Source organism: Schistocerca cancellata, chromosome 9, assembly GCF_023864275.1.
Source record: "Schistocerca cancellata isolate TAMUIC-IGC-003103 chromosome 9, iqSchCanc2.1, whole genome shotgun sequence".
Taxonomy (NCBI): Eukaryota; Metazoa; Arthropoda; class Insecta; order Orthoptera; family Acrididae; genus Schistocerca; species Schistocerca cancellata.
In genome coordinates, this window is record NC_064634.1 from 191712434 (window position 1) to 192709574 (window position 997141).

At 43.2% G+C, this 997141-nt stretch overlaps 2 protein-coding genes and 1 long non-coding RNA gene across 5 annotated transcripts; all 3 read left to right on the top strand.

Annotated features, from left to right (window-relative positions):
* Window positions 1-203093: 203093 nt before the first annotated feature.
* Window positions 203094-732476, top strand: LOC126100349 (uncharacterized). 2 transcript variants are annotated; one of them, XR_007522153.1, is made up of 6 exons: window positions 203094-203312; window positions 258760-258794; window positions 386743-386843; window positions 504707-504856; window positions 632511-632957; window positions 732363-732476. It is a non-coding gene; the product is annotated as an uncharacterized LOC126100349 (long non-coding RNA). The 2 variants fall into 2 exon arrangements; XR_007522152.1 differs by lacking the exon at window positions 504707-504856.
* An 85-nt stretch (window positions 732477-732561) lies between these two features.
* LOC126101278 (protein FAM13A) lies at window positions 732562-874434 on the top strand. The gene is made up of 13 exons (XM_049911960.1): window positions 732562-732696; window positions 744552-744764; window positions 770444-770708; window positions 857707-857829; window positions 857938-858085; window positions 859824-860159; window positions 862092-862232; window positions 863247-863509; window positions 863624-863763; window positions 863868-863995; window positions 864948-865163; window positions 866395-866579; window positions 867714-874434. Exons 1-13 carry the CDS (start codon window positions 732627-732629, stop codon window positions 867922-867924), a joined length of 2439 nt encoding a protein of 812 aa, XP_049767917.1. The 5' UTR covers window positions 732562-732626; the 3' UTR covers window positions 867925-874434.
* On the top strand, window positions 770799-773844 carry LOC126100348 (uncharacterized). 2 transcript variants are annotated; one of them, XM_049910961.1, is made up of 3 exons: window positions 770799-771961; window positions 772064-772180; window positions 772913-773844. In XM_049910961.1, the coding sequence occupies exons 1-3, from the start codon at window positions 771885-771887 to the stop codon at window positions 773772-773774; spliced, it is 1056 nt and encodes a 351-aa protein (XP_049766918.1). In that variant the 5' UTR covers window positions 770799-771884; the 3' UTR covers window positions 773775-773844. The 2 variants fall into 2 exon arrangements, with proteins under 2 accessions (XP_049766918.1, XP_049766917.1); XM_049910960.1 differs by having other exon boundaries at window positions 770799-772180.
* Window positions 874435-997141: the final 122707 nt, after the last annotated feature.

The following is a 997141-nucleotide window of genomic DNA, read 5'->3' on the forward strand; positions in this document are numbered from 1 at the left end:
CTATGTGAAATAAAATAGACGTAACTTCTGAACGGTGTGCGTTAGGACACTCAAACTGCACGGTTGGCCGCGAAGCATGATGGGAATTAGTATTCGCATGCATGCTTTGGTTTAGCGACGAAGCCAAATATCATTTGGATGGGTTCTTCAATAAGCAAAATTGGGGCATTTGGAGGACTGAGAACCCGTGTTTCACGATGGAGAAGTCTCTTCACCCTCAACGGGGAACTGTGTGGTGTGCAGTGTCCACTCACCGAATAATCAATGCTATAATCCTTGATGGCACGGTGACTACCGAATGGTACGTGCAGGTTTTCGAAGATGGTTTCATCCCCATTATCCAAAGTACCCTTATTTCGACAAGATGTGATTCACGCAAGACGGTGCTCGACCGCATCGAAGCCGTAGAGTGTTTGATGTCCTGGAGGAGCACTTTGGCGGCCGCATTCTGGCACTTTGGTACCCAGAGGCTACTGGCATGGACCTCGATTAGCCGCCATATTCTCCGGTTCTGAGCACATGTGATTGCTTTTTATGGAGCAGATATCAGTCTTTAAATGTAAGGCTATCATTTTCAGATTAAAGATTGACTTATTTTTTAAACGGCCGGCCGCTGTGGCCGAGCGGTTCTAGGCGCTTCAGTCCAGAACCGCGCTGCTGCTACTGTCGCAGGTTCGAACCCTGCCTCGGGCATGGATGTGTGTGAAGGCCTTACGTTAGTTAGGTTTAAGTAGTTCTAAGTCTAGGGGACTGATGACCGCAGATGTTAAGTCCCATAGTGCTTAGAGCGATACTGCTTACCCCGTCGAGGGCGTGGCCATTAGCGGCGATCTCTTTCTGCGTATTTAGCGCCACCCATGACGGAGATTCTTCAGCCAGCGACGAGCTACTCGGCTAATTTAGGAACTGCAAAATGCAGCATCGTGCGCGGTCTGCGTAAACACTGTCGATTCTGCCTTTGCAACTTTGTTATTCTATCGAAGGTCAAGGACAATTTAGTACGGCTGCTTCCTTTAATAAACAGCATAGACGTCTGTATTAAAAGTGTCACTTTGGATCGGAACTTTCTGCGCATTGTAACGGAATTTAGTTCCTGGAGGCTGCAACTCGTAGAGTAAGGGGTAACGTGGAGTTCAGTACAACGAGCGAACAATTGGAGAGCGAGGTCGAACAATTTAAACTACACAGACGGTGGCGTCACGGTGAGTCAGACAGGAGCTCGTATAGTAAGCTGTCACTGACGTCTACCGTGGCCGCTCGTCTGAGTCACTTCAATTATTTCTCCTCCGTAAAAGTGTCACAGTAGTAAAACATCCGTGTGGCGTGTACGCTTACATTTCGAAACGCGTTTTCCATTTTGAACTATTTATCAAATATTTGAATCACATATTTAACGTTTGAGAAGTTGAATCTGTTAAAATGTAAACGCTGTTCGCTAGAGAACTCAGCCAGTAACAGTAGTAGTAAATACTTGTTCCAGGACTAATGGTAATTAGTAACTGACACTGCTTGACTGTTACTAAGGAAGAAAATAAAGAAGAGAGATTAGATTTCAACGTTCTGGGGTCGGTGAAGTCACTAGACAGGAATTACAAGGTGAGACTAGAGAAGTAAATCAGCTGCGTACTTTTCAAAGGATCCGTTCCGGCAGTCGCAGTCGGCAATGTGGGCAAAACCCGGAAAACCTAAATGTGGATGGCCAGATAGGAATCTAATCCGCAGCCTTCCTGAATGTGAGTTTACTAATTTAATAAGTATGCAGCATGGTTCTGCCGACTTTTGCTAAGGAATAATCATGTATGGCGTTACATTTTTCGTTAATATGGCTAATCGCATCGAAAGATCATCTAACCTCCGCTGTCTATTAAAATTATCCTATGTAATGCGTAATTCAGCACTAGATGTCACGAGAGGCGGACACACCAGTGTAAAAGGAGGTGGGGAGTGCTGTATTGTCAGGAGAGAAGCACTAACAGCAGAATGAGTTCGTGAGGAGAGCTCAGTGACTTAGAATGTGGACTGGTCGCTGGATTTCACCCACGCAAAAAAAATCCACCAGTGAGATTTCAGCCCTTCTGAATCTTCCCCAGTCGAATGACGGTGAGGTGACTGCGAAGTGGAAACGCGACGGAACAAACACAGCTAAATCAAGACCAGCAGACGTCATATGCTGACGGACAGCAACCGTCAAGCAATGCAAAGAGTGGTTGTATAAAATCTCGTGAAATCAACGGAAGGAATCAGTCGTGAGTTGCAAAGAGTTACCAGCCGTCCAGTTAGCACAATGACTGTAGGAAGGGATTTAAAGTGTATGGGCGTGGAACTCCTTATAAGAAATACGTATCAGTAGTCAACGCGGCGCATGAGGTGGCGTAAAGAGCGTCGGCCCTGGATGAGTGGTGGCTGTTGCGCAACAGTTTTTCCGAAAACCCTCAGGTTACGCATCCAAATTGATACTGAAAGATCCATTTGATTGGAATATTTAGTTTATTCCAAGGAATATGATTAACAGCAGTACTACTGATTGACAGTAACTGACTAATGCAGCCATACTCTTTTTTTTTTACTCTCGATTCGAATTTGCGTGCCTTCTAGAAGTAAGAGAACGTTGAAAGCATTTTGAGTGGTGGAAAAAGCACGCAGAACAGCAGAGTTGACTGCCAGTCTTAGAGCCAGTTCGCAGAACCTGTGAGGGAGAGGCAGTCGTCAATAGGCCACTTGCCATCGGTCGCGTCTTTGTAGGGCTGTGCCAGGACATGCATCTTTGTTCTGAACGAACACAGATAGCATCTCCCACGGTGAAAACTCCTGGTGAAAACTTTTGCAACCTGAGTGGAGTAATAACGCTCGATTTTCATCAGAAAACACTATTGTGAGCAAACGAAGAACGTTGACTGTTTCTCTAGAAAGCGCCAGACGCCAGAGATAAACATCCCAGAGACGGGTTAGGGTCCCACAGTTTAGACTCTTTGGAAACGTGAGACAACACTGAACATATTGGCTCGGCAAAAAACAAACAGTATTGTCTGACCTAAATCAATTACAGATTAGAGAGAGAAATGTGACGGTGACGATGATGACCACCTCACTGGTCACACAGATGGAGACAGCGTGAAGCCTCTTTTTTCTGTGAGAGGTGCTAGGACTATAATTATTGGTTGACCAGCTACAGTAGTGGTTCCCAACCTTTCTGATACAAATACCCCAGCGTGCAGTCAGATATTACCTACTACCCCCTCCCCTCCTCCCGTCCCCCTCACCATTTTCAACATTAACACCTAACTAAATTTTAGAGTCAAAAAGAATCTTCTTTGAATAAATTCATTTTTAAAATGATGAAAGGTGAAGCGATTTTATTGAACCACGAACTAATGAGTCAAAAAGATAATTGGTACAACTTATTTCTAACAACCTGCTTTTTTTTTAGAATTATGAAGCGTTTCTCTGTGCATCGTGGGCGCTATATACAAATCCTTCTCAAAAAGGAAAGTTGATAATGCACATTGAGAGTAGACACTTGTTACTGAACATGGTTCATGTGCACCACTTCTCTACACAGCGATACTTGCTTCGCACGGATCCTGCACCCCCATTTTAAAATCAACCAAATTAAAATGTGTGCTACACAAACGCTTACTTTTTGTAAGTCACTTGATTGCTGGACTCCTTACTTCTGAAATGGCAGAGACCTTCACCTTCAGGCTGTCAGTGCTTTCTGTTTGAATATTGCCAATAATAACAATAACAATAATAATGATAAATAATGCGATGTAGGCCCTACAGCACGGTAGTAGTCGTTACTATTGTGTTGTGCTGTCAATTAGTTCATTTGTTGTTGGGGAGTGAATAATGAAGCAGTTATGGTCTATTACGGGAACCATAAGGGGCTGTCAAATGAAAACGAGATAGATGCAGAAAAGCTAGTAAACTGTTTATTGTTTCAAAAGCTGTCGCCATAATACACTTGTCCCACAGTTGATACATGTAGCCCCTGTGAGACAAGACGGTCAATGCTTTCATGGAAAATTTTTTTTCAGTTTCCTTTGGAACCATGCTTGTACTCAGGCATGCACTTCTTCGTCCGAAGTAAACTGACAGCCGCGAGTGTCTTTCTTTCGGGCACCAAAAGTATGGGAACCGCGTGGTCAGAGGTTAGGGCTGTACGGTGAACGTGTAAGAGATTCCCAGCGAAACCTCAGCAGCGGGGTCGAAACAACAGGCGCGCCAGCTCCGGGGAGGCCTGATGACCTTTTTCTTTGACCGCGAGGGCCCCCTGCTTCTCATTGAGTTAACGCATAGAGGTACGTGGGCACTTTGCAAAAACCGAAACTTCTCATCAACTTAAAACTCTCAGGAATGTTGACGGACAGCATAATTCTGTTGCAGGATTATGCCCGCCCACATGCTGCCGAGATTGTTTCGACTACACTGCAGAAGTTTCGCTGAGAAGTCGTTACACGTTCTTCATACAGTCCCAGTCTCTCTCCATGCGATTGCCGCATTTTTGAAACACTGGAAAAAGACTTTCGTGGCCGTTGATTTGCTTCGAATGAAATGTGCACGCCTGGGAACACGCGTAGTTCCGTAGACATCCGCGAACATTTTACCATGAAGGCACTGATCGCCTTGTCTCACAGACGGATCATGTTTGAAATGATAAATACTTTACTTACTTTTTTGCCATATGTCTCATTTCAGTTAATTAATGTCGTGTGACTAGGGCCTCCCGTCGGGGAGACCGTTCGCCGGGTGCAAGTCTTTTGATTTGAAGCCACTTCGGCGAATTGCAAGTCGATGGGGATGAAATGATGATGATTAGTACAACACAACACCCAGTCCCTGAGCGGAGAAAATCTCCGACCCAGCCGGGAATCGAAGCCGGGCCCTTAGGATTGATGTTCTGTCGCGCTAATTAGCTACCGGGGGCGGACCTCATTTCAGTTGACTGTCCGTTATAATTACAACAACACGAAGGTATTTTCGTGAGATATTTAAGCATATGTGGTGCACCTGAATCTCAGAAGTATGTGTGTAGTAGATGGTCAACGTGTGGAAGATAATGTTCGTACATTAGTATCCAAAGCTGTAATCTCCACCACATTGTTCTGCGTTAATGCTAGCAGAATATAGTCTCGTTAATTCGATGTGACGGGACCGGGACAACCTCGAACTGTTGAAAATCGGACTAGGAAATTTATCTACTCCGTCTTCAGGCCACGAGTGGCCTACCTGGACCATCCGATCGCCGTATCATCCTCAGGGGAGGATGCGGATAGGAGGGTCAGCACACCGCTCTCCTGGTCGTTATGATGGTATTCTTGACCGAAGCCGCTACTATTCGGTCGAGTAGCTCCTCTATTGGCATCACGAGGCTGAGTGCACCCCGAAAAATTGCAACAGCGTGGCGGCCTGGATGGTCACCCATCCAAGTACCGACTACGCCCGACAGCGCTTAACTTCGGTGATCTCACGGGAACCGGTGTATCCACTGTGGCAAGGAGGAAATTCATGTAGCAAAAGAAATAAAACGATGTTTATAAGAATAAATCACATGAACAACGCCTGACTTGTTTTTGTCGTTCAAACTCCGACTTCAAAAATGGTTAAAATGGCTCTGAGCACTATGGGACTCAACTGCTGTGGTCATAAGTCCCCTAGAACTTACAACTACTTAAACCTAACTAACCTAAGCACATCACACACATCCATGCCCGAGGCAGGATTCGAACCTGCGACCGTAGCGGTCGCGCGGTTCCAGACTGTAGCGCCTAGAACCGCTCGGCCACTCCGGCCGGCTGTCAAATATGCCAAGGCTTTATTATTCACTGAAGCGTCAAAGAAACTAGTATAGACATGCGTATTCAAATACAGAGATATGTAAACAGGCAGAATACAGCGCTGCGGTCGGCAACGCCTATATAAGACAATAAGTGTCTGGCGGAGTTGTTAGATCGGTTACTGCTGCTACAACGGCAGGTTATCAAGATTTAAGTGAGTCTGAACTTGGTGTTACAGTCCGCGCACGAGCGATGGGACACAGCATCTCCAATGTAGCGATGGAGTGGGGATTTTCCCGTACGATCATTTCACGAGTGTACCGTGAATATCAGTAATCCAGTAAAACATCAAATGTCCGTCATCGCTGCGGCCGGAAAAAGATGCTGCAAGAACGGGACCAACAGCGATTGAAGGGAATATTTCAACGTAACAGAAGTGCAACCCTTCCGCAAATTGCTGCAGATTTCAATGCTGGGCCGTCAACAAGTGTCAGCGTGCGAACCATTGAATGAAACATCATCGATATGGGCTTTCGGAGCCGAAGGCCCACTCGTGTACCCTTGATGACTGCACGATACAAATCTTTACACCTCGCCTGGACCCGTCAACACCGACATTGGACTTTTGATGACTGGAAACATGTTGCCTGGTCAGACGAGGTTCGTTTCAAACTGTATCGAGCGGTTGGACGTGTACGGGTATGGAGACAACCTCATGAATCCATGGACCCTACATATCAGTAGGGGACTTTTCAAACAGATGGAGGCTCTGTAATGGTGTGGGGCGTGAACAGTTCGAGTGGTATGGGACTCCTGATACGTCATATACGACTCTGACAGGTGATACGTACGTAAGAATCCTGTCTGATCACCTGCATCCTTTCATGTCCATTGTGCATTCCGATGGATTTGGCAATTCCAGCAGGACAATGCGACATTGCTACTGAGTGGCTCCAGGAACAGAGTTCAAACACTTTCGCTGGCCACGAAACTACCCAGACATGAACTTTATTTAGCATATCTGGGTTGCCTTGCTGTTCAGAAGGGATCTGCACCCCCTCGTACTCTTACGGATTTATGGATAGCGCTGCAGGATTCATGGAGTCAGTTCCCTCCAACACTACTTCAGACATTAGTGGAGTCCATGCCACTTCGTTGTTGCGGCACTTCTGCGTGCTCGCGGGGGCCCTACACGATATTAGGCAGGTGTACCAGTTTCTTTGGCTCTGCAGTGTTGTCATACTGGCACTGTTTGTCGTTTGTCGTGTCACTAATTTTATCAGAGTAAAACAAAGTAATTGTGATTGATCTCTCGTGTAACAGTCCTAAGTTTCCCCCAGGCGTCGGCCGCTATGGCCTAGCGGTTCTAGGCGCTTCAGTCCGGATCTGCGCTGCTGCTACAGTCGCAGGTTCGAATCCTGCCTCGGACATGGATGTGTGTGATGTCCTTAGGTTAGTTAGGTTTAAGTAGTTCTAAATCTAGGGGACTGCTGACCTCAGATGTTAAGTCGCATAGTGCCTAGAGACATTTGAACCATTTTTCCCCAGTCATTATTTTGCATGGCACACTGATATTATTTTGATTCCTGCTAGGGCTACCTTGCAGTTTTTAAAATCAAGCCACCTTGGAAAACGAGTGATTTGGAGTGAATCACGCTACATCCTGTGGCAATCAGATGGGAATATTTGGGTTTGGCTAGAGAAAGTTCCCTGAAGTCACGTGTAGTGCCAGTAGTGAAGTACGGAGAAGGTGGTGTCACAGGCCTTGAGAAAATGTTAAATGTCAAAGGATATGAACCCATTTTACAGCACGGTATGCTGCGTTCAATAAAGGAACAGTTCGGAGACGACGACTGCGTGTATCAGCGTGACAATGCACCCTGTCATAAAACAGCATCTGTGAGGAAAAGATTTTTGGAGAATAACATTCTTGAAATGGGGTCACGACGTGAACGCAATGAAACACTTTTGAGGCGAGTTATAAGGCCGACTTCGCTCCAGACCCCAGTGTCCAAAATCACTATCCTTTGTGATTTCGACTCCTGAGGAAGAATGGGACCTTAATCCCCACAGACACTGAACGCCATTGAAAGTGTCCCCAGTAGTGTTCATTCCGTCATAAAGGAGAATGGTGGACACACTTTATATTAAGAGCCACCAATAGGTGTCCGGATACTTTTGGTAAGATAGTGTCTATATAGAGTTGTCTGCAGGTGTGGATCTACATTTCTAAGACAGGAACAGCTGATCAAACAAAACTTTAAAGTCGGGTACTATGAGATGAGAGAGGTGGAAAACCTGTAGGGTCATGTTACCAACGTGACAGCAGTTCTAGAAAACGCTGTGATGGACTGAACTCTTTTTCATTTTTTAAAAATTGATGTGGGTTCACGTGACATCAGACAGACAGAGAGAGAGAGAGAGAGAGAGAGAGAGAGAGTTATTCGAAAAAACAACGGTGCCTTTCACTTCAGCATAGCTCTATTCATTCTCGAGCTATGGCCGATTTTTCTCACTTACAGGCGTCGTGAAAGCTGGTGGTGTTAAGAAAAGCCTAATGCACTGACATAATTGTGATAGTAGGTGTGAGGAGCAGCTGAGTTACCACAGAGAATTTCAGCCGACGCCTTCGCAGACAGACCACCCATTATCCGGAGTGTGGTTGTGAAACTTCTCAGTAAATTTCATGAAACTTTCTCTGTGGGATACAAACTAAAAGCTGTAAGATCGAAAACCCCTACGGATGTGGCAAAATCAATTGCTGCTCGCTCAGTGGGTGCCCTTCCTGTTGCCACTCTGTTACTCCCTGTACTCTGTTACACCGAATATGTGTACCCCAACTGTCTGCATGTAGTGTTATGCATGTGAAAGGCAATGAAAATCTTCTAAATGTTTGCGAATCGTGTAACTGACGCGATCCTTGGATACCTGCCGGGATTCACCGAGTGTGATGTGGGAAACCGTCTAGAAACATCCAGGCTGCCCGGCAAACTGACCTTCCTCGTTAGTCCTCCAGGAGGATTCGATAAAGGATCAGCCCATCTTCCCGTCACAGATGCGGCACTTTAACGTGCATGGCTGTAAGGTGCAGGTTACCCAAACACAAGGAATAACATATAAGTACACATGGGGATCCGCAGAAAAGTATCCAGGGAAAGCTGGCTCTAAACTTGTCATTTTATACAACAACTACTACAGCTACAGTATTGTCTGTCTCACTGTGCCTTTATAAAACGTCTTTTATAAAAGATATTTGACTGAGGTCTTTTACAGGCCTAAACGAGAGGTTCAGTCGAATCACAGAAAATCACTCATACAAGAGTATATGAATTTTGTAATGAAAAAAAATTCTGTATTCCAATTCCAAAAGTCATGTAGGAAGCTGCAGCCCTGATGAATATTATAAGATATTGCTTGTCACAGTCACTTACATGGTGTGTAACTAGCTTTTCACATTTAAATGTTTCATGTTTCTTCTCAGAAATTCGTATAGACAAATGAAGAAATGAAACTTCTTGGCAGATTAAAATGTGTGTCGGACCGAGACTCGAACTCGGGACCTTTATCTTTCTCGGGCAACTGCTCTACCATCTGAGCTACCCTAGCACGACTCATGCCCCCTCCTCACAGCTTTACTTCTGCCAGTACCTCGTCTCCTACCTTCCAAACTTTCGCAGGAGAGCTTCTGTAAAGTTTGGAAGGTAGGAGACGAGGTACTAGCAGAGGTAAAGCTGTGAGGACGGGGCATGAGTCGTGCTTGGGTAGCTCAGATGGTAGGGCACTTGCCCGCGAAAGGCAAAAGTCCCGAGTTCGAGTCTCAGGCCGGCACACAGTTTTAATCTGCCAGGAAGTTTCATATCAGCGAACACTCCGCTGCAGAGTGAAAATCTCGTTCTGGAGTCAGATTGGTATCCCGCCGCTGTTCGGGGCGTCTCCAGATACGTCTTTGGCCTGGAATGTCATTGACTTGAGTAGAATTGTCTTCAGTGAAGAGTCTCGCTTTGAACTTAGTCATCAAGGTCGCCGAGTCTCTCCCCAACTGAGAACATTTGGAACATTATGGGTAGCGCACTCCATACGGCATGTGATTTTACCGATCTAACATGCAAATTGGACAGAATTTGGCACAATACCCTCAGAACGACATCAGAAAACCCTCTCCCGGCGGAGATTCGAGTCCTCCCTCGGGCATGGGTGTTTGTGTTTGTCCTTAGGATAATTTAGGTTAAGTAGTGTTAAGCTTAGAGACTGATGACCTTAGCAGTTAAGTCCCATAAGATTTCACACACATTTGAACATTTTTTGTCATTGAGTGCCAAGCCGAACGACTGCTTGCTTAAGGGTCAGAGGTGAATCAACGCGTTACTGACTTGCTCAATTTGTGAAGGTCTTTCTCTTGAATAAACCATCCAATTTTCCTGAAATTGTAATCATTTTTTGTGTGCGTGTGTGCATCGCATCTACCGATTCCTTTCCATTCGGATAATTCTTTTGTGATCCCCCCCCCCCCCCTTTTAGAATGTACGTTTGCTGTGGACAGATGCTGTAAGCTGGTTATAACGCCAATGGTTTGTGATTCATCCGTATCGCTACTCACTGCCAGAGTTTGTACTCATGAGGCACAGAGGTCCTGTTTTCAGAACAAGAGGCAGCTTCTGGAGCTCGGGAGAAGTTAAGGGCCGGCGTGTGCCCCCAGAGAGACAGGGTGTGCTCTGACGGACGAGGAGGAGGTGAACAGTTTGTCACGGAAAACGGCGAGGGCAGTGCAGAGGGACAGCTGGATCAGCCGGTCGCTGTCCGTATGCTGGTAACGCTTGACAGCGAATTGGACGAAGGTGGTTGCACAGTGTGGTTCCTCGTGGGGTGCGAATAAGCCCGTGCTATGGAGACGGCCTGCATGCTTCCTGGCGCTCGTCGACTGGCCGACTATATCCGTATGGACCTCAGTTTGAGAATGACGAGCCTCCTTTTGCTGTGTTTGAGGTTCTTTGGTGATGTAACATCAGTTTGCTGACTGCCTATCTTTGTGGTTGGTCATACTGACGAGCACTACATCAGACCTCACTTGCCTAAAGTTCAAGCTGTAATTAGCAGTGGCTAGTAGACTCCACTGCTAGGCTGTTATTCCGTATCCCAAAGGCTGTTGTCGTTACGACGTCTCTTGTTTAGCGCTTTTATCCTTAGAGAATTTAATCGTGCAGCTGCTCTCTCCTGCGCAATGAATGGCTGTTTCCTTTCCTTTATTAAAAGGCAAGGAGATTGCCATCAGTACGTTCCCTTCATGTACTGAATAATTGTTTTCCCTAAAATTTTGATCATGTTATTAGAAAGGTGAGGTGTTTGCCAGTAGTAAATTTAATTGTGCAGCATCTCTCACCGACGTATTGAATAGTTATGATCTAATCTCGTTTTAACCCAGTGTTCTGAAAAAAATGTATATGGTTCTTGTGCTTTCTCAATATCATGAGCTTCAAGCTGATTGGTTTTTCTCTGTTGCAGACAGTTTGTATTTTGCTCTTGTTACGCAACCTGACCTGAGGTGCATCGTGCCGCCATACCTACAGTGAATGACCAGCACGTTCGTAAGGTGGGGCCACGTCGGTATATGTGTTATATGATTTATGTATTTTCTGAAATTATTTAAATGGATTCACTTGCTTAAGAGCTCCCTTGCCCATGCAATACTGATTTGGTGATGACAACATTTGTTCTCGAATTTTATAAATTCTTGTAATTTAGGTGTTTTTGTAAAAGGATTACTAAAATGGTTTAAGCAGCTGAAATTTTCTTAAAGGTTCATTTTTAAAGGGTTTCATAGAATTACTTTGGGTTTTGAAATTTTGCTGATACGGTTTTTTAAAAAAAAGGGTATTTTTAAATAATTATTTTAATTTTTGTGAACTGTACTTTATGTAAACAGAGTCTAAGAAAGAAGTCCGAAAACTATGAAGTTTGTGAACTTTTTTCTAAAAATTGTATTCTTGTAAAAACGATGCCTGTAAAACATTTTATTTTTACTGACTTATTTCATATTTACGTATACTGTTTACCGGAGATGCCATGTGTACTTAGTATTGGCGTGTACTGGCTAGATGTTGTGAGGAATAAAGATTGTTAAATGTTGTTATCTTCTGTGGGCTCAGTGGTTCACTCCCCCTGATCCCCGTGTCCTGTTATCCCATTTCATTTTGCGTACTGTAGTTTTGTGTGGCATAGTTGCAGGAACAGCAACTCACCTTAACATGAACAGAATTCGCAGTTACGAATACGGGCAACCTTCAGCTACATAATGGAATGATATTAAAAATTTGTCGTGATCAGGGACTCGAATCCGGATTTCGTGCCTTCGTGTGCACTTTCCTTAACCGTCCAGCTATGCGGTCATGCTTTATGCCTAGACCCGAACTTCTTCCATATGTCGTCATCCATGCGTCTACAAACCTACACTCGTACATTCATTATGTACATTCTTGTACAGGGGAGGCTTTAATTGAAAGTCGCTCGCCAAGTATCAACGGAACAGGCACCATGGCTACTATAGCTGTTATGACATACATAAAACGTATTCAAAGTTGTGAACATGGACAATCTTCAGCTGTATAATGGAGCTTCAGCATAGAAAATTTGTGCAGTAGCAGGACTCGAACCCGGATTTGCCGCTTGTTGAGAGCGGGCGTTTCAACCACTTCGGCTATCATGGGACACTTCACGGCCAGACCCAATCCTCCGTATGTCGCGTCCAAGTGTCTACGTGACCGAAGTGCTCAAGGCGACCATTCGCGGCCAGCGGGAAATCTGGGTTCGAGTCCCGTTCCGGCAGAAATTATCAGTGTCGTACTATTTTACAGTTGAAGATTGTACATATTCGCAAGTGCGAACACATTTTATGTGTTTCATAACAGCTGTAATCACTGCAGTGCCTGTTCCTCCCAGCATGCATGCACTGCAATATCGTATTCAATTTATACCAGTTTTTGCAGTTTTTCCCTACTTTATATGAACCAATGTACGTTTGGCTTCTGTGATCAATGGGGAATACCGATTTTACACTACTGGCCATTAAAACTGCTACACCAAGAAAAATGCAGATGATAAACGGGTATTCATTGGACAAATATATCATACTAGAACTGACGTGTGGTTACATTTTCACGCAATTTGGGAAATCAGTACCCAGAACAACCACCTCTGGCCGTAATTACGGCCTCGATACGCCTGGGCATTGAGTCAAACAGAGCTTGGATGGCGTGCACAGGTACAGCTGCCCACACAGCTTCAACACGATACCACAGTTCATCAAGAGTAGTGACTGCCGTATTGCGACGAGCCAGTTGCTCGACCACCATTGACCAGACGTTTTCAGTTGGTGAGAGATTTTGAGAATGTGCTGGCCAGGGCGGCAGTCGAACATTTTCTGCATCGAGAAAGGCCCGTACAGGACCTGCAACATGTGGTCGTGCATTATCCTGCTGGAATGTAGGGTTTCTCAGGGATCGAATGAAGGGTAGAGCCACGGGTCACAACACATCTGAAATGTAACGTCCACTGTTCAAAGTGCCGTCAATGCGAACAAGGGGTGACCAAGACGTGTAACCAACGGCACCCCATACCATCACGCCTGTATGGCGATGACGAATACATGATTCCTATGTGCGTTCACCGCGATGTCGCCAAATACGGATGAGACCATAATGATGCTGTAAAAAGGGCCTGGATTCATCCGAAAAAATGGCGTTTTGCCATTCGTGCACCCAGGTTCGTCGTTGAGTACATCATCACAGGCGCTCCTGTCTGTGATGCAGCCTCAAGGGTAACCGCAGCCATGGTCTCCGAGCTGATAGTACATTCTGCTGCAAACGTCGTCGAACTGTTCGTGCAGATGGTTGTTGCCTTGCAAACGTCCCCATCTGTTGACTCAGGGATCGAGACGCGGCTGCACGATCCGTTACAGCCATGCGGATAAGATGCCTGTTATCTCGACTGCTAGTGAAACGAGGCCGTTGGGATCCAGCACGGTGTTCCGTATTACCCTCCTGAACCCACCGATTCCATATTCTGCTAACAGTCATTGGATCTCGACCAGTGCGAGCAGCAATGTCGCGATACGATAAACCGCAATCGCGATAGGCTACAATCCGACATTTGTCAAAGTCGGAAACGTGATGGTACCCATTTCTCCTCCTTTGACGAGGCATCACAACAACGTTTCACCAGGCAACGCCGGTCAACTGCTATTTGTGTATGACAAATCGGTTGGAAACTTTCCTCATGTCAGCACGTTGTAGGTGTCGCCACTGGCGCCAACCTTGTGTGAATGCTCTGAAAAGCTAATCATTTGCATATCACAGCATCTTCTTCCTGTCGGTTAAATTTCGCGTCTGTAGCACGTCAACTTCGTGGTGTAGCAATTTTAATGGCCAGTAGCGTAATTACAAGAAACGAAAACTTAGTCAGAGGAATATATTTTCCCTGGGGCAGTGAGTGCCCATGTTATGACTCCAGGAATAACACTGCTGGGTGGCGACCAAAGCGTGTTTGCGCTAGTAAATGTCGCGGACGACGCATTCCGTTGGCCCGCCAGGCAGTCCAGATATTGGCCCGTAGAGCCGTTCCGTGGTTCTATTTCCGTACTCGTCGGATGGGCATATTTGGCAGGGGACCCGCCATTGTACGTGCGGACGCTTGCGTCAGCTACTGCCTACTGCGTACTATCTGGGAAGAGTTCAGCAGCCAGGAATAGACGCATTCCTTGCGTCCACTGCTTCTGTAGTCACGTTTCTTTTCTGCTCGCAGCAGAAGAACGATTCGCTTATTCTGTAGCGATCCATGCCGTTTATGGAAGGGCATGTATCACGTGCGTCAAATGTAGAGCTCAGAGTATAGATGTGTATGATCGTAATTAGTTTGCAAACATGAGCCACTTTCTGTGGGAAAGTATTACTCAACTGGTGCGGAAGCTACCTGCTACAGAGCATTTGTAATCTCCGTGGAGCAAAAAGGAATGAAGGAGCTCTGGTACCATCTTGAGACATTAATATTAGTTGGTTCTGGGAGTAGTAACATCCCATTTAACGTATAACCGTTTATGAAAGTTTGTGGCAATATACAGAGTTAATTGGAATCAGTCTACACTTTATTTAGGTAGAGAAGCAGTGTTTTGTTTTATAGTCACTTATAGAAATCTGCACGGAAGAAAGAAGTTCGATGCCGAGGAAGAGCAAAGCACAGCACAACTGCACCCTGTGATAAATAACAAGAGTTGCAAGATTGAATCTCTACACCAACCTAATAAGGGCGTTTTCAGGCTGCGGTGTTAGGTGTAGCTGCATGGAGTAATAGGCTAGAACAGACGTTCCTCAAGCAGTCAAAAAATCACCACACTAGCTAAATACAGGAGTCATCAGCCGCTAATAAGCACTCCAGTTCTACCATAACACTGTAAGAGTTCAGACGTCGCAAAATGATCAATAATTGATAATCCTTGGTGCATAACAATAATTAAAGCTAATTTACAAACCTAGTAACACTACTCTGATGTGGTGACTATTCTGTATACCAATAGTTGGCATCACTCTTCAAGTTTACGGTTGTTATGGAGCTGAGCTGTTTAACAATGGTTCAAATGGCTCTGAGCACTATGGGACTTAACATCTGGAGTCATCAGTCCCCTATAACTTAGAACTACTTAAACCTAACTAACCTAAGGACATCACACACACCCATGCCCGAGGCAGGATTCGAACCCGCGACCGTAGCGGTCGCGCGGTTCCAGACTGAAGTGCCTAGAACCGCTCGGCCACAGCGGCCGGCTGAGTTGTTTAATATGACGACCTGTCTCTAATGAAAGCCAGCTTCTTGCAGAAAAATAAATAAGACCTTGGATATCTCGTAGATGACACACCACAATACGTTCCTTTCTCCAGACCTGATTATTACAGATGCATAATTTAATGCTTAGGAGCGGTAATAAACAGCCAGCGACGTCACAAATAAACAAAAGAGAGATAGGAAGAACAGTTAATAGAATGAAAAAAATGAATATCTTCTTGAAAATCAACTACAGCATAAGCTCCGGAAAATAGGCAAAGGTGATATAGGGTGCCCCACCTAACTTTGTACCTCGTATATTTCCGAAAAGAAACAAAATGTGAAACACGTAGTTGGCTTGGGATGCTGCGACGTCAGGGGCTCACACAATTGGCAGGAATGCACAGTTCCTACAAGTAAACAAACATCACTTTCAACACAAAGTTTTTTTTTTTTTTTTTTTAGTACCGTAATGAATACTTAAACTTTAAATAATGGAACCGACGCCAAAGTTTCTGCCGTAATGCTGTAGTTCCTTAATGCGTGTTGCCTGCACTGTCCTGAAGCCTGCTGTAAGCAACCCTTGCTTCGTGCATTACGGCAGAAACTGTGGTGTTGGCATCTTGTAAAACGTATTTTAGAGCGTATGAGGTTTAGTGCAGTGAAAATAAGCCTGCCGTCACTAATTTTATCTCCAGTTTTCATTTCCGTACAAAAATATACATGTACCATTTCAAAAAAATAAAGGTAAATTCGTGTTGAAAGTGATCTTTAAATTGTGGCTTGCGCATTGCTTACCACTGAGTGAGCACCTCACATATGCGTGTTCCTGGCCAGTTGCATTTTTCACATTTTATTTCGTTTCGGAAAAATGTGAGATGGCATAGTTAGGCGGGACAACCTCCTGTGTCTCAGTAGCTATTTTCAATTTTGTTTTTGAAGTCAGCCCAGATATATGCTGGTATTGCTTATGTTCTTTCGACGCCCTGTGTGAACGCAAAGCGTCGCTTTGTTCCCCGTTACAAACAAAATAGTTTTTAAAGCGGAAATTTATGTACCCATTCGACAGAGCGGCCCTAAACTAGACACGCAGGATATCCCTTTAACGACATGTATTAACAAGCGCAGTAAAACACATTGAATAACCATTACTCAAGCAGCGACTTTTGTGCCACGCTGGCCCGCGCTCTCTGCTGCAGCGATGCAGCCACTCAGTCACTGATGCAATGCTAGTCGCTCTTCCTGTTTTTCTTGTCTCTTTTACACATGTCGATAAAACAAATGTCGCACTATACCTCTCTCCCCCAACCCCCTCGTTCCCCCAGCCCGGGATTGTTTTTCTGCTGACAGGGTTTGCAGGCTTACCTAGCATCTGCATTTATAAGCTCAAGCATACATTTCTCGCTGTTTTTCCATATTTTTGTTCAATCCTAAAAAAATGGTTCAAATGGCTCTGAGCACTACGGGGCTTAACATCTGACGTCATCACCCCTAGAACTTAGAATTGCTTAAACCTAACTAACCTAAGAACATCACACACATCCATGCCCGAGGCAGGATTCGAACCTGCGCGGTTCCGGACTGAAGCGCCTAGAACCGCTCGGCCACCGCGGCCGGCTGTCCAATCCTAGAATGTCTAAAACTGTTTCTATCTGGGCTCCACAGTTACTGAGATCAGTGAGGGGTAGCATTGGCAGTGTACAGTTCGTTAAGACATTTTAGCTGCAGGCGCTACGAAACCTTACAAGCCAAAGATTCATCGCGGAACATTAGATAAAAGAAGAAGAAATAAGATTTTACTAAATTTCTTAATTTCAGTCTTAGCGGTATATTATCCTTAAAACAACAAACGTGTCATCTGGCGCCCTGTTAGCATCTTGCTGTTCTTATTACAGAAATGCTACATGGAAAAATTGTAACATTTACTAATAGCGATTCTCATGTTCTCAACGACAGTTAGTGAATTCTACGCATGACCCTTAACGCGAATTCTACTCTCCAACGACAGAGGCCAAAAACAATTTTATTGTAGCAGCGCATGTAGCACTACAGTTCCTTTTCCTTAAAGCTGATTAAGTGATAAACATTAATAACGAGTCACATTTGAGAGGATATGTTCGTTCTGCTGGTGAGAGTAGTACGAGAGATGAAATTTTGCTCCGTGTGACAATGGTGAAAGCAACAATTTCTGAAAATCCTTTTGGTACCATCAGGACGGACCCATGCGATGTCTGGAGCCCGTTTTAGATTACAAGAGTAAGTCAAAGCTGTCACTCTAAAAGCTTACTTTACAATTTATTGGGAGGCACTGCGGTGAACCTCTCCATAAAGTGCTTCAGAGTGTAACAAAAACCGTGAATTTAATCAAAAACAGCCCTCTAGAATTTTTAAGACTATTTGTGAGGGAATGCTAAACAAATTGTGTCGCTATTTTATGCTGATGCTAATTGAAATTCAAGAGCTAAGGCACTATAAAGTGTGTTTGACCTCAGGTATGTGGTGCTACCTGTCCTAGATGGTGAACACCACATACCAGCAGAAAATTTGTGATGATTTTTGTCGAAAACTACCCTTTACAGCTATATACCTTCAATAGGAAATTAGTCAAATTTACTTCTTTGGATTTACAAAATAGAGACATTTATAAGAAAATTATAGTTACCGGTATCCAAAACAACGACTATAAATATAGTCCCTCCTCTTGCCTCACTGGGATGGGATACAAACAAACCAGTGCTTTCAATTGGCTTAAAAAGCCGGTGTTTTTATGCTGTTGAAGATTCATTTTGAAATCTACTTTAACGCAAGATTTTGATGAATATCTTTCCTTTACAAATACATTTAACAATATTTGTATCTCTGACCATAAAAGGTTAATAACAGCTATATGTTTTAAGTAACGATACTTCTGTGGATAGTAAATTTCAATGTATATCGCAAAAGATTTCTCGTTTTTTTCTTTTTTTTTTTTTTAGCCTGTTGTGTTGATGATTCTAATTCCTTTTGTAACTTACTTGCTGCACGAAGCATTCTTCACTGCTATGAAATCAATGTCGGACAAAATCAAACATTGTGAATCAACTACAGCAGCCGTTTCGAACACCACTCCGCATTTTGCTAAGTTTTATCCTGGAAAACAGACGTACTCACCTCATTATGGCTTCAGTACGGTTAAACAATATTTACTCAGTGTAAGTGATTCGGTATAATTTCACGCTGCTATATCTTCTCACCCAAAGTCTGATTAGGACATTTGTCATACGTTTTGCTTGTTTTCTAATTCATGAATTCATAATTCCACCTAAAATAAATTAAGGAACCCGTAAGGTAACACTTTCAGACAGAAATTTTGTAACTAATTATTGTAGGAAAACAAGATTTTATATTTAAGTAGTCAGAAATAGTAATCTATACATCTGAAAATATCCCTGTATCGATTCTGAGTACAATGAGATAGTAAATATTGACGTTCTTCCACCAGTTTCGTCATCGTCTTATATTTTGTATCACATGAAGTGTAACTTTATACAAAATTTGTGTAATTGGATGACAATAAATTGTTAAATATTAATTAAAATTTTTAACTATGAAGATACGTTTGCAAATAAAAGGTAACTGTAAAAACAGGAGGGAAGTGCGATGAATATCCATCAGGTACAGGTTCAAAAAGTTTGAGAATCTCTGCTATAAGCTAATAATTTAACAAGAATTCAAACTGTAAAAAATGGCACAGGCTCTTATCGTATTAAGGAATTAAATAAAAATTTTCCCTGCCATCTCAAGTTTTTCTGTTTACGGTGATGAAGTTGTTAAACACACCATTGAGTAATGCACTATTACTATTAACAATGTAAATCCTGTGGCATGGCAGTTATTATACAGGAATTAATAATGAAACTGAAACCTTCCCGTCTCCTCTATATCTCTTTTGTTACGCAACTTTCCCTTCTTCAGTAACCTATGAAACCTTCCCTTAGGATTTCTATCTCTTGCTTAATAATAACAAATGAAATCTTCCCTTTGAAATTCATCCTCTTTCTCAATCTTCACATACAAATTTAAATGCTGCTTATTAAAAGTGATTTTCTGATTATTTCGACGAAACATAGAATGTGTCGTCGTCGTGGCCCTCAGTCGTTATCTGCAATAACCCAAAACTGTTCCTTACCTTTTTTACTCTTACTGGATCGCCATCTGACTGCTACATCGAACTGCGACATGAATATACTTACTCTGTTTTACTATACTCTATTAGCTGCTGGTGGGCTGTCATAATAAGTGGCTGTATTTATTACCAAGGGTGACGTTATTCTTTAATTAATTTGACTGAAGTTACGTAATTCATAGTTAAACTTTTTCTTGACAACAATAAAGTTTTGCAAAGTTTTACATTGATGGTTTTTGGGATGGATTATAATCAGTAATGCAATAAACATTTGTTTTGATTCTTGGTAGTTGGCGCTGTAATTCAAGGAAATCCATGTTCTCATTTTTGCGTGGAAAATGGTTACCGATGAGCAAAAAACACTTATTTGCTTCGTAAATTTTGATTCGCTAAGACTAAAACTCTCCCTCTCTCCCCATAGGGTAGGGTTTAAGAGAGAGGAATTACAGTTTTACAAGTGTTGACTCAAAACTTATCCGAGTCTACGAAAACAATTAATGTTTTAGTCAACATTTATAAAACTCTAATTCCTCTCTCTCGAACCCCACCCTGTGGGGAGAGAGGGAGAGTTCTAGTTTTAGTGAATCAAACTTTACGAAGTGAATAAGAAATTTTTGTTCATCCGTAACCATTTTCCACGCAAAAATGAGAACATGGATTTCCTTGAATTAGAGCGCCAACTACCAAGAATCAAAACAAATGTTTAAGACAAAATGTACGTAGTTTTTTATGTAGAACCTGATTCTGCAATAAAAAAATGAGGGTTGTCATTTTATATTTTAAAGTTGCCTCCCGCCATACCATCAGGGGGCTGGGGTGGCGGGCTAATTTTACCACCTGCAGGTGTCCCTCTCGAAAATAATCAATTTTGGATTCTACGCATTTTTTCATGTGAAGCTTATTTTTCGAATTATTCTGGTTTTTCAACCTAAAATTTACACCCTGTATAAGAAGGGTAAAAGAACAGACCAACAAAATTACAGACTAACATCAATAACTTCTGTTTTCTGCAGAATTCCTGAACATATTCTTAGTTCGAATGCAGTAAATTTTTTTTGAGACTGATAAGCTTATATCCACGAATCAGCGAGGTTTTAGAATGTATCTCTCGTGCAAAACTCAGCGTGCCTTTTCTCGCATGATATACTGTGAACTGTGGTGGAGGGGGAACAGGCAGAGTCCATATTTATAGATTTCCGGATCGCATTTGACACGGTGCCCCATTGCGGGCTGTTAACGAAGGTACGAGCATCAGCTATAAGTTCACAGATATGTAAGTAACTCGACGACTTCTTAACTAATAGAACGCAGTATGTTGTCCTCGACGGCGAGTATTGATCAGAGACAAGGGTATCGTCAGGAATGCTCCACTGAAGTGTGAGAGGACTGTTGTTGTTCTCTATATACATATACGATTGGGTGGACAGGGCGGATAACAATCTGCGGTTATTTGCTGATGATGCTATGGCGTACGGTAAAGTGTCGAGTTGAATGACTATCGGAAGATGCAAGGCGACTTAGATAAAATATCCAGTTGGTGTAATGCATGACAACAAGCTCCAAATGTGGGAAAATGTAAGTTAATGAGGATGGTGAGAAGAACAGATAAGCTCTAACGTTGCAAAGCGATATGAAATAGAATGAGCATGTGGGAACTGTGAAGGGAGGGCGAATGGTCGACTTCGGTTTATTGGGAGAATTTTAGGAAATACGCTATGTGATCAAAAGTATCTGGACACCCCCAAAACATACGTTTGTCATATTAGGTGCATTGTGGTGCCACTTACTGACAGGTACTCGATATCAGCGACCTCAGTAGTCATTTGACATGGTGAGAGAGCAGAATGGGGCGCTCCGCGGAACTCACGGACTGCGAACGTGATCAGGTGATTGGGTGTCCCTTTTGTCATACGTGAGATTTCCACACTCCTAACCATCCATAGGACCACTGTTTCCGATGTGATGATGAAGTGGAAACGTGAAGGGACACGTACAGCACAAAAGCGTACTGGCCGACTTCGTCTGTTGACTGACAGAGACCGCCGACAGGTGAAGAGGGGCGTAATGTGTAATAGGCAGACATCTATCCAGACCATTGCATAGGAATTCTAAACTGCCTCAGGATCCACTGCAAGTACTATGACAGTTAGGCAGGATGTCCGAAAACTTGTATTTCATGGTCGAGCGGCAGCTCATAAGCCACTCATCACACCAGTAAATGCCAAACGACGCATCGCTTGGTGTAAGAAACGTAAAAATTGGACGATTTATCAGTGGAAAAATGATGTGTGGAGTGACGAATCACGGTACACAATGTGGCGACCCGATGGTAGGGTATGGGTATGGCGAATGCCCGGCGAACGTCATCTGGAAGCGTGTGTAGTGCCAACAGTAAAATCCGGAGACGTTGGTGTTATGGTGTGTCTTTCATGGAGAGGGCTTGCACCCCTTGTTGTTTTGCGTGTCACTATCACAGGACAGTCCTACATTGATGCTTTAAGAACCTTCTTTCTTTCCACTGTTGAAGAGCAATTCGAGGATGACGATTGCATCTTTCAACACTATCGAGCACTGTTCATAATGCACGGCCTGTGGCGGAGTGGCTACACGACAATAACATCCCTGTAAAGGACTGGTCTGCACAGAGTCCTCACCTGATTCCTGTAGAACAGCTTTGGGATGTTTTGGAACGTCGACTTCGTACCTGGCCTCACCGACCGTCATCGATACCTCTCCTCAGTGCAGCACTCCTTGAAGAATGGGCTACCATTCCCCAAGAAACCTTCCAGCACCTGTTTGAACGTATGCCTGCTAGAGTGGAAGCTGTCTTCAAGGCTAAGGGTGAGCCAACACCATATTGAATTCCATCAGTACCGATGCGGGGCGCCACGAACTTGTTAATCATTTTCAGCCAAGTGTCCGGATAGTTTTGATCACATAGTGTAGTGGATCACCAGTAAAGAAGACCGCATATAGGACGCTGTTGCGACCTATTCTTGAGTACTGCTCTCGTGTTTGGGATCCGTACCATATCAGATTGCAGGAAGACATTGAAGCAATTCAAAGATGGGCTGCTATATTAGGTACCGGTAGGTTCGAACAGCACGTAAATGTTACTGAGATGCTTCGGACTCAAATGAGAATGCCTGAAGGGAAATCGTTCTTTTCGAGAAACACTATTGAGAAAATTTAGAGAAAAGGCATTTGAAGCATAGCTAAACGATTCTACTGCCTGCAATATACACTCCTGGAAATTGAAATAAGAACACCGTGAATTCATTGTCCCAGGAAGGGGAAACTTGATTGACACATTCCTGGGGTCAGATACATCACATGATCACACTGACAGAACCACAGGCACATAGGCACAGGCAACAGAGCATGCACAATGTCGGCACTAGTACAGTGTATATCCACCTTTCGCAGCAATGCAAGCTGCTATTCTCCCATGGAGACGATCGTAGAGATGCTGGATGTAGTCCTGTGGAACGGCTTGCCATGCCATTTCCACCTGGCGCCTCAGTTGGACCAGAGTTCGTGCTGGACGTGCAGACCGCGTGAGACGACGCTTCATCCAGTCCCAAACATGCTTAATGGGGGACAGATCCGGAGACCTTGCTGGCCAGGGTAGTTGACTTACACATTCTAGAGCACGTTGGGTGGCACGGGATACATGCGGACGTGCATTGTCCTGTTGGAACAGCAAGTTCCCTTGCCGGTCTAGGAATGGTAGAACGATGACGGTTTGCATGTACCGTGCACTATTCAGTGTCCCCTCGACGATCACCAGTGGTGTACGGCCAGTGTAGGAGATCGCTCCCCACACCATGATGCCGGGTGTTGGCCCTGTGTGCCTCGGTCGTATGCAGTCCTGATTGTGGCGCTCACCTGCACGGCGCCAAACACGCATACGACCATCATTGGCACCAAGGCAGAAGCGACTCTCATCGCTGAAGACGACACGTCTCCATTCGTCCCTCCATTCACGCCTGTCGCGACACCACTGGAGGCGGGCTGCACGATGTTGGGGCGTGAGCGGAAGACGGCCTAACGGTGTGCGGGACCGTAGCCCAGCTTCATGGAGACGGTTGCGAATGGTCCTCGCCGATACCCCAGGAGCAACAGTGTCCCTAATTTGCTGGGAAGTGGCGGTGCGGTCCCCTACGGCACTGCGTAGGATCCTACGGTCTTGGCGTGCATCCGTGCGTCGCTGCGGTCCGGTCCCAGGTCGACGGGCACGTGCACCTTCCGCCGACCACTGGCGACAACATCGATGTACTGTGGAGACCTCACGCCCCACGTGTTGAGCAATTCGGCGGTACGTCCACCCGGCCTCCCGCATGCCCACTATACGCCCTCGCTCAAAGTCCGTCAACTGCACATACGGTTCACGTCCACGCTGTCGCGGCATGCTACCAGTGTTAAAGACTGCGATGGAGCTCCGTATGCCACGGCAAACTGGCTGACACTGACGGCGGCGGTGCACAAATGCTGCGCAGCTAGCGCCATTCGACGGCCAACACCGCGGTTCCTGGTGTGTCCGCTGTGCCGTGCGTGTGATCATTGCTTGTACAGCCCTCTCGCAGTGTCCGGAGCAAGTATGGTGCGTCTGACACACCGGTGTCAATGTGTTCTTTTTTCCATTTCCAGGAGTGTACATTGCGCGAAAGGACCACGGAGATAAGACACGAAAAATTAGGGCTCATACGAGGGCATATAGACAGTGGTTTTCCCTCGCTCTATTTCCTAGTGGAACAGGAAAGGAAATGACTAGTAGTGTTACAGCGTACCCTCCGCCAAGCACCGTACGATTGCTTGCGGAGTATCTACGTAGACGTAGAGGTATGTTGAGCAGTGTCTACTGAGATAAAGGTAGTTGTTGGGACGGACAGTGGGAGGGCAGGAATTGAGGAGAGTCTGTTGCGTAGCGGGGAACCTAACATCAAGAAGAGAATGGGTTAGAAAGTTGGAGAGGGGAGAGGGAGCCCTGATGTGGAACTGCATATGCGTGGAATTGTTTTAGTTGGAAGGATGGATAAATATTGTCGCGGAGTTCATTGTCTTAGAGAGAAAATCAAAACATACGACGATGTACCTAACAAGAGGATTGCGCAACCATAATAAGTGTGGACACAACTAGCTCAGACGTTAAGTCAAAATGTAAAATGAGCCAGACCAGAAGTTCCGTTCTTCCTGCCACCACACATCACTAATCCATACTGTATCTAAATTCAGCCTGTCCATTTCCATTTTCAGAGCTTCTAAACTACCTACCGCAATAACGCTACTAACACACTACGCTCCAACTCGTAGAACATCAGTTTTCTTTCTATCGAAGCCAACACACAATACAGCAGTACAGTTTATATGACTGCTAGCTCCGCATGTGATGAAGATTTTGAAAGAGTGGATGATGGATAAAAGATATTATTCAAATAGTTAAGGGGGGCGAAAGTTTAATTCTGATGGAAGTCCATATTAGGAAATGGACACGAAAGAAAAATAGTAGGTGAACATGGACGAGGGGGTGGGGGGTGGGGGGAGAGAAATGAACTTGTAGAATTCAATTTAATCATTTAATATTTGTTAGTACTTGTTTTAAGTAACACGTAATTAGACTGTGTTCATGAAGAGATCTCGATATGTTGGGAGGTTTCAAATAGATCACATAATGATAAGACAGAGATTTCAAAAGTTTATAAATTTCAAAATATTTACAGTGGAAGATGTGAACTGCAAACATACTTTACTTGCAATGAACTGCAAATTAGAACTTAAGAAATTGTAGAAAGGCAGGAAATTGGCGGGATGGGACCTGGGTAAGTAAACAATCACAAGTTTTTGAGAGTTACGAGGGAACCATTAGGCAACAACTGAACGAACGGCGATACGCAACACAATAGACGATTGGGTAGCTGTGAGAGATGAATTAGTGAAGGCAGCAGAGGATGAAATCGCCAAAAAGACGAGGCCCAGTAAAAGTCCTTGGATATTCAATTTAAATGACGAAAGGAGAAAATATAAAAACGCAGGAACTGGAGCAGGCAAAAGGGAATAGAGACGCCTAGAAAATGATATTGACAGGAAGAGTACACTGTCAAAGCAGAGACGGCTAGATGAGAAACGCAAGGCTGTAGAAATATGCATGCATGATCAGGGGAAAGATAGATGCCATCTATTAAAGAGACATTTTAGTGAAAGAGAGGCACCCTCATGAATATTATGATCTCAGATCGGAAGCCCATACTAAGACTGGAAGGATGAAAGGTGGAGGCAATGTGTAGCTGGTCTATATAATGGTAATAACTTTAAAGACATAGAAAGAGGAGAGAAAGTAGGTGAACATGAGACGCGAGGAATGATACTGTGAGAAGAATTGGACAGAGCTCTGAAAACCATAAGTAGAAACAACGTCGGCAGAATAGACGACATTCAGTCAGAATTATTGAGACGATTGAGAGCCAGCCATGACAAAACTGCTTCATCTGATATTCAAGATGTAGTAGACAGGCGAAACAACATTATACTTAAAAGGGAATGTAATTTTACTTTTAATACAAAAAAATCAAGTGGTGACAGATGGGAATACTGTCGAACCATCAGTTCAATAACTTATGGTTGTAGTATACTGCATATATATAGAAAAATAGAAAAACTGGTAGAGGCGAGTCTCGGGAAAGACCAGTTTGGGTTCCTGCAGGACGTCGTGGGACAATGCTGGCCATTCGACTTATCTTGGAAAATATGTTAAAACTGGACAAATCACCATTTGTGGAATTTGTAGGTTTAGAGACAACTTTTGTAAATGTTGACTGAAATACACTCTTTCAAATTCTAAAGGTAGTAGGGGTAAAACACAAATAGCGAGAAGTTGCCTACAACTTTGGCAGCAAAATAACTGACGATGACCCGAACTAGTGAGGATATGAAATGCAGACTAGTAAAGCAAGAAAAGCGTTTCTGAAAAAGAGAAATTAGTTAACAAAGAATATAAATGTAAGTTTTAGGAGTCTTTTCTGAAGGCATTTCTCTGGCGTACAGGCTTGTATGCAAGTCAAAATGAACAATGACTAAGCCAGACAATAAGTAAATAGGATCTTTTCAAATGTGGTGTTACAGAAGAATGTTGAAGATTAGACGAATAGATCGAATAACTAATGAGCAGCTAGTGAATCGAACTGGGGAAAGTAGAAATTTGTGGCAAAACTTGGACACATCCTGAGGCATTAAGGAATAGTGTGTTTGGTGATGGAAGGAGGTGTGATAGATCAGAACTGTCGACTGGATATAAGTCGTAGCAGTTATCCAGAGGTGAAGAGGCTTGTACTCGATAGAGTAGGGTGGAGGGCAGCATCAGACCAGTCTTTGGATTGAAGAACAAGACAGCAACATATAACATGGAGAAATCTTATCTCATCTGCGGTTTTTATCACTGTTTGTGGACTATGTGTGACTGATTGCTAAAGTTCATTGGCTTGATGCGTGTCTAGGGAAGGGGAAAATACCAGCTGCATTATTCTGATATTGTTATATTAACTTCTTATAACTTGGTCAAATCGAAGGCAGGATTGTGTTTGATGAAATGAATAAATGTCCTTAACACAACCTGAGTAGCGTTTATGAATGAAAATATTTATTCAATCTTTGCTTTACACCGGGAGAGCAACGATCAACAAGCTCGATCAAGAATGCGCTAAGGAAGGCACACCGCGTTGCTCTTCAAAAGTAAAGTTCGGAAATCGATTACGGATAACTTTTCAAAGTCGACGAACCTACGAGTATGTCATAATATTACACGACGCAGCTACTCAGAGCTAAAATCCACGAACCTATTCAGAAATTTGGCAAGTCTAACGCTGCTCTGTTGTCCAGAGTTAAAATGCACGAGTGCAACTATCTTCAACTTCTTTAATGTCTCCAACTCTGACAGAAACCGTACATGTCAACAGGCTTGTCACCCGAAAAACTATAAACGTTTTAAATGTGACTGACACCCCAATTATCAGCACACGACCATGCTCGCCAACCTCTCAAAGTGAACTGCCCCAGGTCAACACGACAGGTGCCCGTATACAGACTCGATTTAACGTTGTAAAACCCACAAAATTACACATAGTGTACGTATTATTACAAAAAGTTACATATATAAACACTCTTCATGATTTGTGCTGGCACGCTGATTCCTTTGAGCTGTTAAAAATACCTGTTTCATTGTCTTTTTATCAGAAAATCCTGTGTAATTTCTTTCTCTGGTTGCACATAAATTAAAAACGAATGAAGTCACATTGTAATTACCGTCAGGATTAGACATGGAATGGGGGCTAGAATTTCACCAGCGTTTCCGTGGCGACATTGGTTTTTTTCCGGCTCCTTGGTTTTTGGGTTATTTTGTTGTTATTCAGGGAAATGGTTCACATTAGCATTACCGACTATTATCTGCATGAAAACCAGCGAGAATCAAATGTCTACAGATAATCATCGTAGTCTGTTTTATAAAACTGCCACTATACTGCTTGTCTTGCAAATTATTGTACACTAAAACCTTTTTTTAACTCTCGGAATCAACACACCAGGTCGTAACTGAAATTGTATTACTTTAACAGAGTTTCTTACGCTGTTTTTCGATGCTGTTATTCTAGTGCTATTTCTTAACACTCTGTTCTTCAAGGTCCCTTATGGCTGTTAGAAGATTTCGATTTTTAAAGGTAATGGATTCATTCTTATCTTTTATCGTCACTATCCAACCTGTTACTATATCTGCAGAGTGTTTTGACATGCTTTATCACCTCGTTTCTCTTTCATGTGGTGCCATTGCCTATACTGTATCTTTATTAATACAGATTTTACTAACGATGTAGGAGGAAATAATTTTCGGCCCCTAAGTTTGCGCCATGGCGGTACCCCCACACCTCGTGCGGCTCAGTAGCGATCACTCGCCATGGAGAAAAAACACACACTCTAGGAGAAGGCAAGAAATCGTGTATCTGCTACAAACCACAGTTATTAAGAAGTCGCAATTTTCACAATATCAGGTATGTAGTATCTTACTGCAATTTCAGTCACAACTATGCTGAAGAGCCAAAGAAAATTATACACATGCCTAATATTTTGTAGGGCCACAGCGAGTACGCAGAAGTGTCGCAACATGATGTGGCATGGATTCGACTATTGTCTGAAGTAGTCCTAGATAGAACTGACACCATGCATCCTATGCATCCTACAGAGCTGTCCATAAACCTGTAAGAGTACGACGGGGTGGAGATCTCTTCTGAACAGCACGTTCCAAGGCATTCCAATTATGCTCAATTATGTTCATCTCTTGGGAGTTTGGTGGCCAGAGGAAGTGTTTAAACTCAGAAGAGTGTTGCTAGGGCCACTTTGTAGCAATTCTGGACGTGTGTGGCTTCGCATTGTCATGCTGAAATTGCCCTAGTTCGTCTGAATGCACAATGGACATGAATGGATGCAGGTGACCAGACAGGATGTTTACGTACGTGTCACCTGTCGGAGACGATCTAGAGGTATCAAGAGTCCCATATGATTCCAACTGCACACGCCCCGCGCCATTACAGATCCTCCACCAGACTGAACAGTCCTCTTCCGACAGGCACTGTCCATTGATACATGAGGTTGTCTCCATACCCGTACACGTTCATCCGCTCGATACAATTTGAAACGAGACTCGTCCGACCGGGTAATATGTTTCGACTCATCAGCAGTCCAATGTCGGTGTTGACGGGCCTAGGCGAGGCGTAAAGCTTTGTGTCGTGCAATCATCAAGGATACACGAGTGGGCCTTCGGCTCCGAAAGCCCATATCGATGATGTTTCATTGAATAGTTCGCATGCTGATACTTGTTGATGGCGTAGCACTGAAATCTGCAGCAGTTTGCGGAAGGGTTGCACTTCTGAAACGTTGAACGATTCTCTTCGTACGTCGTTGGTTCCGTTCTTGCAGGATGTTTTTCAGGCTGCAGCGATGTCAGAGATTTGATGTTATTCCGGATTCCTGATATTCACGGTACAAATGTCAAATGGTCGTACGAGAAAGTCCCTGCTTTATCGCTGACTCGGAGATTCTGTGTCCTATCGCTCGCGCACCGACTACAGCACCACGTTCAAATTCACTCACATCTTGATAACCTGCCATTGAAGGAGCAGTAACCGATATAACAACCGCGCCAGACACTTCTTGTCTTATATAGGCGTTGTCGACCGCAGCACCATATTCTGCCTATTTACATAGCTCTGGATAAGAATAAGCATGCCTATACCAGTTTCTTTGGCGCTTCGGTGTAGAAGTGACAAGTAAAAACTGCAAGTAGCATTTAAGATTCAGCGCCACCTATTGGTCGAAGTTCGTACATCTTTTGAAGAACCTTGTTTAGATCAGATTATATTCAGTTTTGGTTCCATAGACCCATAAATGAGATCATTCTCGTAGATGTGGAACAAGTCAAAAAGTATAACATAAAAACACATAGAACATTTGATTATAATACTCATATCCTTGTTCATTTATCAGGAGATTTTCAAAATATGTGAATACATTACATTGAACTGGAGCTGCCGATATTTACAGAATTAATATACTGTCATAATGAAACATATTTATACACTTGCAGTAAATCTGTCATACACAAAATGCCTAATCTTGACTGTTGCGACCAAGTGATGTCAAAACTGAAATTTAACAGACGTTTTTACTTAAGCTGATCTATCAGTCCCTGTTAACATTGTCATCTACAGAGGAGAATGAGTTGCCTAACAAAAAGTCTTTCAAACTCTGTTTAAGGTGTGCTTTATCTGAAACCAAGTTTTAATGGTTGCTAACAATTTACTGAAAATGTGTGTACCTGAATATTGGACTCCTTTTTCGATCAAGGTGAAACCTTCCGGTCTCTTCTATATCTCTCTTGTTACGCAACCTTCCCTTCTACAATAACCTATGAAACCTTCCCTTAGGATTTCTATCTCTTGCTTAATAATAAGAAATGAAATTTTCCCTTTGAAATTAATTCTCTTTCTCAATAATAATAAGTGCAATCTTCGCATACAAATTTAAATGCTGCTTATTAAAAGTGATTTTCTGATTATTTCGACGAAACATAGAATGTGTCGTCGTCGTGGCCCTCAGTCGTTATCTGCAATAACCCAAAACTGTTCCTTACCTTTTTTACTGTTACTGGATCGCCATCTGACTGCTACATCGAACTGCGACATGAATATACTTACTCTGTTTTACTATACTCTATTAGCTGCTGGTGGGCTTTCGTAATAAGTGGCTGTATTTATTACCAAAGCTGACATTATTCTTTAATAGCAAAGCTGACGTTATTCCTTAATAGCGAAGCTGACGTTATTCTTTAATTAATTTGACTGAAGTTACGTAATTCATAGTAAAACTTTTTCTTGACAACAATAAAATTTTGCAAAGTGTTACATTGATGGATTTTGGGGTGGATTATAATCAGTAATGCAATATTGCTGGCAAAAATTAATTATATCCGGAAAATGATTCTTCAAATATTTACTGTTGGTAATGACATGATTTTACAAACGTTCAAATGGGAGTTACTTTTTACAATAATCTTACAACTAGCATTGCGCAAACATACCTTCAGTAGTCTTGAGTTTGTCAAAAAAATAATTCAATAATGTTAGTTCCTCTTATGATAATAGTCAGCTGATGTCTCTGTACATCCGTTTATAACCTCTTGTAAATCATAGCTGGTGGCTGGCAGGCACACCGCTCCTCTCAACCTCTCGCTTCAGACCTGCTACCGACTCGCTTCACATCTCGCTTACTACTGACTTCCTACGAACGCTAAAGTGCGGTCTCTCCCGCCAACAATGCTTTCTGGTGCAGACAATCCCTGCTACCATTACAAAATGTATCAATGCGCGGTCTTTCCCGCTCTTTTCTTAAAATGTATCCATACGCGGTCTCTCTCGCCCTTTTTAAAATTATATCAATGTGCGGTCTCTCCTGCCAACAATACTTTGGTGCAGACATTCCCTGCTACCACAATTATTACTACATGACAAATATTAATTATTCCTACTTAATCCTATTAATAAAATATAAACATCTTTCATAAATTGTGGTTTCACAATAGAAGATAGAAATATACACGTCTTACAAAACATGATCTTTGAAACTAGATTTAAGACCTGTTGGCAATGATTAATGATCATTAGAGGTATCGACAACATGTGTTAGCAATTAATTCTTTAAAGAAAAACTGTTCACATTATATAAAATGAACAAAGCTTCATAGACCCTATTACACTTTGAAAGGCAAATGCATTGTCTGATGCATGATGTTTGACAAAAATGTCGGGTTTTTAGGATTTGTACCAATTATTGACCTGAACTGTTCTTCGTTTTTCATTGTCTTAAAATGTCTGTTAGTACGAAAATAAGTTTTCCCAGTCACATTGTGTGTATGATTTGCCTTTCACAGACGAACAAAAAATACGAATTGGGTGATGATCTCTGACTTTTTTTTTCGTTCTTTTATTTGGAATGGGTTTCCCCATATCTTGCCTTCAGTTTGAAGTTACAGTCGAATAAAGATCAATGAAGAGGTGAATGCTATGTTTCAGCTGAAACCTTGTGGAACCTCCTAGAAATATACTCCTCACGTCCTACGAAAGGGGAAGGAGACTGTTGTAAATGATGCGCTTCCAAAATACTTGGAGTTTGTCGCTTGGAGCAAAATATTGTTTTCTTGTTGTTCACTTTGTGTCAAGCTTGTTTCAGCGCTGTTAACACCATTAGATGGCTTTTTTCTTCTTAATTACGTAGTTTCACTGTTTGCCTTGGATAGCTCAGGCGCAAATTTTGTATAGTTTGTCACGTGTATTATTTTTTGCGTAACTGCTACGAGGACTGTCCAGAAAGTGAGTTCCGATTGATCGCGGAATGGAAACCACAGTGAAAATCAGAAATGTTTTATTTGTAACAGTTAGCTACACCTTCCAGCTACTTCTCTACGTAGTGGCCGTTCTGGCTTATACAGTTGTCGTAGCTTTGTACCAACTTTCCAATACCCTCGTTGTAGAAGGCAGCCGCCAGTGCTTTCCGTCAATTCTCTACGCTGGCCTACAGCTCGTTGACTGTGCCAGAATGTTGTCATCATAGCCAGCGGTTCATGTGAGCAGTGATGAAACTCAGAGGGACACAATTACGGGCTGTATTGTGGGTAATCAAACATTTACAATTGAAAACGATACAGGAACATCTTCATTGCCCCTACAGAATGCGGCTGAGAATTGCCTTGAAGACGAAACCGCACGATAGTTATGTAATGTTGGCTCCATAGCTTCAGGCGAAATTTCTCACCAGGCCTTCGTACTTGGCGGGAGACACAATTTTCTAGACATCTTAACGCGCTCACTGTGAGCTCACAAATGAGAAGAGCTACGTGATGCTATTTTTTTTTAATACTTATGGGACTTAACTGCTAAGGTTATCAGTCCCTAAGCTTACACACTACTTAACCTAAATTATCCTAAGGACAAACACACACACCCATGCCCGGGGGAGGACTCGAACCTCCGCCGGGACCAGCCGCACAGTCCATGACTACAGCGCCTGAGACCGCTCGGCTAATCCCGCGCGGCGTGATGCTATCTAGGGTCATACTTGAGACACTGGCCAACACATCTGTGCGAAGCTTTTTCGGATTTTCATAGCCGTTTCCATTTCGCGACCGATCGGAACTTACTTTCTGGATACCCCTCGTATTATGTTGGTGTTTAAAAAAGTGAATTTTTTTCTGACTTTTCACGACCGTCTGAGAGAGCGTCGTTATGTTGTCACTTGGTTGCTTCTGACGCAGCATTTATTATGCTGCAGTGCACAGAAACGCTTGGCGCCTAGCCAAATCAGCTGGTGGTCTGTGAACCGCACATGATGCACGCTCTGTCAAGACGTAGCAAAATAAACGTCGCACAGTAATAACTCTTCATGATGGAGGAGGAAGCCGCGAGGTAAACAGATTTATTCTGTATGGAAGCTGTAAACAATTCCTTCACTTCGTCTAAATGGCTGTCTTTAGGTGCTGCATCTGTCGTCTCGAAGCCGTTGGTTCCGATGTGCCTCTTTACCCGACTTTTCGATGGTAAAGAGGGATATCTGGATGTACTGATATGTGCTTCTCGGCTGGTTACTTTCATTGGCTAGCCTGTGGAGCTATCGACGAATTGTAGCAGATACTTCCAAGGCAGTAGATTTCGATGACTTCGTTTACTTCGCGGTCACCAACTTTCTTGTTAAGTTTATCGCTAAGGTCATCTCTGCTACTCCTCATTACTTTCGTTTTTGTTCGATTACTCTCAGTCTCAGGTGTGTGTTAATTACACTGTTCACTCTATTTAACAGGTACTGCAATTTTTTCTCACACCGGGGATAGCAATTTCGTCGGTGATTCTTATCACTGATACCCTTTCACCCCGAGGGAGATGGCGCAGTGGTTAGCAAACTGGACTCGCATTCGGGAGGACGACGGTTCAATCCCGCGTCCGGCCATCCTGATTTAGGTTTCCCGTGATTTCCCTAAGTCGCTCCAGGCAAATGCCTGGATGGTTCCTTTGAAAGGGCACGGCCGATTTCCTTACCCGCCCTTCCCTAATCCGGTGATACAGATGACCTCGCTGTTTGGTCTCCTCCCCCAAACAACCCAACCCTTTCACCCTGAGACTTAATCCCTCTTCTGAACCTCTCTTTTATTTTTTATTCCGCTGATTTATTTTATTGCTTCTGCTCTGTGTAGATTGAACAGCGGTGGCGAAAGACTACATCCCTGTTTCATATCCTTTCTAATCCGAGCACGTCTTTCTTTATGTTCCAATCTTATTTTTCGCTCTTGGTTTTTGTCCATATTGTACATTACTTGTCTTTTCCTACAGCTTAAACCTTTTTTCTGAGAATGTCGAACATCTTGCACGATTTTACATTGTCAATGCTTTTTCTCTATGCCGAAAAATCCAATGAAAGTGCTTTGATCGTTCTTAAGTCTTGCTTCCATTATCAAGGGCAGTGTCTGGCCATTCTTTACCTCTCCTAATGCCAAACTGATCCTCATCTAACATCCTCAACTTCATTTCGCATTTTCCTGCATTTCTTGTCATCAAATTGAATGCATGATTCATTAAGCTGATTGCATGATAATTACCTGCAATGGCTAATGTCCTAGTTGTCTTTATGATATTTTTTTCGGAAGTCTGATAGCACACTTAAATATACAGGTCACATCTCATCTGCTCGAGAGCCATGAAGGTTATCCATAGCACCACACACTACTTAGGAGCTTTGTCAGGACTTCGGTGGAAAACAGTTAATCAGCCGAGTAAGTTCTCTTTCTTGGAACGATCAATGTATTGTGCGATGTGTACTGAAGCGATTATTTGCACTGAGTCAGTCTACATATTTTTAAACGATTGTTTTTGAAAGGAACACCAAGTTTTTAGTAAATTACTCAGCCACGGTCCACTTGTCATATGAAGAGCTGAAGTGCAGAAGTACCATCATTTTCAGGGATATCGGTTCAGTTGCTATTTGTTATTGTTGTTGTATTTTCTGTCTCGAGACTGGTCCAATGCAGCTCTCCTCGCTGCTCTCTCATGTGCAAGTCATGTTCTTCTCTGTATAACTATGGCACGCTACATCCATTTAAACCTTCTTACTGAGCTCAGTAGCCAACGGCCTTGCCGCAGTGGTAACACCGTTTCCCATCAGCTCACCGAAGTTAAGCGTTGTCGGGCTGGGCTAGCAGTGGGATGGGTGACCATTCGGTCAAGCGTGGTGCACTCAGCCCTTGTGAAGCAAACTGAAGAGCTACTTAATTCAGACGTAGCCGCTCCAGTCTCGTAAACTGGTATACGGCCGGGAGAGCGAAGGCCTGTTCGAAAGGAGTTTAGTTTAGTTTTACTGTGCTGAGACTCGTCTCCCTCCATAATTTCCACCTCTTACATTTCCCTCCATTACCATTTCCTATCTTGAAGCCAATTTTTCTTAAAACGTTTCTCAAATAATCCAATCAGTTCTTCTTCATTTGTTATTCCATCAATCCATCTAATCTTCAACACCTTTCTGTAACAGAGCGAATGCTTGTATTCACCTGTCATATGTGCCGCTTACAGTCTATGTTTGACTTCTATATCAGTTAAAAGCTTTTTCTCACATAATGTGTGAAAATTCATCTGATAGATTTAATTAATTCAGCCATTGCAGTTTCAACACTTTGTAACGACTTCATTGTAACAGTATTTATTTTTAATTTTTTTTTCACATTAATATCGTCCACGTATTTTCTTCAGCACCAGAGGGTGATATTGTGATATTGTTGCCACTTTATTCAGGGAATAATTACTCAATGCGAATGTTATTGTCTGTTGCCGAAAAATTTGTCGCGACACAACCTGTGTTGATATTTAAAATTCATGATTTATTATGTGATGTCAGTTGTAGATTTATTTTTGTGGTATGATTAGGACTGATGAAAGTGCAACATCTTCAGATCTACGTAGATGAGTGAGTAGCCTGGCGTATCTATACGGAACTATAGAAGAGACACAGATAGTCAACTTTTACCGAAACTACAATGCATGAGAAAAAGTGGAGGAGAAAACGAAGTGAAACTTGGAGGGTACAGAGAGTATGTGAATACAAAATCGAGTAATAATTACAAAGATCTTTGCAGTACGAGCCCACACATTAGTATGACTTTGGAACCCCTCTGGCCTGGATGCATGCTCTGGTTCTGTTGCGGCTTCTGAAGCAAGCTGACCCCCAACTGTTGTAACTGGTCCTTGATAATGTGAGTACTGACAATGGAACGGACTTGACATCTGAGCTGGTCTCACACATGTTCTATCTGGGGTAGATCTGGGCATCTTGTTTGGCACAGGAGTACCTCAACACCACGCAGGCAGTTCATGGAGACAGGCTGTGACGTTCGCCTGCTTTATTCTTTCGATGATAGTCCTCGGTGTCGACGTACTACACTGTTATACTGGCTGCAAAATGGAGGGTGGAAGCTCAAGACTGACTACTGTAAATGATTCAACTGACAGTTGCACACTTGCGTTTCACAGTTCTTTAGTTTCACTGTTCACAGTCCCCCCCCCCTTCACCATAATATTACACTGTTATATGGCCAGTTCACTATTGGTAAACGGTGAAAGGTGGCTACACTGAGCCACAGCGCCAAAAATCGCGCCAGAGAGTATTGTTCCGCCGCCTCCACTGGCAGTGATTATTGAGACGTAGCGGCAGGCAGTTCTCGCCGAGAAGTTGTGGTGGACACTGCTTGTCGTGAAGTCAGAGTGAGATGTGGTAGTGGAGAGTGTTGTCCCATGTTTTATGCAGTTATTTGATGGGAGAGATAGCAGATGTTATTCCAATGGAGATATTGTAATGATCTGAGTGCTTTTCGTCAATATATATGAAGGTAATAAGTATTATGTTGTTTTATTATTTGAGTGTCCTGAAAAGTGTGTCATTACAGGTTCAGTCAACAAAGCATCTGGCGTGTGTTCTTGTATTAGAGTGTAATTTTGGTTTGCTTGCACAATTATAGTATTTCTAATTTTCTTTTATCACATCAGTATAAATGGTATTTAAAATTTCTTGTCTTGTTGAAGAAGAACCGTGCCAGATGTGTACGTTGAGTCATACTTCCACACACAGAACAGCTACACTTATGCTATGTTGGCTTCGTAGATTTTATAGTTGCTGGGGACTTAATTAATTAATTGTGCTAACAGAAATTTTCTTACATTCTTGTTGTCATTCTAAGCAGTCAGATTGCGTAATAATACTAGTCAGGGCCAGCCGTTTACGAGACTTGCGTAATCGGACAGACAGTAAAAAAAAATTATTTGCATAATTGTAAAAATTATTTAATAAAGCCCCCATGCACGTGGCGACCGCTGCTTCGGATCGTCCCTTGGAATCTTCTGATTGTAAAAATAGTAGACAGTAGTATTGTTGTAGTAATTTGTAGTTTAGTAATTGTAGTCTAGATTGCATGTGTAGATTTGGTAATTGTCATTCTTCTAATGGTATTTCATAATTTAATTTTGTTGTCTTGTATACGCGTTTGACAATCTAGTGCAATTATTTCAATTGTTCGTTAATCGTGTTTGAGGGAAACATTGCATGTAAATGGTATTGTTGGAGATAAAGAGTCATTGTGTGTAATTTTCGTACAGTGACGAATTTTTTATGTTTTGTAAATGATTACGCGATCTATGAAAAAGGCAAAAATGATGAATAGTGAGAATGACGAAATTGTTAACATGGCGAACTCGCCAACAGAGGAAAACAGTGTGATGAATAATGAAGTGGAAAACAATGTAATAAGTCGGGAAAATAGTCCGGAACCATTTCAAAATTTTTCTCAATCAGAAAATTCACAGAATACGAGATTAACGATAGAAGATTCTGAAATAGTATCGAACACAGATAGCTTTACAGCTATGACGAAGGAAGCTGGTTTTGTGGGAAATGATAGGGGCGAAAGGAATTTCGAACAAGTTAATATGGAGCAGTTGATGAGTGTAATATTAAATTTTCGATCTGAATTTAAAACAGAGATAGGAACAATTAAAACTGAGATGGGAACAATTAAAACTGATATGGGAACAATAGAAACACGGTTAGACTCACTTGGATCGCAGTTAGGATCTGAATTAAAAACAGAGATAGGAACTTTGGCAACACGATTAGAAACTGATATGGGAACAATGGAAACACGGCTAGACTCACGAATAGGGACATGTTTCAAAAACATGAAATTCTCACAATAATAGATTAATTGCAGTAGAGATTAGACAAAAGGAACAGGATAGAGAACAGGAAGAAAGAGATCGCGTGATAGTACAGAAATTTTCAGAGTTAAATTTACAACGTGCAAACGATAAGGAAGAAATATTTGAAAGAATCGAGGAATCCGTACCAAATGACAGGTTAAATAACCTAACACAACAATATGAACAGCTAGCTACCAAATGTGTCAATAATGAAACCCGAGTCGCGACACTTACGGAAGACGTAAATAAACAGAAAGAACAATTAGGTGACTTATCGGAAAGAGTTGAGGAAATTTCAGATAAACTGACAAATCTTAGTTTACATGGGGACAGAGATTCGGATGATACAGCACCATTGCCATTTGCAGAAACCGAAGAGTATCAGAACATAAATAAACATGTTGAAAATCAGGGAAAATTTAATGAACGCGTGAAAAGGGAATTTGAGGCTTTAAAAAAGCAAGTCAAACAGATCGAAGGCGAAATTGTAGGAAAAGACAGCAAAAGAAATTTGGAATCACAGATAGCAGAGGGGTTTGAAGAAAATAATTTGTTTCATTTACGGAATGCGACAAGAGAGCGCCAGGCGCGCGAACTTGACAATAATCGTCATTGGGACTGGGACAGACGCGGTAGGTCTTTGTCGCCACGAGGCGAAAACTTTGACTATAAACACTTTTTGACTGTTCGGAAATTTAAGATCTTCCGCAATTCTAAGAATGACATACATCCATGTGCATGGTTAGATCAATTTATGTACGCACTTCCACCAAACTGGCCACTAAGTCACAAACTGGAATTTATGTGTGGATATTTAGGAAACGAACCGGCGACGCGGATGCGCGCACTCATTAGAGATTGTAATAATCTGAATGATTTTTATCATGCATTTCTATCGGCATATTGGTCCGAAAACACGCAAGACAGAGTCAAACACAGTCTTATCATGCAGCGTAATTTCAAACAGTCTGAATTCCGCACGCCAGCGGAATATTTTGAAGACATGATTCGAAAGAATCAGTTCCTTTCCAACCCTTATAGCCCGACTGAATTAATTCGCATTTGTTTAACTAAGCTGCCACAATCCATAAGACAAATTGCTTTAGCTGGAAGATGTAAAGACGACATCGAGACTTTTAAGACTTTGTTGCAAGAACTTGAGTATGACAACGACGACGGGACTTCTTGTAACTTTTTCAGTAACAGTAATTACAATAGATTTTCAGAGAAAAGGGATAGTGATCGGAACGGGCGTTATATGGGTAATTTTGACAATGACAGACGTAACAGACAGGACAATAGATATCAGCCTTATGACAATAACAGACGTTCTAACAGAAATTACACAGACAATTATAATAACGGTAATTCGTACCGGAATGATCAGTCATACGGAAACAGTAATCGGTATCATCAAGACAGAAATTATTCATACAGTAATAGAAATTCTTACTACAGAAATAACCAGGGCAGTAGATACGACAATAATTTCAGAAGTGACAGTCGAAATTACACAAGAAGTAGTTATGCAGACAGACAGGAAAACAGAAATTTTAATAACAGACACAACCAAGAATTTGTATCTAACAGACAGGAGGGACCTAATTGGCATCCTCCACGTGACAGAACTTCAGAGAGACAAGTGCAAATCGTAGAAATGGATCCGCGGAATGACGCGAATACTCAAAGACGTGACGCAAACAATCGACAATGACTTGCAGCTTCGGCTTCTGGCAGCACTATAGACGGTTCAGAAAGTAATGACACTACGGCTTTACACTACGTACGCCTGGAAGACATGAGAGACATTTTGTTAGAGGAAAAGGAAAATAATGTAGACGCATTTTTACATCCTGTTATTGAAGTATGTGTGGGTAAGAATAAGTTCACTGCAGTTTTAGATTCTGGGAGCCCATTGAACGTCATTAGTGAATCAGCTTTTCGTATATGTGAAAGGATTATTGCCTGTCCTGTATTACCTATTTCTAAAACTACAATTCGAGGAGCGATTTCTGGAAAAGGTGTAGAAGTTAAACAACAGACCAACCTAAATTTCAATTGTCAAGGATACGAATGTTCTGCTAATTTTATTATTGTTCCATTACTCAGTACACAAATTATATTAGGTATGGAGTTTCTTAACGCACATAAGGCAATTTTGAACTTTAAAGAAGGAAGTGTGAATTTGACTGTTGCCGGAATGCCGAAATGTTTGAAATTTTTCGAGTGTTTAACAAGATCTGAGTCAGATACAAAATGTTTAAGGTTTCTTACTTCTGATGTTTTCGTTGAGCATTATGACGACAATGTGTTTATTCATGACAATGACAATAGATACAGAGACGCGATGGATGATATAATTAATAGCGAAGAACTAATTAATGAAAAGGTTAAGAAAGCTGAAGTGCCAGATGATGTTGCAAGAGAAGAGCTGCACCAAATTTTGACTTCACATGCTACAGTGTTTAGTCATCACACGGGAACTATACAAGGCTTACAATATTTATTTAAAGTAAAAGAACACACACCATTTCGCGGGAAAACGTACGCTATTCCTTTGGCTTACAGAGACAAGGTTAAGAATGAACTTCAGTACATGTTAGATCAGGGCATTATTGAGCCTGCAGTCAGTCCTTATACTAGCCCATTACACGTTGTTCTTAAAAAGGATGGATCAATTCGTTTGGTTCTGGATTCCAGACAGATAAATAATATCATCATTCCTGAAACTGACCGTCCACAAAATTTAGATGAACTTCTTCAACATTTTCATGGAATTAAAGTTTTATCCACGATTGATATGCGCGCAAGTTTTTGGCAAATAGAACTCCACCCTGATTGTAGAAAATATACTGCCTTTTTAGCCTTTGGTAACTGTTACCAGTTTCGGAAATTACCGTTTGGACTTACTGTATCTTCAGCAGCATTCATTCGCAGCTTAAATGAAATTTTACCTGTTTATCTTCGTGACAATATTACTTCATATGTTGACGACATTCTTATTGCTAAACATTCTTGGAGTGAGCACAACAAAATTTTGGATTCATTATTACGTATTTTTGCAAGAGTTGGCATTACAGTGAACTTAGAAAAATCTGAATTTGGTCGTTCTCAGGTGAAATTTCTCGGTCACATTATTTCTACAGAAGGTATTCTTCCTGATCCAGAAAAATTAGACGCTATTCGTAATTATGCTGTTCCTACCACAAAACGTGATGTTCGTAGTTTCCTTGGTGTCTGTAATTTTCTTAGACGCTTTGTTAGATTGGACAATTTGGCCACACCTCGTTTATGTGAACTATCCGGAAAGAAATCTAATTGGTGTTGGGATGAGGAAGCTCAGTCAGAATTCGAACAACTTCGTGATGCTTTAGTTGCTGCTCCACTTCTTTCACACCCGGATTTATCTAAAGATTTTTGTTTGGCGACGGACTCATCATACAAAGGCCTAGGTGCACATTTATTTCAAGAGATAGAAGAAAACGGCGTTGTAGTACAAAAGACTATTGCATTTGGAAGTCGTGTTCTCTCGAAATCAGAAAAGAATTATTCGATTACGGAACTTGAAGCTTTGGCTGTTGTTTGGGCTTTTACAAAATTTCGCACATTTTTGTTGGGCAGACATACTAAGGTTTACACCGATCATCGAGCTCTGGAATTTCTTATGTCAACAAAATTAACTCATGGCAGATTGTCACGATGGGCGTTGTACCTACAGGAGTTTGATTTTAGTATTGTTTACATACAGGGTTCTTCAAATATTGTTGCCGATGCTTTATCACGTGCACCTGTGGGTTTGAAACAAAGTGCTGTAGAGGACTGCAAGGAAAACAATTATTGTTTGATGTATATTCAAGGTGTTGCGTTTGAGAACTTTATTTCGTCTTCGCTCCAGGACATCGCTAAGGAGCAAAATAAGGATCCAATCTGGAAGGACATTAAGGAGAAGTGGAGGAGAAAGGAAAGCGTAGCGATTAGACAGCATTATTTAGTTCGCAATGACATTCTTTTCAAACGAAAATCGGTCGACAACTCTGTTTGGTTAGTTTGTATTCCTGATGAGTGGGTTAATAAGCTGATTTGGTATACGCATTTCAGTTATGCACACTTTGGTCCCAGAAAATGCCTTCATAAATTACGAGAAAATTGCTACTTCAATAATATGGAAAAACGTATTCGATTTGTTCTTGCCAAATGCAAATTATGTCAAAAGGCTAAGCCGCCAACAGTTTCTCACAGAGCACCGTTGTTTCCTATCATTCCAGCAAAATTAAAGGACATGGCTGCAGTTGATTTGTTCGGTCCAGTGGTTCGATCTACTAATGGTTTTGCGTACATTTTCGTAGCAGTGGAGCTGACATCAAAATATGTGTGTTTTACACCGTTACGCAAAGCAACAGCTCGTTCAGTATCTAACGCTTTCATCAAACATTTTCTTAAAGAAGTTGGTCATGTTGATAAGGTTATATCAGATAATGGATCACAGTTTCGTTCTAAAATTTGGCTTCGTACTCTACGGCGTCGTAAAATTAAACCAATTTTCATTTCACTTTTTCACCCCCAATCTAACGCTTCAGAGAGATGGATGAAGGAAATCAATAAATTGTGTCATCTTTATTGTCATCAGAATCACAGAACTTGGGATCAGTATCTTCATATTTTTCAAAACATTCTGAATGAACTTCCTAACGACTCAACTTCTTTACCACCTATACTGATATTAAAAAATAAAGCACCGACAAATCGCATTTCTGAAATCGTTCCTTTTCCGCCTTCACGGAAACTGCGGCATTCTGAAGTTGTGAATCTGGCTCTACAAAATATTGCATCTGCGGCTGCTAGAAAAGAGAAATCAGCTAAGTGTCCTGGTCGTTTAAAAATCTTGTCAGTTGGTCAGAAGGTGTTAATTAAGGCTCATCGTTTGTCTCACAAAGGAAAAGGCTTGTGTCGGAAATTTTTTCTGCTTTATAACGGTCCATATAGAATTCGCAAAATTATTCATGATAACACTGTCGAAGTAGAAACTCTTAAATCACGACGCTCTAAGGGAATACATCATATATCTAACGTTAAAATTTTTGTGGAATGATATACTTTTGAAAAATTTTTGTAGAATGACATACTTTTGAGAAACTAACAGTTGTATGTAAACACACGGAGAGTACAAGGATACCGCGCTGTGTTTTGGCGGCGGCATATACTCAAAGCAACAGTCAAGTCTGCGCGCCGCACAGGGCAGTCGTTGACCGCAAACAATTGCTTTCTACGTCACGCGCCTACAGCTGGTCGAGCGCTCGGTGCGAATGCACTGACAGCCGTAAACAAATACACAGTCTAATTTCTCCGACTAAATTCAGTATAAAGCTATAGTGACTTGATGAATTCTGTTATTAACATTCAGTATTTTTCAGGATACGGTTCTATAAAATATTTAAGAACTTCAGGTAAATTCTGTGCGTGTCCGACGTTAAGACGACTTGCTATCGAGAAAATTTCAGGAAAAATGTCATTTCGAAGAAGAAACTAATAAACTAAAAAAAGGTAACTATTAATTGAGTTTATTTTTCAGGTAACATATTTCCACTTAGGTACGTACTTTAGACGTAATTTGCTGCTCGCGATTACGTGATTCATACTTTGTGCTAATTACATGTTCAATGAAATTACTTGTGAAGCGACGTGCTTGCGTACGTTAACTGATTTTGACAATGATTATTAATGAACTGGATTGTACTTGTGTATATTATGCATCGCTTGGCTGCACTGCTTTTTCACTGATGTTATATTTTTTTTTATTATGTGCCTGCTGTGCTTATTTATTTAAATTATAATTGTCACCTGATTAATTGTGCTGATGTGGTTAGGTATGTAAGTTATACTTTGTGATTTATCTGCTTGCGCCTTCATGTTTACTTATTAAGATACGATGCTAATGACCTGTTTAGTACGTAAGATATATGTTTACTGCTATGTGTATGGATTGCACATTTACACATTTCTGCTTGTTGTCATAACTATACTTTAATTTGGTATATAGAAATGCTGATATACTGTGTATAAACATAGAGTTTAGGTTACACTATGGTATTAGTTACAGATTGTTTGCTTGGCAGAGCCTCGTTGTAAGAATTGTGCTGCATCCACTTGTTGACATTCTGTTCACTACTGGTATATTTACTCGCTGTTGCTTGTTTTGCTTACGCTCAGTGCTTTATATTTTAACATAAGAAAATGAACTGCAGTAATTCGACGAGCGACTTTAGTACAAGAAACTTCATGGAAGTCACATGAGCTGGAGGTTTTATGGAAGCTGTATAAATTTATGCTAATAGGAAGGAAGCTAACGACATGACATACCAACACAGTTATTACACTGCATTTTTCGTGAGCAATTGAAATAGGAAGTGACACTTGACACAAGAAATACTCCACATGTTTGCTTCTGTTTGCCATAATTCTTGAAGTGGTGTACACGCTGTGAAATATTAGGATCATTCACACTCCGTAATCGTACTTAATTACTGAGAGTTATTCGAACTAAGTCTGTTAGAGGTCATGTATGCATTCTTTGTTTATAATTCATAATGAGTAGAAGATTTTGGTCAGATGGATTACACAGAGGTTGTGTGTTGACAGTGTGTCTTCGGATTGTATGGGATGAGGAGGTTTGCATTAGGATTTTATCTGTACTCGATCGAGGAGACTGACTAGAGGAAAGAGTTGTCATGGAAGTGAGATGATACTGGCAATAAGGTTTATATGTATCGACGTATTGAAGAGGTATTATGGAGGTATTGAGATTATATGAAGTTGATTGGAGTTATGGTGTATAAGAGGTAAAATAAGTGAGGTGCATATTTTTTTTTGTTTTGTTGTTGGTCTATATGGAACAAGGAGGATGAAGATAGCAGACTAGAACACTAAAATGGAAGGAAGATTGTCTAAACACACTTTGTTAAATCACTAAGAAGTATGTACTTTTTTTTGGAGAGAGGAAGTTGCATATCTTGGCACACTGACAGTTGTTCAGCAACCGTACATTTTGATCTGGCTCGGCAAACATTGGTCTTGACATGATGACTATGACGTTGACTTAACTATTATTGACTGTTATACATTGCTGCCACTATTACTTGATACACATAATGAACATGAAATTTTGACAGAAGTGCATGTACACAGTTAACACTATACAATTACACAGTACTACTTAATGTGGATGAAAGATGAGTGAGTGTGTTTTGTGTGTTTTCCTTTCCTAATCCTACCCACCTATCTCCTAAATATTATTTTATTTGTTTGTAGTGGCTTGCACTGACACCCATAAATATTATAGGTTTACTGATGTTTGTGTACTTGTAATAGTTAATATGACAATTATCTGACATCATTTGTGTGTTTGTTATGATTTGTATGTTTAGTGTAAGAGCATTGATAATAATTTTGTAAAAGCAATTGTGTGTGCATTCAAACTGTTGTTCACACCTGCACCTGTTCAAATTGATGTGTGACACTTAGAAATATTTAATTTCTGCTGATGAACTGTCTGATTAGTGATAGTGAATATTATGGACTGTTACCTGCACTTGTTCAACATAATGGGTGCCACCTGGAAATGTTTAATTACTGCTGATGAACTGTCTAATTAGTGATAGTGAATATTATGGACTGTTACTTGCACTTTTTCTACGTGATTGGTGCCACTAGGACATGTTTCATTTCTGCTGATAAACTCTGATCAACAGTGTGATTAGTGATAGTGAATATTATGGACTGATGTCTGCACCTACTCAACATTGCTGGGTGCCACTGATGGACTGCTTCTACTGAAATGGTGTCACTTGTTGCTGTAGCACCTGTTCAACATTGCTGGGTGCCACTGATGGACTGCTTCTACTGAAATGATGTCACCTGTTGGAGTCTGCACCTACTCAACATTACTGGGTGCCACTGATGGACTGCTTCTACTGAAATGATGTCACCTGTTGGAGTCTGCACCTGTTCCACAATGCTGGGTGCCACTGATGGACTGCTTCTACTGAAATGATGTCACCTGTTGGAGTCTGCACCTACTCAACATTGCTGGGTGCTACTGCTGGAACTGTCAACCACTTGTTATGAAAACATTTATGTGAATATTTGTATAAACTGATTTTTTGTGTATTACTGTTTGTGAAAAGTTATAAGACTCTTACCTGCTCATATTCGTCATTGCTGACGCTATCGATTGAATTGTTTAACCACATGATATTTGTGTAAACTATTATGTAAAGTCATATGTATGAAAGAATTTGTATTCCTTACTGTATTTTATATATTAGGCTATTGTAAGGTCAGTGCAAAGCCAAAATTTTATCTAGTTATATGATATTTACGTATTAATATTATCTTTTATTTTTGTCTGTATTTTTTTTGACGAATTTGGTGGTATTTTCACCACCAATGCTGGCAAAAATACCATCAAATTCTAGCCCGTGGAGGAAGGGCATATGAAAGGTGGCTACACTGAGCCACAGCGCCAAAAATCGCGCCAGAGAGTATTGTTCCGCCGCCTCCACTGGCAGTGATTATTGAGACGCAGCGGCAGGCAGTTCTCGCCGAGAAGTTGTGGTGGACACTGCTTGTCGTGAAGTCAGAGTGAGATGTGGTAGTGGAGAGTGTTGTCCCATGTTTTATGCAGTTATTTGATGGGAGAGATAGCAGATGTTATTCCAATGGAGATATTGTAATGATCTGAGTGCTTTTCGTCAATATATATGAAGGTAATAAGTATTATGTTGTTTTATTATTTGAGTGTCCTGAAAAGTGTGTCATTACAGGTTCAGTCAACAAAGCATCTGGCATGTGTTCTTGTATTAGAGTGTAATTTTGGTTTGCTTGCACAATTATAGTATTTCTAATTTTCTTTTATCACGTCAGTATAAATGGTATTTAAAATTTCTTGTCTTGTTGAAGAAGAACCGTGCCAGATGTGTACGTTGAGTCATACTTCCACACACAGAACAGCTACACTTATGCTATGTTGGCTTCGTAGATTTTATAGTTGCTGGGGACTTAATTAATTAATTGTGCTAACAGAAATTTTCTTACATTCTTGTTGTCATTCTAAACAGTCAGATTGCGTAATAATACTAGTCAGGGCCAGCCGTTTACGAGACTTGCGTAATCGGACAGACAGTAAAAAAAAATTATTTGCATAATTGTAAAAATTATTTAATAAAGCCCCCATGCAACGGCTTCTTTAATATGTTGCAGGCAAACATCAGCATACTGCTACAATAATTCGCTGTTGAACATCTATAAGCAGTAAATACCTAATCACACAGTTCACAGTTCTTGCAGAATAATAAGGTACGTGTGACACTATTTCTCAAATAAACTGAACGGACACTGTCATTGATTCAACACGCGACCTATTTGCGTAACACTAATTCCACTGTTCAGTTGTCACATTGTTGCTACTCTAACTGATACAGACTTCCCGTCTGAAAATCAGCCGTGGACTGACTGTCTCGGGTCCAAAAATCCGTCCTTTATACGTCCTCACAATAATTGGCACTGAAAATATACGCTGTTCGATGTTTAAATTACAGAAATTACAATTAAAACATAACTCATTCAATTAATTGAATACATAAAAAAATTCCTTCTTTTTAACAGTTTCTTCTACCACCAAGGTTACGCCGAATTATTTGTTTAAATAATGAAATTAACAGATTTAATTACGCAAACAATGCTTTTGACACATCTGGTAATTATTTTGGAATTAAATAAGGGCTGGCTTTGCTAACATGTTTTCGAATAAAGCTGAGACACGCGTACCTCCCTCCAATATTTCAACAAAGGCTTAATCAGTCTTATATCGAACAATGAAAGACTATATTCGGAGATAGGAAATCACGGCTACAACTGAAATAGCGCATCACTTAACTGCAATTTGCATTTATTGTAACATTTGATAACAGACAAAGAAAATGTCGTGTGCTACACTTGACAGATAATAGCAGTGGAACAATAATAAACACCTGATTCAGTTTTCTGCACTTTAGTTAAAGTTCAACAGGCGAACTCAATTTAAGTTCTCCCATAAATATAAATATGCGCGTAGGCGCGTTAAGGAACTGATTATGAAACAATCACTTATAACATCAAGAAAGGCACACTCCATTTAAAGGGAAAATTATTAGCAAGTTTACACATTGACTAGAACATTAAGGTGAAAAACAGGAAAGGGCATCGTCCACAACACCTTATGGCGACAGTTAACCTCCAATAAGTTCCTTTCTTTACAATATGACATTAAGTAAAGCTCAATAGTAATTAAAAAAACGTTTAGATTCCACCTATATACACACACACACACACACACATACATACTATATATATATATATATATATATATATATAAAAGCACGATTAAAAACTGGTGGAAAAACACTAAATTGGAAATTGACAAATCTATACTCAAAAGAGCCGCACTCAATCTAAACACACTAAAAATGGCAACTTAATGGCTACCTAGACAAACAAAATTAAGAATAGCATGCTTATCGATTGACTAGAATAAAGGAATAAATAACACATACACGGCTTCTGACGGCCGACAAACTGTGTTGGGCTATTGAGCAGTGATTAATTTAAGCTAGCCACACCATACGCTAACCAGGTTAGCGGCGTATTTAAAGACAAGGGTTGAGCAAGAACCCTAGTCAGAAGGTAATGGAACCAGTACTAGTTAGTTTACAACCAACTACAGTATTGAAATCAATTGAGGACAGCATGACCATTACCTATGTGGCGTACGATGGACAGTCAATAGACTGTACCCTTAGCTGAAACCCAAGTACAATTCTGAGGGGCGAAACGCCCAGCTCAAAGCATGTTTAGGGCAGACACCTAGTTTAAGAACAAAACAACCATGAAACAACAGGATGATATTGCAGCTTGCAGTACAAATGCCAGAGCCCGAATATAGGCTTAACCCAAGGCAGGACTAAAGCACACTAGTTTCTCTCTCAATTAAAGTTTCCAAAACAATCAAAACTAGCAGGATTCTCTTACACGGCAGACGTGGCAACACTTCCGTTCATACCCCAGAATCAACTAGCGCAACATAAATCATTGTTACGTTTCAGATAATATTTTAAAACAACACATTTAAATAACTTTGTTCACCACAAGCCTTAATTAGTTAACATGTTAGGCTCTGTTATTGATGCCACGCAAATGTGGCAGCAAGTTAAGGTCTACAGTTCTACTTTCCCATTTAACACACGTCGTGACGAGGAAACAAAGAATTCAGCTAATTAATTGAAAATCACCACTTCGATTCAGAATTTGACGATGCGCTTAAAATCAACAGACAAAGGTGAGAGTCAAGTTTACACTCGCAAGCAGCACACGCAGAACACGAGCATAAGGTGAGCATTAAATAAACTGCTCCTTGTTCAATCATTTACACACCGACGAAACAAATAATCTTCGCCGAATTACTGCAGACGCCGGAATCCCCACTTGCTTGCAAATGACGCAAATAATGGTCAAAACGTCTTACTTAAAGTCCGATGGAGGACAGGAGTTTCAATGGAGAACCATGCCTCGTCCCCTTGGATCCACCTGCGAACAAGACAGTAACAATGGCTGCTATCACTGTTTAACGATGCATCACGCCTGACACGAGTCACGCCAAACCAACAACAAAACAACGTGGCCTCCTGTACGCTCCCAGACGTCCGCAATCAAAGAGTTCCTCTTCCCGTCTACACAAAACTAAGCACAAAATTAGACTTAGTGCTATATTCTTTAAGACTGGGGGCCACCCTTTCTCTTTTATGGAAACGCAGATTATACTCATGCATGGTTCAAAAATGGCTCTGAGCACTATGGGACTTAACTGCTGTGGTCATCAGTCCCCTAGAACTTAAAACTACTTAAACCTAACTAACCTAAGGACATCACACACATCCATGCCCGAAGCAGGATTCGACCCTGCTACCGTAGCGGTCGCGCGGTTCCGGACTGTAGCGCCTAGAACCGCTCGGCCACTCCGGCTGGCATACTCATGCATGTTAAACGTAATTATGCAAAAATGAAAATAAAATGAATTTAAGGAGGCAGATGGCAAAACAAGAGAGGAAGTAAGAAGATCCCAGCTGACGAAAGACGTCTGGTGAATCAATAGAAGAGGCCAAACGGACTGCATTCCTGCCATACTGTGGAGCAACTAGCAGCAAGCTAGGACGTCTGCTGCAGAAACATGGGCTAAGACCAGTGTTCCGGCTCGCCCTCAAGATACGAGATATGTTGGGCCCTGTTAAAGACGACATTGCTCTTCGAGTGTCCGTCGTGTATGGTGTACCCTGTGAATGTGTCCGCATGTATATCAGACAAACAATTCGCACGGTGGCGGAGCGTTGTACTGAGCACAAGTGCCATATAAAACAAAGGAAGCTTGACAAGTCGGCCATAGCGGAGCATTGCCTAGAAAACGGACATAAAATACGAAAATACAAAAGTGTTGGCTTGTGCATCTACATATTGGGACTCCGTTACAAAGAAAACGGCCGAGATTCGTTTAAGCAACAAGAATTTCAACAGAGACCAGGGGTAAACACTCAGCAGGGCATGGGGGCGGGCGTTGGACATAATAAGAAAGCAAAGACAGATGCGCGATGCTGGAGCGGCAGTTTCAAACGTAGCGCCTGCCCCTGGCGCCACCTGACGTCACCGCTGCTGCCACGGGCAGTAGCCTCGCTAGCTGCCCCGGTCGACTTGGGCGCGCACCTCATTGAATCTGTCTGCTTGGCTGCTGATGATGTCATCATGCCTATATAAGCAAGAAACCGTAGCAGCCCAGACAGTCAGTGAACTCCTGACGACGATGGCGGAGATGGTTATCGAAAGCTAGGGGATTTTATTCGAATTGACGCGGCTTGAAAACCGAGAACATTTTATTCAGATCACAGCTTGCTTCGTCACAAGGTGCCATGTGTGGACTAGCGTTTTCCGGTTGAAAAACTGAATCACAGCACTGACGTACAGTACTGAGAACACAGGGTGATCGTGACTTACTGTTGAGTTGTTCGTCTCTCAATCAGTTCCAGCCGTGACCTGATGTCATGCTTGACTGCTCCCCTCACCATGACGTCAGGCTAATACCAGCATTTAAAATATGGGAAGAATAGGCTCGCTCCCAAGGTCACCATCATACCCGCCAACGGTGGTTGTTCAGAGTAGTGCAGAACAGCGATTCAGCGCTGAACACGGTGCTACGCCATTCATCTGCTTCCCAGTCATGGCATCACTCTACACGCAGCCTCCGTTGTGGCTACGTGTGGGACGGTGAATCTCTAGTCCGGCTTGAATGGCCCAGATCAAAATGATGCAGGGAGGCCGTCACTTGTTCTCGAATGGCAAGCGTAGAAATGACGGGGTTACGGTGTGCTTGGTGCACAAGGTGCGGTCCTCCCTTCTGGTAGTCAGCAATGGACGACTGGAACGTGACGACGCGTATGCCAGCCCTCATGGTCCCATGCAGTCTAACATAAATCCACTGCCACATCTGAATGCCCCACAAATCTTAAAATTGGGCGATACGACCAACTGGCCAACTGGAGAAAGGCAATGAGGCCCTTTTCAAACTCTGTCAGCTGCTTACACCGCTCTCTCCCACACACGGCATCTCTGTGCCCTTCACAGTGGTCACTCACAATTTGATGTCCTTCACGCTTCTTGTACAGCCTACCAGATTTTGGTGGCCGTTCTACCACTCACATTGATTTACAACTAGTGTTGTAAAATTCTCGAGAATTTAAATCTAAGAAATATTCCCAGGGAATATTGCCGGCAATATCCCCAAAATTCATAAATTCCAGGGAATTTATGCTTACTTAGCAAGATAGCTCAAAAACCTTAATTGATAGATGTTGTTGTTGTTGTGGTCTTCAGTCCAGAGACTGGTTTGATGCAGCACTCCATGCTACTCTATCCTGTGCAAGCTCCTTCATCTCCCAGTACCTACTGCAACCTACATCCTTCTGAATCTGCTTAGTGTATTCATCTCTTGGTCTCCCCCTACGATTTTTACCCTACACGCTGCCCTCCAATACTAAATTGCTGATCCCTTGATGCCTCAGAACATGTCCTACCAACCGATCCCTTCTTCTGGTCAAGTAGTGCCACAAACGTCTCCCCAAACCTATTCAATACTTCCTCAATAGTTATGTGATCTACCCATCTAATATTCAGCATTCTTCTGTAGCACCACATTTCGAAAGCTTCGATTCTCTTCTTGTCCAAACTATTTACCGCCCATGTTTCACTTCCATACATGGCTACACTCCATACAAATAATTTCAGAAATGACTTCCTGACACTTAAATCTATACTCGATGTTAACAAATTTCTCTTCTTCAGAAACGCTTTCCTTGCCATTGCCAGTCTACATTTTATATCTTCTCTACTTCGACCATCATCAGTTATTCTTCTCCCCAAATAGGAAAGTGTCTCATTTCCTAATCTAATACCCTCAACATCACCCGACTTAATTCGACTACATTCCATTATCCTCGTTTTGCTTTTGTTGATGTTCATCTTATATCCTCCCTTTAAGACACCATCCATTCCGTTCAACTGCTGTTCCAAGTCCTTTGCTGTCTCTGACAGAATTACAATGTCATCGGCGAACCTCAAAGTTTTTATTTCTTCTCCATGGATTTTGATACCTACTACGAATTTTTCTTTTGTTTCCTTTGCTGCTTGCTCAATATACAGATTGAATAACATCGGGGAGAGGCTACAACCCTGTCTTACTCCCTACCCAACCACTGCTTCCCTTTCATGTCCCTCGACTCTTATAACTGCCATCTGGTTTCTGTACAAATTGTAAATAACCTTTCGCTCCCTGTATTTTACCCCTGCCACCTTTAGAATTTGACTATTCCAGTCAACATTGTCAAAAGCTTTCTCTAAGTCTACAAATGCTAGAAACGTAGGTTTGCCTTTCCTTAATCTTTCTTCTAAGGTAAGTCGTAAGGTCAGTATTGCCTCACGTGTTCCAGTATTTCTACGGAACCCAAACTGATCTTCCCCGAGGTCGGCTTCTACTACTTTTTCCATTTGTCTGTACAGAATTTGTGTTAGTATTTTACAGCTGTGGCTTATTAAACTGATTGTTCGGTAATTTTCACATCTGTCAACACCTGCTTTCTTTGGGATTGGAATTATTATATTCTTCTTGGAGTCTGAGGGTATTTCGCCTGTTTCATACATCTTGCTCACCAGATGGTAGAGTTTTGTCAGGACTGGCTCTCCCAAGGCCGTCAGTAGTTCCAATGGAATGTTGTCGACTCCGGGGGCCTTGTTTCGACTCAGATCTTTCAGTGCTCTGTCAAACTCTTCACGCAGTATCGTATCTCCCATTTCATCTTCATCTACATCCTCTTCCATTTCCATAATATTGTCCTCAAGTACATCGCCCTTGTATAGACCCTCTATACACTCCTTCCACCTTTTGCTTTCCCTTCTTTGCTGAGAACTGGGTTTCCATCTGAGCTCTTGATATTCATGCAAGTGGTTCTCCTTTCTCCAAAGGCCTCTTTAATTTTCCTGTAGGCAGTATCTATCTTACCCCTAGTGAGATAAGCCTCTAAATCCTTACATTTGTCCTCTAGCCATCCTTGCTTAGCCATTTTGCACTTCCCGTCGATCTCATTTATGAGACGTTTGTATTCCTTTTTGCCTGCTTCATTTACTGCATTTTTATATTTTCTCCTTTCATCAATTAAATTCAATATTTCTTGTTACCCAAGGATTTCTACTAGCCCTCGTCTTTTTACCTACTTGATCCTCTGCTGCCTTCGCTACTTCATCCCTCAAAGCTACCGATTCTCCTTCTACTGTATTTCTTTCCCCCATTCCTGTCAATTGTTCCCTTATGCTCTCCCTGAAACTCTGTACAGCCTCTGGTTCTTTCAGTTTATCCAGGTCCCATCTCCTTAAATTCTCACCTTTTTGCAGTTTCTTCAGTTTTAATCTACAGGTCATAACCAATAGATTGTGGTCAGAGTCCACATCTGCCCCTGGAAATGTCTTACAATTTAAAACCTGGTTCCTAAATCTCTGTCTTACCATTATACAATCTATCTGATACCTTTTAGTATCTCCAGGGTTCTTCCATGTATACAACCTTCTATCATGATTCTTAAACCAAGTGTTAGCTATGATTAAGTTGTGCTCTGTGCAAAATTCTACCAGGCGGCTTCCTCTTTCATTTCTTAGCCCCAATCCATATCCACCTACTACGTTTCCTTCTCTCCCTTTTCCTACACTCGAATTCCAGTCGCCCATGACTATTAAATTTTCGTCTCCCTTGATAGATAAAAGCAGTAATTACATCGTTAAATCAAATGTATATGGATCTGGACTTAACCTCTTTGTTAGAAATAAACACATTTTTTGGTTTTCATTGTTTTAAATATCAAATAGAACTGCCAAGCGTCTAAACTTACGACTCTTACGTTTCCTAGAACTGCCAACGTTGAAATAACCAACCTTTAGAGAAACCGAGTTTATAATATTGACATGCCATCTAGAGAGTAAATAAAATTACTAAAAGACACATGGAAGTTTGTTTATTCAATTTTTTAAGTTTTTTGTCGATCTTGGAGATATTTTAGGCTATAAAATTTATTTTAAACTCGTGCAAATTTTGTACATATTAGTCATTGAAAATGGCGTTACGGTGAAAAATTATGCGAATAAACCGGCCGAGCTTTATGATTTACTTGAAAATATAAGTGATTTTATTGACATAGAACATGGTAAAACATTAATTAACGATTCTAAACTTGCACTGATTGCGATATTTCGGAAAATAAATTTGTAAATCATAATTCATCGCAGGAAATGTTGAGTCTTTGGATTCTCTGTAGTCATTCGTTTGTAATAATTAAAAAATACTGCAGATGACGGCCGCTTGAGAATAACGCGTCCAGAGAAATATTTTGTAAGTTTTGTAAGTTTAGGTTTCATTCAGATAAATGTGGGGTTTCAACTTGCCTAAAAATAGTACGCCTAGAAAATAGTTTAAATTATTTTTGCCGCCAGACTTACGGTAAACGATGTTTTGCTTGCAATTTGCAAGGAAATTAATGGATGTAATGATAAATCTTGGCTTAAAATATTTGAATTTACTTAGTTAACCCAGTTTTAAGGTTCTTTAACTGTTGATAAGCGTTAAAACATCAAAATCTAAAAATTTTCATAAACTCCCAATTTTTGGGAATCTTCCCGGACCAAAGAAATATTCCTATCAATATTTCCAGTTTATAAGTTCCCTCCCACAGGGAATACACCCGGCTCACACCACTATTTAAAACTCGAATCATTTATATGAATCCGTGGTGTCGGACATGTCCAAAAGAACAGACACTATGCTGAATCCGCAGCTGCGATACATACACTCCTGGAAATGGAAAAAAGAACACATTGACACCGGTGTGTCAGACCCACCATACTTGCTCCGGACACTGCGGGAGGGCTGTACAAGCAATGATCACACGCACGGCACAGCGGACACAGCAGGAACCGCGGTGTTGGCCGTCGAATGGCGCTAGCTGCGCAGCATTTGTGCACCGCCGCCGTCAGTGTCAGCCAGTTTGCCGTGGCATACGGAGCTCCATCGCAGTCTTTAACACTGGTAGCATGCCGCGACAGCGTGGACGTGAACCGTATGTGCAGTTGACGGACTTTGAGCGAGGGCGTATAGTGGGCATGCGGGAGGCCGGGTGGACGTACCGCCGAATTGCTCAACACGTGGGGTGTGAGGTCTCCACAGTACATCGATGTTGTCGCCAGTGGTCGGCGGAAGGTGCACGTGCCCGTCGACCTGGGACCGGACCGCAGCGACGCACGGATGCACGCCAAGACCGTAGGATCCTACGCAGTGCCGTAGGGGACCGCACCGCCACTTCCCAGCAAATTAGGGACACTGTTGCTCCTGGGGTATCGGCGAGGACCATTCGCAACCGTCTCCATGAAGCTGGGCTACGGTGCCGCACACCGTTAGGCCGTCTTCCGCTCACGCCCCAACATCGTGCAGCCCGCCTCCAGTGGTGCCGCGACAGGCGTGAATGGAGGGACGAATGGAGACGTGTCGTCTTCAGCGATGAGAGTCGCTTCTGCCTTGGTGCCAATGATGGTTGTATGCGTGTTTGGCGCCGTGCAGGTGAGCGCCACAATCAGGACTGCATACGACCGAGGCACACAGGGCCAACACCCGGCATCATGGTGTGGGGAGCGATCTCCTACACTGGCCGTACACCACTGGTGATCGTCGAGGGGACACTGAATAGTGCACGGTACATCCAAACCGTCATCGAACCCATCGTTCTACCATTCCTAGACCGGCAAGGGAACTTGCTGTTCCAACAGGACAATGCACGTCCGCATGTATCCTGTGCCACCCAACGTGCTCTAGAAGGTGTAAGTCAACTACCCTGGCCAGCAAGATCTCCGGATCTGTCCCCCATTGAGCATGTTTGGGACTGGATGAAGCGTCGTCTCACGCGGTCTGCACGTCCAGCACGAACGCTGGTCCAACTGAGGCACCAGGTGGAAATGGCATGGCAAGCCGTTCCACAGGACTACATCCTGCATCTCTACGATCGTCTCCATGGGAGAATAGCAGCCTGCATTGCTGCGAAAGGTGGATATACACTGTACTAGTGCCGACATTGTGCATGCTCTGTTGCCTGTGTCTATGTGCCTGTGGTTCTGTCAGTGTGATCATGTGATGTATCTGACCCCAGGAATGTGTCAATAAAGTTTCCCCTTTCTGGGACAATGAATTCACGGTGTTCTTATTTCAATTTCCAGGAGTGTATTATGTAAACTGAAGGTGGAGGGGGATAAAGGAAAACAAAGGGGAGGAACTAATGATATGAGCTGCATCTGGACTTTACGCGGAATCAGCAGCGACGAGTGAAAACATGTGTCGGACAGGGACTCGAAAGAAGAAACTGTCTAGTTTGTAAGGGATTCCGAGTTCGAGTCCGGATCCGGTCGCCGTTGATTCCGTATAAATTCCCAATGTACCCAAATTCATTAATTCTTTTCCTTTCCTTTCCTTTCCTTTCCTTTATCCTCCGCCCTCCACATTCAATTTACATAATATGTAATATGTAATCTACCCACCAATGATATATACATGTGTAAAGTTACATTGATATCCGATTATGTCCGCCGGGTGCTACACTTTTTTGGTCCGGAAATGTAATTAAATCAAAAAATGGACATCTGATAGTGCAAAATAAACGATATATTAAACAAATATGCTTTTGTGAACACTGCGGAGACGTAGGACGGATTCTCAAGCGTAGTTTCTTGCTGGCTAGTAACATGTGTGGGCCGTTTGCTGGAGAAAATACTTCGGTAGCTGGTACTGCAGTCTTGGTTGCTCTTCTCCCCTCAAAACTTGTAGGCCCCGCGATTCCTACCGGCTTTCCTTGTTTCTTCCGCCCGTAAAGAAGACACTTTGGCACGCCACGCGGAAAACTCCAGGGAGCAGAATTTAGTGGCTGGCGTCCCCGTGAGATGCGGCTCTCCTTGGCATTCGGCAGCACGTCTCTAAAGCAGCTGATGTCGCCGTGGGAACGCTGAGCGCGCAGACAAACGTTGGCGTATCAGCTACGACTCCCGCCTCCTCCCTCCTGGAGGAAGGAGATAGATGGCGCCACGCCATACTCAAACGCCAGAACCAACGAGCTACAGTCAGAGCAAAAAGTGACAACAAGTTTATATTCTTTCACTTTGAGCTTGGCCAAGTATCATTCTGATGTGACTCTTCAAGCTTTCCCGGCCGATATGTTGCAAATAATCTTCACGGGTTTGCCGCCGGATGGCCTTGTGCAAATTACACAGTATTTTCACGGAGCAAATGTCCGACATCTCTGCTTTGTGTGCTGTATAATTGGAATTAAGATTATTGGAATTGGATTAATGGAATTAATTGGATTAATTGGAATTAAGATTATAAATAGGATACCACAACTCCCAAGGATTAACACTATGACCGCTCCGGTCGCAGGTTCGAATCCTGCCTCGGGCATGGATGTATGTGATGTCCTTAGGTTAGTTAGGTTTAATTAGTTCTAAGTTCTAGGCGACTAATGACCTCAGAAGTTAAGTCGCATAGTGCTCAGAGCCATTTTTGATTAACACTATGTGCAAAACAAAATTATGCAAGAGTTTGACATTCACCAACGGTAAACTGAGAACACAATATTATACGTTTTATGTACTGGGGCCAGTCAAGTTGAGGTGCTGGAAACCTGTCCTAAATAGCTCTCCAATGAACGACTGACGGTATCCGCACGTAGACACCCCTGTATATACAACACGCGCTTGAAGAATGCACAGACGCGGAAATCAATCACGCATGCGCAATGATTTGCAGATAGAGGGCGCCACGCCGTACTCAAACGGCCTCTGCCTAAAATCGAAGAGCGGTCCTCCCGCGCATGCGCCGTGCGCTGTGTATACTAACATTGGGGCCAGACGTCACTCACTAAAAAGCCATACTGCACCAATGCTACGACGGGTCTGTTATTAAAAAACATCTTGATTTTACTGTCGTGATTTAATAGCATCCAATTCCAGGCGGCGCTCAGCTGAAATTTCGCATCCCTATTGACGAGGTTATCAGCTGTACGGATATATCTTGCTTCCTTAATGACGCAATCCCAGAAAGATGATTCCGGGGTGCCGTCTTTTAATAAATCATGCAATGTCCTGTTTCAAACAGTATTCTGCAATTGCCGACTTTTCCGGTTGGCGTAGGCGTGTATGACACTGATGTTCATCGCAGCGTTCTTGTACTGTGCGACATATCTGGCCTATATATGCTGCCCCACATTGACAAGGAATCTTGTACACACCACGTTTCACTAGGACAAGATCATCCATAACAGAACCCAACAGGTTCCTCAGTTTGGCCGATGGTCGAAAAACACACTTAATGTCACATCTTCCGAGGACTCTTCCGATTCTTGATGACATGGCACCAAAATACGGCAAAAAGGCCAAAGTGGTGGGTGTCTTGAACTCGTTTGGACCTGAATTCCTTACGTATCTGTCTCTCAGAATAACCATTCTGTCGGAACACTGTCTTCAAATGTTGTATTTCATTCGACAGGCTTTCAGGATCAGATACCACATGCGCCCTACGAACTAACGTACGCAATGCACTACCGCATCGTGCAGGATGATGGCAGCTTGTCGCCGGCAAATATAGATCTGTATGAGTTGGCTTGCGGTAGACACTGTTTCCCGAGGTTCCATCTGCTTTCCTTCGAACCAGAACGTAAAGAAAAGGTAAAGTACCTTCTTTTTCCACGTCCACTGTGAAGATTATGTTCAGATGGAGCGAATTTAAATGCTGAAGAAACGTAGGTAGAGTATCAAGGCCATGTGGCCACACCTTAAATGTATCATCCTCATATCGAGAAAACAAGAGGGTTTGAGAGTGGCTGACAGAAGTGATTTTTCTTCAATTTCCTACATAAAATAATTGGCCACCACAGGAGACAGAATTCAAAAAATTGGTAAACGGGTATACACTGGGTCAAACAAAGTAAAATCGCGAATGTTTACCCATTATGCAGATGGTACGATGGCGTGCTTTTCAGCACATAATTGGGGAAGCTGCGCATATGATAGTGAACCATGATCAAAGAGTCGAACGTAACACATATATCGAACACAGATCACAGCCGCTTCCAGGCGCCTAGGGCTTTCCTAATAAGGACCTTTCAGAATAAGACGCTGTAATTAGTAATTGAAAGTACAAGAAATTGTGCAAGTTGCTTTTTCAGGTCAAAACGAAAGAGCTTTTAATTTTTTGTAAGACATGGAGAGATGCTGATTCCTTGTTGCTCAAATGGTTGAAATGGCTCTGAGCACTATGGGACTTAACATCTGAGGTCATCAGTCCCCTAGAACTTAGAACTACTTAAACCTAACTAACCTAAGGACGTCACACACATCCATGCTCGAGGCAGGATTCGAACATACGACCGTAGCTTCCTTGTTGCACGTTGCAGCTGTGAGTTTAGTCCAATTAAGATTTTCGTCTGTTTTTACTATTAGACTCTTTGGTGAGGGAGAGATGTTCATATTCATCACATTTATGATTAAAGGTGGTAAGGATTCCCAACATTTTGGGTAATGAGTTGATCAGATTCTCGATAGCTGTCTTCAAGTTTATTGGCTTTGCGCTTGGATACAATTTGAGATCAGCAGCATGCATGTGGTAATATAGGGCGACGAAACTGACGATACATCATCGACATACAATGAAAACAATCTAGGACCTAGTACTGAACCCTGGGGGACACTGACCATTTTATAATGAATCAGTGACGCGTTCAGGTTTGACAGCTCTCTCGAAAGTGATCCGGAGCATTTTTATGCATATGATACGTAATCACTCAAGTACAACGACGTTTATTAAACACAGTGTCTAGTCGAATAATGCTAATACACAATGTAGCTGTAGTAAAGCAGTTTCTCGTAGTGCGTTAGGCGTGCCACAACTATTACTTGGGTTGTTTGGGGAAGGAGACCAGACAGCGAGGTCATCGGTCTCATCGGATTAGGGAAGGACGGGGAAGGAAGTCGGCCGTGCCCTTTCAAAGGAACCATCCCGGCATTTGCTGGAACGATTTAGGGAAATCACGGAAAACCTAAATCAGGATGGCCGGACGCGGGATTGAACCGTCGTCCTCCCGAATGCGAGTCCAGTGTGCTAGCCACTGCGCCACCTCGCTCGGTAACAACTATTACGTAATGCGGATGCCCTCTGGTGGTTTGACCGAGCGTGACAACACACACACACACACACACACACACACACACACACACACGCACGCACACACATAAATACAGACACAGAGACAGAGAAGGAGAGGCCCTGCGGCTATTACGAGACAGGTGCACCTGGCGCGCGGTTTCATAACCGTGCCTGACGCGTTTGTGTTAGGATCGAGTCGGCAATTCCGGCTGGCAGAGTTTGGCAACAGGCGCGTGTTTACACCGCGGCGGAGGTCGCGGCTTGGCGCTGCGGCTATCAATAGCCAGCCACGCCTGGGCGAGAGCGCCGCTCCACTCACGTGCCCTCGCAGCTGACCGCCTACCGCTTTCCCAGAACACGCGACGCGATTCGCACGAAAGTTTACTTCTTATGCTCCGTTTCCGTCTGGTTCTCACTCCTCCTATCTAGCTGAATCACTCTTTGAGGACAAGGAATGGGTGATATTCAACATACCTAATAAAGAACACGGTTACTGAGACGAACATACACTATGTGATCAAAAGTATCCGGACACCTGGCTGAAAATGACTTACAAGTTCGTAGTGCCCTCCATCGGTAATGCTGGAATTCAATATGGTGTTGCCCCACCCTTAGCCTTGATGACAGCTTCCACTCTCGCAGGCACGCGTTCAGTCACGTGCTGGAACGTTTCTTGGGAATGGCAACCCATTCCTCACGGAATGCTGCACTGAGGAGAGGTATCGATTTCGGTCGGTGAGGCCTGGCACGAAGTCGGCGTCCCAAACATCCCAAATGTAATCTGTAGGATTCAGGTCAGGACTCTGTGCTGGCCAGTCCATTACAGGGATGTTATTGTCGTGTAACCACTCCGCCACAGGCCGTGCATGGTGAATAGGTGTTCGATCGTGCTGAAAGATGCAATCTCCATCCCCGAATTGCTCTTCAACAGTGGGAAACAAGAGGGTGCTTAAAACATCAATGTAGGCCTGTGCTGTGACAGTGCCACACAAAACAACAAGGGGAGAAAGCCCCCTCCATGAAAAACACCACCACACCATAACACCACCGCCTCCGAATTTTACTGTTGTCACTACACATGCTGGCAGATGACATTCACCGCGCATTCGCCATACCCACACTCTGCCATCGGATCACTGCTTTCAACTGGCACTGCGTTTAGCTGCTGTCGCCCTGTTTTTTTAGGTTGTCTGTTGTTCTTAATGAACCTTTCGGTCTTCTTCGAAATTTCGTTTCTGCACTTGGTATTTTACCTAATGTTCTTTATGTTAGTATCAAGCATTTACTCCCATGAGTAAGTGCTGGAAGAGCCACAGTTTTATAAAATTTTACTCTCGTTTCTTGTCTGGTCTTATATTTAAACACGATATGAATCGCGCCACACGCATTTCCAAATATAGCCAATGATAATCCAAATCTTTATTTCTGTCTACGCAAATAAGTGATGGACGAAACATGTACTGAAATTACATTATCCACAATGATGTTTGACCAAGCCGGTTCTATACTTTAATACAGCCATCACTTTAGTCTTCATTTTAGAGATCTCGTTACAGTATTGTTTACATATGTAGTTCAGTTGGTTCAGTGCACGTTGTAAGTCGTCTTATTTTTATTGCAGTATATCATCCGATTAAAGCAAAACATTTAAAGTAGAGTGTTTTGATATTTTAATACTTTTTTGTATGTGATGCCTCCAGTTTAGGCATGTTAAAAGTAATGACCGCCCTTGTCACTCCTTTATTTATTAAAATTCCTTCTATTCTTGTTTCATCTGCATTTATTACAATTTTTAATTCTCTGTACAGGCCTCTTATAGCCTCTGCTAATTTTCTGGGTTATCCATTTCTTTCCGTTATAGATCGTATTTGTTTCTGTTCACATTCTCAAATACTTTAACCAAATCTACAAACGCTATGTCTCTTTGAAGCTTATATTCTGAATGTATGTTTTGTTCTCAGCAAAACGTGTTCACCTATTCATATGAGGGGTCGTTAGTGGTCTACGAAAGAAAAGATAATTGTTTAACTATACAGATTTTGTTATGTGACATGTAGCGTTATCCTACTATTTACAATTATAGGATTATTATTTAACACTTACTTTTTGTATATCCTATTCTTTTCATGGGCCCATTGGTTCTTTTGCAGTCATAGGATGAATACAATATAACTTACCGATTAACTTTATCACACTTTTCGGCATTTCACTGGGCGTCACCTTGCTTTTCATACACCTCACTTGGCTTTGCTGCAGAGGTAATTGAGGCTTCTCGCAAACTGTAAAGGATATCTGTGAAGCCACCTCAAGCTCCCACTATAGTTACAAGTGATAACGCGTGCGCCATCTGAGTTTTAATTCCCCTTTGAGACATGTTAACAGACTGAGAAGTGTAAAAAAAAGCCGTATTATTGTGTTCACAATACGTCGTCCGAAACTGCGCCGAGAATGCATGTTTAACCAATACTTTTAAAAAGTTTCAATTTCAACAAAAATTCATGTCTTAAGACAGGGGTGGTGCAAAATATTTTTGGGTCAGTCTATATGAAATAAAATGAAAATGAACAAAAGTAAAGCAGGGTTAATAGCCTGTAATCGAAATAAATCAGGCGGCGCTGGGGAATTAGAGTAGGAAATGAGATTCTAAGACGAATTTTGGTATTTAGGTACCAATAGAACTAAAGATGACCGAAGTAGATAGAATATAGCGTGTAAACCAACAACAGAAAGAAAAAGAATCTTTGAAAGAGATAAATTTGTTAACACATAAGTTAAATTTAAGTTTTAGGAAGAATTTTCTGGAGGTATGGAGTGTAACCTTGTACAGAAGTGAAACGTGGACGATAAACAGCTCAGACGTGAAGAAAATAGAAGCCTTTGGAATGTGGTTTGCAGAAAAATGCTGAAGATCAGATGGGTAGATCGGATAACAGATGGAGAGGTGTTGAATTGAATTGAGAAAAACAGAATTTTTTGAAGCTAAAGAAGGGATCATATGATACGAAACTTCATAAGACATCAAGGAATCGTCGGTTTCTTATTGGGCCGAAGCATGGGGCTAAAAACTGCATTGAATGACCAAGGCCTGAGTATACGAAACACGTTCAAATGGAAATGAAGAGGCTTGCACAGAGTAAGAGGGGACTTCAAAAAGTAGGTTACACATGTCGTCAGAAACTAAGACCACTCCGCAGCAAGAACGACGCATTATCAGAAGAGAGTACACGTTTCGTGTATCTTGCAGATACAGTTCTGCTGTGGTACAGATAACAGATGCATCACAGTGCGCGAGTGATGAGGTCCAGCAACTGAAAACTTACTCCGAAGTTGAAGTGCCCAGGACAGTACGATTCTTGGGTGCAAAACCTCTCAATTGCCCACACATTCACAGTGAAATTCTGGCGTTATAAGGACCCAATGCAATGCTCGCGTACTACCACAGCAAAATAGCGTAATGTCTCTCTCACAGATTGGAGTGTACAGGACGAGGCAAAAATCTAGATATACTCCTATAAACGTCGAACAGTGTGAGGAATCATAAAAGCGTCTGACGCGGATTGTCTGTAGGAGGGGGCGCAATTTGTAGGAGCTATTGCGACAGCGGCGGCCATCTTGAAATCCGCCATCTTGGATTTAGGTTACATGTTTCATCTGGGAAGGGGGTCATGTGGCACATCATTTTGACATGCTTCTTTCTCAGGAATACGCTTGTGAAATCTGTTTTAAGATTACTATATGTGTAGGTGTTTTGACCGTGTCAGTCAGCGTCCAATCTTTCGTGCATTGCAGACACACCAACGGCACCTGTACAAATTACAGTTGCAACGTCATCTCTCAGAGGATGACCCTGATCGGTGGATGAAGTTTGCAGAATGGGCTCTGGGTAGTGTAACAGGAATCCAGACTTCATATGACCGGTGTTGTTCAGTGACGAAGCTAATTTTTATGTGCAGGTATCATCGTTACTGGTGACATCTAAACCTCTCATGGGCGGATCCCTGTAAAGGTCCTGGTGGTGAAAAAGTAATGGTTTGGTGTAGGATTTGGGACACAAGAATCGTGGCTCCGCTGTTTATTAATGGAACCTTGAATGGGGAGAGGTATCTTACCATGTTCCGTGATTATGTGCTTCCAACGCTGTTGAATCCGCAGGGTGTCTTCCCAACCTTCTTCCAACAAGACGGAGCGCCTCCCACCATGTTACTCAAGTCAGACAGTTCCTTGATGAACAGTTTGGAGGTCTCTGAATAGGTAGGGGGCCTCCTATGGAATGGACACCACAGTCCCGTGATCTTACACGTCTTGACTTTTAAACTGAGGAAACATTTGAAATCAATTGTGCCTGAGGTAAAAATCAACAATGTAGCCCGACGTACTGAGGAGGCGTGTGCCTCTGTTGATACATAGTTCTTTCGACGTGTGGAGCAGGACTGGCAAAAAAGACTCCGATTGTGTATCCAGCCCAATGGAGGTCATATTGAGCATATGCTGTAAAGCCGATTCTGACAAGTGTCCTAAAATTTAAGAGGTCATAAGTGCTACACAAATAAAGAGATCTTACAACAGATCTCACATGTATAGTCCTAAGAAAAAGGCAGTTCAAAATGATGTCTCACATGACTCTCTTCGCATCTGAAACACCAACCCAAAATCAAGATGGCGGATTTCAAGATGGCCGCCGCTCTCCCCATAAGTTGTGCCCCGCCTACAGACAGCCCGTACTAGACGCCATTATGATTCCTCATGCCATTCGACTTTTTCCTCGCCCTGTAGTGCAGCGTTCAATAAAAGTTATTTGACCTGCCGTAATAACGTGTAACATATTTTTTGAAATATGTTAGCATTGATAGCTTCAGTATTCGGACTGAAGACCACAGCGAGATCAATATATATTTCTCTTCAGTTACACCGGTTCTCGCGTACCTCATGGTGTAGGAGATGTGATGGATAGCCTTTTCTTCCTGTCTGCCCAAGCAGTTACTGCCTCTCTCACCGAAAATGCCCTCTCCCGAAATGTCTCTACTATTCTATTCTGTCGTACATTTCGTGGTCATCCTCATCGTTTGTTGCCTTCTTCAGGTAACCTTTGGATATTCGCTGGGTACATACAGATTACTTCAGGTGTTGCTCTTCGATAGTATTATACGGAGGGTTTGCATTTAATTTTTCCAGGGTGGCATTGTTTCGGAGTCTCTCCTTTCCACTTTTATTTCCTATTTTATGAGGATGTGTCCTTCTGCTATTTGGATCTGCCATTTTTTTCCGATTAGTCACTCACTATCCACGATTCGCAGCCGTACGTCAACGTCGGGCTGTAGGCAGATCATTATTCAGCTAGCTTTGTCCCTTTAGAAATCTCTTTCTTCTTGAACTTTTTCTGTCTTACCCCATTAAATATACGACCTGCTGTACCAACTACTCTTAATTTCTTCTTCTGTTTTGCCATATGCACTGATGACAGAGAGCAGCGACTAAATTTACAAACCTGCCTTTCTCCCTTTTCTCTTACAATCGTGGCTTTTGTTTTCCTGACATTTGCCTCCATTCTTTTCCTCTTCAACTATATCACTGACTGATAATTTCCGATGCTCTGCAGTACGCCTTCATTATCCGCTCAAGGAATATTAGAAAAAGCAGACAAGTGAAGCTACAGTCTTCATGGGTTGCTTACTTCGTAATGAATTCAATAGATCTCTGATTTCTGTTCTTCTGTAGTTCCTGCAGTTTGTGTAAAGGCTTCTGATATATTTAGTTAAAGCCCGACTAACTTTATACGCGTCAAACTATTGCATCAGTGTGTATAGCTTTCATTTTCTGGTAGCATATCGGCCGTTCACATTACACGATACAAAGATAAATTATTTAAAAATGGGCATACAGTAACTTAGTAGGTGTCCTTTAAGTCAGCTGACTACGATTTACGAATCTTCGTACCAAGCAACTGACAGTCATGTGAAACGCTGCATCGAGAATATTCTTATACATCAATGTAGCAAAATGATATGACTGTGAATCGGGGCTTTCACGTCTCTCCGATGTAAGAACAATAGCAATAGATCTATACCAGGATGAGTGACAAAGATCAGAGTAAGTATAACGTCGTTGAATCTCACTATATAACGTCGCTGCTTGTCTAGGAGCTAGTTTGGAAATGAAAAGGCAATAGCAAAGGGTCAATGGAGAGGCATTATCCTTGATCCTTCGATATTACACACTTTTCGCAATCTCATACTAGTTCATAAATTACATCGTTATGCAAATTCAACGCTATAGACTGAATACATTTCTGAAGTAATCTTCGATACCAGCTCTGATGTATCTTTTATCCACGCAATAACAGTTACATTAAAAAGAAGAGAAAATCAGTTGATAAGTATGGTGGTAAAAAGAGATATTACGAAAAAATAATTTAATTGTAAGTAGGCTGTTTAGGTTTTTATATTGGTAACGCCACATAGCGCTCTGTATGAAAATCACTGGCTGTGCTGTGTGCAGTCTGTGGCTAGTTTGCATTGTTGTCTGCCATTGTAGTGTTGGGCAGCGGCAGCTGGATGTGAACAGCGCGTAGCGTTGTGCAGTTGGAGGTGAGCTGCCAGCAGTGGTGGATGTGGGGAGAGAGATGGCGGAGTTTTGAAATTTGTTATACTGGATATTATGAACTGCTATATATATTATGACTATTAAGGTAAATACATTGTTTGTTCTCTATTAAAATCTTTCATTTGCTAACTATCCCTATCAGTAGTTAGTGACTTCCGTAGTTTGAATCTTTTATTTAGCTGGCAATAGTGGAGCTCGCTGTATTGCAGTAGTTCGAGTAACGAAGATTTTTGTGAGGTAAGTGATTTGTGAAAGGTATAGTTTAATGTTTGTCTGGGCCATTCTTTTGTAGGGATTTTTGATAGTCAGATTGCGTTGCGCTAAAATTATTGTGTGTCAGTTTAAACACAGTGGTGTATAAATTGTTCTAAGGGGACATTTCATATGTCGACCCTTAGCCTAGGATACCTCACTGGAATCTTCTGATTTTTTCTTGTACTTTGTGTATTTAGTGTTGCTTTTGTTTATTGCTAGCGCGTAATTATAGAGAGAATTTCCTTGGTAGTTGTGGTTTTTCATTGTTGCACAGTAAAACAGTTGTGGCATGCATGTAGATTTTCACCAAGTATTTCGTAGCTGCGCTTGCAATTAACTAGATATTATTTTCAGTTCTATGTTAATGTGTTCTCATATTTTTGCTCTTCAAATTGTGCTTTTTTGTGTTGTCGTGTGAAATATTGTGACAATAATGGCGTGTGAAAAACGTAATACTAGGCTCCAAAGTAAACTGAGAAATGACAGTGAAGACGAAAGCAGTGTGTTAGCGCCACCGAGTAATGAATTAACTAATGTTCAAAGTAGTAATTTGGTAATTGTACATAGGGAAATGGAGCGGGCTGCAAACAGTGGTGTAGACAGTGAAACAATTAGTGAACAGGGAAGCATTATCGATCGATCGGTCGGCAACAGCTTGCCTCAGGAATCCGAAATGACAGGACACAATCTTGCAAATACTGTAGATTCAGGTTTTGCGTCCTCACCCTTTTCTCAAATAAGTCAAGACACATTTTCTGCTATTCAAACTGCGAATATTGCCGGTTCAAATGCGTTGCCGAATAGCACTGAGGAACATGTTTCAGACACCAGTGCACTGTTATTACAGTTAATGCAACAAATGGGACAAAGGCTACGAAAGTTAGACACAACGCTTGAACAAAATCAGAAACAAATGGGACAAAATCTTCAAAAGTTAGACACACTGGAACAAAATCAGAGACAAACACAGCAAAAGCTTCAAAAGTTAGACACAATGGAACAAAATCTTCGGAAGTTAGACACCATACTTGAACAAACACATGAAGATTTAACTACTGAGTTACATAACATTGAATCGAAATGTCAAAAAGTCTGTAATGACGTAAAAACACAAATTTGTGAGCATTTTCAACCTATTTTTTCGCGGCATGAAAATGCATTACAGAATCACGAAGCAGCCATAAAAGAACTGCAAACCATTGTTCATGAAAATCATGAGACCTTGTGGGCTAAATTTGACTCAGTTGCATCTACCGATTCGGTTACGCAACTTTCAAAAACTCAGGAAAACTTAAAGGACACTGTAGATTCGATTTCAACACAAATGGACACTCTGAAGCTTGGTTCAGAAAAACACACTGAGGAAATATGTTCACTATTGGAGAAAGTAGACGAACTTTCGGATCAGGTCACTAAATTATCTACAAAGGTAGATGATAATCTGAATGACACAAAACCGGTAGTCTTTAATGACACAGAAGAGTGCGAACAAATTAGGAAACTGAAACAAAATCTGAATCAAATTAATACGCAACACCAAATAGATATCCGGGAAGTACAAGATCAGCTGACACAGGTAATACAAGAATTACGTATTTCAGAGGACACTCGCGCTCCAATACGGGAAGAGGGACATAGAAATACGGAACAGCCACAAAATAATAACACAGGGCACTTCGGAAATTATGAAAGAAATTGGCAAGGTACACCGAATTTTGAGATGGAACAGCCGAAACGACGTAACAATGACCGACATGCTACTCGCCGACATGATGATTTTGATTATAAGCTGTTCATTACTACACGTAAATTCAAAACATTTAAGAATTCTGCCAACGACATTCATCCACAAGCGTGGCTCCATCAATTCTCTCATTGTTTTCCTCCCAACTGGTCATTGGAGCACAGGTTATAATTTATGTGTGGCTACTTGGAGAATTAACCAGCTGTAAGAATGCGATCGGTCATTCACGATTGTCACAGTGAAGGAGAATTTTACCATGCGTTCCTCTCAGCATATTGGCCTCAAGCTACACAAGACCGAGTAAAACATAGTATCATAATGATGAAACGTTTCGAACAATCTGAATTTTCCAGTCTTATGAAATATTTTGAAGACATGTTGCATAAGAATCAGTATCTTCAAACCCATACAGCCCCTCAGAACTCATCCGCATTTGCTTAATCAAACTGCCTGAACATTTACGACATATTATTTTAGCAGAACGTTGCAAAGACGACATTGAAGCTTTTCATGGACTCTTACAAGAACTGGAAATTGACACAGACAGTCGCGGGATGCGAATACAGGGAAACAATCACTACAGGTCACATCCGTCACAATTCCGTGACGACAGAAATAATAACTGGACACGAAAAGGCTACTGTCACAACACAAATCGTGACCAAAACAGACACCACCTGTATGACAACCGTTGGCAGAGTAGTAATAATTACAGAGAATGATCACATTTCCGTAGTAATGAATATGACAGAGACAGTCATAGAAACAGACAATATAGCAACCAGAACTATTATTATCACGGGAGACAGAATAACTTCAGACGCAATGGTCCACCGTGTAGTGATAATTCAGGGAGAAATTCTCCACCACTTAACCGACAAGAAAGAAACTACAGAAATTACCGACATGACGAAAGACGATATAATCATAACGACAGACCTAAATTTTATCAGAACTGGCGGGGTTCAAACTGGTCTACGCCCTCTCGGCAAGGTGAATTTGTAGAAGTTAGGTCTCCTAATCCCAATAACGACGCGCGCCAACAAAGAGACAATAGGCAATGACTCGCACCGCAGGCTGCCGCGTGCGCCGGCTGGCTCAGAGAAAAATAACATAGACGCTAACCTTGAGAAAAATTCCAGTATTCTTTATCGACGTATACCGCATGATAATTGCGTTCAGGTTGAAACTCTGCGTACTAGGAAGAGTAAAGGTTTACACCACATTTCACATGTAAAACATGTCAATTTACAATTGAAAGATAATCTGCTTTTTAACTTTGTCCTTGCCATAAAACGTTTCACATCACGTTACTAGTATGCTTTAGAAACTGTTACCATGCAACAATGTTTGAAGTTAAATATCCAGTCAAGAACCAAGAGAACTTATTTAAACAGAAATTACGAATGCATTGTTATTGCGAACAATGTACATTCTTGCTTGTTAGTTGCACGATTACATAACGGCTATAAGGCTCACATACTTAGAACATATACCAGTACTGCTAATGAGATTTTAATGCAACATTTTGGTTTACTTGAAAATACATTCTGAATTAAAGTACTTTCTGAGAGATACCAGATGACACAGTGGTTAGTTTATGTGACAGCTACACGATTATATCACGACGTTACTAATGAGTGACAATTTACAATGTTGCTTTTGCGGTGTCTCTGTTTTATATCTGCACAGTTTTTCTGAATTATTCTGGAAAGTAAAACATGTTTTAGTGGTAACTTTTGTGGTATAGCTACAAGCAGACAGCCTTTTCCGTAGCACAACAATACGTTACAGCACAGTACTTTCATCATCACAACAATAAGCGTAATAAGTAAGATATCTATACGCAATGCATTTCACTTTTGTTTATCATGAGGTAAGTACATTGACTTCTGCAGAACTTAGCTTTCGGAGGACGATAACTACGACACTTCCACAGAGATTATCTTACAACAAGACGCACAGTTTGGCGCTACAGTACACGTATTTGAGTGATTAATTTTGTACTTGAAATCATTTATTTTTAAAGATATTTGAAGTACAATGATACAAAGGTTTTCCGTGATACATTTCATTCCATTCTTGTAATCTGTAACACCTGAGGGTATAATTACAAAATCCTCAGGGGGGGTACACGCTTACTTTGTGTACCATGTGTTTGGCAAGCACAAGGAGCCCTAGCTAATATGGTATTTGCTTATACAACTTTACACATCGGTACCATATTTCTCTAACACATAAATTACACAGCTATTTGATCATTTAACAGAGAAACAAACATTTCTTTACTACGTCAGTGACAGATGTTTTTTGTCTGTACTGTGTGAACTCTTCATATTTTTTTGGAACCATTGTGGTACTATAAGAGCTTTGAATGATGTATTTGGTAAGGGAGCGTAATTTTAAAGTACGTTTGAGGTAGATGACACTCTTGAAATGAGCAGAGAATTTTTTTTAAGTTTTGACATTATTGCAGAAAGCTACGACGTTTTTGAGATTTGACTAAGGTGTTATGATGTTATTTTTACGACGACGATGTGTATTATGCTGTTGAGGTATGTTTATGATCAACGAGATGATGCTATATGAAGAATTTGATTATGCTACGTATTTATTATGATGAAATATTGAAGAATGTCTACGAATATGTATATGTGTAATAAGGTAAGGAATGATGAGTAGTGGTTAGGGACTCTGACTTGTGAAAAAGGATGTTGGAAACCAAGAATCATACTTTAAGAGTTATGAAATGTGTGTGTATATGCGTGAATGTATCACAATGCCGGCGAAAATTTTTTGGACACTGTTATATTCATAAGATTTTGTTTCTACACATTTGCAACGCAAATTCTCGACCCGTGAAATTTTGTATATGAGACTGTCACTGTAGCGGAAACTGCTGTCGTAAATATTTCCTTAAGAAAGTTAAGTGACCACCTGCACATAATGCGTTGTGGGCACCCAGCTGTGTCAGACGCCTGGAGAACAAGCCATTAGGGTGTGCCTTTTCGGAAGCACAGGTAGAAAAAAAAGGGGCGGCCATTATCCTCACTATTGACATTTCCTTGTTGAAAGCATACTGTGGAGCTCGTAATTTATGATATTTACTGAAATGCCTAATGAAACGATGAGAAACATTTCACAGCTATTGTCTTGCTAGTTGAGAAAAATGCCATATGGCTTGCTTTATGTATTTATTTACACATTTTGTTTAATATCTAGCTTCTAGCTGCACTGCAGCATTGGTTAAAATAGAATTTTATAGATGTACTAATATAAATATTTTCTGTCTACAGATCCAGTAAATACTAACTTTGTAATACATTTCCCAAAAATGGGGGAGCACAAAGACATTTCACAGGAACTGCATACATAATTTTCTTTTCAACTACTTGGTAATTTTTTTTTTTTTTTTTTGGTAGAGTAAGTTTTTGTGATGCATTACTCTAGTGTTAAGATGTGACATAAGTATTAAACATGGCCATTTTTACTGTAATATTTTTTCTGCTTGAGCTATGTCATATTTAGGTATAAGTTACTGCTGTTTGTCAGGCATAGTGCTACTGAATTTTAATTTGTCTTACTCTTCTAAGCTAGTTTTACTACTGATTTATTTTTCTTGTTTGCTGCACAGTGCCTTATCTTAGTTGTAATATTGTTGCTTCACCAATTTCCATTTTTTTGTCATTGCTGTTTGTATTAATTGTTTTGTGCTGCTGCATTGCCTCGTCCCGTAGTTTATGCATCTGAGCTCAGTAGATTTAAGTTAGCTTAAGAGGGGGTAGACTATATAAGAAACTAACTATGATGAATTGGAAGAAATGCATTGAGAAGCTATAAGAAAATGGTGTGGCCAAAAAAAGAATTTTGAAAGAGGATATGAACAAAAAAGTAGGGTTTAGGGACAACAGGTTTAGGGAGGATTTTCTTGGAAATAAATGTAGAGGTAAGATAATGGTAAATAAATAATGAGGTAAGAAATATGTGAACAGAATACAGAAAGCATGCTTGGATAGAATTTTTTGGCTGGAGCAAATATCGGAATAAGACTAAAGATCTATGGAATGAAGTTTTGGGTTGGACTGCAGTACCAAATGTTACACTGAAAACGAACCCTGTCTTTTCCTTTTGTGTTACTTCACTATGCGTTTGTGTACCCTTGTGTATTTGTTTTCTTCCTGTCTCTGTGTAATTTCATAGAATTTTTTCTTCTTCTAATACTAAGCTACATTCACTATAATGAGGAATACTGTTATCCTCAAATATAATTGGCATTAATAATATGTTATTTACGTTGTAAAGATGCTTAGACATTATTTATTCTGTTTTGTTTTAATGCTCATGTGTAAAGTTGATGTTTCAATAATTATTCTGATCTTTTATGTATGTACTCATGTCATAATTCCTGTAACACTGATGTATATGTTATTTCTATTCTTTTGTAAAGCCTGTATTACTACAAATGTTATCTGTATTGTTATGTTCTTTAATGATGTATTTTGTACCTCTGTAATTGTATTCTCATGTTATAATATTGTAATTGACACCAGTTTATCAAATTAAGTAACTTGTAAGCATTCATTTCACTGCACACATTTCTGTTGGTCATAGTAATGCACAATATGTGAGAAGTTGGGACTGTTAGTGTTTGCACGTGTGTTACTAATTCAGCAAGGGACTGGATAACAGCATTGCTGGTTCTAAGGACAATTCCAAAAACTTTGTGCGTGCACAAGTGGTGGTTATGGACTTGCTATATTAACTGCAAGACTCTTCAATGGTGATTGTGCACCCGCACAGTCACAACAGATGGCTGCTGGCCATCTCTACAAGGACTACAGTGGGTCTGCATCTCTGATGACCCACCAATACCATTATTTCTACAAGGACTACAGTGGGTCTACACCTTTGCTGACTCACCAGTACCATTATTTCTACAAGGACTGCAGTGGGTCTGTACCTCTGGTGGCGCACCAATGCCATATTCTCTACCAGGACTACAGTGGGTCTACTCTGTGATGACCTACCTACCAGTCTTCTTCAAAACGTCGAATGACTCTGCTGTGGGTTTGCTCAGTTTTGGCACATTACCTGTCTGCATGCCAAGAGTCAGCACTGTCTTTCCGTTGGAAGGACAACACTACTTCTTCAAGACAGCATGGAAATCCACTACTTCCGTGTGCATTGTCTTTTACTGCTCAGACTTTGAGAAAAGAAACGGCAGTTTCACTGTGATGAATGATCAGGACTGTCTTTATGGACTGTGAGAAAATTTTAGCTTTTGACCAACATTGTATTAATAAGTGTGTGCATTTGATATTTTTCTTACTGTAATTATGAAAAATTTCTTCAAATCTGTATTGGCCAGTGCCGAAAACAATTTGTAAAATTTTTTTGTGGGGAGCATGGGGGCTATGTAAGTAGGCTGTTTAGGTTTTTATATTGGTAACGCCACATAGCGCTCTGTATGAAAATCACTGGCTGTGCTGTGTGCAGTCTGTGGCTAGTTTGCATTGTTGTCTGCCATTGTAGTGTTGGGCAGCGGCAGCTGGATGTGAACAGCGCGTAGCGTTGTGCAGTTGGAGGTGAGCTGCCAGCAGTGGTGGATGTGGGGAGAGAGATGGCGGAGTTTTGAAATTTGTTATACTGGATATTATGAACTGCTCTATATATTATGACTATTAAGGTAAATACATTGTTTGTTCTCTATTAAAATCTTTCATTTGCTAACTATCCCTATCAGTAGTTAGTGACTTCCGTAGTTTGAATCTTTTATTTAGCTGGCAATAGTGGAGCTCGCTGTATTGCAGTAGTTCGAGTAACGAAGATTTTTGTGAGGTAAGTGATTTGTGAAAGGTATAGTTTAATGTTTGTCTGGGCTAGTCTTTTGTAGGGATTTTTGATAGTCAGATTGCGTTGCGCTAAAATTATTGTGTGTCAGTTTAAGCACAGTGGTGTATAAATTGTTCTAAGGGGACGTTTCATAATTGTAAGGTAACTTTTACCAAGACAAATGAAAAACTTTCAGCAAAATATTTGTTTGCGGCTAAAAGCTGTCTCATTGGTGTTCTGTATCACGATCACGTTGTCAGTCGTTGCAGACTGCCTAGAAAATATAACCCTCAAAGCTAAGATGTTTCAGAAATGCGTTAAGGCAAATGGCCACAATAACAGGAAATCATGTATTAATTTAAGCCTTATAAATCATATTCTAGTTAATATTAAAGATACTCCATATTTTTTTACGAAAGAGGGCACATAGGTACCGAAATACGATTGAGTTACAATTTGAAGGAAGGTAAATCTTCTTTTTTTCAAAATATGAATATCGAAAAATAAAAAAGGCTACAAAAAGTCAAAATTTCCTCTTATTGAGACCCTAAAATATAACTTTAGAAAAGAAAAAAAAGCAGGAAGTGTGTGTAGTAATGAATGTGATCGTCTTTTGGGCATCTGCTTGAGCTATCAGTTATATGATTAGTGACGTAATTCAGTCTACAACTAAAGTTGTTGAAAATATATGTCAAAGAGCGAAAGTCCAAAGTACGACAGCAAACGTGAACATTGCTTTCTCTGAAAAATACGAACTAAACAGCTAAAAATCTTTAAGTTAATGTCAAGTATGACATTTAACGTGTAGCCGAGAGCAGAAAATTGTTTAAAGCAGATTAGAGTTGAAACTCCTGGCAGATTAAAACTGTGTGCCGGGTCGAGACTCGAACTCGTGACGTTTGCCTTCCGCTGGCAAATGCTGCATCAACAGAGCTACCTCCGCAAGACTCACAAACACTCCTCAGAGCTTTACTTCCGCCAGTATCTCATCTTCTACCTTCCAACCAACGCCGTTCTCTTGCGAAACCTGTGGGACTAGCACTCTGGAAGAAAGGACAGATTTGCTGTTCTGAGGACGTGTGCAAAAGCGCCATGTATTTATAACGTAGTTTAATATAGATTTACTTGTCTCTAAATGGGCGCCACCTGACTGTATATGAATACTAGCGAATGCATCTAACTGTTTCACATAATTATAACAGATTCAAGATAGTCTCGTTTATTACGTACATAAAAGTCAGAACGAGTTGCTGATTAATTTAAGAAAAAAAATTGGAGAAAAATATCTTGCCTAAAGTCGCCGTACGATTCCTATTTTCTCTTTTGTTCGAAGGATTTTGCAACTTTTTTAAGTGCTGTGTTTTAGAGGCATGCTTAAAGATGCCGAAACATTGTGTAATATATTAGAGATGCAGTAATTTAAAATTAGAGTAAAAGTGGTGTTTCTAGCCAAAATGTTACTGGACTGACTTTTCCTGAATATGAGTTAATTCATTACATAATCTTATCTGCATAAAACAGTACCTTCTTGTTCACTTTTGCGATTCTGTAACGTTGCTGGCTAGTATGTTCTCGGTTAGCAGTGCATGCACCTAAATGATGAACTGATTATTTTTTTCCGGTTATTGTCAGTATGCAATACCTAAATTTTAATACCGAAGTGCACTGGTGTGGAAAGCATTCTGCAAAGAAATAGATAATAAAATAGGTAGTACGGTAGGTTTTCTTTTTTAAAAAAAAAAAAAGGTAGAACTGAAATTTTCATGACACTACTACGATGAAATGACACCAATATTCTCTCTTGGCTTCACAGAATAACGATTGCGCGTCGGCGGAACGTTACCACAACGTTGAGGAATGCGGAGGTCGTTGCGCCAGTCCTTATCTCCTAAGCTGCTACTGTTTCTGAGCTATTTTGGTAAAAGGCGAATGTTTACTGGATTAATCTCTAGTGCTTTCTTTTTTGGAAGGAATGCAAGAAAGTATCAGCATATTCATTGTATTAATTAGATCACTGGCGGCTTTCATATTTCCAGAGATATCTTGAACTACCCTTCAAGTGTCAGTAACTGGGTTATCTCCGTGACCGGCTGTACTCGGTGTAAAGGCTTCAGATATCATTTTGCGCTCTAGTGCTGAGTGACGACGTCAAACAAGCGCGGGCTACACGGCACGTGCGCGCTCTGATGCAGCACGTTGCTGCCCGAGTCCCCACACAGGCGAGCATAGCTAGCGAGGAGGTGGCACGTGCAGCAGTAGTCCTGTCTACCGGCAAGCGACACACGAGCCTCGGCTATTGGCGGAGTATGAGGGGCACGAAGTAAGCTGGCTGTCGTAAGGACAGCAGGTCCTCTAAAGGGTTACTACAGGAGTTGTAAAACTACCGTAGCCAACCGTAGACTGCCGTGAGTAAGCGTAGGCCTCGGTAGTTTACCCAGTAGCCTCGGCCAGTTAAGCTCATAACCGCATTACCAGTACTTCAGACGTGTTGCCTCTCTACCAGGTGCCACCTCATTTTGATCCCTTTGTTTGTGTATGCAATCAGTGTCTTACTACGTAGATTCCCCTAGAAACCGGAAGTGATGAACCGCCTAGAAACTGAGTGGCAACATATTCAGGGTCGCGTAACCTAAGAAACATTTTTGGTTCAAAAAATGGTTCAAATGGCTCTGAGCACTATGGGACTTAACATCTGAGGTCATCAGTCCCTTGGACTTTGAACTGCTTAAACCTAACTAACCTAAGGACATCACACACATCCATGCCCGAGACAGAATTCGAACCTGCGACCGTAGCAGTAGCGCGGTTACGGACTGAAGCGCCAACCGCTCGGTCACAACGACCGGCAAACGTTTTTGTTCTACATACTTATCCTCATATCTGTTACTTAAAAAGAAACCGTATTTATAGCAAAACTGAATATGTCAACGTTTAATTCAGGGTTTATTCGAAAATTGTTGATTTGTAACGTGAAATACAGGGCTATAGTCAAAATAGTAATAAAAAATACAGATTTACCATACAGTGCAAGAAAACGCAATTTCCTCGAAAAAGGGTAAAATTAAACTACGGCAAAACAAAAACACATCAAACATCGCTTCAATACTTCGTTGAGCTTTTACAAAACATGTTTCTGTTATTCGTCAACAATTTTCGCACTTATCAATAAGAACAGGAAACTCTTGCCTTTGATGGAGAACGTTCTACTGAGTACAAAACAGCAACAAAAATTATTTAGATTTTTTATGGTTGAGCATGTAAACTGAACTTACATGAAAAGTAATTCTTGTAGTTACGTAAAAGTGCATAATTTATACGATAAACTAATTTTCATTGCTTGTAAAATGCATTTTATGTTTTGTGGGGATATACACTACACAATGGACTCACGCTGAAAGATGTGCAGTTCTAATTATGTGAAAAACATCAAAGACGAAAAACAAAGAGAAGTTGTCGGCTCCCAGTTTCTTCTCACACATTCATTTATGTTTCTTTCCCTACCAGTTATCAATACTACCCGTAATCCTACCATTTACTACGTCACAGTTTTGATAGGACATAACTCTGGTTATGGCGACAGGGACGGGCTAAACTGTGACTTCCTGACATCAATGATTTCCGTAAGTACTAGTTTTCGGTAACTGCAATTTTTGTTGTGCTTTGTCAAGTTAAAAATCGCAGTTCACGAATTCAGAGCGTGTATCGCTCGGCACTCTACTAACGTTAAAATGCGATTTCTGCGATTTGTCATCGTAGATGTTACACTGTGAGTCGTCGTGAGTAGCAGCCAACAGGCACTGGCAAGTATATCTCTCCTAACACTGGCCAGGAGAACTGTGTCAGTCCAGAGGAAGTGATATGTTCTCGTTTGCAAGGAAAAATACATGTGAAATATACTGTGAGTGAATAATGAAAATTCCATTCTTCTCTTGTTAAAGCCGTTGCATAACCCTAAACTTTTATGCCAAGTTATTATTCATAAAGACTTGGTTGTGCGTTTTAAGGCTCATGACGAGGGGCCCTCCGAAACTTTAGTTTTTTGCAGTTTTAAATATGACAGTATTTGGAATTAGTGTAGTCGCTGGAACAACAGTAGTTGTGGGAGTGAAGAGAAAACATTCTTAAAAATGAGCAACATGAAATAATAATCATGAATTTATGATACACTATGTGATCAAAAGCCGGCCGTTGTGGTCGAGCGGTTCTAGACGCTTCAGTCCGGAATCACGCGGCTGTTACGGTCGCCGGTTCGAATCCTGCCTCGGGCATGGATGTGTGTGATGCCCTTAGGTTAGTTAGGTTTACGTAGTTCTACGTCTAGGGGACTGATAACCTCAGATGCTAAGTCCCATAGTGCTTAGAGCCATTTCAACCATTTTTGTAATGAAAAGTATCCGAACACCTGGTTGAAAATGACTTACAAGTCCGTGGCGCCCTCCATCGGTAATGCTGGAATTCAATATGGTGCTGGTCCATCCTTTGCCTTGATGGCAGCTTCCACTCTCACAGGCATACGTTCAATCAAGTGCTGGAAGGTTTCTTGAGGAATGGCAGCCCATTCTTCACGGAGTGCTGCACTGAGGAGAGGTATCGATGTAGGTTGGTGAGGCCTGACACGAAGTCGGCGTTCCAAAACATCCCAAAGGTGTTCTATATGATGCAGGTCAGGACTTTGTGCAGGCCAGTCCATTACAGGGATCTTTTTGTCGTGTAACCACTCCGTCAAAGGTCGTGCATTATGAACAGGTGCTCGATCGTGTTGAAAGATGCAATCACCATTCCTGAATTGGTCTTCACAGTGGGAAGCAAGAAGGTGCTTAAAACATAAATGTAGGCCTGTGCTGTGAAAGTGCCGCGCAAAACAACAAGAGATGCAAGCACCCTCCATGAAAAACACGACCACACCATAACACCAACGCCTCCGAATTTTACTGTTTGCACTACACACGCTGGCAGATGACGTTCACTGGGAATTCACCGTATCTATACCCTGTCATCGGATCGCCACATTGAGTACTGTGATTCGTCACTCCACACAATGTTTCTCCACTGTTCAATCGTCCAATGGTTACGCTCCTTACACCAAGCGAGGTGTCGTTTGGCATTTACCGGCGTGATGTGTGGCTTATGAGCAGCCGCTCGACCATGAAATCCAAGTTTTCTCACCTCCCGCCTAACTGTCATAGTACTTGCAGTTGATCCTGATGCAGTTTGGAATTCCTATGCGATGGTGTGGATACATGTCTGCCTATTACACATTACGACCCTCCTCAACCGTCGGCGGTCTCTATCAGTCAACAGACGAGGTCGGCCTGTACGCCTTTGTGCTGTACGTGTCCCTTCACGTTTCCACTTCATCATCACATCGGAAACAGCGGCCCTAGGGATGTTTGAGAGTGTGGAAATCTCGCGTACAGACGTATGACACAAGTGCAAATGAATTTGAACAAAATAATTTACTGAACGCTACAATACCTCTGTGTAAACGATATTTGACGTACGAATGTAATCTTCGTGTACCTTTTTTTTATTTTCTTTAAGTAATAAAAAAATGTTACTTGATATAGTTTCCCTTGAAAATGTTGCGTACAATTGTCCCTGAGTAAATATGGGATTTGGTAAATACAATCCTGCTCTTTGAAGCGTCTCTTTTATGTTAAAATTTTCCGCAAATAGTAAGTTGTAGCACAAAATCGGTATGTAATGTAGAAGCCGGCTAGAAAACCTTTCTAACGATACAACATTCATTCCTGTGTGTGTAGAGAAAATGGGACGTTGAGTTGAGACTTGAGAAATAATGTTTATGACTTGCAAGTGAGAAGCGTAGGAACTATAGATCTTCCAGTTAAAAGCCGACAGGGGGAATAATTTAAGTGTAATACCTGAAGATATCTTAGAATTGTAGTGTTGAAAAAATATCCGTAAGTTATGTAGTACAACACCCACTTGCTTTTTTCGTAAATTGTAAACTACATATGCGTATAATTAAAATCAGATAACCCATCGGAACTTTGTCCATTATACATTTTCTGAATTTACCTTGCAGTTTTAGTTTTTATGAAGAAAACTGCGTTGCCTGTTTTTAAATATGGCTCGATCGTAAACATTAGGCTACACTATAGGTCCGTCTATTACAGCAAACTCTATTTGCCATTTACCGAGTCTGAACCGAATAATCATCTTCCAATCTAACCTGGACCTCTGGCTATGCTACTGAGAGTCTGTCACCATAACCAAGATAACCGGTGGGAACGGGGGTGCAATATCACATTCTATCTAAATACATTAGAGCTGCTATCAGGTAAAACTCCAAGTTCGAAATTTTTCTCAGAGCAGATTAGCTTCTTGGATCATTTCTTTGACCATAGTTGATTATATATTCGTGAAACAAGAAGTTCTCAGAACGAGTACAGGCGTCAGTCAATTGATGGCCAAGGAGTTGCTGTTTTTAGCTTCAACTTGCGACTTCTAGTTGAGATTTGTCACTGTTTCGCAGCCAGACTCGATAGCGTGTCACAGAAAACATGGAGGAAGGAGGTGTTGCCGCATTTGTCAGAAACTGTTTTACTTTCAAGAATATTGATATTAATGAATTTTGCTCATGGCAGCACTTACAAACTTGAACTTGTGCAACAGTAGTAGTGTGTCGTAAAAAGTCCTTTATAATAGTAAGCATATAACGCACACCTTCAGCAAAATTTAACTTGTTCATCAAAAACTTGGAACATCTGTTGTCCCATCTCACAGTCACACAAACATGGAAATAGTGATTTCTGGTCATTTTAATGTGGATTTATTGAAACGCTCTTTCAGTGAACAATTACTGAAATCCGTAACACTGTCAATCACTTTAGTTCCTCCTATGAACTTTGCAAATAGAGTATGTGAACGCTCTGAGACAGCTATTGATAATCTTTGTAGAAAAATCTAGGGGAAAAAGTCGTATCACTAAACTAATAGTAAATGGTCTATCTGAACGTAACATGCAGTATCTTATGTTAAATGTTGCAACTTATCAGGATATAAAATATTTTCAATCAAAGTAGAGAAGGGTAATAAATCAGTAAAAAACTAAGAATTTTAAGAGATTGTTCATGGAAATGAAATGGACAGATGTTTACAATACTTCTGACTCAAATGGTAATTACAAAGCATTCATTAATAAAGTTACTTCCTCTTTTGAAATTGTTTTCCCCTAAAGGTAAGGCAAATTAAACAGCAGTCTAAAAGTAAAACATAGGTTACACAAGGAATAAAGTTAGAGATAGGACAAGTTACCTTCTCACCTATTTTTCACATGCAGAAAATTATTAAAGACTCACCTTGAGCGAGACTCTAGAAAGTTAACGGCATGAGCAGACATTGATGGAACCTGATAGGGCGCTAAAAGCATGAGGTATTTGTATGATTCTTAGCTCACAGAAACGTCATGTTGCGAGTTGAAAGCAATTGGCAGTGAGCCCATCCCTTAGTAAATCTTGTCGCACAGGTCCACAGCAATACAGGGCAAACAGGGCAGCCCCTCGTTGAGGCAGGTATCCAGCAAAACAATGCCGCGCTATGGGCAGCGGCGCCAGCAGAAGCCTGGGCTGGGGCGACAGTCTGAAGGAATGCGTCTATACAGTGGAGTCGTAAACCTGGCATTGTGTGCAGAGCCACGCATAATAAAAAATTCACCTGCTTTCGTGTTCGCCAAGTGAACCAATTCCCCCAGCTGCCTCGGTTGTATAAGAAAAATCAAGTGTCTAAGAAACGTTTGGAGATAGAATATTTATTACTAGGACTAACAAGCTCCAAGGCACAGGCGATTTAAATAAAGATCTTCGTATCTGTTCGCTTGTTGCCATGTGAAGAGACACGACTACGAAACAATCATCTTCCCCCTCTGCGAAAACTCAGAAAAGCCAGTAATTGGCAGTTTCTTTTTTTCCAGAGATGCAGGTTTCTTAACTCTTGCCCAGGCTCCACATGAGTCTGTGCTGTCGTGTGGGAGGCGAGATTTAGCGCCTCTAGAGTCCTGTGACTGGCTGAAGATGGGGTGAAGGCATTGTCGTTCGTGCAATTTGCGGGAAAACGGATTCTTTTTCTGGAGAGGTGTGAAGCACTATGATGCAGGACTTTGGTCTGGTAAGCACTTCTGGCCGAAGCTCTGGCATGTGTGGTTGGTACCTGGGACAAGTCCTGAGGCTCACTTCACTTGCGAGTAGTTTGGACTGGGGAGCCTATGGTGAAGTTCTTACTGTACCGACAGTGTGGCTTCAAGCGTCTCGGACTACTCGTTTGCCGACGCACATTTATTCGTTTTTGGTTTACCAGTCTTGACACTTGGCATCCTTGTGCGCTCTGTCGTATAAGTGAGGCAAACTGATTCTTGGTACGACCAGCGAACGTGTGCGTCACACACTGAAATCTACCGTGATTTCAGGGCTCTGGTAGAGAGTAAATTGCGATCTGTCTACCTGATCGCTAGACCGTGAGATTTTTGCATTTCTTTCGCGGCCGCGATCGATCCACAGGTGCCGCCTCCACGTCTTACCTCCTGCGCCGCACACATCTCGCCAGCTGCAAGCCACGTGGTCCCCACGAAGCAAACAGGGTAACGTATGCCGCTCCAGCATCGTCAGGGTGTACAGATATCAATCGCCACTTGCTCTCAGCTGCAACTATGTACAGAAATGGTTCAAATGGCTCTGAGCACTATGGGACTTAACATCTATGGTCATCAGTCCCCTAGAACTTAGAACTACTTACACCTAACTAACCTAAGGACATCACACAACACCCAGTCATCACGAGGCAGAGAAAATCCCTGACCCCGCTGGGAATCGAACCCGGGAACCCGGGCGCGGGAAGCGAGAACGCTACCGCACGACCACGAGCTGCGGACATGTACAGAAACTTCAGTAGATTTGATTTATCAAAGTCTGCCCAGCATCAGATCAATTCAGCTTCCATTGTCCACATTTTTAGGGCCAGAGTACTTAACTCACTGATCGCCTAGTTAAATTGTCTCTTCCACCCAGGATCCTTGTCCAGTGTAGTCTTAAATCAGCTGTTAGTTGTTTATAGTATTCAATCAATAACTTGTTTGCCAAAATTTATGTCTATTTTGGGAAAAGAAGTTGTTAGTGCACTAAATTTTGCCTACATTCTCAGTCATTTAAATAGTCCCACCAGGGTTAACTTTCATTGTGTTGTCCCATGCCAGGATCTCGGATTTATGGCATCTTCTGTGATCGTCAGATTTCCTTGCGCAGAGTAGTCGTTCTGTTTGACGTCCCTTGCTCAAACTTTTGAACTGATGGCACCTTCTGTGACCGTCAGATCATAAATAGTGTAGCCTAGTGAACTTTATGTTCCCCATGTTTAATGTGTTGCAGTGGGTAGAATAGATTCGCGTTGCTGGCGCCTAGACATGTTACTAACACTTAATTACTGTATGTGTGTGTTTTCATGTTGTGGTTGTGACTTCTGTATCACTTGATTTTTTCTGATGGTGAACGGCGTTGTGCTGATTCGTTATGATAGATTGAGATTTTCGTTTGTGAGCATAGACAAGCGTGCTATTATTTGAATTCGTGTGAGGAACTAGGAATCAGTAGCTCACGGGAGCGTAGTTTAGAGTAGAATCAGTGCGGCATAGGAATGTGTAGTGTTTAAATTCGTTTGGGTCAGAATTAGAGTGCATGCTACAAGAATCAAGGCACGTTTTGCTACAGATTAGCGGAAGCAATTGTGTTTTATTAACCATTGTTTCCACGTCAGATTATTAGCGGTGACCAGTCAGATATTAAGCGGGATTCTCAGATAAAATGCAGTTGCAGACCGGGCAGAAATGTCGAACGCAGAACCTGCAGAGTATGACGCTATATCTCAGTCAGGTGACGAAAGTGAATGCAGGCGCCGCTGGCACGAGATGCACCGTCAGTGAGACTGGCAGACCAGAATCACGAACGAAACGTCACAGAATGATGGAATCTCGTTCATCTAGTCCGGAAGGTGTTAGCGGTGGATCTCAGTTTGAGGCTCTCATGCAATTCATGCAAGAGGCAGAAAGGAAGAGACAAGAGGCAGAAAAAAAGAGATTGGAGGAAGAGGAGGAAAGACACACATTAGTCATAAGCCAGTCACAGGCGGTATAGATGGTGTCAAGAAGGAGATCGCAGGAATCCATGAAGAGCTAGAGAATGTCAAGAAAACGGCAGCAGAAACGCGTGAGGTCGCGGACCAGCGCGAAGCGCGATGCCAAATCAGCGCGATTGGTAGCGCAAGTAGCACGAAAGTACGCATCAGTGGGCAAAAAAAAAAGTTAAACTGGAAAGAACTGAGGTGTGTAAGACAAAAAAGGCACTTGCAACTCTCCAAAGCAAGGCAAAAAAAAATAGTTCAAGAAACACAGGAAAAAATGAGAGAGGCTGCGAAGAGAATCGAACAAATAGAAGTCACACAGGCCGAAATCTCTTAAGTTAATCAGCAGACCCGAGTCGCCGCTAAATAAAACGAGTTGGCTAAGAACTTACGGCTGGGACATGAGATGGTCGTGCAATTGCAACCATAATCTCGTCCGGTAGGCCATCGAGAGCATCACAAAAATCAAGAAAACGTTTTGGGACTCTCCAAACCGCTATAGAAGGACACACCCCCTGCACACGGGCGAATGCAGCAGGCACATCCTCCTGCTGCGGCGAAACGCGTAATACACTCCTGGAAATTGAAATAAGAACACCGTGAATTCATTGTCCCAGGAAGGGGAAACTTTATTGACACATTCCTGGGGTCAGATACATCACATGATCACACTGACAGAACCACAGGCACATAGACACAGGCAACAGAGCATGCACAATGTCGGCACTAGTACAGTGTATATCCACCTTTCGCAGCAATGCAGGCTGCTATTCTCCCATGGAGACGATCGTAGAGATGCTGGATGTAGTCCTGTGGAACGGCTTGCCATGCCATTTCCACCTGGCGCCTCAGTTGGACCAGCGTTCGTGCTGGACGTGCAGACCGCGTGAGACGACGCTTCATCCAGTCCCAAACATGCTCAATGGGGGACAGATCCGGAGATCTTGCTGGCCAGGGTAGTTGACTTACACCTTCTAGAGCACGTTGGGTGGCACGGGATACATGCGGACGTGCATTGTCCTGTTGGAACAGCAAGTTCCCTTGCCGGTCTAGGAATGGTAGAACGATGGGTTCGATGACGGTTTGGATGTACCGTGCACTATTCAGTGTCCCCTCGACGATCACCAGTGGTGTACGGCCAATGTAGGAGATCGCTCCCCACACCATGATGCCGGGTGTTGGCCCTGTGTGCCTCGGTCGTATGCAGTCCTGATTGTGGCGCTCACCTGCACGGCGCCAAACACGCATACGACCATCATTGGCACCAAGGCAGAAGCGACTCTCATCGCTGAAGACGACACGTCTCCATTCGTCCCTCCATTCACGCCTGTCGCGACACGACTGGAGGCGTTCTGCACGATGTTGGGGCGTGAGCGGAAGACGGCCTAACGGTGTGCGGGACCGTAGCCCAGCTTCATGGAGACGGTTGCGAATGGTCCTCGCCGATACCCCAGGAGCAACAGTGTCCCTAATTTGCTGGGAAGTGGCGGTGCGGTCCCCTACGGCACTGCGTAGGATCCTACGGTCTTGGCGTGCATCCGTGCGTCGCTGCGGTCCGGTCCCAGGTCGACGGGCACGTGCACCTTCCGCCGACCACTGGCGACAACATCGATGTACTGTGGAGACCTCACGCCCCACGTGTTGAGCAATTCGGCGGTACGTCCACCCGGCCTCCCGCATGCCCACTATACGCCCTCGCTCAAAGTCCGTCAACTGCACATACGGTTCACGTCCACGCTGTCGCGGCATGCTACCAGTGTTAAAGACTGCGATGGAGCTCCGTATGCCACGGCAAACTGGCTGACACTGACGGCGGCGGTGCACAAATGCTGCGCAGCTAGCGCCATTCGACGGCCAACACCGCGGTTCCTGGTGTGTCCGCTGTGCCGTGCGTGTGATCATTGCTTGTACAGCCCTCTCGCAGTGTCCGGAGCAAGTATGGTGGGTCTGACACACCGGTGTCAATGTGTTCTTTTTTTCCATTTCCAGGAGTGTAGAATACGCTCCATTGGTAACACGCAGCATGTCAGAGACCGAGCCGGAAAACGATTGTACACGTCTACAGAGGTCAGAAACGTTATTACGTGAATCTGACAACACTAGGGGATACCGTAACAGTGCACAAGGATCGATGGGGCAAGGATACATGGAATCACGCGTTGCAGACGAGAGGGAAAACTCGTACGGCGGATACGTCGAACCTTTCGACCACAAACTTTTCTTGACCATCAAGAATTTTCAAGTCTACAAGGAAGCAGATAACGCATTACATCCAAACACCTGGATGGCACAGTACGACCACGTGCTACCAGAATCAAGGCCACTGAAGTACAAGCGCCAGTTTATCTGCGGTTTCTTAGAAGGGTCGATAGCAGAACATATGCGCAGAGTTGCGGTGAGTTGCCGCTCCTACTAAGAATTTAAGGACGCATTCCTTAGCACATACTAGTCGCAAGACACACAGAAAAGGATAAAACAGGAGATCATGTTAGTAAAGGACTTAGAAGCGTCAGGATTCCGCAGTCCAGTCCAATTCTTCGAATCTCTGGTCAAGAAGAACCAATTCTTGGATCAACCGAGCAATCCCAAGGAAATTATAAGGCACTGCTACATTAAATTATCTTACGTTACCAGCAACTGCTCATCGGTAAATGTAGCGATTCAATCGAAGCTTTCAATAGTGCGCTGTGTGAACTCGATTACGTGAACGAAATACACAACTAGCGGGAAAGAAGTAGAAATAATGACCGTAACTGGCCCGATTCGCCAGAGAGGAATGACGAGGGACAAAATGGGGAAAACATCGATCGAATAGAAACCAACATTCAAACTTCAATGGCAATAACCAGCCATCATGGGAAAAGAGTAGAAGACGAGGAAATTATAAACATAACAACAACAACAACAAGTACCGACGAAACGGAAACTGGAGAGAGCAACAGAATACGAACGAGGGCTAACAGGATTCTAGGGACCAACAGCAAAGTAATAGCAGGACATCCAACGGTCAAATTTAATGGAATGCCCAACGTAGCGAATATGTGGAATTGAGGCCATCTAACCCATAGCAGGGGTCACGCAAAGAAAACTCAAACAGGAATGATACACAGCCGCTACGAATTTCAAAAAGGCAATTATTTCACGGCTGAAGGCGTCCAAACAAGAAATCTTAAAGCAACAAGACAAATTTCAAGTGGTAAAAACATGCAATTAAAATTGCAAATAAAATCATTAACATATATATACAAAGCGAGGCTGAGAGCCTCAAAGCAAGAGCGAATAGACAAACATATACAAGATGCAATACAAGCGGCTGAAGACCCACAGTAAAATTTGCAAGATTTTAAAGTAAATTACTATCACCTTTCAAATGCAGAAGTCCGCGATGTTTTTTTTTAATGGTAAGGATTTAAGTGGCTGAAGGCATTTAAATCATTTGCTATGATAGATTATAAACAGGCAATTAAACACGGTGATAACAACAATAAAGAAAACGGCACTCAGAAGCCTCCAGGGAGGTCGGTCTGCCCTCGTTCACTTAGATGAGACAGGTGTTGAGCCCAACTACACTTGATCCGTCGGAACCCAACCAGGGGACAGCCACGGGCCGACCAACAAAACGACCTGCTTGCCACCAATCGGTACATGAGAACTCAAACACCAAAAGTTACGAACGTCATTTTCCAAAATGAAATATGTATTAGCTGTCAAAACTACACAACGTGTTGGACAGTGACAACAGGTGGGGGACGCTGCCTGAAATTACGTTAGTGGCCAGAGCAGGTAACCGGAACACTAACGGCCACAAGGCAGAAAATTCCGCTGGTACACTTGAATTCGAAATACGGTAATAAAGTCAACTTCACCCAAAAGCAACACTGCCTGAATTTAAGTCAGTGGCCAGGGCAGGTAACCAAAACACTAACGGCCACAAGGCAGAAAATTCCGCTGGTGTATTTGAATTGTAATCAACCAATATAGTTAATTACACCGCATGGCAGCTAAATTTCAGCAATAGAAACACTCGGTGTTGCTCACAGGAAACTCCCCCCCCCCCCCCCCCACCCCAACAGCGAACAACCGAAATGAACTACACAACACGAATGGACGTTGTTTGGGTAGTTCAAAACACTACTCAACTTTGACGTCCTGGGTCGGTGAACCACGAAGCTCGTAGCGATCGGACAACTCCACACACGCTCCGACACTGCGCAGGGACCGCCAGCCGACCCATCCGACTGCACCGCGCGGAGATAACTTCCCTGGTCCGCAGCAACCGACCGACTCACCGCAGAAAATGTTCAAATGTGTGTGAAGTCTTATGGGACTTAACTAAATGGTTCAAATGGCTCTGTGCACTATGGGACTTAACATCTTAGGTCATCAGTCCCCTAGAACTTAGAACTACTTAAACCTAACTAACCTAAGGACATCACACACATCAATGCCCGAGGCAGGATTCGAACCTGCGACCGTAGCAGTCCCGTGGGACTTAACTGCTAATGTCATCAGTCCCTAAGCTTACACACTACTTAACCTAAATTATCCTAAGGACAAACACACACACCCATGCCCCAGGGAGGACTCGAACTTCCGCCGGGACCAGCCGCACAGTCCATGACTGCAGCGCCTGAGACCGCTCGGCTAATCCCGCGGGGCCTCACCGCAGAATGCCGACAACATCTAAAATAGTCATCAGTGGAAATAACGTCAACTACACACACAACCAGACGAACTCTTGCATGAAGACCTGAACTATATCCAACAGCTGTTAGATCAGCTTAAGTAAAAATGTCTGTTAAATTTCAGTTTTGACAGCACTTGGTCATAACAGTCAAGATTAGGCATTTTGTGTATGACAGGTTTACTAAAAGTGCATAAATATGTTTCATTATGACTGTGTATTGATTCTGTAAATATCAGCAGCTCCAGTTCAATGTAATGTACTCACTTATTTTGAAAATCTCCTGATAAATGATTAGGGAAATGAGTATTATAACCAAATTTTCTATGTTTTCTTATGTTATACATTCTGACTTGTTCCACACCTACGAGAATGATCTCATTTTTGGGTCTATGGAACTAAAATTGAATCTACTCTGATCTGAACAAGGTTCTTCAAAAGGAGTACGAACTTCGACCAATATGTGGTACACGGCGTTGAGTCTTAAATGCTACTTGCAGTTTTTACTTATGAATTCTACACTGAAGCGCCAAAGAAACTGATACAGGCATGCGTATTCAAATACAGAGATATGTAAACAGGCAGAATACGAAGCTGCGGTCGGCAGCGCCTATATAAGACAACCAGTATCTGGCGCAGTTGTTAGATCGGTTACTGCTGGTACAATGCCAGGTTATCAAGGTTTAAGTGAGTTTGAACTTGGTGTTGTAGTTGGCGCACGAGCGATGCGACACAGCATCCCCGAGGTAGCGATGAAGTAGGGACTTTCTCGTACAACCATTTCATATGTGTACCGTGAATATCAGGAATCCGGTAAAACATCAAATCTCGGACATCGCTGCGGCCGGAAAAAGGTTCTGCAAGGACGGAACCAATGGCGATTGAAGAGATTCGTTCAATGTGACAGAAGTGCAACCCTTCCGCAAATTGCTTCAGATTTCAGTGCTGCGCCATCAGCAAATATCAGCATGCGAACCGTTCAACGAAACATCATCGATATGGGCTTTCGGAGCCGAAGACCCACTCGTGTATCGTTGATGACTGCTGGACACAAAGCTTTTCGCCTGGCCTGGGCCCGTCAACACCGACATTGGACTGCTGAGGACTGGAAACAAATTGCCGGGTCGGACGAGTCTCGTTTCAAATTGTATCGAGCGGATGAACGCGTACGGGTATGGACACAACCTCATGTATCAATGGACAGTGCCTGTCGGAAGAGGACTGTTCAGTCTGGTGGAGGATCTGTAATAGAGTGGGGCGAGTGCAGTTGGAATGATATGGGACCCTTGATACCTCTAGATACGTCTCCAACATGTGACAAGTACGTATACATCCTGTCTGGTCACCTGCATCCATTCATGTCCATTGTGCATTCAGACGAACTAGGGCAATTTCAGCATGACAATGCGAAGCCACACACGTGCAGAATTGCTACAGAGTGGCCCCAGCAACACACTTCTGAGTTTAAACACTTCCGCTGGTCACCAAACTCCCCAGACATGAACATAATTGGAATGCCTTGCAACGTGCTGTTCAGAAGAGATCTCCACCCCGTCGTACTCTTACAGGTTTATGGACAGCTCTGTAGGATGCATAGGATGCATGGTGTCAGTTCTACCTGGGACTACTTCAGGCAATAGTCGAATCCATGCCACATCGTGTTGCGGCACTTTTACGTACTCGTGGGAGCCCTACACGATGTTAGGGATGTGTATTAGTTTCTTTGGCTCTTCAGCATAGTTGTGACTGAAATTGCAGTAAGATACTACATGACTGATATTGTGAAAACTGCGACTTTTTAATCACTGTGGTTTGTAGCAGATACACGATTTCTTGTCTACTCCTATACTGTGTGTTTTTTCTCAATGGCGAGTGGTCGCTACTGAGCCGCACGTGGTGTGGGGGTACCGCCATGGCGCCAACTTAGGGGCCGAAAATTATTTCCTGCCACATCGTGAGTAAAATCTGTATTAATAAAGATACAGTACAGGCAGTGGCACCACATGAAAGAGGAACGAGGTGATAAAGCATGTCAAAACACTCTGCAGATATAGTAAAAGGTTGGATAGTGACGATAAAAGATAAGAATATATCCATTACCTTTAAAAATCTAAATCTAACAGCCGTAAGGGACCTTGAAGAACAGAGTGTTAAGAAATAGCGATAGAATAACAATATCGGAAAACAGCGTCAGAAGCCTCGTTAAAGTAATACAATTTCAGTTACGACCCAGTGTGTTGATTCCGAGAGTTAAAAAAAGGTTTTAATGTAAAATAATTTGCAAAACAATCAATGTAGTGGCAGTTTTACAAAACAGACTACGATGATTATCTGTAGACATTTCTCGCTAGTTTTCATGCAGATAATAGTCGTAATGCTAATGTGAACAAATTTCCCTGAATAACAACCAAATAACCCAAAAAAACCAAGGAGCCGGTTGTCGCCGCGGAAACGCTGGTGAAATTCTAGCCCTCATTCATCTCTAATCCTGACGGTAACGACAATTTCAATGTGACTTCATTCGTTTTTAATTTATGTGCAACCAGAGAAAGAAATTACGCAGGTTTTTCTGATAAAAAGACAATGAAACAGATATTTTTAACAGCTCAAAGGAATCAGCGTGGCCCGCATCTCGTGGTCGTGCGGTAGCGTTCTCGCTTCCCACGCCCGGGTTCCCGGGTTCGATTCCCGGCGGGGTCAGGGATTTTCTCTGCCTCGTGATGGCTGGGTGTTATGTGCTGTCCTTAGGTTAGTTAGGTTTAAGTAGTTCAAAGTTCTAGGGGACTTATGACCACAGCAGTTGAGTCCCATAGCGCTCAGAGCCATTTGAACCATTTTTTTTGAATCAGCGTGCAAGCACAAATCATGAAGAGTGTTTATATGTGTAACTTTTTGGAATAATACGTACACTGTGTAATTTTGTGGGTTTTACAACGTTAAATCGAGTCTGTGTACGGGCACCTATCATGTTGACCTGGGGCAGTTCACTTTGAGAGGTTAGCGAGTATGGGCGTGTGCTGATAAATGGGGTGTCAGTCGCATTTAAAGCGTTTGAAGTTTTTCGAGTGACAAGTCTGTTGACATGTACGGTTTCTGTCAGAGTTGGAGGACATAAAGAAGTTGTAGATAGTTGCACTCGTGCATTTTACTCTGGACAGCAGAGTAGCGTTAGACTTACGAAATTTCTGAATAGGTTCGTGGATTTTAACTCTGAATAGCAGCGTCGTGTAATATTATGACATAGGTTCATGGACTTTGAAAAGTTATCCGTAATCGATTTTCGAACTTTACTTTTGAAGAGCAACGTGGTGTGCCTCCCTTATCGCATTCTTGATCACGTTTGTAAATCAGTCCTTCGTTGCTCTCACGGTGTAAAGCAAAGATTGAATAAATATTTTCATTACTAAACGCTACCCAGCTTATCTTAAGGACATTTATTCATTTCACCAAACATAATCCTGACTTCGATTTAATCAAGTTATAAGAAGTTAATAGAACAATATCAGGATAATACAGCTGATGTTTTCCCCTTCCCTAGACACATATCAAGCCAATGAACTTTAGGAATCAGTCACACACTTAGTTAATGCCATCCACAAACAGTGATAAAACCCGCAGACAAGTTTTTTCCATGCTATATGTTATTGTTGTGTTCTTCAATCCCAAGATAGTTCTTCTCTATCACACTTCCTTCCATCACCAAACACACTCTTCCTTAATGCCTCAGGATATGTCCAAGTTATGCCATAAATTTCTGTCTTCCCCAGTTCGATTCACTACCTGCTCATTAGTTATTCGATCTATCCATCTAATCTTCAACATTCTTCTGTAACACCACATTTGAAAAGTTCTTATTTACTTATTGTCTGGCTTAGTCATTGCTCATTTTGACTTGCATACAAGCCTATACTCCAGAGAGATGCCTTCAGAAAAGACTGCTAAAACTTACATTAATATTCTTTGTTAACTAATTTCTCTTTTTCAGAAATGCTTTTCTTACTTTACTAGAGTGCATTTCATATCCTCACTACTTCGGGCCATCGTCAGTTATTATGCTGCCAAAATTGTAGGCAACTTCTCGCTATTTGTGTTTTATCCCTGTTACCTTTAGAATTTGAAAGCTGTCTCTATTTCTACAAATGATGGTTTGTCCTGCTTTAACATATTTTCCAAGATAAGTCGAATGGCCAGGATTGTCTCACGTCTTCCTGCAGGAAACGAAACTGGTCTTTCCCGACACTTGCCTCTACCAGTTTTTCTATAATTAATTCTAGTCAGTATACTGCAACCCTAAGTTATTCAACTGATGGTTCGGCAGTATTCCCATGCGTCACCACTTGCCTTTTTTGTATTACTGTACAAGTAAATTACATTCCCTTTTAAGTACAATGTTGTTTCGCCTGTTTATTACATCATAAATACTAGATGAAGCAGTTTTGTCATGGCTGGCTCTCAATCAGCTCAATAATTCTGACTGAATTTCGTCTACTCCGCCGATGTTGCTTCTACTTACGGCTTTCAGAGCTCTGTCCGGTTCTTCTCACAGTATCATTTCTCGCGTCTCATATTCACCTACTTTCTCTCCTCTTTCTATGTCTTTAAATTTATTACCATTATACAGACCACCTTTCAGCCTTCCAGTCTTCAATCTGTATGGGTTTCCCAACTGAGATCTTAATATTCATGCAAGAGCTTGTCTTTCATTCAAATGTCTCTTTAACAGATGGCATCTATTTTTCCCCAGATCATGCACACATACTTCTACAGTCTTGCATTTCTCAACTAGCCCTGTCTCCTTTGCCTGTCAATCTCATTTTCCAGTCGTCTGTATTCCCTTTTGCTTGCTTAAGTTGTTGCCTTTTTATGTTTTCTCCTTTCGTCATTTAAATTGAATATCCAAGGACTTCTACTGGGCCTCGTCTTTTTGGCTATCTGATCCTATGCTGCCTTCACTGTCTCTCACAGCTACCCATTCGTCTATTGTGTTGCGTATCTCCTTTCGTTCCGTCGTTGCCTAATGGTCTCTCGTAACTCTCAACAACTTGTGGTTGTTTACTCACACAGGTTCCATCCCGCCAATTTTCTACCTTTCTACAATTTCTTCAGTTGTAATTTGCAGTTCATTGCAAATAAAATATGTTTGGAGTTCACGTATTCCAATGTAAATATTTTGCAATTTAAAAACCTTCGAAATCTCTGTCTTATAATTACGTAATCTATTTAAAACCTCCCGACATATCCAGATCTCTTCCATGAACACAGTCTCGTTACGTGGTACTTAAAACAAGTACTAGCAAAGATTAAATTGTGCTCGGTACCAAATTCTACAAGCCGCTTCCATTTTCATTGCTCTCCCCCCCCCCCCCCCCCACCCAGACAATTTTCACCTACTATTTTTATTTCGTGTCGATTTCCTAATATAGACTTACTGTCCCCCATCAGAGTTAAATTTTCGCTCCCCGTAACTATTTGAATAGTATCTTTTATCCATCATCCACTCTTCCAATCTCTTCATCACATGCGGAGCTAGCAGCCATATAAACTGCACTGCTGTATTGTGTGTTGGCTTCGGTAGAAAGAAAACTGATGTTCTACGAGTTGGAGCGTAGCATGTTAGTAGCCTTATTGCAGTAGGTAGGTTAGAAGCTTTGAAAATGGAAATGGATAGGCTGAATTTAGTTAGATATAGTATGGATTAGTGATGTGTGGTGGCAGGAAGAACGGAAATTTTGGTCTGGCTCATTTTAAATTTTGACTTCACGTCTGAGCTTATTATGGTTGCGCAATTCTCTTATCAGGTACATCGTCGTATGTTTTGATTCTCTCTCCAAGACAATGAACTCCGCGACAATATTTATCAATCCTTCCAACTACAACAATTCCCCGCATATTCAGTTCCACATCTGGGCTCCCTCTCCCCTCTCCAACTTTCTAATCCATTCTCTTCTTGATGTTAGGTTCCCCGCCACACAACAGACTCTAATCAATTCCTGCCCTCCCATTGTCCGTCCCAGCACGTATCTTTATCTCGATAGAGACTGCTCAACGGACCTCTACGTCTACGTAGTTGCTCCGCAAGCAATCGTAGGGTGCTTAGCGGAGGGTACCCTGTACCACTATACACCGGAAAAGGAGTATAATGTCAAGTATAAGAAAACCAATATTGGGTGTAGCTCATAAACTGTGTACACGAGAAATATCGAGGATAACTTCTACATCTGTCCCAGTTTTTTTCCAAAACGAAAGTTCGGGAGTCGAAGGCTTGCTCTTCTTGTAATTCACTTTAGTTGTTACTTGCGAAGCGATCAGAGGCGCTTTTTTGGTGCTCTGTGTATTTTATAATTACTGTTGAATAATAATTGTCACTTTTCTGTTAAAAGTGTCTGCAGTTATATGTAGAACCCCTTATAAAACATACATTACTTCTGTTGTATGGGTTTCACATTGCAGATCAGTGTATCAGGATTGTGCACACATTGTTTGAGAGCAAAACGGCCGATAACTTATCGCACCGTGTCGTTTAAGAGCCATGTACGTATAAAGTCGAATCTTTGCTCTCTTCACTACGAAGTCCGATTTTGTACTTGTTACCACTTTTTTTGTGGATGTCATAATTTTTTTGCGTTCGATTAATGACGATGTACAATAGCTACCAGGACCTAGTACATCTAGAGGAAAAGAAACGAGCGATGGTATCCATAAATAATTAAAGCCAATGAAATATATTGAATTGGCTGCAGTTTATTTGATGTGTGTTAAAGTAGAAATCGCATCATGCCATCGCATTTGAGACGTGTCTTTCCCGAGCCAAAGCTATCTTAATGCGTTGCATACTTTTGACCAGATTTAAATATTTCTTTCATTTTTTACTCTGCCAGTAAGAAAGGACACGTTATTGGCCGTAGCTAGTTAGTTTCACGTTCTGTGGATCATTTTACACGATAAATCGTAATGATGTGGAACGTTTCTTTTTACATTCACATAGCAAATTAATTTCTAAATATGACTACCTATTGGGCATGAGTAAGATCTTTATTTTTTAATACACAGATGTGAGTTAGTAAATCCTAACCACCACCTTTTTCACATTACAATAACAGAAATTATTTTACGGAATAGAAGAAAAATTTTCAGTTTCTTTTCAAATTTTACTAACAGCGGACAGACTTGAAAACAAAACTTGCACTAGTTCTTGGGACGTGCTGTGTATAGCTCGCGCAGGAGACGGTGACCGATGCGTCCAAAACGCTATTCGAGTTCATTCGTGTGTTCGGAAGGAGAGGCCGATAAGTGTTTTGCACCTATCTGCCGGTCAGCAGTGACAGAATCGAGGCGCGCACCCTGCAGTCTTTCTCAAACGATTTTACAGAAACTATTCGATAAAAAAAAACACTTTTGCTTTACTTGTAGCTTTATACGTCAGGTTCATTTCGTTAATGGTCATGGTTGTTGTGATATTTACGTGGAAGTAAGACACTGCGCGAGTTCGGAAAAGTGTCCTATGAAAAATAGAGGTCGCTATGATTTTGCGTTTGGTGCATATTACATTATACGTTGTTGTGTATGAAATTAAGCTAACATACTGAATTTTTCTTTAGACCTAGGTAGGGGTCTCTATTTGTCACCAGTCTCGAGAAAACTGATGTGATGTAGCACATTCATTTGCTGTCACGTCCACAACGTTCCTTATATTTCATAAACTGTTGCAGATATCGAAGTGAGAATTTTGCAAATGATAGCAAGCAAAGAGGAGAGTATTTTACCGTATCGTTATTATGTACAACTTCATTATCTACCCAGTTATTCCAGTAACTACAGACTTTTTCGGTGAAAGGATGTAATTTTTAAGGGCCATAGATAGCTGGTGAAACGAGAAATGCTATGGATTTTGGAACATGGGTTTGGAATATTGAAACGTGTCCCATTTGAAAAATTATACACGACTGTGCTTAAACTGACACACAATATTTTTAGCGCAACGCAATCTGACTTTCAAAAATCCCTACAAAAGAATGGCCCTCACTAACATTAACCTATACCTTTCGCAAATCACTTACCTCACAAAAATCTTCATTACTCGAACTACTGCAATACAGCGAGCGCCACTACTGCCAGCTAAATAAAAGATTCAAACTACGGAAGGCACTAACTACTGATAGGCATAGTTAGCAATTGAAAGATTTTAATAGAGAACAAACAATTTATTTACCTTAATAGTCATAATATATATAGCAGTTCATTACATCCAGTCTTACAAATTTCAAAACTCCACCATCTCTCTCCCCACATTCACCACTGCTGGCGGCTCACCTCCAACTGCGCAACGCTACGCGCTGTTAACATCCAGCTGTCCAACACTACAATAGCCAACAACAATGCAAACCAGCCACAGACTGCACACAGCACAGCCAGTGATTTTCATACAGAGCGCTATGTGGCGTTACCAATAAAAAAACCTATACAGTCTACTTACAATATGTGAAGACATTACTTTTTCTCAGTTCCTCGCTTAATAAACTTAATAAACCACCGTTCCAGAGTTCTCTCGCAACTGTGTCTGCACAACGTGTTAGTTAGGTGAGACAGAGTAAACTCTGGTGTGTTTGGCAAAAGAAGAAAATTTTGACATGGCAACCAGAGAAACGTGTAGGTTTTATTGAAAATTCGCCACTCATGATGCTTCTCTGAAAGTTACATGCCAGGCGAAAATAAATCGCTGCATATTCAGCGGAATTCTTCTCAGATACTAACGAAAGTAGAGGTAACAGTAGATGTTTATGAATGATCACGATGCAAGTAAGGGCATGAAGGGACCCCACTTAATATTTACAAAAAATGTGAGTGTAGGCTTCAGTTTAGGATGGCATTTCCCCTCCAGCGCTCGGCGTTTCTCCGACAGCGCTCTGAGCGACCCCCACCACTGCCGCTCTCCCCACACTTCCCCAGCCGCCTGCGCATGTAGCGGCCACGGCATTTTACGTGCACTATACATGGATCACGGTACAAAGTGCCGTCGCTGCCGGTATACACCAAGACAGCACCAGCCAGCCCGTTCGACTTGCATTAGGGGCCGCTCTCTTTGTGTTGTCAGCCGCCAGCCATTGATCGCCTTCCAATGTTAATGGTGACCATTTCGAACACCTACAGTGGTATCTTTTAAGTTGGACTTTAAGCTACACTTTCACCAAAAATGAGACAACTACGTCTACTACTTTGCAAGTTATGGACTTTTAAACAGTGGATACATTTTTTTGGACCCCTCTGTATTCAGGTTGCGTAACCTACGAAACATTTTTGGTTCAAAAAATGGTCCAAATGGCTCTGAGCACTATGAGACTTAACATCTGAGGTCATCAGTCCCCTAGACTTAGAATGACTTAAGCCTAATTAACCTAAGGACATCACACACATCCATGTCCGAGAAAGGATTCGAACCTGCGACCGTAGCAGCAGCGCGGTTCGAGACTGAAACGCCTAGAACCGCTCGGTCACAGCGGCCGGCCCTACCGCATTTCACTGTGACAAGTTGTTATAAATCTGAATACCATTTCTGTAAAAAGCTGGTAATATTCTCGTCAAGTTCTCCATTAAACACAAGAAAGTAGGAAAAACGGATGCGAACAAATGAAGGAGAAATGAGCAGTATGCTTACAACACATTTAAATCAAACAGTCCGTACACGGAATAGCAGGAAGTAACAAATGTCCACAGAACACTATGCGAGGAAAGTCAGCTTATATTTTACATGAAACAAAAACAAATATGGAATAATTTAGTCCACTCAAAGTAAGAGAGGCAAGCAAAAATCAAAAAGATGAGAGCAACATACTTACAATGCAATTCAAAAACTGCAATACATACAAGAAGTCGTAACCAGGAACAGAATGCGATAAAACCATCTTCTGTTCTTCTGTTTACTAGAGACGAAACCAAGAATGCAAGGCTATAAATCACCCAGTAAGAGATGATGGAGTGATAAACCTGCAGCGCTCCCAGTGGCGTGGCAAGGCACCAAGGTCGTGTTACCGGACGTGCTATACGTGCCTCACCCCCCCCCCCCCCCCCCTGTTCGACGTGGTCGACACTGTCGCTCGCTTGTTAATTCAGGTAGCGCTGGCGTACGCACCGCCGTTGATCCACACGCCCTGCCGACGGAGTGAGAAAACTACTCCAGCCTCAGCACCATCTGCTAAATGGAGCGGGACTTCAACTGTCCCATGGAATCATGGCACAAGCCGACTGTTATGTAAACACAAATAACATTTTTTTATATCTTTCAGAAATATCTGTAAAATTTTTCACCTTTTCATAACTTTGTTTCTTCTTTATATTGTTAAAGCTTTTGGATGGAGAGCAGAATGCTTTGCTGTTGACAGCACATTGGACACCCATAAGGAGCGATGGAAATGAAATACGAATAAAGAAAAGAAAAAACATGCTGCTTCCTCCACACTGATATGCGGAATATGTCATCCTATAATCACGACAGTCTTTATTAGCATATTCCGATAATGACCAAGGGGACTAAATCAGGTGTTAAATAAAGGTGCACTCTGAGACAAAAACAAAACGACGCACAACAAAGGAATTATCTGAATTGGACGGAAATAGGTAGATGTGATTTACAAGTACAGAGAAAAAAATTATTTCAATTTCAGAAAAATTGGATCGGTTATTCGAGAGAAAGAGCTTTGTAAACAGAGAAAGTACACCTCTGGCAGTTAAGCGAGCAGTTATTCGGCTTGGCATTAATTGATAGAGTTGGTGGGTGTCGTCCTAAGGCTTATCGTGCCAAATTCTGTCCAATTGGAGCGTTAGATCGTTAAAATCCCGAGCTGCTTGGAGCGCCCTGCCTGCCTCTTCGGCCTGGAATCTCATTGACTGGCGAAGAATTGCCTTCAGTTATAAGTCCTGCTTCTAACGTAGCCGTGATGATTAGCTAAGACGTGTCTGGAGAGGCCCAGATAGCGATTGTATACCAGTCTGACTCTCGCCCGCCGTACGGCCCGACAACCAGTGTTGATTGTCTGGTGTGACATTCCTTTTCATAGCAGGAGACCTTTGGCTTTCGTCCGTGGAACCTTTACAGTATAGGGGTGCGTCAAAGACATTCTACACTTCATTTTGTTGCCATCCTGGCATTACAATTCTGGAAGATAATCACTGTCCTCACACGGCAATCGTTTCTACTACCTCTCTTCGTGCTTGTCAAACATTATTTTGACCACCAAAGTCGCCTGATCTCTCACCAGTTGCGAACGTTTGAAGCATTGTGGGCAGGGCCTTCCAACAAGCTCGTGATTATGACGATCTAAGCACCATTTGGTCAGAATTTGGCACGATATCCCACGGGAAGACATCCAACAGATCCACAATCAATGTCAATGCACACGGGCCAGAGGTGGAAAAAACGCGTTATTGTCTTGCTCAATTTGTGAAGGTGTTTCTCTTTAATACACTACTGCCAATTAAAATTGCTACACCAAGAAGAAATGCAGATAATAAATGGGTATTTATTGGACTAATATATTATATTAGAACTGATATGTGATTACATTTTCACGCAATTTGGGTGGATAGATCCTGAGAAATCAGTACCCAGGACAACCACCTCTGGCCGTAATAACAGATACGCCTGGGCATAGAGTCAAACAGAGCTTGGATGGCGTGTACAGGTACAGCTGCCCATGCAGCTTCAACAAGATATTGTGACGAGCCAGTTGCTCAGCCACCATTGACCAGACGATTTCAGTTGGTGAGAGATCTGGAGAATGTGCTGGCCAGAGCAGCAGTCGAACATTTTCTGTATCCAGAAAGGCCCGTACAGGGCCTGCAAGTTGCAGTCGTGCATTATCCTGCTGAAATGTAGGGTTTCGCAGGGATCGAATGAAGGGTAAAGCCATCTGAAATGGTACATCTGAAGGGTACATCTGAAATGTAACGTCCACTGTTCAAAGTGCCGTCAATGCGAACAAGAGGTGACCGAGACGTGTAACCAATGCCACCCCATACAATCAAGCCGGGTGATATACCAGTATGGCGATGACGAATACACGCTTCCAATGTGTGTTCACCGGGATGTCGCCAAACACGGATGCGGCCATCATGATGCTGTATACAGAACCTCGATTCATCCGAAAAAATGACATTTTGCCATTTGTGCACCCAGGTTCGTTGTTGAGTACACCATCGCAGGCACTCCTGTCTGTGGTACAGCGTCAAGGGTAACCGCAGCCATGTCTCCGAGCTGATAGTCCATGCTGCTGCAAACGTCGTCGAACTGTTGGTGCATATGGTTCTTATCTTGCAAAGGTCCCCATCTGTTGACTCAGGGATCGAGACGTGGCTGCACGATTCGTTACAGCCATGCGGATGAGATGCCTATCATCTCGACTGCTAGTGATACGAGGCCGTTGGGATCCAGCACGGCGTTCCGTATTACCCTCCTGAACCCACCGATTCCATATTCTGCTAACAGTCATTGGATCTCGACCAACGCGAGCAGCAATGTCGCGATACGATAAACCGCAATCGCGATAGGCTACAATCCGACCTTTATCAAAGTCGGAAACGTGATGGTACGCATTTCTCCTCCTTACACGAGGCATCACAACAACGTTTTACCAGGCAACGCCGGTCAACTGCTGTTTGTGTATGAGAAATCGGTTGGAAACTTTCCTCATGTCAGAACGTTGTAGGTGTCGCCACCGGCGCCAACCTTGTGTGAATGCTCTGAAAAGCTAATCACAGCATCTTCTTCCTGTCGGTTAAATTTCGCGTCTGTAGCACGTCATCTTCGTGGTGTAGCAATTTTAATGGCCAGTAGTGTAAATAATCTAATTTTTCTGATGTTGTAATCATTTCTTTGTCCATAGATGTACATCACTTCTACAGATTTCTGTTTCAGTCAGATAAATCCTTTGTGACGTGTAGTTACTTTTTTTTTCAGTGTTTAAAGCGATTTCAAAACTCTCTCCGTCTCAATCAGTGATATCTGTACGTAGTTCAACCTCCCCCGCCGAGCACAGGAGCTCGCGAGCCCACTCTAGAGTCCACACACCTGGGTCTCAGGACTGTGGAGGCCGGGTCACTTTGCTCCACCGCTACACAGAAGTAGCGGCAGTATAACTCTCGTTCGGTGCCAGAGACGGCGCCTGCAACAGCTGCGGCGGCCGGGCAGACATCTGGCCTGCCTGCCCTCCGCTTCCCTTGTCTTGTTTTCTTTTTCCAAGTCTGTTTCAAGGCTGTGGACGCTGCAAGATTGCGACCAGCCACAGGCAGTAAAAACTCTACGTTATGTCCTGCGGGGAAACCCAATGACCCGGGAATCCCGCGACGACGCTTTACACTCTGCATTCCATTACAAACAGCTACTTTCGTCGCGATTGCTACTTTATTGACACCGCTTTAGAGGTCGAAAGAAAATACCAAATACTATCTCTTAGTTTATTATTTTACGCATAACCCAACTTCATTGATGTGGGTAACTTATGGACGATAGTAACTTTCGCATGATGCGTCATTGCCAAGTAACATAGCTCCATAAAACTTGAAAAACTGCTATAGTATTGTACAGATGGTAAACGAAATAAATACGTAAAGACACGAACAGAAGTAATAGATTTGTCCGAAGACAATAACTACAGCCGCGGGGAGTAGCCCGTGGTCCTCCGTCGGAGGTTCGAGTCCTCCCTCGAGAATGGATGTGTGTGTTGTCCTTAGCGTAAGTTAGTTTAAGTAGTGTGTAAGCCTAGGGACCGATGATTTTGGTCCCATAGGAACTTATACTATGTGATCAAAAGTATCCGGACACCTGGCTGCAAATGACTTACAGGTTCGTGGCGCCCTCCATCTACATGTACATCTACATCCATACTCCGCAAGCCACCTGACGGTGTGTGGCGGAGGGTGCCCTGAGTACCTCTATCGGTTCTCCCTTCTATTCCAGTCACGTTCGTGGAAAGAAGGATTGTCGGTATGCTTCTGTGTGGGCTCTAATATCTCTGATTTTATCCTCATGGTCTCTTCGCGAGATATACGCAGGAGGGAGCAATATACTTCTTGACTCCTCGGTGAAGGTATGTTCTCGAAACTTTAGCAAAAGACCGTACCGAGCTACTGAGCGTCTCTCCTGCAGAGTCTTCCACTGGAGTTTATCTATCATCTCGGTAACGCTTTCGTGGTTACTAAATGATCCTGTAACGAAGCGCGCTGCTCTCCGTTGGATCTTCTCTATCTCTTCTATCAACCCTATCTGGTACGGATCCCACACTGCTGAGCAGTATTCAAGCAGTGGGCGAACAAGCGTACTGTAACCCACTTCCTTTGTTTTCGGATTGAATTTCCTTAGGATTCTTCCAATGAATCTCAGTCTGGCATCTGCTTTACGACGATCAACTTTATATGATCATTCCATTTTAAATAACTCCTAATGCGTACTCCCAGATAATTTATGGAATTAACTGCTTGCAGTTGCTGACCTGCTATTTTGTAGCTAAATGATAAGGGATCTATCTTTCTATGTATTCGCAGCACATTACACTTGTCTACATTGAGATTCAATTGCCATTCCCTGCACCATGCGTCAATTCGCTGCAGATCCTCCTGCATTTCACTACAATTTTCCATTGTTACAACCTCTCGATACTCCACAGCATCATCTGCAAAAAGCCTCAGTGAACTTTCGATGTCATCCACAAGATCATTTATGTATATTGTGAATAGCAACGGTCCTATGACACTCCTCTGCGGCACACCTGAAATCACTCTTACTTCGGACGACTTCTCTCCATTGAGAATGACATGCTGCGTTCTGTTATCTAGGAACTCTTCAAACCAATCACACAATTGGTCTGATAGCCCATATGCTCTTACTTTGTTCATTAAACGACTGTGGGGAACTGTATCGAACGCCTTGCGGAAGTCAAGAAACACGGCATCTACCTGGGAGTCTCGTGGAAGAATAGCGCGAGATGGGTTTCACACGACCGTCTTATTCGAAACCCGTGCTGATTCCTACAGAGTAGATTTCTAGTCTCCAGAAAAGTCAGTATACTCGAACATAATACGTGTTCGTCCGCAGCTCGTGGTCGTGCGGTAGCGTTCTCGCTTCCCACGCCCGGGTTCCCGAGTTCGATTCCCGGCGGGGTCAGGGATTTTCTCTGCCTCGTGATGATTGGGTGTTGTGTGATGTCCCTAGGTTAGTTAGGTTTAAGTAGGTCTAAGTTCTAGGGGACTGATGACCATAGATGTTAAGTCCCACAGTGCTCAGAGCCATTTGAACCATAATACGTGTTCCAAATTTCTACAACTGATCGATGTCAGAGATATGGGTCTATAGTTCTGCACATCTATTCGACGTCCCTTCTTGAAAACGGGGATGACCTGTGCCCTTTTCCAATCCTTTGGAACGCTACGCTCTTCTAGAGTCCTACGGTACACCGCCGCAAGAAGGGGGACAAGTTCCTTCGCGTACTCTGTGTAAAATCGAACTGGTATCCCATCAGGTCCAGCGGCCTTTCCTCTTTTGAGCGATTTTAATTTTTTCTCTATCCCTCTGTCGTCTATTTCGATATCTACCATTTTGTCATCTGTACGACAATCTAGAGAAGGAACTACAGTGCAGTCTTCCTCTTTGAAACAGCTTTGGAAAAAGACATTTAGTATTTCGGCCTTAAGTCTGTCATCCTCTGTTTCAGTACCATTTCGGTCACAGAGTGTCTGGACATTTTGTTTAGATCCACCTACTGTTTTGACATAAGACCAAAATTTCTTAGGATTTTCTGCCAAGTCAGTACATAGAACTTTACTTTCGAATTCATTGAACGCCTCTCGCATAGCCCTCCTCACACTACATTTCGCTTCGCGTAATTTTTGTTTGTCTGCAAGGCTTTGGCTATGTTTATGTTTGCTGTGAAGTTCCCTTTGCTTCCGCAGCAGTTTTCTAACTCGGTTGTTGTACCACGGTGGCTCTTTTCCATCTCTTACGATCTTGCTTGGCACATACTCATCTAACGCATATTGTACGATGGTTTTGAACTTTGTTCACTGATCCTCAACACAATCTGCACTTGAGACAAAACTTTTGTGTTGAGCCGTCAGGTACTCTGTAATCTGCTTTTTGTCACTTGTAATCTGCTTTTTTGTCACTTTTGCTAAACAGAAAAATCTTCCTACCTTTTTTAATATTTCTATTTACGGCTGAAATCATCGATGCCGTAACCGCTTTATGATCGCTGATTCCCTGTTCTGCGTTAACTGTTTCAAATAGTTCGGGTCTGTTTGTCACCAGAAGGTCTAATATGTTATCGCCACGAGTCGGTTCTCTGTTTAACTGCTCAAGGTAGTTTTCGGATAAAGCACTTAAAAAAATTTCACTGGATTCTTTGTCCCTGCCACCCGTTATGAACGTTTGAGTCTCCCAGTCTATATCAGGCAAAGTAAAATCTCCACCAAGAACTATAACATCGTGGGGAAATCTACTCGAAATATTTTCCAAATTATCCTTCAGGTGCTCAGCCACAACAGCTGCTGAGCCAGGGGGCCTATAGAGACATCCAATTACTATGTCTGAGCCTGCTTTGACCGTGACCTTCACCAAAATCATTTCACATTTCGGATCTCCGTCAATTTCCTTCGATACTATTGCACTTCTTATCGCTATAAACACGCCTCCCCCTTCATTGTCCAGCCTGTCTCTGCGGTATACATTCCAATCTGAGTTTAGGATTTCATTACTGTTTACGTCTGGTTTCAGCCAACTTTCTGTCCCTAGTACTATATGGGCGTTGTGACCGTTTATTAATGACAGCAGTTCTGGGACCTTTCTATAGACGCTCCTGCAGTTTACTATTAGCACATTAATATTGTTATTCCCTGTTGCATTTTGCCTGCTCCTACCTTGCCGCGTCTCAGGAGGTGTCTTGTCGGGCCTAGGGCCCCCATGTGCACTCCACACGTACTCCGCTACCCTTGTAGCCGCTTCCGGCGTGTAATGCACGCCTGACCTATTCAGGGGGACCCTACATTTCTCCACCCGATAGCGGAGGTCGAGAAATTTGCACCCCAGATCTCCGCAGAATCGTCTGAGCCTCTGGTTTAAGCCTTCCACTCGGCTCCAAACCAGAGGACCGCGATCGCTTCTGGGAACGGTACTACAAATAGTTAGCTCTGATTCCACCCCACGAACGAGGCTTTCCGCCTTCACCAATTCCGCCAACCGCCTGTACGAACTGAGGATGACCTCTGAACCCAGACGGCCGACATGGTGCCGACATGAGCAACAATTTGCAGTCGGGTGCACCCAGTGCTCTCTATCGCCACCGGTAGGGCCTCCTCCACATCTCGGATGAGACCCCCCGGCAAGCAGACAGAGTGAACACTGGCCTTCTTCCCCGACCTTTCCGCTATATCCCTAAGGGGCTCCATCACCCGCCTAAAGTTGGAGCTGCCAATAACTAATAAACCCCTCCCCCCGTGTGCCTGCTCGGACCTTGCTGAAGGAGCACCCACATGTCCACTCACAGGCAGAGCGGGCGATGCCACAAGGCCAGCCTCCACATTTACCCTGCGCCTCGTGCGCCGCGAACGCCGCTGAACCCGCCACTCCCCTTGGGGAGAGGTTGGCCCAACCGCGCCCGGTACCTGCGAAGATGTCTCGACAGCAGGGACAGGTGAAGCATCGGTAATGCTGGAATTCAGTATGGTGTTGGCCCACCCTCAGCCTTGATGACAGCTTCCACCCTCGCAGGCATACGTTCAATCAGGTGCTGGAAGGTTTCTTGGCTCGGTGAGGCCTGTCACTAAGTTGGCGTTCCAAAACATCGTGTTCTGTAGGATTGAGGTCAGAACTCTGTGCAGTTCAGTCCATTACAGGGATGTTATTGTCATTATGAATAGGTGCCCGATCGTGTTGAAAGATGCAATCGCCATCCAGAATTGCTATTGAACAGTTGGAAGCAAGAAGGTGCTTAAAACATCAATGTAGGCCTGTCCCGTGATAGTGAAACGCAAAACAACAAGAGCTGCATGCCCCCTCCATGAAAAACACGATCACACCGTATCACCACCGCCTCCAAATTTTACTGTTGGCACTACACACGCTGGCAGATGACGTTCACCGGACATTCGCCATATCCACACCCTGCCATCTGATCGCCACATTGTGTACCGTGATTCGTCACTCCACACAACGTTCAATCGTCCAATGTTTACACTCCTTACACGAAGCGAGGCGTCGTTTGATATTTACCGGTGTGATGTGTGGCTTATGAGCAGCCGCTAGGCCATGAAATCTAAATTTTCGCCGGCCGAAGTGGCCGTGCGGTTAAAGGCGCTGCAGTCTGGAACCGCAAGACCGCTACGGTCGCAGGTTCGAATCCTGCCTCGGGCGTGGATGTTTGTGATGTCCTTAGGTTAGTTAGGTTTAACTAGTTCTAAGTTCTAAGGGACTAATGACCTCAGCAGTTGAGTCCCATAGTGCTCAGAGCCATTTGAACCATTTCTAAATTTTCTCACCTCCCGCCTAACTGTCATAGTACTTGCAGTGGATCGTGGTGCAGTTTGGAATTCCTGCGTGATGGTCTGGATAGATGTACGCCTATTACACATTACGACCCTCTTCAACTGTCTGCGGTCTCTGTCAGTCAACAGACGAGGTCGACTTGTACGCTTTTGTGCTGTACGTGTCCCTTCACATTTCTTCTTCACTATCACATCGGAAACAGTGGTCCTATGGATGTTTAGGAGTGTGGAAATCTCGCGTACAGACGTATGACACAAGTGACGCCCAGTCACCTGACCACGTTCGAAGTCCGTGAGTTCCGGAGAGCGCTCCATTCTGCTCTCTCACGATGTCTAATGACTACTGAGGTCGCTGATATGGAGTACTTGGCAGTAGGTGGCAGCACAATGCACCTAATATGAGAAACGTATGTTTTTGGGGGTGTTAGGATACTTGTCATTAAAAAGTGTACCAAAAATTTCCAAAATTTTTCCAATAATTACACGGAACGATCGCGATTTATGGTGGCTCCCTGGACATTATAGGTTGCGGGACATGGTTCACTGCTGAATGTGTGGTCACCAAGGACGGCAGTACATGCTCTACAACGTTCTGCCGTATTGTCATGAGGTTGGTAAGAAGTTCATGTGGTGGGACGTTCCATTCCTCAACCAGCGCGGTTGACAGCTGCTGGATTATTTTTGGTCCATATGGACGTGCCGCATTACCTCTCCCCAACGCATCCTCCACGTGATTGATTGGATCTAAATCGGATGAACTGGCAGGTCAGTCCATTCATCGAGTATCCTCACGTTCCAGGCCGAAAGCACCTCTGAAAAGACGCACATTTGGAAGGAGTACATTATCACAATAACATTGTCTGGTGTGTAAACAGTGTTCAAAGATCTGAAAGTCAGTACGTTCATCCACCATACTGCCTCACCACACTATAAAACCTGGGCCACCTAAACGATTATGTTGGACAGTGCTCATCCAGCGAAATGTGGGAACACAAAATTCACACACGAACATTGTCGAATATTATCGTTTTGGTTTCACTGAACACGGTACTCTCACCAGTCAACGTCATTATGACAGCTGGCCGCTGTGGCCGAGCGGTTGTAGGCGCTTCAGTCCGGAACCGAGCTGCTGCTGCGGTCGCAGGTTCGAATCCTGCCTCGGGCATGGATGTGTGTGATGTCCTTAGGTTAGTTAGGTTTAAGTAGTTCTAAGTCTAGGGGACTGATGACCTCCGATGTTAAGTCCCGTAGCGCTTAGAGCCATTTGAATCATTATGACACTATACTGGTTCCCCATGTGCGCCTTTTCGTGGGTGCGGTCAGCCCTGATTTTGTATTTATGGATGACAATGCACAACCACGCCGAACAGCGCAGAGACGATATTCGCCGAATGTACTGTCCAGCCAGTTCCCCCCCGCCTTAAAACCCAGCGACCACGTGTCGGATGCGTTGAGCAGACGTACTGCAGCGCAACCACATGCGCCATCGACCGTCCAGGACTTGTCGTTCCCGCTAGTGTAGGAATGGGATGCCCTGACACAAGAACTGCAATCCAACCTCGTCAGCAGCATGGGAGTACGTTGTAGACCACGCACTGCCTTCCGTGGGGATCACACACTCTATTAAGAACTATTTCCCGCATTTTGTAATGTCCGAGAGACCATCACAAACGGCACTGACTTCATTGTAGTTATTGTCTTTGAGTAAAAGTGTCATTTGTGTTCGCCTCATTGTGTAGTGCTTCCAGTTACCTTCTGTTATACACTGTATGTATGATCCAAGTTGAATCGATTTTTGTTAGTTGCGAAGGAAACATCTTGCGGAAGTTACTTTCGTCCTTAAGCTTTGCTGAGAAGCGTATTTTAATTTCATTTTTACTGAGCTCACCGGACGAAATGAAAGAGAAGACTGGTCGCTTTGCAGCTCTGTACATGGTCTAGAGCTGGTGGCAATCTCACTGCTTACGTATGTCACGATAGTTACGTTGTATAGAATCATCGTAGTGAGATGTGTGAGCCCATTGTGAATGATTTAGTCGATTTGTTGGTGTATCTGAGTGGGCTGCCCAGTTACAAGAAATGACATACCACTCTCGGCCATGTACCACACGTAAGGTTCTGGGCTGCTCAATTACAAGAAATGACGTATCACTCTCGGCCATGTACCAGACGTAAGGTTCTAACCCGCAGGTATGGAATAAGCGTCACACTTTACAGGAATTGTTGCAATCAGTTTGACGTCATTTTAAAAGTGGCTGCCATGCAATGCTTTCCTTATCCGAAGGAAGAAACAGATACCACCGGCACCATTCAGGGCAATACTGTAAACTAAGTTCCGCTCTCTGGCCCTAGATGAGCCATTCGAGCCCGACCGATCGCCGTGTCATCCTCTGCCAATGGTGACGTTGGATACTGTATGGGGAGGCATGTGAACAGCACATCATTCTCCTGGTCGCTGTCGGCTTTCTTGACCTTGGAACCGCCACTATTCTGTCAAGTGGCTCACCATTTGGCCTGACGCTGATGAGTGCATCCGGTTCCAATACCCCCACCATGGAAAATTTTCTGGCAGGACTGGGAATCGAACCGAGGTCACTTGCATGGCAGTCAGACGTGGGGACCAGTAGCTACGGAGGCGGACGTTCAGGACCGCACTGTGGTGAGGCAAATTTTGACGCCCAAAGAAGCTGAATCTATCACTAAGTCCTATGCAGATTGAACTGAAGCGTTGAAGCGTTGAAGCGTTGTAGAGCAGTTCCTCGCTGAGACACCTTCCCGCGACGCTTCGTCTTGACAGCCTCCTGTAACCTGCTCTAGAGATGTCGGTAATATGCTCCTGTGACGGTTCGCCATTACGAGCGTAATCTCTGAGCACCACACCATGTCAGCTCAAAAACCGCCATCACCTTGCCCGGAGATTGGTTCTTGGTCTTTTTCGACGATAGTTAATGCATGTTTCCACGGACTACTTTATTCCGATGTCTTGGGGCCATGGTGATACAACCAACACTTCTCAGCCAGAGGAGTCATCTGGATTGGTCTGACACAGTTGCAACATTTTTATCTGCTGCCTCTGTCCGGTGTGTAGCTTGCTCGTTTCTTTTGCTTTCGAAGGGATCGAAATGAAAGAAATAAATAAGTTCTACAACAGATTAGAAAAACCTCACCTGATGATATGCTGCTCTCTGGACCATGATGGTGTCGGATTCATCTTTACTTACTGCACAGATTTCGTTTGCTGATTGAATTTCATTGGTTAATGAAGAGAATAGGGGGAGACTGCAGACCAGCAAAGACAGCTGAAAGAAGATATATTCTCATAAACACACGGCAATGAGGGGCAATCTAGATAGAAATAGGTGGTAACTAACCAGGAATACACAGACGAAAGTACATAGAAAGATATAAAATACACTCCTGGAAATTGAAATAAGAACACCGTGAATTCATTGTCCCAGGAAGGGGAAACTTTATTGACACATTCCTGGGGTCAGATACATCACATGATCACACTGACAGAACCACAGGCACATAGACACAGGCAACAGAGCATGCACAATGTCGGCACTAGTACAGTGTATATCCACCTTTCGCAGCAATGCAGGCTGCTATTCTCCCATGGAGACGATCGTAGAGATGCTGGATGTAGTCCTGTGGAACGGCTTGCCATGCCATTTCCACCTGGCGCCTCAGTTGGACCAGCGTTCGTGCTGAACGTGCAGACCGCGTGAGACGACGCTTCATCCAGTCCCAAACATGCTCAATGGGGGACAGATCCGGAGATCTTGCTGGCCAGGGTAGTTGACTTACACCTTCTAGAGCACGTTGGGTGGCACGGGGTACATGCGGACGTGCATTGTCCTGTTGAAACAGCAAGTTCCCTTGCCGGTCTAGGAATGGTAGAACGATGGGTTCGATGACGGTTTGGATGTACCGTGCACTATTCAGTGTCCCCTCGACGATCACCAGTGGTGTACGGCCAGTGTACGAGATCGCTCCCCACACCATGATGCCGGGTGTTGGCCCTGTGTGCCTCGGTCGTATGCAGTCCTGATTGTGGCGCTCACCTGCACGGCGCCAAACACGCATACGACCATCATTGACACCAAGGCAGAAGCGACTCTCATCGCTGAAGACGACACGTCTCCATTCGTCCCTCCATTCACGCCTGTCGCGACACCACTGGAGGCGGGCTGCACGATGTTGGGGCGTGAGCGGAAGACGGCCTAACGGTGTGCGGGACCGTAGCCCAGCTTCATGGAGACGGTTGCGAATGGTCCTCGCCGATACCCCAGGAGCAACAGTGTCCCTAATTTGCTGGGAAATGGCGGTGCGGTCCCCTACGGCACTGCGTAGGATCCTACGGTCTTGGCGTGCATCCGTGCGTCGCTGCGGTCCGGTCCCAGGTCGACGGGCACGTGCACCTTCCGCCGACCACTGGCGACAACATCGATGTACTGTGGAGACCTCACGCCCCACGTGTTGAGCAATTCGGCGGTACGTCCACCCGGCCTCCCGCATGCCCACTATACGCCCTCGCTCAAAGTCCGTCAACTGCACATACGGTTCACGTCCACGCTGTCGCGGCATGCTACCAGTGTTAAAGACTGCGATGGAGCTCCGTATGCCACGGCAAACTGGCTGACACTGACGGCGGCGGTGCACAAATGCTGCGCAGCTAGCGCCATTCGACGGCCAACACCGCGGTTCCTGGTGTGTCCGCTGTGCCGTGCGTGTGATCATTGCTTGTACAGCCCTCTCGCAGTGTCCGGAGCAAGTATGGTGGGTCTGACACACCGGTGTCAATGTGTTCTTTTTTCCATTTCCAGGAGTGTATGAACAAAGAGAATGACAACTATTCTAGACCCCAGAGAGTTTTGAGGCAGCTTAATAACGACGAACTCCAGGATTCGAATCAAAAATTAAAGCAAAGAGCCATGAGGAAAACACGTTTCGAGCACACTTACAGGGACAGCGTGACAAAGACTACCCACTTTACCATTGGTAAAAGAGAAAGGCTAATCTCTCGTGGTGCAAACCGAATATTCGCATCTTAAACACGGTTGGCTTCGGTATGAGCTTTCTAACACCAATGATTTCATAAAAAATAGTGATAACTGTGGATAGTTGCTTCCAAGGCCGTGGAAACGAATACGTGAGTCGCAAAATGGCGGATAGAATCGAGCGACTGGTGGTCACGAAGTAAACTCCACCAACTACTGCCTCGAACTGAGCCTAACAAGTACTGCAAGGAACTGAGGCTGAAAGGGTGTCTGTCAGTAGTTTTGTAAAGTCGAGTACTCGCACGCTGTATGCTTCCTCCGAGAGCAAAAGGTACCTGCTGTCAACATGAATGGGGCGGGAATACCGATGATCGCTTGGACTTACACCCGAGGAGCCCACCAACGTGCGGGTTGGCATTACTGCGGGGGCGTCAATAGGGATGGCAGTTATCACTGGAAAAACCGGTCTTCGGTTATATCGTTTTCTTTTTCATGCAATTTTAACCTGACTGTTAAAAGAACTGAAAATAACCGGTCTCTGAGAGAACCGATTTTCCGATAAAAGCATATTATGCAGAAGCACGCAGAAGATCGGCTGTGATAAATATAGAAATCCAACAGAAATTATAAAATTTTCTCTCACTCAGTTTCAAAATACATAGAATCAAAATATTAAATTAAATAAAAGAAAACTTATTCCGTCCACTGTTCGCTGCTTTTCTCGAAAAGTGATAAGTATTCTGCTATTGATTCTAACTTTTCGGAAATCTTCTCAAAAATCATATTGTAAAAGGGGATCAGACCACTCTTTGGGCATTACGAATAGTCACTGCCAAGAAGTGAAAAGTGAGTTTGAAAAATATTTTTCGTGTTAATTTGTTCGTTTTCAAGGGCTACAAGCAGCTAAAAGCATATTATGTAGACACAGGAAGAATATCATCTAAGCTATATTTTTATTGCATAGGTTGTATACCTGGAAGAATCCTGGATATACTAAAAGGTATCAGATAGATTATATAATGGTAAGACAGAGATTTAGGAACCAGGTTTTAAATTGTAAGACATTTCCTGGGGCAGATGTGGATTCTGACCACAATCTATTGGTTATGAACTGCAGGTTGAAACTGAAGAAACTGCAAAAAGGTGGGAATTTAAGGAGATGGGACCTGGATAAACTGAAAGAACCAGAGGTTGTAGAGAGTTTCAGGGAGAGCATAAGGGAACAATTGACAGGAATGGGGGAAAGAAATACAGTAGAAGAAGAATGGGTAGCTCTGAGGGATGAAGTAGTGAAGGCAGCAGAGGATCAAGTAGGTAAAAAGACGAGGGCTAATAGAAATCCATGGGTAACAGAAGAAATATTGAATTTAATTGATGAAAGGAGAAAATATAAAAATGCAGTAAATGAAGCAGGCAAAAAGGAATACAAACGTCTCATAAATGAGATCGACAGGAAGTGCAAAACGGCTAAGCAGGGATGGCTAGAGGACAAATGTAAGGATGTAGAGGCTTGTCTCACTAGGGGTAAGATAGATACTGCCTACAGGAAAATTAAAGAGACCTTTGGAGAGAAGAGAACCACTTGTATGAATATCAAGAGCTCAGATGGCAACCCAGTTATAAGCAAAGATGGGAAGGCAGAAAGGTGGAAGGAGTATATAGAGGGTTTATACAAGGGCGATGTACTGGAGGACAATATTAAGGAAATGGAAGAGGATGTAGATGAAGACGAAATGGGAGATAAGACACTGCGTGAAGAGTTTGACAGAGCACTGAAAGACCTGAGTCGAAACAAGGCCCCGGGAGTAGACAACATTCCATTTGAAATACTGATGGCCTCGGGAGACCCAGTCATGACAAAACTCTACCATCTGGTAAGCACGATGTATGAGACAGGCGAAATATCCTCAGACTTCAAGAAGAATATAATAATTCCAATCCCAAAGAAAGCAGGTGTTGACAGATGTGAAAATTACCGAACTATCAGTTTAATAAGTCACAGCTGCAAAATACTAACGCGAATTCTTTACAGACGAATGGAGAAACTGGTAGAAGCCGACCTCGGGGAAGATCAGTTTGGATTCCGTAGAAATGTTGGAACACGTGAGGCAATACTAACTTTACGACTTATTTTAGAAGAAAGATTAAGAAAAGGCAAACCTACGTTTCTAGCATTTGCAGACTTAGAGAAAGCTTTTGACAATGTTAACTGGAATACTCTCTTTCAAATTCTGAAGGTGGCAGGGGTAAAATACAGGGAGCGAAAGACTATTTACAGTTTGTACAGAAACCAGATGGCAGTTATAAGAGTCGAGGGGCATGAAAGGGAAGCAGTGGTTGGGAAAGGAGTAAGACAGGGTTGTAGCCTCTCCCCGTGTTATTCAATCTGTATATTGAGCAAGCAGTAAAGAAAACAAAGGAAAAATTCGGAGTAGGTAATAAAATTCATGGAGAAGAAGTAAAAACTTTGAGGTTCGCCGATGATATTGTAATTCTGTCAGAGACAGCAAAGGACTTGGAAGAGCAGTTGAACGGAATGGACAGTGTCTTGAAAGGAGGATATAAGATGAACATCAACAAAAGCAAAACGAGGATAATGGAATGTAGTCAAATTAAGTCGGGTGATGCTGAGGGAATTAGATTAGGAAATGAGACACTTAAAGTAGTAAAGGAGTGTTGCTATTTAGGGAGTAAAATAACCGATGATGGTCGAAGTAGAGAGGATATAAAATGTAGACTAGCAATGGCAAGGAAAGCGTTTCTCAAGAAGAGGAATTTGTTAACATCGAGTATAGTTTCAAGTGTCAGGAAGTCGTTTCTGAAAGTATTTGTATGGAGTGTAGTCATGTATGGAAGTGAAACATGGACGATAACTAGTTTGGACAAGAAGAGAATAGAAGCTTTCGAAATGTGGTGCTACAGAAGAATGCTGAAGATAATGTGGGTAGATCACGTAACTAATGAGGAGGTATTGAATAGGATTGGGGAGAAGAGAAGTTTGTGGCACAACTTGACTAGAAGAAGAGATCGGTTGGTAGGACATGTTTTGAGGCATCAAGGGATCACAAATTTAGCATTGGAGGGCAGTGTGGAGGGTAAAAATCGTAGAGGGAGATCAGGAGATGAATACACTAAGCAGATTCAGAAGGATGTAGGTTGCAGTAGGTACTGGGAGATGAAGAAGCTTGCACAGGATAGAGTAGCATGGAGAGCTGCATCAAACCAGTCTCAGGACTGAAGACCACAACAACAACAACATAATGAATGAATTGTTGTTAAGTTTTTTATTTATTATTTTTGCCATAATTTCCTGTCTCGTTTCTTATTTCATAGAAATGGCAGATACACCTTTAATCTTTTAAAGCAAATGAAGCATTGCACGTCACTGCTACGTCACTTCGTGAAAATATTTCCAGGCTAGGGGTGGTGCAATTCAGCAATACAAAGTATGTCCGGCGACGACGACGTGTACCTACGGTGTAGAAGGGGGGGGGTGGAGGGGGGAGCAAGTCTTGAACACTGCACGTACAGCCCGCATCTCGTGGTCGTGCGGTAGCGTTCTCGCTTCCCACGCCCGTGTTCCCGGGTTCGATTCCCGGCGGGGTCAGGGATTTTCTCTGCCTCGTGATGGCTGGGTGTTGTGTGCTGTCCTTAGGTTAGTTAGGTTTAAGTAGTTCTAAGTTCTAGGGGACTGATGACCATAGATGTTAAGTCCCATAGTGCTCAGAGCCATTTGAACCATTTGAACCTGCACGTACGCACGTACCTTAAGCCATGACTCACGACAGCAGGGACATAATTGCCTCAGCAATCCTGCACGAATTCTTATGCCATATGTTTGTTGCTCGTTTTTGTCGACATTCTTATGAAAATAGCATTGGTCGCTTTCACCATTTTCCATAATAACACAGTAATTCAAACCACACACAATTTGCTAATAAAAGTTATTCCATTTTTAGAAAAAGGTTTACTTAGAAACGAAAGATTTTAGCTCTGCTGCTATGGCTAACTGATATTTTGGTTTTTTGCTCGGTTATTAGTAAAAAATTAAAACAAGCATATGTTGTAACTGAGACCAAACAGATACGAAAAATACCGGTTGTTCAGAATCAAAATACCGTTATCGGTTTTAACTGGTAAGTTTTTCCCATTCCTAGGCGCCAGGCGTGTGACCGGCGTCCCTCTGCGTTTACGCCGCCTTGTAGTGGAGTTTGGAAACCAACAGCCACTGTAACTCCTGCAGCTTACGCCATTTTGAGAAATTTATGAATTAATTGATAGGCTAACCCAGAAACTTCTCCATCCCCACCGTTTGATAGTCCTGTGCTCAGAAGAAATCTGTGTTTACAGATGGCCTGAGGAAATCACTTTTAATGCGTAACTAAGAGAATTAAATTCATTACCTTTTTAATATAGGGTCGTGCAGTCCACTACTTACTACTTTTGAACTCTTAAGTTTAGAAGTAACCCGAATATGTGGTTGGAACAGCAAGACAAATTTTATTTTTATCTCTCACTGTCTCTCTCTCTCTTCTCTCTCTCTCTCTCTCTCTCTCTCTTTCTCTCTCTCTCTCTCTCTCTCTCACTTTGTGCATGGACTGGGGTGGACCAGTATAGAGACTTCGACACGCGCTCTAAACCTCTCTTGGAAGATTATGAGTTAGAGACGGACTTCTTGAACGAGTCTGAGCAGTCGCAGAACCCAGAAGATGTTGAAAACCCAAAAGATGTTGAAAAATGATCCTTGATTGATTTGCATTTTTACACTATAGATCGTGATACACGGTCTTCTAACAGCAGGGCCTTCACTCCTCTTGCTACTCTCGCTTGTTCATACACAGATGGTCTGGTACGGATCCCACTCCGGTGAGCAGTATTCGAGCAGTGGGCGAACAAATGTACTGTAACCTACTACCTTTGTTTTCAGACTGCATTTCCTTAGGATTCTTCCAATGAATATCAGTCTGGCATCTGCTATACCGACGATTAATTTTATACGGTCATTCCATTTTAGATCACTCCTAATGCCTACTCCCAAATAATTTATGGAATTAACTGCTTCCAGTTGCAGACGCTATATTGTGGCTAAATGATAAAGGATCTTTCATTCTATGTATTCGCAGCACATTACACTTGTCCATGTTGTGATTCAATTGCCATGTATATTTTGAATAGCAACAGTCCTACCACACTCCAACTGCGGCACACCTGAAATCACTCTTACTTCGGAAGACTTCTCTCCATTGAGAATGACATGATGCTGCGTTCTGTTATCTAGGAACTCTTCAATCCAATCACACAATCGATCTGATAGTCCATATGCTCTTACTTTGTTCATTAAACGACTGTGGGGAACTGTATCAAACGCCTTGCGGAAGTCAAGAAACACGGCATCTACCTGAGAACCCGTGTCTATGGCCCTCTGAGTCTCGTGGACGAATAGCGCAAGCTGGGTTTCACATGATCGTCTTTTTCGAAACCCATGCTGATTCCCCCAGAGTAGATTTCTAGTCTCCAGAAAAGCCATTATACTCGAACATAATACGTGTTTCAAAATGGGTTATTGCTGAGATCTGACCCGCTTGAAGGTGGGCAGCAGCCTCTGAGGAACCGTGGGCGGGCCCTTTCGTGCCAGAAGCATCTCTCCTTGCCAGCTACTGAGAAAAAGTTTGCCTCCAAAGCATAGCATGGCCGCTGGCCTCTCTTCTGCGGGGTCCTCGTTCCGCCTCATTAGAGCCTTTGATCGCACCCTGGGAGAGCCGCACACAAACTGCAAGGCGCCTCATCTGCCTTTGAGAGCGGAGCTCTTCCCGAACCGTCCTAACAAGAAGACGGGACTGCGCAGCGCGGGTGGCCTGTTAACAGGGGTACACTATTACGCCCGCAACACAAGCGCTCGCCGATAACAGGAACTTTCAAAATTGGTAGACGAATTACCTAAATGTTACCTACCACCGTATCATTTAGCATCTTCTCCAATAAACTATTCACAGTTTTATCCAGCACCGGAAAAGTGGAACACTAGGGCTACGCTGAAAGTATGCCTCCCCACTTCAGTAAGAAGACAGGGTTAAAATGGCTCTAAGCACTATGGGACTTAACAGCTGAGGTCATCAGTCCCCTAAACTTAGAACTACTTAAACGTAACTAACCTAAGGACATCACACACATCCATGCCCGAGGCAGGATTCGAACCTGCGACCGTAGCAGCCGCGTCGTTCCGGACTGAGGCGCCTAAAACCGCTCGGCTACCGCGGCCGGCAAAAGACAGGGAAATCAGTTAGTGTAGATATTTATTGAAAGAGGTACAACAGTCGTTGAGTTAGTTCCGACGGACTTGTGACCGTAACTGAGACACCTGTCATGTAGTTACAGCTTTCTGGCTCTTCGATAAACATAGCATGTCCAAATCAAATACTAATTTATTAATATTGAGTTGAATGGATGGATTCAGAGGGTCTCCTTTTTCAGTGTACGCAAACACGTTTCACACAGTTGTGGTACGTCAGAAGCGGTTTATTTATTTTCCCTGAAAATATAACTTACAGATCTGTGTACTTGAAATAAACGTACACCTGTTGTTATTGCTTATTTCACTGTATCGTACCTTTTGTAAGTAGGCTGTTTATATTTTCTTATTGGCAACATTACGTAGCGCTCTGTATGAAAATCACTGGCTGTGCTGTGTGCAGTCTGTGGCTAGTTAGCATTGTTGTCTGCCATTTTAGTGTTGGGCAGCTGGATGTTAACAGCCCGTAGCGTTGCGCAGTTGGAGCTGAGCCGCCAGCAGTGGTGGATGTGGGGAGGGAGATGGCGGAGTTTTGAAATTTGTTATACTGGATATTATGAACTGCTATGTATATTATGATTTTTCAACACTATTAAGGTAAATACATTGTTTGTTCTCTATCAAAATCTTTCATTTGCTAACTATGCCTATCAGTAGTTAGTGCCTTCAGTAGTTTGAATCTTTTATTTAGCTGGCAGTAGTGGCGCTCGCTGTATTGCAGTAGTTCGAGTAACGAAGATTTTTGGTGAGGTAAGTGATTTGTGAAAGGTACAGGTTAATGTTAGTCAGGGCCATTCTTTTGTAGGGATTTTTGAAAGTCAGATTGCGTTGCGCTAAAAATATTGTGTGTCAGTCTTGTATAATTGTTCTAAGGGGACGTTTCACTTTATATTACATATTCTCTGTTAGCGTCTACCTCTGCCAGTCACAAATCTTCAAGGTGAATCACATAACTATTCCACCCCTTTTATTTCGCCACATTACCTACTGTACTTCAATATTATACTTACATTTAACATGTTGGTTTATGACATGATTCTCACTAATATTTATTGTGACATATCCTCTTGTGGATGAGCAGTTTATGACCGAAATTGTTTGCTTAATTAAATTTAAACGAGGCCATCTGTTCCTTTCATGCAATTTCATTATTTTTTTCACCTTTTTGTCATGTTTGTTTGCCTTTTCGAGTCTGCCATGCTACTTTTCATCCTGGCAAGGCAGTACTAAGCATCTTGAGAAATGGTGGACCAAGCTATCTGTTTTATTTCACTTCTCCCAGCAGCTTTTTTTTCTTTTATTCCATTAATGAGCGTCGTCGGATGACTGCGTGGTGAAAACAAGAACATATGCGTCAGAGAAGGGAACGCGTCCTGAAACGGATGGTATTGCTAGGTGTCGGGCGAGACAGTTCGTTGGGCATTGTGAGCTCAACGAATCACTCCCCACCACTTCTGAAACAGAGGAATCGTTCTCTATCTAGCATCATTTTACACAAAATAGAGAAGGGAACAGGCCTTGACAAGGATGGGAAGGCTAGCACGGGGCGAGAAATTTGGCTGCATATTTCAAACTCAACGAAACTTTTTAAATTTGTGGACCATTCCGCTATTGGGGATGGTTTTTAGACCCTTCTTGACGGACTCGGTTAGTGGACAGATGTGCTTTTCGGAGCAGTCTTGTCTGGTCTTAGGAGGAAGGTATCAAAATGTGTTAATTTTCTGATTCATTGTTTTCAATTCCATTTACTTTAATTACAATAGGGAAGTGTTTGGGGTTATTTATTCCTTTTTTGAAGATATTTTCGTGAGCTCAGGAAGATGCAGTGGGGTGAATTTTGATCATCGCAGTAGTCAGTAACAAATCGGTAACTCTCTTGTAGTTAATTATTGTCCGAGACCCCTAATTGTTAAAATTAACCTGCACTGCTTGTGAAAAGGGTTATGCTGATCTCCTTTCAGTGGGTTCTGTGTTGTTATTTTAACGATTTCTGGGTTAGCGTCAGCAACTAGTGTTTGTTGGTAATTCTCATGCCACTACTGTCATCGTGCAGTGGATGGAGCTCAGGATATCGAACAAAATTAGTACCTATATATTGGGAGGATTTCGGCACAAACGTGATTTTCGGAATTTTTAAGAGTTAGATGGAGTTCTAGTTACCCCCAAGACAGCGTTTACTCCCCAGTCACCAGTGTATGGCCGTAGTGAACAGTAAATGTAGGATAGCATGCTTTCCGTGTGTTTCCTTTATCTGAAACAATTACCTCAATCTCTCGGTGATGAGCGTATTTCCTGTCTTTTAAATTACTGTCCCACTAAATCTAAACCATTGCGTGTTACGGGACTGCTTTATGTTTATTGTAAAAGTTTTGATATTCAATGTAAAGTTTTGCCGAACAATCAGTCCGTATTCTAAGAAAGGGAAATAAAAGGTTGTCACTGAAAATTACAGAGATTTTTACCGTTTACGTAAAACTATCACGAACGTTCCCGAGGTTTCTTCAATACCATAATTTGTATCATACCCCCTTCGTAATTTTATCTTTTCCTGACTTACTACTGTTTTAATTAATATTTCAATCAGGGTCATTTTTTCCGTCACATGTCGATGCCTGAACTACTTCTGCTTGGTATCTGACTTTACTTTACTTTTCATTTAGTTATTCCGATCAGAAGCTTCATTTCTTTTCATATACCAAGTCTTAGTGTAGTCACCTGTGTGTATGTGCATGTCTATCAATCCATTCAAAAGTAGGTCATTATCCCAAGTGTATTAAGAGGCTTGTGTGCTGAATTCCCGAGGAAACTGATATCACTCCACCATAGCATATACGTGAGAGACTAAAGTAATATAAGACTGTTTATATTTTGCATATGTTCCGCCTGATTTTAAGCTCTGTAATGAACAGCCAAACTTCTGAACGCATTTTAATTGTTATTCAGGATATTCTAGCTCCCATTCCTTTAGAGGTTATTTGTAAGTCAGTGATTCACTAAAGAAGATGTACCCTGAATGAAAGTAAATAGGCTCGTCACTGCTTGGTAATGCTGCATCTTTGCTTATCCGTTGCATTAACTTGTTTTTCCTTGTCAGGTCTGTCAGAAAGTATTGGGCTCAAACGTTTAATTTAACACGTCATTGGTCAGTAAAAACTCTCGCACGTGCAGTGAACGATCTGTCTGCCCACGAGACAGAATAAGGCGACTGAAATTTTTCCCTGTGAGTTAACTTAAATAGTATTCCGGCCTGTTTTCGTGACAATAACGATCACAACTGACCACTTAATGACAGAATGTGGTAGGGTTTGAAAAAACGCTTTGCATGTGGTAATGGCTTTTCCGACTTAATTTTATTCTGCAAGATCCTTCTCAGGAAATCTCACGGCTGGAGCTGGTTATGAATGCCATTGTTCGTTATATCTGTGATGTTCGACTCTTTGATCATACCTCGCCATCATATGCACAGACAGCGCAGAGATTTCATACCCTCTGTCTTCTTTACTGACTTATTAATGAACACTGTCCCTCAGATCTCACCTCAACCTTAACGCTCTTGTCTGAACAACATGGCAGAAACATCGGCTTCCTTCAGAGCAAAATACTTTCTGTCCCACTCCGCCGTTCAGCCAGTTTTTCGAAGTCCTTTTCGGTAACAGGAACACGACTCTGAAATAACCTCCCAATTTATATTAGAGAACTGAATAACATCTCCAGCTTCAGAACACAGTTAATGAATATCTACTGAAGCAACTATCTACTGAAGCAACAATAAGGATTACCATTGTCCCTGTACACACTCGTTACTCTTGTACTTCCCTATTAGTGGCAGCTTCTGCCGTAGTTCAGATACTGCCAGTATTAATTTTACAAGCTCGTAGTCAATTTCACTTACTCACACTGCCCCCTCAGACGCTCAAATCGTTTTAATACCATTTCCCATATTAAAATTTTATTTCTTAGGTGACTGTGATGTAAAAAATGTACCGTATGTACGAAATCCTCGTCCGACGTAAGAGAGGGCCTGATGCTCTTAAACAGGTCAGGACAGATAAATATTATCGATGGTAACTAAGGACAAAATTAAGATACCCTGTTTCATGTAGCTTTCCGGCTTAGGATTGCTCCATAGAATGTAGAGGCATACTGTAGGTCAAATTAAGATACCACTTACATTTAGCGACCCTTGCCATGATCTCGATATCATGGTACCCTTTCGACTTATGTAGTCAGGTCTAAATATACCTTGTAAACTATAAATATAATAATCAATTATTTTCGTTACAACATATCTCATGCAAATCTGCTCGCATAGTGAGTGTTCAGCATCATCTTACAGCGTTGTCTGATGTACAGCAATGCCTTGTTTATTGTTTTATAGAGGTGTGTGACTGAGTTGTATGGTTCTTTTTGGAGGGACTGTGATAGTTTTATGTTATAATTAACGAAATTTTGGCCCCAAGAAGTGTTCAGAACTTCACTGATGTCTTCAAAGATCGTGTAAATGAAGCAACTCTTCCTCTATTGTAACCGATGCCTCCAACAAAACAGGAAGATGTTTCCTCTGGCTGTAAGGTACGTTGATCATGGAAAGGGAATAAGAAATACGCTTCTGGGCTTCATCGAACACCTTGATGAGACAGCTAATGCTGAATTTACTTAATTTAGATAGGAAGAACCTGTCTGAATACTTTGCAGATAATGCAAATGTAAATTACAGGGTGAGTAATTATGCGTTTAAAATGCTTCAAGAAGACTACAGGCAACTGGCGAAATCAAATGCTCGAATCACATGCTGCATAATGCAACAAAATTTACATGTGGTGCATTAGATGTAGATATTGGAATACTTGTCTTGAAAATATGCATGGTTAATCACCTGCCGCTACTGATGGATTTCATACAATCCACAACACCTTCAAACATCACATTCAAAATTTTCTTAATCTCTCGCTCGCTACTTGCAAACTATTAGTCCTACAGAAAATCGAACAGGACCTTTCTGCAGGAAATTAAATGTAGCTAATTTTCTACTGGAATACGCTTTCACTGGAGGCCACAGTTTTCAAATTATTCAAGAAAGACATGCAAAAGTGATATTCAAACGTGTTTTTCTTTAATATCTCGAAAACCGTGACCTCAAGCAAAAACGTATCCCAGTACTAACTTTAACTACATTAAATTTCCTACAAAAATGTCCATTTCATTTTTCCTGCAGGACTAATAATTTACACGTAGAGAGATATGAAAATCTCATGCGTGATTTATGAAAGTCTTGTGGGATGCATAAAACCAAGTGTCAGGGGCAGCTGAATCACCCTGTAATTTATCACACATTCCAAGAAAAAGTGACATAGTTGTGCAGTTGGAATTTATTGTGATTAAAACTCACATTAAGTCATGATCAGATGTTGATCTTTTCCCTTAAAACCAGGATCAAATGTCGGTCCTCTGACTGTCCCTGTTGTCATTGCAGCATTCACGCGGACTCACAGTGGCAGGGTATGTGGTGTGAACTCCTGCCCTGTTGCCACAGGCAGCATATAACGTCATCGCAACATCTGTGTATTGCTGAACAATAAATGTTTGAGTCTTTAGCACTGTTATACTAACGCCTTCAGATGTTAGACAGGCATCCACTCACCTAGCTGCTACTCACCCACGTCCTGGAATGGTGGTCCACAACATCCTGATCTCGACCTCCCCTCAACCACCACCCAACGGGACGTTCGACCTCTGGGCATTACAATTACTTGCAGAATAATAGAAATGTGAATAACCTTCGTGGCAGGGTGTCTGATTTGAAGCTTCTTCTAGGCACCACGTTCAAATTTCGAGTCTCTGGAGAGTGTTTTTAAGATTCACAGAGTGGTAATTCGAAAGACAAAGAGTGAAAAGCTACAGATAACCTGAATTTAGACAGTAATTCATTGTACGGAGTCAGCTGATACAGTGCTGCAGTAATACGAAGATACAAATCTGTTGCTAGGGACGTGCAGGGCATGCAGTATTTAAACATCGTGTTGCAGCATTCCTTGATGTCTCAGAAGCAAAAGCTCCTTAATAGCTGCCTTACAGAAATAGAACAGTAGCTGCTATAAAGTCAAAGCTCGTTGCTGGTGAGAAGAGTGAACTACAAGCCAGCTTATTTCGGGGTCCGAACTCGACAGGATGTGCAAAATGGCTAAGCAGGAATGGCTAGAGGACAAATGTACACCTTTGGAGAAAAGAGAGCCACTAGTATGAATATCAAGAGCTCAGATGGAAATCCAGTTCTAAGCAAAGAAGGGAAAGCAGAAAGGTGGAAGGAATATGTAGAGGGTCTATACAAGGGCGATGTACTTGAGGACAATATTATGGAAATGGAAGAGGATGTAGATGAAGATGAAATGGGAGATACGATACTGCGTGAAGAGTTTGACAGAGCACTGAAAGACCTGAGTCGAAACAAGGCCCCGGAAGTAGACAACATTCCATTGGAACTACTGACAGCCTTGGGAGAGCCAGTCCTGACAAAACTCTACCATCTGATGAGCAAGATGTATGAGACAGGCGAAATACCCTCAGACTTCAAGAAGAATATAATAATTCCAATCCCAAAGAAAGCAGGTGTTGACAGATGTGAAAATTACCGAACTATCAGTGTAATAAGTCACAACTGCAAAATATTAACGCGAATTCTTTACAGAGGAATGGAAAAACTGGTAGAAGCCGACCTCGGGGAGGATCAGTTTGGTTTCTGTAGAAATGTTGGAACACGTGAGGCAATACTGACCCTACAACGTATCTTAGAAGAAAGATTAAGGAAAGGGAAACCTACGTTTCTAGCATTTGTAGACTTAGAGTAAGCTTTTGACGATGTTGACTGGACTACTCTCTTTCAAATTCTGAAGGTGGCAGGGGTAAAATACAGGGAGCGAAAGGCTATTTACAATTTGTACAGAAACCAGATAGCAGTTTAAGAGTCAAGGGGCATGAAAGGGAAGCAGTGGTTGGGAAGGGAGTGAGACAGGGTTGTAGCCTGTCCCCGATGTTATTCAATCTGCATATTGAGCAAGCAATAAAGGAAACAAAAGAAAAATTCGGAGTAGGTATTAAATCCTATGGAGAAGAAATAAAAACGTTGAGGTTCGCCGATGACATTGTAATTCTATCAGAGACAGCAAAGGACTTGGAAGAGCAGTTGAACGGAATGAACAGTGTCTTGAAAGGAGGATATAAATGAACATCAATAAAAGCAAAACGAGGGAATTGGATTAGGAAATGAGACAAAGTAGTAAAGGAGTTTCGCTATTTGGGGAGCAAAATAACTGATGATGGTCGAAGTAGAGAGGATATAAAATGTAGACTGGCAATGGCAAGGAAAGCGATTCTGAAGAAGAGAAATTTGTTAACATCGAGTATAGATTTAAGTGTCAGGAAGTCGTTTCTGAAAGTATTTGTATGGAGTGTAGCCATGTAGGGAAGTGAAACGTGGACGATAAATAGTTTGGACAAGAAGAGAATAGAGGCTTTCGAAATGTGGTGCTAAAGAAGAATGCTGAAGATTAGATGGGTAGATCACATAACTAATGAGGAGGTATTGAATAGAATTGGGGAGAAGAGGAGTTTGTGGCACAACTTGACAAGAAGAAGGGACCGGTTGGTAGGACATGTTCTGAGGCATCAAGGGATCACCAATTTAGCATTGGAGGGCAGCGTGAAGGGTAAAAATCGTAGAGGACTCCTAGAGATGAATACACTAAGCAGATTCAGAAGGGTGTAGGTTGCAGTAGGTACTGGGAGATGAAGAAGCTTGCACAGGATAGAGTAGCATGGAGAGCTGCATCAAACCAGTCTCAGGACTGAAGACCACAACAACAACCCACTCAAGCAAATACATACTGAATAGGACGCTGCTGCCTGTGCAAAGTGGCAGCATAACTACATTCGTCTTATTACTGATAGGAAGACAATTTTGCAATCAACACTTGTCATTTTTACTCAACACTTGTCATTGTTCTTCTTTGGCGGTACGCATATCAGGCCTATCGAGCTATTAAAGCTTCAGTTCCATCTTTCAACTGGGCATCCTATCTCCCTCTTTCCTTTGGGTCTGTATTGTAAGGAATCGTTTGTTTCTTCCATTCGTATAAGATATTCCCTTCCAGTTTTGTTTATGATTTTCTGTTTTTCATTTACTGCAAACATACTCAATTCTTGTCTAATATTTTCATTACGACTGCTGTCGAACTTAGGATAACATTTGAGAGCTTGTAAAAATTTCATTTCAGCTGCCTGAACATGGCTAGAATCTTTTCTCTTCATAATCCAGGTTTCACTGCCTTATAATAGGACAGGTTCAGCCATCAGGCTACAGAATTTCGTATTTCTGTCTATTCGTGTATTTTTTTATGTTCTGCTTGTAGTACAACATACAGTCTGAAATTTCCGTAATTTAATATCTACATCCTTATCTTCATTGTAAGTAATACAGCTCCACACTAACTGAAGTAGTGAATGGGTTCCAAAATCTGATCCTCAGTTATAATTCTGTTTCGTAATGGGAATTTGTCATGGAATTACATCGTCAGTTTAATTTATTGCTATCTCAAAATTACAATCATTTCTAATTAATTTTGAAAATTGGTTGATTTTTGCAGTTCGACTTCTGAATTTTCCATTAATTTAATGTCGCCATCATATAATAGTATGTCAATGTTTTTAGTTTTCTGTATATCGATCCTTTCTGGCACGGTTTCGGATGGCATCGTCTATACAAATATTAAAAAGAGCTGGCGATAAAGTACATTCTCGTCTCCCACCTACTTTTATTGACATCGACATCCCTTGTGTAACTGGTAACTTCAAGTATGAGTAATATAACTGCCATTATACAGTCTATTGATATTTATTAAGTATTTTGGTTATCCAGATTTTGACATAATTTCCCAAAAGCTCTCTATGTCCATCCTTCGATCGGGTGCATTTTCTCAAGTTCTTCGACAAATATTTGCAGTTTCCTTTTTGTATTGTGTAGCTGAAATCAACCTAAACAAATAGTGCTCATTGCATCTTTCATGTGACTCCCAGTGTAGACGGGAAACAATGGTTTGTTTCCCACTACAAGCAGAATGCTTTTTAAAGCGGGATTTTACGTGACCATTCGATAGAGCGGCCCCAGGTAAGTTTAAACGATATCTGTTTTATCGATATGTATTAAAGGCAACAGTAAAACATGAAGAATAGGCAGCAGTCCTAAGCAACTCAGCAGCCGTGCACGGCTGTAGCAGTCAACGCAGCTCAGAACTTTGCTGTCACTGCTGAAGTACTGGATATTCTTTGAGTTTTACTCTCCTTGTTAATACGTATCGATAAATCAAATATCGCACTAGACTGATTTGGGGATGCTCTACCGAACAGGCACGTACGACGGTTGACCAGAAAGTAATGCACCGCATTTTTTTTCTTCAACAATTCAAATGTTCAAATGTGTGTGAATACCTAAGGGACCAAATAGCTGAGGTTATCGATCCCTGGACTTAGACACTACTTAAACTAACTTATGCTAAGAACAACACACACATCGATGCCTGAGGGGAGACTCGAACCTCCGGCGAGAGGGGCCGCGCAATCCGTAACATGGCGCCCTAAACTTCACGGCCACTCCGCGCGGCCTTCAACAATTCTTTATTGAACCTAATTAAAATTGATGATGATGAACTCCCATACTCCGTGGTTGAGCGTAGGGGACCCACACCGCCGTACTAGTCAAGGTTCTAGTGGAGGCGGTCTGCCATTGCCTTCCTCCGACCGCAATGGGGATGATGATGAAGACGACACAGCAACACCCAGTCATCTCGAGGCAGGAAAAATCCCTGACCCCGCCGGGAATCGAACCCGGGACCCGGTACTCGGGAAGCGAGAACGCTACCGCGAGATCACGAGCAGCGGACAATGAAAATTACACACACGAAAGAATGGTGTTTTATCTACACACCCTATTTTTCCACGTAATCTCCATCCCGTTCTATGGCCTTCCTCCAGCGCGAAATAAGGGCGTGTATGCCCTGTCGGTAGCAATCCTTGTCCTGGTGGCAGAGTCAGTGCTTCACTGCGTGAATCACCTCCTCATCGTCCTCAAAATGTCTTCGACGAATGGTATCCTTTAATGGCCCAACAAGTGAAAGTCCTCTCAGAGCTGAACGGTGGATGGGGTAACACTGTCCAACCCTGTTTTGTGATGTGTTCAGCAGTCCTCAGACTTGGGTGGGACCGAGGGTTATCGTGCTGCAGCAAAATATCTTCTGGGTTCCTGTGGCGCCGAGGTCGCCGGAAGAGCGTCTTGAGTTTTGTTAATGACTTGACATATACTTCTCAATTAATGGTACCGCCTCTTGGTATCACATCAATAGGAATCACACCTTCACAGTCCCAGAACGCGGCGATCATGACCTTGCCGGCGGAAGCAGTTGCTTTGAATGTTTTCTTCTGTGGGGAGTCGGAATGGCGCTATACCATCGACTGTCGTTTTGCTTCGGGTTCAAAATGGTGAACCCAAGTTTCATCACCTGACACAATTCGGGACAAGGTCTTCCACTCAGATTCAAGACGTTGCAACAAATCAAGACAAATTTTTTTTTCTGTGCGATTTGTAATCCAACGTTAGACACCGCGAGACCCATCTTGCACACAGTTTTGAATATCCAACAGTGCGGATAATTGCATCCACACTCCCTTTTCTGATTGACAGATGCAGCGCCAACTGCCAAGTCGTAATGCGTCTGTCCTCGCGAATGGCAACATTAGCTCGCTGCAACGTGTCAGGCGTGGATGGTCTCCCCCACCGCTGCAAATGGTCGAGCTCCGCCGAACCGCCTTCTGATGACCTCACCCTCCGTGCGCAGCGACTAACTGTACTTCTGTCGACCGCAGATGCACCACAGACTTTGCACAAGCGCTTGTGGATGTTCCTCACAGTTTCTTTCCCTGCAATGAGAAATTCAGTAACGGCACGTTGCTTGCAACATACGTCACCTACAGACGCCATTTTGAAACTGTCCTGCAGGAACACTGTCCGTCGTAAGTGACGCAGCGCTCACTCAGCAGACTTCAAATAATACGTACGTAAAGTTTCGCATTCGTAGCATTGTTTTCGCCTGAGAAAAAGAATGCGGTGCATTACTTTCTGGGAATACCTCGTAATATTCCGCTTTAAAAATTGTTTTGTTTGTAACGGAAAACAAAGCGACGCTTTCCGTCGATATTGGGGGACACAGGAAGGACGTGATGAGCACTGTTCGTTTGGGCTGACTCCAATTTTTACTACACAAAAACTGCAAATGCCTGTCGTAACACCAGAGCAAATACGTCTGACGACTCTTAGTTGAGACACCCTGTATCCACCGCCAGACTGAGACGCGGCACTCTCAAGAGCCGTGCACACTGGTACCACGGTATAAAACGTGCACTGAGGGATTGTAGTGTAAGAGATTCATTTGTCACGATCATTAGCAGATTAGATTAGATTAATACTAGTTCCATGGATCATGAATACGATATTTCGTAATGATGTGGAACGAGTCAAATTTTCCAATACATGACATAATTAAGTTAATTTAACAACATACTTAAGTTAATATAACAACTTTTTCATTTTTTTGTGTTTTTATTTTTATTTTTTTTTATTTTTTATAATTTTTTTTATTTTATTTTTTTTAATTTATATCTAAAAATTCCTCTATGGAGTAGAAGGAGTTGTCGTTCAGAAATTCTTTTAATTTCTTCTTAAATAGTTGTTGGTTATCTGTCAGACTTTTGATACTATTTGGTAAGTGACCAAAGACTTTAGTGTCAGTATAATTCACCCCTTTCTGTGCCAAAGTTAAATTTAATCTTGAATAGTGAAGATCATCCTTTCTCCTAGTATTGTAGTCATGCACACTGCTGTTACTTTTGAATTGGGTTTGGTTGTTAATAACAAATTTCATAAGAGAGTATATATACTGAGAAGCTACTGTGAATATCCCTAGATCCTTAAATAAATGTCTGCAGGATGATCTTGGGTGGACTCCAGCTATTATTCTGATTACACGCTTTTGTGCAATAAATACTTTATTCTTCAGTGATGAATTACCCCAAAATATGATGCCATATGAAAGCAACTAGTGAAAATAGGCGTAGTAAGCTAATTTACTAAGATGTTTATCACCAAAATTTGCAATGACCCTTATTGCATAAGTAGCTGAACTCAAACGTTTCAGCAGATCATCAATGTGTTTCTTCCAATTTAATCTCTCATCAATGGACACACCTAAAAATTTGGAATATTCTACCTTAGCTATATGCTTCTGATTAAGGTCTATATTTATTAATGGCGTCATACCATTCACTGTACGGAACTGTATGTACTGTGTCTTATCAAAATTCAGTGAGAGTCCGTTTACAAGGAACCACTTAGTAATTTTCTGAAAGGCAGTATTGACAATTTCATCAGTTAATTCTTGTTTGTCAGGTGTGATTACTATACTTGTATCATCAGCAAAGAGAACTAACTTTGCCTCTTCATGAATATAGAATGGCAAGTCATTAATATATATTAAGAACAACAAAGGACTCAAGACTGACCCTTGTGGAACCCCATTCTTGATAGTTCCCCAGTTTGAGGAATGTGCTGATCTTTGCATATTATGAGAACTACTTATTTCAACTTTCTGCACTCTTCCAGTTAGGTACGAATTAAACCATTTGTGCACTGTCCCACTCATGCCACAATACTTGAGCTTGTCTAGCAGAATTTCATGATTTACACAATCAAAAGCCTTTGAGAGATCACAAAAAATCCCAATGGGTGGTGTTCGGTTATTCAGATCATTCAAAATTTGATTGGTGAAAGCATATATGGCATTTTCTGTTGAAAAACCTATCTGGAAACCAAACTGACATTTTGTTAGTACTTCATTGTTACAGATATGTGAAGCTACTCTTAAATACATTACTTTCTCAAAAATTTTGGATAAAGCTGTTAGAAGGGAGATTGGACGGTAATTGTTGACATCAGATCCATCCCCCTTTTTATGCAAAGGTATAACAATAGCATATTTCAGTCTATCAGAGAAAATGCCCTGTTCCAGAGAGCTATTACACAGGTGGCTGAGAATCTTACTTATGTGTTGAGAACAAGCTTTAGTATTTTGCTGGAAATGCCATCAATTCCATGTGAGTTTTTGCTTTTAAGCAAGTTTATTATTTTCCTAATTTCAGAGGGAGAAGTGGGTGAGATTTCAATTGTATCAAATTGCATAGGTATGGCCTCTTCCATTAACAGCCTAGCATCTTCTAATGAACACCTGGATCCTACTATATCCACAACATTTAGAAAATGATTATTAAAAATATTTTCAACTTCTGACTTTTTGTTCGTAAAGTTTTCATTCAATTTGATGGTAATACTGTCTTCCTGTGCTCTTGGTTGACCTGTTTCTCTTTTAATAATATTCCAAATTGTTTTAATTTTATTATCAGAGTTGCTGATTTCAGACATTATACACATACTTCTGGATTTTTTAATAACTTTTCTTAATATAACACAGTAGTTTTTATAGTGTTTGATAGTTTCTGGGTCACTAATCTTTCTTGCTGTCAGATACATTTCCCTTTTCCGGTTACAAGATATTTTTACACCCTTAGTAAGCCATGGTTTGTTACAAGGTTTCTTACGAGTATATTTAACTATTTTCTTGGGGAAGCAGTTTTCAAATGCATTTACAAAAATGTCATGAAATAAATTATATTTTAAATTGGCATCAGGTTCACGGTACACCTCATCCCAGTCTAACTGCTGTAGGCTTTCCCTGAAATTTGCAATTGTTAAATCGTTGACTGAATGTACTACTTTGGAGGACTGTTTAGTATTGCTGAATGGAGCTATGTCATATATTGTAACTAGCTGTGCACCATGATCAGAAAGACCATTCTCAACAGGCTGAGCATTTATCTGGTTAAACTTATCTTGGTCTATAAAGAAGTTATCTATCAGTGAGCTGCTATCCTTTACCACCCGAGTAGGAAAATCAATAACAGGTGTCAAATTGAAAGAACCGAGTAATACTTCAAAGTCATTTTTCCTATTACCCTCTTTCAGAGAATCTACATTGAAGTCCCCACAAATAATAATTTGCTTCCCCCTGTCTGACAGATAGCACAACAAGGAGTCCAAATTTTTCAGAAATAGATGAAAATTTCCTGATGGGGACCTGTATACAGTTACAATTATAAATGTGCCTTTATTTAATTTAAGCTCACAGGCACATGCTTCTATATGTTTCTCTACACAAAACTTTTTTGTTTCTATACTTTTTGCACAATGATAACTTTTGACATATATGGCAACTCCTCCTTTCTCCATATTTTCTCTCATTACATGTGCAGAGAGCTTATATCCACTTACATTTACCAACCACGTGGTGCTCAGAAAGTCTGTCTGTGCAGCCTCTGTTTTGACTCTGCAAGCAGTAACTGTGCTGAGTTTAGACCTTAACAGTGTTTGCAGCATTCATTCTAGGGTACAACCAGATATCACCGACAGGTACGTAATCCTGTCGCACAGCTTCAGCCATTTGGTCCTGGTAGTAGATGGGTGTACGTATCGATGGCCTGCTGTCCATGTTGGGCACAATGTATCGGTTGTGTGTGGCTGTTTTGATCTGTTGCCTCTGGAACATACCACACCTGTGGACCAGATTCTGGACGTCCGCATAATAAGACGCACGTCAAGATCGATGCAGTGTGCAAGCAGCAGTGACAAACAGAACATCATCCAGACACGAAATCAGGATCCACTGGGAACCGTCTCCTTGCAGCAGGACTAAGATCACCTGTGCCTCTGCCCAAGCTATCACTGACATCACGGCACCGCCAAGCGTAGCGCCATGAAACAGTTCCCAGGTTCGATTCCCGGCCAGGTTGGGTATTTTCTCTCCCCGAGGACTGAGTGCTTGTGTTGTCCTCATCGTTTTATCATCATTATCATCATTCGTGACAGTGGCTAGAGTGGACTGTGTAAAAATTGAACTGTGTAAAAATTGGGACATTGTACAGGCGCTGATGACCGTGCAGTTGGGCACCCCACAAACCAAACACCATCCTCATCATCGTGAAAGAGTTGACTGGAGAGTGGAATGGCGCTCCATTGTCTTCAGTGATGAGTTTGGGTTCTGTTTGTACGCGAGTCATGGACGTACACCTGTACGGCGTAGACCAGTTCCAGAACACTTTTTCCCACAACACACAGGTCCCATCCCACACTTCATGGAGTGGAGGGTCATCAGTTTCAACTGGCGGTCACGTGGGGTGCCTCCGTAGGGTATAGAAACCAGTGCCTGCTACGTTACATAAGACGTTATGGCTGCTGCTACACAATGTGCCCTTTGTGATGTACAACAGCTGCCCTGCTCAGAAAGATCACCAGATCTCTCGCCAACTGAACACATAGGGTATGTAATATGATTAAGTGGGAGCTTACTCGTTCTCCAGCGCTATTGCAGATTTGCGACAAGTGCGAGATGCTTGGGACAATCTAACGCAGGATATCGTTCGGCACTTTCTTGAGGGTTTGCATGTGAGACTACAAGCCTGCGTTGACCCCATTGGGGTACACTGTGCACTGATGTCACAGTTTCAGCACCCTTTACTGTGATGTCATATATATAAATGATAATTAATTGAAACCCTCAGCTGCCGACACGTGTTGTTAATAACCTCGATGAGGACAGCTGAAAATGTATGCCCCGACCGAGACTCGAACCCGGGATCTCCTGCTTACGTGGCAGACGCTCTATCCATCTGAGCCTCCGAGGATACAGATGAATAGTGCCACTGCAGGGACTTATCCCTTGCACGCTTCCCGTCAGACCCACATTCCCAACTGTCCACAATTCTACATATGTAATGTACCTAACAGATATTTGCCCATCCACTCATAGTTCGGGCAACCTGTGCTCATTCGCACAGACGAAGGTCAATTGCTGGGTAGCCTTCAACTGTCTGCCAAGTAAGCAGGAGATCCCGGGTTCGAGTCCCGATCGGGGCACACATTTTCAGCTGTCCCCATCGAGGTATATCAACAACACCTGTCGGCAGCTGAGGATTTCAATTAATTATCATTTATTCTAGAGAAGCTGCATGGTCGTCAATTGTATCTGTTCTTTCGAGAACAGTTACTATCTTCATATACACTCCTGGAAATGGAAAAAAGAACACATTGACACCGGTGTGTCAGACCCACCATACTTGCTCCAGACACTGCGAGAGGGCTGTACAAGCAATGATCACACGCACGGCACAGCGGACACACCAGGAACCGCGGTGTTGGCCGTCGAATGGCGCTAGCTGCGCAGCATTTGTGCACCGCCGCCGTCAGTGTCAGCCAGTTTGCCGTGGCATACGGAGCTCCATCGCAGTCTTTAACACTGGTAGCATGCCGCGACAGCGTGGACGTGAACCATATGTGCAGTTGACGGACTTTGAGCGAGGGCGTATAGTGGGCATGCGGGAGGCCGGGTGGACGTACCGCCGAATTGCTCGACACGTGGGGCGTGAGGTCTCCACAGTACATCGATGTTGTCGCCAGTGGTCGGCGGAAGGTGCACGTGCCCGTCGACCTGGGACCGGACCGCAGCGACGCACGGATGCACGCCAAGACCGTAGGATCCTATGCAGTGCCGTAGGGGACCGCACCGCCACTTCCCAGCAAATTAGGGACACTGTTGCTCCTGGGGTATCGGCGAGGACCATTCGCAACCGTCTCCATGAAGCTGGGCTACGGTCCCGCACACCGTTAGGCCGTCTTCCGCTCACGCCCCAACATCGTGCAGCCCGCCTCCAGTGGTGTCGCGACAGGCGTGAATGGAGGGACGAATGGAGACGTGTCGTCTTCAGCGATGAGAGTCGCTTCTGCCTTGGTGCCAATGATGGCCGTATGCGTGTTTGGCGCCGTGCAGGTGAGCGCCACAATCAGGACTGCATACGACCGAGGCACACAGGGCCGACACCCGGCATCATGGTGTGGGGAGCGATCTCCTACACTGGCCGTACACCACTGGTGATCGTCGAGGGGACACTGAATAGTGCACGGTACATCCAAACCGTCATCGAACCCATCGTTCTACCATTCCTAGACTGGCAAGGGAACTTGCAGTTCCAACAGGACAATGCACGTCCGCATGTATCCCGTGCCACCCAACGTGCTCTAGAAGGTGTAAGTCAACTACCCTGGCCAGCAAGATCTCCGGATCTGTCCCCCATTGAGCATGTTTGGGACTGGATGAAGCGTCGTCTCACGCGGTCTGCACGTCCAGCACGAACGCTGGTCCAACTGAGGCGCCAGGTGGAAATGGCATGGCAAGCCGTTCCACAGGACTACATCCAGCATCTCTACGATCGTCTCCGTGGGAGAATAGCAGCCTGCATTGCTGCGAAAGGTGGATATACACTGTACTAGTGCCGACATTGTGCATGCTCTGTTGCCTGTGTCTATGTGCCTGTGGTTCTGTCAGTGTGATCATGTGATGTATCTGACCCCAGGAATGTGTCAATAAAGTTTCCCCTTCTTGGGACAACGAATTCACGGTGTTCTTATTTCAATTTCCAGGAGTATATATATATATATATATATATATATATATATATATATATATATATATATATATATATATATACAGGGCAAAATCACAGATTAATATAAGCGCAAGATATGCCACTGCAACTGTAAAATGCTGGTACATTAATAAACGGTGTAACCGCCAAGATGTTGAATGCAAGCAAGCAGACTTACCTACATTGTGTTGTACACAGACTTGCCTACATTGTGTTGTACAGGTGCCGGATGTCACTTTGTGGGATGAGTTCCATGCCTGTTGCACTTGCTCTGTCAATACGGGGACGGTTACTGTTTTTTTGTGGATGACGCTCAAGTTGGCGGTCGATGATGTAACATATATGCTCGATTGAAAACAGGTATGATGATCGAGCAGGCCAATGAAAAATGTCGACACTGTAGAAAGTGTTAGGTTACAACAGTGATGTATGGACGGGCGTTATCCTGTTGGAAAACACCTCCTGGAATGCTGTTCTTGAATGAGAGCACAATAGGTTGAATCCCAGATTTACGTACAGATGTGCGGTCAAGACGCGTGAGATAGGCTAATCACGAGAGTGCTGCTGCTGTCGTAAAAAACGTATCCCAGACCTTAACTCCAGGCATAGGTCCAGTGTGTCTGACACGGAGACACGTTGGTTGCAAGACCTCAACTGGCCACCTTCTAATCAACACACGGTCATCAATGGCACCGAGGCAGAACCAGCTTTCTTTAGGAAACACAACAAACGTCAATCCACGGAGCTCTCGCTTGCTACCACGGAAGTCACAAAAGGCGGTGGTTTGGGGTCAGGGGAATGCGTGCTAAAGGGCGTGTCGTCGGAGTTGCCCCTAAAGTAATCGATTTGTAACAGTTCGTCGTATCACTGTGGTGCCAACTACTGCTTAAATTGCTGCTGTAGATGCAGTACGCCGAACACGATGGTCTTCCTTCTCGGTAGTGCCAGGTGGCCGTCCAGAACCCGGTCTTCTTGTGATCGTACGTTCTCGTGTCAACCTCTGCCAGCAGTCATGCACAAAGATTATATTCCTGCCAAGTCTTTCTGCAGTACCGCAGAAGGAACATTCAGCTTCCCGTAGCCCTATTACACGACCTCGCTCAAACGCCGAGAAGTGTTGATAATGGCGTCTTGACTAACATCAACTCACTACGTCCAATCACAAAGGTAAATAACGCTCACGACCATTTTAGCGTTTATTTAAAGCAGACCTGATTTCCACCTTCATAGTGGCGATACTGGTGCCTTTCTTATGCGACTGGTGCGAAATTTGTACAAACATCATCTTTCGGATATACACTCCTGGAAATTGAAATAAGAACACCGTGAATTCATTGTCCCAGGAAGGGGAAACTTTATTGACACATTCCTGGGGTCAGATACATCACATGATCACACTGACAGAACCACAGGCACATAGACACAGGCAACAGAGCATGCACAATGTCGGCACTAGTACAGTGTATATCCACCTTTCGCAGCAATGCACGCTGCTATTCTCCCATGGAGACGATCGTAGAGATGCTGGATGTAGTCCTGTGGAACGGCTTGCCATGCCATTTCCACCTGGCGCCTCAGTTGGACCAGCGTTCGTGCTGGAGGTGCAGACCGCGTGAGACGACGCTTCATCATTCAATGGGGGACAGATCCGGAGATCTTGCTGGCCAGGGTAGTTGACTTACACCTTCTAGAGCACGTTGGGTGGCACGGGATACATGCGGACGTGCATTGTCCTGTTGGAACAGCAAGTTCCCTTGCCGGTCTAGGAATGGTAGAACGATGGGTCGATGACGGTTTGGATGTACCGTGCAGTATTCAGTGTCCCCTCGACGATCACCAGTGGTGTACGGCCAGTGTTGGAGATCGCTCCCTACACCATGATGCCGGGTGTTGGCCCTGTGTGCCTAGGTCGTATGCAGTCCTGATTGTGGCGCTCACCTGCACGGCGCCAAACACGCATACGACCATCATTGGCACCAAGGCAGAAGCGAATTTCATCGCTGAAGACGACACGTCTCCATTCGTCCCTCCATTCACGCCTGTCGCGACACCACTGGAGGCGGGCTGCACGATGTTGGGGCGTGAGCGGAAGACGGCCTAACGGTGTGCGGGACCGTAGCCCAGCTTCAAGGAGACGGTTGCGAATGGTCCTCGCCGATACCACAGGAGCAACAGTGTCCCGAATTTGCTGGGAAGTGGCGGTGCGGTGCCCTACGGCACTGCGTAGGATCCTACGGTCTTGGCGTGCATCCGTGCGTCGCTGCGGTCCGGTGCCAGGTCGACGGGCACGTGCACCTTCCGCCGACCACTGGCGACAACATCGATGTACTGTGGAGACCTCACGCCCCACGTGTTGAGCAATTCGGCGGTACGTCCACCCGGCCTCCCGCATGCCCACTATACGCCCTCGCTCAAAGTCCGTCAACTGCACATACGGTTCACGTCCACGCTGTCGCGGCATGCTACCAGTGTTAAAGACTGCGATGGAGCTCCGTATACCACGGCAAACTGGCTGACACTGACGGCGGCGGTGCACAAATGCTGCGCAGCTAGCGCCATTCGACGGCCAACACCGCGGTTCCTGGTGTGTCCGCTGTGCCGTGCGTGTGATCATTGCTTGTACAGCCCTCTCGCAGTGTCCGGAGCAAGTATGGTGGGTCTGACACACCGGTGTCAATGTGTTCTTTTTTCCATTTCCAGGAGTGTAGAAACACGCCTACAAATTTTCGTTTATGTCGCACAACTCCTTCAGGTGTTTCGAAAGTCCCGTTGAACGCGAATGGAAACCACAGTAAAAAACAAAATTCTTTGTGTGCAACATTTTGGTACACCTTCCAGCTACTTCTCTAGATATCGCCTCTCCGACTTAGACATTTTTCGTAGCGTGAAACGAACGTTTCAAAATCCTCGTCATAGAAGGCAGCCGCTTGGGCTTTCCGGAAATTCCCTACACTGGTCTGCAGCTCGTTAGCTATGCCAGAATGGTTTCCTCACGGCCATCGGTCCATGTTTGATAAAAGAAGAAAACGAGAGCGAGCCAAGTCTGGGCTGTATGGTGGGGGATCAGCGAAAACGCTGCAGAAGCGTCTTCGTCGCACCTGCAGTGTACGACTGAGCAGTACCATGATCAAGGAAACACACGACAGACACGTCGTGTGGACAACTACTCTATTTGGGCTACCTGAAATCACTCAGAACCTACCGGCTTGAAGAAATCGAATGTCAGAACTTAGCGGAAGACTGTATTGTTGTGGGCATCTTTGCGTGCTCAGTGTGTGCTCAGAAGTAAAATGTGCTATGTGATGCTATCGACGGGCATACTAGAACACTGCGCAACACATCTGTACAAAGCTTCATCAGTTTTTTTTCAGTGTAGTTTAATATAACATCACATCCTCACGCACATCGTTCGTAAGAAATGTACAAAATGATTACTCTCTTCAGTAACGTATGCAGGAAGTCATTTTAGTATGTTAGAGTCCACCTCGCGGAGTATTTTGACACTAATGTTGTCAATCTTCAATGTTAAGTTAATCTTTAACTCCGCCAGTGTGTGCAGCCTGTTTTTATAGGCCCTTCCTTCACCGTAGCTCCACAAGAAGAACTCTGTAGACATTAAATTAGGAGAACGAGGGGCCATTACTTTCTAGAGGTGATTCTATCACAAAAAAATTCGCTTAGACAAAGAGTAGTATCATTAGATGTGTAACAATTGTAACCTTCCTGTTGCAGCCAACAATAACGTTCACCTGTCTCAAGAAGCTGTGTAACGATGTCTTGGAACACAATGTTTGCTATAGTTTCAAAGAAACAACAGTCTTCTATTCAAAGGCGCATTAAGGCATACTACACTCGTTTTCTGAAGTGTAAGGTGTTCGTAATTGTGATGTGCATCCAGGTTTTTTTGGATCAGAGCGACTGATAGTTTTGCTGCCCGTGTGACGCAATGAACTCGAACGTTCCTTTCTTCTGTACATTTAATAGTGAATTAACCGCCTCCATAGTGTAGTGGTAGCGTTACCGCCTACTATGCAGGGAGCCCGGGTTCGATTCCGGGCAGGGGACTGGGTGTTGTGTGTCCTTCATCATCTTTCATTCTCAAGTCGCCAAAATGGCGTCAACGAAAAAGGACTTGCAATACGGCAGCCGAACTCTCCCTAAGGGGGCCTCGCGGCCAACAATGCCATACGCTCATTTCCATTTTTCAATGGATTAACATGGCGGATCCCAATGACGGTAGATAGGTTGCTCATAAGACAATTTTTATACAAATGAGGGAGCATCTGTTAATGGAAACAGATGTCAAATGGGAACGTAACTGTAAAGAAGTATCGTGTAATATTTCCTATGAACAGTAATAGGCTTTCACAATGAACAGTGTGACTGAAGGTACACTACAAAGTTGAGTAAAAGGACACCTAATTCAGCTTGACTAGTTGAGTCATAACCAAAGATATGTTATTGCCATGCACACATACTCATCTATCTTGTTGGTAATGATCAATGCTGGAAATGAATGAAGATTGTGGACACAGAGATCCAAACTTGACTTTCATGACAGTGGTCCGGTATTGTGGTAGTTAGTAGCGTGAGGACTGTGGAGCGGCGGGTGGAAATTTCTATTGTTGCCGTTCTTAACACAGACTCTCTAACAACACAGTTGGCAACCAGGAAGTGATTAGCAAAAATGTGATGCCTGTAATTAAAGTTCACTGTGCCCACTCTGATGGAGAAATAAAGTTATTGATCACTGAAGTTCATTACGCTGAGGATTTAGAGTGATGTCTGGGATTCATAGAAAATGCAGTTTACTATAACAATTTTCACTATATTATGAAAACGATACAGCGTAAAGTTCCAGACAAAAGTTTACCCAAGCAGTGCTAGTATCAGCTCTTGTACTATCAGAGCTGTTCAGAGTCTACTCCGCGGATCCTGTTATCCCTAGATAACGAAACTGTTCAATAATCGTTATCGATGTAAATGTTCGAAGTGAATGCTCACCAAAATTTGATGTTAATACTCATCAAACGCCACACTAGTAATGGTAGAATGTCTGTCTTGCGGCGACACGTGAAAATACGACATACCCATACTGAGAATAAATCACTGGGGTCATTCCGCAATTAACACTTTACCCCAATGCGAACTCATTGTTACGTGCATACCGACTTATGTAATACGGCATCCAAGACTGTTCCTTGCAACTGCACAGACGCGACGCAGCTTCCGACACGGAGTGCGCGCTGATATGAATCTAGGAGAGAACTGGGAACTGAATCCAGCTCGCAGCGCTCTTATTTACATAGCCGCGGTGCGGACCGCCGAAGGCGCAGCCAACAACATTTGCCTTCCTGACTAGCCGCTGGGGCTAGTAGAGCACCTCTTCAAGTTACTAAATAATTAATTTCTTCATTCGTTGAAGGCCGATGAATCTCTCAATTTAATTGTGCAAAATTCTGATGTGGCTAGGTAAATACTTTTTGGCGAGAGAGTTATTTTAGTTACACTGCACGCAATAGATGGGCTCTGAACTTGCCCTTTGGAGCGACGCTACAGCTATAGTTTTATATGGCTCTGAGCACTATGGGACTTAACTTCTGAGGTCATCAGTCCCCTAGAACTTAGAACTACTTAAACCTAACTAACCTAAGGACATCACACACATCCATGCCCGAGGCAGGATTCGAACCTGCGACCGTAGCGGTCGCGAGGTTCCAGACTGTAGCGCCTAGAACCGCTCGGCCACCCCGGCCGGCTATAGTTTTATAGCTACCTTTTGGAAACTTCTCACATCTTTGTTATTGTAGCGTATCTACATTCTGCCTAAATCTAAACATCCTAGCTTTATCTAATCACTTACTTAATCTATCTTGCTTCCGTACTTTTAGGACACAAAAACAGAAAATCATCAGTTTCAACCAAAATATTACTTTGTGAGATCCAGCATGCTGTTTCCACTAAATTACAATGAAAAAGTAATCCGAATATAAATTTTGAAGTTTCTAGCTCCTTCCTGTTGCGTCGATGATTTTTACGAAAGACGTCCAACTTTCGAAAACTGTTAAAGTTACTAAACTGAAACTTAACACATTATCATTTTAGCATCACTCCGGACATGCTATTAACTTTTCAGATTATTTACTTTACTTTCAAGGTCGAATTTATTTGTAAAGGTATAGACACTGGAAATTAAAATGTTCTGTGGTGCCTCTCCCGCTCCAAGTCGGCCCGTTTGACGTCCTACCCCCCCTTAAGCTGAGCGCCTGTGAATAGCGCTCTGACATAAACAACATGGGATCCAAGCTTCCATTCAAAGAAGTCGTATAAAATGCTATGACGAGCACCTGCACTAGTGCAGAATTTTCGTTATTACAGGCTATGCCATCCGGCCAAAACCCATTTCAAAAGATCTTTGTTTTTTGCCGACAGGTCACTTCCCAGAAAGCTGTAGAGGAGAAAGTCAGCCACAGATACAGAACCCTGCATTCTGTGAGAACCAGCGCAGCTCTATCATGTTCAAGAATTCTTTCGATCTTTTTAAAGTGATCGGCTGACTTTCTGGCCCCGGTTTATGCGGGGTGAACACCCTCTTGAATATGTAAGAGTAATCCTCGTTGATTAATCTATTAAAAAAAAAGAGCAGGGGAGGTCAGGACAAAAGTTTTCAAGAAATTCGGACTTGGAGACTAGTGTATTGTTTGAAGCGAAAAACTTAACCCAAGAGTGGAAGTGTTACATGAAACTGTTTAAGAACTGTGTACATAGGAGTTAGACAATTGGTTAACAATGCAAAACTTTTGCTAGGTGGCAAGGTAGTTATTTTGTTAAGAACAGTATCGTTGCACAGCATTTTGCAGAGTCTTATTACATCGGCATACAGGAACTGGGCACACATGTAGAGAGGAGAGAGGAATCTGTCTTGGTAGAGAACACTTGGTCTGCAGTTTCTAAACAGAGCACGTTCCCTGGTGAGCCCGTACAGAAGAAGTCATCTCGAGATTTTGAGGAAGGCTCTGGCTATATACACTCCTGGAAATTGAAATAAGAACACCGTGAATTCATTGTCCCAGGAAGGGGAAACTTTATTGACACATTCCTGGGGTCAGATACATCACATGATCACACTGACAGAACCACAGGCACATAGACACAGGCAACAGAGCATGCACAATGTCGGCACTAGTACAGTGTATATCCACCTTTCGCAGCAATGCACGCTGCTATTCTCCCATGGAGACGATCGTAGAGATGCTGGATGTAGTCCTGTGGAACGGCTTGCCATGCCATTTCCACCTGGCGCCTCAGTTGGACCAGCGTTCGTGCTGGACGTGCAGACCGCGTGAGACGACGCTTCATCCAGTCCCAAACATGCTCAATGGGGGACAGATCCGGAGATCTTGCTGGCCAGGGTAGTTGACTTACACCTTCTAGAGCACGTTGGGTGGCACGGGATACATGCGGCCGTGCATTGTCCTGTTGGAACAGCAAGTTCCCTTGCCGGTCTAGGAATGGTAGAACGATGGGTTCGATGACGGTTTGGATGTACCGTGCACTATTCAGTGTCCCCTCGACGATCACCAGTGGTGTACGGCCAGTGTAGGAGATCGCTCCCCACACCATGATGCCGGGTGTTGGCCTTGTGTGCCTCGGTCGTATGCAGTCCTGATTGTGGCGCTCACCTGCACGGCGCCAAACACGCATACGACCATCATTGGCACCAAGGCAGAAGCGACTCTCATCGCTGAAGACGACACGTCTCCATTCGTCCCTCCATTCACGCCTGTCGCGACACCACTGGAGGCGGGCTGCACGATGTTGGGGCGTGAGCGGAAGACAGCCTAACGGTGTGCGGGACCGTAGCCCAGCTTCATGGAGACGGTTGCGAATGGTCCTCGCCGATACCCCAGGAGCAACAGTGTCCCTAATTTGCTGGGAAGTGGCGGTGCGGTCCCCTACGGCACTGCGTAGGATCCTACGGTCTTGGCGTGCATCCGTGCGTCGCTGCGGTCCGGTCCCAGGTCGACGGGCACGTGCACCTTCCGCCGACCACTGGCGACAACATCGATGTACTGTGGAGACCTCACGCCCCACGTGTTGAGCAATTCGGCGGTACGTCCACCCGGCCTCCCGCATGCCCACTATACGCCCTCGCTCAAAGTCCGTCAACTGCACATACGGTTCACGTCCACGCTGTCGCGGCATGCTACCAGTGTTAAAGACTGCGATGGAGCTCCGTATGCCACGGCAAACTGGCTGACACTGACGGCGTCGGTGCACAAATGCTGCGCAGCTAGCGCCATTCGACGGCCAACACCGCGGTTCCTGGTGTGTCCGCTGTGCCGCGCGTGTGATCATTGCTTGTACAGCCCTCTCGCAGTGTCCGGAGCAAGTATGGTGGGTCTGACACACCGGTGTCAATGTGTTCTTTTTCCATTTCCAGGAGTGTACATTGTTCGCGGATGCTGAGAAGGAATGTTCCCACAATTGGCAGCTGATGTTTGCGGACTGCAGCAGACCACGGCGCTCGCAACTTCCCACATTACTGGGTGAAGAATATGCTAAGAAATTGCAGCTTAGGCAAGCGAGTTATGACAGCGTTTGTAGGAGTATTATTAGAATCACAGAGGAGGAGGACGTCAGTGTTTAACGTCCTGTCAACAACGAGGTCATTAAAGACGAAGCAGAAGCTCGGAAATCAGCCGTGTCCTTTCGAAGGAACCATCCCGGCATTTGTCTGGAGAGCTCTAGGGAAACAACGAAAAGCCGCAGTTAGGATGGCCGAACGCAGGTTTGAACCGTCGTCCTCCCAAATGCGAGTCCAGTCCACTATGCCACTATGCCACCTCGTTCGATTATTAAGATCAATTAGGTTCTGCGAAACTTATACTTTTCCTTACAGAAGCCCCATTCATTTGCATATTGTAGTTTCTTCATTCTTCTGGCACAGTAGGTAATCCCGTCGTGTCTACGGTTGTTTTGTCTTTCCATAATTCACTTACAAGATCCACGTTTTGTCTCATTTAGCTAAACTTTCTGGTATTTTCAAGGTCATTTAAGCGTTACATTGTACGGTTTCTAGTTTAATTTCTGTACTGGGAGCTCCAACGTTAAGCATGTTATGGGGCCCCTTAGGGACTTGGCTGACAAGAAGGGTAAGAAAACCAATGTGCACTCCGTGTGCATACCGGGTAGAGTCATTCCAGATGTGGAACGGGTCCTCCCGGATGCCATGAAGAGCACAGCGTGCAGCCTACTGCAGGTGGTTGCTCACGTCGGTACCAATGATGTGTGTCACTTTAGATCAGAAGAGATTCTCTCTGGTTTCGAGCGGCTAACAAAAGTGGTAAAGGCTGCCAGTCTTGCTTGCAAGACGAAAGCAGACCTGACCATTTGCAGCATAGTCGACAGGACCGATTGCGGACCTCTGGTACAGAGCCGAGTGGAGGGTCTGAATCAGAGGCTCAGACCGTTCTGCGACGGTGTAGGCGCACATTCCGGACTTGCGCCAGAGGGTGGTTGGGTTTCGGGTTCCGCCGAATAGGTCAGGTGTCCAGTATACGCAGGAGGCGGCTACACGGGTAGCAGGAGCTGTGTGACGTGGACTAGACGGTTTTTAGGTTGGAGAGTCTCGGGAATACACAAGAAGTGCTTCAGTCACAAAACGTGCAAGCTGAACACAGGAAGAACGTAGACAGGAACCATTGGTATAACAATTGTAAATTGTCGTAGCTGTGTTGGTAAAGTACCAGAGCTCCAAGCGCTAATAGAAAGCACTGATGCTCAAATCGTTATAGTCACTGAAAGCTGGCTAAAGCCGGATATAAGCTCAGCCGAAATTTTTGAGAAGAACCGAACGGTGTTCCGAAAGGATAGGCTAAACACGGTTGGCGGTGGAGTGCTTGTTGCTGTCAGAAGTAATTTAACTTGTCGTGAAATTGAAGTAGATTCTTCCTGTGAGTTACTGAAAGGTTCAAAGAAAACTTGTGTTTGATTTCAAATTCGTACCCGACGCATACGATAATAGTTGGAGGTGACTTTAATTGCCGGCCGGGGTGGCCGAGCGATTCTAGGCGCGACCGCTACGGTCGCAGGTTCGAATCCTACCTCGGGCGCCAGCAGTAGTGGCCGAGCGGTTCTAGGCGCTACAGTCTGGAACCGCGCGACCGCTACGGTCGCAGGTTCGAATGGATGTGTGTGATGTGCTTAGGTTAGTTAGGTTTACGTAGTTCTAAGTTCTAGGGGACTGATGACCACAGCAGTTAAGTCCCATAGTGCTCAGAGCCAGCCTACCTCGGGCATGGATGTGTGTGGTGTCCTTAGGTTAGTTAGGTTTAAGTAGTTCTAAGTTCTAGGGGACTGATGACCTTAGAAGTTAAGTCCCATAGTGCTCACAACCATTTGAACTTTGACTTTAATTTATCCTCGATATGTTGGCGAAAATATATGTTCAATTCCGGAGGTACGCATAAAACATCATCCGAAATTGAGCTAAACGCATTCTCTGAAAATTATTTCGAGCAGTTAGTTCATGAGCCCACGCGAATAGTAAACGGTTGTGAAAACACACTTGACCTCTTAGCAACAAATAATCCTGTGTTAATAACGAGCATCAAAACCAATACAGGGATTAGTGAAGACAGGGTTGTCGGAGCGAGATTGAATATTGTAATCCCAAAATCTTCGAAAAATAAGCGAAAAATATACCTACTTACAAAAAAGCAGATAAAAATTCACTTGACACCTTCCTCAGAGACACTCATTCTAAATACATAATATGATTGCAGACCAGATGTGGCTTAAATTCAATGAAATAGTATCGGCAGAAATTGAGAGTTTTATGCCAAATAAATTAACTAACGACGGAGCTGATCATCCTTGGCAAACAAAACGGGTTAGCCGGCCGCTGTGACCGAGCGGTTCTAGACGTTTCAGCCCGGAACCGCTCTGCTGCTACGGTTTAAGGTTCGAATCCTGCCTCGGGCATGGATATGTGTGATGTCCTTGGTTAGTTAGATTTAAATAGGTCTACGTCTAGTGAACGGATGACCTAAGATAGTAAGTCCCATAGTGCTTAGGGCCATTTTTTTGAAAACAGATTAGAGCACTGTTGCAGAAACAGCAAAACAAACATGTCAAATTTAAACAGACGCAAAATCCCCAAGATTGGCGATCTTTTACAGAAGCTCGAAATTTAGCGCGGTCTTCAATGCTAGATGCTTATAACAGTTTCCACAACGAAACTTCGTCTCTTTCGTCGCGTGCTAAGTATGTTAGCGGCAAGAAACAATCAATGCCTTCTCTGCGCGGTTGTAATGAAGATACTATCGAAGACAGTGCTGCCAAAGCAGAGTTACTAAACATAGTATTCCGAAATGCCTTCACAAAAGAAGACGAAGTAAATATTCCAGAATTCGAATCGAGAACAGCTGCCAACATGAGTAACGTAGAAGTAAATATCCTCGGAGTAGTGAAGCAACTTAAATCACTTAATAAAAGCAAGTCTTCTGGGCCAGACTGTATACCAATTAGATTCCTTTCTGAGTATGCTGATGTATTAGCTCCATTCTTAACTATCATATACAACCGTTCGCTCGACGAAAGATCCGTACCCAAAGACTGGAAAGTTGCATACGTCACACCAATATTCAAGAAAGGTAGTAGGAGTAATTCACTAAATTACAAGCCCATATAGTTAACATCGATATGCAGCAGGATTTCGGAAGATATATTAGGTTCGAACATTATGAATTACCTCGAAGAAAACATGGATTTAGAAAACATGCCCGCATCTCGTGGTCGTGCGGTGGCGTTCTCGCTTCCCACGCCCGGGTTCCCGGGTTCGATTCCCGGCGGGGTCAGGGATTTTCTCTGCCTCGTGATGGCTGGGTGTTGTGTGCTGTCCTTAGGTTAGTTAGGTTTAAGTGGTTCTAAGTTCTAGGGGACTGATGACCATAGATGTTAAGTCCCATAGTGCTCAGAACCATTTCAACCATTTTTTTTAGTAAACATCGTTCCTGTGAAACACAACTTGCTCTTTATTCACATGAAGTGTTGAGTGCTATTGACAAGGGATTTCAGATCGATTCCGTATTTCTGTATTTCCGGAAGGCTTTTCACACTGTACCACACAAGCGGCTTATAGTGAAATTCCGTGCTTATGGAATATCGTCTCAGTTATGTGACTGGATTTGTGATTTCCTGTCAGAGAGGTCACAGTTCGTAGTAATTGACGGAAAGTCATCAAGTAAAACAGAAGTGATTTCTGGCGTTCCCCAAGGTAGTGAGTGTTATAGGCCCTTTGCTTTTCCTTATCTATATAAAAGATTTGGGAGACAGTCTGAGCAGCCGTCTTCGGTTGTTTGCAGATGACGCTGTCGTTTATCGACTAATAAAATCATCAGACGATCGAAACAAACTGCAAAACGATTTAGAAAAGATATCTGAATGATGCGAAAAGTGTGAGGTCATCCACATGAGTGCTAAAAGAATCTCGTTAGACTTGGGTCACACGATAAATCAGTCTAATCTAAAAGCCGTAAATTCAACTGAATACCAAGATATTACAATTACGAACAACTTAAATTGGAAGGAACACACAAATAATGTTGTGGAGAAGGCTAACCAAAGACTGCGTTTTATTGGCAGGACACTTAGAAAATGTAACAAACTTACTAAGGAGACTGCCTACTCTACGCTTGTCTGTCCTCTTTTAGAATACTGTTGCGAGGTGTGGAATCCTTACCAGATGGGACTGACGGAGTACATCGAAAAAGTTCAAAGAAAGGCAGCACGTTTTGTATTATCGCGAAATATGGGAGAGAGTGTCACAGAAATGATACAGGATTTGGGCTGGACATCGTTTAAAGAAAGGCGCTTTTCGTTGCGACGGAATCTTCTCAGGAATTCCAATCACCAACTTTCTCCTCCGAATGCGAAAATATTTTGTTGACACCGATCTACATAGGGAGGGACGATCACCACGATAAAATAAGGGAAATCAGAGCTCGTACGGAAGATACAGGTGTTTATTCATTCTTTCCTCGCGCTATACGAGATTGAAATAAAGGAGAATTGTGAAGTTGGTTCGATAAACCCTCTGCCAGGCACTTAAATGTGATTTGTGCAGTATCCATGCAGATGTAGATGTAGATATAGATTCAAGGAAAGTGATGTGAGCTTTCTTTTCATTCGATTTTCCATACTTCATATTTGTACACCGGTTATTTTTAACAGAAGTCTTCAGTCACCGTTGTGTTAAGTCACAGTGATACTGGGTACAAGCACTGTGGTATTCGGTTGTCAGTAGTATTGTCATTGCCAGTAGCATTCTGAGAGAAGTGAGTTCAGGTGTTCGCCACGGTACTGAGCGGTCTGGAAGTAGCTAGCAGAGCAAAGAGATACAAATGCAGAGGATGTTGAAGTTTGAGAATATAATTTTGTGAAGAGTGATTTGAAAGGTGTGAAGATTTTCATGTAATGTTGTCGATGCGTTGCTTATCTGCGAGTAATTATGATGAGTTTGTGAAACGCAAATTATCTGTGGTTTTTCTTTATTGGTAGGGTAGTTAGTTTGACTGTCCAGACGCGATTAAACAAATTTATCTGTTCACATAGCTTGCACTCAGAGTTACAAATGCACTACTCCTTTATCATTCAATTAACCCATTTCGTGATAGAATTATATTTTTTCATAAGAAGTGATTTTTGTAAAGATGACTGTAATTGTTACGGAATGAGGTTCACAATTTAGTTTTGAAGGCTAGTCTTCTTTTCATTCATTTAATGAGTCGAGTTTCTACTACCGTCTCCTGACACAAATTTTGCTTAGTAATTGTGAGTCACTGCATTGCACTTCGCGAAACACAGTGACTAAAAGAAAAGCATGATATGCTTAACATAGCTGCATGTCCTTGCAACTGCACTTGCGCAAGGCTTTCTTTTCTTTAGCTAGTTTGCTGCTGCGTTGCACATTTTACTTTCATGACTTGCGAGCAGTACAGAATTCCCGTTGCCACATGTAATCCTCGAAAATTTGTCAGGGCCAGTTAACATTACAGTCAGGACATAATAATATCATTTACAGTTAAGCTTTGGATTTCAAAATTATTATCAGGTTCATTTACTTTGCCACACACCCTTATCCTTACAGTGTAGTGCTACATTTGCGTGGATGTCGTTTAATGTTTGGAATTTTATTTGACCAGTTTGTGTACGTAAATTCACAGGGCATTTTGGTTGTTTTTCCTCCTAAATTATGTTTGTAATTTTATGCAGAATTTTTGCTCTGCTAGCTTTGTGTGCTGGAACTGTAAGCCATGCACAGTGGCGTCATCCACTGGAGAATTGATCATTTTACTGCACGATATAGAATTTTACAGAATAGTTTACTTAGTTTACAGTTTTAGGTTTTTGATTATTCTGGAAAAAAGTTAACTTGCAGTACAATTATACAATTTCACTTGAATTTGGCGAATATTTCTATGAGGTAGCGATTATGTAATCACACCCCTTGCATTGTTCAGGATCACTGCACAGACACATGCGAAATTAAGAATAATGCAATCCATTACAATTTAGTTAGCAACAACATCAAACCGTTAAAATATTTATAAGATTATAACTATAATAGTCAAATACTGTGTTCACTGCATCTTTAAAGGTCGAACAGATACCGTGATTTCTTGTTCTTGTTTATATTCTTAGGAAAGTTATTATAAATAGGTGGTAATTAAGACCAGTGTTTCATTTGATAAAGAGATGATTCGCTGCTTATTAACTTTTGTGTGGTGCAACATACATTTCATGTTTCATAGGGGCATCCATGTCCTATTAGTTACCTGCTGCGCTATTCTTGATTAAAAGGTACAGCGGGGTTGGCAAAATAATGTGAACAATGGTAGCAATGGGATGGTCGTGTCAACAACGTAGGTAAGGCAAGTGTCGCGGCGGACTGAGCGAGTTTAGTACGGACTAGGCGTCAGTGCAGGTTGTTTACGAGTAACGCACACTTATTTTCATTCAGAGGCGGAGGTCGACGTGCAGTGAAAAACCTAACAGAGTTCTCAAGAGGGCAGGTTGTGGGGGACCTATTAGCTGGAGAATCAGTAACCAAAACAGCCTACTTATTGAATGTTTCAAGGGCAACTGTTTCAACAGTCATGACAGCCTACACAAAACATGGAAACAGTCGTGGAAACGAAATAGTGGGCGCAAATCAAAACTAGATGACAGAGATCGTCGTCCGCTAACACGAATTGTGTCAGAACAACATGAAACTACGGCGGCTAAAGTGACTGCAGAGTTCAATCTTCGAGACCCCGTATCTATCGACAGTGTCCGCCGAGAACTCCACAAAGCGAATATTCATGGACGAGCTGCTATAACGAAACCATTAGTTACGACAACCAACGCAAAGAAGCGTAAAGCATGATGTCAGGAGCGTAAATCCTGGACGGCTGATCAGTGGAAACACGGCATATGGTACGAGTCAACGTTTTCGTTATTTCCAACATCGGGCCTGGTTTACGTCTGGAGAACGGAAAAAGAAGCTTACAACATTGATTGCTTGGTTCCAACGATTAAGCATGGAGGTAGAAGTGTGATGGTAAGCGCACCCATGTCATGTTATTCTGCTGGTTGCAGTATTACTCTCAAAGGCCGTGTTAGAGCCAACGATTATGTGAACATTTTAGGTGATCAGGTGCACCTCATGATTCAAATGTTGTTCCCCAACAATGATGGCATATTTCAGGACAATAATGCACCCATTGGCATAGCCAGGACAGTACAATTGTGGTATGAGGAGCATGCAACTGAACTGCAGTGTCTTCCCTGGCCAGCACAGTCTCTGGACCTGAACATTATCGAACCCTTGTGGGCGGTACTGGAGCGCAGACTTAGGAGTAGATTTCCGCCTCCCACATCACTGTAGGAGTTAGAAGAGGTTCTGATCGAAGAGTGGCATAACGTTCCACTGGAGACTATACAGTCATTATATGCCAGTATTCCAAGAAGACTCGCAGCTGTATTACGGGAAAATGGGAGTCCAACCCCTTATTAATAAACCATTCCCAAGTAAGTACAGGTGTTCACATTATTTTGCCTATCCCCTGTGTGAGCCCATGCGGAGCGATCTGACTGCCGGGCAGCCCAGTTGGTGAAAATCATTCTGACGTCCACAGGAGTAGGTTAAATGCTCAGTTCACTCCTCACAACTCTCTGATAATGTATGTTGTTGTTGTGGTCTTCAGTCCAAAGACTGGTTTGATGCAGCTCTCCATGCTGCTCTACCCCGTGCAAGCTTCTTCATCTCCCAGTACCTACTGCAACTTACATCCTTCTGAATCTGTGTAGTGTATTCATCTATTGCTCTCCCTCTACGATTTTTACCCTCCACGCTGTCCTCCAATACTAAATTGGTGATCCCTTGATGCCTCAGAATATCTCCTACCAAGCGATCCCTTCTTCTAGTCAAGTTGTGCCACAAACTCCTCTTCTCCCCAATTCTATTCAATACCTCCTCATTAGTTATGTGATCTACCCATCTAATCTTCAGCATTCTTCTGTAGCACAACATTTCCAAAGCTTCTATTCTCTTCTTGTCTAAACTATTTATCGTCCACGTTTCACTTTCATACATGGCTACACTCCATACAAATACTTTAAAAAACGACTTCCTGACACTTAAATCTGTACTCGACAAATTTCTCTTCTTGAGAACGCTTTCCTTGCCATTGCCAGTCTACATTTTATATCCTCTCTACTTCCACCATCATCAGTTATTTTGCTCCCCAAATAGCAAAACTCCTTTACTACTTTAAGCGTCTCATTTCCTAATCTAATTCCCTCAGCATCACCCGATTTAATTCGACTACATTCCATTATCATCTTTTTGCTTTTGTTGATATTCATCTTACATCCTCCTTTCAAGACACTGTCCATTCCGTTCAGCTGCTCTTCCAGGTTCTTTGCTGTCTCTGACAGAATTACAATGTCATCGGCGAACCTCAAAGTTTTTATTTCTTCTCCACGGATTTCAATTCCTACTCCGAATTTTTCTTTTGTTTCCTTTACTGCTTGCTCAATATACAGATTGAATAACATCGGGGATAAGCTACAACCCTGTCTCACTCCCTTCCCATCCACTGCTTCCTTTTCATGCCCCTCGACTCTTATAACTGCTATCTGGTTTCTGTACGAATTGATAATGTATCCAGACACCTATTAATGGTCATTAAGGTGGTGTGTGTCCATCCTTCATCTTTATGATGGTCGTTTAACTCTTCAAGCGACATTTTCAGTGAAGTGTGTGAATGTCGGTGGAGGAATGGCAGCCCACTCTTCCACAAGAGCCAGAGAAGATAGTGGGTTGGACGGTACGGTCTGCAGCCAACTCGACGTTCTAGCTCATCTCAAAGGTGTTGTACTGGGTTCTGGTGGTGAGTGTGGGCGGCTCAGCCTTATTCATAAATTTTATTGTCCACAGACCATTGCCTGACAGATGCTTCTTCATGACAGAGGGCACTGTGATGGCTGTACAAACAATTGTCGTTTCTGAACTGACCTGTATTGTATGCAGCACAGAATGCTGTAAAATATTTTTTTAAAGAACATCGTATTCGCCGTTGACTGTGACCAGGAGAAGTTAATTGGCTGTAAAATATGTTCATGTCCTTCGCATTTACCGTTTTCTTAAGCGTAATAAGGGGACGACACCCTAAGTACGAAAAACACCCCCGTACCGTAACACCACCTCTTCCGTATTTCACTATTGGCACTATATAACAACCACCACCACCGCACTATAAGTGATGGCAGGTAACGTTGTCCTTATATTCGACAAACCCAAATCCCTCCATTCGATTACCACACGGTACAGCGTAATCCATCACTCCATCTCACTCGTTTCCAGTGATCCACTGTCCAGTGTTGTTGCTCTTTGCCGGCCGCGGTGGTCTAGCGGTTCTAGGCGCTCAGTCCGGAACCGCGCGACTGCTACGGTCGCAGGTTCGAATCCTGCCTCGGGCGTGGATGTGTGTGATGTCCTTAGGTTAGTTAGGTTTAAGTAGTTCTAAGTTCTAGGGGACTGATGACCACAGATGTTAAGTCCCATAGTGCTCAGAGCCATTTGAACCATTTTTTGTTGCTCTTTACGTTGCCTCAAGCGTCGCTGAACACTGACTACAAAAACGTGTGGCTTATGAGAAGCTGTTCGAACATTGCTACCTACTCTTTTTAACTCCCTGCACACATTCACTGTGCTAGCTGGACTGCTGGTGCCGTTTTGGAACTCACCAGTGATTCCATGCGTTGATTTCACGCGATTATTTACAATCACGCTTCGTAATGCTTGGCTATCCCTGGGCCTCAGGACATGAGGTCCGCCAGCCGTTGGTTTAGCTTTGCTTGATCCTTAACGTTCCCACTTGACGATCACGTCACTAGCAACCGACTTGGACAGCTTTAGAAAGGTTCAAGTGTCGCTGCACTGTAATGACTCAAGGAAGTGGCAGGGCTAGGTTGAGCTGAGAGTGAGCATTATTCTTAAACATGTTTTATTTCACAAAAATTTCATGCGTGAAAAGAAAATGACCACCAAAGATAAAAGCTCAAGGCAATAACACTAACTTATTATCCATGAATCATAAGCAGAATTTCATGTTTGAGTGCTAAAGATTGGTATAACAACACCAATTATCCATAGCAATTTAAGTAAAACACCCTTAACCTTAATAGTGATCAGCTTACCAATAATAAAATAGAATAACTCAGTATTTATTTGGTAAAAAATAAAATTCGTGCACATCATGTTTGTAATGTGGAGTAACCGAAAACACCGAATAAAGAAGCACGTCTAGCGCACTGTACAGGGTTTTGTCATTTTTGGACGTCCACGCAATCGCAGCACTGCACAATGTTTTCTTCGTCGATTGGGTGTGGTTTCACTTTAGTGCATACGGGAATGGTGAAAGGAATAGGTCAACCGAAAATCCACGATTTCGTCGTTACACAAATGTCTGCTATTTTGATTTGGTGATCTGGGTTGGGTTGGGCGTTGGGTTGTTTGGAGGAATAGACCAAACTGCGAGGTCATCGGTCTCATCGGATTAGGGAAGGACGGGGAAGGAAGTCGGCCGTGCCATTTCAAAGGAACCATCCCGGCATTTGCCTGGAACGATTTAGGAAAATCACGGAAAACCTAATTCAGGATGGCCGGACGCGGGATTGAACCGTCGTCCTCTCGAATGCGAGCCCAATGTGCTAACCACTGCGCCACCTCGCTCGGTCTGGTGATCTGGAGACGTTGCAAATAAGCATACAGGGTGTTCTGAAATTGACATTACAAACTTCTAGGACTTTTAGAAGGAAGTGAATACATAATATTTTGAATAGGAACCCTTGTCCGGAAATGTACCGTTCCTGTGCTACAGCCATTTGAAAACATGTTTGCTAGCTAAGTACGCAATAGGGTACTCATGATGGTGGTGGTTACATCGGATCGGTTGATATCATTTGACGTGTATCCTACTTCTCTGACCTCGTCCTAGCCTCATTCACGTGCTTGTGAGAGTTAGAGCAACATGGCTGAGTACACGTTTGCAGATTACGCCGACACGATCCTTCTGAATGGCGAAGCTCACGGTAATGGGAGATTGCTCGTCGCCTTTATCAAGATCGTTCTCCACAACGTCCGACTCCATTGCATACCCTCTTCTCTCCATAATTACGCAACGACTTGGAGAAAGGGTGCCTTCACAGTCAGCAGGCGTGACTGTGACGCTCCAAGAAGACGCCGCACACCCGGATTGGAAAAGACCGTACTGCATCACGTTGAAGAGAACCCGTTAACGAGTACACGAGTAGTTCTTTTGGCTGTTAATGAGTACAACTGTAAAACAAATGCTGTAATACATCAAGCCTGATCAATTACTTGTAAAAGCGGTCACATTACCAAGATGTTTTCATGTAGTTGTAGCACGGAAACAGTACGTTTCCAGACATTGGTTCCAGTTCAAAATATTATTTACTCACTTCCCTCTAAAGTTCTAGAGCTTTGTAACAGGAGTTTAAGATCAGCCCGCATATGCATATCTCGGAACCAGTCTTGTTTCTGTAGCAAGAATTCTGATATAAAGGGTGATGCAAAACGTTTGTTGATGTGTATATTCTGCACAAAGTGGACGGGTTCCTGTACATCTACACCGCGATCGTAACCGAATTCTTGTAACAAACTCTGAAATGCTCTCACATCATGCCTGTTTCTTCTTGATATTGTAATTTCGTGCTGACTTCATATGGGAATTTCGTAAGACAAATTCGTATAAGATCTAGTGGGTCCTATGGTACACCCAAAAATTGACTGCGACGGGTCATTTGTTTAAAATATTGTACAGGATTCTGATACCTGAAGTTGCTATACGTTTCCGCAACGAGTATCCATAATTTCACTTCATCTTGCTTCACTTTGGACCAATAGTCGTCCAGAAACGCATGGCAACATCCATGCTCACACTATTAAACACATACATCTTGTGACTGATCAGTCCACATCTTCGGATATATATCGTCTGATGGGGCGGTGAAGACCGAATACTTTTGGACCGATACAAAATGTCTGCGACTCTCATCCTCATCGTAATAATTGTAATTTATGCCAGTCTATCAGTAAGGTAACGTAATACTTCCTTCGTAATTACAGCTGTTCCACAGCCATTATTAACACTCCTACCTCAAATGTTTGGTATTCCAGTCTTTGATCACAATATGAATTCTTTAGACCATGGCCGGTTTCAGTCCGTAATGACCATCCTCAGATATTTTTTACACCATGTCCTAAACTGATAGGGCCATAATGGCATCGTCAAAACATATAAATATAATCAGCACAGCATCGTCATATAGATCTAAAATAAGGTGTAGAATAGGCCACATCATCCACACAGTTATTATTGCAACTCAGTTGCAATAATAACTGTGTGGATGATGTGGCCTATTCTACACCTTATTTTAGATCTATATGACGATGCTGTGCTGATTATATTTATATGTTTTGACGATGCCATTGCAACTGAGTTGCATTAATGACTGTGGACAATGTGGCCTATTCTACACCTCATTTTAGTTCTATATGACGATGCTGTGCTGATTATATTCATATGTTTTGACGATGCCATTATGGTTCAAAATGTCTCTGAGCACTATGGGACCTAACTCTGAGGTCATCAGTCCCCTATAACTTAGAACTACTTAAACCTAACTAACCTAAGGACATCACATACATCCATGCCCGATGTGAACTTGCGACCGTAGCTGTCGGCGTATCCAGATTGTAGCGCCTAGAACCGCTCGGCCAACCAGGCCGGCGATGCCATTATGGCCGTATCACTTTAGGACATCGTGTAAAAAAGATCTGAGGATGGTCATTACGGACTGAAACCGGCCATCGTCTAAAGAATTCATATTGTGATCAAAGACTGGAAAAAAAAAAACATTTGACAGTATTGGATCACTGTTTCTATACGCGACCACGTCGCAGTTGGTCAGATTCCTACTTCATCTACTACCTTACTAACCTCATGAGCACATATTGTAGCCCCTTCTTCTTATAAAGGCACTCGATATCCGAGACTTAAAGTAACTTGTCCATCATTAATCATTTTGATCTGTTCTGTAGCTTCGTCCTACCGCATACTAACTGATTCAAATGTTCTCAACAAATCTGCCATCTCTTTTGTAATTCCATCTTCAGTCCTCCTGCGTTCGTCGACAAATGTTTCGAAGCTCTTCGGATATTCTGTGTTAAACTTTCCTGGATCCGTTTGCCTTGAGCATCAATTTTCTTATTTCTACACATGAACAGTTCGTCACTACTACTGCTTAGATTTTGGAATCGTTCGTCATTTTTGCTTAGATTTTCGAATTGTCCATCATTCTTTTTGCATTGCTCAGCATTCCTTCTACTTTGTGTATCAATTTTCTTGTCTATAATAATAGAAATGCTTGAAGAGCAGAAAAAGGAAATGCAGTGTGTACAGGAGGAGTCGACTCACGACTCACGACCCACGACACAGAGCGCCATTTTCTGGAGCACAATAGCGTAGGGTTCTGCCGTTTCTGGGAAGGCCTCGCCTTCGTTCTCATTAAATGCTGAACCAGGGCCCAGGCTATCCCCAATGCTTCGCGTTCCTGACATACCAGCCTCTCACTGCCTGAGTTCCATAAGCTGGTTTCCTGTAACTCACTTACACTTCCCTGCTGAACAATTTCCTTTTGGCTTTCCACCTTGCCCCCACTACCTACGGACTCCAAATAACAACTATCCTGTAACACTGCACTCATTGCTAGCTACACTCTTTGCTGTTGCCTACACCGGTTAACGCACTGCCTGACAAGTCTAAAAATGTTAATATGTGAAACACATCCAATACTTAAACAAAAAAGTTTTAAAGACAAAATTACTTCAAATAGTGCACCACAGATAACAAGGCCGTTCATAACATCCTGTTGTAAAGTTCTTTCATTATAACACGATCGGTTTCGGCCTCTTATATGTCCATCTTCAGGTGTCGTAACTTGGTGCTGTGGTCCCCGAGCGTCGCGATGGACGTGTACTAGGCGCTCGGGGGTCACAGCACAAACGTACACCTGAAGATGGGCTTATAAGAGCCAGAAACCGGTCGCGTGATAATGAAAGAACTTTACAACTGAAGCGGTATTTTTAACCTGTGGTATAATGCTCAGTTGCGGATGTTCCTCCAACAAGATTGTTTGTAGTAAACCTGTTTAGTTCAAAAAATGGTAGGTGCCGCCAGTACATTACTGGCACAAAAAGGTCAACAAATGAGAAGTATTAACTATTCCTAATCGGGCAAATAGGTAAATCAACGTCGAAATATAGATTACTGTTTGAGTCTAATTTATTCACAGTTTATCCACTTAGAAAAAAATATTGAGTCATGTACAAAATTCGCACGCGAAGTTGTCAGTGTCCTCAACACATCAAGCTCAGAGTTCATGAGAGCTGCGTTTACTGCTCCGACGTCTTTCCGTTCTACATTTTCGTTAGATCGGCAAAACGCTTCCTTGTAGTAAAGGCAGACTGCGTCACTATCCTCATCAGTGGAGTTTTCTTCTTTCATTTCTTCTTGAAAAAGTTTCTTTTTAGCAGAAGCTCTCCTAGCGTTTGGTCCTACTTCTAGCTTCTTACCTTTATTTTGTGTTGCCTTACATGGTAGAATATTGGCCTTATCTGTTTGTCTTTCTTCGGGCATCCTATTTTTCCTGAAAAGCTTTTCATCTTTATTTCTTTTAACTTCAGCCAACACATTTTTATAAGGGCTTGAAGTGATTATGGCAGTCTTCCCTTTTTTTACTCATAGTTTGTGTCTGAGTCACATTTTGTTTCTTAGGTAAAGGTTTTACATCCTTTGGGCGTAGGTGGAAGCCACCTGGTGGGTACCCAGAGGGACGTTCTTCATTGGTCGGCTGCCGAGGGGAGCCTTCTCTTGGAGAGGGCTTATCCGCTGTAATCTGAAGGCAGCCTGCACTTGAAGACAGCTCATAAGTTGGTTCCGGAAATGAATCAGTAGGCCTATTTGAAGAAGATGGAGCGACCAGCAGTTGCAGAATACTCAGCACTTTCTTACTGAGCAGAACCAATATTTGAACAAGGCACAATATTTGTGTCCTTATGCGAAGGAACATCAGTAACTCAGCTGCAAATAGTCTCCGTCGGTAAATACATTAGGGTCTACAGTAAAATTTCCGCATTTTCTAAAGCCATTGATTGCTGCCATTAAAACGACTGCACGAAGAACGCTTCACCCAAGAGTGCACTTATTTACAACTGTGTAATAGTTCTTCCTGGATTATTGCGAAGAAATTTTTCACAAGCTTGTTGCAGAAGGTTTTAAAAGAAGACGTGAATGCCACAACCAAAGGTTGAAGCTTGTGGCTACAGTGTGGGGACATGCACACAACAGCTGTGTGACTTTCTCTGGCCTTATTTATGAAACCTATGTTCTTAGTATGGGTAGAGTGACCATTTAAGATTGGTAGAGTAGGAACAGTTAGTTTTGCATGTTTTAAAAAGTGTTCAAACCGATCCAAAAAACTTTCTCTAAAAGTCGACAGCAAACCCCTGTCAGCTGAAGCAGCGTCTGTCTCCGTCTTCCCGCCTTCCATTAAGTGCAAACACTTCCCTGTTATTGGACTGAACTGTCAGAAAACAGGTTTTATTTACATTATAAATACGATGAGCAGGGTGAAATCGTTTATCTTGCAATGTTTTAAGGATATTAAAAAACTCGTCTACGTTGTCGTTGTCAAAAGCTTGCGCTCTGGCCATAGAGGTAGATTCAGGCTTCCTAAGACTAATGCAACGATGGCGTTCTCTAAAGCACGCTATCCAGACTTAACTTGCCGTTTCACTCTTTGTTGCAACGATGTCGTATTTTGTTGTATCTGCCAACTGGAAAGCTAACGCTGCAGGTCATTCACTGCAATTTCATAAAATTGCTTTTCCATTTCAAAAATGTAATTAAGGATTTCTTGTTTTTGTTCTTCACTTAACTCTGCCGTTAAGCTGCCCATAACCTTTTTACTGCCAACAGCATCTCTATTTTTCCCTAGAACTCTTCGTTTGAACGTATTAGTGGAATATTGAACTGTTTTGCTGCTGCTGGAAAAAGATATGTTATCATTCTTTACTGCTTCAAATTTCTTTTGCATCGCAACAGTCATCTCATGTTTGTTGCTTTGTTTCCCAGATGTATTTTTTTGTCATCTTGAAGCTCTTGCAAACTCTTGCAGAAGAGCAGAATAAGGGATATTAGATTTGTGTATCAAAATTGTAATATTTTAATTTCAAATGTTATAGTATGCATAAATTATGGGAACTGACTAGTTCTCATTGCGATAAACAGACTGAAAATAAACTGCCGGGCCGCACATCGAGAAACGTGAAACGTGGCCAATTTTCCCGATCAGACGAAGTGCCTGTATCAGTGGTTCACACGCGAAACTTAGAGCCAAATGGCATTGCGTGAACCTTGATATCACAAAAACTAAATGCTCTACATAAAAGTAAAGCAATTAAAGTAAAATGATTGGTTTAACTTACTTTAAACGGTCGAGAAACCTAAACGTTTTCATAGAAAAATAACGGAGTAATCTTCCTTTGTCAACGTCACTGAAAACACTATTGGTGTCGATAACACATAACTTCTCGGTAGGAAGCAGCACTGTTGAAGACATCAAAGAAGCAGTGGCCACTTCTCCGAACCTGGTCACTTTACCCTTCTTTCCCCCTATTAGACAGATATTTCAATAACCTTCAGTACTGAAGGTTACCTGTTTGCCAATGTGCTTACGTCGTATTTCCCTGCTTCCCTTGCGGTCTTGATCTCTCTTGTACTACCAAGGAAGTAACTGGCGGGTAACTGCTATACTGCGTGCCATCACCGGGCCTTAATACGAGGAAAACGGACTTGCACCAGTATTAACAGAGCGTCGCACAACCCCTTGGGCGTGCCCAACTTGACTCTCATGCCTGTGCTGGTGATGCCGTACTGCTCTTACAAGAAGTGGCCGCCGAGGCGCTGCACTCAGTGTCAGCAACACTGACTCAGCAGTTTTCGGGGCGCATTCCACCGCCGCTGCCTCCTGAGATACCACAGCTCACCCGTGAACTCAGTCGTGACTGGAACCTAACTAGACACAGCCACTAAGAGGTGGATCGATCTCCTGTGTCGACAAGTAAAAGCTGCCTTAGCAGAGCATCGCAGACAACGATGGCAGGACAAACTCGTCACGACTGAACCTGGTACCCAGCCTTGGGCGGTGGTTCGCCGCTTCACCAAGTAGTGCACCAACTTCCCCCTTTAGATACGCCGCAGGGCGCTGCATGTACCCCATATGCAAAGCTAATGCACTGGCGTATGTTTTCCAAAACCATTTGCAACCCCTTGAGTAATCAACCAAACTTCATCACGTGCAGCTGGTTGAAGACAGGCTTCAGAACTTCTCTGATGACTACCCCGAGTATGCAATTAGGCTGACCACTCACAGGGAGGTGCGGGATGATTATGACGTCTTCCTTCTACAAAAGCTCTCAGGTATGATAACATCTGGGGCCGAGCTTTAAATACACTTCTTGCAGTGGCGATTACCTACGTCGACGAGGGTGTTCAGCGTCATCCTCATCCAGAAGCATAACCTCACACTGGGAAACATGCAACTGTGGTGGGTATGACGAAGCCTGGGTAAGACAGGGAAGTTCCTACCAGTTATAAGGCCATAAGTCTCCTCCCGATCATCAGTAAGGTTTCCGAGCCTATCTTCCTTGTACTACTCACCCTGCATAAAGAGCACAAAGGCATATTACCTAATGAGCAATTTCGCTTCCACCAGCAGCACTCGACCTCTCAGCAATTGTTAGCATTGTTGAGGAGGCCGCCCTAGCTTTTAACAACAATGTTGGGGAGCCAAATTTTTTTATGTATCAAAGCCGGTTGGCAGCGTCTGACACTGTGGCCTGCTTTAGAAGCTCATCCCGCCACCATTGTCAAATTTATAAACTGATCCGCAGCTATCTTGAACACGGCAGCTTCATTGCACATGCTAAAGGGGCGGGGGGATCTCTACCGAACGGGACATTAAGGGCGTGGTGCTGGAGAGCTCCATTTTAGGTTCAAAGCCATATATAAATAACACAGCAGAGTTCCTGAAGTCACCAAGAGTCATCAGTGCCATCAACGCTGATGTCACAGGGTGTGTCATGCGCAGTTCTTGCCACCAGCGTGAAGAATGGGCTCCGAACTGTAGGGTCGGTTTCAATGCCGCCAAAAGGCATGGCATGATCCTGACCAAGCGTCTTCGACCAGCGGCCGGCAATGTTGTGCTTTTTGGGCATCCGAGTGAATGGACCAAATCTTCAAAATACCTGGGGGGCTTCTTAGATCAGGATATCACGTGGAAGGAGCACATTCTTCACGTGCATAAGCAAACAACGCAGTGGCTTGGCGCACCATCTCCAACTGCTCAACGAGAGGTCCTCACTATCAGTTAGTTGTAGTCTAAAGGTAGGTAGGAGACGAGATACTGGCAGAAGTAAAGCTGTGAGGACGGGGCGTGAGTCGTGCTTGGTTAGCTCAGTTGGTAGAGCACTTGCCCGCGAAAGGCAAAGGTCCCGAGTTCGAGTCTCGGTCCGGCACACAGTTTTAATCTGCCAGAAAGTTTCTTATCAGCGCATACTCCGCTGCAGAGTGAAAATCTCATTCTAGTTGTAGTCTGCATCTACAGAATGTGTATTTAGCCATTCATGAATTACGCCATTCAGGTATGGGGAAATGTAGCGACTAGCCACTCAAGCGACTACAGGCTATCCAGAACAAAATGCTGTGCCGAGTGTTCCATGCGCTGTACGACTTCCTCGTCACTGCTACTGGCTGGCGAGGCCTCCGTCCATGACAGATATCAACGTGCGGCGAGAAGACCCTGTACCAAGTCCCGACATTTCCAGAACCCCTTCATCCGCCATCTACGAAGGAGGAACGACAACCATAACCGCTACAAGCGGTCAGTGGCGCTACTTCATCGGGAGGCAGAGCCCTGTGGTGTTGAATGAAACTCAGATAAGACATGTGCCCAAGACGATACCAAACACACTAGAATCCAAATGCCCACGGCATGCAGTTCCCTTCTCAGTTTCCATTGAGAAACAGGTTGAAATGGACCTTCTTTCAGTGACAGTAGTAATTCCTGCCAAGTTTCCTGCTGCTGTGCAGCGAGCTACCTTAATTTAAGTATTAACTGTATTTTTCTTACTTGTCACTTCTTCTTCCGTCTGTATTTGCTTTTAGGAAGCTTTAATTTTCGAGTGCTCTTAATAGTGTTCCATAGATTTCGTGTTTGTTTTGAATACAGTCAGAGAGAGTCCCTTTAGTCAGCTATAGTCAGTGTCAGTGTCGTCGTAACTGCCGCCTGCTTCACGTCTGCTGTGCAGCGAGCTACCTTAATTTAAGTATTAACTGTATTTTTCTTACTTGTCACTTCTTCTTCCGTGTGTATTTGCTTTTAGGAAGCTTTATTTTTCGAGTGCTCTTAATAGTGTTCCATAGATTTCGTGTTTGTTTTGAATACAGTCTGAGAGAGTCCCTCTAGTCAACCATAGTGCCAGTAGTGCTAGAGTTTGTTTTCAATACAGTCCAGAGACAGGTAGTGCTATTTTCATTGTTTTCTACAAGAAGTGGCTAGCAACCACAGTTTAGTGAATAAGCAGCCGCCTTTAGTGAATTAGCAGTCTAGTTAAAGGTTGATTAACTCTCTTCAGTAAATTGTTTCCTTAGGATGGATAGGATGTGAGACTGCTGTGTACGGACGCAGCAGGAGCTGGCCACTGTTCGCGAACAGCTGAGCGTGTTGATGGCCGCGATCAGCCGTCTTCAGGCTGCTGCCTCGGAGTGTAGCGGCAGTGGGGAGTCTGGTGCGTCGCAAGGTACAACCCAGTTGTTACATGCTTCACCCACTGTCCCTGCTGTCGAGACATCTTCGCGGGTACCGGGCGCGGTTGGGCCACCCTCTCCCCAAGGGGAGTGGCGGGTTCAGCGGCGTTCGCGGCGCACAAGGCGGAAGGTCAATGTGGAGGCTGGCCGTGTGGCATCGCCCGCTCTGCCTGTGAGGGGACATGTGGCTGCTCCTTCAGCAAGGTCCGAGCAGGCACACGGGGGGAGGGGTTTATTAGTTATTGGGAGCTCCAACGTTAGGCGGGTGATGGAGCCCCTTAGGGAAATAGCGAGAAGGTCGGGGAAGAAGGCCAGTGTTCACTCTGTCTGCTTGCCGGGGGGTCTCATCCGAGATGTGGAGGAGGCCCTACCGGCGGCGATAGAGAGCACTGGGTGCACCCGACTGCAAATTGTTGCTCATGTCGGCACCAATGACTCCTGCCGTCTGGGTTCAGAGGTCATCCTCAGTTCGTACAGGCGGTTGGCGGAATTGGTGAAGGCGGAAAGCCTCGCTCGCGGGGTGGAATCAGAGCTAACTATTTGTAGTATCGTTCCCAGAACCGATCGCGGTCCTCTGGTTTGGAGCCGAGTGGAAGGCTTAAACCAGAGGCTCAGACGATTCTGCGGAGATCTGGGGTGCAAATTTCTCGACCTCCGCTATCGGGTGGAGAAATGTAGGGTCCCCCTGAATAGGTCAGGCGTGCACTACACGCCGGAAGCGGCTACAAGGGTAGCGGAGTACGTGTGGAGTGCACATGGGGGTTTTTTAGGTTAGAGAATCCCCTCCCTAGGCCCGACAAGAGGCCTCCTGAGACGCGGCAAGATAGGAGTAGGCAAAATGCAACAGGGAATAACAATATTAATGTGCTAATAGTAAACTGCAGGAGCGTCTATAGAAAGGTCCCAGAACTGCTCTCATTAATAAACGATCACAGCGCCCATATAGTACTAGGGACAGAAAGTTGGCTGAAACCAGACGTAAACAGTAACGAAATCCTAAACTCAGATTGGAATGTATACCGCAGAGACAGGCTGAACAGTGAAGGGGGAGGCGTGTTTATAGCGATAAGAAGTGCAATAGTATCGAAGGAAATTGACGGAGATCCGAAATGTGAAATGATTTGGATGAAGGTCGCGGTTAAAGCAGGCTCAGACGTGGTAATTGGATGTCTCTATAGGCCCCCTGGCTCAGCAGCTGTTGTGGCTGAGCACCTGAAGGATAATTTGGAAAATATTTCGAGTAGATTTCCCCACCATGTTATAGTTCTGGGTGGAGATTTTAATTTGCCGGATATAGACTGGGAGACTCAGACGTTCATAACGGGTGGCAGGGACAAAGAATCCAGTGAAATTTTTTTAAGTGCTTTATCTGAAAACTACCTTGAGCAGTTAAACAGAGAACCGACTCGTGGCGATAACATATTAGACCTTCTGGTGACAAACAGACCCGAACTATTTGAAAAAGTTAACGCAGAACAGGGAATCAGCGATCATAAAGCGGTTACGGCATCGATGATTTCAGCCGTAAATAGGAATATTAAAAAGGGTAGGAAGATTTTTCTGTTTAGAAAAAGTGACAAAAAGCAGATTTCAGAGTACCTGTTGGCTCAACACAAAAGTTTTGTCTCAAGTACTGATAGTGTTGAGGATCAGTGGACAAAGTTCAAAACCATCGTACAATATGCGTTAGATGAGTATGTGCCAAGCAAGATCGTAAGAGATGGAAAAGAACCACCGTGGTTCAACAACCGAGTTAGAAAACTGCTGCGGAAGCAAAGGGAACTTCACACAAACATAAACATAGCCAAAGCCTTGCAGACAAACAAAAATTACGCGAAGCGAAATGTAGTGTGAAGAGAGCTATGCGAGAGGCGTTCAATGAATTCGAAAGTAAAGTTCTATGTACTGACTTGGCAGAAAATCCTAAGAAATTTTGGTCTTATGTCAAAGCGGTAGGTGGATCAAAACAGAATGTCCAGACACTCTGTGACCAAAATGGTACTGAAACAGAGGATGACAGACTAAAGGCCGAAATACTAAATGTCTTTTTCCAAAGTTGTTTCACAGAGGAAGATTGCACGGTAGTTCCTTCTCTAGATTGTCGCATAGATGACAAAATGGTAGATATCGAAATAGACGACAGAGGGATAGAGAAACAATTAAAATCGCTCAAAAGAGGAAAGGCCTCTGGACCTGATGGGATACCAGTTCAATTTTACACAGAGTACGCGAAGGAACTTGCCCCCCTTCTTGCAGCGGTGTACCGTAGGTCTCTAGAAGAGCGTAGCGTTCCAAAGGATTGGAAAAGGGCACAGGTCATCCCCGTTTTCAAGAAGGGGCGTCGAACAGATGTGCAGAACTATAGACCTATATCTCTAACGTCGATCAGTTGTAGAATTTTGGAACACGTATTGTGTTCGAGTATAATGACTTTTCTGGAGACTAGAAATCTACTCTGTAGGAATCAGCATGGGTTTCGAAAAAGACGGTCATGTGAAACCCAGCTCGCGCTATTCGTCCACGAGACTCAGAGGGCCATAGACACGGGTTCACAGGTAGATGCCGTGTTTCTTGACTTCCGCAAGGCGTTCGATACAGTTCCCCACAGTCGTTTATTGAACAAAGTAAGAGCATATGGACTATCAGACCAATTGTGTGATTGGATTGAGGAGTTCCTAGATAACAGGACGCAGCATGTTATTCTCAATGGAGAGAAGTCTTCCGAAGTAAGAGTAATTTCAGGTGTGCCGCAGGGGAGTGTCATAGGACCGTTGCTATTCACAATATACATAAATGACCTGGTGGATGACATCGGAAGTTCACTGAGGCTTTTTGCTGATGATGCTGTGGTATATCGAGAGGTTGTAACAATGGAAAATTGTACTGAAATGCAGGAGGATCTGCAGCGAATTGACGCATGGTGCAGGGAATGGCAACTGAATCTCAATGTAGACAAGTGTAATGTGCTGCGAATACACAGAAAGATAGATCCTTTATCATTTAGCTACAAAATAGCAGGTCAGCAACTGGAAGCAGTTAATACCATAAATTATCTGGGAGTACGCATTAGGAGTGATTTAAAATGGAATGATCATATAATGTTGATTGTCGGTAAAGCAGATGCCAGACTGAGATTCATTGGAAGAATCCTAAGGAAATGCAATCCGAAAACAAAGGAAGTAGGTTACAGTACGCTTGTTCGCCCACTGCTTGAATACTGCTCAGCAGTGTGGGATCCGTACCAGATAGGGTTGATAGAAGAGATAGAGAAGATCCAACGGAGAGCAGCGCGCTTCGTTACAGGATCATTTAGTAATCGCGAAAGCGTTACGGAGATGATAGATAAACTCCAGTGGAAGACTTTGCAGGAGAGACGCTCAGCAGCTCGGTACGGGCTTTTGTCAAAGTTTCGAGAACATACCTTCACCGAAGAGTCAAGCAGTATATTACTCCCTCCTACGTATATCTCGCGAAGAGACCATGAGGATAAAATCAGAGAGATTAGAGCCCACACAGAGGCATACCGACAATCCTTCTTTCCACGAACAATACGAGACTGGAATAGAAGGGAGAACCGATAGAGGTACTGAAGGTACCCTCCGCCACACACCGTCAGGTGGCTTGCGGAGTATGGATGTAGATGTAGATGTAGAACCATCATCGACACACCGCGACGCTCGTCTCTCGTCCCTGTCGGTTCTTACACCATTTTGCATGGCTTCAAGTGGTACGCTACTCCGTGTAGACACGTTACACAGTCCGTCTTGGCACACCAGTAAATCGGACAACTTCATTCACTGTGTGATCACGGGTACATCCAACACGATAGATCCTTTGTGCCACTATGACACTTCTTCAGGTCGACTCGTCATACGGCACTGATTACACAAGAACCGACTGGTACATGCACACAACTTCACTGGTGTGACCCTCCAGTGGTTGAGGGTGACATGTTCACCTGCTACAAGTTTTATACCGCTTGTTACGTTCTGAAACGGGCATTGGGCTCTTTTAAGAGGGTAAATAATCCTTTGTCCGATGAGTTTCTGTACTACATCAGTGACAGATAAAAAATCAAGTTCTACCCTATGTGAGTAGGTGCTCAAATAACGATTTCTCTCTTCACTGGTGAGGTTGCGCTAGTTGTAACCAAGGTCACCCTCCTCCGGAATCACCAGCAATTGATAAAGGTCACCCCTGCCCCTCTTGTCCCCCTTTCCGCACTCTGTCAGTTCTTATGCCCCAAAAAGATTCAAGCACCAACTCCACATCCTGCTATTATAACTAGACTTGAGTGCACGTGAGTGTGTGGCTTAATTCTGGAGCTTTGCATCATAGGGAGGTAATCTGGGTGTGGCTATTTCTTTAAAATAACGTTAAAGCATGTCACTAGAGGTCTGCAATGTGGGAATTTGTTAATAGCAAATTAAACATAACATTACGCGATTTTCGTCATTCGAGGAATCAGCAGATACCACATGAAGACTCTCATTTTGCCAGCCCGGTTAGCCTGCGGTCTAACGCCCTACTTTCCGGGCGGGAAGGCGTGCCGGCCGGCGGATCAGTGTCGAGGTGCGAGGTCTGATGTGCCGGCCAGTCTGTGGATGGTTTTTAAGGCGGTTTTCCATCTGCCTTGGCGAATGCGAGCTGGTTCCCCTTATTCCGCCTCAGTTACACTACGTCGGCGATTGCTGCGCAAACACTTTCTCCACGTACGCGTACACCATAATTACTGTACCATGCAAACATTGGAGTTACACTGCGGGGGCCGAACCGCACAATAACCCTGGGTTTGGTGTGGGGCGGCGGTGGGGTGAGTGGACTGCTGTAGCCTGTTGTGGGGCTGTGAACCAGTGAGGATTATGGCGGGGACGAGGCCTCTCCGTCGTTTCTAGGTCCCCAGTTCCAACCAATACAGTACAAAACAATACTCTCATTTTTTTGTATTTTTCCATATTTTTCACAATTTTATTCAGTTTTCCAGATTTTTTACAATTTTAAATATTTGCAGAAATTTACGTATTTTATCCACTTATCTAAGCTGCGTCCCACTGCCCTCAACGTTATGCCAATGTCACATCACGCCACGTTATGTCACATCAACATCATAATGCTCTTCCAATTATAATGCAGCATATGCCCAAATGTATCTCAAATATTTATCAATACTAAGCCATTCGCACATTATTAGTATCTGTGTGTGTGTGTGTGTGTGTGTGTGTGTGTGTAAATTCTATAAGCACTGCAGTATTACCGATTTCCAACCACTGTATGTATAAGCAAGCATCGCAGGCAGAGCCATCCCCCACACGGCAAACCACACCTTAATAGATAAAATCTTGCTAAGTCACCACCACATGGCCTGTGTGTCAGGTCTTAGTTTGTAGGATAAAACGAGTTCGTTATTAGAAATAATGACACAACAGTAACATATAAAGTCATAGCAAAAGTCTGAGGTACACCAAGTTTCAAGACTGTCACTTCTTGTGTTCATAAGTATTACAACAGCACTACAAAATGTGCATCTAGAGAGGTAATCAGTATCTCCAACCACTGCAGGTCATTAGATGCAGACAGATCTAAGAAAAGCAAGGACAACAAAATTGGTAAATTAGCCCTAACAAACCAGAAAAACTGTCAAGTATTGGCTCAATATTTTTCTAACCTACTAAATTGCCCAGAACCTAGTTTAAGGTTTCCCAAAGAAATCAGTGCCAACGCTCAACCGGATTCATTACCACCAACACAGGAAGAAATCAAATGTCACATTAAAAACTTAAAAAATAATAGAACATCTGGCGAAGATGGCATTGTTGCAGAGCTATTAAAAAACCTAGGACCAAAGACGTTGCAAGAGCTCACAAAAATAATAACAAAAATATGGGAAACAGAAAAATTACCAGAGGATTGGAAATGTGCCCTTATTCACCCGTTACATAAAAAAGGAGACAGAACAAATGTCAATAACTACAGGGGAATCTCACTTTTACAAGTCACCTACAAAATTCTCTCATTTGTAGATTTTAAGAAAGCCTATGACTCAATTGACCGGCAATCTTTGTTTAACATTTTAGAGGAACTTGGACTTGACTCCAAAACACTAAGGCTTATCAAAGAATCACTGACAGACACTGTATCTAAAGTTAAATTCAGGGGAGAAATCTCTGAACCTTTTCTCATAAAAACTGGAGTACGTCAAGGTGACGGGCTATCTCCACTTCTGTTTAATATAGTCCTGGATAAAGTCATTAAGGAATGGGAAAAAGAATTAAAAAATCAATTCTACTGGAAACCAATCCATCTTGGTAGAACCAAAGACAACGTGGAGATATCTTGTTTAGCATTCGCGGACGACTTGGCCGTACTTGCAGATGATGAAGAAATCGCCACCAAACAAATAGAGATCCTTGAGGAATGCGCGGATAAAGTAGGTTTACAAATTTCGTTTCAAAAGACAGAATTTTTCTGTACGAAATTCCATATACACAGTTTGAACACAAAATATGGAAAAATAAATAGAGTAAAACATTTTAAATACCTAGGCGAAATTTTGGAGCCAACCGGAGGAGAGAAAGTCGCACAGAAGATCAGACAACAGAAAATGAAGAGAGCATATGGTATGACACATGAAATATACAATAAAAAATGCATCTCCTCGAACACAAAAATCAGACACTACTGCGCAGTAATTAAGCCAGCAGCACTATATGCTAGTGAAACGCTCACACTCCACACAAAATGTGATTTAGAAAAAATACTAAAAGAAGAACGCAAAATTATGAGAAAGATTTTAGGTCCAAAATTAACAGAAGAAGGATACCGGATACAATCAAGAAGAACCACAGAAACTATATCAAACCTGGCAGCAGACATAAGAAGGCGAAGATTAAAATTTTATGGACATGTCAGTAGACTCCCCCCCACACGACTCACCAACAGAATTCTCACTTACATAGAAAAAGTCAAATCAACAACACCATGGATTAGCCAAGTAAAATTAGATTTACAAAAAGCAAATATTGAACTTAAAGATGTCAAAGATAGAAAAACTTTTAGAAATAAGGTGGAATAGTGGATTGTATTGTCGGAGAAGGAAGCACTAAAGAGACCAGGAACAAAATGGACAGAAGAAAGAAAAAGAAAACATGGAGAACGAATGAAAGAAGTATGGAAGAAACGACGTCAGAAAGCTTTGCGTGATCCTTCTGGGTCCATTCGCGATAAGTAAGTAAGTATAAAGTGCAAAGCCAATGCATGCTACTAACCTGCCGCAACACGATGTTTAGGCAAGTAAGCCCTCCAATATCATTAGTTTGTGACAATACTATAAAACTCGTAAATAAATACGAAAAAAATCGGTGTATGTCCTTCCACAACTCGTTGTTGTTGTTGTGGTCTTCAGTCCTGAGACTGGTCTGATTTAGCTCTCCATGCTACTCTATCCTGTGCAAGCTTCTTCATCTCCCAGTACCTACTGCAATCTACATCCTTCTGAATCTGCTTAGTGTATTCATCTCTTGGTCTCCCTCTACGATTTTTACCCTCCACGCTGCCCTCCAATACTAAATTGGTGATCCCTCGATGTCTCAGAACATGTCCTACCAACCGATCCCTTCTTCTAGTCAAGTTGTGCCACAAGCTCCTCTTCTCCCCAATTCTATTCAATACCTCCTCATTAGTTATGTGACCCCCCATGAACCATGGACCTTGCCGCTGGTGGGGAGGCTTGCGTGCCTCAGCGATACAGATGGCCGTACCGTAGGTGCAACCACAACGGAGGGGTATCTGTTGAGAGGCTAGACAAACATGTGGTTCCTGAAGAGGGGCAGCAGCCTTTTCAGTAGTTGCAGGGGCAACAGTCTGGATGATTGACTGATCTGGCCTTGTAACATTAACCAAAACGGCCTTGCTGTGCTGGTACTGCGAACGGCTGAAAGCAAGGGGAAACTACAGCCGTAATTTTTCCCGAGGACATGCAGCTCTACTGTATGATTAAATGGTGATGGCGTCCTCTTGGGTAAAATATTCCGGAGGTAAAATAGTCCCCCATTCGGATCTCCGGGCGGGGACTACTCAGGAGGACGTCGTTATCAGGAGAAAGAAAACTGGCGTTCTACGGATCGGAGCGTGGAATGTCAGATCCCTTAATCGGGCAGGTAGGTTAGAAAACTTAAAAAGGGAAATGGATTGGTTAAAGTTAGATATAGTGGGAATTAGTGAAGTTCGGTGGCAGGAGGAACAAGACTTTTGGTCAGGTGATTACAGGGTTATAAATACAAAATCAAATAGGGGTAATGCAGGAGTAGGTTTAATAATGAATAAAAAAATAGGAGTGCGGGTTAGCTACTACAAACAGCATAGTGAACGCATTATTGTGGCCAAGATAGACACAAAGCCCATGCCTACTACAGTAGTACAAGTTTATATGCCAACTACCTCTGCAGATGATGAAGAAATAGATGAAATGTATGACGAGATAAAAGAAATTATTCAGGTAGTGAAAGGAGACGAAAATTTAATAGTCATGGGTGACTGGAATTCGTCAGTAGGAAAAGGGAGAGTAGGAAACATAGTAGGTGAATATGGATTGGGGAGAAGGAATGAAAGAGGAAGCCGCCTTGTAGAATTTTGCACAGAGCATAACTTAATCATAGCCAACACTTGGTTCAAGAATCATAAAAGAAGGTTGTATACCTGGAAGAATCCTGGAGATACTAGTAGGTATCAGATAGATTATATAATGGTAAGACAGAGATTTAGGAACCAGGTTTTAAATTGTAAGACATTTCCTGGGGCAGATGTGGATTCTGACCACAATCTATTGGTTATGAACTGCAGATTGAAACTGAAGAAACTGCAAAAAGGTGGGAATTTAAGGAGATGGGACCTGGATAAACTGAAAGAACCAGAGGTTGTACAGAGTTTCAGGGAGAGCATAAGGGAAGAATTGACAGGAATGGGGAAAAGAAATACAGTAGAAGAAGAATGGGTAGCTCTGAGGGATGAAGTAGTGAAGGCAGCAGAGGATCAAGTAGGTAAAAAGACGAGGGCTAATAGAAATCCTTGGGTAACAGAAGAAATATTGAATTTAATTGATGAAAGGAGAAAATATAAAAATGCAGTAAATGAAGCAGGCAAAAAGGAATACAAACGTCTCAAAAATGATATCGACAGGAAGTGCAAAATGGCTAAGCAGGGATGGCTAGAGGACAAATGTAAGGATGTAGAGGCTTGTCTCACTAGGGGTAAGATAGATACTGCCTACAGGAAAATTAAAGAGACCTTTGGAGAGAAGAGAACCACTTGTATGAATATCAAGAGCTCAGATGGCAACCCACTTCTAAGCAAACTCAGGTCTTTCAGTGCTCTGTCATGCTCTTCACGCATTATCATATCTCCCATTTCATCTTCATCTACATCCTCTTCCATTTCCATAATACTGTCCACAAGTACATCGCCCTTGTATAGGCCCTCTATATACTCCTTCCACCTTTCTGCTTTCCCTTCTTTGCTTAGAACTGGGTTTCCATCTGAACTCTTTATGTTCATATAAGTGGTTCTCTTATCTCCAAAGGTCTCTTTAATTTTCCTGTAGGCAGTATCTATCTTACCCCTAGTGAGATAAGCCTCTACATCCTTACATTTGTCCTCTAGCCATCCCCGCTTAGCCATTTTGCACTTCCTGTCGATATCATTTTTGAGTCGTTTGTATTCCTTTTTGCCTGCTTCATTTGCTGCATTTTTACATGTTCTCCTTTCATCAATTAAATTCAATATTTCTTCTGTTACCCAAGGGTTTCTACTAGCCCTAGTATTTTTACCTATTTGGTCCTCTGCTGCCTTCGCTATTTCATCCCTCAAAGCTACCCATTCTTCTTCTACTGTATTTATTTCCCCAATTCCTGTCAATTGTTCCACAACTCATCGCTCTAAATAATAACAGTGGCTCAATATTACAACAAAATACGACGAATTTCAGCAGTACATTTCTTAAAAAGAAAATGCTTCCGTATCTACCTTCGGTAAACACAGTGACGAAGATCTCATTCCTCCATTGTTAATAGAATTTAGATGATTCTCTAAAGATGCACTAGTAACTACAATTAACCAGCCACCAACGGAATTCAATCTATGACCAACACAAGAAAATTGACTACTGGAAGAAACGAAGTGCGCATACCTGATAAACAATCTCTTCTCGATTCCCGCGACCGTCTCTGGTGTAGCCACCTTCGATGTTCCACAGCCGCGACCCCTCGTACGTAGTGCTACCCTCTGTCTGAGAACACGCTACGCATCCGTACTTTGAATATATGTGAGCCGTTTAGCCGAGGAAGTACAATCAATGACTATCTCACCATCCAAGTTGACCTACCTACTACTTAAAGGACAGTTGATAAGAAACCCGACTGTGAGAATTGACGGTACGCCCGTTCTTCGGAGACGAGAAACGCGCTACTTAGGAATCATCATCGATGAAAGGTGGAACTTTGCAAAGCACATAGAAACCGTAACCCAGAAAGCACTACAATTACTAAATAACCTAATTTCCATAGGACATAAAAGATTCCACCTCCCACCTCATTTAATCAAACTCTACCATAATAGCATACTGACGTCAATTGTGGGTTACGGCTCGGGAGCCTGGGCTCACAGGCTCACGAGGGTGGTGCCTGCTGTGACGGTGAGAAAAGTACAAAGGAACATGATATTAAGGTCCGTGGGAGCATACAGAACATTTCCAGGGGGAGCCCTGTTACTCATAATGGGGCTCTGTCCCCTAGATATAAAGATTAGGGAACAGGCTGCGTGGTACTGGGCTAAAAAGGGTGTTATCACCAAGGTAGAGGAAATTATGGGGGCACCAGTCAGGGAAAAAGGGGAGATTAGGGAAAGAGGGGTAGATCTGTGGCAGGAAATATGGGAGTCAGATGAAACTGGTAGAAGAACCTGCGTGCGACTGTGGCGCACCGGAGGGTACTCCCGACCATGTGGTTTACGAGTGCCCCCTCTTCGATGATGTAGCCGGGACATTGAGACGACAACTACCAAGCACAGACACCTATGACCTTTTAAGACGGGAGGAGACATTTCAACTACTAAACACGCTTGCAAACGAGGTATCACAAAAAGTATTGACAAATTTTTTGAGAGACCTTCATGCTTAAATAAATAGATAGACAACACCGATTGCGACCTCTGCCCCAATCCCGTACCGCCTGTTCGTGGATAGGTCGATTCACATTTGGAATCCGCCACGACCGGGACCAGGGGGACTGGGGCGATCCCGAATTAGGAAAATGCACCAATTATGACATAGAATAAGAATTAGATTTAGTTAATTAGAATAGGATAGTAAGTTAGGAACCTGCAGCGATAAGTTACGCCTTGCCTGCCCTGTGCCAGGGGCTTGCTCATAGGCATTAGCTCTATGAGCAAGGCATCCAAGTAGATTTATATTATTAAAACTGGCACACTTGTAACGCTGCAGGCAGTTCGTACTAATCAATCGTAGTAACTAGAAATTATGTTAGCTAGTAAACCAGTTGTAGTCTGCCTAGTAGAACTCGTAGAACTGTCTGTAGTTAAGAAAAATATTAAAGCTGCTATTGTAAATTTAGAAATATAGGACCCACTAATCACTAAGGTGGTGGGTCATTATTGTATAATTATTATGAAATGAAATAAAGATTAAAAAAAAAGTACAACCACGAGTAATAAGCCGCGTTCTTTGGTTCCCACGCATCAGACATTCTCTGTTCAGTCTGCCTAGTGGTAACGGCCGAATTCCTTCGCAATGCCCAGGATAGAGGGGTCACACTGCGAACAGTAAAAGACGATGCAGCTGAGTATTGCCCAAGCACCAACGTCGCTTGATAAGGCAGAAAGGGTACCTTCTGGGCACTCTGCACGTAGAGGACATTGAAGGCAGGCAGCCATTAAACGTTCAACAACAAAAATTTCTTATTATACGTTTCCGTAAATACCGAGAATAACAACAGTTACGACATAGCACTAATGGTAGCAGATCTCTCTCCTGCAGCAGGAATTTATTAAGTTGATTGCACTGTAAGAAAAAACTGTCTGAGACATTAGCGATGACAGATTTTGCAATAAGTTGTCACGTTGACAGTCTGAGCACAGTGATGCGCTCATTATATATAAGTTTTGTTCACACTTGCAGTGCTGAACTACGATCGATGCGTTGGAAGACAGGTCAACACACTGCTTCCTACGAAGAAGGAAAACGAAGATAGAAACAAAAAAGTTTTGATCAACTCATGTGGCTTATAACCTTTCTGACCGCGCTCCATGGTAGTGAATCGTTTCTTGCTTGCGGAAACGCTGTAACACATTCTTACTAACTTAGTAGAAGACGTTTCTCAAAACCAAAATTGTAATGTTGGACACGTTATTGGTATGTTCGATCAACACGTTAGTACACACATAAAAAAAAGTTTTGCATCACTTCGGTTCCGAGTGTTTCGGAACCTGTACAGAAAATTGGAATAGAACAATTTTACACGACTGTGCTTAAACTGACACACAATAATTTTAGCGCAGCGCAATCTGACTATCAAAAATCCCTACAAAAGAATGGCCCAGACAAACATTAAACTATACCTTTCACAAATCACTTACCTCACAAAAATCTTCGTTACTCGAACTACTGCAATACGGCGAGCGCCACTACTGCCAGCTAAATTAAAGATTCAAACTACTGAAGGCACTAACTACTGATAGGGATAGTTAGCAAATGAAAGATTTTAATAGAGAACAAACAATGTATTTACCTTAATAGTCATAATATATGATATCCAGTATTACAAATTATCAAAACTCCGCCATCTCTCTCCCCACATCCACCACTGCTGGCGGCTCACCTCCAACTGCGCAACGCTACGCGCTGTTCACATCCAGCTGCCGCTGCCCAACACTACAATGGCAGACAACAATGCAAACTAGCCACAGACTGCACACAGCACAGCCAGTGATTTTCATACAGAGCGCTACGTAACGTTGCCAATAAGAAAACATAAACAGCCTACCTACATAGCCCCCACGCTCCCCATAAAAAAATTTACAAATTGTTTTGGCCAGTGGCCAATAATGATTTGATAATTTTTTTCATAATTACAATAACAAAGATATCAAATGCACACACTTATTAATACAATGTTGGTCAAAAGCTAAAATTTTCTCACAGTCAATAAAGACAGTCCTGATCATTCATCAGAGTAAAACTGCCATTTCTTTTCTCAAAGTCTGAGCAGTAAAAGACAATGCACAGGGAAGTAGTGGATTTCCATGCAGTCTTGAAGAAGTAGTGTTGTCCTTCCAACGGAAAGACAGTGCTGACTCTTGACATGCTGACAGGTAATGGGCCACAATAGAGCAAACCCACAGCAGAGTCATTCGACTTTTTGAAGAATATTGGTAGGTAGGTCATCGCAGAGCAGACCCACTGTAGTCCTGGTAGAGAGTATGGTATTGGTGGGCCGCCAGAGGTGCAGACCCACTGCAGTCCTTGTAGAAATGGTGGACAGGCCCACTGTAGTCCTGGTAGAGATTGTGGTATTGGTGGGTCATCAGAGATGCAGACCCACTGTAGTCCTTGTAGGGACGGCCAGCAGCCATCTGTTGCGACTGTGCAGGTGCACATTCACCATCGAAGAGTCTCGCGGAGAATATAGCAAGTCCATGAACCACCACTTGTGCACTCACAAAATTTTTTTTTGAAATGTCCTTAGAACCAGCAATGCTGTTATCCAGTTCCTTGCTGAATTATTAACACACGTGCAAACGCGAACAGTCCCTACCTCTCACATATTCTCCATATACTATGACCAACAGAAACGTGTGCAGTGAAATGGAACTTACAAGTTAATAATATGATGAACTGGTGTCAATTACAATTTTATAACATAAGAATACAATAACAAAAGTACAAAATACATCATTAAAGAACATAACAATACAGATAACATTTGTGGTACAGGCTTTACAAAAGAATCAAACTAACATATACATCAGTGTTACAGGAATTATGACATAAGTAAATACATAAAAGATCAGAATAACTTTTGAAACATCAACTTTACACATGAGCATTAAAACAAAACAGAATAAATAATGTCTAAACATCTTTACAAAGTAAATAACATATTATTACTGCAAATTATATTTGAGGACAACAGTATTCCTCATCATAGTGAATGTAGCTTAGTATTAGAAGAAAAAAAATTCTATGAAACTACACAGAGACAGGAAGAAAACAAATACACAAGGGTACACAAACACATAGTGGGATAACACAAAAGGAAAGGACAGGGTTCGTTTTCAGTGTAACATTTGGTACTGCAGTCCAACCCAAAACTTCATTCGTCTTATTTCAACATTTGCTTCCACCAAAACATCCTATCCGAGCATGCTTTCTGTATTTATATGGTCACATATTTCTTACCTCATTATTTATTTACCATTATCTTACCTCAACATTTATTTCCAAGAAAATCCTACCTAAACCTGTTGTCCCTAAAACCTACTTTTTTTTGTTCATATCCTCTTTCAAAATTCTTTTTTTTTTTTTTTTGGCCAAACGATTTTCTTATAGCTTCTCAATGCATTTTTTCCAATTCATCACAACTCGTTCTCTCATATAGCCTACCCCATCTTAAGCTATTTTGGTCGCCATATGAAATGTCCCCTTAGAAAAATTTATACATGACTGTGCTTAAACTGACACACAATAATTTTAGCGCAACGCAATCTGACTATCAAAAATCCCTACAAAAGAATGGCCCAGACAAACATTAAACTATACCTTTCACAAATCATTTACCTCACAAAAATCTTCGTTACTCGAACTACTGCAATACGGCGAGCGCCACTACTGCCAGCTAAATAAAAGACTCAAACTACTGAAGGCACTAACTACTGATAGGGATAGTTAGCAAATGAAAGATTTTAATAGAGAACAAACAATGTATTTACCTTAATAGTCATAATATATGATATCCAGTATTACAAATTATCAAAACTCCGCCATCTCTCTCCCCACATCCACCACTGCTGGCGGCTCACCTCCAACTGCGCAACGCTACGCGCTGTTCACATCCAGCTGCCGCTGCCCAACACTACAATGGCAGACAACAATGCAAACTAGCCACAGACTGCACACAGCACAGCCAGTGATTTTCATACAGAGCGCTACGTAACGTTGCCAATAAGAAAACATAAACAGCCTACTTACATTAAGAAAACATAAACAGCCTACTTACAACATTATTTCCGCCCTTTTTATTGCTCATGAAAACCATACATTGCATGTTGTACCACCATACAGCGAGACCTTCAGAGGTGGTGGTCCAGATTGCTGTACGTAACAGTACCTTTAATACCCAGTAGCATCTCTTCTTGCATTGATGCATGCCTGCATTCGTCGTGGCTTACTGTCCCCCTCATAATGCCACGCCAAAACATCAGCGAACGTCCATCTTGCTGCACTCGCTGGACAGTGTGTCTAGGGCGTTTAGCCTGACCGGGTTGCCTCCAAACACGTCTCCGGCGTTTGTCTGGTTGAAGTCATATGCGACACTCATTGGTGAAGAGAACGTGATGCCAATACTGAGCGCTCCATTCGGCATGTTCTTGGGCCGATCCTTACCGTGCTGCATGGTCGCGGTTACAAAGATGGGCCTCGCCGTGGACGTCGGGAGTGAAGTTGCGCATCATGCAGCCAGTTCCTGTTCTCTGTATCTCCTCCATGTCCGAACAACATCGCTTTGGTTCACTCCGAGACGCATGAACACTTCCCTTGTTGAGAGCCCTTCCTAGTACAAAGTAACAATGCGGACGCGATCGAACCGCGGTAATGACCGTCTAGGCATGGTTGAACTACAGACAACACGAGCCGTATACCTCCTTCGTGGTGGAATGACTGGAACTGATCGGCTGTCAGACACCCTCCGTCTAATAGGTGCTGCTCATGAATGGTTGTTTACATCTTTGGGCGGGTTTAGTGACATCTCTGAACAGTCGAAGTGACTGTGTCTGCCATACAATATCCACAGTCAACGTTTATCTTCAGGAGTTGTGGGAACCGGGGTGATGTAAAACTTTTCTTTATGTGTGTATTACGCGAGCTCAAATTCGGCAAACAACGCTCTTTCCGTGAAAACACTATTGAGAACTGACTTCCGTGCAAGATAGTGGGAAGATCAGGGCTCGTACAGAGACATACAAATAGTCGTTTTTATCCATAGATCTGTATTTGAGCGAGTGGCGCAAGGTACCCACTACCGCGCAGTATGCATGCATTTTGCAGAAATGTCAAGAGAGACATAATGATCACATGACCTACTTATAAGCATACAGCTATCTAAAGTTTGGACTAGCTTTAAATAACGAATGAATCTGCAACATGTGTGGTGAGCGTTTGCCTGATATTTGTTTAGCCATATGCCTATCTAACCACTAACCACTAAACACTGAACACTGAACTGGCTGCCCATGTCCACAGTAACTCTCTCTCTCTCTCTCTCTCTCTCTCTTTTCTTCTTATTCTTCTTTTTTTTTTCAAATGAGACAAGCTGCCCTCTGCTGCTGCTAAAAATTTAGGTAGAGACGTCATGACAATGTGACCATGTACGTAGTAGAACCTGGTTCAAATGGTTCAAATGGCTCTGAGCACTATGGGACTTAACTTCTGAGGTCATCAGTCCCCTAAGGACATCACACATATCCATGCCCGAGGCAGGATTCGAACCTGCGACCGTAGCGGTCGCTCGGCTCCAGACTGTAGCGCCTAGAATCGCACGGCCACTCCGGCCGGCAGTAGAACCTGGTGAGAGGCTCAGGGTGACGAACAAATCATGTAATCTGACATTGTTACTTAACGCACTTGAAAATTCGAATCATTTCCTGAAATGTGGTATGTAAGTGATAAATAATTATAATTAGATTGATCATGACAGCGTATTGATATTACAGCAGAGTGATGGCTCTATGACACACACAAATCGAAAACATCACGAGCCAAACAATCGTGTTTCGCGATTTTTCTCTTTAGTATCAATACATATTCCATTTTCTTAGAAGCCATTAACTCAAGCTCCATGTCATCCTTAAACTTCTTGAACTTTGCTCTCCCAATGAAATTTTCTTCCACAGTACGATGAGAATCACGAAATCTTTCACATCCACTTTTGACACTTATTACGTTTCTGATTGGTAAATTGTTGTTTGTTGTAAATTCTTGACCAAGCATCTGAAAACCCGAATCAATCCCCGAAACTTGGTATGCTAATGATAAACAATAGTAGATTAACGCAGACGGGTAAACATCGGGCGTTGCATCATTCCCCATTCGAAGTACATACTGATACGTGTATCAGGCAGACAGTCTGTAATGGCGGATGCTTAACCTTCCTCGTCTTCACGTTCCTTGTGCTTTAATGCTACTACAATAAAGTAATTTTACATCTTAAGGCAGCACGCGCCAACCATTCTATTTTCGAAGTAATGCGGTATTATTACATGTGAAAATTCGAAGCGTGTTATGTAAGTAACAGATAATTATAGACGATAATACCGGGCAATTTTTATGACTGCATATTGAAATTAGCGGTATGTATTTTTCCAGGCAGTCGATTCATTTTAATGATAGCCAAATCCACATCGTAGCAAAAAATAATATTTGTACGATTAAATAACGCAGTGCAGCCTCACGGGGTAGCCGCGTGGTCTGGGGCGTCCTGCACGGTACGCGCGGCTCCCCCTATCGAAGGTTCGAGTCCTCCCTCGGGCATGGGTGTGTGTGTCGTCCTTAGCGTAAGTTAGTTTGATTAAGTAGTGTATAAGCTTAGGGACCGATGACCTCAGCAGTTTGGTCCCGTAAGAACTTACCACAAATTTCCAAAAATTTTTTCACTGCAATAACACTTTAAATTAAGCTAAACTCTAGTCCGTATAAACAGGCCCCGGAAGACCTAGCCGTCAGGCTTCACTGGATGCTGATATGGCGGGTGTGTGGAAGGGCGAGGGGTGGGTAGGGGGGGGGGGGGAGTGGATGTGGTCAGCAGTGCTCTCCCAGCCGATGTCAGCTTTCATGACCAGAGCCGCTACTTTTTTTTTTACTCTCAGCACTATGCGACTTAACTTCTGACGTCATCAGTCGCCTAGAACTTAGAACTAATTAAACCTAACTAACCTAAGGACATCACACACACCCATGCCCGAGGCAGGATTCGAACCTGCGACCGTAGCGGTCACGCGGTTCCAGACTGAAGCGCCTAGAACCGCACGGCCACACCGGCAGAGCCGCTACTACTCAGTCAAGTAGCTCCTCATTTGGCTTCACAAGGGCTGAGTGTACGTGGCATCCCGCTTGCCAACAGCGCTCGGCTGCCCTGGACGGTCATCCATCCAAGTGCTAGCCAAGCTCAACAGCGCTTAACTTCAGTAATTTGACGGCAACCGGTGTTACCACTGCGGCAAGCCGATTGTAGCAACAACACTCATCAAGTAAAAGTATTGCAAGAAGTACACTGTAAACAAATGGTATAAGGTAGGAAACCATAAAGAAATACACATTATTTATTTAAAAATAAATGCACCTACAGTCATTTCTGCACACTTCTCCGACTTCGCTGTCGAGAACCTAATGCCAGTGGCACACTGAATATTACTATTACACTTGCTCACTCACACATACGGTAGATAACGCAGACAGCGGGAAGTAGCCACCAGCGAATATGGGCACACCCTTGATAAACATCTGGGAAGATTCTTGAGTACTGCTCGAGTGTCTGGGATCCGCACCAGGTCGGACTGAAAGAAGACATCGAAGCAATTCAGAGGCGAGCTGCTAGATTTCTTACGCATATGCGTCAGGAGTTCAAGTTGGAATCCCTGAAAGGAAGAAGACATTCACCTCGAAGAACATTGCTGTGATAGTTTAAAGAACCGGCATTTGAAGCTGGTTGTAGAACGATCCTACATACATTTGGCGTAGGGACCGCGAAGATGAGTCAGAAGAAATTAGGGGTCATACGGAAGTATATACACTCCTGGAAATTGAAATAAGAACACCGTGAATTCATTGTCCCAGGAAGGGGAAACTTTATTGACACATTCCTGGGGTCAGATACATCACATGATCACACTGACAGAACCACAGGCACATAGACACAGGCAACAGAGCATGCACAATGTCGGCACTAGTACAGTGTATATCCACCTTTCGCAGCAATGCAGGTTGCTATTCTCCCATGGAGACGATCGTAGAGATGCTGGATGTAGTCCTGTGGAACGGCTTGCCATGCCATTTCCACCTGGCGCCTCAGTTGGACCAGCGTTCGTGCTGGACGTGCAGACCGCGTGAGACGACGCTTCATCCAGTCCCAAACATGCTCAATGGGGGACAGATCCGGAGATCTTGCTGGCCAGGGTAGTTGACTTACACCTTCTAGAGCACGTTGGGTGGCACGGGATACATGCGGACGTGCATTGTCCTGTTGGAACAGCAAGTTCCCTTGCCGGTCTAGGAATGGTAGAACGATGGGTTCGATGACGGTTTGGATGTACCGTGCACTATTCAGTGTCCCCTCGACGATCACCAGTGGTGTACGGCCAGTGTAGGAGATCGCTCCCCACACCATGATGCCGGGTGTTGGCCCTGTGTGCCTCGGTCGTATGCAGTCCTGATTGTGGCGCTCACCTGCACGGCGCCAAACACGCATACGACCATCATTGGCACCAAGGCAGAAGCGACTCTCATCGCTGAAGACGACACGTCTCCATTCGTCCCTCCATTCACGCCTGTCGCGACACCACTGGAGGCGGGCTGCACGATGTTGGGGCGTGAGCGGAAGACGGCCTAACGGTGTGCGGGACCGTAGCCCAGCTTCATGGAGACGGTTGCGAATGGTCCTCGCCGATACCCCAGGAGCAACAGTGTCCCCAATTTGCTGGGAAGTGGCGGTGCGGTCCCCTACGGCACTGCGTAGGATCCTACGGTCTTGGCGTGCATCCGTGCGTCGCTGCGGTCCGGTCCCAGGTCGACGGGCACGTGCACCTTCCGCCGACCACTGGCGACAACATCGATGTACTGTGGAGACCTCACGCCCCACGTGTTGAGCAATTCGGCGGTACGTCCACCCGGCCTCCCGCATGCCCACTATACGCCCTCGCTCAAAGTCCGTCAACTGCACATACGGTTCACGTCCACGCTGTCGCGGCATGCTACCAGTGTTAAAGACTGCGATGGAGCTCCGTATGCCACGGCAAACTGGCTGACACTGACGGCGGCGGTGCACAAATGCTGCGCAGCTAGCGCCATTCGACGGCCAACACCGCGGTTCCTGGTGTGTCCGCTGTGCCGTGCGTGTGATCATTGCTTGTACAGCCCTCTCGCAGTGTCCGGAGCTAGTATGGTGGGTCTGACACACCGGTGTCAATGTGTTCTTTTTTCCATTTCCAGGAGTGTAGATAGTCGTTTTTCCCTCGCTCTATCTGCTAGTGGAACACGAGAGGAAACGACTAGTTGTGGTACAGGGTACCCTCCGCCACGCACCATACCGTGCCTTACGGAGTATGTATGTAGGTGTAGATGCACCAAGCCTGGTAACAAAACTAACCAATAACAACACCAATACATTCTGGTGGCCGTTCTACGTGTCGCAGAGGACAAACTCTTTTGATCATTCACATACCTGCCGACGATGGGTAAGTGTACGAAACTACATCGATATTTAACTATGTCTTCTGGGTGCTTCTTTTTTTCAGGCAGTGTTTATTTACACTGCAGGATAAAAAATTGCAACACCCTGAAGGACAAGGTCATTTTATTGACAAGTGAGGCGAGGGAAGTTGAACTTTGTAGGAGTATATGATAACAAATTCAGAGCAAATGATACCAATGTCACAGTAAAGGGTGCCCAGTCTCACCAATACGCTGTATTTCTTTCTGACAGCAACGCAGGCATGAACTCTCACATGCAAAGGACCATAAGGTTGCCGAATGACATCCTGCAATAGACTGTCCCGAGATCTAGCGTCTTTTGTTGCAACTCGGTAATGGCTCGTGTGGGCCATGGAGAACCAGTACGCTCTGGCTTCATCATGTCCGATACGTTTTCTATTGGCGAGAGATCTGGTGCTCTTGCTGGCCATAGCAACTGTTGTACACCACGAACACTTACGTGGTCGTGCGTTATCCTGATGAAAACACACGTTACATTCATGTCGTAGAAGTGACAGTAGCATGGGCATAAGGGCCTGTGCAATATAGCAGTAACTGGTTACTATACCGTGCACAACCATCAAATGTGACCACTAGTTATAACTGATCCCCCTACACATCGCGAAGCGTAGGATGGAACCTTTGTGACGTGGGCGAATGCAGTCTGGAATAGACAATTCTTCAGGTCTATGCCGTACACACGTACATCCGTCATTCGCATACAGACAGAACCTACAATCTTCACTGCAGTCAAAGAAGCGCCATTCCACACTCCAGTCAACTATTTCGCGACACCAGATTAGTCATGCTTGGTGGAGTCAAAATGGTTCAAATGGCTCTGAGCACTATGGGACTTAACATCTGAGGTCATCAATCCCGTAGAACTTAGAACTACTTAACCTAACTTAGCTAAGGACATCACACACATCCATGCCCGAGGCAGGATTCGAACCTGCGACCGTAGCAGTCGCGCGGTTCCGGACTTAAACGCCTAGAACCGCTCGGCCACGGCGGCCGGCTGGTGGCGTGATGAAGTCACTTGTAGCCAGATCAGAAGCACACATGACTTAATCCTGCTGCAAGCAGATGGTTCCCAATGGTCCCTGACTACAAAGAAGGTGCAACATATGCCCGGATTTCGTCCACGGATGATGTTCTTTTGGCCGCCGCTGCTCGCACAATACGTGCGTCTATACCGCACGGGCATTCAGAATCTGGTCTACTGATGTGGGAATACTCCAAAGAGCACTGTTGAAAGCAGTGACACATCACCAATACATTGTGCCCAGTATGTGCAGCAATCCTTCGATACGTCTACCCAGCTACCCGCAGGCGCTCAATGCGACCGCATTCAGAAGGCTGAAGCTGTTCAGCAGGAGAATGTGGTCAGTAGGGCATGGCTGTACCCTAGAATGATTGTAGCAAGCACTGTTCATATCTAAACCCAGCACAGTTACTGACTCCAGAATCGAAACAACCTGCGCACAGGCAAACCTTCTGAGCGCCATCTGATCGCTGATGACTGTGACAAATGAATCACTAACGTTACAACCCCTCAATGTGTACATATTATACCCTGTTGTCACTGAACAGTCCTCAAAGGGTGGTGCATATTTTCTTTTTTTCCTGGAAGCGCTTGTCGTTCTCTTCTCGGAACCAATGCTCTCGAATTTTAAACAATAAACCTCTGCATATACTAATCATACATCTGTACACCACATGACGTCCCGCGGAGGATACAATAATTTCCCCTATTGCCTGCGCGTGGGAAGACCGACTGTCAGTACCACCTCTGTATGTGCTCTCGTTCCTCGACCTTTCTGGTCGTGGTAATTTCGTGAGACATATGCAGCAGGAGGAATACGTTGTCCAACTCTTCTTGGGCGTACGCTCTTGGCATTTTACGATACAACCTCCGTGATCTTGCAGCGTGTGCCATAGGCGTCTGTTGAGCATTTTCGCAACGCTCTCGCGCTTACTAAACGATCCCGTAACGGAACTAATTGCTCTTTGTTGGATCTTCTCTATCTCTCCTATTAATTCATATTGATAAGCGTTCCAGACTGATATTCAATATTCGAGCATAGATCGAACGAGTATTTTGTAAGTCACTCCTTTCATGAATGAATTCCAGTCCCTCCAATTAATCTCAGCCTGGCATCTGCTTTTCCTACAACAAGCTTCATTTAGTTATTTCACTTCAGGTCGCTCCAGAATGTCACTCCTAGATACAAATAAAACAGTTTCTGCAACAGACACTTGATTATATATGAAGATAGTAACTGTTCTCGCAAGAATAGATACCATTGATGGGCCCGCATCTCGTGGTCGTGCGGTAGCGTACTCGCTTCCCACGCTCGGGTTCCCGGGTTCGATTCCCGGCGGGGTCATGGATTTTCTCTGCCTCGTGATGGCTGGGTGCTGTGTGATGTCCTTAGGTTAGTTAGGTTTAAGTAGTTCTAAGTTCTAGGGGACTGACGACCATAGATGTTAAGTCCCATAGTGCTCAGAGCCATACCATTGATGGCCGTGCAGCTTCTCTACAATAAATGATAATTAATTGAAACCCTCAGCTGCCGACGGGTGTTGTTGACATACCTTGATGAGGACAGCTGAAAATGTGTGTCCCGACCGGGACTCGAACCCGGGATCTCCTGCTTACATGGCAGACGCTCTGTCCATCTATTTTTTGTTGTTGTTGATCTCGTTTTTGTTCTATATTGTTCGTTGAATTTGTTTGTGGCGGACGTCCGATGACACCCATTCGGGTTGTTCGTTGATCCGTTCACTCAGTTTCTTTTATTACAGAGGGTAGCTAAACCCTCTGACCGAACACGCTGTGCTACCGTGCCGGCGCACCCCATCTGAGCCACCGAGGACACAGACAGCCTGTGTTCTTTCGAGAACAGTTACTATCTTCATACATAGTTAAATGGCTACCCGGCCATTGACCTTCGTCTGTGCGAGTGCGCACAGGTTGCCCGAACTCTTACGGGAATCGTCAACTTAAGTGGGCCCGAGAAACGACTGGATGAGCAAAGTATCTATTAGGAACATTACGTATGTAGATTGTGGACAGTTGGGAATGTGGGTCTCACGGGAAGCTTGCAAGGGATAAGCCCCTGCAGTCGACCTATTCATCTGTGTTCTCGGTGGCTCAGATGGATAGAGCGTCTGCCATCTAAGCAGGAGATCCCGAGTTTGGATCCCGGTCGGGGCACACATTTTCAGCTGTCCCCATCAAGGTATGTCAACAACACCTGTCAGCAGCTGAGGGTTTCTATTAATTATCATTTAGTCACTTAATTGTTTCGTTACGCATTTTAATGGTTCACACCATTATCTTCAGGTGGAGAATTGTTTATTTATGGCTGATGTTCTTGAAGAGTACAGACGTCTCTTCGCAGTGCAGACCAAGGGCAGTGTAGGTTATTTTGCTTCTTTTGCTAATGATAAAAATTGTTTATTTAGAAAAGGCGGTTTAGAGGTTAAAAAACATGAATTTCTGACAGTGAACTATGCTTACAGAGACGGTAGAGTTGTAAAAATTCTGCATACTGTTGCCCGATGTATGCAGTGAAGGTGACACAGATGAGACAACAGCATACAGACTTTTTACAACTCTTCCATCCCTGTAACTATAATTTACTGACAGAAATCCATCTTTTTTTAACCTCTTAAATGCCCTTTCTAAATGAACAATTTTTTGCATTAGCAAAAGACGTAAAATAACCTACACAGCCCTTGGTCTGAAACTGTGAAAAGACGTCTGCACCCCTCACCAACACCAGCAGTGTACATAAACAATGCTCTACCTGAAGACGATGGTCTGAACCTTGGAAACGCTTGGTGGCGAAATAAACAAGTGACAGACGCAGAAAACGTTTTATTTGTGTTCATCAACAGTCGCAGCCCTCATAATGCCGTCCTTTATGGTCGTCCACGGTATTTTGCTGCTTTACTGTTTCCAGTCAGAGACAGCAACGGAATTGGAAGAGCAGTTGGCCGGAATGGACTGTGTCTGCAAGGAGGTTATAAAATAGAAGATGGACATCGACAGAAGCAAAACAAGGGTAATGGAATGTAGCAGAATTAAATCAGGTGAAGTTGATGGAATTAGATTAGGAAACGAAACGCTTAAAGAAGTAGACGGGTTTTTTTATATGGGCAGCAAAGTAACTGATGATGGCCGAAGTAGAGAGGATATAAAATGTAGACTGGCAATGCGTTAGAAAAGCATTTCCGAAGAAGAGAAATTGTTAACAACGAGTATAGGTTTAAGCGTAAGGAAGTCTTTCTGAAAGTATTTGTATCTAGTGTAGCCATGTGTGGAAGCGAAACATAGACGAAAACGGTTCAGACAAGAAGAGAATAGAAGCTTTCGAAATGTGTTGCTGCAGAAGAATCCTGTGGATTAGATGGATACAACGCGTCACTAATGAGGAGGTACTGGATAGAACTGGAGAGAAACCACATTTGTGGCGTAACTGGACTAGAAGAAGGGATCAGTTGATAGGACACATTCTGAGGCACCACGGGACCGCTAATTTCCTAACTGTGGAGGGGTAAAAATCGTAGAGGGAGACTAACAGATGAATACGGTAAGCAGGATGTAGGTTGCAGCAGTTCTTCGTAGATGAAGGGACTTGTACAGCGTAGAGTAGCATTACACGATGAACTGCATCAAACCAGTTTTTGGACTGAAAACCACAACAACAACGGCGTAATCGAACAGTGATGTATTGCTTCATGTGTTCATGTGCAGTACGTTAGGTAGATGCCTCGGTGACTCACTGGTTAAGTGCTAGAAAACTGCTCCAAAGGTCTAGAGTTAAGTTCCGGTCAATCCTACGATTGTTATCTGTGACGTATCACTTCTTTCATCATTGGTAATATTTTTGTGTAAAAAAAAATGCAGTGTAAGGCCGTTATTCGGGGTCCAACTTAAACTTGAGGCCGTCTTAAAACTGTGTGGCTAAGTCAGTTGTTATGTTGGTCCTCCATTTATTTAAGCTAATTCGCGTATTTTGGTTATCTAAATTTTAATAGGCAATCGGACTTGAGGGTTAGGTTCGAGAAGAAGAGCATGGTGGAATAATTATACATGCGCAAGTTCGGGAAACTTCTTACCGTCTACCTGCTGAAATGTGTCCTACTTACAGTTGTCATAATTTTAATCAAAACTCCCATCAACGTACTATTATCAATATGGCCAGCTAGAATGAGCCTCATATTGATTTGACAGCGCTCGGTTTATACTATAATCACAGACAAGATTATCACTACATTCCTAATCACACTCACTCTACAACCGCATTCATACTTTTAACACTGTCCTAATCTAGTTTGCCAATGCTAGTACGTTCCTTATGGTCGCCATAATTTAAAATCTTCCCCTGATTACCAAAATAATTTCAGTTTCACAAATTAAAGCCTTTTATTCCTGATCGCGCATCTCTCCCACATTCGCGACCTTCTCCTTCAGAAAGGTCCAACGGGACTGACCGCGACCACCTCTAGATGGTAGTGGACTGACTCACTCACGTGCCAAAGCAAAAGGCGGGCGCCAAGCAGCACCTTTCTAGTAAAATGGGGCTTCCCCGTCAGCGACCCTAACTCACTGGACCAAAGTAGCTTACGGCGAGATTCGATCTGTCCGGGACAGGATCGGTAACTATAACCTTACACAATTCAAGTTATCCTACTTCCTAGTAAGACACTGTGCTATTCAAACCAACCTCCGGAGTGACGACATAGTTACTTACGTTATATTTATTCTCGTTCAGGTCAACTGCCAGTCCGTGCACTAATCGCTGATTCTCTGCGGATCTTCAGTACTACAACAATAGTCGTAGCCCGTACCCTCTCCATGAATGTAGCCCTTTGTTCGCCATCTTCTCTGACTATAGTCCAACCTTCACACAGTCCTGTTTCAATTTGCCGCCTCGCACTCACAAAGTTCTCCACATAGGCAACATAGTGGCACATCCATAATAACCGCTCATATATGTATATGTACTCCCTTCTCAACCTTTCAGAACCAGCCTGCACCACAACAGCAATATCCTACTCGCCACAAAAATCATCGCCTCCTACGTCATAGTGCCAGTCAAATCAACATCATCTGCGTACCATATAAAACTAGCTGACAAACTCCGCGTAGCCTGGCTTTCCATTTTGTCAATTTTGTATTAAAAGCGAAATTAAAAAATTAACTGTGTTTGCAATGAAGTATTGTGAAAACTTCATTTCCATGTATTCGAGAAAACACATTTCAGATTATGAAACAGTCGCGCAAAGAAATATAAATAATGTACAGATGTACAAGTACAGTATCCAAATTGAGAAATTTGAATCCGGGCAGTTTCTGTGCACTGGACGCAGCTGCTTCACTTGTCTACAACGCGATTTTGTAAACGTCTCTATCGCAACGCCTTTCCGTAGCTCTATAGACGGCTATCGTTGTCGCCCGAGTCGTCTACGCTTCGTAATTGGAAGCTGTCAAAAGCGCTGCCAGGTGGCAGGAGGGGTTTCCTTAAGCTGACTGGACTGTAGGAGTGTCTTAATTGTATAGAATAAATGTTTTAAAACTTCATGTATGATGCGGCAGTTTTTAAACCATCTCAGTGTGTATGACGTCATATCTCCTGAACTGTGTGTCGTTCAATATTGGAATATGGTAGGTACAGACAGTGGCATATGTGGATACTGTCTGCAAAATGTATTTCGAATATAAATAATAGGGTAGTAAACTTAAACTTCATGCATAATGCGGCAGTTTTTCAGGCATCTCATTGTTTATGACGTCATATCTCCCGAAGTAGAGAGGCAGGTAGTTCTTACCACCTCCCCCCCCCCCCCCCCACCTCACAGCGATTGTTGCCTGACAGTAAGGGGATTTGCGTTCCAAGTTTGTTTGAAATAGCCCATTGGTTCGGGAGGAGATGTACAAACACACACATACACTACTGGCGATTAAAATTGCTACACCAAGAAGAAATGCAGATGATAAACGGCTATTCATTGGACAAATATATTATACTAGAATTGACATGTGATTACATTTTCACGTAATTTGGGCGCATAGATCCTGAGAAATTAGTACCGATAACAACCACCTCTGACCGTAATAACAGCCTTGATGCGCCTGGGCATTGAGTCAGACAGCACTTGGATGGCGTGTACAGGTACAGCTGCCCACGCAGCTTCAACACGATACCACAGTTCATCAAGAGTAGTGACTGGCATGTTGTGACGAGCCAGTTGCTCGGCCACCATTGACCAGGCGTTTTCAATTGGTGAGAGATCTGGAGAATGTGCTGGCCAGGGCAGCAGTCGAACATTTTCTGTATGCAGAAAGGCCCGTACAGGACCTGTAACATGCAGTCGTGCATTATCCTGCTTAAATGTAGGGTTTCGCAGGGATCGAATGAAGGGTAGAGCCACGAGTCGTAACATCTGAAATGTAACGTCCACTATTCGAAGTGCCGTCAATGTAAACAAGAGGTGACCGAGACGTGTAACCAATGGCACCCCATACCATCACGCCGGTTGATATGCTAGTATGGCGATGACGAATACACGCTTCCAATGTGCGTTCACCGCGATGTCGCCAAACACGGATGCGACCATCATGATGCTGTAAACAGAACGGATTCATCCGAAAAAATGACGTTTTGCCATTCGTGCACCCAGGTTCGTTTTTGAGTACACCATCGCAGGCGCTCCTGTCTGTGATGCAGCGTCAAGGGTAACTGCAGCTATGGTCTCCGATCTGATAGCCCATGCTGCTGCAAACGTCGTTGAACTGTTCGTGCAGATGGTTGTTGTCTTGCAAACTTCCCCATCTGTTCACTCAGGGATCTAGACGTGGCTGCACGACCCGCTACAGCCATGCGGATAAGATACCTATCATCTCGGCTGCTAGTGATACGAGGCCGTTGGGATCCAGCACGGCGTTCCGTATTACCCTCCTGAATCCACCGATTCCGTTATTCCGCTAACAGTCATTGGATCTCGACCAACGCGAGCAGCAATGTCTCGATACGATAAACCGCAATCGCGATAGGCTACAATCCTACCTTTATCAAAGTCGGAAACGTGATGGTACGCATTTCTCCTCCTTACACGAGACATCACAACGACGTTTCACCAGGCAACGCCGGTCAACTGCTGTTTGTGTATGAGAAATCGGTTGGAAACTTTCCTCATGTCAGCACGTTGTAGGTGTCGCCACCGGCGCCAGCCTTGTGTGAATGCTCTGAAAAGCTATCATTTGCATATCACAGCATCTTATTCCTGTTGGTTAAATTCCGCGTCTGTAGCACGTCATCTTCGTGGTGTAGCAGTTTTAATATATGCTCGCACGCACTACATACATTTTTATAATATGCATGTATATCGTCAATAGTAATCTTCTTTTAGTGTTCCTTGTACTCATCACTCATCATTTTAAGTGTATAAATTTATTTTTAAATTTCCAGTAATGTTAGACTGAAGAGCAGCATTATGACTATTGTCAACTCCCTTTGTCATGTAGTTTGAATGAAATTAGTAACTCAGGGGAAGAAATAGAAACCGACAATCTAAAAACTCTGAAAAAATACTCTGCAAGACGGTTGAAATGGCGGACCGTTTTTATTTTACAGTAGCTTCTAATGAATTTATTGAAACTCTGCTACAGGTTAGGTGTGATTCTGTAATCATTAAGAGAGTGTATCTTAACCTGTCAACAAGTACAAGTTCATTTCGTAGTCATATGTCCATCTAGGTCCCTAAGCTTACGCACTACTTAAACTAACTTACACTAAGGACCACACACACACACACACACACACACACACACACACACACACATACATACACACATGCCCGCGGGAGGACTCTAAACTCCGACGGGGCGCCCTAGACCGCGCGGCTACCCCGCACGGCGTTTGGTATCTGATTCTACACATTTGTTTATATTGGTGCTTCATATACACATTTATTATTTACAAGTAGACTAACATAGTTTCAGTCTCCCAGTTCTTACTGAGGTTTGCCGGACATTCCTAACAGTAAACATCCCATCTCACAGGTTCTTAAATGGAATCACTAGGGTAGGCTGAAAAGAACTGGTAGGTCACGATGCTTCAGCCTACCCAGTTAGGCAGGAAATGATATGTACGAGTTGAAACGTTATCTGAGTAGCAGAATTGAAACCTTCCCGTCTCCTCTACGCAACCTTCCCTTCTACAATAACCTATGAAACCTTCCCTTGGGATTTCTATCTCTTGCTTAATAATAACAAATGAAATCTTCCCTTTGAAATTAATTCTCTTTCTCAGTAATAACAAGTGCTATATTCGCATACAAATTTAAATGCTGCTTATTAAAAGTGATTTGCTGATTATTTCGAAGAAACATAGAATGTGTCGTGTGTCGTCGTCGTGGCCCTCAGTCGTTACCTGCAGTAACCCAATACTGTTCCTTACCTTTTTTTACTGCTACTGGATCGCCATCTGACTGCTACATTGAACTGCGACATGAATATACTTACTCTGTTTTACTAAACTCTATTAGCTGTTGGTGGGCTGTCATAATAAGTGGCTGTATTTATTACCAAAGCTGAAGTTATTCTGTAATAGCAAAGCTAACGTTATTCTTTATTTAATTTTACTGAAGTTACGTAATTCATAGTTAAACTTTTTCTTATGATAATAGTTTCTTATGATAATAGTTAGCTGATGTCTCTGTAAATCCGTTTATAATCTCTTGTAAATCATAGCTGGTGGCTGGCAGGCACCCCGCTCCTCTCAACCTCTCGCTTCAGACCTGCTACCGACTCGCTTCACATCTCGCTTACTACTGACTTTCTACAAACGCTAAATTGCGGTCTCTCCCGCCAACAATACTTTGGTGCAGACATTCCCTGCTACCACAATTATTTCCAAAATGACAAATATTAATTATTCCTATTTAATCCTATTAATAAAATATAAACATCTTTCATAAAATGTGGTTTGCCAATAGGCAATAGAAATATACATAGGGTGACCATATTTTCTTTGGACAAAAGTGGGACTTCCATACATTTTCCTGGCCAAAAAGTGGGACAATTTTTATTTCTCGTTAAATATCACTTTTAATGCTAACATTTCGTCTTCCTCTGCAAATATAGCCTTCCCTGATATTGGTGTGTGTGCGTGTGCGCGTGTCTGTGTGTGTACAAAACCAAACAAAGAATGGAAAGACTGAAAAGAAAAACATTTCAAGTTTTCAGAAATTTGCTTATTAAGAAATGTAACATTTATAACACAGAATGTAGAAAGACATACAGTAACAATCACTACAAAAAAGGTTCTTAGTGAACACAAGGAATTTATGGTTTTGTGGATTCCACACTGCAATCATATTTGTTCGAAGATGAAATTTCATTCAGAAACAATCATTCAGCAGTTTTTTTACACTTAGTGGTACAAAATGTTCATGTTTCCTTGAATTTAGACTTCTCAAAGGTTTAATTAAGACTGCTAATACTTCAAATATGGAATTATTCTGTTTCTCAATGCTCAGAATGGATTGTTGGAAAACACTCATTTGTGAATGTACAAAAAGTAAATAACACTCATTTATAGGATCACTGAAAAAAAACTCTAAGATTGCAGGGCACTTTGAGTTAGACTGTGACAAAAAGTAAGATTTCAAAGGTTCATACATTTTCAAGATCCTTTCTATGGCTGGCAACAATGAAAGCCACCTTGTTTTGGAAAAGGAAAGTAAATTTTTGTAAGTGACACAAACAAATTCACAGAATTCAGTGAGTTCTGCAACACGAATAGAAAAAATATGAAAATGGTTGTACAACTTCATTACAATGCAGTCAATGTCAACAGGAAAAACATCACAAGCACTTTGAAGTGTGTTATGAACAACATGTGCTGGGCAACCTATGCCAACAATGTTAGAGTTTTTAAATTTTTCTTTTGGATGTGTGAAAACATTATTACCCTCTGTCTTCATTAACCCCCAAAATTACAGTTAGTATTGTCTGCACCAAATGCAACACACTTTGAGATGATACTGAATGACTTTTCGTTCTGCAATTCATCAAGATCAAGCAATTTCGTCTGCAGTCCACCCTTACTTACAGAAAAATACTGAACTATCACAGGAAAAATTTTCTGATGCCCATGGTTGCTAGCATCTACATCTACATCTACATCCATACTCCGCAAGCCACCTGACGGTGTGTGGCGGAGGGTACCTTCAGTACCTCTATCGGTTCTCCCTTCTATTCTAGTCTCGTATTGTTCGTGGAAAGAAGGATTGTCGGTATGCCTCTGTGTGGGCTCTAATCTCTCTGATTTTATCCTCATGGTCTCTTCGCGAGATATACGTAGGAGGGAGCAATATACTGCTTGACTCTTCGGTGAACGTATGTTCTCGAAACTTTGACAAAAGCCCGTACCGAGCTACTGAGCGTCTCTCCTGCAGAGTCTTCCACTGGAGTTTATCTATCTCCTTAACGCTTTCGCGATTAATAAATGATCCTGTAACGAAACGCGCTGCTCTCCGTTGGATCTTCTCTATCTCTTCTATCAACTCTTATCTGGTACGGATCCCACACCGGTGAGCAGTATACAAACAGTAGGCAAACAAGTGTGCTGTAACCTACTTCCTTTTTTGTCGGACTGCATTTCCTTAGGATTCTTCCAGTGTATCTCAGTCTGGCATCTGTTTTACCGACGATTAATTTTATATGGTCATTCCATTTTAAATAATTCCTAATGCCTACTCCCAGATAATTTATGGAATTAACTGCTTCCAGTTGCTGACCTGCTATTTTGTAGCTAAATGATAAAGGATCTATCTTTCTGTGTATTCTCAGCACATTACACTTGTCTACATTGAGATTCAGTTGCCATTCCCTGCACCATGCGTCAATTCGCTGCAGATCCTCCTGCATTTCAGTACAATTTTCCATTGTTACAACCTCTCGATACACCACAGCATCATCTGCAAAAAGCCTCAGTGAACTTCCGATGTCATCCACCAGGTCATTTATGTATATTGTGAATAGCAACGGTCCTATGACACTCCCCTGCGGCACACCTGAAATTAATCTTACTTCGGAAGACTTCTCTCCATTGAGAATAACATGCTGCGTCCTGTTATCTAGGAACTCCTCAACTCAGTAGATGTTAAAAAGTATTTTGCACTGTTTACAGCAGCTATTACCTGTTTCTGGGAATGCAGAGCTATAACATTGTTGATAATTGCTTCACACTTTGTTCTTCCACACGAAACATTTTCTGCAATCTTAGAATCAGGGATTTTTTTTTTGTTTAGTTGAACACTGCAGTCATTAGAACGATAGCTTTGGTGGTGTTTAACAACATGGAATGACAGGGTTCCTTCTGCTGCAGCAACGTTTTCTGTTCCTGTGTATTTAAAGTTACAAAATATCTCGTCACTTTTTGCGAGGAACCTGCCGATCGAAGATTCTTCGTGTGTTTCTCTGATTCCATATGATGCTTGAGATCTGCAGCACCACCATGAGACACGGATACAGCACAGTTACATTTTGCTGAACACTCATTGTCTGTAGCAGTGAAGCAAGGAAATTTCTTCTGAAGCTCTTCTGAAAATGATTTTCGTTTCGGCATCGCCACGACGTGCTAGCACTTCACGAAACTGCTACTGAGTGCTGACAACAATGGCAAGCAAAAGCAAAGAAAATAAGAGTACGCAACAATTGCAGTGCTTAAGCTGTACATTATCAGGGGGTACCAACGTACGGAATGTCAGTTTTAACTGATAGTTTATGAAATCGACACTCAGAAAATATTTTAACCACTTTGTAAATGCCTGAAAATAATCCTTGAAAATTGGGACAAATTGCTTGTTTTTTTAAAAAAAAAGTCGGGACAAATTTTTGAGCCTCAAAAAACGGGACAATCCCGATTAACCGGGACGTATGGTCACCCTAAATATACACGTCTTACAGAATTAAATATAGGGGGCAGTCAGATGAAAACAAAACAGATGCAAAAAAGCGAGAATACTGTTCATTATCTCAAAAGTCATCGCAGTAACTGTTAATTCACTTATCTCACTGTGAGACAAGACGATCAATGTCTTCATAGAAAAATGTTTGCAATAACCTACGGAACCATGATTGCACCACCTCTTCGCTCGAAGCAAATCAAGGGGCCGACCACATGTTGCCGAGGTTGTTTCGAGTACGTTAAACAAATTTCGCTGGGAAGCCCTTGCACATCCTCTATACCGCCCTGATCCCTCCCCATGCTATTTCCTTATTTTTGAAGCCCTGAAACAAAACATTTGTGGCCGTGGGATTTGCCTCAGACGACGACTGGGTACCACCATGGTTCCTTAGACAACAACAAACATCTTTCCATCAAGGCATCAAACGTCTTGTCTCACAGTGGGATAAATGTACTAACACTTATGGCGATTAATTTTGAAATCTTAGACAGTTTGCTTAATTTTTTCCATCTGTGTCGGTTTCATTTGACTGCCCCTTAGAAATAACCGTCCCTGTTATCACAGCGAAGTTCCCACAGAATATTCCCGCAGCAGACCGTCCAAGGCGCACCGCCAACGCACCTACAGGCTTGCTTAGTCGCTCTCAAGATTACTTACAGCGCCGATCAGCACGTCAATTACCAGTTATAAGTAGTAAAATAATCTGCAAAGAGTGAGGATGTAATTAATACTATACAATTAATTAGGAAGATTTGTAGGGCGCTGACCCAAGAGTAGTTCGGTCATTGACTTTGGCTTACAAATGTTTGACAGATGCCACAACAAAATGATAAGATGCTGCTTGGGTAATCTACGGTCGACTCCTTCGAATGCTCCTCTTGCCGAAGCTAATGAACCTCCACTAGAAGTCAGACAACAGTACACTGTCCGGCCCCGGTAGCTGAGTGGTCAGCGTGACGGAACGTCAATCCTAAGGTCCCGGGTTCGATTCCCGCCCAGGGACTGGATGTCGTGTTGTCCTAATCATCATCATTTCATCCCCATCGACGCGCAGGTCGCCGAAGTGGCGTCAGCTCGAAAGACCTGCACCAGGCGAACGGTCTACCCGACGGGAGGCCCTAGCCACACGGTATTTCATTTCAACAGTACACTGGCTCTTCCTCATGCATGCATCGCTTGGGCAAGACACTTTCTTTTCGAGGATTCGCCTACTATCCAAGAAATGCTTCACTAGTAGATTCTGATTTATAAAGAAATGGACATTACCGCATACTGTACATGTGTTGAGATATTTCAGTGCTGTGTCACCGAACTACAACAGTTGCGCATCGTCATTGATTCATGATACACAATCGAAAGACAAAAAATTTAGAAGGACTTCTGCAGGAATCTTGAAGTAGGAACGTTGCTATGGTAACAAATACGTGGAACCCAATATGAGCATACAACCGTTAACGGACTTTTTCAAGTGGGTGGGAAGAAACGCACGGCCACTACACAGATGGATCATATACCTCAGATTGCACTGGTATCGTGTATTACGACTAGCAGTATGTCATAGTTGCCGATTCCAGTTTTCTCCGGAAGCCTCGGTTCTTACAGCGATGTTCACAGTAATACTAAAGGGACTTAAATAGGCTGACGCCTTAGAGGCTTAGATAAAGATGTAATCATCATTCTGGTAGACTGACGAACAGCGTTGCTGCTCATACAGTCTGTTGTCCATAATACCAGTAAAGCACCATAAAGAGGAAATCGCCACGCTACGTGTAAAGAGACGCCATGATACCAGTGTCAATGAAACAGTCGACATTCTCGCCATGAGTGCCATCCACCATGGGACAAATACGTATGAACATGTCCCATACACAGACCTTCCCCAAGACGTACGGCGGAAGACCAGAATCTTGTGGAACAATGATGCCTATCATATCCACATGGGGGAGGAGATTATGCATCTATACTGCCAAGTACCCTTGCACGGCCGTGGTACTCTCTTGCCACGTGCCACAGATTAAAGAAACTTTGACAATCTGAATTGGGAAGAAAGACATCGAGCATTACCGGAGGTTTCAAGAACTAGTTACCAGTAAGGAATCCAAAAGAATTTAGTTGGTCCCTTGATATTGTCATCTATGAATCTCGAAAATACACTTTAATTTCTACAGCCAAATCCACATCTGTACTCACAAGTTAGCATATTGTTGCCAGAATTTATAACACTATTGTCTAATGTCCATCATGTAAGACAAGTGGCGGCAATTAAGTGTGTTCGTATCGACTAGTAATATAATAATGTGTTAACGTTCAAGTGTACAATGTCATTACATAGAAAACAGCGACAAAGTGCAGTACTGCCTATGTGAGTCTGTTGAATAACGCCACTTATTATGCTTTATAGTAACTGGAACTGAACGGTTATTGCTCGAAACTAAATATTATCACAAGCTGCTCATGAGACAGCCTTGAAAAACCAGGTCTTATTGTTACCAGATAGCACGAAATCACAAGCCGCGTACCGGAAAAAAATAAACAATATGTTGGTTAAGACATTTTTGCAACGGTAATCGATTTAATTTCTGCAATTGTATTAGAAAACTCTCAGAAATTTACTTTACAGACATCAAACAAGTCGCGCGTTTGTGTCTGTGGTCAATGTTATTTGCATTCGCGCCTGTCGTGTAGCGTCGTCGCCGAGTGACCTCTCTTTGCCTTCGAGCATCTTTGGTTCGGAAGGCGGCACCCATACGCGGCCATCTTGCTTCCTGCCAGCAGCTGTAGTGGGAGAGCGTTTGTTCCGTTGTTGTGTGTTACGTATGTGGGTATAGCGTGTGTGAGTGTTTACGGGTGTTGACTTGTGCAACCGGTAGTCACTACTAATCCACCTGCATTCATTTCTACATTGTGCCGGGACGTCCTTCTCGCCAATAGATATGCAAGCAGCCGTCGATTGACAGTTACAGCGAGGTAAGCGGAGCCTGCCGGCTGTAAGAGCTTTCAGGTTGCTGGCCTCTTCTGCCCGTAAGCATAGAACTGGGATCCCTAGAAAGTTGAACTAGTTTCCTGTTCTGCTCTTCGACGATAGCGGGCGACGAGGATGACCCACATCTGCATGTTTCAAAAATATTTTATCAGTTCATGTAAACGAACTCTTGCTTCGAAACTGACTGACGAAAGATATGCAGGAGTTATGGTAACAGGCACTGTTTATGTGCGATGATTTCCTTCGTGATGTAGCGCCAAGCATTACTAATTAATAGCTCCTATTTTTCACTTACACTTGTTTGTTTTTGGACAAGCAGTGTATTTACATTCGTCGTTGTTCGTTACATTTTAAGAGTAATGACGCATGAGGATGAAGACACTACACGTCTACAAAAGACTTGTGGTATGTTCTTAGTGCTTAAATTCTCGATGCGCAGTTCAAATTGTAATTGTTTGCCAGCAGTCGTCGTCTTGATCGTAAACACGTAAAAACATTTTCAAACTCCACATAATAATAAAACATTGTTGGAATGTTTTCGTATGACATTAGGCGGTCGCCGTCTTACGCGATATAGGCCTCAAAAACGTAAATAGAAGAGGATGGTGCCAAATGGAAGTTAGCCAACAGTGTTTCTATATAGTCAGTCTTTAAGACTATTCTGTAAAATATCGTGTATAGTGATGTTGAGAATGATTTCGTAAGTACAAAACAGACTAATAGAACAAACTAGCAATAGAATAGCAGGTTTCAGTAAACGAATGAGGGATATTGTGCAACGTCTTTAGCCTATGCGTTTTGTCCATTTCACGATAAGCAAAACGGTAATGCAACAAACAGAATAGCGGCTATAAAAAGTAAAAGTTGTTTTGTTTTATCTTGGCGTATCTAACAGCAGACAACACTTTACCTATGGTGTAAGTAGCTGTGAATATAATCGACCAGAACTTATAATAAATATTTAACCTGCTTTTTAAAATAAACTATTCGTGTCTAAATCCTGTGGATGTATTTCGCTAATTTAGTTTTAACAAGAGCGTATTTATGCGCAGTTTTGTTTTGTACACATCACTTATTGAAACTGATTTTCAAAATACTTCTCACTGCAGTTTTTTCTTTCCTTGTCATATATATAAATCATATTCTTGCGATGTAGACAGGAAAAAATTTAAGTGCAAGGTCACAGACTCGTAGCCGTACTTGAAGTGTGTTTCATTTACTAGCAAAAGTAAATTGTTTATGGATGATCCCTACGATGCTTGGTAAAACACTTTAATGTTGTTATAGAATATGTAACATATTAGGCTCTAGCCTTATTGCTTCAAGCTTAAGGACTTCGAATGATATTTCCGCAATAAAATTTTTAACGTAAGCGCTCAGAGTTAGCTTGAATTTGCAACGACAGCGTTGCTCGAAGTGTGGCTTTGGTTGGTTTTGAAGGTGACAGTTTGGTTGAGAGTTTGCGAACACAACGAATATTAGTGCAAAGTATGTTTCTATCAGGTTTAAATATCTGTAGATACATTAGACCTAATTGTAGAGGGGATTAGTTGACATCGCGATACCGCCCTGATAGACCAATGACATTGTGGAGATTTGAGCGTCAAAAAACTACCAATGGATGATGTCACTAATGTCACTAACAGTAAACAAAATCCGACATACTAATGAGACCTCCACGAGCGTAGGGTAGTTTGGAAAGGGGTCCATTCTTCTTATTATTAAAGCTTTGAGACATGTTAAAAACTTGTAAAACTGCAGTGGAATAATGCAGTTATAGTTGCGTATGTTCGTTGGCCTCGCCAACTCACCATCACATTCCAGCTTAGCCTAGACTTCCAGTTACATTTACGTCAATGTTATACATCAGTCTACTGTAGGTCTCATGAATCCAGAACGGCATTATCGCGATTTTCTCCGCAGGCACCATCACTATTACGCACGAGTCCAGCAAACAAAGTGGGATTACCGAAAGTTGGGGTACCACCAGTCGGCTTTGACCCATAACGTCATCAAAATACACACACACACACACAACCTATAGCAGCTCAAGCGGACCTCTTTCAAGCGTATTCAGTAAGGCGATCACAACCTCACTCATTACCGTACACCAGCGAACTAACACCAATAAGACGCGAAATATTTAACTCCAGCAATAGAAGGAAACTAACGGGATAACTACGGATAGTACGGCGTTTCGGGCAGTGTCAAAAATATGTCAGTAACAATCGAAGCACCATTTTAAACAAATATTAACCATGAAATGACGTACACGAAATCATCAATAATCAACCCGACCACCAAAACTGAAAAAAAAAGAAAATTACACTATTGGTATCTTACATTTCGATTGATCTCTCTAGCACAAACGAAAACAGCGATACCAGGAACCCACACACAACTCGAAAATCCGGTACAGCAAATTTCGCTTGGCTTATGTAGCTGAAACGAAGCCCACAATACCAACAAGTTTGTGAAAACCTAACGAAATGAAAATAGCTACCACACACTCCACAGTACCAACCGCTATAACCTATGATGTCCTAAATATGAACGTCAGCTACCTACACAAATAACAAACTTATAAGCTACTACAACATATATTTCAGTACCCACACCTCAAAGCAAATTACGAACACACACAAACTCACCGCACTTACTACAATCAACATCAATCAAAAATACATAAAAACGTATCCAAAACAATCCCACAGATTTAAGCTGCCCCCCCCCCCCCACACACACACACACTAGAAAAACCAAAATATACAGAAACGCTCTAAAAACACAGCCACATACACTCGTCCGTGGTTTGAGAACCAGACTTCGCTCAATTTCACAAATTCTGCAAACTGCTGACACAACATATTCCTCCTGCAGAAATTTAATTGTTGCAAGCGTATCGTCGCCCGTAGCAGCAACCAACGAAAGACTATTAGATTTTGTCGTAAGATATATGCCTAGTACCAGACTAAAACCCAACATTTCTATCCAACCCATGGACAACACGAAGGACGAATTTCAAAACGGAAAACAAATTAGTAACCAGTAAACTAATGACATTAAAATAAGTCACTGACAAGACAACAAAAACTTACTCCAAAAGAGCCGAATAACATAGAGTACAACTCAAATGTCGCACTAATGTGTGCTACCGCTTGTCCAACATTCCCACAGCAAATACAGTCCCTCTTCAACCTTGCCGTGCTGCAATGAAGTCACATAACACGGTTACGTCATTGGCCAAAGCCGACGTGTTGACCCAACGACACTATCCAAGCCATATCCCATAACACTTAAATGACTTATCGTAAACAGAACTGGTGATAGTTGCGTAGTGGATCCCCCCTGGAAGTTTTTGCCTTTCAGTTTATATGATAAATGCGTTAAATGTGGCTCAGACTTAAGCGATAGGCAACGCCACAGTTCAGTTCGTTACCACGTTCTTTGTTGTCGCGTCACATTCGTTCACTTGGCCAATTCACCAACAGGTTATCACCTTTTAGCCCAACGTTGTGTGAGTTTGGGGAGAGAGAGAGAGAGAGCGATCGATCGAGTGCATTGCAAAATACATCAGTGTCAAACTGATGCTTGCTCTAAATCGAGTCGGTGTAATAATATTCGTGCAAATTAAGTTGACACTCTGCACGGTGGCCGTTGGTAGCGACTGTAAATGGGAAATGTCAATACTGCCACTCCCATCAGCCACCGACCCGAGTGTCAACGTAGTTTGCGCCGGGGTTATACATAGTAAGTAGATCACTGCCAGTTTTAAACTGTGGCGCGCAAATGGCTGCAAGTGAAAACAATAGCCGGCTATATAGCTGTGATAACAATGAGGCACTCAGCGCACTACGTCACATACCAATTTATGTCGACTCAGCTATAGTAGCATCACTGACAGTTTGCAGCCATGAATCAAAAGCTAGCATGTTGCATCAGTGTGAAAGTCGACCTGGGATTGAATCGCACTTTTCTGATCTGTACAAGGGCGCTTATGCTGATGAATATTTCGAGTACAAACAATATATGCAAACTGGTTATGCGTTACTTCAAACTAAGTAACTGAGTTACTTACCACGATAGCATAAAAAGTCTCTGACCTGACCGTCCACCACTTTGTTTCAAAAAATTATTAAACTGCGAATCAAGACCTTCAGCTTGACGAAGTAATTGCATGGCTTTATTTTGAAGAGAAAAAAAATCTCCTTCGTTGTCGAGAGTGCTTCCTGTCCTATGTTTTCAGAGGGAAAATTCCTATGTTATTGTGCATCTCATTGTTGTCTGAAAAATAAAATTTTATCAGAAACTCAAGGCAGTAACACGACACTTTTAAAATATATACGCGTTTTGCGGCATCACCTTCTAAAAATTATTGTTGTTTATTTTGTCGAAAATGAGCAAACACAGCACAAAGTATTTTGCATAATGAGTGGCAGCCTAAGACATGATACAGTTGCTTCTTTAAAAATTCTTATGTTTCCTGATGCTCCAAAATATTGATTCGCGTGAGAAACTTTACTAATTAATTGTAGACCTCCACAGGAAAAACCAATAACGCAATTTTTTGTGAATAAAAATATGCTCTTTCAAATGGTAGTTATGCTAATAAGGACCAGTCGTACTTTCTGAGATACAAGGTTTAAAAAATCTATCACTTTGGCAAAAAAAAACTGTTTTTGGGCAAATTCAGCCCTGTCTATTCAAAAAACCAACAGGTTTTATAAAAAAATTATCAGCAATTAAGGTCACAGAATAAGAGATTTCTAAACGAACTATACAGAGAGATCAAGCTACATCAACTTCGGATAAATTTGGCAGCAGAATTTATTGGCAGTTTTAGATGCCTGTGGGAGCAGAAATAGTGAACCAAATGACATAAAACTTAGAGAATGTGCACAATATGACCGCTTTAAATATATTACCAAGTCTTACAGCTTCACCACAATTATGCACTGAATTATAGCACTTAGAACATGGCTAAATGTTTTTAATTCTGCTCTCACCATTTGAGGCCCATGCTCGCAAACTAGTAAAATTTGGGAGCTAGGGCTTTGTAAATCTTTTGGTCATTCAGAAAAATCGGCACGCCAAATTTGAACAAAATGTTGAAACAGGCGGGCGGGGGATTGTCTCTAAAACTAGACGACTTGACATGTAATCACCTCAGATACAGTGTGTCCTAGGAGGTATAGTTAGTATCAGCGATATGACAGGGAAGATCATTCGAAGCATATAAGTCTTCGAAGCATATAAGTCTTGTAGACATTAGCTCTAAAATGTTTATCTTAAGAGCTATGAGCGCTTGCTCATCTTCGCTACAGTGGAAGACAGATCTTTCATTATACAGGTGATCGTAGTTCTTTAAGGTATGCGTTTTAGAGTCCATGCTTAGACTATTTTGCTTCGAATAATCGTTCCTGTCATATCCCTGAATATTTACAACTTCTCCCGGGACGTTGTATATTGTGCTCTCACTTACCTCTGTTCTCTATATCTGACTCTAAGGCACTTAAGAGGTACTTTTTATTGTACAATTTATCCTGTACCACTGGTGAAAAGAGTGACTGAGGAACGGGTTTAAAATATTGGATCTGTACGGTCTGTAATTTGTGTAATTTTATTCTTGTGATATTTGCAGAAGCAATGTGCAAAAGGAGTTGCCATATTTCTACGGTTCTTAAAATTTTAGAAGTAGATTAACTGTAAAACATTCTTTTGCGTGACTAAATTATCGTCATTTATCTGTGCAGTTCTCCTCTGGATTACGTTCACTGCACCATGTTAATTCAACGGGGTCCGCGTCTCAAACATTCTAGTAAAGGAAAAATCTGTGGCGCAAACTCATGGCCGGGCTGTGGACCTGGTGGCAACTAGAGAGCGGTCTTTCTTCGCAGCGGCACTGTGGTATTAGGGGGAGGCTGGCAGGCCCATCACCTGGCCGCCTTTTACCTCCGGCAGAGATCTGCGGTACCCTTTCAATAGTAGGTTGCGCGGACGTGGGGCCATCCTGATGGACTGGAACGAGGAAAATCCTTGCCCCTATCCGGGACTGAACCAGGAACTACAGGGCTGAAGCCCAGTGTTGTACCACGACCGCCAACATTCGTCTTTTCCTTTTTCGAATCAGTACATGGCATTAAGATCTATTAAGCACAGTCTACATCTACATTTATACTCCGCAAGCCACCCAATGCTGTGTGGCGGAGGGCACTTAACGTGCCACTGTCATTACCTCCCTTTCCTCTTCCAGTCGCGTATGGTTCGCGGGAAGAACGACTGCTGGAAAGCCTCCATGCGCGCTCGAATCTCTCTAATTTTACATTCGTGATCTCCTCGGGAGGTATAAGTAGGGGGAAGCAATATATTCGATACCTCATCCAGAAACGCACCCTCTCGAAACCTGGACAGCAAGCTACACCGCGATGCAGAGCGCCTCTCTTGAAGAGTCTGCCACTTGAGTTTGCTAAACATCTCCGTAACGCTATCACGCTTACCAAATAACCCTGTGACGAAACGCGCCGCTCTTCTTTGGATCTTCTCTATCTCCTCTGTCAACCCGACCTGGTACGGATCCCACACTGATAAGCAATACTCAAGTATAGGTCGAACGAGTGTTTTGTAAGCCACCTCCTTTGTTGATGGACTACATTTTCTAAGGACTCTCCCAATGAATCTCAACATGGCACCTGCCTTACCAACAATTAATTTTATATGATCATTCCACTTCAAATCGTTCCGCACGCATACTCCCAGATATTTTACAGAAGTAACTGCTACCAGTGTTTGTTCCGCTATCATATAATCATACAATAAATTATCCTTCTTTCTATGTATTCGCAATACATTACATTTGTCTATGTTAAGGGTCAGTTGCCACTCCCTGCACCAAATGCCTATCCGCTGCAGATCTTCCTGCATTTCGCTGCAATTTTCTAATGCTGCAACTTCTCTGTATATTACAGCATCATCCGCGAAAAGCCGCATGGAACTTCCGACACTATCTACTAGGTCATTTATATATATTGTGAAAAGCAGTGATCCCATAACACTCCCCTGTGGCACGCCAGAGGTTACTTTAACGTCTGTAGACGTCTCTCCATTGAGAACAACATGCTGTGTTCTGTTTCCTAAAAACTCTTCAATCCAGCCACACAACTGGTCTGATATTCCGTAGGCTCTTACTTTATCAGGCGACAGTGCGGAACTGTATCGAACGCTCTCCGGAAGTCAAGGAAAATGTCATCGACCTGGGAGCCTGTAGCTAATATTTTCTGGGTCTAATGAGCAAATAAAGCGAGTTGGGTCTCACACGATCGCTGTTTCCGGAACCCGTGTTGATTCCTACAGAGTAGATTCTGGGTTTCCAGAAATGAGATGATACGCTAGCGAAAAACATGTTCTAAAATTCTACAACAGATCGATGTCAGAGATATAGGTCTATAGTTTTGCGCATCTGCTCGACGACCCCTGTTGAAGACTGGGACTACCTGTGCTCTTTTCCAATCATTTGGAACCTTCCGTTCCTCTAGAGACTTGCGGTACACGGCTGTTAGAAGGGGGGGCAAGTTCTTTCGCGTACTCTGTGTAGAATCGAATTGGTGTCCCGTCAGGTCCAGTGGACTTTCCTCTGTTGTGTGTTTTCAGTTGCTTTTCTATTCCTTGGACACTCATTTCGATGTCAGCCATTTTTTCGTTTGTGCAAGGATTTAGAGAAGGAGCTGCTGTGCGGTCTTCCTCTGTGAAAGAGCTTTGGAAAAAGGTGTCTAGTATTTCAGCTTTACGCGTGTCATCCTTTGTTTCAATGCCATCATCATCCCAGAGTGTCTGGATATGCTGTTTCGAGCCACTTACTGATTTTACGTAAGACCAGAACTTCCTAGGATTTTCTGTCAAGTCGGTACATAGAATTTTACTTTCGAATTCACTGAACGCTTCACGCATAGCCCTCCTTACGCTAACTTTGACACCGTTTAGCTTATGTTTGTCTGAGAGGTTTTGGCTGCGTTTAAACTTGCAGTGAAGCTCTCTTTGCTTTCGCAGTAGTTTCTTAACTTTGTTGTTGAACCATGGTTGGTTTTTCCCGTCCCTCACAGTTTTACTCGGCACGTACCTGTCTAAAACGCATTTTACGATTGCCTTCAACTTTTTCCATAAACACTCAACATTGTCAGTGTCGGAACAGAAATTTTCGTTTTGATCTGTTAGGTAGTCTGAAATGCGCCTTCTATTACTCTTGCTAAACAGATAAACCTTCCTCCCTTTTTTTATATTCCTATTTACTTCCATATTCAGGGATGCTGCAACGGCCTTATGATCACTGAATGCAATCACGCAATGCCAGACGATCAGAAATCATTCCACAGCAATAATCAGAAGAAAATTACTTTTTCAGTAGGTAGCGGACGTTCGGTGGTAGGAAAAGGAAAGTCAGTTTTCTCTGAACTTATCAAGGACAACAAATACGGTAACAATCCGCTAATCCATCCATACGTATAAAAATGGGCGATATGACTTCATAAACAATGAGATGTATGAAAACTGCCGCGCTGTGCATGACGTTTAGATGTATTACTCCTTTGCTGTTAACTCTGTTAGCAATAAATTTCGCTTACGCATTACAGTATCCTCATATGCCGCCAAATTAACCTACAAAATTGTATCATTGTACCACTCACAGTTCACCCGGAGATATGTCGTGGACACTGAGATGCGTGAAAAACCGTCACATCACGTATACGGCTAAATTAATTACCCCTTTAGTACTAACTATATTCACAACATATATCGCAGACATGTCCACTTATGCCGCTGAATGTACCTACACTAAAACATCATTGCACGAAAGATGGTTAAAGAGATACGATATCGTAAACACTGAGATCCGTGAAAAAATGCCGCATAATGCGGGAAGTTTGTAATGCATTTATTCTTGACTACTGAGACACTCAACTCAGCGGTTTTGACACTTTTCAAATGTGAAACGCAAAGGGCTATACGGGGAAATAATAGCCGTCTTTAGAGTTATGAAGAGGCGTTGCCATTGAGATGTTTACTGAACCTCGTAGTAGACACTGGAAGGAGTTGTATTTATATATTTGTTTGTGCATATTTCTTTGTACGAGTGTTTCATAATTTGAAGGGCGTTTTCACGAATCCATGGAAATGAAAGATTTGCGATATTACAGTACAAACACAGTCCATTTTTTGTTTGTTTGTCAGCTACTTGTTATGAAATGAACAAAGGCCTTATCACACTTCCCTGGGTCAAAGTAGAAATTAGGTGTTTTTTTTTTTTTTTTTTTTTTTTTTTTTTTTTTTTTTTTTAAGACACTAATTGCTGTGTTCTGCTTTTCAAAAAGGTCTGTCGCGAATCTGGCAATATAGTACCGTAATTCCTGTTATAGGAGACTGCGTGATAATGAATCTAGAAACACGGATCCCACCTGGTCATCTGCATTTGTCTCTTTTTGGCTGTCGTGTGTGGAAAGCGCCAGTTAGGTACCGAGCTTATCGCACGGGAGAAGGATTCACGCTACCTACAAAGGGTGAGCTATATATATTCCGAGGTAGTCTGTCTCGCTATGTATGAACTCAGTCTTTGTTGGCAGCGTGAAGCTGCTGCACAGCCGGCTTAAATCGTGTCCGTAGAGGTGTTTTCATTCTCTGTTAGTTTATAGTAGCTGAGCGAGTTGGCACAAGGATTAATCTCTGGACTTGCAACCGAGTGCATCAGGTTTCAGATTCCCATCCAGTCATACCTATTTAGGTTTCTCCTAGTTTTCGTTAATCAATTTAAATGAATTCCTCTATGGTCCTTTTGAAAAGAACACGGACGATATGCTTCTACAACTGTAGTTTGTGCTTCATCTCTTATGACCCCGTCGTAGACGATACATTAACCTCAGCCTTCCTTCCACGCCAATTTTGGAGACAATACGGTGAGAATTGAAAGCAAAGTCCTCTTTAAAGCTTGATACGCGAATCCAGATGAATGTAAAAGGGCATCGCTGTCGAAATTTTAAAGATTTGTTGCTATTTAATAAATCTGAAAGCGGTGATCCGAAACTGAGGGCGGTACTTCAACTTGGCAATTGAAATAACTCGCAAAAGCCGTAAGCAGTCATCATTACAGAAAAATGCCATGCCGAAGTAAGAGATGTTACCTAAAACGATTAAATCAAATGCTGGGATGGTTCCGTGTAATAGGATCTGGTCGATTTCCTTCACAATCCCAGACATTTTTTTTTATTTGGCCTTCAGTGTGAGCACAATAAAAAAATGACTCTGAGCGCTATGGGACTTAAGTTCTGAGGTCATCAGTCCCGTAGAACTTAGAACTATTTAAACCTAACTAACCTAAGGACATCACACACATCCATACCCGAGGCAGGATTCGAATCTGCGACCGTAGCAGTCGCGCGGTTCCAGACTAGCGCCTAGAACCGCACGGCCACTCCGGCCGGCTGAGCACAATATTAAATCGTCAACAATTATAGTATTTAGTCTTCAACAATTACACTATTTAGTACTTCCAGCATTGCAGCCCAGTCAGCAATCGTGATAATCTAATGTATAAGAAGCTATCAGCCTCGATTGCGGTAATGAAACCAACCTTTACCTCAGTGTCAGCCCAAATAATTGAGCCTTCTTCAGAAGATATAACTGAATCTATAATTTGTCTAAGAGGGCATGGTCTAGAAATAAAACTAAAACAGCCTGAATAGTCTACTCAGGCTGTTTTAGTTTTATTTCTAGACCATGCCCTCTTAGACAAATTATAGATTCAGTTATATCTTCTGAAGAAGGCTCAATTATTTGGGCTGAAACCGAGGTAAAGGTTGGTTTCATTACCGCAATCGAGGCTGATAGTTTCTTAGATACTATACTATTTAGCTTTCAGCAATTACAGTATTGAGCCATAGAGAAGTAAAAAAAATTTTTTTAACATAGAAATGAAAATATTACTTTACAGTACGTAAACTATATATTTCCTGACTTAGCAAAGAAGGAAAAGCTTCTTAATGACTAAACTCGTAAGTAATAATTAATTTTTTTCTGTACGAAATGATGTTTTAAGTCGGTTTGTATAGTCACTACTTTCTGAACCACCAACAACTTTATAACCAATAAAATTCTGATTATACCCTCTCCATACATTTGTGATAAGATTTTAAAATTCCCAACTGAACAACTAACTCTTTTTCAGACATCTAAGAACCGTCCCATCATTCCGTATTAGAAGACAACTAATGCTTTTAGGGAATGGACAACCCTTGTTATAATCGAGCTTGTGCTTCGCAACTGATGACTTATTCGACGACGAAAGATTAAATCGTAATCTTCCTTCGTTGTGCCTTAGGACCAGCAGCAGTAGTTCCAGTAGACTAATGTTAGTTGTACGCGGTCGTTCCTCCCGTCAGGCAGGAAGAGCACGGACTGGGAGAGAGCCGCTTGTCACACTTTCTCGGCACGGACCGCTTCGTAAGGTCACGCCTGTCCCTGCTGTCACTGGCCAGGGCCAACTCTGCTACACCTGTTGCTGTGCTCTTGGGGACGTTCCTGTCGAGTCACCTTTTCACTGGAGCGTGGTAGGGCATTGGCGCGTTAAAGCGGGGAAGAAACTAGCAGTAGTATTTGGCCGATAAGGGAAGAGTTAGTTGTGAGGTTGGCAGCCACTGATCACAATACTTCAGGCAGTGTCTTGGGGTAAATACCATACTTTGCGTGGTGCCTTCCGCCGTGAGGGCATGTCGCGTTATTGACGGTTATTCGTCTGTCAAATACGATTGATAAGCTCGACGCCCTCTTTGGTGTTGTTGGTGACGGGTGCCACGTGCTCCCTCTATTTCAATCTAGACTTGGCAATACTTTAGCAATACGAACCTTATACTTAATTATCGCGATTTGGAATTTGCCTAACAAGTGGTGCATAGTTTCTGAAATTTTGTTTCTCCTGTGTATGGGATCAAATGCTAACCCTTTGAAGAAAGTCTATTTCGAAACCATCAAGAGCTGCTGATAAAAAGGAGGTCACTGTCAACTACTGGTTTTGACCATCCCATCATCTGCAGTTTTCATAAAATTACATGGTCCAGTCACGCTATTGTGACCAACGCCTATGTTCGACGTTGTCGTGAAACCACCACCCACACATGGCAGGTGGCAGTACAAGGAGTGGCAGGTATATAAAGCGCGTTTAAGGGGGAGACCAAAGATGGTGCAGTCATCGTCGGAATGCAGAAATGGAGCGATTTACCTGACTATTGGCCAGGCTTTCGGGCCAAGGGTGGAAGAATTTCTGGAACACCCAAGTTTGTAAACAGTTCGCGTGCTGTCGTGGTTAAAACATACCACACATGGCAAATGACGCTATCCAAAACTGGCGCCGAGGCAATTGTGGTGCACCAAGTGCCATGGATGACAGGTGCGAACAACGACGGCTAAGGAGATGTGTATGGACGAATAGACGATGAACCAAGTGGTTACCCACAGTGTCTTATCAACGAACGTTGGTACGTATGGGCCTGCGCAGCAGGCGTCTGCTTCGTACACCCATGCTGACTGCTGTTAATCGGCAACGAAAGCTTTAATTTGCACGCCGGTACCGCAGCTGGACGCCCATTGAGAGACGATAGGTGGCCTTCTCAAATGAATCATTGTTATGCTCCATTGGACAGACGGGCGTTAGCGCGTTCAGCGTGAAACGTCTGAAAGCAGACACCCTGCAACAATTGTCGGAATTGTGCAGCCCGGAGAATGAAGCATTATGTTCCGAAGAATTTTTTCGTGCCATTCCCTGGGCGATCTTGTATTCTGGAAGACTCAGTGGATCAACAGAGGTGTGCATCTATCCTGAGTGGACCATGTCCAACCGTACATGCAGTTTGTTTTTGTGCAGCACGATGGCATCTACTGTCCCATACGGGTTGCAGTGAACGTGCGTAGTTCGAAAAGCATCAGGATGAATTTACCGTGATTTCCGGCTGGCAAAGTTCGCGGATTTAAACCAGATCGTGAATGTATAGGACAATCTGATCGGGTTGTTCGCGCCAGTACCTTCTGGAACCTCACTGCCTATCTTCCTGGATGTCTCGCATCAGTCTGCGCTGCAAAAGATGGCTTTTCAGTTTTTGGCGGGTGGTCACATTAATGTGGCTGGTTAGCGTATTTACAGCAGCCCGTATGGTGGCCTTCTTACAACGCACGACTATTGACGGCAATGACGCCACGGCCGGATTCACGTGTACCTGCGCTTGAGTGTCGAGAGACCTCGATGGACATTTGTATTTTCGATAACTTGGTCTCAACAAAAATTGCTTGTTAATATGAAAACCGGAAACACTGCCGCATGGTACTGAAAACACCCGCAGGACATGTTTAGGCTTGGACTATACCTCCCCACACTTTTGGGGGAAGATGCCTTATTGCGCAGTCAGTGCACTCGACGCCTTGCATCATTTGGAGAGAGTCCGCAACTCGTGGTCTAGTGGCTAGCGTTGCTGCCTCTGAATCACGGGGTTCCTGGTTCGATTCTCGGCCAGGTTGGGGACTTTTCTCTGCCCAGGACTGGGTGTTTGTGTTGCCCTCATCATTTCATCATCATTCGTGTAAGTGGCTAGATTGAACTGTGTAAAGATTGGGACTTTGTACGGGCGCTGATGACCGCGCAGTTGAGCGCCCCACAAATCCAACATCATGATCATTATTTGAAGAGAGGCAAAACCGTGACTAGTCTTACCACACCAGACGGCTCCAGCCAGCTAATTACCAGTTTCTATGTTGTTTGGTCTAATGAACACATGCCTTTTGCGAGATTCCTAAATCCTAATATCCACTGCTTACAGCTCCTTTTGATGTGAACCTGCAGTGCTTTGACAGCAGCAATTCATGTCCAATTTTAAACAGAATGTCACTGACACAACACTCGCCGGCCGCGGTAGCCGTGCGGTTCTGGCGCTGCAGTCCGGAACCGCGGGACTGCTACGGTCGCAGGTTCCAATCCTGCCTCGGGCATGGGTGTGTGTGAAGTCCTTAGGTTAGTTAGGTTTAATTAGTTCTAAGTTCTAGGGGACTTATGACCTAAGATGTTGAGTCCCATAGTGCTCAGAGCCATTTGATTTTTGACACAACACTCGTCTCCGCCCCTGTAAGTCAGGATCTTTCTACGACCACTGTTGTTATGACGTGTTGCTGCTAGTTCACCATTCCTTGTAGATACGTTGGACAGTTGGCGTCGATACACTAACAGAACGGACATCTACATTCAGTGTACGGTTATCGGCACATCCAAACACGACAGATTTTTGGCCACGTGTCCAATTTAACTCCTCTTATTGCGCTGATTACCAGCAGCCGACTGGCATACACACGCCGCTTCACTGGCATGGCCTACGTCAGCGGTGGAGGATCACATCGTCGTCTGATAACCAGTTCTACACCATCCACAGCGCACCAAACTGACCACTGTGTTGTTTTAAATGGGCGGCTAATATTTTGTATAGCGAGATTATCATATCGTGTAAACGGAACCCAAGTGGTAATATCTCCACCATCTGCCTGTACGGAACCCTGCTCCTGTAATCGAGATTCATCCTCCCTTGTGATTTTCGTCATTCTTGTAACTTGTCATCGACTTGTACCAACATGTACTGCAATTCATAAATCCAGACGATCCTTTCCGATACTTCGAGCTTCCGTGTCGGTGTTCTGCACCCATGCTCAGGGGCCCGTGGCCAGAAAGGACTCCACTATGGGCGCACGCACAGAGGGGGCAAAAAAAGGAAGAAAAACAGTTAAAGAATTATCTGGGAGGGATTCTGAGTTATCCTTCCTCTCGTGTTTCTATCTTCTGTCTATCATGAGAGGCCTTTCCCTGGGTCCGAACGCTGTAGACCAGTGGTTCCCAACCGTTCTGAGGTCTTTATCCCTGAGAGACCAGTCAGATATTAGCTAATACCTCCCACCCCCGTCATCAATATTAGCACCTAACTACACCTTAGAATGATGAAGAATTTTTCTTAGATACAGTTTTATTTTTAAAATAACGAAAGATAAATATTTAGTTTTTATAGGATTTTTTATAAAACAATGAACTAATGAGTCAATGAGAAAACTGGTACTGCTTATTTTTCACAAGTTTTTTTTTTAGAACGTGAGGCAATTCTCAGTGCGTCGCGAGTGCTACCTACACCTCTTTCATAGAAAATAAAGCTTACTAACCACATTGTGGGTAGGCACTTGTTACAAAACAATCGCCTATGCACCACTCCTCTCCATAGTGACTGTTTCTTCGGCCACACCTTGTATCCATGCCCCGCCCCCTTTCTTCCCCCTCCTAACATCACTTAAAATCAACCAAGTAAAAATGCGTGCACTACACGTACTGTGTGCAAATCATTTGATTGTTGGGCTCTTTACTACTGAACCGACAGAAACTGGAAGGTTTTAGCCTACCAGTGCTGTGTGTGTGAGTACTGCTCTGCAGCTGCTACTTAATAATAATAATAATAATAATAGTAGTAGTAGTAGTAGTAGTAGTAGTAGAAGAAGGAGAGGTTAGGCCCTGTAACAGGTCATAGCCATTACATAGTTCCTTTTGTTTTGTGCTGTCAATTAATTCCATTGTCGGTGCGAAGTAAATAATTAGCACTCTCTGATCCATTGTGGGAACTACCTACATTTTGGAGAAGCGTTTTCATTAGTTATTTAAGTACGTGTGATGCACATGTCTCAGTTTTACTGTCATAGATGCATCATACATAATGTGTATAGTAGGTGGATTGTGTGAGAAAGATGATGATCATATTGGGTTAGTGCAGAAGTTCGTAGCGTTTTTCCATAAGTTTAATAAACACAACAGATACACAAATCAGAGACTTTAGTTATCAGTAATATATTCTCCTTCACTATTTACAAGTCTGCCCACGCTGGGGTAACTTCTCGATTGCGCGACTGTAGCAATCACGTGGTTTTGAGACAAAGAACTCGTCTAACCATGTTCGGAGGGCATATTCATCCGGAAAGGAAGTTCCTTGAACGTTGTTCGATAGAGAACAGCGAAGGTGAAAATCTCTGAGGGTGCAGGATCAGGTGAATAAGATGGGTTCGGAATGACTTCCCAACCCAACTCCCGTATAGTGTTTTATGTCAGTCTAGCGGAATGCGGACGGGCGTTATCATGGAATAGCATCACTTCGCTCAGTCCTCGTGGTCATTGTTCTTGGATGGCGACTGCGAGACATGTCCGTTGTTGGCAATAAATATCAGCAGTGATGGTTACATCTCGGGGAATCAATTCGTAGTTCACCAAACCGTCACTGTTCCACCAGATGCATAACATTATCTTTTGTGGATGCGCGCAAGTCTCTGTACGGGTGGTTGGTGCTGTGTTTGCGCCGGCCGGTGTGGCCGTGCGGTTAAAGGCGCTTCAGTCTGGAACCGCGTGACCGCTCCGGTCGCAGGTTCGAATCCTGCCTCGGGCATGGATGTGTGTGATGTCCTTAGGTTAGTTAGGTTTAATTGGTTCTAAGTTCTAGGCGACTGATGACCTCAGAAGTTAAGTCGCATAGTGCTCAGAGCCATTTGAACCATTTTGCTGTGTTTGCGCTCAAACATTCCTTCCTTTTCCTGATGTTAGCATAAAGATACCATTTCTCGTCACCAGTAACGACGCAGGGTAGGGTTGGCCGGTGTTGTTCACGAGCCAATTGATGAGAAAGCAGACATGCACATATGGGAACCCGCTGAATCATTCTTACTGCTCGCTTTTGAGTAACTAGCACTTTCTTTCTCGGTGATGGCCGATGAGTTACTTCATAAAATTATTGCGTAAAACATTATTTAATGGAAGTATGTAAACCAAGACGAACAGTTACACGAAGAGCAAACTCTAATGACCTCGCTGTCGATGGGACGTTGAAACACCAACGAAGAGCAAAAGTAGCTGATCTTAATTGTTTGAGCAGGTCAATATATACAAATCCAAAAATTTGGAACATTCTACCCTGTTTATTGCCCCCTGTTCATGTGTTGCATCAGTTGTTTGTATGACTATTTGTTGTACAGAACTGAGTATATAGCGATTTCACAAATTAAGGGAGGGTCAAGTTTCAGAGAACCGCTTAATAATTCCTTGGAAAACATCATTAAAAATATCTTCAATTGTTTTCCCTCTAAGGGGATTTGTAGTAACACTATATTTTTTATCGTCAGCAAAAAATGAATTTTCAGTGGAAAGTCATTCGCATTTACGAGGGACAGGAGTGAATCCGAGGTTGAACCCTCTGGTCTTTACGATTTCTCCCCAGTCACTAAAATTTTCTCAGCTTGCAATATTGTTTGAATCATTCATCGCAACTTTTTACTTTCTATACATGAAATGTATTCGTAAATTGCGAATACGGTTATACATCAGCTATACCATTTACTAGAAACACGTGAAAATTTTTGCCGGACGGGGAATCGAACCCTGATTTCCCATGTATCGCGAGCGGTCGCCTTAATAACTTTCGCTATCCGAGCACTTGCGTATATCCTAGTGTTTCTCCCCATACTGCATGTACATTATTTGTTTACCGCTCTGTGAGAGACATGTTTTGCTTGTCAGTTTCCCTTTGCTGTGGCATGAAATGTCTGAATGACATTTGCATCGAACTACACACACTGTAAAATACATTCACTGCAAGAACTGTATTTTTGCTTCCTGTTTGTTAAGTATGATTTTTGTGTTGGGTCAGCAGTCTTCTGACTGGTTTGATGCGGCCCTCTCCTGTGCTAACCTCTTCATCTCAGAGCAGTACTTGCAACCTACGTCCTCAGTTATTTGCTGGATGTATTCCAATCTCTGTCTTCCTCTACAGTTTTTGCCCTCTACAGCTCCTCCTAGTACCATGGAAGTCATTCCCTCATGTCTTAACAGTTATCCTATCGTCCTGTCCCTTCTCCTTATCGGGGTTTACACATATTCCTTTCTCCTCTGATTCTGCGCAGAACCTCCTCATTCCTTACCTTACGACACAAAGTACGTATCTGTGAAGCCATCCACCAATAAAACTTAGTTTTTCTAGAAGAGTAACACGACCTACGTAATCAAATACCTTGGGAAGATATCAGAAAGTACCAATTGGCGTTGCTGGTAAAAGCAGTATGGCTTTGTCATTTGAATTATACTAAAAGAGTTATTTAAATGTGTACCTCTTGCTTCATTGTGAAGTCGTGATAATCTCAATGAAAATGTTAAGTAGTTACGGGGGTTAAACAAAAACCGGGGAGATATTAGTGGAGCGGGCCAAAGTCGGAGTTTACCCGGGCGCCAATTACCCTAGTAATCGCACACTATGTGACCATTTACGGAGGATGCTAGGAGCAAAAGGTTGCGATCGACTCGTAGCACACTGGCTGATGGGACAAGCTCCGCCTCCTTTCCCCGGACAGCCAACGTGTAGCTTGTAAAGAAAACGAAAAGGTAATGGGTTAATGCGTCGCAAAAGTGACCCCAAAGTTGACGGCGCGCAAGTAGATGGACGAGATACAGACCCTGACATTGAACAAAGCAAGCAAGGTAGCCTGATTTAACGTCCTGCCGACGACCAGCGTATTAGAGATGGTTGAACGAGGATAGGGAAGGAGACTAGCTGTATTCTTTTTCTGATAAACTGCGCCAGCATTCGTCTTCATCGATTTATGAAAATCACGGAAAACTTAAATCTGGATGGTTGGACGGACGTTCGGACTTCTCATCCCGAATCCGAGAACTCGACTCCACATCTCATGCAAGAAAGACAGTTGACCAGACGACAAACCGAAGAAAAATGTCCAGGGAGAGGCAGAGATTTAAGGAGGAATAGGCCCAGATATTCGTATTTGTTTGCCGGAGCGACGTTTAGTAAGCTGTGTTCGCGCACATAACTCTGAAATGTGAAGGGCGCTATTTTACATTATGTACATCCATCGATGGAAATTATCAGGCGATAAGTAACCGAAGAAACATCCGAGAAGCAAACGAAACGCACATTCAGCTGAGACGGTAGACATAATTGACTGTGTTACAACTCCGGCACTGAACTGGTGTCGATGTATGGATTTCGTATTTTTATGAGGAATCCCACCCTCACGAAATTTATTGTGTGCGGTGCGCATTAACTGTACGAAGAAAGGAATATAAAGGGCATAATTCTTGTCTAAGCTAATTTAAGACGAAGTCTACAGACGTCCGTTATTTGGTATGGTTCAGACAGACGATAATATACAGTTTACTGTTTCTCTGTCTTTATATGTCGTGCGCAATCGTAGCTCAGTGAATGAATGTTATTGCGGGGTGGTGGGTACCTGGTACCGAAGTAATTTGGTCGTTTTTTGTTCCGTTCACTGGCGGGGGAAGGAGAATCGGCGCCATAACTTCCTTGCTTTCAAGTGATACTCGAAATACGGTTCAGACATCGTATTCGGCTCACTTACATAAAGTACAAGTCCACGTTCACCTCGTTGGCGTTGACAGATAAGCCTGTAGGTAAATTTGTCTGCTAACTGGAAACACGCGATCACACACAGCAGCAGAAACGGCAGTGTCAGTTTTCTAGCAGAGGTGCTTCTGTTTTCTTCGACCACATTAAAATTAAAGCACGTAGCTTTTCTCTCTAACCTCCAACAAGTGTTTTGCAAATGTCGATTATCCCAAAATGAATAGTAGAAATCCCTGGGAAATAGTAATTTGTCAGGGAGGGTGGGGGCGAAGCGGCTGCCTGGTCATTCATCCTTATGAGGAAACCTTATAGAGAGACCACACTACAGTTTGCGGCTCCGAAATGGAGAGAGTTGCGGTACACAGGTTGGAATCTGCGGTGCACGCAATCCTTTGTTTGGCGCAGCGTGTAGCCATTGCGAGATTACGTTATCTGCGCTTGCGTGCAAGCAGTATTTGTTAGGAGACTAGCAGAGTCAGCTGGGATAACAGAGCGGTCTGTGCGAGTATATATATACACTGTGTGCATCCTCCGCTTATCTGCGCCAGTGACTCATCTCAACTCAGAGCGCCTCCTCGCTAATTGTTTGCTTTGGCCGCGCCTTCCTGTCGTAGCCGCGGCGCGGTATGCTACTTGATGCGTCTGCTCTTCGTCACTTTTTCGCGTGCAACAACCATACGTTACCCGTAGAGTCTGATATTATTTCAGGTCAGTTGGCAATAGCGGCAACTACTGTTGTCATAAGCAGCGTTGCATAACCACGGAGGACAGAAACTTAACTTTAATATCTACATCTACATGGATACTCTGAAATCACATTTAAGTGCCTGGCAGAGGATTCATCGAACCACCTTCACAATTTTCTATTATTCCAATCCTGAATAGCGCGCGGAAACAACGAACACCTATATCTTTCCGTACGAGCTCTGATCCCCTTATTTTATCGTGGTGATCGTTTCTTCCTAGGTCGGTGTCAACAAAATATTTTTTCATTCGGAGGAGAAAGTTGGTGATTGGAATTTCGTGAGAAGATTCCGTCGTAATGAAAAACTCCTTGCTTTTAATAATGTCCAGCCCAAATCCTGTATCATTTCAGTGACACTTCCTCTCATATTTCATGATAATACAAAACGTGCTGTCCTTCTTTGAACTTTTTCGATGTACTCCGTCAGTCCTATCTGGCTAGAATCCCACACCGCGCAGCAGTATCCTAAAAGAGGACGGACAAGCGTAGTGTAGGCAATCTCCTTAGTAGATCTGTTACATTTTCTAAGTATCTTGCCAGTAAAACGCACTCTTTGGTTAGCCTTCCTCACAATATTTTGTGTGTGTTCCCTCCAATGTAAGTTGTTCGTAATTGTAATTCCTAGGTATTTAGTTGAATTTACGACCTTTAGATTTGACTGATTTATCGTGTGACCGAAGTTTAACGAATTCCTTTTAGCACTCATCTGGATAACCTCACACTTCTCGTTATTTAGTGTCGTCTGCCAATTTTCTCACCATTCAGGTATCTTTTCTAAATCGTTTTGCAATTTGTTTTGATCTTCTGATGACTTCGTTAGCCGATAAACGGCAGCGTCATCTGCAAACAACCAAAGACGGCTCCTCGGATTGTCTCCCAAATCGTTTATATAGATAAGGAACAGCAAAAGGCCTATAACACTACCTTGGGGAACGCAAGAAATCACTTCTGTTTTATTCGATGACTTTTAGTCAATTACTACGAACTGCGTCCTCTCTGACAGGAAGTCACAAATCCAGTCACATAACTGAGACGATATTCCATAAGCACGCAATTTCACTACAAGGTGTTTCTGCGGTACAGTGTCAAAAGCCTTTCGGAAATCCAGAAATACGGAATCGATCTGAAATCCCTTGTCAATAGCACTCAACACTTCATGCGAATAAAGAGCTAGTTGTGTTTCACAAGAACGATGTTTTCTAAATCCATTTTGCCTGTGTGTCAATAGACCGTTTTATTCGAGGTAATTCATAATGTTCGAACAGAATATACATTCCAGAATCCTGCTGCATATCTGCGTCAATGATATGGGCCTTTAATTAAGTGGATTACTACCACTATCTTTCTTGAATATTGGTGTGACCTGTGCAACTTTCCAGTCATTGGGCCTACGTTACTCATGTTGGCAGCTATTCTTGATTCGAATTCTGGAATATTTACTTCGTCTCCTTTTGTTAAGGCATTTCGGAAGGCTGTGTTCAGTAACAGTGCTTTGGCAGCACTTTCTTCGATGTATCTCCATTGCTGTCGCGCAGTGAGGGCATTTACTGTTTTTTGCCGCTAACATACTTCACATACGACCAGAATCTCTTTGGATTTTCTGCCAGGTTTCGAAACAAAGTTTCGTTGTGGAAACTGTTACAAGCATCTCGCATTGAATTCCGCGCTAAATTTCTAGCTTCTGTAAAAGATCGCCAATCTTGGGGATTTTGCGTCTGTTTGTATTTGGCATATTGTTTCTGCAACAGTGTTCTGACCCGTTTTGTGTACCGAGGAGGATCAGCTCCATCGTTGGTTAATTTATTTGGTATAAATCTCTCAAATCTCTCAAAGAGGTCAAGTGTTTTTTCACAACCGTTTACTATTCGCGTGGGCTCATGAACTAACTGCTCGAAATAATTTTCAGAGAATGCGTTTAGCACAATTTCGGATGATATTTTATGCGTTCCTCCGGAATTAAACATGTATTTTCGCCAACATATCGAGGGTAAATTAAAGTCAACAGCAACTATTACCGTATGAGTCGGGTACGTGTGTGAAATCAAACGCAAGTTTTCTTTGAACCTTTCAGCAACTGTATCATCTCAATTGGGAGATCGGTAAAAGGATCGAATTACTATTTTATTCCGGTTGCCATCAATGACCTCTGCCCATACTAACTCACAGGAACTATCTACTTCAATTTCACGACAAGATATACTACTTCTAACCCCAACAAACACACCGAGCGAGGTGGCGCAGTGGTTAAACACTGGACGCGCATTCAGGAGGACGACGGTTCAATCCCGTGTCCGGCCATCCTGATTTAGGTTTTCCGTGATTTCCCTAAATCGCTCCAGGCAAATGCCGGGATGGTTCCTTTCAAAGGGCACGGCCGACTTCCTTCCCCGTCCTTCCCTAATCCGATGAGACCGATGACCTCGCTGTCTGGTCTCCTTCCCCAAAACAAACCAAACCAACCCAACCCAACAAACACGTCACCGCGATCCGCGTTTAGCCTATCCTTTCGAAACACTGTTACGTTCTTCGCAAACATTTCGGCTGAGCTTATCTCCGGCTTTAGCCAGCTATCAGTGCCTATAACGATTTGAGCATCAGTGCTTCCTATTAGCGGTTGGAGCTCTGGTACTTTCCCAAGACAGCTACGATAATTTACAACTGTTATACCGATGGTTCCTGTATCTACGTTCTTCCTGTATTCGGCCAGCACCCTTTGTGACGGAAGCCCTTCTTGTGTTTTCCCGAGACCTTCTAACCTAAAAAACCGCCCAGTCGACGTCACACAGCTCCTACTACCCGTGTAGCCGCTTCCTGCGTATAGTGGACACCTGACCTATTCAGCGGAACCCGAAATCCAACCACCCTTTGATACAAGTCGAGGAATGTGCAGCCTACACCGTCGCAGAACCGTCTGAGCCTCTGATTCAGACCCTCCACTCGGCTCTGTACCAGAGGTCTGCAATCGGTCCTGTCGACTATGCTGCAGATGGTCAGCTCTGCTTTCATCTTGCAAGCAAGACTGGCAGCCTTTACCACTTCCGTTAGCCGCTCGAAACCAGAGAGAATCTCTTCTGATCCTAAGTGACACACATCATTGCTACCGACGTGAGCAACCACCTGCAGTTGGCTGCACGCTGTGCTCTTCATGGCATCCGGGAGGACCCGTTCCACATCTGGAACGACTCCACCCGGTATGCACACGGAGTGCACGTGGGTTTTCTTCGTGTAACTCGGTCTCTAGCCTTCATACGAGGGCGTACTGAGAAGTAGTGTTCGAATTATTAATAGGGGAATCTTTTTAAATAAAACTTAGTCGGCATCTTCATTTTCATGTCTACACATACTCTAAGGCAAAAAAAGACGTACCAAGAAGGAGTTATGCAAATTGATCACAAATTAATATTCATATAGGTATCGGCTGAAAATGCATAACTGTAACCTTTGGCGACTGTGAAACGTGCGAGGCTGCAGCGCAATTTCAGCGCGCATTGTCAAGGATTATGAAATAAGCTAAAACCGCGCGGGATTAGCCGAACGGTCTCAGGCGCTGCATTCATGGACTGTGCGGCTGGTCCCGGCGGAGGTTCGACTCCTCCCTCGGACATGGGTGTGTGTGTGTTGTTCTTAGCATAAGTTAAGTAGTGTGTAAGTCTAGGGACTGATGACCTCAGCAGTTTAGTCCCTTAGGAATACACATTTGAACTTTTTTTTTCGTGCAAGATGATGTACAGTCGCTCAGTCGAGATGCCTACAGTCTTAGCAGTTTTTATTCGGCGGCCTTGCACTACCGTATCATGGATTTAATCAATGGTTTCCTTTTTGTTGACCTCAGTTGGAGGCAAGAGCGCTCTTCCTCTTCGGTACTTGTCCCATCACGTCTAAATTTGTTAATCCAAAGGTAAACGGTCTTCAGTGATGGTGCAGAGCCCGAGTTAACTTCATCCAATTCTGTTTTGATTTATGCGGCAGTGCAACCCTTCAAATGATAATGTTTAATAACAGCACGAAACTCGGTTTTGTCTATTTTGAGTCGCTGTCGACACACTGACCAATTCAGACGGTTTTCAACAATGAACAGTACGCTGTACATCGTTGAAATTCTTTGTGCTGTGCTTGGAATAATCAAGCTTACTAACCATGGAGGCGCAACAAAAATGTACCATTTCATGGAATTTTACCAGACTGATCAAATCATCTCCGTAATTGGGGAAACTGTAGTGCTAACAAAAAATTCTATGCTAGTCCGGGACTCTAACCTTGCTTGTCGCGAGCAGTCGCCTTTATGATATAGATCCGGAAATCACCCGAGGTTTTTTCTAGTCGCTTGGTACTCTCCGCTGGGCGAGAGATTCACGACAAATGCAAGCTAAGTGTGGGGCCAATACCGAAGACGACTCTCTGTGAAGTCAAATTGGGATTCCTCCTTAATTTTTTTAATTTTAATGAGTTACAAGCACCGTGTCACATTTAAGTTGAACTATTCTTAAATGAGTAATACGGACTGATACTCTAACCACCGAATCCATGCGTTTCGCAAGGCGATCCTCTTCCCAATAAGCTATTTAGGAAAGGCGCAGGTACCATCTTTACTGCTTCAATTATGGCCTCTTTTCAAACTTTATAGAAGAGATCAATTAAAAGCATATGCCTTGCGACTCTGTATTAGCCGGGAAAGACAATGGCTTATGTTTATTATCAGATTAACACTCATTTCAGTAGCCTAACTGTCCTACACTAGCTAATGCCGAACAGGTGGTTAGAATCTTACTGATGGAAGAAATTTTCTTTGCCATACTTGAGTAAGTAAAGAGAGTTACTGGCGGACAGTTTCTGTTACAACGTCCGTATGCTTCGATGGTATCCAAAACGGCGCTAACTCATTTTATAGTAGTTCCTATTGCACCAGTCAACAGAACGTTTGCAGTCAGAGGATGATTCAAATGGTTCAAATGGCTCTGGGCACTATGGGACTTAACATCTATGGTCATCAGTCCCCTAGAACTTAGAACTACTTAAACCTAACCAACCTAAGGACATCACACAACACCCAGTCATCACGAGGCAGGGAAAATCCCTGACCCCGCCGGGAATCGAACCCGGGCGTGGGAAGCGAGAACGCTACCGCACGACCACGAGCTGCGGACAGAGGATGATTGCAGTGACCTGTGTTTTTATGTCACAAAGATGCTTCCACGTTTTTGATAATCACGTTTACTAAGGTAGCGGCTTAAGATTTAGCGATGTTACGAAAGCAGTTCCACGGCAACGTAAAACTAGCTTGTTCGTGGATGTTTCTTGTCCGCTGAGAATCTACCCACACTCTCTGGGACAAGCCACACCGACTTCCCAGGAACATTTCCTGTCGCTGGTTGCGTTTTTCTGAATACACACATTATGGTATAAAACAGACGTCCATTAGCGGAAATTCAACTGTCCTTTTCGGACGAACTCGCCTGAAATCAATAATGAATGCCCCCCACACGTGCAGCAGCGAATTCGACTGCGTACACAATACTATCTCAGTATGTCTTATATGTTTTATATTATAACTGTTTAAGCAAAGAAAAAATAGTGTTTAAATTATGAAAAAAATGTCAGCCTACTTTGCTGTGCAAATAGTTTACTTATATACTCAAATAAATCCGTTCTGATCTTTATATGTCCATATAGTTCCAGTAGACTCATAACGAGTTTATAGAGAATTTTCCAAAGTCTTGGGACACTCACCCAGTTTATTGTTCGTTTTCTTTAATCTCTTTACAAGGCATTTTTTCTGTTGACCTTCTTGTCTCAATTATTGTAATACGGCAACGCTGCTTTTATTTCATCTGTGTGAGAAAAGTAGGTATGTCTACATTGTAAAGTGAGAGATGTCCGGTCCGATGTAAAAGTAGACTAAAGGCAAAATGTGTAATCAAAAAGACGAAATAATGCGCTCTAGATACGTATATTGACAGAACTATGTCAAACGTTGGGAAACACTTGCTCCGAGTTTGGCTGTGTGAGGAACTTACGTTTTTCCTCTTAGATCATCGTATATGCGTTCTAAACTACTTTGTTAACTACCAGAGAAGAGCAATTAGTCAGTACTTTACAAATTTGATGATTTTGATCGGTCTTACGTGCATAATACAAGCAATGAAACAGTTCTCTTGAAGACATGATGGAGCAGTATCTTGTCTTTTTTTCCGAAGACTGCTTAGATGTAGCTCTCGACACTAGTGTATCCTGTGAAAGCTTCTTCAACTCTGCAACCTAATATACCTGCTTACTGTATTCAAGCTTTAGTCTCAGACAATTTTTACCCTCCACAGTCCCATTACCACATTGACGCCCCCCTGCGGTATCGGGAAGTGGAATAGACTCGCGCTTTTTGTTTGCCTGCTGTAAGGGCGGGGGGGGGGGGGGGGGGGGGGACTAAAAGGAGTCTTAAACCTAGTGAAGCTTTTGCATTGACGCCTCGGTTATTATTAGGTCACCATTCTGTTTTAGCTTATTTCATAACCTTTTCGGCTTAATTACGAATACTTATTCTCCCGCAATAGGGTGTGACTCCATTTCTCTAAATTTCACAGAAGTGCGGGCCGTTTGGGGAAGGCTACCTTACGTGGAGTGTAATCTATCCACCGTGCGCCGTTATCCTCTTCACCTACTACTAGTGTGTATTTATGCTCGCATTCGAAATCCAACGCTGTCGCCAATCCGTCGCGTGGGGTTGTCACGTATCCTTACGGTTGTAACTCTCTAACAACTCAGGGATCGTACAGCTAAAGACTGACCAACCTCCCCATGTATGCCGTGTAGTAGTTTACCTATCCAATCTGGGGCACCGGGACCCCGGGCAATGTTACTATGCCAGGGAGCCTTTGCTTGGCAGGGTGGCGTCAAAGGGGGAGAGCCTCCGACCAGAGTGAGTGGTATCAGGACGGATGATACGCAGTGAAATGGTTCATACTTACATCTACTGGTGCCGTATCGAACACGGCTGTCTAACCGGATACAAACCGCATTTTAATGCAGAGACTTAAAACTCCAAAGCGTTTCCGTCTTTTTATACGCCATGGGATGGGAATTGTGCAAGGAGAAATGGAGGCTGATAGTTCGCACAGTTCTTGATATGATCCAGAACTGACGGAGAATCTTTGGTAATAACGATACCACTTTTTTAGAGAAAGGTTTAGGATTGCTGCAATGAAGAAGATGAGAAGTGGATATTTTTTGATCAAAACATTGAATGCTAATCAATCAATCACTTCAGGCCTGCGACAAGCTCGGGGATGTACCAGTTGCCATCCCTCCTCATAACAAACTCAACAGGACTCAAGGTGTCATCTTTCATCAGATCTATCGCTGACAGATGAAGAAGTGCGTACTAACCTAGAGCGGCGTGGAGTTCATTTTATTCGTCATGCCCAGAGAGGACATAAGGATAGTAGGGTAGTCATTGGAGCTTTCAACATAGATTTCGATGTAAATGTTTTACCTCAGAAAGTTAAGGTTATTATTTAGCACTTCTCAGCAGCAAAGTAATTCGTACTCCCATTTCCCCTTCACTGCTTTCTCAGACCCCAATTTCATGTTTCTTCAGTGGCACTGTAACTGTTACCATCGCCTCATCTGACCGAACTCACCCACTTACTGGCTAATTACACTACACGTGGCGTGGCACTGCGGGATGCTCGGGTCTCAGAAACTCAACGCCCTATTCTTAAAATCTGCAAATACTTCGGTCGCAAGTCGCCCAATGTGTGGCGCCGAATGAAATAAGACTTGCACTTGGCGGCCGAACGCGAATGGGACAGCCTGGCCAACAATGTTATACGATCATTTCATTTCACTGTTGAAGTCGAGAGGACATATGGAGACGTCTGCACGCTCATTCGATCTGACACTCAGTGAACAGTTGAGGGACTATTCTTCACGAGAATTCGTTCAATGATTATCAGTCTGGCATTTGGCTTTAGTAAGATTAGATACTTTTCTGAGTCGTCGCATCGCACGAGGAGCCACTGCTGATCAGTGCGCGAGTGTACCAGGCAGAGACATAAAGGACTACCTTCGAACACTATGGTGCGGGTATTTTTGGTGTTTGTTAGGTGAACCTTGAACAGTGCAGGATATTCCCAAGTCATGATGTAGTTCATTGTGTTGCCTTCTAAGCGACGTTTGATAGGTGCTCTCTTCCAGCATAACATTGCCACGTGACAATACGCTCTCCAAACGTTCTAAAATCGTGGCCCTCATGATCACCAGATACTCCTCCAGTGACACTGTGTGGGCACTGTTGTCGAGTTCTGGTCTGGACTGTGCTACCATTAACATTCTTTGTCCCATTACGGAAATATGTGGAAGCAGCTCTTCCAAGATAACACACGGTACGCCGGCCGGAGTGGCCGTGCGGTTCTAGGCGCTACAGTCTGGAGCCGCGTGGCCGCTACGGTCGCAGGTTCGAATCCTGCCTCGGGCATGGATGTGTGTGATGTCCTTAGGTTAGTTAGGTTTAAGTAGTTCTAAGTTATATGGGACTGATGACCACAGCAGTTAAGTCCCATAGTGCTCAGAGCCATTTGAACCACTTAACACACGGTACCTATAGCATCATTTGTTTGTACGAGCGCAAGTCTGAATTGTAGGGCGACACAAATTACTAAAATTGTTAAAGGCACCCTTCTTGAAGGAATGTCGTATTGTGCATAACAACTCATTCATGTGGGATCATTTTTTATAGATTTTTATTCTTAATTTTCCTCGGTCTAACTACAGGTAAATGCCGAGATTCCCGGTGCCCGATTTTAACCATTGTTGTTGTCTTCAGTCTGTAGACTAGTTTGATGTAATTCTCATTGCTAGTCTAGCCTGTGCAAACCTCTTCTACTCTGAGTAACTCCCCCTGCAGGTCCGGGGGCTAGAATAGACCCGAGGTATACATGCCTGACTAAAAGGAGTCTCACACTTTTCGCCCCTATAAGTTCAGGTCCCGTTTTATGGTTTGACCTGCCACTTTCCAAATTCTACAGAGGTGCAGGCCTTATGGAGAAACGCGCCTTAAGTGGTGCATGAGTTATCTATAGTGCCCTCAGATTCTATCTCCTGAACCTTTTGTCATGGCATTGAATCTCCACCTGCAATTCAACTATTTGGGCGAGGACACTTTCAGTGGTGTGTCATCTTCTTCCGTTGTCTCATGTCCTCTTTAGCCCTCGTGACACTATTGGATTTCTCTGCGCCCAATATCCAACACGGTAGCCAGTCCGTCGTGGTGGGACTGTCATGTACCCATTTGGTTGTAGCCCCCTGACATCACAGGGATTGCGCTGCTGATGCCTGAACTGTACTCCCCACGTATGCCAAGGAGTAGATGGCTGTCTTCCTGGGGCATCTGGACTCCCGACAATGGCCATCATGCCAGGTGGCCTTTGCTGTAGCTGGTTGGCGCCCGTGGGGTTAGCCCCTGATCGGAGTGGGTGGCATCAGGGCAGATGACCCACAATGAAGCGGACTAAGTCATCTCTTGCTAGTGATCATTCGGCGCCAGCAGTCTCTAAGGAGGACAAGATCGAGTACAATGCTGACAGATATGACCCTAAATCGTTTCCCTGCCTCGCTACACCATGGGAGGAACTTAGAGCAACAGAAAGAAGAGCCATATTCGCCTTGGTATTTAGTCTGTAGCAGTTTTTGTTGAACATCTTGAGGATAAGTTTGGGGAAGTGACAGCGCTGTCCAAGATGAAAAGCGGTGCAGTCTTGATTCAGACAGCGTTTCTCGCTTGTGACTGGCTGGGTGATATTCCTGTTTGCGTCGCTCGCCATTAAAGCCTCAACATGGTCCAGGGGATTATTTTCGATCGCGACCTCCTCTTCCAGTCTGACGAGCTCCGTGCCAGTCTATAATGGCGGGCGGGTTCAATTCATCTGGTGCGTTTACAGGGGACCCAAAGATAAAAGGGTTGCTACTGGTGCCTTCATCTTGGCCTTTGAGGGTGATTCATTGCCTGAATAGGTCAAGGTGATGGTATACCGCTGTGACGATAAACTATACGTCCCGCCCCCTGTGCGGTGCTTTAAGTGCTGGAAATTCGGGCACATGTCTTCCTGCTGCAATTACAACGCCACATGTCGAGACTGCGGATGTCCACTGCATTCAGATTCTCCCTGTGCGCCTCCTCCCACTTGTATCAACTGCAGAGAGCAGCACTTCCCCTGCTCGCCAGACTGTACAGGACTCCAAAAGGAGCCAAAAATCATGGAGTACAAGGCCCTGGACCTGTTGACTTATCAAGAGGCTAAACGTAAATTTGAACGATTACACCCCGTTCGGTTGACATCCACATACGCTGTAGCTACATTACCATCGCCATCACAAGTATCAGTCGCACCACACTCTGTGCCACGAACAGTGGGCCCTCTGAGTCTCCAGAATACATCTGCCCCATGGTGGTAGGGAGAAAATCTCCTTCCATTGCTCCCAAAGTACCTACTTCAGGGTCATCGATCCCCTCCCCTCAGCCCGAGAAGCAACAGCCTCTTCCGGCTCCTCTCGTGCGGAAGGGTTCCCTTGGAACCCTCTCTCCCAAGGTCTCCGCTAATGCCACAGCAGACACTCGCCAGTGGCTATAGGAGCCAAAATCTGCTGGACGAAGAGCTTCACGGTCTTCCTCCGTGCCTGAAGCTACTTCAGAGAAGTCCTCCCAGCAAGCCCCTAAATAGAAGTGAGAGAACAAGCAAACAAAGAAGTCTGCTAACAAAAAGGACCCTCCGGTGGCCCCAGCACCACCACTTCCTACCAATTCTGCACCTGCAGATGAGGTGGAGATCTCAGCGTCTCCTGAGGACCTGGATCTCACTGATGCCTCATCCACAATAGAAATGGATACAAATACTCAATCGGTGGCAGCAAGTGACTCTGAGGCATAACCTGCCTGCTTGCAGGCTTCATGCCTTCCCAGCCAAAGGATAACGTCATTCTCCAGTGGAATTGCTGCGGGTTTTTCCACAACCTGGCTGAGCTACGGCAACTGTTAAGCTAAACCCGCTTTCTGTATTGCCCTCCAGGAAACCTGGTTCCCGGCTATACAGACCCCTGCCCTTCGTGGCTATAGGTGATATTACAAGAGCCATAGCGACTGTAATAGTGTGTCAGGTGGAGTTTGTGTCTATGTCCTGAACTAGGTATGCAGTGAACCTGTGCCCCTTCAAACCCCTCTTGAAGCTGTGGCTGTCACGGTAAGGATGACATAGGAAATAACTGTCTACAACGTATATCTTCCTCCAGATGGTGCAGTACCCCTGAACGCATTGGCTGCACTGATTCATCATCTCCCTAAACCTTTCCTACTTTTGGGAGATTTTTAACGCCCATAACCCCTTGTGGGGTGGCACTGTTCTTACTGGTCGAGGTAGAGATGTCAAAATTTTCCTGTCTCAACTCGACCTCGGCCTCTTAAATATTGGCGCCCACACATATGTCAGTGTGGCTCATGTTACTTACCATTGATTTATCCCTCTGCAGACCAGGACATCTCCCATCTGTCCACTGCAGAGTCCACGATGACTTGCGTAGTAGTGACCAATTTCCCATCTTCCTGTCACTCCCCCAGCGCCATTCCCCCGGACGTCTACCAAGATGGACTTTAAACAAGGCAGACTGGGGAGCTTTCACCTCTGCTGTCACTGCTGGATCTCCCCCACATGGTACCATCCTTTAGGGTGCCCCCGGCGAAAGTCAGTATCTTGGTGGTTACCGGAAATCGCTGAGGCCATTAAAGAGCGTCGGCGAGCTCTACAGCGACATATGGCACCCTCCCCTAGAGCACCTAATAGCTTTTAAACGGCTCCATGCCCGCGTTCGCCAGCTTATAAAAAGAGTGTTGTAGAGTGGCTGGCTCATCTCTTTTATTATTTCAGCCAGCCCAGACCATATGCTCTATGGTTTTAATACCTTCTTCCACTTTTCCTTGTGGTGTACGTTTTCCCCGTTTATTTTTTAGGTGTGGTGTTGGGTGGTTTTGTAACTTTGAGCCTTGCTTGCGTCGGGAAAAGGGACTGATGACCCTGTAGTTTGGTTCCTTTATACCCCGAAGCAACCAACCAATCAACCGAATAACTACTGCAGTCTGTATCCATTTTAACTTGATTACTGTATTCCGTCCCTTGGCCTCCGTCTACAATTTTATCTACAGTTTAACCCCCCCCCTCCCCTTCCCACCCCCCTCACGCACACCAGTTCCTTCCATTAGCAAACTGATGATTCCTTGATGCTGCAGGATATGTTCTATCAACCGATCCCTTCTTTTAGTCAAGTTCTGCCATAAATTTCATTTTTTTTCCCAATTCGGTTCATTAGTTACTCGATGTACCCATTTAATCTTCAGCATTCCTCTCTAGCATCCATTTCATAAGCTTTCATCCTCCTCTCGTGTGAGCTGCTTATCGCCCACGTTTCACTTCCTGACAAGTCTACAGCCCAGACTAATAACTTCAGAGAAGACCTAACACGTATGTGCAATCCTAAGAAATTCCTCTTTTTCAGAAACTCTTTTCTTCCTGTTGCCAGTCTGTACTGTATCTCTTCCTTAGACAATCATCAGTTATTTTGCTGCCCAAATAGTAAAATTCGTGTACTTCTTGTAGTGTCTTGTTTCCTAATCTAATTCCCTCGGCATCGCCTGATGTAGCTCCCATATTCTTATCAAAATGAACTCCTGTTGAAACTGTAAAGGCACTAATGTCGAAAGGACGTTAACTCTAACCACTGTCCTCATATCCAATAAAATGTACCACATTAAGTTTAACATTGCATATAAAAACGCTGTTGTGCTTAATACATTTTAATAAAGTTCTGATTTTATGTTAAAAATTGAGAAAATTACATCCTGGCTGGTAGTTACGATCCTAAGTTTGGTCGTAAAGCCACAACATTTCCCCGTTAAAATATAATGTCTAATGGATAATGTCATTCCTCTTTTATGCAGGCACTAGGGTACCCGCTGTTAGCGAAGGAGCAGTATAGGTTATAAATAATATGAAATCACGTTTTTATTTCATATTGGCGTTGTTGTCGACAAATCATATGCAATTGCTCAACGTCTCTGCAACGTAAAGGAAGGCGATTGGTATTTCATGGCTTGTTTGGTGAAGTAATAATTGCGAAATAGTCATAAAATAACGTTAAATTTTATATTAATGTACAGTTGACTGAAGACAAGTTATCATTTTCAGACATTGTCTGTTGTGCGATAATTTTAAATGTGCCAAAGTTTTTCGGACGCCTTATAAATGAAAAAAAATATTTTAAGACTTCTTGTGTAACCACGCAAGACTTGTGGTCAGAAGGAACAAGGCTCATATTCTGATGTGATTATCCTATTTTAAATTTTCTTTATACGGTATTTCCTGCGTCAGTTCAGGAGAATACGGAGATGACTCCATTAACAAGCTCGCAGTTATCCCTTCTACAGTCCTTGTTCAACCGATGTATTGCTCCACCTCGGTGACGGAGCTACACTGGAGAAATTGGTACACCTGCCTAATATCGTGCAGGGTCCCCGCGAGTACGCATAATGCCGCAACACGACGTGACATGGTATCGACTAATGTCTGAAGTAGTGGCTGGAAGGAAATGACACCATGAACTTGCAGGGCTGTCCATAAATTCGTAAGAGCTCAGAGCAGTGGAGATCTCTTCTGAACAGCAAATTGCAAGGCATCCCAAAAATTCTCAATAATGTTCATGTCTGGTGAATTTGATTGCTAGCGGAAGCGTTTAAACTTAGGATCCCGCTAGCAATTCTGGACGTGTGGGGTGTCGCATTGGCCTGCTGGAATTTCCCCAGTCCGTCGCAATGCACAATGGACATTAATGGATGCGGGTGATCCTATAGGATGCTTACGTACGTGTCACCTGTCATAGTCGTCTTTAGACGTATTAGGGATCCCACATCACTCCAACTGCATACGCCCCACACAATTACAGAGCCTCCACAGCGTGAGCAGTCCTCTGCCGACATGCAGGGACCAAGGATTCATGAGGTTGTCTCCATGCCCGTACATGTCCATCCGCTCAATACAGTTTGAAACGAGACTCGTCCGACCAGGTATCATGTTTCGTCAACAACAGTCCATATCATGTTTCGTCAACAACAGTCCAATGGTGGTGATGAGGGCCCAGACGAGGCGTAAAGCTTTGTGTCGTGCAGCCATCAAAGGTACATGAAAGCCCGTATCGATGACGTTTCGTTGAATGGTTCTCACACTGACACTTTTTGATGGCCCAGCATTGAAATCTGCCGCAACTTGCGTAAGGGTTGCACTTCTGTCACGTTGAACGATTCTCTTCAGTCGTCGTTGGTCCTGCTCTTGCAGGATCTTTTTCCGGCGGCAGCGATGGCGGAGATTTGATGTTTTACCGGTTTCCTGATATTCACGGTACACTCGTGAAATGAAATGGTCGTACGGGAAAATCCCCACCACCTCGGAGATGCTGTGTCCCATCGCCCGTGCGCCGACTATAACACCGCGTTCAAACGTACTTAAATCTTGATAACCTGCCATTGTAGCAGCAGTAACCGATCTAACAACTGCTCCAGACACTTGTTTTGTGCCGGCCGCGATGGCCAAGCGGTTCTAGGCGCTTCAGTCCGGAACCGCGCGACTGCTACGGTCACAGGTTCGAATCCTGCCTCGGGCATGGATGTGTGTGATGTCCTTAGGTTAGTTAGGTTTAAGTAGTTCTAAGTTCTAGGGGACTGATGACCTCAGATGTTAAGTCCCATAGTGCTCAGAGCCATTTGAACCATTTTTTTTTGAACTTGTTTTGTACAGGTGTTGGCGACCGCAGCGCCGTATTCTGCCTATTTACGTATACTGTGTTTGAATACGAATACCTACACCAGTTCCTTTGTCGCTTCAGTGCAGCTGGTGTAAATCACGATCCCGTCATCCAGATTTTAGTTTTCCATCCTCTTCTTCCTTAGCGTTTGTCCCATGTGCTGGCGGGGCCCGTTGTTTTGGCTTGTTGTCGCCACTTCTTGCGATCTTGTACCTGATCAGGGTGAAGGCCTGAGATCTTGAGGTCTTCATGCAGGTTGTCAAGCCATCGCTGCCTTGGTCGTCCTGCTGGCCGTTTCCCGTTTACATTTAGGTTGAAACTAGTCTTTGCCACTGTTGTCTCGTCTGCTCTAAGGACATGCTCGTACCAACGTAGGCGGCTTTCTCTCATTTTGTTTACTATGGTGCAACACCGTATAGCCTGCGATCTTCATTATTTGTGACGTGCTCATGCAGTGTTAATCCCGATGTCCACCTAAGCATTTTCGTGTCCATAACAGCAAGTCTTTGCTCTACTGCCTTTTTTGAAGGCTAGCATCCAGCCACATACAGTTGGCATAATTTTTATTTGAGCCTGTTTGGAATTTTCTTGTCGCATAGTGCACCAGTAATGGAACGTCGTTTGAGCCACGCGCTGCTGAGGCGGTTGGAGATTTCTGCACTGAGATTTCCATTGTCGAGCCCAGGTACTTTAAAGTGCTTGCTGTTGGGAGGTCAACACTATTGATTCCTATGGTTGCAGAGTCATTTAAATCTGCGGAAAGGTAATATGTTTTCAACACATTGAGCCGTAGTAATTGCAGGCTTGGACTTGAAGTTGTAGATCATTCTTATCTTCACTGGCCATTAGCACACCATCAGTATACAGTAACGTCCAGGGCGAGGTTTTCTGCAGGTATCTTGTGACGGTATCCATGACTGATAAATAGGAGCGGTGAGAGAGCAGATCCCTGATGAACTCCCATAGAAATAGGGAAGTCGTCAGATAGTCCGGCAGCTGACTGTATCCGGCTCTTCAGGTTCTGATACAGCAGTCTGACCCACCTAACGAGCTCTTCAGGTACTCCATGCTTTCGCAGGGCAACTCGTGTGGCACTCGGTCAAAGGCCTTTTCGAGGTCGAGAAAGGCAAAGTGTAGGTGTTTTGACTTCTGCATGGATAGCATCTGTCGTCCCACAGCCCTTCACGAATCCGCATTGATTGATTGAGAGACTGATACTTTGTCGAATCCTTTTATCGATGATGCGCTCTAATACTTTCATGGTGTGTGACAGAAGGCGTATTGGGCGGCAGTTTTCCTGTTGGTCCGCGGTAGGTATTTCATTTCCCTCCTACCACCCATATCTGGGAAGCATTCCCCTACCCGTCAGCTGGGGACGCGCCCTGTCTAGGGGTTACAGGCTCCCCCGAGGGAGATTTTAGTTTTCCATGGTTTCCTTAAATCGCTTAAGACGACTGCCGGTATAGTTCCTCCAAAACAGACAATGCAATTCGCATTCCATCGTCATCGTCATCGAGGGTACATTAAACCCTAATGTACCTTCCATCCATTCATCCGTCTTAATCATCCCGCTAGTGACCGGTATTAAACAGATAGAAAAACAGTAACCGGAAGTAGGCTTAAAGAGCTCCCAGTGCTTCTGTACCAGAGCTTTTCTTGCACAGACGAGAATGTTTGAAGACACAAAACCGAGAATTGAAATCAAAGTGGATTACGGGTCTGCACTGATAAGCGTGATCCAGTTCAAGGCAAAGCCACCGCTGTCGCGAGATTAAGGGTTTAATCCTGCTTAATAAATTGGAAAGTGATGGCAATACTTCAGCTTGACATTTAAAACACCGCTCGAGAGGATGTAACTGACAGATGCCGAGCGACATAATGTATCATTCGTAGAGGTATGTACCGTCTATGCAACTAAATGAAGGCAGTTTGTTTGTTGCCATACGCGTTTCGCTTCATTTATTTGGGAAGCATCATTAATGGCGATTTCCAGCGCTGTTAACAAAAAATGGTTCAAATGGCTCTGAGCGCTATGGGACTTGACATCTGAGGCCATCAGTCCCCTAGAACTTATAACTACTTAAACCTAACTAACCTAAGGACATCATACACATCCATGCCCGAGGCAGGATTCGAACCTGCAACCGTAGCGATCGCGCGGTTCCAGACTGTAGCGCCTAGAACCGCTCGGCCACTCCGGCCGGCCGCTGTTAACACATGTATGTGTTCCTGGAGATGTATTTGTTGGTGTTCATACTCCAGCTGCCCGATTTCAGGCGTTGTTTATATACATTTGTCACATCGCATGTTTCACTTTCCGTTTGGTGATCAACATATGTGTGTTGATATGTTGATCACCAAATGGAAGTGAAACAGGCGATGTGACAAATGTGTATAAACAACGCCAGAAATCGGCCAACCAATATATCGCTACCACCCACGGCTGTCTCGCGAAGAGACCGTTCTGGTGAAATTGAAGGACTCGTGCTCAAACGGAGGCCTACCAACAGTCGTTCTTACTGCGGACCTTCCGCGGCTAAAACAGGAAAGGGAGGGGGACGACTGGGAGTGGTACACAAAGTACCCTCCGCCACAACGATTAGGCGGCTTGCCGAGTACAGATGTGGATGTACAAAAATGTTTTGGATTCTCTTCCTCGCCGAATTGAGCCAATTATTTATCAAAGCTAGAGGCGGTGTTACACAGCATGTTAATGATCTCGTCTCTGAGCGACTAATGTTTCCGTGCGGTGGTTGCCTCTGAACCCAAAAATACGGAAACCGACGGTCATTAAGAGAAGACGAGGATTAGTGTTCTGTAGTAGATTGTATGAAACTAATCCTCAGAAACCGAGGGTGGCAAAGGATGCAGAGGTATCCTATATTCTACTGCGTATTGCGTCGAATCTGCAAAACAGAGGTAAGATGCTCAGAAAGATGCGAAAAGACTTTCGTGTAGAGAAGAGAGTAAACGGCACTTGGGGCCACATATTTTGTGATGTATTTTGGAATGTTCTTTGCAAACTCGAGGACGAACTTGGGATGCCGGGTAAGAATTTGAAGAGAATGTATAACCACAAATAAATCGTTTCACTGTTACAGGATCAGACATGTAAAATTACGCATTCCACTTCCCTCCGTCTGGTTGATGAAAGAGCAATATCGTAGCTCTGAACCGAGCGAGGTGGCTCAGTGGTTAGCACACTGGACTCGCATTCGGGAGGACGACGGTTCAAACCCACGTCCGGCCATCCTGATTTAGGTTTTCCGTGATTTCCCTAAATCGCTTCAGGAAAATGTCGGAATGGTTCCTTTGATAGGGCACAGCCGACTTCTTTTCCCATCCTTGCCTAACCCGACGGTACCGATGACCTCGCTGTTTGGTCCCTCCCCTCAAATCAACCAACTAACAGTAATGGATGGTTATAGTTAAATTGGAGCTACTCACAGAGGTCCAGTAAGGGCTGTAACTATCGTATGGCAGCGAACTATGTAGGTATTCTAATGCATTGCGGCACCGATTTACGCAGAAAAAAGTTCCAGTTTCGGCCACCAGGAGGAAATCTGGCGCTGTGAAGGCAAGAAAGACGTACAGAAATGTTTCCATTTGTGATTGGTTAGGAACGGGACGTGAGCAGAAAAGATTGAACAAGTGAGAAAGGCATGTGTTGATGTTCTTATTAACCACCACTTACACAATTTCTTCAATATGAGAACAGGAGAAGTCTATGAGATGCTGTTCAGCTCCAGATATTTGCAACTGGTGGGGAAAATTGGAACTAACTTTTTCTAGCGTTAATCGGTTCCGCATTAACGCAATAGAGCGTTTACTGAGTTTCGCTGCCGTATGATAATTACGGCCCTCACTGGACCTCTATGAGTAAGTGCACTTCAGTTACAGCCACCCTGTGTCCGCCGCTCGTGGTCTCGCGGTAGCGTTCTCGCTTCCCGAGCACGGGGTCCCGGGTTCGATTCCCGGCGGGGTCAGGGATTTTCACCTACCTCGAGATGACTGGGTGTTTGTGTTGTCCTCATCATTTCATCATCATCCAGGAAAGTGGCGAAATTGGACTGAGCCAAGATTGGGTAATTGTACGGGCGCTGATAACCACGCAGTTGAGCGCCCCACAAACCAAACATCATCATCACAGCCACCCTGTAGTTTACTGTGACAGGTAGTTTGCGAGGTGCCGGGGCTAGCAGTGTATTTAACACTAAATTCTTCTAGAATCTACATATGTAAATGATGCCCTAAGGCCCCCCCCCCCTATTCTAACTCCGACTTTTGCTGTTGCACATGGATTAGAAAGATACGCGAACTGACCCTGCAAGTGGAGTAGAAAAAAAGTTTGGCACCTGCAATAATTTAATTTGATAAATAAGTTAAATAAAGGAAGGTTTCATTAACGTAGTGAGAAATGATAGGATTTCTCTGCCGATTAACAGAATGAAAGTTCTGTCCAAAATAACAATATGATTTATTAAGACTAAACACAAAATAATAAACAAAAACACATGAAACATTTACAATACATCAAATTGGCTCAAATTGGATACTCAAATAAATGGTGTGAAGGTGAAGTTGTCCCTAAACTAGATTGTGACGTTTATGACGAAGCGGTATGTGGAGCCAATTCCTTGCAACTCAAATCTTAAGAGAGACACACAGCTAACCCAACATTAATTGCTGCTACATTAGTGAGAACTCAGACAATGAACACCCAAGACAGAACAAAGTTAGAAAAGACAAACATGCGCGCCCTGCTGAGCTCTGATTATCACCTAGCAAAATTGCCTGCTTTGCCGGTGCTGCAGACGTACATTACCAAGCTGTCTTCTTAACTGCACGGACACGATCTGGCGTCCCGTCGTGGTGATGATAATGTCGCGAGTATAGTCCGAAACAAATTATCCTGTTCTGGTTGTTCCAGACTAAAGACTTCCTAGCAATACAAATGCGCCTCTGAGGGAGACGAAGAAGGCTCGCCACACAATCACTGACGGTACAGTGATTGATTTTAACAAGCGAAGTCACACAGTAACTCCAATACAGTCAACTTTAGCCAAAACTACTCAAGACAGACAACATAGGCCGCTTGTACGCAGAACGCTCAATTGCCAACTGTACTCGGAAAGTTACGTTGAAGTCGAAACTTCAGCAACTTCGTTAAACAGTTACAATCAAATAAAACTATATTAGACAGCCAACGGAAGGCAGGCTGTCCAGAGCAGCGAGAGCTCAGTCTTGTAACCTACCCCGACCGAAAGCCGACTACCTCACAAGAGCACCCGTACAAACCGAACACAGAACATTCCCGCCCCCACGACAGTGGCCGTGGTTAACCGTTCCAATCAGCAGCTCGAAAACCAGCGGAAAATTCCACTCTATTGCTGGAGCACTACCATTCCACTAATGGAGATTCTTGGTGCCAATTTCTGCGCTGATTTTGCTACGTCACGGAGCTATGCCCTGAGCAAGCCAATCACAGTTACGATTTTGCAGAAAGCGCGGGAATTTGCCCGCCACAACTGCCTGGGTACACAAGTCATTCCCACACCTCGCTGGTAGCCCGCCAGAAAGTGTTTTCGCTAAGTTTCTGCGAAGTAACGGAACCTCTAGCCCAGCCGCTACTTCAGGCCGCTGCGAGCGTGTCTCCGCCGCTATTCTACAATGTCGGCGTCTGGAAAGCATTCACTCGACTCCCTCACACCCGTCGGCTTACCCTTTCAAGATCAGCAGTGCCCGCCTGTCACCGGACCACCCGGGTGACGAGAGACGCTGCGTGGGAAGTCTGCGTGTGATGGAATAGCGACTTTTCACCGCATGCAATTAGAGAGGAAAATCGTAAGATAGAAATATGAGAGGGGGCTCATGCCACCTCTCAAGTTATCAGATTAGTAACGATGTAATTAATGTGATAACTGTGATCATTCTAACAGGTTTTATATTTCCTGGACAGGTTTGGGCATCAAAGGAATAAAACTTGAAGGATATAATATGCCACAGCACCAAGTTGCAGCTTTGAGTTGGTTGCTGAGCTGTGCTCGGGTAGGGCGACTGTCAGCAAACCGACTTTGAAATGGAGGTGTTCGGTAGTAATCTCTTTTTGGCACACTGGTTCAACTTTTCACATATAATAAGTTTATTTCTTCTTCTTCTTCTTCTTCTTCTTCTTCTTCCAAAACTTCTGCTTGTTTTCCTTCATTTTCCCATTCAATCTCTGCCGTGGGAAATACACTCATTAGCCAGGATATTATGACCACCTACCTAATAGCCGGAATGTCCACCTCTGGCACGGATAAAAGTGGCGACGCTTCGTGGCATGGAAGCATAGTGAAGCCTTAGAAGATCGCTGGAGGGAGCTGGCACCATATCTGCACACACAAGCCACTTAATTCCCAAATATTCCGGGGAGGGGGGCGATGAACTCTGACGACACGTTCAGTCACTTCGCAGATGTATTCGATCGTGTTCAGATCTGACGAGTTGGGGAGGCCAGCATACCAATTGGAACTCGCCACTGTGTTGCTCAAACCACTCCAATTACACTCCAGGGCTTATGACATGGTGCATTATCTTGTTGAAAAATACCACGGGCGTCGGGAAATATGGTCGTCATGAAGGGGTATGCGTGCTCTGTATCCAGTGTAAGATAGTCATCGTCATGGTGCCTTGCATGAACTCCACTGGATCCGTCGGTGTCCTCGTGAGTGTTCCCCAGAGCATAATGGAGCCGCCTACAGCATGTCTCTGTCCCGCCGTAGAGGGGTCAAGGAGCTGCTCCCCTGGAAGTCGACTTATTCGTGCCCTCTCATCGGCATGTTAAAGGTATCGCGAGTCATCAGCACATGCGACGCTCTGCCATTGCACTAACGTCCAGTCACGATGGGCACGTGCCCATTTCAATCGAAGTTGCCCATGTCGTGGTGTTCACATTGGCACATGTATGGATCGTCAGCTGCGGAGGCCCATCATTAGGAGTGTTAGTTGCACTGTGTGTTAAGAGAGACGTGTACTCTGCCTACCATGAAAGTCTGATGTTGATACCGCCACAGTTCACCGCCTTTCCTGTTTTACCAGTCTACCCAGCCTACGACATGGGACATCTGTAATGAGGGGTGGCCGTCCAACCCCACGACGTCTGGACGTGGTTTCAACTTGGTTTCGCCACGTGTTGAAGACAGTCGCCACAACACTCCTGGAACACCCGACAAGTCGTGCAGTTTCCGAAATGTTCGTGCCGAGTCTCCGTGCCTTCACAGTCTGTCGTCTGTCCGACTCAGATAAAACGCACACCTTCCCCATTCTAAGACGGACAGCACGCTGAGTGCAGTCATTCCTCGCCAGGTGACGCTGCTGTCGCCTGGACGATAGGTCGGTGGTCGTAATGTTTTGGCTGGTCAGAGAATAACAGTACTTGGTTTTGTATCACTATGGTTTTGTGTAGTTCAAACTTGAGGACACGCCAGCAGGCAAAGCTTGAGTCAATATGCGAAAGAAACTCGAAAGTTCGTTTTCTACCTTTTTGAGAGTTCCCTATCTTAGTCGGTAAAAATGGAACCCTTATAGGATCACTTTGTTGTCTGTCTGTCTGTCTGTCTGTCAAGGCTCTTTTTTTTTTTTGTCATGAAGGGTTACGTACTAAAGTCTGTGGTCCCTTGGATGTGTAAAATATATCACACGACAAAAATATATCTTTTATCATTTGTTATCCGACTTCAAACTTAAAACAGTCTCGAAAGTCTTGGAATTTCCCGTAACGATATCGTGCCAGTCTCGATATCGATAACAGAGATAAATCGTAGAGATCTTCGATTCCAGGGATGGATGAACTGTCTGTATACATAATTAAGTTTTTACGGAACCCTTGGAGCGCGAGCGCTACTAGCTCCAGGCCAGTTTCTATATCTTCATACTGACCAACTACGATCAGAGTAAATGCTTCTGTCAGATTTTCTGAAAGTATTCTAAAACGTTGGCAAAAGCTAGGTAGTTCAGATTCATGCCATGTGATTTCCTGTATAGGATTATTAATTCAGTTTTGTGATTGTTTAGCGCCTTATTACATCCTTACAATTCTTTCTACCCTTTATTTTTCTCAAATAATCGTTGAGGAATTAATAGATGAAAGGGTATAAATTATCGGTATTTATTTTCTCGGCCTTTCTTAGCGTGCACTGATTAGCCTGTGAACTAAAACTCGCATGCTGCACAGATCAGCGCTGTGACGCGTGGCAATGATCCTAGCATGGCTCTCGGATTGGACAGGAACACGTGCGGCCCGACAGAGGCCGTGATTTATATAGCCGGCTACAGTCGTAAACAAGATTCTCTGGTACCACGTGTGGGCGCCTCATCTCGTATGTACATTCGTGCCCTCCCTTCCCCCCTCCCTCCCCCCCTCCCCCTATTCGCTCCAGCAGTCAACGCCTGCACAGACGGACTAGCGCGTGTCCAAAGCTTTCTCGGCTCTCGTGCCTCCATGCACCACTCACGACACTGCTTACGTCTTTGACTTCACTCATTTGAGTAGCAAATGATTCAATAAACACAGCATTAAGTTGGTTCATTCCCGATTTATTCATTTTTTATGTTTGTAATTTAATTTTCATGATTGGAAATGTAGGCTGTGTCGCCTTTAGGTATCCAAAATCCATGTTACGTAAGGGTCATCAAATGTCTGCGTAGTAATGAAACTGTCAAATAGTAATTTTCCGTCGCCATCCCCCCCCCCCCCTCTGACACACACACACACACACACACACACACACACACACACACACACACACACACTCTCTCTCTCTCTCTCTCTCTCTCTCTCTCTCTCTCTCTCTCTCCCCCCCTCCCTCTCCCTCCCTCTCTCCCCCCCCCCCAGTCGGCTGTAAAGTGACAAAACAGGTAGTGTTAAGAAATTGTAAATACAGACAGTCCAAGAAGCAGTAGTTTGTTTGCTAATTAGTACGTTAACTTCTGCAATGTTGTTCAGATTTAATGGTTACAATAAGATTTAAACATCCAGAGTAGCGCATTTATGGTTGTAAGACTACAGTAGACTATCATAAGTAAGCGGAGACTACGGTTGCTTTCCTAGTAGCATTGGTCAGTTAAGATTGTAAACGCATTACATGTACGTTAGACATATTGCATAGCTATCGGCCATTACGTCATTTCGATAGCTTTGTTTGCGTATAAGATCAGTGTCTTACTACAGGGTGTTTCAAAAATGACCGGTATATTTGAAACGGCAATAAAAACTAAACGAGCAGCGATAGAAATACACCGTTTGTTGCAATATGCTTGGGACAACAGTACATTTTCAGGCAGACAAACTTTCGAAATTACAGTAGTTACAATTTTCAACAACAGATGGCGCTGCAAGTGATGTGAAAGATGTAGAAGACAACGCAGTCTGTGGGTGCGCCATTCTGTACGTCGTCTTTCTGCTGTAAGTGTGTGCTGTTGACAACGTGCAAGTGTGCTGTGGACAACATGGTTTATTCCTTAGAACAGAGGATTTTTCTGGTGTTGGAATTCCACCGCCTAGAACACAATGTTGTTGCAACAAGACGAAGTTTTCAACGGAGGTTTAATGTAACCAAAGGACCGAAAAGCGATACAATAAAGGATCTGTTTGAAAAATTTCAACGGACTGGGAACGTGACGGATGAACGTGCTGGAAAGGTAGGGCGACCACGTACGGCAACCACAGAGGGCAACGCGCAGATAGTGCAGCAGGTGATCCAACAGCGGCCTCGGGTTTCCGTTCGCCGTGTTGCAGCTGCGGTCCAAATGACGCCAACGTCCACGTATCGTCTCATGCGCCAGAGTTTACACCTCTATCCATACAAAATTCAAACGCGGCAACCCCTCAGCACCGCTACCATTGCTGCACGAGAGACATTCGCTAACGATATAGTGCACAGGATTGATGACGGTATTATGCATGTGGGCAGCATTTGGTTTACTGACGAAGCTTATTTTTACCTGGACGGCTTCGTCAATAAACAGAACTGGCGCATATGGGGAACCGAAAAGCCCCATGTTGCAGTCCCATCGTCCCTGCATCCTCAAAAAGTACTGGTCTGGGCCGCCATTTCTTCCAAAGGAATCATTGGCCCATTTTTCAGATCCGAAACGATTACTGCATCTCGCTATCTGGACATTCTTCGTGAATTTGTGGCGGTACAAACTGCCTTAGACGACACTGCGAACACCTCGTGGTTTATGCAAGATGGTGCCCGGCCACATCGCACGGCCGACGTCTTTAATTTCCTGAATGAATATTTCGATGATCGTGTGACTGCTTTGGGCTATCCGAAACATACAGGAGGCGGCGTGGATTGGCCTCCCTATTCGCCAGACATGAACCCCTGTGACTTCTTTCTGTGAGGACACGTGAAAGACCAGGTGTACCGCCAGAATCCAGAAACAATTGAACAGCTGAAGCAGTACATCTCATCTGCATGTGAAGCCATTCCGCCAGACACGTTGTCAAAGGTTTCGGGTAATTTCATTCAGAGACTACGCCATATTATTGCTACGCATGGTGGATATGTGGAAAATATCGTACTATAGAGGTTCCCCGACCGCAGCGCCATCTGTTTTTGACAATTGTAACTACTGTAATTTCGAAAGTTTGTCTGCCAGAAAATGTACTGTTGTCCCAAGCATATTGCAACAAACGGTGTATTTCTATCGCTGCTCGTTTAGTTTGTATTGCCGTTTCAAATATACCGGTCATTTTTGAAACACCCTGTAGATTCCCCTACAAACCGGAAGCGGTGAACCGTCTAGAAACTAAGTGAGGGTACGTAACGTGCGGAACATTTTTTACATGGTTATCTTCCTGTCTGTTACTTAAAAATAAACAATATTTATAGAAAATTCAGGTTTTATTCGAGAGTTGTTGATTTGTAACTTGAAACAGAGGGCCATTGTTGTAAAAATAAAAAAAGTATGGATTATTATATAGCACTAGGATAAGCAGTTTCCTGAAGAAAGGTAAAATTATTAAAAAAAACACACACACAAAACAAAAACGTATCAAACGTCGCTTCAATATTTCATTGAGCTTGTATAAAACATGCTTCGGTTATTCATAAACAACTTTCGCACTTGCCAGTAATAACACGAAACTCTTTGTTTTTAATCGTGATGAGCGTTCTGTTGAGAAAAAAAAAGTAACTGCGCGTGTAAACTGCACTTGCATCAAAGGTAATTGCTTTGGTTACATCAAAGCGCAGACATAACGCCATCAATAAATGTTTATTGCTCATGAAATGCAATTTATATTTTGTATGGATATAGACTACACCGTGGACTAACGCTGAACGATGTGCGGTGCTAATTAGGTGCGTGAAAAACAGAAAACAAAGAGAAGTCGTCGGCTCCCAGTTCATTTACGTTTCTTCTCCTACCCGTACTGCCGGTAATCGTATCATCTACTATACGTCATTTATGTACTGTACCAAAGCCATCGAACGGGTTTTGCTAGAGCACGACTATAAGCGCATTCTGTAAATAACAATACTTTGCATGTGGGCTATTGTTAAATGTTCAAAGCACAATTACGGCTATTGCGCTGTTCTCTGCCACAGAGCAGATAAACAAAGCTTTTAGCGGATGAAAGTGTATACTCATACAAGAGCTGGTCGCTAACATAATTACATTGCGCTTTGTACCCACAACCACCACAAACATAAAAAAATACATAGTAGCTCCATAAAATTACGGGAATTCAGTAGTAACTTTACTGCTGCTAATAATTCGGCTGCAAATTGTCCAGACAACTTTGGAGCGAATCGGACGGAGTGATATTACAGCGCTCGCATCCACATTACGTACCCTCAGAGCGACAGAGGCTGCAGAGAGATATGCTACTGTGAGCCCTATGTGAAGGATGTTGCTTAACAAATTCTGGTCAGCAGGGTGACAGCACCGTTGCATATGTTAGTTAACTATTGCCAATACCAGAGTCCACATTTTGACAACGTTAAAACCATCATCAAAATTAATTAAATAATTAGTCAGCTGTGTTTCAGCGGCTTCACTGGATACCGACTCGCAGAAGAATGAAACGGATGTTGGTCTGAACTTTTTCATAGTCCATAACATACCTTGCCTTATTGAGAGTGGCATATACACTGCCCAATCGTATTAATGTGACCACCTGTCAGGAGAACCCTAAATAACCACCGTCTGGAGGGCGGACCACTGCAAGGCGTGCAGGTAGAGTGCCAGTGAGATTGTGGAAGATACTAACAGGGATGTGGAACCATGCCGAGTCCAGTGCGCAAGGATTCTCGGTTGAGGATCCATGGCGCGCATAGCACGATCGAGGTGGTGCCGGGGAAGTATGGTAGGCTCTTCCTGTCGCCCTTTAAACCACGAGCTGTGTGATGCAATGCATTGTCCTGCTGGTAAATGTTATCGTGCCGAAGAAAAACAAACTACATATAGGAGTAGACATGGTCCCCAAGGATAGATGCACACCTGTGTTGGTCCATTGTTCGTTCCAGAATGACGAAATCACCTAGGGAATGTTACGAAAGCATTCCCCAGACAATAACGCTCTCTCTTCCAGCCTGGACCCTTCTTACGATTGTTGCAGGGTGTCTGCTTTCACGCCATACAGGCCAACGGAGCGGCCACCTATCCGACAGAGCATAAATCGTGATTCATCTGGAAAGGCCACTTGTCGCCACTGGCTAGACGTCCATAAGCGATTTTGGCGTGCAAATTCCAGCCTTCGTTGCCGATGAAGAGCAGTCAACGTGGATGCATAAAACAGGCGCCTACTGCGGAGGCCCATACCGGCAACATTCGCTTTGGAGACACTGTTGGTAACCCCTTGGCTCATCTGCGCTGTCAATTGCTCAACAGTTGCACGTCTATTCCACCGTACACGTCTCCACAGCTGTCGTTCAACCCTGTCATGGTGCATTATAGTTGCCTCGGCGCCGGTTCTTGTTCAAATGTCCGTGCGTTCCTAAGGAACCAAATTGCTGAGGTCATTGGTCACTAGACTTACACACTACTTAACTGTGGTGTGCGTACAGTAAGACCTTCGGTACACACACCATCAGATTATTTGACTTGTCGCTCTAACGAAGTCGGGGAGTGTCAGCAATATGTCTCATGGTGTTATCGTGGCGTGTTTATCTTCTGCCGTTAGGTCAGACGATAGATTGGTTCAAATGGCTCTGAGCACTATGGGACTCAACTGCTGTGGTCATCAGTCCCCTAGAACTTAGAACTAATTAAACCTAACTAACCTAAGGACATCACACACATCCATGCCCGAGGCAGGATTCGAACCTGCGACCGTAGCAGCAGCGCGGCTCCGGACTGGAGCGCCTAGAACCGCACGACCACCGCGGCCGGCCGGTCAGACGATAGAAATGCCACTTGCATGCTTAGAGTAGCAGATTGACAATGACTAACTTTAAACAGAACTTGATTAATTTTCACACACATTTATTAAAATAATAACAAGCATAAACATTACGTAACTTGATGCTGGATGCTATTTACAATTGACAATCTAAGTTCCTTTGGTCTTGGTACGTTAATCTTATTCTCACATATCTCTGATACTTGACAAAGTGTCTGTACATTTATCTTCATGGCTATGTACAGGAATATGATAATCTTCTTAGGTGCAGACTGAAACTTGACTATAGACTGGTGCAGACAAATGCAAACTGACCAATCGGAGGTCTGTGCACTCGTTATAATACCTCGCGCGTTCAGGTATCACTGCGCGAGTGTGATCCGCGAGGAGAAAAGGTTCTACGTTAGCAGCAATCTCATTGGGTGCGTTACATATTAATACGCGGATCGGCGGAAGCAGAATTCGGTCCGTCTCTAAGGCAGCGCCATCTCGTAGTGCGGAGACGGACGAGCGCTGCGCCTGCGCTGTTGTGCTTAGCGGGGCTCGCTGTAGTGGGAAAGTTGTGTACGCGCTGACTACGCGGAACTATGTACACAACACTAACAAATGCTAAGAACAAAACAAAACACACACACACGCGCGCGCCCGTGGGAGGACTCCAGCGTCCGGCGTGAGGGGTAGCACAATCCGTCACATGGCGTTTCAAACCGCGCAGCGGCGCCGGTTCTGGAGAGCGCTACTTTTCCATGCAGGGTATAATTTAACCAAGGCGGCATGCAGACAGTTTACAGATTTAGCCGTTTCAAAAAAGCCTCCACCTTTGGCCCGAAATCCAATGATCATGCCCTTCTGGACGTCAGATAAATCATTATGTTTACGCATTACGACAACGACTGCACTGTTTTCATGCGTCTCTCCGACACGATTTATGTACTCTCCACCTCTAGTGCTGCACGTACCGTCTGAATGGTTTATTGCACGTTGACATCGAACATAGGCGGTGGTCAGATTAATGTGACTGCACCGTTTATAAGCCCTTCAGGAAGTTCCTTCCAAGTTAACAGCGCAGATTAGATAACCATTCGGAGAATCCCCTTCAATCTACATCGTCATGATGGGTATACTGTCTTTCCCATCTTCCAAGATAACAGTCCTGTTGACAGGGCTGCAATTTAACGTTCCTAGTTTGACAGACACCCAGGCACGCAAAGCACCTTGACTGACCCTCTACACCATCCGATCTGGGAATTATTTGGAACAGCGTGTGAAACGTAGCAGACTAGCTGCTGTGACCGAGCGGTTGTAGGCGCTTCAGTCTGGAACCGCGCTGCTGCTACGGTCGCAGGTTCGAATCCTGCCTCGGGCATGAATGTGTGTGATGTCCTTAGGTTAGTTAGGTTTAAGTAGTTCTAAGTTCTAGGGGACTGATGATCTCAGATGTTAAGTCCCATAGTGCTCAGAGCCATTTGAACCATTTTTGAAACGTAGCAATCGACATCCCCGCAGTCTGTTAGCGCCACAGTATCTAGTCATCAGTGAGTGGCGTGAATAAACTTCAGGACTCTCTACTATGCTGAACACAGGCGATTATAAAGGCGAGATTCAGAGATACACGGATTAGAGTAATGTCTCATGGGACTAATAATCTTTTTCCATTGTTCTTACTATTGAATACCTGTAAGGCTTATAATAAAGAGGTAAAACTTTGGTTGTTGGTAGGGCACTATGAAGCGTGCTACTTGCACGCACTAGTGGTGTTGGCAGTGTTGCGGCATTGTAGCATTCCCGACTGCTACAAGTGGTGCTATGACAGCAACAGATAAGCAAACTCCGCCCGCCTACTCGCTCCTGCACCCGCCACCCGTTCTTGGCAGTGAGACTATGCACAGTCAGCAGTTTCGGGAAAGCGCGCCATTCTTAACGACATCGCACTCACCACCGTTCACGGAAATCATTTCGACACTCTGCTTGTTTGCTTCAACTGTGACGCACGCATCCTGTGAGAACATGCAGGGATAGAACACGCCCCAGTCGTGCTTGTGACATACGTACACCACATTTTGTAAGGTACTCACAGCTTTATCTGTTATTTTGGGATTAAGCGTGAACTAAATTTTCATTTATCTTGTCACCTTCGACGCAGTGTGTTGGGAAGACACAGCTTAGTCATCAATCCAGTTTTAATCAGCCTTCCCTTCCAGTTGTGAAGGTAGTTAGTCTGTTCTTTTCACGCCTTTGTGCACTACTTTTTTCAGAATTTTCAGTGACGCCCTATTTCCGGCCTTATGTTTGCGCAGAGCGAAAACAAGACTCCCCTTAGCTACACTATGGGTTTTTGTTCGAATTTTCAGACTCAAGCGAAGAGCCCGGACAAATGGCATATAGAATTGACCAAGTGTCAAAAAATTCATCTCTTCAAGGCCTACCCGATTCGCGCATGAATGATTGGCATTGGTGTGATATTCAAGTGTCAAAATGGCTTCTTTCGAATCACGTACTAAATTTGGAACATCTTGAGAAAATAAGACGCTAGGAAAGCAAATGACGTGACAGGAAGCTTATGCTTGCAAAACAAAACTTTGAAAAAAAATGGGAAAAATTCAAATTTTTTGTGAAATGAGTTGTATAAAAGTAAGACGTAAAGTGCATTAGACGAACATTTGACGCGCCTGTGACTGATGCTCGGAAATGTGTACAGCAAATGAGGTGTCAACTGAGCATTTAAAGTTCCATACTTACACTTAGCCGGCCGGAGTGGCCGAGCGGTTAAAGGCGCTGCAGTCTGGAACCGCACGACCGCTACGGTCGCAGGTTCGAATCCTGCCTCGGGCATGGATGTGTGTGATGTCCTTAGGTTAGTTAGGTTTAAGTAGTTATAAGTTCTAGGGGACTTATGACCACAGCAGTTGAGTCCCATAGTGCTCAGAGCCATTTGAACCATTTACACTTAGAATTTTAAACAATACCAAATGATATTTGTTTGGTGGACCATGTGGACCGTGCAGTACACTGTTGTGTGGCCTTGTCATATTTCTATCATCTATGCCCGAAGGTATATAAAAGTTACGTTTTTTCAGGCTCAATGATTTTTCAGTACAGAACATTCAAATATCAGAAAAGAGAAAAGGTGCATTCTCAGTCGGCACTTCCACCATTATTCAAAGGCGCGCAAATGTTTCTCTAATGTATTTTATTCCATACTTTTAGACACAATTTAACAAAATACGGTCGTTCTTCTTTTTCCAAATTTTGTTGTTACTGTGTTTATCTACAGCTTCGACAGAGCTCCGCAAGAATACCACGTCGTGGTTATTTTGCTAGACTTTGTGACTTCCTGAAATTTACGCTCTCTGAAATTCAACGGTAAATATCTCCGTGTTTAACAACACTTCCCTTGTATCTTCTGCGTTTGTTGAAAATTCCGTATGCTCTCGCACGTGCCGGGTAAACGATTCAGTGGCGAAACGCGTCGCTCTTCGTCGGTTCTTCTCTATCTTTTCTATTAATGCCTCTTGATAGGGATTACAGACTGATGAACGACTCAAGAATTAGTTGAAAGAGTGTTTTGTAAGTTTTGTAAGCCACTTCTTTCGTGAATGAATTCATTTCCGTAATCTGCTTTCCCCGCTGTTTGTTTTATGAAGCCTTTCCACTTTAGGTAGCTCCTGATGATGATTATTAGTATATTTTTACGGTAGATGCTGTTTCCAATGGCTTCACACCGACAGTATAATTTTTTTGTAAACCCTCGTCGCCAGTTTTGTTAAGGCCTCGTCGCTACTGCTGTGGAGGCCGAGCTGCCACTGTTGTTACGGTAAGCCGAGTTTGTGAGTTCGTGAAGCGGCTTCTGGTGCAGTACGCCGCTAAGACCATTTATCCCTGCCACTTTTACACAGCTGTGCCCAGGGTCAGGTAACAAGATAGGAGAACGAAGATTCTAAAACACTCCAACAAATTATTAACAAACACTTGCTTGTCGAATAATGAAGTCTGGAACACTTTGTAATGTAACACAAAAAGGCCCTCAACTGCTAAGTGTAAATTATCGTAAGTAAACTTCATAGTACATAGCAAATGCAATTTACAACAACTGTCTGTTCACTCCTAAGAGTTCACTAAACGACGTTCCCCGTCTTAAGTCAGCCCTGGACGATGATCTATAACCAGGTGGACGAGAGCTGTTCTTCTGTCTTTCGACTAGGCTTCTGTTCGTTGTAGTCCGGTCGTTGGCGGATTGTACTCGGCCGGCAATTGGCCGAGGCGAAGTCGATATCTTCATCCTCAGCGCTGCCCGCGGCGCTGTTCGAACTCGCGCAAATGGCAAGTCTCTATGGCACTGACACTAGCTTGCATCTTTGCGCCTGTGGTACTTACGCCCTAGCTGTGTCTTGTTGGGACAACACGGCAAATTGTACAAGTAGGTGTTATCTTCGCCTCTTAAGCTCAGTACGTTACGTTTATTTACGTTGAGGAGAAACTGCCCGACCCATCATCAGTAGTATTAGATTATGAAATGTACCCAGCTTCCACAATGTTGTTATAGAGAACAGTCAGTTGATGAAGGCATTTTAGAACAGACAGCTTCTATTTTGCACTTCGAATTAATCTGGAGAGGAGTTCGTTAGATTAATGATGCAATACTTAACTTCGGCAGCTTTGTCTCGATCTATTCTGTTGACCTTTTGTTAATAATGGCCCGGGTTTTTATCAGTTGCTTGAATAAAACGTAAACTTCCTTTTTCGGTTTCTGTTCAATGCAAGAAAAAAATTTGTTCGTGTACTTTTGACATAAACGATACATTCCATTCTCACCACAATAACGGTGAAATCAAACATTCTCCTGTGTAATCCAAATAACCAGGAACTGTTCACAGTTGATGATAACTGGCCCCAATTTACAAGCACGCTAACACAGTTCCCTCCTCACACCTCGTTACATATTTGCCGGCTCGACCACATTTCCAAAACCAACGAAATACATGTGTCCAAGACAGGTTTCCAATAAGTTAAATTGGTATGAAAATATAAACAGCGACATATTTTTTTGTCTGTCAGAAGGTGGAAAACTGTGTGTTATGTCAAAATATGATTTGTGTTAATTATTCAGTTATTGTTTTTATTCAGATCAGTTTTGAATCAAATGTAAAGTACGTGTATGACTGGTCACAGGGAATCGTTATAATACCCTTGCACTTCACAGCTGCAGTTGCAACCTTCCTATAGATAATAGTATCACTTGCGAGTAGCCTCACTTAGCCTACAACATTATCCATTTCATCATTAATACACAGGATGGTCAGAATCAGTTTGAATAGCTTGTAGGAGTGTTGTAAGGTAGGTTATGCTGAGAAATAATTGTTATGAGAAAATTCGATACGTTGCGCCGCTCCGAGTTATTTGGCATTGAAATTAGCCAGTCAGGCCCTTGCGCGCGCAAATTCAAGCGGTCCGCTAGAGACGGTGTCGCCAAACCTATGCTTCGTTTGGTTTCCGAAAACTGAACAAGAGAGCGATACAAAAATTGGACATGGGAAGGCGGTGAGGATCGAACCCGAACCAAAGACTGGACAGTGTCGTGCGCTATCGTCTATGTTGTGAAAACAATTGGCACTAACTATATGTAGCGGGCCGCTTCAATTTGCGCGCGCAACGCCTTGATTGGCTAATTGCAATGCCAATTAACTTGAAAACGGCATAACCTATCGAATTGTTTTCTTAGCAATTATGTCAGGCTACGCGAGGTACTATTCTCGTCAAAAGTCAATTACAGGTGAAGCCATCCTTCCATCTCTCGCATGACTAAGAACTGCTATCTTGCGTGATTTGCACTCTGAAGCTACTGCCATTCAGCAGCTATGAAGCAGCTTCGCCGTACAAAATAGCAACATTAAAAGTTCTCTATATATGAGTATTTCTCGACAGTTTGAACTGTTGTCTTAGCAGATGAGTAATAACAAAGTTAATCTACATCTGCATAACAACTCCGCAATTCACAATTAAGTGCCTGGCAGAGGGTTCATCGAATTACCTTTTAAGTTACTGCTCTACCGTTCCACTGTCGAACAGCGCGTGGGAAAAACGAACACTTAAAACTTTCGCCGCGAGATCTGATTTCTCACACTTTATGCATCATTTCTCTCTAGGTAGTTTGGCGCCAACAAAATATTTTCACTTTCATAAGAGAAAGTTGGCGGTTGAAATTTCATGAGAAGGTTCTACCGCTGCGATAAACGCCTTTGTTGTAATGACTGCTACCCAATTTCATGTGTCATATCCGTGGCGCACTCTGCCCTCTTTCATGATACTAAAGAACGAGCTGCCCTTCTTTGAACTTTTTCGATGTCCTCCGTCAATCCTATCTGATGCGGATCCCACACTGCACAGCAGTACTTCAGAAGAGGGCTGACAAGCGTAGTTTAAGCGATCTATTTAATAGTCATGTTACATGTTCTAAGTGTTCTGCCAGCAAATCCCAGTCTTTGGTTTGCTTTCCCCACCACATTATTTATTCATAATTTGTAGTGATGCATTGCTTCGGAAAGATAATGATGAAAATTGTCGAACATGTCCATCAACACAACACTCTTATACGCCCAATAACGCAAGATTATTAGCGACGTTGAAAACTGTCGTAATTTCTGGTCCGTTACCAATGCGCCACACTGCCAGTGCTAAATTGGTTAAACATTTGCGTGCACAGTTACTGTGAAATTTATGTGTCAATAACTTCATAAATTACTAGATAACAAAGCGAGGACTTTGGAAACGAAATGGGATGGTAGGTAGCTTGTCAGAAAACCACCAAAGGCGTGTATGATTCGTTGTTGAGAGTGTACAAGATTTTTTATTTTAGCATTTATTATCTCATATTTTATTGGTTGGTCTTAAGTTAAAACATGCGTGAAGTGCGATGATAATATATTTTCTTATTATAATACAAATGTAACATTTGTATATATGGGAAGCAAATGACTAGAGCTTAATGTAAGTCTTTGTTACAGGAATCGCTGACAGCGTGAGCCAGCATCCGTCGCCGGTGAGTTTCGCAGTTTCTCTCTCTCTCTCTCTCTCTCTCTCTCTCTCTCTCTGCGCTTCTGTGTGTCCATTGTGCTAGCTCTGCACCTGGCGTTGGCGATACGGCAGGCGGTAAACGAGGCTGCCTGTTCATCGTCGAGGTCGTCACAGAATGCCTGAACTCGAAACACTGGAGAACTTGGTGATGGCTTTGTTCTGTATCACTTGCTGGCGCTGTCCAAACACTGTAGTGGGAAAACAAAGGTTTAGCATCAAAACTTCGGTTCCACTACCTTTTGGTGGCTATTATCAACGTGACCTATATTTGTGTTATCTGCTCTAAATAAATGAGCGCGACGCTAGTAATACGGACCGAAATAAGACGTCCATTGACGTAAAGGATGACTGCAAGCGATAGAGGAGACTACTATTGGGCTGAGTAAGAACGGGAAGCGAAGCAAGTACCACACTGGCTCACGGAGTACGAAAGTGGAAATAAGTCTAGAAGCGCGAATGTTGAAGTTTTCGTTTGGACACGCCAAGTACTATGATTAAATGCACGGTGGTTCTCGTTACGCATCCAGCGTTCCACAGCAATGCGAACGAGTTGAGAAATTTCAGGTAGTCTCTGCTATGAACTTCCCTTTTGTTAATGCAGATTATTTTCACATTTTATTTCGCAGCCTTGTCTCTTTCGGTGACTACACCATGATTCCAGTTCTGTCATCCCATCTGAGGGTAGGTTTTACCGCGTAAAACACAGTTGATTTATACCTTATCTGATACAAAAATTTCTAATTTCCGAAATCGTAAGAAAGCAGGATGAAAATAGAGACAGTGAAGGGTATGAGGAACCAATGCGAATCCAAACAGATGCACCTTCGACATTGTACATGATGCTGTGTTGGAGTGTTGCCCTAATGAAACAAGTCTTGCTTTTCTGTCACTGTTGGCTCTTTCTAAGTCGGATCCTGTTTCAAAACAAACGGTAATGAAAGACTGTAGAAGACATTTATGCTTGTACCTTTGCCCAAGTCATCTGTCAAGCTTACAACTAGAGAATAAAATTGAGGAAAATAAAACGCATTTGCTCATTTTACCCGACAGAACGACCATGGCCTTCTTCGATTAGCTCTCACACGTGACTGTTCCCGTTGTTGTGATTGTTGTTTGGTCTCGAGAGCATGCTGATGGATCCAAGTTTAGTCCATGGTCACTGCAATGTGCGAAAATTTCTGCTAATTAACGCGAAATATCTTTTCTTCCGTTAAACCTTCTTCTCGATCTTTTCTTGTCGGCCGGCCTGTGTGGCCGAGCGGTTCTAGGCGCTACAATCTGGAACCGCGCGACCGCTGCGGACGCAGGTTCGAAGCCTGCCTCGGGCATGGATGTGTGTGATGTCCTTAGGTTAGTTAGGTTTAAGTAGTTCTAAGTTCTAGGGGACTGATGACCTCAGAAGGTGAGTCCCATAGCGCTCAGAGCCATTTGAACCATTTTTTCTTGTAAAACCCAGCATTTCTCCCTTGCTAGTTGCATTGTACTCAGTTTTGAAAGATTTTCGTACTGGTCTCATTGCCTTGAAAGAAAAAATAACTGCTAATGCGCACTCGTTGCAACCATTTCTTTTCAAACGCATCGAAAGTTTAATTTAGAAAACAAAATCCTGGTTCAGTTTACCAGAAGCACTGCAGCAAAGTTTACATGACGTGAAGGGAAACTTCGGGAATATGTTCACATTAAGTGGTAGCAATGAACTACAGCGAAATTTTCACCGTGCATTGAAACCTTTCCTTAGTGCCGCGCCGCAATGGGCAAATTCCAGCCCCATCACAGTTCGAAACATTTTCCCTTCTACAAAAGTTTTGTGTGTGAGGGGGTAACGTCCGCCATAGAACCCGCGTTGGTTGCTGTGGATATGGTAGATATACATGGGTTGGGCACAAATATGGAATCACCGCGAGGAATGCATGCTGGAACATAAATGCAGGTGGTGGCCAAGCGAGTAGGTCCTCAGTACGTTGCAAGACTAATTCATGGTCGGAACAGTGTCCTCTGTACTTTTGAGTGCATTATCCGATTGAAATCGAACGTCGGAAAACTGTTGATGCTCGTATGATATGTGTTTCCGTAATCAGGGTAGTCGAAAGTGGCACCCTACCGAAGATTTATACGACGTACAGGGTAAGCGGAAAAACACCATCAGCTAAGTCACAACGCGGACGAAAGTGTGTCTTGAGTGTTAGTGACAGACAGTCATTGAAGAGGATCGTGACGAAATGTAAAAACACGACAGCTGCAAAAGTCATTGCAGAACTGGCAGTCACACACGCGAACGCTACCAGCGCCGAAGCAACATGAAGCAATTTCCTTCAGCAGAGTGTTGCAGGGCGAGCTATAATTCCAAAATCACTCACAGATGATGCAAATACCACTAACTGGACAGCGTGATGCCGAAGCCGTAAAATCTGGGCTATGGGGCAGTGGAAGATAGTCGTTTGGTGCTATGCGTCCTTTGCACACTTTCTCCAACTTCGGGCCCAGTTTACGTCCCAAGAGCGAATTATGGCCAGCATTCGGTGATGATTCGGGTGAGCATATCGCTGTATTTCGTGGGTCCCATTGGTTACGCCGCAAGGCCGCATTACTTCCAAGTATGATCAGGTTCATCCCATGGTAGCTGTTTGTTTCCCAATGACGATGTTGTATTCGAAGACGGCGGGGTCCCTGTTCATACAGCTCGCATCGTCCCGAACTGGTTTCGTGAGCACGAGGGTGATCTTTACAACTCCTGTTGCCGCCACAGTCACGAGACCTCATTCTGTTCTAGCCTTTGTGGTCTGCTTTGGAGAGGATGCGCTATCGCTATCCATCTCCATCATTACCTGAACATACCACGATTTTCGTGCTGGAAAGGTACTGTATAAGAGTCCCTAGTACATACGGAACCTCTGTTTATCGATCACGAGACGACTGGAAGCTGTTCTGTCCGCAGCTCGTGGTCTCGCGGTCGCGTTCTCGCGTCCCGAGCGCGGGGTCCTGGGTTCGATTCCCGGTGGGGTCAGGGATTTTCACCTGCCTCGAGATGACTGGGTATTTGTGTTGTCCTCATCATTCAAAAATGTGTGTGAAATCTTAGGGACTTAACTGCTAAGGTCATCAGTCCCTAAGCTTACACGCTACTTAACCTAAATTATCCTAAGGACACACACCCACCCACCCACACACACACACACACACACACACACACACACACACACACACACACACACATCCGAGGGAGGACTCGAACCTCCGCCAGGACATGCCGCACAGTCCATGACTGCAGCGCCCTAGACCGCTCGGTTAATCCCGCGCGGCTGTCCTCATCATTCATGCAAGTGGCGGAATTGGACTGAGCAAAGGTTGGGAATTTGTACGGGCGCTGATAACCGAGCAGTTGAGCGCCCTGTAAACCAATCATCATCATCATCATCATCATCATGGAAGCTGTTCTGAATGCCAACAGGTTTCGTACACCATATTAGGCACAGTAAAGCGTTTTGATTTTGATGTTTCCATCTTTTTGTCTAAGCCGTTTAATATAACCCCTGGAGTGGGTGGTCCGAGGGCGCTCAGCGGTTGAAACGTGTAGAAGTTCGCCGCGCAGTCGGCGCGCTCCGAGTACACGGTACGTAGTAGCGGGCAGTGCTGCATCGGCCGAACGCGGACGTAAAGACGCGCCTTGCTGACTCGGCGCGCGTGCCTTATCTGAAGGAATGCGTGGTGAGCCGGCCTGGGAACGGAGATAGCGGCCGCCCCTCCCAGGAAGCCAGCCGTGCGCCTGCACTGCCCACGCTTCCGGCGCCAGAACTGACGCACTTCCGCTCACCGCGAGGCCAACCATCTCGGCGACATCGCTCGTACTCTTTAAAACTTGCTGACGAGCCGTCGCGTGTTTGACTTTGCTAGTATGGAGCCAGCCTTATCTATTTACGCGCTTTAAGCCTTTCTTACGTCCACATTCATACCTGAAAACCACTAAAATAGCATAAAAATAAGCGGACAGTTGTGCGATATAATTATTCTGCCAAGTACATTAGTCTTAAAGCACCATTATAATACTGAATACAGAAGTATGCAGTGAGCCGTAAGAAGAGTTCCTTAAATACCCTTGATAAAATAGCAAATACGTTAGGCAACGGTTACCTGTTCTTGGCCACGCTGGACTCTGTTCGAATGTTGTCAGAACCATGGTTTATAAATCGCCTGTCTGTTAAACCTGTCGATGAGTCTAGGCTTTGCTAGATACACTTTTGTCTTGAATTGAGATGGGGAATCGCAAGCTGGCCGCCAAGTACGGCATTTTTTTCTTCGCCCTGTATATGTAGCGTGTCCTCTTCAACGAAGCAGAAATTAGTTTGGAGAGGAAATTAATTTGAGCAAACGTCGTATTTTGTTAGTATTTATGTGACCTGGTGCTAGTGTGTTCATAGTGAGAATTCCCTTTCTAGTGAGTGCCGAGCTGAGAAACTACGGACGGCGTCGAATCTGTTGCTGAACTGCCCAATAGAAACAAGTGCCATCAGGTTACCTCCCATTCGGAAAGTGGGTGCAGTCAGCGACTGTTGTGTGGCATATAAATTATAGAGTGCAGCAATCAGCCTTTTTTTTTTTTTTTTTTTTTTTTTTTTTTTTTTTTTTTTTTTTTTTTACCCAAGTCCAGATTTCACATTTGTGACTGACGCCTGAACAACAGGGATTTACATGCATCGAGAATAGAAAATAGTGCAATGATAATGGCTAGCCACTAGCAAAAATCTGGAATTGCGTAATAAAATTTAAAGAAAGACGACTGATTGCTGCACTCCATAATTGATAAGAAACAAGTGCCATTGATGTTACGGTCCATGTTCACTGGTATTGCCCATTCTGCTTTTGCTTGGTTGGCGATCGTACTGTGATTATCACTGTTAGCTAGGGGTAGGTCGGTGACATTTTGATTCTGCGAACTTTAGGCTTAAGGGGTTGGCGTGTATCTTAAAGTGTCTGCGTGTGCAGTTTTTTCAGCACTACCGCTACAGTTTCCCTTTAGTCTAACAAGCCTGTGACTTTTGTGCTACCCCTCTTTGTATACATTCATTAACCAATGTTAGCCCTATTTGGCGTGGATGATAAACATTGAAGCAATATTGTGCGACTGATCGTACGGGAGTTTCGTATACAATGTCTGTAGACTAACTGCGTCTCCTACTATCCTACCATTGAATCGAAGTCTGCTACCTCCTTCACGTACGATTGAGCTTATGTTTGAGTTCCATTTCTACTTCCCATAAATTATTACAGCCAGGTGTTAGTATGTATGAGGTGACTAATGCTAATTTTGACTGTTTGGTATTGTAGGCATAGAACACTACTTGCCTGCATTTTGTGAAATGGACACTTTTACTTCCCTTAGCATTTAAAACAAATTCCCAATTTTTGCACCAATTTACAATATTATCAACACCCATCTGAATGTTAGTGAAGCTTTTTTCGGATGATACTACGTTATAGATAACTGCGCAACAGCAAGGGTCCCAACACACTTTTCTGAGGGAAGCCCGAAGCTACTGCTGCATATGTCGGTAACTCTCCATTCGATACCACATGATGTATTCTTCCAACCTAGGAAGCTTCACTTCAGTCACGACCTGTGTTTGATGCTTCATATAATTGTGTTCTTGTTAACAAACGTTAGTCTGATACAGCATCAAATGCATTTCGGTAATCAAGCAGTACTGCATATGCGTGATTGCATTGATGCCTGGTTTCCAGGATGTCAACAGAGAAAAGCGCGTGTTTGGTTTCGCATGACCGATGTTATGCTCGTTGGCATGGAGGAGGTCGTTCTGTTCGAGATACCTCATTATGTTTGAGCTCGGAATATATTCTAAGACTACACAACAGGTGGATGTCAATGATAATGGACGTAGTTTTGTGGATCTTTTCTATAATGTATTATTATTAACCATAGTAGTTTACACATCTGAAATTGTCACACAATGTCTACACCAGGGTCACAGTGACTCTCAATTATTTGTTGGGGAAATTGCCTGAATATAGAATATTTTATATTGAAATTGGAATCTCATATACTTAACGCTTTTAATTTCACCTCTGCCATGTACTTCTTCAATTAATATCATTACCCTATGTGATCGAGAGTATCTGGACACCCCCAAAAACATACGTTTTTGATATTAGGTGCATTTTGTTGCCACCTACTGCCATGAACTCCATATCAGCGACCTCAGTAGTCATTCGAAATCGTGAGAGAGAAGAATGGGGCCCACCGCGGAACTCGCGGGCTTCGAACGTGTTCAGGTGATTGGGTGCCACTTGGCTCATACGTCTGCACGCGAGACTTCTACACTCCTAAACATCCCGAGGCCCACTGTTCCCGATGTGACAGTGAAGTGGAAACGTGAAGGGACACGTACAGCAAAAAAGTGTACAGGCCGACCTCGTCTTTTGACTGACGGAGACCGCCGACAGTTGAAGAGTGTCGTAATGCGTAATAGACAAACATCTATCCAGCCTATCACACAGGAATTCCAATCTACATCAGGATCCACTGCAAGTATTATGACAGTTAGGCGGAAGGTGAGAAAATTTGGATGTCATGGTCGAACGGCTGCTAAGAAGCCACACATCTCGCCGGTAAATGCCAAACGACGCATTTATTGCTGTAAGGAGCGTAAACATTGGACGATTGAACAGTGGGAAAACGTTGTGTGGAGTTACGAATCACGGTACACAATGTGGCGATCCGATTGCAGGGTGTGGATATGGCGAATACCCGATAAACGTCATCTACCAGCGTGTGTAGTGCTAACAGTAAAATTCGGAGGTGGTGGTGTTTTGGTGTGGTCGTGTTTTTTATGCAGCTCGTGGTGTTCTGCGTGCCACTATCACAGCACAGGCCTACATTGATGTTTTAAGCACTTTCTTGCTTCCCACTGTTGAAGAGCAATTCGAGGATGCCGACTGCATCTTTCAGCATGGTCGAGCACTTTTCATAATGCACGGCCTGTGGCGGAGTGGTTACACGACAGTAACACCCCTGTAATGGAGTGGCCCGCACAGAGTCCTGACCTGAATCCTATAGAGCACCTTTGGGATGTTGTGGAACGCCGACTTCGTGCCAGTCCTCACCGTCCGACATCGACACCTCTCCTCAGTGCAGCACTCCGTGAAGAATGGACTGCCATTCCCCAGCACCTGATTGAACGTATGCCTGCGAGAGTGAAAGCTGTCATCAAGACTAAGGGTGAGCCAACACCATATTGAGTTCGAGCATTACCGATGGAGGGCGCCACGAGCTTGTAAGTCATTTTCAGCCAGGTGTCTGGATAGTTTTGATCACGTAGTATATTAATGCATTCAAAATTCGAGACTGATGAAAAACAGGCCTGGAAGCTTTTCAGTGATGAAACTTGAAAGTTTCCGGATCTGAAGACTTTATTTGCAGTGTAGTGAGATGAATGTAGATATTACACTTCTATTTTGAGGTGTTCTCAGCTGTTCATAAATCCATTCATTCATTATTTCCACACTCTTGAAATATGGATTGCAATATTATTGGCAGTTGGGTGGCATATTCTATTAAGGACCGCTGTGTTCCAACAGTGACCATTCTTACTGGGGACAACAGTATTTGCTTTTAGGAGCTGAAGAGTTTCATGGACCACGACCTTACATCCCGGAAGGTTTACCAGAAGATACGTATTTGCTTTATCGCTGTCTCAAGATTTGGCAGACTCCGCCGCTACCTATAACTAATGCAGGAGCATCAGCTTCAGGATCACATTCATCAGCAAAGTCGCTTACGTCACTTTCACCACAGAGTTCTTCTAACAGTGCTTCCCGTATAGTACCTCTCATTAGTAAAATGTCATTTCTACGTGCCATTTTCACATAAATGTACTTCGCACTGTGTCAGAGCAGTTACACTATGTTTGGTCCAGGGTCACAGCCACCCTTCAAATAATTTTCCTGCCAAATTAATTAAACAACAGTGACACACAAGTTCGAAAATCCGTTCTCTGCTAGGTCTCACTCAATGTTGAATTTACATTGGTGGCAGCGGGCTGCGTATGTGCGTTGACGCATGCACTAAAGCAAACAAGAAACCCCAGGGTCAGACTGGCCCAGGTGTACACTTGTGGGGTTAAAGGATGGTTAAACTCAGCCGCAAATTCTGTATAGAATCTGACAGGGATTCCATTGGTCCCTGGAGCTTCGTTCAGTTTCAGCGATGTTGGCTGTTAGTCAACGTCACTGACCTTGATCTCTGTATCACTAATCTTTTAAGTAGTGCGATACCTAAATTGAGTCAATATTTTTGGAACCTCCTTGTTAAAACAACTGTTGAATGCGGAATTCAGCGCTTTTTTTCTTTGCTGCAGTTAATTTCCTTTCCTTTGTCATCCTCTAGTGGTGCCACTGACAGCTTTTACATGCGACCAGAATTTCTTTTGGTTTTGTGTGAGATCTTTGCATAACATTCTGTTACGGTAGTCGTTGAAGCCTTCATACATTGCACTGTTGACAGCCAAATGCGTTTCATTTAACATCTTTGTGTCCATCGCCCCATGCTTTGTTTTACTTATGTTGTGCAGTAGTTGCAATTTTTTTTGCAGTTTCATTACAGGTATTTATAATGAACCAATCATTTCATATCGAAGAAAGGGCTCGGAATAATAAGAAACGGAACTTAGGCATGGCCCTACTAATCGTTGTACTTTTGAACGGAATGAAAAGAAAAAGTTTCCACGAATCCACCACAAATTTAACAGTTGTTTATTCATCTTACTCTTCTGCCGGGAGTCGGCAATTAACTCTAGCACAAACTGGTCGATGGTAGTCAACGTGAACGCGATGACTGGACATTATACTCCCTAAGCATCTTACTTTATAAAATGAGATTTTCACTCTGCAGCGGAGTGTGCTCTGATATGAAACTTCTGGCAGGTTAAAATTGTGCGCGCGCCGAGACTGTTCTCGGGACCTTTGCCTTTCGCGGGCAAGTGCTCAAGTGGTAGAGCACTTGCCCGAGAAAGGGGCAGGAAGTTTCATCTAGCTTCATATTTTATTAATGGACGTAACAGCTTTCCAGTTGGAAAGAGATGCAAAGAAAGCTGAAACTTAATCACGTATGTGCCCACCTACAAATAATTTTCTCCGAATCCAGCGCTGCTTCCAGTAGGGAGCGAAACTTTCATACCTCCAATTTTCACTGTTTTTCTTCTTCACAGCAAAATTTATTTTATTTTACTAAAAATGACTGTACATGAATATCGTGACAGGTTACGTTCTCTAGCCAAACAGTAAAAAGTATAGTAAGAAATGCCATTCGAACTCTTCATCAACGATTTTCATTTTAATTTATGGCTGGAAAGGATCGGAATCACTAAGTCTTCGTTTTCTCGAAGACTTGGTTCAAATGGCTCTGAGCACTATACGACTTAACTTCTGACGTCATCAGTCGCCTAGAACTTAGAACTAATTAAACCTAACTAACCGAAGGACATCACACACATCCATGCCCGAGGCAGGAGTCGAACCTGCGACGTAGCGGTCGCTCGGTTCCAGATCGAAGCGCCTAGAACCGCACGGCCACTCGGGCCGGCTTTCTCGAAGACTGTTAGGCTGCTGCCCTGATATGTAGAAATACAATGTGTGTTTTCGAAGATTCTAACGAACAGGTACATCCGGAACAGACCCTATGTTGTGATCTGTATAATTGGTTTATTCGGAAATGAATGCTTTCTACCAAACTGTCAGGGAGTTTGTGTCTGTTAACTGATCTTCCAGGCCCTTCGCTGCCTCTGACAGAACTACCAGGTTGACGTCATACATATTTTGACTTGTTCTTCGTGGTGTTTTCTTTTCAAATGCCTACTTGGTTTCCTTTATTGCTTACTTAATACACAAACTGAATAATATAAGGGAAAGGCGCATCCCTGTCTCACTCCTATCTCAGTTACTCGTGAGGTATGCAGCCAGCCAGGCTCGGCATACATCTGCAAATAGACGACACTGTGAGCACATGAAACAGGGGAATGCTCTAAGATTGGCAGGCGGCTGGCCGCAACCTTCAGCTCGCTGAAACTTCACTCCCAAAGTCACTGATTAAAGTGTTGAGCATTCAGATGTAAATAATAGATGTTGCATCTGGCCCGTGGAAAGTGACCAGACCACTCAGTCGATTTAAACCAGTTGAGTGCCCGCACACTACAGAAGAGGACCCCGTACCGTTACGAAGGGTTCCCTCGCGTCCGGCTGCAGGTGGCAAGGTGAGCGGGTGGACATACCGTACCGGTGAATGGCGGTCGTAGTACGCTGCGAGCCAAAGCCGCGTGACTGTTGTTGGGAGGGAGGGGGGGGGGGCGAGGCGTGGCCTTTGGTTGGCTGCGGTCACGTGGCGTGCTGCAGCCTAGCATGGCTGGGGCCGCTGCGTGCTGCGCCCCTCCCGAAGACGCTGAACGAGGCGTAGGACAGTGGATCCAAACTCCTGCATCTATTAAATGCGGTTGGTTTCAACGTCAGCTCTGTACTAGGGCGAAAACTTTTTTTTTTAATTGGCTTTCGGGAAGTCCCCATAGAACCATCCCAATAGCTGAATGTCAGTTGCGACGATACGAACAACACACTGTTCCCGAGCGGAAGATCTCCGACACGGCCGGGAATCGAACCCACAAAAAAAAAACAACACCGGGATGTGGTTCCCTGTTAAGTTCTGTTCATCAAGGACTGAGTTCTATTCCTGACAGAGCTTTATGCTGCGTGTGTATTCTGCGCGGTTGTATTCGCTGTGTGATTTGCTATAAGATCCCTGCCAGAATGAAATTTATAGAACTTACAACGTTTGCGCCGCAGGAAAAGCAATTCAATAAGGAGCGCGTCTGACAAAAACAATTTGGACCACAGAATAGGAACAGGATCTGGAAACACAACTTTAACCCTAGAACACTAAAAGGGGAAAACGTTACTTCATATTTTATTCAAATGACGCCATAATTTATAGTTTATGCACTAGTTAATTACAGTTATATTGTCTCCAGTGGTACGTCACATACAAAATAAGTACAAAATGGCCTATTTTACACCCTGTACTGACAGTACCAGATTGGTGGGAACCACGAATTGGTACCAACTGCAATCCCAAATTTTACGAGAGTTTACTAATCTATGGTTAAATAAGACTACTGCCATTTGTAAAATAAAATCAATATTAAAAGGATAAAGGATTGGTGCGTGGCGCACAGAAACGCGTAAGACGAAACAGTTAACACTAGGTTTCGAGCTCTTGATCTTTTGCTACTAAAAGTAGACACAGTCACAAAAACAACCATACAGACAGCCAAATGTACAAGCTGCAGTCGTAGCGAGACGAGCATGTTCTCTCTCTCTCTCTCTCTCTCTCTCTCTCTCTCTCTCTCTCTCCCTCCCTCCCTCCCTCCCTCCCTCCCTCACCCCCTCCCTCCTCCCTCCCCTCTCCCCCCTCATTTTGTGTGTGTGTGTGTGTGTGTGTGTGTGTGTGGGTGGGTGGGTGGGTGGTTGCACTTCCCTTATTTTACGTATTTTCCCATCGAGGAATTTCCATATTTGTTATTAAGTACTTTTTTTTATTTTTTTTGTTCTCAGAGACTCGCATTACTAAGTCATTTCTTTAATAATTTACAAATCCAGTTCTTCTCATTAGTTTAATCAATCATAATTAATTTCAAATAGGTCAGCTTAATTGTGCAGTTAGATATAATGACAACTCTAGACCATTTGTTTGTTTTTCTCTCTAATAGCGGAATCAAACTACCAACAAAAAAGTGGATAAAACGACGTCTTCTACAGAAGGAAAAACATAAGAAGTTAGGCAGAGAAGTGATGCTTATCTGTGACTTTGCATGAAGTCAGTTTGAGGTTACTCACTAGATTATTACTCAATATTTTATTAAAAACTTACTATATAATTGCTGCGATAATGGAAAGCGAAAAATAAACGAGATACTCTCTGGTACATTCACAAGTAATGCGATTCGTTTCTGACGACCGAAGTCGCAGGTTACCTTTTACGTCGCCTGCCCTAGAAGGTGCCGCACTTTTTGCAGGCGATCAACGATGAGTTCTCTACTTCACTTGGTCAACGCTCGACGATTCGTACGGAAGCTGCGCCTACGTAAGGCATGAAGACTTTTGTTCTTTTGCTTCAATCTTGTAGCTAGCTCGTGTAGCAGCTAGCTGTTGCCCACGTAAACGGGACCGGGGGCCATTTAAATCGTTCTGAGGCAGTCATTACGGGATTTAAATGCCCTCCGCTCAGCCACTGCCTGTACAAGGACAAGGACTGCGTCTCACTGGCGCTGCGCCAGTAGGTAGGAGGGCGGGAATGTGCGCTTTGTCGACCTCGGTGCTCTAGGGATAGTGTTGTTGCCTCGGAAGGTGGAGAGCGTGCGTTCAAATCGTGCTGCTCCAGTTGCGAGCGTAGGTCTTAAATGTCCGTTATTATGTGTGTCAGTACATATTACAGCCAGACAGAATTAAAAATTATCTGTGGGTATCTAAACATTGGTGGGCAACGCCGTACAGCCAGAAATCAAATTAAAAAATAATAAAAAGGCCTATTTTTCGAAACGTGGATACATTAAGGATTGACATTGTTATAATTCCGAGAATATTTCATTCTGTACAAAAAAATATGCTGTAACTCACTGGTAAATGTATGAAAAATGAGAAAATAAAAATTTTGTTTTGACTTTCTTGAACCTTACGACCGCGATTCAGTAGATACAGAAATGCTGATTTTTTTTTTTTTTTTTGGAGGAGATGACTTTGGACAGGAAAACCAGTGAGATTATTAACAGAACTTGCCCATCGCTACAGCCTCGTGAAAGCTGAGGAGAAACAGAGCCTGGGCCTTTCAAAGACAAGGACTGGAGTCAAGAGAAGCGAACATTCCTTTGCTCTCGGATTACGTACTTAATATGGCGATGTAAGAATGACATCTGGGACTGTAAGGAGATGGTGGAATGCGACTGCCGTGTGAGAGAAGTCTAATAATGAACAATAGGTTCACTACTACGTGGACGATGTTGGAAAGAAAAAATACAAAGTTTGATTAACAGTTCGACCAAAAAAAGGTGGGAGCCCGAATCACGAGATGAATTTAGTGCACAGGGACATGATGAATACCTGCAAATACGAAACTGCTGTCTAAAGGCTTTCGTCAGCATAGTTTTGAACCCTGGCGTTTTTCCTGCACCTGCAGTATGCGGCCGGGTATTGTCATGGAGGAAGACAGTACCTCATACAGTATTCTTATTCGCTTCTTCTGAATTAATTTCTCGATTCGCCTAATTCACTCGCTGAACAAGATCGTCGGTTGTCACTCGCTTCCATCACTGATGGAACGTCTGTAAGTCCTGCTTCGAAGCTCCTGCAACATTGCCACACTTTGCTGTCACACATTACAGTTACGTTATGTGGGCTGCCTGAAATCAGGCGGCACCCCTCAGCATGCAGACATCGAATGACAGCACGCACTTCACACTTGGTGGGGGACTCTGTTGTTCTGACATCTTTACATGCTCGCAGTGCGCTCGGAACTCAAAAAATGGGCATGATGGAGACTCTCCACAAGGTTTCCATCCGATTTTCACTGTGGCTTCAGTTGCGTGATCGCTCAGACCGTGAAAAAAAATTAAAGTATGCCACGTACAGTTTGCAGAAAATTACGTTACTGACAAAGTACGTACAAATCATTAACGTGCACATTGCTTTGTTTACATTTTACAGCCTATGAAAAGTAGCAGGTATAGCATTTTCACGAGCATAAAGTACTATTATTGACATTTACGCTGTGGCACTTCAGTCTCACAGTTAAGCCTATCTCTAGCCATCACTGTCATCAGTCTGCAACCACGTTTGGCGTCACCGCCCCACCACCCTGGTCCCTTTACACCATAGGGAGGAGAGACATTGGAGTTGCTTGATCTTCAGCACTGTCAATTCTGAGCAGAAACATTCGATCTTGCTGGCGTTGTTAAATTGTTATTGTTGACTTAATTTTTGGCGTCTATCTTCACTATCATTTTCGTTACGATATTTGCTTTTTACTGAGGGGCCAGTATGTAGTTTTTCGTCCACGTTTATGAATAGGTGTTTACTTAATAGTGAATTTCGTGTCTGGCTCAAAATGCCGAAACTCGCGGTGGCGTGGAAATGGAAGAAATAATGAGTGGATAAAAAGTGATCATCAAAGTAAAGTCAATGCTGTATACCATATCTGCAGAAATGATTATTAACTAATAATGATAAATACTTCTCGGGCAAGAAAAGTACGACGAGTGACAGTATAAGCGTAAACGCTTAAAAACAAGTGATGAAGTCACCAAACAGTTGAAAAATTAATCGTATTTGATTACTGATCATGGCACCTGAGCCTTTACGGTAAGAAAATTATCGGTGATGGATGTACACCAGCGGGAAGAAAGCGACAGCCGTTCAATAAATGTAAATAAAGTATTTGTTCATTTATTGGAACATAAGTTTATAATGTAACGCGAGTTATTACCCTTTTAAAACCAACCAAAAGTATATACACTCCTGGAAATTGAAATAAGAACACCGTGAATTCATTGTCCCAGGAAGGGGAAACTTTATTGACACATTCCTGGGGTCAGATACATCACACGATCACACTGACAGAACCACAGGCACATAGACACAGGCAACAGAGCATGCACAATGTCGGCACTAGTACAGTGTACATCCACCTTTCGCAGCAATGCAGGCTGCTATTCTCCCATGGAGACGATCGTAGAGATGCTGGATGTAGTCCTGTGGAACGGCTTGCCATGCCATTTCCACCTGGCGCCTCAGTTGGACCAGCGTTCGTGCTGGACGTGCAGACCGCGTGAGACGACGCTTCATCCAGTCCCAAACATGCTCAATGGGGGACAGATCCGGAGATCTTGCTGGCCAGGGTAGTTGACTTACACCTTCTAGAGCACGTTGGGTGGCACGGGATACATGCGGACGTGCATTGTCCTGTTGGAACAGCAAGTTCCCTTGCCGGTCTAGGAATGGTAGAACGATGGGTTCGATGACGGTTTGGATGTACCGTGCACTATTCAGTGTCCCCTCGACGATCACCAGTGGTGTACGGCCAGTGTAGGAGATCGCTCCCCACACCATGATGCCGGGTGTTGGCCCTGTGTGCCTCGGTCGTATGCAGTCCTGATTGTGGCGCTCACCTGCACGGCGCCAAACACGCATACGACCATCATTGGCACCAAGGCAGAAGCGACTCTCATCGCTGAAGACGACACGTCTCCATTCGTCCCTCCATTCACGCCTGTCGCGACACCACTGGAGGCGGGCTGCACGATGTTGGGGCGTGAGCGGAAGACGGCCTAACGGTGTGCGGGACCGTAGCCCAGCTTCATGGAGACGGTTGCGAATGGTCCTCGCCGATACCCCAGGAGCAACAGTGTCCCTAATTTGCTGGGAAGTGGCGGTGCGGTCCCCTACGGCACTGCGTAGGATCCTACGGTCTTGGCGTGCATCCGTGCGTCGCTGCGGTCCGGTCCCAGGTCGACGGGCACGTGCACCTTCCGCCGACCACTGGCGACAACATCGATGTACTGTGGAGACCTCACGCCCCACGTGTTGAGCAATTCGGCGGTACGTCCACCCGGCCTCCCGCATGCCCACTATACGCCCTCGCTCAAAGTCCGTCAACTGCACATACGGTTCACGTCCACGCTGTCGTGGCATGCTACCAGTGTTAAAGACTGCGATGGAGCTCCGTATGCCACGGCAAACTGGCTGACACTGACGACGGCGGTGCACAAATGCTGCGCAGCTAGCGCCATTCGACGGCCAACACCGCGGTTCCTGGTGTGTCCGCTGTGCCGTGCGTGTGATCATTGCTTGTACAGCCCTCTCGCAGTGTCCGGAGCAAGTATGGTGGGTCTGACACACCGGTGTCAATGTGTTCTTTTTTCCATTTCCAGGAGTGTATTTAATGCTGTCAGTGCGAAAAAATCTTGTTCAAGTTAATAAATACAGTTATGTACGGTTTGAAGACATATAATTTCTGGAAATATACTTTTTATTCCCCCCCTGCTTGAAGTAAGATACAATGTCTCTGAAAAAAGTTGTCATCCCTAGTCAAGACTCAAGTATAACCGAAAAAGAGAAAACAGTCTGCATCTACGTCCACATCCTGCAAACCGCCGTGAAGTGCATGGCAGAGGGTACGTCCCATTCGGTCAGTTATTAGGATATTTTTTCCCATTCCATACCCGTGTGGAGCGTGATAAGAATGGCTGTTTAACTGCCATTGTGCGTGCTGTAATTAAACTAGTCTGTTGTACTGGAAACTACGCCCACTGAAATTTTCACCCAGTGAAATTTCCGCCCAGAAAGGGTCGAGGAAGGGTCCACTAATTGCCTTGCCCGGCACGTACAAGAGCTGACGGACCCTTCCTAGAGGTTTATGAGCTCGCATTTTTATGCCATACTATACAGCACGCTGCGAACGAGAAGGGCATTTTTGAGGGTGCATCGACAACTTTCTACAAGAAATCGATGCACGCTACAAAACCATGGAACATGTATCAGATGCTGTCTCTGAACCTAGTCATTTGTTTAAAACTTCAGAAACGAAACTTCCCACGATTATACAAAAATCAATTGACAGTTATTCCCGATTCCGTACCCAACTTTATTTTGGCGTTAAGATTTTACTTAACTTTTTGTTTTTCAATAGCTTTATGTAAGGGATATTTTTTAAAAGTCAAATTAATTAAGAATTATCTTGTGTGTACTTTGAGTCAAGCACGGCTGTCTTAATGAGCAGCTACACAATAAAAGTGGGCTAGCCAAAGATATTGACTTTGATGAGGCAACTTCAAAATTTGCAGCTGAAAAAGAAGGAAGAAATTCTGAGCTATGTGCTAGTCACCTATCACTAAGGAGATCTTCGGTTACCTGGTTGGCTTTCTTAATAATCAGTTAAACTGTGGTTTGTTTTAATGGCTTTTACTTGTTTGTTTTCATTCATAAAAAACTGTTTGCGAAGTATTTAACATTATACTTTGATTATTTAATCGTGACTATGAAAACACTCGTAAACATAGACGTTGTACTTTATGCTTTTGTGAGGCTGGAAAGTTGTGTGTGTGTGTGGGGGGGGGGGGGGGGGGGATGAGACAAACCAAAACTCTACATCGGGTAACAAACTACCTAGCTACGCCACTGTGTAAACGTCAATCTGAATCAGAAAAGATATTGGATGTGTAGGTAACATAGTAGGGAATTCCCGGTACAAATGGTTCAAATGGTTCTGAGCACTATGGGACTCAACTTCTGAGGTCATCAGTCGCCTAGAACTTAGAACTACCTAAACCCAACTAACATAAGGACATCACACACATCCATTCCCGAGGCAGGATTCGAACCTGCGACCTGTACAAATTCGAAATTGATCACAGCAAATAACCCCAAGACATTCAACAACATTTAAACAGCTCGTGAGTCTTATCTTAATGTCATTAGAATGTGTATATGTGTCTAGAAATTCTATAGAGTGAATGACAAGTTCACTCACAGAAACGAAGTTTACATTCCATTGATGTATTTCATTTTAGCTCATTATCCATTCATCGTCATTAACAACCTTGCGGAAAGTAATTTGGCGTTTGATGTTTTACGTTGCACTGACTGTTGTTATCATTAGAGATTTACATTCATCAGCCAGAACATTTTGACCACCTGTGTAGTAACCGGTATGCCCACCTCTGGCACGGATAACAGCTGCGACTGGTCGCGGTGTGTGGAAGCAATGAGGCCTTGGTAGGTCGCTGGAGGGAGTTGGCACCTACTTCTGCACACACGTCATCTAATTCTCGTAAATTCCGAGGAAGGGATCGATGAGTTCTGACGCCACGTTCAGTCACATCCCAGATTGCTGGTCTTGTGACATAGCGCATTATCCTGTTGAAAAAGGCCACTGCCGTTGGGAAACATGTTCGTCTTGAAGGGGTGTGCGTGTTCCGCATCCAATGTACGATACACCCTGACCGTCATGGTGCCTTGCGCAGCTCCACCGGGCCTTATGGGTGCCCACATGAATGTTCCCCAGAGCATAACGGAGCCGCCGCCAGTTTGTCTCCGTCCCGCAGTATAAGTGTGAAGACGCTGTTCCCCCATTAGACGACGGATTCACGCCATCCCATCGGCATGATGTCACTGCGCCAGCGTCCAGTGACGATGGTCACGTGCCCATTTTGAGGCGAAGTTGCCCATGTAGTGGTGTTAACATCGGCGCATGCATGGGTCGTCAGCTGCGGAGGCCCATCGTTAGGATTGTTCGGTGCCCTGTGTGCAGATACACTTGTACTCTGTCCGCACCTCGCGGTCTAGTGGCTAGCGTTACTGCCTCTGGATCACGGGAACCCGGGTTTGATTCCCGGCCGGGTTGGGGATTTTCTCTGCCCGGGGACTGAGTGTTTGTGTTGTTCTCATCTTTTAATCATCATTCGTGAAAGTGACTATAATTGGACTGTGTAAAGATTGGGACTGCGTACGAGCGCTGATGACCGCACAGTTGGGCGCCACACAAACCAAACATCAACACTAGTTCTCTGCCCGACATTAAAGTCTGATGTTAGTTCCACTACTGTTTACCGCCATTCCTATTTTACCAGTCTACCCAGCCTACGACGTCCGACATCTGTAATAAGGGGTGGCCGCTGAACCCCATGACGTCTGGACGTAGTCCACCGCTCGTGGTCTCGCGGTAGCGTGTTCGCTTCCCGAGCACGGGGTCCCGGGTTCGATTCCCGGCGGGGTCAGGGATTTTCACCTGCCTCGAGATGACTGGGTGTTTGTGTTGTCCTCATCATTTCATCATCATCCAGGAAAGTGGCGAAATTGGACTGAGCAAAGATTGGGTAATTGTACGGGCGCTGATAACCACGCAGTTGAGCGCCCCACAAACCAAACATCATCATCATCCACGTCTGGACGTTGTTCCACCTTGCTCTCGCCACATGTAGAAGACATTCACGACAGTACTTCTCGTACACCAGACAGGTTGTGCAGTGTCTGAAATGCGCGAGTTGAGCCTGCGGGTCCTCGGTCAAATTGAGATAGATCCCCCCCCCCCCCCCCCGCTCAACATCGGGCAGCATGCTCATTGATGCTACATGCACCTTGCCTGTGTCTGACTAGCAGTCATTTCTCGCTAGGTGACGCTGCTGTCGCCGGGACGGGTTTATATCAATACTAGGTCGGTGGTCATAATGATTGGCTGATCAGTGTAGCTCCCGCTCGGAATTGTGGTTATAGGAGGGGGAGACAGCAACCGTAGCCTCCTTAGGGAACCATCCCAGCATTTGCCTGGAGTAATCGAGAAATTATGGAAAACCAAATTCGATATGGCCGGCCATAGAATTGAGCCAGGTTTTTAAAAATAATCAGATTTCCAATACACTTTATCCAGGCTTACGCCGGTTAAAATGCATAGGCTGGTTAAAATCAGCTTATAAGCATCATCTGTGTATCTTTCTTTAATTTTTCAGGTTGCCATTTATATTTTTTACATTTTTCTGTCTATATACACCTCCTGATAAACTTAGCCAAGTTTTCGTAGGTAGGAGATAGCATTCAAGCAGGCCTTGCTCCCACTATCCTCTTAGTACTTTTTTACTATTATTTCCTACACTTCATCCCGTTTCATGTAGATATTTTTTCCTTGTGAATCTCACCTGTAAAATGAAGCACTGGCAGAAACAGCAACACAGTAAAACTCCGCAACAGCTAGAAAAATGCTGCTAAAAACTAACTACAGTTGGTCTAGGGAAAGTAGGTTCATAATCTTGATACAGAATGCCAACGAGACACATAACTCAACCTTTAAGTACTGAAGTTTCGGTTAGGAGGGAACTTATCAAAGAAAATTCATTTAATCTAATAACTTTCATGGTACAGTAAATTAACTCAGAAGATTAATCAATGGAATAATTATCAAAATGCCGACTGTGACGAGGGTGAAGTGGACCAACAACACAAGTCTACAAAAATTAATATAAACTTTTTACCTAATTGCGTAATACCTTGCTCTTCATTTCAAAACCTTTTCTATGTCCGTATGATATCCAGCCACCGTTCTGAGGCGTCACTCCTCCTCGTAATAAATCTGCAACTCACATGGCTCCGAAAGTGCGTCCATGCATTACACTAACACTCCACGAATCCCGGCCTGCTGCACGCCGCAGCTATCCGCTACTGACTGTCGAGAATTCTACGACTCTTCAGTGCTGCCATCGCAGACACAGATACTGTTACCTAACAACTGTTTCTCTAACTACAATTCTTCAAATATATCATTTTCCTGTACAAATATTAACACATCCAATACAACCATAAAAAAATAGCCATCTAACAAGTGTGGTGACTGAAACCCTGAAAATATTCATGTAAATGCGGAAACCGTCAGAGACTTGTAAATCGCTTGTCTCGCAGTAGTGAAACTACCCAAACCCGAAGAGTGGTTTAAAAAGAGTCATATAGCTGACGTGGCCGCTGAGACTAGTTACATTCGGTTGCTTCATTCTACTGAAAGAAACCAACGGAACGAAAAACAATCGCCTGGCCAATATTGTTAAAAACCAGTCTCTTGTCCCACCACTATGGGACAGTGTTTCGGGGCTGTTACATTGTAAATGCTTGATCAAGGTTCACACATGTTACGTCGTTGAAGTCCTCTTTGGATGCTCTTTCTAATGCCACAGAAAAAAGAATGTAGTTCTGTTTTTTAAAACAGTTCTGGTGTCATAATTCAGTAGCGGTAAATGGTACTAATTGCTTCCTAGGTCAGCGCGACAGGTTACGCAAAGGCTACCACAAACATTACGTCCATGCCTTATTTAATGACATGAAATCCAGTTGATGGTGGACGTATGATGCTCCAAACATCGTAGTGGGAAATATTGTGAGATTAGTGTGACTGGTTAGAGCATTTTGTATTTTCAACTGAGAATGCAGTTAGTAGACCTCGCAGTGTGACTCACGCCACATTCACTTGGCGGGGCAGCTGCTTTTGCCGGCCTTGACACGTCGGCGCGCTTGCTACTGCGCAGATGCCGGGCGACCCCGGGGCGGGAACACGCCGCTCGCGCATGCCGCTTCCCTCGTCTGCATACATACTTGTGTGGGACACGTGCGTAAACAGATACAGAGCACTCAACCCGAGGGCTATTGGCTTCTCAAGGCTACGGCGCAGTTTATGGCGCATCGCATCCACCTGCCGGCCGCTCCTTCAATTCGCATAAAGATGTGCTCCTCCGGCGCTTACACTGCCCAGTCACAGTACTTGTTACTACTACTACTACTACTACTACTACTACTACGGACATGCCCTACATAGTTCATTTATACTATGGGATCAAAGGTATACGGATACCTATTAGTGGACGTTAATATGGCGTCTGTCCAGATTCGTCTGTATGTCGCCTTGGACTGCTGGGGAAACAATGAATGAAGTGTCTGAATGTCTGTGGAGGCATGGCACCCCTTTATTCCTCATGAGGCGAAACCAAGGAAAGTAGAGATACAGGACGCTGTGGTCTGTAGCGAAGTCGACGTTCTAATAATCTAACCTGTCTTGGAGGTGTCCCACTGGGCTCATATCATTAGTCTGAGCAGGCTAGTCCATCTCAGAAATGTTATTGTTCACAAATTATTGCCTCATAGATACCGCTTTATGACAGGGTGCGTTGTCACCCTGATAATCATCGACTCCGAACTATTTCTCTAATGAACGCTGTACACAAAGCTGAAAATTTGTTAATATCCTTTTACGTTTAGCGTTTTCCTACGCGCATTGAGGGCACCACATCCTAACCACAAAAAAAAAGCATATCGCAACACCACCTCCTCCATATTTTTCAATTGGTACTACACATGATGGCAGGTAACGTTCTGCAGTCATTCACCAATCCAAAACCAGTCCGTCGTGCTGTCATAATATTTGGTGTGATTAATCACTCCAAATCAGTCGTTTCCAGTCATCCACTACCTAGTTGCGTTCCTCTTTACGCCACATCAAGCGTTGCTTAGCATTGACAACAGAAATGAATGTCGTATGAGAAGCTGCTGAACCATTGTATTTAATACTTTCTAACACCCTACGCACAGTCACTGTACTATCTGGACCGTACTTCGAAACTCAAGAGTGATTCCTTCCGTTGATTTCGTGCGATTTTTTTCAACCTCCTGCCGCAATGCTCGACGGTCCCTGTCTGTCGGTATATGAGGTCTACCTGGTCTTGGTTTGCCGGTTGTTCTTCACAATCGCGTCACCAGTAGTCAACTTGGGTAACTTCAGAAGGGTTGAAATTAGGTCTTTTGTTAAAATATCGATTACCCATAATTTTTCCAAAATATGTCGATATTTATCGCAGACACTATTTTGTTCTTGATATATCGTTAACAAATTGACAATATCGAATGCCGATATTTTTAATTTACACGGTAAATGATGACAGCCAAAACAGTTGCAGGATAAAGATTTATTAAAATTCTTGACCACGGTTTCGGTATATCTAAATATACCTTCATCAGAAGTAAAATACACTAATATTACATCCTGCATTGGAGACAACAATTGTGCCAAAGGCGACGACGTTTGGTTTTCATTTTGTGTACCGCAATTTTCCAATGACTTGCCTGCTGAAAACCTCTACAGCAGGGGTTCCCAAACTTTTCTTCTAACGGAAATTTTGAGAATTTGGTACTTTGATGGAACTCCTCTGTCCCTCTGGGGACGCGTCTCTTGTTCGCCATTAGCCTTAATTCCAGAACGCTCGAAATGTCATGTTTAGCATTAAGTTATTGTAGATATCTGATCTGTTTGACATTGTGTCACAAATCTGCAGATACTGCTGTGGCAGCAAATCGATAATTGTTTATTATCTATCATATCTCAGAGTTTAAGACTTTAAGTTTCACAATTAAAGAAGAGAGAGATGCTGGTTTATGCCGTGTGAGGATCGCAGCTACAGTAGGTAGTTCAGCAAGTAAGCGAACAATATGCAGGGTAGGGGAACTCGGATCTACCAAAAGTTTCCTTTATGAGGCTGCGGCAGAAATTTCTGTGGTGTTGACGATTTATTTGGGTACAAATATGCAACCAGTCGTTTTTTAATTTTTGATACAGTTTATTTTCTATGCCTTGACTAGTTTTCAAACCACTGCAAGCTCATTGTTCGATGAAGAACTTTCTGTGGACCATTTGCTACTAGACGCTGTGGTCATGGTGCTGGGGGAAATGATGGAATTATGTTGGTGCCGAGAGGTTTATGAAAGGAAGAGGTTGTTAACGTTTTGGTTACAGGGCACTGCATCGTGGTATCCTCGGCAAATTATAGTGCACATATTCAGGTTATACATGGACATGCACAATATTCAGCTGCACATACAGTAAGTAAACACTGAATGTAGTAGAGAGCATATGAATAGGTTAGACATCGCACTGATATACCGAAAATTTGTCTGGATAGCGAATATGTTTGGGCGTGACCAGCGATGCGGTTTTGACCGACTAAGCAACTACTGTGTTTGTTCTGCGACACTAAGTCATTCATTTCTTCAGTGATGTCAACTCCATAGCGATGTTTGAGGCAACAACTTCGGGTATTTTCTGTAAAGAAAAAAATGTTATTTGAGAAAAAAGTTAGGTTTAAAATTTAACTTTCTTCTTTCTATTCACCATTAACTAAGTCTATACTTACTGACATATTGTACTTGTTAGTATAAAAGTTCATTCATGCTCTATGTTCACAAGCAAAATTTAAAACATGATGCCTGTGGACTCAATTATTACTAATATTATACATCATGATACCACATGTCGACTGTCTCACTGCGGAACTGTTTCTGCAGTGCAGTTTATTATAGTAACGGCATTACGATACTTCCATCGTAATTGATTTAATAGTCTAGCTTTACCCAGTAAACATGAGAGAAAATCGGCGTCTTATGCAACCAGCCATGGATTGGAAATTAAAGCGTACCTACCTTCAGCTGTTCAGCTGAAATAATTAACTCCAGCGAATTTAATTACTAACAGCACCCTTTGGTAAAACGTGTATGAGCTGGAACGTATCAGTTTAAATACATGCACTCGTCGCAGATTGGCTGTCGTTTTATGGCCGTAGCTCCAAATATGTTCATTTTCGAGCTATTGTTATTTGTGTCAGCTCTTGTTTTGCAGACGCATTATATCATTACTGTTTGAAAAACTGTCACGAAGTGGAGCCTCCGTCCTGTGGTGCAAGTGTCTACATCTACATCCATACTCCGCAAGCCACCTGACGGTGTGTGGCGGAGGGTACCTTCAGTACATCTATCGGTTCTCCCTTCTATTCCAGTCGCGTATTGTTCGTGGAAAGAAAGATTGTCGGTATGCGTCTGTGTGGGCTCTAATCCCTCTGATTTTATCCTCATGGTCACTTCGCGAGATATACGTAGGAGGGAGCAATATACTGCTTGACTCCTCGGTGAAGGTATGTTCTCGAAACTTCAACAAAAGCCTGTACCGAGCTACTGAACGTCTCTCCTGCAGAGTCTTCCACTGGAGTTTATCTATCATCTCCGTAACGCTTTCGCGATTACTAAATGATCCTGTAACGAAGCGCGCTGCTCTCCGTTGGATCTTCTCTATCTCTTCTATCAACCCTATCTGGTACGGATCCCACACCGGTGAGCAGTATTCAAACAGTAGGCGAACAAGTGTACTGTAACCTACTTCCTTTGTTTTCGGACTGCATTTCCTTAGGATTCTTCCAATGAATCTCAGTCTGGCATCCGCTTTACCGACGATCAACTTTATATGATCATTCCATTTTAAATCACTCCTAATGCGTACTCCTAGGTAATTTATGGTATTAACTGCTTCCAGTTGCTGACCTGCTATATTGTAGCTAAATGATAAAGGATCTTTCTTTCTGTGTATGTCCTGCTCAGCCCTGTCTGCCACACGGCTTTACAAGGACTCTGGGGTCCGGCCCCTCAAGATAGAAATCTGCAGCACGCCTGCTGCCGTCGGTTCTTTCTCTTTGACGACCTTTACCAAATTCAGGAGAGAGCTCTTAGCTTGAAGAATGTTATGGTGGAATGGACCTGCTCGAAAAACAGTTTTATTGTCTTCGTTCGCAGATAGCGTCCGCCGTCTACGCGACGCAGATGTATGCGGACTAGTGCTTTCCGTTGCTGCCTATTTTGTGACTGGGGAACATCCCCTTGTCTCATGTAGCACGATTTTTTTTTCAGTACTAAGTTAATCATATTTATTTCAAACCTACAAAACATGTGATCCAATAAAGTTCCTATCATTGCAAATAATAAATGGTAAACTAAATTCCAACACAACGCTATCCTTTAAGTGTATATGTATACAAGGACCTAATACCATGTAAAATAACAAGTAGTAAAACCCTATTTTTTTTATTTGATCGTTAATTTCCATTTACTGCACGGGATTGCAGCGTTACCCTCCTACACCACCAGCTACGATCTACACAAGCCAAATTTGAAAAGTTTGGCGTAAGAGAATAGCGTGTCTGTTATCCTAAGGCGTGTGGCGGTCCTAAGATTAAAATTAAAATTTAGATAGAGCTGTGCTACTTACGTGGGCCAAAACACGCCGCCTGAAAAAAAAAGTGAAGCACCAGAAGATACAGGTGGATGTCAACGTAAGTTTGTACACTTACCCCCCATCGACGGAGAGTGATATGCAAATAATTAAACTTTCGGTACATGAGAGAGCCCTCGCCCCCATGAAAAAGGACTGATCTTACGACAACGATACTTTGTGGACATGCGGAAGAGAAAAAAGAATTCACCATTGAAAGAAACACATTTTAATTTTCATGTCAGGGGGTAACAATTATTAAATGCTTGAAAGACATCATGTTTACTCCAGTGACTGTTAAACTTTTTATTTCCACAATTGCAATTTCGGCCTTAGACCATTATCAAGTGCAGATTTTTTGGCTTGAAGCCATGTCTACTTTATACAAGCTGACACATTTATATGTCGTTGTCATTTGCTGTTACATACATTCGTAACGCTGCGAAGTAGTGCGAGCACACATGTCCATATATCGTAAAACAGCACAGTCTGTTTTACGATATATGGACATGAGTGCTCGCACTACTTACCAGTCTGCCGACCAATGATGGCACGCTCAACAGGTTTAGCCTGCGCGCACGCATCCGTTTTGTAATTCCAATCGCGCACATGTGAAATACTGCTTTGGATATCGGTAATGCTTGATCTTATTTGCATACTTCCTTCGCGGTGTTGCAGTTTTAACGTAGAGAGTTCTATACAACGTTAAGGGTTGGACATAGTGAACACGTTCTCTTTCTTTGAATATGTACGCTACGGTCGCAGGTTCGAATCCTGCCTCGGGCATGGATGTGTGTGATGTCCTTAGGTTAGTTAGGTTTAAGTAGTTCTAAGTTCTAGGGGACTTATGACCACAGCAGTTGAGTCCCATAGTGCTCAGAGCCATTTGAACCATTTGAATATGTAATAGTCCGTTCATAAACAGACAACGCATAGTGCCTTGTGGTGACGCAGAAACCGTCTTGTATTTTTGTTTTTATTATACGTTACAGCTCCAGTCGCCCAAATGGTATCATTACCGGTTTAGTCAGATTACCAAGTGGTAATGACTTGATTTGAATACGTTACACAGGAAACTAGTCAACTGAAACGTTGAATTGGGAATAAGTCTAAACCGGCAATTATCCCATTTGAGTGACCTCAGGCTGAAATATATGCTTTTTTTAAAAGAAGGCTGTGCACTCTGAGCCGGCCGGGGTGGCCGTGCGGTTCTAGGCACTTCAGTCCGGAACCCCGCGACTGCTACGGTCGCAGGTTCGAATCCTGCCACGGGCATGGATGTGTGTGATGTCCTTAGGTTAGTTAGGTTTAAGTAGTTCTAAGTTCTAGGGGACTGATGACCTCAGATGTTAAGTCCCGTAGTGGTCAGAGCCATTTGAACCATTTGTGCACTCTGTTTACAGGTAATTGCTACCACCGATACGAAAGTTCAAGGAAGTTTTTGAAGAACACAATTCAAATTTATTCGAATTGATGATAATGTCATTGTGTGTGTTTTTTTTCCTTTGGTAGTTTTCTCTTCCACTATTACGTCTTTCGAATGAAAACATAAGGTTGCTTCCTTCGAATTTGACACATTGCGTAGCATTTACGACAAATCAAATCCGCAGTTTAAAAATACTTTTTAGCAATACGGGTTATTTACATGACATAATTTTTCTGTACATTTTCAGATCTGAATACATCAACAGTGCATACGTTTAAATTCAGTAAACATTCAATGGCAACTTCTGTGCTCTTACCACATAACTAAAGTTAACCTGAGTTGGTTATTGACCAGTAACAAGAGCAGTCGCGCTGTAATGTTGATGTAATATTTATATTTATAAGTTTTACGTACTAAGCCAAGACATTATCACCATCCACTTAACAGCGCAGTGGTCCACCTCCAGATCGCAATACAGCAGCGGTTGTGGGTGGCATGGATTCGACAAGTACCTGGTAGATTGCCAGAAGTATGTGGCACCAGAAGTCTACGCACAGCTCACGCAATTAAACTACTGGCCGATGGTTTGTAAGCGCGGAACTGACAGTCGATAGCGTCCCAAAAGTGTTCCATCGACTCCAGACTAGGCGAATTTAGTGGACAAGGCATCAACGTGAGTTTACTATGGTGCTCTTCTGACCCTGTGACACAGGCAGTTATCCTGCTGGAAGATGCCATTTCCATCGGGGAACACAGCAAACACGTAGGGATGCAGGACGTCCACAGTAATGTTCACGTATTCTAAAGCTATCGTTCTGTCTTAAATTACTACTACAGGTTTCATGGAAAAGCAGGAATAATCTTCCATAATTTGTAATGCCTACACCGGTCTGCGTCCATGGCGCAGTGAATGTTTCGATCATTCATCTGAGTAACGGCGTATCGGTACACGACCATCGACTAGGTGTAACGTGTAGTGTGATTCATTCGAAGAGACAACACGTTTTCAGTGATCTACAGACCAGTTTTGATGATCCTGTGCCCGTTGCAATCGTATGTGATGACGTCATAGATTAACATGAGAACACGTATGGGGATGTCAGCTGCAAAGCCCCTTGTCCAACAGTGTGCGCTGAATGATGTGCTCCGAAACACTTGAGCCTACAGCCGGCCGATGTGGCCGAGCGGTTCTAGGCGCTTCAGTCTGGAACCGCGCGACCACTACGGTCGCAGGTTCGAATCCTGCCTCGGGCATGGATGTGTGTGATGTCCTTACGTTAGTTAGGTTTAAGTAGTTATAAGTTCTAGGGGACTGATGACCTCAGATGTTAAGTCCCATAGTGCTCAGAGCCATTTCAATCATTTTGAACTTGAACCTACACCAGCATTGTAGACTGTCGTCAGATCTGCCACAGATAGCTTTTCCGCCTATCCTGCTTCACAGAGCGGGCAAGCCACTGTCCAACCTCTACGCTCTGTGAAATGACGTGAACGTTCAGCATCTTGTTCAGCTGTTGGTTTCTCCGTTCTTCAACGACTTTTCCTAGACGCTCATGACAAAAGCACGCGAACAGCCTACCAGCTTCGCCGTTCCCAATATACTTGTTCCCAGGCGTCGGACCATAACAATCTGCCCTTCGAGAGAAAGTCGCTTATATCAGTGAATTTCCTCATTTGTGGCCCGCATCGTCGCTAGAATGATTCACCATTCGTCTGTGCTCCGCGTATGTACCACAAGGCTTGGCTCTCTCCGACCATCACATCCACCAGAGCAGGGAAATGCCGATAGAATGTACATTTCGCAGAATTTCAGAGCGGACGCTGAAAAACATAGGAGCATCATCAAAGGGTACAGAGGGCGGCGGGAGCCGAACACACAATCAGCAATAAATAACTGCGCGAGGCCATCACAATTTAAGTCTTGCTGGAGTCCAGGCAGCGGGTACGTACAACACTACCTGTCGCACCACCCGATGAATACGGCTAGGTCGGTCGTCGAAATGTTGTGAATAATATGGCAACAACAACTCTACTGGACATCCAGAAGAACACCGACGGAAAAGAATCGCAACACAAAGAAGGAGTTTTGCGACATGGAGAAAGTTGGTAGCCGTGTTTCTGTATCTGAAAAATGTGTATTCAGATTTCGCGCCATTCGCATATTAGTGGCGCTAGTAGAGCCCCTATGAGGATGAAAATCAAGTTTGTTTTAAACAGACGATGTAACGGCCGTGAGCTTTAGTTACGTAAAAGATTGGACGTACTGAGTCGGTGTTAGTCAAGAATGCCTTCACGGCGACAAAGGACACCATTATCGACACATCTCTGATTTTGAACGAAATGTTGTAGCCAGCGCACGAAAGCTACAATATCGCTGGAAGATTTGGCAAGAATGTAGTCACTGTACATGGTTGCTGGGAGCGGTGGTCACGAGAATATACGGTCGCAAGAAGACCAGGCTTCGGAGGACCACGTGGCAGTACCGAGATGGAAGCCCATCGTGTTCGGCGTAAGGCTCTGTCGCATCGTATTGCAACTGCAGCAGAAATTTGAGGAGCAATTAGCACACAGTGACGCCTCAAATCGGTTTTTTCAAGGACAGTTTCGAGGTGGAGGCCCTGTAGCGTGCATTCCACTGACCCCAAACCACCAACATTTGCGACATCACTGGTATCAAACAGAACTCATTCGAGGGAAAGGTGAAAGTATTTTGTGTTTCCTGATGAAAGCTAGTTCTGCCTCGGTGCCAGTGATGGCTGTGTGTCGGTTAAGAGGAGTCAGTTGAAGACCTGCACCAACCTGTGTGCGTATTACACACACTGGACCTGCACCGGGAGTAATGGACTGGGTTGCAATTCCGTATGACAGCTGGAGCACTGTGGCGGCTATCCCAGTACGCTTACTGCAAATTTGTACGTCAATCTGCTGATTCGAAATATTGTGCTGCAAAACATGAACAGCATTACAGGTATATTTTCCAGCAGGTTAACACTCTCCACATATCGGCGTTGTAACCCAATATGATGTGCAGAATGTCGACATGTTTCTTTTGCCTACTCCATCAGCAGATCCGTCTCCAGTAGAGAACATACGAGACATCATCAGACGATGACCCGTGGGTCCACTACCAGTAATAACGGGCCCTGTATTGACCGAGCAAGTGCAACAGGCATTGAACTCCATCCCACAGACTAGCGTCGACGAAACCTGAGAGATTTTTCGCAAATTTTGGATTTCCTTGTATTGTTATATCACAGATTTATGCCTAATAAAACATTTATACATATCGTCAATGGAATATTACTGTGTGGACATCATTTCTGGGTACTTGAATCCCACTCCGCTCATCATCCACTTTCTCAACTTTAACATTTGATCTGAACGTTCCGTCCCATTTTTCCTTAGCATTGTAATTCCGTCGTCCTCCTTATCGTCAAAACGTTAACAGGAGGCAGTTGCCAATACCTACAAAGACATTTCCTGCAGTAATTTCCATCTTGCACTAAGAGGTAACAATGCTTAATACGTTGAAGTGGAAAGTGGGTGAACCTACTCACTTTACCAATTAGACTCCACTGCGGCTGTTTCTACAGTTCTCTCTATTGAGAATACCTCATGCTTCATCCACAGGTCTGTCAGTCGGTTTAGTATCGTATAAAATATTAAGATTATATGGATGCGCAACTTGTGTGGTAATGTTCATACAGCTGACTTTTAGGTAAGAGGCCAACTGCCCTTTTATGAGGAGAAGCGAGTTTGAAATACCGTGTGGTTCACAAACCAAAAAAATCACCGTCATTTTTCTGGCCCATTATCACTAAGTGTTCACTCTACTGAATGGGAGACCTGCGTGGGGGAGATAAGTTGGAGCAGACGTCTCCCGCGGGAATAGCTTTCCAAGGCCTGCGCGTTAACAGCCCGGCATTTCGCAGCCGCCAATTCGCAAATAATTGTGTTTACTTCTCGAGTTTCAGGGGGCGCTAAATTGCCCTGAAAGCGAGCAGGCTTCTGTGCGACGAGGGCGGTAATTGAGTTAACGGCTAGTGCTGGCCTGGGAGGCGGCTATCCTATTACAGCAGGGGGAGGCGGGCCTGCTGTAATCTCCCGCCGGGAAGTGAGAAGCCACACGTGAGGAGTCTGCAGGCAACACGCGTGGCGTGCGGCCCGCTGTACGCAAGAGCACAGCCGGGCGATGACTACTTCGACGTAAAGAACCGAAAGTTGGAAATGAATATCTAGTTTTTAGATAAATAACAAGATTTTATAGAATGCAGTTGAGGTCATAGAAACTGTTCAAACTGCCGACTGTCTCAGTTGAAACATTAGTTTCGTCTGCCCTCGGAGCTTCCGTAGCGTTAAGCGAAGTCCTGCTGGCGACCGCGGAAAAACTACGAATGCCAGTCAAAAAGTAATACCTCCTACTTTCTTTCTTTCATTTATTTATTATTATTATTGGTCAGAATTTCAAATCCAACTATATAGGTTGAAAACCACAACATTAACGATTATCTCATCAATTCTCAGTATAACCGCCGTTCATTTCCACATTTTGGATCCATCTTTTAATAAGATTTACCATTATCGTAAAACGCATGGTCCTGCTTCCGAAGCCATTGACGCGAGGGCTTGTACACGGCTCCCTGTCTTCGAGGTCAATCCCACAATGAGTTTTTCTTAAGCGCCCGAACAGATGGAAGTGGTGTGACGACTGGCGTGAGATCTTGCATTGTCACGCAAAAGAACAACATCCACCATAGCTTTTGTTGCGCGAACTCGCCGAAGACGTGCCTTAAGATTTCCGACGTATTGGATAGAATTTATTGTGCATCCCTGTTCCAAAACCGTACTCATACCCTCTGCATCCCAGAATATTGTAACCATAACTTTCCCTGCCAGTCGCACAGTTTTGCCATGTCATTGACTGGTTAAAATAAATGAATCCATGTTTCGTCTCCTGTCACAGTTTTTTCTTGAAACTCTTCTCCCAATTGTTTTTCTTGTCTCTATTGTGCTCGCATAAGATTCGCCGTACGCAAATTGCACAAAGCTTTGATTATCTCAGTTGCTGAATAATCGTCATCACACTGCCTTTACTGTGGGAAGTAGTGCGGCGCAAATCGCCTGCAGTCTGCCAGCGGTTACCAGGAATGATGTCATCGACTGGCTGAATGTTGTGCGGCGTCAATGCATTCAACGGCCTGTCTCCCGTTTCGTCAGCCAACGGAGTTTAGTTACAGCGAAGAACTCATCGTCTGAAAGTCCTGATATCCACTGTTGCATCATCGTGTGCACGTTTCTCGGTTTTTCATGAATGCGAATGGGCGTTTCATCTTCTATATTCAAGAATTATATCACAGAACGCTGTGTAATACGAATATCGATGGTACCATTTTGCAGGCAACCGCAGTTCTGACATCCGTTGACGCAGAAAGTTTCTTCTGCAGTGAATCGGAGAAGAATCTCTTTGGAATAGCGCCAGGTTCAAATTTTTCACTAGATAAACTTTATTTAAGGAGAAAAAAATAGGAGGCATTACTCCTTGTCTGATCCTCGCAATAAACAAACAGAGAGCGCAATACAACGCCTCACGCGCTCGAGGCCCACATTAATCCTCCGCTCTGATTCACTTACAAAGTCTGGTGTATCTCGGATGGTCACAACAGTAATTCATAGACTAGGAAGCAGGAAATAGCCCAGGGCAGTGGGCACACTGCAGAATATCAATAGACAGAGCTTTAATTGAGTAATCAAACAAATTTAATTATTTTTTGAGAAGCAGCCATATAGAACATAACAAGAATTTCTAACCTCTAAAGTCTTTTGTCAACTCAAGAGCAAACTGTCAATTTAGCTGCGCTGGTTCTCGTAGTCCTAAGTAACCTTGACGTCGGCAGCCGCTGTCCCGTCGAGCTGATCTGTAGGACCGAGGAGCCGATCTGCGCTGACGAAGTGGCCCCCAGCGCCGTCGTTGGCGTCCTTTATTCCAGCATCTGAGAGGGCGCCGGTGTCGTGAGGTCTTCGCTGAGAGGGCGCCTGATTTGCGTGTATCGCCACGTTGGCGCCACCCCTCGGGATCCGCAGCTACTGAAGTTCGCGCTGGCAGGGTTTTGACGGCCAACACCTGAAAGTCATACTAAATAATTGTCGACGGCCTCGCATTAACCCGCGAGACAGATTTATACAAAGGGCGTTCAAAAAGTTTTGCACAGTTGTTTCAATTTTTTTTATTTTCTGCAGGAGGAGAATCAGTTTTTGCAAACATACTTGCAACATTTAGCTATACATTGAGCATACTCAATGTAGCCTCCATCAGCTGTGACCCATCTGGCCCAACGTTCTTTCCATGATGCGCTTTGGTAAAATTCTGGGGATTGACTTTTACACCATCGCTTGACACAGGAAATAAGGTTTTTCTCAATATCAAATGTTTTACCGTGCAGGTGGGCCTTCAGACGACCAAGGAAGTACACAGGTAATGAAGCTGTATGGCATCGGTGACGGGGAGTGCTCATAATGTCAGGCGCCTAAATCTGGAAGGTTACCTACATTCGCACTTTGTTGAGCATCTTTTCTTTGCGGACTGTGTACTGTCGTGAATACGACCATCTCGTGTTGGTATCTGTGATGATTTGAGCGTGTGGTGTGGTAGTACGTGTTCGCCTTGTTGTTGTTAATGATTAAGTTGTTGTTGTTGATGAAGATGAAGATGATGATGATGATGATGATGATGATGATGATGATGATGGCAGAGGAGGAGGAGGTGGAGGATGAAACGCGGTGTTGGGACATAAAACGTTCTCCTCCAGACCAAGTGCGGTAGCGTTCTCGCTTCCCGCGCCCGGGTTCCCGGGTTCGATTCCCGGCGGGGTCAGCGATTTTCTCTGCCTCGTGATGACTGGGTGTTTGTGATGTCCTTAGGTTAGTTAGGTATAAGTAGTTCTAAGTTCTAGGGGACTGATGACCATAGCTGTTAAGTCCCATAGTGCTCAGAGCCATTTGAACCATTTTCCAGACCAAGAGAACTGCCGAACTTAATGTCTGTTTTTTTCAACGCCAGTTTGACATGATGGTTAAAACAGCCCAAAATGATCGTTTTCTGAATTAAACGATTTTCTGCTTTTTATTCCTCAGTTTGAAGAGACACAGAATCAAAATGTTATATTAAACAAACAAATAAAAGAAAAATTAGTCCATCGTTCGCTTCTTTTTCCGAAACGTGATAAATGATTGAATACTACAAAAAATCAGTAGTGATCTCCTATTCCAATTTTCTGAAACTGTGCCGGAGATAGGAGAACTCTATTTTTCGTGTTGATTTAACCTTTTTCAAGGGATAGGAGCAGATAAAGCTATATTATGTAGACACAGGCAGTAGATCAGCTAATTTCCGTGTTTATCGTAAAATATGAATGAATTTTCTCCTCATATGATATGGCAAGTTTGTTGTGGCTCCCTCGTTTTGGTTCAAATGGCTCTGAGCACTATGGGACTTAACATCTTAGGTCATCAGTCCCCTAGAACTTAGAACTACTTAAACCTAACTAACCTAAGGACATCACACATGTCCATGCCCGAGGCAGGATTCGAACCTGCGATCGTAGCGGTCGCGCGGTTCCAGACTGTAGCGCCTAGAACCGCTCGGTCACTCCTGCCGGCTCCTTCGTTTTAAAACCTTTTAAAGCAAATGAAGCATTGTAGTTCACTGATACCGCACTTCTTAAAATATTTCCAGACTAGGGATAGTATCATACTGTAATACAGCTGTGTTCGGCTACGACAGTAAGAAACCACCATACATACAAGATGGAGCAAGTTTTACACACGTACCATCATATGACGACATGATAATAGGTATATAATTATCTGGCAACGCTGTACCAGGTCTTGGGTGATTGTTGCTTGTTTCTGTCGGCATTGTTACTAAAATAGCACTGATCGGTTTCCTCATGTTCTATTATAACGCAATATTTCAAAGCAAAGGAAATTTTACGAATAAAAATTACTCGTTCATAAAAAATGTTAATTTTAAAACAAAAAAATTAGATCTAACGCTCTGACTGACTGATGTTTTCCTTTTTTTACCCGTTTACTGGTAAAAAATAAATAACTGTTGCAACCGAGACCAAACAAACACTGAAAAAAACCGGTTAATCAGAACTAAAATACCGGTATCGGCTTTTAACAGATTGTTTATCTTATTCCTATGCGACGGATGATTCTCCATCCTTGTCCTCTCGTATGTTTTTGCTCCGGAAGACGCTGCATAATCATCTGGAATTTAGTGTATGGTATTGATGCACCACTTTTTTGTTTAAGCTGGTTATAACAGTCAAGCAGAACTATTTAAATGGCAATATAATCTGTTCCAGTTTAGGCCTAACACATTTTCAAATGGTCGCTTGCTACTTTGGTTTGGTGTCTTCAATAAATATTGTACGACGTTGATTCTTTTAGATTTCTAATGTTTAGATTACAAAAGTTTCAGATACATTCGAAATCTAATGGAATCAATAACGTACAATACATGTCAAACGCATCACATCTAAGTACGAGTAGTGACCTCTATGAAATGAGCATAATGCCGACATTGGACCAATAATGGAACAAAAAGTGAGAGCCGTTTTGACGAATATGTTCTATACCCTTTGTGGTCTGGCGGGACTTGTGAAACCGACGTAAAAAAAAGTATCATTTTCTCTATTCGTCTGAGGCCTGACAGGACTGCAGTTTGGTACGTTATGAAGACATCACAGATCTTTCACAGATATGTTATCTGTGGCTCCAGAGCAGTTTGAATCTGAGCACGCGCAACCCTCGTGCTATTTGGTTGCGCGTAATTGGAAGTGGGGTCATTCTGTGCTTAATTTTGAGTATTTAGTGTAATAATCCAGTCTTCATATTTTCCCCATTACTTGATAAATCATTTTATTCTCATTGTTTAGAAGAACAAACTGTTGAAGATTTCGTCTAAAAAATATTCTGCTTTCAAGCCCCGCGGGTCAACAGCCTCATGTTTTTTGCCTGACGAGATAGGAAGAAATTTGAAACGCCGGAGATACTGTAATTACTCCCGTACGATTTTCCATTTGATGTTGGTAAACCAAATGAGGGGAATAGTGATTACGAAGCAAAACACTTTCATAAAGTATTGGAACTCAACAATTTATAGGCCAAACAAACGAAAAATTGCAGCACACCATATACCAGTCAGCAACAGAATTCCTTCACTTTACAGAAGCTGAAGATATTCATTTTGAAGATAGCAGTGATAACAGGAAACATTACGCAATTATTTTCAGAACAAAAGAAGACAGGACAGATTTTTCGGTTCTAGATGAAACTGAAACACAAATGTCTTGGAGCTCGTAGAGTAATTTTATTGCTAGTCGTGGGAGATGTGAAAACTGTGCTATTTATGTTTTAGAATCAGGACCTCATTCTAAGTGCAAGGTGTTCTCATGTGTCAATGAGTCAAAAAATGCTTTTTATCAGTACCACTTCTCACGAAGTAATGTTTGTTAATGATTGTACGTTTATCACCCCACCGAACTCTCATGCTCCGTTTTGACAAAAATGAAATAATCGTCTCAGAAAATATATATATTTTTTGTTTTCTATCTACTAAGTCAGTTTTCAACCTGCTATAATGACGTACAAAAATTGAGAATTGTCAAAGCCAAAGAAATGAAATTCAGGCCATAAAGGGCTAACCTAGTAAACAAGATTTGCCCGACGCCTTGCCACCACCTCCTCCTGCAGATCACATGATGGCGATGTAATTTTTTCCACCGCCATGATTCGGAGCACCTTCGTTTCTAGCGCATCCCACTACAGCGCACGTTAGTGATCTCCCGATCTGCTACTGCGGAGGTGGGAAGAAAGGGAGACGACTCGCAGAAGTCGTGACAGAAGTATGCTAAGCCGGTTCGGTGGTAAGCAGGCGGTACGCAAGCAGAGCAGGTACGACGCCGGCGAGTGTGATAAAGTAAATCGGGAGCGGTCGCGATAAGACGCAGTTGGGAGAGCTGGCGCCGGAGCGGCAATCCACCCACCCTCTCGCGGTGACCTAGTTCCCGCTCGCTGAGAGGGCCCCGGCTACGTAATCCGATAAGCAGCGGCTGCGAGGGGGTCGTCCTCCCCTTTGTCTGCCAGGGGCTTAACGTCGCCTGCAGTGGTTTGGGGTGCTTGTCGCCACCCACCAGTTGCCGTTCTTTCTCTCTCTCTCCGTCTGCATCTCAGCTTAGCAGACCACCCTACCATGTGTGGGGGGACGTGGATTCACACTTGGCAGAACGGAGCGTCAAAAAGTTGCACAATGTCCTTCAAATGGCGCCCACATACATAGTGGAACTGAACGTGACAGGATGTCAGGGGCAAGGTTTCTCTGGAAGAAAGTATTGACGTTGACATCGTTGTTGTTGGCTTTTGAAGGAGAGGGGGGGTAATTTCGTGTTCTGCTGACTTCGGTGACTAACAGATTTTCGCCGTGCTCACTCGTGTTACAGCAGTGGACAGTGTTAGGTTTCACAATAACTTAGATAGAACTGACACTGCGTATAATAAGATACAGTTCTCTTTGGCGTTAATTGGTAAGCAATTGTTGCATGTGTCTATATGATAACGCTAGCAAATTAATTTCATTTCTCAGCATTTCAGCCACACATACTTCATCAGGAACATTCATTACTTTATCAGTGATGGTTCCTCAATTCTATTACTATATTCTGACTTTTTGTATCTCGTATTAAATTTCGTAACCTCATTTTAACTGTTCGACACTGGACGTAGTGAAGTGACGTTGTGTTGACGTTCATTCTGATATCAACACACTACCATTTGATCGTGATGTCGCCTGCTGTTCCGTTCCATTCCGATGATGTCAAGCGTGAATCGGCCTTAAGGTGGTAGGACGTCAAACAAGCCGACTTGGAGCAGGAGAGGCACCACAGGACATTTTATTTTCTACTGTCTATACTTTTACAAATAAATTCATAAAACTTCGTCAGCATGACCAGGAAGGATTCAGGATTCACACTCATAGCAGTGGAAGTGCAAAAACATAACAAAATAATTTTTTTTAGATGTGAAATTTCATCGTTTTTTTCAATTACTGTTGGCTGCATTTGTTGCTATAGGTACATTTTTCTTCACAAGTAAGAGAGATTCTTTGATGAATTTTGCACAGCATACAAACCATACTTACAGGTGTATGAAACTCTAGAATTTTCCAAATCTATTAAAAACTGTGGTAAAAATTGAGATAATTAACTACAAAATTTGATTTTTTTCTAAACATGAAGTTTATAACGTAACAGCTCATTCATTTTTTTGTAAATTAAATAGATTCTAGAGTTTCAGACACCTGTAAGTATGATTTGTATGTGCAAAATTGATCGAACAGTCTCTCTTACTTACGAAGAAAAGTGTACCTATAGCAACAAATGCAGCCAGTAGTAAGTGAAAAAATGATGAAATTTCACACGTAAAAAAAATTTTTTTGTCATGCTTTTGAACTTCCGCTGCTACGAGTGTGAATCCTGAATCCTTCCTGGTCATGCTGACAGTTTTATGAATTTACTTGTAAAAGTATACACAGTGGGAATTAAAATGTCCTGTGGTGCCTCCCCTGCTCCAAGTCGGCCCGTTTGACGTCCTACCCCCCTTAATACACCGTTACTCTTTATCCTCGTATCTGTATCATGGGATGGTACGCATGGAATAACGCTTGGCATTAACAAGCTGTACATAACTGACTTCATCTCTGTCTACATACAGAGTGACAATTATTGAACTAAATGAAAAAAAAACGTAAATTATTTAGAACTACGGCGTGCATACAGTTTACTCAAGATGTAAACGTCACTACAGATATGAATTTAGGTTATAACATGTTCGATATGCCTGCCTTCTTTGGCGATGATGTGGCGCAAACGAATAGCGAAATTGTGCCTGACCCGCTGAAGCGTCGGAACATCGATGCTGTCTATGACCTCCTGAATGGCTGTTTTCAGTTCAGCAATGGTTTTGGGGTTATTGCTGTACACCTTGTCTTCAATATAGCCCCACAATAAGGAGTAGCATGTGTTCAGATTCGGAGAATCTGCCAGTGGCCTCTGGGTACCCAACAGCCAGAAGGTAGTCCCCAAAGTCCTCCTCCAAGACATCAAACACTCTCCTGCTTCGATCGTGTTAAGCTCCATCTTGCGTGAACCACTTTTTGTTGAAATCAGCGTCACTTTGGATAATGGGGATCAAATTATCTTCCAAAACCTTCACATACCATTCGCTAGTCACCGTACTTCAAGGAATATCGCACCGATTGTTCCGTGACTGGACATTGCACACCACACAGTCACCCGTTGAGGGTAAAGAGACTTCTCGATCGCAAAATGCGGATTCTGAGTCCCCTAAATTTGCCAGTTTTGCTTATTACCCATCCAAATGAAAGTGGGCTTCGCCGCTAAACCAAAGCATAATGCGCAAACTAATTCCTGTCATGCCCCGCGACCAACCGTGCAGTTTGAACGTCCTAGCGCAAACCTTTCAGAGGTTATGACGATTTTATTTCATATAGTACAATAACTATCGCCCTATATTTTGGCTATAGTCTGTTTGAAACCGTGACTGATTTCTATTCGTAAAATAAACAATGAGGCAGCTGAGACAGTCCTTTCCCCAAGGCATTGCCTAGCGGAAAAAAAAGTGGAGCTCCCAGAAGACATTGTCGGATGTCAGTGTAACTTAGTATATATACATACCGCCTTCAAGTATGTGAATGTTGCAATTCTCGTTGACAGGTAGGATGGCCACCAGAGTTCCTTAATGTTGCCATTTGTGTTGTTACCAGAAGCGGTAGGGTATACAATGGGCGTGAACATCTTCAGATATTGAGTGATCACTGAAGGAGAGGGAGATGCCGTATACTCGTACGAGACTGCATTATCAGAACCTGACATAATTTGAAAGAGTCGTCATTGTGGGTCTCCATTTGGCCTACTGGCCGAATCGTGCCCTATTCGTATTTTGGAGAATTTGGATGTGACAGTATCCAGATGTTGGACTCCATGGAAACGTGAGGGCACGCATACTAGAAAAGGTTCCAGGTGACAGCGTCTGACCATCGCAAGGGATGATCGCCGCATTGTGCACCAAGCACATCGTAATCCCTTCATACCTGCGCCTGCCACCCGATAACAAGGAAAGGACTCGCAGCAACATTTTGTACCGTCCCATGAATATACTGCCGTTAACAACAGAAATGGCTGCGTTTGGAGTAGCGCCGTGACTGTGAAACTGCAGACGAATACTAGTTCTACATTGCTCTGGATGACCATCGTCAGCGAATACGGCGGCAACCTGGCGGTATATCACATTCTTCCAATGTTTTGTAGAAGAATAGCGGTCTTAGTCTTTGCGTCATGGTATCTAGAGCCATCAGATATGACTTCAGGTCACGAGTGGTAGTGGCTGAGGGAACTCGGTCGACACAACAGGAAGTCAAGGGCATCCTATCTCCACATGTGTTACCTCTCTTCTGACAATATCGTGGTGCTGTTTTTGAAAAGGATGATGCTCGTCCACACATGGTAAATGTGTCTGAGAACTGTCTGCGTGAGGCTAACGCACGCTCATGGCCAGTAGGATCCGTAGACATGTCCTCTATAGAACAAATGTGGGACCAGCTCGGACATAATCTCCGCCCCAGTGATAATATCCAGAACATCAGGGACCGTCTACAACCATTGTGGGACAGCTTACCCAAGGAGAGGATAGGACGGCTTAATGATACATTTCCCAGCTGAATTGGTGCAAGCATCCAGGCCAGAAGGGTGCGACTTCATACTGATAAGTGGGCGCTCTGCCAAGTTCTCGCAAATTTGACTCAATTTTGTAATCGATGAAATAACGTCACATACTCTCTGTACCCGTGAAGTTTCATTTCGTTTCCTCATCATCTTCAGGGTGTTTTGCTGCTTTTGGCAGGCAGGGTATATCGAGGAGCTGTTTTCGCTAAGTTATTGCAGAAACTGTGATAAATTTTCTGACACGTCTAAACATTTTTTAACATTTTGTAGCTGGTCACTTATGACACCAACTTTATTATTTTTTTTTTAATTTTTATTGTTTTGTGGATCTATATCATTTGTTCTGTGGCAGTGGAAACAGTCTTCGAAAGAGACTTCGCAACGCAACTCTTTAGCGAATTGATAAAATACTAACAAGCCTACAACTCCGCGAACCACTGTCCTGTCGTCTCAAGAAGAGATCCCACAAACACATGCCCTAGCAAAACAAATACAAGAGAAAAACGTGACTCAGGTACGTTTGTGATTTACGTGTGAGCTTGAAGCCCATCGTCTGTGACCTGTTGTAGCGATCAGATAATTTGCTCGCGAAGGTGTTCAGACTGCTAAAATGTGCGAGGGCTCCCTTTTTAATTTTTTATTTTCATTGAAATCATAGTGAAAATACTAAGAAGCTTAGTGCAGACGCGTTGCGCAGTGGCTTCGGTGTGCCCGTCGAACCTGTCTAGTCGCACTTCGCAGATCAGATCGCACAGTGAGCACGTAAAGATGCTTAGAGTAGAGTCTCCCACCAAACGTGAAGTGCGTGCTGTCATTCGAGTCCCTTACGTTCAGGTGTTCCGCCTAATTTCATGCAGCTCACATAATGTAACTGCCATGCGTGACAGCAAAGTGCAGCAATGATGCAGGAACTTTTAAGCAGCATGTAAAGACGTTCATGGTGCAGGCGGTAAGGGAAGGAAGCGAGTGTCACCAGATTACCTAGTTCAGCGAGTGGATCAGGCAATTCGAGGAAATTGTCTTCGATGGGCAATTCAGAACTAGCGAGTAATGCTCGACCGCACATTATGGCTGCAACAAAGACGCTCCTGCAGCCTTTCCCATGGGTAATGTTTGATTAGCCACTATACAGCCCGCAGTTCGCTCTCTCTGATTTGCATCTCTTTGTTCGCATAAAACGCTGGCTGTGACAACAGCATTTTGTCACAGACAATGAGCTGTAGACCAACGCAGAGAATTGGCGGAAAGCAGACGCGGCTGGCGTTTATAACGAGGGTATTGGAAAGCTGGTGCAACGCTACGATAAACGTAACGGGCGGTGACTACATATGAAGTGGCTGGAAGTTGTAGCTAGGTGTTGCAAATAAAGCCTTTTTGATTTTCTGTGCAGTATCCGTTTCGTGACTGATTGGGCTTATATTATGTCCTCACTATCTGTCTCTGCAAACATTATAAAAACATAATTCGAATTACTGGAGGCGTGCAGAATAAGATAACAAAAGAAAAATAATAGCAACATAAAAAAAATCTATAAGTATTTTAAAAGCGCTAAAACACAATACACCTGTGGCTACGACAAAGGTTTAGTGTGCTAAAGAGAACAACCAAGGGAGTGTTTTACTAATACACTGAAGCGTCACAGAAACTGGTATAGGCATGCGTATTCAAATAAAGAGACATGTAAACAGGTGAACACGGCGCTGCGGTCGGCAACGCAGCAAGTGTCTGGCGCAATTGTTAGATCCGTCACTGCTGCTACAATGGCAGGTTATCAAGATTTAAGTGAGTTCGAACGTGGTGTTATAGTCGGCGCACGAGCGATGGCACACAACATCTTCCGAGGTAGCAATGAAGTGGGGACCATTTCACAAGTGTATCGTGAGTGTTAGGAACCTGGTAAAACATCGACATCGCTCCGTGGCCGAAAAAGCATCCTGCAAGAACGGGATCAACGACGTCAGAAGAGAATCGTTCAACGTGACAGAAGTGCAACCCTCCCGCAAACTGCTGCAGATTTCAATGCTGGGCCATCAACAAGTGTCAGCGTGCGATCCATTCAACGAAACATCATCGATATGAGATTTCGAGGCGAAGGCCCATTCGTGTAACCTTTATGACTGCATGACTCAGAGCTTTACACCTCATCTGGGCCCGTCAACAGCGACATGGGCCTCTTTATGACTGGAAACGTGTTGCCTGGTCGGACGAGTCTCGTTTCAAATCGTATCGAGGGAATGTACGTGTAGGGGTATGGGGACAACCCCATGAATCCGTGGACCCTGCATGTCGGCAGGGGGCTATTCAAGCTGGTGGAGGCTCTGGAATGGCGTGGGGCGTGTGCAGTTGGAGTGATATGGGACCCCTGAAACATCTAGATACGACTCTGACATGTGACACGTTCTTAAGCATCCTGTCTGATCGCCTGCATCCATTCATGTCCATTGTGAATTGCGACGGACTTCGGCAATTCCAGCAGGACAATGCGACACCCCACACGTACAGAATAGCCACAGGGTTGCCACCAAACTCCCCAGACATGAACATTACTGAGCATATCTGGGATACCTTGCGACGTGCTGTTGAGAAGAGATCTCCACCGCCTCTTACTATTACGGATTTATGAACAACCCTGCAGGATTTATGGTGTAAATTCCCTCCAGCACCAGAAATTAGTCGAGTCCGTCTCACGTCGTGTTGCGGCACTTCTGCGTGCTCGCGATTGTCCTATACGATGTTAAGCAAATGTACCAGTTTCTTTTTGGCTCTTCAGCGAATAACAGCATGTAAGTAATATACGGACTGATTATTCAATGTAGTCTGAAAATTTACCTATTATGGAAATTATAGGCAACATTCAGTAACAATTTTCTTTTGTCTCCCTGTCTTAAATTTTGCAACAACGTAGCTATAAAAATATTATTGTACATGGCGAAATGAAAGTACTTAAATATAAGTTCTACAAATCTTGACAGATAGAAGTACTATTATCAGTGAGGTATGAAGAAAACGCAGTGAATACGCGTTCAACATTATCTCCACGGGGACTAAGTGATATAGCATAGTGACTAATGCCCTCAACTCGCAGTGGAGAGACGCGGATTCAGTTCTCAGGTCGGCCATCCAGTTACCGGTTTTCTGCAGTCACATCACTTCATGCAGATGACGGCATGGTTCCGTAAAAGGACCATGGCTGTTTTTTTCTCCTCTAATAGTAAGAAATCAGAGCAAAGCTCCATTTCTAATAATAATAATAATAATAATAATAATAATAATAATAATAATAGTTGTGGTCGGTACTTAAAACGCCAACCTTCCTTCCTTCCTAGTTGCCGGCCGCTGTGGCCGAGCGGTTCTAGGCGCTTCAGTCCGGAACCACGCTGCTGCTACGGTCGCAGGTTCTAATCCTGCCTCGATCATGGATGTGTGTGATATCCTTAGGTTAGCTAGGTTTACGTAATTCTAAGTCTAGGGGACTGATGACCTCAGATGTTAAGTCCCATAGTGCTTAGAGCCATTTGAACGTCTTTTTTTTCCGCGCACCTCTGATGTGCCATTACTTGTCACTGAAATTTTGTAATACCTGAAATATGTCTTTCATTGTACTGGGTTTTTAATATCTGATTCTGAGAGAGAAATTGTGAGTTGTTTCTGCTGTTATGTCTTAAAAGGTGTCCTGCTTCTTTGGAAGTTTTCTCTGTAAACCATTTATTGTTTGTATGGTTCTTAAGATTTATAAAAAGAGAGTTTTAAAATTATTTATTGTTTGGGGTGGGCTCTGACGCCCGTAGATATATTGTCTGTTTAGTAATTTTCAAATTCTAGGGCAATTATGTATATTATTCTGGGGCAACCGCAGTTTGCTGTTGTCATGCAATTATTAAATAAAACCTGTTCGAAGTTACAACTTAGAGTTTGTGTTTGATTGGTAGTTATCGCCATGTCTTTATTGAGTTAAAGTATCATTGAGCGTGTGTCCCACGTCCTAACTGTCAATGCAAGAGCTTATATAATACGCAAGTGAGACGTGAAAAAAAATACAAAAATAGGAAAAGAGCTGCCGAGTTTCGACCTCACAACTAAAATTAAAAAATATTAAGCCAACTAGCGTAACCATTTAGAAAGAAAGCAGCAAGAACGTCTGTTAGAATCCTCATGGACTTCAAGCCCATTGGACAGCAAAACTGACTCCATATTTTTAGATTTACTGAAGGCGACTACTAATCATATTGCGTGTCTACTGAGTGACGTCTCAGTTGTGGGACTGGATTCGTGATTTCCTGTCAGAAAGTTCACAGTTTGTAGTAACTAACAGAAATTCAGAGTAAAACAGAAGTAATATCTGGAATTCCCCACGGAAGTGTTACAGGACTCTTGCTGTTCCTGATCTACATAAACGATTTAGGACACAAACTGAGCAGCTTTCTTAGATTATTTGCAGATGATGCTGTCAATTCAGTCTTGAAAAGTCATCAGCTGATCAAAACGACTTGCAAAATGATTTAGACAAGATATTTGCGTGATGCAATGGGTGGAAATTAACTCTAAATAACGAAAAGTGTAAAGGCATCCACATGAGTAGTAAAAGAAATCCGCTAAATTTCAAAATGGTTCAAATGGCTCTGAGCAATATGTGAATTAACATCTGAGATCATCAGTCAACTAGAACTTAGAACTACTTAAACCTAACTAACCTAAGGACATCACACACATCCATGCCCGAGGCAGGATTCGAACCTGCGACCGTAGCGGTCACGCGGTTCCAGACTGAAGCGCCTAGAACCGCACGGCCACACTGGCCGGCTCTAAATTTCAGCTACACGATAAATCACGCAAATCTAATAGCTGTAAACTCAACTAAGTAATTAGAGATTACAACTTCGATTAACTTGAACGATCACATAGATAATGTTGTGGGGAAAGCAAAAGAAAGACTTGTGATTTATTGGCAGAGCATTTAGAAAAATGTAACAGGTTTACTAAAGAGACTGCTTACACTGCGCTTCACCGCCCTCTTCTGGAGTATTGCTGTGCGGTGTGATATGAGCGCCAGGTAGGATTGACGGAGGACATCGAAAAAGTTCAAGGAGGAGAAACTTGTTTTGTACTATCGCGAAATAAGGGAAAGAGTGCCACGGGTGTGACACACGCATTGGGGTGGCGGCCATTAAAAAAGGAGCTTCTCGTGAGATATCAATCACTAACTCTCTCTCTCCTTTTTTGGCGCCACTTATATAGGGAGAAATGATCTTCATAATAAAATACGAGGAATCGGAGCTCACACTGAAAGATTTAAGTGTTCGTTTTTCGCGCGCTCTGTTCGAGAGTGGAACGGTAGAGAAGTAGCTTGAAGGTGGTTCGAAAAAAGCATCTGCCAGACACTTAATTGTGATTTGCAGAGTAATCGTGTACATGCAGACGAAAGTGACGAAATCCGAGGACAAGATGGTTTCCGGAATAGGCTGCACAGCCTACTAGTCCATTAACTGATGATGATTATAATCGCGTGCAGGATAAGCAAAATCAGCGACCGTTCCGTGCATGTTTCCAATTTGTGTTACAAGTGCTTTAAGTGTACTCGTCTGTTGCATTCCCGTAACTTGTACTCCCGCTTCCTCATGTAATTTCTAATCCGAGGCAGTTCGAAGCGTAGTGCAGCACAGGTGTGGAGCCTAGAGCTGTTCAGAGCGTTTATTTGGAGGATCCGGCACCGAGGTCCCACCCCAGCCGGACACATCACGTTGACGGGCTCTCCATCATCAGCGGAGCGCGGCCTCAACTCGTCGTGACGCAAGCGTTACGCAATGAGTCAGGTGCACACCAGTTCGTTCCCCCTCGAAATATAAAAAGCCGCCCTGCTGTACCAATTATAGTCGTGCGTCCGTCACAAATGTGTACAGCACGCTAGCCTCTATGGCAGTGCCTCGCAACTCCACGACCAAAATAAATTTCCTGAGGGGTAAAAACAAAATGCACTCCGCAACGAATTCGCTATCACTTTAAATTACTTTCAGAAAAATACTATTATCGTTATTTCGTTAGACTATAATACTTATACACCATTTTCATAGGCAATTTGACAAATCTTTCTACGTACACTGGTTCACAGCTATGCGCATCCGTGTTGCTCTTGTGTGTTTTCTGATATCATCCATCCACTTTGCATTGGTCGATGCCATGGTCTTTTTTTATGTGCTCTACTTCAGTAAATAACTTACTTCACCTGTTCCCAACCCATGGGTCCCGGCCCACTTAAGGGTTGCGGCAGCGTGATACTTGGCTGTCAACGCTGGTCGAGAGTCGAAGACAAGATAAAAATGATCGGGAATTCAGGGATTTCACTCGTCAGTCTTCAAGCTTATTGCATACAGTATGACATAAGACTTGAATTGGCCCATCGCTATCCTATAGCCCTTCCAAGTGAACGGTCCGTTTTGTCATGCCGAAACATGCTGTTTTTCCTTTTTTGCACATAAAGAATACACAAAAAGAAGCTGCTAATACGGATCACCACTTTCTTTTTGTGTTGAAAGTTAACAATATCTTGTGCCACAAGGCGGCTGCGTATATACTACAGGGCTGGTGCGCGGCCTTGACTGGCTGCTAATAGTGTACGCACAACGCGATCGTAACTTGTCGAAATGGTAGTTCCTAAGAAAAAAATAGTTTACAAGATCGACTCGCTTGAATTCGCTCATTTAACATCCAGATCGAGCCTGAATGAAAGCTGAAATGAACGGTGAAGAACGAAAGACGGACGCTCCGGCGTCACCAGGAAAAAAAAAATAATCAACTTAAATTCGCCGAAGAACTGGAGTCTACTGATAAAGACAGCGACCGAGCTATCGGTTACAGTTCAAACTGGCCGCCACCAAGGCGTCGTCCCCCAGTTAAACGACCAGCTACAACGGACGACGCGCACCGCTGATTGTACCACTGAAACAACAACATAAAATCACACAGCAACTGGGCAGTATCCATAGTAACACAATTCGTAAAACATTAGAAAAATTTCAAAACAGGAATACGGCCGCAAGGGACCCATAAGCCATTCACTTTCAGAATTAACCACTTTAAATGTCTGCACTACTTTGTCATTAATAATACGTGCAGACAAGCTTATTACTGCCAGCGCAGTAAGTGATAATATACTCTTGTAAATAAGAAGCTGGCCATAATGCTAAATCACGCATTCGTAACTTAACTCATAACATAACCCAAGAGCCGATTTTATATTAGCCTGTATACTGGCCATTAGAATTGCTACACCAAGAAGAAATGCATATTATAAACGGGTATTCATTGGACAAATATATTATACTAGAACTAACATGTGATTACATTTTCACGCAATTTGGGTGCATAGATCCTGAGAAATCAGTACCCAGAACAACCACCTCTGGCCCTAATAACGGCCTTGATATGCCTGGGCATGGAGTCAAACAGAGCTCGGATGGAGTGTACAGGTACAGCTGACCATGCAGCTTCAACACGATGCCACAGTTCATCAACAGCAGTGACTGGCGTATTGTGACGAGCCAGTTGCTCGGCCACCGCCGGCCGGAATGGCCGTGCGGTTCTAGGCGCTACAGTCTGGAGCCGAGCGACCGCTACGGTCGCAGGTTCGAATCCTGCCTCGGGCATGGATGCGTGTGGTGTCCTTAGGTTAGTTAGGTTTAATTAGTTCTAAGTTCTAGGCGACTGATGACCTTAGAAGTTAAGTCGCATAGTGCTCAGAGCCATTTGAACCTTTTTTTTTTTGTCGGCCACCATTGACCATAAGTTTTCATTTGGCGAGAGATCTGGAGAATGTGTTGGCCAGGGCAGCAGTCCAACATTTTTTGTATCCAGAAAGGCCCGTACAGGACCTGAAACATGCGGTCGTGCATTATCCTGCTGAAATGTAGGGTTTCGCAGGGATCGAATGAAGGGTAGAGCCACGGGTCGTAACACATCTGAAATGTAACGTCCACTGTTCAAAGTGCCCTCAATGCGAACAAGAGATGACCGAGACGTGTAACCAATGGCACCCCATACCATCAAGCCGGGTGATACGCCAGTTTGGCGACGACGAATACACGCTTCCAATGTGCTTTCACCGCGATGTCGTCAAACACGGATGCAGCCATCATGATGCTGTAAACAAAACCTGGATTAATCCGAAAAAAATGACGTTTTGCCATTCGTGCACCCAGATTCGTCGTTGAGTACACCATCGCAGGCGCTGCTCTCTGTGATGCAGCGTCAAGGGTAACTGCAGCCATGGTCTCCGAGGTGATAGTCCATGCTGCTGCAAACGTCATCGAACTGTTCGTGCAGATGGTTGTTGTCTTGCAAACGTCCTCCCCATCTGTTGACTCGGATCGAGACGTGGCTGCACGATCCGTTACAGCCATGCGGATAAGATGCCTTTCATCTCGACTGCTAGTGATATGAGGCCGTTGGCATCCAGCACGGCGTTCCGTATTACCCTCCTGAACTCACGGAATCCATATTCTGCTAAGAGTCATTGGATCTCGACCAACGCGTGCAGCAATGTCGCGATACGATAAACCGCAATCGCGATAGGCTACAATCCGATCTTTATCAAAGTCGGAAACGTGATGGTACGCATTTCTCCTCCTTACACGAGGCATCGCAACAACGTTTCACCAGGCAACGCCGGTGAACTGCTGTTTGTGTATGAGAAATCGGTTGGAAACTTTCCTCAAGTCGGCACGTTGTAGGTGTCGCCACCGGCGCCAACCTTGTGTAAATGCTCTGAAAAGCTAATCATTTGCATATCACAGTATCTTCTTCCTGTCGGTTAAATTTCGCGTCTGTAGCACGTCATCTTCGTGGTATAGCAATTGTAGTGGCCAGTAGTGTATATTTCATAAACGCACACTCATTATTTACAGTACGTCAGGACTGTAGCATACATTAAATTTTTCATCATTAAGCCCTTGCTTGTTTACCTCTGAACACATTACCTAAATACCAGCAGACAGCCAGAAAATCGAGCCTGTGGTTATTTCGGTGTGCACAGACACGCACTTAAATATACTCCTTGCCCGTATCTCAAGTGCGTCCAAAACAGGCAAACCTCATTCACAGAGGTAACCACTGTTCAATAAGTTTTGTGCACCAGTGGTCAATACGAAACAGTTAAAATGGGCGTCCATACGCTGGGAGAACCCATAACTACAAACAGCGCGAAATTCAATATACGTATATACAGCAGGACTTTAAGAACGTGAATAATTTCCACCGTTTGATTCTGAAGCGTATCCGGCTGCAGGCTGAGGCATTCCACAGCCACTTTCACGTGTTCACATCGTTTAGCAGCACAGACGAAACCATCGTCCTCTCACTTGACGCAGTACACACTCGCCGACCGCACGCACGTCTCTGTCCGCAGCCCCACTGCCCACGTGACAGAAAGAGGCAGAGCTTGCGCAAAGAGCGACCGCCGACAACCAGACTGCAGACCAGCGCCGACCAACTGACCAAAACCACCCATCTCCCCACAGCGTCGTGCGCTTAAATAACCGAAAAGCGACCAAAGAGGAAAACCGAGCCACGCGATACAGAGTCGATTGCAGAGATCTTAAATGAATACAGAGAAGCGACTGGCGCCAATGGCGCTACGTATCAACAGTGATACTTGTTGAAATTTGAAAACAAAGGTCAAAAAAGTGGTTCAAATGGCTCTGAGCACTATGGGACTTAAATTCTGAGGTCATCAGTCCCCTAGAACTTAGAACTACTTAAACCTAACTAACCTAAGGACATCACACACATCCATGCCCGAGGCAGGATTCGAAACTGCGACCGTAGAACAAAGGTCATTTGACATATCAAAGTAGATTGTGCTTTCTTCTTAAGCTTAGACATTGCAGTTATATTCGGAACAAAATATCTTTCAAATGTCCACGGGTTTGAGCACAATGACGGACACGATGGGTGCGGTTGTTAATCGCTCTGCCCAATATTAGTGGGCGTTACGTGTGCGATAGTCTGACAAATTTTCGTCTCCAAATGTTCCGAAGTTTGTGGCTTGTCAGAGTAGACCTGGGCTTTGATGTAGCCCCAGAGATAGAAAATCCGTGGCTAACGACCGTGGCGGCCAGTTCACAGATCCGCGGCAAACTGAGCGTATCATGAGATTTGTGGCATGTAGCGTCATCCTCTTGGAACCATATGTTTCCAATATCTGTGATCTCAAGTTTCGATGTGTAGCTGTTGCCGTTGACGGTAAATGTTCTTCTCTCATCATCTCGAATTAAATAAGGTCTAATGATGACGCGACGCCATAAACCAGCACAGTGACTTTTCCTGAATGCAATGACACCTCAAGAACCACTTGTGGGTAGTTCGCGCTCCAGTAACGACAGTTTTGCGTATTGACGAAGCCACTAAGACAAAAATGCGCCTCGTCTGAGAAGATGATTTTTCCTCTGAAATTAGGATCAGCTTGCAGCTAATGTGCGGACCAATTAGCGAACTCACGGCGCAGTCTGTGATCGTTTGGTTTCAACTATTGAGTGAATACCACTTTGTATGGATGCAAACCAAAATCGTTCCGTAAGATTCGCCACGTTGATGTCTCAGCTGCAACCGTTGAGGTCGGCTTGAAACTGTCACATTTGGCTCTTCCCTGACACATTTGGCTCTTCCTCGATACTGGCTGCTAATGCTACGATATTGTCGTCACCTCGGGCATTACTTTGTATTCTTGACGGATGTTGCTACTGTAGAGTGAACTCCCGGTCAAAGTTGGCCACTGTGTTGGCGCATAGCCAGAAAAGATAAATAGTGATGGCGAACAAACGATGAGCACTCACAACTGAGCTACCACTTTTGTAATTTTTTTTGATGATTTCTAAACGTTCGGAAAACCTGAGCCGATGCATGGCGAAACTACAAATTTTACTTGATCTTTTCACACCTGGAAGCACACAAAAACTATATTAGAAAGTGGAAATACCAATTTTGAAAGGAATCACTCATAATGAAAGACCTTTTACTACCGAAGCCGCCTGCAGTATAGTTTCTTTCCTGGTTTTCTGTTTCACAGTTCTGTGTATTGTTGCGTTTAAATTCGCAATTCTTTTTTTTTTTTCTCTGTCACGACCTATTGTTAGGGATATTTCACATCCAAGATAGTGATAGGTCGATATCTGCTCGAAGATTTTGCCATTTGTCCCAGTTTTGGATTTTATCATGTTTTTCCTCGGGAATGCCATTACTTGTGGAGATATTATCAATCCATATTCATCTGCTGTGTTTTATTAAGATGTGTAACCCCATTTGTAAAATATCTACTGTCTGTTGCACAGTAACAGTATTGTCTGCATACTGATAAGACTATGCTGCGATTAGGGCATTACACCATATCTGAATATTTGTTTGTAGTACAGCATTTAATTGTTTCACTAGCCTGGTGAAAACCACACGAGAGCGCCAGTTGTCGAGCACCTGCGTTCGCACCAACCGGCTAAGGCGCCAGACTAGAAGTCTGCCGACACAGCGTTAGAGTCTCGTCATTCTCTCCCGTAATCTTCCACCAGACACTTGTATCGCTACGAGAATCACGTTTCTCAGGAAAATAGCATCAACAATAATAAAAATAGTAACCATAGTTACAATCGTGACAGCGGGTAAATAGAATCGTAATAACAGATCATGATGAAGTGACATTCATTTATCGACACACTAGCTGACAAACCCGGCATTGCGCAAGTATTCATTTTGACAATTTTCTATCAGAAAAGAACACAAAAAACAAACTGTATTTGTTCTTTTATGTCCTTCCTTCTGTTTGAAATGGTTCAAATGGCTCTGAGCACTATGGGACTCAACTGCTGTGGTGATAAGTCCCCTAGAACTTAGAACTACTTAAACCTAACTAATCTAAGGACATCACACACATCCATGCCCGAGGCAGGATTCGAACCTGCGACCGTAGCGGTCGTGCGGTTCCAGACTGTAGCGCCTTTAACCGCTCGGCCACTCTGGCCGGCTTCTGTTTGAAGGTTTGAGGGACTTCGGCAGTTTAGTTATGTAATAAGTGAATCTATGTAGCGAGATATTAAAAAATCAAAAACATTGGAAGTACGGCTGTATATGTTCCATTTTGTTAGATAACTGTGCTTGTTGTGAAGTAACGAAAAATTTTAATTCCATATATTCGCGAAAACACCGTTGAAATTATGAAAGTGTCATACAAAGAAACATGCGTAATGTACAGATGAATAAGTACAATATACGAAATAAGAGAGAATCCCGGACAGTTTGTGTACGCTGGACACAACTGTTTCGCCTGTCTGCAGCGCTATTTTGTAAACGTGGGATGCAGCCTGTAGAGGGAGATAGTTGTCGCCTTAAACTCGTTTGCACTTCGCGGTGCAAGCTGTCAAAAGTGCTGGGAGGTATCAGGGATTTTCTGAATTTGACTCGACAGTAGGAGTGTCTTAGTAGTAAAGAATAAATGTATCAAAACTTCATGCATGATGCGGCAATTTTTCACGCGTCGCAGTGTTTATTGTGTTATATATCCTGAACTCTGTGTCGTACCATGATATACTTTTGTAGGTGTATTTAGCTGCATATGTGGATCCTGTCTGCGAACTCTATTGCGATTGTAGTTAGTAGAACAGTAGTAAGACATATAAAACTCCTGCAGGATGTGGCAGTTTTTCACACCGCCATATCTCCTGAACCATGTAAAATAGGTAGTTCTTACCCACACAGCGATTGTTGCCTGGCATTAGAGAGGATATGTGGACCAAGTTCGGTTGAAGTCGTTCCAGTGGTTTAGGAGGAGATGAGGCACGCCCGCGCGCACACACACACACACACACACACACACACACACACACTTTTATACTATGTTTCTTGCGTTTACGACAGTGAAGTTATACCGAACTATACCTCCTTCAAATAATGTATAGCAGGGCTGGGAGCGTGAGCTACCCACAGGATCGCCGTAGGGGCATGATGTGCGCGCACAGGACTGAACGCCGCCGGTAATACACAATCGACAGCTGACCCTCGAGTTTGTCTCACGTCAGTATTCTTTGCATCATATAAATGATTACAGTACGACAAGGCAAGGAATAATTACGACATAATATAATATGTGCGGAGTATTTGGCGAAAAGCCTTAAAGACTAAATTTGTGTTAGATAAAATTGCCATCCAGTGAAAAAGTAGTAATAACTAACGTATAACAATTATTTCGTAAACAAAAGCAAAAGAAGTTACGCTAGTATGCGTGCCTTTATGCATCTCGTCACATAGGCTATGCGCGTCAGTTACTAGTTTATCCAGCGTTTTCGTATGTTGGTTAGTGAGTGAATTACAAGTTTTTACTTTTTTTCGTGTCCGCCCCTGGTAGCTGAGTGGTCAGCGGGACGGAATGTCATGCCTAACGGCCCGGGTTCGATTCCCGTCTGGGTCGGAGATTTTCTCCGCTCAGGTACTGGGTGTTCTGTTGTCCTTATCATCATCATTTGTGCGACCATCTCGTACTTCATGTTCTTCTACCTTTTGAGCGTGAATGTTTCGTTACAGCTTCGTTCGAAAAACTAAAGGCTGGTACGCACATTGAGAGCAGGCGATGGAAACGCGACTGACCGTTTGCAGTTTGACAGAGGCACAACAGCGACAGAGAAACAAGTAAAGAATAATCTTTTCACTGCGTAATGCTGTAATGACTGCTGCAGTGCGGCAAACTAATACAGCGCCGCAAAGTGACAGCAGTTACAAGCAGTACGAAACGTTCCGGATTCTGACGTTCATTTCAGTAGATGGTGGGGGTTGGTTAGGGGCGGTATACAGGGATAACGAAAACAAGAATAAAATACCTCTCTCAGCGACTTAATTTTCTCTTCGTAAATAGAACACAGACATAAAGTAGTAAGCAGAGAACACATGCTGTTTGTTTATTAAAATTTTATTAACTTAATCTAACCTAAGGTTTCACACACACATGTTGTCCCAAATATACTGCAGACCGGAGCAGCTATTCGAAACAGTTGCAGATACTGTTCTCGAGGGAAGTTCCTGTAAAACATTTCAATATTTTCTGTAGTGCGAAGCCTCTCCGTGAGCACACGACTTCACTGAAAGTGCACGAGGTTCAGCTGAATTTCAGGAAGTGCACTTTCAAAGTCCACTGCAAAAGGAGTTGCTGAAACACTAAAACTAAGTTCAAATCGATTTAAGTCAGTGAATTTACTACCAAAATTTTGTAGCAAGCTGTAGTGCCGTAGCCGGCCGGTGTGGCCGTGCGGTTCTAAGCGCGTCAGTTTGGAACCGCGTGACCGCTACGGTCGCAGGTTCGAATCCTGCCTCGGGCATGGATGTGTGTGATGTCCTTAGGTTAGTTAGGTTTAAGTAGTTCTAAGTTCTAGGGGACTGATGACCTCAGTAGTTAAGTCCCATAGTGCTCAGAGCCATTGTAGTGCCGTAACAACAACAACAAAAAAAATGGCTCTGAGCACTATGGGACTTAACATCTATGGTCATCAGTCCCCTAGAACTTAAAACTACTTAAACCTAACTAACCTAAGGACATCACACAACACCCAGCCATCACGAGGCAGAGAAAATCCCTGACCCCGCCGGGAATCGAACCCGGGAACCCGGGCACCCGGGCGTGAGTGTCGTTACAAATTCATCAAAATGTTAGGTCAATGTCTCCTTTTCAACATTTCATTTATAACTAGTGCAACGTTCGAAAAGTGCGCAAATGACCTTTCTGAAAGTTGCTTTCTCCGCAACAGTAATTTTCTTTTAAAACCCAAAGCCAGTGTGAAAAGCATTGGTAATTAGTGTATGTCGACCGTGGAAAGTTGTAACGAAGAAGTTCTAGTGATTTGTAAGATCAGCTAACAACGCAAGATTCTTTTACTGGCGTTCCTTTCAAGTCCATGAATAAGGCTATGTTTCTACGCAAGTTGAAAAAACGTTCTAAAACAACCAGCTTACTTCACAAGAATACGACAGATTGCTATAATCACACCTCAGCTCTGCCAGGAAGGATTTAAACTCCGATTTCCCAAAACGTGCGATCTCAGTTTATTAACTGTTTTTACAACAAAGTGCATGACTCTAATTTTTTTGGCACTTTTTGCCAGTAGATTAACGTGATGTAGGACGCAGTGTATCGCTGGTATTTCCTGCTGGACACCGACTTGCTTCACGTGGTTCCTAGTCAAAGCAACGACACCAGGCTTTTGATCAATCATCGCAGCAGATACATCCGATGCAGAAACGAAGGTTTCTCCAAACAGAGGTCACATTTGTCAATAACGTTTCCTTCGCAAGGAAATATGTCATCAGCCGTAATTGTGTCGTGAATTGGCTGTAATTCCTCCATCAAGTTGACCTCAGCTTCAGCGTGTGTCACAGATACTGAGCAACATCGGTTACATCCATGCTTCCATTGATATTTTTTTTATTTTATTTATTTTTTTTTTTTTTGTACCCTTATGTTTCAGTTGCGTTTCCACGTCGTTTGCCATTTCTTCGATGCGTCTGCAAACTCTTCTCCGTGAAGGCGGAATTGTTTCGAAAAGAAAACTCACTTTAACAAATTCTCCATTTCTGAAGGGACTCGATGTTTTGACTATTTTAAGAGCTCACTCTCAATGCACCATCACTGCGGATGACGTGGTTCTCTTCCTGTAAATATGTTACAAGGGATAGGTAAAAGCGAGGGAAAAACCAAATAACGGTTTATAAGTAATAGTAACATTTTGAAGAAATGAAATATATCTATATGAATTTTCTTCTTTCTTTTGAAGAAATCAAATATTTCTATATGAATTTTCTTCTTTCTCTCTGTACTGTTTTAGCTCAAGAAGCTTGGCCTTCCTCCCCGCTACAGCGCATTTGCCCATTCCTCATGTAGGCTGTATTCTATTGTTTTTGAATCATCAATAGAAATTTTTACTCGATTCATAAAATGAGCCACGGTTGCCAGCCTTCTTGTGTTGCAAGCGCTTCATTTCGATACAGGAAGTAATCGAGCTGTGAATAGACAGTCCGTAAGCCGTCAAGACGCTTGCTCATTAGTGTGCGCTGAAAGGATACGTTTACTGCGTTTTATGAAATAAAACTGTTACCAGAACCTTCAACGGCGATTCATGAAATGTAGAAAATTAGGTGGGTGGAGGGACAGGAACGCAATACAGACAAACATGTAGGCATTATCGCCTTAACTCTACGCCTGGCACTCTCTTATTTTATACAACAGCCTCATAAAACTTTGAACCTCGATTTCTCGAAAACGAGAGTCAACCGACGTTTGCCGATTCAGAAGAAGAGTGTACAGCGATTTAGTAAAATTACACATTTGGTATATCTGTTTTCTATTTCAATTCGAAGTACCTTTCTACTCCATAATTCTAGTATGTACTTCTTTTATAAGTACCATGCTGATGGTACACCAGCATATTATCTCAAAGCTGCTACTTGGATGTGAAATCTGGCCATTGTGCCGCGCCATGATATCAACTGGACTGCTTTCGCCGGAAGTAGTTCCGGTCAGCTAGGAACCTGAAATGGGAGTGCGTAACCGTCATTATTAGTGTTAGGCTCTGATCAGTCACGTGTATGGAACGACAGATGAAACATAGTTTATGAATTCTCAGTGGGGAGCTTCTAGCCGACACCCGCCCCCCTCTCCCACGTAGAGAGAGAGAGAGAGAGAGAGAGAGAGAGAGAGGCGGGGGGACGGGGGAGATCTGGCGCTTAACAGCTTTATGATTGGCTAGTTGGAGTGTACTTGTTGAAGACAACCGTTTTTTTTCTGTTAATGTCGTATTCAAAGTCATTGAACACACAAATGGTAGCAAGAGACAGTTAGAGAAGATTAAGTCTAAGATCCGTCAGTGAACGGGATCATGTAACCTCGTAGAAGCTTTTTATCGGGGATTAATGCATCACAAGGGAGTGCAGGTCTCGCCCCAGCACAGCGAAACAGTACGCTAAACAAACAGTAGTCATTGCAGACGTCAGCTGTGTGCCATCGTCTATGCTCGGATCGGTGGATATTTTAGGGTCTTCAGCTACGGCAACAGCATATAGTTATTTTCAGAACGATGACAGGGGCGCTCACCGTAAGAATAGAAACAAGCTTAGCGGAACCGCTGACTCAGCCGTTTGGCAAGGCGCACGCAGGGTGTTAAGCTTGCCCACGTGACTTACGTCAGCAACACCTGTTTCCTGCTTTGTCTCCCGGCGTACTTCTTTTCCTAATGTCACGCGTTTTTTTTTTTTTTTTGTGGACGTTTTTGCTTTCCTCAGCGTGCCTCTTTTGTTTGCTAAAGTAGAAAAGACGCCTGCCAGTGAATTAAGTTAACTGCGACTTCTGTGCACAAATTCGTGCATGTTGAAAGTGTAAAAGGAAGATATAATAGTTGGACCAGGCAACGAACACGTAAAAGTAGAGAAAGGAGGCGGAGGTACATGATGTGGAGGAGTGTAGGAGCAGATGGCAGTGTCCACAGACCACATGGCTTTCTTTGAAAGAAAATTTACCACTGTAACCAAGAAATAGTACTCGTTTCAGGACGTTTATACGGGGTGACTCGTAGATGCGTTCGATAAACCCTACGATGTACAGAAAATGTAGAAATTAATCGGAAAGTTATGTACCATTTCTCACGCAAACAACACTTACGGAGCTGTCACTACATCCCCGTATCTCACAAATTACAGATCGGAAGAAAACAATACTAAGTCATGATTAAAATGATCACACTGCTTCGTTAGTGGTAAAATGCACGAAAATTTGAATAGTGAATCGTGTGAAAGAGGTTCGTGACTTAGTAAACCCTGTACTTCATCCCTCTGGGCTAGGCTGTCAGTTACTTGGCGTATGACCACACCTGCGCACATACTCTGCACGCCACCATACGGTGCATGGCAGACGGTACCTTGCACTATTGCTAGTCATTCCCTTTCCTATTCAGGTGGCAAATGAAGCGAGGGAAAACCGACTGTGCCTATATTTCCTTGCTTAGTCCTGATTTCTCTAACTTTGTCTCCGCAGTCCTGTGTGTGGATTCTAAGCTTGGCATCCGACATGCTTATCTGTAAGGAAGTATTTTCCGGTTCAAAATTGTAGCAATGTATAATAAGATGTGGGCATCAGTATGGTGGAATGTTGGTAAATAGCTCTTAATACAGAGAAGTATAACTTCGTTTGCGTCGTTAAACTTTTGACTGCTTTACAATGCATAGAGATGTTAATTTGAACCGTTGCGCAATTGAGTATTAGAGAATAGAAATAGCAAGCTTCGATTTATTGGCAGAACAAAGGGGAACTGCAGTTTGACTACGAAAGATATTGCCTGTGAAACAGTTCTTTATGTTAGAGCGTAATACTATATTCAGCTGCGAGCATGCAAGTACTCGTGCTTGGTTCATTATAGAGAGACCGCAGTATCTGAAACGGCAGAAACACGCCTAATACAGCGTTACAACCTACTTTAAAAGGCTCCGAGATCTGGTACTCTACAAGGCAACTAGCGCTGCCGAGGCAGGCGAAACTAAATGTTTTCGCCACTGAAGACTAAAGAGGAGATGAAATTTCGGGGCATGCGCCATCCTGACGGAAGCGTCAACAGCATATAAATCCCCTTCATGTAGCATGTGTACAAAAGAGTTATATCACAGATCTGCTATTTAGGGACATAAAATATCATAGTACCATTTAAAAAAATGATAGTGAGCGTTTTATTTATTAGAATATATATCATTCAAGTTATTTTGGGTAACGTAAACAGGGATGGATTTTGCAACTGAACGGTCTTTGTCTGAACCATTTTTTTTGCCGGTTCAAAACTACGAGTTCTTACAGATGCCACAATATATAATACTAAATGGGAATCACTTTCCTTATGTTCTGCTAAATTACTTTTATTTGGTCGGTCACGAACCGACTTCGGGTTTCTTAGGCCATTGCCAGAAAACTATTGAATTCGCAAACACGACCTTACGTGCGGCGTACACAGATAATATTTATACGTAAGATATAAAAGGTACAGAATGACATGTAGAGCGATTACAAAGGAAAGTATTCCATTTCCGTCTCAGAAATACTTATATCTACCTAAAAGTGAAGAATAAAGATTATTTGGATATCGTTACATTTAAGAACGGTGAAAATACAGTCGAATTTATTGTAATCTTTTTTACATGGTGAGTCCGTGAAGATGATACAAACTTTTCCCCCCTGGGGGTTCGGGGGTTAGAATAGGCCCGCGGTATTCCTGCCTGTCGTAAGAGGCGACTAAAAGGAGTCTCAAACGTTTCGGCCTTAATGTGATGGTCCCCTACGGGGTTTGACCCCTATCTTTCAAAATTTTCTGTTAGTGCGTACCATTTGGGGAAGGACGCCTTACGTGGTGTATTATATATCCCTCTTGCCCTAAGATCTGGCACAACCGATATTGTCATGGAGTTGGCCTTACACCGTGCTTCCAGCCACATCAGCTGCTGTGTGTTCCGGGCAGCATACATGCCCTCCATTATGAACTTCCATCTTTGCCCTCCTGACACATATGGATATTCGACACCCGACATCCAGCACGGTAGCCAGTCAGTTGTGGTGGGGTTGTCATGTACCCTCTTGGTGGTAGCCCCCTGACTACACAGGGATCGCACTGCTGATGCCTGAGCTGCTACCTCCCCACGTATGCCGAGGAGTAGATGCCTATCCCTCTGGGGCGTCGGGACTCCCAGCAAAGGCCATCCTGCCAGGTGGTCTTTGCTGTGGCTGGGTGGCGCCCGTGGGGAGAGCCCCTGGTCGGAGTGGGTGGCATCATGGCGGATGACCCGCAATGAAGCGTGGTACATCATCTCTCGCTGGTGGGCATCCACCAGCAGTCTCTAAGCGGTCGAGGTCTAACCTCAACGGCAGGAAATACGAACCACGATCCTTTCCCTCCCTGGCCACTCCATGGGAGGAACGTATGGCAAAAGAAGGCAGTGGAGAATATTCACCCCGGTTCCTTGTGTGTACGCGAGTTGATGGAGAATCGTTTATGTCAACCAAACCCCAGTTTTTTGTGGAGCATTTAGAGGACAAGTTCGGGGAGGTGGAGGGCTTGTCCAAAATGCGCTCTGGTTCAGTACTCATCAAAACCGCATCCTCTGCCCAGTCACGGAGGTTGCTCAATTGTGACAAGTTCGGGGATGTTTCCGTTAGCATCACGCCGCATAAGAGTCTCAACATGGTCCAGGGTATTATCTTCCACAGGGATCTTCTTCTGCAGTCCGACGATGAACTACGTGCCAACCTAGAACGACGAGGTGTTCACTTCGTCCGGCGCGTCCATCGGGGTCCGAGGGATAATCACGTAGCCACCGGTGCCTTCATCTTGGCCTTCAAAGGTGATGTTTTACCCGAAAAGGTCAAGGTGATGGTTTACCGTTGTGATGTGAAGCCATATATCCCTCCTCCGATGCGGTGTTTTTAATGCTGGAAGTTCGGGCACATGTCATCTCGCTGTACTTCCGGCATCACATGTCGAGATTGTGGACGTCCTTCGCATCCCAATACTCCATGTGCTCCGCCTCCCATCTGTGTTAACTGCGGAGAACACCATTCACCCTGCTCACCGGACTGTCGGATCTTCCAGAAGGAAAGGAAGATAATGGAATATAAGACCCTGGACCGCCTGACCTACACCGAGGCAAGGCGGAAATATGAGCGGCTACATCCTGTGCCCATGACGTCTACCTATGCCGCTACTGCAACACCGGTTCGAACCTCTACAGTGTCGTCACCTACAGTTCGATCTCAGCTCTGCCAGAATTCACCGGCCCCCTTGGTTGTGGGGGGCACTTCACTCCCTGTTGCTCCTGCTCCATCTACTTCAGGAGCAACATCACCCCAACCACTGGGGACATCTGTTCCCCCTTCCCAGCCGGAGAAGCGTGAGCCTTCTTCGGCTCCTCTCGCCCGGAAGGGGTCCCTTTGGGCCCTCCCATCCCAGGCTTTGCCCAGTGCCAAAGCGGACACCCGCAAGTATCTCAAACAACCACCGGTCGCTGGTCGTAGGGCGTCACGGTCGTCTTCAGTCTCTGAGACTGACCCAGTGAGGCCCTCCCAGTCCGAACCACCTAAGGCACAGCGCGCAAAGCAGTCCAAGAAAAAGTCTCCCAAGCATCCTGACATTGCAGTGGCACCTGTCCCACCACAACCTTCTCACTCTGCGTCCGAAGATGCGGTGGAGATTCTAGCGTCCGCTGAGGACCTGGATCTCGCCAGTCCCTCGGACGCAATGGATGGCTGTTGTACAGGTGGTGACTCAGTAGCAGCAGGGGCCCAGGAGGCGTAATCTGCCTCCCCAGTCCCTTCCCCCCTTTCCCATCCATGGACAATACCATCCTCCAGTGGAACTGCAGCGGTTTCTTCCACCATCTAGCTGACCTCTGCCAACTTATCAGCCTTCACCCTTTCTTCTGCATCGCACTTCAGGAAACTTGGTTTCCAGCAATGCGAACCCCAGCCCTCCGTGGCTATCGGGGTTATTATAAGAACCAGGCAGCTTATGAAAGGGTGTCTGGTGGCATCTGAATATATGTCCTTAACTCTCTTCACAGCGAGTTTGTACCTCTGCAAACAGCTTTAGAGGCTGTCGCTGTTCGGGTGTGGACGCCACAGGCTGTTACCGTCTGCAGTCTTTACCTTCCACCGGATGGTGATGTCTCGCAGCATGTCCTCGCTGCGCTGATAGCCCAATTGCCGCCACCTTTCTTGCTATTGGGCGACTTCAACGCCCATAACCCTCTGTGGGATGGGTCAGTGGCAACAGGTCGAGGCGCCACCGTTGAGCATTTATTGTCGCAGCTCGATCTCTCGATTTTAAATGATGGTGCCTTCACACACTTCAGTGTGGCGCATGACACATACTCCGCCATTGACCTTTCAATCTGTAGCCCTAGCCTCTTACCGTCTGTCCAATGGAGTGTGCATGACGACCTGTGTGGTAGTGACCACTTTCCGATCTTTCTGTCACTACCACAGCGTCACTCTTCTGGGCGCCCTAGCAGATGGGCTATGAATAAGGCTGACTGGGACGTTCTCCTCCACTGCCGCTTTTGAGCCTCTCTCTAATGATGACATTGATGGGGTGGTTCAATCGGTCACCACCGGCATCGTTACTGCCGCCGACTCTGCCATTCCCCGTTCTTCTGGGTCCCCTCGGCGGACGGCTGTGTCTTGGTGGTCGCCTGCGATCGCTGAAGCGATTAAAGATCGCCGGCGGGCGCTCCAGCGTCACAAGCGACATCCCTCCATCGACCACCTTATCGCCTTCAGACGGCTGCGTGCGCGGGCCCGCCTCCTTATCCGCCAAGGCAAGAAGGAGTGCTGGGAGCGGTATGTGTCCACCATTGGCCTCCATGTCACTCCATCGCAGGTCTGGGCCAAGATTCGACGCGTCTACGGCTATCGGACCCCTGTCAGCGTCCCTGCGCTATCACTGAATGGAGCAGTTTGTACTGACTCCGACGTTATTGCAAACCGCTTAGCAGAGTATTTTGCTATGAGTTCCGCTTCTGCGAATTACCCCCAGGCCTTCCACTCCATTCAAGAGCGGATGGAACGTCGGAGCCTTTCGTTTCGCGCTACCACCCAGAGTCGTACAATGCTCCATTCAGTGAGTGGGAATTTCGCAGCGCCCTAGCCGCTTGCCCTGATACCGCTCCTGGGCCAGATGGCATCCACTGTCAGATGCTGAAACACCTTTCAGTGGACTGCCAGCGACGCCTCCTCGGCCTTTACAACCGTCTTTGGGTCGAGGGGGAGTTTCCGTCGCAATGGCGGGAAAGCGTTGTCATCCCCGTTTTGAAACCTGGAAAGAACCCTCTGGAGGTGGACAGCTACCGTCCCATTAGCCTCACCAACGTTCTTTGCAAGTTGCTTGAACGGATGGTGAGCCGGCGCTTCAATTGGGTCTGGAGTCTCGGGGCCTTCTGGCTCCGTCTCAGGCTGGGTTCCGTAAAGGCCGCTCCGCCACCGACAATCTGGTGAGCCTGGAGTCGGCCATCCGTACTGCCTTTGCCCGCCGTCAGCACCTGGTCGCTGTCTTTTTCGACATGCGGAAGGTGTACGATACGACATAGCGTCATCACATCCTTTCTACGCTTCATGGATGGGGTCTTTGGGGTCCTCTGCCGATTTTTATCCGCAATTTTCTGTCGTATCGTACCTTCTGCGTGCAAGTCGCGGCCTCATATAGTTCCTCCCACGTCCAGGAGAACGGTGTGCCACAGGGTTCTGTTTTAAGTGTCTGCCTGTTTTTAATAGCCATTAACGGGCTCGCTGCAGCCGTGGGTAATTCTGTCTCCGCTTCCCTGTATGCTGACGACTTCTGCCTTTACTACAGCTCTACTGGCATTGCAGCTGTTGAACGTCAGCTACAGGGCGCTATCCGCAAGGCGCAGTCTTGGGCTGTAGCTCATGGGTTCCAGTTTTCGGCAGCCAAGACCTGCGTTATGCATTTCTGCCGGCGACGTACTGTCCACCCGAAGCCGCAGCTTTCTCTTAACGGCGAACTTCTTTCAGTGGTGGAATCACACAGGTTTTTGGGGGTGGTTTTCGATGCCCGGTTGACTTGGATGCCTCATATCCGGCAGCTCAAACAGGCGTGTTGGCGGCATCTCAATGCTCTGCGATGTTTGAGCTACACCCGCTGGGGCGCCGACCGATCTACCCTGTTCCGGCTCTACCAGGCGTTAATCCAGTCTCGCCTGGATTATGGGAGCCTGGCTTATGGCTCAGCTTCCCCATCTGCGTTGCGGGTGCTGGACCCAATCCGCCATAGCGGGATACGCCTTGCCACTGGTGCTTTCCGCACCAGCCCTGTGGACAGCATACTAGTGGAGGCGGGTGTCCCTCCTCTGCGGTTACGACGCCAACAATTACTGGCTGCTTATGCTGCCCACGTTTTTAGCTTGCCCGGGCATCTAAATTACCGTGTCCTGTTCCCGCAGTCAGTGGTCCATCTGCCAGACCGTCGGCCCCGGTCGGGTTGTGCGATCGCCGTACGCGTCAAGGAGCTTCTTTCCGGGCTTGTGTTTTTCCCTGTTCCTCCACCTTTCCGGGCACCTCTGCGTACACCCCCGTGGTGTGTTCCTCGCCCTTGCCTTCGGCTCGACTTGGCACAGGGCTCGAAGGACTCAGTCCCTCCAGAGGCCTTCCGCCGCCGCTTTTATTTCATCCTGGTCACGTATCGGGGCTCTGGAATTGTTTACACTGACGGTTCGATGGTTGCTGGTCGTGTCGGGTATGCGCTAACTCTAGGGGACCATTCCGAACAACGTTCCTTGCCAGATGGTGCAGCGTTTACACTGCTGAGCTGGTTGCCATCTTTCGTGCCATAGAGTATATCCGCTCCTGCTCAGGTGAGTACTTAGTTATCTGTAGTGATTCCCTGAGCGGTTTACGAGCTCTCGACCAGTGTTTTCCTCGTTCTCGTCTGGTGATGGCTATCCATGAGTCCCTGCATACTCTTGCGCGTTGCGGCCGCTCTGTGGTCTTTGTGTGGACCCCCGGTCATGTCGGTATCCCGGGCAATGAACATGTTGACCGCCTGGCTAAAGAGGCCTCGAGACAACCATCTCTGGATGTTGGCCTCCCAGAGACTGATTTGCGGGCAGTCCTCCGCCGAAAAGTTTTTGCGCTTTGGGACGCTGAATGGCGCGATCGGATCACGCCCAATAAACTCCGTGCCATTAAGGAGACGACGACTGTGTGGCGGTCATCCATGCGAGCCAGCCGCAGGGACTCAGTCGTCCTTTGTCGGCTCCGCATTGGCCACTCCCGGCTGACACACAGTTATTAACTGCGCCGGGAGGACCCTCCTCTGTGTCGCTGCGGGGCGGCTTTGACAGTGGCCCACATTTTGTTGGCCTGCCCCCGTTTAGCTGTGGTCAGGCAGACATTTGCGCTGCCTGATACCCTCCCTGCCCTTTTATCTGATGACCCTGTTATGGTTGGCTTAGTTTTACGTTTTATTCGGGCAGGGGTTTTTTAACGTTTACTCTGAGTGTTTATGTTCTTTTGTGTTGATTCTGGTCATTGGCCTACGATTTTAATCTGAGTTTTTAATGCGTTTCTCGGTTGTTGGCTTTTCCTTTTTTGTTTCTATGGTCGGCCAACCACCGTCACACTCTGTGTGATTTTAGTTTGTCTTGTCTGGTCTTTGTCTAAGTCTCTCTTGTTCTGTGTTGTCTGTGATCTATTCTGTTACTCGTTTTTATTCTGTGTGGGTGTTTTTAGTATTTGGAAAAAGGGACCGATGACCATCGCAGTCTGGTCCCTTTACTCCCACAAACCAACCAACCAACCGATACAAACTTTCAGGGGTGATGGAGAAGGGTAAATGTATCAGTTTGAAGAAACGGACTCTGATCCGTAAATGACGGTGTCGAGAGTTATAAGGGAAAATCGTTCTGATACCTCTGACAGTGGAATACATGTACCACCACTGTTGCTTGTACGGCTTTGAGGGAGGCAACGTTAAGAGGTGGTAGTATGGATCGAAACAAGAAAAAATAACCAGTAAACACGGGCTATAAAGTGCATACCTTAAGAGACTTGAGCATTTGTTCATCTTCAGTGAAACACATTTCTGCTACTGAACGAATGTCCAGAGCTCTTAACGTTTGCATTTTAGAACCCATTTGTACTGGGCACTTTTTCTTATTTAGCTCTATACTACCTCAAAAAAAAAAAAAAATAATCAAAGAGCTTGCTTTGCCTGACTGATCATTATATACAGGGTGATTCGAAAAAAGAGAATAGATTTCAATTGTTTATTACAGACAGACTACACAAGATAAACACATTCGGCATGTCGCTGGATAGAGGAAGGTTCAAGCCGCGCGGAGTGGCCGCGAGGTTAGAGGCAGTGGCCGCGAGGTTAGAGGCGCCATGCACGGATTGCGCGGCCCTTCCCGCCGGAGGTTCGAGTCCTCCCTCAGGCGTGCGTGCGTGTGTGTGTGTGTGTGTGTGTGTGTGTGTGTGTGTGTGTGTGTTGGTCTTAGCATAAGTTAGTGTAAGTAGTGTTTAAGTCTAGTGGCCGATGACCTCAGCAGTTTGGTCCCTTAGGAATTCACGCACATTCGAACACGTTTTTGAAATTTCAAAGTTTTGAGAAATCTGCGCTGTTGTTTGTAGCAACATGGCGACTACACCACAAAATAAATCATTTGTGTGTTGGAATTTCCGCGCTGCCCAACACATCTGTGCAAAGCTTCATCGGATTTTCGCTTTAGCTTCCATTTCGCAACCGATCGGACCTTGCTTTCCGAATAGCACTCGTACTTATGCCGCGAGTTTAAATATTGTAGAAATGCATTTAATTGGCTAGTGGTACCAGTCCATAAACACAGGATATGTAAATATAGGATGAAATACCAACCGTATAATGAAAAGAATGGATATCTGCTCACCGTAAAAATGACACGTTCAGTTGCAGACAGATGTAACGGAGAAAGTGTGTGTGTCTGTGGCTGAAAGCTAAATTTGGAACAGTCTATTCGTTGGGCCCATCTGCAACTTAGTGTGTCATTTTTACAGTGAGTAGCAATCTATCCTTTTCATTATATTGTTGATATTCCAATGTGAAGTTTCCATGCTGCAGATAAGACAGGTCATCGCAAAGGTGTCCACAGCAATTAAAGATCTTGCCTTGCCGTTCCCGCCTATTTATGGCGTAGAACGTGGCGAATTTTCTGACGTACGTTTATAGCTGCCGAATTATGACATCCGACTCAGGTCCGGTTCGGGTGTTGACCTTTACGCTTGAAGTCAGTGCTCCGTTGCTGTAGCCATCAGGCCTCTTGCCCGTGGAGCTGTTCAGCCAATACAATGAACCATATAGTCGAAAAAGTGGATACGGCTTTCACTTATGGCGAATGTCGCGAAACTGTTAGAGCAACGAAGCTGCGGTACGCTGTGAGGTGTCCTGTTTGCCAGGGCTTCACGCTGTCTCTTTGCAAACCCTCTAAAACTTGAAAAAACTGGAGGTATTAAGAATAATGTACGCCAACGAAAAAGTTGCTTCGCCATTTAAATGGGCTCTTTCTTGCAAGGTTATTCACATCAAAAGTTGTATTCATGAAAATACGTTTCCTTAATGGTCGGTGGCTTGGAGAGTCTCTTCACAGCCGTGCACTTCAAAAAATACTTAATAATGGATAATTATTTGACTATTTCGACATAGTAATGCATTTTTACAAACTTGCAGAGTTACCAATGGAGGTGGTGGAATACATCGCCTTCCAAACCAAAATTGTCGATTACATTCGATGGGCCATCACAGAAAAAACCAGTGAGCGGTTGCGCAGTACCTGCGTACCGTATTCAGTTCTACGCCTTGGTCATGCTACGATTTCGGATATTGCCTAGGAGCGAGCTGAGAGCACTCCCTTAGGGGCCAAGGCCTTTTTTGAATACGTGAAAAGTGGGTAATTTTTTCAAGGAAAATAAAAAGTAATTCTAAAAATATGATGATATAGTTTCATTCCTTACACTTTTATCTTTCAGAAATCATTTTTGTGTCCCTGTCGGACGCCCTTTGCAAATGCTGTACTAGGCGGAAGGACCCTTCGCAGCCGGAACATTAGTCTTCGGCGGGAATTGCCGAAGCTCACCTTATTAGACCTGTAACAAAATAATTTTGCATATATTTTCTTTCACAGTCTACATAGGATAATTGAAAAACATGAAGTTCTACCAAAATAGTGACGTGTTGAAACACACATAATTTTCTTCACCCAAAAAAATCGAGACAGTAGCGTGCACCGAGAAGAGACTTTCGAAGAAATCACAAAAGTGGATACGTACTCTGATAGACAATTCAGTTAATGCTGGTATCAAATTCCGATCCATACCGATATCAAATTACGTTTCCCGCCACTTTGGAAAATGCTGTTTAGAGAAAAACTCGTTTAAAATGTTGGGTTACAATTTTTGTAGTTAAGTGAAACATACCTCCAATAAGTGGTCCCTGGACTATGTAGCAACCCTTGCAGATCCAACACAAGGTCCTCTTGCATCTTCTTCGTTTCCATGGTGGTCCTGCGGGCTTCTTTGCCACCTTCTGTCGTGCTCTGCCGTGTTCGCTCAATATGCTTTTTGTCCGTTTTTGTGAAGAAGTTGTAACAGGCTGGTCCAATCTCAAGTTCGAGCACATCGATAATTTTCATAAAGCCTGCTAGGCCGTCGATGAAATTACATGTAGCCGCGATGTCGACCACTTTTTCCCGCCGTGAATGGTTTTCGGAGACACTTTCATAAATCGCCTTGTAACTCGATAAAAAGGAGTTTCTGGCGGTCACTGGAATAAAGTAGACATCACAGAGAGCATTTTGAGCAAAAAAAAGTTTTTTGAAATGTTCAGGGGACTATTCCCGTCATGAAGGCAACACTTGTGTCCGCATAACGAGTGCCTTACGTGTGCCGCACTTGTCGCCAGCAACTCGACGTAACGCGCCGCCTGTGTCTTACGTCACGGGATCTGTTCATCGAATCAGAGACGGGCGGGAATCCCGAAATAGGGGAGTGCGAATCGAGGTCAAGTGGCCGCGGCCGGCCGTCACGGGCACCACGGCGTGACTTGCGCTCTCACCAAAGTCTGACGCTCCGTCAATTGGGCGCGTGCCCTCAGCTAACTGCGCGCTGTGAGAAAGGAGGATTAAATCCGACCCTCGCCGTCACTGTTGGGAATACCAGTTTGAATACAGAAATAACTGCGAACAATCACTACTCATTTTGAAGGGTTATAGAACTACGCGCGGTTGCGAAAAAAAAAATAATAATGTGTTGTCATATAGCTACAATATCAGTGCCTCACAGTTGGAATTACTCAACTCATACAAATACTTGAGTGTAGTAATTTGTAGGGATGCGAAATGGAACGATTACAGAAGCCTAGTCGTAGGTAAAGTAGGTGTCAGAGGTGGATCACTGGTGGGATACCAAGAAAATTCAACCAGTCTACGAAACAGATTCGTTAAACAAAACACTCGTACTACCCGTTCTAGAAAATTTCTCAAGTCTGTTGAGCCCGCACCAAATACGATTAACGGCAAATCTTGAACGTATATAAAGAATGGCAACACAAATGGTCACTGGCTTGTTTGACCGATGGGAAAGCGTATACATATTTCTTACCGTTTTCTATAGAACTGAGACTGGACTTGGACTGAGACGACAGGGCAAAAGACTTGAGGCGTTTGTGATTTGAATGTTTAGGAGAATGCTAAGAGTGCAATGGACAGATAAAATTACTGATAACATCATTCTAATTAATAAAGTAGACTTTATAATTAAATTTTCCCCGAGACATTTAAATCTCATATTTATGTACGATAATGATGTAAGCAGAAGAAATGAATTAAAATTTGTGCCAAGGCCGGGACTCGAACCCGGCTTCTTGCTTACTAGGCAGAAATGCTAACCATTACACCACCGCAGCACCATGGTTAGCATTGCTGACGAACTACCCAAGTCAAATGCCCTCCCCAGCACAATCTTCGCGTTATGTCTTCAGCTTATTTTCTCCCTACATTGTCATTATTGCCAGGGCTCTCCGGCATTGTAACAACACTCCGGCGTTGGGCGTAATGGGAAGTCCTGTACCATCTATAAGATCACCTATGGTACAGGACTTCCCATTACTCCAACGCAGGGGTCTGTTCTAATGCCGGAGAGCCCTGGCACTAGTGACGATGTAGGGGGAAAATAAGCTGGAGATACGAGTTAAAGTTTGTGTTGGGGAGGGCTCTCGACTTGAGTACTTCGTGCAACAATGTTAACGATAGTGCCGCCGTGGTGTAATGGTTAGCATTTCTGCCTAGTAAGCAAGAACCCGGATTCGAGTCCCGTGGCAACTTCCATCATTATCGTAAAGAAAAGACGTTCTACACGCAATAAAATGCAGAAAATTACAATATCTCGGTGGAGTGTTTTAAACAGATATAAACTGCTAGAGAGTAGAGGGATGCGACATACACATACGTCAGTAAAACGGTAAAAGGTCCCTTTAAGACGACCCAGTTCGATAACACCCTCCGTGACAGCCGTCCACCTTTCTTTTTACCTTAAGAACGTACATGTACAGACAGAACCGGTGACGAGAGTTCTAGGCAGCTGCAGGCAGGTTTCGCAGCTGCTGTTGCGCCTGCTACTAGACTATCCGACTTGGGGAATGTCGAAGGCGGTTGCCTGTCAGCAAGCGCGTAGATCTTCGTGACAGGTTATGTTTGTTCAAGCGCATGTCCGAAGTGTTTAACAAAGATGGATGGGCGGCACCGAAGGTGTTGCCGTATTGGAGGGTCTTAGAGGGACCATTTGCCGTTTTATTCACGTATATGTCATTGTTGCACCACTGCCACAGGAGGGCGCAAAACAAAGGACTGAAAAGGGTTACGCACCCTTCGCTGCCTCGGACGTGCTCAAATTCCGTCTAATGATTTTTGAACGATCCCTAGTGGTTCCACCCTATACACTAGAGCAAAAATTGCAGTCCACAGGGGTGCGAACACGTTCAGTGGGCTTGTTGACTTGGTAAGGGGGTGTCAGCAGTGTCATATGTTGTCAAGAATGTTGTCCTGTTACTCATCAAACTTTGTACCTTCGTTTCATTGGCGAAATTGTGGAAATCTACACTCCAAGGGAAACTGTGCTTTCATTGGCGCCCTTTGCGCCACCTCCTGATGTCTTCTTGTATCGATTCTGAGCGTCTGTGTGTCTGAAATGTTTTCCTCGGCAACCCATAAGAAAATCGGGCATCGCTGTTCCGACCTCCATTGCAGAAGCCTCAAAGAAGAAATGGTGTCAGTGTCACACCAGACATAACCGTCTGAGCTGTGGCATTTTTTCGCATGTGTCGACTCCTTGCAATTTGAAACATCGCCAAACCCGACTGTGACGTCGCAGGGCACCACGCCTTTGAACCATTACTGACGAAAATTGTAGCCACCTTTGAGATAAATTTCGAACTTGACCGTCGCAGTGAGAGACAGTTACGGTGTTTCAAAAAAGTGATCTTTTAATTGTGTTGCGCAATGTAAATTACGAGGTCAGACTTCATTAGAGAAAATTCACGCCAAGCTCAAGACCACCAACTGAGCCCTCGCGAACCGAATGGTTGAAAGTGATTTACAAAACTTGAATGCCGCGAAAACAGATGAAAGACTTGCGGATGTGGATAAGGAATTTGCGAATGGAGTACCGTAGCATTTCGCTTAACCACGCAGAGCCCTAATTATAGCTCCTGCTCTCGGTGGGTTTATGTAAGTTAAGAGGAACAGAGGCGATTTGTACATACGATTTTTCTGGACAACCTACGACACCGTCATTCAGTGGCCACGTGCAGCTTTTCTGAATCGTATTACATTACACAGACTTTCTATACACAGAAATACACAACGATTTCGGTGTATAAAAAGTGTGTGTAATGTAGCATGGCAGTTATCCTGATTTAGATTTCTTTGTGGTTTCCCAAAAATCCACAAGGCAAATGCCGGGAAGTTTCCTTCGAAGTGTCCGCCACAAATTTCCTTCCCAAATCCAAGCTTGAGCTTCGCCTCTGATGACCTCGTGGTTGACGGGACGTTAAATCCTAATCCTCCTTCCTGGTCTTCCCGGGATCATGTGCTCTTTCGATTATCTGCTCATCAACCTTAACATTATGCAGGCACATTTCGTCGCCTCCCCCATTGGCACTATCACCCTTTACTTCTTACCACGATTAGGGTGCCCAACTTTCGGGTGGGTGCTAAATTCCGGTAGCTGAATATCTCTCTTGCTTGGTGCTGCACTCCGTACTTCGATTTGACAACCAGTGGCGAAGGTCATTCTGATAAGCTATTCTGAGTTTTGTGGCGGTGCTCTCAACGTTTCGTTCTCCACATGTATTTTTACATTGTGACCAAGATCATTTTCAATTGGACGCTTTTTAACAACCCAGGTAAGACGCATTTTCAGAGTATTTCATATGGTACAGTATTTTTATATCAGCTCACCTCATCTGCTTCTATTAAAACCAACTCCAAGAGCAGGTAAAGCAGCTTTGTTGACTTCATTTCCTTTTACGAAAGGCTTTGGAGGAGTCGCTGGCTAAAAGGAAAAATAAAGCAAGTACCAGTAACTAGAGGATACACCACATTCAACGAAACCTACTCTGGGACCTTCATGTGATGCATCTCATATACCTTCAACATCTGGGGCTACGAAAAAGGAAGGAGTGTAACGGAAGACTTCGATTCAAGCGTTGATGAAACCATGCTGGAAGACTCATCATCTGAATATGAAGAGGACGAGGAGTGTATTTACTATGACCAGCTGTTTTAAAGTGGTATTTCCGACCTGCATTAATTGCGTCTGTTCCTTTCGCTGGTGTTATGACTTTTGTGCTGATGTCCACAGTGATGGTTCGAATGGCTCTGAGCACTATGGGACTTAACATCTGAGGTCATCAGTCCCCTAGAACTTAGAACTACTTAAACCTAACTAACCTATGGACATCACACACATCCATGCCCGAGGCAGGATTCGAACCTGCGACCGGTGCGGTCGCGCGGCTCCACAGTGATACTTGGAAAATTTTTGAATATGGCGTCTGTATCAAAAGCTACAAAGACTAAACATTTCTCTTTTTATGCCTGAAACATCTGCAGAGTAATCGAAATTATGCAGCATTTTTTTACTTGTGAAACAGACATTTGGTATGTTACTAATTCATTTTATTTTTGTGTTTATTCACAACCCGTTATTAGGAAACATATTTTCCAGAGGTAAAAATTGCACGGTTTAATTAATTGACCACAGAATGAAAAAGTGTCAGGAATATTTGTGGAAGGTAGTATTTAAATATTGCCTAGTAATGGTATAGCACATTTTCCATAATTTAAGGACACCTAATTTACTAGTAATCACAAATTTAAAAACGGTACCCGATAATAGGGCCCTTTCCGTTAATAAATTTAAGAGACCAACATTAGTAACAAGCTGTCATAGACATCCTCGTCTTCTCCATTCTCGTGTAATACCCATTTTCATCTTCTTCTCTCAGTCTATTCCTATAGGAATTCCTGTTGTGTTACCTCCCTAACCCTGACATTTCACTCTCTCTCTCTCTCTCTCTCTCTCTCTCTCTCTCTTTTATTTTTTTTACACCCGTAACACTTCTCGTAAACTTCATCCCACTTATTTCCACATTACCTTTTGCCCATTCGTTCATGATGTAGGTTGTTGCAGCGTACAACAGAATTGGCATATAATGCGTCTGGTATTAGTTTGTTACCTTATTAGTTTTGTGAAAGACTTCTTTGTTCCATATAGTTCCTCTCACATTGTTCCATATAGTTCCTCTCACACTTCACCTAAAGTTGTCAGCTTGCCTGTTCACTAACCTCTTGATCATGTCGTCCATTTTCCTGTACTATACACTGCAGATACTTTTAACTTTCCACTATTTTCAGCTGCTCTTCTTCCAATTGCCACGTTTACTAGAGGTCTATCATTTTTCTCGTTGTGACCAACAGCGCACATTTCTATTGCGTGAGATGAAGAAAGGGCGGACAGGGAGAAGGTCAAGGAGCAAGCGGCTGGAAGGCGTGGAAGATAGCACCCCGAAGAGAAGAAGAAGACTGGGTCAGGATAGGGATAGAGGAGTGATGAGAAAATATACAAGATGATAATGAGTAGCAAGCTGTTGAAGCGACCACTTCCTATGTTTGCAATGCGACATTAACGACCCAGATAATTTTGCTCTGATACCTTGGAGTGCATATTGACGCCAGCAAGGTAGTTTCCGCTAAGCGGGAGCAGCAGCTGGCTTTGTCTAGTAATTAATTGGGTCGATGTAGTTTCCGCGGCTGTTAAGGCGTCGTGTGTCTCTTCTGTCGTGTGTATTGCATCACTGCATCTTAACACCACCATTTATCTTTACACGATGCAGAGTCGCTCCATTGTAGAGGCCGTTCGCACAGGAAATCGCGTCTTGCACAGCCATCTTAAAATAGCCCCACTCGCGATAAACCAGCCAACACGGGAAGCTGCAGTGGAACACTCGCTTCCGCCGACAGTCTAGTGCAGGTCTCTTTATACGACTATTTCGAGAAGCTCCATTCGACTCCCAAGGACCGTGCACCTTCACCGTTTCCTCAGGTAATAAACACAGTGTAGCAACGTTTCAGCTGTGTTGTGTGGCGACCCAAAAGAGAGAAATCAGTCCAACGAAACTTATGTGGCAAGTAAGAGAGCACTATTAATTCTTACCTATTGCCGTACACACTGGTGGCCGAAACGGCAACGGCACGGTTCATACAAAGTCGGAATGACGCTGTGCGTCACGTTGTTCTGCAATGATTGGCAGAAATCAAGTTGTGACAAGATCATCCGTCGTAAAAAAATCCATTTTGCTTAAAATAGCCCCACTCACGATATACCAGCCAACACGGGAAGCTGCAGTGGAGCACTCGCTTCCGCCGACAGTCTAGTCACTAGACTCTAGTGCATGACGTAGTGAATGGTTTTCGGTTGAGGTCTGAAGACTGTTTAGAACTCTACGGGCGCAACTGCTATCGAAACATCACAACTCGGAGCAGCAGGCGCTGACGTTCGTTCACACATCAGACACCACGTCTTGCAAACATGAGACACGGAGTGGCAAAATACTGCATGTTAACAATGAACTATGAATGATCAAAGAAGAGACTACTAAAGAGTGGCGAACTTCACTCTAAGCCTTTCGCAAAGCAGCAGTCGTCTTAAGCCTTGTGCGTCGTCACACGAAACTTATACATGTATTATGAAATTCTCGTCTTGACAACAAAATAATTACGTTTTTCATTGCGTGCTTTTGCTTTTACATTCAGTCCCTTTGACCATGGGGTAACACCGAAACGCGAATTAAGAAATAAAATATTTTGCGGTCAAGACGAGTTTCCTTATAAGTGCAGAACACGACCACGACCTCTCATAAAGCTTACACGCGATATGTATCATACATAATTATCTCTTGCAACCAGAAGGTACCCCGCCCCAGTATGCATTTGGAGCACATGAATAGTACTTCATGTGCGTACTCAAAGAACGCGCGTTCCTAACTGACGGACGAGGTAAACTGGCATTGGACGTACCACTATTTCAAATGTTAACTGACTGCCTTCACGTTTATGAAAAGAGAGCGGATACTACAGTAAAACCATCATAATTACTCATCATTTCCCCGTAAGGAGCGTCTAACTCCTTTCCCTTTTATATATCACACTATTTTATGCGCATCTATGTAAGAAGAGAGCGAGTATGTAATGGAAGCGCCTCTCACCGAAGGTAATACACCCCATCGAGGGGCGTCCATCTTCACACTGACACACAAACATGAACTCATTCTGCCCCCTCTGGCTTCCCTCCTTCCCCTTTTCTTCTCGATCTAACAAGCTCACTACTAATGATGAGAGTATTACTTCTCCTTCTAATCCAGCATGTGAAAGCGAAAAATGACAAATATTAGTTGAGAAGACTAATTAATGTTGGCAATACGACAGTTGTGACCTTTCAAAGAAGTCAAATGGATAGAGGGACTGATAGCCTCGTAGTTAAATCCCTTTCAATCACATCATCATCATCATCATCATCATCATCAGTTTAGACCTTTGTGACCTTTCCATATCTCTGGACTGCCTACTGTTCTGCATGCGATTCAAACCACAATTGTCTGTGGTATTTACATTGATGAACAATGATTTTAGTGATAGCTGACTTGCTGATAAAAGGACCGCTGCTGTCCCTTGCTGATAGGGGTATCTCCGCTTTTGACGTGACAGTGATGTCTGTCTGGGACATATTATCACGCTAGTCCAACAGCACACAAGAACTCTGCACGTTTTGCGACACGAAGACCAGATGCGTGGGACGAGCATGTCTAGTACACTTTCCCAAAGTTCACCACGAGTGAATGATTATGTGAACTCCCAGGAAAGCACGTAATTGCTTTTGTTTACTTACACCTTCTAGTTCATTCGTGTTTTGGAGTACCGATGCTCAGTTTCTCCAGACGAGCATGAGTATTTTGGTTTACCATTATTTCCCGTAAGTCACTCCCGGCGAATGCTGGAATGGTTTCTCTGAAGAGGTTATTGACGCTAACTTCTAGTCTTGCTTCTACTTGCCCCGTTGTGACGTTTCCAACAGAAATGAGACGCCCATTTCCAAGCATTTGTATAAAAGTAACTGCACTTACTCAAGTCTGTGTAGTGATAGGCGGCAGCTGCTATCGTATGGTCCGCGCCGACATGTACGTTGGGAGAAGCAAGCGCTGGCGTTAACAATTTAGAAACCTAAAACTCTGTGAAAGTCTCACACACAGTGATATATGAATCCATTATTAAAACAATTTACTAATAATAGGAGTGGGTCGTGTTGTGAAATCCATCACCCACGAGAGTTTCCGAATATCCACGAAATTCAGTTCAAAGTTATAACGATATCAAGTCACTGAAGAGGCAAGTGAAGAATTGGTCTCCAGTGATATAGGACGTAGAATACAGCGTGATCGTATTGGGCACTCCACAAGTAATGAAAGCCTGAATTAAATTGTTAAACTTTAGACAGTTCGACCTATAGTACGAGACGCAAGAGTACAGTAATGCGAAGGTCTGTCATTTTGAGGTGTGATGAAGCTTATTCCGTGTTTTTTTTGCGGTTGTTCATCGGTATTTGATAGTCTCTTGCAACACAGTAGATCCAAGACTGAACGAAAATGTGATATAGAAAAAGTGTTCTGTACTGAGTGTGATAGAATACCCGCCTGTCCAAACGAAGTCATTCTCGTGTGTAGTGTGCAAGTTGCAATAGGTGAGGAAACCACGATATATACGTCGCAAGGTAACAAGAAACATTGCAACACGAACATGTCGACAGATACGTGAAATAATGCAGACTGCCCCTTCGATCCACATGTAGGTCGGCGGAGAGCAAGTAAATCAGTGTCGTCAATGGAAAATATTTAGAGAGTAATAGGAGCAGTGTGTAATATTCTTACGTATTAGCAGCGTCAAATATGGCATCCAACAAACAGGGACAGAATGGTACCGTTAATGTTACATCATTATGATGTGATACTTTTAGAGCATAACGTTACAATGCGTGGCACCCATGTTGTATCCGAGTCGTTCTATGAACGCTTCGCGGACCTGAGGGTGTTTGCCTGGCCCTCGAGGTCAACTGGTGTCAGTACGCTTGAGACGTCTGGGACGTTGTTTGAAAGAGATGGCCACGGCCTGGACCTTGCTCTGAACAATTGCCGTGAATGACGGGCGTCAGTAGTCCCGCCCGAGTGTTGATTCTCATGTGTACAGCGAATAGCTGCCGCCATCATTTCAGCCAGGCGAGTAGCTTACACGTTGGGTTAGAGATGTACCTAATTTAACTGCACATTGGTGTAACTGGCAGACTAATTTCTCTTGATGGGAATGGATTCACAGCTGTTGCGGCAACATTTACCGACAGTACTTGAAATACACAGGAAGAGTTAGGGTTGGTGACAAAGACCCGCGTTTTTGCAAATAAAACGTTTGACGGTATTAACTAGATGCCAGTCCACGTTTTCGTGGGCCACACACTATTGAATGCCGTAAAACACTCTTAATGCAGTAATTACTTAGTAGTTCTGCAGCCTGAGCTGCTTATGCGCCCCAAAATCTTTTATGACTGCTGAAGGTATTTTATATCCATCTATGCAATTACAAGAAAGTTCATATTTTTGTCTTGTCACCAAACACGTTTCGTTTTATTGGTTTGGGACAGTGTCAGTGGTCTGTAACGAAACATATTTATAATTTGGCTGTTTTTGTAGCAAAATATACTGAGGTGTGTATTTACTTATGGTATTTTGTATTTGATTTTCGCTTACATCAGGAAGCGTCGTTTGCTTGCTGCATACTTTCTAGACATTTCCTCGTTTGGCACTACTGGTTTTTTTCTTTTTTTCCAACGAGACTTCCTGACGTGAGCGGATATCGGACATAAGTACTGTAAGTAAAATCACGTCTCAATATCTTTCGTAACGGATTGTTTTGGAACTAGGAAGCAATATTTTATATCAATAAAACAGAATGCGTTTGGTGACGATAATAGGCACTTTCTTGTCATTGGACATATGGATTTAAAATTTCCCCCCTAAAAGTAATGCGACTAGAGACACTATGGTGACACAAATGAAGCTTCTGATACGTTATTGCATTGGTGAACTTAATTTTCACTCAAAAGGTTTTCATATTCTTTAAAAAGATGTTAGCACATTGGTGAGAACAAGGGTAAAATGAAAAGTTACTGTCCTGACATTGAAACAGTGTTATTTAGGTCCATTTTTTCTCAAAGGTTTGTCTCCTTTTAGGTCAATACACGTTTTCCCGTCGAATAGATTCTGTGCCTGGGGAAGAGCTGCAGACCTAATCAGTAGACTGAAAACGTTTGCTATCCACAAATTTACTTACAAATGGGACAGAGGTAAGTCAAATCTGTGAAAGGTAATTATTAAGAGAAATCCCTTTCGCAAGTTACAAAAGAATGGCTTTAATTTTCCCGGCAGATGAAACGTACATCATCTTATTTGGTGCTGGGCTATGTTCTTGAACCTGGTCAACATACAGCAAATATAGTACTCGTTTACTTTGAGTAAAATATAACGCGCTCTTTCTTCTCATGTGATATACCACGGGCGCCAAATGCTTTACGAGTATTAAAGACGATTGTTCAGTACCATTTTATGTACTTCCTTTATATTCTCATATTTGGTTGCAGTTTTGAAACGTTCTTAGAAGTTACTGAATTTCCATCAGAGAGAATTAGTGACTGTAACTGGCTGATTGGTTAGAGGTGCCGCATCTCCAAACTTCAGTGATAGATGACAGTTACCTACTGGGTGGACAAACTCTTGTGTTCCACCCACACACTGGCTTTCGTTTATCCGTGGCTTGTTTGCAATCGAGAAGAAATTTGAAGTGCTGCAGTTAAATACCGTAGAAATACGTAGACAAAAACGAATAAAGCTAATCACTGCGACAAAATAATAATTCTACGTTTTTTTATTCTACGTAAGATCAGTGAGTAAAATTTTTCGCGGAATTATACAATGAAACATGTAAAATATCGTAAGACTCTCAAGTAAAGAGAAAAGTATACTACGAAGCTTGTCTACCCGTTTTTTAAGTTAGGTTTCAGCGGAGCTATGGAACAGATCGACTGTGGCCTTCTTAAGTGAAGCAGATCAGCATTCGACTCGAGTAATTAAGTAAAGCTGTGACGATTGAGATCTTGCTGACTAAACAATCTTATTTGATATCAAGGATTCAAAAGTATGCAGAATAAATAAATTTCATTACTAACAGTGTTGCTGGCTGTGGATAATTATTCTAACGAGTAGTAAAGGGGGTGGGGATCTTACGTTGGTTCGTTGCTGATGTATCGCCCACGGTATTTACGGTGGTATCAAGGTGCAGGAACTTTTCCCTGTTTGAATCGTGTTGAAAGGTGACACAATCTTAGATGGCCAAAACAAGCCCCTGAACAATTTTCCATTAGATGTATCCGGTAAAAAAAATATTTTTCATTTAAAAAGAATATCAACCTTTCGGCACTCTGGTACAGTATTTTTGACAGTTTAATTTTTCATCCAGTATTACACCAAAATCTTAACAACTGCAATACTGAACTATTTTAATTATTTAAAAAGATATTGGGAAGGGATTCACGAAGTTCTGAACTCATAAATGTTTCGTGAACTGTGAGTATTACGCACGATAGAATGGATTTCAACCTAAATTTAATTTTGTTGATCCAGTAATAAACAGTTTCGAGATTTTCGTTAACAGAGTTAACAGCTGCCATTTATCTTATAACCTGGCTCTGAGGTACAAATGGTATACAATATACAAATGGTAGCGTGAGAGAATCGAATATACTTAGTTTGTACACCACTGATCATTAAAATTGTGTCACCAGGAAAGATAGAAAATAACTAAATTTTATTCGTTGTGTGTTTACAATATAGTTGCAAGAAACCTGATTGAATTTATGGATGATTTGAGTCATACAGCATGCGAAATTTAGTGCACAAAGTTGTCACGTCTGACAGCAACAGTGGCTCTGACCTGACTGTGTATCAAGTCGAAGTGAGCTTGGATGACAGACAGGTTTATGCCTCATTCAACTCAGTGGCAGAGTTCATCAGTCTTAGTAGCTGGTGAGCGGTGGTGTGCCAGTCTCTTACAACCCATGACCAGAGTTTTTCAGTGGGTGAGATGCGTGCAGAACTTGCCGGTCAAGGTAACTATCGAACACCCTCGTATCACATTAAGTAAGGAAAGCACCGGTAACATGCGGTCTTGTTTTATCGTGTTGCAAGATAACGTCACAGAAGCGTGAAAGATAGTGCACAGCTATGGGCTTTTGCACGATAGAAATGGAAACATACCATTATGCCAGGTACCGGGGCCGTATTGTGTCGAAAGCAATGTAGCAACGTTCGTTCTCCGCGGAACCTCCACACGCGGATACGTCCATCGTGATGCAGAACCGAATCTCGTCTGAAAAGACGACGTTGCGCGTCTTCTGTGTACAGTGTCGTCGTTGGGTACACAGCTGTCGGTGCATCTCTCTCTTCTGCTGCCACTTCCAGGGAAGCCATAACTGGTCGCCATGCTGACAGTCCATGGAGCTCCAGATGTCGTCGCATTGTCCATGTGGATACTTCTTCACATTTTGTGACTCGAGGTATGTGACAAGGACCCTGCACGGCCCAGTGAAAATACGTCTTTCCCCTCTGGCGCTAGTCTCATAAGGCAGTTGAGATCCTGCACTGCGTTGACAATAATCCTCCAAAACCCATCGAATCAATATTATCATGATTCATGGAATTATGCCGTGTACCCGCCGTTCGCCTAAAGGTATAGGCAATCCCTCAGTCACTGAAGCATCACGGGTTTCCACATGTACAAGGCGTTGCCTTCCCGGACTGCGTCGATCACAAGGACGACAAAAGGCAGGACAAACGCCACCAGAGGTCCTCCGTGCTAGGGACCTATTTCCTCTGCCGTGTCACTTGTGCGGAACTTGGTCGGCACGATTTCCTCCACGTCCCGCTATATAGGGTGGCGCAAGCCAATATGTCAGCAGTTCGCTCCATCAGAGCTCTGGGCCAATTCATGCGCCAGTTTTTCGCAGCTCATCAATGAGCAGAGCTCGCTCAGAAACCACCGCAGCGTACCTGGCGACCAGCAACGCCGCAGGCTCAACCTCTGTCAGGGATTATCAGTGACAAAGTGTTCACGTCCCGCTACGTTTATTCACCGAGTGTTCCAGGCGTACATCTGTTAGTGCCAGAGAAATTTTACCATTTTTTGTTGAGAAGAGTTTTCCTTTGTTACTGATCTCTCTACTGTGGTGAAAATGAACTCTGTTCTTATATACCTGTGTCGTCTTATCTCTTATCAAACATCTCCCAGTGGTAGATACAGCAAATTAACTGCAGTCTTGATAGGACATCATCTTGCTATCGAATCTCGACATGCGTTGGTAGGCGTTTCTCCTTCTTACACGAGGAGTAATACTATCTTCTGACAAGCTATCAACATTCAGATGCGAAATCGCACAACGGTTGCCGAATCAACTCTCTTCTTTTATACGCGACTTGCTTCGGGGCACTTAAAAGTTCCGTAATCTGGTATAAACTGTAATAATAAAAATATGTTGCAAAATAATGGGAGGGGATCCATAGGTTTGAAATGTTAGCCAAGGAACTACGCGGCTGAAGTTTCTAAAATGATTAAAATAAATTAAGAGAGAGAACAAGACGTTCCTAAGAAATAAAATCACTTTACCATCTGAGGTCAACCTCACCCCAATGTTGTCACGGACCAGAAGTTCCGTATCAAAAGGATGCAAGCGGAGACTTAGAAAAATTCGCCGGCCGGGGTGGCCGAGCGGTTCTAGGCGCTACAGCCGGAACCGCGTGACCGCTACGGTCGCAGGTTCGAATCCAGCCTCGGGAATGGATGTGTGTGATGTCCTTAGGTTAGTTAGGTTTAAGTAGTTCTAAGTTCTAGGGGACTGATGACCTCAGAAGTTAAGTCCCATAGTGCTCAGAGCCATTTGAACCAACTTAGAAAAATTCGAAATCACGATCGGGCACCGAAAGTTACCAAACCTGTAAACATGTAAAATGCAATAATATAATAACCTTGGGACACGTGCGAATCTTCCGAAGTTTTATAGTTTTAAATAATGCAGTATTTGGAATAAATGTTTCTGAGGAGGTGTTTGAGCTGCAGCTGTTTTGTAGCGACAGTTATCTTTGACAGCTTCTAATATTCTTTTCCTTGGCGTCGTAAACTTATTTTTTATTTATGACAGTGGTATCTACACCACACTGTTTGGGGCAAAAATTAATTATTAAGGAGCAAATACAAACACAAAATGAAAGAAGAAAAGTAATATACTGCTCATGACGATGTATGACTGCCATCAGTTGCTTGTAATTTCTAACTTTGGACCGTAATATTTACATTTATCTGTTGCTGAAGAGAAATGTAATTAGAAATACGAATATAAAATACAAAGAAGTAAATAAATGTGAAATGTGTAGATTAGAAAATAGTGTTCGCTTCTTGCCTGGTATATCACTAGGGCCACAGTAAGCTCTGACTGTGTTTTGAGATTTAATTGCAATTCATACTATATGTAAACACGCTAGGCTGTCGTAGCTATAAGTAAATCGCAACTCAAAGCGACAATGACAAATATGCTTGTCATTTCGGAAAGCATATTCGTGTAGAAAAATCAGCTTGTACGACGGGCAGAGATAATGAACTATCGAAGTGGTCACGGTTATTATATGTGACAATGCAGTATAAAAATTTTCCAGTTATTAAGTATTGTAAAACAAATAAAATGGCTTTTGTAATTACATAATATGAAACGGGAATCTCGTATTCGTGAGTAATAAATTAACTTCGTAAAACATAGGTATGAAACTGTACATCCATGATGGTTTTGCCTCCAGAAGCCGGTTAAAAAAGAATTTCCAACGGTACCTCATTTAAACCTGTACGATTAGTTTGGCTTGAGAAAAAGGGATGTTGACTTCATAAATAATATGTATGATAAACAGTTCCTTATCTGACATTTCAGACTTCGAGTATCCCCTCCCATTGCCTTTTAACACAATATTTTCATTATTACCGTTTACACCGGTGATGGAAATTCAGGTGTTTCGGAACCGGCAGTGTGAACAATAAACGAAGAGCGGCGCGTTTCGTCACGGGATCGTTTAGCTGGCGAGAGAGCGTCACGGAGATGCTAAACAAACCCCACTGGCAGATGTCACAAGAGAGGCGTTGTGCATCGCGGAGAGATTTACTGTTGAAATTTCGGGACAGCACTTTTCAGGAGGAGTTGGAGAACATATTACTTCCCCCCACGTACATCTCGCGTATTGACCACGAGGAGAAAATTCGAGAAATTAGAGCCAGTACAGACGCTTACCGACAATCATTCTTCCCACGCACTATTCGCGAGTGGAATACGGCTGGAGGGATCAGATAGTGGTACCGAAAGTACACTCCACCACACACCATTAGGTAACTTGCGGAGTGTGATGTAGATGTAAAAGATTGTTGATTCAGCTATACAAATTGGACTTACACAATTGCGGGTACCCCGTAAGAAGAACTCTGTATTCATAAGCGATTTATGAATAACAATCCACTGTGTAACGTTTCTTTATGTACAGAATTTAGATGGCATTATTTCCATCTACTTCGTGTGGCTGCGTTGAAATGCTAATCATTTGCATATCCAAGCATGTAGTAGATTTCATGGCAATTATATTTTTGTGGCATGTGGTCTTGTTAGTGTTTAAATTTTAATGCCAGCAGTGTGTGTTAGGAAAACAACTGGTCACAAAACGGATCCCCGAGCGTCATTTCGTGTTGCATGCATCTGTTGCACCCTGCAAGGTTGATTCGCATCCTTTTTGATCAGTGAAGAGAGTCGTAAGTTTTTAACCTTTACTATTGTTAAATCGCAATGGAGACGGTCGCAAGATATGCTGAAATTGGACTTACACAATTGTCGTTTACGTAAGTTTGAAGATGTGTCCACAGCCTTCGTGAAATTTTTAAATGAAATCATTCGTCATCCGGCTGTTATAACTCATTTTTTGCAAGTATGCAGAGTCTCGCGGCGGTAACATTGAATAAAAAGTTCTCTGGTTTTCAGCAGCGTCAACATATTAAAATTACACGAGCTTTCGGCCAAGCACTCGTTGGCGATTATCGAGTCATTTGACTGCCAGTGTGCTGTCGGTACGCCCAGCTGTCGGCTGTGACGTCACTGGTGCCCGCGGCATCGCCGTTTACGGGCATTCGTTGACTCGGCGTTCGATGTGGCCGCGTCAGTCGCGCGATTTGCTGGATGCCACGTCATGCTGAACTGCAGGGCACCATCTCTATTTAGGATGGTATCAGTGATTTTTGTATTAATGGCTTCTTAAATGGCTGCTTGGTTTGAGGCGGCATGTCACGGATTGCGCGGCCCCTCCAGCCGGAGGTTCGAGTCCTCCCTCTTGTGTGTGTGTGTGTGTGTGTGTGTGTGTGTGTGTGTGTGTGTGTGTGTGTGTGTATTGTTCTTAGCATAAGTTAGTTTAAATAATGTGTAAGTACAGGGACCGATGACCTCAGCAGTTTGACCCCTTAGGAATTCACAAACATTTGAACAGGATTTTTTTTTTTTTTTTTGTGTGTGCGAGTCATGATGGATGTTTCGTGCAAGTGTAAAAAACGGACACCGCGTAAAATTTGGTGAAACATCCACCGTGGCTCGCACAAACGGCTTTGGAATTGTGTAATTTAAGAAGCCATTCAAATAAAAATCACTGATAACACCATAACTAGAGCCGGCCGGAGTGGCCGTGCGGTTCTAGGCGCTACAGTCTGGAGCCAAGCGACCGCTACGGTCGCAGGTTCGAATCCTGCCTCGGGCATGGAAGTGTGTGATGTCCTTAGGTTAGTTAGGTTTAATTAGTTCTAAGTTCTAGGCGACTGATGACCTCAGGAGTTAAGTCGCATAGTGCTCAGGGAGTTTTGAACCATAACTAAGTGGCCTACAGCGATCGCGCTGTTGAAGCGAGTGCATCGAACGACGAGACAACTAATGTCCGTATACGACGATGCCGCAGGCACCAGTGACGTCACAGCCGACAGCTGGTGTATATAAGGGCGTACCGACAGCATACTGACCGTCATACCAATTGACAATCGCCAAGTAGTGCATGGCGAAAAGCTCGTGGAATTTTAATCACTTGAAAATTCTAGACTTTTAATTCATTGTTTATTGCAATTGCCACATTTGGTCATTTTCAAGAAACCACTTAATAACGTAAAGCTGTGACATGATGTGTAAGAGCAGTTGCATGTGTATTAAGTCTGTTACATATACCATACTCGTTAGAAAGCTACTGAAATAATGATATAAACTCATTTAAGACGTTGCCGTTCGTCGGCGTGTAGCCAGTCTGAGGTAGCCGGGAAACACCGGTTAGTGCAGCTACGCTGTCTACAGAAACACTGAAGATAAGTCGTTAAAGTGGATAAGGAAACGAGCGATCCTAGTTCAGATAAAAAAAAATGGTGTCAATGGCTCTGAGCACTATGCGACTTCTGAGGTCATCAGTCGCCTAGAACTAATTAAACCTAACTAACCGAAGGACATCACACACATCCATGCCCGAGGCAGGATTCGAACCGGCGACCGTAGCGGTCGCTCGGCTCCAGACTGTAGCGCCCAGAACCGCACGGCCACTCCGGCCGGCTAGTACGGATCCCTGAAGGGCATTCCCAGTTACACTGCACCATTTGGAAACCAGATCATTTCCTGTTACGTTGCAGTACTGGTTAGACAATCAGAGTGTTATCACGGTGCTGGCAGCGGCAGTGTAACGCCCACGTTTTCGCGGCGGACGGCTGCGCTCGCTCCTAGACACGGGCCGTCATGCGCCGTCACGCCGCGGCCTCGAGCGGCCCTCGAGGCTACGCGCGGGGTCGACGTCCGCGCGCCTCTGGCCGCCAACTGGGTCACTTTCACTAGCGCCACGCCAGGGCGTTCACCTCGCGCTAGCGCTCACCTCCCAACCCAAAAATGCCGTTTCGAAATCGTTCCGGCTCGCTATCAGCGTCTCCGGCCGCCTCCCATCTTGAGCACTCCGGATTTCGCAATTGGTCCAGATGACTACCTTCTACTCGACCGTACTTCAGCGCTGCTTAAGCAACAGAGCTAACGCGAATCTGCATTCAAGGGCAAAGAACTATAAAATCAGCACGGAGATATTAATGCTCATGTTGTACAAATGTGTGCTTTATGTAATACGTGTTTCGTGACGACATGATCCTATTATCAAGTTCTTAAAATGACTATGCTGTTAGGCACAGTCATTTCGTTCCGAACTTTGTGAACGAGCGAGGTCGCGCAGTGGTTATGACAGTGGACTCGCATTCGGGTGGTCGACGGTTCAGATCCCCGTTCGACCGTCCAGATTTAGGATTTCCCTAAATCGCTCGAGGCAGTCCCGGGAATGGCACGGCCGATTTCCTTCCCCATCCCTCCGTGAACCGAGCTTCTGTCTGCCACGTCTCTGGTGACCTCGCTGTTGTCGGGACGTTAAACTCTTAGTATCCCTCCTCCCCGAAATACGTCGCGTTCAGTTAATAACACGGTTGCACAACTGGTGCTTCATAAACACCGAACTGATACAGTGATAACAGTTGTACATATGGCTTCACAGCATACTCGTACGGAAGTTACAGACTTGTTTAACCTTTTGTCCCTGTGGCCAATACAATGCTGTCGAATTTTTTTCCTGTATTGTAACACAATAATAAAGCTGTTCGGTTGTTAGCTTAGATATGAACCGGAGAGAGATAAAGCGGACGCGCGCTCCGACCCGGCTTTCCTACCATTCAGGTTGACTCGGGGCCACGGCAGAGAAACAATAACATAAAAGTGTAAAGTTCAGTTATAGGTGTAGAAGTATGAAACTGGAATAAACCCTGTAGTTGGTGCTAGCCGTCAGTGTAGGACCCGCGAGAACGCATCTGCACCACCATCTGCTTCCTGTAACGGCTAACGACAGATGTCGACACACAGTAACCCAAGTTACATACATCGTATCGGTTTCAAACCCGTAAACATTTCGAGTTTTGTGCCTACGAACGACGACTTGCAAACAGGGTTGGTTTCCTGTTATCATTTGAGGAAAACTGTTGCAAAATCACATCGAATGTATGTCGAAGCTTTCAGTGAGTATGCTCTTGGGAAAACACAGTGTTTCGAGTGGTCGAAAAATTCAAAAGTGGTGATTTTGACGTGAGAAACGACGAGCGCGGGAAACCACCGAAAAAGTTCGAAGACAACGAATTGCAGACCTTATTGGATGAAGATGATACTCAAACTCAAGAGGAACTCGCAGAACAGTTGAATGTGACGCAGAAAGCTGTTTCTCTTCGGTTGAAAGTTATGGGAAAGGTGCAGAAAGTGGGAAATGGGTTCCGCATGAACGGAATGAAAGAGAGCAAGCAAATCGAAAGACCACTTGTGAAATGCTGCTCGTGAGATACAAAAGAAAGTAGTTCTCCATTGAATAGTGACATGTGATGAAAAATGGATGTTTTGAGGATCCTAAGCGTCGTAAATCGTGGGTGAATCCAGGCAAACGATCGACATCTACTGCAAGACTAAATCGCTTCGGAAAGAAGACTCTACTCTGTGTTTGGTGGAATCAGAAGGGTGTCATCTATAATGAGCTGCCAAAACCTTGTGAAACAGTTAACACTGATCGCTACCACAGCAAATGATCGATTTAAATCGAGCATTGCGTGAAAAAGACCAAAGTATGGAAAAAATATTGCTCCATGATGACGCCCCATCACACACACCAAAACGGGTCAGGGAAACGATCAAGGCGTTCAGTTGGGAAATACTAGGGCATGCAGCTTATTCTCCAGACTTGGCTCCGTCTGATTATCATCTGTTTCCATCACTGGCTCACACTATCGCTGACCAACACTTCAGTTGGCATGAAAATGTACGAAAATGACTCTCCGAATGGTTCGCTTCATAATAACTTTTTTTGGTGTGGCATTCATAGCCTGCCGGAGAGTTGGGAGAAATGTATAGATAGCAGTGGTGATTATCTTGAATGAAATATTGTTTATTAGTTTCAAACAACAGACGTGTAATTATTGCAATCAAATTCCAGTTTCATACATCTACACGTGGTACTTAGTCTACCAGAACAACACGCAGCAGAAATAACAGAATGCCAGAAGTAACGGCGTTGTATCCCACTGAATACTATGCTGAGGAAATAAAATGCGAAGTTGACACTTAAGAATGGACTTAAAAGTCCCGAAATGCATCGTGATCAATATATAGGAACTTCATTGACGGGTTACGGAATAATATGTTGAGGTAAAAAAATTACTATCTTTTGTATCAAACAATTCATTTTAGGTATCGGAAGCGTTACTATTAGAGCAATGCACTTTACTAACAATATGTTAATATTTAGAGTATGTAACCAAGAGACGGCTATAAGATTCTGCTTTCAAATTGTGCGATATCCCCGTCGAAAATTGAGCTTTATAATCGCATAATCTCCACAATCATATATTATCACCATAATCATAAAATCTCCACAAATACAAGATACTTTTAAGCTTGTGATGTCGATAAGAACGTTGACTTTCCCACAGCTGTGTTATCCTGAATTACAGTAGTGCATATATACTGACCAGATGTCAAAGAAAGGTCAGTGGGAAAAGATAGTACTGCCATCGGATGCCATATTGTAAATTACGCAAGTCAAATTCTCATAGTTACGTGCGGCAGTAGTAGAATCACTGGAAGGAGGAAACCGCCCTGAGTTATCTGTCAGTGTCTTAATAAACTCGTTGGCACCTTACCTTCCTTTGACTGTTGACCAACTTTCAGGTCGCGTTTGTTATAGTGGATGGTGCACAGACTGACCTGGTATTTCAGAGGTGCTTAGAAGAATTTGATACAGTCATAGACTGTGCAGCTGGTCCCGGCGGAGGTTCGAGTCCTCCCTCGGGGATAGGTGTGTGTGTTTGTCATTAGGATAATTTAGGTTAAGTAGTGTGTAAGCTTAGGGACTGATGACCTTAGTACTTAAGTCCCATAAGATTTCACACACATTTGAACAGAAGAATTTGAGGTCCGGTCATCCTAATCAGGCTTATTATTTTGTTCAGCATGCACTCACATGTATAGGGCATCGCCGGCTGTTATCAGTTTTAATTGACACTCCAGCTGCGTACAAGAACATATTGATTGTGAGGATCGATTCCGGCACCCAACCAACCCTTTGATGACGACCTAGGAGCCTGAACCGGTTGTAGATGTGACTAGGTTTCCATGCAACTGGAGCTGCAATTTTATCAGTTTGTATAAGGATGTCTGCAATGTAAGTAAAACAAAGCAGATGAACGGTAGGTCGTTTGTGTTCGGAAGACCACTACTGAATTCTTCCTTCACTTGTATCCATTCTAGCTGCTATCCTATCAGAAAAATTAAATTCACTTTGTGAAATACTCGTCCGTTTACCGACCGCTGGCTAGTCGTGGGTAAGTTTAAAACTCGGCTACGTAAGTCCTTCGATGGAGGAAATGCAAATATGAGGAGTACTGCGTATCGACGGTCCTCAAATTTCTCTTTTGGACTTGGCGGTTACCAGCGTAAGGTGGTAGAGGTGATCGCGTCTGATAACGTAAGACTGCCCGAAGAAGATAGTTCAAAGTGAGAAAAAATTTGAAAGAGTTCTGGTACTATGTGAACATTTATTTATTTGAAATCCTTGAACAGATATTTACGAAATAAAAAGTCACAGTGTCCTGTGGTGCCCTAGCGAAAAGCATCATAATGAGTACTGGGCTGTCAGATACTTGTAGAGTGGTTACGAAAATAAAATCTTATGTAACGGTGGTTAGATAAAAGAAAATTTCTTCTATTAAGTTGCTGCCAAGCGGATTTTGTTAATTTCATCATAAAACAGAAAATTTAGGAAATTTAGGCTTGGTCAGCGTGGACCTACTTACGTACGTAATTCTGCGCTGTTCTCGGAATTCAAGAAAATTGCAGAAAGCATGAACTTTACAGGAAACTAGCACACAGCAGTTTTTCTCCCCCAAGTCGTAGACTCAGTAGCTGTGACAGGCCTCCAGCTGTTTGTTTGGTATTACAGGGTAGAAGGCATGGTACGGCATGGCATGGTACGGTAGGTTGCGGAGACGTGATACAGGTGACTGATTTCTTTCACCGACATCCGGCTTCGTCCACCCCTCTTTCTGTCGCGGATGGGGCTTCGCTACTTTCATATCCTTTCCTGTTTTGTGCACTGTCAGATCAAAAGTATCTGGACACACACATTAGTGTGTATTAATATGGGGTATCTCCACTCTTTGCCTTTATGACGGCTTGAACTCTGCTGGGAACACTTTCAGTGAGATGACTGTCTGTGTAGAAATGGCAGTCTAATCTTTCACAAGAGCCGAAACCGGACAAAATATTGATATTGTGCGTTGTGTTCAAGGTGCTCCACTCGCTTCAGGTGGGAACTCTTGGCAGCCCCAGTCTATTTCAGGAACGTTGTTGTAAAACGCGGTTGTTCACAAACCAGTGCCTCAAAGGTGCAGCTTTATGACAGGGTGCATTTTCATGCTGATACTCAGCCATCGTCTCCGATTTGTTGCTCTACTGTACGCACTACACAGTGCTGTCTAATGTATTCATATTTTTCTGCATTTAGCGTTTTCCTAAGCGCAACGAGGGGACCATATCCTAACCACGAAAAATACCCCCTTACCGTCTTACCGTAACACCGCCTCCTCCGTTCTTGACTGTCGGTACTACAGATAATGATAGCTAACCTCCAGCCATTCGCCAAACCCAAACGCTTCCATCGGATTGCCGCAGCGTATATAGCGTGATTCGCCACACCAAATCACTCTTTTCCAGTCATTCACTGTCCAGTAGAGCCGCTGTCTACACCACCTGTGTCGCTTAGCTTTGACTTCAGAAATGAGTCTTGTGTTAGTTGTTCGACTATTGTATCTCATGGTTTGTAACTTCCTACACACAGTCATGGCGCGAGCGGGAGTGCTAGTAACACTTCGGAACTCAACAGTGATTCTTTCCGTTGATTACATGAGGTTTCTTTTTTACAACAAATCTCCGCAGTGCTCGACGGCCTCTCTCCGTCAGTACACGAGGTGTCTCAGGTCTTGGTGTAGCTGTGAGTGTTCCTTTGCTTTTCCGCTTCAGCCATATCACCAGTAGTCGACGTGGCAGCCTCAGTATGGCTGAAATTCCCCTGACGGATTTGTTACTCGGCTGGAGTCACTGAGCTCCTGACCGATCCATTCTTTTGTTACTTCTTCTCTTTTGATAACATGATACTGTTTGTACTTTTTCTTCTGTACTGGCACTACCGAAGTTGGAATCTGAGTGACGATCTTGAATGCAAGCTTGCTTGTTATGAGGGAAGATCACGGAAAAAGCAGTGAGTGAGAGACAGAGGGAGATGAAAGAATCTTTCATATACTGTGATTGAAATCTCTTCATGCCTGCCCTTTGTTAAGCAGTCGCGCCACCGTGGCCATGAGTAAAGTAGCACTAACGCGCTTCCAGTGACCTCGCTGTTGGCAGGACGTTGAACTCTTGAGAGGCAAAAGCTAACAGTGCAACAAACGCCAGCTGGTGAGAGAGTCGTGGAGGACCTGTTCAGGCTTGTTGCGACGTGCGTGTCATTAAGCTGTCATAGTTAAACCCAGTTTAGCAGTAAAATGCTCGTTTTAAAATTTTCTTGTCCTTGTGAACGGAAATTGCAATCGCTCTACATTCGTTATATGTTCTCGCTGTGTTTCATGATTGTTCGCGTGCCGCAGAGTAGCATAGATTAAAGAATTTTTGCAGAATACGAGACGCAGTAATTAAAAATAGCTGCATGTGTAAGTGCGCTTCATTTTTGTTTCATAAATGATTTAGTAACGCCGATACTCTTGCCAACACATTTCTGGCTTCCGAAGGGATCAATGCAGAAGCTGAACGACAGCCCTCCAGCCAAGCTGTAATAAGGAACTAATCTCGCCGCAGTTGTTCATAACTCTACTGCTTGGTGTTAAAAGTTAGAGCCACCCCGATATTTTATTGTGTGAATCATTCTTGAGGATCAGCTTGCAATTCTCGTTGAATTTGGAGAGTGCAGACGTCGCCAGAAAGAGACTGGACGGGACTGTCTAATGGGTGTTGGATGTGCTTAATGTTTTGTGATCTTGATGCGCATCCTGTTCATTGGATGCCTAGCTATAGACTAGACATGGCGTCTCCGTTCATGCATTTTTGTTTATGTAATGGTTCATTCTCCTCGTCAATATGCAAATTGTCCGGAATTAGAATCAAAGCGTGTCATCTTGCTATAGCTGGGCGCTCATGTCGCGACACTTGAGCACATGGGCTGTCTGTGTTCATCCGTATTACCAAGCAGAGCTGGTCATAAATTTTGAATGCATTACAACGTGTTTTTGCTTTTTTGCTGGTAACTGTCGAGGGGTAAGTCAAAAGGGTTGAATACCGTTGCTCGTGGACACAATTTTCAGTTTGGTTAGTCCTCCTGAGGTAGCTCACGTGTTTGGTCCTCGTTAAAATTACAGACAAAACATTCGGTTTACAGTTACGGATCTGTAAGTGCAGAACGTTAAATTTTCGCTCATTCTTACCTGACCGTGAGAAGTGGCGTAGTGGTTCAATCCTTAGGCTTGCATTCAGAAGAAACGTGATTCAAATTGCCGACCAGTCATCCACATTTGGTTTTTGCTTAAGTTGTATGCTGCGATGATTCCTTTGAAAAGGACACGGCCGGTTTCCTTCCCCATCCTTCTCCAGTCGCAGCTTACCGTTCGCCTTTAATGATGTCGACTCGACGTTACATTCTGATCTTCCGCGCTTCTTACTCCAAACACTGCTTGGTAACAGTTGGTTTGCGTAACTGTTTCAATCGGACGTGTCGCAGATGATACCTGTACCATTCCTGTACGGTGTGTCTACGACAACTCGCATTGGCACAGTAGGCGACGTATCTGATCTTCAGAGACCTAGAACGTCCACAACTTTATGAAAAAAAAATTATTCTAGATGTTTTGCGGGACGCGGACTGATGCCGTAATACGGTAGTTCAGTGATTTAGAGCAGTGATTCTATGCGAACTATTTCAGTAATCACAACTGAAAAAAAGGAAAAAAAATGTGACAACTTTCTACTAAGATAAATAATATTACCTACTCCCATTACATTTTTCAAAATCATTGAAATTAAAATTTTCGAACTATACTTTTTAAAACTGAATCACAGATTTTATTAGCTGAACATATTTGTACAAAATTGCTTTTATTATGAAAATAACCAAAGATATATCTCAGTCATTTATTCAGAGATGCGCAGCTAAAATCGTAATAGGTAGGTATAGCCTGTACTGAAGTGTATTAGTAATGCACAGGAACTTAAATGAGAATCCTTGGAAGAGAGCCCGAGCACGGGGTACCGGGTTCGATTCCCGGCGGGGTCAGGGATTTTAGATGAAAGGGTGTTTGTGCTGTCCTCATCATTTCATCATCATTCATGAAAGTGGCGAGATTCGGCTGAGCAAGGGTTGGGGATTTGTATGGGCGCTGATAACCGCGCAGTTGAGCGCCCCGCAAACCAAACATCATCATCATTGGAAGAGAGTCCACGCACCTCTCGCAACATCTGATTGGGTCAATTAAGGGGACCTGTATTCGCGGAAGGTTGTGCAACCGTTCTGCTATCACCACTGTATATTTCGCGCGTAGAGCCAATGTGAATAACAGAAAAGAGATTAGGATGCGGACAAAGGTATATAGATAGCCATGTTTCCGTCGATAAGTACGCGACGGAATGGGCCAGAAAATTGACATTATTGCTGTTAAGTACCTTCTTCCATGACCTTTACGGTGACATGCAGGTACATATATAGAAGTAAATTGCCTATTGTCACGCAGTCCAGCTTAGTTCCAGAAATGACCCGAACTGCATCTGTCTACGTCTTATAATAGCCACTGTTTACATGAAAGTTATTAGCACTTCACACTGGTATCAGTTATCCGAAACGAACTCGTTTCGCTGTGTCGTGATCCTAGGCGGAGTGGTTTCTTTCCAGACGATAGTATTCTGCGCTCGTTACTTTTATATTTGGCAGCGAACAAAATGGGTGAGGCCAGTAAAAGTTGACGGCCTGCGCAGCAGCGATAAGAGCAGGTAGTAAAAATGTTTACGTTCAGCTGACACAAGGCGCCTCTGAATCACGGGAGGAGAAGTTTCCAGGACGCCTTTCATAACGTCTCGTGCGATGAGTCATCGACCGCTCTGAGGGAGCTCTTAATCTCTCAGCTGGAGCAGAACCAAAACCAGTGTGTGTCTCGCGGGACAGCGCTCGAGATGCAGCGGTGATGTAGTTCATTACATGTTCTGCCAAGATGTTGACAGCAACAATTTGACGGCCCATTTGCGTCGCGGCCGTTGCATCCAGAGCGCAGGATGAGGCTAGTTAATGTGAAAGGCTCAGGTGTAGTGATCCGACTACCAGTAGAAGGCCATTGGTTACCCAGTCGCTGTGGCCTAGCGATTCTAGGCGCTTCAGTCCGGAACCGCACTGCTACTACGGTCGCACGTTCGAATCCTTCCTCGGGCATGGATGTGTGTGATGTCCTTAGGTTAGTTAGGTTTAAGTAGTTCTAAGTCTAGGGACTGATGACCTCAGATGTTAAGTCCCAAAGTGCTTAGAGCCATTTGAACCAGTGGAACGCCATTGGTGAATCGGTGACACCTGATACACATAGAAGCTGCAACCACCGTGGTGGCCAGTAACGCTAAGTGTGAGCGTCGCACGTGCTGGAAAGATACAGAGAAACGTAAACAGTAGCATCTCGATCGTGGTCTAAGTGTTCCAGATTTCATTTTTTCGAACATGTCTTGATTGACCTTCACCATGACACAATTTCTTTTGGTGCCCTCCACACAATAAATGAAGTACACAGTTACCGTTTCACAAACAGAACAACGAAAAATAATCCCAACAGCTGTGGAAGGACACGAAATCTACCAGATGTGCGTCACTTTATAGATTAAATCTTATGCGACTATAAATACGCGTAATAAGATATTAAGTTGATAATGGAAGTTAATTTCCTTCAACTGTGTTAATTAGTGATGTTTCAGGCACTATAACAGAAGCTGAAAAGTATTGTTAAGTACATAGCGTGCAGAGTTCTTTTATAGTGTAAATTTCATCCGTCCATCTGAGCAAAAAATATACCAACATTTGTAGTTAGCTCAGCCTTGCGATTATGAATGCAGTTGTCTGCTGTACGGGAATGCGGCGAAGTTCTTTCGCCTTAAGACTATCGAGTGCTGTTTCTTTCTCTTCACTCGAAGTGTAACACTGCACAGCTATAACATATCTCGTCATTTCACGTTCGGACAAAGCCTGTAAGTAACAATTTTTAACGGCAGTCCGGCACCATTACCTTCACGATATATTGACGAATATCTTTCTTCACAAAGCGTTTCCAACATTCGCGAGGCAGTATTAGGCTAAGCTGATTACAAAGATGCCACGTATGATGATGATAATGATGATGATGATTCGGCGGCTTATTTTATGCTGCGTAAAGCGTAGTTAACCCACATGTTTCGTGAGTGCTTACTATGAAAGGCAATATCACTTTCATTTATTAAGTATCTACATAGTAAGACTTACGTTTTATATTGTTTCCATATTCGCAGACATTATACTCCTAACGTTACTCAATACCAAATTGGGACATGTACAAAATACGCGGCTACTGCAAAAGTAACAGTTTCATGTTGACGGAAAGCTTTTGAGGGCAAACGTTTGACAAACTGTAAATCCACAGAAATAGATTACTGACATTACAACGTATAACATATTTTACTTTCAACACTCTGTAACAAATATTTGAACCACCGAAATCAAAGGAGTACACAACATAAAGGGCGATTGAAAAGTAATGTGCCAAAGAAGAAATGGGATGAACCTGGACTCCTGACGAACTTGTGTGTAGATGGTAGTGTGGAGGAAAATAAGAAAAAATGTCCAATAACCATGGGCTGTAAATGCTTACCTAAGAGGCTATGAGCACTTGTTCATCTTCGCTACTGTGAAACACCTCGTCTACTGGACATAGGCTTGTAGCTCTTAAGATACGTATTGTAGAGCCCATATTTACTAGACATTCTTTTCTTATTTTGATCCATACCTCTGAAAGTTTGTCGGTGGACTTAAGGTTCACCTTATATGTTGTGTGGGACATGACGTTTGACTCACCTTATATACTTATTTTTTAGTTGAATGCTATATAAAGAAACAAAAGAAAAATTCGGAGTAGGTATTAAAATCCATGGAGAAGAAATAAAAACTTTGAGGTTTTGACATTGTAATTCTGTCAGAGACAGCAAAGGACTTAGAAGAGCAGTTGAACGGAATGGATAGTGTCTTTAAAGGCGGATATATGATGAGCATCAACAAAAGCGAAACGAGGATAATGGAATGTAGTCGAATAAAGTCGGGTGATGTTGAGGGAATTAGATTAGGAAATGAGATACTTAAAGTAGTAAAGGAGTTTTGCTATTTGGGGAGCAAAATAACTGATGGTCGAAGTAGAGAGGATATAAAATGTAGACTGGCAATGGCAAGGAAAGCGTTTCTGAAGAAGAGAAATTTGTATAGATTTAAGTGTCATGAAGTCGTTTCTGAAAGTATTTGTATGGAGTGTAGCCATGTATGGAAGTGAAACATGGAAGGTAAATAGTTTGGACAAGAAGGGAATAGAAGCTTTCGTAATGTGGCGCTACAGAAGAATGCTGAAGATTAGATGGGTAGATCACATAACTAATGAGGAGGTATTGAATAGAATTGGGGAGAAAAGGAGTTTGTGGCACAACTTGACTAGAAGAAGGGATCGGTTGGTAGAACATGTTCTGAGGCATCAAGGGATCAGCAATTTAGTATTGGAAGGCATCGTGGAGGGTAAAAATCGTAGAGGGAGACCAAGAGATGAATACACTAAATAGATACAGAAGGATGTATGTTGCATTAGGTACTGGGAGATGAAGAAGCTTGCACAGGATAGAGTAGCATGGAGAGCTGCATGAAACCAGTCTCAGGACTGAAGACCATAACAACAACATGCTATATAATAGTTTAGAATATATTTGCCAACGTCATACTTGCAACAGGTTTGTTGCAATTTTCATAAGGATGCCACGCACAGTGTTGTTTCTTGATAACTATAGAAAAAGCTCATGTCGCCTGTATCTGCCGTGGTGGGCTGTGAAAGCACCATCGTAGCAACGTGACTGGTGGAATAAGGCAGAGTCCCTGTCATTACGCGCTGTGCGACGTCGAGCTGACAGTCATAGTTTTATTCATTTGAACCTGGAATCGAGCGTTGTTTTTACAACTGAGCGTCTTACTAAATTAGATTAGCGTATCCAGTGTAGATATTCTCTAACGCTTGATTGTGAATTAATTGTATATAAATACGGAAAACTACGAATACTCACTTTATAAATATTTTTTTATTCACATGAACTAATTTTCGAGCCTTTTCAGCCTCATCTTCAGGTTATATCTTCATTTCATAGTTTGAATTAGAGTATTTGTTCTGCGACAAGAAGACAGCAAACACTTTAGTGTATCGTTCGCGTGAAAGTTATGTGACACACAGTGTCGTAAAACGAATACATTTAATTACTGCGGTGGTACACGCAGTATTTTAGTTGGTATTCACCTAGTAGTTTCCATTTTTATTGCCTATTGGTCACAGATTAGGTCGTTTTCCTCTATTTCTGTATTTTTAGTGAAAAGTGACTTAATTGTAACCAATAGACAATTAAAATGGAAGCTGCCTGGTGGATACCAACGGGTAATACTGTCTTCATGTCGCCCTCCCCCTACCAGTCTTAGTCATTCATCGAGATTTGAGTCTTACGGGCAACGATCTCATGTAACACAAGAAAATTTCTGTGCTCGCATGTTGATACAGGGTCCTTTTCGTAATCGAGAATGTTGCTCGAGTTTTATACGAAATACACCAAGCTTCGAGTAATACTACTTTCAGACGTAATGGAACTAAGCTTTTAAGCTTTAGATAATTTGTACTTACCAACTTTCTTTGCAGTCTGCATCTACATGGATACTCTGCAAATCACGTTTAAGTGCCTGGAAGACTTTTCATCGAACCATCTTCACAATTCTCTATTATTCCAATCTCGTATAACGAGCGGAAAGAACGAACACTTATATCTTTCCGTACGAGCTCTGATTTGCCTTAGTTTATCATGATGGTCGTTTCCCCAGGTAGGCGTCAACAAAACATTTTCGCATTCGGAGGAGAAAGTTGGTGACTGGAATTTCGCGAGAAGATTCCTCCGCGACGAAAAACGCCTTTGTTTTAATGATGTCCTTTCCAAATCCTGTATCATTTCAGTGACACTCTCTCCCATATTTCGCGATAGTACAAAACGTGCTGCTCTTCTCTGAACTGTCATGTCAATACAGATAACTTTATCTTTCATTTACAGATAAACACATGTTTCCATTTCACTGTTCACTGAAAGTGACATTCCTTGAATAGTCTCGGAAACCGTGGCTTTCTCTTTCTTTAGCTGCTAAATGCAGAAGGAAATTAAAATTAGTGGCGCAGCCTGTGGCTCATGTTTTCTTTCGACAGCAGGGTCTACATGTGAAAGTAATATTAAATCCCTTCACATATTTTCCTTGCAACCAAACGCCACACGAGACTCCACCGTTATAATAAACAAATTGACTGAGAAAACGGAGAAAAATTAGCGTTTACTCCATGAGCCGTCTCAAAGGATATTTGCCTGGCAACTGATCGAAATTTCCGCATAATGACGCAGTACAGTTTACGTCATCAGTGGCTTAAGGATTATTAGCAGGTAACATTTTTATTTCTAAAAACCTTTGAGTGAGAATATGATCTGACGTGGGTAATTCATGGGGCAGTTGTTATTGAGAAATGACTGCACAAAGTTCATGTAAGAAGCCTACTATCCCAAAAGGATGACGAATCTGTATGCGGCTGCCTTTCGTCACCTCGCCATAATCGGACACATTATATCCCGAATATGAAGATGTGTTCGTCACTTACGGATTCCAGGCCAAAAAACACTCGACAAAGGACTGTGTGGTTGGACAGGTTGAAGTATCATCCGAAGGCCTTCTGACAATGTTGCGTCACTGAAGACGAAAGGTGGATCCGCCATTACATCCCGGAGACAAAATCACGATCAAAGTAATACAAGGTTGATGAAGATGAAAGAGCACCGCAGCTAAAGCGTAGACTATTTCGTATCCGGTGGACCTTATGTGGACTGCAGATAGATTTTCCTCGCTGTCTATCATCACGACTGACTGTTTACAAGGGGATTATACCAAATTCCAATATAATGAGTCGTTGAGGGGGGGAGTTCCCATTTTAGGGCGTTGCTGCAGTGTATATGCAACGTAGCGCGGCTCCGATACGGGCGTACGAGCACAGACATGTAGGCAAGGGATTGGTGTGGCATTTGTGTCTTTCCGACGTGCATACGATAAATGCAGGAACGTGAAGTGGGGCGACGTTATTACCAAACGCGTCCCAACAGGTCGAATGTGCTGATGTTCTTCCCTTGGCTGCCGAAGGACTAACATTTACAGACATCCATCGGAGAAGGAAGAATATGTACGGGGGCAGCAAGTCTCTCGGAAACCATTATTGTAGAATTACACGCCAAGTTCATGGTAACGCATGTCCTCATATCGCAAATTTCGTAACGCAGAAGTTACAGCAGGTCAAGTGGGAGGCACTCGAGCACTCGCTCCGTGGTCCTGATCTCTCCCCATGCGATTATCATGCCGTCGGTCGCTTAAAGACAACTTCTTCACACAGCAGGACACGTTGTTTTACCAAGGGGGTGTTTTCAATTTGATGCATCGGTGGGATGACTACCTCAGTGCTAATGCTTACGTCACTTTCGCCTGATTGGCATACCGATTCTGGAGGATACGGGCTGTGAACGGAAACTTTCTGTGGCATACTGATTCTGGACTGTATGGTCTTCGAACGGAAACTTTTTTCTCATCCGTCAGTGTACTTTAGTGTGTATGGCGTGGAGAAGCATATTCAGAATGCAGACGAAGTCGTATTTCGGAGTTTATTTTGGTCTTATAAATTGTAGCAGCTTCTGCTGGATTTGACATACGTGATGGACTGTTACTGTTAATCAGCGACAGAAAAGTAGTTCATTAAGATTAATTGGAAATTTGGAAATTTGTGGTAAGTTCATTGGGACCCAACTGCTGAGGTCATCGGTCCCTACGATTACACACGACGTAATCTAACTTAAACTAAGGACAACAAACACACCAATGCCCAAGGGAGAACTCGAACCTCCGACGGGGATAGACCGCACGACTACCCCGCGCGGCCTGCGATTAATTGATGATACAACAGGGGTAGCCGAAAGTGAACAGGAATTAAGTTTTGTCCTAAATATAATGGGACACTTGCTAGATGCAGTTTGAGACTGGGATATAAATAAGAAGAAAGCATCACACATTTGTTACCTGGAAAGCAGAATTGATTTTAAATGATAGGTACGCGGAAGTCATAGGAGCGAGGACAAGGCCAGAAGGGGCGTATATAAGAAGTAGCTGCTAATCTCAAAGGATGTAAAAATCGTGCTTGGTTTTTAATGTATTAAAAGGAGTCTGAAATCCGTAAAGGAACTCCTCAAACAAATTGCAGTCGACGCGAAGCATCAGAAAGTACGTGCCAAGCACGCAGGTATACTCGTAATAAATTCCTTTTCAACGTGAACACGTCAGGATATAATCAGTTCCTCGTGTTAAAGGATTTTCGATTGTACGCTTAAGATTTGGATGCTGTAAACCATAAATATTACGTTACATTGAGATTTTGTTATTATATGTTGCTATTAACAGGAGACGAAGTATTGCTTTAATTACATTTTCGTATTCGTTCTGGAAAAATCGCCGCCTCGTTTAGTGACTGGGAAATATGGAAGTTACAGCATCAAAAATAAAAAGCTTTCTGTTTATATCACACCATTCTTCTGTTACTGGGCGCAGATAATCTCGCCGTTGAGCGCCCATAAGCTTCTCTCTCTCTCTCTCTCTCTCTCTCTCTCTCTCTCTCTCTCTCTCACACACACACACACACACACACACACACACACACTTCTGTTACTACATGTTAACCGCTTGGTGCGCTAGCATCGCTTCAGCTGTCAAAAGGTGGTATTTTTTAAACTCTATAGAGTTTCGTGGCAGTTTGTCGTTGATTGAGATTAAACAGTGACTTTTTTATTATGTAAGGTTATTAGACATTTGGTAAGTGAGTTGAAGCAGGGGGAACGGAGATAATCTCATCGTCATTCCTCAGGACACACATAGTGCCTACACACAGTGTGTTGCGATAGCAACGCGGGCCGGACATCGAAACAGTTGCCCAACTAATCTGTCGCTCGTATGCCTGTTTTCTGTTTCCTAGGCTCAAAAATTTCGTTGAACAATGAAGTAATTTATGGTGCAATCTATAACACCTTTCTTTTCTGAGGACACGAAAAATGGAACCTGACTGGGTTAAATACATTAAGCGTAGAGGAATTTACGCGGGGAAACAAATTTCTCTTACCAACGTTGTCAGTCCACTCTCAAATCTACCTAGTTGCGTCAGTTTCTCTTGATATCGTGCGGTGCCGGCCTGAGTCACCAGAGACGAGAGGCTGAAAACTTCTTATTTCCCACGAAGTTTCATCATAGCTCTTTGTGACCTGGTCGTAACACCCGCTTCGAAATGTGCATAGGAGGATGCCTCGCATTTGCCAATTCTCGTTTCCTTTCTGTCCCTTTCCTCTCATTTCGTGACCCCGCGCCGGGATGTTGGCGGCAAGTCCTTTGTGCGTGTCGCTGCTTTATTTGCAGCGGAGGGAAATCTTCCTTTGGCCTGCGAAATTGGAGTGCGGCACCCCTTTGTCGACGCTGGGAATATCTGCTCACGGCTGGTGCGTTTATTTTGCTAATTCCACGCTCCTCTTTCTGGCTAGAGGCGGAGCCTGCCATGTGGTCAAATTCTTTTTATTAAGATGTGGCCCTGGGAAAAGCGTTTGCAGGGTGCGAGAGGGGGAATATCACAGACATCTAATAAAAAATGAAAGATCCGCAAAAAAGACAGTTTTTACGATCGGCTAACTACTGATTATCACTAATTTCTGTACCGTGACTTATTAGCTGGTAACATGTTCAGGTTAACTGTGAAGAGGCGTTACAGAAAATGGTCATACTATTTGGTATTTGAAGCCTCTTCCGAAAGGGCGCAGTCATTTAGTGTAGAATAATGCAGTGTAATTAAGACTTCCGAAATTGTTTGCTTCCGCTGCGTACCGGGCCCAGTCACTGTGAAAGTAATATTACTTTGTATAAATACCCACTGCTCGTAAGTATGGTAAATATACTGTCACACTAATGTGCTCATCGCCTAAGTTCGACGTCATTGTGCAATAACCACTCAGAGGCAGGAAGTGGCAACAAAAAAATGGTTCAAATGGATCTGAGCACTATGGGACTCAACATCTTAGGTCATAAGTCCCCTAGAACTTACAACTACTTAAACCTAACTAACCTAAGGACATCACACACACACACCCATGCCCGAGGCAGGATTCGAACCTGCGACCGTAGCAGTCCCGTGGTTCCGGACTGCAGCGCCAGAACCGCACGGCCACCGCGGCCGGCGGAAGTGGCAACACTAGCAGTGGAGGGTAACAGGGTGTTACAAAAAGGTGCGGCGAAACTTTCAGGAAACATTCCTCACACACAAATAAAGAAAAGATGTTATGTGGACATGTGTCCGGAAACCCTTAATTTCCATGTTAGAGCTCATGTTAGTTTCGTTAGTATGTACTGTACTTCCTCGATTCTGATGATGGTAAATTTTCACAATCAACATGTGTGGGCTGACGAGAATCCGCACGCAATTGTGGAATCATGTCATCAACACAGATTTTCTGTGATCGTTTGGGCAGGCATTGTTGGTGATGTCTTGATTGGGCCCCATGTTCTTACACCTACGCTCAATGGAGCACGTTATCACGATTTCATACGGGATGCTCTACCTGTGCTGCTAGAACATGTGCCTTTAAAAGTACAACACAACATGTGGTTCATGCACGATGGAGCTCCTGCACATTTCAGTCGAAGTGTTCGTACGCTTCTCAACAACAGATTCGGTGACCGATGGATTGGTAGAGGCGGACCAATTCCATGGCCTCCACGCTCTCCTGACCTCAACCCTCTTGACTTTCATTTATGGGGGCATTTGAAAATTCTTGTCTACGCAACCCCGGTACCAAATGTAGAGACTCTTCGTGCTTGTATTGTGGACGGCTGTGATACAATACGCCATTCTCCAGGGCTGCATCAGGGATTCCATGCGACGGAGGGTGGATGCATGTATCCTCGCTAACGGAGGACATTTTGAACATTTCCTGTAACAAAGTGTTTGAAGTCACGCTGGTACGTTCTGTTGCTGTGTGTTTCCATTCCATGATTAATGTGATTTGAAGAAAAGTAATAAAATGAGCTCTAACATGGAAAGTAAGCGTTTCCGGACACATGTCCACATAACATACTTTCTTTTTTTGTGTGTGAGGAATGTTTCCTGAAAGTTTGGCCGTACCTTTTTGTAACACCCTGTATAAAGCGTGCCAAGGGACGCGGAGAACAGTGTAGTCTTTGCCGCAATCCTGGAAAGGAGCGATGTGGCTGACGCCTAAAGGGGCATGATCATTGGCTTTCGGGGCTAGGATGGAAGCATTTCCGGAACGGCTAAGTTTGAAAACTGTTCCCATTCCGCTGCGGCTGTTCATGACAAAATGAAGCTATACAAAACCGGTGCCGAGGCAGATGTGGTGCACCACGGACCGTAGATTGACGGACGGTTGCGCAGATGCTTAAGGGCGAATAAGCGTGTAACTGTTGAGCAACGGACCGCCCATCTGAACCATGCAGTAAGCAACAGTCTCTCTCCTCTCCAACGACCGTATGCGAACGTTGCTCCTCAGAAAGCGCTTGGTTCAATGCAGGTGGCATTTTCAAATGAATCTCGTTTTATGCTCCGTGAGACAGACGCCCGTTGGCGTGTACGGCGCGAAAAGTCTGAAACCAAACACCCTGCAGCAATCATCGGAAGGGTCCAGGCCGCAAGAGGTTGAGTTATGGACTGGGGGAATGTTTCGTGACATTCGCTGGGCGATCTCGTCATCCTGGAAGGCACAATGGAGCTGTGCATCTATCCTTGGTGATCAGCCCATCGCTGTATGCAGTTTGTTTTTCCTCAGCATGGTGGCATCTACCAGCAGTAGAATGCAACGTGTCGTCCAGTTCGCAGTGTACGTGCGGGTTGCCAAGAGCGGCATGATGAGTTTACCGTACTCCCATGGCCACCAACCTCCCCAGATTTAAACCCAGTCGAGAATCTGTGAGACGAACTTGATCGAGAGGTTCGCGCCATGGAACCTCAGTCGAAGAACCTAGCGCAGCTGGCTACGGCACTGGAGTCGTCATGGCTCCACGTCCCTGTCGGTACTTCGCAGAAACCAACTGACTCAGTTCCTGCACGTCTCTCAGCGGCCCGCGCTGTAAAAGGTAGCCGTACGTGTTAAAACGCCGGTTCTGGGTCAGAGATGTGCGCCGGCTCCTGATCGAATCCGTCCGGCGGGTTAACGAGAGGGTCGATGTGTCGCTCAGCCTGGATGTACTCGTAGTTTTTAGGCAGTTCCCACATCCCCCTAGGTGAATACCGGGCAGGTACCGAGTTCCCGCCTCACATGATTCGCAAACAATTAGAAAACTTTCGCTCATTTTCACATGTTTACACTACAGGAATACGGGGGAGGGGAGGGGGGGGGGGGAGCGCCAGTGTGGCGTCAGGAGGGGCATACGGCGACCCTTTAAACTAACCATGCCAAATTGCTTATAACTATGCCGAAGTGGCGTCCAGTAGTAAAACTAACAGCAGGCCAGTAAGCCACACGAAATAATTATTCGGAGTGGCCGTGCGGTTCTAGGCGCTACAGTCTGGAACCGAGCGACCGCTACGGTGGCAGGTTCGAATCCTGCCTCGGGCATGGATGTGTGTGATGTCCTTAGTTTAGTTAGGTTTAATTAGTTCTAAGTTCTAGGCGACTGATGACCTCAGAAGTTAAGTCGCATAGTGCTCAGAGCCATTTGAGCCAAATAATTATTGTCATATTTATACACAATTAAGTTTGTACGGAGCCCGCCCATTAGCCGTGCGACGCACGGCTTTCCGGGCGGGAAGGAGCGCGTAGTCCCCGGCACGAATCCGGCAAGCGGACTAGGGCCGAGGTCCGGGGGGCCGGCCAGTCTGTGGATGGTTTTTAGGCGGTTTTCCATCTGCCTCGGCGAATGTGGGCTGGTTCCCCATACTCCGCCTCAGCTACACTATGTCGGCGACTGCTGCAAAAACAAAGTTCTCCACGTACGCGTACACTACCTTTACTTTACCACGCAAACATAGGGGTCACACTCGTCTGCTGTGAGACGTGTCTTCTGTACAAATATCTGTGTAAGTCGCACATTATGATTGTTTGTGTTTGCGAAATTCAGTTGTCACCAGAAATTGGCCTAAGAAGCTAAAAGCCGGTTCGTGACCAAATAAATATAATTTTGCAGAACATTAGTAAGTATTTTTCTATCTAATATCATCACATTTGAGTTGAAAAGAGGCGGAGGGCAAAATCTTGTAAATTAAATATGTAATATTTTCGGTTTGTGTAGATTTATGTGTATCAAAAAACAGCTGTGGAAGACAATACCAAATGTTCATGTTGATGCGTATCACCATCAGGTGAGCTGCGGGAATCTACATCTACTATTATTTGGACGAAATGACTAATCGGAAAGAAACGAAAGATCGCCTGTAATAGCAGATTGGTTGTCTTTTTAAATTGTGCAAAGGAAATTTTTCTCTCTACTTACAGTCTGAATTCTATGACGCCTCGAACTTGGCACTCGTCAAAAAAGTGCTCGAAAAGGCTGGTTTCCTCTTACGTTTTTACTATGTCGGCAACATTTAAACTAAACTGCAAAAAAAAAAAAAAAAAAAAAGGCTCTGAGCACTATGGGACTTAACTTCTGAGGTCATCAGTCCCCTAGAACTTAGAACTACTTAAACCTAACTAACCTAAGGAAATCACACACATCCATGCCCGAGGCAGGATTCGAACCTGCGACCGTAGCGGTTGTGCGGTTCCAGACTGTAGCGCCTAGAACTGCTCGGTCACTCCGGCCGGCAAACTGCAACGTTCATACACTAAATAAAAGTAGATATTCCCACAATTCTGGATGGTACAACGCATCGATGTTCGTTATTCAATGTAAACAAAATATGAGCTCAAAGTCTTTACGTTAGATGTCACTGAATTCTCCAGAAAGAACCTTTCTGCTGTTACTCTTTTTGCTCTGACTACACAATGCTGCCTGTTTCGTTTCGTGATGGCGGATCCGCTTCTCGTGACAGCGGGTTGCCCGTATGTCGTGTCGTGTTGTGCAGACTAACTAGAGAGCTGGCAGCAGCGTGCCTTCTGGCTCTGGAGACGGTGCTTTGCTATTTCCAGCTCGCACCGCGTAAACAGTGCCTGTGTAAATACACCACTGGCAGACTTGCTGGCGCGATGTGACGCGGTGCCGACTCTAGCGTTCGTTAGCGCCAAATGTTCCCACAGTGGCAGAGAAGACATTGATTACCACGTAAAAATACGTACGAGTTGCGACAATAAAGTAATGAGACTGATCTAAAAAAAAAACATGTTACTTACCGTTTTAGTCAAGTTTAGTGTTGTCTCCTACAAAGTAGTTCCCTTCTGATTACACACACTTTTTCCAGCGCTTCTGTCATTGATTGTAACATTTCTGGAACTCATCTTGTGTAATATCCTCCAAGACCCTCGTCACAGCTTTGTGGACATCTTGTGTTGTTTGAAAATGGTTTCCCTTGACCGCCGTTTTGACTCTTGGAAATAGAAAAAAGTCGCACGGAGCGATATCTGGTGAATAAGGTGGCTGTGGTAGTACTGAAATTTGTTTTGAGGTGTTAAAAATTGCTGTGCCGACAGAGCAGTATGGGATGGCGCGTTATCGTGATGCAGAATCCAATCATCAGCAATGTTGGCACGGACACGAAGAACTCATTTACGAAGTCTTTCTAAAATTTCTTTGTAGTAATATTGGTTAACTGTTTGCCCAGGAGGCACCCACTCTTTACACTGTTGCAACTGCGGAGAATTGTTAGGGAAATCACATTGGTCTTCAACGACAGAGACGACTGGTAGAATGATCCTACGAGATGTTACTCGGTACTTGGACAGCGTCCTGTTGTATGGACTCCTCTATAAACTCTGTAGTGAGAGATTGCTAAGCTTACTGGTAATAGTGAGCGTACAAATGTAAAATACCGAATTCCTTCTTAGAGTGATCCATGCAGGATGGCCCTAGTGCTCGGTGAGAAGCTTGGTCTTGTACTGTGCGCCTACTTCGCAAGATACAAGACTCCTATTCGAGAAGACGATGATTCAGATCCCCATCCGGATATCCATATTACGGTTTTCCGTCATTTCCCTAAACAGCTAGAGGCAAATACTCCGTCATTTATTTGAAAAGAGCACAGTGTACTACTTCTCAATGCGATACAGTGATATGTCTCTAATGATCTCGTCGTCCACGGGACGTTAAAACTCAAAACTCCGTCACGCATCAGCAAGTACATCTCCGAAAATGAAATCACTATAAATCCCAGAATCCTATCCCCAGCTATAGTTCAGCTTCAACTACAAGATGCTTACCTTGATCTGGAGAGATGGACATGGCCTAGCAACTGGGACTTACTTGAGCCAAAATCAGGCACTCCTCCGGACCAAGAAACACCGTCGAGTAATTGAAGATGTACGACTGTTTGTCGTTCCATTTCAGTAGACCATGACAGCAAAGTATCTCTGACACTTGATTGGCGCTGACGTAGGTGGTCTGTACTCACACTTGGTCTACATGATGCTTCCAAATGCTTGATGCTCTGTGTTTTTCTATTAATCTGGGCCGTAAGAGCGAAGGGCTGATTATAGGTTGCCTGGCTTTTGCAGATGACATGGCACTGATTGCTGATTCTTTTGAAATGCCAACAATGCAGGTAAACTGCCTCAGAAAACCTGCAACTGAAGTGGGTCTTCAAGTGTCGCTCGAGAAAACAGAGTTCTTCACCAACATCAAAGAAGCTAACAGAGAGATGTTACTAGACCAGTGAAACATCAAAAGGTCTGAGAAGTTCAAGTAGCTCGGACTGAACCCAGCATATCAGAAAAAACGTCATTATCGATGAGAGTCAACAAGTTGGAACTAGCCTATCAACCGACTATGAACACCTACAACAAAAAATGCCTGTCACGCAACCTGAAACTTAAGCATTACACATCAGTCATGCGGCCAGAAGCCCTGTATGCCATGGAATGTCTTTCCATGAACCGGAGAGGTCTGACGGAGAAATTGGAAGTCAGAGAGAGGAGAATCCTCAGGAAGATCCTAAGTTCGGTTTGAAGAAGGTGGGGAATTCAGAAGGCGACATAACCCGGAGCTCTACGAACATATCGAGACACTCTCTGACTGTGCAAGATAAAAAAGAGAGTAGCTTTCTATAGCCATGTTGCAAGATTGCCTTCAGACAGATTGACCAACCGTCTGTTCACCTTCTGGCAAAAGAAGAAGGTTCGCACCACTTGGCTGACAGAAACTGAAACGGACATTAAAAAACTAGGCATAACTGATCTCCAGAACAGACAGTCTGTGAGACGTACCGTGATGGCAGCCCGAGGATTTCAGGAAAAGCCCGAAGGAAAGGTACCCTGTGGACACAAGAAAGGAAGAAGTTACTTCTGCAGCGGATGCAACAATACTGGGCAAAGATCAAAGCCCAACAGTTGAACAAGCATAGTCCAAAGGAAGCCCATTCGAAACGAGAAGAAAAGGGAAGGTCAAAGGTCATCACTGTCCATTGAGTGGGCTGTGACACAGCGCCGACGTTCACATCAAGAAACTACTACGACTGTAAAACAAGGCACTAGAGTCCATATATCACGTAGAAAGAAATTTTCCAGCCCGCTTTCTCTACGATTAGGTAAGGAAGAGCCAGTATTGGACGATTCCAAAAATACGCCCGGAAACTTGACAGTAAAGCCAGGACGTCCCATAATTCCATAATACAGCAGTCAAAAGAAGTTTTGCCTCAGCTCAGTTCCGAGAGTTCCGGAACCTGTACAGAAAGTTGGAATAGATATCAACATAAACATCATTTCCGCCCTTTTTATTGCTCGTGAAAACCACCCCTTGCATGTTGTACCACCATACAGCGAGACCTTCAGAGGTAGTGGTTCAGATTGGTGTACACTCCGGTAGAGGTAGTGGTTCAGATTGGTGTACGCACCGGTACCTCTAATACCCAGTAGCACGTCCTCTTGCATTGATACGTGCCTGTAATCGTCGTGGCATATTATCCACAAGTTCATCAAGGCACTGTTGGTCGAGATTGTCCCACTCCTCAACAGTGATTCGGTGTAGATCCCTCAGAGTGGTTGGTGGGTCACGTCGTCCAATCTATCCCAGGCATGTTCGATAGGGTTCATGTCTGGAAAACATGCTGGACACTCTAGTCAAGCGATGTCGTTGCCCTGAAGGAAGTCATTCACAAGATGTGCATGATGGGAGCGCGAATTGTCGCCCATGAAGACGAATGCCTCGCCGATATGGTTACACTATCGGTCGAAGGATGGCATTCACGTATCGTAGAGCCATTACGGCGCCTTCCATGACCACCAACGGCGTACGTCGGCCACACATAATACCACCCCAAAACAGTAGGGAACCTTGCTGCACTCGCTGGACTGTGTGTCTAAGGCGTTGAGTCTGGCTGGGTTGCCTCCAAACATGTCTTCGACGATTGTCTGGTTGAAGGCATATGCGACACTCATCGGTGAAAAGAAAGTGATGTCAATCCTGAGCTGTCCATTCGGCATGTTGTTTGGGCCCATCTGTACCGCGCTGCATGGTGCCGTGGTTGTAAAGATTGACCTCGCCGTGGACGTCGGGAGTGAAGTTGCGCATCACGCAGCCTATTGAGCACAGTTTGAATCGTAACACGACGTTCTGTGGCTGCACGAAAAGCATTATTAAACATGGTGGCGTTGCTACCACGGTTCCTCCGAGCCATAACCGTAGGTAGCGGTCATCCAATGCAGTAGTAGCCCTTGGGCGGCCTGAGAGAGGCATCTCCTACATGTCCGAACAATATCGCTTTGGTTCACTCCAAGACGCCTGGACACTTCCCTTGTTGAGAGCCATTCCTAGCACAAAGTAACAACGCGGACGCGATCGAACCGCGATATTGACCGTCTAGACATAGTTGAACTACAGACAACACGAGCCTTGAACCTCCTTCCTGGTGGAATGACGAACTGATCGGCTGTCGGACCCCCTCCGTCTAATAGGCGGTGCTCATGCGTGGTTGTTTACATCTGTGGGCGGGTATAGTGACATTTCTGAACAGTCAAAGGGACGGTGTCTGTGATAACAATATTCACTGTCAACGTCTATCTTCAGGTGATCTGGGGTGTTGCAAAACTTTTTTTGATGCGTGTACAACGCCCACACGGCGGAATGAAGGAACAGGCCGCTACAAAGCGACCTGTGGCCCTACTGGATATCTAGTAAGACGATGAGATGAATGCAGTCACCTCATAAAAAATCCACTACGCATCAAGATGATAAAAAAAGCAGCCCACCATTACTGTCACTATCAGACCATTTACCAGGGTTTTTCAGTAAATAATACCCCACAAAATTTAAACCGCCGTTAAAACGTTTTAACCGCCGTTGACACACACACACACACACACACACACACACACACACACACACACACACACACACACACACACACACACAATATATATGAAATCTTTTAGGTGCTTCATATCTCTTTTCCGCGGGAGTACGATGTTTTGAACAATTCAGACATATGACGAAACTGTAGTGCACCATCAAAAGCGCGTCTACGCAAGACACTCGTTATCTATTGTTTGTAGGAAAAGAAACTGTAGCGATCATCCATAAACATTTGTGTGCAGTGTATAATAGCTGTGGGAGTACTGATGAGCAACGGGTAAAGGGAGTCAAAGCGCCAGGAAGTGCAGAAACTCTGCTCCATGGTCGGCCACGTGTGGGATGTCCTGTCACAGTCACTGTTCCCGACATCCGTCTCGTCACAACTCGGCTCCCATCTGTTCGGCACATATAAGACTCTCCACGTGAATCATGCTTTGAAAATGATGAGAGCATAATTGATGCAGGGACAACATGGATACGAGAATACGCCAAGGGCTGTTGCCAACAGGGAACAAATACTCCAGACACAACGCTTCCGTAAGGTCATAGAGTGTGATGGAGATAAGTGGAAAAATAATACATGTGAAAGAAATGTTGACTGATATCGTCTCTAGACTGTAAAAGAACTAAACTCCATCCAAAGAGTCCCCGAGGGCCCATCGATAGCGACTGACCGCCGTGTCATCCTCAGCCGATAGGCGACACTGGATGCGGATTTGGAGGGGCACGTGGTCAGCACACTGCTCTCCTGGCTGTTATGAGTTTCCGTGACCGGATCCGCTGCTTCGCAACCATGTAGCTCCTCCACTGGCCTCACAAGGGCTAAGTGCACCCTGTTTGCCAACAGCGCTCGGCAGACTCGGTCAGTCACCCATCGAAATGCTAGCCGAGCCAGACATGCTTAACTTCGGTCATCTGACGGGAACCGGTGCTGCAACTGAGGCAAGAACATTGACCACAAAGTTATAACTCTTAAGAATAAATATGGTTTTTGAACGACACTCATAATACACTGCATCGAACTCATAAAAATAAGGTACAAAACTTTAAGAGAAGTAGCCTAATCACTGTGTTAGTTTGATAGTCGTCGGATGAAATCAGGTGTGGCCTTTTTGAGGTTGGCGGTGGCGGTGGTTTGACAAGTAATTGTTACAAGAAATTTCGTGTCCTAGCTTGGGGCACATCATCTGGTCATGGAAATAATGATTGTAACCTATATAACATGTGAAGAGTGATCGAGAGATAAAATAATCTAGTCTTTAAGGCAGATTATAAATAAATACCAAAAGCAGACTCTAAATCGGACGCATGCCTTGAGCTGGTAGTGTGAACACTATGGTGCAGAGTGACAGATAGTATAAAAACAAAATTAATAGGGTACAATTTCCTGCCAGAATAAAACTTTGTGCCAGACTGAGACTCGAATCTTGCCTTTGGGAGCAATACTTTTACCACACCGAGTGCTAGCACGATGTGACGCACAACCAGTCTTCATAGCCTCAATTCGACCAGTGCCCCTCTCCCATTGCCAGACATCACAGAAGCTCTGCTGGGTATCACAGAAATGGCTTAGACGCAGCAGAACCAAAAGGCATTTTTTGTTGCGGCGGAATCTTCTCACGAAATTTCAGTCACCAACTTTCTCCTTCTAATGGGAAAATATTTTGATGACGCTGACCTACTTAGGGAGAAACGGTCATCATAATAAAATAAAGCAAATCAGATACAGGCGTTCGTTTTCTTCCGCGCGCTGTTCGAGAGTGGAATAATAGAGAATTATTGTGAATGTGGTTCGACGAACCCTCTGCCAAGTACGTAAGTGTGATTTGCAGAGTACCCTTGTAGATGTGTAGGTGTAGATATAGATGAAACCTTACGTTGTTACTAAGTCGATCTTCGCCATTTTCTTTCTTTCATGAGTTCTGGTTTAGCTGATTGCTGGAGAGCGACCATGGAGATCATGCCAGAGGAAAAGGTCAGAGTTACAATGGTGACCCACTACACAGCTGATCAGCTGCCAAGACATTTAATTACCGCGGACATTCCGCGTCAGACTGAAAGATTCATTCGGTAGAATCATTAATTACAACTGAATTGAAAAAGGCACCAGATTAGCGTGTACGTTAACAGGATTGACACAAAACAAATTGGCCAGTACCTTTGCACACGTCGCGGTATGGAGAGGACACTGGTAGGGTGGGGGCTGCGCTGTGAATGACCAATGCACAATAGGGGAGATGCAGTTACACATCCTATGTAGACACGCAAATCTCGCATAACTTATAAGCAACAGCTAGCGAATCTGCAGATTACCGTATTAACAGGTTGTGTCAGTACGACCAGTAATTTGGCAAATGTAAACCTTCAAAGTCAGTTGTTTCTCACTAGGATACCGAGAAAGAAATAGGTGCTTAAACAAAGGATCAAACAGAACCAATTAAGTCTGTCCACATACTGGCAGGAGGAAATCTCGTAGAAAATCAAGCATAGGAGACAGTGTCGCTTAGTAACATACTGAGAGTGCAAAATGTGTTACACACACACACACAATTTTGTTCTCTCTATTGAACCTTCGGAACAGCTGCAACCATCTCTAGCGAAGTTTTAATCGGAGTTTTGCTTCCTCGTTTGCCTCTTCCAACATAAAAATTTAACTGCATTGCATAACATTACACGCGCCTGGTATTAAGAACTTTACCCACGCCTATAGTGGTTGAAGACTGCAGAGCCATATTATGTAGTGCAGAGAGAGCAGAGGAAACGCTCGAAGGACGCAGATAAGTATGCGACAGGCAACTAACAACGGGATGGACTCGACCAGCGCTCAGGGCGAGAACGTGTTTGTGTGCATGGGCGCCCTTATTTTCTGAGATCTCTGCCATCAGTTATTGAATGTGGGCCTGAGGAAAGTCTTCTAGAAGAATCGCTTGTACAGAGCAAGGAATGACTTTTAATCGTTTCTGCGTCATCAGTTGCGGGATGTCCTGAGCGCAGGCCATTTCATTTTGTTAAAAAATAAGCGCTACAAACAGAACACTCATTCTGAACACACCTTATTATTACTCTTAGCTGTCCACCTCCTCGAGTTCATTCGTTTAAAAAAATTGACATTTTTCGCTCTGTTTAATACCTTCTGGTTCTAAATTTTGTCCCTAACAACATTTTTCCGCTGCAACACATTTCAGACGCGTTGCGTTTCCTTTTATCAGGCTTAGCCATTATCATATTCTCTTCAGTTTAGATTTGAGTTCAAATCATCGTTTTAGGAATGCATTTGTTGATGTCGGGTCCTATTTAGACACTAGCAGATTTCTCCTGAAGCAAGTCTGCATCACCTACGCTCTCTCATTGAGCAGTCTTGCCAAGTTTTGATTTCACACATTTTGAATACTGGTTTTACCGCTTCTTTATTAATTTACTAAGTTCAGCACATCTTGATCTTGTATTTTGCTGGGTCCCAGCATCTGTGTTTCTCTTAAACTGAATTAATTAGTAAATTATCTTTATTCTCAGTGATAAATCCATATCCTCCACAAATCCTAATACTAACTTTCTTTCGCTTGGAACTCTTACTGCCTATGCTTTTAACTCCCTTTGCCTTAAACTCCCTTTATTTTTCGCTCAGGTTTAAACGAGAGTGGAGAACTTTCCTATGTGCATTTTTAATGCACATAATAGTTCTACATTTTGACGATTGTTACTTAGCCTTAATAAATTACGCTGAATACTCGACTGTTTCTTCGTACATAGTGTAACGCGGAAAAATTTAGTCAGGAAGCATTTACAATGTACCATAAATTAAGTGAGCTAATAAATTTCAACGAGGTCATATATTACATGAGATACAGCTATGCAACGTACAGTCAGATTTCGAGACAAGGGTTTAATATCTCTATAGAGCAATTAGTTTATTTAACCTTAGGGTTGCTATGGATTTGGAACTGTGAAATGAGACACTGATAACTCCCGTTCTGGTATGCACATAGCGTGAAGAGGATGGAAATAAATGCAGGCTTGCTATTCAGATGACTAAAGCTGAGAAAGAGAAACCCTGAAAGAATATATCATATAAAAAATTCCAGAACGTGTTTTTCACTCTGCAGCTCAGTGTGTACTGATATTAAACTACCTGCCAGATTAAAACTGTGTGCGGCACCGAGATTCGAACTCCAGAACTTTATCATTCGTGGGCAAGTGCTCTACCAACGCCGTTACCCTAGCACGACTGAAGACCCGTCCTCACAGCTTTACTTCCTCCAGTACGTCGTCTCCTACCTTCCATACTTCACAACACAGTCTCTGGCTCAGCCACGTCTGCTCAGTATCCTTTCTTGGCAAGTGTGTTAGTGCTGCAGGGTATACATGAGATCTCCTGTGAAGCTCGGAAGGCAGGAGATGAGGAAACTGGCGAAAGGGAAGTTGTGAGGACGGGTCGTAAGGCGTGCTTCGGTAGCTCAGTTGGTAAGAACAGTTGCCCGGGAAAGGCAAAGGTCCCGATTTCGAGTCTCGGTCCGGCACACAGTTTTATATATCATAATTCAGTTACATGTATCTTAATGCTTTTTTTTCCTAAATCGTGAGAAAAATTTGTGTTGGAGAACGTAAAACAGTACGGATGTCGCATCTGCCTTCCATTCAAGAGCTGGATATTTACCATTTCAACAACATTTTTATGATTTTAGGGCGCAAAACAGCTATGGTTATAAGCGCCCATTCTGTGGCTTAGATAAGGGTAAAAAACCAAATGTTAAATCAGCAGCAATGGGAGCGAAACTCAAAAAGATGGGAACGAAATCTTAGAAAACTTCTGTGGAAGGGGAGGTTGTTGTCCCCAAAAAAGAGCTTCAAATGACCGAAGTCAACCCACTGACACTGATAAATTAAAGGAAGCGATCGGCTGAACGCGTGCCATCTGCTAAAAGGGAAGATATATCAGGCGACAGCTGTAACCGGGCGCGTAGCGGATTAAAATAGGGACACTGAAGTAAAAGATGTCTCAGCGTCCACGGTTGAGAGCAGTGGGGACAAAGCTGGGAAGGGTCGCCACTTAAAAGATGTCGATAGCAAAGTATCGGGAAGCGTAGACCAATGTGTGTGCCATAAAAGAGCAACACGAGGACATAAAACGCTCCGTAGATCGGCTAAGGAAACTATACCAACAGCGGGCCGAGGGAGAGAGACAGCAGCCTTTGGCGCTATATCGGCTGCCTCGTTTCCGCGGATTCAAACGTGCCCTGGGATCCAGAGGAATGTCACAGAGACGCCTCCCCAAGTGGAGGAAGTGGAGGCGGTCCTGAATCCGGTGCACCAGAAGGTGGACGGTATAAAGAGCTTAGAAGTTGAGGAGAGAGCTGAGCGAATCCGAGCATATTATATACTATAGCCGCTTATGGCGACGGATGTATTGGACAGCCTTCAGAACAGCGTAAAGCTCCGCAGTAAAAACCGAACACTGGTCGGGAAGTCGAGATCTATTAGGGGTGTCGCCAACAATATAGGCACTCCCAACCACAAATGTGGTTTTTGAGCCGTCAGTTTAAATAAATGTGGCATCCTCCATCTGTGCGCATAGAGCAGAAAATGCCCGACGATAAATTATAGGGGGCTACTATCCTTGGAGAACTGACAAAGGTCACGGAGCAGGCAGGCCCGGGGACGAAGCCAAGGCGGCGCCGTACCCCCATTTGTCAAGAAAGTTGGAGGACAGTGGAAGGAAGGAGAACGTAGCAGCTGACGGAAGCGGACTCCAGGTGGTAGTAAAGAGGAAGGGTGGCCTGCGTACCCTAAATCCAAGGAGGCGTCGGAAAAAAGGGCATGGTTCGGATGAGTAGGCATGGAAGAAGATGACTAATGTAACCACTCAGGACAGTTCGCCGATTGGACAGCGAAGGTTCAGCAGTCTCAGCGTAAAGGCTTTCCAGGGGCTGGTGTAAAAAGCTCCATACGCTAAACGCAATTCACGGTGGTGGACAGAGTCGAGACGCCGAAGAATAGACGCCCGTGCAGAGGAGAAAACTACGCTCCCATAGTCCAATTTCTAGCGCACTAAGGCGCGATATAGGCGTAAGAGGACCACTTGGCCCACTCCCTAGGAGGAGAACTGTCAGTGTCTAATGAGTAATCTAGGGGATATACTACAACCTCCTCCATATCGCTCCCGTAGGGACTGGGAAGGCAAGACCAACAATGAAAGTGAAAGTGCGCTCTGAGGCATTCCGCTAGTAATTCTTCCCGCGTTCCGTATGCGAATGGATCATAAACGAACCATAATATGTGGTGCAATGGGAAGTACTCTCTGTCATTGGTTTGTGAATCTTAAACATTAACAGATCTCTTCACAATATTCCATAACATCGTTTCATATCAAGCGAGTGTTATGGGCAAACCAATATTTGGAAAGCATCAAAGTAAAAATGAAAACTTAACCTGGTACTGTGAACAGGTTGATTATCCTACAGTAGGTCTCGGATAGTTACGATGGCAGATAACCCGCCAGGGAAGCCGAGATCACAGGTTAAGGGCACTGGATATGATACAACGGGTCACCTTTGCCAACACTTATCTAGCCTCTCGCATCCCCCACCTGCCACAAGTTCTTCCTATGCCGGTGGTGTTGGCCCGCCGAATCCTGGCGGCACTCGGATATTTTGTGAGCACAGGTCTGCTTTTTAAGGTAGGGTACGAAACCCTCACCCTTCCTCGTAGTCGTGGAGGTCTTGGACTAGTCCACGTACGCGACCGAGCAGTGGCTATTTATGTAACCACAATGATAAAGATGTGGACACGACACCAGACAAGTCTGACGGGCAGCTTGATAGACGAACTCGCTCCACCTTCTCTTTCGGCTCCGGTAACGGTGGCTCACATCTCACCATCGCTTGCCCATATGCGAACCTTCTTTGTGGAACACAGTTATGTACATATGGAACTACCGACTACCAGGACGGCAACGGCACGTGATATATATCACATCTTCACTCGACGACGGCCGAATAATCCCGTAGAGCGCCGCCAACCAACAGTTACGTGGTCAGTGGTATGGCGTACAGTGCACCACCCACACCTCGATACGGGAACGCGCGCATTGTGGTATCAGGTGGTAAATGGGAAATACGTGACTCGTTCCAGGTTGCATACTATTCATATGGCGGACGAGCCACTGTGTCCGCAGTGCAATGTTATAGACACTGAGGAGCATCGCCTGATATGCGGTCCTTCGGCGGACGTCTGGTGTTTGGTCAAAAAAATGATCGCCTTCCTCCTTCGGGTGGGGCCGCAAACAATAGAACCACGCACACTACTTCTCCCAGATAGGACATATTATCCCCGAACGAAGACAAACGCAGTGGCTTGGATTCGAGGTTTGTCTGTGCGTTATCTTTTCCGAGACGGCAGTAAGAATGTGCTTGACTTCTGGGCCTTACTACAGGAACATCACTCACAGCTTATGAGACATCCGAGATATCGAACATATTACGCAAATTTTTTAGGGAGTGCCTTGCTTGATCCCCCACCCAGTTGGGGTGTCCCGGGTAGGAGAATGTAATTATTGTCTATAAGTATCAGAACAAGAAAGGACCAGGACAGTGGAGAGGCTCCACAAACACACGTGAAGACGTACCCGACACCAACGCGAGGTGTGACGGGATTAGCGAGGTACGGGCCTAAAAGAGGAACATAGACCGTTATTGTTTGTACTGCCAGAAGCAGGATATTTTATTTTTTTTCACTATTATGTTAAAAAAATCCACTTATTTACGTTTCCCAGAAACATTTTCTTTTATAGTCATCGTCTTATATATTAAAAAAAATGCTAGCAGCAGTTTATGTAAACGCGCTGCTTCCTGGACTCGGGTAGGAGCGCCGGCCCCGGTTCGAATCCGCACGGCGGATTAACGACGAAGGCCGGTGTGCCAGCCTGGATATGGTTTTTAGGCGGTTTTTCACATCCCGTTAGGTGAATACTGGGCTGGTCCCCACGTTCCGCCTCAGTTACACGGCTCGCAGATATCTGAACACATTCGCACTATTCCATGGATTACTCTCGACGCATACAGTTAGGGTACACTAATTCCTTCTCGGGGGAGGGGGGGGGTATGTGGTGGCGACAGGAAGGGCATCCGGCCACCCCTTAAAATTACCATGCCACATCCGGTTAACCAGCACACCCCGCAAGTCGGGATTCATGCTTGGAAAGAGAGAGTTACGAAGGCATATGATCTCAATAAATGACACACAGTCTATCTCCAAGCAGCGTCTCATATAATGTAAAGTGACGTAGGTAGCAGTGTGGTTATTGTTGTTTTTGTGGTCTTCAGTCCGAAGACAGCTTTGAGGCACTTATCCATGTTATTCTGTCTTGTGGAAGCCGCTTCATCTCCGAATAACTGCTGCGAACTACATCCACTTTAACTTGCTAATTGTTTTCATCACCTGTAGTGCCAAAATAACAAATTCTTGATGCCTCAGGATGTGCCCTGTGAACAAGTTCCTTCTTTTAGACAATTTGTGACATAAGTATCTTTTATCTTCAGTTCAGTTCAATTCAGTTCAGTTCGTCTTCACTAGTTACAGGGAGATTAGTGGACACAAATATGTTCCCCGAGAAAACTACACATCTCACGAACCTCAATGGCTCGCCCTTGTTTCCGTACCGTTGTGTTCTGAGTAAGGCTCCGACATTCGATCTCTCTGTCGTCTGGACGCTAAACCATGTTCTACGTACTTTTTTTGCGTACTATGTGAATTGTTGAAAGAGATACGTCGGCAACAGAACGTGCTGGCTATCCGGGTCTGTGTATCATTTTCCGTTGCAATTGCGAAACCACTTGTCGTCTTCCTGTGACAACCGCAACCCGTCTTCATTGTATTGAGAACAACTTCCCAGACAGGTCGTGACTGTCACATGCCCTTGTTCTTTACTTTCTAACTGGTTGGATACCTGGGAGTCTGCTGCTGTGTCAAGAATGACGCCTTGCCGTGGCTGCGGCAGTCTGTGACGGAAGAGCCTCGACATGCGAAAGGTTGGTGACGCAGTGCTGCAGGCACTCATTAGTAATGCTGGAAATCATCCTTAATTCTGTCTGCAGACACCGAGAACCGTATCAATAACTGCCAACCGCGGAGCCGCTATGTGTAGAGAGGTCTGCACGAATGAATATACGAGTAATAAGAACTGAGTGACCAATCGCTAAAGAATAAAGTCAGTATTACGATTTTCGTCTACTTTGATTACATACTGTCTGTATTACTATTACTGCTACTGTTGTTCTTGTGGTCTTCAGTCCGAAGAATGGTTTGATGCAGCTCTCCAAGCTACACGATTCTGTGCGAGCCTCTTTATCTCCAAATAACTACTGCAACGTACATCCTTCTGGTCTGCTTACTGTATTCATCTCGTGGTCTCCCTCTACGATTTTTACTCCCCCCCCCTCCCCCCCCCACACACACACATACACCTGCAATTTCCTGCAATTCAAAATTAGTGATCCCTTGATGTCCCAGAATGTGTCCTATCAATCGATCCCTTCTGTTCGTGAAGTTGTGCCAAAAATTTCTTGTCTCCCAATTCTATTCAGCACCACCTCATTAATTACGTGATCTACCCATCTTAAACATTCTTCTGTAACACCACATTTCAAAAGCTTGTATTTTCTTTTTCTATGAACTGTTTCTCTTCCTTGTTTCACTTCCATTCGTGAGTACATCTACACAAATACTTTCAGAAAAGATTTCCTAACACATTGTCAATCAAATTTTATATCCTCTCCACCATCATCAGTTATTTTGCTGCCCAAAGAGCAAAACTCATCTACTACTTTAAGTGTCTCGTTTCCTAATCTAATTCCCTCAGCATCACCCGATTTAATTCACTACATTTCATTTTCTTTGTTTTGCTTTTGTTAATGTTCATCTTATATTCTCCTTTCAAGACAATGTCTGTTCCGTTCAACTACTCTTCCAAGTCCTTTGCTGTCTCTGACAGAATTACAGCGTCATCAGCAAACCACAGAGTTTTTATTTCGTTAAGTGTATATGTTGAATAACATCGGGAATAGGTTACAACTCTATCTCTCACCCTTCTCAACCATTGCTTCCCTTTCATGCCCCTCGACTCTTATTACTGCCGTCTGGTTTCTTTACAAGTTGTAAATAGCCTTTTGCTCCCTGTATTTTACCCCTGCTACCTTTAAAATTTCGAAGAGAATATTCCAGTCAACATTGTCAAAAGCTTTCTCTAAGTCTACAAATGCTATAAACTTAGATGTAACATCCACGCTCCGATCCGTATAAAGCCAATTTTGTTTCTCCTGATGATGACGTCGTCCTGAGTAGTCCCCGCCCGGCGATCCGAATGGGGGACTATTTTACCTCCGGAATATTTTACCCAAGAGTTTAACCATACAGCGGAGCTCCATGCTTTCTGGAAAAGTTGTGGCTGTAGTTTGCCCGTGCTTTCAGCCGTTCGCAGTACCAGCACAGCAAGGCTCTTTTGGTTGATGTTACGAGGCCAGTTCTGTGAATTATCGAGACTTGCTCCTGCAGCTACTGAAAAGGCTGCTGCCCCTCTTCAGGAACCACATCTCTGTCTGGCCTCTCAGTGCAGAGACGCCCGTCCGTTGTGGTTACACCTGCGGTACGGTTATCTGTATTGCTGAGGCGCGCAAGCCAACCCACCTACGGTAGGTTCTATGGTTCATGGGGGACTACTACTACTACTACTACTACTACTATTACTACTACTATTATTAGTATAAGTTATTATTTTTACCTATTCGTGACTGGAATGCACAGTTCTCTGGAGATGGTGGATGCATTATTGATATCTGCAAGGGCTAAATTGGCGACGAGTAACAATTATACGCACGTGCTATTTCCGACGTGCGAATAGCAGCCTAATGTCTGAGTCATTCCTTTTTCCCTCCCTTTTATAGAAAAAAATCCGCTTCAGTTGCTAGTAATTTTCTAAAATTTTTCGACGACCGATTTCACTGAGTGACTGGGCCGACCGCCACACATTTATAGTTTCATAGTTATTTGGCAGCATCTGAAAATGAAGCTTTAAACTTCGAAACCGGTCGTGGAATAAATTTAGAAATTACGAGCAACTGAAGCAGATTTTTATTCTGTAAATATGTTCCTTAATTCCAGATGTTCACCTGACCAAATATTTTTGCCTGCCATTTATGCAATCACGAGAACTGCACGAAGCGACATGAAGACTATTCTAGGAGACTGCGTTGTTTGTGACCTTCATCCAGCGTTCTGATTCCTGTTTTTATTCTACATACGACATAAATAATTTATGGTGTAAAGTCAGTGAATTTCTTCAACATTTCTCTTAAATATATATAGGGAGCATGGGAAGGAATGGTCTGTATTCAGCGATATGACAGGAACGTTCATTCGAAGCAAAACAAGTCGGTCGTAGCTCTTAAGGTGTGAACTGTAGAGCCGCTTTTGACTAGACGTTTTTCGTTTCAAATGATCGTTCCTGTCTTATCCCTGAATATTGGCCATTCCTCCTGGGACACCCAGTATTTACAAACACACATTGCAGTGCTTATTACGTTAGAAATGTAGCTAGTTAACGTGACTAGATATTGTGGTGAATTTAATCTCATTCATCATACTCGATGTTTTTGGAAAGCTGTCGCCTGTGTCATTCAGGATTTAAAGAAGGAATACTGCACCAGGTACCTTTTTTCATGCGTAGCACGACGCGTTTCAGTAATTTATCTCTTTCGGAACAATGAAGGAGGCACAGTATCTTAAAACCATGAAAGATAACTGCGAGGCAGGACAGGCAGTACAGCACACAGCCAGACATCACATAAAATACCAGTGTAACTGGTTGCACTTCCAAATGGAAATATACTTGTATATATAGAACGCTTCGTGCTAAGCATGGGGGAAAAAAAGGTAACTGTCACAGTGGTTTCTCATTTAAATCACTTGTGATGAATTACCGTGCATTGGACACAGAATTGAACTATACACATTCGACGGTATGCGACATGTAACAATTTATGACTTCCATTTGACTTCCAAATGTTGCGGAAGCGTTCCACAGAAAAAATCAAAGCATCACTTAGTTTTCTGTCGTAATTACTGAAACGTAAGAAACATATTAAGAAAATGGTGATGTATGTTATATTACAAAGTGACCATCAGCGACGTCTACGCTCTTAGTCTGTAGCATGTAAATTATGAGGTTCGATCGGAGAAGACGGAAGTTCAGGAGAAGCGGAAGCCATGTTTCAACGAAATGCCAGTTTTATTTATGACTAGAAAATGGGTCTCAGATTTTCAGGTGACCTGTCATCACTTTTATCTGATCACAACTATAATCTTATGAAAATTTTAAGGTCTTGAGTTTAGTGGTAGTCCACTGTGAAGTTATAAGGGGAATATTTAACGTGTGGTAATGTTCCCGGTTCATTCATTTTTTTATCGAACGTTCAGTCCGGCACATTTGTTTGTAGAGTTATTTTATCCATGTTCTCTTATTAAGTGTCTTATTATGCATTTGTTTATGTAACTAGGAACGTATCCTTGCGCATCCTCATAAATGTGGCTCTGCACTCGCTTTAGGTAGGAACCAAGGTGCCAGCTCCGTTCTGACACACACATTTTGGATCTTCGTCGTTTCTCTAAGTTGTCTCAAGCAAATAGCAAGCTAGTTACTTTGAAAAGGCCATAGGCTATATCTGCTTCCATTGCACTGAAAAGTTTACTAGACAAAGATTAGTGATTTACCAGTAGAAATGTTAGGTTGAATTACAGCATACTCGCCGGAAAGTTGGGTTTTTGTGAGGTTAATTACATACTATTGATTCTGTTTACACGAAGAAAAAATTATAGCTCTCTCTTGATCTAAGGCCCTGCGTACATAAAATTTATTATTTCAAGAATATTCCACGCTGTACACTCATTGCTTCTCTGCTCTTCTTGCTGAACTAAGATGATTTATTATTTAATCCTAAACATTTATTTTTGTGTAGCAACTGTACTTCTTAATAACGATGGTAACCGTGTGTAAAATTCTACATACTATATCTGGTCGAAGTTGTGTTGGATAACGAATCTTGCGGATGATGTGTCAGCCGTCTAAATATATAATGTGGATAGAAGAGAGAAAAGCTTGTTTTTCTATTGTCAAATACACTATGTGATCAAAAGTATCCGGACACCCCCAAAAACATACATTTTTCATATTGGGTTCTGTGCTGCCACCTACTGCCTGGTACTCCATATCAGCGACCTCAATAGTCTTTAGACATGGTGAGAGAGCAGAATGGGGCACTGCGTGGAATTCACGGACTTCGAACATGTTCATGTGATTGGATGTCACCTGTGTCATACGTCTGTACGCGAGATTTCCGCATTCCTAAACATCCCTAGGTCCACTGTTTCCGATGCGATAGTGAAGTGGAAACGTGAAGGGACACGTACAGCACAAAAGCGTACAGTCCGACCTCGTCTGTTGACTGACAGAGACCGCCGACAGTTGAAAAGAGTCGTAATGTGTAACAGGCAGACAACTACCCAGACCATCACACAGGAATTCCAAACTGCATCAGGATCCACTGCAAGTACTATGACAGTTAGGTGGGAGGTGAGAGAACTTGGATTTCATGGTCGAGCGGCTGCTCATAAGCCACATATCACGCCGGTAAATGTCAAACGACGCCTCGCTTGGTGTAAAGTGCATAAACATTGGACAATTGAACAGTGGAAAAACGTTGTGTTGAGTGACGAATCACTGTACACAATGTGGCGATCCGATTGCAGGGTGTGGGTATGGAGAATGCCGGTGAACGTCATCTGCCAGCGTGTGTAGTGCCAACAGTAAAATTCAGAGGCGGTGGTCGTGTTTTTCATGGAGGGGGGCTTTTGCGTGGCACTATCACAGTACAGACCTACAATGATGTTTTAAGCACCTTCTTGCTTCCCACTTTTGAAGAGCAATTCGAGATGGCGATTGCATCTTTCAACACGATCGAGCGCCTGTTCAAAATGCACGGCCTGTGCCGGAGTGGTTACACGACAATAACATCACTGTAATCAACTAGGCCTGCAGAGTCCTGACCTGAATCCTATGAACAGCTTTGGAATGCCAACTTCGTGCCGGGTCTCAACGACCGACATCGATACCTCAGTGGAGCACTCCGTGAAGAATGGGCTGCCATTTCCCAAGAAACCTTCCAGCACCTGATTCAACGTATGCCTGTGAGAGTGGAAGCTGTCATCAAGGCTAAGGGTAGGCCAACACCATGCTGAATTCCAGTATTACCGCTGGAGGGCGCCACGAACTTCTAAGTCTTTCCAGCCAGGTGTCCGGATACTTTTGATCACACAGTATATCAAAATTGAAATAAAAGTACACGAAAGATCTCCCTTGTGCTTACAGATATCATTTATTATAAAACGAAGCGAATTATTAGCTACGAAAACTAAGATTATGATTGTTTATAACGCTCATAATAAATTTGTAAGAAATTGTTAAATGGTGATCCGTGACCTTGGTGGTGCATGTTGATCACAACTGCAACTTAAAAAAAATAGATGTCTGCCTCATTTTAACTATGGCATATCGTTTAGACAAAAGGCTCTCGCAGAATGAGATTTTCACTCTGCAGCGGAGTGTGCGCTGATATGAAACTTCCTGGGAGATTAAAACTTTGTGCCGGACCGAGACTCGAACTCGGGACCTTTGCCTTTCGCGGGCAAGTGCTCGCGGGAGAGCTTCTGTGAAGTTTGGAAGGTAGGAGACGAGGTACTGGCAGAAGTAAAGCTGTGAGGACGGGGCATGAGTCGTGCTTGGGTAGCTCAGTTGGTAGAGCACTTGCCCGCGAAAGTCAAAGGTCCCGAGTTCGAGTCTTGGTCCGGCACACAGTTTTAATCTGCCAGGAAGTTTCAAAATGTGCTCGCTTAGTTAAAATAATTGGGAAGGAATTTTAGATTAAAATATGTACAACTTTAGATGGATAGAAACAATGGTTCTGTAACTAGTGAAACTTTCTCTGTTGAATTTTCATATCCGCATTCCGTACCACTTGGAGTTTAATGCGAAAGTTTACAATTATAGGCCTTGAAAGGGAATTATTCGAGTATGTGTATGTGAAAATTGTCGAGTGTGAACGCTAAGGTTTAGTAAACATGTAACATTAGGAATACTAACATAGGTCTAATTCGTACAGAAACATCATCTACATCATGAAAGTACACGTATGTGTAATATTGCAAAATTTTCTTAGAGAATGAACTATTTTTGGTCTCTTGCTTTCGTTTTAGGTTCTTCTCTGATAAAAGCGTATTGAAAGCTAAAGCAGCACTTACTTAAATTGGTAAAATTGACTATTTGAAGATCAATCAGGAAATCACAGTTTTCAAAGCTACTGAGACCGTGAACGGTTTTTATTGCCCTCCCCCCTCCCACCCCCACCCCCTCCCTATCTTATTTTAGAGGTTGTTTAAGTTTTCTGGCCTTTCACATTCGACAAAATCCAGTGTTTACATACCAGAACAGATTCTGGTAGAAGAGGTTCAGGTATTAGTGTCTCAACTGCCAGTTTGCGTTCATGCTTATTCTCATGTAGACTCATTGGCTTTTGTACCTTGTTACATATTGGTTTTGGCAAGCGGGCAGCTAGAGGTTACTGCATTTCACACTCTTGAGATGAAATACCATGGTATGATTTTTTAATTAAAATAAATTCTTCGATTAACTGATGTAAATAAAATATGCACCTACTATTTCGCTTTTAAATAGTGTATTTTTTCCGTTGTTTCAGTTCCCTGCGACCGAACTGCACGTTGGAGGAACAAGACATACTAGCACGAGTTGTATGAGATAGCTTCGTCCGTAAAGGATTTGACAGTGTATGGAAGGAAGGTAAGAGATATATATATATATATATATATATATATATATATATATATATATATATATATATATATATATATATATATATATATATATTGCTCGCATAAACTAACATACACCAAACTTCAGAGAAACTAACTGGCTGCGGCCATTCCTGGAGACCCATGCGTTGGACTGTCTGCCGTAGTAACTACAGACATTTTCGTCATAGAAAAGAATTTATTATCAATACCGCAAAAATAGAATACTTCCAGTTTGCCAAAAACTATCACGTACGCCTCCATAAAGTCTTCGAGTGAGCAATGACCCCTTTTTCCTACTTACAATGAGACGGCACGACCGTGAGGTCGGGGATTTGTCCGCAATTTTGTGTGGTGAGAGGACCCCCAACACCTCACGTGGTTAAAATATTAGGACGCACTACCCGTAAAATCCCGGGAAAAATCGATCCAAAGTTTCTTAGGTGCCTTATGAGAATAAAATGTTAGTACACTGCCGATCCGCCGCCTGGCCTCGGTGTTTAGGGCTCGGATTCTTACGCCAGAGGTCTCGTGTTCGATTCCTCCCCTGGCACTTTTTTTTCCTTCTGTTTCATTTTCTTTGGTTATTCCACCAATTATTCAGGAAGTTTCCCAAACCTACATTATCTTTAATAAATTAGTTACATTATTGAATAAAAATTATTTTCTCTTTGTCCAACAACACAATTCATGGCGGTGGGTTTTCCATTTTTCATTGTAAAGTATATGAGGAGAAACATTGCCTTTTTAATCAGAATAACTGAGTCGATTGGGAAACATTCAATTTTTATACATATAATAATTATAAACAAGAACCGCAGTGGTAATTATCGTAAAAAGAAACAAAGCAATAATTTTTGCGACATCTTGCGCAACATATAAAAGCGGATTTTTTACAATCTCAGGGCGTTTGCAATAAATCTGTACAAAAACATGCCCCATTAACATTTACGAAAATGCTTCGAGTTTCTGACAATTTTGAGGCAAACCAGGCATATTAAATCATGTCTCGGAATATTGGTGACGATAATTGATGGTGAATTATAGAATGAATTTTTATACAGTCTTCCCGGGAATTAATTTCATGATTCTCCTGTAACAATGCGCTGCAATTTTGCAAGCAACAGAAGGAAAAAGAAAGTGCCGGAGGAAGAATCGAACCCGAGATCTCTGGCGTGAGGGTCCGAGCGCTAACCATGTAGGCCAGACGGCGGCACGACAATGGACTAACATTTTATGCTCATAAGGCACCTAAGAAACTTTGGATCGATTTTTCTCGGGCTTTTCCGAGTAGTGCGTCCTAATATTTTAACCACGTGAGGTGTTAGGAGTCCTCTTTCACGACACACAATTGTGGACAAATCCCCGACCCCACGGTCGTGCCGTCTCCTTGTTAGACGTTAATATAAATATCCTTCATATCATTGAGCCGTGTCTGGTGCTTCAGCACCAGTCCAGGACAGCATACAGGAAATGATCATCATCCGTAAAACGTTTAGCAAACAGATATTGAAAAAATAAAATAGTCTGAAAGCTCCAGGTCGACATTGCACGGAACATAGTAACATGTCTCTCCGTTGAATCACGTATGACTATGTGTTCACCCATTGTGAAACAGTAGCTCTGGCCGAACTCATGTCACATTTACTACAGACTACGACAATAATATCCTGAAACGCCTGGGACGTGTTATTTTCCTACTGCAAAAACAGCGTACACAGTCTTTGACGTCGCTTCACTCTTGCAGCGTTTTACTCCGTCCACTGTCGGATCAGAGGTGCTGATTGCGCTAGTCACGCCTCATCTAATTACTGAACACAGAAAGCGAAAGGTTGTCAGCCTCAAAACAGCTGCGCATGTTCTGTGCACAAACTTTCCTTACTTCACGAATGACACATGAACAAGTGATAAAAAATTACATATCAAACTCTGTGTTCAAAGTATTGATGAAAAAGAAACATTTCCATCGTAGTAGACTTTTTAAACAATTTTTTGTGAATGAATGGCGATGCAAGGTGACTTGACGTAGTGATGCATTATGTACTCTTTTTGCGGTATTCTGTGTTGCAGTCGAAAAGAATTTTCTAAGATTGACAACCGCATTTCATATTTTCGTTAAAAGATGCCTGCGATCAAAAATTTCCGTGTTAAACTTCCAATCGAAGCAGGTAAATTTCGGCTTATTCTCGTCACTTCCATCAGCGGAGAGCTCCAACACGAATTAAATTTTACGGATGTGTGTATCGTGTATAAAATTTTGCTGTGCATTCTGCTGTGCTGAAACTTTAGTACACAGCTTTATTATAAAAACCGCAAACATCAACGATTAAGCTTACTCTGAAATGCCTGCATGTCATTAGAATTTGATCAAGAGAAATGAGTATCGGATATAGTATGTAACGCTCGCTCTGAGTATCTCGGGAAGTCATGGACGTTTCTGAAACAAATACGATTATTCTTTGTGTGGTACGAAAACCATGTAATTATGTGACTAGAGTATTCGTGGTGAGAAAGATTGTTGGCGTGCCTTGTATTCTAGAATTAATGCAACCTTTACACCCATTATATGAAAACTATGTTCGAGGAAGTATATCCTTTGGCTTTTACTGGAACGTCGCCTATCAGTATTTCGTGAGAGTTTCTCCCCGATGAGCAGCTTCAGTCTGAATGTTACTCTCCATTCTTCCAGTCATACGTGTGAACTTAGACGCTTTTGAACCACATAGTGAGATCTTCGTTGTTGCCTACATTGCCTTCGTTTACGGCTGCTGCGTAAACAGTAGTGACGTTTTTCATTCCACAAACACCTGCGTTCTGGTAGCTTTTCTTGCACTTTGCGTACAATAAAAATGTCACACTAATACAAGTGTAGAGAAAAATCTGGGAGTCGCATCGTTAAAATTTCGACCGTAATATTGTTGTGCGGCACCTAAATGTTGTAGGGATACAAAAAAGTTTTGCTTTTAGATGCGAGTTCCTAAGTGCTCTTATTTAACGGAAAACAAGTGTGTACTACGTTACTTCTCCGTACGCCGTATGTCAGGTGTATCTGTTGGGATGTTTCTGTATTGTTTCTAAGTTCCGTGTTCTGGATGATAACTGTTTTTGAAGGATGGTAATGATTGGTATAAGGCCCGTTCACGTCTTATCCATCGCCCTTTTCTGTATTTTTACAGTATTTTAGGGTGTGGAACGGAGGGGTGGGGGAGGTTGAAGTTTTATGTCTAGTCGACGTCGACATCATTAGAGATGGTGCAGTAGCTTAGTTGAAGTGGATGGGTGAAGGGAACTTCTTAACATTCGCCCAGAACAGACAGTTATAGTATATCTAATTCAGAATATGAATGTGAAACTCAGCGAAAACATATTTACAGATGTTAACGATCTTTTCAGTCTTTATGTAGGTAATCTGGACATTTTATTTAATCTTTCAGAAACAGGCTAGATGCCCCGAGAGACATTGCTGTTTGGACGCGCTGTTAAGTGGTCCATTGTCAAGTGTTGCCTGACCCCTCTCAAAATTCACAATGCTTATTTTCGAAGGTAACTTTTCGGGTAGCTGTATTCCCCAAAAGCTCAAAACCATGCTCTACGAGCAAAAGACATTTTTGGCAGTCAGAAAATCGTCAGGTTATCTAAATTCTGCCTCGACGGCTCTGATGAACACCGTTTGAACCGCGGCCTGCGCCTACCGGCTTAGCTCAAAACGAGCACCCCAACTATCGGGAGTACACAGTCCAGACAGTTGCCTGGAACACCAGATTCTCCGGCTGCTACAGTCTTGATTCGCCTCGCGTTACGCTTAATCTCAGCGATGGTGTCAAAGCGTGATTACAATCAAGGACTGAACCACAACGCTACTTAAAATAAGAGTCGACTACAAACTCAACATACATTTTGCTTCATAGAGACCTGCGAATACTTTTACGAGAGGGCTTACGCATGTAATGAATTTGAAAGCACCGAAATGAGCGGCAATAGTGCTGTTACTATAGAGAAACATTAGTTAAGGATCCGCCTGTTAATGCTTGCCGACAAGGGAAAAAAAAGAAAAAAAAAAGAAATCATGAAACATACATGAATGTAGAAATCAGGCATTAAAGTGAGGCCGGTTGACAGATTCTGTACAGTGATAAGACACGGTTTGTAGAACGTTTGAGATTACCTTAGAGGCGGGTTAGAGGCGCCTGTACTCTGGAAACGGTAGTAATTGCTAGTTACCGTCGTGATTCTTATGTGACTAATTGTCGCTACCAGAGAAGCAACAAGATTCTAAGCGGTTTTTCTTGACTTAAACGGTAGCCTTCCGTGAACTTCTGAGGCCTTAGGCACGCAGATAATGTGTGACAACATGGCGCCTAAGCTGTAGGTCCATGTGGGCTGGAGGCTGATTGTACTTAACGGCGGAAGACACTTGTTGTCTCAACAAGATTAATCAGTAAAATGAGAGCGACCGCTAATGTTGGATGCTATTTAAAACCTTTGGCAGTAAGCAAAGGTATCCTTAGGCATGGCCCAGGGAACTTTGGTAGGACCCTCTTGGTCTCGATATATTACGACGGTGCACAAGTTCATAGAGTTTTTGTTTTGCATGTTGGTATTCCGTTTGCTAAGGATTTATTTATCGATTGCCAGTTTTTATTTGTAGTGTCCTGTTGCTATTTGAATTAATATACCTTCATTTGGAGATAGGCCACGGCCTTGCCGCAGTGGACACACCGTTTCCCGTGAGATCACCGAAGTTAAGCGCTGTCGGGCGTGGTCGGCACTTGGATGGGTGACCATCCAGGCCACCATGCGCTGTTCCCGTTTTTCGGGGTCCACTCAGCCTCGTGATGCCAATTGAGGAGCTACTCGACCGAATAGTAGCGGCTTCGGTCAAGAATACCATCTTACGACCGGGAGAGCGCCTCCTATCTGCATCCTCCACCGAGGATGACACGGCGGTCGGATGGTCCCGGTAGGCCACTCGTGGCCTGACGACGGAGTGCTTTCATTTGGAGATAACGAGTGCAGATGAAGACGCCAGAAAATGTAGCGTTAAGTGGAGAAATCGGAGCATTTCCGACTTATTCTTCTGTCTGAGTTCAGTAGAGGGGTGACAGCAGCGGAGGCAGCCAGAAACATTTGCGTCGCGTATGGGGATAACGCCGTTGGACAGAGCACGTCAAGAAAATAGTTTTCTCATTGTAAGGAGGATCGTTTTAACATTAGTGGATGTCCATGTTAAGGAAGATCTTCGGGGTTTGGTGAAGATCGTTTAAGCGCATTAATCCACAATGACGGACGTCACTGTACTTGAGAACTGCAAATGTGACGAACTTTTATCATTCCTCCATCGTACGACATTTGCTTGCAACGGGGAAGGTTTAAAAATTGGGTCTGTGGGTACCGTAAGCTCTTAAGTTAAAATAACAAAACTCAATGGGTAGCCATATGTGCATCTCTGCTTGGCTCATGAACAACACCGATCATTCCTATGCTGTTTCGTTACTAGTGGCGAGAAATTATCTCTTCATGCTACCATAACGAATAGAAAGGAATGGTTGCGTACGAAGACCTGTACGCATCGACAAAAGATAATGTTATGCATCTGATGGAACAGCGATAGTGTGATGTACTACGAATTACTTCCCAAAGATGTAACGTCACTGCTGACATTATTTTAATTGACAAAAACAAAGACATCATGCAGATGAAGTCCAAGAACAACGACCAGGAAGACTGCGTAAAGTGATGCTACTCCACGATAACGCCCGCCTGCATTCTGCTAGGCTGACGAAAAACACTGTGCAGGAGTTGAGTTGGGACCGCACGGGTCCATACAGGTCCGTGGCTGCTAAATGACGTAATTTATCTGAAATGATGGGAAACAGCTGAACAACGCCCACCTGATCACTTGCTCTTGCGCCCTCAGATTTTCATCTTTTCCGCTTTCTATCGAACAACCTTCCTTTCCGGATGAAAATGCGCTTCGAACATGGTTCGACGAGGTCTTCCCCTCAGAATATTGTGATTTTTACAGTTACGGAATCGAAAAGTTACGCCAGCGTTGGCAGACTGTTGTAAATGGTAAGGAAAATCCATTATTGATGGCTATTAACTATCTTTTGTGTGTATCTATGGTGTTTATTAAACTTTTGGAAAGACGCTATGAACTTGTGCACCATCCCACTACAAAAACGACGTGGCGTGTAGGATGAGCGGCGGTCTGCGACTCTTTGTTGATGACGCTGTAGTGTACGGGGCAGTGATGTCTTTAAGTAACTGCAAGATGATAAAGGATAATTTGGAAAGAAATTCTTTTTAGTGTGATGAATGACTGTTCACCCTAAATGTGGCAAAAACGTGAATTAATTTTGATTATTAGGGAAAACAAAACTTTTAATATTCGAATACAGCAGTAGTGGTGTTTAGCTTGACGGTGTCACGTCGATTAAATATCTGGGTGAAAATATCTAAGCGATACGAAATGGAACGAGTACATATGACTGGTAATAGGGTAGATGAATGGCCTACTAGGTTTAATTGGAAGAACTCTAAGAAAATGTAGCACATCTATAAAGGAGGAATCGTACGGAACACTTGTCCAGTCCATTGTTGATTACTACTAGAGTGATTGGCATCCCCATCAGATGGAATTAAAGGAAGACAACTAAGTAGTTCAGAGGTGAGCTGCTAAATTTGTTACCGGTAGGTTATGTGAACTCCAGTGGGAATCTTCGGAAATAAGACGACGTTAATGTCGCGAAAGACTATTGAGAAAGTTCAGAGCAACAGCTTTTACGACACACTGCAGATGGCATGAAATATATTCGCATTTGCGAATATGTACAGTTATCAGCTGTGTAATGTACTGATGACAGTGAAAATTTGCACCGGACCTGGATTCGAACCCAGATTGTCTGCTTGTCGCGAGGGATTCCCTTACTATTAGGCTCTCCCAGAACGACTCAAGACAATTCATATGTCGCCAACCATGTGTCTACAACCTGCACACTTACATTCATTATGTATATTCGTAGAGGGAGACATGTTTTCATTAATTAATTGGAATTATCTTGCCCGATGTCAGCGGATAAATACGGTGTTGCAGTGCCTGTATAATTTGTGCGTGCATGTCCGAATGAACTTTTCTTCGTACTTAGGAAGAACACAGGCTTTGCAATATCACAAATATCGTATACTGCAGAACGATCCATTGGCACCAACACATATTTCGCGAAGACGAGACATATCAGGGCCCTTACGGAAGTATAGAGTCAGATGTTTTACCCTCGTTCCATTTGCCAGTAGAACATTATTTTATTTATTTATCGTATGCAATACAGACACATAAGAAACAGACAAATCACTAATATAACAAACGTTAATAATTGCAAACCAACATTACTAATGTAACAAAGTTTACGGATTACAAACAAACATCAAGTCCATTAATATAATATATTGACTCTGGAGTTGCGAGCAGGAAGTCGTCGGGGCTCCCATTATTGGCTCTTCTGGAACACTCCTCAACAATGTGGCTGATGGTCTGACTTTCTCCGCAGTCACACTGAGGGGATGGTATTTTGCTCCATTTATACAGTGAGTAAGCACATCTGCCATGACGAGTTCTAATCCTGTTTAGAGTGGACCACGTTTTGCGTGGTAGGTCAAAACCAGGTGGCTTTTGTGTGATGCAAGGCATGTTATGATTTTGCCATGTTTTCCATTTTTCAGACCATGCGTTTGTGATACTGAAACCTTCTTGTAAACTGTTCTTGTTGGCGGGTTCCTAGATCGAAGCCTATTACTGTTTGCAGCCTCAATGTCTTGGTGGATTGGCAGGCTTCGATTTCCCATGATGTTTTTGTATTCACGTACAAGGGCGTCAGTACGTCGCAGGTGTGGCGGCGGGATGTGGCTTAATATTGGGAGCCATTGCGTTGGAGTGGGTTTAATTACTCCAGAAATCATCCTTAGAGTGTTATGCAACTGGACATCCACCTTTTTTACATGTGGGCTGTTTAGCCAAATCGGAGCACAGTATTCGGCAGCCGAGAATACAACTGCCAAAGCAGAGGTGCGGAGAGTGGAGGCCGCTGCTCCCCAGGTAGTACCACAGAGCTTTTGGATAATGTTGTTTCTTGTCTTTAATTTTTTGGCAGTCTTTGTTAGGTGCTCTTTAAAAAATACTGTTCTGTCCAGCGTCATGCCCAAGTACTTAGGAGTTTTATTATGCCTGAGAACGGTGTTTTCAAATCGAATGTTGAGTTCCTTTCCAGCGAGTTTGTTGTTGAGATGGAAGCAACTAACGTCTGTTTTGGAAGCGTTTGGTTGAAGTCTCCACTTACGGAAATATTCACCCATTATCTTCAGGTCTTTCGTTAGGATATCCTCAGATACTTCAATTGTGCTGCATCTTGTAGCGAGGGCCCAATCGTCAGCATACCCGAACTTTCTTGATTGTGTTTCCGGCAGGTCTGCAATATAGAGGCTAAACAGCAGTGGTGCAAACACTGATCCTTGTGGTAAGCCATTCTTTAGTTTTTTGATGGAGCTGTAGTCAGTGTCCATACTTATTTGGAACACCCTATCATTGAGCATGCTGTCTATTAAGCGTGCTATAGATTTGAAGGGAATTACTCGAAGAATTTTGTACATGATGCCTTCTCTCCACACAGTGTCGTAAGCTGCTGTGAGGTCAATAAAGGCGACTGATGTTTTCAATTTTCTCTGGAATCCCGCCTCAATGTAAGTAGTGAGTGACAATACCTGGTCAGTACAACTTCTCCCTGGCCGAAAGCCTGCCTGTTCAACTGGGATCGCCCTGAACAATTCTGGGCTAATTCTGTTATATATAAGCCTCTCTAGTAATTTGTAAATTACAGACAGCAGGGCAATTGGTCTGTAGCTTTTTGAGTTGTCTGCTGGCTTCCCAGGCTTTAGGATAGCTATTACCTTAGACCGTTTGAGTTCTTGTGGGATATTGCCAGTTTGCATTATGTTTGTGAAAAATTGAGCCAGCCATACTTTTGTATACTTGGCACAGTTTATTATGAATTCAGGGTGAACGTTGTCGAAACCTGGTGCCTTTGTTGGTTTGCCATCTTCAGAGCTTTTTCTATGTGTTCGCTAGAGAAAGGGCGAGAGTGTTCAGTTTCTGTGGCTTCATGTTTTAAGATTTTGAGTTCTCGCTTCACTAGGATTGTATGAGTTTTATCCTTTGGTGTCCTAGACGTGTTAACTAGATGTGCAGCTATGGCATTTGGCCTTATAGCTGCTTTTTGTCGTTGTGCTAGTGGGCTGCTACCTAGTTTTCTCAGCAGTGACCATGCTTGCCTGTTAGATATTTGGAAATTGAGGCTTTCTACAGTTTCCGTCCACTTTTGTCTTCTGGCAGCATCCAAGCTGTGAAGCAGTTCATCCGCTATTTCCTGATCTCTGGATTCAAGGAAGCTCTGGTTTGGGACCATCCAGGGATGTATTCTTTGCGGTACCCTCTTCGTATGTGCTTCTTGGCCGTGCTTATCATGGTACCAACAAATCTTTGGTAATTTTTGCTAGTAGGTGGTATCCATCCCAAACATTTGTCCAGATCTGTGGAGAACCCAGTCCAATTGGCTTTTTTAAAATTCCATCGTGGGCGAGGAATAGGGGTAATTAGAGGAATTTTGAGTTCCTACCTCTATTATGATTGGACGGTGTTGACTGTGCGGAAAGTCGGACAGAAGTCTACGCGGGGCCATGAGAGGTTGGTCTCTGTTGTTGGACGAGACGAAGCACAGGTCAGGTTTGTATTCCTGTCTCCAGGCAGCTGATTTAAACGTAAATCGATCCTTAGCGTCGAATACATGGTATAAGTATTCGTCTTCTGCCCATTTTGCTAGTGCTTCTCCATTTGCATCATTTACTTCCACTGTTCATGATGACTATTGAAATCCCCAACGTATGCAGCAGGATGTGGATGAGTTTGAAGAACGTGGGCTGGCCAAGGTGTAGCAGGTGGCTTATAAATATTGGAGACGGTAATGCTTCCGATTTTTGTGACAACGTTATGAATGTCTTCGTTGGTGGATGTAGAAATTAGGAAAGCGTTTTCAATATCTTGTTTGACATATGTGGCTACTCCATAAGACCTATGATAGGTCGCTCCCAACAGTTCATAGCCTCTTTTATTTAGTTGTTGAACTGTATCACAATGAGTTTCCTGTATAGCAACCAAGTCAGTGTTGTCATTTTTTAATAGTTTTGATAGAAATTGTTAAAAAATGACAACATTAGCCAGTAGAACAGGAAAGGCAGAAATAATCAATAGTACAACGCACCCTCTATCGTTCATCTGTAGTGGGTTGTGGACTATATACCGGGTGATCAAAAAGTCAGTATAAATTTGAAAACTTATAAATCACGGAATAATGTAGATAGAGAGGTACAAATTGACACACTTGCTTGGAATGACATGGGGTTTTATTATAATCAAAAAAATACAAAAGTTCAAAAAATGTCCGGCAGATGGCGCCTCATAGGATCAGAATAGCAATAATTAGCATAACAAAGTAAGACAAAGCAAAGATGATGTTCTTTACAGGAAATGCTCAATATGTCTACCATCATTCCTCAACAATAGCTGTAGTCGAGGAATAATGTTGTGAACAGCACTGTAAACCATGTCCGGAATTACGGTGAGGCATTGGAGTCGGATGTTGTCTTTCAGCATCGCTAGAGATGTCGGTCGATCACGATACACTTGCGACTTCAGGTAACCCCAAAGCCAATAATCGCACGGACTGAGGTCTGGGGAACTGGGAGGCCAAGCATGACGAAAGCGGTGGCTGAGCACACGATCATCGCCAAACGACGCGCGCAAGAGATCTTTCACGTGTCTAGCAATATGGGGTGGTTCTAATAAAACCCCATGTCATTCCAAGCATGCGTGTCAATTTTTACCTCTCTATCTACATTATTCCGTGGTTTATTAAGTTTTCAAATTTATACTGACTTTTTGGTCACCCGGTATATTGATACAGACGTAGTCTAATATATCCAGTGAGACGTCGCTTTTTACAGCCAACCTAACTTAGTTCATTATGAGACGTTCGGAAGGACTGCTCGAACGTACTAACTTGTCAGTCCCATCTTCTAACTCGTGAAGCCGGCTCTCTAGGGCATTCTTGCGTTAGGCAAAATGTAAAACTGCATCTTTATGACACGCATGAACATCCTCATCAAGTGATGTAACGATCCGCAAAAGACACGGAAAAGTACCTCGATACGTACGTTTCATCGCAGCTGTTTAGTATCTCTTGTCTGCCCTTGCATCACACATAAAATTAACAATAAAAATTAAGCGCTTATTTTTGAATCTAGATTTTTGTGCTGTTTTTGACCTCGGCTTCCCAAACTCTAATTACTCTACTTATTAAATTCCACCACACCTGCATAATAAGGCATCACAATGGTACTGGATTATTCCATACCAAATGATCTTAAGTTTGACGACTCCACCTGGACCATGAATTTGAATGAACTAGAAGTGACCAACTAATCCATCCAAGAAATTCCACACATCTGACATTACGAAGCAAGTATCAACTTTGACTCTTCGTTTTGTTGGTTGCAGTGGTCGTGCCCAAGCTCTGCAAGTTGGTTCAGTCTATTCCCGGGACGACACTCGTTAAAGGCAGGATTGGGACCCGTGACGCACAGGCTGGCTATCAATAGGCCGCCGAGGCGGTCGCGGCGTCGATTCCCAACACTGCTGCATGCTGCGTGGCGAAGTTAAAACGGTCAGCCTTTTCACTGAATATTAACTCCTGCTCACAGCTCCCGTGCGTCACCTGCGCCGCCAGAGTATTTGCGGGCTGAAAGCGGCAGTCGCGACTTTATCAAGATAGCCTACTGACGTATCACAGAGATCCGCGCGGATACGGATACTCGCAGTAGCTACTACTTTGCGCATAGAACACAGCATATTGTTCTCAATGGAGAGACGTCTACAGACGTTAAAGTAACCTCTGGCGTGCCACAGGGGAGTGTTATGGGACCATTGCTTTTCACAATATATATAAATGACCTAGTAGATAGTGTCGGAAGTTCCATGCGGCTTTTCGCGGGTGATGCTGTAGTATACAGAGAAGTTGCAGCATTAGAAGATTGCAGCGAAATGCAGGAAGATCTGCAGCGGATAGGCACTTGGTGCAGGGAGTGGCAACTGACCCTTAACATAGACAAATGTAATGTATTGCAAATACATAGAAAGAAGGATCATTTATTGTATGATTATATGATAGCGGAACAAACACTGGTAGCAGTTACTTCTGTAAAATATCTGGAAGTATGCGTGCGGAACTATTTGAAGTGGAATGATCATATAAAATTAATTGTTGGTAAGGCGGATGCCAGGTTGAGATTCATTGGGAGAGTCCTTGGAAAATGTAGTCCATCAACAAAGGAGGTGGCTTACAAAACACTCGTTCGACCTATACTTGAGTATTGCTCATCAGTGTGGGATCCATAGCAGGTCGGGTTGACGGAGGAGATAGAGAAGATCCAAAGAAGAGCGGCGCGTTTCGTCACAGGGTTGTTTGGTAAGCGTGATAGCGTTACGGAGATGTTTAGCAAACTCAAGTGGCAGACTGCAAGAGAGGTGCTGTGCATCGCGGTGTAGCTTGCTGTCCAGGTTTCGAGAGGGTACGTTTCTGGATGAGGTATCGAATATATTGCTTCCCCCTACTTACACCTCCCGAGGAGATCACGAATGTAAAATTAGAGAGATTCGAGCGCGCACGGAGGCTTTCCGGCAGTCGTTCTTCCCGCGAACCATACGCGACTGGAACAGGAAAGGGAGGTAATGACAGTGGCACGTAAAGTGCCCTCCGCCACACACCGTTGGGTGGCTTGCGGAGTATAAATGTAGATGTAGAAGCCTGCCCTGATGCTGATATCCGTGGGAATGTCTGCGGATATCCACAGAAATAATTACTTTCCGGTTAAACGTTAATGGACTGGTTCAGTGCTACTGTTTTACAGTACTTGTTTTGTATGCAGTTGTTAACAAAAATGATTTCGAAATTTCTTGGCACATTAAAACGCTATACTGCCTTTCAAGGGCAAGTGTTCACCGACTGAGCTATCCAAGCAGGACTCACAACCCGCCCTTACACCTTCAATTTAGCCCACATTTCCTATCCAACTCTCCAGACTACACAAAAATTATCCTGCGTATCTTGCGGGACTAGCATTCCTAGAAGAAAGGCTGTTGTGGAGGAATGGCTAGGGGATTGTTTCAGAAGAAATTTTCACTATTCATCGGAATATGCGCTGATTTGAAACTTTCTGGCAGACAAACTGTTTTTCCTACCGGAACCCGAACTTGGCATCCATGCCTTTCGCGGGCAATTGCTCTACCAACCGACCTACCCAAGCACGAGTCACGAAGCTTTCTCACAGTAAATTTCCTGCATTCCAAACATCACGGAAGTTCTCTTGCTTATCGAGGGACTTGCATTCATGGAAGAAAGTGTATTCGGAGAAACGGCTTAACAACAGCCTACGGGATTGTTTGCAGAAAGTATTGTGGAAGGGGCCCGGAGTTGGGAGCTTTGCCTTTCACGGGCCAATGCTGTTCCGACTCTTCTATCGGAGGTGACTCACGAACCGCCCTAAAAGCTCTACTACCGTCAGTAACTTTTCTCGCACCTTTCCGAATTCTTCCTGGAAACAATCCCCATGGTTGTTGCTAAGCTGTTTCTGCGCAGGGCACTTTCTTTCAGGAATGCTAGTCCCGCGAGCTAAGCAGGAGAACTTCCGTGAAGTTTGGAACGTAGGAGAAGTGGTGGCGACAAAAATGAAGCTGGGAAGGCGGATCGTCACTCGTGCTTGGATAACTCTGCTGATAGAGCATTTGCTCGCGAAAGAAAAAGGTCGCCTCCAAATATCGAATCAGTGAGTCTTTTCCCGTTTATTCTAATTCTCCTTTCTTTCCAAATAATTTTGGATGCAGCCATGTGAAGGATTGATATAAATAGTTTAGGGGATATAGAGGTCACCCTACTTTATTCGTCTTCCAACGAAAAATTTCGTCGTGTGTTTTCGTATGGTTACAGAAACCATCGAGATATCACAGATGTTACGTCATACGTTTATGCGCCTTGTTCGGCCAGTGCCAGTATAACAACAGTGTGTCGGACATGATCAAAAGCATTTTGAAAATCTATAAAAGCTATGCATAGTGCCATTTCATATTCATCAGCTCGACTATAACTACTTCATGTAGAGTATGTATATGGTCTTGAAAGTATCTTCGGGTTTGCTGTCGGATCCTAAAATTAACGTGACTCGATATTTCGTCATCTTCAGAAAAATGCTGCTTCTGCTGATGGGTCCCGCTGAGAACTGACGCCAGGCTGCAAATCGACGTCCTATATTGGCCGTCGTTCAGTACACGGCGCATGCGCCGCCCATCACTGTTGCTGCCCTCCAAGACTGGGAGGTGGCGCCGCCCTTAGTGGAACACTGCTGGCAACGATATATCGCACTCAGGGTCGCGCCGAAGAACGTTCAATTTTGATGCGAGATAATATAGGCTTTCACGTCTTGCTAAGAGGAAACCCATTGTCTCTGATGATTATATTATCCGCCAACCTAATTTCAATCGCCTCTTTATACACACTGTTCCAAAAACCGGAAATGTTGGCAACTGCCTCAGTTTCATACGGTGTCACTCATTTAAGCAGTGTTCTGCTACTGCCTATTTTTCCGGCTGTTGTAGCCTCGTATGACGGCTGTGTTCCACACACCTGTCATGAACTGTGCGAATCAAACGGCCTTCCCCCATTGACACTGAATTTTGTATACACCGGGTTTCCTAAGCCCCAAATCATCTTTCAGAGAGCCGAGTAGTGCCCTAATCTTAGAATGTGGACGGAACACACTCTTAATGTTAAAAGTCCTTAAAATTCGTTCAGTCTTAAACGATATGCCTCCAGTATAAGGAAGAGAAGCCACCGATCTATATTCCTCTTCATGCACCTCCAGAGGTGGTCCAGACTCCATAGCCCGACGAATCTGCTTCTCGGAGTATTCATTTTCCTTAAAAACAGCCATCAAATGCGCAAGTTCTTGGGTTAAGCTGTCCGCGTCGGAAATGACATATGCTCTCCGTACCACGTCCTGAGGACGCCTGCACTGATGAGGTGGATGACAACTCTTATATTGCAGATACCGATCTGTGTGCGTCGGCTTTCGGTGAACACTGTATCCCAAAGTACCATCTGGTTTTTTATAAACCATAACGTCTAAAAATGGAAACATCCCATCACTTTCAATCTCCATAGTAAATTTGATGCGGGGATGAAGACAGTTGAAGTGTTCCAAAAATCTATTAAGAGCATCACGTCCCTGTGGCCAGACGAAAAAGGTATCATCCACATATCTCCAGAAGCACGTTGGTTGCAAAGCTGAAGTCATCAGTGCCATATCCTCTAAGTCCTCCATAAATAAATTGGCGACTAGGGTTGGTAAAGGACTACCCATAGCCACTCCGTCATTCTGTTCAAAAATGTTACCGTTAAATAAAAAATACGTGGATGTCAGCACATGACGACAAAGCTTCACCAGCTCTTCATCCAGTTTTTCACTGATCAAACTAAGGGACTCTTCCAGAGGAACTCGCGTAAAAAGGGATACTACCTCAAAACTCGCTAATAGATCTGAAGGACTCAACTTCAAAGATCTCAGTCGTCGAATAAAATACAAATGGTCAATTTTATTGTATCTCTGTTCTGTGATATTGCCGTTCCATCCACTAGATAAGTGCGATATTTGATGAGAGTTTGTAATAGTACCGATTTAGTCGAAAGTAGTCTAGCGATTAAGGTTTAACGCCGCGTCGATGGCGTGGTTATCAGAGACTGAGCACGAACTCAGATAGGGCGGGAAATTGTCAGCGTCCTTTTAATAGGAAGTATCCTGGCAGTCGGCTGATACTGCGGAAACCGCGGAAATATAAATGTGAACTGTGAGACAGTGATTCGAACCCCACTCTTCCCGCATGTAAGTCCAGTGCCTTAACCATCGTGCAGCCTCGCTCGGATGCTTTAGTATTACTCACCGTGGCGGTTAGCGCGGTTAACTTTGAGCGCTTCTGCTGAGCAGCGCGGCGAATGTGACTCGCTGGTAGCCAACTTCTGTTAGAGCATCCCCCAGGAGAGCGTCTGTCGGCTGCCAGACCTGCTCTTCCCGCATTGCGTAACGTGTACGTGAGCGGAGTCACCATCCAATCTCGTTAATGAAGCTAAGTCACGGCAGGCTCCGCACTCCGTAGCATGAAAGCAGCCCTGCACTGTAATGTACTGCTGCCTGGAGCTGTTGCGTAGCCGGTGGTGGCTCCTATAACACGTTACTTGTGCAGTTACAGTTATCCTACCAAAATTTGGGCCTCCCGCACTTGAAACCAAACATTCGTCACAATTTATCAGTGCATGTTTGTAAACTAACTGTAAAGATTTTAACCATTCTCTACGTGTGCTTGTGAAGAGGGGAGTTAAAGACTATTACTCGGAGAGGTAGATGGCTGTTGTGACTGCAATGCGAGTGAGATCAAATGGCGTTGCGGAACTGTGGAATACATGTAAAGGAGAGAAGAAAGAAACGGGCTCGGATGTTCGACCGAACAAAGGAACGAAAAAGGAAGAGAACTGTAGTTAGAAGTGAAGAATTGCTTCCTCTGTTGGACAGTAAGAAATAGCTAATATGCTAAGTGTTTATGGAGAAGTTTCTGGAATGAGAAAACTAACTGCTTCAGCTTAATCGTAAAAGGAGCTGGTAGATAGAGTGCAAGCACGGTGACAGATATGGTTAACCAGTAAGTAATATTTAGATTCTCAGTGTAACCACCTTTATTAAGTGTGAAAGTTGGTGAGGGAGAGGGGCTTAATGTTTCATTATTACATTTTTCAGGATTACTGTGTTTATAATGTGATTTCTGTTTCTGAGATCTGCGCCGTAAATTTGACAGATATTTTACTTCTTTTTTAAGATAGAAAAGAAAACAAATGTGAATCAGAAAACGGTTTGTTGTATAAAATTGTTCTACAAAGAAATAACTGAATGAATCAATTCATATATTACAGGGTGCAGCACGAAATGTGTTACCATTTTGTTTTTGAATATAAACTTTATTGTCAATACAATCTGAAAGGAACATGTACTACAATGAAGAACCGTCTATGGAGATTTGTTCTAACTCAGCACATGCTCAATATGTCCACCATTTCGTTTCCTAACTTCCTTCAAACGAACACTGAAGTTACTGATTACCCTACGGCACATGTCTTCCATAATTTCACTGCAAACTTGAAGAATAAGTCTTCTGAGATCCATTAAATTCCACAGCTTCTTGCTACTTCCTTGCCCTTCAACAGGCAGTGGTTCATGCAAGATGGAGCAAGGCCACATACTACAAACACTGTGTTGGAGGTTTTACACGAACATTTTGACATGCGGATCATTTCACTAAGGTTTCCAGGTCGCTTCAGTGACGGACAGAATTGACCACCCCCCCAATTGTGCAGACCTCAATCCATGTGACTTTTTTCTTTGGATGTACCTAAAGGAAAAAATTTTTGCGAAACGTCCACGTGACTTAATGGAGCTCAGAAGACTTACTCTTCAAGCTTGTAGTGAAATTACGGAAGACATGTACCGTAGGGTAATCACTAACTTCAGTGTTCGTTTGAAGGAAGTTAGGAAACGAAATGGTGGACATATTGAGCATGCGCTGAGTTAGAACAAATCTCCATGGACGGCTCTTCATTATAGTATATGTTCCTTTCAGATTGAATTGAAGAAAAAGTTTATATTCAAAAACAAAATGGTAATACATTTCGTGCGCTACCCTGTATTTGTGTTCCTATTGTCACATCGTCATGTACGAAGATGGGAAGAAATTTAGTTAACGCCCTCTGCGACTCATGTGAATTTGTTTTGTATATCATCGTATTTTATGTTTTGCGTGGTTGGTGCTTCGTGGTTTTTTATTTCGCAGCGCATCACCTGTCTACATGGATATGGAAAAATACCTTGAGGATGGGCTTTTCACCAGAACAGCGGGCGTTAACCTAACGCGCGGATTGGAATCTATATCGGGCTCGCCTCCCTGTGTTACACATTTTCGCGCTGAGCATGTAGCCGAAGACGGAAGTTCCATAAGCCACAACAACTGCACGACAAAATAAATAATGGGACAGCAGTGAATGTTCCTATGACAAAGAAGACAAATGACTTGCAACCTTTCTATCTGTAACACTCGCTGGTTCGGAGTGCTAGGGCAAGCCGGAAGCGATGCCGACTTTGTTTTATGTGAGACCTCTTAAAGCTTTTTAAATAAAACTGACGTCATCAACATCTCTGTTCATGTCTACGTATTTGCAGCCCTCTGCCGGCAGAGGTCTCCGAATTTTAGCTTGTAACATGGTGGTGTGTAACGTAACTATGGTTTATGTCATACTGTTTCGATTTCGAAGAGTTCGTCCACACATCGTGCGCACCCTATTCTTCAGCATAACAATGCCAGCAGCAGTTCGACGCCTTGGGTTCATTGCCATCGATCATCCTCCATACAGTCCCGACTTTGCCCCATTAGCTTTTTCTGTTTTCCAAAAATTAATGAACGCTATTGAGAACTTCACTTTGACAGTGATGAAGCAGTGCAAGTAGAATTAGGTTGTAGCTCCGTCAAAGTCAAACATAGTAGAGTGACGGTATCAACGAACTGGTCTCGTCGCCATGGTGGTTATGTTGAGAAACAGGAAGAATAAAATATTCAGTATCCTCGTACAGGGTAACAATTATTGAACTGCATGAAAAGAAAACGTAAATTAGTTACAAACTACGACGTGCACACACATTATCAGTTTTTAAATGTCACAACACATATTCAGATTTAGGTTACGACATGTTCGATGTGCCTGCCATCACTGGCGATGATGTGGCGCAGTCGAACAGCGAAATTCTGCATGACCCGCTGAAATGTCGGAACATCGATGCTGTCGATGACCTCCTGCATGGCTGTTTTCAGCTCAGAATTGGTTTTGGGGTTACTGCTGTACACCTTATCTTTAATATAGTCCCGCACAAAGGAGTCGCATGTGTTCAGATCCTGAGAACATGTCGGCCAGTCGAGGCCAGAGCCAAAAAGCAGACCCCAAAGTGCTCCTCCAGGACATGAAACACTCTCCTGCTTCGATGGGATCGAGATCCGTCTTGCATGAACCACATCTTGTCGAAATCTGGATCACTTTGGATGATGGGGATGAAATAATCTTCCAAAACCTTCATGTACCGTTCGGTAGTCACCGTGCCATCAAGGAATATTGCACCGATTATTCCGTGACTGGACGTCGCAAACCACAGAGTCACCCGTTGAGGGTAAAGATACTTCTCGATCGCGAAATGCGGTTTCTGAGTCCCCCAAATGCGCTAATTTTGCTTATTGATGAACCCATCCAAATGAAAGTGGGCTTCGTCGCTAAACAAATCCATGCCCCGCAGCCAACCGTGCAGTTTGAACGTCCTAACGCTAACTGTTCAGATATTATGACGATTTTTGCGGTTTCTGAGTCCCCCAAATGCGCTAATTTTGCTTATTGATGAACCCATCCAAATGAAAGTGGGCTTCGTCGCTAAACAAATCCATGCCCCGCAGCCAACCGGGCAGTTAGAACGTCCTAACGCTAACTGTTCAGATGTTATGACGATTTTATTTCATATACTCAATAATTGTCTCCCTGTATGTGTAAAGAATTCTAACAGTTTCTGCATTATCAGTCCATTCATTGGATCTCTTTTATTAGCGTGGGTAGTTGCTGATTAGTGTCCTCCTGTTGCTAGAGATTACTTAATACCACGAACGTTTACAAAACACCATTAAGTGATTGGTTCAGAACACTGGGACCACAATCAATGCTTTCCTTCGGCCTTGGTCGGTCTGCGCAAAGACAACGTATATAAAGATCTTGCCGAAGACAGAAATGAGACACCTATAGGAACAAACTGATTGCTGATTTCATCATACATCCAATAAAGTGATCAGATACTGGCGGTGGCTTCTGGCTTCACGTGACCTACGCTCTCTGTCGCGCAGTGACGTCCGGTTATTGATTTCTCGAATACGGGGTAAGTGTCACACGAGGTGTATTGTTCCCTGTCCATTAGCCGAGCAGACGGCCGACACGATTAGAACGTACTGCTAATTAGAGGGCCTCGATTATCAGGCTTTGTAATTAGGACGAACAGGAGTGTCAGCGAGGCTCAGGCTAGTGGAGAATCCTGCTGTCTCGTATCTTTAGTGAAATTGCGTGAAGAGATTGAAGCTAAGGGGTTAACTTTACCTTTGCTGCGAATAACCGTTCGTCTGTCATGGTATAGTTCAGTTGAAGACTTCGGCAGAAGTGATTGCGTTTATTTGTCAGTAAGCTCACTTATTTAGTAATTATTATAATCTCGCGCCGACCGTGGTGGTCGAGCGGTTCTAGGCGCTCAGTCCGGAACCGCGCGACTGCTACGGTCGCAGGTTCGAATCCTGCCTCGGGGATGGATGTGTGTGATGTCCTTAAGTTAATTAGGTTTAAGTAGTTCTAAGTTCTAGGGGACTGATGACCACAGATGTCAAGTCCCATAGTGCTCAGAGCCATTTGAACCATTTTTTTGTAATCTCGTCAGTAGTCTCACAAAATCACTATATACACTGATCAACGTGAACGCTATAAATTCTCTTCCTCCGTTGGATTGATGCCGAAAATTGTCAAAATTTGTATCTTAGGTACCAAAGATACTGCTAAAAGCTTTGAACCGCTCTGTGCACAAATAATGTCGAACGAACTGGTTTAAGCGTACTGAAAAAAGTATTTGTAAGCTCAATGGACAGAATATTAAAAAAAGTATTCTATTTGGAGCGCTGTGTGTTGTCACATTCGACCGCTGTCGCAAGTCGTAGTAGTGAAATGAAATGCTGTGTGTCAGTTGGTTGTTTGGAATCATCACAGTAAGATGGGTCTAAGTGGTTGGTTGGGTTGGGTTGTTTGGGGGAAGAGACCAAACCGCGAAGTCATCTGTCTCATCGGATTAGGGAAGGATGGGAAGGAAGTCGGCCGTGCCCTTTCAAAGGAAGCATCCCAGCATTTGCCTGGAGCGGTTTAGGGAAATCCTGGAAAACCTAAATCAGGATGGCCGGACGCGGGATTGAACCGTCGTCCTCTAAGTGGTAGCATGACAATGACAGAAAGATAATATCGATTTGGACGTTCCCATTACCATGCCATGAACGAAGCGATTTTTTGGTGGTGGTGGTGGTGGTGATGATGATGATTGTTTTGTAGGGCGCTCAACTGCACTGTCATCAGTGCCCATACACTTTCCCAATTTGAACACAGTCCAATCTCGCCACCTTTGATGAATGATGATGGAACGATGAGGACAACACAAACAACCAGTCTCCGGGCAGCGAAAATCCGCAACCCGGCCGGGATTCGAACCTGGGACTCCTTGAACCAGAGGTAGCGACGCCAGCCACTAAACCACGAGCTGTGGACGATTTTTTTGGTATGTCAGCACCGACTTTCCAATGTGTCTAAAAGGAAAATTGTACCATTCGTAGCCATGTGACATGGCGTAAGAACAGTGGTCGAAAACTATGCGTAACCTGCAAGGACAGGAAGCGAATGTCACGCATTGTGGGCGACAGCCAGTTTCAGAGACGACAGGTATTGGCCTGTCAGTGACTTCAGATTCAGTTCAGCCAGTTTGCGGGCGGACATTACGAAGGAAACGGTATACATAGTACATTTGAAGTCGGATACTTCCAAAAGGCCATTTCCCACAGCGTAATATAAGGCCGCACGTTTTCAAAGGAAAAAAAAAAGAAAAAAACTGGAAAATAGCTGTCGACAGGCGTGTGGAGTAGTCCGATAAGTCGATTGTTGGCCTCTTTTTAAAATGATGCAACACATCAAGTGCACCGACCACCTTATGAGGCTTTCAGTCCGCAATGTGTGGAGAGTGTGTAGTTCAGGGCGGAGGTAGATATCTAATGTATTGTGAATGGTGAGTGTTATTCGTACAGTGACTAGGACTCATTCATACAGGCTGCAGTGACCATAACCAAGATGTTTGTTTCAACATTTTCGGTAACCAAGTGTGGCTCTTCTTCTGCATCTTAATGACGAGTGTGCTGTGGACACACCTATCTTCCAAGACGACAACAGCCTTGTTCGGTACAAGATTGCGTCGAAACTGTTTGCAAACAACGATGGCGTAGGTGTCCTTACCTCGACGAAGAGCTTGCCCGTCAGCTAGTAGGAAAGGTGAGAGTTGAACGTGACGTTAGTAGAAGTTTTAAGAGCTGCTAGCACTTCGCGACTCGACCGTAGTCTTGTTCAAGGAAATGCTGATATTCAAATGAAGATCACCAGTATTCTAGACGGTGTTGCTTAGGTTTACATCAGAGAAGTTTGGAAGGAATCAGCTGTAGTAAATCACAAGGGAAACTAGTTACAAATATAAAGCCCCTTTGACCTGTGTCATATGCAGTTGAAATATAGAACTTAATCTCAGGGGGTTACAGGCAAGAAAACAACGGCAGTAGCCGATCTAATATATTAGCTGAGCCCTGCGGGCTTAAATCACAGTGTAATTATTACATGGGTGGATACTTCGGCAAACAGCCAAGAACAAGTAAGTCCGATGTGCTAGAATCAGCTGGTCAGCTGTCTTACCAAAATGAATACGTTCGCCACAGATTTATTAGGAATTTACATAACCAAAAAACGATGTGATGAAAGCCATAAGACCGACTAAAACATACAGTGAGGCCCCTTTCCGGGTTCGTTCTTGAATTCTATAAGCAAGGTGTTAACTAAGGGCTTATCTGTCCTGTAACCGCAGAATTAAACACTATTCTGCTAAAATATAAAACACAAATAAATAAAATAAGGCAGGCAAGCATTGAACGGATAATACGCCAGACAAGCAGCTTACAGAAAAAGTTTAACAGTAAGGGCAAACTTGCGTACACAATCAACCCAGTAACGTGGTAAGACGGAATCAAAATCCAAATTGCAATCCACGTTCGGGTCGAATGCGAATATGTATCAAGAAAATCTTGTAAACACAGCTTGGTAGAAAAACAAAAACGAGCGCCATCGCGCACGAATATCGGCGGAACGACCACAGATACCTGTTAGATCCTAAAGGAAAGAGGATGCAGTGCTTCATACATGAGATTACTGTCCTTTACAGAAAGGGCTCACCATATAGGCACGTAGTGGTTCCACCAGCAGCTTCGTTTCCTCCATTGGTCGAGTAGCTGACGCCTGCGTGATGGAGCCAGTAACTGTCTGCCTTCCAGCTACTTGTATGTTCGCCGCAACGGGGCACTCACACGTCCTAGGTAGAACCGTGCCTCCAACTCCCCGCACTGCTGCCAGCAAGTCCTTATCCTTCTGCCTGCTGCTCTCGCGCTCTTTAATGGTCCGGCGTCCTCCAGTTTCCTCAGCAACGGGGCAGAAACGTTCACAGGTCAGATACTGTGGATAAGCGCCAAGGACGGCGCACATACACGGCACAGTTTGGTTTTAGAAGAGGCTTGACAACAGAAACAGTATATTCTATTTTCTCGGCGAGCCACTAGACAGGTTAAACAGAAAGTTTCCGAGATACTCGTTCGTCGGAGCTGGGCCATAATCATCCTTCCTTTGTCAGAGTCGCTTATATCAGTGGATTTCCCCAGTTGCGCCCAGTACCTTTGCGACAAAATGATATTGCAGTTCCTTTGTTATTTTGGTTACGATGCAAAGTTCCTTTGGACACGCATGTGCAAAGGAGCTTTACATCGTTATCAGAATAACACAGCCGGCCGCAGTGGCAGAACGGTTCTAGGTGCTTCAGTCTGGAACTGCGCGACCGCTAAGGTCGCAGGTTCGAAACCTGCCTCGGGCATGAATGTGTGTGATATCCTTAGGTTAGTTAGGTTTAAGTAGTTCTAAGTTTTAAGGGACTGATGGCCTCAGATGTTAAGTCCCATAGTGCTCAGAGTCATTTGAACCATTTGAAGAATACACAGGCCCTGTAATATCGCATTTCCCTGCCGATACCGGGCAAGCGACTTTAAAGTACAACGTCTGACCTGTACGGGAATATACATAGTGGATGTAAGAGTATAGGCCGTAGATGCATGGTTGACGCCTTAGGAGGGTTTGGGTCTGGCCGTGAGTCATGCACGGATAGCCAAATGGTCGCCGGAACGGTAGCTCAGCGTGTTTGGTCAGAGAGCTGGCTGGCCTCTGTAATAAAAAACTGAGTGCACGGATCAACACTGAACTTCAATGGATGTCATGTGACGTCCGCTACGACCAAATCCAACGAAAAAAAAAAAAAAAAGCTAAGGCTACCGCTCGCGATAAGCCGGGAAATCCGGGTTCAAGTCCCGCTCCGGGACATGTTTTCACTGTCTTTATTCCATTCTACAGCTCATGATTGTCCTTATTCGCAATCGCGAAAACATTTAATGTAGTATGGTGCCATCATCCTCCAACTTCAGCAAAACAATGAAACCTACCATCATTTTCCAGTCTCTAACAACCTTATCGTCAACGATACGTTAAGCGCTAATGTTTTTTCTCGTCAAGCTAGAATTGCGAGAGAACGATTATATGGACACGTCTTGGACACTGTGTTATACACTAGTGCAAATGACTTCTGTCTCACTTAACAAATACGTCATATGCGAGCACAGTCTTCGTGACTGAAGTCAGTGTCAGTAAAACTCTTCTGCACGCGTTTCCGCGTCGTGATATGAAAAAACTATCGTCGTTTCGGCTACTGTTGCAGACTGCGTTAATCAGAGTAATCATGGAAGGTGCCTGCAATAACATCCGAAACATCAGTGCTTTTGTCATACCATAAGGCGATCAAAAAACGTAAAGTTTCGTGTTGAAACAAGTGTGTCATGATTTCGAGATGAATTAGATCAACTTTTTCTACAGCCTCCAGTTCGAGGCAAAGTGAGTGTGCGCGACTGTTGAGTAGGCATGGATCTTCATCCCCAACTACCTCCTCCGACACTTCCATATGTTTTGTGAAATGTATGTCTGAACGAATTGCCACCATCGATAGTGTAGGGGGGTGGTGATACTGAGCACTAGGAAAGTGCGTCTGATTCGGTTCCTTCTCAGTATAATTAACGAATCTGAATTCATACTATTGAAAGGACGATGTATTTTAGAGTTGAAGAGTCGCCAGACCAAGTTGATGAATGCTACTTCTAGTGTGCGGTGATCCTGGAAGAAATGTAGATAATAATAGTAATGTGATGGATCGAAGAACGTCACAATGGTATGGACGTGTATCAAGAATGGGAGAAACAAGGGTCCTGAAACTGATACTGGGGTTGGAAATTGAGGGAAAAAGACGACTACTACTACTACTACTACTACTACTACCTACCTCCAGAATGTACAGATGACGATGGCATTATTTGCTGTAGAAAAAGAGAACACACAAGATCGAAGTACCTGGACGGACATCTTGAAAAGATAATATTGGATACTTCTATAATACCCATTATAATAAGTTCTAAGTCTGTTTTTATGTTGTAGAGAAACCTCGGCTTTGAGGAAAGTAATAATAATAATAATAATAATAATAATAATAATAATCTGTTTCAGATTTAGCCTGACAGTGTACCTGAGGCAGGAAATGTCTTCCTCTCCGTAAATAAACGCCTGTACAAGCTTCAAAAGCGACGTAACAAAATGTATATGAATGAGGTATTGACTGATGTTATTGTAACGCTGCTCAGTATATCTACAGTAACTAAGTTACTCAAACTGGGGCCGGCGTATGAAACCGAAAGTAAGAACTCTTTCATCTACCCTGCGCACAATAATCACTTTTCCCGCGCTGTGTCAGTGCGTATCTCTTGAATATCGATGGCTGTAATGAGTGTCCGCATAGTGTGGTGTCATGCTTGTGTTGTATGATGACAACAGATGGGAGAAAGTGAAACCCGGTGCCTGCTCCTCTCGAATAGTTCAATAGGTGCCATCGGGCTTTACGCTGGCTTTCGACTAGCGGATCTCCATCCACAGTACCGCATGCCCTCACTGCATGAGAGACTGAGGAGAAGTTTGCAATTTAATGTAGAATGTTGGCGCTAAGTCTGGTCATCAGAAACTTTACGCCATCGCCTCACCTCCCATTGCTGGACAAATACTGGCGGTGAAAATTTCTTCTGCCACCAGAATTCTAACTGGCTTGGAAAGAGCTGGACGCCGTCACATAGGCGTGCATTAACGACCACGTCTACAGAGATGTGTTGGAGCGCTACAGACGTCTGCCGAAGGAGTATTGTCATTGACCACAGCCACAGGATGTTGACATAACAACGCTGCCGTTTATATAATTGCAGTCATTAGTTTCCCATTACACCTCACCTGTCTTATCGCCGTATCTGTACGTTGAATTTGCATAATGCCGTACGGCTGTTTTCTCGGATTCCATTCAGACAAGGAGGTGTAATGAATCGTAGATTTCCGTTCGTGGAACTCGTAATAGGCGTTTCCCAATTAAGGGAAAGGTGAACGTCTAATATGGTCTGTGTTAAAGCGTCTCTTAGGTTGCGCAGTAGTATGGCTGCAAGATGGGCATTAGCCCCCATTAAGAATACGGGCGAGATGGAAATGCAGTGTTGTGTACTTGCCGTGCTTTGACCTCACTAATGACAGTAACGAGCCAAAGTGCCGTAACTGAGTAAATACGAGGGAAACAAGGCTTTACTAGATATTCTTTGCCGGTAAATCTTCTCAGTTGTATTGTCATGTTCCATGAAACTTCTTTGTTCCTGACGTTTCGTCCAGATCTGCATTGGACATCTTCGTAGTTGCTCCTGGTTTCGCTGAGTCTCAGGAACTTTTTCTTCTGGAGTGGCAAGGTGTGAGAAATAGTTTCACTTTATTATATATTCGCTAGCAAAGTGGCTTGGGCTCTTTGTGGGTCCTTTAGTCCTTTGAGGGTACTGGTTAGGTAGTCGTACGAGTGATTGACAGTAACTATTTACATGTAAGATACCGAATAACTGAACATTTCATCATCTTTGATGGGCCTGTGGGGGTGCAATAATGGCTCTAGGCACCTTGTATTTGGTGCCAAGGTCGTGGTAGGGTCTGGTCTACATTCTCAAGTTGGCAGACATTTCCCCGATACTCCTCTAATTTGTGAAAAAGATGAGTTGCCTAGTTTTTTTTATTTTCTCAGCGACGTATCTTTCTGCAGTCAGCTCGTTATTTCTCGCGTCCTGGCCCACATTGGGACGCCTAGGCTCCACTTCAAACACCTGTTCTATAGTGGTTGCAAACTGTGTATATTAGAGTCACTTATTGTTCCCCAAGACGTCGAGCCGTACAGCAGGGAGGGTTGTACCATTGCTCTACAAAGTTTTAATTTCGTTGATGGGTTTAGTTTCCTGCTCGTGAAAAACAGCGTGAGTGCTCGGATCATTTTCATAGTATTCAGTTTTCTATATTGTATGTGTGGGGTAAAATTCATCCCTTTATCCAGTATCACTCCCAGATATTTCGCCGTCGTTGTCCAGGGTATTGGCTGTCCATTGATGATAAGTCGCATCCTCACTTCCAGCCGTTTCTTCGTAAACAGTGTGACTGCAGTTTTCGTAGGGTTTAGGGTGATTTTATTGCTCTTTGCCCACTTTTTCGGTGACGGCAAGTTGTCACTGCATCCTGTTGACAAGTTGTTCGATGTTCTTTCCAGAGGTTAGTAAGGCCGTGTCATCGGCGTACAGACTGGCGGTGACGTGTTGAATGGTGGGAATGTCATTAATATACAAATTAAACAGGCATGGCGATATCACCGCTCCCTATCGGATGCTAGCTGAGACAGTTTTCAGTGATGACTTCTTTCCATTTTCTTTTGTTCAGACGCCTGTCCTGCAGAAGCTATTAATCAGCTTGATGTAGTAGTCGGGGAGACGGGTTTGATCGACTAGTTTGACTATACGCTTGTCACGTCACACCCGTTCACATGCCTTTTCGATATCTAGGAAAGCTCCAACTGTGAAGTTTTCTCTATTCAGGTTGAGTTGTATGGATTCTGTTATCCGAAGCAGCTGAAGCTCCGCCGTTAACCGTGGCTGGAAGCCAAACTGTTCGTGGCGGATGATATTTTCTTCCAGATAGTCTTTGAGACGCTGTAGCAGCACCCGTTCCAATATTTTGCCTAGTGTGGGCAACAGATTAATGGGGCGGTAGCTGTCTGTCAACGTTGGGTTTTTCCTCTTTGGGAATAGGGATCATCCTCACAGTCTTCCAGTCTGCAGGAAAGTAGCCGTTGAGTAAGCAGCTGTTGATAATTTGAATTAAGAGAACGATGGCCTTTCTCGGTAGATGATTGAGATCGGCGTTGGTTACAGAGCCCGTCCCAGGCGCCGAGTTGTGTCTTCCTGATGAGTTTTCTAACTTCTGCGGGAGTGCTAAGAACAGACGTCTGTTGGGTGGGGAATTGGCAGAAGTCGGCGATCCACTGCCGGATACGGACCTCTTCCCTTGGTCCTCAGCATCCTGTGGGGGCGGAGCTGTCACGTTGTGTTCATATACATCGGCATACAATTCAGCTTGGCCAAGCGAGTCGTATATGAGGCCATCGGGGCCGCCGCGTATGCTCTCTTTGGTGGTCTCGGTTGGCGTAGTGCCCTGACAAGTTGCCACTCTTCCCTAGTCTCGAGGAACATTTCGTCCATCTTTGTTTCCCAAATGTCTTGCCGCCATTTTTCAGCTCATCGGCGTAGCTCACGGAACAAACGATGCATCAGCCGTCTATCTTCTGGATGTCTGTATCGTTGCCATCGTTTTCTGTGAGTATTCCGGCGATACTTGATTTCGTTGAGATGACGAGGGAATGTTTCAAATTGACGCTCGTGACGAAAGATATCAGTTGCTGCACGTCTTGTTGCCCGTTGGATTTTAGCCGTCAAAGTTGCCACAGCGATGTCAATTTTCGGAAGTGTAGGGACTGTTGGGTCGGTCGGACGTTATTGTTAAGTTACGTCGCAAAGAGATCCCAGTTAACAGCTCTAGAGTATGGAGGTGGTGTTGGGGGGCCTCCACCCTCGAAAAGTCAGAGAAGTGGTAGATGATCAGATTACAGGTCCTGGATGCTCTGGAGCTGTAGATTTGCAGCGATATTTTTAACAGTCGCTTTGTCGAAAACATTAGTCTCCTGAACGGCGATGTCAGGGATGCTTGTCGGCTCCCGTGGTCCGTAGATGGTGACTTGAAGGTCGTTCTCTGTATCGTCGAGTAACTGTCTCTCTCGGTTGGCCCTCCTTGAATGCCAAGCGCCATGTCTGGAGTTACGATCTCCTCCCAGCAAGACCTTACTGAATCGCTAGAAGACAGCATGAAGATCTCTGGCCACCAACTGTTTCTTGGGGCTAAGATACGCTGCCACCAGAGTTGTGTTGCTTATTGCCGTGAAGATTGTAACCGCTGTGGATTCCAGTGATTCCAGGGGCGGTGAATCCTCCTGATGATGTCGTATGGTGTTTTTGACGAACATTGCAGTTCCGCCACCTCGTTGTCCAACCCGGTCCATCCTATAACCATGCATGTTGGGTAATGTGAAACCAGCCATCTCCGTCTGGTACGTTTCCGAGATCAGAAATGTCCAACCTGTGCGGACTAACAAATTAGTTCATTTCATTTTACTTACGTCTTGCTCCATTGGCATTCCAAATGCAAAAAATGGTTCAAATGGCTCTGAGCACGATGGGACTTAATTTCTTTGGTGATCAGTCCCCTAGAACTTAGAACTACTTAAACCTAACTAACCTAAGGACATCACACATATCCATGCCCGAGGCAGGATTCGAACCTGCGACCGTAGCGGTCGCGCGGTTCCAGACTGTAGCGCCTAGAACCGCTCGGCCACGCCGGCCGGCTTCCAAATGCAGAATCGGAGGTGTCTTATTCTGCGGCTGTCATCCATTCCTTAAGGAGCGGTAAACGCCATGATTTTTGCTCTGTGTCGGCCCATCCTCGGACCGACAATCTTCAGTGCGCACCGTTAAGTAGAGAAGGTAACGGATGTCGTACATTTAATGGTTGTCTTTTGCCTTAGGAGGTCTGACACAGTAGGTGGGCAGCCTAACTAAGTCACCACTGACTTGATCTGCTTCTCTCCTTTTGTACTGATGTACCCTGGCGTGAGGGAATCCTTTTTCGCTGAATGTTAACTGAGTTGACATTCTGTGATCCGTGCAAGGAGTCGTTTGATCACCGCCTTAATTCCTTTTCCTCCGGTGTGTGAAGTGTGGGAAATCGTAGGTCTCAAAATATTTGAGAGCCTTTCTTTGATCCTCAAAGGACTCGAAGTGGTGTTTATTCCGGCTTCAGGGTTCCGGAGAGTTGTTGTAGCGCATTATTCAGTTCCTCATACTGGCCAGTACAATAAATCGTCGCGGTGGAGCACGTTTTTGTTTTGCTACGTCAGATGCAGCAGCAGCTTGTTGTTCCGACTAGTTCGAGGTTCCGTGTTTGGGTGGACTCGTCCTTGGTGTCATCGCTAGGGTAATAGGTGTGAACCTATTGGTAGTCTCAGTTCGTCGATTCAGAGGCTTCACGACTTCTTTCTAATTTCTCCGAAAGTGCTGTTTGTGACGCAATAGAACGAAATCTTCAGTTTCTGCAACGCTGTTGTCTCTTTCCACTGGTTCTTGGTCCATCAATTCGATGTTCTCGCCGAATTCCAGCGGTGTTGTCCTATCCTGTGCAATGTCAGGTCCGTCGTGAAGGACGCTACCGCGCGGAAGGTACGAGTTTTCTTCGTCCGTGAACGTTTCAACTTTCCGTGGCGCTGACGGCTTCCGCGAACGATCTTGTTTACCGGTAGAAGCGGCTGTTGTCAGCTGTGTGCGTTGTTCTCTCGTCGCCGCGGCGCCAGGCTGTTGCACAGCTCCGCCCGAGTGAAACGTTGAACTCTCATAAACCATTTCCGTAGTCTATGTCGTCTCCCTCCAGAGTCCATCTGCGGGTGCCGAAGTCGTCATAAGTGGATTGGCCGACGGGTCCGGCGGCGGGACAAACCCCGCCGACCGGCGATCGACCCCCTCCTGCTTGCGCGCTGTACCGTTTGCTCGCGTTGACATCGCGCTCTCGACTCTCTGCGACGGGCCGCTCGCTGAAGACTGGCATAAATAGTGTGCAGAGGGTTAGTGGTAGACGTTGTGAAAGCCAGAGATAATCCTTGTCAAAGATAAAGTTCTGCCGATCACGTGTAAACTTCTACCACGACCCCTCTTCACAGTATTTATGTCGCTCGCCGAAGTCCGACCCGTCAGTTGACAAAACGCAGAGCAACCACCAGGAGCACCGCTGAAGATGTCCAGCGCAGCTCTGGATGAAACTCAGGAGAAAATGAATTTCATGGACCGCGAACATATAACCCAGAGAATTCACCAGAAACAAAGACAGCTGGTCGCGAAAGACTTAAGTGTATCATTACTAGAACTTGCTTATGTAAAGAAATTACACTGTTACCCAACTTCTTTCACTTTAATATTTCTCTTTCACGTTATAAATAACTGAAAAATAAGAAGGTAAATTTTTAAAATTTGTTTGAGATTTTTTGTGTTAACGTGGTTGTGAAGAAACGACACCAGTATTATAAATGGACGATTTCCAATTACAATGATGAAAGCAATTGAAAAACTCTTTACATACAAATAATACACCCAACATTAAATTTTATCAATACGTGCATCATAGTCTGCATTGTCTGAACAGTTTAACCACCTTACAAGTGGTCAACTGGTAGGATGAAAGACGTCACGGACAGCATGTCTCGTAGTGTCCGCGCCGATATGTGCCTTCCGTCAAGATTATCTTTACATTTACCAGTAATTATTTCGTTTCTTCCCAACACTAGCTGTAGCATTTTATTCCAGTTTGTATTCACATGTTAATCAAGTCCAAGCGCTCTAATGTTTGAATATTCTACTTTTCGTTAAGATTATTAATTATGGAATTGCATTAGTTTCACTTATTACTCTAAAACAATGTTGAGATCAAGGAAGTGTTACATAGTGTCTACATTTTGGCATGGCGGAATAGGAAATATTTGTAAGTAGTTTTAAAGGTCAGGTTGTTCTCAGCGAAGAAGTTCGCAATTGTGTCTCTACAGCCATTGGATAATCCTACGTGGCATTTAGAGTCCTGTCTATGTAAAACGAGTCGTTTTGTATACAGGGTGTTACAAAAAGGTACGGCCAAACTTTCAGGAAACATTTCTCACACACAAATAAAGAAAAGATGTTATGTGCACATGTGTCCGGAAACGCTTAATTTCCATGTTAGAGCTCATTTTAGTTTCGTCAGTATGTACTGTACTTCCTCGATTCACCGCCAGTTGGCCCAATTGAAGGAAGGTAATGTTGACTTCGGTGCTTGTGTTGACATGCGACTGAGGCAATTCTTCATGCAATTGACGATACCTCTAATGTCAGCGTCAGAGAAGTTGCTGCTGTACAAGGTAACGTTGACCACGTCACTGTTTGGAGAGTGCTACGGGAGAACAAGTTGTTTCCGTACCATGTACAGCGTGTGCAGACACTATCAGCAGCTGATTGGCCTCCACGGGTACACTTCTGCGAATGGTTCATCCAACAGTGTGTCAATCCTCATTTCAGTGCAAATGTTCTCTTTACGGATGAGGCTTTATTCCAACGTGATCAGATTGTAAATTTTCACAATCAACATGTGTGGGCTGACGAGAATCCGCACGCAATTGTGCAATCACGTCATCAACACAGATTTTCTGTGAACGTTTGGGCAGGCATTGTTGGTGATGTCTTGATTGGGCCCCATGTTCTTCCACCTACGCTCAATGGAGCACGTTATCATGATTTAGTACGGGATACTCTACCTGTGCTGCTAGAACATGTGCCTTTACAAGAACGACACAACATGTGGTTCATGCACGATGGAGCTCCTGCACATTTCAGTCGAAGTGTTCGTACGCTTCTCAACAACTGATTCGGTGACCGATGGATTGGTAGAGGCGGACCAATTCCATGGCCTCCACGCTCTCCTGACCTCAACCCTCTCGACTTTCATTAATGGGGGCATTTGAAAGCTCTTGTCTACGCAACCCCGGTAGCAAATGTAGAGACTCTTCGTGCTCATATTGTGGACGGCTGTGATACACCATTCTCCATGGCTGCATCAGCCCATCAGGGATTCCATGCGACGGAGGTTGGATGCATGTATCCTCGCTAACGGAGGACATTTTGAACATTTCCTGTAACAAAGTATTTGAAGTCACGCCGGTAAGTTCGGTTGCTGTGTGTTTCCATTCCATGATTAATGTGATTTGAAGAGAAGTAATAAAATGAGCTCTAACATGGAAAGTAAGCGTTTCCGGACACATGTCCACATAACATATCTTCTTTCTTTGTGTGTGAGGAATGTTTCCTGAAAGTTTGGGCGTACCTTTTTGTAACACCCTGCATATTGCGGTAGGTGACAGACTTAATAGAGCTTTGGACTGTGAGGATTATTCGAACGCTCCAAAAACTCACTTCGTCCTGGTGTGTGGGATAGCTCCCTCTGGCATGAGTCAGTTAACACCCACATTAAAAATTCTCTCCACGTGCCGAAAAATCGATGGCACATTTCGAATCGGCATTAATCTCCACGAAGACGACTTGGTGGGTATTTTCTGTATTCTGTGGACAGACTGTGAATGTAAGTCGAAAGGAAGGAACAGCAAATGTAAGTCGAAAGAAAAATATTAACTTGTGATTAATTAGTAAAAAATCGATTTGAAAAAATAATGGTAGCAGGACTGCTACACTCTGTAGTTAGGAGGAACTGAGTATGAATCTTTCGCAAATGGAAAATTGTGTAACATTTGATCGCCGCGGGGAGAGCCCTTGCCTGGAAAATTCGGCGAAAGGTTATCGAATTCTGGTGATCCGCAGATAAACAGAATCAGGGCCGGCCTTAGCCATCCAGGTGCCCCGGGCGAGTCGTCCAGTTGGCGCCCTTTATTGTATAAATAGCGAACCTGGCAGTGCTTTGCAACACGGTATTTGACTGTTTTCTAGAAATCGTCTTAAGTGGTTAATGGCGTCATCTTATGATCATAACATGGTTTTTTCCATCGTAAATTTGAGTATTTTATTTTTTTAAATGGAAATGAAATCCAAATAATCTGAAAGCTCGCTAAGACGCTCCATGTTGAGTCTTGTGTAGCCTGTGACGTCAGTCCAGCATGCTGCTGTCGCTGCCGTAACAGTCAGTATAGCAGTGATATATATTGTTTGGGCATTCACGTTTTGGGAAATTGTCTAAAAATATTGCGTAGTACTGCACTGTACATCTACAAAAACTCCAGAAAATTGTTTTTGCGTGTTCCAAACAAAGAAAAGATGCGTAAAATGTGGTTGAAACAGGCTCGTATATCCCAAATATTTCTTTTCTTTTCTGAAGCACCCCTGTACTAAAGCGAACAAAACAAAACAAAAATTATTCAAATTGGTCAAGCCATTTCTTTGTTTTGGTGAGACTAAGACACTGTCGTTTGATACAGAATAAACTAGCCACCGTCGTCTGATAGTTCCTTCGTTTGATAGTTTTCTTGTGTAATGAGTTGAAGAGAAATGACGCCCATTTTCATCTTTTTGAAAGTTATTTAGACATACTTGTGAGGGTCCACATATTATAATGCGATCTATATCTCTAGCATTAAGTACTTTTGGCCACGTACCTACATCAGAAACATTGTATTCTTTTATTGCAAGAACGTTGATACTTTCATCGACCACAGATGTCATGTGTTGATTTTGACTTGGAGAAATATCAGAGGATTCATGCAAAGATGTACTGCGCTGGTCAATTTGATCACCTTCAATAGGTGATTGTATATTTTTTGTGTATAATTGTTCACAGTCTGAAGAAATATTTGCTGATACATGGACTTTTGATTCAATATCTGAAGTATTTGCCTTAGAATTTCCTTTAAGGTACTTATAAATATTCATGTGCTTTTTAGTTTCTTCAAGAACTTCTTCTTTTTCAGCTTTTCTTTTCCGATTTTCTGAACCAGAAAGCTTTTTTTTAATCATTTCCTTCTCTTCTGGCATGATTTAATAATTTGACAAATTATTGCTTGGACACTGCTCTATTTCGCGACCACAATATTCGATCTATAACAAATAAAGAAATTCACCTATCAGTAGACGTAACTAGAAAAAAACCTGAACTGAAAGATAAAAATGTTTTTCGCACTTACCATAAAATTAAAATGTTGACACCGTCACGACACTCGTTTCACTCACAATTATTCAGCCACGAAAACATGACCGCTGCCTCCGACTCTTACTGACAATTACTGACATGCGGGTGCAAATCGTAGCGCTGCCAACATATGCAGTCTAACAAACATTGTGTGGCGCTGTATTATTTCAGTACGTTAGGGGAGAATTCTCTATGAATGAAGTGCACGCATTGCATGATCTATTAATTAATGTACATGAGTCATTAAGTCACAAATATTCTATATAAATACATTCGTATTAATTAAATCATAATGTAATGTATATTTCACAGTCTGTATTTTCTTTTATTTGGAGCGACCGGTAGTTTCTGTTGTGAACGAGAGATGGTGCGGCTGCATGGGCTCTTCCTTGTTGCAGTTCTTGAAACAGAGGCGCTTTGGTAGAGCCCGTGCTAGCCCGCGTCAAACATGGATGGTTGCAGACAATACGAAGATTGCATTCAGCATGATTTCTCTTCTGCTACCCCGAATTCATCGCGCATTCGTGAGATTAGTGACGTATGTTGAATGAGACTGAATAATATTTTAGTTTCGCGAAATGGGTGATTATAAATTGTAATTTTTTTTTTTACATGCGTTTAGTACGTGGCGCCCCTTGGGCCCCGGCGCCCTGGGTGACCGCCCGGGTCGCCCCACCCTAAAGCCGGCGCTGAACAGAATTCATTGAGCCAAAAAATTAAAACCATTTATTCTAATGAAACCAAATACTAGTTTTTCAACGATCGTGATAGTTACTGTCTACCGTTTCGCCCGCAATTCCGTTCCGCCCGCAAGCGCCTGTTTCAACAAATAAAATAGTTGTATGTTTGCTGATTGTCATTCTAACAACATTGAGTCAGTATTTCAGTTCTACTTTTTTGCTGCTTGTTTTTTGAGGTTTGTTACGTTTATTTAAAGGGAGGAATACGTTTCCAATATCAATTTGAAACCTCTTCTTATTATTATTATTTCCCTTTCGAATGGCTCTTTAAAGAGCACATTATTTTCCTCGTTCTAGTCTTCACAAAACATCATCGTGTCCATGTGGGTGTATCGTCGTTCTAGCATTCCTGGGTTTCTTATTTTCAGACGCGTTTTTGTTCAAATAAATAGTTCAAATGGCTCTAAGCACTATGGGACTTAACATCTAAGGTCATCAGTGCCCTAGACTTAGAACTACTTAAACCTATCTAACCTAAGGACAGCACACACATCCATTCCCGAAACAGGGTTCGAACCTGCGACCGTAGCAGCAGCGCGGTTCCGGACTGAAGCGCCTAGAACGGCTCAGCCACAGTGGCCGGCGCGTTTTTGTTATTTTCTTGGGCATTAAGAAGTGAGAGTCAATTTTCTTTCTGTATTGCGTTTGTGTAATTGACAGTGTGGGAACAGCGACTTCCTTCAGCACCTTTTGGGTGTCGCCATCCATTTTACGTACTTTTTTGCATCCCGTTCATGATATGGAAGGCTTTCGTAGTTAATCACGAGTCACCCATTCGTGCTATACACCTATCCGTAAATTTACAGATGTCTTCTCCTCTGTCTAAGTGAAACTAATTCTTTCCGTCCGGGAATACAATTCTTTCGAGCTTTTGTTCATCTAGTTACCGCCCAGGATCTCGGGCCAGTATATTTTTCTCTGTATTGTCATTCCATTTTTTCGATGACATTGTCATTCATAGTTAATGATGTCGCATTGACGTAGAGTGATTCTGGGAGAACTACAGTTTCTTAGTGGGACGGTTTGGCTTTGGTGGAAATGATTTCTTGTTGTAAATATCCAAGATGATTTACACAAGTTTTCTATACTAGTTTGTTGCTCATGTTGTCACTGCTGCCGTTGTTTCCTATAGGTTCATCTAACTACTTGAAGTATTGATGGTGATTGCTGCCCTTGAGGGATCCCAGATCTGCTTGTTTGATGGCCATGCACTGCACCTCTTCATAAAAAAATTAGCGGGCCAGTTTTGTCCGCAGTGTCTTATGCTTCTCGGGTGCATGGTAGACCTGATAATTATTGCTAGCTCATCTACTCTTTGTTCCCATTTCAATCTAGCTATTTCTTTGTTCCATATTGTGAGAGATAACCCGTCACCATATCTTGCTCATTGCGACGGGGCGGTAAATAAGAAGTAGTGCGGTTGCAGATGTTCACACGAATGTGCAAATACAAATGTTGGTTAAAATGTTATTGCAAATTTTGGCTCTCACGTAAGTGTCAGGGGATGATTCCCACACTTGGTGCATTAGTACATTGTTCCACACCCGCGCATTTGTTATAGTTTTTTAATTAATTATTCACTCAGACATGAGTACAGTTTATGCTAGGGAACAAAAATTAGGCGATTATTATAGCAAAATCAGTTTTTCACGACACAGTTCAATCACCATTTATTGGCGTTGTCCTTTTCTTTCCCACAATGAAATTAGCACTGGTGAGACGGTTTACAGTTATTACTTTAATAATAATTTGACTCCGAGCTCCCAATAGCAGTAATGTAGACTGCTATAAACGAAAATTACTGAATGAATTCGAACAGAACCACAAGTCTCACTGCCCTCTTTGTTCTAACAGTTTTGGCGCGAAATCACAGTTCGCCACATGTTCACTTACGACGATGTATACCTCGTAAATCGTACTCGCACAAATAATCGTAGCACTTCCAGTTCACCAAATATATGCTTGCACACTTGCACTATTAAACAATACTCTTTGTCGAAATAAATTTGCGCGAAAAAGAATTCTCAAACGACCACATGGGGCACCCTCCAAGCCAACTGACCAACGACTGACCCCTGGCCAAGATGGCCGCTCGCTTATATAGGCTCGCACGTCAACCCCCCCACCCCCCACCCTCCGGTTATGCAAGTACCAATCTCACCAATTAAGGTTACAAATTTTGATACATGCATCCCTCGGCAGAAATAAGTTCACCATCAGAACCGCGCTAAAAAGTACATCTCATTTAGTATTTTACATTAATTTCTAGGATTATTCTATCGCCCGTAAATCAAGTTTTAGTTTCTGCAAAATTTCGCCACTTAGCGCAAATTTGTTTGTTGACAACTGTGCTGCAAAGTTTTAACATAGATCTGCATATAGCACCGTTTTTAGACGTAATTTATAGCGAACTACACATTGCGCTGCTCAAAATCTTCATACCTATAATAATTAATTAATTATGGGCGATAAATGTTAGTAATAATTTGCAAACAATGAAAACTATTGCAAGTTAAGTGTATAGTATAACTTAACTAGTTTAAAATACGTGTGATGCCACCCAAAATATTATTTAGTGCCTTCCTTTACGTCATGAATTTACTATCGAATTTTACAAACGATTTTCCCTCAATCTTTGTTTATTGCTCTTTACGGGCTTAATTATTTATGAATCTTAACATATGACTGCGGCACTCGATCCGCTATGACGAAACGTTTTTAATGAGTGCTCGCTCATCTCTGTAAGTTGTTTTCTACAATTTTTATTAATCTTTCAGTATTCATGATATTAACCGATTTTGAGGTTACTATAACTGTTGCGTCTCGTGACTTGAAATAAAGATCGATCTTTCAGAAGGTGCGTATTGCTGGCCACAATCCACTGCTCCATCGCTCTTCACCGTAAGTTACATAGTTCTCGCGTAATGCGCGAAAAACCAAACAATACCCCAAGCTGCAAGCCTCGTGGTCGCCCTACGGCAGAGACATCACACCGACCGTTGCAAATCTCGCGAGGGCGCGCAACGCGCTTCCGCGAATCGCGCACCATGCAGGCGCTCGTTCTCCACAAAGCAATCCTTGCTTACTAGACCTATTCATCTAGTAATGGGGTTTGTACCGTCACATCATGTTTTTATTTTAAAAAAATTCGGAGATCTCGGGCATAAATTTTACTTGTTTGTTTTCGTTAAAGTCTATTGAATTAAGTTACTTGCACTATATTCATATAGCACATTAAAAAGGGTGTCGTAGTCAGCATTCTTTTCAAAATTTACAAACATGAGCACTTTGTGAGTTTACTGACTGTGTTGTTGAATTGCCTTGAGTTTCAAGATCTGTTGTGCATGGTATCGGCCTGTTTCGAAGCCCACCTGTCTTTACATTATGCAACTGCGGTCTTTCGACTTATTATTATTATTATTATTATTAGGTGTATTTTTAAGGTACCTTTTAAAATAAAATAAAAAACGAAGCCATATTACAGCTTTATTGTTACATGAAAGCTTGGATCTTAATCTACTTTTAAACATAAGTACCATCCTTCATTAAGGAACTTAACGTCTCGTATTACCAGCTTTTGAATCCATCCTCATAGAAAACTGCCGCCTGATTTATTATTTTTTAACTAGTCCTGTACTGTCGCTTTGAATCGTATTCCTAGTGAGTCTCATGTACCCATTTAACTGAAAACTCCTCACTTGGGTCAGTTGTCGAGCGCAAGTGCTGTATACAAACGTATAAGGAAGAGCGAGTACACGAGTTTGCAAGTAAAAAGAGGATTCTCGGCACGTGTACTTATCTTCCGTGCTAAGCGGCGACTAGCCTTATTCGATTTCGTCCAAAGTTGTGGTATACGCAGTGCTCGCCAGAAATGAGAGTGACTAGGAGCTCCAGATCACCATCCGTTTAGAAGAAACAACATTTTTGGTGCGGGTCGGGCATGTCATGAGCCATTTGTGTTAGCGTAGCTTACACACACGGCTGGCGCAGCGGAAAAGAGTAAAGAACGCTAATTGAAGGGTTGTGAGATCGAGCATCTCTGCGGAATTTTTTCGTTTCAATTTTTACGTTTATTACGTTGCAGATAAACGGAAATAATGCTCAGTGTATTGTGTTTGTTAATTTCATAAAGTACATGAAAAGGAGATGCAAAACAATAATTGAAATTGCAAATAAATTTTGCAAGAAAGGCTTCCTGGTGCAAGTAAAACGACCCATCGGACGTAGGGGGCAACGCAACGGAGCTGATTCTTTGCCTGCAAAAGAGTACAGACTCTTTTAAATCAGGGATTCAAGAAACGGTGAACTAGTGGGCGGCAAAGTACAGAAATGACGTCGTTACTTCATAAAAATCTCGAAAATTACAACAGTCGTATACAAAAAAAAATTGAGTGATGTTATGAAAGATCTACGCGCAGGAGACCTAATTCCTTCTGTTAATTGACTAGAGGGACGGATAGACAAATCAACAATTATACAGAGAGGTTTTTCAAGATGAAGAAAGTTTGCCATTGTGGAGTATTTAAGGCGAATCCCCCAAATCGCTAGTGCATCCCTGCGATGCCTGCTTCTATAGTCATGTAAAGAATTTGATCAAAAAGCTTCAAAACTACTCTTATCTCGTTGTGGGTGACAAAGAAATCACATCCGTAGAAGACTGCATCAAAACACATTCCAATGTCCATAACCAGATATCTTCTCCGGAATTTGGCGAACTGAATCGATGCACGCCGTTTGCTGCCAAACTGTACGATGTGTGAGAAACTTTCATGAATGTAAATAGAATTTGTTTTGGTATACAATAAAGTAATCATGTAATTGTTAAAATACGACGATTATAACGCGTACAAGATGCCGAGAAAATTACTGCTCCCCTGTTTTCACGATGAGTATCACCCCAGCACCTATAAATCATGAACTGTATAATAATGAAGATATCTAATTTCATATACGAAGTTCTCTTACACTCCTTACAGTCCCTTTTTGGAAATGTATTTGCAATCTAAACCTCCTTTGCCATTTTTTTCATAACTTTTATGATCATATTAATAATTAAAATATTTTGAATGTTATTACAGTGTATTTGCAGTGGATGTATCATAGAAACTGAAGTTAAAAAAAGAAGAAAGAAATTCTTTAGAGAGACTTGACCTAAAGGTTACCCAGGATGTATACGCTGCGGGACAATCGAGAAATACGGTAAAAAACTGGGAATTTTTTCATCTGGGAGAAATCCGGGAAAAACTTGGTAATTTTTTAGAATTCCCGGATTAGTTTTCAGTTAATTTCTTGTAATGTTGACTGTTAAGAACTGATACTATAACAAAGATTTTTACTTTAGCCCGCTACCGCAGATTCATACTGCAACAATAAAACATAGACGAGAGACTAACACCAAAATAGCACTTCAGTTGCAAAACAAATGTGCCATTTACAACAACAAAATGCACTGTACACACAAGCTCTGCCGACATTAGAATGTGTCAAAGACTATGTAATACTTCGTAACAACAAACTGCTTTCGATGCGTCTTTTAGTAGGCTCCGTTTTGATGAGCGTGACGTCATAACTTTCATCTCTAATAGCTCGCTGGAAAAATTTGCGAATGGTGGCTTGAGGAGCGGTATTTTCAAATTAAATTTCCTTTTATGCAAGATGAATTACGTTATGCGTGAGAATGTGCGACGAATTTCTTAAATCACAGAGCGTTACTCTCACTCAAAACTTAACACTGAGAACGAGCCACATACAAAAATTTCGGGCCCAGAAGACAAGCCATTTATGCTATTATTTAGAATTTTAGTGGGAGATTTGTGTTTGGTACAAGTTTCAAGGTTAATTTTTCATATTTATCTTCGTTTTTTCATTAATTACAAATTATGCAATAACGATGGCAAAAATATAAGTATCCTCCAAAAAAATTGCGAAATGAGTTCCTCAACGTAATTGAAATCTCTGTGGATAAATCGAATTTTTCGACGGAACATATATTCAGGCAGATAATCGACGAAATATTTGGTACACAGTAGTGAAATGTGTGATCGTGCTTGTCAGAAATATTCAGCTGCTGCAATTTAAGCTGTGCTTTTAGGATCCTGGCTAACAACACTCTCGGAAAAAAACAGCAAAAGATTTTTGGCAGTCAATGTTATATGTGAAAGTTAAGCTTTCCTTATAGCTATACTGTACGTATATTAATTTAAACCAAGCTATACTGTACGTATGTTAATCTAAACCATGAACTGTTCCTATTTGTGTGTTCGCGCTACTTAACAGTGATGTTGCTGTTGGCTGACTACGTCATGTGTATTGCTGTCATTGGCCGGCGAGATCACGTGACATGAGCTATGATTGGCTTACAAAAGCACGTCCCAATCTCGATTTCAGTGCTTGGGAAAGTAACATGCTGTATTTGGTGCAACTCGTGTTTATACTTTCGTAATACGGAAATATGCAGTACAAATGTTACCGTGGATGCGTGTTGTTTTTTGCTGGGTTTCGCTTCCTAAAGTTTCGAGTAGCTCTATGCTCGTATGTGAAACCTTCACCATTCAGAGGACTGATAAGTTTTGCAGCTCCAAGGGAAAGTATATTGTCACTTAACACGGAAAAAATGGAGCTTCACCCGGGAAAAAGTTCATTTTTTACCGGGAAATCCGGGAATTTTTTTTTCTTGTACGTATGCACTGATATCCGAAACATTATGACCACTGCATACCACGAGGTTGGATGCCGCCTGGTGGCGCTGAGAGCACGTAACGGGGCAAGAGAAGTATGTGAACGGAGCAGAGGCGAATGGGGAATCATTCTAGCGACGATAAGTGGCTCTGATGCGGAAATCCGCTGACTTCAGCGACTTTGACAAAAGCCAGATTGTTGTGGCCCAGTGCCTGGGAGAAGCATCTCCGAAACGGCGAAGGTGGTCGGCTGTTCGCGTGTTACTTTCGTATTCACGGAAAGTGGTTGTAGAATGCTGAAACCACGAGTAGGAGACAAGAAGTTGGACGTCCATACCTCGTCACAGCACATAGGAATCGGAGGCTTGTCCGCTCTCTGAAGCAGGGTAGGCGGCGATTTGTGGCAGATCTGACGACAGAGTACAGCGCTGGCGCAGGCACAAGCGTTTTGGATCGCACATTGTTGTGTTCCGCAGCAGAGGACCCGTACGTGATCCCATGTTGACCCAACAACATCGCATCAGTTATGAGTATAGTGGGTACGCGATCATAGAGATTGGACAGCGGATCAATGGAATCGCGCCTAGTCGGATAAATCCCGTTTGTTGTTAAACCAGGTCGATGGTCGTGTCAAGATTTGCCGTCTTAGGCGAACGGCAGCTCGAAACATGCAGCGCGCCACGGACGAAGGCCGGTGGGAGCAGTGTTGTGTTATGGGCGACAGTCACCTGGGCTTCCATTGGACCTGCGGTAATAATCAAAGGCACCATGACAGCTGAGGACTACGTGAACCACCTGTAACCCTGTATGCTTGATGTCTTCCTCAACATCGACAGCATTTACCAGCAGGATAACTGTGCGTGTCACAAGGCCAGAATCGTGCTGCAATGGTTTGAGTAGCCTGTTGGTGAACTCACGTTGATGTCTTGGTTATCAAATTCGGCTTATCTGAATCCGATGGAACCCAGCTGGCTGGCCATTGTGGCCGAGTGGTTCTAGGCGCTTCAGTCTGGAAAAGCGCGACCGCTAAGGTCGTAGGTTCGAATCCTGCCTCAGGCATGGATGTGTGTGATGCCCTTAGGTTAGTTATGTTTAAGTAGTTCTAAGTTCTAGGGGACTGATGACCTTAGATGTTGAGTCCCAAAGTGCTCAGAGCCATTTTTTGTACCCAGCTGGGACACTATCGGGCCAACTCACAAACTGCCCGTACATTAGGGGAAGTGTGTGACATATGCATAGGAACCTGATGCCACAAACGTCTAGAAATATGTTAAATACTTGTTGAATCCATGGCACACAGAATCACTGCTGAATTGCGTTCCAGAGGTGCACCAACACGCTTTCAAGTAGGTGGTCATAATGTTTTGGCTCATCGGTGTATACGTTCTGTTACCGTTCTTTACTCTTTCCGCTGCGCCAAGCTCTGCCTGGAAACCATGGTACCATAAATGGCTCATGCCTCGACCAATCCGCGCCCAAAATGCTGTTTTCTTTCCCTAAACGCTTGGCCATCTGGATCTCTCGCTTCTGACCCTTTCATTTAGGGCCAAGACCTACATATATAATAAATTTGGACGAAATTGTAGTAACAAGTTGATCCCCTGGTAAGAGAAATCGAGTACACGGGTAGGAAGAAACCGCAACACCCATTCTCTCAGTTGGCACATTCCTGAAACTGGAGCGGGAAGGCGTCTCCGTTTCTAATGTATGCAACCCCCAAAATTAGTCGAGCTCTGTTTGTTCCTGATCTCTAATCAGGATGCTTCCAAGGCAGCTCCTCGTATCGAATACGAAACAAGCTAGTTGACAGTATTAGACAGGTGTTCGTGTCGCTTTTGTGGAAGCTTTGCCTGGGTCTTTTATCGAGTAACGGGCTTGTAGTTAATATGCACAGAGAGCAGCAGAGGTTAGAGAGCATTGGCCGGAGGGGGAGAGAGTCCTTGGGATCGGGGGCCAGGCAGGAGCCGTGGCCCAGTGCGCTATCGACACGGTTGGCGTGCGGCGAGCAGCGTGTAGCCGGCGGGTGGCGGCGCGCGCAGCCGTATTGATCGCGGGCGCAGCTATTGACTTAGGTCAGCCGCCGCTGCGAGCAGGGGGCTCGCCCCGAGACCGGCCAGTCCCGGCTACTAGGCCCGCCCAGCGTCATCTCCTGCCAGCAGCGCCGGCGCGACCGCAACCAGCCGAGCACAGGCGAGCCGCGCGCTGCAGCCATGAGCGGCCCACAGGCGGCGTAGCCCCCGGTCAGTAGCGCCCGCTCGCCGCTGCTACGACGCTTACCACACGACATGGTAACTACCGACCGCCACCAGTTGCACCCACTTCTCACTATTCCTAACCACCTGCCGTTTGCTGCGGCCCGTCTTGTAAACACTGGCTTCCAAGTACAAGCTATTTATGGAAGACTTGCAAACGACGCCTCTCGCGGCGTGTCAAACCAAGTAGAAGCCTTTCGAGTTTCTTGCTGCGTCATTCCCGGTGTACTCGCGTCGTTCCATGTTCTCTCGTCCCATCTTGTGGCAAAGTGCCTGAGTGTCGTAATCCGTCTAGTAATATATTCATCACTGGCGGTGTAGATTAAATCCTCGCAGCAGCCGTTCCGTAATCATTAAACCGTCTCCCGGCCCTGTGTTTACGCGGCTGGCAGCTCGCACCATTGTCCCAAGAAATGCAGTACATTCTCACTTATTGGGAGCAGTAACATTCTGCATTCGTGAGGCAACTATTAAGGGGGATACGAGCTGACGGCCACGTAAACACAGGGGCGTGAGCGTGTTAAGTGATTATTGAGCTGCCATTTCTGGTATTTAATCTGCGCTGCCGCCGATGACTATATAACCAGACGGACTAAGAGACTCCGCCACAAGATGGAAGGAGAGAACATGCCTTCTAAAACGATGCGGATTCACTGGGGATTGATAGCGCCATGTAGAAGAGTTTATTGTTCTGGAAAACGTCGCTATTGTACGTTTCGAATAATAGCCTAATCACTGGGGATCCACTTATCGAAGGACCTTCACTGCGACGTCGACAAGAGAAGAACGCCAATCTGTGGCAGCTACATTCCGTTCTTAATACAAATTTGCGGAGTGGAATCAGAATAGCAGAAGATTATATATGTTTTTTTTTGTTTTTTTTTTTTTGTTTTTTTTTTTTTTTTTACTTGTAGTATCTTGTAAATTTTAAGGATTTCTTTTGTATATGTCCTCACAGTGAAGTAACTTCCTCATGTATGAAACAGGATGGTTTCCTCACTCTGCAGTGGAGATTTTACTGTTTTGAAGCTTCCTGATAGGTTAACACTGTGTGTCAGACCAGGACTCGACCACAGATCCTTTCATTTCGCAGGCAATGCTTTTATCGACTGAACTATCCACGCAAGACTCACGACCCGATCTCACTCTTGGCTTCCGCCACTGCCTCTCTCGCAGCTTGCAAATTTCACAGGAACTCTCCATCATACCTTACGGGACCAGCACTCCTGGAAGAAGCGGTACTGCGGATAAATGGTTTAGCCACAGCCTGCAGGATTGTTTCCAAAATTAATTTTCCCTCAGCAGCGGAGTTTGCGCTATTTTCAAACTTCTGACAAATCACTGCTGGCGACGGGACGGGGGGTCTCAAACACAGAATTTCGCACCGATCCCGGTTGGAGAACCTCTCAGGCACACGATCTAACAGGAACTTTCATATACAACAGGAGTCAGAAAAGTTCACGGGTACCTGTAAGCTCAAAAATTCTCCAAACATTCTTCTGTCTTTTTTCCGTTTTCGTGACCCTTAACCCTATCCCATATCTTCACAGGGTGGGCCAAGATGCCCATCCTGTCGCCATCCCCTTACTCTCCGGGACGCAATTAGTGAATTAGTGTATCCTACTTGTTTGCGTCTTTGCGTCTAGTGTTATTAAATGTGAAACTGCGCGAACGTTTTCGAAATGTTTGCGAATCGTGTAACTGAGTCGGAACGTGGGTACCAGCTCCGTAGTCACCAAGTCGGATGTGGGAAACCGCCTAAAAACCACATCGAGACTGGCCGACACATAGCTAACCCGCCGGGCGGATTCGTTCCGGAGCCTCTCGCCTCCCCGACTTCCAGAAATGACAGGCTACGTGCGAGGTTATCCGGGAGGGTTGTATATATTCTTCTATAATACTAAATGTCTTCCAACACAACATTGCAATTCTCCACTAAAATCTGTTGTAATTCCCACAGATACTGTAGTGTTGGCGTCGCACTGAAGGTGCTTCGATAACATCAGAAGTTCTGATGATGGAACTTTCTTCGATGTTTACATTGGTCAAGCAGAAACGCTAATGAAAAGACAGTACAATGACTTCATTATTGAATTTCTTATTAATTTTACTGTCTCTGTTTTCCCAAGAATAGCTATCGTGTTTACCATGTAAAGAGATATTCCTGTCTTGAGTATGATACGGGCTGTTGATCGCCAGTCTGCGAATGTGGTCTGGGCTGAGGTGGCATAGTTGTTTAAGGCACCGGAATAGAATTCTGGAGGTTTCAGCTTCAAACACCCGGCCGGCTACCCAGCTTTAGAATCTCAGTATTGTTCCAAAACTACTTGAGGTGAATATTGGGATGCTGGTTTCGAAAAGGACACAGCTGATTCGTTTCCCATCCGTGTCCGATCCTAGCTAGTACTCTGTCACTTATGGCATCGTCCATGACTGGACACTAAAACTTCATGTACCATTTTTTTTTTTTTTTTTTTTTTATGTTTTCGAATTAGTCGCGTACTCTGTATAAGTGTGGACCACTATTACTTGACACCAGGCGGTCGGTCAAAAACTGGAGTGAGTAAATTAATTATATGCAACTGGTGTTGATTGGAGTTTGTTTACATGAGTAAAATAACTACTAAGTCATGATGTACAAAATAATACCATTATGACCTTGGTGTGGAACCTTCCAGACTTCTGGGTCGTCATCCTCGGCCATTTTTTCAGGCATCTAAAATTATATTAAAAAGACTTCTTACGTTATAATGGAAACTCACTCTGCTGGTTGTCTTTTCTTATTTGTTTTCCTGGATTTACGAGGCAAATAGAGTGCAAGAATAATCTGTTCCGGTATATAACTGTGTGTCAGAGTAGTTCATCAGTATGAAAATAGTGATACTTTCTGCCCGCATCTCGTGGTCGTGCGGTAGCGTTCTCGCTTCCCACGTCCGGGTTCCCGGGTTCGATTCCCGGCGGGGTCAGGGATTTTCTCTGCCTCGTGATGGCTGGGTGTTGTGTGCTGTCCTTAGGTTAGTTAGGTTTAAGTAGTTCTAAGTTCTAGGGAAATGATGACCATAGATGTTAAGTCCCATAGTGCTCAGAGCCATTTTGAGTGATACTTTCTCCACTCTTCACGGATTCCTGTTCTTATTGACCCTAGCCAGCAGCGTAGCTTTGAAATTATTAGAGCTAGGCTTGGCACTTGGGTGAAAGTAAAAAATGAAACGATCACTGAGCATTGTTTAACAAAGTCATCTTTATACCAAGTAAACGACAACAGATCTGTCTGTTTGCAGATAACGTAGCTTTCGCCAGTATTTAATGTCTGCCTGGTGTAGAAAAAAATACTTTTATGAACTTCTGCGGACGATATCTATACCCGCAGATATAATTTGCAAGCCAGTGTTTATTGCTTGGTAGAGAGCACTTAATATACAGATTGGCTTGCAAGCGCCGATAGGAGAGGGGGGTGGGGGAAGTGACTCTATAAACCCCCGTTCGCTCTCTAATCACTCTGGCGTTAATCGTATGGTCCCTGTGCTGGATATTCAATTGGGACGTGCTGCTGGTCCTACCTAATAATGGTCTATGTATATTTGAGAACGTTAGCGGTTGTGTCAGACACGTCTGATGTATTTTAATTTGTGTAGAACATTTGGCGTTCAGCAAGATGTGCTGGGTTCTGTCATTCATTCATTCATTCATTCATTCACGTAGTCCAAAGTATGTTTGAGAAGGTAATCCGAATGATCAAGTCGTGATTATCAGCCGACATTGCGTTAGTGTGGCTAACGCTTTTCAAAAACCATCAAGCGTTTGATGTTTTACTCCGCCAAAATTAAATTAAAACTCTAATAAATCACTTATGTTTAAAAGGCAAGACAAATGTTAATCATTTGTCCGCGTGTACAATTATTAAGTAGTTTCGCCTCTTACAACGTAAAACTTCCACAATACCGTGAATTTCCGGACGCCTTTCTTTTTGGATGTTCATGCCCAGAGACAGTAATGTACCACGTTTATTGGCTGTGCTATTTTCCGCAGAAATATTTTGTGAATAAAATAGTCTAGATCGCTTAATATATTTCTGTATTTAGAACGTCTTTGCTGCCACTGCCATCATCGATTTAAAACTTAGAACTTCTAAAACAATACCCCGCGTAGATGTAGGTTTTATTGAGACACTAAATGGTTTATTAATTTTAAGTTTTGGTGTGATGATGAAGTTAACCGAAACGATGTTATAAATAAAGAAATATACTGAGCGATCTACACTGATATTCTTAAAATATTTGCCTCTATACTTATTAGCATCCTGTAAGACGTCCTCAGCCCAGATGCCAAATGTGTCCACTCTGCACACACTCAGAAACATATAAATGTGTTTAATGTACTGTCTGGTTGTTGGGACATCTAAATATTGTCGCAGACAAGTGTGTACGATAAAAGTTCAGTTTTATTATTTATACAGTTTTCCGTTTAGTCAGTGATGTGAGGAAGCGGTAGAACTGGTAGCAACATATCCGCCATCGACGTAACTGCTGGTAGTTCTGGGCTCTTAAAGTTCAGTTTAGGCCGACGGCGAAATTTGTCTTCCCTGCCGCTACTCAATTCTCATTCAATGCCTATGTCGTACTGAAAATGCTGGAAAACGCAGCACCGTGCTTGCGTTCTACATTTTCTGCGTAGAAACGCGAATTACTTGTCTTTAACACTTGCAGTATTTCTGGCAAATATATAAAAAGGTTCCGCTGTATGTTGTGGTTCAGGGAGATCTGATATCTCTCTCTCTCTCTCTCTCTCTCCAGCTTCCTTCCCCTCCCCCCTTTTCCTGTTGCCCCACTTCGTACTCCCTTCCCTTCACCCCTCCCTTCTCAGTATCTGCGTCTCCCCACCCATCCTCCATGCCCCCTCTTCCCCCTCCTTCCCCTCCTCCCCCCCATCCGTTCCTCACCCCTATCTGTCACTCCTCTTGCCCTCTCTCTCTCATACACCCTCCCTCCCCGCTCTTTCTCCATTTTCATTTGCTAAAAGTGCAACATTCCGCTAGCAAAATTTTTACTTAAAAAAATCTTAGAGGCGATCAAAAAGTTTCAGTTCAGTTTCCGTTCAAAGGCCGCACAGTCCAGAATCTGTATTCGAATAATGCAAAATCGCTCTGACCATTGAGGCAATCATCCTAACAATGTACTAGCTTGGAACTATCCGTTTGGTAAAACATCGTGTCCTGCTACGTAAAGAAATACGTAACTTCGTACTGCACGTCCTCGTCCGACAGGAATCGTCGACCCTTCAAGGCCTGTTTTAAGGACAGAAGGCGTGAGAATCGCTTTGGGAGAGATTAGAACCATAGGTTGGGTGCTCGACTGCCTCCCACTCCAGTTAGCGTTAACTCTGCGTTACGACGGGCACATGCCTTTGTCCTTCGGCAGCCAAGAAAAGAATATCAGCACGTGTCGCCATAATTCTAGTTTCCACATTTACTGCAAGTACGACGGAAAGGCACGAATGCCATTCTAACCGCTTGCCTGCACGTCGGTGCTTATATATCCGCACCCGAGTTGCGCCACGTTGCATATAAGCTGCAGCAACGCCCGATACGGAAACTTTTTGATCGCCCTTTATAATTAAGGCTTCATGAGTTGAAAAAATACACTTGATGAAGTACCATGTAAGTACACCGAACAAAATATTTGTCATTCAAGTAGACGACATGCTAATACATGTTAACACCGCCTCCAGCCTTGGCTCAGTTCGGCGAGGAAGAGAAATCCAAGTTTCTTCCCGCGTGTCTTCTCCAGATGAAACCATTCATTGACGTCCAGACCCCGTAGGGGTACGATCTTGCGGAGATATTAATTGGTACGTTTCACTCGCTGTTCCAAATACACTACTGGCCATTAAAATTGCTACACCACGAAGATGACGTGCTACAGACGTGAAATTTAACCGACAGAAAGAAGATGCTGTGATATGCAAATTATTATCTTTTCAGAGCATTCACACAAGGTTGGCGCCGGTGGCGACACCTACAACGTGCTGACATGAGGAAAGTTTCCAACCGATTTCTCATACACAAACAGCAGTTGACCGGCGTTGCCTGGTGAAACGTTGTTGTGATGCCTCGTGTAAGGAGGAGAAATGCGTACCATCACGTTTCCGACTTTGATAAAGGTCGGATTGTGGCCTATCGCGATTGCGGTTTATCGAATCGCGACATTCCTGCTCGCGTTGGTTGGGATCCAATGACCGTATCACTAGCAGTCGAGATGACAGGCATCTTATCCGCATGGCTGTGACGGATCGTGCAGCCACGTCTCGATCCCTGTGTCAACAGATGGGGACGTTTGCAAGACAACAACCATCTGCACCAACAGTTCGATGACTTTTGCAGCAGCATGGACTATCAGCTCGGAGACCATGGCTGCGGTTACCCTTGACGCTGCATCACAGACAGGAGCACTCAACGACGAACCTGGGTGCACGAATGGCAAAACGTCATTTTTTCGGATGAATCCAGGTTCTGTTTACAGCATCATGATAGTCGCATCCGTGTTTGGCGACATCGCGGTGAACGCACATTGGAAGCGTGTATTCGTCATCGCCACACTGGCGTATCACCCGGAGTGATGGCATGGGGTGCCATTGGTTACACGTCTCGCACACCTCTTGTTCACATTGACGGCACTTTGAACTTTGGACGTTACATTTCATGTGTTACGACCTGTGGCTCTACCATTCATTCGATCCCTGCGAAATCCTACATTTCAGCAGGATAATGCACGACCGCATGTTGCAGTCCCTGTACTGACCTTTCTAGATACAGAAAATGTTCGACTGCTGCCCTGGCCAGCACATTCTCCAGATCTCTCACCAATTGAAAACGTCTGGTCATTGGTGGGCGAGCAACTGGCTCGTCACAATACGCCAGTAGCTACTCTTGATGAACCGTAGTATCGTGTTGAAGCTGCATGGGCAGCTGTACCTGTATACGCCATCCAAGCTCTGTTTGACTCAATGCCCAGGCGTATCAAGGCCGTTATTACGGCCAGAGGTGGTTGCTCTGGGTACTGATTTCTGAGGATCTATGCACCCAAATTGCGTGAAAATGTAATCACATGTCAGTTCTAGTATTATATATTTGTCGAATGAATACCCATTTATCATCTGCATTTCTTCGTGGTGTAGCAATTTTAATGGCCAGTAGTGTAGTTGCAGACGTGTTCTGCTCCATTAAGATCGGGTGATTGAGTAGACTAGTCGAGGAGCAATGCGTCGGACCAGGAATGTAAGCGTGCAGCCCTGTGAAACCTGGTCCTGTCATCTTACAAGTGAGGAATGTGCATAGCGTACTCAATCGAGGATTTAGGACAAAGGGCAACACTTGTTTACCGAGAATGTTGAAATAAACATCCTGGTTCATGTTCTCGGTTACCCGAATTATCAGGCGCTATTCGAGAAAGGAACACGGGTGAAATGGTGTGAAAGTGGCTCTGTGGGCCCTCCGGCAAAAAGTTAACTTTGAATTGCAAAGTAATTATGTAAATGAAGTTTTCATCATTCCTTTCGTAATATCTATGTGATGAAATTCGCATCACATATCGTATAATTATACAGTCATAATCTCCCTCAACTGTAAATTTCGTAATGATAAACTTTCAGATGAATTTGGTTGGTTATTCTGGATCGTGCTACAGTGTTTTCCATTCGACATGGAAAGAAAAGTTCCTGCCCATTATGCAAAGCGATCCATGAGCAAATAGTGTTTAAAAAACAAACAAAAAAACAAAAAAATACAAAAAAAGGTTGATTCGTTCAATATGTGGTGACCACCACAAAACATCTTACTGTCACCTCCGTATTTGTTAGTTACTAATCGAGGACTTCACAGGATGTGGGGCCGTGATGTTATCCCTGCGTCTGGGTACGATTGCCCACTATCGATGTCGCATCGAGGAGATAGTGGACGAAAAGCGAACGAAGGGTGGCGGTTTCAGGGGCAGAGGGGGAAAAAATGATAAGGCAAGCGCCAAGGGGAAAGAAACCAGTGCGATAGTCTGTTCGGGTGGTAACAACAGTAGCGGTTTCTTGCTATCTGCGACAGATCATGCAAGGGTAAGGTGATTGTTAGTTGTGTGTGTCGTGCAATGCTCGGTATCGGTATCATCGCTTAGGTCGTCATAAAGAGTGTCAGTCCTTTCGAGGAGGGGTATTGCTGGGCTGGGCACGTGCGATATCTCTTAGACCAGTTCCTGCATCTGTACCTCTAGCATTTCAAGGTTGTTATATAAGTGGTAGATAAACCGTAAAAAAATTGGAGTTCGTTAAATATTGCCGCCTCATATCTACAGTGTTCGAGAAGGTCTGTCCTCTTTTACTCCGGCGCAGACTGTTAGCTAACACTACAGGATTGGCAGTTGATGAAGGCGATTTGGAAAAGAATCCGTTTAACCACTGCACAAATCAACGTTGTGCAGTGAGCTTATTTCACCCTGGCGGAGATTATTGTATATCCCGAACTGGTTAAATTTAGTTCATATTCCGTTACGAACTTCAGTTTCATGTGTGTGTTGAGGAGCAGGTGTTGTAAAAACAATCGGATGCAATTTACATGAGGGGTGTCCAATTTATCAAAGACAAACAAAATATCCTATACGGTTAAGATACCACAGTAAGCTTTTCCACCCGTTTCGCAAACCTTCTTACTTACCGAGACATTCAGGTAAATGTTTTACTTCAGTAGCGTCAGATCATATAGTTTTTCACAGCGTACACGAGCTGTTTGACAGTTATACCCTGACGTAACGCTTATTGGCAGTTACAATGAAAATTCGATCACAATAACTTGGCCGTGTGCCACACGTGAAAGTCAAAGTTGAAACGGAGCTATAACTATTCAGTCAACCATGTAAGTACCATTAATTAATACAATGGGACGACAGAAGTCATGGGATAGCGTTATGTACATTTACAGATAGCGATAGTATCGCGTACGCAAGCAGTAAAAGGGCAGTGCATTGGCGGAGCTGTCATGTGATTAGGGAATTCAATACTCCGAATCCATAGTGTCCAGAGTATACCGAGAACACCAATTCTCAGGCATTGCCTCTCACCACTGACAACGCAGTGGCGGACGGCCTTCATTTAGCGACCGATAGCAGCGGCGTCTGCATAGAGCTTTCAGTTCTGACAGACAAGGGTTACTTCTTCAAATAACCGCAGAAATCAATAAGCGACATAAGACGGACGTATCCGTTAGGACAGTGCGGCGAAATTTGGCGTTAATGGGCCATGGCAGCAGACTATGGGCGCGATTGCCTTTGCTAACAGCACGTCATCGCCCGCAGCGCCTCTGTTGGGTTCGTAACCACATCGGTTGGACACGAGACAACTGGAAAACCGTGTCCTGGTCAGATGAGTGCCGATTTCAGTTGGTAAGAGCTGATACTAGGGCTCGAGTTTGGCGCAGACCCCACGAAGCCGTGGACCCAAGTTGTCAACCAGGTACTGTGCGGGCTGGCGGTGGCTCCATAATGGTGTGGGCTGTGTTTACATGGAATGCACTGGGTCCTGTAGTCCAGCTGAACCGATTACTGACTGGAAATAGTTATGTTCGGCTACTTGGAGACCATTTGCAGCCTTTCACGGATTTCATTTTCCCAAACAACTATGCAATTTTTATGGATGACAGTGCGCCACATCACCGGGCCACAGTTGTTCACGATTGATTAGAAGAACGTTCTGAACAATTCGAGCTAATTATGTAGTCACCCAGACCGCCCGAGATGAATCCCATCAAACATTTATGGGATATAATCGAGAGGTCAATTCGTGTACAGAATTCTGCACCGCAAATAATTTGTATTTGTTGACGGCTGCAGAGACGTCGCAAATCGAACATGAAAAGAGAGAGAGAAAGTACATGATGATATTGAATAAATAACCCAGAACGTAAAAAAAACATGAAAAATCTTAATCGTCGTGGGGGGTGGAATGTGGTTCTAGGAGAAGGGACAGAAGAAAGGGGTATGGGACAATATGGGCTTGGTACTTGGAATGAGAGAGGAGAAAGATTGACTTCTGCAATAAATTTCAGCTAGTAATAACGAGTACTCTGTTCAAAAATCACAAGAGAAGGTGTATACTTGGAAAAGACCGGATGGCATCATGGTCTTAAGACGTACCCAGGAGCAGTTATCAAATCAAAATTTCGTAGTGATGAGGAGTAGGCTGAAGTTTAATAGAGCCAGGAAGAATCAATGCGCAAAGAAGTGGGATACGGAAGCACTAACGCGTAGTTGTCTGAGGCTGTAGATGCTGCGACAAGGAATAGCTCTGTAGGCATTTCAGTGGAAGAGGAGTGAGTATATGTAAAAGAGGATTCACAGAAATTGGAAAGAAACGCATAGGTACAAAGAAGGTAACAGCCAAGAAACCAGTGGAAACTGAAGAAGTACTTCTGTTAATCGATGAAAGAAGGAAGTACAAAAATGTTCAGGGAGGTTCAGGAATACAGAAATACAACTCACTTAGGAATGAATTAAATAGGAAGTGCAGGGAAGCTGAGGCAAAATTAATGACAGCGTGAAAAATGTGAAGAAATCGAAAAACAAATGCCTGTCGGAAGGACTGGCTCAGCATACATAAAAGTCCAAACAACCTTCGGAGAAATTACAAGAAAAAGTGGTAAAATTAAGAGTGCAATGGGAATTCCACTGTTAAATACAGAGGAGAGAGCGAATAGGTGGAAAGACTACATTGAAGGCCTCTGTAAAGGAGAAGACTTCTCTGACGACGTGAAAGAAGAAGAAACAAAAGTCGACACAAAAGTGATTGGGGATCGAGTATTAGAGGCAGGATTTAAAACATCTTTGGAAGGCTTAAGATCGGATAAGACAGAAGGGACAGGTAATATCCCATCACAGTTTCTAAATTCACTGGGGAAAGTGCGAACAAAACGACTATTCACGTTGGTATGTAGGATGTATGAATCTGGCGATATACCCTCTGACTTTCGGAAAAGCATCATCCACACAATTCCGAAGATTACAAGAACCGACAAGTGCGAGAATTATCACACAATCAGCTTAACTGCTCATGCATCCAAGCTGCTGACGAGAATAACATACGGAAGGATGGAAAAGAAAACTGAGAACGTGTACGATGACTATCGGTACGGCTTTAGGAAAGGTAAAGAGAGCAGGAAGACAGTTGTGACATTGCGATTGATAACGGAAGCAAGACTGAAGAAAAATCAAGTCACGTTCATTGCGTCTGTAGACCTGGAAAAAGCGTTCGACAATGTCAATTGGTGTAAGATTTTCGAACTTCTGAGATAGTTAGGGGGTAAGGTATGGGGAAAGACGAATAATATGTAATATGTACAAGAGCCAAGAGGGAACAATTAGAGTGGAAGACCAAGATTTGAAATGGTGTAAGGCAGGGATGTAGTCTTTCGCTCCTTCCGTTTAACCTATACATCGAAGAAGCAGTGACGGAAATAAAAGATAGGTTCAAGAGTGGGATTAAGATTCATTGATGGCATAACTGTCTTCAGTGAAAGTGAAGACAAAGTACAGGATCTGAGGACTGGAACGAAGAGTCTTGTGAGTACAGAATGTGGATTGAAAGTAAATTGATGAAAGCCGAAAGTAATGAGAAGTAGCAGAAATGACACATCGAGAACGTAACGTCCGGACTGATGATTATGTGGTACATGAAATAAAGGAATTGTGTTACCTAGGTAGCAAAATAACCCATGAAGGACGGAGCAAGGAGGATATACAAAGCAGACTAGCTATGGCGAAAAGGGCATTCCTGGCGAAGAGGAGTCTGTTAGTATCAAACATAGGCCTTAATTTGAGGAAAAATTTGAGAATCTACGTTTGGAGCACGGCATTATATGGTAGTGAAACATTGGCTGTAGGGAAACATTGGCTGTGGTTCAAAATGGTTCAAATGGCTCTGAGCACTATGGGACTCAACATCTTAGGTCATAAGTCCCCTAGAACTTAGAACTACTTAAACCTAACTAACCTAAGGACATCACACACACCCATGCCCGAGGCAGGATTCGAACCTGCGACCGTAGCAGTCCCGCGGTTCCGGACTGCAGCGCCAGAACCGCACGGCCACCGCGGCCGGCCATTGGCTGTGGGAGAACCAGAAAAGAAGAGAGCATTTGAAATGGGGCGTTATAGAAGAACGCTGAAAATTAGCTGGACTGATGAGGTAAGTAATAAGGAGATTCTCTCAGAAACTACGAGGAAAGAAAAAATGGAAAACACGGGCAAGTAGAAGGCACGAGACGATAGGACATCTTTTAAGACATTAGGGAATAACTTTCATGCTACTAGAGGGAGCTGTAGAGCATAAAAACTGTAGAGGAAGACGGAATTGGGAATATATCCAGCAAATAATTCAGGCGTAGGTTGCAGGTGCTACTCTGAGGTGAAGAGGTTGGCGCAGAAGAAGAATTCTTGCAAGGCCGCATTGAACCAGTCAGATGACTACTTCTTCTTCTCCTCTTTCTTCTTCTTGAGGATCTTAATGCATTTTTGTCATGTCGTGTCGATGTCTCGCACCCGGTAGCTGAGTGGTCAGCAGTCTGCCTTCGGCAGGGCAACAGAGCGGACGCGTACGTGTTGACTTCGTGCGGAGCGCGAGCTCGCCTTGTTTACATTCTGACGGCCGTTGCTTAAGTGCCGGCTTACCTTGTACGATCTATGGCGAACCGTTACCGTAAATCAACACTCCGATTTACTTTCTGCAACGATTATGCCCGATCCAAAGCACTCGAGGTGGAGCGTTTTCTGCGAGAGGAAGTAAAGATCCCGGCGACCGATATTATCGGCACACATTTGTCAATCGTGAGCAGCACGGTCTATGTGAAAATCATTAACGACGCGGCGTGCGAACGCATACTACGTGAGACCAAACATGGGCTCCGCTTCTGTCATACTGATGACAATGTAGGGGAGGTAACCGTCGACCACGCAGGCTTAGGTATGCGAACGATACGCATTTTCGAGTTGCCATTCGAACTTCCTGCTGAGGAAGTCGTCGCGGCACTACGCCCATACGGCACAGTCCACGGCCACACTGCGGAGAAGTGGACACAGTTTCGGACCTATCCTGTCCTAAATGGGGTCCTACAGATCACCATTGATCTCCGAAGCCACGTCCCGTCCTACTTACAGATCGGCGGATGCCGTGCAATAATTATATACGACGGCCAGCCTCGGACCTGTTCCGAGTGTGGCAAAGAAGGCCACATTAGATCCGAATGCCTACAACGGCGTATTACGCAACTTCCAGCTGCCGAAGAACCACCCACGTCGCAACCTACAGTGCTACCGGTGACCTACGCCGCTGCTCTAGCTTCTCCTACCGCTTTGCAACGTCGCCCGGTCACCACAAACGACGCAACCAACGAGCCCGACCGGACACCGACGGAGAGCGCCACGGACGGCCCGCCGCCTCGGCCGGCCATCGACGCCGCCGCGACGATGCCGACGCAACCGGACGCTGACCCTGACCCCGGAAACACGATGGAGATCGACTCGCTCATCGTTCCTACAGCGGCCTTTCTGCCAGAACGACGCGACTCCCTTCCGTCTTCGGACACGGAGGGTCGCACAAGCAAACAACGTTCTCCGAAACGTCGCAAGCGAAGACGTCGCACAGTTTCCGGCCAAGAGGAGACGTTACAAGTCGAGGAGGACGCAACCGTCGACCAGCACGAGGCCTCAGAACCCGCTACTGATGACGAAGACCTTATGAGCGCGGAGACATCTATCGGTGTGCCTGCGCCCCGTGCTGACGCTGAACTAAATCATGAACGTATCACAGGCGACACTACACCACGCACCATTACAACATCTTCTGCAGACAAAATGGAAGATACACCAGTGTCCGCTTCCACGGCGTGGCACGAGGAGGTCGAGGAGCAGGACCCGTTACGGGACCCTGCGCCGTCACGGACGCACCACTAATTATACTGTCCCCAGACTCCCCTGCGGGCCAGCGGGATAACGTTCCGCTGCGACGCCCACACCCTTGCGCGGACAGCGGAGTGGACCAGCCTCCAGCAATCCGACACCAGGCCTACCGGATAGCAACCATCAACACCAACGAACATCCGTTCCAGGGTGAAAAACCGCCTTATGCAGGAGATGTTGTAGGCTTCGGATATTGATTTCGCCCTTCTGCAGGAAGTTCACTTAGCTAGTCTCCCGGATATCAATGGCAATACCGCCTATGCCTCCGCGAGTGATCCTATGGGCCGCGGAGTGGCCATCTACGTCCGCCACAGGATTTCTGTGACCGATGTCGCCTTCCTTCCATCCGCTCGGGGCATGGCACTCACTGCCATAGGGTCACGCATCATTAATGTCTACGCTCCCTCAGGCACCGACCGACGGCATGAAAGAGCCCAGTTTTATTCCGAGGAAATCGCTCCCCTGTTTTTAGGGCGTTATGACCATTGCCTACTAGGAGGTGATTTTAACTGCGTTCTGCATCCTAAAGATCAGATTCCCCACTGTACTATATGCCAGGAACTACGTATAGTGGTGCGAGACCTGCTGCTTCACGAAACCTGGGAAGTTCAACACGGCGACCGTTCTGGCCATACCTTTCTTACCAGTCATTCCGCAAACCGACTAGATAGGATATATGTCTCACAAACTCTTAGATCTGCGATACGGGGCGCCGGACGCTGGCCGCTGGCCTTTTCCGACCATTGCGCTTACATCTGTACGGTCCTCCTTCCGCCGCAATCAGTACGGCGCAGCCGTGTGCCATGGAAACTCAATACTTCACACTTTCATGACCTGGAGTGTCGCCAACAAGTCACTGAAACGTGGACAGCCTGCGAACGACGCCTTCCCCGCTACCACTCGACATTGACGTGGTGGTTGGACTGCGCCAAGCCGGCGATCCGGAGGACACTGATGAGATACGGGAAGGACATGGCCGACTGGCATCGCACCACTGTTGACTTCTATTATGCGATTCTACGAGATCTGGACGCTCAACCGCCAACCCCGGACAACCAGTTGGAACGGCAAATAACTAAGGCGAAGATAATTGCACTGGCACTGACTTAAGCCCTCGTAAGGTCAACTCTATTTCTAAACTGAAGGAAACACTTCACGACATTCGTTTCAGAACTGCTACAAATTCGTCGGGCAATAGACCGCTCCGCTCGAACTGTCAACACAACTGGCACTGCTAAGAGTATCCTACGACGTCCACTTCGCTGGCAGCGGGTTATACCCAATAATGGTGACTACTTTGAAGGTCAGTAAAACTTTGAAACACGTATCTATTTTGTACGAGCTGTGAATAAATAGTTGCTACTATTGAAGTTCCAACCCTCGTACATAAAGTCTTTGTTACATATGCCGTTTCCTGTAAAAATCTCATTATATCCTTAATTAGTGTGGCCGTACTGACCGTAGTTGATTTACAGTTACAGCAGGTATTTAAACCCCAGCTAAACATGTCCCGTAAACAAACATTAATGGTGCAATATTTAGTCGCTTCACGTCAGGAAATACGTAGAGCTGCAAACAACCGTGACATGAAGCCGGAAACTTCAGCACCAAACGCAGGAATACCTGGAAAATGTGTAAACAGATGACATTTCCAGATGTAAGCAGAAATCAAAGAAAATTCTGACACTGACGATGTTTTACATCAATAAAAAGAAACGCTTATGGTTATATGAATAGGCGTACGGTAGTAGTTCCAATGAAGGAGTTTAAGTAAACGTAGTGCGTGTCGTGCAACAAATTTACAGCTGTCGCCCCATGACGAAATGGCTACTGGAGAATATTCAGTTATCCTGAAGGAAACATTCTCTGACTTCAGTCGTTTCGCCTTATATACTTTATTGTTATCTCCACAGCTGTCGGTAGCGCATACGCTGCGATAATATTTGCCACCCAACTGCCTGACGTCACCGCTTATCGTGCGCTCTATCGTCGCCAGCGCATATAATTTTCTGTCCATGCGTAAAAGCCGTATGCCGCAGATTTATTATCGCTGATACTTCACGAAGCATTGGGCATGAAGATCCATGCTGCTTTCGTAGCTGTTGCGTTAAAATGACTGCTCCGGGAGCTTGAAGAAGCAGTCCATACTTGTGATAAAACGCGTATCTCTGAGAAACCACTCTCCCGCGACGTTTTCTCGCTTCTCGCAGCTAGATACTGTTTAAAGAGCAACTAAACTTAATGGGAGAGTGGTTAGCTAATATGTGTAAAGCCATGCGCCGGAAACTGTTAATCGCTTCCGAGCTTACACTGTATTGCCACACATCGCCGTAAGCTAAAAGTCCCAGGCAGTTGCAGGAACAGTGGATTTTAACTCTCGTGAATATCGCGGTAATGTTTTTCTCTGGAGTGAGAACTGCTGGCGATGGTACAGCGAATGAAACGGATGGTAACGGCTTCGAGTATTCCAGCAAAAACATCTACAGCTATTCGTGAAGTTGTGGCAGGGCTTTCTTTCGGCAGAGCAAGATAGAAATTCGGAAGGAAGAACACTAATATTAGCACACTGGACTCGCATTCGGGAGGACGACGGTTCAATCCCGTCTCCGGCCATCCTGATTTAGGTTTTCCGTGATTTCCCTAAATCGTTTCAGGCAAATGCCGGGATGGATCCTTTGAAAGGGCACGTCCGATTTCCTTCCCAATCCCTCCCTAACCCGAGCTTGCGCTTCGTCTCTAATGACCTCGTTGTCGACGGGACGTTAAACACTAACCACCACCACCACCAAGAACACTAATAAATAAAGATTTAACTCGTGAAAGTCAAGAAGTAAGAGAATCCGAACCGTTTGAGACTTGATGCTGCACAAGGATGCTGAAAAGTAAGTGGTCTAATAAGATCACAAAAGAGTTTCTCTGCAGAATTGGCGAGGAGAGGACTGTGTGGAAAACGCTAACCAAAGGTTAGGGAATAACGTCCGAGGTTCGAGGGAGGTGTTATAAGGCAAAAACTGAATGGGAACCGAGAGATTTGGATATCTGTATTACTAAACTCATGCCCGATTTATGCTTCATTCTCCCAGTTACAGGTCGCATCTCGAACTACTTCTAGAGGCAACAAGAATTTCGTTTTCGCTGTGTCGCCAAATCATTATTGACAGAATTGTACTATTTAAAAAGCTGTAGTAATGTGCTCATTAAGAGGTATAACCTTACGTTAAAGATTTCACACAATGACAGAAGTATTACACCTAAAACTGTGTACACGCCTTTAGGCAGCGTAACTCACTGCGCGCAAATACCCGTGTAATCATCCAGCATTTGAGACTGAAAGCACTTAGCGACTTCCAACGAACTGTAAACGTAATTTCACTTATTTCCAAACTTTAACATATTTTTATAGGGATCAGACGTTTCAAGCTGTTTTGCATATGTGATTTGAATTCCTTAAAGAGTAGGGGATTTATTGTTACACATCTAATAATTGAGAAATGTAGTGCTTTCGGGTGCTCATCCGAATTGTCGATTACAATTGTAAGCACACGACTGGCCCAGCTGTCGACATCAGGGTGCTGCGAGAGGAGGTTTGCACGTACTCTCTCCTTGGACTGCGAAGTATTATTGGTGTTGCGCCACATTTTGTAGCAGCGTTCGAGTCGCTGTCCGCGCTACGCCCCTTGATGCTCGTTTGTTTTTCAGAGCCCACTCTGGTACTCCATGGAACGCATATCTTCTCAGCGTTTTCCAGCTGTGATGCGAGAGATGCCCGGCGGGATCTTAACAAATTGAGAGTCACACTGCAAGCCTCCGTCCAGGTCTGTTACGATTTCCGACGTTTTGTTTTCTAAACTCGTTAATTACGCTGTCCCAGAAACTTGGCGTTCGCATCACGACACCGGTCCTGCCATTAAACTGTCACGCCGAAAAAATTGAGAGATCACAATAACTGAGAATGTTGGGTGTACGTGTGCTACTCTGAGATGAAGATATTGGCACAGAAAAGGTAATCGTTTATAGCCATGTCAAATCAGTCAGGAGACTCCATAAATCTCGTGAGCAGCGATGTTCACTCAAACAATCTGGAATTGGAAGTTGGAGCAAGAGAACTGGATGATTTTTTTTCCCTCGTTCTTGGCGTATCAAATGTTGATGCGCGTCTTTCTACATTACGAGTGTGACACTTACCACATTGCTAAGTTTTGAAGCTCTTCGAATCGTTTCTGCCGTGTTTATATTATAAATATTCTTGTTATATCTGTGCCTTCTGCAAGCCACAAAATGATTTCATTGTCTATTTTCCAGTTGTGTTTTGCAGTTAGATTCGGCACCTACATGCATCTCCAGAGGGTTTCACTTTATCGCTATACAGGGTGATTCTTTCCATCGTGTACAAACTCTAGGGAATGACCGACGAGAGGATACAGAACAAGCAAGCTCTAATGAACTTACGTCCAGAAATGCCTGGTTTCCATCCGAGAGCCTATTTATTCAATCATACTTTGTTACAGAGAGTGCAGTCTAAAACGCGCTGTACCATGCAGCCACAGTTACAGTGTGTATGGCTTCCTCCAGAGGGTGGAACTGTTCCTCATACGTCATGCCTTAGCGCTCTCTCCTGCCACAGTAATTGGTAACGTTGTGTCCTATTGACTTCTGTTGCTGACATGTAGTGGATGTGATAAATCGCTGTACGCAGTGGTTCCGTATTTAAATCGAGAGCTTGTCGACGGAAAGGCAAATGGCAACGGGCGGCGGTCAGCAAGGCCGTGTCAGGACATCTGTCCCCGCCGACAACCAACACAGCATTCAGTGTTCGCAACAGCGTTTCGCCTTTTGTCTGAGACATGGTCGTTTCAGGAAGCAGAAAGTCATGAAGGATGTACTCCAGATGTTCGGAGACAAGACTTGGCGGAAAATGTGATTAACATTGTGGAAGGCGCCAGTACAGGGTAAGCCGGACGACCGTATCGAACATTCTCAATGATAGCTATTACTACCCTTATCACTTACAGCGTGTGCAGGGCTTACTAGCGACAGACTTTCCACTTCGGCAGCCGTTTCGTCGTTGTTTTCTTCACCAGGCAACGGCGATTCAGGGATTTGTGTCATCCATTCTATTCGTAGATGACGCCACCGTTACATGGAGTGGTATCTTCAGCTTTCATAACAGTCATCTGTGGGATAGTATGCAAGACCCCCATGGTGTGGTGACAGAGAATCCTCAGTATCGGTACAGGCGGAATGGGTGAGTCGGGTGAATTGGCGACCGCATTTTGAGGCCAGTCTTCCTTCCACGTCGCCTAAGAGGCCGGAACTATCAGCGATTCTTGCTGGTGACTTTGCCTCCCCTGCTGGAAGAAGTGTCATTGATGATTCGAAGGGCTATGTGGCTGCTAAATGATGGTGCTCCAGGGCAATTGGCCTTTAACGACGAGACGCATCTCAATCGTGTCTTCCCTGGTCGATGGATCGGACGTAGGAGTCCAGTTGCATGACCTGCTCGTTCACCGGATCTCAACCCGTGCGATTTCTGGCTATGGTGCCATCTTAAAAGTATCGTGTATGCAGAGCCCATTCCCGATGAGGAAACACTGGAGCAGCGTAGTCATACTGCATTTGAGACTGTTGGGACGCAGCCTGGGCGATGTGGACGTGTGAGACAGAAGATGCTACAGCGCGTACACGCATGCGTTGCGGCACATGGAAACCATTTTCAACACAAACTGTAATTGTGGCTGCATGGTATAGTCCATATTAGACCGCAGTCTCTGTAAAGCGCGTATTACACTGCAGTCTCTGTAACAAAGTACAAGATGACAGTTATTGAACTGTATGAATTAAAATCGTCATAACGTCTAAACAGTTTGCATTGGGACCTTCAGACTGCACTGTTGGCCGCGGGGGGTGATGGGAATTAGTGTGCGCATGCATGGTTTGGTTTAGCGACCATTTGGATGGGTTCGTTAATAAGAAAAATTGGCGCATTTGGGGGAATGAGAATCCGCATTTTGATCGAGAAGTCTCTTCAACCTCTGCAGGTGGCTGCGTGGTGTGCAATGTCCAGTCACGGAATAATCCGTGCGATATTCCTTGATGGCACGGTGGCTACCGCCGGCCGATGTGGCTGAGCGGTTCCAGGCGCTTCAATCTGGAACCGCGCGACCGCAGGTTCGAATCCTGCCTCGGGCATGGATGTGTGTGATGCCCTTAGGTTAGTTAGGTTTAAGTAGTTCTAAGTTCTAGGGGCTGATGACATGAGATGTTAAGTCCCATAGTGCTTAGAGGCATTTGAACTATTTGATGTGCCAACACTTCAACGGGTCATGCAGAATTTAGCTATTCGCACGTGCCACATCATCCCCAATGATGGCAGGCGTTTTTAAATGTGTGTGAAACCTTATGGGGCTTAACTACTAAGGTCATCAGTCCCTAAGCTTACACACTATTTAACCTAAATTATTCTAAGGACAAACACACACACCCATGCCCGGGGGAGGACTCGAACCTCCGCCGGGACCAGTCGCACAGTCCATGACTGCAGCGCCTAAGACCGCTCGGCTAATCCCGCGCGGCTTGGCAGGCGTTGGCATAACGTAAATCCGAACGTATGTAATGAAGTTTAAATCTTGAATAAAGTGTGTGCACGCCGTAGTTTGTTACTAATTTACGTTTTTTCATATAGTTAAATAAATGTCACCCTGTAAGATTGAATGAATGGTCTGTAGCATCAAACCATGCATTTCCGGGCATAAGCTCATTAGATATTTTTTTTTCCGTATCGTCTCATCGCTCAATCCCTAGTGTTTGTACACGGTTGAAAAAATCATCCTGCGTGAATACTTCCCAGATCCGACTGGTTTTCTGCGTTGTTATTTTAGGCATAATAATGCAATTTAATTTCTCACCGTAAGGTGCGTCGTTTAAGTTGCTGGTCTAGTATTGTGCCCTTGTCAACAGCAGTCTTCTCTGTCAAGTGAGGATGCGACTCTCCTAGGCGCAGCAAAAAGCACTTAGAGACAAACTCCGAGTGGGGCAACACACTGGCAGTGTACTGGTCCGTTCGTTCGTTCGGAAATAGGTGGCTGTACATTGCAGTCGAAAAATGAGACGACTCTACGTTGTGTTTGTCATCGGTGACCAAGATGCGGGCGACCAAGAGAAGAATGTCCCTTTTCGCTGTTGCGTGTCTTAGGGATACAGCTTATCTGTCTTCTGGCTTTGACTGCGGGAAAGACAGGCTAAGCAATGCCTAAACGATGCACTTCTCGTCGCCACTACTTGTTTATATACAGCAGTTTGTTCAAATGTGTGTGAATTTCTAAGGGACCAAACTGTTGAGAACATCGGTCCCTAGACTTACACACTACTTAACCTAACTTATCCTAAGGACAACAACAAAACACACAAACACACACACACACACACACACACACACACACACACACACACACACACACACACCCGAGGGAGGACTCGAACCTCCGGCGGAAGGGGCCGCGCATCCGTGACATGGCGCCTCAAACCTCGTGGCCACTCAGCGCGGCTACAGCAGTTTGTTATTGTGTACGTAGTATACATGCTAGTCTGTTGTTCGCAATCAGTGCAGCATGAATCGACTTCGATATTGCCGCCAGACGGAATGGCTAAAAGGGCCTATCGTGTGTAGACGTGTCCACGACTACGTCGTGAATGAAGCTACTCGATTAGTTGGTGTATCAACACGGACAATCCAAAATATCTAGAGTGAATGGGGTGTGACTCGCAGCCGTGTAACGCGGTATGATAACAGTGGATACAGGTACACCTCAGTCGGATTCAGAGCGAACGTTAGGAAAGAAACTGCATGGAATGGACATTCGGAGTAGGGTACATCGCAAAAGGCCACTGCCCACAACGGCACAAATAGCTGCACGTCTACAGTGGGCCAAACAATGAAGAAAATGGGCATTAGCTCAAAGGAAGCAGTGTACGGTCTGACGAGCCGCATCTTCTTCTTCATTAAAATGATGTCAAGCATTGACTACGCCGATGGCTAACTGAAGCGTTTACTGCAGGGCATTTAAGGACCAGTTGAGGGCGGAGGTGCTTCAGTTTTCTACATCTACAGACATAGTTCGTAAGACAGCGTATGGTGCGTGGCGGAGGGTACCTTGTAACACCGCTAGTCATATCCTTTCCGTTTCCGCTCACGAATAGAGCGAGGGAACAACAGCTGTTCATGTGCCCTAATTTATCTTACCATCGTGGTCCTTACGCGAAATGTACGTTAGCGGCGGTAGACTCGTTCTCCAGCCAACCTGAGATGCCGGTTCTCTGAATTTTCTCAGTTTTGTTCCGCGAAAAGAACGTCGTATTCTCTCCGGAGATCCCAGTTTGAGTTCACGAAGCATCTTTGTAATAATCACGTGTTAATCGAACCTTACCGGTTACAAATATATCAACTACTCCGGCTTGATGAAGGTTCCTAACAGAGATGTAGTAATCCAAGAAGGGGTCGGACTTGGCGCTCCGTACACAGTGTCCTTTGCATGGGAGCTAAACTTTGCTAAAATTCTCCCAGTAAAATATGCTCCTTCATTCGCCTTCCCTACTAATAACCTGAAGTGCTCGTTCCATTCCGTATCGCTTTGCAGCGTTACGCCTGCATGTGTCTATGTCAAGCAGCCCACCACTGATGCAGTATTCGATTTTTTCCCTCCTCATCCTCATTAACTTTCTACATGTAGAGCAAACTGACTTTTATCAGACCTACCAGAAACTCTGTCCGTGATCCTGTATCCTCGTACAGTCTTCAACGACATCTTCTCGTACACCACAGCTTCATCAGCAAACAGCCCGCTGATTGCTACTCACCCTGGCTGTCAGATCGTTTATGTATAACGGGCGGTCAAGAAGCTTCCGTTTGAGGGAGTTATTGCAGCGTATATGCACCGATGCAGTTGTGTAAGCACCGACATGTAGGCAAGGGATTAGTGTGGCATTCGTGTCTTTCAGATGTGTTTGCGGTAAATGCGGACATGTGAACTATGGCGACGTTATTACCAGATGCGTCCAAACAAAACTAAAGTACTGTTAGTCTTCTTGGCTGTGGAAGGATAAGCACCGGCACACGTCCACCGGAGAACGAAGAATGTATATGGGACAGCATGTCTGTCGAAGACCACTATTGTGGGATAGTGCACCAAGGGCTGCTGCTGCTTCATGCTAACGCCCGTTCCCTCCCACATCGCAAATGTCTTAACGCAGAGTTAACGCCAACTCAGTGGGAGACTCTCAAGCACCTGCCCTATAGTTCGAATCTCTCTCTATGCGATTATCATGTCTTCGGTCCCTTAAAGAAGGCCCTGAAGGGACGACGATTCCTGTTGGACGAGGACGTGCAGCAGGCAGCGGCAGGACGCGATGTCTTACAAAACAGGTATTTTCAACATCGTGCTTTGGTGAGATGATTGCCTTAATGCTCACGATAGTTTTACCTGACTGGCATACCTATTCTGGATCGTACGGACTTAGAACTGAAACTTTTTTATCGCTGTTTATAGGGAACAAGAGGGGAACAAGAGCGGTCTTGTCACACTTCCATGGGGCAGTCCTGATGATAGCGTTGTCTCTGAACAGCGCTCGCCATCGAGAACAGCGTACCAGTTTCTGTTGCTTAAGAGGTCATGGAGTCACTCACATATCCTGGAACCTATTCCGTATGCTCGTTGCTCATTACCAGCCTGCAGTGGGGCACCGTGTCTTGAGCCCTTTCTTCTAAACCTTCCGATGAGTGTGGTGTGCAAACGCTTGTCTTCAGAGATGAGCTGTACGCATTCGGTCCAGGTGTGCCGAACTCTCAGCCAGATTATCGCGGCCTATTCTGGCCCACTAAACCACCAGAACTTAATCCCAGGGAAAACTTTTGTGGCTGTTTGGACCAGCGGGTGAAACAGCAGTTTAAATCCCCGCAGATTTTTGCTTATACGGGATCTGACCATCAGTGAGTGGCTTCAGTTGGATATGGCATATCTGTAAAATCTTGGGAGTCTCTCCCTCGCCGAATTGCCTGTTTCAAGGCTAGAGGCGGTTTCACGCGGTATTACGCTGATGGCACTTACTAATTTTGTACTCAATATGCTTAGCTACAAAATAGGCAATAGGGGGAGCACATCGAGCCCGAGGAAGATTTATCGTTAAATGTTTTTTATTCCATTCTTTGATCACAGTCTAAGGTCCTTCGACGATGACCGGTTTCAGTCAGTAGTGACCATCTTCAGATCTGTTCTACACCATGTCCTAATGTGATACAGCCGTAATGGCATCGTCAAAAAATAAATACACTCACCAAAGCATCATCACGTAAAACTAAAATATGTAAAATGGCCCACATCGTCCACACAGTCATTTTGCATGACTTCAATATGTTTTGTACAGTAACGCCAGTTGCAAAGTGACTGTTTGTACGATGTGGCCCATTGTACACCATATTTTAGTACTACGTGACGATGCTTTGCTGGGTGTACTTATATGGTTTTACAATGCCATTACGGCTTTATCACATTAGGACATGGTGTAGAACAGATTTGAAGACGGTCGTTACTGGCTGAAACCGGTCATCGTCGATGGACCTTACATTGTGATCAAAGACTGGAATAAAAAACAATTGACAGTACCTCGACCACTGTTTGTATTCGCGACTGTGTAGCAGCTTGTGAGATTTATCGTTGACTGTTGGCTGACCCCCACCACTTCACTCGCAGCAACGTCAATCAAAATGTTATTTTAATGTAATTGTGGCGCAGCGGCGCATCCGGCCCCTGCCGCACGTGACAGTGTGTTGGAGCGACCAGTAATTGCAGAGGCTCGCCTGGTTGCCTGGCTCGCGTCCCGGCCGTATTGATCGCCACAGCCGGCTGACACGGTGGCGTCCAGAGCCCTGAGCCCAGCGCCCGATACAGCACACCCCCGCCCCTCCTTCCCCCACCCCACGCCCCCCACCCTCCCTCATCCTTTCAGCGCGCTCGTTCCGGTGGGAATTCCGCTGCTAAAATAAAGTTGCGATCAAAAGAGAGAGAGAGAGATGTACTGCTGCAGAGAGTGAAAGGGGTTCGCTCTCGTGCTACCGCGTATCCTATCTGTTTCTGCCAGTGCGGTGCACAGCCGAACAGTTATATCATGAATTGTAGTTCGCTCTGATTGAAACTTCGTAGGTCCGCCTCGGTAGCTGCCCTAATCGTGCAGCCCGAAGTGGTCCGGGTTCGACTTCTTGCCGGTTCGGAGATAGTCTTCGCTCGGGGGCGGGGCTTCGTGCAGTCCTGACGTTCGCATCGTCGTAATTGACATTCCACTGTTGAGATGGCTGTATGCTAACGTCCCTAAAGCCAACAAAAAACCTCGCAGAATTAAAGTAATAAATGCTTTTTTATCAGTTAAACATAAAAGTTGCTGTAACCAGGCAGACTTACGAGGGTCGCTCCAAAAGAAGTGCACACTAATTTTTTAAAATCCATCTTTTATTCTACATATTTGAAAGTTTTACAGTGTGTACATACATACTTCAGGAAGAATGTTTTCATTTCTCCACATAATTTCCATCCCTTTCAACTGTGTTACGCCATCTTGGAACCAGCGCCTCTATACCCACGCTGTAAAATTCTGGACCAACCTATTGGAGCCTCTGTTTGGCAGCGTGCACAAGGAGTCATCATCTTCAAACCTTGTTCCACGAAGAGAGTATTTCAGTTTTCCAAAGAGATGATAGTCACATGGAGCCAAGTCACGACTGTAAGGTGGGTGTTTCAGTGTTGTCCATCCGAGTTTTGTGATCGCTTCCATGGTTTTTTGACTGACGTGTGACTGTGCATTGTCGTGCAACAGCAAAACCTGCTTTTGCCGATTTGGTCGAACACGACTCAGTCGAGCTTGAAGTTTCTTCAGTGTCGTCACATATGCATCAGAATTTATGGTGGTTCCACTTGGCATGATGTCCACAAGCAAGTCCTTCGAATCGAAAAACACCGTAGCCAGCAGAAGGTGTGGATTTGAATTTTTTTTCTTGGGTGAATTTGCATGATGCCACTCCATTGATTGCCTCTTCGTCTCTGGTGAAAAAAGTTGGAGCCATGTTTCATCACCTGTCACAATTCTTCCAAGAAATTCATCTGCACCATTCTCGTACTGTTCCAAAAGTTCGCTGCATACCGTTTTTCTTGTTTCTTTGTGAGCCACTGTCAACATCCTGGGAACCCATCTGGCACAAACCTTTTTAACGCCAACACTTTCAGTATTCTGCAAACACTTCCTTCCCCTATCCCAACGTACCGTGACAATTCGTTCACTGTGATGAGTCTGTCAGCAGTCACCAATTCGTTAACTCTCTGCACATTGTCTGGCGTGTGTGCAGTAGAGGCCTGCCGCTGCGAGGACAATCCTCAATATTGCCGTGCTCGCTTTCATCAAGTAACCTGCTTGCCCACCGACTAGCTGTACCGCAATCGTCAGCAGCATCTTCATAAACCTTTTTCAACCTCTTGTGGATGTTTCCCACTGTCTCGTTTTCACATTACAGGAATTCTATGACAGCACGTTGGTTCTCAAGTGTAGCAGTCATCTTGAACACATGCTGTGACGGCGCCACTCACGGGAACAGGTTGAACTAAGTTTGAAAACAATCTGGAAGGATTTATCTACACACTGTAAAACTTTCACACATGCAGAATGAAATTGTATTTTTACAAAAATAGTGAGCATTTCTTATGGAGTGACCCTCGTATTATATAATTAACTTCCACATCGCGTTTCGGAGGATTATGCTTTCAGTCTCATGTTGAATTATAACAGTTAACATATACCACTAGTAGAGCTATCCGGACACCCGTCTTTTACGCGGAGTCGACCTGTATGTGACACGAGAGGAGGATCTGCCAGTATAAAAGGAGCCGGGCAAGTATTATATTAATAGTAGAGGAAAAGTAACACCAGAGTAGGTTGGTCAGGAGAACTCAAGTGACTTCGAACGTGCACAAGTCATTGGATGTCACCTGATCAGGGACGTTTCCACCCTTCCAAAACTGTCCGAGCCGACAGTGTGTTCACAAATGCTACCAGGAGCCTAGCTGACACCATGACTTGTGCGTAGTGAGTTAAAAAGAGGGGGCAACTCATAATCCACACATTTATCAGTGGTCAGCGGCGCTTTAGGTAGTTTAAACGACGACACCACTGGACAATGGGTGACTCGAAAAGAGTGCTTTGGTTTGATGAAGTACGCTGTGCCACCTTGCAGTGCGATGGAAGGTCGAGAATACTTGGAGAACTTTACCTGCCATGTGAAACGCTAACAGTGAAGTTCTGAAGAGTTGGTGTTGCGGTATGCACATGTTTCTCGTTGTTAACGTGGGCCCCTTATTACGCTTAAGAAAATGCGGAGAGATATGAACCACTATACAGCATTGTGTACAGCGTACAATAGAGGAACAAATCGGACACGATAATTGTAACAGCGCGACAATGCACCCTTTCATGAAGCAGCATCTGCGAGGCGATGATTTGTGCATGATAACATTCCTAAAATGGACTTAGCTGCCCAGAGCCCGACCTGAACCCAATAGAACACCTTTGGGATGAGTTAGAGCGTCGGCTTCGCTTCAGGCCGCTACGTCGAACATCATTACCTCTCTTGCATCGGCCGGTGAGGAAGAATGGTATGCCTCTCCTCCACAGACATTAAGATACCGCACTGGAAGTGTCCTCAGCAGATTGAAGACATCATGAAGGATGGAAGCACCACAAATTAATGTCTACCAATAGGTGTCTGGATACTTTTGATCATATAGTTTACAATATTCCTTGCGTTATTGAGTGACTTAATAAATCAACTTGATGATGGAGGTATAATCCCACGAAACTCGTGTGATATAGTACTTGTGACTGATAACGACAGGTTGTGTTTTCAGTTGATATTCATAACGATCATGGTCAAACGTAACCCAAAATTTTCATTTTTTTTCCAATAAAAATACCTACCATAAGTAGGTAAGTGCAGTTGCCGTGATGCTCTCCGTGGTGTCAGGTGACGAGCGCTAATGCCTCTAAAATTGGAGATAACCGGTTCAACTCCCGTCTTTGCTGTGTATGCGAATTTTAAATGTGCACATGCTTTGTATTTGTGTGTGGCCACGCAGAGATTTCACAGAAATAGCAAATTTAATATCCAGTTCAATTTCCTTATGGAAATAACTGAAACAGTAGTTACATATTTCAGTTGTACATCTACATCTGTGTCGCTCAAGTCAAAATACGGTGTACGTCAGAGGATTCATCGTTTTGAATCTTTTCTATCTCTACCGCTAATCCTAAGGTTGCGAAGCCAATGGACAGTAGGCCTACTCTAGAGTTGGTCAGACAAAATGTTTCGTAAGCGACCTCATTCGCAGCTGCAGCTCTCTCTCTCTCTCTCTCTCTCTCTCTCTCTCTCTCTCTCTCTCTCTCTCACACACACACACACACACACACACACACACACACACTCGTTCGCTCCATTCAGACTGTGGCGATTGTTTTCGACTTTATGAAATCCCGGCCCACCTGCATTGATGAGCTCCCATCCGTCGAGGGAGGTTTGCCGAATATTCGAGGGATATGCAGCAGCACGCCGCGAATACAAAGCACCTCCGTGTCACGAAAGCTAGTTCAGGTGCGGAGTTCACAGAATAACGCCGACGGTAAAATGAGACTCGGCCCCAGTACCTGGGTTTCCAGCATTTCGAGAATTCTCTCTTCAGTATTCAATTCACGACGATGTATTGGTATGCGGAAGTAGCCTCCATACAACAAAGCATTGTCAGCTTCAAAAGAAGTCCTGCCGAATTGAAGCCGATTGCCGTTGCCTGCCGCTGCACACATTTAGCGGCCGGATTTGCGGGGGGTGGGGGGGGGGGGGGGAGGAGGATATATATGACTGGCCAGTATAGCTGTTACGAGGCAAAAATTTCAAGGCAAGTTACGCCTTCAGAATTTATATGCATCGTTGCAGCTCAAAACAAGAACGTATAGCCCGGACGAAAATAAGAGGGGCAGGAAGCAGGGAGAACAGTATAACAGAAGTCGCGAGTGGCGGAAAAAATCATATACGTCCTTCCAACACCGACTCGGTGCCGTGCCGTGACATTTGTCGGGTTACAGTCTGACGCTGGTGAAGTATGAAGCAGCCTTGCTGCCGATGTTGCTGCCTCGCATATAGTATGTAAAATTCCCCTCCACGGATTAATTCGTCTACTTGCCAACATAGAGTAATCCAATCAATGTATTCACAGGGTATTGTCTTGAATAAGGAAATTACTACAGTAGTTGCTCGTCACACGACAACTGCATTATTATTGATTACCTTCCAGCTATGCAGTCGTAAACACGTATATTAACAGTTAACTCTTAGTTTCCTGTAATATAGGCATCACATTTGACGTGCGTAACAGAGAAAATATAAGTTACTTATATGTCGATTAGAGAGAGAGAGAGAGAGGATATTGTAGAATGAGATGGATATATATTAAAATAGCTGACACTTTAACATCGATGCGGTGGTTATTTTATTGCTTTTTTTAAGGAAGCTGTAACTGAAATCTTTTTTCATGTCGCCGAACGGTATGTAGGTTTGAAAGTGCTGGAGCACATAGGGGCACGGTAAGGAAAGAGGTTCTCGTTTCCTCCTATCCAGTCACTAGTCCACAAGGAAAGTGACAGACATACTCAGCACGCTTTATCCAAAACAGCGAGGACACTATTCAGCTTAACCAAAATCAGAGAGTACCAAGCCTCACGGTCTTGTATGGGAACTTTGCAGCTGCTGTAGAAGTGAGGGAACCTAGCAAACTAAGCAGTGAGACTTTCCCCCGCGTGCTGTTAGCTAGATGTCGAGTTGCAGTATTATGCATTAAGATCGAAAAGAAGACTGAGGGTGGTAAAAATTTATTTTTAACCAAGTCAGCAGGCTAACACGGGCGGACGTCACCGTTTGAACAACAGGTGTTTAGTGTTGAGACCCTTCGGTTCTCCGGCTGACGTGGTTTTAATTTTAGTTGACATAAGGTCGAGTGTGGTGCGCATTTTAAAATTTTGTTTCAGCTTCGTTCCGAAAATCGTAATTGGGGATTTTTAACCTTCGGACGACCGGATACGTTTTTGTATTCTTGATAAACTAACCACATACAGATGATGATATATTTCAGACCATCATTTCATCATGTAGGTTCTGGTGTATTTTATCACATACTTAAAATCCTTTCTGTGGCTTATTATTTCGATTTGAAATAGAATCCAATTTTGGCAAAGGCGCTCATTAGTCTACATGGATACTCTGCAAATCACATTTAAGTGCCTAGCAGTTATTAATTTATTACTTCTATAATATCGATTCCATAACACTCCTTTAGCCAACCGAACTTTGCATCTGTATCTGTTCATGACTCTCCGTTTGTGATATGAAGCCGATGCAGCCTTCCAGGAAATCGTGAGTCAATCCCTGGATCCTGTTGGATGTGTAGTGTGAACGTGTTTTACTTAACAGTACTGAAACTAAAACTTTTCGGAAGTCAAGAAATCGCCTCCATTCGTATTTTGTAGTTTATTGCATATCAAGAACCATAGTAGGGTCTCGCATTATTGACGTACTGAAAGCAAATTTTGGCTGCCATTTTCGAATGTTATTTGAGTCACCGTCAGTGCTTTAATAAGGTGGGACGGCGTTCCCAGAAATATTTACCCCAAATCACTCCTATATAAATTTTATAGCAATCAGCAGTCATGGAATTCGTTGAGTGCAAGAAAACGTCTTTTTTCCCGCGACTACAGTCTACAGGAATATTAGAGCTACACTGGCGACACAATTCTATTTCCATTGGAAGTGTAAAGATGGCACTGATAGATGGCAAAGAATCTAGTTGAAAGAGAGGTCTTCCAGAAAAATTGTAACTGGTTGATTCGTCTGTTGGTAATAGTACCGCCTGGAAACGGTATTAGTACCTAAATTTGCGTATTCTATGTAAACTAGTATTTTAAAGGTGAGTTCTAGTGAATATTTTATTCCAGCTAAAGCACTGGTCATTGGACAAAAAACTATTTTGATGCAGCTCTCCACGCTAGTGTAAGCGCTGTGCAGACCTCTTGAGCCCTGCAGCGAGCGTAGTGAAGCACATTCGGGAAGCACATGCGAAAATATTTTGTTGACATCGACCTACATACGGAGGAAAGATCACCACGATAAAATAAGGGAAATGAGAGCTCGTACGGAAAGATGTAGGTGTTCATTCTTTCCGCGCGGTATACCAGATTGGAATAATAGTTGTGAAGGTGGTTCGGTGAACCCTCTGCCAGGCACTTGAATGCGATTTGCAGAGTATCCATGTAGATGTAGATACAAATGACGGTTCAAGTCTCTGTCCAGCTCGTCGTCCGTCTCCAGTGACATAGCTGTCGACGAGACGTTAAACCTTCATTCCAGGTCTGCATAAGTACTGCAACCTGTTTACTGTACTCAGGACCTGACCTTCCTCTACATGTTTTTCCCCCACACCTCCATCCATCGCCAAACTAATGATTCCTCAGCATGTGCTCTCTTAGCCAGTTGTGCCATCAAGATCGTTTCATTCCAGTTCGACACAAGAGTAGTCGATTAACTAGTTATCTGATCTACCCATCTAACTGGAAATTTGTGGTAAGTCCTATGGGACAAAACTGCAGAGGTCATCGGTCCCTAGGCTTACACCCTACTTAATCTAACCTAACTAACTCACACAAAAGACAACACACACACACCCATGCCCGAGGAGGACACGGCTACCCCGCGCGGCACCCATCTAATCCTCAGCATTCTTGTAGTAGTGTAGTACCCACGGGAAACAGCCAAGTCTTATTAGTTCGACACAAAACAAAGGGAAACATGAGACAAGAGATACTGGTCGCCTTTCTGCGGCAACAGCCAGACTCTGGAGGAAAGTTCCTTAAAATTTCAGAAGCTTCTAAATGTATCTTGTAAAAAATACTGACCAGAGGCACCGCGGTACCGACGGTCGCATATAGCGACTACTGCATAAACTGTAAAAACAAGACTGGTATAATGGCAAACAAGGAGCTATGGTAAAAGAGGTCTAAAGGGAGCGATTCGTTGTGAGGCGTAGCTACACATCATGAAGAGCCTATAGCAGGTCTAAGACATGATTTATGATTCAACGATACACACCTCTCTCCCTACACTCAGTCTCCGAAGAATAGTGCAAAATTACAATAATGAGAAGGTGAGGGCCCTAGGACAACACGCCATGTCAGAGACGGGGTGGGGGGGGGGGGGGGGGATGAGTAAACTCAGAAACAGGACGCTCGAGAGGTCTATTGCAGTCAGGAAGTTCGTAGTTGTATCACAAGAGGCAGCCGAAAAAAGTATCCAGCCAGGTCTAAGGAGAGGTATCTGCAGTAGTTACGGCGTAACTGGTGGAATCCTAGTCGTACAGCGGCTATTGAGTGTTGTGTCGCGGGAGCGGGCTCTGATAGTACTGACAGCTCCATTTTAAGCAGAGTCGTGCAGGACTTGGATCTTTCCGTGGGTACAATTGCTTTAGAGCAAGTACACTGAAACGCCAAAGAAACTGGTACAGGCATGCGTATTCAAATGGAGATATGTTGTTGTTGTTGTGGTCTTCAGTCCAGAGACTGGTTTGATACAGCTCTCCATGCTACTCTATCCTGTGCAAGCTTCTTCATCTCCCAGTACCTACTGCAACCTATATCCTTCTGAATCTGTTTAGTGTATTCATCTCTTGGTCACCCTCTACGATTTTTACCCTCCACGCTGCCCTCCAATACTAAATTGGTGATCCCCTGATGCCTCAGAATATGTCCTACCAACCGATCCCTTCTTGTAGTCAAGTTGTGCCACAAACTCCTCTTCTCCCCAATTCTGTTCAGTACCTCCTCATTAGTTATGTGATCTACCCATCGAATTCTCAGCATTCTTCTGTAGCACCATATTTCGAAAGCTTCTATTCTCTTCTTGTCTAAACTATTTATCGTCCATGTTCCACTTCCGTAATGGCTACACTCCATACAAATACTTTCAGAAACGACTTCATGACACTTAAATCCATACAAATTTCTCTTCTTCAGAAACGCTTTCCTTGCCATTGCCAGTCTACATTTTATATCCTCTCTACTTCGACCATCAGTTATTTTGCTCCCCAAATAGCAAAACTCCTTTACTACTTTAAGTGTCTCATTTCCTAATCTAATTCCCTCAGCATCACCCGACTTAATTCGACTACAGTCCATTATCCTCGTTTTGGTTTTGTTGATGTTCATGTATATGTAAACAAGCGGAATACGGCGATGCGGTCGGCAACGCCTATGTGAGAAAAGTGTCTGGCGCAGTTGTTGGATCGGTTACTGCTGCTACAGTGGCAGGTTATCAAGATTTAAGTGGGTTTCAACGTGGTGTTACAGTCGGCGCACGAGCGATGGGACACAGCATCTCCGAGGTAGCGATGAAGTACGGATTTTTACGTACTATCATTTCACAAGTGTACCGTAAATATCAGGAATCCGTTTAATCTCCAAATCTCCGACATCGCTGCGGCCGGCAAAAGGTCCTGCAAGAACGGGACCAACGACGGCCCTAGAAAATCATTCAACGTGACAGAAATGCAACCCTTCCCCAAATTGCTGCAGATTTCAGTGGTGGGCCATCAGCAAGTGTCAGCGTGCGAACCATTCAACGCAACATCATCGATGTGGGTTTCGGAGCCGAAGGCCCACTAGTATGCCCTTGATGACTGCACGACACAAAGCTTTACGCCTCGCATGGGTCCGTCAACATCGACATTGGGCTGTTGACTGGAAACATGTTGTGTGGGCGGACGAGTCTCGTTTCATATTGTATCAAGAGGTTGGACGTGTACGGGTATGGAGAGAACCTCATGAATCTATCTACCCTGCATGTCAAAAGGGGACTGTTCAAGCTGGTGGAGGCTCTGTAATGGTGTGGGGCGTGTGCAGTTGGAGTGATATGTGAACCCCGATACGTCTAGATACGTCTCTGACAGGTGTTCCAACAGGAGACTGCGACATCCCACGCCTCCAGAATTGCTACAGAGTTGCTCCAGGAACAGTCTACAGAGTTTATACGCTTCCGATGTCCAACTAACTCCGCAGACATGAACCTTATTGCGAATTAACTTCTCATGGTTGGGATTCACAGTCATATAATATTTCGTAAAAGACATCATAGTTGCTGTTGACTGTATAAAATATTTATTGTTACTATTGCAATTTCGGCCTTATGGCCATTTTCAACTAACACTGCAAAGTTACCTAAACACAAAAATGCAAAAGTGAAGCACAGGGTGTATATACATAATTAAACAAACATTTCATTAAGAAAGTAGCTCAGTTATAAAAATTGGAGATAAATGTACATTACTTACATTCTGTCAGAATATAAAACTATCTGACATGAGTAGATGTCGTCGTCAAAATGCAGCCTTTTGACTGTGAGAGTCCCACAAGATCCGATGAGTACGACACTTATTACATCGTAATATGTTGTTAAATATATACTGAACTGTCGATATTACCATCGTTCTAATAATCTATCACACATACAAGTTCAGGTACACTGACAACATGTTGAGCTAAGTCGGTTGGCGCGAAAATACATTTACTAAAGATACTGCCTGTGCACGTAGCAAAGATAGTGCTCACCAAGAATACAACTTATAAGCTTTATATCGTAAAGTCTTCTCATCTGTCGACATCATACAGCTTACTAAATAGTGCCATGATTGTAATGGGCATTAGGGTAGGATGGGAATATTTATTTATAACATAATAGGGGATAATACATGAGTTATCTGTTAATAAGCTCTCACAGTGACTTAAGAGCTCGTAAATCAGATGAAGGCAGGGCTCTGATATACAATACTTTGTATGCGTATAAATTTTACGAATATAAATGGCGTCAAACGCTCGCCAGCAATCCAATTCACTGTGTAGCACAACAAATTCTGACAAAACATCACAATGCCTCCGCACAAATACTTCATGTGTCCTTCAACCAGGCTCTATTGTAACAAACAGGACTAAGTAAATATGTATACTATTCCATCGAAATTGTTTAAAATGTTTTTCGGTAAGTGTCTAAAATAACTGTACAGTTCCATGAATTACTGTTGAAGTAGATTGATACAATAAATCACAAGCTTCGGATACAATGAAATGTCGAGGCTACATTTCATTTATAAAACATACAAAAATAAAATACATTGGAGTATCCGTTTGTTCCCTCGTTATAGTCCATAAACTTTTCTTTACAGTAAAATACACCAGATTACTGGTAAAATTTGTTACTTATGATTTAAGACAAAACTGGTCAGATACATCACATAAAAACTGGCGATCTTAAAATACATAAAATAAGAGGATAGATACATTGCGAGCTACCACTTTGCGATATAAAGCTTATAAATTGTATCCTTGGTGAGCACTATCTTTGCTACGTGCACAGGTAGTATCCTTAGTAAATGTATTTTCGCGCCAACCGACTTAGCTCAACATGTTGTCAGTGCTCCTGAACTTGTATGTGTGATAGATTATTAGAACGATGGTAATATCGACATTTCAGTATATATTTAACAACATATTACGATGTAATAAGTGTCGTACTCATCGAATCTTGTGGGACTCTCACAGTCAAAAGGCTGCATTTTGACGACGACATCTACTCATGTCAGATAGTTTTATATTCTGGCCATGTAAGTAATGTACATTTATCTCCAATTTTTATAATTGAGCTACTTTCTTAATGAAATGTTTGCTTAATTATGTATATACACCCTGTGCTTCACTTTTGTATTTTTGTGTTTAGGTAACTTTGCAGTGTTAGTTGAAAATGGCCATAAGGCCGAAATTGCAATAGTAACAATAAATATTTTATACAGTCAACGGCGACTATGATGTCTTTTAAGGAATTATTGCGAATGTTATTGAGAATATCCGGATGTCTTGCCACGTGCTGTTCTGAAGAGATCTCCACCCGATCTTACTCTTACGGATTTATGGACCGCCCTGCTGGATGAATGGTGTCAATTCCCTCCAGCATTACTTCTAACATTAGTTGGATCCATGCCACGTCGTGTTACGCGTGCGTGCTCGCGGATGCCCTACACCATATTAGGTAAGTGTACCTGTTTCTCTGGGTTTCAGTGTTTATCAGGACTTGATACTATTTCCTGAATGAAGCCAGGAGTTGTGAAACACTCGTAGTGTTTGTCGTTTCAGTACTTATTCCAAGCCTTACATTTTGTAATAAGGCAATTTAACAGCATACGTCAGGACTCCCTCTCGCTTAGGCCAGCCGACTATTTCTCTTCTTCCCGGAACCTCACCTTTGGGACGTGTCAGTAGTAGGCACCACTTTGGTGACACTGACGTTGAGTATTTCAACAGCTATAGCGGTGCACGTTATTCTGTTTCCGGCGATTTACTCGTTACAATATCGCGTACGAATCAGTGTCCTTCTACCCCCACGACATCACCAGGACCAAAAACGTTGTCACGTAGACCGTCTATCGGGGGTCGGGGGGTAGAGAGCCTGGAATCGGCCGTGCAGATTGAAGGGGTGTTGGTGTTGGAGGTACCAGGTGGTCCCGAGGCGGTGCCAGCCGGCAGGTGCGTTATGGGAAATCGATGGCAGTTCCCGCGCTCGCTGCCGAGACCGCAATGTCCTCTGTAGCCGCAATAGCAGATGTGGAATCCGCAGTGAGGCACGCCCACGGCGGCGTGGCAAATCACATCGTATGGAAGTCCGTCGTTGATAGATAGCAGTATGGCGATGCCCAGTTGCCAAAAAAAGGAAAACGTATTATCCATCGTCAGCAAACAGTCTCTGGCAGAGGGTGCTACGAGTGCGGTGTTGCTCTAGACTTACGTATTTGTTTCCTTTCGAGCGAGTAACATCGCTAGTTCTTTTTTTGAGTGTGTTTCCATTCCGTCCGAAATAATTTCATTTTGCTATTTGCCTCATTTGTCTCTACTTTAGTGATCTCTCCCTATATCATGGTGTCTTCTTCTTCTTCTTCTTCTTCTTCTTGTTTTGAATGGGCGTACTTTGGACCACGCTTGTTCAGCTGTTGGGCTTTGATCTTTGCCCAGCACTGTCACATCCTCTGTCGGTGTAACCCCTTCCTTTCTTCTGTCCAGGGGATACCTTTTCTTCGGGACTTGTCCTGAAAGCCTCGGTCTTCCTTCAGGGTGTGTCTCACAGACTGTCTGTTCTGGAGATCAGTTATTCCTAGTTCTTTAATGTCCTTCTCGGTTTCTGTCAGCCAAGTGGTGCGAACCTTCTTGTTTTGCCAGAAGGTGAACAGACGGTTGGTCAGGCAATCCTATCTGTAATATTCCACAAAAAGTTAGTTTCAAAATGATTTAGAAAAGATGGTGCTAAAAGTTCCATTTGACTCTGAACAATAAAAAGTGCAAGCTCCTCCATACGGGTCCTAAAATCAATCCTTTAAGTATCGGTTACACTGTAAATCACACGAACTTGTCGATTCACGTAAATATTGTGAGGTTAGAATTACGATCAACTTAATTGGAACCACAAAACAGAAAATCCGGCGGGGAAGGCGAAACAATGACTGTCAGCTCCAGTACTCGAGTGCGGTGTGGGAGCCTTAACAATTACTATTAACCGAAGACAAGTAATAAGTTGCAATAGCAGCAGCTCGTTTTGCGCGTCACCAACTTTCTCCCCCGAACGCCAAAATATTTTGTTGCCTCCATCTATATAGGGAGAAATGACTAATGTCACAAAGTAAGAGGAATTAGAGCCCGCATAGAAAGATTCAGGTATTCATTTTTCCCGCGTGCTATTCGAGAGGCGAACGGTCCGGAAATAGTCTGAAAATGTTTCTATGAATCTACTGCCAAACAGTTGAGTGGGAATTGCAGTGTGTTCATGTACATGTAGTTTGCTTATCGAATATCTATACTTCGATATTACTATATAAGGACAAGTAGTTGCTTACCGTTTTTATCAAAAACCTCGAAAAATAGTTGTCCAATTTACTTCAGATTTTTACACGATACTCTAATAAACGTTCGGATGGACATAGCCTATATATATATATATATATATATATATATATATATATATATATATATATATATATATATATGGTGTAAATATATAGTAGTAACTGACGGAATGTCGTCGAGTAAAACAGAAGTGATTTCTGGCGTTCCCCGAGGTAGTGTTATAGGCCATTTGCTCTCCCTTATCTATATAAACGATTTTGGAGACAATATGAGCAGCCGTCTTAGGTTGTTTGCAGATGACGGTGTCGTTTATCGACTGGTAAAGTTATCAGAAGATCAAAATAAATTGCTAAACGATTTAGAAAAGATCTCTATATGGTGCGAAAATTGGCAGTTGGCCCTAAATAATGAGAAGTGTGAGGTCATCCACATGAGTGCTAAAAGGAATCCGTTAAACTTCTGTTACACGATAAATCACGAACAACTTAAATTGGAAGGAAGACATAGAAAATGTTGTGGGGAAAGCTAACCAAAGACCGCGTTTTATTGGCAGGAAATTTAGAAATGTAACAGATCTACTAAAGAGACTGCCTACAATACCCTTGTCCGTCCTCTTTTAGAATACTGCTGTGCGGTGCGGGGTTCTTCCAGATAGGATTAACAGAGTACATTGAGAAAGTTCAAAGAAGGGCAGCACGTTTTGTATTATCGTGGAACATGACATGACATGATACAGGATTTGGGGTAGACACCATTAAAACGAAGGTGTTTTCCGTTGCGGAGGAATCTTCTCACGAAATTTCAATCACCAGCTTTCTCTCCGAATGTGAAAATATTTTGTCGACGTTGACCTACATAGGGAGAAACGATCACCGTGATAAAATAAGGGAAATGATGGTTTGCACGGAAATCGAAAGTTCTGAAGTGATTTACATTAAAATTGTACAGGTTCTATAATAAATATTTACAGATTTTCGGTTAAAACTCATTGCGCGAAAGAAATACTGTGCTGTGAAAATGTGTATTTTCGTTTTTCTTCTTGCAGTCAGTTTTAACTAAAATGGCGGGGCATTTTAACCATATTTGTTTTGTTTTTATTTAATCGAATTTTTATTTTGTTCACAAATTGCAACGCCTTCTAACCTTTTCACGCTAATTAATGCCATATAAGCATAGACTTTACCGAATGTATTACTGACCAAAATAACGATTCTGGTAGCTAGAGTCGGATGTTTGTGTTAATCATGCTTTTTGCATTCTTGTGGAAATATTTCCATAGCAACTTTGTTCCCCTAACAAATATTTCTTTATATCTAACAGAGACGTGAAATACCAGTTTTCGTAAATTTAGCAGTAAGATCTTTTTAATGTAACGAATTTTTTTTTAGAAAATTTCATCCGCTATGGCTTGAATTTACAGAAGCACTGAAACGTGGATTTTTTTAAATAGCTAACCGAGAAGTCAGGTACTAGTTGCTATAGAAGTAACCTGTAAAATCCTTTAATAGTACTTTAGTAATTATTTATTTTCAATAAAACTTTCGCCCCAATTTTACGCCCGTAGTGGTTGATTTTTCAAAAATGCTGAGAAACGTGTTTTTTAATTTCTGACTGAGAAACCAAATACCAGTTTTCGTAGTTTTAGTTTCAAGCCGCGCGGGATAAGCCGAGCGGTTTTAGGCGCTGCAGTCATTGATTGTGCGGCTGGTCACGGCGGAGGTTCGAGTCCTCCCTCGGGCATGGGTGTGTGTGTTTGTCCTTAGGATAATTTAGGTTAAGTAGTGTGTAAGCTTAGGGACTGATGACCTTAGCAGTTAAGTCCCATAAGATTTCACACACATTTGAACTTTTTTTTTTCTAGTTTCAAAATTTCCTTAATAGCGACATACTTTCAAAAAGCCTATCATCCCCTATTTCACCCCTTTAAAAATAGAATTGCCTACGATATGAGATCCACACCCTCTCCAAATTACAAGTTTTTATCGTTAGCGGTTTGGGCTGAGCGATTATGATTCAGTGAGTCAGTCTTAGAGGTTGGATTTCCAAAAACAACGAAACATGTATTTTTTCATCTCTAACCTAGAAATCAAATACCAATTTTCAAAGATGTAGCCTTAGAAATGCTTCCGCAATGAAATATTTTCATAAAATGTTTCACACCCATAGCGGTTGAATTTACAAATATAATGACATGCGTATGTTTTATTTCTAACAGACAAGCCAAATAAAACCCTTTAACCCCTATTTCATCCCCTTAGGGTTGGAATTTTAAAACATCCTTTCTTAGAAGACGCCCATAGTATAAGATCCACACCTTCTTCAGATTTTAAGTTTCTGTCCGTAGCGGTTTGGACGGGCGATTATGAGTCAGTCAGGCAGTTAGTCAGGACATGCCTTCTATATATTGAAGAAGACTTTAAACAAAAATTTGTGCACCACAGTGTGCTGTTTCTTTTTTTTTTTTTTTTTTTTTGTTCCTTGCAGTAGTTTTTCGCAGAAAACAAGGAATTTTTATAAATGACGAATCGGATTATGGTTAGAATACTACTACGGAATTCCGAATCGTCCGAAACTTCGCAATCCTACACGAAACTATGGAAATACGCCAATAAAGATACTATCCTCAGATATCCAGCAGCAGGAGAGGTCTCTGATACACAGTATACTAATGACCCCGATCAATTAACCCATTAATTTTAAATGACTTCAATTCACAACCAATGAGTCGTTGGCAATAACAACACACAAGGCACAAGATCAGCTACAGGGGAAAGAGGAGAGTGACAAAGAGGGGGGAGGAAATTGATGTAGAGAAGGGGAAGGAGGAGATGGACAGAGATAGGCGGGATTAAGCAGTGGAGGGAGGAGGAGGAGGAGGAGGAGGAGGAGGAGGAGATAGACTAAAACGGGGGGGACAGAAGAGGAGGAGGAGGACAGAGAGAGGGGAAGAAAGAGATTAGGACATACAGTATATACAATTCCCATAGATATTTAGCAGTTGCAAAGCATTGCCATGTCCGCTAGTTTATTTGTTAAGACAGAAGGAAACAAACGCATATAAACACAAAATATCGACGTTACAAATTTTAAATGGTTGGTGATCCGCAATTGCCAATGTGAGGTTGTAACGGAACATATTAAAGGCTTTACATTACCGAAGTATGCGATACCCTGCAAATTCAACCAGTTTAACGAGTATTTATGATTATAGAAAAGTTATTGTGTATGTTAACAATGATTGCATAACATGTCTCCATAAACAGTCAACCCATTAAATTATACTGAATAACTGACCCACACAAAAGTTAATATCGCTTGATCACTGATAAAGCAAATGTCATCATGTAAAAACACTAAGTTCATCTTAAATAATTAATATGAAGTATGAAAAAATCTCCTTAAATAAAAATCACCCAGTGAAACATATTTGTTCACTAGGAGCGTTTTCACTCAGTATTCACGTAATCAATCCTATTTTAGACGAAAACCATTGTAATTCTTAATAATTCATGTTATTTACTTATTTATGCAAATTAGACAAGTCAATTGACAAACTTCTAAAAAACGGCCTTTTTGTAACAAAGAATTATTCTGTCAAGTCGACAAATCTGTCTGTCATTTTAATAACATGTTAAATTATGTCACTCGATGCAAATTAAGAACTTTTCTGCACAAATTATGATAACATATGTACATGTGATATAAACCATATCTCTTTTTAGTAGTTCTTTGACAATGTTATAAATACAAGCAGCAAGAAGGGTCTGGGACGCAGTCGGAATGTCACTTTGGTAAAGTGTGTTTGTGTGTTATTGTTTGAGGTGGATAAACAATGCAAAGAACATGTAAAGGAAGTACTACTTTGTGTTGTGTCATGGTCTTTGGTGGACAGTGGAATTAAGATGCCACCAAAGTAATAAATATTTGATGTTTACATATTTGTTGGTTTCGCTCGTTCTTTATCATCAAAAGCACATAAAAAACACGCGACCTCATGTTTTTAACCCTAGACAACCAGAGCCAGCATCAGCATCGAGACACAGCAGCGATCCAGCAAGCAGCAGCGATTACCACAATGCATTTTAATGGTGCCAACCTAACATCAAGTGCTAACAAGCTCCGTAAATGGGAGTGAAATAGTGCGGTTATAGCAATTAGGAATATCTACGACTAGGCGACCATTACAAGGTGCACTGGCTGTACCCTCGTTAAGTCGTCCGTGGTAAAAGAGACTGGGCATCGGCGACACTGCAAGAATGGGCTGAGATGTGATCCGCTCCACATTCACAGGACACACAGTCCATATTAACACATCAGTCTGTGGCGATTACTTTTGCCTCTTGCGACACACCGGAAGCTATTCGGTTGAGTGATTTCCAGGGAAACTTTCTTCAGATATTATTCATCTTTCCATACGCTGTGTCCTAGCGCCCTCGTTTGTAGTCTCTTTTTCTTTCTAGGCACTGTGCGTACCTAAGATGGAAACATTTCCTTGGCCTACTGTTGTCAACATGCTTGGTGGTAATTAAGTAGAGGATGAACTTCTGATATTGTTGCCTTGGTTTTATACCAACGTTTGGTGATCCGCGGGCCTCATTCACATACTTTCTTAATGTCACGGACCGCCCCGTCACGTGACGCGGCAGCAGCGCTATTATCACATAAAGTCAAAATTAATAACGTTCGTGACATTCATGTTTATCGGGTGACGCACCTACAGGAATGGGAGTCCTTTCCAGACAAGCTACGCCAACAATATTCATATACTTATACAATGAGATGTCAAAAATCACGGAATAGCGATATGCACATATACACATGGGGATAGTATCGCGTGCTCAACATACACTCCTGGAAATGGAAAAAAGAACACATTGACACCGGTGTGTCAGACCCACCATACTTGCTCCGGACACTGCGAGAGGGCTGTACAAGCAATGATCACACGCACGGCACAGCGGACACACCAGGAACCGCGCTGTTGGCCGTCGAATGGCGCTAGCTGCGCAGCATTTGTGCACCGCCGCCGTCAGTGTCAGCCAGTTTGCCGTGGCATACGGAGCTCCATCGCAGTCTTTAACACTGGTAGCATGCCGCGACAGCGTGGACGTGAACCGTATGTGCAGTTGACGGACTTTGAGCGAGGGCGTATAGTGGGCATGCGGGAGGCCGGGTGGACGTACCGCCGAATTGCTCAACACGTGGGGCGTGAGGTCTCCACAGTACATCGATGTTGTCGCCAGTGGTCGGCGGAAGGTGCACGTGCCCGTCGACCTGGGACCGGACCGCAGCGACGCACGGATGCACGCCAAGACCGTAGGATCCTACGCAGTGCCGTAGGGGACCGCACCGCCACTTCCCAGCAAATTAGGGACACTGTTGCTCCTGGGGTATCGGCGAGGACCATTCGCAACCGTCTCCATGAAGCTGGGCTACGGTCCCGCACACCGTTAGGCCGTCTTCCGCTCACGCCCCAACATCGTGCAGCCCGCCTCCAGTGGTGTCGCGACAGGCGTGAATGGAGGGACGAATGGAGACGTGTCGTCTTCAGCGATGAGAGTCGCTTCTGCCTTGGTGCCAATGATGGTCGTATGCGTGTTTGGAGCCGTGCAGGTGAGCGCCACAATCAGGACTGCATACGACCGAGGCACACAGGGCCAACACCCGGCATCACGGTGTGGGGAGCGATCTCCTACACTGGCCGTACACCACTGGTGATCGTCGAGGGGACACTGAATAGTGCACGGTACATCCAAACCGTCATCGAACCCATCGTTCTACCATTCCCAGACCGGCAAGGGAACTTGCTGTTCCAACAGGACAATGCACGTCCGCATGTATCCCGGGCCACCCAACGTGCTCTAGAAGGTGTAAGTCAACTACCCTGGCCAGCAAGATCTCCGGATCTGTCCCCCATTGAGCATGTTTGGGACTGGATGAAGCGTCGTCTCACGCGGTCTGCACGTCCAGCACGAACGCTGGTCCAACTGAGGCGCCAGGTGGAAATGGCATGGCAAGCCGTTCCCTAGGACTCCATCCAGCATCTCTGCGATCGTCTCCATGGGAGAATAGCAGCCTGCATTGCTGCGAAAGGTGGATATACACTGTACTAGTGCCGACATTGTGCATGCTCTGTTGCCTGTGTCTATGTGCCTGTGGTTCTGTCAGTGTGATCATGTGATGTATCTGACCCCAGGAATGTGTCAATAAAGTTTCCCCTTCCTGGGACAATAAATTCACGGTGTTCTTATTTCAATTTCCAGGAGTGTATAAAAGGACATGTGGAGCCGTCATTTGTACCCCAAGAGTCGTGTGAAAAAGTTTCCGATGTGATTATGGCCGCATGACGTGAATTAACAGATTTTGAACCCAGAATGGTAGTTGGAGAAAGACGAATGCGACATTCCATTTCAGAAATCTACAGGGAATTCAGTATTCCGAGATCCAAAGTGACACGAGTACCCCGAGAATACCGAATTTCAGGCATTAGCTCTCACCGTGGACAACGCCATGTCCGACACCCTTCAGTTAACGTCCGATAGCAGCGGCATTTACGTAAGGTTGTTAGTGCTAACAGACAAAAAGCAATGCATAAAATAACCACAGAACTCAATATGGAACGTACGACGAAAGTATCCGTTGGGATAGTGCGCCGAAATTTATTGTAAATGGGCTACAGCAGCAGAAGATCGACACGAGTGCCTTTGCTAACAGCCACATTGTCTGCAGCGGCTATATGGGCTAGTCATCATATCTGTTGGACCTTAGACCGTGGTTTGACCAGATGAGTTCAAATGGCTCTGAGCACTATGGGACCTAACATCTGAGGTCATCAGTCCCCTAGAACTTAGAACTACTTAAACCTAACTAACCTAAGGACATCACACACATCCATGCCCGAGGCAGGATTCGAACCTGCGATCGTAGCAGTCGCGCGGGTCCAGACAGACGCGCCTAGAACCGCTCGGCCACACCGGCCGGCGATCAGATGAGTCTCGCTTTCAATTGGTAAGAGCTACTGGTAGGATTCGAGTGTGACGCAAACCCCACGAAGCCATGGACACCCAAGTTGTCAGCAAGGCACTGTGCAATCTGTTGGTGGCTCCATAATGGCGTGGCTCTGTTTATGTGGAATGGACTGCGTCTTCTGGTCCATCTGAACCGATTATTGACTGGAGATGGTTGTGTTTGGATACTTAGACCCCATTTGTGCCATTCAGCGATGAAATTTTTATGGAATGCAATGCGTCATGTCGCCGAGCCACAATTGTTTGTGATTGGTTTGAAGAACACTTTGGGCTATTGGAGCAAATGATGTGGCCTCCCAGCTCGCACGGCATGAATCACATCGAACATATGTGGCACATAACCGGCAATACTTTCGCAGTTATAAACGGCTATAGAGGCTTGCACGCTTCCCTCCTCAATCCAGATTTCCGTTCGGCCTCAGCCCACTATGTGAGTGAGGCGGTGCTAGGGTAAATTGTGCAGTTGCTTAAAGCCGTGTATTCGCGTTACCCAAATAGAGGAGTGTATCAAATTTTCGCATTTTGTTCGTGTCTGGAGGATAATTAGGTATGTCGGATTTCACTAAAAGGCGCACTTGAAATATTTGGATACTTGGTCTGGAAGTAACATTCGCTTAGGTTAGCGACAAGCTCTAGGCAGCGTTTGCACACATCTTCCCAATATATAAGGCAACGGTGTGACATACTGACCGGTTATCTCCATTCAACAATTTCATATTTTTTCTCTTGGTCGATATTTGGCTTTCCTCCAATCCAGATAAAAATGTAATTTTTGTTGGAATTGTCTGGCTCCGTTTCGCACCATCGACAAATCCGTGAAGGGGGTAATGGCCGGCCGATTTGATGGCGAGTTGAAAGGAGTTACGGGGCGCGAGAGTGAATCAGAGGGGCAAGGGTAGGGTGAGTGGGAGAATTGAGAGCGGTCCCGGTTTGGCGAGGGTGCGTCGGCCATCTTAGTGGGCGTCATCGACCGGTGGCGTTCCGGTCGAAACGACACGCAGCCGCGTGACAGCGCGCAGTGGAAAATTCCGCCGCCGGCAGCGGGCCAAGGCCATTCCCGGGCGCCGGGGGAGTCCCGCTCACACCTCCCAGCAGCGGGGGTCGTAATTGCAGCCAGCCTTGACCTCCCTTCTGCTGGTATCGGAGGGCGACCCTTGTTTCATGGGCTGGCGACGGGTCACGTGTGTTGCTCTCTAAGGTAGAGAGCCGCTATAAATGATTCACCCGTTATCAGTACTCTGTTTTTTTTTTCCAAAATGTTGTTGTTGTTGTCTTCAGTTCGACGACGTGTTTGATGCAGCTCTCCAAACTATACCATCCTGTGCAAGGCTCTTCATCTGCAATAACTAGTGCAACCTACAGCCTTCTGAATATGCTTTCTCTACAATTCCTCCCCCCCCCCCCCCCCCCCCACTCACTCGCTCTTCCCTCCAGTACTAAATTGATGATCCCTTGATGTCTCAGAATGCCCCCTGCCAACCTATCCCTTCTTCTAGTCAGGCTGTTCCAAAGATTTCTCTTCTGCTCAATTCTATTTAGTTACCGCCTCATTAGCTACGTAATCTACCCATCTAAACTTCAGCATTTTTCCGTAGCACCACATTTCAAAAGCTTCTATTCGGTTCCTGTGTAAACTAATTGTCGTTCATGTTTCACTTCCATACATGGCCACACTCCATACAAATAGTTTCTCAAAAAGACTTCTTAACCTATTCAAAGTTAACAACTTTCTCTTCTTCAGAAACGCTTTTCTTGCAATTGCCAGTCGACAATTTATATCGTCTCTGCTTCGGCCATCATCAGTTATTTTGCTGTTCAAATAACGAAACCCATCTGGCACTTCAAATACCTCGCTTTTTATCTAATATTTCAGCATCACCTGATTTAATTCGACTACATACCATTATTCTTGTTTTGCTTTTGTTTATCTTCTATCCTCCTTTCAAGACATTGTCCTTCCCGTTCAACTGCTCGCTCAACTTTAATTCTTACTCCAAATTTTCCCTTTGTTTTCTTTGCTGCTTGCTCAATGTAGAGACTGAATAACATCAGGGAATATATACAACCCTGTCTCACTCCCTCCTCCACCAACCTTTTAAGATAAGTTATATGATCAATATTGCCTCTTGTGTGCTCACATTGCTCCGGAATGTAAACTGATCTTCCCTAAGGTCGGCTTCTACCAGCTTTTCCATTCTTTTGCAAAGAATTCTTGTTAATATTTTAGAACCATGATTTATTAAACAGTTACTTCGGCAATATTCATACCTATCAGCACCTCCTTTCCTTGGAATTGGAATTGTTACATTCTTCATGTCTGGGGGTATTTCGCCTCTCTCGTACATCTTGCAGACCACGTTGAATAGTTTTGTCATTGCTGGCTTTCCCAAGGCTATCAGTAGTTCTTACAGAATGCCCTGTACTTGCGCGGGCTTTTTTCGTTCCAGCTTAGGTCTTTCAGTGCACTATCACATTATTCTCACACTATCATATCTGACATCTCATCTTCATCTAAGTCCTCTTCTATTACTACAATATTGTTTTGGGTGGCCGCTGTGGCCGAGCGGTTCTAGGCGCTTTAGTCTGGAACCGCGTAACCACTACGGTCGCAAGTTCGAATCCTGCCTCGGGCATGGATGTATGTGATGGCTTTAGGTTAGTTAGGTTTAAGTAGTTCTAAGTTGTAGGGTACTGATGACCTCTACATCTACATCCATACTCCGCAAGCCACCTGACGGTGTGTGGCGGAGGGTACCCTGAGTACCTCTATCGGTTCTCCCTTCTATTCCAGTCTCGTATTGTTCGTGAAAGAAGGATCGTCGGTATGCTTCTGTGTGGGCTCTAATCTTTCTGATTTTATCCTAATAGTCTCTTCGCGAGATATACGTAGGAGGGAGCAATATACTGCTTGACTCTTCGGTGAAGGTATGTTCTCGAAACTTTAACAAAAGCCCGCACCGAGCTACTGAACGTCTCTCCTGCAGAGTCTTCCACTGGAGTTTATCTATCATCCGTAACGCTTTCGCGATTACTAAATGATCCTGTAACGAAGCGCGCTGCTCTCCGTTGGATCTTCTCTATCTCTTCTGTCAACCCTATCTGGTACGGATCCCACACTGCTGAGCAGTATTCAAGCAGCGGGCGAACAAGCGTACTGTAACCTACTTCCTTTGTTTTCGGATTGCATTTCCTTAGGATTCTTCCAATGAATCTCAGTCTGGCATCTGCTTTACCGACGATCAACTTCATATGATCATTCCATTTTAAATCACTCCTAATACGTACTCCCAGATAATTTATGGAATTCACTACTTCCAGATGCTGACCTGCTATTTTGTGGCTAAATGATAAGAGATCTATCTTTCTATGTATTCGCAACACATTACACTTGTCTACATTGAGATTCAATTGCCATTCCCTGCACCATGCGTCAATTCGCTGCAGATCCTCCTGCGTTTCAGTACAATTTTCCATTGTTACAACCTCTCGATACACCACAGCATCATCTGCAAAAAGCCTCAGTGAATTTCCGATGTCATCCACGAGGTCATTTATGTATATTGTGAATAGAAACGGTCCTATGACACTCCCCTGCGGCACACCTGAAGTCACTCTTACATCGGAAGACTTCTCTCCATTGAGAATGACATGCTGCGTTCTGTTATCTAGGAACTCTTCAATCCAATCACACAATTGGTCTGATAGTCCATATGCTCTTACTTTGTTCTTTAAACGACTGTAGGGAACTATATCGAACGCCTTGCGGAAGTCAAGAAACACGGCATCTACCTGTGAACCCGTGTCTATGGCCCTCTGAGTCTCGTGGACGAATAGCGCGAGCTGGGTTTCACACGACCGTCTTTTTCGAAACCCATGCTGATTCCTACAGAGTAGATTTCTAGTCTCCAGAAAAGTCATTATACTGGAACATAAAACGTGTTCCAAAATTCTACAACTGATCGACGTTAGAGATATAGGTCTATAGTTCTGCACACCTGTTCGACGTCCCTTCTTGAAAACGGGGATTACCTGTGCCCTTTTCCAATCCTTTGGAACGCTAAGCTCTTCTAGAAACCTACGGTACACCGCTGCAAGAAGGGGGGCAAGTTCCTTCGCGTACTCTGTGTGAAATCGAACTGATATCCCATCAGGTCCAGTGGCCTTTCCTCGTTTGAGCGATTTTAATTGTTTCTCTATCCCTCTGTCGTCTATTTCGATATCTACCATTTTGTCATCTGTGCGACAATCTAGAAAAAGGAACTACAGTGCAGTCTTCCTCTCTGAAACAGCTTTGGAAAAAGACATTTAGTATTTCGGCCTTTAGTCTGTCATCCTCTGTTTCAGTACCATTTTGGTCACAGAGTGTCTGGACATTTTGTTTTGATCCACCTACCGCTTTGACATAAGACCAAAATTTCTTAGGATTTTCTGCCAAGTCAGGAACTTTACTTTCGAATTCATTGAACGCCTCTCGCATAGCCCTCCTCACACTACATTTCGCTTCGCGTAATTTTTGTTTGTCTGCAAGGCTTTGGCTATGTTTATGTTTGCTGTGAAGTTCCCTTTGCTTCCGCAGCAGTTTTCTAACGCGGTTGTTGTACCACGGTGGCTCTTATCCATCTCTCACGATCTTGCTTGGCACATACTCATCTAACGCATATTGGACGATGGTTTTGAACTTTGTTCGCTGATCCTCAACACTATCTGCACTTGAGACAAAACTTTTGTGTTTAGCCGCCAGGTACTCTGTAATCTGCTTTTTGTCACTTTTGCTAAACAGAAAAACTTCGTGCCTTTTTTAATATTTCTATTTACGGCTGAAATCATCGATGCCGTAACCGCTTTATGATCACTGATTCCCTGTTCTGCGTTAACTTTTTCAAATATTTCGGGTCTGTTTGTCACCAGAAGGTCTAATATGTTATCGCCACGAGTCTGTTCTCTGTTTAACTGCTCAAGGTAGTTTTCAGATAAAGCACTTTAAAATATTTCACTGGATTCTTTGTCCCTGCCACCCGTTATGAACGTTTGAGTCTCCCAGTCTATATCCGGCAAATTAAAATCTCCACCCAGAACTATAACATGGTGGGGAAATCTACTCGAAATATTTTCCAAATTATCCTTCAGGTGCTCAGCCACAACAGCTGCTGAGCCAGGGGGCCTATAGAGACATCCAATTACCATGTCTGAGCCTGCTTTAACTGTGACCTTCACCCAAATTATTTCGCAATTCGGATCTCCTCAAATGTTATTAAGTCCCATCGTGCTCAGAGCCATTTGAACCATTTGAATTTGAATATTGTTTTGAAGTTCATCTCCCTTCTATAGAGCCTCTATACACTCCTTTCACCTTTCAGCTTTCCGTTTTTGCTTAGGACTGGTTTTCCATCTGAGCTCTTGGTATTCATACAGCGCTTCTCTTTCTTTCAAAGGCCTCTTGAATCTTCCTGTAGGCGGCATCTATCTTTCCCGTAGTGATACATGCTTCTGACTCCTGCCAGCAGTTAAATTAAACATCTCCTGTGTTAGCCCAAGATTTCCACAGTATTATATGTACAAATGTGATTGATACATGAATAAACCGTAAACTCATCAAGTTTGCGCTTTACAGTCTACAAATTTTCTCTAATCACGCGACTCACGTGCAAGTGGTAGCTAAGTTCGTTCCATACCTTAAGAAGCAACATCCTGTGACCGAATGGTCAACACAGCAGCATTGATGTATTCTCTGGGCCGTTCCAGTCTTCCTGACAGTGAGTGTGCGTAAACACGGTTTTCGCCGTAACCCAAAGGAAAAATTCCAAGGCGTTACGTTAGGTGACCTATGTGTGGGGGGAGGTGGGAAGACCAGAGCCACACCGTCTTCACCACAGCGGCAATCCATCTATTCGGAAGTTCTTCGTTTAAGTAAGGGCGAATATCGATACTCCAATAAAGAGGTGCCCCATCGTGTTGTAAGATGAACTTCGTGTAATCACCATTATTTATGAAAACAACTGAAACTTATCAAGGTAAGCGATACTCGTCATAGCGTTTTCACAGAAGAAAAACGGCCCATACGTCGTCTATGACATTGCACAGAAAATATTGACCTTCGGCCAATCTCGCTCATGTTCCACAATGTCGTGAGCATTCTCAGTACCCCACTCCCTGGGGATAAACCTTTTTAGGTAAATGGAAGGCTTCTTCGTAGCTGAATATCAGCTTGGATGTGAAATGCTCATCTCTCGTGCTTCCTGCTTTGTGATGCAAAATTCAATACTGCGGCCATAATCTCCCGGTTTAAATTGTTGCGCTAGGCGCGGACGGTACGGTTCGAAACGGAATTACCGTCGTAAAATCCGCCATACAGGTTACTCCGGTGCTCCAAATTCGTGGCTTGCGCGGCCCGTTGACATGTTTGGACTGCGTACTTAACTTTCTCTCGCCCTCTCCGCGGTTGCATCTGGCACACTTGATCGACCGCTACTTTCCTGTTTACAAAAACAACCATTGTCCCTAAATGGTCAATAACGACGCACGATACTCTGTTCACACGGCTGTTCTTGTCCATAATTCGTTCTAAACGCACGCCGCACTACGCAACAGATAAACATCTTGTACACACAAACTCTTGTGTACTTGTAACGCCAACTGGTGGGCACAATGCAAACTCGGTGAGTTCATGGTTCTGTTCATACATTAATCATATTTTTAGACGTAATAATTTGGGAAAAAACTATAGAACTTTGAAAACTATTGAATCATTTGTAGTGGCCATGCAGTTTGAAGGATCTCTTCTTCGGTAAAATTCATTGAATAAAGGTTTGTTGAGGGGGAACGCAGTGAGCTTCAGATACTTTTAGAAGGATATATATTACTGCCACGGCCGGTTTCGGGCTGCGATGTCCATCTTGAGATGGTTGTTATTGTTTTTGTCTTCATTGCGAAGACTGGTTTAATGCAACCCTCCACGCTGGTGTATCCCGTGCAAGGCTCTTCATCTCCGAGCATGTCATTTGCTCTTCTACTGCCTAAGAATGTCTGAGTAGTTGGTGCTGCATTTGATGCCTTATTATAATATAAAAAAATACGTTAATATGCAGGCAACTAGTGACACATGCGGTGTGTGACTTACATGCTCCTACATTTGTTCTACTGAGCTGCGTTTAGTCTCCTTTTGTTCCTTACGAGCCGGCCCCGATGGCCGAGCGGTTCTAGGCGCTTCAGTCCGGAACCGCGCGACTGCCACGGTCGCAGGTTCGAATCCTGCCTCGGGCATGGATGTGTGTGATGTCCTTAGGTTAGTTAGGTTTAAGTAGTTCTAAGTTCTAGGGGACTAATGACCTCAGATGTTAAGTCCCATAGTGCTCAGAGCCATTTGAGCCATTTGTTCCTTACGCATTTCTGGGACTCGAAACGAACGCACAGCACTGCGGGCTATACGCGTAGCTACACCGCGCTGGGACACCAGTTAGAAGAAGAAGAAGAAGAAGAAGAAGAAGAAGGAGGGGAGGGGGGGAAGCGGTCGACACTGCACACCAAAAGTATCTAGATGTATCCGGATCCTCATACCACTAGGCTATGGTCAATAAGTGTAATTTGTAAATGAAGTTAACAGCTCTAATTTGCAAATGAATTAAACAATCTAAAATTATTTTTTATAGTTTACATGATTTCAATACATGGTCGTAGTTTTTACGGAAAATAGTATAGATCGTTATTTTCAGGGAAAGCGACAGTGTTAGACATGATCTAACTCTTCTCCTGCTTCTAAATGTTTGAACTGCCTCCGCGTACACACAGGATCTTATACTGTGTCTGGCAATCTGGTAACGCATTGCTTTGCCAGTGAACATATCACCATCCGCAGATGTGTAACTCGGTGGTCTCAACAGTGAATTCTTGGGATCATAAATCTTCAGCGTGCGAGCTCGTTGGTTTCATTGGCCATTCACTTGATCCGTCTAGTAATGTGTCTGCTGTCGTCTAGAGAAGCACGACCACAGTACCCATGCGTATGAATGAGGTCGGTCGCCGTACGGAAACCTGTGCGCAGATGCCCGAGAGGCGATGGCACGCGGCCCGATGACGTCCGCCTCGCTGGCTGCCGATTGCGTATTCATGCCCTGTCCGTACGTCAGGGACCATCTAGTCAATAAAAGACCAATTGCTTGGTAATTCATTCTTTGTTGCAAGTTCTGCGCCGAGTTCCGTACGTATAGATTATTCCCTTTGTTGTGGCAAGTATGTTGATCATTGACCTGCTGCGTGAGTGTGCAGCTCGGTGAATGCACCGTGTCAGTATTAAAGCAGTGTTGAAAAGGATGTATCTGCGCCTGTGACAAAGGTGAAGTACGGCTCCATTCACGCATATATTCTTTGTTTCGACACCGTTGAGTTAGCATTACTGTTCATTTAGAATGAAATCGTATTGTTTTATGCCGCTAATTCGTAGCAGAAATACATTGTTTTAAGCCGACTGAACTTAAGTCCCGAATCTATTCACATGTCTCTCCTAGCTCAAAGCTCTTTCACGCTACACACACACACACACACACACACACACACACACACACACACACACACACAAACACACACACACACACACAAACACAAACAAACGAAGTTTTTTGTCGGGGAGACGGGAAATATAGAAATTTCAATGGTGCCAGTCCCCTGATTCCGAAAATTTTTTTCGGGAGGCTTTAACTACAAATTCCCACTCAATAGTTTCCATTTAGGAACACCTCTATGTCGCTCTCAATCGACTTGTGTACTACACTGAAAATTCTACATCAGACTCTCGTGAGTAGGGAGCGGAATATCTAAAACAAAAGTAAGTTATAAAAGTGTTGGTTGAATTGTTATATTTTCATGCATCATGTGCGGGGGCCGTCCAGTAAATAATCCAACACTTTTTTCCTTGGCCATTCTCGATTGAAAAAATTCGGAATTCCTTGTGGGACATCGTGGAATATTGCCGCTCCAGCCCATATACACTACTGGCCATTAAAATTGCTACACCAAGAAGAAATGCAAAACTAGAACTGAAATGTGATTACATTTTCACGCAATTTGGGTGCATAGATCCTTAGAAATCAGTACCCAGAACAACCACCTCTGGCCGTAATAACGGCCTTGATACGCCTGGGCATTGAGTCAAACAGGGCTTGGATGGCGTGTACAGGTACAGCTGCCCATGCAGCTTCAACACGATACTACAGTTCATTAAGAGTAGTGACTGGCGTATTGTGACGAACCAGTTACTCGGCCACAATTGATCAGACGCTTTCAATTGGTGAGAGATCTGGAGAATGTGCTGGCCAGGGCAGCAGTCGAACATTTTCTGTATACAGAAAGGCCCGTACAGGACCTGCAACATGCGGTCATGCTTAGTCCTGCTGAAATGTAGGGTTTCGCAGGGATCGAATGAAGGGTAGAGCCACGGGTCGTAACACATCTGAAATGTAACGTCCACTGTTCAAAGTACCGTCAATGCTAACAAGAGGTGACCGAGACGTGTAACCAATGGCATCCTGTACCATCACGCCGGGTGATTCGCCAGTATGGCGATGCTACACGCTTCCAATGTGCGTTCACCGCGATGTCGCCAAACACGGATGCGACCATCATGATGCTGTAAGCAGAACCTGGATTCATCCGAAAAAATGACGTTTTGCCATTCGTGCACCCAGGTTCGTCGTTGAGTACACCATCGCAGGCGCTCCTGTCTGTGATGCAGCGACAAGGGTAACCGCAGCCATGTTCTGAGAGCTGCATTATCGTTGTGCGTTTATTGTTTCGTTGAAAAACCCAGACAGGCGAACAATCATACGACACGGGCGGCTAACAATCATACGGCACTGCGGAGAGACTTTTTGAACACCCCCTATTAAGTTTTGGTAAGGAACACAAGTACGGAAATGTTCCGTTGGATGGAAAATACGATTGAAGATCTCATTGCTTTCAAATCACTCGCTTCATGGTACGCACACAAACTGAGAAGAGGGCGTCATCATCTAAGCAAAGCCTTTCCCAGACTATTTTGCACAAATGTTGCTAGTTCCACTTAGCCCGTTGGAGAACATCTGCTGGTAATATTCGGAAATTGTAGGTGGAAACATCGCTGACAATGGAAGTTTGAGTCAGGCTTGGAGACGTCGTCAGATAGCCGGATGCTGGCTGCTCGCGAAAAGCAGGAAATGATGTTCGAATACTGGCATGACTCAAATTTTCAATTATCACTACATTTTTATTGCCATATTCGCTCTTTGAATACACCAAAAGCGCTGTCTCAAATGGACAGCGCTAACACACATTCCCATTCTTAGTCAGCTGTTCTTTCACGCCGTGACTACACAGTACGAGTTTTTCCGTCGCTCTGCACAAGACCACTTCTGCATACTCATCCTGCTGCCGTCATCGCGCAGTGACTTGCACCTTGCATTGCGGTCACTGGGCTCTGGACTGGCGCGTTTGTAACCTGTGAGAATACACGGCCAACACTTTAGTTGCATAGCTTTTCTCAAGTGGCCAAATATTCGACGCCAGTCTTGGCTAGCAGTGTGGGGGTTGCGTACCGGTGGTGGTGATGATCATATTGTGTGCATACATCGCGTATAAAACCCCCAGCCTTTCTGTGACGTATGCAGTAATGAAGACGTCACGCGCTCTGTCAAAGGCTAGTTAAGTCGACAGGCGCTTTGAAATTATTCGAGAGGCATGGGCAATGTGTTGAGTGAGCGATTCATCCTCTCCGTTACTATGATTCACATAATTTTCTGTAACACTACAAGAACAAACCTACAATACATAAACACACATTGCAGACACCTACACGACACAAATACGCACTTGACACACAACACTAAGGATTAAAGGAAAACGACACCGTCTCAGAAATTCAGTATTTCCCATTAACACCCGGGAAAACATTGTTCATCCATATTTTGGCTGGAACTTCGACCGTAGGCACAGAGTTAAAATTCGGGAAGTAGTTCAGGGAGAGCGTCGGATTGCTACATTATTGGCAGCAAAGCGTTAATTAAGTCCATACAACAATAACTTTGTTTTTTTTTTTTTGTGTGGTGAGCGATGAATTTATCCCAGAAAATAGTTTCACTATATTCAACAGTGTATGTATTTATACCAACTGAGCTGTTGAGAACGAAAAAAATGTGGACTGCAGTGGATAATGTAAGAAACAGCTACAATAAATAAATAAATAAATGTGTTCCAGCAAACATCCTGCGATTCGTCTGCCCATTACCTTGCCATATCACAGCCATGATTCAGACACTCGCTGCTAAATGAACGGGAATGGAGGTTGTCACCTATTTCGTGAAAACAAATTGGACAAAAAGTACTCAACAGTAACGGTAATGCTGATGGGCATGGTGCAAATGAAGAGGTAATGTGGCCGACATTTGGCGTAGCTAAACTTGTTAATGTGGCTCCTATCGGACCATTAGTCCTCTAAAACAATTACGCGCACATTTCAGTGCCGCGCGCAGTGAGGAGAGTATGCGAGCTTGCGGCCGTACACGTAACGCCCATTGCCGTCAGCTATTTTTGTGCTACAGCCCGTGTCTGCGTCGTGGTTAATTACGTGCGTTCATATCACAGGGGGCCCGCTCGGCGCAAGTGACAGCTGCGTGCACGGATGGTGGAGAGAGGAGGGCGTTAATCTGGAAGAGTTAAATAAACCAGATCCGAATGAAATCCCAATTCGGTTTTACAGAGAGTACTGATCGCGTTGGCTCCTTATTCAGCTTGCGTTTATCACGAATCCGTCCCCAAGCATATAGCTCTAAGCGACTGGAAAAAAAGACAGGTTGCTCCTGTATATAAGAAGGGTGAAAGGACGTACTCGCAAAATTAGAGACGAATGTCCTTAAGACACCTGTGCTGCAGAATTCTTGAGCATATTCCAAGTTCGTATATACAAGGGTTGGAACTTAAATAGTGGAAACTATTTATTCACAACCGATACAAAAAATTGGTTCAAATGGCTGTGAGCACTATGGGACGCAACTGCTGAGGTCGTAAGTCCCCTAGAGCTTAGAACTACTTAAACCTAACTAACCTAAGGACATCACACACATCCATGCCCGAAGCAGGATTCGAACCTGCGACCGTAGCGGTCACGCGGTTCCAGACTGTAGCGCCCAGAACCGCACGGCCACTCCGGCCGGCACCGATACAAAAGAGTTACATGTTTACACGTACTACTGTCGTTCAAAGCAGTCACAAGCGTTGTGTAGAACGCGTTGTCAGCGATGTGGAAGGCGTAGTATACCGTTAGCAGAGCCTGTTCTGTTGATGGTGCGAATGTAGCGGTATACTGCCTGTCGAATCTCTGGAACAATTCTGAAGCGAATTCCACGAAGTGGTTCCTTCATCTTCGGAATCAAATCAGAGTCACAAGGACTTGCATCTCCAATTTGAAGCGAATGAGATGCAATGGGAAGAAATAATAAAACATGTTGCCACTATATTTTTATCTCTTAATCTTGCTGTCGAAAGAGTATTAAAAATATGGCCTGCACTAAGATCTCATTTTCTGGAATTCCGCAATGAATCCCCTCGTCTACCAGAAAATGTAATCACATGTAAGAAGAAGAGAAAAAACTTCGGCATATTTGTTGGTTCTGCATGACATAATTTTTTCGGTAGTAACAACAATGAAGAAGAGTGAATCATTTTCTCTGTCAGTTATCGAGATGCACGCTGAAATGCACGGAATTCGCGAAAAGGTTGAGCAAAGAATGAAAGACAACTTTTTCGAGAGTAAGACAATATAATTAATGGGTGAATTAAGTAAGCACTAACGAAAAAAAAACCTATTCGTAACTATTTTCTACAGTTCTACGACTATTTTGTAGGATATTTGTTACCACGATATGATTTCTCAGAAAACAACATCCTTTCCAAGATGCTGTTTTGAAACATAAAATCACCAATAAATTAGACCATTTTCAAAAAGCTGCGGAACATTTAAAGATCGATCAACTGAACATGGGTCGCGAAAACGAAGAATTTCAAATAATTAAAAGAAGCCTAGATAAGGGTCAGTCTTTTGATGACAAAAATAAGGGTGTGACTGAGATATGGAAGAAATTCGTGCAAGGATTTTCCAAGAAAGAAATCCCTAGTAGTATTCACGTCGTATCGTTCATTTTTATTATCCCTAGTTCCAACTGCTTAGTAGAAAGGGTTTTCTCACAGAAGGTATTGAAGTGAAGTGTTGTAGGAAATAAATGCACCTCGAATTCGATAAAAAGTGAATTAATGACAGTTTTCAACTATGATTATAACTGTACTGATTTTTTAACTAGGTAAAATCAAACAAAACATGTTAAAACTTACATATTCGTCATTAAAATATAATAAAGATGAGTAAATAAAAAAATTCGTTTTTCATTTCCCCCCCCCCCCCAAAAAAAAATGTGGCAACACTAGTCTGTATACTTTTGACCAGATAGTGTGTGGACGTGCTGATTTTCTTTGACTAACGTCCGCAGAGGTACATTTTCAGTTCTCTCTCATCATAGCCGAGAGCAGACTGCACTAATATCGTACCTTGTCAGTTACGGTGTAAGTATTTTAGTGCGCAACGATTTAAATTAGCTCGTTTTGTGCAACGGTAAGGAGATAGCTGTACAATGAAGTTGTTGTCTGTTTAGCTGATAACCCAAACGAGTGTGGGCTATAAACTTTTTAAATTCTCATATTCTGACGTTTCATTTTCATATCAGTTCTTATATTCATTCTTATGTTTTATTCATATGTTTATTATTCAAGAAGATTTGGTGAATTCCCTTGGATGATACCGATCGTAGAAACATTCGAAACAGAACGACATGAGCATCGCGCGGCAGGTTCAAAAAATGGTTCAGATGGCTCTGAGCACTATGGGACTTAACATCTGAGGTCATCAGTCCCCTAGACTGGAGCGCCTAGAACCGCTCGACCACACCGGCCGGCCGACAGGTTCACCACTGTAACATTTTTCTCATATGAATCTCACGACTAGAAGAAACGTCATTAACATTAGTGAAGATTTCGAGCGTTGGCAATAATTTCTCAGTAAACCATGCATAATGGATCACTTTTCCTAGAAGTGACTCTTACAATTGATTATGACGCAAGATAACACTACAGGAATTTCACCGAAAACAATTTTATATAATTTTCTCGTTCCTTTTCTTTCCATTCATCTGACATGCAATTAGCAGACGAATAAGGACAACGTTATATCTATATACAGTGAAAACATTCGTGTAGTAATCTTCTACAGACATGGATTTATAAATGAAAAACAAAAGTAGTAATCGGGTTTCGAACACTGAGCGCAAAATTAAGAAGCCGCGACGCTAACACTGTGCCATCATTTTGTCTGAAAGTACGCGCGATAAAAGGCACATAAATACCTCGAAAACTTTGACTATAATTTTTTCAGAAACGGTCGAGTACCTACGGATAGAGTGAGACGCGTGTATGCGTATTTTGACCCCTCTTCCATTGACCAAAGTTTCTGGGAAATCGGGCGGCGGCACTTGCCATGTTCTCCGCGTTCGTTCAAAATGGCTCTGAGAACTATGGGACTTAACATCTTAGGTCATCAGTCCCCTAGAACTTAGAACTACTTAAACCTAACTAACCTAAGGACATCACACACATCCATGCCGGAGGCAGGATTCGAACCTGCGACCGTAGCAGTCCCGCGGTTCCGGACTGGAGCGCCTAGAACAGCACGGCCACCGCGGCCGGCTCCGCGTTCGTGGTAAACCCCTACTCTTAACTAGTAATCAATGGCTCGTGACAGGTAATTTGTTGAAAAGGTTAATATTTCTATAGGACAAAACATACAATATAAATATTAATAAGATGTATTTATAATTTAGGGGATATGTGTTTAACATTTTTGACCTTTTGTCATTTTAATCGTCAAGAGTTGGGGTTGTTTGGGGGAGGAGACCAGACAGCGAGGTCATCGGTCTCATCGGATTAGGGAAGGACGGGGAAGGAAATCTCCTGTGGCCTTTCAAAGGAACTATCCCGGAATTTGCCTGGAGCGATGTAGGGAAATCACGGAAAACCTAAATCAGGGTGGCCGGACGTGGGATTGAACCGTCGTCCTCCCGAATGCGAGTCCAGTGTGCTAGCCACTGCGTAATCGTCAAGAGTCTCAATGCATTTTAGTTTGAGCGCTAAAGCCCAAGATGTCGATTGCCATATCATAATAATTACATTTAATTTGTCTTGAATTGGCGCAGTGTGTGCTGCCTGTTGAGCGTTTAACATAGCTGAAGAAACAGAGGGATATGAACGAGAGATCATAAATAAACGCCGGCGGTAACAGGACTTGCACACGATCAGATAGATGGCAGACTGCGCAAGCCGTGGTAGGACAATGAAGTGATATGCAGGCACGGCGCATTCATCAATCACGTGCTCTAGTTGCACCACCCGCAGTCAGCAGGAAAGAGGAAAGCGCTAGGAGTCGTGTGCCGTCGCATGAAGGCTGACCCTGCAGAAAGGGCAAAACTGTGTTTCACCTCAGATCCATTTTCCCATACCAGTACTCTTCTGGCCACCTTGCCAGTGTCAGCATCACGCATTCCGCCTTTCTTTTCGTTAAAACAAGCGTCTATTTCATTCAATTTGAATCCATTATCTCGTTACGTACTGTCTAGGATATTACATCGGTTTGGGGACATCTCACTTTCATCATCTCAAAGGACAAGTACAGCACATCTGAATTCAGTCGCCCGTTTCTGAACGGTCGAAAATAAGAGATTAGACGTCTGACATATAGTCATCAACTACGTACGCAGTACCATTTGATGTAAAACCACCCAAACAGAGAATTAATCCGTATTCCAGTTAACCATTTGTACGAAACACACACGAGACGGTAGTTGAACACGTCTTATAAACTAAACTATTTCGCAGTCAAGATGATACTCGTACAACACGTATGTACGACGTTTACACCCATCACTGTCTGCTTTTTTGGGAACACGTTCCTAAAGCATTGTCGACAAAAAAACTGCTCTCAAAACAATGTAAATTTTTAAATACAACATTAAATTGTCGTTGGAAAACAGTATTGCAGGACATACCAAGTTGTGAGTTACGGCAGTGATATGAACTTTTTTACATTTACTGCCGTTGTATTTTCACAAATAAGGATATATATTGTAAAAATGTATTGAGATATTAGTCACATTAAAAAAATACAATAAAAACCTTGGAATAACTTCTGCTATATTTGTTAGATGATGCTTATTCCTTCCCATGTATACGTTTTGGACAGACATTATGTTTCTTTTTAGTTTGGTGGACTGATTGCTACTCTTTGTAGTAATCACTGGTCGGTCTACCTCTTCTTCGAAAATTGGTTGTTGATGTTTGTTGTTTTATGTTCTTACCCTCGGCTGCCTCCTTTGGAATTGTTTTCACATATCGTGTGACTGGCGGTGAGGGTCGAATAAAAGACTTGATAGTGGGATGACACGTGTAGCGTAAATTAATTGTTATCGACGTGGCTGCTTCTATTGTTTCAGCCGTTGGGGCAGATGGAGGAGCAGGGCATAATCTAAATTGTATTAATTGTTGTGCGAAGCGTTCGATTTTCTCTACGTGGTAAGCAGAAAAATTTAAAGCAGTTATCAGTCAGTGTGTCATTATCTGTCTATGTATGCCATTGTGTTTTGTTTGGATGCACACTATACCATGCGCTGCTGCTGTAAAAACAAAATGGTTCGTAGATTTCAAAGTACGTACGGTTACTGATCTTGTACCTTTCAAACATCAACTGCAATGCTATTGTATTCCGTAAACCAGTAAACCAAATAACAGTAGGAAAATGCAGTACACAAATATAGCACTTTCAAGGCATCCCTCTTCTGTTTGTTTGTTAATATACGCTTCTACGCGACACAGTTTGTATGTGACTGTACTAATTGTACTATTCATTCAGGAAAAACCGTAAAGGTTCAGGTACAATGAAAAAGAAAAATCATTAGTTTACATCCGATTTTATTTTTAAGTGCTGTAGAACCTCTCTAATTCGAGGCTATTGGAACCAAGTAGAGATAGAATTTGGGAAAACTATAATTACACGAAGAGTTTCAATTTTAGATATCTTTTCACTTACAAGTAAATTCAGAACTTGCTGTTCACAGTACTCCAAACGTAATATTTAACTGTATGAAGTTTCACGCATTTAGCACTGTCTATCGACCCTTTAGGAAACTACTGCAGTGTTGGTTTGATATAGTAATCGTTTGCCAGTCGGTGAGAGCAGATCGCAGTGGCCGAGACAATCGTAGATCTCACCAGGTGGTGTGATTAGATTTTTAGTAGGATCAGGATCTTCAGCTGTTGAAATCAGCCATAAGTTATACCTAATGTATGGTCCTGAAGTAATGAGTGACGAACAAGTCCGAAAATGATGTCGAGAGTTTCGAAATGGCAGCGGGGTTGCTGGCCAAGTATTCGGAACGATGACGTAGTTGAGCATGTGAAACAAAACTTCGAAGTAATCAACGATTGGCGATTAGTGGTCTGGCTAATGAATTCCAAAATGTTGCTCGAACCTCAATTTACAGGATTGTCACTGAACAGCTTCGATATCAAAAACCCAAGTTTTATACCATTTCCAGCATCGCACTTCGTCACCTAGAATGTTTTGTTGGCTTTTAATTGACAAAATAACGTTAGTCGTCCGTAATTACTTCGTCGAATCTTTCTATGTTGCGTACTTGTAGGGGCAGTACGCGGACCAACCCTACAAGTGTCAGGTTGAATGCTAAACACTGCTTGCGTGCATGCATACACCTATAAATGCACGTCGATGTATGAGGTGAACTTCTACACCAAATTTTTCCTCTTGAATAACGGTTTCAGTGTCAGAATGTTATCAAAACGAAACATCCAAGTCGGCCATTTTGTAAACATAGCCTGTGATCGTATGATAGAGGTTAATGTCGTCACAGTGTGTCAGCACATTGTGTTAAGCTAATACATTAAGATAATATAGTGTTTTTATCTCTTGTTGGAATTGTGGTTATGACAAAGGGTTGTTCATGTGCTTCAGTGTGACCCAAGTGTTATCACAGTGCCAGACGGTAGTGACACTTGTTGGTTGGTTGATTGGGCGTAGGGGACCAAACAACGAGGTCATCGGTCCCATCAGATTAGGAAAAGGTGGGGAAAGAAGTCTGCCATGCCATTTCCAAGGAACCATCCCGTCATTTGCCTGAAGCGATGTAGGGAAATCACGGGAAACCTAAATCAGGATGGCCGGACGCGGATTTGAACCGTCGTCCTCACGAATGGGAGTCTAGTATGCTAACCACTGCACCACCTCGCTCAGTAATGACACTTGTCAGTAGGATACTGACTTAGTCTTACAACGAGGTCGTTCGGACTGCCCCACTTCGATTTTCTTCCTATTTTGAAGAATGTGAATGCCAGAGCCTGGGCATCAATTTCCTAAGGCAGTTCGAAGCACTTCTTAGAAACACTGAAAAAATCGACTTTGAAGATTTGAACACTGTTAAAATTTTGAGAAGTACATTAACGGAACAAACTGCAGCTGCATGCGTAGCATGTAGTCGTATGATCCTGAGATAGCTGGTTCTGTTCTCGCTAAATGCATTTTAGTACTTTTATTCGAATTGTATATTTATAGCAAATTGCAGTATTAACCAAAAATGTTGAACCATAATATTTTAATAAAATTGAAGTTTTTATTTTTAATTAATAATGACCTAAAATGCGGGTATTGATAATAAATTCAAATTTTGTTAAAATGCGAGGTATTTCTGTGTTAAAATATGTAATTATTCGTAATCTGTAAAATAAAAAGGTATTTTATTTTCTGTTTGATGTTTCGCATTTAATTATGAAACTTTAATTTATTATGAACATTCTTCTTTTCACACAGTTAGTAATTAAAAACAAAAATTTATTTTTAGGAAGTTTTGACTGAATATTTGCAAATTAACGTTTAAAATTGATAATAAATATAGAATTCAGATAAAAGTTTAAAGAAGGCATCTAACGAGAATCGAACCAACAATCTCTCAATTACAAAGCTAGAAACTACACATGCACAAACAGTTTTAAGTAAAATTTGTCATTGTGCTGAAATACAACGGTTAGAACGTTTGCAATTGTTTGCACTAAGCAAGGGATGCTTACATTATTATTATTACTTTATTATTATCTTTTTTGACTTTTTTTTCTCAGACTTAAGTCTGGTTAAAAATGGAACGTGACGCGGACCTCGGTCAAGCGTGACTTCCTTGTAACTGTATGGTATATGTTATATTGCATTTAGGAACTTTCGGGTAATTGAACATGTATCAATAATTACAGATTTTTGTAGTTGTATATATATGTTTGGATGTAGCTGTATTGCATTGATGTACTGGTTAATATTGTGAGGTATGACTCCTGTAGTTGATAGTATAATTGGGATAATGTCGACTTTATCCTGATGCCACATGTCCTTGACTTCCTCAGCCAGTTGGATGTATTTTTCAATTTTTTCTCCTGTTTTCTTCTGTATATTTGTTGTGTTGGGTATGGATATTTCAATTAGTTGTGTTAATTTCTTCTTTTTATTGGTGAGTATGATGTCAGGTTTGTTATGTGTTGTTGTTTTATCTGTTATAATCGTTCTGTACCAGTATAATTTGTATTCATCATTCTCCAGTACATTTTGTGGTGCATACTTGTATGTGGGAACGTGTTGTTTTATTAGTTTATGTTTTATGGCAAGTTGTTGATGTATTATTTTTGCTACATTGTCATGTCTTCTGGGGTATTCTGTATTTGCTAGTATTGTACATCCGCTTGTTATGTGATCTACTGTTTCTATTTGTTGTTTGCAAAGTCTGCATTTATCTGTTGTGGTATTGGGATCTTTAATAATATGCTTGCTGTAATATCTGGTGTTTATTGTTTGATCCTGTATTGCGATCATGAATCCTTCCGTCTCACTGTATATATTGCCGTTTCTTAGCCATGTGTTGGATGCGTCTTGATCTATGTGTGGCTGTGTTAGATGATACGGGTGCTTGCCGTGTAGTGTTTTCTTTTTCCAATTTACTTTCTTTGTATCTGTTGATGTTATGTGATCTAAAGGGTTGTAGAAGTGGTTATGAAATTGCAATGGTGTAGCTGATGTATTTATATGAGTGATTGCTTTGTGTATTTTGCTAGTTTCTGCTCGTTCTAGAAAGAATTTTCTTAAATTGTCTACCTGTCCATAATGTAGGTTTTTTATATCTATAAATCCCCTTCCACCTTCCTTTCTGCTTAATGTGAATCTTTCTGTTGCTGAATGTATGTGATGTATTCTATATTTGTGGCATTGTGATCGTGTAAGTGTATTGAGTGCTTCTAGGTCTGTGTCACTCCATTTCACTACTCCAAATGAGTAGGTCAATACTGGTATAGCATAAGTATTTATAGCTTTTGTCTTGTTTCTTGCTGTCAATTCTGTTTTCAGTATTTTTGTTAGTCTTTGTTTATATTTTTCTTTTAGTTCTTCTTTAATATTTGTATTATCTATTCCTATTTTTTGTCTGTATCCTAGGTATTTATAGGCATCTGTTTTTTCCATCGCTTCTATGCAGTCGCTGTGGTTATCCAATATGTAATCTTCTTGTTTAGTGTGTTTTCCCTTGACTATGCTATTTTTCTTACATTTGTCTGTTCCAAAAGCCATATTTATATCATTGCTGAATACTTCTGTTATCTTTAGTAAATGGTTGAGTTGTTGATTTGTTGCTGCCAGTAGTTTTAGATCATCCATGTATAGCAAATGTGTGATTTTGTGTGGGTATGTTCCAGTAATATTGTATCCATAATTTGTATTATTTAGCATGTTGGATAGTGGGTTCAGAGCAAGACAGAACCAGAAAGGACTTAATGTGTCTCCTTGGTATATTCCACACTTAATCTGTATTGGCTGTGATGTGATGTTATGTGAATTTGTTTGGATATTAAGTGTGGTTTTCCAATTTTTCATTACTGTGTTTAGAAACTGTATCAATTTAGGATCTACTTTGTATATTTCCAAAATCTGTAGTAACCATGAGTGGGGTACACTATCAAAGGCTTTTTGGTAATCAATGTATGCGTAGTGTAGGGACCTTTGTTTAGTTTTAGCTTGATATGTCACCTCTGTATCTATTATCAGTTGCTCTTTACATCCTCGTGCTCCTTTGCAGCAGTCTTTTTGTTCTTCATTTATAATTTTGTTCTGTGTTGTATGTGTCATTAATTTCTGTGTGATGACTGAAGTTAATATTTTGTATATTGTTGGTAGGCATGTTATGGGGCGATATTTAGCTGGGTTTGCTGTGTCTGCTTGATCTTTAGGTTTCAGATAGGTTATTCCATGTGCAAGTGTATCAGGGAATGTGTATGGGTCTGCAATGTAACTGTTAAATAATTTAGTTAGATGTGAATGTGTTGAGGTGAACTTCTTTAGCCAGTAATTTGCTATTTTATCATTTCCAGGGGCTTTTCAATTGTGTGTAGAATTAATTGCTCGGGTGACTTCATGTTGCAAAATTATCACTTCAGGCATTTGTGGTATCATCTTGTATGTGTCTGTTTCTGCTTGTATCCACCGTGCATGCCTGTTATGTTGTACCGGGTTTGACCATATGCTGCTCCAGAAGTGTTCCATGTCTGTTATGTTTGGTAGATTGTCTATTTTAATGTGTGTGTTATCCATTGTTTGGTAAAATCTCTTTTGGTTTGTGTTGAATGTTTATTATTATTATTATTATTATTATTATTATTATTTGTAGTAGATATCAGAGTCCATTATGTATGCACAAGATTTTTTGCTATGTAAAAACATTTTCTTTTTTCTAGGTTGAAATGTTGTTTGAACTGATTTTAGATGTCAAGCATTGTTATATGTGGAAGCTCGAAATTGTGTGTAGTTTTCAGCGTTCAGATCTTGAAAGTTTTTTTTTTCCAACTGTCTTTGAAATGTGTACTGTAGTGCTTTGGGAATGCTATGCCCCGGCTCTGACGTTCAAACGCTGTAAGCATGAAGTAAATGGGAAAGGGCCAATCCGCAATTTCAGCTGGCCAGTCGCATTGCCTGCTGGCCAGTGCTCCGACTGGACTGGCGGCGCTGAGCCGTGTGGCCGTGCTTTACGAGCTATCCGCTAATTGCTTGTGGAGGACCGGACGGCTGCCTGGCTGTCCCGAGCGGAAAATTGCGCTCGCCCGGCGGCCGGCGGCTTTGTGAGTCAGGCGCGGGCAGCGTCCTGGCTGCCGCTCTCACTACCGGGCGTTGTGCACCACTAACTTACCCTCTCTCTCTGCTCCCGCACGTTACCCTCTGTTCCTGCTCTCAAACATGCCTGATTACCGTCTGTAGAACTTACCAGTGCTGCGTTTGGTTCTAACACAGCACTGGCGACCGTTTTGAAGTTGGCTGTTTGGCATATAATCTCCACCCTGCACTTGCCACCGCTGTTTCCACGGCACTTGTTCCATTTTTATTGAAACTGCAGTCAGTGTGTGGGTCGCAGTTTGATCTTAACGCTTCGGAAAAATTCGCAGAGTTCTCTAAATTGTACTGACGTGGCGTCTTCACTGCAAGTAACTGTTCCAACGCACTGAGAGGCGAGGCTCGAATCATGATCACGTACTATTGACTTGAAGGAATGAAGATTAGGGTTAACGTCCCATCGAGAACCAGATCAACAGAGACGTATATTGGTTTGATTGGGTTGGTGCTACACGTCACTCGGGTATTCAGACTTTGGCAGACTATAAAGTGACATAGATGAAATTTTACCTATTGTGTTATTCAAAACGTTAGCGTTCGTTAAAGTACACGATCCAACCATCAGTCAAAGCCTGAATAACCATATTTTCAGAGCGGACGTGCAGGAACAGAGTCAGTGACGTTCTGGAAGGTATCGACAGGGATGTGAAGTCATGCCGACCCCAGTGCCATGTCAAGCAGTTCTAGGTTCTTCGGTTGAGCATCCATTGCGCGAACAGCCAGATCGAGGTGGTCCCACAGATTCTTGATTGGTTTTGAATCCGGACAGTTCGGTGGTCAGTGGAGTATAGTAAACTCATCGTGATGCTCTTCGAACCACACACGTACACTGCAAGCTGCGTGACACGTTGCAGTGTCCTGCTGGTAGAGAAACAAACTGCATGTCGGGATGGACATGGTCCCCAAAGATAGATGCATAAATGTGTTCATCCATTGTGTGTGCCAGAATGGCGAGGTCGCCCAGGGAATTCCGTTCCCTCCTCCAGACCGAGCGAGGTGGCGCAGTAGTTAGCACACTGGACTCGCATTCGGGAGGACGACGGTTCAATCTCGCGTCCGGCCATCCTGATTTAGGTTTTCCGTGATTTCCCTAAATCTGTCCAGGCAAATGCCGGGATGGTTCCTTTGAAAGGGCACGGCCGACTTCCTTTCACGTTCTTCCCTAATCCGATGAGACCGATGACCTCGCTGTCTGGTCTCCTCCCCCAGAACAACCCCAACCCTCCTCCGGCCTGGATCCTAGCGACGATTGCTGTACGCGCCAACGGGCATCTGTCTGGTACAGGGTAAAATGTGATTCATCTGAAAAGGCCACCCGTAGCCACTCAGGATATCCAGTTGCAGTATTGGCGCGCAAATTCCAGCCTTCGTCGCCGACGAACAACAACAGTCACCATTAATGCATGAACCAGGCGCCTACTACTGAGGCTCCCTACGTAGCGACGTTCGCTGAACGGTCGTTGAAACTGTTGGTAGCCGCTCGATTCATGCGTGCGGTCAGATGCTCAAACAGTGACATGTCTATTTGTTGCACACATCTTCGCAGCAGATGCTCACCCCTGTCATGTATTGCCCGTGGTGCACCATAGTTGCCGGCCGTTGTGACAGAGCGGTTCTAGGCGCTTCAGTTCAGAACCGCGTGCTTGCTACGGTCCGAGGTTCGAATCCTGCCTCGGGCATGGATGTGTGTGATGTCCTTAGGTTAGTTAGGTTTAACTAATTCTAAGTCTAGGGGACTGATGACCTCATATGTTAAGTCCCATAGTGCTTCGAGCCATTTGATTTGCACCATGGTTGCCGCGGCGCCGGTTTTGTAGAGCGCCATTTTGCCATGCGCAGTATACTTTAGCTACTGCAGCACGCGAACAGTTTACAAACTTGGCCATTTCTGAAATGCTTCCACACTTGGTCAAAAAGTCACTGATCACGCCCTTTTTGACGTCGGATAGATCATTTTCGCGTTACGACAACGCCTGCACTGTTATCCGCTTCGCTGACGCAGACGCAGCGGCTGGACGATCTTCCTGAGCCTCGAGCAGGCTAAGCACAATGTGCTGTTCCTGCAGTACCTGATAGGATCGGGATTTGTGATCTGACGGATTGGGGGTCCTAACAATTGATTTGGGTTTGTCCTGAGTCTGCTGGGAAAGAGATCACTGCCGCAGCAGGTTCGGCCAGACTGAAGCGCCCAGAACCGCACGGTCACACCGGCCGGCGAAAATCAACAAAAGCAAAACGAGGATAATGGAATGTAGTAGAATTCAGTCAGGTGATGCCGAGGGAATTAGATTAGGAAACAAGACACTTACATTAGAATATGACTTTTGTTATTTGGAAAGCAAAATAATTTATAATGGCGAAATAGAGAGGATATAAAACATAGAATGGCAATCACTAGAAAAGCAGTACTCGAGAAGAGAAATTTGTTAGCAACGAAAATGGATTTAAGTGTTGGGAAGTGTTTTCTGAAGTGTAGCCATGTATGGAAGTGAAACATGGACGATAAACGGTTTAGACAAAAACAGAGTAGAAACTTTCGAAATGTGATGCTACAGAAGAATGTTGAAGATTAAATGGGTCGCTCGTGTAACTAATCTGGAAGTACTGAATATCATTCGGGAGACAAGAAATTTGTGTCACAATTTGACCAGAAGAAGAGATCGGTTGATAGGACACGTTCTGAGACATCAATGGATCACCAATTTAGTATTGGAGTAAGGTTGGGTTGGTGGGTGTGGGGGTAAAAATCGTAGAGGGAGACCGAAGAATGAATACAGTAAGCAGATTCAGAAAGATATAGGGTGCAGTAGTTATCCGGAGATGAAGAGTCTCGCACAGGATAGAATAGCATCGAGAGCTGCATCAAACCAGTCATCGCACCGTAGACCACAACAGCAGCAACATTTATGGAAATTCTTATCGGACGTCTTATTTGAAAAATTATAAGTAATTTTAAGGTTTGGCGCGCATACAGCACTCTAGCATACCGTCAACCGGTAGAATCGCTCCGCATTTTCCACGTCAGTTGAAGAAGCCCACGTAGCTGTGGTGCCGTGTGCTAAACCACACCTTGGCCGCACACACACACCAGCCAGTACTTATGACGTCAGCTGTTTTTCATAATACATAGAAATTAAAGTGAGGATGGAGAAGAGCAAATATATTGAGATCAGTAAAACCTGGTTCGGAAACGAAAGAGTCGAAAGTTGTGAAGCCACGCTTATTGTGGGATAATTTCACGAGACCATTTAAAAAAAATGTGGATAATGTAAAAAGTGAAAAGGAATTCTTACTCTGAGCTTAACTACATGGTAAGCAGATGATTTCCCGATACTGCCAGGGTTTCTTCGTTGGTTGGAGGGCTGGAAGGGGATGCACTCAGTTTCGTGGTGCCAATTGAGGAGCTACGTGACCGAGTAGTAGCTGCTAAACCGACAACGGGCGGGAGTGAGGTGTGCCGGCTGCCACTCCTCCATGCCACATCCGGATGACGCTATTGGCAGAGGATGACACGGGTATCTGTCGGTCTCGACTGGTCCGTCTTTGACCACAACGTTGGTTTTTAATCAGATGAAGAAGAGTGATTAGTTTTGCATCTAGAACGGCGTTGGAAAAATTTATCACATAGAACTTTTTTTGACATTGGAAACGCGGAGTTCGAAATGGTTCAAATGGCTCTGAGCACTATGGGACTTAACATCTATGGTCATCAGTCCCCTAGAACTTAGAACTACTTAAACCTAACTAACCTAAGGACATCACACACATCCACGCCCGAGGCAGGATTCGAACCTGTGACCGTAGCAGTCGCGTGGTCCAGCTGAAGTGCCTAGAACCGCTCGGCCACGGCGGCCGGCGGAAACGCGGAGTAATTGGTGACTGGCACGCCGAGTCACTTAGAACGTTAAGAGCCGTAAACGGCATTCCATTGAATCATACAGGTAGTAACTCTCAAGCGATCCGATGCCAACCCGCATCGTAAATCATCTGAGCAGCTCAGAGTGCGGTCGCGCCACGAGAAGTGCGTTGTCAGAAGCGAGTGGCACACCAGCGGGAAACTGCCTTGTGAGCATGCGTAACACCAGTAGCAAAGTCCTAGCGTCAGCCGTCCTATTGCTAGCGCGTGCCATTGGCGCTGAGGCAGCTCACATGCTGAAAAAACTGCAGCGATTTCTCCTGACGCGGGAAAAATAATTGCAATATAGGCAACGTGTTGCCTTGTTGTGCGGGGCAGTCTACAGACAACCGACAAGGCCTCTGTCTGTTGATCATCATAGCCGCAGTAAGGAGGTCGAATACCGCTCCTGGCCTCATCCTAACGAAGTAGTTACACAGTTTGCGATCTGACATTGTTTTAGTAACGTTGGTATACCTTAACGTGTGGATGTACAGTGTCGAAACACCATTGAAACAGATATCGTTCAGTGGTAACACCTCGTGCAGCTATTTGTTGTTCACGACCTATCAGCGTCAGAACTTTCTAATATTCTCCTTCTTTCTCTAGATCATTCTTTCCAAGCCCAGAAAGAAATTAACTTTCTGTTAGTTCTGAAATTTTAACATTGTCGTTCGTCAAAAATTTGTTCTACATTCTTGGTTCAAATGGTTCAAATGGCTCTGAGCACTATGGGACTCAACTACTGTGGTCATAAGTCCCCTAGAACTTAGAACTACTTAAACCTAACTAACCTAAGGACAACACACAACACCCAGCCATCACGAGGCAGAGAAAATCCCTGACCCCGCCGGGAATCGAACCCGGGTACCCGGGCGTGGGAAGCGAGAACGCTACCGCACGACCACGAGATGCGGGCTACATTCTTGTTAGCATGTTTCACTAGCAGTGGATTTCTAATTTATCCAGTTTTTTACTTCGCACCATCAGTCCCCCTGCCCACAAATATTAGTACCTTATACCGTTCTAATTTCAGAAATATCTACAGCTCGTAGTCTAGTGGTTAGCGTCGCTGCTTCTCGATTGGAGGGTTCCGGTTTCGATTCCCGGCTGGGTCGGAGATTTTCTTCGCTAGTGGACTGGGTGTTTGTGTAGTCGTGATCATTTCGTTTCACATTCATCACCAATACGCACAAGTAACAGAAATGGTGTCAGATAGAAAGACTTGCACCTGGCGAGAAACAATTCCTGAAGGTGCCTCATGGCCAGTAATGCTATCCAATCATTTCGTTTCCAAACCCAAAGAGCTGTGGCCGAGCGGTTCTACGCGCTTCAGTCCGGAACCGCTGTGCTGCTACGGTCGCAGGTTCGAATCCTGCCTCGGGCAAAGATCTGTGTGATGTCCTTAGGTTAGTTAGGTTTAAGTAGTCCTAAGTGTAGGGGACTGATGATGTCAGATGTTAAGTCCCATAGTTCTTAGAGCCAATTGAACCATACTAAGACAATTTGGGCCCATGTTTCTTATTTTTCTTTTTTTCTTTTTCAGAAGCTACTTTCCTTCCACATTGATTTGGTTTTCTCCATAACCAACTACAGTTTCGACACAGAGCAAATACTCCCATTTACGCACTGCATGGTATCATTGGTCAGTGTCTTTGATTCATATCGCACCTGCTGGGCACCCTGAAGGCATAAGGTCGGTAGAAATCACGCGCAGTTGCACTTCTCACCTCAAAATATGTCGTCGCCTGCAAAGCATCCTAGTGTTATCCTTTCGTCCCCACCACCCCCACCCTCCCACGCCCGGCACTTGCCTTCCCCCCTCTTCGTTTCGTTCTTTTTTATCTGTTGTCCTCTTCTTTTTCTTGTTTGCGAAATTAACGTTAGGTTTCTTCGTTCTTTCTTCAGAACTTCAACACCCACGTTCCATTATTTAGTCTACGTTTTGTTGATAATTAGTTGTTGTTCTTGAGGCTTCCGAAAGAAAAAAAAAACTCTGCCAGTTACTGAGCCCAGTTAAGAAGACAGCAGGCGTCAGGGTGCTTTGGGTCTATAAGGTACGTTGTTAATGTGGCCACTCTTATGTCGCACAAACAGTACGCACTGTGGACCAGCGCATGGAGGAATGTTAGAACTTTTATCGCCTACGCTACCCCTCAAATCCGCTTCAGGTGAGCAGACTGTAGAAAACGGTCACCGGATAAAATCTGATGGACTCACTTTCGGGAGGACGACGGTCCAAATCCGTGTCTGGCCATCCTGATCTAGATTTGCCGTTGTTTCCCTAAATCGCTTCAGGCAAATGCCGGGATGATTCCTTTGAAAGGGCACAGCCGACTTCCTTCGCCATCCTACCTAAATCCGATAGGACCGATGGCCTCGCTGTTTGGTCGCTCCCCCAAAAAAACCAAAAAACCTAAAATCTGATGAAACCTCTGTTGTGGGTCGCACCGGTGGCTTCTGGGACTATGTAATTAAAGGAGTCACTGAAATAAAAATCGTCGGTAATCCCACAATAGAGACGGTGCCCTGCAGATCAGCGCGGCATGGGATCCACCGATCGCGCGGTTGAAGCGAGCACATCGAAAGCCGAATCAACGCATGTCCGTATACGGCGATGCCGCGAGCACTAGTGACGTTACAGCCTGCAGCTAGTGTGTGTATAGGGCCGTGCCAGCAGTCCACTGGAATTCATTCCACGTGACAATGCCCGAGGAGTGCTTGGCCGATAGCTCTTCTAATTTTAATTGCTTTACGCGGCAGGAAACTCGACACCTTTTATTTGTCTGTCTTAATTTTTTTGTTTTCATCCTGGGATAGGCTATAGGTTAATTTTCACCTTAACAATTGTTATAATAAATTACCATTACTCGCACTTATTGTATGAGCCATTGTAACTTCTCAAATTTAATTTTGCCTTTCATTTCATTTTGTCACAGTAATTACTGTGGTAAGGAGTTTCCAGAAATTAATCATTTATTTGGTTCTGAATGTTTATTTCCTGAATGCGATGGGTTTTTGCGTGTGTCTACAGCTTAAATTAAAACAATAAAAGTTTCTGAAATATTATGTGCGTAAATCTTGTGAAGCAGATGACATACAGCTGCTTCTTCTGCACATAAACTGCGTGTCACTCTGGTAGATATCCACTGATTTGCAGGTAATACTTGTGTGAGGTTAATTATGTTCTGTATCGAGCCAACAGACCGTCGTTTTAAGTTGAACAAATCCACTCACAACAAAAATAGAAGTAACTTTATATAATTTCATTGTGAAATACAAATTTTTGTTTATGCTTCGTTTGTAAACAGTAATGGATGAAACAGAATTATTGATACAGAAGCGGGCTGCTAATAATGTAGGTATGACCGTTTCAGATTCAGATAATCAGCAAGGAAATCTTTAGTACCAGCTATGTGTGTGTGTCACTGTTGTCAACACACAGAACTTAAGTCTAAAATATCGATCTGAGCTAATTGGTGAACATTTAAGCGAACTGCGCTCACCACTTATAAGCCAGATTTCAAACAGCTCGCAGCAAAAATAAAAATTCCAGAAAGCACATCACAAAAGTAAGTTCTTGTTGTGTAATGAAATGTTCAATGACGTTAGTTCCAAAGAAAGAAAATAAATGTTCATTTAGCAGTAAAAATGTGTCATCTTTGAGGTTGAGGTTGGTCTATAAAAGTGCGCCTCTCTTCGGGTGAGAGCCATAAGTCTGCATCTCTCAAAGGTAATGTTAGTGGACACCGACTGATAAATAGTCTTATGATTTGGTATCAACAAAAAGGAAAGTTTGCCCATGAATTATCTCTTTGCGATCTTGGCAATATAAAATATAAATAGTAATGCAGAAGAAAAAATATCAATAACATGTAGAATGTTTGTACTTTATCAGAGCTTTAATGAATGTGATCGAATGCGAGATTTGTTTTCTATATGTGTAAAATTATAAACACTTTTGCATAGTGGCGACTCTAGTCGTTAATGCCGTCGTATTTCATATTTGATTGCGTTTGTAACAGTCTCTGTTACCATCACGATTAAAAAGATAGCAATGTTACCCGTTCATTATAAAACCGCGTACAACTGTGTTTGTCGCGTCGGGAGTGGGAATTTTGTCTGGCACGTGGAATTGCACGTGGCGGCCAGCGAGAGTTCAGCAACGCGGACAAGGTCGACGACCCTCCTTAGTGGGTAAGGGGTGGGAGAAAGTGGGGGCGACTAGGGGAGGGGGGGGGGGGGAGTCTGTGGCTAAGGAGGCCCTCTGCAAGACGAGCACCTCTCGCGGCCGTTGCGCGCCTGCCTACGTCATCCGCGCAGCGCCGGAAAATTCGGCACACCCACTTGCTTCGCTCGAGACCCTTCCTCGTGGCTTGAGACTCGCCCTGTCTCCTTAATTTTTTGCCTACGGTGTGTGCTGAAGATTTTGCTGATAAAAAGGCTGACGGATAGGAGCCTTACACTACACAGTTCTGCTCCATATACAGCTATCAAAAAGCTTCCATTATACGGCCGCATAGTCCAGAATTGGTGTGTCATCCAACCGACGAACCAAGTTGTAGATACCAGTTTGGTAAAACACCATGTCCTGGTGCGTGAACAAATCCGTAACTGCCTGCGATAGGAATCCTTGGCCTTTCAAGATCTTTTACGAGGAACCGAAGACGTAATAATCGCGCGGTAGGAGATCGGGAAAGGAGGGCGGGTGATCCAATGTCTCCCAGTTGAGTTGGCATAACTTCTGCGTTACGTTTGCGATATGGGATCATGAGTTATCGTGAACCAGAAGCATCTCTTGTCACACCATTTTTGACAGACATGCTGCCTCATACACATTGTTCATTCTCTCCCTTATCGGATTGGCTTTCCGTTGCATATACGCTGTAGTAACGTCCTCGGATGGAAGCTCTTTGATCGCCCGCTTGTATATATTGTTGTTCAACTGTTGACAGGTACAAACAGAAGGGACGAGTAGAGGACAATGAACCAAGCAAATAGTCGTAATTAACGTAGATTTGGAAAGTAATCGTAAGAACGAGTATGATATGAAGTACGCACAACTGCAGCCGTGCAATGTCAAAACATTTTTAATTCTAAATCTAAACACTGGGTGCTTATCCTTATGGTGAAAGGATGCGTATGTGATTGTAAACATTATAGTGCACCGGCACACTCCCATTTGACTGTTGGACAATATTTAGCACGTATAGTGTACATACCTATTGTTGCTGTTCGCACTCAACACTGTATTTCGTATAACAGCCGAGGTCTCCAGTTATATCATTGACGAAACTGCACGTAGCATAAATCCTAGACAGCAAATGTATCGTTCGTGAGTCGCCAAAACCATGGGCTCCCAGGTTCCAAGGCTTGAACCTTTTGGATGTTTTTGTGTGGAGATATTTTTAAACCTTGGGAGTATTTCAACCCTTTTGATAGTGTAGGGAACGTACTGTGGTTTGCTCTCCGTGCATTGGTAACACTCGTGCGATTGTTGAACGCTGACAGGCATCGATGATACGCAGGTGCGTATCTGCAGTTTGGATCCTTCGATCCTCGGGAATCGATTAAATGTCGTTAATGTATCCAGTCGCAATATTAAAGAATTTGTTTAGTTCTGTACGAACGTCAGGCAAATCTATCCGATCAGGGAACAGGTATATTATTAACAGAAGCTGTTATTAAATAGTGCTTTAAATAAGATATTTGCTATATTGAAGTGACAAATATGTATCAACATTCAAGTGATTGGCTTGGGGGGGAAAAAAAATTGCTTCTGTAGTTCCTTGCAGCTAAATGCAAGCGAATTCTGTCTTGTAAAAGACGTTTACAACAACAAAAAAGCTTCTCAAAATACACAAGACTGGTACTCTATAATAGGTCGTCAAGGTACAATGGTTTTATGGGATTAGTACATTCATTTGAAACACAGATATTAAGTCCCAAGAGGACAAGGAAAAGCAATCTGAAAAAATTTGTGATCTAAAATATGCTCTAGAAGGAAAATAGTGAAAGAGTATATAAATGAAAGCCAGAGTATACCAAATTTTTTGGCACGTAAAAAATGCAGGTTAAAATATTATTGTTACATCAAAAGAATGGAACCAGTCAGATCAACTAGGCAAGTTGCAAAGACCTACCTGTATCAATCCTAAAATTGAGGAAAAAAGGTATCGCAGCATTATTAGCTTAGATGAAACAAACAGGAGAAAAACAATAGTAAATAAAAGATGAAGGTATTAAGCAATCGAGACAATTCACGTTTGACTTTTGTCAGAAAAACCCTAGAAGACAAGAACGCTTGGTCTTACGAGGAAAAAAAAGTTCCCAGAGAGTGGAAGAAATGTGAGCACAAAGAAGGATTTTTGTAAAAATTTTTGGTTAATTGCGTTGACCCCTTAGTTTCAAACCGAGATTTTTCTTTATCTTAAATAAATGTAATCCCATAAAATGAGTACTTAATCGAAGAGTTGACCAATCAAATACGTTTATGAGAACTAGGACAGAACTCCATACTAACGTTAATGGCGACTTGTAAACTCACAAACGACTAGTTTGCGGACTCGAATTTACTGAGTCGTTTCTCCTTCTGTTATCGCATATTTACATCCATGTTATTTTTTGCTATTAATTGTGATACATTCTGTTGATCCATTCTTATAAAAATATTATCAGGAGTTGTCTTGGAATACGTTGACGAACGGTCCCTGAAATGCAATTCTCTGACAAGATCATATGTGCGGCCTGCCAGTCACGCATTTTTCCACTTGCTGTTTGTGTCGCTCTCGTATTGCCACCTGCTGGCCTCGTCGATTTATCGACGTGCCCAGTTCACATGCCGGCTGCTGTGTGGGGGTGGAGGGGGTCGGGTGGGACTTTGACCGGAAACTGGGTCGTTGCCGCGAGCGCCCCTGGCGGCCGCAGCCCGCACTAAGGCGCCGCGTATGCGAAGCGCGTGCGTGTGCGGCAGCAGCGGCGCTGGCCAGCATCGATCCCGGGACGGCCGACCCGAGCGCGGTCACCACGGGACACTGCGATCCCAGCAGGTTTGTGGCATGCCGTTGCTTGCGTAATACACGCACCTCTGTGTTACGGAGCAAAGTCCTGTGATGTCATCACACAGTGCACAATTTTCAGTTACACCAGAATGAAGTTTCACTCTGCAGCGGAATGTGCGCTGATTTGAAACTTCCTGGCATATTAAAACTGTGTGTCGGACCGGCGCTAGAATCTGGGCCCTGCACCATTCACGGACAAGTGCTCTACCGACTGACAGGGAAAGGAGCTGACGTCTGTGTAACCGATTTTGATCCAGTTTTGCAAGGATGTTATGTATTGAAAATCCAGAGACTGGGGTTTCGGCTGTTAGTTAGACAAAAGTTTTTGAAAAAATCTAGACCAACGTTGATGACGAAAAGTCGTATTATCAACGCTATATGTCGAAAGCGCGTATGAAACAAACATTTTTATTAGTATAAATATGATGCTCAGGTTTTCATGCTGTAGTTTCGTTATCCATCATTCAGTGCGGCTAACAGAGCGAGGTCGGCGGTCGGAGGTCAAGGCATTAGACTGCCAAATTGCTGTTCCGTTTTCAGTTCTTGGCCCCGCAATTTTTTTCATTCGATACTTTTTTCGGTAAGTCTGATAGTATTCTGGTATTCGCAATACTTTTCTTTGCCATTTTGAAGTAAAACATGGAGAGGTGTGGCTAAAATCATATAAACACATGCAGAGGTGTCCGGAAAAACGAAGACACTCTTTCATAGCCAATATTAGTGGATTAAAATGACGTACGTTACAATTCTTGCACGGGAGACTGTCATTTTATTTGATCAAAGTCACTCCCATTAGCAGCCAAAAACGTTGATACCGCTGAATTACTGATTTAACTACTGCTGTCAGTGTTGCCCGTGTGTTAGCCGCACTGGACGCCACAATGGTTTCTCGTAACTCGGTTCAGTGTAGCTGGCTTCTATTGATGAATTTCGTTTTTCAAGGCCCCCGTAAGCAGAAGTCGAGATGTGTAAGGTCTGGTGGAGACTGTAGTGGGTAGTCAACAACTCCTCTTTGACCTATCCATCGTCCACGTAGATTTTAATCCAAACAGGCTCTGATACCTCTGTGGTGGTGAGGCGGGGCGCCATCTTGTTGTGGGGAAAAATCTTTCTTTCCCAAACGCCTCTCGCGTGGCAGCTAAAATCAGTAATTGCCGCATATGATATACACCTCATCAGTTACGGTACCTTCAAAGAAGAAAGGGCCAACCAAACTTGGCGATGACAGAGCATACTAAACGTTAATAACCGGTAGATAAACATGTTTGTCCACGTCAATGCGAGGATTTTCATGAGCCCAGCCGCGCAGGATTAGCCGAGCGGTCTAAGGCGGTGCAGTCATGGACTGTGCGGCTGGTCCCGGCTGAGATTCGAGACCTCCCTCGGGCATGGGTGTGTGTGTTTGTCTTTAGGATAATTTAGGTTAAGTAGTGTGTAAGCTTAGGGACTGATGACCTTAGCAGTTAAGTCCCATAAGATTTCACACACATGAGCCCAGAACACGTAGTTGGGGCGGTTTACAGCACCGTTAGATTTGAATTGCGCCTCGTCAGACCAGATAACCGTCCTTGCAAACCGTTCATCCTCGCGAATCATGCCTTCACACCATTCTCAGTACTCCATACTTCGATCCGGGTCGTCCTCGTTCACAGCGTGCAGCAATCTTGAAATGTACACTTTCCTCTTTGAAGCCTTCAGAAATCGTCGTACGCTTGCTCGGCCTACCCTGCTTTCACGAACACCCTCCTTCACGGAAGTGACGTAATAAAATTTTGCAACGCAGCAGCGCTCGAAACTGGACTTGTTGACGTATTTGGTCGGCCAGGCCTTTCCATATGCACATCCTGAACAGTACTGTCGGCTTCAAATTTATCGTGAATACGATTAATTGTTATACGTGTTGGTGGCTGTGTTTTGCACACATTACGCCATTGCTGTTGTACCTCCATCATGTTTCCGAACTTCCGTTACCACCCCAATACGGCCTTGCGTTGCCCAAACGACAAAATGCGCACCAAGGTCTGATGAGGAAATAGTGGACTACGCTACCGCGCAAAATCGCAACGATCTGCCATTTTGTTCCAAAGATATTAATTATCAAAGAGTGTCTACATTTTTCTAGACCGCTCTGTATAATTATGACAGTTATTGTCGTTGTGATACACAGTACACAACAAACCTAAAGTATATTATTGGAAAAATGGAAATGTCGTGTGGCTAGGGCCTCCCGTCGGGTAGACCGTTCGCCTGGTGCAGGTCTTTCGATTTGACGCCACTTCGGCGACCTGCGCGTCGATGGGGATGAAATGATGATGATTACGACAACACAACACCCAGTTCCCGATCGGAGAGAATCTCCGACCCAGCCGGGAATCGAACCCGGGCCCTTAGCTGACCACTCAGCTAATCCCGATTGATCATCTCTTCGCGAGCGTTCTCGCCATCAGTGGTGTGAAACGTATCATAGAAACAGGCAAAACATAAATATTTCTCGCACCATGTGCAACGCACGAACGAAATCTCGCCGTATTGACACGTTTTCTGCTACGTTGTTCGTGGAAAACACGTCTAATTCAGTTTGCGCAAAACAGATCTATGAGATACCAATTTGGATGCATACCACACGTATAAATGCATATCTTGAAAGACAGACGTGGACAAGCGGTTATGGACTAACGCATGACTTTTGATAGCGTTGGCACTATCTTATAATTATTTACTCGGCTGTTATGTCGCATGATTTTGAAATAGAGCGATGAAGTTCTTTAGTGTCGGAGAAAATAAACGTCACAAAAAGAGATACGTTTCGGAGGTATTACTTTCGCGGTGCAGGTCGGTTGAGCGTCATTTATCACGATAAAAATAACTGTCAGTATTTTATATATATGCTTATTTGACTATTAATCACACCTCTCAGTGCTTTACTCCAGAAAAAGGAGATAAGCGTATCCACGTTCTCAGAATATTATCAGGTACACCATACAAATATGACTGAAGAAAAGAAGCCAGACCAAGAGTCGAACACGAACCAGTGGTTTGGCATTTAATGACTTGACCGATCGACAGCCGACATAGCTCTGCTAGACAGATGGAATGACGGTTATCCAAGCTACAGCCTGAAAATACGAAAACGTTAATAACTCGAACGTTATTGACGTTGGACCCCGTATGATACTGATAAAAAATGTTTCTAGACGATATTTCGATGTATGGCATTGAAAATACAGTTTTCCGTCATCAACTTTGACCTCGATTTTTTTCAAAAACTATGGAGTGTCTTGCAAAAAGCAGAAACTTGTCTATTTATTTTCAGTATAGAAGTCCTTGCAAAACTTGATAAAAATCGGTGACCCACATGTCAGACCATCTCCTCGTGAGCTAGCCAGGCACGACTCCCGACCCTGCATCACGCTTGTACCTCTCTCCTACCTTCCAAACTTCGCAGTTCTCCTGCAGCCTTGTGGGACTAGCACCCAAAGAAAATTGCGGAGAAAGGTACCGGGACAAGTAAAGCTGTGTGGTCGAGTCGTGATTCGTGTTTGGCTATCTCGATCCGTAGAGTACTTGTCTACGGTTCGAACGACACACAGTTTTTATCTGCTGTTTGCAGGTAGGCGGACCCGTAATTCCCATAAGTTACTTGTAAGTCTATGTCGTTTGATTCAAACCGACATCATTTATCAATTCGTAAATCGTTCCCTAGCGAATATCTTAGAACGACTGCCCAGTGGTGTCGGAAAAGCATCTGGCTGGAAGAGGCAGATTAGATTTACTGCTGGGTGGCCGTCTTGATAGTGCACTGTACTAGAAGTGGTTCTCCTAGTTGACCGTAAGTGTCCAGTTTGACAGAGTGAGTGACCGCCAGCGCAGTGGCGCGATTGGTGAAGTTCAGTGACCATATCGATGTCGCTACTGGCTGTATCGAAGACGCTCACAACGGCATGCATGTATTGACTTTTTCCAGCTCACTGTGGAGATTTGAAACATTTGTCGTAATGGTAAGTACCGCTTTTCGGTTTTTTGCCGGCTGTCCATCGAGGATCACTGCAGCAGTCCGGCTGTTGCATAACCGCTAAGTGCCAGAACTGGAGGCGTAATCTGCCTATACTGGCCAAGGTCGCGCAGCTCCGCCGGGTGACGCATACTCGCTGCGCTGCTCATGTTGGCTACAAGGCCATTAAAGAGCAGTCAACCCAATGTAGAAGCGCCGCGGGGGCCGACACGAATAAGTAATACGAGAACGTATCAGGTCTCCCCTCAGATTTCATTTCTCCAATGTCCCTAAAAATATATTCAAGTTTGTTTTTTAGACACACAGTTGGAGTCGTAACAAAGATTGCTACTAATATCGTGCCTCACTATTAACAAAATGAGTACGTACTTTAGTGACTTCGCTTTCCCATCACTCTGCTGTGTGATTCGACTGTGCAAATAACGTACAGCAGTCGTATTCAGTCTCTGCTTACCGAAAATCGTCCTTTGTCGGGATACTGGGTCTGTATAACGAAGCAAACAAGTAAGCATCTGAAGATAGAGTTTTCAGTTCCATAGCGGTTGAGGTGCATGTTGAAATATGTTTTTTTGTGACTTGCAGTAGTCTGGAATTTTATATGCAAATATGTGCAAAAGAAAAAATTTTCGACTCGTTTTTCGTGTCGCTTTTAAATCACAAAGCAGATGATTACGATTACAAATTCTTACTGATCGTCCAAGCATTAATATGTTTCTTATTTTCTTTTCTGAAGTCGCGATGTCAATTCTGTATATTGACTTGAAAAGTTCTCCAACGCCTTCTTTCGAAGAACGGCAAGAAATAATTAATTTTCTACATATTGTTACGCGAAATACTTTCTGAAAATTTCGTCGTATCTATGAAGCTATTACATTCGGTACTTGATTCCTCCCGATACTCATGTCTGTGGAACTACAGTGGATCGAGCTTCTGCCAGCTGCGAACTGTTTATGTCTCATTGGAGACCTGATAGAAGTAAGAGGCTTTTAATTTTGAAAAGAATAGAGAGAGAGAGAGAGAGAGAGAGAGAGAGAGAGAGAGAGAGAACGGCGGAAGGAAGGACGAAGAAGTATTAAGGCTTGACGTCTCGTCGACATCGTGGTCATTGTAGACGGGGGAGCGGTGGACAAGAGGGGAAGAAGGATGTGAGGGATGGAGAGGGGAGTGACAGATGGGAAGGGGAAGTGACAGAGGAAAAAGTCGGGCATTCAAGTGCAGAAAGCCTTCTACATGACCCATGGTGGCTGCTTTGCGTTCGCTTCGGAAGGAAATTGTGACAGTCTTGTTCCTTATACGTCCACTATATAGTTTATTGTGTGGTATGTCTACGTATTTCTGATACAGTGGCGAGTCAACCGCTCGGCGTTCCCTCTGATAAGAGTAGCATCGCCACATGGCAGTTCCTCTAACACGTTCATTGTTTTAGTGCACTTTGGAAAGGAGAGTAACACCCCTCTGTAACTGGTGCAACCTCTATTCCATGCGATTTCCTGTTTTAATTCAGTGGTAGGACATATACTTGCACACACATCAGGTGGTTTGAATTCCAAGAGTAGTATCTTGGAAGATAACTGAAGTATCTCCCAGTATTATGCTGTGAAGGTATTTGTACGAGTACTTACGTGAAACATCTAGGCAAGGAGAAACAGAAACTTTTGAAATGATGTCCTAGAGGTGAACGCTGAAAAATTGATGGGTTGATGGAATACTGGGGAAAAGGAAATTTGTGGCATAACTTGACAGGGCGCATCTTAAGTCATCAAGAAATCGTCGATTTGGAAACTGGGGGAAGTGTGTGAGGGAGGCGTAAAAATTGTAGATACGGATATGAATGCAGTAAACAGATTAAAATGAATGTAGGGTGCTGTAGTTACTCAGGCTTGCCCAGGATAGAGTAGCGTGGAGAGCTGCAGCAAAGCAGCCTTGAAACTGACGACGACGATGACGACAACAACAACAAAATAACGTGACATCCGTATGAATGATGACTATAGCCGTGCATCAACAATTCCATCGTCGATGTGGTAGTTGTATACCGGATGTAGGTGTAATGGAAATGCCGGGATGTTTTTGTCGGAAGGGACAGCCGATTTCGTTCCTCCTCCTCCTTGTCCACATCAAGCTCCTGCTCCGTCTGTAATAACCTGATCGCCAACGAGATACTCTGTTCTAATCCTTCTTCTGTTTGATGACAGTCCTTAATTTTTAATATTTTAGGTGCCGGAACGTATCTCTTCCTCCATACACTCTCCCCCCTTACTCTGCCATAAAAATAGCAAGTTTCAATTTTTTGAAACTTGTGATGAAACAATAAGAGATCGTTGTTCAAAAAACTATTCTGAAATTCAGATTTTTAAAACAATTTCTTATAATAAAAACAATAAAAACCGCGGGATTTAATATAAATAACAGGTGCTACCGTCTGTCCCTGTAGCAGTGTGACTTTGCTCCCTAGTAGCTGGTTACATAAAGGCACAAGTCGGTAGTTTTCGTGAATGTGATCTCATGTTTTCAATTGCTGCCAGCCGCAAATACTTGAATTGTAGCTGCTCGGTGAACATCTACCTACTGTTAACCGATAAAGCATTCAGTGATGAGTGACGATGAAGGCATTGCCGGTTCATCCGGTTCACGTGCTAGTCCAACTCCCTGAAGTGTAAGGAAGGAAAAAAAATCATGCTGTGACATAAACCACACGCTGAAATTTCTTCTCATTCCACACGCGCAAGGAACTCACGGGTAATGATAGCTTAAATGGACGTGTAAGTGCTTAGTCGAATCTTGTCATCGCGGTCGCTCCGAGAAGCCATACGTTGGACTGTAGGGCAAAGTGGGGGAATTTGCTGCACCTAAGGCATTTTGACCTTTGTTCTTTAACACCTAGAGGCTCCAATTTTCGTAGAGCATTCGCCATGTTTGTTTACTGTAATATATTTTAAAGGTGTAAATATACAGCTACATATTTTAGACAAAAAACTGATAATTAGGACGACACTGTATTGCGTCATTTTACCTGACGTACTGATTGCATTGCGTCATTTTACCCGACATTCCGGCTAAAACGACGCAGTAAGTGTGGTAAACTGGCACAAGGAATCGACCCGCTCATTTCCAGATCAGCTTCCCTGACCTGAAATTAATACTTTTACCCCGCTCCATCATCCTTGAAAGTTTGTAACATTATAACGGAATCACCCTGCGTATAGGTGCAGCTTCTCCAGCTTGCATCTAAACCTAATTTTGGCATGCAGCATGTAATCATAGTGATGAGCAGATGAATATCGACACAGAAGCTTGCATCGCATCGTTTTTTGTAATCCTCTGCTCACCGATGTACTGCCTTTTTCAACTTCCTTTTGTTGCAATAATTGATACATTGCAGTTATGTCTGCTGGGGAGGTTACTAGTGTTTATCGCACCAACTAAATGAAAAGTCAAGGCAAAAAAACTGGCCGGCCAGGGTGGCCGAGCGGTTCTAGGCGCTTCAGTCTGGAACCGCGCGACCGCTACGGTCGCAGGTTCGAATCCTGCCTCGGGCATGGATGTGTGTGATGTCCTTAGGTTAGTTAGGTTTAAGTAGTTCTAAGTTCTAGGGGACTGATGACCTTAGAAGTTAAGTCCCATAGTGCTCAGTGCCATTTGAACCAAAAAGACTGCTTTATTTCATTCTATGTGTATCAACCGTTCTTCAACTCACTGTCAGCAATTAATTTGTAACAAAAAACCTTGTACGTTGAGCTGTCTGCTTAATATCGTTCAGAAGAGAAATGACTCTGTGATGGGTTGAGCAAACGTACGTAGTACTCCTTTACTCCTATCGCTGCTGTCAAAGAGGTCTCACAAGCAGAGGACTGTGTACATATTTTGTGTGCTTGGCATCATCCTGTGACGTAGCTGCCCTCCGAATGAAGGCTTTGTTGAAACTTGGTTAGACAAACACGTATGCGAAATTGCGTGCCCTGACACGTCCGCCAGATGCGAATTGTTCGAAAACCTTTAGTCGATTTTCGAGCAGAGAATCCGATGACAGTGTTCTTCCGCGGGGTTTCGGGTTCCGCTGTATAGGTCAGGAGTTCACTACACTCAGCTGGCGGCTACACGGGTAGCGGAGGCTGTGTGGCGTGGACTGGGCGGTTTTTTTTTTTTTTTTTTTAGGTTAGAAGGCCTCGGGAAAGTACGGGGTGGGCTGCAATCTCAAAGGGTGCATGGAAAATACAGGACGTGCATGGATCAAGGAACAGTCGGAATTGTAGTTGTAAATTGTTGTAGTTGTGCTGGGAAAGTCCCTGAGCTTCAAGCGCTAATAGAAAGCAAAGGAGCTGAAATCGTTATAGGTACAGAAAGCTGGCTAAAGCCTGAAATAAGTTCTGCAGAAATTTTTATGAAGTCTCAGACGGTGTTCAGGAAAGATAGATTAGGCAGAATTGGTGGTGGAGTGTTTGTGTCTGTCAGTAGTGGTTTATCTTGTAGTGAAGTTGAAGTAGATACTCCGTGCGAATTGGTATGGGTGGAGGTTATACTTAACAGCCGAACTAAGTCAATAATTGGCTCCTTCTACCGACCCCCAGACTCCGATGATATAGTTGCTGAACAGTTCAGAGAAAATTTGAGTCTCGTAACAAATAAATACCCCACTCATACGGTTATAGTTGATGGGGACTTCAACCTCCCCTCGATATGTTGGCAAAAATACTTTTTCAAAGCCGGTGGTAGGCAGAAAACATCTTCCGAGATTGTCCTAAATGCTTTCTCCGAAAATTATTTCGAGCAGTTCGTCCACGAACCCACGCGAATTGTAAATGGTTGCGAAAACACACTTGACCTCTTAGCCACAAACAATCCAGAACTGATAGAGAGCATCATGACTGATACAGGGATTAGTGATCACATGGTCGTTGTACCCAGGCTCAATACCGTTTCTTCCAAATCCACCAGAAACAAACGCAAAATAATTTTATTTAAAAAAGCGGATAAAGTGTCACTAGAAGCCTTCCTAAGAGACAATCTCCATTCCTTCCGAACTGACAACGCAAATGTAGACGAGATGTGGCTCAAATTCAAAGATATAGTAGCAACAGCAATTGAGAGATTCATACCTCATAAATTGGTAAGAGATGGAACTGATCCCCCATGGTACACAAAACAGATCCGAACGCTGTTGCAGAGGCAACGGAAAAAGCATGCAAAGTTCAGAAGAACGCGACATCCCGAAGATTGGCTAAAATTTACAGACGCGCGAAATTTGGCACGGACTTCAATGCGAGATGCATTTAATAGGTTCCACAACGAAACATTGTCTCGAAATTTGGTAGAAAATCCGAAGAAATTCTGGTCGTATGTGAAGTACACAAGCGGCAAGACGCAGTCAATACCTTCGCTGCGCAGTGCCGAAGGTACTGTCACCGACGACTGTGCCGCTAAAGCGGAGTTATTGAACGCAGTTTTCCGAAATTCCTTCACCAGGGAAGACGAATGGAATATTCCAGAATTTGAAACACGAACAGCTGCTAGCATGAGTTTCTTAGAAGTAGACACCTTAGGGGTTGCGAAGCAACTCAAATCGCTTGATACGGGCAAGTCTTCAGGTCCAGATTGTATACCGATTAGGTTCCTTCCAGATTACGCTGATACAATAGCTCCCTACTTAGCAATCACATACAACCGCTCGCTCACCGATAGATCTGTACCTACAGATTGGAAAATTGCGCAGATCGCACCAGCGTTTAAGAAGGGTAGTAGGAGTAATCTATCGAACTACAGACCTATATCATTGACGTCGGTTTGCAGTAGGGTTTTGGAGCATATACTGTATTCAAACATTATGAATCACCTCGAAGGGAACGATCTATTGATACGTAATCAGCATGGTTTCAGAAAACATCGTTCTTGTGCAACGCAGCTAGCTCTTTATTCGCACGACTTGCGCCATAGGGTGGTGGGGTTTCGGGTTCCGCTGGATAGGTCAGGAGTCCACTACACGCAGCAAGCGGCTACACGGGTAGCAGGGGTTGTGTGGCGTGGACTGGACGGTTTTTTAGGTTAGATGGCCTCTGGCAAGTACAGAAAGGGCAGCAGCCTCAAAGGGTGCGGGGCAAAGTCAGGACATGGGGACCAAGTAGCAATCGGTATTGTAATTGTAAACTGTAGAAGCTGCATTAGTAAAGTACCGGAACTTCAAGCGCTGATAGAAAGCACCGAAGCTGAAATCGTTATAGGTGAAGAAAGCTGGCTGAAGCCAGAGATAAATTCTGCCGAAATTTTTACAAAGGCACAGACGGTGTTTAGAAAAGATAGATTGCATGCAACCAATGGTTGCGTGTTTGTCGCTGTTAGTAGTAGTTTATCGTGTAGTGAAGTAGAAGTGGATAGTTCCTGTGAATTATTATGGGTGGAGGTTACACTCAACAACCGAGCTAGGTTAATAGTTGGCTCCTTTTACCGACCTCCCGACTCAGCAGCATTAGTGGCAGAACAACTGAGAGAAAATTTGGAATACATTTCACATAAATTTTCTCAGCATGTTATAGTCTTAGGTGGAGATTTCAATTTACCAGATATGGACTGGGACACTCAGATGTTTAGGACGGGTGGTAGGGACAGAGTATCGAGTGACATTACACTGAGTGCACTATCCGAAAATTACCTCGAGCAATTAAACAGAGAATCGACTCGTGGAGATAACATCTTGGACCTACTGATAACAAACAGACCCGAACTTTTTGACTCTGTAAGTGCAGAACAGGGAATCAGTGATCGTAAGGCCGTTGCAGCACCTCTGAATATGGAAGTTAATAAGAATATAAAAAAAGGGAGGAAGGTTTACCTGTTTAACAAGAGTAATAGAAGGCAGATTTCAAACTACCTAACAGATCAAAACGAAAATTTCTGTTCCGACACTGACAATGTTGAGTGTTTATGTAAAAAGTTCAAGGCAATCGTAAAATGCGTTTTAGACAGGTACGTGCCGAGTAAAACTGTGAGGGTCGGGAAAAACCCACCGTGGTTCAACAACAAAGTTAGGAAACTACTGCGAAAGCAAAGAGAGCTTCACTGCAAGTTTAAACGCAGCCAAAACCTCTCAGACAAACAGAAGCTAAACGATGTCAAAGTTAGCGTAAGGAGGGCTATGCGTGAAGCGTTCAGTGAATTCGAAAGTAAAATTCTATGTACCGACTTGACAGAAAATCCTAGGAAGTTCTGGTCTTACGTTAAATCAGTAAGTGGCTCGAAACAGCATATCCAGACACTCTGGGATGGCATTGAAACCAAGGATGACACGCGTAAAGCTGAAATACTAGACACCTTTTTCCAAAGCTGTTTCACAGAGGAAGACCGCACAGCAGCTCCTTCTCTAAATCCTCACACAAACGAAAAAATGGCTGACATCGAAATAAGTGTCCAAGGATTAGAAAAGCAACAGGAATCACTCAACAGAGGAAAGTCCACTGGACCTGACGGGGTACCAATTCGATTCTAAATAGAGTACGCGAAAGAACTTGCCCTTCTAACAGCCGTGTACCGCAAGTCTCTAGAGGAACGGAAGGTTCCAAATGATTGGAAAAGAGCACAGGTAGTCCCAGTCTTCAAGAAGGGTTGTCGAGCAGACGCGCAAAACTATAGACCTATATCTCTGACGTCGATCTGTTGTAGAATTTTAGAACATGTTTTTTGCTCGCGTATCATGTCATTTTTGGAAACCCAGAATCTACTCTGTAGGAATCAACATGGATTCCGGGAACAGCGATCGTGTGAGACCCAACTCGCTTTATTTGTTCATGAGACCCAGAAAATATTAGATACAGGCTCCCAGGTAGATGCTATTTTCCTTGACTTCCGGAAGGCGTTCGATACAGTTCCGCACTGTCGCCTGATAAAGTGAGAGCCTACGGAATATCAGACCAGCTGTGTGGCTGGATTGAAGAGTTTTTAGTAAACAGAACACAGCATATTGTTATCAATGGAGAGACGTCTACAGACGTTAAAGTAACCTCTGGCGTGCCACAGGGAATGTTACGGAACCATTGCTTTTCACAATATATATAAATGACCTAGTAGATAGTGTCGGAAGTTCCATGCGGCTTTTCGCGGATGATGCTGTAGTATACAGAGAGGTTGCAGCATTAGAAAATTGTAGCGAAATGCAGGAAGATGTACAGCGGATAGGCACTTGGTGCAGGGAGTGGCAACTGACCATTAACATAGACAAATGTAATGTATTGCGAATACATAGAGAAGGATCCTTTATTGTATGATTATATGATAGCGGAACAAACACTGGTAGCAGTTACTCCTGTAAAATATGTGGGAGTATGCGTACGGAATGATTTGAAGTAGAATGATCATATAAAATTAATTGTTGGTAAGGCGGGTACCAGGTTGTGATTCATTGGGAGAGTCCTTAGAAAGTGTAGTCCATCAACAAGGAATGTGGCTTACAAAACACTCGTTCGACCTATGCTTGAGTATTGCTCATCAGTGTGGGATTCGTACCAGATCGGGTTGACGGAGGAGATAGAGAAGATCCAAAGAAGAGCGGCGCGTTTCGTCACAGGGTTATTTGGTAACCGTGATAGCGTTACGGAGATGTTTAGCAAACTCAAGTGGCAGACTGCAAGAGAGGCGCTCTGCATCGCGGTGTAGCTTGCTCGCCAGGTTTCGAGAGGGTGCGTTTCTGGATTAGATATCGAATATATTGCTTCCCCCTACTTATACCTCCCGAGGAGATCACGAATGTAAAATTAGAGAGATTCGAGCGCGCACAGAGGCTTTCAGACAGTCGTTCTTCCCGCGAACCATACGCGACTGGAACAGAAACGGGAGGTAATGACAGTGGCACGTAAAGTGCCCTCCGCCACACACCGTTGTGTGGCTTGCGGAGTATAAATGTAAATGTAGATGTAGAAGTAATGGCCGCTATCGACAGGGGATCTCAAGTTGATTCCGTATTTCTAGATTCCCGAAAAGCTTTTGACACCGTTCCTCACAAGCGACTTCTAATCAACCTGCGAGCCTATGGGGTATCGTCTCAGTTGTGCGACTGGATTCGTGATTTCCTGGCAGGAAGGTCACAGTTCGTAGTAATAGACGGCAAATCATCGAGTAAAACAAGTGATATCAGGTGTTCCCCAGGGAAGCGTCCTGGACCTCTGGTGTTCCTGATCTATATAAATGACCTGGGTGACAATCTGAGCAGTTCTCTTAGGTTGTTCGCAGATGATGCTGTAATTTACCGTCTAGTAAGGTCATCCGAAGACCAGTATCAGTTGCAAAGCGATTTAGAAAAGATTGCTGTATGGTGTGGCAGGTGGCAGTTGACGCTAAATAACGAAAAGTGTGAGGTGACCCACATGAGTTCCAAAAGAAATCCGTTGGAATTCGATTACTCGCTAAATACTACAGTTCTCAAGGCTGTCAGTTCAACTAAGTACCTGGGTGTTAAAATTACGAACAAATTCAGTTGGAAAGACCACATAGATAATATTGTGGTGTAGGCGAGCCGAAGGTTGCGTTTCATTGGCAGGACACTTAGAAGATGCAACAAGTGCACTAAAGAGATAGCTTACACTACACTCGTTCGTCCTCTGTTAGAATATTGCTGCGCGGTGTGGGATCCTTACCAGGTGGGATTGACGGAGGACATCGAAAGGGTGCAAAAAAGGGCAGCTCGTTTTGTATTATCACGTAATAGGGGAGAGAGTGTGGGAGATATGATACGCGAGTTGGGATGGAAGTCATAAAAGCAAAGACGTTTTTCGTCGCGGCGAGATCTATTTACGAAATTTCAGTCACCAACTTTCTCTTCCGAATGCGAAAATATTTTGTTGAGCCCAGGCAACATAGGTAGGAATGATCATTACAATAAAATAAGAGAAATCAGAGCTCGAACAGAAAGGTTTAGGTGTTCGTTTTTCCCGCGCACTGTTCGGGAGTGGAATGGTAGAGAGATAGTATGATTGTGGTTCGATGAACCGTCTGCCAAGCACTTAAATGTGAATTGCAGAGTAATCATGTAGATGTAGATGTTAAACGTTGCTCTCGAAACAGTTCGTGTCGTGCCTTCATCCATTCTGCAATGTATCATACCTGTACGAGAGATTAAAGTTGGACCAGCACTTTATGAATTAAGTCTATTCTCGTGTGTGGAGTATCCCGAATATTTTTCAGCTATTAGAATACAGAAACTCGTTACCGATAGGTAAAGTAAAAATTCTCAGCAGCGATTGTTCACATTATGCAGGAAAATGTAATACGGCATCTCATGTGATTCAAATGCTTTGCTGATGATCTGTCGTGTTGCAGCGATAAAATACATGGATACGATCATGTTGTCATTTAACACTGGCAGTATTTACTAACCATCAAATTTCTGTACAACTTCAGTCCCCAGATGCATGTATTTGAGAGAAACTGAACTCCACAAGAAAATAAACTAAGTAGACGGAACTCGTACTTGGAGTTTTTCGGAAGTTCAGTATCTGCAGCCGGCCGGGGTGGCCGTGCGGTTCTAGGCGCTGCAGTCTGGAACCACGTGACCGCTACGGTCGCAGGTTCGAATCCTGCCTCGGGCATGGATGTGTGTGATGTCCTTAGGTTAGTTAGGTTTGAGTAGTTCTAAGTTCTAGGGGGTGATGACCTTTGACCTTAGAAGTTAAGTCCCATAGTGCTCAGAGTCACTTGAACCAGTTTTGAACCAGTATCTGCAACAGGAAACAGTGAGTAGCACTTGATAATGATGTGAGGAAATTCGAAATGTTTCCACAACATATACCGCAGCAGCACAGATGTCCAGAGAGAAATATTTCTGGATCTATCACCTGTAGTCGACCATTACTGACAGTCAAGTCTAGTGGCGTTAACAGCACGGCAGGATGACGAAATCGCCGAGTCCAGCAGAGCGAAGCAGGGTAATGCAAGCAACTGACAGTGAATGCGCCGTGTCAGTGGCTTGGCTTAGCTGCTAGAGGGGGCTGCCCGAAGAGAAACTGATTACCGTCTGCTTTTCTTCATACACAGAAGAGCCAAAGAAATTGGTACACCTGCCTAATATCGTGAAGGGCCGCCGTGGACACGCAGAAGTGGCGCAACACGACGTGGCATGGACTCGACTAATGTCTGAAGTAATGTTGGAGGGAATTGACACCATTAAACTTGCAAGGCTGTCCATAAATCCTTAAGACTACAAGGGGATGGAGATCTCTTCTGAACAGCACGCTGCAAGGCATCCCAGATATGCTCAGTAACGTTCATGTCAGGGAAGTTCGGTGACCAGCGGAAGTGTTTGAAGTCAGAAGTGTGTTCCTGGAGCCACTCTGTAGCAATTCTGGACTTGTTGGGTGTCGTGTTGTCCTGCTGGAATTGTCCAAGTCCGTCGGGATGCACAATGCACATGAATGGATGCACTGATCAGACAGTATGTTTACGTACGGGTCATCTGTTAGAGTCTTATCTAGACGTATTAGGGGTCCCAAATCACTCCAACTGCACGCGCCCCACACCATTACAGAGCCTTCACCAGTTGGAACAGTCCCCTGGTGTAAAGCTTTGTGTCGTGCAGTCATGAAAGGTACACGAGTGGGCTTTAGCTCCGAAACCCATATCATGATGTTTCGTTGAATGGTTCGCACGCTGACACTTGCTGATGGCCCAGCATTGAAATCTGCAGCAATTTGCAGAAGGGTTGCACTTCTGTCACGTCGAACAATTCTCTTCTGTCGTCGGTGGTCCCGTCCGTGCAGGATCTTTTGCCGGCCGCAGCGATATCGGAGATTTGATGTTTTACTGGATTCCTGATATTCACAGTACATTCTTGAAATGGTCGTACGTAAAAATCCGTACTTCACCGCTACCTTGGAGATGCTGTGTCCCATCGTTCGTGCGCCGACTATAACACCAAGTTCAAACTCGCTTATACCTTGATAACCTGCCATTGTAGCAGCAGTAATGGGTCTAACAACTGCGGCAGACACTTACATAGGAGTTGCTGACCGCAGCGTCGTATTCTGTCTGTTTACATGTCTCCGTATTTGAATACGCATGCCTGTACCAGTTTCTCTGGCACTTCATTGTAGTTCCCGGGCGATAGAGTTGGGTAGGCGGTCGGCACGTGACGTAGTTCCCATTTCGGGGGCCGCTAAATCTGAGATGTTCGTGGTACCTGTCATCGAAAGGTCTTTGCCTATCGGTGGGCAAATACGTAAGAGAGGGATATTTTTCCATAAGATTGTGTGCAGGACGTGAACAAAACATGAGTAAGGTGAGAGATTGATGGATATATAGATGGACCTCCACAGTTCGACGCGCAATTGGTAATTGATCATACAGTTTCAGTGGCCAGTGCTGCATTCTACGTCCGTACTGTATTTAGTCACAGCCGTGCCGGCAGCTGTGTCACGAAACCGCAGGCTTTCCATGCGTGCAGTGTGCACACGCTTCCGCAACAGTGGCCCACACGCTTCCGCCTGCAGTTCGTCGCAGTGCGCGGCTTTGTCGTGTTTCGGGCGTCCTCACGCGGCGCCGATAAACGCGTGTCCGCCTGGGAGCGATGACCCATCCCACACCACGCTCCCGATCCCCACGCTACGCTCCCGACCCCCACCCCCTGCTCGTCCCACTCCACCACAGCAGGTTCGATCGCCGGCCCACCTTTTGTGTGTGCTGTGATGTGTGGCCGTCACCGTGGCCAAAGATAATCGCCGGATCACGCGGGCTTGACTGCGCAAAACGCAGTCGCCTCGTTCTCGCCCAACACTGACTACGTTTGTCACACCAGGGTGAAGCAGCTATAACCAGAGAGCTAGATCGATAATGGCAATGGGTGCTCGTACTGGAGGTTGTTTGCCCTGCCCTACATTCCATTCTCTTCGCCAATGGATGGTTGCATCAGTTCGGTTAGAGAGATAAGCTGCAAAGCCATCAACGTCCATTTCTAATGTGATCAGATGAGTTTAGTTAAAATGTGACATGTGTGATTGTATCATAAACCATACTTCCTTTCTGTTGAAACACACATATTTAAGAGTGTTACAAATGCAGTTTTAAAACTAACGCAGTCAACGGTAGTTTTCCTAGTTGCTTTCATCAGTTACGGTCGTACCCGCGTTGCCTGTAAGTGTTGCATACCTTTCGGGCGTTATCTCACATCAATCGCTTTCTTAGGTATGCGATCAGTGTCCTCCGAGATTCCCCTAAAAACCGTCAAGAAACTGAGTGAGGATATGTAAAACTACCTCAGAAGATGTGTCCCGCAGATGGAGACGAAATGTCAGGTAGAAATTTTATACTTCGACCACGGCCTATCAGCCCAGAAGTTTCAACTGAAGACAACATCGGCCGTGAAAGCCTACATTGTATGATTACTACGGAACATTGTTGTTCTACGTAGTTATCCTTCTGCCTGTTACTTGAAAATAAACAGTTTTTATAGGAAAACTCAAATTGTCAGTGTTTAACTTACATTTTATTCGAAAATTGTTGATTTTTAATTTGATACAGAGGAATATTGAGTAACAAAAAAGAAAACAATACAGATGTACCATGCAGCGCTAGAAAACGCTGTGGTTGTGAGTCGACGTGTTATTGTTGGTTCCCGTATACCGAAAGCCAGAAGTCAGAAATGTATTGAGGTTTCAAACAGTACTTGCCACCATTATATAAGTGATAGTTTCTGCTTACTTCGGATCAGAAATTAAAGAAAAACGCAAAGTAAAAATGTATCAAACATCGCTTCAGTGCTATATGAAACTCTTGCCTTCGATCATGATGAAGAAAGTTCGATTGAGGGGGGGGGGGGGGGGAAGTAATTACATATATTTTTTATGTTCGTGCGTGTAAACTGTATTTGCGTCAGAAGTAACCGCTTTGGTTAGATAAAAGCGTGGAAGTGACGCGATAAACTAATTTTTTATTACTTATAAAATGCGATTAGTGTTCTGTAAGGACTAAGACTAAATGGTGTGCGGTTCTAATATGAGAAAAACAACCAACCAAGTATACAAAAACACAAAGAGAAGTCTTTGGTTCCCAGTTTCCCCCGTACAAATTCATTTATGTTTGTTTCCGTACCAGTGCTACCAGAAACCTTACTATTTACTACGGCATTTGTTTATGAACCGAGGATTTCGTAGAGCGCAGCCGGACAGAATATTAGTCATCGCCTCAATGGAGAAGACTGGTTGCTACGGAGCTGTGTAAATGCAGAACTGGTACCAGGCGCTCACGTGACTCTCAACTTTTCACTGCAAGTCTCTGCCCCGTCGTGGTGTGTGTGCGTGTGCCAGTCGGGTGAACGAAATCACAGCAGTAAGACGACTCCACGTGCAGATGTGACGGAATGTCAGAAAGGAGCTTCAGAGTCGTTTTTGGAAGTGTTCATGACTACTGTGTGGATGAAGTTGTCTTACTTGTTGTATCAACGCGGACGGTCCAGTGTTTCTACAGAGAACGGTCAAGCACTCGTGGTCATGTAACGCGGCGTAAAAAAAATAATACCGACACCGACCTGAGACGAGTGCCACCCTTTGTCATTGACAATCGGTTTCAAACGCCTCAGGAATTGCTGCTGTCAGGGATTGTGGATTTATCTCAATCATTTTCCGAGCAACCTTTGCGAACGAAACCGTATGCAGCTGAAATTTGAAGTCGATTACGTCGCAAAATGGCATTGCCCGTAGTGGCACATGAAGCTTCATGCCTTCAGTAGCCCGAACAACGCACAAGCTGAACAGTAGCTGACTGGAGTCGCTTAGTGTGGGCCGAAAATTCGCGACTTTGCCTCTTTTCAAATGACGCTGGACTTGGACGACCCCATGGGGTGTTTAAAACCTCAGTGTGTGAAAGGTGTAGTTGAAGGAGCTTGTGATGTGTTGGGGGCGTATTTCGTACCATGGCTTGGGCCCACTCATTCCCATTACCGTAAACATGAAACAGGATGTTTATTTCACCATTCTCGGTGACCTATTCTTCTGCATCCTCGTGATGAAACCTAGTCCCAACAGGCATAAAGCGCTCTTAGAAAAAAGTGTTCCGAGACTGTTACGTGAAATGCTCCTCCATGATACTGACAAGAGGGAGATTGTGTTAATAATTAAATCACTAAAGACTAAGAACTCATAGATATGACGGGGTATCTAGCAGAATACTGAAGTATTGTTCTATGTATGTTAGCCCAGTACTTAGCCATATCTGTAACTTTTCCTTTAGGAGTGGTCGATTTCCTGACCGATTGAGGTACTCGGTAATGAAGCCACTTTATAAAAAGGGAGACAGGGATAATGTTGACAATTTTAGACATATTTCTACGCCATCGGTGTTTGCTAAAGTTATCGAGAAGGTTGTATATACAAGGTTACTGGAGCATTTAAATTCACATAATTTGCTGTCAGATGTACAGTTTGGTTTTAGAAATGGTTTAACAACTGAAAATTCTATATTCTTTTCTCTGTGAGGTTTTGGACGGATTAAATAAAAGGTTGCGAACCCTAGGTGTTTTCTTTGATTTAACGAAGGATTTTGACTGTGTTGACCACAAAATATTACTGCAGAAGTTGGATCATTATGGAGTAAGGGGAGTAGCTTACAATTGGTTCGCTTCTTACTTTAAGAACAGAAAGGAGAAGGTAATTCTCCGCAATATTGAGAGTGGTAGTGATGTTCAGTCCCAATGGGGCACTGTTAAGTGGGGCGTTCCCCAAGGGTCGGTGCTGGGGCCACTGCTGTTTCTTATTTATATAAATGATATGGCTTCTAGTATTACAGGTGATTCAAAAATATTTCTGATTGCTGATGTCACCAGCTTGATAGTGAAGGATCTTGTGTGTAATATTGAAAAAGTATCAAATAATGTAGTTCATGAAATAAGTTCGTGACTTGTGGAAAATAATTTGATGCTAAATCACACTGAGACTCACTTTTTACAGTTTCTAACTCACAGTTCAACAAGAACCGATATTTCCATCAGACGGAATGAGCATATTATAAGCGAGACGGAACAGTTCAAGTTCCTGGGCGTTCGGATAGATAGTAAGCTGTTTTGGAAAGCTCATGTTCAGGATCTTGTTCAGAAACTAAATGCTGCTTTATTCACCATTAGAACAGTATCTGAAATAAGTGACAGTTGAACACGAAAAGTAGTCTACTTCGCATATTTTCATACGCTTATGTCGTATGGTATTATTCTTTGGGGTAATTCTTCTGATTCAAAAAGGGTATTTTTGGCTCAAAAACGGGCTGTTCGAGCTGTATGTGGTGTAAGTTCGAGAACCTCTTGTCGACCCCTATTCAATAGTCTGGGAATCTGACATTGCCCTGATAGTATGTATTTTCTTTAATGTCGTTTGTTGTTAGCAGTATTAGCTTATTACCAAGAGTTAGCAGCTTTCACTCAGTTAATACTAGGCAGAAATCAGATCTGCATGTGGAATGCACTTCCTTGACTCTTGTGCAGAAAGGAGTGCAGTATTCTGCTGCATCAATTTTCAATAGGCTACCACAAGAACTCAAAAATCTTAGCAGTAGCCCAAACACTTTTACGTCTAAACTGAAGAGTTTCCTCATGGCTCACTCCTTCTATTCTGTCGAGGAGCTCCTGTAAGAGCTGAAAAATTAAGCAAATTCCAATGTTACGTTGTTGATTTTCTTTATTTAAACTTACGACTTGTCGCCTGAATATGTTTCTTATATTTCATGTTACCTGTTTTTACTATCGTGTTGTAATTTCATGTATTGACTCCTTCCATGACCATGGAGACTTTTCATTAATTTGGTCCCACGGAACAATAAATAAATAAATAAATAAATAAATGACTATGCTGTGAGTTTTCTTGTCTTCCAAGATGACAACAGCCCTGTTCGGAGGGCTGTACGCGTAAGTTCCTGGTTTGACGAATACTCAGTCACCATATCGCACATTGACTGCCCATTAAATCAACCGATCTCAATCCCATAGAAAATGTCTGGAATATCTGGGTCAAGGGGTGAAACGTAGCAGTTAACATATCTACAATTTGGAAACTCTACGGAAACTAATCATCAATGAGTGGCTTCAGCTGGACATTCTTGTCCACTCTCTTCCACGCAAAATGTCGGCAAGCATCAACGCTAGAAACGGTGTTGCTCGGTATTGGCGAGAAGTCTCCTATGGCGACTAATTTGTTGCCCTGCGTGCTTAGTTTTAGTGTGTTATAATTGGATAAGTATCAGACTACAAACCCAGATGTCGGTTTTACGATTTTTTTATCGCTTGACATCTGTGTCGCCTACTGCAATGATTTGTTCATGTGGAAACTTCCAGGTGTGACTGTGATTGTGAGTCGACGAGTTATTGGTTCCCGCATACCGAAAGCCAGAAGTCAGAAATGTACTGAGGTTTCAAAGATTACTTGCTACCATTATATAACTGATTGTTGCTGCTTACTTCGGATCAGAAATCAAGCTATTCTTTTAAACAGTTCAGAATAAGCTATAGTGAACGTAGGAAATGTGTGTTTTAGTTATTTCCTCACATCAGTTCGCGTCGCACAGCCAAAGAATAAATATGTGAAGCAGTTCATTTCATGTCTGCGCAAGTCCCGAACTACTGATCTTGTGTGTATTTAGCTGTAATGCAATTTGTCGAAGACGAGTCGCGTGTGTCGACGGGTGAAGTGAAAGTCAGCGTTGCTGTAGATTGGCGTCAAAAGTCGACCTGTGGACTAACTTTATGGGCACCTTGAAGTTTATTGTGGCTCTAAATCACTAGGGTTGCGTGCCGTGCTCACGTCTGAGATAAGGTCTCTCCTTGCAGACAGAAGGAAGTGCCGTCGTTTCTCCACAGTTACGTACCTTTGCAGTTGCTGGCTTTGTCAGCAGGTCGATACGAGAGAGGGCAGCCGTCAGACGCCGAATTACAAATAGCTGCCCGGATTTGCGGAACGATTGCCTGGGACACAGCGGCGCTATAAAGCCGACAACGCGAAGGCTTCAGACACGACCAACCGATTCGGCTTTTGTACTACCTAAAATTAATGATGGAGCAATTAAAGATGCGCAGTACACCCCCTGCCCCCATTTTCTAGAAAACCTCCCCTAACGTTAATGACGCATAATTGACATAAGATTGACTGGAACGATAGATAATTGAAAATTAAGATTTTTCTTCTTCGTATATGCGATCTGCAAAGGCATATTGCCCGAGAAATCGAGAAACGAAACTCTTGTGACTGCAGCTATTAGTTGCTGCTGTTGTTGTTATGGTCTTCAGTCTAAGACTAGTTTGATAGAAAAGTCCACGCTACCCCACTCTGTGCAAGCCTCTTCAGCTCCGAATAGCTACTACAACCTACTTCCCTCCAGTACTGAATTATGATCCATTAACGTCTCAGAAACTGTACCATCAACTGATTTCTTCTTTTATTCAAGTTGTGACATAAATTTCTTTTCTCCTCAGTTGTATTTAGTACCTCCACATTGGTAACGCGATCGACCCCCATAATATTCTTCTATAGCACCAAATTTCAATAGCTTCCATCCTCTTCTTATCTAAACAATTGATAGTCCACATTTTACTCCCATACAAGGCCACACGCCAGTAAATACCTTCAGAAAAAATTACCAGACACTTCAATATATATTTGTTGTTACACGAATTTTTCTTCTTCAGAAAAGATTTTCTTGCTATTGTCAGTCTACATTCTATATGCTCTCTACTTCAGTTCACAATAGTTATTGTACTGCCGAAATGGAAAAACGTATCTACTACTTTTAGTGTCTCATTTCGTAATATAATTCCCCTGACCATCGCCTGATTTAATTCGACTTCATTCCATTACCCTTGTTTTGTTTTTGTTGATCTTCAACTTACATCCCCCTTTCAAGACAATGTCCATTCCGTTCAACTGCCCTCCAAATCCGTAGCTGACTCTGATAGAATTACAATGTCATCGGAAAACCGCAAACTTTTTATTTCCTCTCCGTGAACTTTCATGTTCCTCGACTATTATAACTACCGTCTGGTTTCCGTACAAGTTGTAAATAACCGCTTACTTATCGTATTTCATCCCTGCTACCTTCAAAATTTGAGAGTGTAGTCCAGTCGACTTCCCCAAAAACTTTCTTCAACTCTATAAATGTTATATATGGATGTTGCCTTCCTTCAGCATATCTTCTAAGATAAGTCCGTAGGGTCAGTAGTTCCTCGCATGCTCCTACATTTCTCCGGAAACCAAATTGATCTTCCCCAAGGACAGCTTCTACCAGTTTTTCCATTCTTCTGTAAATAATTCATATCAGTATTTTGGAAGGACTATTCACTCTTCGCTGGTCATCGCGGCTCGATTCGAAGCGAGACTCATCACTAAAGACAATTCTACTCCACTCAACGAGATTTCAGACCGAAGACGTGTCTGCAGACGCCCCGGACAGCTGAGTGGTACTAACCTGAGTGTCGCCCGTCATAAAGCCCAACAATCAGGTGTGATGGTCAGGGCTGCCATTTCTTTTCATAGCAAGACCATCTGGTTGCCTTCCGCGGCGCCAGTACTGCACAGCGGTACGGCGACGATATTCTATGCCCCATTACGTTGCACTTCATGTCAAACCGTCCAGGTCTTACATTTGAGCAAATAATGCCCGCCCGCATACCGCCAATGTTTCTGCAGCTTGTCTTCGTGCTTGCCGAACCCAACCTTTGCCGGCAAGGTGGATCTCTCCTCAGATGAGTGCGTTAGGAGCATTAGGGGCAGGGCCATGCAACCAGCTCGGGATTTTGACAATCTAACGCGCCAATTGGACAGAATTTTGCACGATATCCCTCAGGACAACATCCAGCAATTATCAATCAGTGGCAAGTCGAATATCTGTTTGCATGAGGGCTAGACGTCGGTCAACGCTTTATTGACTTATGCAGATTGAGCAAGTCAGTAAAGCGTTGGCCCACATCTTTTTTTTCCATCAATCTTCTGTCTGGTTTGACGAGGCGCGCCGCAAATTCCTCGCCTGCGCCTATCTCTTTATCACAGAGTAGCACATGCAACCTATGTCTTTGCTAGATGTTTTCCAATCTCTGTCTTCCTCTACTGTATTTACCTTCTACAGCTCCCCCTAGTACTGTGTAAGTTATTCCGTGATCGATTAAGCTTATCCATTACGGATATTTTAGAACCCATAACTGTTAATTGAATGTAAGTGTATCTATAAAAGATAAATGAAAACTTTGATCATAAATACAATTTTAACATGTACCACTAGAACATGTGCATTGAAGTAAAAGTTATTCACATGTAATATCGAATGGTTCGTTTGAAAGTAAAAACTTTGCAGTCGGTTTGCAAGCTAAAATCCACCCTGCATTTGTCTTCATGCGTGTAGGAGATAGTCTTGACAAGCCGCATGAATCGTTTTGAAACACCTTTTAGTGGAAGATCATGGTACTAACGGGAAAGGCTTGTTTGGATACTTCATTAAGCTCATTTATTACGTCTTCAAGATTTCCAGTACCGTAGTATTAGAGTCAGTACAGGGCTGAAAGCATTGGACTTGATGGAGGTCTTAGTTTCGTTCGAATCTCATAATACTTACAAGGCATCGCGTTATGACGCCCAAGCAAATGAATAAAACAGCTTATGTCTCCGTGCAAAGGCTAGCGAACGAATTGCCGTTGTACTGGGCGCCTGTAGTCTCGGGACTCTTGTATGATTTGTGGGGCTGTGTTGCCATTCCTGTATCCATGCGGGAGACGCCGCCTCTCTCTTTTACAGGATAATAATATGGTAATGTTAACACATGCATAGTATATTGTTGAGGAACTTCTACTCTCTAAATGGGAATGTAATACTACTTTCCAAGTAAAAAGGAAGGTAAAGGAAGATGATGTAACCCCCGGTCGACGATGTGGTCATTAGAAACGAGGCGAAAGGGACAGGATATCGAACGACAGTTATCGAAAAGTTATTCCAGCGTAGTATCAAGAACATATATAATATATTCGAGGAAATGCTACGTCTGGCGCTCCAGTTACCGTGGTACAAATCCATTACCAGATCCACCAATTATAATAGGTATTACTATAAAGAAAATTATTACAAATGCGTGGGCCCTATAAATAACATCATAGATTTGATCATCTCCAATTAAAGATCCTGGTTGTCCTAATTCACCACTAATAAATGTTCTTATTGATGTTCCTACTATTCCTGCTCATGCTGCACATAGAAAGTATTAAGTGCCAATTTCCTAATGTAACAAAAGTATCGACACCTTGGAGTATATATTTTAGAAAGTAGTATGAAATGTGGAGCGTTTATGGTAGGAGCGCGTAAGTTAAAAAGCAGACCATAAGTCTTATGTTTGTAAAAGTATTCGAAGTGAGTTCTTGTGACTGATCAAGCTTCTTATCGTGATAGACAGCATTGGTAGGATGTGATCTCCTAAGGCAGCTTTTTAACAACGTTATTTTTGAACTCCATTATGTCAAAACTACATTTTTTTTTTATTTCCGACCATCTTCCCATCTATGTTGTCACTTGTTGATAAGGAATAAGTGGCGCTCAGTTCACTCTAATTACCTTGTAAAACTTGCACCGCAAATATGACGAAAATGGAAAGTGCTATAGACGTGCAGTTTTCACGAAACTGATTGGTAGTCAAAGGCTCGTACTGTCAGCCAATAAACAGATTGTAATACTACTTAGAAAGCGTATGTTTTGGGCAAACATACACTTTTTAAACTGAACAATGCCTAATGACTGTGGGCCGGTCGGGGTAGCTGGGCGATTCTAGGCGCTTCAGTGTGGAACCGCGGGACTGCTACGGTCGCAGGTTCGAATCCTGCCTCGGGCATGGATGTGTGTGATGTCCTTAGGTTAGTTAGGTTTAAGTAGTTCTAAGTTCTAGGGGACTTATGACCTCAGATGTTAAGTCCCACCATAGTGCTCAGAGCCGTTTGACTCTCTCCTTTTTGTTAAGTAAATAATGTTACCTTCCTGCTGTGGTGATGAGGGGGGAGGATTTCCTTAAATGCATTTTTATGCTCGAAGTATTTCTGGAAGTCTTAAATTTTTGAAACACATTTTTCACCAGTCTTCATTTTTATCCATTTTGTCGATGTACTGCCAAGTTTTACTATTGGGGGCACCATTCTCTCTGCTGATCCAGTATTTCTTGCACTTAAACTGTTTTAAATAACAATACAGAAATTAACAAGTCGAATCGCGAAAACAGTGCGTTTCTAATTGACTCCTTTAATTGTTGGTCTGTCAGCGCTCACGCGTTCAGTTGGTGAAAATCCGGCAACTGGGTTGCAATGAATCTTTACCAGCAGAAGTTGAGATGATTTCGGCTATAAAGTACTCACATGAGTAAAAGTGTCAGTTGAATAGTTGTTGTTGTTGTGGTCTTCAGTCCTGAGACTGGTTTGATGCAGCTCTCCATGCTACCCTATCCTGTGCAAGCTTCTTCATCTCCCAGTACCTACTGCAGCCTACATCCTTCTGAATCTGCTTAGTGTATTCATCTCTTGGTCTCCCTCTACGATTTTTACCCTCCACGCTGCCCTCCAACACTAAATTGGTGATCCCTCGATGTCTCAGAACATGTCCTACTAACCGATCCCTTATTTTTGTCAAGTTGTGCCACATACTCCTCCCCAATTCTATCCAATACTTCATCATTAGTTATGTGATCTACCCATCTAATCTTCAGCATTCTTCTGTAGCACCACATTTCGAAAGCTTCTATTCTCTTCTTGTCCAAACTATTTATCGTCCATTGTTTCACTTCCATACATGGCTACACTCCATACAAATACCTTCAGAAACGACTTCCTGACACTTGAATCTATACTCGATGTTAACAAATTTCTCTTCTTCAGAAACGCTTTCCTTGCCATTGCCAGTCTACATTTTATATCTTCTCTACTTCGACCATCATCAGTTATTTTGCTCCCCAAATAGCAAAACTCCTTTACTACTTTAAGTGTCTCATTTCCTAATTTAATTCCCTCAGCATCACCTGACTTAATTCGACCACATTCCATTATCCTCGTTTTGCTTTCAAGACACTGTTCATTCCGTTCAACTGCTCTTCCAAGTCCTTTGCTGCCTCAGATAGACTTACAATGTCATCGGCGAACCTCAAAGTTTTTATTTCTTCTCCATGGATTTTAATACCTACTCCGAATTATTCTTTTGTTTCCTTTACTGCTTGCTCAATATACAGATTGAATAACTTCGGGGAGAGGCTACAACCCTGTCTCACTCCCTTCCCAATCACTGCTTCCCCTTCATGCCCCTCGACTCTTATAACTGCCATCTGGTTTCTGTGCAAGTTGTAAATAGCCTTTCGCTCCCTGTATTTTACCCCTGCCACCTTTAGAATTTGAAAGAGAGTATTCCAGTCAACATTGTCAAAAGCTTTCTCTAAGTCTACAAATGTTAGAAACGTAGTTTTGCGATTCCTTAATCTTTCTTCTAAGATAAGTCGTAAGGTCAGTATTGCCTCACGTGTTCCAACTTTCCTACGGAATCCAAACTGATCTTCCCCAACGTCAGCTTCTACCAGTTTTTCCATTCGTCTGTAAATAATTCGCATTAGTATTTTGCAGCTGTGACTTATTAAACTGATAGTTCGGTAATTTTCACATCTGTCAACACCTGCTTGCTTTGGGATTGGAATTATTATATTCTTCTTGAAGTCTGAGGGTATTTCGCCTGTCTCATACATCTTGCTCACCAGATGGTAGAGTTTTGTCAGGACTGGCTCTCCCAAGGCCGTCAGTAGTTCTAATGGAATGTTGTCTACTCCCGGGGCCTTGTTTCGACTTAGGTCTTTCAGTGCGCTGTCAAACTCTTCACGCAGTATCGTATCTCCCATTTCATCTTCATCTACATCCTCTTCCATTTCCATAATATTGTCCTCAAGTACATCGCCCTTGTATAGACCCTCTATATACTCCTTCCACCTTTCTGCTTTCCCTTCTTTGCTTAGAACTGGGTTTCCATCTGAGTTCTTGATATTCATACAAGTGGTTCTCTTTTCTCCAAAGGTCTCTTTAATTTTCCTGTAGGCAGTATCTATCTTACCCCTAGTGAGATAAGCCTCTACATCTTTACATTTGTCCTCTAGCCATCCCTGCTTAGCCATTTTGCACTTCCTGTCGATCTCATTTTTGAGACGTTTGTATTCCTTTTTGTCTGCTTCATTTACTGCATTTTTATATTTTCTCCTTTCACCGATTAAGTTCAATATTTCTTCTGTTACATAAGGAGTTCTACTAGCCCTCGTCTTTTTACCAATTTGATCCTCTGCTGCCTTCACTACTTCATCCCTTAGAGCTAGCCATTCTTCTTCTACTGTACTTCTTTCCCCCAGTCCTGTCAATTGTTCCCTTATGCTCTCCCTGAAACTCTGTACAACTTCTGGTTCTTTCAGTTTATCCAGGTCCCATCTCCTTAAATTCCCACCTTTTTGCAATTTCTTCAGTTTTAATCTACAGTTCATAACCAACAGATTGTGGTCAGAGTCCACATCTGCCCCTGGAAATGTCTTACAATTTAAAACCTGGTTCCTAAATCTCTGTCTTACCATTATACAATGTATCTGATACCTTCTAGAATCTCCAGGATTCTTCCATGTATACAACCTTCTTTCATGATTCTTGAACCAAGTGTTAGCTATGATTACGTTATGCTCTGTGCAAAGCTCTACCAGGCGGCTTCCTCTTTCATTTCTTAGCCCCAATCCATATTCACCTACTATGTTTCCTTCTCTCCCTTTTCCTACTCTCGAATTCCAGTCACCCATGACTATTAAATTTTCGTCTCCCTTCACTACCTGAATAATTTCTTTTATCTCATCATACATTTCTTCAATTTCTTCATCATCTGCAGAGCTAGTTGGCATATAAACTTGTACTACTGTAGTAGGCGTGGGCTTCGTGTCTTTCTTGGCCACAATAATGCGTTCACTATGCTGTTTGTAGTAGCTTACCCGCACTCCTATTTTTTTATTCATTATTAAACCTACTCCTGCATTACCCCTATTTGATGTTGTGTTTATAACCCTGTATTCACCTGACCAAAAGTCTTGTTCCTCCTGCCACCGAACTTCACCAATTCCCACTATATCTAACTTTAACCTATCCATTTCCCTTTTTAAATTTTCTAATCTACCTGCCCGGTTAAGGGATCTGACGTTCCACGCTCCGATCCGTAGAATGCCAGTTTTCTTTTTCCTGATAACGACGTCCTCTTGAGTTGTCGCCGCCCGGAGATCCGAATGGGGGACTATTTTACCTCCGGAATATTTTACCCAAGAGGACGCCATCATCATTTATCCATAGAGTAAAGCTGCATGCCCTCGGGAAAAATTACGGCCGTAGTTTCCCCTTGCTTTCAGCCGTTCGCAGTACCAGCACAGCAAGGCCGTTTTGGTTAATGTTGCAAGGCCAGGTCAGTCAATCATCCAGACTGTTGTCCCTGCAACTACTGAAAAGGCTGCTGTCCCTCTTCAGGAACCACACGTTTGTCTGGCCTCTAAACAGATACTCCTCCGTTGTGGTTGCACCTACGGTGCGGCCATCTGTATCGCTGAGGCACGCAAGCCTCCCCACTAACGGCAAGGTCCATGGTTCATGGGGAAGAGTTGAATAGTATCGAGTAAAAAATATTGGTATCGAGAAGAAAGCATACACTTGTTATTTTATTTGGTTTCCCATGTCCCTAGGCACGGGCTCATGTATGACTCGGGTAGGGAAGGGAAAAAAGATATTGGTTGTCCAAAGTCACATCTACTACTAAGAGTTGAGGGAGGATTTTATGACCACCCCAACTAAACTGAAATTTTTAATTGTATGTAACTAACAAAATTGAAACAATTATAGAATCTGGTTTCAGAATTTATTAAAAACTACAAATATCTTTTTTTTTTCAAGATTTTAAAATGTAAAGTACACGACTAATTTACATAAGGTGAGCATAAAAACCCCGCGGTGGTATAGCTAAAGTTAACCGATATAGGAAAACCACGTAAAAAATTTACATCTGGGTTAATGCATTTGTTTTGTCCCCGTTCCTGCCCTATGGAAGTCCGCTACCTTAAAGACTACGCTGTATTTCTCGTTTCTTTGTGTCAGCCAGCCAAATTAATTCGCATTTATCTGACATACCTTGTTAAACCTATATTGATCTCTGAACACTTCAAATCTAGCACGTGTGAGTAGATATTAATGGCCGGTGTTGAGGGGGGAGGGGCAGGCATTAAAATAGTTGATATGTCTTCTTAATAGTTCTAATTTCTTAAGTTCATATGGTTATTATTATTAATTTTTTTCTTTTTTTATGCTGATGCCCAAGCTTTTGATTCTCCCATAAATTAAACACTGCTAGTGAGTCATAAAAACAGAGGGCTCAGGGCAGTGCGGAGCTGAATCTCTCGCCGAATGACAATAGGGTCGTTTATAAAGGTTAAATGTGGTTTTTCGATTCTATCTGCTCAGACAAATGAAACGTTTCGCTGCAGAACGCAGATTTCACGTGATCAGCTTGATGATACGAGAGGCGGGCAAAGATTCTAAAGCTGCATGAGGATCATTGTTATGTCCTTGTAGACACTGTCTTCAAGCTATCCACACAGAAAAAAGTCTACAGGGGAAGGGCCTGCCAAGGTACAGGTCCTCTGTGTCCAATCCAACGATTTGGAAAAAATTCGTGAATACATGCTGTAGTACCTAGTGCAGTATAAACTGGACAGCCATCGTATTGGTACCATAGGTTTGTCCTGGCCAGCAGAGGAACGTCTTCTAGTTTCAGTGGAAGACGGTGTGTTAGGAGAGTGCGATATTTGGCGCGTTCAGTGTTCGTCTATGAAAACGGGCCTGTGAGCTGAAGGTTCACTACCCCACATCACACGCTTATACTCCATGGATACTGACGTTCCACCTGACGAAGCCAGATCAATAGTTCATGTTTCGGTGGTTTACCTGGTCATAATAGTTCCCATGCAGCTCTTGATGGAGAGAGATGTGATAAGGATGGAACCTACAGAACCTTGTATCAATCATGTCTCTTCCTCGTGCGGTTGTGCGGGAGCCAACGTGCGGACCAACTACAACAGCAGAAAGAACATTAATTTCCCCGTCTTCTGTCGCCACTTGTTTTCTTCCGTTACGCTGTCTTGTGTTACACTATCACTGCGACGTAACAGGTTGGAGAGGTTGATAAATAAATGCCGAGATGATTGATGTCTATTGGGATGCTTTGCTGCATACACTTCACGAGAAGGAACTGCATTCTTCCTACACTCCCCATAACACCATGAGCATGTCGGCTTCTTCTGCGTTGGTAAATCCCGTCGTCCACTCACGACCTACAGCTTGGACTGTCGCATGCTGACTGCGATGCATTCAAGGAACTCACAAGCGCACTGTAAGCAAACATAACAGCATCATACCTAGCAGCTACGCAGGTTGAATGGCACAAACAAGTGTGTGTATGGTGACTTTCCAAAATACGACTCGCACTAGAATGCTGCAACAACCACCACTGACTGACATTCTAATTTACCCTACTTTCGGTGTGTTATTGTCAATAGGCATTGCACAATTTAAAAAGTGTATGTTTGCACAAGAATATGCTTTCTAAGTAGTATCACAATCTATTTATTGGCTAACAATACAAGCCTTTGACTACCAATCAGCTTTGTGACAACTGCACGTCTATAGCACTTCCCATTTTCGTAATATTTGCGATGCAAGTTTTATGTGATTCACCCTGTATATAAAGGGTGTAACTTTTAAGTTGACAAACCAGAATAACTCGAAAAATAAGCTTCACACGAAAAAAAGTGTAGAATCCAAAGTTGATTATTTTCGAGGGGGACATCAGCTGGTGCTAAAATTAGCCCGTTGCTGGAGTCAACTTTAAAATTTCAAATGGGAACCCCTATTTTTTATTTGCAGAATCAGATTCTACATAAAAATCTACGTACAGTTTGTCTTAAACATTTGATTCTTGGTAGTTGACTCTGTAATTCAAGGAAATCCATGTTCTCATTTTTGCGTGGAAAATGGTTACGGATAAATAAAAAAATACTTATTTACTTCGTAAATTTTATTCGCTAAAACGGAAACTCTCCCCATAGGGTGGGGTTTGAGACAGAGGAATTAGTTTTAAAAATGCTGAACCCAATTTTTTTCCGCAGATTCGGATAAGGTTTGTTTGTTTCGTGATCATGAGGCCACACAACTTTTAATTACTAAACAAATCACCAGACTAGCTAACTGACTAACCGAATCAAAATTTACGAAGTAAATAAGTATTTTTTATTTATCCGTAACCATTTTTATTTATCCGTAACCATTTTCTTGAATTACAGCGCCAACTACCAAGAATCAAAACAAATGTTTAAGACAAACTGTACGTAGCTTTTTATGTAGAATCTGATTCTGCAAATAAAAAATAGGGGTTCCCATTTGAAATTTTAAAGTTGTCTCCCGCCCCATCCCCAGGGGGGCGGGCTGATTTTAGCACCAGCAGGTGTCCCCCTCGAAAATAATCAAGTTTGGATTCTACACATTTTTTCGTGTGAAGCTTATTTTTCGAGTTATTCTGGTTAGTCAACCTAAAATTTACATACACCGTGTGTACCAAGAAACAAGACAGACTGGAATCAACGGTTCGTTACTGTCGATATATTAGGGCTACCCATGTAGTTAATACATAATTCGTTACGGACGCCGCTCAAAGACTGTTGTGAAAAAATATGCGCTTGGTCGCAAGCGTCTTGAGGAACCCTTTCAACATTCACCCGAAGTGACAGAAAGAAACCACGACCAAACTATCGCTGGACGGCCATTCGAAGTCTACGGTTACAGAAGTAGATTGTGGCGGTAACTGAGTTCTGACGTCACTCAGCTATATGACTGCTGCTATTTTCTGTGACAGTCTTCCTCACAGTGTAGTGTCTCGACTACTGAAAATTGAGATCTGACCTTCACTTTTGTACATCATCATACCTCGAGCGCATTGCTGTCAGTGCCTCTGGCACATTGTCAATTTTCAGTGGATGTGCTCTAACTAGTCGCACTCCAGTAATTTACCCCTCGTTGAAAAGCGAAGAGAACTCGCATTTGACCTGTTAGCTGAGTGTGCAATTGCAGTAAAGGGTAGATAGAATGCTGGCGTGGAGTTGCCTCGTAATGGTCTGTTTGGTCGATATCGCGGGCAGAGCACCGACTTGCACCGCCGATAAGCCCTTCCCTGTTCCTGTCTCTGCGTCGCTGACAAACGTTCTGTGCTCGCGGGCACCAGTCTCCACTCGTCCTTCGGCGAACGCTGCAATGACGAGCACGGTAGCTCTGATTTAAATTGCTCTCGAATCAGTCACGTTGCTCACAAACTACTACTTTTCACTGTCAGGTAAGTTGACTGTCCCCCAAATGTCGGACTCGGCTAGAGTGGCGTGTTGCTAATACAGTGGACCCACATCTAGTGGTATGAGGTTCAAATCCCCGCCGAACCAACCAGAAGCGGGGGATGGGCCTCGAAACACATACACTGATGAACTGAAACGTTATGACCACCTGTTTAATAGCGTGTTAGTATATCTTTTGAAAACACCTAGATAGGTCTCCGAAGGTATACGGTAACAGATATCTACGTACTCCTGTTACAAAGGAACGGGCAGTGAGCCCAGGAGTATTGAAATGTCTGTGAGTAAAACTAAATTATAGCCAGACTGGAGAAAATGTGCAGAGAAGTAGCAGACGCGCTTACGAGTGGCGACCGCTGAATTTTAGATTTTGCGAGGATTCGTTAAACCACACAGTACATCTACATCTATATCCATACTCCGCGAGCCACCTTACGGTGTGTGGCGGAGGGTACTTATTGTACCACTATCTGATCCCCCCTTCCCTGTTCCATTCACGAATTGTGCGTGGGAAGAACGACTGCTTGTAAGTCTCCGTATTAGCTCTAATTTCTCGGATCTTTTCGTTGTGATCATTACGCGAGATATATGTGGGCGGTAGTAATATGTTGCCCATCTCTTCCCGGAATGTGCTCTCTCGTAATTTCGATAATAAACCTCTCCGTATTGTGTAACGCCTTTCTTGAAGTGTCCGCCACTGGAGCTTGTTCAGCATCTCCGTAACGCTCTCGCGCTGACTAAATGTCCCCATGACGAATCGCGCTGCTTTTCGCTGGATCATGTCTATCTCTTCTATTAATCCAACCTGGTAAGGGTCCCATACTGATGAGCAATACTCAAGAATCGGACGAACAAGCGTTTTGTAAGCTACTTCTTTCGTCGATGAGTCACATTTTCTTAGAATTCTTCCTATGAATCTCAACCTGGCGCCTGCTTTTCCCACTATTTGTTTTATGTGATCATTCCACTTCAGATCGCTCCGGATAGTAACTCCTAAGTATTTTACGGTCGTTACCGCTTCCAATGATTTACCACCTATGGCATAATCGTACTGGAATGGATTTCTGCCCCTATGTATGCGCATTATATTACATTTATCTACGTTTAGGGAAAGCTGCCAGCTGTCGCACCATGCATTAATCCTCTGCAGGTCTTACTGGAGTACGTACGAGTCTTCTGATGTTGCTACTTTCTTGTAGACAACCGTGTCATCTGCAAATAGCCTCACGGAGCTACCGATGTTGTCAACTAAGTCATTTATGTATATTGTAAACAATAAAGGTCCTATCACGCTTCCTTGCGGTACTCCCGAAATTACCTCTACATCTGCAGATTTTGAACCGTTAAGAATGACATGTTGTGTTCTTTCTTCTAGGAAATCCTGAATCCAATCACAAACCTGGTCCGATATTCCGTAAGCTCGTATTTTTTTCACTAAACGTAAATGCGGAACCGTTTCAAATGCCTTCCTGAAGTCCAGGAATACGGCATCAATCTGCTCGCCAGTGTCTACGGCACTGTGAATTTCTTGGGCAAATAGGGCGAGCTGAGTTTCACATGATCTCTGTTTGCGGAATCCATGTTGGTTATGATGAAGGAGATTTGTATTATCTAAGAACGTCATAATACGAGAACACAAAACATGTTCCATTATTCTACAACAGATTGACGTAAGCGAAATAGGCCTATAATTATTCGCATCTGATTTATGACCCTTCTTGAAAATGGGAACGACCTGCCCTTTCTTCCAGTCGCTAGGTACTTTACGTTCTTCCAGCGATCTACGATAAATTGCTGATAGAAAGGGGGCAAGTTCTTTAGCATAATCACTGTAGAATCTTAAGGGTATCTCGTCTGGTCCGGATGCTTTTCCGCTACTAAGTGATAGCAGTTGTTTTTCAATTCCGATATCGTTTATTTCAATATTTTCCATTTTGGCGTCCGTGCGACGGCTGAAGTCAGGGACCGTGTTACGATTTTCCGCAGTGAAACAGTTTCGGAACACTGAATTCAGTATTTCTGCCTTTCTTCGGTCGTCCTCTGTTTCGGTGCCATCGTGGTCAACGAGTGACTGAATAGGGGATTTAGATCCGCTTATCGATTTTACATATGACCAAAACTTTTTAGGGTTCTTGTTTAGATTGTTTGCCAATGTTTTATGTTCGAATTCGTTGAATGCTTCTCTCATTGCTCTCTTTACGCTCTTTTTCGCTTCGTTCAGCTTTTCCTTATCAGCTATGATTCGACTACTCTTAAACCTATGATGAAGCTTTCTTTGTTTCCGTAGTACCTTTCGTACATGATTGTTATACCACGGTGGATCTTTCCCCTCGCTTTGGACCTTAGTCGGTACGAACTTATCTAAGGCGTACTGGACGATGTTTCTGAATTTTTTCCATTTTTGTTCCATATCCTCTTCCTCAGAAATGAACGTTTGATGGTGGTCACTCAGATATTCTGCGATTTGTGCCCTATCACTCTTGTTAAGCAAATATATTTTCCTTCCTTTCTTGGCATTTCTTATTACACTTGTAGTCATTGATGCAACCACTGACTTATGATCACTGATACCCTCTTCTACATTCACGGAGTCGAAAAGTTCCGGTCTATTTGTTGCTATGAGGTCTAAAACGTTAGCTTCACGAGTTGGTTCTCTAACTATCTGCTCGAAGTAATTCTCGGACAAGGCAGTCAGGATAATGTCACAAGAGTCTCTGTCCCTGGCTCCAGTTCTGATTGTGTGACTATCCCATTCTATACCTGGTAGATTGAAGTCTCCCCCTATTACAATAGTATGATCACGAAACTTCTTCACGACGTTCTGCAGGTTCTCTCTGAGGCGCTCAACTACTACGGTTGCTGATGCAGGTGGTCTATAGAAGCATCCGACTATCATATCTGACCCACCTTTGATACTTAGCTTAACCCAGATTATTTCACATTCGCATTCGCTAATAACTTCACTGGATATTATTGAATTCTTTACTGCTATAAATACTGCTCCACCATTGGCGTTTATCCTATCCTTGCGGTATATATTCCATTCTGTGTCTAGGATTTCGTTACTGTTCACTTCCGGTTTTAACCAACTTTCCGTTTCTAATACTATATGCGCACTATTTCCTTCAATAAGAGATACTAATTCAGGAACCTTGCCCTGGATACTCCTGCAGTTTACCAATATTACGTTAACTTTTCCTGTTTTTGGTCTCTGAGGACGGACGTTCTTTATCAACGATGATAATGTCCTCTCTGGTAAGCCGTCAGGTATTTTATCGTTTCGCCCAAGGGGGGGTCCCTCTAACCTAAAAAACCCCCGTGTGCACGCCACACGTACTCTGCTACCCTAGTAGCTGCTTCCGGTGTGTAGTGCACGCCTGACCTGTCTAGGGGGGCCCTACAGTTCTCCACCCAATAACGGAGGTCGATGAATTTGCAACCATTATAGTCGCAGAGTCGTCTGAGCCTCTGGTTTAGACCCTCCACACGGCTCCAAACCAGAGGACCGCGATCGACTCTGGGCACTATGCTGCAGATATTAAGCTCAGCTTGCACTCCGCGTGCGATGCTGGTTGTCTTCACCAAATCAGCCAGCCGCCGGAAGGAACCAAGGATGGCCTCAGAACCCAAGCGGCAGGCGTCATTCGTTCCGACATGTGCTACTATCTGCAGCCGGTCACACCCAGTGCGTTCAATAGCTGCCGGAAGGGCCTCCTCCACATTACGGACGAGACCCCCCGGCAAGCACACCGAGTGCACACTGGCATTCTTCCCCGACCTACCCGCTATTTTCCTGAGGGGCTCCATAACCCGCCTAACGTTGGAGCTCCCTATAACTAATAGGCCCGCCCTCTGTGACTGTCGGGACCTTGCCGGAGAATCGGCCACTGGCCCAACAGGCGAGGCATCCTGTGGTGGCTCGGAAACGATGTCATCACCACTAGGAAGCACCCCGTACCTGTTGGAAAGGGGTAAGGCAGCTGCCACGCGGCCAGATCCCACCTTCGCCTTTCGGCCAGGCACGCGCGAGCCCACCGCTGTCCGCCATTCACCCTGGAGTGATGGCTGACCGGTAAGATGCTCACTGCCGGAAGACGCAGCGACATCAGGGGTTCCATGTGATTCCAAGGCCACCGAAGTAGGCATAGGTCTCACCACAGTTGCCCCAACGCCACTACGAGCCGACGCCTGCGCCTCGAGCTCGATGAGCCTAACAGACAAAGCCTCCACCTGCCCCCGAAGAGTGGCCAATTCTCCTTGCGTCCGCTCACAACAACCACAGTCCCTACACATGACTATGTTTACCCTACCCTATACGGTGACAAATTCCCAAGATAATCTTCTGATGAGCTACTCTGATAATCAAGAAACACTCACTGAAATACGAGTCGCGAAAACTACGCTAGGTTTTCCCAGAAAAACTATTTAAAAGCTAAGCGCAGCAAATAAGTACAAAAACGCTTTATACAAACAGTACTCGCTGCTGCTGGTGCTCTCGCTCTGGCTGTCACAAGACAACTGCTGATTCAAGTGACTAGTGGCTAACGGCCGCGAAACAAACAAAGACGGTTTTAGGGCGCTTTCTGTTCTAAACGATCAAGAAAACACTAAGAAATCTTAACACGAAAACTACGTAAAGTTTTATCAAGAACTGTTAGTTACTATGCAGAGCAGATAAACACAAATAGAATCCCTTCCTTAGTGGAAGGTCGTAAACAAAATGCAAAATAAACGCTTTATACAAACAGTACTCGCTGCTGCTGGTGCTCTCGCTCTGGCTGTCACAAGACAGTACTCGCATGTTTCTCGTTTTAATGATACTGCCAAGGTTATCAAGATTTAAGTGACTTCGAACATGGTGTTATAATCGGCGCACGAGCGGTAGGACACAGCATCTCCGAGGTAGCGATGAAATGGGGATTTTCCCGTACGACCATTTCACGAGTATACCGTGAATATCGTGAATCCGGTAAAACGCCAATCTCCGTCATCACTGCGGCCGGAAGAAGATCCTGGAACAACGGGACCAGCGACGACAGAATAGAATCGTTCAACGTGACAGCAGTGCAACCCTTCTCCAAATTGCTGCAGATTTCACTGCTGGGCCATCAGCAAGTGTCAGCGTGCGAACAGTTCAACGGAACGTCATCGATGTACGTTTTGGAGCCCAAGCCGACTCGTGTACCCTTTATGATTACACGACACAAGGCTTTACGTCTCGCCTGATCCCGTCAACACCAACAGTGGACTACTGATGACTAGAAACATGTTGCCTGATCGGACGAGTCTCGTTTCAAATTGTATCGAGCGGATGGACGTGTGCAGGTATGGAGACAACCTCATGAATCCATAGACCGTGCATTTCAGCAAGGGACTGTTCAAGCTGGCAGAGGCTGTATGATGGTGTGGGGCGTGTGCAGTTGGAGTGATGTGGGAACCCTGATACGTCTAGATACTACTATGACAGGTGACACGTACATAAGCATCCTATCTGATCACCTCCATCCATTCATGTCCGTTGTGCATCCCGACGGACTTGGGCAATTCCACCAGGACAATGCGACACCCCACGCGTCCAGAATTGCTACAGAGTCGCTCCAGGAACACACTTCTGAGTTTAAACACTTCCGCTGGGCACCAAATTCCCGAGACATGGTCATTATTGAGCATATCTGGGATGCCTTGCAACGTGCTGTTCTGAAGAGATCTCCACCCCCTCGTACTCTTACGGATTTATGGACAACCTTGCAGGATTCATGGTGTCAGTTCCCTCCAGCACTACTTCAGATGTTAATAAAGTACATGCCACGTCGTGTTCTGGCACTTCTGCATGGTCGCGGGGGCCCTACACGGTATTAGTCAGGCATACCAGTTTCTTTGGATCTTCAGTGTATTATTATTATTATTATTATTATTATTATTATTATTTTTCCCTCGGGAGTGATCACATTCACGTTCATACGAACATCTATATCGGGCAAGGAGGCATATAACACTTACTTACCAGTCGTACAAATAATGTGCGTCGGTAAGTAAGAGATTGCTATCAGATGACACGTATTGTCGGTAAGGCCGTGTATGACTCACCAGACGCATTTTATGGTGGAGGATTCGGTTGACTTGCCGCCTTGTCATCAAACGTTTGTGGTTCACATTCGAAAGCCACTTTCTTTCGGTTGCTAATACAGTTGTTGTTGTTGTTGTTGTGGTCTTCAGTCCTGAGACTGGTTTGATGCAGCTCCCCATGCTACTCTATCCTGTGCAAGCTTCTTCATCTCCCAGTACCTACTGCAACCTACATCCTTCTGAATCTGCTTAGTGTATTCATCTCCTGGTCTCCCCCTACGATTTTTACCCTCCACGCTGCCCTCCAGTACTAAATTGGTGATCCCTTGATGCCTCAGAACATGTCCTATCAACCGATCCCTTCTTCTGGTCAAGTTGTGCCACAAACTTCTCTACTCCCCAATCCTATTCAATACTTCCTCATTAGTTATGTGATCTACCCATCTAATCTTCAGCATTCTTCTGTAGCACCACATTTCGAAAGCTTCTATTCTCTTCTTGTCCAAACTATTTACCGTCCAGGTTTCACTTCCATACATGGCTACACTCCATACAAATACTTTCAGAAATGTCTTCCTGACACTTAAATCTATACTCGATGTTAACAAATTTCTCTTCTTCAGAAACGCTTTCCTCACTTGTGCAGAATCAACTGTCATTATAGGTCCCTACCATACATCTCGCTGTTACAGATGGACGTTACGCCAAGGCATAGACACAAATTTGTATTCAGCGAACCGCGGAAAAAAGAAGTTGGCACGACGGAGGATTGAACACGGCTCTCCCACTCGGCAGTGCAACATCGTAACCACTATTGTGTGTTTGTTCTTTTTTTTCGTGGAATATAAAGGTGACTCAAAAATAAGGAAGGAAAATTGCCACCACGACTTTTACTCTAAATACAAACCAGCACACCATTACTTTAGGCTTCGGCCCCTATCTAATCCTACTCCCAGTAAGACTAACCTAGGGCTACGAGGGGGGGGGGGGGGGCGAGAAAGGATAAAGGAAAGAAAACCACAGGGGAACCATGAATATTTAACATAATTTTATTTTATTTTTTAATTTATTGTTTTTTGTTTGTTATCTAACAAAAATTATGTATATATATATATTTTGTTACATAAATTGAGCGCCTTGAGTAGCGGGTCTATTAACCACGAAACCATTTCTGTTCCCAGCTACTCTGTATTGCAGTGCTTGTTCTTGGACTGTTCACTGTGTCTGAGGGGTGTGGGGGATAGGGAGTTTCCCTTGTAAGTGCAACATGAGACGCATGAGAAGTGCTTGATAGTTCGTTCGGGATAAGAGCTGTGAGTCGCGTGCCGCTGGAAGATAGCTGCAGAACTTTTATTTGTGTATTTTCTGTGGCAGCTGCATAAATGTTGTAGACGGCAGCTGCGCAACAAGCATATGCTTCCCAGTGGCAATTGCGTAATTGGCTTGTCTGAGACATGACAGCCCTGTAAAAGGGGATGTCCTGTCGCCGAAGTATTCTCGGCACGCCTTCCGTCGCTGCACTTCCGGATCAGTTGCGGTGCAAGCCCGGAAACGGCCGTGGAGCTGTGCGGCCGTACTTCCCCTCCCGTCCCCTCCCTGCCCCTGTGCGACCCGTTCCACTGCGACTGGCAACACAATAGAGGGATTCCCGGCCGTGGAACAGTGCCCGCTCTCCCCACCACCACTACTCTCTTGCGCGCCCCTCCGCGCCTTACTCCACTTCATCAAGGCAGCATACAGTTGCCGTTTTCCTGAACACCTCTGCCATCCCCCACCACACCCTTCCCCTTTGCGCCATTCCTCTCTTCCGCAGTAGGATTCGATCAACTGCCAGCGATCCTCACGACTTAATTCTGATGCAGAACACGACAGGCAAAGCGCCAGCAGCGGTGTTTACGGGGCGTGTTTGGTACCGAACGAGTGACATCAATTTTATCTGAAGGCTGTCAGAAATCGTCGTCGAAGACGAAGGTTGAAGGCAGGCTACTAATGTTACTGATGTTTTATCTCGCCTCGTTGAAATAGCTTCGTACCGTTCCTGCGCATTGCGTTATATGCGGAAAGGTATTATCCTTCGATTTATGCAAGCTCCCAGCATCACACTTGGCGGGACCATTATGATAAATAAATACATTTCATAAGGTTGCCTTCACGGTTTACATAAAGTTCTGACGAGAAACGCAACTACTCCCATTAATCCGAAACTAAGCTGAACTGCCTCCTTAAGCTGTGATTCCTTGCGTCAAAATCCGTGATCTCAGTGGACGAGTAGTTTACTACAGGTGTAGTCTCGCACTCGGTCGAAACGGAGAAACATTTACAGCTGTGCGGGACATATGTAGAAATCGGTAGACCTGTGGAAGGGACGAGTGTAGATGTATATGGACTCAAACGCATTCAACTTTCTTGGACAACCATCACTAATTAAATTTATTTGGTAACTAAGAAACAAGTGTTAGCGCGGAACGCAAGAACGTATAGTAGCGGACCTCCCCCTAATACTGATGAGGATTGTGATGCAATTTGGCAGACCATAAGGTCACAGCTCAAGTCCGAGAAGCAGTCATTTAATAATACACTACGACAAATAGCTCCTCGGTAATGCGAGTATTTTTTCTCCCTCATTATTTTATAAGCCTATAGAGAGCGCCGGTTTCGATCAGGGACGCAAGCGCAACCACGTAAGGTGCCAGACTAGAAGTCTTCCCTTACTGCGTCTCGTCATTTTCTTAATTGTTGTACGAAACACTTGTTTCGCTACAGGAGATCATGTTTCTTCGAAAAGTAAAATTAATATTAATTATAATCGTCATGGTACTGCAAAAGTACGGGTCGGGATATTGACTAGAAATATGAAAAGGGGCCCTGTTAATAATTAATCGTTGCCCTCTTAAAATAATGAATAAGGAAATCATTATTTACGAAATTAAACAAAAATCACTATTAATTTAGCTTATTACATCAAAGTGCATACTAAATCTTCTGAAAACATTGAGACTGTTAAACTACTTCCTTGAGAAGTCTGGTTAAAGAATCTGCGGTCTGCTGAAATGAAAAAGGCAGATAGCGTTGGTGTTAGAGCTGAAGTTACTGTACAGCAAGTTGGAAGCCATATGCCCACCAAAGGTGGAAGAAAAATGAGATTTTATAAATGTAACACACGAATGAAGTTAACGTGTAGTAGCTGTCTAGTACCGTTACGTATTACATTGTGCTTCGCAAACTTCCATGGCACTTCGCCTTAGGGAATAATGTTATACAGAAAACGTGTAAACTCAAAATATGTAAATATACCTAGTAGGAAAGAACGCTTTGTTTTTGAAATAATTATTTTCAATAAACTGTGTTGAGGTACTTCAGATTTAATAAGAACAATAAGTTCCTTTAATTATTTAGTGCCTATAGGCTGAGCTCATACTTTCGAGATTTTAACCATGGTTTTATGCATGATTACTTAGAACATAAAAGAACACACAAGTTTTCATAAAAAAAATATCCAAACTTCTGTTACTGGACAGTAGTAAGGGGTATCCCCGCCCTCGCCTTTATAATGGCGTGAACTCTGCTGAGGACACTTGCAGTGCAGTGACTGAAGTGTTTAAGGGAATAGTAACTACCCATTCGTCCTCAAGAGCCGAAATTGGAGAAGGTAGTTAAGCTGGACGCTGGGATGTCGTTCAAAGGCACCCCAAAGGTATTGCATTGGTGTCAGTTCGGGATTCTGAGCAGGGCAGTCCATTTCAGGAATAATTTTTCCACAGACCATTGCCTTCGGATGCTGCATGATGGAAGGGTGCATTGGCATGCTGATGGCATCGTCATCCTGTCGGAACTGTTTCTCTGCCAGACACAATGCTGTAAAATGTTTTCTTATCGTTCCGCTATAAGGGGATCACACTTCAACCACGTAATACACCCTCACGTCGTAACACCACCTTCTCCGTGTTGCACTGTTAGTACTACACATAATTCTAGACAATGTTCCCCAAACATTCGGCAAAACCCAAACCCTTCCAGCGGATTGCCACAGGGTACAGACTCACTCGTTTCCAGTCATGAACTGTCCAGTGGTGTAGCTCTTTACATCAGCTGAGATGGCGCGTAGCATTGACTACAAAGATATGTGCCTTATGACCAGCTGCTCGGCCATTCTTTCTAAGTTCAAATAGTTCAAATGGCTCTGAGCACTATGGGACTCAACATCTTAGGTCATAAGTCCCCTAGAACTTACAACTACTTAAACCTAACTAACCTAAGGACATCACACACACCCATGCCCGAGGCAGGATTCGAACCTGCGACCGTAGCCGTCTCGCGGTTCCGGACTGCAGCGCCAGAACCGCTAGACCACCGCGGCCGGCATTCTTTCTAAGTCTCTACGCACAGTCACTGTGCTAGTTCGACTGCTGTAGCACTTTGCAACTCACGAGTGATCGCTTCCATTGATTCCAAGCGATTTTTTACAAACTGCCTTCCACAACGCTCGACGTTCCCTGTCCGTCTGTACAAGATCTTGGTTTAGCTGCGGTTCTTCTTCACGTTTCCGTTTGACAATCGTATCAGCAACAGTCAGCTTGGGAAGCCTTATGAGGGTTGAAATTTCCCTGATGTATCCGTTACTCAAATGACATGCAATGACCAGTTCACGTTCTAAGTCACTGAGCTGTCCTGAATGACCCTTTCTACTGTTACTGCTTCTCCGCTGACAAATGCAATACTCCCCGCCTCCATTTATACTGGCGGGTGCCCGTCTCGTAACACACAATAGTCAATCCCGCATTACATATGGATCTCCAGATAATTTTGATCAGATTGTAATTTGGTCAGGAAATGAGGGCAAGGTATCGCGCGTCCCGGAAGACGGTGAAAAGTGCGATACGTAATAATAATTTTCATTTCGTGTGCCTCACTGGTCTGGTACAAAAGTCTTTCAATTGGACGCCACTTCGGCGGCTTACTTGTCCCTAACCTACCCCAGTTATCCAACTGGGGAAAGGGGACTTAACAGTTTGTCGTGGAATCCGAACCATGTGACGTTTTTGGCGACTCCTCACATCGTCGAGAGGTGGAGGCTACGTAAAGCGCAGACTGAAAAATCCGAGGTCCGACCGGGATTCCGCGACCCCTCGGTTTCCAGTCAAGCGCAAGGCCACCAGTGCGATACATAAGGGGGTGCCATCTGGTGGCGAGCCCGGCGACTGAAGAGCGTAGCGGCTGGTGGCGCAGCCTGTTGGCGGGCAGGCGCCCTACAAGGCAGAGGGCACGCGCGGCGCACGTGGCCTGCTCTTCCGAGGCCAGGGCGGAACTGCACGGTCGCGTGCCACCAGCGGACACGCCCCTCTGCCTTGCGTAACGCGGCGTGGCTTTGCGTAGCCTAGCACCGTTACTCCTGTCGAGCCTGGGGTCATGTCCGCTCTGCTCGCACCCACTGAACCTTGTGTCGTAATTTAGTGCTTCGTAACTGAAAAGGTAACGTTAATTCTACGTAGCTCATCCTCCGACTAGACGAGACAAGGATGTTATAATTTCGATATTGGCTTTAACTGACTTGACGGCGTCCGAACAGGCCTCGGAAAGCCCAACGATACCGACCGACTGCCTTCTTAATCCTCAGCGGATTGGGCGTCATCGGACGCGTGTATGGTGGGACATGGGGACAGTACACAGCTCTCTCGACCGTTGTGATTTTTTTGATCTGGAGCCGCAACAACCCGGTCAAGTAGCTCTCGAGTTGTCATCACAAGGCCGAGTACACCCTGGTAGGTCAACAGCGCACGGCGGCCGGGATGGTCACCATCCAAGTGCCAATCACGCCCGACGGTGCTTAAATTCGGTAATGTGACGGGAACTGGTGTGTCCACCGCGGCACGGCCGTTGACTTTTAACCGATTTAAGGGTCTTTAAAAATTGCTATAGGCTTTGATTTTTACAATCATACAACCATCTCTAATCTTTTGAATGTTGGGCTCCATAAGGTTCCCTTTCTGTGCAGCGACCGTGGAATATAAAATTATAAAGAATGTAGCAACCAGTCGCGGAACCGTAATTTATTTATCTTGTTGCAAATCGATTTGTTCAAAAATGTTCAAATGTGTGAGAAATCTTATGGGACTTAACTGTTAAGGTCATCAGTCCCTAAGCTTACACACTATTTAACCTAAATCATCCTAAGGACAAACACACACGCACCCCTGCCCGAGGGAGGACTCGAACCTCCGCCGGGACCAGCCGCACAGTCCATGACTGCAGCTCCTCAGACCGCTCGGCTAACCCCGCGCGGCGCAAATCGTTTTCGACTGATATCAGTCATCATCGGTGCGTTTTTCTAACTGATACATGCCATAAATATAGAACAGCAAACGTGTACTCAATTCTCGTGGCGTTCTCTCGACTGTTTGGGGAGCGAGGGAGGGAGAGAGGTAGGGGGAGGGGGAGGGGGAGCACAAGGAAGCACCGCTTGGCGGAAGTTACGGTCTGGGAGGTTACCGTGCTTAATGACACATTAGCTTGAATGGATCGAATATCCACACGGAAATCACGGGAATGCGCATCGGCCACGAAGTTGAAGTGTGCACAGGCTGGATGTTCTTCCATAGCCGTCGCAGTGCTTTGCGACGTAGCTAACCGCCACGTTTCCTTAGCATCTTTTACGGCGTGTGGCCACTGTCAAGTAACTTTCGCAAGCACTTGCTGAGCTGCTTAATTGACAACAAAAACTTGAGCAAGTGTACTTCAAGTCGTGTCGGCAAGTTAATTTCGGAAACTTCTTGCACTTACTTCCAGAAGTGTTTCCACCAGAGTCGCGTCGTGAGATGTGCAAGCGAAAGTTCACAGTATCATGCCTAATAACCGCCGGCCGAAGTGGCCGAGCGGTTAAAGGCGCTACAGTCTGGAACCGCACGACCGCTACGGTCGCAGGTTCGAATCCTGCCTCGGGCATGGATATGTGTGATGGTCTTAGGTTAGTTAGGTTTAAGTAGTTCTAAGTTCTAGGGGACCTATGACCACAGCAGTTGAGTCCCATAGTGCTCAGAGCCATTTTGAACCTAATAACCAGAGGAGCCGCCATCGTTGTTGCATCGTTGTTATTATTGAAGAAAAGTCGTGACGAAAAACAATTTTAAAAAAATAAGAAGTGTTTAGATGAAGGAATGAATATGGAGGAGCACGTATTTAAGTTATGAAGAAACGCTATAAATGAACTAAAATCTGGTGAAAAGCTCTCTATAGCAAAGTTTGTATAAATACTTCTTTATTATCGACAACCGATTTCGATAGACTTCACTGTCATCTTCTGGTATGTAACATAGTGCTTGTACATGGACTATATCTCTTATCAGGATTTACGACGGAGTATTTGAGAAAGAAGATAATAATTTTTTTGACATTACAAGAAACGGGAATGAAAACTGTGCATTCACAAGCATTCGACAATTCTTGCAATGTCAAACGAAGAACATTTTTTGCTCAAATGTAACACCATGAATCATGAAAAGGGAGATATTCCTTGTACATGCACTATGTTACAGACCATAAGATGAAAGCAAAGTCTGTCGAAAACGATTGTCGATAGTAAAGATCTATTTATGCGATTTTGGCTACATAAAGCTTTTCACCAAGCTCCGTCTCCTTCCTCAATATGACGAAATTCAATGAAATCAGATGACTTCGCTGTTAAACATTTTCTGAGAATGTTGTATGCTAGTTCCGAGTCGCTCACATCTATTCTAGGTTTACAATGAAATATTCGAAAACAGGATACGAAAATGTGGCATGCTACATCACTATGAGTTCGCCTTTAAATTAGTTCAAATGTGTGTGAAATCTTATGGGAATTAACTACTAAGGTCATCAGTCCGTAAGCTTACACACTACTTAACCTAAATTATCCTAAGGACACACACACACACACACACACACACACACACACACACACACACACACACACATACATATCCACGCCCGAGGGAGGACTCTAACCTCCGCCGGGATCAGCCGCACAGTCCATAACTGGAGCGCCTCAGACCGCTCGGCTAATCCCGCGCGGCTTTTAGTTAGACATTGATTTTTGCAAACAGTGTTGTTTTTATTACAAATGTAACGTTTACACTGACGTTAAAAAATCACTTTAAATTTAAAGACGTCTGTACTGCCGTTTTAGTTCCCTATCTGATGAAACAAAGTAATCGGTGAATTCATTTCGCAGGTCCTTGGCTGTCGGTGGCCAGTTAGTATATTTAGGAGTTCGAAAGGTACATTTGTTTCGGCCCGTGTGTCTTCGCGCTCTTCTTCTTTTCGATACTGACATTTTGCTACCGGCATTAAACACACAATACTTCTGCAAGTTACAGAACGCCTACTAGCAACTGGAAAGTTCAGCAAGCACTTGGCAACAAGGTCTAAGAAACTGTTTCCGCTCACTTCCTGAAACTATTTCTGGAAGTTAGCGAGACCAGCGGAAGTCGACTCGCTGTGCGTTTTTTACCTCATAGATCTCGCAGAAGTAGCTTGTGCAGGCGAGTTGGGGACGTTTGCCTGCTAGTGAGTAGACGCCTTTAGGTCACGCTAGGCGAGTGCTCCCCGCGTGAAAGCGAATCGAGACCGAATAGCGTGGATAGCAAGCGATGGGGAACCACTGCCGCTCATTCGGCTTTACCACGTGGATACAGTACTCTACCCGCTAGTGGTCCGCTTCCAGCGCCGAAGGAAACTGAAAATCTTGATGATGCCCACTCTTGCCAGGTGCATTTACGCAAGGAAAGGTCATTTCTTACGTAAAAAAATAAACAAATAATTCGGAATAGTGAAAAAGTGATAACGGACAGGAAAGAAATATTGTACAGACTATCACATCCTGGCCCTTTGGATTTGTAATCCGACGATCCTTTCAACATTAATGACGACTGCTACGAGAATGGTCTTTAGTATGTACGGGTGTACAGCTGCCGTGAATTTTTTGAGAGAAGTCAGTTTCATGAGTAGATCAGTGCAACTATCTCAGACGCGACGTCTTTTTTAAAACTGAAGGCAACTCTTACGCGGTCTTTTCCATTTTACAAATCGACATCACGTCTGAGATAGTAGTGCCCGTAACTACTATGGTCGTGCGAAACCATTATTAGGGACGTAACCACATGTTACTACCTCCGCCCGGCTGAGCGGAATATGTCGCGCTATATGCATTACAGTTTTTACTTTGATGTAGCTTGATAGAGTTCAAAGGGGTGAAATTAGCTATTTTATGAAATAAAGTGCTTATTTAAACAACAGCCTACGCAGGAAAGTGACTTCCATCAAGACTGCTTCGAAATTGGGCTTGAAAAAAGTCTTTTTGACTTTATGGAATCCTTCTGCTGGTAGTGAAAGAATGTATGTTAAGTCGCCGATCCTGTACACAATAAACTTCCTAAGTGAATAATACTGCGTGGTGGACTGAGACTCGAGCACCAACCGTTGAATATCACATTTCCAACTTTCCAAACTTAAGAGATATCCATTGAATTAGATTTACCTATGTTAAATGAATGAATGAGTGCGTGAAATCAACGAAGATGCATTGACATGTAATGATATAAACTAAACCCAGTCAGGAATGCAGAATCTGCTCTGTAAAGAATATATCAACAGCTACTCATAGCTTCTCGGGTATACATTTTAGATCCATGTTTACTAGACATTTCTTCTTGACATGGTCCACCATTATACAGTACCACCTCTGAAAGTTGCATACCCTACATTCTTAGCAACAACAGTACCAGTACATGTATTCCACTATAACTTTCGACTCGTTCGTCTTCGGTACATGGATCCATACCTCGTCGGTCGCTGTGGCCGAGCCGATCTAGGCGCTTCAGTCTGGAACCGCGCTGCTGCTACGGTCGCAGGTTCGAATCCTGCCTCGCGCATGGATGTATGTGATGTCCTTAGGTTAGTTAGATTTAGGTAGTTCTAAATCTAGGGGACTGATGTTAAGTACCATAGTGCTTAGAGCCATTTTTGATCCATACCTCAGACTGACACATGTATCCTCCTCCATCTTACTAGAAAGTTTGTAACATCATTATGGTGTCACCCTGTGTTTGCGTACATTTAGAGGCGCCGTGACCTATAACTTAGACGCTCTGTTGAATGATATTTCCGAACATGGGTTCCTATGTAAAATTTAATCCACAAAGTCCGTTCTTCAACGTCTAGAAGTGTGTAAAGTGATTTGTGTTAAACCCTGTATGTGAAACACGGTGATGAGCAATGTATCTGCTTCATCGTCCTGTATGAAGGATAGTAATGAAGTTTTTTTTTTATATTAACTCCAAAACATAACGTTTCGTATATAATTTTTTTGTATAAGATACATGTCCGCAGTCATGGTACACATTGAAATCCACGCGCAGTACAGCACTATAGCATGCCTATAGGAGAAGCAAAAATGAACGGTGATAAAGTAGAGTACGTACAAGGGTACTCATAACGTTTTAATTAAGACTCGAAAAAATTAAGTTACGTGATACGTATGTGTAGCCTGGTATACATGAAATCCCCAAACCACAATAGCGTATCACGCCGCTGGACGAGCCAAAACAAAATAGCACAATCCACCAACACTGTCAATGGAGTGCGCTATCTTTACGCTCCTCTAGCAGCCTGCTACGCTATTGTGACGCGTCTGTACTAGGATTGCAGACATGTACCTGCAAACAAACAAAAGACTAATTACGCAATTTTATTTTCCAAGGTGATAATTGAAACTTCATGGCTTCGCCCAATAGAGGCCTTACAAGAACCTCACTGTCTAGTGGAAAGCTGGTAGTGACGTATTTCCCCGGTTTGTGTGCTGGCTATTGTGTGCGAGCTGTGGTGATTGGCAGCGTGTTTGTACCGGAAGGAGGCGCCCAGTGTGCCAAGGTCGCGACCTCGGCGACTATTCTAATGGCGGACAAATGCCACGGGCGCGATACACACAGGCGGAAGTCGCCCGCGGCTCCTGCAGAAGTCAGCGGCCATTGTGGCGCAATACCTTCTCACGTAATGTCTCAGGCCGGCCGTTAGCGAGGGCCTGACTCAGCGTCTGCCCTTGGTACTGTGCCGGTCAACACAGTTTCTTTAATTTCTTTACCCTATGAGAATTATCAACTGATGGTATCGGATCCGTCGCTGCACTACACAGGGTGGTCAGGAACAGTCTGAAAAGTATGATATAGTGTTGTAGGGTAGGTCGTGCTGAGAAATAATTGTTAAGAAAAAAAATCGAAAAAAATAGATGCCTTGCGCCGTTTCCATATGAATTAACATTAACGTTAGCCAATCAGGCCGATGCACGCGCAAATTCAAGGAGCCCGCTAGAGGCGATATCACCAAACGTGTTCGTTTGGCTTCCTAAACCAGAACGAGAGCGATACAAAAATTGGGCGTGGACCGGGTAGTAAGGATCGAACCCGAGCCAAAGGCTGGGCAGTCTCGTACTCTATCATCTACGGCTGTACGCTATGAGAACAACTGACAGTAATGAGTAACTGGCGGCTCGCTTGAATTTGCGCTCGCAAAGGCCAAAGTGGCTAACTTATGCTAACTCGGAAACGGCGCAACGTATCGAATTCACGCGGATAGCTTTGTGTGGTACAGCGCCAGTTTCTGGGGCTGGGAGGCGGACTGACAGAGAGGGCCGGTGTACCGGCCAGCCTGGATGGGGTTTTTAGGCGGTTTCCCACATCCCACTAGGTGAATACCGGGCTGTTACCTATGCGTCACCACAGAGACACGCTACGCAAACATTTAGGGAACTTAGTCACATTTGCACGAAGAATTTACTATAGGGGTAGACAGTTGAGAAACATTTTTGATGAACGTTTCTACGGTGACATTAATTTTGTGAAATTTTTCGTATTTTATTACAAGCAATCACAGTCGTCAGCAATCTTAAAATTCAAAATTCTTTTGTTGTGACATTTAGCCTTTTTGTTGTCTCTAATTTGGTCAACGTTTAACAACTGGCGTATGCGGAAATCGCGTGACCTTCCGGAAGTATTTTCAGCAGGAACTGAAAAATAAATAATGAAATAAACAATGATTAGATTTGATCGAGAAAATTTTCGTCATTTCAATGGAAAATGAGTAACATCACTTGATAAAATCTTAGGATGATTTTTCGGAACTGTCCCGCGGCTCCGGCCGCTGTGACCGTGCGGTTCTAGGTGCTTCAGTTCGGAACCGCGCTGCTTGCTACGGTCGCAGGCTCGAATCCTGCCTCGGACATGGATGTGTGTGATGTCCTTAAGTTAGTTAGGTTTGAGTAGTTCTAAGTCTAGGGGACTGATGACCTCAGAGGTTAAGTCCCATAGTGTTTAGAGCCATTTTCTTTTTTTTTTTTTTTTTTTTTTTTTTTTTTTTTTTTTTTTTGTCCAGTGCCTCAAATCACCAACTTGATTTTTTAAAATAAAACTTAACACTTTTTCTTTAAATGTTTATACAGAATCCCCAGCGCTGTCTGATTTAGCGGTGACAGTTCCTCTGTCATTTGGAACCAATGATGTACGAATTGTCTTTTCCAACAGTAGTGGCATAAGTGAAAATATTAAGGGACGCTTGGAATTACTGCGTCAGAATAAGCATTCGCATCCATTCCATTATAAGCAAAGTTTTAGTTTTCCAGTCGTCATTGTATCGTGCTTTGTTATACTCATAAGTCATATGATAAATTAACTAGTAGTGTATTTTTTAAATTTTACTCACTTGTTCAATCATAGCTCTTTGCGGTAAATCTATCTAGTTCAAGTAATTTTGTCAAATATTGTTCGCGCTTAAGAATTTATTGGCTCAGAGTTTCAGCAAAGATGATGCATGGGATGGAGTTCAGGTAGAAAAATATGCATGGAAAGTTACATATCGGCTGTTTGTACATGCAGTTAGTATTAATTACATTTATAACAGAAAGCGGGAATGGCGAAGAAACGTGCCTCTACGAAAGGAGTCTGCTCTAGACTGTATTCATCGTATCGCTCGTCGTGTAAACACTCAGAGACGGGTAACCCTGCAGGAAAATGCTTGTGGCCTTCAGGATTTTATTCACTGGAATGTAGCTTACGAACGGCGCAGAATATCTCCACACGTTCTTCAGACAGTGTGACGTCCACATCTTCTGAAGATATTTTAGCCACTGTCGACTGCTTGTCAGCGTGATTTTTATCGTATTATTGGCTATCATTGGTCACTCCTCGAATTACAAACAAAAAATTGTGAAATCAACCATTTCCCACTAGAACCAAATGGACAAAAACTCCAAAGACCCCATGGGTATTTTGGGACAAAATGAGAGTGAAAATAAAATTGTTACACTACCATAACTTCGACTAGTATATGCCCACAAAAGACGCTTCTGACTTCCGTAAATCCAAACATTCTTTTGAATATTTCTGATATTAACAATCTTCCTGACTATAAACTATGTGATCAAAAGTATCCGAACCCCTGGCTGAAAATGACTTGCAAGTTCGTAGCGCCCACCATCGGTAATGTGGGAATTCAATATGGTGTTGTATCACCCTTAGCCTTGATGACAGCTTCCACTCGAGCAGGCGTACGTTGAATCAGGTGCTGGAAGGTTTCTTGGGGAATGGCAGCCCATTCTTCACGGAGTGCTGGACTGAGGAGAGGTATCGATGTCGGTCGGCGAGACCTGGCACGAAGTCGGCGTTCCAAAACATCCCAAAGGTATTCTATAGGATTCAGGTCAGGACTCTGTGCTAGCCAGTCCATTACAGGGATGTAATTGTCGTGTAACCACTCCACCACAGGCCGTGCATTATGAATAGATGCTCGATCTTGTTGAAAGATGCAATCGCCATCCCCGAATTGCTCTTCAACAGCGGGAAGCAAAAAGGTGCTTAAAACATCAATGTAGGCCTGTGCTGTGATAGTGCCACGCAAAACAACAAGGGGTGCAAGCCCGATCCATGAAAAACACCGGGCATTCGCCATACCCACACCCTACCATCGAATCGCCACATTGCGTACCGTGATTCGTCACTCCGCACAACGTTTTTCCACTGTTCAATCGTCCAATATTCACGCTCCTTACACCGAGCGATGCGTCATCAGGCATTCACCGGTGTGATGCTTGGCTTATGAGCAGCCGCTCGACCATGAAATCCAAGTTTTCTCATCTCCCGCCTAACTTTCATAGTCTTTGCAGTGGATCCTGGTGCAGTTTGGAATTCCTGTGTGATGTTCTGGATAGATGTTTGTCTAATACACATTACGACCCTCTTCAACTGCCGGCGGTCTCTGTCAGTCAACAGGCGAGGTAGGCCTATACGCTTTTGTGCTGTACGTGTCCCTTCACGTTTTCACTTCACTATCACATCGGAAACAGTGGACCTAGGGATGTTCAGAATGTGTAAATCTCGGGTACAGATATCTCTGGTACAGACGTATGACCCAAGTGACACCCAGTCACCTGACCACGTTCGAAGTCCGTGAGTTCCGTGGAGCGCCCCATTCTGCTCTCTCACGATGTTATTGACTACTGATGTCGCTGATATGGAGGACGTGGCACTAGGTGGCAGCACAATGCACCGAATTTGAAAATCGTATGTTTTTGGCGGTGTCCGGATACTTTGGATCACGTAGTGTATCTTTATGTCGTGACATTCAGCTAAATCTCCTATGGCACTAGGAGATCTGCAGTATGCGCCACTCTCTTTATTTTTCTCATGATATTATTTAGGTTTTCTTTGTCAAAGGCAGGACTCGGTTTCATGCATTTTAATATTGTTTTGAGGAATTCCCGCATATAATTATACTTCCTGATAACAAAAAGAAGCATGTGTACATAGTGAAACAGATAAAGTAATATACTAATGAACAACATAAAGGCAACTGATTGGAATTTTCCAAATTTATATTGTTAGAGAATACCGTTGAACTTCCGAGATGTCCACAGGAAAAGTGGCTCACAAAAGAGTTAGCGGCAATAGTAATAATAATAATAATAATTGTGAAACTCAGCCTGTAGGGCTCCTAGGGTGCAGGTCACATTAGGAAACAGCGGTTAACAAATATTTTACTTTATCCTGCGAACCATGCATTTTCCGCGCAATATCGTCTTATTTTTGCCTAGTTCTTTGTCATCCTTGTCTGTTTTTCTTACTGTGCAAATCGTGGATTCATTGGGAAGCCACTAAGCGTTATAAGCTATTGAAGTCGTATCATACTTCTATCGTGGGCAGCATGAGTTGTACACAGCGTATTAGCACAGTGCCTGATGTGAGACACTGTTTTCAATCTTATGTAGCGAACGCACATACTTCGTGATACAGGTATATACAGGTATAACGTGCGTGCGTGTTTAACGTACGTATGACAACAATACTCTTTTGCACTTGAGGTCACCGTTGGCTATTGAATTAACTGAGGTTACGTGCCCTTGCTGTCGCCTCACAAACGGCGGTGTAAGTAAACAGAGTATATATAGTAGCTCGTTTACATAATTACAAGGACTTCCATCGCAGAATGAGTTATTGCACGACCTGCACAAGAGATATTAACCGCGGTATTCAGCTTTTACAACGGCTTGAAAATACCTTTCTCCAGCGTGAAAAACTTTACAGCAAACAGGAAATGCACAGTAATACAATAAAAAGCGTTGTTATTAAAAGAAAAACTAAGATGGCTGTAGCGAGAATCTTGCATGTCGAGTCCACATTGCTGTAGTGTTCTTAGATGTGGAAAGCGCACATAGCAGAGCGAGGTATCTAATTGGTTAAGATAGTAGACTTACGTGCCGGCCGCGGTGGTCTAGTGGTTCTGGCGCTGCAGTCCGGAACCGCGGGACTGCTACGGTCGCAGGTTCGAATCCTGCCTCGGGCATGGGTGTGTGTGATGTCCTTAGGTTAGTTAGGTTTAAGTAGTTCTAAGTTCTAGGGGACTTATGACCTAAGATGTTGAGTCCCATAGTGCTCAGAGCCATCAGTAGACTTACGTTCTGCATCTGCAAACCGCTGTCAATTGCACGGCAAGAGATACTTACAAGGGAACCTCCCCATCGCACGCCCCTCAGATGTAGTTATAAGTTGGCACAGTGGATAGGCCTTGAAAAACTGAACACAGATCAATCGAGAAAACAGGAAGAAGTTGTGTGGAACTATGAAAAAAATAAGCAAAATATACGAACTGAGTAGTTCATGCATAAGATAGGCAATATCAAGGAGAGTCTGACCTCAGGAGCGCCGTGGTCTCATAGTTAGCGTGAGCAGCTGCGGAACGAAAGGTCCTTGGTTCAAGTCTCCCTCGAGTGAAAATTTAATTTTTTATTTTCAGACAATTATTATCTGTACGTCCGTCCGTCCGTCCGATGCGAGGTAACTACGCCGTAGTATGGGGACGCTACACCTAAACAAACATCGAAACACACGACGTCAGTTGACTACAGCGCACGGAAGAGAGAGTATGCCTGGTAACGAGGCTCCCTGGCTGGCAGTTGACTGTTCGCTACTTTGGACGAGAGAGCATTAAATACGTGAGGTGTATTCCGTGGGCAATATGAATCCAGCAAATATAGCGGACGGACGGACAGATAATAATTGTCTGAAAATAAAAAAATTTAACTTTTCGCTCGAAGGAAGACTTGATCCAACGACCTCTTGCGTCGCAGCTGCTCACGTTAACCACGGGACCACGGCACTCCTGAGCTCGTATCATCCTTGATGTTGCCTATCTTGCACATGGACTACTCAGTTTGTATATTTTGCTTATTTTTTTCATAGTTCCACACAACTTCTTCCTGTTTTTTCTCGATTGATCTGTGTTCAGTTTTTCAAGGCCTATCCACTGTGCCAACTTATAACTAAATCTGAGGGGGGTGCGATGGGGAGGTTCCCTTGTTAGCACTGTGCCAAATGTTAGGGTTTCTTCCTGTTCCAAATGCATATGGAACGTGGGAAGAATGATTTCTCGAATGTCTCTGAGTGCTGTAATTAGTCTAATCTTTGTCTTAGCTGCTTCTAGTGGAGCATTACGTAGAAGGCTGAAGTACAGTTCGAGATTTTTCACTTAATACTGGTGCTTGAAACTCTCTCTGTATGTGGGTTTTGTGGGAATAGTTGACGTCCATCTTTAAGAGTATTCAAGTTCAGGGTTGTCAACATTTCTGTTGACATTCTCCCGGGAGTCAAAGTAATGTCACCGTAATGAGGAAGAGGAGGAGGAGGAGGAGTGGATTTAATTATGTTTGAACGAACTTAAGGTGTAGCTCGTCCTTTGTTTTCTGCAGTGACAATACGAAATGCTTCTGAAGTGAACACTGTACGAATACGGTTGAAACGTCTCGCCTCACTCAAGATGTGCAGTTTCACAGTGTTCTAAACGTGTACGCATAATTGTAGAATCATAATGAGAATTTGATCCGTAACAGTTCGCTGCAGCGAGTACAACTTCGTAGTACTACTATATACGATTAATATTTTGATAGTGCTGTCCGCTATAGGCATCGAGCATGTAGCTGTGATGTTGGTTCAAATGGCTCTGAGCACTATGGGGCTTAACTTCTAAGGTCATCAGTCCCCTAGAACTTAGAACTACTTAAACCTAACTAACCTAAGGACATCACACACATCAATGCCCGAGGCAGGATTCGAATCTGCGACCGTAGCGGTCTCGCGGTTCCAGACTGTAGCGCCTAGAACCGCACGGCCACTCTGGCCGGCAGCTGTGATCTCTTTTGATATGTAGTGACTTGGTGCAGTAGTTAAATTCATGTCTCTAAATCTGCTGGAGAACGGTTATTATTTCAGTGTGATCCACTTGTTTACGTTTTGTTTGGTTACCCTAAATGACTTCAACAAAATCAGAACGATTTCTGCGCGTATCCCCAGTTAATACTTTGTCTCTGATAAGCGTAATGTTGACGCATCGCTAATCTATGGTTTACTTCCCTTCCAAAGCCGATCATCAGCCGCTTTATTTTTAGCTTAAGCTTTCTGCGTCCACAAAATGCCCCTTTTCTCGTGTGCTACTGCAGATGCGCTGGGACAAAAGGCCACGTCAAATTTTGCTGGACGCATTCAGTGGTATTCTAGTTCAGTAAGGTCCATTTATATTTCTGTCAAGTAACAGGTAAACTTTGCATCGTAGTACATATAGTTTTGGGATTTTGTCCATTATGTTAATAACAAATGGCATTGGGGTATATATTTTGTTAAAATGTTACGAATGTAATGACTACAACCACAAAACTATTTGTGTTACACTGTACCTTTTTACTTGTTACTCGACAGATGATGTAGAAACATACTGAAAATGTATGGGTGCAAAAAGAAGAAAATTGTGTTCGATCAAAGAAGAATACAAGCCAAAGCACATTTATCTTATTCAGACCGTGGATTAAGGATTGTGGAATGTCCGCACAGGTATTGAATGGAATATCCCACGGTACAGGGCTCGACGGCTATGCTCCGTTCAGGTTCTGCAAGGTTACGCGTCGTCTTACTTTTCCTGTCTTCGCCGGATGTAAACAGATAATTCTACAGTGTTGTGTTGCTCTTCTCCGCGTGGTTGAAGAATGCTAGTGGCCGTTGCGTAATGCATGCGACCCACGATCGGAAAAGAAAACATTTATTAAGCGAACGATTATTAAATGGCTTTCTTAATGGCCGTCAGCTACGTTTTGACCCACGAAACAAAGTGAGTTAGTCAAAAATTGTCCACTGCTGATTTCAGCCCTGCTGCTGTCAGATTGCACTCAGAAAACTCTAAGATTCGGTCACTCCATCGAGTGCTAGATGACCCTCCTAGTTCCCACTTAACCGCCTGCAGGTACAAAAAAGACTATCTTAAATGTCTAGGGAGAAAAGTGTCTCAAATAATGGCGAGTGCATATCCATTCAAGAGTGAAGACGTTAGTTTCTACCCCCGTAAACTATACAGTTTACTCACTATAATCATTCCTAGCCAAGTCCCGTCCTTCTGCCGTAGCCTTTCTTAGTTAGCTGTTATAAATGCACTATCACTCACGTCTGCCGTCACCAAGTTTGCGTCAGACCAGACAGCGTCTCCAGAAGCGCTCCACATTAGGTCCACACGAAAAGAAACGTAACTACCTCATCCCGCTCACTCTACGAACTTGACACGTTAGCTCGCCTGTCCCCATGGATCACAACACTGAAAATAAACGTAACTGCCGAAGAAACGATCGCCACCAACCCGCACTCTGCAGGGAGTTGCAAAACACTTTCCTTTTCACCACAGAACCCTGACTTTAACTCGTGGATTTCTGAAGATTATAGCACCACACGAAGATCGTTTGAACTAACGCCATTTTGCCAGTCAGGGCTTCTGTTACTGGATGATGGGCTTTGTGGATGTCTGTCTGTCAGGAAGTGAATATTGAATGTTCTTGCACTCTCTGACTAAGTTTCATACTCCCGATTCTGGACGCTCAAAGAATAATAATTACGGTCCAGATGGGATCAACCGCAATAGGGGCCTAATATAAATCCCTAGCGAATGCGATATGGTTAATTAAAAGCTGGCTCTGTGTAAGTACATTGGCCAGTCACGTTAATGTGACTGTATGTCAAAAACCTGAATAACTACCTTTTCCGGCGTGGACTTCTACGAGAAGTGAGAAAGAGAGTCAACGACGTCCTTGGAGGTATCTAGATAAGCTCAAGTACTGTGGTATGAATGGGACAGTGCTCCAATGGTTTAAATCATACCTAACTGGAAGAGTGCAGAAAGTTGAAATAAGCAGTTCACATAATATGGAAAAAAACTGGTGATTTCTCAAACTGGGGAACAATCAAGAATGGGGTGCCGCAAGGTTCGGTCTTGGGTCCTCTGCTGTTTTTAATATATATTAACGACTTGTCATTCTACACTCCTGGAAATTGAAATAAGAACACCGTGAATTCATTGCCCCAGGAAGGGGAAACTGTATTGACACATTCCTGGGGTCAGATACATCACATGATCACACTGACAGAACCACAGGCACATAGACACAGGCAACAGAGTATGCACAATGTCGGCACTAGTACAGTGTATATCCACCTTTCGCAGCAATGCAGGCTGCTATTCTCCCATGGAGACGATCGTAGAGATGCTGGATGTAGTCCTGTGGAACGGCTTGCCATGCCATTTCCACCTGGCGCCTCAGTTGGACCAGCGTTCGTGCTGGACGTGCAGACTGCGTGAGACGACGCTTCATCCAGTCCCAAACATGCTCAATGGGGGACAGATCCGGAGATCTTGCTGGCCAGGGTAGTTGACTTACACCTTCTAGAGCACGTTGGGTGGCACGGGATACATGCGAACGTGCATTGTCCTGTTGGAACAGCAAGTTCCCTTGCCGGTCTAGGAATGGTAGAACGATGGGTTCGATGACGGTTTGGATGTACCGTGCACTCTTCAGTGTCCCCTCGACGATCACCAGTGGTGTACGGTCAGTGTAGGAGATCGCTCCCCACACCATGATGCCGGGTGTTGGCCCTGTGTGCCTCGGTCGTATGCAGTCCTGATTGTGGCGCTCACCTGCACGGCGCCAAACACGCATACGACCATCATTGGCACCAAGGCAGAAGCGACTCTCATCGCTGAAGACGACACGTCTCCATTCGTCCCTCCATTCACGCCTGTCGCGACACCACTGGAGGCGGGCTGCACGATGTTGGGGCGTGAGCGGAAGACGGCCTAACGGTGTGCGGGACCGTAGCCCAGCTTCATGGAGACGGTTGCGAATGGTCCTCGCCGATACCCCAGGAGCAACAGTGTCCCTAATTTGCTGGGAAGTGGCGGTGCGGTCCCCTACGGCACTGCGTAGGATCCTACGGTCTTGGCGTGCATCCGTGCGTCGCTGCGGTCCGGTCCCATGTCGACGGGCACGTGCTCCTTCCGCCGACCACTGGCGACAACATCGATGTACTGTGGAGACCTCACGCCCCACGTGTTGAGCAATTCGGCGGTACGTCCACCCGGCCTCCCGCATGCCCACTATACGCCCTCGCTCAAAGTCCGTCAACTGCACATACGGTTCACGTCCACGCTGTCGCGGCATGCTACCAGTGTTAAAGACTGCGATGGAGCTCCGTATGCCACGGCAAACTGGCTGACACTGACGGCGGCGGTGCACAAATGCTGCGCAGCTAGCGCCATTCGACGGCCAACACCGCGGTTCCTGGTGTGTCCGCTGTGCCGTGCGTGTGGTCATTGCTTGTACAGCCCTCTCGCAGTGTCCGGAGCAAGTATGGTGGGTCTGACACACCGGTGTCAATGTGTTCTTTTTTCCATTTCCAGGAGTGTATATTCACGAAGATGCAAAGCTGGTGCTTTTTGCCGATGATACAAGTATAGCTATCACACCCGACAGACAAGAATTAACTGGTGAAATTGTAAACGATGTTTTTCAGAAAATCATTAAGTGGTTCTCTGCAAGTGGGCTCTCATTAAACTTTGACAAAACACAGTATATACAGTTCCACACAGTAAATGGAGTGACACCATTGATAAATATAGACTTCGATCAGAAATCGGTAGCTAAGGTAGGATATTCAAAAGTTCTAGGTGTATGCATTGATGAGGAGTTGAACTGGAAAAAACACACTGAGGATCTGCTGAAACGTTTGAGTTCAGCTACTTATGCTGTTAGGGTCATTGCAAATTTTGGCGATATACATCTGAGTAAATTAGCTTACCATGCCTATTTTCATTCTCTGCTTTGCTATGGCATCATATTCTGGGGTAACTCATCATTGAGTAAAAGAGTGTTCATTGCACAAAAGCGTGTAATCAGAATAATTGCTGGAACTCATCCAAGATCATCCTGCAGACACTTATTTAAAGAGCTAGAGATCTTCACTGTAGCCTCACAAAATATATTCACTTATGAAATTTGTTATTAACAATCCGAACGAATTCAAAAGTAATAGCAGTGTACACGGCTACAACACTAGGAGAAATGTTAAATCTAACTTTGGCTCAGAAGGGGGTAAATTATGCTGCCACAAAATCTTGTGGTCACCTAATAGCATCAAAAGTCTGACAGACAGCCATTTAGCATTTAAAAGGAAATTAAAAGAATTTCTTAATGGCAAATCCTTCTACTCATTAGATGAATTTTTGGATGTAGTAAGTGGGTAATTTCCCCAACCCCCACAAAAAATTAAACATATTAAGGGTCATGTAATATTTTGTGTAATGTAATATCTTGTATAGACACCTTTCATTAACCTGACACGTCCCACATCATTACGAAGTGTCGTATTCATGATCTATGGAACAAGTACTAATCTAATCTGTATTGTATGGAACTGGAGATCTAGAAACGACGGAACGACGGAGAGGCTTCGTCCCAGCCGTAGCCTCAGTGGTACACAACCCCACAACAAGCTACAGCAGTCCGCTCACCCATCCGCCGCCCCACACCGAACCTAGGGTTACTGTGCGGTTCGGTCCCCAATGGACCTCCATCCCCCCGCCTCCACCCCCCTCCCCCCACCCCCTCCTTGAAGCACACGGCTAGCCGGGCGGGTTCCTTGAAGGTACCGACGGGAATGTGGAGCCATTCCGACTCCAGTGCTGTGACCAGCTGTGCTAGGTTTCACGGTTGAGGATCTGTGACGCGTACTGCCCAGGTGAGGTGGCCCCATAGATTCTCGATTCTGTTTAAATCCGGGGAGTCTGGTGGCCAGGAGAATGGAGTAAACTCGTCGCGGTACTCCTCGAACGCTGAACGTACGCTGAGCTATGTGACATGTTGCATAGTCCTACTGTTAATGCAATTGTGCTGAGGAACAGGCCCAGAGGTAGACATGGTCCCCAAGGATAGATGTGTACCTTTGTTGATCCATTTTGCCTTCTGGGATGACGTGATCACCCACGGAATGTCAAGAAAACATTTCCAGACCTTAACACTTTTCCTCAGGCCTGGACCATTCCAACGAATGTTGCAGGTGTACCAGACTGCAGTGTCTTTGTTAAGAAGAACGATGCAATGCTCCTTCGGACATGCATGCATATCCGAAGGAACAGGCAGTGCGGCGACTACTGCTTTATGAAATACATAAAATACTGTCTGGCCATCCAAATTTATTTTTTCTGTGGTTTCTTTAAATTGCTTGAGGCTTCTTTAAATCGCTTGAAGTAAATGCGGGGATGGTGCATTCGAAACGGACACAACGTGTTTCTTTCTCCGTTCTTCCATATTCCGAGCTTGTGCTGTGTCTCTAATAACCTCGTCGTCGGTTAGAATTCCTTCTCAGTAAGCACTGAGAACCACAAATGTTCCCATGACGCCATGGGAACCCCCTAACCCCTTTGTCTGCCCAAATACTCTAGCGTGAACACTCAGCACAGCTTACTAGGACAACCACACTTATTCTATATCTACACCTACATTTATACTCCGCAAGCCACCCAACGGTCTGTGGCGGAGGACACTTTACGTACCACTGCATTACCTCCTTTTCCTGTTCCACTCGCGTATGGTTCGCGGGAAGAACGACTGTCTGAAAGCCTCCGTGTGCGCTCGAATCTCTCTAATTTTACATTCGTGATCTCCGCGGGAGGTATAAGTAGAGGGAAGCAATATATTCGATACCTTATCCAGAAGCGCACCCTCCCGAAACCTGAACAACAAGCTACACCGCGATGCAGAGCGCCTCTCTTGCAGAGTCTGCCACTTGAGTTTGCTAAACATCTCCGTAACGCTATCACGCTTACCAAATAACCCTGTGACGAAACGCGCCGCTCTTCTTTGGATCTTCTCTATCTCCTCTGTCAACCTGACCTGGTACGGATCCCACACTGATGAGCAATACTCAAGCATAGGTCGAACGAGTGTTTTGTAAGCCACCTCCTTTGTTGATGGACTACATTTTCTAAGGACTCTCCCAATGAATCTCAACCTGGTACCCGCCTTACCAACAATTAATTTTATATGATCAATCCACTTCAAATCGTTCCGCACGCATACTCCCAGATATTTTACAGAAGTAACTGCTACCAGTGTTTGTTCCGCTATCATATAATCATACAATAAAGGATCCTTCTTTCTATGTATTCGCAACACATTACATTTGTCTATGTTAAGGGTCAGTTGCCACTCCCTGCACCAAGTGCCTATCCAATGCAGATCTTCCTGCATTTCGCTACAATTTTCTAATGCTGCAATTCCTCTGTATACTACAGCATCATCCGCGAAAAGCCGCATGGGACTTCCGACACTATCTACTAGGTCATTTATATATATTGTGAAAAGCAATGGTCCCGTAACACTCCCCTGTGGCACGCCAGAGGTTACTTTAACGTCTGTAGACGTCTCTCCATTGATAACAACATGCTGTGTTCCGTTTGCTAAAAACTCTTCAATCCAGCCACACAGCTGGTCTGATATTCCGTAGGCTCTCACTTTATCAGGCGACAGTGCGGAACTGTATCGAACGCCTTCCGGAAGTCAAGGAAAATGCCATCGACCTGGGAGCCTGTAGCTAATATTTTCTGGGTCTAATGAGCAAATAAAGCGAGTTGGGTCTCACACGATCGCTGTTTCCGGAACCCGTGTCGATTCCTACAGAGTAGATTCTGGGTTTCCAGAAATGACATGATACGCTAGCAAAAAACATGTTCTAAAATTCTACAACAGATCGATGTCAGAGATTTAGGTCTATAGTTTTGCGCATCTGCTCGATGACCCTTGTTGAAGACTGGGACTACCTGTGCTCTTTTCCAAACATTTGGAACCTTCCGTTCCTCTAGAGACTTGCGGTACATGGCTGTTAGAAGGGGGGCAAGTTCTTTCGCGTACTCTGTGTAGAATCGTATTGGTATCCCGTCAGGTCCAGTGGACTTTCCTCTGTTGAGTGATTCCTGTTGCTTTTCTAATCCTTGGACACTTATTTCGATGTCAGCAATTTTTTCGTTTGTGCGAGGATTTAGAGAAGGTTCCCATCGTTCCAAACTACTCTTAAGTCGTTTTTCCCCACACGCAGCCAGCTGTGGAGCCATTGACAAAAAAATTCGCTTATGCTACATCGTATTCGCGCAACACATTTAGCAGGTATAAAATCACTCGCTGAGTTACACCTAAAATCTGGACCTTAGGATACGCTTATGTGGAAGTGGTAACGGAAACAGGCGCGTGCTATGCTGGACTCTGTGTGGTATGTGTAATTGAGGGTGCCCACTATCCGCTGCCTCTTTACTGTCAGATTTGTATTTTGCTTTTAAGAACTTCATCCAGCTGTCAAAGATGCTGTTACGCATACTAGCAGCCTCTGGATCATGTATAACATCATTTCACAGTCCATAAAGCAGAGCTGAAACCATAAAACCCCGACGTCGATGCGTTTGGCAATTACCTGACCGCAGACAGCCATTCTTCCGCAAGTCACAAGGTTCCAGCGCTCGCCATTAAAGCTTTTCCTTTTCCGCAGCGCACAATGCTAACTAGGTATAAGCCTTAATTCGTCGAGTGAAATGAAGGAAATTCTAACGTTTTGAGAAGAGAGAGTCATGTGTCCAAGGTAAGTACTGCAGAAAGCGGTTTGGGTACTAACACGAGTGCTACAGCGATGTGTATTGTTGTTGTTAATATGTTTGAAAAATGACATGATTCCACCATGCTGTGTTTTAAATTACTTTATTTGCACTGCGAGTTTGAGGCACTGTCCATTTTCAAGTGCATTTATAACAACAGGTGTGGACACATCGTCGTCAGTTCGTTAAAACAATAATTTGCCATTTGGTTTTGTGCACAGCACAGTCCTCAACGATCATCTTCTAAAATATAAGGTGCATCACATGCGAAGTTCTTGCGAGAAAGTTAACATTTCAGCCTTGTTAAAATGTCACATCTAGCCAGAAGCACCAAGGAAACGAACCATACAATGTTTACTACAAATCACACTATAAGCACGTATTCAAATGGCTGTCACATGTGCATGGAAAAAAATTGTCCATTCACGTCATCAAAAAATTTCATTCTTGGCTCTCATGATGGACTACTGAGATTTCACCGCTACCACCACTCACTGAAGGCAACGTCCTCTTGATGTAGCTTACCTTCTCTGTCCCTCGCCATCTTTACCATAGGTTGTTGTCACCGCAGCTGATTCCACTGATAACACTTCGTGCTATGGATGTTCCGCACCTGCCTCTTGATTTTTCCCAAGATTTTTCCTTCTAAGATGTTTTTATGTCGCTGTTATGTCGAATTAGGTGACCAGTTGGTTTAGTTTTCCCCTTTGTATATTGTTAATCAGAGATATATCAATGTCTTTTTCTCTTCAGTTTGTTACTTAGATATTCTTTCAGGGCAGGAAGTTTTCTTCGCATTTCGTCATATCCACATCGTGATTGTTCAAACTTTTTCTTTCCTGTTTTCCGCCGGCCGGGGTGGCCGAGCGGTTCTAGGCGCTACAGTCTGGAACCGCGCGACCGCTACGGTCGCAGGTTCGAATCCTGCCTCGGGGATGGATGTGTGTGATGTCCTTAGGTTAGTTAGGTTTAAGTAGTTCTAAGTTCTAGGTGACTGATGATCTCAGATGTTAAGTCCCACAGTGCTCAGAGCCGTTTGAACCATTTTTCGCTTCCGACTACATTGTCTCGCAATCATTTGCTTTTCTCTTAAGATCCCACGTTGGACTGATTGACCCCATGTGAGAACCCCCCAGCATGGAAGACCAGGCGGTTTTTGTTAAGGTTTTCTTCGTAAAGGTTTATCCGCGCGGCCTAGGGCGCCTTGCCACGCCGCGCGTCTCCCCCCGCCGGAGGTTCTAGTCCCCCCTCGGGCAAGGGTGTGTGTGTGTGTGTGTGTGTGTGTGTGTGTGTGTGTGTGTGTGTGTGTTTTGTCAGCGTAAGTCTGTTTGAATAGTGTGTAAGCCTAGGGACCGATGACCTCAGCAGTTTGGTCTCATAGAAACTTATCAAAAATAAATAAAATATAATAAAATAAATAAAAAAAATGGTTCAAATTGCTCTGAGCACCATGGGACTTAACATCTGAGGTCATTAGTCCCCTAGAACTTAGAACTACTTAAACCTAATTAACCTAAGGACATCACACACATCCATGCCCGAGGCAGGATCCGAACTTGCGACCGTAGCGGTCGCGCGGTTCCAGACAAGCGTCTAGAACCGCTCGGCCACACCGGCCGGCAAACTTATCACAAATTTCCAAATTCCTTCCTAAAGTGGTTGATAATCATCTGACTATAAAGGTGCAGTAGTAAATTGTTTTACACCCCGGTATTTTACTTCACTAGTACCCACCACATGTGGTGAATATTGCCTTATCTACCACCTGAGGAAGCACTTGTTCGGGAAGTTAGAATAATTTCTTGTGGATTCGATATTAGTCGGACATCTAATTGTAAAAATGAGCGAAATTCTATGTTTATGAAAATGCCGAGGAATTTAATACAGCAAAAGGGCTGTACCTAGTGATGATCAAATAGGTTGCCGTGACGTGTACCATAGGGAAATGATGTCAAGTTTCTTGCTTGGTATATAAACGTGCCCCTCTCACGTACAGTATTTATTGCAAAATAATATTGTTTCTGTGTATTGCGAGAAAGTGCGAGGTCGACAACTGGACAGTATTATTGCGTAATAATTATTCCCGGGACGTTTCAGTTAGAACTCTGCCTCCATATTGAACATGTCGGCCCTCGGCGATGTGGAACTCGAATGTATTCCGATTGAGTTGTTTGCCACAAATTAAACAAGTAATTTATCGTATATATGTGCTGTTCCTTGTGTATTTCTGTACCGTAACTACCGCTGCAAATAAAATAATTAGGTACTGATTACTGACTGGAAGCTTACGTGATCTTAAGTCCGTGGTGTGCCCAGCGTTGCAAGGGGAAAAAAGTGTATGCTGATTTGATATTACCAGTTCTGAAGACTGCTGCAAAGAAAATCAGCATTTCTGCATGCTGTCACGACACCAGGTTGTTCAATTTCCTTTGCTATTGTGGACCACAACTTGTTTGGTGTTTCCCAGACAGTCAGGAATTTCATTTCTCGAAGTACCGCATGATGCTTTAATATTCATCCTCCAGCACACTCCCTGATCTTTTATCATTTACTTTTTCAGTTCTTTGTGGAAATTCATTCGCTGCAGAGTAATTTCGCTCAGTCTTGACAGGAACCGCCGCTTATTGCTCAATACTACCCTTACACCATATAATACATTGCACAATATATTGAGCGAGCGTCAGTGTTTCAAAACTCTGCAGTCGCCTTAAGTATATTGCTCAAACCGTCCATACCGCTCTTAGACCGTCATTATTTCTACGCAGTACTCACCATTGCGCTCCTTAATTTTCCCGCGTGAGGTGCGTGTGGAGCTGTTCCGTTGTCAGTTCCATTCTTTCTCGCTGTAGGGAACTCACAATGGATACATGTCGGATGGGATTATGACTAGCAGAGCTTGAAATGAAAGTTCTATACAAACAAGGTGATAAAAAGTAAAAGCTTACCTGCTGGAGTGATAACTGTAATTTGCCTTTCTCATGGGTAATGAGTTGTTGGAATGGCAGGGTGTTTCTAACCAATGGACCATTTTTTGTAGCTATGACTTCGCTTCGGAAGAGAAAAGAAAATCATTCACAATGGTACATCTGTCGCGTAGCACGTAGTCAAATGCTGGTGATGTAGACTGAGGTAGTTAAACCATTAAGTCATTCAGGATGATAGCTAAAATTTCCTCTATATTCCAGCTATGGCTGGCGAAATCATAGTTTGCAGCTTAAGATTTCCAGAGCTTTGATTATATCAGTTATTGTTCATAGAATTTAGGCCCTGTCAAAGTATCGCACTGTGAGAGAGGAAATCGTTAGGACAAAAGTCGTCATGAAAGGGGAAGGTGTGAGAAATACCTGAAAAAACTGGTCCGTATAACTGGAAATTTGCTCCACACTGGAATAACTGAAAAACAAAAAATTGTCTAACATGTTACTGTTAACTTCACATTTGATCTAATAGGAATACAAAGAATTTTAATCGTAGCTTCATGTAAAGTAAGTGACATGTAACACCCTGTTAACTTAATTTCCCCAGGTCGGTGTATCATGCTGTTACGGATTCTCTTGAAAATATCAACGTTTCCTGTTAATTTTCAGTTGAGATGGGATTTCAGTACGGCCTGTCGTGAAATTGAGTTTGGCATAAAGGTGGAGGGGGAGGGGGGAGTATGTTTAGAGTGTGGGAAGGACGAAATTTAATGAGTGCGATTAAGTCATCTTTATGTAGCAACATGTAGCCTGTAACACAAAATTAATGTGCATATCACATGTTAGGAGAGGAGAAAAATGCGTGTCGTTAAAGGTATGAGAAAAAGGTGACCTGACGCAGCTGGTGTATAGGATTATCATATATTAAGGATTCATGAAGCGCGGATAAATAGGCAACGTGTGATATTCACGCTGTATCTGATTACAGCTGGTACATTTTTAAAATGTTTTCCTAAGTGATACAAGAAAGGAACTTAAAGTTGTTCTTACAGTAGATTTCCTATTGTGTGGGTCAGAAATAAGTCGAGAGCTCGATGACGAACTGTGTGCACGAGGAAACTGTAGCGGCCAAGTGCTAGAGATACCATATAAACGAAACGATAAGAAAACCACAAAATTGGCTTTATTAGGTATTGTGTGGATGCCTTATGGTTTTTTGCGTTCCTGAGAGGCAGTACTCTGGAGAAAATTGCAATAGTCGCATTCTGCAAGAGCAGCTGTGTAATTAGTGAGTCGGTCAAGATGGGCGAAATCGTAGACCACTTCTCTTTCAATAGTTCTCCATAAGACGGCCTACTTCGTCATTTTCCTATTTATAGTGATTGCTAAATCGTGCTTCGTCATGGATAAGCTGTGTTTCTAACTTGAAAATGACTTTGCGTTTCGTGAGGAACGCCATAATCAATTATAGTTGCGATGCTTTGTCACTACATGTGCAACGAGACGAGCACCTTCGTGTAAAAGATAATCGGATTAGACAAACATGGGGTGCTGGCCTTATTGAAGGAGCCACAAACTATTGGACTGTAGTTAAGCAAACGATTGAAAACCCAAATTTGGATGAGTATTGGATCTGAAATGTGATTCTCCCAAATAAACGCTTTGATCACTCAAAGGAACGAAACGTAACTGTCTACAGTACGTTTTTCTTCCTGTGCATTAAAAAACTTATACAACCTACAACTTACTGAAGTTGCTAACAGCGTGCCTTGTAACGAATACAAGACAGTCTTTTTAGTTACATACTATTACTGATTCAGCTTCAGACGCTGATCTACATATGTGCTCCACAAGCTACAGTATATCGGACAGTATTATCGATTTCCTGCCCTATTCCGTTTGCGTACTGAGTGAGGGGGAAAAAAATCATTGTACTTCTCATTTTACTCTCACGATCCGTGAGCCAGATATACTTCGGTGGCAGCATAGTGGTGGGACAGGCTTCTTTGAAAAAAGGTTGGATAAATTTGAGCAACTGTGTTTCGCGACAACTACTTTATCCTTCTTGCAAGGTTTCCCCGTTTAAGTTCCCTGTTTTTGTTACCATTTTCGTAAGGATATTACTTACCTGTTAGGATTCTAGCTCTGCGTCTTTGAATTAATTCGATGCCTGTCGTCATGTGTACATAATAGAGACTCCAAATACTGAACAGTTCTTTGTAATTGGTCACAATAGGGTCTTGTGTTATTTCCTTAACGGATGCACCCAACAAATATAATTGATAAGTGTACCATGCACCTACCCCAATATTGATGTTACGTGGTCGTCCCATTTCATATTTCTTCTCAGTGTTACTTCTAAATTGCTATATACAAGGACGTGTTAAAAATGTTCACTATTAATCTTGTAAACAGATACTGTCCGTTTCTCTTTGTTGTAGGTATTGTCTTTCATTTATCCACATTTAAAGAGAGCCCCCATTCATTAGACCAAGTGAAACTTTTTTGCAGGTCTTTCTGCATTTCGTTACGACCGTCCAACAAAGATACTTTCCTGTACACAGCAACGTTGTCGACGAATAATCCTATAGTGCAGTTATCTGATATGCCTAATGTTTTGTATCTGATTAGAAGCATTCTTGGTAGTACTTTACAGGTGTTTTTGTTCTGCAGAGGCATCTGTCGCTGTATACCTGTTGCTCGGTTGAAAGAGTCAACAGAAGAAGATGACTTGTTTAGCTTTTCCTGTCCACCGTGGAGCTTGTTTGTACAGCGATAAAGATAAGGTTATCCGCAAGTCGAGGAGACCTGTGTACAGTCCTTCATGCATCACGAGCACCCAGCCATACTGTCTGCCACTACTGAACTCTTGTGAACGGATGTAATCGATGTTTGCTCTAAAATTGCTGCCTTCGCTTCCACGATAGAATCTAAGATTCCAGCCTGTCCTTTATGAAACTACTTTTCAGCTGAACTTTTTCGATTTGTATACTGTAGTTGGTTCTATTGCTCAAGTTCTTTCTTGGGTGTGTTCGTGAGACAAGGTCATAATACCAACATAAAAGCCAACCATCACTTTTAGTAAAATGTGGTGTGCGTTTATTGTACTATGAGGGGCAGGCACATCAAGACAGAACACCGGCCACAACAGGACCATGCAATGGTTCCGCTCAAAAGTCAACACTACAAACATTGCCACTGTTATCCTACTGGCAGAGGGAACGGTCAATTACTGTTTCATAGAACGAGGTTGGCTGCCGATGGATCGACAACCGCGTCCACGCATGTCTTTCTTCAGGTCGCCAAAGATGTGAAAATCACAGGGTGAAAGATCCAGGCTGTGTGGAGGATATTGCAGTGTTTCCCAACCAAATCGCGAAGGAGTAGCCTTCGTCCGATTGGCAGTGTGGGGGTGAGTTTTATCGTGCACCGGGATGATTCCGTCCGACAGCAAACGGTAAAGGCAACAGTGGAAACGTCCCACACCTCCCCCGCCAAAGAAACCCAGAGCTGTTCACATAGGTTCCGGTAAGGTCATGATGACCTCCACCTTCGACTGCAGAAGTCTTAAACTCGTCGAGATCCTCGAGCGTTGAACCACAATCAATGCACAGTGCAGTGTAGACACTTTGCAGGAACTGCGACGGTCGTAATATCAAAATGCCCAGGAATGTTGTCGAGCGGGAATCATCCTGTTCCATGACAACGCCCGCACGCACACTTGCAATTGGACGAAAGTCACGCTTCGGCGTTTCGGTTGGGAACATTGCAACATCCTCCTTACAACCCGCGCGATTTTCACATCTGTGGCGATCTGAAGAAATGTATCCGTGGACGTCGGTTTCAGTTGGACGAAGAAGTGCAAGAGTGGGTGCGGTTATGGATCCATCAGGTGCCGACTGCATTCTAGGAAACAGAAATTGATCGTCTCATCTCCCAGTGGGGTAAGTGTCTTGACGCGTGTGTTGATTACTTTAGAATTCCATGGTCTCGTTATGGCGGGTGTTCAGTTTTCATATGACTGCCCCTCTATACACCGCTCAAAAGATACTGATAACTGTGTGAGATATTGGATAAGAAAGGGAAACACTCTTCATTCAAGCCACATATACATTTCCTTTATTAGTCACTAAGGTTGTCAAGAACCTTCACTGCACCCGCAGTAAAGTTTGTCGTCGTCTCCGACGAACTGTATGAGCTGCATGCTACTGTCTTGTCAATAGAATATTCTCGGTTGATCTTTAGTTAGTTAACAACTCCGTAAGTCCCCACGAAAGGTACTCGTAACTTCGGAAGCAAAAAAGACACATGATAGCTGTTGAGAGGACCACAAGAACGTAACGCCTTTTGCACGTTACTCGTCTGCTCATTGTTGGCGTGCACACATACATCGTGTAAACAACTTGGCAGAAGCAGCTCGGGACTGTTTCCTTGCCGCAGGTCTGTTCGTGTAGTAAATCAGTGGTAATCTTTATATCACTTTCGTAAACCGAGTGAAGTGACGCATTGGTAAGGCACTTGACGTGTTTTCAGGAGGACGTCGGTTCAAATCCCCGGTCGGCCATACAGATTTAAGTTTGTCGTGTTGGCATTAAATCGCTAAGGGCGAATACTGGAACGATAAACTCTCGTCTCTCTTTCTTATTGTGAAAGTGAGCCTGCTGCACGGCTTTCGCTGCTCTCTTCCTCAAGCTGTTTCTCAGTTGGCATCTTCAGACTGAGTGGTTCCCCTGCAGATGTCTCTATAGCACAGTAATCTTTGATTGTCAGCGACAGTAGAACACATTACTCAGCAGCCACTGACTGTAAGAACTTGGCCACTGCTGCGTCCAAATTGGTGGTGGTAAAAAATTTGAACATATTCTTTAAGTTATCAGAATTCTACAGTAGTTGTTACGGATCAAGGATGTCCTTGTAAAAGTAAAGTAAACAACTATAGGACACAAATTAATGAAAAAACTTAGCAGCAAGTCCCACAATTGACCAAGACAACTATTGATCGGAGAACGTCAGAATATAGGCAATCAGAGGTTTTACACAGTCCAAGGTAATACCTGTTAAATATGAGAGGCTAGAGTTCAATGTTGCGGCTACTTACAAGAAAAAAATTGGAAAAAATGGCTTACTATTTTATTTGAGCGAGAAAAAGAGGGAATTTTGTTGAAGAAACATATCTAACATTGAACCGAAGAAATTTAAAGGGGCAAACGGACGCGTAATTCAAGGTAGCCCGACTTGGCGTGTAAGCTCTTGGTCCCACATACTTGCCCCAGAAGTCTCAAGTGGTGCCTGATATACGAGTGCGTATTTGCAAGTTACCATATCTGTTCACCTTTGACACCTAGACAGTGAGGGTTAGGATACCAAGACAAGATAAGGGCGCAAAAATGGGGCATGTAGCGAGCTTGGCTGACAGAACAAGATTTTCTTTTGTCCCGAATATAGATGTGAGACAGTATCAACAGTCTGCAACATAACCAACATCGCGATTACTAAAAGAGTTCTCTCATGTGGAAATAGAGATTCGACAGTCTGAAGTAAGAAGACCATAACTGAAGGTACCGAAGCAAGTGGAACAGTAAACTTCTATTAAATACATTAGAGATTTCTTCGAAGGAGCAGTATAGTGATTTGAAATATGTTAATGCTTGCTGTGAAATGTTTCGCAAAATTATTGCTAAAACGTTATATTTTAAGCTAAAAGCTGACGGCACAATGCACTTACGCTACTTCGTAAATACACGTAACGGGGCAGGACTTCTGGCTTAGGTATTGGGATAAGAAGGCCATGTGTGCATGATTTCGTGGTAGATCAATCACAGATCCAAGTGCTCACCGCTTTGCAGACTGTTAATTATGAGCGTGGTCGGCATTTTACACAAATGATAAAAGATATCGCCTGAGTTTTTTTAGAGCCCAGTGGAGGGAACCTTTGTCCTCAATGCAATGACTATAATGCATCGGTTTTCTTTGAATTCTTGACTGAGATACACAAGAGACACGACTGCAGCTTAAGCGTCGCGTTTTGAGGCTACGTTTTCTCAGTAGCCACCCCAAAGGTCCGCTAATGAGTCACGCCGCGGGCGTCTAAATATATGGGGAAATCAAAGCCACTTCTACAGAACTGGGCAAGACGCTGTAAATTGGGTAGAAACATGGCCGACTTTGAAGAGCGTGGCTCAGTTGGTAAAGTGACTCCAAAAGTGGACAAAATTATTATTAAATTCTTTTCAGGAAACTCATTCTTAACATTGCCTCAAGTGCAAGCAAAATTCACTTTGAAATAGCTGTCAATGTAAATTCGGCGCATTTGGAAGCCTGTTGCTCGTGAATACGCGGAAAACTTTGTTTCAATCAAGCTCTGGGAGATGCCAAGGAATTGTCGACGCGGCGGGTGACTGGACGTTTTATTAATTATAATTGCATTTTCTTTTAAATGTTTCTTTTGTACATGTGTGTTGTATGTGTATGTTCTAGTTTGTTGTCAAATTTTTCTACTGATTAATCCGACCACAATCTTATTTACCAAATGTACAAATGTGTGTGAAATCTTATGGGACTTAACTGCTAAGGTCATCAGTCCCTAAGCTGACACACTACTTAACCTAAATTGTCCTAAGGGCAAACACACAGACACCCATGCCCGAGGGAGGACTCGAACCTCCGCCGGGACAAGCCGCCTTATTTACCAGGCTGTGTGTCTAATCATTTGTCTAAACCTACACTACTGGCCATTAAAATTGATACAGCAAGAAGAAATGCAGATGATAAACGGGTATTCATTCTGCAAATATATTATACCAGAACTGACATGTGATTACATTTTCACGCAATTTGGGAGCATAGATCCTGAGAAATCAGTACCCAGAACAACCACCTCTGGCCGTAATAACGGCCTCGATACGCCTGGGCATTGAGTCAAACACAGCTCGGATGGAGTGTACAGGTACAGCTGCCCATGCAGCTTCAACACGATACCACAGTTCATCAAGAGTAGTGACTGGCGTATTGTGACGAGCCAGTTGCTCGGCCACCATTGACCAGACGTTTTCAATTGGTGAGAGATCTGGAGAATGTGCTGGCCAGGGCAGCAGTCGACCATTTTCTGTATCCAGAAAGGCCTGCACAAGACCTGCAACATGCGGTCGTGCACTATCCTGCTGAAATGTAGGGTTTTGCAGGGATCGAATGAAGGGTAGTGCCACGGGTCGTAACACATCTGAAAAATGTAACGTCCACTGTTCAAAGGGTGCCCGGACAGTTGCCACGCCTGACAGTTGCCACGGTTTTACCTGCTCCGAAGGGTTGGGTACCTTGTCTCTCTCCCCCCCCCCCCCTCCTCCTCCTCCTCATCCGCCCGCCCAGTTTGCTTTCGAAGTTCCTAACGTGACCATCAGTATGGAAGTTATTACAACGAACAAGGGCAGGCCTCCTGCTCATTACAAAGGTTTCGCGTATCTTAAACAGAGGGAATATAAAGAAGGTGTTGTTACATGGATGTGCTTACGCCGAAAAGAGGATCATCGCAAGGGAAAGCTGTTTTCGAGGAACGGAGAAGTGTTGAAAGTATTAGAACATCTCTGTGGACCACCTGATGATGCGGCTCTGAAAGTGAAAAATCAAGTGGAAAGGGCGAAGAGAAGGTCTCGAAAAGAAACTACACAATTATCGGAGATATACGCGGATGGAATGGGAAATCTACATAATAAAGTTTGTGACTTTCTTACAGTGATGCCTAATTCAGAATACATGAAGGGAACCATGGGTCGTCGATGGAGTCAAGAGCAGGGGAACCAACAAGAGCCTAAGAACTTATGAAATTGATCTTCAAGAAGATCTATTAAAAATGGGAGATGGCAGTAGTTTTCTTCTGGAAGACGATAGATTAGAGGTGAGAATAATGATTTTTAGTTTAAGCAAAGGAAAAGAAAGTTTGAAAAACATGTTCCCATTTTTTTATGGGTGGAACATTTAAGAGATGCAGCAAGCAGTTTGCACAGATCTACACCATACACGTAGACTTAGGAGGCCCGAGTAAAGAAACACATTCTTCCTATTGCATTTGCACTGCTCCCTAATAAGAAGAAAGATACATATGTTCGTCTGATAAAACAGGCAGTCTCTGAGTGGTGTCCTAAACAAGTAAAGGTGGACTTTGAGGCAGCTGCGATATTGGCCATTCGTCAAGTTTTTCCCACAACTGAAATAAATGGATTCTATTTCCATATGAAGAAGAGTTTATGGAGAAGAACTCGAGTTCTCGGTCTTACTGAGGAGTACCGCTAGAACGAGGATTTAAGACTTCACGTCAGCATGTGTGCAGCGTTGGCAGTTGTAAAACCGGAGGACGTAAGCAATGGATGGATTGAGATTCATGCAGAAGCTCCTGATAATGGAAGGTTCTCTCAATTTTTTGGCTACTTTGTGGACAACTGGCTAGAGAATGAGGATATACCAATGGAAATGTGGGACTGTTACGGAAAAAGGCACCGAACGACGAATGCTGTTGACGGGTGGCACAACAAAATAAATAGTATTATTGGAAACCCTCACCCTAGAATCAACTATTTGGTGGAGTGCTTGAAAACGGAAGCAGAGCTCACAAACCGCATGTACATGAAATTGGAAATGAATCGTGAATGTAAGAAGAGGAAGAAGAAGTACTTGAAGCTGGATGACAGGATAGAGAGAATGTAAAGAATTATGAAGAGACTGGCAACATTAGGCCTTGCGTGAAAGCCATTGAACATATTCAGAAACTGGACTAAAATATGTTAAAAATAATGTATTAAAATACTATGAAGACCACTGAGTCCTCGCAGATTACTGAGATAAAATTATTTAAGCATTGAAGCAGCATTATCTGAGCTAATATTAAGTTGTAGTTGTAAATAGAGTGTACATTAGTTCAGCGTGTTTAGGCTGATTTTACACACGCCAGAATGGTAAATGGTCATTTATCATTTTCACGGTCCAAAGCCTGTGCAAAGTGTGATGCGAATCAGCCCTTAATGTAAAAATTAAAAAGTGTTTCAAGCCTCAGAAAAGTATCCCTATTGTTGTCACGTTAAGATAACTTTTTCTACCTTCCAATATTATGGCCATACTATTAAATAATTGTGAGTTCTAAAATAATTTTCTGAAGCTTCAGAATCGCAACTATCACCTAAAATATCATGGTTTGTTAAACTGATAGTATACGCTTTTGTAAAAGAAAATGGGAATTGAACCTTTGAATTGCACCTAAAATTGACATCCCAAAACCGATCTGATCTTAAGGTTGACAATTTTGACACCTCAAATATTTTTTAATTAAGTTCAGCTGCAAACATTTATAGTAGATGTAAATCTACTTAAGTACATTTAGATATAGTCCTTTAAAAATTAAAATTTCTTACTAAATTGTTGATTATCTTTAAACAGGCAAGCAAGGAGCTTACTACTGAAAATTGTTACTAAAGAACATCAGAAACAAATGTATTAGACCTACTTTTGTTATACATTAGAGACTTTCTGAAAAGATATTTGATCATTTCCTCTGTCACTGACAGTGTAATTTCAGTTGCTTTGCAACACCAGGGATATCTACTTCTAAATTATGTTTACAGCTGTTCTCATTTCGAATTTTGGAATATTTACTTCGTCGTCTTTGGTGAAGGAATTTCGGAAAATGCATTTACTAACTCCACTTTAGTGGCACTGTCATCAGTAACATTAGCGTCGCTGTCGCGCAGTAAAGGTACTTACTCAGCCTTTCCGCTGGTTTACTTAACATGGGATCAGTATCTCTTTGGATTTTCCACCACATTTCTAGAGCGAGTTTCGTTGTGGAAACTATTAAATGCATCTCGTATTGAAATCCTCACCAAATTTCGAGCCTCAGTAAAACTTCACCAATCTTCGAGATTTTGCGTTCGTCTAAATTATACGTGCCTTTTGCGGTGCTCCTGCAACAGCTTTCTGTCGTGTTTTGTGTACCATGGGGGATCAGTTCCGTCTCTTATTAATTTATTTGGTATGAATATCTCGAGTGCTGTTGATACTATTTCTTTGAACTTAAGCCACATATGATCTTCATTTACATAGTTTGGAAGGATTGGAGACTATGTCTTAGAAAGACGTCACCCGGATTTTATCTGCTTTTATAAATAGATATATTTCGCGTTTAGTTTTGGTGAATTTCTTTGTTACGGAAGTGAGCCTCGCTACGATTGCATGTTCACTAATGCCTGTATCCGTCGTGATGCTCAGGATTATTTGTGGCTAAGAGGTCAAATGTGTTTTCGTAACCATTTACAATTTGAATGGCCTCGTCAACTAATTATTAAAAATAATTTTTTAAAAAGCATTTAGAACAATTACGGAAGTTGTTTTCTATTTACAACAGGGTATGAAATTGTATTTTGGCAACATGCGGAAGGTTGATTCAAGTAAATGCCAACTATAATTGTATGAGTAGGGTACCTATATGTGATGAGACTCAAGTTTTCTTTGAACTGTTCAGCAACTGTTTCATCTGAGACAGGGGGTCGGTAGTAGGAGCCAGTCATTAATTTATTCCAGTTGTCGAATATAACCTCTGCCCATACTAAGACACAGGAACTATCTGCTTCAAAGTCGATTGTGAGCTTACATTATTTTTCCTTAAGTTGCCCTTCTTGTTTCTGTTGTACTGCAGATAATTACAATTACGGCTTTTCCCTCCAGAGCCTAGGATGCTTCCTCCGTGACCCCGTAAATACCAGACCTAAACACTGTAGAACAACAACGTACGTTAGAAGCGTAGCATTCTGAATTACTTCATTCCCTTATGTCTAACATTTTAAAATTGGAAGTCGACTTTAGATGACATGTCAATCATAGATGTTCTTATCTCTGTTTAGTGAACGTGTTTTCAGTTATGTTTTGAACATTGTCAAATGGTTCAAATGGCTCTGAGCACTATACGACTTAACTTCTGAGGTCATCAGTCGCCTAGAACTTAGAACTAATTAAACCTAACTAACCTAAGGACATCACACACATCCATGCCCGAGGCAGGACTCGAACCTGCGACCGGAGCGGTCGCTCGGCTCCAGACTGTAGCGCGTAGAACCGTACGGCCTTGAACATTGTCCCGCTACACTTTATTAACTAATGTTTTTAGGGAGTAAATTAATATGGAGTATGTCGTTCTTCTTTTCAAACATTCGCATACCCATTTATTCTTTCCCTATTGTCTTTTGGGCGTGCAGTTGTAGTAATTAAAGTAGGCACATATGTAGTGATCAAAAAGAAATGATTAGCGTACATTCGCATTCTCGTTACATCGTTCCTTTCTTGTTGCTCCCATGCCGATGGACTGTTTCTATTGCAATCAGTAAGCGTGAAAGGAAGCTACCGTACAGACAGAGGAAACTATATTTATACTTGGCAGAACTAATTACATACTGACATAATCGTCGGTATTACTTTCGTTTACCAAAAGTTAAAAATATTTCGATTTCGGAAAAGAAGCTCTGAATTTGGCCAAGATGTCGGTGAAGAAAGTCCCTTACGTACTGGTTGTATCGAGTAAGATGTGGAGACGGCGGTTTGAAAGCGGACATAGGTAGTGCGGGGAAGGGCGTCCCTTACCTGAGGGATCGCTATCTGGCGAAGGGGCAAGTGTGGCAGATGTCCGCCGTGGCAAATGTCCGGCATTCGTTCAAAGTGCCGTCAATGCGAACAAGAGGTGACCGAGACGTGTAAACAATGGCACCCCATACCATCACACCGGGTGATACGCCAGTATGGCGATGACGAATACACACTTCCAATGTGCGTTCACCGCGATGTCGCCAAACACGGATGCGACCATCATGATGCTGTAAACAGAACCTGGATTCATACGAAAAAATGACGTTTTGCCATTCGTGCACCCAGGTTCGTCGTTGAGTGCACCGTCGCAGGCGCTCTTGTCTTTCATGCAGCGTCAAGGGTAACCGCAGTCACGGTCTCCGAGCTGATAGTCCATGCTGCTGCAAACGTCGTCGAACTGTTCGAGCAGATGGTTGTTGTCTTGCAAAGGCCACCATCTGTTGACTCAGTGATCGAGACGTGGCGGCACGATCTGTTACAGCCATGCGGATGAGATGCCTGTCGTGTCGACTGCTAGTGATACGAGGCCGTTGGGATCCAGCACGGCGTTCCGTATTACCCTCCTGAACCACCGAGCAGCAATGTCGCGATACGATAAACCGCAATCGCGATAGGCTACAATCCGACCTTTATCAAAGTGGAAAACGTGATGGTACGCATTTCTCCCCCTTACACGAGTCATCACAACGACGTTTCACCAGGCAACGCCGGTCAACTGCTGTTTGTGTATGAGAAATCGGCTGGAAACTTTCCTCATGTCAGCACGTCGTAGGTGTCGCCACCGGCGCCGACCGTGTGTGAATGCACTGAAAAGCTAATCATTCACATATTACAGCATTTTCTTCCTGTCGGTTAAATGTCGCGTCTGTGGCACGTCATCTTCGTGGTGCAGCAATTTTAGTGGCCAGTAGTGTACCTTTCAGTCCCTAATAACCACCCTTCCGACGGGGCCTAAACTGTAATCTTATTTCCTTTCATTCCGCCTTGTTCCTTCCTTCCTCCCTCGAGGTCACCATCTCAGACAAACATGTCAGCATGCGACTGTGGCAAAAGGCCGCGGCTGTGAGGGCGGAAATAGGCAGTGTTTGTGTGGCGCCGCTCTGCTGGCTGCTGGTGGAGTGCCAGCTAGTGGTGGTACGTGCTGGCGGGCACGCGGAGCCACAAACCGGGGCAAGGACGGAGGACGGAGCTGCCTATCTGTGTACAAGCAGCGGCGGAAAACACGACGCGGCAGCAGGCTCCACCCTGCCGGCCGTTTCGCACCTGCTGCGGCAAGATCGGACATCGTGAAGCAATGGTAACCTGCGTACAGTGACCTAGTGAAAAGGCCAAACTGCGTCCCCAGTTGTGTGGCGTGGAAACGAGCATCCACTAGGCAACTCACTGCCCTGACCGTGTCTAAAGCGCCGAATTCGTGATGCGACCTTCTCTTCACACTCACAGTGAAGTTGATAAGGCGTTATGATAGATTGAGGACAGGAGGAGCTTATTTAGTTGGTTTAGTTTGGGCGAAATCACAATGTGGCATCACTTGGCAATGCAGCTGTCCACCGCTTAGCGAAACATGCTGCTGTTACAGGGCGTACCACCTCGATTGCAATCCCATGTACGGATTACCGTGAAAGGTCTCTGTTGGATTCGTTTCATGTTAATTTCTTAAATCTGTTGTCATTTACGGCATAAATTCCACTTCTAAATTTACTGTGGCGTTTCTATCTGGGACGAGACTGAGCAATGGAACGTGTTACTTTTACACATAAACAAGAACGAACTGTCACACTACTACACTTTAAAACTCAGTTTATATGTAATTCATGCCACACAGTATCATGCGGAACCTACATCCGCTTTCTTTTATATAGTGTATATGATAAGACCCTGTCATCCCCCGTCCCTTCTGTGTGAAAGGATGAATGAGCAAATGTATTTCTAGTTGCATGCTTGATGGTAGCAGACAAGCCTGTCTGCTAGAGAACAGTAGGACCAACGTCGGAACAGGTAGCTACGCTTTCTAAAAGCAAAGAGATTTCTATTCTTGGTATGGTTCTGTCCGTCCCTTGTCATGTTGGTACAGGAAGCTGCCTCTCTGGTCACTTCCGATTGTATCTGGGAGGCACCCTCGGTAGGGGCCCACGGCAGTCTCTGTCCACCACGTGTGGATGATCCGTAACTCTAACTAAGATCATCAATCTTAAATGCGAATGTGCGTGAGATTGTAACGTCTCGTCTTGACAATATTTTTCACTATAGCAACTTTTCTTTATGCTTAACCCACGTGGGGTGTACTTTGTGAGACCAATACCACGTGCTTATATAATTGTTTGACCCATCAGGTTAATAGTATGACGACAGTAACCAATTCGATGTTTTTTTTTGTAATTTTTGTTTCGATGTAATTTATTTTAATCATCAAAGTTATTGTGGAGTTGCACTCTTTGTGTAAACCAAGTTGACCACGTGAAGCATGTAGTGTAATCATCGAAGTAGCCCTCAGCTGTTGTTTTCGGGAAGATTTCACAGAGAGTTAGTATGAATTTAGTATACCAGTGTGTGGTAATTTCATGACGGACAGGATTGCGCTACGAACGTAACTTCTTTGGATGAAAATTGAATCGGTTGGTTGTGGTTAATTTGCTCTTGCATATGTTTCAACGTTCTTCGTGTGTTATTTTATGAATGCAGTGTTGTATGCAGTCTCCCAATCTTGGCTCCATATTTGATATGTTCCCTAAAATTACAAACTCACATTTTCACAATCCTAAATAAGGCAACAGTTTAGTTATGAATCAAGTTTAATATGCTGAAATTTTAACGGAACAATGATCAATGTTAAAATAAATGTCCAAATATAAACTGATATATATATATATATATATATATATATATATATATATATATATATATAATCACCGGTTATCGTAAGATGACTACTAAAAGATTATAATTAATGTTAGTCTGGTTGGGAATTTGTTAAGCTAGACTGGATACCTGGTGAAACAGTTGCTCAGTAACGCAAGGTTAACTTCCCCAGATAGCTCACAGCTTTTAACCCGCTTTTATTGTCTCGAATATCAGCACCGCTTTCAGAACAAATTAATGCATCAACATTACAACCGTTACGTTCTGCACAGAGGCATGATAGAATACTGGAAACAACAAGACACAAAGGCAAGAAAAACTCGACCCGTTGTTCCTCTGTTCCAGGTTATGTCACACAAATTCTGTGCCAAGGACCTCGCCTCGCTAATAGCCAGATTCAAATTTAACCACGTATATTTTCACAAACATTTTCAGTCTGTAAGTCGTAGAGGAGCCTTTCAGCTCTTGTGGAGAAGAGGAGGAGACAGATCGCTTTTCCTTTGGAGTACTACAATCCTTTTACAAGAACTTGTGAAGCTTCGTCGTCCGTTGCCAGCTTGGGTGACGGCTTGGTTAGCCACACAGGACCACAGGCTGTTCCACGCGATGTACAGATTGTTGTCATAATTATCCACATCTAAGAGCAACATATCACTGTCAGTGGACTGCATTTGCCATTGTAATTGTGATTTTCGCAACTACGGAGCAAGAAGATCATTAACTGTTTCTCCCAGTAACGGGCAGTTTTAGTTAAACTGTCTGAAGGTGGCGCTTTAAACAGTAGGATAATGTGGTCTGGCGGAGGATTCTACCAGTCACGGGAACCTGTCTTGACGGCGGAAGAATTTCGGCTCTGACGCACAGCTCTGCGAGTGGTTTCTTCTTTTTTACCGAAGAAACCGGCCGACTGTGCGGAGGGCTGTGCTTCCTGGACAGTCTGCTGAGTTACGATAGGTTGCCACGCACTGGCGTCTCCTAGCGGCCAGAACCGCTTCTCTGGCGCCTCTGGTGTATTCGTGCGTAGAGCACCGTTCATCAAACTCCCTTACAACGGGAAAGGCCACCTTAGCTAAAATTACTGACTTCTGAATAAATTGCAGTTACGACCAGCAAATATACCGAGGCATCATTACTGCGTATTTGAAATCTCTCGCCTCTCCTCGCGGGACTTACAGAATCACGGACCAAATTAAAGTAAAAATTAATTATTGCATACAGGACTGTCACTGCTAGCCTCAAAGACTTTTTAATTTCTAACCTAATCGTGGTGTGGCGCTCCAGAATGTGACATATCTATCTCCTCTCCACACAGCACATAATAATGCATTCCGACCAGTCTGTCCGAAATACAGAATAAACACACTTTGCATCGGCATTGTATTTAACTTATCTGAACGCGCTGGTAAATCTTCAAAGACACCTGCTTCCATAGCGTCTCCAGTGCGTTCCATACCTGTTGGTGGCTGCTTAACAGAGGATTCACGCAGCATGCCTGCTACAACCCACATTACTGTCTGTCTCTCTCTCTCTCTCTCTCTCTCTCTCTCTCTCTCTCTCTCTCTCTCTCACACACACACACACACACACACACACACACACACAGGCTGGGCATGGCCTTTTTTCTTGTTGTTGAGTGGTGGTGGAAATTGACTCCAACCTCCGACGGCGGGAGCCGCGCAAACCGTGGCAAGGCGCCTTAGACCGCGCCTACCCCGCGTTGCCATGTTGTTGACTGAAAGATCCCTCCCAACAGTTTATAGACGTGTTTCTGTTTCACAGGTTTTATAGCTGAGTAGAATTTTCGATGTACTGTAATACATTACTGCCCATTAAAATTGCTACACCACGAAGTTGACTTGGCTACAGACGCGAAATTTAACCGACAGGAAGAAGATGCTGTGATATGCAAATGATTAGCTTTTCAGAGCATTCACACAAGGTTTGCGCCAGTGGCGACACTTACAACGTGCTGACACGAGGAAAGTTTCCAGCCGATTTCTCATACACAAACAGCAGTTGTACGGCGTTGCCTGGTGAAACGTTGTTGTGATGCCTCGTGTAAGGAGGAGAAATGCGTACCATCACGTTTCCGACTTTGATAAAGGTTCATTGTAGCCTATTACTATTGCGGTTTATCGTATCGCGACATTGTTGCTCGCGTTGGTCGAGATCCAATGACTGTTAGCAGAATATGGAATCGGTTGGTTCAGGAGGGTAATACGGAACGCCAGAGTCAACAGATGGGGACGTTTGCAGGACAACAACCATCTGCACGAACTGTTCGACGACGTTTGCAGCAGCATGGACTATCAGCTCGGAGACCATGGCTGCGGTTACCCTTGACGCTGCATCACAGACAGCAGCGCCTGCGATGGTGTACTCAACGACGAACCTGGGTGCACGAATGGCAAATAATGAATCCAGGTTCTGTTTACAGCATCATGATGGTCGCATCCGTATTTGGCGAAATCGTGGTGAACGCACATTGGAAGCGTGTATTCGTCGTCGCCATACTGGCGTATCACCCGGCGTGATGGTATGGGGTGCCATTGGTTACACGTCTCGGTCACCTCTTGTTCGCATTGACGGCGCTTTGAACAGTGAACGTTACATTTCAGATGTGTTACGACCCGTGGCTCTACCCTTCATCGATCCCTGCAAAACCCTACATTTCAGCAGGATAGTGCACGACCGCATGTTGCAGGTCCTGTACGGGTCTTTCTGGATGAGAAAATGTTCGACTGCCGCCCTGGCCAGCACATTCTCCAGATCTCTCACCAATTGAATACGTCTGGTCAATGGTAGCCGAGCAACTGGCTCGTCACAATACGCCAGTCACTACTCTTGATGAACTGTGGTATCGTGTTGAAGCTGCATGGGCAGCTGTACCTGTACACTCCATCCGAGCTGTGTTTGACTCAATGCCCAGGCATATCAAGGCCGTTATTACGGCCAGAGGTGGTTGTTCTGGGTACTGATTTCTCAGGATCTATGCACTCAAATTGCGATAAAATGTAATCACATGTCAGTTCTAGTATAATATATTTGTCCAATGAATACTCGTTTATCATATGTATTACTTCTTGGTGTAGCAATTTTAATGGCCAGTAGTGTAGTTGTGAACGGTGTTACGGCTGTCCACGTAGCAACATGAGCGGAGTGCAGCGCCGCGTAAGTTTAAAAGCAGAAAGGGAAGGGAGGAAGACTGAGCGTGAGCGTAGTGACGTAAGCGGCGGTGACGAGGGGGCAGTGACCGGCACGAGGGGCGGTAATGGGGGCACCGGCTGCGGCCTTGGTGGCAGTGCCTCCGCATGGCGATGGAGGCCAAGGAGAGCAGAACGGCGCGTCGCACGGCGCCGCCTGTCCGCCGGCGGCCTACCTCGTGGCCTGTGTTGGGAGTGACGGAGATCTAAGAAGAAAAGACCAAAACTACATGTATCCGCAAATGTTCTGTTGCTGAGTTGTGAGACTGTAGCAGTACGTCAGCTCGCGTAACTGCTTTCTATACACGTCGTGTCTGACGGTGGCTCACCGCAGTGCAGGCGACGGCACAGCGAGATTCGAGCACGCTCTAATACACCTGGCGTTGGTCAGTACTAAAAGTAATATACTGTCCGGCACCATCGCACTAATTCCTTTCGAAATGGCTGGCTTCCGCCAGCATTAGCCATCGTCAGGTCTACAACAAAAATAAGTTAAAAATGCGAAGAGCTTAAGTTGGTCACATCACGTCAAAATTAAAATATAGCAAAATGAAGTGATGTAATACCATAGAATACAGCCCAAGATTTAATCCCATCACTGCGGAAACAACATTGTCAATGAATGAGGAGCGTCGTATATGTAAAAACTAATTCGTTGGTGGGCTATTGCTACTGCCACAGAACAGTGAAACGTTTTTCGATAAAAATTGTTAAAGAGCTTACATAACTATCACAATCAGTATCGAATAAGATGTATCTTATACACCGAAGAGCCAAAGAATCTGGTACACCTGGCTAACATCTGCGTGTTCCCGGGAACCCTACACGAAGTGCCGCAACACGACGTGGCATGGACTGTACTACTGTCTGAAGTAGTGCTGGAGGGAACTGACACTATGAATTCTGCAGGGCTGTCCATTACTCAGAGCACGATGGGGTGGAGATCTTTTCTGAACAGCGCTTTGCAAGGCATCCCAGATACCCTCAATAATGTTCATGTATGGGGAGTTTAATGTTTAAAGCCAGAAGAGTATTCCTGTAGCAATTCTGGAAGGCCGGCCGCTGTGACCGAGCGATTCGAGGCGCTTCAGTCCGGAACTGTGCTGCTGCTACGTCCGCAGGTTCGGGCATGGATGTGTGTGATGTCCTTAGGTTACTTAGGTTTAAGTAGTTCTAAGTCTAGGCGACTGATGACCTCGGATGTTAAGTCCCATAGTGCTTAGAGCCATTTTTTTAAAAAATTCTGGACGTGTGGGGTATCGCATTGCCCTGCGAGACCTCAGAATCAACAAAAGCGTAAGTAAACGCCAAATAACGCGATATATAGCGATTGTTAGTCAGTGGTGAACGAAAAACAGAAAAATAGAAAACGTTTCATTGTTTACAGATGACAAACTGTAGACTGTAGTGTAGATAGAAGGCTACCAGCATACACAACTAATAGCGTCACGTGAGATATGCGGACGAATAAATATTTTTCGAGGATGTGGTTATGCAGAAATCTAGCAGCACAGCCTAAATTGTTTACTAACCTGTTAAATGAAGAACAGAATCTCATTGGCTACCTGCATCAGACTCGTGATTGGCTTTCTTCACTTCCCACGATTTATCGTACTGTTGCCACAATCTACATAGCGTGTAAAAACCGCCTACAATGTAAGTGCTCTTTTACCCATATCACTTTCTTCTATTTATTTAGATACTTCGTTAGCTTTTGCGTCTTAACACTTTTGCTTGCATGAAATATGTGGTAATGTCGGTATACTGAATATTTCACGACTTAACTCGCATGAATATGACTATCAGTAGATAAGTAATGGTTATAATAATTGCGCTAGTTTTTTTTTTTTTTTTTTTTTTTTTTTTTTTTTTTTTTTTTTTAACGTATTTCCAAGATCGAGCCACAATAACTCCCTGTTCTGTTTCGTAGCCTATCAAGAGCCAAACTTGGAATCGTGTCGCACAAATAAATCATGAACAACTTTCGAAACATGGGCGAGGGGATAAGGCTCTTCGGTTTCATCATTTTTGCTTTTTTGTGTCATGCTCACACACAGGAGTACATTCTCAGCGTCACGGGACCACGGGGAACCTTCTTGAAGCACGTAAAGTCGCTGTCAACAACGCGTTATCTTGCCTCACACAGCCCTGCAAACACTGCCAGGATGCTGCGCAAACTTCTTTTCTCAGACTCGTGATAAAGTCACCAGGTCCAGACACACCTACTGTGAGATTCGCTATGATTCAGATGTATGTGACATTATGTGACAGGATCTCCAAGCTCGAAGTCGTCGACAATATTCTACTGTCAATATCGCGAAAATTTATGACTGAAATATCTCCCCATGTCCTGTCCGTATTGTACACACACACACACACACACACACACACACACACACGCAGAGAGAGAGAGAGAGAGAGAGAGAGAGAGAGAGAGAGAGACCAGTCTGACAGTCTGAAAATGTCTCTCTGAAGGGCAGAGTGTATAACTATTTTCCATTAATTTCAAGTGTGCATTATGTTGGTGGCTGAAAGGTACTCCTTCAGTGGATCTAGACTTGCTGCCTGACAAAAAAAAGTAAATGAAGCAGCGAAAAGACACGGTCGAATGTCATTGTAACTTCGTACATGTACATCGGCGGGTACATAAATGATCAGATTTCAGCGTCAGATGAGTGATCACTGTCTTGGGGTCCTTTTGGTCAGCTGGTTTAATAGTGTAATATTCAAATCTGTGGGACATTCCAATGTGACAGCGGCCCGATATTGGACTGCATGGGAACAGTCATACATGTCGTCAAGGTTCCATTCGACCATCAGAAAGGAGGATCACCATATTGTGCACTAAACACGTCGTAATCCCTTTGATGAAGCTCTGATGGTAGAGCGCTAAATCACGGACGTTCTGAGCCCTCACGCGTTACTTCACGTGTTGCCATTTTTTCAACCGGACTCTCCCCATCCTCACATGGAACGTGTCTTTCTGAGAACTGTGTACGTGATGTAGAGGTACTCCTGTGGCCAGCAAGATCCTCAGATCTGTCCCCAATGAAACATATTTGGACCATCTTGGATGTCAACTTCTTCCCAGTGCCAGTATCCAGGAATCAAGGATCAGTTAAACAGTTGTACCGAGCGAGGTAGCGCGGTGGTTAGCCCACTCGACTCACATTCGGGAAGACGACTGTTCCAACTTGCGTCCAGCCGTCGTGTTTTAGATTTCCTGTGATTTCCCTGAATCGTTTAAGGCAAATCCTGGATGGTTCCTTTGAAAGGGCACGGCCGATTTCCTTCCCCATTCTTCCCTAACCCGAGCTCGTGCTCCGTCTCTAATGGGGTCGCTGTCGACGGGACGTTAAACACTCATCTCTTCCTCCCCAGTTAAATAGTTGTGGGTCAGCGTACGCCAGGAGAGAATGCTTCGGCTTTACGATACTCTACCCAACCGAATCTGTGCATGCATCCAAACTAGGCGTGGTACAACATCGTATTGGTAAGTGGGCTCATACTGCCAAGTTCTTTGAAAATTTGTCTCACTTTTGTAATCACTGAAATACATGACATACTTTTTCAACCCGTGAAGTTCCATTTCATTTCCTCCTCCCCGTCCGGTGTTGCCATTTTATTGTCAGTCAGTGTATAATTAGACTTTCTCGATATAATCATCTTCTTACTTTGAAAATTAGCTGTCTTTTCAAAATTTACAGCACTTTTGGCGCACTTTAGTTTATTGGAGATACCTTTGAGCGTCTGTTCGCTCCGTTTTCATAGACTTTCAGTACTACTAGTTATTTCGATGTGATGGGAGCTCTACATTTCCGATCAATATTTAATACGCCATGAGATCATTTCTGTGCGTTCTCTTTGGTGTATGAATGGTTGTTTCCCAGTTTACTGCTGCAACTGACTATTAACTCTTCTTTCACCTACGAACGCAGCTGGTCCCGGCGGAGGTTTGAGTCTTCCCTCGGGCGTGTGTGTGTGTGTGTGTGTGTGTGTGTGTGTGTGTGTGTGTGTGTGTGTGTGTGTGTGTGTGTGTGTGTGTGTGTGTGTCTCCTTAGGATAGTTTAGGTTAAGTAGTGTGTAAGCTTAGGGACTGATGACCTTAGCAGTTAAGTCCCACAAGATTTCACACACACAACCTACGGACGAACCTACGTAATAGATCCATATACTGCTCACACAATTACTAACTAGTCCCATGCAGTATCTGTACGATACAAACAAACTACCAATCCTGGTGCAACTGAAAATCTTATCAAGGCCTTGATGGGTACTGCGTAGAGCTTTCTTCGGATAATTCAATATTATCGATAACTAAATTATCTACAAAAATTATCAAACTGGAAACTACTATTATCTTCCAAATCATTAATATGCAGCATGAATAGTAGTCCCGCGTCGTAGTTTCCTAGGAGACACCAGCATCTCTATTGTCTATTGACCCAGAATAACGTGTTCAGTTTTTCCCGTTAAGATGTCCTTGGTCCCCATAAACATGACTCCGGTGTTAAATATGTAGTTATTTATCTTTTTATGTAGAAATCGGCTCGATTTTGAACCGATTTTTCTTTCGGAACTTACGAAACCCACAATCCTCTTTATTACCTCGTTTCTAGCTTGTAGGAATTTACGTACAAAGAATTCGAGTGGTTTGACGTTTCAGAATCCGAGCTAATTACTTACATACGATCATGGAGCTCTATATGTCTGGTGGTGTACCGGTATATCGCTTCACTGAAAACCAAGAGGTGGCGGGATCAAATCCGGGTCGGACTACGAATTTTTCAGACTACGTTTTATCCAAGCCTTCGCTTATAAACGATGTGAGGAATCGACAGAAACGACACGTTGTTCGGATTCCACATTAAACTGTGGGTCCCTTTTCCCCGGCTAGATAACTGGAATAGGTTAGGAACGCGCGGATCGGCGATGTGGCGTGCAGTAGGACGACTTGGACCAGGACAGTCGTCCGCCCCCGGTAGCTGAATGGATTGCCGGCACGGTAGCTCAGCGTGTTCGGTCAGAGCGCTGGCTGCTCTTGGAACTTCAACGAATGTCATGTGACGTCCGCTACAAGCAAATGCAACGACTCATAACGAACAAATGGAAAAAAAAAGCGTGACGGATTGTCAGTCCTCTAGGACCGGCTGCGATTCCCGGCTGGGTCGGGGAATTTTCTCCGCCCGGGGACTGTGTGTTGTGTTGTCATCATCATCATCCAGTCATCCTCGTCGCCGAAGTGGCGTCAAATTGAAAGACCGGCACTCGGCAAACGGTCTGCCCGACGGGGGCCCTAGCCATAGGATTATATAAAACCAAGCCATTAATGCTCACGAAATCATCATCATTATTTTATTCTTTTGGACCGAGCAGATCGGGGCTGTTGTTCGGACAGTAGACTAGCTGAATGTAAATCCACATCTGGTCATCGAGATTCACTTAATGTAGTATCCTGGGGTGGTTTCTTTCCGTACGTCACGGCTGATTTCATTGCTCACCTATGGAATCCTTCCGTGTTCTCTTTAGACCAGCCTGTGTCTGTGTTTTTACTGACCTCACATGCTAAACTCTATTATCTTACTCCCTTGGACCTCAAGAGTCGTGCCTCAATGACAGACTTCACTTACTGTTTACATTACAGATAACATCGAGGCGCTAATCTTTATTAAATACTATCTAATTCAGGTTTACTTCAATACCGCTGATACCCATGTCGTCCTTCTACACGCTGATTAAAATGGAGGCGGCGGGAGGGAGGGGCGCATTATGCACACTGTACTCACTTTTAAGCAATACACGAAAACTGAGTTTAACCTTTCAGTTTTCATTTTTTCGCTGTCGGCATGAATTTCTGTTTTATCTGTGACTGACTGACTACAGGAGTCCGCTATCACAGTCTCCCTGAGGGCTTCGTTCGTTATTGGCGGATGACGTAATCCGTTCAGGTCATTGGCGTCGATAGAAACATGTTTTACGAAATGCTGATGGGTGTCTAATGAATGGTGGATGTCTAATGCGGAAAGTAGCGACATCTGATCCGAAATACATATAAGTAGTAATTGTAGTGATAAAAATAGTTTCATTCACTCGTGCGTGACTATAAAGCTAATTGGATGTAATACATATACACAAAAAATGGTTCAAATGGCTCTGAGCACTATGGGACTTAACAGCTAGAACTTAGAACTACTTAAACCTAACTAACCTAAGGACAGCACACAACACCCAGCCATCACGAGGCAGAGAAAATCCCTGACCCCGCCGGGAATCGAACCCGGGAACCCGGGCGTGGGAAGCGAGAACGCTACCGCACGGCCACGAGATGCGGGCACATATATACACACATTCACATATTGACAGGTCTGTTTTGATTGGGATGGGGCAGGTAGTCGTTCTTATCCGTATAGAAGGGATCAACCTAGTATTTTTCTGAAATAAGTATGGGAAATTACGGGAAACCTACATCAGGATGGCCAGATACAGAGTAAGGGCCTCAGTCCTCCTGAATATGATGCCAGTCTATTTAAAACAACATTACCTCTTTCGTATTATCCTTGGTGCACAGTTCTGTTTTGTTTATACACCCCTGTAAAAGCCTTAATAATACAAAAATTAGTGCTTCACTGTTCAGTCATTTCTCGATACTGTTCACTGCTCAGAGGTGATAGTATGGACAAAAACAATTTAAAAAGTTCCAGTGAAGATGCATACTTAACGAACTATGAGCACGTTCTTGTCTTCGATACTGTGAAACACATCTTGTCTTCTGAACAAGTGCTAATTGGGGTTGTGGTAAGCATTTTACAGTCTTTGTTTACTAGACAATTTTTTGATGTTTTGGTTCATACTACCACCTTCCAAAATATGAAAGTGTAGTGGTGTATTTGGCAATATTGAAGATGAACAAGTACTCGTAGCTCTTAAGGTATGCATTTTACAGCCCATATGTACTAGCCATTTTTTCTTCCTTCCGCCATTCACCGTACTATTTTTTGAGGAGTGCCTTGTAAATCTTTCTTGACAGCCAAGAGTTTTCAGGTAATAGCTTCCTAACTGCAGTTCTCGGCGTACAGTTCATTTTTTAGCGTTGTACAAAGCACTGTATCCCGTGATTTTTGGCCGACCTCTTATGTGCACATCGATTCGATAAAGTTTTGCGCAACATTTTTCTTTTTTCTCTTGGTAGTGGATTTTCGCATCACTTTAATATAAATAGCAGTAGTTAACTGGAAAGACGCCTTCTGCATTCTGCACATGTGAATGTGCAACATGCAAACGTCCCTTTTCATGTTAACTATTACAGTTTTGCATAACGCTGTCCTACAGTGCTTCATCGTCATAGCGTTTAAGTTTCCATAGCCGCCAGCTTAAATGAAGTGACTACTGTTGTCGCGGACGGAGATTATGTCCACACGAAGATGGAATGTCACACAAATGTACACACACCGAAGGGCTAATAAGGAGCAACAGAGGTTGAACATCACAATGGCATCATCGCAGACTTCATTCGTAGGAATTCCTCATCCTTTTTTGAAGTTCAGATTTATGAAACAGAACGCTGGTAGTCAACATCAGGCGAATTCTGACGCAGACTTGCATCCCTCACGTAGTTGTCAGATAGTAATCGTTTCGCGTGCTGGTTACACGGTAAGGTTTGTCTTGTAACCTCCAAGTCTTCACACCGCCTTCCATAAACACAGCAGCGTAATTCCAAGTTAGTAACTTGCGGCAGCTGCCGAGTTTTATGGACTAACAAGGAGACCGCGCGTAATCGTTGTCAGCTGTTTCCTCCAAATTTATTGCGTATGCAGTGCTTGACCAGATGTTGAAGTGACACAAGTGGGGGCTCCACAGGGCCATGAAAATGACTTACAAGTTCATGTTCCCCTCAATCGGTAATCCTGGAATTCAGTGTGGTGTTAGCCCGTCGTTAGCCATGATGACAGCTTCCACTCTTGCAGGCGTACGTTCAATCACGTGCTGGAAGGTTTCTTGGGGAATGGCAGCCCATCCTTCACGGATTGCTGCACTGAGGAGAGGTTTCGATGTCGGTCGGTGAGGTCTGGCTCGAAATCGACGTTCCAAAACACCCCAAAGGTGTTCTGTAGGTTTCAGGTCAGGGCTCTGAGCAGGCCTGTCCATTATAGGGATGTTATGGTCGTGTAACCATTCCGCCACAGGCCGTGCATTATGAACAGGTGCTCGATCGTGTTGAAAGATGCAGTCGCCATCCCAGAATTGCTGTTCAACAGTGGTAAGCAAGAAGGTGCTTAAAACATCAATGTAGGCCAGTGCTGTTATCGTACCACGCAAAAAAACTGTGTGTGCAAGCCCCCTCCATGAAAAACACGACCGCACCATAACGCCACCCCCTCCGAATTTTACTGTTGGCACTACACACGCTGGCAGATGACGTTCACCGGGCATTCGCCATACCTACACACTGCTATCGAATCGCCTCATTGTGTACCGTGATTTGTCATTCTACACAACGTTCTTTCACTGTTCAGTCATCCAATATTTACGCTCCGTACACCAAGTGATGCGTCGTTTGGCATTTACCGGCATGATGCGTGGCTTATGAGCAGCCGCTCGACCATGAAATCCAAGTTTTCTCACCTCCAGCCCAACTGTCATAGTACGTGCAGTGGATCCTGATGCAATTTGGAATTCCTGTGTGACGGTCTGGACAGATGTCTGCGTATTACACATTACGACCCTCTTCAACTGTCGGCGGTCTCTTGTCAGTCAACAGACGAGGTAGGCCTGTACGCTTTTGTGCTGTAATGCCCCTTCACGTGTCAGCTTCACTATCACATCGGAAACAGCGGACCTAGGGATCTCGGGTACAGACGTATGACACAAGTGACACCCAATCACCTGACCACGTTCGAAGTCCATGAGTTTCGTGGAGCGCCCCATTCTGCTCTCTGACGATGTCTAATGACTACTGAGGTCGCTGATATGGAGTATCTGGCAGTAGATGGCAGCACAATGTACCTAGTATGAAAAAGAATGTTTTTGGGGGTGTCCGGATACTTTTGATAACATAGGGTACGTTAGCATACTTCCCAGGCAGCGGTTGGCGCAGCGGAAAGAGTACAGGACGGTAATGTGAGCGTCGTGGGGTGCCCATTCGATAGAGCAGTTCCATATTAGTTTAGTGCTTTATTCGTTTGATCCTCGTGTATTAACAGTGACAGTAAAATACGAAGAATAACGGCAGCACCGCCGTGGCCGGTGGTGACTGCTACCGCCATGCAGCAGCGCAACTGGAGTACTGGCTATTCTTCGTGTTTTAATGTTTCTGTTGTACATATCGATGAATTGAATATCGGGCTAGACTAATTTTGAACCGCTCTATCGAACGGACACGTGAAATTCCACTTTAAAAATAATTTCGTTTACAACTAGTGCTCACATTGGGTGTTTCTGTAGGGTAAAATGACCAGTATCCGCTATATTGGACAGGCTATTATCCCCGTGCTACTACTATTTCTTCGATAGGAAGGTGAGGCGCTTTTTCAGGAGGACAATGCACGTACACATATGGCTGCTACAACGCAGCGTGCTCCTCATAGAGTACCATAACTGACTGGTGTGCCATAACTGACCTGACAGCATCATCGCCAGCTCTCTCGCAGTTGAAAAAGTATGGGACATACAGATAAATGGCATGCAAGCATCACTGCCGAATTGCAACAAGAGACGCAAGATGCTTGGGACTGTCTATTGCAGAACGCCATTTGGCATCTTTGTAATCCTTTACATACGAGGATACACGCCTGCGTCAGAGGCGATATGCAGTGTACTTAAGTGACTGTTTGGAGGCCGTTTACTGTGATGTGTTCGTTTAATTTGGTCTGAAGTTTTTATCATATACTCCTACAATGAAGAACTAATTCTCACCTCACTTGTCAGTAAAATGATCTTGTCCAAGAGGGTGTTGCATGTTTTCCGTAAGTGTATATATAAATAATTACCCCTCCGACACATGCACCCTCCCTCCCCAGCCCCGAATCCGTGCCTTCTCATGCGCTCATACCGAGCGAGACGGTGCAGTAGTGACCACACTGGACTCGTGTTCGGGAGGACGACGATTAAAGTCCCAATCCCGCTATCCAGATTTGGCTTTTCGTGATTTGCTTAACTCTCTCCAAGCAAATGCTGTTTGCTTCCTTTGAAAGGGCTCGGTGTATTTCTTTCCCATTCTTCCTTAATTTGCGCTTTTGATTCGCCTCTAATGACCTTTTCGACGACAGGGCGCTAAACTCGACTCTTCCCTTTCTTCCTTCCGTACGCTTTTAGTCCCACAGGTTTGGATGTTTTGTCAAAACGATCGCGAAGCCATACCGCCCAGCTTCGTTGGAGAGGTGGTCGTATGGTCGTAATTCAGTGGGCGCTCAGTGCAGCGGTTCCAAAGTGTTCGCGCCGTCGTCAGTTCGATCAAGGCCGGCAAGAATCTTCCGTAAACAGACCCTGCCTTCGTGTTGTCACTGCGAACCCAGTGCTGACTGAGTAGACGCCATTAGTGGCAGTCATGCAAGGTTACGTAACGGCCTCCGGCCCTCTGATAAAGCGAGGCACCCGCTTGTTTGTTTGCTGCGTTCTCTGCGCTCACCGCTGACCTTGGAGACACACGACACCTCGCTTGCACTCTTAAAAACCTTCACAGACCTCTTCTTTTTTGTTTTTTGTTGGTATTTAATACCCTCAGCTGGGTTAGAAATACAATCACAACAGTAGATTATGTTTAAGGAGAGATGTAGGGCAATACAGCGAAAAAATCGTAGTTTTTAATTGCTTAATTTATTAGATTGGTCTTAAATTAATGACATCTCAAAAGTTTCACAATCGAAATCTGCCAAGAAACATGTTTTCCATGCTGTGATCCATACCATCACTGCCTAGAAATTTCTTTTTGTTAATTGTTCGGTTATACAATCGAAACAGATGTATCTAGAACACTGTGTAAGGAATGAAGGTCAAGAAATTAGAAAATGAGAAACACTAACAGATTGACAGGGAAAGAAATCCACATTACAAATAGATTTTGGAAAAGCCATCAGGGCCAGTGTGCATACTGTGAAAACAATTTCATCAAGCAGTATTCTTCCACAAACTGTCGACGGATGAAAATCCTCAGCACTTCTTCTATGACATGTCGTGGTACAAGTATCTTCAGACAGGAGCCAGTGGAAAGCCCTACTCCCATAAGCATGGTTCGTTACTTGCTGTTTTAAATGTTATAAAGCCAACTTTCAAATACCTAGCCAATTTGTAACTGCTGAAAAAATGCTTACATTGGAAAACACAACGTACGAATGAGAGCTGCAATCTCCTAATATGGACGCGTTGTACAAAAACAGTATTTTTATTCTCAAATGTTATGAAGATGCATGTGATGCGTGTCTGGTGTTTAACAGCGGGAATGCAAGTAGGGTTAACTGCTCGCAGAATGAGGGTGCTATCCAGGTGCATTCACACTGGTCGTACTCAGAAGCACCGGTGAATCGCGACAGAACCCAGGCAGCAGAAAAAAGGATGCAAACGTAGACCAGGCAAAGGAGGCATGGGAAGAAAATACTCCAGGAAAACAAGGAAGAGAATGAAGGTTATGGAAATGGACAGCGTTAGTGACTAGAGGTACGGCAATATTGTTAAAAATTGAAATAAAAACTTTAAATCAGATTTGCCGTCGAGTGATTCTTTTGTTATGCATTAAAAAAAATGGTTCAAATGGCTCTGAGCACTATGGGACTTAACAGCTATGGTCATCAGTCCCCTAGAACTTAGAACTACTTAAACCTAAATAACCTAAGGACAGCACACAACACCCAGCCATCACGAGTCAGAGAAAATCCCTGACCCCGCCGGGAATCGAACCCGGGAACCCGGGCGTGGGAAGCGAGAACGCTACCGCACGACCACGAGATGCGGGCTGTTATGCATCTTTTCTCAGGAAATACAAAAGTAACCAACCTGAAATCACTCACTGAATAATCCTGTGGAGCACATTATCGTGTCCCTGAGAAAAGTTCTCATTTACTGCATGTGGAAAATAGAGCAGCCTCGGTTAACATAAAACTGAAAGATTAATGTGAAAGTAAGTATAAGTTTAAACAAAACTGTATTGCACACGTTTTATTAGCTTTTTATGCAGATGTATGCTGTAAAGTTTCAACTTTAATGCTTGATTAGTTTATGAGAATGGACGATAAATAGTTTGGATAAGAAGAGAATAGAAGCTTTCGAAATGTGGTGCTACAGAAGAATGCTGAAGATTAGATGGGTAGATCACATAACTAATGAGGAGGTACTGAATAGAATTGGGGAGAAGAGGAGTTTGTGGCACAACTTGACAAGAAGAAGGGACCGGTTGGTAGGACATGTTCTCAGGCATCAAGGGATCACAAATTTAGCATTGGAGGGCAGCGTGGAGGGTAAAAATCGTAGAGGGAGACCAAGAGATGAGTACACTAAGCAGATTCAGAAGGATGTAGGTTGCAGTAAGCACTGGGTAATGAAGAAGCTTGCACAGGATAGAGTAGCATGGAGAGCTGCATCAAACCAGTCCCAGGACTGAAGACAACAACAACACAACAACAGTTAATGAGAAAAGGTACACTAAATGTCCACTGGTAATTAAAAATTCAAATACTTATAAAATGAATGTTCATGACAATTATCGAACAAAAGCTGCTCAGAATATTTTGTTCTATGTTCTACATGAAAGTCTCAAGTTTTAACATGAGAACATTCAGCAAACCTAATTGCAGATAGCTGGGGATTTGAGATTCTCTATTCCTGGATACAAATCCAGTATTTGTATCACTGTTGCACCTATGCAACTGTGAACTCAACTGTAAGTGAATAAAATTTGTTTGAAATACTGTTCTGGCTAATATACCACATATTCCCTAAGCCAGCCCGGAAAAACGCGTACTGCTTCTATAGATGACGTAACATAGGCATCGAGAATGTTTCATAAATGGTCAATGATATGAAACGCGAATTGAGGTGGCGTTCATTAAAACAAACGCGTTTATCGTTGCGACACAATCTTCCCATAATATTTAATTTACCTACTTTCTCCTCATTTTGTGAAAATATTTTGTTGGCATCTACCTACATAGAGAGAAATGAGCATCATGATAAAATAAATCAGAACTCGCGCGGGAAGATTTAAGTGTTAGTTTTTCCCGCGCGTTGTTCGAGAGCGGAACGATAAAGAAATAGTTTGTAGGTGGTTCGATGAACCCTTTGCCAGGGACTTAGTTGTGAATTGAAGAATAATCATGTAGAGGTAGACAGAAATTCAAACTAGATTTTTGAGGTGGCACGCAAAGGGGCAACTGTTTTGTTGTGTCGTTGATGCTCGCAACCATTCAACCCGTTGGAAAGGTAGTATGACTTTTTTTTTTTCGAGCTATGCATATTTACCATTAATTGAGAGCTCTTGAAAGAAGGGTGTAGTGTTTGCTCTGGTAAGACACTTGATTCCTATTCGTGATGTCCCTGCCCAGTCATCCAGATTTAGACTTCACTTGGTTCCTTACATCGATACGAGAAATGGCGGCAGGACAGGTCATTTGGACAGGACACGGACTACCTGCTTCTCTATTCTTCACCAATCTGAGATGTGCTCGATCTGTAATAATCTCTTCGTCGATTGGATGTTACAACATAATGTTGTTTTCCTTCTTGCCTGTACTCCACTTCTCATGAACTCTCAAATGGATCTAAAATGTAAATAATCTCAGGAGACGAAACAGTAGTCACCCTCGAAAAAAGATCGCTCTGGAAGATGTAGAAATGATACCAGATTTTTATGAGATTTTCCACCAGTGACAGAGGTTACGGCAGTGAAATGTATGTTCCATTCATCTGTGTGAAATTAGCGTAGTAAGATGGGTCGACGTGAGATAATGCCAGAAAGAAGCTGTCGCATTTGTACGTGTTCATGACCACGTCGTGCATGAAGCTGCCCGATTTGTCGGTGTATCGACGCGACCTGTCCAACATGTCTGCAAGGAGTTGTGTACCATTCGCAGTCGTGTCTAAGAACAGTGTTCCTGAGAAGATGCACACCGACGTATGCACACATTGTCATTGACACTCTGTTTCCAACACGACAGGAATTGTAGATTTATTATGGGTCCATATCAACCAGTTTCTTAGCGAACATTGTGAAGATAACTGCGTGCAATGGCCATTTGAAGTCCGGTACCTCACAAAAGGCCATTGCTCACAGTTGCACATACAGCTGCACATCTTGAAAGGTCCAAACAACACAGAAATTGGACAGAAGCTTAATCAGTGCGTGTAGCGTGGTCCGACAAGTCGCGATTTAGCCTCTTTTTTTCAATGATGCAAGGCGTCAAGTGTCCCAGGGGCCCAGTGAAGCGATCAACGCGCATTGGAGGTGGTTCTGTGATTTTTCATTTGGGACCGGGGGGGGGGGGGGAGCTTTGGGGGATGGTTGGATGGTTTCATACATGACTTGGCTCCGCTCGTTATCGTCAACGTGACCTTGAACTAGGACGTTTATACCAAAATTCTTGGTGTGCAAGTGTTGTCTTTCCTTCTACATATCGTAATGAGTATACTGTACGTCTTCCAGATGATAACTATGTTGTCAGAGCCGCACTCATACGTTCCTTGTTTGACGAACACCCGGGCATACCATCGTACCTAGACTTCCCCGCTAAATAACCCGATCTTAATGCCACAGCAAAAGTCTGGGACTACAATGAAATTTTCGGTCTGCAGCGGGTGTGTTTTGATGTGAAACTTCCTGGTTGATGAAAATTGTGTGCCGAACCAAGACTCGAACTCTGGACTTTTGCCTCCGCGGGCAAGTACTCTACGAGCTGCGCTACCCAAGCAAGACTCAAGACCCGTCCTGGGAAGTTTGGAAGGTAGGAAACGAGATACTGGCGGAAGCAAGGCTGTGAAAACTGGTCGTGAGTCGTGCTTGGGTAGCTCGGTCGGTAGAGCACCGCTCGCGAAAGGCGAAGGTCCCGTGTTTGAGTCTCGGTCTGGCACACAGTTGCAATTTGCCAGAAAGTTTCAGTGTCTGGGACTGTTTAAAACAGTAGGCGAAACATTGCCATGACGTACACGCTTTTTCGTAGCTCTATAGGGTCGAATCATCAGTGAGTGTTTTCAACTGAATATGAAAGACTTGACTAAACCTAAGCTATTCTCTAGGCTAGAGGCAGTGTTACACGATCTAGCGGTTCTTCTCCTGTGGGAGCCAAAAGAATTAGTCGTTTGTGGTAGTTCCATTAATCAGTATCACTTGAAGGCGACATTTAATACTTCGGACCGTTCGTGAAATATCGGAGGTGTTCACATTAGTGGGACACAATGCGTTGTAAACTTCGCACCTAACGAGATGGTGGTGTGGTTAAGAAATAGAACCTGCGTTAGCGAGGAGATGTTTGTTATCTCTGTGGGTCATCTAAATGAAGAGTTTCGCTGATTTATCCAAAATCAGTCAAGGTGAATGCTGGAATGGTTACTCAAAAAGGCCACTGCCGATTTGAAGTCGCGCAGTTCCCGCAGCTATTCAGTCATATACAATCATCTGTTACTTTATTCTTTTTAAAATATGTGGGTAACAATACAGTAAAATTATATTTCACTAATTTAAGCACTAGCTTGTCTATTACAAAACTAAAATACAACTTTTAGACCACTACCTATTGAGGTCGTGGATACAGTGGAACAGACAGTGTTGCAAATGTATTCTTGCCCATGTGTTCACTAAATGGGACTTGTACAACCACGGGTCTACTTTTTAATTTTTTTTTTTTTTTTCTATCGATCGACTTAACCACCCAGCCAGCAGAACTGGCATTTGCGTACTGTTTTAGGCGCTGACTTGTAGAGACTGTCTCGAAATTGATTGTAGCTCATGTTGAGAAGTTGAATGCGCCACATTATAAACTTAGAATGTACAAGCCCCTGTGTGGAAAAAAAATTTCGCCACACAGTTTATACGACAGTGCTAGAGAGTATTACGTTGAAAATTACAGAGTGGGATAGGCTGATCCATGTTTTACTTAGCAGTGTAATTTGTAAACCTATCATTGCGACGTTCTGCTTGACAAGATGGACTCACTGTCATATCTGAGTTCAACATTAAAGAGCAAATGCAAACTTTATTTTTAAACATTTTATAGACAAACCTACTGTTAAGGCTCACAGGCGAAATTGAAATTTGTGAAAGGAATGTAAAGTACAATCGCAAAAACAGCAACAAATGAGCTAAATTGTCACTAAAAAATCTGATCATCGGGCAGTTTTGGTTATCAATCTGTCATTTGGTGCAAGGCCACGCAAATCATTTATTTGGGAAAATTTGGTAACAAAAATTGTGGTGCAAATTCGTAATATGTAAAACTATTGTTTCAATTCGTAATGCATAAAATGTGCTTTAATACAGTAAAATTACGACCAGTGTTTCCATCAGACGTTCGAAAATACTGTCAAGGAGGCCTTGTGTCTATGGCCGTCCGAACAAATTACTGCGTCCGTAATATTAGCCGCTGATATAGCGAACGAAACTCTTCACGTCAGAATCAGTAACACGTTATTGAAAAACCCAGGAAGTTGGTTAATGGCGTATGTTAAAACGAGGCGTTTTATATGGAAGTAGGATCGGCCCGACAGCTAGAACATTCAGCAGTCAAAAGCAACTCGTAATTAAGTAACAATGGGATGAAAAAACTGTTCTAAGAGTGAGTACAGAATACACCACCTCTAGCAGTTTGCGCGGAAGCACTTTAACAGCGTTACAAAATTGCTCGCCAAAACCACACTACTTGCACCGCACTGTAGCGTCACTTCTGTTTGCTACAATACGGCAGACCAGCTGTGGGGTTTGTGGCAGCACGGAGAGCTATATGGATAAACCGCGTACCGTGTTCGGAACGATTTGGACGTCTGTGGGACGTTGAAATTTTACCCATGCTCTCTCTATACGTAATTAGCTGTTTATTACTTCCAAACAAAGGTATACCGATGGTAATGCTTTCCGGTGAGCAGTGTCACCTTTTATATGGATTTTGCTGCTCTCCGGAAGCGATCGTCTTCCTGCGCTGCCGGCCAGGAGGAAGGACAGGACGACGTCACTCATGCACTGCAGCGCCTCTGGCAGCGATATCGGGGACAAGGTCGTAGACGGCGGCCCCCAGTAAACAGCGAGTCCGCGGGGGCGTCCACTAGGAGACACGTAGGCCTGACAGCCGTCGCAGGAAAGCCACGTTCTGCCTCTGCGCGAATGTTCGCGCTCCTAAGTGATGTGTTTACCGGCTTTTGCTATCTCGTCGGCCTTCTCCTGGCAGTCGTCTAATACAACATCGTTGACAATGTTGACCATCTCTTCTTCTGCAACCTCCACTGGACATAGGGGGCCGTGTCGTGATTACGAGCACAATGAGTTGCAATCAATCTCTTGCATATCGTAAGATACCCAGAGCCAAAAACTTCTTTCGGCTTTTCTTCTGTCCCCTCACGTCATTATCCATCCATATTCTACGGGAAAGAATGTGGGTCTCGAGGATTTTTGAGAACAATAGACAGCACCAACTTCGGTATAGCTTGACACGTGACTCAGTGCACGGCCTCAGACGAAGTCAAATACAGTGAAGTAACCATCAGGTTATTGCTTAATTCAACACCACGCAACATTAGCTCAAGTAGTGTGGAAGAAATGATGCTATTTTTGTCTTGCGTCGCAAGGGCAGCAGACAGCAAACTGACGTGCAGTAAGGTCGACGGCGCACCGTAACGTACTCATACAATCCCAGCTAAGATATCAGAATACATTTTTACACATTCCAGTGTTGTAGGTGGACATGTTAGTCTAGTGCAGCGATTGTCAACCTGAGGACCCCCCTCCAAGGGCTGTGTGATAACACTAAACAGGGGCACGAGTTAATTCAAAAGAAAAAAAAAATGAATTCAAAGACTGATTAATTCACTGAAAAGAAAGTAAAGCAAAATATATTCTGATATATTAAAAAATTGGAATTCACATTTACACTGATGTAATGCACTTATAGAGGACAGTATCAGTGCTCCACAATGCATTTAATTATAAACTTTTCAATACTTAACTAAAAACAATATTAGTAATTACTATTAGTGACTCCTTTGCGCCTGGGTTCCAAAGCATTTTCCGAGGAGGTAATCCATCAACTATTCGCGAGCTATGTGGATTACAGAAAGCGAGCTATGTGGATTACAGAAAGCAATAGAGAGCCACCGATTCTGTTTTTGTTAATGTAGCGGATAGGTGTTGCGAAGTAGCAGTAAATTTAATTACTGTTAGTGATGTGTAAGGCATTGTAACTTCGTGTCTGTAGTGTCTATATAGGTTCGTGTCTGTAGTGTCTATATAGGGGAGGGGGGGGGGGGGCGGCAAAAATTACGATTGAAAATCGGGTAGCGCATACTGCAAGGTTCAGAAAAGCTGGTCTAGAGCAGCACTACAATCCGGCGCTGGAAGTCCCTGGCTCAAGGCCGCATAGGGGCGACGATTTTTTCTTACTAAAGTTCCACCAGGGCGGCCTCAGGTCCATTCAGCATGCTATCAAGCAAGCACCGGAGAGATTGCACAGGTGGGAGTGGAGGGGGAACACTCGCACACTCCTAGTGCCGCAGCTGAAAAAGGCTGCACTTCACCTGCTGGTCACGCCAATAGTCCGGCCACGGGCTGCACGTCACAGACCTTACTTTTTTTTTACCAACTATTGTCGGAGCTGAGCGTTAGTGTACGGACCTGAAAAAATTTGGACTCAGTCACGTTACTACAATAGTTATTACACCTACTATCCCACAAGTACGAAAAATGGGCACAGGAACTTCAGCAGTATGTGATCGAAGCATGGCGAAACATCGTCTGTACTGGTGATCGAGATTACGTGTCTACTCTCATGAGTAGCAGTGAGGAAACGCATAACCCAGTGGATTCCACATGCTAGCTGCTTAACAGATGTTGAGTGAGGTCAGTTGTTGTATCAGTGTCATAAGTAACAGCAGCCGTCGTTGCGAAAGGCGATGCTAAGTAAAATAATTAATCGTTAGTGTGAAACTTCCTGGCTGATTAAAACTGTGTGCCGGTCCGAGACTCGAACCTGGCTCCTTGGCTTTGGCAGGCAGTGGTCTTACAGACTTAGTAAGATCCGGTGCTCGAATCCTAGTCCAACTGTTTCAATGTTTCAACAAGTTTCAGTACAGCTCACAGTGCACTGCAGAGTGAAAGATATATTCTGCAAATTCATCGAGTGTGTAGACAGTTACAGGGGAAACACTCTGGCAGACTGAAAATGTGTGCTGGACCGGCAGGGCTAATGTTTGCCCTCCGTGTTGACAGTGGAATGTGCTGGGCTGTGGTGGTAAAGAGGGTGCGCGATGGGGTAGGTCAGCCCCACGGCCGCTCACAGTAATGGGTGAGTCATACTGTAGCCCGTGCGTCCCCGCTGGCCACTTGGCTGGCTGCATTATCGACCTTGCCTGTCAGGTGGAGGGGATCCCCCACCCGTATTCATGCACTATTGACTGCCGGCTGACCGCGAGGCATCAGAGTTGCGTCACGTTTACACACAGCTGGAAATTTTGTGGCACCTCATTTGACACCACCTACAACCTGCTGTGCGTCACTTCATTACACTCTACAGCGGAAAAATTAAAAACACAAGTGAACGATGTTGCCCGTCTCACATTAAGACTCGCAATGAACTTCATCCGCCAGTGTACTGAGCGTAGAAACATCAGTGTATTATTTCTCAGTTCAAAACTCTTGTTTCCAAGTGGAGCAACAGAAATGTATTTAGGAACGTTCTCCTTTAATCTTACGTCATCCATGTTCGACTGTGGTTACAAAACTGCGACTATTTGTTATAATAAAAGATAAAACAATTCCCCGTGTTAGTCACATTTTATTTATTTGTGGGAGTAAATAAAAAGTAAGTGACACAGATAATTGTTTTAATTTATCTTTTATTGCAAACATTCTTGTGCCTTTTATTCACGCTGCACACAGATTATTGCAACTTTTTCTTTCCCCTCGCTCTGCATGTACATGAGGCGCCGTTGGGAGAACAATAGTCAAACTGGTTTAAAGCCAGGTATGTGCTGCCACTATTACTGGAGATAACATACTCAGCTATTCTGAATGTGAGCTGTGTTTGATTCAACAGCAGTTCCTGTATCCACGTTGATCTGAAGCGTTTCTGTCGTTACCTTCATATTTTCCCTTGTTTGTTCTACATAATTTGTTTTACTTTATTTTTCCGCAATCCTCTCTGTCAGGCTTCAATTACACAATTTAGCTGTAAGCGTTTGTAGGATCATGTCTCATATGTAAGGCACTAGCGCCTAGGAAATACAAAAAAAGGAACTTTTTTGATACCACGCTAACGTTGAGGTCGGTAGAAAGGAACGCCAGCTCCGTTGAAAAAAAGACGTGGATGGGAAAATTCCCTGTGTTTTCGATAAGTTACCGGCATTCACCTAATGCAGTGGTTCGCAACCCTTCTGAAACTCATACCCCTGAGTGCAACCAGTAGGATGGAAAAGCGTTACAAAACAATCTTTCTCTGTTGCAGCCGGTCGGTGTGGCCGTGCGGTTCTAGGCGCTTCAGTCTGGAACCGCGTGACCGCTACGGTCGCAGGTTCGAATCCTGCCTCGGGCATGGATGTGTGTGATGTCCTTAGGTTAGTTAGGTTTAAGTAGTTCTAAGTTCTAGGGGACTGATGAACACAGATGTTGAGTCCCATAGTGCTCAGAGCCATTTGAACATTTTTTTCTCTGTGGCATTCCTCTCACTTGTGACACTTGCTTTACTCGCAGTCTCTGCCCCAATTTAAAATCAACGAAGTTAATAATAATAATAATAATAATAATAATAATAATAATAATAATAATGTAGTATTGCGCAAGCGCTACAGCAGTGTAGTAGCCGTTGTGTTGTGCTGTCAATTAGTTTATTTAGCTGTTGCGAAGTGGATAATGAAGCAGTTTCTGGACTATTGGGGGAACTACCTACAATTCGGAGAATGCATTTTTAAGGGATACTTAAGCATATGTGACATTTATGTCTCAATCGAAGTCTTGTAATGCATGGCACAAAAGTAGAAGAGGGTGGACTATGCGAGGAAGATGTTATTAATACATTCGTTTTTCAAGCTGTAACCTCCACCGTATTGTGTCACATGTTAATGCTAGTACTGAAACTGGATGTACTTACTAGTAACTTAAGTAATCAGTATTATAGTCGTGTGAAATACTGATAATAATAATAACTGAGATTCTTGACCGAAACACAATCAAACCCATTTGTTTTTAAACCTCAGAATATTACATTTCTCCCCTCGGAAACCATTAAAATGAAATTAAATGTCGTGTGGATAGGGCCTCCCGTGGGTGGACCGGTCGTCTGATGCAAGTCTTTTGGGTTGAAGCCACTTCGGCGACTTGCGCGTCGCTGGGGATGAGATGATGATGATGATGATGATGATGATGATGATGATGATGATGATGATTGAGACAACACAACACCCAGTCCCCGGACACTTTGGCATGACAGTTCGTCGCACTGACCACTCAGCTATCGGGGCGGACTCGGGAGCCAATGGCCTAGAGCGATTTAGGCAAACGTAAGTGTGGATAGTTTGACGGAGTTACGAGCACTGCCCTCATGTTCCTCCACGTTAAACTGGTAGCTCGTCTTGAATATTTAATTACTGGTAAAAAAAAGTCACCTGCGGGTGATATGTGCACGCTGCGTAATACCACCTACAACCTTGATAATTGGCTCAATTTGGCGAGAGAATCCACTAGTTTGTTCACTTATGAAGTGTCCAGCCGCAGCCACTCGCTGATTATTGGATCCCTTGGATCTACAGAATTGCACGGCTGTTGATTGGTACGTTTCATCTGCTCTGGTTGCTTGAATATTCGTAAGATCAGGAACGTGTACGTGTAGCCCTGTCAACCTGAGTGTTGTCATCTTGGAAAACAGGAGTGTCCACAGCGTACTCACGAAAACGTGAAGGAAAGGGCAACATTTGGTCTCTGACAGCATTGAAATAAACGTGCTGCTTCTTATTCATGGGAACTTGATTAATGGGCTCAAGCCATGGGACGAAAAACGCCTTAAATTATCACAGAATCACCTCTGGTCTGATGTATGCCCTCCACACACTGTACAATGAAAACCACATTGGGCCGTTGGTGCACTCGACTCCTTACATTATATGAAGAGTGGCAAAACCGCCAATTGTCGCACCGTATTGCACTCGTCTAGTTAGCTACTACAGTATCCAGTTTGTGTTGGCTGGCCAATTGAAGACTTGCAGCTTATCCACCTCGGTAGCTGCGCAATAAGCGCGGCGGATTGCTAAGCGAAGGAGCCCGAGTTCAATTCCCGGTCGGGTTGGAGATTTTCTCCACTCGGGGACTGAGTGTTCTGTTGTCCTTACGTTCACATCGCCATACTTGACATTCCTCTGTTGAGATCACTGAGTGGGCACGAACCGAAAGCCAATAAATTGAAGGAAAAAACAGACTTGTAAGCTTTGAGTGTAGCTTTAAGCAATGGGATTTTGCGAAGTACCCGAGTCCGAATGTTCGTTGCATGCAGTTCCCTTCGCAGTGTTTCCTCGAAAACTGATTACGATGGGTCTGGACTCGCTGACTGCTACAGTTCTTTCCGGGTTTTATTTTTATCATTGGCAAGGCGTGAGAATCGTCTAAGGGCGCTGTCGGTTAGTCACTTGTTTTACGACCACTGTTCGTCGTGTTTTACACTGCTTGTTGACACTTCTATCAGTCTGCGTTGATACACCAACAAATCGGGATACTCCATTAACCGTATGGTCATTGACACTTCCAAACACAATACCTCATTTCTCGCATCTTGTCACGTCTCCACATAGACGCATCTTACTTCGCCGACTCCTTGCAACCGAATGGAAGAACCCACCACTTCAGTGTCATGGCATAGGCCACATGACCAGCTGGTAGTACTACTATGCCAACTACAGCGTTTCAAAGCGACCAGTGGGATTAACATTTTGTCCAGTGAACTTATTTGTGTCTTTTTCGTTACTTGCGCACTTGTACGCAAAGGATCAAAGTACAATGTTGGCCATTTTACTTGGCCCTATTGACTGATTTTACATATGACCAAAATATTTTTTACATGTTTCTAGGTACTCAGCGGTTGTTGAACAAGGCCATAGTGGTATTTGTTACTCTGAATTGGATTGATCTGTTGAAAGGAGAAAGAGAGTGTGCTCATAATTATGATACTCTCACTTTCTGAGTGAATGAACGCACTGCCAGCAACCTCTTGTGGCAGGTCACGTTCACTGTTCAAGAATGAGCCCTTAGTGCGTACCAGCCGTTACAGCGAGCTGCACGTGCAACCAGCAGCGCACCGCCAGACGAGAAGGCGACGGCGGAGGACAGCGGTCATTGGAAGGCTGCTCTTCCGGTGTGCCTCTTGTTCTGGGAAGCAGGCCTTGTCTGCCAGCTGAATGCCCAGCCGCCTGAGTCACAGGCTCGCCACGAGGTCGGCCTTGCCGCCTGTTTCTTTGCACAACAGCGCTGCGGCAAAATAGCTGCAGGCGCGGAAAACACATCAAAAGTGTCAGCGCAAGTTATTCATCGTGCTACCGATTGTCCTGAGCTGGCGGACTAGTTACACCATTTTTACACAATGTAGTTGCATGGCTGTCACAACGGACAGGTCTGAAGTAGCCTTGGTGACTTCGATTATCAATCGCTTTTGTTTCGGCACATAAAAAAAAATGCGTTCATCAATAATTTCACCGTTACTATAAACTTCTATCGTCCCCGAAACGTAAAACCTGCCTGGGACAACATTCGGTACGCCATTGCTACCACACCCAAGATACTGTTCGATATCTAGCACCCGAAAATTGATTATCTCAATTTGGACGACATGGCGAAAGTTGAACACCAGTCGTTTCCTATGTCTCACTTAGTGCCATAACGTAGTACATCGTTCGAGATGATAATCTGACCCTGAGGTTGCTTCGTGAAACTTGGCGGTTACGAAAAGACGACACTCGATAGTCTTCCGATATACAGGGCGAATCCGAACTCCAATGACAACATGTCGGAAGTTATCCAAAGATAATTTTTGAATATGAAAAATTGTTCTCGTTGTTCGGATATGCATCTGTAACCATCTGGAATCATCTGTCAAAACTGGGTTTTTAATATTGTATCAAAAAAATCTTGTTTGATTGTGTGCAGGACGACATTCGGTATACGATGCTTGCTCGAGTGACTCAAGAGGTTCTGAACATCAGTCGGTCTGTTAAAAACCAGGAACGCATAGACGTATAAAGTTCAAATTTGGCACATGCTAAGATACGATCCTTTTCTGGGGAAAAAAGTCAGGCTACTAAGTGAGTACAATGAAAAGGTACGACCGTTTATGCTGCATATTTTGATACTAGCAAACTAACTCGTCAAAACCTACAGAGCACTTCCCATTGACCTAGAGTCAAGATATTTGTCAAAAAGCAAGGTTTAACAGTACAAGTAAAGGAAAACATCCAGTAAGTGTTAATTTGTAATCATATCCCACAAAAAATATTTCTTTTGTCATTTATCACACTTCAAACTTAAAACATTCTCGAAAGTCTTGGACTTCCCAGAACCGATATCTTGCCAGTATCAATGTCGATAACAGCAAACAACGCCGAGCTTCTCGATTCTCGGGGTGGATAAATTGTCTATATACAAAACTAAGATTGTTCGAAACTCCCAGAGCTTGTGTGCTACTCGCACCTGGCCAATTTTTGCTAGAGCATTTTTGGTATAAGGCAGGTATTTCAGTTCGACAAACAAGGCTTAATTTATCACTTCTGCAATCAACGTAGTAAGTATTCCATCAAAAGTAAAAGAAATTTCCTCTATGATTTTCTTTACAAAAGGCAGAATAGTGTTTTATCCAAAGTGATCTCGCTCTCGATGGGTTGTTAACCTGAAATGGATGAAAGAAACAAATGGATGGCAGAAGGGGGGGGGGGGGAGGAGAGGAGGAGCCGAACAAGCAACAGTTTATTCGAGTATAGTCGTAAACTAATAAACTAAACGTCTTAAAAGGAAGAAACTGGTAGTATCAATAATAGAAACGTGGTACGGCTGTGCTGGAACCAGGTAAAAGTGAACACAAACAATGGTACGTGCGTGGTCAGCAGAGCCGTGGACAAAGCCCAGCTATCTGGTGTCCAGCGTTCAAGGACACAAAGGGCTGCAGCTGTTTGCTTGCAGATAACGCCCTGATTCAGCGCCCCTATGCTCCCTATTGTCTGCCTGTGAGTAGCTCATCTGGTCACTAGATCCTACCTGCTACAGTGGCTGCCACGGCCATGGTAGGTATTGGAACTCAAACACTTCTGTGGTAGCGTGTAGCGGCACCTTTCGCTTGGTGACGCCCTGGCTGAGGCTTCCAAAGACACAGTAAGCATTGCAATCCCATATTGGTCCATGTTGGCTCAACAACCAACCCCCACCGCACGGACATGGGTCGAAGCAGTCAAAGAGCAAACATCCCTCCTCATACCGTACCAAAGTGCCCTCATGACTGCGGGGAGTTTGTTGGAGCACTATGGCACAGTTTGGGAGTGAGTAGTTTTTGCATTGTCTTGCTGAATTTGTGACAATGACAGGCGTACCAGTTGTCGCATTTCATCCCATGTATGCATTTGCCAAGATGCTGCTGTTGGACTGAAGTAGCTACGCGAACTCGCTTTTCTTATGGGCTTTCCCCTGTGATTGTAGCTTGCCATGTCTAGAGTCACCGGTCTGTGATGCAGTCCTTCAGTAAAGTAGTTTCTCTCATCTTGATAATCTTTGCACCTTAACGCTGAATGGCGTGCGTCACGATGGTTCGTCTGTCTGCTGTTATAGTCAGATTATCAGTAGGCAGTACTTGATGTCCAAACCTTGTTGTCCCTGTGAGCAGAGGGTTCACTCGTGCCGCATTACAAGCTACTCTTTGGCCTAAGTCTGCACCGTGTCAAGGGAAACAATCTTGTTTCTTGCTGATGCATGTGGAGGGGGGGGGGGGGTGAGGGGGGCAAACAACCGCATTTCATAAGTGCCCGCTTACCTTAAACAGTAATCTCAGTTTGAGGATCAGCTGACTGTCGCTCCGTTGATTTGTTTATTGTCAGCGCATGGATATCCTCGATGTATGGTTCCATTTAGCATACCATATTGAATAGACTGTACAGGTAGGAACAGGAGGCGATATTTTATATTTAAAATTACTTAGATGCTGTTCGCCAGAACTTATTTGTTGTGAACAAATACTTTCAGTACATCGACATTTTTTCCTATGTACTTTGCTTGATAGCAGATCAGGCAAGCCGCCACTCCGGTATCGTTATTGACTAGTATAGATATCGAAGTGATATACTCATTCTAATTCTTTCAAGCGACGTCGTTGAAACCACGGAACGTATCACACTGAATCTCTTCTAGCACAATCCATCTGCAAATATAAACTTACACTGGTGCAGTATTCTGGTCACTGTTGTTGCTGCTTCATGTTTCCACATGATCCCACACAGCCCTGATTTGATTTGCGCATGGGGCTTCGAAATGTTGTGTCACATTACTGCAGTGCTTATTATTAATGAAAAAATTATAAAATGACAGTCGTCATTTTGCCGTTGTTGCTTTATTCGACAATGGTTCAGTTTTTTGAGCATGTATTGAAGATGTTATTTTATTACACATTAGTTCAGGATGAGATTGAAACATTGTGAGATAAACTTTACATATTTTTGGTTACTGAGCAGAACTTCGTCAGATGGCCACCTATCACAGGACACCTCGCCTTTATGTGTTGCACTCTAATTTTTTTTTTTTTTTTTTTTTTTTTAAAGGGTTGAGTGCATGCCAGTTTATCTTTTATTAGTATCGCACTTGTAGGTGGCGAATAGATACTGAACTGGTCATTTGTTTTATTCCATAATTTAACTTCTTTATTTAGTTCAGGCACGGTAGGGATTTTGTAACTGCAACTGTAAAATTTGACGTTTCGTAGTTCATTTACTACCTGCGACCTCTTTGACAGGTCAGTTTCCAACTCGTAACGAATATTTGTTACTCTCGTAGAGGTAGGTGAGTTCCATTTCCGATTTTTGTACACAACGTGCTGCTTTACACATGGAAGAAGGAAGGAAGAAAGACTGGGTTTAACGTCCCGTCGACATCGAGGTCATTAGATAATGAGCACAGGCTCGCTGCACATGGCATTTATCTTATGGGTTATACAGGGTGTTCCAGGAGGAATGGTCAGTATTCAAGTATACGACAGGAACGATCACTCGAAGCAAAAAAGTTCAGAAAACATGGACTCTAAAATACTTACCTTAAGAGCTAAGAGCACTTCTTCGTCTTAAATACTGTGAAACAAGTATCTTCTACAGCAAGTTCTTTGCGTTCCATGTTTAGGGAGAGATAGAGTGGTCAAAAATAGGAAAAAAATTTCTAGTAAGCATGGGCTTTAAAATGCTGCCTTAAGAGTTATGAGCACTCGTTTAGTAGATGAGATCCGTTTCATATTAGCTAGGTTGAATAAGATCTCATACCTCTTAAAGTATGCATTTAGGGTTTATTCCGAATGATCGTTTCTGTCATATCAATGAATATGTACCATTTCTCCAGGGGCATCCTGATATGAGTTTCCTTGTCCAGTTTCGTTAATGACGGACGCACTGTCACCTCAAAGTAAAATTGAAAAAGAGACGCCGGACGTTGTGGCCGAGAGGTTCTAGGCGCTTCAGTCCGGAATCGCGCTGCTGCTACGGTCGCAGGTTCGAATCTTGCCTCGGGCATAGATGTGTGTGATGTCCTAAGGTTGGTTAGGTTTAAGTAGTTCTAAGTCTAGGGGAGTGATGACCTAAGATGTTAAGTTCCATAGTGCTTAGAGCCATTTTGAAAAAGAGACAGTGACATCGGTAAAGATATATACATGTAGGACAGAAACGGAAGCTAATAAATATTCATGTGATGTGAAAGTGGCTGTGTCATTTTTGACAAGGAAAAGTGATGACTATCTCGAGGGCCATTTGTTTCACTTGGAATAAGGACATACTTAATCAGATAGGAGTAATACCAGATAGCACTGAAGCTCTGATTCATATCTGTACTCTCACTGATATGACTGTAGTCACCTGCTGTTTTGTGAAACATTGGCCAGTCTATCAACAGAGATGGAGCGATAACTTGGATTCCGGATTATTAGGAATAACTTAACGAGAATATCAGAGTAAGTACACCCGATGGGCGGTAACACGCCAAGATCTTAAAACAAAACGTCGAAGGGGTTTATAATGAACCTTTAAACATAGGTCATGTAGGTGCATTACATTAAGTTTAGTATAAGATAGATTGAGTTTTGAGGCTTTGACATATGCGATTGCACGTTTACATGATTTGTTTCATCTTTACTGTTGTAGCCACGCTGTAGTTTCTCTGCCTTAACACATTTTGACAGCCCCACAACGTGATGCTGGTGGCTGAGACAAGCAGGAAAAGAAAAATACACATCAGGGCCCCTGCATTAGACGATTGTTCTCGCTGCCTTTGGTGTCTGTTTTTATCCTCAGAAGTTCGACATTAGTGTAACTGTTTAAATTGCTTGTTTTTATCCTGCTGTTTACAGCATCGATGTGCTGTTACAGAGAGAAAGTGACATCGCATAGGAACGGTACATGGTTAATGCTGTCGTTATTATTAATATTTGTAAATTTGGCGTTTTGTCGTCTTTTCTTCTTGAATTGCGGGATTAACGTTATAACAATCTCCTCCTCCCCGTCTATAATGCCATAAAGCGGAGCCACTTATTAGATCTTCACATAAAAATTACAATGTTCTCGTGCAGAGTAAGGATCATAAAAATCAGATTAGCAATAGCGCTATTGAACTGCATACAAACTTCCAAGATCTCACAAATATTATCCCAGCTGTGTCAAATGTAAAACTGTAGCCCCCATATCATGAGTTGAACGTCAGAGGAACAGACGGTCACTGGAAGAGAGATACACCAAAGAACCCGCCGATGCCTCCGTCCAGATAGTCCAGACGATAAGAGGAATATTTGATTCGGCTTCACTGTCATTACGTCTGTTACTAGAGACAAATTTTGTAGGCTGTTGCTAATCCACATTATGTACTAATGGTTCAAATGGCTCTGAGCACTATGAGACTTAACATCTGAGGCCATTAGTACCCTAGACTTAGAACTACTTAGGCCGGCCGGAGTGGCCGAGCGGTTCTAGGCGCTACAGTCTGGAACCGCGCGACCGCTACGGTCGCAGGTTCGAATTCTGCCTCGGGCATGGATGTGTGTGATGTCCTTAGGTTAGTTAGCTTTAAGTAGTTCTAAGTTCTAGGGGACTGATGACCCCAGAAGCTAAGTCCCATATTGCTCAGTGCCATTTGAACCTTAGAACTACTTAAACGTAACTAACCTAAGGACATCACACACATCCATGCCCGAGGCAGGATTCGAATCTGCGACCGTAGCGGTCGCGCGGTTCCTGACTGAAGTGCCTAGAACCACTCGGCCACACCAGCCGGCCATTATGTACTACCGTGTGTATGAAATAGTGATAACAATCGTCACCAGCCTGTCTCTATGCAACAGGGCAAGGTTAACTAGTTTCAGCCGCTACCCTGTTAATTGAGCCTTGTGTCTGTATGACTGCACTAAGAGCAACTCAGGATCGAACGATGGAACGGGTAGTTATAAACAGTTAATCACTTTAAGCCCAGCATTGTGGTGTTGTACGAGGGACAGTCGGCAATTAAATAAACAAATTGGGTGAGAAATGAAACTGTAGGAGTAGTTCCATACATTGCTGACTTCAGGTCGGCAACATCTGGATCAGCTGAGAACAGCTGACGGATAAAAATGTTTTGTTTATCACCTGACTATCGCATGTATTTTCGGCGCGTCCTCCTGAAGTTTCCACATTGATCCATTTTTTTTTCCCCTCTATGAAGATGAAAACCTGGCTATGATCGTTTCTCTAATGATTTTACAATATATTGAAGGTTATATGCCGGCCGATGTGGCCAAGTGGTTCTAGGCGCTTCAGTCCGGAATCGCGCGACCGCTGCGGTCGCAGGTTCGAATCCTGCCTCGGGCATGGTTGTGTGTGATGTCCTTAGGTTAGTTAGGTTTAAGTAGTTCTAAGTTCTAGGGGACTGATGACCTCAGATGTTAAGTTCCATAGTGCTCAGAGCCATTTGAACCATTACACAAGATTTATATATCATGTTTGTTGCTCACTTTGTCACTGCCAGTGTTTCCGATAGTTCCACCTAACTACTTGGAAGTGTTGTTGGTGACTGCTGCTCTTGAGGGATCCCCAGATCTGCTTGCTTGATGGCCATGTACTGCACCTCTTCATAAAAAATTAGCAGGCCAGTTTTGTCCGCAGTGTCGTAATGCTCCTCGGGGGCATGGTAGACCTGATAATTATTGCTAGCTCATCTACTCTTCGTTCCCATTTCATTCTAGCCATTTCTTTCTTCCATATTGTGAGAGATAACCCGTCACCATATTTTTAAAAAATAAACATGTTCAGAGCCATTTTGAAGATTGTATGAACTGCGCGGATTTTTATGTATGCGTAGAACAGTTCAAAAACGGTCGCACCTTTGTGACGTCCTGTCCGGCCCGTTGAATTGTCAACTCCTTCGCTTGGAACCGGCATTGCTGTCATTGTTCGTGAAGACCGACGTATGATAGGTGAACATATAGCATAAACATTTGCAGTAAGTGTGGGTATAGTTCCTATCAGCAACAAGCTCATGTATAGAAAAACAAGTGCAGTTTGGGCCCAGAAAGAGTTAACCTTTCAGTGTTCTCCTTTGCAGACAGGCAATGTTGCTTTATGAAGGTAATTGAAGGGAATCTGCCATTAGGATGCACTATTGAACTCATGACGCGACAATGTGTGTTGGTCTGTGGTGGATAGTTAATCTGGCACACATTGCTCTATTTTAATGATTATTGTTAGTTTCAAGGAAGGATACATTAACGTAAGAAAATTTCTTTGCTTCAGCTTATAAAACTTAATTTCATCGTTGGGTCAGTATATTAAATTTGTGGCTATTATGTCGAGAGGTAGCAAAAGTCTCATTTTATAAAAATGCGCAGCCTTTTCCTGCATTAGTTTTTCTCTTTAATTATTTAATGTTGACTCAGTAACTGGCATTCCCAGTGGAAGTGATATTTATTTTACTTTTTCATTACACTTAAGCTATTCCTAGCTGCCGGAATGCCCCGCAGCGTGCTGTGTGTAACGCGCCGTCCATCAGTCACACAGTGCTAAGACAGTGGTTAAGACTAGTTTCGGGTGCGGGCAACGCTGTGCTGCTGCGGGCGCTACCTGCGGGAAACGCTTTGCGTGCTTCGGGAGGACTCTGGTCCGCGCGTCGCAGCGATTTGCTTGGTTGGAGGAGTCGAGGAAGTCGAACTGAGCAGCAGCAAATTACTAGCCGACAGCTGCAGTACTTGTTTCTCGCGCACGGGCAGTAACGGTTTTCAGGTTCTGCTTTTCCGCCATTAGCTATTTACTTAACGATTTTATTGAGGTAGAGCATCCCTTCATTGTATGTCAACCACTCCTTGCTTTTTCATTGTGGCCCAAAATAGGTTTCCTTCTTACCAGTAGATCACTATGGTACGATTTGTTTCGGATCCATCCACTATATCGGAATCTGGCGGTTTTTAATCCATGTCATATCGTCTTTTAACGGTGTTTTGTTTTTGACGGACAGCGAATATTGGAAAAAGGCTCCGAGCTTTTCCGCTCTAATGTTATAATCATGTGAGTAATAACATTTTCATATTCTCGTGTAAAGTTTTTAATATTTTTTTAAAATCTTAAAACTGTTTACCATGTCAGTGTATTTCTCAGGACTGTCATTCCTTCTGGATTTATTGTCATACAGATATCACCTGAAGATGTGGCTTTTGCGCCACGAAACTGGTAGTGCAAGCGGTTATTAACACCGAAGATGAACAACGGAGAAGTTAATTCTTTCGAGGAGGAGGAGGAAGAGATTAGTGTTTAAAGTTTCGTTGAGAATGAGGTGATTAGAGACGGAGTATAAGCTGTGATTAGAGAAAGATGGAGAAGGAAAGCGGCCCGGCCTTGCAAAGAAACCATCCCGGCATTTGCCTTACGCGATTTAGGGAAATCACGGAAAAACCTAGATCAGGATGGCCGGACACGGGTTTGAATCGTCGTCCTCTCGAATGCGAGTCCAGTGTGCTAACTGCTGCGCCACCTCGCTCATCATATTCCTCTGATCTAATAATTGAAACATTCACCATAAATATCGGATGACCACTTCTCTGCCTCAAAGGATGAACAGCTTATTCAGCTGACACCCGCGCCGGTCCCGCGCGTGGTTGCCGTGCAGTCTTTGGCGCCTTGCCACGGTTCACGCGGCTCCCCCCGTCGGAGGTTCGAGTCCTCCCTCGGGCACGGGTGTGTGTGTTGTCGTTAGCGTAAGTTAGTTGAAGTTAGATTAAGTAGTGTGTGGGCTTAAGGACCGTTGACCTCAGCAGTTTGTCCGCAGCTCGTGGTCGTGCGGTAGCGTTCTCGCTTCCCGCGCCCGGGTTCCCGGGTTCGATTCCCGGCGCTCTGCCTCGTGATGACTGGCTGTTGTGTGATGTCCTTAGGTTAGTTAGGTTTAATTAGTTCTAAGTTCTAGGGGACTGATGACCATAGCTATTAAGTCCCATAGTGCTCAGAGCCATTTGAACCATTTTTTGAACTCAGCAGTTTGGTCCCATAGAACGTACCACTACCACAATACCCATGCAGCATATTTTGTGGAACATGGCTGACGCAGAGTTGATGAACCAAATGCAAAAGGAGTTAATTTGATTAGAAACTGAAGAAAAATGAATGAAACATGTAAGAAGAAATGTCTTTGGTTATGTCCAATGTAATACATTTGTAATTATATTTTTACTGAACTTTTAACCACGGTTATAATGAATTGGATGGTTGTTATTGTGTTCAGTTCAGTAGATGACGATTAAAATTCGGCCCGTTGAAGAAATCAGTGAATTCGTTCTTCACACTGAATCCCTCAGCTTTGCCGGTACCGCCGACACCAACCAGGGTACCATGTTGTCCTTGAGCAGTTTTTTAATTTCTGATACGTCTGCGTTGTACGGCAGTGGTATTAGGCATTCTTCAGTAACGTCGAACAACGGTTTTGTTACTAAAATGCTATACGCTCTGTCTTCTTCACGATGTAAGAACATTTGTGTGACTACTTCCTGGGTTTTCGTCCTAATAATATACAGTATACCTCCTCTTCCCTAACTTCCATGTACTTTCAGAGTGCCAAAATTAACAGGTTTTTAGATCGATCATTGCGCTGCCTCTGCTACTGTCGCGCCATAGTGCACCGCCCGGCCCTGAAACCGCGTCGCGCTAATGAACCCCACAATACTGCTCTTGTCATTTTTTACGTCCAGCGCTCAGGAAAACGTTTCAAGCAGCGTCCAGCAGCTCGCACTGAACAGCGAAAGAAGCAGACGTAGTCCGCAGTACGCTGCGATAAACTTCTGCATCTACAATTCTATGGTGTAAATGGAATAGCATATGAGTGGTTTAAGTCATACCTACAGAACAGGAAGCAAGAAGTTTCCTTATATGGGTCAAGTGATTTAAATAAGTTTGACACTTCATCTAACTCTGGTGAAATTACACTAGGTGTTCCACAGGGTTAAATCATGGGTCCCCTTCTGTTCTTGATGTATGTGAACGACCTATCTTCCTATCTGAAACAGGAAACTGAAGTGACACTGTTTGCTGATGATACAAGCATCATTATTAATCCAGTAAAAGAAAGTCCAATTGAAAAAGATACAAATAAGGTCTTCAGAAAAGTCATACTTGGTTTTCTGCAAATGCGCTTGCTCTAAACTTTGTTGGTGTTTTTTTTTTTCCACACACACACACACACAGTACAGCCAGTTTTCTGCTGGGAAAAGTACAGTTCCTTCAATAAATAAATGTAACATCAACAGAAGTCAGTAGACAGAGTAGAGCATATTAAGTTTTTTGAGTGTGCATATAGATGAGAATCTTAATTGGAAAATTCATATTTTGGATCTCCTAAAGCTACTAGGTTGAGCAACTTTTGCGATCAGAATAAGTGCCAATTTTGAGGATATAGAAATTAGTAAGCTAACATACTTTGCATACATTCACTCTCTGATGTCATACGGAATAATATTTTGGGGTAACCCAACATTTAGACAAAAAGTATTCACTGCTCAAAAGAATGTGGTTAGAATAATGTGTGGGGTTTATAGTCGCACATCTTGTAAGCATCTTTTTAAAACATTAGCCTCACAATACGTCTACTCTCTAATGAAATTTGTTCTCAACAACATGGACCAGTTTAAAAACAACAGTGACATTCATGATTATAATACCATAAAAAAGAAAGACTTACACTATCCCTTGCTCAACCTATCTTTGGCACAGAAAGGGGTAAAATATGCTGCTATAAAAATTTTCGACAAATTACCAGATGAAATAAGGTGTCTGACAGACAGCAGTAATAGGTTCAAAAATAAATTGAAATCATATCTCCTTGACAACTCCTTCTACACCATAGAGGCATAGATGAATTCATGAATAGGAATGATGTAGATAGAGAGGTACACATTGGACACATATGCTTGGAATGACATGGGGTTTTATTAGAACAAAAAATATTATAAAAGTTAAAAAAATGTCCGACAGATGGCGCTTCATCTGATCAGAATAGCAATAACTAGCATAACAAAGTAAGACAAAGCAAAGATGATGTTCTTTACAGAAAATGCTCAATATGTCCACCATCATTCCTCAACAATAACTGTAGTCGAGGAATAATGTTGTGAACAGCACTGTGAAGCATGTCCGGAGTTATGGTGAGGCATTGGCGTCGGATGTTGTCTTTCAGCATCCCTAGAGATGTCGGTCGATCACAATACACTTGCGACTTCAGGTAACCCCAAAGCCAATAATCGCACGGACTGAGGTCTGGGGACCTGGAAGGCCAAGCATGAGGAAAGTGGCGGCTGAGCACACGATCATCACCAAACGACGCGCGCAGGAGATCGTTCACGCGTCTAGCAATACTTTGTTTTTATTTTTGGTTCTAATAAAACCCCATGTCATTCCAAGCATGTGTGTCAATTTTTACCTCTCTATCTACATTATTCCGTGGTTTATTAAGTTTTCAAATTTATATTGGCTTTTTGATCACCCAGCATATATATTACAAAATTTTGTTTCACATGTGCTGTTCTTGTGCACTTCCCACGTTCCACATCATAACGGCTACCGTACCGTGGGATTGATCAATGGAACGCGCAACTAACTAACTAGCAAAGCGTAACTTTTGTGCTGTATTGCAGTAGAGCTCCACGGCACTATTATTTGCATCCGAATCTCCTGACAAGGGAACCTCCCCATCGCACCCCCCTCAGATTTAGTTATAAGTTGGCACAGTGGATAGGCCTTGATAAACTGAACCCAGATCAATCGAGAAAACAGGAAGAAGTTGTGTGGAACTATGAAAAAATAAGCAAAATATACCAACTGAGTAGTCCATGCGCAAGATAGGCAACATTAAGGATAGCGTGAGCACAGGGGCGTCGTGGTCCCGTGGTTAGCGTGAGCAGCTGCGGAGCGAGAGGTCCTTGGTTCAAGTCTTCCCTCGAGTGAAAAGTTTTTCTTTATTTTCGCAAAGTTATGGTCTGTCCGTTCGTTCATTGACGTCTCTGTTCACTGTAATAAGTTTAGTGTCTGTGTTTTGCGACCGCACTGCAAAACCGTGCGATTAGTAGACAAAAGTACTTGCCTCTCCAATGGGACCCAAAACATTTGCCGGACGGACGGACAGATAATAATTGTATGAAAATACAAAATTAAACTTTTCACTCTAGGGAAGACTTGAACCAAGGCCCTCTCGTTCCGCAAATGCTGACGCTTACCACGGGACCACGGCGCTCCTGATCTTACACTATCCGTGATGTTACCTATCTTGCACATGGAATACTCAGTTTGTATATTTTGCTTATTTTTTTCATAGTTCCACACAACTTCTTCCTGTTTTCTCGATTGATCTGTGTTCAGTATTTTTAAAGCCTATCCACTGTGCCAACTTATAACCAAATCTGAGGGGGGTGCGATGGGGAGGTTCCCTTGTGAGAAACATTCTGTGACCTCATCAAAAATGGCATTCTGTTCAGGTCAGCCCAGAAACCTCTTCCAGAAAGCCTAATATGCTTGCCTAACAATAATTTCAAGGTGGCTCCAACTCCGACACCTCGATTGAGAACCCATGTTGTTGTTGTTGTTGTTGTTGCTAATGTATTGTTATTGTTGTTGCTACTGACAGTTGGCGATGAGCATCAGATTAACAGGTGCGCTCCTGTTGTTGTTGCATTCACAGGTGGCGGTGGGCAACAGGTGGCGATGGCACCGTAGCAGGTGCACACCGGAGGCGAGGGAGGTCCCATGCTCACACTACACAGCACAGTCCACGTTCAGTTTACTGACGGTGTGTTGTTGTTTGTGTTGACAGGTGGCGGTGAGCGGCAGGTAGCGACGGCCGCGTAACAGGTGCGCGGCAGAGGCGGCGGAGAGGGCGGGGCCCCCCCATGCTCACGCTACGCCTCGTCTCGACGCACTTCCTGAAGCAGCCGTAGGCGGCCGCCCGGCCACGTCAGCATGTGCCGCGACCGGGACATGAACCCGTAACGCTCCCAGTCTGTCTGTCTCTCTCTCGCGCTCACGACTAACCGAACCCATCCGACCCATCCGAAAAGGACTGAACCTCGCGAGGACAGTAACCAAGTACACACGCCATCGAGAGCATCGCTACACGCATTCTTCTGTTCTTTACGACTACCATACTGTGATCTGTGAGAAAGGAAACGAAAAGAATCAAGAAAGAAAGGAAAAAAAAGAAAGAACGCCTCAGACACCAGCCGACACCTCCAATCTGTGGAACATCGCAAGGATCTGTATCGTAAGTACTGATTTATCGACAACCATTTGTTCTTTTTTAATGGCTGTTATATTGATATATACTGTAGAGCAGGGGTTCCCAACAAAATTTTCTCGAGGATCCCCTCATCGAGCACGTTTGGTACCTTCTCACATCACAGTATCAAGTACCTAAAAAGCCAAATTAAGAGTCTTTTTATACGTTTTATATTTTTGGTACTTACTAGGGAACCTCCCCATCGCACCCCCCTCAGATTTAGTTATAATTTGGCACAGTGGATAGGCCTTGAAAAACTGGACAGAGATCAATCGAGAAAACAGGAAGAAGTTGTGTGGAACTATGAAAAAAATAAGCAAAATATACAAACTGAGTAGTCCATGAGCAAGATAGGCGCCATCAAGGATAGTCTGAGCTCAGGAGCGCCGTGGTCCCGTGGTTAGCGTGAACAGCTGCCGAACCAGAGGTCCTTGGTTCAAGTCTTCCCTCGGGTGAAAAGTTTTTCTTTATTTTCGTAAAGCTATGATCTGTCCGTTCGTTCATTGACGTCTCTGTTCACTGTAATAAGTTTAGTGTCTGTGTTTTGCGACCGCACCGCAAAACCGTGCGATTTGTAGACGAAAGGACTTGCCTCTCCAATGAGAACCGAAAACATTTGATCGCAAGGTCATAGATCAACCGATTCCTCCACAGGAAAACGTCTGATATATTCTATACGACACTGGTGACGGCATGTGCGCCACATGACAGGAATATGTTGTCAAATGGTTCAAATGGCTCTGAGCACTATGGGACTTAACATCTGTGGTCATCAGTCCCCTAGAACTTAGAACTACTTAAACCTAACTAACCTAAGGACATCACACACATCCATGCCCGAGGCAGGATTCGAACCTGCGACCGTTGCAGTCGAATATGTTGTCGACCCACCTAACTTGTACACTTGGCGAATGAGTAAAAAGATTCTTCTACCTAGCCCGATTTAGGTTTTCTAGTGGATGTGATAATCACTCCCAAAAAAGTGATGAAAACATAATAGTTTGTCACATAAACTGCAACAAATGAATGCAACAGTTTTACAGTCGCACAGTTTTCCCTGTGCTCTGTCAAAACACATGTTTTTAACGTTTTCAATTTTTTCCGTTTGTGTGTAGCGTCCCCCCACTACGGCGCAGTTACCTCGCATTGGACGGACGGACAGATAATAATTGTCTGAAAAGAAAAAAATTAAACTTTTCACTCGAGGGAAAACTTTAACCAAGGACCTCTTGCTCTGCAGCTGCTCACGCTAACCACGGGACCACGGCGCACCTGAGCTGAGGCCATCCTTGATGTTGCATATGCTACGCATGGACTACTCAGTTTGTAATTTTGCTTAGTTTTTTCATAGTTCCACACAACTTCTTCCTGTTTTCTCGATTGATCTGTGTTCAGTTTTTCAAGGCCTATCCACTGTGCCAACTTACAACTAAATCTGAGGAGTGTGCGATGGGGAGGTTCCCTTGTTAGAAAAAACATTGACATATTCATTATTGAAAAAATATTGAGCTTAGAACTTTTTCAATTTAGCCATCATTGTTATTGTTAAATTTTTGATTATTGCTCAAAACCTGCTAGTCGCAGAAGTTAGCGTTCGGTAAAGCTCTGCTCATGCAGGAAGCGGACAGAACAAAAAGTCTGTTATCATACGAAATATATTAAATATTTTTTTTTATTCTGATAGCATCTTGCAGACCCCTCTGGCATAGCTCGCGGACTCCTGGGGGTCCGCGGACCACCTGTTTGGAACCACTGCTGTAGAGGAGCTGTGTGATACCACGTTTTTAATTTTGTGATTTTCTAACCAACAACCGCAGTCGAGGGTGCTAAATTGCGGTTGTTTGGTGTTGTTTGCCTCATAGTCTATAATTAAAATACCAGTGTCGAAAATATGTTCTTGAGTGGGATCGGCTCCAAAAGGAAAGAAAATGTAGTGCTGTGCATATCATGATCGGTCAGGTGTGCGTTAAGTGCCGTGGATGGTACTAAGGGTTATGTTGTGCGATCACAAGACTCCGGGACCCATCTTTTGGATGGAACAGGTGTGTTTATTGGCAAGATTAAATGTATACATAGGCTGGCTTCAATTCAGGGGCTAACAAACAAAAACAATACGATCACTGCTGAAATGCTAGATGAACCATGGAATGAATTGTGTTACCGAAAGAAAGTGTGGGCAACAGGCGACTAGCGGCACGGATCCGTTCCTCGATTGGTTACAAGCCGTTCCGTGGAAGAATTTCCGGGGGGGGGGGGTCTCTCGCGTTGTTTTTATTTAAAGTAACAGAAACAACCCACGACTGTGCAATCAGTCATCATAAGTATTTTTGGACAATTATTTAAAAAACGCTTTCTAATATTGTTTGTGGATATTAACACTAAATTTCAAACATTCGAATGAGCTGCCTCGTACCCAAAAATGCAATGTTACTCCCAGTTGCCTTTCGACTGGAACTGCCTATCTCATTGTCGAATTTCGTTTTTCTATCCTTTCTCGTATTAACGTTAATAAATAATTCTTGTCCGTTGTGGACGTATTAGAACACTGCAACAGTTGATACTGAATTCATTTATGAGGTGCAACCACGTGCTTTTATAGGCGTCTATTTTTCCGTTACGACATTTCAAGATGGCAGGCATCCCACACATGATTACATTTAGTTGCGTGTCGTGAACATCGTTTCTTTACTAACGGCGTTGCAGAATTCTGTAACGGAAATTTTTAAGACAGCTTTTCTGAAACGTCGTAAGTAAAGAAACAATGTTCAGACATGTAAATAAACGTAAACAATTTAAGATCAGATGAACATAAAATTGCGTGTACTCTCATAAAAGCGTGTTTTGAGGCATAATTTGTTGGCATGGTGTGGCGAGAAAGGAGTGCTATTCATATCAGTGCACTACGGCATATACATAACGTCACGGATGGTGTAGTTTCGATTTTTTTTCGTTTTGAGCGCTGTTGTCGCATCACCTGACGAGGCGGCCTGCGTGCTTAAGAATGTGTGTGAATCAAGTCCGCGGGTCACGAAAGGTTACCAACGATGACCTAAAGAGTAAACACCCATATCAAACAAAATCTTCAAAAATTAGTATAAAGATCACAGTGATGGAAACAATGTTCAACGTAATAGAAATTTACCTCAAGTGAGGCACTGGAACACCACCATTAGGAAACATGAATAACTGAAAAAAATAACAGCATCCTGCAATAGAATAAATAATCGTGAAATTCAAAGATCGCTCTTGAGGGTTATGGGAAGTTTTTATCATCACTAGAGCAGATAATAGGTCGATAATATCCCCCCCCCCTCCCACACACACACACACACACACACACACACACACACACACACACACACACACACACACACACAACCACTGAGATATGAGAAAACATTAAAGATGTGGATAAAACTACAAAAAACGCCAAGAGTACAGTTAGGGGAATTGCAGATGCCACAACGTAGTAAATCCACAACCTCAACCAGTAAGTTAATGAATATTGGCATCGATAACTTTGTTGTGTGGTGAAGACAGCCAGTAAGCTTGAAGTCAGCTAGCAAGCTTCAGCGGTTGCACACAGGCTGTACTGTAGATCTTAATTGTACCCGTACCTTTTGCCACTAAGTGTTTCCGCGTGGATTCGACTGGAGAGCTGCAACACATTAAAAAAGGATCTCGAAATGCTCGATGCCGGTAACATAGGCACATAAAATAGTGCTGGTAGATCCTACTCGTACAATCATGTATGACATCACGAGGAGTAAGAAATAATATCTATCATACGTAAAGGCAAAGCAGTGGATGTACATATACCATGCGAACGGCACTTTAGCATTATTTGCGAATGTATAATTATTCCCACTAAAACTACTGATGAAACGGAGGTTTCGTGGAGTCATGTTTTTCTAGATTTGTTTGTGGTACACTGGCTTTACCTCCTTGAGTCAATTAGTATTTCCCACGACGTGGCGGTAGAATGAAACTGAACCTCGTCATTTTCTACGTAATGGTGCCTATGACAAACAGGTAGGTTTGAAGGAATGGAAACGCCGGAAATCGAAGGAAGGAAAGTTCGCATTTGTGCTAACTTAACCTACATTTACGCAATAACTCTGTACGTAGTGAGGATGTACTCAGTTAAAGATAGCGATATGATGTAAAACATTCTACTGTTGCAAATGATTCGCTAAATTTCTTAACTGATGTAATTTTCTCCGTCCAGTTGATGCTAAAAGAACAATTGCGATTCCGACTCGGAGAAAACATGAAAAAGAATATTTCGGATAGACTGACTAAGATTGCAGTGCAGTGGGTGTTTCTCATTATTACGGAAAGCTGAAATAGAAAAGGGACCCGACTGTAACTGCGAGATTGATGTTGCAAACTTATAAATTCCTGTTCCAAATTTTCCACCAAACTTTTCCTGGCACTGAGTTCTTTGTGGTTTCATCCTTCAGGTGCCCCGAAAATGCAAAGCGTGTAAGGTTTCAGTTTAACGTCCTGTTTACTTACAACACTGCTTCTGATGAGTAAAACTCGAGACCATTATAAATAGCAACGGCGCCTAGACAAAAATAAAATCTTTGTATTGCAAATGTTTTAAAAAGCGTGATTCAAAAGCTAAAAGTGGGTTCGTCGCCCGGGCCCCAGGCTGAGACAAATATTTACACCGCGTTTGATCGCTCAAGGCGTCGTTGCCTCCGTTGATGAAACACTCAAATATTTTTGCGAGGCCAATGTGGAAGGCTGCTGTTTACATTCCGCTTTTTGGCCACCCGCCCGGACCTGACTGCATCCTGGCTACTGGCGCTGAGTAAATATTGACGGACCAAGCACGTATGAGGGATTGACAGGACGGTCCGTTGTTTTCTGTTGTGACGAGCGTGCTGGTACAACTCGCCTGTCCCCTCACTTCCTTTGGTACAGGAAACTAAGGAGGTGATGCAGTATGGTGGCGCCTGGGAAGCGTCCGTTTCGATCCTAGCTACTGGCGTGGATCAATCTATAGATTCCACGTCGATTAATCAAAGCTTATCATGGGGATGAAGGTGACCAGGAACGGTCAAACTAGGTGAACAGGGAGGGCGGAATCACAGTTGTGACAATGGGAAGAGCCCAAATTTTCCTTATTAATCGAAATGTATTCTGCGTTTAAGATTAACAAACAAATCTAAAAAGAGTGTTAAGCATTCAGATCGGGAAGAAAGAGTGCACTAATATTGACTATCCGATTATACGTGTGATCAAGTATCATTTAAAATAAAATTTGTGGAACTATACCGATGAAGCCACTATAGAGTTGAGGCGAGCCAGAAAGAGTGAAAAATCAGCAATAAGGAGAAATAGTGGAACATGATGGCATGTCACCTGTTCGGTAATCCGAAGCATCTCGCCGCGTTATGCAGACGACGGCCGGCAGTTGTCTTCTGATCGCATAAACCACTTAGATTACTTAAGTCGTCGCGCGGTCTGGCCCGTCTTGTCACGGTCCGCGCGGCTCCTCCCGTAAGAGGTTCGAGTCCTCCCTCGGGCATGGGTGTGTGTGTGTCGTCTTTAGTGTAAGTTAGATTAAGAAAAGTGTAAGCTTAGGGACCGATGACCTCAGTAGTTTGATCCCATAAGACCTTACCACAAATTTCCAAATTTTTCACTTACGTCGCGCAAAAAACATAGTGAACGACATACAATAGATCCTCCATTAAACGTTTGGGACAAGGGGAACCCTAAGACGGCCGGATAAACAGAGGAAAATGAAATAAGTCATTTGTAGAGCTTAAAAAAATGTAATAACAAAATTAACTTAAAAATGCATTTATTATAAAGAAAATGGGAAATAAAGTTTTAGACCCTGAAAATCTATTTGAAAATGTAAAATGCTCTTTATTTCCATTTATTAAACGTTCAGTTTGGGCTGCATCATTCCACTTCTTTGCCCACAATATGTACATAGCTGTAGCGGTTGTCTGTTGTTACAAATGTTGGAGGACATTTCCGAAAGCTGCAGAGTTACTGATGTTTTCGTATTTTTCCTTCTCCAGTAGCTCAACGCTGTACCGTTGCAAAACAAGATCGATGATCTGATCATCAAATTCTTCATTGGCAGCAGCAGCAGCAGCAGCATGGTCATCCGCTAACCATTCCTCTACAACAGCAGGCTGGATATCAATCGGAAGAGTTTGCTACGACAAACTTATTCTTTTATGATAGGGCCTAAAAGAGGATTCCTCTTAAAGTCTTTCCTGACAAAATCAAACCCTCACAGCGTCATCCAAGAGCTCAACTTTTGATTCCGTCAATGATTTTCTAGTTTTTAAAGTATTTTCACCATCTACAGTGAAGAAAGCTTAGAGATCTTTTCGGTTATTTTTCCAAACTTTAATCGTTGTCACAAATGTGAGTTCCTAAGGGACCAAACTGCTAAGGTCATCGGACCCTAGACCTACACACTACTTAAACTAACTTATTGTAAGAACAAAGCACACACACCCATGCCCGAGAGAGAATGCGAACCTCTGGCGGGAGGGGCCGCGCAATCCGTGAAATGGCGCCTCAAACCGCACGGCTACTTCGCGCTGCATCGTTGTCACTCCAACACACATTTCAGAGCCTAATTTAGTAGCTGGCTCACGTTAGTCAAGTCTTTGCAGAACACATAGTTTCTGTTCGATTGTGCCCACGAGTTTCCTTTGATCATTTTTAGCCATATTTAGAATCGCCAACAATTCTTGATCAGTTCCTAATAAACTGTATAAAATTACACGGCAACTTTAAAATTAAAAGGAATACAGCAATAAAGTTACAAAGCGCACAGATAAAACAGCAGATTAAAGAGTACAGTAAAGCGAACAGTCTGGCCGTACAGCAGTGTGTCAACCGAGCATGCGTGAGGAGCATGACTCGGACCGACACCTGTAGTGACAGGAGTGAAATCCATCGATGATGCTGGCACGCCGTCAGGTGCAGACCGCACACGGATGGTCGGACACAGGGTCGAACAATCAGAGGACTCACTTAATCGAAGGCCGGATACCGAGGTTCTACTTTTCTTGATTTTCAAAGGCTCTCACTACTGCCATAAACGCGTGAGGCCTCAGACTGGACCCGGACTTTCACCGACATGGCGGTTACAGCGAGGTCCTCAGTGATGGACACTGGCTACACGGACGCTAGGTGTTGACTGCTCCAGGGCACCGACAGAAGGTGAGTGTGAGTGACCATGCTGGGTCCTATTTAAAAAATTCGTTAGACTTTCAGGATGGCCACTATTTTATATCGCCACCTTAAACGGTTGTTCCTACAAAAAGCTGTATTTTAAGCTAGTTCTGTTTAGATTGCCGTTACCTATCCGATCCTAACCACCAACTACCTCCCAGGAAGGTGTCCCTGCGCTCCTGGCGTTCTTCTACAAACCCTTTGTCACCACCGTTTTGATAACCACAAATAATTACAATGTGAAAGTCGTCACATTAAAAATAATCTCGACCAAAATTACCCCTGTACGGAGGTAATGACGATATGCAAGTTCCGTCTCACTCTCGTCTGCTTGACACACAACACCGCGAGGCACGGTTTTTATAACTTAATTCTGTAACAAAATAATTTCCATGGCTCGTGGAGATGTCAGTTATTATCCCCACTGCACCCAGACTGTAAACGACAGGATTCACAATCAACTGCCACATGACATCGATTAGTGGATAAAGACCATCTGCAGATCATATCGTCCGCTATTCGCTATCGTGTTGCTACTGCATGTTTCCTAATTACATCCGCCCACCTTCCATTAGATAACGCTCCTGTCTTTTCTACATGTGCATTTGCTCTTTGCAAGCCATCTTACTGTTTGGCGGAGGGAACTTGTGTGCTAATGTCACTTTTCTAGTCCGAATAGTTGCGGGAAGAACGTTTGTTGGTAAGCTTCCGTGTCAACTGTAATAACTATAATTTTATCTTCATGGTCTTTTTGTGAGATATACAGTTGAGGAAGGAATACAAGGTGTTTCAGGAGCTCACCGACAGACTTTCAGGGATGGTAAATCATACAAGAACGATTGTATGTTGTTAAGGATCACTTTATACGTTTCTGTCCGCCGTTTATGAGTTAACGCGCACCGCCACGCAGAGACCTGTTGCGCAGCTCCCAATTAGGTTAAAAACTTTGTTGAGCCAACATCGCATAAAAATTTCTTCATTTATAAACAATCTGATTCGACAGACTTTGCTGTCATCTTCAGGTCTGTAACATAGTGGATATACATGACGACGACGGCGATGATGATTGGCTTATGGGGCGCTGAACTACGCGATCATTAGCACCCGTACAAAGTCCACTTTTTCACAGTCCAATCTAGCCACTGTCACGCATGATGAGGATGATGATGACAACACAAACACCCAGTCCCCAGGCAGAGAAAATCCCCAACCCGGCCGGGAATCGAATCCGGGACCCTGTGATCCAGAGGTAGCAACGCTAGATACTTATTTTTTTTTAATGTCATTTTGCTCTTTATTGGTCGATGAATTTGTTCGTGACGGACGTGCGATGACACCCGTTCATGTTCTTTGTTGATCCGTTCCCTCAGTTTTTTTATTACAGAGGGTAGCTAACCCTCTGACCGAGCATGCTGAGCTACCGTGCCGGCGCCACAACACCACGAGCTACGGACGTGGATATACATGGAATATATCTCATATCATGAGTTATGACGTAATGTTTGAGATAGAAGCTTTGGTTTGGCATTACAATAAACGGATATGGAACTTTAAATGTAAAGACCTTCAAAATTTGTATTATAAAATGTGTTCATTTTGAGTTGGACCTCACGTGTTATAACAAAAATTTTTGAACGTTTGTAAATGCACAGTTCCATTTCCGTTTCTTGTAATGCCAAACTAAAACTTCTATGATGTGAGATATATTCCATATATATCCACTATGCTACAGACCTGAAGATAACCAAGTCTGTCGAAACCGGCTGCTTGTAAATAAAGAAATTTCTATGCGATCTTAGCTTTAGAAAATTTTTAGCGAGTAAAACAGATCACCCCTTCTGATTTCTCGACGTGAGAAAATTCAACACTAACAAGGTTGGTCTGTGGATTCGTTCCAGTCCTGTCACTCAGCCTCACATGTAATACTGTAACTTCAGTGTCGGGCATCTTACTAGTCGTGAATTCAGGTTTTCTTGCCGTTGCTGTTCAATGATACGTGGAAGTACGTATTTGACGAGCTAACTGACGTCATTGTGTGTGACTATGATACTAGGGGAAAGGGAAGAGCAGCTCTTCGTATCTGTGCAAATCAGTTCCCTAACAGAAGACGGCCGCACCACAGTATCTTTGCTGCAACTCAGGGACGCTTGCGGAAAACGGAATTTGCGCCCTCAGCAAGTTACTGGTAGTAGGCGTGACGTGAGACCACCAGATTTTGAGGCTGAAGTGACCCGTACATTTAGCAACCAATATTTAAGCAGCTTCCTCGCCACAGCGCCTGCTAAGTGAACAGTTCACCGTATGTGTGTGGAGAGTAGTGCAAGGATACAACCTACATGCGTACCATATTCAAATGGTGAAGCTTACAGGACGAACTGAAAACAAATATAGTATGCAGTTCGTGCAGTGGTTCGTACACCGACGAGTAGAGGGATAGTACAAAGTCATCAGCAAAGGAGGATGGTACAGATATTTTCCATGAACCCTTATTGTTTTTTTTTATTTTCCTAGTTTATAGATCAGAAAATTCCTGTAGGAAGACTGAGACCAGTTTTGATGGTAAAGAACCTCCTAGCCAGACACACCTTTTAAATTTTGAACATAAACTGTCACTACATTTACGAAGTCTGATGGTGGACGCTGTAGCATCCTATGTATATTCCTCAGTACGTTAACATATTTTGAATAAATAGCAGCTATGCCAAGTCGGGACTCAGATCCGGACCTCCAAATTATCTCAAGTTGTCATGTTGTCACATGTTTCTTATTCCAGTCTGAGAGGCACGAAAAAAAAGCTAGACAGTTCGTCACATTTAATCGTCACTTTCGGTGCGAAGCAGACTCGAAAACTATTAAAATTTCACCTTGCCTGTCCGCTTACGATAAGATATGAGTTTCTAGCGTTGCTGTTTTACTTCGCTGTTTCTCTCATTTAAGTTTCTGCAACTTTTAATATTCTGCCTTGGTGTTCAACTGGTAGGTTATTCTCAAAAAATACGTACAGGGTCTCTTTTTACAGCTTTCTTCAGCTTTTCTTTTCAATCCTGCTTTACAGTGGGATCTGTCACACACACACTGCAGTATGTTTTGAAAGAGATCCAAGTATTTCGTCACAAAAAATTCGAACAACTGCGAGAGGCAGACTGAAGTACAGTGCTTTCCGTGAGTAATTGCTAACAACTGGGAAAAAAATCGTAAGTGTAACATTGTGTTGCAGATGTGTAAAACACCTCACAGCATTCTTGAAAGAGGATTTGCCACCCACTTCTTTTATGGCGTGATAATACACTCCTGGAAATGGAAAAAAGAACACATTGACACCGGTGTGTCAGACCCACCATACTTGCTCCGGACACTGCGAGAGGACTGTACAAGCAATGATCACACGCACGGCACAGAGGACACACCAGGAACCGCGGTGTTGGCCGTCGAATGGCGCTAGCTGCGCAGCATTTGTGCACCGCCGCCGTCAGTGTCAGCCAGTTTGCCGTGGCATACGGAGCTCCATCGCAGTCTTTAACACTGGTAGCATGCCGCGACAGCGTGGACGTGAACCGTATGTGCAGTTGACAGACTTTGAGCGAGGGCGTATAGTGGGCATGCGGGAGGCCGGGTGGACGTACCGCCGAATTGCTCAACACGTGGGGCGTGAGGTCTCCACAGTACATCGATGTTGTCGCCAGTGGTTGGCGGAAGGTGCACGTGCCCGTCGACCTGGGACCGGACCGCAGCGACGCACGGATGCACGCCAAGACCGTAGGATCCTACGCAGTGCCGTAGGGGACCGCACCGCCACTTCCCAGCAAATTAGGGACACTGTTGCTCCTGGGGTATCGGCGAGGACCATTCGCAACCGTCTCCATGAAGCTGGGCTACGGTCCCGCACACCGTTAGGCCGTCTTCCGCTCACGCCCCAACATCGTGCAGCCCGCCTCCAGTGGTGTCGCGACAGGCGTGAATGGAGGGACGAATGGAGACGTGTCGTCTTCAGCGATGAGAGTCGCTTCTGCCTTGGTGCCAATGATGGTCGTATGCGTGTTTGGCGCCGTGCAGGTGAGCGCCACAATCAGGACTGCATACGACCGAGGCACACAGGGCCAACACCCGGCATCATGGTGTGGGGAGCGATCTCCTACACTGGCCGTACACCACTGGTGATCGTCGAGGGGACACTGAATAGTGCACGGTACATCCAAACCGTCATCGAACCCATCGTTCTACCATTCCTAGACCGGCAAGGGAACTTGCTGTTCCAACAGGACAATGCACGTCCGCATGTATCCCGTGCCACCCAACGTGCTCTAGAAGATGTAAGTCAACTACCCTGGCCAGCAAGATCTCCGGATCTGTCCCCCATTGAGCATGTTTGGGACTGGATGAAGCGTCGTCTCACGCGGTCTGCACGTCCAGCACGAACGCTGGTCCAACTGAGGCGCCAGGTGAAAATGGCATGGCAAGCCGTTCCACAGGACTACATCCAGCATCTCTACGATCGTCTCCATGGGAGAATAGCAGCCTGCATTGCTGCGAAAGGTGGATATACACTGTACTAGTGCCGACATTGTGCATGCTCTGTTGCCTGTGTCTATGTGCCTGTGGTTCTGTCAGTGTGATCATGTGATGTATCTGACCCCAGGAATGTGTCAATAAAGTTTCCCGTTCCTGGGACAATGAATTCACGGTGTTCTTATTTCAATTTCCAGGAGTGTATAAAGCAGGCGCCCTTCCAAGCAACATATCCCAATACAATGAATTTCATGATTAGGAATAGTGTTGAAATGCGAAAGGATAGCATAAAGCAAAAAAATACGAAAGCAAAAAGCCAAAAATAAACGGTGAAATGAAATAATCATAGCAGTTCGGAATGGGCAGAATTTATATGACGTCCTTTTTTTGGATCTTGATTAATTTTGGTATTTTATTATTACTGATATTTCCGTAATGATTTACGAGAAACGATCTACAAATCGTGTATTTCAGTTGAAAAACTACGTTATGTTGACAGGAAACCACCTAAAATCCTCTGTGCTGAACAGTAGGTGATCTCGGCTGATAATCTCAACATTACCAACAATAATTTTGATTTGATCTACAGTAGCGTGTACTCTTCACTAAACATTTCGTATAGAACAAGGTAGCGCAGTTTTTAAGAGGTTGGACTCGCTCTTCAGCTACTCAGATCATGATTTTGTCTTTTTCTGTGAGTAACTCCTCAGTTGGTCTCCCGAGGCTGAGAGCTGTCCATTTCAGGTCTCCTCCCCCCTCCCACCAAGGAAAAACTGCGACTCAGTTTCAGAAGAATAACTGCCCAACATTCAGTAGATATGTATCCTACTGGGGAAAAGGGAACTACAACTCAGTGTGGAATCAGAACTATGCGTCGTTTCTCACGATTCTTCACTTCATTGATAGCTGGAGGCTAGGCTAAAGACAAACTGAAATGTTCCGTAGACCGCCCGGGACTCGGTCGCGCGACCTATCGTTTGCTTTATGACTAGGCCGCGAGGCTAGACATCAGAGTTATTGTCCAGACATTCATGGATGAAAAGCGAAGTCAAATTGAGGCTGTCAAAGCAAAAGCAAGGAATGTTGGACCCTGTTTTCAAATGTCCCATTACAAAGGAAACGCCAGTAGCACTGTTTAAGATTAAAGTCCGCGCCACAGCAAAAATGAGTGATTTAAGCACTAGCGTCAGTGAGCCTGAGAAACCGATGGAATTGCTAAGATTGAACAAAATTCCAGGCCCAATGGAATCCCTACCAGATTGTATACAAAATTTGCTTCTCAGTTAGTCCCTCTTTTAACCATAATATATCATGCACCACTGGGACTAAAAACTGACTCTACTGCTTGGAAAAGAGCACAGGTCACACCCTTCTACAAGAAGGATGGTGAGAATGATCGACCGAAATACCATCCACTATCTTGGACATCCATCTGTTGTAAATATAGATAAGTCCTTTAATCATCACTGGGAAGCGAACCTATGACTTCTGCATGGTCTTAAACTGGCCATTAAACTAGCTCTTGCGATGTTCCCGTCTCACTACCACTACCACTAGAACCATCACTATCACCGTCACCATCAATTAACTTCGCCAAATTGTTTATACGGATCCTATATTCGTGCTCAGAGGAAGCCTTTTTTCCAAACTTCGAAATTTTTTTTCCGATTTAAGCATGTAAGATATGACAAGAAATTTCGTCAAACTGTGTTGTTCCTGCTAACGACAGGTAATTTTCGCTGATGATTGTTTATTTTGAAAATATCGTGTGGTTTACAGCATAGTGGACCCACGTGATGTGTTAATAGGTATTTTACATTAAAAGCTGTCAATCAACTTCGGACCTACTAAATGCATCACATGAAATAACAACCGTCAGCGTCCTCGTGCTGTTAGGGTTGCAGTACGCTGAGGTCTTCTTCTTAATCGACCAGCTGCTAGATGTTACTCGGTGTGGAGAGAGGTATCCTGTATAAGGAACCCCCGCACAGGCCCCCTGGTGGAGCTGTTTAAGATTAGCCTCGCTGTCATCCGCCGCCCGCCCACGGGCCTTGCGGCTTGATCCTCCTCGCTGGCTGCCCGCTGATTACCGTCCATCCCACCGAGCGCGTGACCTGATTCGACGTACGTGATGTGACTTGCATCGTTGGCAGTAGCCGCGCTCTATATTTGGTAGTGACGCGGTTCCCTTATAACAGTGCTTTTATCTCGCTACACAGCCACCGCAGGTTATTTCTAGTATCTGTCGCGGTATTTATACTCCTGTATGCACAGTGGCATCGGGTTATTTATGCGATCATTCATCTTCGCAAAACCATACATACCTTTCACAAACCATAAAATTATTCCTTAAAAGGTAAACTATCTCACTCTACACTAGTTTCTTTTGTCAGTCCGGCGGTAAACATGGGAAACTGTCAAAGTCTTCCATATCACCTGTTTCTTGGAAGGAAGGAAGATTGGGGTTCAACGTTCAGTCGACGACGTCATTGGAGACTTGAGCACAAGCTTAGTCTGTGGAAGAATAGAGAAGGAAAATATGTGAGGAAAATTTGATAGAGCTGGGAAAGGTGTATGTGGAAACAAGACCCCTGGAGTAAACGACAGTCCCCCAGAATTACTGAAATCCTCGGAAGAGCCAGCCATGACAACAGTATACCACCTGGTATGCAAGATACATGCGACAGGCGAAATACTCTCAGATTTCAAGACGAATGTAGTGAGTCTTGTTCCAAAGATGCCATGTACTAACATGTGGGAAGGTTATCGAACTGTGTCTTTATTATTTGATGGTTGCAAAGTATTGGCGCGAATTGTTTGCAGAATGAAGCTGACCTCAGGGAAGGTAATTTTGGGTTCCGGAGAAATGCAGGGACACGGGTGGCAGTAATGTCCCTTCGACTTGAGTTAGAGGTGAAACTGAACACACTCTTCGAAATTTTGAAGGTATCAGGGTTAAAACGCAGGGAGAGGAAGGTTATTTACAGCTCTTGGAGAAGCCAGACTGCAGTTCGAAGAGTCGAAAGAAATGAAAGGAAAGCAGTAGCTGAGAAGGCAGTGAGACAGAGCTGTAGCCTGTCCACAATGTTTTCCTTCCTATAACTGAACATTCACCCCAAGCACGTAGTTACTCCTGTAGAAAACAGTTGCTCAATATTCCGTTACTTTATAGAATAATGCCAGGTTCGTGATCCTTAAGGCTTCTGTATCACGGTCCTGTGATTTACCAGCCAGTTTTCCAAAATAGAATCAAGGATCCCCAATGTACGCTTGTGTGGGAAGGGGGGGGGGGGGGGAGTGGCATATACCTTACGGTCTTTGCCTCCACCTAATAAGCACACCGGACAAAAAATTATTCACCCCCAAGATACACACACTAATACTGCGCGAAAGCGCCTTTACCTTTGCTAATCGCATCAGTTCGGCGAGCAAGAGAATTTAGAAGTTTCTTCACGTGTACCATATCCAGTTGAAGCTACTCATTGATGCTTAGACTCTGTAGAGCTACTAATTTGCAGGCATACTAACTACTACGTTTTACTCGCTGTTCCAAATAGTTCCACACATTTTTGATGGGATTAATATCGATAATTTAACTGGCTACTCAAGCTACGATAGGGGCCTGAGTGTTCGTCAAACGTATGCGTATGTGGTCACGCCATTCTGTTTTTCTGGAAGACGGGAGCCTCCACAGCGTACTCGTCATAAAGATGCAGAGGAAAGCATGTAGATTCATGAGTACATCATTTGACAGCAGTTTAACAGCGCCACAGTGGGTCACGCATATGGAGAACATGTTTAAAAAATATTTTAAAAATAGTTGTAGTCTTGTGAACTGAATAAATTATAAATCAATTGAAAGGGGAAAGTCTGTAGATTTTAAAAACGCAAAAAAGTAAAACTTGAAGATTTCATGATATTGAACCTTTCCAGAGCCCCTTAAATTGCAATGCGGTGGCACTGTGTACGACTTTGTTCTGTATTTCACATTTCTCAACAAGACAGATAAAAAACAAAGCAAACTTTCAGTATTGTTGAATTATTTTTGGCGCGCTGAAGACAACATAATCTGATACAAACTCTCGGTGTACGGAAAGACGAAGAAAATTTCGCCGATTTTCGCAATCGGGTTGCTGCGTAATTGTGACGTATTTAGTTTCAGAATCGAAAAAAATTCTTTTCACACACATATGTTGGTTGAACTTCTGTAGCACTCTTACATCCTAATTATGGAGACGGGGAAACTACCTGAGGAAACCAATGTAGACGTCCTGGACAGTTTTAATGTTAAAGGAATTTTTCTTTAAAACGGGATTTACCTTGCAGTTCAGTTGCTTCTCCACATCTGTAGAGGCACTTTCAACTGATACGAAAAACAGCCTCGAAAACAGATGCAAGATTGGCAGTGCCCTCAAAACGTTTAGGAAACGATCCTTGTAATTTTTTCAAGACCACAGTGAATTCTTCAAACCAGACTTTCTTATCGCCAGTGAGCTTAGGAAACTGGACTGTTTTTGTCAGAATGTGTCCCTTCTACAACGCAATGCATCCCCATCAAATCAGAAAGAAGCTGCTTCTCAACTTGCATTGTCTTAAAGAGGGCAGTTTGCAGTCAAGTCCATTTAAAATGCGAGGTCTGCATTTTATTCCAGATGTCCTAATTTTCATTCCCGCACTCCTTTTTTTTCATAAATTCAACAATTACAAGTTTCAAACCGAAAAATCGTCCCGCGCATGCCTCTTGACTTAACCAACGTAGTTTGCAGTGGTATATAAAGCCTCCATACTCTCCGTTCAGTTCTGTCGAACTGTTGCAACTGACACCCTGCGTACGCATTCAGAAATTTTGCTGATTGAACCCTTAGTTTCTTCCTGTGTCCCGCGCCTATAAATGTAGCACAAAGTGCTTCTTGATGTACAGAACAATGAGTCCCGTCTGTCGATCTTTGTAATTTTTTGCTCCTTCATTGCTTACTAAATCTTTAAATTCTTTCTGTGCGGTATTGTAATGTCTTGTCATAGCAAATTAGGAGTACCAATCGCTTATGCGACTGCATAATATTTATTAATAGTTCTCATCTCTCTTCTTCATACCCATTAATCTTTAAAGGCTTGTGACGATAGATCCCTAGCTGCCACATTTTTGTGCAAACAGCCACTGGACCTGTGAAAGTCTCTATGGCGAAGGGTAACCAGCGCTGACACCACTATTCTACCTAACTGAAAGAAGGTGTGCCAACACGAAAAATGCCACACCGCAATATTCAATGAAATGTCGCTCTGCACCGAGCACTTCCGAGAAGGAACGAGCAAAGCCGAGTTAGAGGCCGGGTCAAGAGGCGATGCGCCTTCTCTCTCGATAAAAGGCCGACGAGAACGTTTGGAGTATCGAAACATTCAGAACCAATACGATGAGCTGTCTGTCTGTAGGTCTTTCTGTAGCGTAGTACGTGTATCATAAAACCTCAAACTTGGACGCCATTAGCAAAGTTAGACCCTCTTTCAACTGCGATATGCTGTAGTTCCATCGACAAAAGAAGAAAATCCAACAGCAGTTCCTTCGGCCAAAAAGCTGTACTCCATAGTTGGAAGAAAGCACGTCAGTCCCGGCGACAAGAAGATAGACGAAGCGATCCGTGAAACTATCCATCTGTTGTTGTGTCTTAGAAAATATTCTGAACTTAAACGAAATGATATATCTCGTACAGAATTAACTTCCGAATGTCAGCCAGTAGAAATTTCGAAAACATTCATCATGCGACGCCTATTTCGTGCCTTTCTCTCACGCGATACAGTCCAAGACAGCCAGATTGATACAGTATTTTTTGTCTTCCGAAAATCATTTGACTAACTACCACACCACGCTTATTATCTACATCTACATCAAACTCCGCAAGCCACCTAACGGTGTGAGGCGAAGAGTACTTCTGGTACCACTAACCCATTCCCTATTCCACTCGCGAATGACCCACGAGAAGAACGATTGGCTGTAAGCCTCCTGTATTAGCTCTATTTTCTCTAATTGTCTCATTGTGGTCATTTGGCGAGACATACATGGGGGAAGTAATACGTTGTCTGACTCTTCCCGGAAAGTGTTCTCTTGAGAGTTCAGTAGAAAACCTCTCCGTGATGCAAAGCGCCTCTCCTGTAACGGCTGCCATTGAAGTTTGTTGAGCGTCTGGGTGTAACGCTCTCCCGCCGATTAAACGACTCCGTGAGGAAACGTGCCGCTCTTCGTTTGCAGCTTCTTTACGTCTTCTATCAGTCCTTCCAGGTAAGGAGCCCAGTTTGATGAACAGTAATTAAGAATCCGTCAAACAACCGCCCAATAAGCCTTTTCCTTCGTGGATGAGTTAACATTCCCTTAATATTCTCTCTACAAATCTGTCTGGCATCTACTTTTTCTACTATCTGTTTCATGTGGTCATTCCACTTTCGGTCGCTGTAGACAGTTACTCCTAGATATTTTACGGTAGATACAGTTTCCAGCAGTTTGTAATCAGTGGTTTAGGTGTACAATAGTGTGTTTTCGAAAGTACGATTGTATGCATTTTCAAGTGAAATTTGCGACTGGACTGAGAATTTCTTGGTAGAGAGGACGCATCATGTTATCTTGGATGGAGAGTCATCAACAAATGTAGAGGTAACTTGAGGCGTTCCTCACGGAAGTGTACTGAGACCCTTGCGTTCTTGCTGCATATTAATGATGTAGAAGATTATACTAACTTCAAATGTTTTGGAAATTATGAGCTTCTCTACTTGAAAAAAACTGCATAAATATACAATCAGATGTTTATAGAATTTTAATTCAGAGATTGGCAGATTGCTTTAAAAATTCAGAAATGTAACATTGTGCACTCCACAAAATGAAAAACATGCCCCCTGCAACTACATATCAGTGGAATAAGTCACTTCATACAAATAACAGAGTGCAAAAGTTGGCTGCATGCGAAACAGACTAATCATATAGCCTCAGTATTACCTAAGTTAGGTGGCTGACTTCGATTCATTGGTAGAATACTGGAAAAATGCAGTACGTCTAGAAAGAAGACTGGTTACGAAACTCTCGTGCACCCATCGTGCATTATTGTTTGTGAGGTAACGGGCGAGTTGCGGCGCCCTGGAAATTTTCTAAGTTCACGGTTGGCGGCCACCGCTCGGGCCGCGCGGCAGGTTAAAAAAAATGGCTCTGAGCACTATGAGGCTTAACTTCTGAGGCCATCAGTCGCCTAGAACTTAGAACTACTTAAACCTAACTAACCTAAGGACATCCCACACATCCATACCCGAGGCAGGATTCGAACCTGCGCGGTTCCAGGCTGTAGCGCCTAGAACCGCTCGGCTATCCCGGCCGGCCGCGCGGCAGGGCCGAGCTCGTTAGCATCCACGTGGTGCCTCACAACGGCCGAAGCACGTGGTCCATCGAGCACTTGCTGGGAATTCCTTGGTGACACTGTGCGCCGGGATGGCCAAAGAACCATAAAGATGGCCCCCGAACCATACGCGACTGGAACAGAAAAGGGAGGTAATGATAGTGGCACGTAAAGTGCCCTCCGCCACACACCGTTGGGTGGCTTGCGGAGTATAAATGTAGATGTGAAACCATCATGGCAGACATTTCACAGTTCGTATAGAAGTTAATAGTAGCCAGATGAATCATGATACCTCAAAAAGAAACATGTACATTACCATTATTTGCATGACGATTCTGATGGTGTAATCAGATTTTCAACATCTTTATTAGTCTAAAGTTTACTATCTGACTGTAAATTATACAAGTAACACCCAGCAACGAATTTCCAAAATCTAAACGGCTCATTTGATTTCGTCGACCAAAGTGTCTTTAGAAAGCTATTAGTGTAAACCTAAATTGGTACGAAAAAACGGTAGCAGCATGCTTATAAATATATTTATTCATCTGTGTCTTTGTTTATATCCGATATACGCTATTCATGAAGAAATTGATCAATTATTTAGTGTGTTTTAGAAAGCAAAGAGACGTTAGGCTACTGGCCTACTTTTGCTTGCTATTCCTTTGATATATGTCTATTTAATTTGTTTATGTATTTAATAATGTGTGTTAGAGAGTGTTTATGGTCCAGCCGTTGGAATATTTATTTAATTTCAAGTTATTTAAATGTTAATCCAGTATTTCGTAAGTGTTTCATTATATTTGTGAGTGTACGTTAGCTTGGAGACAAGAAGGGAGCGCTCTAGCCAATCACAGCGCTCGTTACTAAAAGAGACGTATGGAGGTTGGGGAGGAGCAACGTTTCCGGAGAGGACACGGGGAGTTCGGGACATAGCGGCGCGAGGGACAGTCGCACAGGACACGGAGAGCGCTGGACGTGCCGACTTCTACAGTGAAGACATAGTGTGCATTTAGAAGTGGATATCTCGCGAGCTGTGTTGTTGTTCATAACTAATTACGTGAAGTAGGAATGTATTGTTTCCCCGTTATACAACTTACATTTTATTTGTTTGACCATCGACACCAATAAGTGTTTGCAGAAATATACTGCATTCTCGAAAGTACTTCTACTATCGTACTTACCATTTAAAGTCGTTACGATACTACCTGCAGATTTTATTTAAGTGCAATCTTTCATTTATAAATTTATATGTTACATTCATAATTCGCAATTGCCGTGATAGATACCTTCGACCATTCGATTCATCTGTGTATTCTTATCGTACACTGTCGACTCAGCAGTATTTGGCCTGTAATGCGGCAACTACGTATCCCAGCCCCTAGACAACGAAACCAGCCAAAACTTTTAATATTGCAACTCTGAGTCGGAGGGTACGTAGTTGAGGGCCCACACCACCACACCACATCATTTCATTCACTTTCTATTCGAAAGCCCGCATGCCCAAGACTATGGGATACATACCAAGTAAGACAAATGGGTCTGTTGAACGTATAGAAATGGGAGCAGCAAAAATAGTCACCGCTTTGTTCGAACGACAGGAGAGTGTTAAGAAAAAGCTGGAAAAGCCAAAACTGGACGATATTTGAAGACGTGGATGGAAACTTAAACACTAACTTTCATTGTTTCACACGGTTCACGACCTTCTGCACAAACGGAATTTCCGGCTGCCTATGCTTCAGCTTTTTGATTCGTTTGCTGTTACATCATTATTTGAACGTTTCTTTGGACACACCTTGTTACCGGTTACGAAAAGGGCTCATTATTTTTATAGAACAAAAGTAAAGTACTGTGTAGATCCCGATTTATTTAGCCACTTCAGCTGTAATTTGCAAATTTCGGCAGACTGCCATCATCAGGTTCAATAAGAAAGAGGTGTCCAGAATATATCGTCACACTGCCCACTGAATTGTACGACGTACAAGTGCCAACAGTTTGGTTTATTCTGTATTGATCATTCATTTCTTTTTTAGTGCGATAATTACTGTCGGGCGTAACTAGTGTATATGTGATGCACCGTAATTATGACGGTTACGGTGTGGCTTTCAAACACGTCCATAAACCTTGCGCTTGTGAGCATTCCACGTAAGCAACCAGTCGCATTGTGCTAGGTTGACGTGGCTCTGCCCATGTTCGCCGATTATAGCATAGCCAGCTCTGGGAAACTGCCTTAACCGCAGAACCTGTCGTTTTGCACAGTCATCGAGTCGTGAGGTCACGCAAATAAAATCGAATCTGCCAGTGGCTGAGAAAAGGCGTTTCAGCTGATGCAACGCGCACATGAGTCATTCTGATATGTGCCACACTGACAGCGAGCTAGATGCGGATGTCGCGTCAGAAAGTAGCAGCTCAGGCATTGGACTACATGTGCAAGTCAGTGTTATCCCAGTAGCGGATTTTCTTCCTTTGTCGAGAAAGCGTACGGTAATTCTGAAATACAAACTGGTACGTGGTTCCCTTTTCGTACCACACTTACCCGCCATATCTTAGATACCATAAAAGAGGAAGGGTGATGGAATTAATGTTTGGTAGTCACAGTTTATAATTAAGACAGTTTATAAACATTACGCGTTTTAAGGAATTTGACAATTACAAATTGTGGACGAGGCACTAGATAAAGCTTTACAAATACAGTTAGAAACCCAACATACTCAGCACTCAAATAAAGAGTCCCTTAAGAGAAAGTTATAAAAAACTTAATGTGCCATGCATTTATAGATACCTTAAGCATAGCAACTATCAATTACCTCACATAGCCACTTCATCAGACTCCTTAAAACCAGTTATTACATTAAGATGACCGCACTTAAAACATTCTTCACTAAAATACCCTTACAAGATTACTATTTCAGTCCGTTAAAGGAGCACTTGTTAAAATGTCAGTTACGAACTTAACGTTGGCGTGCTCTAATACCCCTCGCTTTCTTTTTCCTTATTAAGACAACAGAATTACTGACAAACTTCAGAAATTCAAACTCCCATATAGGATTTCCCCCAAAATACATATAATGAAATCAGTTACCAATAAAGGGTGACTTAATGACACTTCAACGCTAGTGCCCAGCTAAGATCCAATTGCCTGCATCTCGTGGTCGTGCGGTAGCGTTCTCGCTTCACACGCCCGGGTTCCCGGGTTCGATTCCCGGCGGGGTCAGGGATTTTCTCTGCCTCGTGATGGCTGGGTGTTGTGTGATGTCCTTAGGTTGGTTAGGTTTAAGTAGTTCTAAGTTCTAGGGGACTGATGACCATAGATGTTAAGTCCCATAGTGCTCAGAGCCATTTGAACCATTTGAATCCAATTACATAACATGATAGAACAACTTACATAAAAAACTACAGCAGAAACACTGATCTTTAAAAATGGAAGTTCAAGTGCCCAGACGTGTTTAGTAAAATACTACTAGAAGGAGCTGCGCAAGGAACTCAGCAGATGCTATGCAATTTAAAGTTTAGCCAGTTGCCAGTCGCTAATATTTAAGGAAACAGATTCGTATAAGAATAGATTACATACAATATATATTTATATATCTACCAGCTTAACCCGCCTTGGCGGAAGAAAGATAAATACTAAACTTTAGGAGGCGGTATGTGAACAACTCCCGGTAGTGGCCAGGTTCTTAAACACTGCCAGACCTAGACGTCGGATGACATGTCACTCCTCGCCAAGGCGCTAGCACAATCAAAGGTTTTTGCCCGAATCATAAAGACATTCCAATAACTCTGAAACATAGGAACACTCGGCAGAACCTATGACTCTATATATGCGTAAGCGTGTCAAGGAACACGTTACACTACTGACAAATTCGCAACTATGACCTTACGCATTTTACACATGGACAACTGTATTAATAGAGTGCAGGCTTTGAAAACGCCAACATAAAATCATTTGATTACAAGAAACGCAGAGCACTAGTAAAACTTCTGAGAAAACTTTCAAATAAGGGCCACCATTTAACGAGGCCAACTGAACTCTTCCACACCATCTTGAAGTTCGACTATAAAAGTCTCACCATAATAAAATTTAAATGCCTCTTGTAATGGTACTTGAATTACGTAACCATTACGGCACCTCATCTGAACCTCTCGATACCAGTAATATTCTACTGTGTTTCTGTAGAAGTACTTAACATATTTCTGAGACAACATTCAGATTTGATTTCACTTTTGATACATCGATATGTTTATATTGCAATGATATTATTCTTATGTGTATTCTTTCTTTTGCCACTATGATCTTTGACGTACTTGTAACTCTGATTTTTGGGCGCGTAAGCGATTGTTAGTTAGTTGTTAAGTTGTCAGAGAGTCGGACTTTGAGAAAGTCAAGTCGTGGACGTCATGTTGGAAAGACGAATATTGTCGTCAGCTTATAAAATGTGAACTTTAACAGTGACTGTGAGGAAGATGTTTTCAGGTATGTTTTGTATTGTGACGTGATGTTTTGTGTGTTACGTGATATTGCAATAAAAGCAATTAAAAGGAAGTGTAACTTAATTTCGGAGTGCTGATTATTTTTTTACATCACAATTGTCCAGTAAAAGTGTAAGCTTCAAGAATGGTTTGTGAAGCGCATCTACATAACTTTTGAATATAGCAGGATAAAACCTAGGCCTCTTTGCATCCGAGCTTGGAATCATAACCACCTAGATTTTCAACGATTGAGCCATGATTTTACGACAAGACCAGCGTGGGAAACACAAAAAGATGAGTGCCTAGTTTTTTCATTATTACATGAAATGACTATTAACTGTGCTCTAATGACACCTGCCACATAATAAGACTGTTGTTGCCCGAAAATGCAGTATTTAGCAGCGTGAGCAACACCACAATCGTTATTAAATGCTGACCTTTGTTGTGGTAGGGTTGTTAGACTCTGAGAGCGTCGGTCAACAAAACACAGTTACGGACGGCACTTACTTCATATCACGTACACAATACGAAGGAGCGGGTTCCACAGCTTCACCGCTTCACTTAAAATTTTGTTCCCAGCGAAGTCACAGAACTTGTATCCATGGCGCCAAAACGTCAAATGTTGTTATTTGTCTTCTGGTTCTTGTATTATTACAACTTTTATGGTTTTGCGTAATGGCATGCCATGTGATTGACTGCAAATTTTCTTCCTTTGTTTTCCTTGTCTACTGCGTACTTCATGACTTGACATTCATCTTTTCTTAAACTACCCTATAACTAGATTAATTACTTTAACAGGCGTAAGCCCTTTCCGAACTCCTTTTTATGATGTCGGTTAACAGATTTTTTATTTTGAACTTGCCATTTCAAGGAACTCTTCCTTCTGCCGATCTTCGCTCCTCAACCATCGACAGCACATCCTCAGCTAAAGTCTTATCCGCTTACTCTGTATTTGACATTTTTATCCTGCACCACCTCTCAAACTCCAGCTATGTCAGCCTGTTTTTCCTCAGAAAGTTTGAAGCCATGCTTCGATTGTAGCAATTTAGGAGTTTCTTCCGTCCATCCAGACTCTATTTGTCAGCATTGCTTCCTTTTGGTGAACACAGTATTGGAGACGGCACTCATTCATCCCATCTCTTCGTATGCCTGCACTTAATTGCCGTGTAGGCCAGTCATATCCTCGCTTTTTATCGCGGGTACATGTGAAAGATGAGTTCTCTCTCCCTGTAGCAGTGCCACTTTCCTTGCGGGATCACGTCATTTTTTTTTCAGGTTGACCCAACTTACGTTTTTCTGCTAGCCAGAGTTATGCAAATGAGTGATACGTCACTTGCTTACGTTCTTTTATCATCTTAAAGCCAGGTTTCTGTATTTTTATTCCTGTGCTTCAGTGATCTCAGATCTGACGGGGCTTCAAATACAAAATATTGACCAATTCAGCCAATGTCGTTAACGGTTGCAAAGAATAGCGAGATAATGTGGGAAGGACAGTTTCGTTGAATAGTTGTGTTGGTAGGTAAAGAATGTTTGCAACTACCACATTTCTCCTTCTGTAAATGCTCGGTTTGTTTAATGTCGGCCGAACACTGAAATTTGACCACTTTTCGTATTTTTCAAAAAAGCTTGTGAAACCAAGTTTATGTATTAACACAATAGGGAGTTCAGTGTACTACAAGAATGTAACGACTTCCTTTTGGTGGGAGAAAGGGTGGCTCACACATCACCTTTCATGTCAGTGGAAGAAGGGAACTCGACTTGTTCCCATGGTAAGAGAACGGACGCACCAGGAAAATGTTATGTTGAAACGAACAGCGATCATCTCCTATCGTCAGACCGATATTCCAGTCGAACCCACAGCTGGAAGCTTTCGGTATCGTGCTTCACCAGACCCAGACACGTGTTAGCAATTATCCATGACCGAGCGGAAAGGTTTTATGATCATGTGTGGCGTAGTATGGAGCTAATAAACATCTTGCTTCATTGTCGGATACGCCTTTAGTAGCCACTGCATTAATTTTTGACGTAAAGTAAGCCAGCATTACTTGCCGATTCGTTCAATGATTTCCCTGCTCGCTCTAGGCAAATACTGGGGTGGTTCCTTTGAAAGAGCACGCCCTATATCTTTCCCCATCCTTGATACAATCCGAGCTTGTGCTCCGTCTCTAATGACCTCAATGTCGACAAGACGTTAAACCCAATCTTCCTTCCTTCCTCCCGATTCGTTCAAACGATTCTCGCTAACTGACTCTGTTGCTACGGCAGATCAGTGCGTAGGTAATACCTTCAAACTACTATTCTCGGTTTCCCTAAAACGAGTGGACAGTTGAAATTGAATACCGTCTCAGCACTGGACATGAATCATGTTTTTTGCCTTGAAAACGCTGTAACGCTACCCTCGGTCCCAATAGGGCGTTCCTTAAGCATACTAGTCTGTCTTCTTTTGGTGTCAATAATTTCATAAGGTGCAAGTATCTGTCACTCGTTGTATGAGACAAGCACATGGGAGTGCTATTAAACTGTCGCTATTCCAGAAAGTTTCTTTTGTCTGGAACAATATCATTAGGTGCAACATTCAATTTCTTAAGTTTTTCGCGCGCACCAGAGCATGCGCTGCAACAAGTACGTGGTATGCCAACGAACTATCTTCGTTACTCCTTTTTTCGCTTTAGGCCAGCCAACGCCACGTTTAAGCCAGTAAGTTAACTTTTTAAGCTTTCTCCAATACTTTTTAAACTTCATTTTTCTCACTTCTGCTGTCCATTTTCTTCCGTGTCGATTGGGACTGTTTTGTTTTGGAAACAATCCCCTCCGTTAATTTTGTTTCCGCATCTTGTTCTCTCATCAGTTTCTTGCTCGTTTCTCTTGTAGGTCTTCATGCACGTTCCTAAGTCCGTTGGGTCTGCCATGTAATTTTTTAAATGCTGTAGAACTTTCTTGTCAGTCTGCTAAGACACTTTGCATGTGCCCACGGAACGTTAAATACGTCTCCTAATTTCATCTGCAAATGTTCCTTCTACATAATTGTATACCGTGGCGTTACTTCTTAATTTCTACTGTTGTTCTGTTTGTATGGTTGCTTCATTTTCTTTTATTGATCCCAAAATATGCGTTTCCGATGATTATGTACATTCTGGCCAAATTACTGTCTTGTAATGAGTTACACATTTCTAGCGAATGATTATTTACTATAAATATTTTTAAATGAAATGCTAAGCCCATATTTCGCAGTCTTGCTCTGATGTCTTCTTTTTCACCCGCAAGTAGGCTGTATTACTTCCGTAGATAGTAAAATTTGTTTTTCTTCTGATATTTCCACTATTTGTGATTAAATATGATGGTATAATCTCGTTGTTTTTCATCACCACTTGTTTTTTTCCGAAGGATATTTGTAGTAATGCTTTTCCTGCTATTTATTTCTGATTCTTGGATATTTCCTCACTTCCGAGTAATTTTTATTTATTTTTCCAAAAATTCAGGAATATTTGTTTAAATGATCTTAGTGGGTCTTTTATGGCTTGAAACATGGATTTGCATTCGCTTTGGCATCTCCTCCGATATTCTGTTCATACTTCAACAATGTTTCGTACTTGTCTCGTTTTATAATATTATTTACCCTAAAACTATCGTCTTCTGGTGTTATTTTTCTTCGTCGTTTGTTTATTGGTGTGTCTTTAAGGTTAATTATACATTATTTCATTCTAAGTGATTGAACATTGTTTTATTGTAAGAGAAACAAAGAACACGCAACTAGCACTGCTGTCTGCTACAGTTCAGCAGTTAGCTTGATGCCATCGAGCCAGAGAGTAGATTGAATTTACAGTGAAATCCACACCATTATGTGCTTATAGGCGTTGATAAATATCAACGGGAACAGTTGAAAATGTGTATCCCGACCGGGACTTGAACCCGGGATCTCCTGCTTACATGGCAGACGCTCTATCCGACTGAGCCATATAGGACACAGAGGCTAGTGCGACTGCAGGGACTTATCTGTGGCACACTCCCCGTGAGACCCACATTTCCAATTTGCTGTCCACGTAGTACATTTGTAGTAGCCCCGCCCACTATACTCATTACTCAGACATGTCCGAAAGAACAGATACCGTTTTCATATAGAGTAGAATTGTTTTTATGCATTTCTCCGCGCTCAGGTAGATCAAAGCAGCTCGTTACAGTTCGGAAAGCTTCCTGTAGTAAAACATGCAACTTCGACAGTGCCCTCGTCTCAGGTTGAACTAATGGAAACAATTTCTCCTCCGCTCCCCTGCGCGTCGGGAATTAACGATTGAAGTTATTGTCATTTTTTTCGGTCTAGATAGTGTTGTCTCCATGACTTTTATTAGCTGCGTAAAAGACATAAGGCAGGCTTTTATTCTTGCTTGTCGAGCCCCGGACAGTCGTCTACAGGCGCCTAGCGTCTGTGTTTCATAGATGTTTACATGCGGCAGTTTTTACTGGCCGTGTTAGACGTACTCTCGTTGTTTGGAAGACTGTATAATGACGAATTATTCGCTGCTTTTGTTTGTGGATGCACAACAATTTACGTTCCATAACAAACGTTTTCACATTTCTGTGGTCCACTGACACGTTTAAACATCTCTTACTACTTATGTGCACAGTCTCTAAGAAGTCATGTGTTGCAAAATATTAATAATTCAGTTTAGTGCCACCTGTTACTTCAAGAAATACGTGCGCTTTGTATGAAAAGCTATTTTTACAGTCTTGAAACTAATTGTCGCCTTTGTAATAGAAATACTAGATGCTACTACATACAAATCTCTTTGAGATACAGCCGTTAAGGTTGTTGTTGTTGTTGTTGTTGTTGTTGTTGTTTGTGGCCTCCAGTCCGAAGATACAACTTCTGCAGCCTACATGCATTTGAACCTGTTCGTTGTCTTCGTTTCTTCGTATCGTCCTACACTTTTTACCCGGTACTCTTCCCTCCTTTCCCAAATTGACTATTCCTCGACGCATCAGAATGTGTCCTTCCAATTGCTCTCTTCTCTTAGTCAAGTTGTGTCATAAATTTTTCTCCTCATATATCTTCAGTACTTCCTCATTAGTTTTTCGATTTACTCATAGATTTTCTAGCATCCTAATGTAGCCCCACATTCCAAAGCTTCTATTCTCTTCTTGTCTGACCTGCTTATCGTCCATGTTTCACGTCTGTACAAGGCTACACTCCATACTGACACCATTGGAAAAGTAGTCCTAACACTTAAATCTGTATTCCGTGTTAACAAATATCTCTTCTTCAGAAACGCTTTTCTTACGATTACCAGTCTGCATATGTCATCGATAAATCTGAAAGTTTTCATTTGACCTCTTTGCACATTAATTGCTTCTGGAAAATTTTCTGTGCCTTTCTTTACTGCTTGCTCAGTTTGTAGGCAGAACTACATTGAGAATAGGTTACAACCACGTAAACCACTGCCTTTCATGCACTTCATTTCTTATAATCTATTGCCTGGTTCCTGTACAAGTTGTAAACAGTTTTTCGCTCCGTATATTTTATTCTTGCTGTCCTGTTCCTTACAGGATGGAAATGCATTGTGTGACTTGCAGCCAAAACTGTGTGTAAAGGTGGAACATTGCTTTGAGCGCATGCGCAAATACTTAATGAGATTCATTTAATTAATTCGATATGGCGTAGTGATATAGTGCTACAGGCACTCCTTTTCTGAAAAATAGCCCAGATGCCAGAACTCGATAGTTTCGTAAAAACTTAATTAAGTGGGTAGATTGTTGATCCATTCTGGGAATCGAGAATCTCGCTGATTTTTACCTGTTATCGACATAGATACTGGCAAAGTATCGGTCCCACGAATTGCAAGGCTTTCGAGAATGTTTTAATATAAAATTTGAAGTCGGATAACAAATTACAAAAGAAATTTGTTTTTCGTGTGATATAATTACGAGTTTTTTTATATTTATTTATTTATTGTTGTACTTGTGCTGTGAAACATTGCTTCTCGCCAAATTTCATAAGTCTAGGTCAGCGGAAAGTACCCTACAGGTTTCGATGAGTGAGTTTGCGAGTATCAAAATATGTGACGTAAATGGCCGTATATTTTGATTGCATTGACTTAGAAGCTTGAGATTTTTACATAGAAGGGACCGTAGATCTTAGTTTGTGCCGTAAATTTCAGCTTCATACGTCTACTCGGTCCTGAGGAGAAGGGTTTGAACAGTCGGACGGACAGACACATACACGGAGAACAAAGTAAACTCCTAAGTGTTCCGTTTTTTGCAGATTTAGATACATAACCTTAAAAATAATAATAACAAAAAAATTACCACACTAAAATTACCATACTAATGGCATTAAAATACTACGTACTCAATTTGACACACCCTACGCTTGTCTAGCTGGCAAAAAGTACAGTTGAGATGTAGGCAGCACTTCTTGCTTGTTAGCTGCTATAAAACGCCAGTGGCGTTCATGGACGACAGTGTAAAACCACATACTAGAAGTTGTTCGCCATTAGGTGTCGCCAGCGGCTTTAACGTTGAAGCAGCAATTTTGTACGACGTCGGTGATGACAAGGCATCAGTCCGACAGAGTGGGACAAGACGAGACAGATAAGTATACTCCAAAAACGTTGACACCAGCACGAACAACCAGGGTCACCTTTCCGGAAAAAAAAAAGGGAGATGCCGGCGGATGCTTTGTAAGATGAGTTCCGCCAGCTTGTTATAACTGCAGTTCGGGTGTCAGGGGCTACGGTTGGGAACGTGCTCGCGCCCGCGCGCGCGCGCGCGCGCGCGCGCGCGTGTGTGTGTGTGTGTGTGTGTGTGTGTGTGTGTGTGTGTGTGTCGCAGGCTTTGCCGAATGCGTACTTTGTTTCGCGGTTTGCATCGCGTCGTTCCTTCATAATATGGCCCTTTAGTCTTTAAAGTGACCTTGCGTGCCTTTCCCCACTTATCGAATAGATGTTATGTAATGAAGTTGGACCTCTTCCACCCCTTCGCAGAATACGTTCTGTTGTTTTGATGTGGCAAGTTAAAACTGCGTCGCGGATCGAGATTAGACACTGGTACATGCTTTCGCGATAAGTGGAAATGGTTAATGTTCTGGGTGCCGTTATTTCACAAAATGTGTTTTACGTGCTGTTGTGTTCTCGGTACTCCGCTACATATCCCCAGACTTAATCGAGGTGCCACCCCAAGGAGAAAAATCTTTCTAGTATGCGTTAGTACATAGCATGTGGTCTTTCTGCAAACCCGTGTTTCCTTAGGGGGGGAGGGGGGTGTCCAGAATTTGAAAAATATGGCTCTAAGCACTATGGGACTTAACATCTGAGCCGGCCGGTGCGGCCGAGCGGTTCTAGGCGCTTCAGTCTGGAACCGCGCGACCGCTGCGGTCGCAGGTTCGAATCCTACCTTGGGCATGGATGTGTGTGATGTCCTTAGGTGAGTTAGGTTTAAGCAGTTCTAAGTTCTAGGGGACTGATGACCTCAGATATTAAGTCCCATAGTGCTCAGAGCCATTTTTTGAACTTAACATCTGAGGTCAGCAGTCCCCTAGAACTTAGAACTGCTTAAACCTAACTCACCTAAGGACATCACACACATCCATGCCCGAGGCAGGATTCGAACATGGACTGTAGCAGCAGCGCGGTTCCAGACTGAAGCACCTAGAACCGCTCGCCCACAGCTGCCGGCTGAAAAATATGAGACGTGGTATTGTTATGTATAATTCTACTAGTTAAAAACGTAATACTCACAAATAAAATGTAGTGCGTCAGTATTAATGGCACTTTGAACAAAAAGTTTCCCGAAAATTGACATTTTTCATACCGTGGCTATGGATAGAGCGCAAGCTAATTCTTGCAAAAAAAAAAAAAAAAAAAAAAAAAAATCAACGAGACGCTTTTAATAATGCTATTTATTTACACAAATAAAGCAGTTTTTGGTTTCGAACCAACAGTTTCGTCTGTTTTTCCAAAAATTAATGTATATAACTATGAATGTAATATAAACGTGAACTGCCGTCCGAAGACGTAAGTGTTGATTCGATACAGATAACAGCGCCATCGTACAAATAAATAGCGTTATTAACAGTGACTGCTGTTTTTTTCTTTAGAAGAATCAATTTATCTTATTGGCACGTAAAACCACTCACATTCCTAATACGGCACTTAGACAGTTTTTAATGAAAGTATTTATTTTCCAATGTTACTTAATATCCGTCTCGATTGCAAAAAATTTTTTTTATTATTTTTATTATTTTTTGCAATCAAGACGGATTTTAAGTAACATTATAAAATCACTGATTGCTGTTATCCCATAAGACATTACGTCTGTTTTTGCAAAATATTTATTTTCCAATTTATTCTATTCCTTCTTGCGGTGATGCTGTGAACAGCATAATTCTGTTTACCATAACACCTAAATTTTTTGGACAAAAACCAGTTACGTGCAACAGACACACATTGTTTTTTCATTCTCCTGACAATTTCAGATTTGGCACTTCAGACGTTTCCCATATCTACCCTTCAGTTGGCGTTGCCTCATCACGTCTCATGGACCGTATCGAAGCCTCAACTTTTTACGAGCTTCTCCTAAAGCCTTTCTTCGCTGTTGTGAAAACACGCATCTGGCAATTTTAATTGGAGCACCGTGAAGGCGGCATGCAGCAAACGTCAAAAGGACGTACTGCGTGCTTGAATCTAATGATCTACGCGATCAGCGCTCGAGAGGACATATTACTCGCTCGGCCGTGCAGGATCGTAACGCCACGCTACGTACACTCTCTCCGTATAGAGCGCTAGTTAGCGTCCCCTCCAGAAACATCAAAGGTGAACGAGAGTTGAAGCCCACTGCACCACAGACCATAATGCCCACAGGTGGGAAGAATGTACTGCACGAGACAGCCCTCAAAAGGTCTACGTCGTACACCGCAGATGACTGTCAGTTACGTGCAGGCAGGATCTGCTTTCGTCGCTGAAGACCATGGCGCGCCATACGATCTTCCAGGTGGTCCTCTGATGATGGCACAATTTGAGCCGTGCACGTCGATACTGTAGCGTAATATGGGCTAGAGGTGTTCGTAAACCTTGTCTCAATGCTAATAAGCGGTTCGCAACAGTTCTTGTTGACCCGTCAGGACTCGGAAGCTCTTACCTCTGCCGTGGTGGCTGTACATGTCATTGGTGCCATTATAATACGACGATCCTGGCGGACGTCTGTGCTTTGTGGATATCCAGTCTACGGGTGTGAGAAAAGACATGTATGTAGGATTCTTTTAATGGTTTTACGATATTTAAGCATCCAAAATTCTTGCCGAAGTTTGGCTAACACAATTTGCACACCAACACGAAAGCTCACGTGACCACTGATACCAGCAACTGAACGCAGTACATCCAACTTGTGTGGCAGTTCTCCGAAAGGAACATCCCACGACTCGGAAGGCCACGATTTTACCCCTTTCATACTCACGCAGTTGGCCATAGGAAGCACGAGTGCGTCTCCATAGCATGGTTGTGTGCTTAGTTAACGCTTTTGCACCACACGTAGCCTTCTGGCTGTGAGCATTCCCTGTTAAAGGATAGACATAAACGGCGCTCTGGTAGCTATGTCACTACACTATCTGTTAGCGAACGACGTTGAAACCATTGTCAGTACATTGACTATACCCCAAGTGGCATATGCCGTCATCGGATCAAAATCTGTGTCGTCTTTCGTGGTGTGCTATTTTTTCCGGTAGTATGATAAATACTTCCCAACAAGATTTAATCAACATATTATTTCCTGCAGCACCATGTGAAATGATCATAACGATAAAGCCAGAGAAATTTAACGTATGCAGATGCTAGAGAATTCAGTCCTCTAAAGGAGACTGTAGACGGATTGGTAGCTTCCACCACCCCACCTCTCTCACCCGTGGCACCCACTAGACGAACTGTCAAGAAGAGTTCGTAAGTAGTGTATCCTCATTTTGTTGTCTGTCATCAGTCATCTCATTACTCAATAACATGGATCATTGAAATTATCAAACGACAGTCACATTTATTACCGCGTATGCTGGATGCAAGAGCCTACTGAATATATGGGGAGCCGCAGTTAAAAGTAGCCCGCCTCCCCCTTCGAATGCGAAAGCAATATTTCGACTTCTGAAACAGAGTAAACATCTACAACAATGGACAGTTCTATGCAATAATATATTGTTAGCATTCTTATGTCAGCATTTCAGTTCATTTCATCAGTGAAGTTATACGTTTCTCTTTGCGGTCTGCAAAACGACTTTCTCGATAGAAAAAGGAATTGAAATTGTGGAAGCGTATGTGAAAACAGGTAGGTTTAAGAAAATTCTTCAGCTGCGAATTCTCTAAGAAACAATTTGGAGACTGTGCCCCCTTCGAATGCGAAAGCAATATTTCGACTTCTGAAACAGAGTAAACATCTACAACAATGGACAGTTCTATGCAATAATATATTGTTAGCATTCTTATGTCAGCATTTCAGTTCATTTCATCAGTGAAGTTATACGTTTCTCTTTGCGGTCTGCAAAACGACTTTCTCGATAGAAAAAGGAATTGAAATTGTGGAAGCGTATGTGAAAACAGGTAGGTTTAAGAAAATTCTTCAGCTGCGAATTCTCTAAGAAACAATTTGGAGACTGTGCAAATCTCTGCCATCAGGATTTTCTTGTACCTGTTTTCTTTTCACTTCCTTAAAAACCTCTTCTTCCACTGTCTCATCAATAGTCAATTCTGCAAAATTCACTGCTTGATTCGCTCCGGGTTTTAGGGTTACCCTTAGGTGTACACGTCACATGAACTGGTAGTGGAGCGTTTACATTGCTGAACGCACACTCTTCCACTTAGTAGCCGGCCGCGGTGGTCTAGCGGTTCTGGCGCAGCAGTCCGGAACCGCGGGACTGCTACGGTCGCAGGTTCGAATCCTGCCTCTGGCATGGGTGTGTGTGATGTCCTTAGGTTAGTTAGGTTTAAGTAGTTCTAAGTTCTAGGGGACTTATGACCTAAGATGTTGAGTCCCATAGTGCTCAGAGCCATTTGAACCATTTTTTCTTCCACTTAGTATTTTCTTTATTTTAGTAAAGACAGTAAATTATTCATCAGTGGATTAAATTCCTGGCGTATGACGAATCGGTCATTACCAACAATCGTATTTTCCGCGCACCGTTGCCGAATGGAACAGGAAGGGGGGAATCGACAGTAGTAAACGAAGTAAAACCGGTAAGTCCGTTAACATTTCAAAATGCACTAATTCACGGAATAACGTAAAAATTGACACTTACCTGAAATGACATCGATTTTATTGAAACCAAAAAAGAATGCAAAATTGGCCCAACGGACGGCGCTGGACAGCAACACGTCAGTGAAGCCGCATGAGACTCGTGTATAGAATGAGCTGTATTTAGAGAGGGAGTCAGATCGTGCCTAGCCTGGCTGATTAACAGGATGGCGCTTCACCCCCATCTCTTGCGCACATCGTTTGGCGAGAATCGCTTGCTGAGCCGCCGCGTCCGTCATGCTTGTTAGCGTCCCCAGAGCGCAATGCGTGTGATGATTGATTGTGGTGTTATCTCAAGTCGCAAGCCTACCGCGATGGTCCGACCTCATTAGGGATGTTAAAAGACAAGACGACGAGTTTCCCACCATAGCTACTGATATGCTGTTACAGTGCTGTTCACAGCATTGTATTGTTCATGAATGACGGCCGAAATGTCGCGCATTTCTCACAAAACATTGTCTTTGCTAAAAATCAATTATTATGCTAATTGTATGATATAAAGCGCCGTCTGTCAGTAATCTTGTGCTTTTCTTTTGGTTTCAATAAAACCCCATGTCATTTCATGCATGAGTGTCAATTTTTACCTCTCTAACTACGTAATTCCATGAATTTTCACATGTTAACGGATTTTTGGTCATCCTGTACACTTTGCGGACGCCATAAAGTGGCTTGAAGAGTGTAAATGTGAAGGTTAGCTTCTCCTGAACATAAAGATTCTTCCTGAAATGGAATCCTTCTTACTGTTGGTACTGTATACACTGCACTGATTCCCAAAGGTGCTAGTCGTGCAAAGTCTTGTCTTCGCGGTCACTTTGGGTGCGGTATTTACGGGGATGTAGAATTTTCCCAGTTTCCTCTCGCTTTTTTCATACACGAAGTTCTCCAAAATTTGTATGTAGCCTTTCGCGGCATAGTTCAAAAAATGGCTCTGAGCACTATGGGACTTAACAGCTATGGTCATCAGTCCCCTAGAACTAAGAACTACTTAAACCTAACTAACCTAAGGACATCACGCAACACACAGTCATCACGAGGCAGAGAAAATCCCTGACCCCGCCGGGAATCGAACCCGGGAACCCGGGCGTGGGAAGCGAGAACGCTACCGCACGACCACGAGCTGCGGACGGAGTGTTTTGTAAGCAAGCTCTCTTTTATACTGACTGTATCGTACGAGTAACCTAACATTGAATTGAAGTCTGTGACCTGTTTTACCTACGATTGAGCTTATACGGTCATTTCATTTCATGTCCACGCAAACCGAACCTCCCAGCCACTTGTATGAGTTGACTGATTCCGGTTGTGATTCATTCATATTGTAGCCATATAGTACGACTTTTCTATGTTTTGTGAAGAGCGTATTTTTATTTTTCTTAGCATTTAAAGGAATTTGCTAAAATTTGCACGACTTCGAAATCTTACCAAAATACTGCCCTCGGAAAATTGTCCGAAATTACTGTTTGTTGTCAGTCAGGTCATTCATATAGGATATGGACGTCAAGGGTACCAACACGCTTGCCGGCCGCTGTGGCCGAGCGGTTCTGGGCGCTTCAGTCCGGAACCGTGCTGCTGCTACGGTCGCAGGTTCGAATCCTGCCTCGGGCATGTATGTATGTGATGTCCTTAGGTTAGTTAGGTTTAAGTATTTGTAAGTCTAGGGGACTGCTGACCTCAGATGTTAAGTCCCATAGTGCTTAGAGCCATTTTAACCAATATGCTTCCTGGGGCACGCTTGAAGTTACTTTTATTTCCACTAATTATCATCATCTACAGTGCCTTAACAGATTGGAGTGTAAGAATAAGTTCTATCGGATAGTCTGTGTGTAAAGACAAAGAACGAAAGATGCTCATTTCTGCATTGCTGAGTACAAAACCCGTCGTTTCAGACATGGTTTGCTTTATCCGTGCTAGGGACCGTAGGAGTTGAGACAGTGGATTTATGTCCGGAACGAAGAAAGTTGAAGATCCCCGTCCAGCCTAGTAATTTAATTCTTGTTTACCGAAAAACATTACAGGTGAGATTTGGAGTGGACTCTTAAACGTGACGAGGACAGAGCTTACCATCTTTGTCCCATCAGAATTCCTGCTGAAATCCAAATGACTCTCCATATTCCCAGGTATTTAATTTTCGCATTTCCAACGAATCTGAATATTTTCTCGGGTGCACATACTATTCGTAAATACTAATCTTCAAACATCAGCTAGGGACAGCAATTTGTACTATCTTCTCCAACTGCCGCATAGAAGGTGTGGCAAGAAATATTCTTACAAGAACACACACACACACACACACACACACACACACACACACACACACACAGAGAGAGAGAGAGAGAGAGAGAGAGAGAGAGAGAGAGAGAGAGAGAGAGAGAGAGAGTGTGTTCACATGACTAACAAAAGGAATAAACCGGATTCCCCGCGTGGCACGCAACAGCGTGGGCGCCAATATCCAGTAGTTCCCGTAACGGCCGGAAGCAGGTCTCGTGTGACAGGAATTGCACGTCCACAGCGCAAAAGATGTCAGCTCTGCGTTATTATCTGAGGTTTATTACCTATTCCGAAAAAGGGAGACAAGTCACATTACCAGAATGATGATGACCATGACTATACTCACTACCCCTCCCCCGTTTCCCACCCTTCGGCCTCGTTCATCGTGTAGGCTACAGAGAGATAATATTGCCAATTGTTTCGCGTTTTCCTCTCCAATAGTTTATTAAATCAAGACACAGAACTCAACGGTGCTGTGAAATTATTTTACGTACCGGCGCCAGGGAACGTAGATAGGGACTGACTCACTCTACTGTGTCGTTCGTAGACCATCATTGCCCGTAATCCATGTTTTGTTCGTGCGCTATGAATTGTAAAAGAGTCACGGATGTGGAGAACAATAACCTCGGACGAACTAAACCCACCAGCCGCGCGCTTAATTGTCAGTTCAACGACGTTTATCAGCACGCAGCAAGTGGGTGGATTAACTAGCCGCTCCGACGTAATTGCGGGCTTACTCGCTCGATCTGACCAAGGTACCGCTGCCACGGAGGACACAATTCGCGGAAGTTTTCAATGTACCGCTTCCTGAACTGCTGAAGGCTAGCTAAAACTTGCATAATGACGCTAGTCGCTGGTCAGTCCGCTGAAAATGCTCTTGCTGCCAGGCTACGATCATTGACAGTGCATGGCGGGAGGGTGCATCGTACCAATATTATCTATTGTCTGTCTTGTTGAATTCCCGTACTTCCCAAAGGAAAGATTTTGCTCTACACTCCGCCTGCTTAGCTGGGTGGTAACGTGCTCGCCTCTTAGGCAAGTGGGCCCGGGTTCGATTCCCGTCCGGGTTGGAGATTTTTTTCCGCTAGAGGACTGGGCTGTCCTCATCCTCATTTCATCAGCGGCGCGCAAGTCGCCCAATGTGGCGTTGACTGAAATAAGACTTGTACTTGGCGGCCGAATTTTCCCAAATGGTGCCTCCCGGCCATTGATGCCATACGCTCATTTTTTTATGCTCTACGTGTTTCCAAGTGCTCTAATCACCCTTATATTACACTTATCGCTTCGAGATATATAATAATCGCATAGTCTTCGTATAATACATGTCCTCTAAATTTATCAAAGAGAATTTCGCGAAATCTATGTCCCCTTTCTTCCAAGCCTTCTCATTTAAGTTCCCGTACCATTTCTGTTACACTCTCGTACCGGCTACAATGATCTGTTACGATCCTAGCAGCACGTCTCTGAATTCGTTCGATTTCGTTGTCATGTCAAATTGATACGGACTCAAAACACTGCAACAGTACTGTATAGTTTGTGACATTAACGTCCTGTACGAGATATTTTGTAACGAAGTCAGTTGAAAACAAGACATGTGATGGAAAGAAAGAAATAATTTATTATTTCAAAAATAAGCGCCCTAACTGTTAATAAATTTACCCCACTGTGAGCCAAGAGTGTCAATGCCTTCACGGAAAATTTTTTGCGGTTGGATACGGAACCATGATTGTATTCATTCGTCCGAAGCAAATCGATGGCAACCAGTGTTTCAGGGCTTAAAAATATAGAAAGCGCGTGGGGAGAGATCGGGACTGTATGGAAAAAGAATGTCAACAGAAGGAGACCAGTGCTGGCGCGAGGAAAGGTAAACACGGGCGACGCATCATTTCTGGTGCGTCGCTAAGCGTTTGTTGAGCGCCCTTTGCGACTGACATCGAGAAAAGTTTTCATCCTACTCTTCACATGCCTGGAAAGATTTTAAAATTAGTGCCAAAAATTATGTAAAACTTGAAAGACTGCAAATTACAGTATTTTGTCAACTTTATATTATGCATACTGAAATGACATTGTTGGCCGGGAGGCTCCATGCGGGGAAGTTCGGCCGCCGTATTGCAAGTCCTTTTTAGTTGACGCCGACGAGGCAAAGAAAATCCCTGACCCCGCCGGGAATCGAACCTGGGACCCCTGCGTGGGAAGCGAGAATGCTACCGCAAGACCACTAGCTGCGGACTGTGCATACTGTGATTTGTTGTTGATATGTGTCAGAGTCTGTAAATGTGTCTAAGTGTATAAAAAATCAAAACTGTACTGACCTATAGAGTTCGTTTCATAGAAGCCGGCAAACCCTGCTGTAGCATGAAAAAGCAGGGAACTAGCAGAAAAAATTCCAGTCTGAGAAAAAAAAGGCGATTAGGCTGTTATTTTGAAGAGGAAAAGTAATTTGGAATCCCCCAGAATTTTTGAACTTCCAAGGTATTGTGGAGACAGTGGCAGGGAGAGGAAGATGATAAGTGTGAAGGCTCAACTACAAAGAGAGACTAGATAAAATGAATTGGAATTTTCTGTGTTAAAAGAAAGCGAATATGTTTACATGACAAAATTTTTGGCGAAGACGACTGATTGATGATTGAGGCAGCTGGTCCCCTTGTTTTCTGTCCGAATCTATTAAAGAGGCACATAGTCGACTTTTTTTTTTACGGGAGCTTTTTTCCGCTGGTCTTGGTGTTACGTTTTTACCTGTAAAAATTTGTCCATCCACTGTTTCCCGAACTCGAATATTGTGTCCCAGTGTATCGCTAATACATCAGTTAAATTGCCCAGAAGTTTCACATGCTTAACCTCTAGGCATGTACTGACTCATAGAGATGGCGTAGCTAAGAGAGAACTGCCAAGATCGTAACGTACTGCCTGCTTTAAAATAGTAAAATTCAAACTTGGAGCTGAAAGCGAATTCATTAATGTCTTAGTCCTGCTTTCATAATGCCCATGCGACAAACGTTGGAACGGTTGCGTCGTACGAATTTACCTTCCTGCAGAGGGAAAGTAGGAAGAGAGACTGGGTTTAACGTCCCGTCGACCTCGCTGTCGTCAGAGAGGTGCACAATCTCGGATTGTGTCAAGGATGGGGAAGCAGATCGGCCGTGCCCCTTCAAAGAAACCATCCCGGAATTTGCCTGGAACGACTTAGGGAAAACTAAATCTGGATGGCCGAACGCTGGTTGGAATAGTCGTCGCCGGCCCCGTGGCCGACCGGTTCTAGGCGCTTCAGTCCGGAACCGCGCTCCTGCTACGGTCGCAGATTCGAATCCTGCCTCGGGCATGGATGTGTGTGATGTCCTGAGGTTAGTCAGGTTTAAGTAGTTCTAAGTCTAGGGGACTGATGACCTCAGATGTTACGTCCCATAGTGCATAGATCCATTTGAACCATTTTGAATAGTCGTCCTCCCGAATCCGAGTCCAGTGTGCTAAGCACTGCACCACTTCGTTCGGTACCTTCCTAGAAAACAGATATCGTCAGTGCGATTGAATTATATTTACGTCAATAATTTAACGCCTTTTGAAATGATAAAATGTTAGCCTACTTTCGTCGTTCTTACTGAAACTGTTTCTTGCTTTAGCTCGTCTTGTAATGCTGTTCTGGCGTCGTCACTGTACGATGCCAACGTTTATTGACTGAAGCGATGCACATTTGTTTGTGATAGTCCACGGCCTAAATGAAATGAACGATACCAGACGTGATGAATGGCGTGTGTTGAGACCATCTGTTTCTGTGCCCGTAGCAACGTAGTACGACCCTGAAGTCGTAACTTCTAAAAAACAACGTATTGTGGCTCGTTGACGCGGAGGTACGAGAAATCCATAGTGACATTGGTACTGCTGTAAATCAGGTTTGACCTGAGGAAATAATCGGAAAATATAATTTGTTACGCTAATGTGAGTACATTTTTGTTAAATGCCACATTATACCAGAAAATGAAATAATATAAAAGTGGCCTTATGTTCGGACTTGCAGAGGTTCGTTGCAAAGAGGCAGAAACTACAGCTTTATCTTTTACGAGGGTTGGAACTTTAATAGTGGCAACTATTTATTTACAGCTCGTACAAAATAGATACGTGTTTCAAAGTAGTTGCCAGCGATGTGGAAGTCATAGGATACCCTTAGCAGTGCCAGTTCTGTTGACAGTTCGAGCGGCGCGGTCTATTGCCCGACGAATTTATAGCAGTTCTGAAGCGAATGCTGTGAAGTGTTTCCTTCAGTTTAGAAATCGAGGTGATCTCACGAGGGCTTAAGTTAGGGGAGTGCAGTAGGTGGTATATCACGTAGCAGCCCCATCAGTTAAACAAATCAGTAACAGCTTGCACTGTACATGCTTGAGCATTGTCCTGCAAAATAATGGTCAGCTCCTGCAAAAAGTGTCATTACTTCTGTCTCTATGCTGTTCATTTTTGGAACACAACCTACGACCAGCTTAGAGACAGAAGTGATGGGGCTGCTAAGTGCTATACCATCTGCTGCACTCCCCTGACTTAAGCCCTCGTAAGTTCAACTCGATTTCTAAACTGAAGGAAACACTTCACGGCATTCGCTTCACAATTGCTACAAATTCGTCGGACAATAGACTGCGCCGCTCGAACTGTCAACACAACTGACACTGCTAAGGTTATCCTACGAGTTCCACATTGCTGGCAACGGGTTATACATGCTGGTGACTACTTTGAAGGTCAGCAAAACTTTGAAACACGTATCTATTTTGTACGAGCTGTAAATAAATAGTTCCCACTATTAAAGTTCCAACCCTCGTATTTAGTTTGTCTTAAAATGGCATTTACTAACAAAAAATTATGTAGGTTAGCCCACCACGGGAGCCAGTGCACTTTAGGTTGTCATTTTTGTTGTTACATTTGATACGGTATCAACGATATCAGAAAAACACGGCACATGGTACTCGAAGAAAGCGGAGGGAATGTGCCGTTCTTGTTGAATGTTGTCAAAAAGTAAATGTTTAAATTGTTTTTGTATTTAAGCAATTTTAAAATAATACAACTGATTTTGTGTATTGATTTGTTATTGTGGGTGATACATACGAGCCAACGTCTTTATCGCAGTGGCAACGTCGATTTCCATCAGATCACCGCAATTAAACGTTGTCTACTTAGACGGCTGACCGTCCGGTTCCGCCGAGCGCTGTTGGCCAGCAGGGTACACTTAGCTCTTGTGAGGCCAATAGAGGAGCTACTTGACTGAAAAGTAGCGACTCTGGTCATGGCAACCGGCAACGGCCGGGAAAGTGGTGTACTGACCGCATGCCCGCTTCCATTGAGTGAGGATGACACGGCGGTCGGTCGGTAACGTTTGGTCTTACGAGACCTGTTAGGATGGAGTGATATATACCAGGACCTTCTGAAAAGTACTACCTCTGGATATTATGTTAAAACTTGTAAAAGGTTTTTAAATAAAACTGACGTTACTAACATTCTACGTGTTTATTCTTCATGTCTACATATCTGAAGCCCTATGCCGCTAGAGGGCTCAGAATTGTAGCGTGTAACATGAGGGTGTGTAACATAATTATGTCATTCTGTGAGAAACAATGTGCTGTATTCGAGTTGCAAATTCGAAGAGTTCGTCTACACATGGAGCACCCTCTCCTTCAGCATGCCAATGCGCAACCGCACACGAACATTGCGACATCTGCAACTATCCGACACTTTGTTGTCGATCATCCTCGATACAGTCCCAACTTGGCCGTTCGATTTTAATCTGTTTTCAAAACTTAAACACTTTCGAGAACCTTACCTCGATAGTGATGAAGCGATTGAGAAAGAAGTGAGGTTGTGACTCCGTCAGCTGAGTCAAATCTTCTACAATAACGGTATCAACAAACTAGTGCCTCGTTGGGAGAAACACGTCGCTTTCAGGGTGACTGTGTTGAGAAATAATTATGTGGACAAGAAGGATAGAGATGTAGAATGTTAATAACGTTTGTTTTCTTTAAAGAGCTTTAAGAGCTCTCACATTAAAAAAATCGGAGGCATTAATTTTCAGCAAAAATCTCGTATCAGCTCAGTCGGAAAGGACAATATTTCATACTGAACCAGTGGCGGCTTCTAACCATAAATTCGCTGCTATGTCACGAACTATAGTTTGCGACACATGTTCACTGAAATACTTTTCTTTCTATTATCGTATATTTTCATCCGTGGCTGTTTTCGCTGTTAATAAAGTGGTATGGCTCATTGGCCTGTTGTATGCCTGTCAACTGGACGCCACTTAGGCGAGTTATGTTTCTCTTATCTACCCCAGATATCAAACTTGGAAAGGGACATACAGTTTTAATGTGGAGTTGGAACCACGTGTCGTAGCTGGCGGCTCCTCACATAGTTGAGAGGTGAAGGCTGGAGTAATGGCAGGTTGAAAATTTCCGTGGTCCTACCGTAACGCGCTTTGCCACTAAATCACCAGCTCGTTATTAATGATTGTGTCAGTAGATGGATACTGAACCGTAAAATTACTACTGGTTCACCAAAGGTTATTAATCTTTCAGTACACAAAATGTAAAGTGGAAGTAGGTGCCAAGGAATAACTGGTGAAATTATACACAATTTTATGCAACACTCTTTATTCAAATTTGGTGCAAGACTTTACGATATTTTTCTAAATAAAAAAAATCATTTAACAATAAGTCACAATTTGCGATAGGACTTTTAAATTATTAAATTATTCTAAAAAAATTCACGCCAGTAAAAGGCAAGTACAGGCAAGCAATTTAACGTATACAACGCGACGCTGTATAATATTTCAAGCTCAGCTAAATTACAGGTGAATTTCACTCCATTCATTAAATGGCTCAGAATCTAACTTGTCTGCAACATATAAAGACAATCCTGTTTACAAAATTTCTCAAAATAGAAAAACCAAAAGGCATGAGTCATGCACACGGGGGCAAGTTCACAGTTAATAACATTAACATTTCCAATATATATAAAAAACAAATTTATACCAATTTCTGCCAGTTAAGTTACGGCGAACACACACGCTCACCACGTAGGACTTGCGAACTTTTACAACATTCTTCTTTCAAGGCAACAATTTCTACGCGTAATGAAATGGCAAACTTTTGCATGGCAGGAAAACACACTTATAACCAACTACCTGTATAAAACACATACGCACGTTGAGAAAAAGCCTTAAAAGGTATTGAATTGGAAAAACACAACAGTTTTTGCTGACTAGAAACAATATAAAAAAAATCCACTAGGGAGTACATCAACCTTGCTAGATTATAGCCAAATACCCATAAACACAAATTTACGTAAGTTACAGCTTCCAGATGAGCAGGAATTCGTTATGCAATTGATTAATTCTTACCACGGGGCAAAAGGTATTTTTTAGTACTAGTTATGGCAGGCGAGAGAATGGATCAGGTCTTAGTGCCTTGCATTTTAAACAGTCATTGGTTTTAGACTTTCACAGACATGGCAGAGGCTAACAGTCAAATAAACCCGTAGGTAAGCTGGGAGGGGAAAGCAGCAATCCGAACCACAGATTTAGTCTGACTCCTCTCTCTCTCTCTCTCTCTCTCTCTCTCTCTCTCTCTCTCTCTCTCCCCTCCCCTCCCCTCCCCTCTTTCGTCCACAAAAGAGGACAAACGGACCACCCTTTCTAATATTACCACCTTCCCGCTGGTGAGCAGACGAGAATGAATGGCGGGAACCCCCCCCCCCCCAAAAAAAAAATACGGCTGGTATAATTAACAAGAATAAGTAAATTGAATTCAATTTAACTTCATAACTCTGTTAACAATCAATACTGAACTTCTGGTGCGTTACAACTCCCAGGACTGGACCAACGTAGCACCTCCAAATGCTCTGCCGAGCCGCCCGCTGCCAGCCGTTTCAACGGACGCAGGAAGGCGCGCCGATTTTCAGAACCTCCTCGCCGGTCGACAGCGTACGGCCGAACTGCATATTAGGCCCCTTGCGGACCCACGCTCAGGAAGATTGCTTTCGCGACGAGCAGTTGACGCCCCATACCACGGAGCCGCTGCTCGCGTCGCTTACGCTGATGCCGCGGTCTACGTGCTGTCCCTCTAGCACCGGCAGAGAAGTCGCTTCTTGATGTCCCGACTGCCAACTCTCCACGAGAGCCCATATACAGCCACTTCTTAAACCCACGCGAACAGCCCACTTTTCCTCTTCCCCGCTAGAGGGAGACACCGAAGCCTTCAATTGCGACAACGGTGCCACCGCCAGAAAACGGAGGGCGACTGCTTCACGCTACTCGTTGCGGCGCGCTTTTCAAAGCTAACTTTACTACGGCTCAGATACTTTGCTGATCTTCCAAATTCACTTTTCGAGGATGGACTTTACTCACCGGAAGCACCTTAGACAAGGTGATTTGACATGGAGGAGACTTCGTTATAAATGTTTGTACTCACATTTTTAATTTTTTTAAGTTGCTTATTTACGGGTAGGATGCATTGACACCTTGACCTCACTTTTAAACTGACTTTGCTTAAGAACATTTAGTCCATTGCCAATGGGAACATAACTAAAAATTTAAAATTGCCAAGAAGTACAAACTATCAAAGAAAGGCTGAATTCTTATATATTGGGTTGAAGCATGACTTCGTAGCGTTTTTCCATCACTTCACGCAATCTTCGTGGTCGTCGTTCTTAGCTTGTCTGTAAGACGTCTCAGTTGTTGACAATAAATGGTCACACCTCGGTGAAGCAGTTCCTAATACATGACAACATCGCTGTTCCACGAGATGTATAACATCTTTTGTGGACGTACGCAAGTCTTTGTACCGGGATATTTGTTTTATGCCGGGAGTTGCTGCTTTGTTTCGGCTCAATCATTCCTTTCTTTTCCTTACGTTAGCATAAAGACACCATTTCTCGTCACCAGTAACGATACAGGATAGAAATGGTCGGTGTTGCTCACAAGCAAATTGATGAGGAGCAAACAGAGATGCAATTATGGCCACCCGCTGATTTTTGTGATTTTTGGCTTAGACCATGCCGTACCCATACATCAGATTTCTGAACCTTGCCCATTGCATGAAAATGTCGCACGATAGTGGAATGATCACAGTTCATCACATCTGCCAGTTCTCTAGTACATTGCGTTGGATCATTGTGGATTAATGTGTTTAAACGATCTGCATCAAACCCCGAAGGTCTTCCTGAGCATGGAAAGTTTCTAACGTCAAAACTATGCTCCTTAAAACGAGAAAACCATTTTTTTGCTGCGTCTTGTTCAATGGCATTATCCCCATACGCGGTGCAAATGTTTCTGGCTGCCTCCGCTGTTGTCACCTCCGTACTGAACTCAAACAGATGAATACGTCGGAAATGTTCCGATTCCTCCACTTGGCATTCCGGTGTCTAGTGTCCACAGGTCCACTCACTGTCACCAAATAACAAAATGACAACATCAACAGTGAACTACGAAGTACCCGGAATAGTACGAGGTGCATTCAAGTTCTAGGGCCTCCGATTTTTTTTCTCCGGACTGGAAAGAGATAGAAACATGCGCATTGTTTTAAAATGAGGCCGCATTCATTGTCAATACGTCCCAGAGATGGCAGCACCGTACGGCAGATGGAATTTTACCGCCAGCAGCGAGAATGTGAACTGTTTTAAATACTTAAAATGGCCACATTTTCCTTACTTGAACAGCATGCAATCATTTGTTTTCTGAATTTGCGTGGTGTGAAACCAATTGAAATTCATCGACAGTTGAAGGAGACATGTGGTGATGGAGTTATGGATGTGTCGAAAGTGCGTTCGTGGTGCGACAGTTTAATGAAGGCAGAACATCGTGTGACAACAAACCGAAACAACCTCGGGCTCGCACAAGTCGGTCTGACGACATGATCGAGAAAGTGGTGAGAATTGTTTTGGGGAATCGCCGAATGACTGTTGAACAGATCGCCTCCAGAGTTGGCATTTCTGTGGGTGCTGTGCACACAATACTGCATGACGACCTGAAAATGCGAAAAGTGTCATTCAGGTGGGTGCCACGAATGCTGACGGACGACCACATGCCACATGGCTGCCCGTGTGGCATATTGCCAAGCAATGTTGACGCGCAACGACAGCATGAATGGGACTTTCTTTTCGTCGGTTGTGACAATGGATGAGACGTGGATGCCATTTTTCAATCCAGAAACAAAACCCCAGTCAGCTCAATGGAAGCACACAGATTCACCGCCACCAAAAAAATTTCGGGTAACCGCCAGTGCTGAAAAAATGATGGTGTCCATGTTCTGGGACAGCGAGGGCGTAATCCTTACCCATTACGTTCCAAAGGGCACTACGGTAACAGGTGCATCCTACGAAAATGTTTTGAAGAACAAATTCCTTCCTGCACTGCAACTGTCTGTTTCACCAAGACAACGCATCCGCACATCGAGCTAACGTTACGCAATAGTTTCTTCGTGATAACAACTTTGAAGTGATTCTTCATGCTCCCTACTCACCTGACCTGGCTCCTAGTGACTTTTGGCTTTTTCCAACAATGAAAGACACTCTCCGTGGCCGCACATTCACTAGCCGTGCTGCTATTGCCTCAGCGATTTTCCAGTGGTCAAAACAGACTCCTAAAGAAGCCTTCGCCGCTGCCATGGAATCATGGCGTCAGCGCTGTGAAAAATGTGTACGTCTGCAGGGCGATTACGTCGAGAAGTAACGCCAGTTTCATCGATTTCGGGTGAGTAGTTAATTAGAAAAAAAAATCGGAGGCCTTAGAACTTGAATGCACCTCGTAACATGCAAAACAAAAGAACTTATGAACCAATCTAATGGCTTTCGTTCGTTTTTCATTCAGATTCTGCTTCTTACATTTGGTAATTTCACCAACAGGTTTGCCACTTTATCTACTGAGAGAAACTTTCTCTTGATCAGTTCGTTATTAGTTACTGACGAAATAGTAAATGCCCTCAGCTGCCATCCTAACGATGGCGCGCATAGTAGTCCGTAAGTCTAGCATATTGGTTCAAAAAGTGCTCAGAGCACTATGGGACTTAACTACTGTGGTCATCAGTCCCCTAGAACTTAGAACTACTTAAACCTAACTAACCTAAGGACATCACACACATCCATGCCCGAGGCAGGATTCGAACCTGCGACCGTAGCAGTCGCGCGGTTCCGGATTGCGCGCCTAGAACCGCTAGACCACCGCGGCCGGCAGCATATTGTTACTATGTACCTGTGTGTGTGTGTGTGTGTGTGTGTGTGTGTGTGTGTGTGTGTGTGTGTGTGTGTACATATGGCGGCTATTTCCGCGCGCAGTGTGTTAATGGATGTTAGCACACCACCTGTGTGACATCGTTGCAGTGTGTGAGCAGTCGCTGCGCGTTGCGCCACGTTCAGAGAATAGCACATTCAGTTCTGTCACGCACCTTGTTTGTGTTAACCCGTCGCACTTGGGATGACACCGGGGAATGTCACTCAGTTGATAGGATTACCTACGTGTGTGTCGATCTGGAAGGGGACTCCTTACAAAACACTCGTACGTCCCATGCTAGAATATTGCTCAAGTATGAGAGACCTGTATGTACGTTGAATGTCTACCTCGAAGGGCAGGACGAATGGTAAAGTTTTGTTTGACTCGTGAGACAGTGTGCCGAAAAACTTGAATTCGCGGACTCTTGAGGACAGACACCACCTATCATGCGGAGACCTAGTCCCAAAGAGTCAAAAATCTTTATTTAGTAAGGAATCGAGAAATATATTACAACCCCTCTACGTACATATCGGTTCCCTTAGGGACCGCGTAAAAGTACGGCGTACAGAGAGGCACTGAAGTAGTCATTCTTCTCGCTAGTCATCTGTCTTCTGACTAGTTTCATGCGGTCCGACACGAATGCGCCTCATGCTCTAACCTCTTCATTTCAGAGTAGCCTTAACACACGTCTTATCAACCTGTCCCTTCTTCTTGTCACTGTCCCCAGTGTGTTCCTTTCTTCGCCGATTCTGTGGAGAGGCTACTTATCAGCCCACTTAATTTTCAACATTCTTCTATAACACCATATCTCAAACGCTTCAGTCCTCTTTTGTTCTGGTTTTTCCACTGTCCATGATTCTGAACCATACAATGCTGTGCTCGAAAAGTGCATTCTGAGATATTTCTTTCTCAAATTAAGGCTATTTTGATGCCAGTAGACTTCTCTCTTGGCCATTAATGCCCTGTTTGACTGTGCTAGCCTCCTTGCTTCATTGCTTGGTTATTTTGCTCTCTAGGTACCAAAGCAGGAAGAGAGTCAGTGATGTTCTAGAAGTTGCTGATAATGATATGGAGCCGACTCTAGCGCCGTCGCCATTGTATTAGGTTTCTCGACTGAGAATCCATAGCCGAAACGCCATATAGTTGTTATTTCACAGATTCAGGATTGGATTAAAAACCGGGGAGTTTAGGGACCAGGAGAGCACGGTAAATTCATTCTGGTGCTCTTCAAACCACGTAAGCGCACAGTGAGCTGTGTGATAGGCTGCGTTGTCCTGCTGGTAGATGCCATCGTGCTGAGGAATAACAAATTGCATGGAGGGGTGGACATGGCCCCCCAAGGATGTATCCATACTTCTCTTGACCTGTTATGCCCTCCAGAATGACGAGATCATTTAGGAAATGCCACGATAACGGGAGACCATGACGCTTGCAGGGTGTTCGCAGTTAAACGTTTTACGCAGTACACACCATTGGCTGCTGTCCGATGGAACATAAAACATCATTCGTATGAAAAGGGCACATTTCGCCACCGAGTGGACGTCTACTTGCAGTATTGGCGTGAGCATGGATGCATGAACCATGCGCCTGTTGTAGGGGCCCATAAGCAGTAACGTTCGCTGATATGTCGTTGAGGAGACACTGTTGTTAGTCCCTTGGTTCACCTGGGCGGTCCGTTGCTCAACAGTTGCCCGTCTATTCGCAGCCGTCGTTCATCCTTGTCATCTATGTCCCCTAGTGCACCACCATCGCCTCGGCGTCGACTTTCGATAGCGCCATTTTCCTATGAACGGTGTACTTCAACCACTGCAGCATGCTAACAATTTACAAACTTAATTACAAACAATTACGAAACTCTTACTACAGAATAAAAAGATGACATAAAACAGTTTCTCCTTACTACATCTTCACTGCTCATGCAATAATACTGCAACACCGTGCATGACGTTTTAATTTATTACTTCTGTACTAATAACTCTATTCGCAATACATTTTGTAGACGCTATCGACATAAACCACTGAATGTACCTGGAAAATTACACTGATCAGCCAGAACATTATATGACCACCTAGCCGATTGCCGGAAAGTCTACTTTGACGGACAATAGCAGCGACGCGTCGTGGCATGGAAGCAGTGAGGCTTTGGTAGGTCGCTGGAGGGAGTGCGGGGAATGGGGTGATGAGCTCTGACGTCACGTTAATCAGATCCCAGATGTGATCGATTGGGTTCAGATCTGGAGAGATGAGGGGCCAGCAGATTAATTAGAACTCGTCACTGTGTTCCTCGAACCACTCCGTCAGACTCCTGGCCTTTTGTCATGGAGCATTATCGTGTTGAAAAATGCCACTGCCGTCGGGAAATATGGCCTTCATGAAGGGGTGTTCGTGGTACGATAGTCCTTGGCCGTCATGGTGCTTTGCATGAGCTCCACTGGACCCATGGATGCCCATGTGAATGTTCCCCAGAGCATAATGGAGCGACCAACGGCTTGTCACCGTCCCGCAGTACATGTGTCAAAAGAAGCTATTCTTCTGGAAGACGATGGATTCGAGCCGTCCCATGGGCATGATGGAGGTTTCGGGATTCATCACACCATGCAACGCTCTGCCACTGTGCGAACGTGTAGTGCTGATGGTAACTTGCCCATTTCAGTCGTAGTTGCCGATGTGGTGTTAACATTGGCACATGCATGGGTCGTCGGCTGCAGAGGCCCATCTTTTTGAGTGTTCGGTGCACTGTGTGTTCAGACACTCCTGTACTCTGCCCATCATTAAAGTCTGATGTTAGTACTTCCACAGTTCGCCGCCCGTCATCTACCAGCTTACGACGTCCGACATCTGTAATGATGGGTGATGGCCCAACCCCAAGACGCCTGGACGTGGTTTCGCCTCCGAACACCTGACAGATTGTGCAGTTTCGGACCGTTACAGTGTGCCCTCGGTCAAACTCGCATATATCGCGCGCCTTGCCCATTCTACACACGGACAGCACGCTCACTGATACCTACGTGCACCGTGAGTCTGTCTTATTTAGCCGTCATTCCTCGCCAGATGACGCTGCTATCGGCTGGACTGGTTTATATCGATAGTAAGTCGGTGATCATGATGTTTTGGTTGATGAGTATATATCACCGTACGATACACAATTGAGCTGATCTGCCGTCATAAACATAAAGATGCGCTAAAAATTACGTTTGCTGAATACTATGATATAATTTCAAACTTATACTCATCCATGTTTGAAAATGAGAACACTTAGCGACTTTCAACAAACTTTAATATAATTTCAAACTTTTTCTCGCTTATATGCTTAACGTCAAATATCTAAGACGTAACTCATTTTAAAGTAATCAAACATACGAATATGAAGCTATTTTATACATGGCAGTTCGATTCTGTGCAGAATTGGGCTTTCAATGATTTTCTCTAGTCACGGCCTCACTGTGCTGTGCTGCTTAATTCCTGTCTATTTCCGTTATTTTTGTTGTTCGTGATACTTCTCCAGTTGTTTGTCCACCTTTTAGTAGCCGGGATCCCAAGCGTATGCTAGTCAGTTGACACTCCCCTACTGATTAATGGTTCGAATCCCGATGGTGGAATAAATTTCCGTGTACAATATTTGGCCGTCAAAAGAAGGTGGTGTTATGAAGTCCGTAATCACAGGATTATGCATCAGTTTCCTTGGTTAAATTACAAGACACTTTCCCAGTATGTCGTAGAGTTGACGGCGTTTGATGTGGTGATGGAGATACATCTGTCGGATCGTAACGATTGAGAGGCACCGTCGAAGACCGTGCCAAGTCGTGGTGAATGACGGCTGTGGATACGTGTACGGACGAATAGAATTGCAACTGTTGAGCAACTGACTGCCTAGATGAACAAAGGGGCTATCAACAGTATCTCCTCAACGAACGTTGCTACGTATGGGCCTCTTCAGCAGGAGCCTGGTTCGTGTACACATACAATACTGCAAGTGGACGTCCTCTGAGTGGCGACAGGTGACCTTTCTGATGAATCACATGTTATGCTCCAGCCGTCAGGTGGTCGTTGGATCGTCGGGAAGGTCCAGGTAGGAGGATGGAGCATTGTGGTCTGGTCTAGGGAATGTTTATGTGGTATACCCTGGGTGATCTCCTATTTCTGGAAGGTACAGTGGTAAACAGACGTATGCATCTATCCTTGGGGAATGTCCCACCTACATGCAGTTTGTTTTTATTCGGCACAATGGCATCTACCATCAGAACAATGTAACTTGTCACACAGCTCGCAGTTTATGTGCGTGGTTCAAAGAGCACCAGCATGAGTTTACTGTACTCCCCTGGCCACCATACTCCCCGCATTAAAACGCAATCGCGAATGTGTGAGACCACCTCCATTGGCTGCTCCTCCTTCCAGAACCGTAATTGATGCTCTTCCTGCGCGTCTCGCAACAGTCCGCGCAGCAAAAAATGGTTACTCAGGCTTTTGATACGTTAACGTGACTGGACAGTGTACAGTCAGCGCAACACCACGCTGTGTATAGAGTTTTAAAATGGGTCACATGTAGTTGACTCAATTTCAGTTAGACGATCCCTTGGTGTTCATTAAGGCGAACATGTCGTGGGGGATCCTTGCCCGTCCCAATCTTGTGCTCGGACTGTGGTATCCTGCCCCCCCCCCCCGCCCCCCCCTCCCCACACACACACACACCACATTCTAAGGATCAGAGTGTGAGAATTCGTAGTATGGATTTCACACCTAAACCAGTCCCATAAATTGACACGACGCTAAAATATTGACTGTTTGTCCTTAACTTTTGCATGTAAAGCAGCTCGTGGTCGTGCGGTAGCATTCTCGCTTCCCACGCCCGGGTTCCCGGGTTCGATTCCCGGCGTGGTCAGGGATTTTCTCTGCCTCTTGATGACTGAATGTTGTGTGCTGTCCTTAGGTTAGTTAGGTTTAAGTAGTTCTAACTTCTAGGGGACTGATGACCATAGATGTTAAGTCCCATAGTGCTCAGAGCCATTTGAACCATTTTTGAAAGATATTAATTTCCCGTTGATTTTGGGCCTTCATTGTGTTGCATATATTGTGCAGACATGTCAGGTGACATCGCTTTTCGTGTTGGGTGAAATTTCTACGTTGTGAGTAATTGATGTATCATGCGCGCCGGTATCAGACGACGTCATTAGACGGGGTTACTAATTGCGCTAATTTCGCGCTTGCAGCGACCTCGCCAAGTCCACGGTCACGGCTCTCAGTCCCCCCTCCCCTTCTCTTGTATTTACTTGTTTCTGCTACACATCGGAAACGACCAGCTCACTTTGACAGTTTTTTTCGCGGAGTGTACTTGCGCCCGTCTCTCCCATGAGGTACCCGGAGGAATTGCAGCCGCACAGCCAGGTTATGTAAACTAGTCTTAACGCTATGTCATACTATTGAGGAGAATGTTCTAAGCTCGACCAAGTGTTGATGTCTCATTGGATATTTTAGCCGCTGAAAGCAATTTTATCTGCGTAGAGCTCGTGTAATCTTCTTGTTAATTGATTGCTCTTGCTTTCAGGAGGTTTTGAGTTGACGCTGACAATTGCTTTTACGCCACCAGTAGTCAGCTGTTTCCGCTTTTCACCGGTTGATATCCGTGTTGGCGCCTTTCATGGTGCTGTCGCGCGTGTGTTGCATTGTCCGTGTTGCCCACGAGTAATAAGAGAAGTACTGCTTTACAACTTACAGATGACAGTCTAGTGGCGTGCCTTTTATCCACTAAATTATGAAAATAGTCTCCTTTTATTTGGCATCGCTAAATCATGCAAAAGTATAACACAGCATACATCCGTTTTTAGAAATGCATAATATTCGTAAATTTTAAACTGCTGCGCCGAATAAATACATTAAACTCCTTACTTTGCTTCGTGTGCAAATATGGCCTATCACTGTTCAAGCCATATTGCAGTCCGAAAGATGTCCATGATTTGCTCCGGTTCACAGTCGACTGAGCGTCACTTAGTAGGCATCATTCGGTCATCTTCCCGAATAAGCCCACTCCCGTCGTCATTCAGTCCAGCTTCAACTACAAAAATGGTTCAAATGGCTCTGAGCACTATGGGACTCAACATCTTAGGTCATAAGTCCCCTAGAACTTAGAACTACTTAAACCTAACTAACCTAAGGACATCACACACACCCATGCCCGAGGCAGGATTCGAACCTGCGACCGTAGCAGTCCCGCGGTTCCGGACTGCAGCGCCAGAACCGCTAGACCACCGCGGCCGGCCTTCAACTACAGTTTATCAGAGAGAGAGAGAGAGAGAGAGAGAGAGAGAGAAATCTCCAATTTGTTTGTTTGCGTCTTTGTTCAAATGTGTGTGAAACCTTATGGGACTTAACTGCTAAGGTCATCGGTCCCTAAACTTAAACACTACGTAACCTAAATTGTCCTAAGGACAAACACACACACCCATGCCCGAGGGAGGACTCGAACCTCCGCCGGTACCAACCGCACAGTTCATGACTGCAGCGCCTCAGACCGCTCGGCTAATCCCGCGCGGCTTGCGTCTGTGACCTTAGATTATGCTGACTATGTCTAAAGGTGTGAGAAGTGTTTCATTCATCACATGTCTCTCCCCAACAGATAGTTGGATTTTAAGAGTTGGCCTCCGTAGCTGAGTGGGTATAGCATCTGGTGGTCATAGGGAACACCCGGGACTTTTCCTTGGGAGAGGTCTGTGGCGGGATCCATTCAGCGTCGTGATGCCGATTGAGGCGCTACTTGAATGAGAAGTAGCTGCTTCAAGGCCTGGAAAGCCGTCAACGGCCTGTAGAGAGGTGTGCTGACCCCGTCCCCCTCCAGACCGCATTCGTATGAAGTTACGAGGGGCGTTTGAAAAGTCCGTGCAAAGTCCGAGTGATGGCACCACTAGCGCATATCGAGGTCATGTTTAGTTAGTGGCATCTTTGGAATTAACGCACACCAAATTTCAGCCATATTGGTTGTTTTTCTTTGTGTTTGGCATTCGTATGAATCAAGGAAGTCGAGTGATTGTCATAAAGTGGACAAAAAAGAACTTCGTGTGGTGATTAAGCATTGCCTTATGAAAGGCAAAACGCTTCAGCAGACTAAAGAGAAGCTTGATAAACATTACGGTGACTCAGCACCTTCGATAAGAACAGTTTATAAGTGGTTTCAAAATTTTCGGAGTGGCCATATGGGCACAAGTGACGCTGGAAGTTCTGGACGCCCTGTGGAGGTTACGACTCCAAAAATAATTGATAAAATCCATGATATGGTGGTGGATGACAGAAGAGTTAAGGTGCGTGAGATTGCTAGTGCTGTGGGCATCTCGAATGAATAGGTACATAATATTTTGCATAAACATTTGGACATGAGAAAGCTATCCGCAAGATGGATTCCGCGATTGCTCACGCTTGACCAAAAACGGAATCGTGTGAAGTGTTGCAAGGATGGTTTGCAGCTGTTCAGGAAGAATCCGCAGAACTTCAAGCGTCGTTTCGTCACTGTAGATGAAACATGGATACATTACTATACTCCTGAGACCAAACAACAATCTAAACAATGGGTTACCAAGGGAGAATCTGCATCAAAAAAGACGAAGACCATTCCAACGGCCGGAAAGGTTATGACGACTGTCTTTTGGGGATTCGCAAGGGGTAATCCTCATCGACTATCTGGAAAAGGGTAAAACTATTACAGGTGCATATTATTCATCTTTATTGGACCGTTTGAAAACCGAGCTGCAAGAAAAACGCAGGCGATTGTACCGCAAAAAAGTCCTTTTCCATCACGACAATGCACCAGCACACACCTCATCAGTTGTGGTCGCAAAATTAATGGAAATAGGATTCCAACTCGTTTCACATCTCCCCCCTCCCCCCTGTTCTCCAGACTTGGCTCCCTCGGACTATTTGTTCCCCAATTTGAAGAAATGGCTGGCGGGACAAAGATTTCATTCAAACGAGGAGATGATTGCAGCAACTAATAGCTATTTTGCAGGCTTGGACAGTTCCTATTATTCGGAAGGGATCAACAGATTAGAACAGCGTTGGACGAAATGCACAAGTCTAAAAGGAGCCTGTCGAAAAATAAAAAAGGTTTACCCCAAACATGTAAGTAGCTTTTATTTTTGCACGCACCTTTCAAACTCCCCTCGTATACGGCAGAGGGTCGGACGGCGGCCATTCGCTGAACTTCATGGTGGAGGTGTTTTTTTAGTGTCTGCAAGATTTTGATGCATTGTAAGGTCGTATGATTTTTTTATTGCACCATATCGCCGTCTACCTGCCTCATCTCAAAGTCTAGAAATACACTGCCTAACAAGACGTGAAACTATGACCATTCAAGGTAGTATTCCTATTTCATATCATTCTTAAACTACCACTCTAATCATGTAATCATTGTTATATAAAACGGGCTAACATTATTTCGCTGCTCTACACAATAAAACTAACGCCGACGACCTTATTATGTCTGCACCATAGTCCCATGTCGTCCTTGTCATTCTGACTACTAGGCAATTTAATATAAAAAAAAGGAAACACTTCCCTTATATTTTGCAACTTTTACGTATTCGGCCAGGATGCAGTTTTCGGCTTGTTATGCCATGGTCAGCTGATTATTATCAGGTGACAGTTTTCATTTCTCATACCATAGTGTTTTAAAGGGGTTGAAAGAGTCAGCCAACCAAGCCCTTGACATAGGTTTCGATGTTTATAAAAACATCGTCTTCAGAAGGAGTGGGCTTTTTTACATCCTATGGTGGTAAATTACATTAGCTGAAGCCAAGCGGCTCTTGTCATGTATACTGAAGAGCCAGAGAAACTGGTACAGCTGCTTGATATCGTGTAGGGCCCCCGCGGACATGCAGAAGTGCCGCAACATGACGTGGCATGGACTCGAGTAATGTCTGAAGTAGTGGTGGAGGGAACTGACACCATGACTCTTGCAGGGCTGTTCATAAATCCGCAAGAGAGTACGAGGGGGGTGGACATCTCTTCTGAACAGCATGTTGCAAGGCATCCCACAGATGCTCAATAATGTTCATGTCTGGGGAGTTTTGTGGCCAGCGGAAGTGTTTAAACTCAGAAGAGTGTTTCCAGAACCACCCTGTAGCAGTTCTGGACGTGTAGGGTGTCGCATTGTCCTGCTGGAATTGTCCAAGTCCGTCGGAATACACAATGGACATGAATGGATGCAGGTGATCAGACAGGATGCTGACGTACGTGTCACCTGTCCAAGTCGTGTCTAAACGTATCAGCGGTCCCATATCACTCCAACTGCACACGCCCCACACCATTACAGAGCCTCCTCCAACTCGAACAGTCCCCTTCTGACATGGCGGGTCCATGGATTAATGAGGTTGTCTCCATACCTCTGCACATCCATTCGCTCGATACAATTTGAAACTGGACTCGTCCGACTAGGCAACATGTTTCCTTCATTAACAGACCAATATCGGTGTTGACGGGCCCTGGCGAGGCGTAAAGCTTTGTGTCGTGCAGTCATCAAGGGTACACGAGTGAGCCTTCGGTTCCGAAAGTTCATATCGATGATGTTTCGTTGAATGGTTCGCATGCTGACAGTTGTTGATAGCCTAGCATTGAAATCCGCAGCAGTTTGTGGAAGGGTTGCATTTCTGTCACGTTGAAGGATTCTCTTCAGTCGTCGTTGGTTCCGTTCTTGCAAGGTCTTTTTCCGGCCTTAGTGATGTCGGAGGTTCGATGTTTCAGGGGATTCCTGATATTCACGGCACACACTTGAAATGGGCGTACGGTAAAATTCCCGCTTCACCACTTCCTCGGAGATAACTGTGTCCTATCGCTCGTGCACCGACTGTAAAACCACATTCAAACTCAATCAAATATTGATAACTTGCGATCTTAGCAGCAGTAACGGATCTAACAACTGCTCCAGACGACACTTGTCTTATATAGGCGTCGCCGGTCGCAGCGCCGTATGCCTGTTTACATATATCTGCATTTGAATACGCATGCCTATACCAGTTTCTCTGGCGCTTCAGTGTATAAAATTGATAGAAATGCCCGAAGTATCACATGCTATGGCTTAAGACAGCAGGCAGATTACATTCAGCGTACGTCAGAATAAATGCACATACGTATTCGCCAACTGTTAAAGGCTCTTATGTACATAAAAAAAGAAGTCCAAAGAATAAAATATGTGCATAACATAAGTATTCACCTAGGGCCATTGTGACTCTTAAACTAGTTTTGGTGATTCGATTTATTCCTGTCCCTCGCACCTTCTACTAATTAAGTGATAGGCGGAGTCATTTTCACTCCGACGGTTCAGTGTGAATAAATGCCTCTTCAGATTTATACAGTTGCTGAATCGCAGCAGTGTTCAAGATTTTGACGTAGTGTTTTACTTTGTGGCGTTATTGCCATGCCCTGTCAATCACCGATGAAGAATTCAGTTAACTTTAGAATATAGTTACGGCATAAATTTTGATTCTTGGACTGCATTATTTTTATTGTAAGGACGTACCCACATAGCCCGTGATTATGCATTTATTCACACTGAACCGTCGGAGTGAAAATGACTCCGCCTATCATTTAATTTGTAGAAGGTGTGAGGGCCAAGAAGAAATCAAATTACCAAAATGAGTCTATGAGTCAGACTGCTGCTTGCTCCTTATCGTTAAAATGAGAATACTGTTCCTTGATGAAAGAGCAGTTACATTATGTTCATCTAAACGCCATACACGCGCACTGTAGCTGTGCGATCTCAGGCGTGTTGTCACGGTCCGCGCGGCTCCCCCCGTCGAAGGTTTGAGTCCTCCCTCAGGCCTGGGTGTGTGTGTTGTCCTTAGCGTAAGTTAGTTTAAGTTAGATTAAGTAGTGTGTAAACTTAGGGACCGATGACCTCAGTAGTTTGGTCCCATCAGCCCTTACCCCAAATTTCTATTTTTTCATGCCATACAGGCCTTCTCAGACCGATGGAAGTCCAACTAGGCAAGTACTGCTGTTAGTTTCCTTCGGTTGTGATACTATAAACGTGAGAGTGAACTTAAATATTTCGCTCAGACATCGCACTGAAATAATGAACATTTTCTGCTAGTTGGTGAGCATAGAACGCTGTGCTGGTTTCCCTGTCAGCCTCTGTGACTCTACTAAATGCTGTACGGTATCATGAGCGGTTTCATTAGGAGGCAATTCACCCATTTTTTGCATCCATTCCGCGATGAAGTGTAGTTGCGCAACATGCCGAAAGTGTTGCGGCACCACATGAATCATGCTAGTGCTTCTATTCTTCTGATTGTTATCACTACCTTTGGCCTCGATTAGATTATCTTACTTTTCACCAGCGGTGTTATCGTAAGCTTTCTGCTGCCTGTTCCTGGTGATATAATTTTTTAGAAAAGCTCTGAGCCTGTAAGATTTTTGCACGTAACATCCTTAGTGAACGGTTTTATGTTTTATTTGTAATTTATTTGGAAAATATAGTGGAATGTTGTAGAAGAATATGTGAGTGGCTTTCAGTAAATAAAGGAACAGATTTTTTTTCTGAAAACTAGTTGGTTTTATTCTGGATTCCGATATACCATATTATTCTCCAGTCTTTTGGCTGCAAAATCAGATTTCCAACATAATCTCTGTTCAGTGCAACGGTCTTATTCTGCCTGCCTGGGAGGGCCCTTCTAACGGCATGGTGCTACTCTAGTGATCGACGTTGGAGCCAACGTCTTGTTGCATCAGTAACCTCCACATCAATTGCATCAGTAACCTCCGTATCATCCACGCACTGTTTCTTGCGGCATGTGCATCCTTCATTGGGCCAAATGGAAGTCGGAAGGTGCGAATTCCGGACATAAGCTTGAATCAAGAAGAACAGTCCAGTGATGAAGTCTTGTGAGCTCATCTCGGGTGCGCAGACTTGTGTGAGGCCTTGCGTTCTCATGGGGAAGAAGAAGTTGGTTTGCATTTTTCTGTGTAACACAAGACCATCGTCATGACTTTACCGGCTGATGGTGCGGTTTTGAACTTTTCTTCGGAGGCAGGAGGTGTTACGCCACTCCGAGGGTTGCCGTTTTGTTGACGGTTCGAAGTGATGAGCCCATGATTCATCCCCTGTGACGAAGTTCGACAAAAGCTTGTCGCAATCAGCCTCGAAAGGCGCAAGCAATTTTTCACAGATGATCCTCCGTTGCTCTTTGTGCTCTTCTGTTAGACATGCGAGGAATCCAGCGGGCACACAACTTTGAGTACCCCCAACTGGTGGACGAGTGTGTCAGCACTACCGCCAGAGACGTCCAGTTGTCCAGCGAGGTGTTTGAATGTGATCCGTTGATCACCTCTTAAGAGAGCGCACGCACGTTCCAACAATGCAGAAGTCACTGCTGTGTACGGTCGGCTAGAACGCGGGAGACCGGACAGGTTTGCGTGACCTTGTTGCGATGACAGGCGCCTAGTCCAACTACTCGCCGTGCTTTTGTTCAGTGCCAAGTCCCCGCAGCCATTCTACAAACACCTACGAATATCTGCGATGTTCTAGTTTTCTGCCAAAAGAAACTCAGCGACAGCGCTGTGCTTGGAACGCACCTCCTTTGCAAACGCCATTTTGAAATTTACGTATTGCGCCGCTATCTGTCGGAACTTCTTGAAATTGTAGGGGCTGAAGCAAAAATATTCCACGATGTTACACAACAAATTCCGCATTTTTTCAACCGAAATTGGCGGAGAAAAAGTATGAGGTATTACGTACTGAACGCCCCTCGGATTATGTCTGCTTTGTTCCGTTATAGCAGACTACTTCAGCTAAATTTGTACACCGAAATTTCGACAGAAATAATCTTTTGGACAAGCTGTACAAAAGAGCACCAATGCCATGAGAAACGTAATAGTACATTAAGAAATTCTAGCAGAGCTTTGAAGAAAGGTATGTCATCTATGGAGCACAGGTCACAATCTGTACAACTTTTCACGTCATGAATTAGTGAAGAGCCTTCTGTCTGGTACTCCACTTAAAGAGAATGAGCTTAACTGTTATTAAAGTTACATAAGAGCTGAAGAATACAGATTAGGCTCGAACTGACTGCGCGCTAGTGAAGACCAACCTAGCAAGATGGGCCCCGAAGGATGGGAACGACATTCTTTGCGGTTGCGGTCAGGTCCTAGATATGAAGCATATTTTGGACTGTCGTGCTTCTCCGTTCCTGTATGCTGTTGAAAATGTGTGGGAAACAAATGATGAAATGTCCCACCGGTGTAGCTCAGTGTGGAGTCGATAAACTAAAGATCATACTGTTAGCAATGTACAAGGTGTGTATGAAAAGTAATGAGACTGACAATACTGCAAGCGATCTGGCAAAGCTGTGTTTTCTACTTCTATAACCGGTGAGTTCATCTCTTCCAAATGCTCAACCGAGTTTCAGCTCCGTACAAAATGGAACAGCGGAATTTAGAGCTACGTTTTGCCATCGACTTTTGCGTTAAACTTGGGGAATCAGCGAGTGTGACCTTTGAAAAGTTGAAACAGGGCTTTGGGGAACATTCCTTATAAAAAGCTCAACCTATTCGATGGCGCAAATTATCTTTGGGAAACCGAGAACACGTAGAAGAAGACTGCCGCTTGGGGAGACCTTCAACGTAAAAACACCGACGGAAAATTCGAACTTGTGCATAGTCTTGTGAGACAGTTGCAGGACAAAGACGTACTTCAAAGGATCAGTAAAAGGATGAATCGAGTGATACCAGACATTGCAGACAAGTGATACTGCATCATGACAACGCCCCATGTTACACGGCCACTTCCATAACACTTTTTTTTTTTTCCACACCCCCCTTATTCACCAGACCTGAGTCCTTGTGATTTCTGAAAAAAAAAATCTCTTGAAAGGACACCATTTTGGGACTCTGGCGAGCATTCAAAATAATGTGACAGATGTGTTAAAAGTCCTGCCAGTTGAAGCCCTTCAGCGCTGCTACCACGATGGGGAACAAAGACTTCGCCAGTGTATAACTGCCGAAGGAAACTATACTATGTGATCAAAAGTATCCGGAGAACCCCAAAAACCTACGTTTTGCATATTAGGTGCATTTTACTGCCACCTACTCCATATCAGCGACCTCAGTAGTCATTAGACGTCGTGAGAGGGCAGAATGGGGTCCCCCGCGGACTTCGGACGTGATCAGGTGACGGGGATCACTTGTGTCATACGTCTGTACGCGAAATTTCCGCACTCCTGAACATCCCTAGGTCCACTGTTTCCGATGTGATAGTGAAGTGGAGACGTGAAGAGAGACGTACAGTACAAAAGCGTACAAATCGATCTCGTCTGTTGACTGACAGAGACCGCCGACTGTTCTAGAGTATTGTAATGTACAATAGTCAGACATCTATCCAAACGATCACACAGGAATTCAAAGCATCAGGATCCACTGCAAGTACTATGACAGCTAGGCGGGAGGTGAGAAAACTTGTATTTCATGGTCGAGCGGCTGCTCATAAGCCACACATCACGCCGGAAACGCCAGACGACACCTCGCTTGGTGTAAGGAGCGTAAGCATTTTACGATTGAACAGTGGAAAAATGTTGTGTGGAGTGACGAATCTCGGTACACAATGTGGCAATCCGATGGGAGAGTGTGGGTATGGCGGATGCCCGGTGAACGTCGTCTTTCATCGTGTGTAGCGCCAACAGTAAAATCCGGAGGCGGTGATGTTAGGGTATAGTCTTTTAATTTTTTTTTTCTCCATGGAGGGGGCTTGCACCCCTTGTTGTTATGCGTGGCACTATCACAGCACAAGCCTACATTGATGTTTTAAGCACCTTCTTGCTTCCCATTGTTGAAGAGCAATTCGGGGATGGCGATTGCATCTTTCAACACGATCGAGCAACTGTTCATAATGCACGGCCTGTGGCAGAGTGGTTACACGACAGTAACATCCCAGTAATGGACTGGCATGCACACAGTCCTGACCTGAATCCTAAGAAACACCTTTGGAATGTTTTTTAACGCCGACTTTGCGCCAGGCCTCACTGACCGACATTGATACCCCTCCTCAGCGCAGCACTCCGTGAAGAATGGGCTGCCATTCCCCAGGAAACCTTACAGCACTTGATTGAACGTATGCCTGCGAGAGTGGAAACTGTCATTAAGGTTGAGGGTGGACCAACACCATATTGAATTCCAGCATTACCGATGAAGGGCGCCACGAACTTATAAGTCATTTTCAGCCAGGTATCCGGATACTTTTGTTCACAGTGTATATCAAGGGGACAGTATTATTGTTGGAAAAAATAAAAAATTGATAAATAAAAATTCAATCTCACTACTTATCTCAGACACCAAGAATGAATGGTAAGCTCTCCAGCGAGCACCTCGGCCCAATGAAAGTATTGTACAATAACCACTAACGTCAAAGGCAAAAATTTCTTTATTGGAAGGTACAAGGCTAAACGGAAGGACTTATTTTCCAGTCAGGGCCGCTCAGAGATAAAGGAAGCGCTTTTGTATTTAAAAGGCCATCGTTTCTTGTTACTTTCTCGACAAAACTGAAGACAATATCTTTTTCTTGCGCTGTCAAATGGCAGGAGGACGATGAAATTAACTTTCGAGGTGCTTGTATTAAGTTGAAGAAACATTTGCTTCGTCAATAGCTTTTCGGCGGCACACTTTTTGAACTCAGCTTATGAACTCAGCCTATTCTTAAAGTACGTTGATTAATTTGTAACCCGCTTGCCTACCGAAACAGTTGAACACAGGTTGTCAGATGGTTTGAGTGACATGTAGCAGCACATCGACTGACACCGTGTAATTTGTGTTATCCCAACGCACATCTTATTGCTGTGCAGAGAGGTTCTGCAAATCGCTTCAGCAGGCACTGATTTATCGTTCCATATGCGCGCAGAGACTGAGTTTGTGAGGCAGATTTCCACATTCAAATAGCTGTTACCTTATAAGGAAGCACCAAGATAGCTGACGCAACAGGCGCTACCACAGAACAAAGGAATTCAGCAGGGTGTTGAACATAACAGATAACGTTCCTCTCGAGTACATAGCCGAGGCAGCCGAAAACAACCAGTCGTATCTGGCATAATATTTTAATATCTAATCTTTGAAACGTTTTCTTCTTGAGAGGAGTTATCAGGTCGTTGAGACTTAACATTCGATTGCATTGTCTGGCATATTTTAATGGTCACGAACACTCATTTATGGCGATAGAATTCTAACACTTTTCTTTCGTTCTCGTCGGAAATTGTAATAGTGTAGCACCAATAATCCTATTTCGGATATACACTACTGGCCTTTAAAATTGCTGCACCACTAAGATGACGTGCTACAGACGCGAAATTTTAACCGACAGGAAGAAGATGCTGTGGTATGCAAATGGTTAGCTTTTTTCAGATCATTCACACTAGGCTGGCGCCGGTGGTGACACCTACAACGTGCTGACATGAGGAATCTTTCCAACCGATTTCTCAAACACAAACAGCAGTTGACCGGCCTTGCCTGGTGAAACGTTGTTGTGATGCCTCGTATAAGGAGGAGACATGAGTACCATCACGTTTCCGACTCTGATAAAGGTCTAATTGTAGCCTATCGCGATTGCGGTTTATCGTATCGCGACATTGCGCTCGCGTTGGTAGAGATCCAATGACTGTTAGCAGAATATGGAATCGGTGGGTTCAGGAGGGTAATACGGAACGCCGTGCTGGATCCCAACGGCCTAGTATCACTAGCAGTCGAGGTGACAGGCATCTTATCCGCATTGCTGTAACTGATCGTTTTGATCCCTGAGTCAACAGATGGGGACGTTTGCAGGACAACAACCATCTGCACGAACAGTTCGACGACGTTTGTAGCAGCATCGACTATCAGCTCGGAGACGATGGCTGCGGTTACCCTTGACGCTGCATCACAGACAGGAGCGCCTGCGATGGTGTACTAAACGACGAACCTGGGTGCACGAAAGGCAAAACGTCTTATTTTCGGATGAATCCAGGTTCTGTTTACAGCATCGTGATGGTCGCATCCGTGTTTGGCGACATCGTGGTGAACGCTGATTCGACGCGTGTATTCGCCATCACCATACTGGCGTATCACCCGGCATGATGGTATGGGGTGCCATTGGTTACACGTCTCGGTCACCTCTTGTTCGCATTGACGGCACTTTGAACAGTGGACGTTACATTTCAGATGTGTTACGACCCGTGGCACTACCCTCATTCGATCTCTGCGAAACCCTACATTTCAGCAGGATAATGCACGACCGCATGTTGCAGGTCCTGTACGGGCCTTTTTGGATACAGAAAATGTTCGACTGCTGCCCTGGCCAGCACATTCTGCAGATCTCTCACCAATTGAAAACGTCTGGTCAATGGTGGCCGAGCAACTGACTCGTCACAATACGCCAGTCACTACTCTTGATGAACTGTGGTATCGTGTAGAAGCTGCATGGGCAGCTGTATCTGTACACGCCATCCAAGCTCTGTTTGACTTAATGCCCAGGCGTATCAAGGCCGTTATGGGTACTGATTTCTCAGGATCTATGCACCCAGATTGCGTGAAAATGTAATCACATGTAAGTTCTAGTATAATATTTGTCCAGTGAATACCCATTTATCACCTGCATTTCTTCTTGATGTAGCAGTTTTAATGGCCAGTATTGTTTTTTAACAGCCGTACAGCAGGCAGAACGGAAAGTTTCCCTAGCAGGGGCGATTCTCGAAGGCGGGGGGGGGGGGGGGGGGCTAATGGAGGGAGGGGTTTATGGGGGAATGGAATGTCGCATAACAAAAGGAGAGTTCGGGTTCTCCACCGACAAATTGGTAAAATTTGGTTTTGCTTAGAGTAGTTTTCGGTAACCGTTTTGGAGTTCATGGTAAAAAATATGTATTGATAAATAATAAGACTCCCATTTTATGTTACATGATATTTATTGGTTTAGATATTAAGCAGTTTGCTGCTTCTTTTTTGTAAGTACATTGCAGCCTATATTGCTACGTAATTATATAAAAAAAGATTGAATCTGTTGGAGTAATATATTCACTGATTTCTGAATTTTTTTCCAGTGTAATATGATACTCTATTGGGGGGGGGGGGGGGGCGGCTATGGGTGCTATAGCCCCCCCCCCCCCCTCCCATGTCACCGCCCCTGTTCCTTAGGTAGAGATCTCACTAGTGGGTGTCGTAGTTTGAAAATGCTTTAAGGCGATGTGGCTGATCTGTTGCCACCCACCCTGTTGCAACACAACGTAGCTACACAGATGCATCTGCATTCGTATCCCATTTGATCGAAAGTATCCGGACACCCCTATGTTATGCGGAATTGGCCAGGAGATGTCTGGAGAGACGGACCCTCCAGGGAAAGGAGGCCGGTAGTATTGAGTCGTCAGTAGGGAAGCAGTAACAGCAGAATGGATCGGTCAGGAGACTCTTACTAATCGTTTGATGTCACCTGAGTGAGAAATCCATCAGGGACAATTCAAGCTTTCTAAAGGTGTCAAGTCGACCGTTGGGGATCAGATAGTGAAGAGGAACGTGAAGGAAGGAGGGCAGCTAAATCAGGACAAGACAGTCCTCGTTTACTGACGGAAAGGACCGTCAAGCATTTTGGAGGGAGGTTCAGTTCGAATATAATGAATTTCCTTGAGACAGAGAAGTTGCTGTCCATGCATCAGCATGGCTTTAGAAAGCATCGCTCCTGCGAAACGCAACTCGCCCTTTTTTCACATGATATATTGCGAACCATGGATGAAGGGTATCAGATGGATTCCATATTTCTTGACTTCCGGAAAGCGTTTGACTCGGTGCCCCACTGCAGACTCCTAACTAAGGTACGAGCAAAATGGGTCAAATGGCTCTGAGCACTATGGGACTTAACTACTGAGGTCATCAGTCCCCTAGAACTTAGAACTACTTAAACCTAACTAACCTAAGGACATCACACACATCCATGCCCGAGGCAGGATTCGAACCTGCGACCGTAGCGGTCACGCGGTTCCAAACTGACGCGCTTAGAACCGCACGGCCACACCGGCCGGCAAGGTACGAGCATATGGGTTTGGTTCCCAAATATGTGAGTCGCTCGAAGACTTCTTAAGTAATAGAACCCAGTACGTTGTTCTCGATGGTGAGTGTTCATCGGAGGTGAGTTGTTTTTTTTATTTTTATTTTTTTTTATTTTAGCATTATGCGACTTAACTTCTGAGGTCATCAGTCCCCTAGAACTTAGAACTAATTAAACCTAACTAACCTAAGGACATCACACACATCCATGCCCGAGGCAGGATTCGAACCTGCGACCGTAGCGGTCGCTCGGCTCCAGACTGTAGCGCCTGGAACCGCACGGCCATTCCGGTCGGCTTCGGAGGTGAGGGTATCATCCGGAGTGCCCCAGGGAAGTGTGGTAGGTCCGCTGTTGTTTTCTATCTACATAAATGATCTTTTGGATAGGGTGGATACAAAGTGCTGCTGTTTGCTGATGATGCCGTGGTGTACGGGAAGGTGTCGTCGTTGAGTGACTGTAGGAGGATACAAGATGACTTGGACAGGATTTGTGATTGGTGTAAAAAATGGCAGCTAACTCTAAATATAGATAAATGTAAATTAATGCAGATGAATAGGAAAAAGAATCCCATAATGTTTGAATACTCCATTAGTAGTGTAGCGCTTGAGACAGTCACGTCGATTAAATATTTGGGCGTAACATTGCAGGGCGATATGTAGTGGGACAAGCATGTAATGGCAGTTGTGGGGAAGGCAGATAGTCGTCTTTGGTTCATTGGTAGAATTTTAGGAAGATGTGGTTCATCTGTAAAGGAGACCGCTTATAAAACACTAATACGACCTATTCTTGAGTACTGCTCGAGCGTTTGGGATCCCTATCGGGTTTGATTGAGGGAGGACATAGAAGCAATTCAGAGGCGGGCTGCTAGATTTGTTACTGGTAGGTTTGATCATCACGCGAGTGTTACGGAAATGCTTCAAGAACTCGGGTGGGAGTCTCTGAGGAAAGGAGGCGTTCTTCTACTCAGGAAATTTAGAGAACCAGCATTTGAGGCTGACTGCAGTACAATTTTACTGCCGCCAACTTATATTTCGCGTAAAGACCACAAAGATAAGAGAGAGATTAGGGCTCGTGCAGAGGCATATAGGCAGTCATTTTTTCCTCTTTCTGTTTGGGAGTGGAACAGGGAGAGAAGATGCTAGTTGTGGTACGAGGTACCCTCCTCCACGCACCGTATGGTGGATTGCGGTGAGTCCCAAAGTGCAACCAGCAGTCCAGCTAGCATAATCACCGTGCGTAGGGAGTTTAAAAGCAAGCGCGATGTAAAAAGTGACGACATTCGACAGCGGATGAGTGGAAACGAGTGCTTTGGAGTGATGAATCACGCTACAGGCTGCGGCAATCCTATGGAACGGTTTTCGTTTTGTGAACGCCTGGAGAACATTACCTGCATCATGTGTAGTGTCAAGGTGGTGATGTTACGGCGTGGAGTATTTTTCGTGGTTTCAGTGTGGTCCCCTTAAAGCGTTTAAGAAGATCCTAAATGTGGAAGAATATGAGCACATTGTTGTCGAAACAAGGCCCCGGGAGTAGACAACATTCCATTAGAACTACTGACGGCCTTGGGAGAGCTAGTCCTGACAAAACTCTACCATCTTGTGAGCAAGATATATGAGACAGGCGAAATACCCTCAGATTTCAAGAAGAATATAATAATTCCAATCCCAAAGAAAGTAGGTGTTGACAGATGTGAAAATTACCGAACTATCAGTTTAATAAGTCACAGCTGCAAAATACTAACGCGAATTCTACCCAGACGAATGGAAAAACTGGTAGAAGCCGACCTCGGGGAAGATCAGTTTGGATTCCGTAGAAATATTGGAACACGTGAGGCAATACTGACCTTACGACTTGTTTTAGACGAAAGATTAAGGAAAGGCAAACCTACTTAGGGAAGGCTTTTGACAATGTTGACTGGAATACTCTCTTTCAGATTCTGAAGATGGCAGGGGTAAAATACAGGGAGCGAAAGGCTATTTACAATTTGGACAGAAACCAGATGGCAGTTATAAGAGTCGAGGGGCATGAAAGGGAAGCAGTGGTTGGGAAGGGAGTGAGACAGGGTTGTAGCCTCGCCCCGATGTTATTCAATCTGTATATTGGGCAAGCAGTAAAGGAAACAAAAGAAAAATTTGGAGTTGGAATTAAAATCCATGGAGAAGAAATAAAAACTTTGAGGTTCGCCGATGACATTGTAATTCTGTCAGAGACAGCAAAGGACTTGGAAGAACAGTTGAACGGAATGGACAGTGTCTTGAAAGGAGGGTATAAGATGAACATCAACAAAAGCAAAACGAGGATAATGGAATGTAGTCGAATTAAATCGGGTGATGCTGAGGGAATTAGATTAGGAAATGAGACACTTAAAGCAATAAAGGAGGTTTGGTATTTGGGGAGGAAAGTAACTGATGAGGGTCGAAGTAGAGAGGATATGAAATGTAGACTGGGAATGGCAAGGAAGGCGTTTCTGAAGAAGAGAAATTTGTTAACATCGAATATAGATTTAAGTGTCAGGAAGTCGTTTCTGAAAGTATTTGTTTGGAGTGTAGCCATGTATGGAAGTGAAACGTGGACGATAAATAGTTTGGACAAGAAGAGAATAGAAGCTTTCGAAATGTGGTGCTACAGAAGAATGCTGAAGATGAGATGGGTAGATCACATAATTAATGAGGAGGTATTGGATAGGATTGGGGAGAAGAGAAGTTTGTGGCACAACTTGACAAGAAGAAGGGACCGGTTGGTAGGACATCTTCTGAGGCATCAAGGGATCACAAATTTAGCATTGGAGGGCAGCGTGGAGGGTAAAAATCGTAGAGGGAGACCAAGAGATGAATACACTAAGAAGATTCAGAAGGATGTAGGTTGCAGTAGGTGCTGGGAGATGAAGAAGCTTGCACAGGATAGAGTAGCATGGAGAGCTGTATCAAACCAGTCTCGGGACTGAAGACCACAACAACAATAACAACAACAACAACAACAACAACAACATTGTTTGCATACGACCGAGGAACAGTTCGGAGACGATGATTGCTTGTGTCAGCATGATGACGCACTCTGTCATAAGGCAGCATCTGTGAGGCGATTGTTTGTAGAAAATTATGTTCATGAAATGGACTGGACTGCCCAGAGTCCCGAACGGAACTCAGTGGAACACCTTTCGGATGTGATTCAACATTGGCTTCGCTCGAGATCCCAGCGTCCAACTACCTTCTCAGATTTCTGCTGTTGGGGATTAATGGGCTGTCAATCCGCCGCAGACATTCAGGCACCCCATTGAAACCCCAAACAACTCAAAAACAAAGAAAATTTTACCAAAAAAATAACGTAACAAACTTCCTCTGTCAGTGTCATTGACAATAATGGCGATGTACGAGGCTTGCCCAGAAAGTAATGCGCCGCATTTTTTTCTCAGCCTAAATTAACGCTACGAATGCGACACGTTACGTACGCATTATTTGAAGGCTCCTGAGTGAAAGCGCCAAGTTTCCGTCACTTTCGACAGATAGCGTAGCTGCAGGACAGTTTCAAAATGGCGTCTGTAGGTAATGTACGTTACAAGCAACGTGTCGTTATTGAATATCTTACTGCAGAGAAAGAAACTGTGGAGAATATTCACAAAAACTTGTGCAAAATCTATGGAGCATCTGCTGTATACAGAAGTATAGGTAGTCGCTGGACACGAAGGATGAGCTCATCAGAAGGCGATTCGGCGGAGCTCCATGATTTGCAGCGGTCGGGGGGACCATACACGGCTGTCACACCTGACATGTTGCATCGAGCTGATGTCATTCGCGAGAACAGACACGGCAGTTGGCGCTGCGTCTGTCAATGATGAGGTGATTGACGCAGTGAAGCACTGACTCCGCCACCAGGACAAGGATTTGTGCCGACAGGGCATACACGGACTTTTTTCGCTCTGGAACGAGGCCATAGACAGGGATGGTGATTACGTGGAGAAATAGGGTGTGTAGATAAAAAACAATTTTTCGTGTGTGTAATTATAATTATGTTCAATAAAGAATTGTTGAAGAAAAAAATGCTGTGCAATACTTTGTGGGCAACCCTCGTAGATTAGTACTTGTCTGACCACTTCTCGGCGGGCGACAGCGCTGTTAGGGGCAAAAAATATGCAATAGGCACTTCTCTCGTCGCGGCCGGTTTACCACACCTTCCCCTATGAAGTGGTATTTAGCACGTGGCCGTGCTAAATACCACTTTGCCCCCTGACGTAAGCGGTAAACTTTCTTGAACTCACGGCCGAATTCACCAGCGTCAATTAAAATGGACCACCTCTTAACATTTTACCATCTCTCTAAGTATTTTTGATTGTTAGCGAGCAAGAAAAATACATTATTAAGAAGCTCTTAATGTTACTTGGCGTTTTGGACTCCGCTGTTAGTTGCTACTAGCAAATTATTATGAGATACGCCTGAGAGCCGCGGGCCGCACGAAGGCTTGATTCGGGCCGTCCGCAGTTCGGCTACCACTCTAACGTTTCTACGAGGAATGGTGTGCCACTCGGAGACATCAAACACGGCCTAATAACACGGTAGCCGAGAGGGGCCGTAGATGAGTGTTACGCCTTGTCAACGACAGTCGGGTTCAAGTACAACAGGAGTTGCTGCCTTTAGTGAATGCGGGTCAATCCCAAACAGTTTCCAAGCGAAAACTGCGAAGAAATAAATACAGTTACTAGGTAATCATGTGAGCAAGAGAGATCTTCAAATAATGATGCAACGTCAGTTGAACATTTATTGCTACCGGAGCGGTGGCTGTGATGACTTCGTGGCTCAGTGACGATCAAACGTCCTAGCTACCATCGCTATTTTACCTAAATGAGTTGTCATGACTAGCGAGCACCAAGATTAACATGATTACTCTTTGAAAATCGGTACTCTTCCTTAAATTTCTGAAGCTTCGGCACTATGGTAAACTTTTACAGACATGGCCCCAAATTGCAAGTCTGTGTTGTTCAGAGGCTGACTGCACCGATCGCGGGACCGTGCATCGAATACCAGCTAAAGAGTAAGACCGACAGATTTTTCTCGAGTCCTGTTCCAGGCGTCTCCCTACGAGCAATACTGTAGACTGAATGCAGTGGCACTACTTACAGTGACCAAGCTATCTGGGTTATCGTACCAAGTTCTGAAAGGGGTGTTCTGGCGTGTTGGGTTATCAGTTTTCGGCGACTTTTAAACGTTAACTTAGTCTTGTAGGTATAAAAGTCATGGGATGCCTCCTAATGCCCCATCAGACTTCCTTTTGCAAGGCGTAGTGCAGCAGCGCGACGTGGCACGAACCTAACAAGTCATTGGAAGCCCTCTGCAGAGATACTGAGTCATGCTGCCCGTATAGCCGTCCATAACTGCAAAAGTGTTGCCTGCGCAGGCTTGTTTTTACTAACTGACCCTCGATTATGTCCAATTAATGTTCGGTGGGATTCAAGTCGGGCGATCTACGTGGCCAAATCACTCGCTCGCAACTGCCCAGAATGTTCTTAATTCGCAAAAAATTGTGGCCCGATGACATTGCTTTTCGTCATCCGTAAAAATTCCATCGTAGATTTGGAATATGAAGACCATGAATGGCCGCAAATGGTCTCAAAGTAGCCGAACATAATCATTTCCAGTGACTGATGGGTTCAGTTCTACGAGAGGGCCCAGCCCACACGATTATGAACCCATTACCAGCTTGCCCTGTGCTTTGCTGGAAACTTGGGGTCCAGGTCTTCGTGGGGTCTGCGCCACGTACGAAGCCTACCATCACCTCTTACCGACTGAAATCGGGACTCATTTGCACAGGCCACAGTTCTCCAGTCGTCTAGGTCCAACCGATATGGTCGCGAGCCCAGGAAAGGCGCTGCAGGTGATGTCGTGGTGTTAGCGAAGGCATTCGCTGCCATGGCCCATTAACATCAGTTTTCGCCGCATTGTCCCAAGAGGTACGTTCGTCTTACGTCCCAGATTGATTTCTGCGTTTACTTCACGCAGTGTTGTTTCTCTGTTAGGACTGAAAACTCTACGCAAATGTCGCTGCTCATGGTCGTTAAAGTGGAGGCCACCCGTTACTGCGTTGTCCGTGGTGAGATGTAATGCCTGAAACTTATTCTCGTCATACTCTTGAGACTGTTTATTTCAGAGTATTGATGTGCCCAACGATTTCCGAAATGGAAACTCCTTTGCCTCCTGCTCCAACTACTGTTCCGTGTTCAAAATCTTTTAATTCCCGTCGTGCGACGATAATGACGTCGTAAACATTGTTACAAGAATCACCTGAGTATAAATGACAGCTCCGCCGACGCACTGCGCTTTTATACCTACCACCATCTGTAGGTGTACATATCGCTATCAAAACATATCTGAGCACTATGGGACTTAACATCTGAGGTCATCAGTCCGCTAGAACTTAGAACTACTTAACCCTAACAAACCTAACGACGTCACACACATCCATGACCGAGGCAGGATTCGAACCTGCGACCGTAGCAGTCGCGCGGTTCCGGACTGAAGCGCCTAGAACCGCTCGGCCACACCGGCCGGCGATATCGATATCCCATGACTATTGTCACCTGAATGTATCTCTGCGCTTCAAGGCAGATTTTTGTCCTACAAGTCTTGGTTTTAACAGAAATAGTCATCTTGGCGTTGATCTACAATTGTACTTGCGTGTGTGAAACAAATACTCTTATAGCTCAACACATCAGTATTTATCATCATCTTTCGGGCTCCCTTGAAACACTCATAAAATTATTATTTCATTTTTTCAGACTCATTAATTAGTAAAGATTTGTCACTTTGCTATGCGCAGTGGCGTCTGTTACTTAATTCTGCGAAATTACGGAATATACACTACTGGCCATTAAAATTGCTACACCAAGAGAAATGAAGATGATAAACGGGTATTCAATGGATAAATGTATTATACTAGAACTGACATTTGATTACATTTTCACGCAATTTGGGTGCATAGATCCTGAGAAATCAGTACCCAGAACAACCACCTCTGGCCGTAATAACGGTCGTGATACGTCTGGGCATTGAGTCGAACAGAGCTTGGATGGCGTGTACAGGTACAGCTGCCCATGCAGCTTCTACACGATACCACAGTTCATCAGGAGTAGTGACTGGCGTATTGTGACGAGCCAGTTGCTCGGCCACCATTGACCAGACGTTTTCAGTTGGTGAGAGATCTGGACAATATGCTGGCCAGGGGAGCAGTCGAACATTTTCTGTATCCAGAAAGGCCCGAACAGGACCTGCAACATGTGGTCGTGCATTATCCTGCTGAAATGTAGGGTTTCGCAGGGATCGATGAAGGGTAGAGCCACGGATCGTAACACATCTGAAATGTATCGTCCACTGTTCAAACTGCCGTCAATGCGAACAAGAGGTGACAGAGACGTGTAACCAATGGCACCCCATACCATCACGCCGGGTGATACGCCAGTATGGCGATAACGAGTACACGCTGTTCCCCGATATGTCGCCAAACATGTATGCGACCAAACAGAACCTGGATTCATCCGAAAAAATTAAGTTTTGCCATTCGTGCACCCAGGTTCGTCGTTGAGTGCACCGTCGCAGGCGCTTCTGTCTGTTATGCAACGTCAAGGGTAACCGCTTTCATAGTATCCGAGCTGATAGTCCACGCTGCTGCAAACGTCGTCGAACTGTTCGTGCAGATGGTTGTTGTCTTGCAAACGTCTCTATCTGTTGACTCAGGGATCGAGACGCGGCTGCACGATCCGTTACAGTCATGCGGATACGATGCCTGTCATATCGGCTGCTAGTGATGCGAGGCCGTTGGGATCCAGCACGGCGTTCCGTATTACCCTCCCCCGATTCCATATTCTGCTAACAGTCATTGGATCTCGACCAACGCGAGCAGCAATGTCGCGATACGATAAACCGCAATCAGGCTAGAATCCGGCCTATCAAAGTCTGAAACGTGGTGGTACGCATTTCTCCTCCTTACACGAGGCATCACAATAAAGTTTCACCAGGCAACGCCGGTCAACTGCTGCTTGTGTATGAAAAATCAATCGGTTGTAAACTTTGCTCATGTCAGCACGTTGTAGGTGTCGCCACCGGCGCCAACCTTGTGTGAATGCTCTGGAAAGGTAATCATTTGCATATCGCAGCATTTTCTTCCTGTCGGTTAAATTTCGCGTCTGTAGCACGTCATCTTAGTGGTGTAGCGATTTTAATGACTAGTAGTGTAACACTGATGTCGCCTTTCCGTCATCCTCTGGTATCACAATATTGTCCGACGTCGGTGTCAAGCGCAACAGTAAACAGTAGTTATCCAAATATACATGTCGGGTAAGATTGTTCTGATTGTTTGTCAGTTTTGGAGGCACTCAAAAGTCCTCCTTGCTGCTTCGAAAGCGTGACACTGGTCGCAGAATCTTAGCAATACTGCAAAGAAGAGGAATGTGCTTCGTTCAGGGTACACGCAGCTGTCGGCGCTGTTTGACGAGATTCCCTGTTTACGCAGCGATGGCTATCGGTATTCGTTTCAGCGGCAGGGAATGTGATTCCTGCCATCAGCCCAATAGCAGCTGACATCCACGGAGACAGTGCTGCGACCGGGAAGCAGGGCAGACGCTCATCAGCAGCCGCGTGCACAGTCATTTCCTGCCCTGCTTGACGGTCGCCGTTTGTTGATTCTCGTCGGCTTTTTCCCCAAAACTCGCCTTGTCGGCGCTACGATCGAGACACAGGCGTCAGGTAACACTCGCGTGTCATGTTCCTGCGTATTTGGAGCCCTTACCTCGCTTTTTGCAGTCTACTCGAAAACAGTCGCATTGAGGAAGTACGTGTAACACTTGCCCGTCTATATGGCACCCTCTGGAATTCCCTCATAAGACTCCCTTTGTTATACATAGAGTGCTACGTATTCTGTAATGAGCTGTGGGTAATGCTAATCCAGAATCTGCAGATGTTTTCCGCAGCCCAGTGTACAGTCCAAGGTGATGGAATTTTCTAATCTACATCTACATCCATACTCCGCAAGCCACTTAACGGTGTGTGGCGGAGGGTACTTTGAGTACCTCTTTCGGTTCTCCCTTCTATTCCAGTCCCGTATTGTTCGTGGAAAGAAAGATTGTCGTTATGCCTCTGTGTGGGCTCTAATCTCTCTGATTTTATCCTCATGGTCGCTTAGCGAGATATACGTAGGAGGGAGCAATATACTGCTTGACTCTTCGGTGAAGGTATGTTCTCGAAACTTCAATAAAACCCCGTACCGAGCTACTGAGCGTCTCTTCTGCAGAGTCTTCCACTGGAGTTTATCTATCATCTCCGAAACGCTTTCGCGATCACTAAATGAATCTGTAACGAAGCGCGCTGCTCTCCGTTGGATCTTCTCTATCTCTTCTATCAACCCTATCTTGTACGGATCCCACACCGCTGAGCAGTATTCAAGCAGTGAGTGAACAAGTGTACTGTAACGTACTTCCTTTGCTTTCGGATTGCATTTCCTTAGGATTCTTCCAATGAGTCTCAGTCTGGCATCTGCTTTACCGACGATCAACTTTATATGATCATTCCATTTTAAATCACTCCTAATGCCTACTCCCAGATAATTTACGGAATTAACTGCTACAGTTGCTGACCTGCTATATTGTAGCTAAATGATAAAGGATCTTTCTTTCTGTGTATTCGCAGCACATTACACTTGTCTACATTGAGATTCAATTGCCATTCCCTGCATCATGCGTCAATTCGTTGCTGATCCTCCTGCATTCGGTACAATTTTCCATTGTTAAAACCTCTCGATATACCACAGCATCAACCGCAAAAAGCCTCAGTGAACTTACGATGTTATCCACAAGGTCATTTATGTATATTGTGAATAGCAAAGGTCCTACGATACTCCCCTGCGGCACGTATGAAATCACTCTTACTTCGGAAGACTTTCTCCATTGTGAATGACGTGCTGCGTTCTGTTCTCTAGGAACTCTTCAATCCAATCACACAATTGGTCTGATAGTACATTTGCTCTTAATTTGGTCATTAAACGACTGTGGGGAATTGTATCGAACGCCTTGCGGAAGTCAAGAAACACGGCATCCACCTGGGAACCCGTGTCTATGGCCCTCTGGGTCTCCTAGACGAATAGCGCGAGCTGGGTTTCACACGATCATGGAGCACAAACAAGGCTCTCTCTGTTATATTTTCATGGTCTGTGCGCGAGATATGCACTGACTTTTATTTCGGCATCCCATATCACACATGCATATTGTTTGTTTAAAATTCTCATATCTACAATAACTATTGCGTACATATGTGTGATTTCAATTTACTGGCGCTACAAATCATAACAAATCCACATGTTCTTGCTCACTAATATGGCATACGAGATTAATTCTTTCACCGAAACATGCAATCGTCAGAGACAGCAGTTTCGCTCCAGTACTGATTTTCGCTTGCTGTCAGTAAATTTATAAAAGTCGTTATTGATCACCTGAGAAATTTCTGTAATTTACTTTAATCGGTCTTGTTTTTGTCATTCTGTCTGCGGATTAAGTGTCACTGGTGTATATTTGTGGTTTAATGTTTACGTATGAAGTTCAGAATCGCCATAAACTGTTGTACAGTGCTTTCCTCCCTCCTCCCTCCCTCCACTGTTCGACACGAATAATGGTGAAGAAAATTGCTATTCATGATTCCAGACGCATAGTCCGCCAATACATGTCATTTTGAAGTCGTTTTGACAGCAGTAAGAGTTTAGCTACAAATAATTCCGCCCTCCATTGCAGCTGCTTGAGCAACTTCCAGATCATTCATATTTACTGTTCTGATTAATGGGTCTCTCAACGAGGTATTGTATAATAACCACTACAAAAAACCTGTAGTGGCACAAAACGGAATTTAAATTTCGTTATGTGTATTTAAAACCCCATAGCTTTTGATAAAAAAGAAAAGAAAGATAAGAGTTTTAATGTATCATATGCACCCGTTGTCTAGGGGTTGCGTCTTTGACTCATAATCAAAACGTCAAAGAGGACGGAGGAGCGAACAGGGTTTCAGGGCTCTCTCTTGTCGTATGGGTGGGAAACTGCCCCTAAAGGCGGAAGAATCAGCAATGATCAACGGCATGAGCATGCAGAAGCAATGGAAACCACTGCATTAAAGACACGTAACGTGTATTCATAGGACATGTGGCTTGTAATTGAAGAAGTGTCATGATGATCTCTCCATTGGCAAAAGATTCCGGAATAGTCCTTCATTCGGATCTCCGGGAGGAGACTGCCAAGGGGGAGGTTACCATGAAAAAAAGATTGAATAATCAACGAAATAATAACGTTCTACAAGTCGGGGTGTGGAATGTCAGAAGCTTCATCGTGGTAGGGAAACTAGAAAATCTGAAAAGTGAAATGCAAAGGCTCAATCTCGATGTAATAGAAGTCAGTGAAGTGAAGTGGAAAGAAGACAAGGATTTCTGGTCAGATGAATATGGGGTAATATCAATAGCAGCAGAAAATGGTATAACGGGAGTAGGATTCGTTATGAATAGAAAGGTAGAACAGAGAGCGTGTTACTGTGAACAGTTCAGTGACAGGGTTATTCTCATCAGAATCGACAACAACCGACACCGACAACGATAGCTCAGGTATACATGCCGACGCCGCAAGCTGAAGATGAAGAGATAGAGAAAGTGTGTGAGGATATTGAAAGGGAATACAGTATGTATAGGGATATGAAAATCTATTAGTCATGGGAGACTGGAATACAGTTGTAGGGGAAGAAGTAGAAGAAAAGGTTACAGGAGAATATGGGCTTGGGACAAGGAATGAGAGAGGAGAAAGACTAATTGAGTTCTGTCGCAAGTTTCAAGTAGCAATAGCGAATACCCTGTTCAAGAATCACAAGAGGAGGTGGTATACTTTAAAATGGCCGGGTGATACGAGAAGATTTAAGTTAGATTATATCATGGTCAGACAGAGATTCCGAAATCAGATGCGAGTTTGTAAGGCGTACCCAGGAGCAGATATAGTCTCAGATCACAATATAGTAGTCATGAAGAGTAGGCTGAAGTTTAAGATATTAGTCATGAAGAATCAATACACAAAGAAGTGAGTACGGAACTACTAAGGAATGGCGAGATACGGTTGAAGTTCTCTAGGGCTATAGATACAGCAATAAGGAATAGCTCATAAGTGAGTACAGTCGAAGAGGAATGGACAACTCTACTAAAATGGGCCATCACAGAAGTTGGGGAGGAACACATAGGTACAAAGAATGTTACTGCGAAGAAACCATGGGTAACAGAAGAAATACTTCAGTTGATTGATGAAACTCAGGAATACAGAAATACAAGCCGCAGAGGAATGAAATAAATAGGAAGTGCACAGGGAAGCCAAGACGAAATGACTGCAGAAAAAATGTGATGACATAGAAAAGAAATGATTGTCGGAAGGACAGGAAAGTCAAAACAACCTTCGGTGACATTGAAAGAAAGGGCATTAACATTAAGAGTGCAACGGGAATTCGCCGGCCAGAGTGGCCGAGTGGTTCTAGGCGCTACAGTCTGGAGCCCCGCGACCGCTACGGTCGCAGGTTCGAATCCTGCCTCGGGCATGGATGTGTGTGATGTCCTTAGGTTAGTTAGGCTTAAGTAGTTCTAGGGGACTGATGACCTCAGCAGTTAAGTCCCATAGTGTTCAGAGCCATTTTTTTTTTGCAACGGGAATTCCATTGTTAAATGCAAAGGAGAGAGCGGGTAGGTGGAAAGAGTACATTGAAAGCCTCTATAAAGAGGAAGATTTGTCTGATGTGATACCAGAAGAAACAGGAGTCGATTTAGAAGAAATAGGGGATCCAGTACTGGAATCAGAATTTAAGAGAGCTTTAGATGACTTAAGATCAAATAAGGCGGAAGGGATAGACAATACACCGCCAGAATTTCTAACATCATTGCGAGAAGTGTCAACAAACCGACTATTCACGTTGGTGTGTAGAATGTGAGCCTGGCGCCATACCATCTGACTTCCGGAAAGACGGCAAGAGCTGACAAGTGCGAGAATTATCGCACAATCAGCTTAACAGCTCATGCATCCAAGTTGCTTACAAGAATAATGTACATAAGAATGGAAAAGAAAATGGAGGATGCGCTAGATGACGATCAATTTGGCTTTAGGAAAGGCAAAGGCACGAGAGAGGCAATTCTGACGTTGCGGTTAATAATGGAAGCGAGACTAAAGAAAAATCAAGACAAGTTCATAGGATTTGTCGACCTGGAAAAACGTTCGACAATGTAAAATGGTGCAAGATGTTCGAAATTCTGAAAAAAGTAGGGGTAAGCTATAGGGAGAGACGGGTCATATGCAATATGTACAACAGCCAAGAGGGAATAATAAGAGTGGACGACCAAGAACGAAGTGCTCGTATTAAAAAGGGTGTAATACAAGGGTGTAGCCTTTCGCCCCTGCTGTTCAATCTGTACATCGAGGAAGCAATGATGGAAATAAAAAAAAAGGTTCAGGAGTTGAATTAAAATTCAAGGTGTAAGGATATCAGTGATACGATTCGCTGGTGACATCGCTGTCTTGAGTGAAAGTGATCTCCTGAACGGAATGAACAGTCTAACGAATACAGAGTATGGATTGAGAGTAAATCGAAGAAAGACGAAGGTAATGAGAAGTAGTAGAAATGAGAACGGCGAGTAACTTAACATCAGGATTGACTGCCACGAAGTAGATGAAGTTAAGGAATTCTGCTACGTAGGCAGTAAAATAACCAATGACGGACGGATCAAGGAGGACATCAATAGCATGCTAGCAATGGCAGAAAGGGCATTCATGGCCAAGAGAAGTCTACTAATATCAAATATCGGCCTTAATTTGAGGAAGAAATTTCTGAGAACGTACGTCTGGAGTACGGCATTATACGAGTTTTTAGCAAACAGAACACAGCATGTTGTTCTCAGTGGAGAGACGTCTACAGACGTTAAAGTAACCTCTGGTGTGCCACAGGGGAGTGTTACGGGACCATTGCTTTTCACAATATATATAAATGACCTAGTAGATAGTGTCGGAAGTTGCATGCGGCTTTTCGCGGATGATGCTGTAGTATACAGAGAAGTTGCAGCATTAGAAAATTTCAGTGAAATGTAGGAAGATCTGCAGCGGATAGGCACTTGGTGCAGGGTGTGGCAACTGACCCTTAAAATAGACAAATGTAATGTATTGCGAATACATAGAAAGAAGGATCCTTTATTGTATGATTATATGATAGCAGAACAAACACTGGTAGCAGTTACTTCTGTAAAATATCTGGGAGTATGCGTACGGAACGATTTGAAGTGGAATGATCATACAAAATTAATTGTTGGTAAGGTGGGTGCCAGGTTCAGATTCATTGGGAGAGTCCTTGGAAAATGTAGTCCATCAACAAAGGAGGTGACTTACAAAACACTCGTTCGACCTATACTTGAGTATTGCTCATCAGTGTGGGTTCCGTGCCAGGTCGGGTTGTCGGAGGAGATAGAGAAGATCCAAAGAAGAGCGGCGCGTTTCGTCGCGGGGTTATTTGGTAAGCGTGATAGCGTTACGGAGATGTTTAGCAAACTCAAGTGGCAGATTCTGCAAGAGAGGCGCTCTGCAGCGCGGTGTAGCTTGCCGTCCAGGTTTCGAGAGGGTGCGTTTCTGGATAAGGTATCGAATATATTGCTTCCCCCTACTTACACCTCCCGAGGAGATCACGAATGTAAAATTAGAGAGATTCGAGCGCGCACGGAGGCTTTCTGGCAGTCATTCTTCCCGCGAACCATACGCGACTGGAACAGGAAAGGGAGTAATGACAGTGGCACGTAAAGTGCCCTCCGCCACACACCGTTGGGTGGCTTGCGGAGTATAAATGTAGATGTAGATAGCTGCCTGTCGTGGATTACACATTGGGGCATCCCCCGACTTGTAAGTTTTGTGGTGAGACGTGGTCGTACAATACCAAACGGCCCACTCGTTATTTCACCGTCCTTCAACCATTTTCCACAGATGCTCACAACAGTAGTATGTCAACAGGCGCCCAGCTTTTCAGTTTCAGAGATCCTCGTTTCCAGCTGCAGCGCCACAGCAATGCACCCTTTGTCAAAACCGCTTACATCAGTGGATTTCCACATTTTGGGCCCGTATCATCGCTATAATTACTGCCCATTCGCCTCTCTTCCGCTTACATTCTTTCCTTAATGCGTCACTTGCCCGCAACACTACCCGGAGGCATTCAGAATTGCGGCGGGCAGCGGTCATAATGATTTGGCTCATCGGTGTATGTGGTGCACTTGCAGGCATATCGCAGAAAGTGCTGCCTGGTCTTACCAGATGTCCGACTATTTAACTAACCAGTGCCGGCAGCGAACTTGTCACATTGGCGGTTATCTGTCCAGGAACACAGGGCGTGCACACTTGATATACTAAACAACACAACACTTAACCTGATTTCGTATCTCATCTTTCTTATCAGTATTGACAATCGTAATTATTCAGGGATTCTCAGGGCCACTGTGTATCGCACTTGTCGATTCTGTTGGACATAAATTGGGTCCGGTTATCACCGCTAGCACATAAATGCAGTGTGATTCTAAAGTCATTCGCGTGACATAATTTGTACTCCTAAATCAAGAATTATTCCAGTTTCGAGTAGTGTAATGGACTGTTTTGTATTTGTATGTTACATCATTCAGTGAAGGGTATTTTTTCTCCATATTACCACTCCCTTCGCCGTTCCAGTATTTTTCCCCACAAACCGTCTTGTGTTGGACAAACTTTTGATTTGTAGATGCAGTAAGGTTTTCAATTTCCCTGCACTCACAACAGGAATAGACTTAACCGAGCAATATAATGTACTCTGGTTCTCCGCATGTAGTTTACGTGACGCAGCTTCCGTGTATAATGCCTAAAATCGAGTGGAAATTGCTTTGTAGTTTATTTACACACATATCAAGGGAATACCGTTCGTAGTTTTCTTGTGTGGTTAATTTGCCGTCTTCTGGCTCGTAGACAGTGAGCTGGTAACTCAAAAGTTGCCATTCTTTCGTTCTTGAGCTCGCTTAATCAGAGATGATACGCAGTAATTTCAATTACAGTAGCTACTCAGGTACAAAAACGTTAAGCGTCATTTTAAACCCAGAACCATGGCCGAGGAGGACTCGAAGGTTCTCCCTCTGTTTTACGAGGCTTCAGCACTAACCAACGCCGTTTTGCGGCTTGGTGGTTGAGACACATTTTGGTCGCAATGAGCTATGCTGATAATCACTTCGCACGCGCCTTTACGGCAAGTAAGTTACACAGCAGTATAATATAGTCTGAGACAAAAAATAAAAATACGACGCACCACGAAGGAATTATATGAGTTGGTCACAAATTGATATTTATACATGCCGCTGGATGAATGTGCGACGCCGCAGCGCAGTTTCGCCGAGCGGCTGGCAGGGACAGTAAACAGGGGACATGTCGATACCTGGGAGTAAAGTCTTTGCTAGTCTCATTCTGGGTACTCTAGCCCTCGCAAACAGGCTCGTGAACAATATACACTACTGGCCACTAAAATTGCGACACCAAGAAGAAATTCAGTTGATAAACGGGTATTCATTTGACAGATATTATTGTAGAACTGACATGTGAGTACATTTTCACGCAATTTGGATGCATAAATCCTGAGATCAGTACCCAGAACTACTACCTCTGGCCGTAATAACGGCCTTGATACGCCTGGCCATTGACTCAAACAGAGCTTGGATGGCGTATACAGGTACAGCTGCCCTTGCAGCTTCAACACGATACCACAGTTCATCAAGAGTAGTGACTGGCGTATTGTGACGAGCCAGTTGCTCGGCCACCATTGACCAGACGTTTTCAGTTGGTGAGAGATCTGGAGAATGTGCTGGCCAGGGCAGCAGTCGAACATTTTCTGTGTCCAGAAAGGCCCGTACAGGACCAGCAACATGCGGTCGTGCATTATCCTGCCGAAATGTAGGGTTTCGCAGGGATCGAATGAAGTGTAGAGCCACGGGTCGTAACACATCTGAAACATTGTTCAAAGTGCGGTCAATGCGAACAAGAGGTGACCGAGACGTGTAACCAATGTCACCGCATACCGTCACGTAGGGTGATACGCCAGTATGGTGATGACGAATACACACTTCCAATGTGCGTTCACTGCGATGTCGCCAAACACGGATGCAACCATCATGATGCTGTAAACAGAACCTGGACTCATTTTTTGCCATTCGTGCACCCAGGTTCGTCGTCGAGTACAGCATTGCAGACGCTCCTGTCTGGGATGCAGCGTCAAGGGTAACCGCAGCCATGGTTTCCGAGCTGATAGTCCATGCTACTGGAAACGTCGTCAAACTGTTCGTGCAGATGGTTGTTGTCCTGCAAACGTCCCTATCTGCTGACTCAGGGATCGAGACGTGGCTGCACGATCCGTTATAGCCATGCGGATAAGAGGCCGTTGGGATCCAGCACGGCGTTCTGTATTACCCTCCTGAACCCACCGGTTCCATATTCTGCTAACAGTCATTGGATCTCGACCAACGCGAGCAGCAATGTCGCGATACGATAAACCGCAATCGCGATAGGTTACAATCCGTCCTTTATCAAAGTCGGAAACGTGATGGTACGCATTTATCTTGCTTACACGAGGCATCACAACAACGTTTCACCAGGCAACGCCGGTCAACTGCTGTTTGTGTTCGAGAAATCGATTGGAAACCTTCCTCAATTCAGCACGTTGTAGGTGTCCCCTCCGGCGCCAACCTTTTGTGAATGGTCTGAAAAGCTAATCATTTGCATATCACAGCATCTTCTTCCTGTCGGTTAAATTTCGCGTCTGGAGCACGTCATCGTCGTGGTGTAGCAATTTTAATGGCCAGTAGTGTACGCAGATGTCAACATCTGAGTAAGGACGTGTAGGAGCTCAACTATGCCGGTTGGAGTAATCGGCGATTTGCTCGACATTTGAATAGGAATGATCTACATCTACATCTACATCTACATCTATACTCCGCGAGCCACCTTACGGTGTGTGGCGGAGGGTACTTATTGTACCACTATCTGATCCCCCCTTCCCTGTTCCATTCACGAATTGTGCGTGGGAAGAACGACTGCTTGTAAGTCTCCGTATTTGCTCTAATTTCTCGGATCTTTTCGTTGTGATCATTACGCGAGATATATGTGGGCGGTAGTAATATGTTGGCCATCTCTTCCCGGAATGTGCTCTCTCGTAATTTCGATAATAAACCTCTCCGTATTGCGTAACGCCTTTCTTGAAGTGTCCGCCACTGGAGCTTGTTCAGCATCTCCGTAACGCTCTCGCGCTGACTAAATGTCCCCATGACGAATCGCGCTGCTTTTCGCTGGATCATGTCTATCTCTTCTATTAATCCAACCTGGTAAGGGTCCCATACTGATGAGCAATACTCAAGAATCGGACGAACAAGCGTTTTGTAAGCTACTTCTTTCGTCGATGAGTCACATTTTCTTAGAATTCTTCCTATGAATCTCAACCTGGCGCCTGCTTTTCCCACTATTTGTTTTATGTGATCATTCCACTTCAGATCGCTCCGGATAGTAACTCCTAAGTATTTTACGGTCGTTACCGCTTCCAATGATTTACCACCTATGGCATAATCGTACTGGAATGGATTTCTGCCCCTATGTATGCGCATTATATTACATTTATCTACGTTTAGGGAAAGCTGCCAGCTGTCGCACCATGCATTAATCCTCTGCAGGTCTTCCTGGAGTACGTACGAGTCTTCTGATGTTGCTACTTTCTTGTAGACAACCGTGTCATCTGCAAATAGCCTCACGGAGCTACCGATGTTGTCAACTAAGTCATTTATGTATATTGTAAACAATAAAGGTCCTATCACGCTTCCTTGCGGTACTCCCGAAATTACCTCTACATCTGCAGATTTTGAACCGTTAAGAATGACATGTTGTGTTCTTTCTTCTAGGAAATCCTGAATCCAATCACAAACCTGGTCCTATATTCCGTAAGCTCGTATTTTTTTCACTAAACGTAAGTGCGGAACCGTATCAAATGCCTTCCTGAAGTCCAGGAATACGGCATCAATCTGCTCGCCAGTGTCTACGGCACTGTGAATTTCTTGGGCAAATAGGGCGAGCTGAGTTTCACATGATCTCTGTTTGCGGAATCCATGTTGGTTATGATGAAGGAGATTTGTATTATCTAAGAACGTCATAATACGAGAACACAAAACATGTTCCATTATTCTACAACAGATTGACGTAAGCGAAATAGGCCTATAATTATTCGCATCTGATTTATGACCCTCCTTGAAAATGGGAACGACCTGCGCTTTCTTCCAGTCGCTAGGTACTTTACGTTCTTCCAGCGATCTACGATAAATTGCTGATAGAAAGGGGGCAAGTTCTTTAGCATAATCACTGTAGAATCTTAAGGGTATCTCGTCTGGTCCGGATGCTTTTCCGCTACTAAGTGATAGCAGTTGTTTTTCAATTCCGATATCGTTTATTTCAATATTTTCCATTTTGGGGTCCGTGCGACGGCTGAAGTCAGGGACCGTGTTACGATTTTCCGCAGTGAAACAGTTTCGGAACACTGAATTCAGTATTTCTGCCTTTCTTCGGTCGTCCTCTGTTTCGGTGCCATCGTGGTCAACGAGTGACTGAATAGGGGATTTAGATCCGCTTACCGATTTTACATATGACCAAAACTTTTTAGGGTTCTTGTTTAGATTGTTTGCCAATGTTTTATGTTCGAATTCGTTGAATGCTTCTCTCATTGCTCTCTTTACGCTCTTTTTCGCTTCGTTCAGCTTTTCCTTATCAGCTATGATTCGACTACTCTTAAACCTATGATGAAGCTTTCTTTGTTTCCGTAGTACCTTTCGTACATGATTGTTATACCACGGTGGATCTTTCCCCTCGCTTTGGACCTTAGTCGGTACGAACTTATCTAAGGCGTACTGGACGATGTTTCTGAATTTTTTCCATTTTTGTTCCACATCCTCTTCCTCAGAAATGAACGTTTGATGGTGGTCACTCAGATATTCTGCGATTTGTGCCCTGTCACTGTTGTTAAGCAAATATATTTTCCTTCCTTTCTTGGCATTTCTTATTACACTTGTAGTCATTGATGCAACCACTGACTTATGATCACTGATACCCTCTTCTACATTCACGGAGTCGAAAAGTTCCGGTCTATTGGTTGCTATGAGGTATAAAACGTTAGCTTCACGAGTTGGTTCTCTAACTATCTGCTCGAAGTAATTCTCGGACAAGGCAGTCAGGATAATGTCACAAGAGTCTCTGTCCCTGGCTCCAGTTCTGATTGTGTGACTATCCCATTCTATACCTGGTAGATTGAAGTCTCCCCCTATTACAATAGTATGATCACGAAACTTCTTCACGACGTTCTGCAGGTTCTCTCTGAGGCGCTCAACTACTACGGTTGCTGATGCAGGTGGTCTATAGAAGCATCCGACTATCATATCTGACCCACCTTTGATACTTAGCTTAACCCAGATTATTTCACATTCGCATTCGCTAATAACTTCACTGGATATTATTGAATTCTTTACTGCTATAAATACTCCTCCACCATTGGCGTTTATCCTATCCTTGCGGTATATATTCCATTCTGTGTCTAGGATTTCGTTACTGTTCACTTCCGGTTTTAACCAACTTTCCGTTCCTAATACTATATGCGCACTATTTCCTTCAATAAGAGATACTAATTCAGGAACCTTGCCCTGGATACTCCTGCAGTTTACCAATATTACGTTAACTTTTCCTGTTTTTGGTCTCTGAGGACGGACGTTCTTTATCAACGATGATAATGTCCTCTCTGGTAAGCCGTCAGGTATTTTATCGTTTCGCCCAAGGGGGGGTCCCTCTAACCTAAAAAACCCCCGTGTGCACGCCACACGTACTCTGCTACCCTAGTAGCTGCTTCCGGCGTGTAGTGCACGCCTGACCTGTCTAGGGGGGCCCTACAGTTCTCCACCCAATAACGGAGGTCGATGAATTTGCAACCATTATAGTCGCAGAGTCGTCTGAGCCTCTGGTTTAGACCCTCCACACGGCTCCAAACCAGAGGACCGCGATCGACTCTGGGCACTATGCTGCAGATATTAAGCTCAGCTTGCACTCCGCGTGCGATGCTGGTTGTCTTCACCAAATCAGTCAGCCGCCGGAAGGAACCAAGGATGGCCTCAGAACCCAAGCGGCAGGCGTCATTCGTTCCGACATGTGCTACTATCTGCAGCCGGTCACACCCAGTGCGTTCAATAGCTGCCGGAAGGGCCTCCTCCACATTACGGACGAGACCCCCCGGCAAGCACACCGAGTGCACACTGGCATTCTTCCCCGACCTACCCGCTATTTTCCTGAGGGGCTCCATAACCCGCCTAACGTTGGAGCTCCCTATAACTAATAGGCCCGCCCTCTGTGACTGTCGGGACCTTGCCGGAGAATCGGCCACTGGCCCAACAGGCGAGGCATCCTGTGGTGGCTCGGAAACGATGTCATCACCACTAGGAAGCACCCCGTACCTGTTGGAAAGGGGTAAGGCAGCCGCCACGCGGCCAGATCCCACCTTCGCCTTTCGGCCAGGCACGCGCGAGCCCACCACTGTCCGCCATTCACCCTGGAGTGATGGCTGACCGGTAAGATGCTCACTGCCGGAAGACGCAGCGACATCAGGGGTTCCATGTGATTCCAAGGCCACCGAAGTAGGCATAGGTCTCACCACAGTTGCCCCAACGCCACTACGAGCCGACGCCTGCGCCTCGAGCTCGATGAGCCTGACAGACAAAGCCTCCACCTGCCCCCGAAGAGTGGCCAATTCTCCTTGCGTCCGCTCACAACAACCACAGTCCCTACACATGACTATGTTTACCCTACCCTATACGGTGACAAATTCCCAAGATAATCTTCTGATGAGCTACTCTGATAATCAAGAAACACACACTGAAATACGAGACGCGAAAACTACGCTAGGTTTTCCCAGAAAAACTATTTAAAAGCTAAGCGCAGCAAATAAGTACAAAAACGCTTTATACAAACAGTACTCGCTGCTGCTGGTGCTCTCGCTCTGGCTGTCGCAAGACAACTGCTGATTCAAGTGACTAGTGGCTAACGGCCGCGAAACAAACAAAGACGGTTTTAGGGCGCTTTCTGTTCTAAACGATCAAGAAAACACTAAGAAATCTAACACGAAAACTACGTAAAGTTTTATCAAGAACTGTTAGTTACTATGCAGAGCAGATAAACACAAATAGAATCCCTTCCTTAGTGGAAGGTCGTAAACAAAATGCAAAATAAACGCTTTATACAAACAGTACTCGCTGCTGCTGGTGCTCTCGCTCTGGCTGTCACAAGACAACAATGATGCCGCTATTCTTCGATTTTAGCAGGAATTGGTTAACAGTGGCCGAACACAACGTGGCCTAGAGAGACGACAGAACATTAGGACTGAGCTGTCGTCAGAGAGGCATTCAAAGCCCCGTATTCATCTTTATCGTCGTTTCGACATGCAACTGGTGCTTTAGTGACCACAAGGACCATTGATAGGCGGCACACAGAAAGAGAGCTGGGCTCACGGCGCTGCTCGCGCCGACTACCATTGACCTCTGTACACCAAAAAGCCCGTTTGCAGTGGTGTCGGGCAACTGGCTGGGGTAGAAATGTCTTCAATGATGAGTCCCGCATCGTAGTGAGCATCGATGGTCAGGAAAGACTGTCTAGAGACCCTTCGGACAGCGGTAGGGTACCAGCCTCACTGTAGCCCGCTATACGGCCAGACATTGACGAATGATGGTCTGAGGTGCCATGTCATTACGTAGCAGGATCCCTCTGGCTGTCATCTGCGCCACCCTTACAGCGTAGTGGTACGTCGACGATATTCTACGTCACGTTTTGTTGCCCTTCATGGCAAACCATCCTGGGATTACATTTCAGCAAGATAACGCCCGCCAGCAGACACTGCTGTGGTCTCGCGTTTACCAAATGCTGTCTTGGCCAGCAAGTTGTAGAATTTTGGAACACTTATTATGTTCGAGTATAATAACTTTTCTGGAGACTAGAAATCTCCTCTGTAGGAACAGCATGGGTTTCGAGAAAGACGATCGTGTGAAACCCAGCTTGCGCTATTCGTCCACGAGTCTCAGAGGGGTTGCCAGATAGATGCCGTGTTTCTTGACTTCCGCAAGGCATTTGATACAGTTCCCCACAGTCGTTTAATGATCAAAGTAAGAGCATATGGACTGTCAGACCAATTTTATGATTGGATTGAAGAGTTCCTAGAGAACAGAACGCAGCATGTCATTCTCAATGGAGAGAAGTCTTCTGAAGTAAGAGTGATTTCAGGTGTGGTGCAGGGGAGTGTCGTAGGACCGTTGCTATTCACAATATACATAAATGACCTTGTGGATAACATGGGAAGTTCACTGAGGCTTTTTGCGGATGATGCTGTAGTGTATCGAGAGGTTGTAACAATGGAAAATTGTACTGAAATGCAGGAATTGACGCATGGTGCAGGGAATGGCAATTGAATCTTAATGTAGACAAGTGTAATGTGCTGCGAATACATAGAAAGAAAGATCCTTTTATCATTTAGCTGCAATATAGCAGGTCAGCAACTGGAAGCAAAAACATTTTCAATGTGTGTGAAATCTTATGGGACTTAACTGCTAAGGTCATCATTCCCTAAACTTACACACTACTTAACCTAAATTATCCTGAGGACAAACACACATACCCATGCGCGAGGGAGGACTCGAACCTCCGCCGGGACCAAACTGAAAGCAGTTAATTCCATAAATTATCTGGGAGTAGGCATTAGGAGTGATCTAAAATGGAATGACCATATAAAATTAATCGTCGGTAAAGCAGATGCCAGACTGAGATTCATTGGAAGAATCCTAAGGAAATGCAATCCGAAAACAAAGGAAGTAGGTTACAGTACACTTGTTCGCCCACTGCTTGAATACTGCTCAGCGGTGTGGGATCCGTACCAGATAGGATTGATAGAAGAGAGAGAGAAGATCCAACGGAGAGCAGCGCGCTTCGTTACAGGATCATTTAGTAACCGCGAAAGTGTTACGGAGATGATACATAAACTCCAGTGGAAGACTCTGCAAGAGAGACGCTCAGTAGCTCGGTACTGGCTTTTGTTGAAGTTTCGAGAACATACCTTCACCGAGGAGTCAAGCAGTGTATTGCTCCCTCGTACGTATATCTCGCGAAGAGACCATGATGATAAAATCAGAGAGATTAGAGCCCACACAGAGGCATACCGACAGTCTTTCTTTCCACGAACAATACGAGACTGGAATAGAAGGGAGAACCGATAGAGGTACTCAAAGTACCCTCCGCCACACACCGCCAGGTGGCTTGCGGAGTATTGATGTAGATGTAGAAGTAGAAGGTCGCCAGATCTCTCCCTAATTGAGAACATTTAGAGCATTGTGGGCAGGGCCTTACAACCAGCTCGGTATTATGACTATCTAACGCGTCAGTTGGATAGAATTTATCACGATGTCACTCAGGACACCCAATAACTCGTCAGTCAATACCCAGGGAATAACTTCTTGCTTAAAGGCCAGTCGACCAGCTCGTTATTGACTTGCTCAGTTTGTGAAGCTGTTTCTCTTGAGTAAATCACTCAATTTTTTTCTGAAATTGTAACCATTTCTTTGTCTTAACATGTGCATCACATGTATCGATTTCCGCCCCATTCTTCTTTCGTGGTGCGTTTTTTTTTATTTTAGAATGTACTGTGACAGTGGTTCCCGATCTAAGGATATTTATGACCTGCATGGGACTGAGAAGGGGGAGGAGGGTAAACTGAAATTTTCTAGGTGATCACAACAGAGAAAGGTTCGATAATGTTTCAGTCATGAAATTCTTGTTTCGTAAAAATTACTTTATTACTGTTTTGATAGACTACTATTTGTTAGCGACCAGTAATTACCTAAACTGTCCAACTACGGCCATTACAGGTTGATATGATGGAGCAGAAACAACAGCTTGTAAAATGAATGTATTCGTAACGTTATTTGAAAAAGGCAGACAATCAGTAAAGATCATACTTTTCTCCAACCGTCCGATTCCTTGGCGCGGAGCGTTCAGTAATTCGACCTCGTTACTGTCTTGTCCCGCAATATCCCACGAGTCTTAGCTCGCTCACTGATCGAGCCAAAATAACACTTTAGATACTTATTTTGGGACGGACATACCCGTGGATTTGTTTCGAAAAATAAATAAGCTTGAACTCGACTTGCAAGGAAATGTTGCTAATATCCTAATACAAAATAAGGTTGCTGCTAAAACAGCGCTGAAGTTCCAGTGTTTTCATAACTTACAATGATGAACCGAGCGAGCAAGTAAAAATGCTTATTTACAGATGAAAAAATGCGTGTATTTGTTATAAGTAATTATTCCCGTTAGCACCTTTTTTCCTGATTTAGAAAACTAGCCCGCTCGGGGTGCAACAAATTTTAATTACGCACTTGTTTCTTTTTCTGTATACACTTCCTTTTGCACCCTGAAACAAGATCATTGGGAACCGAATTTAAGTTAACCCTTTTACTGAAACTGTTATGTCGCCAGTGATACGACCACACCGCCGCCTGAGAGATCGATCAGCCGGATGCGATTCTCTCGATAAACGGAACAGAAGAACGGCTATGCTAGCCAAAGAGTACACAGCCAGTGGCAGTACCTATGCTCGCCGCAAGGCCACTTCATGTGCACCAGGTGTGTAGTGCAGTTGTGCCAGTCTACGGTTTGTAGCCGCGCCCAGTGGTCAGCCAACGCCGATGTAGTCATCGTCTGCAGCTCAGTCATTGCTGCCATCAAGTCTTTGTAGCTCCGTTTCAAGTTAGTCTTCAAATTCACCGGATTCGACATTCAATATTACGAGAGATTAATTCGTCACTTCAAGATTTGTGACTTGTAAATTAAGGCATTCTACAGACGCTTAGTCTAGTCGCGTCTTCTTTAATTGCCAACCAACTGATCATGGACTACAGCAAAGTTAGGTAATAAATACTTTCTTATTTTGTACTCCTGCTAATTAATTGTGTTTTCCTGTTGTAGCTACCAAGCAGTCTTGGCATAGTAGAACCCACGTTTCCATTTCCTTGGCTACCTCATATTTGGCACCTTATCTTGAGGGACTCGATTATGGTGGAAGGTCGAGAGCCATCAGAAACAACCACGGTCAGTAACTGGCTACCTCATATTTGCCACCTTATGTTGAGGGTCTCGATTGTGTTGGAAGATCGAGAGCCATCAGAAACAACCACCGTCAGTAACTATGTCGTATAATATTGTGGGACTTTTTGTGAAAGTACATTAAAGCTCAGTTAATTTTTTTCTTAATAATGGTATTTGCCAAATATACACTTTCGGCTATATTTGTTGCCACTTCCGACGTCCACAGATACTCCTGCAGTACTACTGTTTTTCAGGTAGGTAGTTGTAGTAAACTTGCTACGCAGTTGGTTTTACGTCCGGTGTCGCTGAGAACTGTACAGCTCAGGCAGCTGCTCCTATAAAGTGGTCAATCAAACTAGCTTATCTGGTTTTCGAAGTGCTTTCTTTTCTCCTAGCAGTATACACATCTTAACACAAAGATAAAAATTTCATTACCTACAAAGATACCTTAACAAGAAGGCAGCAGTTGTTTTTGCATACCTATAGTTAATCTCAGAGTGGAAATTGAAAATCTGATTGACAGGAATATCATTTCAAGTTGGCTGATAATTAAGATATGAAGACTGTCCTTTTATGTTTCTGGCGCAGTTGAGATTGTGTACGTGCAAATAAATTATCTTTAGGGATAACACAGTGAGTGTATCGACTGAGTAGAACCAATGTACTTGATGCACAAGACATCATGTCATATCAGAGAAGTCGATTTCTCGAATGAATCAGCTCTGAAACTGTTACAGTATAAGATCAGAAATCACAGCCGATATCGAGCAAGTCTTCACATATTAATTAATGTCGACGGACGGTATTCCACAGGTATAGCGTAATTGATGCAAGCGTGTTGGAAAACGCCCCGGCTGTTGTGTGAACCTCTTTCTTGTGCTGCCAGTTTCGATCATCATCATCATGGCACCTCATATTATCTTAGCGTATGTAAGGTCACCGGACTAGATGTGTGTCTCCCCACCGCCACTCCCCGGTAGATCGTGTAGAACTAATTACGAAGCGGTCATGTGCTCGACCACCGCTGAAGTAAGTCGGGTGTGTGAACGTGAAATTCAATTGTATAGGATCAGCACACCAAGTTGGGTCGATGTGGATTGGTTCAAATGGCTTTGAGCACTATGCGACTTAACTTCTGAGGTCATCAGTCGCCTAGAACTTAGAACTAATTAAACGTAACTAACCTAAGGACATCACACACATCCATGCCCGAGGCAGAATTCGATCCAGCGACCGTAGCAGCTCCAGACTGTAGCGCCCAGAACCGCACGGCCACTCCGGCCGGCGGTCGATGTGGAGAAGTGGCAGAATGGCAGAAAGGTGCTATCGTGTTTGAATGCTTCCATCACTACTCCATGAACGAGTTTGCCCGATTTGTTGGTGAGGGACAGCTGAAAGGTTCTTGTCCCTGCAGGGAAAGAATGCAGAGTACAGTCAGAGGTTTGCCACTACCTTCATTCTAGATAGTGCCCCCATCCCAGCCCCCTTCAACTTAGTAAACGGATGGTAGTGGCAGGAGGAGGGGGGCGGGGAAGATCACATAAATGAAGACGGTAGTCCGACAATTGGAAACGCTGGAACTTAAGTTTGGCAGCACTATTGTACTACAACATAGGGGGATCACTTCGGTCAGCTTTCCGCGGCGCGGCGTTTCTTCTTAACTCCCTTCTTCAGCTGATTGAAAAAGCTGTCTTAACACTGTCTGATTGTACTGCTGGACGGAAGGAGGTAGGCCACCACCACAATATCGTCATTTTTCTGAGAAAACGGACGCCAGTACTATTTTCACCGATTCGAAACTTCTCGGTCGCGGAAATTCCGAACTGCGAATGCTTTAAGACACACGTCAATTACCCCCCGCGAAAACCCATGTACAAAGTTTTAAGGACAAGTATAAGTGAGGAATCTAGCAATATGCACAATCCCCTAGGTTTCGCTCACATAGGGACCGCGAAGAAATCGGAGTAATAACACGCACAGAGACGTTTTACGTAATCGTTCTTCCTGCGCTCGATATTCCAGTAGGACGGGCAGAAGCCTCAATAAGTGACACGATGGGAAGTATCGTCTGCCTTGCACTACTGCATATGTACTCTGCAAGCGACTGTGTAGTGAATGGCAGAGTGTGAATCATAACTATATTGTCCATTTTCTAGCCTATTTAATTGGCTTATTGAGGGAGGAAGAAGTAACTGCCTGTATGCCTCTGTCCGCTCCCAGTCTCTCTCATCCTCATCCTCTTCTCTTGATCCCTACCTGAGTTATGCGATGTAGGCAGCATAATAGTTGCACAGTCTACTTCGACTACAGGATCTCTAAATTTACTTAACAGAGTTCAGTGATAACTAAGACGTCTTTCTTTCAAAAATTCCTATTGATGTTCCCCGAGCATTTCCGTTACTCTTTCGTAATGACTACACCAATCTGTTGCGGTTGCAGCAGCGCGTCTCTGAATTCGTTCGATGTCTATCATGCCTTCGCGAGGACGGCTCCAAACACTGGAACAATAACTTAGAATTGGTCGCACAGGCGTTTTCTATGCGGCTTTCTTTACAGAGAGAGAGCACTTTTCAAAACTTTCCAACAAAACCAAGTCGTCGATTCGTCTTCCCTACAAATTTTTCGTGACGGTCCCATTTCATATGGCTCTTAGTATTACTCCAAAATACTTAAATGATATAATGTTCTCAAGATACGCAACATTAATGTCGCGACTGACAGTGTTTGGTTCTTTCGCTTTGCTATAGGTATTATCTTACCTATCTCCAAATTGTGGAAATATCTCTGCAATTTCGTGCGATTGTCCGCCGACAATACTTATTTGTACACATCAACATTATCAGCGAACGCTCTTCTACTGAGCTGAAGAAAGTCGTGGGATAGTTTTATGCACTTTTACAGATCGCGGCGGTATCTCATAGACAAGTTATAAAAGGGCAGTGCATTGGCAGAGCTGTTTTTGTACTCAGGTGATAGTTTCCGACGTGATTATAGCCGCCTGAAGGGAATTCACACACTTTGAACGCTGAATGGTGGTTCGAGCTAGACGCATAGGACATCCCATTTTTGAAAATCGTTAGAGAATTCAGTATTCCGAGATCTTCAGTGCTAAGAGTGTGCCGAGAATATGCAGTTTCAGGCATAACCTCTCACCTCGGACAGCGCAGTGGCCGACGGCCTTCACTCAACGACCGTGAGCAGCGGCGTTTGATAGAGTTGTCAGTCCCACCAGTCAAACAGCACTGCGTGAAATAACCGCAGAAATCAATGTGGGACGTACCACGAACATTTCCCCTAGGACAGTGCGGCGAAATTTGATGTTAATGGGCTATGGCAGCCGACGACCGACGCGAGTGCCTTTGCTAGCAGCACGACATCGCCCGCAGCGCCTCTTCTGGGCTCATGATCACATCGTAGACAATGGAAAACCCGGGCCCGGTCGGATGAATCCCGATTTCTATTGGTAAGACCTGTTGGTAGGAATCAAGTGTGGCGCAGATCCCACGAAGCCATGGACCCAAGTTGTCAATAATACTGTGCAAACTGGTGTTGGCTCCACAATGGTGTGGGCTGTGTTTACATGGAATAGACTGGGTCCTGTGGTCCACCTGAGTGAAAATCGTTACGTTCGGCTACATGGAGATGAACTACACGATTGATGGACTTCATGTTCCCAAACAATGATGTCGTGTCACCAGCCACAATTGTTCGCTATTGGTCTGAAGAACTTTCTAGACAGTTCGAGCGTATGGTTGGGGGCACCCAGACCTCCCAACGTGAATCCCATCGAACATTTATGGGACATAAACGGTAGATCAGTTCATGCACAAAATCCTGCACCGGCAACACTTTCGCAATTATGAACGACTGTAGAGGGAAGGTGCCTCGGCACAGTATTTCTGCAGGGGACTTCCAACGACTTGGTAGAGTCCGTGCCACGTCGAGTTGTTGCACTACGTTGGGAAAAAGAAGTTCCAATGCGATATAAGGACGTATCCCATGACTTCTGTTACTTCTGTGTATAGTGCTGCTGATCGCCCTATCTGGTAGTATGTCAGACGCCTTTCTAAACTCTAGGAAGACGGAATCTACCTTTCAGCTCTCTTTATTGTTTCAAAGATGACGTGTGTGAAGAAAACAGGCTGTGTCTCGCACGAGCGAATTTTCTCTGAATCCCTACCGATTCTGTGAGAGAAACTTGTTTTCCTCCAGGAATGTAATAATGTTTGACCTTGCAATACCCTGTAGGACCTCACAACATGTGAACTTTAGTGATGAGTATATTCACCTGAAATTACGTGCAGCCTGTCTGTTACAGAAGCAGTCTGCGATGTTCGTCAATCACGGGGGACGCTTCGTGTGCTGCCGATTCTCGATAAAATATGAGCTAGGAAAGGAGCTAATTCTTCGGCGTATTGAATGTGAAAGCTCAGTGAAATTCTGTCAGGACATTCTGTCTTTTTCGCTTTTAATAGTCGTAATTGTTTCTCAGTATCTGAGGTGGTAATCTCGACGTATCTCACTTCTGATTATTATCGACTGTCAAACATTTTGAGAGAATACGTTATTGTAGGAGTACGCGGAATTTAATATTTTTGCGTTCTGTCTGCTGTGTCTGTAGTTGAGAGTCTAGGTGACTCCACGAGAGACTGAATGGAATCTTTGGATGCATCTGTTGACTTTCACTTACGACCAGAACTTAACAGAAGTTTCTGTCAAATATTTAGCCTGAGTCTTACTGTGAAAACTGTTGTAGGCTCCATGCATGACAGTTTTACGGATGCACGAACCATTAAACTGGGGTATGACTTGACGTGTTTTATTACTTTGCTTGGAATGTACCTATCCATTCCGAAGTTTTTAACGCGTTATAGCTTTAATCACAATTGTTCTGTATTTTCGACATATGAAATAAATGTTCTCTTTTCGTCCTTTAAATACAAGTTGATAACGGCTCTCATCAATTCTTTCGAACGGAAATTCTACCCCCATCTTGGTTGAAGACTTCTCTACTTTGATGACCATGTTCTTGGAATAGCATAATGGTCGCTCATCCGGCCGTCGGACTGCGTTTGCATGGGGCTCCTAAAACCAAATGCGATTTCCCAATACGTCTTCTGGCTAGCCGTGTATTCTGCAAATGCGGTTCTAGCTGCCGGATTTCCTCTTCCTCAATCGATTTTCGCTTTCGTGTGAACGCACAACCGTTTTATGAAATCTGCGTAGGTTGTCAAGATACGTCTCCTTTTTAAAAATACTCGCCTAATCTGGGTGGAGCGACTTGGGGAGAAGTAGAAATATTACACTGGGCACGAAGTTGTCTCTCACCGATATTTAATTGTAGAGAAACAGTGTTTGTGGTGACTAAATGAGAAACCGGAAAGGTGTCCGAGGAAACGAGCTGGCAGCGGATCGAATAACGACGAGGTCCGATATGGCGGCCAGCCTGGGTGTGGTTTTTGGACCGGCTTTTCACATCCGACTCATAACGCTCTGGTACTCATGTCTCATTTTAGTTATACGATTCGCAAAAAATTCCGAAAACGTTGACATCGGATCACATTAGAAGCAGATCGAATATACACTGTCCTTATGGGGGAGGAGGGGTCAGTGTGGGGGAGGGGCTACAGGAAAGGCATCCGGGCCTTTGAAGACACCGGATAAGGATAAGAAAAATAGGGAAAGAGAAGGTTTCTCTTCAGGAAGTTGTCTCTCACGGCAACTTACAAAAATTTATGGTGCCATAGAAAAGATGGGGTCCGTCTGCTGTGACGGACGTACGTTGTGCGACGTGCTGAGGATACGGTGTGTGCGTGTGTTGCAGTGCGGCGGCAACGACAGCTGTTGCGACAAGCAGAGCGCGGCGATGCGTCGACCGGCGACGCTGTGCGGCTGCGACGCGCCGGGCGAGGAGTGCTGCTACGCGACGGAGGCGCCGTGCGGCGGCGCCGGCTCCGGCGGCGGCGCGGCCGCGACCGCGGGGGGCCGGCTGTCGCGCGTCAAGAGGCTGCTGGCCGGCACGGGCACGCTGCTGCTGGGCCGGCGCGCAGAGCCCGCGCCGCGCGTCTTCGGCGTGCCGCTCGACCAGATGGTGCTGGAGCCGGCTGCGGGCGCGCCCGCCGTGCTCGCCAGGCTCGTCTCCTACATTGAAAACCACGGTCAGTCTCTGCCGACACGGACGCATTCCGCACCCCCTTCGGGTTTTATTATCACTACTGGTCATTTTCCGCTGCTTCGCCTGTATGTGCGTTTGACAAATATATCTTGTACACATCTCATCCCCAGCCTCCACATCTTCCTCCTCCACCTCTTCTCTCTCTCTCTCTCTCTCTCTCTCTCTCTCTCTCTCTCTCTCTCTCTCTCTCTCTCCCCCCTCCACCCCACTTTCCATCTCCTCCTCACCCCATCTTCTCATCACCTCTCCCTAACCATCTCCTCTTTCGCCCATCTATCTGTCAACCCTCTTCTCATGTTTCTCCCCATCTCCACCTTGCCCACCCCCTGTCCATCCCACCTCTGTGCCCATTGTCTCCTCACACTCCTCTCTGCCAATCTTCTCCTCGCTCCTTCTCTGCCCATCCTTTGGTTTCCACCTCTCTGAGGCTTTCCTCCTCCCACTCCCAACTCATCTCCTCCTCTCACTCAGCCTGCCGGTGTGGCTGAGCGGTTCTAGGCACTTCAGTCGTAGCGGTCGCAGGTTCGAATCCTGCCTCGGGCATGGATGTGTGTGATGTCCTTAGGTTAGTTAGGTTTAAGTAGTTCTAAGTTCTAGGGGACTTATTACCACAGATGTTAAGTCCCATAGTGCTCAGAGCCATTTCAACCTCCTCTCTCCCTGTCCTCTCCTGCCTCCTCTGTCTGCATCTCCTGCTCCTCACTCTCTCTGTCCATATCCCCTTCCTTCCCACTTCCTCCTTCCCATCATCTCCCCATTTCTCCCTGTTTGTCTCCTCCACCGTTATCTCCCTGCCCATCTCGTCCTCCCCCGTCTCTCCCTGTTCATCTCCTCCTCTGCCTTCATCAGCTGCCCATCTCCTCTTCTGCCTTCACTCTCTGTCCCTCTCTCTGTCAGTCTCCTCCTCTGCCCACCTCTTCCTATGCCTCTCTCTCTGTCCACCTTCACCTTTGTCTTCACACCTTGTCCATTTCCTTGTCCCCCCTCTATTTGTGTCTATTTCCTCCTGCCCCAGTCTTTCTACCTTGCCTCCTTGTCACCTTCCTCCCCCTTCCCATGTCCTTCTGCCACTCTCACTATCCAGTACCTTTTGCTCTTTTCCAGCTCCTCTTCTCTTTGCTCCTTTCCCTATCCATTTACTTCTCCCCCCACCTCTATATTTATTTCCTTCTCCTCTTCTTCCATAAGCATCTCCTCCCCGTCTATCTCTCTGTACCTCCTCCTCTCTCCCAGTCGATCTCCTCTTCCTCGTCCTCGTTACAGCGATCTTCTGCCCCTCTGTGTCCTCCCCACCCCTTCTCTCTGTATGACAGTATCACCCCCTCCCGACCACCTCTCAGTGCCCCTTTCTTGTACACTTTCTCTGTCCCTCCACGTAGCCCCTCTCTCTCCCTATCCCTGCCCTCCTCTCTCTCTATCTATCCTCTGCTCTAACCATCTGATCCTTCTCCTAGCCATCACCATCAGCATGTGTCGCCCCTGCACAACAAGTTGATGAAATAGGCTTTTGAAAATTATCTGCCCCTGACGTTTAGGCTGCTTTGTGAAGCAGATCGATAAAGCCGGCCGATACTATTCCCAACTGACCTTCCTTTCATGCAGGGAGCTTATATGGCATAGGTTGAAAAAACACGTTCTTGCCCACACCTGTACCTCTATTGGATGTAGCAGGTTATAAATCCCACAATGCTGATTCTCTTTAAGTTTTTTGTTTCTGTGCCAAAGTAGACATGAAACCAACACCTACAACAGTAGTACAGATTTAAATTATATGTGAACTATTGCTGTCAATGATGATGAGTATCAAAGAATGTATGGAAACATAAATGAAATTATTCAGACTAAAGTTTGTGATGAGTGAGTCAAGGAACGGAAGGAAAAGTAGTAGCAGAACATGGACTGTTGTGAAGGAATTTAAGATGAATCCACTTGGATGGTTTTTGCACAGAGCATCATTTAATCATTGCTAACACTTAGTCTAGTAATCATGTAAGAAATTTATGTAAGTACGAAAGAGTTGGAAACACAGGAAGGTTTTAGATTGCTTGCAAACAACCTTTATTGTCAATTACCGGTTTCGGTAAGTATGGTTACGATCTTCGGATCTGTGAAAATAGTCATGCAGTGTGAAATTATACAGAGATAAAATTGTTGTAGTAGGTGCACTGTAATAACCAAACCGTGTTACAACATACCTCAATAAAAGATTATTACGTGTCACCTATACCAGCTGTACTAGTACTCTTTCTCAAACATAGCCAGGTATGTGATGCAAGAGGTGAATGTTGCATCGGCAAATCAAGGTTAAAACCATGTGTTTTTGTACTTGCTCGCGTCCCATATGACACACTTCGTTACAAACAGGGCACTGCAAGACTGCCAGATGTTGGCCGGTACTGGCCAGGAAATTGGCATTTGGCACTGACAGGTGTCGCTAGTGTATTCGTGTACTTTTTACTTAAAATTATTTATGCATTTTAATTACAGCATGATTCCTGTTACGCGTCGATAAAAGATTCCAAACACCTTCTTCTAAAATTATTGTAAAATACAGGGTGTGGCAGAACCGATTCAGCAGTTTTAAGGAGCAATAAAAAGTAAATCTGAATGTATAGAGAAAAATGTTTTAATTTTACATTCATTTAGGTTTGAAAATAATGTCCTCAAGATGGCGGCCGTCGGCATCAGTAAATTGTTGTAGACGATTCCTGAAGTTTCGAGAAACTCTTGCACACACATCGCGGGGTGTGGCGTTCACTTCGTCAATAATCCACTCTTTTAACTCTGGCAGGGTGTGAGGGCGGCTTTTGAAAATCTTTTCCTCCAGATATCCTCAAAGAAAGTAGTCACAAATGCTCAAATCTGGTGACCGCGCAGGCCACCCGACTTTCAAAACATCAAGCGAAATTCGTGATTTGTGAGCAGTAGCTCCATCCTGTTCGAACCACGAGTCCCTCAGTCCATGTTCTTGAACAGCCTCGTCCATTCTGGGTTGCAGAAAAGTTTCCAACATTGAAACAGAACGTGTGGAATTCACTGTCACGTTCACTCCTTCCTCCTCAAAAAAGTAGCGACCACAGATCTGTTGTTTTCATAAGAAGCGCGAACGGCAAAACCGCGATGTGCACCGGTCCAGACCACGTTGGCTACTGAAATGGGGTCAACGACTGAACAAAGGCAGACCCGTGCAACTGCCTACACCCACCACAGCCCCAGCGGTAATCGACAGAAACTGCTTAGTCGGATCTGCCGCACCCTGTAGTTATTAAAACAGAAACAAAAAATTATGTTCAGTAGCACAAGTGCCCCTATGTCGAAGCTACTTTAGAGCTTGGTGCAATTTCCACGAACTGATGTACAATAGACTGATGTATGACAATATTTTGTAATTTATAAAAACCTGCAGATACAATTGTAAAATAATTAAAATTATAAAAATGTGCAGTAGTAAAGTTACATGGTGGACTCCCGGCGTGTCATTTGGATAGCAGTCAGTGCTGTGGACGACAAACGAAGTAACTACCACGTGTGCATATAACAAAATAATTACAGTGATAATGGATAACACATTTAATTCACGTAGTAACAACAGTTAGACGATGTGACTGTCCATCAGATTTATGATCTGTAGCTACAGTGTGTTCCAGGGGTGTACCACTTAAAAAATATAGACTCACCACGATGATAGAATTGGATAGGCTAAAGTCAATGAGTTAACAGCACGTTAAACAAATCTAAAAAATATGAAAAACGCCAGGTGATGAACAAATTAAATTCGCGTATAAACCTCCACAAATGCTCGTTCAGTATATTTTGTTAAGGGTATTTTGCCGTGAGCCGTATTTATCTTCATTGTCCGCAATTCCTATCATTATTTGCTGGTACAACGTGAATTTAATTTGCTCACCACCTAACTTTTTTTTGTTTTTCATATTTGTTTAACGTGATGTTAACTCATATAAATATAAGTATCTTCTGACTTCCGCTATCCTGTAAAGTTACACCGGAGACATATCATCTGATGGTGTTCTGACTGCTATTGCAATGCTTTCGCGATTGTCGACCTTAACACCCTAGAACTGTATGCAGCGATTCTTCTACCACAGAGGATCTGTCCCTCGTCAAACTCATCAGACGATCAATTCCAATTACAAAATGATCTAGAGAGAATTTTTGTATGGTGCGAAAAGTGGCAATTGGCACTAAACAAAGAGAAGCGCGAGATCATCCACGTGTGTACTAAAAGAAATCCGATAAATTTTGGGTATACGATGAATCACACAAATCTAAGGGATGTCAATTCGACTAGATACCTAGTAATTACAGTTACGAGCAACTTAAATTGGAAAGACCACATAGATAATATTGTGGGGAAAGCGAAACAAAGACTGCGCTTTGTTGGCAGAACACTCAGAAGATGCGCCAAACCTACTAAATAGACAGCCTACATTACACTTGTCCGTCCTCTGCTGGAATATTGCTGCGCGGTATGGGATCCTTACCAGGTAGGATTGACGGAGGACATCGAAAAAGTGCAAAGAAGGGCAGCTCGTTTCGTGTTATTGCGCAATAGGAGTGAGAGTGCCACTGATATACGCGAGTTGGGGTGGCAGTCACTGAAACAAAGGCGATTTTCTTTGCGGCGAGACCTATTTACGAAATTTCAATCACCAACTTTCTCTTCCGAATGCGAAAATATTTTGTTGACACCCATTTACGTAGGGAGAAATGATCATCATAATAAAATAAGAGAATCGGAGCTCGAACGGAAAGATTTAGATGTTCTTTTTTCCAACGCGCCATACGAGAGTGGAATGGTAAAGTAGTAGTATGAAAATGGTTCGATGAACCCTCTGCCAGGCATTTAAGTGTAAATTGCAGAGTAACCATGTAGATGCAGAAACTGTTACAACTTTTCGGTGCCCGATTTGGAAGCAGAATGTGTAGCGATTTCACCACATCTCTCCGTCCCTGCCCCCCCGCTCCCCCCCCCTCCCGTCCCCGCGTTATGGCACATATATAGTACCTTCAAGATGAATACCTGCCACTGCGTGCAACACTGCTCATAATTCAGTGCTCTCTCAGAGTATCTAATTTAGGTGTCATTCATTACATAGTCTGGAGAGTTCCTGAGGATCCATTTGGAAATTATAACAAGTTTTTCAAAGCGAATATCTTCGTAAATTGTAATCTGACGCACTCGTTATTGTCTTTTAGATAATGGATGCATAAAAGTGAGAACATTGCTAGTACATAAACCTACAATGATTGGACAACGGTTTCCATTCATAGCTGAGTAGTGAAGACTACTGCTCAACAAGTCTTCAACCCAGTCGTATACGAAAGTCTGCAGGGAAACTGAATATTCCACGTGTAGTTCCTTATATCTGAGGCCTTAGTAAAGCGCCTACTATCAGGCTATTTTTCATGTAGTCGAGAAAACAAAAACAGCTAACTGACTAGTTTAACGAGTACGAGGACGGGGTACAAGCTGAAGACTTTATCGGAAGATAATACCGCGTGGGCAGGCGGTTTTACTAGCGGAGCTGTTATTCTTCCGAAGTTCTTCCCGCTCCAGTCCATCATCCTGATACGGAAAATGAATCTAAAGTCTTTTTGCACTTGAACAAACGTGAGATACAACTTTCCTGCACCCTGATCTCTTTTTAGCGTTTCTACTGCTTGTTTCTTGGTCTGTGCGTAATTCGTAACTCGACTTGCAAGATAAATTGATAAAATATTTGGATCGTTATACTGACAGTACCCCTCTGTTGAGCCCGAATTTCTATGATTTTTGCGTCTTTATCGTTAAGCGATGTATATGTTATAAAATACAGTATGTTTCTCGACTCAAGTTGTGGATCATGGACTCGTCTGCCACTGAAATTCATTGAGAATTTCTGCGACACACTCACTGTAACTAAACAAGCTCGTCGCGAATCTTGGCACGCTTCTTTGAATCCGTTTAATCCAACGTGATAAGGGCCCCAGACCGACGAACATCATACAAGAATTGGTCGGACGAGGCTTTTTTAAGCCGTCTGTAACATGCGTAGATTACACATTCTTAGAATTCTTCCAAAAAACTGAGTCTTTTATTTACTTTATACACAGTTAGCTTTGTATGGTTATTCCGTCTTAAATCACTCCAGACAGACATTCGGAGATACTCGATGGTTGTGACTGACTCCAGTGACTGATCGCTGATCGCGTAGTCGAACAGTGTCGAGTCTTTCATCTATTTACACACTTTACATTAAATTTATTTTGTGCATCAGGCACTGACCGTCTGCAAATCTCTCTGCATTTCGAGAACGTTACTTTTTGAACATCTTGTATGTTGACAGATGGGTCAGTGAGTGTGTGTACACTATAAATGAGTGCCGCGAACGCAGTTATGTAACCAGGAATTCCCGAACTCGCAGAAAATTTCAACCTAGCGGCCCTCCCCCTGCCAATATCGCCCCATTTATTGTTTAGTTTCCATTCCTGCTCAGCCTGTTCATTCGTTTCCTGAGATCAGTATGAGTTTCCACTGAAATGAAATGCACAACTTTCAGTAATTCCATTAGTAGTAGTAGTCGTCGTCGTCGTCGTCGTCTTCGTCTTTTTCTTCTTCCTCCTCCTCCTCCTCCTTCGTCTTATTGTTTTCCTAACTGCTGTACAAAATTCAAGACGAGTTAAATAAATTAACGCAACGCATTAACTGCTCGGTAAAAATGGATGAAAGTGCAAGAGCATGTTGCCAGGCGTGGACAGAAAATTGGATGTCAAATGGAATGAGGTCATCTTCACAATAGTACGACATGGGGTTGGCTCCGCAAAACAACAAAGTTTAAGGACCAGCTAGCAGTTACGGCGCGCTGTGGTGTTACATATTACAGTATGACCTGGAGACATATGGATTAGTTCTCACGGGGAGAATCACTGGGAATCTGTAAGAAGGACGAAGCGTGATGAGTATAGCCCAGGAGTTTGGTGTCGCTCAGAGCTTTGTTTCACGTGCGTGGGTAGCGTTCTGAACCGTAGGCACGGCTGCCTGAAGGACAGAAGGTGATCAACCACGCTCAACTACAGCAGCCCACGACTGCTATACTGTGCTGCAGGCAAGAAGGAGCCCTCTTCGAAAAGCGTGCGCAACTGCGACCACATTCAACAAGACACAGGGTCTCCACACTCCAAAATGGGATGTCCGCCGCTCGTGGTCTCGCGGTAGCGTTCTCGCTTCCCGAGCACGGGGTCCCGGGTTCGATTCCCGGCGGGGTCAGGGATTTTCACCTGCCTCGAGATGACTGGGTGTTTGTGTTGTCCTCATCATTTCATCATCATCCAGGAAAGTGGCGAAACTGGACTGAGCAACGATTGGGTAATTGTACGGGCGCTGATAACCACGCAGTTGAGCGCCCCACAAACCAAACATCATCATCACACTCCAAAATGGCACGGCGACTTCGTGAGGGTAGTCTCTTTGTCCGGCGACCAGTATATTGTGATGCGTTCACACCCGCACATCGGCGGCACCGTTTGCTTTGGGGCCCGGACCACAGGGACTAGACGAATGTGGACTGCGGTCACGTGGTGTTCTCGGATGAGAGGAGGTTCCGTCAGAGTAGTGATTCCTTACCAACCCTCATACGGCGATAGGCGGGGACACACAATGCAGGCAGGAACATCGCCTGACGTGATCGTGTTTTGCATGGGCGTACTGGCCTCCAAATCTTTGAGCGCGGTACAGTGAGTCACTGGTCAACGTTATTGTGAAACTGTACTGCTTTGTCATAATGCGTCTTTTGAGGGTTATACTAGACACTGTCTTCATTTTTATGGATAACGCGCGACCGCATCGGTCTGCTCAAGTGGAGAAGCTGTTGCGACAGATTATATTTGGCGAATGAACTAGCCTGCCCGTTCCCCCGACGTAAATCCCGTCGGGCAAGTATGGGATGCGCTGGGGAGACATTGCAGCGTGTCGACATGCACCAACGGTCATCCAGAAGTTGTTAGACGAGCTGGTAGGGGAGAGGAACGTCCCAGCACAAGAACTCCCGAGGAACCCTACGGCCAGCATAGGAGAACCTAGCAGAGCATGCATTGCCGCCAGTGCTGGTCACACATCCTTTTAAGAACCATGTATGCCGTTTTATAATATCCAAGGGCCCGTCATACATCACAACGTGTCGTTTCTGTCTGTACGTTTCTTTCAGTTTCCGTCTGTTTTTTATTGTAGCAGTTTTTTATGTGTGGTCCAAATTTCATCGAGCTGTGTTATTTGACAGTGACATATCAAGCGGGAGTTACTTTGTGCATAAGTTTTTCGTATCAGTATATTTCGGCCACGTTCTTCCCCTTCTCTTTTTGCCCTTCCCCACATCTCTTGTCTACCACAAAGCTGCGCCCGCCACGCAGTTTCCATCTGCATCTACGCCAACATCTTCTGTACTCTGCAAACCACTGTGAAGCGCATGGCATAGGGTACGTCCCGTTCCATTCACGCACGGAGCGCGGGAAGAGTGATCGTTGAAATGAAATGTCCCAGTGCATGCTGTAATCACTTGAATTTTCCTCACTACCCCTATTGGAGCGATAAGTAGGGGGTTGTAGTATATTCCTAGAGTAATCATTTAGAGCAGGTTCTTGAAAATCAAAATATCCACGGGTGTGCTGCCGGTCTATAGTGTCCAACGGGCACAATATTTCGGCGATCATACATGTCGCCATCATCAGGTGAACTGACGGACTGAGCTCCTGTGAACGTGCCGGCACGGAGATCCGTACGCTATGGCTGCTCAGAGGGAACTGAGCAGCCATAGCGTACGGATCTCCGTGCCGGCACGTTCACAGGAGCTCAGTCCGTCAGTTCACCTGATGATGGCGACATGTATGATCGCCGAAATATTGTGCCCGTTGGACACTATAGACCGGCAGCACACCCGTGGATATTTTGATTGTCAAATACGCCAGGAGAAACTCAAGAATCACAGGTTCTTGAAACTTTGTAAGTAGGCTCTCTCGGGATAGTGCGCGTCTATCAACAAGAGAGTGCCAGTTCAAATGAAATATTTATTCCGGAGACATATTAAGCCTCAACTTTATCTATGATAATGAATACAAGCCGAACCAAGTAATTAAAATCTATACCAATGCCAGGATTCGAACCTGAGTATTCTGCTCAATTGGTAGATGCACTAACAACTGCACCACCATGGCATTGCGGTTAACACAGCTGTACGTATTACTCTAGTATGTCGCCCTCCTCCAATACTGATATAAGTTAAAGAAAGGGGACATAAAAGTGGGCTGAGGTGTGAATTGGGGTTGTATTAGGCAGGGAGAAGTACTAGGGTAATTAACGCACCTGCTTAGTGAGCACCAGGCTCAAATCCTGACTTTGGTACAAATGCTAATTGATTGCGTTCCCTGTATTTATTATCTGCCAGTTCAGTTTCTTCAGCATCTCTGTGACACTCTTCCACAGGTGAAACAAACCTGTGACCATTCGTGCTGCCCTTCTCTGTATGCATTCAAAATATCTCTATTTGGTATGGATCCCACACACTTCAGCAGTATTCCAGAATGGGTTACACGAATGATTTTTGGCAATCTCCTTTGCAGACTGACTGCATTTTTCCAGGTTGTTGTGTTGTTGTGGTCTTCAGTCCTGAGACTATTTGATGCAGCTCTCCATGCTACTCTATCCTGTGCAAGCTGCTTCATCTCCCAGTACGTACTGCAGCCTACATGTTTCTGAATCTGCTTAGTGTATTCATCTCTAGGTCTCCCTCTACGATTTTTACCCTTCATGCTGCCCTCCAGCACTAAATTGGTGATCCCTTGATGCCTCAGAACATATCCTACCAACCGATCCCTTCTTCTAGTCAAGTTGTGCCACAAACTCCTCTTTTCCCCAATCCTATTCAGTACCTCCTCATTAGTTATGTGATCTACCCATCTCATCTTCAGCATTCTTCTGTTGCACCACATTTCGAAAGCTTCTATTCTCTTCTTGTCCAAACTATTTAACGTCCATGTTTCACTTCCACACATGGCTACATTCCATACAAATACTTTCAGAAACGTTTTCCTTGCCAGTGCCAGTGTACATTTTATATCCTCTCTACTTCGACCATCATCAGTTATTTTGCTCCCCAAATAGCAAAACTCCTTTACTACTTCAAGTGTCTCGTTTCCTAATATAATTCCCTCAGCGTCACCCGATTTAATTCGACTACATTCCATTATCCTCGTTATGCTTTTGTTGATGTTCATCTTATATCCTCCTTTCAAGACACTGTCCATTCCGTTCAGCTGCTCTTCCAAGTCCTTTGCTGTCCCTGCTAGAATTACAATGTCATCGGTGAACCTCAAGGCTTTTATTTCTTCTCCATGGATTTTAATACCTACTCCGAATTTTTTCTTTTGTTTCCTTTACTGCTTGCTCAATATACAGATTGAATCACATCGGGGAGAGGCTACAACCCTGTCTCACTCCCTTCCCAACCACTGCTTCCCTTTCATGCCCCTCGACTCTAATAACTGGCATCTGGTTTCTGTACAAATTGTAAATAGCCTTTCGCTCCCTGTATTTTACCCCTGCCACCTTTAGAATTTGAAACAGAGTATTCAAGTCAACATTGTAAAAAGCTTTCTCTAAGTCTACAAATGCTGGAAACGTAGGTTTGCCTTTCCTTAATCTATTTTCTAAGATAAGTCGTAGGGTCAGTATTGTCTCATGTGTTCCAACATTTCTAAGGAATCCAAACTGACCTTCCCCGAGGTCGGCTTCTGCCAGTGTTTCCATTCGTCTGCAAAGAATTCGTGTTAGTATTTTGCAGCTGTGACTTATTAAACTGATAGTTCGGTAAATTTCACATCTGTCAACACCTGCTTTCTTTGAGATTGAAATTATTATATTCTTCTTGAAGTGTGAGGGTATTTCGCCTGTCGCGATAGTGTACGTCTATCATCAAGAGAGTGCCAGTTCATATGAAATATTTCTTCCGCAGACATATTAAACCTCAACTTTATCTGTGATAATGAATACAAGCCAAACCAAGTAATTAAAATACATACCAATGCCAGGTTCGAACCTGGGTATTGTGCTCAATTGGTAGATGCATTAACAACTGCGTCACCCGGGCACTGCAGTTATCCCAGCTGTATGTATTGCTGTAGTATGTCGCCCTCCTCCAGTACTGAAATAAGTTAAAGAAAGGGGTCATAAAAGTGGGCTGAGGTGTGAATTAGGGTTGTATTTTTTTGTCTCTCTCTCGGCGAGACGTACTAGGGTAATCCGTGTAGGTGGGTAAGCAGCATTGATTAACGCACCTGCCTAGTGAGCAGGAGATACAGGCTCAAATCCTAGCTTTGGTACAAATGCTAATTCATTGCTTTGCCTGTATTTATTATCTGCCAGTTCAGCTTCTTCAGCATATCTGTGACACTCTTCCAGAGATGAAACAAACTTGTGACCATTCGTGCTGCCCTTCTCTGTATGCATTCAATATCCCTATTTGGTACGGATCAAACACACTTGAGCAGTATTCCAGAATGGGTTGCACGAATGATTTTTGGCAATCTCCTTTGCAGACTGCCTGCATTTTCCCGGTATTCAAGAAATAAACCAAATCTAGCACGTGCCGTACCCACGATCGAGCCAGTGTGATCATTTCATTAACGAAGCGAAGGGCACACACCTCATCTGCCGTACCACTCTTCGAGCGTTTGAGTAGTTATGATTGTGGGAAGAGCGTTTGACTGGTAGATGAATGACTGTGGACACAGGGAAATTACAGCAGCTTTAATGATGGACGCAAGTGACGTGAGTGTATTTGGACGCAGGCCCACTGTGCGGCGTACTTTTCCGGCCCTGCGCGGGCAACCCGAAGCTGGCGGAGCGACTTAGGGCGCAGCTGGAGGCGGCGGGCGACGCCGACTTGGAGGCCGCGGGCGACCCGGCGACGGCGGCGCAGCTGCTGCGCGCCTGGCTGCGAGAGCTGCCGCAGCCGCTGCTGCCGCCGGCGGCCGTCGCGGCGCTGCTGCGCGCGCACGACTGTGAGTACCTGCTGCTGCCCTTACCGCTTCTCGCTGCTACAGGGGCTGCCCAGAAAGTAACAGGCGTTTTGGTCTAATGCGGCGATAGGCGGGGCCACAGCCGCCTTCTCTGGTGCCATAACGTTACTCCCCGCAGTACGCATCCAGCGGTGGTAGCGTGTGGGCTGCCTCTGCTGGTTTGCTTTCTGTCACGTGTTAAAATGGGCGCTGCAGTAGAAACTCCAGCCACTTGCGAGGTGCGTTCTGTTATTAGGTTTTTGTTGGCAAAAAACTGCAAAGCAACTGAAATTTGTCGCGACCTATGTGACGTATACTGAAAAGGAATAATGAGTGAAAGCCGAGTGAGGCAGTGGTGTATTGATCTTAAAAATCGCCGTATGCAGAGAGGACCTCAACGGTAGGCCTAGCCTTCTGACTAACGGACTGTTACAGACTGCCTATTGGTTTCTGGTTTCTGGTTCGGGTTCTTCGGCCGAAGTTCATCTAATGATTTTACTGACGTTTCGCCAGCACGACTGGGTGGCATTGTCATAGCTTCACCCTCCATTGCCGGTGGTGAACTGGAGCCGAGCTTGCGGCCGCAGACTATATGTACCTGGCGCGCCAACGTCCCAGGGCTTCTCCGCGGTCATTTTCGGTGCGGTTCTCCTCTTGCTACCTGAGACGGTCGTTCGCTGCAGAACGGGAAGCCAGGATCCGTTTACCTTAAGGCTTTCCTCTTTCTTGTTGAAACTGTTCGCGTGTTTTTGTATTTCTACAGCTTCTCTGAAGAAACGCGTATTATAGTGCTTCTCTACAGCCCCAGGTAGGGGCAGGAAGAGAAATCGGCAGTGGCAGAGCACGCACTGAGTGAGACCGACCACGTAATAAAATTCGCCGACGCGGAAATTCTGGCTGTAGAGAAGCACTATCATACGCGCTTGTTCAGAGAAACTGTCGAAATACAAAAACATGCGAACAGTTTCAACAAGAAAGAGGAAAGCCTTAAGGTAAACGGATCCTGGCTTCCCGTACTGCAGCGAACGACCGTCGCAGATAGCAAGAGAACCGCAACGGAAATGACCGCGGAGAAGCCCTCGGACGTTGGCAAGCCAGCCAGGTACATATAGTCTGCGGCCGCAAGCTCGGCTCCAGTTCACCACCGGCAGTGGAGGGTGAAGCTTTGACAATGCCAGCCACTTATGCTGGCGAAACGTCAGTAAAATCATTAGATGAACGTCGGCCGAAGAACCCGAGACAGAAGCCAAGAAGCAATTTGTCAACAAGTGGCCACGAAAGCCTTAACAATTCTGTAAAATTCGTGGAAATCGCTGTTTCACGATAAGAAACTTTCGCTACATTTTCCCCAAATTTAATGGAGTTTAGCGCATGAAATTACGGCGGAGGAGCTTAGTTACCACAGATTTTGTACTTGGCGGGTTCCTAAAATACTGTCGGAAGACCACAAGTACACTCTGCAGCACTGACCTTCCTCGAACACTACGAGAAAAGTGGTAACACCATTATCTGTCGTATTGTTAACAGCGGACGAGCCTTGAGTGAAGCGTATAAAATGTAAAAAAGGCAGTCGATGGAATGGGGACGCAAAAAACCAAGGCAGTGTTTGCAAATGCTGTCAGCAAAAAGAATCATGGCTACTCTGTTTTGAGACTATTTAAGGATATGATTCCCGTTGATTTCCTTGAACGCAGCATAACATTTAACTCAGAGGTATTGTCAAACACTGACCAAGTTAACGCGGACGATACAAAACAAGTGTCGGGGAAAACCTTGCACAAAAGGCTTTTTCACGACTCCGCACGTCCACAAGCGGCCGATTTTGACCAAGAGCTGTTACGGTTTTGGATGGGAGGTTTGATTATCCACCATACTGCCCGGATTTGACGCCTAGCGACTACCACCTCTTTGCAGAAGCGAACACATGGCTCGCTGCACAATGCCTTGATACTGACGCCGAATTGGACGCCGGTATAAACCAGTGGTTCCAATGGCAGGTGTTGAAAAACTTGTGCCACAGCGTAACCGCTTTATTTTAATGGGCAGTTGTATAGAAGCCTAGCTTAAGAGCGTGCCTTTGAAATGTTCATAATAAAATTTGTTTTTTCCGTGTTGTTAATTTCCTTATTTTAAAACTTCTGTTATTTTTCTGGGTAGCCCTCGTATACACGCACTTTAACAAGATGCCAGTAACACAAGAGCCGACCTTATTCCACCTAAATAACAAGATTCCCCACGTAAACCTTAACACCGACTTCAGTGGAGCACAATTATATCACAGTCCGCATCCTAAATATAGCTACACACCAGACAAAGCAAGGAGACATTACCATAATCTCGTATAACGCCTCTAGCCCAATAATGGCATCAGTTCGACGAGGAAGACTCTTCACACGTTCCTTCAGCTGTGACACAGCGAGCTGAATCCTCTCGTTTAGGATTAGATTCCGTACGTCTGCCAAGTTGAGGAGACGTTAATTTCTAAATCTACGTCTGTACTCCGCAAGTCACCACAGGATGTGTGGCGCAAGGTACTGTTGGTGCCACTGTCGCTTATTACCTTTCCTGTTCGAGTTGCGAATGAGCAGCAGGAAGAACGATCGTCGGTAAGCTTCTGTGGTGGTGGTGGTGGTGGTGGTGGTGGTGGTGGTGTATGAATAGGGCGCTCAACAGCGAGATCTTCAGTGCCTTTACTCAACTGCTGGGTGGCGATTGTATGTAACATATAGTAAATCATACAATGTAATCCTTAGATACCACCCCTGGGACACTATCGCTCATACACAATCAATTTCACACAGGACACCAAAAGATGTATGCCTGAAGGAGGGTTCGGGTTTAAAATACGCAGAACGTAACTGCACAACATGTAAGATAATGTAACAGGAACTGTGCCTGGTTGCTCAGTGGAAAATAAAAGATGAAGCAACCACCCTGGAAAAACGCTAAACTCTGTTTGGGGTCGAATGTGTCTAATTTTACCTCCATGGTATTTTTCGCGAGATACAAGGTGGGATCAAGAAGCAACAAGAATTTTTCTAAACTTTGTTGGCTTTATACATTCGATTTTCAATTATTTATTTATCTTCTTGGTACATATGATCGTGATAAATATTTCCATTTTCATCTGTTCTGAATATTTCGTTTATTCCAGAATGAGATTTTCACTCTGCAGCGGAGTGTGCGCTGATATGAAACTTCCTGGCAGATTAAAACTGTGTGCCCGACCGAGACTCGAACTCGGGACCTTTGCCTGTCGCGGACAAGTGCTCTACCATCTGAGCTACCGAAGCACGACTCACGCACGGTACTCACAGCTTTACTTCTGCCAGTACCTCGTCTCCTACCTTCTAAACTTTGCAGAAGCTCTCCTGCGAACCTTGCAGAGAAAGGATATTGCGGAGACATGGCTTAGCCACAGCCTGGGGGATGTTTCCACAATGAGATTTTCACTCTGCAGCGGAGTGTGCGCTGATATGAAACTTGCCCGCGAAAGGCAAAGGTCCCGAGTTCGAGTCTCGGTCGGGCACACAGTTTTAATCTGCCAGGAAGTTTCATTTTGTTTATTGTTTACAGTCAGAAAGGTTATACATGTTTTCCAATACTTGGCGAATTTTTACTTTCGAAAAATATGAATCTAAGAATCTGCATGAAGTTTTGCTTGAAAATATGTAATAAACTGCGGCACCGCATTTGAAATGTTGACTGTAGCTTTTGGCGAATCCACCACGAGAAAGACAAGAGCTACGAGTGATATAAACGTTTCGAACAGATCGAGAAGACGTTGAAGACGACAGCCGACCTGGACGCCCTAGCACATCAGTTACTGACGACAGTGTGCAAGGAGTAAAGAAAATGGTTCTGGAAAATCGCCAACTCACCATCAGAGAGGTTGCTAATAAGGTCGGCATATCCTTTGGCTCACGGCAAGCAAGTTTTTCAGGTGTTTTGGGCATGGAACGTTTAGCAGCAAAATTTGTTCCGAAATTGTTGAATTTCGCGTGGATATCACTCAGGAATTGCTGAATGAAGCCTGCAACAATCCAGAACTTCTCAAGAAGGTTAGGCTTAGAACAGATCGCGAAACATAGGTATACGGGGTATGATGTCAGAAACCAAAGCCCCATCGTCCCTTTGGAAACTACCTGAAGAGTCAAGACCGGAAAAAAATTCGATAAGTTCGACCACATGTGAAGGCTTTTCCCACCGTTTTTCTTTTTTTTCTTTTGTTACAATATAATATGGAGTAATGAGTTTCTTACTTAAGATCATACTATCAATGACGAATACTACCTGGAAGTTGAGATCTGTTTGCGTGAAGCAATCCGAAAAAAACTGCCAGAATTGTGGCAAAACCACTCGTGACAATGCTCCCGTCTACACATCAAGATTTATTCGTGATTCGCCGGACATGGCCCCATGCGACTTCTTTCTATTCCGGCGGCTGAAGAGAACCCGGAACGGACATCGTTTTGCCGCCATTGATGAGATACAACCGGATCGCTGAAGGAGGTGAACACCATAACGAAAAGCGAGTTCCAGAACTGCTTCCAAGATTCGAAAAAGCGCTGGCACCAGTGTGTTATATCTGAGGGGGATTTCTTTGAAGAGAACAAAGGTGATTTTGAAGAATAAAGAAACGTTCTTGAAGAAAAACAAAAATTCCCATTACTTTTTGATCACACCTCATATACACCAACCGTCCCAAAAGTTCAGGGACTAATTTTACTCCTGGCCTATAAGCGACATTGGAGCAGTAGCGTAAACAGCAGATGTGTATTCGACCAGGCAGCTGTGAACAGGTAGTGTTAAGTACTGGACGTGCGGCCCTAGTACATCAACGTTATTGTGTCACAAGTCGCTATGGAGAAACGAACTGAACATCCCTAAATAAAGTATTCAAAATGTTTTCCAGAATCTTTTGAAGAAGGGGAAAAAACTTCGTGCGTTGTTTGCACCGCGCACCGTGTCTCCCGAACAAAAACAGTAATGCGGGCATTTCATTTCCGGAACAAAAAGTCACGGGTCCCCATACATGCTGATTTCAATAGTAATCTACCACCAATCGACGAATCCACAAGTTCACGTAAAGCGTCAATGCTGGGATGGCATAACCAACATTCAAGCCAGTGCAATACGCGAGTTTAAAAGCGTCCGAAAGGTAGTGTGTTCTGACATTTCACATGGATGTATGAACGTTTTGTGCGTTGTACTCAAGTGGAAGAAAGGGGAGGGTGTGGAGAGACTATATAGAATACCTGAAGCATTAAAATCATCTCTTAATTTTCCTCTATTTTGTATTAATCCATTATCGAAATCTTTTGTAATGCCTAGAAACGTAAGAGGAAGCAATATATTTCTTCAATCTTCCAGGAAAATATATTCCCGGAATTTTGATAGTAAAGTATACCCTGATAGAGAACGCCTCTGTAGTAGGATCTCCCATTGGAGTTGTTTGAGCATCTCCGTGGCACTTTCCCGCTTACTAAATGAACCTGTAACGAAACGCAGTTTTCTTCTGTGGCCTTCTCTCTTTCCTGTATCGACCGTATTTGGTGCGGCTTGCAGACTGATGAGCAATATTAAAGTATTGACCGAACGGGGGTCGACGTTAACCTTTCAGAGCGACATATTTTTCAGAACGATGGATGACTTGACGGAGACCACGTTTGTTGAAGACGTTATGGTTATTCAAGAAAGGTTCCATGCAAGAAGTAACCTCGCTGTCACTCTGTAAATGGCTGCCACACTATGGCTTCTTCATCCGAGAACAGAGAAAGAAGCCATTGTGTGCCGTATCACACGATCGCGGGGAATGAGTCAAAACTTATAGCCCATAGTAGCAACATGTGTAACTGTGTCCCGTATAGAACTAGCAGGGGCGCTGGTGGGGAGGAAAAACTCCCCTTGGACAGTTTCCCGCGACACTTCCACTATATAGCCTCACGTAACCTCGTCAAGAGATTCGGTAGTACGCACCTGTTACGGTTTGGCAGTGTCGAAGAACACTCAGCATCGCCTTTCCCGGTGATTGTTGGGTCTTCGCCCTTTTCGGTGGTGATGATTACCATGTTCCCTTTGCTTCCCTTGGTCTTTTATCTTGGGGTCATAGTGATAAACTCAGACAGTACTCGTCCGTGGTGATGAGGTGGCAAAAGAAGCCATCTTGATTTGCCCCACACAGCTGCAATATTTTCAATGCTGCCGCAAACGAATTACCGTATAGTATTCCACTTAATCCACGGGGTGTGCCAGTTCGTTTCGTGTCGCCTATCGTCGTACTACGGTAATTCAGGCTAGAATTTAAATGTATACAAGGGCTGCAGACATAACCTGCAAACAAACAAATACGTAACTTTATATCTTTTGAGATGATAATTAAAATTGTGTTACTACCCTTCGTGGCTTAGAAGTCATATGATAACTGAAGTGCCTCCTCCTGGCATTTTGTTCGTGGAACTTGACAGTTACAACATGTTTCCCATACCACAACAAGTTTTGGTGGCTGCTAATACCATTATCAAAAAACGCTAAATACGGGGAAAGAAAGAATTCGTGCCCCTAATAACAAAATTTCGATTGAGTTTAGATTTCCATTACCTACACGAGTCACATCGAATATGCCTAGAGCATCAGATATTTTTTTCAGTTTGAATCGCATATTTTTAACGTCATTCAACGAACTCTGCACAACACTGATACTACATACCGCACAAAAAAATTAGTCACCTGCGTATCACATCAGGCAGAGACCGTTTCTTGCCTTCATAATGGCCTCCCGGCAGTCCGAGCAAGAAGATGAACGCACACGTTTCTTTGATCGCCCACTTGAAATGAACTCTTGACACACTGCGGTTGAAAGGTATCATTGGTCAGTCGGTGCACTTGACGAACTGCACCATTTGAAAACAGGCAAAATGGCGACTTATCTGACAATACTACACTTCCCCAGTCAGCAACTGTCCAGTTTCTGTTGCTGGGCCCATTGAAGCCCCACAACTTTATGCATCGCCGCGAGCAATAGCGATCTGCGTGGTACACGACTCAGAATGTCAATTCCATAAAGTTGCTTTCATAATGTCGATCGTTATGTGGTTAAAATGGCCCTGTGTTCACTGACAGCAACAGTTCCTACGAAGTGTGGGAGAAAAATAACGAGACAGTGTTTTTATCTACCACAGCTTTCTTTCTTCTTTCCCAAATAGTAGTATTGTCCACTTCAGCGTAGTACGCTTCAGCAGCTATACACTGGCGCAGTCGTTGTTCCCAGTTTTGGCAACAGCGCTGAAAGGTTTCAACTAGTAGGGCTTTCAACATGTTGGTCACACTGTTTTGAATAGTCTCCAGAATCCCAAAAGGACGTCCTTTTAAGACTTTTTTAGTTTCGGGAAAAGAAAAAAGTCACAAGGACAGATAAGGTGAACAGAGGGGCTGTGGAACAATAGAAATGCCGTTTGAGGTAGTGGCCGTGTGACTCGGGGCGTTATTATGATGCAGCATCCACTTGTGTGCAATGTCCGGTCTCACTCTATTCACCCTTTTAATGAGCCTTTCAAGGACATCTTTGTAAAACACTTGGGTGACATTTTGCCCTGGAGGAACAAATTCTTTATGCACTATACCCCTAGTGTCAAAAAAGCGGATCATCATCTTTGATTTGCGCAGCTTTTCTCGAACGAGGAGTCGTCTCAGTGTACCACTCCCCACTTTGTCTCAGGTTCTTACTCAAAAATCCAGTGATCACAAGACTGAACCATTCGTGGTCATTGGCAGTCCGAGCAAGAAGATGAGCGCACACGTTTCTTTGATCGCCCTTTGCTCGGTTGTGAGGTTTTTCAGCACCATTTTGGTACAAACCTTTCACATGTGCAAAACGGCGGTCAAAATTTGATGTACGGTGAAAGTGTTCAACAGGTGACCTATCATTCTTATTGTTAAACGTCGGTCTGTATGAGCTACGTTCATTTTCAACACGTTGTTCCGCCTTCCAAAAAGATTTGTTCCAGCGAAAAACTTGTGCTCTTGATAAGAGATGTTGCTAGTAGGCCTGTTTCAACTTTTCAGATGTCACACGCGCGGATTCCCCAAGTTTAACACAAAACTTGATGGCATAACTTTGCTCTAATTTCCGCTATTCCATTTTCTTAACACTTGGTATTTGCAGGTGGCATACTCCCCCCACCCCACCCCCACTCATTTTATAGCGTATTTGTCTTCTACACCACAAAAATATGTACGGCTCACTCAAACCACTGTTTCCCATTCGTTGTAGAGGGCGCTGTAATCAACAAAAATAAAATGTGCCTGTTTTTGCACTTAAGAACCGACGCACTTGATTCTTCATTTCATTTACAGTGTAAATGTAAACGTTTGTGTTCTAACGGTTGATATTTATGTTCTCAATTTACTTTAGTGTTGCAAATGTGTTTGTGCGGTACAGATAATATGGCTAGGCATTGACATGTCCGGCAAATAAGCGACTAGTGTGGTAGTCTTCTGTTCCGTACTGGTTTGAATGTTTCGAGCCCCCAAATCATCGGAATGGTTGATTTCGGTGGCCCCCTCGAACCCCGCCATCAGGGTGACTAATGTAGACGTGTGTTTTCATCCAACCGCCGTGGCTCTCGCGATGGCCGCTACGCAGCTACCGTCGGAATATAAACCAGAACCGCTGTAATGAGGTAAAACGCTCATTAAGCGATAGTTACAGGCGCACCTGCCATGGACGCTCATCGAAAACAAGCACCTCAATGATGATGGACAAAGGAGTCAACGATATTGAGCAGTCTGGTGGAACAGAAAACTATTACACCCATGTCGTCGTTTCTGGATGACGCGAAAGGTAGTTAATAACCAGACATCGAAACGGCTAACCATTTTTGTACAATCAAATTTGTAATCTAAGTTAAATTTCGAACATTAATACCACTCTTTAGAAAACAAGGTTTACATTTACATCGTAAATGAAATGTAGAATCAAATGCATCAGTTCTTAATTGCAAAAAGATACAGACTTCATTTTTGTCGATTGCAGTGCCATGACGGATGGAAAACAATGGTTTGAGTAAACCGAACGTATTTTTTGTCGTTGAATCCAAATATGCAGTAAAAATTTGGGTTCCCATTTGAAATTGGGAAACTGGCCCCGCCCACGCAGGAAGGGTGGTTAGGAGGTGGGCACTTGTGACACAGAGAGGCGTCCCCCTTTACTAATACTAACTTTTCACCTATAACATTGTTTTCGTACGTTGCCTGGTTTTCGAGATATTTAGTTGTCTCAAGTTAAAATGAACGCGCTGCATATAAGCAGCTTTCGAATGGAAATAAAAGGTAGAATCGATATAACCTATTCCTCTAAAGTGAGCGCCGGAGGATGCATAGGGTTCCAACATTAAATCCCCACCCATGCGTGTATTATTTTTACACGTGGTGCACGAGAAGAACGAATGTCGTCACGCTTCCACATCGACGGAAAAGTCTTTAATTTTACCATCACAGCCAATACATAGATCTATATACAAGAGAGATGTGTTACTAATTATCGCGGAAAGTATACTCTCTTTATGCACACGGGCTGCAGTCATGAACTGTGCGGCTGGTCCCGTCGGAGGCATGGGTATGTGTGTTTGTCGTTAGGATAATTTAGGTTAAGTAGTGTATAAGCTTAGGGACTGATGACCTTAGTAGTTACGTCCCATAAGATTTCACACACATTTTTTGAACATGCACACGGCTTTCTTGCAGTGCGTTTCACTGGAAGTCACGAAGTCTTTCTATGATCCCTTCAAGAGTGGTGACTGGATCTGTAGAGGAACAAATTGTGAAACTTATATTCATACCGGTCAACAGTATGATGAAATTACCCCCAAAATTGATCTAAGTACACTGTATATAGAGATTTTTGTGCTGTTAATCTCTTTTCATTTAATTCTTGTAGGACGAGCGGTGAATATTGTGTCTAGCAGATGAACAATGTCATACCATGTCTCATAAATCAAGAAACCTTTCCCCAGGAGGGAGCATGGGAACAATATCCGAACTATTTAACTGTCATGTATTTTTTCTTTCTGTAATCGAAGTTAAAAATGTATCCTCATCGTGCAGTTAATCTGCGCATCATCGTGATAAGACATTATTATTATTAGTACTATTATTTACAGAATGCAGCTTCATTACACCATAGTAACATACAAATAACGCAAATGGTAAGATATTACATGGATAACACCTAGTAAAATATTATAGGGACTTTCATTCCAAGATGAAGATTCTCAATTTCCGTGAAAGTGTCTTGGCGAGGAAATTGGTGCACCATTCAGACACGGACGTGGAGTTTTTGGATATATTTTACCATCATATAATTCGTCGAAAAGTTATCGTTTTTTATCCTGATATCGAGAGTCATTTATTTGACGTACAGACAACATCTTTGATTTAGTCTCCATGTGCGTCATTGGTGTTTGGCGGTAGGTAGACTCCAAGGTTTTCCATATCCGGATGAAACCGGGCAGCTCGCTGCTGTCACCTTGCTGGGATTTGTGGCATTCTCTTCACGTCTGCTGTACTCCTACCACATTGTCGTTGGGCTCAGACACCTCGAAACCTTATCTCGAGCAACAAAAGATGTCAGCTTTGAACTTCAAACACGAGCAGTAGCTGGCAGTCTCCTGCCGGACCGAACTGGTTAGAACGTGTTCCATCCGCTTTTAAATTTACGGCCGTGTTTTGCATGAATGTACAGAGGCAATTCAAACAATTCTCTTGGATTGTCTGCCATTACAGTCTCTATTTCGTGACTACACATTCTCTGATTATTGTTCGATCTTTGAGCGTGAACGCGTGCTCATCATCGATAAAAATTCTGTCAGTCACTCTGAAACAGCGTAGGACATCGTCGTCTGCTGCAAAACGATGGCACCTTTCTGGGTAGATAACTCGTTCCTTATTAACGAACCCAAATACAGTCATCGTTGCTCACAGCCAGTACAGATGCAAACAGTCGGCCAAATGAATACTACAGCTAAGCGCCTTGTAAGGATTGAGATAATTACAGATACAACGGTAATTGTGCGAGACAAAGATGGTGGAGCAAATCTGACGTAGTGCTGTTGGGGGACAACTCTGGTATTCGTCTGGAGGACCTTACGAAAACTATGGAAGACGATAGTGATGCTGGTCGTCGGACGGTAATTGTCACGTTAATTCTCCCCATTGCTTAACGACGGCACTATCTCATCGGTTTGTAACCGGGTTGAAGAGCTGAAAAAGTTAGGACAGGTAATGACATTTAGGATAAACCGAACTGTACGGTCAACATATAAAACTGTATTCAAGCGGACAACCGTTTTGCCGCATTTTGTCTTCCTTCGAGTTAAGTACCAGCTTATTCAGTCGTTACGAAAATATTTATAAATTAAAGTCGAATCTGAATAATGGTCCCACTTTTCAGTATTCCCCTTCATAGAGCGTTCCGAGACTGAAAAGCTGCGATAAGTTTTAGTACGAAAGTTACAACCAAACGGGAAGCAGTCACCTAAACTACAGATTACAATACGGACAGCTAATCAATTGAGCTACCGAGCATACAAATAAGAACTGAATGTCTAAAAGTCGCGCGGGCTTGCAGTTATGCAGAAGTGTTCTCTATTTCCTGACGTGACCGTCGATGCATTCCTGATTGTTATCTTCTCTATCGACGGCATGGAACTCTTAATAGACATTATTGCCAACTCAACTGGTAAATCCGCGTAGCATGTGCAGATCGAATGGTTGCTAGCGCAGATCTACCCAAAAGGGAAAGGGATCTGTAAAATTAAATTGTTTATTGTGTATGTCCCATCCTGATGCAAGCCTTTAGATTAGACACTACTTCCCCAGCTTGCCTGTTAAGTTGCTACTGACTTATTCTAGTAGATTCTCATTTGGCTCCATGAGATTGATTTGATCCCATTATAGCCGTCCGAAGTGTTTATTCGTAATCTATCCTCCTCTATAACTGAGGTCGCTGCTCTGCTCTTGTGCGGTGGCGCTAGGCTCTGTGGTAGTTCTAATCTTGGTGGAGAAAGAAATATTAATCGCTAGTATTTGGTCGGCAAGAGGAAGAGAAGTAGCAGCATAATCATCTGTAGTATTTGGCCGGCAAGGAGGAAGAGACTGCATTATGCAGTTCGTGCCTTTGTGCATTAAATTAAACTAAAATCATGTGTATCATTCTCTAATTATGTTTCCCACCGGTCTGAAAAGTAGAGTTCCTAGAAAAACGGGTTTAAAGTTTTGGGTAACATTTTTTGCAGGTAAGTTAAATGCACCTTCAGTCTGCGTTCCCTGGACTATACAGCAATCCTTCCAGATCCAAAAGGAGGTCTTCCTCCGTGTTTGCAGTCATGGCGGTCTTTCGGGCCTTTTGGCAGCTTCAGTCATGTGCTTTTCTTTTCGCTCGACTAGCTTTTAATCTGCTTTTGTGCGGAACTTATAACAGCCTGGTCCAATCTGAAGTTTGAGCACGTTCATAATTTCGATAATGTCTGTTAGGCCATCATTCAGATTACATATCGCCATTTTTTTTCCCTCTGTGAACGCTTTTGGGAGGCACTTTTTCACATAACGTCTTACAACTCCATAATGGAGTTTCTGGCGAACTTGGGATGAATACAACAATAAAATAGACATCCCAGGGTATATTTTAAGGAAAAGAAAAACAAAAATCATTTTTAGAAATTTTTAAAGAGGAGTATCACTTAAGGAAGTAATATAAAGCTGTGTGTGTGTGTGGGGGGGGGGTCCACATGTTTGTGATCTCCTCCAAACCTGTGGATCGATATCAACAGAAACAGAATACCTCAAGAATATTAACATTTTAGGGTTTATAACCTGCTACCTCTAATAAGACCAGAGATATGGGCAAAAATGTGTTTATGCAGCCGCTGGCATATAGTCTGTCCTGCACACCAGACATGTTAGGTGGGAACAGCATTGGCCTGATTTATCAACCTGCTTTGTATGGCGGCCTGTAGGTCAGGGACAAATAAATGATTTTCAAGCCCATCGTGTGCAGCCTCCCCTTCATGACAGCTGTGTTGTGGGAGTAGTATTGGCCTGCTTTACTGAAATTTATTGCAGGGGCTACAAGTGCCAATGAGCACAGCTGGAGATTGGTTGAGATGATAGAGCAGGGGATGGCAGAGCGGGGAAGAGAAGGAAATGGACAGAAAGAGGGAAGGACAGGCAGATGCTTTGGGCAGGTGGAAGGAGAGGGGGAAGGCAAAGATGGAAAGAGAGATAGGGAGGATGATATGGTCAAAGGGAGTAGCAGGAGGATATGGTGAGGGGGTGAGGAGGACGCAATGGAGAGATGGAGGCAGTGGGGAGGAGGAGATAGACAAATAGAGATGGGAGGATGGGGTGTGTTCAGTGTCAGTGTCGAATGCATGCATATATGGGTAAAGCCACTGGAAAGAGGCTTAGGCAGAGCGACTGAAGACATGAATAATCTACAGTTGAAACGTCCCCTTTGAACAATTTATACATGACTGTGCTTAAACTGACACACAATATTTTTTTTGCGCAACGCAATCTGACTTTCAAAAATCCCTACAAAGGAATGGCCCTGACTAACATTAAACTATACCTTTCAGAAATCACTTACCTCACAAAAATCTTCATTACTCGAACTACTGCAATACAGCGAGCGCCACTACTGCCAGCTAAATAAAACATTCAAACTACGGAAGGCACTAACTACTGATAGGGATAGTTAGCAAATGAAAGATATTAATAGAGAACAAACAATGTATTTACCTTAATAGTCATAATATATATAGCAGTTCATGACAAATTACAAAACTCCGCCATCTCTCTCCCCACATCCACCACTGCTGGCGGCTCACCTCCAACTGCGCAACGCTACGCGCTGTTCACATCCAGCTGCCGCTGCCCAACACTACAATGGCAGACAACAATGCAAACTAGCCACAGACTGCACACAGCACAGCCAGTGATTTTCATATAGAGCGCTACGTGGCATTACCAATATAAAAATCTAAACAGCCTACTTACACAGTCTCACTACAGGCAAGTTCATTGCTGTTAACTGTAACTAAATTATGAATGACTCTTGCAGTATTTCCTTAACTGTATATATGTTTCATATTGATCATGTATTAGTAGACATGTTCCTAGGCAGGTTTAGTCCACACGTAAGCGTCGAAACTTAACAGGTAGTGTTATAGAAAAGGCAACGTTCTTCTTGTGAAATGCTGTTTGGTACAGTTAGAGCATCAGTATTTCACGCAAGGACAAAAAGGCCGATATACGAAACAGTAGTTCTTGAACCGACCCATTGAGACAGTTGTTCCTCCATTACGGCACATGTCAGTGGAACAAGAAAGAGCGCGAATAGTAATTGTGCAGTGCACAGTGGCTTACATAGTAAGAATACCGAACCCGCTACAAAGCTGGTTGACACAGTGTCTCAGACATAGATCTGACATCATGGAGAACTGAGCATCAAATTGTCAGTTACAAGTGCCGACAGTGTTCTTTCGTAGAGGCTCATCCATCCGTTTCCAGCTCACATGGCGCATTTTCACTAATAACCTCCATACTGGTCGAATGTCATCCTTACCTTTATTTTATTGTACATGGTGGCATTCGGTAAACCATAAAATTATGACTTATACAGTTTGTAATTGGGTTGATTGTATGTTTGTCTCCTCCTCCGGTTTTCCGTGATGTACACCTGCATAACTGGATGACCGTGACGAGTTTTGAGATACAGGCATAAGCGTCTCAGCAGCCTGGGGGCGGGAGGGGGGGCGGCAAGGACGTCTAGCACATCCTACGTGCTTACCCCCCGCCCCTCTAGGTCTGACTAGTGTAGTGGCCGCCTCGGTTACTGACAGCACTGGGAGGTCGTTCCAAGATGTGGCAGGCGGCGAGAGACATCACAAACTGCCGATCAAAAGGCCTTCCCGTTTCTTCTGACAAACAGGCTTCAGGCCGACAAAGATCCTGAGCCATATGCAGTCGCTTGTCCTGTTTCAGAAGAAGTCTCTCCGGGCATCACAGACGGTGGGATAACTGGTAGCTGGGAGCCCCAACGTTAGGCCATAGAGATATGGCTGCCAAGTAACGGAAAATGTCGTGTATGCAGTCTGTTTGCATACAGGGTGCTGTCAGCTACAGGTAGTGGCTCATGTCGGTACTAATGATGGTGCCGCTTTGGATCGGAAGAGTGTCTCTCTGGTTTCGGGTGGTCTTCTGCAGTGTTGATGACAGATGGTCTTGCTTGTGAAATGAAGTCAGAAATCACCGTCTGTAGCATCGTCGACAGGACCGACTGCGGACCATTGGTACACAGCCGAATGGAGGGTCTGAATCAGAGTCTTAGACGGTTCGGCAAACGTATAGGCTCCACATTCCTCGACTTGCGCCATGCATGCATGTCCAAAGGAACAGGCTCTGCGGCGACCACAGCCGTTACGAAACACATAAAGTGAATTCGCAACTGTGAGTAAGGACTACAATGAGCTGTAGAATGGAATGACAACAAAAGTTTGTGCCGGACGGGGACTCGAACCCGGATTTCCCGCTTATCGCGAGCGGTCGCCCTACCATTTAGCTATCCGTGCACGACTCAGGGCCACACCCAAATCTCCATATGTTGTAGACGCATGTTTGACGACATATGGAGGTGTACACTGCTCTGTGTTGCACTTCTTGTGCTTGGTTCGTTCACTGTTTCTTTTTTGCTTTTTTTTCACAATTCAGTACACCTTCTTCATGTTTTAATGCTAGTTCTTCGTTCAGCTTTGGATGGTTTGTTCTCTGGGCCGTCTTACCATTAAATCTGAGGGGGATGGGATTGGGAGTTTCCCTTGTTAGTAAGTGAGGGGGGGGGGGGGCCTTTACACACTAGAGGCGGATGCTGCAGCAGTGTGGAGTGGACTGGGCGGTTATTTTAGGTTAGAGGATGTCGCGAAAGTACAGGAAGGCCTTCAGTCTCAAAGGGTTCAGGGCAAACACAGGGCGAGGATAGACAGTTTGTATTGTAAATTATAGTAGCTTTGTTGGGAAAGAACGAGAACGCCAAGCGCTGATAGAAAGCACTGAAGTGCAAGTCATTATAGGTATTGAAATCTGACTGAAGCCGGAGATAAGGTCAGCCGAAATTTTCACAAACGACTTAACGGTGTTAAGAAAGGGTAGATTAAATACAGTTAGTAATGGAGTGTTTATTGCTTTTATAAGTTGTTTACCTTGTAATGAAATTGAAGTAGAGAGTTGCAGCAAGTTAGAATGGGTAGAAGTTTTACTTGATAACCAGATTAAAAAATTGGTTCGTTTTACCGATCCGATTCGATGATACAGTTGCTGAACAATTGAAAGAATATTTTGAGTCTCATTTCAAGTAGATATCCCGCTCATACAATTATAGTTGGTGGTGACTTCAGTCTACCCTCGATATATTGTCGAAAATACATGTTGAAAGCCGGGACTAGGCATAAAACATTGTTCGAAGTCGTACTAAATGCTTTCTCCGAAAATTTTTTTGAACTAATAGTTCAGGAGTCCATTTGAAGTGCAAACGATTGTGAAAACATACTCGACTTCTTCGCAACAAATAATCCTGAGCAGATAGGGAGCATCATGTGGGATACAGGGATTGTGGCCACAGGGTCATTGCAGCGAGACTGAATACCGTAACATCCAAAGCCATCAAAAATAAACTCAGGAGATAGACTTAAAAAATCAGATAAAAATACGCGTGACGTCTCCCTAAGAGACAACCTTCACTCATTCCAAACTAACTGTGGAAGCGTAGACAAGATGTGGCTTAAATTCAAAGAAATAGTTTCGACGGCAGTTGAAAGATGTACACTTAAAAAATTAATAGGAGAGGGTAGTGATCCTCCGTGGTACACAAAACAGATCAGATACTGTTGCAGAAGCAACGAAAAAAGCACGCCAAATTTAAAAGAACGAGAATTTTCCAAGATTGGCAATATTTTAATGAAGCTCGAAATTTACCGCGGCCTTCAACGCGAGATGCTTTTAATAGTTTCCACAAGGAAACTGTGTCTTTAAATCTGGCAGAAAATCCTGAGAGTTTGTGCTCATACATAAAGTACATCAGAGGCCAGACGCAGTCAATACTTTCAATGTGTGATAGCAATGGTAATGTTATCGATGACAGTGTCACTAAAGAGGAGTTAGTAAACATATTTTTTTCCGAAATTCCTTCACCAAAGAAGCCGAAATATTTCAGAATTCGAATTAACCACAACTGACAATAAAAATAACTGAGTAATAGATATCCTCGGTGTAACGAAGCAGCTTGAATCAATAAAGGCAAGTCTCCCGGTCCATATAGTATACCAGTTAGGTTCATTTCAGAGTATGCTGATATGGTACTTCCATACTTGGCAACCATATACAATCGTGTGTTCGACGAAAGATCCGTACTAAAAGACTGGAAAGTTGCATGGGTCACACCATTACTCAAGAAGGGAAGGAGGAGTAACCTGGTGAATTACAGCCCCATATCACGCACATCGATTTGCAGTAGGTTTTTGTAACGTATACTGTGCTCGAACATTATGAGTTAATCCCGAATAAAACGCTTATTGACAAGTAGCCAGAATACAGAAAATATCGTTCTTGTGAAACAACCCTTGCTCTTTATTCGCAGGAAGTAATGAGTGCTGTCGACAGTGTCTCAAATTGGTTCCATAGTTCTAGATTTCCAGAACGCTTTTGACACCGTTTAATCAGATTGCGTGGCTATGCAGTATGCTTCAGTTGTACGACTGGATTCGTGATTTCCTGTCAGAAAGCACGCAGTACGTAGTAATCGAGGGAAAATCTTCGAGTAAAAGGGCAGTGCTATGTGGCGTTCCCCAAGGAAGTATTATGTAGGTCCTCAGCTGATATTAATCTATATAAATTATTTAGGAGACAGTCTGAGCAACCGTCTTCGATGTTTTGCAGAAGATGATTTCATTTACCGTCTAGGGTTATGCGAAGATCAAAATCAATTGCAAAATGATTTAGATGATTTAAAGAAGATACGTGTGGTGCGAAAAGTGACAGTTGAATCTAAATAATGAAAAGCACATCCACACGAGTACCAAAAGGAGTCCGCTAAATTTCGTTTACGCGACTAATTACGTAAATCTAATGGCTGTCACTGCACCTAAATAGTTAGAGATTACAAATAACTCAAATGCGAACGATGGCATCGATAATGTTATGGGGAAAGCGAACCAAAGACTGCATTTTATGGGCAGACCACTTGTAAGATGCATCAGATCTACTAGAGAGACTGCCTGCAGTACGGTAATTCGTCCTCTGCTAGAGATTGCTGTGCTGTATGGTATCCTTACCAAATAGGATTGACGACGGTCATCGAAAAGTACATAGAAGGGGAGGTCGTTTCGTATAACACGAAACAGGGGGAGAGTGTCGCGGACATTACACGCGAGGCAGCGTGCGTGCTTAGTTGTTCGGTCGCTGGTGTCAGTCATTTTTGGTGTTTATGTACGTGCTCGCATGTGCACAGTGTTCAGGTTCTTTGTTCCCCTGTAGACAGACCCGCACGTCAGAATTATTCTCTCTTCCGGGGCTCCCCGGTGGTATAGTTACAGCTGTGCCGACAGCGGCGGTTCACAGGGTTGTCTCATCCTGTACAGATACAAACCTACTAATTGTCATGGCAATGTTGTTTCAGTAACTGCGGCGTATGTCAGGGCAACAACCACGTAGACGGCGTTGCGTTAGCATTCGGACCGGTCTGTACTGCAGGCTAGTCCACATCATATGTATTTGCTATATGTTACATAAGCCGATAAAGATATCAAACACAGTTTTTCCGTGGTTTATAAATGCAGATAACCGAGAGAAAAGATGTACTTTTTAATATGATGACAGCATTTGTGTTGAAACAGTTCGAAAAAAAGGTAGGAATGCGTTAAATATGAAGGATCTGGCTACCATGAACTAACAGTTTCACCTTCACTACGACGTGACCCCAGAATAATGAGGCGATAACTTAGTTGGCACCTTGGTCATCACCTGTTGTACATTTGCTGCTCCGTTTTGCGGAATGTTCCTCTGCAAACATTACCGAAAGTTATGACATTGTCCATGTATTGTATTGAGCTGTAGAATGCATTGAAAACACCATTGTTGTTTCAATATCTCGGTGTGTAAAAAATTGAAAGCATTACCAGAAACCGGCCGGTGTGGCCGAGCGGTTCTAGGCGCTTCAGTCTGGAACCGCGCGACCGCTACGGTCGCAGGTTCGCGTCCTGCCTCGGGCATGGCTGTGTGTGATGTTCTTAGGTTAGTTCGGTTTAAGTAGTTCTACGTTCTAGGGGACTGATGACCTCAGATGTTAAGTCCCATAGTGCTCAGAGCCATTTGAACCGTTTTATTACCAGAAAGCAAATAAACTCACACCATCGTTCCGGCTCTTCCACTTGCTTGGTTTGTCTCGAGGCTTTTATACGAAACGTACAGGGTAGAGGGCGGGGCGGGGGGTGGGATTGTGGGGATGTAATCTTGTTCCCTGGGATACTGTGTGCTTGGTGTGCAACACTTAAGGACGAAAGTAACTTTCCCATGATGTTTCACTGTCTAGTAACATAGTTCGACGAAATGCTCCATACACAAAAAGAACTGATACAGTATTGTACAGAAAATTCCTGAAAGAAAAACACAACAATCAGACGGAGAGAAGTGACATTTTAATTCAAGGGCAATAATTACTCTGAATTCATCACTATTCACGAAGGTTCCATGGACATTAGAAGCGGCAGAACGTGATTCTTAATAGGATTGTGATCCCAAGGACGGCAGTGAATGCTCGGTTACGTGCTCTCATGCTGGCCTGAAGGTTGATAAGGACTTCCTGTGGTAGGAGATTCCATTACTCCGCCAGAACGGTTGAGAATTGCTGGAAAATAGTTGGGGGTATGAATGTGAAACAGTACATTTCCCCAATGCATCCCACACGTTCTCGATAGCGTTAAAGTCAGCGAACTGGGCAAGCCAGTCCATTCGGCGAATGTCCTTTTGTGCCAAGAGCTCCACCACCTGCTCTGTTCGATGCGTTTGCACGTCGTCACCCATAAAAATGAAGTGAGAGCCGAATGCACCACTGGAAAGACGCACATGGGACAGGAGTATTATGTAAGGTAACGTTGACCTAATAAGTGTACAATGTCAGGACGCCCATGCAAGATTATACCTCCCCACACCATCACACCTGGACCACCAAAACGATCATTGTCGATTCCTGGGATCATTAGGCGTGCCGACCTCTCACCGTGTAAGGATACATCCAGAATCACTACTCAGACTGAATTTGCTCTCATCCGAGTAGAGCACGCGATCCCACTCGTCGCTTGCTCAAACCCTATGCTCTGGCAACCATAGCAAACGGTGCCACGATGTACAGGTCGTCGGGCCAGGAGACAGTCTCCAAGCAGTAGCCTTGCCGCTGTGGAACTTGAGATTGCATGCCTTGCAGTCCTGTTTAATGTGCTCTCAATTGCCCCCATTGTTTGATGTGGGTCTCTTCTTGCCTATTGCACAATGTAGCTGTCATGTGCTGCTGTAGCTGAACGTGGTTGACCACCTCCTGTCCTTCGGACAGCAGCGCCTTCGGTTCGGAACGCTCCCCATGCGCGTAAAACAAATATGTGAGCAGTACCAAACTCGTGGGCTATACTCGTCATGCTTCGTCCTTCTTCCAGTTTCCGATGATTCTGCCCCGTGTGAGCTAATCCACATGTTGTCAACAGGTCATGTTGTAATGTAGAACACCACAGTGCTTCAACTGCCTCATGCTCACGTTATAAACCTCACTGCAGTGACGTCTAACTTTTTTGTGCACGACTGGGAGACCTCTGGCAACATGCTCTCTCACTTTATTTCCACTGAGTTGTTAATATCTTATTTTATTTTATCTGTCTCGTTCTCAAGCTTTGTAGAGCTAGCTGCATTGTCATTCAAAGCACTCCAGTATAGCACCAGGTATCCTCTTGTAGACTGCCTCCATATCCTTTGTAAGACTTTTTGTTGAATATCGTTAAAGTGTTCTTTGTTATTAGAATGTAGCCTGGGATTGTACTGCAGCCATCGTCAAGATCTCAGCACGGCGTCCACAGATGTTTTCCAGTGATGGCGGGCCTCAGATGTGAGACTGAAATTGTCTGTATCGATCTTCTATACATTATTTCTCACAGCATGTTTCTTTCGTTCTATTTTTGGTACACAATAAATAAATAAATAAGTGTCCCTGGACAGGTTGAAACAGTAAATAAATAAAAAATGTTCGTCGGCGGGTTGACAGTAAGTAAATAAATAAGTGTTATTGGGCACCTGGAAGTAGTTGATTTAGTAATTTGAAGACTGTTTGCGAGTGTATTTAAAAGTTAAGAGTGTATATGAGCCTGACACCTAACCTAACGTTTTATATAGGATGAGCAGTGAAGAAGAATGGACCTAGTTTCCAGGAAAATTACAAACACCACTGTTCATGGATTACTTGGAAACTGTTGTGTGCCTACAGGTTCTCCTCGTGTGTAACTACAAGGAGAAATAGGGTCAGAGTAACCATGGTAGCACGTGAGTCATATTGTTCCCCATTTCTCATATGAGAAGAAAGCTCGAAGTTGGAGAGTAGAGTGTCAAGGCCCCTCCACCATTTCCCTATAGTACTGTAGAAACTTTCGCCGCGTTCTTCACAGACCGATCTCTGATTTTGGTGTAAAAGTTGTACATATTTGTCAAAGACAGCTGTGTGTAAAGGGTCACCAGGTAAATGACTTGGAGTTTGGCTAACATGAGACTTTTCGTTTTCAAAAACTTTGAAGTCCACGCCTATCAGTTTATTTACAGAACCTAATCCATGAAGTATCTGGGAAGTCGGCTTGCCGTTCACATTGAGGTCATTAGAGTGCGGCGTATTTTTCTGGTGAGCAAGGGTGGGGCCCGCATCTCGTGGTCGTGCGGTAGCGTTCTCGCTTCCCACGCCCGGGTTCGATTCCCGGCGGGGTCAGGGATTTTCTCTGCCTCGTGATGGCTGGATGTTGTGTGCTGTCCTTAGGTTAGTTAGGTTTAAGTAGTTCTAAGTTCTAGGGGACTTATGACCACAGCAATTGAGTCCCATAGTGCTCAGAGCCATTTGAGCCAGCAAGGGTGGGTGGTAGAAGGAATCGGCACAGTGTTACTCTGAAGGGGTTTACGGAAACCATGGAATACCTCTATCGGGATAATTGCACGTAGAGACAAACACTGTTCTTCCGCATAAAAGTCAAATGTCATAAAAACCCTACACCACCTCGCATCATGCGTCAGAGGTTGCTTGCAGAGACCATCAGACAGAATGTCTTCCATTAACCCCACATTCTTAAAGAGTAACTAAATTTATGACTTCATTTTCAGCGATTGACGTTTTAACTCTCCTCAACTAACGCAGTAACGTACATCGGAAGGTTACATCGTAATACTTGCTCTTTGCCTGTTTAAACTATAGATAAAACCAATTTCACGTACGTCAAACTGTAACATGTTTGTGGTTTCCTTGTTGGGAAGAGTACCTACCATTTACCTTTTTTTCCCTAGTGTTTAACAATTTTTGACAAAGCTAGTACAGAGGAACAGTTTTAATTCCCGTGGTAGTCAACTCCCACCGAGAGAAATATTTCCTTTGTGAAAATCAGATTGCTGTCACTATAATTTAATGAAAGCGCGTTGCATGTAACTGAACTGTGTACAGTTTTGATTACTTTAATTCACTAAATGGTGGGATGACTCGCTCCACAATCTACAAATCGTTAATTAATCCTTCGAACTCTGTTATCATCCTGCGGTAGACTATTGATCTGTCCATGCGAATATTTTCCTTCTTGAAATTATATATTTTATAGTGTGTTTCTTGTAATACCTTCATGCAAGTGAGTTTAACCTCAGACGCGGGCTGATCCCTTGCTAATTTCACTTAAGGGGGAAGTACATAAGTTCGATGTCCTAAAGCCGAATAAAAGTGATTTTAAGGTACAGAGACATGCTTGTAGAACATCGTTAGGGTTAAAAAGTAAAGAGTCAGCTGTGAAACCTAATATTTTCCCATTTGACGTGATTATGGTTGCGAAACACGTACCATGAGAAGGAAAGATATCAGCAAAATTCAAGCATTTAAGATGAAGTTTGTTCGTAGAATAGTCGGAAAAACACTGAGGGATAGAATACAAAATGTGGAAATGCGAAAACAGGCCCAAGTTGTCAGGCATCTAGACAAAAGAATCTTACAACATGTGATATGTTACGGACATGTGACACATTAATTCCAACAGGCTAGCAAGAGTAGTGGACGATTTAAAGACCACGAGAAAGACCAAGCCTCAGTTACAAATGGGCAGTGAAATCTAGCATCGAACAGAGGGCATACCTGGGACACGATCGAAGATGGAGAGCAGTTTAAGAATCGTAATTGTTGAAGAAGTGTCGTTTGCTGACCCATCCAATAAGATGGACCAACGTGTTATTATGCTGTTGGTGACAACGACGACAATGGTGACGACGACGACGACAATGGTGACGACGACGACGACGACGACGACAATGGTGACGACGATGACGGTATAGGTCTTTTTTCCTCACTCTTCGGTACATGGTCCTATTAACGTAACGGTGTTTTAAGCACTTCATTGAAATTCCACATTTATATTTCAGTGAGAAATTAGGGATGAAAGTAAAACAAAGATAATTGATTTTTCTTTTCGGAATATCTGGGACATATGACTCATATGGATTCCGTCACAAATTTATTTCAATCAAGTATTTAGCCTTTCTCCAAATAACTCATTCATAACGCTTTGAGTCTGCTATTCATAACTGTCTGTTGCGCGGCTTCGTTTCTTTAGTTGCTTGTCTTTCCATAATTACCATCGTTAAGCTTCGAAAATCGATTGTATGCAAAAGCACGATAAGACGTATAATCTCAGTAAATTTCGCACAATCTCATCCGAGGCTGATACCTCAGGTCAGACCGGCTTTTCGCCATGTTGACCAGTGTTGTACTCCTGTAAAGTTCGCACGTGATGTCGCCTTTTCGTTCTGACTGTGCCGCAAGTTCTGGAAGAGATGGTGCTTTTGTTTCACAATTGAACGCTTGACCAGTTGCTGTTCAAACAGTACGGAACGAGTTCCACGCTCGGCACATTTTCTGCTTTGCTGTTTTCCGCTATCTTGTCGTCGTGAACGAGCCTGACGTACCACGATGTAACTGCCTGTTGTCAAGTACAGTAGCTGATAACGGAAGTAGTAGTTCCAGCTTGAAATTCACTTTCCACGTTGTACGCCTGTGGTACTACGTGAAGCAAAACTTTCTCAAGTTGACTTCATCTACATCTATATGACTTCACACGTAAGTGCCTGTCACAGGGTTCTTCGAAACACATGCAGTCTATTTCTCTACCGTTCCACTCTAACAGCGCCTGGGAAGAATGAACACTTTAAAAGCTTTCTGTATGAGCTCTGGTTTCTGTTATTTTATTTCTCCCTATGTAGGTCGGCGACAATAAAATATTTTCACATTATCATATCCGTGACGCTCTCTGCCCATTTCCCTATAATACAAAACGAGCCGGCATTCTTTGAATTTTTTAGATGTCGTCCGTCAGTCCTATCTGGTAAGGGTACAATGCAGCGTAGCATAACTAGCAAAGGACGACCAAGCGCAATGTAGGCAGTCTCTTTTGTACACCTGTTACATCCTCTAAGCGTTCTGTCAATAAAACGAAGTCTTTGGTTTGCCTTTCCCACAACATTATTTATGTGGTCGTTCAAACTGAAATTGTTCGTAATTCTTAATACTAGTATTTAGTCGAACTGACAGCCTTTACATTTGTGTGATTCATCACATAACCGAAATTTAACGGTTTCCTTTTAGTACTCATGTGGATGACCTCACACTTTTCCTTAGTGAGAGACAACTGCTGTTTCTCGCACCATACACATATGGAGTCTAAGTCATTTTGCAATTAGTTTTGATCATCTGATGACCTCGCTAGACTGAAAATGACATCATCATCTGCAAGCAATCTAAAAGGGCTGCTCAGATTGTCCCCTAAATCGTTAATGCAAATTAGGAACAACAGAGGGCCTGAACACATCCCTGGGGAACGCTGACTATAACTTCAGTTTTACTCCATGATTTTCCGTCAATTACTACCTGCCTTTCTTTTAAGGATGTGTTAGAATTATTGAGTTTTAAATAACTTGTATTGCATACAGGCCCACAACTGCCTGAAACTTCTTATATTCCCGATTCTCTTGAAAATTTCTGCTATGAAACTTCCCCTGTGGCACTTTGAGATTTTAGATCTTTTGATTTTAACTATAAATATTTCGTTCCCCTTGAGACAGGCAACCTAACTTATTTAATCTGCACCACGTCAGTGTAAGAAGGGTTGCCTATCTTAAGGTGCATAAATATTTTCTGGACCAGTTTTCTTTTGCATACTCTGTAGAAAGCGAGCGGACCGCTGTGAATACCTTCGGTCAATACTTGTCGCAGCAACAGCGTAGCTTTGGACGTTGGCAATTAATTGAAATTAGATTATAAGTGGATTGTTGTGCAGTGCAGAAAGAGTGAGGTGTGGCGTGTGTTGCAGTGGTGCAGGGGGAGGGCGCGGCGTGGCGCGAGGCGGCCGCCGGCGCGCTGGTGGCGCTGCCCGGCGTGCAGGCGCGCTCGCTGGCGCTGGTGCTGCGGCTGTGCGCGCCGCCCGGCTCGGGCCCCGCGCGCCAGCACGCCGCCTCGTGCCGCCACCTGCCGCCCGCGGCCGCGCTCGCGCCGCTGCTCATCCGCGGGGAGCCGGGCCACGAGCCGGCCGCCGCCGCGCTGCTCGCCGCGCTCGCCAGGGACCTCACCGACAACAGGTCAGTCGGCGGCGCGTCTGCCTTCACTTCCGCAGCGACACGTAGTTCGTCATCTCATTCCGCATGCCTGCGCAGATCTTAAGGCTGCGTTCACACTGCCGGCCGGGCCGGGCCGGGCTGACGCGTACTGTCTCGGCTCGTGCCTAGCCAGCTCAGGCCGACGTGTAGGGCATTCACACTGCGCGCCGCGCCGAGCCGGGTCGGCGGAATGGGGGAAAATCCACTTCTCCGATTTTCATGTTCTAAAAATTCTTAGAGGTATATAAGACTGCGCCACATCGTTTTATGAACTCATTTTTTCCTTAAAAGCGTAACTTACGTCGTGAAAAAAGAAAAAGTCTACTTTTCGTTTCGCGTGATTTCTTAGTTTCGTAACGCTTCCCAGCCGATTTTGAAGAAATTATGCGGCTAAAAAATCTGATTTTTGTACACGTGCTAGTGTAACTTCTTAGCTTCGTATTGAATCATTTATCTTTTCATATTTCTTAACAGTCATTGTGAAATGATGCTATTTGTCAACGTTGTGCACTTGATTTACAAATCTTGTAGTGAAAAAGTTATGTAGCGGGTAGCTTACTGTTAGATCCGTTTTAGACCATACATTGCTGCGAATGAAATGTAGCTAAAAGTACCAAAAAGTTTTTGAAATGTTAATGACACTGATATCTGTCTCTGGTCACAAGTAATGCGAGATATTCAGTGGCGTCAGTGCCGCGTCCGCAAGCCACGGAGTTCGAGCGGTTACAGCTTGGTTTAATGTAGTCATATAATGCAGGACAGAAAAAAACTAATTACTAGTGATCAGTGGTGTAAAACTAATCACAAAAACAAACTGGAGATTTGTGATACGTTTACTGCAGAAACTGAAGCGCAATTCCGTAGTCTCGTTGTCTACTTTGACAGAAAAAAAAATATGGAGAGTTAATGAAACTACTGTAGATCGACACAGATGTGCGTTTCATTGTTCTTCATTATTTTTTTCCTTCCTTGGCGGGCTGCGCTGCACCGTCAAGGTAATCCCTACTCTTTGGCTAAATGGCTGCTAGTTGCCGAAAGCCAGATAGATAAATTAAAAAAAATCCCCACCCTTCGACAGCTGACAAGCAAGTCACTAGAAAACGCAGCTGCTGTCAACAGTTGCTCGCCTTTGGCTAGTCTGTGCTGTCGTGTAGAACAATGTCTTCACTCTTTTATTGGTATTGTTTTGACTCTGCAGTAACTCGTCGAGTTTTGAAGTACAGAAGAACTAGGAGGTTATGGATTCATCCCATAAATAGCGACAGACATTTAGGAGAGTTTTTTTCTTTACATGAAGAACTTAAAAACTATCCTGAAAAATTTTATTCATATTACAGAATGAATCATAATACATTTCAGTATGTGCTGCAGAACATTCAAGACAAAATTTCGAAACAGAACACAAATTTTCGCAGAAGTATAACAGCAGAAGAAAAATTGTGTATAACGATAAGGTAAGATTCGTTAGTACACACTTTTTGGTTTGCAGTAGAACTTTGTGCAGCATTCACTACCTCCAATTAATTGTAGTCATGCTTTTGTATTTTAAATTTCACAAACGCTTACCTCTGAGGGGAAGAGAGTTTATGGGACTCCAGAGAATCATCAGTAAGTAATTAGCTTCGTCATTTTGGGTAATGTCTTGCTGTGCCTTCAACGAAGAATCGCAGATACACTCCTTCAGAATTTTCCAACTTTTTCTTCGTTTTTCTTCATGATGCAGCGCTTGGCAGTGGCGATGGTTCATCATGTGGAGCCACTGATGACCTCACAGAATTCTTTTCATTACCTTGTAAGATAGACAGACTGATATGCCCTTTGACTCAGTGGTTCTATTTCCACTGGTAAGGAACTGTGCATAGCTCTTGGAACCTAGGAAAATCATATGACAGAACAAAGCCCGAGTGGAATTGCATTTTAATATACTATTCCCTGGATCACATGACCTTATTTTGCCAAGTTATACAAGTTATTCTCTGTAACTGTCTCTCAGGTCTTTGCATTTCGATTTCATTATTTTAATTGAAATAATATAGAAGGATGCAAGAAAATGTCTCTTTAATTATTTATTGTTGTATAACTATGAAATGACATGGACTAAGTAAATATCTATTGTGCAAACAAAACTGTAAAAACTTCGCCCAACACCACACTTGAGTAACACATTTTACGATTTTTTTTCTCAGGTATCTGTCCACTGGCATCTCCTTTCATGCACTGGCATCGTCATTCCGATTAGGAGTGTCCACCGTATCAGTGTTGGTGAAAGACGTTTGTATGGCCATATGGGAGTCACTTGCTCCCATTCATTTACCAACGCCAACTGTTTCTCGATTTAAAGAAATTGCCAGTGAAATGCATACGAGATGGGGATTTCCAAACTGTGTTGGATGTATAGACGGGAAGCACATACGTGTCCAATGTCCTAAACTTTCTGGCAGCATGTTTTACAATTACAAACAGTATTATTCGATTGTACTCCAAGCAGTTGCTGATGCAAATTACAAATTTATAGCTGTGGATGTTGGTGCCTACGGTAAACAGTCTGATGCAGGTGTGTTTAAAGAAAGTATGTTATATAAGAAACTTACAAATGGGGAGCTGTTATTACCGCCACCAACAAGACTTGAAGGAATGTGTCAGGAACTACCGTACGTCATTTTGGGAGATGAAGCTTACCCCTTATTAGAGAATTTGATGAGACCTTTTCCTCGGAGAAATTTGGACAACGAGAAGATTCTATACAATGATATGCATTCCAGAGCAAGAAAAGTTGTTGAATGTGCATTTGGTATAATGACCAATAAATGGAGACTACTGAGGAAGGAAATTGAAACATCCGTTGACGTAGCTGATCACATAGTCAAGTGCATTTGTCTACTTCATAATATTGTCATTGACAGAGAAGGATGCAATGTTGAAGCTGAAAAGTTTTGTAACAATGCTGATATGCAGACAGCTGGTGCCACATTCAACAGAAATTCCACATTACGTTCGAAAACTGTCAGGAACACTTTTGTTGAATATTTCGTTAAAAATGCAACTTAAAATAATTAAAAAACCTCTCAAATAAATTTTGGAATTGAAAGTACTTTGCTATTTACTGTATTTTCTTGTATCTCATTTCACTGTAAATAAAACAAATAAAATTATAAAGGAAAATAATTTATATTTGTGCGTACTATCTGAAACACACTCCTTGGCTACTTCGTTCCATAATCTGGAAACTGCATCATTACTGTCATACTAGCCGAAATTCTGATACCAAATTGATGGACACAAGTTAATGTCATGTATATGTTATTCTGCATCCATTAAAGTAAGAACATCGCAAAAAGATGTCACAGACAACAGCTTATAGTAACGTGCCACAACATGACTTTACAATGCATTGTCATCTGGTAGGGACACATTTCCGTCCCTCAGTGACACTCATATCTGCCTCCGTTTACAAGTAAATGCGAACTATTCAGTGGCGGCAATGCCACGATCGCTGGCAAGCTATTGTTGTAAATGCATGTAAATACGGTAGATTAAATAAATGAAATAAAAGTAATTTCGCATGTACCATCATAATAAACGTAATTTTTCCTCACTGATTGTGAAATGTGAGGTAACATCTTAAAATAAAAGACGTGTGCAGTCACACTTGTGAAGAAAGCAGAAGGCAGACGTGTGATGCGTGTACTGCAGAAGCTGTAGTGCTGCTCCACAGGCTCGCGCCTGCGGTCGGCTCGCGCCGGCAATATTAAACACTCGGAATGTCGTCGGCTCGGCTCCGGGAGGCTCACGCCGTGTCGGCGCGGCCCGGCCGCCAGTGTGAACACCGCAATTCAAAACCATGTGTTTGATATCGAAGCGGGCGGCGGCCCGGCCAGGCTCGGCTCGGCCCGGCCGGCAGTGTGAACGCAGCCTAAGAAGGCGACGCCTGAAGACACAGCCCATCTATTCGGATCATTTTTGGTATGTCGCTTGTCTACATACGAGGGTTGCCCAGAAAGGAACGCACCGCATTTTTTTTCTCAGCCGAAAACAATGCTACAATGCAGAACATCACGTACGTATTACACACATCAAAAAATGTTTTGCATTACCCCGGTTCCCGTAACTCCTGAAGATAGACGTTGACTTCGCATACCACAGACACAGTCCCTTTGACTGTTCAGAGATGCCACAATTCCCGCCCAAAGATGTAAACAACCACACACGAGCAGCGCCGACAGTCGACCAGTTCCAGTCATTCTACCAGGAAGGAGGTACACGGATCGTGTTGTCTGTAGTTCCTCCAGACCTAGACAGTCAATACCGCGGTTCGATTGCGTCCGCATTGTTAGTTTGTGTCAGGAGGGGTCCCAACAAGGCAACTGTCCAGGCGTCTCTGAGTGAACCAAAGCGATGATGTTCGGGCATGGAGGAGATACAGAGAAACAGGAACTGTCGATGACATGCCTCACTCAGGCCGCCCAAGGGCTACTACTGCAGTGGATGACCGCTACCTACGGATTATGGCTCGAAGGAACCCTGACAGCAACGCCACCATGTTGAATGATGCTTTTCATCCAGCCACGGGACGTCGTGTTACGACGCAAACTGTGCGCAGTAGGCTGCATGATCCGCAACTTCACTCTCGACGCCCATTGTGAGGCCCATCTTTGCAACCGTGACACCATGCAGCGCGGTACAGATGGGGCCGAAAATATGGCGAATGGATCGCTCAGGATTGACATCACGATCTCTTCATTGATGAGTGTCGCATATGCCTTCAATCAGACAATCGTCGGAGACATGTTTGGAGGCAAACCGGTCAGGCTGAACGCCTTAGACACACTGTCCAGTGACTGCAGCAAGGTGGACGTTCCCTGCTGTTTTGGGGTAGCATTATGTGGCGCCAACGTACACCACTGGTGGTCATGGACAGCGCTGAAACGGCTGTATGATATGTGAATACAATCCTCCGACCTAAAGTGCAACCATATCGGCAGCATATTGGCGAGGCATTCGTCTTCATGGACGACAATTCGCGCCCCCATCGTGCACATCGTGTGAGTGACTTCCTTCACGATAATGACAGTAGTAGAACAAAGCTGTTTGTGAGGCATTTTGTTAGTGTGGGTCGCCTACATCAGGGACAGGTTTGCCCCTGAGTACATACCTTCCCCTGATGTAGGCAACACACACTAACAAGACGTGCCCCAAACAGCTTTGTTCTACTACTAATGATATCGCTCGACTAGAGTGGCCAGCATGTTCTCTAGACGTGAACCCTATCGGACATTCCTGGCACAGATTGAAAAGGGCGTTTATGTATGACGTGACTTACCAACCACTCTGACACGTCTGCACTGAATCGGCGTTGAGGAGTGGGACAATCTGGACCAACAGTGCCTCGATGAACTTGTGGATTGTATACCACGACAAATACAGGCATGCATCAATGTAAGAGGACGTGCTACTGGATATTATTAGAGGTACCAGTGTGTACAGCAAATCTGCACCACCGCCTCTGAAGGTCTCGTTGTATGATGGTACAACATGCAATGTGTGATTTTCATGAGCAATAAAAAGGGCGGAAGTGATGTTTATGTTACTATCTGTTCCAGTTTTCTGTACAGGTTCCGGAACTCTCGGAACAGAGCTGATGCAAAACTTTTTTGGATGTGTGTATTTGAAGCCTCCGACAGATAGCGTAGCTGCAGGACAGTTTCAAGCAACGTCCCGCCATTAAGTTTCTCACTGTAGAGGAAGAAACTGTGGGGAACATTCACAAACGGTTGTGCAAAGCCTGTCGAACATCTGTTATCGACAGAAGTACAGTTATTCGCTGGGCACAGAGGGTAAGGTTGTGAGAAGGCGGTTCGGCGTAGTTGTACGATTTGCAGCGGTCGGAGAGACCATCGGCGGCTGTCACACCTGACAGTCGCAGCGAGCTGATGTCATTCGCAAGGACAAACGCATTACAATTCGGCAGTTTTTCTTTTATTGTGCTGCATCTGTCAATCGACAAAGAAATGTGGGTTATCCACACTCTTGGATATTCAAAAGTGTGTACAAGAAAGATGGGTCCCGCGGTGTCTAACAGTGGATCATAAATCGCACAGAAAAAACGTTTGTATTCATTTGTTGCAGCGTTTTGAAGCTGACGGGGAGGCCTTCTTGTCCCGGATTGTGACAGGTGATGCAACCGGGGTTCACCATTTTGATCCCGAAACAAAACGACAGTTGATGGAACGGCGTCGTTCCCACTCCCCACAGAAGAAAAAATTCAAAGCAACTGCTTCCGCCGGAAAGGTCATGATCACCGTGTTCTAGGACTGAGAAGGTGTGATCCTCATTGATGTGATACCAAGAGGGGGCACCATTAATTGAGAAGCATATGTCAACTCTAACAAAACTCAAGAAGCTCTTCTGGCGACTTCGGCGCCACAGCAAGCGAGGAAATGTTTTGCTGTAATACGATAATGCTCGGCGCCACTCAAGCATGGACTGCTGAACACATCGCAAACCAGGGTTGTGCAGTCTTACCCCAGCCACCCTACAGCCCTGACCTAGCCCCCTCGCACTTCTACTTGTATGGGCCATTAACGGATGCCATTTATGGAAGACATTTTGACGACTATGAGGAAGTGATTCACACAGTGAAGCATTGGCTCCGCCACCAGGACTAGGATTGCTACCGACAGGGCATACACGCCCTTTTTTCGCACTAAAGGAAAGCCATAGAAGGAGATGGACATTACTTAGGAATGTAGGTTGTGTCGATAAAACACCATTCTTTTGTGTGTGTAGTTCTCATTATGTTCAATAAATAATTGTTGAAGAAAAAAAATGCGGTGCATTACTTTCTGAGCAACCCCCGTAAAATGGCCTCTTAAAAGGAACCCCCCCCCACCCCCCACCCCCCACCCCCTCCCCACACACACACTCACTCTTGTTGTCGGGCAGTCGCTTGGGTATGACCGCTATATAGCCGATTCTCATTTTATCTGCCCTCACCACCACTTCACCTGACCCCCACCATCATTGCACTCAACAAACTGCGCCGCTTACAGCACTGTCGTCCAACGCAATCGTCCAACAAAAATTCGTCGTTCGCCACTGAGGCGCTGTAATCGCTGTATAAAGTCGATCGGGACGTGTGTAGGCTGCACAAGAAATGAGTCGGTTTGTTGGTGCATGCATATTGTCGTTCAGGTATTTTACCTCACTACATCCTACATTTAAGAATCATCATAATCATCATTTAAGACTGATTATGCCTTTCAGCGTTCAGTCTGGAGCATAGCCCCCCTTATACAGTCCCTCCATGATCCCCTATTCAGTGCTAACATTGGTGCCTCTTCTGATGTTAAACCTATTACTTCAAAATCATTCTTAACCGAATCCAGGTACCTTCTCCTCGGTCTGCCCCGACTCATCCTACCCTCTACTGCTGAATCCATGAGTCTCTTGGGTAACCTTGCTTCTCCCATGCGTGTAACATGACCCCACCATCTAAGCCTGTTCGCCCTGACTGCAAAATCTATAGAGTTCATTCCCAGTTTTTCTTTGATTTCCTCATTGTGGACACCCTCCTGCCATTGTTCCCATCTACTAGTACCTGCAATCATCCTAGCTACTTTCATATCCGTAACCTCAACCTTGTTGATAAGGTAACCTGAATCCACCCATCTTTCGCTCCCATACAACAAAGTTGGTCGAAAGATTGAACGGTGCACAGATAACTTCTTGCAGAAGAGAGTAGATCGTAGCTGAGCGCTCACTGCATTAGCTTTGCTACACCTCGCTTCCAGTTCTTTCACTATGTTGCCATCCTGTGAGAATATGCATCCCAAGTACTTGAAACTGTCCACCTGTTCTAACTTTGTTCATCCTATTTGGCCCTCAATCCGTTTATATTTCTTTCCCACTGACATTACTTTCGTTTTGGAGATGCTAATCTTCATACCATAGTCCTTACATTTCTGATCTAGCTCTGAAATATTACTTTGCAAACTTTCAATCGAATCTGCCATCACAACTAAGTCATCCGCATATGCAAGACTGCTTATTTTGTGTTCACATATCTTAATCTCACCCAGCCAGTCTATTGTTTTAACATATGATCCATAAATAATATGAACAACAGTGGAGACAGGTTGCAGCCTTGTCTTACCCCTGAAACTACTCTGAACCATGAACTCAATTTACCGTCAACTCTAACTGCTGCCTGAGTATCCATGTAAAGACCTTTAATTGCTTGCAAAAGTTTGCCTCCTATTCCATAATTTTGTAGAACAGACAATAACTTCCTCCTAGGAACCCGGTCATATGCCTTTTCTAGATCTATAAAGCATAGATACAATTCCCTGTTCCACTCATAACACTTCTCCATTATTTGCCGTAAGCTAAAGATCTGGTCCTGACAACCTCTAAGAGGCCTAAACCCACACTGATTTTCATCCAATTGGTCCTCAACTAATACTCGCACTTTCCTTTCAACAATACCTGAGAAGATTTTACCCACAACGCTGATTAAAGAGAGACCTCTGTAGTTGCTACAATCTTTTCTGTTTCCATGTTTAAAGATTGGCGTGATTACTGCTTTTGTCCAGTCTGATGGACCCTGTCCCGACTCCCAGGCCATTTCAATTATCCTGTGTAGCCATTTAAGACCTGACATTCCACTGTATTTGATGAGTTCCGACTTAATATCATCCACCCCAGCCGCTTTATTGCACTGCAATCTATTGACCATTTTTTCCACTTCCTCAAATGTGATCCTATTTCCATCATCATTCCTATCCCATTCTACCTCGAAATCTGAAACATTACTGATCGCATTTTCACCTACATTGAGCAACTCTTCAAAATATTCCCTCCATCTGCCCAAGGCATCCACAGGATTCACCAGCAGTTTTCCTGACCTGTCCAAAATACTTGTCATTTCCTTCTTACCTCCCTTTCGAAGACTGCTAATTACACTCCAGAATGGTTTTCCAGCAGCTTGACCCATAGTCTCCAACGTGTTTCCAAAGTCTTCCCACGATTTCTTCTTGGATGCTGCAACTATCTCTTTGGCTTTGTTTCTTTCTTCAACATAACTTTCTCTGTCTACCTGGGTTCTGGTATGTAGCCATTTTTGATACGCCTTCTTTTTCCTTTTACAGGCTGCCTTGACTGTGTCACTCCACCAAGCTGTTTGCTTCATCCTGCTTTTACACATTACTGTTCCACGACATTCTTTAGCCACTTCTAGTACTGTGTCCCTGTACCTTGTCTATTCCTTTTCCAATGACTGTAATTGACTACATTCAACTAACTGGTACCTTTCTGAGATCGCTGTTATGTACTTGTGCCTGATTTCCTTATCCTGAAGTTTCTCCACTCTTATCCTCCTACATATGGACCTGACCTCCTGCACTTTCGGCCTCACAATCCCAATTTCACTGCAGATTAAATAATGATCAGTGTCATCAAAGAATCCCCTGAATACACGTGTGTCCCTCACAGCCTTCCTGAATTCCTGATCTGTTATTATATAGTCAATGACAGATCTGGTTCCCCTGCCTTCCCAAGTATACCGGTGAATGTTCTTATGTTTAAAAAAGGAGTTTGTGATTACTAAGCCCATACTGGCACAGAAATCGAAGAGTTGTTTCCCGTTCCTGTTGGCCTCCATATCCTCTCCAAATTTACCCATAACCTTTTCATACCCTTCTGTTCGATTTCCAATCCTGGCGTTAAAATCACCCATGAGCAGAACACTGTCCTTGTCCTTTACTCTAACAACTACATCACTGAGTGCCTCATAAAAACTATCCATCTTATCTTGATCTGCCCCTTCACAATGTGAATATACTGACACAATCCTAATTTTCTTGCTAGACACTGTCAAATCTATCCACATCAGTCGTTCGTTTACATACCTTATTGCAACTACGCTGGGTTCCATTTCTTTCCTGATGTAAAGCCCTACACCCCATTGTGCTATTCCTGCTTTGACTCCTGACAGGTAGACCTTGTATTCTCCCACTTCCTCTTCTTTCTCACCCCTTACCCGAATCTCACTAACAGCTAAAACGTCCAGCCCCATCTTACTTGCAGCCTCTGCCAGCTCTACCTTCTTCCCAGAGTAGCCCCCATTGATATTAATAGCTCCCCATCTCATTACCATTTGTTTGCCAAGTCGTATCTTAGGAGTCCCTGGTTTGTCAGTTAGAGGTGGGACTCCGTCACCTCCAAAGGTCCGAGGCATTTTGCTCTGATTGTTGCCAGCATCATATTTAAAGTACCAGGGAAGCAGGTTGCTAGCCTTACTTGCCCCGAGTCCCATTGTGTTTTACCCCTAACGGCTGAGGGACTAACCGGTGGATTTGGTAGTCTTTGCCGTATGAGCACAAAGGTGACCACGACTCAGAATATGTCCGACTCAGAATATGCCCAGCCTTATTCCAAAGTAACTGGTATCCCGACTGTCGGGACCACTTACTTGGCCACTCATACGTTGCCCGTGGTTCATGAACTAGGACATGACTACAGGAATCCACACCATGAACCACTAAATTTAAGAATGCCACTCCTAAAACCTTGTGATGCGCGACCTATTCAAAATTGACGGAACCGGTAGATACTTGAAAACGGAACATTTTTCATCGTCATGTATAGCGTCTGAAACGCATATTTTGCGATAAATCGAGAATACAGACTTTTACGAATGTTCCGCAGTTTTATTTTCTTACGGGCTTTTCTTTTTGTCGAAATGTGTGGGAATAGGTTGATTAATACGATGAATAAATCAGTAAGGAATGATAAAAGTACATAAATAAATGTCTGAAACTATTTGCATTAGTAGAAAAATTGAATCCCGCTAGGCAACGGCGGCCATACTTGGATTAGTAAGGTAAAGTGAAGTTGCGCGCTCTCGCCCTGATGGGACAACGGCACCCAACAGACAGCTATGTCATGCTCAGCCAGTGGCGTCCTTCCTTCATTTCCGGTGGTGCATAAGCGATATACGCGAACCAAAATGGTTTGCTGTGTCTGAGGCCTTTCCCTTGTTACCTTCGATGGTTGCCAGGTAAGTGAAGTAAGCACTGGGTTACCGCCACGAAGTCAAAAAATGTGCATCGAAGACTTTATTGAAAGATACTGCGGTGAAATGATCTTCCAGGTTTTCTCGGAGTAAATGTTTACTGCATGTTTTCTATTCCTCAAACGGGTTGTTCATCCAGTTCTTGGGACGATATTTCTACGAGAGACACATTCGTCTTCTCCAGGTGCAACGAGCCGGGTACAGGCAGCGAGCACTCCGCGTAACACCTGCCTTTTTCCTGTGCGGTGTGACTGAGAGAACTAGCTTCATCCTCATTGGATCATCTGAATGCTAGAAACAAAGGAAGAGTTGCCATATTCTTATCAGGCAGTGCTGAAGTTGATAATACATCAACTGGACAGGTTTACCATATCAGCAGGGGACCATGCTTGTACCACTTACTAAGCCAGTCGCCGATAAAACTGTCAGGTCGTAAGGATACAGTAAAAAAGGGTAGTACCACACTGTGAAAATGAAATAACACGTCTCTTTATGCTATTCCATAATCAGCTTTATTATTGCCAAGGTTACAAGCGTTAGAAAAACACAGATCATCTACTGCGAGAAACGTTCAGCAAGTAATCGTACACATTTTTTTTCTTCTCCAGTTTTGCTTAATAAAATTGACTTTGTCAAATATTCCCGCTTCAGCCCTTATACTGGCGGTGCTAAATGTAGCCTTCAAAATAGCATCTGTAACAGAGGTGCGAGAATCTATTGAGGAAAACCAGAGTATCGCAGATATTCATAGGCGGTTGCCGAATGTCTACGGATACCTGGCAGTGAAGAAAAGCACGGTCAGTCGTTGGTCGTGGCGTCTGTCATCATCACAACAAAGTCGCGCAAATCTGTCCGATCTTCCGCGTGCCGGGCGGTCGCACACAGCTGTGACTGCTGCAATGTTGGAACGTGCGGGCATTCTTTCGAGGTGATCGATGGATTGCAATCAAACACACCGTCGCACGACTGGACATCTCTGTTGATAGTGCTGACACACTCGTGCATCACTTGTGGTGGTCAAAGGTGTGCGCCCGCTGGTTTCCTCGCCGCCTAACAGAAGACCATAAAGAGGAACGAAGGACCATCTGTGCCGAATTGCTTGCGAGCTACGAGGCTGATAGCGAAAATTTTTTGTCGAACATCGTCATAGGCGATGAAACATGGGCTCGCCACTATGAATCGGAAACAAAACTACGATCCATAGAGTGACGCCACTCCACTTCTCCTCCGAGGAGAAAGTTCAAAACTGCATAGGACTTTTACACCCTACCGCACGGATCTCGCACCTTCCGACTTCCATCCGTTTGAACTAACGAAGTATACCCTTTGCGTGAAACACTATGTGGGTGATGGCGAGATTGTTTATGCAACATGTTGGCTCCAGTGTTGACCAGTAGTATGCGGGCATACAGGCCCTCCCAGTAAGGTGGCGTAAGGCCGTCTTACTGAACGGGGAATTATGTTCAAAAATAGGATTTTGTAGCCAAAAGAGAGCGGAATAGTATTTGTATACTGGAATCCTGAATAAAACCAACTGCAGTGGTGATAAATTCAGTTGTTGAGCTCGTCGGCGAACCGATTTTTTGCGGCGTATGGCCACATTGTCACGCACGACAGCAAGGTTTCCCTGTGTTCGAACAGAACGCGGTCGTCCTGTCTTCTTAACGTTTGAAACAGAACCCGTGGTCTCAACCTTCCAGATAAATCTCCGAATTAATGATTGGTTGGAGCAGCATTACGTCATAGTGTCACTCGTAATTCACGGAGGGTTGCCGTAGGACTTCCACAGTTTTTGTAATAACTTTTTATCAGTTGGGTACGTTGCTCAGTTGTCATCCACCCCATAAATAAACATAAAACAATAATGCTCACCACACAAAAGCTATCAGATATCAGATAACAATAACGAAAACACCCGGCTGCCAACCGTCATATGACAAAATGGCGCAAAATTCAAATTCGTCCTTACTTCCCGGACACCCGTTATAAGTTGTTAATTCAGCATCCATTCCTCGGTCTGACTTTACAACAATTGTCATTTGCATTCCTTCTCCGTTCTCCACATTTGTCAAAGAAAAGGAGCTGCTCAACCTGAAGAAGGCAACTAGGTCGATAACTGCATCGATGTGTTCAAGGAATTGAGCTGATCATTTCAAAATATGAACGACGAAGTAGACTAATGAATAAGTTAAGTTATTCAATCAGTTAAAGATGATTTATTGTTTCATTTTGAAAATTGTTTACATTAATAGAATAATAAGGTTTTTAAAAATTCGTTATCAAAATCCAAGTTGAAAGATGTTCGAAAACTTCTTCGTTCGTTCTCTCAGTATCCCGAAGACGCATTGTATGTAAATACCTTCGGGTTGTGAAAAGACGGAAAATGAAAATTCTCCTTGAACTATAGACATATTCCCTCCATAATGTTGAAGAAAGTGTGTGTAGTCCAAAAACCTCACTCCCTCGAAAAAATAAGGTATCTTGGGGCATCCTTCAGTCGTAGTTCTTCTAATGTTAGTGTAACTTGTTTCAAACTAATGGAAGGATATCTCGGGGTCGCCACGGAGCTCTGGAATTTTTCACGTTTCATTTCGCTGAGATTGTGCTGAGAGAATATACCGTAAAGGAATAAGTGAAGGGTACTACAGTACCGTGGCGTGAGCAACAGCAGCCGGATAAAAGTGTAACCTCCCGCTGCGGCATGCGATGTACACGGCTCCGTTTTGACTGCTGTCGGACAAGTGTGAAATGGGGCTTAATACCGCCTGCGAACAGCTTCCGGGTAGCGCCAACTAGTGGCAGGTACTGGTGTAGAAACGGTTCAAGAGCAGTAGCAAAAATGAGAACACAGTCCATTGCGAGTCTTGCTTAATAAACTAAACTGCCGATGCTATGACAGTTCATTTCGTTACAACTGACTCGTTGCTGCTACTGCTTTTAAACTGTTTAACGTATGACTACTTGTCACAGGCTTTATGCTTGACCGCCATTTGCTGATGGCTGGACAGCTTGGTGGGATGTCCTTGTGCACGTACCGCTTGACGGTGGCATAAAAGCCGAAATTAGTGAGTAGTGGTAAAGTAATCATGATTACAGACAGTGACGGAAATGTTGTCATTTCAGAATTTTTCTGCGACTCTAGGACCTGCTGGAAAGACTGTAAATCATGCAGTGAGGTTTTCAAATGATCATAAGATTCCCTGGAAGATAACTACGAGGAAAAAAAATCTCGTGTATAGTTGCGGCGAAAGGTAATCTTTAAACACAGGATAACTGTCTCTCGCTTGTGTAGACTTGTCACATTGTGCCACACATTAAACGCTTGGAAGTGAAGTCACATTCAGAATGCGTATAGACGCTGTTGATACGGTCTATGCAGCAGGGAAGCGCATCCCTCGTTGATTGTAGCTATCTGTCACCGTCTGTCTGCATCAGCGGTGCCTACCCTCCATGCATATATGCCTCTCTGCATGAATAGCTGTAAAAGAATCACAGCAGTTCCCTGAAGAGCGCGGTCAATATGAATAAGCGCCACGCTCAACTTCCGGCATCTAACATGCGTCCAGGTAACATCGATGCGTCGGCAAACATCGCTTTTCGACGGCACCTACGGGAAAACTGCGTCTGTTCATAGGCCTGACAGACACTGGATTTATATTTTGCTGTAGTGAGTCTTAAAATGTGCTGCTCGAGAATCGGCCGACTAGTCCTATACGTTGAAGAAGCTGAAGTGTGTTCCGGATGCATGACTGTAGGTCATGACGTGAAGCGTAACAGCCAACGCTTTGGCCGCTAACAGAGATAACTTTCATCAAAGGGAATCCTTTTAGTGTTTCGTTGCAGCTGTACGAGGAGCGTTTGAAAAGCCCGTGAAAAGTCCGAGAGATGGCACCATCGGCGCGTATCGAGATCATATTTAGTTAGTAACATCTTTGGAAAGAACGCACACCAAGTTTCAGCCATATTGGTCTATTTCCTTGTATTTGGCATTCGTGTGAATCAAGGAAGTCGAGTGATTGTCAAAAAATGGACGAAAAAGAATTTCGTGTGATGATTAAACATTACTTTATGAAAGGCAAAACGTCTCAGGAGACTAAAGAGAAGCTTGATAAGCATTACGCCGCGCGGGATTAGCCGAGCGGTCTTGGGCGCAGCAGTCATGGACAGTGCGGCTGGTCCCGGCGGAGGTTCGAGTCCTCTCTCGGGCATGGGTGTGTGTGTTAGTCCTTAGGATAATTTAGGTTAAGTAGTGTGTAAGCTAAGGGACTGATGACCTTAGCAGTTAAGTCCCATAAGATTTCACACACATTTTAACATTTTGATAAACATTACAGTGACTCTGCACTTTCGATTAGAACAGTTTATAAGTGGTTTAAAAATTTTCAGAGTGGCCATATGGGCACAAGTGATGCTGAACGTTCTGGACGCCCTGTGGAGATTACCACTCCAGAAATCGTTGATAAAGTGGCGTCAACTAAAAAGAACTTGCAATACGGCGGCCCAACTTCCCCGCATGGGGCCTCCCGGCCAACAATACCATACGATCATTTCATTCATTGATAAAATCCATGACAGAAGAGTTAAGGTACGTGAGATTGCTAGTGCTGTGGACATATCGAATGAACGGGTACATAGTATTTTGCATAAACATTTGGACATGAGAAAGCTATCTGCAAGATGGATTCCGCGATTGCTCACGCTTGACCAATAACGGAATCGTGTGACGAGTTGGAAGGATGGTTTGCAGCTGTTCAGGAAGAATCCGCAGGACTTTTTAGCGTCGTTCCGTCACTGTGGATGAAACATGGATACATCACTTTACTGCTGAGACCAAACAACAATCTAAACAATGGGTTGCGAATGGAGAATCTGCATCAAAAAAGGCGAAGACCATTCCTTCGGCCGGAAAAGTTATGGCGAGAGTCTTTTGGGATTCGCAAGGGATAATCCTCATCGACTATCTGGATAAGGGTAAAACTATTACAGGTGCATATCATTCATCGTTATTGAACCGGCGATTGCACTGCAAAAAAGTCCTTTTCCATGCACAATGCACGAGCGCACACCCCAGCAGTTGTGGTCGCAAAATGAATGGAAATAGGATTCCAACTCGTTTCACATCCCCCCTATTCTCCAGACTTCGCTCCCGCAGGCTACTATTTGTTCCCCAATTTGAAGAAATGGCTGGCGGGACAATGTTTTTTTTTCTTTTTTTTTTCAAACGAGGAGGTGATTGCAGCAACTAATAGCTATTTTACAGACTTGGAAATTCCTAATATTCGGAAGGGATCAACAAATTAGAACAGCGTTGGACGAAGTGTATAAGTCTAAAAGGAGACTATGTCGGAAAATAAAAAAAGGTTTTCCCCAAACACGTAAGTAGTTTTTATTTTTGCACGGACTTTTCAAACGCCCCTCGTATTTAAGCTTTTGTGTGCCTATCCACATAACAGGTGTTCTTGGCGTGCTATTGATAGCGTGGTTGTGTTAAGTGTGTGATTTTAATATTTATTAATCGGCAATGACCGATAGGGGGAAGATGTTTCTAGTAACTGTACTTCACATCCGTTTCCTTCTTTGCATCTGTAAGACTACTCAGCAGTTCATCCTTCAGTGGCTTGGCAGTGTGTTCGTAGAACCACTTCCAGACTACTCGTATTTTTCGACCGTTATTTCCCTTAACAATCTGTACTTAAACAGATTCAAATTCTGGTTCGGCCACTTTGTTTTTATATTTTCTTGCTTTCGATAAACTACATTAGGTGAAAACCGGGTGGATCTCTCTCTCTCTCTCTCTCTCTCTCTCTCTCTCTCTCTCTCTCTCTCTGTTAGGCCACATCGGTCATTCTCACACATATCTCCAACTGAGCGATTGCTGTGTCAGTGATTGTAGTGTGATCGGCACAATATTTAAGTCCAGCCCTTAATTCTTTCTTCACTGCCTTACAAACGTAGATTACACCAGAATCAATTTTTGTACATTCAATTTTGTATACCAAATTGCAGTGTCATCTAGTTATGTATTCATACTGTTTCACAGACTTCATGGCCTGGGCGAACTACTGTAGATCTCAGCACTTTCTACCAGAACCCACGTACCCAGTTATGGGCTACACTAATGACCAGTTATAACATTAAATAATTATTGAACTCATCAGGCATGACGATACGCGATAGCAACGACCCTCATTTGCGTTCGGCGTGAAAGGCGTCAGTAGAACGCGACATAGAAATGTGTGTAGTCTGTATGCCTCTTTCGCAATCGTTGACAGCTTTCCGAATCCTGGAATCGTTATTTCTTGTCAAAATAACTATTCAGTTGGCCTGACGTGACAGGGCACCCTTTCCCATGTCTTCCATGAAGTAAAACTCTCTGCCAGAAACTTGTATTAAACCCACCTCCTCCACGTGGTTAGTCAGAGACGCCGCCTGTTCAGGCACGAAATTAGCAGTCGTGATTAATGAGGAACTGAATTTTCATTTTTCCCACAACCAAGCTATTGCAGTAATATTGAGTGGACGAGGGATTGTTGTGAGAAAGTGTCTTTTTTTCTTCTTTGGTGTATCTGTATCAACTGAAGACTTCGCACCTTCCCCCCGTCCTGTGTGTCTTTCTACATCTGCTGCTCCTTTCTCCCATTTTTTGATGTCACCCAGCTTTCCAACTTCTCCTTCTCCCCCCCCCCCCCCCGCCCCCCGCCCTATCTTCCCTGCCATCTTTCTATCCCTGTCTCTTCGCTGCAGGCACTTCCTTCAAAGTATACTGTATGTACTTGTCATTTCCAATAGTTTTTCTTTCATCTTCTATTCGTAGACGTACTTCTTCATTCATGATTATGCCTCTCTATTTCAGTTTTAGCATTTTTCTCCGCAATCATATTTGAAAATATCCAAAGTATTTTTCCTCTCTTTATGACTGTCCGTGATTCGGTGCTGTACAATATCACACTGCAGACAAAATCATTCATGAATCTCGTAACTTCCATTTACCGCCACTAAACTTCCTAAGTAAGTTAAATGTTACTCCTATTTAAAGGTAATTCCTTCCAGTGATATTTTGACGGAACCTTCATGTTTACTGCTTCTCATTACTTTGCTCTTCCCTGTATTTATTCTCATTCCATATACTTTTTCTCACTTCAACCATCATCTATATGATCTGCATGTGTAATTGTATTGATACTTGCTCCTCCTATTATTATGCCTCCTTATTTCTCTCATGCCTTGTGTATTACTTTCTCACCATAAATGCTACAGAGAGAGAGAGAGAGAGAGAGAGAGAGAGAGAGAGAGAGAGAGAGAGAGTGAGAGTCTGTTGTAGACCTGCTGCACAATCTTTGTAATTGATCGAAATTAACAAAGCAATTCGTGTAAATATCCCATCATATCGGCATGTTAATAGTCTGGATTAATTAACAGTGTGGATGATGAAGTGTGCTCCGAGGAGATAAAATCTGCACAGTCACTCCCTGTCAGTATCTGTGATTTAGCCGAAACTACTGGATTAAGTCTGGAGTGCAGTACCAGAATTTATCTCTTTTCGGAGACAGACAGCTGATACCTCCTGTCCCGTTCGGAAACCTCAGCTTAATTGCGCAACCGGCTATCTGTCCCACTGAGCCTGGCGCCAGTTTTCCGACGTGCGGTTTTGACGTCGTCCTGTTTCCGTTGTGTTAGTAAGATAGGGACGAGAGAGAGAAAAATTGTCCTCCTGTGCCTCGTAAACAGAAGGCAGGTACTGAGTAGCCAAGGATCACATCCGCTGCATTCGGTCCTCCGCTGCAATCTCAGTTTGTTCAGTTCAGTTTATTTCGACCGTGTGTTAGAATGAGCGGTGTTATAGCCGTAGTAACGCTTCTTATGAGAGCTATCTGATATTCGATCCTGATGCCTCGGAAGTCGTCGTCGTTATCATCATCAATGAGGCTACATCATTTTACTGCTGTACACTGCTCGAGACCCGACGTTTCATTGGTTGCTCATGGTATACATCTATAGCGTGCGGTTAATGTCTTCGAGACAGTTGATCGAGGGGGTCGAACCGAGGCAATTGACAGAGGAGTCGAAACTCACATCTCGGCTAGACAAAGCGAACTGCCAGGCTTCTAGCTCTAGCTCTTCAAGGGCTACGCTTTCAGAAACGAGTGACAACATTGAAAAACACACATTCCTAACACTTTATCTTTAATAACAAGCACAATCGGCTCCCTACAAAACAAGAAGCGTTAGTAGTATGCCTACATAAAACAAACTGGATTACGTGGTCAGCTGTGGGGAAAGACAGGTGTGCAGTCTCCATTATTCCCATTGTTCATTGGTCGCTTCCGTAGTCTTGGAGGTGCGGTCAGTGAAATGATACTGAACTATTTTTGATGTATAAATGCAGACTGAAGCGACGAATGCAGAGTGTCGTTGTGGACAGTGAGCAAGAGACCCACTTTCGATTCCCAGCCTCGGCAAAAATTTTCATTTGTCGTTTCAGTCTGCATTTGTGCATCGTAGATGTTTAATTGAAAAGCCTTCTGGAACCATGTATTTTCCTGCTATTAAACCATTTTTTTTTATGAAATTAGTAAGGATCCCAAACATTTGAAAAGTACTTCAGAATAGGGCCGTCGCAAAACTGATACCTCCATTCCCGTAGTGCATCATGTTATCATTGTTCTTAGAAATCGAAGCTTTCCCCCGTTTTTTATGCTCGGATCACATCGCAGATGTGACAAGAATTTATCATTAACATGTACACTAGGAAAGCTTCATTATCATGGTTTTTTTTCTTCATGAGATCGGTATTTCGGTAGACCAAGTGGAAATTCTGCCTGTACCGTTCAGAATACTCTTAAAAATTACACTCCATTGATACTTTCTTACAGTCTACTGTCAGGGAACCATCTGAGAGTCATCACCACGATCATTATTAGCCATTGACTGCTATATCAAACCCTGATCTAGACTTCTAAATGCGTAACGATATTTATATATTGTATATATGCATCGCTGTGGCTCCTGTATGTTTTCTAATGTCATTAACACAGCTTTCATTAGATCGTAACCTCTGTCTCTTCTTATTTCGTGGAATTCGTGCTAAGAACATCCATTCGCCTTGCTGCATATTCCACTTACCTTCCTTTTCATTCCGACCATAACTTCGCCACTACTACACTTCGGCTCTGGCTTATTTGCTTATTTTCCCGCCTGTACTATCAGTTCCCTTCCATCTATTCCCTTGGTCAATGAGCCATCTCCAGTTTTTGATTGATTTTCACATTGAATATCAATATCTCACTGCCATAACTCAAAACGACTCGTGTAAGTTGACTAGCTGAGTACCTGGCATCGACCGGATATGTATTTATTTCAGTCTCCTGTTAGCCCATCATCTCCTTCTCCTCCCTATGTCCATCTCCTCCACCCCCTATCCTGCTGTTCCCTTTCTCTGTCATGTCCTCAACCCGGTCTAGACTCTCTCTCTCTCTCTCTCTCTCTCTCTCTCTCTCTCTCTCTCTCTCTCCTCCCCCCTCTCTCCATCTGCTCCTCCTCCCTCTCTCTGTCTGTCTCATATCCTCCTCCCCCTCCTCGCTCCACATTATCACCACAACCACAGTAGGAGGCTGATGGTTCTTAGCTCCACAGTATTTCTTTCCAGATCGCAACTTATATGCGTACCAAATTTGGTTGAAATCGTTCCGGGGATCTATGGTGACCTTGGCTTGGCGCCCCTACTCATATATCAGATATATTTAAGATACATTTAACGTATTTCACACGTATTTTAATAAATGTTTGCTTCTATCTCTAGCGAATTTCGCCCAGTAGTTTCATTTTCATACACCTCAATGTTTGACATCTCATCTCTTGAACTGTGTGTTACACAGTAATTTAATTTTGCAGATACATCCAGTGGTATATGTGTATACTGTCTGGTGCATGTGTTGCGAGTAGATTTAGTAGTAAAGAAGTAATAAATTACGAAGCCATGCTTCATGCGGCAGTTTTACTGCAAGAATATCGAAAATGTAGCAACAGATAAACTTTATTCCTTCGCACATTTTGTTTAGAACAGGTTGAAATTATTTGTTAAATTTTTTGTAGTAAGTCACTAAGTGCTCTCATTCTCAAATATCTCAAATATTGGATGAGTGAAGTATGAATACTCCGGCATCCTGGGCGAGATTGCTTTTTCACCCCCACTCCTGTGATAAGTAGGTGGTACTCACCCCCCACAGCAATTCTATCTATATGGTAAGTGATATGTGTACCAAGTTAACTGTATCAGTCCAGTGGTTCAGGAAGAGTAGTGGAACATACATCCCACCATTTTTATAACGTATCTATATTATGAACTTTCCGATTCAGACATGCGCATATCTTCGTTTTGGATACTTTTTGTTTACTATGAGCACCACTGGCAATTTTTACCTTTGTTCTTCCTGTTCTGTCCATCCAGTTGCTTTTCAACTGCCCTAAGTACAAAATCCCAGCGACTGATTGTACGACTTTGTTGTTAATTTGTACTGCTTTCTTTTCAGTGTAGTAATGTAAATTACTTTTGGTTTTAGCGTCATAGATTTCCAGCCCTGGTTTCAAACTTTTCGCATTATGTTTCTCCATCTATTTTTGAATTTTATGCGTACTAGAGGTAGGCAGTACAATGTCATCGAAAAAAAGGAAGCTGCTTCAATTATGATCTGCTAACAAGTATTCAGTCCGTGTTTTTCTAGTTTAGGAATCTGAAAATTTAAGTGGACTCCCCGAGAAGGGTTCACTGATAAGGCAATATACTAACATGTTGAAGTACGAAATGGAAGGTGCAGCAGTTGTGAATTAGTAGTTATTAGTAAACATATTGTTGAAACTGAGTCTTCAAAAACTATGATTCCGATTCTAAGTGTTAATTCCTACTCACAGTTTAGTTCTATAATTCTTTCATGACTTGGAAATGATCCATTTTTGTCGTATCAACTTCTAAAGCTAACCTGTTCGTTTGCTTGTTAGCATCTAATGTTTCCCATATTGTTGGTGATAATTTTTGTGTTTATCTATAGAGAATGCTGAAAGCTCATTTTGGGGGGGGGGGGGAGGGGGGAGTGTCTTGTCTCTCGCCTTGTGGAGAAGATCAATTACCTATAGAATTGTTCCAGTTTTGAGGAATTTTATTCCCATTCAGACATCTCGTAAATAATTCCTCCTGTTTCCATTGAAACACTGACCTGTTTAGTCGCCTTTGCTACCTTCATACCTCAGTTGACTTGAACACCTCACCTGGCAGTACTTGGGGAACGTCTTTCCTTTCATATTTTCCTTGGGGCACAACCTACGTTTCCTTTGTTTGTAATCAACTCGAGCCGACTAACGCGGTGTTTTTGTTTGTGCCCCATCATTAATTCATTGATGCATTCCAGTATTTGCCAACCTATTATTATCAATGGTAATAGTCGCATTATATGGAACATCCATTGTATATCTTGGTGGGCAGAATCGAACTGTGTCAGTAAATTCCTATGCTTCGTCTGTGAAGAGAGTCATTAATGCTCGTACGAAAGTTTCTCTGTTTCAAATAACTTTGTTGGATCGTTGCTATGAAACAAGACGCCCCACCGAAAGGGTGGACACACGATTTGAAGATGGGCGATGCACGGGATTGATAACGAAGAAGATGACGGGTAAGCGAGCTGTTGATTATTTTCTGAGCTGAGCAAGTGGAAGGGAACTTTGTCTTGTACTAGTGCTTATGAAGACCGTGATATTAAGTGCGTTTGCTCATTTACAAGCAGATGATTCGGTAGAGAATTTTCGAGAGCTGCTTTCGAGCAGAGTGATGTATACAAATGCAAAGATCTCAGTCTAAGGGACCATGGGTAACGTTAGTAAAAATAACTGGTATCAGGAGTCACAGGGTTATTTGGTAAGCGTGATAGTGTTACGGAGATGTTTAGCAAACTCAAGTGGCAGACTCTGCAAGAGAGGCGCTCTGCATCGCGGTGTAGCTTACTGTCCAGGTTTCGAGATGGTGCGTTTCTGAATGAGGTATCGAATATATTGCTTCCCCGTACGTATACCTTCCGAGGAGATCACGAATGTAAAATTAGAGACATTCGAGCACACGGAGGCTTTCCGGCAGGCGTTCTTCCCGCGAACCATACGCGACTGGAACAGGAAAGGGAGGTAATGACAGTGGCACGTAAAGTGCCCTCCGCCACACACCGTTGGATGGCTTGCGGAGTATAAATGTAGATGTAGAAGTCACTGAGCAACCGGAAGCAACTCTTTCGGATACCGCAGTCCGACTCGAACTTCACAAATTTAAACGCTCCTCGTCACATTGCTATCAAGAAACTCTATTGCTGCTGTAAATACTTTTGCTCAATGCAAATAGCCTGTAATCTTGAAATTGTGTATTTTTCGATATTCTAGACTATCGATGATTGGAAGAGTACAGTATTAACTGGATACCATCTTGCACTTTGTTTTCAACAACAGAAGCACTTCGTGTGTAGCACGCGGGACGCTAGAAGAAACGTTTGCATTTTAGACTCTGTTTATACCATTAAACTTGGACATGACTGTGAATCGATTCGGTGTCATTCGCTTTGTTCCATTATGACCATTTACGGGTAAGTATTGTGTAAACATTCTGGATGGACAAGTTTATGTAAAACGTATAAGATTATTGTTGTTTTCAGTTTGAAGGCTGGTTTGATGCAGATCTCCACGTTAGTTTCTCTTGTGCAACGCTTATTATGTCTGCAGCCTGCAACAGTATCAACGTCTCTAGAGTCTTTACCCCCCAAAACTTGCCTCCATTACGAACTGCACGATTCCTGGATGCTCCAGGTTCAAATGTTTCTAAGCTCCATGAGACTTCACATCTGAGGTCATCAGTCCCCTAGACTTAGAACTACTTAAACTTATCTAACCTAAGGACATCACACACATCCATGTCCGAGGCTGGATTCGAACCTGCGACCGTAGCAGCAGCGCGGTTCCGGACTGAAGCGCCTAGAACCGCTCGGCCACAACGGCCGGTCGATGCCCCAGGAAGTGTCCTATCAATCGAGCCCATCTTTCAATCACTTAATATCTTCTTTTGGCCAATTTGTGCACACATTTCCTTTTCCCCACTTCAGTTCAGTACATCTCCGTTAGTTGCCCCTAATCTCCAGCATTCTACTGTACGACCACATTTCAAAAGCTTCAGTTCTCCCCTTGTCTGAACCACTTATCGTCTACTTATCACTTCCGTACAAGGTTACAACTCAGGCAAAAACTTTCGTAAAAGATTCTCTGACATTTCGGTTTATATTCTATTTTAACAAATCTTATACACACACAGAAGCTTTTCTTGCTATTGCCAGCGTCAGTAATTTTCCTACCGAGATAACAAAACATATGGGCTATTTGTTGTGTCTGATTTCCTATGGTAATTCTGTCGGCATCACCTGATAGGGCACTTGCCTGCGATAGGCAAAGGTCTCAGACTGGACTCAAGATCCAGCACACAGTATCAATCTGCTAGGAAGTTTCGTGTCAGCACACACTCCGCTGCAGGAGAAGATTCATTCTGGAAACCTTATCCCAGGCTAATCCGTGTCCGCAATATCTTTTCTTCCAGGAATGTTAGTCCAGCAAGTTACGCAGGAGAATTGGTGTGGATGAGTCGAGTTTGGGTAGCTCAGTCGGTAGAGCAATTGCCCCCGAAAATCAAAAGTCTGGTCCGGCACACAGTTTTAATCTACGACAGGGCTTCACAACATACGTGCTCGCGGAGCAAGCTGTGAGCAGCAAAGCGCGAGCACGGAGCAGGGCGAGTACGCTACCCCCACTACCGGACCATAGCGGAGAGTGGGGAAAGTCACGTGGGGCACACAACAGCTGCCGCCAGTCAATGTAAATCCGCGGCCACCTGCAGGGATATCACTCACGAATTATTACTGCGACAAATGAAACAAATAAAGGAGAATGTGCACATGCCACATAATTTTATTAGCTTAGTGTATGCCTCTACATTCGCATTAATTTGTGAACTGTCAGGTGTCACTGAAGTGTGGGATTCTCGGTTATCTTGTACTTTTTGCCCTTTACAATTGCGTCTATGTTCGGAGTAATTGTTCTTGTGCATTTTAGGCGTTGCGTGCAGTTTAAATTTCGATCAGACAATGCGTTTCTAAGGCGCGTCTTGTTACATTTCATTGCAGAGAACAGTTGTTCACAAACATACGTGGAACCGAACATTGATATTATTGTAGCCGCCAGTTTGTGCAAACGAGGACATGTATCCTGAGGGAAGTGTCTGTAGAATTCCAAAATGTTTTTTCTTGTTCTGAAATTTGTCTCTGTATTCTCTGTCACACTGCAGGTCAATAATTTCTTGCTGCAGCTCAGGACGAATCTCTTAAATATTCGCTGAATATGGAGAGAACAGATCAAAATCACTGTCTAGTGCTGTCAGATCTTGAAAGCGCTGATCAACTAAACTATGTGAATAACGTTCACAGTCTTTGTGAACATCTTGCATGGATGATAATTTAGGAAAATGAGCTAGGTTTCCTGTTTCCAGCTGACTCACCCAAAGTGTCAATTTCATTTTAAAAGCTCGTATTCGATCTATGAAATGAGTAATTAGCAGATCTTTACCTTGTAGTAAAATGTTCAAAGCATTCAGATGGCTAGATAAATCTGCCAAGAACGCGAGATCACATTCAAACGTGCGCGCGCATTTCCCCTCCCTCCCTACTCCGCGACCTTGCACCTGCTCGCGAGCACGCGCCTGAGCAGACGCGAGTACTCGCGCTCAAAACCGGCCAGTTGTTAAGCCCTGATCTACGAGGAAGGTTCAGCTCATGTTGTGAGTTCAAGAACGCTGTTCATTCCTCTCAACTACTGCTCCAAGTTGTTTGCTGTCTCTGACGGAATTGAATGTCATTGGTAAACCTCAAAGTCTTTATTTCTTTTCCCTGTGCTTTAATTCCCCTTCCCTATTCATTATTGACTGGGCAATAATTTTTCCTAATAAATTTTTTCCGGCGAAAAGAATTCCCGTGAAGCTTGCAAGCGAAGCAGAAAACTGCAACTGGCTACACTGAACACCGCCATGCCCTAAAAATCCGTGCGTTCCTCGTTGTGATTCACGGTAGAAATTACGTGGAAAGCGTGACGCAGCACTGCTGAGCGCCGAGGCTGGAGCGTGGCCTTCCGTGTATGGCACTACTTCAATCTTACGTGGCGTTACGTCAGGCAGCGGCAGCGGCCACGGCCGTGGCAATGGTCGGGACGGCCGACTGTGTGGGTGTGCTGCAGAGGGGAACACGTGTGCCGCCGTCGTATCAGTTCATCTTGCACTATCCGGTCGAAAGCATCCGGAATCGTGTCAATGGACATTAATATAGGGTGCGTCCACCCTTCTCCTTTACCGTCCACCAATCGATGACGACTTGAACTCTGCTAGGGGAAATTTCAACGAGGTGTCTGAATGTGGAGGAACGGCTGCCCATTCTTCCTCAAGAGCCCAAACCAGACAAACTACTGATTTTGGAAGCTGGTGTCTGGAGCAAAGTTGACATTCTGACTCCTCTGAAACGTATTCTATTGGATTCAGGTCGGGACTTCGGGCAGGTCAGTCCATTTTAGGAACGTTATTACACACAAACCGTACATCTTCAGAGAAGTTACTTCACGAGAGGGTGCATTGTTATCGGAACTGTTTATCTGTCTAGTAAAGTGTGTGCATTTTCTTCCACGTTAAGCACTTTTTTAAGTTCATTGTGAGAACCACACTCTCACCACGAAAAACGCCCCCATACAGTACCATCACCTCCTTCGCACTTCAGCGTTGGGGCTACACATGACGGCACTAACGTTCTCCAGGTATTCACCAAACCGAAACACTTCCATCCGGTTGCTACAATGTATAGCGTGGTAGATCAGTCCCTATCACACGCTTCCAGTCGTCCACTGTCCAGTGCCCTTACACTGCCTCAAGCATTTCTTAGGACTGATTACAGAAATGTGTGGCTTATGATGAGCTGCTCCATCATTGTACCCTATTCTTTTTAACTCCCTACGCTCAGTCATTGCGCTAGCTGGTTTGCTGGTAGCACGTTGGAACTCACGAGTGATTCCTTCCCTGGTTTCATGCGGGTCGTTGATATATATATATATATATATATATATATATATATATATATATATATATATATATATATATATATACCCTCCGCGATACTCTACGGTCCCTATCCGTCATTATAAGAGGTCTGCCCGGTGTTGATCTAGCTGTGGCTGCTCCTTCGCATTTCCTCTTCACAGTCACATCAGAAGCAGTCGACTTGGGCAGCTTTAAGGGCTGAAGGGCTGAAATGCCTCTCGCGGATCTGTTCCTCAGGTGACATTCAATGACTACTCCACGTTCGAAGCATGGGGCTCTCGTGAACGGCGCCTTCTACTGGTACTCTTTTTTACGGACTACGCAGTAATTTCTGCCTCCTTTTGCACTGACTCCTGTTCCGCATTACAGAGGAATGTCCAGATACTTTTGATCAGACAGTGTATTACTAGAGGCCGTAACAGCATGCTAGGTTCTTCGTCCCTCACCAGCAAATATCCCTGCTCGTGAATGAAAATGTAATGGTTTGCCTAGAACTGTTGGACCATCCAAGTAATAGTGGCAGTCGCAGACTACATCCTCGGTTTGTCGTGCGAGGATTCGACATCATTGATCGCAGGGGGCAACTAATCGCGCATTCCCTGTTGCACCGTGTGGACGTTTGTACTACTTCTTTTCTAAAACGGGTGCTAGAGGCTGCACCTGCCCTCCTGTCTTTAAAAAGACATGTCGTAAATATGTAGATTAACAGGACGTTTCCAGTTGAGGGAATGAATCAGTGGCGTATAACTAATCCGTTCAAGATATATAATTATTTAAAAATGTCTTATTTGTGGAGTATCAAACGTAATCGACCAATTAAACGCAATAATTGTAAATCACTGAACAGCTAGTCACCGCACGACTTTTACTTACTCCCATTAAGTGCTACATCGATGGCACATTTATTCGACAGTTACCTTGCAAAAATATGCAGGAAAGCAGCTTTGATAGTCTTGGCCTGGTAAAAAAAAGGGCACCACTCTTAGCCCTTGAACTCAAGGATACGAAATTTTCCGACAGCCCGGCGCCAGGGTACAACACGTTAGGCGTGTCAGCTGCTTTCGGCATGCTAATTGTATGGATATTCTCGCCCGTGCCTTGTGCAAGATTGGGGGTGGTTCCTTCAGGTTACCCGTGTTTGTGTTGGCGCTGAGCCAGGTGGTGTGGGAACCGCTCAATTTACATATTTGAATAGTGAAGCTGTAAACCGCATAATACAGTGTTCTTTCTAGTCTCTCTCTCTCTCTCTCTCTCTCTCTCTCTCTCTCTCTCTCTCTCTCTGTTTGTGCGTGGGGGATAAGGGGAGGGGGGGGCGGGATGCTCCAGCGTTTTATTCATTTAATTTCGAGGCACCCTTTGCCCATTGCTAGATGCTAGGTTCAGTAATAATGAAATCGTTGTGGTAAGCCAATTTTAACCATGTTCGCACTGCTTAAGGCATCAATAAACTCTATTTATTTTTTCTCGTATAAATATGGCTACTTCTTGTGTCAAGTAACGACAGCAAGAAAGAGAACCCGGATAACTCGCAAGTCACGTTAAATAGGAAATGCACCATCGTCAAAATTACAGGACACGAACCTCCCCTGCAAGTAGGAAAAGAAGTCCGTCACAGAACTCACACATATTTGCCATTTGGTTTTATTAGTTCATTTGAACATAGCTTGTGGAAGACACTTTCTTCCCAATGATCGACAATTTATTCAAGAGCGTGAGCAGGACAATCCTTGAGAGGTATTCACCTCGTTCGTTCCCATATGTGAGTTCAGTGTTAGTCGGCCATCTATAAGCTGACAGTGGACTGAGATGCCACTGAAACGTGAAGACGAGCGCTAATGCAGGCAGCTATAACAGCGAAAGGTTAAAGAGATGGATTGCAAGGGAATTTTGTTTTTTTGAGAATGCCACATTGATTTGCGAACGTAATTATGTTAATGCTCAATTTAAACAGCAGACACTTGTGTGGTGAAACGATCATTTATCCACACACGCAAAGATACAAGAACTATAACAAGTCACTCCTCGAGTCAGGATTTTTAATAGGCGTGAAAGTTGAGCAGGTGAGGCGGTGACGCTACTGGTGCAGGAAGCCGAGCTCGGAAACTGACGTGGATGAGTGTCACACGTCCTGAGGCGTGAGTGAAACAGCGTTGTCTCGAATCACATTTATTACTTATAATATACAATACGGATTGTCTTCCCCTGGCTGGTGGAAATCGCGCTGATTCACACACTCGTATGGGACAAGGAATGCGGACACAGCGCTTCGTCGACTGCGGCCGTTGTGTGGGTGTGTCGTGCAGCGTCTGTAAGCGCAAGCCCAGCGCGGTTCACCGGCTGCTAGTGCTGCCAACCCCAGTGCTCTCTAAGAGGGACGTGCCCTAAGACGGTGCCAACAGCACATCACGGACAGTAGGAATCCTGAAGGCGAAAGCTCAGGACCCAAATCAGCAACACTCCTGTAGCCAGGAAGCGGTGCTATGTACAGCCGGAGAGGCGGTACTCAGGTGTCTCATTTGCAGTCATTTGGTACGGCCCTTCAGCGAAATGCCCAGGATGGCCCGCATCAGCTTTGAACACGACAGTGACCAAACAGCAGTGTTAACTTGCAGCATCTAAGCCCCACTACAGGCGGCTGGCTGTCCTCTCGGAGGAGAAGTCTTCTCTCGGCAGCAGGCAGCACCTCACGATTCACCAGTCAAGTTATCCTGTAACTAGCGAGACCGTCATTCCGTTGGAATCAGAGATGACGGGATGACCAGTCACTGAGACCGAAGCTTCAGTTTCCCTTGCCTGTGCTCTTTCCGTTAGCGTTTGGACGCCATGGAGCGGCCTAGCTCGAACGTTACATGTTATGGCTCTGTAGTGCAAGGCTCGCTGGAAGAGCATTAGGTGCTGTCATACTGCGCTGTTTGCACTTACCGACTGAAGCTCGGCTCGGTGTGGCAATGTAGGCAACGAGTGGCGCCCTGCCTTCCGCAACCGCACTCTTTGCGTGCCCAGATACCAGTTGTGGCACACGGTAGGAGCCAGCCCTGATTCTCAGCCGTTGGCGTCCATAAATAACTTTTTTTAATAAGTACATGCACTCGCGACTGAATTTGTTGTGTAACAGACAGTTGGTTCAGAGTTCGGAGCTCACACGAGATTAAGAAAAGCGAACAATTATTGCTCAGACATTATTTTGCCACCACGTTCTACGTAGACTTGTATTAAGATAAATCTTCAGTAAATGCGTTATGATTAGAAAAGTTATATTTTTCTATGGAGAATGTTGTAGTAGTGTTTGAATTTTTCACGGACACACACACACACACACACACACACACACACACACACACACACACACATGATGCGGTGCCAAATAAATGTTATTTTCTAAAGCCTGCTTACGCCATATGTACAAAATTCATACCCTCGTGAGAGCCACATTTTTGTTTGTTTGAATGAGCGACGGAGTTGACACCGAGCGGTAATTGACTACGAACTGCGTGCGACAGTGACCAAGGTAGCACCAGTTGATTCTCTCTTTAACTGTAACTCCCGCACTGGCACTACTTGGTGGTGGAATTCTGTCATGCAAGGGTACTCATCATCGGCAATAATATTGATGTAGAACAAAACATCTTTTGTAGCCCTTCGGAGCGTAATAGTGGCAATAGTGATGTGCCTCAGGAGGGGGTCAGTGATGAACTTAACACAACAGACTCTTATTCTATCTGCAATAGTGGGCTTAAATTTACAGTCCACCCAGCCAGATTTATAATTTTCCTTGTTGCTCGTAATATCTTCATGCAGTTTGTACGATACTTTTTGAAATTATTAGACGCAGTTGTTTCTTTCCAAATGGATCTAGTGCTTGGAATTAACATCCTCAACATAGGCTAGATGTTAAACTCTGACCCGCCTTCCTTCTGGCTAGTGTACGAGGTGCATTCAAGTTCTAAGGCCTCCGATTTTTTTTTTCTCTGGACTGGAAAGAGATAGAAACATGCGCATTGTTTTAAAATGAGGCCGCGTTCATTGTCAATATGTCCCAGAGATGGCAGCACCGTACGGCAGATGGAATTTTACCGCCAGCGGCGAGAATGAGAACTGTTTTAAATACTTAAAATGACGACGTTTTCCTTACTTGAAAAGCGTGCAATCATTCGTTTTCTGAATTTGCGTGGTGTGAAACCAATTGAAATTCATCGACAGTTGAAGGAGACATGTGGTGATGGAGTTATGGATGTGTCGAAAGTGCGTTCGTGGGTGCGACAGTTTAATGAAGGCAGAACATCGTGTGCCAACAAACCGAAACAACCTCGGCCTCGCACAGGCCGGTCTGACGACATGATCGAGAAAGTGGTGAGAATTGTTTTGGGGGATCGCCGAATGACTGTTGAACAGATAGCCTCCAGAGTTGGCATTTCTGTGGGTTCTGTGTACACAATCCTGCATGACGACCTGAAAATGCGAAAAGTGTAATCCAGGTGGGTGCCACAATTGCTGACGGACGACCACGTGGCTGCCCTTGTGGCATGTTGCCAAGCAAAGTTGACGCGCAACGACAGCATGAATGGGACTTTCTTTTCGTCGGTTGTGACAATGGATGAGACGTGGATGCCATTTTTCAATCCGGAAACAAAGCGCCAGTCAGCTCAATGGAAGCACACAGATTCACCGCCACCAAAAAATTTCGGGTAACCGCCAGTGCTGAAAAAATGATGGTGTCCATGTTCTGGGACAGCGAGGGCGTAATCCTTACCCATTGCGTTCCAAAGGGCACTACGGTAACAGGTGCATCCTACGAAAATGTTTTGAAGAACAAATTCCTTCCTGCACTGCAACAAAAACGTCCGGCAAGGGCTGCGCGTGTGCTGTTTCAGCAAGACAACGCACCCGCACATCGAGCTAACGTTACGCAACAGTTTCTTCGTGATAACAACTTTGAAGTCATTCCTCATGCTCCCTACTCACCTGACCTGGCTCCTAGTGACTTTTGGCTTTTTCCAACAATGAAAGACACTCTGTGACCGCACATTCACCAGCCGTGCTGCTATTGCCTCAGCGATTTTCCAGTGGTCAAAACAGGCTCCTAAAGAAGCCTTCGCCGCTGCCATGGAATCATGGCGTCAGTGTTGTGAAAAATGTGTACATCTGCAGGGCGATTACGTCGAGAAGTAACGCCAGTTTCATCGATTTCGGGTGGGTAGTTAATTAGAAAAAAAAAAATCGGTGGCCTTAGAACTTGAATGCACCTCGTATGTCCTGCGGGGGTGGAAGATGACGTTTCGATTGTTCCATGATCCATTCGTGATGTTTCATGGTTCTTTGCACTTGTAACATACTTTATCGGCTCAACGACGCTCTGTGCACGGGCATAGGCTGCGTAATACGAATGAGGCAACATAGTTGAACGTTATGCTCCGCAAGTTATCTTCTTTAATAATTTGTCTCCTGTCAGTTATGCCATAGTTTTCTATCTATCCATTGTACCGAGCTGACGAATATCAACGTTCTCTTCCATGAACGGGACATGGATGTGCAGCGCTTTGTTTTCTAATAAGTTTCACCGCGACTCACCCAGTTTTAAGGCGTTCAAAAATTGTTGGCACTACAATTTTTTTGTGTTCATGAGAACCATTTACTGCGCAAACGAATACAGGTTATAATACAGATCATATTACAAAGTCTATGCTCTTCTGATATCGTTCTTGGCAGCTTCCATATTTGCGTGATAAACTGTTCTTTGGGGGGGGGGGGAGGTGGTATTCCGGCGCCAGTGGTGGTGAAGTTCGTCATTGGTGGTGAAGTTCTTACCCCGCTTGACCTCTTTCATTGCGTCGAATAAGGCTTGATGCCAGATTTGGTGAATATGAACGATGTGGCAGCAGAGTAAAACCAAGTTAACGCGTTGTGGCAGTGGTCTGGGTATTGGCATATAGCCGCACATTGTCATGTTGGAGCAGACACCACGGCCCAATTTTCGATAGTGGCATTATTAAATTAGTAAATTCGTCGACGGAGTTGTGCAGTGACCTGCAGTATAGATCACAGCTGAGGTCGTATTGGGAGGGAGCCAATCCACCATCAGTATCCCTTTCTGATCCCAGAACGCAGTCGCCATTTCTTTCTGCTCTGATAATCCCGACGGTGACTTCTTGGTACGAGGGTTCCCTGTATGCTTCCAATACGTTCACTGATGTTTCTTTCTCGGAATCTCGTAGGAGACCCATGGCTCACCGAGGTGAACAGACGCTCAAAGAGCTCAACTGGATCTGCATTGTACTGTTGCACCAGTTGTCGGCATATCTCCACATGCTTCTGTTTCTGCGCAGTTGTGAGGCTGTGCACGCACCTTCATCATCTTCTTCAAATTCTCATGGATGATGGTGTTGAGGGTTGCTTTCTGTAATTCATCAAACGTGATTCGCCTATGCCCCATTGTCTGGCCACTGACACGCTGGACATTCCTTGGCCTGCTTGGCAATAGTTGGACGCCAGGTGATTTTGCGCCGTCTCTGAACTCTGTTATCCGACGAAACACGGATGTGTGAATTGGTGCTGTTTCCCCACATGGCTACAATCCTGTTGTCGATGTATGAAGCAGTCACTCATACCGTCCAGAGGAACAACGCTACCCACTGTTGCCCGTGCGTGTTTGCTCTCTTGTTGTTGTTTTTTCGATGTCCACTAACGTACTCGCAAGCCGGAATAACTGTTACTGAAATTCACCACGTATAGAAATTAGCGACTGTATCTAGTGTGGTAGACAGTACTATAATCTATCTTCACGCACAAACTTCAAACTGCTACACAGGAAGAGTTTGTCAGTACTGAAAAACTAAATAATAATGACGGCAGGACGCGAGCATCTGATGATCCTTACTGTTTGATAGTGGGACAGTGGCAGAGTCACCATTTTTCATAGTCGCATTTCTCCGTTCTCCGCACACATCTGATTATTATTTCTTCCCCTTTCTGTACGCCAGGCATGCCTTTCATACCGCGCATATGCACTCCAGGTTTACAAGCTCGCTTTGAATTGTAAAGCAACCTGAGTAATCAGCGTACGTTGAACACTATAGAGGCAACCAATCAGAAAGCGCAAGTATGTTTCAAAACTACTTACTTCTCTCTAATGAGTTTAAATAATACTTCAGAAATAGACACAACTAGGCATACCAGCAGAGCATTGAGATTTGGTATTGTTAATTATTCATCCATTCAGCGATGTTTTGAAGAGTTCCTTCAGAATGAACATTTAGAGCTAGCTGCCATTCATCGCACCGACTAGAAATTTTGTCTATGTCATTCTGTATGCTACAGTCACTCAACGACATCTTCTCGGACAATATAGCGTAATCAGCAAACAACTGCAAATTATTGCTCACCCTGTCCGTCAGTACGTGTGTGTGTAGGGAACAACGGCGCCTCCTTGGGGCACTCGTGACGGTATCGTTGTCTCTGATGAGTACCCGCCGTCGCTGACAACGTAAAGGCTTCACTTGCATAAGAAGCCTTCGACCCACTCATATCAGGGAAGCTTGATGAAGTCAAGGACTCCTACCTGCCCCTAGTCTAACTGTTGGCGTGGTGCACCGGTCAGATAACCAGTCCACCGCCATGCCACTCAATGTTCGCTCGCAGGCGCTAACTAATACTCTGTCCATATTCTCGGACATTCGTAAAGTCAGTAGTACGTTACCGTGTTAAACGTTTTTCGGAAATCTAGGAATTTACTCTTCATTCATGGCTCACTGGACATCGTGCGAGAGAAGGGCAAGCAGCGTTTCGCACGAGAGATGTTTTCTAAATCCTTGCTCAACTGCAAGCAGAAGCTTGTCTGTGTCAACGAAGTTTATTACACTGGAACCTCGTGGTTGGCGTACATGCCCTTCAGCTCTTTGCAGTGAATCTCAGTGTAGAATCTCATATATCCTGAAAATGTCTGATCGTTCAAATTTAAATCGCTACAGACGCAAATTTGTGTGGATTTTACAGATACGGCTGCTTGAAACTGTCTCTTGACATGCACAACATTGCAATTTTAATCTTGAAGAGCAGCTGCTAGTCTCTGCACGAAACGTGTTCTTGGTACATACTCTAATACAATTCTCTGTTGTTGCGCCTTTCCTATATTCGTTCACGAACAACGTCATAGAACTTCTGACTTAGTACATAAGTCTCGATTACCAGGAGGTGCGGTACTTATATTAATGACATAAATTACTGTGGGTGCAGTTTACTACGACTGGACGCTGAAAGTGTTCCCAAAATATAGTTTGCATTAATGAGTTGCTGTTCATAGTGCCTAACCTTTGTGGTCGGAAAAAGGTAAGGCGTATGATCTCAGATGGGACTGCGTCACAGCGGCATTCAAAGCAATCTATGGATTAATGACTCAGCTATTTCTTCCTTCATTCCTTCCTTCCTTCCAACAGTCAACTTAAAAAAAAGTCGTGACTCAAACCTCGTGGAGGAGAGATGACAGCAGAAGAATGAAGGAAATTGCCTTACTGTCTACCTGGCAATAGCGCCACACGACTCTGCATTTTCCAGCCGAAAGTAAACAAAACACGTTGATTGGTAATTGGTGCGACCAGACCCAGTGGCACTTCGCTGAGCCTCCTAATATAGATCATGATATTCAAGAGATGAAAATCTGCACTTGCCCGCGAAAGGCAAAGGTCCCGAGTTCGAGTCTCGGTCGGGCACACAGTTTTAATCTGCCAGGAAGTTTCATCTGCTTGCAAGTTTGACGCCTATAGCGCTAACTTGCGTTGCGAGACGGCTCAAGACTATTGGCCAGTGTCGAGTACTGATCTGGTACGTGTTGCAGTCAAGAGTGTGATATCTGGGCAGTTCCCGCACATTCGTCTGGGCAGCTCCGCATCTCCACCTCAAAAAACACAACACCAGTTGAAACACGAACACGCATTAATAATAATAATAATAATAATAACTATAACAGTAATACCGTCGATTATCCAACAAGTGCCATGAAGAAGTCTCCATCTTGCCTTGGGTTCCATTCATAGCGCGGCGAAAATGAAGACTGTATTATACCTAACAGAAGAAGATGAGTCAGCGATCCAGGAGATAGAGCGATTTGCGGAAGCTTCATACACTACCAGGCATAAAGTAGCTCAAATATGGGACAGTCAGAAGGGAATAGAGCCAGTAAATTAAGGTTTAACATATGTCGACGACGTGGTCACAAGCTCATATTGGAGAAAGATGGGGAATTAATTCGACGGTGCCCTTTCAGGGGAAATATACCTGCTTCTTAAGCTGTTCAGGAAAGTCTCAGGAAACCCAAATGTGAATAGCCAGATGGGGCTATGAACCGCGCCCGTCCCGAACACGAGTCCAGTGTCTTAACCACTTCATCACCTCACTCAGTGCCAGTAAATAGGTGACCGCAGCACAGCGGCTAGTGACGCCGTGTGTGTGTGTGTGTGTGTGTGTGTGTGTGTGTGTGTGTGTGTGTGTCCAGAATAAACACGCCGTGCTTACCTGGCGAACTGGCAGAGGCACGAGCATACGCACGTGCTTTCGCTGAACATGGCCTCTCGCTTCCATGTAAGGCAACGCTGGTGTGCAATACGACGGGCCGTGTTCACACTTCCGGTAGTCGAATGACGTGTCGCGGCAGGAATGCCTGGCTAAATGAACGCTGGGGGAATATTGGGAACGATTCAGGCGATTCCCACCGTTTACGCGGACAAATGTGTGCTAAAGAGTAACTGAATTGTTAATTCCTTCCTGTTTGCTAGAACTTTCTTTTGCCGTGAGAAAGGAAGAGTCTCAGTAGCACGTCTTCAGCAGGACTCGCATTCGGGAGGACGACGGTTCAATCCCGCGTCCGGCCATCCTGATTTAGGTTTTCCGTGATTTCCCTAAATCGCTCTAGGCAAGTGCCGGGATGGTTCCTTTGAAAGGGCACGGCCGACTTCCTTCCCCATCCTTCCCTAATCCGATGAGATCGATGACCTCGCTGTCTGGTCTCCTTCCCCAAACAACCCAACCCCCGTCTTCAGCAGGACACTGGAGGCGTTGAGAACTGACTGCTTGACAGTCGTCCACAACACATGGGCATTGTCCGGATCGGGATCCCCTTCGACATCGCCCAAGTATGTTCAGTTTACTGAACTCAGGTCAAGCATGGTTGTTTGCTTTATTTGGGGGAAGGACCAAACAGCGAGGCCATTGGTCCCATCGGATTAGGGAAGAATAGGGAAGGAAGTCGGCCGTGCACTTTCAAAGGGACCATCCAGGCATTTGCCTGAAGCGATTTAAGGAAATCACGGAAACCTAAAACAGGATGGCGGCACGCGGGTTTGAAACGTCGTCATCCCGAATGCGAGTCCAGTGTGCGAGTCAAGCATGAAAGAAGTACCTCAGTGCGCATTACAAAGACTGCCATGCCTCAGATGAGGGTTCGTACGAGAGCAAACTGAACCAGTTTAGCATCGGGGAGGGAGAGAGTGAAAATGTCTACCGCCATAACCAAAACATTAAGAAGGCAGTCTTCACCAACAAAAGTACTGCCAGAAGTAAAAAATCACAAACCAGAAAAAGACATAATACGCCTCTACTATTTGCGGTCCTGCTGTTATTCCTCATGTTTTTAGCCTTTTCGCTCGCGCTGTTACGGACCTCCTCTCCGCCTAACTAGAAGGCATACTCATTACGTTACTGTCTTATTTCTGCGTCGGGTCGGCGGAGGATTAAACGTGGGGTAGGTACCTGTCGCTGCAGATGAACCAGCCTTGCAGATCTGCACGACTCATACTGTCTCATGTAATTATTGCTCATCTATTGCAGCAGTGTTGCTTCCGATGACTTGCGTTTACCTGTACTACATGCTATAACATTTCGACAAGATTCCCCACTAATTCACTAATTTCGAATGGATTATTCCATGAACTAGGGACTGACGACTTCGCTGTTTAGTCGCTTAAACACCAACCAACCAGTTACCAAACAGCGGTCGAACATGAATCCATCGAATTGCTTGTCAGAAATTTTACCAACTAAACTGCAGTTCACCACCGACGCCGGCCGGAGTGGCCGTGCGGTTCTGGGCGCTGCAGTCTAATGTCCTTAGATTAGTTAGGTTTAATTAGTTCTAAGTTCTTGGCGACTGATGACCTCCGAAGTTAAGTCGCATAGTGCTCAGAACCATTTTTCACCACCGACGACATACTTAATATTCATTTAAAACGAAATGCTTGAACTATAAAAACGCCTGCAACGGCCATAATCTTAAAACATATACACGTTTCAAAACGCAATACACAGTTAGGTAGCCTTTCGCTAAACGTACAGTAACCAAAGCCAGTATGAGCAGGTGGTGTAATCAAAGCAGATGATCAGTACACTGCACGCAGATGGCCGTGAAGCAAGCTTCCCCTGCTTTCGTTGAGACAAACTGTTGTCTTCACCGGGACCAGATGGGCATTGTAACAGCTTGCTCCACCGGTCGGTTGCAACAGAAATAAATTGGCCGGCGAGACTACAGAGGCGGTGACGCGCGCGCGCGTTACATTTGGCAATCTGTGCGTCTGTCAACGTCCCCAGCTGTACTGCGGGCTTGCGGACCAGTGCACTGGCAACTGTAGTGCGGGGCAGAGATGCTCGCGTGCCACGTCTTGTAAGTAGTCTCAGTACTCTACAGACCGTCCTGAAGTGCATGACGTAGTATGAGGGATGTACCTCCCGGTTCAAAAATGGCTCTGAGCACTATGGGACTTAACATCTATGGTCATCAGTCCCCTAGAACTTAGAACTACTTAAACCTAAGTAACCTAAGGACATCACACACATCCATGCCCGAGGCAGGATTCGAACCTGCGACCGTAGCAGTCGCGCGGCTCCGGACTGAGCGCCTAGAACCGCTAGACCACCGCGGCCGGCCCTCCCGGTTCATTTGCAGCTGGATCCTCGGGTGGATGATTTGTACATGGCCGTCTGCAAATTAGTGTCGGTTCAATTTCATATTCACTATCTCTACCGAAGTGGCAGGTAGCGGGTTTGTAGTTTCCTTCAGATTCCACCAAGGAAACTAATTCTGAAAGAGATGTGAACAGAAGTACGCAAGATACCCTATAATGAATATATCTTTGGCACAGAAAGGGGAGAAACCTACAACTATTTAGCTCTTTGACAGTCGACCCATCAAATAAAATGTTTGATAGATAGCAGAAATGTTTTCAGATGAAGATTAAAGAAGCTTCGTCCTTAACATCTCCTTCTGTACTATTTAGTAATTGCTGAGTAGCGTTAATTAGTCATTTAAGACAACCTTGTAAATGACCTGCGTGCAGCCGTAGAAATTATTTTTTCGTAGCTATATGCAAGTGTTCTGTGTTTGTTCTGTTGGCACGTTCCGCATCGTAACATTTATCTGAATTTGATGTGTGGAACAAGTAACTAAGTAAACGGCTTTTTTTTAAGTGACCGCCAGTTCGGTTTAAAAACTTTTGTTGTTTTTCCGTGATCCAACACTATGTCGTCACGCCTCACTGCACCTCACTTATACGTGTTTTGTACACCATAAATGTTGTTTCCTTCGGCCAGCTCGACATTTTCGACCAATATAACAGTACAGATCGTATAGTTCTGTTATAAGCATTATCTTGCCAATCAAGCTAAATGTGGCCGTGATTGTACCCAAGCATTCTTACGTCCAGATATTTGTAAGAAATGTTTGACCCCAGATGTGACCCTTTGCAGTATCACACAATTTTTATTTGTTTAACTGAGTGGAACACTAATCTTTTTTGCCATGAAAGCGTGCTAAGAATTCTAGAGTCGGCATGAAACCACCTCATGTCTGGTTATACATTCGTGTGGTCCTCATCGATAAAAGCTTTGTCGTAGATGACTGCCTCTGCTTGCACTGAGAGACCGATACTTCATATCGACACCATTATTTTAATATTTGATACGAAAAACGATTCTACGTTGTACAGGTACATATTCCCGTGAAACTCTGCTTTTATTATACCGTTTACTTGTTTAGTTCTTTAAGCATCTACTTTCGGTATTGATTGCATTTCGATCGATAAAACTTACCTTTTATTTGGTCGCCTTAACAAACCGGCAAAGGGGAAGAACCAACCCACCAGGTAACTGGGCAGCCGCCTGTTACGTGATACGCCGCTTCTAAATTTTTACTTTGTAGAATAATTCTCGCGTTTTATTGCAGTTGAGCTGCTTCAGCAGAACTCACAAACTAGTTCGTGGTAGAAATACAGCACAGAGGCCGATTCGTTTTGTTAGTCAGTAACCGATTTATTTCAGCGAGCACTCCTGGTGTTACCATATGGTTGCTTCCAGAAATAGTCACCATTATCTCGCCGTAACTGCTGAGAGCGTTTGCGGACTGCATGAGCAATGTGAAGGTTGTGGCTGGGCAGGTTTTGGCGCCCCCGTGAGGCACCCTGATGGACATTAAAACACTGATCTCAAACTGCAGAAATACGAATTGGACGGTTGCTCCAGTAGGCTTTCTGAAATCGATCATGACGGTCTCTCGCCGTCAAGTTAATTTGTATTCTCACAGTGACCCAGCAGTAGCAATCACGAAGGCAACCGGCGCTTTGTGTTCTGAGACGAATTATAACTCGAAGTTATCGCTTTTGATGCAGCGCGCTCGCCTACACACACACACACACACACACACACACACACACTGAGCTGCGGGCTCCTCACAAGATGACCTACCCCCGGTAAAGGCGAGGCCGGCCTCTGGTTGTGAAGTCACCTCACGTGTTGCAGTACCTGTAGTTGCCTGAATAGGGGCAGGCAGTCCACATGAAGCAGACTGCCGCTTCGTCCACGCGACTCGTTCGCTTACTTCACAGTCTACACATTTCATTATTCCGTCGGCTAACCGAGATCGGTTCTAACAGGGAGGCGACTGTTTTATTTAATATTATGATACACTCTAAGATAGGGAAGATAAATGCATCACGAAGGAATTATCCGAATGGGACTGAAACTGGTGGATGTGGTATGCATGTACAAACAAACAAGTGGTTACAATTTCAGAAAAATCGGATGATGTATTCAAGAGAAAGATCTTCACAACTTCAGCAAGTTAATAACGCGTTGGTCCACCCCTGCCCGTTATACAGGGTAATCCATTGATCGTGACCGAGCCAAATATCTCACGATATAAGCGTCAAAAGAAAAAAGTACAAAGAACGAAACTCGTTTAACTTGAAGGGGGAAACCAGATGGCGCTATGGTTGGCCCGCTAGATGGCGCTGCCATAGGTCAAACAGATATCAACTGCGTTTTATTAATTATTCGGGTAGTACGTACAGAAATATGAATGTTTTAGTTGGACCGCATTTTTTCGCTTTGTGATAGATGGCGCTGTAATAGTCACAAACACATCGCTCACAATTTTAGACGAACAGTTGGTAACAGTTGGGTTTTTTAAATTAAAATACAGAACGTAGGTACGTACGAACATTTTATTTCGGTTGTTCCAATGTGATACATGTACCTTTGTGAACTTATCATTTCTGAGAACGCATGCTGTTACAGTGTGATTACCTGTAAATACCACATTAATGTAATAAATGCTCAAAATGATGTCCGTCAACCTCAACGCATTTGGCAATACGTGTAACGACATTCCTCTCAACAGCGAGTAGTTCGCCTTCCGTAATGTTCGCACATGCATTGACAATGCTCTGACGCATGTTGTCAGGCGTTGTCGGTGGATCACGATAGCAAATATCCTTCAACTTTCCCCACAGAAAGAAATCCGGGGACGTCAGATTTGGTGAACGTGCGGGCCATGATATGGTGCTTTGACGACTAATCCACCTGTAATGGAATACACTATTCAATACCGCTTCAACCGCGCGCGAGCTATGTGCCGGACATCCATCATGTTGGAAGTAGATCGCCATTCTGTCATGCAGTCAAACATCTTGTAGTAACATCGGTAGAACATTACGTAGGAAATCAGCATACACTACACCATTTAGATTGCCATCGATAAAGTGGGGGACAATTACCCTTCCTTCCATAATGCCGCACCATACATTAACCCGCCAAGGTCGCTGATGTTCCACTTGTCGCAGCCATCGTGGATTTTCCGTTGTCCAATAGTGCATATTATGTCGGTTTACGTTACCGCTGTTGGTGAATGACGCTTCGTCGCTAAATAGAACGCGTGCAAAAAATCTGTCATCGTGTCTTAATTTCTCTTGTGCCCAGTGGCAGAACTGTACACGACGTTCAAAGTCGTCGCCATGCAATTCCTGGTGCATAGTAATATGGTACGGGTGCAATCGATGTTGATGTAGCATTCTCAACAACGACGTTTTTGAGATTCCCGATTCTCGCGCTCTTTGTCTGCTACTGGCGTGCGGATGAGCCGCGACAGTCGCTAAAACACCTACTTGGGCATCATCATTTGTTGCAGGTCGTGGTTGACGTTTAACATATGGTTGAACACTTCCTGTTTCCTTAAATAACGTTATCCGGCAACGGTCTGGACACTTGTATGATGTCGTCCAGGATACCGAGTAGCACACATAGCACGCGCCCGTTGGGCATTTTGATCACAATAGCCATACATTAACACGATATCGACGATTTTTGCAATTGGTAAACGGTCCATTTTAACAAGGGTAATGTATCACGAAGCAAATACCGTCCGCACTGGAGGAATGTTACGTGATACCACGTACTTATACGTTGATGAGCGAACAGGGCACCTCACACAGCACACGCGTGCTTAGGATTCAAGGATTAAACTGTACACCGTTGCAGGTGTAAAGACACTAAAAAGAGACACCTAGTGTGTACTAGTGATGGGGAGCTCGTTAATGAGTCGTTCAAATGAACGCTTCACTCCAGTGAAGTGTGAACTAACCACTCAATTTCAATGAACTGGTACTTCAAACTCTTCACAGATAACACAATCCACACTTTCTTCTAGTTCACTCACTCTCTTCCCCTCTCCCTCATCCCATTACATCGGCGCTACGTCACTCATTCTCCCTACACTTCAGTCTCCCCTCTACTGCCTGTCGACGAATCGCGCGGCGTTTGTGGGAAACGATAGATTTAGATGGGGTTGGCGAGGTGAGGGGCGAGGGGAAGGCAGCGTCAGCTGCTTCCTGCAGTGCTGACATCATTATCCGTGACTATTTGTGCAGTTCAGTTATACTTCGCGTCTACCGGTAGCCTACCGTTGGCAGCGCTTTCGGACAAATCAATATTACAGATGCAAACGAAGAGGCTGGCTGTGTGAGCACGCACAGCCAACATGAAAATAAAAGTTTTGTTTATAACACTGAAAGAGGGATTTTACCTGAAATCGTACCAATGACTACAGGTGACAGTTTACGTTTTGAATCTGGAGGGTTATATTATTATCAACAAAAATAAAATCTACAGTAAAATTTCTGAATAATTACTTAACGTAGATATATAGACTTTGTCACAGTGCTGAACATACTCACTCTATTTTGGATTAAATTTTAAAAGTAACATGAAATGGGACTGCATTTTGTTGGTAGCCCTAGTTTTCAGTCCATGAATACAGCAAATAATGCTTCACTTGGCAGATAAAGACTTTTTTGGGCGCTTCATGAGAAAATGTCGAGCAAGATTAAATGTAATACCTTCTTTATATGTGACAGGCTTCTCTGTTTATCTTTCCTTTGTCCCCTTCGACCATGCTCTATTTAAGTTAGCTCAGACGCTGTAAGAGCGTAAAACTTTGCGTGCACGTTACTACATAGTTGGCCATCTGTTGGTAAAATTATGAAGTATTACGAAGCTTTATTGCACGAGCGAGGCGAAGCGAGCGTAGCCGCGGCTGAGCGGCGAACTGGGCAACTTCGCCAGGCTTCCGTACTTCATGAATGAACTACTTCATTTGAACGCTTCACGGCAAAGAGTGAAATGAATGAAGTAGTTCACGGGAATGAACGAGTTCGACCCATCTCTAGTGTGTACTCTGTGCTAGCCACGTGGGGCGACTATCAGGTGGCGTTATCGAGCAAGGCGCGCCCTTGGAGATAAGTCCGGCGTGTTGTTAAGCGGGGCAGCTTCGCCGTAACGCGAGCTGCCGCGCGCACCTGCTGAGTCAGTTCTTCCCCCTGCCGGTCGCACGGCGATGGAAATTTCCAGAAGCATCCCCCCTCTGTGGAAGCTCGCGCCACGCCTTCGGGAAGTTTCCAGCTCCCAGCTGGACAGCAGCCACCGGCCGCCCTCCGAGGAATTTACATCACACACAGGAATTGTACTTTATACTTGTTAAGATTCAGTGTTGTTGCTTTTAAATACTCCTCAGTAAATTTATTTTGAGCTGAACAAAATTTAAATACACCAACTTCAAAAGTGAGTAGTAACTGCATTTCTTCGACCTTATCCCTTAAAGGAACAGTCTACCATCTGAAGGAACAGTCACGCAGTTCAGTAGTAGCAGCCATTACGTATTAAATTAATACGATGGTTGAAACTTAAAGAGTGGCAACTATTATTTATTCACATCCGATACAAATGAGTTACAAGTTTGCACCTATTACTGTCCTTCAAAGTAGTCACCAGCGTTGTGTAGAACCCGTTGCCAGCTCTGTGGAGCACGTAGTATACCGTTAGCAGAGCCTGTTCTGATGATGGTGGGTTGCGCAGAAAGTGTCGCCGCTGCTTTCGCAAAGCTGGTGGCAGGTGATGATCCAGTAACGCACAGTAATACTGCACAGTATTGACGGTCTGCCAGGAGGAACGTAATGCGTTAGATTAACACCAGCACAGTCGTACACGGGAATCACCATAACTTTAGACCGCTCCATTCGCACCACCAACAGAACATGCTGTGCTAACGGTATACTACGCCTTCCACATCGCTGGCGACAGGTTCTACACAACGCTGGTGACTACGTTGAAGGACAGTAACAGGTGCAAACATGTATCTCTTTATCGGTTGTGAATAAATAGTTGCGATTTAAGTTCCAACCCACGTACAATGTCTTGGTTTTCTCTCTTCGCCCAGACGTGTTTCGAGAGTGTTACACCATCATGTGGATTCCTTGTCGAACATTTAGGTAATAGCACACTTCCATTGATCATGTACGGGTGATATTTGAGCACAGTTTATCAACAGCAGTTGCTGTGTTGGTGCGAATATAAGCTGTGCTGTTAATTTTGATAAATTTATTTTTACGCATTTCGAACGGTTTCATGTACAAAGCCAGAGAGAGGGGTAGTAAAAAAAAACCGAACACCCGCCGCAACAGGACTCTGTAATGGTTCCAGTCAAAAGTGATCACTACACGCGTTAAGACTTTTATCCCACTGGGAGACAGACGATCAACTCCCGTTTCGTAGAACGCGATAGTCTGCTGACGGATCCACAGTCGCACCCATTCGTCCGACGGAAACCAACATCCACGCATGTCTTTCTTCAGGTCACCAAAGATGTGAAAATCACACACTGAGAGAGATCCGGGCTGTACGGAGGATGTTGCAGTGCTTCCCAACCAAACCGCTGAAGCATAGTCTTCGTCCGATTGACAATGTAGGGGTGGGCGTTATTGCACAACAGGATGATTCCATCCGACAGCATCCCAGACGTTTTGACGTTTTGACTTTGCAGGCACTGCGAAGTGTCTCAAAGTACTTTAATAGCGATTCGCATTGATTGTGGTTCCACAGTCGAGGAACTCGACGAGCCGAGGTTCTCTCTATAGCCGGGGGAGCAGGTCATCAAGACCTTACCGGAACTTGCGTGAACATCTTTGGATTTCTTTGGCGGGAGAGGTGTGGGAAGTTCCCGCAGTTGGCTTTGCCGTTTGCCCGCCGGTTGTGGTGATGCTGTCGGACAGAATCGTCCTGTTGCGCGATAGCGCCCGCCCCCACTCGTGCCAATCGGACGAAGGCTACGCTTCAGCGGTTTGATTGGGAAACACTGCAGAAGCCTCTGCACGGCCCGGTTCCTCACCCTACTATTTTCCCATCTTTGGCGACCTAAAGAAAGACACCATGGACATCGGTTTCAGTATTACGAGGAATTGCAAGAAGAAGTGGATCCGTCGGCGCCCAACCGCGTTTTACGAAACGGGAATTGATCATGTCGTCTCCAAATGAGGTAAATGTCTTAACACGTATGGTGACTACTTTTGAATGGAGCCATTCCAAGGTCCCGATGTGGTGAGTGAGCGGTTTTTCATTTGACTGCTCGTTGTAGATTCGCTTCTCTGGCTTCCCATGTGAAAAAGCATTTGTTGTAGGTAAAAATAAGTTTAAGTCAAAGCTGAAGCAATGATTCTTCGTTAAAACACTTAAAATATATTGAGAAGTCATTATTTTTATTATTATTATTATTATTATTAGAAATTGGTGACAGTATCATAGGCCATCTATTTTACAGTTTTTCAACATAGTCTCCATCAGCAGCAGTGGACAGTGCTCATGGCCTCGTTTTCACTTCATGAATTACGCTCTCGTCTTCAAAGTGTGTGGAGCCAGTTGTCGAGCCGTGAAGCGCAGGTCTCCCCGAATAAAGGCAGCCCCGCTATTCTCATCATTTCGGGAATAGTGGCCGTGGCAGGACATCCTGAGCTTGTCCGATCATGAACCTCAGTTTATGCCGTTCCTGACGCTTTTGCTCTCATTATTTCACCCAACAGTACTCCTATCAACTGCACCGTTACCATAAACTGCACATAACCGTCAATGGATGCTCACCAAGGTTTTTTTCCCCGCAACTAAGAATTCAACTGCAGCACGTTGCATGTAGTTGTACAGTAAGAATTTTTTTGTGACGAGTGTAACTATTATACCGCTACAGGAAAATTTCCTTTTTTAACTTTATTGTTTTTCTGTTCTACAAAAGGAACATTCTAGCCCCTACATGGAAACAACAGCAGTTTCTGTTTCAGTCACTTCAAGTGAAACCGATAGAAGTAGCGCAGTGGTTAACACGCTGGACTCGCTCTGGGAAGGACGACGCTTCAAACCCGCGTCCGGTCATCGTGATTTAGGTTTCTCGTAATTTCCCCATATCGCTTATGGCAAATGCCGGGATGGTTCCTTCGAAAGGGCACGACCGCTTTCCTTCTCCATCTTTCCCTAATCCGAGCTTGTGCTCCGCCTGTAACGACCTCGTTGTCGATGGAATCTTGCACATTAACTCCTCCCCCCCGCCCCCCCGCCCCTTCCTCCTCCTCCTCCTCCTCCTCCTCCTCCTCCCTCCCTCCCTCCCTCCCTCCCTCCCTCCCTCCTCTTCCTACAAGTGAAGTATCATTATGCGTTTCGGCACTGAGGTGGTTTACTCATATGCCTGCTTAACTTTATTGCATCATATTGAATATTTACGAGGCGTAGACATCTATGAAAATTCGTATTGTGATGTTTTTGCAACCTCTTGGCAAAAGGGTGAGATATTTTATCATAGAGGGATACCAAAATTCGACCGAAGTAAGCAAGTTGTCGTGGGAGTGTAGGTTTCAGTAGTCTTGCAGAGACGAAGAGACTTGCACGGGATAGGTTAACGTGAATTTGTATCAAATCAGTCTCCAGTGTGGACGTGTAACAGCAACATTGGTGAAGTTACGCAAGAGGCTTCTGTGAAGTGTGAAAGGTTGAAGACGAGGTGCTGGCGGAATTAAAGCAATGAGGACGGGTCGCGAGCTGTGCTTGGGCAGCTTAGTCGGTAGAGCACTTGTCCACGAAAGGCAAAGATCCCCTGAATAATGAGGTTTGGTCACAGGTTTTCTGTTCCACAGGCAGCACGAAAGGAACCGATCAGAATACAGCTACCAAGGCACTTCAAGTTGAGCAGATCCACGATATTAGCTTATATACAGATGAGAGGTTGATGGAGTTCATTGACTTACGACGGGCGAAACGTTTGCTATTTGCTCATGCGAGTGTAACAGCTTCGGGCGTTCCAAACACGTGTATAGCTGTTGACAGTCGCTGTAACGCGGTGCGGAGTAGCAGCTGCTTGCAGGGACGCTGTGATGTAAGCGTGCTGAGAATAGTGCTTGGTGTGTTGCAACAGGCTCTATTTTCACCTTTATAAGGCCCAGCGACGGCAGCCGCTCTCTGGAAGTTGATGAAGCGCTGGGACTGACAGAAATCAAGATTTGCACTATCATTCTTCTCTGTGAGAAGCGACTGACAGAGACACGAATGAAATTATTATTGTTGCAGATGGCCGCGGGAATTTTGTAGTCACTACACTTTCGGAGCTTAGACCAAATAGCCTCTGAACAGCAGGCAGCATAGAAGAATGAGTGCCTGTGGGTGGTGCAGGGAAACTTTCTTCCCCCTTATTTCCTTCGTCATCGCAGGTACCTGTGGCCCGTGTTACTGACAGTCGGAAAAGTATTGCCTTAACAGTAGACTTCGTTATCAGTTTTGTGTGTCATTGTTCACCTGTAACTTTCTTAAGAGTTTCTTTCATTTTTTACTTACAGCTCCATTGGTAAAGGAAAACATTCTTGTAAAAAGTGAAGGCACATCCATATTACAATCAAGAATAGGACAAGGAAATTCTGTCATTGGTGATGTAATGTCTAAAGGCGCGTGCATACTATCCCAACGCAAGCCTACAAATGACAGCCAATCACTTCGTTGGGCGATAGTGTGTAAGGGCGACAAGTCGGAGCCAACGAAGTGGTTGGCCGTGGCTGTTGGCGGTAACATCAAAGCATTGGCGGTTGGTTAGCGTTGGGTCCCCTCTCCTAGTGCAGACGGTGGATCGAATAGTCCTTGGTTCCGTAGTGATCTGATATGTCCCTATAACTGGTGTGTATTTAAATTTTTCAGCACAGCTAGAAGTCGCACTCAGTATGTTTTATTTAACAAGAGCACTTTCAGAAACTCTGGAATTTACAGTTTAAAGTACAGTAATTGGCTGTAAAATTAAAGAGCGAAACCGGTCATTAAACGTACTGGGTAAGACCTGTGGCTGTCCTGAAAAACATTTCAACAGTCGCTGTTTCCCCAGCAGCAATATCTGGTCTCGCTAAGTGCGTATATTTGTTGTGTCTAAAAATACTGGAGTATGGGGTGGAATATGGAGAGACCATTAAAACTTATAGAGTTTTATCGTGAACCGGAATGTATATGTGCCCCTAAGAACTGCGATTATAAAAGCAAATTGAAAAAAATTAGACGCTTGGATGGAAACATGTGAGCCGTTAGAAAGAAATGTGCAAGGTATGAAAAAGAAAATGGATTATCTATTGACAGCCCTTCGCCGTGAACGATAAAGAAAAAAAAATTGAGAGTGGCCATTAATATTTCTACAGCAGATACAGCTCTTCTGTCCTCTTCGGAAATTTTAGTGCCCACACAATTCAATAACAATTCGAAATCCGTAGCTTTCATTCGCTAAGAAATTGTGAAATAGCCCATTCTCCAATTCAGCCTTAACGTAAACGTCAGTTTTGTCCCACCACCCTGCTCCCAACTTTTTTAGAAAGAGATCACCCACCAGTGTCGTTTCTTTGTCTTCTTTTTCTCAGCAGTTTCTTGCAGTAAAATAAACGCTGCACATGCAGCGACTCTTAAATCCTCTTTCCCTCCATAATACCTGCTGGTAAAATGGTAATTAAAACACTGCTTCATAACAATAACAAAACGGGAGCAACGACGGCAAGTTATCAGAGCTAGCTGAGGCCGAATCCTTTTGCCCCAAGCCCTTCGTTAGGTGAGGATGAGAAGCCGAACGCCAATGCACAGGCGACCAACTTTCATTTGGAGGAAACCTAGTGTGTACTCGCATTAAAACGAAACTTGTTTGGAAAAAATACTCTTCAGTACTACACACTATTGGTACCAGTATTGGTAAGTAATTGATACGGTAGTTACTGATACTATACGGAGACTTTTTCCGACGTTATTTCGGAAGCATCAGTGTACGGAAGACGTGAGACGGTTTAATATATTTGCATCGGTCAAATCTTCTCACAGTAGTAGTAGCTACAGTTTTCACGTACCAAAAATCCAGAATGAAATTTTCACTCTGCAGTCGAGTGTGAATGAAAAAAACGTTTTAGAGTACGGGTCATGGTGTTAGCGGACCAGGCGAATAACGGTGTCAAATGTCGCGTCCACACTGTGCACTGGTCGTGCGCAGGCCCATCACATGCTCCATAATGTTTTGGGTTACCGAAAAATTTCTGCAGGGTAGGTGTTGAGAAACCTGACTCTGGATCAAAAGTGTGCAGGAATGGGAATCAGCCTCAATCACTTCATGCGGTATACGCGAGAGGGAAATGAATTTCTGTTCAGAATCATCACGGGCGATGAGACACAGGTGCACGACTTTATCTCAGAACCCAAGGCCGCCTCAATGGCGTAGAAGTATCTTACTTTACCAGCGAGGAAAAAATTCAAAGTGTCACCCCCCGCAGGAAAGGTGGTAGCTGCAGTGTCTAGGACGATTCTCCTTGATTTCCTCCAGCAAGGGCCCATCATTGCGGTACACTACTTTTGACACCCGCACCAGACTCAGGTCCGCCATTCGGCGAGAGAGACCAAGGCTCTCGAGTGAAGGTGGTGTGTTCTTGGGCGACAGCACAAAATCACACACACCAAGGCTCACACTGGATCAAATTCGTCGCTTCGGATGGAATAGATTGGATCGCTCGGCCTACAGCCCCGATCTTGCCCCAGACTTTCACCTTTTAAAAGCCGCGCTCTAGACACATCACTTCCAAACCAATGCTGAAGTGGAGCAGGCTGTGCCACAGTTCCCTGAATCGCAGGACACCGAGTTTTACCAGAGTGGTTTCTTCAAGCTGACATATGTGTCAATTCCGGTGGCGACTATGTCGAATAATAGTTCGCGATGCCATGGTTTATTTGTTTTTGGCAGTAAAGTTTCCGTGCGAAAAAACAGGACGAAACTTACTTTTGGAACCTTCCTCGCAACTACTACAAGTATTTCTCTCTGCGTTGCATTTCACAGTAGTTTGCAGGCTGTGGCTGTAGATGTCTCGCACGCGACTACCTATTGTAAGATGGTGTGGCATGAGTTGACGGGAAAATTAGGTGGTGCAGCTTTTTATCGCCAGATGTTGCTTCAGCGGCCGGAATGAAATACTCGTCGGGCAAGAAGTACCTAACAGACTTCCATGGTGATGGCGACATGAAACGTACCTCCTAACCCCGTGTATTTCTGCACCTGTGAGGGAACCACGTGCCACCCTCATCTTACAAATGTATCGTCCTCCGTTCTATAACTAGAATGCACCGTGTAGTTAGACGTAAGACATAATTTTATGTGACACTAGAAAACAGCTGGCAGCTACCTGCAGGTGGACCCATTTCAGGGCACGCGGTTACCCTGTATTCTCGCCCAAATTCTCCCCAATCGTTCTTGGAACAATGTTGTACGGTTAACTAAATTGCATTTTGTATTCAGAATCAAACGTTCACCCCAGAACTATTAGAACGTCGTGAAGAAATGTAAAAGTATAGTTCTCTTTTTTTCGTAATTTGGATCTCTTCGGAATGAATCTCGTTGTATCTCAAACCTAGATAGCAAACAGGATTTGTAGCGAGGTTAAAAGCAAACCACAGTTAAGATTAAATTTAACGTCGAGATCATTAGAGACTGAAAAGGCTGTAACCAGAGAGGGACGGAAAAGGGCAATTGTCCGCTCCTCCCCACTCCCTTCTCTCCCCCCCCCCCCTAATCTTCCTTTCTCCTCTTGCGAATATAGATCCACATATTCTTTCGCGCGTCGTGCGAATGGATTGTAAGCTTTTGTGTATTGACATTGGCGAATTCATTGGTTCTGAGTTCATGCACACTGTTCAGATAGCCGGTTGCGTTTACTGCACTGTGGTCAATAAAGAAAGCGATTGCACATTTCGTTTAGTGTTTATTAACGATCCCACTGGTGGGTTGCAGAGACGAATAGCTGTCCTTACAAAATCCTTGCGACCAACTGATAGCAGACACGTCAGTGAAGTGCGAATTTGTAGCTTTAGGAAAAGTTTCCGTTACGAGCTTTGCTCGTGTCTTTATGGGGAGAGCTCCGCCATGACCGAGCTTATCGCCAAAAGCAGTTAATAGTCATCCTATTACCTCACTGGTAGATAAAAGACCCGTCTGAAAAAGTTCTAGCGGATACCAATATTTCAACATACTGCTTTTAGTAAGGTACACATCACTCATTCCAAGATGTTTCCTACGGCTGAACAAATATTTGAACGAAATCGTAATAAAATTACCAATCTCCAGTGCGTGTCTATTGTCGTGAAGTACCTGAAAGATGTAAAGAAAATAACGAATTTCTTCAAAAAATTACATCGCTAGATGTAAAGAATCTCATTCTTTTTCACTTGAACCTCTGCAGGGCCACGATAGCCCATAAATTGCCTGCATTTTTTTCTCCTCCCATATCCACTTCAGTTTTTGTCTTCTGATTCTCTTAATTTTGTTTGCCATCCACCTTGATGTCTAGTTGCAACCAGGCTTTTCTGATTTCAACAACCCACTCGATTCCCGTCTTTCCTCTTGTCCTGACTATTTTCTCATGCTCCTTTAGTCAGTCTGTCCATATTTGTCCTGATCACATGTCTCACGATTGCTGCTGTAAGTAGGCTGTTTATGTTTTCTTTATGTAAGTTTGCTGTTTATGTTTTTTATTGGCAACGTTACATAGCACTCTGTATGAAAATCACTGGCTGTGCTGTGTGCAGTATGTGGCTAATTTGCATTGTTGTCTGCCATTGTTGTCATGAACTGCTATAGCTGGATGCGAACAGCGCATAGCGCTGGGCAGTTGGAGGTGAGCCGCCAGCAGTGGTGGACGTGGGGAGAGAGATGGCGGAGTTTTGTAATACTGGATGTCAATTATGAATATTAAGGTAAATACATTGTTTGTTCTCTATTAATATCTTTCATTTGCTAACTATCCCTATCAGTAGTTAGTACCTTCAGTAGTTTGAATCTTTTATTTAGCTGGCAGTAGGGGCACTCGCTGTATTGCAGTAGTTCGAGCAGCGAAGATTTTTGTGAGGTAAGTGATTTGTAAAAGGTATAGGTTAAAGTTAGTCAGGGCCATTGTTTTGTAGGGGTTATTGAAAGTCAGATTGCGTTGCGCTAAAATTATTGTGTGCCAGGTTAAGCACAGTCTTGTACAATTATTCTAAGTGGACGTTTCATATGTATAAATTCCTCTAAGGGGACGTTTCATATGTCGTCTTTGCAACGTCCTGCCAAAATAATGTGTCGTAAATGTTCAGGCAGTTTGATTAAGCAAATGCGGATGAGTTCTGAGGGGCTGTATGGGTTTGACAGGTACTGATTCTTGTGCAACATGTCTTCAAAATATTTGACAAGACTGGAAAATTCAGATTGTTCAAAGTGTTTCATCATCATGATGCTATGTTTTACGCGGTCTTGTGTAGCTTGAGACCAATATGCTGAGAGGAAGGCGTGGTAAAATTCTCCTTCACTGTGACAATCGTGAATGACCGATCGCATTCTTACAGCTGGTTCATTCTCCAAGTAGCCACACATAAATTCTAATCTGTGTTCTAATGACCAGTTGGGAGGAAAACAATGAGAGAATTGATGGAGCCACGCTTGTGGATGAATGTCGTTGCCAGAATTCTTAAATGTTTTGAATTTACGTGTAGTAATGAACAGCTTATAGTCAAAATCATCATGTCGGCGAGTCACATATCGGTCATTGTTACGTCGTGTCGGCGGTTCCATCTCAAAATTCGGTGCACCTTGCCAATTTCTTTCATAATTACCGAAATGCTCTGTGTTATTATATTGTGGCTTTTCCGTATTTCTATGTCCCTCTTCCAGTATTGGGGCGCGAGTGTCCTCTGAAATACGTAATTCTTGTATCACCTGCGTCAACTGATCTTGTACTTCTCGGATTTCTCTTTTATACTGTGTATTAATTTGATTTTGATTTTGTTTGAATTTTCTTATTTGTTCATAGTCTTCTGTGTCAGTGAAGGCTACGGGTCTTGTGTCATTCAGATCATCATCTACCTTTGTAGATAAGTTAGTGACCTGATTCGAAAGTTCAGCTACTTTCTCCGATAGTGAACACATTTCCTCAGTGTGTTTTTCTGAACCAAGTTTCAGAGTGTCCATTTGTGTTGAAATCGAATCTACTGTGTTCTTTAAGTTTTCCTGAGTTTTTGCCAGTTGCGTAACCGAATCGGTAGATGCAACTGAGTCAATTTTAGCCCACAAGGTCTCATGATTTTCATGAACAATGGTTTGCAGTTCTTTTATGGCTGCTTCGTGATTCTGTAATACATTCTCATGACGCGAAAAAATAGGTTGGAAATGCTCACAAATTTGTGTTTTTACGTCATTACAGACTTTCTGACATTTCGATTCTATTTTATGTAACTCAGTAGTTAAATCTTCACGTGTTTGTTCAAGCATATGTTCCACTGAGTCTAACTTTTGAAGCTTTTGTTCCATTGTGTCTAACTTTTGAAGCTTTTGCTGTGTTTGTCTCTGATTTTGTTCCATTGTGTCTAACTTTTGAAGATTTTGTCCCATCTGTCTCTGATTTTGTTCCATTTGTTGCATTAATTGCAATAATAATGTATTAGTGTCTGGAATCTGTTTCTCTATGCTTTTTAGCAGTGCATTTTCACCGGCAACATTCACATTTTGACAAGCAGAAAATGTGTCTTGACTCATTTGAGAAAAAGGTGAGGACCCAAAACCGAAGTCTACAGTATTTGCAGTATTGTGTTCTGTCATTTCGGATTCCTGAGGCGAGCTGTTGCCGACCGATCGATCGATAATGCTTCCTTGTTCACTACCTGTTTGACTGTCTACGCCATTGTTTGACGCCCGCTCCATTTCCCTATGCACAGTTACCAAATTACTACTTTGAACATTAGTTAACTCATTACACAGTGGCGCTAACACATTGCTTTCGTCTTCACTGTCGTTTCTTAGTTTACTTTGGAGCCGAGTGTTACGTTTTTCACACGCCATTATTGTCACAATATTTCACACGATAACACAGAAAAGCACAATTTGAATAGCAAAAATAAGAGAACACATTAACATAGCACTGAAAATAATATCTAGTTAATTGCAGCTGCGAAATACTTGGTGCAAATCTACATGCATGCCACAACTGTTTTACAGTACAACAATGAAAGGCTGCAACTACAAAGGAGATTCCCTCTACAATTACGCGCTAGCAATAAACAAAAGCTACACTAAATACACAAACTACAAGAAAAAATCAGAAGATTCCAGTGAGGTATCCTAGGCTAAGGGTCGACATATGAAACGTCCCCTTAGAGGAATTTATACATATGAAACGTCCACTTAGAATAATTGTACAAGACTGTGCTTAACCTGGCACACAATAATTTTAGCGCAACGCAATCTGACTTTCAATAACCCCTACAAAACAATGGCCCTGACTAACTTTAACCTATACCTTTTACAAATCACTTACCTCACAAAAATCTTCGCTGCTCGAACTACTGCAATACAGCGAGTGCCCCTACTGCCAGCTAAATAAAAGATTCAAACTACTGAAGGTACTAACTACTGATAGGGATAGTTAGCAAATGAAAGATATTAATAGAGAACAAACAATGTATTTACCTTAATATTCATAATTGACATCCAGTATTACAAAACTCCGCCATCTCTCTCCCCACGTCCACCACTGCTGGCGGCTCACCTCCAACTGCCCAGCGCTATGCGCTGTTCGCATCCAGCTATAGCAGTTCATGACAACAATGGCAGACAACAATGCAAATTAGCCACATACTGCACACAGCACAGCCAGTGATTTTCATACAGAGTGCTATGTAACGTTGCCAATAAAAAACATAAACAGCAAACTTACATAAAGAAAACATAAACAGCCTACTTACACTGCCCTTTGTATTTTCTTCTGACAGTGTGCTCATGGTGCTTTACATTTCTCCCCTAGGTCTTTGTATCCATCTATCAACACCTGTTTACGTCCTAGTATTTTCCTCAGTATTTTTCTCTGCACCTTGTCTTCCTAGCCGTAGCGTGATAGCTGCATACGGTACAACATTCCTCACCATGCCTCGTAGTGTCAGGTTTATGTGCCACAAGTTTCTAACCGTCGGTTCTCTTTTCAGGGAATCTAAAAGGTGATTCCGTTACGATAATAAAACGCTTTCAGGAGTGATGGAGAAGGGTAAATGTATAAATTCTAGGTAAGGGACCCTGAGCAGAAAACGGCCGAGTCGAAATTTATAAGCGAAAATTGATATGATACCTCGACAGCGGAATACATGTGCCGGTACTGTTGTTACAATATTGTGGGGTGTGCAAATTTCAGAGGTGGTAGTATAGACCAAAACAAGAAAAAATGCCTAGAAAACATGGTCTGTAAAATGCGTTCCTTAAGAGCTGTGATGGCTTCTTCATCTTCGCTACTGTGAAACATCTCTTCTACTGAACAAGACAGTGCTCACTGAACAAGGGAGTGCCTCCGAAATTATAGGTTAAGCGGAGAAAGAACTCTCTTCCTGTACATAAATCAATCGATTAAACAACCTTTAAGCAGCAAATAATTCAAATACGTCACTGAGTTCTAAAGTTATTAATTTGTAGCTTTAGAATTCAGTTGTTTGGTGTTTACTGGCTCTTTAAAGGGACATTGTATGTCTATGCCGCCCATGTTAAATTGTCGAATTTTGTGACCCATTATGTTGGAAACTTTTTAAGGCAACACCTTATAATTTTCCATAATTATTGAATGCACCTTTCTAGATACACTGAACTAGAATTATTACTATTACTTCTTTTTTCAAACACTCAATTTTTTGACAATTTTGTAAATAAATGAACATAAAACAACTCAGGATATTTTATTTATTCTTGTTCCATATGTGTCGAACCTCACACGTGGAATGCTGCGAAAATTTCATGTTTCCACCATCAGTACTTTTTTAGAAAATGGGTCATTTATTGCAAAAAACGTAGTTCAGAGATATTGAGGCTTAAAACTTTTTTTTATTACACATTCTTATACAGACTTACATTTTTGCGTCTTTTATGCACCAGAATTGCCCTGGCTCATAGTCTTTGTCTTCGTCAGTGTCACGATAGCCCAGTGTTTGCCTCCTCCTTTTCTTTCTTGCTTCTTTTTCAGTTGGTGAGCAGCTAACTCTGCTTCACGTACACGAAACTCATCCAGTTCCCGCAGTCCTTTAACAGTGTTCTGGCCAAATCTTACCCCAAACTTCTCCAGAACCTCAAGTCTTTCATAGTTCCCACCATTAAAAGTTATTACAGCATCAGACACTGCTAACTTTAGAAAATACATTTTTAGGCACACGGCACCACACAACATTGTTGAAGGACTCATTCACATTCTGGGTCTTCCCATGTAAACACTTTTTTCGCTCAGGATTTGCCAAACCTCAGTAAATAGGTTAGATTGCCTCCTTTACTGCCAAAGAAAGAGAGTGTTTATGTGTAAATTCAGGCAGGGTGCCAGAAAATTCAGCTTGCCTATATCTACACCAAGTGTTTGGTGGAGGTGGACACAAAGCATGACATGGCTTTTCATCGGTTGATATTCGATAAAAGAAACTGCTCCACACAGCTCTTTTCATCTTCTCTAAATTGTCACAGTTCTCTCTAATGGCCTTCCCATAATATTCCTGTAATTCATCAATTATTTTGTCAGTCTTCCAGCACATTTTATTGACTTGCCATCAGACAGTTTTGTATTACCCAGCTTGGTATTCAGGTTACACAGATGTGTCCCTATCCTTTTCTTGACATGTCCTACACAATCAAGTTTTTGTATATGCTCATCATATGGCTTAGTGTTTTGTACTGCAATGAAAGCCGTTCTGTCTCCATCACCTAAGTAATTCACATATCTGACACCTCTCTCCTTCTGCAAACGTTGGAAAATGTTAACTGCTTCTTTTACCTCCATTCTTGTGCCAACATAATTTTTTATACACTGCTGCTTATTAACTAATCTGTCCTTCTGGTTCGCTACACAACTTGGCAGTACTCACTGAGAACTTCAAATCCAAAACTTTTCCAGTGTCAATACTTATTGCAGATGTAATACCATTTTTAGAACTAAACTCACGCTTTTGCCAGGATCCATCCACAGCTTCTGATGTAGAAGCAACCATTGAATTTTGAGCCACAGCATTTACAGAGACCCCAATTCCTGTTACATATTTCGTGTACGTAGAAGGTGGTTTTGGCAAATTCAACACAGTGCAGAGAACATTACCAGCCCTTGCACCTTTACCAGTGCATCTAAGGCCATAGAATAGTCTCACATTAGTTTGATGTAGTTCATTACCTGAACACTTTGATGAAGTATGAAATGCTTTTTCGCTTTTGCACTTCTGACATTTAATAATTAATTTAGACGCGACACATATTCTAGTTCCAATATCCTCATAAAGTTTAACTTCACCATCACAAAGACAGCAAGAGACAGTTTCAGAAACAACATGTGCAAAGATTTGCAGATCAGTAGTGACGTTGTCCATAATATCATTACCTTTACCACTGTCACCCGTTTCTAAAGTTACTTTTCTTTTCGATGCACTAGGGGGCGTGATCACTTCAGAAACATTATCGTGGTTTTCTTCACCGCTAGCACACGTATTTTCAAAAAAATGGTTCAAATGGCTCTGAGCACTATGGGACTCAACATCTTAGGTCATAAGTCCCCTAGAACTTAGAACTGCTTAAACCTAACTAACCTAAGGACATCACACACACACACACACACACACACACACACACACACACACACACATGCCCGAGGCAGGATTCGAACCTGCGACCGTAGCAGCCTCGCGGTTCCGGACTGCAGCGCCAGAACCGCACGGCCACCGCGGCCGGCGTATTTTCAAGTACTTCAGAAGAAAATGCAGGTCTCACATATCTGTTACCTGCAAATTTGGGTTTCTTGAAGTTACTTTTACGCTTAGTCATTTTATTTACGTATAAAAATCAATAGAAGTTAGCTTACGACAAAAGTAGCCGATTATCACACTACTTTTAACGAAAACTAGTATCAGAAACAAAGGACTGATTTGTTTATTCTTAATGTCAACTTCGGAGACGTAGCAGTAGGCACAAAACAAAGCAATTCACAGCCTTGTAGACTGTGTAGTTCCCAAGATACGACTGCTCAGATGTGGCAGTATATGTGTATCCGCGAAATTTGACAGTCACACGTCAACATTCAAAATATTATTTTATGGTCTCACAATTGTCTGATTTTAATGTTTGTATACCAAAATGTTCAGGAAAGTCCAAAGTACGTTATGGAGTAGAAAACAGAAAATGTCAAATTTCAATGAATTTCACGTGCAATGTCCCCTTAATGGCGTCACAGACGTAGGCGGACGAAGTAAACTGGTGCTATTGTTAAGCGACAATGTGCGTCTGTATGGATGTGGGGAACAAAAATAGAATGCGTCCAAACATTTCCACTGACAACGCAATAGTTAATGAGTTACTCTAGATTTCGACACTTGCTTTGCCTGCGTCTCCACCCCCCCCCCCCCCCCCCCCACACACACACACACTCTCCGTGCCGCCCCTCCCCTCCCAGCGGTAGTTTTCCCCCGGTGTGAAGTTCAGTGACTGTGAAAATAGTGTTTACAGGTGTAAGCAGAAATCAAGCGTTTCGCAAGGCGCGGCGGCTACTGTCTACACAGGCATACGGCACCTGCATACCTGCTGGCCGTTACGTAAGCTCTCTTCCGCCACACACTTCATTGCCACCGTCTGCCGACTTCCTCCTCTCCGCTGCGCTGTGATAACGAGAGATTCACTGAAACTCGTCACGTCTAGCCACCAACAGTAACTACAATAATTGTGCACATGGCACAGCGCTGTTCAATTCCTCCTGTCGTCCGAAGTAGTCTGCGAGAGAGGGAGGCGCACATAAGTGGGAACGGCCTACGCGCATGCGCAATTAAGTAGCCACGTCCTAGCGACAGACAGGAACCATATCATTTTTGCGTGACGTGGTAAATGGCTAATGGTGCTGGTACAGACGGTAGGTAGTGTGGCTTAAGCTGACGAGCTAATGAACTGCTGCAACTTAACTTGGCACGGGAATAATACCCTCCTGTAGCCGCTTGATTTGCGTTCTAAATATTTACATCCATTTTCCCTAACACAGCAGCTTTGTGAGCCAATAATGCACTGGGACAGTCATTAGCTTCCAGCACTCAAGGCTTCTGTATTATCTATTTGGCAGCGAAACCAGCCACAGGTATGCGAGAAGTAGTTGGCGAACTATGATTTTTCAACCAGGGGACGTTGTTACCCGCAATTGGGGGAAGCGTATCAAAAATTTTATTGTGTTGGTAGTAATCTAAATATACGGTACCATATATGATTGGTGGCGAAGGAAGAAGGTAGTGGATAATATATTCGACACTGAATGGCGGAATGAATAGGTTGTGTTCTTGTTGAAGGAACCATTCCCGCTACTGAGTGAATGATGTAGGGCAACCGCTGGAAAACTCTGGAGATTTTGAACCACGTTCCTCCTAAATAAGAATCCATTGTCGTGTAGATTACGCCACTTCGGCGGATACCCATGCTAGAAATGATCAGCTAATAGTAATTGTAGACGACACACTCTCAACTACCGATATCGACAAACAATGATAAGCATTGTCACAAAAAACTGTGAGTTAATTTCAACACAAGTCGTCACACAGTCCATTGACATCTCGAGCAACTTGTTTTGTAACCGCAGGTCAAATGGAAGTACATAAATTGACCGTTCATCACCGGCTAGCAATCTGCAATATTGTAATCGCCAGTAGCAGCGTTGCCAAGACTGTACAGTATGCAGCACGTGGGTTAAAACGCCACCCAAAAAATGGGTCACATCCAGGAAACAAAACACTAATACCTTGAACTGCTTCGGGCCTTGATAATCGCCTCACTTCGACAAGGAAGAGAGAACATAGGTTTTTGGTATGCGTAATGCATCCGAAGCCACTCATTGGTGATTAACATCCTGTAGAGGTGTAGAGCTACCAAGTTGCGATGTTGATTGCTACGTTTCACCAGCTGTTTCAAATAGTCCCAGACATTATCAGTGGGGTTAAATTTGAGATGATTTAACAAGGCAATCCAGGTGCGGTAGGATGCCTGAGTGTTCGTCGAACCAAGATCGTATGTTCGTAGATCTCTGAACAAGGCTTTTGTCAGCTTGGAAGATGGGAGTATTCGCAGTATAATCATCATGATGATTTTGGAAGAAGGTGCAACAGTTTGTCTCCGACAGCGTTGACAAGAACATCCTTGCTGATGTTCACGGCAATCTAAACCACGGGGCCCAAATGACTGTACGAAGAAAAAGAAAAATATCATCACAAAACCACCCCAGTGAGAACTATACCCTCCATACACTGTGCGTTAAATGCGTCATTGGGCAATCGTTACGCTCCATGCCGGGCATCTTTTGAGAAGAGGAAGAATCGCGACTTTTCGGACCACACTGCATATCTCCAGACAGCCAGTGTCGAATTTCTGTGTCGTTTCCTCCATTGAGGACGAGCAGCTACGACTAGTGGAATTTTGCTAAGTTTCTGCTCCAGATGTCCATTGCATGCAGTTTCCGGTGTTAGCTTGGAAACTGGTTGAGAGGGACAGCAGCAGTTTCTTTCGTGTTTGAAGCTGATTATCATTCAGAAGTTGTCAAAGCATCCGTTCCCAATTTGTTAAAAAAAAATTTGCGATCACTTTATTGTGACATGTTCAACGGCTGCGAGTGGTGCACCTCTCGTTGTAAACGGTGGACAGGCTGGGGTGATATACCATCGCATCAGAGAACTTCACGGTGTGCTGGTTTACTGTTCCGATTTCATACAAAAGAACACCCTCCTCCCCACCCCCAAAATACACACTGAGAGGGAGAGGAGGAGGGAGGGAAGGAGGGGGGGAGAGAGAGGGAGGGGTTCACTTCCATGACTTTCAAGCTGCTGACAATGATTTTGTTCCTTGAGTTTGCGTTATGCTTCATCTGGGTTTCAAGCAAATAGTCCACATCTCGTTATTTCACATGTGTACTTTCTTCTACATATTGTTTGACGGACATGCTCCGGCTTAAGTCTTGGTCTATGTATTCACCCTACTGGAATGTAACTGAACATCAGCGGTCTGTTTTAGAACAGCGAATTTCCTTCCATGGCATCCTAAGTGCAGAACTTTGATAGCGATATATAATATCTCTGGAAACAACGTACGAGTACCGTTCAGCGATTGTAAACCTGTTCGTTCAGTGGTTCCCTTGTTATTACTCTGAGACTGGTCTACATCGGACTTCGTTTTATGGAGATTTGAATCTCTCAGAGATCTTTTACTGTGAGACTCTGGGGCTCTCGGTTTTATTTTGTATAAGCAGCCAAACAGCATTCAGAGATAAAGATTAAAGTAGGGAGCCATATAACGCTGTGAACAACTATTATAGAACGGCCAGATCAATTACAGAAATAGCTAGGCAATAAAGCTCCTGCCAGTATAGGAGCTGCAAGTGATACAGTTGTCAGTTCATTCGTGTTCGGGACTTTTTGATGCAGTGTGCACCTATGTCGCTGGCGGCTAAAATATTCGGTATGGATGGCTCCAGGAACTTCTTCAACAGTACGTAAAACTTGCCGCCTCTGAAAACACTATTTTTCTGACGGATACTCGATGCATAGCTTCAGTAATGATTGTGGTTCTTTCCTAACACAATCTATCCTTCCCAAATGTGTGAATGTAAAGCACATTTGCTGTTCGCATGTGTTTAAAATAACCATTGTAAACTACCGCGAACTAAATCGTAGCTGTTCCGACCCACCATTACTACATGTCTATCCATAATCCAGCTGCCGCTGTACACTTGACGAAAAGAGCTCGTGGAAGAAGTTGCTGGCTCATTCTCTTAGAGGCACGTCCTGGTATATTCTCAGACTTATTGTGTTGTTTGATGAAAGAAAGATTGCAGGGAAGCGATTTTCAAGTTGCAAAGTTAAACCTACGCTGCGCGTATAGAAACCTCACGCTTCAGATGGAAACGTGTTCCACTAGTCCTTTCTGATAGGTTTCCGAAGGGCAGGATGATACATAGCAATTAAGAGGAGCTGAGAGGACGCAAAGGCCAGTGTTTCGCTGCACGGAAAGCGTTCTCCTGATGTAACAACTTTCTTCCTTCTAAACGTCCTTCGTGTATGGGGAGGCACGGCCACAGTACGACTTCAGCGACGCAAGGCGACGCTGCATTGCGCAACCTGGCGTGCCACTCCCAGCGACGCGGCGTCCCTGCGTTTTACCGCCGTCCTCACTGACTCACGGGTCACCTTCTCCTCTCCCCTACTGCCGCAGACAGCTTTATTGATGTAGCTTTCACAGTAGTGAAACAACCTGTAGCGACCGCGCACGAACATGTATTACAAATCAGTTTGCGTGAATCCGTGAAGTGATGTACGATGAGGAATCGACCAGTATCCTGCTTCTTCCCAAATGCTGCTTCGTTTAACGACTGTGACGTTAGGATTACGGCTATCACATTTTACTCAGAGGGATATCAGCATCCATTCCTCCTCTCAGCATTCATCAAAGACACAGAAAGAACCTTAATATGTTAACTGAATTAAATATACTGAAATCTAGTGAATGAATCGTTGGGAAAGAAATCAGTGAAGCTGCATTGACATGAAATATTAGTTCCGGTAACGTACATATCACCGACGGTTGAAAATCTTTGTAATCGTGTAACTCGAATCAGGTTTGTGGTGCTTTTTGCAGACGATTTGCTGGTAAAAATTGCATGTCGTGCAGTTCCGTGATCGTTCATGGCTGGTGCTGCTCACCACGGATTTCTCTCCGTCTCGAGAGTAGCACTTACACCCAATTTACTCAGTTATTTTTTGGATATATTCCAGTCTCTCTCTTCCCCGGCAATTTTTATTCTGTACAGCCCTCTCAGGTACCATGTATGCTGTTCCTTGAAATCTCAAAATATGTCCCCTTGCCCTGGCCCTCCTTCTTGTCAGTATTTTCCAGACGCCGGCCGGGGTGGCCTAGCGGTTCTAGGCGCTACAGTCTGGAACCGCGCGACTGCTGCAGTCGCAGGTTAGAATCCTGCCTCGGGCATGGATGTGTGTGATGTCCTTAGGTTAGTTGGGTTTACGTAGTTCTAAGTTCTAGGGGACTGATGACCTCAGCAGTTAAGTCCCATAGTGCTCAGAGCCATTTGAACCATTTTCCAGACGTCCCTCTCCCCGCCGAATAGTTCTCTGGGAAACTAACACTACATGTTCTCGAAAAGTTAAGTTCTTATTTTCTTGTTATTGTGTTCACGCTATATGTGTCTGGAAAATGAGTATTATACAGTACGAAATCTACAAATTTGCTCCGAGTTTAAGCACTGTTACACGACTATACGACGAAAGCTAAAACTGCATCAAGCATACGAAAAGCTGTTGTCATTTTTCTCCTGATGTTTGGTTCTCAGAGTACAACGCTGGCCTATCAAATCTGATGTGCACAATTTTATCCGCCCGACTAGTTCTGTATCAGCGGTATTGATGTGATATCCGAGTGAAATGACGTTTTGGGCAGAGAGGCAATATCTTTTGTGTCCTCGAGGAGCCGGTCACGTATCAAGTGTCGTGGGAACCGATATTACCTAGGCAGTAAGGCACGGTGCAATACCACTGAAACTTGCTCTTCCGCCCGTTACATAGAGTCAATACAGATCAGTCAGCTGTGTAGCTTAATCGTTTTTTCCCTGCTTCCTATACTTTTGGCGTAGCAAACACATTACGTAACAGTCGTGGAACTGATGCCGCTGATCTATTTCCGTCTGCACTCTAGACCGGCGTAAACATTCACTGCGAAGCCATCTTATATGTAGCAGGCACATCCAACTTCACAATGCTCAAGTATGAACATCCTGCCAACGAAACGAAAAAAAGAAAATGCCCAAGTCCCGTAATGAGGAATGTAGTCCTAAGTTTCCCATACCTTGAAAAATAAATGTCGATATCACACACACACACACACACACACACACCCTCCTTTTTCCCTCTCGCTTTCTCCCCATAAAACTGATCCCCCTTTGAGGAGGAGGAACGATAGCTAACAGCTTAACACTTTATTTATAGTAACTGATTAGAAAAGTAGAAGGGAGGAAACTGTCTAATTGTAATCGCTGTGATAAATCATTAAGGAGGAGACTAGTAAACGAATGCGTTGAAGGTGTGCAAGATGCTGCAGAGGGTACAGCCATGTGCAACCCAAAAGGAATTACTGCAGATAACGACGAATTCTTGTCCGACTGTCCTAACATAGGATGTCCACAGGTCACCAGAGTGACTTGGGAAAATACCTGGATGGCTATTTAAAAATGGCCAATTCCCTTCACTATCTTGGTCCAGTTGGACTTGTGCGCTAATGACGATGCTGGCGGTAGTTGCTTATTGCACACATGACCTCCCACATTGTATTGCAGTCACTTTTTAAATTCATTGTAAACCGTAGGCAGAAAATACTTCACACTCGATGCATTGAGGCGAGTTAAGCGAGAAATAATGAGATACTGTATTCCTAACTTTCCGAAAAAGAGAAACCTGTTAACATCGGGAGGAAGTCTTTTTCAGAAGGTATTGTTCTGGGGAGTACCCTTTTATGGAAGCGAAACATGAACGACAAGCAGATCAGACATGAAGAGAAAAGAAGCTTTTAAAATGTGGTGCTACAGAAGAATGCTGAAGGAAAAAAATTTTTTTTTTCAAATGTGTGTGAATTCCTAAAGGGACCAAACTGCTGAGATCATCGGTCCCTAGACTTACACACTACTCAACTAACTTATGCTAAGAACAACACAGACACCCATGCCTAAGAGAGGACTCGAACCTCCGGCGGGAGGGGCCGCACAACCCGTGACACGGCGCCCTAGCGCGGCTGTCCTCAAGGTTAGATGGGTAGATGAATAACTGGGTCGAACAGATGTAGTGTGGAGTAGCTCCGTAGACAGTTGAGCAGAATAGACTAGATGTATCAAAGCAGCCTTCAGACTGAGAGTCTCAACAACAACAGCTACTACTACTACTACTACTACTACTACTACTACTAACTACAACAACAACAACAACAACAACAACAACTACTACTACTACTACTACTACTACAACGGCGGCGGTGGGCATAAGAGCGTCGTCCCAATGCATTATTAACGGCAGGTTTACTTGTTGAATGCAATTGTGAAGTCACCAGTTACACGTAACAATAACAACACTCAACACCCGTTCAAATTATCATAAAAATTACAGCAATTAAAATTCTAGAGTGATGAGATGTTTCCAGAGAAGCCACGTAGCTTTATGAAGATGCTTTATTCGCAACTACCGGTTTCGCGCGAGTATAGACTCATCTTCTCGTTTGTCTGTCGAAAATACAAATCATTATCTGAAATTTTCGAAATGGTAGAAGTACGGAAACGCAGTGTTGACATTCAACAAAGAATAATGACGAGTACTCACAGTGGTTATATTTTTATTATGTAGATTTACAGTTATGGAGTCCCAGTTTTCGGAAAGTTGTCCACGTTAAAAGTCGAGCCACAATGGTGGGTTGTCATAATAAAACTGATATGCTTGCAGATATGTACAAAACATGGCAGTTGACTGAGCCAGACCTAGAAAAAAGCAGGAGGAAAAATCTAATAATGAATGGTACACTACTGTGAACTGAGATAAAATACCTAAAATAAGTAGGGAAAGTACTATAAGTAGACAGAAACATGTCCCAAAAATAATAGTCTAATACGGAACCAAAACGTCGAGAATGGAAGAAATGTGAAAAATAGCGTACCGGATAACACGATGTAGGACATAATAAGATTCCATAGGTGCCAACTGTATAAAACCAATGAAGTAAATCTTCAAATCCCCCAAAGTGAAAATTATCCTAATAACTACTAGGAACGATTTAGATAGTCAAAATCCAGTTGTTAACTGTTCTCTCGACAAAACCTGTCAAAGGACAGCACAACACCAGTCCCCGAGCGGAGAAAATGTCCGACCCGGCCGGGAATCGAACTCGGTTAGCAATCTGCCGCGCTACTCCACAGCTCTCGCGGCGAATAAGTCTGTTGCCTGTTCTTTACATGTACTCGGGGGAGAGTCACAGTGGAAGGGGCGGGGAGGGAGGTAGCAAGAATAGGCTATGTATAGAAAGCGAGCGCGGCCGCCAAGGAGGGCTTTGCTGGAGCAAGGTTGCGCAACTCTTCGCTTCGCGTCCTGCGTTGTCCCGCTGCTCCGCGCCAAGGTCAAGGTCAAGGTCAGAGAGGAGCGTAGTGGGCGCTGGCGCTCGTACAAGTACACGCACCGCGGCGAACTGCGCAGCAGCCGCAATTATGCAACCTTGTGCTCTCACACAGGTGGCCGCTGCATAATCCAGCGCTGTGCCACTTTCCCCGTTCCAGCCGCGAATGGTCTACGGAGAGATCCGTGTGAGCTCGAACTTAACCTTCGTGGCCTTTTCGCGAGATACGTGTACTCTTCTAGGAATATACTCCCTCGGAATTTTAACAGTAAGCTACACTGTGACGCAGAACACCTGCCTTGGAGCATCAATCATTGGATGCGGATGAGCATCTCTGTCACGCATTCACGCTTACGAAATGAACCTGTAACGAAATACGCTATTCTTCTTTGGATCTACTTCATTTCCTCTATCAGTCCTATGTGGTATGCATCCCAGACCGACGAGCACTGTTTAACGAGGGCTGTGTAACTCTTTTTGTGTGTGGGCAACATTTCCTGAGGATTCTTCCAATGAATCTGTTTGCCACCTGCCTTCCCTCGATTAGTTTCATCTGGTCGTTCCAATTCATAACTTCTAGATATTTAACGGACGTGACTGCTCCCTGTGGTTCATCTGCAGTCGTAGAATAATTGTGCACTGTACACTATATTAGTTTATGTTGAGGCCCAGTTGCCACTACTCACAGAGCTGGCGTGATACCCGCAAGCTCATATTTTGTTCATTAGGCAGCAATGCGGAACGGTATCGAATGCCTCCCGGAAGCCAAGGAGCACGACATCGACTAGGGCGCCCGTATTTACTGCTTCCTGGTTCTCGTAGACGAACAGAGCGAGCCGAGTTTCACACATCGTTGTTTTCAGAGACCATGTTTATTTTTGGACAGGAATTTCGTAATAAGCTAGTATAAAACGTGTACCAGAATTCTAAGACAGCTTTATTCGGCGTGATGGTACATTTGATGCGATGATACAAAATATTGTGTTTCTTTTGTCGTTGGTAATGAATCTGATGGACGATATCTAGTTGTATTAGTCAGAAGCGTTAGCCGTTAGTTGTATCCCTATACTGCCCGACGTTCACTATTTCTTCTGATTCTTTCGTGCATCACACACATGAATTGAACAACTAGTCATCCTACGTATGTAACGCAGAGACACTGTAGAAAGACTGCTCTGACATTACATTGTTCCGTCGGTGGCGAATATTTCTTCAGCTCGGGCCGGGAGGGAAGAGAAGAATTAGAGCGTCAAGTCTTGTTCATAGTCAGTTCAGTAAATACGTAGGCTAGCGAAGGATTTCGGCGTAACGTTATTTTAGAGATAATCTATCAACATTGCTGTCAAGTGTTTGAGAGAAACCAAGGGCCACTTCAGTTAAAATGCCAGGACAGAATTTTCTCTCCGCTTCACACTAACCCGAGACCTGCGCCTTATTTGGCATAAGTGATTCCTTTGCGGTTTGAACCAACGCATCTTGTATGTAACGATTGCACACTGACTTTAAACGGACGTTTGTGCATGCCATAGTTGAAAGGCACACGGAGCGTTGACGACTTCAGCTTTATTTTCGCTTGAAGAATGCAATGTTTTATGACCATGGTTGCCTTTAAAACGAGCGAAGGGAAAAATGCGAAGTTAAGAAAGCGCTCCCCAACTTCCGCTTTAATAATTCTGTAAGTGCGTATTGTCATCTCAAAACCTCTTCCTGCCCTCCACTTTTATTTTTATTTTTGTTGTTGCCTACAATCGTCGACTGTAAACTATTAAAATCATTTGCTGCAACATTTCGTGGCGTGTTCTTACAAAGGTCATCCAACGATCGTGGCCACCTCTTCAAGCATTTCATAAGTTTCTGGAAACAAAGTTTTCAGCAGGTGATAGTAACCAAACGTGTGAATATTTTTCCGTGCGGGCAAAGCTCTGAACTAATATATCTAGCCATTGAAGCAACCATATTTTTGTTTTAAATGTACATTTTTAACGGCATGCGAGATCTTTTGAAGAATGGATTTTCAGCGTAACAGTTTCATGGGTGCCGGCACATTACCAGCTCCTCTCGAAACGTCCCATAAGGGCCGACGAGTGGAACGTCTCGCTCCAACGGACGCATCGCCATCAAGACAGTGAAGTGTCACATGACCCCAATCCATGTCAGACTGCGGCGAAGATTGGAATTTAACTTTTGAGTTCTGACGTACAATTATGATCACGGAGCCCGGCACCTTCTCTCTTCATCTTGCCGGTAAATCCTACCGATGAAAAGTTTTGGTCACCCAAGTTTTGAACCAGCATCCGCCGAATCGAGCGCCACGGCACAAGGCATGAAGTCGCCATATCACGGTTGGCGCGTCATCATCGTGTACTTGTGTTATGACGGCAATCATCGAGTGCTTTAATGCACGCTCTGAATTATTATTTTCTCAAAAGGTGGCTACATAACTACCAGTGTCAGTTTCACCAAAATTCAAACTTGTATTCAAGTCATAGTTTATACGGTTGATCTCGTGAAGATAAGATAGAAAGACGCTAAGTCCGAATTTAAGAGTGATTTAAATAATCACTTAGACGCAAAGCCCAAAGACCAACACTGGACGTTCGCTCGATGGCTTACCGATGCTGCTGCTGAGGGTTGCTCGCTGAACTCGTTTCTCACTTCTACATCTACGTGATCACTCTGCTATTCAAAATAAAGTGCCTGGTAGAGGGTTCAATGAACCACCTTAAAGCTGTCTCTCTACCGTTCCACTCTCGAACGGCACGCGGGAAAAACGAGCACTTAAATTTTTCTGTGCGAGCCCTGATTTCTCTTATTTTATCGTGATGAACATTTCTCCCTAAGTAAGTGGGTGTCAACAGAATGTTTTAGCAATCTGATGAGAAAACTGGTGATTGAAATTCCATGAGAAGATCCCGTTGCAACGAAAAACGCCTATCGCTGGTGGAGCGGAACAATATGTGTCCCTCTCACTTGCGAACACGTCCCCGGCGTCGGAAAAATAGTGCGGCGATTTTGGTGTCGCTGGTCTTTGTGGAGTCTTCTTCAGACCAGCCCGTAAACATATTGTTGTTTACACGCCGTTGGTTTCTGCCGGGTTATGTAACCCAACGTTCCTGTGTGTGCTACAGTAGGGTCCGCAACCTCTAGCATACAACATGTTATGTGCCATGTGCTTTATTTTGAACGGCAAAGACATACTGAATCATCTGTTCAGAATGACGCCCAGTTCCATTATGTTACTATTCCCTTAATGTCAAGGAGATATGATCTTCTCGCAGGACCAAGTCGTGAACGTAACTTTCTATCCTAACCACAATATTCGCCAGCTGCTATGGACCCCTGGCACATATTATCGTCAGACCTGCTCTCCATTTGCTACGTTTGAGACTTGATGGGGCGGAATCTGTTAGTATGATTACTGCCAACATTCTGTGATTAGCAGGCGACAAAAGATGGACCAGTCTGTACCTTCGTCTCTGTGCTTGCAGAACGGCATCTTAATCAGGAGAGGCTACACAAACTGCGATTTTGTTGCTCGAAACTATCTGTCCATCGATATCTGACTATAAATTGTGGATAAAATTTATCCGTGAGAGACTTGCTTCGGAGTGCCCTTGTCCCACTACGGTAGTTAGCACAGTCAAGGAAATGCATACTACCAGCAGAGGACGTAGTACACACGAACACTCCTTTGCAACAGTACACTTTACATGTTTCCAGTTTAGAATTGTTATAGATCTAGGTACACTGCTATTCTGCGATCAGGGCCAGAGGAGGAAGCGAGGCCGAGCGGCCTCCGCGCCATCCGCTGGCATGTGACGTTATTTGGATGCTGTACCGAGGGGCATGGGGCTAGCGCACTGCTCTCATAGCCGTTGTCTGCACTACAGATCTAGGAGCCGCTTCTTACTAAAGTACTTCCTCAGCTGGTCTAACGAGACTAAGGCACCTCGTTCTATACCTCCCACAAAGGGAAAAACACAGGCAGTGCCGTGAATTGAACCCGGGTCCTCGTGATGGCAGTCACATACGCTGACTGCTCAGCTACCGAGGCAGTCACTGTGCTAAATGTGGTATTAGAAATCACATCCTGAAAGAACCACATAATCGGACTGAACGTTCCATTTGGCCTTTAGAAGTCGACCGAATGGAAGACTGGTGGTATGCATGGTGTTAATATTCTTGAATACTTAGGAATACGTATTAATATTATTGAATACGTGAAGATAAGCCCTGTGGTAATATGGAAGCAGACATGACAGATTCATCTTCGTGTCTGAGTCATACCATACCACAGGACAACTATTTCCTGTTTCACAGTACCTTTAACTGTCCGTGAATCTGCAAACAGTAGTTTGTTTCTGTCTCAAGTACCCTGTTGGCGAGTGTTTCGAACAACGCCCGTGCGAGTTTGTATTCGTGCGGAATCACCTATACCCCCTCGAGATGTTCCATGACTTTACGAAGTACGCTGCTTTGCGTGCCCGTTGGCACTAGACAGGGCTTAACGAAAATTTCTCCTCCAGTAGGTCAAATGAATCTGACGCTCGAAGTTAAGTGTAACGGAACCGAGCAATAATTTTAAAATAGTCGTCTGGTAATCACCGGCGGGAGTAAAAGAATGCCGGCCGGAGTGGCTGAGCGGTTCTACGCGCTACAGTCTGGAACCGCGCGACCGCTACGGTCGCAGGTTCGAATCCTGCCTCGGGCATGGATGTGTGTGATGTCCTTAGGTTAGTTAGGTTTAAGTAGTTCTAAGTCCAAGGGGACTGGTGACCTCAGAAGTTAAGTCCCATAGTGCTCAGAGCCATTTTTATTTAGTAAAAGAATCTTTAATGGCCATAATACACGACGGTCGAATAGGCGTGCTGTATCTTGGACGAGTCTGCTTTCCTACGGGCTAGTTTACATCTAGCTGTAATACTTCGATGCGATCTAGACGATCGCAGTCTCACTCATTCGTCATGTGAAGCCCGTCCCAGACGTCGCGCTTAAGAATGGACGCTAGTCAAGGTCGCATTTCTTAAGCTGGCCTTTAAGCCAACAATGCCGTGCGCACTTATTTATGAGCTACTTGAATACCAGGCGCTCTACACGAGTGCGACCTTGACTATCGTTCGCCATATCGTGCGCCGGTTAACGCGCTCTTAATACGTACAGGCTGCCGAGTATGCTTTGCAGCCGGCGTTGCCTATGGTTACACCAACAGGCGGATGACATTTCGTGTCGCCGCGCGGGTAAACCTGTTTGCGAAACTGGCCGCCGCGAAGCCTTTTTCTGCCACACTGCTACTAATTACGTTCAGGAAGCTGCACAAACCGGTTATGCAAATGCGCTGCTAAAAACTGAACTGGCTGCAGTGAGCTGGCAAAACTCGTTTTAGACGGTGTACAAGAAAAGCAAAAGGAGACTGTTGCACTGGATGCAAGCGAGGCGTATACCGGCTGCAGAAGGCGTAGAGCAAGGGGGAATCGTAACTGCCAATTCCCCTATCTCACTTTTTCTACGTCTGCATACATAATCCGCAAGCCACCATGCGATACATGGCGGAAGATACCTACTACCACTGCTTGTCATTCTCTTTTCTGCTCCACTCACAAATGGAGCGAGGGAAAGGAACTGTCTATATGGTTCCGTACGAGACCTGAGTTCTCTTTTATCTTGTCTTCTCGTTTCCTAACGCGAGGGGTGTATTGATGGCAGGGGGGTTGTTCTGCTGCCTGTCACAAATATCGGTTCTCTAAATTTTCTCAATTATGTTTCGCGAAAAGGACGTCTTCTTCCATCCAGTGATACCCACTTATCCAGTGATACCCACTTGAGTTCACAGAACGTTTCCGGAATACTCACGTGTTGATCGAAGCTAGCGGTAACGTATGTAGCGGTATGCCTCAGAATTGCTTCGTTGTTTTCATTTAATCCGCCGTGATGGGAATCCCAAACACTCTAGCAGTACTCAAGAATGGGTCGCACAATTATTATGTACGCGATCTCCCGTATAGACAAGCTACACTTCCCTATGATTCTTCCAATAAATCGAAATAGACCATTCTTTCCTACAACCGACCTTACCTGTTCGTTCAAATTCATATGATTTGTTGCATTACTCGTCCATATTTAATGGACACGACTGTGTCAAGCAGCGCACGATCAACACAGTTATAGAACGTGACAAGATCGTTATGACGTGTGTCAGTCAACCTGCAAGTCCAAAAGTTTAGACTTCAATCCCATATCAGTCCTAGAACTTATGCCATATATATTAATAGAGTCTGTCATTTCTAACAGCGCTTTTCGTATATGAAAAGGCTGCACCCTAATAAAGGCTGTTCGTTAAAGCCTTACCTCTCCCCCCTCCCGATCTTTAGTAGTCGAGTAAACAGAGACAGATAAGAACACACCACATTTAATAGCATCATGCCTTGTAAACCCGCTACAGTTTTCCAGTTTGATGAAAAAGAAAAGAGAGATATATATGGACTCCTACACCTATATCTGAACGCCACTTGAGCAATGCAGTCTTTATAGAGACGTTTAATTGATCGTGAGTTTGCCATGCTACTAATCCAGATTTCACGAAAAGTAATACACTCGCAAGGACATTGATACTCAATTTTCGCCATTGTACGGTGATATGTTTATGAGACTGTGCAGATGGTATGGCAATGATAATTAGATGCATGATTGTTGATTAAGTGCAATGAATGGGAGTACCAATAAATCAGCATTAATGTTTATTGTTGAAGTTTTCATTGCAGTTAACAGAACTATTAGCACACCACAGTAGCTCCATAGAAAGTGCCATGAGCGTTTCCGTAAAACTCTTACAGTGATTGAAGCGATCAGTTCCAACTCAAGATGCACACTTGCAGTGTTTTTCGAATTTCTTTGACCTTTTCTTTTACGTCTACTTGGTGAAAAGTTCTCACGCAGGAACAGCTCTCAACATTAGCAAGTGAAGCCGGTTCTTGAATTGTTAACGGTGTAGAGCAACAAATTGCCGAGAAAAGGGTAGTGTACGTAAAGCCGAAAGGAAGGAAGGAAGGTAGGTTGGTTGGTTGGTTGGGGTGTAACATCCCAAGGTCGATGAGATTCTTGGAGACGGAGCACAAGGTCGTATGGAACACGGATGGTGACGGAAACCTGCAGACACCTTAGCAGTCAGTGCAATGCGACTTCAATTTAGCCGCGGAGTTTTTGTACGATACTATTGAACTTGCGTTCTGGACGAGTAGGTTTCAGCAATCCAAGTTTAGGTTTTTCGTGCATAGGTGGTTCCTTTGAAAAGGACAAGAGTTCTGTATAAGTACATTGTGGATAAAAGTAGTTTAACTTGTTTCAATCCATTTACTTAACCTCTCTTAAGTTTGCAATCATCACACACACAAGTGCGCGCGCGTTTAAGCAGGTGTACCATTTTGTTTGTACAACCATTAAGGAAACTCGGAAGACCGCTGTGGGGTTTGGATGTGTAACTCGCAGAAGTCATTAGAGGCTCAACACAAGCCTCAGTGAGACAACGATGGGACTGGTAATCCATGCCCTTGTCAAAGGAAACATACCAGAATTTGTCTCTAGTGGTTTAAGGGAGAGACCGGAAACAAGGGTTGAGGATTTAAACCATACCTCCCCAGAATGCGAGTCCAGTGCTTTAACCACAGCAGAACCTCGAGACCGCGAACTTATGGTACTAGGGTGCAGCCGGCATTCCGCGCCGCCCACGCAAGTTCCTCCCGCACCACAAATAGCCCGCGGGCGATAACACGCCGCCAAATCCTCTGCACAGAGAACACTACATTCTCACGATGCACACTCGCAGATATTTTTCAATACACATCAGAGCAAGTTTACAGGGTGTAGCTCTGTGGCTTAGTGGATGTCACACAACATATTGAAAGATCCAACATTCAGGCGGTCCTAGAATACTTTTTCTGTGACTGATGGCGTGTTTCACCTATAGCAATGAACTGTTAGCGTGAAAAGTGCCACTTTCCACCGTGTTTGGAGTCCACTTTTATCTGTAGGTTCCATTATAATTGACTGCATCAGTCAGTTCAAAAGTCAGAGAAAGTCAAGAGCTACACAATTCCAGTAGGACAGTGTCTTGTAAAATAGTGCTGTGTTCAAACCAACCCTCGGCGTTAGGGCAGCTCAAACTTCAAGCTAATATGAATCCTGGACAGTGGAAACTGCATGTAACGGCCACCAACAGAAAAATGAACATGCGTCTGGAAATCCATCATTTCCATGCTTGAATTCATTTTATTGAAACCGTGCAGCAAACTGTCCGTTACATTCCAGTGTACGGTTCCTTACCAGAGAGTGGAACTGAGTATCGTTACGTTGCGCCTACGTGACCCTCTGTACTGTCAGTCACTCCTCCCAGTTGGGGAGTCAGTGTCCGCTACAAGTGCAACTACGCGGCATCACACAGACGACGATCCTGAAAGCATAAGGAACAACTGAACAGCCGGACCAAATATTAGCCATTCCCTCAAAAGTTAGCGCTGCAGACAGTTTACAACTGGTACCAGGCGATGGTGTGATCCTCCACTGCTGACGTAAGTCATGGCACTGATGTAGTGACTGTGTGGCACACGGTTGTGTGCAATCAGTGCAATGAGATGGTCAACGTGAACAGAATGACAAGTGAGTTATCGTATTTGGGCGTGCCCATGATCCTATAGTGAAAAAAGTTGTACGATTTCTTGGTGTATGAATGCGAACTACCCAACCTCTCTAGAAGGAATAGTGAACATCTAACACAGCCTAAGAAGATCCTAAGCGACGGTGACCTTCAACGAGTGTCACGCCGCACAGTGGTTCAGAACGTCCGATTCCCTAGCCAAAAGTCGAGAAATGAAGGTTGAAAGATCGATGTGTTTGGAATGGATTCTTGTAGAGGGAGTATGGGGCATTCAGATTGTATAAGCAGAAGTCACAATATTGTATACCTGCTTCCTGCGACAGTCTAAATTGCCTCTCGTAGAAATACACGCGCGATGCTTCAGTGCCCAGTTATACAGTGCTTCAGAAAATCATACAGAATTTCACAACAAGGCGTCCGATTCCTATTTTCCAAAATGGAAAACGTTGATGAAGCTATGTATAAACATTTTATGTACTTCAAATTTCAAAAATGTTTGTTGTTATTTATGAAACGTTATGCTAAAAAAAAAAAGGTTCAAATGGCTCTGAGCACTATGAGACTTCACTTCTGAGGTCATCAGTCTCCTAGAGCTTATAACTACTTAAACCTAACTAACCTAAGGACATCACACACACACCCATGCCCGAGACAGGATTCGAACCTGCGACCGTAGCGGTCGTGCGGTTCCAGACTGTAGCGCCTAGAACCGCTCGGCCATTCCGGCCGGCGTTACGGTAAAGGTAGTCGTGATTATCATGTTGTTTCGCTTCTTTAGAAATACATTTCTGTCGATACAAAAAAATTTAACACAGGCATTGACAGGGATATGTTTATTGAACTATCTGTTACTGAAATTTTCATGAATTAGTTGCACGAAAGTTGCCCATTTTGAATAACGATTTTAGAGTTACCGTGCACGCTGTCGTGCGCATTACGCACTGCGGCTAATGACGATATTCTCCCCTCAGATTTCTATACCTGAGGCTTGAAAGGTCCCAGGTATGGAGGGGTTTTCGTTGATGTTTTCTATCTCTTTCTAAAGTATTGTAGAGATAAGTGCGGTATATTATTGCAACGGTGTAGCATTTGAATAAAGATTTTAAATAAAATGTACGACGGATGCATCTGACCCAGATTATGATTTTTAATTAATCCAATGTATTGTATGGAATTATGTACGTAAAATAAAATAGAAATTTACATATTCTACAAAATTGTTTTTCATTTTGGAATTTCAAATGTCATGATTCTAATATCAAATTCGTAATCAGCGACTTCGAAAACCCAATGGTGCAAATTTTCGGACCGATGAAGTGATAATTTTTCCCAAATGTCCGCCATTTTGAATTTCATAATTTTGATATCAGATTCGTAATCAGCGACCTCGAAAACCTATTGGTGCAAATTTTCGGACCGATAAAGTGATTATTTTTCCAAAATGTCCGCCATTTTGAGTTTCATAATTTTGATATCAGATTCGTAATCAATGACCCCAAAAACCTAAAATTGGAAAATTTGGAATTATTATTCTCACTTTTCGAGTTTGGCCACATATAGGCCGTTCTGAATCACTGTGCGCCATGTCAATGATGATCAGATTTAAATGCAACAGAAATTGCTGCTGTCAATGAATGCAGAACTGTACCAATCATTTTTCAAGCAAACGTTGCGAAGAAAGCTGCATACAATGGATTCGAGTGCTTCGCAAAGCCCAGTGTTCCAGTGGCTCAAAAGCCTGCACGTTTGCAACGGAAACAACACAGAGTGGATAGTAGCTCACTGGAGGCGTGCAGTGTGACCCTACAGGTAGCGATTTTGCCTCTTTTTCAACTGACTCAAGGCGAGAAGTGCACTGATAGCCCAGTGAGGCGATTAACCCGCAATTCTGAAGGTGCAGTTCAGGCCGGAATTGGTTCTGTCATGTTTTGGAGGCAATTTTCGTATCATGAACTGGGCCCACTCATTCATATTACATAATCTAGGATGTTTAGTTCAACATTTTTGGTAACCAAATGCTCCTCTTCCTTCTGCCTCTTTCGTGACGAATATCGTCAATGAGTGGCTTCAGCTGGATTCCTAAAGAAACTTCTGGACTGTGTTTCTCGCGCAGTTGAGGCCGTTATCAACACCAGAGGGCGCGTTCCACGGTATTAGCGTGATTTTTCTGAGATGATTAATTTTCCTCTCCTGTGTCCTTATGTTCTAATGGGCCGTACCACTACCGTCTTTCGGAACGATACTATTATCTGGCGGGCAACTATGTTGTTCGATATACAGTAATGTACTGTGCACTGTATAGGGCGATAGAATGCAGGAATAAAATGGTCACTGGAATGGAAACAACGTAAGTTCCCTAGACATCACTCGCCTTATCACTTCAGGTATCGTGTTCCGCAGTTCGTATACAATATTTTCGACGCGGTTGAAGATGTCGAGAAGAGGTTTTTGCAGGTGAGATAACAGTGGGTGACTACCCGCCAGGTTAGCCGAGCGCACTAACGCGCTGCTTCCACTGGACTCGGGTAGGCGCGCCGGCCCCGGATCGAATCCGCCCGGCGGATTAACGACGAGGGCCGGTGTGCCGGCCAGCCTGGATGCGGTTTTTAGGTGGTTTTCCACATCCCCCTAGGTGAATACCGGGCTGGTCCCCACGTCCCACCTCAGTTACACGGCTCGCAGACATCTGAACACTTTCGCACTCTTCCATGGATTACACTAGTCGCAGACAGTTGGGGTACACTAATTCCTTCCCGGGGGGTATGGGGTGGCGGCAGGAAGGGCATCCGGCCACCCCTTCAACTAACACTGCCACATCCGATTAACCATGCCGACCTTGCGTATCTGCAGGACGAAAGGCCCAAGCAAAAGAAAAGAAAGAAAAGATACAGTGGGTGAGTATTTTGCTGTGTGAGCTCTGCTCGTAACCTCTTTCCTACAGAGATATTTTTAGTATAAGTGCAAATGTTATTTAACGACGTCCCAGAGCTTTCAAGAAATATTCTGTGCTGATACGAAATTTGTTGGAGGCTGCACTGTATTCTTTCTTGGTAAAAGGCGGGGAATGTGCCTAATGTCATTTCGTCAGTCTGCCATCGCAGCGCCGTAGCTGCCCCTTTCCCCGATGTTTGCAGGGGAAAACTAGTGAAATAACGCTGTACAAGCAGTACTGGCTGTCCCATTCGGCAATTTCCTGCGTCTGCTTTTAACAAGTTCCTCTGCAAATCGTAATGACGGTCGTGCCACTATATATCATAATAAAAAAGTACGTATTTACATTTAAAACGTTGCTGTTTGTTCACTGTCTCGATAGATATGAAAATTACGAGCATTAGCGAAACAAAAATAGTTGCCCTTTGTGCCCTAGCGCTTCACGAAAACTTTAACATATTTCTGGTTGACAGTTTCAGTCGGTCATTCGTTATGTGACCACCTTGGCAAATACGTCACCTCATAGTACTTCAAAAAGATGCTCGAAGATGCTGTTCAGACCAATGCAGGGATTAGCAATAGGCTGGAAAACGGAAATTTGCGTACGGCATTGTGGGCCAGGGAAGTTCGGCCGCCGAGGGCACGTACTTCTTGCATTCGACGCCACATAGGGTGACTTGCGCGTCGGAGACGGGGAAGAAATGTTGACGAGGACAACAAAACACCCGGTCCCTGAGCGGAGAAAATCTGCTCCAGCCGGGAATCGAAATCGGGTCCTTTGGCGTGGCATTCCGCCGCGCTGACATCTCAGCTAACAGGGGCGGACAGCAGTGGATTAAATACGTGGTAAAATGTGAAGTTATACATTTCATTGAACAAAGAAGTAGAATACGTTCGGAGTCAGTGCTGCAGAGCTTCAAACGTTAATAACTAAGACATGACCAACAGGAAAAGCCATCTTACCGAATGTCGCAAACATCGAAGTTACCTATATTCGTAACCATCGCCACAAAAGCAGTACACCACCTGCAAGTTACGAAATAGGGGCAACATTGTTTCGAATTAAAGGTCAGCCCACTTCCCGTGTATATATAAAAATACTATCTGAGATGAGCAAGCGAAATCTTCACATGCGGTATGGCAAGAAATAAATCTTCCAGGGTCGTTAGTGTTTCGAAGTTTATTAAGCTACGCAGTTGTTAACTGTTTACCCAGTCTACTTGTTTCCCATAAAGACCATCTAGGGCGTCATTACCTTTGAAAATATCAGCAACTGGTGTTGGGTGTTCAGCTGGGTAACGTCATCCAGAGGGTGTAATATTATGGCAAACTGACTCGTTGCCATACACAGGCTTCTGATCACGGTCACGAATCTGTTCGCTATACCAGAATGATCTCAAAAATATCCACACCCGCATTACCATTGACACCTCAAAAAATAGGAGTTTTTGGCTAGCCATGTAAAAAAAAAAAAAAAAAAAAAAATAGAGCGAAATGCGCTCGACAACTGTGGTAGTGGGATGAACCTAGTGTGCAGAACTGCCGAGAGATGGCTGTTGTAACCTTAGTGTATTGGAGAAACAAGAGGAGTAGTGGAGTGTCTATAGAGTGATCTTTTGAATTGTTACAATGTCATTTTGTACATGGCATTTCCTAATTATCACGTTGCTTGTCTCTGAATTTGGACTTGTGCTGAATTTGTACTGGTCACATTGTTTACATATCGGGTCTTGTAAAGTCACACTACTTCTCCATTTACTTTTAATTTTTTGCGTTGTTCGTTAATGTTATTATGGTGTATAACATAACTCGTTTATTTTATTTTGATTTGTAACGTTCCATCGCATAAAGTATGGCTTATATTGTAAATATAATTTCCGTTTATTTATTTGTTTTCTTTTTAACTTTTTATATGTTAAAATCAATACGTTAACAATACCAGACGTCGCTGGGAGAGACCGAAAAATAGCTTTACTTACCCAGGCACAAAACATTGAGGCACACCCAGAACCAGAACGGCTGCGTAACATAAAAGAAGTTGATGAAACCACGAAGGAAAATTCTAATAACCATGCTTGATTTAATTTTAAGAAGCAGAATGATGATGGAAATGTTTGGCTGCCGTACAGTTACGAATATGCTTAATACTTGCAGTCCACATGTAAGACTTGACTCTTTTGAGAGTGTTTCCGCCATCTCCTCCACTAAGACACTCAAACGGAAGAACGTGCTTCCAAGCAAACAACGGTAACTGCGAATTCTTTAGCATTGGTGATAGCAGTTCCTTGACAGTAATAGCATGTCATCATCAGTTTAATTGCTGAGTATTCGCTTTCTGTATGCGTACGAACAGTAGTCCCAGAAAGGCCCGGATCTGGATGGGGGAGGAGGATCGCAAACCGGGGTATCTGCCCTGGGTGGCAATTTTAGGGGGGCGCTAAATTCATATTCTTGAAGAAAAAGACCTTGTTTCATAAAGCATCCAGCGCACGATGGTCTATCGATTGTTCATATCACTTTGAAACGCTTCCCTGTTGGTTTTTGAACATCTTCTAAGTTGATTTCTGAACGAATCATAAGTTGATTTTTGAATGCGTGTGAGATGCCTCTGTCAAGGGAATCCCCATCACGTCTAAAAATAAGAAACTTTCCCGCAGACAAAATGGGAAGGGGCTACGCGAGCTGAGCCGAATAAACCCGAACGGCTGAAAGTCAATTGCTGTTTGTTTATGTGGTTGGTTGGGTGTGCGAATGATGAGTTATTAGCGAAATTCATAGATTCAGACTACCAGAGTGAAAATAAACGGCTAACAGGAATAACGGGTAAGAAAGATTACATATTATCTTCTCGGTGTATCCAAGAAAATGAAATTTCAACAGAAAATTATTTGCCAGATCGCTACACTACCATTTGTACAGTTCTGGGTTAGCAGTCGCTCATGGTCAATTCTCGGAATAGCGCGGAAAACACGTTGTACCAACATGTAATGACGCCTTACCGGAGAATAAACGCGGGATAGCTAAACTTCTGATTCTGGCAGTTAGTGAAGTTAACCGAAGAATAAGTTTTGACAGTGGCAGGAGTAGTCTAGTAGTCTTTGTATGTCCATCCTCTTGACAGGAGGTCTTTGGGACGACGGTTCAAGCAGCCGTGTCACATTGCCCTCAAACCGACCCTGAGGATCATCATAATGGGAAGTATGAACACGTCGGAAGTCGGTCAGCCATTTCTCAACTGTTGACTCCTAAACCTTACACGTAATTCGCATGAATATCCGTTGAAAGAAAGCAGTTTTATGAAAAGCACCGTATTTCGGTCCACAGTTGACTTGCTTTCTTGCGCGGCATAGCCAATAATCAGCACAATGAGAAGAAAACTTCATTCGCATGAATATCTCTACCAGCCGAGTGGTTTCCACTCAGCTGCTTGCTGAAAAACAAACTGCGTACAGTCGCTAGATGCTGATCACTTTTTTTTTTCAGTTACCAACGCGTTTCGAAGTCTAAACTACATTTTCAGAATCTAGAATGAAGTTTTCACTCTACAGCGCAGTGTGCGCTGATATGAAACTTCCTGGCAGATAAAAACTGTGTGCTGGACCGAGACTCGAACTCGGGACCTTTGCCTTTCGTGGGCAAGTGCTTTACCACAGAGCTATCCGTGCACGACTCAGTACCTCGTCTCCTACCTTCCAAACTTCACAGAAGCTCTGCCGCTATATTTTCAGAGTCTGTACCTGCACTGTAGCCCTTGTGAATGGAATTTTGTTTCAGAAACTCGCTGAACATAGAAAAAAATTATAAATGTATAAATACAATGGACGATTTGTTATTCTTAAATACGTAATCTACTGCAAACCACATGCAGGAGCTCCTGCTTCAGTTCAGAAGCTTGTGTATGTGAAGGAACTATAAGGAAGCGCAGGATTACATCCTGCGCACACCGCGCTTTCTCAAAAGATTCGCATTAGGCTCCGCTGCAGATGCAAGGGCTAATTGAGGGGCGTGGTAGGTTCCTTTGCCAGCGAGAGGAAGGTTATTTTCCTACCGCTGTCGGCCCGAGTCGAGCAGTGCCGACTCCCCTACCCGCGACTTCCGATGCCCCCACCACCCGCCGGTGAGCCGGCACCGCGCCTCCCCCCACCACCGGCCGGCAGCGCCCGGCAGAACCGCGCCGCGCGCCTGGTGGTCAGTGATCACGCGAAGCCGCCGGCAGTAGCCGTTCTATATATCGGATGCCGCTGCGAACCGGCCGCTACCATTCCACGCCAGGACTTGTTCTATACAGGAGCGTAAGAAGCTTGTCGCCCGGTGGACCGTCCGGATAGTGAGTGTGATAGTGAACAGCAGCACACGGTACTGTGTGCACCGACACCGCTTCGAAACTGGAAGGCCTAACTGCAGACGTTTTCCTCCGGTTTTTGGAGAAGAGGACCTTTCTCAGGCCGCCCGACATTTCTGCGCTGCTGAGCGGAGCCTTTGGTATCGCAGCCGCGCAACAACCACTGCAGGCACTCATGGTGTGCCGACTGACAAGGTAAAGATCCCGGCTGCGCCAGTGCTGGTTACTGTTGTGCTGTTCTCCAAGCGACTGCTAGAATGTGAATCAGTTGGAATAGGCGAGTTGTGCTTGTAGCCTTCTCTTGCAGAAGCATCCGTCAATGACGGTTGCAGAGACGTCCCCAACGGCTGGCTGCTCATTTAGTGAACTTTTAAATTTTGCTAAAATTGTGACTTCTGAAATTTTCCCGGCGTATTTCTTCTTCTAATAATTTCCGAGTTGTCAGAACATACGAAATTAATGTTAGATATCGTCAAGGCCCTTGCTGCGAGTTCCGTAGCCGGCACCGTATTGTCCACGTAGACATTTGCGGTGGTGTCATAAACATTTATGGAATTGTTTCATACGTGTCACAGTCGTCAGGTTTACTGTACCTCGTCATCGCTGTGCTTTGTACCAGTTAACTTTAACCCTATCGATTTTCTAGGCATCAGCGAATTCATGACTTTCGTGACTTCTGAAACGTGGAGCTCTCTACCATTTACCCTCAGACTGGGGAAACCTATAGAAGGGCGGCGTTTTGGGGTATCTTCGTGTTTGTTCTGCATTGCATATTTCGCTGGCATCCAGCTTCAGCTCGTTTAACTCTTGCTGATATTCATTTCACGACACCGCTACACAGTTGCGTATGTAGTGGTTTTGCGGCAACAGTGATTGTGTGTGCATCTGACAGAGTTCCGTGGTTATAATATTTTCCCCCTTTCGTAAAGCTGCTCAGCTACGCTAATTCTGTAAATTGCGCCCCCTCCCCCCGTAATATATTTATTTTGTTATACATGATTTCACGCACGCAAGTAATTTTACGTTGATTAGCTCAAGATTAGTATGCGAACATATCTGGCAGTTAATTTAGAGAATGATTAGTGTGAGATGATCTGATCAACTGGAAACCTTATATGTGGTGATGTGTAGCGTAGCGTAGCCTAGGATCTAGGGTAAGTTGGAAGGCAACCATTTGATTGAGTATGGAAATCCACCAAATGTGAATACGAAATAAGGCTGGGGTAGCAGATTAATATTTAGTGTACCCACAGGTCTGTGTTCACAATATATTTAACTCGCTTTTCTGTATAAACTGCTTGGGAAAGTCATATTACGTAATACACATATGACAATTTTGGTTCGGATCAGATACCGGTACTGCCAACTACGAAAGAAGTGTGGAGGACGATGACAGTACGTAACTCTTGCCCAAAGAATATTGTATTCTGAAAACGCAAATGGAGGATTACCCTGTTTACAAGTCTTTATACTGCAGATATGTTGATCGGTCGTTTTGTTGACACAGGTTACTAGATTTTCCCAACAAGGAGCAACAAAGGCGCCCAGGTAAATTCCCGATAGACTTTGTCATTTTTCTCTATATATTGTGATTATCTGTTAACTGCGAATGAGTCAGGCGATATATTACCACATCGTCAGTATCGTTTCAACAAACTACCGAACTGTAAAATTTCTAATCACTTATCTCACGGTCATCAGATCTCCCAAGAAATCGTTTGATAGTATAAAGAGACAGTACTTAAGGGTGCTATGCTTTATGTACACACTGTGCAGCAACAATTTCGCCGAAAGATTATAACAGCTCACTACGGAGTAGAACGAGGACTCGGCAACAAGCGTTTACCATACACCGCGATGTGTGCCCGGCATCTACCGGTGCCGTTTGGCGTCAGTACTTCCTGGCGCTTCAACAGATGGCAGGCTAGGCTAGATAAGCCCACTGTTGGGAATGATCATGGCTGTGATTGATTCCTAACCTCTAGGGTCTTTGGTAGCAATTGTTTCTTAAAACTATCGCAGGCGTTAAGTCTTTCATCCCTTATGAAGTATTATTGCTGAGCAGTCTCGTTACAGTCCTACTGACCTAATATGGGGTGCTTTACTTTAAACTGTATTATATGCAACATCAATAAATGAAACGTTGGAGGGCACTTTTTATACGCCATCGATCTTCGGCATTTACCCTCAGCGTACACACACACACACACACACACACACACACACACACACACACTTTTAATGTTTTGTTAAATTATATTAGTTATTTCCCAAACCCTGCCCTGACCAAGATTTTCGGACACTATAATTGTCCCAAGGACAAATTTAGAAAATTATTGTACAAAAAGAATTCCAACTGTAACATTCTTCCGGAAACATATAAACATACATTTATACGCTAAGTTGTTTGTAGACAAATTCCGGAATTAGAAGCCCCCTCCCAAACATTCCCAGTTGGAACTCCATCTGCCCTTCTACCAGCTCGCTCAACCCTCTGGGCTAGAGAATGGACAGTATCATTTTAAAGAAAATGAAGTGAAAAAAGTCGCAGAAATCACAGTCCCACATTTTACCAAGCGTTGTTGAGATGTTTTCTTCAGTGCTCAGATTGTCAAAGGATAAGAATAGGAACAGTTTTCTCAGAAGTCGTGAAATTGTACTCGACCTTTGTGTCAACCGCATTTAAAATGCAAACACTCCTATCAACACTGATGTCAGGCATATGACATTGTCATTATTATGTCTGCAGTTACATGCATAGAACCGGTTTGTCAGTTAAAAGTAAAACCTGGCTTCAGAAACATTGTAAAATATGCTTCATCTCTGTAGTTTTAATTTGTCACATAATTAGATTAACTAGAACAGGATGAACTTTCATACATAGGCCAAGCTTCAGGAGTAGCTACAGGTGCTTCATGTTAGTTTTGGAATAAATTCAACATGATGCCATACCCTCCCCAGGGAGAGGGAGTGAGAGCGCACTATAATTGTTCCAAGGACAAATTTAGAAAATTATTGTACTAAAAGAATTCCAACTGTAACATTCTTCCTGGGATATATAATAAATTTATACACTAAGTTGTCTGAATACATTCTCTGTAGGCTCAAATTTAATGTATGCATATCAGGCATGTTTTTAATTCGTCAAAAGGTTAAAAACAATGCAGCAGTAAGAAACTAATTTTATGGAAGCATAGGAAATAAAGTAGTTAGTAGCATTTAGTGTAAATCTTGGATGTCAAATGTAGTACAGCTTCAAAGGTTGTTACATATTCCTATCAGAGTGCTGATTTGTAAGTAGTAGCATATGCTGAAAAGTATGTAGTCAGTACTGAGAAATCTGTTTTTTATGATGATTCAGTTACAAAAGAAAGTGTTGTATGTCATGTTTCTGGATGAAGGTGTTTGTGTTCATTTATTCTTTACAAAAATTTCCTTAATACAGTTTAAGAACTTGCAAACTGTGGAAGTATGATGTTCTAAGATATCAGATTATTGGAGTAAGTTGTCACTATGCTGAATTCATTGTTTAGGTTGCTGGATCACGCCATCCAAGCGACCGTAGGCAGCCCAGACATCCACATTTATTCTGGAAGCATACAACGAAAGCGCAAGGAACGCCATGACAGTTTCGGCCAAGAGTGCAAAGTAATTAGGTGAGTTGATTAACAGTTCACACCATCACGAACAACTAAAGTTTGACCCATGCAAAGAAGATTGCCAGTCATAGTTATCTGGACACTAAAGTTCTGGCCAATTTGTAGGTCCAACTCTGAGGAACGCCCTCTTGAAAATGACACCAGCCACTGCAAAGACGGAAACGCAATTCGCCGTGTCAGCAGTCATGAGGATTTCTCCCTGGTCCATGCTGGACACAAAGCAGACATCACAAACCAAGCTAATTGCATTGCTGTAAGTATAAGTTAGTTTTTTTTTTTAATCTCTTATGTACTTTGAGAAAGCACAGAACAAACGCTGCAGGAAAAAAAAAATATTGGAATAGAAGGGTGCAAAATGGTAGCATTTCATATGGAATAAGGGGTGTTGTTTTTCATGTTAATGACTGAACTTAGATAAGTAGCTTCCATAGTTGCTGAAATCTTTACTCATCATCTTATAATTTATTGTAAATTCACCCCATTTTTTGGTTACGCTGTTGGATACTTTCATTCACCCAATATTTTTATTGCAATGGGGTCTACAGTCCTGATAAATTTATTGAATTGGTTCAGTATGCAGCTCTGGATGCTATAGTTCAGTTTGAACCATCCTTTCAATTCACTGTTGACTATTACATAATTTTGACTCTGAAACCATTCTCAAGTGAAACACATGTATGTGGATTATGTAGTGGTAGGCTGGACTTTTACAGATGTGGTACTAACTCGTATGAAAGCATTAGTTGGTCAGCATAAGCACTTAACAAGTGTAACGGAGTAATTAACTGCTTACATCTACAAGCATACCCGCAAGCCACTGTACAGTGAGTGACAGAGGGTACCCTGTAACACTATTAAGCAATATCACTTGGCTAATTTGTCAGAAATCAGTTGTTTTCACCTCTACTCTGTTGATCATAAAAAAAAGTCATCATGGTTCTTGTAATCAGTAAATACTGTATTTCTTCGCCATCCACACATTATGACCCAGCTCAAACTACTGATATGAAGATTGGAACTTAAATGTTGGAAAAACTTCTTGCAAACAACTTACACAAAATAGATTGTAGTTTTAATGTCCTTCAAAATGGGCACCAGCGCTGTGTATAACCCATTGTCAGCAGTGTGGAAGTTGTAGGACACCCTTAGCAGTGCGAGTTTTGTTGATAGTTAAAGTGGAGCAATCTATTGCCTGGTGAATCTCTTAACAGTTCTGAAGTGAACACCACGAAGAGAATCTTTCACATTAGGAATCAAATTGAAGTCACAAGCACGTAAGTCTGGCGAATGTGTTAGGTGGTACAGCACTTCCCAGCCCCACCAATTGAACGATTCATTACAACTTGGGCCATATGCGCCTGATCATTTCATTCAAAATGATAGATGGACTCAGCAGAAAGTGTCACCGTTTCTTTCTCTAAGCTGTGGTCCAAACTGTGATCCAAATGAACAGCTTAGAGAAAGAAGCAGCAACACTTTCTGCAGGGTTTGCAAATTATTTTTCAGCACAATGCTCAAGTGCATAGGGCGCAAATTGTGACCGATTTGTTCAGTTGATGGGGCTGGGAAGTGTACCACCCACCACTCTCCTCGGATCTCGGCCCTTGTGATTTCAGTTCTATTCTTAAGATGAAGGAAGCACTCGATGGCATTTGCCTCAGAAGTGTCAGAGATTTGTCAGGCAATAGACCGCTCCACCCAAACAGTCAACACAGCTGCCACTGCTAAGGCTATCCTACGACTTGCACATCGCTGGCCTTGGGTGACACACAATCCTGGTGACTATTTTGAAGGACAGTAAAGGCTTGAAACATGTATTTGTTTCGTAGAGAAATAGTTGCCACTGTTGAAGTTACAAACCTTCTACACCTTTTCCGAGGCCTGAAATTACTAATTTGTTTTCCTGAGCATCTATCACATATTAACCTTTTGACTCCCATTTTATTCCACATTTTAACATAATGTAATATCATTTAATTAATGTGTTGCAGCGTATTTCTAGTTTGCCACTACACGAGCGTAACCCAGTTGCTGTGGTCGGTGGTGCAAATGTGCACCAAAAAGGTGGCCACCATCAGGCACCTCCTGCTTCTGCCCCAGCAACAGTCGTGAATGACGTGTCCGGTAGTGGCAGCACTACTGTCTGTGAGGCAGATCTGTCCGATGACAATGAACACGAGAGGCAACGCTGCAGTGAACGCTTCTCACGCTCTGCCGTGCCGAGGCCGGCAAGGGGCCGTCGCAATCCCGCTCGCCGCCAGCGTCGCCCGGGTCACCATCGCCGCACTCGCCATTCTCCTGATACTGACACTGACAGCTCCTCAAAGGTGGGTGTGCTCAGATAGATAGATTCATTCATTGTTGCTGCACTCCAGTGGATATTATTGTGCTTTTATCACATCATTGATGCCACAGCAGTCAACAGGTGCCCTTCATAATATTTGCTTAGGTGAATTTGGACATTCCATTGATAGAATAAGAATTTTATTAGGTTATTGCAAACTTATGGTTGAGAGTATTTCAGATCGTCTGTAAAATATTCTTCGAGAACACGTACTGCTTTATTCCACTTGTTTCCTATCTGAGTTTTGCTTTTTATATTCTTCATTAGCTCTTGTACATAGTTTTCATGAAGATTTTCTAACTTCGTGATCCGTGTACACATCACGGAAGTTGTAAATTATGCCAAATCATTATACACTTAGTTAGGCTCCATTGGGCTACCATAGAAAACTCTCGAGCCTTTTCCTGAAATTCCAGTACTGCAGCATTATTTATTTCTTCTGTAATGTAGCATTGGCTTTGGGTAAACATTTGAGTTGTGTGTTACTTTTCTTCCTTACGTTGGTCATTGTGTCCATTGAATCGGTTGGCCTCACCAAAAAATCAATCAATTATTGCAGTGTATGGGGGTGGTGTCACGATACATTCAGTATGGTTGAGAACTACTTTAAAGCCTGAGGTTGCATCGATCTGCTGAATTCTGACTCGGCTATCCTGGAATCTCGATCTCACCTTAAATGGGTATCTCTTTCAAGGTGGGCACTTGTATGATTAAAATTCTTATGGTTTGGAATATATACATCATAGCAACAGGTAGAGTTTTATTCACCTTGAGTCATTATTTGTTGAAGTAAATTATTCCTCCTGTTTACAGATTCTGTTTTTAATACTAACTTTTATTAAATTCTTCTGATGCACGCTGTGAGTCTGAGAGACCAATATGTATAAAAATAAGAAAGTTACATCTGCTATCTGTTGCATTTGGAAAGATCTTAAAGTGATCGAATCTTCATTTGTTTTCTATTTGTAGTTTTGAAACCTCTTTGAAATTGTGTAAACGAATTAAAGACTTAGTCCATGGGATATTTTTTTCCCTTTAGATAGTCATATTTTTCATGTAATGAAGGCTCAACAATTGCTATGGAAATATCAGCACTCTTTAGATTTTGTTTATACTTACAAAGGGAGTCTTTCAGCTCGAACTGCAATTTGGTGTTCCAGTTGTATGTTGGAATCATTATATACCACTGTAATAAGGAGGGTGAAAGCGTTTGATCGTTTTTCTCTTAGTTTGCCCACTATTGGTCTTCAAATGTGTATTTGAGGTTCCTCAACAGAATATATGAAACAAACGCAGAATCGCAATAGACAGTTGGTGAAAGCAACGTCTGGACAATTGTCAGAATCATATTCTCGAACTGCAAAATTAAATGCCACTTGAATTGTATTCTTGAATTCAGCAACTTGTATGGGAGTATTATACGTAGCCCCTTGCAGGAATGTTGAAGCAAAGACCGATACACTGGTCAGACAGCTGGTTATGAATAACAAAATGCATTTCTGTTATGAAAATTTTTATTTCCTTATTTCGTGTTGAAGTCACTACAGAGAGTCCTTATGGAATGTTACCTTTCTTGCATAGCACATCTCGAGAAAGACTGTAGAATGTGTGACAGAAACATGATTGCTTTGACAGCCAGAGCTGTTACGGAAGACCAACATATTCACCTGTCTGGAGCGCATTTTGTTGAAGTAAGCTGGAAAACTGCAAATCTCCAGATACGGCTACAATGCATTTAGGACACTGATCAAAGTGGATTTAATTATTTAGAAATGTTACATGGGTCTCTGAAAAAATGTTTAAATATAAATTCCAGTTTGAGCTGAAGGAAGTCCCGCATTAGAGTTGTTGCTTGTGAATCTCCAAGTAGAATGTGCAGTTCATGTAATCCCCATTTACTCATTTATAATTGCAGGAAAATGAGGATGAGGAAAGAGGGAACTCACGGTCCCCTCATTTACATCCTACTGGCAGCACCATACACTATAACTCATCTGAGGATGAGGCAGAGATCACCAACTCTCATTCCTTCTTACAGCTTCATTCACCCTCTCAGGTAAGAAGAGTTTACATACATTATTGAGAATTTACTGTTAGAAAACAGTTTAATTTCTAATTGCTGATACATGATGTAACTGTTGTTAAACTCTAATTTCTGATCCAGTTACTTCACTCTCAGAATATTATTGTTTCTTTTTTGATTAGTGTAGCACATTATCTTTGTGTGTGTCTCTTAACTACCAATGCCATGAGACAAGTGAGGTTTGCTCCCCAACATTAAGTTAATCGGTATCGCACCTAAGCTTGGTTATTGTTTAATCAACCAATTTATTGAATCACAATTACAGGAATTAATAGAATCAGGGGTGAAGAAATTGGTGAAAGCAGTGACAAGTAATAATGTTGGGGGGGGGGGGGGGGGGTTTGAGAAATCCGAAACTTCAGTGCAATCAATATGGTCTGACACAAGAAAAGTTGTCAGACAAGGATTCAAGCCCAGCTCTTGTGCTTATTGTGATCAGTCACCTTAACTATTTAGTCCATTCATGTAATTTTAGTGAATTCAATTCATCTGAAGTATATGCATGTACCAGGGTATTACATGGTCCTCCTCCAAATGTGTTGCCCAGCACTGCTGTTTCCACACATTGTGTGTGAGGACCTCTTGTGTTCAGAAGTAATGTGAGGAAACAGTGACTCAGAAATATGAGTTGCTCTCAGACATCCTGATAGGTAAAGATGAGTTATCTTAAAAAAGAGTTGTGTGTTTGGAGTCCAGTCTGGCTCATGTTTTTGTACATCTCAATGTACTTATCGGCCAAGTTGCACAACTACTTTTTTTTTACACTACGTACAGTGCACTTTGATGTTTGTTAGATGATGTTGCTGTTATCACAGAGGAAAGGTACTTTCATTTTGCAGTTGTATAAAAAAACTCACTTATTGTATTGCCAATTATTTTCCCAGTAGCAAGCTACAGATGCAAAAAGTGAAAGATGCTAACTCATTTTACAATTCCTTTCACTCCAGTGTGTATTCTGCTTGCAACTAAGCAGTTAAATTGTCACAGGAACGTGAACGGTCACCCTCACCTGTGCCATCGGCATCGCCTCCTGTAGCTCCTCCACTAGACCTGAAGACTTTGCACCAGCAGGTTGGTGAGAGTGAACCACAACCCTCACGACGTGGTAGCGGTGGTGCAGGAAGTTTGACTATGCACCATTTGGACCCTAGTGTGCCACCATCACCACCTCATGAGCACGCAGGTCCGGGACGCTCACCGCTGATATCGCCGGAACAGAGGCTTAAAGCATTGAACAAACAAGCGCACAGGTGAGCATTTAGTTTAGTGCTGACAGAATATACCCCACCAGATGATCTAGTCTAGTCATTGTAAAATCCAGTCACTATTTTCGAAATTTGCATACAAGGATTTATTATTTACAGCTTGAAAAAGAAGGTGAAACAGTTTGAGGAGGATTTCCAAAAGGAATATGGGTACCGGCCTTCACACAGTGATAAAATGTATGATAGGGAGATGAAGAAAGTTTGCGCCGAGTTGAACAAAATACGTAAGGAAATTAAACGTAAGTGTCTGTTTCGTACTTAAAATGACTTACAGGAAGAAATTTGCACATTACATGTTAGATAATGCAACTCACATCTCATTATTAATCTTCTCAATTTTCAGAACTAAAAGAGGATCCCACAAGTATTGACTTACTGATGGACACATCAGATACGAGGAGCTCAACTGATATGTCCCATCACCGTCACAAACCTAGGACAATGGAGGAAATGGTGCTGGAAGTGGAGAAGGTAACTGCGCATTGGATGATTTTTAACTATGACTTCACAGAATGAGAGGCTGAAAACTGCAAAAATTTGTTTGGTTTTTGTTGTATTGGTACATGTTAATGCAGTGACAGAAGTAAAGTTACAAAGTGAACTGGAGTAATTTTGTTTACATTCCTTATTCAAGTGGTAGCATGCTATTCAAAGGAATGAACTGGGAAATTGTGCCATAATATAGTTTCTTATTTGTGTAACTTAACAGCCAACAGAGGTTCATCCAAAGTTGGTGTAGGAATGAGTGTCTGCCCTTTCATTTTGAATTGCTCATAAATGGATGTCTCTATTAAAACATGGTTGTAATTCCATTGAATATGGTTCACATGGAGAACAACCAAAAAACTGCAGCACCAGATGAAAATATTTTGAAAGTGTACAATGGGACTGTGGTGGGTTGAAAACCGAGGGAATTGAAGTAAGTAATTGGGAAATTCACTATTTCCTCCAGATTTGGCACTTTCGTGACTCCTACCTATTGCCACATCTGAAGATATTTGTAGCACGACAGCCATAAATGAATATTTAGGTGACATAGTTAAACACTTCAAAATTTATTCATTGGGGAAATGATGAAGTGAGTTGACACAGAAAAATAAGTGCTTTCTGGTCGTAAAGCCCAATCTTTCACTGCCATATTGAAAAAAAATTTCCACCTTTACCTCATTTGAGAGTACTTTGACAGTGAAGTATTGCATCCATTGAACTAATTTGTATTTGATGGAATGAGCAGGATATTGACACACTTCTACTTAACTAAAAATAAAATTCCCTGACATTTTTACTTAAGGTAAAATTTTTCAGTGGATGCCTTGAAGTCAGAACATCACTAGTGAAAAACCACATAAAAATTACAGATGAACATGATGTTTCGGTAATAGTTTATATTTTGAAGTAATTTATCATAGAACCTTATTTGCAGCACTTGGCTGAAAAACGGCACCAAGCAGGCCGTCCAGACAAGGTGGACGAGCTGTCCCCAGAGCAGGCTCTGGATGAGAAATTGGCTGTACAGAAAGTGTTGCTGCATATGGAGGAGATGTTTGGGAGGCCCACTTCAAGAGGAGACCGTGATCTTGTACGCCCCCTGTATGACCGTTATCGTGCTCTCAAGAGGCTTATCATCCGTGCAGGATCAGTGAGTTTTTTTGATCATACAACTTCCTTTGTTTTGTGACTGTATTTAGTAGTTTGCTTCAGTAATGATGTCACATAACACTTAAATGTTAAGTGTTAGAGAAGGCTTGAAGAAGTCCCCATTGTTCTACATTCCACAGTGGGAAATATATACACCGCAACACACTATGTAGTAGACCATTCCATCCTGACTGCTGATGCTTCGTGGCAGTTTCACATTTCCACACATTAGTCTTACATGTCATGTTACAGAGTTAAATGTTAGGAAATGAAACTGTCATCTTATATGCACCAGAAATCAGGCAAGGCAAGTAAAAAAGTGTTTAACCATTGCAGTACCAAAGTATTTTCAATAACAGTTATTACCAGGGGGTGGCAGTACTTTATGCCCATTAAGAATATAGTTTTTAAAGAGGCACTTTTGTGGAATTTGGGTAGCAATACCAACATATTTTCAGTAATGTATACTACCAAGATCAGGATAGTTTGTGTCCACTGCAAAAAGAGGTACTTTTTAAAGAGAAGTACAGCCATGAACATGAAAATATTGAATATCAGATTCATTGTGGCTTCAACTGAGACTTATGGACTTCGTTAAAACAGTTAATCATTTTCTTTCAAATTTTTTATCTATAAACTACCTGAATGAATGTCCTCTTTTTTTTCAAAAGGTGAGCACAAAGTTAACACCTCTACCCCCTCCTTACCCTCTACTGTCCATTGGTATTGTGAATATTAGTATTGACACTTTCCCATCAACTCCTACTTCTCAGATTTTTGTGCAGATTTAAGTAGGAAAAAATAAAAGGGAGAAAGTGTAGAGATTTCTGGTGTTCATTTAATTTACTATGCTTAGCCATTTGAGGCTACTACAAAAAGATTTATGAATTATGTGCAGTGGCACTGAAGGCCTGGGTTTAACACCAATAGGGATTTTATGGGGAAATGAAAGAGATCATTTGGTTGATGAGTATCATGTAAAAAAATTCCCATATGCTACTGGGAAACAGCTTTCTATGTCCAATAAAATGATGCACACTAGGTTTACAGCAACAAATTAAAAGTCAACATGGTAATGTTCCGCAAGTTGTAATGTCTTGAAGATTCAAAAGTTCAAAACAGAACTACACTTCTGCATTTTGTCTACTTCCTTCTGCTTCTATTATGCCTCTTTTTTTTACGATCATTAGCCCTTTACAAAATGACACCTAATGCTCATTGTTCTTCCACAGACAAAGCTGAAGGATAGTGTATCAGAGCTGGCAACAATTCATGAACATGAAGCAATGGAATTTACAAGTTCTCCACTGCCACCATCATTGACAACAACTTATGAGGCTGACACTGCTGAATCAATACGGCCAAGCTTGCCGTCAACTTCAGAAACACTTTCAACCAACCTCCATTCTCTCCCACTGTAAGTAGCATATAATTGTTTTTCAAAGGCAAACTAAGCATGTGACTGGTTTATGAGCACATTAGCACATTTTAAATTATTTGTATTACTATGTTGTAGGCCTAGATCTGTAGCTTTCTGGAAATTGGAAGTTTTGTGGTTTGGCATAAATGGAATTGCACATGACTGACACATCTTGCAAATCTTTTCCTCTCTTTGATAAAGATTTTGCTTGGCAGCAAGTGGGAGGTGATAATGATTATATTATGCTTTTTGGCAACATAGATAAGTCTGTCTGGAATGTGTTCACCAAAGACAATCCATTCCAATGTGAAATGATGCAAAATTTGTGTGTCCTCACAGTGACTAGCTCTTTTTCTGTTTGTACAAGTCACCAGCCAGTCATATTATGTGAGGAGTAATGTTTAGTTCTTTTTCAGCTAATTCTCATTTTATTTAGTATTTTTATACCATGACTATATTAGTTTTATTTAAGTGTGAAGAAAAGGCATGATCATGCATGCTCCAAACATTTTTATGAGCCCTTTTATTTATTGATTAGCGATGACAACACATACTGTGACTGCTTGACAGTCATTAAAGTCTGTTAAAGTACGTCCATGGGCATTGTCCCAAGATGATGGCTTATGAGCAAAGAATTTATCTTACTAGGCATTCCACAAGGCCACTAATAAATCTGTTGAGAACCCTAAAATCAATACTATCACCTACTGAAGTAATAAGTATCCCACTCATGATTGTGAAAGAAAGTGACAGGCTAGACAGACTGCTCCAGTAAGATAAATAATTTCTTGTGGCCACTGTACACAGTAGTGTGAATTTATCATGGGTGTGGGAATAAGGTGTAATACAGATCAGGAAAACTTTGTTGAATAGATATTAATTGTCCCATTCCAAACCATTAGATCAGGTATGAATGTTGGAAAAACGACCCAGAAGCTTAACATTTCGGTATCATGAAATTGTTATTCTGAAGTTTTAAAAGTCCAATATTTTCATTAAACATTCATTGCAACCAGTTCACATTGCTGAGTTGAAAAGCAGGGGTTATAGGGTCAAAAAATTTTTGTATCATTCGGCTAATTAAGTGGGTACCTATGAAAAATGTGTTAAGAGTTAAACAACATGTTGCAGGTCGGAGTTGCTGAACCAGCAACGAGCAGCACGTGAGGACAAGAAACGGTTGCGACGATCACTGAGGGAATTTGAGGAGGAGTTCCAGCAGCGCACTGGCAGAAAACTACAGAAAGAGGACCGCACTGCTATTGAGAGCATTTATACAGCTTACAAGCACACAAAGGCCAAACTGCGACTGCTTGAAGCTCTTGTTTCCAAGCATATCTAAGCAGTAGCTATGCTCCTGCGAAACACACCTCTATTTATATGATGAACACTTCTTAACTTCATGTTTGTTTGGATATCTGGACTCAAGTGTTCCTCATGTGTTTGGTGATCTCTTGGTGAACACCTTTACTGGCGAAGCAAGAACTGTGAAAAAATTAAATTTGATGTTAATTTCTTTCTATTACTCAGATTAATATACACCAGTAGGAATCTTTGATGTTATTGGGGCAATTACTATGTGGAAGAATGCCATCCAATCCCCAATTATTCTCCAGGCTTACACTGTATTCCATGTCATTATATTAATAACAGGTACATAGTGACATTTGACTCATAAGAGGACTTCACTGTTTTGAAGTGTGACATGTAGTGTGTGACACTGATTTTGTCAATGAGTTGTTGTGCTTTTGACTTCTTTCAGTGAATATAAAAATGTGGTTGAGAAGTGAGTTATGCAGTTAGAAACATTCCCTTGCTTCATTTCTTGAAGGTTCTATTCATTCATCCTAATCAAACAGAAGTAGATGATAGTGGTATTTCAATGGCATAGACATTATTGTGGAATTGTGAAACATCTTGGTGTATTAGTGTAGCTGTAATATGTTGCATGGCTGTACAAGTATTTCTTTGTGTACAAGATTACTTAAATTATGGGGGATCTTGATACATGAATGCAACTTCGCTGTTCTACAATGAGTGTGAATGACTAAGGAATCTCAAATTTTTTATGTGCCAGTTATATCCACCCTTGTGGTAGGCATAAGGTTCAGTAACTGAAGTTACTTTAGAACTAGGTGTAAGATACCATTCATTAGGTTCAATGTTTCAAGCATTATCAAGAAAGGTAGACCTTATGTAACCCAGAATTAAGGCAAATAATTTTGCTGTTGTGTGATTTAGTGCATGTTCATCATTACTCCATACACATTTTTAGACATACAATCTTACCACTGAAGGAAGGAATAAAAGTAATTTGCAATAGGAAAAGCTTGAAAGTACTGGTTTTGAGTACTGAAATTTTATGAAGCAGAAACACAAGACCAGAACTATCAGTAATTTGAGCATTTCTATTAAGCAGGTGACATTGTTACAAAACCAAGAGACTGGGAAAACAATACACATGTAAGTTAGTGTTTAAAATAATTCTTCTCTCCTATACAATACCTGTATAAATTTGTCATAGCGAGACAGAGACTGACTATTGTTTTAGTATTTGCAGTACAATGTGTTTAACTAAGTGGAAAATAATGTTATGGAGAGTTGCTTTTTTGTTAATTTTATTATTGTTGGAAATATATCTCCTTATGGTCCCTTAATACAATGTTGGAAATAGTGTTTTATATGTTAATGTGATCTGTGGAATTTTCTTCTAACATTATGCTGACCTCTGTTACACCTCTCATACAGTTTAACTGTCTTCTAAATACTTACTTTCTTTCATTTATAATTTGAAACATTATACTACATTTTGAAACACACAGTTTTCACAATACTAAGCAGGAGTTCAGTTATTACTTTTGGTTTATTGCTTATGATATTTAACACAGCAACTTTGTGTAAAGTCCATTTAATGAAACACGATCCTCGTGTAAACTATATTTGGATTAGTTATACATGCTGGTTTCCAGTATCAGATTGTAGAAGCTGTGGGTAAAATGCTTAAAAAAGGTGGTACCAAATACATGAGAGTTCACGTTGTATCTCCATGTATTGTGGTTGGTTACCTTTTGTTAAAAGTGGATCTTTCAGTTGCTTTAATTAGCTTTATTTATGTATATGTGTTTTGGTATTTTTAGATTGTTGATTGTGATTGATAAATTTTTGTTTAAAAGAGCTGAAAGACTTATTTGTCAAATAAATACATATTTCAACTGATTCTTATGACAGCTGTAGCTTTTTTCCTTCCTGTACCTCACATTATCTGCTTTGTGTAATTGTAATTATTGAGTTTTGTTGTTAATGGTTATTAAGTATACATGAATTTTATTATAATTATGTAAGAGTTTTCAAGGCTGGAGCCCTGTAAACTCAGGTTGAATTGTACCACAGTGTTATTTGGAAGCGTACTAAAGTAAGAGCAAAAGAAAATATGCATGCAAATTTGTCCAAATGCTGTTACCGAAGAGGTGCAGCAAAGCTTTGCTTCCAGAATTTGTATAATCTTGTGTAATCTTCCATTTGCAAATATAAGTAGCTACCAATAGCCGGGAAGACAGTGGGCAATGACTTCGATGAAAATTTCACTCGACACTTTTTTTTAACCAAATGAGAAGTGTGCTACTGACATGATTTATTTGTTGTCATGTGTCTCATTACTACTGCAGAAATGAAAAACTGGTGACAGTAATGACCAGTACTGTACCTTACATTCTTATCTGCAAAGCAATATTATTGCAGCATATAGATTTCTCCAGTAAACAAGTTACTTGCATAGATCAGTACAGATGGTGGGTGTATGTATGTAAAAATGCTGTTTAACTAGAATGATGCAATACATTGCAGAAACTGTGGTCCCAGTAATCAGGGGAATAATTAATATTAAATATGATTAATTTATTTCCTTTACTAATATGCAGTTCATTTCTGATATGTTTAATTAAACATTAGATTTTAAAACTTTTGTTAAATATGTAGTATTGTAAGGAACTCTCTTCTTAGTGCTGTGGAATCATTGATTTACGCACTTAAATGTGTGTTTCTCTGATGACTGAACATGGCTTTGCTTTTTCACCTGGAGCAGCAGATCAAATTTAATATTTGATATTGTGCAATTATGTATTGATTTTCTACCTTAAATGAAAATGAAACTTTTTAGAATGATAACTCGGAAAATTCTTGCCAGCATAAACTTTACTGTTGGAAAACTGTTACATTTGAACACTGATAACTTGTTTCTTGTTTGGAGGCTCATAAACAGTTGAGTTTTACTTGACCCATGAGATGTTTCGATTTATTGTTCAGAAAATTTCTAGGCAGAAACAATTACTTTTTGTGTTTTAGGATACACTGTAAAATTACAGTTTATGGTTCACATGCCATGGATATGACCCCAAAATAAGGGCAGCACAGAATAGGCGTACTTGCATGAACACAATACAATGTAAATGGAGAGATGGTAAGTGGGATGTTGTGAGATAAACAGTACGAAATGATAAGGTTGAATAAGATGCGAAGGAGCATGTTTTGCCACCTGTTCAAGCTTTTCCTTTATTTTGTGATTCTGATAGCAGTTTTAGTTCTGTCACTTTACTGGTCCCTTCCTATTTGATTCTTCTTTGGTGGTGTATCTTAATTTATAGCCTTTTCTTCTGTGCTTTCTCACTTTCATTTCCCCCCCTTTCAGATGATGCCACGTGTATCACCTGTGCTTTTGTTTTTCCAGTGTTGAGCATATATGTGGAAGTTTCTTCTCCTTACCTTCATCTGACCTTTTAAATAACTTTTTCAGTTCACTTACGGGGTCACTGTTTTCTTCCCTCCTCCCTGTCTCCCTCCCCCTTCCCCCAACCCTTCTCACATAAATATGTCCCTCATTTTGATTACATTGATAAAGTATTTCACTCTTTGATCATGATTGTTACTTCAACATTTCAGCCTAATATGGTGCATTACTTACTATTAGTCAATAACTCTTTATTTTTCATACCTGCTGTTTATCAACTTATCGAGTCTTTCTTCTTCCCAGTTTGTTTCTTTGCTTCAGATGTCAATTATGTTCTGGAGTTTAAATGATTTTCATTGTCTGGAGCCCTTACATTCATGTGCTACGCATATCTGACAGTAGTTAGTAATGTCATCTCAGTGTGCGATAAATAAATCACGATTTGCAAGTGCTGTGAAATCTGATATCATTGCACTTTAGAAGACTTTTGAAATCGAACTGTTTCAACAGCAGTGCCACTTGTTCTTCCTGTTCCAGTTATGAAGGAAAGGAGAGGAATAATATTTCTCAAATTTTGATGTACACTGCTGGTAATAATATGTTTATGTGATTAGTACACCGTCAGTTGACTGGGTGCTCCAAGAGGAGGAATAAAAAAACATGGAAGTAAGATAGGCATAGGAACAAATATTTGGTGCTGCTGCTTATGTGTTCTTTACACTCTTAACTAATTCAGCTTCTAATCCACAATTCAGCGCACACTCCCAACAAGAAACATTATACAAGGTATCATTTGATTTTAGAATTTGAAAGTTTGCATTCTTTGACACACAACTATTAAGTTGGTTACTTACATATTTAAGTCTCTGACATTACTTATCATACTTTAGGATCAAAACTTCCTGATAAAGAATGTTCCTTGTACTGAACACAGCATGCAGCAGCAGACTAAAACTGCCTTCAACAGACAAATCTTGAGGCAAAATGAGGTAAATAGACCTCTCATACAAGTTGTGATGGCTGTTACTGTTGTTAAGCAGCCCATTTCGTACAAGGATTTAAATCTAAGCTCTATTACATCTTTGAATCTTTAATATTCTTCACTGCTTTCCTATTTCAAGTAACCTCTGCCATTTTTGATTACAAAATACGTGTCTTGTTATTTCTATTAGCCTCGTAACTGCATCATGCCTGAGTGATATTAAATTGTAGTCATGCTGCCTGAAACATATTGTCTGTTCTGATGTTACTGATATCATTGACACGGGACTGGATGCTTAACAGTTTCTATGTAAAAGGTTTTCAGGGAATTAGCCTTCTAGACTAACAGTCTTTTAAGTATTTGACTCATATTTTCCGCCGTACTTCCTTTATTAAAAATACATGTTTTTCATAGATCAAAATTTGGTTATATACCTTCATTAAAGTCGTTCAGTGAATAATTTTGTGTTTTACAAAAATATTCATTGAATATATCACATGACTGTGAGAACAGTACTGTGGTGTTGCAGAAGAGTGTACTACAGTGAAAGCTATATATGCCAGGCACCTGTGCAATGCTGAGAGGAATTGTGATACTGTTTCATTTATGAAACACAGGCATTAAAAGGTTCAATGTGCACTTGCATAGTTAATGAATTTATTCGAACTTCATTTACATGATCAGCAAATGTCCAGTTACTGGTAACTACCAGATAAATTGAAACAACTTATACTGTGCAAAAAACAATTGCACATTATTTATATCATCACAGTTCCAGTTTCTGGAAACTGAATGAAAAGAGAGATCCTAAAGTGATATTTAATCAGTAAAGATCTTTGCAGGTCTAAGATCCTGCTGAAACCCGAGAAGAGCGAATATTTAGTTGAATTCTAGAGAACTTTTAATGTTATATTACTATAATTGTTATTAACAATCATTGACATTGTCGTTAGCAGCACTGCTCTTCTTGATGATGTTTATAGTGAGATTTTTGTCTGTGATAAAGTAATAATTTAAACAGTAAAAGTTTAAAATTTATGATTTAGAATGCCGGAAAACTGGAGCACCACAGACTTTGTTTTGATGCAACACAAAAATCTACCATGAACAACATACATGTAAATAGTTTGAATTTTACACTGAAAAATATGCACACTTGTGCTCCTTGATGTAACAGAATTGCACTGATCTTATTACAAAGCTGTGGTATTCCAGATTGCTAAGGCTTTTATTTTAAAATCAATTTTTGAATTGGGTATGCAATATCTTTGGTGCAGATAAAATTGTTGGAGCAACAAAACCAATTTATTTGGACATGGGGTATGGAAATTAATTGTTATTTAGCAGCTAGAAAAAGTAATTGGAGACAATTTCACATTAACTACTATTCTTGAAAATTTGTGATCGGTGTTTTATTTCCTACTGTGTGGTGATATTATCTGTACTGACAAAATGAAACAAATTATTCTTTATGTTATATTGTTTTTACCAGAATGATAAGTTACAGTGAAAGGGAGAATGAACTCAAACATAATGTATTTACACAAATTTCCAAACGTGAATTCTAGGAAGATGTAATATATTACTAGTTGTGCTTGTTGTGTGCACCTTGGTATTGTAGCATCAAGTTTAATTTGTGGGCATTGATGGAAATATTTTGAATACTTTTTCCTTCATTTCGGAAATAATAGTAAGTTTGTGTGCTATCTGTAGAAGCATCAAGCTATTACGAGAATAATACGGATTAATACTTCTGATGTGATACATGTTTATATGCATAAATAATTTAGTCCATATGTGAAACTCCTGTGTCATTTCCTGGATTAACAGACCTGTAGTGCAATTAAAAGAAAAAAAAATCTTATTCACAGTAGAACCTTGGTCATGTATTCAGCCCCAAATATAAATACAAATGTAAAAGCTGGGGAATGAGTGAAATGTTTTGTAAGTTTTTATGTTATAAACTGAATTGATTGTCTTGTGTTGAAAGCTGAGAGAAGAGAAGACAGATGACAATAGCACAGAAATGTTTTTCATGTTGTCTCGTGTGGACGTTTCTGTGCCCTTCATGTAGTAATGTCATCTCTTGTACTGTTAATTGTCTTTTTAAGAGTTCCTCTACATCTTAATAAAGCAGTACCTGATTAGAGTGACAATGCTGCCCAACATTTTTGTATACTAATATGCAGAAATGAAGGAAGTATTGGAGTGTTTGATTTCTCAAGTACAAAGAATGCAGCTAGAACACAATAAGTGATTGGTATTTTTATGGCCTATATACACAGAATTGATTAAAACTTTTTTTCAGTTAACCATACAAATGCTTTAACATATTATTGTGTATTAATTATGTACACAATGATATTTGCCTGTTCCCTTGTTTGAATAATAATGAAGTTTTAATACTTCTTCTACTTTGTGCAAAACATTGTGCATTCAGATAATTATATTTGTATGAATTAACATATTGTATAACCAGTTAAACAATACATAAAATTATTGTCTCTAACAAATATATATACTATATTATTTTAATTTGTCCCTTCACTACCAGAACAATATTTTATAATAGAATATAATGTCGAGTGACGAGGGCCTCTCATCGGGTAGAGCGCTCACGTGGTGCAAGTCTTTCGGTTTGACGCCACTTCGGCGGTTTGCGCATCGATGAGGATGAAATGATGATGATTAGGACAACACAACACCCAGTCCCTGAGCGGAGAAAATCTCCAACCCAGCCATGAATTGAACCCGGTCCCTTAGGATTGACAGTCTGTTGTGCTGACCACTCAGCTACCGGGGGTGGGCTTATAATAGAATTAAGTGCATTGACATGAAAAGAATGGATCCATAGGGGTGAACTCGGTGAAGACGCAATGACATGAAATGATATTAGTGCAAGCTGTAATGTGTTATTTTTCCTCCAGTACGGATGCTTGTTATTTCAGATTTATTTGTGGCAGTAAAATGAGTGCATCACATTGCCAGTAAGAAAAGAGAACATGTAATCATAAAAACTGGTAAGATATTATAGGCATTCTTGCAACTACTCTCATGATACAAAATGATTCTAGCTTCAGGCCTAGCAGTCATCATTGGGAAGCAGTGAGCTTGTTGACATGAAACCATGCATTGTTACTTGTCAATGCAAAAGTTAGTTTTGTTTGATGATAATAATAAATAATAATAATAATAATAAGTCAGACTTTGTTAATCACATAGTCTGCAAGTTCAACTTGCAAATACTGAAATGAGACAAATGTTAGCACGTTTATGGGTTGCAATAGTTGAGTCACCAAACTGACTCTTTCGAACAAATTTATAGGGCAAGAATTAAACAAAATATACTTCATTAACTCCGGAACATACGGTTTCGTACTATGCTACTAAAATTAAAAAAGTTTTAAATTCTATTGTTATTTAACATAAGCACAGGTTGCAGGAATGGTACGACCTTCTAGTAACAAGGCTTCGAGGAGGAGGTGAAGAAGAAGAAGAAATAAAGAATATCTGTTCAATTGGTTTAACAAAAAAGATCAAAAATATCTTTCCTAGATAGTGAATATGCCTTGATAAGATTACATCTCAGAAAATCAACTTTATCTCTAATATTGAAATATCAGTTTCAGTCATGCTGGCTGCTGAAAATAAAGTATTTCGCTACACATCCTAGTTGAATGGTATAAACAAAGTCCTTTCATAGTATATAACATTACTTCAGTCAGGAGCTTGAACTTTTGATGTACAAGGACATAATTACATAGTCATTGTCAAGTTTTGTTGAAACAATTCTCTCATTATAGAATAATAATAATTTTTTCTTGAAAACTGTTCAGGAGTACTATTTCAAAATCATATTCCTGTAAGAATAAGGCCCAACATGCCAGGTGTGACGGTTCTATAATTTAACATTCTAACATCTAATTTTTTTGGTAACCACCTCTCGTTTTGTACATGGGATGGAGTAAGAGTTTTGGCAGTAAATTTTGTGCATAATTACGTCCATATGACATTTATAAGTATGCATGATACATGGCTTCTTATTGAAATGTGTACTATTTCAACAAGAATTATTTTAGTTCAGCCTGCTGTAGTGGGTCAAGAGTTAGTCTTATCACTTTGTCACTTATGTGATCCTCCTCATTCTCCACAGTGAGAGAGTTCAGTACCAATTTGTGAAGCTTTCATCTCAATAAACTTGAATGTTATACCTTGGCAGTATTTACCATATTTGCCATTCAGTTTCATCAAATCTGTAACGATGTGTTCAGCACTGATAATAGCCCTTGCCCAAGGAGAAGGCAATTTTTGCATCCTTAACCCTCAGAAATTCTATGCCAGAAATACTTTCAGTTAGTAATCCACTTACAACTAGGCCAGGCAAACTATGGCCCCATTCCTTATAAAGACCTCAACCTATACCAGCCCTTCTGCATGTTGCAAGATGACTCTGACTGCTCCAATAATTTCCAGTTTTGTACTTAGTAAATAGGTACCATCGTAACCTCACTTAACTTATTAAATAGTCTTGCTGACATCACATTTATAGTAGTGCATGTGTCAATTAAAACTGTAACTGAGTTTTATCCCCACAATAACATTAATAGTGGCCTGAACAATATTTTTACGTGGATCGTGGCGTTTGTAATGGTCACTATCTAGCTCATGTGGAATGCCTTTGATTTCGTCATATCTTAATAGGTTCATTGAATTGTGTTTACTGCCCCCTCTCCATCCCATGACCATCAATGGAGGGTGTAATGTGATCAGTTCTAGTTTGTTCAAGGAGTCATAGTCAGACAGTCAGGAATCTTGCTCACCTCACTAGCATTTACTGTTGGATTTTGTGCTTGCCAGCTCATATCAACAGCACAGTTTGGTACTGGACCACCTGGCTGGTAAGTACCTTTTATGTTTAACTGACTTTGGTTTCTAGTGTTGAATTCAACTTGTTATTGTTGTTTTGATACCAGTCACCTACTCCATTACTACAGAATCGGGGTTGGTACCTATTCATCCCAATATTTAGTCGTATTTAAATACTTTTCAAAAAATTTTCAAAGGCTTTCTTGCTTACCGTGGAATGGCTAAGTGTTGAACACTTCTTTGTGGACACTTTGACATGAATGCTTTCTCAAACTACTTACAGGTTTGGCAGTTTTAGTTTTCAGTCTTTCCCTTAATAAAGCCTATAGGAAAGGTATTTTCTGTTGTTCTGACCAAGATCTAGGTAATGCTCCCTAAAAAGATTTTATAAACAGAACAGGGTGGATATTTTTCATATCTGGCATGAAAATCTGAAACACTCATTATTTCAAAAAAATGTGTTCTGTCAAAATAGATAATAAAGGAGGAGCTGCCCTACACCATAAGGTATATGGTTAGGTGGCAGAACAGCATGATTCCAATCATCTCTGTGCACTCTGTCGTTTGAAGCTGCACTATTGTAGTCAACACTTGCCCTAACAATAGAGGGTGGTGTGTCATTTACCATTTGTTTGACGGCAGACAATTCCTGCTGCATACTGTTAATCTGAGAATTGACATTGTTATGCCATTCAGGCAAATCTGTACTTATAGCAGTTTTGTTTTGATTTAACTCTGATATAATAGATACCTCTGAAGTACCTGTTTCAGATAACATTTCAGTGACAAAGTGCTGTCTAACAAGTTGCAATTCTGAATACAATTCATTCCTATGGTTGTCCATAGCGGAAATCCATTTTTAAACATACTAGGAAAACCTTCTCCCTACACATCAAACTGTTCCTGTAACTTAACTTCACGGTTAATAGTAAAATTATCTACCTTTTCATGTAGCTTACGAATAGATTCTTTTGTACAAGTTTGTTCATCTGTTGTTATTGGTATTTTCTCAAGGATGCCCTGGTACATAGTTTCCAATTACCAAGTTTTGGTTCTTGGGGCATCCTGTCGCAATGACAAATCTGTTACATTTGTTGATCCCCCCCCCCCGTTTTCTACGTTGTCTCTAAACTTCAATATATTACTGTAAATAGGTCTCTCCATGAGAACTAGCTGTTTGAATAATTTCTTCCCTCTCAGCCTGTGACTGCATTTCACATGCTGAAGCTTTAATATTATTGATCTCTGTATCAGTGAGTTTGCTGGCTTAGGCATGTGATTGTACTTCATTATGTGCTTCAGATTCCGTTTTTACAGATTTTTGTATCTTTAATGTAACACAGAGAAGGTTGAAATTATTTGAGTAAAATAACATATTTTAGTTTAATAACAGCACACAAATAATGATGTAGAAAGTTAACTTTTGAGCAAGAACATGTTAATCTGTTGAAAGAATGTAACAACACTATGCCATGTTGTATGCACGTGGTGCAACTTAACTTCATATTACAATTAATAAAAAAATGAGCTGTGAACGAATTATTCGAGCGGCAACAATTACAATGTGTTCAGGCCAGGGAAATAAGATATGTTGTCCTTACCTTATACAATGAGGAATAATGAAGGTCATTTAATATTAATTTCCAAAAAAATTATTTGAATTTCTTTTTCCTTTCTCCTTTTTATATTGTTTGAATTGCTTCTGCCTAAAGTTGTTTCCTTTAAATTAAATATATTTTGTTTGACTTCAGTTTGTTTTTGTCAATATTTCACAGTTTCCATTAAGTACATGAAACAGAGAAAAACAATTTGTAACATCATAACGACAATAAAATTTCATATACAAATATGTATAAAATACTCTTGTAAGATATTTGACAGTATAATGCAGCCTCTTTCTTCTGGTATGGGTTTTTATTTATGATAGCAAAATGTTGAGAAAAAGGATACATCACATTGCCACTAATAAAAGAAAACATATAATCACAAAAATTGGTAAGATATTTTAGGCATTCTTGAAACTCTCTCACAATATAAAGTGACTCTAACTTCAGACCCAGCAGTCATCGGCAGAAAGCAGTGAGCTTGGTGACACGGAACCATGTTATTGTTATTGAGAAATGCAAAAGTTGGTTTTGCATGATATCAATGATCACCAGTAGACTGCATTAGTGACATAGACTGTAGGGTTGCCCTACAAATACTGAAATGGAAAAAAAATAGCATGCTGTGCAATTGTTGTCACTTAACTAATTACTCCCAACTAATTTACGGGCCATGAATTAAACGAAACAAGCTCCAGAACACAAGGCTTTGTACTATGCTATTAAAATAAAGAAAAAAGGTTTAAATTCCATTATTATTTAACATGGAGCACAAGTTACAGGAATGATGGCACCTCCTAGGAGCAGGGCTTGAAGCAGAAGAAGAAGAAGGAGAAAGGGGTGTCTGTTCAGTCTGTTTAATAAACAAACATCAAAAATGTCTTTCAAAGATAGTGAAGATAACAAAGATGAAGTTGATTACCTGAGATGTACCGGTAATCTTATCTGTATTGTCAAAATGTCTATTTCAGTCAAGGTAGCTGTTTGAAATAATATGTTTTGTTACAAAGCTATCCAGAAATACTGAGCCTCCAGTATAATGAACATGTAGTGACAACTGAAAATGTGTGCCTGAACAGAGCACAAAGCAGAGTTTCCTGCTTTTCATGAGCTGTTGTCTTAACCATTAGACTGTCAGAGCACATCTCCAGGCCTGACTCAGACTTTTGTTGTCAGTGATGATTTCCATCTATTATTTCTGAATGCTGCTACCAGAAGCTGTCCCATAGGATATGTGAGGAGTAGCACCAAGGGTAAATACTGGTGACAAAGTTGGAGTGGAATCTGGTGACACGATCAGATAAACTTAATGCAATTTTGTCATATAATGACATGGTTCGAGACTGTGGCTGTTATTTGAAGACAAATGTTGATGGTGTTAGGACAGCTCTTTGTATGTATCAAAACATGTGGTGCGTGGTAGAAATCTTTTCAGTGACAAATCTAAAGTGTTCAGTGCAAAAAATTTACATGTGCAACAATAAGAATGTAGTGGGACAAATGTTATGAAAACAAACACTCCAAACCAAAATTTCATGTAAGTCACATCCAATGAAAATCTGTAACACAACCATCTGTGTGTGGCTTGCTTATAATTATGTATTATCTATATTTTAGGACAATTAGTCTGTAAAAAATGCAGCACATGTTATAAGGAAAGCGTGTAAACCGTCTGAAGATGAATCATAATGATTCGAAACCAGTAACGGTATCCTTTGAATAAAGAAACTGAAAATAAATTTGTGGCTGGTTGCTGTCCCAACACCATCAATAGATAAACTTAAGTTGAAGGTGACTGCTTGCAGAAGAAGGGAAAGTAGGTCTGTGTCCCGATCTGCCACAGATTTTTGTCTTGAGACATTCATAATATTTTAAATACTTTCAAACCTTCTTAGTGAAACTGATATTCTTCAGTGTCTCAAGCTTGCAACTGAGTTTATGTTCTCATTTTACATGCTATTTTGACAGTTTTCCTAACTCTTTGACTGATGGGAGTCTAGACAACAAACTTATGGAAATGAATATGATATTACAGTGCCTGTGTTATTCTGAAATATGATGCAAAGTTCCTTTGGATGTGTATGCATTGTAATTCAGAATAACACATGCATTGAAATATTGCATTTATCTGTTGACACTGGGGAAGCGACTATCAAGTAAAATGTCTCCCCTGGGAATATACATAATGGATGTACAGGTACAGGTTGTAGATGACATATGGGAGTTTGAGTCTGGCCATGAGTCATGCTCTGGTAGCCAAATGGTAAGGCTACCACTCAGAATAGGCAGGAAATAGGGGTTCGAGTCCCGGGATGGCACAAATTTTTGTTATTGTTATTCCATTATACAGTTGATGGATATCCATATTCACATTTGTGAATAAGTATTATGTATTCTGGGAATGAAAGTCATTGTGGATTTGCCACAAACTGGAAAATGCTAAAGTGTCACCTCAGTCAGCTGAAGCAATTGAGATACGCACTTGACATTATGTCCAGAAAGCATCTGAAATATTTTTAATAATGATGACATTAATTCAACTCAACTGAAAACTTAAAAATACAGAGAGAACTAAAAATTATCTTCATATTGAATGAAAATTAATTCATAGAGGTGGAGTTGCTCCCACACATTGTGGTTGTGGATCCAAAGTTATTGGAGAAATATTGATGAAATTTTGGATTGCAACTATTGCTGTAGGAGCTCGATATTCATGGAGACTGCAGTGCTCAGAGGTTCTTAATATACATAATACTGAGATAATCTATGTGAAACTTATGAATAGGTACATTCTAATGAAATTATGTGGGGGTGCAATGGGTATAAGTGCAGATATTTTGATATGTGGTACCTTCATATGTACATACATCAATGTGTTGGTTGTTTTTTCTCTGCGTTGAACATCTTCACACAAACACATCAAAATTTTTCTGAGCTGATGTTTTTTGCACAATCATACTGCACCATTTAGTAGACTACACCTTTCTGTGTAGATTAATCATTTTGCATCAATGCATCCGCATATCAACATGTGACCTGCTGCCCAGTTGGAAATAAGTATTAATGGCTTGCTCTTGACACATGGACTTGGAGGTACTAACCAACCTAAAAACATACAAGTTGTAGTGGCTATAATTATTAGTCTGCAAATGATGTAAATACTGATGTAATGTTGTAGAGTCACTATCCTGTCATAAGTAGAAGTATCTGCATAAATAAGCATTATACACCAAATCTCTGGGTAAATTAACTAATAATTAAAAAAAACTCAGTTGTCTGGAATTTATAGTGCAGAGAACAAAAGAAATGGAATGTAGTATTTAAAGTTTGATCATACAAGCAGCAGCAAGGACATCCAGGGATAGAAATGGTTAGGTACACTAGGCTATATACAAAATTCAGTAGTTCTGCTGAGAAATGCCTTTCAGTGCAAATATTATAGTGGGCAAAATGTGAAAACTGCTTTTATGTAAAGTATTTAGTGGGACCAGAATAAGGACAAACTCTTTCATTAATTTATTCATATTCTGTTCATTTCATCTAGTAGAAGAACTACGAGTATTTGGGGTGTTGACTGTGTCAAGACATACATTACCATAGGAGTGTAACTATTATAAACTAAGTATTCCAGTCAACTGTAATTAATGACAAGATGCTTTATTGTTATGTGGCAAGGACACTAGATGCACTATTTTTACAATTACATTTATAAATGTTGCCATATTAAGAAGGATAGGTGCAACGGACATGAAGTTTAGACTACAGATTCAAAGTAACTATACACAGGTGATACGAAATCCATAGCAGTAAAGAAACCAACTTTGACTTAAAAATTCAGTATAGTATGAGGCTCCCATTTACTGCATGCATTGATAGCATTAAAACACTGTGACATGGAATCAAATATTTTTGGAAAATCTCCCTCCATGCAGTTTGTATGCTACAGCGTAGGTGATTAACAATGACTGCTGAACTGTGACAAATAAGATATTGAATGATGATAAGCCAAAATATTCACTGGGCTAAATGTAGGACAAACACAAAAATGAAGGTAGTTTTGGTACTTATCATTCTTGAAGAAAAGCTTGTACAGTTTTTGCACCAATGTGTTGGTGATTGTCTTGATGAAATATGGCACATAGATTTCCATGAAAGAGGAGCAGCACAACATTGGCCCCTCCCCAGAGAACTATAAATATCTTTTATCCATCCGGACCAGGTCTGAATAGGTAGTAATGTTATGCTGGGCTAGTCAATACATGGAAAATTATAGTGAGCTCTCAGGTGTTCAACCGAGTCATTGTTTCCATTTTATACATCTTGGCTGAACACTCAGAAGTTCACTATTAATTAGCCATGCCAAGAAGGCCTGAGAGATCACACATGGAAAATAGTTTTGCCGTGTTCTGTATCAGGAGAGAACATAGATCATCAAAATAGACTGTTCCCACATCCTTGCAAGATGTGTGAAGCTTGGAACATTTGGATTTAAAAGTGACAGCTTGTTAATTTGAAAACAATATATACAGCTGAGTGGTTACTTCCTCCATGAAACATTTATCAGTTGATACACCTACCATCACCATAGAAGCCATAAGATTAGTACTACACTACGTTCTTATCTAGAAGCAGCAGTTGTTATTTCTGTTACCCCGTATACATGAATAAAATTTGTACCCTGTGTCCAGTGCCACATCAAACCATCAAACTTGGCATTTGGATGCTTTGCCATTTAACAGCATAGGTTTCCACATTTTGATCATTAGTGTATGACACACTATGTAGTCATCACTATAGAACTTGTTAACAAATGTATTCATCTGAAAACACTACATTTTCTACTCAGCATGTGGAGGATGGCATCACTTGCATACTGCTGTTGGATCACTTATACTTTACGGAAAATGGAAGCCAACACAACAGTATGCTTGCCAACGATACAGCTCATAGGAAATGGAGTCAAATCATGGATATGTGCATGATGTAGTCAACAATGTAGTTAACACTATGGACAAAGTTGTGTCGTTTGCTATATCCAAGTGGACAATACTTCCTGATATGTTTAAATTTCATTTGAAAGCTCTTTACTGTCTGAGTGTGATATTTCTGCTTACGCAAGGAAAAAAATGATTCAAGTGGCTCTAAGTACTATGGGACTTAACATCTGAGGTCATCAGTCCCGCTTACACAAGGAAGGGCATTGCTATGCTTATGTGTATGCCATTTTTATGCAGTCTTAACCAATTAATCAATTACTGCTGGTAAACAGTTTTACAGATTTTCTGGTTTTGGTTTCATTCAGGTCATTGCACCAACATCATGCAATTTTCACAAACCTTTGTGTTCTTAAAAGGTAAACACAAGCAATTAGCATGGAAAAGATGATGCTGACCTGAAATTTCACTGCAAAATGGCTGTGAAACCTGCACACTTGGTAAAAGACAAGTTCTTCTTAAGTTTTCTTGGATTTGTGTTTGCAGAGGCCATATGGATCCACAATAAAAGAAATTAAAAGATTTTCTTCTTCCTCTTTCTTCAAGAGGTAGGCATTTATCTTTATACACTCTTTTTCAGTGCCTCTATTGTCTCTGGTTGGTTAGTATTTGATCTCTGTGCTTCGCTCTTGGTGTACCTATTGATATTTTCCCTATTGTTTAAGAATTCATCACTGTTTTAAACAAATGATTTTCATTCGTTCTTATGACATGATCTTTCCATTTATTTATATACTCCTTGAAGTGTCCATTTATGTTTAAGCCCTACTTCTTAATTGATTGTTTTACTCATTATTGTATCAGACAGTCTAAAGCAGATGTTCTTAAAAATCTCATTTCTGCAGCTTGTTTTCTTCGTTCATTTCCAAGTCTTATTGTCTGTGTGTCACTGCCATAAAATAGAGGGGAGTTTGCAATTGCTTTATCATAAAGACTTCTATATTGCCTTTTTATTTATTGTTCTGTATATTAATATACATAATGAGTCTTTCAGTTTTTTTGGCATGTCTTCATAATTTGTGAAGGTCATGGTATCTCTCAAGAATTCATTCACTTTCTCTATTTTCAGGCTGTTTATTATGGTTCCACTTGAACCGAGTCTTGGCCTTTAAAAGCAATGACTATTTTTTTTTTTTTTTTTTTTGGGTCAAGACTGTTAAAAGTTGTGGCTTGTGTTTAATTTATAAATGGCTTTTTGAAGTGTCCTCTTCCTTTCCTCATCAAAGAGTGTTGTCATTACATAATTTCTTTTTTTAAAGTTATGGATTTAAATGCTATTTTTTTAACCATTGTCTCAACGTATCATCAACATAAATATTAAAAACTATCAGAGACGAACTGCAGCCTTGTCATAAGCTTAAATTTGTTGTTACCACATTCTATTTTCTGGCAAATGGCAATTTTGGTTTATTTTCAGTAATTGGTGAGATGTGCCTTCTCTGTCTAGAACATCTGAGAATATTCTCCTGTCTACTTTCATTGTGTTTATATTCTCACTTCCTGGTTTTTCCTATTTTTCATCTTTCACAGCACATCCTCTAATCCTGTCATTTATGTTTTTGATCATTTATTTAGATACAGCATATTAACAAGTAACTTTGAAGAAGTTGTCTTGAGTAACAAAAATGAGGCAGATGCTATAGCAAAAAGTAAGGGAAGATATTTACAAGCACAGATTGTGCCTGCAAGCAAGTGATGTCGTTTGCGCATACGACATAGACATGGTGAGCGCTGCCATGTAGAGTGCATTCATCCAAGACAAACTGGCCCCACCCCAGACCTTATAGTGTGTGGAGCAATAAGCTACAACTCTCATTCACCTTTGATGTTTCTGAAAGGATTGGCAACCAGCACTTGGTACTTCCAGACTGTTGTTAGACCTGTTCTTTTGCCGTTCTTGCAACAGGAAAGTGATGTGTTGTTCCAACATGATAATGCTCGGCCCAACACTGTCCATGAAACTCGATGTGCTGTGCAAGATGTGCAGCAACTTCCCTGGCCAGCACGATCTCCAGACTTTTCTCCAGTCAAGCATATGACGGACAAGAAGTGATTCATGTGACTCGGCAACCAACAACTCTTACAGAAGTATGTGAACAGGTCAAGCAGGTATGACATAATGTATCCCAGAACAGTATCTGCCATCTGTATGAATGACTAGACACCACAGTTAGCATCTGCATTGCCGTACATGGAGGCTACACGACGTACTAATGTGGGGGTCTCAGCATGGATTGATGCCTGGTACCTCAAAACTGCTTCTGCTTGTGTTATTGATCTGTAAATGTAATCATTCCATGTATTCCACATGCACTGTTGCAACAGTAAATCTTGTGTGAATTGGGAACCTCCAACAGAGTGTACTAATTTTTTTCTGGCAGTATATTATCATCTCCTGAGAGTTTACTATTGCATGAATTAGGCATTACCATACCATGATTTTGCCAAATAACTTTTCCACGGAATTTGAAATATAAATGAAAAATGCAATTATGAGCCAAAACATTATACCCACACTTGTGTTCCTCTACCTTTGAAACATAATGCAGCAGTGAATCTGCATGGTATGGACCCAACAAGTCCCTGGTAGATTTCTGAAGGTATATGGCACCAGGTGTCTACACAGATCAAGCAGTTCACATGCATTACAGTCTGTTAGTGTGTCAACACAGAGCTGGTGCCTGATAGTGCCCCAGATGTGATCCTGAGGTTCAGGTCAGGCAACATCGTTGGTAGTGACATCAATGTGAATTGCTCCTGAAACCACAGTAGCACGATTATGGCCTTAAGACAGGGAAAGAGGATACATTTTAGGAAGACTCTGACATCCATGTTCTGTGATTGAGGCATAGGAATCCTACACATAATCATCTATTTATGATTTCACCATCCTCCAATCACTTTCAACAGATGCTCAAGACAACAAAATGCGATAATCGATCAGCTTCGTTATTTCGGAATGCTCAATCCAGTGCACCAGGTTATTAACATCTGCTTCTTGTCAAAGTCACTTATGTCAATGATTCCTCATTTACAGACTGCGTCATTGGTAGAATGAATCCCCATTTGTCTCTGATCCACGTAAGTACTTTACTTCTCGCATCACCAGTTGTTACAAGAAACGGAACAGTAGTTTTTTTAGGGTAAGGAGGGCAGAAACAAAAGATGTTCAGAGAGAGGTTGTAAATGACATTCACACTGTTACAATAGGCAGACAGAGAGCAAATTTGACTGTACACAATTCATGCAGACAGCCTCTGATTGAAACTGGTGATATTAAAAAACTGACAGAAAAATTAGGTTCATCCAGTTGTAATTCAGCCAATGCACAAAATAACTTATCATTGTTGCTTTAGAATATCTGAGGAATAAGGGGTAAGCTTAATGAGTTGCTTATTTGTGTTGAAGAATCAGATTTGAGTAAACCAGTCAATATAATCTGCCTCTCTAAATACCATGTGACTGTTGGTATAGATATGTTAAATATTGTGGGATTCGAGTTAGCTTTTTACTTCTGTAGAGAAAATATGGAAAAAGGGGAAGTTGCCACATTTGTCAGAAACCGTTTTGATTTCATGTTATAACGTCAAGTTGAACAAATATATTTCTAGGATGACACAGTACATGTAAGTTACAGAGCAAGTAAACAAAGTAAGATGTGTGTACACTGTAACAGTCAAATCAACACTGAGTCCAAGTCTAGCGGCCACTGGCTGGCTGGCCGCTTAGGTGGCGCGGCTGCTGCATGGCTGGCAGACAGCGCCGTATGTAGAGGACACGCATAACTGCGCGGCGGCACTTTGAAAGATCGGCGAGTCACAACACTTTTTCCCCCTTTGAATTTTTTGCACTGGTCTTGATGGAAGAGGCCTGTAGATTGCTAATGTCCATAGGTGTTGTTTGACTGGCCGTAAAGTCTCGAGGAGGAGTCTTCCCGTACGGACGGAAGTGTCCCCGATGATAACGGGTGGAGATGACAGGAGACGTGGGGGTCGAATCTGCTGGGGCCCCATGCCCCAGTCTGCCCATTGTGGCAAGTCCGGTTGTTATAACAGGAGACATGGGTGATGTGTCGGCGTCCGTAGGAGAAGGAGGCGAGGAGAGTTGCTCCGACAGATGGTGGTCATCTGGTTCCTGCATGGGCACGCCTCCAGGTGGTGTCAGTTCTTGTACTGGCACCGAGATGATGGTGAGAGGACTGCGTTATGAGTAATGAGAGATTCCAAGATCCTGAGTGTCAGGTAGAGCCTAAGGTGGCATTCGGAACAGGCGTTGCCGGCACACGAGGCCGAAGCTGGTCCGAATGACACACTGCAACCCCGTGTCCATCTGGATTTCATACAGGCGTCGGCCACGGTGTCGTAAGATGTGGCTTGGACTCCATTTTGGCCACCTGCCATATCCCTGTACCCATACAAGGTCGCCAGTGGTGAACCGGCCAAGCAAAGGCACCCGCGGCCGTGAGGTGGAAGGCCGCAGAAGATGAAGTAGTGTGCGGGGCTGTCGGCCATGTAAGAGCTCAGCCAGGCTGTGGTCGCCCATGGGGGTTAAATGGTAAGAAGCCAGAAATTGGAGAAGTGCATCATCAGTAGCAGAAGAAGTCAGGAGTTTCCTCATCTGAGCCTTAAATGTGCGGACCAGTCGTTCAGCCTCAATGTTTGACTGTGGATGGAACGGAGGGGCCAGGACATGCATGGTGCCGTGACGGGCACTAAAATCCGCAAAATCGGAAGAGGCAAATTGTGGACCACTATCAGTAACAAGAGTAGAGGGAAGGCCTTCCAAACAGAAAATGCGAGCTGGAGCATTGGTGGTTGCCGCGGTGGTAGGCGACATGCAACAGACAATGAAAGGAAAGTTAGAGTAAGTGTCAATAACAGGACGCCAATAAGTACCTAAAAAAGGTCCCACAAAATACGCTCCCAAGGCTTCTCAGGCGAAGGCCACGGTGACAAAGATGACTTTGGGGTGGTGGCCTGTGATGCACAAGGGCCGCAGGCAGCGACCAAGTGTGCGATTTCAGAGTCGATGCCGGGCCAGTACGCATTACGGCGCGCCAGAAATTTTGTGCGAGAGACACCCCAGTGCCCTTGGTGAAGGAGGCACAAGACCAAAGCACGCAGAGATGCAGGTACCACAACACGCGGCGAAGCATAGTCGGTGGAAAGGAGGATAACACCATCCCTAGCCATGAGGCGGTAACGCAAAACGTAGTAGTTCCGCAACAGATCAAAAGTCTTAGCAGACGGACGAACTGGCCAACCCTTCTGAATACAGCGTAAAACCCGGGAGAGGGTAGGATCAGAACCCATAGCAGCCGCCAGCCTGTCCCCGGTGATGGGGAACCCGTCCACAACCCGCTGCTCGGAAATATCCAGGTGGAAACACAAAAGTTCGTCCCTATCGAATGCCAGATCAGGACCCATGGGAAGGCGAAACAGTGCATCAGCATTTGCATGTTGAGCCGTCAGCCGGAAATGAATCTCATAATTGAAATGAGACAAGTAAAGAGCCCAACACTATAGGCGGTGTGCAGCCTTGTCGGGAAGCGACGTTGATGGATGAAACGAGGAAACAAGTGGTTTTTGTTCCGTAACAAGATGAAATTTGGACCCATAGAGAAAAACACCAAACTTATGAAGAGCATAAATAACGACCAAAGCTTCTTTTTCAATTTGAGAATATTTTCATTGGGCATCTGTATGCGTTTTGGAGGCATAAGCAATGGGTTGTTCAGAACCATCAGAAAAATGGTGCGCAAGGACTGCACCAACCCCGTATTGAGAGGTGTCCATGGCAAGAACTAGATGTTGGCCAGGGCGATAAGTAGCCAGGCACGGGGCCTGTTTCAGCATAGTCTTCAATTTCTGGAAAGCCGCATCGCATGACGCGGACCAGTGAAAGGGCACGTTTTTATGCAACAGGCAATGCAACAGCTGAGCCACCGATGCCGCAGATGGTAAAAACCTGTGATAGTATGCTACTTTCCCCAAGAAAGCCGGCAGTTCCTTAACAGATGTAGGGCGAGGAAGGGCATCGATCACAGCGACAGTTAGCTGAAGTGGACGAATACCATCCCGAGAGAGTTGAAACCCCAAGTACATGATAGATGCCTGAAAAAATTTTGATTTCTGAAGGTTACACTTAAGACTGGCAGTCTGTAAGACATGAAAAAGTGCGCGGAGATTCTGAAGATGTTCTTCAGTGGTGGAGCCAGTGACAACAATGTCGTCCATGTAATTTATACACCCAGGGACAGGGAGCAATAATTGTTCCAAGAATCGCTGAAGGAGAGCAGGGGCGCTGGCAACCCCGAATGGCAATCGTTGGTATTGATAGAGGCCGAAAGGCATGTTAAGGACCAGGAACTGCCGGGAAGCAGCGTCGAGAGGAAGTTGATGATAAGCTTCTGACAGGTCAAGTTTAGAAAAATACTGGACTCCAGCAAGTGTAGTGAACAATTCTTCAGGTCGGGGCATAGGGTAAGTGTTGATGAGGCATTGAGCATTTACAGTGGCTTTGAAATCGCCACAGAGATGAATATCACCATTGGGCTTAGCAACGACAACAGGAGAGGACCACTCACTGGAAGTGACAGGAAGCAAGACCCCTGAAGCAGTGAGATGATCCAGCTCCCGTTTGACCCGATCACGAAGGGCCACAGGAATGGGCCGAGCCCGAAAAATCTTAGGCCGAGCTGTGGGTTTGAGCATGATGTGAGCTTCAAAGTTGTTTGCACGGCCTAACCCAGGAGAAAAAAGGGACAAAAATGTCATTGACAAGGAATCCAATTGAGCATAAAGAATAGCATCAGAGACAATATTGACAGAGTCATCTATGGAGAACCCAAAAACGCGAAAGGCATCGAAACCAAAAAGATTCTCCGCGTTACTATGGTCGACCAAATATGGTAACAGTGCAAATGACGGATTTGTAAGATACCTCAGCATTAAATTGTCCCAAGAGAGAAATCTTCTGTTTATTGTACGTCCATAATTGCCTAGTGACAGGTGATAGGACTGGAGAGCCCAACTGAAGATACATCTGAGAATTGATGATAGTGGCAGCAGAACCAGTATCCACCTGCATGCAAACATCCCAACCAAGGATTTGGATTGTGAGGAATAACTTCCCTGAAAGGGAAGAAGTACCATTGGCAGACAACACAGAAGCAGAATCAGCGTCACGTTCATGAACGTCAGGTATGCGGTCGGATTTGCAAACGGATGACACATGACCCTTCTTTTTGCATTTGTAACGCACAGCCCAACATTGGGGACAATCCTCCCATGAATGTTTCGTAAAACACAGCGAACATGAAGGAAGTTGCCATGGGATTTGCTGCAGTTTCTTAGAGGTTTGTTTATGGTTAGGCCAAGGCTGCCCTTGGGAGCGTACTGCAGCGACGTCGGCCGGCGGGGACATGCCACACGCTTGCACAGAGGTTGTACTTCCCCGATGTCACCCCATGCCTCTATTTGCACTCCAGTGGTGCAAGAAATTTCAAAAGACTGAGCGATGGATAGGACTTCATCTAGAGTCGGATTTGCCAACTAAAGGGCATGTTGCTTAACTTCTTTGTCGGGCGCCGACCGGATAATAGCATCCCGTACCGTGGAATTGGCGTAGGATTCTTTGTGAACGTCAGTAACAAATTGACACTTTCGACTGAGGCCGTGAAGTTCAGCAGTCCAAGCGCGATAGGATTGATTCGGTTGTTTTTGACAACGATAAAAGGCAACACGAGAGGTTACCACATGCGTATGCTTTTGAAAATATACAGACAGAAGTGAGCACATTTCAGCAAAGGACAAAGATGCAGGATCTTTCAAAGGAGCCAACTGTGACAACAACCGATACATTTCAGGTGCAACCCATGAAAGGAACAGAGACTTACATGTTTGGTCATCCGCGACATGAAATGCCAAGAAGTGCTGTTGAAGACGTTTTTCGTAGTCAGACCATTCTCCTGCCGTCTCGTCGTAAGGAGGAAAAGGAGGTAGAGACAATGATGAGAGACGCCCCACATTGGATGCCACGACGAAATCACGAATCGCAGATGTGAGAAGCGTTTCCTGTTCAGTGAGACCTTGCAATGTTGCTCTAAAGTAGCCATGGAAACCTGTGGGTCAACGATGAAAAAGAAAAATTCACTACCTCGTTGCCAATTGTTATAACGTCAAGTTGAACAAATATATTTCTAGGATGACACAATACATGTTAAGTCACAGATCAAGTAAACAAAGTAAGACGTGTGTACCCTGTAACAGTCAAATCAGCACTGAGTCCAAGTCTAGCAGCCGCTGGCTGGCTGGCCGCTTAGGTGGCGCTGCTGCTGCGTGGCTGGCAGACAGCGCTGCATGTAGAGGATGCACGTAACTGGATGGCAGCACTTTGAAAGATCGGCGAGTCACAACATTTCAAGTATACCGATATTAATAAATTTTGCCCAGAGCAGCACTTGGAAGCTTGTGCAACAGTCCTTTATAATAGTAAGTATATACAGTGTACCATCAGGAAACTTTTACTCAATAAAAAAGTCTCGATGCTCTGTTGTCCCTTCTCACAATACGGGGAAATAGTAGTTTTAATGCGGATTAACTGAAAAGCTCTGTCAATGAACAATTGCTGTACTCAGTAACAATGTCATTCAGTTTGATTTCTATTGTGAAGTTTGCAACTAGTGTATATAAATGCTCTGAGACTGCTATTGACAATATATCTGAAGACAAATGCAGAAAAAAAATTATGTCACAAAACCAATAGTAAGTGGGCTATCTGATCATGACATGCAGCATCTTGTGTTGAATGTTGAAGCATGTCAGGATAAAAATCTGTTAAATCTAAGTACAGGATCGTAATAAATCAGTCAAAATTGAGAATTTTAAGAGATTGCTCAAAGACATGAACTGGATTGATGTTTACAGTACTTCTGAGTCAAATGGAAAATACAGAACATTCACTAATAAAGTTGCTTCTTCTTTTGAAAATTGTTTTTCCATAAAGATAACTCAAATCAAACAGTAGTCCAAAAATAAAAAATGGATTACACAAGCAATAAAGATGTCATGTGGGACTAAAAGGAGACTGTATTTACTATATAAGAACAAGTCTGATTTTAGCATTATAATTCATTATAAAGAATACTGCAAAATATTGAAGCAAGTAATCAGTAAATCTAAGCAGCTTTATTATGAGAAAAAGATAATTACATCAGACAACAAAATAAAAACCACATGGGATATATGGAAGACAGAGACACACAGGGCCAGAAAGAAAGAACAGCAGATAGCTCTAAAAATAGTGAAGTATTGGTAACAAGTGTGTGAGTGTTGCAAACCTATTAGATTTGCAAACCTATCAGACAAGTACTTTGTTTCTGTTATCGACAACTTGGGGTTATCAGGTTCGACAAACAGTGCAATGGAGTATCTGAGACCAGTCTTTACAAATAACTTCAGTAAAATGGAGATGATATTTCTACCAAAGAAGTAGCATCTGTCATAAACCCTTAAAATCTAAGTTTTCTATTTGTTATGATAACATGTCAATGAGGTTAATCAAAGAGTGCTCACACGAATTGAGTTCTGTCTTAAGTTATTTGTGTAATCAATCTCTTATCAGTGAAACATTTCCAGACAGGTTAAAATATGCTGAAGCTAAGCATCTTTACAAGAAGGGGGATAAATAGATCCCACACACTATCAACCAATTTCACTTTTACAAAATTGTTAAGGCTTTCGTGAGCACTTGTTGACAAACTGATGGTTGGCTTTTGTCTTGAGTTCTGCATCTGACATTTGCCTGATGATTTTTGTGACATTTTACCAGTATGAGTAAGACAGAAGCCAACTGGCAGTTTGTCGATTTCACTTTTTCTGGCTTTTTCAAAAATGTTTGAAAAGGTTGTGTTCAAGTGTCTTCTCAAGCATCTGACTGCCAATAATATATTGTCCACATCACAGTTTGGTTTCTTAAGTGTTCAGATACTGAGAAAGCTATTTACATGTACAATGAAAATATATGTAACCCATTAGATAACAAATTAGAGGCTACTGGGGTTTTCTTTGACCTGTCAAAAGCCTCTGAATGTTTGAATCACAGCATTCTCCGAAGTAGATTTGAATATTATCGTGTCACTGACAGTGCTGCAAAATGGTTTGAGTCTTATCCAACTAACAGGAAACAAAGGGTATTGTTGCAAAATACCTGTGCAGTAAGCAGTAAGTCTTTACTTAATTGGGAATTAACTTCAAATGGTGTACATCAAGGTTCCAACTTGTGTCTTTTGCTTTTTCTTCTGTACACTAATGACCTCTCATCTATTACATTGCCAGATGCTAAGTTTATTTTGTCTGCAGATGATAAAAACATTTCCATAAGTAGCTTGTCAAGTACAGATTTAGAAGAGGCTGGTAATCAAATTTTCACTGACATTAATAAATGGTTTAGCTAATTCACTGTCATTAAACTTTGAAAAGATCCACTATATGTACTCCAGAACCTGTAGTAGATTTCCTTCCAGCATGTGTTTAATATGTAAAGACATGCTGATTGAAGCGGTTGACAGTGTTAAGCTCCTGGAATTACAACTCGATTGTAAATTCAGTTTGCAAGGGCATACCACAGAATTGCTGAAGTGTCTAAACAAGTCTGTACTTGCAGTGAGAATGATGTCAGATATAGGAGATATAAATACAAAAAAACTTGCATGCTTTGCTCACTTTCATTCTAGTACATCATATGGGATCATATTCTGGGGTAACTCATTGAGCAGAAGTTTTTAGTGTGCAAAAGCACGTTATAAGGCTCATTTGAGATGTAAATATCATACAGAAACCTGATAAATGAACTTTGTATTGTAACGAGTGCTTTATTCCTTAATGAAATTTGTTGCAAGTAATATACTTCTGTTTCCAATACATCATCCAGGACAGTTAAAATGTGTGCCCTTACCGGGTCACGAACTTGGGATCTCCTGCTTACATGGCAGACATGCTATCCATCTGAGCCACCAAGGACACAGAGGATAGTGTGACTGCAGGGACTTATCTCTGGCACGCCTCCCGCGAGACCCACATTCCCAACTTATTGTCCCGCACTATATCCCCGTTGACGTATGTCAATGCCTGTATGCAGCTAGAGATATTCATTTCATTACAATTTCATTCTAATGAGCTGCATGGGGTATCTGTTCTTTCGGACATGTCCAAAAGAACGGATACCATCTTCAGATACTAAAAACTTGGTTTCAGATAAAGACTCTTTGATAGGGAACTACTTCTACTCTAGAGATGAATATCTTAACAGAGACTGTTAGAGTGGCTTAAGTAAAAATGTCTGTTAAATTTCAGTTTTGATAGCACTTCATCACAACGGTTAAAATTAGGTATTTTGTGTATAACAAATCTATTGAAAATACATAACTATGTTTCATTCTGACAGTGTATTAATTCTGTAAATATTAGCAGTTCCAGTTTATTACAATGTATTCACCTATTATGACAATCTCATGGTAAATGATCAGGGTAGTGAGTATTATATTCAAATGTTTTATGTTTTTTGTGTTATAGTTCCTGACTTTCACACCTATGAGAATCATCTCATTTTTGTGTCTATGGAACAAAAACTGAATCTGATCTAATCTATTCCAGTCACATGCCAGTCACATGCCAGTCACATGCCAGTCACCAAGCAATATTTGATTTCATGTTGGACAATGGTTATAAGGTTTTGGGCCGTCAGTGTAATTTATTAAATATTATTGCTTTATTGTTTGTAAAGATGTGTAGAATGTAAGTACATCTACATATACATCTACATCTACATGTATACTCCGCAAGCCACCCAATGGTGTGTGGCGGAGGGCACTTTACGTGCCGCTGTCATTACCTCCCTTTCCTGTTCCAGTCGCGTATGGTTCGCGGGAAGAACGCCTGCTGGAAAGCCTCCGTGTGCTCTAATGTCTCTAATTTTACATTCTTGATCTCCTCAGGAGGTATAAGTAGGGGGAAGCAATATATTCGATACCTCATCCAGAAACACATCCTCTCAAAACCTGGACAGCAAGCTACACCGCGATGCAAAGTGCCTCTCTTGCTGAATCTGCCACTTGAGTTTGCTAAACATCTTCGTAACGCTATCACGCTTATCAAGTAACCCTGTAACGAAACGCACTGCTCTTCGTTGGATCTTGTCTATCTCCTCCATCAACCTGACCTGGTGCAGATCCCACACTGATGAGCAATACTCAAGTATAGGTCGCATGAGTGTTTTGTAAGCCACCCCCTTTGTTGATGGACTACATTTTCTAAGAACTCTCCCAATGAATCTCAACCTGGTACCCACCTTACCAACAATTAATTTTATATGATCATTCCACTTCAAATCGTTCCGCATGCATACTCCCAGATATTTTACAGAAGTAACTGCTACCAGTGTTTGTTCCGCTATCATATAATCATACAGTAAAGGATCCTTCTTTCTATGTATTCACAATACATTACATTTGTCTGTGTTAAGGGTCAGTTGCCAGTCCCTGCACCAAGTGCCTATCCACTGCAGATCTTCCTGCATTTTGCTGCAATTTTCTAATGCTACAACTTCTCTGTATACTACAGCATCATCCACGAAAAGCCGCACCGAACTTCCAACAATATCTACTAGGTCATTTACATATATTGTGAAAAGCAATGGTCCCATAACACTCCCCTGTGGCACACCAGTGGTTACTTTAACATCTGTAGATGTCTCTCCATTGAGAACCACATGCTGTGTTCTGTTTTCTAAAAACTCTTTAATCCAGCCACACAGCTGGTCTGATATTTCGTAGGCTCTTACTTTGTCTATCAGGCGACAGTGCGGAACTGTATCAAACGCCTTCCAGAAGTCAAGGAAAATGGCATCTACCTGGGAGCCTGTATCTAATATTTTCTGGATCTCATGAACATATAAAGGGAGTTGGATCTCACACGATCGCTGTTTCCGTAATCCATGTTGATTCCTAAAGAGTAGATTCTGGGTTTCCAGAAACGACATGATACACGAGCAAAAAACATGTTCTAAAATTCTACAACAGATTGACATCAGAGATATAGGTCTATAGTTTTGCGCATCTGCTCGACGACCCTTCTTGAAGACTGGAACTACCTGTGCTCTTTTACAATCATTTGGAACCTTCCGTTCCTCTAGCAACTTGCGGTACACGGCTGTCAGAAGGGGGGGCAAATTCTTTCGCATACTCTGTGTGGAATCGAATTAGTATCCCGTCAGGTCCAGTGGACTTTCCTCTGTTGAGTGATTTCAGTTGCTTTTCTATTCCTTAGACACTTATTTTGATGTCAGCCATTTTTTCGTTTGTGTGAGGATTTAGAGAAGGAACTGCAGTGCGGTCTTCCTCTGTGAAACGGTTTTGGAAAAAGGTGTTTAGTATTTCAGCTTTATGCGTGTCATCATCTGTTTCAATGCCATCATCATCCCACAGTGTCGGGATATGCTGTTTCGAGCCACTTACTGATTTGACGTAAGACCAGAACTTCCTAGGATTTTCCGTCAAGTTGGTACATAGAATTTTACTTTCGAATTCACTGAACGCTTCACGCATAGCCCTCCTTACGCTAACTTTGATATCTTTTAGCTTCTGTTCGTCTGAAAGGTTTTGGCTGCATTTAAACTTGCAGTGAAGCTCTCTTTGCTCCCGCAGTAGTTTCCTAACTTTTTTGTTGAACCACGGTGGGTTTTTCCCGTCCCTCACAGTTTTATTCAGCACGTACCTGTCTAAAACACATTTTACGATTGCCTTGAACTTTTTCCATAAACACTCAACATTGTCAGTGTCGGAACAGAAATTTTCGTTTTGATCTGTTAGGTAGTCTTAAATGCGCCTTCTATTACTCTTGCTAAACAGATAAACCTTCCTCCCTTTTTTTATACTCCTATTTACTTCCATATTCAGGGATGCTGCAACGGCCTTATGATCACTGAATCCCTGTTCTGTGCTTACAGAGTCGAAAAGTTCGGGTCTGTTTGTTATCAGTAGGTCCAAGATGTTATCTCCATGAGTCGGTTCACTGTTTAATTGCTCGAGGTAATTTTCGGATAGTGCACTCAGTATAATGTCACTCAATGCTCTGTCCCTACCACCCGTCCTAAACATCTGAGTGTCCCAGTCCATATCTGGTAAATTGAAATCTCCACCTAAGAATATAACATGCTGAGGAAATGTATGTGAAATGTATTCCAGATTTTCTCTCAGTTGATCTGCCACTAATGCTGCTGAGTCAGGAGGTCAGTAAAAGGAGTCAATTATTAACCTAGCTTGTTGAGTGTAACCTCCACCCATAATAATTCACAGGAACAATCCACTTCTACTTCACTACAGGATAAACTAATACTAACAGCGACAAACACGCCACCTCTGGTTGCATGCAATCTATCGTTTCTAAACACCGTCTGTGCCTTTGTAAAATTTTTGGCAGAATTTATCTCTGGCTTCAGCCAGCTTTCCGTACCTATAACGATTTCAGCTTCAGTGCTTTCTATCAGCACTTGAAGTTCTGGTACTTTACCAATGCAGCTTCGACAGTTAACAATTACAATACCAATTGCTGCTTGGTCCCCATGTCCTGACTTTGCCCCACACACTTTGAGGCTGTTGCCCTTTCTGTACTTGCCCGAGGCCCTCTAACCTAAAAAACAGACATTGTTGCTTCAGTACCCACAGAATTTCCCTAGTATATGACAAGAAAGTTCCACCCACAAAAGTACTTAAGTACATGATTCCTGGGAAAACATCTTGCACACTCAGTCATTGTGCAGAAGTTTAATTGTGAAAGAAGTATGTGGAATATGGAATATCCATAGCAACATTTCATGTTAACTTTGTTAGGAAACAAAATAAAGCATAATTATCATTTAATATGCACTAAATGAATGATGTGGAAAATAGCTCTCATGCTGGTAATGAATCTGCAACAGAATTCTACTGGATGAAATATTTACTTTTTGTTTTCACATTTATGAAGAAACCAATGACATTAGTGAAATCCATCTTAGCAGTCCGTTTTCTGTTTATATCATAAGTAGAGTATTCAATTGTTCCTGACATGGAGGTATACATGAAACAGTTGAGTCTTTCTAGTGCCAGGAAAGGGTGTAGCAGTAGCTGCATCTTTATTTTAATTACTGGCCATGGTTATACTGCCATGAGTTTGGGACCATGCTTTCTAAATATATTGTTGTTGTTATTGTTGCGATCTTCAGTCACAGATTCCTCTTCTCCCCAGTTCAATTCAGTACCTTCTCATCAGTTACATGATCTACCCATCCATCTCCAGCATCCTTTTGTAGCACCAAATTTCAAAAGCATCGAGTCTCTTCTTGTCTAAACTATTTATCATCCATGTTTCACTTCCAAACATGACTACACTCCAAACAAATACTTCTAGAAAGGACTTCTTGATACTTAAATCTATACTCAATTTTAACAATTTTTTTCCTTCAGAAACGCTTTTCTTGCCATTGTCAGTCTGCATTTTATATCTTCCCTACTTTGACCATCATCACTTATTTTGCTTCCCAAATAGCAAAATTCATGTACTACTTTATGTGACTCATTTCCTAATCTAATTCCCTCAGTATCACCTGATTTAACTCAACTACATTCCATTATCCTCGTCTTGCTTTTGTTGATGTTCATTATACATGCTCCTTTCAAGATATTGCCCATTCCGTTCAACTGCTCTTTCAAGTCCTTTGCCGTCTCTGACAGAATTACATTGTCATTGGCAAACCTAAGAGTTTTTATTTCTTCTCCCTGGACTTTAATTCCTACTCCAGATTTTTCTTTGGTTTCCATTACCGCTTGCTCCTTATACAGGCTGAATAAGAGCGGGGATAGACTACAACCCTGTCTCACTCCCTTCTCAACCACTGTTTCTGTTTCATGCCCCTCGCCTCTTATAACTGCCATCTAGTTTTTGTACAAATTGTAAATAGCCTTTCACTCCCTGTATTTTATCCCTGTTGCATTTAGAATTTGAAAAAGAGTATTCCAGTCAACATAATCAAAAGTTTTCTCTAAGTCTACAAATGTTATAGACATAGGTTTGCGTTTCCTTGACCTATCATCTAAGAGATGTTGTAGCGTCAGTATTGCCTCACATGTTCCTACATTTCTCTGGAATCCAAACTGATCTTCCCCAAGGTTGGCTTCTACCAGTTTTTCTATTATTTCATAAAGGATTCATGTTAGTATTTTGCAACTGTGACTTATGAAACTGATAGTTCATAACAATATTATGAAAAGGAAAGTTGCTAGTCACCATATAGTGGAGATTATGAGTTGCAGATAGGCACAACAAAAATACTATCACAATATAAGCTTTCAGCCATCAAGGCCTTTGTCAAAAATAGATGACAGATACACAAATATACATATGCACAAACGCAACTCACACACATGACTGCAATGTATGGATTCAGCTGCCAGAGGCTGCAATCATGTGTGTGCGAGTTGTGTGTGTATGTGTGTGTGTTTGTGTGTCTGTCATCTAACTTCAACAAAGGCCTTGATTGCCGAAAGCTTATATTGTGATGGTCTTTTTGTTGTGCCTCCCTGCCCTGCAACTCAGCATCTGTGCTGTATGGTGAGCAGCAACTTTCCTTTTCGTAATATTGTTACTTTCCATCCTGGATTTTCCATTGTTTCACTTAAACTGATAGTTTGGTAATTTTCACACCTGTCAGCGCCTGCTTTCTTTGGAATTGGGATTATTATATCCTTCTTGAAGTCTGAGGGTATTTTGCCTGCATCATACATCTTACTCACCAGATGGCAGTGATTTGTCGTGGCTGGCTCTCCCAAGGTTATCAGTAGCTTTAACAGAAAGGTGTCTGTTCCTGGGGCCTTGTTTCAACTTAATTCTTTCGGTGCTTTGTCAAATTCTTCCTGCAGTACCATATCTCCCTTCTCATCTCCCTCTACATTCTCTTCCATTTCCATAATATTTTCCTCAAGTACATCTTCCTTGTACAGGCCCAGAGGGGGGAATGTACTCCTTCCATCCTTCTACTTTCCCTTCTTTACTTAGGAATAGTCTTCCATCTGAAATCTCGATAGTCATACAGGTGATTCACTTTCCCCCAAATATCTCTTTAATTTTCCTGTTGGCAGTGTCTATCTTTCTCCTTGTGATATATGCTTCTGCATCCTTATATTTGTCCTCTAGCCATTGCTGCTTAGCCATTTTGCAATTCCTGTCAATCTCATTTTTTAGACGTTTGTATACCTTTTTGCCTGCTTCATTTATTACATTTTTATATTTTCTTCTTGCATTGATTAAATGCAATATCTCTTGTGTTACACTAGGATTTGTACCAGCATTCATCTTTTTGCTTACTTGATCCTCTGCTGTCTTCACTATTTCATCTCTCAGAGCTACCCATTCTTCTTCTGCTGTACTTGTTTCCCCTATTCTTGTGAATTGTTCCCTAATGATCCCTCTGAAACCTTCTACAACCTCTGGTTCTTTCAGTTTATCCAAGTCACATCTCTTTAAATTTCTGCTTTTTTGCAGTTCCTTCACCTTTAATCTGTAATTCATAACCAATAAATTGTGGTCAGAGTCCACATTTGCCTCTGGAAATGTTCCCGGTCTCGTGAAAGAGACCTAAATGGATTAATCGTTGATATTTACCATTTAATTTTTACCACTGTCAGGGCAATGTAAGTTTTATCTGTATTTATTGAAACTAAAAGAAAAAAATAGGTCAGTCGCAAGTAGGACTTGTGCACTGAGGGTTCCATATAGATTTAGTGTAATCTATAGACAGTTCGTCCATTCCAGGAATTGGCAATCTCAACAGTTTTTGCCTGTTATTGACATTGATACTGGAAAGATATTGGTCCCAAGGAGTCCAAGAATGTTGAGAATGTTTTAATTTCAACAGCATAAATGTGACATAAAGTCATGCAGGAGGCAGGTGACCATTATTATAGTAATCAATAGTTCTGCATTTAGACTGACTGGGTCACAATGACAGGAGTCAGCATCAGTCAAGAAATGATCTTGTAACTCAGATAATGGTTTTCAGAATTTATCCATCATCAGATATCCAGGAGGCACGTAGATACTGTGTTTCAAGACTGGTCTGCAAATGTTTGTTTCACATGCAACCTGAAATGCCAAATCTGTACAGGAACCTACATGCAGTAATCACTCCCTGATAGCTAATGATGGATGAAGTCCAAAATCCATCATATGAGCAATAAATTTGTTCCTTGCCTGATGTTTGATTTTCGCCACAGAACACTGGCTGTTTTCGTTGTAAGTTTTACATCAAATAACAAATTACAAAAGTAATATTTTTGTGTGTATATAAATACAAACTAAATAAAATAGAAAGAAACATTCCACATGGGAAAATATATTAAAAACAAAGATTCCATGACTTACCAAATGGGAAAGCGCTGGTAGATAGGCACAATCAAAAAACACACAAACACACACACAAAATTTTGAGCTTTCGCAACCCCCGGTTGCTCCGTCAGGAAAGAGGGAAGGAGAGGGAAAGATGAAAGGATGTGGGTTTTAAGGGAGAGGGTAAGGAGTCATTCCAATCCCGGGAGCGGAAAGACTTACCTTAGGGAGAAAAAAGGACAGGTATACACTCACACACACACACACATATCCATCCACACATATACAAACACAAGCAGACATATTTAAAGGCAAAGAGTTTGGGCAGAGATGTCAGTCAAGGCGGAAGTGCAGAGGCAAAGATGTTGTTGAATGACAGGTGAGGTATGAGTGGCGGCAACTTGAAATTAGTGGAGATTGAGGCCTGGTGGATAACGGGAAGATATATTGAAGGGCAAGTTCCCATCTCTGGAGTTTGGATAGGTTGGTGTTAGTGGGAAGTATCCAGATAACCCGGACGGTGTAACACCGTGCCAAGATGTGTTGGCCGTGCACCAAGGCATGTTTAGCCACAGGGTGATCCTCATTACCAACAAACACTGTCTGCCTGTGTACATTCATGTGAATGGACAGTTTGTTGCTGGTCATTCCCACATAGAAAGCGTCACAGTGTAGGCAGGTCAGTTGGTAAATCACGTGGGTGCTTTCACACGTGGCTCTGCCTTTGATCGTGTACACCTTCCGGGTTACAGGACTGGAGTAGGTGGTGGTGGGAGGGTGCATGGGACAGGTTTTACACCGGGGGCGGTTACAAGGGTAGGAGCCAGAGGGTAGGGAAGGTGGTTTGGGGATTTCATAGGGATGAAACAAGAGGTTACGAAGGTTAGGTGGACAGCGGAAAGACACTCTTGGTGGAGTGGGGAGGATTTAATGAAGGATGGATCTCATTTCGGGGCAGGATTTGAGGAAGTCGTATCCCTGCTGGAGAGCCACATTCAGAGTCTGATCCAGTCCCGGGAAGTATCCTGTCACAAGTGGGGATGGAATGTAACAATGTTATGAAAAGAATAGTTGCTACTCACTGTATAGCGGAGATGCTGAGTCACAGATAGGAACAATAAAAGGACTGTCGGAGAGTGAGCTTTCAGCCAGCAGGCGCTTTGTTAAAAATAGACAACATGCAGTCTGGCTTTTGCTGCCAAAGACTGTAGCCATGTGTATGTGTGTGTGTGTGTGTGTGTGTGTGTGTGTGTGTGTGTGAGTTGCATTTGCATGAGTGTATGTATTTATGGTGTCTATTTTTGACAAAGGCCTTGTTGGCCAAAAGCTCACTTTCTGATAGTCTTTTTATTGTGCCTATCTGTGACTCAGCATCTCTGCTATATGGTGAGTAGCAACTATCCTAATGTTTATTGGATGCTTCAGACCAATTGTGCTAGGATTAATTTCAAGCTATGAATACTTAATGGTTTTCCCTGTGTTATGATTTAAACTGGAAAATATGATTTGTTATGATGACTGATTTGCTGATTATGTAATGTGGAGTTTTGTGCTAGGGATTGTGTTGATTTTTGATGACTTGATGATGCAATAAATTTGTTACATTTGGTATTTTTTTTTATTCAAACTGACCTATTTTGTGTTTGCATGACATTTGTTTTTTACTATTTGAGTGGGGGAGGACTTACAATTGTATATACAGCAACAGCAGACGGACATACTCACTTTGTATCTTATGTGCTTGTTGAGTACAGTATACATTAATGGTAGAATTATACCACTTTGCAAGGCCAGAGACTATTACACTGCACAAGTACTATCTTTGTAATGCTCACTCAGAATCACTCAGAAGTGACATCAAAATGATGTGTCACTTCATGGGGCAGACACCATACTTTTGATATATTTAGCTCTTGTCTATTATAACTTGCAGTATGCCATTGCAGGACAATCATGACTTGAAAATTTATCATAATACATCACCGTTATAATTAAATGTTGGTTAATGATGCATCAACAATATACGCCTTAAAGAGATATTATGTCAACTGACACGAAAGATGAAAAGGTCATGTCCCCAGCATAGCATAGTGGATAAGAATGTGAGTTACAGAGTCGAAGGAAGCAGGTTGTGTTCCCATATGTGCAAATTTCTTTACATCTTTGTATTTCAACACATTCTGAGTATTTCTTAGGAATGGAATACAAATATATTCTGCAATATTTGATGTTATTTACACATAAATGCATGGTCTATGAGGAGTGAGTGTCTTCAATTTTGTGGTTTTCCATCTGATTAGAAAATAAATGATGAAATAAATATTTGCCTGTTATTTTCTGAACATGTGGCGATTTTCAAGTGAGTGCTCTGGCAGCAACCTAAGAAGACAAATTAAATTGCTGTGATTGAAATGAGCAGCAATAAAATTCATATTCTTCCTTGTTACATCACTGGTTATGCTAAGCATATGCAAATATTGTGAAGAGACAGATATTTCACATGTTACAACCAATTACAAGCACCTCCAGATTCTATAATTTTGCTGGTAATGACATCTGTCAAGCACAAGGTGTCAAGCTGTTGTAACAATATTTCTATTTTAAAACAATGGAAAATCCAGGATGGAATAAAGACATTATTATGAAAAGGATGGATTACTTCTCACGATATAGTGGTAGTGGAGATGTTGATTTGCAGATGTTGATTTGCAGATGCACACAGCAACAGACATCATATGTCTAGTTCCACATGTAGTGTGACCGGACTGGAGTAGGTGGTGGTGGTGGTAGTGGTGGGAAGATGTATGGGACAGGTGTTGCATCTAGGTCTATTACAGCAATATGAGCCATGAGGCAAGGGGTTGTGAGTGGAAGTTGAGCGGGGATGGATAAGGTGTAATGCCACTGTGAAAGATGTAGGAAGGATAGTGGATAGGAATACCATTGTGGGAGGGGTGGGAAGGATAGTGGGTAGGACATTCCTCATTTCAGGGCACAACAAGAGGTAGTCAGAAGCCTGCTCAAGAATGTGATTCAGTTGCTTCAGTCCTGGGTGGTACTGAGACATGAGGGGAATGCTCCTCTGTGACTGAATGGTGGGGCCTTGGGAGGTGGTGGGTGAGACAAGATATGGGAGATCTGTTTCTGTACAAGATTGAGAGAGTAATAATGGTCCGTGAATGCCTCAGTGAGACCCTTGGCATATTTCAAGAGGGACCAGACATCACTACAGATGCAGTGGCCATTGGTGAGTAGGTTGTATGGAAGGACTTCTTGGTATGAACGGGTACCAGCAGTCAAATTGGAGGTACTGCTATTGATTGGTTGGCTTGATATTGATGGAGGTACTGATGTAGCTAGATTTGAGGTGGAGATCAACATTGAGGAAGGTAGCTTGTTGGGTTGAAGAGTAATAGGTAAAGCAAATGGGGAAGAATGCATTGAGGTTCTGGAAGAAAATGGATAGTGTGTCCTTACCCTTGATCGAGATCAAGAAGATGACATTAATGAATCTGAAAGAGGCGGGGGGGGGGGGGGGGTGTCTGGGATTCTGTGTGATTAGGAAGGATTCCTCTAAATGGCCCATGAGTAGGCTGGATAGGATAGTGTCAATGAGGGTGTCCGTTGCAGTGCCCAATATTTGTTTGTAGTTGATGTTTGAAAGGTGAAGTATTTGTGGGTGAGGGTATAATTGGCCATGGTGACCAGGAAGGAGGTTGTAGGTTCAGAATCTGTTGGGTGATGGGAAAGGTAGTGTTCAATAGCAAGAAGATGGTCATCACGGATATTAGCGTAAAGGGAGGTGGTATCAATAATGACACACAGGGCACAGTGTGGTAAAGGGACAGAAACTGTGGAGAGTTGGTGGAGGAAGGCCACAATGAAGTATACTGGGTGGTTGGGTTTATGGACCTTGGGAAGCATGTAGAAGATAAGAGTGTAGGGAGTGGTAGGGGTGAGGAGAGAGCTATTCTAGGGAGACATCCTGGGATGGACCTGAGGATTTGAGGAGAGACTGGAGATCTGGCTGGATTTCTGGAATGGGGTCACTATGGCAGGATTTGTAGGTGGACAAATCTGACAGCTGCAGAGTCTTTCCACTAGTGATTCTCATAATTCAAAACTACAGTGATGGGTCCTTTGTCAGCAGATATGATTATAAGGTCAGGATCAGTTTTTAGGTGGTTGATTGTGGTTCTTTCTGTAGAGGACATGGTGCCCTGCTCATCACTGTTGATGCCACCTCTCTGGCATCGCTAATGTCCATGACCTTGCCATTATTGAACTCTACCTTTCCCACCACCTTACAGATTTCAAACCTGCAACCTCCTTCCTGGTCACTATGACTAACTATATCTTTATCCACAATTATTTCTCCTTTGAAGGCTTCACCTACAAACAAATATAGGGTACAGCAATGGACACTTGCATGATGATCCCATTCTATGTCAACCTACTAATGAGCCATCTAGAGGAATCCTTCCTAACCACTCAGAATTCCAGACCACTCACCTGGTTCAGAGCCATTGATGATGTTTTGTGATCTGGATTGAGGGCGAGGACACTCTATCTTCATTCCACCAGGATACCAACAATTCCCCCCACCCCCCACCCCACCACCCACCCATTTGCATCACCTGGTACTCTCAAATGCAACAAGCCACCTTCCTTGATATTGACCTCAATCCCAAACCTGGCCACATCAGTACCTCTGTCCATATCAAACTTACCAGACACCAGCAATACCTCTATTTTGACAGCTTGCCCCCATTAGATGCCAGGAAGTCCTTCCATACAGCCTCACCATGGCCTTTGCATCTATAGTGGCAAGCAGTCCCTCTCAAAGTATACCAAGGATCTCACTAAAGCCTTCACAGACGCTAATTACTCTCCAAGCCTTTTACAGAAGCAGATCTCCTGTGTATTGTCTCTCCAGACACCCACCACCTTCCAAGGTCCCACCTTCTGGCCACAGAGGAGCATTCCCCTTGTGATGCAGTACCATCCAGGACTGGAGCAACTGAATCACATTCGCTGCCAGGATTTTGACTACTTCTCATCATGCCCTGAAATGATGATGATGATGAGCGTGTGGCGTCAATGGCCGGGAGGCCCCTCGCGGGGCAGGTCCGGCCGCCTTGGCGCAGGTCTTATTACATTCGGCGCCACATTGGGCGACCTGCACGCCGGATGGGGATGAAATGATGATGAACACAACACAACACCCAGTCCCTGAGCGGAGAAAATCTCCGACCCAGCCGGGAATCGAACCCGGGCCCGGAGGACGGCAATCCGTCATGCTGACCACTCAGCTACTGGAGCGGACATGCCCTGAAATGAAGAATTTCCTACTCACTGTCCTTCCCACCCCTTCCATAGTGGTATTCCACCGCCCACCAAACCTACACAATGTCCTCGTCCATCACTACTCAGCCCCTGCTCCCAGTCCCTTGCCTCACAGTTCATATCCCTGTAGTAGACCTAGGTGTAAGACCTGTCCCATACATCCTCCCATCAATGCCTAGTCCATTCCAGTCACAACCATCTCCTATCCCATCAAAGTCAGGGCTACTTGTGAAACCAGTCATGTGATCTACAAGCTAAGCGTCAACCACTGTGCTGCATTGTACATGGGCACAACAACCAACAAGCATTATGTCTACACAAATGGCCACCAACAAACTGTGGCCAAGAAACAGATGGACCACCCAGTTGCCAAGCACACTGCCCAATGACTGCTTCACAGTCTGTGCTACCTGGATCCTTCCTACCAATACCAGCTTTTCTGAATTATGCAGGTGGAACTCTCCCCGAAATATATCGTACATTCCCATAACCCTCCTGGCCTCAGCCTTATTAGTCACTGTCCTTCAACCACCTCTCCTCTTCCCTGTTCCCACTCCAGCACCACACAGTCTTCTGTTCCACCTATTCATCCACAGTCTTTACCTCTCCCATTTTCTACTCCTCCTGCCTCCCCCCAACATCCATCTAACCTTTAACCTCCCGACTATATCCAGATGCCCTATCCTCTCCCGACCTCATCCCTGTGTGTTCCCACAAGCAGCACTTTACTACCCCCACCCCTATCCTGTTATCGCTCCCTCACCCTGCCCCAGCCTCTTCTGTATGTCCATCACTCAGATTGCTTCTCCTGTCATACACTATCTGCCTCTACAGTTGAGTGGTCATTGTGGCAGAATGCCATGTGAGGGACCCATGTTCAATTCCCTGCCAAGTCAAAGATTTTCTCTGCTCAGGGAATGGGTGATAATTACATTAACTAAAAACTCTAGCACCAGGTGAGCACAGGCCCTAGCCGAAAGACATTTCATTTCATCATGCAGTCTCAACAGCCAGAAGCAGTGGTCATGGTCATGTATGTGTGAGTTGTGGGTTTGTGTGTGTGTGTGTTGTATAGTTCAGAAGAGTGCATTTTGGTGGAAAGCTTACTTGGTTAGCAATCTTTTTGTTGTGCCTGTCTGCAACTTCCCACTATATGGTGCATATTTCTATATTTATTTTCTCTACTGCCTCTATCCTTAGGGTTCCCATGTTTTTTTGGTCCAGATCAGAACACAGTACTGTATTTTCTGGGTCCAAGTCAAGCTAATTTGTTTAAATGACTTGAAAGTCTTAACAGTTTGCTGAAAAACTAAAATTAATTTATTCACTTATGTTTTTCACTTGGCATGATTATTTGCACTGAACTGTGTGTAGAGTGGCCTGAACAATGAATTCCTAAAATAGATCTGTCGAAATCACTTCAAACTTTCCTGAACACATTTTCATTCCCCTTTCTCTTCACATCACCAAAATTCCTTTTAATGGCATTAGCACAATAACAAACAAATTTTTCTTCAAGCTTGTGTTTTATCAGTGACTGCAAAAGATGCTGAGTCAAATTTTGAGCAGTTTCACATGACACTTCATCAAAATTTAGAAGTTTGACTCAAATTCTCTCCTTCAGACTGAAATATCTTACAACAACTGGAACAAGTTTTATGTCATTTCTGTTTGAGCTATCCATCATTACTATTACATAATTAACATATTCCAAAGAATGCAATGCATTATAAAATATAAATTCTCACATAACATTAACAAATATTGCCTCAGTTTTTGTTATAGCAAAAGAAAACTCTGGGTGATAGAACTTTTTAACCAGTTTAGCTGTGCATTCTCACGTTTTGAAACTGAATTCATGTTGAGCAATGAGGTATGAAAATGTAACCTCTTTAGGAGCACACTCCAGATCATTGTTATTCCCATCTTTGGCTTTAAAAAATCTCTTATGTTCATGAAGCAATAGCATTAATAGCATTCCTATGTTCAGGCATTTTTCTGTGGTCTTTAATATCACTCTTTCCTTTAAGCACAATGGAAAATCCTCCCATAAATAGTGTGCAAGAAACATGTTCATTGTTACAGTCATTACATAATCTCAAAAATTTGTATTCATGTTGCACTTTAATGCTAAAAACACACTTTCTTTACCACAATAAATCAGCAGAGATAAAGTGATAATGTAAACAACATAAGCACATTGTCCCTATTGTATTGCCAATGTTAAGCCCATCTGTCTTCATCTATTCTGCCAATTTGTCAAAGCTAACTCTTATTGCCATTTCTGTCCACTGTCCATTGGTTTGTAATAATTAGTTAATTATGTTGCATTTGGACATTTATTAATACAATATGACCTCAAAAAAATCATCAAAGAACCTGCAAACATGATTCTTAATGAAAGTGAAGCTTTTGAAGTCAACATCTATATTTTATTATCTGCTATATTTTCAGTTCATGTAATAAGTATTTTTCACTGTGAAAATGTGTTAAATAGTTAGTTGGTGACTTTCTCTATTTGTTTTGGGTTGAATTTGAATAATTATTATACTGTATCTTATGAAATTGTAATTATGATAAAGCTATATTACAATCTCTGTCTTCCCCCACAGTTTATACCCTCTGCAGTTTTCTCTACAGTTAATAGCCTCTGCGGCTCTCTGTACTAACATGTCTTTTCATCCTGTCCCTCCTTCTTGGCAGTGTTCACATGTTCCTTTCCTTGCCAATTGTGTTAAGAACCTCCTTTTTCTTATCTTATACGTCCACCTAATTTTCACTTTGAAATGTTATTCCAGCATGCGAGATTCATTCAGCATGTAGCCCAGTAGAAATCCTTGGATAACATATCATATACTGAATTTAATTGATAATTAGAGAAAATATAAAAGCTCAGTAAATGATGCAAGAAAAAGGGAATATGGGTGTCTAAAAAATGAAATTAACATGGAGTGTGAAACTATGAAGTAGAAATGGCTAAAGGAAAGAGAAATGTAAAACTGTAGAAGCTTGCAACATTATAGCAAAGGTACACGCCATGTACAGAAACATTAAGAAAATCTATGAACACATTAAAAGGAGCAGTGTAAATAGCAAAGTCTCAGGTGGGAAGCAAGTACAAAGGAAAGAAGGACAAGCTGAAAGCTGGAAGGGTACCGTATTTACTCGAATCTAAGCTGCACTTCTTTTCCGGTTTTTGTAATCCAAAAAACCGTCTGCGGCTTAGAATCGAGTGCAAAGCAAGCGGAAGTTCTGAAAAATGTTGGTGGGTGCCGCCACAGCTTACTTCTGCCGTCGAATATATGTAGCGCCACACAGGCATGCTTTGTAGGCACAAAGATAAATACTGGCGCCAAAACCTCTGCGTCAGGAAATAAATTTAAAAAAAAAGGTGGAAGATGAGCTGTTTTCTCCGCCCCGAGTTTCGACCACTGCATTTTCATACGTTATCCAACGAAGTAAATACAAATTCTGTATTGTTCATCTTCGAATGTAGCAGCATTTCAATGTACTACGAAAATCCGACATGCAAGACTGTTTGGGATGTTTGTCAATATGGCCAACTCTACTTTCTGAATTTTTTCCTACCTGTGAGAAGAGATGGTTGCTAATAGGAACCTGATGAAATGTGAATCACATGCAGTATTCTCTTCACCATAAGAATAATACGAATATCAACATTTGTCATGTATTCTTTCGTGTTTGCTGCTATCTCATTTAAATCCTGCCTGCCTAATAAACTACGAAACTAGAGTGAGACAACAGCAAACGCGGAAGAATATACGTCTCGTGTCATGTTTATATGCATATTATTCTTATGCCTAATAGTGATACAGTCAGAAATGAAGCACGGCAACTGACTAGATTTTTAATTCTAAGATTACTATAATTTCTGTGCAGAATTTGATGTACTAAAGAAGCGGCCGCAAACATTTTCAAACGGAGAAACATTTTCGCCTAACTCTCGTTCAGAACATCTTCTGTCATACGCAGTCTATTATTTGGTTCTTGTTGATCATTATCAAAGAAAGCAGCAGTGTAAGTAACAACAAACAGCAGTTTCTTGCCATTGTTTCGCTAATGAGACGATTCCTCTCTTTTCTTTTTTTTTTTATTGTAAGCGGCGGTAGCGCGCACAAAAGCAAGCCATGCCGCGAGCGGCGACAGGCCGTAAACACGCACTATCAGAATGTGACAAACAATGCATGACACAGTACAGTAATGCATTTTCAGCTTAGAGTGATGTAAACACCTATAACAAAGAAAACTGCGCTTAACAGATCGAAAAAAAAAATAAGCAATCAATTCAAACAAGACGAGGCACGTGGAAAAGGAAGGGTACCCGTATAACTACGGATGGAGTGCCTGACGCATAGCAATGGCTACCTGGTAAAGTTTAACTGCTAAGCTTACGACTCGAACCAAACTACTGTAGCTGTATCGTCATTCATTCGACCTAAATTGTGTCTCATATTACAATGGACCAACTTTGCTTCGATTTGGAGATGCGGCCTATAACTTCTCTCTCCCCTTGAATTTCGAGTCTCAAATTTCAGATGCGGCTTAGATTCGGGAAAATTTATTTCCTTGATTTCGAGTCTCATTTTTCAGGTGCGGCTTAGATTCGAGTGCGGCTTAGATTCAAGTAAATACAGTATATAGAAATGCTATACAAATGGAAGAAACTTGAAGTTGATACCAGAACAATCACACTATAAATTGAAGAATGGACCAGAATGGTAAAATGTGTCTTGCATAAGTTTTCACATCAGCTGTCTCACACAGAACTACTCTTGAACAACTGTGTCATGTAATCGAAGCCTACCATGACAAACGTATGAAAACTTGCAAGCACTGTCTTTCTGAGACCAAGTGTTTATCTTTAGTCCAGTTGCAGTGAACCTTCCCATTCTATTGATTGGATAATCCAGTATTGTGGATCACAAACTTAAGAACCTATTTGTCTTATCTCACATCATCTTGGATGAAGCTGAATGTTGTTATATGGTGGTTTCCCTTGACATGGAAAGTGTTATGGAAGAACATGACATCATTGCTTTGCCACCAAGAACTGAACACAAAAAATTATGACAGTTTGAACTAGTGGCCTTGATGCTCTTGTTCAAACCAATTAGTCAAGATGTACCTAACTGTGTGTGCTGGAACCATCTCTGCCAGGGCAGAGAGATCTTTGGTAGCACTGAAGATACAAGTGACTGAATTATCTAAGAAGGTGAGGCACTACAAATATGGTTCCACGTGTATGTTGTGACAGTGATGATCTTCAATAAGGGACAAGCACTTACCCACCAGGGAGAATACAGAGTGTCCTAGGAGGAATATAAATATTCAGGGGCATGCCAGGAATGATCAATTGAAACAAAAAAATCTGGTATACATGGACTATTTTAAAAGCTATGAGCACTTCTTCATCTCTGATACTGTGAAGCAAATCTCTTCTGCTGCAAACTCTTTGCTTTTCACATTTTGGGAGGAGGTAAAATGGAACAAAAGAAGAAAAAATGTCTAGTAAACATGGGCTCTAAAATACGTACTTTAAGAGAGCTATGTGTACTTGTTCAGTATAAGTGATGTGTATGGTGGTAGCCAAGATGAATAAGTGATTACAGTCTTAGGGTATACATTTTTGAGTCCATGTTTACTAGACTTTTGCCTCAAATGATCATTCCTGTCATGTCACTGAAGAGCAACCATTCTTCCTGGGACATCCTGTATGTTCTGGTATCATAGAAAATTTGGAGGTACAGGTTGGCAGGTTGACCACCTTGCAACAGGGAAAACACTGCTGGAAAACAGTAGCAACAGCAGCTGGTGTTAAACTGGTGAGCTGTTGAACAACTCCTCAGTAATACAGGTGCTGACATTTCTGTTTATCCTCCACCTTGTCCTTCACTACAAAATGTTGTATGCTGTGACTGGATCTTCCATCAAGACCATTGTCACCTTACATCTGAACTTCAACCTCAGATGTGGAGATTAATTTTTGCTCACTTGCTATACTCCACTGCTGTGGCAGGTCTTTTTACGTCCTCCTCCCAGAGCTTCACAAACAATGCTTGCTTGACTCTTATGATGCCACTTTTGAGAAAACTGTGAAGTAACAAGTCTGACATTGTTGTTGTTGTGGTCTTCAGTCCTAAGACTGGTTTGATGCAGCTCTCCATGCTACTCTATCCTGTGCAAGCTTCTTCATCTCCCAGTACCTACTGCAACCTACATCCTTCTGAATCTGCTTAGTGTATTCATCTCTTGGTCTCCCTCTACAATTTTTACCCTCAATGCAGCTCTCCAATACTAAATTGGTGATCCCTTGATGCCTCAGAACATGTCCTACCAACCGATCCCTTCTTCTGGTGAAGTTGTGCCACAAGCTCCTCTTCTCCCCAATTCTATTCAATACCTCCTCATTTGTTATGTGATCTACCCATCTAATCTTCAGCATTCTTCTGTAGCACCACATCTCGAAAGCTTCTATTCTCTTCTTGTTAAAGCTATTTATCATCCAGGTTTCACTTCCATACATGGCTACACTCCATACAAATACTTTCAGAAATGACTTCCTGACACTCAAATCTATACTTGATGTTAACAAATTTCTCTTCTTCAGAAACACTTTCTTTCCAATTGCCAGTCTACATTTTATATCCTCTCTACTTCAACCATCATCAGTTATTTTGCTCCCCAAATAGCAAAACTCCTTTACTACTTTAAGTGTCTCATTTCCTAATCTAATACCCTCAGCATCACCCGATTTAATTCGACTATATTCCATTATCCTCGTTTTGCTTTCATTGATGTTCATCTTATATCCTCCTTTCAAGACACTATCCATTCTGTTCAACTGCTCTTCCAAGTCCGTTGCTGTCTCTGACAGAATTACAATGTCATCGGTGAACCTCAAAGTTTTTATTTCTTCTTCATGGATTTTAATACCTACTCCGAGTTTTTCTCTTGTTTCCTTCACTGCTTGCTCAATATACAGATTGAATAACATCGGGAGAGGATACAACCCTGTCTCACTCCCTTCCCAACCACTGCTTCCCTTTCATGCCCCTCAACTCTTATAACTGCCATTTGGTTTCTATACAAATTGTAAATAGCCTTTTGCTCCCTTTATTTTAACCCTGCCACCTTCAGAATTTGAAAGAGGGTATTCCAGTCAAAGGGTTGACATTATGTAAATCAAAATATTTAGAAGGTCATAAAACTGTATTGAATGAAAATTTCCTTTAACTACACTTTTAGAAAAGGGTAAAAATTGTTCAAAGGTCTGTCCCTGTAATTCCTACATGACAATAACCTTTGTTCCATGAAGTTGTAATTAATATTTTTAAGCTGTGAAAAGGAATGACGTTACTTTATCTTTCTTTGTTCTCTTGGATGTGGCACAGTACAGATGTAAGAACCTCCACTGTAAGCTTTTAACCAATAATAATGGGTTCACTTTCTGTCAAACTGCATTTTTATTTGTGAACTAATCTGTAGTTTAGTATTCCTGTTTTATTTGTTTGAATTAAAAGAGTTTTGAACATTTATTTTCTGTTGGAAGCTACTTGTCTGGTGATACAATGAGGCCGCCAACTAACAATGACCATTTTGGCCTGGATTTAATTTTCACTTTTCTGTAGTGGCAAAAATCAATAACATTTTTATTATATGAAAAGAAATCAGTATTGTTATTATGTTGCTAGAATAAATTAACAAATAATTAACCCTTCCCTTTTTTCTACCACCTTTGAAGTGGATTTCCTTTCTTTAAAATTTTACAATAAATTCTGACAGTAAATCTCAACTAAGGGAACCATTTCAACTGCCTCCCAGAGTGACATGACATGAAAAGTATTTTGTGGACTTTTCTGTGTTTACAAATTTTGTTGTCATACAATTACAAACTGTATTCTTCTTTTTGATGTTTATGGACATTGTGTGATGAAACAAGAAAATTGGACACAAAGAAACAAAGCCAGTAAGAAATAATAAAAGCAAACAGAAAAATCAGTGTTTATTCCATTACCTATGTGTGTGATAAAGTTTAGTCAATTGGACAGATAGTTCACAGACCATGGTTTATTTTGGAACAATCTTAAAACCAATGTTCAGGTTTATGATTTAATTAAATTATTCATGAACTTATCACTGATAAGATTGCTGACTTTGTGTGCAGTGTAAACAACACAGAATTTAGCTGCTGCCTTGTGTCGGGAAATCAATAATTCCCGTTGAAGATTTATTCTTTGAGCAGATATTGTTGGCACATTATTGATTGAGATGGATATACAAAAGCTATTAAAATAACTTAAGTCATCTGTGGTATGGTAAAGATTGGTAAAATTATAATATGGAACAGGTAGAAAATAGTGATCAAGAATCACAAGCCAATAGCAACAAATTTACTGATCTGACATGAGACAATATGGAATCTTCAGCTAGCAAAATGGAACCAGAAATTGAAGATGGTGAGTTAATTCTGCAAAGTAGCCACATGTAGAACCTTTTGTGGAATGTATAACAGAATAGAAGCAATGACAAAGACAAATTACAATAGCTTGTCATTAAAACAGGATGATTTTAAGTCACCAATGGACAACATTCAGTCCAGACAGGATGATTTTAAAAGCAAAATGGGTGCAATTCACTCTAGACAGAACAACTTTCAATCCACTTAGAATTCCTTTATGTCCAAGATGGATGACATTTAGCGCAAGCTGAATGCCATTCCTAAAGTTATAAAGACTTTATCTAATGAAGCAATTCCACTGCAGTCAGAAAAATTTAGCCTAAAAGGAACTGATCAATAGCTAACAGAAAAAGTAAATAAGTTTCTGAGCAGGAAGAAAAATTAAAGGGATAGTTTGAAGGACAAAGCCAAAACTTTTCTTATGAATTTACAATGTGAACATCTGAAAAGGGTACACAGATTAATGAAACGCTGGACACTGAATTAAAAGTTGTTATACAACAGGCTAATGCTGAAGCATTACCAGAATGAGATGATTCAGTCTGTATTAATCTGAGTTAAATAACAATGTAGCTGCGCAAATCAATGTGAAGAGGGGAGAGTTGTCCACTGTTTAAGAAGTAGTGTGTGAGACACCACACCTTAGTACTAGGACAGATAATACAATGTTCTGAGTCATTCTGACAGGGTAAACAGAGACAAAATTAATTGTAGGAGCCTTCCCTTAACCATGTATCTTACAGGATGAGGCAGCTCCTACTCTGTCATCAGTTCTGATAGAAGAAACATAAAATCCAGACAGTTTCAAGTCTTTTCTACTGATAAAAAGAGTACACACCAAATCATTTAATGGAGTTGTACCTAAGAGCTGGACTGATTTACAAAAAATACAGTTCACCTTCTAGGGTGAAATGGCGATACAAACTGAGGAGTTTTGTCAAACAAATGAACAGTGTGAGGAGGCTTTCCTGTCCAAGAACTGGTCTCCTGTGTACAGGATAGGCTTAGAAAATAAGTTTTTAATCTGGCCCCTTCGACAACCAACAAGGTAGCCTATGTACATACTTCAAAAAATATTTGAACAAAATTTGGCTCTGGGACAAACTGATCTCACACCAAGGTGTATTGATATAATCTCAAATACTTTGGTAGCAGGGGAAATCAGTGGGATAAAAATAATCATCACAGTAGTTGAAATCCTGATTTTAGAAATCATGCATGAACTCCAATAAAGATGAGATTACTATCAAAATTGTCAGAGTCAGAGTATTCTCAATTCTATGCAACAAGCTGAACTGCTTAATTTATTACTGAAATATGCAGATTTATATGCAAAAAAATCAGCCTTCATCAAAGGTTATGAATACCATATGGAAGTAATTCCTCACAAAACTTACTTTCACACACCTTACTCCATTCTATGGTTGGTTGGTTGTTGGAATTAAAGGGAGCAAACTGCAAAGTTGTCAGTCTCTTCATATAATATGGATCAAACCAGGAATAATCCTCAGAAGAATAATACAAAAGGCAAACACTGTGAAGCCCAACTGTAAGCAAGATATAATAAAACAGAGATAAAATCAAGGAGAAGTAGGAGGTGAGCAAGAGAGGGTAAGGTGAGTAAGCCACTCTACCCAGAATAAAATTGGTAGCCCCGAAGCGTGGTATGTGGTGGGATATGCACACTCTGCATCCCACCCCTTCACTGTCTGTTACTCCAATAAAATGATCAGCATATGCAAGATGATAAAATTTTAGAACAGATAAAACATTAAAAACCACAAACATAAAAGAAGAAGGAGATTAAAAAGGTGGAAAGGATAGGGGGCAGGCCAGATCACTGAGAATGGCTGCCATGAGAACCTTGAGCTGAACAGGTGAGGGTTACCTCTCAACCCGTCAGGCAGTCAGTGATGCCAAAGTGCCACACCTCACAGAGAAGAGTAGAACCATCTTCACAGGTGTTAGTGTATACCACTTAAAAACATGGAAATGCATTGAGGACAGCCAGGAATAAGTGGCAAAGCACCATGGGATCAACTAAATCTCTCCAAAGGATAAATCGAGACAGATCTCAGTTGTAGCCACTTTGGCATCTTCCACTAGCACCAGAGGCAGTGTGTCAAGAAGGTTAAGAGATCATTACAAAGTAGCCAAATCTGTGCAGTCTAGAGATTGTGGGGCACCATCAGGTAGCCACCACATTGGCAGTAAGGCTGGTCCTCACATTGGAGAATGTGGCTGTGGGTCAGTCAGATGTGGCCATGCACAACTGACAAAGGACAGTAGATTTCCTGCAAGAAGTTTGAAGGGGAGACTGCCACATGGTCATGATCTCCTATATTGCTCTCATTTTGTTTGAGAAGTCCAATGCAGACAATTCTGAGACCCAGGCCTCCAACAATTGATGGTGTAGAGTTAACTGAAGATCCAGTTCTGGGACTTCCATTTCCAAAATCAGCATCTTGATAGCCAACTTTGTCAAGCAATTGGCATGTTTGTTCCCTGAGATCCCAACATGTCCAGGTGTAAAAACATCTTGATGGAAGTATGAAACAAGATAATGGATAGTTGTGACTAATGATGGTCATGACTAAGGATAATCGTGACTAATGGGTGATGAGGATTGCACTTGTCTATAGCCTGAAGGCCCCTCAGGGAGTCACTGCAGATTAGAAGCATCTTGCTGATGCAAGAACAAGCATGGCTAAGGGCTCATTCAATGGCCACCAATTCAGCAGTGAAGATACTGCATCCATTTGGCAAGGAACATACTTGACTGCACCTTGCATGTGTGTATGCAAAACTGGTTCATCCATCAACTGTTAAGCCATCAGTGTATACCACTTCAAAACCCAGAACTGCACTGAGGACAGCCAGGAGCTGTTCAGCTGAATTCTTCAGTCTAAAGGATAAATCGAGACAGATCTGAGGTCAGGGTACAAGTGATAGTTCCCTGACAAGAGGCGACAGTGGCGGAAGTTGGAGTTCAGAGCAGAGACATTGTAATTGACCAGCAATGGGGACCTCAGTTCTGGTCTCAGTTGTGGAAGATGGATATCCCTATTAGGAAAAAGGACACAGTAGTTTGTATGCTTAGGGGAGCTGGAAACCTATATAGTGTAATTGAGTACCATAGTTTTGTTGGCACTTGGTCTATAGTGAGAGACTGCTGCCTCCATGAGTAGGCTGTTTGCAGGGCTAGTTTGGAAGGCTCCTGTTGCAAGCTGGATCCCATAGAGATGTATCATGTTCAATGATCACAGTGCTGAGGGCAATGATGTACCATATGCCAGACTCCCATAATCAAGATGAAACAGGATCAGTGCTTTGTAAAGCTGCAGAAGGGTCGTGTGGTCTGCACCCCAGCTGGTGTTACTGAGCCAGTGAAGTGTATTAAGGTGTAGCCAGCACCTTTGCTTAAGTTTATGAAGTTGGGGAAGCCACATCAGCTGGGAATTGAAGACCAGTCCCAAAAAGTGATAAGTCAACACTACATTGAGTTATGGGTCATTGAGGTAAAGTTATGGTTGTGGATGAACAGTACAATGGTGACAGAAGTACGCGACACAAATCTGGTGGTGGAAAACGGAAAGCTGTTGGTGAGAGCCCATAATTGCAACTTTTGAATGGTGTCCTGCAATCAGTGTTCAGCAAAACCTGTTGTAGAGGAGCAATAGCATAAGCAGAAATTGCCAGAATACAAGGAGGGTGAGACTAAAGACTGCAAAGCTGCTACTAGACTGTTGATGGTCACTAGAAAGAGAGGGGCACTTAATACAGACCCCTGTGGGACCCCATTCTCTTGGGTGTGGGGGTACTGTGGGATACACCAATTCAAACCTGGAGAGTATGATGTGACAAGAAGTTCTGGACAAAAATTGGAAGCAGGCCCTAGAGACCCCAATCATGTAAGGTAGCAAGGCTTGGTGTCAACATGCGATATTATAAGCTTATTGTAGGTTGAAGAAGACAGCAATAAGTTGTTGGCATAGGTCAAGAGCTGCCTGGATGGCAGGCTCCAGGCAAACCAAATTATCAGCAGTGGAATGGCCTTGGCAAAAACTGCCCTGGGACAGACCCAGAACACCCCAAGACTCAAGAAGCCAACACAGTCGCTGGCTCATCGTGCATTTTAGCAACTTACAATGAACATTGGTGAGACTAATTGAGTGATAGCTGTTGATATCTAGGGGATGCTTACCTGATTTCAGTACTGGGATGATGATGCTTTCCCGCCACTGAGATGGCAACTCACCGTCACTCCAGATATGGTTAAAGATGGTAAGGAGATGATTTTGACGATGCACTGATAGGGTATTTGGGCATTTGTTTGGGGTGTGGTCTGGCTCTGGGCCTGGATCAGGACAAAGATCTAGGACTGTGAAGAATTCCTACTCTCTAAATGGAGTATTATGGGGCTTGTAATATGACATGGTGAAAATGTTTTTGTGGTGATATTTGGGATATGTGTCATTGCTTAACACAAGAGAAACAATGTTCAATATATCACATCATTTTATGGATATCCTCCTCCAGAAAAATAATACATATCTTGTGCAATCTGGGGTGCTACTTCTTGTTGCTGCCATAGGTTCATCTTGATGTTACTGCATCATGGGAATCATGTAACGGTTTAAATATGTTTCAGAACTTCTTGTTCACAGACAATTTTATTTCACCCGCTATACGTTTGGCAGCAAACATACAAAGCCTGACTACATGCTGTTGGTGCAAAACTCAGTTCAAGACTGGCTTAAGACTGATGTAAGTCTGATATCAGACTGACTTCAGACTGACTTTTGGTGGTGTAGAAATCATCTCTATTTCTATGACTTCAAACAATTACTGTTATTATTAGATATTGAATTTTGCATATTTAACAATTAAAGTTTTCACAGACGTCTTCCCAAATTACATAGAAAATTACATGGGATAATAGTGACTAATTTCATACAAAAACAGGAAAGTTCTATTAAGACCATAAATTAAATGTTTTATCATTGCAATAATATATTTCATTAATTGGCATATATTATTTCACTAACTTGGAGTAAAATATTCCTATCATTTTCAGGTGAACAGAGTGATTAATTTCATTACATGAAAGGCCCAGATTCAATTAATAAAATATTGTATGAGTAAAATTTTACATTTCTATGTAGTCATAATTACAGTTCTATTAGCTAACACCAATTAGAATATAAGCATGTTTGATTTTGACTGAAAAATCATCATGTCATATTTCTGTTAGGACTACAAATAATTTCTGATTTATAAAACATAAATATAGCTGTCTCCTGATTTTTAATCATTAATTACTCCATTATTACAATGGTAGTTTTATTCCTACTATGTGCCTGTAATTTGTACTGTGTGTAATTATGATGGTACATTAATTTTTAATCCAACATGCTTCCTTCATTCTATATACTTGTGAGGCCCAATGCAAACAATGTCAAAACACTAGTTTAAATTAGTGTAAATTACTAAGTTGCTGCACAAAGGATCTTAAGTGTATTTGAATCCAGATAACCACAAACATGCTTCTTCCATTCTATATATTGGTGAGACACAATGTTGACAAAGTCAAAGCAACAGTTTAAATTGTCGTAAATTACTAATATTACATATATGCCCTCTTCAGGAGAGTGGAGATCAGACTGGAGTAGGATACAGGATCCCAAAAAGAGTTGTGGTGTTACAATGCCCCCGAAGAGGTTTGACTATTGCAGAGAGACAAAGCTTTGCTAAATCTCTGGCTAAAATGAAGGAAATATAATCATGACTAGTAAAACTAACAAAACAATTTGACAATTAGTGTGTATGAAAAATATCTACTACCATAACAAAATTTTACCAGCCATATACGATTTTAATACGAGGTATGTGTTATTGTGTTCATCACAACTACTGTGACTCTTACCTTTATGAGTTTATCAAATGCAGTAACCACTATATCAGTATAAAGTGTTGTGTTTTATCGTACTCCATTTCACATCATTTTGTTCCAACTCCTTCCTCAGTTCATTTCCAATTTGCATCAGCACAAAATCATCAATAGTTTACTTGTATATACATACATCCCATAAATGTTAATTAATCTAATCACAGTGTAACTGCCAATTCAGAAGTATGGTGAACTGCACAATGTAACAAGTTATTCTGTGTACACGATACAGTGAGACAAAGTGTAGATTTGTGTCCCTGAGGGACCTACATCAAATCATAGAAAACATTAATTTATATACAAGAAGTCCAAAATCATGGCATCACAAGTGAAAAACAGATCAAATGGATAATGCAAGGTGAGTCACTAACTATTGCCACCTAGAATAACTTTGAAATTATGATAGCAGCTGAAGCGTTTGTGGGAGAAATTTGCATGGGACAATGCTGGGAATATTATGATGGCTTTTTGTTGCCAGGTGGGGTCGCATCAGAGATATGAAGATCAGCTTGGTTTTTTTAAATGGGGTGCTATAGTTTGGTACTTATTTTCTGAAAGTGGCTATCGAGATGAATCCAATGATGTGTAACAGTAAGGTCTTTGAAGGTCAACAAGGGTCAAAAAGATGGCATGAACATCCATTTACAGAAGGTGTTTGAAGTGATGACCATTGGTATCAATGCAATGCTGCAGTCTTCTTATCATGGACTGAGTGGTATTCCTTATCACTTCAGCACTTACTGAAGCACATGCTGTGACAATTCTCTCTCATGTATTGTGCAAACAGTAAATGTTCTCTGAATATGGCGTATCCATCTAACATGCCACTGACATGTAAACACCATTCGATGGTTTTGCAATACAACACTAATATAATGGTAAGACGAGTATTGTGGAATCAAGTGAGTGTGAATGATATATTCCTTCAAAAAACAAGTCAATATGCTTCTCATTTACAGAGAATTCCAACGAATTCAGTGATAGCTAGAGATTTACATGCTGAAAGATATCCTCAACATACTCACCCTACACAAGGTACATTTAAATATGTGTATGATAAACTGAGAACAACTGGGTCTTTAACAGATCAGAAACATATCCAGCAAAGGAAAGTTACTAATGGGGAAATGGAAATTGGTACTCTTGCGAATGTGGTTGGAGATCTTCATGTTAGTTCACATCAAATCACAACGGAATCTGCCAGAGTAGTGTTGTTTGTGTTCTGAAACACCATAAATATTGTCCTTACCACATCAGTCTCCACCAAGAATTAACTGGTATGGACTATACGCATCACATTGAATTCTGCCCATGGGCTCAACTTCAGATTCAGAGGGATGACACATTTATTAATTTGATTTTATTTACTGATGAGGCTACACTCATGAACCATGAAAATGTTAATTTGCATAACATGCATTATTGGGCAACTGAATATTCATGTTGGCTGCGGTAAGTTGCACACCAAAACCCATGGTCGGTGAATGTATGGTGTGGGATTCTGGAGGACAGAATTATAGGCCCTTATTTGATTGAAGGAAATCTTAATGGTAGGAAATACAACAAATTTCTGCGAGAAACATTAGGTCTGTTATTGGAAGACATACCTTTAGGAACAAGGAACAGAATGTGGTATCAACATGATGTGTGTCCAGCACATTTTTCTCTGATGCCTAGAAATAAGTTTCAGTGACAATTCCCAAATCATTCGATTGGATGCAGAGGAGATGTGTCATAGCCGGCTCGTTCGCCAGTCTTGACACCTCTGGATTTTTTCTTGTTGGAATTCATAAAAGACATTGTTTATAAAAACATTCCAACTACACCTGAAGATATGCGAGAGAGCATTGTCAGAGCATGCACTTCGACAAGTGCTGATGTGATAAGGAATATCACTCAATCCAAGATAAGAAGATTGCAGCCCTGCAGCCAGGTGACTAGCGCGAGTTTTGGTGTTCTCGTAAAGTTAAGTTATTTTAAATTATAAAGCATATAGATTAGTACTGATTACATGGTAAATAAGTGTATTAGTGTGCCGTTTAAGTGTACCATTAAAGGTTTCATTTTTATTTACGTTATATAGCAGAAAAGACGAAAAGACCGTACAGTCGTATTTTCTGTTTACGTTCTGCTGCAGCAAATCTATAGAATTTCGTTTAGTTGTTCCTTGCTCTCTCCAGCAATTTAACTTAGCGTACCTCTTCATTATTTAACTAGCATTTCCAGAAAGTAGCGTGAAGTTTAACTTGTGGTTTCAGAAACTTTGCACTTTTGTTTTTGTTTACACACAGTTGCGTATAGGCCAAATTTGTGTAACCATATTTTCGTGTTTATCTGTAATTTAACTGACTTATTCTTAATAAACTATTACGTTTATCATGAGTGAAAAGTGCTTGACTTGCCGTAGAATTGTTAGGTCAGGGCTTTGGTGTGATGGGTGCTGTAGTTTTTTCCATGTGGGTGACTGTAGTGGCGTGGGAATAGGGGAAGTAAATGAGACTCATAAGTGGTTTTGTAGGATTTGTAGTAGAGATAGGAAGATACTGGAACAGGAGGGGAAAATTGCCGCCCTTCAGGCTGAGTTAGCCAAGGCCAGGGGAGATCTTGACAGGTTAAGGAGGGAGAAGGGTAAAGAGAGGTGGGAAGTGGCAACAGGCAACAGGAGGAACAGGCCTAGAACTTTGTCTGACAGCTTTATGGTGAATGTGGAAAATAGATTTGACCTGTTGCTTCAGTTAGAAGCTGGTGAGCCTCAAGCAGTTGCAGGTGTAGACAGGGCACAACAAACTTTCAGCAGCAAATTGAAAAGTAAGAATGTAGGGAAATCAGTAAAGAGAAAGAAAGTGTTGTTGTTAGGTAGTTCACATGGAAGAGGTGTTGGCCAACTTTTGCAGGATGAACTAGGATCAGAATACCAGGTCACCAATTTTTTTGAACCTAGTGCTGGTCTGGAGCAGGTGACAGAGGATTTAGGATCACTTTGCAAAGATTTCATTAAGGAAGACACCGTGGTTATAGTGGGTGGGGCAGGTAACAGTATTGACAGAGATCCTGGGTACAGTATAGAGTGTGACCTGGCGAAGATTGCATCAGCATTGAAGCATACTAGTGTTGAGTTTGTACCTGTTCTTGGGCGCCATGACCGACCTCATTTGAACTCTTCTGTCAAGAGAGTTAATTTGGAGCTGGAACGGCTGCTCATGTTGGGTGCGGGGTCACACATTGGTGTGGTTCATGTTGATTCTCTCAGTAGGTGGGATTATACTAGGCATGGCCCTCACCTCAACAGGAAGGGGAAGGGTAAATTGGCTGGGGAAATAGCAGGAAAGTTAAAGGGGGGAGGCACTGTCATGAGTGGTAAAATACCAGTGGTTATAGGATTCAGAAAAGACCCTTTTTTAGGGTAGGGAGGACAGAAAGAAAGCAAATTTTAAGAGAGGTTAGAACTGAGACAAACCTTCAGTTTGAGAAAGAAATCAAAAAACATAATTCCAGCTTATTACATCAGCATAAACAGCCATTGGCTAAGAATTTTCAACTGTCAGCAGATATTTTAACTCCACCCAATTTTAACTCAGTCAATGTGAAATGTCAGCTATCTTTATTGCATCAAAATATTCGAGGACTGAGAAATAAAATTAATGAATTAACTATCAGCATAGATGAATTAGAGTCTTCAAACCCAGCTGACATAATCTGCCTCTCTGAACATCATGTGACCACTGGTATAGAACTTTTAAGTGTTACAGGGTTTAGGTTAGCATCTCACCTTTGTAGATCAGAAATGGAGAAAGGAGGAGTTGCCACATTCATCAGGAACTGTCATAAATTTAAGAACATAGACATTCATAAATTTTGCCTAGAACAGCATATGGAAGCATGTGCAACAGAATTAGAATTTCACAAAAAATCCTTCATAATATTAAGTGTATATCGAGCACCTGCTGGTAACTTTAATCTGTTTGTAAACCACCTTGAAGCTGTACTGGCCCATTTAACAACCAAAAACAAAGAAATAGTGGTTGCTGGTGATTTCAATGTAGATTTCCTTAAAGACTCTCCCAATAAGAACTTATTTGAGTTAGTAACACTATCATTCAACTTAATTCCCACTGTAAAGTTCCCCACTAGGATAGCCACTTGCTCACAAACAGCCATTGATAATATCTTTATAGAAAAGTCCAATGAACAAAATTATATTACAAAACAATAGTCAATGGCCTCTCAGACCATGACATGCAGTTCCTTCTGTTAAATGTTAATACTGAACAGGATATAAAATCTGTTAAATCTGAGCTCAAGAGGGTAATCAGTAAGCCAAAAATTGATTATTTTAGGAGACTCCTCAGAGACATTCACTGGACTGATGTTTACAGTGCTCATGGCATGAATGAAAAATATAACATTTTTGCTAATAAAGTGCTTACCTTATTCGAACACTGCTTTCCCCTGAAACTTACCAAGGTTAGAGCAAAGTCTACAAAGAAGCCCTGGATTACTCGAGGAATAGGGGTATCTTGTAAAACAAAAAGAAAACTGTATCTGTCAATCTGAAACATTTCCAATGTTGATGCTATAGCACATTATAAGAAATACTGCAAAATATTAAAGACTGTAATACGGATGTCAAAGCAAATATATTACAAGGAAAAGATAGTCATATCAGATAACAAAATAAAGACAATATGGGATATAGTGAAGGAGGAGACCGGTAGAACCAGACATGAAGAGGAACAAATAGCATTAAGAGTAAATGATACATTGGTGACATATGTGTATAGTGTTGCAGAACTTTTTAACAAACATTTTATAACTGTTACTGAAAAGATGGGGTTGTCAGGTTCGGTAGATGCTGCTATGGATTACCTTAGACCAGACATTTCAAGTAACTTCCATAATATGAATTTGACCCTCACTACCCTAACACAAATAATGTCCATCATAAAATCTTTAAAATCAAAAACATCTAGTGGGTACGATGAAATACCAACAAAGTTAATTAAAGAATGTGATTCTGAGCTAAGTAACATATTAAGCTATCTGTGTAACCAGTCGTTTATCAGTGGAATATTTCCTGAATGGCTGAAATATGCTGAAGTTAAGCCACTGTTTAAGAAGGGAGATAAAGAAATAGCATCAAATTTCCGTCCAATTTCACTGTTGCCAGCATTCTCAAAAATTTTCGAAAAAGTAATGTACAGTCGACTTTATAACCATCTTGTCTCAAATAACATACTGTCAAAGTCACAGTTTGGATTTCTAAAAGGTTCTGATATTGAGAAGGCTATCTACACTTACAGTGAAAATGTGCTTAATTCATTAGACAAAAAATTGCAGGCAACTGGTATATTTTGTGATCTGTCAAAGGCATTTGACTGTGTAAATCACAATATCCTTTTAAGTAAACTAGAATATTATAGCGTAACAGGAAATGCTGCAAAATGGTTCAAATCTTATATCTCTGGCAGGAAACAAAGGATGTTATTAGGAAAGAGACATGTATCAAGCTATCAGGCATCATACAACTGGAAACTAATTACATGTGGGGTCCCACAAGGTTCCATTTTGGGGCCCTTACTTTTTCTTGTGTATATCAATGACCTTTCATCAGTAACATTACCAGATGCCAAGTTTGTTTTGTTTGCCAATGATACAAACATTGCAATAAATAGCAAATCAAGTGTAGTCTTAGAAAGATCAGCCAATAAAATATTTGTGGACATTAATCACTGGTTCCTAGCAAATTCTTTGTCACTAAACTTTGAAAAAACACACTACATGCAGTTCAGAACTTGTAAGGGGTGTCCCAAGAGTATATGTCTAACATACGATGACAAGAAGATAGAAGAAGTGGACAGTGTTAAATTCTTGGGATTACAGCTTGATAATAAATTCAACTGGGAGGAGCACACCACAGAACTGCTGAAGCGTCTTAACAAATCTCTGTTTGCAATGCGAATTTTGTCAGACATAGGGGATATAAAAATGAAAAAGCTGGCATACTATGCTTACTTTCATTCCATAATGTCATATGGGATTATTTTTTGGGGTAATTCATCAAGCCAAGCTAAAGTTTTCCGGGCACAAAAACCTGCAGTAAGAATTATATGTGGTGTGAACTCAAGAACATCCTGCAGAAGCCTGTTTAGGGAACTAGGGATACTAACTACAGCTTCCCAATATATTTATTCCTTAATGAAATTTGTCATTAAAAATATATCACTTTTTCAAACCAACAGCTCAATTCATGGAATCAATACTAGAAATAAGAATAATCTTCACAAGGATTTAAAGTCACTTAGTCTTGTACAAAAAGGTGTGCATTATTCAGGAACACACATTTTCAATAACTTGCCAGCAGCCATAAAAAGCTTAACAACCAATGAAATTCAGTTTAAGAGAAGCCTAAAGGATTTATTGGTGGCCAACTCCTTCTGCTCCATTGATGAATTTCTTAGTAAAACCAACTGATTTGTATATAAGTACAACATAACTTCTGCACAATTTCAGTGCAGTAATGTGTTCACTGAAAATTTGTGTGTGTGTGTGTGTGTGTGTGTGTGTGTGTGTGTGTGTGTGTGTGTGTGTAAGAATAATCTAACTTCTGCACCATTTCAGTGCAGTAATGTGTTCATTGTAAATAAGTATTACAGTAGTTGTATTACATGTTTATTACCTTAAAAAAAAATAAAAAACTTTTTTATTTTAAATTCAGTGCATTAGTATTTGTAAAATGACTCTTAGTGTTCATTAAAAAATGACGATCATTCCACTTGGGACCTGTGGAATGGTACATTAGCTTATTTGTTTTAGTTGTAAATATTTGTCATGTATTGTTGTTTTTCTGACATGTTCCACATCCTGGAGGACCTCCTCACTACGGATCAATTAGAATGAAAGTAAATCTAATCTAATCTAATCTAATCTAATCTGCATTGATACCAATGGTCATCACTTCAAACACCTTCTTTAAATGGATGTTCATGCCACCTTTGTGACCTTCACTGACCTTCAAAGACCTTACTGTTACACATCATTGGATTCATCTTGATAGCTGCTATCAGAAAGTAAGTACCAAACTACAGCATCCCATTTAAAAAAACAAAGTTGATCTTCGTATCTCTGATGCAACCTCACCTAGCAACAAAAAACCAATGTCATATTATGACCACTGTTGTCCCATGCAAATTTGTCCCACAAACTTTTCAGCTACTGTCATACTTTTGAAGTCATTCTTGGTGGCAATAGTAAGTGATTCACCCTGTATAGTACGCAAAACTACATGAAACAAGAATTTGGCATGACACATCTCAAACCAAAGTGAAAATGTTCGAGTCTTATGTTTGTGAACCGACCTGAAAAATCCAAACTGTCAGGTACTAACCAGAAAGAAAGTTCATAATAAATTAGTACAAATCTCAAAATCCATAAGAAATAAGTAAGCAAATACACGAATCAACACAATGTGGAACTTCAAGTTCCAAACAAACATCGCCTACTACTATAAGAGAAGCAGAAGTTAGTATTTGGAGCACAAAAGTTCAGTGATACAGTGTAGCATCAACAATGATAACAACCCATGTCAAGTATGGAAACATCTTATGGATAAGTAAAATTATTCATGTTCATACTGTAATAAAACGTGGTGAAAATGTTCTTGCGGTGAAGTTCAATCACTATCTAATTATTTCATGCCATGTTTTAATATGAATGGTTGTTTGAAGATAAGTACATATGTTGGCAGTTAAATGATTCAATAGGAGGAGGAGGAGGAGGTTACTGTTTAACGACCCGTCGACAACGAGCTCATTAGAGACGGAGCGCAAGCTCGGGTTAGGGAAGGATGGGGAAGGAAATCGGCCATGCCCTTTCAAAGGAACTATCCCAGCATTTGCCTGAAACGATATCGAGCAGGGTGGCGCAGTGGTTCGACACTGGACTTGCATTAGGGAGGACGACGGTTCAACCCGCGTCCGGCCATCCTGATTTAGGTTTTCCGTGATTTCCCTAAATCACTCCAGGCAAATGCTGGGATGGTTCCTCTGAAAGGGCACGGCCAACTTCCTTCCCCCTCCTTCCCTAATCCGATGAGACCGATGACCACGCTGTCTGGTCTCCTTCCTCAAACCAACCAACCTGAAACGATTTAGGGAAATCACGGAAAACCTAAATCAGGATAACTGGAGACGGGATTGAACCGTCGTCCTCCCGATTCAATAGGAAAAGCACTGTAAGTATTCAATAATATCCTGAACAGGTAGTTGAAAAAAGACTGACAAGAATGATATGCAACTGATGTTGTGACATTGATATGAGAACATATCCTGACAAAAGCAGTTCAACATGAGCGTCAAAATACTACATGACAATGTTGAGCATCAAAGTACTAAAGAATATATATGATGAATGCTAACAACCAATATAGAAAACATAACACAAAGGATATACAGAATCAAATATAGATTCAACCACATGCATAATGCAAATCAGAGTAATACACTTGACATACGGAAACATAGTTTAAACTCCATGCATAATTGGTGTGTCAAAGAAACAGTCGATTCCAGCCAGAGCATCCAACCAAAATATCTCCTATCTGACTATGCCTTCCTCAGACTAATCAGCCAATGCACATATGACTGTGGTCATCTGTAAGCATGCAGCCAAAATCCACTAATAAGACAATTGTCACCGTAGGACAAGAGCAGGCAAAATACTACTAAATCATATTAATCAAAAGCTTTCAAAGACAACACCAGATTCACCAAGGAGAAATGGGATTCATTATACTCAAAATACAGTAAATAATAAGTGAATAATTGAAATCAATAGAATATGCAAATTCTCCAACCCCTTCTCAACAAACTTCCTCTTACAAATAGGTGCACCATATGGCTTAATGAAAAATGGTGCATGTGGTCTCAGTTTTAACTTACATGAGTAGTCTTTTACTACGCCTGGCTTGTCACTGAAAATGCTATTATATTCCCACAGGAATCCCTCCAAGTCACTCTTTTCATTACTACTTAAATTGTCTGCTGGGTTAACTTTATCTAATACTAATTGAGAAAAATCTTCACTAACCACCTGCTAATCAAAATAATCATTATCTTCATCTAAATAGTTTCTGTCATCAAATACTTCTACTCCTCTTAAATTATTGCTACAATTCTCATCAAATATTATGTATAATTTAGTTTTACCATGAACACCAGATTTTGGATCGATAAAATTCAACTCCCCCCATGAACCATGGACCTTGTCGTTGGTGGGGAGGCTTGCGTGCCTCAGCGATACAGGTAGCCGTACCGTAGGTACAACCACAATGGAGGGGTATCTGTTGAGAGGCCAGACAAACGTGTGGTTCCTGAAGAGGGGCAGCAGCCTTTTCAGTAGTTGCAAGGGCAACAGTCTGGATGATTGACTGATCTGGCCTTGTAACAATAACCAAAGCAGCCTTGCTGTGCTGGTACTGCGAACGGCTGAAAGCAAGGGGAAACTACGGCCGTAATTTTTCCCGAGGGCATGCAGCTTTACTGTATGATTAAATGATGATGGCGTCCTCTTGGGTAAAATATCCCGGAGGTAAAATAGTCCCCCATTTGGATCTCTGGGCGGGGACTACTCAAGAGGATGTCGTTATCAGGAGAAAGAAAACTGGCGTTCTACGGATCGGAGCATGGAATGTCAGATCCCTTAATCGGGCAGGTAGGTTAGAAAACTTAAAAAGGGAAATGGATAGATTAAAGTTAGATATAGTGGGAATTAGTGAAGTTCGGTGGCAGGAGGAACAAGATTTCTGGTCAGGTGACTACAGGGTTATAAACACAAAGTCAAATAGGGGTAATGCAGGAGTAGGTTTAATAATGAATAGGAAAATAGGAATGCGGGCAAGCTACTACAAACAGCATAGTGAACGCATTATTGTGGCCAAGATAGATACGAAGCCCACACCTACTACAGTAGAACAAGTTTATATGCCAACTAGCTCTGCAGATGACGAAGAAATTGAAGAAATGTATGATGAAATAAAAGAAATTATTCAGGTAGAGAAGGGAGACGAAAATTTAATAGTCATGGATGACTGGAATTCGAATGTAGGAAAAGGGAGAGAAGGAAACGTAGTAGGTGAATATGGATTGGGACTAAGAAATGAAAGAGGAAGCCGCCTCGTAGAATTTTGCACAGAGCACAACTTAATCATAGCTAACACTTGGTTTAAGAATCATGATAGAAGGTTGTATACATGGAAGAACCCTGGAGATACTAAAAGGTATCAGATAGATTATATAATGGTAAGACAGAGATTTAGGAACCAGGTTTTAAATTGTAAGACATTTCCAGGGGCAGATGTGGACTCTGACCACAATCTATTGGTTATGACCTGTAGATTAAAACTGAAGAAACTGCAAAAAGGTGGGAATTTAAGGAGATGGGACCTGGATAAACTGAAAGAACCAGAGGTTGTACAGAGTTTCAGGGAGAGCATAAGGGAACAATTGACAGGAATGGGGGAAAGAAATACAGTAGAAGAGGAATGGGTAGCTTTGAGGGATGAAGTAGTGAAGGCAGCATAGGATCAAGTAGGTAAAAAGACGAGGGCTAGTAGAAATCCTTCGGTAGCAGAAGAAATATTGAATTTAATTGATGAAAGGAGAAAGTATAAAAATGCAGTAAATGAAGCAGGCAAAAAGGAATACAAACGTCTCAAAAATGAGATCGACAGGAAGTGCAAAATGGCTAAGCAGGGATGGCTAGAGGACAAATGTAAGGATGTAGAGGCTTATCTCACTAGGGGTAAGATAGATACTGCCTACAGGAAAATTAAAGAGACCTTTGGAGATAAGAGAACCACTTGTACAAACATCAAGAGCTCAGATGGAAACCCAGTTCTAAGCAAAGAAGGGAAAGCAGTAAGTTGGAAGGAGTATATAGAGGGTCTATACAAGGGCGATGTACTTGAGGACAATATTATGGAAATGGAAGAGGATGTAGATGAAGATGAAATGGGGGATACGATACTGCGTGAAGAGTTTGACAGAGCACTGAAAGACCTGAGTCGAAACAAGGCCCCCGGAGTAGACAACATTCCATTGGAACTACTGACGGCCTTGGGAGAGCCAGTCCTGACAAAACTCTACCATCTGGTGAGCAAGATGTATGAGACAGGTGAAATACCCTCAGACTTCAAGAAGAATATAATAATTCCAATCACAAAGAAAGCAGGTGTTGACAGATGTGAAAATTACCGAACAATCAGTTTAATAAGCCACAGCTGTAAAACACTAACACGAATTCTTTACAGACGAATGGAAAAACTAGTAGAAGCCAACCTCAGGGAAGATCAGTTTGGATTCTGTAGAAATACTGGAACACGTGAGGCAATACTGACCTTACGACTTATCTTAGAAGAAAGATTAAGGAAAGGCAAACCTACGTTTCTAGCATTTGTAGACTTAGAGAAAGCTTTTGACAATGTTGACTGGAATACTCTCTTTCAAATTCTAAAGGTGGCAGGGGTAAAATACAGGGAGAGAAAGGCTATTTACAATTTGTACAGAAACCAGATGGCAGTTATAAGAGTCGAGGGACATCAAAGGGAAGCAGTGGTGGGGAAGGGAGTAAGACAGGGCTGTAGCCTCTCCCCAATGTTATTCAATCTGTATATTGAGCAAGCAGTAAAGGAAACAAAAGAAAATTTCGGAGTAGGTATTAAAATCCATGGAGAAGAAATAAAAACTTTGAGATTTGCCGATGACATTGTAATTCTGTCAGAGACAGCAAAGGACTTGGAAGAGCAGTTGAACGGAATGGATGGTATCTTGAAGGGAGGATATAAGATGAACATCAACAAAAGCAAAACGAGGATAATGGAATGTAGTGGAGTTAAGTCGGGTGATGCTGACGGAATTAGATTAGGAAATGAGACACTTAAAGTAGTAAAGGAGTTTTGCTATTTGGGGAGCAAAATAACTGATGATGGTTGAAGTAGAGAGGATATAAAATGTAGACTGGCAATGGCAAGGAAAGTGTTTCTGAAGAAGAGAAATTTGTTAACATCGAGTATAGATTTAAGTGTCAGGAAGTCATTTCTGAAAGTATTTGTATGGAGTGTAGCCATGTATGGAAGTGAAACATGGATGGTAAATAGTTTGGACAAGAAGAGAATAGATTCTTTCGAAATGTGGTGCTACAGAAGAATGCTGAAGATTAGATGGGTAGATCACATAACTAATGAGGAAGTATTGAATAGGATTGGGGAGAAGAGAAGTTTGTGGCACAACTTGACCAGAAGAAGGGATCAGTTGGTAAGACATGTTCTGAGGCATCAAGGGATCACCAATTTAGTATTGGAGGGCAGCGTGGAGGGTAAAAATCGTAGGGGGAGACAAAGAGATGAATACACTAATCAGATTCTGAAGGATGTAGGTTGCAGTAGGTACTGGGAGATGAAGAAGCTTGCACAGGATAGAGTAGCATGGAGAGCTGTATCAAACCAGTCTCAGGACTGAAGACCACAACAACAAGAACAAAAATTCAACTTCATATTTAACCAATCAAACCTATTATTAACTTTCAGTATCCAGTCCATCCCTAACAACATGTGCTCATTCAGGTCAATTATTACCAGACTTCCTTGCTCAAATACAACATTACTGACAGTAAATGAAATTAATGCTTGCCCACTGATTAATTTATTAACTTCCCCAGTGGCTCCTTTTATTTTAACTCCAGTAATTGGACATTCAGTGTAGCGTTGAATGTTCTTTAATCTATCTCTTAATTTACCAGGTACACCACTTACTGGGCTACAAGTGTCCAATAGACAAACTCCCTTCCCGTTGCCTATAGATATTTCAATATAAGGACTGCTGAGTATTTTGTGCTTATTATTTCCATCTTCTTCTGTCAATAAATCATCTTCAGTATCCATAAAATTTAAACTAGGATTTACTTGAAGCTCATTTCCTAGCTTAGATTGTAAAGTACTTAAAGGTAGCTTATAACTAGTGAGTGTGTGTGTGTTTAATACTATCCCAGCAATCACCTTTTCCTACAGACTCCTCATTCTCTTCCAATACTTTCAGTATCTTATTACTAATTAGCTTATCTTGATCCTCCTTACTGTAACAACAATGTAGTATCTCACTGACCTCAGTAAGTGTCAACTGATTTTCATGTGTCTGTTTTTCCGATTCCAAATCTTTCATATCCTACCGTTCTGCTACTCATATCATTGTCTAGTACTTCCACATAAACCATACCATCTAATTCATCATAAAATACAATGTCAGCATCAGCATCAATAGTCTCAAAATACTCATTAGCAACATCATATGCACCTACATGAGCCTCTACTTCGACTACACGTCTCCACATCACAATCACTATCAAAAGTACTAGAACTTGTGTCAGCGGGCACATAAATATAATTTAACTTAGATATATGATCCTTACTTTCCTCCACATCTTTTTCAGACAATACTGAAAATCCATCATCACAAAATAAGCTTACTAAACTATGTATTTCAGGAACTCCTCAATAGTGTCATGTGGTCCAGAAACATAACTCCACTGAACACGACCATTAAACACTGCTTAAGCATGTCAATTTGGATTAATTCATCAAGTGGTTTATCTAAGTGTGCTAAAGTCCTAAGCTGATTTTCACAAAATTCTTGCATTCTCATATCTCCTTCGCAAGATCTGCTTCCATTCAGAATTCTGATTTTATTTGCACTTGCTTACTTTCTGACCAAAATTTGTTTAATAATAATTTTTCAACCTCTGCAAATGTCATTGTTGGGTTAACATGTTGGTTAGCCCAGGATAAAGCTTCTCAACCTAAAAATCATTCAGCAAATTTCACTCTCATGTGTTCTGGCATGCATGGTGCAAATCTGTCCTTGCACTGGTACAAATAATCGACAGGGTGTAGTTTAAAATCACCCACAAAAAGTTTCATAACGTTATTGCAATTGTTTTGAAACATGTTATTAACACTACATCTACTACTAAACATCTCTAGATTTTCAACTTTAGAGTTGACTGTTTGAAGAGTATTTGATACTTCATTCACTTTGCTGTTTGCTGAAGAGATTTTATCTAAAACAAGTATGGAATTTAATTTTAGTTTATCATCAATGAAATTATTTTTGATTTCAGTATAATTTTGTATGTTATGTAACTCTGATTTTCGTCTGTCGAATCCTTCAATGACAATGTTTTCTGTTCTTTTTACTCATTCGTAGATTACATCAACACATTTGTTGACTAGCTGTAGTTCAGTAACAGCAAAGTTCTCCAAACAATCCACTTCAGATTCTACATTGTCTATTCTTTCATTTACACTGTTTATTTGCCTATTTGTCTTATTAACATCTTCCCTAATTGCTTCTAGTTTCTGGTCCATTTTATGAGAATATTGTCTATTTTTCTAAAATTATTTTCGGTGTCCTTCCTATACTTTTTATTTTGCTCTAACAGTTTACTATCTAGTAAATTAAAAATTTTTTCTAATGTCTTCTGACTGCTGAAATCCATGAAAAGGTGAAATTATACTACTTGATGAATTATTGTGCCTTGAGTGTTTAGATTCGGTGTCAATGCATGCCACTGCTGACCCAATCTTGTTGCAATTCCACCTTGGTCACATACAGAATATATATTGCTTCTCCTAATTTTAACTAATTTAGCACAACTCGACCAGATGATAAAAAAAGCACTTCTGAAAACTTTCTTTACTATAACATTTTCAAAATATGTCACATGCAATTATTTTTGCCTGATTTTAGCATACAATTTCACTTCCTAAAAGTTAGCTGTTTTATTACTCTGTTACGTAAATAATGTTTCGGTATTCATCTGACAATCCATGCTGCTGGCTGCTTGCTGCTGGTGTTAGTCCATTGACTCAACCATCTACTGTTTCCATACAGGTCTTTGTTTCTATTCACATCCCAATACTGTTATATGGCCCAGCATATTGTAAACAATTATTTCACCTGAAATTTAATAACCATTAGCATATAATGCAGTTTTATACACATCCCAGCTCCTTTCACCACATTGCCATGTAATGTGATGAAAAATATTTTTGTGATGAAATTTGGGATGTGTATCGTCGCTTAACACAAGAATAATAATGTTCAATACATCACATCTTTTATGGATATCCTCCACCAAAAGAATAATATGTAACTTGTGTAATCTGGGGTGCTGCTTCTTGATGCTGCTGTAGATTCATCTTGATGTTACTGCATCACCACATGGGAATCATGTAATGGTTTAAATAAGTTTTAGAACTTCTTGGTTGCAGAGAATTTTATTTTGCATCTTGTATGTTCAGCAGCAAACATACAAAGTCTGACTACATGCCGTTGATACAAAAATTCGATCCTAGACTGACTTAAGACTGATCTCAGACTGGTTTCAGACTGACGTATGGTGGCGTAGAAATTGCCTCTATTTATATGATTTCAAACAGGTACTGTTACTGTTACATATTGAATTTTGCATATTTAACAATTAAAGTTTTTACATACATCTTCCCAAATAACATAGAAAATTACATGGAATAACAGTGAATAATTTCATACAAAGACAGGAAAGAATCTGTTTCTATTAAGATCATAAGTAAAATGTTTTATCATTGCAACAACATAATTCGTTAATTTGCATATATTATTTTACTAACTTAAAGTAAAATAATCCTATCATTCTCAGGTAAACAGAGTGATTAGTTTTGTTGAATGAATGGCCGAGATTCAATTAAGTACATTTAGTACAAGTAAAATTTTACATTTTTGGTAGTTGTAATTATAGTTCTATTAATTAACACCAATTAGAACATGAGCATCTTTGATTCTGACTGAAAAATCACCACGTCATATTTCTCTTAGGAATACAAATAATTTCTGATTTAAAAAACATAAAAATAGCTGTCTCTTGATGACTTGAAATCTTGGAACTTTCATCAATAATAACCCCATAATTACAATAGCAATTTTATTCCTACCATGTGCCTGTAGTTTGTATTGTGTATAAATTATAATGATGCATTTGTTTTTAATCCAACATCTTTCCTTCATTCTATGTACTGGTGAGGCCAAATGTAAAGAATGTCAAAACAATAGTAAATTTCTAAGTTGCTGCACAAAGAATCTTTGGTGTATTTGAATCCAGGTAACCAGAAACATGTTTCCTTCATTATGTATATTGGTGAGACACAATGAAAACAAAGTCAAGGCAACAGTTTAAATTGGTGTAAATTACTAATATTGCATATATGCCCTCTTTGGGAGAGTGGAGATGAGACTGGAGTAGGATACAGGATCCCAAAATGGGTTTTGGAATTACAGGCTCCAGATGGCATGTAGTGAAAGATAGGTACAACTCTCAGTCAGCTGTTTAAGGATACAAAAGCTCCAGTGGTATCAATTCACTGTTCCCACCATTCTTACTTCTGTCATTACAATAAGTAGCAGACCCAGCCATGGAGCAATTTTTAAAGCCAATGCGATGTTCAGTTCATGGACGCCACTTATGGTGTTGGAGAATGTAAGCTACCCCTCCCTCATTTGTTGATTGTCACTGACTTCATAATAAACTTTTTTAATAAGCTTTGAGAGGAGTGAGATTTATAATAAACTTTTTTACTTATCTTCTTTTCTTGTAGTTGGCTCCAGTTCTTCACATCTAGCAGTTGATTCTTGAAGCTGAAATTTTTTATATCATAGATTCTCATGGTTCAAATTGATGAGATAACTTCTGAAGAATTGCCTGAATAGTTAATTTTATTCTCTCACATTTTTCTATATCACACTGCCTTTACAATTCCCACTTTAAAAACTGAAAACTACATTATTATTACCAGAAATAAAGACATGTACGATCACATCAGAGGCATGCCCACTACTAATCCATTCTGCAGTACTAACAATATTCCAAGGAGTTTACAAATTTTCTTGAGAAATGAATCTCCACCAATTTATATCATTATTTTATAAATGAATCTAGAAGTAAACATAATAAATATCATCAGATTGCACAATTATAAGGAATTTTAAGTGTGCCAGGTACTTTGGTAATTTCAAATATTTGTAAAAAAAAGAAAAAGAAAAAAAAAGAAAAAAAAGAAAAAAAAAGAAAAAAAAGAGAGAGAGAGTAATTTTAACTGTACATACAGAGTCAGTACATATCAATTGTAACAACGAAAATATAGTAATTTCTTTTTATACATTTTTAACCTGAAATATAATACATCATGTACAAAATCATATGCAATTCTTTTAGAAAAACTGTTGAGATAATATTAACCTGTTTAAAAAATAGTAAATATTTTTTTGGTATCACCTACTTCTGTTACAATATTTTGTTTGCCAAACAGTGTACAAAATGATGCCAAAAGATAGAATACAGATGTACAGAAGTATCTGATATGTAACATATTACAGAAAACATAAGAAAAATAGCTACTATACAAGTCATAATTTATACATATATGGGACATGGTATTCAGATTTTAAGATCTGTGGAACTAGAAACTACAACATTACAACACTGAACTATAGCAATAAATACAGAGACAATGTCAATTACTAGAATTATAAATTGCAAGTTTACATCCATAAAATTACACCTTCAAAATCTTCAAAAGGAAAGTGTATGACAAATAAGCTGACATGAAAAACTCTCAACGATGGGTACAGACCAAAAGAATATACTCAATCATGAATAGGATTATAGTGCAAAATCAATCAGCCACAGAAACCAGAGTATTTAAGGATATGTTGACTCATGAAAAGACAAAATAATGAAAAAATATTAGGGCTTAAGTTTACAGTGTGGGGACTGACCCGTGAATCCAAACCACACTGGGTACAAACCAGTAAAAAATGTTTCAACACAACAAAATGAATAAAGTTCATAATCACATCAATAAGTTCAATCATATGTAAAGAGTAATTACAAGAAGCATCTAGCCTTAATCAATAGCTGCATGCTATCCTTGAATACACACACAGTTGTGATGACCAGGGATACCCAAAACAGAGTTAAGCCTGAGCTTGCCCACAACTCAAGTTCCAGTCAGATACAATACTGCAATGCTCAGGATAAATACAGTTAAACAGAGCCATAAATTGCCTTGAATGATGACATGATCCAGTAGCTTCAGGGCCAAAATCAGTATATGAAAGCAGACATGTATACATCTTGTTATATTTTCTATACTAGTAAATGTCTTCTCTATACTACAAGGCGTACAACTTTGTTTGCGCCATTTGCCAATATGTGGTGACAACGGTAAGTAGTGGTTGAAAGAAACAGACTGCAGACATCAGGCAGTTAGCTTGGACATCAGTAAACATAACCTCATTCAAACAATAGTCAATTTGTGCCTGCATCATAAAGTTCTTCTTGATTGAAAATGTCAGCTTACGAGTCTAATTCTCTTCATTTGCGGGAGGTGTTACTGTTTTGTTTCAATATGAAGAAAACAGTGGCCGAGTCTCATTGAATGCTCTCAAGTACATATGATAAGGATGCTATTAGTGAAAGAATGTGTTGTGAGTGGTTTCAATGCTTAAAAAATGGTGATTTTAATGTCATAGGCTGGCATAGTGGTGGAAGAGAGAATTGTAGGGAAGCAGCCTACTCACGCCGTATAAAATTCACATCAGTCTTTCCATTGTGTGCCAGCCTAGTCCACTGTAACTAGCTCTGACGTCATAAATGTTGCACAATACTTTAAAAATCAAGTAAATAACCTGAAATGTTTCTAGCATGACAAGTGTAATACTAAATCAATATGTGTTGAATATCAGTTCAATAACTTTAACCATTTTCGAAATTTGGACGTTTTTCTGTAAAAATCATTGGCGCAACAGAAAAGAGCTAGAAGCTTAAAAATTTTATATTTAGATTCCTTTTGCATAATAATTTAGTAGAAACAGTGTTCTGGATCTCACAAATTAAAATTTTAGTTGAAATTCATGATTTTCTGGTTTTTGTTGTAGAAATTAAGGAAGCAAGATAGATTAAGTAGGCGAATAAATAAGGCTAGGGTGTTTAAATTTAAGTATAAGGGAGATCCACTATAATCATAAAGATGTGAGAAGTTTCAACAGAATAACTATAAAACTATAGCGATAGTGTATCTCCAAAGGGCAAGTTCAGAGCTCGTATACTGCGTGTAGTGTAATTAAATTAATTATCTCGCCCAAAATATTTGACTTAGCCACGTCAGACTTTTATTATGATTACTTACCTGTGTGCTGATTGCACATTTAAATTGAGAGCTTCATCGGCCATCAGCAAAGGAAGCAATGATTAATTCGATAACTTAAAGTGGTGCATTACTAGCCCAGCGGCTAGTCGGGAGAGCGGATTTGATCAGGCATTCCCTTAGCTGTCCGCACCGCGGCTTTATATATAAGAACGCTGTGCAAGAGAGGAAGGCCCCAGTTCTCTCCAGACGCTGATTAGCGCACCACCTGTGCTGGGAGTCGCGTCGCATCGGTATCATTGCTATAAACAGCCTCGGATGCCGTAATAAGTTACTCGGGATACGCGTAACCATGAAATCATTTTCGAGTGAAGTGTTAATTCTGGGATGACTTTAATGATCTATCTTCAGTTTGCGTATGTCATATTTTCACGTGCCGCCGCGGGACAGACATTCTACCATTATTTAGTGTGGCGTTTGATGAACATTATCATCAAATTATGGCGAGCATTCACTTAAACATTTAATTTGAACAGTTATAGTTGCGTCAGCACATTAGACTCTGAAATGCTCTGGTAGTTGGATTGTGTGGATCCTTTTTGGTCTGTGACTTTCAGAATATAGTGAACGTTTTAGAGATAATGGTTTTTGATTATGAATCCCAAACAATCTCCTAATTCCTCAGAGCCATAAGCTGTAACTATAAATGTATTTCTCAGATGAAGTGGGCTCTAGGAATTCTAATTACAGGCTTCACGTTTTGCTAATCACTTTCTGGTTGCCAATATTGTAGTTAGAGAGCCAGTGTTGAGAACAGCAAACAACAGCAATAAATAAATAACAGGAACATTAATAACAACTATTCCATCCGCCGCCCCAAATATGGTGCATCGGCCGGGAAATGCATCTTTTCTACATTTTAATAACTAATATTCCACCCGCCACCCCACGTATGGTGCATCGGCCGGGAATTGCATCTTTTCTACATTTTAATACCAAATTATTCCACCCCCTCCCCACAGAATGTTTTCAAAGATGCAGAATTGGAGACATTGTTGAGTGAAGGCTCACATCAAACTCAAGAAAAATTGGCACGATTAGTGGGAGTGACACAGCAAGCCATTTCAAAATGTCTCTAGACTATTGGAATGATGCAGAAAGAAGGAAATTGTGTCCCATGTGAGCTGAAACCAAGAGACATTGAACGGCGTTTGTGTGTTTGTGAACAGTTGCTTCAGAGGCAAAAACGAAAGGGATTTCTGAATGGCATTGTGATGAAAAATGGGTTCATTAAGATAACCCTAAATGCAATAAATCATGGGGATATCTTGGGCATGCTTCCACGTCGACAGCCAAACCGAGTATTCACAACCCCAAGATCATGCTCTGCGTTCGGTGGGACCAACTCGGTGTCATGAGGTGTTAAAACTAAATGAAACAATCACAGGTGCTCATTATCAAATGCAGTTAATGCATTTGAGCAGGGCATTAAAAGACAAATGGCCACAATACAGTGAGTGGCACGATAAAGTGATTTTTCAGCATGACAACGCTCAACCCCAGATTGCATGAGGCCAAAATGTACTTGGAAACGTTAAAATGGGAAGTCCTATCCCACCCGCCCTATTCTACAGTCATTGCTCCCTCTGACTATCACCTGTTTAGAACAATGGCGCATGGCCTGGCTGACCTACACTTCTGATCTCATGAAGAAGTCACAAATTGGATTGATTCATGGATCGCTTCTAAAGATGAACAATTTTTTCAACATGGGATTTGTACACTGCCCAAAAGATGGGAGAAAGTAGTGGCCAGGGCTGGAAAATACTTTGAATGATGCGTATGAAACCAATCTGTTTTATTAAAGCCTCAAATGTTGGGGAAAAAACAGTGGAAGCAAAGTTGTACACCTTGTAGTAAATGTCTCTTTCAAATTCTGAAGGTGGCAGGGGTCAAATACCAGTAGCAAAAAGCTATTTACAATTTCTACAGAAACCAGAAGGCAGTTATAAGAGTTGAGGGGCATAAAAGGGAAACAGTGGTTGGAAAGGGAGTGAGACAGGGTTGTAGCCTATCCCCAATGTTATTCAATCTGTATATTGAGCAAGCAGTAAAGGAAACAAATGAAAAATTTGGAGTAGGAACTAAAATCCATGGAGAAGAAAGTGTCTTGAAAGGAGGATATAAGATGAACTTCAACAAAAGCAGAATGAGGATAATGGAATGTAGGTGAAATAAATCAGGTGATGCTGAGGGAATTGGATTAGGAAACAAGACACTTAAAGTAGTAGATGTGTTTTGCTATTTGGGGAGAAAAATGATGGTCAAAGTAGAGAGGATATAAAATGTAGACTGGCAATGGCAAGGAAAGTGTTTCTGAAGAAGAGATATTTTTTAACATCAAGTACATTTTTAAGTGTCAGGAAGTCTTTTCTGAAAGTATTTGTATGGAGTGTAGCCATGTATGGAAGTGAAACATGGACAATAAATAGTTTAGACAAGAAGAGAATAGAAACTTTTGAAATGCAATACTACAGAAAAATGTTGAAGATTGATGGGTAGATCATGTAACTGATGAGGAGGTACTGAATAGAATTGGGGAGAGGAGGAATTTGTGGCATGACTTGACTAGAAGAAGAGATTGGTTGATAGGACACATTCTGAGGCATCAAGGGATCACCAATTTAGTATTGGACGGAAGCTTGGAGGGTAAAAGTCATAGAGGGAGACCAAGAGATTGGGGTGGCCGAGCGGTTCTAGGTGCTACAGTCTGGAACCGCATTACTGCTACTGTCGCAGGTTCGAATCCTGCCTCGGGCATGGATGTGTGTGATGTCCTTAGGTTAGTTAGGTTTAAGTAGTTCTAAGTTCTAGGGGACTGATGACCTTAGAAATTAAGTCCCATATTGCTCAGAACCATTTGAACCAAGAGGTGAATACACTAAGCAGATTCAGAAAGCTGTAGGTTGCAGTAGGTACTTGTAGATGAAGAAGCTTACACAGGATAGAGTAGCATGGGGAGTTGCATCAAACCAGTCTCTGGACTGAAGACCACAACAGCAACAAAAAATGTCTTCCACACTATTTGCTGATTGTCCATACGAAGTAATCTACATACATCATGGCCTAGAAGATTCATTTACAATTGATAAAAAATGTTGATTTAAAGTTATATAATGTATTGGGAAGTCAATACCCCTATCCAAGCAAACATACATTTATGTGGAATAATACTGTCTTTGGCAGTCTTGACTAACAATTAACAAACCTCAGACACAACACTGATGTAGTTGACAGATGATTGAGTACATTACCCAGCACCTATGATCTCTTGTAAGTTGACTGGTCCAGCAGGGTACAGCCATACAACAGTGTGGGGAGTGGATCTGCCTACATCTTTCAGTTCCCTCCCTAGAGTTCTCATCGCACATTCCAACGATAGGTAACTTCCTGTCTAACATTCACATCAAATCCAGAAACATTGTTTTGTGTATTAAATATGCTGTTCAATGCCATCTTCACATCACATGGCATACGCTCTCCCTATTTATATTGCAAAAGCAATTATGTAGGATTTATGTCAGATAGGATTAAAAAGTGTTCACATATGGGTCTTTAATAAACAGAGTTGAATGCAATGAAAAAATAATCTAACAAGTTGATACACACAGGTATACTAAGGTACTATCCTAATTTCTACAGTACAAATTATGAACATTGTCCCATTTAAAAATTGAAAATGGATCTATTCATTTAGTCTCATGGCATATATGTATCAAATTCTAAAGCACAAATCTATTACAAAATGTAAGTAATTATATAATGTATCATAGATTTTAACACAGTCAATAGATAAAACAAAACTTTAGAAATCACATCATCTTACATACTAAATTCATGACAAACAAAACACAATTATATAGTTTTATGAATCTGCAGATGTAGTGCATATTTTCTTCCAGACTAGGAGTCAGCATGCATCCATGCTCAAAGGTTTTGTCTTCTATACGAAACGTTAACAGTTCCTGAGATTTTACCAATTTGCTTTGCTTACCTGTAGCTCCTCTTATCTTTACACCTACTATAGGCCTTTCCATAAAATTATTACTATACTTAATCTTGTCTCTAAATTGTTCCGATATACCTCAAACCAGGCTACATGTATCATCCCACTGATCAATCTTAATCTTAATGTACGGTTATACAAAATCTGAATCATCATCTATTTTATTAGACAATTCATGTAAAAGTTCACTTTCAATTTCATCAAGTGCTACCTCAACACTGTCTTTACAGGGTTTTATTAACTTCACTGGTATCATAGCATTACTTTGGTTACTCATGTTATCATATAATTTTATATCTTCAAATATAACACATATTTCGGACAACAACACATATAAGTCACTGAGTAAGTTGACCTGTGTACAAGTCGGCATTCAATTAAAAACTGAGTCTCAGTCTAGCGGCCGCTGCTCGGCTGGCCGTTTAGGTGGCGCAGCTGCTGCGTGGCTGGCAGACAGCGCCACACGTAGAGGACGTGCGTAATTGCGCGGCGGCACTTTGAATAATCGGCGAGTCACAACACTTTTCCCCCCTTTGAAAATGTTGCACTGATCTTGATGGAGGTGTCCTGGAGATGGCTAACATCCATAGGCGTTGTTTGACTCGCCGTAAAGTCTCGAGGAGGAGGCTTCCCGTACGGACGGAAGTGTCCCCGATGATAACGGGTTGAGATGACAGGAGACGTAGGGGTTGAATCTGCTGGGGCCCCCTGCACCAATCTGCCCGTTGCGGCAAGTCCAGTTGATATGACAGGAGACATGGGCGATGTGTTGGCGTCTGTTGGAGGAGGAGGCGAGTAGATGTACTCTGACAGAGGACGGTCCTCCGGTTCCTGCATGGGCACGTCTCCTGGTGGCGTCCGTTCTGGTGCTGGCATCGCGATGACGGTGAGAGGGCTGCGTTGTGAGTATTGAGAGATGCCAAGATCCCGAGCATCAGGTAGAGCCAAAGGTGGTGTGGCGGCATTCGGAACAGGCGTTGCTGGCACCCGAGGCCGAAGCTGGTCCGAATGACGCACTGCAACGCCCGTGTCCGTCTGGATTTCATACAGGCGTCTGCCACGGTGTCGTAAGATGCGGCCCGGGCTCCATTTTGGCCGCCTGCCATATCCCAGCACCCAGACGAGGTCGTTGGCGGTGAACCGGCCAAGCAAAGGCACCCGCGGCCGTGAGGTGGGAGGCCGCAGAAGATGAAGTAGCGTGCGGGGCTGTCGGCCATGTAAGAGCTCAGCCGGGCTGTGATCGCCCATGGGGGTGAAACGGTAAGACGCCAGGAACTGGAGAAGCGCGTCATCAGCAGCAGAAGAAGTCAGAAGTTTCCGCATCTGAGCCTTAAATGTGCGGACCAGTCGTTCAGCCTCACCGTTGGATTGTGGATGGAACGGCGGGGCCGTGACATGCGTAATGCCGTGACGAGCACAAAAATCCGCAAAGTTGGAAGAGGCAAATTGCGGACCATTATCAGTAACAAGAGTAGAGGGGAGGCCTTCCAAAGAAAAAATGCGGGCCAGAGCACTGGTGGTTGCCGCGGTGGTAGGCGACGTGCAACGGACAATGAAAGGAAAGTTAGAATAGGCGTCAATTACGAGGAGCCAATAAGTACCTATAAAGGGTCCTGCAAAGTCAGCATGAATGCGCTCCCAGGGCTTCTCAGGCGAAGGCCACGGTGACAAAGATGACTTCGGGGCAGTGGCCTGTGACGCACAAGGGCCGCAGGCAGCGACCATGTGTGCGATATCAGAGTCGATGCCAGGCCAGTACACATGACGGCGTGCCAGAGATTTTGTGTGAGACACACCCCAGTGCCCCTGGTGAAGGAGGCGCAAGACCGAAGCACCCAAAGACGCAGGTACCACAACACGTGGCGAAGCATTGTCAGTGGAGAGGAGGATAACACCATCCCTAGCCGTGAGGCGGTAGCACAAAGTGTAGTAGTTCCGCAACGGATCAGAAGTCTTAGCCGACGGGCGATCTGGCCAACCCTTCTGAATACAGCGTAAAACCTGGGAGAGGGTAGGGTCAGAACCCGTAGCAGCCACCAGCCTGTCCCCAGTTATGGGGAACCCGTCCACAACCCGCTGCTCGGCAACATCCAGGTGGAAACACAAAAGTTCGTCCCTATCGAATGCCTGATCAGGACCCATGGGAAGGCAAGACAAAGCATCAGCATTCACATGTTGAGCCGTTGGCCGGAAGTGAATCTCATAATTGAAACGGGACAAGTAAAGAGCCCAACGCTGGAGGCGGTGTGCAGCCTTGTCGGGAAGTGATGTTGATGGATGAAACAAGGAAACAAGCGGTTTGTGATCCGTAACAAGATGAAATTTTGAGCCATAGAGAAAAACACCAAACTTATGAAGAGCATAAATGATGGCCAACGCTTCTTTCTCAATTTGAGAATACTTTTGTTTGTTATCCGTGAGCGTTTTGGAGGCATAAGCAATGGGTTGTTCCGAACCGTCAGAAAAACGGTGCGCAAGGACTGCACCGACCCCGTATTGAGAGGCGTCTGTGGCAAGAACAAGATGTTGGCCAGGTCGATAAGTAGCCAGGCACAGGGCCTGTTTCAGCATAGCCTTTAATTTCCGGAAAGACGTGTCACATGACACGGACCAGTGAAAAGGCACGTTTTTATGCAACAGGCGATGCAACAGCTGAGCCACCGACACCGCAGATGGTAAAAACTTGTGATAGTATGCTATTTTCCCCAAGAAAGCCTGCAGTTCCTTAACAGATGTAGGGCGAGGAAGGGCATCGATCGCAGCAACAGTGTGTTGAAGCGGACGAATACCATCCCGAGAGAGTTGAAACCCCAAGTACGTGATAGAAGCCTGAAAAAATTGTGATTTCTGAAGATTACACTTAAGACCGGCAGTCTGTAAGACATTAAAAAGTGCACGGAGATTTTGAAGATGTTCTTCAGTGGTGGAGCCAGTGACAACAATGTCGTCCATGTAATTGATACACCCCGGGACAGGGAGCAATAATTGTTCCAAGAATCGCTGAAAGAGAGCAGGGGCGCTGGCAACCCCGAATGGCAAGCGTTGGTATTGATAGAGGCCGAAAGGCATGTCAAGGACCAGAAACTGCCGGGAAGCAGCGTCAAGAGGAAGTTGATGATAAGCTTCCGACAGGTCAATTTTAGAAAAATACTGTCCTCCAGCGAGTTTAGTGAACAGTTCTTCAGGACGGGGCATAGGGTAAGTGTCGATGAGGCATTGAGCATTTACAGTGGCTTTGAAATCGCCACAGAGACGAATATCACCATTGGGCTTAGCAACTACAACGACAGGAGAGGACCACTCACTGGAAGTGACAGGAAGCAAGACCCCTGAAGCAGTGAGACGATCCAACTCCCGTTTTACCCGATCACGAAGGGCCACAGGAATGGGCCGGGCCCGAGAAAACTTAGGCCGAGCAGTGGGTTTGAGCGTGATATGAGCTTCAAAGTCGTTTGCACGGCCTAACCCAGGAGAAAAAGGGACGAAAATGTCGTCGACAAGGAATCCAGTTGAGCATAAGGAATAGCGTCAGAGACAATATTGACAGAGTCATCTATGGAGAACCCAAAAACGCGAAAGGCATCGAAACCAAAAAGATTTTCTGCGGTGCTCTGGTCGACCACAAATATGGGAACAGTGCGAACGACAGATTTGTAAGATACCTCAGCATTAAACTGTCCCAAGAGAGAAATCTTCTGTTTATTGTACGTCTGTAATTGCCGAGTGATGGGGGACAGGAGTGGAGAACCCAGCTGAAGATACGTCTGAGAATTAATTATAGTGGCAGCAGAACCGGTATCCACTTGCATGCGAACATCTCGACCAAGGATTTGGACAGTGAGGAATAATTTCCCTGAAAGGGAAGAAGTGCAATTGACAGACAACACAGAATCAGAATGAGCGTCATGTTCATGAACATCACGTATGCGGTCGGATTTACAAACGGAAGACACATGACCTTTCTTTTTGCAAGTGTGACACACAGCCCAACGTTGGGGACAATCCTCGCGTGAATGTTTCATAAAACACCGCGGACATGAAGGAAGTTGCCAAGGATTTTGCTGCAGTTTCTTAGTGGGTTGTTTATGGCTAGGCCGAGGCTGCGTGTGGGAGCGCACTGCGGCCACGTCGGCCAGTGGGGACGCGCCGCACGCGTCGTCAACAGCGCACAGAGGTTGTATTTCCCCGACGTCACCCCACGCTTCTATTTGCGCCCCAGCGGCGCGAGAAATTTCAAAAGACTGCGCAATGGAGAGAACTTCATCTAGAGTCGGATTCGCCAACTGAAGGGCACGTTGCCGAACTTCTTTGTCGGGCGCCGACCGGATAATAGAATCCCATACCATGGAATCGGCATAGGATTCATTGTGAACGTCAGTAACAAATTGACACTTTTGACTGAGGCCGTGAAGTTCTGCAGCCCAAGCGCGATAGGACTGATTTGGTTGTTTTTGACAACGATAAAAGGCAACACGAGAGGCTACCACATGCGTTTGCTTTTGAAAATAGACAGACAGAAGTGAGCACATTTCAGCAAAGGACAAAGACGCAGGATCCTTCAAAGGAGCAGATTGCGACAACAACCGATACATTTGAGGTGAAATCCAGGAAAGGAACAGAGACTTACATGGTTGTTCGTCCGTGAGATGAAATGCCAAGAAGTGCTGTCGAAGACGTTTTTCATAATCAGACCAGTCTTCCGCCATCTCGTCGTAAGGTGGAAAAGGAGGTACAGCCAACGATGAGAAACGCCCCGCATTTGATGCCGCGACGAAATCGCGAATCGCCGCTGTTAGAAGCGTTTGCTGATCGCGAATCGCCGTCGTTAGAAGCGTTTGCTGTTCAAGGAGATTTTGCAAGAGCTGCTCGACAGTAGCCATGGAACCCTGTGAGTCAACGGTGAAAAGGAAAAATCCACTACCTCGTCGCCAATTTTTATATCTTCAAATTTAACACCTATTTCGGACAACGACACATATAAGTCACTGAGTAAGTTGACCTGTGTACAAGTCGGCATTCGATTAAAAACTGAGTCTCAGTCTAGCGGCCGCTGCTCAGCTGGCCGCTTAGGTGGCGCAGCTGCTGCGTGGCTGGCAGACAGCGCCGCACGTAGAGGACGTGCGTAATTGCGCGGCGGCACTTTGAATAATCGGCGAGTCACAACATATAAAAATTGAACACAACAAATGGATTCCATAGCACAACTAACATCACTTATTACAAAAGGAATACAAAATTATATTACTGTCTAAATTATGCTTCCTACTTAGACCTTCTTTCACTCCATTCCACCAATATGGATACAAACTTTGACTAACCACAGCTAACCTATTCCAGAATGCACAATAATCTGTGCTATCATCAATCTGATCCCAAACGAACTTAATAAAGTGATCTCCTTTAATCTCTAGGCTTACAGATAACTCGCCTTTACTGTTTGGATCATTACTATATATGACATTAATGAATAACTGCTTTGACTGGACAGGTATACCATGACTCTCCCTTACATCATCACATACATCACTTACCTTGTCTGTATTGTCAACATCATTCACAAATAGCTCTGAAACTTCATTGACCTTAAATTCCACAAATACCTGATACACATCTTCATTAACATCATCATCATCATCATCATCATCATCATTGTCATCATCATCATATTCTTCCAAAATTACTTCACCAACAACATCATTAACAACACAGGTCTCATCTCCATCAAAGTCATTTATCTCACCTACATTCATTTACAATAAGCTACCAGACTCAGACTTACCAACCTCAGTTATTTCACAGCTCTCATTCAGATCTACATCAAAAATACCACCTAGTTCAGAACCAATACAATCATCACCTGAATACATACATCAATAACACTGTTTTCCGACCAAGAGAACAAATAATTAGTACATACTACATCAAAATTCTCACTACTCTCACTCTCTGGCTTGTGATTAAGTGTAGTATCCCAAAACTTTCGATCAAAACATTAATGAAAATCTGATATTTCTTCTTCTCAACTTCAGATAGCTGTGCCATATCATTAACACTGTTATTATTGTCTAATTGCAAGTGTAAATTGGGGGTCATGTACTTGTGTATCCTCACCCAAAAACTGTGGACCTTCATTGAGGCAGGCTGCCACTTACTGAGTCATTAGCTATGATTGTTTCTCCTATTAAATTTCCCGTGGTTATCCCCATTATTCCTAAGCTGATGATGTTCAAAATTTCTGTCTCTATTAACATTATGATCCTGACAGAAATTACCATTACGTTTGTTTCTGTAGCTATTCCCATTGTGATTTCTATTATTCCAGTTGTTATGGTACATACTTCTTTTACTGTTCCATCCAGCCTGTCAACATATTGTAAAAATTGTTCAAGACAATCATCAGGTCTGTATACTAAATCCCACTGCAACCTTTTTGGTAAGCTCCTTTTAAGTGCATCAATCAATGTCTTTTCATCAAATGGTTTGTCAAGGTGTGTTAATTTCTTAAGTTGGTTTTTATAAAATTCTTTCAGAGTACCATCCCTATTCCTATAATTAGAACCATTCAGAAATTCACTTTTAATTCTCACCTGTTCAGCTTCTGACCAAAATTTACTTAAAAAACTCTTCTCAAAACTTTGATATGTTTCCCACTGACTTAACTTTAAATTTACCCATGATAGAGCTTCAACTTCAAGACATCTTTTAACAAATTTAATTTTTTGCTTGTCAGTCATGCTTGACCCAAAACTATCCCTACAGTGGTGCAGAAAATCCACTGGATGTAAATTGTCTGATGCAAAACTTTTGATGGAATGTTGGACCATGTAATACAACTGTTTGAATACAGATTTTTGTGAATGCAATTTTCCTGAACTTCTGAAGTTTTCTGATCCAAAACATTTACATTAGTTTGTATATTGTTTTCAACATTTAAAATTTTTTGATCTAGACTAGTGATGTTTTGTTCCATTTTTTCCATTATGCTCTTCTGTTCAACTCTGACATCATTAACATTCTTTGACTGTCTTGCTGATTTGACAATTAACTCATTTTATAAAATGATAATTTTATTTTCTAAGGCATCAACTTTTTCATTACACTTTTTAACCCGTCTGACAACCCATTTTTTAGCTCTGAAACCTGATTACTAAGTTGGTCTATTTGGTGTTGTACTCTATCCATTTTACTATTGTTTTCAGTTTTCAGGCCATTTAATTGTCCTTGTAGTTAAGTAAATTTTTTGGTTAACTGATCATTAACTGCACAAAATTTACTATTGTTATATGTCTTCATTTCCTCTAGTTTTGCCAAAATTAACTGCAAAATATTAATTTCTACTGTTTCTTTGCTGACTATGAATTCACTTGGTTCAAACACATCCTGACTAGGTCCTACAGCTTTCACTTCTACATCACTACTACCCTCATCTCTATCCATTTTGTTAACAAGCAAGCGAGTCCACAAATAATTTAATTTCACAAATAGCTTGTACTCATCTTTTCTTTTTGATGTCCCTCATCACAGTTGTAAAGTCCTCTTTCACTTGATCTGGTCTGTCCCTGTTGGAAGTACCTCATCACTGTTGATATGAATTTGTTGAGCAGTCCTCGATCTTCTTTCTTTGGATGATTGGAAATTCATTTACACATAAACTGCAAATGACACAATTCACTCTTTTTTTTCCTGCAACAGACCTTCTGCAACAGACAAAACTTCATTATCAGTCAACTGATCCTGGACGATGCCACCACTTGTAATCTACCCCTCCCTCATTTGTTGATTGTCACTGACTTCGTAATAGACTCTTGTAATAAGCTTCGAGAGGAGTCAGATTTATAATAAACTGTTTTTACTTATCTTCTTTTCTCATTGTTGGCTCCAACTCTTCACATCTAGGGGTTGATTCTTGAAGCTGAAATTTTTGGTATCATAGGTTCTCATGGTTCTAGTAGATTTAATAACTTCTGAAGAATTGCCTGAATAGTTAATTTTATTCTCTCACATTTTTCTATAGCACACTGTCTTTACAATTTCCACTTTAAAGCTGAAAACTACATTGTTGTTGCCAGAAATAAAAACATGTCTGATCACATCAAAGGCATGCCCACTACTAATCCAAAGTTTACAAATTTTCTTGACAAATGAATCTCCTCCAATTTATATCATTATTTTATAAATGAATCCAGAAGTAAACATAATAAATATTGTCAGATTGTGCAATTATAAGGAATTTTAAGTGTGCTAAATACTTTGTAATTTCAAATATTTCTAAAAAAATGTAATTGTAACTGTACATACAGAGCTAGTACATATTTATTGTAACAATGAAAATAAAGTAATTTCTTTTTATGCGTGTTATCCTGAAATAAAATACATCGTGTTTGGTATTGCCTACTTCTGTTGAGGAAAAGTAATACTAGAGGAGGATGTCCCTTTATAAGAGCATACCTATGTTCTCCAATGGGGTCCATGATTTCCAAAGTCCACTAAGGTAATACCTACTGACAGGGGGTCCTGAAGAATCATCAGCTGCTGATAGAATGGCTGCTGTTGTATTCTGGGCAGCCTTGTCAATTCCTCCATTTAGTGGGGAGCTCAGAATGATAGAGCTGAAACCATCCCAGTCAAAATTATAGGCATCCCAAGAGAGGGACAGGAATATTTGGAAGTGGTCACTACGAGTCAAGCCACTGTGGACCCTCCAGTGGATGGATGAGGAAAGACCAGGGCTGCAAATAGAAAGATCAATGACTGAATAAGTTCCATGTGCCTCAGTAAAGTGTGTGGAGACACCAGTATTTATGAGAAAGAGGTCAAGATCTGCCAGTTCTGATGAATTTACTATGGCCTGTGGTCATAGTTCCACCCCACAAAGGGTTATGGGCATTGAAGTCACCTAAGATTAGGAAAGATGGGGGAAGCTGAGAAACCAATGTAGACAATGAGTTCTGAGGCACTCCACCATTGGGAGAAAGATATCCAATGCAGATGGTAAAATCCTGAAATGTCCTTACCCAAACATCCGCAACCTGCAAAGTTGTATGAAGAGGCACAAGTTAGCTATACAGAGTCCAGAGCATATGTGCAAACTCCACTCAACACCAAATCACAATTGGCACAATTCTGAAAATATCCCCAGTAGCCACAAAGGGCATTGCTTGAAAACAAGTTTCCTGAAGGACAATGCAGAAAGCAGGAGAGGAGCTTGGGAGATGTCATAGCTTACCCAGGTGCTTCATAAAACTGCTACAATTCCACTGGAGAATGCTGCTCCCATTGTACTGAGAGGGCATGGAGAGACCAAGGAGGCAGGCTATGTCCCAGAGTCATATGTTGACACTGCGTGACATGGTGTGATATCAACATACAGATCATTCTCAATCATCAAATGCTGCAGTAACTCTTCCTGAAAACACTACCGATTCTGAACTTCAACAAGGAGATCTTCAAATTCTGTGTGCTGCTGCTGTTCCTGTTCCGAAAACCATCTGTCAACATGAATCACATTACAGTATTCTGAGGAAGCTTGTGACTCTTGCTGATAGTCACGGATGGGAGATTGCTTCTCGTATAAATGAAGTTGCTAAAACAGTGAAGGCAACAGGATTCATCAAGCCTGGAGCATCTCTCTCTCAAATATGTACATATACACATTCAAAGGAAATTGGTAAGTTGTCATCCGAGGATTTCATTGTACTAATCGGTGCCTCTAATGATGTGTACCATAATGAAACATCAGTAGGCTGCCAAGAATTAAAGAGGTGCTTGTGTTATCTAGGAAACACAAATGTAATAAATGTACACAATCCACAGAGGTACGACTTACATCATTTATCTTGTGTGAACAGAGAGATCAAACTTGCAAATGAACAGCTTTCAAACATATGTAAACAGTTTAAAAATGTAAATGTTCTAGATGTAAGTGGTGTTGGTCGAAGATATCATACCTCACATGGGCTTCATTTGAACAGTCTTGGGAAAAGCTTTCCAGCACAAAAACTAATTGAAAGAATCACAGGCAATAGTTTTACTACAAATTCTACAGTAATGACAAAATGTGTTTCATCACGAACCACCGAAAAGAAAAATAGCGATTTTTTTTCCACAGCAACACATTCCAGTAATAGTCAACACTCCAATAAGACCTTTTTTAGGCTAAAGAACAGTGTAAATGTTGTCCCTTTTGATAATTTAACTTGTGTGGAAACTAACATTAAGGAACCAGTTAAAAATACAATTGATACGCTATATTGTTTAAAACTATTTCATCAAAATATAAGAAGTCTTTTGTATAAAAAAAAGAGCTCCTGATTTCTCTGCAAGAAACAGCTGACACAGATGGAATTATTTCTGATGTGCTCTGCTTAACTGAACATCACTTGGAAGCTACATAAATTAATCAGCTACATTTAAATAGTTATAAAATTGGTTCTTCCTACTGTCGGAGCAACTTAAGACAAAGGTGGAGCAGTAATTTACACACACAATACTGTTAGGTCACAAGTTATAGATGTATCTAAATGCTGTATTGAACAGTACTTTGAATGTCGTGCAGTCAAATTAGAGCTTGAAACACAGTTCCTGATCATAGTAACAGTTTACAGGACACCTGTGGGAAACATTCAAAAATTTCTCTCTCAGCTAGAAACAGTTCTTACTAAACTTTATAGAAACAATAGCAATGTCATCATATGTGGTGACTTTAACATCAACTTACTCACTAAAAATAACAATCAGAAACTATTAGAATCATTACTGTTAACCTTCAATCTGCTCCCCATGATCTCATTCCCAACAAGAGTATATGGGCACAGCAAGACCCTGATTGATAATCTGTTCCTAGATCCCACTAATTACAATGAAGTGATGACATGGGCAGTAACAAATGGTCTGTCTGATCACGATGGTCAAATGACAACCCTATAACTTGCCAGCAGAAAAACAGCACATGACCATTATAGCCAAGTTAAACATGGTAGAACAATGAATGCTGAATCTACTTGCTTGTTCAGAAACAGTTTGTGCCATGAACAATGCAAGGAAGCATACCGGGCTGACACAGTGATTGAGAAGTTCAACTCTTTCGTGAACTTATTCCTTAGACATTTTGAAGGTTCTTTCCCCTAAAGACAGATTAAAATCAAACCAACCCATAGTAAAAGGAATGAGTGGTTAACTACTGGCATAAAAATATCATGTAACAAAAAGAGAGATTTGTATGTACAACAGAGGACTAGTACAGACCCAACAGTAAAGTTACATTACAAGAAATACTGTAATCAAGAAGGCCAAACAGTTGCACTATGCACAAAAATTAGCAACTCAAACAATAAAATAAAAACCATATGGCACATCATAAAAAGTGAGACAAATAGGAACATAAAACCTGACAATAATAACCACAAAGTTGCAGCCCCAGATTTGAACATTTTTTTTTTCACTATAGCTGAAAAAACAGTGAACCATAATAAACAGTCTCACACAGAAGCTACTGAACTACTTAACCACATGCAAACAACATCTAAAGTTGCACTTCATTTCAGAAGTACAACTCCTAAAGAAATTAAAAAAAAAAAAATACTCAAAAACTCAGATTCCTGTGGATACAATGGTATATCAAGTAGGACTTTGAAATCATGTGCAGACTTAATCAGTTATATATTGTGCTATTTGTGCAACCAATCTATGGGAACTGGTGTGTTCCCAGATTGATTAAAACATACAGTAGTGATGCCAATCCACAAAAGTGGAGCAAGGGATGAAATATCCAACTATCAGCCCATCTCTCTTCTGCCAGTGTTTTCATAGGTATTTGAGAGAATAGTGTATGATAGGATTTATAGACACACTACACAAAATGGCTTACTGGCTCCTTCACAGTTCGGATTTCATAAGGGCTCCTCCACAGACAGAGCTATATTTAAGCTAACAGATGAAATTTTAGGTGAATTAAATTATAAAAGGTATCCAATGTGGATATTTTATGAACTTGCCAAGGCATTTGATTGTGTAGATCACAACACACTCTTAAAAAAGCTTACACATTATCGCATTAAAGACAAATCTTTGATTTGGATAGAATCATACTTACCGAACAGGAAGCAAAGGGTTGTCTTAAGGGGGACAGGTACAGCATTAAAATCAGACCTGGGAAATATAAAGTATGGAGTCCCACAGGGCTCGATTCTTGGGCCACTAATTTTCCTGATCTACATTAATGATCTACCAATCACAATTAATAACAGAGCAAAAACTTAATGTTTGCCACTGATACAAGTATCCTCTTAAAAGGACCCAACCTCACAATGCAGGATACAGCTATGAGAGTCTCTACTCAAGTACACAAATGGTTCACTGCAAATAGCCTAACCTTAAATCTTTCAAAAACCAAGATGATACAGTTCCTGAAAAAAAAGTCCCTGAAATACAAGTTAACAATCACAAAATTAATGAAACCACACATACAAAATTCCTAGGTATCCAGATAAACAAGTCACCTAAGATGTAAAGAACAAATTGATCAGCTGGTCAAGAAACTTAGCTCACCGTGCTTTGCACTAAGAGCTCTCCATCAGTTAGTGGACAGAGAAATAATGTTGTTGTCATATTTTACATATTTCCATTCTGTTCTGTCCTATGGCATAATCTTCTGGGGAAATGCGGCAAGTGTTGTAAAAGTCTTCAGAGTACAAAAACGAGCAGTGAGGCTAATATGTGGGGTCCCTAATGGGGCATCTTGCAGAGGTCTCTTCAGATCTCTCAGGATACTTACCATCACAGGTCAGTATATATACTCACTGATGATATTTGTAGCCATTAACAGGGAAGAAAAATTGTGACATCCACAACCATGACACAAGCCAGGTGAAAAATTTTCACCAAGGCTCTGCAACTCTCACTAAAGTACATAGGGGTGTTACTGAGTCAGGTATAAAGGTCTTCAATAAGCTCCCTATCAATACAAAAAAGGAAATAAATAATGTACAGGTTTTCAAATGGAAACTAAAATTATTCCTCATTGAACAAACTTTCTATAAAATGAATTCATACTTAGAGTTATAAGGTATAAGAGTGGGGGAAATTGCCTAAGAAAAGCACTCACTTAAAGATACAGTGTGATGCCACTACATGTAGTTTAACTGAAACTGTGGTGATAAAATGTAAATTTATCTATGTAATTATGAGAAAATGTGAACTCCCCTGTACCCCACACTCTTCAGCGTTCGCTTAAACCTCTTCTTAAGGAATGCAGTTAAAATTTGTATTCAATCCAAACCATGACCATGATTAGATTAGATTAATACTAGTTCCATGGATCATGAATACGATATTTCGTAATGATGTGGAACGAGTCGAATTTTCCAATACATGACATAATTAGATTAATTTAACAACATACTTAAGTTAATATAACAACTTTATTTTTTGTGTGGTTTTTTATTTTTCTTTTTTTTAATTTTTTTTTATTTTTTAATAATTTTTTTTCTTAATTTATATCTAAAAATTCCTCTATGGAGTAGAAGGAGTTGTCATTCAGAAATTCTTTTAATTTCTTCTTAAATACTTGTTGGTTATCTGTCAGACTTTTGATACTATTTGGTAAGTGACCAAAGACTTTAGTGCCAGTATAATTCACCCCTTTCTGTGCCAAAGTTAGATTTAATCTTGAATAGTGAAGATCGTCCTTTCTCCTAGTATTGTAGTTATGCACACTGCTATTACTTTTGAATTGGGTTTGGTTGTTAATAACAAATTTCATAAGAGAGTATATATACTGAGAAGCTACTGTGAATATCCCTAGATCCTTAAATACATGTCTGCAGGATGATCTTGGGTGGACTCCAGCTATTATTCTGATTACACGCTTTTGTGCAATAAATACTTTATTCCTCAGTGATGAATTACCCCAAAATATGATGCCATATGAAAGCAATGAGTGAAAATAGGCGTAGTAAGCTAATTTACTAAGATGTTTATCACCAAAATTTGCAATGACCCTTATTGCATAAGTAGCTGAACTCAAACGTTTCAGCAGATCATCAATGTGTTTCTTCCAATTTAATCTCTCATCAATGGACATACCTAAAAATTTGGAATATTCTACCTTAGCTATATGCTTCTGATTAAGGTCTATATTTATTAATGGCGTCATACCATTCACTGTACGGAACTGTATGTACTGTGTCTTATCAAAATTCAGTGAGAGTCCGTTTACAAGGAACCACTTAGTAATTTTCTGAAAGACAGTATTGACATTTTCATCAGATAATTCTTGTTTCTCAGGTGTGATTACTATACTTGTATCATCAGCAAAGAGAACTTACTTTGCCTCTTCATGAATATAGAATGGCAAGTCATTAATATATAATAAGAACAACAAAGGACCCAAGACTGACCCTTGTGGAACCCCATTCTTGATAGTTCCCCAGTTTGAGGAATGTGTTGATCTTTGCATGTTACGAGAACTACTTATTTAAACTTTCTGCACTCTTCCAGTTAGGTACGAATTAAACCATTTGTGCACTGTCCCACTCATGCCACAATACTTGAGCTTGTCTAGCAGAATTTCATGATTTACACAATCAAAAGCCTTTGAGAGATCACAAAAAATCCCAGTGGGTGGTGTTCGGTTATTCAGATCATTCAAAATTGGCTGGTGAAAGCATATATGGCATTTTCTGTTGAAAAAACCTTTCTGGAAACCAAACTGACATTTTGTTAGTACTTCATTTTTACAGATATGTGAAGCTACTCTTGAATACATTACTTTCTCAAAAATTTTGGATAAAGCTGTTAGAAGGGAGATTGGACGGTAATTGTTGACATCAGATCTATCCCCCTTTTTATGCAAAGGTATAACAATAGCATATTTCAGTCTATCAGGGAAAATGCCCTGTTCCAGAGAGCTATTACACAGGTGGCTGAGAATCTTACTTATCTGTTGAGAACAAGCTTTAATATATTTTGCTGGAAATGAATCACCCTCAAAGATGAAGAGGAAGGGTTTGGTAGCAACCCTATTGTCCTTTGGCCTCCTACAGATGCAATAGCCAAGGTGTACACCCCATCATTCGAAGCTGGTATGTAGCTCATTATCAGACTGCATGCAGAGGTCATGACAGAAAATGATGCCTTGAACCATGTTCAGACTATTATCGGGAGTGATAATCACCAGAATGTTACCCAGCTTGCCACAAGCAATCAATACTTGTGACTGGACAGGGGACACTGTTTTAATCAAAACTGACCCAGTCTTCATTTTGGTGATGGCTGCAACATCCTCAAACTTGTCCTCTATACTCTCTACAAAGAATAAAGGCTTTGTGGCCGAAAAATAATCCACATCTGTCCTTGGCATACATGGCACAGTTTCTGCTCAGGCACAAAAAGTATGATCCCTGTGTGGTCAGGAAGCTACGATAGTGCAGGTACTTGATGACCCTCCCACACAACAGGATCCTAGCACACTGGTATTTGTGCATACTACCTCACTGAAAAGGAAGGGTAATAACATGGAAAGGCACAAAGATGGGACAGACAGCACATTAGGTGACTTTCCCGTATGATTTGGCACTTCTAAAAATTTGAAAAAATGATGGCAGGTCAAACCCAGCAGTGGGACCCATATATCTGTTAATGAAAAGGTGTAGAAAACATCAGAACTGAAACAGAAAACTAGCATCCTAAATCATTTACCAGGTCCAAGAAGGCTCTACATCTGAAAGACCACCTGATGGAAAGGGAGAGGGGTGAAAGGGATAGCAGAAGTATAGATAAGGAAATAGTGCTGCAAAGGCTGGTGCCTCGCAGTTGCTAGGCACATGCTCACAAAAGAATTGTGAGCCCTCTGTGGGACCATTCTATGGTCCAAGCAAGAGTCTGTTACTAGAAAAATATGCAAAATGTTATCTTGGAAGATCACTGAGCCATCATTATAATGATACTGTAGTCTGTTATTAGCCATGGCTAAGCTTGTTGGTAACAGTTTCCTGGTGCTTGGTGCTATGATTATTAATCAAATTATTGTTCCTGTTCATATTAGGCCTGAGAATGTCAATGAACAAATACAGAGTTTCATGGGGTAAAATTATTAACTAGTATACCTCTGAGATATTCCTACTGGCAGGTCTTAATAATGGAGGAATCTTCCAAATAAACAAAATTCAGTTTCGCAGGCAGGAGTTACTAGTTTTGTCTTTCACTCTTTGGCTTAAATGACAGTTCAGGTGTCTTTATTACTGCACTAGACACTGTGCTTGAATCTGAATTGTTAGATAAGGTAACCATGTATGTGTATGATTTACTTGCTGCAACTCTACTTGATAGAATACCTTGTCTTGGTAGACAAAAATGTTACAAACATTTTTTAAGTCAGGAATTGCTGCAAATCTCCAAAAATCAACATTTGATAAGGATAAGATCAATTTTCCTGCACACATAATCTGTCCTTCAGGAACAGTGACAGATAGTGACAAAATCAGTCCAATACAGAGTGACTTTGTGAATTCTCAACTTTTGCACCAACCTGATACACCTAAGGACTTCTGTCTTGCAACAGATGCTTTCTGATGTGGCTTGGGAGCTTGTTCATTCCAAATTAGTGAAGATCAAGGCAAACCTTAATATCTGTGTCATACGAATTGCTAGCTGTATCCTGAGTGCAGAAGAGCATAGTCTGCCCCTTAAATAGAAATTTTAGAAATTGTTTAGGCTTTTATAAAATTTCATTGTTATATTTATCATATTCATGTCAGAGTCTTTTGTGACCATCAGGCTTTAGTTTTCTTTCAAGTGGCAAAATCTTGAATATCCACCGAGAACACTGGTCCTTATTATTACAAAAATGGCTTTGAAACGATCCATGGTAGTGGAGAAAGTAAAGTGGTGACCTTACCCCATCTTCCCCGAGGGCCTCCAGAATTTTTAGAACTAGTTTAGTAAGCTTCAGGCTACCAAATCTTGCTTGTGTAAGAAACACTTGTAGGCAACACTACTCAGACATGCGTAGAAGTGTTGAAACTCTCGAGGATGCTAACCAAACATGGAAAAAGGTTAAACAGTTACTGCTACTGAATAAAACTGATAAACTACCACAACACTATCGAATCTAAATAATGTATTGTTCTATAGCTATAATCATCAATCTGATTTTTGGTGTGTATGTACTTCCACAGTCTGTCAAGTTAGTCTAATGCAGTATATTCATTATGAAAGGGGGCATTATGATGCTACAAAATTTGCAAAGAAAATCAATCTCCCTTGCTACTTTCCAAACATATATAGAAGACTGAAACAACTTTTAAGAACTTGCATGATCTGTCAGAAGAGTAAACCATCAAACAAATGCTGCTAAATGTAGTTACGTTCAATATTTCCAACTAAACCACCACAAATTATGTCAGTTGACATCCCTGTCTGCTTAATTCATGCTGGGGGTGGAGTAAAACACTTAGTTGGAGTTTATGAGATCTTCTATAAATATATCAGTTTGTATGCCATGAAAACTATGATGGATTATGTATTGTTAAAAGAATTACAGATGATTACATATGAAGGATTGATGAGTCTGATGCACTATTGTCAGACAATACTTCTAACTTCACCAGCTCAAGATGAAAAGCAGTCCTAAGAGAACAGCAGGTTAGGCAAATTTCAGAGTCAGAACTGCATCCAGAGGCAAATTTTATGGTCAGGATCTTTAGAGAATTTAATTGATTCATTTGCTCTTATGGTACCAATCAGCAAACATTCTGGGTCTTGCATCTTGGACAGCTTGAGCATATAATCAATAATTTGGCACACTTCTCCACACAGTACACATCAACTGAATTATATTTTAGATAATTAGAAAGAAACAAATGGTTAGACTCTCTCCCTGACTCCCAAGGAAGGAAAGCTCCTGGGAGCTCTAATCACATTAACAGAAAATGCTGTAAGTTAAAACATACTCAAGAATTTCATGTAGGGGATCAAATATACTCGAGAACCCATGAAATGTCATCCCTTTTGAAAAAGAAAATCAAAAATGTCAACCAATGTATTCCGGCCCACTTCACATTGTTACAGTACCATGTGATGGGAGCTAATTGTTAGCCTTCTGTGAATGAAACAAAGTTAGGGGACTCTACCCTCACCAGACAGCTGCCCTGCAGGTGCAGCAACAATGAAAGGGTATCTGTTAAGAGGCCAGACAATGTGTGGTTCCTGGAGAGGGCAGCAGCCTTTTCAGTACCTGTAGGAGCAACAGTCTGAATAATTAACTGATCTGGCCTTGTAACACCAACCACAACACCCTTGCTGTGCTTGTACAGCAAATGACTGAAAGCAAAGGGAAACTGTGACTGTATTTTTCCTGTGGGTATGGAGCTCTACTGTATGGATAAATGATGATAATGTCCTCTTGGCAAAGTAATCCAGAAGTAAAACAGTCCCCCATTTGGATCACTGGTTGGGGCTACTTAGGAGGAGGTCATCATCAATCAGAGTGTGAAATGTAAGATCCCTTAATCATGCAGGTAGGTTAGAAAATTTAAAGAGGGAAATGGATTGGTTAAGTTGGATATAGTGGGAATTAATGAAGTTCAGTGGATGGAGGAGCAGGACTTCTGGTCACGTGAATACAGGGATATAAATACAAAATCAAATAGAGGTAATTACAGGGGTAGGTATAATAATAAATAAGGCAATAAGTTTACAAAGCAAAAGAGTTTACAAACTTTCTTGATACGAGAAGAATCTTTGCTAAGATATATTATTATTTTAGAAATTTATTTATTTATTACCAGAAATAAATTTAATAATTTGCATTAGATTGAGCAATTAATAATATGAATTTTAAGTATGCCAGAAATTTCATAATTTCAATTATTTTTAAAGAAGAGTAATTTTAACTGTTAGTACAAATCGATTGTAACACATTAATTTCTTTTTACATATTTTAGCCCAAAACATAACACACTGTATACAAAATCATATGAAGAACATTCAGATAGACAGCTGATATAATGTTCACATATGTAAGAATCGATAGTATACATGGTATCGCTTATTTCTATAAAAAAAAGGTAATGTCAGAGGAGGTTTTCCCATTACAGAGGGTACTGGTATTGAACAGAATTGGGGAGATAAGAAAGTTGTGGCATAACTTGATTAAAAGAAGAGATCAGTTGGCAGAATGCATTCTGAGACATCAAGGCTATCACCAATTTAGTATTGGAGGGAAGAGTGTGTGTGTGTGTGTGTGTGTGTGTGTGTGTGTGTGTGTGTGTGTGTGTGGTGTGGAAGGGGGGGGGGTGGGGGAGGAGAGTTGGGCAGATAAAAATTGGAGAGGAAGGACAAGAGAAGAATAAAAGTAAGCAGATTCAGAAGGATGTAGGTAGTATAGGTAGCAGAGTTATTTGGAGATTAAGAGGCGTCACAGTATAGGGTAGCATGGAGAGCTGCATCAAACCAGTCTTTGGACTGAGGATCACAACAACAATTCACACAAAGACATAACAAAATACCTATAGTAATGTTCTGTTCACACACACATTTATCCTAATGTACATAGAAATCTTGATCTATACAGAAGTCATCTACCTTGTAAGCATTAAAAGGAAAAATCTATCTATATCATTTATGTGACAGTACAAAGAATATAAGTAACAGGTGATCAAAAAGTCAGTATAAATTTGAAAACTTAATAAACCATGGAATTATGTAGATAGAGAGGTAAAAATTGACACACATGCTTGGAATGACATGGGGTTTTATTAGAACAAAAAAAAAAAAAAAAAAAAAAAAAAAACAAAGTTCACAATGTCCGACAGATGGCGCTGGACAGCAAAACGTCAGTGACTGCTACCGTGATGGGTGAGAGGTACGCCGATATGTTACAGAATCGCATCATCCCCAGCCTGGCTGATAAAAACCTGCTGGAATGTATGATGTTTATGCAGGATGGCGCTCCACCCCATTTTGCTAGACGCATGAAAGATCTCTTGCACGCGACGTTTGGTGATGATCATGTGCTCAGCTGCCACTTTCATCATGCTTGGTCTCCCAGGTCCCCAGACCTCAGTCCGTGCGATTATTGGCTTTGGGGTTACCTGAAGTCGCAAGTGTATCGTGATCGACCGACATCTCTAGGGATGCTGAAAAACAACACCCGACGCCAATGCCTCACCTAACTCCAGACATGCTTTACAGTGCTGTTCACAACATTATTCCTCGACTACAGCTATTGTTGAGGAATGATCGTGGACACATTGAGCATTTCCTGTAAAGAACATCATCTTTGCTTCGTCTTACTTTGTTATGCTAATTATTGCTATTCTGATCAGATGAAGCGCCATCTGTGGGACATTTTTTGAACTTTGAATCCCATGTCATTCCAAGCATGTGTGTCAATTTGTACCTCTCTATCTACATTATTCCATGAGTTATTCAGTTTTCAAATTTATACTGACTTTTTGATCACCCGGTATATGCCTACTGTAGAGATTAGTATGATCTATACTCATGTACATATGTGCATGTATTGTATAGGTGTTTTTAACACAGTTTCCCTAAGAAAACAATGAAATATAATTTTAGGAAACCATATTAAAGCCATAGCATAATAAAAAGATAAGAGTAACTGGAAAAGAGAATTTATGTAATAGCAAGAAAGGGCAATGACCCAGAAACAGTCAAATATTATAAAAAAATCTGTACTATATTACGGAAAGTTATTAAAAAGTCCAGAAGAATGTGTATTACATCTGAGATTAGCAACTCTGATAATAAAATTTCAAACAATTTGGAATATTTTTGAAAGTAAAACAGGGCAACCAAGTGCACAAGAAGACTGTATTACCATCAAACTGAATGAAAAGTGTATTAACAAAATGTCAGAGGTTGAAAATATTTTTATTAATTATTTTTTAAATGTTGTGGGGAAAATAAGATCCAGATGTTTATTAAGAAAGGAAGGCTATATATGGAAAAGGCAATATCTATGCAATTTGATAAAACTGAAATTCTACCCACCTCTCCTTCTGAAGTTAGGAGAAAAATAAACTCACTCAAAAGTAAAAGATCACATGGAATTGATGGCATCTCCAACAAAGTAGTAAAATATTGTTTCCAACAGGTAAGTAAGATTCTAAGGGACATGTAGTAGTTCACCGAAACAGGGCATTTTTCCTGATGCATTGAAATATACTGTTGTTAAACCATTGCATAAACAGGGGCATAGGTCTGATGCCAAAAACTTTGACCAGTCTCACGTCTGACAGCTTTGTCCAAAATTTTTGGAAAGTAATGCATTCAAGATTACCTACTCATATCTGTAAAAATAAAGTACTAACAAAATGCCAATCTGATTTTCACAAAAGCTTTTCACCAGAAAACACTAAATACGCATTCACTGATCAAATATTAGATGTTCTGAATAACCTAACATCACTAATTGTGATTTTCTGTTATTTCTCAAAGGGTTTTGATCGTGTAAATCATGGAATTCTTCTAGATAAATTAAATATGGTGTTATGTGTGGTACAGTGCACAAATGGTTTAATTCATATTTAACTGCAAGAGTACAGATGTTTCAAATAAACAGTTCACATAATGCACAAAAATCAGCGTCTTCCTCAACTGGAGGGGTCTCAAGAATGGGGTCTGACAATGCTCAATCTTGGGTTCCTTATTATTCTTCATATATATGACTGATTTATCACTCTGTATTCACAAAGGCGCAGAGCTAGTTCTTTTTGCTGCTGATACAAGAATTGTAATTACACTGACAAACAATAATTAGCTGAGGAAATTGTAAATAATGTTTTTTAGAAAATTATTAAGTGGTTCTCTGCAAATGCACTCTCATTAAATTTTGATAAAAGACAGTATGCGCAGTTCTGTATGGTAAATGGCATGACATCATTAATAAATACAGAGTTTGAACAGAAGTATGTAGATAAGGCAGAATACTCTAAATTTTTAGTTGGTTGGATTGATGAGAGACTAAATTGGAAGGAACACATTGATGATATGCTGAAACGTTTAAGTTCAGCTACTTATGCTGCTAGAGTTGTTGCAAATTTTGGTAATAAACATAAAAATAAATTAGCTTGTGATGGCTATTTTCATTCACTGCTTTTGTATGGCATCATCAATAGATGAAATTTAGATGTAAATTAGTACTCTTACAACCAATAATATTAAAACTTCACTTATGACATCTAAAGAAACCTTTTGTTAAACTGTCATGTTCCACATTATCACGAAGCGTTGTATTCATGATCTATGGGACAGGCATTAATGTAGTCTAATCTAATTATACAGAAGCAAAAACTGTCTCCTATCTACTGAAAACTATATAAGCAATCAATCAATCAATCAATCAACCAATCTTTCTTCATCCATTAACAATATGCATTGTATGGATGTAGTCAATTACAATATAGCTTCTTATCTTTAATTTGTTTCAGGAACTTGGATAATAAATACAAATATTTTATATCAGTATATATAAATAATATTACTTTTCCATATTCAGATATTCTTCAATGGTATAAAAACTATGTGTTTGTGAAAATTGTTTAAGATATACCTTGAATTTATGAAATTCTTTAATGTTCTTTATTGTAGAAGGCAATGCACTAAAAAGTATTTTGGGCTGGTAGTTTACACTTTTTTGGTAGAGTGCTCCTTTGTGGGTGTGTCTGTGAAAATCATCCCTGTTCCTTATTTCTTGGTTATGAACCTGATTATTTAATTTCCAAAAATTCCTGGTGAGTTTACAGAAAGCATACACATTCATAGATGTATAAGCTAGGAAGAGCCATTATTTTAAATTCTTTAAATATTTCCCTCCATGACACTCTGCAGGGAACCCATTTCATTATTCTAATAGTCCTTTTTTGAAGTTTGAAAGCTTGTTTTGCTGTACCTATATTTCCCCAGAAGATCACACCATATCTAAGCAAACTGTTCGTGTAAGCATAATAGGCACACAGCAATGATTCAGTATTGCAGCATTTCTGTACTCAAAACTTCTAGATGCTATTACCATCTCAAGTGCTCATCCACCCATATACCGAGGAATTTTGTGTATGGAGCTTGTGCAATAACATAGTTCCCTAACTCAGCTTTTACTCTTCTCGTAGCTTTACTTTTAATATTACTGAAATTCATCAATACCGTTTTATCCTTCTTTATGATCAAAGCATTATCACTAAACCATTTTCCTGTCTCATTTATTGTCCTAGAGACACTCTTCTTTAGGTCATCCTCAGTGTATCCTTTTATAAAAATGCTAGTGTCATCAGCGAACATCACCGTTTCTGCAACTGTCAGATGCTTTGGCAAATCGTTTATGTACACCAAGAACAACAAAGTGCCTAACACGGAACCCTGGGGCACTCCATAGCTGTTTTTTTTTCTTTTTTTAAAAAAAAGAAAAACTGAAAGATACTCTTTGCCTTCATGACATATTTGTACTTTCTGTTGTCTATTAGAGAGATAAGACTTGAACCATTTGAAGGCAAGTCCCCAGATGCCATAACATTCTAGTTTCATAAGCAATGTCATGGCTGATTAAATCAAATGCTTTAGATAAATTTAAGAATATTCCACAGCTTAATTTGTTCTTGCCCAAGGAATTTAGAACCATTTTCATGAATTGGAAGACTGCCGTTTCTGTGGATCTGTTCTTTCTAAACCCATTTTGAGCATTAGTCAGTATTTTATTTTTATTCAGGAAGTCAGCTAGCTTTTCATACATTACTCTTTCAATTAGTTTAGACAATAATGACACTGGCCTGTAATTGTTTATGTCAGCTGTACTATCCTTTTTGTGAAGTGGCTTCATTATGGAGAGTTTTAGTTTTGATGTGAACAGCCCTGTCCTGAAAGAAGTATTAATAATGTCAGTTAGGTGAGTATCTATACTGGTAGAACTATGTTTGATTACCTTGTCTGGAATTCCATCAATACCGCAAGACGTTTTATTTTTTAGTTTATTAATGGAATTTGTAACTTCACATTCTGTTACTGGGTACAGAAACATTGTCTTTTTCACAAGTTGGTACTTTTATGGTTTTGTTGTTTGAATTGCACAGACTTTTAATTAGGTTCAGTGCTATGTTCACATAATGTTTATTGAATATATTGGCTACCTGTTGAGCATCTTCTATCATTTTACCCTCACTTTGAATTTTGAAATTATGGGTCTTGGTTTTACATTTTCCTATGCTATTGTTAATAACCTTCCAAATTGATTTTGATTTATTGCTTCCATTATTAATGTATGACTCATTGCTTAGCCTTTTTGCTGCCTATAAAACTTTCCTACAGACCCTTCTATATTTCCTTTAGTATGGTTTTATTGTTGTATTTATTTTAGCATGTTTGCTTAGGTTTCTAAGGGTGTTTGCTGATTTTTTAACCCTTTGTGTTACCCATGTGTTTGTCTTCTCACTGACTTTATTTATTTTTAACAAGAATGCTTCATTGTAGCAATATGTATTATCAGTGAGAAAACTGTCATACTTTTTGTCTACATCATCAGTTTGTTCTATGCCCCACTGCACCCTTATTAGCACCTTATTAAATACCCTTATGTTGAAACTTCCTGGCAGATTAAAACTGTGTGCCCGACCGAGACTCGAACTCGGGACCTTTGCCTTTCGCGGGCAAGTGCTCTACCAACTGAGCTACCGAAGCACGACTCACGTCCGGTACTCACAGCTTTACTTCTGCCAGTACCTCGTATCCTACCTTCCAAACTTTACAGAAGCTCTCCTGCGAAACTTGCAGAACTAGCACTCCTGAAAGAAAGGATATTGCGGAGACATGGCTTAGCCACAGCCTGGGGGATGTTTCCAGAATGAGATTTTCACTCTGCAGCGGAGTGTGCGCTGATATGAAACTTCCTGGCAGATTAAAACTGTGTGCCCGACCGAGACTCGAACTCGGGACCTTTGCCTTTCGCGGGCAAGTGCTCTACCAACTGAGCTACCGAAGCACGACTCACGTCCGAAACTTGCAGAACTAGCACTCCTGCTAGTGCTAGTTCTGCAAGTTTCGCAGGAGAGCTTCTGTAAAGTTTGGAAGGTAGGAGACGAGGTACTGGCAGAAGTAAAGCTGTGAGTACCGGACGTGAGTCGTGCTTCGGTAGCTCAGTTGGTAGAGCACTTGCCCGCGAAAGGCAAAGGTCCCGAGTTCGAGCCTCGGTCGGGCACACAGTTTTAATCTGCCAGGAAGTTTCATATCAGCGCACACTCCGCTGCAGAGTGAAAATCTCATTCTGGAAACATCCCCCAGGCTGTGGCTAAGCCATGTCTCCGCAATATCCTTTCTTTCAGGAGTGCTAGTTCTGCAAGTTTCGCAGGAGAGCTTCTGTAAAGTTTGGAAGGTAGGAGACGAGGTACTGGCAGAAGTAAAGCTGTGAGTACCGGACGTGAGTCGTGCTTCGGTAGCTCAGTTGGTAGAGCACTTGCCCGCGAAAGGCAAAGGTCCCGAGTTCGAGCCTCGGTCGGGCACACAGTTTTAATCTGCCAGGAAGTTTCATATCAGCGCACACTCCGCTGCAGAGTGAAAATCTCATTCTGTACCCTTATGTTGTTTGCATTAATAAGTTTTTGTTATAACCTTTAATCCCCAATAATTGCGTGGATAGTCAAACACACTCACTTAGAAACAAAAGCTGGTTACATGATAACAACTCAGTATCTCTCATTCGACTGCTGTGTCATGACATGCGGCCGGCGCCGTTCGTAGCTAGGTGGCGCTCCCGTGCTCAGCCGAGTTGCGGAGCGCCTCTATCGCCGTTTGCGCGTACTGTCGTGGTGGCACTGTTAAATGTCGTGGCACTGTCACAACACTTTTCCCCCTTGAAAAAAAAAAAAACACTCACTACCTTGGAGACATGGACAGTGCGGAGATATCCATGGCTTCTTGTGAGGCCCCGAGAAGATCCCGCGGAGAGACACGAGAGTATGGTCGAAAATGTCCAGGACAGAAGCTCGTGTGTGGAACGTGCCTCCTGGACGAGATGATGGGTGAAAACTCCAGAGCAGCATCCATAGATGCCGTGGACCTGGGGGTGTGCTCCAGCGAGATGGGTCCCGGAGAAGGCGGCGTTGCGACTGGGGCTGGTTCCGGCGTACGTGGAAGCGGTAGCAACGTCGGCTGCATCAACACGTACGGTAGATCGGCAGCAGCGACAGGACTGGCTTCTCGGGCTGGTGGAGGCGAAGGAAGAGGCGGTGGCACCAGCGTGGCCATCACTCGTGGGCGCATCTGGTCGTAATGGCGAACAACTATGCCGTCGTCCGTACGTATTTCACAAAGCCGGCGGCCGCGAAGAGCCTTGACCACCCCTGGAAACCATTTAGGGCGAGATCCATACCCTCGTGCCCACATGTCGGCGCCCACCAAATATTTTCCCACACTAGGGGACACAGCACAAGGCCTGACAGGGTGAAGCAGGTGCAGTAGAGTGCGCGGTTGGTGGCCGTGCAAGAGTTCAGCAGGGCTGCGATCACCCAGAGGCGTGAAGCGATAAGAACTCAGAAATTGCAGCAGAGCGTCATCTGTTGAAAAATCACTAAGGAATTTTTTTATCTGGCTTTTGAAAGTGCGGACAAGGCGCTCAACCTCCCCATTCGATTGTGGATGGAAGGGCGGTGCTGTAACATGATGAATCCCTTGTCCAGTACAAAAATCACGGAAGGCCTGCGAAGAGAGCTGAGGGCTATTGTCCGTGACGATCATGGATGGAAGACCTTCTAGTGCAAAGTTTTTGGACAAAGCCAGCGTCGTCGCCGCAGTGGTGGGCGACGGACATCAAACAACAAATGGAAACTTCAAGAAGGCGTCAATCAACAGTAGCCAATAAGTACTGAGGAAGGTGCCGGCAAAGTCGGCGTGCATCCGTTCCCATGGCTGCACCAGATCAGGCCACGGAGAGGGCATTGTACAAGGTGCAGCCAGTTGTTGAGCACACTGACCACACACAGCAAACATGTGGGCAATGTCCAAATCAATATCGGGCCAATAAACGTGCCTGCAGGCCGGGGACTTAGTCCGAGAAATCCCCCAATGGTCTTCATGCAACAGTTTGAGAACAGCTGTGCGAAGAGAGGCTGGCACCACGACCCATGGAGATGCGCCATCTGTGGCCAGAAGAACAACACCATCATGAACAGACAGATGAAAGCGCAAGGCATGGTAGTTGCAAAGAGGATCTGATGCCCGGCCCTTGGTCCTATCCGGCCAACCCTGTTGAACAAAACCGATCACCTGATGCAGGACCGGGTCCCGTACGATACCCGACACGACCTGCGAACCTGTAAGTGGAAAACCCTCAACCGCACGATGTTCTTCCTCATCAATGTGGAAACAGAGTAGTTCATCACGATTGAAAACCAGGTCGGGGCCCATCGGCAATCGCGACAATGCATCAGCGTTGGCATGCTGGGCCATGGGGCAATAGTGAATCTCATAGTGAAAACGAGACAAGTATAAGGCCCAACATTGCAGGTGGTGAGCTGCCTTATCCGGAAGCGACGCCAATGGGCTGAACAGAGAGACCAGCGGCTTGTGGTCGGTGATGAGGTGAAACTTAGAACCATACAAAAAAATGCTGAACTTTTTTAGAGCATAAATGATAGCGAGCGCCTCCTTTTCGATTTGAGAGTAATGCCGTTGCACATCGTTGAGGGTCTTGGAAGCATAGGCATATAATAATATGGTAATAACCTTTGTTTCACAATTTATAATTAATTTTTTAAGCTGCAATAGGCCTGACATTATTTTGTCTTTTTCTTCATCTCTTGGCAGTGGCATGGTACAGATGTAGGTGTCTCCACTGTAAACTTTTAACTAGTAATAATTCGTTCACTTCCTGCCAAACTGCATTTTTATTTGTGAATTAATTTAAGTTTCAGTTTTCTGTTTATTTGTATGAATTGAATGATTTTTAGCCATTTATTTTCAGTTTGAAGTGATTTGCCTGGTGACACAATGATTGAGCGAGGTAGGCACTCTGTCATTAATTCTTTACCTCTGAAATTCCAACCCGCTTCTTTTCACAAAATCAAATTAACTTTATACAAAGTAATTATCTTTGTATGCACATTAACTATGTGTACAATTAATTATTCATCACCAAGCAGGCCTTCAAGCAACAATGATCATTTTGACCTGGATTTAGTTTCCATTTTTCTCTGGCAGTGAATATAAATAACACTGATCTTATTAAAGGAAAAAAGTCAGTATTATTATTATTATTATTTTATTATGCCAGCAAAGAGAAATTAAAAAATAATTATACTTTACCATTTTCATGCCTGTGAAGTGGATTCCCTTTCTTTAAAATTTTACAGTAAACTCCAACAGAAAATCTCACCTATTAATGTGTTGTAAACTAAGGGAATCATTTCACTCTACAATATACAGTTGTCTGCTCATGGATGCCTATACCATGCCAACCATGCTGAATCAGAGTGACTGCTGGTGATTCATCATATGACTACTTGGTTCATCAGTACCCTGAAGTCATATGTCCATTTCGTGCTCCAGCACATTTGTGCTCCATTCGAACTTTGTGAATTTGTGCAAGTGTCATTCAGATTGTGCAATACTGCCCAGACTTTCCAGAACTTTGTGGATGAAATGTCTAGAGACATAGAGTTCCGTTACATTTATATTGATGTTGCGTTTGTATGTCATATAGTGTGGCAGAGAATTTAGCACACATCCAGCAACTGTTCACCACGCCATGAAAGCAGGGCTTAATGATTAACCCATCAAAATGTGGCTTTGGTACAACAAAAGTAAAATTCTTGGGGAACCTTATCAACACACAGGGAATCCTGCTGTCTCCAGACGGACTAAAAGCTATTTCTCCATTTCCTCAGCCCACTGCAATAGTGAATTATGACATTATTTGGGCTTGAAAAATTGTTATTGGCATTTTTTTGTGTAATCATGCATTGCTGGCAGTAGCTCTCAACTATTTCCTAAAAACTTCTCCTATACTTGGAAACACACTACAGTAGACTGATGAAAAGAAAGTGTTCTTCACCAGAGTATAAGCTACTATAGAGGCTTCCCCTTCCTGATACACCTCTCTCATGGTGGACACATCATCAACTGCCATAGTAGGTGTATTACAACAGTGTGTACAATACCCTCTACCTTCCTTTAGTAAAAAATTATAATCATCAAAAGCAAAGTGGTCAACATATGACCGTGAGCTCTACATGGCATACGCTTCAATCAAAAAGTTCTGGTACATGCTTGAGGGGAGATATTTCACTCTTAACAGACCATAAGTCACTCTTGTTCGCTTTTGTCAGGAGCCCAACAAGGCATCACCATGCCAGTTGTTGCATTTGTACTTCATTGCACAACTTACTATGGATAATTACATCTACATCTACACAGTTATCCACAAGCCCTATACGTGTGTGTTGGAGGGTACCCTGTGCCCCTATTAGTCATTTCCGTTCTTGTTCGACTCACTAATAGAGGGAGGGAAAAACGAATTTCTGTATGACTCCATATGAGCCCTAATTCCTCAAATCTTATGTTCATGCTTCTTATGTGTAATATAATTTTGGGACAGTAGAATCATTCCACTGTCACTTTTGAATGCCTGTTCCCTGAAAAGAATGTTGCCTTCCCTCTTGGGATTGCCATTTGAATTCCCAAAGCATCTCCACAACATTTTTGTGTCATTTGAACCTACTGCTAACAAATCTAGCAGTCCACCTCTGAATTGTTTTGATATCCTCCTTTAATCCAACCTGGTATGTATCCCAAACACTTAAGCAGTTTTCAAGAATAAGTCACACTAGCATCCTACATGCAATCTCCTTTACAGATGCACCATACTTTCCTAAAATTCTCCCAATAAACTGAAGTCAGCCATTTACCTTCCCTACCTCAGAAACCATATGCTCATTCCATTTCATATTGCTTTGCAACATTACACCCAGATATTTAAGCAACATGACTGTGTCAAGCAGAACACTGCTAAAGCTGTATCTGAACATTATGGGTTTGTTTTTCCTAATCAGCCACATTAACTTACCTTTTTCTACATTTTGAGCCAGCTGCCTTTCATCAAACCAACTAGAAATTTTATCTAAATCATCTCGTATCCTTCTACAGTTGCTCTGCTTTGACACCTTACTGTACATCACAGCATCAGCAGCCAACAACCTCAGATTGCTGCTCACCCTGTCCACCAAATCATTTATATACATAGAGAATAGTTGCAGTCCTATCACACTTCCCTGGGTATTCCTGATGATAGTCTTGCCACTGATGAATACTCACCACTGAGGACAACACACAGTCTTCAGTGACTTAAGAGGTCTTTAAGCCACCCACACATCTGTGAACCTTTTCCATATCCTTGAACCTTCATTAATGGCCTGCAATGGGGCACTGTGTCAAATGCTTTCTGAAAATCCAGAAATATGGAATCTGCCTGTTCTCCTTCATCTGTAGGTCACAGTATACCATGTGAGAAAAGGGCAAGCTGAGATTCATATGAGCGATGTCTTCTAAAGCTATGCTTATTTGTCAATGTAAGCTTCTTGGTCCAAGAACATTTATTATGTTTGAATTAGAAATGTGTTCAAGGATTGTGCAGCAGATTGATGTAAGAAATATTGATCTGTAATTTTGTGGGTCTGTTCATTTGCCCTTCTTACATACAGGAGTCACCTGCACTTTTTCCAGTTCCTTGGGACTTTTTGCTGCATAAGAGAATCATGATAAGCAAAAGCTAAATAAGGGGCTAATGCCGTAGAGTACTTTTTGTAAAACTGAACTGGGATTCCATAAGGACCAAGTGACTTACTCATTTTCAACTCTTGTTGTTGTCTTACTACACCAGGAATGCTTATTACTTAAGGGAGTCTGTTTGTACATTCCTCCTGAGTGAATGATTTCTTGAATGCAAAATTTAAAACTTTGGCTTTTGTTTTCCTCTCTTCAACTGCCACACCAGACTGGTCAACAATTGACTGGATGGAAGCCTTACGCACACTTAGCAATTTTAAATAGGACCAGAATTTCCTTGGGTTCTCTGCCAGATCTTTTGTTAAGGTATGACAGTGGTGGCTGTTGTATGCTTTGCACTTAGATTTTTTCATAGGTGCACGAATCTCTACTACCTTTGCTTATCATCATTTGTGTGTGCTCTCTTTTGAACCCAGAAGTGCAACAGCCTCTGCTTCCTCAGCATCCTCCAATTTTCATTATTAAACCATGGTGGGTTTTTTCCATTCTTTATCCACTTACTAATCACATAACTCTCCACACCACAATTTACCATCTGCTTGACCTTTGCCCATAATCCCTTTACATCCATCTTACTGGAACTACGTGATGTCAAATCACTCTCTAAGTGAGGTGCTAACAACTCCTTATCTGCTCTATCTAGCACACTCTTCTAGCCTTCTTAACTGATTTATTACCTTTTATAACCACAGTTGCTATAGTGACATCCCCATTTCTATACTCATGCTGGCCTATTTTAGCTATAAGGTCTAAGACATTTCCATTGTATGTGGTCCACTGAACTAGCATGATTGTCTGTTTGCACCCCCTGAAATGAATCCATAGACATCCCAGTCTATACTCGGTACGTTAAGGTCACCTCCAACTAGTATTGCGTGATCTGGATATTTACGTGCTACTGAATGTAGACTTTCCTTATCAGCTGACTGGTAGAAACTCCATCAATTAACTTGGTTTAACCTAGGCCTGTGACACGTGAACAGCTAACTTCAATGTCACAGTCAACTATGATCATAATAGAGATAATATTTTTGTCAACTGCAATGAACACTCACCTCTCCCCCCTCCCCCTATAGCCTCTAATCCGTCTTTCTCATATACAGTCCATGACTCATTAAATATCTCAGAGCTTTCCACTTTGGATTTCAGCCAGCTCTCGGTCCCAAGAATAATTTGAGCATGAGAACTTTCCTTTAGGGCAGTAAATTTGGGAACTCAGTTAAAAATACTTTGACAATTTACAGCTAAAATTTTGACAGTGTAAGTGTCTTTACTCTGAAAGTGGTGTGACTTCCCTTGCTGCATATTGACTGGTGAGTGCTCATCAGAGTACATCAAACTAATACCTAGCCTAAAAAACCCTCCCATGCACTCCACAAGTACTCTGCCACCTGAGTAGCTGCTTCCTTTTTATAGTGCACCCCTGATCCATCAAATGGAGACCTACAAATCTCCAACCAATAATGTAGGTCTAGAAATCTGCAGCCAAGACTGTCACTGAGTTGATGAATCCTTTGGCTGAGATCCTCCACTCGGTTCCAAACGAAAGTACCTTTATCATCTCTCAGAACAATGCTGCAGATTGTGAGCTCTGCTTGCACACCCCACACAAGGCCAGTAGCCTTCTCTCCTCCACCAGCTGCCTGTATGAAGAGAGGATGGCCTCAGAACCCATTTAACAGTAGTCGTTAGTGCTGGCATCAGCCACAACTTGCAGACGACTGCAGCCTGCATTTATTTTTATTTATTTATTTATATACTTGTTCCATAGATCTGTACATGTGAGCAAGTCACTCAGATGTGGAACATGTCAATGTACATAATAAAATACATAGAATAAAGACATTGTTATAGTATTCATAACAGTGCACAAAAGTCATACTTATTAGCTTAAAAACTAGTCAACATAAATGTGAAGATAGCAGTTTCATATTTAGGGCATTATTGCATCTATTTTAACCTTGAACAGTAATCAAAACTTCCCACTTTGGGTTTAAAAGTGACCCAAAATGGAAATGAGAAAAACAGGAATTTTTACATTAGGGCATTATTACATTAGTTTAACCGTAAACAGTGTCAAAAAATTTAAAAACATCTTTCCAATCTGGGTTTTACTTATTTCTCTGAAAGAATTCCTCTAGTGAATAAAGTGAGGTCTCAAGTAAATAATTTTTCAAGCTACGTTTAAATACTGATGTACTACTCCTTATACTTTTGATGCTGTTGGGTAGGGAATTGAAAATTTTCGTTCCAGCGTACTTTACCCCTTTCTGAATAATTGTCAAGTTCTTTAACTCACAGTGGAAATCCTCTTTTCTTCTGGTGTTATGTTCATGATGTAGGCAATTCGTTTCATACAGAGTGGGGTTATTTATTATGAAGCATATCAGTGAATATATGTACTGAGATGTTGCTGTCAGTATTTCAAGTCGTTTAAAAAGATTTCGACATGAGGTTCGTGGGGGTACACCACAAATGATTCTTATTGCTGTTTTTTGTGCTGTGAGGATTTTCTTTGTGGCAGGTGTATTGCCCCAGAAGATGATGCCATAACACATGACTGAATGAAAATAGCCAAAGTAAGCTGACTTTGAGATGGTAATGTCATTGAAGCATGATAAAATTCGTAAAGCAAATGTTGCCGACGTCAGCCGTTTTAGTGTTTGTAGAACGTGATGTTCCCAGTTCAGCCTACTGTCCACGTATATGCCTAGGAATTTTGATAAGTACACTTGCTTTATCGTCTGATCATTCTGTGTGATAACTATTTCTTTTGGGTTTTTGTGGGTTGTCTGGAACTGGATAAAATTGGTTTTTTTCAGGTTTATTGAAAGGGAGTTAATACTAAACCAACCCAGAACTTCTTTAAGGATATCATTGACCTCGGATTCTAAGTCAGTAGTTGACACATTATCCACCACAATGCTCGTATCATCAGCGAACATTGTAAATTTACACTTCTTATTGATGGATAAAGGCAGGTCATTAACATATATGAGGAACAGCAAGGGCCAAGTCCCTGTGGCACTCCCTGCTGCACAATTCCCCACTCAGAGTCCACTATATATTATGATACACTATCTGAAACATCTAGAATAATCTTCTGCTTCCTATTTTCGAGGTACGATTTTAACCAGTTCCCTACAGGTCCTGTAATTCCATAATGACAGATTGATACCTGCAGGCAAGGCCATCTCCACATCTTAGATGAGGTCCATCCACCTGCTCCCCCTCCCTCCCACAGCAGACATACCGAGTGCACATTTACTTTCCTTCCAGTCCTGAATGCTATCTGCCTAAGGGGCTCCACAACACCCCTAACTAAATATTGATAGTGAGCAGAATGGCCCAGCAGATCCACTATCTCACACTGACACCACTGCAAAGGAACTTGATGTGACTTCACAGCACCTGCCAATGCCCATGAAGGACATGATGAACTCAAAACAATGACAGGCCTACAGCTCTGATGTATTCAAATACCATGCTCATACAAAGTGCTATATTGCTTGTGGAACAGCCCCATTGACAGTTAAAAGTGTCATTTGGATAGCATACCACAGAGCTTTGGAGTGTCAGCCTCCTTATCATTCTACAATGTTGCCAAATGGCTTCTAAAGAAGACCTCAATGTGATGACACCTGAATTACTATTATGTGTACAAATTCTCTGATTACCTGGAGAATTATTCACAAAAATGTCAAACAATATCACTCACTAATGCCTCAGACTTTGCACAACATCAACATTTGCAGATTCAAAAGCTCCATCCAGCTATTTCAAAAGAACATTCTAACCAGTGATCATGCTTCATGATGACTAACAGTCAGGCAAACAGATATTTGTCAAATATAATATCATTCAAAAACTTCTCCAACCACCATATGATGTTCCATACATAGTATTAGCAAGCCACAGCAGAACATTTGATGTTAACATCAATGGCTCTTCCATTATTGTATCCATCAGCAGACCTAATCCAGCAGTTACTCCATCTGAAACTCACATTTTCAGGGACAACAGCTGACAACAAGACCTATGTGTGATTCCATGAGAATGCTGGATGCACTTGAAGTCTTCCGCCACCACAATCTGTGCACCCAGGTAAGCCTCCAGTTATAATTTGTTTTAGGCATCACATACGCTTGGATCCCAAATATCATTGGCACTTGGGATGGTAGGGATGTGGACAATGTACTGTTGCACTCAATCCTTATATTTAATGAAGAAGTCAGTACCAGATTGCAAGTACAGAAATGATTCATACTTGCCGTTAACACCTACTCATTCATTATTTAACCCTAGCAATACCACGGTACTTTTCATAATGTGCAGCACCAAAGGGGGTACTTTGTACCTAACCTCTAAAAAAAAAACCACATTAGTTGTCATTGAATTGCATATACAACACACTTTTTAAAGAGTTCCTGATGTATAAGTCGGTTCCAGAACCTGAAAATATCTTTCATCACACTCTTAGGAACATCAGTGCACTTTCAATAATGTGTACCACTAACTTCATGAACACTGTACATAGTTGTCTACTTTTCCTTTCAAGAGCTTTTTACATGTAAATAAGGCCCTGAACCTGAAAATATTGAACATGATATTCACAGGGGGAGGGGGGAAGTAACATCTACTACTGAGATTTAAATTTTTGGATTTAATTTAACTGAAAAATTGAAAACATATGACATCTCATAGGAGAAATGATTAAAAACAATAAATATTTTCTTTTGCAATTTTAAAATGTAAAGTATTGCAAGGGTTAACGTTATAAGGGAGTACAGATTCTGCCAAACTCAAAAGTAGATCAGTATTTTAAATTTGTAATACGAAGTCCTCTTTCTGTTTAACATCATATTCAAATTTTATATTTTAAGAGCAACTGTTGTAAAATGCTCAAAATCAATACAAGAATTTGTGGAAATGTTACTATTTAAAATAATGCCATAAATAATAAGAAAGGTAAAGATTATTAAATGTAATTGTTAAATGAAAATAATTTGTTTGAAAATAAACATCAATCAAAATTTAACTTATGTCAAGCCTAATGCTGTACCTAATAATTTGTAAACTCAGAACTTTTAATTATCAGTTTATTAAGATAAATGTTGCAATTATGGATTTGTAAAATTGCACTGTCACAATTTTATACATACACCAGAGGCTGCAGATTTCAGAGGAGTACAGCTTTGTTACATATACATTGTAGAATGTGTTTGTATTTATCTGTTTTGCCCCAATTTTAACACTTAGGCACCGACGCCCATAAAAATACGGCCTTGCGCGACCTGCTCGAAAGTCCGGCGCCCGTAATTTTATGGGCGCGTGTTCTCGTTCTTCCCCTTCCTTCCTTTGTGTGTTCTTACGGCTCCCGCTTGTCTGGGAGAAGCTGCATGGACTGTAGTTTGAGTATTGGTCACTAGATAGTGCAGGCATACTGTGGAAGGGTGTGCTTCCCTTTTTATTTGTCGGCTTTTGTGAGCAGCGATTTTTTCCCACGCAGTCTCAGTAGCGTCGACATGGCGGAGCCTGGCTTGACATACGAAGAAATTGCTCGCGAGTTATATCGTGATTTAGACGAAATTGACGTTAATTTGTCAGAGGAAGATATTGTAGATGACTCTGATGGTGATGTGGACTATGTTCAAGAAGAAGTTTCTGGCAGTTCAGGTAAAGAAATCTGACAACAAAACATCTATAATTTTTGCTCAGATTTTCACTGAAAAAACACTCAGTACGTAATTATGATTTTATTTGCAAATATTACTCTTCTGATATGACTCAGAAGAGCAGGTGTCAAGCACTTCAACAGCAAGTAAGATATTGTGCCTGAAGAACGAGTGAGACTAACGGCAAGGGGGAAGGCGAGACGTGCGCGCCGCACCGATTCTGAGGAAGGCTGGACGACTACTGATCATGCACCAGATATCGATCTATTCTCAGCACAATTTGGAATATGTAATGTTGTCAGTTTAGACCAGAACAGTGCACCTTCAGAATTTTTTTCATATTTCCTGACAGACAGTATGATGAAACACATAAAGGAACAAACTAATCTGTATGCCCAACAATGCATCAGGAAATTGTGAAGCACAAATTCCCTTTCACCCACCTGCTCGTTATCAAAGTGGAAAGGAGTTACACTTATGGAAATAAGGAAGTTTCTGGCAAAGTGTGGCGAAAAGACACAAGCTACCAGTGTAGTGAATGTAATGTGGCATTGTGCAAAATGTCATGCTTCAAAATTTACCACACAAAGAGCAAAATTGCATCCTAAAATAGTTAGAGGTTTACTGTAGATAAGACATACTGTATCGATCATAATTACAATTTTTGTGTAAAATAAAAAAAAATTTCTTTCTAGGAAATACAGTGAATATAACTTTGACCAATTTTTCCTTTTTTTCAGAAACAATGTTATATTAAACGCTTGTCGCAAGTATGTATTAATTCAAGAGAAAGGTATTATATATAGTTTTAAACAAGAAAGTCTAGGTTTTTCAATAAGAGTAATTTTATTGCTATAACTGAAACCTTTCCTGAGTTGTAGTAGTTTAAAATACGTTAAAATCAGCCAGTCTTTATGGTAGACACCCGCGTGCAATGGCTCAGGACCCAAAGTGTTAAAAGTAAAAATGAGGAATTTATTTAACTGGTGCAACAGGAAACAATACATAGAAGATCAAACACAAGTAGCTGTCAGGTTGTTAATTTATGTAGATAAATCTTGGACTTGATTACTCAGCACCCTAAAAGTTAAGTATATTATTAAAAAATTAATTTCTATGTATATTACCAATTCGTGAATTTATTTCTTGGTGATACTCATTGGCTTGTTGTTCCAATTAAGTCTCCTGAAAATTTCAAATTTAAATGTTTGGTAATTGGATGGTGATGTTAGAGGATTAAATCTTCTGTTAAATTGTAAACGCAATGTGAACTCCTGGGTTATTCATGTTTTCTTTAAGCTTTGAACAAGTGTTTGATGTATAAATGTTCTTTGCAGTTTACAATTACATGATGTAATTAATTCTTTATGTTGTTTTGAATAAATTGTATTTCCACATGATAAGTAATTTACACCTGAAGCATGAGATCTCGGTAGGCATACCTCTCAATGACAAACATGTTGTGTCTAATTCTGTAAACAAGCAGTGTGTGGTACAGAAGAGGCGTCTCTTAAGGCTGGAAGTGGACCATTTATCTCTGTGCCAGATGAGACAAAAAACCATCAAATGGAAGCAGCCAACGACTCTGAGCAAGCTAAGAAAAACTGTGGAAATGATGTGGTAGAGAATACAACAGCAAAAAAAAAAGGGGGGAGACACATGGATGAACATCCTAGGAGCAGAAATCAAGGAGACAAAAGGAGACTCCAAGCACATGCACCGATGATTTTTTATGGACTGAACCCCTCCGAACAAAACTGAGGTAAGTAATGTAATAAGAGACAAATAAATTGCAGATTATAGTTATATGAATTTGAATTTAATATATTATGTGATTTTGAAGTCATGTTCAAGTTTTGAATTTTGTGTATTATTTGCTATTGTAAAAGACTTCTTAAAAATTTTTGAAGAAGAAATCATAAAGTTAAATGTATTTATGGAACCTGGTAAAAGCTGTCATAAAGATTTTGCCGTAGTTGTCAAGTTTTGAGAAAAGATTTAGTGGATAGGGAATAATCAGAATTTAACCTAGTTAAGTGATTTCAGTGTATGCCTTCAATAGCAACACATAATTTTGCTGAAGTAGTTAAACAATTTACAAGAAAATGCAATTTTTTTTTGCAATTTAAGATTTAATTGTTCTGTTAACTTGCTTTGAATAGTTAAAATATAATTAATTAAAGAGTATAGCACAGGGAGAACAATTTTATACTGTGTGTTGAGACGGTTATGTATATTAGTAGTCTTAGATGAAACTATGTTTTGTAGGTAAAAACCACTGTACAATAAGGACTGGCCTGAGAGTGGACCAATGTGCAATGTTATGGACGCCAACCAACCAAGGTGTTGTGACAAAGAGAAAAATCGTGAGGTAGAGGACACTTATGCAGTGCAACGTGTAAGGTAGGAGTGATTTCAAAATTACACCAGGACACCAGTCAAAGTGAGGGTGAAGATTCAATGAAATATTGAGTTCATGTAACTCTCCATATGCCACCAGAATGTCCAGTCAGTCACAAACAAGATTTCAGACATTGGGGTTTTGCTAAACACTAAACTGCATTTTTTCAGTGTTCTGAGTTTCTTGGAACACTGGTTAAAGGCAGATCAGATTGCTTCATTTACAATACCATGCCACACGTGCAAACTACAAGGGTCACTCCAAAGGAAATGCACACTATTTTTGTAAAAATACAGTTTTCATTCTGTGTGTGTGAAAGTTTTACAGTGTGTAGATATGTCCTTCCCACTTGTTTTCAAACTTAGTTCAACCTGTTCCCATGAGTGGCGCCATCACAGCATGTCTTCAAGGTGACTGCTACACTTGACATTTGTCAGAAGCAATGTGCTGTCATAGAATTCCTGTGCTGTGAAAACGAGACAGTGGGAAACATCCAGAAGAGGTTGAAAAAGGTGTATGGAGATGCTGCTGTTGATCGCAGTACAGTTAGTCAGCAGGCAAGCAGGTTACGTGATGAAAGCGGGCACGGCAATATTGATGATAGTCCTCGTACTGCACATACTCCAGACAATGCGCAGAGAGTTAACGAATTGGTGACTGCTGACAGATGTATCACAGTGAACGAAGTGTCATGCTACACTGGGGTAGGGGAAGGAAGTGTTTGCAGAATACTGAAAGTGTTGGTGTTAAAAAAGGTTTGTGCCAGGTGGATTCCCACCAAATGAAAGTGCTGGCAGGTCGACAGACACACAAACGAACACAAACATACACACAGAATTCAAGCTTTCGCAACAAACTTTTGCCTCATCAGGAAAGAGGGACAGACGAAAGGATGTGGGTTTTAAGGGAGAGGGTAAGGAGTCATTCCAGTCCCGGGAGCGGAAAGACTTACCTTAGGGGGAAAAAAGGACGGGTATACACTCGCACACACACACATATCCATCCACACATATACAGACAAAAGCAGACATATTTAAAGACAAGAGTTTGGGCAGAGATGTCAGTCGAGGCAGAAGTGCAGAGGCAAAGATGTTGTTGAATGACAGGTGAGGTATGAGTGGCGGCAACTTGAAATTAGCGGAGATTGAGGCCTGGTGGATAACGGGAAGAGAGGATATATTGAAGAGCAAGTTCCCATCTCCGGAGTTCGGATAGGTTGGTGTTAGTAGGAAGTATCCAGATAACCCGGACGGTGTAACACTGCGCCAAGATGTGCTGGTCGTGCGCCAAGGCATGTTTAGCCACAGGGTGATCCTCATTACCAACAAACACTGTCTGCCTGTGTCCATTCATGCGAATGGACAGTTTGTTGCTGGTCATTCCCACATAGAATGCATCACAGTGTAGGCAGGTCAGTTGGTAAATCACGTGGGTGCTTTCACACGTGGCTCTGCCTTTGATTGTGTACACCTTCCGGGTTACAGGACTGGAGTAGGTGGTGGTGGGAGGGTGCATGGGACAGGTTTTACACCGGGGGCGGTTACAAGGGTAGGAGCCAGAGGGTAGGGAAGGGGGTTTGGTGATTTCATAGGGATGAACTAAAAGGTTAAGTAGGTTAGGTGGACGGCGGAAAGACACTCTTGGTGGAGTGGGGAGGATTTCATGAAGGATGGATCTCATTTCAGGGCAGGATTTGAGGAAGTCGTATCCCTGCTGGAGAGCCACATTCAGAATCTGATCCAGTCCCGGAAAGTATCCTGTCACAAGTGGGGCACTTTTGTGGTTCTTCTGTGGGAGGTTCTGGGTTTGAGAGGATGAGGAAGTGGCTCTGGTTATTTGCTTCTGTACCAGGTCGGGAGGGTAGTTGTGGGATGCGAAAGCTGTTGTCAGGTTGTTGGTGTAATGCTTGAGGGATTCTGGACTGGAGCAGATTCGTTTGCCACGAAGACCTAGGCTGTAGGGAAGGGACCGTTTGATGTGGAATGGATGGCAGCTGTCGTAATGGAGGTACTGTTGCTTGTTGGTGGGTTTGATGTGGACGGATGTGTGAAGCTGGCCATTGGACAGGTGAAGGTCAACATCAAGGAAAGTGGCATGGGATTTGGAGTAGGACCAGGTGAATCTGATGGAACCAAAGGAGTTGAGGTTGGAGAGGAAATTCTGGAGTTCTTCTTCACTGTGAGTCCAGATCATGAAGATGTCATCAATAAATCTGTACCAAACTTTGGGTTGGCAGGCCTGGGTAACCAAGAAGGCTTCCTCTAAGCGACCCATGAATAGGTTGTAGTATGAGGGGGCCATCCTGGTACCCATGGCTGTTCCCTTTAATTGTTGGTATGTCTGGTTTTCAAAAGTGAAGAAGTTGTGGGTCAGGATGAAGCTGGCTAAGGTAATGAGGAAAGAGGTTTTAGGTAGGGTGGCAGGTGATCGGCGTGAAAGGAAGTGCTCCATCACAGCGAGGCCCTGGACGTGCGGGATATTTGTGTATAAGGAAGTGGCATCAATGGTTACAAGGATGGTTTCTGGGGGTAACGGATTGGGTAAGGATTCCAGGCGTTCGAGAAAGTGGTTGGTGTCTTTGATGAAGGATGGGAGACTGCATGTAATGGGTTGAAGGTGTTGATCTACGTAGGCAGAGATACGTTCTGTGGGGGCTTGGTAACCAGCTACAATGGGGCAGCCGGGATGATTGGGTTTGTGAATTTTAGGAAGAAGGTAGAAGGTAGGGGTGCGGGGTGTTGGTGGGGTCAGGAGGTTGATGGAGTCAGGTGAAAGGTTTTGTAGGGGGCCTAAGGTTCTGAGGATTCCTTGAAGCTCTGCCTGGACATCAGGAATGGGATTACCTTGGCAAACTTTGTATGTGGTGTTGTCTGAAAGCTGACGCAGTCCCTCAGCCACATACTCCCAACGATCAAGTACCATGGTCGTGGAACCCTTGTCCGCCGGAAGAATGACGATGGACCGGTCAGCCTTCAGATCACGGATAGCCTGGGCTTCAGCAGTGGTGATGTTGGGAGTAGGATTAAGATTTTTTAAGAAGGATTGAGAGGCAAGGCTGGAAGTCAGAAATTCCTGGAAGGTTTGGAGAGGGTGATTTTGAGGAAGAGGAGGTGGGTCCCGCTGTGACGGAGGACAGAACTGTTCCAGGCAGGGTTTAATTTGGATAGTGTCTTGGGGAGTTGGATCATTAGGGGTAGGATTAGGATCATTTTTCTTTGTGGCAAAGTGATACTTCCAGCAGAGAGTACGAGTGTAGGACAGTAAATCTTTGATGAGGGCTGTTTGGTTGAATCTGGGAGTGGGGCTGAAGGTGAGGCCTTTGGATAGGACAGAGGTTTCGGATTGGGAGAGAGGTTTGGAGGAAAGGTTAACTACTGAATTAGGGTGTTGTGGTGCCAGATTGTGTTGATCGGAATTTTGAGGTGTTGGAGGGAGTGGAGCTGGAAGTGGGAGATTGAGTAGATGGGAGAGACTGGGTTTGTGTGCAATGAGAGGTGGTTGAGGTTTGCTGGAAAGGTTGTGAAGGGTGAGTGAGTTGCCTTTCCGGAGGTGGGAAACCAGGAGATTGGATAGTTTTTTGAGGTGAAGGGTGGCATGCTGTTCTAATTGGCGGTTGGCCTGTAGGAGGATGCTCTGAATAGCCGGTGTGGATGTGGGAGAGGAAAGATTGAGGACTTTTATTAAGGATAGGAGTTGACGGGTGTGTTCATTGGCTGAGTTGATGTGTAGGTGAAGGATTAGGTGGGTGAGGGCAATGGATTGTTCAGTTTGGAACTGGTATAGGGACTGATGGAAAGAAGGGTTGCAGCCAGAGATGGGAACTTTAAGTGTGAGGCCTTTGGGGGTTCATCTTCGCAAAACCATACATACCTTTCACAAACCATAAAATTATTCGTTAAAAGGTAAACTATCTCACTCTACACTAGTTTCTTTTGTCAATCCGGCGGTAAACATGGGAAACTGTCAAAGTCTTCCATATCACCAGTTAGTTCATATGCAGTACGTTGCACTCCAACAGTGTTTCTTGGAAGGAAGGAAGATTGGGGTTTAACGTTCAGTCGACGACATCATTGGAGACTGAGCACAAGCTTAGTCTGTGGAAGAATAGAGAAGGAAAATATGTGAGGAAAATTTGATAGAGCTGGGAAATGTGTATGTGGAAACAAGACCCCTGGAGTAAACGACAGTCCCCCAGAATTATTGAAATCCTCGGAAGGGCCAGCCATGACAACGGTATACCACCTGGTATGCAAGATACATGCGACAGGCGAAATACTCTCAGATTTCAAGACGAATGTTGTGAGTCTTGTTCCAAAGATGCCATGTACTAACATGTGGGAAGGTTATCGAACTGTGTCTTTATTATGTGATGGTTGCAAAGTACTGGCGCGAATTGTTTGCAGAATGAAGCTGACTTCAGGGAAGGTAATTTTGGGTTCCGGAGAAATATAGGGACACGGGTGGCAGTAATGACCCTTCGACTTCAGTTAGAGGTGAGACTGAACACACTCTTCGAAATTTTGAAGGTATCAGGGTTAAAACGCAGGGAGAGGAAAGTTATTTACAGCTCTTGGAGAAGCCAGACTGCAGTTCGAAGAGTCGAAAGAAATGAAAGGAAAGCAGTAGCTGAGAAGGCAGTGAGACAGAGCTGTAGCCTGTCCACAATGTTTTCCTTCCTATAACTGAACATTCACCCCAAGCACGTAGTTACTGCTGTAGAAAACAGTTGCTCAATATTCCGTTACTTTATAGAATAATGCCAGGTTCGTGATCCTTAAGGCTTCTGTATCACGGTCCTGTGATTTACCAGCCAGTTTTCCAAAATAGAATCAAGGATCCCCAATGTACGCTTTTGTGGGAAAGGGGGGGGGGAGGGGAGTGGCATATACCTTACGGTCTTTGCCTCCACCTAATAAGCACACCGGACAAAAAATTATTCACCCCCAAGATACACACTCTAATACTGCGCGAAAGCGCCTTTAGCTTTGCTAATCGCATCAGTTCGGCGAGCAAGAGAATTTAGAAGTTTCTTCACGTGTACCATATCCAGTTGAAGCTACTCATTGATGCTTAGACTCTGTAGAGGTACTAATTTGCAGGCATACTAACTACTACGTTTTACTCCCTGTTCCAAATAGTTCCACACATTTTTGATGGGATTAATATCGATAATTTAACTGGCTACTCAAGCTACGATAGGGGCCTGAGTGTTCGTCATGCGTATGTGGTCACGCCATTCTGTTTCTCTGGAAGACGGGAGCCTCCACAGCGACTCGTCATAAAGATGCAGAGGAATGCATGTAGATTCATGAGTACATCATTTGACAGCAGTTTAACAGCGCCACAGTGGGTCACGCATATGCAGAACATGTTTCAAAAATATTTTAAAAATAGTTGTAGTCTTGTGAACTGAATAAATTACACTCCTGGAAATTGAAATAAGAACACCGTGAATTCATTGTCCCAGGAAGGGGAAACTTTATTGACACATTCCTGGGGTCAGATACATCACATGATCACACTGACAGAACCACAGGCACATAGACACAGGCAACAGAGCATGCACAATGTCGGCACTAGTACAGTGTATATCCACCTTTCACAGCAATGCAGGCTGCTATTCTCCCATGGAGACGATCGTAGAGATGCTGGATGTAGTCCTGTGGAACGGCTTGCCATGCCGTTTCCACCTGGCGCCTCAGTTGGACCAGCGTTCGTGCTGGACGTGCAGACCGCGTGAGACGACGCTTCATCCAGTCCCAAACATGCTCAATGGGGGACAGATCCGGAGATCTTGCTGGCCAGGGTAGTTGACTTACACCTTCTAGAGCACGTTGGGTGGCACGGGATACATGCGGACGTGCATTGTCCTGTTGGAACAGCAAGTTCCCGTGCCGGTCTAGGAATGGTAGAACGATGGGTTCGATGACGGTTTGGATGTACCGTGCACTATTCAGTGTCCCCTCGATGATCACCAGTGGTGTACGGCCAGTGTAGGAGATCGCTCCCCACACCATGATGCCGGGTGTTGGCCCTGTGTGCCTCGGTCATATGCAGTCCTGATTGTGGCGCTCACCTGCACGGTGCCAAACACGCATACGACCATCATTGGCACCAAGGCAGAAGCGACTCTCATCGCTGAAGATGACACGTCTCCATTCGTCCCTCCATTCACGCCTGTCGCGACGCCACTGGAGGCGGGCTGCACGATGTTGGGGCGTGAGCGGAAGACGGCCTAACGGTGTGTGGGACCGTAGCCCAGCTTCATGGAGACGGTTGTGAATGGTCCTCGCCGATACCCCAGGAGCAACAGTGTCCCTAATTTGCTGGGAAGTGGCGGTGCGGTCCCCTACGGCACTGCGTAGGATCCTACGGTCTTGGCGTGCATCCGTGCGTCGCTGCGGTCCGGTCCCAGGTCAACGGGCACGTGCACCTTCCGCCGACCACTGGCGACAACATCGATGTACTGTGGAGACCTCACGCCCCACGTGTTGAGCAATTCGGCGGTACGTCCACCCGGCCTCCCGCATGCCCACTATACGCCCTCGCTCAAAGTCTGTCAACTGCACATACGGTTCACGTCCACGCTGTCGCGGCATGCTACCAGTGTTAAAGACTGCAATGGTGCTCTGTATGCCATGGCAAACTGGCTGACACCGGCGGCGGTGCACAGATGCTGTGCAGCTAGCGCAATTCGACGGCCAACACCGCGGTTCCTGGTGTGTCCGCTGTGCCGTGCGTGTGATCATTGCTTGTACAGCCCTCTCGCAGTGTCCGGAGCAAGTATGGTGGGTCTGACACACCGGTGTCAATGTGTTCTTTTTTCCATTTCCAGGAGTGTATATATATATTAGCTCCATTCATTGAGATATGGTCACGACACACTACAGATACGTAGAAAAACTCATAAAGTTTTGTTCGGCTGAAGCCGCACTTCAGGAGCGCAGTGAGACAAAATGGCGACAGGAGCCGAGAAAGCGTATGTCGTGTTTGAAGTGCACTCACATCAGTCAGTCATAACAGTGCAACGACACTTCAGGACGAAGTTCAACTAAGATCCACCAACTGCTAACTCCATTCGGCAATTGTATGCGCAGAGTAAAGGTTCTGGATGCCTCTGTAAGGGGAAATCAACAGGTCGGCCTGCAGTGAGCGAAGAAACGGTTGAACACGTGTATCTGGACATGCTGGAAAATTGGCTCATGCCACAACTGGAGACCGACAGCACCGACTTCATCTTTCAACAGGATGGTGCTCCACCGCACTTCCATCATGATGTTCTGCAGTTCTTAAACAGGAGATTGGAAAACCAATGGATCAGTCGTGGTGGAGATCATGATCAGCAATTCATGTCATGGCCTCCACGCTCTCCCGACTTAACCCCATGCGATTTCTTTCTGTGGGGTTATGTGAAAGATTCAGTGTTTAAACCTCCTGTACCAAGAAACGTGCCAGAACTGCGAGCTCGCATCAACGATGCTTTCGAACTCATTCATGGGGACATGCTGCGCCGAGTGTGGGAGGAACTTGATTATCGGCTTGATGTCTGCCGAATCACTAAAGGGGTCCATATCGAACATTTGTGAATGCCTAAAAAAACTTTTTGAGTTTTTGTATGTGTGTGCAAAGCATTGTGAAAATATCTCAAATAATAAAGTTACTGTAGAGCTGTGAAATCGCTTCAATCATTTGTAATAACCCTCCGGACCTGCTGGAAAAGTTATGGCTATGGTGTTTTTCAATTATCATCTCTTTGGAAAGCTGAAAGACTCTCTTTGTGGAACAAGGTTTGGAGATGATGACTCCCTTGTGCATGCTGCCAAACAGTGGCTCCAAGTTGGTCCAGGTATACAGGCGCTCATTCCAAGATGGTGTAAGGCAGTTGAGAGGGAGGGAAATAATGTGGAGAAATGAAAATATTGTTCCTAAAGGATGTATCTACACACTGTAACACTTTCAAACATGTAGAATAGAAGATGGATTAAAAAAAAAATAGGGTGCATTTCTTTTGGAGTGACCCTTGTACTTCTGTAGAAGAAAATACAAAAATGGAGGTACTGCTATTTTAATTAAAAGTGGATTGAAATTCAAAACTATTGATGGTTTTCAGTACTTCAATACAGAAAGAGACTTTGAAGTAACAGTTGTAGAAATCAGTGTGCAAATACAGTTGTCATGTGCATCTATCACTCCTAAAATGGGAATTTTGAGGCATTTATCAATAACTTGAAACATTACTAAACAGGATACATGTAGGCAAGAAATCAATAGTACTGTGTGGGGATTTCAACACTGACTTTCTTGCAACAAGCAGGAGGAAAGAACTGTTGCTCAACCTAATAGATACTTTCAATTTAAAACAAACAATTACAATCCCAACAAGAATTACAAAAACTTCTGCCACTACTGTGGACCAAATATTTGTTAACACACCCTGTACAGCAAAATGTGTGAATACAAATTTTAGTGATCATGAAGCTTAACCCTCTCAGTCTGTTTACTATCCAGAAAAATCCATAAAAGGACTTTGACTGGAAGAAGTTTTAACACACGAAGCATAGAAATTTTAAACCACTTGTCATCAAGAGATAGGCACGAAGAAGTTTCTCAGTTGCATGACACAAACAAGAAGTCTGAAAAGTTCTCTGACTTCTACAGCTATTATTTTGAAGTAGTATTTGCTCTCAAAACTCAGGTGGTAAGGAACACAAATCTAAAAGGAAAGTCATGGATAACAAGAGGCATAAATGTCTCAGGTAACACAAAAAGAAAATTGCTCAGTTACAGAAAGAATCACAACATATCTCCTCTCCTTAACAGTTATATCACAAAATATATTCAGGTGCATACATCAGACAAAAATAGTGGCCAATGATATGTTTATATCAGAGTCAGAAAATAAAAGCAAAGCAATCTGGAAAGTAATAAAGCAGAAAATATCACACTGAACTGTGACAACAAGACAATTAATGACCCGCAGCAGAAGGCAAATCTCTTCAGGCAGTACCATGTAGACAATACAAAAAAATCTAATAATTAATAATAAGAAATATAGCCCAATTAACCAACAGAATAAAGTAAATTCTTGTCTCCACTCGATCTATCTCTATGACACATCTCCAAATGAAATCATTTACATTGCAAAAACCTTCAGAAAAATATCCTCAGGAATTGATAGTATTCCATACTTCATCATAAAGAAATGTATTATAGATCTTGGAACACTCCTTCCAGAGATAATCAATTCATCTTTGACAATTGGAACCTTTCATGACTGTCTTAAAATTGCCAAAGTGATCCATATTCATAAAAAAGGTGACAGAGCAAATTTGGAAAACTATACCAGTCTCATTATTATTACTTTTTGTCAAACTCATTGAAATAATCAAGTAAAACAGATTAATGTAATTCCTGAATAAGAACAAAATCCTCACTGATGTCCAACATGATTTTCGGAAAAATAAATCTATGACCAGTGCTATACACAGTTTCTCACAAAATGAGCTAGAAGCACTGGATAATAAACAAAATGCTGCTCGTATTTTCTTAGATATAAGCAAAGCTTTTGAAATTTTTGACCAGAGAATCCTGTTGGAAAAACGCCAAAAGTTTTGTACTAGCGGCATTCCATTAAAATGGTTCTCCTCATACTTGACAAATCGGAAACAAAAAGTAGTAATAACTTATGAACTAAATGATAGCACTAGAACTTACATATGAGATGCAGGAATAATCAAAACTGGAGTCCCTCAAGGATCCATCCTTGAGCCTATTCATTTCCTTCTATATATAAATGACCTAGATGCAAGCATAGAATAGCAACTAAATATTTTGTTTGCAGACAACACAAGCATCCTTCTTACAGAGGAGAAACAAACACAGCTACAAGAAAACATAAATAAAGCTACAGACTTGCTAAATGACTGGTTTGGAGGAAATAAACTAAGTTTAAACACTTTCAAAAACAAATGTGCTTAACTTCATCCTTTAATCACCAATTGTCACAGATTGATTGGGATTCAGTGTATAGGATAACTAATGCAAATGACAAATTTAATACTTTCTTAAATGAATTTATCTCTATATTTGAAAAGACAAATGACTTTTCCAAAAAGAATTGTGAGGAAAAACATTAAGGTTTCTTCCAGGAAACCATGGATTATCAAAGGAATTACGATTTCTTGCGAGACTAAGAGAGAATTAGGTGCCTCAATAACAGCATTCAACCCCCCCCCCCCCTTCCCCCCCTAGAAATATACTATCATAAATTGTACTGTAAAGTTTTAAAAAGAGTGATAAATAAATTTGAAGCTTATATATTAAATGTGAAATTGATAACTCCAGGAACAAAATAAAATCAACTTGGAATAACATAAATAGAGAGTGTGGCAAGAACAATAAGAATGAAAAAAATAGATATAAGATATAATGACAAGGTGATACATAATCCTGTAACAATTTCTCACATATTTAACAGTTACTTCTTAACTGTAGTGGAAAATGAGGGCTAATTAAATACGGCCATTAATTTTTTACAGCAAGGTGACCACAACTTATGTGACCCTATTTGTATAGCTCCAGTGACTATTAGTGAAGATAAAAATATAATCAAGGCCTTAAAAAATAAATATGCTACAGGCGCTGACAACATTTCATCCAAAATTATAAAGTGCTGTAGTGGTTATATATGTCAAGTCCTATGTCACATTCTCAATTAATGTTTGCAGCAAAGTGTTGACCCGGAGAGATTAAAGTTTGCTATAGTAAAACCACCAGATCAACAAAACAGGCTATTTTCTCTGTAGAAAATGAAATTTTTGAGTCAATAAATAACAGAATGTCACCTATTGGAGTTTTCTGTAACTTGTTAAAGTCTTTTGACTGTGTAGGCCACAATATACTCTTAGAGAAAGCTGATTTTTATGGTATGGGAGGTGAATTGAATCATATCCACACAATAGGAAGCAGGAGCTGATACTTGATGGACTGATGGCTGTCCTGCTTCATCTGACTGGGGCACATTAAAATGTGGACTGCCACAAGGCTCCATTTTGGTACCTTTACTGTTTTTATCTTCATCAATGATCTCCCACATTGTACAAACACTGAGAGCAAATTTACTCTTTTTGCTGGTGACACTACTATTCTGCTTGAAACCCAAAAAACTGATGAATTAGAAAATAGATGTAATGCTGTATTTATAGACATCTTAACACTGTTTTAAGTGAAGCAGATTAAATGTAAATACTGAAAAAAACTCAATATATGCATCTTGACAAGAACATGAAGTAATCTACTTGAACTGTGATAACCAAAATATATTACTTTGTGAATATGTGATGTTCCTGGGCATTGATAGGAAGTTAAATTTGTCTGGGCAAACACCTTCAAAAAAGACTGTGTGGCAACTTATGCCCAGCGTATAATTACTCCTGTTGGTGATATCAATGCTATAAAAGCAGCTTATTTTGACTATTATCACTCTATAATGTCATAGGGTATAATTTTTTGGGGTTATCAGCCTTTAGCCAAAAAATCTTTATTGCACAAACCTGTTCCAGAAGCTCCAAATATTAACCACTACTTCTCAATATTTATTTCGTCTGATGGGTTTTGTCTGTGATAACCATTCTCTCTTTACATCTAATAGTGCAGGAATGACCACAATACAATGGATAAAAATGATTTACATGTGGATCTTAAATGTCGAAGTCTTGCACAAAAAGGTGTTTGCTATTCTCCCACAAAAGTTTTCAATTCACTTCTGCCAGATATTGAAGTCCACATTAATGATTCACCTGCATTTAAATCTAAATGAAGAAAACATCTTATAGATAAGTCATTTTATTCTCTTGATGCGTGTATGAGGATTAACCAGTGACTGTTTTTGTAAACTAGTATTGTCATTTGCATTTATGTTTTGAGACTTTCAATTTCTAATGTGCTAGCCATTATTTGTCTTCCTGGTATATGATGGTCAATGTATAAATATACTTTTATTTTATTACCTTAAGATATTTTCAGTAATGTACATTATTTTATTGTACACTGTTTATTGTATCTATATAATAATGTAAACCCACTCATTCCACATCCTTGTGTTTCATCACTATATGGATCTATGGAATTCGAAATAATAAATAAATAAAATAAATCAAAAGGAGAAATTTGGAAAGAGAATTAAAGTTCAGGGAGTAGAAACTAAAAAAGCTGAGGTTTACTGATGACAGAGACTGCAAAGGACTAGAATGAATGGATTGAATCATGATTTGAAAATATTTTATAAGGTGAATATCAACATAAAAAACAAGGGTAATTGACTGTAGTTGAATTAAATCGAGTTCTGCTGTAGGCATTAGATTAGGAAATGCAATATTGAAAGTAGTATACATGGTTTGTTATTTGGGTGTCAAACTAATTGAGAACTGTAGATATGGAAAACATATAGAATGTAGATGAGTAATCACAAGAAAATCTTTCCTTAAAAAGGTAAATAGGTTAACATGTGATACAAATTTAAGTGCTAATTAGTTTTTTTTTGGAAGTATTTGTCTGTAACTTCACATAATGATGAAGAGCGGACAGTAAACACTACAAAAGATAAGAGAATAAAAGTTTCAGAAACACTAAGCTACAAAAGAAGCCGAAGATTAGGCAGGTAGTCTATATAACTAATAAAGAGATACTGAACTGAATCAGGGAGTAAATGAATTTATTTATGTAACGTGATCAGATAAGGCCTTCAGGCCCTCTCATCATCACATAGGTGTGCCACACCTTTTTTTACATCATAGTTGCCTATGAAATAATGATAAGTACAATATGATGAAAAGAAATAATGATTTGATTGTTTTGAAACTGGAGATGTTACTCAGCTCTCTAATATAAATGAGGTTTTGAGAAAGTGACTGAGTGAGGAAGTGGGGTAGAAATGATTTTGCTTTGATGGGAACAGGTGTTTCTGTCACATTGTTCAGACAAGAGCATTAAGGTCAAAGAGCGATATGAGGGTCAGTGTGTGTTGATAAGACAAGAGAGGAGAC

Coding starts and splice junctions, on each gene's coding strand:
- LOC126101278 (XM_049911960.1), top strand. CDS start 732,627: ATGGTGCTGGAGCCGGCTGCGGGCGCGCCCGCCGTGCTCGCCAGGCTC. Junction 858,086..859,823: donor ACCAAGCTAATTGCATTGCT/GTAAGTATAAGT, acceptor AATGTGTTGCAG/CGTATTTCTAGTTTGCCACT. Junction 863,510..863,623: donor TTGAACAAACAAGCGCACAG/GTGAGCATTTAG, acceptor TATTATTTACAG/CTTGAAAAAGAAGGTGAAAC.
- LOC126100348 (XM_049910960.1), top strand. CDS start 771,885: ATGTCTTCACTCTTTTATTGGTATTGTTTTGACTCTGCAGTAACTCGT. Junction 772,181..772,912: donor AAATTGTGTATAACGATAAG/GTAAGATTCGTT, acceptor TTTTTTTCTCAG/GTATCTGTCCACTGGCATCT.